The sequence below is a fragment of the Triturus cristatus genome, chromosome 8, assembly GCF_964204655.1.
Source record: "Triturus cristatus chromosome 8, aTriCri1.1, whole genome shotgun sequence".
NCBI classification, from domain to species: Eukaryota; Metazoa; Chordata; class Amphibia; order Caudata; family Salamandridae; genus Triturus; species Triturus cristatus.
Genome location: NC_140591.1, coordinates 222,718,791 through 223,872,223, shown reverse-complemented (window position 1 = coordinate 223,872,223; position 1,153,433 = coordinate 222,718,791). Strand labels below are relative to the sequence as shown.

General features: G+C 45.7%; 3 protein-coding genes across 5 annotated transcripts; 1 reads left to right on the top strand and 2 right to left on the bottom strand.

The window, feature by feature from the left end:
* Nucleotides 1-168,393: 168,393 nt before the first annotated feature.
* On the bottom strand, nt 168,394-313,248 carry LOC146801881 (uncharacterized). Its single transcript, XM_085623718.1, has 5 exons — nt 313,140-313,248; nt 312,485-312,532; nt 312,299-312,343; nt 212,677-213,647; nt 168,394-168,405 (listed from the first exon to the last, which is right to left on the bottom strand). Exons 4-5 carry the CDS (start codon nt 213,514-213,516, stop codon nt 168,394-168,396), a joined length of 852 nt encoding a protein of 283 aa, XP_085479844.1. The 5' UTR covers nt 213,517-213,647; nt 312,299-312,343; nt 312,485-312,532; nt 313,140-313,248.
* Nucleotides 313,249-442,539: 129,291 nt separating this feature from the next.
* On the bottom strand, nt 442,540-528,614 carry ANKRD49 (ankyrin repeat domain 49). Of its 3 annotated transcripts, none has more exons than XM_085621404.1 (3): nt 528,287-528,614; nt 476,185-476,459; nt 442,540-443,257 (listed from the first exon to the last, which is right to left on the bottom strand). In XM_085621404.1, the coding sequence occupies exons 2-3, from the start codon at nt 476,449-476,451 to the stop codon at nt 442,790-442,792; spliced, it is 735 nt and encodes a 244-aa protein (XP_085477530.1). In that variant the 5' UTR covers nt 476,452-476,459; nt 528,287-528,614; the 3' UTR covers nt 442,540-442,789. The 3 variants fall into 3 exon arrangements, with proteins under 3 accessions (XP_085477530.1, XP_085477531.1, XP_085477529.1); XM_085621405.1 differs by having other exon boundaries at nt 528,191-528,303; XM_085621403.1 differs by lacking the exon at nt 528,287-528,614 and adding an exon at nt 527,734-527,822.
* On the top strand, nt 528,536-981,981 carry MRE11 (MRE11 double strand break repair nuclease). Its single transcript, XM_085621402.1, has 20 exons — nt 528,536-528,718; nt 549,217-549,331; nt 560,811-560,943; nt 567,911-568,071; nt 632,206-632,293; nt 642,834-642,975; nt 648,707-648,821; nt 660,523-660,708; nt 681,272-681,443; nt 744,253-744,333; nt 765,116-765,242; nt 774,206-774,312; nt 792,114-792,287; nt 798,049-798,111; nt 818,612-818,840; nt 886,764-886,844; nt 901,168-901,226; nt 910,635-910,702; nt 956,353-956,437; nt 978,548-981,981. The coding sequence occupies exons 2-20, from the start codon at nt 549,312-549,314 to the stop codon at nt 978,602-978,604; spliced, it is 2,148 nt and encodes a 715-aa protein (XP_085477528.1). The 5' UTR covers nt 528,536-528,718; nt 549,217-549,311; the 3' UTR covers nt 978,605-981,981.
* Nucleotides 981,982-1,153,433: the final 171,452 nt, after the last annotated feature.

Here is a 1,153,433-nt window from a genome sequence, read left to right as displayed (position 1 = left end):
ATGATAATGCAGAATTACTTGTTTTTTCATGATCCATGTCTCTAGTTCTTTCAAGAGCCTTTTTGCAAATGCCTTTCCTTCCACATCCAGTAGTGCAATCAATCTATAATTTCCAGGATCTGATGCATCCCCCTTTTTGTAAATGGGATGTAGAATGGAGCCTTTCCATATGTCCGGGACAACAGAAAAATTGTAACAATGATTGAATAAAGTTTGAATGTGGGGTGCCCAGAATTCGCGATCTTCCTTAAAGATATTCCCAGGAAGCCCATTGGACCCTGGCGCCCCATCCTTCCTGATGCTCTTGAGGATGGTTAATATTTCCCTTTCTGTTTGATGTAGATCCACCGCGTTGCTCTCCTCATGTTGGTGATCTTCTTCTTTGGCAATGCTTCCCATAGGTGTTTTCTGGTCGACATATAGGTTGGTGGCGTGAACAGCCCATTTGTTGGCGGGCACGGTATTATGAATGTGATGGCCACCATAAAGGCCATTAATATATCTCCAAAATTCCTTGCTTTTGTTGGGTGCTAGTAATGTATAGATGATTCTCCATTTTTCCTCTATACCGGATTGTTTTAGTTGCCAAACAATTTTTTTGTGATTTTTTTTTACTGTCTTCAATTGTCTTTCCGTGTGTGTAGACCTTTCCTTCTTATACTTTAATTCTGCCAATCGGCAGCTCTTTTTGCTCTGTATAAAGATTTGATTGTCTGTGTAATTAAATTTCCCCGATTGTATGTGTTTATTATTATGAGTAAATTGCTTTCCTGGAGTTAATGCATTGAATAGGGAACTCATGATATCTGCCCAACTGGTCTGTTGGCCATTTATGCATGTGTTGTGCTTCCATTTGTTGTACTTTGTCCAACTTATAGGCCCCCATTTGATACGTTTAATTGAGGCTGTTTCATTATCTAGACTGAGCATGTTGCCTACAGTTAGATATTCCTCATGCCTCATGCTGCAATGTTGACCAAAGCAGAGATTGGTTGATGATCGCTTCCGGAAGTGGATAGTACCTTATACTCTACGCATCTCCTCAACAAATTCTTGCTCAAGAGAATATAATCAAGCGTGGAGATGTTCTTAAATGTAAGTTGTGGAGTTGTTGTGAGCTGGCAAGTGTTATTCGCGGATCCCAGGTTAAATTCGTTAATGCAGGTGAGCTTGCGACTGCTGTCCTCGTGATTTTGTTCCGGGGCACATAAGTTCCTGATGTTGAAATCCCCAGTAATGATACATTCGTGTCCAGGGTTCTCATAGAGGTAAGCTCTAACTATCCTGATGATCCTTCTGATGTTTATGTTTTCATCCTTTTTTTGGGGGTTGACATAAAGGTTAATTACTCCGAGTTTGAGCGGAGTGCCCTCTACTCTAAGCCCATTTATAGTTATAATCTGGACATCTACTGGATCTACTCTTCCTTCTCTAACTCTGAGGCGGGCCCCCCTATAGATCATGAGCCACCCACTTCCCAAGCCCACTGCACTAGCTTTGGTCCATTTTCCGAAGAGGAAGTGAGCAAAGCAATGCTAGAAATTACATCTGGCTCCCCCTTGGACCCTTGCCCCCATCATATCTTCCGACAAATTATTCCCTTCATCTGCCCTGCAGTAACTCAAGTACTGAATCACTCGTTAGAAGTAGCAGAATTTCCATGCGGTTGGAAGAATGCCATAGTCACCCCCCTCTTAAAAAAAGCAGGCCTAGACATTAACAACCCGGCCAACTATAGACCCATCTCCCAGCTTCCCTACTTGTCGAAAGTCCTGGAGAAACTGGTCAACAGAAAACTGGTCAGTTTTCTCGAGACTAATAACCTACTAGACATTACGCAAACAGGTTTTAGGGCCAACAATAGCACGGAAACAACTCTCCTGGCCGTGCTTGACAACATCAGAATGCTTGTGGACCAGGGGAAAACAGTCGCTTTAATCCTGTTGGACCTCTCGGCGGCATTCGACACCGTCCCACACAAATTGCTCCTGGAGACACTAGCTACCAGAGGCATTAGGGACAGAGCACTGGGATGGCTGCGGTCCTTCCTATTGGAAAGATCTCAATCGGTGCATTTGGGCAAGTTCTCATCCCCCCCCCCGGACCATCAAATACGGGGTCCCGCAGGGGGCCTCGCTAAGCCCTACTCTGTTTAACGTTTTCGTGTCCTCCCTGGCCGGAATCGGCAGAAAATGGGGTGTTGAAATCTGCTCCTATGCGGATGACACCCAACTCACTGTAGTCCTGGACGAGAAGACCAATTCCAAGGACAGGCTTCTGAACTGTCTCTCTGATTTGGCTGAATGGATGCATAAGCACTACCTCAAGCTGAATGCAGACAAATCAGAGATATTGCTGTTTGGAGGCCACACGCATCTGTGGAATGACACCTGGTGGCCCGAAGCCCTGGGCATCCCCCCTGCCCCTACATTAACAGCAAGGAACCTTGGGATAATGATCGACACCTCCCTTTCCATGAAAACTCATGTAGCCGCAATATCCGGCAAAGGCTTCGCGACTCTGAAGATGCTCAAAAGAGTCTTTCCTTGGATTCCATTAGAATGCAGAAGGATCCTAATTCAGTCTCTCTTGATGAGCAGACTGGATTATGGAAACTCTCTGTTCGTTGGCATGGCAGAGTACCTTTTCACCAAGCTACAAATACTTCAGAACGCAGCAGCCAAGGCTATCTGCATGAAAAGAAAATTTGACTCGGCCACAAACTGTCTGCGGGATCTACACTGGCTTCCAATGAAGCAAAGAGCAACTTTTAAAATGTTGTGCATCACTCATAGAGCACTTCACGAGACAGGCCCTCTCATCCTTAGAAACAGGATTCAGTTCTACACTCCCACTAGACACCTCCGTTCACAAATCGCGGCGCTAGCCAGCATACCCCGGGTAAAGAAAGCCAGAATGGGTGAACGAGCCTTTTCCTACGTTGCCGCAAGGAAGTGGAACGAACTTCCCGTGGCCCTTCGACTTCCAGAGGATCACCTGGCATTCAGAAAACAACTAAAAACCTTCCTTTTCCCCGACTTTGATTAAATACACCTAACTATGCCCACTGTATCCACACTGTAGCAATCGCAGCGCCGTGATATCCCTCAGGATGATTGTTAGCGCTTTATAAGAAATCTAAATAAATAAATAAATAAATCTGGTACATATGTGGGCCAATCCTCGAATTGTAGTTGCAGATTTAATTTTGCAAATATCGAGATCCCTCCGCTAGGTCTTCCAAAGATGTTTTTTTTGCTTGCCATTATATGGAAGGCCTGGTAGCCTTTAATATAGTTGGCTGTTTCCATCCAAGTTTCCTGCAAGCATAAAATGTCTCCAGACATCAGTAGTTTCATGGCTTCATTATTGGTCATGATCGACTTAAACCCTGCCACGTTCCAACTAATTAGCCTAAACTTAGTGTTTGGTATCTCCATTTTAGTGCCTCTATGGTTGTCTATATTAAGCCTCCCTGCGGGGCTGCATTTATGTAAACCATGCAAGTTTGGTGTGTCCCTTGTACTAGGAGTTTCCCCTATCCTTGGAGTGCAATGCAACGGAAAGCCATGCCCAATCTTCCTGTTTGTTGGCCTGGGCGATGCTCACCTCCTTGCAGAGTCTGGTGGTAGTGCCTTTATGTAGCTCAACTTTAATGTCGTTGTTAAATGGTTGGCTTAAACTTGTCTTGGTACCCCTTAATGTGCTGCGCTGTGTGCGAGGCGCTACTTGGTTTTGTGACCTCTGAAGAAACACTTGTGGGTACTTTTCAGTTGGGCAACTGTCTATTCGAATGCCCCAATCCTTAAAAGTATCTGTTTCTGCCAATATGTTCTGAATGTCTCGCTTATTGAGCCACTTTGTTAGGGTTGATTCCTTATTCTATATCCAAGTGTATTTTTTAAAGTATATCGCTTCAAGTTGGGCAGATGTTAGGTAGGCCAGTGAGGGTATACTTGTCAAAAGATACAGGATATTTGCACGATTTAGGATATCACATGGGCCCCTAGTCTCAAATTCAGGAGTGAAGATCAGCATGAACTCCCCATCTGCCTGAGGATTTAGAGCTAGGGCATTTTCCATGCCCTCATAACTTGTCCCTTGATGTATTTGTGCTGTGGGCTTGTTTTGGCTGTTATTCCGGCCGGGTGCTGCATTTGCGGCCTTTTCTTGATTAATTCTAAAGTGGCGAGACTGGTCGTGTCTCTCGCTCCTTTGGCAAGGTGAAGAGCTCTTCCTTCCTTGTGTTGTCTTTGTTATTTGTGTGGGGAAAGCACTTGCTGTGTTTTGAGATTTGCAATAGCTTTCCATTTGGAGTTGGTGGATTGTCACTGCACCGGTTTCCTTCTCGGATGCTAATGGTATTAGCTCGATTTTATCTCCTAGTGACTTTTCACTGAGCATCTGACATTTTGGGTGAGAAGTCGTGTTGTTGCTGGTATCTAGCCTATACCTTTGTTCCTGACTGTCTTCCCCTCTCAATAGCTCTACTCTAAGATCACCGGTTTCTGGTCCATTAGTTGGATTGGCACAATTAGTAATCACTGTCTCAGCATATGTTTTTACTTGTGGATTTAAGGAAGTTTGTGTGTTACAAGATGAGGCTTTTTCCTTATGTGGACCTTCCATATGCTGTATTGGTGGGCATGTTTTCCCATAGATTTCCTGGCAGTTGTTCTCCTTGAATACTTTGAATGAGGAGATGTTTCTCATTTGAAAGATAGGATAGATCATAAGACCCTCCTTATTGCTGACGTTATTGACGTTATCAATATCAACCTGATTGCCGTGTTGGATTGAAATGTGTGTTATTTCATGATTTTTTTGCATGACTAGCATCCCACCTTTCCGTTTGTTTGAAGTTTTTTCTTTTGCCGTCTCGATAGCTGCCCCTCAGTTGCCTTGTAGCCTGTATTCTTGGTTTGGTTGACCTCCTCTATGCTGGATGCGGAGCTGGCCCGTTTAGCCGGGATGTAGCAAGTATTTGGAGCTCCGTTATCCTTTATGGTCTCTGAGTCCATAGCTATAGGAGTATTTATGGCTCCAAGGTCACAGCCATGGACCCGTTCTTCAGAATATTGACTGTTTAATGTGGGATTTATCCGTGCCTCGCTGCATTGTTTTATTAGCGTTGCCAGTAAGTCTGGGAGTGTAGTTAATTTCTCCACAATTGCTTCACTAAAATTTTTTGCGGGGCTTAAGGTGCTCCCAAAGGCCTTTTTACTGACAATCAGCTGATCGACGTTGTGGCCGATTGTGTCCACTTTTTCGTTCATGATCAGAACAGTTTGCGCCAGCATGTGTCTTAGGTCCACCTGGATCTCTAATTTGTGTGATTGCCAAGAGAGTGCCTTCACTGCTTCCAGTAAGGACGTGTTTATTGTGTTTAAGATATGTTCGGGCCATTCTTTTTATTTATCTCTTGTTCGTCACTCTGGACTCTGCAGTATCTGTCAGTTATGGCACCTACCGAGCCCTCTCTCAGCAGCTGCTGTTTAAAATCTGCTGTAGGTGTAGTTTTTGTTAATTCTGGGGATGCCAGATCTAAGAAAGTAGCCGCACCTGGTTGTTGTTGTCTTTGTGCCCTGGCTTGATGTCTGGGCGTGGAGCAGCACTGAATGCTCCCCTGGTCCCCTGAATTGATGAAGGCATCCAAGTTGTCCTGTGGCTGGTTACTTAAGTGGTGGTGGTGGACCAGGGCCTCTATAACAAAAGCGTCCTTGTTACGAGTAAGTTCCCTAGATTGAGGGACCTGAAGTGGACCCTGAGATTTATTTATTGCTTCAACATCATTTAAAGTCGATGATATCTCAATAATTTGCTCTGGTCCATGTTCTTCCAAGTCATGATTTTTGTCGTTGGCAGAGATATTTTTAATGACATTGTTAATCGTGTCTGCCTGCTCTGCCGTTTCTGCGAGTCTCGCCATCTCTGAGATTAATATCTCCTCCAGGCTGTCCTGGTCTGTGTTTTTTGAGTTAAGGGTGTTATCCTCATTCAGTATTGCCAGCTCCTGGCTGTGTGCAGCGAGATTGGGGCTATTGTTTCATGTACCCCCTTCTTTTGTCTCGTGGGCCATGTGTGTGTTATGAGCTTCAATGTTTTGTCTTGTAAAGTATTGGTGGATCTTAGAACCCCCTGTTGTTGGTTTGCGGACCTCTCGGTTTATGTTGATGCTACTCATTTTCCTGGCAGCGATGCTGTGTCTTTGAGCAACAAAAACTTTATGCGAGTACTTCCAGTTAGAGTGAAAGGCAGAGAGCTGTTGCCTAACCCCACGTTCCCACGCTCTTGACCGCTCTCTCGCCTTCTGCTGTCTCAGAAGGCTATGTTGGGGCACTATTGCAGCTTGCGCTTGCTTGACTTGTGCTGGCTGGTGCATTTACTCAGTAGCGCAATTGAGCTGCCCCCCCCGGCTGCGTGTAACTGTGTGTTGAGGGGGTAAGTGTATAAAGGTGGAAGAGGATGGACAAGGGCGAAGGCTGATTGGAGCTGGACTGACCTACTCCAGGCAAAGCAGATCTAACTTGTGCCCAAGAGGCAAGAGGCTATATGAAAGGATTGATCCTCACCTCATACAGCTGAAGCTGTTCTCTTCCAGTCAGCTCCTCTCCTATACACTCCTGCAATTCTCCCCCTTGATGCTACCCTTCACTTCGCTTTATTTCGCTTCACTGATGCCCCCCCCAGACGGTATAGTAAAGATGTTGAGTGAAGAAGCGGGGGTGGCTTGTCAGGTGCTATAGCGGCAGAGGCAACCACTATGCTGAAATTACTTCCTTCCTTCCTTCCTGCGGAGATGTCATTTTGCTGCCGCTGCTGTAGAGGAAATAGGGGCGAGGTTGTGCCTTGTTCCACATACCTGGCTTTGCTTTACTCTCAGGTCTCTCCACTCCCACCGCTATGTCCTGTTTCCTGTGCCTCGCTCCCACGGCGGTCTGCAGCACAGGCGTCAACAACGGCGACGGTGGGGGCCCCAACAGCAAACCAGCAGCAAACCACCGGCAGATAGGGTGGCTCTCTGCGCTCTCCCCGCTCGTGAAGCCAAACTATTCAGCCCCCGCGACCGCTACAGCCGCAGAGGCCGACACCCAACAGCAATTCTCCTCTCTGGGAGGCTTCCAGCGGCGGACAGCGAACAGCGGCAGAAGTGCAGTGGAGGCCGGGGGCCGCTCGTGGCTCGTGATTTACAGCTTGCGGCGGCAGCGGCGGCTCTGTGCGGGCTCTTGCTCTCAGCTCACAGCTCAACGGCGACACTCAGCGGCGGCCTGTGGAATCGCTTCCATGAGACAAACTCTCGTCTCCTTGTTTAGAGGCACTCCGCATGTGTCCTGAACCCTACAACGCCGAGTCCGCAGTGTTCATGTGTTTATCAGAGACAATAGATCTAGACAAAGTCCTTCTTCATTGCATAATTACAAATCAGAGAAACCAAACATTTTGAATAATTATCTCATAATTGTTTTCGGGGTTCAAACCACATTCAAGCTTGCATCCACACAAGACAGACATAGTCGAATGGAACCGCTGCTCTCTGAAAAAAAACTGGTCTTTATGGACCAAACGGTAGCAGGAGCCAATATCTGGTGGGAGGCTTGGCTTCCACGCAAACACAGAGCTTTGGGTTTGTATTCCTCCCCAGTCACTGCCTCTGCATTGAAAGTATGGGATGCAGTAGCTAATAAGAAGGGCCTAACAATATTTCCTTCCCCGATGTTCCCGATAGTGGAAAATCCTGACTTTCCCCGGGCTGCAAATCAGTGGTCTTCCAGAGATGGAGAGAGTTGGGATGCAAGCGGGTTGGTTCACTGTTTGACCCAGAAGGGGTTATCCCATTTGAACAGCTGAGACTGGACTATGACCTGCCCCTGACTGACGGTTTCCACTATCTACAATTAATACACTGGGTTACATCCCCGAGATACCACGCAGTGGCCTCTCGGCCACTCAAGATCTTTGAGAAATGGCTAGTACACAAAAAAGACGATAAACACTTAATTTCATAGCTTTACACCATGCTTGATACAAGGAGGGAAGATGGACGCACCAAGGGAGAACTATATTGATGGAGCCAAGGAGAGGTCAGCATTTTCAACCCCAGAAGGACATTACCAGTTCCGGGAGATGCCCTTTGGGTTGAAGAATGACCCTGCCACCTTTCAGAAGCTTGTCAACCAGGTGTTGACTAGGCTGGAGGATTTCAGTGCTGCCTACCTGGATGACATTGCAGTGTTCAATTCCAGCTGTGAAGAACACTTGCAGTACCTCGGTGAAGTGTTGAAGGTGCTGCAGAAGGCAGGCCTCACGATCAAGGCCAGTAAGTGCCAGATCAGACAGGGTTCTGTGATGTACTTGGGACACCAGGTAGGAAGCGTCCTGGTGGCGCCCCTACAACCCAAGATTGACACCTTTCTGGCTTGGGAGCCCCCCAAGAACCACACAGAGGTGAGGGACTTCTTAGGACTCACCAGGTACTACAGGAGGTTTGTTAAGGGGTATGGCACCATTGTTGCCCCTTAACTGAGCTGACTTCCAGGATGCAGTCCAAGAAGGTGATCTGGACTGAGTCCTGCCAAAAGTCTTTTGATGCCCTGAAGGCCGCCATGTGCACGGCACCCCTGCTCAAGGCACCCGACTTCTCCAAGGAATTCATCGTGCAGACTGACGCTTCAGAGCATGGATTGGGAGCGGTGCTCTAACAACTGAATGAAGAAGGCCTAGACCAGCCTGTAGTCTTCCTTAGAGCAGAGACTACTCCCCAGGGAACAGGGGGTGGAGTGCCATAGAAAGGGAAGCTTTCGCTGTGGTCTGGGCACTGAAGAAGCTGAGACCATACCTGTTTGGGACTCACTTCCGGGTTCAGACAGACCACAGGCCCCTCACATGGTTGATGCAAATGAGGGGTGAGAATCCGAAACTGCTGAGGTGATCCATCTTCCTACAGGGAATGGACTTTACGGCGGAACACCGTCCTGGCACAGAACACGCCAATGCAGATGGTCTGTCCAGGTTCTTCTGCCTTAGTGAAGAGAACTCCCAGCAGGGTGGGTAGTTCTTCCTACTTTCAGCTGGAGGGGACATGTGTTAGACTTGGCATCTTTTGGCGTGTTTCCCCTGAGGTTTTTTTTTTTTACCTCCATGTTTTGACTCTGTTTTTGCTGACGTAGTGTTTCTGCACACTTTTCTCACTGCTGATCAGAGGTAAAGTGCAAGTGCTCCTGTGGTAAATTGTGTTATAGATTTGTGATTCCATGATTGGATATTTTATTTACTTGTTAGTCCCTGGTAAAGTGCACTGAGTGTGCCAGGGCCTGTGAATCAAATGCTACTAGTGGGCCTGCAGCACTGATTGTGCCACCCACGTGAGTAGCCCTGAAAAGGTAACTCAGGCCCGCCATTGCGGAGTCTGTGCGCAGTTTGTAACTGCCATGTCGACTTGGCCAGTGCACTCACTTGCCAGTCCCTCACCTGCCCTTTTCTTACATGTCAGCCACCCCTAAGGTAGGCCCAAGGTACCCCTGTGGGCCAGGTGCAGTGTATGTGAAAGGTAGGACATGTACTGGTGTGTGTGGCATGCCTAAATGTATGAGATTACAATGCATACATTTACAACGCATGCCTTTACAACGCAGTTTTTACATCGCCACATCCTTTACAACGCATTCTTTTACATCGCATGCCATTGCATCGCATTTTTAGAAACTACCTTTACAACGCATTCCATTACATCCCATTATACCATTACAACGCATACCATTACAACGCATACCATTACATCGCATTTAAGGTAAGTGTTGGACAGTGTAGGGGTAAAAATTACTATTCTAACTCCAGTGAGTGCAAAAGTAGGGTAAGTGTTGGATAGTGTAGGGGTAAAAATTGCTATTCTAACTCCAGTGTGTGAAACAGTAGGGTAAGTGTTGGATAGTGTAGGGGTAAAAATTACTATTCTAACTCCAGTGAGTGCAACAGTAGGGTAAGTGTTGGTTAGTGTAGGGGTAAACATTACTAGTCTAACTCCTGTGAGTGAAACAGTAGGGTAAGTGTTGGATAGTGTAGGGGTAAAAATTACTATTCTAACTCCAGTGAGTGCAACAGTAGGGTGAGTGTTGGATAGTGTAAGGGTACTATGCGTTGTAATGGTATGCATTGTAATGACTTGCGATGTAATGCCTGCATTGAAGTGACATGCATTTTAATGACGCGTTGTAGTGACATGTGATGTAATGGCTGCGTTGTAGTGACATGCGATGTAAAGGATGTTGCGATGTAATGACTGCGTTGTAAAGGTAGTGCGATGTAATGACTGCGTTGTAAAGGTTGTTTACCGGCATGTCCTGATAGCGATTTACAGCCAATTTCGTTTTTCGCTATTGCAAGGCTATCTGTTCCCCATAGGACAGAATGGGGAGTTTGTTTATAACATCTTGTAAACATAACTGGTCTGGGGAATTAGGTAGGAAAATAAAGTTTAGTATTCCCGAACTCAGAATCTAGAGATGCATCTTTTAGTGAAGGTGATTTTAAAATTCTGTGTTTGAAAATACTACTTCTAGAAAGTAGGTATTTTCTTGCTCAGTCATCCCGTTTGCCTCTGCTGGAATGTGGATGGCCTGTCTGGGTTTTGGATGACAGAAGGCTGGGGAGCAGGAGTGGCTCCAGATAGTCTAGGTGGGTCAGGAAAAGGCTGAATAGACCTGGGCTGCAATTGGGGAAGGGGGAGGATATTTCCTTGCACCTCAAAGGGCCTGGTCTGCCTCTGACCATGCCGTCTCCACCTCCTGCCAGGAAGTCACACCAGAGAAGGCAGAAGTGGTTCTGGCTGGGCACAGACACTCTCTGCCTAAGATATCAAAGGATTTTGGGATATAAATATTTGGGCCCAGACCCCTGAACTTTAGAACTCTTTTGGACCAAGTAGACTGCCAAGAAGAAGGAGAGCTGGAGAAGCTGTGAGGAGGAACTACCACATTGCTGTGTGCTTTGCTGTGTTGGCCTGTGGTGGCTGGTTCTGTCTTGGGCAGTTAAAGGACTGGACTGAACTTTCTGCAATCTACGTTTGTGAGATGCTCCAAGGGCTTGAGGTAGAGCTTGCCCCCTGTTCAAGAAGTATCAGGAACAGCAGAGACTTCAAGCTCTTCTGCCCTCAGCACTGGAGACTGTGTGTTTTGTGCTGCAACCCGACGCCATCTACGATGTTGCTGCCGACGCCGCTGCCGACTCTGTGTCCTGAAGGCACCGCAGAGGGCACCACCGCAATGCCGCACTACGACCATGGTCTTACTGACGACGCCTGCTAACACCACTACCGAGCCGCTGTTTGCACTGCGACCTGTAAGCCCCGCACTCCGCACCACCTTGCTTCACGACGATTCCTTGGTATCCCCGACGATGACGCTCCATGCCAAGATCGACGCCACTGCTTGCACCGTGGTTCGAAGGCACCGCTCGTAAAGTTACACGACGCACCACTCTCATCCCACACCGCAGCCTTGGCCTACCGACTCCGGCGCCATCGACTCTAGTTCCTCAGCCGACGACAGCCCTTTAGCAACAACAATGCCGCTGCTTGCACCGCGACCTACCAGCACTGCCACGAGCACCGCATTCACTTCGCACTGCGACCCTGGTCTTACCGACAATGCCATCTGATGCCGCCACCGAGCCGCTGCTCGCAGCGCGTCCTGAGGGTAGCACATGCCGCTCCACTGCACCGCAGCACCTGACACCTGCCGACGCCAGCCTTCCTGACTTCAGGAGAGAGGAGTTTGATCTGCAACGCGTGTGACTTCAAGGGCCCCGACGACTCCTGCACCGACCTCGGGAACCAGCGTCTGTGGACGCCGTGCTTCCGGAAGCTCGATGAGAGGCCGCCGACGCCCTGCATTTCTAAAAGGTACTGTTTGCGGGTCTTTCCAACACCGTAGCTGGCCCGCAAGGCCGCAGTCAGCCAGAACTGTTTGTATTTGTTTTCTCACGACGCCGTGATAGCCCCGGACGGAGCTATCAACATCAAGGAGCTGTTTTTCAAGTATATTTTGATAAAATAAGATTTTTAAGTACTGTATTGTGGATTTTTATCGTTTTGGGTGTGGTGTCCTTTTGCAGTGCTTACACTGTATTACTGTTGGTTATGTGCAAATGCTTTACACACCGCCTCTAAGATAAGCCTGACTGCTCGCGCCAAGCTACCAGGGGGTTGAGCAGGGGTTATTTTAGGAGTGTAACTCCCTTATCCTGACTAGAATGGTGGTTTCTGCCTGGCTTTGGCACATGCCCTAGCCTACCAAACATCCCATTTCTAACAACTTACAAATATAAACATAGCAGTTTCCCCAGTTGAAGCTCCACTTCTGTAAAGGAAAAATTATCCTCACTTCCTGGGCTTGGCGAAGGCAAAACAATTGTGTTTTCTCTGCAATTGCATATTGAAAAATGATCTGAAAACTTTGGTGAAGGTGAATGCATGGTTGATATATCGGAGCACAATCTGTAGTGACTGTGTCAAGTGGGCTCTTTCTTGACTTGTCCTGGTGACAGCAGAGTCCATGGTCCTTCCTTTAAATGACTGTGAGTATCTAAATGTCCCAAATCACAGGGAGGCACACTCATTCGTCCCCGCCCCATTCAGCTTAGTAGTAGGCCACCCATAGCATTTCCCGCTGATTATGGTGACGGGTACTTGATGCCAAAGAATATGAGGACAAAACAAAGAGTATGGGGTCAGACAGCAGCAGGCATTTGGGTTTGGGTGAGAGAGGATATGGAGTCGATAGAAGCAGGTGATAGAGGGTCTGGTACAGCCTGTGGTTTTGGGGATCTCCAGATCCACTGGACCCAGAAGAGGCCCTCATTTGTGGAACACAAGAGCAGGTAAGTATACAGAGGACCAACAGTTCAGGTCAGCCAAAAGAGTCTGGGATAGCCCAGCAGCATTCGTCTAAAGAGGGGAATGAGTCCGAGACTGCCTTCCTGCCATCAGCGATGAGGTGGATGGAATTTTTTATGGAAAAGGGAACTGGTGCAAGGGCAAGGCCAGCGTCTGGAGCTAAGAAGACAGGGAGTAAGATGAGGAATTGGATTATGATGAGGAGGGGAGGAAGGAGGTGATGAGTTCGAGGAGACTGAAATAAGGAAAGAAAGTGATATCAAGTGAAAAAGTGGACGAGAGGCCAGGTGACAGTAGTGAGAGGGGGTAACGGGAGGAGATATGTTGTTGTCTTACAGAATCCAGTGTGGAGATGGAGCCCTCTACCCCCAAAGCAGACAACAGATGGCAGTGCATGGCAGAGAGCAGAAGGGAAGGCAGAGCATTAGACTCAAAGGACTGCTCACCTCTGGCACAGTAATGGGAATTGATAGAGGGCTTGGGAAAGGTGACAGGTGAATGGGGGAGGCATAAGAGTGTAGGTGGGGGGCAGGCGTGGCTGGAAAAGAGAGACCTGTGATGACTGAAAGCAATAAAGGAGCGGAACTGGGATGGAGGAAAGGAAGTAAGATGCAAAAAGCAGAAAATAGGTTGGTGGGGTGAATCTTCTGCAGCAATGTTGAAAGCAGATGTGACTAAGTGGTGAGAAGGAAAAGAAAAAGAGGCAAAATGTGGGGGTATAGTTCGAAGAAAGTTGCGAAATTTCCCTATATTGATATCGCATAGCTGTTAGCTTTGTTTTTCATGCAGTCAAGGAAAAATGACTGTGGAAGGAGCAAGGAGGCCAAGGATCCTGGGGGCATATCTACAAGACGGCGATAGAAAATGATTGCCGCTTTTGCGTCCGTTTTCGGCCGAAAAGCGGCAAAAATTTTATCGCCTAATTTGCAAGGTCACGCAAATGCGTGAAACCTTGCTTTAGCGCAGGAAATCTTAACGCCCAGCTTTGCATCTCTAATGAGATGCAAAGTGGGCGTTCCTGACCTAACATGACAGGAGAAATGTCGCTAAGCGACATTTCTCCTATTATCAAGCCCCACGCTATGAAGCATAGCGTCAGGAAAAGTAGCGATAACCCCTGTTATCGCTACTTTCCTTACGCCTGCTTCAGGACCGACTTAGCCATGATATGCTATGGAAGGTGGATATCATGGCTAAGTTTGTGATGCCCTATCAACAAGCTAACGCCACATTTTGTGAGATTATCGCTGGGTTTCCAGCGATAATCTCACTTTAGGCAGTTAGCGCTAGGATTTTTATCGCTTTTGAGATAAGCGTTGCTAATAGCACGCTATCCCTGCGATAAAAATCCACGCTAGCCGGCGATAATTATCCTAGCGCTAAGTGCGCTTAGCGATAATTATCGCCGTTTGTTGCTGATATGCCCCCTGGTGACTATTAATATTTGAATCTCTGCTTTCTTGTTCTACACGAGTGTCTCATTTGAAAAGCATTCTGTATGGTCTTTCACACTGTTTGAAGCTTATGGAGGTAATTCCGAAAGTGTTTGTGAAATCTGGTGGCATGATGTGGATTAGATATGATGGTAAATTCAGGGTGACTTTGGGGAGGAGGAGGTAATGTGGAGCAAGTCAGACTAGAATCTCTGGTTGCAGTGAATTGTACCTTCCCGGCTGGCCCTGGCTGCCCATACGGCGAGAGGGTTGCCGTTGCCTTATCGGCCCTTTCTGGGACATATCTCAGTTAGAAAATGGTCTTTTGGGATGCAGTAGGATTTCAAAATAGAGGGGGTGTGTCTCAAAAGGTGGTATAAAGGAGGTAGATGGTGGAGCAGTTGCTGCCATACTGATTGAACTGCAGAAAGGGAGAGGGTGCACATACTGCTACACGTGGGTAGGCATATCTTGGTGCACCTTCCCAGTGTGGCACTTTTTAAACAAATTCAGAAGGTTGTGAGGGAGATAAACAGGCATCGGTCAGGAGCAGCGGTAGTTTGGACTAAGTTGATGCCAGTAAGGTATGGCACGGGACGCCGAAGCAGCATCCATTGGCAGTGTGAGGTAAGAATAAAAGGGTATGAGGGAAAATGGGCACCAGCATCTACCAACCGGACCAGCTTTAACCAAATGTAACCCCAATATTTTCAGCACAGCGCTTCCTTTCAGCGCTACACCATCCGCCCAAAGTGCCTTAATGGAGAACCAGTGCTCCCATCTCCCCTGGTCACCTATTGGGCGGGACGTAGGATGACCAGATTTTGAGAGGGAAAAACCGGGACAAACTAGACATAAAAGTAGGGCTAAAGCCCTTAGCCTTACTTTTATGTCTGGCCTGTCACGAATTTGTTAAGCCTTGTAAAAACACACACACACACACACAGGCACAGAGGCACACACGCAGATATAGATAGATCAATAGTGAATTTGTCTATTTTAGATTTAATGAAATACCTGTCGTTCTATCTAAGAAAGCCCGGCTCTAGCAGTAGGCGCTAGTTAGTGAGGTTCCTCATAGGAAGCAGTAGCAGTAATATTGTGATAAACAGAACAGTTTCCAGAGTATCTGTATCTGCAGATAGAGCCAACTTCTGTTTGATAAATTTGGAGCATTGACTTGTGAGGGTTTTTTATGAATGTGGCAGTGGGGAGATAGAAGGGTTGGCTAAGGTTCCTGAGCAGAAGAGCTTGCTCTATGGGATGGCGGAGGGGGATGAAGGAGAGCATGTGAGTCGAAAGGCTCAGGAATTTTAAAAAGAGAAGGGTGGAAGGAAGGATCAGGGATAAGTAAAGATAATACATTTGTTTAGGGCAGGTTCAAGCCGGCGGGGTAAAGGAGATATAAGGGTGGGGGAACTTGAGTGTTGATGTTTGTATTAATGCACCAGGTTCATTAGTTGTGAGGCAATATGCCAGAAATTGAAGTTTAGGTTATGACCTGAAAGGATATATGTATATATGGAAGGATGGTTGATATAAGGGTGAATGTAACTCTTCTACGCAGGGTAGGGTTTGCTTGTCTCGTATTCGGTGTGAGTAAAGGTATAGTTCAAGTGGCAGGCCTTTTAATTTTCTTGCTACTCCCTTGTCTCCAGGTCACAGCTTCAGCTTTCAAGTGACTTCACTATGCGTTTTGGTGACAGAGAACACAATAACACTGATCTCTGTTGGCTGCCCACAAAATTTCTCTCTTAAATGTATGGTTTGACAACATTTTCTAACACCTGACATAAGAGACAAGTGAATCAGTACAAACAAATCGCCATTTTTAGGTCTCGCCTGCAACAGCACCTGTGCTGCATGAACACTCTCATGCAAGAGATATTGTATACAACAAGGGGCTTTCAGCCCGCCCACTGCTCAACATTTGTTGTCTTCATTGTCACTCTTATGTTCTGCCCCCTAATTGTCCAGCGTGTGCTGGCTTCACTTCCTCTTCTTTCAGCTGCTGTAGGATCAAGTATTGATTGCTTCAGCTTGATTGCTGTCCTTCTACTAGTCGTGCTCTGATTGAGGTACTACTTTTATTTCTTCTTCCCTGTTGTCATTGTTGAACCTCCTGCCACTTGTAGCTAAGTTGTACTATGCCACTCATACCTCAAAGAAGCCCTTTCCTCCCGTGAAATATATGTTTATTGTGACAACAGATGATATCGGCTTTTATTACGACTACATATGTTATCTGCTTTCAAATGTATTTTCATTAAGACATGGACATGGGCACATTATGTTTTTTTAATGTGATAGGATATTTTGCCAAATTTTGTACATTTGTTTTCTTTTTCATATGTGGAGAGATTAACTGATTTGCTCAGAATCACGAGAGTCTTGTGTTGAGACCTAACAAGCATCACAAAGACAATAGGCCTTGCCTTTGAGACTATTGGCTCTGCCATTGCCTTTGGTTCATGCTGTGCAGCCTGGGCATTGCCAACTTTGGCAATGATTTGTGGCCATGCTGTATAGCAGAGTGGCTGCTGTGCAGCATGGCTAAAATGATAATAAAAAAAGGCTATGATGCATCAAGCGCTAATGCACTTTGAAAAAAAAGGCATTACCTCTGGCTGCATCATTGCACTTTTTAAAATTAGTTTTAGCCAAACTGCAAAGCATCCGCGCTGCTGTACAGCACGGCTACTAAACATTGCCAAAGCAGTAGCTCTCACAAGCAAGACCTATTATAGGCTTTGCCAATGCTTGTTAATATAGATGCCTCAAATTAAGAGCAGTCAGAACATGCTCTAACAAACCTCAAAATTAAATGTCTAATTTGAGCATATTTATAAAAAAGTGCCTTATTAAACATAACTTCACATGTTACATGTTGATCACCATTGTATAAAGGTGCTCATAGCTTACCAATACATTTGTACCATCATGTACCGTCCAAGGAGTATTTCAGTTCTCACAAAATTTGGTTGTATTGAATGTATTCTTCCACTGTTGACATGAGATCTTCCATTTCAAAGCTGCATATGAGGAACTATTTTCTCTCGCTCTCTATGTCTCCTGGTCCCCTCCCTTTATCAAAAATCTGGTCGACTATCCACTTGACATCCTGCAGCCTGCTCACATTCTGAGCAGCGCATGCCGCTGTATCAGCGGAGGGCCATGTTAAAATGCTTTTTTAGCGTGCCAAAGGCAAGCCCGTCTACGCCCATCTGCGCCCGTCCGCGATCCGACCGCGACCAGCGCCAGGGACCATGAAACCCGAAACACCCACCGCTTCAACACAGCCGCTCTCCTCACACTCAACCCCGGAAGACACAACAGTTGCCACAGCCCATGCCAAACACAATTCATGGACAGTTTTCCTGCCGCCACTGCCGTCAGGCCTTCACCACCAGCCCAGCCGCCGACACCACCGACTCCCTGAGATGCATCCTCCGCAATGTGCGCTCCATGCACAGACACGCCGTCGAGATCTGGAACCCGATCGACTCTCTCTCGCCCGACGTAGCTTTCTTCACAGAAACCTGGACAAACGCTGCCTCCACCCCCAACATCATCACCGCCATCCGGACGGATACAAGATCCAAAGGAAGGACCACCCTAACCGCCCAGGTAGGGGTCTCGTCATCGTTCACAAGAACACCCTTCGCCTCACCTCTTCCAACGAAACATTCCCCACCGCCAAACACTTCCACTTCCAGGTCCAGACCAGCCGCAATGCCACACTCAGCGGCACCCTCGCATTCAGACCCCACGGCCCCTGGGTCGCCTTCGCCACAACCATAACCTACCTTATCGCACCACACGCCGTCGGCTCAGTGTACTACATACTAATTGGGGACCTGAACTTCCACCTCGAGAACCCCAGCGACCCCAACTCCACCACCCTCCGTGACAATCTCGCCAACATCGGACTGAAGCAACTTGTCACCACACCGACCCACAAGGCAGGACACACCCTCGACCCCATCTTCGCAGGAGGAAGTAGCGTCCACTTCAGCCACACAATGCAACCCCCATGGACCGACCACCACTGCGACACTTCCTCGTAGACAAACCCAAGGCACCTAAACAGCCCACACCCATCACGAAGGAACTGGAGCAAAGTCACCGGCGAGCAACTCAACTCCACCCTCACCCGAGACAACCACGCCACATCATCCGACGCCAACGCCGCAGCAAGGGATCTCCACACTTAGATCGCCAACTGTGCAGACAAACTCGCCCGCTACGCAACCCCGACAAACAGCGCCCCAGGAAGGCCGCCTGGTTCACCACTGACCTCCAAGAAGCCAGACTCACCTGCAGATGCCTTGAGAAGAACTGGAGAAACAGCAAAACACCTGAAAACCACACCACCTACAAGGACGCCAATACAAACTACCACTAACAAATCAGAACCACCAAGAGGACCTTCATCCACAACAAAATACTCGCCAACTCCAAGGAGCTCTTCAGTGTCATCCAGGAATTCACCAAACCCCACAGCGAAGCCACGGACATCACCCCGTCCCAAGACCTATGCAACAAACTCCTATCCCATTTCCACCTGAAGATAAAGAACCTCTACGACAACTTCGCCGACCAGATGCCCAACTCAGCAGTCAACTCACCCTCCAACCAAACCAGCCAGCCCACCATCTCCTTCTGGATTCCAATCACGGTCGAAGATGTCGCCTCAACCTTGAAAAGCATCTACTCAGGGCCCCCCAGAGACTCTTGCCCTCCACACATCTACCACAGAGCCACCATCGCACCTGAACTCCAACGTACCATCAACACCACCTTCTAAACTGGCTCTTTGCGAGACGACTGAAAACTCACAGAAATCAGACCTCTGCTCAAGAAGCCCTCCGCCAATCTCACGGACCTCAAGAACAACTGGCCCATCTTGCTTCTTCCTTTTGCTGCTAAGGTCGCAGAAAAAACAGTCAACGCAAAAGTAACGACCTTCATCGAAGACAACGCCATCCTCGACCCGTCTCAATCTGGATTCTGAAGCAACCACAGCACCGAAACCGCCACACTCACCACCACAGACGACATCAGCACCCTCCTTGACCAAGGCCACACTGCAGCCCTGATCCTAGTCCGACCTATCAGCAGCCTTCGACACCGTCTCCTACTGTACACTCACAACCAGACTACAAAATGCCGGCATAGAAGGAACCACCCTCGACTGGATCCGGTCAGTCCACACCGGCAGAAGCCAAAGGATCAGACTGCCACCCTTCCTCTCCGACCCCACGGAAATCACCTGTGGAGTCCCACAGGGATCATCTCTCAGCCCGACCCTCTTCAACATACACATGGCCCCCCCTTGCCGCTATCGTCCGACAACATGGCCTCAGCATTGTATCCTACGCCGACAACACCCAGCTCATCCTCTCCCTCACCAAAGACCCCACCAACACCAAACTCAACTTCCAGAATGGAATGTGGAACGTCGCAGCCCGGATGACCAACAGCTGCCTAAAGCTCAACTCTGAGAAAGCAGAAGTCCTTGTCCTCTGAACCTCCCCCTCACCATGGGAAAACACCTGGTGGCCCCCGCCTTCGGCAGCCCACCAACCCACATGGACCTTGCCAGAAACCTCAGCATCGTACTCGACTCATCCCTCTCCATGAACCCTCAGATCCATGCCGTTGTCTCCAGCTGTTTCCACACCCTCCACATCCTCTGAAAGACCTTCAAATGGATCACCCTTGAGTCAAGGAAGACTGTCACCCATGCACTCATCACCAGCAGACTGGACTATGGAAACGCACTCTACGCCAGCATAAACAGGTCTCTACTCCACAAACTCCAGACAGTACAGAACACCGCAGCCTGACCATCCTCGGCTTACCTAGACACGAACACATCAGCCAACACTTGCGGGAGCTCCACTGGCTTCCCGTGAAGAAAAGAGTCACCTTCAAGATCCTCACCCACGCCTACAAATGTCTACACAACACCGGACCTAAATACCTCAACGACAGAGTCACCTTCCACGTACCCAAAAGAAACCTCCGATCAGCCAACCTCGTCCTCGCAGAAACCCCACGAATCCACAGAGCAGGAGGAAGATCCTTCTACTACATTACAGCCAAGACCTGGAACGAGCTCCTGGCAGACATCAGACGCTCCCCCTCACTAAATACCTTCTGGAAGACTGTCAAGTCCTGGCTCTTTGGCTGAACATCACTGCTATCCCCCCGCCCCCCTCCCCCCCAGTGCCTTGAGACCCTCTCGGGTGAGTAGCGCGCTCAAAACTCCCTGATTGATTGATTGATTGATTTTTTTAACTATTCCATTATGGCCGTCTCTACATGTGCATGGAATTGCATGCCCAGTAGAAATCTTTCAATTCATTTTCTTATGCTTTAAGAAAATCCATTCAAGGGAGTCTGCTGCAGATGCACACACATTTACAGAGGACATCTTTTAAATAGATTTTCTCAAAGGATGGTTGTCCTCCGTGTGCTCAAGAGATTTAACGGCAAATCCTATTAGTGCTTTGCAAGCGCGTGTTACAGGGTTAAATATGGATGTAGATCAAGCCCTCAGAGACGTTAAGTCCTGGAAAAGAAAGAAGGCATCGGAAACCGGTAAAATGGGATACAGTAAGTCATACATTTCATAGGACTTGACAGCTCACTAGTAATGCTAAGAGAAGAGTGCACATTAGATATGCAGAGGATCTGGTTTCAGTGTAGTGGAGTAGGTAACATGCCATGTATTAGTAAAGGGCACATTTACTTGTGGCATCTTGGCAAAGAATAACAGATGTTTATTGCTACCCAACTCAACAGGACTCATTTTATTGATCTCGGAAGGATGAACGGCTTTGTAGACCTACCAGGTTTCAAATCTCTGACCATAAGGTCAAACACAGTTTGCTGGAGTGACTGCAAATTGTAAGAATTAAAGCTAGAGGGGGGTTCCAGTTGAAGGAATTGTATGGCGTCGCAGACAGGCCAGTGACTCAGACAAAGGCTTAGAGGTTTAAAAATAACTTTTTTAATGTGGGGTTCAAAGCGGTTAAGTGGGGAAAGAAAGGATGAATAGGTCAGAAGAGAAATGTGGCAGAGAGAAAGCTAATTAAGTGCCAGTCCACATCAAATTGGGCGGCAAAGTACTACCTGTGCAAAAACAAGCATGCTTGCTTGCAAGCAAGACTCATCCCCGCCCTGCTGTACTCTGCAGCCCTGGGCGCGCCTTTGTAAACAGTGCTGGATCCGTATTGTACCTTGTATCCGGAGGACATCTAATCCAGGACCTGGAACTCTCGAGTTATTGCATGCTTGAGATGCCTCGAGTTAATACGCGCTTGAAATGCTGTAATCCGGCTGGTTCCTGATAAACTAGCACTTGAATTTCATACGGTTATAGAGAAGGAGCTGATTGATCTTTTTATTGAGTCTTCTTAGGAGGATCATGTTAATTGCAGACACTGATTTAACACACTTTCTCTACTTTTCCTCAAAGCTCAATAATCCACGAGTGTATACGTGTGCATTACTGTATAGAAAAAGAGGGGTTTCTATATTCAGTGTGGGTTTACATATTCATTACAACATTGTATCTAGCAAGAGCAATGATTAACTGTAGATTGTGGGCCAGATTCCTGAGTTTATTTCGCTGACTTTCTTGACTTCAGGCAGTGCACATGTGTTCAAATCAGTGCCAGGATTCCCAGCAGGGTTCACAGCCCTGGTTTGCACTGGGGCACAGCCACAGTTGGTACACAAAGTGTGCCCCATTACCAGTGCTTTCAATGGAAATATAGACGTGCCGGTACTCACTATCCAGGGTACCTGTTTGCTCATGAGAAGTGCGGGTAAATCTATCTATTGAAGCAGTGTTGAAAAGTGCAGGTACTCTTCCTTCCAAATGAAATAAGTACTGGTACTCAGTGTAGCGTCTTCGCAGCCAGAGTACAAGCTAATGGATACGCCACACAAGGGGCTTTGTATTACACGTCTTTATTTGTCTGTGTGTAGCTGCAAACTCAACATTCTAAATCAGCCTTCACTGCAATGCACTCTAGCCATTACGTCGTAGCTCTACGGAGTTCATGAGGAGCCAAAAGGGTTTAATTATTGCTAACTTGCATTATACCACACTCAATACCAGACAGTATCTGCCCATTTAAAGCACTGCCCATCACTGTCTCTAGAGCATGCCCTAACCCTCGGAGCTAGCGAAACAGATTGGCAAATCACACCCTGTTGTGATCCTGGTGGGTGGTCCTGAAGGTAATCATGAGGGTCATGGCCTTCAGGGAGCCCCTCTGACAGGGCCGGACTGGCCGTAGTGGACACTGGGCATTTCCCCGGTGGGCCGCCAGGGTGGGGGCCGGTTTTGGGCCACTAGGGGGCCGTTTTTGTTACCGGGGGCCGGCGATTTCGGCCCCCTGTGACAAAATCGGCCGAAACCAGCCCTAGCAAACAGCTCGGCTGCACCCACCCTGCCCCACAGGGGGGCAGGCCGAGCAGTTTGCCAGAGCTCGTTTTGGTTCCCAGTCCGGCCCTGCCCTCTAAGGCCAGAATCAGAGTAACCCTGAACAGATAATGATAGTACTATGCCACAATCAATGACTGGGCAGGGGTGCACTAGCAAGACGCCAAGAACCCGTCAGAGAATGAGGTAAGTTGTCACTGCATCTCTATCTGGAATGTCGTTGGAACCCTCTAACTCTCTCCAAAACTGTGCTCAGTAGTTGGGGCAAAATGAGACCTACTTCTTCTGTGGTACATATTCAGGGCTGTATTCCCAAAGTAAATTTACATGTGTAGACTAATTTTGTTTGCAAATCTACTCCTGCATCTAGATCTATGACAACACGCTTTTGCTCTTCACCATATCTGATAGCAGATTTACATCAAAGTGTAGACTTATGTGCCTCCAACCCCTTAGACTGAATTTCCAACCCCTTAGTTTAGGAGGTGGATACATCTAAGACTGAATTTACAAGGGTAAAGTTACTACTCAACTTTTTGCATGTGGGTGGAGATTTATGCCACATTGGTGAAGATCTCCTGATGAGAAACTATAGGGAAGACTAATACAGTTTATTAATTTGAAATATATATTAATGTAAAATATGTGTAAAATAAATTAAATAATTATGTTTGCCCTAGAACTAATATAATAAAATGTAGATTCACTTTTCAGAATAAATGTTTATTAAATAAATATTAAATAATTAAGTATTTTAACTCATTTAATTGTTTAAATATTAATCTTTAAGCAGAGTAAATGTAAATTTTTAAAAAAAATAATTTAACTATTTGTTTGTAAAATAACAAAATATTTAATTATAAATTTTGTATAATTTAAAATTAATATAATTAATTTTATAATTTAAGGATCAGGGCTCAGTGTAGAGTTTGGCAGATGGTAGTCCGTCGATCAGGGTGATGGAAGACATTACCAGTGAGTGACTGCACTCGCCTGCAAGGGTATGTCTGGGGGGTCTAAGGGACCCCCTTTGTCCCCTCCAGAGGGCTGCAATCAGGTTGTGCACTGAGAGTGGGCCACCTTTGAGGTGGTGCACACTCAGTGCGCCTCCTGAGAGCATTTCTTACGCTGTGCCCACATCTATAATACAGCGCAGGCGCAGAGGCAAAGGGATTCCCTCATTTTCATGGGGCCACATCTCCATGCAAATGAGGGAATGTCCTATTGAGGAAACACTGGCGCTGTATTTGCGCCAGCGCTTTCAATATTACAGAAGGGGCCGCACAGGCTTCTGCGTCCGCTTTTGTAATATCAGAATGCCCCGGGGGCGCGCACAGGGGGCACCAACGGCCGTGGGAGCCCTCGGGGCACTTATGTAATACAGCCCCTGGTGTTGCACCACAAGTGGTATCCTGCAAAAAAAGAAATCATGCAGTGCGACAATCAAATGTGATGTGCTTCATTGCGCAAGGTGAAAATACAGAGCAGAGTCTTATCTAGTAAGATTGGCCTGCTACTGCTGTCATCCCCTGTACTGGCACCCTGATGAAGGTGCATTGCACAATGCATAACCTTGCACTATGGTGCAGAGGTGATTATGCTGTGTCTAGCAAAGGTTCATGCCAAAACAAACTCAAAAGGATCTCACACATTGGATATTTGTTGTACACTTTAGCACACATGCAAGATGTTTTTTTTTAAATGTGCATATTTCCACTTTCTAAAGACTGCATCACATCCTCATGTTATTTTTATTTTATTTTTTTAAAGAAGCTTATCGAGCGCACAGCTACCCCAAAGTAGAACTATCGGCGGACAGTAGCAAGGCGTAGCAAGAGGAATATGTAAGGAGGCTGGATTTTATCAGGGATTCTAAAGAGTAAAGTTTTTAGGTTTTTATGGAACTGAAGCAGGGGGTTACAGGATCTGAGATCGAGGGGCAGAGAGTTCCAGAGTTTCGGGCCCAACACGGAAAAGGAGCGTCCCTTAAGATGAGCTCTGAGAAACCTGGGCACCGAAAACAGAGCAAGGTTGGCTGATCTCAGTGCACGAATGGGGACATATGGAGACACCAGGGCTTGGATGTAAGAAGGAGTGAAACCGTGTCTAGTGCAAAACATATAACACAAGGGCTTGAACTTGATCCGTTTGTCAACTCTCAACCAGTGCAGTCCCTGCAGCAAGGGAGAGACGGACAAAACGCGGCAGCCGAAAGAGAAGGCGGGCAGCCGCAGTTTGGATGATCTGCAAGCGACGAATCAAGGCTTTGTCATCACCCAAATACAGAACATTCCCATAATCCAATCTGGATGTGACCAGAGCTTGCAGCACGGTTCTCTGTGAACCTAGGGGGATCAGCCAGAGTATTTTCTTAATCCATTTCAAAATGGAAAAACAGGAGGCAGTGAGCTTAGAGACCTGTTTTGTCAGGGAAAGATTTTTATCGATAATGAAACCGAGAATCTTGACTTTATCCACCGGTACGGGCAGAGGCCACAGTGTGGCAGGCCAATGGCTGACTCCCCAAACATCAGGGTTATTTCCCAGGATCAGGACTTCGGTTTTATCGCAGTTGAGTTTAAGGGTGTTTCTGTTCATCCAGAGTGCAACATTAGCCAAACCTTGCCTAAGAGGGTAAGGGTGTTTGTTTCAAGCATCGAATAGTGAAAAAATAATGTGAGAATCATCCACATATGAGAATACAGTCAGACCGGACTTTTCAATCATATCCATCAAGGGGCATAGGTAGATGTTAAACAACAGAGGGCTCAGAATGGACCTCTGCAGAACCCTGAGGTCAATGTTTGAGTAGTAGAGGTGCTGTTCGCTAAAAAGACCTGAAAAATGTGATCCTTCAGAAAGAAGGACAGCCATTTCAAAGCAGTGTCGGCAGTGCCTTAAGCCTCCAGTCTATCCAATAGAACAGGGTGTAAAATCGTATCAAAGGTCGCACTTAAGTCTAAGAGGGTAAGGGCGGCTGTCCCACCAGAGTCAAGTTTTTGCCTCAAAAACTCAGTGACTCCAAATAGGGCGGATTCTGTGCTAAAGCCCGCCCAAACCCAGACTGAGAAGGGTGCAGCACTTTGGAAGTGGTCACGAAAGAGGAGAGGTGAGTATAGGCATGTTTTTCCAAAATGTGGGGAAAAACAGAGAGAAGTGAAATTGGCCTAAAATTGGACCAGCACTGAGGGTCAAGGTCCTTCTTCTTAAGCAAAGGGAGTGTCAAGGCATGCATCCAGTTCTGAGTTACCTCCCCTGTGACCAGGGAGGAATTCAGGCAGTCTAACACTACCCTGAGGGCTGCGTCCTCAAGTAGGCTAAATTTAGATGGTTGAAAGTGTTCGAGCGGGGAGCCTCACTTAACGGTAGCCAGTAAGGTTTGCAACCGGTGGCTGAACATCTGGAGAAGGAATTATCTCGACTTTGTTTAGAAAAAACAAGGCAAGTTTGTCACACTGTTGCTGAGAAAGGGAGGGGGACGGTGTAAATGAACAGGCTGCAGACAAATCCTTTACTACTTTGACAGTTGTGAGCATTAGAGATTACTTCAGTATAGAAAGCTGCCAGTGCAGCTTTACAGGAGGCATGATATTTGTTCAAGGCTGACAAATAAGCAGCTCTAGCCACAGGTGCATAGTGCTTCCTCCAGACCCTTTCCAAAGCTTTCCAAGCATTTTTTTCTAAGCGGAGGCTGTCGTTAAACCAGTGTGCCGGAGGGCACACTCTGCCCTGTAATTTAGAAGATCGAGGCAGAATTGAGGCAGTGGCACCGTCGAGCCAATGATGTACTGCGATTTGGTTAGTATCCGGTCTAGAAGATAGAACAGGAAGGGTATGAAGGAGGAGTTTGTTTAATTCCCTCATATCCAATTTAGCCCAGTGCCTGTTAGGGGTTTGTCGGTACGGCCAAATAGCCAGAGACGAAGGGACTGTAATACTGAAAGGTACTGCAAAATGGTCGGTCCATCTAAGTTGGACCGGAAGGTCAGCAGAGAGGAGTGAAAGATTGGAAAAGATAGGGTCCAAAAGATGGCCCGCAATGTGGGTGGCTGCAGAATTTAAAAGGGGAAGATTGGAAGATCTCATGTCCTCTATAAGGGCTACCAATGACTTGTCTTCGGGATCCTCAAGGTGTAAATTGATATCACCGAGCAAAGTAAAATTTGCTGCTTGTAAAATGAGAGGCGCCAAATAATCAGGTAAACTTGCGCACTAGATGCTTGACGGTCCCAGAGGGCGATAAATAAGGACCCCGGAGAATGTACATTTCGGTGAAATCGATAGAGAAAAGTGAACCGCTTCACAGTTAGGGATTCGAAGGCCTTTGGTATTGCATCTATAGTCCTTTTTGTAAATAATGGCGATGCCACCACCTACTATGTGCGGTCTGTTTATCCCCGTAAGACCAAAGTTGACAGGGAGGGCAGATATTATGTTTGGTGAGGAACTCTTGTGAAGCCATATTTCAGTTAAAATAATTATGTCAGGGTCCCTGTCACAGCTTTCCAAAATGAATCCCTAAGGCTTATCTAAAACTGTCAGCAATACAAAATCACTTCATTCGCTGTCAACACAGACCCCACTATCAAAGAAAACATCACAAAGCCAATCATGGAAGCTTGGAATTGACCCACTGAAAGAAGAAAAAACGTTTCCTATATTTTCCCATGCAACGCCAGTTTCAAAACAGACCAAGCTTTAGTTGTTTCTTATCTGAATGGAGGCTACGTGCTGCTTAATAATTTCCCAGACACCACTCTGAATCCTATGAATGGCATTGTACATAATTCAGAATGCCTCTTGAAGAACCTGAAGAGGTTTAACCACATCTCTTCAACAGTGAAAGAACTACACAGACTCTCCCTTAAAGTCCACCTGCATATCTCTCTGAAAAATTAACCACTTCAAATTTACAACACCATACCAGAAGCCAGGGAATTGCCTTATTGGAAACAGAGGGGCATATCATCAAGCGGCAGCAATAATAATCGCTGGCCGCGTGTATTGTGAACATTTCTATCGCCGTTTATCGCCGGATTCTATCGCCCGGTTAGCGCACTATTAACAACACGCATCGCCGAGGCGATAGAAATTCCGGCAATAGCGGCGAAAAGCGGCAATATTGTTGGATTTCCAGCGATAAAAAAACAGCGATAGGAAAAACATTGTTGACAGGGAGATGTGGATTTCGCTTCACAATCCACCTCCCATGATACATATAGGTAAGTCAGAAAATTAGCAGGTGTTAGAAACCGGCGATATACATGGTTAGCGCAATTTTTTATGTCGCTAGGTGGGTTAGCGATATCCTTGTTGATAGTGAGGAGCTGTGGTAGCGACTATTTTCGCTGAATATCAGTCGGGAATGCCTATCTTGCATCTCATTAGCGATGAGATGCAAGGCGTTAGTGAAATGGGTGATAATACAAGAAAACACACGCTAAAGTCTGTTAGCGTGTCCTTGTTGATACTGCGTTACAATTATCGCCGCTTTCTGGCCAAAAAAGGCCACTAAAGCGGCGAAAATTGTCTTGATGATATGCCCCTAAGAAAGAAAACCAGCGGCCACCCATCTCCACTCCAACTAACATCCTCTTTTTAACATACAAACAGCTCCCACCTTCCCAAAAGTCAGACAGGAACTTAAGACAGATCACTTCAGAGAACACTAGCTGCCTGAATAATAGGAGCCACATTTTCTGCCTCATTGTACAAGGTCACACATTATACTGAGAATCTATGCCTCTTGTTCAGCACTCCACTGCTTTCCAGCCACTTTCACACTGTGCAAAAAAACCTTTTCAGACATACACACATGGATACACACCCAACAAAGATGTCAGTGAGCAACAGTGGTTCCTTTTTGCAGTAGAAAGTGCATTTGCAATGCATCAAAACAACCTGTGACAGGATCTTGGCATCTCTCTCATTGATCAATCTTTCTGAGTCTCACTTTCATCTGCCTTCAGGAACAAGATGAAAGAAGTCCTGTTACACAATCCACTTGAGTTGGTAACCAACAATTCTCCAGTGCAGCCTCACATTCCTTTTCAGATTCATATTGTTAAGAAACATCTTGAAGAAGCCAAGTAATGTGAACAAGTATAAGTTCTATCTATATATATAATTACCTTCCTTCTTATGCGCAACCCACTAAAGCATTCCGCTGTCCATGCTATATTAAACTTCAAACAACTAAAAAAAAACTCTATTTTTCATTAAAAACATTCGCTCCCTCTATCAAACCACATGCTTTCTTACTCTGTCATTGTCTCTAATTTTCTCAGTATCTCCGTTTATGTTGCCGCTCACCTTCACCTGCAACAGCACATGTAGCACAGAAAGCACAGATAGCATGGCCAATAGCCAGGCACAGGGGCAGGCCGACCATTTACACCATGGGTACTCACAAACTTTCTCTCGGGGGCCAAATTTACAGTGTGGTTTCTGGCTGAGGGCCGCACCGGTGGGGGCGGGGCCAGTGGGGGAGGGGGCGGGGCTAGAGCAAAAAAAAACTATGACCATGAGGTTGAACACAGGCCACTGCAGCAGACGCCTTCATCTACTGAGCCACCAGACCCGGTATGCACACCTATCTATCTATCTATCTATCTATCTATCTATCTATCTATCTATCTATCTATCTATCTATCTATCTATCTATCTATCTATCTATCTATCTATCTATCTATCTATCTATCTATCTATCTATCTATCTATCTATCTATCTATCTATCTATCTATCACTCTGTCTCCCGCTCTATCTATCTATCTATCTATCTATCTATCTATCTATCTATCTATCTATCTATCTATCTATCTATCTATCTATCTATCTATCTATCTATCTATCTATCTCTCACTCGGTCTCCCTCCCTCCCTCCTCCGTTCTCCCTCCGTCTCCCTCCTTCTCCCTCCCCCTCCCTCTGTCTCCCTCTCTGTCTCCCTGTCTTCCCCCCTCTCCCTGTCTTCCTCCTCTCCCTGTCTTCCTCCTCTCCCTGTCTTCCTCCTCTCCCTCTCTCTCCCTCCCTCTTCCTCCCTCTGTTGCACTCTGTCTTCCTCCCGCTGTCACCTCCCCCCCTGCTCTCACTCCCTGCTGCCCTCCATCAACTCACCCTGCTGTCCTCTGTCACCTCAACCCGCGGTGAGACAGATTCCAGGGACCGCACACAGCCGCCGCACCCAAGTACTTCACAGGTCTTTTAAAGACCATTCACTTGTTAATGAGACTTTGTTGTATTTCACCTCTTCTTAGCGCCCCTGCATCTCCACTCAATGAGAGGGGAGATGCAGGGGTGCTAAGAAGAGGTGAAATACAACAAAGCCTCATTAACAAGTAAATGGCCTTTAAAAGAATCGCTCGGCCTCACAGCTCCGCGCTGCTGTAACCGGCGGTGTTCGCTGACAAGCACAGGGCACAGGCACTGTCTGCAAGGTCCGCGGGCCGCCAAGGAAGGCTTGCCGGGCCGCCAACGGCCCGCGGGCCGTACTATGAGTACCCGTGATTTACACAATAGGGTGAATGCCAAGACGGCTGAGGTATTCTATAGACTCTGGGGCCACTCCCAAGCTGGTTTAGAGCTGCGCCCTTCCTGGCTCAGAACCACTACAGACGAAATATTCACATTCCCTCTTAGTAAACATCTCTAGATATAAAAACGCAACTCCTAAACCTGCATTTAGCAAGGCACATGTTTTCTGCAGTGCCTCCCTCCTAGTCATCTTGCAAACAAATGCTGCCCCTTGCAGGCAACTCTTCATACTTCGCTTCACACCTTGTAGCAACATACGTTTGAAGCCAGTCCAAGCTGTCAGTGGTGTAGCAGGGAGGGGGGCGGGGCAGGCACGGGTTTTGGGGGCGGTGGCCTCCCCCCTGCTTTTACCTGCGTTTTTCACGGAGGCGGTCGCTGCAGGAATGGACAGCACCCCTGCTCTTTAATACAGCTGCCGCGGGGTGGCAAATGCAGGGGTCGCCAAGGGCAGCCGAAGGTCTAGCTGTGCCACTGCAAGCCATACAAGGGGCATCCCCATCGAGGGACAACGAACCCGGGCAGCTTGATGCTTCTGATAATGAATTAGGACATGAAAGGGAATTGGATCCTGCCGTATTCTGCTGTCTGCGAGATGACACTAGGAATTCCCATGGTGTTCTTTGACGAAGGTGTGTTTAAATCCGTCACTACTCTCAGGAACCGCATGACCCTTGACAACCCAGATCAGAGGGAAAATCCTCTGGATAGATGACCGAGACAGGTGAGAGCATTAGGCCTCACGCTTGTGCATGGTATGCATGCACATAGAAGAAGGGACAAAATAAAAAAGCCCTGATGAAAGCCCCAGACCCAAACTGCCTCTTAGAGTGGGCCAAAACATGGCATAAGGGGTACCGTTGAGCAATTATTTTCAATAAAATCCCCAAAACTCAGAATTTTTATCGATACTCCAGGTACCCTATAAATAAAGGAAAAGTTTTGGGTATACCTGTAGGTATTTTCAAACAAATCTCTCTTCTGAAACCCTGCTTGTCCAGCTTGACTTAATTTAAGAAATCCCATTCCATCTATCGTTCAGTCCGCCCTGGTGGTATCATCCTACCAGGGTGTGGATAGGCGTCAATGATGAAGCATGTCACGATAAGTGAGTGAGGCATCTAATCCAATATCGCAGGATGTTTAAGTGGTTAAGAGAAAATATCTTCATGTACGGTAGGATCCAATTCCCTTCCATGTCCTAATTCATTATCAGCTGCTAGTGTGTGTAACTATTAAAGCTGGGAGTGTGCAACTGGTTTCACTATCTCTCGCTCTCTACATTGTGACAGAAGCTTGATGCTTCTCACTTGATCCGTAGCTGTGCAAGCCTCAGCAGCAAAGTAAGGCCTGCCTAAAAAAAGGTCAAGCATGGGCAGCAGTGAAAGGATAGCTGTGCACAGCTTCCAAGTGGCACCATGTCAGGCGTGATTCCTCCAGTCTGCTGTGGATTTTTATTCTTATTTGCAGCAGCGGCTCCTCCACTAAGGTGGAGGAACATCGCCCACCGCTCTCTGAGCAGTGTAAAGGAAAAGTAATATGATAATAACAGAAAGTTATTATCATTTTATTTTTAAAAGACAGGAAGGGACAAAGAGAGGGACAGAAAAAAAGAGTGAGAAAGGTAAAGATGGATTACATAGGAACAGATAGATATTATACATAGAGATGTAGATGGAGTAATAAAATGTGGCAGAATGATAGGTATAGCTAGTGCACTATGGATAGGTAGGATAGATTTATTAGATGCATAGATGAATGGAATAGCTGTCCTCAGCTCTCTTGCAGTGTGCTGTACTTTCATGCTCAAAAGCCAATGGCAGATACTGCTTGTATTTACAGCGTGATTTACAGTGCACTGCTAGTAAAAAACAATCACCATGCAGGTGCAATCCCATATGATTGGACTTGTTTGAGGTTCTGTGCTGTGAACCACACAGATAGTGCGTGTACGAGGTCTGTCATGTGCTGAGCAACAGGACTTAGCCGCGGAACCACCATGAAAACCGTGGCGGAGAGGAAACCTGTAATATGCTTGGTGGGACTGCCGGGGGTCCGGTCAAGCATATTACTGCCTCCTGACTGCCGCAGCACCTCCAGGAAATGGTGGTTCCCTGGCGGCTGCAGCGGGGCGGTATAAATGAATATATATTATTGGATATTCATTTCTATTCATATGTAATTTGTTATTTGATAATTTATGTATTATGTATTTATATTTATACATTTTTTGTTTATTTAACAGTAAGGTGCTGATTCCGATCCTGTAAAACCCGGGTACGAATGGTCGTACGGAGCGTATTCTCCGTCCGACTCGTACCCGGGAAAACCACCTTACAAACCCGCAAGTACGATTCGTACAGAAATACCATTTCCGTACGAGTCGTACAAAACACCGACTGGCTAAAAAATACCCACAATTCCGATCCGGGACATCGCGTACGTGACGTCCGGACGGAGTCAGGCAGCGTTTTACGGACCAGCAAGTACGATCCGTGCCAACGTCACTCCGCACCACTCATTTTTTACGGCAGCCAAAACCTCCCGGGAAATTGAGGACGACGCGAAGAAGGAGCACCGGTACGCGACGGACAGCCATGGACCTCATCCTACGTGTAATCCCGGCCCTCCTAGCCAACGACCTGGTGCACAGAAACCGACGCAGACGCCGCAGAAGGTCAGAACAACACCCAGGGGCAAAGGGGGGGGGGCGAGGGGCAGGAAACATAACCCCCACCCAATGTAAAACATATATATCCTGCACATAAATTACCTCCATGGTCTGGTCACTTCGGGGGGCGTGTCCACCAATCCCACGTACCGCCACAACGGAAGTGGACGTGAACGCATACACGTGACCACTCCAATGGTGGTACGGCCCGTACCCACGCCCCCCAGAGCATGGGTACGGTCTGTACCACCATTGTAGTGGTGACGTAGGGGTACGCGTGGTACGGACCGTACCCACGCTCTGAGGGCATGGGTATGGGCCGTACCACGCGTACCCCTACCTCACCACTACAATGGTGGAACGGACCGTACACACACTCTGGGGGGCATGGGTACGGCCCGTACCATGCATACCCCCACCCCACCACTACAATGGTGGTACGGACCGTACCCACACTCTGGGGGGCGTGGGTACGGGCCATACCACCATTGGAGTGGTGACGTAGGGGTACGCGTGGTACGGGCCATACCCATGCCCCCCAGAGCGTGGGTACGGTCCATACCACCATTGTAGTGGTGAGGTAGGGGTATGCGTGGTACGGCCCATACCCATGCCCTCAGAGCGTGGGTACGGTCCGTACCACGCGTACCCCTACGTCACCACTAAAATGGTGGTACGGACCGTACCCATGCTCTGGGGGGCGTGGGTACGGCCCGTACCACGCGTACCCCTACGTTACCACTCCAATGGTGGTACGGCCCATACCCACGCCCCCCAGAGCGTGGGTACGGTCTGTACCACCATTGTAGTGGTGGGGTGGGGGTACGCGTGGTACGGGCCGTTCCCACGCCCCCCAGAGCGTGGGTACGGTCCGTACCACCATTGTCGTGGTGATGTAGGGGCACCGTGGTACGGACCGTACACACCCTATGAATGCAGGGATACGGTCCTTCTCACCCGTACCCCTACGGCACCAGGACATTATGGATACAAGGCGTACTACGGCCTGGTGCAGCATATTAGCAGTAAATTTGGGGGGGGTGTATGGCCAGGACAGCAGTGTACTGCACCAAGGGTGGGGGTTGGCTGCAGAGGACTCCCAGCAGTGTCCAGACATATGAGGAGTGGGTGCAGAGGACTCCCAGCAGTGGACAGAGACATATGAGGGGTGGGTGCAGAGGATTCCCAGCAGTGTCCAGACATATGAGGGGTGGGTGCATATTGTTATTGTTATTGTTATTTTAATTTTATACCGCGCCTAATCACCTGCAGGCCTCTAAGCGCCCGGAAAGATGGAATAGGACAATAACACAACAGGTCAGAACAAAGGATCGCATTGGATTAAGCCATGCTCAGGCTTCTCCTGAACAGTAGCGTTTTCAGGCTCTTTCGAAATTTTAAGAGGTTTCCTTCCTCACGTAGCCCTCCAGGCAAGTTGTTCCACAGCTGGGGAACCAATACCGAGAAGGCTCTGCCTCCCTTCGTCACTAGCCTGTACCGAGAGCAAGTCAACAACTGCAGGTCCGAGGACCGAAGTGATCTCGTCGGGCGGTACAGTTGTAGGCGCTCCTTGATATAGGCCGGAGCCTTACCGTAGATGACCTTATGGGCTATACACAGACTCTTGAATTCCACTCTCTCTTTTATTGGAAGCCAATGTAGGTTTTGTAGTAGAGGAGTGGCTCTAGACCTCCTAGGGAGTCTAAAAATCAGTCGGGCAGCATCATTCATTAGAATCTGAAGCCTATTAGTAAGGGTTTTCGGTAGGCCAAGATAGAGGGCATTCCCATAGTCAATTCTGGAAATGATAGTGGCAGTTACTATTGAGCGCATCATGGGCTCTGAAAGGATAGGGGATAACTTCCGCAGTTGCCGGATGATATTAGTACAGCTGCCTACCACCGACGCGATCTGAGGCGCCATCGATAGGTCAGCGTCCAACCGAATCCCCAAGCTTTTTACAGCCAGGCTTGGTTTTGGGGCCGAGCCCAACTCCATGGGCCAGTAGAGGTCACTCCAAGGTGAGAGGGTGGATGGTATAACCAAGATCTCAGTTTTGTCAGGATTGACTTTTAAAAGGTTATCTGTCATCCATCGTACCGTGAACCTCAGGATGTTCTGGGATTGGAGTTGTGCGGCCGAGGTGTCATTTATACTTAGCAGCAACTGCGTATCGTCCGCATAGTTGAAGACTTTACAGTCCATCGCAGCCAGCGCAGCGATCAGGGGTTGCAGGTATAGGTTGAATAGAAGAGGGGACAGGGCCGACCCCTGCGGTACTCCACACTCTAAAACCCCGACCTCAGATGTTCATGTTACATATCACTCCCAGCAGTGGACAGACATATGAGGAGTGGGTGCATATCACTACCAGCAGTGGCCAGACATATGAGGGGTGGGTGCATATCACTCCCAGCAGTGAACAGAGACATGGGGGTGTGTACATCATCCTCAGATGACCACAACTCCATGGGTGTATGAACGCATCCCCAATGTGCGACTATGTTGAGAGTGCCATAACAACACATCACTGTTAGCAGTGTCCCACTCCCATGAGGATGGATGTCTTACCCCCACTGCATGACACACCACATGTGGGTGTGAAGACAAATGACACATGCATACCCACCCCTGGCGGATGCAGCACAATACACACACTGAGATCATGTCACTAGACTGTATAGTTATGTTAAAGCCTACTAAACTAAGAAAGCCAAAGGGAACACACACTGTCACGCACATTCTAGGACTGATAGGAATGTACAGGTGCTGGGACAGCCACCAAGTTGTTGTCTCCCATGGAAGGAATAGGGAGGACTTCCCACAGATACAATGCCCACAATTGTGAGTCAGGTGAACAAATATCCTGCAGAACAAGTACCATATGTGTGCCAGGCTGGGAGTACACACATGCATGGTGCGAAAAAGGGACAATTTCGACATGAAGGCATGGCAACATACTCTATACACAAGTACAGTGACTACCAAGGATGGCACAGACGATGCAGCCGGAGACATTGATGAGAAGGCATGGCCATAGTTGAAGGGATCCGTCACCCACAAAGGAAATGTAGACACAGGTTCAGCACAACAATTGTGCAACTCCCTGCAGGGAAGATGTCAGGTGCCCCTAAGAAAGAAAACCAGCGGCCACCCATCTCCACTCCAACTAACATCCTCTTTTTAACATACAAACAGCTCCCACCTTCCCAAAAGTCAGACAGGAACTTAAGACAGATCACTTCAGAGAACAGTAGCTGCCTGAATAATAGGGGCCACCACATTTTCTGCCTCATTGTACAAGGTCACACATTATACTGAGAATCTATGCCTCTTATTCAGCACTCCACTGCTTTCCAGCCACTTTCACACTGTGCAAAAAAACCTTTTCAGACATACACACATGGATACACACCCAACAAAGATGTCAGTGGGCAACAGTGGTTCCTTTTTGCAGTAGAAAGTGCATTTGCAATGCATCAAAACAACCTGTGACAGGATCTTGGCATCTCTCTCATTGATCAATCTTTCTGAGTCTCACTTTCATCTGCCTTCAGGAACAAGATGAAAGAAGTCCTGTTACACAATCCACTTGACTTGGTAACCAACAATTCTCCAGTGCAGCCTCACATTCCTTTTCATATTCATATTGTTAAGAAACATCTTGAAGAAGCCAAGTAATGTGAACAAGTATAAGTTCTATCTATATATATAATTACCTTCTTTCTTATGCGTAACCCACTAAAGCATTCCGCTGTCCATGCTATATTAAACTTCAAACAACTAAAAAAAACCTCTATTTTTCATTAAAAACATTCGCTCCCTCTATCAAACCACATGCTTTCTTACTCTGTCATTGTCTCTAATTTTCTCAGTATCTCCGTTTATGTTGCCGCTCACCTTCACCTGCAACAGCACATGTAGCACAGAAAGCACAGATAGCATGGCCAATAGCCAGGCACAGGGGCAGGCCGACCATTTACACAATAGGGTGAATGCCAAGACGGCTGAGTTATTCTATAGACTCTGGGGCCACTCCCATGCTGGTTTAGAGCTGCGCCCTTCCTGGCTCAGAACCACTACAGACGAAATATTCACATTCCCTCTTAGTAAACATCTCTAGATATAAAAACGCAACTCCTAAACCTGCATTTAGCAAGGCACATGTTTTCTGCAGTGCCTCCCTCCTAGTCATCTTGCAAACAAATGCTGCCCCTTGCAGGCAACTCTTCATACTTAGCTTCACACCTTGTAGCAACATACGTTTGAAGCCAGTCCAAGCTGTCAGTGGTGTAGCAGGGAGGGGGGCGGGGCAGGCACGGGTTTTGGGGGCGGTGGCCTCCCCCCTGCTTTTACCTGCGTTTTTCACGGAGGCGGTCGCTGCAGGAATGGACAGCACCCCTGCTCTTTAATACAGCTGCCGCGGGGTGGCAAATGCAGGGGTCGCCAAGGGCAGCCGAAGGTCTAGCTGTGCCACTGCAAGCCATACAAGGGACATTCCCATTGAGGACCAACCAACCCGGGCAGCTTGATGCTTCTGACAATGAATTAGGACATGGAAGGGAATTGGATCCTGCCGTATTCTGCTGTCTGCGAGATGACACTAGGAATTCCCATGGTGTTCTTTGACGAAGGTGTTTCTTAAATCCGTCACTACTCTCAGGAACCGCATGACCCTTGACAACCCAGATCAGAGGGAAAATCCTCTGGATAGATGACCGAGACAGGTGAGAGCATTAGGCCTCACGCTTGTGCATGGTATGCATGCACATAGAAGAAGGGACAAAATAAAAAAGCCCTGATGAAAGCCCCAGACCCAAACTGCCTCTTAGAGTGGGCCAAAACATGGCATAAGGGGTACAGTTGAACAATTATTTTCAATAAAATCCCATAAACTCAGAATTTTTATCGATACTCCAGGTACCCTATAAATAAAGGAAAAGTTTTGGGTATAACCTGTAGGCATTTTCAAACAAATCTCTCTTCTGAAACCCTGCTTGTCCAGCTTGACTTAATTTAAGAAATCCCATTCCATCTATGGTTCAGTCCGCCCTGGTGGTATCATCCTACCAGGGTGTGGATAGGCGTCAATGATGAAGCATGTCACGATAAGTGAGTGAGGCATCTAATCCAATATCGCAGGATGTTTAAGTGGTTAAGAGAAAATATCTTCATGTACGGTAGGATCCAATTCCCTTCCATGTCCTAATTCATTATCAGCTGCTAGTGTGTGTAACTATTAAAGCTGGGAGTGTGCAACTGGTTTCACTATCTCTCGCTCTCTACATTGTGACAGAAGCTTGATGCTTCTCACTTGATCCGTAGCTGTGCAAGCCTCAGCAGCAAAGTAAGGCCTGCCTAAAAAAAGGTCAAGCATGGGCAGCAGTGAAAGGATAGCTGTGCACAGCTTCCAAGTGGCACCATGTCAGGCGTGATTCCTCCAGTCTGCTGTGGATTTTTATTCTTATTTGCAGCAGCGGCTCCTCCACTAAGGTGGAGGAACATCGCCCACCGCTCTCTGAGCAGTGTAAAGGAAAAGTAATATGATAATAACAGAAAGTTATTATCATTTTATTTTTAAAAGACAGGAAGGGACAAAGAGAGGGACAGAAAAAAAGAGTAAGAAAAGTAAAGATGGATTACATAGGAACAGATAGATATTTATACATAGAGATGTAGATGGAGTAATAAAATGTGGCAGAATGATAGGTATAGCTAGTGCACTATGGATAGGTAGGATAGATTTATTAGATGCATAGATGAATGGAATAGCTGTCCTCAGCTCTCTTGCAGTGTGCTGTACTTTCATGCTCCGAAGCCAATGGCAGATACTGCTTTTATTTACAGCGTGATTTACAGTGCAGTGCTAGTAAAAAACAATCACCATGCAGGTGCAATCCCATATGATTGGACTTGTTTGAGGTTCTGTGCTGTGAACCACACAGATAGTGCGTGTACGAGGTCTGTCATGTGCTGAGCAACAGGACTTAGTCGCGGAACCACCATGAAAACCGTGGCGGAGAGGAAACCTGTAATATGCTTGGTGGGACTGCCGGGGGTCCGGTCAAGCATATTACTGCCTCCTGACTGCCGCAGCACCTCCAGGAAACGGTGGTTCCCTGGCGGCTGCAGCGGGGCAGTATAAATGAATATATATTATTGTACATTCATTTCTATTCACATGTAATTTGTTATTTGATAATTTATTATGTATTATGTATTTATATTTATTATTTTTATACACTTTTGGTTTATTTAACAGTAAGGTGCCGATTCCGATCCTGTAAAACCCGGGTACAAATGGTCGTACGGAGCGTATTCTCCGTACGACTCGTACCCGGGAAATCCTCCTTACAAAGCAGCAAGTACGATTCGTACAGAAATACCATTTCCGTACGAATCGTACAAAACTATGTGCGGCGAAAAAATACCCACAATTCCGATCTGGGACATCGCGTACGTGACATCCGGACAGAGTCAGGTAGCGTTTTACGGACCAGCAAGTACGATTCGTGCCTACGTCACTCCGCACGTAGCATTTTTTACGGGAGCCAAAAACTGCCGGGAAATTGAGGACGACGCGAACAAGGAGCACCGGTACGCGATGGACAGCCATGGACCCCATCCTACGTGTCATCCCGGCCCTCCTAGCCTACGACCTGGTGCACAGAAACCCACGCCGACGCCGCAGAAGGTCAAAAAAACACCCAGGGGCAAAGGGGGGGGGGCGAGGGGCAGCAAACATAACCCCCACCCAAGTAAAAATGTAAATATGTCCTGTACATACATGACCTCCAGGGTCTGGTCACTTCGGGGGGCATGTCCACCAACCCCTACATACCGTCACAACGGAAGTGGACGTGGACGCGTACCCGTCACCACGACAATGGTGATATGTACCGTACCCACGCCCCCACAGAGTGGGTACGGCCCGTACCACCATTGGAGTGGTGATGTAGGAGTATGCGCCGTACCCACGCCCCCAGAGCGTGGGTACGGGCTGTACCACCATTGGAGTGGTGATGGAGGGGTACGCGCCGTACCCACGCCCCCAGAGCGTGGGTACGGCCCGTACCACCATTGGAGTGGTGATGGAGGGGTACGCGCCGTACCCACGCCCCCAGAGTGTGGGTACGGCCCGTACCACCATTGTAGTGGTGACGCAACGGAAGTGGACGTGGACGCGTACCCGTGACCACGACAATGGTGGTACGGGCCGTACCCACGCTCTGAGGGCGTGGGTACGGCACGTACCCCTCCATCACCACTCCAATGGTGGTACGGGCCATACCCACGCTCTGAGGGCGTGGGTATGGCGCGTACCCCTCCACCACCACTCGAATGGTGGTACGGGCTGTACCCATGCCCTCAGAGCGTGGGTACGGCCCGTACCACCATTGGAGTGTGGATGTAGGGGTACGCGTGGTACGGACCGTACACACGCCCCCAGAGCATGGGTACGGCTCGTACACCCCATGAATGTGGGGGTACAGTCTGTCCCACCCGTACCCCTACGGCACCAGTACTGAATGGATACAAGGCGTACACACGCCACAAATGTTGGCTCAGGGCCTGGTGCAGCATATAAGCAGTATATTGGTGTGTGTGTATGCACAGGACAGCAGTGTACTGCACCAAGAGGGCGGGTGGGTGGGTGGATGGCTGGGTGGCTGCAGAGGACTCCCAGCAGTGGACAGAGACATGTGAGGGGTGGGTGCAGAGGAATACCAGTAGTGGACAGAGACATGGGGGTGGGTGCCCAGGACTCCCAGCAGTGGACATAGACATGGGGGTGGGGGCCCAGGACTCCCAGCAGTGGACAGAGACATGGGGGTGGGTGCACAGGACTCCCAGCAGTGGCCTGCAATATGAGGGGTGGGTGCATATCACTCCCAGCAGTGGACAGACATGTGAGGGGTGGGTGCCTATCACTCCCAGCAGTGCCCAGACATATGAGGGTGGGTGCAGAGGACTCCCAGCAGTGGACAGAGACATGGGGGTGGGTCCCCAGGACTCCCAGCAATGGACAGAGACATGTGAGGGGTGGGTGCAGAGGAATACCAGTAGTGGACAGAGACATGGGGGTGGGTGCAGAGGAACACCAGTAGTGGACAGAGACCTGGGGGTGGGTGCAGAGGATTCCCAGCATTGTCCTGACATATGAGTGGTGGATGCATCATCCTCAGATGAGCACAACTCCATGTGTTCATGAACGCATCCCCAATGTGCGAAAATGTTGAGAGTGCCATATCAACACATCACTGACAGCAGTGTCCCACTCCCATGAGGATGGATGTCTTTCCCCCACTGCATGACACACCACATGTGGGTGTGAGGACAAATGACACATGCATACCCACCCCTGGCTGATGCAGCACAATACACACACTGAGAACATGTCACAAGACTGCATAGTTATGTGAAAGCCTACTAAACTAAGAGAGCCAAAGGGAATACACACTGTCACGCACATTCCAGGACTGATAGGAATGTACAGGTGCTGGCACAGCCACCAAGTAGCTGTCTCCCATGGAAGGAATAGGGTGGACTTCCCACAGATACAATGACCACAAATGTCAGTCAGGTGACCAAATACCCTGCAGAACAAGTACCAACTGTTTGCTAGGCTGGGATTACACACACGCATAGTGCGGAAAAGGGACAAGTTCCACATGGAGGCATGGCAACATACTCTATACACAAGTACATTGACTACCAAGGATGGCACAGATGATGCAGCCGGAGACATTGCTGAGCAGGCATGGGCCTAGTTGAAGTGATCCGTCAGCCACCAAGGAAATGTAGACACAGGTCAGCATAACAATAGTGCAACTCCATGCAGGGAAAATGTCAGGTGCCACAGAGGAAGGAAAACTCCTTGGGACAATGTCTCCAAACACAAAGAGCATACACGAGCAAAGAATCTTAGCAGAGACCTTGTGATGGCACGCAGATACCAGGGTCCACCCCATGAGCACCATACTACAACATTTCCCAGACACCTAACACATGATCACCACTCCAACTCATGGAGCATCAGCACCAACATCAATACCTGAAAAGCAATCGTGTTCAAAGCGAAAACAAAATGCTTTATTCAGCAGTCAAATAAAATGTATAAAAGGACACTATGTACAAAGGCCATAGGCCAGTCCAGATGCGATGTCCTGGGGGGGGGACACATGTCCACGCATCTCCCCTAGCTTGCCTGCACATTCGAAACCTCTGGTTCATCGACTGGGGTGGGGGCATCATGTGGGGAAGGACCAGGCACCGCAGGGACAGGAGGGGGAAGGGTAGGTGTTGTGGGTGTAGGGACGGACGACTCCACCACAGGGGGTGGGGCAGCGCCAATGGTGGAGGTTAGTATGGCGCTGCACACGTCGGCAAGCTCTTCCAGCGTCTCCCCTGCACCCGAATGAACCACAGGCCCCAAGGAGGGGGGGGGCGGAGGGATGGGTTGCAGCGCTACTGGGGGAGGTGGTGGACAAGGGGGGGACTCAACTCCCCTACCCGTGGAGTGCCTTGCCCGTTTGCACGATGGTGAAGCAGTGGGGCTGAGGCCCAGCACAGCCAAGTAGGCCTCCTTCTCAGACTGTGGGGCAGGGGAGCCGAGGGGAGTGACATTGGAGGGACTGGTGAGTGAGGCATGCGGACTCCGACTGTGGCTGCATGTCTGCCTGTGTGCCCTAGACCCAGTGGGTGTGTCTTCTACCCCCTGAGTGTGCGTGACTGGAGGTGTGCGCTTGCCCTTCCCTGTTGGTGTGCTGGCTGTGTCTGGTGTGGTGCCTGCCTGGGAATGTGTGTGTGTGCTTGGGACAGGCATGGGAGTGGGAAGTGTGGATGGTGCAGGGGTAGGTGGGGGGACCAAGTGCTGCAGGAGACCCACTGCTGCCGTCAGTGAAGAGTCCATGGACCTCAGCAACATCCGATGGTCAGACATCGCTGATGACATGCCCTCCATGTACAACACCATCTGTGTCAGCAGTGTGGTGTGGCCATGGAGGACAGTCAGGATCGATGTCTGCCCAAACTGCAACTGCCGCTGAATGTCCACAGACTCGGCAGTGAGGGCAGCAGGGGGGACAGGGGAAGGGGGTGCGGTGCCTGGCACGAAGGAGACACGTTGTTGCCCTACACGGACAGAAGGGACCGGAGCAACTGGGAGGGCGGTGATGGGAATGGAGGGGGCGGTGACAGTTGTAGTGCTGCTGCCAACTGTTGGAGCAGCCTCCGCCCCCTCAGGGAGTTCAGCCTCGGACCCGTCAGCATCGTAGTCTGTGTTGGTACTACCCAGGTCCTCCGCCGCACTCCCCTCGCCCTCCGTGCCACTTGATGCTGCCGACTCGCCAGGAGTGGTGGCACTGATGCTGGATCCCTCCTCCACGTCCGTGCAGGTGTCTCCCTCGGTGTCCCCCGATGATGCTGTGGGCAAGGTGAAGAGACAGGAAATAATCAGTCACCTGTGTACATCTGACACATGAGTCCAAACATAATAGGTCACAGTGCATATCATGAAAAGCATCATGAGTAACATCTAGATGACTGCGCACATATGTAAGCCCTGCACTCCCCAGTTGGTTCACCCACCATGCCACCTTAAATAATGAACATCAGGACACAACAGCAAATAACTGGATATCCAATTATACAGAGAAGCTAGTGTCTGTGAACAGTGGAGCACAGCCAGACTATGAAGGCATGCCACCCCTTGGACACTGTGAACGAAACAGTATTGGTGCACCCAATGCCAAATAACAGACGCCAATGCTGAAGGTGTCCCCACACTCATAGACCTGTGAGTACTTTCGAAAAGCCAAATAAATACTACCTGATCCATTGGGAATCACAACACTTTACACAATTGACACGTTTGGAATGTGTGAATGTTCCACTTGTGGAACAGAACACACATGTGCATGAATATCAGAAGGCACACAAGGAGGTGCACACAAAACTACATTTACATAGTCATTGTATGAGCTGCCAGCCTAATGCCAAGAAGCCATTGTGTTGGACAGGCCACACGAAGGGCTTGCTCCCCCCCCGCACGACAGGGCCCGAGCTCCGGCCCGCCAGGCATAACCCCCGAAAAGCACCTGTACCCCGTCTCCCGACGGATCTTCTGCCCTCGGACCTCTACTCATCCCGGGGCCCAGCCCCACCGGCTCCCCCGGCCGGCTCAAGCCGCCATCTTGGGTCCTGCACCACGAGGCCGCGTGGCCTCGGCCCGACCCTAACCCCGGGCCTGGCCGGCCCCGACATCCCGGCACCACCTTCCATCCAGGAGGTGAGCGGACCACTTGGCAGGTCAATGGGGGAACGGAGTGTCAAGAGCTCTTCCCTCGCCAGGTGCCGATCGCCTCCAGCTCCCCCAGGAGCTGGCTCCAACTCCTGCTGGGTGTCTGGACACCTTCATCCCGGGCCCTCCGACCTCCAAGTGCGAGGGTCCGGACATCAAAGGACGCCTGCCCTATAACTGGGGCAGCTCCGGAGCAGGAAGGCAGTTGTATCCTGGAGTCGAGAGACACCGAGAGAACTCAGCCTTGACGGACTACTGGCGCTGCCGTAGCCCGCTCTTGTGAACCATCGTCCTGCCTGCTGGCGCTGCCGCGGCCTTCTGCAACATCCATCCTCGTCGGGACCTGCTGGCGCTGCCGCGGCCCGTTGTAACGACCATCCTCACCGGGACCTGCTGGCGCTGCCGCGGACCGTACATCGACCATCTTTCCGGGACCTGCTGGCGCTGCCGCGGACCGCGTACCGACCATCTCAACCGGGACCTGCTGGCGCTGCCGCGGCCCGTACCAACCAAACCACCAAGCTCGAGGATTGTGAGCTAGTCATCATCTCATCCGAACTACCTGACGGGTAGACAGACTGTCCCGCTAACCCTTACCCTGCTTTGAGAGACCTGAATCGAGGGGACCCCTGAGTCCAGACCTCCTTGTACCATTCAACTGTACCTTAAGAAGTGCTGATAAAGAACACTGAACCTTATCCGTGTGTGGTATCTGTCTGTGGGGGGGAAGTTACTTGTCTGTACGATCGCTGGAGACGGCTCTCCCCGGAGACCTCTCCTCCTGACCCCGGCCGACCCTCCCGGTCCGTCTACCCTTTCTAACATTGGTGGCCAGCGGCGCGATCCGAATCAACGCGTAATCGTACAGAGAGTAGCTCACCCCACGACAAAAACACGATGTCAGCCAAAGATAGCAACTCCACCGAGAAATTCCAAATGGATAAATTAGAAGAATACAACCACCGCGAACTGAGACAATTCTGCATAGAACTTGGCATTGCTACCACCGGCCTGAGTACCAAAGAAGATCTAAAGCACGCCCTAGAGTCGTGGACAGAAACTGGGGTCGCCGGACCCTCCGACCAAAGCAGCATCACACCAGAGGGGAACGCCACGGCTCCCGAGGAGCGGGGAACGGGCCTCTCGCAGGAGGAGATCCGAGAAAGAGAAAGAACCAGATTGCACGAGTTGGAAATGGCACGACTCAAGATGGACGGGGAACTCAAGTTAGCTGAACAGAAACTCAACCTCGAGCATATGCGGCTCCGAGATGAACGAGAAGAGAAGCAGAGACAGAGAGAGCTGGAGGAGAAAAAAATAACGCTCGAGCACGAGCGCAAACTGGCGGAAATAGAACAAGGAAACAGAACAAGGAACTGGGGGTGCCTGAGCGACCACACACCCCGGGGCCAATCGAGAAAAAAGTCCACATCCCCAAGGATGTTGTCCGCGAGTATGTCCGAGAAGACGACATACAACAGTGGTTTAAAGCCTACGAGATCGCCATGACCTCCCACCGGATCGACCGGAGTGATTGGGGAGCCGGACTTTGGGGGAGGTTTATCAACGAGGGTCGCGATGCCCTACTGCAGCTCCCAGATCACCAAATGTCGTCCTACGACCACATGAAGGCTGCCCTCCTCACCCGCTACGGCCTCACACCCGAGATGTACCGCCAGAGGTTCAGAGATTGCACCCGGATCACAGGTACAACTTGGGTAGAATACGTGAACTATTTCAGCCGTGCCTTCGAGGGTTGGATAAAGGGGAGCCATGTCACCACCTACGAACAACTCTTTAACCTGATGGTATGGGAGCACCTGTCGAACAACTGCTTCGTCGAGCTCAGGCAGCACCTCCTCGACAGTAAGCTGACTGACCCCCGGCAGCTCGCCGCCGAAGCTGACCGATGGGAAAGCACCCGAGTGGGCCGGAGGGGGCCACACGAACAGAACAGAAACAACCAAGGCCAGCACCGTCCTCGGGGAGGAGGAGGGGGCCAGGGGCGAGGGAGAGACTCCTTGCCAGCAACACCCGTGGCCAGCACCCCGCCTCCGGCCGGCCGGGGCAACCCCCCGTGGCGTCCTGGGGTCCGAGCCAACGTCACGTGCCACCGATGCCAGCGAGTCGGCCACTACGCCAATGACCCGAGCTGCCCGCAGAACCAAACACCCAAGCCCCGCCAGGTAGCTGCCGCCGCCCTGGGGGAAGAGCAATCATCGGAGGAACCAGAAGAGTATGAGCCGGCCCAGCAAGAGTGGGAACCGGCCGCCATGGTCCTGGCGTGCTTAGGGGGAAGAGACATGGTCCCGCGGGCTCCCCTACCCGCTAACACCAGAAAATACGGTCAGTGGGTGACCATTAATGGACAGCGAGCCGAGGCCTTGCGTGACACCGGCGCCAGTGTGACGGCCGTCCGCTGTCACCTGGTGAAGCCCGAGCAGATCCTGCCGAACATTCTCTGCCCCGTCCGCTCGGCAGACAACTCTGAAAGTATGTGTCAAATGGCCTGCGTCCCATTCGAATGGGGAGGGGTCTCCGGCCTGTTGAAGGTGACGGTCCGGGACGATGCCCCCGTGGACTGCCTCCTGGGGAATGACCTCGAGAGTTCCCCGTGGGCCACCGTTGAGAGAAGAGAGCACCTGGGGATGCTGGGCCTCCCGGACTGGGCCTGCATAACCACCCGGTCCATGGCCGGCCATGCCGTCCCTCGAGCAGAAGAACCAGAATGGCCAGCACCTCCGCCCCCGGTCGCCCCAGTAGAAGACAACGACGAGGCCAGCCTCCCCGACCCGACGACCGAAGGGGACGCACAACCCCAGGACCTGCCTGACCTGGCTCAGTGGCGTCAAGAAGGGGGGCCCACCCAAGAACAGTTCCGCCAGGAACAAAAGACCTGTCCCTCCCTCGAGGGACTCCGCCAACAAGCCAGCGCCCAGAACGCAGGGGACTCCACCGGAACTCACTGGGTCTACTGGGATAACGACCTGCTATACAGCGAGCAAAGAATCGCCGAGCTGGGGGCCGGTCGAGTACTGGTGGTACCTCTCCGCTTCAGAGACTTCCTGCTCAACCTGGCCCACGATGTTCCCCTGGCTGGACACCTGGGCCAGGATAAAACATACAGCCGCCTAGTGACCCACTTTTTCTGGCCGAAAATGAGGAACGACGTCCTGAACCACTGCCGATCTTGCCCCACATGCCAAGCCAGCGGGAAGAGTGGTCGGAAGCTGAAAGCCCCTCTGCAACCCTTCCCTGTGGTCACCACCCCGTTCGAGAGGGTGGGGATAGACATTGTGGGGCCTCTGGACCCCCGCACGGCGCAAGGACACAGGTTCATCTTAGTACTGGTGGACCATGCCACCCGCTACCCCGAGGCGGTGCCCCTACGGACCGTGACCGCTCCGGTGGTTGGCCGGGCCCTAATGGGGATCTTCTCCCGGGTAGGCTTCCCCCGAGAAGTCGTCAGCGACCGAGGCACGAACTTTATATCCAGATACATGAAGTCCCTCTGGCAACAATGCGGGGTCACCTACAGATTCACGACCCCCTATCACCCCCAAGGGAACGGACTCGTGGAGCGTTTTAACCGCACCCTCAAGGGGATGATTGGGGGATTGGAAGAGCCCCTCCGTCGCCAGTGGGATGTACTACTCCCGTGCCTCCTCTTCGCCTACCGAGAAGTTCCCCAGAAGTCCCTCGGTTTTAGCCCTTTCGAACTCCTGTACGGGCACCCGGTGCGAGGGCCCCTCAGCCTAGTAAAAGAAGGTTGGGAGATGGCCCCCCTAAAGACCCCTCCAGACGTCTTCAAATACATCCTGGCCCTACGCAATCAGACCCGGCGCTTCAGGGGGATGGCCAAGGCGAACCTTGAGGCCAGCCAGGAGGACATGAAGAGGTGGTATGATCACAACGCCTCCTCCGTTGAGTTCGAGCCTGGGCAACAAGTATGGGTGATGTCCCCCACCGAACCATGTGCCTTGCAGGATAAGTGGACGGGGCCCTTCAAAGTGGTCGAGCGCAAAAGCCCCGTCACTTACCTCATCGACCTGGGGACCTCCCGGAACCCCCTCCGGGTCCTCCACACCAACCGACTCAAACCACACTTCGTGCGCTCAGAACTCAGCCTCCTGATGGCTACGGACAGTGGGGCAGAGGAAGACTCCGAACCCCTTCCGGATCTTCTGAAGACTCAGGAGACTGACGGCTCCGTGGACGGGGTCCGGCTATCTGACGCCCTCACTTCGGAGCAACGCCAGGGCTGCCGGAACCTCCTGCGGCAGTTCGCTACCCTGTTCTCCCTCACCCCCGGGGTCACCCCTTGGTGTTTGCACGACGTGGACACCGGGGACAGCCCCCCTGTCCGACACCGGGCCTACCGCGTACCAGATCGGGTACGGGCCTGCATACAGGAGGAAGTGGCCAAGATGCTCGCAATCGGGGTCATCGAGCCCTCGGACAGTCCCTGGGCCAGTCCGGTGGTATTGGTTCCCAAAGCCGCTGCCCCCGGCACCGCACCTGAACTGAGATTCTGCGTCGACTACCGGGGCTTGAACGCTGTCACCCGGACCGACGCTCATCCGATTCCCCGAGCAGACGAGCTGATCGACCGGCTGGGGGCCGCCCGCTACCTCAGTATCTTCGACCTAACAGCGGGCTACTGGCAGATCGGCCTCACACCCAGGGCTCAGGAACGGTCAGCCTTCTCTACCCCCGATGGCCACTACCAATTCAAGGTCATGCCCTTCGGCATGAAAAATGCCCCCGCCACGTTTCAACGCCTCGTGAACCAGGTCTTGGCGGGGCTCGAAGAGTTCAGCGCTGCCTACCTGGACGATATCGCTGTATACAGCCGCCACTGGGCCGACCACCTCCGTCACCTCCACGAGGTCCTACAGGCCCTCCAGCGGGCCGGCCTCACAATTAAGGCCGGCAAGTGCCAAATTGGCCAAGGGTCTGTGACCTACCTTGGGCACCAAGTGGGAAGCGGGCTGGTGGCCCCGCTACAACTTAAGATTGCTGCCATCCAGTCCTGGCAGCCCCCCGTCACCCAGACCGAGGTCCGAGCCTTCTTGGGGCTCACCGGCTACTACCGGCGGTTCGTGAAGGACTACGGCAGCATCGTGGGGCCCCTCACGGGTCTCACGTCCAAGAACCAACCGAAGCGGATTAACTGGACCCCCGATTGTCAAGCGGCCTTCGAGAAACTGAAGGCCGCCCTGTGCACCGCCCCTGTGCTCCAGGCCCCCGATTACAGTCGGGAATTCGTGGTACAGACCGACGCCTCCGACCACGGCATCGGAGCCGTCCTTTCTCAGTTAAACCCCGAGGGTCATGACCAGCCGGTGGCCTTCATCAGTCGACGTCTCCTGGCCCGAGAACAGCGCTGGAGCACCATTGAGAGGGAGGCCTTCGCAGTGGTGTGGGCCCTCAAAAAGCTCCGGCCTTATCTCTTCGGTACCCACTTCCGGGTACAAACCGACCATCGACCCCTGCAGTGGCTGATGCAGATGCGGGGAGAGAACCCAAAACTCTTGCGCTGGTCCATTTCCCTGCAGGGAATGGACTTCACTGTGGAGCACCGGCCCGGCCAAGACCACGCCAACGCGGATGGCCTGTCCCGCTTTTTCCGCCTCGACGAAGAGAGTCCCCAAGGAGATGGGTGACTCTCCCCGCCTTCAGCTGGGGGGGACGCATGTTGGACAGGCCACACGAAGGGCTTGCTCCCCCCCCGCACGACAGGGCCCGAGCTCCGGCCCGCCAGGCATAACCCCCGAAAAGCACCTGTACCCCGTCTCCCGACGGATCTTCTGCCCTCGGACCTCTACTCATCCCGGGGCCCAGCCCCACCGGCTCCCCCGGCCGGCTCAAGCCGCCATCTTGGGTCCTGCACCACGAGGCCGCGTGGCCTCGGCCCGACCCTAACCCCGGGCCTGGCCGGCCCCGACATCCCGGCACCACCTTCCATCCAGGAGGTGAGCGGACCACTTGGCAGGTCAATGGGGGAACGGAGTGTCAAGAGCTCTTCCCCCGCCAGGTGCCGATCGCCTCCAGCTCCCCCAGGAGCTGGCTCCAACCCCTGCTGGGTGTCTGGACACCTTCATCCCGGGCCCTCCGACCTCCAAGTGCGAGGGTCCGGACATCAAAGGACGCCTGCCCTATAACTGGGGCAGCTCCGGAGCAGGAAGGCAGTTGTATCCTGGAGTCGAGAGACACCGAGAGAACTCAGCCTTGACGGACTACTGGCGCTGCCGTAGCCCGCTCTTGTGAACCATCGTCCTGCCTGCTGGCGCTGCCGCGGCCTTCTGCAACATCCATCCTCGTCGGGACCTGCTGGCGCTGCTGCGGCCCGTTGTAACGACCATCCTCACCGGGACCTGCTGGCGCTGCCGCGGACCGTACATCGACCATCTTTCCGGGACCTGCTGGCGCTGCCGCGGACCGCGTACCGACCATCTCAACCGGGACCTGCTGGCGCTGCCGCGGCCCGTACCAACCAAACCACCAAGCTCGAGGATTGTGAGCTAGTCATCATCTCATCCGAACTACCTGACGGGTAGACAGACTGTCCCGCTAACCCTTACCCTGCTTTGAGAGACCTGAATCGAGGGGACCCCTGAGTCCAGACCTCCTTGTACCATTCAACCGTACCTTAAGAAGTGCTGATAAAGAACACTGAACCTTATCCGTGTGTGGTATCTGTCTGTGGGGGGGAAGTTACTTGTCTGTACGATCGCTGGAGACGGCTCTCCCCGGAGACCTCTCCTCCTGACCCCGGCCGACCCTCCCGGTCCGTCTACCCTTTCTAACACATTGTAAAGAAGAAATGTGGCATCAGGAAGTACATATACATGGCACCACGGTGGTCCGGATGACTGGACACCGGTAAGTTGGCATCAGCAACAACCAAGGACTAACCCAAATGCAAACACACTGTGGGAACATGGATATGTATAATTCCTGAAAATATTTTGGACAGAACTGTGCCTGTGTTTGAAATGTGCCAGCGTGTTCCCCCAAAGTGTAAAGGTGGTTTCTTGTGCACTTCCTTGGGAGACAACTGTCATGCAGGCACATTATTGCCCTTCACAATAATCAAAGTGAAGCATCGAAACTATTGGGACATGTTGACCAGTGTAGTGAGTGCCAAGGTACAAGATTTCTTGAATGACAACTTAAAACATGCCACCTGTCACATGGCCATCTGTACCATGATGACACAGTTGGCAACACATCTGACACACTACCTGTCATGTGGATTTTCACACATGTCCAGACACAGGACAATGCATTAGCTAATGGCCCTGAAATAGTGTTGGAATAAGGAGCACCTGCACTGAGGAGACACCCTGATAGGACCGAAGAATGTCCACACAGATATCAGCACACACAGACCAAACCACATAGCATCGGGAGCACACACCGGTGCCAATAATGGATGAGCTGGAAACATGTATAGTAACTTTTGACACATGCTGCAAAGCACAAACATGACACCCTGCACAACATGTCTGGGTCACTGCACTATTGAGTGTCAGTCCAGACAATTAGCACACACAGGTCAGACCTGGCAAGGAGACATAAGGTTTTGACAAGTATGCCTTTCCTGCACAAACCCCCCATACATGTGACTATGTGATTGAGACAGAGCAAGTAGTTACACCTCTCAATCTGTGTTTACTAAAAGGGGAATCAAGAACTCCTAAATGTACTCAACATCACCTCGTGAGGCTGACCACACATATATCTGTGACAAACAACCATCAACTGATAGTTGTACATAGACACACAGGCACTGCCCAGTGTGAGTATGCACAAGCCTAATGGGGTCACCCTGTACAGTGGACACATGTAGCACAATTTACGTTAATAGAAATTAGGGCAGGAAACAATGCCACAGAGGCCAAACTACGCACAGAGACTGGCCACAGGTTGTGATGCCACACATGATTCCTAGGATAAGGTGTCTCATGGGACAGTTGTGGGCATATCTTCCACTCATGCACATAATGTCTGAGGCCGCTTCATTGGTCATGAATGCTGCAAGGGTGTGTATTTAAAACCTCACACTCCTATGTGGAGCCTCAGGACAGTGCCAACAATTATGGACCCCCAAATGAGTGGACAGGACAGGGCACAGGTAAGGTACCAGCACATGTCGCAGACCACCCCCACACATGATGCAGAAAGCATTGTGCACCGTGATGACCTTGCAGCCTAGATGACCATGTGCAATAGTGATTACACACAGACCAGGGAACACATGTCAAGGAGGGGAAGGGAGGAAGAACAGCAGCGGCTGACTAGGGGGAACAGGATATGCACTGCACATATAAACCCTGGCAGTGTATCCATGCTACTGAGCACTGCCAAAAGCTTGTGACACACAACAGACACACATGTACCTACCCCCTTGCTGCTGCTGCTTCTCCTGTAACTGCCTATCCATGTCAGGGAAGACCACCGCCAGGACACACTTCATTTGGTGGGTCAGGCACCAGCGCCCACCGTGTTTTCGTGCTGGTGAGTCCCCCAGCAGGCCCCGGGCAATCCTCCTGGTCCAGCACCGGCTGTCCTGCCAGCGTTTCCTCACCTGGGCCAGGCGCCGACTGCGACCCTCCACGGAGATCACGGCCCTGACGGCCCGCTTCCATATCTTCCCCTTCTCGTAGGCGGTTACCTGTGAGGATGACAAAGTGAGAATAGATCACTACACCTGCACCATGTCACAGAGACACACATTAGAACATCTTTGATTTGTTGAACAGGGCATAGCATGCTGCAAACTAATAGCACCTTCGTCATAGGGAATTTCGCCTCTGTGTAAGCCCCAATGCACTACATGGCATTGAAAGTACACAGGTGGCATGAGGGGTGCAACACACTCCCTGATCATGGCACACACTACATCACAAGCAACACAAGGCTGATGGACAGCACCTCCAAGCAGTCACATGCCCCAGGCCACTGACCCAACCTCAGCAGAGTACACAGACGCACACAGACACATATAAATCACCTGCCAGTGGCAACAGCGGATACAAACATCACTCTGCGCATGTGCCACTTGCCTGAGGGGTGTCACAGGCGTGGGGCTAGCCCAGCTAGTCAGACACACAGCACGGCTTACTTCTTACATCAGATGGGTTGAGCAGTTGCCTCCTCCATGCAGCTGCGGTGCAACACTCCACATAGACACTCACCCATATGACAAGGAACATTCACACACAATGTCCAGGGGGCGTACACATCATTTGGTCACTCTCACCACAGCTCCACTAAACTCACACACATCTGTGGGTACAGTCACCTGTCACACCGGGGGGAACACTGAATCACCTCAGGACTATAGAACAAGAATGGCCAAGAGGAGTAGCCATGCTGAATGTGCCATGCACCATGCAGTGAATGTCACAGTAAGCACAATGCAAGTGAGGAGTGCACACATGAACCACATCATGCTCTGCATGACAGACCTAAGCCATTCCCCCCCACCCCCCCGGGACCCACTCTAAACAACATTGCATGTCTGTCACACCTGGACACAATGCCAGAAGTGCCAGTCACAAAAAGAAGGGGCACAGTCAAAGGTAGCGGAGTCAGCACTCACCTGCACCCCTGGTCTACCATACAGGCTGGGGAACTGTGGGAGGATGACGTCCAGCAACGCCTAATTCTCCTCCTGAGTGAAAGGCTGGGCCCTCTCCACAGTCCTTGACATGGTGCCAGGGAAGCCAAACAGCAGCAGTGGTGTCGATGAAAGGTTGTGCAGGCAAGTGCCCTCTCATGGGTTCTGGCTGACTTATATCTGCCTTGCTGGGCTATTTCCTTTACAGGAGTACCGAGTGATTGGTCAGACTCATTTGCATCCTACGTTTCCTCCAATCCCTTTGAACATACACCAGTGACAGCATTAGCATTTTTTCAAATTTGCAACATCATGTCAAGTCAACAACCACTTTGCAACAATGTATAAGCTGGCCAACTGCTCTTTCCAGGCCACATGATGGAAAAATTTGATCTTTAAACTGGGTATCCATGACAACCAGCATGCATTTAGGCCCTAATACTTGTCCCCTATGTGTCCCCATTGTAATTTTCAAATACCCACACCGGTACGGTGCGTTTCTCACATAACCCTAGGGCACCACTACTCTAGTGATACGGCCCGTACACGTGTGTGTACGGACCATATCACTATGGGAGTGTTGCCGTAGGCATACGCCATAGTGATACGGCCCGTACACGCGTGTGTAGGGGTCCTATCCCCATGGTAGTGTTGCCGTAGGCCTACGCCATTGTGATACAGCCCGTACACGCGTGTGTAGGGGTCCTATCCCCATGGTAGTGTTGCCGTAGCCGTACGCCATAGTGATACGGCCCATGGGGATAGGATCCCTACACACGCGTGTACGGGCCGTATCACAATCCGTTTGCACCGCCAGGAGCTCAGCCAGTCTTGCCTCCATCCGTCCTTGGTGTGGTTGTTGACTGGCATGTTGCTCGGCCTGCGGGTTCTTCATCTCGTCGAGGGTCCCCTTCATCTCTGCGAGGCTCGACACTACCTGGCTGATGCCCCTGGTGTCATGCCCGTATGTGTCCAGGATGTGGCGTATGTGTGACATACCAGTTCCTTCAGCTGCCTGGTCAGGTTCTCGCCTCCGCCTGCCTCCACTCCCACCACCCCTGCCCACACGAGCCTGTCCTGCCATTGTGGGCACATCGGGTCTACGGGACCCCCGAGGGATGGCATTAGCGGGGTTGTCTGCCTCCTCCTGGGTGCCCGGAGAACCTTGTCCCTCCTGGTCAGACTGGCTCTGTTGTTCAGTGCGAGCAGGGCTCCTGGGTGTCTCCTGGGATGTGGCAGGAATAGGGGTGGGGGTTGGCACAGATGTACCTGACGCAGGTGCTGCAGGGACTTGGGCACCAGAGGGGCCAGGTTGGTCGGGGTCATCCATGGAGTGGTCAGAGTCATCGCTGCCGGTGGGAACATCTTCACGCTGAGCCTGGGACTTTGATTGTTCCCCCCCATTGTTGGGGGGAGGTCGATGACGTTGCCCTGTGTGTGAGAGAGAGACAATGTTAATGCTGTTTCATGCCACATCAATGTTTCATACATATTCAAGTTGTCACAGTTCCTCCAGGTAGTTGGGTGTGCCTAGCATTCCTCTCAATGTCCACTTGGGGATGGGTATGTTGCGGGGGACAGATTAATATGTTCTCCTGAGTGTTTGACCAGTAGATTTTTGGCTAGGATGCTTATTTGGCTATGGATTGGTCTTGTTGTGTCACATGTCCATTGTGAGAGTGGGTAAATCCGTTGCCTGCCCCGGGGGTGTGTGCTTGTGTGAGGGGGGGTGTGTGACCGGGCCTGCTGTTGGGTGTAGTGTCATTTGTCATTGGGTCTCCCAGGTGATGTGTCTGTCCCCTCATGGTGCATGCTGGCATGACAGTGAGTGTGAGTTCCTGTGCTAGATATCTGAGCTTGTGGAGTTGGTGTTTGAGTGTAGAGTGGTCACAGGAGGGCCTTGTGCTGCATACAGCAGGGCCAAGTGTCAGCTACCATGTCAGTACTTTGCCAGTCCCTGTGTATTGGGCATGGTGCATGTGTATGTACCTAGCCCATATGGGCTGAGGGCATTGGTGTCTGCTTCTGAGTTGCACAATGTGTTGTGTGAGCCCCACCCTCCCAGCATCCCGGACATCCAGTCTTGGGTTTGTGGTTGGTGTGGCCTGGGACATGGCATTACCTTTATTTGTGAATGGGGCATGGAGACGTTAGTGGCATGAGCGTGGTTTTTGAGTGTGGTTGTGTGCGGTGAGGGCTTGGGGGAAGTTGCGTGCATTTGGTGTGTTTGTGGTGTGGATGCCATTCCCCCCATGTTACGTGAGTTGTTTGTGTACTCACCAGGCTCTGCGACTCCTTCGACTCCGTGTACTCCCACCGGCGGAAGCATGGCCATCACCTTCTCCTCCCAGGGATGGTAATGTACGGGTCTGCGGGGCAGCCCACCTCCAGTGATGTTACTCTGGGCGTATTCCTCGTTCATTTTCCTCTTGACTGCCCTGCGCAGATCGTACCACCTGGCTTGGCATTCATGCCTGGTCCTTCGGATGAGCGCAACAGCATTCACCTTATCGACGATCCTCTGCCACAGGCTAGTTTTTTGGGCTATGCTGGTCTGTCTGACCAATGTTCCAAACAGCTGTGGCTCGACTCTGATGACTTCGTTGACAAGGAGTTTCCAGCTCCGCCCTTGTGAACTTTGGATTCTTGTCTGTGGGCATGGTGTGGGGTGTGGGTGTGGATGGTTGTGGGTGTGTGGGTGTGAATGTGACGGTGTGTGTGGGAATGTGAAGCGGGGGTGTTTGTGAAGGAGGTTTTGTGAAGGTGTGTAAGTTAAGGTGTAGTTAAGGTGTAAGTAAGGTGCAGTTTGTCTGTGGGGTCTGGCAGCAGTGGGTCTGTTGCAAAGGCTCATGGGTTGTGTGTGTGGGCCCTTTTTATTGGTCCATTTGTGGGTGTGGCTGGGTTTGAATTTGTGGTGGGTGTGTTATAAGATGTGGTTGTGATTTAAGGCCTCTGTTTGCCTGTTTGGATGTGCCAGGTCAGTCATTGAGATGTATTTTGTCATGTAAACGTGTTTTGTGGTGTTGTGCGAGTCGAATTGACCCTCCTTGTGCTGTTTTACAGTGTCCTGGTTCTGTACGAGTATTTTTCGCGTAGGTAAGGTCTGTACATACGCGATGCTGGGTGAGGGTGCTGTGGTACGGTGTTGGGGTACGGTACGTACAGGTACGGGGCTGGGGTAGGATCCTGGGGTGCGGCGCGTACAGGTGGGGTGCTGGGATACGTTGTTGGGGTACGGTGCGTACAGGTGCGGGGCTGGGCTACGGTGTTGGGGTATGGTGCGTACAGGTGCGGGGCTGGGCTACGGTGTTGGGGTACGGTGCATACAGGTGCGGGGCTGTGCTACGGTGTTGGGGTGCGGTGCGTACAGGTGTGGGGCTGGGCTACGGTGTTGGGGTACGGTGCGTACAGGTGCGGGGCTGGGGTACGGTGTTGGGGTACAGTGCGTACAGGTGCGGGGCTGGGCTACGGTGTTGGGGTATGGTGCGTACAGGTGCGGGGCTGGGCTACGGTGTTGGGGTACGGTGCATACAGGTGCGGGGCTGGGGTACGGTGTTGGGGTATGGTGCGTACAGGTGCGGGCCGGGCTACAGTGTTGGGGTACGGTGCGTACAGGTGCGGGGCTGGGCTACGGTGTTGGGGTACGGTGCGTACAGGTGCGGGGCTGGGATACGGTGTTGGGGTACGGTGTGTACAGGTGCGAGGCTGGGCTACGGTGTTGGGGTACGGTGCGTACAGGTGCGGGGCTGGGCTACGGTGTTGGGGTACGGTGCGTACAGGTGCGGGGCTGGGCTACAGTGTTGGGGTACGGTGCGTACAGGTGCGAGGCTGGGCTACGGTGTTGTGGTACGGTGCGTACAGGTGCGGGGCTGGGCTACGGTGTTGGGGTACGGTGCGTACAGGTACGGGGCTGGGGTACGCGCCTGGGGTGCGCCGCGTACAGGTGGGGGGCTGGGGTACGGGCCTGGGGTACGGTGCGTACAGGTGCGGGGCTGGGAGACAGGCCTGGGGTGCGGTGCGTACAGGTGCGGGGCTGGGGTACGGTCCTGGGGTACGGTGCGGAGGGGGTGTACGGTGCTGACATACGGGGGTACGGTGCTGACATATGCGGGGGGAGGGGGGGCTGTACGACTCGTATCCGGGCACAAGTTTACCCGTGTACATGTGTGCTACAGTGTTTGCTCCGTATGGGGCCTTTTACATGCGGTTGTGTATTCGGACGGGCGGTACGGATCGTACTTGCGCGCTTGGACTTCTGTTTTACGATTTGCACGTAAAAATGTCCGGCTCCCTATCGTACACTTTTCCCGACGCTATTCGGACGTAAAAATTTCCGGCTCCTTCTCGTACCCTTTTCCCGACGCAATTCGTATGTATTTTTCACGTACGAATCGTACTTCGCATTTTGTACGGTACTTGTACGATTCGTACGTGAAAATATACGGATACGAGTCGTACGCAAATTTTTTTTACCGGATCGGAATCGGCACCCGAGTGTGTGCAATTTTGTTTGTGCAATGATACTTGTTACTTAAAAATATTTTGTTTTTTATGCGTCAATTAAAATTAAGAAGCAATGATTTCATAATTGTGCTATTTTTTGTAAGTTAATGAAATTGATATTATTATATGTAATATTATTTTTCCTTTAGTTTTTTAATTTAAATATATTTTTTATTTGTGTTAAAAAATAATATTTTATATTAAATGTTCAAACATTTTTACTAAATTAATAGGATAAGTATTTATATATGTAATCCTTTTGAAGTCAAACTCTTTCCCCACTGTTGCATAGACTGAAGTGGGAATTGTACATCAAATCCTTCCAAAGTCCAACACTTTCCTTACTGTTACTTAAACTGGAGTAGGAATAGTATTTTTAATCTTTGAGGAGTCCAACACTTTTCCTAATATTGGTGACATACAATGTATATCATTATTTGTTTATTTTTTATATTTAATATTCTTTTTTAGATGTTCATATTACTTTTAGTAAATGTGTTTCTGGGGGTTTATTATTTTACATATTTCTAAAATTGATTAATGTTTTTTTATTGAGTTGTTTATATTTTTTATGTTGTTTGTTATTTGTGTATTTATTTTGTAAAATATATATATGTTTGTGTGTGTATATATATATTTACACATGTTATATATGTTTGTATATATGCATTTTTTTATATATATTAATGCATATTCTTTTTATGGTACAAAATTGAAAATATTAAAAAGTTAAATTAATATAATGTCAAATAAATATTTTTAATTATGTCATGCTATATATATATATGCATATTTATATAAAGACACACACTTATGTGTGTGTGTGCTTATATAAATATATATTCATATATAGTATTAAATATTTGGTTGAATTTGTTTACTTTATATAATATTAATGTTATATATTCCAATATTTAATATTTACTTCTTTAAACTGTATATATATATGAGAAAAACAATATTTCTGTATTTTTCTGGATGCTATAACTACCTATGATATTATTTTTCAATATTTTTGTTATTTCCTGTATAAGTATAGGAACACAATATTGTTGTAAACAATATTTTTGACACAGTATTTTTGTCAACGATTGCCATGCTTTTGTGTCATTGAGCCAAAAATAATATAGCACAAGGGCTGCTTATGAACATAACACTGTTGTGAACCAGTTGCACTGCATACACTAGGGTTTTTAGAACACACAGTATGCTACCAGAACAAGATGTTCGCCAGCCCCAGAGAGCTGCTTGCCCAAATAGTAGCCGTACCGAACGGTGTAAATGCTGCTGAACCCACCGCTAATGTGGATTTAAGCAATCCGAGTCATACCTAATGTGGGCCAGAAACCAGCTGTGAATGTATACAGAACACACCAATACTGGAGGTGGGTGAGTTATTGAAAGTTCAAGCTAGATGCCAGGCTGTGGCTCAGCTCGAGGTCCACATGGACTGACAAGCCCAAAACAAGACAAACTTTTATGTGAGTTCTGCCTGCCAGCTGTGCTGTAAAACCGTGCACGAAGAATGAAAGATAAAGCATTAACCTTTGATTATGCAGTGCAGTGACCGCCATGCGCAGTGGTGGGGCATGCCCAGACGCAGACCCCAGACGTCTGTCTGCAGCTTACAAAGAGTAGCATCACGCAACCCCACGGGTCCACGAGCTCGGGGGCCCACCTGTGCTGTGGCTGGGCGCTCCTGCCTTGGGTAGTTATGCACCAATAGTAACTCCAAATGTGCCTCTATGTAATGTTTATGCACTAACAGAGTGGCTAAGCCCCTGTTTAACGTCTACATGGCCCCCCTGGAGGATGTAGTAGCCCCATTCGGTATCAAGATAGTGAGCTATGCGGACGACACGCAATTGGTCGTCTCTCTCTCACATCTTGACCACCGCCCAGACAATCTGTTGAACTGCCTCCAGGAAATCCACCATTGGATGTGCGATTCATCACTCAAGCTCAATGGATCCAAAACGGAGGTCATGCTCATGGGCAAGAAATGGGCTACTATTCCTTCATCGGTCTGGCCTGACGTTTTTAGCGAGGCGCCCACGCTGAAGAAGGAAATTAAGACCTTGGGAGTCTGGCTTGAACCTGATCTATCCATGAAGACCCAGGCAGCCAAAACAGCAGGCACTTGCTTCGGACTCATGCGCTCTATCTGAAAGATCCTCCCGCTACTCCCTCCCCTATCAAGGAAACTTCTTGTCCAAGGCCTGATCCTTGCTCGCCTCGACTATAGCAACGCCGTCTATCTAGGAGCCCCAGAATCCACTCTGGCAAAACTCCAGCGCGTTCAAAATGCAGCCGCCCGGCTCCTAATGAATCTTCCCATCAGAGCCTCTGCCAGACCAGCACTCAAGGCCCTACACTGGCTTCCGATTCGTCAGAGGATTGAATTTAAGGCCATGTGTACCACCCACAAACTCCTCAACGGCCAAGGCCCTTCGACCCTGAGAGACATGGTCACTCCCTATAAGGCTCCCAGACTCTTGCGCTCTGACAATGAGCGTCTGGCCAACGTTCCGAGATTCAGGAAGGTGCGCACTGGTGGTCGACGCTTCGCAGTTAAGGCGTCCTCCGGATGGAACTTACTTCCACGCCGACTGCGTCTGGAACCCTGCCACCTTCGGTTCCGCAAAGAACTGAAAACCTTCCTCTTCCCCAAATAGTACCTCCTCTCCCCTCCTGATCACTACTAGTTTTTCACAGCGCGGGGATGCCTCCGGGTCACCAGGCGCTTTACAAATCGTTAAATAAAATGCAAATGCCAATAAAAAAAAAGAATAAAAAAAAAAAAAGCATTAACCTTTGATGTAAAATAGTAGAACGCAAAAGATACCCATTTAGATGCTGATTTCAGAAAACTTGGGATACATCCCAGCTTCCCCACCTGTTCAAATTGTGTGATCCTAGGCAAATATTTTATTTCATCAAGCTTCTATTTTTTCATTGTCTCATATGAATGCACCTCCAACTAAGTGAGTTCAGGATGTGCACTGTACACAAATCTCTTATGTTTGATTTAATAGACTATAATATTGCTCCATGTGTAAAAATAATCAAGGCCACATCTAAGTTGCAAATAACATCTGACTTGGCTTCTACTTTAGCAATTGTACTGTCTTCAGGGTGGGGTCGAATTAATGGTTCTATGTTCATATTTAAAAACTTACAACACATGCTTTTCAATGGAGTGATAAAGTCTGAGGTATTAAGGGGAAACGTTTCCACCTGCATGTTAAAAAAACATACACACTTTTGTATTTTGAAGACACTATCATATTTTTACATGATGTCTATTGTTGGATTGTATGGCAAACATTAAGGGCACGTCAGGCTCTAACAAATACATGACATAACAGACCCCATACTCTCCAACCAGCCCTGCCAAGTACCACACATCAGGGGTAAGACGAACACTTTTAAGTGCTGGTGTCCGCATCACCACACTAAAATGCTTTAGTCACTCATTCTTTTGTTTGAATCTATTTATTGATTTTCTTATGTTTCATTGCAAGCAAGCAAAGAAGAAGCACCATCAAGCATAGTTACAATCGGTACGCAGCACGTTATTGGCAAGTCAAGTGCGATGGATACAGTATCTTTTCAGCATCAAAAAGTGTTTCAACTATCATTTCTAGCAGATTACATGTGACTGTCGAACTTAAGCATTATGTTTTTGCAACATCTGTTGGAATTGAGATTCTTTCTTCATACTAAACACATGCATAGTATACATTAGTTCATGGTGTTGCGACACGTTATGATTTCCAACAATAGAAGGGGACATTTCTGTATTCATGCCATTTGCGTCTGGCTGTGTTCAACGAGGTATTTAGAACTTCGCAGTGTGTTATACATCTTATTTGACAACTTTTGTATCTTGCACGACACAGGCACATTGCATGGGATATGTGTCTGTGGCGTTACCGTTAATTTTCCTTCTGCATCTTACGCTGTGCAATTATGCTTTGTGTGTTGGGCATGATGTGTCCCTTAACTGTGGAGGAGGGTTAATAACGAAAACTGTGGCAAACTAATACCGAACGGGTATGGGATTTGAACTGTGGGGCTGGCGCGTAAGAACCCTGGGAACAACTGTGCTGTGTTGGTGTCTATTGTTTATGCACTGGCGCTGGCTGCTAGCTGGGCCTGGGATGCGCTCCTGGCTGCACTTCTTTAGTGGGTCGATGTCTTTCACCCCTCTTCCTCTCCGTTTCTCTCCTCTGTGAGTTCCCCTCTATGGCGAGCGAGCGCTGTTGAGGTGCATCGTCTGCTGGGGTTTGAAAGGGGGTGGTGCTCTTGAGTGTGTGGTCATCCCAATTGGCAGCGAGGGGATCTTCAGGATCCCAAGTGTGTCCTCACGTCTGAGGGCTGTGCTTTCTGCTTTAGCCCAGTTGAGCATGGAACGTCTCCTCATCATTTTGCGCGGGGAGTCGGGGTCTTTCCATCTTTTTGTGATTAGCCTTTTCGCTACTGCCATCCCCAGGTATAAAAATCTAGACTTGGCTTTCTTGTTGCGACTTCTGCGCTGTAAATGCAGAAGGTATATATGCCATTCAAAGGGGAGCGTGTGGCCTGTACTTTGTGCTAGCGCGTCCGCCACTGCCGACCAATATTCCATCAATGCGGGGTGTAGAGGGTCAGCGGTATAGTTGTTGGGCTGGGTGGAGCTAGGTGGGCGAGAGGAAGAGGAGGAGCGAGGACAGGACGCGGGCAGATAGAGTAGGGACAGGGAAGGTGATGGATGCAGCCTAATAAAGTTAGACGTAGACGAATCCTGGTTTCTGTTATTATTTGCTGCTGGACATCACAGCTGGCGACGAGGGTGGGATGGTATAGCCCAGTACCCCCACGATCTGGAGAAAACGTGCCCCTGTCCCTTGGTGTGGCCGGTAACGTAAAATAGAGAAAAAAAAACGTACCCTGCGTCGAGCGCTGAGCCGCGCTGTATCGAGTGCCACCAGAGGACGTGAGAGCAGGAGCGGGAGCCCACTCCGACTGATGCTGGTGGTTCCTGTGGTGACCGGTGGTTATACCGGAGCGGGAAACCACGTGGCTGCATGAGCGCTGCTACGCGCTAAATGACGATCTCACGCCCGATGCGTGAGCAATGGCACGTGTGAGGAAAAAGAACGTCGGGTGCTCACCCCGAGCGCGCTGTGCCAGGTAATGAGGCCTGAAGTGCATGTGATGCACTAGAAGAGTGTTGTGACTGTGGGAACGCTGAAGATTAGTGCAGCAGGCTGGCTGAGAGTGGCAGACAAGACCTCGTGGGAGTGAGCAACCCTGAGCAGCGGCCATCTTGGAGTCAGGCGGTCCTGAGTGGGACATCCCCATAAGAAGTATAGGGGCAGCCATCTTTAAGTCAGGCCAGAACTTAAATAAGCACCTGACAAGCCAAGAGAAAGAAGGAAAGTGACCAAGCATCAGCCAAAGGCAAGCCAAGAATAAGTGTGCCCGTGGGAGGACTGGACGAGTTAGGCACGTGTTGTCAGGATGTCGAATCATAACTCGCCGCAACGGCCTGAGACCACGCCGATCGTGACGAGCGTGTCGCACCTGCGCCCACCAGAGCCGCTACCGTTGACGGTTGGGGAGAGTATGGGCCCCAGATGGCAAGAATGGCTGGAAGATTTTGAGGATTACATTAAAGGGTCAAAGGTGACCGAAGATGAGGACAAAGTGATTGCGCTGCGCAATCTGGTCGGCAAAGAGATTAGCAAGATCATCAAGGAACTACCTCGTGCGGACACCGGAACTTATGATAAAGTGCGTGAGGCACTCAACAGAAGGTTTCTGCCGAAACGAAATGTGGACTATGAGAGGTACACCTTTCATCAAGCTCGTCAAGGGAAAGAAGAGGTGATGAGTTCGTTCATAACACGACTGCGTCGATCGTCCCGATATTGCGATTTTGATGCTTTCTCAACGGATGATGCCATCCGGTCGCAGATCATTGATGGGTGTCAGTCGGAGACACTGAGGAGGAGGCTGCTGAGGAAAAGTCACAACCTAGAGGAAATAGAAGAGATGACTCGAGTGTATGACCAGGCGGAGGAGCAAGCTAAGAGTATGGAAGCCGGGCGCCCTGAAAGACGGGAGCAAGCATGCCTGGTGCAAGACAGTCACCGATGTAGACACTCGAAGGAGCGCCGGTACCACTCTAGGCCCTCCCCGCGCCAGAGGTACACTGAGCACAGAAGACACGGATCGAGGAGGAAAGACAAGAGGCAGGAAGGGGGAAAGAAGTGTTACCGATGTGGATATGACTTCCCGCACCGAGAAGCGTGTCCAGCCATGGGGCAGCAATGCCGGAAGTGTGGGCGAACTAATCATTTTGAGGCGACTTGTGGTGAATATCGCCGGGAGAGGAAGGATGACGCGATGAGGCCGACTCGTTCGGACACCAGGCGACACCACGTGAAAGCAGTACAAGATCAGCCAAAGTCGTCCTCCAGCTCATCTCGTTCCGGCCGGGAATCGAGGAGATCTCGCTGGGCAAGAAGGTCACCATTTGTGGACTCTCGATCAGGGTCGTGCGAATCCGAGTACACAGTCGAGTATGCCAGTATGGTTGCTGAGGAAAAAAAGACAACCAACTGATGGTTGACACTGCGCACAGTGCTAGGGGTATAAAAGACCCAAATAGTTAAACACAATTGACAAAACAATCATGGAATGCAGTATGTTATGTTCAAAGAAACATATATTAATTCATATATGCAATGAAACAATATCACATTTGGTCAACATGTTATGTAGAAAATAACACTTAATGGTGGTCATCCAACTAAATCAATTCTGATATGAGATCCAGTACATAATACATTTGAATGATCACATGGTGGTATATCGGTGAGCCCAATGCATTTCGGGACTATATTGTCCCTTCGTCAGGGGCGATCTGTGAAAGAGAATGCATACATATCATAAACGATGAACAACACTGAGTTATACATTCAAGAATGCTCCATGGTAAAAACATCACAAGTCATGTTGAGAACAACAATGTCTATACCCAGATCAATAAAAAAGAGGCCCTGTTGATCATGCTGAACGGGGGTGATGTGAAATGTAGTGAAAAGGGTTAATAGTTATATCACCCAGAATAGTGGTTGCACCAAGGAGGTGTTGCTGAAGCGAGAAAAACAGTTGAAAATAGTGTCAGGAGAGAGAGAGAAAATCGAAAAGGTAGTGGCTCAAAAAGCCTCACCTTAAGTGTTGTGTATTGACCTCAAGAATGGTAGATAATCATAAAGCCGGGCTGCGACGTGGAAGACTAAAAGACAAGGAAATAAGTGAACATGACTACGACACACAATGGGGCGGCTGATAGGAGTATTAGGAAGGAGGACTACTCCCTACTTACCACCTCGGTGATGTAAACGGATGCACAAGTAAGTACTGAAAGAAATACATGAAAATAACGTAAAAAAGTGGTCTACGGGAAGGATGGTAAAGTGAAGCGATGCTGATACTAAATCTACAAGCTGACCAGGTACTTACTTAAAAAAAGGGGGAGGATGGCCTAATGAAGCCTGGGTGTCTTCGAACGGGTCCCGTAGTCAAAGTTAGGTGATCCGGTGTGAACCAGACGCCAAAGACTGGCGCTTGAACAGAAGCTTTAATGCGAACGCTAGGGCAATCGCTAAAAAAATAAGAGAACGGGTAACGTAAGCCAATTACCAATGGAAATGGCGGGCGAGTAAAGCTATGCTAATAGAAAACTACGAGAAGCCAAAGTACTTACTAAATACACAGAATGGCGTGGCATAATCCGTGATGACTCAAAGGCGTCCCGTCACTGAAGCGAGATGTTCTGGTGAAAACGCTGCGCCATTAAATAACCCTGGAACGTTACATCTGAAGCGGAAGTGATGTGTCGGGGAAATAATGGAATGGGAAAGAGGACTGGTTCTAAACGCCATGTTTAAACGGTGTGTTAGAAAAATACAGGAGAAATGTTAGAAATAAAATATAACTGGATAGACATCGTAAATAGCGAAGAGGAGTGGTATAAAATATGTACTTAACGTATTAATGTGTGATGAACGAAAAAAACAGGAGGATGATGATTATCTTTGATTGTAGGAAATAAAGAAAAACGATGAGTATCTGTATTTGTGTTTGGTATGTCAACCAGGGATGACAATAAAGTTAGCGCAAAAAGTAAGATCGAACGAAAAATGATGAAGAATGTGTATATAAGAATAGATGGATGGACATACTAAACCATGGTCATGTGTTGTATGGAAAAAGTCAAAGGATAGAAAAGCACAACACATTGTTTAAGAGAGTGTGAAAAAAAGGAAAAAGATATTGGACCTCAAGGTTATAGATAACGGTCAAGAAGAAGATGAATACAGAGTGTTTACAGAAAGCATGATAAGTCTAATCGGTCATTAAGCCCACCAGGGGCCAGGGTGTGTAATTTTTGAATCCAGAAAATCTCCCTGCGTAAGAGTAAATTAGTGATGTCGACACCTGGTCTGATGTCAATAGTTTCAATAATTTGAAATCGGAGTTGAGAAATTGTGTGTTGGGCTTCTGACCAGTGCATGGCAAGACTTGAGGTACTGTTTTTATTTCTAATCCTGGATTTGTGCTCCGTGATGCGAGTTTTTATTTTTCGTTCAGTTTTGCCTACATAGGCCTTGCCACAAGGGCATTTGATGCAGTAGATGGCATGTGAGGTGTTACAGTCACTATTGTGCTTCAAGGAAATTTTAGATCCCGTTGAGGGATGAGTGAGGATATTTCCTGTGATTACATTGTTACAATGTACGCATGCATGACATTTGCGAGTTCCATAATAAAGGTTAGGTTTCTCATTGGTTCTGGTGGATTTTAGAAGGGCCCGTAGGTTTTTACCTCTGGTATATGCAAACATGGGTTTTTCTTTAAAGATGTCTTGAAAGTCTTGTTCCTGTTGGAGAAGTTCCCACCGTGAATGAATGATTTTCTTGATTTTGGTTGATGAAGTAGAGAAACTGCTGACAAATACCAGTCTTTTTGAGGGAATGCGTGGTTGCTGTTTCAATAGGTCATCACGTGATGTGGCCAAGGCTCTTGTTAAACAATTGTTTAGTACATCCTGAGGATACCCTCTTGATGAAAAACGTTTTGAGGTTTCTAGTAGTTGGAATGTGCTATTCTCAGGGTCAGAGCAGATTCTACGTATGCGTGTGAACTGAGAGAGTGGCAAATTTGTGATGAGATGACGTGGATGAAAGCTCGAAAAAGTAAGGAGGCTGTTGCGATCTGTTGGTTTATGGAAAACGGTGGTATTAAAGTGATTTGAAGAAGTTTTGGTGACTTGAACATCCAGATAATCAATCGAGTCCTTGTGAATGGTGTATGTGAGTTGAATGTGGGTGTTTGTCCTGTTTAGAGTCTCAATCATAGTGGTAAAAGACTGAACTGTGTCATTCCAAATCAAGAAGATGTCGTCTATATAGCGGTAATATAGACTTATTTTCGACCACCAGTCAATATTGGAGATGATATTGTCTTGTTCATATTGTGCCATGTAGATGTTCGCATAGGCAGGTGCTCCCGAAAATCCCATGGAAGTCCCATTCAATTGTGCATAAAATTGCTGTTGGTACTGAAAGTAGCTGTTATGCAGGCAAAACTTCAAAAGCTGGAGAATGAAAATTTTCTCAATATCAATGTCATCCATTTTAAGTAGGGCCCATTCTACTGCCTCAAGGCCTGCAGCATGTGGGATCGACGTGTAGAGGGCAGTTACATCAGTGGTACACAGAAAGATGGAGTCTTGAGGATCAATGGTCATCTGTTGAAGAACTTGGAGGAAGTGAGTGGTGTCTTTGAGATAAGTCGTCCATGTTTGTACAAATTTTTGGAGATAATAGTCTAAGAATTTTCCAATGGGGTCAAAGATGGACCTGCAACCAGATACAATTGGGCGGAACGGAGGATCATTGGGGTCCTTATGAATTTTTGGGATCATGTACAAATGAGGACGTTGTGGATTAGATGACAATAGGAAAAGGCGTGTAGCGTTGTCAATCCATTCATGATCAAGTGCCGTATTAAGAATTGAGTTAAGCAAATCCAATAGTTGTGCTGTAGGGTCATATGGTAATGGCAAATAGGTGTTGGTGTCAGAAACATGTGCTAGTACCTTTGAATGGTAGTATTCAGAATCCATCACCACTATGGCTCCTCCTTTATCTGCCGGTTGAATTGTGATCAAAGGATTGTTGGACAATTTCTGTAAGACATGACGTTCGTATTTGGATGTGTTACTATGATGTTTGGGTCTGTAGTTGAGCTTTTCCAAATCTTTATTGACCAATGTTTCAAAACTGTCCAATGTTTTGTGCGATGAGGGCGGCATGAAAATACTCTTAGGCTTGAATTGATGTTGAGTAGGTGTAGTATCTTGTGGGGTGTTCATTACGACATTATTGAAGAAATGCTTCAAACGGATGGTGCGCATAAATTTGAAAAATTCCCCTTGAGTTTGAAGATGGTTGGAATGAGATGATGGTACAAAAGATAGCCCACGTCCCAAAAGGGACTTTTCTTGATCATTGAGAGTATATGATGATATGTTGATCACTAATTCACCGTTTTCCCGCTTCGTAAAGCTTTTCCACTTCCTTCCTTTCCCTCTCCTGGTTTTTCGTGTGTGGTTGATTTTGATGTCTCTCTTTGGGGAGGTGGGCGCCCCTGATCCGTGGCCTGTGATAAAAAAGAAGACGTGGAAGCACTTGTGGAGGCAGACATAGTTGCAGTTGGTGCACTAACCCCTGAGGGGGTAGAGCCAGTTTGTTGATCAAGGCTTACTGCAGAAGCAGGTGTCCGGCTAGTGGTTGTATCTCTTTCTGACGCCAGACTTTCGTCGGATGATGTGGGTGTTTTCTTGTTGTCAAATCTTTTACGAGTGTATATCTCTGCCCACGTATAAACTTCATTCAGTTTATAGTCAATGGTGTCACGTCTGTATTTTCGTAGTTTGCCTTCTTGTAGCTCCCTTTCGTAATTGTCCAATTTTTGGTTAAGGACTTCCAATTGTAACTTCCAGGAATCTGCTTCCATGCGTAATTGTAACTCGTTTTTTAAGGAGTAAATTTCATCTTCTAAATCTTTGATGGATTTCGATAGTTCCTCAATTATGAGGAGGATGAGATCTAATGAACATTTATTGAGGATAGAGTACCATTTATCCATGAATACTGTGTTAAGATGAAAACGGAATAGCATTGGTTTAATAGCCAGGCGTAATCCTCTCGGAATTCTTTTTGCTTTACGATACTGCACAAGGGTGGAAGCATGGAGTCTCTGATTAAGTTGTCTCCTTGTGATGAATTCAAGCTGACGGAGTTGTTGAGTAATGGATCCACCATGGGTATCGGTGGTTTTGACTTCTTGAATGAGTGAATATATTTCAGAGGCTTCATCAGAGGTATAAGCTTTCGTATTGGCTCTATTGTCCGTAATGTTTGTAATGGCATCGAATGACATGATGATCGAGTGGGTGCTGCTGCTGTGACAGAAAATACAGATGCAAAGAGGGGGAGCAGCGCACTCCTGTTAACTTCCTTATCAATTATATTCAGGTAAATGATATAGGTGCTGCAGTGTTATGCTCGCTGTCTATCAAGCATATAACAGACTAGGGAAAAAAAGACATCCAACTGATGGTTGACACTGCGCACAGTGCTAGGGGTATAAAAGACCCAAATAGTTAAACACAATTGACAAAACAATCATGGAATGCAGTATGTTATGTTCAAAGAAACATATATTAATTAATATATGCAATGAAACAATATCACATTTGGTCAACATGTTATGTAGAAAATAACACTTAATGGTGGTCATCCAACTAAATCAATTCTGATATGAGATCCAGTACATAATACATTTGAATGATCACATGGTGGTATATCGGTGAGCCCAATGCATTTCGGGACTATATTGTCCCTTCGTCAGGGGCGATCTGTGAAAGAGAATGCATACATATCATAAACGATGAACAACACTGAGTTATACATTCAAGAATGCTCCATGGTAAAAACATCACAAGTCATGTTGAGAACAACAATGTCTATACCCAGATCAATAAAAAAGAGGCCCTGTTGATCATGCTGAACGGGGGTGATGTGAAATGTAGTGAAAAGGGTTAATAGTTATATCACCCAGAATAGTGGTTGCACCAAGGAGGTGTTGCTGAAGCGAGAAAAACAGTTGAAAATAGTGTCAGGAGAGAGAGAGAAAATCGAAAAGGTAGTGGCTCAAAAAGCCTCACCTTAAGTGTTGTGTATTGACCTCAAGAATGGTGGATAATCATAAAGCCGGGCTGCGACGTGGAAGACTAAAAGACAAGGAAATAAGTGAACATGACTACGACACACAATGGGGCGGCTGATAGGAGTATTAGGAAGGAGGACTACTCCCTACTTACCACCTCGGTGATGTAAACGGATGCACAAGTAAGTACTGAAAGAAATACATGAAAATAACGTAAAAAAGTGGTCTACGGGAAGGATGGTAAAGTGAAGCGATGCTGATACTAAATCTACAAGCTGACCAGGTACTTACTTAAAAAAAGGGGGAGGATGGCCTAATGAAGCCTGGGTGTCTTCGAACGGGTCCCGTAGTCAAAGTTAGGTGATCCGGTGTGAACCAGACGCCAAAGACTGGCGCTTGAACAGAAGCTTTAATGCGAACGCTAGGGCAATCGCTAAAAAAATAAGAGAACGGGTAACGTAAGCCAATTACCAATGGAAATGGCGGGCGAGTAAAGCTATGCTAATAGAAAACTACGAGAAGCCAAAGTACTTACTAAATACACAGAATGGCGTGGCATAATCCGTGATGACTCAAAGGCGTCCCGTCACTGAAGCGAGATGTTCTGGTGAAAACGCTGCGCCATTAAATAACCCTGGAACGTTACATCTGAAGCGGAAGGTCTGAAGCGGAAGTGATGTGTCGGGGAAATAATGGAATGGGAAAGAGGACTGGTTCTAAACGCCATGTTTAAACGGTGTGTTAGAAAAATACAGGAGAAATGTTAGAAATAAAATATAACTGGATAGACATCGTATATAGCGAAGAGGAGTGGTATAAAATATGTACTTAACGTATTAATGTGTGATGAACGAAAAAAACAGGAGGATGATGATTATCTTTGATTGTAGGAAATAAAGAAAAACGATGAGTATCTGTATTTGTGTTTGGTATGTCAACCAGGGATGACAATAAAGTTAGCGCAAAAAGTAAGATCGAACGAAAAATGATGAAGAATGTGTATATAAGAATAGATGGATGGACATACTAAACCATGGTCATGTGTTGTATGGAAAAAGTCAAAGGATAGAAAAGCACAACACATTGTTTAAGAGAGTGTGAAAAAAAGGAAAAAGATATTGGACCTCAAGGTTATAGATAACGGTCAAGAAGAAGATGAATACAGAGTGTTTACAGAAAGCATGATAAGTCTAATCGGTCATTAAGCCCACCAGGGGCCAGGGTGTGTAATTTTTTAATCCAGAAAATCTCCCTGCGTAAGAGTAAATTAGTGATGTCGACACCTGGTCTGATGTCAATAGTTTCAATAATTTGAAATCGGAGTTGAGAAATTGTGTGTTGGGCTTCTGACCAGTGCATGGCAAGACTTGAGGTACTGTTTTTATTTCTAATCCTGGATTTGTGCTCCGTGATGCGAGTTTTTATTTTTCGTTCAGTTTTGCCTACATAGGCCTTGCCACAAGGGCATTTGATGCAGTAGATGGCATGTGAGGTGTTACAGTCACTATTGTGCTTCAAGGAAATTTTAGATCCCGTTGAGGGATGAGTGAGGATATTTCCTGTGATTACATTGTTACAATGTACGCATGCATGACATTTGCGAGTTCCATAATAAAGGTTAGGTTTCTCATTGGTTCTGGTGGATTTTAGAAGGGCCCGTAGGTTTTTACCTCTGGTATATGCAAACATGGGTTTTTCTTTAAAGATGTCTTGAAAGTCTTGTTCCTGTTGGAGAAGTTCCCACCGTGAATGAATGATTTTCTTGATTTTGGTTGATGAAGTAGAGAAACTGCTGACAAATACCAGTCTTTTTGAGGGAATGCGTGGTTGCTGTTTCAATAGGTCATCACGTGATGTGGCCAAGGCTCTTGTTAAACAATTGTTTAGTACATCCTGAGGATACCCTCTTGATGAAAAACGTTTTGAGGTTTCTAGTAGTTGGAATGTGCTATTCTCAGGGTCAGAGCAGATTCTACGTATGCGTGTGAACTGAGAGAGTGGCAAATTTGTGATGAGATGACGTGGATGAAAGCTCGAAAAAGTAAGGAGGCTGTTGCGATCTGTTGGTTTATGGAAAACGGTGGTATTAAAGTGATTTGAAGAAGTTTTGGCGACTTGAACATCCAGATAATGAATCGAGTCCTTGTGAATGGTGTATGTGAGTTGAATGTGGGAGTTTGTCCTGTTTAGAGTCTCAATCATAGTGGTAAAAGACTGAACTGTGTCATTTCAAATCAAGAAGATGTCGTCTATATAGCGGTAATATAGACTTATTTTTGACCACCAGTCAATATTGGAGATGATATTGTCTTGTTCATATTGTGCCATGTAGATGTTCGCATAGGCAGGTGCTCCCGAAAATCCCATGGAAGTCCCATTCAATTGTGCATAAAATTGCTGTTGGTACTGAAAGTAGCTGTTATGCAGGCAAAACTTCAAAAGCTGGAGAATGAAAATTTTCTCAATATCAATGTCATCCATTTTAAGTAGGGCCCATTCTACTGCCTCAAGGCCTGCAGCATGTGGGATCGACGTGTAGAGGGCAGTTACATCAATGGTACACAGAAAGATGGAGTCTTGAGGATCAATGGTCATCTGTTGAAGAACTTGGAGGAAGTGAGTGGTGTCTTTGAGATAAGTCGTCCATGTTGGTTGCTGATCCAGACCAATTGAAGACCTACCCCAGACTGGACATCAGTGTGGGCAATCATGACACGCAATTTGTCCTGGACAGTGGAGCATCACTGAATTACATCCCGGTGACGGAGTACAAAAAGATGAAACCACCACCACCGTTGTGCCTGGCATACATCCGAGTTTTCACCTGGATGTCCAAGAAACCACTCCCCTGTCTAGGGAAATTCCAAACCACTCTTCGGCACCAGAACAAGTCGATATCTGCTGTAGTACACGTAATTGATGGCCCGGAAGCTGATTGCCTCCTCAGCTTACCGATGGCCGAGAGACTTCGTCTGGTTGAGATCTTATACCATGTCAGTGGGGATCAGGACATACTACACAAATTCCCCAAGCTGTTCACGGGGTTGGGAAGGCTGAATAAATGTCAAGTCCGGCTCCACATCAATGAGCAGGTCTGACCTGTCGCTCAACATCCCCGACGGGTACCATACCACCTTCAGCAGGCTTTGGAAGATGAGCTGCAAGAACTGCTCGCGTCAGACATCATTGAAAGGACTGATGGCCCCACCCCATGGGTGTCACCAGTAGTCATCGTCCATAAGAAGGGCACTTCTGGAAAAGTGAGACTGTGTGTGGATATGCGGCTTCCCAACACCGCGATTGAGCGTGAACGACATCCTGGGCCTCATTTGAGTGATATGATTGCTGCGCTAAATGGGGCCAGAGTATTCTCAAAACTGGACTTAAACAAAGGCTACCACCAGCTGGAACTACATGAACGATCCAGGTACATAACGACGTTTGCGACACACCTGGGTCTATATCGTTATAAACGATTAAGCTTTGGCATTTCTTCTGCTGCGGAGATCTTTCAGGAAGCAATACGCCAAACCATATGTCACATACCTAACACGCTAAACTATAGTGATGACATTCTTGTGTATGGGTCCAACGTCCAAGAGCATGACAAGGCCCTTGATAGAGTATGCCACGCTCTCCTGGACGCCAACCTGACATTGAACAAAGAGAAGTGTGAGTTTCATCGGTCCACACTCAAGTTCTTTGGGCATGTGTTTTCTGGAGCAGGGATGAAGCCTGACCCTGAGAAAGTGCTGGCTTTAAATGACACCAAGAGCCCTCAAGATGTGAGCGATGTCCGTTCCTTTCTGGGCATGGCCAGTTATTGTGCGAGGTACATTAAAGACTATGCTACCATCAGTCATCCACTTCGCACTCTCACCAAGCAAGGACAATTGTTCGACTGGACCCGTCAGTGTGAGCAGGCCTTTCAGGACATCAAACGGGCCGTTGAGACAGCTGACAACTTGGCATACTTTGACCCTAAACGGAAGACAGAAATAACCGTGGACACCAGCCCGGTGGGCCTAGGGGCGATCCTGGCTCAGTATGACCACGAGGAGGATCAGAGACATATCGTAGCGTATGCAAGTCGCAGTTTGTCTGACACCGAAAAGGCCTACTCTCAGCCAGAGAAAGAGAGTCTGGCGGTCGTCTGGGCCTGCGAACACTTCCATGTGTTCATCTACGGCAAGCATTTCACGATGGTGACAGATCACCAGGCACTCGTCACCATATTTGGAAATCCACGGTCGAAGATGCCACCTCGGATAAAGCGGTGGGGCTTGCGTTTGCAAGAATACACCTACAGCATACTGCACAAGCCGGGCAAGTCAGCCAACCCGGCCGACTACATGTCTCGCCACCCGAGACCTGCGCCGACACCCAAGGCATCAATTGCTGAGGAATACGTCCACTTTGTCGTGGGCCAGGCTCAACCGCCGGCGGTTCCCCTGGAGGCCATTTTGGAAGCGACGGCGCAAGACGTCATTCTTCAGAAAGTACTCAGTCGCCTGCAGACCAAGCAGACCAACAGGTGGAGAGCTGATGATGACGAGGACCCGGAAGATCTAGCTAGCAACTAAGAATTGCAGGCATTCAGACACGTGAGTGAGGAGCTGTCTGCCACCTCGGAAGGGCTTCTGCTAAGGGATCACAGGATTGTTATCCCGACGCGACTACGACAAGGAATAGTCAATCTAGCTCACGAAGGTCATCGTGGGGTAGTTGCAACGAAGCGGGCCCTGAGAGAGCGAGTGTGGTTCCCGTTATTAGATCAGATGGTGGAACGTACTCTCAAAGACTGTCTGCAGTGTCATCTTGTTAGCCAAGGAAGTCCCCCAGCTCCCTTGCGAATGACTGAATTACCCAGTGGCGTGTGGCAGGAACTTGCAATGGACTTCTATGGACCCCTTCAGTCAGGGAAATATGTCCTGGCAATTATGGACGAATATTCGCGGTTCCCGATAGCCCAGTTTGTATCATCCACCAATGCGTCCAGCACTCTCGCGGTACTGGATGAAGTGTTCGCGGCGTGGGGCATTCCAAAGGTGCTCAAAACGGACAATGGCCCCCCGTTCAACGGACATGAGTTTAGTGACTTTGCGCGGCACATGAACTTCACGCATCGGAAAATAACGCCCTTATGGCCGAAGGCAAATGGCACCATTGAAAGATTTATGGCGACTCTGAAGAAAACGTTTCAACAAGCGACCTGTGAGAGAAGGGACCTCCAGGTGGCTCTCAATGAGGTTCTCCGGGCCTATAGGACAACTCCCCATGCCACCACGGGTAAATGTCCTGCCACCCTAATGCTAGGAAGACCGATTCGGAATAGGATACCCACATGGGAAGGTGCTCTACGAGCAGTCTCACCGATTCGCATGCATCAAGAGGTTGTGTCCGCAGATCGTCGGGGGAAAGAGAGAATGAAATCGTATGCAGACGCCAGAAGGGGAGCACGATCACCTTCCTTCCTTGAAGGAGACTGTGTCCTCGTCAAGCAGGAGCAACGCCGAAAAATAGACTGCAGGTTCCGAGCTGAACCATTGACAATCACTCAGACGAAGGGTACCATGGTGACCGCAGAATCGGACAGTCGAAGAGTCACCCGAAATGCGTCTTGTTTTCAGAAATGCACGCCTGGTATGAAGGAGTCGCTTCAAAGACTGAGTGGGCAACCAGAGAATGAGGTTCGAGGGCAACATGCTGGAACTGCCGAGAGCCTGGGCCCTGGGCCTGAAGGAGATTCCGAGGTTGTGACAGGAACGATGTCACTGAGACCGAGACAGGACATTCGCAGGACGCGACGACTGATAGAAGAACTATAAACAAGTCAGTCATTTCTTTTCATTTGTTAAAAAAGGGGGAAGATGTAGAGGGTCAACGGTATAGTTGTTGGGCTGGGTGGAGCTAGGTGGGCGAGAGGAAGAGGAGGAGCGAGGACAGGACGCGGGCAGATAGAGTAGGGACAGGGAAGTTGATGGATGCAGCCTAATAAAGTTAGACGTAGACGAATCCTGGTGTCTGTTATTATTTGCTGCTGGACATCACACGGGGCACCCCCACAGCATGTGTAATAAATCTGCATCTAGATGCATGCATCTGGGGCATTTAGTGTCTTGGCGTCTGAAGTATCGGTTGATCTTCGCGAGTGTGAAGTACGCTAGATGGGAAATGTAGAATTGTATTTGTCGCAGGAGCGCATTCCTGGGGACCTAAGTTTGGCTTGCTAATACCAAAGCCCATTCTTTGTCTGTAAGCTGGCGACCTATGTCTACCTCCCAGTGCTGGCGATAGATTTGTCGCCGTATGATGTCTGAGTGACGCTGCAAACCATTTAGTAAGATGCCCGCCTTGCCCCATAACATGCAGGTATTATATAGTGAGGTGTGTCTCTGGTTTGGTAGTCATGTCTGCCCATTTGGCTGAAATGGATGCTAGTAGGGAGCGGTGCAGCAGAAATTGTCCGGGAGGCAGTTCGTCTTCCTCCGTTAGTGTTTTGTATGGGACTAGTGTGCCCTCTCTGTATAGATCTCCAATGTCTTGGACTCCAGCAGCATGCCTGCTTCTGAGCTCGGCTGCTGTGGTTACTGGGTAGCCTCTGGGTGTTCCCTCCAGAGGCAGGGCTGGAGTCATGGTGTGGTTGTGCGGGTGATATAAAGCATTCTGCGGAAGCGTTTGTATGCTACATTCAGCAATAGTGAGTCCGGCGGCTTGGTTCTTGAGCATGGGTGAAATAACACTGCTAGTTCTGCAATCTGCAGGGGGGTTGTGTGGTTGCTGTATCCCCTCTATGGCGGTCAGCAAACCATCTGGTGGCCCACTGTATTTGAGCTTCTAAGTAGTACTGTTGCAGGTGCGGAACTGCCAGGCCACCCTGGTCCACAGGTAGGTAGAGCTTGCTGATCGCCACCCTGTGTCTAGAGTTTCCCCATATGAAGTCTTTTACACATTTTTTCAACGGCCGGAAGAAAGACGGGGGAAGGTAGTGTGGGAGGTTCGTAAAATAGTATAAAAACGAGTCATATCACCATCTTTACTATAGCCACTTTACCTATTATGATAGCGGGAGCGTGCCCCAGAACACCACCTGGGAGCGGACTGTGGTCTGTGCTCTGCCCAAGTTGCCATCTTGTAAGTCTTTTCAGCTTCTATAAATGCGGTTGCCCAGGTAGCGGAATGCATCTGCGCACCAACGGACACATGTGCCGCTGAGTACATACTCTGGGGCAGATTTACAAGCACTGACACATCTCTGCATATTAGCAGAGATCCGTTAGTTAATTTGCGTCACATAAAAAATCCCTTGCGCCACCATGGATGTGTCGCATTTACAATGCCCCGCACCGTGGCGCAAGGATTGACAGATGGGTAATTCATATATTGGCGTAAAGGCAACGCATTGCTGGAGTCATGTCGCAAGCACAACGCAACTCCAGCAATGCTTCGGAATGCCTATTTCTATTATGCTGCATCACGCCTTATCTTGTAGATTTCACTGCGTCACTTTTACGGGGCTTTCTTGTGTTGGAACTCCCACCCTGCATACATTACCCCTGATGCAGGAATAATGTGACGTAGGGCTTTAGAGCGTGACGGAATGCCTATTTAAATGATGCTGCGTCACTCCTTACGCCTGCTTCAAGCAGGTGTATGGTTTTGATGCAGTGGTGTCGCAAAATGAACTCAGTGAAATCTTGTAGATTTCACTGCGTCACTTTTATAAGGCTTTCTTGCATTGGAACGCCCACCCTCCATACATTATACCTGACGCAGGTATAATGTGATGCAGGGCTTTAGAGAATGACGCATCTCCATAGATGCGTCACGTTGTAAACGTGTCGCAACGTGGCGCATTATTTACAACGCCGCTACGTCACAAAAGTGATGCAATGGTGGCGTAAAAGTGTCGCAAGGGGCTTGTAAATCTGCCCCTCTGGGTCCCCGCATTGTTTGCTGAAGGAATATAGGCAGGATTTAGCGAGGTTTACTCATAGTCCTGATATGGAAGCGAAGCGTTCCAATATGATTGCTAATCTCTGTGGAATGCAGTGGATGTCTCTTATGTATAACAAGAGACCGTCTGCATATAAAGATATTGTGTGCATATCGTCTCCTAGTGTGATGCCGTCTGATATGTCCATGTGTATTGCTTCCGCTAATGGCTCAATTTCCAGTGCGAAGAGCAGTGGAGACAGGGGGCATCCCTGCCTAGTCCCTCTGCGCATTTCCACGAGGTTGGATATGTAGGGGCCTGTTTTAACCCTCACAGTAGGGGCATTGTATAGTATCTTTACCATATTGATGAAAGAGCCCCTCAATTGATATATGTCAAGCGCTGCAAATAGGAATCCCTACTCCAGAGAGTCGAATGCCTTCTCTACGTCTAAAAGGAGGCAGCATTTGCACTCCTCAACGCCGCCGTACCTCCGGGTTGACGGCACAGGGCTGTGTGATCCGACATACATCCAAATGGGTTTTTCGCGGCCGGCCCGCAGGGTTGTAGGCTCTCTGCTGTGTACCGAAATGTTTAAATAAAGGTTTTCAAAATCAAAAAATAAATAAATAAATAAATAAATAAAAGGAGGCAGCACGCTCTCGGCCATTGGGTTTGCAAATACGTTGCAATCCTGAAAAAACACCTGAGGTTTAAGGAGGTGTTTCTCAAGGGTACAAACCCGTTTTGGTCACGGTGAACCAGGGTGACCGCCTGCGACAGTCTGTCTGCTAAGAGCTTTGTTAGCACTTTGTAATCTTTGTTAAGTAGGGCTGGCGGCCTGTATGAGCACAACTCTGTGGGATCTTTATCAGGTTTAGGCAGGGACACCAAGTTAGCCTCATTTATGGACGGGGGAGGCGCTGCTTGCCTATGGCTGTTGTGTACAGTTCGTGCAAGCGGGGAATGAGTATTGTGGCGTAGGCTTTATAGAATTCCACTGGGAATCTGGTTGGGCCTGGGGTTTTCCCACTCGCAAGCGCCATAATGGCACTACAGATTTCCTCAAGCTTGAGGGACTCGTTGAGCGCCTCTCTCTGCTCTGGTGTGGCTTCTGGCAGGTGTATTGGCTCTAAGAACGCAGCAACTTGGCTCCCTATTGGGAGTGCCCTGGATTGATATAGCCCGGCATAGTGTTGCGTCATTACCTTGTGTATTTTGTGCTGTGTGTACACCATTGAGCACATATCCATTTTGAGGGTGGTTATGGGGTGGTTCCTTAATGCGTGATCTGCGGTAGCATGTGTGCGCGCAGAGTGTGACGAATAATTGTGGCATCAGAGTTGTTCTAGCAGGTCTGCATGTCTAATGCGCTTGTGTTTCTGTTCCTCTCCGATTGTTGTGTCTCAGACATCAGTAACTTCCCTTCTATTTTGCCAAGCGTTACAGTTAGCTGTTTGCGTATGTTCCAATTGGCCCCCACGCAATGCCCTCTGAGCGTTGCCTTGAGGTGTCCCACTTGAGGAGGTGGTCTTTTGTGGAGTGGTCATTGTTTTCAAAGTGATGTAATATTGCTGTCCCTAGCGAGGAGCAAAGCCCTTGGTCTTCTAGTGCCGCTGGTTGCAGGCGCAATGTGGGGATTGGGGGGCGTCCTGTGTCCTATGTGAGCTGCAGTAATTGGGGATTGTGATCTGAGTACGTTCGCCCCAGGTATTCGGTGTGTTTGATGAATGGGCGCAGGGAAGGGGACCCAACGAAGAGGTCAAGTCTAACATGTAGGTCGTGGACAGGGGAGTGAAATGAGTTTATGCGTTCCGTGGGGTTGTGCGCTCGCCAGATATCTATTAGAGTCCAGTTTGTGAGCCACTCCTGAACGGTTTGTGCATTGGAGATTGCCTGTGTGTATGTTAGGGGTGGATATGACCTGTCTAAGTTTACATCTGCATTGAAGTCTACCCCTATAGTCCACTCCATCTAGTGAGCACTCCTGTGAGTTTGCGGAGGAACGTGGCTTGGTCCACATTTGGTGCATACACCAAGTCCATAAGCAACGCCTGCCCATTTAGCTTACCTTTCACAAAGACATACCTCCCCTTCGGGTCCACAACCACCTCTTCTGCTGGGTGGGAGGCACCCGCCTTAACCCATATCAGTGCTCCTCGTGCCTGCTATGAGTAATTTGTGCTATACACTTGGCCCCTCCAACGTCTACGGAGGCGCCCTACTTCAGTCTGGGTAAGATGTGTTTCTTGCAGGAAACCAATCTGAGCACGCCTGCGCTGCAGGGACGCATCTACCGAATATCTGCGAGTTGGCATGTGCATGCCCCTCACATTCCTTGTCACTATGTTAACCTGCACCATGATTGCATTTTATGGTCCCCTGTGTGAGGGAGTTGGACTTACCCGCAGTGGCAGGGAAGCCAGCCAAGACCTTCAGGGTTGGGGTGAACTAATAAGGGGCCAAAGGTGTGTCAAAATGGCACCTAAAGTCATGAGAACGAGCTCGAAGTCGATGTTCATCCAAACTATGGGGCCAAACAGTGGCAACTGGTGTGTGTAACATGTTCAACTATGGGGTTGTGTGCTGTGTAATCGCAAGCTGTGTCGCTTGCCCTGATATTTAAAGAAGGGAATAGTGTGGTGGCTTATCCTGCCCCATAGTGCTGTGTGCCCGTAATGTACAGTCGTCATCACGGCCAGAGGACCAGAGCGAGATTTCTTATGCTAGATATGCCTCTTGGCCATTTAGTATGGTAGGTGTGTAGAATGCTATGGTGTGTGTTTGCCGAGGTGGAGTTGTAGTACTAGAGGCACTCTTGTGGTCTGACACACTGTGATGACCTTTGACTATGATCATTTTAATTGACTTTGGTGTTATTTATCCTAGCCTGAATGCACGACGTCCTGCATATGCCTTGTTTCTCTTAAAGGTTTCTTTCTTGTAATCTTGCCGACTTTCAGTGGGAGCTGTCATGGAGTAAAACAGCCTTGCCAAGAACAAAACATGTGGGATGTGCATTTGAAAGAATGAGAGAGAGAGAGAGAGAGGTGTGGAATGTACTTTTGGGTCTCAAAGTGCAGTGTTATGAGCAGTGGTGCACAATGGGGCACTGTGTTGTACATTGATAGATGAAGTATGAGATGCTATAAGCAGTGGTGCACCAATGTGCACTGTGTTGTACATTGGCAAGTTTTAATCATTTCTTACTATTGGCTTTGACATGGCCTCATGTCATCCTGAATTCTGACTCTGCCATGCTTGAGCTTCTTCTGCGCGCACAGCCAGGCTTGCCAGTTGCTTGGGTTAATCACGTTCAAGGATTGTTTAGTGAGAGATTGTTTAATGTACCCTAGAAGGCTTTCGTGAGCTTTGTCAAGATAAAGGCTAGAACATGCAAGAATGTAGAGGGAACGTGGGAACTCCTTCCTGCCATGGAATGCTTGCCTGGAATCTGTCCAGTTCCAGTAAGGTATCTTGGCGAGAGGGGAAGACTCTCAAACCTTCTAGTGTGTGTTTTGAGATTATAAAGCTGAGGGTTGTTGACTTAGAAACCGGGAGTTTGGAATTTGAATGGGGACAGAGGCGTCTACTTCGGTACAGCGGAACCCTGGTTGCTGAGGCTCTTATTCCCGGCTGTTAAATTCCCCGGTCAGGAGTGGGCTAAGAGGCAGTGTTTGCACCAGGTGAAGTGTTGCGTTTTGATTATTGCCATTGTGATTTGGGCCAGTGGCTTTAATCATTGTAGGTGTTTTCTTTGTGATGTGTAAATGAGTCAGCGTGCAAAAAGTAATCTTTTGATGTATAAATAAATATATATCTCTTGCAGGACGTCCAGTATATTTGCTTGAGTCTTTTCTCATATTATTTGCAGCTTGTTTATTCATTAGTATTATTCATGCATTTAATTGTTGCATTATTATTGCTTGAGTATAAATATATATCTCTATGTTTATTTGAATGTTGTTCTTTTGGCATCTGGGAAAGCCTTTCCGTTAGACAGCATTGCATAAATAAACCCCAAGCCTTATTCTAAAAAGAGAGTATTTGCATTTTGTAAAATAAAACCCTTTTCTAGGTTTTGTTGTGTTTTAAGTTTTGCTTCGCCGTGTTTGAACCACCATGTGGGAGATTCTGTATTATCTGAAAGGCGGAGCAAGACAGTAGTGCATAGATGAAATCATATTAGTGGGGATTTTTGCAATAAAAGGATACTCTATAGCAATGTTCAAATTATCTCGTAATGACGTTTGCAGGTTGATGTCTGGTAGGTGGGGAGATTTGCGGTCTTCGGACCTCGACGGCGACGATCAAGCCAGGCTGAAGGATTGAGGGGTGCGTGTCCTGAAGTCGCGGATCGAAGGATGGGCCTGGATGGTACCCACCGTGTGGAGGGCCTCACGGTGTTCCATCTCCTTCTGTTCCATTGCTGCCTGTGAGTGTGACTGTTTGGGGCTTTTCCCCCACCACGGCCTCTTCTGCCTTGTCGGAGAGGCTGCCTGCTTCTTAGTGGTCTGGGCCTTGTCTGTCGACCTGTTTCCTCTAGTCAGTCCCAGACCTCGGATGGCATTTCGAATAATTTTGTTTGGCCCTTGCAGGCGACACACATTCTCGCAGGGAACATGAGAAAGTATCGTATGTTCAAGGAGCTTAGCTGGTGCTTAACTTCGAGGTAAGAGCCACATTTTTTTTAACTTGTATTGTGTAGTGTGGGAACATCATCACCAATTGGTTTTGTACTCGTACCTCAACAAGTTAGCGTGCTTCGCCCATTACGGTGTCCCTGACCCTGTAGTTGAGGAGTTTGAAAAGCAGCGGCCTGAGTCTGGCCCCCTGGGGTGGGTGACGAGCCGGCACCTTGTGGGCCTGCTCCCCTACAAAATGTGGTGAGAGTACGTTGTTTGGGAGGATTTCTCACAGCCATTGCTCCACGTATACCACCGGTTCTTGCCCCTTCTCTCCCTCAGGAAGACCCACCACTCGTACATTGTTGCACTTTGAGCAGCCTTCTGAGTCGTCCAGCCTGTCTTCCAGGGTATCCATTCTGTCTATGAGATCTTGCAGCGCTGATGCATGGCTGTGCGCGATTTGCTTCAATTCTGCCAGGGCTTGGTCATTAGTTTTGACTTTCTCTGCCAATTTCCGGTAATCCGCTTTCAGTAAGGTGAAGTCTGATGCGACCATGTCTATTTTTGCCTATAGCAAGCTCAGAGTATGGTCTAGGACTGTGCTGATTATTTTTCTACTGCCGCCAGTACTGTGTCTAGCTTTGCTGAGAGTGCAGAGTTTGGAGCTCCGCCTGTGCCCTCTGCTTCCATGAGCTGATTGCCTTGCGTCTCATGTTGTGCTGCCGCTTGGTGTGTGCTAGTTCTGTGCCCCATGGCCAGGTAATGTACGGTGGGCCTGCAGTTACGCTGTGGGGTCAGAGGCTATGAGCTGAACAGGGGGCCCAGGTGGACCATGACCATGCGGAGAGCAGGGCGTCCGCAGTCTGCTTGGCAGTTACGTGTGGGTATCGCTCAGCGGAGAGGCCCCCGCAGCATCTGGGCGCCGCCCATGTGTCTCTCAGCAATGTGTTGCAACTGCCTGGGTTTTCAGGGTCCTGCCATTCTCCCGGGAAGGGTCCTCTGTTTCTCCAGTTTGCTGTGTCACAGACATTATTTGCCCATGGAGAGCAGCCACCCGCTGCAAGGGGAAAGGCGCCTGTCCAAATATCCAGCACCTATTGTTGTCCTACAGGATGACCGGTATACTAGTTGCGCTTGCTGCAGTGTCTCTGATTTGTTATCTGCTCTCAAGGAGCAGGCTCGTGCCCACCGTGTTGTCCACAGCTGTGAGTAGTGCACGGGGATGTCACCCCAGTCATCCAAAGGGGGCCCTCTGACGTTGGAGCACCTTGCTTCTTAGGGTCTTCCCACCCCACGACCCTGTCCTGTCACATGCTTGCGCTGTGTCTGCACCAGTCAGCCTATTCACTCGACTGCATCTCCATGCACGAATGGCCCCCTAGGCAGGTGAGTATATGTTTGCTCAGCTGTTTACGTCCGAGGTTCAGCAGTTCCTGGGTGAGCCCCAACTGGGCAAGTTGTGCAGTTTGGTGTGCCCGTTTACTTCACATCACGTTTCACCTGGTGTGCTCTGCGGGTCAGTTTTTTAGGTGTAGAGCGAGTCATCGCACTGATCCTTGCCGCTGTGGGCACACTTGCACTTCCTTTCGTGTGGTGGGGTCGGGGCTGAGAAGGGTTGCGCGCTCCTGAGCGCTCACATCCTCTGCCTTTCACATGCACTTATTGCACAGTTCTCCAGCCAGCGCCTGTTTCAGCTGGGTCCCTGATTGCTGTGTCTGCCCCTCTGGGCTTATAGTGTTTTGCAGCAGCTCCCGATTCCCGTTGGGCTTCAGCCAGCCAATTTCCAACCCCAGGTCGCAGTGCGCAGAGTAGGCGACGCATAACACCTCACTTCTATTTTGCTGTGATGGAGATCCTGGACCAGCTCCCATCGCGTTTACTGCTCACTTTGCTGAGGATGCTCTCCACATTCACCCCTTGCTGTCTGGGACAGGTCTCCCGCCAGGCCCCAAGCGTTCCCTTGTTTGTGTGTTTGCTGGGGGTCAGTCTCAGGCCTGTGGCTGCTTGCTCCCGCCTTTGCCAGCTGCGTGGGCGGTTTCCACCAGCACAGCGCTCTGCCCCCTCAGCTGGCAACTGCTTAAGCCGCGTTAATGATCGTGACTGCCACACACCACCGTGGGGCCACATCTTTGTAATGGGGCACTGCACATGTCGTGTCGCGCTGAGGCGTGCCCAGTCCTCGCGGCACATCCCAGCGTCCAGTACTCCTGTGGCAGCCGCCCAGCGCCCACACCCCGGAGTCCTGCGGCCTGGGTCTCCTCATGGCTGCTCTCATTCTCAACACCCTGGCCTGCTGTCAGCGGTGCCTAATCCCTCCCGGCCCCCTCTCATCTTGTGTCTCTTGGCTGGTTCCACGCCATGTCCATCACTCTGCAGATCTCTGGTAGGCTGCCGCTTTTGGCTAGGGGCGCTCAGCACTCTCTACTGTAGCGTATCTCGATGGACGCCCAGAGACGTCTCTCGCCTGTGACATTCACCCAGGGGCTCGCGGCCGCTCCGTTTAGGCCTCTGTTGGAGCACGCCCGATTCTGCGGTGCGCGCAGCGGAAAATCCCTGTTTTTTGGACACCGGCTGCTCTGACCTGTCCGCTCTCAATTCCGCTGCTCTGCAGCGCGGCGGGGCAGGATCTCTCCATGATTTCACAGGATAAATGGAGCGCTGTGGACGGAGCACTAAAGACTCACATCCGCCATCTTAGCTGGCTAGCCATGCCCCCTTAGTCATGCATTATAGAACCCCAAGGGTGCTCTTTACAAGAGCTGCATTTAAGCAGCAAGATTGAGGTGTTGCTCAGAGAAGAGCTTCATGCTCCCAACACTGAACTCCTGTCTCTTATTTGCTCTATATAAGTAAATAAGAGACTGGAGTTCAATATTGGGAGCATGGTTATTCACTGCATGGTTATCAACACTATGTTAGGAGCCACATGGCAATGCGGGCCAGGGAATTAATTATCACCAGACAGTTCAAAGAAGCTGAGCCTTCCGCCCAGCTCGGAGTGAGTTGACCATGTGGTCACTTTCTTTCTTTACAGTGCGCGGTCTTGAACATAATCCGGACCTGCCTACAGACATTGGGGCATATTCACCAGGGGATCTCACCACCATAACGTCACTTTTAGCAATGCTCTGGTAGCGAAATCCCCTTCTCCTTATTTACAAAGTGGCGTTAAGCCACTTAACGTGGCTTTACACAACCTGGTAAATAAGGCTCCTTTTCACGCTTCACTTAGGGACTGATTGCGATGTGAGTCGGAAGATGGAGGCTTTCGGACTCACATCGTAGGTTTCACTTTTGACTGCCGCATTACGATGCCAGTGGTGGAAAGTGAAACCAGCCAGTCATTCCGGCTGGATTTCGATGAGTCCGTCTGCCAGTCGGAGTCACTTTAACCAATCCCGGTAATGACAAGCATTTACAATGCAACGGTCTCGGCATTGTTAAAGTTAGAGCTATTGGCATTGCTCATGACAATGCCGTTTCTTGAAATGTTTTAAAAACAAAAACATAAACAAAAATAATGTCATGAGCAATGCCAATAGCTCTAATTTTACCAATGCAATTACTACTTTTCTATGAAAGTTTGAACCACCTCCTTCAGAAAAACACGTGGACAATAATACAGCCTCACGACATGTTCCCCAAACAACCTTATTTTGTCACCTTGTACGGAGATTGATTCAGGAGACTTGTTGAGAACACTTTCTAGAATAGGAGCAATTTCGGGAAAACTCCGGGCATTATTGGACGCTTTACATCCAGCTCGAGATATAATACACGGTAAATAGAATATAAAACATATATAGGTCAAGCCAACAAGCAGGTTGAGTATACAAACACAAACTACCACTTTCCAGCTATACAAACACACGGTCTAGACCTGCGTAGATTTGTGGTGCCGTATAGTGTGTAAAAAGCAGTGCAGCGGTCCCGTGTGTGTTTTTGACATTAACAGCTCAACAATTACTCTATCAGCAGTAAAGCGCTCACAGGACAGCAGTGTTACATTTTTATATGCAACAGAGTTGTGCTGTGTGTTCCCCCTAAAGCTTCACTAAATACACGTGTTATTTCAATCTAGAACTGTTCCAGGAAATATGGAGTTGAAATAGCGCATATGTACGGTAATGTCATAATATTTTCGGCAGCAGAGAGTGCGATAATGCAGTGGTGTTTGCTTTTAAATGTCATTCTTCCTAATAAGGGCACAGCGGCAGCTGCCTAGATGTTCGTAATTGGGAAAAGTACATAATTTGAATGCAATTGACACTGCATTAAAGCAGCCACACCTGGCACCACCCCTCCCGTGTGCGATGCCACGAGCCGGAAATGCAGGGACGAGTTTCGGCTAAGAAAAAGTGCAGGGTGTCCTGAAGACAGGGGCGCCACCCTTTTCCCTGCACAGACAAGTATGCGATGCAGACGAAGGAACGGCTGCTTTCAAAAATGGTTCCACGAAGTCCCGTCACTGGAGGTGCAGCGCGTGGTTCCTTCCCGCCATCATCCTCCGCACGAGCAGCACTCGGTCTGGGGCACTTAGAATGGCAGTAGAGCACCGATTAACACTGCAGTAGTGTCCTTGAGTGGGATGTGCAATGGACAGTCATTGTTTTCCTTCCGAGATTTCACCTATTGCAGTGATCAAGGAGCACACTCCATCCGGACGCATGACGTCAGTACATTTAAAACGTCACAGTTAAGAGGGATTACTGCTTCCTACTAGGTCTGTAAACAAGCCAGGCGCCATTGCTGTATTATGGGAAACAAAGGAAATACGATAGGTTTTCATTTTCTGAATGTAACTGCTTCGAATCCCATCATTTAAGGAAGGTGGCGGGCAGTAAGAGTGGGCTAGCCTGAACTGGATAATGCTCGGATTACAGATAAAGGCAAAAACAATGCAGAGCAAAAGGCAAGCACACCACTGCCTTTCTCCGAGGGAAGCAGAAATGCCTCGGAGAAAGGCAGCGGCATTTTCGGATTCGGGGGCATGTTTGTCTTTTCTCTCCTCTAGCCATTGGCTGGAGGAGATAAAAGAGACTTTCTGCAAAAAACACGCCCCCCGATCCGAAAAGGACGGGGCCTAATCAGAGTGACTGACCTCTTCTCCAGTGGCTGGCCAGCATTTACGAGGCCAGCCAATGGAGAACAGGGGAGAAGAGGGGCTGGTTCAAGCCCCTCTTCTCCAAGTCATTAAATCTCCGACTTCCGGTTCTGCCTTTCGGCAGACCGGTAGTCCTCGACCTAAAAAACGGAGAGACTGAGGCTGTTTCAGTGAACAGCCCAAGATCATATAATATGCTGGATCTATCGAGGGTCTAAGCCAGGATAAAAAAAAAAGTCAATCGACCAGTGTATAAATGAAGTTGCTGAGGAATACAAGGAATGTGTGCGGGTGTTTAGGTACGGCAAGCCTAATTCTAGCGTGTGTAGAGAAGGCTGCACAGAAGCACACCATTCAGAGACTCAAACACTTTCGATTTAGATGGGAAGCTCCTGTTTTTTGTTCCAGCTGAAATTAATCTATTTTTACTTTATTCTGCTATTTAACAATCAAACAATTCAAATACAGGTTAAGGATGTTTGGCAATTTCGAGCTCCATGCTCGGTTGCCCTACACTAAAGCCAGTCCTAACTATCTGGTGAAAGTAGAAGCTAAGGAGGTCATAAGGCATAAATGAGCTCGAGCACCCAATGCAGCCTACGTCGCACATCAAAACAGAACAAGGAAAAATATTCTATATCTCTTTTGTTTTTCTTTAGTTCTAAGGGACTACCAACAAAACAAAAATCACACACCTAAATGAAAAATGATAAATCACTCAAGTTAAAGAAATTGTTGGGAAATGCATTATTTTATGTCAACTTTATTAAGATAAACAATCACTTTACAGATTTTATGTTTAACCCGAGAGAAACGGAATTAAATCCTGGTTGGCTGAATGGGGAACAGTGACTTCTGTATTATAGAGCTACGAGGTCACAGTGTGATGTCCAAACCAGACATGACAAGACTGCAGATACAGGTAGGAACACCTTTATTCTTAACATCCCATCCAGCGGCGCGGTTCACTGACAGAATATCGACCACAAAAATATAGATGTAAAAAATATCGAGGTAAAACTTAGAAGGCAAAAATATCGACTCTCTATACTTAAACAGGTAAGTACAAATATATCAAATAAATATATAGTTTACCATAATATAGTTGTATTAAATATCGAATTGAAAATATATATGATTTAAAATATTAAAATAAACATAAAGTAAATACTAACGACAATTTATAAAAAAAATATAATTAAATGTATATTTGAACAAATGCAAAAACAACAATTGATGGACAGAATGCAGAACAATGTCATACATTCACCACAGTACAGAGATCTGGGCCTACATCCATCACCATGCCATTCCAGTTTGAACCCATATTTAAATTGATAATATAATTTTATGAATCTTAAATAGTATAATATTATCAAAAATATATGTAAACATATTTAAATATACCAAAAACATAAAATATTAAACAAGGGAATCAATTTAATTGAAAATAAAAATTAAACAACACAAATATTTTGCAATATAATTAAAAATAAGTTGCATACAAAAATATTGCAAAATATAATATTATTATTATAATAAATCAAACACATAATTATATAAATTACAACCTAAAAAAATTGTTAGAAGTTCAAATAAATATATATATACATTTCCCACCACATTAAAAAGAAAACATTTTTCTACTAAATAAATATAAACATAATTACTCCCACCAAAAACAACACAACAGTACAAAATATTTTACACCACACAAAAATAAGATTTACTATACTAACTACAATAAATACGAAATTAAATAAAATATAACATTATAAAATACTATAATTTATTATTTGCACTACACTTAAGACAACAATAAATTTTATAATTAACAAAAAAAAAAGCTATTCCCACTCAAGTCAGTGCAACAGTAGGAAACATTTTCGATTGCAGAGGGGTAAAATTTACTATTCCCACTCCAGTCAGCGCAACAGTAGGAAAAGCGCTGAATTGAGGTGGGGTAACAATTATTATTCACACTCCAGTCAGTGCAACAGTCGGAAAAGTTCTGGATTACGGAGGGGTAAAATGTACTCTTCCCACTCCATTGAGTGTAATTGTAGGGAAAGCGTTGGATTGCGGAGGGATAACATTTACTATTCCCACTCCAGTCAGTGCAATAGCAGGGAAAGTGTTGGATTGCGGGGGGAGGGGGGAATTTGCTATTCTCACTCAAGTCAGTACAACAGTAGGGATAGCGTTGGATTGCGAAGGGGTACAATTTACAATTCCCACTCGAGTCAATGCAACAGCAGGGAAAGTGTTCCCACTCCAGTCAGTCCAACATTAAAAACAAACAAAATATCTTCAACAAAATAAAATATTTTAAAAACAAAGTCAATAAAAAAATATATAAATATGTTGAATATAAATTAGCACCTATTATAATGTTAAATACATATCACAAATACATACAAATATTATTATAAATAAAATACAAACATAATTTTCATACAAATAAATATTTTTATTTAGAAATGATTTATTAACAAAAACATTAATTATTACATACATTTAATTTAGTTACTTCCCACCCTATAACACCACAAAACTCACAACCTGCACCTACAAAAATATTTTCACTCTTAATATAAATACCCATCAACAAATTAATTTTCACTAATTAAATATTCATTATTAATTAATTATAATTAATGTGCTTCCCACAATATACCCCCTCAAAACACACACACACATATTTTTAAAAAAATAGAACCTATTATAATGTTAAATATATATCACAAATACATACAAATATTATTATAAATAAAATACAAAAATGATTTTCATACAAATACATATTTTTATTTAGAAATTATTTATTAACAAAACCATTAATTATTACATACATTTAATTGAGTTACTTCCCACCCTATAAAACCAAAAAACTCACAACCTGCACCTCAAACAATATTTACACTCTTAATATAAATAGTCATCAACAAATTCATTTTCACTAATTAAATATTCATTATTAATTCATTATGATTAATGTACTTCCCAAAATATACCCCCACACAACACAATTATCACATTAATAATAATTATTATTTTTTTATTGTATTTACTTCCCACCCCATACCCCTACAAAACCCAGAACCCACATCTAAAATGTAAAAAATAAATGTATTTGCACAATTAACACAATTAATTATCAATTAAACGAATATTATTAATTAAAAAAAAATTATAATTCATTAAAATTAATTAACTTTCCACCTTTTGCCCTTATAATCCCCACAACCCGCACCTAAAATTGAACTTTAAAAACATTAATTACACAATTAAAATTAAGTTTTAATTAAATAACTAATAGAATTTACCCACTAATTATAACTTAAGCAAAATTAATTTACTCCCCACCCTTTACCCCTATAAATCCAAAACCCACACCCCCCAAAGATAATTAATTAATTAACATATTTATTTATCAATTAATTAATATTATCAACTAATTATGAATTAATTAAAAATAAATGACTTTCCATCCTTTGCCCCTATTAACTCCACAACTCACACCTTAAAAGAAATACACAATTACCATAATGAATTATCAATTAATTATTTTAATATTAATTAACAACTAAGGGGCCGATTCCGATTCCTGCCGCAAAACGAACCGACCGACACGGACCCGGACCGAATACTGACCGACACAGACCTGCGCCGTATGACCGTGCAGTACGATGCAACGCGAGTGAATTACAACCGACACGTACGGAATACAAGCCGTACGACCGAGCCGTAGGGAAAATAGTGATCCGGCCGGAAAACCGATGCGATTTTCACTGACCGACATGAACCCGGAATGAGCCCGACCGACCCGTTCCCGCGATGTACGATTAGCGCAGTACGATGCAATGCGTGTAAAACCAGACCGACTCGCATGGAGACCAAGCCGCACGACCGGCACGCACAGACAACCCAGCACAAAAGCAATTGAGACCGCCGCGACCGACACGTACCTAACACAGAAGATAGGCAGCGTGAACGAGGCGGAGAAGCCCGCACAAGACAACAGCAGCGTCCGTTTCCGTCACATGACTGTCTCCTTCATACCTACAAAACCCAAAGGAAAAAAGACAAAAAAAGGACCAAACAAGCAATGACAAAGCCAATAAATACCAAAGGAAAAAACATGGGACAAAGACACACCCACAACTCCAACTATATAAAGGACTACAATCACTACCATCCTCCCTTGCAAACAGGAGACACAGCCAGCAGCAAAAACCAGTACACAGCAACCACAGCCACACTCACAACTCATCCATCACACAACTCACACACCATCAGCACCTCATACAAAAGCACACACACATACACCCAGCAAAACCAACACAAAACCACCCTCACTTGCACCCTCCCACACACATCCCTCACCACCACCACCCATCACTACGCCCCCAAAGAAGAATGCACAGTTCACAGATAGTGAGTTAGAAGTGCTGGTAGACGAGATCATCAGAGTAGAGCCACATTTGTTTGGTACATTGGTCCAAAGGACCCTCATCTCAAAGAAAACCAAGATGTGGGCGAGGATTGTGGACAAGGTGAACGCTCAAGCACCAGCAAGGTGCACAAAGGAGGATATCCAGAACAGGTGGTATGACGTGCGCAGGAGGGTCAAGAAACTCATCAAAAAAGATCACGCCCTGAGTCAGTGCACCGGAGGTGGCCCACCTGCCAAACCTGTCTTCTTTAGGACCTGGGAGGAGAAGGTGCGGGACATACTACCACCAGAGTGCGTCCATGGCCTAACAGACATCCCAGAGCCTGGTGAGTACACAAACAACATACCCAAGATTGTGTGGCAAGGGGACAGTGAAACCATGCACCGCAAGCAAAGCTACACTAACCAATAGATAAGCATACCACGATGTGTATGCCAGTCAGACAAACACAATACCTGCCATCTCATAGTGACTGGGAACTGTGTCATGACATGCACCAACCTACAAATAAATAGAGCAAGCCAGTGGCACAAAGCCAAATAGACTATGCCAGACAGTTTGCCACCACAAACACACCACCTCACAGTGCAGCTGACTGTCAGGAAGGAATAGTGGGGATGCAGGTGAAGTGAGTGTAACCAAAAACATGATGGGGCCTGTAGTCACAGATAATGCTCCCCCTCCTGATTGGCCCATCAAGACCTCCCTGAAACATGCCCACATCACAGGGAGTGGAAAATGACTGACAAGATGGCTGACACTGGGTCCTGCTGTGGGAAGCACAAGGCCCTGCTAGGGCTTGTGTGCCAATCAGAAGCAGGACACCACTGACTGACATCCTGAAAGACAACTTGCACGCCCTACAATGGAAGCACGTTTCATAATGGGAAGGAGGACTGACAGCCCTGACCATACTTACCAGCATGTGGAGACACACACCCCTCAACACAAACTCCACACAACTCACCGGGTACAATGCATTGACACACACCTCATTGAAATATCAGCAAAAGATACCCCGTACTGGGTGCTGCTGTGTGAAGCACAGGGGCTCACTTTGGACTTGTAGCCAAACAAACACCAGGATTTCACAGTCAGCCATCTTGCCATTGCTGTCACACACCCTCACAGGGAAGCAGAGTCAAGAGGGAGGAAGTATGGGCATGCTGGGAAGGGGGTGTAGCCAAGAGTATGAGGGGAGTCGCAGTCACAGACAATCTACATCCACCCACATGGCCCAGCAAGCTCACACTGAACCATACTTGCCTCACAGGGAGTGGGAAGGGACTGACAAGATGTCTGACACTGGGCTCTGTCGTGGGGAGCCCAAGGCCATGCTGACAAATGGCCAACAACAAACACCAGGACTACACAGTCAGCCATCTTGCCATTGCTGTCACACACCCTCACAGGGAAGCAGAGTCAAGAGGGAGGAAGTATGGGCATGCTGGGAAGGGGGTGTAGCCAAGAGTATGATGGGAGTCGCAGTCACAGACAATCCACACCCACCCACATAGCCCAGCAAGCTCACAGTGAACCATACTCGCTTCACAGGGAGTGGGAAGGGACTGACAAGATGTCTGACACTGGGCTCTGTTGTGGGGAGCACAAGGCCATGCTGGCAAATGGCCAACAACAACCACCAAGACTACACAGTCAGCCATCTTGCCATTGCTGTCACACCCCCTCACATGGAAGCAGAGTCAAGAGGGAGGAAGTATGGGCATGCTGGGAAGGGGGTGTAGCCAAGAGTATGATGGGAGTCGCAGTCACAGACAATCCACACCCACCCACATAGCCCAGCAAGCTCACAATGAACCATACTCGCCTCACAGGGAGTGGGAAGGGACTGACAAGATGTCTGACACTGGGCTCTGTAGTGGGGAGCACAAGGCCATGCTGGCAAATGGCCAACAACAAACACCAGGACTACACAGTCAGCCATCTTGCCATTGCTGTCACACCTCCTCACAGGGAAGTAGAGTCAAGAGGGAGGAAGTATGGGCATTCTGGGAAGGGGGTGTAGCCAAGAGTATGATGGGAGTCGCAGTCACAGACAATCCACACCCACCCACATGGCCCAGCAAGCTCACACTGAACTATACTCGCCTCACAGGGAGTGGGAAGGGACTGACAAGATGTCTGACACTGGGCTCTGTCGTGGGGAGCACAAGGCCATGCTGGCAAATGGCCAACAACAATATCAAACTCTGTCCGTGACAAGCAGGGAAAAAGCAGTGTACATGCAGGCATCTGTTCGAAAAGTAGAAAATGTCATGTTTGTGAACCATCGATGCATGTAGAAACATAACTCACATTGTGTGTCTCTTCCAAACACAGGTGGTGCTGGGCACCCAGCACCAAATGATGAGGATACCCAGTCCTAGACTCTGGCGGACACTGAGCTCTCTGGTCTGACTTTCTCTCTGTCCTCTTCGGATGACGACGACCAACCTGGCCCCTCCGGTGTGAGCCATCATGCAGCACCAGCAGCATCAACATCTGCACCTCCAGCATCTGGACACCGACAGGGCACCCCCGTCAACACGGACAGACCAAGGCCAATCAACACCCACAGCACAGGGACACAGGACCCCCCGGAAGCTACAGCAAACACCACCAGCAACACCACACAAGGGGTCCCAGTGTCACCTGTGCGTCCCGCCGCTGGTCCTGCCCGTGTGGAGAGGGGTGCTGGGAGGGGTGGGAGGCACAGGGCGCACCTTGCAGAGGGATCTGAACTGCATGATGACCCCCACCTGGCACACATCTTAGATGCGTACCAGGATAGCACCGGAGGATTTGGCCAGGTAGTGAGGATCCTCAAGGACATGCAACATGAGCAGCTCGCCCACCATGCCCGCATGGAGGCCAAGTGGGATGACATTACTGCGGTGCATCAGGACATACTCCAATGCCTCCGCCAGATCAACACCAACCTGTCCACACCCCCCTGTGTGGCCACAACATCTATCTCAACACCATCTGCCAGTGCCACAGGGAGGGAGGGGGACTCTGGCAGAGAGTTCCCTGCACCGCAGAGGCCTGCACACTTTCAACAAAGTTCTGAAAGCTGCAAGGGCGCGTTCTACAACTTTCCTCTTGTCAAGTGCAAGAGCTTGCTCGGGTATTTTAGTCAAAAGGTGCAATACTGGAGTAACTGTCCCCTCTTCACTGACAAGGATTTGCCAGACAATTATTAATTCACTTCTGGGTAATTGTGGATTGGTTACAACCATGTGATCAGCGGAAGATCCCTCTGGCAACCGGATAAGAACAGGATACCGGATAAGAACAGGATCCCCCCCGGAAGAAGAGGGGTCGTCCGAAGAAGGACATGTGAGAGGCAGATGAACCAGCACATCCACCAGGGCCTCTAAACCAGTTCTGGACAATGTCCTTTGTGCGCAACCCGTTCACCTTGTCCAATCGCACACAGCTAACCCACATGACATGGAGGGTTCATGTTGGGCCAATGTAGCAGATGACTGTGGACTTTACTCTGGACATTTCATCTACCAGCACTTCCAACTCCAATGTGAACTTTGGATTCCCAAACCAATGTACAGCACCCACCATCCTGTGCACTTCCCTCACACATGTTTGTAAATAAACTCACCAGTACACCATACTTGCCTCTGCTGTGATTCCAACTTGTCATGTTCAGGGAGATGTTGATCTGCTACACAACACAGTGCATGCCAAATATTGCAACAATGTGACCAACGTAAGGTGAGTCATGTTGATGTGACACATGTGAGGGAGACACACCATTATGGCAACACAAAACATACTCACCATGGCCATGTTACTCATCACACACAATGATGTTGACCTGAAAGTTCTGGATTACGGAGGGGTAAAATGTACTCTTCCCACTCCATTGAGTGTAATTGTAGGGAAAGCGTTGGATTGCGGAGGGATAACATTTACTATTCCCACTCCAGTCAGTGCAATAGCAGGGAAAGTGTTGGATTGCGGGGGGAGGGGGGAATTTGCTATTCTCACTCAAGTCAGTACAACAGTAGGGATAGCGTTGGATTGCGAAGGGGTACAATTTACAATTCCCACTCGAGTCAATGCAACAGCAGGGAAAGTGTTCCCACTCCAGTCAGTCCAACATTAAAAACAAACAAAATATCTTCAACAAAATAAAATATTTTAAAAACAAAGTCAATAAAAAAATATATAAATATGTTGAATATAAATTAGCACCTATTATAATGTTAAATACATATCACAAATACATACAAATATTATTATAAATAAAATACAAACATAATTTTCATACAAATAAATATTTTTATTTAGAAATGATTTATTAACAAAAACATTAATTATTACATACATTTAATTTAGTTACTTCCCACCCTATAACACCACAAAACTCACAACCTGCACCTACAAAAATATTTTCACTCTTAATATAAATACCCATCAACAAATTAATTTTCACTAATTAAATATTCATTATTAATTAATTATAATTAATGTGCTTCCCACAATATACCCCCTCAAAACACACACACACATATTTTTAAAAAAATAGAACCTATTATAATGTTAAATATATATCACAAATACATACAAATATTATTATAAATAAAATACAAAAATGATTTTCATACAAATACATATTTTTATTTAGAAATTATTTATTAACAAAACCATTAATTATTACATACATTTAATTGAGTTACTTCCCACCCTATAAAACCAAAAAACTCACAACCTGCACCTCAAACAATATTTACACTCTTAATATAAATAGTCATCAACAAATTCATTTTCACTAATTAAATATTCATTATTAATTCATTATGATTAATGTACTTCCCAAAATATACCCCCACACAACACAATTATCACATTAATAATAATTATTATTTTTTTATTGTATTTACTTCCCACCCCATACCCCTACAAAACCCAGAACCCACATCTAAAATGTAAAAAATAAATGTATTTGCACAATTAACACAATTAATTATCAATTAAACGAATATTATTAATTAAAAAAAAATTATAATTCATTAAAATTAATTAACTTTCCACCTTTTGCCCTTATAATCCCCACAACCCGCACCTAAAATTGAACTTTAAAAACATTAATTACACAATTAAAATTAAGTTTTAATTAAATAACTAATAGAATTTACCCACTAATTATAACTTAAGCAAAATTAATTTACTCCCCACCCTTTACCCCTATAAATCCAAAACCCACACCCCCCAAAGATAATTAATTAATTAACATATTTATTTATCAATTAATTAATATTATCAACTAATTATGAATTAATTAAAAATAAATGACTTTCCATCCTTTGCCCCTATTAACTCCACAACTCACACCTTAAAAGAAATACACAATTACCATAATGAATTATCAATTAATTATTTTAATATTAATTAACAACTAAGGGGCCGATTCCGATTCCTGCCGCAAAACGAACCGACCGACACGGACCCGGACCGAATACTGACCGACACAGACCTGCGCCGTATGACCGTGCAGTACGATGCAACGCGAGTGAATTACAACCGACACGTACGGAATACAAGCCGTACGACCGAGCCGTAGGGAAAATAGTGATCCGGCCGGAAAACCGATGCGATTTTCACTGACCGACATGAACCCGGAATGAGCCCGACCGACCCGTTCCCGCGATGTACGATTAGCGCAGTACGATGCAATGCGTGTAAAACCAGACCGACTCGCATGGAGACCAAGCCGCACGACCGGCACGCACAGACAACCCAGCACAAAAGCAATTGAGACCGCCGCGACCGACACGTACCTAACACAGAAGATAGGCAGCGTGAACGAGGCGGAGAAGCCCGCACAAGACAACAGCAGCGTCCGTTTCCGTCACATGACTGTCTCCTTCATACCTACAAAACCCAAAGGAAAAAAGACAAAAAAAGGACCAAACAAGCAATGACAAAGCCAATAAATACCAAAGGAAAAAACATGGGACAAAGACACACCCACAACTCCAACTATATAAAGGACTACAATCACTACCATCCTCCCTTGCAAACAGGAGACACAGCCAGCAGCAAAAACCAGTACACAGCAACCACAGCCACACTCACAACTCATCCATCACACAACTCACACACCATCAGCACCTCATACAAAAGCACACACACATACACCCAGCAAAACCAACACAAAACCACCCTCACTTGCACCCTCCCACACACATCCCTCACCACCACCACCCATCACTACGCCCCCAAAGAAGAATGCACAGTTCACAGATAGTGAGTTAGAAGTGCTGGTAGACGAGATCATCAGAGTAGAGCCACATTTGTTTGGTACATTGGTCCAAAGGACCCTCATCTCAAAGAAAACCAAGATGTGGGCGAGGATTGTGGACAAGGTGAACGCTCAAGCACCAGCAAGGTGCACAAAGGAGGATATCCAGAACAGGTGGTATGACGTGCGCAGGAGGGTCAAGAAACTCATCAAAAAAGATCACGCCCTGAGTCAGTGCACCGGAGGTGGCCCACCTGCCAAACCTGTCTTCTTTAGGACCTGGGAGGAGAAGGTGCGGGACATACTACCACCAGAGTGCGTCCATGGCCTAACAGACATCCCAGAGCCTGGTGAGTACACAAACAACATACCCAAGATTGTGTGGCAAGGGGACAGTGAAACCATGCACCGCAAGCAAAGCTACACTAACCAATAGATAAGCATACCACGATGTGTATGCCAGTCAGACAAACACAATACCTGCCATCTCATAGTGACTGGGAACTGTGTCATGACATGCACCAACCTACAAATAAATAGAGCAAGCCAGTGGCACAAAGCCAAATAGACTATGCCAGACAGTTTGCCACCACAAACACACCACCTCACAGTGCAGCTGACTGTCAGGAAGGAATAGTGGGGATGCAGGTGAAGTGAGTGTAACCAAAAACATGATGGGGCCTGTAGTCACAGATAATGCTCCCCCTCCTGATTGGCCCATCAAGACCTCCCTGAAACATGCCCACATCACAGGGAGTGGAAAATGACTGACAAGATGGCTGACACTGGGTCCTGCTGTGGGAAGCACAAGGCCCTGCTAGGGCTTGTGTGCCAATCAGAAGCAGGACACCACTGACTGACATCCTGAAAGACAACTTGCACGCCCTACAATGGAAGCACGTTTCATAATGGGAAGGAGGACTGACAGCCCTGACCATACTTACCAGCATGTGGAGACACACACCCCTCAACACAAACTCCACACAACTCACCGGGTACAATGCATTGACACACACCTCATTGAAATATCAGCAAAAGATACCCCGTACTGGGTGCTGCTGTGTGAAGCACAGGGGCTCACTTTGGACTTGTAGCCAAACAAACACCAGGATTTCACAGTCAGCCATCTTGCCATTGCTGTCACACACCCTCACAGGGAAGCAGAGTCAAGAGGGAGGAAGTATGGGCATGCTGGGAAGGGGGTGTAGCCAAGAGTATGAGGGGAGTCGCAGTCACAGACAATCTACATCCACCCACATGGCCCAGCAAGCTCACACTGAACCATACTTGCCTCACAGGGAGTGGGAAGGGACTGACAAGATGTCTGACACTGGGCTCTGTCGTGGGGAGCCCAAGGCCATGCTGACAAATGGCCAACAACAAACACCAGGACTACACAGTCAGCCATCTTGCCATTGCTGTCACACACCCTCACAGGGAAGCAGAGTCAAGAGGGAGGAAGTATGGGCATGCTGGGAAGGGGGTGTAGCCAAGAGTATGATGGGAGTCGCAGTCACAGACAATCCACACCCACCCACATAGCCCAGCAAGCTCACAGTGAACCATACTCGCTTCACAGGGAGTGGGAAGGGACTGACAAGATGTCTGACACTGGGCTCTGTTGTGGGGAGCACAAGGCCATGCTGGCAAATGGCCAACAACAACCACCAAGACTACACAGTCAGCCATCTTGCCATTGCTGTCACACCCCCTCACATGGAAGCAGAGTCAAGAGGGAGGAAGTATGGGCATGCTGGGAAGGGGGTGTAGCCAAGAGTATGATGGGAGTCGCAGTCACAGACAATCCACACCCACCCACATAGCCCAGCAAGCTCACAATGAACCATACTCGCCTCACAGGGAGTGGGAAGGGACTGACAAGATGTCTGACACTGGGCTCTGTAGTGGGGAGCACAAGGCCATGCTGGCAAATGGCCAACAACAAACACCAGGACTACACAGTCAGCCATCTTGCCATTGCTGTCACACCTCCTCACAGGGAAGTAGAGTCAAGAGGGAGGAAGTATGGGCATTCTGGGAAGGGGGTGTAGCCAAGAGTATGATGGGAGTCGCAGTCACAGACAATCCACACCCACCCACATGGCCCAGCAAGCTCACACTGAACTATACTCGCCTCACAGGGAGTGGGAAGGGACTGACAAGATGTCTGACACTGGGCTCTGTCGTGGGGAGCACAAGGCCATGCTGGCAAATGGCCAACAACAATATCAAACTCTGTCCGTGACAAGCAGGGAAAAAGCAGTGTACATGCAGGCATCTGTTCGAAAAGTAGAAAATGTCATGTTTGTGAACCATCGATGCATGTAGAAACATAACTCACATTGTGTGTCTCTTCCAAACACAGGTGGTGCTGGGCACCCAGCACCAAATGATGAGGATACCCAGTCCTAGACTCTGGCGGACACTGAGCTCTCTGGTCTGACTTTCTCTCTGTCCTCTTCGGATGACGACGACCAACCTGGCCCCTCCGGTGTGAGCCATCATGCAGCACCAGCAGCATCAACATCTGCACCTCCAGCATCTGGACACCGACAGGGCACCCCCGTCAACACGGACAGACCAAGGCCAATCAACACCCACAGCACAGGGACACAGGACCCCCCGGAAGCTACAGCAAACACCACCAGCAACACCACACAAGGGGTCCCAGTGTCACCTGTGCGTCCCGCCGCTGGTCCTGCCCGTGTGGAGAGGGGTGCTGGGAGGGGTGGGAGGCACAGGGCGCACCTTGCAGAGGGATCTGAACTGCATGATGACCCCCACCTGGCACACATCTTAGATGCGTACCAGGATAGCACCGGAGGATTTGGCCAGGTAGTGAGGATCCTCAAGGACATGCAACATGAGCAGCTCGCCCACCATGCCCGCATGGAGGCCAAGTGGGATGACATTACTGCGGTGCATCAGGACATACTCCAATGCCTCCGCCAGATCAACACCAACCTGTCCACACCCCCCTGTGTGGCCACAACATCTATCTCAACACCATCTGCCAGTGCCACAGGGAGGGAGGGGGACTCTGGCAGAGAGTTCCCTGCACCGCAGAGGCCTGCACACTTTCAACAAAGTTCTGAAAGCTGCAAGGGCGCGTTCTACAACTTTCCTCTTGTCAAGTGCAAGAGCTTGCTCGGGTATTTTAGTCAAAAGGTGCAATACTGGAGTAACTGTCCCCTCTTCACTGACAAGGATTTGCCAGACAATTATTAATTCACTTCTGGGTAATTGTGGATTGGTTACAACCATGTGATCAGCGGAAGATCCCTCTGGCAACCGGATAAGAACAGGATACCGGATAAGAACAGGATCCCCCCCGGAAGAAGAGGGGTCGTCCGAAGAAGGACATGTGAGAGGCAGATGAACCAGCACATCCACCAGGGCCTCTAAACCAGTTCTGGACAATGTCCTTTGTGCGCAACCCGTTCACCTTGTCCAATCGCACACAGCTAACCCACATGACATGGAGGGTTCATGTTGGGCCAATGTAGCAGATGACTGTGGACTTTACTCTGGACATTTCATCTACCAGCACTTCCAACTCCAATGTGAACTTTGGATTCCCAAACCAATGTACAGCACCCACCATCCTGTGCACTTCCCTCACACATGTTTGTAAATAAACTCACCAGTACACCATACTTGCCTCTGCTGTGATTCCAACTTGTCATGTTCAGGGAGATGTTGATCTGCTACACAACACAGTGCATGCCAAATATTGCAACAATGTGACCAACGTAAGGTGAGTCATGTTGATGTGACACATGTGAGGGAGACACACCATTATGGCAACACAAAACATACTCACCATGGCCATGTTACTCATCACACACAATGATGTTGACCTGAAACACATTGGCATGCACAGACACAACACCAACCCCAGTCAGTGGTAGCAAGTCCACAGGTGAGGTAAGCAAATGTCACTCAGATGTGGGAAGACAGACAACGCACATGAGAAAGCGTAGCACAGGTTCATTACACATCAGCAACACGTTTATTCCACAATACTTGCACGGTAATTCTATGTAACAGTGGACACACGCTCTGAATGTGTTGGAGAATGGAAGTACAGGGATGTGTGGTACATCAGTTGATGGGAATTGTCAACTTCCACACTGGTGTTGGCTTCTGTGTGTTGGGGGTCAGTGTTGACTAAACAACAGGGAAAGTACCCTGGGAAGGACAGACACAAGACACAGTCAAAAGCACAGAAGAACAGGAGAACAATGCAATACACATGCACAAAACATGTTGCAAGACACCTACACAAACACTAGTTAGCAGTACTACCCTATTGTGGAGTACACACACCCTGAATAGACACATCACAGCATGCATCCAGTCAAGTGACACACAGACACACTCAGACAGCAACAGAACTGGCACAACACATTCCAGGCAACCTCCATACATTCACATAACAACCCTGGAAACTCACATTCAGGTGAAGAAGTTGTTGATGAGCAGTGAGCGGACGTCACCCTCATTCTCATCATCACTGGCATCTTGGCCCAGGTCGGGATCCTCCACAGGTAACGGAGCTTGGCCATCGTCATCGTCATCCTGGAAGAGAGGCACCTCCTTCCGCACTGCCATGTTGTGTAGCATGCAGCAGATAAGGATTATTTTGCACACCTTTGCAGGCTCATGTGGGAGGGCCCCTCCGGTCTTGTCCAGGTAGCGACAACGGCTTTTCAGGAGGCTGAATGTCCGCTCAATCACACTCCTGCTCCAACCATGTGCCTCATTGTAGCGCAGCTCGGCTGGTGTCAGAGAGTTCCTGAGGGGTGTCAGCAACCACAGCATGTTGGGGTATCCGGAGTCACCTACACACACAAAAATGAACAAGTAGCTGAGTTTTGTAGGAATGCGGAATACAACATTGACAAACACACACAATGAGAAACAGTCAGTACAAACCGACAAGCCAGGCATGCTGAGCTGGCATCAGACACATCAGCGTTGCAATGCGACTACTCCTCATAATGTAGGCATCGTGCGCAGAACCAGGGAACCGTGCACACACATGTGTGATCGACATGTCAGCAAGACAGACCACCAGAGCATTGATCGAATGGTAGTGCTTCCTGTTACGGTATGCCTGCTCATGTGCCTTTGGTGGTATCAGGGCAACATGTGTCCCATCAATAGATCCAATGACGTTCGGCATCCTCCCCAGTGTATAAAAGGCATCCTTTATTTCATGGAGTTCAGTTGGGCTCGGGAACTTGATATACAGGTCTAGGAAATGCAACATCCCCTCCAAGACATCGCGTAGCACCCGACTAAACATTGGTTGCGACATCCCACCAGCAGTAGCCACAGTGTACTGGAAGGTACCAGTAGCAAAGAAGTGCAGGGCTGCCATCAACTTCACCTCTGGGGTCAGTGCTGTAGGTATGTCCGGCCAGGTAGCAGATGTGGCGTCAACTGCTCTGCCAACTCCGTAAGCAGTGGCCTGGTGAAGCGGTACCGTCTGATGCAGTCGCGTTCCTGCATGGTTGCAAGGTCTGGGAACGACCGATGGACAGCTGGTGCCCTGCAGTACAGAGATGCACAAAGGAAGATTGTTAGTTCATCCACCCATGTGGCCATGACCACGATCAATATCACATGCTAGATCATGACATTACACAATGTACTGAGGTGTGTGCTGTTGGGCATTGACACATATGTCACCTACATGACCACCATCTCACATCTCAATTCCACATGTCCACATGAGTCCCATGTAGTGCAATAGCCAATCATCTGGCTGTGTCACCCAACCTATGTGCTGCTGCAACGTTCCGAAAAACACACACCACAGTGACAAGTGAGGCCTCATATCTCCCAGGCATCACAGATCTTTGCCATGCAGAAACTCAGGGTCCCTGTATATCCACATCGACACAGCAATGGACATGGCGTATCACGTACACACCACAAGGCAAGCGTAAGTCCCACAGGTAGTGGCCACTGTTGTTCCTGCCGGCCCTACATGTACATCTCTTAGACACACACTCCATTAAGGGTGATGCATATACCACATGGATGTGGAGACTGTCACCCATTGGGCACATTTGATCAGACACATCTGAGACACAGCATGCACACAGACTGTGGGTGCACATCAGTATTGTGGCTACAGGTCTCACTGTGATGTACATGCCATCACCCCCAGGACTCAGGGTGTATGTGACATGTCCTATACATATCCAACCTGACACTGTTTCTGTGACTCATGCCCATTAATGTACAATTGCACATCACAGTGGTAATGTGCATAACACACAAAGGATTCTGCCCCCATGTACACGTGCACAGCCTGGGAGTGGCTGCACAAAGTGCCAGCCAAAAAAACAGATGTGGCCCCCCACAAACACCCAGGGAATGCAGCCTTACATGCCATGGGACACTGTGTGGCCAATGCTGTAGTGTGGTAAGTGTGCACAGGTGTCCCTGGCCAGTAAATGTGTGTTGCATCCATATAATAGTCACACCAATGATGTCCGACGTGGGTGACAATGCGTACGCATTGCACGGGTCATGTCCGAGCCGTGTGTACGCTTTGTCATTGAAAGCAAGGATGTCCGACGCGGGTGACAATGCGTACGCTTTGCACGGGTCTTGAACGGGCTGTGCGTACGCTTTGTCATTGAATGCAATGAGGTCTGACGTGGGTGACAATGCGTACGCATTGCACGGGTCATGTCCGAGCCGTGCGTATGCTTTGTCATTGAATGCAATGAGGTCCGACGTGGGTGACAATGCGTACGCATTGCACAGGTTGTGTCCGAGCCGTGCGTACGCTTTGTCATTGAATGCAATGAGGTCCGACGCGGGTGACAATGCGTACGCATTGCACGGGTCATGTCCGAGCCGTGCGTACGCTTTGTCATTGAATGCAATGAGGTCCGACGCGGGTGATAATGCGTATGCATTGCACGGGTCATGACGAAGCCGTGCGTACGCTTTGTCATTGAATGCAATGAGGTCCGACGCGGGTGACAATACGTACGCATTGCACGGTTCATGACTGTGCCATGCGTACGCTTTGCCATTGAATGCAATGAGGTCCGACGCGGGTGACTATCATGCATATGCGTCGGGCAGGCATGGTCCGAGACAGGCGTACGCCTTGGCCATTGAATCGTATGGAGAAGGGTGCATGTGTATATTCAAAATACGAGTTGTACAGTCAGTTGAACGAGCCGGGCGCACCCATTGGCTCCGGACTGTCATGGAGACAGATGCGGATTCAAAACTTGTAGGAGTTGTGCACTGGAAATTCAGTTGGATGCCTACAACAATGTTGCAATTTCAAGTGTTCCATGAAGGTGAAGATTTGAACGATGCAGAAGGCGTGTACGAGTCGTACATTTAAATGGATTGGCCAGATTCATAGAATGCAACCGTGTTGGACCTATCACTTGGGACACATGGCACAGAGTCTGGCTCTGCAGCACAGATATAAGGCTGGCTGGCCCCCAGGGAGCTCACTTGCCTGCACTACATGCTCCTGGACCACATCCCTGCTACCACTGCTTCTGTCTCTGCATCCTCTGGCTTCTGCTATGGCACATACTCTGGAGAGGGCCCGAGCCTTCACTGAGGAGGAGAACCAGGCCCTGCTGGACGGGCTCCTTCCACAATACAGCAAGCTCTATGGGAAACCAGGGGAGCAGGTGAGTGTACAGTCCACTGCATTCCTAATTATGCATGTTGTCTGACTAGCAGGACTAGCAGTGTGTACACCAGTGGCAATCATTCTCACTGACTACTTTCATCCCCCAAAGTGTGTAGGTACATGTAGTGCATTAGTGCAAGCTTAAACTATCCAGGCATTGTTAACATGTCAGACATGCAGGTGATTTGTCCTTCCCCATGGTTGCACTACCTGTGTAATTCATTTCCCTTTGTGATGATGACATGTATATCCAAATGTGTGCTGCACAAATCTGGGGCATGTGTGTTAATGTACTTTTCACTTTGTCATCCTCACAGGTTGATGCCCACCAGAAGCAGGAGATCTGGCTGACCATCGCCTGGGCGGTTCGTTCGGTGGGGGTCTACAAGCGCCGGATCCGCAACTGCCAGAAGAGGTGGCAGGACCTTCGTGGCTGGACCCGGAGGATAGCTAGAGTCCAGCTGAAGCTGTCACCTCCACGCAGGAGGGCCGGACACCAGACCCTGACTCCCCACATGCTCCGGATACTGGCGGTGGTCTTCCCGGACCTGGATAGGCAGCTGAAGGCCAGACAGCAGCAGGAAGGGATCTGTGTACTATGTCTGCATGCTAATAGCAGTCTTTTGGCCTGGTCACACTTCCACATTACGTAGGTCTTGTAGTCCAATACTCATGTCCCCCAATTGTGTGATGCACCCTCCTCATCTGTTCCACAGATGTGGCCCCTACAGTCTGTTGCTTGTGTCACTAGGGCACTGTGTCCCTGCAGTCAGCTATGCTTCATCTACCGGTCAGCATCTGTTCCTGTGACACTGTTGTGTGTTTCATGGGTGGGTCAATTGTTTACACAATGCCTGAGATCTGACATGTGATCTGACATGTGATATGTGTGTGCCCTTGAGATGTGTTCCAATTGCTGGTCTGACTCGCAACATGTGGCTGGGGTATTCCAAACAAACCCATGCAGCAGGGGACTCCAATTTTTGGGCTTCAGGAGCATGTATATATCGAGTATGTCACACTTGCTTAGCCACCTGACTACTGTCCAGGGCCAAACACTGTTTCATGTAGACCTTGCCAGTGATGCCTCCTCAAGGGCAGTTAGAAACACTCTGTAATTCCACTCCTGTGTATAAAATTGCAGGTTGTGCTTAGTGACATGTGCCCTCAGGTGTCCGCCTCTGTGTCATTAGGGTGTGGCTTGTTGTTACGTACAACTGGGGTGTCCATGATTCAGAGGGTCAGCATGACATCTGAGATGTGACTGTGAGAGACAAGACCTGTGTGACATATAGGTGCGTGATCATCTGACAGCGCACAATGGTGTATGTGTTAGACCTGGCACCTTGGCGTGAGTCTCCCTTACACTTTTTGTCGCTGTGCCTCATGTGTTTTGCTGATGTTGGCTGCTCAGAGCACTGTGCCACTGCCAACCAGTGCCACGGTGCAAGTGCTCCCTGTGTAACATATATATGTTGATTGGATTCCATGATTGGCTTATTTGGTTTGCTGTCAGACCCCAGTAAAGTGCACCAGGAGTGCCCAGGGCTTGTAAATCCAAATGCTGCTAGTGGGCTTGCAGCACTGTTTGTGCCACCCACGGAAGCAGCCTTGTAAAATGTGACTAAGGTCTGCCATTGCAGAACCTGCGTGCAGTCTGGTACTGTCATGCTGACTGGGCAAGTGCACCCACTTGCCAGTCCCTAAACCTTCCCTTTACTTCATGTGAGTCACCCCTATGGTAGGCCCAAGGGCAGGGTGCATTGTAAGCATAAGGTAGGACAAGCCCTGATGTGTGGGGCATGTCCTAATAGTGAATTACAGCCATTTTCGTTTTTCACTATTGCAAGGCTACCTGTTCTCATAGGCCAGCATGGGCAGTTAGAATTGTTACATTCTATGATCCTAACAGACCCAGGGAACATGGTAGAAATTCGAGTTTAGTATGCCTGAACTCAGAATAATAAAATACATCTTTTAGTAAAGTTTATTTTAGTATTCTGTGTTTGCAAATACCGCTTTTAGAAAGCTGGTATTTGCTTGCCTAACCATTTCAGCCCACCTCTGCTATGATGTGTATCTGCTGTCTGGTTTCTGTGAGTGACAGGGCTGGGGGATTCCCGTGGGCAGGGCTAGGTAGCTTGGTGGTGAATAGAGAGATTTACATCCAGATGGGTGGGAGGAGTGCACCTGGACTCTGAATAGGGCTGTGCTCTGCCACCACAATGTTGGCTCCACCTCCTGTGAAGCGTCTGATGTCTCTGCCCTGCACCCTGAATGGAAAGTCAGAGACATGTCAAAAAGTGCTCAGGAACTGGTTCTGGCTGGGCAAAGGCCCCTCTACCCCAGAGAAACAAAGGAATTAGGGGTATAAGTATTGGGACCCTGCTCCCAAGAAATTAGATCCTGCTTGACAAGAAGAAACCTCTGCCTGAGGAGAAGGAACTGGGAAAGCTGTAAGGAGGAGTACTGTCCCTGACCTGGGGGATTGGCCTGCAGTGGTTGCCTTGCTGCTGAAGGAGAGGAGAAAGACTACAAAAAGACTTTGCTTCAACTTGTGCTTAAAGATCTCCAAGGGCTTGTGAGTGAGCTTCATCGAGTCATCTTGGTTGGTACGACTCGCACCCTGCCGCTGAAGTTCAAGGCTGCCACTCGCATCGAACGGGGGAGTACGCACCGTACGCCCGCCTCGCACCGCAGCCAAAGACTAAAAGCCGCGGCTCCTACTGTACGGCTCGTACGCGCATCGTAAAGTGAACGCTCGCATCCAGGACCATCCGCCTCGCTCCCCGCGGCCCCCGCTCTACGCCTCGCACCGGCAACTGCAACGAGCCGGGGCTCGCACCGTAAAAGGGCCGACAACGCTTCTGGAACACCTTCGTTTTACACCGCCTCGTCCGTGCCAGACTCATCGAATTACGGTACATGTACGACTCACCCTGCATTTGTGTGCGCATCGGACCGGAGCGTCCGCTGCGCCTGTTTGACTCTTTCTGGGCATTTTCATCACCGTGAGAGCCGGACAAAGGGTACGAATAGCACAGAACTCTAAAACCAAGCATTTTAACAAGAACTCTTCATTGCTAACAGTATTGTGGTCATTGTTGTCGTTGTTTGGTCTTGTGCTAAGTCTTTACGTAAAAGATAGCTATTTTTGATATAAATCTAGTGGTGTCCATTTGTGATGTTGTCACTGAGTTACTGTATATGTTCACAAATGCTTAACCTATAACGCCTCTGAAATAAGTCTTGTCTGCTCGCGCCAAGCTACCTAGAGGGTGAGCAGGGGTTATTTTAAGAGGGTAATCCCCTTATCCTGACTAGAGGAGAGGGTCCCTGCTCGTCACAAGCACCTACCTGTGCCAACCAGAGACCCCAAATCTAACAGTATGCAACTGTGTCCTTCAGGCAGCTGGGTTACATGCATGGCAGACTGTGACGTGTTAATGTACAGGGATTTGTGTTTGCAGGGACTCAGATGTCTGATTTGCATGATGTGGGGTCTTCTGGCTCCTGGACATGTTGTTTGCATGGGATGGGCAAGTGCGCCAGTCATCTGCAGAGTTAGCTTTACCCCTGAGCTAGTATGTGTGAGTTAGTGCATATTGTTGTTGTCTGGATGCCTTGCCCCTGTGACAGGAGACAGTGTTGACTGACTTTCAGGGCATCCCAGTGCCATGGCATTTAACTTGCTATGGGTGATCCTGCATTGTGTTCAAGTGTGCACCACGAACACCATTGTGGCGTTGCCCATCAGGACATGGGGACATCATAGTGTGTGTTGCTGGCATGCATCACAAGCATGTGAAATGAGTCTCTGCCCATCCCTTCATCCGGACACCTGTACTGAGTCAGTAGCAAGAGATCAATCAATCAGTGACACTTATAAAGCGCGCTACATACCCGTAGGGTCTCAAGGCGCTGGGGGGGGGGAAGAGATGTGCTGTGTGTATAGTGACATACTCCTACATGTTCACTTGCATGTACAACTAATGTGTGGGTGGTGCATGTTGGCACATTGGGGTGTTAGCATTCAACATGCAACAGACATATGTGAGCTGTGTTCAGCTGATGATGCCAGGGCTTGCCCTGTGATGTGATGTACTCACTGTGGTGTGTGCAGTCGGTTCAGGTGACGGATGTTGTTCTCTTACTTCCTATTCCTATACAGATACATCCATGGCCGAAAGAGGGGACAGCTCAACGGACCAGGAGGAGCCACAGAGCCTTACAGGGACAGAAGGAGAGGAGTCAGGTGGACCCAGTGGCACGGATGGCGAGTGGAGCCACACAGAGGAGTCGTCAGCACCATCCTCCCCAGCTGAGGGCCACAGCAGCTCTGAGGATGTCTCCCTTGTGAAGGCGGGTGTCAGCAGCCACCATACCCCAGCTAGTGAGGCTGTCCCCGCCACCCCCACCACCACCACCCTCCCATCGGCTCCCATCACAGAGGTCCCTGTGGGCTCCCGTGTTTGTGAGCTTGTCTCCTTCGTGCCCGACACCGCAGCCCCTGCCCCTGTGTCCCCTGCTGCCCTGAGTGAGGAGTCTGTGGACTTACTTCGACAGATCCATGTAGGGCAGGCGTTGATCCTGAAGGTCCTCCATGCACACACAGGTCTGTTGACACAACTGGTGTCATTCATGAAGGGCATTTCCTCGGGTATGTCTGCCCTACAGAGGACCAATCAGTCCGTGGCCTACTCCCTGATGGCTGCAGTGTCTCTCCTCCAACAGTCCCGCACCCCTCCTACTCCTGCACCACCCACGATTCCTAGCAGCCTACCTGTCCCGAGCACACGAACACTCAAACCAAGGTCTAGACGTGCACACAAGCAAGCGCAGGGGACTGAAGACACACTCACAGGGGTTGGTTTGCAGACACACACACAGTCATCCACAAACACTCCGCAGTCCTCCGAGACCTCTCCCTCCCAGCCCCCTTCCCTTGCATCACCTGCAACCCCATCTCCCCAGAAGCTCTTCCTCTGTGACCTTGGCCTCTTCCCCACTGATGCAGCAGATCCTGATTACAAGGGGATGAGGAAGTTCCCACACACAGAGGGGAGTGCCCCTCACACCCGGACACCCTCCCCCAGGCGCAGTCAGACAGAGACCCCCACCCGCAAGTCCCCCTGGTGCAAGATGAGCAAGACCCCCCCCGTCAACACGCCGCTCCAAGGCAAAGTCTCTGTCCTCCATCCCCCAGGCCACCACTCCTGAGGTTCCCCCTCCACTCCCTGCCCCGGGTTCCCCCACCCACAGATACACCACCTCCAAAATGCTACGGCCCTCCCCCCCTGGCACTTGCTCCTCCACACCTGGACGGTTAGTGCCACTGATGTGGGGACCATGCCCCCTGCCCTGCCGCCCTCACCTGCCCCCCATTCCGCTCCCGTGGATGTAGGCACTGCATTGGAGTCCACAACCACCCCGTCTGACTTGGGCACTGCAGTGGTGACCCAATCCACTCCATCTGACCTGCCCACTGGAGTTGTGCCGGCACCCACCCCATCTGACTTGTGCACCACAGTTGTGACAGCACCCACCACTTCAGTCAGCTCCACTGTGGTTGCAAGTGTCTCGCCCGCATCCACCACCCCTTCACTGCCTCCTTCTGCTGCGCCCTGATCCTGTCCCTGCGGTGCCTGGCCTGCCCCCATGTATGCCCCTCCGAGGGGATGACCCCGGTCCTTAGCAGTGCAGGCAAGCAAGGTGTGACAGTTGTCACTCTACTTCACTCCTTGGCATTTGGACATGGACTGGCCATTGGCCTTTTGTTTGAACAGACGTTTAACTTTTAATATGCTGAATAAAGCTTTTTCCTTTATCCTTGTGAACTTGATTTAGCTGTACATTATGTTGATGATGTTTAACATGCCCTTGCACCTGTGATGCTTGGTTTCCAATGTTGAATACTGATGTGTTGCTGTGAGGTAGTCCCTGTGGTCCATGATATATTTATCCTATTCTGGTGGGTATCCATGTCATACTTTGCAGCTACCTGGGTGTGTCAGGATCAACTATTTGTGGACATCTCTGTGAACATTTCATTTGCATGGTCACATCTCTGGCTTGCACCCCTGCACATATGATGTGCTTCCCATTGTCCAATGTGTCACTTCAACAGACTTTGTGCTCCTCAACACTGGACCTACAGGTGTGGGCATCATTGGTATGGGAACAACTGGGTTCTCTGTGCAACTTGCTAGACATATGTTTTGGGTATGTGCAGATGACTTAGGGGAGACACCCGTACCCAGGCTGTTGTGACCAGAGCCTTCATTGTGTGGTAACTGATGGCTGACTGACCAAGTGTTCTGCAGACATGAGTGAGACGTGCGGGGAATATGTTTGGCACAGCTGGGCTTCCACAGGAGTTGGGTCCCCTCAAGTAAGTGTGTTGTCCAGTGACATGGCCTGGGCCCATGGTGTGTGATGTATGAGCATGTGTATGTGTCCACATCCCTGTTCATACACAGACAGTGTTCCCTTGATATGTTCCTGTTGTTGATGCTTGCTGAGTGGTACTGGGTTCATCCCACTACTTTTCCAATGTGCTACCAGATGTGTGGGTGCATGACACACTACTGTTAATTGGTGTATCATCAGTGGTATTTGTCAGTTCTGAGTGGTGATGATGTTGTCAGACATAGATGGGACACAGTCAGGGTTCCCCAAGGCACCAGTTTATTTGCTAAATCATGTCGTTGTCCCTAGGTGGTACCTTGCAGTGACTGAGACATTTGTATGTGTGTATGACTGCTCCCACTTGTCGGGTTCATGGCTGCGATGCTGGCAGCATGTGTGCCTTGTGGTTCTCCTTGGCTTCTGCATTGTCATGGGACTGTGGCAGGGATTCTAAAGGTAACGTGAGCTTTGAGGTCACAGCCATGTACCGCATACTGTGCAGTATGTCTGTCATTCCCCAGGGTTGTAAATGGTCCTTGTGTGATGTGTCTGTGCACCTTAGTTCCTCCCAACATTCCTGTGTTTGTCATGGGTGCATGTGCAATGTCACCTGTCCATGTGGGCTTCAAAGATACACATTGTTGCAGTTCAGGGTGTGTGGTGTTGAGGGTGGACTGATGTAAATGTTTGCATGGATGGTCCCCTAGCTCCCGTTTGTCCATGGATGAGGGGCCATGCTGAGCGATTTGTGTTTGTGTATGTGTGAGGTACGTTTGTGGCACAGGACACATGTCTGGGTTTCCCAGTTTGTACGCCATCTGCCTTTGTCATCACAGTGGAGGTGTCATGCATGCTTGTGTCACCCCAATGTCTGGTCCCTGGGAGTAGTGGTGTTGTGTGTCAGTCTCTTGCTGTGTAAGTTTGTGTTAATTCCAGCTTGTGTCACATGTGTCTGTTGTGCTCCCTCTCCTCTCCCAATGCCTGATTGCCCATTGAGGGTGTCCCAATGATGATTTACTTTTGTGTGGCACTGTGTCCACATCTGTGTCACTGTGGTTCAGCCCCCCTCATGTATTGTGTAGTTGCCTGGGGATACTGTGACACACACACACACACATGCTGTGTCAGGTGTGCAGTGTGAGGTTGCCTGTTTGTGTTTGTGCATTTGCACCAGTGCATCGGTATTGCTGTTGTGGGCCTTTGTCTGGATGGTGTTTCTGTGGTTTTGTGAGCTGACACCTACAGTCTACACATGTTGTTTAGATTAGTGTGTCTATTTTCGAGATGTGTGCATGCTTGGTGATGGTCACTTCTGCTCTTGTGTCATTGTACACTGTATGCATTGTCAGCCCCCATGTGTGGTGCTTGTCTGCACATGGCCGAGAGTGTGTTATGTTTTCACAGCACTGTTAGCCTCACCACATCTCTGTGGGAATGGGATACAACCCCATAAGTGTTTAATGTGTTGGGAGCAGGGATCATACATGCTGTTTGTTATTTGCAGCTTTGACCATGATGACACTTACCTTTTGGTCACTGTGATGAGGGGGGGTTTAGTCCCCATCACCACAAATGCTCAACATCTGCTGCATTTTGGAAGCCCACACTTAACTTCTGTTCTACACAGTGAGGGGGTGTTCTTTTTACATTGCCCCAGTGCTATAGTGATGCTTGCCTTGTGTATGTCAAACTCATGTGTTGGTCACAAATGTACTGTTATTTACATTGTATGTTGGAAGTCATAATCACTGTTGTGGGCATTTGTCACAGACTACACACTGTTGTCATGATGTTAGGGGGGATGTATTTTGCTGACATACCTGATGTTGGTGTATGCTGGATGTGTTGCGCATCACCCATCCTATGGCTGGGGGTGGCAGTAGTGATGGGCAACATAAGCCCTATGGCTGGGGGTGGCAGTTGTGATGGGCAACATGTCACCTATGCGTGTGGGTGGCAGTAGTGATGGGCAACATAAGCCCTATGGGTGGGGGTGGCAGTAGTGATGGGCAACATAAGCCCTATGGGTGGGGGGTTGCAGGGGTGATGGGCAACATAAGCCCTATGGCTGGGGGTGGCAGTAGTGATAGGCAACAGGTCCCCTATGGGTGTTGGTGGCAGGTGTGATGGGCAACATAGTCCCCATGGGTGGGGATGGCAGTAGTGATGGGTAACATAAGCCCCTATGGGTGGGGGTGGCAGTAGTGATGGGCAACAGGTCCCTTATGGGTGTGGGTGGCAGTAGTGATGGGCAACATAAGCCCTTTAGGTGGGCGTAGCAGGGGTGATGGGCAACAGGTCCCCTATGGGTGTGGGTGGCAGGGGTGATGGGCAACATAAGCCTTATGGGTGGGGGTGGCAGTAGTGATGGGCAACAGGTCCCCTATGGGTTTTGGTGGCAGTAGTGATGGGCAACATAAGCCCTATGGGTGGGGGTGGCAGTAGTGATGGGCAACATAAGCCCTATGGGTGTGGGTGGCAGTAGGGATGGGCAACAGGTCCCCTATGGGTGTGGGTGGCAGGGGTGATGGGCAACATAGTCCCTATGGGTGGGGGTGACAGTAGTGATAGGCAACATAAGCCCTATGGGTGTGTGTGGCAGTAGTGACGGGCAACTGATCCCCTAGGGGTGTGGGTGGCAGTAGTGATGGGCAACATAAGCCCTATGGCTGGGGGTGGCAGAAGTGATGGGCAACAGGTCCCCTATGGGTGTGGGTGGCAGGGGTGATGGGCAACATAGTCCCTATGGATGGGGGTGGCAGGGGTGATGGGCAACATAGTCCCTATGGGTGGGGGTGGCAGTAGTGATGGGCAACAGGTCCCCTATGGGTAGGGGTGGCAGTAGTGAAGGGCAACAGGTCCCCTATGGGTGTGGGTGGCAGTAGTGAACATAAGCCCTATGGGTGGGGATGGCAGTAGTGATGGGCAACATAAGCCCTATGGGTGGGGGTGGCAGAAGTGATGGGCAACAGGTCCCCTATGGGTGTGGGTGGCAGGGGTGATGGGCAACATAGTCCCTATGGGTGGGGGTGGCAGTAGTGATGGACAACAGGTCCCCTATGGGTGTGTGTGGCAGTAGTGATGGGCAACAGGTCCCCAATGGTGTGGGTGGCAGTAGTGATGGGCAACAGAAGCTCTATGGCTGGGGGTGGCAGTAGTGATGGGCAACAGGTCCCCTATGGGTGTGGATGGCAGGGGTGATGGGCAACATAGTCCTTATGGGTGGGGTGGCAGGGGTGATGGGCAACATAGTCCCTATGGGTGGGGGTGGCAGTAGTGATGGGCAACATAGTCCCTATGGATGGGGGTGGCAGTAGTGATGGGCAACAGGTCCCCTATGGGTAGGGGTGGCAGTAGTGATGGGCAACAGGTCCCCTATGGGTGGGGGTGGCAGGGGTGATGGGCAACATAGTCCCTATGGGTGGGAGTGGCAGTAGTGATGGGCAACATAGTCCCTATTGCTGGGGGTGGCAGTAGTGATGGACAACAGGTCCCCTCTGGGTGTGGGTGGCAGGGGTGATGGGCAACATAGTCCCTATGGGTGGGGGTGGCAGTAGTGATGGGCAACATAAGCCCTATGGGTGGGTGTGGCAGTAGTGATGGGCAACAGGTCCCCTATGGGTGTGGGTGGCAGGGGTCACGGGCAACATAGTCCCTATGGGTGGGGGTGGCAGTAGTGATGGGCAACATAAGCCCTATGGGTGGGGGTGGCAGTAGTGATGGGCAACAGATCCCCTATGGGTGTGGGTGGCAGTAGTGATGGGCAACAGGTCCCCTATGGGTGGGGGTGGCAGGGGTGATGCGCAACATAGTCCCTATGGGTGGGGGTGGCAGTAGTGATGGGCAACATAGTCCCTATGGCTGGGGGTGGCAGTAGTGATGGGAAACATAAGCCCTATGGCTGGGGGTGTGATGGGCAACATAAGCCCTATGGCTGGGGGTGGCAGTAGTGATGGGCAACAGGTCCCCTATGGGTAGGGGTGGCAGTAGTGATGGGCAACAGGTCCCCTATGGGTGTGGGTGGCAGGGGTGATGGGCAACATAAGCCCTATGGCTGGGGGTGTTAGTGGTACTGGCCATGCAACCCCTATGGTGGGCTGTTGTTAGTGGCCTGGATGTGGATCCCCTGTGTGTGTGTGCCATTTTGCGGGCACGTGTCGTTTGTTTATGTGGTAGGTGTCTGACTTACTGCCTGCGCCGTCGGCGTCGGTTCCTGAGCCGGTCATAGATGTAGAGTACTGGTGTGACCTGCGCGATGGGATTCATGATGTGTTTGTGTCGTACACGCTGCTTGTTGCTCCGTCTTGTACCCGCTGCAAGCTGGTCCGTCTCATAGCCGTGTTTTGAGTTGTGGCGCGAATCGTAGCTGATATGCTTGTTTTCCGGATGCTGTGACTTCCCATACGTGGCGACCGTCCGGCGCTTAAGAAGTACGCATCGTACTTGACATGCCGGAAACTGCTATGGATACTGCTTCCGGGCGACTCGGTTCAGCGTTAGGAGTTACGGCTCGGACAGGGAATGGAGCTTGCATCACAGCCTACGTGTCGGTTGTGTTTTTGGCAGTTATACGCATCGTACTTACTCTACAGGACAGACCGGCTCCGGGAACGTGTTGGTCGCACGGTAAGGCTATGGACAGCTGTCTGACCGGGTATCGGAATCGGCCCCTAATTAGTAATTAATTCAAAATAAATTTCCGACCACCATTTAACCCTATAAGACCCACAATGGGCACCTAAAAAAATTACACAATTACTATAATTAATTATCAATTAATTAATTATTATTAATTAACAACTAAATATTAATTAAATAAAAATAAATTACTTCCCACCTTTTACCCCTATAAAGCCCACAACCCACACATCAAATTTACCCCCAAAAAAATTAAAAGCACAATTAACACTATAAATTAATAATTAAATAAAAAATAATCACTAATGTACTTTATTTAAATTACTTCCCACCCTATTCTCCTATAAACCCGTAACCCACGATGGAACTAAAAGACAAAAAATTTGATTAAATTAAATGTAATAACTACTAGAAATGTAACACATATATTAAAAAACATAAACAATACTTATACAAAAAAATTCCATGACATACATTTCAAATATATACTAAAATACATAACACTAATTAAAAAATCGATATTTTAAACAACTATATTTTTGCAATAATTACTTCTATATTTTTAAAATCGACATTACTTACCTTCAAATTGATATTCTTGACAACAATATTCTTGCACTCGATATTTCCATTCCACAATATTTCCAACTCAATATTAATATAGTTCGAATTTTTTGCCTCGATATTCTGTCTCATTACTGTCAGGGTAAATGAAGCTCACTGCCAGACTTCTCCCTCCCATTAGAAACAATGAACAAAATCGAATCCCTTGTCCCCCCTTGACACATAAATAACCCTGCTCTTGTACCAAATCGACCATCATGTGTCTTGATGGCATTCTTGAAACATTTAATCACTTGTAGCTTCCTGGTAAATTTAGAACAATCAGCACAACCTTTGGAAGCTCTTACTTTCACAAAGTCTCCCACTCCAACCACCTCATTTTTCACCTTCTTATATGTGTCAATGATTTCTTTCCTCTTGTTCTGAGCTGTAATCTCTTTTTTGCTCCAATCTCCAGGTGTATTATCAACACTACCCTTGTTCCAGCACACATTCTAGTCAAAGGATATCTACCTATGAACAATTCAAACAGAGATTTGCCCGTGGAACCATTCGGGGACAAATGATAACCCACCAACCTACTCAACAACTCCTTCTTCCAATCCAAACTATTCACTCTTGCTAGTTGTATACCTTCCTTTAATGTTTCGACAACCCTCTCTATGGCATCATTCGTTTAAGGGTTATACAAGGCTGATTTCTTATGCTCAATTCCACACTTTTTCAAGAACAATTTGGTCTCTTGGGAACAAAATTGCACCTCCTTTTCTGTAAGTAAATATCTTGGGAAACTACCTGTTTGAAAATGTTCTCCAGAAACTTGATCGCTTCTGAAGAAGATATTTCCTGGACATAGGACACTTTGACACACCTAGAACACAAATACCAAAATGGAAAAAAGGAGTGGCATGTTCACCTCTTACTGGACCCAAGATGTCCATCGCTACCTCCTCTCATAGATATTTTGGTAGTGTTCTGCAAACCACAGGCATCTGATTTGTCTTTAGACCTTTGTCACAAGACATGCACTCCAAGCAGCCTCTTATCATGCACTCCACATCGTTGTCAAGCGCTGGCCACCAGAAATCTATCCCGAGCCCCCCTTTGGTTTTCACAGTGCCCATGTGACCTTCATGAGCAACCTGTAACACTTTTTGTCTCAACGTCTCGAGTGAGATCAATCTTGTTCCCCTAAGTTCACTGAAAGTTCATTAAAGATTTTACTCCACTTCCCTTTTTAACCTCCTAACTCTTCAACACATTACAACTAGGGAAAATTATGTATTTAATTTTCCCTCACGGTCATAAGTGAAATACCCCCCCACCCGGCCCCACCGCCTACCCCTCTTATCTGCACGAGCGGTGGTTAATCTATAGCTAGGCAAAGACAGATAGGTGGACAGGCAGGTAGATAGTCAGACAGACAGATAGGGCTGAATAGATAGATAGATAGATAGATAGATAGATAGATAGATAGATAGATAGATAGATAGATAGATAGATAGATAGATAGATAGATAGATAGATAGATAGATAGATAGATAGATAGATAGATAGATAGATAGATAGATAGATAGATAGATAGATAGATAGATAGATAGATAGATAGATATCAACCAATCAAATGTGATTTGTATAATGCTGCTAATCACCTGCGATGGTATCCAGGCACTGGGGTTTTCTGCTGCTGGGTGGAATCAGTTGAACAGCCAGGGCTTTAAATCCTTTCTGGATTCCTGCAGCGAGCGTCCACCGCTCTTACTTTGGCAGATAAAGGGTGTCTGGGCGAGGGAGAGGAAGGTGGAGCACAGGTGTCTGAAGGGCTGGTCAAAGTTCAAATGGTGGTTGATGAAGGCCGGTCCCTGATTGTTTAGGGCCGTGTAGGCATGGGTCAGCATCTTGAATTGGCACCTCTTGTGGACGGGGAGCTAGGTGAGATTCCTGAGTTTTGGGGTCTGTCTGCCGAAAGATCCCAGGCTCCACCTGGGTGGAATACGTAAACTTTTACAGCCGAGCGCTGGAAGGGTGGATCAAGGGCAGCAAGGTAACCACCTTCGAAGAACTGACCGACCTCATTGCCTGGGAACACTTGTCCACAAATTGTTTTGTAGAACTACTCCAGCACCTGCTCGACAGCAAGCTCGCAGACCCGAGGAAGGTGGCCGTCGAAGCAGATCGCTGGGTTAACACACGGGTCCCCCGGAGCCCCGTAGGAGACTACCCCCGCAGCCATCAAGGACCTCCCCGTCAGAGAGGGGGGGCGATTCAAGGGAAACAGAGGGAGTTCCCATCCGGGCCCCCGCGGAGCCCCCTGAGAAACCCACCCCCGGGCTTCCCAGCTCCTCCTCCAGGCAGTACCGGCCCCCCAGGTAGACAAGGGCCTCGGGTGAATATCACATGTTTCCGCTGTCAACGGCTCGACATTACGCCAGTGACCCTCAGTGCCCCATGGTCCAGAAACCCCCCACGACAGCTCCCCCAGCCCGACACATGGCCACTGTAACCCTAGGGGAGGAGTTTGAGGACCCCGAGGGATGGGGAACCTGCAGCCATGGCCCTAGTCTCTCTAGGAGATCGAGATATGATTCCCGGAGCACCCCTACCCGCAAACACCAAGAAGTACCGCCAGCTCGTAACGGTTAACGGCCGCCCGGTGGAGGCCCTTCGTGACACCGGGGCGAGCATCACTGGTGTCCTCAGCCACTTAGTCCAGGCAGACCAGATCATCCTCAATGTCTTTTGCCCTGTGATAGCTTCCGACAACACTGAGAGTTTGTATAAGGTGGTCTTGGTACCATTCGAATGGGGGGGAGTGGCCGGAACATTGCGGGTGGCTGTCCGAACCGCACAACCTGTAGACTGCCTCCTGGGAAACGACCTGGAAAGTTCCCCCTGGAGACAGGTCGAGCGCAAGACCCACCTCGGGATGATGGGTCTAGCAGAATGGGTGTGCGCAACCACCCGATCCATGGCGGCCCGACTACCCCCCCGCGGGGGAGTCGAGGACGAAGCCCCCAGCACCACCTCCAATGACGAAACCGGGGACGACCCCGTTGAGCCCCACGACCTATCCCCAGGAGGAGAGCCCCTCGCCGACGACGGGCCCGGCCATCCCGACCCCGCGCAGATCACGGAGTTGGGGGATCTGCCCGAGTTGGCCCAGTGGCGCCACGAAGGAGGCCCCTCCCGAGAGGAATTCTGCCAAGAACAAGCGACCTGTCCTTCCCTGGTCGGACCCCAGCAGCAGGCCGAAGCCCAAGCCGCGGGTGACCAATCGGGAACCCACTTACTATATTGGGAGAATGACCTCCTGTACAGCGAACAGCAGTCTGCCGAGCTAGTGTCAGGCCGGGTGCTGGTGGTACCCCTACGCTTTCGGGACTTCCTCCTGGGCTTGGCCCATGATGTACCCCTGGCAGGCCACTTGGGCCAGGACAAGACCTACCACCGCTAAGTAACGCACTTTTATTGGCCGAAAAGGCGAGCCCACGTAGAGGCCCACTGCAAGTCCTGTCCCACGTGCCAGGCCAGTGGTAAAAGCGGAGGGAAGCGCAAGGCTCCCCTCCAACCCTTCCCAGTCGTTAGTACTCCCTTCGAGCGGGCCGGAATTGACATCGCGGGGCCCCTGGACCCCAAGACCGCCCAGGGTCACCGCTTTATCCTCGTCCTAGTGGACCATGCCACACGATGGCCGGAGGCCATCCCCCTCCACACCGTCACGGCCCCCATGGTGGGCCGGGCATTAATGGGGATCTTCTCCCGGATAGGGTTCCCCCGAGAGGTCGTGAGCGACCGAGGCACCAATTTTATCTCGAAATATATGAGATCCCTGTGGCAACAATGTGGAGTATCATATAAATTCACTACCCCTTACCATCCCCAAGGCAATGGCCTAGTGGAACGGTTTAAACGGACTCTGAAGGGAATGATCATGGGTCTCGAGGAGCCCCTGCGGCGTAAGTGGGACGTCCTTCTCCCCTGCCTCCTGTTTGCCTACCGGGAGGTCTCCCAGAAGTCCTTGGGATTCAGCCCGTTTGGTTACTGTATGGGCACCCCGTCAGAGGTCCCCTGAGCTTGGTCAAAGAGGGATGGGAAACGGCACCGGGGGACCCACCTCAGGATGTTGTCCGGTACCTCTTGACACTTCGAAACCAGACCCGGAAGTTCCGAGAGGTGGCCGAGGCCAACCTCGGGGCGAGCCAGGAAGAAATGAAGCGCTGGTACGACCAGAATGCCACTCTGGTCGAGTTCCAGCCAGGCCAGCAGGTCTGGGTGATGGCCCCAGTGAAGCCTTGCGCCCTCCAAGACAAATGGACTGGGCCCTTCAAAGTAGTTGAACGAAAAAGTCAGGTGACCTACGTGGTGGACGTCCAGTCCCCCCGGAACCCACTTCGGGTCCTCCACGTGAACCGCCTCAAGCCTCACTTTGTGCGGACGGAGTTGAGTTTACTCCTGGCCACAGACGACGGGGCGGAAGAGGAGACGGAGCCTCTCCTTGACCTCCTGCAGGCCAAGGAAAAGGATGGCTCCGTGGAGGGAGTGAACCTCTCCCCCTCCTGATGAATACAGGCCCCAGCTAGGCCCGCAGGACACAAGGGTTCGCTCTCCTGCAATGGAATCTACAAGGAAGTTGGCACGGAAACTGCAAAGTACAAAGACAAAGTTTATTAACCCTTAAGGGTGGTCCTACAATCCATACAACACCCTTCAGTATTGCATAGAGTAGCACAAAGAACTAGCGTACACAGTCCCCTTTTATACACAACAGAGGGGCTCATAAGTGGGTGGATACATCATGAGGCGAACATCTTTACCTTTTATGGACATTTTCGATACAGAACCAATATGTGGGCGGAGTAACCAATTTCCTGAGCCCGCGAAAACATGGTCAAGCAAGGATTAACTGATAACAGATGTGGTCAAGTCTGGGCATGCGCCAGACGGACAAAGGAGCTATTTATAGACTGTTACTAGGCAGATTACAAGAGCAACTAACGAGAAGGTAGGACTCTTCTCGTGTACAGCACGTGGAAACATGACAATACAGAATGGAGTCCGGACATTAGACAACATAAGAAGAGAAACCCGTTCCGAGTAGAGGGGAGTTCATGTCTTTAGTGAATGCTTAATCACATCGTTGTTTCAATTTTCAACAGACGACCCTTTCAGCATTTACTGAAGACATCCGGTTTATTAAAATAATCATCGTATATGTCAATTTTCATCATTTCTTCTATTTCTTTAGTCAAATGTTTCTGGTAAGTGACATTGGCAATAGCTTTTTTATCAGGAATACAGAGTGAGACACATAGGGAACAGAGTAAAGGACCACATTGGATACAAATACAACAGGAAAACAATATTGCTACGATAATACAGAGACCAGTTAAAACCTTCCATCCCCATGTGGTGATCAATGCCCACAACCATCCAGAAAAGGTCCAAGTGCCGTTTTCTGTATGGATTTCAGATGCAATTTTATGTAACTTGTTAATAGCATTATAGACCGATGGCGTGTGGTCAGGAATAAACACACAACAACTACTTCCGATAATTTTACATGCTCCACCTCGGTCAGCTAACATAACATCTAACACCATACGATTCTGCAATGCAACAATTCTAGTAATTTGTAATTCTTCCGTAAAATTCCCAAGAGCAGCAGCGGTTTGGTTTGTCACAGCCTCTACAACTCTTGTTAACCTTTGAACTTTCCTACTATTCAGGGCAGCTCCAACAAAGAAGAACAATCCTAAATTAAAATCAATATACTGCTGCAGACTAGTATCGGTCTGGTCGACATCATCAATGGATAGAGTACGTTTATACCTATTTACAGTCACATTATTCAACAACTTCAAATCTTTATGATAAGATGCAGGTGCCAAGAATACAGGAGGTAATAAGAATGCTACATAACATACCCCAGACCAACCGGCTGGCAAACGATAATAACCCTTATTCCCACATACGAAGTATGTATTATGGGATGCTAAGAAGGTACTATTATTCAACCCATTAATGTTCAGGATGGTGACACAATCGCTAACACCAACAGGAATATAGCCCACACTCTGGATGCACAGGTCCGCTTGAGCTTGTGCCACTTGAATCACAAATCGGTCCTTCCCCACAGTGTCTCTAGTGTTCGTGAAAATATAGGGAATCGATTCATTGTCTGGTCGATACTCTTCCCATTCCCAAATTGTCCCATTCGCTTGTGGATAACCATCCTTATCTTGATGACATTCCCTATTAAGTCTGAAGAGTAACCGTCCCACTGTAGGTTTCCGTGTGGCAAAAAGCAAAGTGTTCCATGCTCTACAAGAGCCATTATGAGAAAAAGGAAGAGGTATGAACGGAGTTCCTCCTTTCTTCTGGTGAGCTGGCATCATGCCACATATCCAACAGTTCGTAGCATTCGTGGCAACATGGGTATGATGCAACATCTGGATGAAAGTGTTATTCAGGTAAGACTGGCGATGCTTCAACTCTTGATACGGAAGGGTATAAAAATAGTGCTCCTCAGGCACTGGAGTAGTCAAAACAAGCAACTCTCGAGCAGGAGTCACATCCTCCACAAACCATGTGGTTATCCCAACAATAGCTACTGTAAGAATAAAACCTGTTGCACAAAGGATTTTCTTTTTCTCCATTTTAGAATGAAAAAGCAATATCTTCCTGAAACTAAAAGGTTGTCAGAACTCTTCCCCTTAGGCAGCGGTTGATTTCTTCACCAGCGGGCCAAGACGGGTGTCGCTACACTAATGCAGGGCTGATCCCCCCCCCCCTTGCCACATCGGCTCTCCGTTTCACTAACCTAAGGGCCGTTCTGACAACCTGTCCTGATACTGAAGAATTCACTTCCTTGGTCTGAGATGATATCGTCTTCCTCCAGGAATCACGTGGTCCGGAAAGAGCTCCTCAGTGTCGTTCGGTTCCACAGCACGGCCTTTCTCTGCAGTCAGAATTTCTCGATGGTCGGTCAATACAGCAGGCTCCACCAATCCGGGCGGCACTTTGCGACAGTGCAGGGAATGGATCCAGTTCTTTCGGTTGGAAACCCGCACAGCCGTCCTCGTTGCAAGTAGGACTTGCTCAGGACCAACCCATCTCGGCTCCAAGCTGTTCGTCCTTTCAAAAATCTTCAGCATAACATAGTCTCCAGGTCGGAGACTATGTCCTTCGCCTGTGGACCGATCAGGGAGCGCCTCTCTGACCTGTTGATGAATAGAAACCAAGTTATCCGTTAACTGTGCCAGATAATCATTCATCATTACACAAGGTACATCATACACAGCCTTAGGCCTTGGTGGACCCCAAATATTCATTGGGCGTCCAAAAACGATCTCATAAGGCGTGAGACCGGTTCGAGAATGTGGTATCGATCTAATTGACAATAATGCCAGCGGTAAAGCATCTGGCCAAGTCAAAGAAGTCGAAGCTTGGATCTTAGCGATCTTGAGCTTCAGAGTACCATTATACGTCTCAACCAGTCCTGCAGACTGAGGGTGAAACACTGCATGAAACTTCTGGGTAATGCCTAGACCCTTCAGGACATACTTTATAACATCCGCTATAAAGTGAGGTCCGTTATCACTCCACAGCAGTCTACAAACGCCATATCAAGGGAAGAACTCCTTCAATAGCATCTTGGCTGTAGTCATTGCAGTATTATCTTTCGTAGGGTATGCCTCAACCCATTTACTGAAGGCACAAACCACTACTAGAACATACTTCAAATTGTTACAGCGCTCAAGCTGGATGTAATCCATCTGCAAAACCTCAAAGGGTGCAGTAGGTGTCACAAATCCTCCTGCTGGAGTTCGAGTACCCTTTCCTGGGTTATACCTCAGACAAATCATACAGGTCTACACTACCCTCTTTGCCGTGCTAGCAATCTCTGGATGCTCCCAGACTTGAGTAAGCAATTTTACAATTGCGGAAGCTCCAACATGTGCTAGCCCATGTGCCATCTGAACCATAGGTTGTACAAAAGCTGTGGGTAACTTCCATCTATCCATCTGCTTATTTCTCCAACAACCCTCATCATCCAATTCTCCATCATTGGACCATTGCTCCCGGTCTTTGTCAGAAGCGGTCCTCTGTATTTCCAGCACTTCTCTCTTTGCATCGTGCCATCTTTCTACCTGCGACTTCACTACGTACATGGCAGTAGCACCAGGCTGCATTGCAGTCTCCCGTGCCACCCGGTCTGCCAAAGCATTCCCTTCTCCAACTTTATCAACCACTTTCTTATGGGCACTACATTTAATTATAGCAATCTTCTTCGGATATGTCAATGCAGTCAAAAGGTTGTGAACTAACTCTCCATGCATTATCTGTACTCCATGCGACGTTAGAAACCCTCTCTCCTTCCAGAGCAGGCCGAAATCGTGCGCTACTCCGAAGGCATAGCGACTATCTGTATAAACATTCACACACAATCCTGTACTGAGCTCACATGCGGATGTATGACATTACAACGCATTCTATTACAACGCATACCTTTACACCGCAAGTACTACTACAACGCATTACTTTACAACGAATACTCTTACAACGCAAAAACTATTAAAATACTGAAAAGTGCTGTTACAACGAAATCTATTACAACGCATACCATTACAACGCGTTTTTTTTTTTTTTATAAAATTAAAAGTACAATAAAACCTGGCACGGGATGCAGGGAAATTAGGGGTTTTAGGGTGGGGAAGTGTATTAAAATGTGGAGAACAACTGAGCGTAAATCTACTTAAATGCTTAACCAAATTAGTACTCGAGTATTAAAATTAATACTCGAGTATTAAAATTAATACTCAAAATCCCCAAATAAATTCCGTTTTCACACATTTCAAAGATTAACAAAAAGAACGATAGTTAAAACAACAGTACTAACACAATTTGTATCATGGATAAATCGGAAAGTAAGTAAACAGAGTAAAACACACATAAAGATAGGCGCCATTTTAACCATCTCACTTGTAAAACTTGTCCTACCACAGTTTCTATGTAAACAATACCAAAAGACATGTTCCAAAATGGATGCCAAAACGGAGCAAATGAATGAAAACAATATTTATAAAAAAGCATTTTTAAATTATCATTTTCCACAGTAAAACAAAGCATTTAAAAAAACACAACGAACGCAGTTTTAAAAAAAATTAATAGTGACACAGAGCAAAACTTATAAATACAAGGAAGACACCATTTTGCACTCAGTTGATTATCAACTAGCAGAGAGCCCAGACGTGAAAAGCTGACCCTCTGTCACCTCCACTGCGACCTCCTCAGAGAGAGCACGGATTTCATTCGTAAAAGCATAACAATAAAGCAACTACTAGTAAGTCATTATAATAATTTTAAACGTTGGTTTTGAGGAAAATATATTTTCTTTACCCAAAAAAATTTTAAATTAAATTCTTAATAATAACTTTTAAAATGTACTGTTTCTAATTTATTATCACTAAAAATACACACCAACTTAAAACAAGTATTTTAATTTCCAAAAACAGAAACTCGGAATATATTCAGATTCAACAACAGGTGTACCTAATTGAGCATCACCACCACGTAAACGACTGACATACAAAATTGTGAAGGTAAATGTAATTTATTTGTAATGGTTTTAATTGTAAAACATATTTTTAAAAATTACCTAAAGTGATGTATGGCAATGGTGTTTTGTTTTTTAAACCTCAATCTCACTACATCATAAACGAAAAAATAGCATGATGCAGGAGTAACAATTACTAATAAGACTTCAGTTGGGTACTACATCTGAAAAAGCGATTCATATTACTAGGGCAACTATTTCTATTCAAAGTCCTCGAATATTCTGCATTATAGTAATTTAGTGATAGTATCGGATTAACCAATTTTTTTTTGCGAAAAATGCATTAAATGTGTAATATGTTTTCTTTCACCAATTTTTACTCATACTCCTTTGTCATATATCAACTTGTTGTTAAAATTTATTTTTTAAACAACCAACGTTGGCTAAGGAACATTAATTTATTCAAGTGTTTTTTTCCACAGAGTACATCTGTACCCAAAAAAAAGTTTATCCTGCTGCAAGCATTAGCTTAAAGGCACGAAAACAAGCAATAACAGAAAAAGGTATGTTACCTTTCGAGTATTATTTTTACTGTACATTTTTAAACCTTCTTTTTCCAATTATTACTCCTGTAACGTACCAAATTAGTAAAATAATGGATAGTTTAGAGTAACAATATACTATTTCTTCTCCAGGAAGGTGCAACATTAGGGAGATTTTTTTATAGTATAGGGGTACATATCTCTATTTCAACTACAGGAAGGTGCATTGGTTAGTACAGTGTCATGTAGTATTAGTTATATTGTATGTCACTATTAATTTAAATATACTCAGATTTTAAATTTCAAACCAACGTTAATTTTTTTTTAAACTTTTTTTTTTTCAAAAGACAACAATTTGATTCCTTAAAGAAAAATTCTTTCCACCACACACGTTCAATCTAGAATCAACAGACCAAATCATCCTCCGAAGCCTCATCCAGAAAAGCAAGTTCTACAAAACAAGGTATTGATTTTCATGATGGTTTCTTAACCTTCAATATATTAGACTAGCTATCTCATTGCTAATGTTGAAAAAAAAAACAATTTAATTATGGTTACATTTGCAGAATTCAGAATTTTATTTCATGACTAAAGGATGGTGTAGCATTAGGGAAAGTGTTCTCTACTGCAACTTATAACAAATATACAAGTTTTCAAAAATTATTGTAAAATCGCATTTCTCAAAATCGTTCAGTTTTCTCATTCTTTTCTTTTTTCACTTTTTCAGTCATTTATTTTTCCATTCCAAAACCAATCACCTCATAACTGTCTACTGCTGCCTACACGCCATTCCCAATTTAGAAAAGTCAGCAAGAAAAGCAAATTCGAAATAAAAAGGTAATTTTATCCGACATTCTAAGGTGCACCAGTTCTAAAAATGTACCATGCTGTAGGGGTAACAATTACTATTCTAACTTCAGGAAGGTGCATCAGTAGGGAAAATGATGGATGGTGTAAGGGTAACAATTTTCTATTCTAACTCCAGAAAGGTACATCAGTAGGGAATGTGTTGGATGGTGTAGGGGTGCAATTTACTATTCTAACTCCTGGAAGTTGCATCAGTAGGGAATGTGTTGGATGGTGTAGGGGTGCAATTTACTATTCTAACTCCTGGAAGTTGCATCAGTAGGGAATGTGTTGGATGGTGTAGGGGTGCAATTTACTATACTAACTCCAGGAAGGTGCATCAGTAGGGAAAGTGTTGGATGATGTAGTGGTGCAATTTACTATTCTAACTCCAGGAAGGTGCAGCAGTAGGGAAAGTGTTGGATGATGTAAGGGTGCAATTTACTATTCTAACTCCAGGAAGGTGCATCAGTAGGGAAAGTGTTGGATGATGTAGGGGTGCAATTTACTATTCTAACTCCAGGAAGGTGCAGCAGTAGGGAAAGTGTTGGATGGTGTAGGGGTGCAATTTACTATTCTAACTCCAGGAAGGTGCATCAGTAGGGAAAGTGTTGGATGATGTAGGGGTGCAATTTAGTATTCAAACTCCAGGAAGGTGCAGCAGTAGGGAAAGTGTTTGATGGTGTAGGGGTGCAATTTACTATTCTAACTCCAGGAAGGTGCAGCAGTAGGGAATATGTTGGATGGTGTTGGGGTGCAATTTACTATTGTAACTCCAGGAAGGTGCAGCAGTAGGGAAAGTGTTGGATGGTGTAGGGGTGCAATTTACTATTCTAACTCCAGGAAGGTGCATCAGTAGGGAAAGTGTTGGAGGATGTAGGGGTGCAATTTACTATTCTAACTCCAGGAAGGTGCAGCAGTAGGAAATGTTTAGGATGGTGTAAATGTTATGTTTTAGGTAAATCATAATTTTATTCAGGCTAATTTTTGTGTCTTTTCTCCTCTTTTCAGATAATGTCTAGCCTGGGAGCTGCCAACTTTATTAAATCCAGGAAGGGCAAAAATTTGTTAAACCATGGTGGATACATATATAGTAAGGAAAGAATAAGTTTAACAAGAAATCATTGGAGGTGTGTGCAATACTACACTACCCATTGCAGTGGCAGAGCGGTTACTGTTGATAATTTGGTTGTGAAAACCACAGAACATAACCACTCTGCCTCTGCAATGGATGTAGAAATTAGAGAAACAATAAACGAGATGAAAGCTATTGCAAGCACCTCCAATGATTCCACAGGATCAATTTTAAGAGAGGTTGCACAGCATGTCCCCAGTCATGTTGCTAGTAACATGCCTATAATACCTAATTTGAGAAGAATTATTCAGAGACAAAAGCAGGCAAGTAACATTCAATTATCTACACCACATACTTTCTCTGACATTAGAATTCCTCATGATCTTTCTATTTCTTTTTCTGATGAACCTTTCCTTCTGCATGACAACGAAAACCCTCAGAAACGTATTTTAATTTTTAGTACCCCACGTAACCTTGCTAAGTTAGAAACTAGTGAAATTTGGATGATGGATGGGACGTTTAAAAGTACACCCCATCCTTTCACTCAAATTTACACTATACATGCTAAAATTAACAATAGTGTAATTCCCTTAGTTTATAGTTTGCTACCTGATAAGACTTCTGCAACATACACTGAACTTTTATCAGTGATTAAAAGTAAAACATCTTCAAGTCCTCGAAAAATAATTATTGATTTTGAATTGAGCATGATCAATGTGATCACTAAAACGTACACGAATACCCAAATTCAGGGATGTTTTTTCCATTTTTCGCAGGCATTTTGGCGTAAATTACAGAAAACATCCCTAGTTGCAGAATATTCTCGGGATAGCAAACTACAATTTGAACTAAAAAAATTAACTGCACTTTGTTTTGTTCCTCCCGATAGTGTGGACGAGTACTACACTGCAATTATAGAATCTGTTTATTATACGAGTAACGAAGAAAAATTGGCACCCATTCTAAATTATTTTGAGGACACATGGATTGGACACCTAAGCAGATCGGGTCGCAGGAGGAAGCCACGATTCCATGTGGAGTGGTGGAACTGCTACACGAGTTGTTTAGAGGGAGAAGCAAAAACAAACAATGCCATTGAGGGATGGCATAACTCCTTCAACCATACAATTGGTAAACCACATCCTAACTTCTACTCATTTTTGGAAACTTTGAAGAAGGAGCAAAGTTTCCAAGAAATGAGAATAGCACAAACACTCGCAGGTAGTCTAAACCCACGAGTAACAGTCAAAACAAGGGAAATGTCTGAGAGACTATTGGCAATTCTACAACAATTTTCGTTGTGTGTGGCTATAGACTACCTTGAAAATCTTTCTAACATTCTTTCTTTTTAAAATAATGTAATTACTTACTTTCCTGCTTTGCATTAAATTTTACTAATTTTCAATTTACAATTGGCATACCAAGGTATTTTCTAAATTTTTTTTCAAACAAACAAGTCGGGTTATTTTTTTTTAAAACAAATCTTCATTTCAAGCAAAACCTACCAATGTCTACAAATTTACTGTCCCATAGTATCTGAACTATTGTTCGACATCGGAACTCCATTAATTAAATTACCGAAAAAATCCAATTTAATTTCCTTCAAAACTAAACTCCAAAAATGAAACATATGTAAAATCTACAATTCAAACCATATTCCGAAATGCACTTTGCAGCTTAATCATCATTTTTATAACAATCGTTATTTTTCAAAATTTGAAAGTACGCAACTTTTTTGCAGTTCGAAATGAAGATCGACATTACTTTTGTTACTTCCTAAATAAACAAATCAACTTTCTGATCAGTAACTTATAATTTTTTAACAGTTACATACTTTTTTAAACAAAATAAATAAATTTTAGCGACCCGACATAGGCATACATTAATGACATTAATGTGGACATGTTTAAAAACAATTAAGTAATCAATTAGTTTTCCCGCAACCTCCCCTTATTCTTTCCTCACTATATATGTATCCCTTTTAAAGGTTTATTCTACAATTACAAATGAAAATATTTCCTACCTGGCCGCAGATCAGCTTCCTGCTGCTTCCTCCTCCGATGCTCTGCAAAATGGCGTATTACGTCGACGCTCACGTCATTACGTCATCGCGTGCATCTAAATTTAAAGCGGACTACTTTATTTAACTAACCTGTAAATAAATGTTTATAAATGTTAATAAAATATTTATATTTTGTTTCAAAAATGTTACTTACATTGCAAAATTCATTAAAAATATGGTTTATTTTTTCATGATTTTTCAATAAATAAAAAATGTGAAAACAAAAATTGTTTCCTGTCATTATTTTTTAAATAGTTATTTAACTTTCAAATTTATAACTAATTAAATGTAAATTCACTAAATATGTTCCTTACCTCGACTCTATTGTCTTTTCCTTTCAAAACTTTCTCTTTCTTCAGTTTCTGATCCTTCTTTTCTTGTTCCGCGGGTTGTATATTCTGATGCTGCCAAAATAAATAAAGGACAAAGGCACTCATAGACTTCAATGGAAAAGCGTGGGAATTATTTTTAAAAAGTAAGTAATTATTTTTATTTTTTTGGTTTTAAACTATTACTGTTTTTAAAATGCATTTTTTATTACTCTTTTAATATTTCAAATACTATTATATTTTTAATTATTTTTAATAAATATATCTAATTTATATAATAAATAATCCAAAAGTACTCTTCCTTTTTTTAAAAACAATGTTCTCTATTTTTTGTACTTATAAATACTTTAGTATTTACATATCTTATTTCTTAAATTTTTGATAGATACTGCATTATGAAAATTTTTAAAAAGTACTCACAAACTTTAAATAAATTAAATTTAAAATATGCTATTTCTTTATTTGTAAAAACCAATGAACTATATTAATTTAAGAAATACACTTTAATATTTAAAAAATACTCAACTATTAAAATTTATTTACTCACTCTTAATTTTTAGAAAAAATATATTAAATACTCTTTCAATTTAGAATAATTCTCAATTATTTATTTATCTTTAAAAATACTCACTATTCACTGTAATATGTATCAAATTAAATATAAAAACAATCATTCCATTTTCAGAAATACTCAAGTATTAATTTAACTATCCAACAAAACATTCCTAGTAAAGAAAATGCCCAAGTATTAAGTATCAAAAATTAATATTAAAATACTCAAGTATTAATTTAACTATCCAACAAAACATTCCTACTAGACAAAATACTCAAGTATTAATATTAAAATACTCAAGTATTAATTAAACTATCCATCAAAACATTTCTACTAGACAAAATACTAAAGTATTAATATTTTGATAAACAACTCACTTTATTTCAAATACAATTTTTTTTATAACAAATAATTATACGATATATATTTATTTTAATTAAAATACCAATATTAAAAAATGCGTTGTAATAGTATATGCGTTGTAAAAGTACTTACCATATAACATCTTGCGTTGTAAATGCATGCGTTGTAAATGCATGCGTTGTAAATGCATGCGTTGTAAAGGCATTTTCAAATAATGCGTTGTAAAGGTATATGCGTTGTAAAAGTACTTACCATATAATAGCATGCGTTGTAAAAGCATGCGTTGTAAAAGTTTTTGTGTTGTAAAAAATGCGTTGTAATAGCATAGCGTTGTAAAAGTTGCGTTGTAAAGGTGGTTCCCCCTCACATGCCCGTGTTAATGCTATAAGTTCCGCTGCTTGAGCTGATTTCTGTGGTATGCGTGCTGTCTCCACTATTGTTTGCAGTGTGGTAATTGCATACGCTGCTGAAGTCGTACCATCTGGTAGCTTCAGGCATGATCCGTCCACCCACAATTCTCCATCTACATCTGGAAAGGGCGTATCTTGGAGATCAATACGACCCTTTGTCTGTTCCTCAGTCACAAGAATACAATCATGTGCTTTTCGTGCTTCAGACTGAGTTTCCGGGAATGGCAACAATGTAGCCGGATTTAACGTTACACACCTCTTTAACGTAATATGAGGAGCCAAAAGCGTCAACTCATATCCCGTTAAACGGGCACTGGTCAAATGCTGCGTTTTCGTTTGATTAAGCAGGGCATCAACAGCATGGGGGACTAATACCAACAGTTTGTGAGATAACACAATTCCCTCGCTTTGGCGTATTGACACAGCTGTCGCCGCAACCGAGCGAAAACAACCAGGCAATGCTCGGGCAACAGGATCAAGTACAGCCGAAAAATATGCACACGGGCGCTGCTTGTCGCCGTGCATCTGCACTAAAACTGATAATGCACATCCATCTTTCTCATGCACATACAGCGAAAAGGGTTTTGTATAATCAGGGGTCCCTAACACTGGTGCTGAACAAAGGGCCTGTCGCAATTGCTGGAAGGCAATGTCACACTCATTTGACCAGGGAAGCGGAATAGGTGTGTCTTTTGTCAAAAGGGCTAATAATGGCTTGGCTATGTGTGAAAACCCTAATATCCATTGCCTACAAAAAGAAACAAGACCCAAAAATGCACGCACGTCCTTCTGTGTGGAAGGCCCTGGCGTGTCCAAAATTGCTTGAATACGATCTGGTGTGAGTGCACGCCCCTCCTTAGACAAAAGGTGACCCAAATAAGTCACCTTTGGTCTACAGAATTGCAATTTCTTCCTCGATACTTTGTGATTGTGAAATGCCAAAAAGGAAAGCAAGGATAACGTACTCTTCTCACACAGCTCAGGAGTGTCAGCTGCCAACAAGATGTCATCGACATATTGTATAAGGCCGACACCCTCGGGCAAAACAAAGGAGTCCAATTGCCTTTTTAATGCTTGACTGTAAATGCTAGGGCTTTCTGTGTAGCCCTGAGGGACTCTACAAAATCGATAAGACCTATTATTCAGAGTGAAACCAAAAAGGTATCGGCTATCAGGATGAATAGGGATCGAAAAGAAGGCATTTTTCAAATCAATAACCGAAAACGTGGTCGCCGTTGGCGGGACCAAAGTGAGCAACGTCGTGACATCAGAAACCACTGGATACTGAGGTATCACGATCTTGTTCACTTCCCTCAAATCAATGATAAACCGATAAACTTTGGCATCCGTATCTTTCTTCAAGATGGGTAAAATCGGGCTGTTACAGACGTTGTAGGGAACTTCCTCCACTACTCCCACCTTAATCAAATCCTGCACAATCTGTATAAGGGCCTCCTCCCCCTCCTGGGAAATACGATACTGAGGTAGGCGTGGTAACACCGCCCCCTCCTGGACACTAATATGGACAGGCGGAATCACCATCTGTCCCACATCGGTATCCGAAATGGCCCACAAAGTACGAGGGAGAGAAGCTAACACAGTGTCCTCTGTAACCACACACATCCGTTCTGTAAAAGGGTGATTATCGTTTAATATCACACGTACTCCAGCGGGGGAGCAGCGGATCGTAGCTCTGAAGTGCTTGAGCATATCCAGACCCATAATGTTGTCAGGCGTGTTCGGGGCAAGCAGAAACGGACAGGGTGCAGAAAAAGGATCAACCTGGAATGCAAGGGGTCGAGAAAGAGGGCTTCGAGAGAGTGTACCATCAAACCCTACCGATGTAACCATTAAGCCAGATGGGGGAGCCCTCGGAACCAATTGTTTAGACAGCGCACTACGAGTCGCTCCTGTATCTACTAGGAACCGATCAGTAGAACCCAAAACCTTCGCTGAGACATAAGGACCCTTCTGATCAACCGGCACTTCAACTGATTCTAACCCCCATCCAACGCATTCCTATGCATTCTGCGAATCATGGTACCCAGAGCGGTCCGTCTCTGACACTTGATACTGGTGCTGTCGATCAAAGACATTAGGTCTATCTCGCTGCTGCACGGTAGGTTCAAAACGAGCACGATCATTAGAATTCCCTCTGAGATTCGGGAAACCCCCTCTACCTCTCGGTGCACCTTGATTATGCCCCTGACGAGATGCATACAACGCCGGACAATCTCTGGCCCAATGACCCGATTGTTTACAATACGCACATTGATTCCTATTTAAATCTGAGCGACCCGAAGGCGGACCATAGAATCCTCCCCTACTTCTATTGACACCCCGACGGGGCGGACCATACACTTGCGCTAACATCACCTTCGTTTTCAAATCTTTCGATTTCTTCTCCTCCTGCCCCTTCGCTTCTTGTTCCTGACGCTCATAATACTGAGCTATAGTCAGGAGGGATGTCGGAGACGCGGTGGACCAAGAACTTTCACTCGCTTTTAAACGAGCTGCTATTTCCGGTAATAAATTCGCCACATATTTATCGGCAAAAAGGTGTCGACCTGTATCATCCGTAAGTGACTGGCCACTAAAATCATGAAATGTCTCCTCAAAGCGCGTAAAGAAATCTGCAACTGACTCATCAACTTTCTGTTTACACGAGGCTAACATGTTCCAGTCAATCTTTTTAGGGGGAATAATTGTTTTCAACTTGGTCAAAATAGCAGCGGGGAGATGTAAGATAATCTGAGGCGGTTTCTGCGCGGTCTTCCTCTCCTTATCCTCATCCTCAATCTCAGACCACCGAGCCTTAAAAGCGGCTTGATCATCCACCTTCCGTACAGATCGCCACATATCCGGTGGTAAAAAAAGCCCAAAGAACAGATCTATATCTGCTAAGGTCATAGTACAAGAATTCAAGGCCCCTTCGACTTCTTCGTAAAAGGTCGCTGGATTCTTGCGGGGATCAGGCAATGCATTCTTTAATGCCATAACATCAGCCCTATGCCAGGGAGTATAAACCCAATTGTACACAAAATATCCCTTAGCATCGGCAGAAGTAATATCCGCACTAGTTCCCGCTCCTTTAGGAGGAACATACAAAGGTGCCGCCTCTCGCATGGGTTTAGCATGCACTAGTTCGCCCTTATCTGACTGGGAGGAAGACAGCTGCTGGTCGTCCGCCTGCAAGGTCAAGCTCTCCTCCTCCTTCTTCCGGCGTGCTTTGTCCCGCAGTCGAAGCATCTCATCCCGTAGCGCAAACAGACGTCGGACCGCATCAGGCACCTGAGAGGGAGAGAAAGTACCATTACGTAGTGCTCTAGAATCCAACACTATCTCCTGCGGCTCAAAAGCATCAGAATATTTTCGAAAGGCAGCAACCACTTCATCAGAGAAAACGGCAGCAAAATACAATTTCTCCCTATCCTGCCATCCTTCCAGAACCGATAATAACTCTGCAGAAGACAGCTTATTTGAAACTGCACGATAAGAAATTTTCCGAAGCTCACCCGAGCGCTCAAGAGATAACATGGATCGCGTGTCTATCCTATCTTTACCCGATCCGGAATCCTGAACTGTCGGAGCAGACGCACCTACATAAGGTTGCGGGGAACGATCTAATAGGAAAAAATCATCATCAAGATTAGTAAGGACAGGGTAAAGAGGCTGCCGAACAGCATATTGACCCGACACTTGCAACCTACGCTCTTTCTCTTGTCTCTCCGTCTGTTCTCTTTCCTCCCGACGCTTCGCTTCCTGCGCTCGCACATGATCATTCTTCCGTTGCTCTTTATCAAACAGCGCTTTCTCACGTTTTTCTCGCTCACGCACTTCCTTCACCCATAATCGCACACACTCGAACATATCTTGACGAGCACGCCGTTTACACATACACTGTTCCACATACTCAATCTTACGCATATCAAACGATCCATACAAAGGCCATCGTAACTCAGGATCCCTTTTGGTGTATTTCCTCCATACTGTGCTGTACATTATAGAGGAAAGACCATGCTTCACATACATATCCCTATTAGGAGTCCCCTCTGGGGGGGCTGGAGCAGATTCCTCGAGGTTTAACCGGTTTCCAAAGCAGCAGCACCACTTACGGAGTGCGCTAAAAGCAGGCATGCCCAGAAATAATGCAAAATATGCAGTATTATCAAAAAAATGGCACTTAAAACTTTGCGCCGTTCAAATTTACACAACTCCGGAGAAATATCTCCACATTACCTGCCTATATGTGTTGCAACGCATATATTCTCACAGCAATCAATACAAGATATGACCGGTCATCACAAATCAAACTCAAATAGCCAACCCAGGCTTCAAAAACTCGGAGCAAGTACCGTACAACGGTTCTTACCAATCAAGAGTGTCCAGATTCCAACTGCCAAGCTCCAAAATTCGCCCAAACGGCTGTCACGGCAGAACCGACAGAAGAGGTCTCAGTCGAGGACCGGCGCCACCCAGATGGTCAGTTCGGAAGGGACGGAAGAAAACCTCGGGATGCCAGGACTAAAGTGCCTCTGGCAGAGATCACATCCCCGGCCAAATTCCTCACCTTCGTCACGACCAGTCCTTCGAGCATCCGAGTCGCCGATGAGCCCCACGTGACGGGCGCCAATTGATGAATACAGGCCCCAGCTAGGCCCGCAGGACACAAGGGTTCGCTCTCCTGCAATGGAATCTACAAGGAAGTTGGCACGGAAACTGCAAAGTACAAAGACAAAGTTTATTAACCCTTAAGGGTGGTCCTACAATCCATACAACACCCTTCAGTATTGCATAGAGTAGCACAAAGAACTAGCATACACAGTCCCCTTTTATACACAACAGAGGGGCTCATAAGTGGGTGGATACATCATGAGGCGAACATCTTTACCTTTTATGGACATTTTCGATACAGAACCAATATGTGGGCGGAGTAACCAATTTCCTGAGCCCGCGAATGGTCAAGCGAGGATTAACTGATAACAGATGTGGTCAAGTCTGGGCATGCGCCAGACGGACAAAGGAGCTATTTATAGACTGTTACTAGGCAGATTACAAGAGCAACTAACGAGAAGGTAGGACTCATCTCGTGTACAGCACGTGGAAACATGACAATACAAAATGGAGTCCGGACATTAGACAACATAAGAAGAGAAACCCGTTCTGAGTAGAGGGGAGTTCATGTCTTTAGTGAATGCTTAATCACATCGTTGTTTCAATTTTCAACACTCCCTCACACCCCAACAACAAGAGGACTGCCACCAGCTCTTGGGACAGTTCTACGACCTGTTCTCTCTCGTCCCCAAGGTCACCGACTGGTGTGTCCACGACGTGGACACCAGAGACAGCCCACCGGTACGGCACCGAGCCTACCGCATCCCCGACCGAGTCCGGGCCTGCATCCAGGTGGAGGTCTCGAAGATGTTATCTCTAGGGGTGATCGAGCCCACAGACAGTCCCTGGGCCAGCCCGGTGGTACTAGTCGCGAAAGCAGCTGCCCCTGGGGTTGCCCCCGAACTACGGTTCTGCATGGACTACCGGGGGCTCAATGCGGTCAGCCGAGCCGACGCTCACCCTATCCCCCGCGCAGATGAGCTTATTGACCGCCTTGGGTCTGCTCAGTTTTTCAGCACCTTCGATTTGACCTGTGGATACTGGCAAATTGCGCTCACAGAAGGAGCCAAAGAGCGGTCCGCCTTCTCCACCTCGGATGGGCACTATCGCTTCAGAGTGATGCCCTTCGGGATTAAAAATGCCCCGGCCACCTTTCAGAGACTGGTGAATAGAGTCCTGGCCGGGCTGGAAGAGTTCAGCGCCACCTATCTGGACGATATTGCGGTATTCAGTTCCGATTGGGGTGAGCACCTCCGGAGGGTCCTGAGGGCCCTGCGCCAAGCCGGCCTCACAGTGAAAGCCAGCAAATGCCAGATTGGGCAAGGATCGGTAGTCTACCTGGGGCACCAGGTCGGGAGCGGGCAGGTCGCACCTCTCCAGCCTAAGATTGACGCCATCCTGGCCTGGGAACCACCAACCACCCAAACCGAGGTCCGCGCCTTCCTGGGCCTCACTGGTTACTAACGGAGGTTCATCCAAAACTACGGCAGCCTCGTAGGACCCCTCACTGAGCTCACGTCCAAAAGACAGCCTAAGAAGGTGCAGTGGACCCCTGCCTGCCAGGAGGCGTTCGACGCGCTGAAACGCGCCATGTGTACAGCCCCTGTGCTCCAAGCCGCCGATTACTCCAAAGAGTTTGTGGTACAAACTGATGCTTCCGAGCATGGCATTGGAGCCGTCCTATCCCAGCTCAATGAGAAGGGCCTGGATCAGCCCATGGCCTTCATTAGCCGAAGGTTACTGCCCCGAGAGCAACGATGGAGCACCATTGAACGCGAGGCGTTCGCCGTAGTCTGGGCTCTAAAGAAACTGCGGCCCTACCTCTTCGGAACCCACTTCCGAGTCCAGACAGATCATCGACCGTTACAGTGGCTCATGCAGATGAGGGGGGAGAACCACAAACTGCTACGATGATCAATCTCTCTTCAGGGGATGGACTTCACAGTAGAGCATCGCCCTGGCCCTGACCACGCCGACGCTGACGGCCTCTCCAGATTCTTCCGCCTCAGCGAAGAGAACCCCCAAGAGGATGGGTAGTTCTCTTCGGCCTTCAGCTGGGGGGGATGCATGTTGGACCCGGCCTCGTGGCATGGCCCATTCCGACCCGTAGCAACACCACACCTGATCCCCCACAGACCCGGGGCTACACCCGTCCTTTCCTCCATCTTCCCGACACCGGGCCCCCTCCCTACTCCATCGGCCTCGCGTCCTCCAGCGACCAGGCCCTGCACCCCAGATCGCCGCCCCTGACCCCAGCGCAACCCAGGCCTAGTCGCGCCATGCCGGCTGGGGGGAGAAAGAGCTCCCGGTGAGCAGGAGAGGGAGGAGCAGTTTCACTCACACCTCTGCCCTCCTCTCAAGAGATGGTTTCGATCGCCCTCCGGCCACCCTGAGGGCTGGCTCCACGCCTGCTGCGTGTCTGGGATCCCTCCCGACACCGCCTTGAAAGGATCAAAGGACCGCGTGGCAGGAACCCCACAACAAACGACCCCCAGGGCTAAGACCCCTGCCCGGGAGGACTCCGGACATCAAAGGGGAGTCGACCTATAACAAGGGGCGCTCTGGGACTATTGGCAGATTGAACCTGGAACGAAGAGAGCCCTGCTGACGTGGTCGCGGCCAAAAGAACATCATCACAAGATCCGACGGAACTCTTGGAACCTCGGTAAGCCCTGCAGACAGCGTCGTGGCTCCACCTGGCAGAGACGGACTTCTGCCTAAGTCCTCTGAGCCCTGCAGACAGTGTCGCGGCTCCCCCTGGCAGAGACGGACTTCTGCCTGAACCAACTGAGCCCTGCAGACAGCGTCGCGGCTCCTCCTGGCAGAGACGGACTTCTGCCTGAATCATCAGAGCCCTGCTGACGCCGTTGCGGCTCCCCTTGCAACCTTGAGAATTCAAGTCCGGCAGACTTGGTCGCACTCAAGTACTATCCTGGTCCGGCTGGACCCCTAAGACCGTCCCGTATCCCCCGGCTCGAGGATTGAGAGCCGTGCGGCGGTTACGCACCTGCATTGACCCTGATCCTAAGACTGTCCCGCTACCCCTACCCCCACCGAGACTCTATGAGCCCTTGCTCTACTTGTACAGACGAATCTGCGGATCATAAAGGTCCCGATATTTCTAGATAAAGAATACGTGCTTCAGAATCTACGGTGTGGTGTCTCTGTGTTGCATGGTATTAAATCAGCGTGTACGATCCTAGATACGGGACCCAGCCCTGAGGGGGTCTCCCGCCAGTGCTCGGCTACATCTCCCGGGGAGGGTGAGTCGCAGGGTGGTCAGGTACACACTCTGTCCTTCCTGAGGCTGGCCCTTCTAACAGGACACAATCTGGTATGCTGTGAAATGCCAGCAGTCAAATAAATAAAGGCCATTCCAAAAGGAATTTACAACAGAATCAGCAGGAGAGTTCCAGGAACTGATAAAGCTAGAATGTGCCTTGTGCTCACACGAAGAGCTGATAGAAAGTGTCCTACTATCACAAAGACAACACTTAAGTAATAAGCAAAAACAAAAATACTGGCACTGAAGGGAACTGCTTTGTGTTGGGATGTGCTCCACGTGAAAGAGAAAAATGCAGCCACTCAAAGTGAAGTTGGCCTCCTGCTTCAGCATGGTGATGAACAGGCACTGTTTGTGCTTTGATGTGCTCATGCTGTTGATCTGTTTTTTGTGTTTAATAATTGTAATTGTTTTTAAAATAATAAATAAAAAGAGAGACATGATCCAAATATTGGGAGTGCCTAGACCTACTACTGGGAGCCTCTCTGGAACTCTCCATCTCCTCATTTTCAGAGGATGGGGAACTTTCCATGCATCTTCTTGCAGGCCCTCTTCTTTTCCATGATGGTGAGGTCTGGAACAAACAAAGGATTGAGATACCTACCTTGAACCACGAGACCACAAATGATTCTGCGGCCTTCGCGCGCACCCCCACCCCACACACCCCCAAGTATCCCTGATTGAAGCAGAGCAAACAAGAATCGCCATTGGGCAAATAGGGTGTTTTCCCCCAAAAAGGCACTGCTTTGTGAGGAGTAAATAGTTATAAACTGTCCCTCGGAGTTTCACACTACTCACTAACATGCGGCTCCGATTCCTTTGCATTCGATCCATTCTAGCCCAGACTGCATTCTGGGGACACACTGAACAGCAAATGAGAGAGTTTCTGATCTCGCTCTGAACTCATAAGTGCCCCGGCCAAGCGACTCACGCCTCAGTGCACAAACAGGGCTGCCTGCCTTATCCTGCACCGTGGTGACAGAGCAGGGAACTAACACCAAAGGGCCTCTTGCCCACAGCAAGCCTTTACTTTTCCACATCGGAATTCTTTGAATGTAGCGGCTGCTGTCCACAGGACCGCAGCCAAGTCGACATGAAACGAAAACAAGACACAATGGTAGGAAGAAAGGCATATTTTGGCGGTATCACAGTTTTATTTTCAGCAGGTGTTGAAAGGTGAGATGTTCGTTGCTTTAGATGTAGATGTTTCTAAATCTTTTTATTTCCTTCAAAGTTGTATTGCCTTCTAGTATCATGCTTTTTATCTTAAGGCCTGTGAACCACTCTATTTGCCTCGAAGAGCAGCATTGTAGGAGCCCCATGTTATCTCGTGGGATGCTTTAGGGCATTCATTGATTTCGAAGAATTCTTCTGTGATGATTTTGATTTGGCCAATTAATTATTGACTGCCAAGAAGTGCTAAACACTTTATACATTGGTTATAGATTTCATATTTTTCATTCACAAAAGAGAAAACCAAGAGGTCCTAAGGATGGCGGGCGGAAAAGGATCCCGACCGCAATGGTAGCGGGAAAACACCACCCGCCAGGACCGCGGGAAAACCGCTGGTCCAATTATTATGCTCCGCAGTGCAAATCCAACAGCGGCGGTCGGATAGCGGCGGTTAACATTGTGGCGGGAGGTGCTGCTGGCAGCACCGCCGCAACGTCCAAACTCGCATGTCCTCCATGTCCCTGCACTGTGTTGCAGACACTGCACAGTGCCTGCCACCTGGTACAGGGACATGTAGGGGTGCCATGGGTACCCCCCAATGCACCCACACACACCCCCAACACATTGGGGGTCCGCAATGGATCCCCGGAGACATTCTCCGCATGCCTTTCCATGGCGGTTCCACCGCCGCGGAAAGCTGGTTACCGCCGGCATCATAATCGTGCCGGCGGTTCTTGGCCCTGATCTGCCACAATTGTAGCGGTCCAGCTCTGCACGCCAGGCAAGCGGGCGGACTGCAACCAGCGGAAAAGTGGCGGGCGGGAAATCACACCGCTGCGGTCATGACCGCAATGCTAATCGGACCAGCGGTGTTCAGGGCTTTGAAGGCGGGTAGATGTCCGCCGCCGGTCCAGCGGTTGCTACTGCCCACCCGGCGGAGGACATCCGCCCTCCATCCTAATGGACCCCTTAGTCTTGAAATCAAAGATTGCAGTGAATTTCTCAGTTTTGAAGCTTGTATAATGAAAAGATAATTGTCATATACCAGGTTGCATAAGCCTGTTTAATTGGTACATAGACAATGTAGAGCTGAATCCTCATGGTGTATGCATTGGTCAAATATTTGAATGCAGGATGAGAAACACACATTGTATATATTTATACCAATTTGCGAGGTGACTCTGGGTATAATTTTAAAGATATAAACCTGGTATGTTTTGAAATCATTTTGCCAACATAATATAGGTATAAAAGATTGAAGTGGAATATTGTGAATAGAAGTGTGTTATGATCAGATTTATCATGAAAAAGAAATTGAGGTTTATTCTCCTTTCCTTCTCATTTTCAGTAAGGTGTCATTTGGTTCTATATGAATGCATTCTGGGGTATATGTACGAGAACTGCCGCTAACTAGCGTTAGCGTTAGTCAGGGGCAGTTTTCTTAATGCGGCCTAGCACCAAAATACAATACGTCACTACATGGCGATAGTAACAGCTCGCCGTGGTGAAAACTGCCGCGAACAATAGCGTCAAGACAATAACAATTCTGACGTTAGTGAGAGAAAAGTGACTAAAGGCAAAAAAAACTCACGTTAGTCAGCCTAACGTGACTTTTTTTGCCTCTAGGGGTTAAAATAGCCTAAAAGTCCACCTCTATTGAAAAATTGGAAATAAAACCAATGGAATGCAGAATGAAGCAGCCAGGGCCAAGTGCAGCACAGCTCAACAACCCACCCAACAGCCAGGATGACCAGCTAGTGTCCCCGTGGAAGACAAAATGCAGATTCAGGGCTACAGTTATGAAACGAGTCACATAGCTGGAAAAAAACCAGTGATGCATAACTTTTCATAGCGCCCTCTTTGCAACACCATGGCAGCCAAAACCTTAAAAACCTTGAAAGCAGGGACAGTCCCCGGGGCCCGGAGGCCTCGCTGGGCCTGGGTCTGTGACCTGGAGTGGGAGGCACAGGTGCTGTTGAGTTGCTGGGCCATGGCAGTAGACATTGAGGCATTGGCGATTGCCCTTACCTGGTGGTGAAGTCTGGCAGGTCGCATGGAGACACGTTGCTGACTTGCGTGAGAAGACCCTCTGGCGCACCTTGGAGCTGTGAACAGTAGAGGCGCTCCTGCGCACCAACATATGGAGATCTGCATTGCATACCAGGCGCCACCACTACACAGGGGGTCACGGAGGAGATTTCCAATGGTGGTCCGCGCCTCTCTGCATCACGGGCCGGAGGATGTTGCGCAGGCCGGACGCTGTGGAGGGTGAGGCCCCTGCGCTGTGCCAAACTTGGGTGGTAGGCGCGCTGCAACTCGACGCCTAAGGGGGCCCTGTTGCATCACCTGCATCAAGAGGTTCCCCAGTGGACTTGGCGGCGACCGCTGTACCCAGGCTTGTGAAATCCCACCTGGCTGAGGCTCCTGCTGGCTGAGTCATAGATTTGGAGAGAGTGCATCGCATTGAGCTCCAGTGTCAATGTCCAGGTGAGGAGAATGTGGGACACATAGCGGAGGCGGCCCGGGAGTGAGTTAGGCCCAGGCCTAGCGCCTGTGGGTGACGCACACTGTGCCCTGAGCAATCCCTGCGCTGCGGCTGACCTACATCACAGAGGGTACTGCACAAGACTGGTGGGTGGCACCACTAACTGGCTCAAGTCGCAGAGATCATCCATTGGTGGTGACAGGGCTTGCCAGGGGCACGGGCTGGTTCTGGCCCAGGCCCTTGGTATGCAGCTTGATCTGGTCACCACTGTTAGATCGGAAGAGGCAACCGGGTGGTGCTCCCTTTCCTTGCCCCCTGTTAGTTTGCTTTTGCGTGCATGGGGGACTAACCATTAGTGGACTTCCTCTTCACACAGCGCAGAGCCATCTGGTTGCTGCTGTCCCCATCTGCTGCTGCTGGTTCCTCTGATCCAGAGGTCAGGTGTTCGGGTCCATCCTCCACCCGCATGCTCCTGCCTGTCGCTCATCCCTGGTGGTCCTGTGGTAGAACATCACTGCTCTGCAGCTTGACTGCCCTCCTGGTCCCCTTTTAGGCTGTTCCTGTTCTTTCTGCTCTTCTCCGGTTTTTTTCTACCATTGTCTTTTTTTATCTTTGCTTTGTTGGGCTTTGTTTTCCTGTGCTTTTTGCAGTTCCTTTTTCTCTATCCTATCTCTCGTTGCTGCTGCGATCCCCTGTGTCCCCATCCCCTCCAGGGCCCATTCCTGCGTATCCCGCCTCTCAGCTGTCCAGTTTCCCTGCAGCACTACCGAATGGTAGATGCTGTGCAGCCATGCGCAGCGGGCGTGCCACTGGTGCGCCGATGGCAAGCATGTCTGCGTCCGTCTGCGCCTGTAAGGCACCCAGCACCAGGGACCCTGCCAGTCAGACACTCCACCCTTACAACACCAGCACCCTCCTCGCCCTCAACCCTGGACGCCATGCTGCCTGCCATCTAGCATCACTGAAGAATACCCTTGCACCCTGTGCCTGCTGAAACTTCAAATGCACCTTCTGCCACATCAGCACACCAGTGCCTCTTGCTGACCAGCTGACCAACAGCGCACCTGACTGGCTCAACTGCATCATCCTCAACGTGTGGTCGCTTCACAAATACGCCACAGAAATCTGGGACCTCCTCGACGCAACCTCTTCAGACTTCGACTTCTTCATGTAAACCTGGACCAAACTCTACTCCGGACAACACATCGCCATCGCCATCCCCGACGGCTACAAGTTCACCCGCAAGGACCACCCCGACCCTCCAGGAGGAGTCTGAGACCTGGCACCATTGGCGTGGGTCTCCCTTCCATTTTTTGCTGTTGCCCCAGGTGTTTTTGCTGGTGTTAGATGCTTTGGGCACTGTGCCACTGCTATTCAGTGCCACAGTGCAAGTGGTCCATATGGTAACTTGATGTATGGATTAGTGACTCCATGATTGGCTGGTTTGATTTACCTGTCAGGCCCTAGTACAGTGCGCTGAGTGTGCACAGGGCTTGTAAATCAAATGCTGCTGGTGGGTTTGCAGCATTGGTTGTGCCACCCACAGAAGCAGCCTGTAAAGTGTGCCTCAGGCCTGTCATTGCAGAGCCTGTGGGTCCCTAAACCTTCACTTTTCTTCTTATCAATCACCCCTATTGTAGGCCCAAGGGCAGGGTGCATTGTAAGTATAAGGTAGGACATTCCCTGGTGTGTGTGGCATGCCCTAATAGTGAATTACAGCCATTTTCATTTTTCACTATTGCAAGGCTACCTGTTCCCCATAGGCCAGAATGGGCAGTTTGATTATAACATCCTATAATCCTAACTGCCTCAGGGAACATGGTAGAAATTCGAGTTTAGTATGCCTGAACTCAGAATGATAAAATACATCTTTTAGTGTAGTTGGTTTTAACATTCTGTGTTTGAAAATGCCACTTTTAGAAAGTAAGTATTTTCTTGCCTAATCATCCAAGCCTGCCTCTGCTAGGTTGTGTATTCCTTGTCTGGAGTTTGAGTGACAGGGGCTGGGGTATTCCAGGAGATAGGGTGAGTCAGCACAGGGCTGAATAGAGGGATCTACATGTAGATGGGTGGGAGGAGTTGCACCTGGGACCTGAATAGGACTGTGCCTTCCCTCTACAATTCTGGCTCCACCCCCTGTGGTGCGTCTGATGTCCCTGGCCTACCCTGTGAAAAGAAAGAAGGAGTCTTGTCAACAAAGTGCTCCAGGACTGACCAGAACTGGTTATGACTAGGCAAAGGCATCTCTGCCTTCAGAGAACAAAGAGAAAAGGAGTATAAAAGGGGGGACCCAGACCCCAGAACTTTAGATCACTTTGGGAAACAAGAAGAACCTTTGCTGAGGAGAGTGTGGAAATATGGATTTTTCTGGTCAGTTATGTCCCCTATCTTGGACCCCAACGGTTCTATGTGCATGTCACAAGTACATGTATGTTCCCTCCAGTTCCAGTTATGAAGACGCAAATACATGTGCGTCCACCGTCAACATGTCCTCTGTCAGATCCGCCATGAATAGGCCAGATATTCCATTCCTAAGTATGAAAGGCCACCGGCTTTGTATGGTTCACTTATGCCATTTTACAGTCCAGGCAAGTAGGCCCTGATTCTGTCATCAAACTCCTCTTGCCTTCTGTCTCTGAAAACTCGAGTCTGAGCCTGCATCTGTGACCATGAACTTTGTCTCATTCTCTGCCCGGCTCACGAAGCCTGACATCAGCCTATTCTCTGCCAAGAACTGTATTTCACCTTCGAATTATCTGCTTCACTCCTTAGCCGATGCATTCCTGTCTAGCAAATTAAGTAAACATTCTTCCAGCTACTGAGCAAAGGCTCGGCTTCTCTGTCCTCATGCAAGTAATTCATAGCCCCGTTACCATGGAAAATTACTACCCCCTCGCATTTAGTGTAGACACTTAGACGCTTGTACACGCACGCACCGTCAGTATAGAATAGATTCTGTCCGAGAGTCCTTCTTTTGTGGATAACATAGTTCTTTAAACATAGGATGTTAGATATGATTTGGGATTAGGTTGACTTGACCCCCCAGACTTTTCGTCTCCACATGTAGAGCTAAATGTCAAGTCCCCTTCACCCCCTAGTTGTACGTCAATTACACGTCATGCTGCTGCGCGCGCATCTATGCCAAGTATTATCTTATAGATCCACCTATATATGACATCATAACCAATTATGTTCCTTTTTACTCCTTATTACACCCATTTTCGGTTACGCATATGAATCGTCATTTTCCTTATCAATTGTTACGCCTACTGCATTCGCTTCATTGTAATGTATGTACTATAAAAGTCATTTCTTGTCAATAAAGTATGTACTTCACTTCCTGAACCCCCGTGGTGATGGAACTTGGAGCAACCGATTATAATCGTCCATTGGAATAAAGCCCATTCCGAACCTCTAATACCACGGATTCTGCCTCTCATTTTACTGAGCTATTTTTATTATGTTTCTGTATCAAATTAAGTCCCGGTAAAGGAATTTTATTTACCACATGAATGGCGCCCGAATAGGGACACTTTCTCATCTCACGCGCCGGCGGTGAGTTGCAGGCCCGGTCTCCTGCCACAGCTGGACGGGCAATAACGCGTACCAGCAGGATTTCCTGTATCTCCCTCCGGTCAAGCGGGGGCGACTGAGGCTGCGATCAACACCCAGACGAGGCGGTGAGAAGTGCGAAGTATCCCGACCAGAGCCTAGCTGAGAGAGCAAGATCCGAGGTATACAGAGGCCCACCAGTTCGAAGTCGAGTCCAGTTTCCGACGAGTCGAGTCGAGTCCAGTCCGGTTCAAGTTCAGTTTGCCGAGGCCTTCCGTTTCCGAAGCTACCCGGTGAGTACCATTACTGGGGAGGCATTTCTGACGTGCACATAGGTTGTGCCGGTCAAGACGGGTTTGGGTACACAAATCCGGTCTGCACTGTTTTTAGCAGTGTATATGTACTGTTTAGCAGTATATCAAGTATTCCGAAGTATCTAGTTATTGTCAAGAAATTAAGCTTGGTGATTAGTTATGCAGACGATCATCATTGTTGGTTATTTTAAAGGTTAAAAAAAAAAAAAAAAGAAATGTTTAATGTTTAATGTTTAATGTGTTAAACGTCCTGCATATTGTGGCATGAATGGTTGTTCATTATTGTGCTTTTGTACTAAGTGTGTTCAAGATTAAGTATCAGATCAGTTCTCAATATGCCGCTCTTTTCGAAACTAAGACAGATCACTACAAGAAAAGGGGTACTCGAAGAAGCCGTTCCTATTCCTCCTAGGGACACTCCAGGGTACTTTATGTATCATAAACATGGCTTAGACGCTATATTATTTCTTGATTTATGGGTAGACTACACCAAGGAATTACCAGAAAGTCAGAGGTGGCCCACGACGGGAACCTGGGATGCAGAGTGCATCATGAAAGTAGAAGAAGAGTTATGGAAAAGGAAAGTCAGACAGTCACAGAAAGATGCCGTTGAGTTATGGCGTAAAGAATCTCATAGACGTACAGAAAAAGCACGTAGACAGGAGGAGAAGAGTAAAGAGAATTCCAATAAAGTTCGAGAAAATCTATTAATTGAGGAAGGTATCCGAGTGAAATCAGAACAGGTAGACAGACAAAGAAATGCCCTTATGAATGGTATGTATCCCCTTCTGGCCGAAGGATTACCTAAGGCTACTCCAGAAATACCGAAAGACTTGCCGCCCCCATTATTTCCAATAAAGGTACATCCTAAGGGGCATCCTAGAACCGCAGAAGATGTTTTTCTTTCTTCATATTTAGATGATGCAGCTCCCGAGTATGCCAATACCGCCCCACATAGACCGCATACCAGGGAGGTTCAGCGCCAAGACCCAGTACCCGTATCCCTACAGCAACAGATCGTGTCACAAGTTCCGGCAAGCACATCTGTTTCTACATCTGTTCCTACAGCTGCTTCTATAGCTGTGTCCACACCTATAGTTGCTGTGTCACGTTCAACGAATCCTTTCACACCCGACACCCCAGATGGGGCTACGGGAGGTGCTAGTAACATTTTTTCTACGCCACCCAGAATAAATAAACTTACTTTTCAAGAGTCAGCTCATTCACGTACACCCAAACTCATAAATGCCCGTACGCTTAAGGAACTTCTTGTAGATTGTAGATATGACCCTGTGCCCGGTAAAGAGGACGAAATGACCCTGGCATCATTACGTATCAGACGAGCCGCAGTGTATTTAGGGAAGTTACCAGGAATGACTGCACATCTAGATAAAATATATCATTTTGTCCAAACAGGGCGAGATCCAGAATGTATTAACAGAGCTATGGAATACCAGAAAGTGGAGATACAGGGGGAACTGTTACGTTTCCTCATAAATTGTGTGATCAGAAATCAAGACCGACCGGGGGTAGACTCGGAAGCAATGCAAATTCTTACCAGATGGAGCCAGAATATATCAGAAGGTAGACATGATAAGAAAAATTGTATAATAGCCATGTGCCGAAAGATCCGTAAAGAAATAGAACGCCTACACGAAGAAAGATTAGAGGTAGACGAGTTCGAACAAAGCGAGGAAGAGGGGTCAGGACTGCCCGCGAGACAGTCGGACACCATAGCCTATGTAGGTAGAGGAAGATCTTGTAATAGTAATAGATGTCTTACTGACTCGATACGTCCGATATGTCCAGATAATAACAGGAATTTCCAAATACCTATAATTAATATAAGGTCTAACGAGCATTCGTTCCAAACCGCCGACAAACTACTCCGAGAACGAAGGGGTTATCATTTTCTCGATTCTATGGATGAACAAGATTTAGCCAGGGCAGCTGTCCATTGGGTGGACAGTCCCGGAAAATATAGTGATGATACAGTAGCACGCACATTTTTGAATCTCACCCCAGATGAACAGAGGTTAGCTGGGATTTATATGATTCAACAACTCATTATACTATATCGGAGTCAGCATTCGGACCCTGGTCCCTTACCTGACATATTGACTGAATTGCTTATGAATAAATGGAGAGGTTCAGGTACTAAATTAATGAAAGAAATTCTAGAATCAAGAAAGCAGTATATTCTTTTTGTACGTTCAGACCGTGTCTCATTACCCGTCAAGGAAAGAACCACGTATTACATGGATAGACAGAATCCCTTACGAGAAGTGCACCCAATAAAAGGCGAGGACAACGAGTTTAAGCGCGTATTTGTATATACGCCCATATCGAAAATAGAATTGTTACAAATGAAGAAAGTGGTACCCAGTCATGACAAAGATCCAGCGGGTTTTCACCGAGAAATTAAAGACATGTTACTCATGGGAGAGTATACCTATCCCGACATTATGACAATATTAAAGGTATTGATGCCTGCTGGTATTTATGAGAAACTCAAGGAAAAAGAGTGGGAGGTAGGAGACCAAAAGATAGAATGGTCAGTGTTAGAAGCGGAAGAAAAGGCCCGAACTGCAGGAGCAGGACTTGGGGATAAAACTAAAGCACTACCAAGTTTACTAGTACAGGTACTGCCACGTTTATTAACTACGAAAAAGGAAGATTGGGGTACAATTTCAGCCTGTAAGCAGAAGCAAGATGAAGACACTAGTGATTACTATGCCCGATTTGAAAAATGTTTTGGTATAAATAGTGGCATAAAAGCAAGTAGCGAATCATACCCGCATCTGTTTGTAACAAAATTAGTAGAAAATGCCCTGCCCCAAGTAAAGAATAGAGTATTAAAATTCGAGAGTACCTGGCAAGGTAACACTCCATCACAAATGTTACAAATGTTACAGTACCATCACAATAGAATTAGAGAGGAACAAGAACATGAACACAGACGCATGAAAGACACGAAAATGAAAATGCTAGTTTCCCAGACAGTTCCAGCTGAAGGACATAAAAAGGGTATGACACATTCCGATTCAGCAGGACCTGTAAAAGGGACATGTAATTATTGTAAAAAGCCAGGTCATTACGTACACGATTGTCCAGTTTTAAAACATAATATCGCCATAGGTAAAACACAAGAAAGACCACGGCCACTTAGACAAGATCAGAATGAACAAGGAGCTCCGCAGCATGCACAGGCCATGCCAGCCGCACAACAGTCTATACAGTTTGTGCCAGCTGCACCAGCGCTGCCTGTTGCTGCCACACAGACAACAACACGACAAATGTATCAGACCGCACAGTATGAATATCCTGAGTACCAGCGTTACGCATGAAAAAGCCTAGAGAGGGAAGTTGACTTACCCCTTATTGAAATCCCAGTAGATCAAGAAGGACCTTATGTACATAGTGAATTATTAGGCCAAGATAGAAAATTTTTACTTGATACAGGGGCAAGTCGAACAACTATAAAACGTAGTGAAGTTCCAGGGGCACCCCTCTCAGGCTCACAAAATATTTCCCTTGGTTTTTCAGGAAAACCTATTGTTAATGACGTATCACAGCCTCTTCCACTTACGATAGGACCTCTGACCCGAACTACAGATTTATTGCTTACTAAATCATGTCCAGAAAACTTGTTAGGAATAAAAACACTGAAAGCTCTAGGAGCCATAATATGTTGTTCTCCGGAAGGAGTAAGGTTGTTTTTACGTGATTTTAAAGGTCACTATGTGTCTAGAGACATGGATCCCCGACTGCAGACTTTACCTACACATCTATGGGCACAAGGCCCTACTGATGTTGGATGCATGAATATTACACCATATCGAGTCACATTAAAGGCAGGAGTGGTGCTACCACGAATGCGACAATACAAGTTACCACCAGATGCTGTAGTGGCTTTACTACAAATCATTGACGAGCTTATTACCCAAGGAGTGGTTGTGGAAACCGACTCCAATGTATGTAATTCACCGATAATTCCGATTCTTAAACGAACAGATCCAAAGGCCCCGCCAGTCTATCGATTGGTTATTGATCTGCGCGAGTTAAACAAATGCATTGTGCCACAATTCCCTGTGGTCCCAGATATCTCGTCATTACTGACAGCTATTGATTCCGAAGCAACATTCTTTACTGTAATTGATCTCAAGAATGCATTTTTCAGCGTCCCAATAGATCCGGAAAGCCAATATTTGTTCGGATTTAGTTTAAATGGGCGTAGCTTTAAATTCTCACGCGCACCTCAAGGATTTACAGAAAGCCCCAGCATCTATAGCCAAGCACTGAAACGAGAACTAGACAGTATCCACATGCCAGTTAACACTGCTCTGCTTCAATATGTCGATGATCTGCTGATCACCGCGAGAAGCGAACCGGAATGTGAAAAAGCATCACTGACAGTTTTACAATTTCTAGCCGAAAAGGGGCACAAGGTGTCCCCTTCTAAGCTGCAATTCTGTGTCCAGCGAGTTATTTATCTTGGACACTCGCTGTCCAAGGAGGGAAGGCAGCTTACACCCGACCGCATTCAGTTAATAGCTAACATGCCAATACCCAAGACGCAAAAGGAGGTGCGGGCTTTCATAGGCCTCACTTCATATTGTATGCAGTGGATCCCTCAGTATGCATTTCTAGCAAAACCACTCATTCAGTTGACAACACAGGAGGCAGCCACATCGACTGTTCTCCCTTGGACTCAGGAACATACACAAGCTTTTGAAAGCCTAAAGAAAGCTTTATGTCAAGCACCTGTTTTAGCAACGCCATGTTACAGAAAACAGTTTACACTTTTTGTTACAGAACGCGAAGGTACTGCCTTGTCAGTACTCACACAGGAACAAGCAGGAGCACACAAACCATGTGCTTATTTTTCTAGTACATTAGATCCTGTAGCTCAGGCTTTGCCTGCATGCCTAAAATCAGTGGCAGCGACAGCTTTAGCAATCAGACAAAGCGATGCCATAGTGTTAGGACATCCATTGACAGTTCAAGTACCACACGCAGTAGAGGTTCTTGTAAATAGAACGCAAACACAACACTTGACTATAGCGCGACTTACAGGGTACGAACTTACATTGTTTCAGCCACATATAGAAATCAGACGCTGTAACACATTGAATCCTGCCACACTTTTGCCAGTAACCGGAACAGACCCACTAGCTCATGACTGTATTGAAGTTATTACTATAACGACAAAACCCAGACAAGACTTAACCGATGTCCCATTGTCAGATCCAGACCTGTATGTAGACGGTTCATGTATGAGAACAAGTACAGGAGAGTTAGTGGCTGCTTACGCAGTCACAACAGATACTGAAGTCATTGAAACTAATCGTATAAATACTTTGTCAGCTCAAGCCGCAGAGCTCATCGCTCTGACACAAGCCTGTATTCAAGCCACGAATAAAAAAGTCAACATATACACTGATTCACGTTATGCATTCGGAGTTGTACATGACTTCGGCGTGCTGTGGCGAGAGAGAGGCTATTTAACTTCCCACGGTGCCCACATTCAGCACGGACCCCTCATTCATGCCTTATTAGATGCAATACATCTACCCACTGCAATATCAATTATGAAATGTAAGGCTCATACGAAGGTTACTGATATCATTTCCCAAGGCAATGATCTAGCCGACAGAACAGCTAAACAGACTGCTCAAACTCAAACCCCCGACATGACAAAGACAATAGTCCCGATGCCGACACATTGTATGACAGTTAAAGATCCTACTCTTGACGTAATTGACATACAGACACATGCTACACCAGATGAAATAAAGAAATGGACTGAATTAGGAGGGATCCAAACGGACCAAGGATGGATGATGAAGGAAAAGTCTGTGTGGTTCCTTCCTGATTCAATGGTCCAAATTATAGTTAACACTATACATAGTCCAGCACATCTAGGAGAAAAAGCTATGCTAGACAGCATTCAACACATTTGGTTCAATAAACATTTACGAGCAGCAGCCAAACAAAAGGTCCGTACCTGTATGATCTGCTGCCAGTTCAACCCAGGAAAAAGCGTTCCCGTAGAACAAGGTGGATTTCATCCTCCTAATCACCCTTTTGAAGTACTCCAGATGGATTATATCCAGATGGAACGATGTCGAGGATTCAAATATGTTCTCGTAGTTGTCTGTGCTCTTTCCCGTTGGACAGAGGCATACCCGGTTTCAGATTACACTGCCCCGACTACTGCCAAACAGTTGGTTCGAGAATTCTTCCCACGATACGGTTTACCACGTGTTGTTCACTCAGATAACGGCCAGCCGTTCTCATCCGAATTAATGAAACATGTCTCACTTCTGTTAGGTTATCAGTGGAAATTCCACTGTGTCCGACACCCCGAGGCAGCAGGTCTCGTAGAAAGACATAACCAGATACTGAAAATCAGATTGTCCAAAATATGCAGAGAGAAAGGTGTCGACTGGGTAGTAGCGTTACCCGTTGCACTCTTTTACATGAGAATGGTAGCACACTCTCGAACAGGGCTATCCCCGTATGAGGTGATCTTCGGCAGACCACCAAATATGTGGGGGACGCCCATACCACGCAAAATAACTGATATTGACTGTAATATGCTGACAGATTACCTGGCTTCCTTGATGTCTGCACTACAATCTTGTCGTTCACAGGTAGCTGCAGCCTTTCCCGACAACACTGAGGTGAAACCCCATGACGTAGTTCCGGGGGACCTCGTACTTGTGAGGAATTTCGACCGAAAGACTCAGCTGGAGCCCAGGTGGAAGTCACCCAAGTTGGTCCTGCTGACCACAAGAACAGCCGTGAAGATTGAAGGCAGGAAAGGCTGGATTCATTCAAGTCATATCAAGAAATTTCATGGACTTCCTGCAGATGTAAACAGCCCACCTCGTGTGTCTTCACCCATTGACTCAAAACTTCCTTTTGTTGAACAGAGCAACTCTGAACACTATAAACTAAAGCTTAGGCCCAACCAGTCGAGCAATTTGATTGTTTAAGTCCTCTCCAAGGTGAAGCGGTTGAATTGTCTCTGACATGTATCCCTTGGACCTAAGTAGAAAAAGCACCCGGAAAATGTTGAAACGACAGGCGTATTGTAAATCACTGCGTAGCCACTGCATAGTGACATTATTAATCTTGTTTTTCTTAAGTCTTTTAATAATTACTGCAAGTATATTGTTGCACATATATTACCCTATTGCCAGAAATGTTTACAATGTTACTGCTGAACATTCTTTTAGTGACTTACCTCCGCATGAATTGTTTTATAGACTTGCGCTGCGCAATAACACTTTCATTAGTATGTTACATCATTCCCATCAGACTAGTAATGCCACTAATTGTTGGGTGTGTGGCCGGCTCCCTCCCTATCAGAATTATGAAGGAGTCCTGCCTTTCTTTCCACATCCGTTTACACATAATGGCTCCTGTGGAGCATGGTTTAGTTTAATCAATTCCATAGACTCAGACACAGCAGTTTACCAAGATCATTGGGTATGGGGAAACCTGAACCTAGTTTTACTCAAGGTCTGCTACCCTGACAAGGAGGGTCGCCCCAAAAGAACAGGAACTGATCTAGAAAATGAAGTATATGGATTAGGTAATTTTACACCTAATCTCATGATTCTGAATGTCGAATCCGAAGTTGAACTAATTTTGCCCACCATGTCAGTATTCCCAGTAAAGGGTGAATTGTGTGTAAGAAAGGTTGGTTCCATACATATGGGCCATAGTAAATGCACTACTATAGTAGAATTCAGTGATCAAGGCAAATCTTCATTTAGAGCTTATCGCCACTCCTACTTTATATGTGGTCAGACTGCATATATGCGTCTACCTCTAGATTGGGATGGTACCTGCTACATTGCATTCCTTTTGCCACCTGTTTTCCTAGCTCCTCCTGATTATTACAGAAATATTCATTTAGTACACAATAGAGAGCGGAGAGATCTCCCAATTGTCGATTATACTGAGACGGCATGGGACAAGTATGTAGATTTCAATAAAGGCATCTTTCCCTATATAGGTACTGTTACTAATAGTAAGCTGATACGTAGATTAACTAGAACCCTTGAAGCAGTAGTGAATGAGACTATTTCCGCCTTAGGCAATTTAACAGAAGAGCAGTCTGCTATGCGGATTGTTGTGCTTCAAAATCGTCTTGTCCTTGACGTCATCCTAGCTGATAGGGGCGGAGCTTGTAGGGTCATCGGATCAAGCTGCTGCGTATTCATACCAGAAAATTCGCCATCTGTATATAAAGCCATAACTCGCCTTCATAAGATTGTAAGCCAGATACACCAGAACCCAGGCACTTGGACGTGGTCCGGTTGATTTTGGAGTGTGATATCAGCCTGGGGATGGAGAGTTTTATCCTTCCTAGGTATTGGCCTTCTCATACTATTCAGTTGCTGTCTATGTCTACAATGTGGACCAGCGATTTGTGGTCTGTGTGCCACATCGTGTATTCCACCACCAAGATTTCATTCGTCACGGAAGAAGAAAGAAGAACAAATGATGTTATATGAACAGATCAATGGATTGATGAAGATTGATATCTCTTAACGGGCAAGTAGGGGACAAGGAGGGAATGTGGAAATATGGATTTTTCTGGTCAGTTATGTCCCCTATCTTGGACCCCAACGGTTCTATGTGCATGTCACAAGTACATGTATGTTCCCTCCAGTTCCAGTTATGAAGACGCAAATACATGTGCGTCCACCGTCAACATGTCCTCTGTCAGATCCGCCATGAATAGGCCAGATATTCCATTCCTAAGTATGAAAGGCCACCGGCTTTGTATGGTTCACTTATGCCATTTTACAGTCCAGGCAAGTAGGCCCTGATTCTGTCATCAAACTCCTCTTGCCTTCTGTCTCTGAAAACTCGAGTCTGAGCCTGCATCTGTGACCATGAACTTTGTCTCATTCTCTGCGCGGCTCACGAAGCCTGACATCAGCCTATTCTCTGCCAAGAACTGTATTTCACCTTCGAATTATCTGCTTCACTCCTTAGCCGATGCATTCCTGTCTAGCAAATTAAGTAAACATTCTTCCAGCTACTGAGCAAAGGCTCGGCTTCTCTGTCCTCATGCAAGTAATTCATAGCCCCGTTACCATGGAAAATTACTACCCCCTCGCATTTAGTGTAGACACTTAGACGCTTGTACACGCACGCACCGTCAGTATAGAATAGATTCTGTCCGAGAGTCCTTCTTTTGTGGATAACATAGTTCTTTAAACATAGGATGTTAGATATGATTTGGGATTAGGTTGACTTGACCCCCCAGACTTTTCGTCTCCACATGTAGAGCTAAATGTCAAGTCCCCTTCACCCCCTAGTTGTACGTCAATTACACGTCATGCTGCTGCGCGCGCATCTATGCCAAGTATTATCTTATAGATCCACCTATATATGACATCATAACCAATTATGTTCCTTTTTACTCCTTATTACACCCATTTTCGGTTACGCATATGAATCGTCATTTTCCTTATCAATTGTTACGCCTACTGCATTCGCTTCATTGTAATGTATGTACTATAAAAGTAATTTCTTGTCAATAAAGTATGTACTTCACTTCCTGAACCCCCGTGGTGATGGAACTTGGAGCAACCGATTATAATCGTCCATTGGAATAAAGCCCATTCCGAACCTCTAATACCACGGATTCTGCCTCTCATTTTACTGAGCTATTTTTATTATGTTTCTGTATCAAATTAAGTCCCGGTAAAGGAATTTTATTTACCACAAGAGGAACCGGAGAAACTGAGGAAGAAACTATCCCTAGCTGAGTGCTGTTTGGGGGATTGGCCGGCAGTGGTTGCTTGACTGCCAAAGAAAGGAGAAAGAAACTTTGTGCTTTTCAAATCAACTTGTGAAGAATCTCTAAGGGATTGAGATATAGCTTGCTTCCTCCTGAAGTCTCAGTGACAACAGACTTCACCAAGCAGCTCCCCTGCCTTCCCTTGCTGGAAATTGAAGTGCCTGATGTTGAGTTGGGCCTTCTGAGAGACTGTGTGTCGCAAGGAGCTGGAAGCGCGACTCAAGACAAAGAAGCGTGTCGCCGCCGCAGCCATTGTCGTCACATCACTGGAGAAGAGTGTCGCCGTCGCAGCATACGCCGTCGCATCACCGGAGAAGAGTGTCGCTGCTGTAGCCGCTGTCGTCGCATCGCTGAGAAAGCGTGCCACCGCTGTCGCATCGCATCACTGAGGCGCCCCGCATCCCTGGAGAAGAGTGTCGCCATCGCAGCAGGCGCCGTCGCATCCCCGGAGAAGCGTGTTGCAGGGCCTGTCGCGGCTCAGAAGATTCGTTTAGTTGGCACACGGCCATCGGGCGTGCACGCATCGTGGTCACATCAAGAAGAACACGCCATTTTTTTTTTCATTGCACCGGACCTTCATCGCATCACGACGTTGCGGGTCGCACCACCACGGAAGCGCAGTATGAAACCGATGCATCACCTCACCATGCACTTTCGTTGTACAGCGTTACGCATCCAAAGGTACATTGAACTTAAAGTGTCGCATTTACCGTCTTAAGAGAACTAAGTTATTTTTACCATTTTTAAAGTACAGTATTGTGGATTTTTTGGCGTTTGTGGTCTTGTGATAAGTCTATATAACGAATACTTATTTTTGATATAAAACCTGTGTGGTGTCCATCTGTAGTGTTGTCACTGGATTACTGTATGTGTTCACAAATGCTTTACACACTGTCTCTGAGATAAGCCTGTCTGCTCGTGCCAAGCTACCAAGAGGGTGAGCAGGGGTTATTTTAGGAGTGTACCCCCCAACACCCCCAACACCAACACCCCAACACCACCCTCAGCAGCACCCTCATCTATAGGCCCCTCGGGCCATGAACCCCCATTCACCAATGCAATTGTAGATCTCATCTACCATCCACCGGCTACATCCTACTTGGAGACCTCAAATTCCACCTGGACAACCCCAGTGACCAGAACACCACCCCTCTCCTGGGGAACCTCGCCAACATCGGACTCAAGCAGCTACTGACCACACCAACCCACATAGCCGAACAGACACTCAAACCATTCTTCTCCACCAGCGGTAACTTCAACCACAGCCACACCACAGAACTCTCCTGGACCGACCATCATTGTACACATCACGACTTTACCACACCCACCGTACACCACCGCCATCATCACCCCCCCCCCCCGTCGCAGCTGGATCAAGGCCACCGAAGAACTTCTCGTCAACTTCCTCAGCACCAACACTCCACCAATGCTTACAGACGCCAACACCGCAGCACACAACCTCCACCGATGAATCTCCAACTGCGCCAACCCCCTGGCACCCCTCAAGAAAAGACCAGGCAAACAACACTCCAAGAAGGCTCCACTAGTCCAGACGCACCTGCAGACGTCTCGAGTAGAAATGGAGCCACAACATCAATCAACTCGGCAACACAGTCACCCTCCACCATGGCTCAAGGGTGCCTGTGATTGCGCATGGCAGCCATTGTGCGCCCTCATAGGGGAAAAAGACAGGAGGGCTCAATCCTGAGCCCATTCCGTCAGTTTACCGCCGCCGATGTGTCATTTTCTTGACATTCTGGCAGCGTGAATCTTGCACCACGTTGTGCTGTATTTACAATATGACGCATTTAGGCATATGCGTGCCCTTGTGAAGACATGTGCCACATTATACCTGCATCTGGTATGATGTATGCAGGGTGAGTGTTCCCACGCAACAAAGCCTTGTATGATTGGCGCAGTGAAGTCTCTCAGATTTCACTGCGACAATTCTAGGACACCACTGCCTCATCGCAAGGCTTAAGAGTGTTGCAGTGCCACAGGGATCGGCTGGCCCCATGCATTGTTGGAGTTGCGTCATGCTTGCAACACAACTGTAGCAATGCGTGACTTTAACGCTGCCAGATGCGTCAGTATTCCAGATGTATCTGTTACTGATTGCAACAAGGAGTGCCGTACATTGAATGCAGCGCATCCATGGTGTGACAAGGAGGGCACAGTGAAAAGTGATGGAGAAACAACCGCTAGTTCTAATGAACACAAGGTTGTCGCATAATTTGAGGTGCACAAGTCTTTTTCCGAAGACCATCACAAGGTCAGAGGTACATGTATATATATAGATGTATTTAAATATGTATGTGTATGTATATAAATATGTGTGTGTGTATATATATAAATTAAAAATAATTATTAGCTTACTTTAAATTATTTTAATACAAATTTAAGAATTTAAAAATAAATGTAAAATGTTAAATTGATTTAAATGAATTCTTTACATCATTTTTATTTTTAATTTTTAATGAATTAATAGAAACATTTTACGCTAGGTAAAAATTCGGGAAAATACATCTAATTTTCATTATATGTATTTTAATGAACTTAGGGGCATATTATCAACCACGGCGTTAAAATTATCGCTGCTTTAGCGGCAGAAAACTGACGCTGAAGCAGCGATAATGGGCTTGAAATATGCCGCAGAGAATTTCAATAGACGCCCAGGTTCACACCAGAACCTGGGCTGCTATAGGAATTCTCAAGGGCATATTATCAAGCCCATTATTGCTGCTTTAGCGGCAGTTGTCTGCCGCTAAAGCGGCGATAATTTTAACGCCGTGTCTTGATAATATGCCCCCTCAATATTTAAATTAAAATTATAGTGCTGTAGCAATTTATATTATTTTTATGTAGAAAATATGTTTCCTATTCTCTGAAAACTTTAATAAAGTTTTAAACTTTTCCTTATACCAAAGGTAGACCTCCACCTCGGTGGCAGAGATCTCCACCTATATTTGAAAAGTTACTGTTGTAACTTTACACATGTAAATTAGGCTCCACTCCCTGGGTTCAAAGGGTGGGTGGAGACATGTAAGTGTACACTCTGTAGTAAATTTACAGTTGTAAATGGTAAATAGTCTAAAGAAGTAAAATTACTACAAAGTCTGAGAATAAACTTAGAAATGTGTATATATTCACATATATGTTTTCCTTTGTCTATAGCCCCAATAGAAGTTTGCCTTTAGTGCTCCACAGACACTGAAAAAGGCAATTTTTCAAGCCAGTAGTAGTAATTTGATGCCACCACCTTATGTAATAATAAAGCTGCTGCTTTACCACTCCTTATGGAAGAGCCAGCTCTGTTTCAATGCCAAAACTGGTCAAATCTATCAGGCATTTGTTGTGTCGGAGGGGCGATGCTGAGGCCTTTCGGCTGGGGTCGCGATGGTGTGTGAACGGCGGGTAATTAAATAATTACATGGAGCCTGTGTTATGCTGCCTGTGGCTCCTGCGTTTGCGTCCGTGGCAGACAATTTATTGAACTGAGGTCACATGACCTGGGCCATACTATCTGGCCACTCTCCCGTGGGGATACACACTGGACGCCTCTCCCTCTGATCTGAGGTCGGCGCGCCCTGCAGGGCGCATCCATTACATCATGGGTGCGACACAACATTCCTCCCCAAAAACAAAAGCCTCAAAGTAACACTTCACAGGTTCCCTGCATGGCAAGTTAATAACTCAAATGTCCCCAAGGGAGTTAGAACAGTTTTACATGAAGTAGTCCCTCAGCTTGAGAGTCGGCTCAGGGTTCTGTCGGAGTCGGTACTGGGAATTTCCACGCCCACTCGGTCCTTCCTCCGCATCACCACTCTGAGAGGTACCTCAGACCTCAGAGGGGCCCCCGGGCACTTCAGCGTCCACCGCAGCCGGGGCTGCGTTGTCTGGATCCAGTTCCGCATCATGAGCTAGGCTTTGTCGGTTAGATTCGGCGGTTTCTTCTTGTCTGTCCTCTTCTAGCCGGATGCCTCCCCGGGACGTGCTCGAGCTCTCCAAAATACCAGACGATGCCCCTAAAGGATGAAACCTTTTGAAGTGTGAAATGTTCCTGGTTACTGTTTCACCACCTCTCCTGGCGATGACCCGGGTGTCTTTCACATGGATTATGATCCAGGGATTTCTTTCATAAGGGAGATTGAATTTGCTGCTTGTCATCCGGTTCTTTAATAGGACCAGGTCACCCCATTCCAAGTGCTCTTGCCAGGTCCTCCGGCGTTGACTGACTTGAGCATGCACCCGTTGTTTATGTGCATCTATCCGTTCATTGTTTGACGGTGCTGGGCACCACTGCGGGTGATGGGGGATGGAGTCGGTGGTCACCCGACTCATCGAGAGGTTCCCCGGGGCGAGTCCCTTGGTGGTGTGAGGGGTCTGCCGGTAACTTCGCAAGAACGCGAAGCCTAGCTCCACTGGCTGTTGGCGTTCATGGGCTATGCGTATTACCTTATTCAAAGTCCGCATAAACCTTTCCACTTCCCCGTTGGCCTGCGGCCAGCGAGGGGTGATTCTCCTGTGCTTGATGCCCAGTGAGGTCAGGTACGTGGCCATTTCTTGCCCCTTGAATGGAGGACCGTTGTCGGTTTTCAGTTCCTGAAAGATGCCATGAGTCGCAATCACTTTCTTTAGTTTCGGAATGACCTCGGTGGCACTCAGCGTGTTGACGATTTCCACCTCCGGGTATTTGGTGTGATCATCAATGGCCACAAATGAGTGCCTCCCATCAGGGAGACTCCCAAAGTCGAGGCTGACACTCACCAAGGGACGTGGGGGCCGTGGCTCCATGATCACAGGAGCTGGCCTAGGAGCTTCACTGGTCAGCTGGCACCACTGGCACTCGTGGAATGCGGCCTCCACAAGCTCATCCATCAGCGGGAACCATACTTTTGTCTATAGTCTTGACTTCGTTTTGACCATTCTTGGTGCCCGATGTGCGCGAGTTGGACAACTCGGGCGGTCAGAGATGACGGGATAACCAATCGATGTCCTCGCATCAGGCACCCTGTAGCATCTTCCGTTAGTTCCTCTCGGATGTGATAGAGGCTTTCCAGGATGCGTTGCGCGTCAGCGGTGAGTATTTTCCACTCTTCTCTGGCTCGGTGCCAGTTTCCGTGCTTCAAGGCTTATTTGGCTCTCTGCATGCACTCATCTTTTGCCGTTTCTTCTCTCAGTGTGTCCATAGACAGTGGGAGAGGGCGGGACCTTGCTGTGATGCAGCGGACGTATTCCTCTGTGTCAGCGGCATCTTCCTCCGCTTGTGCCGTGGCTGCTCTCGGATGGCGAGATAAATAGTCCACTGGATTGCGGGATCCTGGCTGGTATTCCACTCGACAATTGTAGTTCTGCAGCTGCAGCATCCATTTTTCTATTTTGGGAGGGGGCTTTGACGAGGTACCTGAGAATAGAGACAAAAGGGTTTTGTGGTCTGTGGCTACCACGAACGGCTTGCAGTATACGTAGAGATGGAAGTGGCGACACCCCCAGTGTATGGCAATAGCTTCTTTTTCTATCTGAGAGTATCGCTGCTCAGTATCGGTAAAAGAGTGGCTTGCAAAAGCTGCCGGGGCCCAGTCTGGCTCAGCATGATGGTGTTGCATCAACACTGCTCCCAATCCTTTCGGGTCAGCAGCCACTGCGACCAGCGTCATCTTGTGCGGGTCAAAGAACGCCAGGGTGGTGGCAGCCGACAGGGCCTCTTTGATGTCCTGGAATGCCTTGGCCTATTCCTCATTCCACATCCACGGCACTGAGTCCTTGGTTAGCTCTCTCAGCGGTTGAGTGAGGGTCGTGAGGTCTCGAATGAACCGCCCACAATAATTAACCATGCCGAGAAAGTTGCGGACTTCTGTTACATTGGCGGGGGCTGGTGCGTTCTTGATGTCGCGGACTTTGTCTGGGTCCGGATTCACCCCTCCCGCAGAAAATGTATAGCCCAAGAATTGGAGTTTTGTCTTGAGGAATTCACACTTTTCCCGATGCAGCATAAGTCCAGCGTCTCGTATCCTCTGTAGTACTTGAGTGAGGCGGGAATTGTGCTCTGCGATGGTTTTGGCATGGATCATGATATCGTCACTTACGTTAATGACCCCAGGGATGTCCATAATCAGCTCGTGGATTACATTTTGAAAGACCTCGGCTGCGCTGGATACCCCAAAGCTCAGGCGTGTGAACCTTCTGAGGCCAATGTGAGTGGAGAACATCGTTATGTTCCTTGAGGCCTGATCCAGGTCTAGCTGATGGTATCCGGATCTTAAGTCGAGCTTTGGAAACCAACATGCCCCGGCCATTTCTCCGATCAAGTCATTAATAGTAGGGGTGATGTGGCGATCCCTTTTGATGGCGGCATTGGGTAGTCTCATGTCTACACATATTTTCACGGATCTGGGTTGTTTGGGCTTCCGAGTGACGACAATTGGGGATACCCAGAGCGTGGGTCCCGTCACCTTTTCAATTATGCCAGCTTGTTCTAGCTTGTTCAGCTCTTCTTCAACCAGCGGGCGCAGGTGGAACGGCACTCGTCGATGATGTAGGGCCACGGGTTGCACCGTGGGGTATATGTGAAGGTGTATTTCTTTTCCTTTGAATTTTCCAATTCCTTCAAATACCAATGCGAACTCTGCCAGGATGTGCTGAACGGATTCCTGATGAATCCCAAACGCGAATGTCATTATTCCTAGGTCCTCCGCTGCTCGGCATCCTAATAGCATGCCCTGTCCGTCTTCGGTTCGGTGATGGATTTGGTTCCATGGGTCACCTTCGTCTTGAATTTGCCTTGTATCTTCAGAGGCTTGTCCTGGCCGTAGGCGAAGACGGTGATCATCGTGGAATGCAGTGGGGGTGCAGGCTGTATGGTTTCGTACAAAGCTGCCGACATGATGTTTATTGTGGCTCCAGTGTCCACAACGGCTGTGAAGTCATGTTGGCCCACTAGGATGTGACACTGGGGTAGCCGTCTGAGTTTCCTAGTCGCCGCCCCGATCATGTGCACTTTGTGTACCATCCGTTCCTCCTCCTCATCATCATCCATGTCACTTGCTTCACCACTTCCTTCGGGACTAGGTTGACCATCGGTCTGGGTTTTCTATACTTCTTCGAGCAGCATACCTTTTCAAAGTGATTGAACTTGCCGGATCCAGCACATCGCTTGCCTTTCGCCTGGCATTCAGCCACCTTGTGGGGTGCTCCCCCACAATAGCCACTGTTTTGCTGGTTCCACGGTGGAGCACTTGCCGGTTCCTTCTTGTTGGGTCGGGACGCAGGCCTCGTCGTTATCACATTCACTGGTTCCACCTTGACGGGCGACTTGCAGCAAAGCCTCCATGTGGGCTGCTCTGGCTTTAGATAATTCCTTGGTGCGCCCCAGTGTCAAGATGTCCGTTAATGATTTCCCTGACTCCTCCAGAATCCTTTCTCATAGTTTTGCCGATGCACAGCTCTGGATTATTTGCCCTCTTATCTCCTCCGTCTCATCCTGGAATCCACACGTAGATGCTAGGTTTTTGAGTCTGGCATGGAATGTGTCAAGCGACTCCTCGGGCAGTTGTCGAGCCTGGCGAAAGATGAACTGCTCGTAATCCTGATTTGCCATAGGCTCGAAGTGGCCAGTGAGGGCATTAATGAGTGTGTGGTGGGTCTTGGGCGTGGCCTCAGCAAGAGTCTTTGTTATTCTATGAATGTCTTTCCCCCAAGATGGAGTAGTAGGGCCCTCTTTTGATCCTTGTGGACCTTCGTGGCCTCAAAGTAGATTAGGAGTTGCTCCACACCATTCCTTCCACTTGGGTGCTTGAGCCGATGGAGGCCCTTCCACCACGAAGGGTTCTATGGGAGGAATAGTGGACATGGCAGGCGCCTGGTTTGTTGCGCACCGGGGCACCCCCTTGTGGCCACACCAACATCTCCCTCTTCAGCCGGGACCTCCGCTGCCTCGCGGGTTGAGCGGGAATCGCCGTCCGCCTCCTCAGGGCATAGTAGGGACACGTGCAGATGACTATGCAGGCTGCTATAGAGCACGCTGTAGGCCAAGAAGCAATAACGTGCATGCGTGTTGGTGAAGGCAGTGCGCGGGGCCGGAGCGGGGTGTATCAGTCGACCGAGGCCATCTGCATGCAAAGATCTCACCGTGGGGGTGCAGAGTGTTCCCCGACATCTTCCACACCCTGCGGGAGGTCAGGTAACACAGGCCGGGATGTTGGTGACACAAGCAACGCGGGGCACGGATCCTCCCCTCGCGGCCGCAAAAGAAAATACACAGCGAGGGCACCGCCCCCCTCGTCGCCAGTGTTGTGTCGGAGGGGCGATGCTGAGGCCCTCCCGCTGGGGGCTTGATGGTGTGTGAACGGCTGGTAATTAAATAATTGCACGGAGCCTGTGTTATGGTGCCTGTGGCTCCCACGTTCGTGCGCCAAGTGACGTCACATCCGCAGCAGCCGATTTTTTGAACTGAGGTCACATGACCTGGGCCATACTATCTGGCCACTCTCCCATGGGGATACGCACTGGGCGCCTTTCCCTCTGATCCAAGGTCGGCACGCCCTGCGGGGCGCATCCATGACATCATGAGGAAAAGTTACTGGGGTTCTTTATCTGTAAGTGGGGTAGGTACTTTAGTAAGTGTTAAGCAAATATTATGAACCTGATAAAGTAATAATGAAGTGTATAGGAGTAAATATGTGGACTCCTGAGTTTTTAAGTTTGAATGTAGCAATATCGATGGTAAGCAATTTTGTCAAATATGCTTGAGTTCGCAAGTACTGCGGCCTAAATAAATTATGCATATTTTGTAGAGTGACTAGATTTTGAATTAAAAAACCGGGATGTTTTGCAAAAATAGAAGAAATACTACCATTTTAAATCGGCTGAGGGGCGCAGAATGACAACGCTCATTAATAACGAGGTATTAAGTAATCGAAACGCACTTTTTATACCTGTTAAATAAAACATTTTCTGATAAGAGTTTATAAATAGACCTCCTTTGGAACACCTAAATAGGCGCTTCTCACTGTTTTCAGTCGACTCCCTAAAAACAGGAAATAGCTAAATGAGCCAAAATTGTCAAAGTCTGCGGGACAGGATTATGGAAAAAAGGACTGTCCTGACAAAGCCAGGCAGTCTGGTCACCCTTTTAGCATTTTTGATCATACGAATCTCTTTTTTGTGAAAGGAAGAACATTTTAGCACAGGAACCTTTTGAAATAAACGGGGAACATAACAATGAAATATTTTTTCGTACAGATGGGGGGTGTTTGAATGGGTAAATGGGTATAATAGGAGTCTCGAGGAATCGGGGAAGAGATTTCGATGTTCAATTTTTTTTTCACCACTAGAGAGCGCCCCCTGCTAAAATAACCCGACTGAAACAAGCCAAGCCCTGTCATTGTATCTGCTTCCTAGAATATTGATGTAGATACAATATTTAATAATATGAAAAAGGACCCTGATTGTTTTTTTTTAAACAGAACTACACTTTCCAGCGCTATAATATCTTTATTTATCTCGTGTAGGTTCTAAGAGTATCACACCGAGTGTTGGAGGGACGGGGGGTGTCAGGACGGAAGGTCTTGTGGGATCATGGCTCAGACAGGGAACAAAGGGCCTTCCTTCCAAACGGGGCAGCAGCAGGTTTTAAGGAAAGCGGGAAGGTCAAGGACACTGATAGTCCCGGGTGATTGTCAGACAGGACATGGGGGATCTTCTTGTGTGAAGAGGCTAGGGCTAGATGTGTCATCTGGGGTATATTTAGTCACATGACTGTCAACTTTTGTAAACTGCTTCCTTCCCAGGCAATGTTTTCGAGGTTTTAAAATATAGACAAATTGGACACTGGCAGTGTTGCTCATATCGTTATGATTTTTAGGATTTTTCTCTTGAGAGCTCAGAGGGGTGAATTATCCAGTGACACTTTTTTGTAAAATTACAACTATGCAACAATATCTCAACCGGATTCATTGAAAATAATTAGGCTTGTATGTGCAATGCATTACAATAGAAGAACAAAGGTGAGAGACTCCAAATTATTTGCTGAATGTGCTCTTAGGCATCATATATTTAGAAGATTGGAATATACATAACAGTTATGACAGCACTGTTAAGCATGTATGCAGTGGCAACCCAAAGGAAGTGCACATTGTGCTCGTGATAAAAAGTGACGGCGCAAGTGACAACGTGAGAAAAACACAGCGCAGGGCGCAAGGTGAAGAGTAAAATACAATATACAGAATTATTGGTTCACATCATGATTATTTCGTAAAGATTGGCTATGATTTTCAGCGATTCCGAGAACCAAAGTACGGTGTGCGCCAAAAGATTTTGGCTGATGTGGGAGGGTCGCCTAAGAGCACATTCAGCAAATAATTTGGAGTCTCTCACCTTTGTTCTTCTATTGCAATGTCTTGCACATACAAGCCTAATTATTTTCAATGAATCCGGTTGAGATATTGTTGCATATTTGTAATCTACCTACCCAGATCTCAACTAGGTTTATGGGTTATACTCCTGTTGTTTTTCCCTACTTTTTTTTTAAAAGCACAATGGGCGACCTCAGACGGTATATGCTTTCTACGCCATAGCACATGTTTTAAGAGTAGTTAATATCTTCCAATCTTATTTTGTAGCTACTATGGGGTAGTTCCAGGTATGCATGTGAATACGGGCTGGTGGGCTGGGATCCCATGGGGTCGGTAACTGATGAGGAGACAGAGCTCTGTAATTGAGAGGGAGCTCAGGGGCCCTAGCAGTAGGGGGCTGCTTAAGTGTTCCTGAGTCACTGGAAATCCAAATACACACTGTAAGTAAGTGGGTTATTAATTGGGGTGGATGGTGGTCCACCACAAGAAATAATGTCACTATTCTGGTTAGGTCCCGTACGGGTTTCAATAATTTAAAGCTGTGCTCAACCCCTGGTAGCTACGGCACAGTGCAAACAAGCTTAACTTAAGAAAATGTGTCAAGCATGTAGAAGTACCAAAGAAGTTAGACGTCTAAAGCAAAACACAATAAAGACCTAACCCTTGTTCCATTCTAGCGCATTCAGTAACTGCTGTTGGTGCTTTGCGCTTTATGGTCATTTTGATCTAAAACTGAAATGACATCACTGATGACTCAACATTCCTTTTAAGTTATTCAAATAAAGTTTCAAAGGTGTGGGTAGAAGTAAAGAGAGTTAAGGGTAATTTTAGGGTTTCAGGTTGGGTATAGGTAAATAGAGGTAGGCAAATTTACTGTTAAGAGGTTGATGGAGTTAAAGGGAAATAAGAGTGATTCTAGGGTTTAGGAGTGGGTAGTGGTTATGGAAGGTAAGGGTGGTTTCGGATTTAGGGTTGGTTAGAGGTAAAGGGCTGTAAGAATGATTTTATGGGTGGGTAAATATAAAGGGAGGTAAGGGTGATTTTAGGGTTTAAGAGAGTGTGGTGGTAAAGGGAGGTAAGAATTTGTTTAGGATTAAGAGGTGTCTAGAAGTAATGGGTAAGAGTGATTGTAGTGTTTAAGGGTTGGCAGAAGTAACAGGAGGTAAGGGTTTAAGGGTTATCGAGTGGACAGCGGTAAAGGGAGGAAAGATTGATTTTAGGATTTACGGGTGGGAAGTGGTAATGGGAGCTAATGGGATCAAAAAGGTAGATTTCGGGGCCATGCCCCCCCCCCCTCCCCAGCCACTCAACACAGAAGAAGAAAAATAGCAAGGATAGCAGGGGATCACCCCCCAAAAAATATATATATGCATACGTATATATGTACAAATTACCTACTGGCGGCCGCCAGTAGGTAGTTATAGTTAGGACCTATTATCCATAGGAAATCCGCAACATTCTATTTGGAATAACTTTGGCGCCGGTTTGACGAAGCTTCGCAAAATTTTCAAAACTGGTGGGGCGCTCTGGTCCGCTCCTCTCCTGAAAGTCTGGGGGTGATTTGTCAAGCGGGGGCCGAGAAAAAAGGGGGGTCCCAAAACGTGTTTTCCCCATGCAATTTTCCATAGGAACCTTTAATCGCAGCTACAGCCCGAACTGCTGAACGGAATTACACCAAATTTGGCAAAGAGGTAGCCCTTGGTTCAGAGTCGTGCCTTTTGGTTAAATGGTGTAAATCCGTTCAGTAGTTCCTGAGAAAATCAAAAGTAAAATCACATGTATATCTGGGCGGAGCCTAACCACACATCTCATCGTGAGATCTGATTGGCTGTCAGCACTTCATCCAAGAAGTGTTGGCAGCCATCTTGGGACCAATATACATGATAGCACCTCATGAAAAAGCATTGCAGTTAATAGAAGGTTTTAAGACTTTAGTTACATTATAAATCATTTGTTGATGGTACCATACTCATTTTAGGAATTGTGGCGTGTTCTAAGGTGATTTTACCATGTGAAAAACCCTTCTGCTGGGAATCATGAATCATGTTTGAGAGAAAACTATTTTCTCATGCTTTTCCCACAGAGGTGTGGAAGGTCATCTATAAGCTAAACTGAGAGCATATTTTCTGTAAATTCACATTATCTTTCTCAGTCATGTGAGAATGAAGTCTGACATTCTCAGTAGAACATGTACATCCTACAAGGGCATAGACTGTCACGATTCCTTTATGTTCTACTGCAGCTTCCCAGAGTGTTCTAAAGAACAAATAGAGCGCTAACAGTCCTACTTATGACAAACGTATGGCATACCTGAAGCCATCTTGATTGGAATAAAGTGGTAACACTTAAAACATTTAATTTGCAAAGGAACAAAATGAGGGGGTTCATTTTGCCATAGAAATTATGATTAGTGCTGCAGAAAGAAAAATTAGGGCACATTTTGACTTCTCAAATCCTCTTCTACTTCATTAAAAAATTCTGACATGCAGACTGAAACATGCACTTTGAATACCAGCAGCAGACTTCCCTGGTGAGCAGTAGCTTTACTACAGTGATCTAATGAGCAACTAGAGCACTAACATTCAGAATTTATGACAAATGTGTGACACATTTGAATGCCTTCTTGATGGAACCAAAGTAAAAAACTGAAAGTATTTTCTACTGAGGAGACTGCAGTAAATGAGGGAATTAGGAAACTTCATAACAAATAAGTCTCCCAAGATGGCCAGCAGAGACAAAAGAGCCCAAATGTAGCACAAATATCACCCAGATGTAGCCCAAGTATAGCCCAATGACAGAATGTCCCAGAGTGTTCTTAAGAACAATTAGAGCGCTTACTGTCCTACTTATGACAAAAGTATGGCACACCTGAAGGCATCTTGATTGAAATAAACTGGTAACACTTAAAACATTTAATTTAAAAAGGAACACAATGAGTTGGTTCATTTTGCCATAGAAATTATGATTAGTGCTGAAGAAAGAAAAATTAGGGCACATTTTGAGTGACTTCGCAAATCCTCTTCTATTTCATTAAAACATTCTGACATGCAGACTGAAACATGCACTTTGAATACCAGCAGCAGACTTCCCTGGTGAGCAGTAGCTTTACTACAGTGATCTAATGAGCAACAAGAGTGCTAACATTCAGAATTTATGGAAAATGTGTGACATATCTGAATACCTTCTTGATGGAATCAAAGTAAAAAACTGAAAGCATTTCCTACTGAGGAGACTGCAGTAAATGAGGAAATTAGGAAACTTCATAACAAATAAATCTCCCAAGATTGCCACCAGAGATAAAAGAGCCCAAATGCAGCACAAATATCACCCAGTTGTAGCCCACATGTAGCCCAATGACAGAAGTGTGCAAAACACTTTTTATTTTTTGTGTTTTTGCAGTTTTATATAGTGCAGACTTGTCAGGTATTGGAGTGCTTTACATGAGCATTGGTTACATCACACAAGAACAAATTCATTTTGGTTGTAGACATGGGGAGATTCAGTGATTTGACCAGAATCACAGAATGTAGAGCTGAAGCAGAAACTCCAACCTGGTTCCCCAGTTGCAAAGTCTGCAGCTCTGGAAGTAACACCACATCCTCTCCCGTAAGTGCAACATTTAATCAAGTGGTCAACTGGATAAAAAAACATAAAGATAACAAATAATTTAAAAGTGCTTTGTCGCTATCTGAAAACTTAGAAAATATGTCCTCATTTTAGTTTTTTAGAGCACTAACCATTATTTTGATGCAAATAAGACCCTCTCATATATGTAATTTCTAAAGGAAATGCTCTAGGTATTACAGTTTTGATTACATCAAGATGACGTCAGGCGTTCCACACTTTTGTAATAAATATAGAATGTTAGCAATCTAGTTGTTCTTTAGGATACTGTTGAGAGGCAGAGGCCAGGGCACGGGCTCTGAAAATTAAAGGCAGGTAGGAGGGTGCAGAGGCAACTATTTGACCACACTGGGCAGGCAGAAAGGGCAGTGGCAGCACAACAGACTATGGAGGGCAGTGGAAAGGGGGGCAGGGGCAACAAACCAGCACTACAGGATTGGCAAGGGAGGCTGTGGCAATATAATAGACCATTGTGGGCAGAAGGAAGAGGCAGTGGTAGTACAACCACACATGCCAACAGACCCGATTCAGCCAGGAAATGTCCAATGTTTTTAAGCTCAAATGGACTTTATTTGATCTGTCTCCTGTCTACAATCTCCTCTTTTTCAATGTAACTCAAAGAGGAAAATCAATACCCCAGTTTTTTTTCAAAATCTCCCTCTTACCAAGTTAAAAATGGTCGCAAGTATGGTACATTGGATCATGGAAGGCAGGAGGAATTGGGGTAGGGACATGGACTCAGATAACAGAGGACAGGAGGGACATGGAGAGGGGCACCAAACTGACCCTACAAGGCAGGCATCAGGGTTTGCAGCAGCACAATACACCACACAGGGCATGTGGGACGGGAGTACAGCACAACAATCCATAGAAAGCAATAGGGCGGGGACAGAACCATGCACATGGACAACAGAGAACAGAGGGGAAAGAGGCAATGGTAGCTAGCGGACCATAATGGACAAACAGGAGAGAAAGCTGCAGCATAACAGACCATAAAGGGCAGGAGGGACGGATCAGGGGCATTACAATGGAACAGACAAGCCAGGAGGGAGGGAATAGGGGTCTGCACATGGAAACAGAGTGCTGGGGGCAAGGGGGCAGGGCAGGAGCAGCAAGATAGCCATGGAGGTCAGGCAGGATGGGCACTAGAAGCAAGACACACCATGAAGAGCAACAGTGAGACTGTGATGGCATACACACAGACCATGGAGGGAAGGTGGGAGGGGGTCAGGGGCAGCTAACTGACCACACAGGGAAGGTGGGAGGGGCCACGGCAGCACAGAAGACCATGCATGGCAAGTGGGAGGGTTAGTGGCAGCACAATGGCTATGATGGGCAAGAAGGAGGGTGCAGGGGCATGCACAAAGGACGATGGAGGATAGAAGGGAGGGTCAGGACCTGTGCACAGACAAGAGAGTTCAGGGGAAGGGGCCTCACAACAGACCATGCGGGGCAAGCAGGAGAAGCAGTTGCAGCACAACAGAACAGATCAGGGAGGGCAGAAGGGTGTGGCAGTACAATGGACCATGTAGGACAGGAGGAAGAGGGCAGGGACAGGTTACAGTCATTGGACAATGCTAGGCAGGTGGGAGGGGAGTGGCAGCTCAACAGAACACTCAGAGTAGATAGGAGTGGCAGGTCCATGGAACATGGTGGGCAAAAAGGATGGAGCAGGGGCATGCACAAAGACATCGGAGGGCAGGGGGAAGGAGAATAGGGGCAGCAAGCTAAGCACAGAGGCTAAGCAGGAGGTCAATGATGGGGCATAGAATTGGGCAATGGAGGGCAGGAGGAGTGGACTGGTACATCATGCTAAATGGAGGGCAGTGGCAGCACATCAAACCATGCATGGCAGGAGGGAGGAGGCTAGTCCATGGATTCAGACAACAGAGGATAGGGAGGAGGTGGATGGGGCAGCAAGCTAACTGTTCAGAAAAGGCGGTAAGGCCAGTGGCAGAACAACGGCCACACAGGGCTGTAATAAGGGAGCAGGGACCTGGGCTTGGACAATGGATGGCTAGGAGGAGGGAAGGCAGGAGCAGCAAGCTTGGGTGGGGCAGCACAATGCCAGGCCCTGCTTCCAACCCCCACCATCCATCGTGATATGCATCTTACTTAACGTTAAAAAAACAACTAGAAATTTGCTGAAAAAAACAAAGATTACAGGGACGGTATAGTTAGACTCAGATTTCACTCATACACAACCAGTGAAATTCAGCAGTTATAGTTACCTGAGCTAACTATAACTTACGCCCCCGCAATGTACTGCTAATGACCTCAGACATTACATCATTCATGACATGGTCAGTTACATCACTCATGACATCACTCATGACATCTCTAATGAGCTGTGAATGGAATGGAACTATAATCGCCAGAACTTTACTTAGGGATAGTGTGTGTATATTAACACCCCTTTTTTTCCTTTTCTTTCGTGTAAGAACCATTATAATACGCAACGTGCCCAGATTAATATGGCCGATAGCCTTTCACTTTAAAGTAATGTGTAGTCCATTGTTTATGTTGATGTTTGCAATTCTAAGTATGTTTATTATGAATAAGTCACGTTGACGAACAAACAGGTATGGCGGTCACAGGGCAAGATATGCTGAAATGACATTGTGTGCATATTAACACTTGTTTTATTTTCTTTATTGTACCAATTCATGAATTTTCACATTGTGACCAGGCCAATATGGCCTCCAGCTTTTTGGATTAAAGTAATGCACTGCTGATGATGTCACATATTACATCACTCATGACATGGTCAGTGACATCACTGATGACATCACTGATGACATCTCAAATGACATCACTGATGACATCATCTACGTGATCATCTGATGCACCTCCTCACAACCTAAAATACAGACTACCATTCTCGAAACCATAGACACATCAATACTAGTACAGCTACAATATTCTGTACACTATGCATGCAGACCTCTAATCAGCTACATAGCTTTGAAATAGTCTTTTAAATACTCAGTTAGTACCTATGCAGTCTAGGAATCCTTCTGTCTGTCCCATGCACTTCTCCATTCAACCATCCAGCACTATCTACGTATCCTATCACTCTGCCAATACCTAAGCACTAATAAATTTAGCATGCACTCTCTTTGCAGCACTGAAATTACTCCAGTTATTAGTCATATACTTAAGGAATGGCCTAGCCACTAGCACAAGTGCAGGTGCAATATTTTGTACACTATGCATGCAGACCTCTAACCAGCTACATACTATTGATATGCTCTTCTAAATACCCAGTTAGTACCTATTCAGTCTAGGAATCCATCTGTCTGTCCCATGCACTTATCCATTCACCCATCCAGCACTATCTACGTATCCTATCACTCTGCCAATACCTAAGCACTAATACATTTAGCTTGCACTCTCTTTGCAGCACTGAAATTACTCCAGTTATTAGTCATATACTTAAGGAATGGCCTAGCCACTAACACATGTGCAGGTACAATATTTTGTACACTATGCATGCAGACCTCTAACCAGCTACATACTATTGATACGCTATTCTAAATACCCAGTTAGTACCTATGCAGTCTAGAAATCCATCTGTCTGTCCCATGCACTTCTCCATTCACCCATCCAGCACTATCTACGTATCCTATCACTCCACCAATACCTAAGCACTTATAAATTCAGCACGCACTTTCTTTGCAACACTGAAATTACTCCAGTTATTAGTCGTTTACTTAAGGAATGGCGTAGTCAAAAACACAAGTGCAGGTACAATATTTTGTACACTATGCATGCACACCTCTAACCAGCTACAAACTATTGATACGTTCTTCTAAATACCCAGTTAGTACCTATGCAGTGTAGGAATCCTCCTGTCTGTCCCATGCATTTCTCCAATCACCCATCCAGCACTCTCTACTTATCCTATTACTCCATCAATACCTAAGCACTTATAAATTCACTATACACTCTGTTTGTAATACTGTAATTATTCTAGTTACTAGTCATGAACTTATGGAATGGCCTAGCTACAAACACAAGTACATCTATATTATTTTGTGCACTATCCAAGCAGACCTCTAACTAGCTACATTCTATTGATACACTCTTCTAAATACCCAGTTAGTACTCATGCAGTGTAGGAATCGTCCAGTCTGTCCCATGCACTTCTTTAATCACTTATCTACCACTATCTACTTATCCTATCACTCCACCACTACGTAAGCACTTATAAATTAAGTGTTCACTCTGTTTGCAGCACTGTCATCATTCCAGTTACTAGTGGTATTCTTATAAAATGACCTAGGCACCAACACAAGTACACATAAAATATTCTGTGCATAATCCCTACAAATCTCTAAGCAGATACATACTATTGGTCCACGCCATTAAATACTGAAGTAATACCCATGCAGCCTAGGATACCTCCTGTCAGTCTCATGCAATTCTTCAATCACCCATCCAGCACTATGTTCTTATTGTATCAGTCTGCCAATACCTAAGCACTTATGGGGCAGATTAACAAGCACCCTGCGCCACCAGTACGTCACTTTTTGTAACGTAGTGATGGTGCCAGGCACTCCTTCATAATTACAAGGAGAGGAAAAGCCACCCTGCGTGGTTTTTCCTCTCCTTGTAAATACGACCCCTTCATACACAGAACTTTGCGTTGAAGGGGCGCCCCATAGGTGTTGCTGTGGGTGTTCCCATGCAACACCCATAGAACAAGACACATCTCCAGATTTATGAGAAATCGTAAATCTGGAGATGTGTGTGAATGCTGCGCCATCCTAGAGTTGGTGTAGCAAGGCGCAACGAGGAGAATTGTTTTCATTTCTCCTCATTTTTTCCTCTTTCAATGCATGCTGCATTCCACCGCATACATTGAAAGAGGAAAGTGCCTTTACTGTTTGTTTTTGTGCAGGAAGGTGTCCCTTCCAACACAAAAACAATCTCCACACAACACAGACATCCTTGCACCATGGTGCAAGGGTGCCTGTGTCACCGCATGGCTGCAGTTTGTGCAGCAGTGCAGAGGGGAGCACAGAGTTGCAACATATTCATGTACATATGTCACATCCCTGTGCTTCGGAAGTGCCACAGTGCAGTGCGGCGAAAGAGCTTGCAGTGTCACGCTGCAGTACTTCCTCATAAATCTTCACCTATAAATTCACCATACACTACAAATGCATTCTTTCAGTCAATCATGCTGTATACATATATTCAACCAAACTTTCACACATTACCTTGCAATTATAGTTCTTTCTTTAACCAGATAATGTAGTTCTGATAAGAACTTTTTTTTTCTTCTTTTTATTTTTTTATTTATTTTTTTAACAATTTTGTATTTGTTTTTTTTTTTCAAAAAATGAACAAAAATAGAACGAATCAAACAGGAAACATTTGAAATTATATATTTGTAGTTCCAGACAACGGCGGACACAGAGACCGCACTGACCTGTATAGTTCCCTTAGTGTAATTCAATAAGTAGAGTAAGCGTGCACAAAGACAAACTCCAGCACTCGCCGTTGAGGAGTGCCAACTGCTATGCAGAAAATTGAAGGGGAGGGTTGGTGGAGTGGTGCACTGCTTATTGTTACGAAGATGATGGTCAATGAATCAATAAGTCTTGTTAAGTGATAAGTCTTATTTATTTCCCAAGACATAGATTGCCAGCCAACGCGTTTCGTTCATTAGATGAACTTCTTCAGGGCATGTGTAGGCGTACTGGTCAAATCACAATCTACAGATACAGGTAGAAATAGTTCAGCTCGAGGACCACCATGATAAGGGCCTAGGTGCGCAGTGTTTCTGTGAAGCCGGTACCGAAAGACTCTTTCCCTCCCGAAAATGACATGTAGTGTATGGGGAGTGAGACGCGGGAGAATAAGTAATTGGAAAGGGAGCGAGCACGTAAGCACGTCTCTGCGTGGACGGGGTCAAAATGTACACTAGGTGGTGCCCTGAAGAAGTTCATCTAATGAACGAAACGCGTTGGCTGGCAATCTATGTCTTGGGAAATAAATAAGACTTATCACTTAACAAGACTTATTGATTCATTGACCATCATCTTCGTAACAATAAGCAGTGCACCACTCCACCAACCCTCCCCCCCAAACATTTGAAATTACTTATCATTCCAAAAACTTAAAAACAAAAAAATTAACAATGATGGTTGCGTTGCACAGCACAAACTGCATCCACCGACTGCTCACCGAAGCATATAAGTTTCTTACACTTCACGCAGTGTTGCTCGAGAAAGGCGAATTCTGGCCTAATGTCCATTGCAGGTGTTCCTGAGGACGCTCCAGATGTACTTGCCACAGCAGGTGAGGGGTTCAAAGCAGCTCGCCTCATTTCCTCCCGAGCAAGATTGAGAGGATGTGTGGTCCGGAGTTACTTGTACATAGAAGCAGTGCCACAAGAGTATTTTTTTTCACTGCGTCTTGACAGGACTCGGTCACAAAATTTGCACGTCACCTTTCTCGCATTTACTTTCTTCCCTCCAGGTGGAAAAGTGAATAATTTCCACACAACAGATTCTGGCCTCTGTGGACGTGGTGTCTCCTGCAAGAATTCTTCTTCAGAAGATACTTCCTTCTGCTGCTGCTGTCCAGATGCCATTTTGTTTGATATTTTTTGAAAAACACCAAAAAAAATCTAGCAAAAAGGGTTCTTGTAGGAAAAGAGATGTCTCTCTAAAGATGCTCCAACAAGAATGATTAAAATGGGTGGGGTCCTTCAATAGTTACAGTGGGAAATGTTATGAACCAATTAAATCTTTTTTTTTTAGGTCACATGGGATCCGCGCACTCTGCGCTCACGAAACATGCACCCGACGCGACTTCGCGAAAATATTTTAAAAAATAATATAAGTTTATTATAAGTACAAATATATTATTTTTATGAATATCTTAGATAGTCTCTTGCCCTAATATGTATATTAAACACACATACATATTATTTTAGAACATTAAAAAAATTTGCGGGAGTCGCGCACCCAGCGCGCCCCAGCACGCATATAACGTCACGCGGGACCCGCCACCGCGCCAGCATCACGTACCGTAATGCGCATGTGTCGCGAATGCGCGGGATCAGGAGTCGCGGACTGGTCGCATACCAATCGCGCACATCACGTAATATTAAATGTATATGATGTAACTGAAAAACACGCAGCATTCGCACACCGTACACAGATCCTTCACGACGTTTCTAAAATGGCAGCTAGAATCCGTGCACCCACTGTTATGTGTACGCTTTGGGTGCGCGACTCCGAAAAAAATTGGGATTTTTTTTTTAAAGAAAATAATATAAATATATTAAAATAAAAAAATAAACAAAAAAATAAAATATTTCAGTTTTCATTTTTTTCATTTTTTGTGTGCAATTTTCAGAGAAATATATAATGTTATTTAATGAATAAAATATTTATAAATAAACAGTTAAAAAACTGTAGAAAATCAGTACAAAAAAATAGGTATGACTACTATTACAATTAAAATTAGCATTTAAAAAAGCTTTGAAATTCACTGAAAAAACCATAGGTTTCAGAGACGTTATAGTTAGAAATTAGCATTTAAAAAAGCTTTGAAATTCACTGAAAAAACCATAGGTTTCAGAGACGTTATAGTTAGAAATTAGCATTTAAAAAACCTTAGAAATTCACAGACAAAAAACATAGGTTTCAGGGGTATTATATAGTTAGCTGGACATTTCACTCGTATAAAACCATAGAAATTCCCCCGTTATAGTTAGTTCTGCTAACTATAACTCGCGCGCCCGCAATGCCCTGCTGATGATGTCACATATTACATCATTCATGACATGTGGTCAGTGACATCACTGATCACATCTCAAATGACATCACTGATGACATCACGGATGACATCATCCACGTGACAATCTGATACACCTCATCATACACTAGTATAACCTTTCATCACTCACTGTAAAATACAGAGTGCCATATTTGAAACCATTGACACACCAATACCAGTTACTACGTACCCACTCACTGATTCCTAAGTCTACACACACAACTACCCATTCAACAACAGAATCACTTATACAAGCAGTCACTAATTAATAGAACACTATCAAATGCACTTATACACATATATAGACATTGATACATCAGCAGTCATCTTAGTCGGTTATGCAGTCATCCTACTCACTCATGAAAAAAATTAATCACACTTACATTTACTCACTTACACAATTATATACACAATACCTCATTTATTCAAACACATAGTAACTCATAGTTAATATGTTAAAACATCACCATTACAATTATACACTCATTCATATAGTTACTCTCACAATCACTGACTCTTATATATACTTATTTATATACACCAACACTCACATACAATGCCTTTTATTTTTTTACTTTGTTGAAGATGTTCAACTAAAACATATATTCGCTCACCAACACACAAATAAATACACTCAGTCACCCAAACAACTGTTTCCACATGCACTCTTAAACCTATACCCCTAGTCAATCAACCATTCACACATCTATGCATAGAGCTACACACACCCCATCCAACCACACACAAACTTAGTGTCCCATACAAATACTCACCCAACTAATCAATAACTAATGTACACACTCATGTAGTTAGTGACCAACTGATGCAGCATGTTATACAACAACAGAGACAGTGATGCACACATTCACATAGTTTAGTTACTAATCCATGTATTAAGTGAGACACTTTTAATTATTCACTTAGACAGTGAGACAGCTACTAAATCCTCCATCCAGACAGTTATATATCCACTCAATCTTCAATACAGGTTGGTATATATATATAATACATATTTACATTTCAAACTAAACCACATTCACTGGATGATGTCATCAGTGATGTCATTTGAGATGTCATCAGCGATGTCACTGACCATGTCATGAATGATGTAATATGTGACATCATCAGCAGTGCATTGTGGGCGCGCGAGTTATAGTTAGCAGAACTAACTATAACGGAGGAATTTCTATGGTTTTGTACGAGTGAAATGTCCAGCTAACTATAACACCCCTGAAATCTGTTTTTTTTGTGCATATATATATACATATACATATATATATATAAATATAAATATATATATATTATTTATTTATTTTCACTGGAAAAAACAAAGGTTACTACAGGGACGTTATAGTTAGGCTCAGGTTTCACTCGTACAAAACCAGTGAAATTCTGCAGTCATCGTTAGCTGAGATAACTATAAATTGCACTCCCGCAATGCACTGCTTATGACCTCACATATTACACCACTGATGACATCTCAAATGACATCACTGATGACATCATCCAGTGACTATGAGTGTTTTTGGAACGTTTATAGGTGTTAAATATATATACGAAGGTGTATTGATGAAACAGTGAGTGTATGAGTGCATGTATGGATGATTCAGTGGGTGTGTGACTGACTGCATAAGTGAGTGATTAATTGTCTCAGTGAATGTATGGGTGAGTGATTGGTTGTGTGAATGTGTGTATCAGTCTGTCAGTGGGTGTCTAAGTGGCTGCATGGGTGTGTAAGTGGATACCTAGGTGGCTCTATGGGTGATTGATTGGTTGTCTGAGTAACTGTATGGGTGTCTGAGTGCCTGTGTGGGTGGGTGAGGGGGTATGTGGCTGCCTTATGGATGAGTGAGTGGGTGAGTCAGTGGTTCTATGGGGTAGTGAGTGTGTGTGTGTGTGAGTGAGTGTTTGTATCAATGTGTGAGTGAGTGGATGTGTCAGTGGTATATGAGTGAGTAACTGGGTATGTGAAAGGCAGTATAGGTGATTGATGGGGTATATGAGTGACTGTATGGGTGAGTGAGTGAATGTGAGAGTGGCTGTATGGGTGAGTGTGTGCCTGTATAAGTGACTGTATAGGTGAGTGAGTATGTGTTAGTATCTGTATGAGTAAGTAAGTGTGTGTGTGTGGTTTACTGTATGGGTGAGTAAGTGGCTGTGTGATTGACTGTATGGGTGAGTAAGTAGGTATTTGAGTAGCTCTATGGGTGACTGACTCAGTGTGTGAGTGGCTGTATGGGTGTATCAGTGGATATATCAGTGGCTGTATTAGTGAGTGAGTGGATGCATGAGTGTCTGTATGGGTGAGAGTGGAAGTGTGTGTAGATCTATAAATCAGTGAGTGGGTGTGTAAGTACTGATATGGGTCTGTGAATGGGTTTATGAATGGTTGTCTGGGATTAGGTGTATGAAAGAATCTATAGGGGTGTGAGTGGGTGCATTGGTGATGTTGTGGATGAAGTCATCAGTGATGTAATTTGAGATGTCATCAGCATCAGTTATGTCATCAGTGATGTCACTGATCATGTCATGAGTGATGTAACATGTGAGGTCACAAGCAGTGCATTGCAGGAGCGCAAGTTATAGTTAGCTCAGCTAACTATAACTGCTGAATTTCACTGGTTGAAACCTGAACCTAACTATAAAATCACTGTATTTTTTATTCCATTTCCTAAATATAATGTCCCTGAAACCTTTGTTTTTTTCAGGGAATTTCTATGGTTTTTTAAGTAGTAGTGGAGTTTGCAGAGTGGTGGAGGAAGGGGGCTTAACCTCTGACCAGCTTCTTAGGAATCCCACTGTGTAGGACTTACCGAAAGTACCAGGAGGGCTTCTTGGCCCTCAGGGTCCCACAGCATCCAAGAGGACTTCATTCCCCAACCAGTAGTGTGCCGGGAGTGGGGGAGAAAGGGGGTGTGGCTTCTAAAGATCTCTTAGCAGTTCCGCTGTGTGGGACTTACTGGAGGTAACAGGAGGGGTAGTTAGACCACAAGGACATCCTCGGAACCTGACCCACCTGGGGGCCAATAATAAATGACGCACGGGAGCCCACGCATTTTTTTTTTAACGTTTTGGTCTGATCTGCGGATCACACTAAAAATTAAAATTAAAAAATGCTTTTTTGGGCCCTAGGGTGTATCAGTGGGGCCACCCCAAGAGGCCTCGGGGGTCAGGGTGTTTCTACCCTGCCCTCTTTTCTTTTTTCTTTTTTGTGGGACTCAGTTCATCCAATTACCAAGGTGGATACCAACACTTCCTGGTTCAAGTGTTGACAGCCAATCACATTTCACTAGGGTCTCAGTAGGCTGTTGGGCTCCCAGATATCGATATTTTTTTTACTTAAATATATCTGAAACTACTGAACAGATTTACACCAAATCACAAAAAGCATGTTTTCTGTACCAACATCTAGCTTTCTGCCAAATTTGGTGTAATTCCGTTCAGCGCTTCGGGCTGTAATTACGCTCAAAAAATGAAAAATACCCATAGATATAACATGGGTAAAACTCGTTTAGGGATCCCTGTTTTTTCTCTGCCCCTGCTAGATATATATATCACAAACGTTCCTGGCCTGCCAAATCCTTGACAGAACCACCAGGCACGGACCTCTTAGCAGCCTCCAAAAGAAAATCCAAACAACTCTAATCTTGAAGTTAGCAGTGCAAAGATTTATTTCACCGAAATCATCCATTGTTATTCGGACATAGTGCCCGCCATGACGCGTCTCGCTCGCACACACACGAGCTTGACCACATATATATATATATATATGTGTGTCTATTATTTGTTCTGATGGTTTACAGTCTTAGGATATTATATGGTAATTTGAGCATTATCTAAGTTATTATGTTTCTCTCAGTAACCATAGGGGCAATCCAACAACCCTCTCCTTAACATCTTCATGAACACTGGCATTCATGCACATTTATTTACATTCCTCTGTATATATCTACCTCAATATATATGTTTTGCACTAGAGGTCCATTTGGATCGGTATTGCACTATTTGCACTTCTCTTTTTTTTGCGCCTTCGGATTTTATTATTATTCCATCGATTTTTGATTTTATATCTCTTAAACATCTGGGTATTTTGCAATGATTATTAATCTGTGCAACCCCCATTTTTTAACTGCATACAAGATGAGGCCTCAGGTATATGCAGTCTATCTCAAATATTATCCGGGGTGCATTCACCAGGTATTTTGCACAGGTATTGGGCAAGCACATTTGTTTCTTTTTAACACACACACACAGGTTCGAGATAATGAATGATTAAAATATCCCTACCAGGTCCTATTTTTTCATTGGTATTTAACAGGCATCGGTTAATATTACATATGTTCAATACTGTAAACAGTTGAGTCTATAGGTCCACAGGATCTGTGTAAATTAGGTATTTTACCTGTATGCATTTTTTACACACAAATGTCGTGCATATTTAATGTATTATTTTATGACATCAATCTGGTACCTATCAGTCTGTTCTTTATCTCTATGAACTGAGACCATGTGTGTGAGGTAGTTTTTTCAAAGCACTAGCACTTTAAATACCGAGAAAAACTCTCTGAACATTGTCATGTGATCAAGGCCGCTGTGACGGCTGAAACGCGTAATGGCAGGCGAGGAGGAATAAAGCATCTTTGAAATCATACAAAGAAGGTCTACGTTCGTTCTTTTTTCCCTGGAGAAAACTGTGAGCGAAGAGAGCTCATATATATATATATATATATATATATATATATATATATATATATATATATATATATATATATATATATATATATGATTCAGTTTTTCCCGTAGGGAAGGTTTGTTCCTCGTGCACTCCCGTGTAAAAGGTTCAAGGAAAATACCACCAGGTATTCGTTCAAATTTCCAAAACGTTTATTACAGCATCCAGCAAAAGAAAACCTTACGCGTTTCGGTCTCTACGGAGACCTTGCTCACAGGTAAAGTAATGATTGTAACATGGGCATGGAGATTGGAAAATGATCAAGCAGTTCAAAAAACCATAGCATGGCTAAGATACATAGACGACTTGCTGCTAATTTGGGAAGGAACAAATGAAGAATTTGCTCAGTATTTTGAAACTTTGAATAATTCCAACTTTGGTCTACATTTCACGTACACGATCAGTGATTCGAGGGTTGTCTTTCTGGACACGGAGATCTTTGTAAAAGACAATGTACTTCACACCACTCTTCATCGTAAAAGCACCGCAACAAATGCGGTTTTACACGCTCAGAGCTTCCATCAACTTTGCCTCCTACAAAATATCCCATACGGAGAATTTCTCCGGATTAAAAGAATCTGTTCCAATGATAACGATTGGCAAGAACAAAAGAAACGGTCTACAACCAGGTTCCTAAAGAGAAAATATAATCCAGTATGGATACAAACTGCCTCCAATCGTGCTACAAAGATCAATAGAACTGATTTATTGATGGATAAATCACAATCGTCAAAAGAGGAATCAGATAAAATACGTTTCATCACCACCCACTCAACTGCCAACAACTCAATTGTAAGGATTTTGAAAAAGAACTGGCACATTCTCCACATGGACCCCACAATATCTCCAATTGTGGGAGACCATCCCAATGTGACGTATCGAAGGGCAAAAAACCTAAAGGACAAATTGATACACAGTCATTTTCAGGAACTTAATAAACCACAACCATGGGGCAGACCGAAAGGTTTTTATAAGTGTGCAGGATGCAAAGTTTGTTGCATCACCAAAACAACGAAGGAATTGCCAATGGCAAACAATAAAATATGGAAAATTGAACAATTAATCAACTGCAAAACTCAATTTGTTGTATATGCCCTTGAATGCCCGTGTTCTAAGAAATACATTGGAAGCACAAAAAAAGAACTCAAATTACGAATTTTGGAGCATGTCCATGCCACAATTAATTCTGATCGCAGCAACGCGATAGCAAGACATGTGGAGAAGGAGCACAAAGGGGATTGGAAAACCCTAAAATTTTATGGCATTGAAAGTGTTGGACCAAACAAAAGAGGATGAGATCGGGAATTGGTAATGAGACAAAAGGAATCCAAACACATCATGAATTTTCGAACTTTGAGCCCATATGGCCATAATCAAGATGAAGAATTACACTGCCACCTTTAATGACATTTATCAGATAGTAAATGATGCCGACTCTCCTAATTTAACTTAAAAAAAAAAAACCTTTTTATTGGGACATGGTTGAACTTACTGTTGAAACTGGGACAGTCCACAGATTTGGATGTGGAATAATGTAGCCCACTAGAGGGCATTAATCTGTGTATCCGTATTTAATGTTAATCACTCATACTTATTGATTTATGAGTCAAATGCTCAAGTGAAACATGGGATTATCATTTACATAAAGTTCTTGCCCACTAGAGGGCTTAATTTTTGTATCTGTTTTGAATTTCAATCATTGACACTTATCGCTTTGTGAATTAATACTGAAGTGCAATACGGGATTATCAAAAAATGTCAGCATCGCTTGTTAATAATTATTGTTTGTACAAAGTTTTTGTAATTAGTTGAAAAACTACATGTCCCATAATGCCTGTATAGTTGACAGGAAGTGATGTAACCCGTTTGGGCTTTTCCGCGGGGTTTTTTCATTTTAAAAAGCAGAATTACAATCATTACTTTACCTGTGATCAAGGTCTCCGTAGAGACCGAAACGCGTAAGGTTTTCTTTTGCTGGATGCTGTAATAAACGTTTTGGAAATTTGAACGAATACCTGGTGGTATTTTCCTTGAACCTTTTACACGGGAGTGCACGAGGAACAAACCTTCCCTACGGGAAAAACTGAATCACTTATTCCGCAGCGGGTCCTGCTGCGCCTCGCGTGCACCGCCTGAGAGAACCCGGAAGCCTTCGACCTTGGGCCAGACCGAATCATATATATATATATATATAAATTATCTACTGGCGGTTGCCAGTAGATAGTAATAGTTAGGACCGTGTTTCCATAGGAAATCTGAAAATTCTATTTTGAATAACTTTGGCGCCGGTTGACGAATCCTCGCGAAATTTTCAAAACTAATGGGACGCTCCGCTCAGCTCCTACCCTGAAAGTCTCGGGGCGATTCGTCAAGTGGGGGCCGAGAAAAAAGGGGGGTCCCAAAACGTGTTTTCCCCATGCATTTTCCCATAGGACCTTTAGTCGAAGGTACAGCCCGAACGGCTGAACAGAATTAATTGACATTTGGCAGAGAGGTAGTCCTCAGGTCAGGGAAGTGCCTTTTGCAGGTCTGGTGTCAATCTGTTCAGTAGTTCCTGAGAAAATAGCATTTAAAAGCATATAAATATCTATAAGCGCGTACCGTGTGCGCACCGTGCGCGCACCGTGCAAGCACCCTAACGTGCGCGAGCATAATTCCGATTGGTGGTTACATGTTAGTCAACGTTCGAATCGGTCGAAATCAGGAAGTGTCGGCCGCCATTTTGCTTGTTTTCAGTGCGAGAGTGAAAAAGGAAGGTGGCGAACGTGAAAAGGGGGCAGGGTAGAGAGTTCCTGACCCCCTAGCCTTTGTCAGCGCGCATGGTGAAAAACCAAAAAAAAAAAAAAAAAAATTGAATACGTAGTTTATTGTAAAATAAATATATAAAAAAAATAATAATACAAACATAACTTAGCATTTAAAAAAACGTACAAATTCACTGAAAAAAACCATAGGTTTCATACACGTTATAGTTAGGAATTAGCATTTAAAAAACCTTGCAAATTCACTTAAAAAACCATAGGTTTCACACATGTTATAGTTAGGTGGATATTTCACTCGTAAAAAAACAATGAAATTCCCCCGTTATACTTAGTTCAGACATCAAGGTATTCCACACTGCGTTCACTGATGTCACCTGTGAGTTGTATGTTGCGATCATTTGTGTTCAGTTAACCTATGAAATCAAGGCCTTCTCTGCGTGTGCCTCGCCATATGATGAACAAATCATCAATATATCGGAGCCTTAGCTCTACCTTGCCTAGATTATTGATTGCAGTTTTGCCAGAGAATATCTCTTCCTCCCATAAGCCCATGAAGAGGTTGGCAAAACTGGGAGCAAAGCATGAACCCATCGCGGTACCGGTGGTTTGTCTGTACAACATGCCATCAAAGAGAAAGATGTTATTGGTGAGGCAGTATTCTGTCATCTCGATGATCATGTGATTATGCTCCCAGCAAACAGAATTTTCTCAAATCCGTGCGCTCTCAGGTACAAAAATGTTTTTTTCAGTGAATATATATATATATATATATATATATATATATATATATATATATATATATATATATATATATATATATATAAAGAGAATGTTTTCAAATCCGTGCGCTCTCAGATACAAAAACGATCACCATCCAGTGTGTAAACAACCAGGTTTATTACACCACAACGTGTTTCAACTGCATCCACAGCCTTGATCACGTGTACTACAAGTGCACAAACATCGAAAGTATCTTATAGCATCCGGTAACTGGCCCAACGAAATAGACAAAGGATAAAGCTTCAATGCTAATACATTAAGCGGCCATGTTGGAGTGGTGTAGATGAGAAATAATAAATGTTTCAGCAAACTCATACATTGTATTCACATCAAATAAAGACTTCATGCATAAAAAGGGGAAATCCCTGTACAAACATGTCGTATTTGATGCGCTATATTAAATTGAATGAGGCTGTGATCGGCTTGAACTAACGTTGCTGTGTAACCTGGTTGTTTACTCACTGGATGGTGATCGTTTTTGTACCTGAGAGCGCACGGATTTGAAAACATTCTCTTATATATATATATATATATATATATATATATATATATATATATATATTCACTGAAAAAACCATATGTTTCAGGGGTGTTATAGTTAGCTGGACTTTTCACTTGTACAAAACCATTGAAATTCCCCCGTTATAGTTAGTTCAGCTAACTATAACTCGCGCGCCCGCAATGCACTGCTGATGACGTCACATAATACATCACTCATGACATGGTCAATGACATCACTCATGACATCACTGATGACATCTCAAATGACACCACTGATGACATCACTGATGACATCATCCAGTGAATGTGTGTTTTTCTGAAAATTAAATATGTTTTATATATGTATATCTCAAGGTCGATGGAAGAATAAATGGGTATATAAGTGTCTAAATGGATGATTTGTTTTTGAAAAATTGATTGTGTAACTGACTGATTAAGTGTATCATAGTGAATACATGGCTTAGTGAGTAATGTTTCAATATGTAAATATCTGTATCAGTCTCTCACTTTGTGTATAAGTGGCTGCATGGGTTGGTGAGTAGCTACATGGGTGTCTATATAGGTTATTAGTTGGTTTTTTGAGTATCAGTCTGAGTGTCTGCATGGTTCAGTGGGGGGTATTACGTAGTACATAGGTGCATGAATGAGTGACTCACTGTTTGTATGTGTTGAACACAGCATGTGTGCAGGACTGTATGGGTGGATGATTGTGTGTATGGGTGTGTTAGTGAGTGAATGACTGTCTCAATAGTGTCTTTATGAGTAACTACATATGTTTTAAACTAGTATATGTGACTATTGGTGTATATATGTGAGTATATGTGAGAGTGAGAGATTGAAAGAGTTCCTGTATGAATAAGTATGTGTTTCTATAAGTGATTGTTTAAAAGACTAAGTATGTGTAAGTTTCCGTAGAAGTAAGTGTGGTGGTGTGTGTATAACTGTATATGCAAGTAAATGTATGTTTGATTCTTTAGTAGCATGAGTGACTATGTGTGTGAGTAACTCTATGGATGAGTGGCATTGTGTAACATGATGTATAGGTGTATGAGTACATATGATGAGTGAGTACATGTATGAGTGACTGTATAGGACTGTTGGTGAATGAGTGGATGTGTATGTGGATCTTAGAATTACTGAAGAGGTTGTTGTAACTGGTATTGGTATGTCCATTGTTTTGAAAATTTTAGTCTCTATTTTTGAATGTGTGTATCAAAGGTTATATTAGGGTGAGAGGAGGTCTGCCACTCTATCACAAGGATGATGTCATCAGTGATGTCATCAGTGATGTCATTTGAGATGTCATCAGTGATGTCATGAGTGATGTCACTGACCATGTCATGAGTGATGTAATATGTGACATCATCAGCAGTGCATTGCGGGCGCGCGAGTTATAGTTAGCTGAACTAACTATAACGGGGGAATTTCAATGGTTTTGTACAAGTGAAAAGTCCAGCTAACTATAACACCCCTGAAACCTATGGTTTTTTCAGTGAATTTCTGAGGTTTTTTAAATGCTAATTCCTAACTATAACGTGCCTGAAACCTATGGTTTTTTCTGTGAATTTCAAAGGTTTGTTAAATGCTAATTTCTAACTATGCCTACAGAGATAGGACATGTGAAGAAAGAAGAAATAATGCACAGAAAGAAACAAAAGAAGTGCAGAAAGAAGCAACAGAAGTCCTCAAATACGAAGATAAGTGCAGGAAGAAGGATTACGTGCAGAAAGAACAAAAAGAAGAGCAGAAAGAAGCCTTGTTGCAAAATCATCCTGTACCCTCAACTTTTTCAGACTGATACTGGTGGTAACTAAGTCTGACTAACCAGTCCTAGAGCCAGTGCTATGTTAAAAGACACTTAGAATACAGTGAATGAAAACACCTACATACACTAGGGAACATTATGCGTTGGGGTCCCCCTGTGATTAGCATGACCTCCTCTGTAAGCCCCTAGTATATAATAGGGCATGGGGATTAAAACTACCTCTTAAAACAGGCCACAGGGCGTTTTTGCACACGTTAACTCAGGCCCCGTCCCCTCCCTTCACCACTGTGTAGACACGCCCTGTGTCCGTTTTTAGTTGGGAGATTAAGTTCATTTGAATCCTGAGGGTCCCTAGGGTCCAACTAGCCCACTAGGTACCTCCAGTAAGTGCCACAGAGCTGCGTTGCAGAGAGGTGTAAAAAGTGGCACGGCCTGGACCACCTCTCTGCAATGCAGCTCAGTGGCGCTTACTGGAAGCACTTGGTGGGCTAGTTAGCCACCAGGGGCTCTCAGAATTGAAGGGAAATTATATCCCCAATTTAAAACGTGCCATAGTGCGTGTTTGCACACGTCACCTCAGGCCCCGTCCCCTCCCTTCACCACTGTGTAAACGCGCCCTGTGGCTGTTCTAAGTTGAGAGATTAAGTCCCCTTGAATCCTAAGGGTCCCTAGGGTCAAACTAGACCACTAGGTACCTCCAGTAAGCGCCACAGAGCTGCGTTGCAGAGATGTGTAAAAAGGGGCTTGGCCTCAGAACACCTGTCTGCAGAGCAGCGCAGCTCCCTGGCGCATACTGGAGATGCCTGTTGGGGGCGCGTTTGCAGAGTGCTGCACGGAGGGGGCATGGCCTCCGGCACGATGCCAGTCTTTTATTTATTTTAATTTTTTAAGAAGGGGGGCTGTGTGGTTCCCCTTCTTATTCCAATTTATTGGCCCTGATGACCCCATCCCCCAGGGCCTGTCTCCTAATTATATTTTTTTGATCCCAATCCCCAGGGCCGGCCACTGTTTTTTATTATTTTTAAAAAATATATATTTATAGACACACCTAGGACATGCTGGACAAACCGTACGTACCTATCACCATGACGATTTGCGTGATATTCATTAAAAGGCGATGAATCCACGTGGAATGTATTTACACCACTAGTGAAGCTCTGACATGTCTGATGCCCTACCGTGCCTAATCCCGGTAGACACCCTTGTCGTTTATTTATACAAACATGGGTAGCTATTGACGGGCACATTTAATACACATGCACACCAAGCCATTCAAAGGGGATTCGACAAAATTCGACCAAAACTATGCAAGAAACCCCCCTCACGGTTAATAAAACACACATCCACTGCCGGATGTGTAATACTTTTTATTTTACTCTCTGGAAAGGGGACGAACATCACTTGAGAGTCACAGCGTGCTCCTGACAGAGCCCAATGCTGTGTTACACCCACCATTGCCTGCCGAGTGCCACACACCTCTGTGTTGTATTCCACTAGCTAGTGCATATGCTATGACACTCTCTAGCCCATGTGCACTGTAACACCACCCCGTGAATATGTCATGCCACACTTGTCTTCACACGGGTTATATTGCCCCATCTAACGTGCCTTCCTCGATGCCTATGTTATAACGCACAGTGCTATGCCATACATATTACAATCTGGGATCCATATCTTTATCACAGTGCATATGCAACGTTACACTCCCCAGCACATATTTTATATTACAACTTTAGAGACTAGTTAGGTTACACAACACTGCCCTGTGCATATTACACTCCAAGGCGCATATCGCATAGCACGCGCTAGTGCCTGTGCTATCTCGCGCTCTCCAATGAATCTGTCATTGTGCACAATGTATTGCATATTATATTTCACGCCCGGTTCATCTTATATCACACTTTTTGGTGCATAGTTTATACCATACACTATATCTAGTTTTCATTTTCAATCGTGCTCTCAGGACTATGTTCTATATAACACTGTGTTCACCTACCCTTTTCACGGGCATTACATTTTGCGATAGGGGGTGGAGGGTCAGGGGGTGTTTCTGCCAAGTGAGCCCAAAGTCACAGTCACAAACGTCCTCTTCTTCCTGAATAAAAGTGAGATTATGCTGCATACTTGTTCATATTTTAAGTAGTTCGCACAGACACAATGTTTTAAAAACAATAAAGTTCCTAATACCCGCCTTCTCTGAACAGTTAGCATGCTGCCCCATCCCCTCCTCCCTATCCTCTGTTGTGTGAATCCATGGACTAGCCTCCTCCCTCCTGCCATGCATGGTCTGATGTGCTGCCACTGCCCTCAATTTAGTATGATGTACCAGTCCACTTCTCCTGCCCTCCATTGCCCAATTCTATGCCCCATCATTGACCTCCTGCTTAAACTCTGTGCTTAGCTTGCTGCCCCTATTCTCCTTCCCCCTGCCCTCCGATGTCTTTGTGCATGCCCCTGCTCCATCCTTTTTGCCCACCATGTCCCATGAACCTGCCACTCCTATCTACTCTGAGTGTTCTGTTGAGCTGCCACTCCCCTCCCACCTGCCTAGCATTGTCAGATGACTGTAACCTGTCCCTGCCACCTCCACCCTGCCTGTCCACATGCCATGCCCCTATCCTCTTCCTCCTGTCCTACATGGTCCATTGTACTGCCACACCCTTCTGCCCTCCCTGGTCTGTTGTGCTGCAACTGCTCCTCCTGCCTGCCCCGTGTGGTCTGTTGTGAGGCCCCTTCCCCTGAACTTTCTTGTCTGTGCACAGGTCCTGACCCTCCCTTCTATCCTCCATCGTCCTTTGTGCATGCCCCTGCACCCTCCTTCTTGCCCATCATAGCCATTGTGCTGCCACTAACCCTCCCACTTGCCATGCATGGTCTTCTGTGCTGCCGTGGCCCCTCCCACCTTCCCTGTGTGGTCAGTTAGCTGCCCCTGACCCCCTCCCACCTTCCCTCCATGGTCTGTGTGTATGCCATCACAGTCTCACTGTTGCTCTTCATGGTGTGTCTTGCTTCTAGTGCCCATCCTGCCTGACCTCCATGGCTATCTTGCTGCTCCTGCCCTGCCCCCTTGCCCCCAGCCCTCTGTTTACATGTGCAGACCCCTACTCCCTCCCTCCTGGCTTGTCTGTTCCATTGTAATGCCCCTGATCCGTCCCTCCTGCCCTTTATGGTCTGTTATGCTGCAGCTTTCTCTCCTGTCTGTCCATTATGGTCAGCTAGCTACCATTGCCTCTTGCCCCTCTGTTTTCTGTTGTCCATGTGCATGGTCCTGTCTCCTCCCTCTTGCTTTCTATGGATTGTTGTGCTGCACTCCCGTCCTGCATGCCCTGTGTGGTGTATTGTGCTGCTGCAAACCCTGATGCCTGCCCTGCAGGGTCAGTTTGGTGCACCTCTCCATGTCCCTCATGTCCTCTGTTATCCAAGTCCATGTCCCTATCCCATTTCCTTCCATGATCCAATGTACCATACTTGCGAACATTTTGAACTTGGTAAGAGGGAGATTTTGAAAAAAAACTGGGGTATTGATTTTCCCCTTTGAGTTACATTGAAAAAGAGGAGATTTTAGACAGGAGACAGATCAAATAAAGCCCATTTGAGCTTAAAAACATTGGACGTTTCCTGGCTGAATCGGGTCTGTTGGCATGTATGGTTGTACTACCATTGCCTCTTCCTTCTGCCCACAATGGTCTATTACATTGCCACAGCCTCTCTTGCAAGTCCTGTATTGTTGGTTTGTTGCCCCTGCCCCCCTTTCCACTGCCCTCCATAGTCTGTTGTGCTTCCACGGCCATTCCTGCCTGCTCAGTGTGGTTAAATTGTTGCCTTTGCACCCTCCTACCTGCCTTCAATTTTCAGAGTCCGTGCCCCTGGCCTCTGCCTCTCAACAGTATCCTAATGAACAACTAGATTGCTAACATTCTATATTTATTACAAAAGTGTGGAACGCCTGACATCATCTTGATGTAATCAAAACTGTAATACCTAGAGCATTTCCTTTAGAAATTACATATATGAGAGGGTCTTATTGGCATCAAAATTATGGTTAGTGCTCTAAAAGACTAAAATAAGGACATATTTTCTGAGTTTTCAAATAGCGACAAAGCACTTTTAAATTATTTGTTAGCTTTATGTTTTTTTATCCAGTTGACCACTTGATTAAATGTTGCACTTAGGGGAGAGGATGTGGTGTTACTTCCAGAACTGCAGACTTTGCAACTGGGGAACCAGGTTGAAGTTTCTGCTTCAGCTCGACATTCTGTGATTCTGGTCAAATCACTTAGTCTCCCCATGTCTACAACCAAAATGAATTTGTTCTTGTGTGATGTAACCAATGCTCATGTAAAGCACTCCAATACCTGACAAGTCTGCACTATATAACACTTCAAAAACACAAAATAATAAGTGTTTTGCACACTTCTGCCATTGGGCTATATTTGGGCTACATCTGGGTGATTTTGGGCTACATTTGGGCTCTTTTGTCTCCGGTGGCCATCTTGGGAGATTTATTTGTTATGAAGTTTCCTCATTTCCTCATGTACTGCAGTCTCCTCAGTAGGAAATGCTTTCAGTTTTTTACTTTGATTCCATCATGAAGGTATTCAGATATGTCACACATTTGCCATAAATTCTGAATGTTAGCACTCTAGTTGCTCATTAGATCACTGTAGTAAAACTACTGTTCACCATGGAAGTCTGCTCCTGGTATTAAAAGTGCATGTTTCAGTCTGCATGTCAGAATTTTTTAATGAAATAGAAGAGGATTTGAGAAGTCACTCAAAATGTGCCCTCATTTTCTTTCTTCAGCATTAATCATAATTTCTATGGCAAAATGAACCCCCTCATTGTGTTCCTTTATAAATTAAATGTTTTAAGTGTTACCAGTTTATTCCAATCAAGATGGCTTCAGGTGTGCCATACTTTTGTCATAATGAAGACAGTAAGCGCTCTAGTTGTTTTTAAGAACATTTTGGGACATTCTGTCATTGGGCTATACTTGGGCTACATCTGGGTGATATTTGGGCTACATTTGGGCTCTTTTGTCTCTGGTGGCCATCTTGGGAGACTTATTTGTTATGAAGTTTCCTAATTTCCTCATTTACTGCAGTCTCCTCAGTAGGAAATACTTTCAGTTTTTTACTTTGATTCCATCAAGAAGGCATTCAGATGTGTCACACATTTGCCATAAATTCAGAATGTTAGCACTCTTTTTGCTCATTAGATCACTGTAGTAAAGCTACTGCTCACCAGGGAAAACTGCTGCTGGTATTGAAAGTGCATGTTTCAGTCTGCATGTCAGAATTTTTTAATGAAATAGAAGAGGATTTGAGAAGTCACTCAAAATGTGCCCTAATTTTTCTTTCTGCCGCACTAATCATACTTTTTATGGAAAAATGAACCCCCTCATTTTGTTCCTTTTTAAATTAAATGTTTTAAGAGTTACCACTTTAATCCAAGCAAGATGGCTTCAGGTGTGCCATACGTTTATCATAAGTAGGACTGTTAGCGCTCTAGTAGTTCTTTGGAACACTCTGGGAAGCTGCAGTAGAAGACAAAGGAATCAACTGACAGTCTCTGCCCTTGTTGGATATACATGTTTTACTGAGAATGTCAGACTTCATTCTCACATGACTGAGAAAGATAATGTGAATTTACAGAAAATAAGCTCTCAGTTTAGCTTATAGATCACCTTCCAAACCTCTGTGGTAAAAGCATGAGAAAATATTTTTCTCTCAATCATGATATCCCAGCAGAAGGCTTTTTCACATGGTGAAATCACCTTAGAACATACCACAATTCCTAAAATGCGTATGGTACCATCAACAAATGATTTATAATGTAACCAAAGTCTTAAAACCTTCTATTAACTGCAATCATATATATTGGTCCCAAGATGGCTGCCAACACTTCTTTCTTGGATGAAGTGCTGACAGCCAATCAGATCTCAGGATGAGATGTGTGGTTAGGCTACGCCCACATATATATATGCTTTTAAATGCTATTTTCTCAGGACATACTGAACAGATTTACACCAGACCTGCAAAAGGCACTTCCTTGACCTTATGGCTACCTCTCTGCCAAGTTTCAAGTAATTCTGTTCAGCCGTTCGGGCTGTAGCTGTGTCTAAAGGTCCTATGGAAAAATGCATGGGGAAAACGCGTTTTGGGACCCCCCTTTTTTCTCGGCCCCTGCTTGACGAATCACCTCGAGACTTTCAGGGTAGGAGCTGAACGGAGCGCCCCATTAGTTTTGAAAATTTTGCGAGGAATCGTCAACCGGCGCCAAAGTTATTCAAAATAGAATTTTGAGATTTCCTATGGAAACTAGGTTGTAACTATAACTATCTACTGGCGCCCGCCAGGAGATAATATATATATATATATATATATATATATATATATATATATATATATATATATTACCTACTGGCGGTCGCCAGTAGGTAGTTATAGTTAGGACCCCTTTTCCATAGGAAAACCTCAACATTCTATTTTGAATAACTTTGGCGCCGGTCGATGAATCCTCGCGAATTTCTCAAAATAGGTGGGGCGCTACGCTCCGCTCCTACCCTGAAAGTCTCGGGGGGATTCGTCAAGCGGGGGCTGAGATAAAAGGGGGGTCCCAAAACGCGTTTTTCCCATGCATTTTTCCATAGGACCTTTAGAACGAGCTACAGCCCGAACGGCTGAACAGAATTACTAGAAATTTGGCAGAGAGGTAGTCCCTAGGTCAAGGAAGTGCCTTTTGTAGGTTTGGTGTAAATCTGTTCAGTAGATTCTGAGAAAATAGCCTTTAAATCAATATATATATCTGAGCCCGCTTACCGTACGCTTACCGTACGCTTACCGTAAGCGTACGGTGGCGTGCGCGAGCGCGATTCTGATTGGCTCTTAGATCTTAGTAAACATTCGAATCGGCCGAAACCAGGAAGCGGCGGCCGCCATTTTGTCTCTCGCACTGAGTGTTGTTTATCAAACAAGATGGCCAAAAACATGTTACGGGGCTGTTTTGACAACTCCCTCCCACATAGTCATGTTGAGGGAGTCCCCAAACATCCCCCAAGTGCAAAAACGGTTTTATTTTTTTTTCGGCAATTTCGCCGAGTACGCTTACCGTACGCTTACCGTAAGCGTACGGTAAAAAAAAAAAACACTATCCACACTTACCCCACCCCCTGTGCTTTTGGTGGCCGTAGGCCACCAAATGTACAGGGCTTATTAATAGGTAAAAAAAACTATATTTTGGCAACATGAAATTATAAAATCGAAATAAAAAAAACACTATCCACATTGACCCCACCCCCTGTGCTTTTGGTGGCCGAAGGCCACCAAATGTACAGGGCTTATTAAAGTTGATAAAAACCGTGCACGGAACGAACTGCGTTAAGTGGGCGCGCACGCCTCGAATGGCGTAAAGTAACTTAGCATTTAAAAAACCGTACAAATTCACTGAAAAAACCATAGGTTTCACACACGTTATAGTTAGGAATTAGCATTTAAAAAACCTTGCAAATTCACTGAAAAAACCATAGGTTTCACACATGTTATAGTTAGCGGAAATTTTACTGATAAAAAACCAGTGAAATTGCCCCGTTATAGTTAGTGCTGGCAACTATAACTCACGCGACCGCAATCTTCTGCTGATGACATATGTGTCTTTATGAAAAAAAAATATTTGTAATATATGTATAGCTAAAAATGTATGGAAGAAGACATGGGCAAATAAGTGTCTAAATACAGTATTAGCATCAGCAGAGGATTGCGGTCGCGTGAGTTATAGTTGCCAGCACTAACTATAACGGGGCAATTTCACTGGTTTTTTATCAGTAAAATTTCCGCTAACTATAACATGTATGAAACCTATGGTTTTTTCAGTGAATATATATATATATATATATGTATATATATATTCACTGAAAAAAACCTAGGTTTCATGCCCGTTATAGTTAGAAATTAGCATTTAAAAAACCTTCGAAATTCACTGAAAAAAACATAGATTTCAGGGGGGTTATAGTTAGTTGGACATTTCAAACAAACAAACAAAACCAGTGAAAACCAGTTAAATTCCCCCATTATAGTTAGTTCAGCTAACTATAACTCGCGCCCCCGCAATGCACTGCTGATGACGTCACATATTACATCACTCATGACAAGGTCAGTGACATCACTGATGACATCTCAAATGACATCACCGATGACATCACTGATGACATCATCCATGTGCTAATTTGATGCATCTTCTCACACCCTAATATAACCTTTGATACACCCACTCTAAATTACAGACTGCCATTCTCAAAACCATAGACACTCCAACAGCAATAACTACATACACACTCACTGATTCTTAGGTTTAAACACACATCCACTCACTCACCCGTACAGTCACTCGTACTTATGGTCACTCAGTACAGGACTATCATATGCATTCATACACCTATATAGACACTCACACACCACCACTTATCCATAGAGGTACTCACACACCTGTCAGTCATGCAAATAATTAATCACACTGCCATTTACTCACCTATGCAGTTATACACACCAGCTCACTCACTCATACAAATACTAGCACATTCTTACGCCCTTATACAATCACTGATACAAGCACACACTCATCCATACAGCCACTCTCACAATCACACATTCTCACTCACAGCCATTTATATACTCCAACACACATATATACTGCCTTTCACATATGTAGTTACTCACACATGTACCACTGAGATATACATTCACTCACTAACACACCCATACATACACTCACCCACCCATACAGGCCATCACAGATGCACTCTTGAAACCATGCACCCGGTGAATCACCCACTCACACATCTATGGACAGAGTCATAGACACCCCACCCACACAAACACTCAGGCACCCATACAGATACTCAGACAACCAATCAATAACCCACATAGATACTCATGTAGCTATTCACAAACCCATGTAGCCACTTACACACCAACAGACAGACAGATAAAGGCATTCACACAGTTTAGTTACTAACCCATGCATTCAGTAAGATACGTTTAATGACTCACTTATAGAGTCAGTCACGCACCTACTAAATCATCCATTTAGACACGTATACACCCACTCATTCTTCAATACGCCTTTCCCTATATATATTAAACATATTTAAACTTTACAGAAATACACAGTCACTGGATGATGTCATCAGTGATGTAATTTGAGATGTCATCAGTGATGTCACTGACCATGTCATGAGTGATATAATATGTGACGTCATCAGCAGTGCATTGCGGGGGTTTGAGTTATAGTTAGCTGAACTAACTATAACGGGTGAATTTCACTATAACGCCCCTGAAATCTATAATTATATCTATTACATTATATTACCTACTGGCGGTCGCCAGTAGGTAGTTATAGTTAGGACCCCTTTTCCATAGGAAAACCTCAACATTCTATTTTGAATAACTTTGGCGCCGGTCGATGAATCCTCGCGAATTTCTCAAAATAGGTGGGGCGCTACGCTCCGCTCCTACCCTGAAAGTCTCGGGGGGATTCGTCAAGCGGGGGCTGAGATAAAAGGGGGGTCCCAAAACGCGTTTTTCCCATGCATTTTTCCATAGGACCTTTAGAACGAGCTACAGCCCGAACGGCTGAACAGAATTACTAGAAATTTGGCAGAGAGGTAGTCCCTAGGTCAAGGAAGTGCCTTTTGTAGGTTTGGTGTAAATCTGTTCAGTAGATTCTGAGAAAATAGCCTTTAAATCAATATATATATCTGAGCCCGCTTACGGTACGCTTACCGTACGCTTACCGTAAGCGTACGGTGGCGTGCGCGAGCGCGATTCTGATTGGCTCTTAGATCTTAGTAAACATTCGAATCGGCCGAAACCAGGAAGCGGCGGCCGCCATTTTGTCTCTCGCACTGAGTGTTGTTTATCAAACAAGATGGCCAAAAACATGTTACGGGCTGTTTTGACAACTCCCTCCCACATAGTCATGTTGAGGGAGTCCCCAAACATCCCCCAAGAGCAAAAACGGTTTTATTTTTTTTTCGGCAATTTCGCCGAGTACGCTTACCGTACGCTTACCGTAAGCGTACGGTAAAAAAAAAAAAAAAAAAAAAACACTATCCACACTTACCCCACCCCCTGTGCTTTTGGTGGCCGTAGGCCACCAAATGTACAGGGCTTATTAATAGGTAAAAAAAACTAAATTTTGGCAACATGAAATTATAAAATCGAAATAAAAAAAACACTATCCACATTGACCCCACCCCCTGTGCTTTTGGTGGCCGAAGGCCACCAAATGTACAGGGCTTATTAAAGTTGATAAAAACCGTGCACGGAACGAACTGCGTTAAGTGGGCGCGCACGCCTCGAATGGTGTAAAGTAACTTAGCATTTAAAAAACCGTACAAATTCACTGAAAAAACCATAGGTTTCACACACGTTATAGTTAGGAATTAGCATTTAAAAAACCTTGCAAATTCACTGAAAAAACCATAGGTTTCACACATGTTATAGTTAGCGGAAATTTTACTGATAAAAAACAAGTGAAATTGCCCCGTTATAGTTAGTGCTGGCAACTATAACTCACGCGACCGCAATCTTCTGCTGATGACATATGTGTCTTTATGAAAAAAAAATATTTGTAATATATGTATAGCTAAAAATGTATGGAAGAAGACATGGGCAAATAAGTGTCTAAATACAGTATTAGCATCAGCAGAGGATTGCGGTCGCGTGAGTTATAGTTGCCAGCACTAACTATAACGGGGCAATTTCACTGGTTTTTTATCAGTAAAATTTCCGCTAACTATAACATGTGTGAAACCTATGGTTTTTTCAGTGAATATATATATATATATTTATATATATATATATATATATATAGCCACTGGGTAGTTATAGTTAGATCAGCATTTCCAAAGGAAATTCTTTTATTGTTTTGCTGAGAACTGGATAGGTATAGTTAGGTCAGCATTTCAAAAGGAAATGCTTTTATTGTTTTGCTAAGAACTGTGGTTCCATTTGCCAAATCTCCACAAAACTTTCCAAACAGTTTCTCTTTTTACCTAGTTTGTGCATGGAAAGTTTCGGGGTGAGCTGTCTAACGGGGGCCAAGAAAAAAAGTGGGGGGGTCCAAAAACGCAAGAGCCTCAAAAACTGCTTAACAGAGTTACACCAATTTTGGCAGGACCCTAGATCCTGGTCCAGAAAGTGTGCTTTTGTGATGTGGTGTAATCCGTTCAGTAGTTTTGGAGATATTAAGCTCCAAAAATATTTATATATCTGGATGGTTGGTTCCGAAAGACTCTCACAAGAGTCGAATACATTGAACATTTCCTTATCTACCACTATTCCCTCCTCATGGTCTACCGCAACAATAGTACCTATATTCAAAAAGGGTGACCGTATGTCGCCCAAGTGCTATCAACCTATTTCACTCATCGAAAGCACAATTAAAATCATCGGTAGTGTCATTTATGACCATTTGGTCGAATGGGCAGTTGACATGGACATACTCTCCCCCTTTCAAATTGGATTCCGGCCAAAATTAGGAACCAACAAACAATGTTTAAATCTAGCTCTGACCATTTCCAAATATACTAAGACCAAGCTCTCCTCCATATACTTAGCTTTCATGGACCTATCCACCGCCTTTGACTCAGTTACAGAACCAAACTCTGGTTAATGTTACTGGATCAAGGCATGAACCCCTCCCCTCCCCCCCCCCCCCTTGGTGAATTTTCTATACTGCCTGCACTCTGACCTTGCAGCCCGGGTTTGTTTAAATTCTCTTGGGGAGATTTTTTCTGAATTTCTTTTCAAGAGTAGAGTGAGGCAGGTAGCTGCAGTCCGTGCAAGGAAGAGCGGTGGGGCCGGTTAAGGGGGGGGATTACGAGAGACACGCAGGTACCTGCACAGACCGCGGCTGGAGGTAGGGCTGCACATTGGCACCCTTATTGTTTATTTTATATAATAATGGATTAACAGCTCACTTATCTTGCTCCCAAACAGACATACAGACATACCCGGAATTGCAGGCTCCCACATTCACGCTTTACTGTATGCTGACGAAGCGGTATTGTTAGCTCTCACTCCAAAAGCATTGAGACATGAGGTGGACTGTTTTGCTTCATATGCACAATTTGAATCTAAATACTAATTATTTTAAATCTCACATTATGGCCTGTTGCCCAGGCAAATTAAGGTTAAACAAAATCAGTATTAATTGGCATGTTTTGATGACATTTTAACTCAACAGGGTCATGGAACACCCATCTTGCTCAAGCTAGTCTAAAATTAAATAAAACCCTTGGTGTTGCATTTTTATAGTCTTTTATACACAGATGATTCCCCTCTGTACCTGTTGCTGGACCTGTCAAGATGGGAGCAGTCTCTTCTTTTCTGCTTCAGAGCAAGGACAATTTATTGGTCTCTTCTTTTTAAACATATTTTAGATCCAGAGGGGAACTTAGGGATCCATTAGGATGGCGGGCGGAGGCACCACCGCGGTGCTGGCGGAAAATGTAATTTTCCGAACCCCAGCAGCAGTCCTCACGCCCGCCATATTACAATGGGCAAACATAGCGGTGCGACGTGAACCACCATAAAAATGCACCGGCGGCAGTGGGAGCCAATAGAGACCCACTGCCGTCCGGAATGACGTCCCGACCGACGTACAAATCAGGATGCCCCAAACAGCCAGTCACACCGCAGCGGAGAAACCACCCAACCAGAGACGGCAGAAGCACGACAGCGGAGCGCGAAACCAGACTCCCGGTCCCCTCCACCCGGTCCCGACCGCAATGGATCCAGCTCTACACGTCTTCCCGGAGCTGTACCTGATACACTACCAGCAAGTAATGCACCATCGCGGACAACGCTGCAGGTATGCAATGATACAATTCCGCACACAACCACAACACACAACTCCTGGGTTGATATACGGTTCCTGTCCACACCAGACACTCTCGTGGGGACAGGAACACATCCACAAGAGTACCCACACATGTCCTACCTGTCACAAAATCACCCCTCCGCATCCAGGGCACCCATTAACCACAAAATCACAGCAATCTCATGGTCACGTCACCTCAGAGGTGCAGACGTGGGAAAACATGCGCACAATGTAGTAGGCAGGGCCCGCACCAGGCATGGGCAGTCCACAAAGACTCACAGGGCCACAACTACACCCTTCACACACTAGGCCCCCCACACCCATCATGGGACATGCTGTGTGCTCCTCCTGTGCTCCCAGTTGCACAATCAACCAGCCAGGTGAACCCAGACCCTGCACCACACACACCAAACAACCAGGGAGCCAGTTGCATCAGGTGGGGCTGAAGAGAAACACACAACACAGATGCACAGGGCCAGGGCAACCCTCCTCCCCACACCCGCACTCCACTCATGGCAAGCAAACTGAGTCCAATCACAAAATGAACACTCACACTGAATATGCACAATACCCTAACTGTACACACTGCCTGTCAAGCCACACAGACACATCCCACACTGACACACAGTCACATACACAAACCAGATGGCAGCAGCAATGGAGGACAAGAAATGGGGAAGACAAAAGTGAGGTGGACAGTGATGGGAACACAAGGAGCTAGCCACAAAGCAATTGTACATCACATGCAAGAGAAGGAACAGATCACAACACCCTTAGGCCAACCAAGAACACATGGCTGGCACAGTGAGTGAAATCAAACCACAGTGATCTCTGTGCAACAACTCAGGGAGACAGCAATGCAAGCCATGCATAGGCACAGGGATGATAGGAAGTGTCTGAATTCAAATAGTGAGCAGTCACACAACTGTACCTACTTACTTGACATGTGTATGTCATCAGCACAACACACAGGGCCCATTGACACACTCCATGACTATCAAACACAACTTGTACCCTTCACACATACCCCTCCTCCACCCACCTCACACCTGCACCACTCAACACTAGTGTCAAACACACAGAATGGTGCAAATAAGGTCCTGTGAATATACTGACAAAGAATCACACTCCCAGGGGTGCATCCACAAACATCACACACACACTCAGGGATGCCTGAACCAATGCTGGCACAAAAACTATAGCCAAACACAAACCTCACAAACAGACACCGAAGTACAACATGCCCAGACATGTGCAGACAAACAGTGGAAAGGCAATGGGATCACAGACATAACAGGTGTACACAACACCATCACTCAGGACCAATGCACAAACACCATACCCCAACACAGACAAGAAGTGCATTATCTCAAAACAATCATGGACACAAACTGGGAGCAATGGGTCAATAAGAAACACAGACAGACATACCACACCACCCATCAAGTCAACATGGTGTAATAGTGTACCCCATGCATGCACATGCACAATCCTGACAAGTGACAGGTCAAATATGAAAGGATAAACCACCAAGGTGCACTCAAAACAAGCCCAGGAACAAGAATACTCTTCAGTGCATGTGACAGACACACAAGTAATGCACACTACACTTGCAACACACATCTGAATGTATCACAATGCACAAACAACTCACACACAATGACAGGCAAATAGAACATCACACACAGAGCATCTGTCAGCTGAAAGAGACAACACAGGCCAAACACTGCACACATCCACAGCAAACACACAACAGATGCACATGCCAATCCTTCACATTGCAAACACAGCTGGACATCAGGGGATGCACACCAGGCAATTACAAGGCAACATACACTCACAGCACTGCATGCACAACAAGCAGTGTGAGCACACCAACCAAACCAATAGCACACATATCTGAGAGGCACAACATGAACCCCCAAAACACAATTCACCACAGCACACAGACAACATCACACTCAGGAAGGGTAGCAGTACCTCAGCAAACACACATACATCTTACCCATCACCCACAGATGCACAAGTCGGGGACACCCAGATGCAAACAACATGACCAGAGGACTGTGCTGCCCAAACAGTTGCACTGCACATGAGCAACCATTAAAGCAAACCAGTAGAAGAAAATCACACATAACCAATTGGGAAACTGTCCTGAGTGGTACATTGGTCCTGTGCACAGATCAGCACCACAAAGCATAGTGTAACAAATGAAGTGATGGGGAGGGACACACACTGGCAACCCAAGGGGATAGCTGACATGAGAGTGAAGTGGTGTGTACATCAGTAGTGGACATGGCAGGAGTGCACCATACACAAATAGATGGAGTGCTCATTCAGGGGATGGTACAACTCCACATCCCACATGCCATACAGGAACAAAAAATGGCTCGAGTGACAGCAATGCATGAGAAAACACACCCACAATGTCAGTGTGGCTGTGCAGGTCTGCACAGTGAGCACAAACAGTATCAAGACACATGGCTGATCAACAAAACACAACACTGACTTGCCAGTCACTCACTCTGCATACTCACAATTGGCACCAACAACCAGTTGGTATCCCCCAGAAGTGCAAGGACACACCAACACACTGCACAGTATTTATTCACATATTACACAGATAGGCATCAAAAGTAGACAACAGCTAGGCCACTGGCCAGTCCAAAGTCCAGAGTAGGTACATGAGAACCCTCACAGGGACTGGGCAAACACAGTAATGAACAGCATGGCCAGTGGCCAGTCCAAAGTGCAGAGTAGGTACATGAGAAGCTGCACAGGGAATGGGCAAACACAGTAATGAACAGCAAGGCCAGTGGCCAGTCCAAAGTGCAGAGTAGGTACATGAGAAGCTGCACAGGGAATGGGCAAACACAGTAATGAACAGCAAGGCCAGTGGCCAATACAAAGTGCAGAGTAGGCACATGTATGCATTAGATCCTGCACGGGGAATGAGTGAGACTGTACACTGCAAAAAGAACAATTGATAGACAGAATGCAGAACAATGGCATACATTCACCCCAGTACAGAGATCTGGGCCTAAATCCATTGTTGTTTTGCTCACCATGCCATTCCAGTTTGGACCCAGCCATATGCAAATCAGTCTTGACCCTGCGCCTAATGGGAACAGTCCAGCCCGAACTGCCAGGTCAGGTCCTCCCTGGACTGGAAACAAGCATCCTAGGACCGATTTCGGGCATTCAGTCCTCATCAGAAGGATAGCTTGACTCCACTGGCATGGAGAGCACAGGACCCCCGTCTGGGCATACCCGTCCCACTCGGGGTGACAAATGCAAAAATAACAATTGATGGACAGAATGCAGAACAATGTCATACATTCACCCCAGTACAGAGATCTGGGCCTAAATCCATCATTTTTTTGCTCACCATCCCATTCCAGTTTGGACCCAGCCATATGCAAATCAGTCTTGACCCTGCATCCAATGGGAACAGTCCAGCCCGAACAGCCAGGCCAGGTCCTCCCTGGACTGGAAACAAGCATCCTAGGACCGGTTTCAGGCTTTCAGCCCTCATCAGCCAGGATAGCTTGACTCCAGTGGCATGGAGAGCACGGGACCCACGTCTGGGCATACCCGTCCCACTTGGGGTGACAAATGCAAAAAGAACAGTTGATGGACAGAATGCAGAACAATGTCATACATTCACCCCAGTACAGAGATCTGGGCCTAAATCCATTGGGTTTTTTCTCACCATGCCATTCCAGTTTGGACCCAGCCATATGCAAATCAGTCTTGACCCTGTGCCCAATGGGAACAGTCCAGCCCGAACTGCCAGCCCAGGTCCTCCCTGGACTGGAAACAAGCATCCTAGGGCCAGTTTCAGGCTTTCAGCCCTCAATAGCCAGCATAGCTTGTATATTCAGTGATGTGTCATTGTCAAATTGGGCAGTGACTGTGCGGGCCAGGGGGGCTCACATTGAGTTTCAACGTGGGGCATCATAAATGTCACATGCAGGGACAATATGAGAGGGCAAACAGTGCCTACACATGCGAGTCAGTACACATGATGATGAAAATGGAAGGTAGTTGGTTGAAAAGTAATAATAATAATATAATAATCCACATTTGTAAAGCGCGAACAATCACCCGTAAGGGTCTCTAGGCGCTGGGGGCCGTCGGGAAGATTAAGCAAGCTATTGCCCAGAGTCACATGGTGCTGGGCTAATCTGCCGCCGGCGCCGGGGATCGAACCGTGATCCCCAGATTCCGGCGTCAGTCGCCCTGGCCGCAGCGCCACACCTCTTCCTTCAACAATCTGCTGTGTCAGAGGTGAATTTCCACCAACAGTGTCACCCTCTGGCATTTCATTCATGTGCATAATGCTGACCTATACATAGTGGCAATATTAAGTCAGACACACTTCCATCAGTACCCTCTGGACGTAAACCCTTGGTAATGTCACAGATGAGCCTGTGAAGAACATCATGGACCCACACATCCATTCACACAGGCAATTTCTGTCCTGACTCCGTGCTTAACAAACTTGCTGTGTCACTGTATGGCTGCAAAAATAATGCATGTCCCTCCCATCCTGATGTGCAGCCAAGGAAATGTCTAAAATAGGCTACAAACCCCTTTCTCCTGGAGTCAGCATGCTAGGCAGTGTATAAAACAAACCCACACTCTCAGGCACATATTGCAGCTGATCAACTTCATATGTGCACTCCATGCACTCTCACTTCCACTATGAAACACTTACCATGACATCTGGAGCACCATATAGCCTCCCATACTGTGTGAGCACCTCCTCCACCAGGACCTCCAGCTCCTCTGTGGTGAAGGGACGGGCCCTGATGTTCTCAGTCCTCGCCATCACTGGGCCCAGGAGACAGGAGCAGCAGCAGCAGCAGTTGGTGGTGAGGGGTGTCAGGCAGCAGTGTCTGGAGACAGGAGCAGCAGCAGTTGGTGGTGAGGGTGTCAAGCAACAATGTCTGCAGATAGGAGCAGCAGCAGTTGGTGGTGATTGGTGTCAGGCAGCAGTGTCTGGAGACAGGAGCAGCAGCAGTTGGTGCTGAGGAGCGTCAGGCAGCAGTTTCTGGAAGCAGTGGAAATGTGAGGCTCTCTCCCACACATATATAGCCCCCTGGGGTAGTTTCAGTGGTTCTAAGCTGCTGCAATTGGTGTTCCAGTTCTGCTTTTTTTCAAATGCACCCAATGACCTGCTCCGTGGAGCACGCCTACCGCTATTTTCAAAATTGCATTAGGCTACGCAATTGCGGTTCCCATTGACTGTAAGGGCTTGGGCTTTGGTGGTGACACACCGCAGAGGCCAGGTGGTCACTACCGCGATCGTGCATCTTTCAATTGCATCTAAAGACCGGCCCGCGCTAGCGGAGCACGCCTACTGCAATTTTCAAAATTGCATTGGGCTACCGCAATTGTGGTTACCATTGGCTGTAAGGGCTTTGACATTGGTGGTGACACACCGCAGGGGCCAGGCAGTCGCTACAGCGATATGGCTGCTATACATTGGAGCCAGTGACCATGATTGGGGTGGCGGAGCATGCAAACCGCCATTTGACTATTAACATATGTGTATCAGTACCGTGAGTGTGGCTTTGGCATTGGCAGTGACACACCGCAGGGGCCAGGCAGTTGCTACTGCGATCTAGCTGCTATACATTGGAGCCTGTGACCATGATTGGGGTGGCCGAGCATGCCAACCTCCATTTGACTATAAACATATGTGTATCAGTACCGCAAGTGTGGCTTTGGCATTGGCGGTGACACACCGCTGGGGCAGGCAGTCGTTACCGCGATATGACTGCTATACATTGGAGCCAGTGGCCGTGATTGGTGTTGTGGAGCACTTTGACAGCACCTATGGACACATCATGCTGGGTGAATGGCCAATGGCCAGTTCTCAACAGTGCACAGTAGACACATGATTCATGGCACAAAAGTGTGCACACAATGCCAATGTAACATTTACACCACTGCTGACTACACATGCCATGTTGGTGTATATGATTGAAAACATTGGCATGTACTCCCTCACATGTTACTTGTGATATTGCTGGGCATGTACACAGAACAGTGTTGTGATAGACTCTCCAATGGGTACACATGTCAATGTGTGATAGGGCTGAGCAACTCACAGTGATGAATGTCTGACTACACATTGTGCATATGTCACTGTCTAATTTGCTTGGCTCATGCACACACCTGTTGTTTACGCACAGACTGTGATCATTGTGTTATTGATGTGTGTCCTGTTCGACTTACGTAAGAAGGTGTAGAAGGTACAGCAGCTAGGTAGGAGACAGTAGTGTTGCTGTTTAACACATATGCTGTATGAACTACTCTCAGGGCCGCTCATGCAAGATGTGGCCATATCCCTTTGGGCATTCACATAGTCAGATATTGTTTTGGAGGTACTCGCTGTGTGAAAAGTGGACAAGTGTAAGACTAGTGTGGCTGAAGGTGTCCCTACATGTGAGTTGGGCTGTAAGCTGAACTCTGATGACAGTCATTGTTGGCGTTGTGTCAGTCAAAACGTAAGATGTTGGACACATCTCATGGTGGATTACATTGACATGTGTCCCCTTTCATTGCACCTAAGAGGAGACCAAATGTGCATCATCCCTTCACAGTGCTGGCAGACATGGAGGATGAGGAGGTCATACGGAAATTCCATCTGGATCGACCCACCCTACAAGACCTATGTGCTATGTTGGAGCCCCACCTGCGGCCTCGCAGAACATATCCGACTGCTTTCACACTAACGTCTAAGGTGATGGCGGCCCTGCATTTTTTTGCTACTGGATCATACCAGTACACGGTGTCCAGTGCAGGTGGGATGTCGCAAACTATGTTCAGTATGGTGCTACGTGATGTCCTGTCTGCTATGTTGACCTACAAGGACAGATACATCCATTTCCCCAGGAGGCATGAATTGGCGGCTGTGAAGGGTGATTTTTATGCCCTTGTGCACATCCCCAATGTTGTTGGCGCTATTGACTGCACACATGTTGGCCTGGTTCCACCACAGGCACATGAGCACATCTACAGGAACAGGAAACATTTCCATTCCATCAATGTGCAAGAGGTGTGCCAGATGGATATGATCATCTCACACGTCTGTTCCAAATTTCCTGACTCGGCCATGACTCATAAATCATGCATAACAGCATTGTGCCACAGCTGATGGCTAATCTGCTTCCTGAGCATGCATTGATTGTGGGTGAGTATGCAAAGTCAAGTTGTGTGACATTATGTCCTCTGCCACAGTTATGTTACAAAGTTGGTCTGTGTATCTCACACCTAGGTGACTCTGCATATCCCAACCGTCCTTGGTTGCTGAGCCCACTGCGTAATACCAGGACCCCAAGCGAAGTCCGCTACAATGATGACCAAGTCGTGTGGTGGAGCGTAGTTTTGGTCTCCTGAAGTCACAGTTTCGCTGCCTGGACAAGACCGGAGGTGCACTGATTTACTGGACCAAAAAGGTGTGCCAGATTGTAGTTGCATGCTGCATGCTCCACAACCTGGCCTTGTGCAAAGAGATCCCCCTGCTCCTGGACGCTGATGAGCAGCAGAGGTCCCCGGCCTGCAAACCAACCCATGTCCAGTGACGAGGATAGTGGAGAGGAGGAAGGTGTTGACCAGCGTCAACAGCTCATCAACCGCTACTTCACTTGAAGGTGAGTGACAATGTACAACGGGGTCCTTGTCTGCTGATGTCGTTGTTGGTGAAAAGGTCTATGTGAGCTTTGTGACTGCAGCCTGTTGTTGACTCAGCGCTGGCTGCCAATGTTTCTGGGACAGTGTAGTTTGGCACAGATACAGGATGTCTATGTCTGTACTGTTGCTCATTGTAATGTGTGCAAATTGGAGTGCCTTGATGACAAGTGTTGTGTGATGGCTGTGATGCCACCGCCTGACTAGTGGATATTGTTCTGTTGTGTTTTCCTAGGTCCCCGCAGACTCTCCTTGCCTACAAACAATCCGTGCTCCTGGTACATTATAATCATGGTGAGCATTGCACATCCTGTGATAAACACGGAGCAGACACAACGACATAGGTGTGTAAGGAGTGTTTATTTACAATGGGTACATGTACAGGGGAGTGAATATTTACAAGAAGGTGAATAGTGAGGAATGAGTTGTCAGTGATGGAAGATGAGACAATCGAGTAGTCACCACATTGATGTGGTGAGCCAGTCCAACAGACGGATGCCATTAACATGGCAGTGTTGGGAAGGTCAGTCAACAAAGTCAATGGTAAGGTGAAGAGGGGTGCCATCATGGCTGGCTCCTTGACTGGCGTTTGGCAGGTGCTTTGCCACGGGATCCTCCCTTGGATTTCTTTGGACGTCCCCTTGGTTGTTTGGCAGGGGGGCATCTGCTGCGGGGCCAGTGGGGTCTGAGGAGTCCCCCCTCTCCGTGGCCACAGGGGAGGATGTGGAACAGTCATCCTGCGGGTCACCGGAGGAGGTGAAGGTTTTGTTTGTACCGCAGGCCTGTCCCCCAGAACCGTCACTAGCTGGCCCAAGAGGTCCACGATTTGGCCCATGCAGGTGTCTATGGACCTCAGCAGCAGGCGGAGCTCACGGATATGCTCCTGAGCCTGTCCCGTTTGTCCCTGGGCCTGTTCATAGGCCCCAAGGACTCTGGTGATGTTGTCCAGGGCTTCAGTCCCAGTGTCCGGTTGGCTTAGACTCCCCCTTGCCCTCCCACCTGCCCTGCTGTCACGAACCTGTTGCCTCACCACTGTACGCACCCGCCTACTCTCCCTGCCCTCCTCAGTTGGTGGGGTGGGGTGGTCATCCTCTGGGGCAGTGAGAGTGTTGCAGGCAGCACTGGTGGTTGTGGTGGAGGCCGCACAGGTCGTTACAGCAGGGTTCAGCTTAATTGTTGTTGTTGCTGATGTGGTTGCGGGGGGAACAGTGGGGTCCTGGGACCTGTTGAGCCCTGGCATGCCAGATGGGCCGGCTTCAAGCTCCGGATCCTCGAAATCCAGGGAGTCATCATCAGAGAGTCCATGTTGCGGGGGTGGAGACTTGCTCTGCAGGTTGGTGTTGCCATCCTCTGCAGTCAGTTCTTGGTCACCTGTGGGACAAAGGGGAAATGATAATTGGACGTCTCTTATTTACAGGTTATGCAACACACAGTCTGCTAGTTCTCACATTGTATGTCTGCACAGTAATGTGCTTCATGACTTAATGTGGAGGTACATACATTAATTTTCCATGGTGTGACATGTCAATGGATACCATGCCCCACGTGCAGATTTTGTGATTATGAGGACATGTTGTCATCTGACAACTAGCGGATATACGACTTGATGGAAAGTATCTTTGCTGATTACTTTGCCTGGCAGGTGTTACATCTGCGCATGAACTAGCCATTGTCATCTCATGCATACCTTTGTCATGTCCTGTGCTTTGATTTATTTGTTCTACAGACCATGCTTCCTTTGTTTTCATATGGTCCTGCAAGCTCAGCCCCCATGGAACTTACAGATAGCAGTCAGTGCTATACATGTTTGTGCCCTGATTTTCTCCAACATGGGATTTGGTGAGTCACACTTTTGTTTCTGTGACAGTTACATACGCTTAGCTGTCTGCACACTGTACTTTGATATTGTATCTGTGTCAATGTTGGTGGGATGTGAGGGCTGGTGTTGTCATATGGCTCCATGCTTTTTAAGAGGAATGGTGGGGTGCATGCATTGTCTACTTACCTTTTCTGTTGTCACATTGGGGTGGACTTTAGGACACATCTCTCTGGGTGTGTGTTTAAGTGCTCCATCCTGCTCAGGGGTGGCACAGGGGTACCTGGTGTGAGTCGTAGTGCAGGCCTCCCACACAAAAACACCCCTCCCTGTGAAGATGGCTACCTACCTGTTAGGTGAAGGTGAACAATGCAATGGCTGACACATGCTTCTGGGTGGGGTGGAGTGCTACATCTTGCTGAGCAGTGGAACAAGGGGGCCTGGTGGAAGTTGTAATGCAGGCCTTCCAACCCAAACACCCCTCCCAGTTAAGATGGCTACCTACCTGTTAGGTGAATGTGAACAATGCAGTGGCTGACACATGCTTCTGGGTGGGGGAGTGCTCCATCCTGCTCAGGGGTAGGACAGGGGTGCCTAGTGGGAGTTGAGGTGCAGGCCTCCCAACCCCAAACAGCCCTCCCTGAGAAGATGGCTACCTACCTGGAAGTTTATTTGTTGTAATACAATGGCTGCCACATGCTTCTGGGTGGGGTGGAGTGCTACATCTTGCTGAGCAGTGGAACAAGGGGGCCTGGTGGAAGTTGTAGTGCAGGCCTCCCACCCCCAAACAGCCCTCCCTGGGAAGATGGCTACCTAACTGTTAGATGAAGGTGAACAATGCAATGACTGACACATGCTTCTGGGTGGGGGGGTGGTCCATCCTGCTCAGGGGTGGGACAGGGGTGCCTGGTGGGAGTTGTAGTGCAGGCCTCACACCCCCAAACAGCCCTCCGTGGGAAGATGGCTACCTACCTGTAAGTTTGGTTGTTGTAATACAATGGCTGCCACATGCTTCTGGGTGGGGGGGGTGCACTATCCTGCTCATGGGTGGGACAGGGGGCCTGGTGGAAGCTGTAGTGAAGGCCTCCCACCCCCAAACAGCCCTCCCTGAGAAGATGGCTACCTACCTGTTAGGTGAATGTGAACAATGCAATGGCTGACATATGCTTCTGGGTGGGGGGGGGAATGCTCCATCCTGTTCAGCGGTGGGACAGGGGGGCCTGGTGGGAGTTGTAGTGCAGGCCTCCCACCCCCAAACAGCCCTCACTGGAAAGATGGCTACCTACCTGTAAGTTTGGTTGTTGTAATACAATTGCTGCCACATGCTTCTGGGTGGGGTGGAGTGCTACATTTTGCTGAGCAGTAGAACAAGGGAGCCTGGTTTAAGTTGTAGTGCAGGCCTCCCACACCCAAACACCCCTCCCTGTGAAGATGGCTACCTACCTGTTAGGTGAAAGTGAACAATGCAATGGCTGACACATGCTTCTGGATGGGGTGGAGTGCTACATCTTGCTGAGCAGTGGAACAATGGGGCCTGGTGGAAGTTGCAGTGTAGGCCTCCCACCCCTAAACAGCCCTCCCTTTGAAGATAGCTACCTACCTGTTAGATGAATGTGAACAAGCAATGACTGACACATGCTTCTGGGTGGGGGGAAGTGCTCCATCCTGCTCAGTGGTGGGCCAGGGGTGCCTGGTGGGAGTAGTAGTGCAGGCCTCATACCCCCCAAAAAGCCCTCCCTGGGAAGATGGCTACCTACCTGTTTGGTTGTTGTAATACAATGGCTGCCACATGCTTCTGGGTGGGGTGGAGTGCTACATCTTGCTGAGCAGTGGAACAAGGGGGACTGGTGGAAGTTGTAGTGCAGGCCTCCCACCCCAAACACTCCTCCCTTGGAAGAGGGCTGCCTACCTGTTAGGTGAATGTGAACAATGCAATGGCTGACACATGCTTCTGGGTGGGGGGAGGGGAGTGCTCCATCAAGCTGAGCTGTGGAACGAGGGGGCCTGGTGGGAGTTGTAGTGCTGGCTGCCTGTACACATGCAACCCTGGGAATGTTGCAGGCTACCTTTGGGGTGATTTAGATGGAGTGGATGTTACATCTGTGAGACCTGTGTTGGGTATTGTGGTGCATATGAATGGACTTGGGCCTAAGAGGTGTAGCTCTGTGGTTGTGCAAGACAGTACATAGCAGTGTAATGGTAAACATTTGTTTGTCCTTACCAGCCTGCACTCCCCCGGCTATTCCTGTTTCACCACCCTCTTCAGGTCATGCCACCGCTTCATGATTTCTTGCTTGGAGCGCGGGGTGGTACCTACTGCATTGACCTTGTTGACTATCTTTGTCCACATTTGTGCTCTGGTGGCTACTGGTGTCTGTTGGACCAGGGTACCAAACAATTGTGGTTCTACTCTGATTATCTCATCTGCCATGACTGACAACTCACTCTCTGTGAATTTGGGCATTTTCTTTTGTGCCATGGTGTGTGAAGTGCAAATGTTTCGAGGTGGAGTTGTGAGTGTGATGGGGGTGGTGTGTGTGTGTGTGTGTGTTGTGCTGGTGAGATGTGTGGTGTTTTGCCTATCCAATGTGCTGCAGGGTTTGGTTCCTTTAGGGCTGGAGCAGTGCAAAGGATTCTGGTCAGGGAAGGGGCTGGTTTTATACTCAGCTAAGTGGGTGTGTCAAAATGGGGTATTGCTGTCAGGAGTATTGTGTGGGTTGTCCTGGGATTTGTATTTTTGAAGTTTCCATGGGGGTGTGTCACTGGGGTGTGTTAGGTGTTTTTAGGGGCAGAGCTAGTTTGATGTGTGCACTTGGTGGCCTTGTTGTGTGTTTTTTTTGTTGACTGCCATATTTGTCACGAAGAATCCGCAGCGGTGGCTATGCAACAGCCCTTCTGCTGGCTCTCCCATTCATCACTGTTTGCAATCGCAGCGGTCGTAAACAGCGGAACGTCCCCCTATCACATCGGGGGAATCCTAATTGTACGTGCGGTTACTCTCTGGCCTACTGGCGGTTTAGTGTGTTTCCGCCGCAAATGATTTTCACCGGGTACGCCCACTACCGACGGTCTTCCATGTCATCGTTCCGTCACATTTGATATTTTTTGACGGTTGATCCTAATCGGACCGCCGGTTTTGCCACGGTACCAGCGGACGGTTGGTTTCTGCTTCCATGGCAGTCGAGTTGGTTCTCCGATCGCCATCCTAATAGACCCCTTAGTCTCCTCCTGCCCCTGTGATAACCATTCTGCACAATCACGATTGCACTTTATGTTCTTCTGCAATTTGCACAGCTTAGCACAAAGGCACTTTCTGAGACCCTTATTAAGGAGGCTCTGCTTCCACCGCTGCAGCCCTCCTTCACTTACAATCTCTGTGTTCCCTCGAAATTGTTTTCACCGTCTGTGCCTTTTTGAAAGCAGCAGTTAGGGCTAGACATACCATGATGGGCTAGTCTGTCGGAATTTTATAAGTAGTGTGGCTCAGTATATAGACTTGGCAAAGATGTTGGGTTTATTAATGGGGGCTAGTAGGAGTGTATGGCGGACCCTATTTGAGGTTTTTGTTCACTTTCTATCTCCTTTTATGCGCTTTTCAAGTGCAGTTACCGCCCACAATATTAGATTGTGCATTGAAATCTGACTTCAATTTAGAATGCCTTGCTCATCCAAAGCACGGATATCTGATGTATTACTTGATGCGTTCTTAAACCCTAAAATCTTTTATTCACGTATGTTTAACTGTTTTTATGTATGATCATTTTTCAACTTCAATGTGTGATTACAGCTATGTGCAATACTTCTATGTACTTTTATGGCCTTTTGTTTTTAGATCAAATAAAGTTATTGGATTGAATCCCGCAAGAGTCACTCAAGGGCAATTTATTTTAAAAAGAGCATTCTGATTGGCCCAGGTTGTTTTTTCTTTTTGTAAAGTATTTTATTGATTTTCCAAACCAACACATAATGAATAACACACCTTTTTCCCCTCTCCCACCCTCCTCCCGTCCCACCAACTGAGGTCACCGGCATCCCGAGGATTCGCTCATCACTTTTCCATCCTTTCCAAATCTTCTCAAATTTCTTTGGGCACCCTCTCCCTTCATGGATTGTTTTTTCCTGTGTGCAACTCATATCCATTTCCTTTTCCCATCCCCTTATTCCTGGGGCCACTGCGGATCCCCATTTATGTACTACTTCTCGTTATGCAAGGAGGAACCCTAGATTAATCAACGTGCATTGGTAAAATGTTGCATCCAAATCACAGCAAATCCCTAATAGGACCAGTGGGGCACTCATCAATATCCTCACTCCAGTGACTCAAATCTATGTGTCCAAGAGACTGTTTTTCCATCAGGCCTACTCCCACAGGAGCAAGGCTGTGGTTGGCTGCCAGCATCACAAAGAAAAATGTTGCTGCCAGCCATTACAGGACTCATGGACTTATCCCCTGTTCTGCAATTAAAAAAAAAACATATAAGGGGGCAGGGTGCAGATGCCTTCCACCCATAGCCCTTGAGGGGACACAAAATCTGTCATTTTCTCATGATCCAGATCGCAACTTTTTAAATTCTTGGACTCCCAGGGATCCCATGTACCTATGAGTCCCCCCTCCCGAGCCATTCACAGACCCGGAAATCCCATCCCGAAGCACTCAATAGCCTAGGCGAACCCATCCCCTGGTCCTGCTGCATCAACTAAGGGGAGGAGGTACGTGGCCCCCTCCCCGAAACTTAAAAGACCCTGGTGACTCCATTCCCGGGGCCTAATTGCATAAAAAGTGGAGTGGGGCCACGTCCCCCCTCCCTGAGCCTTCAAAGGACCCAGGACTCCATCCTCTGGGGCCGAGCTTATCTATAAAGACAGGGGTGACCACATCCCCTGCCTCCCTGAGCCTCTTCAGGCTCGGGGCACCCCTTTCCCTGGGACTGGCTCACAAACTGTGTCCCAGGGAGGCCACCCCCGGGACACAGTAGTTTCCCTGCCCACAACAGCGTGGGCAAGGGAACATGTTTGCTCCTGCCTGGCAGGAGCATTTTGAAATCTTCCCGCGAAGTGGGACCAAGCATAAAAAGCTGCTACAGCCGGGCTGGGGCAATGTTGGTTCCCACTGCAAGCGGGGTGCAGGCTGGGGCTGCAGAGGACATGGGGCTCCTCCTCAACCCCCAACATATTGCTTGGTGGATGTCCCAGGTAGGCACCGAAGCTCCCACCCAGAGGCCCTTGGGAGGGGGATTGCGTACCCCTCCACTCTTGTTAAAGTATGGGGTCCCCGGGCCCATTTGGGGTTGGGGAGAGGGGCCAAGACCCCCTACCCTAAAAATATATTTTTGGGCCTCGCAGAATGGGGACCTCAAGGCCAATAGTGGCTTAGTGAGGGGTATCATGCCACGCCCCTCCATTTTTTCTTAAAGAACCCAGGGAATAGGGTCCCCAAGACACAGGAGGCTCACAAGGAGAAGGTTACGTGACCCCCCTCCCGTGGGGCAGGTTTGGGTCAGTGCGAGAGATTGGCAGCAGGGCCTGACTGTAGGCCGTGTGCGACGGGGGTTAGCCTTACATATGGTAATAAAATATTACTTTACGTTAAAAAAAAACTAGTAATTTACTGAAAAAAAAGGTTAAACTGACGCTATAGTTAGGAATTGTAAACATATATTAGTTTACATTTCAAAAAACCTTAGAAATTCACTCAGAAAAACAACATTAAAGTGATGTTATAGTGATCACTGATGTCATAGAACGTCATGAGTGATGTAATGTGTGAGGTCATAAGCAGCGCATTGTGGGGGAGCAAGTTATAGCTAACTATAACTGGTGAATTTCTGTGTTTTTTTTGTTTAAAATGTTACGTTGTCACTGACATTTTGACCTCACTTGTACGTCACTTTAACCTTTGTTTTTTTTCAATGAATATACATATATATATATTACCTACTGGCGGTAGCCAATAGGTAGTTATAGTTAGGACCTAGTTTCCATAGGAAACTCGTTATTTGTTTTCCCAATAACTTTGGCGCTGGTTGACGAATCTTCACGAAATTTTCCAAACTAGTGGGGCGCTCCGGTCAGCTCCTGTCTTGAAAGTTTCGGGGTGATTCACCAAGTGGGGGCCAAGAAAAAAGGGGGTCCCAAAACGTGTTTTCCCCATGTTATTTTCCATAGGAAACTTTAGACACAGCTACAACCCGAACTGCTGAACGGAATTACCCCAAATTTGACAAAAAGGTAGCCATTGGTTCAGAAAGAGCCCTTTTTGTTAAATGCTGTAAATCCGTTCAGTAGTTCCTGAGATATTAAAAAAATAAAAAGTTTCAATATCTGGGCGGAGCCTAACCCTCCGAGCACGAGCTTGGCTCTAATTGGCTGCCAACACTTCAAACCAGGAAGTGTTGGCAGCCATCTTGTGCCTCACATCAAGTGAAAATCAATGTAACTGCCACCAACAGCAGCATTTGGGGTTAGCTTGCTGCTGCGAAGAAGAGGGTGGACCTAGCAAGCGCAGAGACCCTGAAGAGCAGCGTAGAGAAAGTACTGATCATGTGGATTTGCCTGTATTTAGCAGAAGGGTCCCGGTGGCGGCTGCTGTTCGCGGGCAGAGTGAGGAGGGAGGCAGGAGCTGTCTACCGGCGTCAGTGAAGAGAGGATCTGCGCGGGGGCAGCAGAGGCAGATATGCTTATTTCACTCTTGGCCGCCGCTCCCCTCTGCCACTGGCTGCCGCGGGCACTGTCTGCCGGCTTCAGTGAGGAGAGGAGCTGGGTGGGGGGCAGCAGCAGCGGATATGCTTATTTCACTCATGGACGCCGCTCCCCTCTGCCACTGGCTGCCGTGGGCACTGTCTGCCGGCTTCAGTGAGGAGAGGAGCTGCACGGGGGGGCAGTAGAGGCAGATATGCTTATTTCACTCATGGCCGCCACTCCCCTCTGCCACTGGCTGCCACGGACACTGCCGGCTTCAGTGAGGAGAAGAGCTGCGCGGGGGCAGCAGAGGCAGATATGCTTATTTCACTCGTGGCCGCCGCTCCCCTCTGCCACTGGCTGCCGCGGGCACTGTCTGCTGGCTTCACTGAGGAGAGGAGCTGCGTGGGGGCAGCAGAGGCAGATATACTTATTTCACTCATGGACGCCACTCCCCTCTGGCACTGGCTGCTGCGGGCACGGTCTGCCAGCTTCAGTGAGGAGAGGAGCTGCGCGGGGCAGCAGAGGCAGATATGCTTATTTCACTCATGGCCGCCGCTCCCCTCTGCCACTGGCTGCCGCAGGCACTGTCTGCTGGCTGCAGTGAGGAGAGGAGCTGCGCGGGGGGCAGCAGAGGCAGATATGCTTATTTCACTCATGGCCGCCGCTCCCCTCTGCCACTGGCTGCCGCGGGCACTGTCTGCCGGCTTCAGTGAGGAGAGGAGCTGCGCGGGGGCAGCAGAGGAAGATATGCTTATTTCACTCATGGCCACCGCTCCCCTCTGCCACTGGCTGCCGTGGGCACTGTCTGCAGGCTTCACTGAAGAGAGGAGCTGAGCGGGGGGCAGCAGAGGCAGATATGCTTATTTCACTCATGGCCGCCACTCCCCTCTACCACTGGCTGCCGCGGGCACTGTCGTCCGGCTTCAGTGAAGAGAGGAGCTGCGCGGGGGCAGCAGAGGCAGATATGCTTATTTCACTCATGGCCGCCGCTCCACTCTGCCACTGGCTGCCGCGGGCACTGTCTGCCGGCTTCAGTGAGGAGAGGAGCTGCGCGGGGGCAGCAGAGGCAGATATGCTTATTTCACTCATGGCCGCCGCTCCCCTCTGCCACTGGCTGCCGCGGGCACTGTCTGCCGGCTTCAGTGAGGAGAGGAGCTGCACGGGGGGCAGTAGAGGCAGATATGCTTATTTCACTCATGGCCGCCACTCCCCTCTGCCACTGGCTGCCACGGAAACTGCCGGCTTCAGTGAGGAGAAGAGCTGCGCGGGGGCAGCAGAGGCAGATATGCTTATTTCACTCGTGGCCGCCGCTCCTCTCTGCCACTGGCTGCCGCGGGCACTGTCTGCCAGCTTCAGTGAGGAGAAGAGCTGCGCGGGGGCAGCAGAGGCAGATGTGCTTATTTCACTCATGGTCGCCGCTCCCCTCTGCCACTGGCTGTTGCGGGCACGGTCTGCCGGCTTCAGTGAGGAGAGGAGCTGCGCGGGGGGCAGCAGAGGCAGATATGCTTATTTCACTCATGGTCGCCGCTCCCCTCTGCCACTGGCTGTTGCGGGCACGGTCTGCCGGCTTCAGTGAGGAGAGGAGCTGCACGGGGGCAGCAGAGGCAGATATGCTTATTTCACTCATGGCCGCCGCTCCCCTCTGCCACTGGCTGTTGCGGGCACTGTCTGCCGGCTTCAGTGAGGAGAGGAGCTGCGTGGGGGCAGCAGAGGCAGATATGCTTACTTCACTCATGGCCGCCGCTCCCCTCTGCCACTGGCTGCCGCGGGCACTGTCTGCTGGCTTCACTGAGGAGAGGAGCTGCGTGGGGGCAGCAGAGGCAGATATACTTATTTCACTCATGGACGCCACTCCCCTCTGGCACTGGCTGCTGCAGGCACGGTCTGCCGGCTTCAGTGAGGAGAGGAGCTGCGCGGGGCAGCAGAGGCAGATATGCTTATTTCACTCATGGCCGCCGCTCCCCTCTGCCACTGGCTGCCGCGGGCACTGTCTGCTGGCTGCAGTGAGGAGAGGAGCTGCGCGGGGGGGCAGCAGAGGCAGATATGCTTATTTCACTCATGGCCGCCGCTCCCCTCTGCCACTGGCTGCCGCGGGCACTGTCTGCCGGCTTCAGTGAGGAGAGGAGCTGCGCGGGGGCAGCAGAGGAAGATATGCTTATTTCACTCATGGCCACCGCTCCCCTCTGCCACTGGCTGCCGTGGGCACTGTCTGCTGGCTTCACTGAAGAGAGGAGCTGAGCGGGGGGCAGCAGAGGCAGATATGCTTATTTCACTCATGGCCGCCACTCCCCTGATCCACTGGCTGCCGCGGGCACTGTCGTCCGGCTTCAGTGAAGAGAGGAGCTGCGCGGGGGCAGCGGAGGCAGATATGCTTATTTCACTCATGGCCGCCGCTCCACTCTGCCACTGGCTGCCGCGGGCACTGTCTGCCGGCTTCAGTGAGGAGAGGAGCTGCGCGGGGGCAGCAGAGGCAGATATGCTTATTTCACTCATGGCCGCCGCTCCCCTCTGCCACTGGCTGCCGCGGGCACTGTCTGCCGGCTTCAGTGAGGAGAGGAGCTGCGTGGGGGCAGCAGAGGCAGGTATGCTTATTTCACTCATGGCCGCCGCTCCCCTCTGCCACTGGCTGCCGTGGGCACTGTCTGCTGGCTTCACTGAGGAGAGGAGCTGTGCAGGGGGCAGCAGAGGCAGATATGCTTATTTCACTCATGGCCGCCACTCCCCTCTGGCACTGGCTGCTGCAGGCACGGTCTGCCGGCTTCAGTGAGGAGAGGAGCTGCGCGGGGGCAGCAGAGGCAGATATCGTATTCCCATGCCTCAGTGCCGGTTTCCCTAACGCCTTCTTTGCATCGCCAATGAGATGCAAAGTGGGCGTACCCTGCCAAACTAACGTGAAGAATGTCACTAACCGACTTTTCTCCAATTAACAAGGTAATCGCTAACCTGCTTAGCGATTATAAAAGCAGCGCTAACCGCGCTTAACGCAGGTTTCTTTATGCCTGCTTACAATATGACTTAGCCATTATATCCCATGGAAGGTGGATATAATGGCTAAGTCTGCCCTGCCCTATCAGCAACGTATCGCCTTTCGCAGTGCAATTATCGCTGGATTTCTGGCGACAATCGCACGATTTGCAGCTAACTCTGGTATTTTTATCGCTTTTGAGATAAGCGTTGCTGATAGCACGCTATCTCAGAGATAAAATCCAGCGATAGCCGGCGATAATTATCCTCGCGCTAGACGCGCTTAGCGATAATTATCGCCGGCTCTTGCTGATATGCCCCTTAATCTGTTAGCCGGGCACGCTATTTAAAAAAAGACACAAAGTGTTCCTGCTCCAAATATCCTGGGATATTATTACACACCCTTAGCACTCGGGGTGAGTGTGCACTCCTTCCAAGGCTGTGATTGAACGGTGCATGTGGCCGGCGGGGAGTCCGGTCTGTGCTCAGTAATTGTTGCTTCCAGTCCCAGCCCTCCCATGGTCCGCCTGACATTTTCTGCCTTCTTCCTGTGGTATGTTAAGTTGCATTTTTTACTCTTTGTGTTGACGATGTGTCTGCAGGGTGCATTGTGTGTGTGAGAGAGGGAGAGAGTCGGTAATTTCAACCTCTGACAGCTATTTGCTGGCCCCTACAGAATAGCGTATTTTTGTGCAGCATAGAGTGTCAGAAAGAGACACATGCGAACAACATATGGAGAACAACAAACACACAGCAATATGCACACACAAACTACGGTGCTTACGGCACTCCTATCACACACCTACACACACATATCTCACACAATCTACACACAGACACACATCAAATCCACTTACCCCACACACATACAAAATGCGCACCGCACATTCTTGTTCAGTGCACACACATACACTACAAGTACATGCGGGCGTCGCACACTTGTGTATGTTGCATTTTAAATTTGACTAGGAAAGAAGGCTTGTCTAAATATGTAGACACTTGCAGTTTCGTGTCACAAACACGGCACACAAAGGGCGCGAACTAAGACACTCTGTGTGATCTTGAACACAATGCCTGCCCTGGTTTGTGACAGCTCAGGTCATGTGAAGCTCGTGTTCTGCATTATTTACGTTTTCACCCCTTCTCCGTGAGTCAATCGGGGAAAACCGTGTGCGTTAAAAGTCGAAGCCAGCCTGAATTCTGCGGGTCAGGGGCCGTCTCAATAAAAGCACTCCAGTAATGAACTTCAATGCAGACATTAAAGAGCAGTATTTTCAATTAGAGCTGACGAATTCAATCAAAATTCCAAAGATTAGGAAGAAAGGAGGCATGGGTAATTTAAAGGGGATTTAATTGCACAGCCATTAGTATATGCGCCAGTCTCTGAGAATTCTTCATCTCAGACATTAATGCAGCACTCCAAACCCTCACCCACCCAGCACCTCTCTGCAGCACTCCGAGCCCTCACCCCTCAGCACCTTTCTGCAGCACTCTGAGCCCTCACCCCTCAGCACCTCTCTGCAGCACTCCGAGCCCTCACCCCTCAGCACCTCTCTGGCGCTGCAGCACTCCGGGCTCTCACCCACCCAGCACCTCTCCGGCTCTGCAGCACTCCGGGCTCTCACCCACCCAGCACCTCTCCGGCTCTGCAGCACTCCGAGCCCTCACCTACCCAGCACCTCTCTGGTTCCCAAGCACTCCGAGCCCTCACCCACCCAGCACCTCTCTAGCATCGTAGCACTCTGAGCTCTCACTGACTAGGCACCTCTCTGCAGCACTCTCAGCCCTCACCCACCCAGCACCTCTCTGCAGCACTCCGAGCCCTCACCCCTCAGCACCTCTCTGCAGCACTCCGAGCCCTCACCACCGCTATGCAGCACTCTGAGCCCTCAGCACCTCTCTGGCGCTGCAGCACTCCGAGCCTCACCCACCCAGCACCTCTCTGGCCCTGCAGCACTCCGAGCCCTCACCCACCCAGCAGCTCTCTGGGATCGCAGCACTCCGAGCTGTCACAGACTCTGCACCTCTCTGCAGCACTCCGAGCCCTCACCCCTCAACACCTCTCTGCAGCCCTCCGAGCCCTCACCCACCCAGCACCTCTCCGGCTCTGCAGCACTCCGAGCCCTCACCCACCCAGCACCTCTCTGGAATCGCAGCACTCCGAGCTCTCACCGACTCAGCACCTCTCTGCAGCACTCTGAGCCCTTACCCCGCAGCACCTCTCTGGTGCTGCAGCACTCCGAGCTCTCACCCACCCATCACCTCTCTGGCTCAGTAGCACTGCTAGCCCCCACCCACCCAGAACATCTCTTGCTCCGAAGCACTTCGAACCCTCACCCACCCAGCACCTCTCCATCTCTGAAGCACTCCGAGCCCTCACCCAACCAGCACCTCTCTGCAGCACTCCAAGCCCTTACCCACCCAGCACCTCTCAGCAGCCCTCCGAGACCTCACCCCTCAGCACCTCTCTGCAGCACTCCAAGCCCTCACCCCTCAGCACCTCTCTGCAGCACTCTGAGCCCTCACTCACCCAGCACCTCTCTGCAGCAGTCAGAGCCCTCACCCCTCAGCACCTCTCTGCAGCACTCCGAACCCTCACCCACCGAGCACCTCTCTGCAGCACTCCAAGCCTTCACCCCTCAGCACCTCTCTGCAGCACTCCGAGCCCTCACCCCTCAACACCTCTCTGCAGTACTCCAAGCCCTCAACCCTCAGCACCTCTCTGGCACTGCAGTACTCCAACCCTCACCCACCAAGCACCTCACCGGCTCTGCAGCACTCCAAGCCCTCACCCACCCAGCACCTCTCTGGCTCAGCAGCACTCCGAGCCCTCACTCACCCAGCACCTCTCTGGCTCCGAAGCACTCCGAGGCCTCACCCACCCAGCACACTTCTCTGGCTCTGCAGCACTCCGAGCCCTCACCCACCCAGTACCTCTCTGGCTCAGCAGCACTCCGAGTCCTCACCCACCAGCACCTCTTTGGTGCTGCAGCACTCCGTGCCCTCGCTCACCCAGCACCTCTCTGGCTCTGCCGCACTTCAAGCCCTCACCCACCAAACACCTCCCTGGCTTTGCAGCACTCAGAGCCCTCACCCATGCAGCACCTCTCCGGCTCTGCAGCACTCCGATGCCTCACCCACCCAGCACCTCCCTGGCTTTGCAGAACTCTGAACCCTCACCCACACAGCACCTATCTGGCTCTGCAGCACTCTGAGCCCTCACCCACCCAACACCTCTCTGGCTCAGCAGCACTTAGAGCCCTCACCCATCCAGCTTCTCCCTGGCACTGCAGCACTCCGAGCCCTCGCCCCGGGGCGGCACTTGGCTGACGCCATGGCGCCCCTAGCTTTCACCCCGGCTATCATCTCTCTACCGCTGGAGCAACCAGAACCAAAACCAGGCCCTCAACATCTCTAGCGCTGCAGAACACTTGATCAACACCCACCCTGGCCAGCACCTCTTGCACAGCTGCATCCTGAACTCTCAACCGGGCCAGCACTTCTCTAGCACTGCAGCCCTCCTAGAAATCATCTTGTGCGGCACCTCTCTGGCACTGCAACACCCTGAATGTTCACCCAAGCCAGCACCTCCCTATATCATCTTGTGCGGCACCTCTCTGGCACTGCAGCACCCTGAATGTTCACCCAAGCAGCACCTCCCTATATCACTTTAGCAACCCTAATCATCACCTTATCTGGGTCCTCTCTAGCGCTGCAGAACCCCAAAACCTCACCCAGGTCAGCACATCTCAGACACTGCAGCACCCAAAACCCTCACCTAAGCATGCACCACTCTACACAGCCTCAGCACTCTGAGGTCCCACCTAATCCAGCACAGCAGAATCTCTCTAGTATTGCAGCAGCCATGGCCACCATCAAGGGTGGCACATTTCTGGCACTGCAGTATCCCGAGCTCTCGCCATCTAACACCCCTCTAGTGCCGCGGCACCTCTAGCTACCAACTTGGCTGTTACCTGTCTGGCACTGCAGTATCCTGAGCTTTTGCCCAGGCCAGCACCTTTGCACACTGCAGCGCCCTCACACACCACCCAACACAGCGCCTTCTTGCAGCAGGGTACCCTGACACATCACCCAGCCTGCTAAGAATGAATCTTACAATAAAACAACCTGAGTGATCACCAGCTAGTGTTGATATAGGCCCTTCTTATACCGCAGCAGCTTTAGAGAGATAGCTCATCTCTGAAAGAGCCTCACCTTGAGCCAGAGGAGTGTGCATGTCTGTTTGTGTGTGTGTCAGTCAAGGGAGCAATGGTCACCCAAAGAGAACAGAGATCACATATAGGAACCAAAAGAAGCAATGGTCAACAACAGGTCCCCAAAAGGAACAAATACCACCAAGAGAAACTAGAGCCCACCCAAAGGGCACAATGACCACCAAAACAGAACAACCATCAACCACATGGAACAATGATGACCAAAACAGAACAATGACCACAAAAAGAGAACAATGATAACCCAAAGGCAATGGAGATCACCCAAAGAAAACAATTATAACCCAAAATGAGCAATGATCAAAGAGATCAATGACCACTTAAACAGAAAAACAACCAAAACAAAAAATGATCACCCAAGCACAACGGATATCACCCAAAAGATACAATTGGCATTCAAAAAGAGCAATTATTACCCTGATAAAAGCAATGAAAACCAAACGAAACCTGTGATCACCCAAAGTGCATAATTAACACATATTGAGGCGAATAATCATTGAAACTCAGTAGAAATCACCCAAAGAGAACATAAATCACCCAAACCGAGGACCTGCGAAGAAAACAGAGTTCTCTGAAAAATAGGATAGGTTATTCTTTGTAAAGACAAGAGAATGACATAGAGGTAGCATCAAAGCAAAGTAAGACTGACCAAAGAGAACAAAGAGAATCAGAAGAAAGAACAGCATTTTTAAAAGAGCAGTGATTAGTGTGGCCTATGACCAGAGTCTTTCGGTTACCCAATGTGAAAAGTGTTCCTCATACAGCTGGGAGGCAAAAATTAGCTATTAGAACCTACATCAAATATCCTAAGATAATAGATTATTTACTAATAGTTTAAATGAAAAAGAGGCACATGGAAGAGAACATTGAGTTGTTAGAGACAAAACAAATACAAGGAGGAGAGACTGTTAAAAGTATGTGGAAATGTTTCAGGATCTTTCATAAACAGAGTTCAAAGTCAAATATGATTGCCTGATGAAAAATGCTATGGCTGAAAGATAAGCAAAATCATCAAAAGTGAAGACAGAGCCAAACGAGAAGCCATCTTAAGCAAAGAAGAAAGAGTTCTTCTGAAAATAGAGAACACATAAAGAGCAGAGTTCTTCCCATTGCAGGCAGAATTACCCACGCAGAACAGGCATTGCTGAAGCAGAAGAGAGACACATGGAAACACAATGCACAAAAAGGCAGTCCTAGGATTGGTGTGAAAGATTGTTCGAAGAACAGAGAAGTTTCTAAATCTACAGAAATGAGCACAGATGATCAATACAGAACAGGAAGAATACATTTTAAAAATGAGATGATTTATCCAAACAGAGTGTTTATATCCAAAAAGAGGTACGATTGTCCCAAGAGGAACACTTATTAGCAAAATCAGTAGGTCTGGTCTTTGCAAGCTCATGATGGCTATTTTTTTATTGCAGACATATATTACAAAAATAATAGGAATAAAAACATGCACTGCCTAATTGTGGGGGCCATATGCTTGCAAATAAAACCTTAATTGAAAATATATTTTCCAACACACTGAATTTTAATAAAATATTACTGTTCCACAATTGAGCCATTCAATGAAATTAATCAGGTCAGCTTTATCCGCTTCCCAAATTAAAAAGACATTGTCAATGAATCTTGACCAATTTTTTTACATTTTTATAGTAGGGGGATATTTCATTGTAAATATGTTGTCTCTCAAACATGCCCACATATAGGCAGGCTAGACTAGGAGCACAGCACACTCCCATGCTCGTCCCTTTAGTCTGGCAATAACAATTGTCATCAATTAGAAAAATATTGTTCATCAAGATTATCTACATTCTACAATAAACTCATTGAGTGGGGATACGTCACCCTCTTCATTGCTCAGTAAGTCCTTTATCATCTCCACTGTGTCTCTTTGTTGGATGCTTGTATATAAAGACTCTATGTCTAAACATACTAGCCATTCTTGCCTGTTGTTAAATCTCATTCCTTCTACTTTTTGTATCATGTCAGTTGTATCCTTGATGTATGAAGGAAGTTAGACAAGTGGTCTAATGAAACAGTCCACATTACTCAGTGGCTCTGTGATGGAATCAATGCTTGATACAATGGGTCGCATTGGGGGATCCAGAAGGTTTTTGTGAACTTTTGGGAGACCGTATAGAGCCGGTATGGTCGGCTGATCATTGTACATGAATTTATATTCATCCTCACAAATAATTTCATCATCTCTAGCTAATTTTAGTCTGTTGTTAACTTTACTTTTCAAACTGTTCCACTCTTCTCTACTTGATTTTCTATAGTGCAGTGGAATGTTTAAGAGTGATTGTATGTGTTTGTTGTAGTCTAGAGTGTCCATTATTACTATACTGCCTCCTTTATCTCCAGGTCTTATGGTTTTTGTATCACAATCATGGAGTTGTTTTAATGCCTTGTTTTGGTCTGCTGATAAGTTTCTTTTAAAAGATTTTCTAGTCCTTTTGTAATAACTTTTTCAAAAGTGTCTAATTCTTGACCCAGCAGATGTTTAGCTGGAGTCCAAGTTGAGGGTGGTTTCACATCGGATTTATTATTCCTGACAGTCTCTTCTTTGATTTCAAATACTTTTTTTATTCTAATTTTCCTAAAGAGATCTCTCACATCTCTTTCTATTGTGTATCTACAAAATGGAGCGCCAGGAGCAAAGTCTAATCCTTTTTCCACTAACGGAGCCTGAAGGTTAACATGCTACCACAGGAAACAGGTAAGGGGGGAGTGTATCTTTTATATATATATATATATATACAAGAGCCCTAATACTGAGCGCGAGAACCAGGACGGGCATACTAGGGCATTTTAACAACTAAGGACAGAGTATATGTAATTTTAAAACGGGTACTCTCAGTACACAAGATGTAATACCGGACACAAGGGACTACTGAGAAAGAGTTTGATTGTTATTACTGGGAATAGTGTAACAGGAAGACCGTGAGTAAACTCGTAGGCGAGTACTAATCCCCTTGAGGTGTTTTTTAGAAAAGATCCATGTCCTTTAATAATTGATTAATGAATAACTGTAACGCTGCTCATTCTGCAGTTCTCTTGCCTCCTTCTGCACCTTACTTGCCTTTTTCTGCACCCCTGCTGCTTCTTTCTGTACCTCCCTTGCTTCTTTCTGCATCCTTCTTCCCTTTTTTGCATCCCTATTGCCTCTTTCTGCTTTCTGCTATTCTCTTGCCAGTTTCTGTACCTCTCTTGCCTCTTTCTGCACTTCACTTGCCTCTTTCTGCACTTCTCTTGCTTCTTTCCACACCTCTGTTGCTTCTTTCTGCAATTCTCTTGCTCTTTCTGTACTTCTCTTGCTTGTTTCTGCACCTCTCCTGCATCTTTCTGCATCTCTGTCGCCTCTTTCTGTACCTCACTTGCTTCTTTCTGCACTTCTGTTGCCTCTTTCTGCACCTTTCTTCCCTCTTTGTGCAACATTCGTGCCTCTTTCGATACCTCTCTTCCCTCTTTCTGCACCCCTATTGCCTCTTTGTGCACCTCTGTTCCTTCTTTCTGCACTTCTCTTGCCTCTTTATGCACCCTTCTTGCCTTTTTCTGCACCCCTCTTTCTGCACCTCTCTTGCCTCTGTCTGCACCCCTGTTCCCTCTTTCTGCACCTCTTTTTCCTGTTTCTGCAACTTTCTTGCCTCTTTCTGCAGTTCTCTTCCCTCCTTCTGCACCTCTGTTGCTTCTTTCTGTACCTCTCTTGCTCCTTTCTGCACCATTCTTCCCTTTTTTGCATCCCTCTTGCCTCTTTCTGCAGTTCTCTTGTCAATTTCTGCACCTCTCTTGCCTCTTTCTGTACATCACTTGCCTCTTTCTGCACTTCTCTTGCTCCTTTTTACACCTCTGCTGCTTCTTTCAGCAATTCTCTTGCCTCTTTCTGTACTTCTCTTGCTTGTTTCTGGACCTCTCTTGCGCCTTTCTGCACTTCTCTTGCTTCTTTCTGCACCCTCTTGCCTCTTTCTGCACCCTTCTTTCCTCTTTTTGCACCTCTCTTGCCCGTTTCTGCACCCCTGTTCCCTCTTTCTGCACCTTTCCTGCCTGTTTCTGTACCTCTCTAGTCTCTGTCTGTACCTCTGTTGCTTCTTTCTACACTTCTCTTGCCTCTTTCTGCTCCCTTTGTGCGATCTTTCAGCATCTCTGTTGCTTCTTTCTGCACTTCTCTTCATTCTTTCTGCATCCTCTTGCCTATTTGTGTACCTCCCCTACCTCTTTCTGCACCCCTCTTGCCTCTTTTTGCACCTCCGTTGGTTTTTCTGCACTGCTCTTGCTTCTTTCGGCACCTCACTTGCTTATTTCGGCACTTCTCTTTCTTCTTTCTACACCTCTGTTGCTTCTTTCAGCAATCTCTTTCCTCTTTCTGTACTTCCCTTACCTGTTTCTGCACCTCTCCTGCGTCTTTCTGCACCTCTGTTGCCTCCTTCTGCACCTCACTTGCTTTTTTCTGTATCCCTCTTGCCTCTTTCTGCATCCCTCTCCCCTCTTTCTGCACCTCTCTTGCCTCTTTCTGTATCCCTGTTCCCGCTTTCTGTACCTTTCCTGCCTGTTTCTGTACCTCTCTTGCCTGTTTCTGTACCTCTGTTGCTTCTTTCTGTACCTCACTTGCTTCTTTCTGCACCCCTGTTACACACTGCACTTCTCTTGCTTCTTTTTACACCTCTGTTACTTCTTTCAGCAATTCTCTTGCCTCTTTCTGCACTTCTCTTGCTTGTTTCGCCACCTCTCTTGTGCCTTTCTGCACCTCTCTTTCCTCTTTCTGCACCTCACTTGCTTCTTTCTGCACCCCTGTTGCCTCTTTCTGCACCCTTCTTTCGTCTTTCTGCATCTCTCTTGCCCGTTTCTGCACCCCTGTTCCCTCTTTCCGCACCTTTCCTGCCTGTTTCTGTACCTCTTTTGCCTCTTTCTGTACCTCTGTTGCTTCTTTCTACACTTCTCTTGCCTCTTTCTGCTCCCTTCGTGCCTCTTTCAGCATCTCTGTTGCTTCTTTCTGAACTTCTCTTCATTCTTTCTGCATCCCTCTTGCCTCTTTGTGCACCTCCCCTACCTCTTTCTGCACCCCTCTTGCGTCTTTTTGCACCTCTGTTGGTTTTTATGCACTGCTCTTGCTTCTTTCTGCACCTCACTTGCTTATTTCTGCACTTCTCTTTCTTCTTTCTACACCTCTGTTGCTTCTTTCAGCAATTCTCTTTCCTCTTTCTGTACTTCCCTTGCTTGTTTCTGCACATCTCTTGCGTCTTTCTGCACCTCTGTTGCTTTTTTCTGTATCCCTCTTGCCTCTTTCTGCACCCCTCTCCCCTCTTTCTGCACCTCTCTTGCCTCTTCCTGCACCCCTGTTCCCTCTTTCTGTACATTTCCTGCCTGTTTCTGCACATCTCTTGCCTCTTTCTGTACCTCTGTTGCTTCTTTCTGCACTTGTCTTGTCTCTTTCTGCACCCTTCGCACCTCTTTCAGCACCTCTGTTGCTTCTTTATGCACTTCTTTTCCTTCTTTCTGTACCGCTCTTGCCTCTTTGTGCACCTATCCTATCTCTTTCTGCACCCCTCTTGCCTATTTTTGCACCTCTGTTTGTTCTTTCTGCACTGCTCTTGCTTTTTTCTACACCTCTTTTGAAAATTTCTGCATCCCTTATGCCTCTTTCTGAAACTCTGTTCCCTCTTTCTGTACCTTTCTTGCCTGTTTCTGCACCGTTGTTGCCTCTTTCAACACCTCTGTTGCTTCTTTCTGTACCCCTCTTGACTCTTTAAGCACCTCTATCACTTCTTTCTGCACTTCTATTGCCTTTTTCTGCACCTCTGTTGCTTCTTTCTGCACCCCTGATGTCTCTTTCTGCATCCCTGTAGTCTCTTTTTGTATTTGTCTTCCCTCTTTCTGCACCTCTCTTGCTTCTTTCTTTCTGCACTTCTCTTGCTTCTTTCTGCACCCTTTTCCCTTTATTGCATCTGTTAGACCTGGCACATTGGCGTGGGTCTCCCTTCCATTTTTTTGCTGTTGCCTCATATGTTTTTGCTGGTGTTAATTGCTCAGGGCACTGTGCCACTGCTGTCCAGTGCCACAGTGCAAGTGCTCCATATTGTAAATTGATGTATGATTTGTGATTCCATGATTGGTTGGTTTGGTTTACTTGTCAGACCCTAGTACAGTGCACCAGGAGTGCTCAGGGCTTGTAATCCAAATACTGCTGGTGGGCTTGCAGCACTGGTTGTGCCACCCACAGAAGCAGCCTGTAAACATGTGACTAAGGTCTGCCATTGCAGAGCCTGCGTGCAGTCTGGTACTGTCATGCTGACTGGGCAAGTGCACCCACTTGCCAGTCCCTAAACCTTCCCTTTTCTTCATATCAGACACCCCTATGGTAGGCCCAAGGGCAGGGTGCATTGTAAGGATAAGGTCGGACATGCCCTGGTGTGTGTGGCATGTTCTAATAGTGAATTACAGCCATTTTTCTTTTTCACTATTGCAAGGCTACCTGTTCTCCAGAGGCCAGAATGGGCAGTTTGGTTATTACAAAACCTATAATCTTAACTGACTCAGAGAACATGGTAGAAATTCGAATTTAGTATGCCTGAACTCAGGATGATAAAATACATCTTTTAGTGAAGCTGGTTTTAACATTCTGTGTTTGAAAATGCCACTTTTAGAAAGTAGGCATTTTCTTGTCTAACCATTCAAACCTGCCTCTGCTAGGCTGTGTGTATTCCTTTGTCTGGAGTTTGAGTGACAGGCTGGGGAATTGCAGGAGACAGGGTGAGGTGTCCCAGTGGTGAATAGAGAGATCTGCATCCAGATGGGTGGGAGGAGTTGCACCTGGGACCTGAATAGGGCTGTGCCTGCCTTCCACAATGCTGGCCCCACCTCCTGGGGAGTGGCTGACGTCTCTGCCCTGCACAGTGAATGAAGAGAAGGAATCCTGTCAACAAAGTGCTCCAGGGCTGTACTTGCCTTCCACAATGCTGGCTCCACCTCCTGTGGGGCGTCTTATGTTTCTGCCCTGCACTGTGAAAGGAAAGGAGAAGTCTGGTAAACAGAGTGCTCAGGAACTGGTTTGGACTTGGCAAAGGCCCCTCTGCCTTCAGAGGACAAAGGATTTCGGGGTATAAATATTGGGACCCTGATCCCAAGAATTTAGATCACTTTGGGAAAACAAGAAGAACCTCTGCTGAAGGAGGAACCAGAAGAAGCTGAGGAGGAAACTATCCCTGAACCTATGGGATTGGCCTGCAGTGGTTGCCTTACTGCCAAAGAGAGGAGAAAGGAACTTTGTGTGTACTTTTGCTCAACTTGTGAAGGATCTCCAAGGGCTTGGAAAAGAGCTTGCCTCCTGCTGAAGTCTCAGGAACAACAGACTTCAGCCCCCAGCTCCCAAGAGTTCTTTGGAAGTGCCTGCTGCTGTTGTTGGGCCTTCTGAGGGACTGCGTGTTGCAAGGAGCTGGAAGCGCGACTCAAGAAGGAGAAGTGTGCCGCCGTCGGAGCTGTTGTTGTCGCATCTCGTAAAGTGTGTCGCCGCTGCAGCATCGCATCGAGCGGAAGCGTCTCGCATCATCCAAGAAGTGTCTCGCAATGCCGAAGAAGCCTGTCGCCATCGCAGCCATCGTGGCTGATGCATCGCACCGCATCAAGAGAAGAGTCTTGCATCGAGGAACAAGCGTGTCGCCATCGCAGCCATTGTAGTTGTTGCATTGCAGCGCATCAAGAAAAGCGCCTCGCATCCACGGAGAAGCGTGCCGCCGTCGGAGCTGCTGTCGTCGCACCACGTAAAGGGGTGTCGCCGCTGCAACATTGCATCGAGCGGAAGCGTCTCGCAAACGTCGGAGAAGAGTGTCGCTGCCAAGGCCGCTGTCGTTGCATCACGTAAAGTGTGTCGCCGCTGCAGCTGAAGCATCGAGTCGAGTCTTCTCGCAACATCGGAGAAGCGTGCCGCATCTGGAAGATCTTCACGTCTTTATTTCTTTGCACCAAAAACTTCATCTCATCAACATTGTTGCAACACTTTCGTTGCCCTGTGTGTTGCATCTAAAAGGTACATTGACTTAAAGTGTCGCTTTTAAGAACTAAAGAGAACTAAGCAAAATTCTACCATCTAAAGTAACAGTATTGTGTGTTTTTGTCGTTTAATGGTCTTGTGGTAAATCTATATAAAGAATACTTATTTTTTATATAAAACCTGTGTGGTGTCCATTTGTAGTGTTGTCACTGGGTTACTGTATGTGTTCACAAATGCTTTACACACTGCCTCTGAGATAAGCCTGTCTGCTCGTGCCAAGCTACCAAGGGGGTGAGCAGGGGTTATTTTAGGAGTGTACCCCCTTACCCTGACTAGAGGCGAGGGTCCCTATTTGTCACAAGTGCATACCTGTGCCAACTAGAGACCCCCAAGTCTAACAGCATCCCTCTTGCCTCTTTCTGCTATTCTCTCGCCATTTTCTGCACCTCTCTTGCCTCTTTCTGCACCTCACTTGCCTCTTTCTGCATTTCTCTTGCTTCTTTCCACACCTCTGTTGCTTTTTTCAGCAATTCTCTTGCCTCGTTCTGCACTTCTCCTGCTTGTTTCTGCACCTGTCTTGCGTCTTTCTGCACCTCTGTTGCTTCTTTCTACACTTCTCTTGCTTCTTTCTGCACTGCTCATGCTTCTTTCTGCACCTCTCTTGCAAATATCTGTATCCCTCTTACCTCTTTCTGCACCCCTGTTCCCTCTTTCTGTACCTTTCTTGCCTGTTTCTGCACATTTGTTGCCTCTTTCAACACCTCTGTTGCTTCTTTCTGCACTTCTCTGGCCTCTTTCTGTACCCCTCTTGAACCTTTAAGCACCTCTATCACTTCTTTCTGCACTTCTATTGCCTCTTTATGCACCTCTGTTGCTTCTTTCTGCACCCCTGATGTCTCTTTCTGCATCCCTGTAGTCTCTTTCTGTATTTGTCTTCCCTCTTTCTGCACCTCTCTTGCTTCTGTTTTTCTGCACCTTTCTTGCTTCTTTCTGCACCCTTCTTCCCTTTATTGCATCCCTCTTGCCTCTTTTCTGATATTCTCTTGCCATTTTTTGCACCTCTCTTGCCTCTTTCTGCACCTCACTTGTCTCTTTCTGCATTTCTCTTGCTTCTTTCCACACCTCTGTTGCTTTTTTCAGCAATTCTCTTGCCTCATTCTGCACTTCTTCTGCTTGTTTCTGCACCTCTCTTGCGTCTTTTTGCGCCTCTGTTGCCTCTTTCTTCAACTCGCTTGCTTCTTTCTGCACCCCTCTGGCCTCTTTCTGCACCCCTCTTTTCTCTTTCTGCACCTCTCTTGCCTCTTTCTATACCCCTGTTCCCTCTTTCAGCGCATTTCCTGCCTGTTTCTGTACCTCTCTTGCTTCTTTCTGTACCTCTGTTGCTTCTTTCTGCACTTCTCTTGCTCTTTCTGCACCCTTCGTGCCTCTTTCAGCAACTCTGTTGCTTTTTTCTGCACTTCTCTTCCTTCTTTCTGCACCCCTCCTGCCTCTTTCTGTACCTGTCTTGCCTCTTTGTGCACCTCTCCTGCCTTTTTCTTTACCCCTCTTGCCTCTTTTTGCACCTCTGTTGGTTCTTTCTGCACTGTTCTTGCTTCTTTCTGCACCTCACTTGCCTCTTTCTGTACTTCTCTTGCTTTTTTCTATACCTCTGTTACTTCTTTCAGTAATTCTCTTGCCTCTTTCTGTACTTCCTTCTTTCTGTACCCCTCCTGTCTCTTTCTGTACTACTCTTGCCTTTTTGTGAACCTCTCCTACCTCTTTCTGTACCCCTCTTACCTCTTTTAGGACCTTTGTTGGTTCTTTCTGCACCGCTCTTGCTTATTTCTGCACCTCACTTGACTCTTTCTGCACTTTTCTTGCTTCTTTCTACACCTCTGTTGCTTCTTTCTGCACCTCTGTTGCTTCTTTCTACACTACTCTTGCCTCTTTCTGCACCCCTGACTCAAAGGCAGTTTTAACCCCCCTTCCCTATTATGGACTTACAGGGGAGGTCATGCCAATCACATTGGTACCCCAACCCATAGTGTACCCTAGTGTATGTAGGTGTTTTCACTGTATTCTAAGTGTCTTTCAGCATAGCACTGGCACGGGGCCTGGTTAGTCAGAGTCAGTTACCACCAGTACCAGTCAGCTAAAAGTTAGGGGCACAGGATGGCTTTGCAACAAGGCCTCTTTTGGCACCTCTGTTGGTTCTTCCTACATATCTCTTGCTTCTTTCTGCACTTTTCTTTGTCTTTCTGGACTTACATTGCCTGATTCTGCATTTCTCTTGCTTCTTTCTGCGTCTTTCTTCCCCTTTCTGCACATGTCCTACCTCTGTAGGCATAGTTAGAATTTAGCATTTAAAAATCCTTAGAAATTCACTGAAAAAAACAAAGTTTTCATGGATGTTATAGTTAGAAATTAGCATTTAAAAAACCTTTGAAATTCACTGAAAAAAACATCGGTTTCGGGGACCTTATAGTTAGAAATTAGCATTTAAAAAACCTTGCAAATTCACGTAAAACACCATAGGTTTCACACATGTTATAGTTAGCTGGACATTTCACTCGTAAAAAACCATTGAAATTCCCCCGTTATAGTTAGTTCAGATAACTATAACTCGCGTGACCGCCACTCTATCACAAGGATGATGTCATGAGTGATGTCATGAGTGATGCCAATGAACATGTCATGAGTGATGTAATATGTGACGTCATCAGCAGTGGATTGCGGGCGCGCGAGTTATAGTTATCTGAACTAACTATAACGGGGGAATTTCAATGGTTTTTTAAGTGAATATAAATATATATATATTATATGCAGTGCCGTTTTGCTAGTAATTTGACAAATCTTCACAAACCATTCCTAAACAAAAGATCATCCACCTCAGCTCCATTCTCGAAAGTGTAAAGTTTTGGGGTGATCCGTCAAGTGGGGACACTTTTTTTCCCTGCAATTTCCATAGGAAAAATTAGACACTGATACAAAAAAATGACTAAACAGAATCACACCAAATTTGGCAGAAAGCTATATATTTATCCAGAATGCATGCTTTTTGTTATTTGGTGTCATTCTTTTCCGCCGTTTTCGAGAAATGAAGGTCGGGAATTTAATAGATACCTGTTGCCACGGGAGTACCAAGGGAGTCCAGCAGGGAAAAAAATCGAAACTCATAATCTGATTGGTCAGTCCCATGGGAAACCAGCATGAGGGTGCAATGTGATCGGTAGCTGCGACATGAAGAAAAATGTTGCTGCTCCTGACCCCCCCCCCCCCAAAAAAAAAAACACATAAGGGGCCAGGGTAGGGATGCCTTGAACTCCTAGCCCTTGCCAGGGTTGAGGACAAAAATTAAAATATATCAATATATTTCTGGTTTGCCGTGGTCCTACGGGACTCCGGCTATAGCCAGTGTGACCCTCCCTCCCCTTGGTGGTCACTTGGAACTCCCGCAGGAATCCCTTGGGACCTAAATATAAATGTTTTCTGTTTAAAAAAAAGAAAATGTAGGGTCTGAGTCTGTGGCTGGTTGGGTGCTTGTGGTGGAAAATTGCCGCCAGCGAAAGGGGCTGGGCCCAGGGCCTGGCCCTGCAGTCAACCCCCACTGCACACAGCAAATGGTCATGTATGGCGTAGTGTTGGCTGCAAGCGTATCAAATACCATATTACTTCATGTTAAAAAAAATATAGAAATACACTGAAAAAAACAAAGGTGGAAGTGGAGTTATACAGAGGAAGGTACTAAGGGCCCAATTCACAAAAGTAATCTGAAACAATTTCCTCACTTTACGACTTTCGGTATTCACAAAAGGCATTTAGTAGTAGTAAAGTTCGTATTCCCAACTTTACTACTACTAAATGCCTTTTGTGAATACCGAAAGTCGTAAAGTTAGGATTTTATCTCAGTTTAGTAGTAGTAGTAAAGTTAGGAATCCTAACTTTACTACTACAAAATGCCTTTTGTGAATACCCGAAAGTCGTAAAGTTAGGATTTTGTCTCAGTTTAGTAGTAATAAAGTTAGGTATCCTAACTTTACTACTACTAAATGCCTTTTGTGAATACCGAAAGTCGTAAAGTTAGGATTTTGTCTCAGATTACTTTTGTGAATCGGGCCCTAAGATTTTACCTCAAATTAAAATAAATCATAGAAATTCACTAAAAAGGCAATAAAGTTTAAAAAACAAAAAAACATGGAAATATGCCAGTCATACGTAACAGATCTAAGTATAACTTGTCTCACTGTGATGCATTGCTTATGACCTCACATATTACATCACTGTTAACTTATTAAATCTATGGTGGTGCAAGTTATTTCAGTTCCTCTGCTGTGCAGCATTAAGATGAGATAGCCGCCCCCTCCTGGTAAGCTGCTTATACTTTTTTGAGTGTGCAATTTTTGTAATTTTAAATGATTTTAACCCCATTTTCATATTTACACACAGGTGCACCTGGTTAATTACAGTAGTGTAATGCAAATTCAACCCTTTTTTCACTGAAAATGTGGCATTGAAACTGGTGTTAAGACTAAAGATATAGCTAAGTGGTTTGTGTATTAGTAGACCCACGTATCCTGATATGTTTGGTATATTATTGATAGATTGTACAAATTCAGGTTGTTGACAGACCAGAAAAATCAGACTGTTTTCCACCTTATGTTGGAACTCAGAGACATGGACCATAATATGTGTGGATTACACAGTAATATGTATATGAGGTTTTCTTAGCCAACTAGAACAGTAACACGTATACATAGATGGACACATCAGTTATATGCCATGGAGCTATTCATTTAATGGATCATACATTCTGCCTGTCATGAACACCATTTAGATTAGAGACATTCAAACACTCAAGTTGCACAGTGACAAACTGATAGCAGTATGGCATTACTTGGACTATTTTTTCTTCAAGTATCTCCTAGGTGTTACAGAAACAACCTGAATCTTTAACCAAACTACTTAAACAAATCATGTACCTTAGAGGATATAAGTGGCATTGCATGTTATTGAAACTGCATCAATCATTAGTTAATATGAACTAGAGTATCTTATGTCTGACATAATTAGTGTTATTTTATTCTTCATATGAATTTGCATACACCCCACACACAGTGCAGGACACATGCTTGACCTGATCTTCACTGCCAGCGACAGAGTCAAGTAGAGTTATGTCACTGAACTCACTTGGACTGACCATGCCATCATCCACTTCACCAACGCAGGATTACCACACACCACCACTAGGCACCCCAGCTCCTTCTACCACAGCTGGAACAAAGTGACAAAGACCCAATGTATGGCCACCCTCAACACTACCCAGCCCAACTCCGCAACCAACCTACAGCAGGCCATCCAGAATTCATCCTCCGGGATCACTAGATGCGCCGACAGAATCACCATCATCAAGACAGCCAAGTCCAGCACACCCACCAAACAAGCCAGTTGGTATACACAAGGACTCAGGACTGTGAAACGCAACTGCAAACAGCTCGAAAGTAGATAGCACACCAACAAAGACCCCACAGACAGAGACACCTTCAACTTAGCCCTCAGCAAATACCACCAACACCTAAAAAACACGAACAGAGGCACCCTGGCAGACTACATTGAAGTAAGCTCCAACCACAACATGGAAATCTTACTCATTGTCAGAGTTTTCATGCCCTTCAGTCATCAAGAACACAATCTCCTCTTTCCAGAAAATCTGCAACACCCTGGTGGATTACTGCCACAACAAGATATCCACCATCTACAGTAACTTCGAAGCCCAATCCACCGACCTTTACAGCTTCACCACACCGACTGACGCCACCCACAACCACCCACTCACCGCATGGAAACAGCTCACCACTTAGAGCACCACAGCCACCATGTACATGATCCACTCTAGAGCACACACGGGCCTCTGCCCCCACCACTTCTTCAACCTCAGGAGAATGGAAATCAGCAGCAAACTCACCTCCATTCTCAACACATCTATCACCCCGACCAACTTCACTGATGGATGTCGAGGTTAGACCCCCTCCTCAAGAAATCCTCCACAGACCTAAGAAAACTCAAGAACTACCACCCCATCTCTCTGCTCCCTTTTCCCACCAAAGCCTTTGAGAAGGCCATCAACTACAAACTCACTGAGCACCTGGAGAGAAACAACTTGCTGTACATCTACCAATCCGTTTTCTGCACCAACTACAACACTTAGACCGCCCTTATCACTGCCACCAATGATATCAGAACCCTCCTTGACCGGGAGGAATCAGCGGTCCTGATCTTCCTCGACCTCTCAGCAGCATTCAACACCGTATCCCACCACACATTCATCAAGAGACTCCAAAGCATTGGCATCCAGGGAGACGCCCTCAAGTGGATTGCATCCTTTCTCACAGGACGAACCCTTCACTTTGAAACCCAAGAGCACCATTTGTGGCGTCCCTCAAGCCTCAGCCACACACTGTTCAACCCTTACATGACCCACCTGGTCAACATCGTCAGAACCCATGGTTTCAACATCATATCCTCTGCAGACGACACCCAGCTCATCCTCTCGCTCTCAGAAGACCCTTCCACTATTCCACTACTAGGAGCAACTTCCACAACTGCATGACGAGTGTTGCTGACTGGATGAAGAACAATTGCCTGAAGCTTAACACAGACAAGGTGACCTGACCGTGGAATGACACCTGGTGGTCCTCCAAACTCGGACCCATACCAACAGGCCACACCCGCAACCTCTGCATCATACTGGACTTCAAACTCACCATGAAATGCCAGATTAATGCAGTCTCCTCCACCTGCTTCCACACCCTCCGCATGCGCCGAAAGATCTTCAGATGGCTGCCCGTCAGCACCATGAAAACCGTCACTCATACTGTAGTCACCATCCAGCTGGACCTTGGCTACGCGCTCTATGCAGGAATCACCACCCAACTCCTGAACAGATTCCAGATGATTCAGAACTCAGCTGCCAGACTCATCCTCGACCTCCCGAAATGGACACACATCACGCCTTCACCTCACGAACCTCCACTGGCTCCCCATCCAAAAAAGATTCCAATTCAACATGCCGATTCACGCCTAAAAGGCCCTCCATGAGAAAGGACCAGCATACATTAACCATCACCTGAACTTCCACCAACCCTCCAGACACCTGAGCTCCACCTCCCTCACCCTGGCACACACTCCCCGCATCCGCTGAAGCTACAGTGAAGGACGATCCTTCCCCTACCTCGCCGCCAAGTCCTGGAAAGACCTTCCCCTTCCCCTCCGAACATCATACTCTCTCCTCGAATTCAGAAAGGGACTCAAGTCTAGGCTTTTTGACTGATCCCAGTAAGAACGTAGCACCTGGATACCCTCTCAGGTGCTCCAAGGTCCCCTGCACACGCTAGTGGTACATAGAATTAAGTTAGTACAGTATGAGTGCAGGAAAGAAAGAAACACTGTTCATCCACTGCTCTGTGTGGTTCTAGGATTTATTATCCTTGTTGTGTGCTCCTTGGTACAGAGTCTTAGCCTAGCCAAAATGGGTTTCGTCGCTACCATGAAGTACACAGCGACTTCTTCAGCGCTAAATTCCTATGATTACAGTCCTTATTGTCGGTTGTACTTCCATCCCAAAGGTAAATAGTAGTAGATGGTCTCAAGGGTAACAGAGACCAGAATTCCATTTAATTAAAGTCTCCTCATGAAGCAGATTCCATATTCTGTGATGCAGAATGCCGTCCCTCTCCCCCTCGGGAGACTTCAACAGCTGCTTCACCGGATCGGGTGACCAGCAGCAACACAATCAAAGCTGGCTGACAGCCATAACCCTACAAATAGGGTCTCACAATAATTATTAGATGCATATTCTGAATACTCATCTGCTTCACAAAATATAGAATCTGCTTCACTCTGATGCTTAAAAGTAAATAACAGTTGGAGTTACAGTGAAAACAGAATTACAGATAATCATAGGACTATAAACTTTAAGAATGTTTACTTTATTTGTTTTTAAACAAACACAGAGGTTCTTGTGATCTTAAAATATATCAATACAGACTAACATTTCTGGACATGCTTCCTGCTGCAGGTTATACAAGGAACCGGGGACTTTAAGACGATTGTATATGAAACACAATTTGATAATATTAACTGATGAGTGCTATTGTTCAATTAGCTGCACGTGTGGAATGTATGATAAGAAAGACAATATTTTATGCATATTAGTTGAGAATGTAATGTTTTCAGACTATGGATTACAATAGCAACATCCTGTATGCACTGCATTATGCAAAAATATGTTCAATCTTGAAATCCTTTTTCTGCCACATTCCCTTAATAGGTATCTCTAGCACAAGAAACCATGAATCCAAAATGCATCAATGAGAAATGATCATTTGTTAATGAGAACCCAGTGAGCCTTATGGGGATCCCTCCCATCACTGGTGTTCGCAAGACTGGCTTCCTCCAAGCCAAACTGTTGGACGTTCTTTTGTTTGTTTTGTCTTTGTCTCAGGAAGGTGGTTCAGCGGGCACAATAAATGTTTACTTGTTGGTTTGTTGGGCCTTTCTACATTTGTCAGACCCACCATTATTGTTTAAATCACCCGTTGATCTGAGATTTGATCTACTTTTTCCCTTCCATTCCAGTTGTGATGTCACAGTGGGACCTTGACTTGGTCTTGACGTTTCTCATGTATACACCCTTTGAACTCCTGCATAGATGTTCGATTTTGACCTTAAAGTTCATCTTCCTCATTGCTATTTTAAGTGAACTTGAGATCATTTCAGTGCAACCTCCCTATACCACCATCTTTCCTGCAAATTGGTGCTCAGGACCCAGGCAGCCTTTTTTCCGAAAGGCATAACTGCCTTCTACGTTGGGCCATCCATCACTCACCTGACAGAGGAGAAAAGGCTCCATTGGACCCCAGGAGGGATTTGGGATTCTCCATCGATCATCCTAAGGACTATCGAGTGGGTGATCCACTCTTTGTGGACTAAAGAGGTTTGAGCCTTGCTGTAGTGCAGATTTGTCACAAACCTCCCACCTCCCTGTTATGTGGAGTGTCCTCTTTTCAACATGTAAAAAGGTCCCAAGTTAGTACTCAGCACACTGTTAACAATTGTTTATGCTGCAGGCCTGAGAACATGGAAAGGGTAAAAGATAAGAAACTGACATCAGCGTGCAGGGCTCTGCTCCATCAATTCTGGGGCTGTGTGGTGTCAGGATGGAGCTACACAATATCACCTAGAGAGACGCAGGGGCATTGCTATGGGGAAGATTTCCAGATCTAGCCTGGCACCTGGTGAATTTTCTAAGGTGAAGAATCTGTGGCTAGATGAAGCACCCACCAGAAACATCATTACCTTTTTTCTTTCTTATCTCTTTAATTGACTCTTCCTGGCTGACTCTTGCTCTGTTCTCTTTCTTTTTACTCCCACTCATTTAACGTTACCCAGCTTCATTCTACATATCATCTCCATGAATATAATTTATAGGGCTCCCAATGTTCTGCCTTGTGACCGCTGTGAATGCTTTCACATCCCTCAACACACTCTCTTGGCATATACGCCTTTCCCCTAGTTTCTAGATCCTATAAGAGCAGTGATATGGGCACCTTTTTTGTGTCATGTCAATCTAGCAAAAACTAAAAAGGAATCAATTAATCAAATGGACTTTTTTTTCTTTTGGCATAAACATTTTTGCTGTGCATTCAATGTTTCTGTTGGGCACATAAATATAGTAGTTGCTGTGGATGACTATTGTTCCTGGAGAGTCTGACAGACCTTAAATTATTGTATCATGAAATTATCTCTCATTCTCGATTGTTTCTGAAATCTGTGGTACTTTATCCAATTTAGAAACCTATGCTTGAAAATGCATTGTTCAGTGGCTTCTTGTTCTCATCTTGTTCCCTCACCAAGGCCTCCGCTGATGTACCTTGTCTGAATCACAGTCCACTGTATTATTGTTTGCTCTCCTTCCTCAACCACTGTCGCCTAATCAAGGCCTCTTCTGATTTCTTCTCTCATGGCTGATGCTGCATTTGCTCCATTTCTTGTCGAAAATCACTCTTGGGATGCGTGTCTGGAGTCCATGCTCTTTCACAGATCCTGCAAAGACATAAGGAAATCTGCCATCCTTACTTCTGCAGAGGACAAGGGCCATCATACACCACCAACAAGCATATGGGGTGTTTTTTTCAATACTTATTAGAATGTTCTTGTACTGGATTTAAAGAAAACATCACAATGCTCCTTACAATATGGTGTACAGGTAAGGTTATAAAACATGCCTGCTCCCTCCGCATTAAAACCATCCTATGCTGCCTTGTGATTGCATACATTACTTTCTAGCTAACTCTTTTTGTACAGGGGCTTTGTATGCCTCTTTTGATCTGTGGACATCAGACTATCGTTTTTTATGGTTTCTCTATTGTGATTGCTCATTTGCTCAGTTTTTTCAAGGTTATCAATTCCTACCTGGCTAGTCATTGGAGATCATTTTATTCCCACTCTATTTCATTCTGTCCGTTCAGAAGGTTTTATTTTTCATTATCTCATTGCTTCCTGTCCTTATAGGAGTTCTCGTTATGTCTTATTTTTCTCCAGTGTTTCCCCTTTATCTTAAAATTTTCAATCACCCTCACAACTTGTGAAGGTTTCTAAAACCTATACAGGTTCCCCTTCTAGGTTGCAAGTTAAGTAAGGGCCAATATGTAGTTCTAGCCCCTGTGTCTCAATGGGAAAAGACCTTTCTCCCTCTGGTATTCAGTGGTCTGTGTTGGTAAATCTGTGCCAGAGATGTGATGCACCCCCACTATGGAAGCTTGAGCCACTGGGCAGTTCAAATAACTAAAAACATCAAAATGTTTGTTTATAACTCCTTTGACTTTGATCGGAGACCAGTGCCGCCTTAACACATATGCGCATGGGCAGTTGCCCGGGGGGCCCCACGAGCATAGGGGCCCCATGCAGACCAGAATTTAACACTAATTTTCTGTTAAACATTTTTATTTCTGTGAGTGGTTGTGTAGGCAGGTCCCAGTACACTGATTTTCCCGGGGGCCTATACTGCTGTTAAGGCTGCCCTGTCGGAGACTACTGGTTTCCAAGCAGAAGCTTATAAATACCACTGGAGAATGAAAGTATGTTACAGCAAGGGGCGAGGAAATAAATTGACCAAAAAGAGCATGCAAGGGAGGAAGGGCTGAGAGAAGGGTTGACTGATGGAAGAGGGAAGAGGGTTGGGTGGCTGGGTGTGAAATGGGTGAAGAGGGTAATGGATGGATGCAGAGTTGAATAGATGGAAAGTAGGGTGAGTGTTGGATGGAGAGAAAGGAGGATAGATGATGGATGGAAAGAAGGATGAATAGATGGAAAGAAGAGTGAATGGATGCAGAGAAGAGCGGGTGGATGAGTGGGTGATAAGAAGGATAGATGAATGATTAAAGAGGGAAGGAAAGGGGCGTGGCTTGGACGCCGATCAAGATGGCCGCCTGAGCCCGGAGCTCCCTACGCCGCGGTGGTGTTTTTCATCTCCCCATCGCTATCTGCGACTGTTTCGGCTTCTTCCTTGTGGTTCCTGCAAGCGGATATCTCCGAGCTGAGGATGTGACCGCCGGACTTCGTCTTTCAGCAGTTTTTTGCCTAGTTCCCGCTCCTCGGTGTAAGTGCCTCAGCGCGGCCGCCATTTTGAAGTAGGCGCGATGTGTGCGCGACGCTGAGGTAACTGCAAATATGTTATCCTTGTTTTTCCTTCTATTCCTGGACTTTATCATTGACAATTAATGGCCGCTCTGTCACCGCGCTATGCCTGAATGATATTCTTCATGCTGCTGCTGCTTTCTGGGAGACCCCTACATCCATGTTCTCCTCACAGGATGTTACGTTGGCTGTGCTCTTCCCTGATGTCTTACTTCAGTTCTAATGCATGAATCTCCCTACATTCTCATTACGCCCCCATGCTGGATTTCTGCTGCAATTCTACCATTAAGTCTCGGCGCATTTGGCGTTTGCGCTCACTGGTGACTTCTCTGTCAACACTGGAAGTAGCCTTTCATCCCTTGCTTGCATCTCCTCTGTGTCTTGGGACTCTGGTTTTTGCTGTTATCGCTTAGTGCTTCTGTTGATCGCTGTGTTTTTCATCTATACATACTGACACTTGCGTACAAGACGTTGCATTGGAGCACTTCTTTCTCATCCTGCCCCTGGCACGTTCAAGCTTCTATGGGCAAACTACGCAACCCAAAGTTTGTCTTTGTGCCCTCGAAGAGCTCTCCTTCTTCCGCCTCTTCCTCAACGGCCGGCCACTCCTCCCATCCTTCTCCCACGGAGCAAATGGCGACGATATCATCCATCCGTTCTTCTCCGTCACAACCTGCCCTAAACAAATCCTCTCCTTCTGCCTCCTTGTCTAAGCGATTGAAGCAAGACTCTCCTCCACCTCCACCTGAGACGCCTTCATCCCCTATATCTATGGAGCTGATATTGGAGGGGATTCGCGCTCTACGTCCGTTTGTGGAGGAGACTAATGCGAAGATGCAGCTCTTTGAGGCTAAATGGTCAACGATGGAAACTCGTGTTTCTTCCGTGGAGCAGCAGGTCACTGAGATTCAGTCAAACTCTCAGCGCATCTCTTCTCTGGAAAAGTCTCTTCTAACCCTCCAACAACACACTGAGGATTTGGAAAATAGGAATAGGAGGAACAACCTGCGTGTTTATGGCCTGCCGGAGTCCTTGGAAGGGGATGATCCTGTAACGTTCTTCTCCTCTTTTCTTCTGAAACTTCTGGATCTTCCTACTACTACTCCTCTAAGTATCCAAAGAGCTCATAGACTTGGCCCTCGCACCTCCTCCTCAACCAAACCGCGAGGGGTCATCATCCTCTTCCTCAAGTTTACTGATCTCCTTCTAGTCCTCTCTACAGCTCGAGCGAAGCGCCAAGTGTCCTGGATGGGTCAGAGAGTTTTTCTCTCTCAGGACGTTTCTAATGTCACTGCTGCCAGAAGAAAAGAATTCTTATCTCTTCGTGCTCCCCTGGGCTCTATTGGAGCTAGATATGGCCTCTTTCACCCCTGTACCTTCAAGGTAACTCATCAAAACAACACCTGGACTTTCCAAGATCCGGCGGAACTTAAGAACTTTATTCACACTCAGACCAATGCTGGCATGGACACATCCAATCCCCCTACTGGTTGATTATCTGTCTGTCTGGTTTTTTCTCCTTACAGGTTTCTTGCTGAAATTTCTCCCCCCTTGGTTTGATTCTTCTGCTTGATGTGATTATATAATGGTTGTTGTTTGGGTTTTTCTGTTTTACATATAATGTCTGCTCTTGTACTGTTTATCTCACCATGACTTCTGCATAACACGTTTCTTTTTCCCTCCCTTAGATTTTTATTCGATAAACCCTCTTGTATCCCTCTTCGTATCATACGATTCGTCTTCCTCATACTCCGTCCTGGTCGTGTGTTGCTCTCCGGCTTAGGAGGCTGTTCTTGTCGAATCCTCCCATACCCCATCGTCATCTTGTCATCTCCCTCCCCCCTTCAGGTATGTTTTCCTCAGTCATCCTTTTTTGGATATGTACTGTCTCTTCTTCTGCTTCTCTTTCCCCCCTTTTTCCTCTCTTTCCTTATTCTTTGTTTTCTCTTACTGTATCTCCTGACTTTCTTTTGTCTTGCTCCTTTCTCTTATTCACTTGTTGTTCCCCTTTATGGCGTTCTTGGTTTTATGCCTTTTCTCTGTTCTTTACACATTTTATTGTTATTTAATTCAAAGTTATCTCATGGAATGTGAAAGGTTTTGTTAGCCCTATTAAACGACAGAGAGTGCTTTCCCATCTAGCCTCTTATACTCCTGATTTAGTTCTTTTACAAGAGACTCACCTTTCTGAGGCGGAGTCTCTTAAATTAAAGAGAGGCTGGGTGGGAACGGTTTTATTTTCTCCTACATCCAATAAAAAGAATGGTGTGGCCATTTTGTGTCACAAGAAGCTCAAATGTAAAGTTCTCTCTCAAGAAAATGATACCGAGGGTCGTTGGATCTTAGTTAAGCTGTTAATCAATTCTGTATCCTTGACTGTTTTTAATGTATATGGCCCCACTCATCCCGATTGTAATTATTGGCCTCTAATAACTTCTAAGTGTTTTCAATATAGTGATTCCCTGTTCATTTTGGGGGGGGATTGTAATCAAATTGTTGACCCATTTCTTGATCGCAAATCCTCTGCCCGCTTTACCCCCCACAAATCACATACACAATTCCTTGACACTATCTCTAAATCTCACCTTCTTGACTCATGGAGACTGTCCCACCCTGACTCTCTGGACTATTCCTTCTTTTCACCTCCTCATGCCTCTTTCTCTCGGATTGACTACATCTTCCTTTCTCAATCTCTTTCTCAAAATCTTCTCTCCTCATCTATAGAGCCGATAGTTATCTCAGACCATGCTCCCATTGTCACAGTTCTTGATCTTCTTCCTCCTCATCCCAAATCCTCCCGCTGGCGTTTCAATAACTCTCTTCTCCTAGATCCCCTCTTTTCCTCTTCTTTTCTTTCTTTTGCTACGGAATTTTTTCTACTCAATTCTGATCCCTCTTTACCTCCTCACGTTATTTGGGACTCTTTTAAGGCTACGGCTCGCGGTTTTGTGATTGATTTTGTCTCAAAGAAAAAGAAGTCTTACCTTAAGAAACAGAAAGACCTTCTCTCCCATATTAAATCCCTGGAGCATAAATTCTACACCTCTTCTACTAAAACGGTTTTACCAGACCTTATACGCGCCAAACTTGATTTTAACAAAACCACCACTGATAACGCTTCCTCTATATTACTTCGCAGCAGCGCCCGCTACTACGGAGGTCGCAACAAGTCAGGTAAACTATTGGCCAACTACCTTAAGTCTCGCAAGGAGCGCAATCTGATTGATTCGATATATTCCACCGATAATCTTCTCTTGCATAAGGAGCAGGATATACTCGCCCAATTTCAACAGTTTTACCAATCTCTTTATACTCCTGAGTCCCCCCCTTCGGCTGCCCTTATTCAATCCTACTTGGATAAAATCCCTGCCCCCTCCACTTCTCATCTTAACTTCCCTGATCTTGAACTTGACCTTTCTATTACCGAACTAGACAGCGCCTTAACATCTCTAACCAAAGGTAAATCTCCGGGTCCGGACGGTTTCTCTGTGGAATTCTACCTACATTTCTCAGATCTTCTGCTTCCTAAACTTCTCTCCCTCTTCCAATCCTTCTTTACCTCTGGCACAGCTGCCGGTACCTTTCACGAGGCTACGATCTGCTTAATACCTAAAGAGGGTCGCGACCCCCAATTCTGTAAAAATTATCGCCCAATATCCCTTGTTAATGTAGACTATAAATTATTTGCTAAACTTCTTGCCCGGCGCTTAGATCCTCTCCTCCCTCATCTCATTGGTAAGGAACAATGTGGATTCGTAAAGGGCAGACTCACCTCGGATAATTCCCGCCTTTTTCTTAATGTTCTCAATAAGGTACCTTCGCTCAACATTTCTCTAGCTGCCATCTCGGTTGATGCTGAGAAGGCTTTTGATAGAGTAGATTGGTCCTTTCTGTTTGCCTCCCTACGTTGGCACGGTTTTGGTCCTAATTTTATTTCTCTGGTTTCTTTACTTTATTCCTCCCCTAAAGCGTCTGTTTTAGTTAATGGCCATCTATCCCCCTATTTTCCCTTGCGGCGTGGCGTCCGTCAGGGCTGCCCTTTGTCCCCTCTACTCTTTGTCCTAGCTTTAGAGCCATTTCTTACGTCTATTAGAAACAACATCTCTATTTCTGGCTTCCCTTACGACAAGACTCATTTGAAACTCTCTGCTTATGCGGATGACATTCTTTTGTTTATTTCTGACCCTGACCAATCCATCCCGGCCTTACTACTTGAGTTTAACTCCTTTTCCCAAGTTTCTGGTTACAAGATTAACTCTGATAAAACTGAGATTCTTCCTCTTACTAAATTTTGTCTCCCTCATCAGTTTTCGACCACTGGTTTTGCATGGAATTCCTCTAAAATTAAGTATCTTGGAATTTGGTTCTCTAACTCCATCTCTTCATCTATTCGGTTGAACATGTCTGCTGTATTATCCCGTATTGATAAGTTGTTCTCTTCTTGGAATCCTCTCTTTCTCTCATGGTGGGGTCGGCTGGATTCGATCAAAATGATGATATCTCCCATTCTTATATACATCCTTTCCATGCTCCCCATTCATATCCCTGATATCTATTTCAAACGCATTGATTCCTGTCTCTCTAAGTTTCTCTGGAATCATAAAAAATCGAGAGTTGCTCTAGTTGCTCTTCGTAAACCGAAATCCAATGGCGGAGTCAACTTTCCGGATTTCCGTCTCTACCATAAATCTTTTTCTCTCCGTCAGGCTTCTAATTGGCTTGGTCTTGCACCCTCCCATCTTGCCCCTCTTTGGCTCTCTATTGAACGCTCACTCCTCTCTCCTTTCTCCCTATCTGAAATTGTACATTTTTCGGCTAAGAACTTAACCACTCCTCTAACCCTGTTCAAACACACTTCTTCTCTTCTACATGCTCTGGTCCGTCCTGACCCGGTCTCTCGTGAATCCTTTTTGGCTTCCCCTATCTGGTACAATTCGCTTATTCTCCTCAATAACCGTCCTATTTGTTGGACTGTGTGGAGATCAAAGGGTCTGATATGGGTTAACCAACTTTTCGATGGCTTTCTCCCATGTTCTTTTCCTCGATTCCGACTTCTGTTTCACTGTCCCCAGTCTTTTTTCCGCAGATTCACTGTCCTCATGGCCATCATACTTGATGTTTATTATTCACTCCCCTCATCATCCTCTTCCGTATCTCATTCCCCACTCCTTCAGATCCTGTCTACTCTTCCTAAAGCCTCTCTTATTTATAAATTCTTCTCCTCCCCCAATCCGACCCGCCCGAAATCTAAATTGGAACTTGCTTGGGAGCTTGATTTGGGCTGTGACTGGTCTATAGCTGTTTGGGACAAAGTCTGGGCCAGGTCCTTAAAAATTTCCCGTTCCGCCTCACTAACTCAATCTATGTTCTTTCTATATCATAGGCTTTATCTCTCTCCTGTTTCTATTTCTCGTTTTTCTCCTGATAAGGACTCTGCCTGTTGGACCTGCTCTGCCCCTAATGCTGATCTTTTTCATCTACTTTTTCTGTGCCCTTCTGTTCTCGCACTTTGGGATCAGGTGTGGTCTCATATCTCTCGTCTATTTTCTATCTCTATTCCATACTCTATCCCTCTTCTTTTTTTAGGTAGTATCTCTGATACTCTTGATATTCCTTCTCGCTCCTCTGGTCTATTAGATCTTATGTTGGCTCTGGCTTTCCAACATATTTCTTCTAATTGGAAGGACCTCTCTAAGCTCTCTATACAATGTTGGTGGAATTCTCTCTGTCACTATCACAGGCTCGATGTTCGTTTTGCTGCTGCCTCCACTCCTACCCTTAATAGAGATTTATTCTGGTTGCCTCTCACAGCATATCTTGACCGCATGGCTCTGAAATCGAAATCTATCTCTCCTTTATCCTCTGAGAATTTCAAACCCCCATAAGTGACTCTTTCCCTTTTATATCTTCTACATTTGCATTTCTCTTTCCTGCCTTTCAACTATTCCCTACCCTTGGCTTGTTTGCTCTTTCTATTCTACCTAGTTTCTCTCTGATCTCTTTATCTATCCTTCTCCTAACGCCTCATATTTAGCTTTCTCTTTCTCCTTTCCCTTCCTTCCCTTTTTCCTCCTTTTTTCTCCTCTTTCCCCCTTTTCCCCCTGGTTGCCTTTAAAATTTTACAAAATGCTTTTTAATTTTTCCCTCTGGTTTCTTATGTTTAACTCATGATGATCCTCTATTTTTTCTCTTTTTGATTCTGTATGACAATGTTCTTTCTATGATCTGTATTTTGTTGCTCACTATACTTTTTCCTCAATAAAGCATTTCAAACATTAAAAAAAAAAGAGGGAAGGAAAGATAGAAGGAAGGAAGGATGGATGGAGGGAGGGAGGGAGAGCAGGAAATATGGATGATGAAGAGGGCATGGATGTATGGAAAAAATGCACAGAAGGAAGTATGCACAGAAGGAAGTATGAGTGGATGAGAGAAGGATAACGATGAAGACGGAAGGATGGAAATAAGGAAGGAATGATATATGGGCTAATGGTAGGATCGATGAATACAAGGATAGAAGGAAGGCTGGAGAGAAGTAAGGAAGGAAAGATAGAACTAGACAGAAACAATGAGAAATTGAAGGAAGCAAAGAAGGAAAAAGAACTAAAAGTAGGATGGAGAGAAAAAGGAAATTTCATAATTTCCTAGGAGGGAGAAATCCCCTGAACGACTGCTGGACATGCTCGTCACATTCACTTGCTGTCATTTAGGATATGGTTCAAAGAGGAGGTGGGGTATTTATCAGGCTACTCACATTGCCTGCACTATATTTTATGTTATTGGTTATTTTGCATGATTCGTAATTTTCGGTGTAAAGTCCAAATAGTAACTTTGTATTTTATTTGAGGGTCGCTGAATTTTTTCCACTTTTTATTTCTATTTCCTTCACTTCCTCTGCTGATTCTGACATCACTACTCGCTGTTGGTTGGTTTCGACGTGGCAGCTTGAAATCCACCGCTGTACTGGAGCTGCCATCCATCAAAGGGCAATCACTGCTACCAGCTGCCACACTCAGGGCCATCTCAAAGGCCAGGGATAGAGAGCCCATAGCCCTGCTGTATTCAGGGCACTACAGTCCTTTAGCAACATTTGAGAGATTGTTTTTATTGAAAGCAAGCCTGCTGTCTTTATTATTAACAGGTCAAAAGTTCTATAAAAGAAGTGGGGGGACTGACCAAATTAGACACTATGCAAGTGACATCATGACACGTGCCATCACAGCACATGACGTCACGACGAAGAGCTATAAAAGAAATAAAATAGTAATTTGTGTAAATACTGGGACAGACCACCCCATCTGACAGTCTTAATGTGTCTGCACTTATATACAGGGACAGAACAAAGGCAAAAGCATGCCTCTCTCAAGTACTGTGAAGAGATAGCAAGCTGTGTGCCTTTGTTTCCTCTGTGGCATTTACATTTGTGTGAGGTTCCAGGCCACCTCCAGTCAAGATATTCAAACAAAAAAAGGCCTGATGGGCCCTGTGGTGTCGGGCCTCAGGCCCACATGATGGTAATCAAAGACAAAGACACCAGGTAGTATAGTGTAATAACTGACCAATCAGCACGTGCGCCCGGGCCCTTTTATTGGCGGGGCCACATCACTCGTGACACCTGTGGTGGATGGTTGGGGGTGCAAGTGTGTCCAGCCCTAAAGGGAGTGTGTGCAACGCTCGTTCTGTTTGCGTCTTTTATGGGCTCTGGGCAGCTCTCAGAGTAGAGGTAGCTTTGGGGTTTCTTGGCTCTCAGCAGGGGCTTAGTTTCTCCACTTCAGCCTGCTAGACAGAACGCAGGGTGCGTGCTGTGCACACGTCTAACAGCCAGCAGCCTCTGGGTTGCAGTCTCGTGGGGCTGCGCTGCGTCCTATCCACTGGACTCACGGTGGCTGCGTCTTGCTTTAGTTCCTTGTCACAGGCTGTAACCTCTGCTTCTCGGTGGTTGTCGACCCTCCAAGCACAGGGCACTGCTGGCTCCTTTCATTCGAGCGCCTGCCCCTCTGTCACCCAGGAACTCTACTTGTAAGCTCTCTGGGAGGGCTGACTCGATGGTCTCTTCTCTCTGTGTCACGGGTGACAGATGTGTCAAGAAGCATACATCTTCTCCAGTGCTGTGGGTCGGTTCGTTGTGAACAGCCTTCTCTTGTGAGTGGCGTGATGTTGCTCAATGGCCACTAGGTGACAGTGTAGTGCCTTCCTCCAGGCACCCGCAGACTGCTCTTCTATTGTGGGCCTCTACCTTTGCTGCTGAGGCCGGTGCTGGGTTTCTGTCCGAGTCTGCGTGGGAGCCTAATGCAGCTGACGTGTTCTCAGCTCTTAGTTGCTCTGGTCGGGAGCAAGCGCAGCCGTCAATCCCTCTCATGGGGACTGTGCTTCAGTAGAGATGAGGCTCCGAGCTGGTGGGGCTGCCTTCCCTCATCTCGTTCTTCTGAGCGGTGCAAAGCAGGTGAGCCAGGCCAGTCGCTTCTCAGTTGTGCCGCTTGGTGCCCTGATGGCCGCTGGAGGGGCTGAGGCGGTGAAACAGCTTGGTTCTGGGCAGGGGTCATGTCACGCAGCTCTCTCGCGGAGCAGAGAGGCCGGTGCGGTGCGGGACCAGCAGGTGACGCTGCGCATGTTTCTCAGCTGCAGTATTCGTCTCTCCAATCGCAGGCGTTATGTCGGAGTTAGGCGGGCCTCTTCATTTACGGGCCGTCCCTGGGTGCAGGAGGCAGAAGCACTCTCTGGGCCATTTCCCGCAGGCCAGTCGCTGCTTGGGGCCAGGACCCAGAAGACAGCGCTTCCACTACGCCTTCTCTCCGCGGAGCAGCAAGCGTCGCGTGAGACGGCTTCCAAACGCTCGAGCAGGTAAGGGGGGCATGGACCTGTTCTCTGCACTGCTCCTTTCACTTTTGCCTCCTCCCACGTGCTCATGTGGCAGTTCTGTGTGGCGGTGCAACGTTCCCATGCGGGGCGATTCCAGCCCTACCTCTGGTGCACAAAGCGAGAGAAAGGGGACTATAGCAATATCCCCATGGCCTCTTTTCTTACACCAGTGCTCATGCACTCCAGTTTCTATTTCAGTATAGTACGGTTTTTATTGGTACGTCAGACGAAGGGGGGTACGCTTGGGTCACATAGTACCATGTGTAATACATTTACAAAATGTGTAAGAGAACTGTAAAACAGGTTGCAGTACTGCTGATGAACAGCTGGACTCTGCACGCAGCATCATACATATAGCCATAAACTAGGTTGCGTCAGACATGTAGCTTCTTAATTGTCTACATCCACTTACTCCAAAATAGTTTTGCCTGCTCTGTGAGTCTTGTCAGCCTCCTCGCCGCCCCCCTCTCCTCTACTGTAGAGAGCCATCCGGCTCTTTCTCTACAATGGATCCCCGCACCACCCCTCGTGACCGGGCTCGGGCCGATGGTATAAATAAATGGGCCCAGGTCGCACGTGACCTTCAGCCGATACAGTGTGTGCGTACCACTTTATAGTGCGTTAAGACGGCCTGCCTCCACATCTAGGCCCACGCGCTACATCCATGAAGTTCTTCTTTGGTGCAAGCGTCTGTCTCTTAGGTCCATGCATTCTCCTCCATTGACACCAGAAGTTTGTTCCTCCACCGCTATACTGCTGTAGATTGAGTTTTGGCATTAAAATTCGCATTGTTAGGTCTCGCCAAGCAACGCAGCGCGAAAGCGCTGTCGCTAGCGAGATCTTTTGTTACCGACTTGCTTCGGAAGGGAGACAGGAGATGTGCACACGCAGGACGGACTGCAATTGTGAACGCGCCCGTGAACACGCACGTACAGACACGCGATGTGCACATCTCCTGTCCCCCTTCCGTCCTCGCAAGCCTCATGCAATTTTACTTTCTTTTTTTAATGCGCACGCGCGCTCCAAGCGTGGCGCGCTTTACGCCTACAGCATGCCTCGTGTGCACTAATCCAATTTTGCCTTGCCATGGAGATTGATAAGCTGGGATCCCACAGGTAAGCGGAAGACGAAGACACCAAGTTGTGAGGGGAATTTAGCACACTGCGCGTACACAACAGCCACACAAAGCGAAAAGGCAACTGTCTTCACTGTAGTGATCAAGAACTTGATAGGTCACATATATGGATGGGACTGATGGACAACTATACAAATGCTGTAAATGGCATATAATAGAGATGGACTTTGTAAATGTGTTCTTCTGCCCCATACATTTAGTGTGGCCATCACAGACACGGTTCCAGTTGGTAGCTTTTAACCCTCAAATCATTCCTTTGAGGTGTGTTACTCTAAATAATTCACTGGAAGCAAACCAAGACACACCATGGAGAATGCATTAGATTGACCCTCTATTATAGTGTATCTAACAACATGGAGTGAGGTAACCACCCACTGGGATTCCACTTAAATAGAGGAATACGGCTAATGTTACTGCCATTTTGGCCAACACCATGTTCGCTTTCAGCCATTTCTGTCTTTTTAGCCAACCAGTATTTCTTTGTATTCTGGATTTGTAGTGCCCTTTCATCCTGTTTATCTATGTTCCTACCACCATCGAAGGTGCTGCTTGCATCTCAAGTTGACTGCCTGAAAGCTATGTTTGCGGGCTTCGGCCAATGTTGGAGGGGTTGTCGGCAACCGTGATGTGTTCCACATATGGTGGGCCTGTAATGTGTGTCTTTTGTAATGACAGAGTAAGTCTGGAAAGAGATTTTAGCTCATGTTAAGCATATTGAAAGCATTCCGCCTCCCTGTGACCTGGTGGTAGTGTTAGAGGGAGATCTACATCAGTACATTATACACTTTTTTACTTTTGACCGTGTCCATCCTACAACAATTTCTGTTGATGGTGCGTGCTTTGCAGGGTCCCAGACTTGGAAGCATCTGATATTCCGCCCCCCACAATGTCAATCTGGTGGGTGAAAATATAACGCACATGCAATGGAAAAGCGAAACGCCACCGTGGGACCATCTTAGATGAAGAATGGCTTTTGATGTATCTATGCTTGACCGTGGTCAGAGTCATGAAGATGTGCTATAGTGGACACCCATGTCATCTATGTGTATGTTTATATTTTAAATACATGTGTTCAAAAAAAGAGGGCTGTTAGCCAAAAAGACTGCAAAACTCACCCTTCCGGAATCTGGTCAGCTTGCAACTATGTGGTTGCGCAACAGAAAGCTCTTGCTTTGGTGACGTTAGACTGTGTTGCAACACAGGGACATCTGCCTTGTCCCTTCCGGTATTAACTGTGTGGTTGCGGACAAGCTGCTTTTCCTTCTCTTGTTTGCTGAACTGTTCAGGTCAACAGCCCCTACCATGCATGTTTCTAGCCTCCTTCTTGCCTATCGATTGGGGTAAGCATTGCTCATAACCAGGGTTGTACAGAACTGCTCCATTAGGAGCAGACCCATAGCTGTTTTTCACTGATCTGGAGGTTGTATAAATGACTCCCATTTAGGTCCACCACTTGTGAATTTAACTCATGGGGATACTATGAAAATCTGGCCTGGAGCATTGGCATTGAAACCAGGTATTCCTTTCTTGAAATCACTCAATTGGGCCAATCACATAGGATTCCCAAGATTGTTAATGAGGCACGCTTTACACCTACAGCATGCCTCACGCCACTTACCAGCTCTTGTGCGCTGCTCCTCGACTGGTCTCGTGTCTTGAGCCGGTCATTCAAGTACGGCGAAGTCTGCACGCGCCACCACTGGGCACGAGCCGCAGGCAACGTGCTGCCAGGCTGACTCGATACGTTAGAATGCAGGTGAAAAGTTCTAGGTACCGCGCATGCGCGGGCAGCCCTCGCGCCAGGCTGACTCGATACGTTAGAATGCGGGTGAAAAGTTCTAGGTACCGTGCATGCGCGGGCAGCCCTCGCGCCAGGCTGACTCAATACGTTAGAATGCAGGCGAAAAGTTCCAGGTACCGCGCATGCGCAGGAGGCCTCGCCCTCCCAGGTCTCCTCCCCGGCCCGGATGTGGAGCTGCTTTTAAAAGAGGTGCAGGACGCTTGGGGCTCCGGCAGTGCTCGTCACCTCGTAGCTCTCTCTGACAGCCCCACCGAGCTGCAGCCATGTCGGACCAGGCCCCCTTGGGTGGGTGTGGAGTGTTTCCCGTCCTGGGTGGGTGTGGTGTGTTTCCCCTCCTGGGTGGGTGTGGCGTATTTCCCCTCTTGGGTGGGTGGGTGTGGCGCATGTCACCTTTTGGGTGTGTCTGGTGTGTTTCCCATCTTGGGTGGATCTAGCGTGCTCCCTCTCTTATTGGGCGGGCGAGTTACGAGTGTTGTTACTTGGTAGGCTTTGCTTTAATTACAGCCTCCCAGCACAGCAGGCAGGACATGCTCTCTCCTAAGGCTTTTTAATTTTTTTTAAAGCATGGGAGCTGGCATTTGCAATGCAATCAGTCTCACATTTGCGAGAGTTTAAGCTATTGGCATTGTAAATGACAATGCCTTTTATTTAAAAAACAACACATAAAAGGCTTTGTCATTTACAATGCCAATAGCTCAAACTCTCGTAAATGCGAGACCTATTGCATTGCAAATGCTTGTTATTGTTGTTGTTGTTGCCAGATCCATTCCACTGTTTTCTTAGTTGTCTCTGGTCTTTTTAATTTCTGTTCTCAGGTCTTGAAGAAAAGTTGGATCCTGTGAGAGAGCAGTAGACATTTGAAGTCTCTACGGTACAGTAATGGCGCCCTAAAAGCCGCCTTGCTGCTACTCAGGGCTTTAAGTGGGCTGGGTCTTGCCAGTGCTCAGCACCGACAGTTCTGAAAAGTAGGTGCTGAGACGGGTCGCTATCGGGCTTTCCCTTTTTTGCCCTTACCCTCAGGGTGTAAATAAATCTTAACTCTGCTGTAGTTCACCCCTTCACTGCCTCTGATTTAACTTCAAAAAGACTCGTTATAGTTCTTTCATAGTCTCAACATGTCAGAACTGAAGCATTTTCAATGTTTATAACAATTAAGCTGTAGTTGGTCTTTATTTCTCATATGCAACAAACAACCATTGACAAAGCCAATTGTGTTTTTAAGCCTTGCCCTTAATTACATCGGCCACGCCCCTTTGACAGAACCCCCCCCCACCCCACGTTTTTTCATCCCACTTAAACATTTTTCCTGTCTTTTGGGATTGTTCGCTGCACGTGCTATTGATATAGTCTTCCAATACCAATAAACTTATTTAAAAGCCTGTAACTTCAATTGGCGATGATTGCAGCATACATGTCCTGTGTCGGGTCACGTGACCCACATCAACCGCACTCAGCAGTTATAATGAAGCTTCACCTTTCCTTAGATTCCGTGCTGTAGTTTCCTTCATAATCTTACTTAAAATGAATGTCTGTCTCATCACACGCGTTGTACCAATAATAATTTTTCCCGGGAACATTAAGTTAATTTCCTCATGAATAAACTAATTGATTATTTCTATGTGTGTTTTTTTTCCCGAAAACGTGGAAACATGGCCAAGTCAAAGGCAGACCTGATTTGAAAACAGATGGACGCTGCTGGAATTCAGCTTTTCTCATTTGCCCATAGCACAGCAGTAATTAATATCTGCGTCTGAGGCAGCAGCTTCGTGTTTAATGTACATTAGCATATGCTTGTCGGTACCCATTACACATTTCGATTATTAATGCAGCCCCTGCATACATATTAGGTGATGCCTTTGGCACAGCCAGCAGTGGTTTCTCTTTACAGCTGGGGGCAAGCAGTGCGAGCAGCAGTTCTCTCTTCCCGGTCACACTCATGCTTAACAGACACATTTCCCGATTAGCCCCTGCAAGCAACCAGCGTCACTGTCAATTTGTGTTTGTAAAATGTTTATTTGAAGCAAAAAAACATGATTGCATTTGTTAGCTACATCAAAGAGCACATTATATTTAAAAAATAAAAAGAGATATAAATTGATTAGATCAGCGCAGGGAGTTATATGCATTGGCCAACCTAGGCAAATGTATATTTCTCAACTTTAAAAGAAAGAGTGTATACAAAGCACAACCTATCAGTCTCAAAGCCTCACTGATTCCTGAAGGAAGGTAAAAAGAGACCACTTATTGTGTGCTTTTTAGAGACCAGTTATTTTGAAAAATGAATAATAATGTTATCGCCTGACAATAGCAGTGTGTACTATTACGAGTCTCTTTGAAGTTACATCAAAGGGAGTGAAGGGTGATACTGTTGCAGAGTTAAGATTTTTTTTTTTCACCCTGAGGGTGAAGGCAAAAATGTAGAGCCCAATAGGGACCCGTCTCGGCACCTGCTTTTTAGAACTGCCGGTGCAGAGCACCAGCAAAACCCGGCCAACTTAAAGTCATGAATAAAGCATAAAGCTCAAATGAATCCAATCAATAATGGCTGAACTTCCCATAAAGAGAAGTTTACCAACTCAATAAGTCTCAGCAATGAAGCAAAATCAGCCTTCTGCACTAAGCCATTAGTATCCAACATATAGGGTATGGAGCAAGGGTCTGGGAAATAAGTATGGCAATAGCTTGGCAAGGCATGGCTTTAACCTACTCTTGGAACACGCCTAATACAAGAAGTTGAAAAAGAAATGTTGCAGTAGCACTTATATCTTTTTCTTCTTCTCTCATCCAATCAGCTTTCAGTTCTTTTTGGAATAGGCTCTCCTGCTTTATCACAATTTCACTCAAAAAGCTTGCAAACAATTATCACGAAGTATGAAACATTACTAAACTATGTCTATGTATAAGGCCTTCTTGATTCTTAGACCTACTTTCCCTTGAGTATAACCACATTCTTAACCTTCTAATAAAATTAATTGTATGTTAGCTAAACAACAGGCTATGCAAATTAGAAACAGCTGCTGCGAAGAATATTTTTCAGCACCACATCTCGTCATTATAAAATGAGGAAAAATAGGTTAAAGGAGCAACATGTTCTATTCATGCATTGCATTCAGTATGTGAGATAAGGATTAATTTTATTCAACAAAAAAGCTTTTATAGCAAATATTTCAAAACATTATTATTAATCAGGAACATTCTGCAATATGATGATTTTATTAAAGATGTGTCAGGGTAAGGTCAACTTTTAAACATTTTGTGCACATCACAGCCCATTTAGTTAAGTTGCTTGTAAAATGAAGCTTGTTTAAACATTTTGAGGCCTAATACTAAAAGGTATAGTTACATACTGCATTTGGCACAATTTAATGTCGTGTCAGTTCATTATAAATTTCACGTTACTGTTTCACAAGTGACTTTTAGCTAAATAAATTTTGCATTTTAATAAAACTTTCCCTCAATTACATTTTGTAGCGTCAGAGATGTGATATTATTTTGCAACAGGAATTGTTGTTAGTGTAGCTTTACCACCTCAGTAGATAATGGTTTGTTTGTCAGGCAGCCTCATGGTCTAAAACTGTCGCCATAGTTGGGTCTTCCACATATTTTCCCATATTTATCAAATTCAGCAGAGGTACAGATGGATCTCTCACGTTCTCTTTTTTAAAGCATTTGCATATCAAATTATGAATCTTTTGAGACTTTGTACATTTTTTAAAACCTGTATTTTCATACTATTTTAGTTAACAACAAATGTTGATAGAGGTGTGATTGGCCTTTACTGTTGCAATTTCTGCACATTTTTTATTATATATTGTGCATGTATCAATTTAACATTTTAATGACATGGAAGTTTCATTCTCAAGGCAATAGAATCCGATCCAAATCCGATAGGGCACGTTAAGAAAAACTAGGGACTAGTCCTCTAAGAAGCTATCCAGAAGTTATCCAATCCAAGGTCATCACCAAAATGGCCAGCATTTAATCTTGGTAGTTTGTTGTTGTTGTTGTTATTACTAGGTGGCATGTGTATAGCGCCCAACTAGCTATTAGTATGGTATTGTAACACTTTTGCTAGAAGTGCTTTCGAACAGGTTCAGGGTTTACCATTTCTGATTGACTCAATGGACACTGGCTCAGCCAGTTCATTTCAGGTATGAGTTATCTTCACAATGGTACTTATATTTGGATTAGACTTACACTGGAATATTGGAAGCAGCCTTGAAGAAAATGCAGTGGAGCGAATCAATAAGCATGGCTAGTTCAGATCTTCTGCTCCATCATTGTAATTTCTGATTCTCCCCGTTTCGTTTAGAACATTATACCTTCAGTGGGTTTAACGTTCTGATAGCATTATACATTTCTTCCTCAGACAAAACCAATCATAAGCAGGCAATCTCCCTCGTTATAGGCCCTCACCACCAGGTTGGGCTTATAACACGAGCATAGGGCATATAACGACCAGTTTACCTCTAGGGAGTGAACTACACTGAAAGCCCGCAGAGACGAGATCAAACACTTATGTATGTTTCTGTAAAAAGTATTTTCTTATGTACTAAATTTTTTTAGGGTTACATCTGATCAAAAAATATTAAAGGTCTGCCTTGGCTGCCTCTTCAATTCTTTTCTAACTTTAAGGTGGACTTCAACACTGTTTCTACATGTTGTTGACCACATTGAAGAACATTTATCGAAACTAACGATGTTTTTCATGCAAATAGCTGGGGCTTGATTTTTTTATGTTCAAAATATTTTATTGAGTTTTCATAAAAAGCAATAATCAAAGACAATTAAAAAAATATTATCGAAAGAAAAATACCCAATTACACTATAGAGATATCAAGAACATCAATTAAATTACAGTAGGTAACAACATTAAATATTAACTCCTTGAAAAAACAAAAGGGGAGGGAAAGTATTTAAGAAGATGAATATATATCAACAGGTTTCCAAAAAGAGTGATAAGAATTAGAATTATGATTAATACCATTCAAAGATAACTGAGCTCCTCTTCTGGTAAAAATAACACAGGACCACCAAGCGTGAACTGACAATAGTGAAACATCTTTCCAACAGGATCTAATGGATTTTAAAGCTGCTGATAGCAGACAATTAAAAAGTTTACCTTCTAAGTCATTTACGTTTTGCGAGAGGACAGCAGATTTGCAGATTAACATTTTGAACGAAACATCATCATGAATATTAAATATCTTTTTTATAATATCCCAAACTTCAGTCCAAAATTTAAAAACAAAAGGACAATCAAAAAGCATATGTTGTAATGAACCAGTATGTAATTTACAGTACCACCAAGTTGAAGACGGAAGACGTTTAGCTTGAAATAAACGTAATGGAGTCCATAAACAGTTGTATAAAATATATGAGTTAGTTTGATAAAGCGAAACAGGTAACCAACCAGAAATACTATTAAGCCAAATATCTTTCCATGTATCTGTAGAAAAAGAGGTTGAAAGTTCATTATTCCAGAATATTGAGATCATATTAATGTTGGTTCCTTGAGAAATTGATAGTTTTTTATATAATATAGAAACACCATGAGATGAAGTGGAAACAGTTTGAATATAAATTGATAAATCAGATCTAACATTAGAAGGAATATTGTGAGGAAATTAATCTAAAATAGAATTACACAAAAATTCATATTTGGAAAAATCAGAAGAAGGTAAAATAAATGTTGTTTGTAAAGCTTCAAATGATATGAATGTATTATTGTAATACATCTTTAAGATAAAAAATACCAGCGTTAATCCATGAATACCAAAATCTAACATTTCTATTGAGTTTAATGACTGGGTTATGCCATAATGACATATCTTCGGTAGTGGACATGGGTGACTGAAAGATTGAGTATAAATCATTGAAAATTAGTTTAGTGGATTTTAAAATAACAGATTTATGAAAAAATTGTGATTTATTAGACATAGTTAGCAAAGTGGGTAATGGAAAAGGTTCTACTAATGATTTTTCAATAAGAAGCCAAGTAGGGGGATTACTCAAAAAGGAATGGTTAAACCATAGGGAACTTTGTTTTAAAATAAAAGCTTTATGATAATGAAAAAAGTCAGGTAATCCAAAACCTGCATTACATTTGGGCATTTTTAATTTTTTATAACTAATACGAGGTGACTTATTATTCCAAAGAAATTTGGAAAGAAGTTTATCTACATCTTTATAAAACTTTAAGGAAAATGGAGTAGGAATCATAGCCAGGGTATAGGAAAAAATTAGGAGCAATAGTCATTTTTATAGAGTCCATTCTACCCCACCATGAAAGGTGAAGTGAAGACCATTTGGATATTTAGGTGCCGATTAGGATCCTGGAAAAAATTTCCCCGTACGACTCGTATCCGGTCTTTTTACCGTACGAATCGTACAAGTGCCGTGCAAACTGCCAAGTACGATTCGCATGGGAAAAACTCCATACGAATCGCATTGGGAATAATTCCCCACACGCCCTCGGGTCGGAAAATGTGTCCGACACGTCCCCGGACGATTTACCGTACAAATGTGAAAAGTGAAGTCCGACCGCGCAAGTACAATCCATCCCGTGCGTCCGATGTCACAACCGTATGGAAAAAACACAGTCCGCACCGAACTCCCATAGCAACCATGGAGACATGTGCCCACATACGCGCCGAACACCCTCCCCAGCCCCCGTATGTACGTGCCGAACCACCCCCCCAGCCCCCGTATGTACGCGCCGAACCACCCCCCCAGCCCCCGTATGTACGCGCCGAACCCCCCCGTGTATGTACACCCGTGTACGTACGAGTCGTACCCCCACCCGTGTATGTACACCCGTGTACGTACGAGTCGTACCCCCACCCGTGTATGTACGGTGCGTACCCTTCCATGTTTGTAATGTTTTTGTCCCGGGTACGAGTCGGACGGAGAAAACGCCACGACAGACGGTTCTAATCGGCACCCATATCTTTAATATGATTTAAGATAAAGTCACAGTTCAGTGATATTGTTGATTTTACGGATGAAGAGAACATAATACCAAGATATTTCAATTTAACCTTTTGCCAAATAATTTCATTCATGGGTATCATATCAGGAATACAACTAAATATTTAAAGGAAAAAATGCTGTTTTATTCGTATTTAACTTAGATCCAGAAACTGTGGAATACAACAAAATAATCTCCAACAGGGAAGGGAATGAGGATAAAGGATCACTAATATATAAAAGTATATCATCAGCATATGCTAAGGTTTTAATAATAACATCCTTAATATTGATTCCTCTAATTTTATCACATTTTCTTATGGAAATAAGGGTTCAATACTGATAAGAACCAAAAGCGGGGAAAGGGGAGACAACCTTGTATTGTACCTCTGAAAAAAGAAAATTGGTTTGAAATTTGGCCCTTGATAAATAAACGAGCAGTAGGAGTAGAGTATAAAGCAGATATCATGCGGATAAATATGTCACCAAAATTAAATGATGATAAAGTACGAAATAAAAATTGACAGTGAATTTTATCAAAAGCTTTTTCAGCCTCTAATGCGAAAATTCCTGATGGTGGAGATAAAGTGGAACCTTGTTCAATAACATGTAGCAAAGTTCTTGTATTGTTGGCAGAGTATCTATTCTTCATAAAACCAGATTAATCTGGAGGAATAATAGATTCTAACACAGAGGATAATCTGAAAGCAAGTATTTTGGCATATAATTTACAATCTTGGTTTGTTAAAGAGATAGGACGATAATTTGACACAATTGTGGGGTCCTTATCAGGTTTGGGAAGAACAATAATTAAAGCCTCAGTAAAAGAACCTGTGGTAATTCCCGTAGAACCAAAAAAGGTAAAAAGTTGAAATAAATGAGGAGTAAGCTGTAATTGAAATTATTTTTAAAACCCATCAGGAATACCATCGGGACCAGGGGACTTATTTTTTTAAAGAGATTTTATGGCTGATAGAATTTCATCTTGAGTAATGGGCTAATCAAGTTCAATTTTAACTAATTGAGATATCTTGGGTAATCCACATTTAGTTAAAAAAGAATCAATTAAAGAAACATCCTCAAAATTAGGTTTGTCATAGAGAGTAGAGTAAAAATCCAAAAATTCATTAACAATATCATTTTGGGATAAAGCAATTTTACCATTAGGGCCATGAATTGAAGTTTTTTGTGTTTTATCTTTTTTAATGCGCAAATAATTGGCTAAAAGTCTTCCAGATCTGTTGGTATTAAAACCAAATTTGGCTTTAGAATTTGAAAGCTGGATGCCAGCTCTTCTGCTAAGGATTGAGTTAAACTCATATCTAAGTTTTTGCAATTTGACTCTATATTGAGGATCACTAGACGTAATAAAAAGTCTCTCAAATTTTGCAATTTGCTAGCAGAGATCCAAGCCACCATAGCTAAACTTACCTAAACTTACCTAATAAAACCAAGGGACCTAATGGGATTCCCACAGAATTCTACAAACAATACTCTGGGTTACTAGGACCTCATCTCCTGAACTCATTTGTAGGAGCAGATAGGTATCCTTCCTCCAGACCTTAGGGGGCCGTAATAGTGGTAATTCCCAAAGATGGCAAGCCTAGCGAACTTTGTGACTCATATTGTCCGATGTCTTTACTTAATCTGGAAGTCAAAATCCTGCCTACTATACTGGCCTCTAGACTCCCACAGATCATTACACATTTGGTCCATAGGGATCAATCGGGTTTTATGCTTGGTAGATCGACCTGGTACAATCTTCGTAGAATACACATGGCCTGTGCTGTGCTTAACCACTCTAGAATACGAGGCTTTAAGATTGAGGGAGAATCCGGGATTGAAGAAAAGATCTTGCTTTATGCTGATGATATCCTGCTTTATCTGACTGACCCTTCATTGTGCCTCCCCTCGACCTTCCAAGTCTTTGCGGAATATAAGAGCTTTTCGGGCTATTGCATCAATTGGGATAAGTCAGTGCTTTTCCTCCCGCAGTGTGGCCTGGAGACACCTCCACTCCTGCACCGCTTGACTCTCGCTACCCTCGGGTTAAAATACCTGGTCATATATTTTTTTTTTTTAAGTTTGAGTTTATTGAAGAAATAAAGAAGGGAAGGAGAAGGGAGGGGAACGGGGTATAATCATCATGATAAGCATATACAAAAAAATAAGCAGTTCAATAGAAACTCTCATTAAAAGCAAATATAACAAGCATGGAACTTACATGAACAGAACCTACGTATAGGAATGAAAAATACCATATAATATAGTAGATCGTAATATCATAGCAAAAAGGCATTAAAGAAACAAGAAAATCATGGTGGTTTACGCACCTCAACTGTGTCAGGGTCTGGAGAGGCGTGCGTTGGAGCAAAGGAGGAGAGATAGGAAACCAAAGGGAGCCAAATCAGGTCGCGTTTAATTGCTAGGGAAACGGGAGATACGTAATTAGAATCTAGGCGATGATGGAAGCAAACTGCATTCCACCAAGATTGGTAGGAGACATTTTCAGCCTGTTTCCAATTAGAAGTAATGGTATGGAAAGCCACAGCAACTAGAAGGTCAATTAATAGATAATGGGAAGGAGATAGCGGGAGTCTCGGAGATAGGGAACCAAGAAAAACTTGTGAAGGGGAAAAGGGCATTTGAAGTTGGAATATCTTTTGTATTTGCGACCAAACTAGATGCCAGAACTTGGAGATAGGAGGGCATTCAAACAACATGTGTTTGAGATCTGCAACGGGACAGGAACAGGACCAACAAATAGGGGATGTGTCAGGTGAAAAACGGGATAAAGCATGTGGAGTACATAGAGTTCTAGTATAAATGAAATATAAGGTTTGGGTAGTATTAGCAGCTCTAGAGGCTTTATGAAGCTTAGCCCATATTTTGTCCCAAAAAGGTATTGGCCAGTCCTGAGAAAGATCCAATTCCCATGCATTCTCGATTTTAGATTTTGGTCTGTCAGTGGAGTACCGGAAAGAGTTATAAATAGCAGACGCTGAGGGAGACATCTCCAATAATAAAGAAGTAGCTTTGCGGTCCAAAGGAATATCGGTGGATGGCGCCAAGGAGCGAAGATATAAGATCAGGACTGGGAGAAGGGCATGGTATTGCGATCGAGCAGAAGAGGGCAGTGAGAAAGAGGTTTGAAGTTCCTGGAATGAGAGAGGAGTATCTTGGGAAATTAATTGAGAGATCCAACACAATCCTCGAGAATGCCATGTCTTCCAAAATATGGTGCGATTACGAATTTTGAAAAGAGAATTGTGCCATATCGGTTGTTCTTGAATGGAAAGGAGGGAGGGATAAGATGATATTATGTAAGGGAGAAGGAGAGTACGGGAGTGAGAAATAACAGGCGTACGAAAGCGAACTAAAGAAGACGTGAAGGATAAAAATTTGCGGAAGGTAAATGGGGACAGAAAGGAAGATTCTATACTTAACCAGACGGGTGGATAGTGCGGAAGATCAGAAGAGAACCAACGGATCGATTGTTTCAAAGAGAAAGCTCGATGATATTCTCTGAAATCCGGAAAGCGCACACCAGACTGAGCCTTATCCTTGCGCAATGAAGCCAAAGCTATCCGAGACCGCTTGCCATTCCATAAGAATTTCAGCAACAAGGAATCAATCCGTTTAAAGAAGGAAACTGGAATGTGTACTGGAAGCATGGAAATGGTATAAAGAAGAAGAGGGGATAGCATCATTTTTATAGAATTGAGCCGACCCCACCAGAACAGAAAGAGCGGGTTCCAACGTTGAATAGCCGTTTCCATTTTCTTGAAGACATAATCAAAATTAAATTTGAGCATATCAGACAAGAGAGGAGCGAACCAAACACCCAGATATTTGATCTTAGATGTTTGCCATGAGAAACCCGTTTGAGAAAAAAGATGCTTTTGACAAATAGGGTTTAAAGGTAGAATCTCGCACTTATCAGCATTTAGACGATAACCAGAGACCGCGGAGAAGGAAGACACCTGCTGGAGAAAGGAGGGAATAGAGGAAACAGGATCAGAGCAGTAAAAAAGAATATCGTCAGCATAGACCGAGAGTTTAACCCGACGCGAACCAAATTTAAAACCAGAAATACTGTTGTCCAGACGAATTTTGGTAAGAAAGGGTTCCAAGGCTAAAACAAAAAGTAGGGGGGATAGAGGACAGCCTTGTCTCACTCCCCTGTGTAACGAGAAATAATCCGAGGTCATCCCGTTGACAAAAATGGAAGCCTGGGGATTAGAATAGAGTAAAGAAATAATAGAGATGAATTTGGAAGAAAAACCGATCCAGCGCAAGGCCTGAAACATAAAATCCCATCAAATCCTGTCAAAGGCTTTCTCCGCGTCTAAAGAAATAGCCGCGAAGGGAAGCGACAGAGAGGGAGCCTTGCTAAGTATATTAAGAAAAACACGGGAATTGTCAGATGAGAGACGGCCCTTGACAAAGCCTGATTGTTCAGGGCCAATAAGATCAGGTAAAAGGGGATCCATGCGCAATGTCAACATTTTAGCCAGAATTTTATAATCCGTATTGACCAGGGAAATTGGTCTGTAATTTTTGCATAATGAGTGGTCCTTATCTTCTTTGGGAATTAAACAGATTAGAGCCTGTTGGAAGGAGCCACTGGAAGAACCCGCTGCAAGGAAGGATTGGAATAATAGTAACAGTTTAGGGAGAAGTAGAGAGGCGAAGTGGCTGTAAAATTCAATAGTGAAACCATCAGGGCCTGGAGACTTACCGTGCCGCAATTTAGAAACAGCATGGGAGATTTCAGAAAGCGAAATGTCCTGTTCTAGGGCAGTAAAATCAACGTGAGAAGCCGGGGGGGAGGGAAGCGAATGAAAATATGAAAGAAGATCTGTAGTCTCCGGGATGTGTTCGGGGGTATAAAGATTGTCATAGAATTTAAAAAACTCAAAGAATGTCTTTATCTTTAAAGCAAGAGTTCCCAGTGGAAGTTTTAATGGACTCAACCTTTGTACGCTCCTTTCTTATCTTTAAGTAATTGGCCAAAAGTTTCCCCATTTTGTTCTTACCCCCATAATACCTGGAATTACATTTTAGCAAAAGGTTAGAGGCAGCATCAGTTGTAAACTTATTGAAGGAAATTTTCGCATCAATAAGCTTTTTAAGAGAAATCTCAGATTTAGAAGCATGATAATCAAGCTCTAAAGTCTTAATATTAGCTATAATGTGTTCGGACTTGACTTCTCGAAGCTTCTTTCGTCGGGCTACAAAATTAATAATAAAACCCCTAGAGGCTGCTTTAAAAGAATCCCAAACAGTAACAAAAGAGGAATCAGGGGTGTGATTGAGAAGGAAAAATTCAGTGGTAAAGGCAGTAAATTCAGAACAAAAAGTAGGTTCCAAAAGCAAAGCATTGTTGAAACGCCATCTGCCAGAGTGAGGGGAAAAAGGAAGTAGGTCAAGGTGAACATAAATCGGAGCATGGTCCGAGATTAGGATGGAACCAATGTCAGAGCGTATAGCGTGCTGGGATAGGGATTTACTAAGGAAGAGATGATCAATGCGGGATTGTGATTGATGTGGAGGGGAGTAAAAACTGTATTCCCGAAGATCAGGATTACACAATCTCCAGATATCCACCAAGGCATTATTTTGAAAGGTGTTAACAAATTGAGAGTGCATCCTAGAGGGGATAAATTTAACATTGGAATGACGATCGAGGAAGAGATCAACAACTTGGTTACAATCTCCCCCGAGAAGTATGTAATCTCCAGAAAGGGAGGACAGCTTAGTTGAAATAGCGGGCCAAAATAATCTGTCAATCCCAGTTGGGGCATACACATTAAAAAGAGTGATAGGAATATTATCTATAAGCAGTGTAACAATAACCCATCGACCATCAACATCACATTCGTGAGAAATTGAGGAAACATTTAACTTTTTATGTAATAAAATCACAACACCATTTTTCTTGGAAACTGTGGGGGAGAAAAAAACATGACCCACCCAACAACGTTTGAGTTTCAGAGCCTCCGTTTTAGAGAGATGAGTCTCCTGAAGGAGGGCAACATCAGACTTAATTCTCGCTAAATGTGATAAAACCCTTTGCCTTTTAATGGGGTTATTTAAACCCTTAACGTTCCACGATGTAACACGGAATGGAATAGCAAAGAAAAACAGCTAACAGCAACATGCCTATTATTGCAGAAAAAATAACTTGAGAAAACTGAGAGAATTGTAACGAATTGATGAAGGAGAGAGGGCAGAAGGAGAGAAAGCAAAGAGGAAGAAAAGGAAAGGAAAAGAAGGAAGGAACCACTATGAATATAATACTGAATCCAAGGAAAGGAAGGAGCAAAAAGGGGAGATGGGAGGTGAAAGAAAGTGAAAAGAGAGAGGAAAGAGCAAATGGTAAGAGATCAAGTGTAGAAAAAAAGACAGAAACAACAACCAACAAAAAGACAGTACACGTTCGAAATGAACGACTGAAAAACAAACTTACGGAACGAAAAACTCAAGAACGAGGATGGGGTGATGGCGCCGGGAGACAGCGACGACAACATCCCGAGCAAACATCAAACCTCAAATACCAACAAGAGAAATATACAATGGAGGGAAAGACGTGTCACAGGGAAACAGGAAAAAACAAACTACAATTGAACTACAGAGGGGACACATGAGAGTGAAACGGCTGTCGGAAGAAGAGACAGTAGGGGATTCACAACATCAGCGATAATGGAGAGACAACAGGATCATAACACAACGAGTTCCAAGAAGAAGTAGCAGGTCTTGTCAACCAGGTCTGGATACATCCATAACATCTGGGCCTTGCCGCTGGAGAAACGCCTGCAAGGCTACATGTGTGGTTGTTCTGTCTTCATATGTGACCTTGAAGAGACAAGGATGTAGTAGTCCATATCTAGCATTCAGGGCCCGTAGTTGAGGTCGCATGTCCAAGAACTTCTTCCTTCGATCTGCAGTGGCCTTGGAGACATCTTGCGAAAGATAGAGGCGGTGACCTTCCCACATAATTTGCTTCTTGAGCTTGGCAGCTGAAAGGACCTGTAGTAGGTCAGTGAGTTGCAGGAATAGCATAATGACACCTCTAGGCTTACTAGTGACCTTCGGACCAAGGCGATGAGCCCTTTGGATGTTGACGGAAGTTAAGGCCGGAGCATCTAAGATCTTGGCAAGAAAGGATTGGAAGAAGACGGTGGGGTTTGACCCCTCTGTAAGTTCTGGAAGACCATATAGGCGTAGGTTGTTCCTACGATTCCTATTTTCCAAATCCTCCGTCTGACGTTTAAGTAGAAGAATCTCCGCCTCCATTGACGGTATATGGGAACAAGAGGATTGCAAAGAGTCTGTGGAAGTTTCCAAAGTTTGAACACGTGACTCCAGAGACGACCATTTTTCCTGCATAGCCTGCATGTTCTTTGTGGTTGCTTCCATAAAATGTTTGAATGCACGAAGTTCTTCCAAAATGAGATCCATGGAAGCGGATGAGGAGTTTCTCCCCTGGGGTTTGGCGGATCTTTCTTCAGGCGCTTAGAGGAAGCTAGAGAGGACGGCAGCTTCCCTTTGTTGCGCGCTTTTGGGATGGCGCCTCGTATTAAATCTGATTTTGATGCCGTGGCGTCCACCATGTCCCGAGGAGGAGAATCCGAATCCGAGTCCACAGGCAACTGAGAAGAAGCAGCCAGCTCTAAATTCCGGAGTTTTCCCATGAAGAGTCTAAGAGTCAATTAAACGAAAGCAATAGGTCAAAGATGAAAATACAGGAGACCTGAATCCAAGGAAGACAGGCAAACGTGAAAGACAGGCTGAAGTCACCACAAGACGAAGCAAAGCTGAGTCGAAGCAAAAGCAAGCATGGTCATGCAGAAGTAGAATGAAATAACAAATGTGTGAGAGGAAACACAGTTGTGTCCCTGTAAGACATTTCCCCTCACTAGGTGCTTTTCTGACCAAACATTATACAAAAAGAGATGCTTGAAGTCATAAAAAATCGAAGTCAAGATCCATAAGTTCATCCATGGGTGTAAATATAAATGAGAAAACACTCTACAAAATGGTGTTCACACCGTGCAAAATCGCCGTTTTACTGTCCTGGGAAGCGGCAAATGAAGTTTCTTGAAGATGCGCGATATTTCAGCCGAGCATTCCTCTGGCCAGCTACATATCAAGTAGCCTGTGAGAGCAAACTCGTCGCGCTGGTTCGGGGAGCTTCACTCCGACGCCGCCATACTCATTGGGCGTTAGCCATGTCCCCCCAATAACTGGAAAATTAACAATGCAGAAAGCGAGCATTTGAAAAAGAACCACATTCTCAGTTTAAAAAAAAAATAATTAATCTCTGATGCACTGAGGCGCTTGGGCAGTAGATGGCAGCAAAGCACTTGTGAGCAGGGAAAAGAAAGTCAAATATGAGATTCCTGAAGGCTATAGAAAATATTCTTAGCATCAAGGAGAGCAAGCTGCATGAGGAAGTGAACTTCGTTATAGCAGGTAAAGCGCATTCAATATGTAAGAAACCAGGCAGAGGGGAAATTGTGGGCTTTAGTATATTAATATTAAGCTTTGTCAGTCAGCTGGTGGGCATGACAGAGGCACAATATGTAGAAGACTCCCCATAAGCAATGCGAGGTAAAATTCCTCACAGAATGTGGATTAAAATGGCGGCCGTTTCTATGACGAAACAGCTCCGACGTGCTAACGAGAAAAAACGCCCCTTACATGCTGCTGCCGCTTTCCTCAATCATGTCAATGTGTGCAGCTTCATTTCCACCGGGCGAGCTCGACTCCTGAGGTCCGTGCGTTAGTTCGTAGTCGCGCTATGTCGGCCGTTCTCTCCCGCGTCCCGGGAGAGCTAGGGACAATCCGCCATCTTCTACTGGCGCTGGCCACGCCCCCCCCCTGGTCATATTTTTAACAACAGAAGGGGAAACTTGCTACACGCATAGCCTTGGGAGGATGGAACGAGCTTGTCGAGAGGACATGGAAAGATGGAGACGGTTGCCCCTCACACTGATGAGAAGAGCAGCCATGTTTAAAATGATCTCCCTGCCCAAATTGCTTTATGTCCTGCAGAACACTTACTATAAGATTCCACCCAAGACCTTCCAGCTGATTGACAATGTATGCATACCCTACTGTGGGATGGTAAGCACCCTAGAATTGCCCTGAAAACTTTGCACTGTAACCAATATAATGGTGGTCATGCGCTACCAGATATATAGGCCTTTTATAGGGGTGCACACCATATCAACATTAATGACTGACTATTTTCCCCCTTGTATTACTCCACTTTTCGGCAGGCATATCCTCAGTGGGGGTTGGGGGATTGGGCGCCTCCTCGAAGCCACAAAGGCTACAGTAACGGCATGGGACAAGGCCAGGAAAACTATTGGGGGGCACGGGAAACTCACTAGAGAATTACCCCTGTGGGTGGGGAGGTTGCTCCCTGAGATGCAAAAATTACAAGGATTTGAGGCATGGGACCTGATTGGAATATCTAAGGTGGGAGACCTCCTTGAGGAGATTATGGGATGAGTTCCAACTTGTTCCTAAAATATGCACAAATTAGACACTCATGAAGGGCTGATGGGCTCCCCAGGAGGGTCTTCCAGAATGTTCCCCACTAGAAGGACCACTCCTGACAGATGTGATAGAAAAAGGAGCAATTTCCTAACGTATAAAACTCTCAATAACCACATGCCTTATAACCTGCGTAATCTACGGGGAAAGTAAGAAGACGACGAGGGAGTGCTTGAAGACATTGATTGGGAGGAAGACCTGATACAGCCATGTGAAGTTGCAATAAAGGCCCGTCACTGATTAGTTCAATTCAAAATAATACATAGAGTGTACTATGACAGATGCCGCTTGCATGCAATGGGGAGGGCGCCAACCCCGTATTGTTGCAGATGTAGGAGAGAAGAGGGTAACTTCTTCCATACGATTTGTGGTTGCCCCCTAATTCAGGGGAACTTGGCAGGATGCTCTTGGCCGAACTTCAATTGGACCCTAAATTTCTTATCCTGGGAATCCCCAATGATATTTATCTACCACATGCTCAGCTGTTGCTTTGTGGCCTAGGCCTTATAGTAGTCAAAAGGGATATTGCCTCACATTGGGGTGCAAGAGAATGCCCTACTACACAAGAATGAAAACGGGGTATGGACATGTATATGATGGCTGAAAAAACTACCTATGCCTCAAGGGGATGCCCAATTTTTTTTAACAAGGTGTGGGGTAAATGGCTTGATTATTACTCGCTTGCGTTTTTGATAACGGTGGGTGAGAAAGACTGGATATGTTCCGGAATTAAGGGACACATCGCTACTTGCCATGTTGCTGCATACATTGGTGTGCGGAGATATGTAAAGAACTGGATGCAGACTGTTTGGTGCCTTGGGAGGGGCTGAGGGGGAGATAGTAGTTAATGGTTTACATTCTTCTATACAATCGATGGAACTGATTTCCTACTTTGTTGTATTATGTATTCACCATGCTTCTGCATAGTTTTCAAAACAATTTATATATATATATATATATATATATATATATATATATATATATATATATATATCTCATCTACTGGCAGTCGCCAGTAGATACTTATAGTTAGGACCACGTTTCCATAGGAAATCCGCAACATTCTATTTGGAATAACTTTGGCGCCGGTCGACGAATCCTCGCGAAATTTTCAAAACTAATGGGGCGCTACGCTCCGCTCCTACCCTGAAAGTCTCGGGGGGATTCGTCAAGCGGGGGCTGAGAAAAAAGGGGGGTCCCAAAACGCGTTTTCCCCATGCATTTTTCCATAGGACCTTTAGACACAGCTACAGCCCGAACAGCTGAACAGAGTTACTTGAAATTTGGCAGAGAGGTAGTCCTCAGGTCAAGGAAGTGCCTTATGTAGGTCTGGTGTAAATCTGTTCAGTAGTTCCTGAGAAAATAGCATTTAAATCAATATATATATCTGAGCCAGCTTACGGTGCGCTTACGGTAAGCTTACCGTACGCGTACGGTGACGTGCGCGAGCGCGATCCTGATTGGCTGTTAGATCTTAGTAAACATTTGAATCTTTTGAAACCAGGAAGCGGCGGTCGCCATTTTCTCTCTCGCACTCTTAAGGGCTGAGGAAAAACAAAGGCAAAAAACATGTAATGGGACTGTTTAGACAGCTCCTTACCACTAGCCTTGATTAATGGGTCCCCACAGTTCCCACAAGGGCAAAAATCCTTTTTTTTTTACGAAAAATCGCCGATTACGCTTACCGTACGGTAAAAAAAAAAATTAAAAAAAAAAATTATCCACACTCTCCACCCCGTGCGCAAATGGTGCCGAATGGTAACGAACTGCGTTAACTGGGCGCGCACGCCACAAATGGCGTAAAGTAACTTAGCATTTAAAAAACCGTACAAATTCACTGAAAAAACCATAGGTTTCACACACGTTATAGTTAGGAATTAGCATTTAAAAAACCTTGCAAATTCAGTGAAAAAACCATAGGTTTCACACATGTTATAGTTAGCTGGACATTTTACTGATAAAAAACCAATGAAATTCCCCCGTTATAGTTAGTGCAGGCAACTATAACTCACGCGACCGCAATCCTCTGCTGATGACATATGTGTCTTTATGAAAAAAAAATATTTGTAATATATGTATAGCTAAAATTTAATGGAAGAAGACATGGGCAAATAAGTGTCTAAATACAGTATTAGCATCAGCAGAGGATTGCGGTCGCGTGAGTTATAGTTGCCTGCACTAATTATAACGTGGGAATTTCATTGGTTTTTTATCAGTAAAATGTCCAGCTAACTATAACATGTGTGAAACCTATGGTTTTTTCACTGAATATATATATATATATATGTATATATATATGTATATATATATTTCTACCAAAACTCCTTCGTCCTCACAAAGGTATGCGGTACACTCACAAATCATTTTCAAAGATTTATTGTTGCCAAATCACCATAGCTGACAAATGTCAGCTATGGTGGTTTGTGGGAGAGAGAGAAACAGCTGGCGTGCACTCAAATTTTTGGAAGTAATACCGAATTTAAAACATTGTTCAAAAACTTATATTAGGATTGGTGTGCTGACCCTGAGGTGGTTCCACCCGCCACCTGAATTCAAAATAGCGTAAGAGACTAGAGCAAAATGCACTAGACAGGGACTGCACTACTCTTGAGACTCAAAGCTGAGTAAGGAGCAAATTGAGCGTCATTTATCTATTTAACAAAGCAGTAAATTGTATTCATCATCAAACCATCAATAATCATTTATAAATGGAAGTAACAAATCATAACTTCTTCTTGTCAAAGTGTTATTTTATTCACACTTCTACCAAAACAAGAGAAAAATTCATGTTTACAAAGTCCTATAGTACTTGTAATATAGCTTGATCTTCCCAATGCATTTCGGGCGCAGTGTTCGCCCTTCTTCAGGGGATATCTAGAAGTGAAACATCAATCAGTCATATTCAAAATCATTAAAAGATTCGCAACGAAGAAGATTTACGGAAGGCAATTCTGGCGTCACACGGGCATTCAGACAAGATGAAAAGTCAAGAATTGAGGCCACTAAGTTACGTCACCAACGAGTTGGTGAGGATTCTAATAAGCATATGCGGAAAGGAGGGGTGGTCCCAAGCAAGAGAGCAACACGAATAGAAGCGGAGGAGTAAGTGAAACACCATGTGCGAGTGAAAGTTGTCACACGTGAGAAAATAAAACCGTCACCAAACCAGGAGAGCAAATAATTACCTGAGAAGGCTAATGTTACTGGAAACTATCCAGAATTGTAAACATTGAAGTGAACAATCTAAAAAAATGAGACCTGTGTCTTAAAATATTGTGAAATAAAAATGTGAGGCTATTTAAGTCATCCGACAAACTTGAAAGGGCTTACCGAGAGTTCTGTCGGCCCTAGCGAACACTAGATGACAGTCATTGACTGTATGTGCAGATGCGAAGGTACGGCGGTGTGGTAAAGAAGACAAGAGCCTGCGGGTAATGGATACGGGGGGTTAAACACAGCACCGTGTAAACTAAGCGGAAAAATTAAATGATTAAAAGAAAGTGGACCATGGTACCTGGAGGTTTCTATCGGTTTCTGCAAAGGTAGTCCGTGGGTTAACAGAGCAGCAAAAAGTCCCGCACGTCGATACCGGTGAAATACGGGTGCACGAGTGGGAATCACAATATAAGAAAGAGAAGAGGGGCTTATAACGAGTGAGACCGGAAGTGGCCATCTTGGATTGGGAGGTGTGTTCAGTCAAGTAGAGAACGGATCAGAAAGTGAAAGAGTCCAGAGTGGAAAGAGCGTGAAGGGACAAGATGTGGATACAAAGTGAGAAACGCACCTATGATTAAAAATATCTAGTGCATTTTGCTCTAGTCTCTTACGCTATTTTGAATTTAGGTGGCGGGTGGAACCACCTCAGGGTCAGCACACCAATCCTAATATAAGTTTTTGAACAATGTTTTAAATTTGGTATTACTTCCAAAAATTTGAGTGCATGCCAGCTGTTTGTCTCTCTCCCACATTTCTTATATTGTGATTCCCACTCGTGCACCCGTATTTCACCGGTATCCACGTGCGGGACTTTTTGCTGCTCTGTTAACCCACGGACTACCTTTGCAGAAACCGATAGAAACCTCCAGGTACCATGGTCCACTTTCTTTTAATCATTTAATTTTTCCGCTTAGTTTACACGGTGCTGTGTTTAACCCCCCGTATCCATTACCCGCAGGCTCTTGTCTTCTTTACCACACCGCCGTACCTTCGCATCTGCACACACAGTCAATGACTGTCATCTAGTGTTCGCTAGGGCCGACAGAACTCTCGGTAAGCCCTTTCAAGTTTGTCGGATGACTTAAATAGCCTCACATTTTTATTTCACAATATTTTAAGACACAGGTATCTTTTTTTTAGATTGTTCACTTCAATGTTTACAATTCTGGATAGTTTCCAGTAACATTAGCCTTCTCAGGTAATTATTTGCTCTCCTGGTTTGGTGACGGTTTTATTTTCTCACGTGTGACAACTTTCACTCGCACATGGTGTTTCACTTACTCCTCCGCTTCTATTCGTGTTGCTCTCTTGCTTGGGACCACCCCTCCTTTCCGCATATGCTTATTAGAATCCTCACCAACTCGTTGGTGACGTAACTTAGTGGCCTCAATTCTTGACTTTTCATCTTGTCTGAATGCCCGTGTGACGCCAGAATTGCCTTCCGTAAATCTTCTTCGTTGCGAATCTTTTAATGATTTTGAATATGACTGATTGATGTTTCACTTCTAGATATCCCTTGAAGAAGGGCGAACACTGCGCCCGAAATGCATTGGGAAGATCAAGCTATATTACAAGTACTATAGGACTTTGTAAACATGAATTTTTCTCTTGTTTTGATCTTGGTAGAAGTGTGAATAAAATAACACTTTGACAAGAAGAAGTCATGATTTGTTACTTCCATTTATAAATGATTATTGATGGTTTGATGATGAATACAATTTACTGCTTTGTTAAATAGATAAATGACGCTCAATTTGCTCCTTACTCAGCTTTGAGTCTCAAGAGTAGTGCAGTCCCTGTCTAGTGCATTTTGCTCTAGTCTCTTAAGCTATGGTGGTTTGGCATCAATGAATCTTTGAAAACGACTCGTGAGTGCACCGCATACCTTTATGAGGACGAAGGAGTTTTGGTAGAGATATTAGCGGTTCGTCACCGCTTTGCGGTAGCACCCGCCTAAGAAGCGAGCGGCGGTTGGCTGACGAGACTTTGGTTGGAATATATATGTAGGTATATATATTACCTACTGGCGATAGCCAGTAGGTAGTTATAGTTAGGACCACGTTTCCATAGGAAAACCTCAACATTCTATTTTGAATAACTTTGGCGCCGGTCGACGAATCCTCGCGAATTTCTCAAAATAGGTGGGGCGCTACGCTCCGCTCCTACCCTGAAAGTCTCGGGGGGATTCGTCAAGCGGGAGCTGAGATAAAAGGGGGGTCCCAAAACGCGTTTTTCCCATGCATTTTTCCATAGGACCTTTAGAACGAGCTACAGCCCGAATGGCTGAACAGAATTACTCAAAATTTGGCAGAGAGGTAGTCCCTAGGTCAAGGAAGTGCCTTTTGTAGGTTTGGTGTAAATCTGTTCAGTAGATTCTGAGAAAATAGCCTTTAAATCAATATATATATCTGAGCCAGCTTACGGTACGCTTACCGTACGCTTACGGTAAGCGTACGGTGGCGTGCGCGAGCGCGATTCTGATTGGCTCTTAGATCTTAGTAAACATTCGAATCGGCCGAAACCAGGAAGCGGCGGCCGCCATTTTGTCTCTCGCACTGAGAGAGATTTTTAAAATCGGAAGCCCAAAAACATGTAAAGGGGCTGTTTTGACAACTCCCTCCCACATAGTCATGTTGAGGGAGTCCCCAAACATCCCCCAAGTGCAAAAACGGTTTTATTTTTTTTTCGGCAATTTCGCGGGGTACGCTTACCGTACGCTTACGGTAAGCGTACGGTAAAAAAATAAAAATAAAAAAAACACTATCCACACTTACCCCACCCCCTGTGCTTTTGGTGGCCGAAGGCCACCAAATGTGCTGGGCTTATTACAATGGAAAAAAACACTATCCACACTTACCCCACCCCCTGTGCTTTTGGTGGCCGTAGGCCACCAAATGTACAGGGCTTATTATAAGGGAAAAAAACTTAGCATTTAAAAAACCGTACTAATTCACTGAAAAAACCATAGGTTTCACACACGTTATAGTTAGGAATTAGCATTTAAAAAACCTTGCAAATTCACTGAAAAAACCATAGGTTTCACACATGTTATAGTTAGTGGAAATTTTACTGATAAAAAACCAATGAAATTGCCCCGTTATAGTTAGCGCAGGCAACTATAACTCACGCGACCGCAATCCTCTGCTGATGACATATGTGTCTTTATGAAAAAAAAATATTTGTAATATATGTATAGCTAAAAATGTATGGAAGAAGACATGGGCAAATAAGTGTCTAAATACAGTATTAGCATCAGCAGAGGATTGTGGTCGCGTGAGTTATAGTTGCCTGCGCTAACTATAACGGGGCAATTTCATTGGTTTTTTATCAGTAAAATTTCCACTAACTATAACATGTGTGAAACCTATGGTTTTTTCAGTGAATATATATATATATATATATATATTCACTTAAAAAACTATAGGTTTCACACATGTTATAGTTAGGTGGATATTTCACCCGTAAAAAACCAATGAAATTCCACCGTTATAGTTAGTTCAGATAACTATAACTCGCGCGCCCGCAATCCTCTGCTCATGACGTCACATATTACATCACTCATGACATGGTCAGTGGCATCACTCTTGACATCACTGATGACATCATCCTTGTGATAGAGTGGCGGTCGCACGAGTGAAATATCCACCTAACTATAACATGTGTGAAACCTATGGTTTTTTAAGTGAATATATATATATATATATATATATTTTATTTTTTTTCACCGATTTCCTCAAAGAAGGAACCACTGCACACCAAGGAAGTTATACGATTCAGGATTTTATTCTTTACGTGCAAATTGTCACCAACTCCACCACCAACGCGTTTCAACCACAATCGGTCTTGCTCACGGTATGTGAGTCTTTTTTCAATGTTCTTTATTTATAGTGATACCCATATTAACCGTTAAGAGGAATTATGGGAATTGTAGTTTCAATTCAAATATATCATTGTAACATGTTTGCGATATGTTGATGTTATTTCAATATATCTATTCGGGGAGTTGATTATATCCGTGCATTCTGAATATTTACATTGTGTCAGTGTAAATAATATGTCTGATTGTGTTGTACTACATAACATTAATGTGTTATACATTGAATTCTTATATGTTCCAGTCTTGGATTCAACGATAATTGCTTAGTACATTTTTACCCACAAGATTTAGGCTTAGTGCCCATGCGGGAATTTAATGTAGGGTTATTCAGATAATTGCGGATATAAATGTCTTGTATAATTGCCCCTTAATCATTAGTTCATTATTGGTGCATGTCGTACAGCAGGCTCATAGATGGCTGTGTAGCTCTTCATCGCCATTAAGGCCAAAAGGGGCCTTAGTCTTAAAGCGTATTATCATCTTGCTTTCCAATCTTCTTAGTTTCAGTGTTCTGTTTCCTCCACGTTCGTTTTTAGGGACTGTTGTTAATCCAAAATATTTTATGGTCTGTTTCATGTTCTCATTGTGGATTTTTAGATGTTTCACAATTGCATAGTTAGTATCTTCATTTTGTACCGCCCTCAGATGTTCCAAGATTCTTTTCTTAAGGGGGCAGATAGTGCTTCCTATATACCATAGTCCGCATCCACAGACAATGACATACACAACATATGTGGATTCGCAAGTAATCCTTTCAGAGATGTTAAATTTGTTGCCCATAATATCCACTGTTTCTTTCATGTTCATGCCGTGTTTGCATGCTTTGCATGTGTTACAACGTACGAAGCCTGTTTGTTTGGTCTCCAGCCAATTCTTAGATTTGTTGGTAGTTGTCATATGGCTCTTCACCAGTTTGTCTTTTAAAGAAGGTGCTTTCCGATATGAGATATTCGGATAATTGCCAATTTTTGGACCAATGTCTGGATCCTTTCTCAGAATATCCCAGTGTTTTTTTAGGATGTCTATTATTTGGTAATTTTCTTTACTGTACGTTAGGACTACTCGAATGGCGGCATTCTCTTCTTTTTGTTCTTTTGCGTGTTTCAAAGTCTGTGCTCGGGGAATTGCTCTTGCTCTTGCTTGACCCAGTTTGATATCTTTCTCATTGTATCCTCTTTGTTGGAATCTTATTGCTGTTTCTTTGAATGTTCGTTCCATTTCCAGGTCATCGGAGCAGTTGCGTCTCATACGCAAGAATTCTCCATACGGAATACTCTTCTTCAATTGTGGGGGATGAAAACTTTCACCGTGTAGGATGCTGTTAGTTGCTGTTGGTTTTCTGTATAGTTTGGTTTTGATTTCTTCATTTTCTATGTATACTGTTACATCTAAGAATTGAATTTCTTGATCGCTGATGTTGTGAGTGAATTGTAGACCTATTTCATTGGTGTTCAAGATGTTCATGTATTCTTCAAATTCACTCTGGCTGCCACTCCAAATAAGGAACAGGTCGTCGATGTAACGTAACCATAGTTCTGTTTTGGAAGTATATGTTTCATTTCCCTCTTCCCAGGCTATCAGCTTCTCCCACCACCCCATCGTGAGGTTGGCGTAGCTAGGAGAAAATGAAACTCCCATAGCAGTACCACACTGCTGGGAGTATATTTGGGTAAAAATGCACTAAGCAATTATCGTTGAATCCAAGACTGGAACATATAAGAATTCAATGTATAACACATTAATGTTATGTAGTACAACACAATCAGACATATTATTTACACTGACACAATGTAAATATTCAGAATGCACGGATATAATCAACTCCCCGAATAGATATATTGAAATAACATCAACATATCGCAAACATGTTACAATGATATATTTGAATTGAAACTACAATTCCCATAATTCCTCTTAACGGTTAATATGGGTATCACTATAAATAAAGAACATTGAAAAAAGACTCACATACCGTGAGCAAGACCGATTGTGGTTGAAACGCGTTGGTGGTGGAGTTGGTGACAATTTGCACGTAAAGAATAAAATCCTGAATCGTATAACTTCCTTGGTGTGCAGTGGTTCCTTCTTTGAGGAAATCGGTGAAAAATTGAATCGAGGACTGGCCCGTTCTCGACACTGGCACCCGCTATGCAATAGCGCGCTCTCCCTTGGGGCCGTTTGACGAGTCCATATATATATATATATATATAATATCTACTGGCAGTCGCCAGTAGATAGTTATAGTTAGGACCGAGTTCCCATAGGAAATCTGAAAATTCTATTTTGAATAACTTTGGCGCCGGTTGACGAATCCTCGTGAAATTTTCAAAACTAATGGGGCGCTCCGCTCAGCTCCTACCCTGAAAGTCTCGGGGTGATTCGTCAAGCGGGGGCTGAGAAAAAAGGGGGGTCCCATAACACGTTTTCCCCATGCATTTTCCCATAGGACCTTTAGTCGAAGGTACAGCCCGAACGGCTGAACAGAATTTCTTGAAATTTGGCAAAGAGGTAGTCCTCAGGTCAGGCATGTGCCTTTTGCATATATGGTGTCAATCTGTTCAGTAGTTCCTGAGAAAATTGCAGTTAAAAGTACATAAATATCTATAAGCGTGCACCGTGCGCACACGGTGCGCGCACCATAACGTGCGTGAGCGTAATTCTGATTGGTGGTTACATGTCAGTCAACATTCGAATGGGTCGAAATCAGGAAGTGTCGGCTGCCATTTTGTGTGTGACAGTGAAAAAGAAAGGTGGAGAACGTGAAAAGGGGGCAGGGTAGAGAGTTCCTGACCCCCTAGCCTTTGTCAGGGGGTCCTTGAAGGATCCCGAAGGGTGAAAAAAACATTTTATTTTTTTTCAAAAAATCGCAAGGTGTGCGCACGGTGCGCGCATCGTGTGCGCACGGCAGAAAAAAATTTGTAAAAAAGAATTAAAAATCAAGTTTAAGTGTTTGGATGTTGGTTGGCTCTAAAAAGAGCCGTTGTGTTAGTTGAGGGACAGAGGAACAAAAAAAAAAAAATGAAAAAAATTATGGGGTGGAGCATGTGGCTGCTGTATCTTGTTCTCTATTAGGTTAATGCTGGTCTCACCATAACAGAGAACATCATTGCACACATTGCACCGTATATGCACCTTCTGGAACAGAGGTCGAGAAGCAGGTGAAGCTGCGGCCGCAGATGATGTGCTCGGCTGAGCTGCTGGAGGGTTGTCTCTTGCAGCTCGAGTAGACTCCCGAGCATAAGCCACAGGATGCACTTTTTGGAAGTGCCTTATCATGGAGTAAATACTAAAGGAGTATTTATTTTTAGGGTCTCCTCTCGATAAGACCACTCCACAAACAGTGCAGGTGACTTTAGGAGCATTCACCTTCTTCTGGCCCTCTGGAAAAGTAAAAAATTTCCAAATAAATTAGTCTTTTTGTTTCCTCTGCGTTGGTGGCACAAAGGTCTCCTCCTCACTCCCAGAAGATGACTGCTGCTCTGCCATTTTCAAGTACTGGAGTACTGGAAAAGCTGTTCAGCTCCTTCTCCCAGGAAATAAGAAGAAATAGTGAGGGAATGGGTGTGGTGTTTGAATATTCTGAGACAGAAACTACTATTAACCAATGAAAAGTGTTGTTTCGTAATCGCACTTGGAGCATGTGCGACGCACGCAAGCGCGCACGGAGCACGTACACATGCGCGCACGTATGCGCACGCCGTTGGCGCACGGTGCACGCACCGTCAAAAACCCTAAAATAAATAAATAAATACATTTAAACTGTTTATAACATTTTAGAAAGTTTAAATTTTTTTATTTTTTTTTTATTTTAAGTTTATAGAAGATATTAACTATGCTGTTCAACTTTATCCAAATTCAAAAAAAAAGACTGAGCCAATCCATATTACAGGATGCAGTCAATCTATAACTATATACATAGGTAGCTTATTGTAAAATAAATATATAAAAAATATAATAATACATTCATAAATTAGCATTTAAAAAACCTTTGAAATTCACTGAAAAAACCATAGGTTTCACACACGTTATAGTTAGGAATTAGCATTTAAAAAACCTTGAAAATTCACTGAAAAAACCATAGGTTTCACACACGTTATAGTTAGGAATTAGCATTTAAAAAACCTTGCAAATTCACTGAAAAAAACATAGGTTTCACACATGTTATAGTTAGTCGGACATTTCACTCGTACAAAACCATTGAAATTCCCCCGTTATAGTTAGTTCAGCTAACTATAACTCGCGCGCCCGGAATCCACTGCTTATGACGTCACATGTTACATCACTGATGACATCATCCAGTGAATATGTGTCTTTCTAAAAAATTAATATTTTTATATATGTATATCTAAAGGTTAATGGAAGAATAAATGGGTAAATAAGTAACCCTGGGCGTAGTTCGCGAAGTAGCGCTACTCAAAGCTACGCAAAGTGCACTTCGCACTACGCGAGCTACGCGTAGCACTTCGCGAACTGCGTAGTAACATGTTTGCACTGTGCAAGATGTCGTTTTCAATGATTGCACAGTGCGGACAAGCAACCGGCACTGTGCAATCATTGAAAACGGCATCTTGCACAGTGCGAGCTGTAGTTTTCTGCTGCTCGCGTAGATTTTTACTCGAGCGGCAGCTTTCTCAATGCGAACTGGTAGTTTCTCATCGCGAGCGGTCGCGAGCATGCGCGACCACTCGCAATGAGAAACCTGACCTCCTCGCGTTGAGAAACTCGCCGGGAGGATAATTTTCCACGCTTGCGATCGCCAACTTGATGTTGCTGATCGCGAACGAGGAAAAAGTCTCGCCGGGATGTCATTTTGCTTGCTCGCGGTCGCCAACTTGTTGTTGAGGACCGCGAGCAAGCAAAAAATGACCGCTGCACTACGCTACGCGTGTTTGCACTGTGCTACGTGCAATTTGTATAGTGCGAAGTAGGCTTATAAAGAAGTGTCTAAATGCATGTTTTTTTTGGTAAAATTAATTGTATAACTGACTTATTAAAAGTATCTTAGTGAATATAGTGATGTAATATGTGACGTCATCAGAAGTGGATTGCGGGCGCGCGAGTTATAGTTAGCTGAACTAACTATAACGGGGGAATTTCAATGGTTTTGTACGAGTGAAATGTCCAGCTAACTATAACATGTGTGAAACCTATAGTTTTTTCAGTTAATATCTATATATATATACATATATATATATATATATATATATATATATATATATATATATATATATATATATATATATATATATATATAAACGTTTCACCAAGTGTATAACATACACGGATGCACTCCTCCCCAAAGAAGAAACAGCATTTCAAAATTCAATCACGAAGATTTAATTAATGTGCACTTAAGCCAAATAATACCCAACGCGTTTCGACGAACATATCGTCTTGGTCACGGGTAAATGTCTGTTCAAATTCAACAGTTAAATACATTAAAAAAAAGCATCGGAACAACGCACAAGTTTTGCGGAAATGAACAGTAAAAGAGGACAATAGTTTGCATGTACTCCTGGCCGGCGGCATGGCGGCCATCTTGGAACGGTAAAGGCATAATACCATATCCAACAACAAAAAGGTACCTCATTAAAGTTTTACATTCAAAGGGAAAGAGATGACTATATAAAACACAATGATGTTAATTCCTATTCCTGCATAAGTTGCAATCTGCCAATAATGTTGGTTGTATGTCGGTTTGCATACTATATGCTTACTAATTAAATCGCTACTTGTTTAAATTATTGCATCTGCATACAGTCAAACATTTCTTTAGCCATCCGTTTTCTATATATCCTAATCTGAAATAGTGGGTACCTCAGCCAAATACCCCCAGTTGCATAAAGAAATTATTATTAGTATAAGTCCATAGAATTCACAACATATCCATATCATACCCAAGTGGGTAAACGTTACCATAATTGCTGAAAAGAGGAATATCCACATAAATTCAACATTGCATGATGTGCATATATATCATATATCATAAGGGTCAACTCAAATAATTCAACTTACTCTCCAGTCACGAGTATAAGAGATATAAAATAATTATACCAAAAAGTCTAAATTGCAAATTATGCAAAATATATGCAAAATGTACTTAGCCCAAGTGGGACATCAATTATTCTTATACTTCTTTTTCTGACTCTTATTCTTGATAGTAGCCTCTTTCATCCTTAAATTCTACTTCTTGGACAACCTAAACATAACAAAGTGGAGATAGCAAACAAAACTAAACTGTCCATCAAACTAGTGCTCTCATATCAAAATATACAGCACCGATGCTAAAAAACTAGAGAGGATCAATTCAGACTCAACAAGGAGGAAAACATCAAAGCCAACCCACCATTACAAATTTTAACTCCCATCATTTACTAAAACATTGTAAAGGCATGGCAGAAAAGCAAAGAGAATCAGAATGAAGATGTGACAATGAGGTTCAGAACATTCACAAAGAAACTAGGAAACTAGGGACCTAGTCTTTAAAAACAGCAAAGCGTAATCATATATGTGTAAAAATTCTTACTGTAGCTTCTGAAATTGGGGGAGGATAGGGAAGAGTAAGGAGCGAGAAATCAACCTAAACTCTAAGTTTTAACTCTAAGTTTTATCCCCCAAGTGCCAAGACAATTCTTCCTCCGAATTTAATCCTACTGGAATCTTGGTGTTGAGCTCCATAATGTACCTGGATTCAAGCTGGCGTAATTTGCGAATTCTATCACCACCCCTCTTGGAGGGTAGTATTCTATCTAAGACAAAAAATCTTAACAGGTTACGGTTACTTTTGTGGAACTCTTCAAAGTGCCTGGCAATAGGGGACAACTTATCTTTATTTTGAATTGCCCTCATATGTTCCAAAATACGTTTCTTGGCAGCAAACATAGTGCTGCCAACGTACTTTTTAGAACAAGGACACATCAACACATAGACACAATAATCTGACAAACAAGTCAGGTGTTTCTCAATGCGTCTGTTGGTGTCAGAAACTGGTAAATGTACTGTTTTCACATTAGAGCTAGTTTTGCATGCCTTGCAGGACATGCATGTGAAAAAACCTTGTATATCCATGTTAGAGCCTTTAGTACCAGGCACCTCATTGCTACATAATCTATCCTTTAGAGAATTCGCTTTTCTGTAGGTGATGTTAACAGCATCTCCTACTATATCCTCTAATGTAGACTCAGTCTTCAGGATCTCCCAATGTCTATTTAGACATTTTCTGACTTCATAAGAGCTAGAGTTGAAAGTAGTAATAAATCTCACAACCTGATCATCCTTCTCCTGCACTATATCTTTTGTTTTCAACAATTCAGATTGTGTGAACTGCATTGCCTTTGAGAGTGCTTCTTGTATCACATTCAGTTTATAGCCTCTCTCTACAAATCTTTTAATCATACAGTCACTTTCATCTTTGAAATCAGCATCCGTGCTGCAATTTCTCCGAGCCCGAAGAAATTCCCCATACGGAATGCTGCGAATCAGGGTTTTTGGATGACTGCTTTCTGCGTGTAACAAAGTGTTACCTGCAGTGATCTTACGATAGAGTCGAGAACAGAGTCTTTTATTCACTGCTTCAATTTCCAAATCCAAAAACTGAATTTTCTGATTACTGATAGTTCCCTCAAATCTCAGATTCTTGGTATTCATATTCAAAATGGAGATGAAATTCTCAGCTAGTTCACGAGAACCATCCCAGATGATAAACAAATCATCGATATACCGCAGCCACACTTTCACATGGCTGCGGTATAACTCATCCGTTCTGGACACCTGCTGCTCCCAGCAGCCCATAAAAAGGTTGGGAAAGCTGGGAGCAAAACAGGTGCCCATGGCTGTACCTTGTTTTTGTCTGTAAAAATTATCATTAAAGACAAAAAAATTGTTCTCGAGACAAAATTTTATCATGTATAAAACCATTTCATTATGTTCCAAAAATGAAACGGACCGGGTACCCAAAAATTGTTTGCACGCCTCTAGACCATCCACATGTAAGATAGATGTATATAGGCTGCAAAAATCCAAGGAAATTAGCAAAAAACTATCCTGCCAGATGACATCTTTGATTTTGTTCAGGAAGTCTTTGCTGTCTTTTAGATAAGAAGGCATAGTCTGCACATATGGACGCAAGAAAAAAATCAATATATTTGGAAGTATTCTCTGTTAAACAACCTATTGAAGAGACAATCGGTCTCCCGGGAGGGGAGATAGAGTTTTTATGCAATTTGGGTAATAAATAGAGAATGGGTATTTTAGGATTACGATTCATGAGAAAAGAATATTCATCCCATTCTAAAATACCCTTAGACTGCCATTCTTTAAGCATATTATGAAAGACGACATTTGACTCATCTATGGCACTGATAGATACTTGCTCGTAGCAATCCTGATCATTGACCTGTCGTAGCCCTTCTTGTATATAATCCTGCACATTCAAAATAACAACGTTCCCACCTTTATCTGACTGACGGATCACAATATTCCTATCAGATTGTAGAGACTTAATTGCCAGTCTATGTTCTTTGGTTAGGTTGTCAACAAACCATTTTTTCTTTTTCGCCAAATTTTTGAGGTCATTGATTACCAATGTTTCAAAAATGTCAATGCCACAAGGTGGCAATGTCGGATTAAAAATAGATTTTGGTTTGAAATGGTTGGGACAGTTAAGATCAGTCTTCTAACCCAATGTTTGTGCATTAATCGGTCCTAATTCCACATTGTCATAATCCAATTCCTTAAGAGCAATTAGAGTATTTACTTCATTAATGGTTTCACTCACCGGCGAACATGTGGAAAGTGTACTAGGGACCACAATGTTTTTTACTTTCAATTTGTGCCATTTATGCAAACGCAATTTGCGTGTGAAGTAAAATAAATCAATTCTTTCTTGGGGGTAGGAAAAATTAGAGGAAGGACAGAAAGAAAGGCCATATTGCAAAACCTCCAGTTCAGCAGAGCTTAGTGAACGTAGGGAAAGATTTACCACATTCCTGCAGTCATTCATTTTCCTCGTCTCTTTTGTCCCCGTGTTTCCACTCCCATTGGGGTTGCTGTTGCTTTTCCGCCATCCACCCCTCCTGGTTTGCTTGTGGATGGTAAAGTTTCTCTTGAGGTTTTTCCTCTTCCTCTGCCGCGTCCTGTGAAGCTTCGTCCGCGTCCTCTTCCTCGGCCTCTGTCGATTTGCCAATTCTGTTGATTTGATGTCAGGTTCATTAGACGGAACTCCTCCCAAAAATTTGACGACTTGATTGGAATATTCGTTGGTTGTGGGGTGCCATCATCCGAAACATCACTTTCAATGACGTCGCTTTCAGCTCCACCACCTGTTGGAATAGTATCTATACTTCCTTGAAGTCCTTTGCGGTTCATATGGTCATATTTATGACTAAACGTAAATACTCTGCCTGATTGGTAATCAATCTTGTCCCGCAGAAATTTCCTTTCTTTCTTTGCGATGATCTCCTCCTCATGTTTGTCTGTTCTTTTGTTTATCTCATCCAACTTGGTAGTAAAATTCTCAGTCGTATCTTCCTTCTGAATCTCTTCTTTCAGTTCTGAGATGTTTTTGAGCAAGATAGCTCTCTCCTTCCAAGCATACTTAATTAAAATAGACAGCATGCGATTAGAGCAATCCATTAGGTTCTCCGCCCATTCCTCAGCAAGTTCGGAATCCGGGTCTTCATATGATGGGGCAATCAGAATACGAAGTCCTCTTGGGACTCTTTTTTCTTCTTGATACTTTTCCAACGTAATTGCCTCCCACCATTTCGAGATTTCTTTTCTCATAAGTTTTTCAAGTTTTTGATATTTGTGCTGTAAGGAAAGGGGTGCTGCCACCTGTTCATCGGCTTGTGACTGCTCAGCCGTTTTTACAAACATCGTCTTAGCTCTGAGTCTCCTCCGTGACTCTGTATCTTGATCCATAGTGATCGTTATTGGCTTATACCACTACAAATGGCTGAGCTTTTATTCCGCTACCATTATGTAGAATGCACTCATCTGAATGTTCTTCCAATGTCTGGACAAGACAACCAGCCGGTCGTCATATGCTGTTATATGGGGAGCCCCGCAGATCTCAATGTACAATACGTGCAGAGATAAGGCAGGGAACGCAGCGGTACAAATCACTTAAGCTGGAGGTGATATCCAAACTGAATATCTTGAAACACAGACTGGCTGTAACTGGGGGAGACCGAAAATCGAAAATCAACATCGAAATCGAAAATCACTTACTGGGGGCTTGGGTGCAGTATCCCAAGTCCAAGGGACCTCCGACAGTTGTAGCGGGATCTCGCCCAGTAATCCACGAAGATCGTCGTACTGGATTCACATTGATTACGGCGTCCACCCAGCAGTCTGTTTCAAATTTCTCCTCACCAAAAGTACCGCGGTCAACCGGATATCAAATTAACAAAATATCCACATCCTCAGATTCCGGGACACAAGTGCGGCGGTACAAAAGCAGGGTCCGAGGAAATCCTGTATTCATGAACGTTTCACCAAGTGTATAACATACACGGATGCACTCCTCCCCAAAGAAGAAACAGCATTTCAAAATTCAATCACGAAGATTTAATTAATGTGCATTTAAGCCAAATAATACCCAACGCGTTTCGACGAACATATCGTCTTGGTCACGGGTAAATGTCTGTTCAAATTCAACAGTTAAATACATTAAAAAAAAGCATCGGAACAACGCACAAGTTTTGCGGAAATGAACAGTAAAAGAGGACAATAGTTTGCATGTACTCCTGGCCGGCGGCATGGCGGCCATCTTGGAACGGTAAAGGCATAATACCATATCCAACAACAAAAAGGTACCTCAATCCGTAGAATGTAGAATATAGAAAACGGATGGCTAAAGAAATGTTTGACTGTATGCAGATGCAATAATTTAAACAAGTAGCAATTTAATTAGTAAGCATATAGTATGCAAACCGACATACAACCAACATTATTGGCAGATTGCAACTTATGCAGGAATAGGAATTAACATCATTGTGTTTTATATAGTCATCTCTTTCCCTTTGAATGTAAAACTTTATTGAGGTACCTTTTTGTTGTTGGATATGGTATTATGCCTTTACCGTTCCAAGATGGCCGCCATGCCGCCGGCCAGGAGTACATGCAAACTATTGTCCTCTTTTACTGTTCATTTCCGCAAAACTTGTGCGTTGTTCCGATGCTTTGTTTTAATGTATTTAACTGTTGAATTTGAACAGACATTTACCCGTGACCAAGACGATATGTTCGTCGAAACGCGTTGGGTATTATTTGGCTTAAATGCACATTAATTAAATCTTCGTGATTGAATTTTGAAATGCTGTTTCTTCTTTGGGGAGGAGTGCATCCGTGTATGTTATACACTTGGTGAAACGTTTATGAATACAGGATTTCCTCGGACCCTGCTTTTGCACCGCCGCACTTGTGTCCCGGAATCTGAGGATGTGGATATTTATATATATATATATATATATATATATATATATATATATATATATATATATGCCGATGAGTGGTAGTCCTTCTTGAGCAGCACTCGAGGAGACGGCGGAGGTTACCAGCCTCAGTCAAGGGTATGGACAAGTTTAAAAGTAGCAGGTTGGTTGAAGCAGCCTTTGCAATGCCTGACGCGTTTCGCTGTGTAGCTTCTTCGGAGGCTTTTTGCCAAAGGAAGTGCAGTGGTGTGCCTGCTCCCCCATTCATTGGCCCACAATGACACGCCCCTGATTGGAGCTGCCCAATAGAATGCTGTTATAGGCATTGTGGGGGATGTAGTGCAATTTATTTCACCATTTAAAAATTATCGTTTGCACAATTGCTGCCAGGGATAAAGTCCTTAGTGAACCCCTGCCACAGAGAACCGTCCTCAATCCCGCGCCGCTCCTCCGCTTCAAGGCCGGTGCATCCGACCTCACGGCCCCCTTTGTCACGGGGTGGTGCTTTCTCGACGGCCGGACCGCCGTCTTTGTATGCCGATGAGTGGTAGTCCTTCTTGAGCAGCACTCGAGGAGACGGCGGAGGTTACCAGCCTCAGTCAAGGGTATGGACAAGTTTAAAAGTAGCAGGTTGGTTGAAGCAGCCTTTGCAATGCCTGACGCGTTTCGCTGTGTAGCTTCTTCGGAGGCTTTTTGCCAAAGGAAGTGCAGTGGTGTGCCTGCTCCCCCATTCATTGGCCCACAATGACATGCCCCTGATTGGAGCTGCCCAATAGAATGCTGTTATAGGCATTGTGGGGGATGTAGTGCAATTTATTTCACCATTTAAAAATTATCGTTTGCACAATTGCTGCCAGGGATAAAGTCCTTAGTGAACCCCTGCCACAGAGAACCGTCCTCAATCCCGCGCCGCTCCTCCGCTTCAAGGCCGGTGCATCCGACCTCACGGCCCCCTTTGTCACGGGGTGGTGCTTTCTCGACGGCCGGACCGCCGTCTTTGTATGCCGATGAGTGGTAGTCCTTCTTGAGCAGCACTCGAGGAGACGGCGGAGGTTACCAGCCTCAGTCAAGGGTATGGACAAGTTTAAAAGTAGCAGGTTGGTTGAAGCAGCCTTTGCAATGCCTGACGCGTTTCGCTGTGTAGCTTCTTCGGAGGCTTTTTGCCAAAGGAAGTGCAGTGGTGTGCCTGCTCCCCCATTCATTGGCCCACAATGACACGCCCCTGATTGGAGCTGCCCAATAGAATGCTGTTATAGGCATTGTGGGGGATGTAGTGCAATTTATTTCACCATTTAAAAATTATCGTTTGCACAATTGCTGCCAGGGATAAAGTCCTTAGTGAACCCCTGCCACAGAGAACCGTCCTCAATCCCGCGCCGCTCCTCCGCTTCAAGGCCGGTGCATCCGACCTCACGGCCCCCTTTGTCATACCCTTGACTGAGGCTGGTAACCTCCGCCGTCTCCTCGAGTGCTGCTCAAGAAGGACTACCACTCATCGGCATACAAAGACGGCGGTCCGGCCGTCGAGAAAGCACCACCCCGTGACAAAGGGGGCCGTGAGGTCGGATGCACCGGCCTTGAAGCGGAGGAGCGGCGCGGGATTGAGGACGGTTCTCTGTGGCAGGGGTTCACTAAGGACTTTATCCCTGGCAGCAATTGTGCAAACGATAATTTTTAAATGGTGAAATAAATTGCACTACATCCCCCACAATGCCTATAACAGCATTCTATTGGGCAGCTCCAATCAGGGGCGTGTCATTGTGGGCCAATGAATGGGGGAGCAGGCACACCACTGCACTTCCTTTGGCAAAAAGCCTCCGAAGAAGCTACACAGCGAAACGCGTCAGGCATTGCAAAGGCTGCTTCAACCAACCTGCTACTTTTAAACTTGTCCATACCCTTGACTGAGGCTGGTAACCTCCGCCGTCTCCTCGAGTGCTGCTCAAGAAGGACTACCACTCATCGGCATACAAAGACGGCGGTCCGGCCGTCGAGAAAGCACCACCCCGTGACAAAGGGGGCCGTGAGGTCGGATGCACCGGCCTTGAAGCGGAGGAGCGGCGCGGGATTGAGGACGGTTCTCTGTGGCAGGGGTTCACTAAGGACTTTATCCCTGGCAGCAATTGTGCAAACGATAATTTTTAAATGGTGAAATAAATTGCACTACATCCCCCACAATGCCTATAACAGCATTCTATTGGGCAGCTCCAATCAGGGGCGTGTCATTGTGGGCCAATGAATGGGGGAGCAGGCACACCACTGCACTTCCTTTGGCAAAAAGCCTCCGAAGAAGCTACACAGCGAAACGCGTCAGGCATTGCAAAGGCTGCTTCAACCAACCTGCTACTTTTAAACTTGTCCATACCCTTGACTGAGGCTGGTAACCTCCGCCGTCTCCTCGAGTGCTGCTCAAGAAGGACTACCACTCATCGGCATACAAAGACGGCGGTCCGGCCGTCGAGAAAGCACCACCCCGTGACAAAGGGGGCCGTGAGGTCGGATGCACCGGCCTTGAAGCGGAGGAGCGGCGCGGGATTGAGGACGGTTCTCTGTGGCAGGGGTTCACTAAGGACTTTATCCCTGGCAGCAATTGTGCAAACGATAATTTTTAAATGGTGAAATAAATTGCACTACATCCCCCACAATGCCTATAACAGCATTCTATTGGGCAGCTCCAATCAGGGGCGTGTCATTGTGGGCCAATGAATGGGGGAGCAGGCACACCACTGCACTTCCTTTGGCAAAAAGCCTCCGAAGAAGCTACACAGCGAAACGCGTCAGGCATTGCAAAGGCTGCTTCAACCAACCTGCTACTTTTAAACTTGTCCATACCCTTGACTGAGGCTGGTAACCTCCGCCGTCTCCTCGAGTGCTGCTCAAGAAGGACTACCACTCATCGGCATACAAAGACGGCGGTCCGGCCGTCGAGAAAGCACCACCCCGTGACAAAGGGGGCCGTGAGGTCGGATGCACCGGCCTTGAAGCGGAGGAGCGGCGCGGGATTGAGGACGGTTCTCTGTGGCAGGGGTTCACTAAGGACTTTATCCCTGGCAGCAATTGTGCAAACGATAATTTTTAAATGGTGAAATAAATTGCACTACATCCCCCACAATGCCTATAACAGCATTCTATTGGGCAGCTCCAATCAGGGGCGTGTCATTGTGGGCCAATGAATGGGGGAGCAGGCACACCACTGCACTTCCTTTGGCAAAAAGCCTCCGAAGAAGCTACACAGCGAAACGCGTCAGGCATTGCAAAGGCTGCTTCAACCAACCTGCTACTTTTAAACTTGTCCATACCCTTGACTTAGGCTGGTAACCTCCGCCGTCTCCTCGAGTGCTGCTCAAGAAGGACTACCACTCATCGGCATACAAAGACGGCGGTCCGGCCGTCGAGAAAGCACCACCCCGTGACAAAGGGGGCCGTGAGGTCGGATGCACCGGCCTTGAAGCGGAGGAGCGGCGCGGGATTGAGGACGGTTCTCTGTGGCAGGGGTTCACTAAGGACTTTATCCCTGGCAGCAATTGTGCAAACGATAATTTTTAAATGGTGAAATAAATTGCACTACATCCCCCACAATGCCTATAACAGCATTCTATTGGGCAGCTCCAATCAGGGGCGTGTCATTGTGGGCCAATGAATGGGGGAGCAGGCACACCACTGCACTTCCTTTGGCAAAAAGCCTCCGAAGAAGCTACACAGCGAAACGCGTCAGGCATTGCAAAGGCTGCTTCAACCAACCTGCTACTTTTAAACTTGTCCATACCCTTGACTGAGGCTGGTAACCTCCGCCGTCTCCTCGAGTGCTGCTCAAGAAGGACTACCACTCATCGGCATACAAAGACGGCGGTCCGGCCGTCGAGAAAGCACCACCCCGTGACAAAGGGGGCCGTGAGGTCGGATGCACCGGCCTTGAAGCGGAGGAGCGGCGCGGGATTGAGGACGGTTCTCTGTGGCAGGGGTTCACTAAGGACTTTATCCCTGGCAGCAATTGTGCAAACGATAATTTTTAAATGGTGAAATAAATTGCACTACATCCCCCACAATGCCTATAACAGCATTCTATTGGGCAGCTCCAATCAGGGGCGTGTCATTGTGGGCCAATGAATGGGGGAGCAGGCACACCACTGCACTTCCTTTGGCAAAAAGCCTCCGAAGAAGCTACACAGCGAAACGCGTCAGGCATTGCAAAGGCTGCTTCAACCAACCTGCTACTTTTAAACTTGTCCATACCCTTGACTGAGGCTGGTAACCTCCGCCGTCTCCTCGAGTGCTGCTCAAGAAGGACTACCACTCATCGGCATATATATATATATATATATATATATATATATATATAAAATTAAAAAAAGATCTGCCTCAAGCCCAAGTGTTATGGCAAGGATTGTTCAAATTATTGTATACTGCAATTAAATCTACTATCTTAAAAATAATCACTTTTTTACTATGCATAGGTGCTACTTGACTCCACAGAAGATGGCAAGGATTAGAAACTACGTGAGCTACTGCTGCAAAAGGTGTGGACTTCAGAGCACTAATGATATACACCTGTTCCTAGATTACTCAGCCCTGACCTCCTATTGGCAGGCAGTGGGGAATGTGCTATCCACTATGCTGTGGCTTGATATTCAGGTCAGTCCGCTCCCGGTCTTTTGGGATAAAAAGGTGAGGTGTTGGATATAGTAAAAATTGTCATAGGCTGATATTTTATATAATTTTGCTGGCTAAGAGGGAAATATGCAGGTGATGGCTTCAAGCATTCAGTTTCTTTAATGAGTAATCAGTAGCTTGGCCAGGCAAGTTTACTTGCACCATGGGAGTAAGGCCTACTACAGTGGTTTCCAAACTGTGCGCCATGGCTCCCTGGGGAGCTGCCAAACCTAGCCAGGGAAGCCATGCACCAAGCACTTTAAAGCAATTAATCTTTAAGGGTCTGTTGGCTTCAGTTTAATTAGACTTAAAAGCATGATGTCGAGGATTTGTAAGTGACATGCCTAAAGCTGTAAATGTTGTGCTTAATTCATGGCATGTAGAGGGTGATGACCTCCATATTTCACTGGATCTCCACATTACAACACTCCCAAAGTAAGCGGAAGATGCCTGATATATTTTGTTAGACTCGTTAATAGTTTTGTTTTTTACTGAATGCATTTTACACCAACGCAAGTTATGAGGAAAGTACAGTTGTCCTGTCTATTAAACACATTAAATATTATTACGTATTGACGCTTGTACTTGAACCATACGTACTTCCAGTAGATATTTCTTTCAGTACACACACATTACCAGACAGGCCTGCTCGCTCCTTGAGCACAGGGAAGTAAAACACCATATACAGCATAATGCCAACATTTGGAAACAAAGAGGGACGTTTAAAAAAAAAGAAAAATCAGAGGAATTTATTTGGCTTGCATTGATTTGGAGGCAATTTTAGGGAGGAAACAGCAAAAATAAAGCTGTATGTGGTTTAAAAAATCGTGAATCACCCTGCTGAGACAGGTGTGTTGGCATGTATGACATGGGTAGAAATGGAAGTGCATGCAAATCTTCTTCAAGCACGGAAACACTTTGGGAATGGGGCCTACATGCATAGGGGTGCTATCTAGCACTGTAAGTGGGATAAAAAAGCTTGAGAGGGTACTCTAAAAAAGGAATGTGCAAAGAAGTGTAACTAGGAATATTTTACTAGAGGCGCCGCCTTAGTAATACAAAACACCCTGCGTATATGATTATAATACCTTCATCCCAATTATTTTCAGGGAGAAAAATCCAAGTTCTCCCGAGGCGGGGCTAACATCCCCCCACCCTCTTAAAAAAGTAAAAGTGGGAGCCACGGGCAATGGCCAATGGGTCAAGGGAGCTGCGGGACGAAAAAGTTTGGGAACCTCTGACCTACTGGACCACTCAATCAAAATACCCTTGCTGTATGCTTTGCTCGCCCTTTGCCTCCCTCGGGATGGGTGAAGGGCCATAAAAAATGGTGCCTTTAAACAGCGTATTTTAATGTATGTATGACCATGGAATTAGTGTGTGGAATCCTGCATGTGTGTCTTTACACAGCTTACTCCTAATTATGTGTACCTGTGGCTGCAATGGATGGAAAGCTACATGTGAATTCGTGGGCAGCACTAAGGATGCATGAGTGCCTGGGAGTGGTACAGTGCCTGAGGCCTGTGGGTACAGATTGGGAACTCTGTATGTTCCTTCACCCCACCAACATACAGCTAAAACTAAAGTCACTTGAACATTTCAAGATCTAGCTTACATACTAGTCAAACGTGAAATAGATTGACACTGGAAATCATGGGAGGTCCCCGACTAACCACATGGAGGAGGGAAATGGAAAAGTGGGCAGGATGTGAGGTAAGGATACCACTGAGGGAGGTCCAATGCGGCATAGACACATTAGAGGCAGCCAGGGCCAGGGAAGCATTGGTAGATGGAATCAGACATTCCTGAAACTTCGCCTGAAAGGTCACAGCCCCTAGAATAGGAATGAGACACATTCGTCCCTCGCCGAAGACCTGGCTGCCCCTGCTGCACTCACACCCTGCCAAATATTTCTCTGACTACTTACCCATCACCACACAGCGGCCTCTAGAGTACACAGACATATTTCCCATAATAACATTTCTGAAATGTGGTATTGACTCATCGGGGGAGGGAGGGTGAGTGGGGATGAAAATGCTTGATAGGCCAAGGGGTTTGGGAAACAGTAAATGGGCCACTGCTGGCATTGATTAAAAGTACCGACTGTAATACTGTAGTACGATGTAGTGCATAAAACCCTAATAAAATCTTTTTTTTTTTTTTTTTTAAAACACGCCTGATGGTAGGTCATACCTGGCACAATGCATCTGATTGTGCCTTATACCTGGCACAGGGATCCTTATGAGACATTCACTTGTCATAAGTACCTGCAGGTAGCTTACACTTGGCACACGGATTCTGAGAAGACCTTCTGAGAAGACCTTATCCTGACTCCATGCTTCTGATGGTAGCTTACGTCTGACACAAGGATTCTGATGTGACCTTCACTTAACAAAATGTATTCACCTGGCACAAAGAGTGGGATGGTAGCTTACACCTGGCACAGAGAGTCTGTTACAGGAAGTCTGATAAGACCTTCACCTGGCACATGTAGTCTAATGAGACCTTCACAGCATCAGTTGCACCACATCCACGGACAAGTCATCATCCAACATAGAACACCCGTCGTTCGAGCTCCACATCACAGCCAACTTCACCCTAAGTGAAATTCTCATCTACAGACCACCGGGACCGCGCACCAACTTCACCGACACCATCACGTACTTTGTTGAACAACTTGCCCTCTATACTAGCAATTACATCCTACTCGGAGAACTGAACTTCAACCTGGAAGATCACTACTACCCTAATTCAAGAACACTCATTGAAAACCTTCAAAGCCTATGCCTCACCCAATGAGTAAAAGGACCTACCCACGTTGATGGACACCTGCTGGACCATATTTCATTAACTTCTACAACATCCAAGTCAATGAATCCACGCCAGGCTCTTGGACAAACAAGCACTCGTCAAGTTTAACATCTCCATCCCAATTCAACCACACACACACCACCACCAGAGCAGCCCACTGAAACTGGAACAGCATTACTTACAAAGACTGGAATACCACGCTCAAAACCCACTGACCAAAACACAGCAGCAGCAACAGCTTACTCAAAGCCTCCAAGAAATTCAACAATTGGATCACCTCCTGCACCAACTCCCTGCCCCCCCAAACACAGCAATACAGTAAGATCCAGACTAAGACCAACGAAACGCCACTGCAAACAACTGGAGCATAAATGGAGAATGAGTCAAGACAATGCAGATGGAGCACCTTCAAATCCAGACTAAGATGCTACCACCAAATGATCTGGACCACTAAATGCACCACTCAGACGGTCCGCATTAATGCTAGCACCAGCAGAAGCAAAGAAATATATGTCATTGTTAAAGATTCCACCTCAACATCGGCCGCCTCCATCTCAATCACCCACTCACAGGACCTCTGCAATAATCTCTCTCAAATTCTTCATCAGCAAAATCACAGTCATTTACAGCAACCTCAGCCCACAACCACACTTGACAGACCTTGCCAAACACCTCCCAATGTATCCAAAGGAGCAATGCTAAACACAAGGCCCATCATCACCCTAGAAGAGACCACCACCACTAAGAAGTCATCCACTCATGGGCCATATTGGACAACTGCGCCAGCCACAACTAATCCGGAGGACTGCAATCCATCAGCGCCATGCTGTCCCCCATTTTGAATGCCTCTACCTCTTCCGTGACCTTCTCAGATGCTTGGAAACACACAACTGTCCTCCCATTGCTGAAGAAACACTTTGTGGACCCTTCGACGCTCACCAACTACAGACCAATTTTCTTGCTACAATTTCCGGCCAAGGTCTTAGAGAAAACCATTAATAGTCACCTCACGAATACCTTAATGACTACCAACTACTCAACACCACTCAGTATGGTTTCACACCCAACCACTGAGTCTGGTTTCAAACCCAATCACAGCTTGAAAACTTCCAGCAGCGCTGCCACACATGACATCCGCATGACACTGGACAGAGGAGACACGACAGCCCTCATCCTCCTGGATGTCTCTGCAGTATGTGGTACAATCTCTCACTTCCATCCTCATCGAACACCTACACAACATTGGAATCCAAGGACACGCACTCCAATGTATCTGCTCTTTCCTGACTCCCAGGGCCCAGTCAGTCAGCCTGGCACTGGTAATCTTGGGCGACCGCTACCTAATCTGCGGAGTTCCTCAAGGACTCCCTGAGCCCGACCCTCTTCAACGCATACATGATCCCTCTAGCCAGCCTCATCTACTGTCACGACATCAATGTTCTCTCCTACGCCACGCAACTCATTTGCTCTCTCACAGACAAGACGCTCAGTACCCGGATCAAGTTCAATGCCTGCATGACTGAAATTGCCCACAGGATGAAGACCCGCTGCCTAAGCTGGACACTATTAAGACTGAAATTGTGATCTTCGGGAAGAGCACATCACGGTGGGACTGCACTTGGGGTCAACAGAGCTGGAACCAACATCCAAGCCCACCACCCACACCAAGAACCTCAGGATCATCATTGACAGCAAACTCAACATGACTGCTTAAGTCAATGCTGTCACCGCCTCATTCTTCTATACCCTGAAGATGCTGAGGAAGATTTTCAAATGGTTCCCAATCACCACCTCAAGAAAGTGTGATGAACCCCCTCATCACAAGCAAGCTGGACTACAGAAACATCCTCTATGCGGGAATCAACAAAAAACTCCCCAGAAGGCAGAAGACCATTCAAACTTGGTGCCCAGAATCACCCTCAACTTCCCACACAGTACTCACATCACACCACACCTGGAGGAGCATTCACATTAGAGTACAATTCAAACTCCTCACTCAAACTTTCAAGGCACTACATAACACTGGCCCAGCATACCTCAACAACTGAATCTGCTTTCACAAACCTTCCAGACTCTTCCGCTTGGCCGTACTCCAACTTGCACAAATCCCATGCTTACAGAAAACCAGATCCAGTGTTCGAGCGTCACTTCTAAAGCGTAGAACGATATGCCCATCTGTGACATAAGCTCGCCACGATGTGTTCTGATGTCACAGATTTCCCAATGGAGCGACAAGAAGGAGCAGGCGAGTGCTCTCTCCCAAAATGACTAAAAATGTTTCTAAACCGGCCTCACCAGGTTTCAGGGCGGTCTCATTGGAAAGGGTAGAGTCTCCCTTTCCGGTGAGACCTTCCTGAAATTGTTTCCTGGTTGTGGATTGTGGTCGAGCTGCGATCCAAAGTCAGGAAACCACCAGGCCACTAAGTATGTTTGTTTGGGGGGGGGGAGGGGTCAGCCCGTGTGGTAACGTGCCAAACCCCCTCGTCGCAGGGGACAAATAAAAAAAATTATAAAAAGTGTTTTACCCCTAGGAGGTGGGGATGGGCGCAATTGCCCCCCCCAGTGGAATGTTAAAAACGTTTGTTTCTAAGAAAAAATAAATGTCAGGGAGTCAGCCCTCCTTGCAGATGGGTGGACCCCCTGTGGGCCCCAAATTTATTTTTGGGAGAACCATGGTTCCCCTGGGGACCCTCCCACCCCCAAAAAAAAGTAAAAGTTAGGTAGGATGTTGGACTCTCAGCACATGGGTCAACCCCCTTTGGGCCACACAAATATTTTTTTCAATGTGTGTTTTTGCCTGGGGGGGGGGGGCTAACACTGGCCCCCTGGAGAAAACACACTTTTCTAAAAACAAACGTATATACTGCATATGCCATATAACTCTACCATCTGCAGATTATGCAGCAGACTTATGTGGCATATGCAGTATATATCTGATAGCGCACAGGGATCAGTGTGGCAATATGTGTTTGCACGCAGTGGAAGGGCCTGCGCAAAGGTTGACTGGTCATCTTTCAGTTGCTTTTTTCTGCATTTGATTGCTGAACTGGTAATAATGAGGTGAAATAGTTGGCCAGACAGTATTACTGTGTTTACAAATGAAAAACATAATGAACTAATACTATCAAAATAATATGCCATATTATGCCACATAATTTAGCTAACCCTGTCTCACAATTTGGTGCTCCCCTAATGCATAATTCTAGTAAAACTAATGATAGTAATGTGAGATTTCACAAAGGGGCAGGCCTGCACACAAAGTTGCAGGGGTTATGTCAATGTGTGCTTCTTGGGGAAAAAAGGTAGATTTGTACCTTATGGAAATTTCTTTTATACTGGCATTGGCCAAGCACATCCCCCGTGTTAGAAATGGGGGTCTCTAGTTGGCAGAGGTAGGTACCTTTGACAAAGTAGGGCCCTTGCTTCTAGTCAGGGAAAGGGGGGTACACTCCTGGATAACCCCTGCTCACCCCCTTGGTAGCTTGGCACGAGCAGACAGGCTTATCTCAGAGGCAGTGTATAAAGCATTTCTGAACACATACAGTAATACAGTGAAAACACTACAAATGGACACTACACCAGTTTAGAAAAATAAGTAATCTTTATTAGACTTAACACAAGACCAAATGACAAAAATCCACAATACTGTAATAAAATATGACTTTAAAATGGTAGAAATAGCTTAGTTCAATATAGATGGTAAATGTGACACTTTACTGCAATGGCAGACCCGAGCCACAATTTACAAGCTGCTCCTGTGGGTGGCACAACCAGTGCTGCGAGCCCACCAGCAGCATTTGATTTACAGGCCCTGGGCACACATGGTGCACTGTACTAGGGTCTGACAAGTAAATCAAATAAGCCAATCATGGAGTCACCAATCCAATACAATAACTTACAATAGGGAGCACTTGCACTTTGGCACTGAATAGCAGTGGCAAAGTGCCCAAAGCATCTAGACCTGCAAAAACATAGCAAACCATAGGAGGCAACAATGAAAAAATGGAAGGGAGACCCACGCCAATGGTGCCAGGTCTAACACGCCAACAATAAAGTTTTGCATAAGCCATGACAAAGGTATACTGTGGAATTGGGTATGTGGCAAGGTGAAGTAATACTGTGTCTGTTTTAGTGTCTTTGGAGAACCTGCAGATTCACCAAAAGAGATAAGTATGTTTTTGTTTATTTACTGTTGCACACATTTCACAGACGCACACACCCACCAACTGATTCAGAGCAATACTTCTGCCTTCTACCTAGGACAGTGTTTTAGAAGAAAGTTTTTAGCCATTCAGCAGAGATGTTGTCTCGGTGGATGACTGCTGCCCAGGCCCTAACTCGGGTTATGGAGTACAGTTCTGAGGAAGGATCAGAGACTAAGCCAGCATCTGGGGGAGAGGAAAATAGAGTAGAATCTGGAAGTGAGTTCCTTCCGACTCATCTTCCAGTGATTCAGAGAGACAAGAGGATTGCAGTATTGCTGTCCCTTTGCAAGCACAGTCTCTTCAGCAGAGCGATTGTAGCAGGTTAGACCAACCCAGAGAGCAGGTAGTGTAGCAGCAAGCACAGACAGAGTGCTCTCTTGACACCTCCCCCCAATTTAGTTCAGCCCCAAATTCCACATTTTACTGCCTACGCTAGATGTAAAGTTGATACGGCCAATTTTTTGCCAATTGACTATGTCCATCTCTTTTTGAATGTTGACTGTACATAGCAAGCAAAACAGTTCGCTATGGCATCAAGCTGTACATGCTGTGTGAGAGCTTTACTGGCTATGTGTACAGCTTGAGAGTGTATACAGGGAAGGACTCCACTGTAAACCCTGTCGGTTGTCCTCCCACGCTAAGAGTAACAGGAAAGTTTGTATGGGAGCTGGTCCAGCCACTCCTTCACAAAGGTTATAACTTTTATGTCCACAGCTACTACAACGGTTTAGAGCTGTTCAGTGAGCTGTACAAAGCTGACACTGACATGCAGTACAGTTTGTTGTTGCGCTAAAGGAGTCCTGCAGGAACGTTTTAGTAAGAAGCTCCAAAAAACTCAGAGCACTGCATTGCGTTCCAACGAGTCAAGTTCTCTGAGAGCCGTGATGTATAAGTGCTCACTACAATTCATAATTAAAGCATTTCACCATTCATGGTTTGGAGTCAGATAGCTGAAGTTTACAAGTCCACTTTTTTACTTGATTACAACAAGTACATGGGTGGAGTGAATAAGAATGACCAGGTTCTTCAGTCATTCAGTGCAAGTCGTAAAAATTCGCACTTGGTAATAGAGGCCGTTTAACCACCTGATCGAGATGGTACCAACAGTGTTTATGTTGTTTACCATCAGACCACCATGGGAAAAGTCATGTCTTTCCTTGACTTTCAGTTGATCGTCATTGAGAGTCTTACTGCTACAGAAGCAGCCGCCTGCACTTCATATGCTCTGGAGGACCTGGCAAATCTGCAGGATCGACACTTTGACAATCGTTTTCCGGAAACAGTAAAAAAGAATAGACCATGTCATCACTGTAGAGTCTGCTCTAAGCAAGGAAAGAGGCAGGAGGGTCATGTTTACTATCCACAATACCCATCTCAGCCAGCCTGGTGTTTACCTACTTGCTTTCTGTTGTACCATAAAAAAGCGACGTATTGAGAACCTGACTGAGGTGAAGCTGCCGTAAGATAAACCTTTCATTTGCTCTACAGGAATACCTACCTTTCATGGGCCACTATCTCACTAGGCAAGCAGCAGTAGAATTTTTGTTCCTCTACTTAAGCAAATCATGGATTTGCTTACGGCTTGCTCTACATGTTTATCCTCCATCAGAACTTAGTAGGTTTTCTGTTCGCCGACTGACAAGTGCATATAGTCCCCATACTGCACATAATGGTGGATGGAACATAAGCCACATTATCACAAAGTACCCTGTGTGGCAAAAACATAAAGTATTGACTAGTTTTTTAAGTGCTTTTTAGGGAACTTATGTATACAAAACAAGGACCACCATAATAGCCCATGAGAAGTGTAATAAGTCAAACAAATGTCCCGTGGGACTCATTCACCAACACTTCTACTTTTGCTTTGGAACTCTCAATTAGTAATCATAATCAATGCTATTAAAAAATGATACAGGACACAATGTCTTGCATGATGATGATTTTCACATTTTGAGTACTAGGACAATATAGATTTAATAATGTATGAGTTTGCACAAATTAAATGTAAGTAGAAGTGTTGGTAAATGAGTCCCACTAGACTTTTGTTTGGCTTATTAATTTACGGCACTTAGGCAGTATTCCCTAGCATGTATTCCTTAGTTTCAAAGGTAGCTATACTTACTCATTAAAAGGAATGTAGGCCTCGGAAGGACACCCCCAACTTGCATCCACAAACTGGAAGGAGTTGGATTTAGCACAGTGAGGGCACTGAAGGCGCATGTAAGACACGTTTTCTTGAGCTTCAAGTAGCTAGCGACGGAAGGAGTTAATATAGGTTCACTTGGCAAGTATGCGAGATTACTCTTGACTTTGAAGAGGACATAGACATGAATGGGTAGGAAAAGCTTGGGCTAGTTGTGCTTTCACAGGGATATCATATAGGTAGAAGGCAGTTAGTCAAAGTAGTACACAAACACATGCCATGACTTAATATTCTCCTACGGATTCAAACCCATTGGCGCCGCACTTACCCCAATACTGAATTATTCCCTCTCTTAACTAAGCAGATGACTCCAAACCCTACAGAGCGCAGCAGGAAGCCTCCTTCCCTCAACACCCCAACACACACATGCCCTGCACCTCAAACAGCTTCACTGGCTCCCCATCCACAGATGATGGGAGCAAACTCATCCAAAGCCTTGCCCAGCATACCACAATACTGGCTCAGATTACTGAAACCTTCCAGATATCTTTGCTCAGCTGGACCCATACTCGCACACATTCCATGCATACGTAGCACCAGAACAAGGAGAAGTAACTTCTCTGAATTGGCTCCAAAAGGGCGGAATGGACTGCTTCTACATATATGCCATATGCACCATCTCTACATTGATTCCGCACAAAGCTGAACACTTGGCTCTTCAACTTGTTGAATCCATGGATCAGCCCCGACTGCTCCTGCATCATCAACAGGATACCCTCCCGTGTGATACTGGGCTTTACAACAAAAAAACTAACATTACAGAGAACAGCCCAAAGCTACAAGTATGGGTGAAATGTTTGTCCTGCTTGCCATATACCACTTCTGTCGGAACTTAGGAGGTGTTCAGTTTGCTGCTCACACCCCCCCCCCCCCGTCAGCGCCTTGAGACCCTCATGGGTGAGTAGTGTGCTCTACAAAACCCTGAGTGATTGATTGACAGGTACATTACAGTTACAGCACTGCACATAAAAGGTCTTCCACGACAAGATCGCAACCATATACAGAATCTTCAAACTCCAGCCTACACCCATGGACTTCCTCAACAGACAAGCCCCCTTTCCACCCAGGACACCACCTACATCATGTAGTCCATCCACTTGTGAGCTCCACAGACCCATGCCCACACCACATCTTCAACCTCGGAAAAGAATCGGCCAGGAACTCACCACCCTGCTCAACCTTTCAATCACAACCGCAACATTTCTCGACACCGGAAACATGCTGAAGTCAGACCACTACTCAAAAACCCTCCACGGACCTCAGCGAACTCCAAAAAATCTGGCTAATCTCTTTGCTACCATTTGCAGCCAAGGTTTTGGAAAAGACTATCAACAGACAACTCATGATATACTAAGAACAGAACCAGCTACTCAATGCCTTCCAATCTGGCTTCCCCAGCAATCACAGCACTGAGACCTCCCTGATCGCGTCCTCCCACAACATCCGAACCCTCCTCGACTGAGGAGAAACAGCAGCTCTGATCACCTTTGACCTCTCGGTAGCCTTCACAGCACACACTGATTGAAAGACTCCACCACATCGGCATCCAAGGGAATGCACTCAGATGGATCACCTCTTTCCTCACCAGAAGATCTCAGAGGGTCCACCAACCACCCTTCACCTCCGAACCCAAGGATATCATCTGCGGTGTCCATAAGGGCTCATCCCTCAGCCCCACACTCTTCAATGCATATATGACCCAACTGGCCATCGTCGTCCGATCTTATGGCCTCAACAAAATGTCACATGCTGCCGGCACCCAACTCATCCTCTCCCTCACCATTGACCCTACCACCACCAGGACCATCTTCCACAGATATAGGACAAGCGTTGACAACTGGATGAAGAACAACTGCATGAAGCTGAACACAGATAGGATGGCAGCTCTGATCTTTAACAACAACAGCAACCCATGGAGCGACGCTTGATGGCTCTCGGACCTGGGACCCGCACCCATTATCACTGACAGAATCATCATAGCATAGATTACAAGCTCACCATAACATTACAGATCAACACCAACCCCTCTGTTTGCTTTTTCACTCTGCGCATGCTATGTAAGATCTTCAAGTGGTTTCCCCTATAAATGAGAGATACCATGATACAGGCCCTTATCACCAGCCGACTAGACATGGCAGTGCTCTCTACGTAGGGATTGTCGCACATCTCCTACAGAGACTTCAAACCACACAGAACACTGCAGCCAGACTCATCCTTGACCTCCCCTGATGAACCCACATCACACACCACCTCACAAGCTGCTTACCCACAAATGCAAGCCTCTACACAACCAAGGACCCACCTACATTAACCACCACCTGAACTTCCCCCAACCATCGAAAGGATTACGCTTTGCTTCCCTATCACTTGCCCACACTCCCTGCATCTGCCGCAGCAGAAATGGAGGAAATTCCTTCTCCTACATCACAGCAAAGACCTGGAACAACCTCCCCACACTGCACCAGACCATCACCCCACTTCTGGAATTCTGAAGGGCCCTCAGGACTGTTTTTCAAATGAGCCTACCAGGACCTACAAGCACCTAGATACCCTATCGGGTGATAAGCAGCAATATATTAATCCTGATTGATTGATCCTCTACAACAACTGGGGTAAGGATTTCTGCAACAGGAAAGAGGATTAAGTATCAGGCCATTACTTCTTAGATTAGATCTGAAAGTTTCTGGAGGACCACTAAACCATTTCCCCTTCTTGGTTCTATGGTGCTGGTTTCCTATGCCTGTCCGCTTGTGTGTTCATTTGACCCTGCTGCTTAGAGACGTTGTGTTGTGCTTTTTGCTGAATGTCACACAGATTTTGGTGATGATTCGTTACTGATGGGACAGTGGGAGCATTCTTGGGTGATACCCCAGGAGACAGAAAAAATGGGAGATCCCTGTTGCAGTATGTGAGCAATTGTTATACATACATTCAGCAAGTGGGAGAGCTTTGTCCCACTCTGTGGACGAAGTAGAAATCCAATACCACAGAATCTGTTCCTTGGACTGATTCATTTGCTCTGTTTGTTCATCTGTCTGGGGTGATAGACAGAGAACAAGTGTACATCTATTCCAAGTGGCAAACAGAAACTACGCCAAAACTTTGGTCGTCAGTCTGAAATTAGGATACTCGGTAGGCCATGAAGACGTACCATGTGGGAAATAAACCGGTTGGCTAAGTCTTTGGCCGATGGTAATTTCTTGAGTGGTACAAAATGTGCCATCTTAGTCAGATAATTCAAGGCCACCCACACCACAGAATACTCATTGGACACAGGTAAATTCATGCCAAAGTCCTTGCTAAACATGTGCCAAGGTGACGGGGAAGAGGTAAGGGATATAACATAGCAACCAACAAAATGTCCATGGGTCTAATCAAGCCTGAAAGTCACTTGCAATGCAACTGGCACAAACAAAGGAAAAGAGGAAAAGAAATTACCCTCTAGTGTGGTCTCCGGAAAATCCTTCAAAAAGGACAAAATCCCATCACTCACCTTAGTGACATGCTTCATCATCTGGGATCTCCTCTTGGTTGCATCCTGGTGCAACCAAGGGCTACAACCCCCTCTCTAAGAGGGAGGAGCTCACGGATGTTTTCAAAATAGAGTATCTATAGGATTTGCTACAATCCACCAGATGTGAAGACCAGAAGGTTTCTAAGAGAGATGGGCGCAGTGCTACAGTGTCAGTGATGTGCAATTTAAAATTGGTTAACAATAGAGAACATCTTTATTTATCATCTATTGATCACCAAATTAAAAACCAGTGCAAAAGCAGTTTGAAATAATAACTGCCTGAGTTCAAATGAGGTCTACATGTTTCAGCCATTCCGATTAAAAGTAATCTTGGCCTTCCTCAGGACCTAAATCAGATAATGCTACTGCGTGAAAGAAGTGAAAAAAGTGAAAAACATTCAGATAGGTTGAACCAATTGCAACCTACCAAGTTGACGTGAGATCTCTGTAACATATGGTGTAATGATGACACCTAAACAAAAACATAAACAGACAACAACAACAAGGTCAGATGTAAGTGCCAGTTGCTCAATGAGGGTGCATATAACCCTTCACTATTATGATCACGATAAAATACTCATGAAAGAATTTATATAGAACATCTCACGCTTACCTATAATGCACGCCTCCCCTGGTAACAACTCAGGAAATGAGGCCAGCTCTAAACATAGAGAAAACAAAGAAAGAAAAGGAAAGGAAAAAACTAGGTGATGTTTCAGGCAAAGGGCAAGTCAAAAGGTCGCTGCGGCCTAAGCCGCCTGTATAAATGTAAAAGCCAGACAGAGTTGCATCGTTGAACATAGCAATAAACTAGTGTGAAAATTAATAAAGTGACAGAAGGTTTTTTATGTCAAACTGTCATCAGTAAAAAGAAGAATGAGCTATTTACGGGGCATTTACACATGTGGATGCATCCGTATTGCCATATTTCGATAAAGGCTCTGTCAGTATAGAGCCCTTCGAGAATATGTTTGTAATTGCATGATGAGCCAAAAAAACGCTGATGTGGTCAGATTCAGTGCCTGGTGTTTTGGGCACTCAGCGCGCTGCTGCCTGCACAATATACTCCCATATGGTAGAGAAATGGTAGGTAAATGTGGGCAAAAAGTACCCGGTGTAGTAAAACACCGAGCACGCAACTCTCTCAAATAAGTGTAATTATGCCAGCTGGTTACCGCGGGGGTAAAGCTCACAGAGGCAAAGCCAAACTATGGGTGAGACAATAGTGTCGCGCAGTGCATTCACAGGCAGTTAATAAAGAAGCCTACCTGTCCGTCGGTACCTCGGGCCACGGCTGAGCTGTTTTTCGGAGGTATCTCGTGGACGGAGGAGGTGTTCTATTTGTATTCCTAAACTTGCTCTGCTGTAGCTCGTTAGTGATCAACGGTCTCGCAAAGATGACATCATTATTCTGAGACTTCACAAAACCACTAGAAACCCCTAGTGTCATGGGTAATGTAGTTTCTTGTCTGCATTTTGGCTGAAAAAGCGCTAGCATGTTTATTAACTCAAAACTCGTGAGTTGGGAAGTAAACTACAAGAAACCCCTGGTGTCATGGGTATTGTAGTTTCTTGTCTGTATTTTGGCTAAAAGAGCGCTAGTATTTCTATTAATTCAAAACTCGAGAGTTTCGAAAAATGATCAATGAATCCTGTGAACGTTGACACCTCCTCACAGAATAATTAGTTAGTGATCAATGGACTCTCAAAGATGACGTCACAAAAACTACTAGAAACCCCTGGTGTCACGGATAATGTAGTTTCTTGTCTGCATTTTGGCTGAAAAGGCGCTAGTATATCTATTAATTCAAAACTCAAGAGTTTGCAAGAATGATTAGTAAATCCTGTGAACGTTGCCACCTCCTCACAGAGTAATTAAATTACAATTGATATAAGTGCTACCGTTTCTTCATAAGAGGTGCCAGAGAGTGGAAGATGATACCCCAATTTCAGTACCTCTTCTCTATGACAAAACATCTCTTGAAGGTATTCACTCATTTGTAATATATATGTGCTTATATAGCGCATAGAGTAGCCATAATTAAATATCATACTAACTCAGGCGTCCTGATATTGAGGCTATACCAGCAATATAACTACAGTATTAAAACTAACCCCAGTATTCGAAAACCAGGCAATTTTATTAAAACTTAATCGGATAGCCCCAGTAGATGTTGTCTGGGGATATGTTATCTCTGAACCAGATATTGAATACTCCAATTACAACAGAGAACAGCCAACTGCTGGTCCTGCTATAGTATGGTCCACGGAATTTCATCATTAAGACCAGTTTTATCACTCTGGAGTTTGAAACCCCATCTTTGTTCTTTATTTAGAAGGAATTTGGACACATCTGTAATATGTGACGGGATGAACAGTTGTTCCAATACAGTCCATTTAAGTTCATCCGCATTGTGATTTGCTTCTAGAAAGTGTTGTGTCAGTCGCGTATCCTGTTTTTTACACCTTATCGTGCTCTTGTGCTCCATGATCCTTAATTTCACTTTCTGTGTGATCATGCCGACATATCGTTGATGACATGGACACGTGATCAGATAAATCAGCATGTCACTGTTACAGTTGATGTGCTTCCACAACTCCCACGGTTTTGTGGTGCCTATGTCTATGGTGGTTGTATGCTCAGTCTGTGGACAGGCAGCGCATGAACCACAGGGAAAGTGTCCTTGGACTGCTGGTAAATTCCAAGGGGTCTCTTGGGTTCAGGCTGGTTTACCTTTGGGTCTAGTATGTACCAGATTGTCTTGTAAGTTAGAGCTACGTTTGAACAAGAACAAAGGTAAGGTAAGGGAATGTTCTCATTCCCAATGTTGAGTATTCACCAGTTCTTTTGCACACTTTTTTGTATCTCATTGGACAAGGTATCAAATGCATTGACAATTGTGAGTCTTGTCATGGGAGGTTTGGGTGTTGGTGGGTCCAGAAGAGCTTCTCGGTTCTTGTTAGCAGCCCTTTTCAAGAATCGTCATACCAGACTATTTGGCTATTTTCTCTCTTGAATTTGTTTAGCCAGTGATCTGGCATGGGCCTCGTAAGTTTCTTTAGTGGAGCAATTCCTCCTTAACCTGAGGAATTGCCCATATGGCAAGTTATCACGTAATGATTTCGGGTGGTAGGAATCATACAGCAGAAGATAATTCCTTAACATCTGCTTCCTATACAATTCACTTGCAAGGCCAGTAGGTGTAGAAAGAATCAGTAAGTCCAAAAAAGGCAGTCTGTGTGTATCAAATTCAACCGTGAATTGAGATATTGATTTCTTGAATTCAGCGAGGTAGGTAATGATGGTGTCTGGATCTCCTCACCATACGACAAAAATGTCAATATAGCGCTTCCACAACCTAATGGATTGGTGGAAAGGGTTAGAATCTTTGAATATATGTTCTTGTTCAAATAAATGAACATAAAGATTCACAAGATTAGGCGCAATAACGCTGCCCATGCTGGTCCCGGATATTTGAAGATAAACAGTGTCCACAAACCTAAAGAAGTTTTTTTTCATTGAAATTCTCGCACAATCCATGATAAAATGTACGGGGGAGATGGTATCAAGGTCTCTCTCATCTAGAAGCAATCTGATGGCATCCAATGTCTCATCCTGGGGAATACAAGTGTATACGGATTCGACATCAAACAAGACTAAAAAAGTCTGAGTGTATGTCAAAATCCACTTCGGGTAGTAATCGCAAGACATCATTAGTATCTTGTAGATACGTAGGCATCACTTTGACCATCGGTCTCAAAAAATGGTCAACAAAAGTAGATAGCGGTTCAAGGAGAGAGCCCAGTCCTGATATAAGCGGACGACCCAGTGGTGGTCTTTGAGGTTTATGCACCTTTGGAAGCAAATAAAAATACAGCATTACTGGATGTGCAGTCATCAAAAATGCAGCCTATTGAGAGGTGATCCAATTTTCATTAGTTGCCTCTTCCACAAGGATGGTGATATCTCGTTTCAGCCTATCAGTGGGGTCTGTATTCAGGCGTCGGTAGAATCTCCTGTCTTCTAGCTGTCGAAGACATTCCGTGCGGTAGGTACTGGTATCTAAGATCACAATTGCCCCTCCTTTATCCGCCGGTTTGATGGTTATATTATCGTCCGCAGTGAGCGTCCTCAAAACCTGCTGCTCTTTTTTTGGTAGATTCTGAAACTGACTTCGTTCTTTCGCACAGAGGGTGGTCACCTCTTCTGTGACTGCCTTCTCAAAAGTCAAGACCTGGGCTGGAATGGTATGAGTCGGTGGATTGAATCCAGAGCGTTTCTTAAGGCCCGTATTAGATTGCTCTCCATCGTGATTGGTATTCTCATGATCTTGGTCTTTAAAAAAGAAATGCAACCGTATCTTTCGGAAGAATTTAGCCAGTTCACATTGAATCTGGAAAGGGTCTCTTTTGAAAGTAGGAACAAATCCAAGGCCACGGTTGAGTACAGCCTGTTTTGTTGCTGCGTAGCCTCCTGGGGGTGGGTGGAGGGTTCCAGTATACCTGGGCCGACTGATTCCATCTTCTCCTCTGGTGCAACCGCGGCCAAACCCTAAAAAAGGCTGGTTGTTGACAAATTGCGGGGGATGTTGGAAATGCGGTTGATATGGTCCCATCTGTGGTGGAAAATGCAGATTGGGATACCCCCATGGAGTTGGCGGCCACCATTGAGGATGTTGTGGAGTCTGTGTCCTGTTTCTCCAATTTGATCAATTGTATCGTCCTCGTCCTCTTTGTTGTTGAACACATAGGGGTCGATTCCGATCCTGTAAAAAGGCTGTACGAATCGTTGTACGGAGCATTTACCCCATACGACTCGTACCCGGTAAACTTTCCGTACAACCTAGGAAGTACGATTCGTACAGAAAGCCTATTTTCGTACTTTTCGTAAAAAAGCCCGTACGGGTAAAAAAAAACTACGATTCTGATCCGGAACAGCTTGTACGCGACGTCCAGATGTATTAAGGCAGCGTTTTCCGGCCCAGCAAGTACGATTCGTCCCTACGTCACTCCGTACGGGTCTTTTTTTACGGGAGTCAAACACAGCAGGAAAAGCAGAGTCCGACACGAACCGCTACGCAACGGAGCCCCGGTACGCGACGTACACGCCATGAACCCCGTCGTACGTGTCATCCCGGTCCTCTTGGTCTACGACCTGGTGCACCACACCCGACGCACATGCCGCAGAAGGTGAGAACAACACCCAGGGGCTAGGGTGGGGTGAGGGGCAGGAAACAAACCCCATACTCAATGCCAAACCTATAATATGGAGCCCATACATTACCACCAGGGTCTGGTCCCTTGGGGGGGCGTGGCCAGCAACCCCTGCGTACCGCAACAACGGAAGTGGACGTGTACGGTGCGTTTCACATGTACCCCTACGGCACCACTAGAACAGTGATACGGACCGTACACACGCAAAGAATGCGTGGGTACGGTGCGTGTCACACGTACCCCTACGACACCATTAGAACAGTGATACGGACCGTACACACGCATTGAATGCGTGGGTACGGTGCGTACCACATGTACCCCTACGGCACAGTAGAACTGTGATACGGACCGTACACACGCAATGAATGCGTGGGTACGGTGCGTGGCACACGTACCCCTACGGCACCATTAGAACAGTGATACGGACCGTACACACGCAATGAATGCGTGGGTACGGTGCGTACCAAACGTACCTCTACGGCACAGTAGAACTGTGATACGGACCGTACACACGCAATGAATGCGTGGGTACGGTGCGTACCACACGTACCCCTACGGCACAGTAGAACTGTGATACGGACCATACACACGCAATGAATGCGTTGGTACGGTGCGTGTCACACATACCCCTACGGCACCATTAGAACAGTGATACGGACCGTACACATGCAATGAATGCGTGGGTACGGTGCGTACCACACATACCCCTATGGCACTGTAGAACTGTGATACAGACCGTACACACGCAATGAATGCGTGGGTACGGTGCGTGTCACACGTACCCCATTACGGCACCAGTACATTTGGGATACGAGGCGTACACACGCCAGGAATGTGGGCTTAGAGGACTGGCCCAGCATGTTACCTTCATATTGGTGTGTGTGTAGGTCCAGGCCAGCAGTGTACTGCTCCAAGGGGGTGCGTGGGTGGGTGCAGAGGACTCCCAGCAGTGTCCAGACATATATGGGGTGGGTGCATATGACTGCCAGCAGTGGCCTGCAATATGAGGGGTGGGTGCAGAGGACTCCCAGCAGTGTCCAGACATATGAGGGGTGGGTGCATATGACTCCTAGCAGTGGCCTGCAATATGAGGGGTGGGTGCATATGACTGCCAGCAGTGGCCTGCAATATGAGGGGTTGCTGCATATGACTACCAGCAGTGTCCAGACATATGAGGGGTGGGTGCATATGACTCCTAGCAGTGGACAGACATATGAGGGGTAGGTGCATATGACTCCCAGCAGTGGACAGAGATATGAGGGGTTGCTGCATATGACTACCAGCAGTGGCCTGACATATGAGGGGTGGGTGCAGAGGACTCCCAGCAGTGGACAGAGATATGGGGGGGTGTACATCATCATCAGATGACCACACCTACATGGTGGTATGGACGCATCCCTAACTTTGGATTATGATTTTAGTGCTATTACAACACATTACTGACAGCAGTGTCCCACTCCCAGGAGGATGGATGTCTTTCACACACTGCATGACACACCACATGTGGGTGTGAGGACATATAACACATGCATACCTGCCCATGGCGGATGCAGCACAATACACACCCTGATTTCATGCCAACAGACTGTATAGTCATGTAACTGCATACAAAACTAAGATAGCCAAAGGGAACACACACAGTCACGCACATACCAGGACTGATAGAAATGTTCAGGTGCTGGTCCAGCCACCAAGATGTTGTCTCTCATGGAAGGAATAGGGTTCAATTCCACCAGATACAATGCCCACAATTGTGAGTCAGGTGCCCAAATACTCAGCATAACAAGTACCATTTGTGTGGTAGGCCGTGATTACACACATGCATAGTGCTGAAAAGGGCCAATTTGTCCCTGAAGGCATTCCTACATACCCAAAACACAAGTACAGTGACTAGCAAGGATGGCACAGACGATTCAGCAGGAGACATCAGTGATCAGGTATGGCCATTGTTGAAGGGATCCGTCACCAACAAAGGAAATGTGGACACAGGTCAGCACAACAATTGTGCAACTGTTTGCAGGGAAGATGTCAGGTGCCACAGAGGAAGGAACACTCCTTGGGACAATGTCTCCAAACTAAATGAACACACACTACCAATGATTCTTTGCAGAGACATTGTGATGGCACAGAGATACCATGGTCCACCTCATGACCATCATACAAAAACATTTCTCAGAACCCTAACACATTACCAGAACACCAACTCCAGGAGCCTCATCACCAACATCAAGTACCTGAAATGCAATAGTGTTGAAAGTAAAAGAAAAGGCTTTATTCAGCACCAAAAAAAAACCAAGCATTTGCAATGCATTCGGTCTCGCCTTTGGGACCTTATATGTATTTAGCTATGCAGCACGGTGCTGAAACATCTACTGTTCTTTAAGATGGAGGGAATGTAAGCACCAAACTGCATGACATGCCAGGTATGGGAACACATGGAGAGAAATATTGCCTTTCAGCGGGAAATGGTATAGTCCAAAACTCTGTTTTTAATATAAAAGCAAGGCCTTTGGTGGTCATATCACGGAAAATACAAGATTTGAAAAAAATATTATTGTTTACGGGTGCTCGTGGAAGATTATTTCTGTGGACTGGAATCTAGAGAATGCTAACGTGATTTTAGTATTTTACTAACCTCTGCTGGTCATTTTCTATTAAGAAAGTTAAAAAGAGACAGTTGCCAGAAAAATTAAAAAAAGAAAATCCCTCAGCCAGACCCCTCCAGGATATTGCGGCATGGATTATCAAATTTAGCGGCACAAATATGGAAATTTAGCGGCACAAATATGGAAATTTAGCTGCATTTTTGCGGCACTTTATTTTACACATAATCATTCATTTTCAGCCTGAAACCAATGGAGACTGTTTAAGCAGAGTATTCCACTTGTAATAGGCATGTTTAAAGTATCTACAGCTCTACTGAAGCACAGCTCCAGTCCTAACCTTATGGGAGTGTGCTGTATTTCTCCCTGGGATGTTCTAGTGCCCATGTATGCATCATGTTGGGGAACCACTGCCTCTGGATCCGAGAGGCAGTACACCTCTTCCTCAGGCACCCTCTTTTGCAAATGTTTTAATAGTGCTATGGGGGTCCTCAACCATGAGATCAGTAATGTTGAGGAAAGCCTAGATGTCACCAAACAGATTTTGCTGGAAGATAAGCAGGCTCTACCAGCATCAGACTTCGCCGACCCCAGTACTGAATCGAGCAACCCGAATTGATTAAATACATCTGGGTCCTCCTAATGGAGGAGAGTTAATCCTTATATTACACATGAACTTGTAACTATTAATTCAGATCCAGTTAATTCTGTGAAGCCTTTGACTCATTTTTATCAGCTCACACCCAGGGAAACGTCAAAAAGGACTCTTTGCATACTGTTCACCGTAAGGATAAAGTGCTGCCCAATCCAGTTGGCAGTCCAGTGTATACCACTACTGCTGTAGTGAATTTGGAGGTTAGGTCAGTTTCAACATCACAAACACTGTACATACCCAGCACTCAAGAGACTATTTGACTCATTCACGGGTAGACTAAAAGCTATTGAGTGTGCCATTTTGACTTGCCCACCTCTGATCACCTACCCACGTCAATTTGAAGAATTGAAGGTGCCACTAATGCCCCCCAATCTTGTGGGACCATACAGCGCCTTGATTCAGATAGCTGTATTTCTAATACTGTAACATTTGTCCCTCACGCTAATTCTGCTAGTCTTCCTGTACTGTCTTTCTGACTCTGGATGTACAGACTGCACTGTCACCGTGGGCTGTTCCCATCCGAAAAGGCTGCTGCAGATTTGGAACCGTGTTAGGCAGCGATTGCGTGTTATTAATTCATCTCTGAGCATGTCAAAAAAGGAACATTAATTTCGAATATAACCTACTCCAAGATCCACAGGTACTTGCTAACACAAGCCTGCGCTGCATTGTAACGCAGCTCCGTGTTTACTGAAGGAGTCAGGCTTCCTGCTTCGAATACTCAATGGCTTCTGAATGAATCACAGCTCACAACCCCCTCAGCTGAGACTCGTCTGGCCGGCCCTCTTGAAAGTGGTGTAAAGGCCTCAACCAGATCACGGATGCCTTTTTGCAGACACATGCCATAAATAACAATGGCACATGCACGCACCAGAAATGAGCAAAACAAGAGTACGTGTCTGTGGGCATGCTGCACACCAGGCCTGTAGTAATCTAATGTTTGCATGCAAGCCTGGTGTGCTTGAAACTGCCTATTAAAAGATTCCTTTCATGTTGCATTCACCAGGGCAGCAATGGTTGTATTGTGCCAGTCAGCAAGAATAAGTGTATTTCGGAACTATCAATCCACTGAACGTGGAGTGTGCGTGCAAATGAAGGATTTTATGCCTGCTTTGGTGTGTTCCTAGCACTGTGCAGAGGCGCAACTAGAGCCAAATTTCAGGGGGCGCGGGGGGGCTAATTCCTACAGCAATAGGCATAGTGGAGGTGCAGGGGGTTGTAGAAGGGGTGAAAACAGAACAAAGCCTAGTTAACAAGGGAATGGTCTTTTAAAGATCTGTGAAGTACTCGGGTGCGGCTCTGTGTGTGCCCGGAAGCTGTCTTAGCCCGGGCTGACACACAGGACGGGGGAGGGAAGGGGGCTGAAGCCCTTTGAGCCTGGTACTGTGGGTAAAACATACATACCAGTCCCCGCATCCATGTATCGACGGCTTTTCAGTGTCTCTCGGGATTCACAAATCTACATCTTTAAGATGAAATTCGTATGGACCTTCATTGTTTTGGCGCATTTTCTAATTTTCGCGGGCAGTTTTGTAAAGATCGCTGCATTTTTACAAAACTGCTGATTTCATGATTTTTTTGCAAATGGCGAAATCCTGCGGGGTCTGCTCAGCAGAAAGCAATTCTGGTATTTTACTGACCTCTGCTGGTTATTTTCTATCGAGACAGTTAAATAGAGGCAGTTGAACAGAAAAGAAAGTCCCTAAGCGGAAGCAGAAAAGTCCTAGGGCTGATCTCCAGAGCCCACAAAGTACATACACATAGAAGTTATACTAAAGTATATATACTAAAGTATATACTGAAGTGTATGCAAGAGGTCTTGAATGCTCGACCTAAAAACTGGGACATGTCTGTTTTGTTAGAAACTGTTGGGAAGTTTGAACAGTCTTTAAAACCTGGGAGTGTACGGGCAAAACCGGGACGTCTAGTCACCCCACTTCAAAATGCAAAAACATATATCAAAATAGAAAACATAAAGAACATTTATTCATAAGAAAAACCTGTTACAGCATCTTAGGATAAATACAAAGTTGTTCGTCTATCAGCTAATTATTTAAACTGGTGGTCAAGTCCTCAGCAGTACAACAGTCACAAATCACCACTAGGCATTCCCCATTTGGCATTTCTTTGTACAAAAATCCTAATGCAAAAATACTTGGATTCTTCAGCATAATTTTTTTTAAAACCCCTGAATAAGCAATTGTTATACTGAGCTTCCTACCACACTCCTGCCATTTCGAAGCCTAATAATTAATGTTAATCAATGAAATGATTGGCAGCCAAGTCGGACTGGCTGGATTGGTACCCCAATAGCTCCTTAAACTACAGGTAATAATAAAAGGAACATTTATCATTTTCAGATTCTAAGATATGGGACCAATTTATACCCACAAACTATGTGGTCAAGGAATAGTATTTTAGCAGACCTACTTTTTCTCTTCAAATAGTTATTTACTACTCATATTGGTTACTAACCATCTTCCTAGCTAGTGTGCACTTGTTTAGTTGACTTGGCAAGAAACCCCGTCAAGAATCTTTACTTTCATATCCGATCAACATCACCTCAACATTTCTTGTAAGGGAACTGAATTAATTTATCAGTGGTCAGCAATTCATTCTGTTGGTAACCCGGCTGTCCTTCTAACATAAATAAATACATCATCCATAGCTTGTTGCCCTCATTGGCACCCTGAGAGCAGTACCTGCCGGCTTTGCTAAATGTCAACATTTTAACTCCGTTTTAAAATATGTGCAGAATATTTAACTTTCCCAAAAATATTCCAGGCGGTGGGTTGGATTATAAATAAGCCCTCCAAAGTTGCACTTTCACACAAATCTGCGGACTGCAGGTAGAATAGTAAACTTAGCTTTAGCACCTGAATGATTCCAGGTTGATGGAATCCTGGATCGTAACTGAATACTGATGCTTCAGGGTGGTTATCTCACCTTTTTGCATCCAGCTTGTCCTAAGGTATGAGACCTGAATGCTCACTACTCCGGGGAGAAACAATGGTACTGCAGTACAACTCCATCTTAAACCATTCCAGCCCTATGCAATCAGTTTTGTGCTCAGCCTCAAAGACGATGGTCTAGTCAGCTGCAACTGTTCCTGTTAATGCTGGACTTCACTCACATGTACACACTCTCAACATGTCAATCAGAGCAACCAATCAGACGCCGCTCAACCTAATATGTGACTGAAAGTGTCCTGTATGAGACACAGGACAAGATGTCAGCTGTGCAAGCACCTTGACTGCAAATCTAATATGCTAGTAATTGACAACATTGCTGTTGTGAATTATTTTGCTACTTCTCGGCGCAAAATATTTTAAACGCAAAAAACCTCATGTCAATTTGCTGTTCTATACTTCTTGTTGCCAACCTTACATTATTTTTACCCAACCTAACGGTATTGAAATTGTTAACCTCATACGGACAAAGGTTGGGGAAGAGCGGGGTATGAAAAGGACACATAGGTGTAGTATGCTGACTCATCCACCTCAGATAAATGAAAGGATGAAGCAGAACGAAACATCACTTGCAAGTTCTCCACAGACCCACGGGGCAAGGTCCTCAGGCCCACTGCAGGCTATCTCACCAGTGAAATCCACAGGTTTCACAGGCGAATATGCCCAATTAATTAATTTTGTATGTAACTATGTGGATTTATATAACCTCAAGGTTTTGCAAAGCAATACAACGATGTACAAGTGAAGGCAAGAGTTGAAAAAATACAGTTTTGAATGACTCTCCGGAGGCGTTGTTCATCTTATATAGGACCCAGCAAACTATGATCCAAAGATTTTTTAAAGAGTTTTATATAGCGCGAACTTGACCCGACGATATCAGGTATCAGAGCGCTCATGAGTACCAGTTTTGTTACAGATGGACACATTCATTTTTGTTGGGCACGAGGAGATTAAGCGATTTGCCCAGAATCACAGGATGTTGAGTGTTGTTGCCGAGACTCGAACCCGGTTCCCCAGCTTGAAGTCCACCGCTCTAGCCCAGGAAACATGTTGCAAAATCTGGTTTAAAATGATTACACAACGTCAAAGCTGTGTAAATATACAAATCTTTGTATATTTTTCTAAAGGCAGCCTTCCGTTATACCAATTAAACATTTGCAACATGTTGAACTTAAGTAAATCCAAAGGGATAAATAAATAATGCATTCAAACAGATGTCAGGTTTATTTTGTCCTTGGTTATGGATTCATGAATGAAAGTTTTGTTTTGTTGAGCACCCGCTGAAAAACAGATCCCTCTCTAGCCATTTCCACCTTTCACAGGTAAAGCAGGGACTAGAGACACAGACAAAGAGGATATCACACTGTTTGTAACACAAGGCTGCACACAAAAGAGACATGTAAAAGAGTTTCGTTTCTAAAAATCAAACAGACATGTAATGTTGTTGTGATTAATGCCCGTCTAAACACCGCGGTGTATGCATGTGTTAAGGCATCACACTCCTGAAGTAGTGTGCGTGAAGCAGTCTTCTGCAGATCCGGAGTGTGCGTGCGCTCAGCCCTCACACTCAGAAGAGGTATACATGAAATCCTCGTAGGCAGACGCAGGGTGTGCATGCGTTCAGGCATGGCACTCAGAAAGACTGTGCATGAAGCCCTCGGCTGCAGGCACAGAGTATGCGCGCACAAAGAAGGGAGCGGACAAATAAATAGACCACTTATAAAATGCCAATTTGAGTATGGCTCCGACGCGCCGATTAAAGATTATTCACACTCTCTTTAATGCTCGGAAGCCCAAACATCTGCGGCCCACAATAAAAACCACATATATATGTATACATATATAAAAAAAAAAACAGCCTTGCCGCCTCCTGCGCCTTCTTGCAATCCCGGAGTTTCCGGTCTGACTCCTATATTCTGGCCTCATCTTTCACTGTCTGTCTTCACCCGTCGGAACGAGGCGTGGGAGCCCAGAAAGCGGCGCGCAATGACTCAAATAAACCAGCGAGATGCAAGTGAAAACAGAGGCATGCCGGGATAGCCAATCCGCCTCCTACCTCACAGAAAGGACTTTATAAGCAAGCATTGTCAGCATTCCGTCCATCATTTGTTTGTTGTAACGCTTTTCGCCCTAAGTGGGATGGGTATTCCCAGACGTGGGACCCGTGCTCACTACGCCACTGGAGTCAAGCTATCCTGGCTGATGACGGCTGATAGCCAGAAACCGGTCCTAGGATGCTTGATTCCGGTCCAGGGAAGACATGGCTTGGCAGTTCGGGCTGGACTGTTCCCATGAGGCTCAGGGTCAAGACTGATTTGCATATGGCCATGTCTGAACTGGGGTGGCGTAGTGGGCAAAAGAACGATGGATTCAACCCAGATCTCTTGACTGGGGGAGAATGTCTGCATTGTCAGCATTCCGTCCATCATTTGTTTGTTGTAACGCTTTTCGCCCTAAGTGGGATGGGTATTCCCAGACGTGGGACCCGTGCTCACTACGCCACTGGAGTCAAGCTATCCTGGCTGATGACGGCTGATAGCCAGAAACCGGTCCTAGGATGCTTGATTCCGGTCCAGGGAAGACATGGCTTGGCAGTTCGGGCTGGACTGTTCCCATGAGGCACAGGGTCAAGACTGATTTGCATATGGCCATGTCTGAACTGGGGTGGCGTAGTGGGCAAAAGAACAATGGATTTAACCCAGATCTCTTGACTGGGGGAGAATGTCTGCATTGTCAGCATTCCGTCCATCATTTGTTTGTTGTAACGCTTTTCGCCCTAAGTGGGATGGGTATTCCCAGACGTGGGACCCGTGCTCACTACGCCACTGGAGTCAAGCTATCCTGGCTGATGACGGCTGATAGCCAGAAACCGGTCCTAGGATGCTTGATTCCGGTCCAGTGAAAACATGGCTTGGGAGTTCGGGCTGGACTGTTCCCATGAGGCACAGGGTCAAGACTGATTTGCATATGGCCATGTCTGAACTGGGGTGGCGTAGTGGGCAAAAGAACGATGGATTTAACCCAGATCTCTTGACTGGGGGAGAATGTCTGCATTGTCAGCATTCCGTCCATCATTTGTTTGTTGTAACGCTTTTCGCCCTAAGTGGGATGGGTATTCCCAGACGTGGGACCCATGCTCACTACGCCACTGGAGTCAAGCTATCCTGGCTGATGACGGCTGATAGCCAGAAACCGGTCCTAGGATGCTTGATTCCGGTCCAGGGAAGACATGGCTTGGCAGTTCGGGCTGGACTGTTCCCATGAGGCACAGGGTCAAGACTGATTTGCATATGGCCATGTCTGAACTGGGGTGGCGTAGTGGGCAAAAGAACGATGGATTTAACCCAGATCTCTTGACTGGGGGAGAATGTCTGCATTGTCAGCATTCCGTCCATCATTTGTTTGTTGTAACGCTTTTCGCCCTAAGTGGGATGGGTATTCCCAGACGTGGGACCCGTGCTCACTACGCCACTGGAGTCAAGCTATCCTGGCTGATGACGGCTGATAGCCAGAAACCGGTCCTAGGATGCTTGATTCCGGTCCAGGGAAGACATGGCTTGGCAGTTCGGGCTGGACTGTTCCCATGAGGCACAGGGTCAAGACTGATTTGCATATGGCCATGTCTGAACTGGGGTGGCGTAGTGGGCAAAAGAACAATGGATTTAACCCAGATCTCTTGACTGGGGGAGAATGTCTGCATTGTCAGCATTCCGTCCATCATTTGTTTGTTGTAACGCTTTTCGCCCTAAGTGGGATGGGTATTCCCAGACGTGGGACCCGTGCTCACTACGCCACTGGAGTCAAGCTATCCTGGCTGATGACGGCTGATAGCCAGAAACCGGTCCTAGGATGCTTGATTCCGGTCCAGGGAAGACATGGCTTGGCAGTTCGGGCTGGACTGTTCCCATGAGGCACAGGGTCAAGACTGATTTGCACATGGCCATGTCTGAACTGGGGTGGCGTAGTGGGCAAAAGAACAATGGATTTAACCCAGATCTCTTGACTGGGGGAGAATGTCTGCATTGTCAGCATTCCGTCCATCATTTGTTTGTTGTAACGCTTTTCGCCCTAAGTGGGATGGGTATTCCCAGACGTGGGACCCGTGCTCACTACGCCACTGGAGTCAAGCTATCCTGGCTGATAGCCAGAAACCGGTCCTAGGATGCTTGATTCCGGTCCAGGGAAGACATGGCTTGGCAGTTCGGGCTGGACTGGTCCCATGAGGCACAGGGTCAAGACTGATTTGCATATGGCCATGTCTGAACTGGGGTGGCGTAGTGGGCAAAAGAACGATGGATTTAACCCAGATCTCTTGACTGGGGGAGAATGTCTGCATTGTCAGCATTCCGTCCATCATTTGTTTGTTGTAACGCTTTTCGCCCTAAGTGGGATGGGTATTCCCAGACGTGGGACCCGTGCTCACTACGCCACTGGAGTCAAGCTATCCTGGCTGATGACGGCTGATAGCCAGAAACCGGTCCTAGGATGCTTGATTCCGGTCCAGGGAAGACATGGCTTGGCAGTTCGGGCTGGACTGTTCCCATGAGGCACAGGGTCAAGACTGATTTGCATATGGCCATGTCTGAACTGGGGTGGCGTAGTGGGCAAAAGAACGATGGATTTAACCCAGATCTCTTGACTGGGGGAGAATGTCTGCATTGTCAGCATTCCGTCCATCATTTGTTTGTTGTAACGCTTTTCGCCCTAAGTGGGATGGGTATTCCCAGACGTGGGACCCGTGCTCACTACGCCACTGGAGTCAAGCTATCCTGGCTGATGACGGCTGATAGCCAGAAACCGGTCCTAGGATGCTTGATTCCGGTCCAGGGAAGACATGGCTTGGCAGTTCGGGCTGGACTGTTCCCATGAGGCACAGGGTCAAGACTGATTTGCATATGGCCATGTCTGAACTGGGGTGGCGTAGTGGGCAAAAGAACGATGGATTTAACCCAGATCTCTTGACTGGGGGAGAATGTCTGCATTGTCAGCATTCCGTCCATCATTTGTTTGTTGTAACGCTTTTCGCCCTAAGTGGGATGGGTATTCCCAGACGTGGGACCCGTGCTCACTACGCCACTGGAGTCAAGCTATCCTGGCTGATGACGGCTGATAGCCAGAAACCGGTCCTAGGATGCTTGATTCCGGTCCAGGGAAGACATGGCTTGGCAGTTCGGGCTGGACTGTTCCCATGAGGCACAGGGTCAAGACTGATTTGCATATGGCCATGTCTGAACTGGGGTGGCGTAGTGGGCAAAAGAACGATGGATTTAACCCAGATCTCTTGACTGGGGGAGAATGTCTGCATTGTCAGCATTCCGTCCATCATTTGTTTGTTGTAACGCTTTTCGCCCTAAGTGGGATGGGTATTCCCAGACGTGGGACCCGTGCTCACTACGCCACTGGAGTCAAGCTATCCTGGCTGATGACGGCTGATAGCCAGAAACCGGTCCTAGGATGCTTGATTCCGGTCCAGGGAAGACATGGCTTGGCAGTTCGGGCTGGACTGTTCCCATGAGGCACAGGGTCAAGACTGATTTGCATATGGCCATGTCTGAACTGGGGTGGCGTAGTGGGCAAAAGAACGATGGATTTAACCCAGATCTCTTGACTGGGGGAGAATGTCTGCATTGTCAGCATTCCGTCCATCATTTGTTTGTTGTAACGCTTTTCGCCCTAAGTGGGATGGGTATTCCCAGACGTGGGACCCGTGCTCACTACGCCACTGGAGTCAAGCTATCCTGGCTGATGACGGCTGATAGCCAGAAACCGGTCCTAGGATGCTTGATTCCGGTCCAGGGAAGACATGGCTTGGCAGTTCGGGCTGGACTGTTCCCATGAGGCACAGGGTCAAGACTGATTTGCATATGGCCATGTCTGAACTGGGGTGGCGTAGTGGGCAAAAGAACGATGGATTTAACCCAGATCTCTTGACTGGGGGAGAATGTCTGCATTGTCAGCATTCCGTCCATCATTTGTTTGTTGTAACGCTTTTCGCCCTAAGTGGGATGGGTATTCCCAGACGTGGGACCCGTGCTCACTACGCCACTGGAGTCAAGCTATCCTGGCTGATGACGGCTGATAGCCAGAAACCGGTCCTAGGATGCTTGATTCCGGTCCAGGGAAGACATGGCTTGGCAGTTCGGGCTGGACTGTTCCCATGAGGCACAGGGTCAAGACTGATTTGCATATGGCCATGTCTGAACTGGGGTGGCGTAGTGGGCAAAAGAACGATGGATTTAACCCAGATCTCTTGACTGGGGGAGAATGTCTGCATTGTCAGCATTCCGTCCATCATTTGTTTGTTGTAACGCTTTTCGCCCTAAGTGGGATGGGTATTCCCAGACGTGGGACCCGTGCTCACTACGCCACTGGAGTCAAGCTATCCTGGCTGATGACGGCTGATAGCCAGAAACCGGTCCTAGGATGCTTGATTCCGGTCCAGGGAAGACATGGCTTGGCAGTTCGGGCTGGACTGTTCCCATGAGGCACAGGGTCAAGACTGATTTGCATATGGCCATGTCTGAACTGGGGTGGCGTAGTGGGCAAAAGAACGATGGATTTAACCCAGATCTCTTGACTGGGGGAGAATGTCTGCATTGTCAGCATTCCGTCCATCATTTGTTTGTTGTAATGCATGAAATATGTGGCACAAGGCAGTGCACACAAAAGTACATTTACACTGTCATTGAAGAACCTGGCACATTTTCTAAGAAGCCACTGTTAGAAATTAATGGTGTTGCAGAAAGTACATATACATGGGCCCACGGAGGTCTTGATGTCTTGAGACTCGTCAGTTTGTATCACCAACAACAAAGGAGTCTCACAAAATCAAGAGCACTGTGGGAACATGTATATGGAGAATCTGCAACACCATTTAATTCTAACAGTGGCTTCTTAGAAAATGTGCCAGTGTGTTCCATGAAAGTGGAAATGTCGTTTGGTGTGCACTTCCTTGGGAGACTTTTTTCATGCAGGCACATCAGTGTTCTTAACACAAATCATCAAATTTCCACATTTAAAACATGAAGAACTGTTGACAAGTGCTGTGAGTGCAAAGGTACAATTTTTTAAGAGTAACAACTTGAATTATGTCAGTTGTCTCATGGCCATCCGTCACCTGATTACACAGCTGGCTACACATATGAGCTACTGCCTGTCATCTTGAGTGGCACACATGTCCACACCCAGGACGATGCATAAGCTAATGGGCCTGCAATTGGGTTGAAAGAAAGCCTAGCTGTACTGTGGGGACAGCCTCATGGCAAGCCAGAATGTACACACAGATGTCAGCACACAAAGTCCAAACAGCGTTGCATCTGAACCACTCACAGGTGCAAAAAATGTATGAGCAGGAATCATGTTTTTCAAAAACTGACACAGGCTGCAAAGCACGAACATTAAGCACTGGCCAGCATCACAGGGGCACTGCACGGTGATTCTTTGTACAGCCAAGTCTCACACACAAGTCAGACCTGGCAATGATAAATCAGGGTTGCACATGTATGCCTCTCCCGCACACACCACCCCATGCCTGAGTCAATGTGATTGATACAGATCAAGAAGTGACACCTCTTATTCAGGGTTACAATAACTGTGCTGGAAAAATAGCTTCATTTACACAACATCACCTTGTGGGGCTGGCAACACATATTTGTGACAAACAACCATCAACCGATTGTTTTGAATAGCCACACAGGCACTGCCCAGTGTGAGTATGCACACGCAAAATGGTGTATCCCTGTCCCGTGGACACATTTGCAAAATACTAACTAGGCCAGGGAACAATGCCACAGAGGCAGACCTATGCTGAACCCACAGAGAATGTGCACAGTGTTGGATGGCACACATGATTAGGAGGCCAAGGTGTCTCAGGGGACTGTAGTGGGCACACTGCTCCATGGTCCTGGAATGAGCTGACTGTACCATGTTCAACCGTCATGGCAATATGCATATCTCCCACTCATGCACATCATGTCTGAGGCCACAACATTGGTCATGCATGCTGCAAGGGTGTCCAGTTTAAAGCTCACACTCCTATGTTGAGAATCATCATCAGTGACAACAAATATGGACCCCGAACATAGTGAACAGGTCATGGCACAGGCAAGGTACCAACACAAGTCACAGACCACCCTCCCACATGATGCAGAAAGCAATGTGCACTTAGATTTACTGGCACCCTAGATGACCATGTGCAAACGTGATTACACACAGACCAGGGGACACATGTCAAGGAGGGGAAGGGATGAAAAAGAGCACCAGGTGACATTGGGGAACAGAAAATGCACTGCACATATTAACTCTGGGAGTGTATCCAGGCAACAAAGCACTTCCAAAAGCTGGTGACACATAACATGACAAACAGCCATGTACCTACCCCCTCCTTGCTGCAGTCTCTCCTGTAACTGCCTATCGAGCTCAGGGAATACCACCGCCAGGACACGTCTCATGTGGGGGTCAGGCGTCGGCGGCCGCCGTGGGGGCGAGGACTGTCGAGCCCCAGCTGGACTCGGGCGATCCGCCTTGTCCAGCACCGGATGTCCTGCCACCTCTTGCAGACCTGTGGCAGTTTCCGACTATGCTCCCCCTCAGATCTCACGGCCCTGACGATGTTTTTCCAGATCACCCCCTTCTCGTAGGCAGTTACCTGTCAGGATGACAAAGTGACACAACATCAATACACCTGCTCCATGTCCCAGAGACACGCATTTGCACATCATTGAAATGTTGAACAGGGCATAGGATGCAGACAGGAATTAGATCATACACAATAAGAAATTGGCCTGTGTGCAAGCCCCAATGCACTACATGGCATTGAAAGTCAACAGGTTGGCATGGGGGGTGCGACACACTCACTGATCATGCCACACACTGTGCAGCACATGCAACAGCAGGCTGAAGGCCAGCACGTGCCAAACAGTCACATGTCCCACTCCACTGACGCACCATCAGCATACTAGACAGACACACCCAAGCACAGATCACTCGCCTGTCATTGACAACATCAGATACAACCCTCACTCTGCACATGTGCCACTTGCCAGTGGGGTGTCACAGGTGTCATGCTAGCTCTGCAAGTAAGACACACAGCACGGCTTACTTGTCACATCAGATGGGTTGATCTGTTGCCTCATCGATGCAGCTGTGGTGCAACACTTCACATAGACACTCACCCACATGACAAGGAACATTCACACACATCAATGTCCATGAGGTCGTACACATCATTTGGACACTCTCACCACAGGGCCACTCAACTCATACACATCTGTGGGTACAGTCACCTGTCAAACCGGGGGGACCACTGAATCACCTCTGGACAATAGGAAAAAAAGCCACCAAGGATTTGCCAGGCTGAAAGTGTCATGCACTATGCATTGAAAGTCATACAATCCTTCCTCGCTGATAGATCCCAGGTGGTCACCATGGGTGAGTACTGCTCATGGCCGTTTGTGTTGCCTTGTGGGGTCCCTCAGGGATCTTCCGTGAGTTCGACCCTGTTTAATGTCTATGTTTCATCACTGGCCCCCATTATTAAGACCTTGGGTTTCGATCTGACATCCTACGCAGATGACACCCAAATTGTGGTATCTTTGCAGCCAGGATTGGAGGACGGTGTGGAAAACGGCTTTCATGATTGCATGATGGCAGTGAGTCACTGGATGGCGGAAAACTGCCTGAAGCTGAACTCTGATAAAACAGAGGTTATAATTTTTGGAAATGCTCCTAATTTTTGGAATGCAAATTGGTGGCCTGTTACTATGGGGAATCTCCCAGTTCCGGTTCAAAAAGTAAAACATTTGGGAGTAATTGTAGATGACAAGCTGAATTTGGGGGCCCAAATTAATTCAGTTTCCTCCTCTACAACTTTTGTTTTGCGGACAGTGAAACAAATTCTGCCTTTCCTGCCAGAAGGGAGTCAGAAAACAGTGGTCTCTGCCTTGGTGCTGTCAAAGGTCGACTACTGTAACAGCCTCTATTTAAACATCCAGGAACGTTTCCTAAACAAATTACAAAGGCTTCAAAATGCAGCCACCAGATTGCTTACTGGGATCCCTAAGTTTGCGGCGATCTCTAAGGAAATTCAGAAGCTGCACTGGCTCCCAGTCAGGAAGAGGATACTTTTTTAAACGTTGAGCACTGTTTTTAAAGCACTTCATGGGACTGGTCCAGATTATCTGCAGAATCAATTAAAGTGGTATACACCTACAAGAAATCTACGTTCGTCAGGTGCTAAAATGGTAACGGTCCCAAAGATAAAAAAGGTTTCCTGGGGAGGCCGAAGATTTGTTTTCGGGGCAGCTAAGGCGTGGAATGATCTCCCGGCTCAGCTCAGAAACATGCCGGATCTGTTGTCCTTCAGAAGGGGATTAAAAACCTGGTTGTTTACTCATTCAAATCGCTCAACTATTAGTCTGACTATTCTGTGTAATTGGCTAGTAGGAAAAGGTAACCAGTGCCAGGACACCCCAGGGTAACCGTTGCGCTTTACAAATTAATTAACATAACATAACATAATGTAAGCACAATGCAAGTGAGGAGTGCACACAGGAACTACATCATGCTCTGCATGAGAGACATCAGCATGTCCCCCCCTTGGGACCCACTCTAAACAACATTGCATGTCTGTCCCACCGGGACACAATATTGACAGTCACACAACAGGTGCATAGGCAAAGGTAGTGGACTCAGCACTCACCTGCTCCCCTGGTCTCCCATACAGCTTGGTGTACTGTGGGAGGAGGACACCCAGCAAGGCCTCATTCTCCTCCTGGGTGAATGGCTGGGCCCTCTCCACAGTACGTGACATGGTCCAGAGGAAGCAGAGACAGCAGTAGTGTGGTCGACTGGAAAGTTGTGCAGGCAAGGGCCCTCTCATGGGTTCTGGCTGCCTTATATCTGTCTTGATGAGGGGCATTCATTTAGAGGAGTACATAGTGATTGGTCAGACTCATTCGCATCCTACGTTTTCTCCAATCCCTTTAAACATACACCAATGACTTTAAACATACACCAATGACAGCATTCAAATCGTTCAAATTTTGAGCATCATGTCAAGTCAACAACCACTTTGCAATATTGTATTTTGTGGCCAACTGACTGTCCCAGGACACATGATCAACACTTTTCAACTGAAAACTCTGTCTCCATGACAACCAGTATGCATTTAGGGCCTAATACTTGTCCCTTATGTGTCCCCTATGTAATTTTGAAATCCACACACAGGTACGGTGCGTTTCACACGTACCCCTACGGCACAAGTACAATGGTGAAACGAAGCGTACACAAGCGATGATAGCGGGTGTACGGTGCGTTTCACACGTACCCCTACGGCACAAGTACAGTGGTGAAACGAAGCGTACACACGCGATGATAGCGGGTGTACGGTGCGTTTTACACGTACCCCTATGGCACAAGTACAATGGTGAAACGAAGCGTACACACGTGATGATAGCGGGTGTATGCTGCGTTTCACACGTACGGGTATGCACTAGTAGTACCGTGCGTTTGACACCTACGGGTACGCACTAGTTCACACGTACGGGTACGCACTAGTAGTACAGTTGGTTTGACACCTACGGGTACGCACTAGTTCACACGTACGGGTACGCATTTCACACGCTTACAATGGTAATTCAGGCGCACACATGCCAGGAATGGAGGGCTACGAGTCGCACAAGGATGTCCATCAAGTACTTGTCATTGCATACTGTCATGTGCAGGCCCTAGGTGTGGCAGCCAGTGATATTGCACAGGTCATCTCATCTAGTTACACAATTGATGTGTGAAGACCTGTGGACACATGTCATGTGTGATGGGGCACTATGTGGCACACATCACCTTGCCACATGCCACATGTGTATCTGTAGTTCAAATGTGTCGTACACAGCAGCAGTGGGATGGCACAGTCATCACCACCCGCACCTGTCTCCTGATACCAGGGACAGGGACAATCTATCAACTGACATGTCACGATCTGCGTGCCCCTTTGTGACTATGTCAGGTGTGTGTCATGTGTTCCCATGAGCTTGATGTCAGTGTTCCGTCAACTGCATCTGCTGTTGGTGCATCCAACATGGGTCTGTGTGGAGATGGACATGGAACACATCTACGCACACCATGCCACATGTGGATTCCCACCGCTGTAGGGTCTGTGTGCATCGGACATCATATTTTCCCAGTCATACATGTCTGCATTGTCTCAATGGCTGTGTCTTTCTCTTGTCACGTGTACCCCTTCATTGCAATGTGTTTGATATGTACATTTGACATTCCATGTGACCTGTGCGTGTGCCTTGCAGTCAGCCGTGTGGATGAGATGACATCCTTCCAATGCAGCTATGTGGTTGTGTGTCACTCCGGTGATATCTGTGGCTCTTCACTCAGACTGGCCACAAACTCATCTCAGGGCATGTCATGTAGACTTGACAATCAGTCAGTCAAGATAGCTTTATTCGACAATTGTCATAAAAGCGAACACAAATTTATATAAATACAGAATAAACAAAACATATTAACCCCTTCGGTGCTCATGACGGAACGGTTCCGTCATGAGCCACGGTTGAGCTGTGCTCATGACGGAACCGTTCCGTCATGACCACGCCCGCGCAAGATTCCGTCAGCACAGCGGCGGAATCTGCGCAGCATGGAAGGGGTTAAAATAGTTTAAAACAATAAATAAAGGTATGTGCAGAGAGACTGACATTTCAGGGTCTAGGATGATTTACCCAACCAGCATTTTACTCCTAATCACCCAAGCCCTTCCAAGAAATTTAGCAACGGAAATGTAAATAAGTGGAATTTCAGCAGAACGCAAAATTCGCATTGCCACCTTGGCATTCCTTGTGCCCAACTGTCGACACATTGATTTTAACCAGGTCCGGCGCGGAATTGCATAAGATGGACATTGAAACAAGAAATGGTTGACAGATTCAGTAGGTGCAGTACAGCCAGGGCAATTGAGCACATTATTCGAAGCCCATCTGGATGAAAACTCTCTTACTGGGAGACTGCCAACTCTGAATTGATAGTAGAGCTTCCTATCCAAAGGATTTGTAATGTCATCCCAAAAGGTTGCAAAAGAGGTCGTATCCTTGAAGTCGAAAAATACACCAGTTAATGAGAGCGGGGCTGTACTTCTGTAAACTCAATGCTTTCTTAGGCGGGAAGCTAGCATTTAGTGGATCCTCCCACAGGGCTTTTAGGCCCAAGTCCTTGAGCGACTCATATATCCTATGGAGCCACTTTACTTTATGGAAGGTGTACAATTTAATAATATCCATGAGACCAAGAGCAAAAAGCCTAAGTTCTGGAGTGACACATAAGCGCCGCCAATACAATATAGGGCGAAACGAGGCAATTAATGCTATTTGTCTCATTCCTAAGTCGTAAAACAGAGGGCACAGGGGAGTACTCTGAGGTAGTTTAGTAAGATTTCGTAGAAATCTAATTTCAGAGGTAGACAGTTTGTGTAAATTATCAAATCCCCATAACTCAACTCCATAGAGCGCGGCACCAACCACTTTACCATCGTACACACGAAGTGCAGGGTCAATAGGTTTAGTCAAAGATTGGATGTGTTCTTTACTCAGCGCACCAGAGAGTTGAGAGTGTTTGAGGGTTGCCAGATCTACTTGCTTTTTCCATCCCAAATCATGTTGGATACAGATACCTAAGTAAATAAAATCGTGGACCTGGTCCAATGGCAGATTGTTCATATATATTTTGCCTTTGAAAGATTTGGACTGGTTAAAAGTCATAAATTTTTATTTTAAAACATTTATTTCAAGCCCACGGGCTAAACAGAAGTCCTCGAAAATACCTAAGGAGTTCTGTAAACCACTCGGGGTTTTGGCAATAATAAGACAATCGTCGGCAAACATTAAAATAGGAATTGTAGCACCTGCCAGTGTGGGGGCGTCTACGTTTGCATCAATTAATAGTTTGGCCACATCGTTGATATACATGGAGAATAGGGTTGGCGCAAGAACACAGCCTTGCCTAACCCCCTTCTGGATAGGGAACTGGCTAGTCACTTGACCTACACCACCCCACCTAATCTGTGCAAAATTGTCCACATGGAGTCTAGCAATTAGGGAAATTAGAACAGGTGGCATACCCATTTTATCTAAGACAGCAAATAGAGATGCCCGAGGGACAAGATCAAAGGCTGCCCTAAGATCAATAAAGGCAGCATAAAGGCTACCACCCCCCAAGTATACCACCTTCCAGTAAAGCATAGCAAAGTGCAACACCTCATCAATGGTGCTTATTCTGGCTCTAAAACCTGCTTGTAAATGGGAGAGAATTGCATTTTCAGAAGCCCAATCCAACACTTTGTTCAAGATCAGCCTGCCTAGAATTTTTTGTATGGTATCAATCAGGCTGATTGGTCGATAATTTGCAGGGAGGGACTTGTCCCCTTTCTTGAACACCGGAATAATTTCGGCGCCTTTCCAGGAAGTGGGAATCGGGGTACCTCTGGCACTCAAATGAGCTAAAATTAGGATATAGTTTCCCCAAGATTCGCTATTACTCAGGAAGATATCAGCGGGGACTCCATCCATCCCAGGGGCCCTTCCTGGAACCAGATGTTTTAGGGTGTTAGCAACATCACCCAAGGTAAAAGCTTCTTCCTTATAAAAGGTAAATTGATACTCGGGGGTAGCACACAAATCCTCTCCAATAGCATAAAGAGACTCAAAATGCTTGACCCATGCTTCTTGCGAAACCCAATTTTGGGGTTTATCAGGGTTACCCCCATTCCCCCACTTAAGGACGGACCAAAAACGTCTTGTGTCCTTTTGGGCAACTGCTTCCCTAAGATCCTGCCATCTTTGGTAATCCCACGCTCGCTTAGATTTAGAGATTGCTTGCTTATAGGCATATCTAGCAGAGCGAACTTTGAGACTATCGCCAGTTTTCAGGGCGATACCCAGGTTCACACGGGCATCTCTACACTCTGCAGTATACCATCGTGGCGAAGGATCATGCTTAGGCATAGATGATTTACAAGGCCTTACAAAAATATCTCTAAATTCTAAAAAGAAGGAATCATGGATCGATATTCCAGGTATGGAAGATGGTTCCAAAGGACATTGGTTATACTCAGCCCCTAGATCCTGAATGGCAAGCTTTAAACTATTAAAAATACGAGTAAGACTTTCTTGACTTTGAGCTACCTTGGCCCATCTAACGTGGCGCATGTCGTTTGCGATAACTACATCTTGGTGAGACTGAGGAGAAAAATCAATAGGGGCAGTAGGGTTCACCCAAAACAAGGTAGACAAAGAGAGAGGATTGTGGTCACTCTCCAATCTATCTATAACCACCATACCACTCAAGACATCCCATAGATCGAGTGATAGCAGAATATAATCAATTCTACTAGCACGTGAGCCACTCTTGAAAGTAATGGACCCTAATTTGTCTTGCTCAGACCTGCCATTTGTTGCACGAAGCCCTTTATTCAAACAGAGGGCGTTGATCTGGATTGCCAGTTCAGACCAACGAGTGACAGGTTCGAGATCTAGTTTTGGAACACCCCATAAACTATCCTCTTCCTCCGAAATACTCCAATCAACACCAAGTAAGGGTTCAAAAGTAATGTTAAAATCTCCTCCTATAATTACATGGGAGTGCTGAGAGTAGAGAAACATAAGTTCATCCAGGCGTGCTATTGTGTCAGACTTCTTTCCACCAGTACTTCTAGCATAAACATTATAGATGTCCAGCGATTTTCCATCTTTAAACTTAAGGTTAAGAAGCTGGATATCCAGATGTGAAGTAGGAAGCTCCTTGACAATAATGCCAGGGACCTGCTTAATCCAGATAGTAAGACCGCCGGAAGGGCGCCCTTTTTTGCCCTTAACTGCCAGAACATTTAAGTTAAAAAAACCTGGAAAAAACTGGGCCTCAAGGAGCCAGGTCTCCTGAAATAAACAGACATCATAAGAGTTAATAAACAATGCCCAGTTAGGATCCTTCATCTTAGATTTTAAACCTGCGATGTTCCAGGACAAAAGCGTCCCAAACTCTGGATAAATTACACTAGCTTCCTGATGGACCTCCGAGGTACTACTCAGTTGATTTAACCTCGCCAAATCTACTGGAAGACTATGAATTTCTGTACTGGCCGAAGTACCCAACTCAGAATCAATATTTTGGGTTTTGTTAAACAGCGAAAAACAAGCAGGGGGAACAACTAGAGTGGGTTTATTACGCAGTCAATCATTTTGTTCTAAACATGACTCTCCCACAAACAGGCTGGAAAGATCATCTGGGCGAGGTAACCGAAAGGGAGTGGACCTCATTTGGATTGCAGAATAATCCGGGGAACAGCTTCTAAACTCGAGATTAATTAAATTCCCTGCAATGGTAGGATCGATAAAAGCAACCTCTATATCATCCACCTCTCTTCCAGCCTGAGAAATCCTGCTAGCTCCAGCAATGTCAGCTCTAATCACTGAGCGGCAGCCCCTCACATATCTAATCCAGTGAATAACCTTATTAATCAAGGATTCACTGCTTTCATGGACGGACCCAGGAGGCAACCTAGGGACATTCACCATATACATTTTTTGTGAGTAAGGAGTGCGAGTGTGTGATCCATTTTTTTGGGCTCCTTGATAAGTGTTACCTCTGGGGTTTGTACCAGATCTCTCGTTTTCAAAAGGAGGACCTCCAACGCGCCTCTTAGCCTGACAAATACCAGAGGGTGATCTAATAGATCGTCCGACATTGGTCGGGGTACAATCAGAGGATTGATCAACCCTTGATGAGACTAAGAAACTAGACTGATTACTCAGGGAATGAGTGTCTTGGGGTAAAGTCTTTCCACAAATATTAGAAAGCACACTATGCCTATCTGCCACATTTAGAAGGGCCTTGGTCAAACCCCCCCTAGACGTAGAAGGATCGGTTTTAGAATAAGTACCAGAGCCCAACTTAGATTCCTCGAGTTTTTTAACAGTAACCGTTAAGATTTCAATCTTGGTGTGCATAGACTCTATCAAGGAACAAAGATTTTTCACTACCACCAGTAAAGATTTCATATCAGTATTACGTGATTCAATAACAGTGAGACCCTCAGAAGGATTAGTGGTAGAATTACCCTCAAGTGCAGAGGTACCCGAGATAGAGTCTAAAAATACAGAAGAAGGCAGGGCAGGTCTACAGGTGTCAGTGTCAATTTCACCCACAACAGAAAACCTATTACTGCAAACAATGTCAGGTGATTGGTTAGAGACAGGTAGAATCTCAAGAGGAGAAACATGCCCCTTATCCGACAATACAACGGGAGCACTACAAACGGGCACTTTGCCCCTCGCCCCATTTTTCTGTTCCTCCCCACCCTTTTTTAAGAGAAACATATCTGGGACCGTAACAGAACCTCTAGTAACCTCCCTCCTCCCACCTACAGCAGACGTAGGGGGGACATTAAGCAGCTCCCCGCATTCTTCAATAATGCCATCAATGCGATCCATTACACAGTTTCCACCCGCATGCTGGCGATTTTTCTTAGGTTTGATCTTCCTCATTTTGTTCTTAACAGGTAATGTGCTGGTTAGCTCAGACTCGCCCTCCGGATTTTTCCTCTTGCCCATGACTCAGAGAATTACTCAACAGTAAGCACAGTACCTTATAGTTCCGAGGTCGCGATGTCAGAGGGTAAGCCGACCCGACCCTGGACGGCCACAGAAGGCCCGCCCTCTGCCCAGGCTCAGCCCGGCGCCATCCGCGCACGTCCCGCGAGGCGGTAGGTCTGGCTGCCTTTTAAACGCCCCCTGGCGCGCCCTTGGTGATTGGCTCCTGCCTCAAGGCACCTGGTAACTGTAGTCCCCTCGCTGCTCCGCCGGGATGGAGAGGGGCAGCGGCAGCGGGGAACTTGTGGTCACGGCTCAACAGGCAGCAGGAAATAGGTAGAGTTGGCCAGAATGCTCTCCCACTCGCCAGCAGGTCTGGCTGCCTTTTAAACGCCCCCTGGCGCGCCCTCGGTGATTGGCTCCTGCCTCAAGGCACCTGGGAACTGTAGTCCCCTCGCTGCTCCACCGGGATGGAGAGGGGCAGCGGCAGCGGGGAACTTGCGGTCACGGCTCAACGGGCAGCAGGAAACAGGTAGAGTTGGCCAGAATGCTTACTTAATGATAATCAGACCTCTCTGATCCCTGCTCCGCGGCTGCTCCTCCGCTCTCTAGGGAAAGCCGACTCCTCGTGCTTACAGAGCCCCGTACCCACGGAGCTTGGTCTCGCCAATCAACAGGTGTACCTGGCTTTTTGTAGGAATGCCAGCAAGCTGGCATATGTGTCCTGTATGTATTGCACACACCCGACTCCATATTTACCTGATGTGTATTAGCAGTGTAGCATGTGCTATGTTCATTGACATTGATAATGGTAGACTCTCAATCTTCATTCTTACAAACAATGTCTTGCAGGGCACAGCCTGTCCCAAGAACAATGCCAGACTTGGGTGCCATGAGGGAACGTGCCTGCATCCGCCGTTACAGATTCACTCGCAAGTTGATTGAGGACTTGACAGACAAGCTGGCACCACACCTGCAACCGCGACACAGGTATTCTACTGCACTGACCCCCAAGATGAAGGTGATGGCAGCCCTACATTTTTTTGCCACTGGTACGTTTCAATTCACCATAGCTGATGTTGGTGGCATGTCACAGACAATGTTCAGCCATGTCCTGCGTGATGTTTTAGCAGCCATGTTGGAGCACCTTGATGAATTCATCCAATTTCCTACTCCTGAGAAGTTGACAGATGTCAAGGGTGATTTATATGCCCTGGGAGGGATGCCCCATGTCATTGGGTCCATTGATGGTACACATGTGGCTTTGGTACCACGACAGGCACAGGAACAAGCCTATCGCAATAGAAAACATTACCACTCGATAAATGCCCTTGTGGTGTGTCTTGCTAACATGCTGATTTGCCATGTCTGTGCACGTTTTCCAGGATCAGCACACGATGCCTACATCATGAGGCGTAGCAGGGTGCCACAAATGATGCTGCGGCTGCACAATGAACGAGCATGTCTTGTTGGTGGATCTTGTTGGTGGATATACTCTGTTTGTCCTGAGTGTTGCGGTATCTTTGGCTCTTACGGCATCTCCTGACCCACTTTTTTACATGATGTTTCCATGTAGGGGACTCTGGCTATCACAACATGCCATGGCTGCTGACACCTCTCCGCAACCCAAGAACAGCTGCAGATCACCGGTACAACAATGCACACGGGCAGACCAGGCGAGTGATTGAGAGGACGTTTGGACTCCTGAAGAGCCGATTCCGGTGCCTGGACAAGACAGGCGGGTCCCTCCCTTATGCCCCGGAGAAGGTCTGCCGAATCTTCCTTGTGTGCTGCATGCTGCACAACATGGCAGTTGAGAAGGCAGTGCCACTCATCCTGGATCCGGATGAGCAGGAACATCCACCCGTGGAGGATCAAGGGCTTGCTCACAAGGCTAGTGATGATGAGGAGGAGGAGGAGGATGATACCCGGAGTCAGCTCATACACAACTTCTTCTCCTAATGGTGAGTCACTGGGTATGAGTGTGCAAGCTTGTAGCATTGAGTGGCATGTGTTGCAATGTGTGTGTCCAGCTGACTGAATGCAAAGTGACTTTGATGTGTGTTCTGATGTGTCACTCTAGTGATGATGTCATGCCACACAGTTTTGCGGAGAGACTTTCTTTGAAATTTACATGTGTCCAACATTGTTCATGTTTTGTAAATGTCCATGTGCGGCGAGATTTGTTTTAGGTGACTTCTTGTGTGTCTGTCATTCCCAGGTTTTTGCGCATGTTGTCTGCTTGTGTCATCGTTGTCCTCCTGCCATTCCTCATGAGGATTGCAACGTGTGCTGAATCAGCGTTACATGCATGGACATGTGGAAATGTCAGTTTGGGTAAGGATTGCAGCAAGGTTTTTTGGTGGTGGTACGGGTTGGGAATATGTGGGCCTGCTTCTGTGCATGTTGTGGTACCATGCATACATGTCTTCTCACCATGGAGCATATAACATGTAGCATCACTCCCATGACATGATAGTCACCCTTCTTGACAGTCATCTGTAGTGGAGTGTGGCGTCTGATGAAGGCATCAATGTGTGTAAACCTTACCTCTGAAACATTGCGGATGCAACGGGCGGACATAGTGTGGTACATCAAAACAACAGCCTCTATGGGGAATTGCAGCCTTTCCGTGTGCAGCAGGATGTGTTTGGCTCATCCCCTTAACTTGTGTGCCAGTTAATTGGGATTGACATCATACGTGTCGTGCAGGGGGGGTCCAGCATATGTCCCACATGTTCTGTCAACTGACCTGTGAGTCTGTTCACATGGATCCATTTCCCTTTGTGTGTGTATGTGGAATAAAGGTGTTCAGCACAATCCAAAGTGCCTCATCTCTGTCACTGCAGCTCTCTTGCCAGTTTGCATGCGTCATCTATGGCATACTTGTCAAATATTGAGCATATGTGTATGTGTACTTCGGCAACATGCATGCAGTTCTTCATGGCTAATAATTATCTATTGTGCATGAAGTCCCTGGTTGTGTATGTATTTGTGCAGGTTGCTCTCCACAACAGGACGTGAACACATGCTGATGGTGTGTCTCCTGTGCGCAGCTCCGCATTTTGTTGCCCGACCCTGTGGCCGTCATTTTTGGTGATTGGTCATACATTTTCTCGTAGTGACCCATGAGTAACCTGACACTCCTTCCTTTACATACACCTGTTGCACTGTGCCTTTCTGACATCCTTGTCTTTGTGTGCTACTTTTTGCCTAGTTTCTCACCCCTTCCACCTGCTGCTGCCTCACCTGCGGCACCGCCCGCCGAGTACCCTGATTCTGCAACCCACACGCCTCCAAAATTCTCCTCCCTTCCCCCCTCCACCCATTCTTAATGCAGCCAGCAGCTTGTCTGTGCCACTGTTACGCCAACGCCATGCCAAAGGCAGGACCGTCTGCGCCTGCAACGTGCACAAACACGAGCCTCTGGTCTTTGCATGACCCACGTCACACAACAGGCTCATGCTGCAGCCAACCTGCAAGCAATGTCCTCCAGACAATCATCCGCCTGTTATCAGGCAACCCCTAAGCGCACACACGACACCTTCGCATGCTGAGTGTGCAACTCCAACTGCCTACACAGCGCTGCCCAGCCTACCAGACCCTGTCAGAAAAACCAGGTCATGTGCCTCCTACTCCACACCCGCTATGTCCACCAGCACGCCATTGGACTCTGTTACCTCCTCAACACAACAGCCCCACACATCACCTTCATGACAGTAACCTGGACATAATCATCCTCAGCACACGACTTCTTCATTGCCATCTCAGACGGATCACCCGCAGGGACGGCACCAACAATCACGGAGGATGAATTGCAATTTATTCACAAGTACACCCTCAGAGTCACAAATCCGGGTTTGCAGCAACTCCCTGACAAACCCTCAGAGTAACACTCATCTACAGATCTCCAGGCCTACATCCACAATTGCGCTAAGCCATCAACACGTACAGCTGCACGCACGCCCTCACCTCCACAGGCTACATGTGGCTGGGGGCCAGTAACTTCTGGCTGGAGGAGAACCACACTACCATCCATCATTGGTCCATCAACATTTTAATCGACGTCTCCGACAAGCAACACACTGCCACACACCGCTAACGATCCCCCAAAGATGCTTGATGTAAGTCACCACAGACAAGCTGTGTGGGACACTCAAAACAACACCAACGCAACACCCTGAAACCTCACGCACTGGATCAGAAACTGATCCAACAATCTTGCCACATTGACGGACTTTCCTGTGAAGCACAACAACAGTTAAGGCACCTGGGACAAGGCAGACCTACTGGACTCCTACAGACCTAGCCGGACTCTTGTGCAAACCTTGCAACACAAAGAGCCATCATTTACCTTACAGGCCTGGAAAAGACCACACACAGACATCACCATATCATCAGCAAGGACAAGTGGAGATCCTTCAGATAGTGCTGAGACACCAAAACACACGACATCAAGCAGCTCATCAGCATTGTGAGTGAACTGACAGCAGATCTCCATCCAAGACACCCCACCCTTGCAAGGCAGATCACATCCCTTGCAACTTTGTACCACTGCTAGCTCATGGCCATACACAACAGCCTTGGCACACAGAGGCAGACAGCACTATTATCCGCAGGACAAACCCCCCTCAGGTTCTGGACTCCCGTCAGCAGCAAGTACACCACCTGGCTCATGTGCACCATCCACTCTGGCTCTCCATCAGGCCCCTTCCCACACAACATCTCAACCACATCATTCCCCATCCCATGAATGTCTCCTTTGAGTTAGCCACATTCCATGGGTGCTGGAGGCATGCAGAGACCCAGGCCCTTCTTAAACAACGGACGGCAGTACCGCAGGATCTCCTGGTACATCACCCTGCTTCCCTACCCAGCAAATGTCATCCGGAGGACACTCAACAAGCAACTGACAAATTTCCTCCACGCAACCAGCTCCAGGCAACCAGCACCAGACCATATTCCACAGTAATCACACCACTGCAACCGTCATCATTGCCACCACCAATGACAACTTTGCCCTGCTCAACAATGGTGAGCCCACCCCCCTTGACCTCTCAAAGGCATTGTAGAACATGTGCTAACACACTGTCAGCTCACACATCTCCAACAGCGGTATCCAGAGGAGGGCCCAGGATTAAGTCAGGAAGTAGCTCACCAGCAAGGCCCAGGGAGTCGGCCTCCACCCTGCATAATGTAGTACACTGGGGCCATGTGGCACATGCCCCAGGGCTCTTCTCTCAGCGTAACGATCTTCAATGTCTCCATGACCCCCCTCTCCACCATCACATGCGCACACGACCTCATCATCATCTCGTATGCCACTGACACCCAGCTGCTCCTCAAACTCACCAAAGAGCCAGCCATTGCCAGATCCAAACTTTAAGAAGGCATGAGATCCGTTGACAAATGGCTGAACATCAGCTACCTGAGGCTGAACTTGGACAGGACTGAGGTCATCATCTGAGGATTGTCCCCTTACGGCTGGATCAACTCCTTGTGTCCCACTGGTCTGGGCACCGCACCAGCACCCAGTGGCCACGCACGCAAGCTGGTGTTCATCATGGACCCATCGCTCACAATTACCATGCAACTCACCACCATCTGTACCTCATGCTGCAACACCCTCCGCATGCTGTAAATGATCCACAGATAGATCCACTACAAGGCAAAACAGACCGCCCCCCAGGTCCACGACACCAGCTGGCTCAACTACAGCACCGGCCTCTACGTAGAACAACAGCAAAACTGCAGGAGAACTTGTCCACATCCAGGGTGCATCCGCACACCTCATCTTCAACATCCCCAGCCCCATCATCGTCCACCTGAGATAGCTAGAATGGCTCACTGTCTGCTGCAGGATCACCTTCAGACTCCTCAACCACACTCAGGAGGCAGTCCACAACCCCAGACCCAAAACAAACCTTGGACGTCTGTCATCCAACACCCCGTTGTCCCAACTCCATGCAGCCCACCTTGCCCTGGCCACCATTCATCACATCCACATAAAAACTGCATACAGGAGATAGTTCTCCCACCTCGCCAAACAGACCTGGGACTCCCTCCCCGGGCACATCAACATGACCCATGACCTCTACACCTTCATGATACTCTTCCAAATTGGTCTGTCTGAGCAGTATTGCAAGCCCCCCTCAGCAGCTTGAGGCCATCACGGGTGAGTATTGGGCTCCATGTCTGTATTTGGTGATACATTGAGACACATGTGTGTCCTCGACCGGACTCAGATCCAAGTGTATGGATGGCTGGAGTTAGTTCCACACTCAGGCATACTTTGACATATCCCCACACGTATGTTGTGGACTCATGCTAAATGACTGCAACATAATATTTCACGTATTAATTATTTAATTATAGCTCTGTAATTATAGCTCTGGGGCGTGATTTGTGCACTGAAAAAGGTGCAATGCAGGGACCATAGAATCCAAAGTTCCCAGGGGGAGATGGGATCCTTGCCATTGGAAGTCATCAGAGATCAGACCACAGTGTTTGGCATCATTAGTCAGACTGTGACCAGCAGGTCCATGTGGCAGATGATGTCAGTCAATGAGGTGATGCTGTCGCACATGAAGGCCAGGTGCCAGGCCAGGTGACCTGGGAGATGTGGATGTCCCGCTGCCTCTCATGGTCTTTTCCGTGGACGACCCACCTTCCTCGGGGGACCCTCAGATGCAGGCCTTGACGATGCTTGGGACGCTCCGTCAGATGAATCCTCCTCCTCCTCCCTCCCTGTGGCTGGTGGTGGTCTTCGCCTGGTGGCACAGGGAGGGTTGCCCATGTTGTCAGCGATCCGACGGAGTGAATGGCTTATGTCACTTTGTACCGCCAGGAGCTCAACCCGTCTTGCCTCCATCCGTCCTTGGTGTGCCTCTTGACTGGCGTGTTGCTCGGCCTGCTGGTTCTTGATCTCTGTGAGGGTCACCACTACCTGGCTGATCTCGCTGGTGTCACGCCGGTATGCCTCCATGATGTTGTGTATGTGTGACATACCGGTCCCTTCAGCTGGCTGGTCAGGTTCTCGCCTCCACCTGCCTCCATTCCCACCACCCCTGCCCAAACGAGCCTGGCCTGCTGTTGTGGGCACAACAAGTCTACAGGAACCCTGAGGGATGGCAGTGGCGGTGTTGTCTGCCTCCTCCTGGGTGCCCGGCGCTCCTTGTCCCTCCTGGTCAGACTGGCTCAGTTGTTCACTGCGGGCAGGGCTCCTCGGTGTCTCCTGGGATGTGGCAGGAATGGGGGTGGTGGTTGGCACAGATGGTCCTGAACCAGGTTCTGCAGGGGCTTGGACACCAGTGGGTCCAGGTCGGTCGGGGTCATCCGCGGAGAGTTGAGAGGCGTCGCTGCCGGTGGGATCAGGTTCCTCCCAGGCCAGGGACTGTGAATCTTCACCCCCATTGTTGGGGGTAGATTCATCACATTGCCCTGTGTGTGAGAGACAGACAGACAATGTTAATGCTGTTTCATGCAACATGCATGTATCATACACATTCAAGTTGGCACTGTTCCTCCAGGTAGTTGTAAGTGCCTAGCATTCTCCTCAATGTTCACTTGTGGATGGGTATGTTGCGGGGGACAGATTGATATGTTCTCCTATGTCTTTGACATGTAGATTTTTGGCTTGGATGCTTCGTCGGCTATGTATTGGTGTTGTTGCGTTACATGTCCATTGTGACAGTGGGGAAATCTATTGCCTGTCCGGGGGGTGTCTGCTTGTGTAAGGGGTGTGTGTGACAGGGCCTGCTGGTGGGTGTAGTGTGATTTGGCACTGGGGCTCCCAGGTGATGTAGCTGTCCCCCCATGGAGCATGCTGCCATGACAGTGAGTGTGAGTTCCTGTCCTAGATATCTGACCTTGTTGGCTTGGTGTTTGTGTTTGCACTAGTCACAGGAGGGCCTTGTGCTGCCTACACCCGGGCCGAGTGTGAGCTATCTCGTCAGTACTTTCCCAATCCCTGTGCATTGCGCATGGTGCATGGGTATGTACCTGGGCCACATGGGATGAGGGCAATTGTGTCTGATTTGGAGTTCAACAATGTGTTTTGTGCCACCCACCCTCCCAGCATACCGGACATCCATTCTTGGGTTGCTGCTTCGTGTATCATGGGACATAGCATGGCCTTGCATGTTAGTGGCATTAGCGTTATTTTTGACTGTGGTTCTGGCCGGTGAGGGCTTGGGGGTAGTTGCGTGCATTTGGTGTAGTTGGGGTGTGGATGCCATTACCCCCATGTTACCTAAGTTGTTTGTGTACTCACCAGGCTCTGGAAGTCCTTGCAGTCCATGTACTCCCACCGGCGGAAGCAGGGCCATCACCATCTCCTCCCAGGGATGGAAATATACTGGTCTGCGAGGCCCACCACCTCCAGCTCTGGGCCTAGTCATCATTCATTTTGCGCTTGACCGCCATCCGCAGATCGTACCACCTGGCTTGGCATTCATTCCTGGTCCTTCTGATGGGTGCAATAGCATTCACCCTATCAACGATCCTCTGCCACAGGCGTGTTTTTCCAGCTATGCTGGTCTGTCTGACCAATGTTCCAAACAGCTGTGGCTCGACTCTGATGACTTCATTGACAAGGATGTCCAGCTCCTCCCTTGTGAACTTTGGATTCTTGTCTGTGGGCATGGTGTGGGGTGAGGGTGTGGATGGTTGTGGGTGTGTGGGTCTGAATGTGAAGAGGGGGTATGTGTGAAGGAGGTTGTGTGAAGGTGTATATGTTAAGGTGGATGGGTGCAGTTGTTGGTGTGTGCTTTCTAGCTGCAGTGAGTCTGTTGAAAAGGCTCATGGTTTGTGTGTGTAGGCCCTTTTTATTGGTCCATTTGTGGGTGGGCCTCAGTTTGAAATTTTGGTGGGTGTGTTATAAGGGGTGGTTGTGAGTTTGCCCCTCTGTTTGCCTGTTTGGAGGTGTCCAGGTCAGTCATTTCCATTTTTGGTGCACTGTAGACGTGTTTTGTGGTGTTGTGCGAGTCGAATAGACCCTCCTTGTGCTATTTTACAGTGTCCGTGGTTCAGTACGGTACAGGGGTACGAGTCGTACAGGCACACACCCCCATGCGTTGTGTATGTACGGTGCGTACACCTCCATTGCTATGTACGGTGCGTACACCGCCATTGCGTATGTACGGTGCGTACACTGACATTGCTATGTACGGTGAGTACACCGCCATTACGTATGTACGGTGCGTACACCGACATTGCGTATGTACGGTGCGTACACCGACATTGCGTATGTACGGTGCGTACACCGACATTGCGTATGTATGGTGCGTACACGGACACTGCTAGGTACGGTGCATACTACAACACTGGTGCGTACAACAACATTGCGTATGTATGGTGCGTACACCGCCATTGCATATGTACGGTGCGTAATACAACATTGGTGCGTACAACCACATTGCGTATGTACGGTGCGTACACCGACATTACAAATGTACAAGTCATTCCCCGGGTACGGAACGTTTTCCGTACGAATCGTAAATCGGAAAGCCGGTCCGGATCGTACTTGTACGCTCGGACTGTATTTTTACGATTCGTACGGAAAAGTGTCCGGGTCCGTCTCGTACAACTTTTCCCGCTACGATTCGTACGGATCGGGCCGATTCGTATGTACTTTTTCCCATACGAATCGTACTTCACGGGTCGGACGTGACTTGTACGATTCGTACAGAAAAAAATACGGATACGATTCGTACGGAAAAAAAAATACAGGATCGGAATCGACCCCATGGTGTAGGAGAATCAGAGTCACTTCACCATTCGTCACTCCCTGAGGATGAGTAGTTCGATCCGTACCTAAGTCCTTTCCGGTTGAATTCCAGCGGAGTGTAATTCTCACTTGTGTACTGATATATTCTTTCAAGTGAAAAAAGTGCCAGGTCTTTTTTGAATTTCGCCATCTTGTTCAGAAGAATAGAATCTTTGAATTCTTTATTTGTCTTGTTTATTCCTCTGTATTCTTTTTGAACAGAGTCCTGGTGATGGAAGCTTTAATCTGGGACTCAAGGACCTGTATTTCAACCAGAATAGAGTTGGCTACACGCTTGGCTGTACTAATGATCAATATAAGCCAATCGCGCGTACACTGCCATGCAATTAATGACCAGTCCTTCAAAAATGCCTTATCTTAAAGGAATAATCTTGGTGCATTTGTGACAATTAGTCCCATGAGGGGCACAATTGCCATGAAGATATTCAGTCATTATCGCACCATGAATCACTGTTCGTGAGTGTGATTTTTTCAGTCCCAGAAGTTTGGCCCAATCATCGCCATTATTTGCCCCTGGGTTAGATACAAAATCAAGAATACTTGGAGTAGTTAGTATAGACTGTAGTATTGAGTCGTCAAATGATAAGCCTGTGAATTCTGCCATGATTAGAACACTATTGCTGTCCAACTCGGACTCTATCTGGTATACAGAACCTAAAAACGTCTTTGAGAGACCATTGATCACTAACTAATTATTCTGTGAGGAGGTGTCAACGTTCACAGGATTCATTGATCATTTTTCCAAACTCTTGAGTTTTGAAATAATAGATATACTAGCGCTCTTTTAGCCAAAACACAGACAACAAACTACATTACGCATGACACCAGGGGTTTCTAGTTTTTGTGAAGTCTCAGAATAATGATGGAATCTTTGCGAGCTACGGCGGAGCAAGTTTAGGCATACAAATAGAACGCCTCTTCCATCCACGAGATACCGCCGAAAAACGGCTCAGACGTGGCCCGAGGTACCGATGGACAGGTAGGCTTCTTTATTAACTGCCTGTGAATGCGCTGTGTGACACTATCGCTTGACCCTTAGTTTGGCTTTGCCTCTGCGAGCTTTATCCCCGGGGTAATCAGCTGCCAAAATTACGATTATTTGAGGGAGTGGCGTGCTCGGTGTTTTACTAAACCGGGTACTTTTTGCCCACATGTACCTACCATTTCTCTACCATATGGGAGTATACTGTATAGGCAGCAGCAAAATGAGTGCCCGAGACATCAGGCACTGATTCTGACCACATCAGCGTTTTTTGGCTCATTGTGCAATTACAAACATATTCTCGAAGGGCTCTATACTGACAGAGCCTTTATCAACATATGGCAATACGGAGGCATCTACTTAGTCCACATGTGTAAATGCCCCGTAAATAGCTCATTCTTGTTTTTACTGATGACAGTTCGACATAAAAAAACCTTTTGTCACTTTATTAATTTTTACACTAGTTTATTGCTATGTCCAACGATGCATCTCTGTCTGTCTTTTAAATTCATACAGGCGGGTTAGGCAGCAGCGACCTTTTGGCTTGCCCTTTGCCTGAAACATCACCTAGTTTTTTCCTTTCCTTTTCTTTCTTTGTTTTCTCTATGTTTAGAGCAGGGCCTCATTTCCTGAGTTGTAACCAGGGGAGGCGAGGCTGTTCTCCCGTGCATTATAGGTAAGCATGAGATGTTATATATAAATTCTTTCATGAGTATTTTACCATGATCATAATAGTGAAGGGTTATATGCACCCTCATTGAGCAACTGGCACTTACACCTGACCATCTTGTTGTTGTCTGTTTATGTTTTTGTTTAGGTGTCATAATTACACCATATGTTACAGAGAACTCACATCAACTTGGTAGGTTGCAATTGGTTCAACCTATCTGAATGTTTTTCACTTTTTTCACTTCTTTCACGCAGTAGCATTATCTGATTTAGGTCCTGAGGAAGGTCAAGATCACTTTTAATCAGAATAGCTGAAACATGTAGACCTTGATTCGAACTCAGGCAGTTATTATTTCGAACTGCTTTCGAACTGGTTTTTAATTTGGTGCTCAATAGATGACGAATAAAGGTGTTCTCTATTGTTAACCAATTTTAAATTGCACAATATCACGGACACTGTAGCACTGCGCCCATCACTCTTAGAAACTTTCTGGTCTTCACATCTGGTGGATTGTAGCAAATCCTATAGATACTCTATTTTGAAAAAATTCTGTGAGCTCCTCCCTCTTAGAGAGGGGGTTGTAGCCCTTGGTTGCTCGGGGATGCAACCAAGAGAAGATCCCAGATGATGAAGCATGTCACCACGGTGAGTGATGGGATTCCGTCCTTTTGAAAGGATTTTCCACAGACCACACTAGAGGGTCCTTTCTTTTCCTCTCTTTTCCTTTGTTTGTGCCGGTTGCGTTGCGAGTGACTTTCAGTCTCAATTAGACCCATGGACATTTTGTTGGGTGCTATATTAAGTTTGGGGAATATGTCCGTGTAGTGGTCTTAAAAACCTTCCCTTAGACCCTCCATTCCTTGTATTGTTGTTGTTAAGGGATATAACATAGTGAGTGTCATGTGACTTGTAACAAATACATGTGGGGCACCTTTGAACATAGTTTTTAACATCTACGGGTAGGGTTGGCCAACCAAACCATCCGTTACAAAGATCCACAGTTTTCTGTTCCCTTGGATGACCTGCTAAGGTCGTGTCATGACTCCAGTGCAAAATGGTATCTCGCACCTCTTGGGTGGGAATGTGTAACTTATTTTCCTGATAGAGTAGATTATTCTTTTCCTCAGCCCCTTTGGGCAGCTGAACATCCATGGTGGCTGACGTTAGTATCTCTAAGAAATCCTCAGAAGTACATAAAGCGATAATTTATTTGTGGGATGATTGTCTGTGGAGGGTCCAACCCTTTTCCATTGAGGTTTACCCTAGATGGGAAAGCATGTCTGCTTTTTGTTGCGCAGCCACTGGCCAGTAGGTAATAATAAAATCAATCTCATTGAAAAACAATAGTCATCGTAAATTATCTTGGTGTTATGGCTTTTGTTGCCTGAGAAAACTGTGTTTCTGTGATCGGTGTAAATGGCTACTGTGTATTTTGCCCCTAATAAATAATGTCTCCACTCTTGGATAGCTAATTTTGAAGTCGACAGCTCTCTTTTGGCCACTGTAATTTTGTTCTGCAGATATGAGCTTTTTGTGAGAAGTAGGCTACAGGATGGAAATGGCCAGATTATGGGTCTCTTTGGAACAACCCCTCCCCCCACTGCCACCTGGGAGGCATCCATTTCAACAAACAACGTTTGGGATGGGTGTGGTGGATGTAAAATCTGGGCTTTTGTGAATCCATTCTTTAAGTCATGATTAGTCTTATATGCTTCCTTGGTCCAATTGAAATTTGCTCCTTCGTTCAATAACAATGTGATGGGTGCTACAGTATCAGAAAAGTGTGGTATAAACCAGCGATAGAAGTTTGTGAACCCCCAAAAACCTTGAAATTTTTGTAGGTTTTTGGGGGCCTCATCCTCATTGGCTGAATAGATGAGGATGTTATCATTGTAGACAACAACGCAAACATCTAAGAAGTCATACTGGACTTTATTTATGAAAAATTGGAAGGCCACAGGGGCATTGTAGAAGCCAACTGGCAGCACAGTTTATTAAAAAAGGCCAAACTTGGTTCAGAAGGCCTTTTTCCATTCATCCCCTCCTTTACTCTAATGAGGTGGTAAGCCCCACATAAATCTCATTTGGTGTATATGATAGACCGATTGACTTGGTCTAGCAAAACGGAGATCAATGATAGGGGATAACGTTTTTTGATAGTAACCTTGTTGAATGCTCAGTAATCAATGCAGGTGTGTAACTCCCCATTGTTCTCGGGCACAAAAAACAAAGGGGAGGAAGCTGGTGAAGTTGAATGACGGTTGAACCCCTTTACCAAAAGGTCGTTGAGGTGTGCTCATAAATAAAGGTTTTCTGCTTTGGAGAGAACATAAACCCTACTACAGGGTTGGGACACTTCAGGGTCATACAACCTATGGGGGGCAGTTGTAATGTAATGTAAGCTAGATTTGTATACGGGTATCCTGGCGCTGTGAGAATTACCTTGTTGTTATAGTGCGTGATTGATAGCCAACCCCAGATAAGGCCAACAGTGAGAGGAGGGAGAACAGAATAAAACATCAAGATGGATCAAATAAATCTGTGTATTACTCCTCCCTCGGAAACAACCAGGTATCAGCTTCTTCCTGAATTGCATTAAAAACTTAGTTTGCCTGATATCGATTGGGTGTTCATTCCACAGCCGTGAGCCTGCAGAACTGAAGGCTCTCCCTCCGGTCCTGGATCTTTTCAATTTTGTAGTGTTTACCAAATTTGTTGTTGACGAACGGAGATTTCTCGGGAGAGTATACCACATGAATTTTCTCTGCAATGGTTTAGGACCCAGACCATGTACTGCCTTAAAAACGATGCAGAGAGATTTAAATTGTATTCTCTGCTGAATCGGCAACCAATGAAGATCTCTTAGGGACAGGAATGTAGAGGCTAGAGGTGAGCCGGAAGTCAACAGGAAGGGGGCGAGCTATTTTACTTGTGGTGCAGTATACAACTTCTGTTTTGTCTCCATTAAATTGGAGATAGTTATTTCTAAGCCAGTTTGTGGTACTTTGCATGCACTTGTGAAATTTGTCCATGGAGATCGAGTGATTCCCTTCCAGCGAAAACACAAGCTGTGTATCGTCAGCATAGTTGACTAATTCTACTCCAAAAGATTTAATGATAGGAATAAGTGGGCGCAGGTATATATTGAATATGATCGGACTAATTGCCGATCCCTGCGGGACCCCATGTTGGACGGATGTCTTCATGGATGTGAAAGGTTTAATACTCACTGCCTGTGTCCTGTCCGATAGATAGGACTGAAGCCATTTTAATGCCTGACCCTTAACTCCAATGTTCCTAAGTCCTTTTAGCAGAATGCTGTGGTTCACCGTATCAAATGCGGCTGACATGTCCAGCAGCACTAATACGACCGATTGTCCATTGTCAGCTCGCATTCTCAAATCGTCAAGCACAGTCACTAGGGCTGTTTCTGTTCCGTGCTCAGGACGGAACCCGAATTGCAGCCCATCCAGTAAATGATTATCCTCTAGATAATGAGACAAGGATTTACTAACTACTCCCTTAAGGATTTTTACCGGGTAAGGTAACAGGGAGATTGGTCTGTAGTTAAACGGACAAATAAGGATCGAATGTTGGTTTCTTGAGTAACAGGGTCACCATTGCCTGTTTCCAGCATTCTGGGACCTCTCCATTGTTCAATGATTGGCAGCAGATTTGATGCAGCCAAGGAAAGAGTTCTAACTTAAATTCCTTCCAAATCCTCTGTAGTAGAGGGTCCAACGGTGACCCAGAGGAAACAGTCAAGGCTATTTTAGTGAACATTTCCTCAGTGGGAATCCAAAAACGCTCCAGAGTAGCCTGACGGTCTTGGTCTGCATCCTCATCCTGTTTCTCTTACATTATTGGCGCTGATAGATAATTTTCATCATCCGCCCCAATCTGATTATTTAGATTAAGGCCGCCAATGATTTTATTGATCTTTTTATCAAAATAAATTGCCAGATCATCACATAGCTTTTGCGTAGCTGTGATCTTGTTACTTACACGCGCCGGCTTAGATAAATCCTTTACTATGTTAAAAATAGTTCTAGCCCTGTTAGGTGCTTGCAAGATGAGCAATTGCTTCTTTACATATAACCAGTTGAGTTTCAAAGGTTCTTTTATCTGTTTCGTCATAGAGTCTCCTCCATTTTCTTTCTGCCTGTTTACATTCCTTCCGCTGTGACCTCAAATCCAAACTATACCAGGGGCCCGAAGGTTTGTCTCTATTTTCTAACCTCTTTAATGGTATTCTCTGATCCAGTGTTTCGTTTATCTGAACACAGAGGGTTTGGTAGTGTTCTTCTACTGACGTACTGGAATCAAATAGATTTTTCTCTGTTAGTAGTAGGATTTGTTTATTTTTTAATAATCTGGTCATTCCCATCCCTGTCAGAGGTTCCCAGGGTGAGTCATTTTATTATTCGCTCTTGGTAGTGCTAGCAGAAAATGGATTAAAAAGTGATCAGTCCGGCATAGAGGCAGTACTTTGACCACTTTCACCTCAATGGAGTTAGCAAATACTAGATCTACGACATGGCCTCTTTGGTGTGTGGGTTGTAACACTAATTGTTGCATGTTGCGGCTCTCACATGCTTGTACTAAATCTCTCAGAGTTGTGTAGCTTTTTGTCCACAGAACACATCTTGAAAATCATGGTAGGTTTCAGGGAGTTCAGTCTTTTCTACACTTTGTATGGAAGCACAGCTTAAAGGGGTGATTACACTGGGTACCTCCAGTTAGCAGGAATACCAACAAAATGTCAAGTTAAGACTATTTTTTGCAGCACCCAGTCTATTTTGGTGTTATGTCATTGGAACCAGGGAGCCCCGAGAAGGGCTCTAAACACTGGACTGTCAATTAAATCAAAATGTATACTTTCTGAGTGGCCATTGGCACACACCATAGTAAGAGGGATTGACAGATGAACAATAAGGCCAAAAGAAGGTTTTGAGCTATCCACGGCTCTCACAGGCTCTGGTTCAGCCTTCTTGGTTTTGGAAATGCCAATCACAGTGGCCAGGCCCCGATCTTAAAAAATTGCCCATGGCTCTGGAATCCAAAAGCATAAGGAGCACTTTCTGGACTCGATTAGCGATTATTAAAGTCACAGTGATGGTTAAAATGTTTAGGGACGTCATTGAGGGTATTTGCAAGGTATTTTGAGACCACCTGTTTCTCGCACCTCGGTAAGTAAGCCCCCTTGCTTACCAAGTTTCGCAATATTTTGAGAGATAGGTACTAGACTCCACCATTCCAATGACCTTCTTCATGGTACCAGGTTTGTTTGGGCACTCATGAGAGAAATGCCCAGGTTTGCTACAGTAAAGGCAGAGGTTGATGTTTTGCCTTCTGTCTTTTTCGTCTTTCAACAAAGGACCCCGGATCCCCTGATTTACATTGGTTTAGGAGGATCCTGAGCAGATTTTGTTGTTTGCTTTTTATCTGTCTTTACTAGAACTACTCTGGTTTTCCCTCAAGATCTTTCTTCCTTTCGTTCTCCCTGCCGATTATCTAGTTTCACCACTATGTCAATAAACTCTGAACATTCCTCGGGAGGATCAACTATCTGGGCTAAAACATCTTCGAGGTCTTCAATCAATCCCTGATAAAGCAAAGAAGTAAATTTTTCCTTGGGCCGGTTTGGTTCGGCGATCAACTGACTAAAGGTGGTAATGTAGGTGAACAAACCCTTACCTCCTTGATGTAAATTTAGAAGCTCATTGTTGCCGACTTGGATAAATAAGTGTTTGATGAAAAGCTGACGCATTACTTCTTTTAAGCGGACAAAGTTATAAAGAAGATGATCATTCCTCTTTACAAGAGGAATGGAGCATGTGGCCTCATTGCCTCCCAAATATGAAATGATGAAGGCCACTTTGGAAGCTTCAAAGGGATAGACCGCAGGGCAACACAAGAACTGCAACTGACACTGGTCCATAAAAATATTATAATTAGCACTGTCACCAAAAAACCTCCCGGGGAACAGGTGTCTTATCTTTACCCTTCTTGACCTGGCTGTTATCCCAAGAGCTCACTTGTGGTTTATATCTCTCTAACTCATGCTGTAAGCCTACGTTCTCTGGTCACAATGTTTCCATCTCATATTGCATGTGTGATAAGGTTCTGGTTACTTCTATCAGAGACGGAGCTTTTTTAGGACTAAGGGCATGCACCAGGTCTTGGGTGGAAATTAAAGATTCAGGGTCCATCGCCCTGTCAAAATGTGTTTTTTTGTGGCTTGACTTCCTGTTATGACCACTTACCTGAAAACCAGGTATCTTCTGCAGGGGCGATGCGGCCCTCCTGGAGCATATCTCAGTATTCTGACAGTAAAAGGAGTCCTTGAAGGTGTTGTAAAAGGCAAGGGAGAAGGGAATAGAAAAAGAGAAGACACTAAGCTGTCAGATTCTGCACCTCTGATTTACCTGCTGACTTATAGATACCTCGTCGTTATGCAATTGTCCTCAACGAAACCCTTTGCTATCTAGGGGAAAGAAACAAGTTACATTTCTGACATCTGAACCAATGTTAACCGAATGCATGTCTTATCAAACATAAACATAACACTACACGTCACCTTTCCTTCTAGTGGTGGTTAACGCCACAACTACTGCATAATCACTGGTTTACAAAGTTCGTCGTCTGGACTGTTTCTAGCACAGTCAAGGCACGTTCGAGAGGAAGGCTACTCTGAAAGTCGTCTCTCTAGTTTTTTAAATAATACACCTTAGCATAACATTGTCTGTTAGGAGTTGTACCAAGTAATCCTTGAGGTATGTGGTGCACATCTGCACAGGTTTTAGAAGCATACAACAGAGGTTTCTCAAGCAGTGCCCATCTGTGCAATATTAGGTTATGCAGGGCTAATTAGCAGTGCGCGTCCGCACAACTGTCCCTGAAATGTAGCAGAAATGTCTGAACAGCACGCAATAGCACGTATTGCCACTGTTACAAAAAACGTGCAGCTTTGCCAAGAAGCGGTGGCCATCCGCGCAGTACGTAAGTGCACTTATCCAATGTCTTTCGTTGGTTCATTCGACTCTTGTACAGGGCATCACCGAGGTCCAGGAATCCGGAGCTGTTTGGCATGCTCAAACTTCTGTACCAGTAAATGTTTTACAAGGAAATTAAAGGAATGAGGCAGCCCCTGATGGCCCGTATTACGCTGTAGTACAAGTCAATGTTGTCTTCATGAGTTGATGATCTTAGAAACCAGTGGGAATTTATGTGGGCATGAAACAAAAAGGGTGACTTGTGACTCATGGTTAAAAGCGTGGGAGCCACATGATTCAGCAACGGACCACTGGGCAGCCGACAAACTAGGCAGGCAAAATCCTGACACTTAACAGAAACTGCACACACAATCTCTACAACGGCAGGCCTGAGACATGTTTAAAGGGCTACTTAAGTGGGTGGCACAATCAGTGCTGCAAGCCCACTAGTAGCATTTACTTTACAGGTCCTGGGCACTTATAAGATCACTTTACTATAAGTAAATTAAATATGCCAATTGGGTATGAGCCAATCTTACTATGTTTAAAAGGTGAGGGAGCACATGTAGTTTAGCACTAGTTAGCAGTCGTAAAGTGCTCAGTATCCTAAGGCCAGCAAAAACTAGGCCAGAAAAATGGAAAACGAAGGCAAATAGTTGGGGTGAAGACCATCTTAAAGCTACCCATCTTGCAAAAAAACAGGATTCGTTTTCAGTGCAAGTATGTGCTGTGTCTATGTTGCCCTTGCGGCCATTCCAGCGCAGGCACTAGGCCTACCCACACAAGTGGAGTAGCATTTTTATCTGGAGACTTGGTGGAATGCTTGGGGTTAGGAAGTTTGTGGCTCCATGGAGATTCCAGGTGTCCGGGTTGCATTTTTGACCATCTTCTGTCGCAGGCACTCGGAATACTAGGGTGAATGCTAGGTGGGAGCAAGTTTGTAGCTCCCTGCAAATTCCAGAACTTTCCATCACAGACATGTGAGTAAAATGTGCGTTTTAGTAAAAGTTTGAGGTTTGCAAGGGATTCTGGGTAAACTAAATCTGATGAGAGCCACACATGTTACCCCACCCTGGATTCCCCTAGGTGTCTATTTAAAAAAAAAAAATCAGGTTTGTTAGATTTCCATAGGTGCCCTTTGAGCTTAGTCCCAAAATCCACACCTAGCCACATTGGAAATAAAGGGTCTATTTTCAGTGCAAAAATGTCATGCATCTGTGATGCATTTTAGCCGGTTTCCTGTCATGGGCAGTAAGCCTACCCAGACAGGTGAGGTACCGTTCTTATTGAAAGACGTGTAGTAACATAGAATAGGAGAACATTTGTTATTTCCCATCGGATTTTGCTTGATTTGTGCCTTCCAAATGAAAGTCCGCGTATAAGAAAGAAGACAGTTTGAAAAATAACCTTAAATCGTATGCCAGTATGGTACCCACAAATTCAGAGATGTACAAATAACCAGTGCTCCACAACTCCATATTTTGAGCCCATTTCAGAAATACATTTGTGCCGTTGATACCCAATATCTACTCGTCATATTTCACCATACAAATTGATCTATACTGAGTACACAATGAAAAAACATTGTACGGTACAGCTCAGTTGTTGGTTCTGGCCACCTCGGGTTCTTGGAGAACTTATAAACCCTATATATCCCCTCAACCGGAAGGGTCTAACTGACGTAATGGAATATTGCTTTTGTAAATCAGCCATCGTGACAAAAAATACAGATGACAATGTAGTCGCAACTGGCAGGTTTTTATTCCCAACTCCTTTTCAATATTTCTTTACTTCAACAGTTAATTTCTTTGGGAAAACCTTGACAAATTCGGAATTTCATCGACTTTTCAGAAATATATAGATTTGCTGGATCACCCATGGGTCTTACACTGATTTCCAACACAAACTGGAAGTAGGAGGAGAGCACAAAAAATAAATGGCTACCTCTTTGAAAAATGCAAAAACTGTGGTAAAAATTTAGGTTGATTCAGATCCTCATGTTCCTGAAAGCTGGGAAGATAATCACTTTAGCACAGCAAACCGTTCGTTGAAGCCATTCATAGGAATAAAAACAGACACTTTTATCTGGAGCTCTTTTTATGTAATTTTCCTAAAAATCAAAAACATTGCTATATTTTGCCTATTTTCTCAGTACCCGCCAGAGGAAACCATAAACCCCAGGTACCTTTAGAATCCCCAGGATGCTGGAAAAAAGGTCACAAATTTGGCATGGTTACTATATATAGACAAAAACGTTATGGAGGCCTTAGCGCACACAAACCAAAATACCCAAAAAAGTGCTCAGTACTGGGAGGGGGAAACCCCAGCAGTTAAGGGGTTAAATCGGTCTTTATTTATGTGATTATTGTTTTATATAACAAGAACTCCTGCTAACCAGTTTTCAAGCAACTGTACAATGTATATTTAAGCACATACATTCTGATCTTGTGGTGGAAGAAGGAGACGAGTTTGTCTGGAAGGGAGGGACGTCTGAGGTTTCGCTGGGGGGTTTGGTGAATTCTTGTATGATGCTGAAGAGTTCCTTAGAGTGGAGGGAGTTCTTCTTTGTGGACCTGATGAGTTGGTGGTGTTCTGTCATGGCGGTCTTGTAGGCGGTGCATGCTTCCAAGGTTTTGCTATTCCTCCATGCCTTTTCAAGTCTTCGGCACATGCGCTTCGATTCTCGGAGGTCTGTGGTGAACCCGGTGGCTTTCGAGGTGCGTTGTCGGTCGGAGTTCTGCAGGGGGGCGAGCGTGTTTGCGCAGTCGGTGTGTCATCTATGGAGTTTGTTGACTGCAGAGTTGGCATCAGCCGTGGTGGGTGGAGGCATGCATCAGAGGGCGGAGCTCAGGTGCTCTTCAGTGGTCTTGCTCCAGTTCCTGCGTTGGGTGTATGGAGTAGGTTTGTGTGCGGTGGCTTTCAAGAAGAAGTGGATGCAGTGGTTGTCCATCCAGGGGGTTGCGTGGTGTGGCTGAAGCAGATGTTGTTTCCTCCTGCGAAGATTGGGTTGAGGGTGTGTCCTGCCTTGTGGGTGGGGGTGGTGATAAGCTGCTTGAGTCCGATGTTGGCGAGGTTGTCTAGGATGGTGGTGGAGTTGGGGGTTGCTGAGGTTGTCGAGGTGGAAATTCAGGTCTCCAAGCAGTGTGTAGTCCGTGGAGGTGAGGGCGTGGGGTGCGATGAGGTCTGCGATGGAAGTGACAAACGGGGCGCAAGGTCCGGGGGGTCTGTAGGCAGGTGTTCCACATAGGGTTGTTCTGGGGTTGATCTGGAAGTGGAGATGTTCCATGAGATGTTCCATGGGGGCAAGGATTCATTCAACGGGCGGTTGTGAGTCTGAGGGAGCTTTTGTGTACGATGTCGAGTCCACCTCCAGGGTTGTTGGGGCGGTCTTTCCTCTGGATCTTGAACCCGTCGGGGATGGCAAGTGCAAAGTCGGGAGCAGAGCTGGCGTTGGTCCAGGTCTGTGTAAGGAAGGCTGCGTCGGGCTAGAGGACGTCCCAGATTTCTACTGCATGTCTGTGCAGGGAGAGTAGATTGAGGAGGATGCAGCTCAGGGGTTTGGGTGCGCTGGTGTCCGGTGGATTGGCGGTAGCACTAGGGCTCCGGAGGTGGGTGAAGGTGCAGCAGCAGTGTCGGCAGGAGAACTGGCCTTGGGTGGTGTTCGGGCACATGCGCTTCGATTCTCGGAGGTCTGTGGTGAACCCGGTGGCTTTCGAGGTGCGTTGTCGGTCGGAGTTCTGCAGGGGGGCGAGCGTGTTTGCGCAGTCGGTGTGTCATCTATGGAGTTTGTTGACTGCAGAGTTGGCATCAGCCGTGGTGGGTGGAGGCATGCATCAGAGGGCGGAGCTCAGGTGCTCTTCAGTGGTCTTGCTCCAGTTCCTGCGTTGGGTGTATGGAGTAGGTTTGTGTGCGGTGGCTTTCAAGAAGAAGTGGATGCAGTGGTTGTCCATCCAGGGGGTTGCGTGGTGGGGCTGAAGCAGATGTTGTTTCCTCCTGCGAAGATTGGGTTGAGGGTGTGTCCTGCCTTGTGGGTGGGGGTGGTGATAAGCTGCTTGAGTCCGATGTTGGCGAGGTTGTCTAGGATGGTGGTGGAGTTGGGGGTTGCTGAGGTTGTCGAGGTGGAAATTCAGGTCTCCAAGCAGTGTGTAGTCCGTGGAGGTGAGGGCGTGGGGTGCGATGAGGTCTGCGATGGAAGTGGCAAACGGGGCGCAAGGTCCGGGGGGTCTGTAGGCAGGTGTTCCACATAGGGTTGTTCTGGGGTTGATCTGGAAGTGGAGATGTTCCATGAGATGTTCCATGGGGGCAAGGATTCATTCAACAGGCGGTTGTGAGTCTGAGGGAGCTTTTGTGTACGATGTCGAGTCCACCTCCAGGGTTGTTGGGGCGGTCTTTCCTCTGGATCTTGAACCCGTCGGGGATGGCAAGTGCAAAGTCGGGAGCAGAGCTGGCGTTGGTCCAGGTCTGTGTAAGGAAGGCTGCGTCGGGCTAGAGGACGTCCCAGATTTCTACTGCATGTCTGTGCAGGGAGAGTAGATTGAGGAGGATGCAGCTCAGGGGTTTGGGTGCGCTGGTGTCCGGTGGATTGGCGGTAGCACTAGGGCTCCGGAGGTGGGTGAAGGTGCAGCAGCAGTGTCGGCAGGAGAACTGGCCTTGGGTGGTGTTCGGGGTTGATAGCTGGCAGTTGTTGTTTCTTCCGGGGTTGAGTGCATGGAGGGTTGCTGATTTGTAGTGGCGGGGGTGAGAGGACCAGGGTTCCTGGCGCTGGATGCGGTTGGGCCGCGGACCGGCATAGACGGGCATGCCTTTGGCATGCCTTCGGCACACCCACTGCGCACTGCCGCCATTAGGTAGGGGTCAGGGGAAGGAGAGCAACTGGGAGGTGGGAGCACGCAGGGGGGGGGGGGAAGGGGCCGCAGGGGCAGCAGCGGCAGGAAAAGGGCAAAAACAGCAACAAGAACAACAGGAAAAAAAGGCGTAAAAGACAAACAAGGCACACAGAGACAAGGAGGCACAAAAAGGCACAGAAAGGCACAAGAGATAACGAGGCACAGACAACAGGACACAGGTAGACAGAAGGAGGGAACCCACAGAAGGCTGGTAAGGCGGACTAGCAGAAGAGCAAGGCTCCCCACTGGACCACCAGGGAGCACCTTACCTGGGGACCAGAGAGGTGCAGGGGGCAGAGGCGCAACGACGGAGAGGAGCGAGAGGAGAGCAGTTTTCCTGACCAGGAGGTCAGATGTTTTGATCACCCGGTTGCGCAGCGCCCACCATTAAGTAGGGGTCGAGGGGAGGGAGAGGAGCAGGAGCAGGAACACGTGGGGGAGGGGCTACGGGGGCAGCAGCGGCATGAAAGGGGGTGAACACAGCGACACGAACAACAGGAAAAAAGGTGCAAGAGACAAACAAGGCACAGAGAGACAAGGAGACACAAAAAGGCAGAGAAAGACACAAAAGACAACCAGGCACAGACAACCAACAAGGCACAAAAATGCACATGAGACAGCGAGGTAGACAGACAACAGGACACAGGCAGACAGAAGCAGGGAACCCACAGAAGGCTGGTAAGGCGGACCAGCAGAAGAGCAAGGCTCCCCACTGGACCACCAAGGAACACCTTACCTAGGGTCCAGAGAGGTGCAGGGGGCAGAGGCGCAACAATGTAGCTGCATGAGGGGAGAGCAGCTTCCCTGACCAGGAGGTCAGAGGTCTTTCTACCTGGTGTGAGACAAGGTGAATAGGCTGGGGACATGGAATACCTTCCCTTCTCGCCTATCTATTTTAATCCAGCATTCACCCCAGCATTGCGGCATTTGTGGAACGAATTGCCCCTTTATCTCAGATTGACTCAGGACTTGCTGTTTATTAGGAAACAACTTGGCTGTTCCAACAATAACATTATGGTTGTCAGGGCGGGGCTCTACCTGTTACGTTTTTGAGATTTGCGCCGGGACACTCTTTGTGAGTATCCGCGCGCTTTATAAATACCCAATTTTCATTTCATTTTCATTTCATTTCTATTCTTTTTTATTTCATTTTCATTGCAATCGGGGCTCTTTGAGGATTGGAGGACGGGAGTCTGTCTTACTGTCTCTGATTTATTCCATAATTAAAATGTTTGGACTTTTGAGCACTGCCAGTGGGATTTCAACCTCCCAGCCACAGAACACTCAATCAATTTAAACATTGGGTACTCAAGCCTGAGGTGCGAGAGGCAACCACTTGAGAGCTCACTCCTATCGAGCAATTTGCACGGAGGGGTTGTGATACAAAGGGACGTATGTCTTTATTTTATGCACATTTACTGGACACTCTACTTACCCCCTGGCCACATCACATGGAATGCTGGGAACAGACCCTTGGAGACCCAATCCCGGAGGCCAGCTGGTCTAAATTATGGAGGGACATTCCTCAGTTCAACCACTCGATGGGTCTGAGGAAAGCTCATTATAAACATTTATTTGACTGGTACCTATATCCCATCAAACGTAAAAGAAAATTTCCTCACACATCTGATCTTCGATGGAGAGGATGTGGAATGTTAGGTAATTTTAAACATATCTGGTGGGACTGTCTGACCATTTGACCTTTTTTGTCAGATGTTGGCCCAACTCAAATAGATTTTGGTATATCCAGCCCCCAGCGACCCCGGCTTTGTCCTCTTAGGGTTAACAAACGACTCCTTAAGATACCAAAAAAGAGGAGACAGGTCGGTGATGTGGCTCTGCTTAGGGGATGCAAAGATAGCAGTGGCTGCTGCGTAGAAGCTTAAAGAAGCCCCTTCACTGACTCAATGGCTCGCAGGGCTGTGGTGGGAGGTCAGGATGGAACATATGGCAGACATCCTATCAGATTCTTATATAAACTTTGAATATGTCTGGGGTCCTTTGGTGAATTACCTCTCGATTGACCTGCCTCTGTGTGCTTGCCCCACTCAAACAAGGGCTCAACATCTTTTCAGTTCTAAATTGGTTGTACTCCCTGTGACTGAGTTCGGGAGAGTGATTTTGGTCTGAGTAAAATTAAATAGGGTACCATTGGTGAAATTGAGTCCGGAATAAACGTATTCTGCAAAATTGTCCACTTATGAATTCACACATATATTATTGAAGCTTTTGCTTTGTGTACTGCATGCAGAGTAAAAAGAGGATAACTTAATACTGAGAAGTTTCAAATGGATGCTTTGAAATGCCAGCAGTTAGATAAACAAAGGACTCTCCAAATGGAATTCACAACAGCACTGACAGAGATAGGAAATGATTAAGTGTGGAACGTGGCCTTGATCACATCTGGTATAAAGCGTCTTGCTTTCACCTCAGGCTCTAAACACAAAAGCAACACTAAAGTTATTCATAAGTAAAAACTAAAACTCTGGCACTGAAGGGAACTACGTTGTGGGTGGATCTGTTCATTGTGAAAGAGTGAAATGCATTCACTCAAAGTAAAGTTAACCAGTGAGTGAAGTAGGCTGACCCATTGCCCCATGTTGTATTCTGTAGTGGGCAGAAGCAAAATGTGAATGACTTAACAACAGACTAATAGATGAACAGAGCTGTCTGAAAGCCCTTTTAAGTAAGAATAATATACATATAGTTTTTGTAAAATCAAAAGGACTTGTTTAAAGTCATATTAAAAAAAAAGTGTTAATATCTCTTCTGGTCTATGGTGTCAGAAAGATTTCACAATGTGTGACCTCTATGATGGTGCTATAAATATTTCCTGGTAACCAATCTGAATGGAGTAATAAAGGAAAAATTGAATCTGTTAGTAAATTATAGTGTTAGTATAATTCATTTCAAAACGGTAGTAGTTAAAACATGTTAAACCCTCATACTTTCTGTAACCTTTCCTGTTCAGTGTCTAAATGAAGGCCATTGAAGGCAGTAGAATAGGCATTTACTGCAATATTAAAAGTATACTGATAAATGTTGTCATAGGTCATTGGAACCTAGAACTCTGGCTCTAATCATGGCACTTGAACAAAATGAAAGTGATTCTGGCCAAAGGTACTATCCCCCTGTGCCTCAAGTGGGAAATATACTGAAAGTAAATGTATATAAACTAACCGTAGAGTGTGCTATCTAGTGGTATCATAATGAGTGTCAAACCCCTGTGGAACAAACAGAACCATTGCTGTGATAAAAACGGAATCTCTGTTGAACACTCTGTCACTGCTCCCAATATGATTAATTCTACAGCAAGATCTTCCCTACAGTGCGAATGGAAAGTGTACATAGGGTTGATATTGGACACATGGAAGACAGCCTTGACATCCAGAAACGAGCGATAAGGCACAACTGACAGGGGTGCAGAATAAGTGGACGCTTTTCCTCCGCTATTACCTTTTGCACTTCAGACGTCAAGAACTGTTCCAACCTGACAATTTTAAACAGGAGAGCCTGATAAATCTCTAGCCAAGCTACCACAGCTAGAAGCGCTCCTAGATAGGATGGGAGAGGGTTTTTTTTTTTACTGAGCAGGGTGTACCATGCAAAATCATATTCGATACATTTCAGGCACTGCTATCAAAGATTAAATTAATGTGGAGACGATCGGTCAAACATACCAACCGCGGGCAAGTCAAGAAGTCCATGTTTGCCTGATATGATGAAGGACGCTATGAGGGAAAAAGGCAAGATTCCTAAACCCTTATCCACCGCCACTCCAATTGGCAAAGAGAAATGTATCTCCAGACCTTTTGGCCAGCTAGAAGTATTTATTAACAAGCATTGGCATAGCCAATAGGTCTCGCCTTTGGGAGTGTTTAGCCAGAACAGCGTGGCTGCTGTGTAGCAAGTTGAAAAGTTACAATAAAAAAGTGTTATAAGTATTCCTGTTACCTTATATATAACCAGGAAGACAATATGAACAACTGAATGACCCTATTAAAACAAGAATGAAGTAATTCCTTTTGTGTAAGTGATGGTATAGCAGGGATCATTTGGAGGGCAGAGACATATACCTGGGCCTCCGCACAGAGCTGGTCATGAAGAGAATCAATAAAACAACTGCAGAGTAACCTTGCTAGAGGTTTCTCAGGCTCTGAGTCGAAATTTGATATGTAGACCTGTATATGAGATGTACACAAATAATGATGATTTATATACAATATAAAACAAACTGCATTAATTTATTTACCAAATAAGTGATTGTTACTATACTTTAGAAACCACTTTATCAACTTTATGGTAATGAAAGTTGGAGCTAAAAAACTCCTGGCTTTTAAATTCATGACACGCAGGTTAAATGGAGATTTTTATTTTTAAACTGAGACCGTGCTAACTCATCTAATTTACCTGGCTCATAATTTATGACCTGCCAGTAACAGAAGGATCTCTGCAACAAAAGCTTGTGAACCCACTGAGCTATCTTACATTAAATGTAAACTCTTGACCCGCATATAATCCCTGCGGCAGCCACGTTAACTCAGACAGACAGACAGACAGACAAAACCACTTTATTCGATTAATTAAATTCATAAAAGTACAATGCATGGGTACGCACATATAAAAATAATGTATTATCCTAAAAGCGAATGGCCAATAATAAAAAATTAAAATGACATAAATAATCCAATCTACAACCTGATATCACAGTCCTAGTTAAAATACAAATCCAGTTAAAATTCAGTCAGAATTGGCCATGGGCAATATTCTTTTTCTGCGACGAACAGCAGCAACAAGGAAGCTGGCCACACAAAAAATAGTCCTTACATCATCTAGCAGTTGAAGATGTAAAAGGGCTGGTCTAACCTGGATAAAGCCCTTTTCCCTCAAGAGAGGGACTAAAAACCTCCTCCGTGAATCATTATAAAAATCACAAAACATGGTAAAGTGCAAGGTGTCCTGCGGTGAAAAGTTATCACACTGGCACGGGCCCATCTCCTCTATTTTGCACCAGCCAGAGTGATTGCTCAAGAAGGGGTGAATTAAATTAAAACGGAATCTAGTCAGGAGCCAACGGTGATAAGGATTGGTCACGATTCTTAGATAGGGCTCAATCAATGAAGAAGAAATTGTTAAATAATGGGCCTTGACCATAGATTTTTGTAACTCTAGTTGCTCCCGTTCCAACGTCAATGAGTTTAAAAAATGTATTTTCACCCAATTTACATCTTCTTTTTTAATCCCTGCTGGAGTATTATAAATTTCGGGACGCCCTAACTTGTCAAACATGCACTTAACATAGGACAGCCACGGGATACTACTGGCATTGTCCAGAGCAACATAATCACGTAAGATCTCGTGGTTCAGAGTCAGCTCCGAATTAAGCCATGTTCTAATCCAGCAAACTAAGGGGGCCAGTCTCAATAGGTCAGTCACATACCCCAACCCTAGTTCCTGGTGGATAGAGAAGGTTGGGGATGATTGGGGCACAGACAAAAGGGAGCGTAAAAGTTGTTTTCCGCCAACTGCACCCCTGTCACAAGTTTGTAGCCCCAGATAGCAGCACCATATGTGGCAATAGCCAAACATTTAGAACGATAAATAGCAAGAATAGCTTCAAAGGGTCTAGCTCCCAACCGCTTTGAGAACCCCAATAGTGCTGAAGTCGATCTGACTACTGCATTTTTCTTAGCTTTAAATTGGGGGACCCAGGAGCATCTATCGAACAGGACCCCCAAATACGTAAAAGAAGACAGTTTAGAGACCTCAGCTCCGTTACAGAAAAAAGTTCTAGCTTTTCTGGGTCTTTGACCCATTATCATAACGTGTGATGTAGGCCCCAAGTGCATCCAAAAGTCTCTGAAGCCCTAAAGCAGTCTGTGATAGCAACACGGCATCGTCCGCATAAAGGAGGACCGGGACAGACTTGTTCCCCATGCGAGGGACGTCCAAGCTGGCCTTGTCCAGGGATTTATCTAGTGCATTAATGTAGAGAGTGAAAAGTAACGGCGCCATAATGCACCCCTGGCGGACTCCTCTATCTGACTTGAAGGGTCTGGTACATTTGCCGTTCCGAGAAACTCTAACTACAGCTGAGAGACCCTGATGTAGATCTACTAGAAAATGAACCAGGCACAGATCAATACCCATGTCAATTAAAATGGACCACAGTTTCAATCTGTTGACCAGATCGAATGCCGAACTGAGGTCCATAAAGGCCATCTGCAGGGAACCTTTTTTAGCTATCGTATATTTACCAGCCTGTAAGTATAAATTGAGGCACTGATCCATGGTACCTCTTCCTGACCTAAAGCCATATTGGAGGTTGGTTAATACCCCATTATCATTGACCCAACCTGTGAGTTTAGCCAAGATCACTTTACCCAAAATCTTTACGGCAGAATCAATCAATGATATAGGCCTATAGCAACGTGAGTCCCCTCTCTGGCCTTTTTTAAAGACTGGTATAATAGTAGACCGTGACCAGGATTCTGGAAACCCCAGAACAACTGAAGCATTAAAGACATTTGTTAAAATTTTGGCCCAGAATTTCGATTCGCCATTATACAGGTCTGCAGGAACACAATCGGGATCCGGGGCCTTATTGGCAGGAGTCTCCAGTATTGCCTTTTCAACATCTCCCACGTTAAAAACGAGGGAGGGGAGCCCCCATTTTTATCTAAAAAAGGAAACGGGTCCTGGGTCTCACTTGATCCATAAATGGTCTCAAAGTGCTCTATCCACTGATCTTCTGGGATATTAGTGTCTAGGCTGTCGTTCCCCAGACCCACAAAAAAGGGGGTATTGACAATAGCCCAAAATTTTGAGCTATCCTTAAGGACTTCTGCCTACATTAATGCATTCCAGGCCTCTAATTTGATTTCGCTTTTGCGGGTGTGTAATATTAACTTATAATGCTTCCTGAGGCTGGCTATCTGCTTGCTATCTCTTGGTGTTTTTTTCAGGGCTAGCATTAAAAAAATTTTTTGTGTTGAAATTTTTTATTGAATTTTATAAGACAAATACATTAGAGCATATGCGATAGTAAATAAAAGAGAATAATTACATGTTAGAAGGAATCATGGAATAAGAAATTGATAAATAAATACGATATAAATATGCGTTTAAATAGATAAATACAAATTAATGCAACAAAGATATCAAAACCCAGAATAACATGTAATAAGAGTGAGCAATAGGGAAAAAAGAGAGAAGAAAAACATAGTAGAATAAAGAGTGCTGGAAATATAAAGAAATAGAACAAAAGGAAAAATAATTAAATAAAAGCAGAAGAATACCACAACGGAGGAAGCAAAGGATTGTGAGGGAACAGAGAGAAGAGAAAAAACAAAGGACAGAAAAGTGAAAGTTGATTAGCGTGTTTGAGTAGAAGTGGAGGCCGGAGAATCAGCAGCATTTGATTTAAGAAATGGAGACCATATTCGAAGAAAGGTGTCGTTTTGATCTTGAAGATTATAGATTGTACGTTCATGGGAAGCAGTTTGCATCATTGCCACCAACCAGTCCTCCTGTGAGGGAGGCAAAGTTGATTTCCAATGACGCAGTATACATATTTTGGCAGTAGCAATTGAAGTATGAAAAAGACGAAGTTGTGGCTTCGTGAGCTTTGGGGAATGACGTAAGTCATGTAGGAGAATGGTAGTAGATGTAAGTGGCAATTTTAGGGGCATAGTGGATTTCAAGGTAGCACCGATAAAAGTCCAATAGGGTTGAATACTAGGACATTCACAAATGATATGAGTAATATCACAACCTGAATTGAAGCATCTCCAGCAGTTAGAATGAGAGTGAAGACCAGCTTGGTGTAATTTGACAGGAGACCAGTGCCAATCATGCAGAATTTTAAAAAGACAAAATTTAAGCCTTGATTCACGAGCTCCCTTATTTAAATTCTCTAGAATCAAATCCCACTCAGCATCGGAAAAGGAAATGGAGAGACGAGATTGCCATTTACGCTGGAGATCATGTGAAAGAGATTTAGAAAAAAGATGAGATGAAAAAATTTTGTATATACCAGAAGTAACACCCTTAAATTTCCCCCAAATGTGCAAATAGGATAATATAGGGGAATCCTGCAGGAGCCATGGTGATGTTCCCATATGGGTCTTTAAACATTGTTGGAGTTGAAGATATTTGGAAGAATGATGAAGGGGAAGATCAAATTCTACCCTGAGCTGGGAGAATGACTTAAAATCCCCATCATGTAGGAGTTGATCCGGATAGAGAATACCTGCAGCTCGCCATTCAGGCCAGGATAACATACGGCCATTAATACGGATCCCCGAATTGTTCCACAAGGGAGCTTTAGCATGTATTCTGGAGTTTGAGCCTAATAATCTATGACTTCTCTGCCAGGATTTATGCATGGCAGATAGTATCGGGTTTTTTGGGTCAGAACGACTAGAGCCAGTACCATACAGGGGAGAAAGGTTTGATTCCGAGGATAGAAGATGTCTTTCTATTGGAACCCATTGTGGTAAATCTTTGATGCCAGGTAAAAAGTATGAGATTTGGGAAATATGTAACGCCAAAGAGTAGTGTTCAATAGAAGGAAGACCGATTCCGCCAGATAATTGGTGAGCCTTCAACTTAGTGATAGCAAGTCGCGGCTTCATAGTACCCCAGATGAAAGTTTTAATCTGGGCATCTATTGATCGAAGTAAGGATAGAGGGATCTGCAAAGGAAGCATACCTAGAATGTATATAAATCTCGGAAGGGTAACCATTTTAACCGCCTGAGTTCTGCCCCAAAGAGAAAGGCCCAAAGCCTTCCATTTGTCAAAATCCCGTTGCATTTGGGATATAAGAGGAGATAAATTATCTGCAACCATGTCTTGCAATCCTTTATTAACAAGGACACCCAAGTATTTAAGGCGTGAAGGCTGCCAATGAAAAGGAAATCCAAAAATGGCTGCTTTGGTGGTACCGTTAGAGATGGGCAAAGCCTCACTCTTGTCCCAATTAATCTTATAACCTGAAAAAGAGGAGAAATCATTAATAATGTGAAGAAGAGAAGGAATCGACCGGGGAAGACGAGTAAGGGTGAGTAGGATATCATCAGCATATAAGTATATTTTAGAATGTCCAATTGGAAGGGGGACACCAGAGACCTCATCCGATTGACGAATGGTGGCGGCCAAGGGCTCCATAGCCAGAAGAAACAAAAGAGGGGATAGTGGACATCCTTGACGTGTCCCTCTCTTAATGGTAAAGGTGTCTGATAGAAACCCACCACAATTTACCTGAGCAGAAGGATGGTCGTATAATAAGCGTACCTTATCAATAAATTTCGTGCCTAAACCAAATCTATCCATGACTTTGAAAAGATAATTCCATTCAATGCGGTCGAACGCCTTTTCTGCGTCAAGTGAAAGGGCTAACGCATCATCCTTAAGATGTTGAGCCGACCATAATGCATGGGCCAGAGAACGCAGATGGTTCCGAGAGGATCGACCCGGTACAAAGCCTACTTGAGAATGGTGTATCAAGGAAGGCAAGACCTTACGCAAACGCGAAGCAAGAATGCTGGCCAGGATTTTAATATCAGTGTTCAATAAAGAGATGGGGCGATAGCTACTGCAGAGCTGGGGGTCCTTACCTGGCTTTGGAAGCACAACAATAATAGCCTTGTTAGAAAGAGGTCCTAGTGAAGATGAACTATCCGCCTCCTGGAATGCGGCATGCAGGGTATCAATAATATTGTGACCTGCCCAGCGATAGAACTCAGGGGGAAATCCATCTTCACCAGGGGCCTTGTGATAGGGCAGGGCAGTAATCGCACTAGAGACCTCATCTCTGGTTATTTCACCCTCTAGGATGGCTCTGCCCTCCGCCGAAAGAGAAGGAAGATGTACTTTTGCAAGAAATGCTGTCATTTTATCCGAGTCCATTCTACTATCGGAGGTGTAAAGAGATTCGTAAAAAGAGGCGAACTCATTAACGATGTCTTGAGGTTTCGTGCACAGGTGACCTTGCGTAGATCTAATGGCCGGAATGGCCATGGACGCCTCCCTCTGACGCAACTGCGCGGCCAATAACCTTCCCGCCTTTTCCCCTTGCTCGTAATGCCGGCCTTTCATTTTCTGTAAAGCGTATTCTGCTTTAGATGTAAAAAGGCTATTTAAGGCCATTCGAGCTTGCTCTAATAATTTGCGGTTTTGTAGAGACGGAGATGTGGTGTATAAGCGAGAATAAGTTTGTATATCAGATTCGAGCTCACTTTGTCTCCTTGCATTTTGTTTATTAGCAATTGCTGCATCACGCATTAACTGCCCCCTCAAAGTAGCCTTCGCCGCGGCCCAAAGAGTCCTGCTGGAGGTGACAGACCCCTGATTAGTAGAAAGATAATTTTGAAGGTGTGATTGCAGTTGGGCCTTACCAGCAGGAGTCCTGTGGCGTTGGATGCTCATTCGCCATGGTTTACGTCCAGGCCGAGAGAGACCCAGATCAAGGGAAAGGAGAACCGGAGAGTGATCAGACAAGGCCGCTTCCAGGATGCAGGAGTCTGTAACGAATTGAACTGTGTTATGAGAAATAAGGAAGTAATCAAGACGAGAAAATGTACCATGGGCCGAAGAAAAGAAAGTATATTCCTTATCTGTTGGATGGCTAAAACGCCAATGGTCAACCAGTCCAATATCTGATATGATGTCCCCCAACAAGGCTCTGTCTGACGCATTGCCCCTATCTAATGGGCCAGTTTTGTCTAGAATGGTATCTTGCGTCACATTCCAGTCTCCGCCAATCAAATATTGTGATGCATTAATTTCAAGCAGCAAACGGGAAAGTTGAAGAAAGAATGTTTTTTTGGAACCCGTAGGGGCATAGACAGACCCTACACAAATGTGAGACTCTCCAATTTTAAGTTTGGCAAATACATAACGGCCATTTACATCTGACCATGTTTTAGAGACAGTGACCGGGAGGGATTTGCGAAGGAGGATTGCTACTCCACATTTGCGGAGAGGGCCTGTGTCTGAGGAATCGTCTTGTTGAACACTACTATGGATAACCTTGCCCACCCAGTCTCTGCCAAGTTTATCCGACTCCAGAGCATCCAAATGGGTCTCCTGAAGCAAGGCCACATCTACATGTTTGGTCTGGAGATAGGAGAGTACTTTCTTCCGCTTTATGTAATGGGTGAGGCCATGTACATTCCAAGTGATCGCATTCAGAGAATGTGCCTGTGTCATAGTAGAATAGAGCAAAAATCAGGAGGAAGAAAATAATATAAAGCACAAAACAACGTGGTGAATCAGACAAAAAGAAAAGGAAGAGAAATGACAAAAGAAAGAGGAAACAGAAAGAATATAAGTGGAAGTAGTACTTGTAATCTAGGTGAAATGCATAAAGAAAACAATAAAAAGATAAAGACGAAAGGAGGTAAAATTTAGAAAATAGTACAGTAATAAAGAAACTATAGAATAATAGCGAGTAAAGAACAAGAAACCGTAAAACTGTTACCCGCGGGTCTGGGCGCACTAGAGCGCCGCCGCGGGAAAAGACCCCACAGAAAGAGAGAAGCAATTAAGAAGGCATTAATAATATAGAAGGGGAGCCCAAAAAAGCAATATAAAAAGAACAGAAGAAGGTAGAGAAAGCCAAATAGAGGTTGAGAAGCAACACTACATAAGAGGAGAAATCTTACAGTAATTAAATGTGAGGTAACCTAAGCGTATAAAACATATCATACACATATATCAAAAATCTATACCAATATGCATACGAGCAAATAAGGTGATACAACTATAATCAAACAATTAGGCGCCAGTGCACCCGAGTAACTGCAAAACCAGTTGAGAATATGCAATAAAATACAGGGAGAAAAAAGAATAGCATTATAAGGCAGAGATATAGCAGAAGGCAAAGTGAAAAGGAAAAGAGGTAAGATAAGAAGCTAGTGAGAAAAGAGGTGAAAAAGAAAAGGCAATCAGATATTATAACAGCGAGAAATGCCAAAAATATAATAATGATTTAACAATATAAACAAGGCCCGCAAGGACCGAAAGTCTACGATAAGCTGCCAATAGGTCAAGAGGTGATTTTTCCCCACATGAGGAAGTATTATTCAGTCCGCATCCGAAGGGGTTTTAAGAGGAGAGCGGGACTTGTCCCTTTGTAAGTCTTGTGGGAATGTGGCTGCTGAGACCGACTGTATTGCTGACTTCCTATCTTCTTGTGAGCGATGAAGTCGTTCGAGGTCCCTGCCCCGAGATCTAGGGCTACTAGGAGGGCGCCTGTTACGTTCTGACGTTAAAGTAGAAGATTTAAGGAGTGATTGGGACGGAATTGGCTGTGAGGATGCAGCGAGAACCTCCATATCTTGGGGTTGAAGGCAGTCCAAAAATTGCTGAAGATGTTCTGGATCAAAAAAGTCCTTGGAGACTCCATCTTTGGTGACACGAAAACGTGCAGGTTCAAACAGGCCATATTTGATATCTAATTGACGTAACTGAGGTCGCATGGAGAGAAAGGCCTTCCGCCGTTCATTGGTTTCCTTTGAGAAATCAGCTGCCATATGAATGCGATGGCCTTCAAAAGAGAAGGAACCTCGAAGTCGAGCAGCAGACAGTAGTTGTCTTGTTTGGTCATGTCGGAGAAAACAAGCAATGATCGGCCGAGGACGCGCGGCAGGATCATCACGAGGAGGACCAATTCTATGGGCCCGTTGAATCTCCAGAGGTGGGGTAAAAGAGATACCAGTCATCTGAGGAAGTATGCGACACAGAAATGCACTGGAACTCTGCCCTTCAATACGCTCTGGAAAACCAAAGAAACGAACATTATCCCTCCTGCTTCTGTCTTCCAAATCAATAAGTTTGCTGCGGAAGAATAGGAGGTCTCGATCTTTGTTGGGAAGGGAGTCCAAGTGGTTCTCCACCACCTGAACTCTGGAGTCAAGAGAGTCAATCCTCGCATTAAAGCTGGTGAATTCTGCTTTAATTGATTTGGTCTCCTCAGCTAATGATGTAATTGTGAGTTTCATGTCATCTAGTCGGCGACTGACCTCAGATATTTCGTGTAAAATACGCTGCAGAGTTACCGCTGATGTCTGTCCCCCATTAGAGGTCGAAGCCGAGGATAAAGCGGGAGGAGAGGAGGCAGTACCTTTCGTTGGCATGTTAATGGTCTGCTTAAGAGCTTCAGCAAAGAGAAGTGGTTTAGAAGACTTATTTCCTTGCCTAGGGGCAGGCATTTGAGGAAAATATTTGACAGAAACTTTGAAAATGCGTGAGGGCGTCTTGCTGGTAGACAGTTCTTGTATATAAACATAAAATTACAACAATTCCAGACACTAAAAGGTAAGAGTACATCACATGAAGGGGAAAACCCCTGCTTAGTTATCCCCAAAACCACAAGCAAAGGTTGAAAGCATTGATGAAAAAAGTGTAGCTGTCGGCATGCTCAAAGACGCATAAATAGAGTGAAACAGCATATAAACCACAATTGAATTTGCAGAATGAACATGGAGGTCATGAGCCACATCAAAGCAAAGAGTACACAATCTGACTGAAAAAGTTGACAAAAGCACTATGATAACATTAAGTTAAGACATGCCATTATATACGTCACCCATGTTGCATTAAAAGAGTCATTTCCAGACGTCCCCAGTCGAAGGGGCGAAACTATGAGGCCAGTCATAAGAGGATGGAAAAAATTCGAAAAGTTCAGTTGTGGGTGACAGTCGTGGCTTGTTCTTGCAAGAAAAACATTAATTTGCAGAGAGTGTGGCGCAAAATGACTGACTGAGGTAAATGACAAGGCGCCACAATAAAGTTATAAAAGGAGTTAATCCTACCAGCAGCAGTCCAGCGGCACGACAAGAACCATGACTCCTGTGAGGTAATATTGCTGAGGAGAATAAAACAGGCAAACTGAAGGAGGCGCGGCTACATGAGGAGGCAGGTATTCAGCAGTTAGAGCAAGGGCGGGACTTCATGAGGAAGGCGCCTGACAGCAGCAGCGAAGGCGCGGCCTCATGAGGAGGCGGGCGCACGACATCCACAGGAGCCCGGCCTCATAAGGAAGCGGATGCTCCTCAACAGCAACAAAGGCGCGGCCTCTTGAGGGGGCAGGCGCACTCCATGAGTAGCAGAGGCGCGGCTTCTGAGGGGAGGATGAGGCAGCCGAAGGAAGCACGTCAGGCGGGCTGCGTCAGGTGAGCAGCGCCGCACAATCTCGTCAAGATGAGCAACACCAAGAAGACTGCGCTGTCACATCCCTGGAACACGCTCAAGTCGTGCCCCCCACCTTCCAGCAAGCACAGGGCACGTGAAGAGGGCTCCAAAGCAGGTAAGGAGAAAGATATTTCTGTTAAGAGCCCATCCCGCGGCGGAGCTCACTCGTCAGGCGGCCATCTTCCTGCGTGGCCAGACCACGCCCCTAGCATTAAATTTTGATGGGCCCTGGAACAGTTTGCGTCAAACCACCTTTCACCAAAATTAGGTTTTGATTTCGAGGGAACAGTCAGGTCCATGGCGACCTGACCGCAAATCCCTTCAAATGTGGAAATGATCTCAGCTTTTGGTAAAGTGTGATCAGTGCATTTTGCAATATCAATTTCAGCCTTCAAGCAAAGATTAAAAAAAAGGATTCTGGGATTACCTTTAACCATTTGAGCCTTCTCCCCTGGTCTGAAATTGCCACCCGATTGGTTTCTAGGATCCTGCCCGGTAAGCTCAGAAAACCCATATCTTTATATAACTCCAGAACTACTGGATTATGATATCTAAAAACGGACAGGATAGCATTATAGAACACTACACTAGCTAACATAGAGGGAGACAAAAATATATAATCGATGATCGTGTCCCGTCCCTTGGCCTTAAATGTCGCGACCCGGTCAGATGGATCATTAAAGCCGGGTTCAAAGAGGTCGGTTCCCGCAAGAAAATCCTCCAAGGCCTCCCCCTGTTGTGTATGCTCAAAGTGCGGTGGTAACGAGTATTCGGGGCCCATTTCGTCGTCAACACAACAGTTCACAGCACAGGGATGAATATTAAAATCGCCCATAAGTATAATTTGAAAAAAGTGGATTGCTTCGCCCTATAAGTTTCAACAAAGGCTTTTAAAAAGGATAAATGTTCATTCCTGGACACACATTCCCCTGAGTTATAAAAATTAATTAATAATGTTTTAGGGTGTGGTTAATTCCACTATCAGACAGTTATGGGAACTTACTTCAATCAACTTTGTTGAGCCTTTGAACTTTAGAGAAAATAGGAATATCAAGCCCCCCTTGGCTCTGCCTGCCGTAGATGGACAAGCAGGTGAATGAAATGTTTTAAACCCATCCAGCCAGAAGTTACTCTCCCACTCCTACGTTTCCTGGAGGGCGATAAGATCGTAATTTTTTATAAATTCTAGCCATCTAGGGTCATCCCTTTTAGATTTAAGACCCGCAATGTTCCAACTGATGATCTTGCAATTATGGGGGGCATTCAAATCTTTGGGCACTAAGTTAGAACCTGGGTTCAAAGAACAATCAGATTGTAAAGGTAGTCAGTCATTCTCCTCTAATTGGGATAATGGCGAAAATCTGTTTGATGTAATTATGCCCCTGCGATCATGTCCTGTAATCCCAACAAATGTTTGCGGGGCTACTTTACCATCAAGACTAGTATTTTCAGGACAGCCCTCCAAATTTTTGGGTTCAATATAGCCTTGGGAGGCCTGATATTGCCTCTTCAGGTGAGGCTCAAGGTAATTTTTAGCATACACAATTGGTCGGTTAACTGGGGGATAGAAGAAGCCCAGAGGCAAAGCTCTAATGTCCCCCTTCCCCGGATCAGAAGCATCCCAAAACAGTCTGTTAACTACGTGTCTGTTACTAAAATTAACAACGATACAGTCACCGACCACTTGCTTGGGGCAATTTCCCACCCACTCCACCCTCCTAGCCATTATGATACTGGATGAAATCTCAGGCTTTCCCGTACAATATTGATCACAACATTTTTTAGCTTTTACCATCAGGTCCAAAGTGGATTCATTAACATCTATCCCAAGTGGTGGTACCCCAACCAGAACTGCGACCAGTGGACCAGCTTCTGGGGGAAGATTAAGAACACAGTTTTTTGGTCTAACAGGCCCTCCCTGGGAAAGTGAAAACCTGTTAGAGACCAAGGGCTGTGTCCTTGCTAAAGAATCCCCAGAACGCCCAGTAATGCAGCCATGTTGATCCTTGCTCTCAAAGGTGCCATGGTAGGCCACACGATTCCCCAAGGAACCAAAAACTAACCCATCCCCTAGTAATGGGGGATGAGAATGGCCATCCATAGGAGCTATGTCAGGGCATAGCCTAGGTTCTAAGGTGGGTATAGGCGCGGTAATTACACCAGGGGTAGCCAATAACGGTTTAAAAGCTGTGAGAAAGGAATCTATACGTTCACATTTTTCCAAGATCCCAGCAACACAAGTGTTCAAAGTGTCAATAATGTCCTTGGCAATACTTGTAAGAGCAAGTTCTAGCCGTGAGGTAAGCATCTCCTCAACTACATCCTGTACAGTTTGGACAGTGTGCTCACTCACAGCGTTGGCTTGAGTGGAGTTACTTTTGTTTACGTTTCCAGCTCGTTTGCAGGATTTTCTACGGGATCTCTTTTTCCCACTGGGATCCCGAGTCGAGCCTTTTACTGACTCCTCCAAGTTCAACGGGAGTTCGTTAGAAACAGTAGCCAGGACCCCAGACGGGGCTGCGGCCCCCGTTGGGGAACACAGCGCACCTATTGATGTAGAAATCAAGGCCGGGTGATCCAATGGAGTGGGGATGATTGTCACAGGGTCAGTACCAGTAATCCGTTCGCCTAAGCCAGCTATCGAGCCCAGACCCAACTCTTTTTCAGCATTAGCGATTTCCCTATTCAGGGCCCCCACCGCCGAGGTCAAGTAAGATATTATAGATGTTGACTTTCTAGGCATCTTTGCTTTTAGCCCACTCTGTGCTTGACTACATGGATATTTCCGCTTACCCATTGCTGAAGTTAGGGGCATGGCCCGGCCCGGCCTCCTCCGGTCACAGACGGCCAAGGACGGGCCCGCCCTTGGCCCGGGCTTTGCCCGCACGCGTCCCGCGACGCAGGAGCCACGATAACCTTTAAACGCCTCCTGGCGCGAGGTCAGCCCACTGGCGAAGCCCAAAGGAGTCTGGGAGCTGTGGTTTCCCTGGCGGCGTCTGAGACTCGGTGTTGTGCGGTTCCCGCGACACGCGGGACCCGCGATATCCTTTAAACGCCTCCTGGCGCGAGGTCAGTCCACTGGCGAAGCCCAAAGGAGTCTGGGAGCTGTGGTCTCCCTGGCGGCGTCTGAGACTCGGTGTTGTGCGGTTCCCGCGACGCGGGAGCCGCGATATCCTTTAAACGCCTCCTGGCACGAGGTCAGCCCACTGGCGAAGCGCAAAGGAGTCTGGGAGCTGTGGTCTCCCCTTACTCGGTGTTGTGCGGTTCCCCCCACGTTAACTCTAATCTGTAACACGAGGGTATACACAAGCACCATTTTATCATCAGTCTTCTGTCCTCTGACTTTCAGGATTTGCGTAGATATCAGCAGTATGTGCCTGAACCTCCTAAACTACTTTTACACACATTCAATTTGGGACCAATTAATTAAGCGAGAGCAGTTTCATTATTGTTTTTTCCTTGTTGCCAATCTATTTAGGGCAGATTTAAACAAGCGAGAATGCATGCGGTGCATGCCCTGTCGCGGGCAAATCCTAATGAAAGGAAGCTAGCAAAAGAGAAAGCGAGAGAGACACAGACACAGACACAGACACACACACACACACAGGTAGATAGGGTTGATAAAGAGTGGGAAAAGGGAGCCGCAGGCCATATTGGAATACAGTAAAGGAGAAAGTGGGAGAAAGAGTGGGAATAAGGAAAAGGAAGAGAGAGGGGATAAGTAAGAGGGAAAGGGGAGGAAAGCTGGAAGGAAAAAGCAAAGGAGAAATATCTGAGAAAGTGTGAGGGAAAAAACAAGGTAGAACGAGTGAGAAATAAAAGGCAAGACATAAAGAGAAGAGATTATTAGAGTACGAGTTAATGGGAACAACGGAGTGGCCTAATGTTAGGGTGACGGAGAGAAAGAGGAAAGAGAGGTGGTTTCAGTGAGGGAAAGGGAGATAGAAGTTAAGAGGGAACAATTGAGGAAGAACGAGAGAAAGCAAGATTAAGAGCAAAAGAAAAAGAGAGCGATAGAGAATGGCAGTGAGGAAGAAGCCTAGTGCCAAGGAAAACGAGAGAACGGAGGAAAGACGTGGAGACACTGAGAGAGGAGTGAGAAGAGGAAAAGGAAAAAGACAGGGAAAGCAGAGGAACATGTAAACAGATAGTAATAGCTGAAGAGTTGACCTAGGTGTTGTTTTAAACACTAGTGCATTAAAGCCATCTGAAAATCCCATAATCTGAAGACAGAGAAGTATCCTGGGAACAGGCGAGACTGACAGTGCTTCCTTAAGGGGCGGCCTGTGGCCCCTGTGCCAGACACAAGACACATGTTGGTGCGCCCTGGTGGAGAGGGTTGTGAGGGACACTTTGTGAAGAAGATTAATTGGAAGGAATGTGAAGACGGAACATTGCACAGGACTGAATGTGTAAGTATTATAAATACAGCTCAGTCTTGGTAACATAAAGCGTAGAAGAGCCAGTGTTCACTCATGATGAGGGGGCTGAGCTCACCCTGGCACACACAGCAACCTGCTCCAGACTCCTGTACTGACCACACCTTAAACACATCCTGCACAAACCATTAGGACTGGTACATTCATGTTACACTATAATTGACTATAAGCAACTACCACAGCATCCTACACTTTTTAAAGTCATTTGCATGGCCTGCAAAGTACTATAGCCCAGCACACACAAAAGAACTGGCCCTTGCGTGTTCTGGATGCATCAGCACATACAACAGCACATAACGGGGTGACTAAAGGCGTTTTAACCCAATGGGCCTGTGGGCCTGCACACTGTCCAAGCATAACCCTGAACAATCTGAACTGCTGGAGAGAAGACCGGTATACTGCAGAACAGCTAAGAAAAGAATCCACTAAAATAAGCTTCTGTGCTTTGGGAGGCTAAAGCCAGTCACTGGTGGGGGCTCCTCACCTTTAACCTTACCACCTCTGAACTCCCCGGTGATGACAGGCGGAGCGGCACTGGCAGCCACAAAGACCAAGAGGTCCAGAGGTCTCTCTTTCGATTGTGAGTGCAGACTCAACCGTAAGCTGATTGGCTGGTGGCTCAGTTTAACACAAAGGAATATGATTTGCTACTCCTCAAGAGCAATGGGGGTGTTCCTAATCAAGGGGAATTAACAGCCATCTTTGAACAGGCAATATGGAATGCTAGTGATTTGGGGCGGACGAACTAGTGGGGAGTAATAGCGAAAACAGGGGGGGCAATTGGGGGGGGGGGGGGGTGCAAAATACCATCCCGTTGACTGCGTATGGCACAGTCAACTCAAAACATTACGTTTTTTTGTAATAGTGGTTTCAAATTATGTTAAAAGGCTTTACAACGTCATGTTCCTTATAATGTGAGGCACCCTTTAAATGTGTGCTGCCTCTCCTCCCATTTCCTGCCAACCACTTTTTCGAGGCTAACCTGGCTGCACCTAATTTACAAGGAAGGCGTGGCTCTGAACTCTCTGATGTTCCCCAGCAGCGCATTCAGGAGATTGAGCAAGCGTTCGCAGCTATTCAGAACAAGTTCTTAAACATGGACATCCAGAAAGAATTCTAAGGCTGCGAGGCCCAGCTGGGAAGAGGGGCCATCACATGGAGTGGCAGGAGGAGGCATGCATGCGTTGTGATGGCCAACCAGAAGGATCGCTTAGTGAAATTGCCTGGGAGGGAATAAAACGAAAGATTATCCAATAGAAGGGAAAGCTTTCTAAAGGAGAATACAAGTAACCAATAAAAAGGCAATAGGAGGGATGAAAGCCATACAGTGATTACAGCATGTCTTGCAGACAGCGCATGGGCACGGTCTAGGCTCGACCTAAAAACGAAGAAGCTGACAACGCTTGTTATGGGATAAATTGAAGGAGGTGTCAGTCAAGAAGAATAAGAAGTACTTTTAGAGACTAGTTGGTAATGTTGAAAGGGAAGCTACTAGCCAGTGAAGTCATCATATCAGTCCAAAGGATTGGGGAAACCATTTTAGTAACCTGCATAGAGAGGGCATGGAGGGAGAAACTGTGGAGCCACTAAATCATGGACATGAGTGTAGGAACATTAATGAAAGTAAGGTTTTCTGATGAAAAATGTTAAGACCAGAAGTTGAGGAAGCATTCCTATCTATGAAAACAAATAAGGCCTCTGGCCCCGATGCAATCCCGGTAGACATTTTTCAGATGGATCAAATATACTGGTACTGGGTCCCCACTAGTGTCTTCAGTGCTGTCTTAAATAGTGGCTGCATGCTTGCTTACTGGATTGCAGCAATTATAATTCCAATCCATAAAGACGGTAGCCTAGGAAATCCATCAATCTACTGCCCCATATCCCTCCTGGGCGGGTGGGGAAAATAATGGGCAAGGGTTTACTTATTAGGCTGCAAGACAAGGTTGACTCGGGAAACCTCCTCACTGATTTACAGGCTGGCTTAAGGTCAAAGGTTGGGACAGTTGAGCAGATATGTTGCTTATGTCTAATTTGCTGTCAATACACGGTTATCAGAAAACATCACTGTATCTAACATTTTTTGACCTGAAGTTAGCCTTTGACCTGGGAATTTATGGGAGGCATCGGAGAGGTTGCTGGCTCATTATTGCAAGTGATAAAAGGCTTACATCACAATAATACCGCCCGAGAACCCTATGGGAAAATGGGGGAGTGCACTGCACCATTTCCAAACTGAAAGAAGTAAGACAGAGGTGTATACTGCCTCCTTTTCTTTTTAGTTTGTTCCTGAATGATGTAGTTGAATATCTCTTGAAAACCACCTCGATGTTCAAAAAATTGCAGGCAGCAAGGTTCCCATCCACCCCTTCGCTGATGATGCTGTATTAATTATCAGCACAGAGAATGCGATGCATAACTTATTGTCCCGGTTTGTGGAGTATTGTAATATCAAGGGCCTGTCCATCAAAAACAGTAAATCTAAGGTAATGGCAATGAAACAGCCTCCAGCATTTAATAGGAAGGTCATGGCCAATGACCAGAAAATAGATGTAGTCAGATACTATGACTATCTTGGTATCCATTTGAAAAACAGATTAAACTGGAAAGACCATATATCCAAGGCAACTATCACCCTCCAGCAATCTAGCCTATTAGTCTTCATGTTCAGATATAAGGTAGGCTCATAGTACCAAAGTAATAGTCTGCAAACCTATAAACAGATGGCGGTGTAAGCTACCTTATATAGTGCCAAAATATAGGGGGAAACTAGAGAAGCTCTAGGTAGCCAAGAATAACTTTTTTAGACTGCTGTTGGGCTTAGGTTAAGGTTCCCCCTTGGTCCCCGTCCCTGCGGAACTGGATGTCGTCTTTATAACAAACCAAGCAAGAATCAAGCTAATCCTGTATTGGATTAGACCAATTAGAAACATGAAGGCCAAGAGCTAGTTCAACACTGTAGAAGAAGTGAGCAGGAGTACCGACAAGGGGGTATGCCCTTTGTCTGAACATATAAGAAATGGTTTGTGGCTAAAGGCCTAAGGGCTCTTTGGGAAGATCCAGGACAGGTAGGACCAGATATTGCAACCAAGTTAAAGAGCAGTATTTTGCATTAGTAGGGGACACTTATGTTGGGAGTGCGTGTCCTGGCACTATAACAGATAAACAGATAGTTATCTTAGTTCTAGGACTAAGGCAGGGTACATAAACTACCTGGATAAAATACAGCCTGAACACGGAAGGTGGACATATATATTAGTTAGACTAGGTATTTTCCCAACAAGGTTATATCTTGTTAAAACAAAACCTCTGAGAGAGGAGGAATTGCCATGTAGCTGCTGTGTAGGGGGAGAGGACACTACTATTCACCCGTTACTGTTTTGTACAAAATGTATCACCATCCGAAGTAAGTGCCAATACCTCCTTTTTGGGACATACATGCTTAACAGTACGGCAGATGCATTTGCCTTATGTAACAGAATAGACAGAGAGGACATCTTCTACAATGTTTCAGCTTTTTTGTGGGTGACTAAGCTGGTCATTAAACAATTGAGTGGAATATCTAAATCCTAGGCAGCAGTGATTGTGCAGTGATTGTGCTTTGAGATTGATAAGAAGCTGTGAATATTTTTTTTGTTTTTGTTTTTTTTTTCTAGTAAAAAAAACCTTTATTTCGGCTATACAGCCATAAAAGCACAATACATATTACAATCCGTAAAATATAATTGATTATTCTTGAAAAAGTGATGAAGTCGAGTAGAAATATTCAAAACATCAATGAATTAATAAAGAATAGTATAAAACATTCTTATTATAATATTGGCTGTCGCCACCTAATCTACCCGACCCCCCAAGAATGGCATACATAATTATCAGAATATTTCAGGTCACCTTAGTGGGAATTATAAAAGTATTAAAACCAGGTTTTTTTAGTTTCTACAAAAAAAAAAAATTAAAAGAAAAACATTAAATTTGTTTTACCTAAACAAAACTTTTATCACAATTCTCTTGATGGGGCTATATGGAACATAGGACAGTTACTTTATTAGCAAATAAGCAGCATCTAGATACGCCCCAGCTCTTTCCCCTTTAAGATACCTCCACGTATGCACCACATCGCAAATAGACATTTCGAGGTAGCGACTACAAATAAAGGAAGTGTTTCATATTTAAGTAGCCTAAAGACCTCGACATAGTTTCTAAGCCCAAGGTTCCTACAAAGTTGGAGGATCCACTTCGATCTGGGCCTAATATAAGCAGGACAAAAGAGCTTTACGTGGAGTTCTGTTTCTTCGGAGTCAGAGCAACCAGGGCAATCAGCCTTGGTTGCACCCTTCCATCTATTCGTAAATGCATGGAGCGGTATAGTACAAGTTAGCCCCAGCGCCATGGGAATAGCATTGTAATGGTAAAAATCGTTATAGAAAATCAAGTGACTGCAACAGCATGGCGTATTTCTCTTGGAGCCATCTGTATGGACAGATAACTTCAGAATTTTCCAACTGTGCTAGAACAAGGTAAAAGTAGAATCTCTGTATAAGTATCATACAGACGGCCAGTTGATGATAAAACCAGTATGTTTTGTTTTGATAGCGTATGTATGTATTTTATTTTTCATCCCACTTAGACGTACCGGGGCTATGAGCATCTGGTTTACAAAGTATGTTCTCGGAGGATGGCTAGCAACCAGTGATGTTATCTGGCGCTCTATCATTTTAAAGGCCGTATATGCCAGTGCACACTAATATTTACTGAGACAACTAGGAAATCAAGTTGATTACATTGTTAGACACTAAGGGCCTTATTAGGATGTCGGACAGACGGTTGGTGGCGGTCTGTCTGACATCCAAAACATCGGTCCGACTGCCAGATTATGAAGCCGGCAGTCAGAGCGATGTTGTCAGAAGGACCGACCGATCAAGGATCCCATCGGGCATTGGTCGGGGGCCCGATTCCTATAATGGAGGCGATGCCTGCGGAGGCACAGCAGTAGGGAATAGGATGTCCCTTTACGACAACCTTTCCATGTCTGCTTTCCAACATGGAAAGGTTGTCAGAAAGTGACTTTGGGGCCCCTAGCAGTGCCCCCTTTCCCCCTAGGACTCAGCTATGTGGCCTGGGGGTGATATGTGGTGCGTGTGCCAGGTACCACATGGTACCTGGCACACCAAGCATAGATGTTTAGAAACACCCTTTACAAGGGTCCTTTTCCGGGACACAGCACAAGCCGCAATGGTAAAGGCTATGTTTCTAACCGCCTTGCTGGCGGTCACATCATAATATAGAGTGGAACTGCCGACTACTTGTCGGGCAGTTACACTCCCGAAACGATGCCGGTCAGACACTTGTCGGACCGACATCATAAGGCCCTAAGTCTCCAGGTGTACTCTTGCATAAGATTCTATAGTTGGTTAGACGAATAATGATGCTTAAATATTTCTGTTCTAAATAGATGCACTGCACTTTAAACTAGTCTTATTGTTTATATCTGCCACTTTATTATCAAAAGCATTTTATACCAAGTGGTCCTTTATGTCCTTGTCCCCCTAGGGCTGCAAACAGCAATTAGTGTTGAATTTTAAATGTTTTCATTTATCATGTCTTTGTGTTTTTTAAGATATAAATGTAATATTTTATTAGCATAGATATTATTATAGGATAAGATGATTTGATCAGATACACTGTAATATGGAGCACTTTATGGACACTGCATCCTTGCACTTATGTGGAAATTGTTGAGAAGGACTATTTTTATATTTTATTCTAATTGATTGTATGGCTTTTTTTGACTGATACAATAAAAAAATAACTAGTAAAAAGAAGACAAAAGTAACAGCGTGGACGTCAACTGAACTAGATATTACAAAGAGTCAAATAAGCCAAACAGAGTTAAAGACAGAGAACTAGATTGCCATGATTTATTACAGCACAGGGCAGATAAAGTGCAATAATATCAGTTAATAAGAAATACACATCTAAACAACACGAAAATCAAATAATTTAATTAAGGCGTTTATAACATTTAAATAAAGAATCTGATGGTGAAAATCCATCAGCATTATACTGTCTGGTATGTTATCCCGCCCTGTACCTCCCACACATTTAAGAACAAGCATTGGCATAGCCAATAGGTCTCGCCTTTGGGACCTTATAAGTGTTTAGCCATGCAACAGTTGATGTTGTTGCACCAAGGATATTGTGCTGGATAACTAAACACTTATAACATACCAAAGGCGAGACCAATTGGCTATGCCAATGCTTGTTAATATTTGAAACTGTATTTAAGAAGGCAGGTGTGGGTCTATGAAACATAAAAAAAATAGTGTTGTATTTTCAGGTAAAACAAACACAATTACACACAATTTAGAGCATTTTAAACGTATTTGGTACTAAGAGGGTTTGATTGATAGTGATTGCTGACCTTAGCAATGGGTGGTTCTTTCTGTTGTTAGTTACATTTTTTCAATAAAAATACTTTTGCATTCGAATAAAGTGGCTATAAAGCTTATTTTAAGTTTATTTATGGAGTATGTTGTTTTTTGTCTATTTTGAACAGTTATATTTCAAGAATAATTGAAAACAAATATATTGATATGTGTGGAGCGGTGTCCGAAAGGTTAAGAATGAGGTGCATTGGGAGAACTATATGCATTCAAGGAAAATGAGCCCGTGCTGCAGATCAGGCTTGTGTGTGCAATTGCACAAATGCTTGTGGGTTTGAGTCGTGAAAATCCAAGAGATGCTGTCAGGGAAGGCGAAACAGCAATTACAACGACGGCCGAACCACGCATTACCTTTGCAACTTGGTCAGAACAACAAATGCCTCTTATCCTCGCATTCCTTTACCTTGCATGTCATTACAACGACATGCCTTAGATAAAGCGGCGTTGGACTTTAAAGTCCAACGTTTTCCCTACTGTTGCACGGATTGGAGTTGGAATAGTAAATTATACTGTTCCAAAGACCAGAGCTTTGCCTAAGGCAAGTCGTTGTAAAGACTTGCGTGGTAAAGGAATGCTTGGTTAAGACAAATTCATTGTTCTGACCATGTTGTGAACGAACGTATGGTTTAGGCATTCGTGGTTGTGTCTTATAACCACAGGGAAGTGATGAGGATCATCAGCAGAGTTCTGTGTGTGGTGTTCTTGTGTAGAAGGGTTACTTAATGCCAGGTTTGAGGGGTGTGCTATCACTGGTGCACTGTATCAATAGACGGTGTGATAAACTGCTGAGAGGGAATGTTGATATCTCAAGTGAGATCGAGAATGTCCCTCTTTTAGAAGCGGCAGAGAAGTGAATGAGAAGAAGCTGAAGGTGGCTGTGGATGAAGGGTGTATCTGGATAACCCTACAACAGCTTACTAATCATCATGGTGTGAAGTTATAAATATTTACAATGGGCTTCTTGACAATCTATAACAGAAGATTATTGTTTTCCAACTCAGTGGCATTCACCTTATTTAGTCATTGTGAATTATTGAATAACAGAAGGCCTTCAGCAAATGTTTTCAGTTCTTTGCAGGGGTTCTGCGGGTTCACTAGTGCAATAATACGGTGAATGGCTGGGTTATGGAACACTTGCAGAAGTTCTTAAGAGTGCCATAGCATCATTTAGCACATTGAAAGCCATTCACTAAAGGGGGGCAGAAGAGGCACTGCCTCTGGTACTTTAGCTGTGTGGCCAGCCTGTACAATCCAGAACTACCAGCCATGTCACCCCCTATGGGGTTGCCACATTGAGGAAATTAAAAAAATAGAGGGGAGGCCCGACGTGATGACAAAAAAGAGCAGACCCTTCAACTTCCACTTGCTGGTGCTCCATGCAATTGTTTTCCTGATGGTGTGGTGGATCCAGTGGTAGCGCCATCATCAGGAAAATCACATACCTCATATTCTAAATGAGGGAGAAGATGTGAAAGGTGGGTGGAAAGGACAACTGCCAGTTTCTAGCAAACATCTGATTACCACCAGCCTCTAAATGAGGTGCAAGTCTCGACTTGTTCTTTCAGGGGCTCATAGTATCTTATTCCAGATCTCATGGTACCTTTGTCAAACTCCTACAAAGCCATACAAATTCTCACCAAATGTAAAGGTGTTAAAAGTGTATGGCTTTGAGAAGGGCTTTAAGTGGGATGAAAAAACTGGGGAGGAGCGGGGGGGGGTTCTCAAAGGGGTGTGGTCGATATAATTAAGGGTGTGGCTTAAACACACCTAAGCTAAAAATCTGTGCTTACCATAGTGTGCCGCCCCACTGGTATTTTGCTGCTTCTGTCTTTCCATCCAGACATATAATACAACAAGTAACATTCCACCTACAACAAGCCAGGACTATAGGCTTTGTCAATGGTTGTTAGATGCATAACATAAATAAGCAGCAATTATGGCTATAATACTGAAAATGCTGCAGTTCTGAAATGATGAGACTGTAAAGTACTATAACGAGCTGAAGTTACATCAGAGGAAGTGAAGTGTGGCACTGCTGCAGAGTAAAGATTTTTTTTACGCCCTGATGTTGAAGGCAAAAGCGAAGAGCCCGTTAGGCACCTGCGTTTACGATCTCACCGGCAGGACCCGGCCTACTTAAAGCCCTGGGCTTTGAGGAACTGCGCTTATCTGTCACTCCCATATCAATAACGGAGACCCGGCCCTCTTCAATATCGATCTTCGAACAAATGGACTTTGAAGGAGCAACTTCAGAACAAGGACAGGTGAGAGGAAGAAGCCCCGCTGTCGGTGGACCCTTCTCTTCAAAGTACCCCCACCACCAAGCTGCAACACGTATATCTACGTGGTTTGTTTTGCACAGTGTGCCTTATAAGGGGAGAAATGCTTAGGTTTATGGGTACTGCCGGTTATGCCCACCTGGTCTGTTAAGCACAAAAAAAAGACCAAAAACAAGAATTCCCGACCTGGAAGCTTACGAGTATTGCGTCATCAGAACCGCACGAATAACACATCAAACAAGTCCACTAAGGGACCTGTGTCTCAGATAAAAAGCTGGCGCTGTGAGAAGTAGCTGCAGGCCGGGCACGGAGGAGCACCATGGCGGACCAGGCCCCCCGGGAGTGGGGGCACCACAGACACTAGGGCTAAAGAAATGCATCAGCAGAAAACTGGCTGACGAATCAAGCGACGGCTACTGTTCTTTACCCCGGTGAGCATGGTGACTGCCCACAGAAAGTTCGAGAATGTGCCCTGCTAGCACCCATGAGGGTCGCGCTCCACACCCCCTGGAGCCTGTCAGCTGTTTGCCTCCATTAATGTGGCTGGGGTGTTCTTAACGCACTGCACACAATGGCACACCCTGCTGTTTGTTCTACGCGCAGTAAGAAGCGTGCATGGAGAGGTTCTTTTAAGAGAAAGCTACTGGCATGACAAGCAAGGAAACTAGAAAAGTAACTCTAAGGAAAGAGGGGCAGTGAAAAGATGCCCATGGCGCGTGTTCGAATTATCGTACATTTCATAAATATTCTCTTCATTTCCATCTCTCCGAGTATGATTCGCAGGGCCGGCCGGGGATAGAAAATAAGCCCCGGGCATCAAATTTAAAAGATGCCCCCCGGGAATCGGAATAGAAACAAGCGCGCGTGCGCTGAAAGGAGGCAGCAGGGGGAGGGGAGAGAGGAAAGGGCCTGCGCCTGTTTCCCTTGCGGAAGCGAGCAGGAACCATATGTTTGTAATTAACACATGGTTTGAAAGTTCGATCCCGCAAGGGAATCGCCAGACGTGCACGCGTTGCCATTGGAAGCAATGCAACGCGTGCACGTTTTTGCCCACAAAGCAGTGCCGATGGCTACAGGTCTTTTTCCTATGCAGCGAAGCGCGCTGCATAGGCGAGACCTAAAAATGCTTGTGTGCTCTGATATTTAAACACTTTGACCCGAATCACACGAAGTACACATAGATGCACTGCACTGTCAATCACGATTCATACGTAAAACGTGGCACATCTACAGGCAGCAATGACTAGGCTTGCAAACACTCAAAAGAACATTTCTACTGAAATCCTGTTGCAAGTGTGAACTAGGGTAATGCCTTCTTCAAACACTTGGAGCCAATTCACAAAATTAAAAAAAGAAAATCATATTTTCCCAAGGCGAGTTACTCCTCCGATTAGAAGAAATTGTTGATTGTTTAGGAATTCACAGAGGATTTCAGAAATGCTCCTGCAGATTCCCACTGGCTCTTCATACGGCAAGCTAAGAGAAATGTGATGAAGAAACTTTTTGTTTTGTTTTCTCAATGAGGAAAATATTTTCCTTTGGAGAAAGTTGATCCCCTAGACCGAGATGCATTCCCCCTACCATTGGTAGGAGAAGATTTGCAATGGTTTTCTGAGTGGAAATTAACCTGCACAGTGTTGGTTGAAACACATTCTTCAGCCTACAGGAGTTTGATGTTGGGGGAGAATTCACCAACTGTTACAAGAGGTGAAGGACTGGGCTATTCTTAAGACCCAGCGGTGCCAGGGAACAACACCTGAAACCTTCGTGGGTTACCTGTTCTGGCGTACTAAACACAGAGACACGGGACACTTCCAGCGACGTCAGAGATCAGCGTTTATTTACTGCAGGGATACAGAGGTCACAAGAAGTACACAACGTGTAGGTTCTCGGAGACTGCTTCAAATTCGTAGAAGTGGGTCGGTCCTTTTATACAGGTTTTTGCCATAGCGCAGTATGGCGAACAAAGGTTACAACTCAGTTCCCACAATAAACTTCAAAAGGGTTGCGTTCATGTTTCAGGAGGCCGGAACATAATTACAACAGTCTTGCCAGTTCCCAACTGTAAAAACATATTTCCTCCGCAATAAACACATTCCATCCTACCCATAAACACATTAAGAGGAAGGACGAAAAACAGATGCAAGGAAAGGACAAGGATGCACAACAGGTTAGAAAAGAGTGTTGGGGGCAATAAAGGAAACTTGATAGAGGGGTCAAAGACCTCGTGTCTAATGTATGCATGGCTGAAACAATAGACCGGCGCGGCAAGATGAGCCTCGAGCGGGGCCATCTGCCTTAGTCGTGTCGTTTCCCTCGTCGTAAAAGTCACCTCAAAGAAACACGTGTCCTTCGTGTAAGCTTGAGAGTCCCAGGGTCACGGAGCGGACAAGAAGCCCGTTCGCTGGCTACCTGAGGGCAAGAAACAAAATGGATGCTGTATCTAAAATGGAACCCGAGGATTCAGATGAACGAACCCAAAAATGAGACGAACCATACGTGGCTGCATAGCGAAACTGCGTACACCCATTATACTCGTCATTTGCGGTTCGTAGATACCAAACTCATCCATATTCGTTACCACTCAAAAGTGCGGTCCCGTGTCATACGGAACCTCAGACCCTCCTTTTGCCCTCATGTAGGCAAGCACTAGTCAAGATCTGAATCTATGTCAATATTCATCAGATCGTTCAGCTGCTGCTGGAACATCATCCTATTCATCAATGTCTCCTTGGTAACAGATGGCCGCCTTATACACGTCGCAGCACATAGGCCACATAAGGCAGGACCACACTGTACACAAAGACAACACGTGAACAGAAACGTTACAACAGCCCCTACGATCATTAGAATCTTCCAACCCCAGGTTGACATTAGGCCCCACAACCATCCTAGGAGCGTCCAATTACCTTCGTCCACGTGTATGGACTCGGAAATCTTGTGCAACTTCGAGATGGCTTGGTAAACAGTTGGAGCATTGTCAGGAATAAAAATGCAACAACTCGAATGGATAATTTTACACACACCCCCTCTGTCCGCAAGAACAACATCTAGAACCATACGGTTCTGCAACGTCATGAGTCTATCCGCCTGTAGTTCAGCTGTTAGATTACCAAGGGCATTTGCAGTAATATTAGCAGTCGACTCAACTACACGGGTCAACTGTCTTAGGTTCCTACTATTAACCATAGGTCCCCAAAACGGCAAGAAACCCTTAAAGAAGTCTCCTGCTTCTTGACCAGCAGTGTCCTCTTTGCTAATAACGCCTCTCACGACTCTAGTTCTGTGGTAGTCTGAAGCAACTGTGAAAGTCGGAGGTAAAAGATTCGCAATATAACAGGTACCCGAAAAGTCGCGGGGTAACCATGTATATGCGCGTTCATAACATACAAAATAGGTGCCCTTAGCAGTCAGAAAAACAGGGGAGGAGAGCATGGGTAGAACATACGTATCAGTGCAAGCACTATTCCCAAGTTGTGCTCTCGGATTTCGACCCAAACCTTTCAAGCAGAAGTTACCAAGGTGCGGTACAATCCATATCGGGGACGAGCTCTTAAGCTGTCTATCACCCACTGACGTACTATACTCAGTCTCACTCAGATCCTTATAGGCCTGCACTTCTTCATCTGGAATGAGTGATGCATCAAAAACATCTCTATCCAGATCTGCTATGGCTATCGCCAAAGGCTTGTGGTACGGCCCAGGACCAGAATTGACAGACCGTGGCTCTCGACTGGGGTAGGAATCTAGCCCACTACGGAACATAGTTTGGAATGCTCGAGCTGAACCCTGGGAGCTGTAAGGAAGGACCAAATACGGAATACCCCTATCCATAGTGTGTGGCATTAAACCACATACCCAACAATTGGTAGTATTCACCACCAACTGATGCTGATGTAGAAGTTGAACAAAGGAATTATTCATGAATTCCGCACGTCTAACCTGCTCATGCTGAGGCAAAGGATGAAAGGAATGTGGGGAGACAGTGGTGAGGGAACTTAGGTTAGGAGAAAAGGTAGGTGAAACAGAAGGCAAGAACAACGGTACTCCAAAATACACTCCACCCACCAATAGCATAGATAAGGTCAGAAACAGTAGAAACACCTGAAACAAAAAACATTTTGTTCGTACAACCCTCCATAACTCTAATCTCTGTGCCGACACCCTTTCTTCTTCCAACAGCTTAGAGAATGCCATCCTCTACAAACCGTCCGTGACGTACTTGACGCACCTCGTTCTGAGTAGCGATTATCAATCCCCAGGAGTTCCCAGAGATCGACAAAAGTAACCGACCTAGCGTCAGAAACCTGCTAAACAGAAAGAAGTACCCGCACGGCCCTACGGTAACCCGGATGGAGAGGTTTCCTCGAAACGTTCAAATTTATTACAAATCTCTTAGCAGTGGAAAGGCACATAAAAACTCAAAAAGAAAGGATGTAATTGTCCATAAAATTCGTAACGTCAAAAACCACCGTACTATTAATTTTTATTAGTCCTTGAACGAAGAAAGTATCGACTTCTTCCAGGTCGAGTTTGCTCTACAAACAATTGTTCAGCTGGCGCAACAAGATTCGCTGAAGTGGACAACGAGTCAGACCTTGGGTTTTCTGCTACTGATGACTCCACATATGGGTTTGGCAGTGACGAATCCTCATCCACAAGTTGAGCGTCACTGAACGGGACAAAGTGCAAAGGAGTCTCAGTTTCTGTGGCCGAAATCCCAGTCCTCACCCAACCGTCAGTTGGTAAGGGGATCGGTACCTTCTTTGTGTGGCTGGCATGGACCCAGTTTTTCCGGCCCTCCAGTCGAACCGCTGTCCTCGTCGTCAACAAAACTTGAAAGGGTCCAACGAATCTTGGCTCCAAGTTACGTTTCCGACCAAAATTTCGGGTAACCACCCAGTCCCCTGGCCGGAGCTGGTGTCCAGAACCCTCTGTCTGCGCCGGTAGAGCTTCAAAGACCTGTTGATGGATTAACCGTAGTTTAGTGGTCAAATCATGCAGATAATCAATCAACATTGGATACTCAAGACTATCAAAAGCCCTAGGCCTCGGGACTCCCCAAATATTCGCAGGGCGACCGAACACAATCTCATATGGGCTAAGCCCTACTCGAGAGTGTACGGTTGCTCTGGTCGATAGGAGAGCCAGAGGCAAGGCATCAGGCCATGACAGACCAGTCGTAGCTTGAATCTTAGCGAGTTTCAGCTTCAGGGTACCATTGTACCCTTCAACCAAACCCGCTGCCTGAGGATGATTAGCACTGTGGAATTTCTGCCGAATTCCAAGGCCCTTACACACACTCTGCATCACACTTCCCACAAACTCGCTTCCATTATCCGACCACACAATCCGTGGCATTCCGTACCTAGGAAAGTACTCCTTCAGCAGGATTTTTGCTGTGGACAGGGCAGTATTATCCTTAAGTGGATAGGCCTCAATCCATCTGGAGAACGCGCAAACCACAACCAAAACATACTTCAGGTTATTGCATCTTTCCATATGGATAAAATCCAACTGGATAACCTCGAAGGGACAAGCAGGAGGAGCGAAATGACCAGGCGGAGTGGGGGTACCTTTTCCGGGATTGTGCATCAAACACACCATACAATTCTTAACCACTCTTTCGGCACACTTAGCAATACCCTCATTCCTCCATACAGGGGACAAGAACTTACATATTCCTTTCGCACTAATATGTGACAACCCATGAGCCATCGTCACAACAGCTAATACATACGCATCTGGTAACATCCACCTCTGACATTCCGTCAGGTCAACCCAACATCCATGCATATCCAATTTTCCTGTACTTTCTTTCCACTTGGTCTTTTCAGCTTCAGTAGCTTCGTTCTGAATTACTTTCACACTCTCAACAGTATTCTCACACATACCAGTCTCCGTCGGCCACTTCACTGAACTCGTGGCATACATTCGAGTCGCAAGATTCTTAGCCGTTTCCTTAGCAATCTCATCCGCAAACGCATTACCACGACCAACATCATCCGTCACTTTCCGATGTGCACTACATTTAACGATCGCCACTTGTTTAGGCAATGTAAGTGCATCCAAAAGATCATTCACAAGCTGCCCGTGTTGGATCTTCGTACCATGCGATGTCATAAATCCTCTTTCTCTCCACAATCTTCCAAAATTATGCGCAACACCAAATGCGTACTGACTGTCAGTAAACACATTCACTCGCTTTCCCTTCGACAAAACACACGCTCTTGTCAATGCAATTAACTCTGCCGCTTGTGCTGAATTCTGATTCAATCTCGCAGTTTCCACAACCGTGCTCAAAGTCACTACAGCGTACGCAGTCGTCACATCGCCATTCGGCAATTTGAAGCAAGAACCATCCACATACAAAGTACCATCGGGATCTGCCAAGGGAGTGTTTTTCAGGTCCACACGACCTTTTGTTTCTTCCTCAGTCCGTAAATAACAATCATGTGGCGGCACATCATCTGATTCCATATTAATCGGCAACAATGTCGCCGGATTCAGTACATTACAACGTTTGATCTGTATATGACTTGCCAAAAGGGTCAGCTCGTACCCAGACAACCTTGCACTCGTCAGATGTTGAGTCTTTGTCCGATTCAAAAGCATATCAACTGCATGCGGAACCATTACTACGAGCATATTATCCATGACCAGACCTGCGGACTGCCGAATAGACGCCGCCGCTGCCGCTGTCGCCCTCAAGCAACTCGGCAACGCTCTAGCTACCGGGTCTAAGGTCGAGGAAAAATATGCACACGGACGCTGTTTTCCACCGAATTGTTGCGTTAAAACACTCAACGCACAACCGTCCCTCTCGTGGACGTACAATGTGAAAGGCTTACTGTAATCAGGAGTACCTAACACAGGAGCCGAACACAACGCATCACGTAGTTCAGAAAAACTTTTCCGACACTCCTCCGTCCATGGCAAAGGAGTCGAAACGTCCTTGCACGTGAGAGCTACCAATGGCTTTGCTAACAGTGAAAAGTTCGGGATCCACTGTCTGCAGTATGACGTGATACCTAGAAAGGCACGCACATCTCTCTGAGTTGTCGGCACAGTCATTCGAGCAATTGCTGCAATTCTTTCAGGGGTCAACCTCCTTCCTGCCTTTGACAATAAGTGACCTAGATAGGTTACTTCTTGACAACAATATTGCAGTTTGGAAGGTGACACTTTATGATGTAAAGCACAGAGATGCTGTAACAGAGACACTGTAGCAGCTCTACAAAGCTGTTCGGTGTCAGCAGCGATCAACAGATCGTCAACGTACTGAATCAAGGCGGCACCAGCCGGTAACACAAACGCATCAAGTTGACTCTTAAGAGCTTGGCTGTAGATTGATGGACTCTCACAGTAGCCCTGTGGTGCGCGTTTGAACCTGAAGCTGCGACCACCTAATGAGAAACCGAACAAGTCTCTGCTTTCCTCAGCAATCGGAATGCTAAAGAACGCATTCTTCAGATCGATGACCGAGAACCATGACGCAGTGGCTGGAATCAGAGTCAGTAGAGCTGTAATGTCTGGCACCACAGGAAACTGCGGAACAACAACTTTATTCACCTCCCGTAAGTCGATAACTAGACGGTACACAGGAGGCTTGGAGGGATCCGTCCGTTTCAGAATGGGCAACACGGGACTATTGCACACATTACCCCGTGTCTCCTCAATAACATCTTTACCGATCAAGTCGTAAATGATCGCTAATAGTGCCCTTTCACCATCCAGGGAAATACGATACTGGGGTATGCGTGGCAAGCGCGCACCAACTTTCAGTTGAACAACATAAGATGGTATATCCAACAGGCCCACGTCATTGGGACCTGTCGCCCACAAGGAGTCCGGAAGAGATCTCAATTCCGGTGGGAGCTTGTCGATCGATAAATACATAGGGGAAATCACGCTCTTACCCAACGTAAGCTCCACACCCGTAGGGGAACAGTACAAAGTCGCATGTAACCTTTTCAACAAATCCAAACCCAAAAGATTCTCACCACAACCGGTAGTCAAAATCAAAGGAGCTTCTAGCTCATGAGACCCAATTGTAAGGGGCAAAGGGCTAGAAACTGGATTGCTAACGGGGGCGCCAGAAAATCCAACGGAAACATTCGTTAAGCCAGACAAAGGCGCGCCAGGGAGTTTCGAATGCATGATGGAACTTTTTGCTGCACCAGTGTCCAACAGAAAAGGCTCAACGACGCCCAAAGTGGCTACTGCAACATAAGGCCCTCTCTGATCAACCGGAACTGATACTTCTCCCTTCCTTTGTCTATGGCTGTCCTAGTAGATACCATCCGTATCAACATCACACTCGACATAACAGTCATCCACATGATACTGTGCAGACCGACCGGACGATGGTTCGCGCCTATCGAAACAATTTTGCGAGTCCGAAGACGTGGCAAAACGTTCGGCCTGATTCTGGGTAACTCCACGACCTCTACCACGGGAAGCCTGTTGAGGGCCACTACGTCCTCCTCGAGCCGACACACCATTGTTCCTATCACGGAGAACCGGACAATCAAACTTCAGATGGCCCTCCCCACGACAATATGCGCATTGGTTATATCCCAGCACAAAACGAGGTGCGGGGGAAGCATTTCGCGTCTGCGATCTGGAGAACTGTGATTGTGATCTGTTTTGCTGTTGTGTATCACTGAAATGCGAACGCGGAGGATAGGCTTGCTGCAATAAGACCTTAGTTTTAAGATCCTTCGTTTTCTTATCTGCACGCTCACTTTCCTCTTTTTCTCTGTTTTCGTAATATTGGGCCGTAGCCAATATTTGGGCAGTGGTAGAAACAGCCCACGAACTCTCAGAATTCTTCAACTTGTTGCTAAGGTCGGGCAGCAAGTTCGATACAAACTTATCAACAAACAGCCGCTGACCACCCTCAGATCCCATGTCCTGACCACTATGATCAACAAACGCTTCCTCGGTTGAGGAGCCTAGCGCGCAACCAAGATGGCCGCGTAGGTGCGAAGCTCCCGAGGACCTCCGCGACCTCCTGAATTGATCCTGATTATATCCTGTCTTTGATGAGGGGACTGTGTCTGTGTACCCGAGCTGAGGCGGCACCCGTTTTCCGTTTTCGAATCGGACCCCGGACACCGGTGGGAGCACCGATCGAAGATTGCGGCCTTCTCCGCGCCGGCCCCCCGGATTGGAGTTGTGGGGCGATCCGGGGACAAAGCGAACAACAGCGGCGGGCAGGGCTGGGCGACTCGCGTACCCCGCGCTTTCACTTTCGCTTTTGCGCCCTCCTTGCCCTCAAGCGAGGTAGGGTTGCGGAGCAGGGTGCGGTGGTGTGGCCTTGTCCCGGTGCCCGGCTGACCCGCCGGCTGTGAGTTGTCCTGCGGTCCAGTGGTCACCCCCCCCCGGTACCCGTGAACTGGTTTATCGGCCCTTTCGAGGAAATTGGCACGACTTTGGGAGTGCGACATGTCCACAAAGCAAGATGGCGACCGGGCAAAGGTGAAATCGACCCGCCGTGGCCCGGCACTTCAGTCTAACAGCATGGACCGCTACACCCTCCAGAAGGGTTCTCCAGAGGCACCGTGTACATCCCCCGCGGGCCCGACTGAGGCGTCTGCTCAGCCCGCGGATCTGACCCTCCGGGACGTCATGGGCGCCATTGCCGAGATGAAGGCCTCGGTGGACCAGCGCTTTGATACTCTGGCGCAGAAGATAGACTCGGCTCTGGTGGATGTGGGCCTGGTGAGAGCCGACTTGTCTAAAACAAATGACCGGGTCGATTCCCTGGCCCACACTACCTCGAGTCTCACTACAGACGTGGCGGCCCTTCAAAAGGAGGTGCACCGGCTTGGCCAGGCGAGCGCCCTGATGGACCGTCGATTGGAGGACTCCGAGGGTCGGGCCCGGAGGAACAACGTTCGTATTGTCGGGGTGCCGGAGGGACGGGAGGAGGAGGCGGCAGATTTGTTTGTGGAAGACCTGATCCTCACCCGTCTCCAGCCCCGGGGGCTGAGTAAACTTTTTGCGGTGGAACGTGCTCACAGGGTCCCCGGAGGAAGACCTAAGGCCGGAGCCCCGCCGCGGCCTCTCATTGCCCGGATTTTTAACTTTCGGGACAGAGACGCTATCCTGCAGACTTCCAGGCTACAGGGACCGGTCAAGCTCGATAATATGGACGTGAATTTCTACCCTGACTTTACTCCGACGGTCCAAAAGCAGAGACTGAGTTTTCTCGGAGTTAAACGTCGCCTACGGGACCTGAACCTTAAGTACTCAATGCTTTTTCCAGCTAAGCTGAGGGTGGAGGTGGATGGTCGCACGCACTTTTTTGACCGTCCCGAGGCGGTTGGGGACTGGTTGGATACTCTGCCTGGGGATCGGGGCCGGGGGGGTGGGGGGGGTGCGGTTGGCGGGGAGGGCTCGCCGGATCAGAACTGAGGGGTGAATAGTAGGCCTTGCTCTGGACAACATTCCGGTTACCATTCACTGATCGTGTATGTTCCCCTCCTATGGAGGTCGTACGGGGTCCATTGGGGGCTTTCCCTCCTCCTCTGGGGGACTAGTTAGTTTTTCGTCTATGGGGCGACAGGCACACTGCACTTTGGGGGGGCTGTCTGGGCTCATGCAGGGGTGCAGGGAGGGGGGAGTTCTGTTGGGATGGGTGGGTGGGGGTGGAGTGTTGTTTGTTTGCACCGCAAGGCGAACCCTTTACTGTATTGTTGTTTTCGAGATGCTCTTTGGGGGACGACTGATGGCTTCCATGTATGATGGGGGGTAGGGATTTGACTGTGTTATCATGGAACGTTAACGGACTGGGGGATAGGATTAAGCGTGGTGTGGTCCTGCAGTATCTGAAACGAATTTCACCAGATGTGGTCTTCCTGCAGGAGACACACCTTATAGGTAATTCCTTTCATGCCATGAATCGGCGAGGCTATCGCTTGGTGGCCCATTCGGGCTTCACTTCGGGCTCGCGGGGGGTGGGCATCATGATTAAGAACTCGCTCCCATTGGAGATTGATGAGGTGCGCCATGATGAGAGGGGACGTTACACTGTCTTGGTGGGTAGAATGGAGGGCAGAGTGGTCGTTTTTGTATCAGTGTACGTTCCGCCGGGGTTGCAATCTACCACGTTTGCGGACCTGGGGCGCCTCCTCCTTGACCTCCCGGGTGGGCTTCTGGTAGTTGGGGGGGACTTCAATGCGGTGGCTTCTGGGTCTATGGATCGTCATCCCCCCAGGGACCTCCCCCGGGCACAGGCGTGGCTGTCCGGCCTTTTAGATACACTAGGATTGGTGGATTGCTGGCGACTAAAGCATCCCGCGCAGCTGCAATACACCTTCCACTCGGGTGCCCATGGTAGCCTCTCGCGGCTTGATTATGTCCTTGTCCCTGCGGCCTATGCTGGGAGAGTGGGAGAGGTGCGCCATTTGGCGCGGGGTATTTCAGATCACTCCCCACTATTGTTGCACTTTGATGTCTTCCCGAGGGGGGAGGGCAGGGTAGCCCCAATCAATGCCTGGTACCTGCGCGACCCCACTATTCGAGCCGAATTGATCAAATCCTTGCAGCGGTACTTTGAGGAGAATGTGGGGTCTGTCCCTTCGGCTATCTCCCTGTGGGAGGCTTTTAAGGTAGTTCTCAGAGGGGAGGCCCTCTCCTTTATTCCCCATGCCCGGAGGCGCGAGCGGGAGGAGGTAACCCGGGTGGAGGCCGAAATTACTGAACTAGAGGGTGACCTGGGGAGCGGGGTGACGGATGCCACATTGCATGTTCTACACCTCAAGCAGGCGGCCTATAGGGCCCTCGTCACGGAGGCGGCCAGGGGCCTCAGTAGAGAGCAACAGGGGCGACTGTATGATGTGGGTGATAAGGCTGGTAAATTGATTGCGTGGTTGGACAAAAAGGAGAGAGCTAGTCGTGTGGTTCCGTTGATCGAGAGGATGGATGGTGTGTGTGTCACCGAGCCGGACGCCATTGTCTCCTGCTTCGCGGATTATTTCCGCGAGGTGTATTCCCCGGTTTCTCCCTTCTCGGAGGAGGATTCCCATGCCCTGCTTCGGGACATCGCGCTGCCCTCCCTTTCGGTGGAGGACAGGGATTCGCTGGACGCTCCTCCCACCTCGGACGAAATTGCCCTTGCTATCCGCTCGGTCGCATCTGGCAAGGCCATGGGCCCCAATGGCATCCCTATCGAGCTGTATAAGCTGCGACCGGATGTACTGGCGCCCCACCTGCGCGCGATGTTCCTGGCGGCCCGCTCGCGGGGTTCCCTTCCGCCGGACCAGCGTCTGGCCACGATCGTGGTGATCCACAAGGAGGGGAGACCCCGTGAGCGGGTCACATCCTATAGGCCTATCTCGCTCTTGAACGCGGAGCCCAAAATCCTCGCCAAGGTGCTGGCCAACCGGCTGGTCGGCGTGGTGGGCGATTTGGTCCACCAAGACCAGTCCGGCTTCATACCCCATCGCAACACGGCCCTTAATCTGCGACGCTTGCACGGGGTGCTAGCGCGTGTCCCGTTCGTGCGGGAACCGGCCATCCTGGCGTCCCTGGACGCCACCATGGCGTTTGATACGCTCGAGTGGCCATACATTTGGGCGATGCTGGCGAAGTTTGGCTTCGGACAGGGCTTCATCAGCTGGGTCAAGTTGTTGTATTCCGGCCCATTGGCGCAGGTGGTGGTGAATGGACGAGTTTCGGCCCCATTCGCACTGGGACGGGGCACGCGACAGGGTTGCCCCCTGTCGCCTCTCCTGTTTGCACTGGCCCTGGAGCCCCTGGCGGAGTGGCTGCGGTGGCACCCTTCCATCCGTGGTCTCCGCTGGACCCCCGAGCATGAGGACCGTGTGTCCCTCTACGCTGATGATATCCTTCTATATCTCGCCTCCCCGCGTAAATCACTGATCGTCCTAGTTGATGTTTTGCGCTCATTCGGTCGCAACTCAGGCCTCGTCATCAACTGGGCGAAATCCTGTGTATATGTGCTTGCCGGGGAGGCTCCGGTCCTACCACGGGACTGTCCGATCCAGATTGCCTCCCAGGGGTTTCGGTACCTGGGTATATATATTACTCTGGACCCGGAGGCCCGCTACGAGCGGAATTTGCTGCCCCCCCTCCAGCGCTTGAAGGAGGACGTGGTGCGTTGGCGGCGTCTGCCGCTTTCGCCGCTCGGCCGAGCGGCCTTGTTTAAGATGATGTCGTTGCCGCGCTTTCTGTACGCTCTCCAGAACACTATGGACTTGGTCCCGGCGCGCTACTTCCGTGAGGTGGAGAGTTTGCAGCGTCGCCTGTTCTGGGACGGGAGGCCACGTATTGCCTTGGCTAAATTGACGCTCCCGTGGTACGATGGGGGGGTTGCCCTCCCGGATATTAAACGGTATTACTGGGCCTCCCAGCTAGCTGCGATTAATCATGGCCTTTACGGGCCCGCCCTGAACCCGGCATTTGAAATGGACAAGATGCTCCTGCCCGGTGGCGACTACAATCGAGCGCTCTACTCTGGCGCGCCGGACCCTCGCCTGACGGGACCGACGCGTGTCATGGTGCGTGTATGGCACGCGGCTAACGCAGCTATGGGGTGGAAGGACCGTTTGACCCGGGCGTCACCGCTATATGCGTCTGCGAGGTTGGGCTCCCTGTGGACCTCGAAGGGCTTCGAGAAGTGGGACACGATCGGCATCAGCACAGTGGGAGATCTCTGGACGAGGGGGGGATTCAAAACTTTCGAGACGCTGCAGACGGAGTTTCAGTTGCAAGGCAGTGAGTACTTTCGGTACTTACAAGTCCGCCACGCGCTGGGCTCCGTCTTCCCGGATGTCGCGTCCATTCCGGAGTCTTCCCCCCTGGAGGACAGAGTGCTGGATGGCCATGTCCCAGACAGCACGATCTCCCTTATATATAAAAAACTGATCAACGACCGATCGGGCCTGCTGACTGGCCTCCGCGAGGCCTGGGTTGCCGATGGGCTGGAGTTGGACGTCGAGGACTGGATTTCCGCGGTGGCCTCTCCGAAGGAGGTGGCCATCCCGGCTCGCCTTCGCTTCGTCCAGCTTAAGATCCTCCACCGGGTTTACGTGACGGGGCCAAGGCTTCTACGTATGGGCTTTGCTGAGGATGGACTGTGTAAGCGTGGCTGTGGTGCTTTGGCAACTTTCTTGCATATTCTGTGGGAATGCCCAAAGGTGGAGCGATTCTGGCGTGGTGTACACGAGGTCCTGCGAGTGGTTACGCGTGTCGCGCTGTTGCCTGAAGCGAGGAGATGCTTGCTGAATGTGTGGGAGCCAACTGACTACTCGGTACCGCAGACGCGGTGGGTGACTCTGGGATACATGATAGCTAAGCGTGACATTGCTCAATTGTGGGGATCCCAGAGGCCCCCGGCGGTGTCGGCCTGGAAAGAACACATGGATTGGTGTATGTTTCGTGAAAAGGTGGTGTATGTTGCGAGGGGTAAGCCTGGGGCGTGGGTGAAAATCTGGGGCCCCTGGAACGCCTATCGTGGGGGTATTTGCGAGCCGCCACTGCTGCCGGCTGCCTCACCAGCTCCGTCCCCCTAGCCGACCCCCTCCCCCAGCCACGGGCACGTGGTTCCCCAGTCCCTGATCTGTTCTCATTCCCCTCTTCAAAGTTTGGCGATTGGTTGGGGTCCCCCACTTAAGGAGCGCGTGCTGTCACTTGGGATTGCGGGTTGCCTTGCGGGTGTGGTTTTTGTGTTGTTGTGTTTTGACAAAAGGAAACCGTATTGTGGGTTTGGAGTTATGTGGCCTGCACTACTGGTATCTCCGGATTTACCTTTTTGCACCGCCAAGAGATTTTTCTGTATATATGTCATATGCTTCTGCCACTCTAGCGGCCGGCCAGACGGTTGTAGGCCCATACCTGTAACTATTTGAGATTGCAATAAACGGTTTCAAAAAAAAAAAAAAAAAAAAAAAAACGCTTCCTCGAATCTCGTAAAGAAATCAGAAACGCTTTCATCCCTCTTTTGCTTGCATGCTGATAATTTGTCCCAATTGACGCGCATCGCTGGCATAAGCGTTTTCATGAGGGTAATTATCCTCTGAGGCAAAGCCACAATAAGCTGTTCAGGTTTAGCCCCACCGACCTGCTGGGCATCTGCCGCCGTAAGGGCAGCCCAGTCACCGCCTAACTCGGCTGCGTGATTCTCGTGACGAATTTTTGCCCAAATCGGCTGAGGCACCACATTGCCAAACAACATATCAATATCGGCTAGGTTCATAACAGTAGCATCCACCAATTGGGACAGCTCCTTATAATAACCTGCAGGATTCTTACGGGGATCGGGCAAAGATTGCTTCACTTGTAAAACTTCCGATCGTTTCCAAGGGAGGTGTATCCACACTCTCTGGAAACGGCCTGGAACAGGAGGGTTAGCAGCAGGATCACCTGGCATCCATACCGGAGGAACTTCTCGCATAGGATATTGACCAGGTTGTGCCATCCATTCTGCAGTCTCGTCCTTAAACAACGCACGAGGTTGTACTGCACATCGAAAAGATAACAACCGCTCTAGAGCCTCTCGAACTTTGTCGCCTACGATTACACCCGAGGCAAACCGATGCTGTAGCTCAGAAACCTCTGACGGTACATTATCTGTCACATCATCGTCCCACTCCTCTTTCAACGATTTACACAGTTCTTCAAACACAAATCGTTGCGTGGGCACATTAAACTGGGAGAACGTTTCAAACACTACACGTGAGGTGTATTTAACAGGATTACGAATCCATCTACGTGCCGTTTTCACCAACGATTCACGTTCCCTACCATCAGGAAGCTGACTGCGCCTTTGAGCGACATCTGAAAGAGTCGAGCCAAGTATCGGCCCAAAAAGCGGAGAATAAAGAGAAGCAACAGCAGTCAAGAGACGACTACGAACAGAAGGAGAAGAGGAAGAAGATGCGGGTGCAGCAACAATAGGGGTGGAAACAGTAGAAGTAGACGCAGCAGCAGGAGCAGCGGGAACAACAGGCTGAGGAGGGACTTGGAAAGGCGCAGTAGGGAGAGAAGCCGGAACAAGAGGATGTACGATCTGTGGCCCAAGGGGATTCGGGAGTACGAGAGGAACGGCGGGCTGACCAGCAGCCGCCAAAACAGCGGGTTGAGGAAGAGGTGGACGCACGGGACCCATAACATCGGGAGCATAGGGAGGTGGCGATTTCATTAGATAAGACAAGAGCGGATCCTCCATCGCTTCTTCTCCTGTCTTATCGATATTAGAAGGTAACACCGGATAACACTTATCCACTGCCATATGGTGTAGCCGAGCACTAACTTCCTGCTCTTTCTCATCTTTGTCTAATTGATATTGTTCTGCATTTCGCATCACTGCAATAACACCTTCTCTTTTATTTTTCTTATTCTGTTTGATTTCTTTCTGCTTGGCCTCTTTCCGCCATAACCGGAAGGAATCAAACATGGCCGGCCTAGCTTTCTTTTTAAACAATTTAGCTTCCAAATTATCTAAAACGGCAGTCTCGAAACTACCATGAGATGGCCAACTGAGGACGCCATCCTTTTTAGTGTAGCGGACCCAATATTCATTATATACGATAGGACCCACGCCATGACGACTATAGAGCTCGTAAATCGGAGTTCCAACCGGAGGTATCGGACATGAATCCTCCAGCCGGGAATCCATGCTGCAACATTTGAGAAACCCAAACAAAGTACTACGGCCAGGCATCGTGCACACTAACCGAGTTTACAAACTTCAAGGGTTATCGAATCACGATGTCCTCACAAAAATGCAAGACCCTCGGTTTTGGCAATTGCAATCGTCAAATAAAACCCAACAACTAAGAACCACAAATGCTATGGAACCATGCAAACAACAAAGCAACACTGGGAGCGACCCACAAATACTTAACTGAGAGAACAATGGCGTCACCAGGAAGGCCCGTCGATCGTCTCGCCGTACAAAGGACTACGCCAGGCGCCAAAACAGGTCGACAGTCAGGGCATCGGTCCGTCGCAGCCGTCAGGAGGCGGGGATCTTCGCGGGAAAAGACGTCGGGCCACTTATTTCGACAATTGGATCGATGAAGCGGGGTGCACCTTCCCTCGGTGATTTCACACGAAGTTCCTCACGATCATCGGGCTTGGACCGGTACCGTTGATGTCGCCCCACGTTGGGCGCCAACTGAAGGACTGGGCTATTCTTAAGACCCAGCGGTGCCAGGGAACAACACCTGAAACCTTCGTGGGTTACCTGTTCTGGCGTACTAAACACAGAGACACGGGACACTTCCAGCGACGTCAGAGATCAGCGTTTATTTACTGCAGGGATACAGAGGTCACAAGAAGTACACAACGTGTAGGTTCTCGGAGACTGCTTCAAATTCGTAGAAGTGGGTCGGTCCTTTTATACAGGTTTTTGCCATAGCGCAGTATGGCGAACAAAGGTTACAACTCAGTTCCCACAATAAACTTCAAAAGGGTTGCGTTCATGTTTCAGGAGGCCGGAACATAATTACAACAGTCTTGCCAGTTCCCAACTGTAAAAACATATTTCCTCCGCAATAAACACATTCCATCCTACCCATAAACACATTAAGAGGAAGGACGAAAAACAGATGCAAGGAAAGGACAAGGATGCACAACAGGTTAGAAAAGAGTGTTGGGGGCAATAAAGGAAACTTGATAGAGGGGTCAAAGACCTCGTGTCTAATGCATGGCTGAAACAATAGACCGGCGCGGCAAGATGAGCCTCGAGCGGGGCCATCTGCCTTAGTCGTGTCGTTTCCCTCGTCGTAAAAGTCACCTCAAAGAAACACGTGTCCTTCGTGTAAGCTTGAGAGTCCCAGGGTCACGGAGCGGACAAGAAGCCCGTTCGCTGGCTACCTGAGGGCAAGAAACAAAATGGATGCTGTATCTAAAATGGAACCCGAGGATTCAGATGAACGAACCCAAAAATGAGACGAACCATACGTGGCTGCATAGCGAAACTGCGTACACCCATTATACTCGTCATTTGCGGTTCGTAGATACCAAACTCATCCATATTCGTTACCACTCAAAAGTGCGGTCCCGTGTCATACGGAACCTCAGAGGATGCACCCAGGAAGGCGAGGAAATATTTTACTGCACTAAATTTGGAAATGTTCACATTGCATCAAATTGATGGAATTTAAATGTGTGCAAATTGCATTTGCGAAGGGAAATTTACCCTGCAAATTATGTTTTTGTGCACCTAGATTGAACTTAGATACATAAACACCTTTAAGATCAGCTTCCTTAAAGAGCATGTAAATGCAATTTGTAGAATTATTTTAAGTCCCTGCTGGCTTTTACACATTGACCAGGCGTGACTTTCTAAGTTGCTGCAATGGCAATATGATGCGTTTAATTTGATTTAAAAGTTTTCTTTGAATTTAAAATCTGCACATGAAAACAAGCTGCACCTAACAAGATGTTCCCAACAGGATTTTCTTGGGGTCTTGAGGAAACAAATTGGCGTTCTTAATGGATTGTAATCCATGATGGTTGAATCTGCAAAACACACAAGGGGCATAGAAGAGATTTCTGAAATTCTACTTTTTCGAAACACAGGTGTAACTCCTTGTTATGCAATATAACTATCCGCTATCAAGAGAAAGGCTCTTACAACTTGTTTAATACCATAGTACTTGTTACATAGTTGTGTAGCCTTTGGGTAGCCTCTTTTCACAAGTGCTACTTTGGAGGTGATTTTTTATCATTTTAACTGGTCAGAAGTGATGTAGTTTAGGTCTGGTACACCATTAATCACACTGATCATTGTTCTACTCACCAGTGGATCGGGAAGGCTCTTTCACTAAATATTAATTTGCAAAAAACAGCAGCTCAGTATGAACAAACATTCTGGTAATATCTCTAAAATATTCCAAGAGCAGAACCTAGAGATTTGTATGTTTACACAGTCTCAGCTGTGGCAAATTCAAAATATGAAAAATGTAGACATTTTGGATGTGATTAATTAAGGGCAAAAATAAGGAACAATCAAATTTCTGGTTGAGCATGCACATGTATTAAAAAACAGATGTGTGCAGATGTGCCTAATAACTGTCCACAATGATCTGAACCAGTAGTAGGCAAACACAAGGAGATTAAACTTTTCAGACACTCACCCCCAGTCACAGATCTGGGTTGAATCCATCATCGCTCTTTAGCTCACTTTGCCACCCCAGTCCAGACACAGCTATATGCAAATCAGTCTTGACCCTGTGCCTCATGGGAACAGTCCAGCCCGAACTGCCAAGCCATGTCTTCCCTGGACTGGAAACAAGCATCCTGGGACCGGTTTCGGGCTAACAGCCCTCATCAGCCAGGCTAGCTTGAATCCAGTGGCAAAGAGAGCAAGGGACCCATGTCTGGGCATACCCTGCTAACTTAGGGCGAACAAAGCAAACACAAGGAGATGATGGATGCAGCGCTGAAACTTTTCAGACACTCACCCCCAGTCACAGATCTGGGTTGAATCCATCATCGTTCTTTAGCTCACTATGCCACCTACAGCACAAGTTATACGCAGGTCATTGAACTATGATTTTTTTGTTCTTATAAAACATTAAAATAATTAACAGAAACATGTCCACATTTCATTAGACACTTTAATGAAAAGATAAGAGAAAACAAATAATAAATGTTAATATTCTTGAACCAGGCTAGTTTGGCTGTGTGCAGACACACATCCAACTTGTCATGTCAGACACAGAATGAAAAAGACAATGGAAAAAACAATATTCAGATGGTCCATCTAGTATTAAGTCCTAGACTAACTCTCGGTAATGCATTGTCTGGTAGAGACAATACCTAGCCGTAGATTCCTTACCTCTGAATTTTCCAGGCGTCAGACTGAACGCGGAAGATTTTTGCATGAGCAGTACCCCTGCGCACCAGTAGGTGGCGTTGATCGGCTCCATGCTGCGACGTCTGCACCAGCAGTGACGTCCGCGTCACCTACATAGGCGCCACCTCGGTTCACTGACACCAGTTACTTTTCACGACTTTCCACGACAGGAGCGTGGAGCCATAACGTGCACTGACACGTGTCCAAACAAGAGACCTGAAAGGGATTCATTCTACCCTAGAAATCGGTCCTCAGAGCAGGGAGGATGGGTGGGTCTGTAAGGAATCTTTGTCTAGATATTGTCTCTACCAGATAATGGGTTACTGAAGGTAAGTAACTTGTCCATCTGATAGAGACATCTAGCAGCAGATTCCTTACCTCTGGATAGATACCTAATCAATGCCAACCCCAGTGGTGGGCTGCGGACACATTTTAAACTAGAAAGTCCTTCAGGACCAAACGGGTGAAACGCCCATCCCTGTGGACCAGACTGTCCAGGCAGTAGTGTTTGGTAAACATGTGCAGGGATGCCACTCGTTGCAGGACTGGACTCAAAGTGCTAACTCAGTGGTAGCAGCTTTAGTTGTGGTAGAATGAGCCCTTAAGCCCTCAGGGGGCTACTTTTGGACCAGAACGTAGCAGATTTTAATACAGAGAATGACCCAGCATGAAATGGTTAATTTCAATACTGTCCGACCCTTCTTCGCTCCACCATCATACCCCACAAAGAGTTGATCGTCCATCTGGAACTCTTGTGTGCGGTCAAGATGGAAAGAAAGTGCCCTTTTCGGGTTGAGACGGTGGAGTCACTCCTCTTAATTTGAGGGATGTGTAGGAGCATAGAAAGTGGGCATGGTGACGGATTAGCCCACATGGAATGGTGTTCCCACTTTCAGCAGGAAGAGGCGAAGCAACAATTTGTCAGGAAAAACAGGCAGGAATGGAGGCTTGGATGATAAAGCCTGCAGGTCACTCACCCTCTGGGCAGATGTTATTGCCACTAGAAAGTCTATCTTGATGGTAAGCAGCTAGAGGGGACAATTGTGAAGAGGCTCGAAAGGAACACAGATTAAAAAAGTGAGAACCAAATAAAGGACCCACTAAGGCATTTTGAAAGTAGACGGGGGGGGACGACATACTTACAAGATCTTTAAGAAAACTATTCACAATAGGGGACTTGAATAAAGAGGGGTGGTCAGGCAGACGCAAAAAGGCAGACAGAGCAGAAAGCTAACCTTTTAGAGTGACCAGCGCAGAGCCCTGCTGGGCAAGGATTAAAATAACAAGGACATCAGAAAGGAAAGCAGAAGGAGATATAGGAGGAAAAGCATACAGGAGGCCTTAGCTCTTCTCGAGACGAAAAGCGTCTCTGAGCGAGAGCTGCCTTGGAAACTCCACTGCGCAAAACTGCTGACATTGCGCGTTCTCTGCAGATGCGAACAGAACTAACCAAGGCTTGCCACACTGCTGAAACAGACCTTGCGCCACCTCTGGATGGAGACGCAATTCGTAGTCCGCTAGGCACTGACCATAGTCTGGAGCTGAGGGACAACAGCATGGGGAGAACCCGCCTTTAGCAGCCAGTAGTCGAGATAGGAGACGACTGGCACTTCTGATCTGCACAGATGAGCTGCAACTACTGCCATCACCTTGGTGAACACCTGAGGGGCACTGGTAAGGCCAAAAGGGTATACAATGAATTGAAAGTGCTCATGGCGTACCGTAAACCGCAGGCAACGTTGTTGGGCAGGCAGGACGGAAGTATGTACATAGGCATCCTGCAAGTCCAAAGCTACCATTCAGTCTCCTGGGTCTAGGGCAGACAAAACCTGAGCCAATGTGAGCATCTTGAACTTGAGAGTTCTCAGATCTAAGATAGGGCGAAGCCCTTTGTTCTTTTTGGGAATCAGAAAGTAGCGCAAGTAGCAACCACTGCCTACTTCTGACACCGGAACCCTCTCTATTGGTCCCTTGGACAACCGAGCCATGACTTTCTCGTGGAGCAAGGACAAATGATCCTCTATGAACTGGTCTTGAGATGAAGGCAAAGAGGGAGGGAACGATTTGAAAATGATCTGTAAGACCCATCTGTCTGATGTGATGGACTGCCAGTAGTGGAGATGATGGCCACTTCTGCCATCAACTGTTATGTTATGTTATGTTATGTTATTGACACTTTTAAAGCGCGACAAATACCCGGAGGTGTCCTGGCGCTGTCTAGAAGTCCTGAGGGGACAAGCCTGTGAATTGCAAGCGACATGGGATGAGAGGCTAGTCATACCGGAAGAACCAGGTCTTAAGTTCCTTTCTGAAGGACATCAGGTTCTAAGGTAGCGTGGTAGCTCATTCCAAGCCTTAACGGCTCCGTAAACAAAACTTCCACCTCCCCAACGGGCCTTCCTGATACGTGGAACTTGAGCCTGTTTTGTTCCTTTTGATCGTAGGCTTCTTCCCGGGACGTACCATTGTATACGCAGCTTTAAAAATTCTGGGCCTAGTCCATGCAAGGCCTTAGATGCCATGGACAGCGCCTTAAAATGTATACGGCTTTTGATAGGGAGCCAATGAAGTGTTCTTCTTTCCAAAGTAACTGAGGAAAATCTGGAGGAGCCTGTAAGTAGACGGACTGCCGCATTCTGCAGGATCTGTAATTTGTTCAGTATGCTTTGCTGCGCGTTCAGATAAAGTCCATTACAGTAGTCCAGTCTAGCTGTTACCAAAGCCCTCACCACCATATGCCTGCTATCTCGAGGGAGCAGGGGTAACACTTTCCTCATCATTCTGATGGTGTACAAGGTTTTAGATGTTAATACTTTTATTTGGTGCTCCAGGGTGAGATTATCGTCCAGTATTATACCGAGGTTTTTCACCTTTCTGGCTGGAATTGGGAGAGAGCCCAAGGAGTCGGGCCAGCAGGCAGGGGTCCAAAAGTTAGAGGTGTTACCAAACAATATGACCTCGGTTTTGTCCGAATTTAGTTTCAGACAGTTTTCGGACATCCAGCTGCTCACTGCCCCCATACACTCCCGTAGACGCAATTCCAAATCCGCCTCCCCCCAGGTGTCAGTGATACAACAATTTGTGTATCATCTGCGTAGGAGGTGATACCGAACCCATAGGACCCTAGAACGGGTGCCAGCGCGCTAACGTAAATGTTAAAAAGGGTGGGACTGAGTGATGACCCCTGAGGGACCCCGCAAGGTGTAGAGAAAGGTTTTGACTGGAACTCCCCCAGGGTCACCACTTGTTTTCTCTTGGCTAGAAAAGATTTGATAAGGTCTCATGCTTTACCACCAATCCCGCACGTCTTTAGACGATTCAGAAGTATTGAATGGTGGACCGTATCAAAGGCCGCGGACAAGTCAAGCAAAATCAGGGCTGCCTTGCCTTCCTGATCCACTGCCTCCCTAATCTCTTCTGTAGCTTTAATTAGGGCGGATTCTTTGCTATTGCCTGGCCTAAAACCATATTGGGTGGGGTCAAGTACCTGGGTATCCTCCAGGAAGAGACTAAGCTGTCTGTTCATAAATTTTTCGACAAGTTTAGCCGGTAGGGGAAGTCTAGCTATTGGCGAAAACTATTAGGGTCATTAATCGGGACACCCATGATGATATAGAGCAAGATTAGGAGGGTTTAGAAGCTGTAGCTGCAGGGGAAGTGGTGGTTGTGGCTGACCTTTGGCTACCTGACCTACGAGGTCGGTATGATCCGCGTCCTCTTCCCCCCAACAGTCTGGGAAGCTTGCGTGGGACAGTGGCTGGAGTATGGTTGGCACAGTTGAAAACCCCTTCCATAGCCACGAAAGAGAAGATAAGCAGACTTGGGTTTATGCAGGGCAAGTGACGGGCCCAAGGACTTAGCCATAGTCCACGAGTCCTTAAAGCGCTCAAGCGCAAGTGTGCTTTGTCTTCAAAGAGACGGTTGCCTTCAAAGGGCATGTCGATGAGGGAAGCCTGGACATCCCCTGAAAAGCCAGATTTTCTCAGCCAGGCGTTGCTTCTAAGTGCCACCGTCGTTGAAACAGCTCTGCGCAGCGAGTTGGTCGTATCCGAACCACACCTAATGGTAAACTTGGCTGCTTCTCTCCTATCCTTGACTGCTTGGGAGAGAATGGCCAGGGCCTCCTTCGGAACATGTGGCAGCACTTGCGCAACCGTGTACCACAGAGTGTGGGAGTAGCGGCCCAATAAACGTGGTTTTCACTGACCACAATGCAAGGCTGGTGGAAGAAAACATCTTTCCAACACTATCCAGCCTCTTGGATTCCCTGTCTGGGCTGCGGCAGGGAATGCCCAATGGGATTTAGAGGCTTGGACCACCAAACTCTCAGGGGTGGGGTGTTGTAGAGGAAGTTCAGGCCCTGGGTGCTGGGCGGTTGGCAACTGTCCTGATCACAGGGGCCCCCGTGCTGGCCTTGGGTCAGGTTCTCAGTAGGCTATCCATTAGTGCTTCATTAGAAGGGAGCAAGTGTTTGGAAGAGGAAGCTCTCGGTTGTAGCACTTCAATCAAAATGTTTTGATGCAGAGAAAGAAAGAGCAAGATAGGTAAACAGTGACAAGGGAGAAGGTAAGGATGGTAAAGAACCTGCAAGAATGAGATAGAGACAAGAAGTGTAGGCTGGTTGGAAAGAGGCAAGAGGTACAATCAAGACTGGGCAGTCCTCGTATTTGGCAAACATTGCATTCAGCAGCGAGATCCTAAGAAAAACATTTAGCCCCTGCACCTATTTATTTATTAAGCACCAGATATCACATTAGAACTGCTTCTGGGCTTGTAGTTCCAAGACACTCAGAGGCTTACAATCAAGCCAATGTCAAAGGATTGTTGGTGTTGCAGAGAGCAAATTTGGATGTACGATTAAAGAGGGGCCAATTCGCCAAATGGTGTATAGGATGAAGAATGCAAGGTTCAAAATGGAAAAGTGATTAGTCAAACATATCTATAACACTTTGTTCTATCTTTTCCCAGTACCTCACCAGTTATTACACTTTCAAGAGAAGTGTATTAAGTCACCTGCATCATGTTCACAGATTAAGGTTTGGATCTGCTTACATACACTTCATTCAGGTTTGCTGGAGAGAGATGAATATATCTTGAGGCTGCCATTACATAATCCTTTGAGGCCACATTCACAAGCAGCTATCATATTGTACAGAGACTATTACACGCCATCACTCCATTATTTTAGTTATCTCAGGTGATACATCATTACTTGTTCCTGCACCGGGAGGGTAGTCTGTCATTGAGAATATCTAGAGTGCAAGTCCACTTTCGATCTGAACTACCTCATGAATTATTTTAAACACCGGATAAGTCAGCAACTATAGCAGGCTCTTCGTATGATGCTCTAGACAAACATGCGTCTTCAGACGCTTTCCACAACTTTATCGGGAAGATCACACTAACCCTCAAGTCAGCACCACTTTGAGATGTCTTATTCTGTCACTGGTCACAAACTCAATTTGAGCTGCTCAAGAGGCATAGAACTTTCAATAACTTTTGCTGTGGTAAGGGGACGTTGCTGTCGAGAGTATCTGCATTACCGCAGCTGCAGGTCATATGCTGAATGCAATTGTTAAATAGGTTTTGTCGGTTACAATGTTTGAATGTATAGGAGTTTTCTCTGTTGATGAAGAGGACATCTTTCAAGTTTTGTGAGGGAGTGCTCAAATTTTCAAGGAAGGACTGCCCCAGAATCTTCAGCATGCGAGGTATCTTTCAACGGGAAACTATGCACCTAATTTGGCGCCTAACTATGACGCACTCCGACAATACAAACAGGAAATCTCCGCATTTGAACCTCAATGTTTTGGTGACAACATTTGTGCATGTTTTTTGCAATAGAGGGACCACCAACACCACCGGTGGACGTTTGTACTCTTTTTGGAAAGTGTGTGAGCGGGTGCTCCAATGGACTTTATTGCCGAAATTATTATCCCTCTTTTTGAAATCGAGTCGTATATGTGAGTGTTTTTATGAACAAGTGCTAGGCCATTACTATTGAGTGCCTAGTTCTTATGAGGTTGGTGCTACTTTGTGACTTTTCTCATGATCTACATTTTCTAATATATGGATTTTTATGATACTTTCTCATATTCTCTTGCTATAGGTTTTTCAGTATTGGTGGAGTAATACTTATATTGACAGTTCCTCCATATACCATGAACTTCAACATTGTAAATCTGCGTCCTCTTCCTCTATGTCTACACTGAGTGAAATATCCAATTATCCGCTGGTAGGCAGTCACTTGGCGAATGTTTGTTAAATAGTGGAGCACAGTTGTTTATGTGCCACATTTTAATGTGGCACGTTGAAATACACCATTTTTGCTTTTTAACTATAACTTTTGTTTATAAACTACGTGGAGTAGTCCTTTTCCGCGTTTTATTTATTTCTACACAGGTACATTTATTAAGTCTTAGTCCCCCAGTCCTGAATAAATTGCCATCAAATCACTAGGCAGTGAAACACGTCGGCCATTCATTACATACTGGTCAGAATGTGGTACTTTCTCATTTTAATCATGTGCTAAGGGCTTCACTATTAAAACAGGTCAAACAGTCCCTTTGGATACAGTTTAGTAGAGTGGTTGTGAGACCGTTTGAGTAGAAACTAACTCACTAACTCAGGGGGACTTCCTATGATTAGCATCAGGGATAGGCATAGGAACACATATATTACAACTTCCAGCCACATATGCCTGCATACATCGGAGCACAACAAGGATGAGAAGCCCTGCCAGTTCCAACCAATCAGGAAATTGGTGGTTGCTGATGTGAGGTGTCTTCAAGTCCTTTACATCGCATCTCTTGTTGTCTTTTTCTTAATTGAAGATATGGCCCCCTCCCCCTTATTTTTAAACCAAATGTTGATTGGTCATTAGGCTTGCCGCAAGGTGCAGGTGACAACTGGCATGGGGATGGTAGTTATCAATGCAGGGTGCATGACTTTTGTATCTATTGAGTGGAGGGCACCCGTATTTCTTCTTTTCTCTCTCAGATGCTCTGTTTTTAGAGTCCATATTTCCTTGCCAGTTTTGTTTTTGTCGGGTACAGGCTGGTATACAACACAACCAGAAGGCCTCCAACCTGTCTCTAAGAGCAACTGAATATGTTTGTGACAGCAGAATCTTGTGATAATCTGGATTAAAATGTGACCTTGTTAGAATTTTTTTTTCTCTTTAAATAGAAGTCGTTTTCTTCTTCCATAAATGTATATTTCTACACAAGGTAACCTAAGCCGCTTGACAAATAAACTCTTCCTGAAATGTAATGGGGCAAGTAAAAACATTCTTGCACAACATTTTAATATGGGACTTTGAAACAAACGATGAATAAATTAAATATTTTGCTATCTCTCTAGGAAATTGGTTGCCGGGTCTACGATAAACAGCGATACTAGTAACTGGGGAGGTTGAAACGGACACATACATCGTGCACTGGCGATGCTGAACATCATAGCAGAGCAAATTCATGCAATTAGATAGACAGTCTCACCAAAAAATGTTATAACATAAAGCTTAAGATATCCTATATCTGGTGTGGAAAGAGGAGAATAAAGGCTAGACAAACTAGACATTACTGGTTCTCTTCCCAAAACGTAAGATGCCATTATTAGATATTATAATGGAACTAAGATATTACAGCCAACACAACACAAGGCATATAAAACGAGAATCAGGCATGCACAACCAGTTAAAGCAAAGAATTGTGAATGTTGGCATGTCTAAATGGATAGCACTTTAAAATACAGACTAATACCCACGAGTGAGAAACTGAGTGGGTCGCCCCTATATATATATATATATAAATTCACTGAAAAAACCATAGGTTTCAGGGGTATTATAGTCAGCTGGACATTTCACTCGTACAAAACCATTGAAATTCCTCCATTATAGTTAGTTCTACTAACTATAACTCGCGCGCCCGCAATCCACTGCTGATGACGCCACATATTACATCTACTAGATGATGTCATCAGTGATGTCATTTGTGATGTCATCAGTGATGTCACTGACGATGTCATGAATGATTTAATATGTGACATCATCAGCAGTGGATTGCGGGCGCGCAAGTTATAGTTAGTAGAACTAACTATAACAGAGGAATTTCAATGGTTTAGTACGAGTGAAATGTCCAGCTAACTATAACACCCCTGAAACCTATGGTTTCTTCAGTGAATTTCTAAGGTTTTTTAAATGCTAATTCCTAACTATAACATGTCTGAAACCTATGGTTTTTACAGTGAATTTCTATGGTTTTTAAAATGCTAATTCCTAACTATAACATGTCTGAAACCTATGGTTTTTTTCAGTGAATTTCAAAGGTTTTTTAAATGCTAATTCCTAACTATAACATGTCTGAAACCTATGGTTTTTTTCAGTGAATTTCAAAGGTTTTTTAAATGCTAATTCCTAACTATAACATGTCTGAAACCTATGGTTTTTTTAGTGAATTTCAAATGTTTTTTAAATGCTAATTGCTAACTATAACATGTCTGAAACCTATAGTTTTTTCAGTGAATTTCAAAGATTTCTTAAATGACAATCTTTAAATGTAATAATAGTTATATTTATTTTTTTGATACTGATTTTCTACATTTTTTTAACTATTTATTTTTACATATTTTATTTTTTAAATTACATTATATATTTTTAATATAAATGGAAAACATTTTTTCTTCAAATATTGAAACTAATGTTTTTTTTGTTTTATATATTTTTTAATATATTTATATTATTTTCTTTATTGGTTTTTTTTTTCAATTTTTTTTTGGGAGTCGCGCACCCAAAGCGTACCTTTCTCGATCGCTGCGCAGAACCTAGCTGCCATTTTAGGATTGTTGTGTAGGATCCGCGTAGGATATACGATGGGTGCGTATTTTCATGCGCGATTGCTATGCGAATGGTACGCGACTCAAGGCGCATACGCGACACATACGTATTACTTTACGCGACGCTTGCGCGTGACGTCATATACGTTTGACACTTTAAGAGACGCGCACCCAGCGCGTGCACACCAGGGGGCCGCGCTGAGCGGTGCGCTGGGTGCGCGACTCCTAATTTGCCCGTAATTTTTTTTTAAGCACCTATCACTAATTTCTATTCTCCCCGGGGACCCCAACCCCGGGGCCTATATACAACGTTGGGGACCGTTTTGCACACTTCTGTCATTGGGCTATATGTTGGCTACATATGGGTGATATTTGTGCTGCTTTTGTATCTGGTGGCCATCTTGGAATATTTATTTGTTATGAAGTTTCCTAATTTCCTTATTTACTGCAGTCTCCTCAGTAGGAAATGCTTTCAGTTTTTTACTTTGATTCCATCAAGAAGGTATTCAGATATGTCGCACATTTGCCATAAATTTTGAATGTTAGCACTCTAGTTGCTCATTAGATCACTGTAGTAAAGCTACTGCTCACCAGGGAAGTCTGCTGCTGGTATTGAAAGTGCATGTTTCAGTCTGCATGTCAGAAGTTTTTAATGCAATAGAAGAGGATTTGAGAAGTCACTCAAAATGTGCCCTAATTTTTCTTTCTGCAGCACTAATCATACTTTCTATGGCAAAATGAACCCGCTCATTTTGTTCCTTTTTAAATTAAATGTTTTAAGAGTTACCACTTTATTCCAATCAAGATGGCTTCAGGAATGCAATAAGTTTGTCATAAGTAAGACAGTAAGCGCTCTAGTTGTTCTTAAGAACACTCTGAGACATTCTGTCATTGGGCTATACTTGGGCTACATCTGGGTGATATTTGTGCTACATTTGGGCTCTTTTGTCTCTGGTGGCCATTTTGGGAGACTTATTTGTTATGAAGTTTCCCAAATTTCCTCATTTACTGCAGTCTCCTCCGTAGGAAATACTTTCAATGTTTTACTTTGATTCCATTAAGAAGGCATTCAGATGTGTCACACATTTGCCATAAATTCAGAATGTTAGCACTCTAATTGCTCATTAGATCACTGTAGTAAAGCTAATGCTCACCAGGGAAGTCTGCTGCTGGTATTGAAAGTGCATGTTTCACTCTGCAGGTCAGAATTATGTTAATTAAATAGAAGAGGATTTGAGAAGTCACTCAAAATGTGCCCTCATTTTTCTTTCTGCAGCACTAATCATACTTTCTATGGCAAAATGAACCCCCTCTTTTTGTTCCTTTTTAGATTAAATGTTTTAAGAGTTACCACTTTATTCCAATCAAGATGGCTTCAGGTGTGCAATACGTTTGTCATAAGTAGGACTGTTAGCGCACTAGTTGTTCTTTAGAACACTCTGGGAAGCTGCAGTAGAACACAAAGGAATCAACTGACAGTCTCTGCCCTTGTTGGATGTACATGTTTTACTGAGAATGTCAGACTCCATTCTCACATGACTGAGAAAGATAATGTGAATTTACAGAAAATATGCTCTCAGTTTAGCTTATAGATCACCTTCCAAACCTCTGTGGGAAAAGCATGAGAAAATAGTTCTCTCTCAAACATGATTCATGATAGCCCAGCAGAAGGATTTTTCACATGGTAAAATCACCTTAGAACACACCGCAATTCCTAAAATGAGCATTTTACCATCAACAAATGATTTATAATGTAACTAAAGTCTTAAAACCTTCTATTAACTGCAATGCTTTTTAATGAGGTGCTATCATGTATATTGGTCCCAACATGGCTGCCAACACTTCTTGGATGAAGTGCTGACAGCCAATCTGATCTCACGATGAGATGTGTGGTTAGGCTCTGCCCAGATATATATGTGATTTTACTTTTGATTTTCTCAGCAACTACTGAACGGATTTACACCATTTAAGCAAAAGGCACGAGTGGGAACCAAGGGCTACCTCTTTGCCAAATTTGGTGTAATTCCATTCAGCAGTTCGGGCTGTAGCTGCGATTAAAGGTTCCTATGGAAAATTGCATGGGGAAAACACGTTTTGGGACCCCCTTTTTTCTCGGCCCCTGCTTGACGAATCACCCTGAGACTTTCAGGATAGGAGCTGACCGGAGCACCCCACCAGTTTTGAGAATTTCGCAAAGATTCGTCAACCGGCGCCAAAGTTATTCCAAATAGAATGTTGCGGAATTCCTATGGATAATAGGTCCTAACTATAACTACCTACTGGCAACCGCCATTAGGTAATATATATATCTCCTTGGTAGAAACCAGACACCGACACAAAGGCTCCTTTTCAGGTCTTGCCCAGAGTTGCAGCGCAAATGCGCTGCCATCGCTTTGCGAGGCATGCAGTATACACTATAGTGTGGAAGCTTTGTGGAAGTGCCGCCTGCTCTCCAGCCCATCTTCTTCATTGGCTTAGGTTCTAAATGCTGCTTTCCGATTGGTTTTAAGCTTGTTAGTCCCTCCCCATGTCAGTCATTTGTGTCCTTCCACGGCTACTGGTCCCTTCTCAGCACAGACTACTTTCTTCCTGTGCCCCTCCTCCCGCAGTCCGATGCCTTCTCGCCGCCGCCCCCCCTCGTGCCTCGTCACCCGCATGCATTGCCAATGCTTGTTGATATTACTCTAATCTGTTTCACGCAGTGCTTTAGGGTCACGACATTATATAACCTACCCTGTAGATGAGACAATATCTGCGGTTCAGAAATTAGACGAAAGAAAATGTATGCTCTCCAGCTTTCCCTTATTTGCCGCGCCAATGTCCGTGCCGACAGAGCCCACAAGAGGGCAGCAGAGCTCTAAACAAAATGAATTTGCAGCAATTTATTTTCAAGACAATCAAACTGTCCATCTCAGAACCATAATTTCAATGTACGCTGCAGAATATGAAAATTCTCTATTTCCATACATGTGGGCTAAGTAAAATTCAGCAATCCAACACACTTAAGAACTGATTTCAGACATTTCCAATTGTGTGCCCCAGGGAGTATTGTCCTCTTGTTCCGATCACGATATTGCTTCAAGAGGAAAGGTTTATCCATTCGTTAAAAAGAGCAGCTTAAGTGTTTTTTACACTGGCAAATAAACATCCGGGATTTAATAAAAAAAGAAATCGGGAGATTGAAGTACTCGAACATTCCTTGCGGAGTACAGACGTGTCCCCTACCTCTCCTGGCCCGACCAGTCTCCTGTATGTGACAATCTCTTGGGGCTCCCAGACATTTCCCAGGTCACAGCGCGGGCAAGATGATGTACTCTGCAGGAGGAAAAGAGGCTCTGCTGCAGGGTGAACCGTGGGCAGCTTGTTCTAAAACCCACGGCATAGCAAATATGCAGCAAGTACGTTTTAAAAATGACTTAAAAGGTTCCTCTCTGCTACAGAGTACATGCAGTTCTCTTAGTTTATTGACTCGTTCAAGTAAGTGAATTGTGTAGCTGTGGTGCGCCAGACCCCTGGACTGCTCACTTCACTGGTGTTACATTTTGAAATAATACAGCCTGCTGTGACCGCTGTGTGTATCTACCAGCCTCTCCTGAGGCTTGCCCAGCACCATACTGTCATGACACTGCTAACTGTGCCAGCCGGAGTCCGCGAGTCAGCTGACTCTAATTAATGTACGCTATTTGACCTGAGGCAGCTGGGCTTTGTGATAGGGCCTCTCACACCCTGTTAGGTGGTTCTGCAGTATAAACGGAAGTCCTTGCTCCTTTTAGGGTTAATTCTTAGTGGAGCCAAGTGACCTGCTTTCTAGCTGTCCGCTTTTTTTTTCTTTTTAGGTCTTGCCTACCCAGCGCGCATGCGCTGCATAGGAAAAAGACCTTTTGGAATCGATTCAGTTTTGCTGCCAAAAATGTGCACGCGTTGCATTGCTTTGAATGGCACGTGTGCACGTTTGGCGATTCCCTTGCGGGAGCAAGTTTTAACAAATGGTTCCTGCTCGCTCCAGCAAGGGAAACCGGCGCAGTCCCCCTCTTCTCCCCGCCCCCGCTGCCTCCTCTTCAAACTTGTTTTGTGAACTGTTTGCAGTGTTTCATCACTTTAATCAGCTGTAAGTCACACCGCTATAAACGATTTCTAGTTTTGAAGCTTAAATGCATTTTACTTGCACTTCAACAAGAAAATGTTTTAATTCCGTCCGTGCATGGACCTGAAGCGTAAAGACATGGACGGGGTAGAGGGAGGTGTTGTACCTTGAAAACGCAGCGATAAAATGCTGATGTTTACTCTTAGGAGTTTTCTTTGTTCACATAAAACTCGTACTTTCATTCTTGCTGGAAGCATCCTTGGCTGTTCTGACATGTACGATTAGCAGAGAGCCCGGTACACTCTCTGTCCACGCCTGCACTACTCGACATAACTCGATGCAGAGAATTACTGAGACAGTCGAGGCTGCCATCTGGTGGGCAAATATGAGAATGCTCTGCTTCTAGTAGCAAACAGACTTGCAGGTAAATGGAAAATAGGATTGATGCCACCAAAGGAAATAAATAAAATCATTAAATGTCGGGTGGGATGGCTAATTGGGAATGACCAGTAGTTGGGGTGCCTGAGATGGGTTTGGCCTTTTCAAAACTCTGCAGACCACTCCAGGATTAAAAATCTACAGACCAAGAGTATTTACAAAGGTTCATGGCCGCAAAAAAACTGCAAAGAGACGCATTGCAAACGCAACTAGAATTTTAAACAGAGTTAAAATGAGTTTTACAACAATCACCTCACCGCCTGCAGTATTCCCGAGGTCAATTTCGGTAAGGGCAGCCTGTCGAAATTGGCCAGTGACTTACAAGTTCCAAAACACACGTGGTTTGGTGTGGAGCGCACCAATTCCTTGTGTAACTTCCCACTTTTCTTGTGAATTCTTGGTAGAAAGCGGTTTACCACAGCAGGTAGGTACTGCACTCGTGGTATTGGTATATACTCGGCGCAATATATAACTCATCCCAGCTCATAATTGAGGCCTTATTGTTTTGGAGGTAAAACAAGGCTTTGCATATACATTTGCCCTTGCTCACGACATTACTTTGTTAGTGCTCTATTTTTGCCACCAACTTGGACCTGTTGTTAAAAGGAGTGTAAATCACAGACTGGTCACAATCAGGCCTGGCCTCCTAAGTGCCACCTGTGCTTGAAGATTTACATATATTTTTTGGGCTCTTCATAACACTAGTTCATCTTTTACACGAGGCCCATTTTATTATGTATTACTCACATTTCTAGCTTGGAGGTTTTTGCCACCCATTTGGTCACATGGGTTTGGGAGGCGTAATAGTGTTAATTGGAGTTGTGTATTCCTCTTTGCTATATTCATCTTACACTTTTTCAAAAATCATTTGCTGCACTGGTCTGTGCTCTCAAGCACAACATTTCTGTAGTATCTTCATATAAGGTTAACTGTTCTCCTGTATCTTGTAACTAGCTGCTCAGCCAGTGTGAGTGTTCCATGTGGAATGATGACGTGACTGGAATGTTGGGTGTGATGTGAGACAGTTGAGAGGATGGGCTGAGCAGCTAGCAGGCTGCTCCTGGTGGGGCTACACTATGGACTTTACTATCTTAATAAATAACCTAAAGATATATACTGGTTACGTCTGCTGTCACATCATCCTATGGAACCAGGTCACTTCAATTGGCGACGAGTTGGACTAAAGAAACCGTGCGTGTAACCTGAATAGACTGGTCTGTAACTGATCTAGTGTGACTTGAAGATGTTGACTTAAAGAAAAGAAACTCCTCATCTAGCGGAACCACCTGGCACCGTGAGCCCCACCAGTGACCACAACACCGGTCGCCCTAACCTCTGTGCCAGTTCCTGCTAGACTTTCTTTCTTCCATGCTGCAGTAATCCTGGAAGTGGTGTTAAGGAGGAGGAGTTTGTGTTGATATACCTTTGGAGAGTGATTAATCAAGAGAAGTCCCTCAAGTGCAATGAAGAGGAGTTTTCACTGGAGTAACGAGTAGGAATTATCTCTCCAGTCTGGGTCATGATCTACGTAGAAGAGTAGTTCCCCATTGTTTGTGTGGGGAAGAGCGTCTGGGAGGTGCAGTTTTAAGAGTCCTTGAGGTGCAACTTGTCCTTCGTGTCCGTGGCCAACTGACCTATGTATGGGATAAGCCCGTCTGTCCCTTTTTCGTGAGCTGAGGAAGTTTTGTCTCTGTCAAGAGAAGCACACGTCAAGATTCATATGGACAGCTGTCCTGCGTAATTCTGTCTGCACTGGATGTGACAGTTACTTTAGAGGAGCCTGGAAAAGGACTTTAAGTGCCTCGTGTTAACTGTGAGGGTTATCGAGGATGTTGTGCACCTTTTGATGTGGTGATCGGGGCAAGGATCGTGCCTAATACAGCTTTGGAAAAGCTCGACTGAGGACAAAGAGCGAGGAGGTGTGCGCCTGAGCGAATGATTCGAGTTATGGAGACAGCGTTGCCGGGTTTGTGTGGATACTTCCAGAGGTGGTGAAATTACATGTTGTGTGAGGTCATCGGCATTGGCATGATACTATGTATTGTTTGAATCGGTTTTGGCCATTTGAGTCAACCGTTAGTTTTTTTTTTTTTTAATGTCGCACGAGTCATGAGGATGTTTTGAAATTGGATGTACGTGACACTTCCAGCTTGCGCGCACCCTTACCTGCTTCTTCGGTTTCCATGGATCGTTTGTGACGTTCCACCATGCTTCCTGTGCTTAGCTGCCTCTGGACGTTGTATTCACTGACGTGCTGTTAGCCATTCGGCATATCGGCATAAGGCGTCCCGCCATCTTGTGACTGGCATCTGCAGTCTGTTTCTTGGTAGAATTGCAGTCACGTAATCTCCGTACAGTTTTTGCCAACCACGTTTTTTTTGGATGCAATAAAGTTTGAACAAGCTACATCGGAGGTTATGATCAGATTGAACTTTCAAGTAGGTGCATCTACAGTCGCAATGTTTTCGTTTTGGTTCGTTTTTTAGACACCGTATTTTGGAAAAATTTCTTCAGTGAGAATTATATCTGCTGTTTACAACTTCTTTTCTTTCAAGTCCTAGTGCTCTCCTGTTTTCTGAGCGCAAGTCACGAGTGGGAGTTTTATTTTCATTCGATTTTCTGAAGCGCTAGAAGGTCCTCCCATGATGACCAGATGGATAATCTTACGAGCGACGATGACTTTCAACAGGAACTGTGTTTCATCATTTTAATCCTCTGCACAAGGTTACGTTGCCATCTTGTGTCCCAAGTTGGAATTCATTTTTTAAATTAGAGACCTGTGTGTGGGTTCGGTTTACCAGCAATGTTTGTTCCTGTCACATGTTTCGTGGAGCTCGTACAGAGTACTATTTTATTCATGGCAATCCCTAGTTTTTGTTATCAGCGTGGTGACAGGCACACCATTGTCATTTTTGGTGCATGTCTACAGTATTTAATGCTAAAATGTTTTATTTTACAGGACAAAGTAATCTATACATTTACAATGTCTTGCTATTGCTGCATGCCATCTTTGTTAATTTGCCTTTCACATGTCCCATGTCTCTTATTTACGCAGTTTTTAGGGGGTTATTGTCCCACCTATGTCAGTAGTAATGGGTGGTAGTCCTATTTACTCAGTTTTTAGGGGGTATTAGTCCCACCTACGTAAATGTTTTAGGGGGTTATTGTCCCACCTATGTCAGTAGTAATGGGTGTTAGTCCTATTTACTCAGTTTTTAGGGGGTATTAGTCCCACCTACGTAAATGTTTATGGGTGTTAGTCCCGTGTACTTAGTGTTTAGGGGGTGTTAGTCCCACCTAGGTCATGGTTAATGGGTGTTAGTCCCATTTACTCAGTTTGTAAGGGGCGGTAGTCCCACCTACGTTTTCGGTAATGGGTGTTAATCCCATCTACTCTGTGTACAGGGGGTGTTAGTCCCTCCTATGTTATTAGTAATGGGTATGAGTCCTTTTTACTACATTTCAAGGGGGTGTGAGTCTCACCTTTGTCACGTTAGTGTTGTGTGTGTGGGTAGCCGTCTTTCGATGCCGCACTGTGCTGCATTTGTTGTCAGGTTTGCTGCACTAGTCTGTGGGTTTTAGTCCCATTTCTGTATTCTGTACATTTGGGTGTTAGTCCCTTATACTCAGAGTTTAGGGGGTGTTAGTCCCACCTACGTTTTAGTGATGGGTGACGTCCACCCATTGTGTATTTGTTCTGGGAGTGTTTTTTCTTCTGTATGTTTCTTCAATTTCTAGAGTATTTGTAGTCGTTCTCTATTGTGATTCTCTGTGTTTTCTTTCATATGTATCTTATGTCTTTTCAATCTCCGTTTGGTAGTTTAACGCACTTTTTGTGTATTATTAAAAGAGGAGGTTGGTGATAGTGTGTGAGTTTAATGTTTTCTTTGCTGTCTTATTATAAGAGGAGGATGGTGATAGTTCATTCTTATTTTTCATCCTTTTCTTATTCTTTTTCTTCCGTTTTATAGTCTGCTTCCCTTTCGTGGTATAGTTTATTCATCTTACCTTTGGGTTTTGGACTATTTATCTCTGGTTTATATTTTGGGTTTAGTTGCTATGTACTTTTAGTATTTCTTGTTTTATTGTCAATTGGAAAGAAGGGAGATATTGTAGTATCTTCATATAAGGTTAACTGTTCTCCTGTATCTTGTAACTAGCTGCTCAGCCAGTGTGAGTGTTCCATGTGGAATGATGACGTGACTGGAATGTTGGGTGTGATGTGAGACAGTTGAGAGGATGGGCTGAGCAGCTAGCAGGCTGCTCCTGGTGGGGCTACACTATGGACTTTACTATCTTAATAAAGAACCTAAAGATATATACTGGTTACGTCTGCTGTCACATCATCCTATGGAACCAGGTCACTTCAATTTCTTTTTTGTTTACTGTATTCCATTTTCCCCGTTTATTAGTCCAAAAACTCCCCTTTACCAAACGTGGAAAACACTAAAATATATTAAGAGGAAATGAGAGGTACTAAGACTCTTAAGACTTCAACTCCTCAGTCGCAGATTTGTTTTGTAAATAAGCCATATTACGTTTACACTTTAAGTGTTAAGTGCCGATAGCACCCGGTGTTTCCAAAGCAGATCACCATTGTGAACAATGCTGCTATTTAGTTAAACTATTCCATATTTGGATTGTGCTTTTAAGAAAAGCAAGCAACGTTTTGCAGTTTGAACCTCTTTACCTGTTGCTTACTTGGGTCTCCTAAGCAGGAGAATTAACAATCAGATCTATTCCACCAAACCTTCGGATCGAATGCAAACTAGCCTTTATGTAATTATTTTATTTGGAAAAAGATACGTTTTCCACAAAGGTTATCCAGCGTGCATGTGCTTTAGTTTTAATATGTACCATGTTGCATTTCCGTGCTGCTGTATAAATATTGTTGCCATGGTTTATGGCCAGGGCTTGTTTTGGGCTCCTCCCTCCGCGACATTGTTCTGGTTTTATTCCTCACGTTGAAGCCCACTAATGCTTGTATGTCAGTGGAGCTAAGGGGGGGCTACTTTGCTACTGAAAACCCCTAGAAAGACCGAACTGGGTACTGCGGAAGCGGCAGAGGCCAGTACCAGTCCTCGGACACCGACCACAGACATGGCTGGTTAAGTTCTATGTGGGTCTGCAGACAGGAAAACAGTGCTTTATTTGTGCAGGTGGTGAGCACCAGCGATAATTTTGGGGAACCGGAGTTCTTGAACATGGTTGCTTGTCTGGTTCCACCTGTGCCTGGACGTGATCTACACTTTCACAGCGCCATTCTCATCCACAAAGTCCCATGAATCTGGAGTTAGCTGCACAGCTAAATAAAACCTTAACTCCGAGTGGCCAAAGAGAAATCTGGCATTCTGCGCTCTTTGAAAGCCATATCTTGAAGAAGATCAACAATTCAATACTTGTTTTTTTTAATGTCAGAGGCAATATAAAAGGGATACATACATTGTTTTTAAAGACATGAAGCAATAAAATAGCAATAGAATAAAACACACACTTCCTATCACTTTTAGGAAATATTTAAGTAAACAAGACTCGGTGTCAATAACAGAAGTATGGGCAAGGTCTTCAATGCTATGTCATGTGAAGTGATGCTCGCCCTCTTTCATATCTGCCAAGGTTTCAGATTGCTATGTATGATATTTTGATAATTTTGTTGTAATTATGACTCAGCCACCTCATGAATTTGCAGCAGTTTTAAGATCTTAGAGTTTCTCATTGCTCAAATGGGTCAAATTTCTGATATTTAGGTTTCGCTCATCTTTTATTGGTTGAATTTGCTGGCGAGAAAAGTGTCACTCATAGTGCTTCTAATGGCACTCCTAATTACACAGAAATTATGAAAATGTCACACATAGCAATCTAAAACATTGGCAGCTATGCTCTCAGGTAATTTCCGCGATTCCTGCCTCGTGCTTCAGCCGCTCAGTGTTTCTCCCAGTGGGACACCGTAGCAGTAAACCCAGAGCCCTGCAGCGCACAAGGAACTTCACTTCCATTACAGTCCATTAAAGTTGGTCAGAGCACGAGCCCGAAGCACTTCCACACACGGATTGCAGGAGCTTGCAAGTGGAATGTGAATAGGAAAGCACTGCGCCAGTGGGATGAGTGCTGTGTGCATCGTCGAAGGAAAAGTATTTTTCAGATGAGTCAGTGCTTCATTTCTCAAATAATGAGTACCGGTGCCCAAAGCTCTGCTCAGAAGCCCTATTAAATAGATGTCGGTGGGCCGAATACCAGGGCTTTCTAGAATTGAAACCACCCCAGGCCTCTTTAATCCAGTACCCGACACCCTTGGCTCGGTTATTCCTCTTGCTGGTTCCTGCGGTCTCCCTTTGTGACGGTACTTAAGTCTTTCCCCTTTGTGTGTTTGGGTCAATCATTTGAAACCGCTTGTATATACTTTAGTGTGTACTTATTATAAACTTATATGTGTATGTACTATGTGGGCTCTGGAGATCAGCCCTAGGACTTGTCTGCTTCCACTTAAGGACTTTTTTTTTCTGTTCAACTGCCTCGATTTGTCTTGATAGAAAACGACCAGCAGAGTTCAGTAAAATACCAGAATCACTTTAGCATGCTCTAGATTCCAGTCCATAGAAATTGTCTTTCACGAGCACCCGCAGACAAAAATATTTTTTTCAAATTTTGTATTTTCAGTGATATGACAACCAAAGGCCCTGATTTTATATTAAAAACAGAGCTTTGGACTATACCATTTCCCGCTGAAAGGCAAGGTTTCTCTCCATGTGTTCCCATACCAGGCGTGTCACGCAGTTTGGTGCTTACTCTCCCTCCATTTTAAAGAACAGTAGATGTTCAGCACCCAGGCTAATGTGGTGCATAGCTAAATACATATAGGTTCCCAAAGGCGAGACCGAATGCATTGCAAATGCTTGTTTCTAGATTTCTCACGTTTTAATTCTTTCGCTGTACGTGTTTCGACATCTCTACATATATATATATATATGTATATTACGGCCAGGTTTGTTCTGGAATTGGGGCTGGATGTTGGGGACTCGAGAGAACTTTGGACACATCTATTAATGGTATTCGCCAGCCACTACTTGGCCCCCCCTTTACAAGGCAGTTTCAGCGCTCACTTGGGCTTAATTTGACACAGTTTGGTACTTACCATCAAAGTGCATGCTGGGAGCTGGAGTCTGGTATTTGACTGCAGTTGTCCTGATTGGAGCAGGGTCAGCTGTTCTCCCACCAATGGGAGTGCGGGAGTAAATTTAAAGGAGGCAGGAGGTGAAAACCAGTTGAGATGGCGTCTGATGAAGGCTAGGAAGCCGAAATGCATTATGCCATGTTCTCAACCTGTGAATAAAAGGTTCCTTCGTTTTCCCCACTGTGTCCTTGAACTGCTTTACAAATAAGTGGCTGTATTCATGATTTTTCTGCGTCTGCCAGGAGCGCATAACATGGACCCGTCTACCAAGAGTCCTGAGAGATGCTGGCAAACTGAGTTTTTCGCATCAAGGGATTGATACTGATCAGGACCGCCTCATAAACAGGCCAGGCAAGTGGCCGCTACCATCGGTAGTCTGTGACTTCACAGGGATGCAAGCTAATTTTAGCTTGCCTCACGGCCCGGGTTGTTCTGGAAATGGGGCTGGACGTTGGGGACTCGAGAGAACTTTGGACAAATCTATTAATGGTATTCGCCAGCCACTACATGCCCCCCCCCCCCCCCCCCCCCTTTACAAGGCAGTTTCAGCACTCACTTGGGCTTAATTTGACACTGTTCGGTACTTACCATCGAAGTGCATGCTGGGAGCTGTTGTCTGGTATTTGACTGCAGTCGTCCTGATTGGAGCAGGGTCAGCTGTTCTCCCACCAATGGGAGTGCCGGAGTAAATTTAAAGGAGGGAGGAGGTGAAACCCAGTTGAGATGGCGTCTGATGAAGGCTAGGAAGCCGAAATGCATTATGCCATTTTCTCAACCTGTGAATAAAAGGTTCCTTCGTTTTCCCCGCTGTGTCCTTGAACTGCTTCACAAATAAGTGTCTGTCTTCATGATATATATATATATCAAAAGCAAGCTTTGAAAAAACAAAGACGCCGCACTCTTCCTGAATAGTTGAAGTTAGAGTTTTATTTTCTCTTCACCTACGCGTTTCGAACTATGGCAGTTCTTGGTCACGGTAGTATACATAAGTCCCTTTTCACTTTCAATATTTATACCAATTCTCCACTTTACCGACAATGAGGCATTATGGGTATGGTAGTTTGTTATACAAAAAATGTATGAATTACATTGGGATTTAGATCGAGTCTGAGTGACTGTGTGGGCACTGGTGTCATAATGCGATTAATGGTCCAAATCTAAATCCCAATGTAATTCATACATTTTTTATATAACAAACTACCATACCCATAATGCCTCATTGTCAGTAAAGTGGAGAATTGGTATAAATATTGAAAGTGAAAAGGGACTTATGTATACTACCGTGACCAAGAACTGCCATAGTTCGAAACGCGTAGGTGAAGAGAAAATAAAACTCTAACTTCAACTATTCAGGAAGAGTGCGGCGTCTTTGTTTTTTCAAAGCTTGCTTTTGATACATTTTGCGAGGTTGTCCTTACCCCGCCGCCGGCACCAGCGATTCAGTGCTCCTCCTGCAGGGACAGCTTGTTGGATTCATATATATATATATATAAAAAATATACAGCAACCAATTGAGTCTCTAACTATAGATACATATAACACAATTGCTGTGGTTCAAAATCAAAGCTTTTCGGTGGAACAAAGGTTTCTTAAATACACCTATTTAGAGATGCATAAACTACTTACTACTCTATGCCTTGGATGTGAATGTATAAACAACCACGGTACAAAAGGATAACCTCACTTGGAGCTTGATCTCTATTACCATGTGACCACTGCAACCATCCCATCTAGTAAATGACAGGAAGGCCGATTTGCTTCCTACATTAATCTTAAAAAACATGAATGTCAAGATGGCACTAAGACTAGGGGCACTGCAGGATCTTGGGAAAATGCAATGGATAAGGTCCCAGTACAGATATGACTTTGAGCCAACACATACCAGGAAAGGTTCTTTGTTTATTCCAAAACAAATTTGAGGACAATAGTCCTAAGACACAAATGAACATTTGAATCTATTAAAAGACATCAAGGAGGAAAACTCCTATTAAAATATATACAAAGTTTTCCCTTTTGAACAAGGACTTGGCAAGTGACCTGTCAGCATCTACTCACCTGCCCCTGTAGCTTCCACGCGCACAACATGTTGCTGGTTACTAAATGAACAAATTTGGTCCACTCTTAGAATGATCCATTTGCACGTCTTTACTGTTCTTGGTCGTTGTACTGCTCAGACTACTCTACCCCGAAAAGCATTTAGCCCCACAAGCTTGGCATTTCACAAAACTGTCAATAGATGTTCCTATTGTCTAATTTAATTGTGCTCAATTAACTGATTTGTGAAAAATTAAAATAAACTTAGTCACAGTGTGTAGTGACAGGGAAATGAGGGAGGCGAGACGTGGTAGCTGGCAAGACTTCTTACTCTTTATTTGGAGTCATACATAATATGGCCCACGAGGAGCAAGCGGAGAACACAACCACCGGCCAGCGTCCTCGCGCTTTGTCCCTGTCCTCTCGCCGCCCCAGACGTCACAGCCATCCTCGACATCGGATTGGCCACGACGTCAGGAGGCGACACAACAAAGAAAGAGGACTGCGTTCTACCACCCACTCCACGTACGTTAACTCACGTACGACATCTCCCTTCTTTAACACCATAAGAGACATACAAAACTTCATCTCATAACAAAATCTTCGAACCTCTTTGGAGCTCTGATATGCCTAGTTGGCCTGCTCGGAGTAACATTCTGGGGTGATCCCACCCCGCCAGCGCCCGTACCATCTTGGCCTGAACTCATTACGCTGTGATTGTCACCCTTCACCGTTTTGGGGCTGCCACCGCTCCGGCCCTCGGCACCCCCGATGCCGCGCCATGTATTTTCACACCGGTCTGCACTTCCATGTCCGGTCCTCCCTCGTATAGGGGGCGCACCCCCACTCTCATCATCACCAGTGAGTCCATCATTGGCCTCATGGTCCTGCCACTCACACACACTGTCACTGCTCTCGGCCTCACGCACATGGCTGCCTCTCATGAGGATTTCCTCTTGGCCAGCCTTGCTATGCCATCCCCTCCTTCCAAACAGACTGCTCCTCCTGTCACACCTTGCACGCGTACAGGGGTTTGAAATACAGATTCTCCTTTCATCACCTTGTGCGGTTTCTTCACCAGTACCCAATCCCCCTGCACTATATCTTTAGCTTTGGCTCTGTTTACCATATCAGCATACCGTTTGTTGTTTTCCTGTTTAGCCACAATTCTTTCTTTGACTCTCAACCTCTCATCAGGTACCACCTCAGTTTCCTCCCTCACGTCATACCATTTATTAAATTTGGGGGTAAGCTCACTCATACACCTTCTCCCTCTCATCAGGTAGAACGGGGTGTGCCCCGTAACTTCATTAGGCGTGTTATGAAAAGTGTGCACCTTGTCTGCCAGAAACGCTTTCACATCCATGTTGGAGGCGACTGCCTGTTGTACACCTTCTTTGAGGAATCTATTCATCCGTTCGACCTGCCCATTGCTCTTCGGGCTGTACAGAGGGGTCTTTTCTTGCTTGATTCCCAACCTGGCCAGGAAGTCCGTCATCTGCCTGGACACCAGCTGGGTGCCATTGTCGGATACCATAATCTTCGGCTGCCCCTCAATCGCGAAAGTTTTCTTCAGCGCCTTGATCACTCGTTCAGTGGTAACCTCCCTGACGAACTTGTAGTGGATCCACTTGGAGAAGTAATCCGTGAGAACAATGAGGTGTCTGCAGTCGTCTGGCAGCAGGGTAAATGGGCCCGCGAAATCAATGGCAACCTTGGTCCATGGACCGGCAGGAATGTCCACCAGCTGCAGCTCCCCTTTCGCAGTCTTCCAGTGCTTGTCGGCCCTCAAACATGGTCCGCACCGATCTATGAAGCTGCAGACGTCGCTGCACATCCCTGGCCACCAGTAGTATTGCTTGAGCAGATTTTTGGTGGCAGTACCGCCCGGGTGGCCCCTGTGAGCTATCCTGATTAGCTTGTCCCTCAGACCTTCCGGAGGCACAAACAGCTCTTGTCTCTTCACAAAGCCACCCTCGATGGTAAGTTCAGCGCTAACCTGTTGGAAACTCCTGAGTGCTCCGTGCAAATTACGGACCGGGGGCCATCGGGCCGTCATGTGGTCCATCACCCTACGAATAGTCATGTCCTTCTCCTGGGCCGTCAGCCATTCTTCCTCAGATATGGATCCCTCGCATATGGCCGTTGCGTCTACCATTGCCACCACGCACTCCGTGTCGTCCAGGGAACCATCCTCCTCACCCGTGACCGGCATGCGCGATAAGCAATCCGCCCTGCAATTGAGGCCACCCTTGATGTGTCCGATGATGAAGTGATACTCTTGCAGCTTGGACAATAAACGTAGGAGCCTCGAGCTGGCTTTCCCATTGCCGCGACCTTCACCGTCCATCATATATATCAAGGATTTGTGGTCAGTGACCAGTTCGAACTCCATGCCCCACAGATAGTTCTTCAGTTTCTCCACGGCCCAGACGCACGCGAGCGTCTCCCGCTCGATGGTGCTGTAGTGCTTCTCTGCTTCACTCAATGACCGGGATATGAATGCGACCGTGTTCTCCTTCTTCCCTTGGAACTGGCAAAACACTGCGCCGATACCCTTGGCGCTAGCGTCGACCGTGATCACGTTCCGGAGGTCCTTGTTGTACGGTTGCAACACTGGAGCCGCCACGATGGCCTGCTTGACGGATTCGAAAGCAGCGCGTTGTTCCTGCGCCCACGTGTATTTTTCGTTCTTCCGCAGCAGTTTCCTTAGAGGCTCCACCGTGGTCGCGTATCCCTGCATGAATTTGGAGTAGTACTCACTGAGCCCCAGGAACGATCGCAAGGCGTCTTTGTCTCCTGGACAGGGAGCATCTCGTATGGCCCTCACTAAGTCATCTTTGGGCGCAATGCCATCCGGGGTCAGCACGTGCCCCAAGTATTCGATCTTGCCCTCCATGAACTTGCACTTGTCCTTGGAGACCGTCATCCCTTTTTCTCGCAGCACCTCCAGCACTTTGCCCAGCAGCTCCAGGTGCCCCTTCTCATCTTCCGTGTGTACTAGAATGTCGTCCTGGAAGGCTTCAACACCCTTCATGTCGCAGAAAAGCAGACCCATTAGCTTCTGGAAGACACCTGAGGCCGATGCAAGGCCGAACGGAAGACGGACGTACCTGTACGCTCCGAACGGGGTAATAAAGGTGGTAAGTTTCTTGGAATCCTCCGTGAGGCACACCTGGTGGTACGCAGACTTCAGGTCTATCAGAGTGAAGAACCTCGATCCTGATGTGGAAGACAAGATCTCTTGAATGTTGGGCAGTGGATGGCAGTTCACCAGGATATTTCTGTCCAAGGATCGCAGGTCCACACACAGCCGAATGTCCCCTGTCCTCTTCTTTTTGGACACTACGATTGCGGACACCCACTCTGATGCGCCTGCTTCCTCTATCACTCCCTCCTTTTTCAGCCTATCCAGAACAGCCTTCAGCTCCCCCCTGACAGAGAGGGGAACCGTTCTGACTTTGTGCTTTATTGGCATAGCACCCTCTTTCAACCGTATGGCGTGCACGAATCCTCTCACACACCCCACCTTGTTTTCAAAAACAGATTCAAATTTGCCGATGACCTCAGCTAAGCCCTCATGCAAGTCATCAGGCTGCACGTAGTTGACCCAATCATCCCTCAGAACTATGGGATCTTCAGCCCCAGGGACTAGCATCACACCCAGCTTCGCCAGGTCCTTCCACCCCACTAGGCTCCTCCCTTTTTCAGCCACATATATCTTCGTTCTCACCGTCCGCCCCCTAAAGGTGAGGGTGTCCCAGAAGTACCCCATCATCACTATGTCTTGTTCCCCAAAGGCCTTCGGATTCACATCCGTCTCAAGCAATCGCACACCCTGCCATTTCAAATCAAATGTCGTATCAGATATCAGGGTAATAGGGGAACCAGAATCGGCCGTAAAAGGCAGTTCAACCGCACCAATTAGGACGGAGCCAATGGGCCCCTTCACTCTACCATCCTCAGCATCAATGGACAGCACGATGTCCGCTTCCGCATCCACATCACCATCGCTCACCGAGCTCACTTTCATGCCCCCACCAGGCCTCCTGGCTTTACATACTGCCGCGAAGTGGCCCACCATTCTGCACTTAGAGCAGCTTTTGGACAGGGCCGGGCAGGTCCTGCTATCCGCCAAGTGGTCCCTCGACCCACATCTAAAACAAGCGAGCGGCCTCCTGCCTCCCCCTCTATCACTCGCCGCCCTGTCTGGAGTCTTGGGCGCATTTTTATGTCTGTCCTGCACATAGAACACATTGGAAGCCTGACTCGTGCTCGCAAGTTCCTTAGTGGACACCATGGAGCGCTCAACGGCCTTTGCAATGGCCACCACATCCTTCAGCAAAGGGTTCCTGCAAGAAAGCAACCGTTCCTGCACCTTTTTAGAATGGCAGTAGAACACCACCTGGTCCCTGATGTAGGTATCAGTCATCTCCGCAAATTCACAGTCTTGGGCCAGAACACGTAGACATGCAATATACTCCTCGATAGTCTCTCCTTCCTCCTGTTTCCGCAATGCGAACTTATGGCGCCCCACCATGATGTTACCCTCCTCAGAATACTGCAGTTCAAGCCGCTTAACCGCCTCCTGGTACTCATTCAGAGGAGCAAGGGCACCCGGGGGGGCCACATAAACCGGTAAGCTGTCGAAAACCTCTTGGCCAGCCTTCCCCAACAGTCCGAATAACAGTGATTTTTTCCGCTCGGGGCTATACCCCTTACCATCAATGGAGACGATATAGTTCTCAAATGCGCGCAGCCAACCCTTCCACTTCATGCACGGCTTACCAGGGGAGTCCAGGAAGAGAGGAGGCACGCAGATATTGATGGGCTGCGCCATGGCCGGGGATCAGGCACCACACCCGGAGCGGGGCCATGTGGAACCAGTGCACAGCAAATCAGGAGGCTCCCAGACAGCGCAGAAGAACACCCCAGCACACAGGATAGCAGAAGACCATGAACACACCTGCTGCTGTTCCTCCGTCGAGGCACACGAGGGTTGGCAAGTAGGTCGGCGCCCACGGCACACTGCCTGGGCCCCACGTGGAAGGGGTCGCCAAAGAACAGCAAACGTAGAGCCCCCCCCCGCAGCAGCTCACCGGGGCAGATCACGTGGTCATCAGGGGCACAGCGCGCGATCGCGCACCACAGGCAGCAGACGTCAATGTAGGGCTCGGCAGGGGAGCAGAAAGCATCCAGCAGGCAGGAGCAGGGGCGAGGAGTCACCGAAGGCGGAGTCCTCCGAGTGGAAGCAAGCGAGGAGACAGCGGCGTGCCACCGCAGCAGCAAGGAACACCCGGTGCACCGGAACTCACTCGTGGGCCACAGTAGCAGCTTCAACCCTCGTCGCCATTTGTAGTGACAGGGAAATGAGGGAGGCGAGACGTGGTAGCTGGCAAGACTTCTTACTCTTTATTTGGAGTCATACATAATAAGGCCCACGAGGAGCAAGCGGAGAACACAACCGCCGGCCAGCGTCCTCGCGCTCTGTCCCCGTCCTCTCGCCGCCCCCCCGACGTCACAGCCATCCTCGACATCGGATTGGCCACGACGTCAGGAGGCGACACAACAAAGAAAGAGGACTGCGTTCTACCACCCACTCCACGTATGTTAACTCACGTACGAGACAGTGGGATTCAAATTTGTGATCTGCATGTAACGCAGATGTCAGCAGTGAGCACTTAATTTACTGTGCGGTCTTTCAGATATGTAGTCTGGCAAGATTGGGCTGGACTGTTCCTATTAGAACAAGATGAAGGATGAATGGCATATGACTTGGCTCATTCTAAAGTGACACAGTGGGAGAAAAACATTGCATATGAATGTAGACCGAAGCGATTGCCTCTGATTGAAATTTTTGTAAGTATTCTATTCATCATCTTTATGTTTTTCTTGGATATTGGGTTGAACTTTTATCTGCTCATGTAATGCTATTGTCCTACGAGGCATCAAGTAATCTTTAAGTGTTAGCTAAAACTACGCCTATTGCCGGTAGTTTCTCCTGCTACTTGCCATTCGTTAACTCGCTCATTTATTTTGTTAGCGGGTTAATGGTTGGCTTGCGATAGGATGCAGCACTTTCATTTTGCTTCCGTTTTGCAGGAAGCAGCACAGACCAACTACAGTTTTGTTTCGCTGCTCGGTGTTATCTATTCATGTAGGGACTACTTCCTTGTTTCGCCGTTCACCACTGCTTGTCTTTTAATGTTGCGTTAGGTCCATTGCTGCTTCCGTCCCGGGAGCCGCAAGTGAAGTCCTAATCCTGCGCCCCCTCATATTGGCAGTTCCCGGCTGCAGCCGCTCCTCGTGTGCCCTTGTTTCTTCAGTGTCCCGCCCCTCAAACACCACTCGCGGCAATGGCAGGCGCTTGTTATTGTTTCCTACCCCTGCTCGGAAGTTTGTTTGCAGGCATTTTTATTTGTTCACACTGTCCCGCCCCTCAAACACCACTCGCGGCAATGTAATAAATTGGATTTGTGTTCCTTCCTCCCGGCATTGTCGCGATTCGTGAGGAACAGATGGGACGTGATGCTGCGGAGGGGGGCGAGAGCTTCGGCTTCTCTGCATCATCCCCATCTCACAGACACCTCCTCTCCCCGAGGCTATTCCTTTCCTCGTGCGCATGGTGCCTGCTCGGCGCCTGTCCCTGATTGGCCGCCTCCCGCTCTCCGGTGCGTGGGACTGCGCGAGGACTCCCATCTGCCCACACATCTGACACCAGGAGGGCCAGGCGAGCTGCTGTGCAGGGGAGCCGATGCTTCAACTTTCACTCGGCTGCTAGTGAGCTGCCTGCTCCGAATGCCGACCCTGACAACTCAGCCTGCTGCTTGTGCCTGTGGACTCTGCTGCCTGTGCCTTCTCAGTGCCTGCTCACTCTGTCACCAGTGCCTGCTCTCCCTACTGCCTGTGGGCCGTGCTATCTGTGCCCTGCCTGTATCTTATAACCGTACTGCCTGCGTGTGCTGCCTCGGTCCTGCCTGTGCCTGCTCATTGTGGCTGCTGACGCTGTCGCTTCTGCCCTGCCCTTGCCTGCAAAACATGTTGCCTAGTGCACCTTGCCTGCTTACTCTGCTGTCTGTCCTCTCGGCCTTTGGCAGTTCATCATACCACCGCTGCCTGTGACAGATGACCCTAGGGACTCTCCCTGTGCAGCCAGTGGCTGTTACCCAAGTGGCTTCGAAGAGACCTCTAGCGCCTGCTGATCGCGTGCTTCCTGCTTGTGCCGCCTGTGCCTTCTGCCTGCTTTTGCTACAGACGTGCCTCTGCCTGAGCGTGACTTCATTTCTCTGTGTACTACAGAGAGCCTGGAGGAAGCCACTGGAGAGGTAAGGAACTATGTGTGGCAGGGGTGAGTTGTGTCCGGATCACAGGCTCACGTGGAGTCTGCACACCTTCCAGGTATGTTTAGCTGAAGAGAGCAGGCAGCGTTAGTGGTAGAGCCTGCTTCTAGAGTCCTAAAAATAACCAATGAACAAGAGTATCTGAATCTCAGATTCCAGAATCTACATTTTGCCAATTAGACAGCCTGTTTAGTGGCTGATGCCATTATTAATTACTTTATTGCTTTTACTTGTGCTTCTGGGACTAAAAAATATATATAATAATCACTGGAAGTCGTTGGGTCTTCCCTGTGTTGTGGTGATTACCATCACCGGGGGAAGTCATTGTGCTAAAAATACATGTGAGTGAAGCTATGTTGCAGTAATGTGCAATAATGTGTAACTATTGGCACCACTTCATCACACTCTAAAGTAAGGAAGTCCAGGAACCATATGGTTTGTCGTTTCATACACAGCCATAGCGTTGCTGACTTCTGGCAGGATTTTTTTAGTTTGCATTTCTTTTGTTTGGCGTTAACAGTAAGTGCTATCATTGCTACACGTCTTCTTTGTGGTGCACGTTGGGTCAATACAATTAGTTCCACTACTGTTTCAGACTCCTGTTAGTAATCTGGATGTTTGCTTATCAGATTCACTGTTTACTCTTTGGCACTATAACTTGGCTCATAATCAGCAATTGCTGTGCATAATGTTTGATCGCCTGCCAGCAGCAAAGTACCATCTTGCACGAACACATGGCGGGGGTGCTGTGCCTTTAAAGACCGAGAATGTGTTTTTTTTTCTTTTTCTAGTATCTTCGGTGCCCCTGCTTTCACTACCGTGGTGTGCCTCCCCCCACCACCACCAGCTGTTTTAAAAACACTTTTGAGAAGGACTTTTTTGGATGTATGCTGACCCAAGTTCTGTTACGTTACCCAATCTGGTAGTAAGTGGGTTTATTTTAAAAGCTGTTGTAATTGATTTTAGTTTTCAGAATATTTAGTTGTTTGGCATGTGTTTTTTTACCGTCTGGCCTGTGTCACTTCCACCCTTTTAAATAACAAACACATCTTCTTTCTTTTCTAAGCACACTGCAGGCTCATCTTGTTAGCGCTATATATAAATGCAATTACAATAAAGTGCACCACATCCAGCCACAACACTCAAAACAAATACACATGGGTAAAAGACATTGCCATTTACAACGCTAATAGCTCTAACTCTCGCAAAAAGACCTATTGCATTGAAAAAGGTTGTTACTTTCCAGCTTTATTTCATTCACTTATGTATTTACATTGGTCTTAGAGAGATTTTTAAAGTATTTTAAGGGCCTCATTTCTCAGTTCCCCTTTTTGTTTTACGATTATATTATAGTTAGTGGCTCTCGTTTACAGTAAAAATATCTCTTGACGACAGACAACAAATATTTTGCAGGACAAAAATATATTCAAATTACACATTGAATAAAATGACAATGCAATATATGGGATGAGTAAAATCAGTTTTCAGATTGTGAAACTGAGTTGATGCAACTCTCAGCAACTTCAAAAAGATAGTAATGAACATCTGTACGCCTAGCAATCTCGTATGCCGTTTCACCCAGTTTATTTTTCAGATTAGGCTTTATGTACCGATTCATCAAAAGAAGTTCAAGGGTGTCTTTACTGTCTCTGTTTCCAGCAGCCAGGTGCAATGGTGTTAGCAAACCGTTTGTCTGAGAGTTGACATCTGCACCATGCTGGAGCAGGAAAGAAGCCACCTTTGTGTTGTTCCACTTGCAAGCACTATGAAGAGGGGTCCATCCATCCACAGTGACAGCGTGAACATCTGCACCATGAGCAATCAACTCACGAGCAACCTCTAGATGTCCGTTGTAAGCAGCTCGATGCAGCGGGGTGTAGCAATCTTCATCCTTGACGTTGACCAGCACGGAACATTGAGACAAAAGTCTTTGCACTGTGGCAACCTGTTAGAAATAGTATTCACATTAGCAACCTTTTTCCATGCCGCAAACTGTAAATTACCTACTTTACATAATACAATGAAGCTGAACTTTTGTGGCATACATAATCTCATCACCACAGTCCATTTTGGTTACAACTGATCACAACAAGCACAGCTTGATATTACCAGCTCTACATAATGATTAGAGAATTGCATGGTCAGGAAGAATAATTATTTCTAGATCATCCACGCCTAACACATGCCCAAGGGAGCTTTGCCGGGGTGATATAGGTAGGACCAGCATTGCTGTCTCAGGCAGCTGAATGGGGACCTCAATAACATGCAGGCATCCTGTGCTGCTCTACAGTAAACCTGCTGCATGACACACTGAAGCATTGTTCTGATCTGCAGTGAAGACAAAGTTTCCCATTTGTAAGCCTGCCAATCATGCTACTCCCACCACACAAGTGTGGCACTCATGCCCAGGAAGAAAAGCCTGGTGGTGTACTTGGAACATTGGCACAGCTTGGTAAAAAGCATCGAGTCTCTGGAGGCCGCACTAAGCATAGGTGCCTGAACATAAATTCAGAAACTAGATTATCCGGGAGGCCACAAAACTCTCATGATGTTTCAAATTGTTGACAGTCATCTTGGCGCTACGGAGTAGAAGTTTCCTCATAGTTCAGAGCATTATTGCTAGGCAATTAAGATACCTTATTTTTGTAACGAGAACCTTGTTACCAGACCTTCTGAAAACCTTGAAGATTGTTTGATATCCTTTGGAAAACATTATTTAAAGTTGAAGCAGAATACAGAGAAGTGTTCAAAGGAATTATGTCATATTTGGGAACCAACTTCAATAGTTTACATTTCTGTTTCAGAAAGAACCTTGAAGGAGTATAAACTTTATACTTTTATTGCACATTTGGATTTTAAGATATGGGAGGATTGAAAAACATCCTCATCACTTTTAAAGACTTGATATGGAGAGGTGTGGAGAGGTGTGGCTCACTGGTTAGAGGCGGCAGTGGAGAGGTGTGGCTCACTGGTTAGAGGCGGCAGATCCGTAAGCAGAGAATCGGCCAGGGACCAGGGTTCAATTCCCGACGCGGCAGGGTCGTGGACCAGGGTCAAAACGGACTCGATAATTCTCGCCTCGGTACCTACTCTAACCAGGGACACACTCGGCAACTCTGGGCGTTAGCTTGCCTCATCTCCACAACGGCCCCCCACATTCGCTGGGGATGCCTGGTTTCACCTTGGAGATACCCTGGAGGGACCATCTCACAGGGATAGCCAGGACGGGTTCCCCAGCGGTCTACAGCGCCAGGACGCCTCAGGGCAGCAGTGCGCTTTACAAGACACATACATTTACATTATTTCACAAAACACGTGCTTGTACTTAAGGTTGTGGTATGTGTGGAAATTTAGCTTGTAACTGAACATTATCTGCGCCATCTTGCCTCTCCCCAGCGCCACGCACAACGAACGCACGATCGCCATTTTAGGCACCCCACTCTCTCCCCGCTCATTGTCGATCGCCAGCGCGTTCCCCTGGCGCTGCGAGCATCCCCCGCGCGCCGGCCACCCCCGCTCTCTCATACACAGGCCATAAACCCTCTCATTCTGCGCGACCCTGCCATGGAACCACATCCCACGCCTGACCGACATCCCATACATGGTCATGCCTCTCTTTGATAACCCCCTTCCTCTGCGCCCCATTGTCCGAACCGATCCCAGGCCATCACCTAGCCCTGCGGATGCAGTTTATTGCCCCTACTGTAAGGGAAACACCCCACATCAAAGGGATTACAGTGGATCAAAGCCCCTACCCCCTGAGACCCGGCCGGTTGCACACACCCCCGGGAATTGGCGGAATGTCCAGCTGCGTGATAGCCATCTCCTACTGTAGATGGGGTGGGGACTTCCACTGTAGATATGTGTGGGAACGAGTTCGAAGTGGGGATTCCGAAGACGTTCTTTTATACATCAAAGTAAATCTCAAGAATGTGCCATGTACACTAACCCTGCAATAAAGTCATAAACGTGTGTATAAGAGACCAGGTCTCAGAGATGCAGTTAGAGCACCTCGTGACGATACCTTGCTGTCTGATCTGATGTGTTCTGCTCCGACGGAATAAAAACCTTGTTTCCTGCCTTCCAGTCTCCGGCGCCTGCCTCTTTCATTGGTAAATCATCGAGTGGTATGAGAGGCGATTACCGCCGGGCAATACTTGAAAGGTTATCGACTGAAACTGCCGCTACCATTTAACAATTGGCTTCCCAAGCGTGGGGCCCATCAGCGACACGTGGATCCAGTGGGAGAGGTCCTGACGACAGAGTGAACGACTGCAACGATCGGGAGAGCTCCTGCCCGATAGACCCTCGTCTGGCAGCCGATCATCCGAACTTCACTGGTTCCGAGCAGACCTCTCTCGAGTGATCTACGGTCCTGACTGGGAACCATCAGGAGTGCCGCGGCAAATACGGAGAGTAGAGGACGATCGGGCGCTGGAGGCGGAAGACGAGAAACTGTCCACGCGGTCCGGGTAAGGTCGTGAAACACGACAAATTGCGAAATAATTGATTGATTGTTTTGAAATACTAGTATTGCTTATTGATTGTTCTCTTTGAGATATTCGCGGTCTTCAAACGGGGAGGAGTAGAAACTCTCTCTCTCCCTTTGCAGATAGTGAAGGGTAGGTAACGCAGACTTTTGTCCCCGTTGAAACCCGTCGTGCCTATCTTTATCTCCCCACTGATTGATTGTCCGAACATTGATTGTTTTTGAAGAATAGTGCTCTTTGAGATATTCTCTGTTTGCAAATAACGTAGAATAGAAATATTCTGTCTAGTCTTTGCAAATAGTGAAGGGTAGGTAACGCAGACTTTTGTCCCCGTTGTAACCCGTCATGCCTATCTTTATCTCCCCATTGATTGATTGATTGATTGTCCGAACACTAGTTGTTCGATATTGGTTCTTTGGAGGTATTCTCTGCTTACAAATAACGAGGAATAGAGATATTCTGTCTAGTCTTTGCAAGCAGTGAAAAGATAAATAGTGCTGACTTTTGTCCCCGTTGAAACCCGTCATGCCTATCTTCTCCCCACTGATTGGTAGTTGGTTCTGCCCGGACCGCTTATTAGAGGTGGACCATCCGGCTCCACTGGAAGGCACCCCTAATAAGGACATGTTCACTAAATATGGACTAGTCGCCGTAGCTTATAGCAAGCTATGGCATAAATATACAAGGAAGGACCCCGAGAGTCAGTGGCCACTGATGGGATCCTTCGACGACCATAAGATAGAAGTGCTAGAAATGGCTCTGCGTAGCAATAAGACGACGCCTACTATGCTTGACAGTATCGGCATGTGGCGCAAAGAAGCAACGCAACGGAAAAAGAGGGAAGAAGTAAAAGCAGAAAAGGAATTACGAAAGGCAGCTCACCTTGCCGCTGGAAAGTTAGAAGAAGAAATAAAGGAGAGAAGGGAAACTAAACTAAGACAGGAGCCCGAAACCTCAGGCCAGTACGCTGTTAGGACCCCCTCTATGCTCTACCCTGAGTTGTCCTCTAAGCAACGAACGAATGACGAATTACTATTAGGTCCCCCGATCATTTACATGCCCCCTCCATACGCACCCTCCCAATCGGTAGTACAACACCCACAACCCCCAAACACGAGCGAAAGCAGTACAGGGGCCTCGGTCCTCACGGCCTCCGCGCCGGCCGAGCCTCTTGTACTGAACACAACGTCAGCAATGACGTTGGATGACCCTGAGATGAGAAGGAAAGATTCCACCAGAATGAATCGACTAACAAAGGATGAACGAGCAGGAATCGACAAGATAGTAGGGACACTGGTGGAACGGAAGGAAAGTGAGGAGTGTATAACAGACGTGTATAACTCGTATGCCGACAGCCGCAGATGACACTTTGTCATACGACTTTGTTATCACGCCCTGAATGCATATGAGGATAGGTACCGCGATAAAGGTCCCGAAGGCTTAGCGGCCCTATATAGGAAGGTAGACATTGGGGAAGAAGGAGAGGGCGATGTGACGAACCTCTTCACTCGTACACTCGAGGTCTATCGACACCTTAAAGAACACAGGCAGACAACCAAAACAGAAACCCCCATAGCGACTAAGCCCCAGGAACGAAGGACTGATACCATGATGCCCATCAAAGAGGCCGCCCCCTACTGGGTCCCCCCACGAGGTCAGGGAACACATCATGACATCAACCACCAAGATGCGAAGGGGAGGGTTGTATATAATTGGGTCTACCAGCCATGGGACCGACAAGATATTTTGACCTTTAGAAAAACTCTACCCGACTTAAGAAAGAACCCGACTGCCTTCTACACCGAACTAGGTACAGCCTTAGGCTCAACAATAATGACTTTAGCAGATATCGACTTGTTCTTCGGATTATGTCTGCCGGCTGATGTGTGGAAACAAATCCGGAAAGTTGACCACGCTGAGCCGTTCGGATATACCTGGGTACAACTCGATACCATAGATAAACAGCGAGAACCAGGACAGAAACCCCCGAAAGCCATATTGGAGCTCCCAGACAAGATTGTACAGAAGTTGAAGACTCTAATCCCAGAAAGAAAGGTAGATTGGTCGATAGTGACGGCTTGTCGCCAGAAACCCCAGGAGGATGGGTCTGAATACTTCTCTCGGTTCGAGATGGTGTTTTCCGATTATAGTGGCCAGGACATGACCACTGCAACCGGACATCACCTCTTTGTCCAGAATTATGTGAAGGGTCTGTCACAAGAGGTTTCCCAGAAGCTACAGACCAGCGAGAGTAGTTGGGCAGCCTCAAAACCCGCAGCTATCCTCCAGATGGCCCAATACTACGAAAACCAAAAGAATGAGAACGATAGGGCGTCAGAAAGGAAGAAAAAGGAACTGAAGGAGAGAGTAATGATAGCACAGTTGCAAGGGGTGACCATAGGAAGAGAAACCCCAAAAGGGAATTACCAACCAACCGCCCCTAGAAAGCTACCCCCTAGAGACCATACACCTGCACCCTACAACGGACGGAGAGACTTAGATGGGAATCAATGTGCGTTCTGTAGAGGGTTCGGACACTGGAAATCCCAGTGCCCGGTCCTTCTGGAATTGAACAAAAATAGGGACCCCAGAGACACAGCATATGACCCCAGAAATAGAGGACAGGGACGAGGATACACGAACGACGCCATCAACGACAGGCCAGGCAGACCAAACACCTTTGACCGCCCCGACAAAACCAGTGTCAACAGTCAGACTATGAAAGCACCCATGACTTCGCATAGGACCGCCAGGGGCAAGGGAGGGATCCAGTCGAACTCCGTGTTGACCAGCAAGGTCCTTACGTCACTGCTAAGGTCTTGGGCACAAAATCTCCATTCCTGGTAGACACTGGGGCGACACGTAGCGCGTTATCCAAACGACAGATTCCTAGGGCACCCTTGTCTGGCTCACATGTAACCTCAATAGGCTTCGATGGAACACCCTCCACTAACCCCTTATCAGCACCAATCTCCTTCGACTTAGAAGATAACACCACTGACACGACCTTTCTGCTCTCCTCCAACACCCCCGATGCTATTATGGGACTTGATTTGCTAAAACATTTTCGAGCTACCATCAGATGCTCCCCAGACGGAGTTCGAGTCATCCTGCACGATAACCCAGATCTGTCCAGACCCTGTCACACACGGCGTATGCTCTCTATAACCGATGCTGACATGTCCCTACTCGACACATTACCTTCGCATCTATGGGCTAAAACCGACTCAGATGTAGGGCGCATGGTGATCGACCCGGTACACATAACCGTCCGACCGGACGCAGTGATCCCAAAGCTTCCACAGTATCGGATATCGCCCGAAGGCGAGAAGGCATTGGTGGAGATCATCGAGTCCCTAGTCGAGGCAGGAGTGGTAGAAGAAGTAGTCAGTAATGTTTGCAACAGCCCTATCCTACCCATTGTAAAGAAGCAAGGCGAGGGAGATGAGAAAGCCTACCGTTTCATTGTTGACTTGCGAGAGGTTAACAAAGTAGTCATACCTCAGTACCCCGTGGTCTCAGACATCACCACCATCCTCACCCTGATTCCATCCACTGCCACCACCTTTACTGTTATTGATCTCAAGAACGCATTCTTTTCCATCCCCATCCACCCAGACAGCCGCTACCTGTTCGGCTTCACTTTAAAAGCCCGTTCGTACAGATTCTGCAGGGCACCCCAAGGCTACACTGAGAGTCCCAGTATTTATAGCCAAGCCCTCAAGAGGCAACTAGATGCAGTCCAACTACCCAATGGAGTGGTGTTGATACAGTACGTCGATGACATTCTATTGGCGGCCGACACCACTCCACTTGCCGTCACAGCCACCATTCACCTCCTCCGCTTCCTCGCGGAGAACGGTCACAAGGTCTCCAGGAAGAAATTGCAATTCTGCCAACCACAAGTAACATATCTAGGCCACCTACTATCCAAAGACGGGAGAAAACTTACCCCTGACCGAATTCAGACCATCCTAGAAACCCCTGTTCCCAAGACTCAGAAGCAAGTACGGTCCCTAGTAGGCCTCACCTCCTTTTGTCGACAATGGTTGCCAAATTTCAGTCTTATCATAAAACCTCTGCTTTCCCTGCTGGCTAAAGATGTCCCCTTCCCCCTCCCCTGGACACCCGAATGTCAATCCTCCTTCAAAGAATTACGAGACGCCCTCTGCTCGGCCCCAGTCCTAGGAACCCCAGACTACACTAAACCTTTCTCCCTCTACACCCACGAAAGGGAGGGATGTGCGTTGTCTGTCCTAACCCAGTCCATAGGCCCTAAACAACGCCCTTGTGCCTACTTCTCTGCCACTCTTGACCCTGTAGCCAGAGCTTTGCCCGCCTGCCTTCGAGCAGTAGCCGCCGCTGCTGTCTCTATCCGGCAAAGCGAGGGGATCGTGCTCTCGAACCCCCTCACAGTATTGGTACCCCATGCGGTTGACACCCTCCTGAACCAAACCAAGACTCAACACCTGACTAGCGCACGACTGACTGGTTACGAACTGACTCTGCTTGCACCCCACATCAGATTGAAACGATGCACCACTCTGAATCCAGCTACTCTACTGCCTCTCCCTGACGCTGACCCCAATGCGTCCCCTATACATGACTGCGTGACCCTCACCGACGAACAAACCCAAGAGTAGGGTTGACCTCCGGGATACTGCCTTCCCGGACCCTGACGGAGAACTGTGGGTGGATGGCTCATGCATCAAGCTCCCCGATGGCACCACCTCAGCTGCCTATGCAGTCACCACAGCCCGAACAGTTGTTGAGACAGCCCGCATCACACAGCGATCCGCACAGGCGGCGGAACTAATTGCTCTCACACGAGCCTGCATCCTGGCAGCAGGGACAACCGCAAACATTTACACAGACAGTCAGTACGCCTTCGGGGTAGTTCACCACTTTGGGAACCTAACAATGAGTATTTACATTTATTGCTGCCTTGAAGATTCTTGCAGTACACAGATTGAAAGTTTAAAAAGTCAACTTATAAGGGATCAACTCATTGTGAGAAGTAGTAAAAAAGTTTATTAGGAAAGGCGATTAGCATGGTTAGAAATTTGCACTTTCAACAAGGTTATATCAGACTTTTTACCTTTTACTGGACCCTATATTTTTTGCAAACCAGGGGTAAAGTGCCTGTGCTCCTACTTTCAAGATAATGGAATTGGCATACCTCTAATTTAACTTACCTATAAGTCCCTAACGTGGTACGAAGTGTATTCAGAGCTTGTAAGCTAAATGTCACAAGTGGGTTGCAGCACCCCTTGTGCCACTCATTGCAGTGACTATGCCAACATGGCTACAGGCCTAGCCTCTGTAGCCTGGCTGTGCAGTTTTAAAACTACAAATTCGGCCTTTCAAAATAACTCCTTTTCACAGGCATAAACCATATTAATTAATAAGTCACCTCTAAGTAGGCATTATTGCCCATAAGGCAGGGTGCATTATATTTAAAAGTTTAGTGCTACACATGTCCTACAGTGAAAAGGTGCCAACGTCTATTTTGTTTGTAGCAAGACTGGCTGGTCCTTGGGGGAAAACACTGGGAAACAATAATACTTTCTAACACTATATATCGGGACTGGAACTAGGTAGAAAAATAATTAAACAACTATTTTTATTACTTATTTAAAATCTAATTCAATCGTGAAGTCTAACATTAACTAAATATTTTGTAAAAGTTACTTTTGGAAGCTTACATTTTCCCTGCAAAAAGTCTCTGGAGGCTCATTTGCATGTGTTCTCCCAGTGCTGTCAGCCAGTAACTAGCATTTGAATAGGTGTGAAATGTCTCTCAAGAACCAACAACAGGCTCACCTGAACCAGCCGAGATAACCCCCTGCAACCCTGACAGAATATGCAGGGTGGGCTGCAAGCATCTTTTTGGCATTAAAGTGCCAAATCCTGTTGGAATGTCTCATCCTGTTTGACAACCCTGCGAGGGGTTTTTAATATGACACTTGGGATGCACATCGAAGAGGCCTACCAGTCACAGACAAATGAAACTTGGATCGAGACCTTCATTTGTAACCCCCAGTCAGTCAGGCTCCAATAACAGTGGGCCTCTTTTTCACATTACAGTGTCAAAACCTGTTTGACAGGTCTGATGGGTTTATATAGAACACTAGGGTGCACTTCAAAGGAAGGAAACGGGATGTCAAAACAATTGTTGTGTATACACTGTCTGGTTGCTGAAAACTCAGCTTTTGTTTTACCATGCTTCTGTCTCTGGGGTTGTTGTGGGTACAGGACATGTCACAAATTGAATTTTAGTGCTGGATGTGGGAAGGTCCCCAAATACACCCCAGCCCTCAGATCCCAAGTTTAGAGTGGCTCAAGACTTTTGTCATTTTGAAAATGCCCAAAGTGTGCAGTGTTGGCTGCGGGACCATTGATGAAGGCGTCCCTACTGGTCATTCCAACCCATTAGGTTGTGGCAAGCATAAATGTGGCATCTCAAGCCACCCACTTCAGAACACTCTTAGACGTGTGGAAGGTCAGAGGATTACTGAACCTGGTGTCTGAGACCTGAAAAGAGTCCTAAAGGACTGCTTTCCCTCTTGTACCCAGGACAAAAAACTGTACTTTAAGGGCCAGAAGGCTGACCTACTGTTCAAGTTATAAAGACACAACAAAAGTATAAGAGGCCTTTTCCTGCCACTGCCCAGCTGGACTGGATCCTCCAAGACACTGCACGTTTCAAAGTGTCTCCCCTGAGGTCTGGGGGAGGAGGGGGGGGGGGGGGTTAGAATTGAACTCCTGTGGTGGATTGGGATCTGGAGGACTAAAATTTGAAATATTTGACCTTAACATTTAAAGATCACTTTCTAATGAAAGCTTATAGTTCAGTTAGACCATCTAGTCTGACAGATGCTTTCCTAGATGTTAAATCTCACTACGCCTTTGTACCCGACCTTGATGCTATCCAGCCCATTTTAGCAAAGAAGCTGTATTTACAGTTCAGATACGGAACCCTCCCTCTTTATTCTTTTACTGACCGATGGGTGGGCGGTTCCCAGCATATTTGTCCTGGTTGTTCAACTGAACTGGAAACTATGATCCATGTCGTGCTTTTCTGCCCAGCATATGTCGGTATCCGGAAAAAATGGATCATACAATTATGTTTAAACTTGGGTATTAGGAGTTACCTTGATTTTTTTAGGATCTTGCGAAGCGATTTAAATCCATTTGTTGTGGTTGCAGTTTTTAAGTTTCTGTTCGCGATGTGGTTAATTCGTAGGAAACTAATAAGCAACAACACTGATTGATCCATTGGTTCTAAAAGGGGTCTGTCTACCGATAAATTATCATGACACCCTGTTTTCTAACATGGGCTATTGTATTAACTGGAATATGTATTCTAAATGAATTGTTTTATATTGTACTTTTATGATTTTAAACAATCGCAATAAAGTTTTTTGGATTGGATTGGAAATATTTGACCAGTAAAAACTTGCTTAGAGTATCTGACCCACGCTCTATCACGGCCAGTGTAAAATTGCCCATAGGTCTCGTTCTACCATGCCCATAGACTATCATTGGCACTAATTCTACTGAAAAACCTTAAAAAATAATCTGTGTTGGGATTTGTATTGTTTTGCATTTTGACTTTATTAATGTTTTAGTACTCCATAAAATCATTACACATTGTCTCAACGTGAAGCCTGACTGCTCTGTGCCAAAGCTGCCAGGCAGTGGAGCTTAGGTTTACTTAGTGACTTTAGTGATTCCCCCTTACATGGACTGCAATCAATCAATCAATCAGGCAATTGCAAGCACGCTACTCACCCGTGAGAGTCTTAAGGCGCTGAGGGGGGGGGAGGGGGTTCCGCAGATCTGTTTAGCCGAAGAGCCAGGTCTGGAGGGTCTTCCTGAAGGTATTCAGGGAGGGGGCGCGTCTGATGTCTGCCGGTAGCTCATTCCAGGTCTTGGCTGCAATGTGAGAGAAGGATCTTCTGCCTGCTCTGGCTCTGTGGATGCGCTGGGTTTCGGCCAGTGCTAGGTTGGAAGATCGGAGGTTTCTTTTGGGTACGTGGAAGTTGATTCTGTCATTGAGGTATTTGGGTCAGTTGTTGTGTAGGTATTTGTACGTGTGAGTGAGGATTTTGAAAGTGACTCTTCTCCACAGAGCCAGTGGAGACTTCGTAGGTGTTGACTGATGTGTTCATGTCAGGGGATGCCGAGGACGAGTCTGGCAGCGGTGTTCTGTAATGTCTGGAGTTTGAGGAGAAAGGACTTGTTGATGCCGGCGTAGAGTGCGTTTCCATAGTCCAGTCTGCTGGTGATGAGTGCGTGGGTGACTGTCTTCCTTGACTCAGGGGGGATCCACTTGAAGGTCTTGCGGAGGATGCAGAGGGTGTTGAAGCAGCTGGAGGTGACGGCGTTGACCTGTCGGTTCATGGCGAGTGATGAGTCGAGTACGATGCCGAGGTTCTTGGCGTGGTCTGAGGGGGTAGGTGGGCTTCTGAGGGCGGTCGGCCACCAGGTGCTGTCCCATGCGGAAGGGGTGGTACCAAGGATGAGGACTTCTGTCTTCTCGGCGTTGAGCTTCAGGCAGCTGTGGGTCATCCAGACTGCGACGTCTTGCATTCTTTTCTGGAAGTTGAGTTTGGCAGTGGTGGGGTCTTTGGTGAGGGAGAGGATGAGCTGGGTGTCGTCGGTGTAGGATACGATGTTGAGGCCGTGTTGTCGGACGATGGCTGTGAGGGGGCCATGTAGATGTTGAAGAGGGTGGGGCTCAGGGATGAACCCGGGATTCCGCAGGTGATTTTCATGGGGTCGGAGAGGAAGGGTGGGAGTCTGATCCTTTGGCTTCTTCCGGTGAGGAATGATCGGACTCAGCTCAGGGCTGTTCATTGTATGCCTGCGTCGTGTAGTCTGGCGACTAGGTGGTATGGGAGACTGTGTTGAAGGCCGCTGATAGGTCAAGTAGGATGAGGGCTGCGGAGTGGCCTTGGTCCAGGAGGGTGCAGATGTCATCTGTGGCGGCGAGTAGGGTGGTCTCTGTGCTGTGGTTGCTTCGGAATCCGGATTGGGACGGGTCGAAGAGGGCGTTCTCTTCAATGAATCATGTCAGTTTCCTGTGGACTGTTTTCTCTGCAACTTTGGCTGCGAAGGGGAGGAGTGAGATGGGTCGATAGTTCTTGAGGTCGGTGGGGTCAGCTGTGGGCTTCTTGAGCAGAGGTCTGACTTCTGCGAGCTTCCAGTCATCTGGGAAGGTGCCAGTTTTGAAGGTGGTGCTGATGGTGCGTTGTAATTAGGGTGCGATGGCAGCCGTGGCAGATGTGAGGGAGGCAGGGGTCGTGGCCCCCCTCCCCCGAGTGTATGCTTTTCATGGTCGAGACGGTGTCTTCGGCCGTGATCGGTGTCCAGTTGGAGATGGTGGGCATGCTGAGGTTTCTGGGGGGCAGGGGGCCGTCTGTGGCACCTGGTGGATGGTCGATGAAGTTGTAGAGGCTTGCGATCTTGAGGTGGAAACAGGTTTCAAGCTTGTCGCAGAGGTCTTGGGATGGAGTGATGTCTGTGGCTTCACTGCGTGGGTTGGTGAATTCTTGAATGACACTGAAAAGTTCCTTGGAGTTGGCCAGGATTTTGTTGTGGATGAAGTTCCTCTTGGTGGCTCTGATCTGGTTGTGGTAGTCAGTCATGGCGTCCTTGTAGGTGGTGTGGTTTTCGGTTGTCTTGGTGTTTCTCCAGTTCTTCTCCAGGCGTCTGCAAGTGCGTCTGGCTTCTTGGAGAACCAGGCGGCTTTCCTGGGGTGTTGTCTGTCGGGGTTGCATATGAGGGTGGAGTTAAGTTGCTCGTCGGTAACCTTGCTCCAGTTTCTTCGTGGTGGGCGTGGGGCTGGTTTGAGTGCAGGTTTGTTGATGGTGAAGTGTACGCAGTGGTGGTAGGTCCATGGCGGCTGCGTTGTGCGGCTGAATTGGATGCGGTTTCCTGCCGCGAAGATGGGGGTCGAGGGTGTGTCCTGCTCTGTGGGTCGGTGTGTTGACGAGTTGTTTAAGTCAGATGCTGGCGAGGTTGTCATGAAGGATAGTGGAGTTGGGGGTTGCTGGGGTTGTCAAGGTGGAAGTTCAGGTCTCCAATGAGTATGTAGTTTGTTCAGCCGATGGCGTGGGGTGCGATGAAGTCGGTGATGGCGAAGGGTGTTCGGGGGCTGGGAGGTCTGTAGACGAGGGTTCCTTGGAGTGCGGCTTTAGGGGTGGTCTGGATCTGGAAGTGCAGGTGTTCGGCGGAGGGGAAGATTTCGCTGGAGGTGGTGAGGCGGAGGGTGCTCTTGTGGGCGATGGTGAGGCCCCCTCCTGTGTGGTTGGGGCGGTCTTTCCTCTGGATCTTGTATCCGTCTGGGATGGCGGTGCTGATGTCTGGGGTGGAGGATACATTGGTCCAGGTCTCTGTGAAGAAGGCGATGTCGGGTGATAGAGAGTCGAGTAGGTTCCAGACTTCCATGGCGTGTTTGTGTACGGAGCGTACATTGAGGAGGATGCATCTTAGGGTGTCGCCGGTGCAGGCGTCACCGGTGTTGGAGGCCGGGGTGGCGGTGAGGGTCTGGTGGCAGTGGAGGCAGGAGAACTGGCTGTGGGTCGTGTTCGACGAGGCCTGTTGGCATTTTCGAAGTCTTCCAGGTTGAGTGTGAGGAGGGTAGTGGTGTCGTAGCGATGGGCTGTGGGAGGTCCTGGGTTCCTGGCGCTGGCCGCGGTCGGGAAGTGGACGGGCGCTGATGGGCTTGCCTTTGAGCCTTCGGCACACCGGCGGCGCACCTGCTGCGCTCGTCCGCTGCGCGACCGCGATTATTACTGGATATGGGTACTCCCCCTCCACCCCCAACTCATAAACCAATTTCTTACCAGCATGTACAAAGTTTAATTTATAAAAGGGAACTGACATAGTAAATAGAGTATTGATTTGTATAGCAATAACACTTCAGCTGGGAAGAAGGTGGAATCTCTAAAGGGAAAAATAGAGGAAGAACATTGTATTTTAAAAGAGGGCTGTGATATCTTGTATCAAATGTGATGCTCTCTACAGAAATTGGTGAAGATTGTAGACAACGTGGCAAGTGTAGACATTTTAGTAGGGCTTGTAGAAATAATAGGCGAACAGCTTTAAATTGTGTAGTGGGTGATGAAAATGTTAATGATCTGAGCAAGAGAACGGAAAATTTGAATTTGGTAGTAAATATAATAAAGGGGTGGAAGCGAAGTATGGAGAGGGAGAGAGCTTAAGGATAAGTATGGATGGATAAATATGGACGAGAAGAAAGTAAATCTGTAGTTAGATTCAGAAGCAAAGATAAAAATACTGACTTACAATTTACTCAAGGAAAAGTGCATGGAGGGTCAAAAATTGATTTGATGGAATTTTCTGGAGCGATTCATGGATTAATGGCAAAAACATGTATGGAAAGGTATATGTAGTGTGTGAGGATCTCAATAAAATAGGCCTGTGGCATTAGGCAGATTTTAAGGCCTAAGAATGGATTCAGTTATCGCTAGTATGTGATGGGGAATAGAAAGAATGGAAGAGGAAGTCCAGGAATGTATTTTGTTGCCAACTCTGTAAATTGTGTGGAATTGTGCACCCCATCGAGGTCAAGGAGGTTTCTAAAACCAATTGAACACAAACTTTAAGAATGTGCCTTATAGTATTAGGGAAGAATTTTAATTAATTAGGTTGAAATGTGAGGAAGAGTCAGTGAGACGACCCTCTGGTTGTCACCAGTAGTACTGTTGAGGAAGATGTTGGCTTATATGAGGTTGAATGTCATGTTAAAGAGCTTGACTAGAGCAATTGGGATCTAAAGTCCTTTTTTGTCCAGGATAGTGGACTATAACCTCTAGGTTCACCTACATAGACGTAAGGGCTGCCTATTCTTAGAGGAGTAGTCAAGGCATGTATGGCATTTGTTACTCTAGGCAGGCTTTTAAACTTTGCACAAGTTTTGGGTTTGCATCAACGGCTTCAGTACTTGGGAAAATAATGGCCAATTTGTTCAAAACAATTAAGAACATTGTGGCATTTCAGGATTTCTTGATTTGTGGTAACACCAAAAAGGAACATGATGTGGTCGTGCAAGAAAACATTGAGAATTATGCCAGGAATACTGTAGATTTTCGGAGAAGTAGGGGCGACTGGGAGAGATTATAAGTCTGCATTTGCGATTAAAGAAGTTGAGTATTTTGGACATGTAGTGTCGGATGAGGGAGTCAGACTGAAGCACAGTTAGTTACTGCCATTAAGAAGGTACTAACAAACATGAACAGTTAGCGTCTTTTATGGGATTATGCGTGCTCTATACAAATCTGTAAGGGATTTTGCTACTACGATAGAGTGTTTCAAGACCCTATTGAAAAAAGAAGCAGAATTTACTTGGGAGAAGGAATGTAAAAGTTGCTTCACCAGGATTATTGAACAAAATATTGGGAGAACTGTTGTAGAAAGGGAAGCTGCATTACTGTGAATACAAGTGTGTATGGCGTAAGAGCTGTATTTCCACGAGGACAAGGAGCTAACCATAGTTTTTTTTTATATTTGAAAGGAATAGGGAACACAGATATTCCAGGATTGAAAAAGAGCTAGTTTGTGTGTTGGGAATAAATATGTTTAAGCATATTTTTTAGGAACATTTTTGTATCAAGAAAGAATTACAGGCCTTTAGTTGACATATTGGATGGAAGGATTGTGAATGGGCCACCAACGAGACTGACCTGAACAGCTACTAAGCTATTTGGGATATCATTTATGTGCGAAGAACATTTCAGGAAGAAGAACAATGTATGGATTGATTCTATTTCGACACTGCAGGATGATGAAACCATGAAATAGGAGTGTACAGATCAGAAAGGCAGTGAAGTGTGCCTTTCTGCAGTGACTGATGTTCATATTGTGATTTGCAGCAAGAAAGACAACTGGATTGAATCTAAGAGAAAAGATCACGCCCTGATGACAGTGCATGACATGGTTGTCAAGGGTTGGCTAAAGGATAGGTGTTTCTAGGGAAAACCAAATAGTTTTTGGAAAATACATGACATATTGTCTACAGGAGATGGAATTTTGCAGAAGAGATACATTTGTGCCATTAGCTAGTGAAAGACAGCATATTGTTAAAAATGCATACAATGGACATGTTAGTTTGACCCTTTCTAAGAAATCAGTCAGGTCTGAAGTTTGATGGCCTAGGATAGGTAGATAAGGAGAGAATGTAGTTAACAATTATATAATTTGCAAGATAAGTGGCAAGCACTTGGGAATTCACAAATCACCATTACAACCAAATAAGTGTTCCAGCATGGCAATGAGAACATTTTGGTGTCAACTTTTTAGGATCATTTGAAAGTCTCCCAGAACACATCATTATGTAATAGTGCCTGTAGATTACTTGCCTCAATGTCAGGAGAGTAAGTTTGTAGCTTCTCTCAATGTTAAGGTTGTGATCAAATTTTTTTGAAGAGGTGTTCACAAAAGTAGGATGTCTTTCAATTATGATCAATGATATAGAAGTGGAGTTCACTTTAAGTGAAATGGGACAGGTTTTGAAAAACTATGGTATTAAGCATCATAGGACTGAATTATATCACCCACAGGTTAATGGGATAGTGGAAAGATGCATTGGAGCATTAGTCCAATGGGCAGTGAAAGGACATCTGGGTATGGTGAAAGCAGTGAGAAGCATATTTTACGCACCAGGACACTAACTGGCATAATTAAATTGTTGCCTTTTAAGAGCATGAGGGGGAGGGGGTACAGAAATTTGATTTTGTACATGCGGAGATGATGGAATTGTACAGGCATAAATGAGTGCATGGATGCAGTGTGAAAAGGTTAAAAAGATAAATTGAGATCAAACAAGTAGACATAAAGAAAAGGTTTGACAATATGAAGAAGTGCAAAGGTATTCAAACCCTTAAGGCAGGAGAACAGGTAAGGTTTAAACAACGTTTACATGTACGCATAGGACTGTGTGCATTTTTTTGAAGCTGTGAAAGTTCAAACCATTCAAAGTAATGCAATTAGAGTGCAGTCTAATCAGTGCTGGAACTTACAAAGAGAGGTGGAAGTGACAGATGGTGAAGGTACAAAGTCGGAAGGTAATAAGGGTGAGGCTGTATGCTGGAGAAGTGACGAAGAAAGAACTGACGGAGGTACTTACCTTCGGTAACGATGTATCTGTAAGAAACATTAGTTAGTTAGATTCCTCACCTTAGAATATCCCCAGGCGTCAGACTGGATCCGGAAGATTTTTCGTCAGCAATACCCCTTGCGCGTCGCTAGGCGTCGTCTGCGGCTCCGCGTCCGTCGTCGGCGTCGTGCGCCGGAATGACGTCGGAGTACTTAGACGCCGCCCTCGCGCGCTGACGTCAGTTCTTGTACATAGCTTTCCGCGCCAGGAACGCAGAGCCATGCAAAGACCGACACTGGTGCCAAAAATAAAATCTAGGGGCCTGAAAAGGATAACCTTAACCCTAGATGTCAGTTCGCAGAACGGGGAGGATGGGTGGGTCGGTGAGGAATCTAACTAACTAATGTTTCTTACAGATACATCGTTACCGAAGGTAAGTAACTTGTTCATCTGAAAGAAACATGTTAGTTAGATTCCTCACCTTAGAATAGATACCCAAGCAATACCAACCCCGGTGGTGGGTCTGCGAACCAAGATCACACCAGAAAGTCCTGGAGGACAGAACGGCCAAAGAAGCCATCCCTCCGGACTTGGCCGTCAAGGCAATAATGCCTGGCAAACGTGTGTAGCGAAGCCCACGTTGCCGCCTGACAGATGTCCTGCAAAGGGACACCCCGTCCCAAAGCAGTGGTAGCCGCCGTGGCCCGAGTAGAATGGGCGCGCAGCCCAACAGGAGGGTCCTGTTTTGCCAAGGAGTAACAAATTTTGATGCACAAAACGACCCACCGAGAGATGGTCCGTTTGTGCACAGCTTTCCCCTTCTTAGCACCCACGTATCCAACGAAAAGTTGGTCGTCCACCCGGAACTGCTTTGTGCGGTCCAGATAAAAGGAGAGCGCACGTTTTGGGTCCAGACGGTGGAGCCTCTCTTCCTCCTTGGAAGGATGCGGAGGCGGAAAGAAGGTGGGCAAGGTGACAGACTGCCCAAGATGAAATGGAGTCACCACTTTCGGAAAAAAGGAGGGACGAGACCGAAGGACAACCTTGTCCGGATGAACAGAGAGAAAAGGAGGCTTTGAAGATAAAGCCTGGAGCTCACTCACCCGTCTAGCCGAGGTGATGGCTACCAGAAAAGCAGTCTTAAGCGTCAGCAGACGAAGAGGACAATTATGAAGAGGCTCAAAGGGAGCGCACATTAGAAATGTGAGAACAAGATTCAAGTCCCACTGAGGCATTACAAAAGGGACAGGAGGGAACGTGTGAGTAATGCCCTTTAGAAAGCGTGTAACTACAGGGGACTTGAAAAGAGAAGGCTGATCAGGAAGCCGCAAGAAGGCTGATCAGGAAGCCGCAAGAAGGCAGAGATGGCAGCAAGATAACCTTTCAGGGTGCCCAGGGCAGAGCCCTGCCAGGCCAAAGAAAGAAGAAACAGTAGAACCTCAGAAAGAGGGGCGGAAAGGGGATCCACAGCCTTTGCTGTGCACCATGCCACAAATTTGTTCCACCGGCAGGCGTATACCGTCTTTGTGGAGGGACGCCTGGCTGCCAGAATGATATCACAGACTTCAGGAGGCAAGTCAAATGGCATCAACTGCCGCCGCTCAATCTCCACGCATGGAGGTGGAGGCTGGACAGGTTCGGGTGGAGGACCGTCCCCTGCTGCTGCGACAGAAGATCCTCCCGAAGGGGCAGACGTATCGGAGGATCGGTCAACATACTGAGTAGCTCGGGATACCAGTACCTTCGTGCCCAATCCGGAGCCACCAAGATGACTTGGGCCCGGTCGTGCCTGATCTTCAGCACTCTGGGCAGAAGTGGTATAGGCGGAAAGGCGTACAACAGACCGCAACTCCACTTGTGACGAAAAGCGTCGCCGAGCGAGTGCCGCCTTGGAAATTCCAACACGCAGAACTGCTGACATTGCGCGTTCTCTTCGGTGGCGAATAGATCTAACCAAGGCTCTCCCCACTGCTGAAAGAGACCTTGCGCCACTTCGGAGTTCAGACGCCATTCGTGATCCATCATGCACCGGCGGCTGAGTTCGTCTGCTCTGGCGTTCAGAGAGCCCGCCAGATGTTGAACCACTAGGGTGACGTCCTGGTGTTCCAGCCACGTCCAGAGGCGCAGAGCCTCCTGACAAAGGGTCCACGACCCCACCCCGCCCTGTTTGTTGCAATACCACATGGCGGTGGTGTTGTCCGTGAACACCTGCACGACACTTCCCCTGACAGAGGGAAGGAAGGCTTTCAGTGCAAGTCGGATCGCTCTCAACTCCAACAGGTTGATGTGGAGGCGAGACTCCGCCGGAGACCAGAGGCCTCTGATCTCCGCCTCTCCCATATGGCCACCCCATCCCAGGAGGGACGCATCCGTCACTACGACATGCTCCGGTTGGGGAAGGGAGAGGCTCTTGCCCTTGACCCAATCGCGGTCCGTGAGCCACCACTGCAACTGCTGTGCAGTGCCCTCCGAGATCAAGACATGGTCGGACAGGTTGCCGTGATGCTGGGCCCACTGAAACTTCAGGTCCCACTGCAGAGCCCGCATGCACCGCCTGGCGTGATGCACTAGTAGGATGCAGGAGGCCATCAGCCCCAGAAGCCGCAACACTAGCCTGACTGAAACCCAGGCTAGAGGCCGAAAGATGGGAATCGGGGTCTGAATATCCCGGACCCGCTGTTCCGTCGGATAGACCCGGAACTGCGCCGAATCGAGAACCGCTCCGATGAAGAGGAGCTTCTGAGAGGGACTCAGGTGTGACTTCGGCACGTTGATGGAAAATCCCAGCAAATGCAGGAGATCCGCCGTAGTCTGGAGGTGGGAGACGACTGTCTGGGGCGAGCCCGCCTTCAACAACCAGTCGTCGAGATAGGGGAAGACTGGAACCCCTGATCTGCGCAGATGAGCTGCGACCACCGCCATCACTTTCGTGAACACCCGAGGGGCACTGGTGAGGCCGAAGGGGAGCACGGTAAACTGAAAGTGCTCTTGGCCCACCGTGAACCGCAGGTAACGCCGGTGGGCCGGCAGGACGGGGATGTGGAAATATGCGTCCTGCAAGTCCAACGCTACCATCCAGTCTACAGGGTCTAGGGCAGCTAGAACCTGAGCCAAAGTTAACATCTTGAACCTTTCCTTCCGGAGGAAGGCATTGACGTTCCGGAGGTCCAAGATAGGGCGTAGACCCCCTTTGCCCATAGTAGTGGGAATAACAACCACGACCTACTTCTGGGCTCGGAACGCGCTCGACGGCCCCCTTGGCCAAGAGGGCCGAAACTTCCTCGTGGAGAAGATTCAAATGATCCCCCGAGATACGGTGGTGCTGCGGTGGCATGGCTGGAGGGGTCGTCTCGAAGGGGAGGGAGTAGCCCCTTCGGACGATTTGCAGCACCCACCTGTCCGATGTGATGGACCGCCAGTGGAGCAGGTGATGGCGAACTCTGCCGCCCACTGGCATGGAATGGGCCTGAAAGCTCAGACTAGGAAGGCTTTGAGGCGGATGCTGCCGGGGTGGATGTGGGCTGACAGCGTCGTCCTCCAGAACCGCCTCGGCGGAAACCGCGACCGCGCGCAGGTTGGGTCTGCGGCTGGTGGCTAGGCGTACGTGAGGAGGCACCCCTTCCTTGGCCACGAAAGGGGCGAAAGGCGGAAGTTTGCGACCGCGGGGCCGAGAGGCCCAAGGACTTGGCCGTAGCCCGGGAGTCCTTAAAGCGATTCAGCGCACTGTCCGCTTTCTCGCCGAAAAGGCGAGTGCCATCAAAGGGCATGTCCATGAGGGTGCTCTGGACATCGCCCGAAAAGGACGTGGACCGCAGCCAGGCGTGACGTCTAAGCGCCACTGAGGTAGAAATCGCCCTACCCAGCGAGTCCGTAGTGTCAAGCCCACATCGGATAGCATGTCGCGCTGCATCCCTCCCATCGGCCAGAGCCTGGGTAAGTCGTGTCTGGACCTCCTCCGGACACAGGGGCAGCACGTCCTCCACCGTATCCCACAGAGAGTGGGAATAACGGTCCACGAGACAGGCGGTGTTCAAAGACCGCAGGCCCAAACTAAGGGAGGAGAACAGCTTTTTGCCGAACTGTTCCAGTCTCTTGGAATCCCGGTCCGGCGGAGCGGTCGGGAAGGAGGATTGGGAGGTAGAGGCCTGGATAACCAGGCTCTCGGGGGTAGGGTGTTGGGACAGAAAACTGGGGTCGCCCGGAGCAGGGTGGTGGCGCCTGGCGACGTTCCTGTCCACAGGAGGAACTGTGGAGGGCTTGGACCAGGTGCCCTGCAGAACGTCAGTGAGGGCCTCATTGAATGGCAGCAGAGGCTCAGTGGAGCTTGCTGCAGACTGAAGCACCTCAGTGAGGACGTTAGTCCTCACAGCCACAGCAGGTAGCTCGAGCCCAAGGGCTGCGGCCGCCTTGCGCAGAGGTATGCAGACCACTGGCCTCCCCCAGTTCATCTGCCCAGTCCTGTGGGAGTTGAGCCTGAACGGCCATAGGATCCTCGGTTCCCTCCCATTTGCCCCCATCATCCGATTCCTGGTATGCAGGAGGAAGGATCGGAGCCGGGCGATAGACAAAATGTGTCTCCAGCGGCGCCGAACGCGGCGTCCATCGACGCCGTAACGGCGCCGGGCCCGGAGCGGGGCTGAACAGGGGCTCGACGCCGAGCGGAGCCGGCGTCGGAGGTGGTACCGGTGTCGACACCGGCGGAGGAGGCGTGACGAGGTCGACCGGCGTCGGCGGGGACTCTGGAACGGGTCCCACGGGCACTTGCGGCGTCGAGGCCGGAGCCGTCGACGGCGCCGGGGCCGGAGCCGCCGGCAGGCAAGCTTGCCCAGTCGGGTCCGCGGGGCCAGAAGGCGCGCCAGCGGGCGTCGACGGCGGAGCCAGGTTCCTCATGGCCGAGAGGAAGGCACTGACTTCCGCCGGCGTCGCGTCAGTCCCAGGGACCGGCGGGTATGGGGACTTGTGCGGCGCCTGCGGCTCCGCTGGAGCCGCGGAGGTGGAACCACCCTGACCCTCGGCCGAGTCGCGCGACCGGCGAGGGGAGTCCGAAGAGCGGTGTCGCCTCTTGGTCTTCTTGGAGTGCTTAGACTTACCCGAAGACTTGGAGCCAGACGATCGATGACGTCGGCTGCGGCTCCGCGACCGATCCTTGGACCTCCTCCTGGACCGGGATCGAGAGGGGCGCGGAGCCGAGTGGCGAAGCTCAAGAAGCTTATGGGACCGCTCCCGTCTAGCCTTCGAGGTCAGGGCCATGCAGTCCGAACACGACTCCGCGTCGTGGTCGAGGCCCAAGCAGTAAAGGCACCGGCGGTGATGGTCCGTAACCGACATCAAGCGGTTGCAGTCAGCACAGGCTTTAAAACCAGGCATCCTACCGGCACCGGAGTCGAGACAAGATCAAAAAGGATCGAAAAAAGTTAGTCAAAAAGTGACTAAAGGGGTAGCTCACCCGGATCTGCGCTTACTGGCGCGGAAAAAAGAAGAACTGACGTCAGCGCGCGAGGGCGGCGTCCAAGTACTCCGACGACGTCATTCCGGCGCGCGACGCCGACGACGGACGCGGAGCCGCAGACGACGCCTAGCGACGCGCAAGGGGAATTGCTGACGAAAAATCTTCCGGATCCAGTCTGACGCCTGGGGATATTCTAAGGTGAGGAATCTAACTAACGTGTTTCTTTCAGATATATTTCTTAACTGATATTTATTTTGTCTCTCTATTGCCAGGAATGCATTACCTAGTTCATGTCAATAATTACCATGGGTTGTTTTGAGTCAGGAGTTCTATTCTTGATTTTGCATTCCTTAATTTATTGGGAGTGTTTACTTCTATACGTTTTGCTTGTATTATGTAACTAACTGAAAAAAAAGATGAGTGTTGTGGCTACATGATGACATCTGGTGAGATCAAGGAATGATGTGTGTTCATTATATATTTTTGAGTAGGTTCATTCTGTTATTGGATCGCTAGTTTACCTCGATACAGCTATCACTGGGCTGGTGTCCTGAGCGGTTTTAAAATAAACTTGTTGTGTGTCACCTACGATGGAGCAGTCATCCTTTACCCACATACAGCATTACTTCATAAAGCATTCATATGCAATTTTAGACTCAATTTTGGTTTTGTAGCTTAAAAGAAATATATTTTTCCCATACATTGGTTTAAAAGACAAACACTGTTAATCGAATGTTGCCAATGAAAAAGCATCATTTTATGCTTAATTTGGAGAGTGTTGTTTTGCATTTTAAAAAGCATTTTAGAATCTCAAGCATAGGTGAGACTATTCAGAGTTTCAAAATATTTTTGTGGGATATGTGGTGTCAAAATTAGGGCAATATTTTCCAACCTACCAATTAAATACATTTTATAAGGGTAAACAAATAAAGCACATTTTAAAAATGTGAATTAGATTCTAGGTCTCAAAACCACAGATCGTTATCATCAAGAGGAACTACTGTGGTACAAGCATTTTTCTTAGTCATCTCTAGTAGTGCCAAGCAGGAAGATTTAATCTTACAAGTAAAGGGCTTCTATCTGCAATTCTATCATTTTGATGAATTTCCCTAAAGTAAACCAACCTGACCAAATCAGGCTGACGAAACTATTATGCCGACATTTCAAAATGGCCATATACCAGTTCCACAAACATAGTATATTTTTGTGAGAAAGGTATGTGTATTTTTAAAAAAAGGTCTTAGCAGGAGGTCAAGCAAGGGCGAGGGATTAAAGAAACGGGAGACAAAGGGAGAGTGAAGATAAGATGTAGGGGGAACACCCTTTAAAAAAAAGAAAGGGTGTTATGGGGGAAACCCCCTAAAAAGTGCCACAGAGAAAAACAAACATGATGAAAAATGTTTCTTCAAGAATGTATTTCTCCAGGTTGATTATGACAACTTGGTGAAAACCACCGAAAGAAAAATACTTCAATAAAGATTTGACAAAATAATTTCATAAGAACACGATTCTGAAAATTAGTTTTTTGTCCAAAAACACACAGAACCCTTATATTGTTGTGGTTTACTCTTGGTTTTTTTTGTATACCTTTCATGTTGGAGTAGAATGGCGCTTGCACTATTGGTTTTATAAACGTTTACAAACCTAAGTCTGCATTTGGTTTGATCACAGGGGTTCATGAAAATATTCTTTTTAGCTAGATAACTGTATGGACCACTGAACTTAGCTAAAGAAAAGGGATTATGTTTTCCAATGTAGAGGACAACTTGTATCGAACCACCTATTGCTGTTTTTTCTGCTAAAGGTTAAATGCGGTTTGTGCAAATACCTTCTCGGCAATGATGGTGTCTTGTGGAATAAAAACAGTCACAGAAGCTATTTGCACAAAAAGAAATAGAATCTTGGGAGAACAGCAATCGCTTGCCTGAAACACAAACAACTCCAACATAACCTTTTGATTTAAAATGTAAAGCAAAGTTGTATGATATAGAAATCAGTGACCTTCCCTGGATATCAAGAAGCGTTACAACAAACAAATGATGGACGGAATGCTGACAATGCAGACATTCTCCCCCAGTCAAGAGATCTGGGTTAAATCCATCGTTCTTTTGCCCACTACGCCACCCCAGTTCAGACATGGCCATATGCAAATCAGTCTTGACCCTGTGCCTCATGGGAACAGTCCAGCCCGAACTGCCAAGCGATGTCTTCCCTGGACCGGAATCAAGCATCCTAGGACCGGTTTCTGGCTATCAGCCGTCTTCAGCCAGGCTTGCTTGAATCCATGAGGCACAGGGTCAAGACTGATTTGCATATGGCCATGTCTAAACTGGGGTGGTGTAGTGGGCAAAAGAACGATGGATTTAACCCAGATCTCTTGACTGGGGGAGAATGTCTGCATTGTCAGCATTCCGTCCATCATTTGTTTGTTGTAACGCTTTTCGTCCTAAGTGGGATGGGTATTCCCAGACGTGGGACCCGTGCTCACTACGCCACTGGAGTCAAGCTATCCTGGCTGATGACGGCTGATAGCCAGAAACCGGTCCTAGGATGCTTGATTCCGGTCCAGGGAAGACATGGCTTGGCAGTTCGGGCTGGACTGTTCCCATGAGGCACAGGGTCAAGACGGATTTGCATATGGCCATGTCTAAACTGGGGTGGTGTAGTGGGCAAAAGAACGATGGATTTAACCCAGATCTCTTGACTGGGGAAGAATGTCTGCATTGTCAGCATTCCGTCCATCATTTGTTTGTTGTAACGCTTTTCGCCCTAAGTGGGATGGGTATTCCCAGACGTGGGACCCGTGCTCACTACGCCACTGGAGTCAAGCTATCCTGGCTGATGACGGCTGATAGCCAGAAACCGGTCCTAGGATGCTTGATTCGGGTCCAGGGAAGACATGGCTTGGCAGTTCGGGCTGGACTGTTCCCATGAGGCACAGGGTCAAGACTGATTTGCATATGGCCATGTCTAAACTGGGGTGGTGTAGTGGGCAAAAGAACGATGGATTTAACCCAGATCTCTTGACTGGGGGAGAATGTCTGCATTGTCAGCATTCCGTCCATCATTTGTTTGTTGTAACACTGGATATCAAGAAGGCACAAGAGTTTCCAAGAAGAAAATGAACCTACAGTTTTGAGGGAAAACACCCAACTCTGGGTGGAAAAATGAAGAATAAAGCATGTGTATCTCAACGACTAGACTGGAAATCCAGATATGCATGAATAATCATCTGCCATAAATTATTAAATTGATCAAAGTAGGAACAAGCCTTTGAAAAATCTGGGATCCAAACTCATTGAGGGACGTGCGGATGTGACTGTTGCTGAAAAGAAGCCTAGGTTTATGCCCTACTCCAACCTAAATGTCACCCTCTCCTGGGACAGACATCTACACAACAGTAGAGGCGGTTAGCACGCTAGTAATTAATACTGCCAACTTCACAGTCACCGGGGATCTGAACATCCATTTAGAGAAATCTGATGATCCTGATGTGGCAAATTTTATAGCAGATATGGCAGCTGGCCCTACTCGCGTAGCTGGCCATTTGTTGGAGCCAGTTTTTACCAATATACCTTCACTTACAGCCCTTGCCCTCACACCTATGCGACGGTCTGACCATTACTTGGTCCCTCTGTCCCTTCAGGAGATATCTCCTTTACGGAGCTCCGACCAGACATTCTCGCTTAAACGCCCTTGGCATAAGCTTAACTGGGATTCTTTCCAGGCCCAACTATCTAAAACATGTCCTAGCCTTCCTAACGACCCTGATGAGGCATATGGGGTCCTTACAGATTGGATCAGTCGGCCACTGGATGGTCTCATTCCTGAGAAATTGTCCCTGAATCGTAAAACTCGATCTAAGCCATGGTACATTAGCAAGCTGGCCGATCTGTGTAAAGAACACAAAAGGCTGGAACGTATTTGGAGAAGGGATTTTAACATCAAGGCGAAAGATAGCCATCGTATGGCAGTCAAAAGCTATCATAAGGCCATTCAATTGGCGCGCGCAACGTTCTATTTCCGACCTAATCCGCAACAGCGATAACCCGGCAAAGAGCGTATTCACGATACTCTCCAGTTTTAAACCACAGCAGACCAACGTAGGGCAGTAAATACAATCCAATGAGCAATGTGAGGTCCTTGCCTCCTTTTTTATTAGGAAGGTAGATAACATCTATAGGTCCTTCCCTGCCATAGCTATCACCCCTTCATGGGTAGGGTGTGATCAACCTGCCAATACCTTGGAGTCCCTTGCACCCATTTCCACAGACCAATTACAAGCACTCTGTAGGAAAATTAAATCTGGCTCACCGGCTGATCCCCCTTAAACCGGAACAATTCAGAAGGGTGTTGCCTACGATCTTGCCTCTTTGAAACAGGTAATTAATATGTCGCTCTCCACCGCTGTTGTGCCCAAGGCGTGGAAACATGCCAAAGTGCTACCTCTATTAAGAAAACCTTTGTTGGACCCGGCTAAGCTAAGCCCGAAACTTATCGCCCCAGCTCACTACTCCCATGGGTAGCTAAGATTATGGAGGCGCATGTTAATTCACTACTCTCAGACTTCCTGACCGAGGACGACACACTGGACCCCTCCCAGAATGACTTTCGACCTTGTCACAGCACAGAGTCTGCTCTCTTGGCCGTGACAGAACATCTCTGGTCTGCGTTAGACACTGGCCACACGTCTGCGCTGATCCTGCTGGATCTCAGCACCGCGTTTGACACAGTGTCTCATGCCATTCTGCTACAACGCTTGGAGGAGGCGGGGTTTATCGGCTTGGCCTTGAAGTGGTTCACCTCGTTCCTTAGTGAGAGGTCTTTTAGGGTTTTTGTCCCCCCTTTTTCCTCAGGCATCCATTCCATCAAACAAGGTGTTCCACAGGGTTCCTCCCTCAGTCCCCTTTTATTCAATCTCTATGTCCAACCGCTGGCAGCAGTGGCTAGAAACAGGGGACTGACCATGGTCTCTTACGCCGACGACACTCAGCTGGTGGTAGCACTCTAGCGACACCAAGAGGGACGCCCTGAAATTTCGGGGCGACCTGGTGGTGGTCGCTGAATGGATGACAGCTAACTGCCTCCAGCTGAACGCCAGTAAATCTGAGGTGGTGTTGGTGGAAAAGGACCATGGGCTTTGGAGTGAGCTTTGGTGGCCAGAAAATTTGGGGAGCGCCCCTCCTCCTAAGCAAGTTGTCAAAAACCTGGGGGTCTGGTTAGACTCATCGCTCAGCTATCAAGTCCAAACGAAAAAGGTAGCAGGGACGTGTTTTGGGCTCTTGCGGGGGCTTAGACCCCTATTGGGGTTTTTTGACCCCCCGACGCGCCAGACTATTATCCAGGCAGCTATAATGTCCAGATTGGATTATGCCTGTTCCCTGTATTTACGGGCAAATAAGGCCGAGATTGCTCAGCTACAACGGGTCCAGAACGCAGCGGCCAGATCACTGATTGACTTGCGCAGGTCCTGTCCGGTGTCACCCACAATTCACCGGCTTCACTGGTTACCGGTGGCCAAGAGAATAGAATTTAAGGCCCTTTGTATTACTTTTAAGGCCCTGAAATTCAACACTCCTGGTATTCTGGCTAACCTGGTTACTCCCTATGTTCCTACATGCCAGCTCCGGTCACTTGGACAGCACTTGGTGAGGGTCCCTAGGTTCCAGAGCGTGCGGGCAGGAGGCCGTTCCTTCCGCAGCAGGGCAACCCTCCTTTAGAACTCACTGCCCACTCACATTCGAAACCATACTAACTATTTGACGTTCAGGAAGGCCATAAAAACCCACTTATTTCCCAGCGTTTAGCTCCTGTCTCCTTCCGCTTTAGCTGCCTTGCTGACAGCGCCGGGACGCCCCTTTGCTGGGGCAGCTGTTGCGCTATACAAATGGCAGTAACATAACATAACAATAAATTGAGGTGGTCTGTCTTGAACGTCACAAACCTCACAATTAAAACGAGCTTAGTTCAAAAAAGACCAACGAGGAGAATCCGATCCAAAACAAAAATTGAGCACAGAAGAGAGAATGGATAGGACTCAGAGTGAGCAGGTGGAAGTAAACACGGGGGGAGCAGCTCTGGGGGGACCTGGTAGCAACACTTACGTCTGAGATCAGAAGTAGGTTTGAGCAGTCTGAAGGGAACCAAAGAGATTAAATTGGCTTGTGAGGCTTTAGAGAATTTGATGATCTTGCAGGAAGAACAACAGTTTTAGAGGCGTCAGTTGAGGAACTTAAGGTTAAGATACAGACAAATGAAGATATAAAAGCCTTGAAATTGAGAGACCATGGGCGTCAGGATTGGAAGGAAAGGATGAAAAACAACCAAAGGAGAAATAATTTACGGATCCTGAATGTGCCGGAAGGAGCGGCGGGAGATGACCTGAAAGGTCTGGTAGTTAAGTTGATTAAGACAGGACTCCATCTAGAAGAGACCGAGCACGAGTTGGGTAGGGACATCCAAAGAGCCCTTCAGGCTAACTCCAAACAGAAGCAAACCCAGGAGGATTTTGGTAAATTTCCTTACTAACTCTCTGAAAGAGAAGGCATTATCCCGCGCTTTGAAAATGAAAGCAGTAAAGGCAGATGGGTTGTCTTGTGAAATTAGGTCCGATATTTCCTACATTACCTCCAACAGGCAATGGGAGTTAGGCAAGAGAATGGACCAGTTGAAGGAGTTAGGGGCCTCCGTGCAGATTAAATTCCCGGAGGTGCTAAAAGTTATGATGAATAATAGGATGCATAATTTCAGAGCGGTGAGCGAAGTAGATGACTTTATAGGATCTTGTAAATAGATATAGAAATGAGGTAGTTAGCTAGGAAGAGCATAAATAGTAGTTTGGAACGAAATTCTCTATTTATAAAGGTGGAGATAAAAACACACTTGGGGCAAACCCATAGGCTAAGGCTATTAGAAATGGGGGGTAGGTTCTCCATGGGGGGTGGAGGGGGAAGGATAGGGGTCACTGGTTGAGCAGCATTAGGGAAAAAAGAAAAAAAATCCTCAAGTCTCAGATTCGCCAGTTGAGAAGGCTACTAAGATAGCAACATGGGAGATGGACAGAGATTGAGTTTGAAGATTTTATCTTGGAATGTTAATGGGTTAAGGGGGAGGCCAAAGAGAGATCGTATCCTCCAGTATATAAAAGATTCTACTGCCCAGAACTGTGTGCTTCAGGAGACGCATCTGTCTGAGAAAGAGTGTAAGGAAGTATTTAAGTCCCAAACGTGGGTGCAACAAATGGTGTGTACTAAGCAAACCTGTGTAACTAAAGGGGTGGTGATATTGATAAAACGTGACACAAATGCTTCTATTATAGAAAGTAACTCAGATACCCGAGGTAGATGGGTCGTAGCAAAATTAAAAGTAGAGGGGCTTGGTTCCACGTTGGCAGGGTACTACGGGCCCAATGTGGATGATGATGATATAGCACCACTACAAGAGTTATTGGTGGAGTGATCTTGTTCCTCCGACCCAATTATTTGGGCAGGTGATTTTAATGTGACATTAGATAGTACCTTGGATAGATCGGCTGGTAGGAGAGCAATTGCAAATCAAAAAATGATGGGTCAGATAAAATCTATGAAGAAACTGGGATTACATGACAGTTGGGGATGGAGGATGGGGAATAAAAGAGGATATACGTACGCAAATAAGAAATATCATAGGTCTACGGGAACAAGTTAAGAACATTACACATATCGGGATTCACCTGTCAGAACATTCCGCAATTTTTTGGGAGATTTGTCTTAGGGAAGATAGCTTACCCCCCAGATGGACGTTAGATCGTACCCTGTTGTTGGATAAGGAAATTGTGAGGAGATTAAAAGAGGATACAGTTGAATTTTTCGACTTTAATTGGGGCTCGGCTCCAGCAGGGATGGTGCGGGACTCCTACAAAGCTTACTTGAGGAGGAAGCTAATAAGTTATGCTGCCGGGTAGAGGAGAGTCTTTTGGGAAGAGATTAGAGAAGTAGAGGAGAGGATAAGAGTATTAGAAGGAGAGCTGACCAACAGTAGTCAAAGACAGAATGAATGGAGGTGGTCTGTCTTGAACGTCAGACGTCACAAGTAAAACGGGCTTAGTTTAAAAAAGCCACTGATTGCGATTCTGTAACCAATTTATTTTTGCATTACTATATATTTACACCCTTGACCCATAATCCATCACCTTGCTGCATAAACAGCATATTTAATAAAGAATGTGTGCTTGCTCTGGGGGAAACAACAAAAGAGATAAATTCACAACCTTTGGATAATTACACAATCACATACTAACAACAAGCACTTGCAATGCAGTTCAGTTTCAGTTCAGTTTTAATTTGCGTTTATTTGGACCGTAGATCCATAAACAAAACACACAAAATTTAAATGCAATAGGTCTCGCATTTATGCAAATTTAAGCTATTGGCACTGTAAATGACAATGCCTTTTATTTATGTTTTAAAAACCAAATCATAAATAAAAGGCATTGTCATTTACAATGCCAATAGCTCAGAGTTGCGTAAATGCGAGACCAATTGCATTGCGAATGCTTGTTTACCCAAAGCTACTAGAGCTGCACTTTGACACTATTTTTAGAACAGTATTACAGTCATACTCACAGATCATCCAAAAGGAACATTCCATTAACTCAATACCTTTTATGCTGGGTGGTAAGGGCAGCAATAAACACGCACCAAACACTGCCCGAGCAACAGCAAGGAAACTAGGCGTACCTTGCAGCATGGCGTCTATGCTCCAGAAAAATTGCCTAAATGTAGTTATAACGATGCTGTTAGCCTCGTGTGTGAGGTCTATCCTCTAGAAAACGGCCTTGATGGTGAGGTCCACTCCCTTTCATTGTCTTCACCCCCGCACAGGCTCCTCCAACTGCCCTCCTGCCCTTTTTCCTACCCACTTCACCACGCCTCTTTTACCCATTTATGGAGGCTGCCTGTGTTAATACTGGAGGCACCACCCAAGCTGACGGGGTGAGCGGTGTGAGGCACCACAAAGCACTGCTGAGATGTGCACTCTATGCACACAGAGGTGGGGCGGCTGACTGGTGTTGCATGAAAGTCAGGATATCCTGCACTTACCTGTAGCTATATGCGGGCGTAGAGCAGCGGCAAGCTGAGCCACTGGCTGCAGCTTGTTTGCATGGGATGCTGGCAGGGGCAACATCACCACTTTGAATGTTATTAATGTATCGAACAGGTAGATTTGACCACAATAATTAAGGAGCATGGCGCTGTGGAGTAATAAAGCGGAGTGTGTTTAAGCTCAGCTCTATCCCTTAAATTTAAAGGGAAAGTGGTGCTGTTGTAAAAGTAATAAATGCGCCCGGCCAAAAGTGAAAGTGGCTGTATTATTAAATAAATAAATAAAATTGCCCCGTGAAAAGTGAAAGCGGCGGTATTACAAAATAAATAAAGGCACCATGACAAAGGTGAAAGCGGCGGTATTATTAAATAAAGGTGCCCGGCCAAACGTTAAAGTGGCGGTGAATGTTGCAGGAAAGTATGTCATGCCTGAGGTAGGAAAAACTAATTCAAGGCTATAGTGCTTACGGACTAAATAACATGTACCCTGTAACAGAAGTAAAGGGGCGAGTAGCCATGGGAGGTTACAAAATGAAGCCATGGCCGTACTAAGAAGGGACTAAGGAGCCTATTACAGAATTAGAAGCCAGCATTTACCAAGGACAAAGACACAAGCCAATGAAGAATGTGGGCGGAGAGTGGGCGGCTTCTCTTTCATACTCTACTACAGCGGCTCACCAGAGCAGTGCATGCGCGCTGACTCAGGCTCGACCTAAAAATTATTTACTTCTTGGGGGCACAGTTGCTAACCTGTGTGTCTTAAGTCCTCTGGAGCGTTGAAAATGCCCAAATTAATTTTTGCGAAAATTAGACACTTCTATAATAAAGGCTTTTAACTTCAAGGGGATGAGCCAATCAACTAATTACTGTGACTTCATAGTCACCCTGCAGGCTTTGCAAAAAGGTGTCAAGTTTGTGAGGTTTTATGCGCAGACTGCTACTGTCAACTGCACTTAGACCACAGCAGAAGAATTGTTCCATACAACGAATAGAAGCAATTGCTGAAAATTATGGTATCAAAGGAAGACAACTTCAATGATACAAACAGTTTTTACATAAATGCAATTCAGGTAATCCGGCTGACTTGAATACACAAAAGAAACCTATATGTGTATCAGGAAAACAACATACATGAATGGCCCCGACTATAAGCAGGCAGATAATTACAGATTCTGTGTGCCAACTCCTGTTACTGCAAACATCAGAAATTAGGAGTTGTGCATTTTTTTTAAATCACACCTAGTATTTAAAACACATCTACTACATTTCGGCTGATGACACTTGAGGAAATTTGAAGAGAGAATGATGCCCGGTAAATACCGGATATCTGTATTTTGGTGCTGTTACTACCAAACTCAACATTACGCCCATTTCACGGGCAACATTCGTAATATGTGATAATTTTTGCATCTGGTAAATTCCGATTTTATTAAGGCGATAATTATTGCATCAAAATCTGGGTCACTCATAATGAGTGCCTAGGTATAGCAATTATGCACAATTTAATTCTTGTACAAATGGGTTTCAGGATTTTGCGGTTTCATACTTGAGATTAGTGCAGAGTAATAGTGTTCAAACTCTATCTTTAGACTTTTTAACACTATTCTTAAAAAGCTTGCCCCAAGAAATCCACAGAAATATAGTTTTCTAAATACAGTTTATATTATAAAGAAACAATAAAAAAGAAGGCCTATGAATAGAATAAAAAAATTGGACGGCCCATACCCGATTTCTTTCTGCTGCCCACAGGATCAGTTTTTCACTATCATTGCTCAGCTTTTCCTCTTGCTCCTGGTACCACTCTTCTGGTTTACCCGCTAGGTCCTCCTCGTCATCATCATCATCAGACTCTCCTGGCCAAAGGCTGTGAGTACCGGTTGGGATCAGGTGCCTGTGAGTCTCTAGCAGCTCAAGCTGGTTAAAGTCCTCTGCAAACTCCCCAAATCTGGACTCCAGTTCTTCCACCGAAGCGGACTCAGCTGAATCACTCATGATTAATGCTAAGGATACACACAGTAAAACAGAGGATGAGTTTCAAAAGAATATCATTTTATAGAAGGGCTTTCTCTTCATTGACCTTGTTGCCCAAGACACTTTAGAAGCACATGATCTGCTTTATATAATAAAAACTCATGCAGTATAATTATCGGGGAATAATTTATGTTAGAAGAATTTGTACATTCATTTTAATACGAATATTGCACTGAAGCGCTTTCTTAATTTGGGCTACCTTTTCATATTGTTCTGCGATTTCTATGTATGTAGTGTGCATGTTTGTTTTCCCCAAAAACTTTATTGGCATTTTGATTCATAAAAGCAAGTTGTACAAGCAGGAGCCGTGTCTGGGGGACCCATGTTCCCAGACACCACCTTTGCCCCCCATATCCACAGATATGTTCCATGTACATCCACACCAATTATTTTAGGGGATCTCCCCTTACAGTTCTGTGCAAGGATTTCTATACCAACTAAACAGCATTAACTCCCGAATGCCCCGCCCACCTTCCCTGTCTGTGTCATGGTTCCCATTTTCATGTTATATTTGTCTTACGGAGATTTCGATTATCTCAGGGTATTGCCACCCAGCACCCCATTAAGTAGCATCCACCCACCTGCAGTCCCATAAAACAGCAGCATCATCCACCACATCAATCCTCCTGTGCATCGTGGGTCCGCGAGTCCCTCAGGTCTGCTAGCATCACTGCACATACTCCGGTGTCATCCTCAAGCTTTTAATCCCTCCAGACTTGTTTCATACAGATCAATTCCGCGGTCACCCATTCCCACATGTCTTGCAGCCACGCATCAATCCCTGGGGGTACAAGGCTTAGCAATGCTATTGCAATACGTCTCTTTGTGAACACTAACCCCAAAAGGACAAACTGTCAACTCAATTTCTTAGCTTTGGGAGTGGGCAACAGTCCCAGCAGCACGGATCGTATCTCCCTGGGGATTTTCCATCCTGTAGCTTTTTGCAAACGTGGCAGTATATTCTCTCAATATTGCACAAGAATCAGGCATTTCCACACCATGTGTTCAAAGATGGCCTCTGTCTCTCTGCATCGGGGGCATGCACTTGAGCGGCTCAGGGCGATTTTGCATAAGGTCTGAGGGGTAAGATAAACTTGATGCACGATGTTGTATTGTATCAGCTTAAATCATGCATTAGAACTCACCTCCTGGACCCCCTCATGAATTCTCAACCAGACTCGCTCCAAGAGGGGCTCCCCTATCACTTCCTTCCATCGCGCCTGTACCAGGAGAGTCCCCCTAGGGAGGTCATCCTGAAACGCCCTATAAAATATAGTGTGCATGGTTGATTGGGTTAGTTATCTAGTATGGTAATGGTTCATGTTTGGTAATGTGAAGCTCAATTCCACCTTGGGCCCTATTAGGAGTCAGGCGAAACAAAATGAACGCATGTTTTAGGTGCTACTTTTTTCCACACCTGGTTATTGGATTTTTTTTCAGCCGGTAAAACATGCTGGAAGGATCACATTGAGAGTTTGGTTGCAACAGCAGCCAAGTCGCATTCCTTTTTTTTTTTTCTTAACGGAGGAAGCATAAAATGTTTTGCTTTCCCTACTCCCTCCCTCCCTCATCTTCCACACTGCTTAAGGCAGGTTGTAAATGTATGCATTAAACCACATAGAAGTGGGAATTCCGTATTGTGTTACTTCAGGAAAAAAACTGCCCCAACTGCAACTCTTAATTGCACTATAATGGGCAGATTTACTGCACGGTAACAGTAGATTTGCTTGCACACTTGGTGTGTGGTAATTCGGCACCAGTACTGTTCAGTCATAGTTGGGGCCCAAGACAGAATTCCTATTTGCCAAAAACAAGCAAGAAACAGTACAAACCTGCTTCAATGACATGCACCTTTGTGAGGATTGTGGTGTATTATATGATATGGTTGTGCGACCTTACCATGTAATACACCTGCAGAACTGTCTTGCGTCCAGACAGGCTCGTTTGCAAAACCTCTAGCTCAACCCTGGGTAGCTGTGGCTTCGAGCAGTAAGGCTTAAACAAAGGAACTACTGTAAAGCATTTAGAAGCACCAAACAACGAAAGAAAGTCATGCAACACGAAAGAAATCCAACGTCCATTTATAAAAACAGATTAAATTTTTATGAAGTTTTAGACACCAAGATGAGCAAAATCCACGGAGGGTTCTGGAGATATAGATTTCTAAGTAAAACATAAATCTCAGCTTTTTAGTCCAAAGAGCAAACAAGCATTGGAACATGGAAAGTTTAGATACCTGGAACGTTTTAAAGAGGTGCGTTTGGCTACACCCTGGCCCGAGTGAGACAACCAAATCCATCAGGGAGAAGGTCAGGGGGGCCAGTAAGGAGTAGTCTGACAATTGCCTGATCACCAAAGCAGTCCTAAGTCAAGGACCACACTTTACATCAGGAACGCCATAGACTTGAAAGGAGCGATCATGCTGCTGGGGATGCATGATGCTGAAAGATGCTCTGGGTGCTGTGGGGTTGACTGGACTGTCCTTGGGGTTATACCTCGGCCCACATGTAAGGACTTTTGCCACAAGGGTCGGTGTCCCTCAAAGTACTCTTGGAGCCAGCAGAAGGCCAGGCTACTGAACTCCATACACAGTAGGTCCAAAACTATACTTTGGTGAAGGCTGGAGTCAGTCTTGGGTGGCCAATCTAGATTCAGATAACACTCTTGGATCCAGTAGACTCAGGTGCAACTTTTGGCTGTCAAGAATTGGTCTCTTAGGTTGCACGGCAGCGGTGATTTAAAGAATGTGGCTACTGACGTACCATAGTGGTCTTCTTCAGCATTGATGGCCCTGGTGCTGGTTCCAGGGGTGGTCCACTGATTGACCCTTTAAGTCACTTATTTTGTCTGTAGCTCGGGAGTGACTTTTCTATGAACTACAGGCACAGTCTTCTATTTGCGAACTCAAGGTGTGGTAGGTGCAATCCAGAAGACGGTGCAGCCTCCTTTCGCCAGTTCCTTCATCAATCCTTTCTCCAATTCCATTGTGATACAAGGTTCAGGGTGCCTGGGGTGCCATATTTATGCCCAGAACATGCCCTGAGGAAATGATACAGTCACTAGCCAATGGGCTACCACGATCCCTGATGCCCTGTAACGACATCTGGCTACGTGTGGCATCTAGCAAAACCAGACTGTGCTTTTCTGACCACTCACAAGATGTCTGAACCCTTCCTTGGAAGTCAGGCGCATAGTAGCCCGCCCTAGAGGTGTAGCATTGAATTGATTACTTGTATAGCACACTAGCACTCCCAAAGGAGCATCCTGGCGCTATTGCGGAGGCCAAGCTACTCAACACATGCAAGAGCAAGCCTAGAGGGGCAACTGCCTCAGAATGCCAATGAGAAAACTGGTTTAGGCACTGGTCTCCCCTCTCTGTTCCTGCCTCCAGCCTGTCTACCTGGACAAAGGTGTAGCCCTTGAGGAGTGTGATCACCATTTGCCCACCAACGTCAGCTTCGCCTCTGAAGCTCACCTTTTGGGCCAACACCCTCAGTGGCTCAAAGAGGACGCAACACCCTCAGTGGCTCAAAGAGGACGCAACACCTCACTCTGAGGAAAGATGCTATTTTTCTTTGAGCCTAGGAGTCACTCACACTACTCCCCAGGAGGACAGAAGGCTGCCTGGTGCAATTGTGTGAGGCCACTGGATAAACTGGGCTAAAGTGTGACAACTTTCTTCCTAAAGTGACATTAAATTTGACTTGGAAATTAAGTCAGGTTTAATGCCACAATTAATTTGATACCTTGAAGTACTCATTTTAGTAGTCCCATTCAAACGTTAGCCAGACTTAGAGGTCAGCCAGTAACTCTATGTTAGCCAAGGGGCTACTAACATTTCCAATGCAAACCAGCATTAGCTATGCCAATAGGTCTCGCATTTGCGAAAGATAGAGCTATTGGTGTTGTAAATGACAATATCATTTACCTAGGTTTTTGGTTTGGAGTCGAGTGGATGTGTGTAGTGGCATTTTGTGTGTTGGATTGTGTCGAGTAGATTTGCGTAGTGGAATTATGTGGAATGGTGGATAGATAGGAAGATAAAAAGTGATAGCTAGTAACTCTATGTTAGCCAAGGGGCTACTAACATTTCCAATGCAAACCAGCATTAGCTATGCCAATAGGTCTCGCATTTGCGAAAGATAGAGCTATTTGGTGTTGTAAATGACAATACCATTTACCTATGTTTTTGGTTTGGAGTCGAGTGGATGTGTGTGGAGTGTAGTGGCATTTTGTGTGTTGGATCGTGTCGAGTAGATTTGCGTAGTGGGATTATGTGGAATGGTGGATAGATAGGGGTGAGAGCTGCAGAGAGTAGATAGATAGGAAGATAAATAGTGATAGCTAGTTTTTGTACAAATTAGTGAATACATTTGAGATAGAGGAGCAGCAAGAATGTGTGTGAAAGAGAGAAAAAATTGTAGAGTTTGCGATATATGTATAAAGTGGGAGTGCTTGTGCACGTGACACCCTGAGAAGAAGAGTATAGAGTGTGAGAGGAATGGAAAGTTTGAAAAGGTACGTGAATGTAACTGTGCTTGAAGATTTGCATTTAATTATTCGAACCAGGGAGAGGGAGAGAATGAGAGTGTGAGAGGGCGGTTTGCTTTTCTTAATGAAAATGTATTAACCTAAAACGTAGGTGGTGTGGCTGTGGGCAACTTTTTCTGCATCTTTTTAATTAAAAGCAAGAATAAAGTAATACATAGCATGTGTGTTTGTGGTTGAGAGTGAGACAGACAACTGTTCTAATGCCAGCTTCCAGTGGAGTAATGTGAGAGGAAGTTGCCACACCTTCCCTCTCAGACACCCCCCACAATTAAAGAGGGGCCCCTGATACTCTAGAAACTCACCGATATTCCTAGTCCTTATTGCTAGTCCTGTAGTGTTTGGTCTCTTAGAAACAGGTGGGCTCCAGTAAATCTATAGGTGAAACTGGGAAGAGACTTTTAAGGACAAAAACACGAATCTGACAACAGGATACATCTGTCTTAAAATGACCCGTACAATGTATAGAGAGCTTCCTTTGCAAGTGAGATGTGGGCAAGGTCTGCCTGCGTTTTAGAATAGGACGTTTAGGCCAACGCGCGCGGACCAGGGCTAATATTTAGAAAATGAAACATGTTTTATGATGTGGTGCTTCATGCCGTTAACGAGGCACTGAAGCACTTTCAGTTAAGTGGCAAGATCCCTCAGGTATTTCGAACACAAACTTCAACTGATGAGCCAAGCAAGCATTTAGAGGAAGTACTTTCTTAGGCCACTGGGAGCAACGGAGCTCAGCTGCACAAGTCACTGCAAGGGTAGCTCAGAATGGTGGGAGGCTGCTGCAGCGTACGGCACCGAGCTGGATCACCAGAGCGCTAGCCAGCATCACACCACTTAGATAAACAGGAAGGAAAGCTCTGGCAGGTAACACTAAATGAAATATACAGCTATATTTGTCTAGCGCCAGAGCACCCTTTTTAGTGCATCAGGGCACTGTATACACAAAACAGAGACTCGACAAAGAGCAGGAGTTTTTAGATCTCGCCTGAGCCAGCGCATGCGCTGATCTGGCGAGACATTTAGTGAGTAGGCTTTAGAAATCCGACCACAAGCTTTTGCTGGCCTAGAGCGTGCGGTTACGCGCACAGTTACGTGCATTCCTCGCATCGCTCCATCAGGCGCCATATGGCTTTCCTCTCGCCTGCTCTCCCAAGTGCGCGCTTCAACGCTCCACCCCCTCCCCCACCACAGAGCGCGTCCCACTCCTTCCGCTGGCGGCTGCTGCTCCCGGCGCCATTTGGTGATCGAGTCACTTTCACGGCCACGCGGCCAATGCTTGTGATATATTTCATGTGCTGCAGCGTACCATCACAGTCTGCCATATCGCGTGCTGCATAGTCTTTTATCTATGTATGGAACGTCTAGTTTATACGGCAGCCCATTCCTCCTTATCAGGTTTCATCTAAACGTGGCAAACTAATTTTGCGTTTTATAATGACGCGAAATGCGGGCTGTAGCGCGCCTTCATTGTTTGCCATAAACGCATGCTGCATATATTACTTTCTATGGACAGAACGTTCAGTATTTACGGCGGCCCATTTCTCTTTATTAGGCTTTCACTTAAACACGGATAACTACTTATGGACTTAAAAATGATGTGACATGAGCATCAAGATAATTATTTGGCTTCTTCCACCGGGGCAACGGATTTCTATGCCCCTCCCCTACCGGCAGCATAACAAGGGGGAACTAGTAGCGGTTAGTTTCCATCCCATTAGGAGTGTCTTGAGACAGAGTTGAAATGCCTTGCTTACTTTTGGGGACTGACATGATGTATGGTATGCGCCTTATCCAGAGCAGCTATAGTGATACTACAACCTCACAATGCATTATCAAAACCAATTTTTTCTTCCTTTCAGAACGCAATTTCGGGACCTACCTCTATCTACCGCTCTCTCTCTACCCCTCTCTACCACTCTCTCTCCACCTCTCTCCACCACTCTCTCTACACACCCCCCACCACTCTCTCTACACACCCCCCCTCTCTCTCTACACACCTCTCTCTCTCTCTCTCTCTCTCTCTCTCTCTCTCTCCACACACATCTCTCTCTCTCTCTCCCTCTTTCTACACACCTCTCTCTACCTTTAAGTGGTGCCGCAGGGAGGAGGTGATGAGTGAGGTGGAGACAAGAAGTGAACAATGCCTTCTGCTATCGACGACACAGCTATGGAAGTAAGGCATGGTCACAAAGCCCACAGTGTGTGCTGCCTCGTGTGACAAACCTTCACAATGTAGGCTACACGAGGAGACCCACCCATGTGCACACCCGTGCAGTGTTGGCCCGGGCCCATAGACTGATCTCCCTCCTGTCTTTGGACTCATGGTGTGGACAGGGATCACAATACACTACTGACCTCATCTCCTTGTATTACAAGAAAGTGGTATTGCTACTGGCAAGTGTTGAAACAGAAGGTGTAAGCAGGCGGGGGCATTTGGTCTGCGAAGAGCTCATATTTCACATTGGCACAGTCGGCAGATACTGTGTTGATTTGTCGGACTCACAGCTGCCCGGCGAGTGCTGCTTTAAATGCTTTCGATACCCACTGATGGCCTGGAGTCCAAGGCGCTGTGATGTGCTATCGCAAGCTCATGGAGGACTTTGGTGTAAGTGAGTTGTAGATTTGACGTGAAGTGGTCACAGCTGCTTACCTGCCCAAACGTGTGACGTCGGAAAGTGTCATTGCTACTGGCAAGTGTTGCAACAGAAGGTGTAAGCAGGCGGGGGCATTTGGTCTGCGAAGAGCTCATATTTCACATTACCACAGTAGTGTCCATTGGGTGTGGGCTCTGCTACCTGAAGGTCTTGTAAAGCCACCACCTGAGGGGGGCACAGACAACAGTGTTGGCTCTATTAAAGGCTGGAGATTATCTCCAGGGTGGTACTTGAAAGTTATCATCAGATGAACTCTTTGTATCTACCAGGCCCAAACACATGTTTGGATGTTGTTGAGCTGATGACAGCTGCCAGCGCCATCGAGCTGGAGAATGCACTTGAATTGGTGAAGTCCACGAGCCCGTCCTCATGTGAGGGAGATGTTTTGCTGGACTTTGCATGATGGTCGTCACCTTGTTTTAAGATGGCCGATTGTACAGTCTTGGCAAGGAGAAGGCGCCTTCGCTTAGCTGCCAGTTTGCTACCCCCTTCCCTTCCACTAGTAATGGTTTGTATTGCGCTGTAGTCAGGGTGAGCTGATTGAGTCCTTCAAAGATCAGAAACCGCACTACATTGGGGACAGAAGCTGAAGCAGAGCTCACAAATTGAATCGCCTGCCATGAGACACAATATTACCCTTTGACAGGTGCTGTGAGTGTAGTCAGCAACTTGCCAGCAGTACAGCGTTTCAGTTTACATGTGTTTATTTCACTGGCATCTGAAGGAAACTGTGCAAGCTTTTCTAGCTACTATCTGTGCATTTTGTTTATATTTAGTGTAGTAGAAAATGGCAGAATCTAGTGTCTGTGTTTAGTGAGAAAGATGTTGCATGTTAGCACCTAGTGTGAAATGGGCGTATTCACGCAGGCACCCATGTTAGTCGAGCGCCCTTGAGGAGCATCGGCCGCTTTGTCACAGCAGAACCCGTTTGTGGTGGAAATTGCATTGTCAAGTATGGTGGGGGTTGTGAATGTAGCAAGAGTACTTTTCTGCGTACTTGTTTGACACCAGCAGAGGCTGCAGATGGTCCAGTGATGACAAGACACCATTTTGGTTGGCACTGTGTTGCCGCTGAGGTTAAGACAGGGGCTTCTGTGAAGATCTGCAGGTAGCTCAGGATGTTTGAAGCACTGCTGCTTTCAACACATTTTGCTAAAAGTTGGATGGAATGGCAAAGGCCTAGACCCGTTGCAGTAAAAACAAAAAAAAAAAAAAATGGTTTGAAAAGGGAAACCCAAACAAACTCACTAGGACATCAAAACAATGTAATTATTCAGTCTAAGTGCTAGATTATGTGGATACGTTCTGAAATTATTTGGTACCTAGACCAAGCATGGAAATGCTCACTACTCTGTTTTATTGATTATTTGTGGGAAGGGGCCTTATTACTTGTTAATGGACTGGGGTCTCCGCTAGCAGCTTGCGCAGGGTCATATGTTCTATCAATCAATCGGACAAGTGTCTGAAATGAAAGAAAATACATTGTACAAACCCGCCTTCTGACCCCATGTCTTCAAGGTCTCTCACAGACAGGACTGACATTTTACAGCACAATGGATTCTGGGACTTGAAGTTTCAATTTTCATATAACAATTATTAAACTACAGATGCAGTGCTAATATCTGCAGATTTTATAGGCGAGTATGTGTCTTTTAAGATGCAGTTACAGTTGCCTGGTACACCCTGTGTCATATTACTAATTACTATATTGCCTGCGTGTGTGATCATGTGCTTCGGTGCACCCGTGTGACTATGTATTAGTGTGTCTGTCTCATGGGGTGCGTGTGTTTCTCAGCGTGTGCATGCATGTGTGCCCGTTTGTAGTGCGGTTTCTATGTATGTCTGTATGTGGGGGTCAACAGGGGTTAAAGACATTGTCATTTACAATGCCATTACTTGATTAATGCTTCACAAAGGGAAAAAAAAATGTTATTGCGAGACCTATTGCATTGTAAATGCTGGTTCTCTTCTACCTTTGCCAATCAAAATTCTTGAAAAAGCCATTAACGCTTTGCTTTCATAGTTTTAAAGTTCATTCAGCTATTGGCCCCTCTCAATAGGAGTCCAAACAGCTCCCAGCACTGAGTAAGCCTTCGTTTCCATCTTAGATGATCTTCGATTATTAGTAGATCATGGCAGATCTGCCACCCTGACCCAATTAGAGTTTTCCGTACCATTCAACTGGGCCTCCCACAGCCTTCCATTATCGTCATTGCACAGCCTTGGTGTCCAGGGGAAAACACTCACTTGGATAGCGGACTATCTCAAGGATCACTTCCATGCCATCCACCTCTCCCTCCCCTCCCCCTTTATTGCAGTACTGACTGGTTCCCAGTAACTTAACCCACAGATATTCAGCGAAACCCCTTTCTGTTAACAGTTCTGGAGTTAGGGTGAAATTCAAAAGAGTTATGAGGAGGCTGTTTCCTCGGGCATAGGGGTGCAACCTAAAGTGTCAGGACTCGGACCACTTTGAGTTGGTTGGTGTTAGACCTGGCATCTTTGGCGTGGTTTCCCCTGACTTTTTGCCTCTACCGCCTGTATTTTTGACGCTTTGCTGGATTTCGTTTTTGCTGGTTTAGATGCTTTGGGCACTTTGCCACTGCTGATCAGTGTCAAAGTGCAAGTGCTCCCTAGGTAAATTGTTATATAGATTGGTTATCCATGATTGGTATATTTGTTTCACCTGCCAGCCCCTAGTAAAGTGCACTGAGTGTGCCAGGGTTGGTGATTCAAATGCTACTAGTGGGCCTGCAGCACTGATTGTGCCACCCACATGAGTAGCCCTAAAATGATGTCTTAGGCCTTCTTGCAGTTCCTATGTGCAGTCCAGGACTGCCATGTCGACCTGGCCAGTGCAACCACTGACCAGGCCTTATCCTTCCCTTTCTGTACATGTCAGGCATCCCTATGGTGGCCCTAGGTACCCCCCTGGGCTGGGTGCAGTGTATCTGAAAGGTAGGGCATGTACTGAGGTGTGTAACATGCCCTGGAAGTGAATTACAGCCATTTTTGTTTTTCACTGCTGAGAGGCTATCTTGCCCATAGGACAGAATGGGGGAGGCTGTTTATATGCCTATCTTCCCCTAAAGGCAAGATGGAAAATCCAAGTTTGATATCTTTGTGTTCAGAATTTAATTATACATCTTTTTAGCAAGATGGTTTTTAAATTCACTGTGTGAGATTAGCACTTTTTAGAAAGTAGCTATTCTCCTGTTTAACCTTCCTGTGTGCAAATTGGCTGACTGGTGTCATGTGATGGGCTAGGTGGCTCCAGGAGTCTGGATGAGTCAGCAGCAGGGTGAATAGGGAGATCTGCTCTAGATGGGTGGGAGGAGTAGCCCCTGGGTTTGAGTAGGGCTGCCTCTGCCAGCACAATGCTGGCTCCACCCCCTGCTAGCCAGGCTAAGGACTCTGCCTCTGCCAGCACAAAGAAGGCTCCACCTCCTGCCGAGCGTCTAACGACCCTGCCCCTCACTCTGAAAGGAACCAGGTGCTCCAGGGCAGAGCACACCCAGGAACCGGTTTGAGCAGGGGAATCCCCCCCACTGAAACAAAGAGAGACAAAGACTTGGAGGGGTACAAGAAGAGGACGCCAGACACCTAAACTTTAGATCACTGTGGAACTAAGAAGGAACCTCTGCCAAGGAGAAAGCTGGAAGGAACTGAAGAGGAGAAGACTGCCTGCTTGCCGTTTTGCTTTGCTGCCAAGGAGAGGGGAAGGACTTTGCTGTGTCCCCTTCTTTTGATTCTGATCTCCAAGGGCCTGAGGAGAGCTGGCTCCCTGTTAAGAAGTCCCAGGAACAAAAGGACTTCACCACCAGCTCCCCTGAGGGAGTTCTGACCTGCCTTGGAGTGCTTGCCTAGTCTTGGGGCCTCAGGAGGTCGTTTTGTGGTGTTTGGGAGCTGGAAAGCAGAAGCGTGAACAAGAGTAACTGGTACCCATAGCATCATCCATTTGAGAGACGCATCATCCGGTTGCGAGTCGCAAGAGCGAGAGTGCGAGGAGAATTTCATTGCGGCGTCATCGCAGCACCCGGAGTCCCCGCATCGCCGAGTGCGTCGAGCATCGTCCCGGTGCGTGAAGATTCCTGACGCTGCGAGGGTCGTCGTAGAACCAGTTTGCGTGCCGCACCACTGTCGGTGCGTGAAAGTATCCAGTCGCTGCGTGCGTCGACGCAGATTCCCGTCCCATGACGCATCGAGGGTTGCGGCGCCAGAAGTCAGCGCTGCGCATCGCGCGCACCAAAGATCGTCGCATCGTACCTGTGCGTGAAGCTTCCCCCTAAGAAACCTACCAACGAAAGCCAAAGTCATCGCATCCTCCCCCTACAGATCGGAGCCGGCGCATCCACCTCTGCTGCGTGAAGCAGGGCTGCTGCAAAGCCTCCCCAAGGTCTCAGGAGTATCGCATCACCTTTGCCATCTTCCTTGTTATAGCTTTTTGGAACCTTAACGCAACTACAGGTACTGTTGGGCACAAGAGTGTCGCATTTTGTGCATTGAGAGTCGCATTGTGCAGGACACTGATTTTTACATCCTGGAGTACTTTCTGCAAACTCTTGAACTATCTTTAAAGTAACCTTTTTAATTGTATGTTGGTTGTTCTGTAGTATTTGGTCTTATGAAGTTTTTAGTAAAGATACCTTATTTTTCTAAAACTGGTGTGGAGTAAATCTGTGGTGTTTTCACTGTGTTACTGTGAGTGTTGGTACAAATACTTTACACATTGCCTTTGATAGCCTAGACTGCTCAGGCCAAGCTACCTAGAGGGCGAGCAGGGGTTATCTTAACAGTGTATCCCCCTTTCCCTGACTAGAAGCAAGGGTCCCTACTTGGACAGTGGTACCTACCCTGCCAACTAGAGACCCCCAGATCTAACAGTTGGGCATTGGGATACACCCCACTCACATGAAGGACCGAGTTAAGGAAGATGGATATGGAGTAATTATATTACTAGTAAGTAATCAAGGATTTGGCCACTGCTGGCTCTTTCAGAGAGGACACAGGGCCACAGCCACCTTTAAACAATTTGCTTTTAAAATACATTTTAAAAGATTCTTTTTTTGCATACAGGCATTACCACACTTAAAATGGCCAGTATTGTGAGAAATTGATGGACTGCTCCTTCAACTTAGGAGGGGTTAGAGGCATTTCCTTATTTTACTTTGTATCCCATATTTTCGGTTTCTTTTTTTGCCTTTTTGTACAGATGTTCAAAAACCTTTTCATTGTGGGCATTAAATAAAGGGGCAAGTAGCATTTGGGACTGATGGACTGCATGGCATGTGTTTAGGTAATTTACCATTTCCATGCTTTTCAGTATCCAGCTCATGTAAGGCTGCACTTATTTAAAATGAAAGATGTAGTCAGAGATTACTTTGGCTGTAATTTCTGATATCCCTTTACCAATTGCATGGAGACATAGCACTAAACCATGTCTGATTATTTGCATGGGTGGACGTGGCTGTGGATGCAGTGTTAACTTTGTGGAAAAGAGTTGGGTGCACAGGGTGATTCTAGTTTGATAACAGTAAGCCCAACTCATTTTATCTCAGTTAACTTACAATCAGAATTTGTAAAATATTCTGGCAAATAGTGGGACATAATGCTTAGTTACATAGATACACTTAAAACCATTGACTTTCACTATGTAAAGTCACTGCAAATGGACCAGAGCCACAAATCATTTTCTGCGGATTTCTGTGGATTACTCCTAAATTCCCAGAAGGAAGAGACACGCATGTAACACATACCTTGTGCCTTCAGCCATAAATGTATTAACTCACTGCTGGAAGGGTACAGAAAATGTTACTGTCATCGGCTCTTACTAAAACTGGTAGGAGGACAGGCAATATCTTCCCCAACAAATTCCCCCCGGAGGAAAGTGAAATATTAGACTGTTTAGTCTAACAGCATGGTGTACAGAGCTGGCACATTTTTTGAGCTAAGTTAGCACTTTTGTTCTTTACTATTACTTAGTGGCCCATGGACAGCTCTAAAATCGGTGAAGAAAACAGGCATGTAATGTTACATAGCTCGGAGGTCGATCATAAAGGAGGAGAATGGGGCTGGGTGGTAGGGAAGGGTAGCTAACAGGAACAGGCGTTAGTAGCTAGCTGAAGGCAGTGTAGTCATGGAAAGGTTGTAGCCCTCTCCTAGCCACAGCCCCCATTCAGTACACAATCCTGAATCCAGTGTTTTGTTTGAGATAACCTTTCTACCTACTTTTGCGCTCAGCATAGATCAAACATCGGATAGTAACATTTAGGACATCTCCAGTCAACGGCGCTTTTTCTATGGCTGGGAGTTTCAGCTCATAAGCACAAAACGTCAGAAGTAAAATGACCAGTCATAGAATGAAACACATAATTCAATGGAATTATGGGATGTCTGCCATTACCATGGAATCAGACATCAAACAATATTTTGGGATGCTAGTTAGTCGAGACTGAGGGTATCTGACTATAGATTTATTTGAACTTGCCTGGTTTTCCTCAGAATTTCAAGTGACAAGCTGTGCTGACACGATCTGTCATTGTAGGGCGTAAGACCAGCTTTAAAGGACTGAGAACCAAGATTTGCTTCTGTGGTCATCTGACGGAGAAGGTAGACTATCCTAGGTGCTGAAAATCGGCTTGGAATCACCTCAAGAACTGCAAGGTCAAATTACAGTGAATGGTTCTGTGAGAAATACTGCCCTCGGAGAGTCATTTACTTGTGGCTACAGTTTGGGCAGCTACCCGGCTGGAAACGTAGAACGACATCACCAAGACCAGAGATTTCGAGACTCTCACTATGTCTACCCAACTGACACCCGATCCTGGTTAAGTTACTCCAAAGGAAAGACCTCAAACAGCCTATGGTGTGAACCGCTTTGCAGCATGAGACACTCTTCCTTCCCATGTGAAACGCTTTTCCACTTTTTGTTCGGTATGACCCAAAGCCTGATTCTTCACTCTCTCCTGTGGGGTGCCTGCTGTACCGTTCCTAAACTAGGACGGTCGCAAAACTCCCTTCACCAAGCAAACCTGCAAAATTCTGCCTTGTGCTGTGCCCAAGGACGGGATGAGGAAAGACATGGAAGCCAGTAACAACCACATGGCACTACACTTGCACCAGTCAAACTGTTCTGAACTCACGACCAGATACAGTGTCTACGCCATATAGGAAACAGCTTGAACACTTTCCTTTGCACTTACACCTAGTGTGGAGTCACGTCCCGCTGCACCCCCTTAAGGAATCAGATTGCCCCCATGCTGAGTGGATAAACGTAACTTACTATACTCTTATAATGCTTTTACTTCACCACTGAATCTTAAGGTGAAAAGAAGAATTTCATTAGTGATAAAACGGTCTGAACTTTCCATTTATTGTGCACCAATTATGTGTTATCAGTATCTAATCTGGCCCATTAATCCTACACTACCCTTGTTGAGAAAGCTTTGACTATTTGTCACCACTTTCCATCGAGAATCAAAAACTAAAGACAAAGTCCTAAGCATTCAGTGAGCTTGCAGAAGTATCTGATCCCGAAGTCCCAGGCACAGCAGGCATTACTGTTGTCAGACAGCAGGAACAATGTGATAGTTATCGCTCACTATGAGACGCTGGGCTTTGTTCTCTTTTTGATTTGTAAGTTTAAAAAAAAGAAGAAAAAAAAACATATGGAAAACAAAACGCAGATATAAATAAAAGCAGGTAAACACCAAGCATAGTCATGGTCTATATTAAGAGTGCCCAAAGTAATTCTGTGAGGTCCCCCTCCATGCCAGAATTTTAGGATAAATTGACAACTGACAATGCAAAAGACGTTCATTTATGCAACTCTATTTTATGTGGATATCACAAATATCTGACATGGATGGTTCTCTTCTGGATCAAAGTTGAACTACCCCAGTCTTCAAAATATGAAGGGCAGGGCTATCTGGTAGAGTCAGAGATTGAGTTGTCATGGATGTATCATGTTGATGCAGGAGGAAAGCGGCTTCCTATTGGTGGGGAGCAATGCTCCTCTCTTATACATAGGGAGCTATTAGACTATTTTTGCTGACATTCGCGCCAAACCAAGAGCAGACTGAGGCTTTGCAGACCCATCAGGACCCTTGATGGTGGAGGCATCATGTGCACACATGAAGTGGAATGCTCCAGAATGGGCAAGAGATAATGTCATAAAAAGGCCCATGGCGACAGACACGTCCGGAAAATGGTGTTGAGCAAATAGATCCCTTTGTTAAGTGGTGCAGGGCATCTTTGAGATTCATTTGTTTATTGAAATTAAGCATAACCAGTACACAATTAAATTGGTTATAATAACCCTCTGATCTCACGTATGTTTTTATGTTTCTCTCAATCAGCATTACAAAGACTAAGGGACTCCCAGACGTGTGTCCACGTAGGTAGGTTAAAGGAGAGGATTTTACAGAAAACCATGCCCCTGCAATAACTAGCCCTGCAACATCACCGTGTCAACACAAACACTCTGGAACCAGGGTGTGCTGAAGATGATCACTTATTCAGCAAGTACACTATCTTTACTTAGGAAGGCTCTTTCTCCTAACCTCTGCATCATGAAAAAAATAAAAATAAAAATCTCCTTTGGGACCACTGGGTTTGGCAGGATATTCCACTGTAGCAGGGCCCCCAAAGTCTCTCTCTCATTTTTTTAACCATCAGGAGAGCTTGTTCCCTGATTAGAGTCTTTGTGCAAAGGCCCAAAAAAGCATTACCCTAGACCCTGGTGTGCAACCTCTTTTTCTGGATAGTTCCTGGCTAGCAGGAGAGCTTCTCTCCTCTTTTAGGACTAGGTCTTCACCATAGCCAATAATATCCCTTTATCATATATTTGGCGTCCTTAGATGGTTAAACAAAATGCCTTTAATACAATTTCTTGACTACTACCAGCCCCCTCTTAATATAGTCACTCATTATGAGGCCCATCATCTGTAGGAGGGCTTTTCCTGTCACCTATGCAGATATGTTTAAAGCATGCAGATGGGTTTCCCTCCACATCAACTTTAGCTTTGAGTTTGAGAATATGGCACTCTTCTCGAACTGCCCATGGATTGCATAATGGAGACTGGATAGACATGGTTAGTCTGGTTAAATACAGAATACTTAATCCTCTGTCTTCCTAGAGGCATCGCCCTAGGTTCATGATCCTACAAGTCAAGAATTGTACTTTGTCCCCTCCTGCCGACTGACTGCAGAATTCCTTTCATTTTTATACTCTGGGCTCAATATGGGGCATGATCATTGCCTACTCCTGTTTTTAAAGGTATTTCTCTTTCTGCAAGACCTTACCGACAATTTCCTATTGACTCACTACAGCTTTCCTTTTTGCGCGTTTAAAAAACATCTTTTCACCATTTTACTTTGAGTGTAATAGCACAGATCTTGCTGGGGCTAGCAAATACCTTTGAAGTCCCCCACACAGCAGGTGGTCGAATTTTTATTTATCTAGCATTTTTGTACCTTACTGCCGGTCTACTCTGGGTTACATTTGATTACTACATTTTTTACAGGTTTCCTTGTGGTGTTCTGCCATGGACACCCTCGCTCTACTCTGGATTCTCTGCGGTGTGATGCTACTTGGAAAAAGTCTAGAAGTAATTCACCACTTTTGACTGACATGTAGTTGGTGCATCTGATGGCTCTTGAATCAGGAATTTCTCTCCTCCTCGCCAATGTGTGCATCCTCCTAGTGCACAGATCAGATAATGACAACAGATGGCCTTTCTAAATGTGATGGTGGAGTCATTTCTATGATCACATGTGGGCCTTGACATACTATTACCACTATAAAATGAAGGTATGCTTCCACCATGTGTGGACCGGTGACAGGGTTCATCCTATTGATACTACACAGGGTAAGTTTATTGTGTCTCTTAAGGACCAGGACCCTTTGTAATTCCAGAACAGGCCTAGATGTTTGCGCACATGCTAGATTAGCAAGAGGCTAGGGCTAGAAATATAACAAGCATTAGCATAGCCAATAGGTCTCGCTTTTGGAACCTTATAAGTATTTAGTTATACAACACAATAATCTTGGTGCAACAACATCAACTGTTGCATGGCTAAACACTTATAAGGTCCCAAAAGCGAGACCTATTGGCTATGCCAAGGCTTGTTTAATCACGGATGTAATTCGGTGTTTTGGCACTGGCATAGAAAAGGGCTTGGGTGTATAGGCAAGTGCTGCGGTGGGTGGGAAAGGGCTTGGGTGGGTGTTAAAGGGTAGACTGCGGTAGATGAAAAGTGCTGGAGGCAGATGGCTAGAGGAAATAAGGTATGGCAGGAGGATAGATGGGAAGGCAAGTCAGGAGCATGTGCTACGGAATGCTTCTTCTATACCTGCACTCACGCTGAGACAACAAATGGATTGCCACTGCTTTACAGATGTATCTGTTAAAAATTGCAGTTGTGGATAACAGCATAATAGGATTCTACAAAAACACCAATGCAGTTCAGAAAAAGACTGACATGGACCCCCCTATATCTGCACCGATGCAGGAAGAAACTTTCCATGCTTGGTAAGCAATAATTGAGCCACATTTATTCCAATAATGAAATCTACTGAGGCATGGATTTGCAGGTCTCAAACAAATATTTAAACAAGGCCTGCGCATCTTGCGTGCACTACCTCCAATTGGCTTTCGGTACCATTTGTATTACAGGGAGATGCCTTTCTGACGTAATGCGGAGCAGTTGGGGCAGACATCACAGGAGAACCCTGACCAGACCGCCAGCCTGACAGCTGCAGTTCTGCAGCGCACTCCTGAAAATAAATCAGGTTAGCCTCAGTAGATGGTCTATATCAAATAAAGAGCACAAACGAGCAGATGGGAAAGCGTAGTGCTGATGATGTATGGTGTCACACGGCTCCAGCAGCACCTCCCCGGCCCCTTCCGTGCTGAAATGCCTCATGCGGTGATACCGCAAGCCCGTGAGATGTGTGAGCACGGCCAAATTTAAAAAAAACAAACAAAAAAAAAAACACGCCAGTGGTGAGCGAGTTGTGTGCGAGCGTAAAAAGGAAATTTAAAGAAATAAAAAGCACGCGAGTGTTGCGCGCGCGGCAGTAGCAAAAGTGATCGCGCTGCAGATGGAGCCTCAGGCGCTGAAAGCTTGTGGCTGGGCGCGCGCATGCGCACGTAAGCTCTAGGCCAGAGTGGCAGCACTTTCTGAAGCCCTTACTAAAAGTCTCGGCCACAGCAGCGCATGCGCTGGCTCAGGCGAGACCTAAAAAGTACCCTTACATTTTGTTGGCACGTGTATACGTGGTGCACACCCTTACGAAATGGCACAGTTGTAACAGCCACGACATAGCACCATTTATTTTTAGGTCTCGCCTACCTATTGCGTTTACGCAATAGCTATGCGAGACTCTAGTTAGAGGGGCATTTCAAAGTGCTCCCAAAAGTGGACTGCATGGCGAGCACGCGCACACTCACGCTCCCCCGCCTGGAATGCGCTCCCCCGCCCCTGCCACAGCATGCCGAGAGATTGTTTCCTCATGGCGACTCTCACAACTGTCCCTCCCTCACCACAGGGCTAGTCTCACGGACGCATTGCCATCCATCGATTTCACTTTCATGCCAGTGTTCTCTTTGCCTTTCAGCACACAGCCCGCCCTCCCCCCTCCATGTTTTCTTGCAGCTTTGCCCAGATCGGAGTATCAAACAACCAAAATAATAAGTTTGCCCTGCACGCTTTCTGCGCTTACAAGGTTAACATAGGCCGCGCTCATTCCCTTTTCATCCTTCTAAGGTCGATAACATTAGCTCCATTAATTCTGCGTCTAAGGATTTAAATAACCATATGTTTTCTTGCAACTTTAGGCACTTCACACACACAGCCCCACTGCTCACACACACAGGCATCAAGGCAGCAACAGAATGCTCTGAGCCCCACCAGTGTTTGCCACACACACATGCCTCTCGCATCTCGTGTTTTCTTCCAGCTTTGGCCCGTGTTCTCTTTGCCTTTCAGCACACAGCTTCTCCGTAGCCACCATTTAACGACCATCTTGCCGTAAACACCATTTAACTACCATCCTTTTAGTTAAAATAAAAGAATTGCCTCTAAGGGTTTAAGGAACCATAGAAATACAAGGCAAGGCAACATACACTCCGAATGCCACTCAGAGACGGATAATTACATGCCACATAACTACAATGCACTCAATACAACAGACACTCCAAAAACCAATCAGTGCCACATAGTTACACACCACATAATTACACTACACACAATGCCACATGCACTGCAAATAACACTCAGTGCCAATTAATTACAATGCAAACAATGCAAGATACACTCAAAATAACACTCAATGCCACATAATTACACGCCACTAAAATCAACATACACTCCACACAAAACCACTCAGTGCCACATAATTATATTCTACATAATTACACTCTATCGCCCTCACTCTCTATCTAATCTAATTTATCTATCTATCTTATCTAATCTATCTATCTTATCTAATCTATCTATCTAATCTATTTTATCTAATCTATTTTATCTAATCTATTTTATCTAATCTATTTTATCTAATCTATTTTATCTAATCTATTTTATCTAATCTATCTTATCTATTTATCTAATCTAATCTATTTTATCTCATCTATTTTATCTAATCTATTTTATCTAATCTGTTTATCTAATCTATTTTATCTAATCTATTTTATCTAATCTATTTTATCTAATCTATTTTATCTAATCTATTTTATCTAATCTATTTTATCTAATCTATTTTATCTAATCTATTTTATCTAATCTATTTTATCTAATCTATTTTATCTAATCTATCTTATCTATTTATCTAATCTAATCTATTTTATCTAATCTATTTTATCTAATCTATTTTATCTAATCTGTTTATCTAATCTATTTTATCTAATCTATTTTATCTAATCTATTTTATCTAATTTATCTTATCTAATCTATTTTATCTAATCTATTTTATCTAATCTATTTTATCTTATCTAATCTATTTTATCTTATCTATTTTATCTTATCTATCTTATCTATCTTATCTAATCTATCTTATCTAATCTATTTTATCTAATCTATTTTATCTAATCTATCTTATCTAATCTATCTAATCTATCTATCTTATCTATCTATCTTATCTATCTATCTTATCTATCTATCTTATCTATCTATCTTATCTATCTATCTTATCTATCTATCTTATCTATCTATCTTATCTATCTATCTATCTATCTATCTATCTATCTTATCTATCTATCTTATCTATCTATCGGACTATTGCACTCTATCTATCGCATCACCACAGCATCACTCGACACCACCACAACATCAATCTGTACAACCATTCAACAACAACTGGCTCCAATATGTTCTCTCAATATTTAGACTTTATTACAAATGGCACCAAAAAAAATGATAATATTTAACTTCTGTTCTTGGATTTTAGGTGCAATTAAATACACTAAACATAATCTTCACAAGAGTTATTAACAAAAGTTTAAACGATTGCCAATATAATTTACATTAACTTTTATTTAAGTATTAATTATTTGCAAAAATTAAAAGCCATTGTTATTTGTAATATCAATACATCCAAGTCACGTAAATACAACACATATTGCATTACAAATGCGATAGGTGTCACATTTGCAACAGTTAAAACTATTGACATTGTACATGAGAAAGCTAGTAATTTCTATATTTTCAATACCAACACATAAATAAAAAATTATTCAATTTACAATACAAAAAGCTCAAACTTTCCTAATGCAAGACCTATTGCATTGCAAATGCTTGTTCCTTTTAAGTCGTGCTGCACAGCATCTCTGAAAAAAGTCAATTGTTCCCGAAGGCGGGATCTTTTGGCTTTGCCAATGCATGTTTTAATATGGTGTCAGAGCGGAGAAAAGGTCCTTTGTGTTATGTCTTGGCTTGCTCTCGGAGTGCCTGTGTCCCATCTCTATGAACTTCGATGTTAAGATCTTGAGCTTTCCATTTGTCAATAGTATGGGTTTTCCTTTAACTGCTAAGCACATGTTTAAGCTAATTGTGGCAGCCCAGAGTCTTGAATTTTATAGTGACCTGAAACTTTTCATTTCCAGAACCACTAACTCTGATTATATTTTCTACTTCCCTAGACAGTTTCTATTAAGAGGATATAGACCTGTTGTGAGTTACGAATATTCTTTGTTGCATTGTTGAAAATACATTTTTTTCAGATTTTCTGTACAGTCTCTACAACAAATGTTGAAGGCCCTATAGTTTGGTCCCCGATATCTATAAAAGGGACTATGTTTTACTAGACTGTATGTTTTATTGCCTCGCTAGTGGACCAACCACAAATCCTTCGCCACTCTGGATTCTTCTATACCACAGTCTAGCAATGGCCATTCTCTGAGACTTCTTCTGGGCCATGCCCTCGTATATTTAAAGCAGTCGTCTCAAGAAATTCCCTTTTACTCCTCATTCACGTTCAGACCACTGTAAGATGGTTTATTGGGTTGAGCATGGTCTGTAGAGTCCTCTGTGCAAGTTTCATGGGATGCGCTTGAATACTGGTTGGGACTACTCTTCTTTTTCTCCTTCCATGGTTGATTAAACATACTAGATGGGTGATCGAACGACATGGAGGTAAAATATGGAGACAGTTTAGTTTGTTGTTTTCACCATTACTTGTTGGTCGTATATGGTTGGTATGTCAAATGAGAAGTAACCTGTCTCAATTTGTCATATGTCCCTTGAAATCGATTGGGGTCCTTTTTAACAAAATAATAGGCCTTGTCTCATTCTTTGATCTGGACTGTTTGAGCACCACACATTGGGAATATGATAAATGCATTTCAAAAACATGACGAGACACTCCACAGTGCAGATTAACCCCAAGAATATTCGGCAGACAACAGGCTGCATGTGTAAGTACAGTACAGACATAAATAGCGAACTACCTGTTATGACTTGCAATAGATTAAGTTATGCAGAATGCTACGGCTGTTTAGACTGATAGACAGAAGTGCACAGCTGTGATAAGTGATTATTATAGTAAAAAAACGAAACCACTTACTAAATAAGTAACATTTATATAAAACCGTTCTCTACTTCCACTCTGTACTGTATCTGTAGATGCCTCGCATGCTGATGCATAGACCCACTCAGCTATCTCCAGTTAGATCGAAACCTCTGGCATTCTGGTGACACACACACCCATATTTACTTACCCACAACCGGCTTTTTTCATGTTAACTATTTGTTTCACTGTAGCGCCTTTGCAAAATCACAACATGCAAGTGAATGAGGCGGACCTGTGACGTCTCTCTCTTAATGGTGGGAGAAGCTGGTTACCTCAAAATGAAAGCGCCCCATGCGTGTTGAGGTGGCGGCGCGAGACCTGTCTGCGCCAGAAGGCTGCATTGTCTGATTGGACAGGTGGCAGCGGAGTGAGTGCGTGCGGCGGGTGCGCTGCATGCTGCAGGCCCTGGGAGTAGAATGCCAGGAACTCGCGTTAAGGCTAGCAGCAAGACGGCTGCTTCGCTTCAAAATAAATAATAATTAACTTTTCTTCGATCGGAAAAGGCAGGGCAAATGCAGTAAACCGTCACTCTGGGTGTCTTCATGCTGTCTGGAGACTAGAACAAACACCACTGCTGTGAAGCTCGGTTGCTTAGAATTTGTTATGGTAAATCCTTGAGGTTGATCTGTAAAAGCATCAGCGTCCTCCAGTATAAAGTGAAAACTACCAGAGAAACCATTCACCGAAAAATAATAAACATTGACAGTTAAACTGATGCATCGCAGTAGCAGAAGGACAATTACACGCAACTCAAAATCCATAGCAACTTACCTTTGCCGACCCTCTGTTCTGCACTGCCCGGTGCTCTAAATAACATTTAGAAGGCAAGAGGGCAGTGTGAATGATGTATAGGAATTCCTAAAGCTGTCTGTCCTTGCAAAGGAAAGGGACCGTTATCAATCATGGACCACAATCAAGGTACCCTTGTCCGATGCATAGCGGGGTGAAAGCCTAGATGTGATGGAGATAGGTAGGGAGTGCCTCGGTGGTGCATCAGGAGCGGGGCAGTTTTGCAGGAAGTACTTTATGTTTTTCCAGTGTCCAGAACCAAACCCCCAAGAAGTCTGCTGGATCATGCATTTAAACTCAAGTGGGGTCCACGTCCACCGCAAGCATATCAACACACGTTCTATCAAGGCATTATGGTAGATTCAGTTCATGTTTTTCAGTTACTCAAACTTAAGTGTTTTTGCTATCCCTATTTGCACAGCTAGTTCTGATTGCACCCCCAGAGTTGTGGTGGTCCTGTCCTCTGTCAACAAAACGGGACACCAAAAAACCTCTTAATGGATGGAAGTGTATGAAGCCATCAAGAGATTAATTAGATTGAGTTGCTTGGCGGGTGCTCAGGGGTATACATTCCTTCTCAAATATGGAGGCTCTCTTGTCAAAAAAAGCATGCGAGTATTGCGCGCGCGGCAGCAGCAAAAGTGATCGCGCTACAGATGGCACCTCGGGTGCGGATAGCTGGCGGCTGCGCGCGTGCACGCGCACATGCACGCAAGCTCTAGGCCACAGTGGCAGCACTATCTGAAGTCCTTACAAAAAGTCTCGGCCACAGCAGCGCATGCGCTGGCTCAGGCGAGACCTACAATCCATGTTACCAGATATGTGCAGTCGGGCACACAGGGCAGGGGTCGCTACTGTATGCCATGCAGAGGACATTTCTGACCAAAGAGTCCTCTTCATTTGCTAACACAGGTTTGTGTCCTACCTCCTATTCAATACGCTTTCTAGGTCTCTGTGCTAAGTGTTTTTGGTCTTAATGCTCTGGCCAGTATTAACAAGCATTTACTATGCAATAGGTCTCACAATGACATTATTTTGAGCTATTGGCATTGTGTAAATGTCATTGTTTTTTTTTCCCTTCATGAAGCGTTAATCAAATGGTGTAATGCAAAATGGCAATAGCTCACTTTGTTGTAACTGCGAAATCTATTGCATTGCATTTGTACTAGTGTGAGTTCTGTATTGTAAATGGTACTAGCTTTTATTAAGGTGATTTATTTTCATCACATTAATCTAATGCATTAAAAATGTTATTACCCACTCATTTTGGAATACGGAATTTGAGTGGATATTACATATACCCATGTATTGTTACTATGACTGCAGTTACAGGTGTGAGCCAGCTTGCAGAATACAGACTTTTACCACTTTACCAAATTTATGGATATTGAAAGAAGTTACTTTAAGTTTGTTACCGCTGTTACTGTTCAAACATAAATATATATTTCACTGGCACATTCAGGCGTCAGACTCCCGAAAAAATAAGCCAAAAATTACTTTATTCTGACTCTTGCTAAAGTTTCCTCTGCGTCAATAGAAGTCAATGGGAGAAATACATTCTACCGGTCTTTTTTTTTTTTTTAAATCTTCCAATTTCCTCTTCTAAAATGTTGGCATGTACGATCTGGCCAGCCCAGACACGGCGACCTGTTACAACATCCGTGCATATATCTCTGCGCCAACGGTGCTGTATCAAATGTAAATCTGCATGCTGCTATTTGCTATTAAAGCTTCTTTAAAGTTTGGTGATGCGACGTCGGATGGCGCTTGAAAATGGCACTTTTGTCCTGAGATAAGGCTGCAAGATGCACATTCATGCTGAAAAGTATCCAAACAATTGTACGCCATATTTAACCTTAGCATTTGTGAGGCATGGAGATATAGAAACATGCGTTTCTTATTGAATAAGCAGCCTACAAGATCTGAGACGTAACGCCTTACCGGCTGAGGTGGAGGGCAGAGTCCAGGGCTGTTCTACCTGCTGCAAGCACAAAATGAGAGGCTCTCCCAGACCATTACGAATCCTTGCCCACCTCCGGCCCCACCCACACCCATCCCTCCCTCCCTCTCCCGTGTCGCTCCATCTGTGCTGAACAGCACCCACGCTCCACATGTTCTTCTGGAATGACATGCATGGCTGATTACAGCCAGGCCTCGTCCAGGGGGCACTGAAGAGGGCCAGTTTACCCTTGCCCTGCACCATCCCTCTCGCCGTGTTTCTTCTCCATTACAAGGGACCCCAGCGTGAGCACCTTGTTCAATCGTGGTTTCTCGGTCTTACATTACTTGTGGGTCTGTTTTCCACTCGAAATGTAGGAATGCAAGCACCAGGATGACATCCCGCTTCTGCTGCAGTTACCACTTTTTCGACATCTCGCTAACGACCATAATAGATTAATAATACCCTGTGGTAAACAACTGGCATGCTCGAGCAGGAATGAAATCCTGACGTGTGACGCACTGGAAAGTTCAGCACTTTCGTGAAAGACTGTTTAAAACGAGGGACACACAGAGCAATATGCCTATGGTCACTCAGAGTGCTTCTCTGTTACCGCCCAGTCTCCTTTTGGGACGGCCCATCCAGACTGGATCCTTCACTTCACGGCTTGTTGATATAACACGCCTCCATTAGATAAGAAATTGCTTCTCGACAGCTGTGAAGCAAACAATCCAGTCCGGATGGGCCGCCCCAAAAGGAGAAAGGGCAGTAACAAAGAAGCCTCATTTTCAATCGGAGGTCACCGTTTAACATAAATGATGACGCCATCCAATGAAAATGAGGGGCGGGGCTTTGAGCCCTCTTTTGAAATCTCCTCTCTCACAATATCTCTCGCCAAGCGAGCAGCACATGGGCGGTACAACGCTAGGCGAGACCTAAAAAGGGGGATTTTTGAACTCCCAACAGCTATCTCCCTCCTGAGTCTGCGTATAGTATTTCAGGCACTCCTATACATTCCTGCATTCTTCTAGAGCGACTTCCTCTGGTGCTAGATATTCCATTGGATATAGGCTTTAAAAGTGTTACATTTAAATACATGTGACATACCTGGCACATCTGATTACTGCACAATTTCCTCCCTGAGGGAGGCAGCAAATAATGTATCAGTTAATGCCCAGGGTTGAAAATGACATTGAATGTACAGCCTCTCAGCATTGTTGATAACAAATCAGGTTTCTACTGTTGAGTGATAAAAGTATATGGTTATCACAGATCACTGCCTTACGATAATAGATCTGGGTAGACTGCAACACAATGCAAGATGAGGAGTCATACTGGTGCGTAAAACGTGTTGCCTGGTCCAGTTGTGTAACTTTGCATGGATTTACAACACCTTGATATGCTGAGTGTGTTTGTTAATCATGATTGGTCCCCAAAAGTAAGTGCTGGACAGTTTGTACAGATCTGTCCAGGAGCAGATTCAAAATTGTATTAAGATCCTACCATGAGGCAAATCCCCCCTACAAAAATCAAGATTTATAAAAATTCAAGTAAGTCCTTGTTTCGTGTTGAATGTGTTACTAAGTAAAATTCTCATGCCATATAACACACTCTTGTTTCTGAGTGTCAAATTGCTTGCGAAAAATCATCTGATCAACTTTGTATTTATAGTCCACCTGTACTGGATGTCTCAAATGCTGCATTCCCCCATTACATGATTTTGTACTCCTTTTCTGATTATGCTGCAGCCTGCTTTGCACCTATGCCTTCAAAGTGGGTACTAGAATCCTTTCTCATTATGATAGGTGTCTACTTACATTATTTAATACATAGGATAATTATGAGCGGGTAGGTGAACTTGAGAGAGCTGGCATTTCTTAGGATCCTTAGCGCTGAAACTTTGAGTCGATAATTTGCAACACTGAATGAAAACCAGTTTGGACTATTGTTGTCATCCATCCAATAGTTCGCAGAAACCCAGGAGCCCTTCTCTATAGATCTGAGTATGCCTGTTCAGCATCCAGCTCGCACATTTCTCCCTTTTCAATTGTAAATGGTAGGTGTAGGAAGGTGGTGTATTATGTGGTGATGCTGGTTAGGTTTTACCATGCAATGCTCTTACAATACCCCAAAAATGGTCATTGGATTCACAATACTAAATCCTTAGCTCAGCTCTGGTAGAGTGGCAAAGAGCAGTTACGCTTTACTAGAGGAAGATGTTTCAAGTATTTCAGAGTACCAACATGGACAATAGGTAATTGACCCGACTTAATAGAAATCCGACACCAATTGCTAAAAATAAAGCAGATTTTTATATTAATTTAGACACAAAAATGAACGTGACCAGATAAAAATAACCGGGGGTATGAATTTTAGAAGAAAACAAATCACAGCAATTTAATACTACCGAACTTTTGCATTGCGGTCATTGGGAAAAAGTGGTAGTGACAATCGGTCACTTGCAGGGTGAGTAGCGTGGAACCCAAGGAGGGTAAAGGTGATGCGGGTCTCAGGAACAAGACACAACAGTCAGTTCGATTTTACCTGGTTTGAGAAACCCGGGCGCAGATTTATCCTGGCTGTCATTGGTGCTGAAGTAGGAGCCGTGGGAGTGCTGGTTTTACTGCTTTACACGGTGCTGGTGGGGAACAGGGTGCAAAAAGTCATCAACGAACCGCTGCTGACGTTGGATGAATGCTTTGTGGTGTTACCTCGAGGTGCAGCATCGAGTAAAGGGGGTGGGTGCCAGACTGGCGACCAACAAGCCTTGACAGCAGTAAGCACAGCAGAAAGTTAATTAGACGTCCGGAGGTCCTGGGAAACATGGTAACTGCCTGAAACTCTGGGGAGGCCAGAACTACGTTTCCCACAATGCACTGGCCCATCTACTTCTGGGCAATCCCTCGGACAGCTCAATGGCCAACGATTCTTGGATTCCACTACGCTATTTTTACCTGTGGTTGCAGGGGACTAGTGCCACTAGTCCAGGGCAGTCGGAGATTGCTTTTGGCTCCCACAGGGGTCGCTCTGTCTGTGTGAACACAGTTTAACCCTAGGACGTGTCTTGCAGTTCCAGGTGTGTTGCCACAGGTGCAGAGTATCCTGCTTTTGGTTTGTGCAGGTCCTGTTGTCGTGGCCTCTATTCTCTTATTTGTCCTCTTTGATGCAAGCTGGCTCAGAACTGAGGTTCTGGTGTTAGGGTAGCACTTAAATCCTAGATTTAGGGGCGTTAGGGAAGTGGGTGCAAGTGGCCAATGGGCTACTAACCCCAGCAGCTAATCCTGCCCAGAGGTGACCACACCTGGGGGTGTAGGACTTCTTCCTACCCAGAACCCACTATTCTACCACTTTTAACAATGGCAGAAGACTTCCTTAGCTGTACAGACCAGGTAGCCCACCCTAGAGGTGTGGCTAGCCTTCTGGGGGTGTACACCTCCTGAATACCTAATTTTCCCACCTGCCCGAGTACAAAGGTGCCCGAAGGCACGGGGTAGGGCTTTGGCATGCAGCCTGGTTGCATATCACAGACGGTGCAGCCTTTACAGCTCTCTGTCTAGATGAGCCACTTCACTAGCTAGCCTGTCAGGGAGAGAGACTTGACCTCTTTCCCGTCTAGGCCATCGTTTCTGACTCCTGGGAGAGTTCACACTTCCTGGCAGAGGGGCAGATTCCGGTCTTGACGGCAGCAAGCGTGAGCTGGCAACCAGAGCACAGGAAAGGCTGGGGCAACCAGGTGAGCAACATTTAAGGTAGCCTCAGGGGTGCATGCCACATCAGCCGCAACACAAGATTCGTGTCAGGGGCGATGAGGAAAGTTGTTTGATACCAAACACAACATATTTAGGTGGTACTATAATGGAGCTGCCAACCGCAGGTTTGCCCGGGTGCCAGCCCAGGTTATCCTATGGACAGTCTATTACTCATAGTGTCCTTTAATGGTAACAGCCACTATAGGGACATGTAAGCTAGCACCTAAATGTCCACATCTTTAATATAATGCACCCTACCTCCTGGGCTCAGGAGGCCTTCCTTAGGGGTGACTCGCATATATTAACAAGCATTGGCATAGCCAATAGGTCTCACCTTTATGACCGTATAAGTGTTTAGCCATGCACCAGTGTCACCAAGGATATTGTGCTGCATAACTAAATACTTAAAAGGCACCAAAGGCGAGACCTATTGGCTATGCCAATGCTTGTTCTTCATCATCGGGTATAAAAGTACTTTCAAAAATGTGTTCAGAATACCAGTTGTACAAAAACCTATTGTGTTTGATTTAATAAACTATAATGTTGTTCTGTATAATCTGGGCCATGGTCAAAGTTTGCACAACTGCCTTGCCTCTCCGTTCACTAACAGTTAAAAACTGGTTTAAAAACTATCCCTTTTGATAAGTACTTTTCAGTACAGTGCCATATTGAGACGTATAAATTTCAAAGCTTCTGCACTGTTAAAAAAATTATATATTTTTTTATTTGGAAAAGAGACTTTATCATACTGTATGTGACGTTTGTTGGATGATTTACATCTAAAAGAATTCTCAGGGCTCGGCTCGAACACGGGCTCTAAGAGAGTAGCCAGATGCCTGGCTCTGCTTTCCCTGTTAATATGTTGGCTCGCCTACATCTACCTGTTACCTCTAGGGCTAGGTGGACTGACGTGATGGGAACTGCGTTGCCAATTGGAAGCCCAGCCAGATAGCAGGTCCTTCCAGAGCAGGGTTTGGGCAGTGCTCCTGTGCAATGAGCGCCCGGGAGCCCTGCCCAGTCACGGTCGGCGTTGGATTTCAGTGTCCGAGCCCTTAACGAGGGTAATTTCCAACACCCTCCCTGTTTTCGGTTTCACTGATCCGCCCTGAGCCCCCGCAGCTCACATAACCCTGGATTAACATGTGCAACGGGGATTTACCCATTACAAAGGCTGTGAGCCCTGACTTGGGAGCCAAGTCAAAGGGCCCAGCTGCCAAGGAGGGGGCGAGCCCAGCCCCGCTGTGTCCCCACTTTGGACAGGGTTTCCACAGGGCTGCCATCTGTCCCAGGTGAACCCTCAGTGCTGCCTTGGGTTGGGAATGCCCGTCACCACTGATATCCTTCACGCCTAAAGAGCCGGATCAGCCCCTCCAGCTGTGTGGAGGTAATCCCTGAGGATGGGGAGCCGGCCCCTTAGAGTTGTTTAGGGTGCCGTAAGTGGCCATCGTAGCACACATACATTCCTCTCAAATGAGGCCGACTGGAGTGGGCGGGGGCTGTTGGCTGAGGCAAACTGATAAAACAAGCCTGAAATCATTTGTTGTATTTATGTGGGATATTGCTTTTTCAACCCTTGTCCATTGCTTTTTAGTGTTAATTGTATAATACTTGATCATTTTTCAGATTAGTGATGTAAAACTATGTACATCACAAAACCAAACCACATGCGTACATGTAATATTCGGCTGTGTGGTTGGCACAGCGGCAAAGGTGACAGCAGAAATTCCGCCCACGATAGCTTCAAACCGCCCACCAGATGGCACGAGCCAAATTGTGACAAACAGGCCTTGCCCTGTCTTGAGCACACCCTGTAAAGCGTGCCGGGCAAATCTTGTACGTTGTTCAGACTTTGAAGAATTTACATTCATGGGGTATATTTGCATACAGTCGAGCAGAGCGTGGTTCATTTGCACGTTCATTTGGTATGGGTGCCTGACGTAGCAAGGCCCTACACGTCACATTATTATTCAACGCAGATGGACTTCTCTCGACTCGCGATCATGTTACGTCATTAAAAGCAGAGCGCATTCACGCGATTTTACAGTTTTTGCAGATTGCTTGCGTTTTCTGTTGCACTTATACATAGCATCAACTGCGGAAGTTTCATTCATTATTACAGGGAGACACAGATTCACCTTTGGAACATTAAATACTCCTTGTAAAATGGCAGGGGCAGTGGGTGCTACAAACTCAGTGAAAGGTAAACGCAAGTATGGAAAAGAAGCCTCTGCAGATAGTTGTACAATAAAAGAGCAAAATCCCGCAAAATGAAATTTCAAATTTTCCCCATAAAAAGTCTGGAGTATTTTAAAAAATAGAGCAAACTTCAGGGGGAAAAAAAGGTGGAAAGCTTCTTCAAACAGCACACGAGTGGTGCGCGCGTGCCACAGCGAGACATCATGTGGCCCGGGCGGGTAACCGCAAGCAATAGGACGTGGGCGGAGCAAAGGCGGGACATGCGCCCGCCTTTGCCCAATTGAATGCTGTCTTTCTCAGAAAGACGCACGCAAAGGCGAATAGCCTCTGAAGGAAAACAAACCACACCCACGAGCATGTGATGAGCTTTCCAAAGCCCTTTTACTGTTTACATAAAGTCTCGCCAGAGCAGCGCTTGTGCGTTGCTACAGGCTCGACCTAAAAATAGTGCATTGACTTTGCCACACATAGAGAAGGCAAAGTCGAGTTTGAGCAGTAAACACTGCTGCTGCAGTCTGCAAAGGCAGGCCTGGGTCAGTGGATTACATGGGTCACTCAGGGCGGCACAAACAGTGCTTCAGGCCCTTGTAACCTCTTTAATACCCATGCCCTGGGTACCACTGATACCATATACTAGGGACTTAAGAGAAAAAGAGTCCTTTGAAAATTGGGGTTACCAGTTCACACATATCAGTTTTAGTGAGCTTGGGGCTTGTTTAGCAGGCTTCAGTTCACTGTGTGAGACGAAAACTAGCATCTAGTAGGCCAAATGGAGGCAAAGAGTGGGGGGCACCTGCAAAAAGTCCAGTTTTCTTATAATAGGGAAAAACCACTGCTATTAAAAAAGGCTTTCTAGGTGGAAGGGCCCAGCCGGACACAGGGGAAACAGCGTCCATTCAGAGTCCCAAAGACTCAGGAAAGACCGTGCAAATTCCCAGATCTGAAGGGGGCAGAGGTTGCACACTCCCACAATATCAAGGCAAAAACAATTTTTGGGGTAAAAACACCCTCAAAATTGGCTGATTGTGTGACATTTCAGCACGTTTTGAAACATTGCAGTGTGGATTGCTTTTCTTAGAGCAGATAAAAAGGCAAATTCATCACAAAGTTATATGATATTTTTTGCCATTAGTAGTTTATTGTCTTTCATAAAGCATCCAAGTCTCAATAGACTTCCAGGAACTAACAACAACCATAGACCACCAACAGCAGAGTTAGTTAATCATCTCAAATGATATACCCAAGATAAGGCAAAGCTAGTCGAGAGAGCTAACAAGAGGCTGCTGGCCACTGTGATCAAAACTGGTTACACCCAACCAATTTTAAACATGCTTTTGCAAAAAAACTTTTTTCCCTTTTTAACGCGGAAGTTACCATGAAACACGTACTTCTTTCAATAAAAATTTTGATTGACCATCGCTGACAATAATAATATTTCCGATCGACTCACCGAGAAATGTGAATTGACTTCTCTTGATATCTAATCTTATGAACTAGTGTAAATGGGGTATTTCTCCCAACTTACTCTGTGGACTTTCCATGAGAAAGACGATTTGGCTGCTGTTGATATGAATTAATTTTGTGATTAAAAAGAGTGGGTTGTGATTTGGCTCATTCCAATATAATTATTTGTACTATTTTTTAATCTTTATATTTCTGTAATTTGCATGAATTTGAATCACATTTGCCTTATATTATATTGATAAAAGCCTGCTTGCCACTACTCCCCCTTTTTAAGCGCATATTTTTATAATACTGTTCTTTATGTAATATTCAGTGGTTTAAGTTGATTAATTAAAATGTGACCCTCTGGGACACGGACTGGGCAGCCAAGATGGCGGTCGAGTCCTAGTGCTGCTACTACCGCCTAAAGAAAATCTGTGAACATCCTACCGGACGTCAACGTCCTAAAGGGCTCGGCGCCCCCCCTCCCCACAGGGCCCTGGATGCTGGCTGTGCCCTCTTTGGCCCGGTGCTGTCCTCTGGGGCAGAGTGACGATCCGCTGCTGTGTGGAGTGCCGGCGAAGGCGTGTGCATGCCACGGCCCAGACCGCTGCCTCCTCGAACCGGGGGTTAGCGGAGCCCTCAACAGGATGTTACTGGCCGGCTGGGGGGGGGCCTATTCACTTCTGCACCTGCCGGGATATTGGCGGGACTGGGTGTGCTGCATTGCCGACTGTACCGCCCGCGTGGCGGACATCCAACTGGTGTTGCCGCCCGGCTTGGCGATGAGTCTTCTGCTGGCTGTGGGTGGAGAGGTGGCCTCGGGCCTTGTGGAGCCGGCTGGGACGGAGGCCTGCTGTGTCCAACGGAGGACCCGTCACGGTGCAGATGAGGCTGCTCTAGGACTGGCCCTTGTCTGCTTCACCCCTGGCCGCGCATGTGGTGGGGGAGCCTGAGAGGGAGTTGGCACTGCCCGGGACTGCATACTGGGGGCACTCTCTTGACTCCGTATCTGGCTCCTGGGCCTCACTTTGTGTCCTATGCTGCCGCAGCTGGCCTCCCCTGGGCAGAGTCGCAGTCTCGGTGTCTGGTGAGGGCAGACTGCGGAGCGCCTACCCACCGAGCTCGGGGGACTGGAGCAGGCATCTGTCAGCTGGACTTGAGGAGGCCGCCCCCTGCTCCCCTCTGGAGCTTACAGGGCCCCTCTAGTGGCACGTGTCGGCAAAGGCTCCATTTCTCCTGCTTCTCTGGCCATCGCGTGGGTGTGTTAGCTGGGGGAGACTTTGATGCGTTTCCAGACCCTGTCCTTGACGTCTCTTCTGCTCCATATCCTGTCAGGCATTCCCAATCAGCCTGCCTGTCTTCCTGGGTAGACTCCCATGGCCACTGTGACGCATGGCGTTCCTGGCATCCCGGTCTGCGGGCTTACACTCATCAACCCACTGTGCATGCAGCAGATTCCTGTATAGACTTGATGTGGTTTCCGGCAACTGACTTGCTCTGGATTAAGTCGATACACATACCTCCGCGTGGGATCTCTGATCATGCCCCGCTGTTACTGTCATGGGGAGCCCAACCTGCTGTGTTGCACACGACTTGGGAGGTTTAAAGCCTGGCACTTGCAGGACTTGAAATGCAAGGCCTTTATTGAGGATGAAACGACATCAATACTTTGAGCTCAACGAGGGCTCGGTGGAGTCAGCGGCGACGCTGTGGGCGGCTAGCAAGCCTTCATTGAGAGCACGAATTAAAGGCTATGTTCGCCAGACTGAAGCGCGCTGAGCGCGGGACCTTGAAACCCGGATCCACAATGGGGAGGCTGCTCTTCAATGTTGGGACAGCGAGCAGTCCCGTCGACTCCTGCCACGGCCAGTACGGAATTGGGGCAGATTTCCTTAAAAGAGGCCAGACAATGCTGGAGGGCCTCCACGCAGAGGGTTTATGCCTCAGGCGACAAGTCCGGTAAACTATTATATTGGTTGGCGATCTGCGGATTCTGTGACTGAGTGGTCCCAGCGATTTGGGACTCCTCAGGCTGTCCCCAGGAGGCGCTCTCATTGATTTCTGAGACATTTGCAGATTTTAATCGGGGCTTGTTATTGAGATGTCCTCCGCCGCCTGAGGCAGACACCAACTGCCCTACGCCGACTGAGGAGGTCGCCAACCCCCTTGTAGACAGCATACCACTGCCGACTGCGCGGAGTGCTCCGGCCAAGGAGTTAGACAAGGCCTTAACACTTGAGGAGGTATGCGCCATGGGGTCTGGGTTGCAAGATGGCCGGGCCCGGGTATCTGTTTGAATATTATAATCGCTTCCACTAAGCCCTCAGTCCCCATCTTCTGAACTTCTATGAAGTGGTTTTCAAGCAGGGGTTCTTCCGGCCGGAACTAGATAGCTCCACAATTGTGGTCCTAGCCAAGGAGGGACTCCCTAGAGATCAATATTCCTCTTACCTGCCGATTTCACCGATCAACACCGACATCAAGATTTTTGCCAAAGTACTGGCAGCACGGTTGGGCAAAGCCCTGCCCTATCTAGTCCACCCGGATCAGTGTAGATTTATGTCGGGCTGTAGTACACGCCATTGTATTAGGAGGGTCCAGGTGGCACTGTCCTGCGAGGGCAGACCTCAACGGCACTCTGGCTCTCCTACTGATAGACTTCACTAAGGTGCTCCACAGGGTATCGTGGGATTTTCTGAACTAGGTTCTTCATCAGGCTGGTCTGGGAGAGGGCTTCGCCATATGGTTCGGCTTCTCTACCATTCCCTGACCACTCAGGTCAGGGTCAACAGGGTTTCTCCCCAGCATTCCCATCGAACGTGGCACCTACCAGATTTGCCCTTTGCCCCTACTGCTATTTGCCCTGGCGATGGAACCTCTGGCGGGCGCATACAATACGATGCTCAGGTGTGGGGCTGGCGGTTGGGAGCCAGTATTGAGGACCGCATATTGTTATACTCGGACATTATGCTCTTGTTCTTCAGTCACCCACAGCGTTTTGGGTCCCGTGCCTTAATATTATTCAGTTCCATTGTGAGGCGTCCGGGCTCCGGGTTTACGAAGGCAAATCTTGCCTAGTAGAGATTAGGGGGGATGCTCTTGGGTGCGTTTGGTGCCCTAACATTCCCTCTCTGCATAAATCTTTTAAATATCTAGGGGGTCTATGTATCTCCCATGCCAGACTTGGCATGGGCCCTTAACTTCTGAGGTTTGGACCTGTGGCTCGATTGCAACTTCAACTGCTGGGCCATACTCCCACTGAATCCCGTGGGGCGCACGGCCCTCTTTAAAATGGTGTGCCTGTCATGCTATTTGTACGTGCTGTGCAATTATCCATACTTCATCCCCCACAAATGATTTCACTCCTTAACTGCAAAAATGACCAGATGTGTGTGAGTGAGAGGCCGACAGAGCGTAGCATTCCACTACCTGCGTAAGTCTCCTTTTGACAGAGGCCTGTCAGACATCTTCCTATATTACTTGGTGGCACATCTGGTCCCGGTTAATAACTGGTTCACAGGAGGGTGAGACGACACGGCGTACTGGTTGGAGATAGATATGCCGGGGATGGATGGTATGCTTGATCTCCTATATGGAGCGCGCATATCAAACTTTGCCTTCCTGTATACGTGCGTCCCTGACTGTTGGAGGGCGGCCGTTCGCCTCACTGGTTGGTATCGCTGCCTCACTGGGATGACCCCTCTGTGGCATGGAACGTGGCTAAGTCCGTTGTCGGCTCTTAAAGGCTTCCTACCTTGGGTTTGCCTTGGTATCTCATATCTTGGGGATGTTTATAAGGTGGGGAACATTGTATCCTTTCAGGAGTTGAAAAGCAAGTACTGTTTGCATAACTTCTGGTATCTTCAGCTACGCCATGCTCTGTCGGCCCACTATCTTCCGGAAGACTCTTTGCTTAAATATAGTCCGTTGGAGGCAAAGATCTTTCAGGTGAAGTGGGCAAAGGGGCAATATCCATGATGTATCGCTCACTGGAGATTCAAGCACCGGATGGCCTTGACAAAGCCCGGCAGCGATGGGAAACCTGGGTGGGATTACTAGACCAAGATGGGAGGGAGGCTTGCATGGCACCAAGGGAATTGGTGATCTCAACGCAGTTGCGTATGATCCAGTTCAACTATATACATGCTACATATCTCACACAAAAGTGCTTATTCTGCGTCTCTTTGGGTACACAAGCGGCATGTGGGTAATGCGCGCTTCCGATGGCGGACTTCTATCATGTTGCTTGGGAATGTCCAGTGCTGTGACCATTCTGGGAAGAGGTAGGTCACACACTATCTGATGTCCTAGGCCGCTCCCTGGTGTTCACCCCTCGTATGGCTTTGCGTGGGCTGCTGGGGAAAAGTGGGCCCCAGAGCTGAAAGTGCATTCCTGGGGGTGGCCTGCTTGGTTGCCAAACGCCATGTGGCCCGTGCATTGGAGTGACAGAAGCCACCAACAATTTGGCGCTGGAAGGCAGGGGTGGGCTGGTGTGCCCATCCAGAAAAGCCAGTCTTTGAGGTGTATTGCTGCCCCCAGAAACATACATGGGGAAAATGGTGTGATTACTATAGCCTGTTAAATTGAAATGGCAATGTTGTATGCCTCATTTATCAAAACCTACCACAATGTCACTCATGTATATACAGCCCATTTTGCATTGTGTGGTAAAGTCATGTTGCAAAACTTCAATAAAGTTAGTTATAAAAAATAAAACAAAATGTGACCCTCATAAAAAGGTTTCACTCAGAGTCAAAAATTTACCATTTTTGTGCTGCGACCCTCCAAACCACTTTTAATCCTAAAAAAGCTAGCACCCTTGTGCATCTAACTCTGTCAACATCAATAGTGGCATTTTATTTCTAAATAAAATAGTTGTAATCCTGAAAAAGTAGTCACCTTATGTGCGTGTCCCTGTTTACATCAGAAATGTTTAAAACGGAGCATTCGATTTGGTCATGAAGTACAATAAACAGAATATGCACTTCAAACGAAGAGCAGATCTTCATAATAACTTGATATTTAATGGCACATGGTACCATGTTTTGCAGCTTTATAGTGCCGTTAATATTAGTGCCAATACTGAACTTTACAGTACATTTTTTATTAATCTGAAAATAAGAATGCACAGTAGCCACTGCCTTGAAGGCTGAAGGTAACTTTCTTTGCAGTTATAAGGGTAATCTTTGTATGTTCTAAAGGTAGACAGTTATAAGATGCCACCAAATAGAAAAACAAACACCTGCCACCAAAAACACTGCAAAACTCTTGATAATTTTCCAGTGTTGGCTGATATGCATTCTCCCAGATTTGTGGTGCAGGTAGAAAGGACTTTGAATCCCAGCTATATAATTAAGGCACCTTGTTTTCCGTTTTTACTGATTTTTACAGTTAAATACAGACAGAAAACCATTTTTTTCCAGGCTGTATTTATTTTTAAATGTGGATAAAAACAGAAATTCGATTCTTTCTTGAACGATTCTAAATGCTGTCAGCCATGACTGCCATGCCAATAGCTATGCGAAATGACAGGTAAGGGGTTAAAGAAAGAATAGAATTTTAGTAAAGCGGCTTAAACAGCAGTAGATATACACAACCTTGATACTAAAATGTTCATGTTTTCAAATAAGTATTAATTTATGATCTGTGGGTGTTCCTATCATTGGAACTTATCAGTCGTTCAAGCATGAATGCACATTTATCGGTTACATAAATGTGGAAATATACTAGTCTCAACTTCGTTTATTCACAAAACCCAAAATAAATATGGATAAATACAGATAAAGAGCTGTTTTCATCAATCATTGTCCAGGAGATGGAAAGAGCTCCCTGATAAATAACATGGGAGTGGAGAGGATGTGGTGCAGGGGCCAGAACAGCTGACTCGAGAACTGGGGATTCTGGTTCGAGTCTTAGTGGCGCAAAATCCTGTGATTCTATGCAAACCACTTAATTTCTCCGGAAATAAATTGTTATATAAATATGCTGCAAGAATAAAAAGCAAAAAGAAGCAAACCTTTATGAAAAAATAATTCTACCAAAGTGGATTTTAACCGTTTTTCAGCTACAGAGTACCAATAAGAGAAGCCAACGATAAACAAGCATTGGTAAATGCAGGGAAATATGCTACAGCCAATAGAAATGGACGAAAAGCAAGTTGCACTCACAGGAACCAATAAGAAGCCAGGAAAGAGAGGAGGGGGATGTAAGGTCCTTTTAAGTTTATATTAAAAACAATAGATTTCTCAAGAACAGTGCAAGCACTGTGCAGGTGAAACCTAAAAATTCTATATGGATAAATACGGATTTTTTTTTTTTTTTTTTTTTTTTTAAACACCATCAACCGGGAGCCCTATACATAATCAGTTGCCGCCAACTAGTAGTTGTCTCATGGTGTGGAATTGTTAAAAAATTGCTTTAAAGCACCCTAATAGCAGACACCATTTGATTCACTTACTGCCATTTTGCTTTCCTTAGTGTGTCTGCGTTATACAGTCTGTTCTGTTCTCTCGCTTTTGACGTTTCAGATTCACCCTATGCGCTTGGCACTGGTAAGTGAGGATTAATAAATGATCAGTTCAGCATCATGAGAAAGATCTGCAGCTGCTAATCTGAAGATCGTTTTCTATCATTTGTACTCTCATTTGAAGCAATTTATGGAGGAACCTATGAAAGTCAGGCATATTGGGGCTGGAGTTAGCATTTGATTCTCACCGCTATTGAGGAGGAGATGCTGTCACTTCACGTACCAATATTGCATTTTGCTCAATTTGCTAAATAAACCTATGCATACTTTGGAAGATGTGTGGGTACTTTTGTCACATCTCTGACAATTTGGAGCTCTGGCCGGGAGCTGCCTTCACTTGCCTGAGGTGGGAAGAAAGCTGGACCAGGCTCTCTCTGCACGACGACCGCAGGTGCCAAAGGTAATGGACAGATTTTTTCTGGGGAATTGGGTTGGACCACAGCCCTGCACTCGAACCTCTGATAAAGCCAGACAGCATAAGCACATTTAACTGTGATCAATGTTAAGCTTGTGTTTTATTGTGTGTGTGATTTAGGGATGCTCAGGAAATGTGAAGTGTCGTCTTTTGGGTAAGAGACTAAGGGTCAATTTACCTTTTGTAACTGGTGTGGGAAAGGGAGGGTTGTATTCCAAGGACATTGGCGAGGATAAATGCAACCAAAGGTAGGGAGTTAGTAGTAGAAGTAGAACAAAAAATGGGAAGTGTCAGGACCCTAGTGCAGACCCTATAAGGTTGAATTTGTATGCGACAAAGGTTAACCGATTCAGCCATTCTGGAGTTTCTGTGAGCTTCACAGCTTCAAACAGAAAATTCCCAAAACAAAGAGCTCAGTGTGCATGAGTGTGAGGAAATTCTCGCCTCTTTCCACATGATCTGTACCCTTTTCCCCTTCTACTCTAAATCCCTCTACTGGATGAGTTGAAGCAGAAAATTGGCAGACACCTTTTATATTCCTAGGAATGAATGTACAAAAAAGAGGGGGAAGGGGGGGGGGGGCTCGCCAATCAAAAGCCTTTGAGCCCCCAGCAAAAGGAAATCCTGCCATGCTATGACCCCCTAGTATGGAAACGTTCTTGTAGACATAGTGGATGGGACTCACTAATGGAGATAGAAAAGTTATTTCAAGAGAATGTATCTTTGAGTTAGAACGCTTAAACAACTTTAAGAGAACAGTGAAGGATCTGAGAAATTATATAACGAGCAATGGCCGCCATTCCTAAAATGATACGAGGAAGCAAAAAAGAAAAAGCATGAGTCACAAATACTTGGAATGAAGGACTTGTCCCCTCACCCCCAAAAGCCTCACATACTCTTTTTCCGCAAATCACTACTGAGAAACCTGAACCTTAAGAAAGGGATACATTGGATGTTTTGAATTTCCAGGGAGCCAAGCAACTGGGCAGCGCTGGCCTGTAAAATAAAACATCACACAAGAAGATGCAGCAAGACCACTGATTGACAGTGTGTCCGGCAGCGAAGCTGTAGAGGATGGCACGTAGCGCACACAAAGAGAGGCTAATTTGATCACCCCACATACCGGATCAAGACACTGCGTCTGATCGCTCACTGCTAGTCCCCTTATCCAGCAAACTTGAATTACTACTATTACCTGGGCTAGTCCTGGGCCACTGAGAGTTGCCTGCGAGGCATCACACACATATTTGTCTAGTGACATTACCAAAAACGATCCCAGAGAGGATTTTCCAGAAGCTCTCCTTCCCCTGAGAGTATTCTCAGGTCTCAGAGGAATAATGACGATCCATGTCCCATGGTCCCAAAGAGTGCCCAAACATCCATGAGAACCCTGCGAGAGTCTGTGAGGAATTGCAAACTGTATGAATTATATAAACCTAATGAAGCACATGTGGATCCGTTGTAGAGATTAGTGGTGCTAAGAGGAGATATCAATTGATTGAAAGAGGGATCTGGTCACCACATGCACCTACTTATGATGTTGCTTCGGCTCCAGCTAAAGAAGGGTTGGGTACTGTGATGGAAGTGTGTCCAGTCAAGCACGACTGATGATTTCAAATTGTAAACAAAACAAAGAAGAGTCTCCTCCAAATTATACTAAAGAAAACTGTAGGTGCTGCTTTGTGCAGGGATTGTTGTAGAAACTCGAGGAACAGTTGAACACTATAGACGGCAAGCGAAAGGGTTAGCAGAGATGTCACAGTTGCGAATCATTGTGTGGCACGAGGCAGGAGGAAAAAGGAATCAAACTAATATAAAACGTATGTCTTTGCAGATGCAATTGTAACAACAGATGGTAAAAGGGAGGGCAAAGGGAGTGGACAGACGATGGGGACTTGATGTGTTCCTGGTGAGGCAAGGGAGACGAGAGAAAAGTTATTAAAGAGGGAAGAAGTTCATGTTTCAATTGTGGTCACCAAGGACATTAGAAGCGTGATTGCTATAAGCCAACATCTAATGTTTCAGCAGGGTCCAAGGTCACCACGTTTGCCCAAATAATGCAATCTGAATATCTAAACGACAAGGACAGCCCAAGCGGTGTCAGCTGCTCAGTATAAACACCGATTCCGTTTTCTCAAAATAGTCCCAAATGGGAAGTGTGTGACTGATAGCAAACCCACTTCATGCCTCATTGATGCTGAAGTCAATGCTATCACCTCCACCTGCGTCAACACCCTCTGCATCCTCCAAAAGACCTTCAAATGCATCCCCCCCAGAATCAAGGGAGACCGTCACCCACACACGCATAACCAGCAGACTGGACTACGGAAACACCCTCTACGCCGGGATCAACAAGTCTCTGCTCAGCAAACTCCAGACCATACAAAATACCACTTCCCGACTCGTCCTTGGCATCCCACGACACGAACGCATCACCCAACACCTGTGCAACCTCCACTGGCTCTCCGTTGAGAAGAGAGTAACTTTAAAGATACTATCCACACCTACAAATGCCTCCACAACACCAGCCCCCAATACCTCAACTAGACAATCTCCTTCCACTGATGGAGCAAGGTTTTGCATTTAAAGAAACTTGCTCGTATGCAATCCTCTCAAATAATATGTAATACATGTCAGTGTGTACTAAAATTGCACCACATTTTACATAATCCGATCTAGGGGAAGCTTTACTATGTGCCGTCTTAATAAGTAACCCGAGTATCCTAAAAGTGGCCGCTAAAACGCGGGAACTCTTCTGCGCATGCGTCTACTGCATCACATGGTGTGACGTTCTTCTGTCGCTTGGGGAGAAATCTTTGCAGCTGCGCAGTAGTTTCTAAAATGGCCACTTTAAAATAACATACTAATGCACATGCCAAGCTGAAATTAACCCATGCACTTATTATTAAGCTATTAATGCGAAAGATTTATTAAGTAAATGGGGTTAGAGTAGAAGTAAGTGGTATACAGTGAATTCATTTATTTTTGTATTCTAACATGTTCCTTTCTGACTTTATTAATAGTTCGTATTTTTGGCCTTGGAGGGTGACCACGTCTCTGTTCCCTTGTGATTTCTACACATGCGCAAAACGACTGCTTGCCCTGGAACAAGTGATGCAAATTGACTGACTGCCTAACCCTAAGCCAACAAGGACATGAGAACCCAAACATCTGACCCTACTAGAGGAAGATGTATAAAGACTTTCCGATCCACATATGAAATGCTTGTGGGAATAAAGCTTGTGGGTATTTAAATTAAGGGGAGGAGAATTAGACCATAGACTAATTAAAAATATAGCACTTGGCATTGTGTGATGTCCTCACCCCACTGATTGGCCCAATCAAATTGCGGGTGCACATGGAATTGAAACATTTGGGGGTGGATCATGCACTTGAATTTGGTATAACACAGGTAAGTTATAAATAGTTAGACCCATTTGATGCTGATGCTATGCTGAGATGCTGCCCAATTTTGCTGCAATCTGACTGAAGAATCCTACACTAGGGTAATTGGCAGAACAACCGAGGCGGCACATCTAGGGAAGGGTCCGGACGCGCCCAAGCCAGAGAGAGTAGCACCAGAAAGGGGTGTAACGCTGGCATTGCACTAGAAGAGATCACCTTTCCCTGTTCCGGATCTGTCCTGAATCCTTGACTCTCTGATGTCAGGGTCCTCACACCATCCTAGGTAAATATATCTGTAGGGTAAATGCTCCGTACTTGTTCTCCGTCCATTCTCTCCTCAGGTGCTGTCATTGCAAGAACTTATTAATGCAAACTGATTATAAGCTAATTGTACCATTTTCCTGGTGGAGATTTCTGGTCTATTCATGTGTATTTGATTTGACTCAAAAAATTATTAATTCAGATAAACTTTTAAAACTCCTTCTGGGGGGCGTGACTAGCAGCCGTAGAAAATGGCCATAGCCTAGGGAGGCTCCGTGATCCGAGGAACCCTACTAATAAATCCGAATATTTATCCGGCGGCTCTCTCTCAAGAATATTACAGCTTGTGGTGGCGGAGATCCCTGGGCGCCCGTTCCTCCCGGTCCGAGGCTGAACGGAAGGCTCAGACGGCATAGAAGGCGCGGCGACGGCAAGGGGCCTACCCCGGTGAGGTGAGCCGGGGAGTAAAGTATAGACGGAGCCGACCGCGAGGGCGCGAAGTGCTGCACGGAGGAGGGCGCAGGGTGTGACGGATTGGAGCCGGCCGGGAGAGGCCCTCCCACCCCCCGGTGACAGCGAACCGGAGGGGGTGCTTCTCTCACAACGAGGCGGTGCAAGGAAGGACACCTGTGCGGGCGGGGAGGCGAGCGGACTGCCGCCTCACGGACCGGACATGCCTCCCGCACTCATCGAAGAGGGCGCATTTGGAAAATTGACAAACAGGCAGCCCGCCATACCGCCACTGCGCTCCTGCGGTCCTCCGAGGTCAGGACGTCAGTGTAATTGTGGCGCATTAGATCGCTGTGCTGCCCAGGTACTGCTCCTGTATATAACAGACACCGGCTGCTTGTACAACGCAAACGACATCACGTTGCCTAAAGTTTCATCCACACATGTTTATTACGTCTTACAGCTGCGCCTCATTGAACCTTGTAGTGAATAATGCAAAGGCCCTCTCTTGCCTGCACATTGCTTCAGTATATGGTGCCTCTTTGACCTGTGTCGCGGATAGTGCCGAGGAGAGTTGACCGCGCTTGGTCCAGGCCCGCATCGTCTCCAGACAGTGGCCTAACGGCGAAACACTATCTTAGGAGTGAGTCTGCATACCGAACGCGGCCCCCACTGTAGAGGACAGCACAGCGCAATGCACAACGCCATATTATCTGAGGGGGGGGAGGGGGGGGGGGGCCTTCCCCAGATATGATGAACTGATTATGAGTGACGAACCAAAGATCGTTCCAGCAGAGAGCGGACACAGTGGGTCCAATAGACAGGGCCAGACCTACGATACTTCAAGCAGCACACTACAGGAGGAACAGGGTGGGAAACCCGACAGGCCGCTTGAGCTGTGACAGCCCTCTGGCAGGCGGCTGCGGTGACTACCACTCCTGAACTCTCCACCTGTGCGTACATACCCCCAACGCGACAATGAGCGGGAAAATGCGAAGGGGCCGAACCATGCGAAGCTAGAAAAGTACGCCTATACAAAATCGCAGCCGGATCCAGTGGATCACGATGCAATGCCGTGACCAAGTACGACCACTGGAGAAACCCAAGAAGTGACACTGCAAGATATTATGACCACACTGAATAAAGTGCACACGTCCCTCGACTCTCGCATTGGATCCCTCTCAGCAGAACTCTCACTAATCCGAGCTGACCTTAACAAAATGTCCACCAGAGTATCAGAGGTGGAGGTCACGGCAACCACTCTAACTAACGACACGACCACGCTTAAGCAGCAAATGCAACAGCTCACAGCAGATAAACTGTTGGCTGCTAAACTGGAGGACCAGGAAGGGCGATCAAGACGAAATAACATACGCCTTATAGGTGTGCCGGAACAGACAGGGGGCCCAGCCCTTGACCGGTTTGCTGAGGATCTTATCACAAATCATCTCCACCCACGGGGCCTCTCCAATTATTTCGCTGTGGAACGAGCACACAGAGTCCCAGAGGGCCGACCCAAACCTGGGGCCCCTCCACGCCCTATCCTAGCTCGTATTTTTAATTACCAGGACAGAGACGTAATATTACAGGCCGCACGTGTTGCGCCCCCTCTGTAACTCGACAACGCAAATATTGCCATATTCCCGGATTATACTGCAGCAGTTACGAAGCAGCGTCGCAGATTTTTTGAAGTAAAAGAAAACACTCAGCGAACGTGGGATCAAGTATTCAATGCTGTTCCCTGCGAAGTTATGGGTGGAAGCCGAAGGTAAAGCATGGTTCTTTCTATCGCCGGAGGACGCCCAGGAGTGGTTGGAGGGTTGGCGCAAAACCCCACGTTCGGAGCGCCGGAAAGGAGGTCATGACCACCGTGTGGAAGTCGAAATGCGTGAGGGACTAGAGTAGTCGGCTGTAGGAGAAGGTGACATTCATTGCTGAAATAGGGAAGGACCGAACTGCAATACTACGGCGATCGCGGCCTGGACATGACCGGCTGAAATCAAGAATTCGGTCAATCTACCAGATTTTCTATGACTCCATTGTAATGAACGCCAAGGCTGCCTCACACAGGGGTTCGAGGGAGCGACTACAACAGCCCGATGGAGGGAAGCCATGCTTCCCAATCGCTTAATGTATACGAACTATCAGAGAGGGAGACGAAACCGCTACTACTGAAGAGGGAACAATGGGTTTCCAAGGACAGCGGACGATTGCTCCCACCCCCAAGTTATGGTATCGGGGAAGGGTACTAAGCACTCTGCACTGTTGGGGTGGTGGGTAGTTATAGGTACGTCAAGCAGGGAGGTGGGTGGGGGGGGGGGGGGGGGGACAGGGTTGTTATTACAATATTGGATGTTATTGGTTATTATTTGTTTAAGGGCAATGGATGCAAATTGATTTATATGTGCTGGTTACAGCAAATGCAGGCGATCTATGGCACTGACTGCAGGTGTTAAGTATGACAAGAATAATGGTTCAGGATCCCTCAACGGCTGAGTCGCTAACGGCCCCAGTGGGCCCAATTGTCCCTTTATCATTGGTTACATGGAATGTCCGTGGGCTAGGGGACAAGATTGAAAGAGGTCTACTTTTACAATATTTGAAACGGTGTGCACCAGCGATAGCCCTCTTACAGGAAACACACTTAACGGGAACGACCTGTAAGGCGCTGGATCAGTTTGGTTTTAAAATGATTGTGCACTCCGAGTTTTCTTCCGGATCACGGGGAGTGGGTACCCTGGTAAGAAAACAGTTCCCGCTGATCATTAACCAAAAATGGACAGAGGACCAGGGCCGCTTCGCGGCTATAGCATGTCAATGGGAGGGGAGGTCCTTTAATGTGGTGTCAGTGTATATCCCTCCAGCGCTCCACGCTGTGGCCCTACCAGCAGCTCAGTAAATTTCTGCTCGCTCTCCCAGAGGGGGAAATGATAGTTGGGGGGAGACCTCAATGCCGCAATCAACGGGACTCTTGACCGACATCCTCCCAAACCCCACACCATCAGACTATCTCACATAGAGAGCTTTCTAGAAGCCCTTGGTCTCCTGGATGCCTGGAGATGCCGTCACCCCACGACAAGACAGTTCACTTATCAATCGGGAGTACATAATAGCCTCTCAAGGATAGATTACTTCTTGACGTCTGCGGACAGCCTGCAGAATGTCGTGGACATAGAGATCAGACCCAGAGGGATATCAGTTCATTCCCCAGTGCTACTAACATACACGTGCCATCACATGGCTAGACGACACATTTACCACATACACCCAGGATATTTAAATAATCCCAAAATCCTGCACTACGACAACACTATTTTAAAGAAAATACAACGACAGCCCCATCTTCAGCCACTCTTTGGAAGGCATATAAAACTGTTATTCGTGGGCAAGCCTTTACCTCCATAGTAGGTTATAAACGCGAAAAGCGACTGGAGTTATTTGACATGGAATCGAGTTTGCATCGGGCCGAGGACCGTCATACACAACACCCGACGCTGGAAACGTCCCAATCCTTAAGTATTAAGCAACACGAGTACAGAGAATACTTAAAAGAGATGACGAAATCCAAGTTAAAGAATACACAACATAAGATATATGAAATTGGAGATAAGGCAGGTAAGCTTCTGGCCTGGCATGACAAAAAAAGAACGAGCAAGGAACTGGAAAGCACAGATAAAAACTCGAGAGGGGGTAGTGGTCTCAGACCCTCAAGAAATTGTAAACAGCCTGGCCAGGTACTTCGCCCAGGTCTATGCACCTTCGTCGACCAATACGGTTGAGGAGGCACAAGCTTACCTCAAAGATATCAAAATGCCCACATGAACACCTGAGGCGACTAGCACGCTTGAGCTGACCTCACGTCAGAAGAATTGCAATTAGCGATCGAGTCTCTACAGACGGGGAAGGCGGTAGGGCCTAACTGCATACCCATTGAGTACTAGAAGAGGATGGTGGGAACCCTCTCCCCTCACCTGTTAAAAATGTATATCGAAAGTCTAGATGCAGGAGAACTCCCGCGGGACCAAAGAACGGCCACCATTGTGGCAATTCCAAATCCTGGGAAACCTCCTGAGGACTACACCTCATAACGCCCAATATCATTGCTTAATGCCGAAGCTAAAATACTCACAAAACTTTTGGCAACTCGATTAACCCCGCACATGATGGCCCTAATACACCCAGATCAATCAGGTTTTATGCCGGGTCGTAACACGGCTCTTAACCTGAGGCGCCTTCATGGGGTGATGGCCCGTATACCCTATATCCAAGAACCGGCTGTTATTCTTTCGTTAGACGCCCGTATGGCGTTTGACATGGTGGAGTGGCCCTTCTTATTTGCAGTCCTTAGACAGCTGGGCTTCGGCCCTAAATTCTGTGCATGGGTACACCGGCTATACTCGAAACCGCTGGCACATGTCACAGCTAATGGTCACATGTCTGAGGACTTCCCGTTGGTACGCGGAACTCGCCAGGGCTGCCCCTTATCCCCCCTGTATGTTTGCCCTGGTGCTGGAACCACTGGCAGCCTTGATTAGGTGGGAACCGACCATCAGGGGACTCAAATGGGCGGTGGGATGGGAGGACCGCATCTCCTTGTATGCAGATGACATTTTACTATATTTGGCCTCCCCCAGACGTTCCATTCTGGTGCTATTGAACATTTGTGAAAACTATGGAAGAGTATCTGGCTATACTATTAATTGGTCCAAATCGGTCTTATTTGTACTATCTGGTCCGCCACCACATCTCCCTAAAAAGTGCGATCTCCTAATCACGACAGAGGGCTTCAAGTATTTGGGTATCTATGTGATGCCTAGGCCTGAAGACTTTATTTTAAAAAATCTAATACCCCCCCTGGACCGTCTAAAACGGGATACAACGCACTGGCACGCATTACCTTTGACGCTGCTTGGCAAAGCAGCGCTCTTTAAAATGATGGCGCTTCCACGGTTTCTCTATGCCTTGGAAAATACTCTGTTTCCGGTACCAGCGAGCTATTTTAAAGCAATAGCGACAGAGGTCTCTAGTTTACTTTGGGGAAACAAGCCAGTGCGTATTGCAATGGAAAAACTGGTTAGGGGCTGGTATGATGGGGGTATAGCACTACCAAACACAACTGTACTACTGGGCAGCACAGTTAAAAATAATCAATCAATCAATCAATGGATCCACGCCCCGCAGGCTGACCCGGCGTTCCAGGCGGACAGATATATATTAGGAGATGGAGGAGTCATGACGGCCCTATACAATAAAAAACGATCTAACCCACTGATTGGCCCGACGGCACATACAGTTGTCATATGGTACTCGGCACATAAAAAACTGGGTTGGCAGGGGTTATTACGCAACTTACTCCACTCTGGGATACACAGCGGCTGGGAAGACTTAGAAATAGTAAAGGATTCAATAACTGAGGCAATAGGCATTTCTACGGTAGGCGACCTATGGGTTAAGGGCGGGGTGATCGCGTTTGAACGCCTACAGGACCAATGCGAACTAGCCTCTTCTGAACAATTCAGATACATGCAGATTAGACATGCACTACAGGCAGCTATACTGCCAAACACCATACTGCCGGAGGCCTCTCCCTTGGAGGATAGGCTGCTCACTGACTACATGGTGAAAAAGGCCACCTCTTTTACTTACCGTAAATTAATTAATAACCTACCTGACCCAACGCAGGCACTGAAGATCAAATGGTCCGTGGATCTTGGGGAACTTAACGAAACAGACTGGCAGTTAGCACTCTCATCACCACGGGAAGTTGCAATACCCTCGAGATTGAGGCTCATACAATTAGGCTCATACAATTAAAGATATTACACTGTGTATATTACACTAGATTAACCCTACATAAAATAGGGAATATCTCCCATCCGTATTGCCTGCGGGAATGTGGGGAGGAGGGAACGTTATACCACACTATATGGCCATGTCCGAAGATCATGCCATACTGGGTGGCAGTGATGAGGACCATATCACAGACGGAGGAGGTGTCGGTGGCACTAGAACCTAAAAGATGTTTGTTAAATATATGGGAACCCAATGATTTAAATCATCCAGCACACGACTGGGCAACTTTGGGAATGATGGTCGCCAAAAGAAATATAGCTAGGTTGTGGGGCTCCAGATGCCCACCTACGATCAAGGCCTGGTGTGTGGACATGGATGAAGCCATGGTAGCAGAGAAGACTGCACATGTTAACCGGGGATGTCCCCAGAAATGGGGGAAAGTGTGGGGAGCCTGGAACAAATACAGGGGCTTTATCTGTGAACCACCGGAGCGTCAGAGTGAGGACATTTGGAATTGAAACGGGGAGGGGACCAAGCGGTGTACATGGATTAATGGGTGTGGTCTGTCCTGTACTAGCTGTAACAGTGACATGCTCAATGACTTAAGAATATGTACCAGCCAACTGCAATATGTGTTCATTTATATGACTTTGTTCTGCCCTAACTTTAATAATAAAAAAATAATAAAAAAAATAAAAACTCCTTCCGAGTCTGTGGTTATTTAGAATAAAAGTTAAATGCATTGTTGAATTTTCCTTCCTATTTTAATCTACTACTAGATCCGTCGACAGTGCATTTTACTCAGGAGACAGGATTGGTAAGAATACTGGTGTAAATGTTTCCTAGGGTAAACAAATTGATGTCCAGTGGATATTTGCCAGCTCATTTGCATGTATGAATGTATATGGGCCCAAATGAGTGTTGTGTGTATGAATGTGTCGAGCTGGTAAACTCCGCTACATCACCACATACCCGGGGGGAACCTCCAATCAGCCAACCTCGCCCATCCGCAGAGCAAGAACAGACGGCATAACCTTCTCCTACATTGCGGCCAAGACCTGGAACGAGCTCCCGATCAACATCAGACACAACCCCACCCTGCACATCTTAAGGAAAACCCTTAAGACATGGCACTTCGACTGACTGGAGCTGCCCTCCCCGCGCCTTGAGACCCTCACGGGTGAGTAGCGCGCTTAAAGAATCCCTGATTGAAGTCAGTTGGTCAGTTTTAAAAACCTCCAAATTCCCTTGTTTGTCTCTCTCCCTTCAGACTTATCCACTGATGCAACTGATAGTTCCTAGAATGTGTTTCCCCATCTTATCCACGACCCAGTTTCTGGATATGGAGACGGTAATCATCCACCTGAAAAGCAATACTCTTTAGGTAGAACTCTTATCCAGCAGAGCCAAGTACTCTGATGGGGAGTAACACACTTTAGTCGTGGGCAACACCCGTCGGGGAACTCACACGTGCTCATATAGGAAACAAGCTGGCACAGTGCTGCTAGTACTGCGCCAGTGACTGTAGCCTCTACCTACAACAGGCAATAACTATCAGAACAGAAACCTGACAACCCCCCCCCCCCCCCCCCCATCCGACAGGCACGCTGACACCTTCTGGCTATTAATAGGGGTAAACCTATTGCTGTGTTCAGTGCTCTTCCGACCGCATGCCCCACCTCCTCCCCTGCAGAACGCGATGAAGGGCCCTTGAGTCTCCCATAGTCCACCCACATTCATTTGCCATGTGGTGAATTGGGTCCCATAGCGCCATGCTTCTTTATTCATGATCTAAACCTGATTTTAGACGCAAACTGATACATAGTGTTGCCGCCTGCCAACTTCATACATGCCAACATTTCAGAAGCGCAAAGTGGGAGATTTTATCAAAAAAAATCAGGAGAATGGGGCCTTGAATCGGGTTACTGTCATGTATGGGCTTTGCTAGTGTGCTGCTGCAGGATCGGACATTTGAAACGCAAATGCAAGTTCGTTTTTTTCTTACCTTTCAGAAGCATGGAGCGCAACGGCAGGCAGAGAGAGGGTGATGCAAGTGTTGTAAACTGGCCTGGCAGGTTGCTGGCAGTGCATACACTCCCCCCCCCCCCTCCCCGCCGTGTGTGGCAGCCCGGACTGAAATAGCTTCCCGGGCACACACACGGCCGCACCCCAGTACTTCACAGGTCTTTAAAAGACCATTTGCATGTGAATGAGGCTTTGTTGGTTTTTCACCCCTTCTAGAGCCCCTGCATCGCCACTCTGACTATTGCTGGAAGAATTAGCACGTTACACAATACCAAGCCCTGTCTGCTGAAACCCCGAGGAATCGGGTTATTGCTTGCAGGAATCGGGAGGCGGGAGACTAGCCTTGAAATCGGTAGTCTCCCGCCGGAATCGGGAGGGTTGGCATGTCTGGCCAACTTGAAATTGGCACACAAAAATCCCTGTCCTCCCCCACCAACCTTAACGCTCCCCTCAGCATCCTGGCGACCAAGATCTTATTGCCATCTTTCTGCGCCCTCGTCCTCAGTCTGTCAAGGAGGGCTTCCGTCACTAACCTGACCATGCTGTGTCCTCTCCTGTGGTGCGTCTGAAAGCTGCCCTCGCCTTATCCAGAAGGTGCAGCTCCTTCCGCCGGTGCCCGAGGCCGTGTCGGCTGTCGGCCGCTGCCGTCAACACCACACAAGACCGCGGTGGACGGTGACCACGGTCTGCGCAGAGCCTGGAGTAGCGGCTCACGTGCGGCACGCCGATCCTTTGTGGTGCGTTCTTTTCCGGGGCATCAGAGAGGGTGGTTTCTTCCGGGCAGAGTGAGATTACTTTTCCGGGGCGGGTTATATTTTCCTATCACATGTTCCACGGGGTAGAAGTGCAACCCTCAAACTCTTCCTCAGTCTGCCAATCATTATTAAGTAGCATCCCGATTGACTGTTGCCCAGTCGAAAGCAAAGCACGGGAAATAGAAGTTTTAGATCCTCGGGAGGCGGGAGGTAAGGAACGTGTTCGAAAAAATCCTGCCAGATTCGGGAGTGCTGGCAATTGTATGCACCGGTCCGGCAAAAAGCGTCTTTGGCGAAGTCTGTGCTCCTTATCCTAGCATTTAACTCTGATCAGATGTTTCCATGTCCACCTTTACGGCGTACAGAAATTCATCTTGCATATATCAGTTATTATTTAACTCACCCTTTATGTACACCTAAAACGGACGCAAAGCTATCATGCTGAACAAATATTCACTCGGATTTGGACCAAACACGATAGAGTTATGCACTTATGTGAATAGTTGCAAAAATAACTATTGATGGACAGTGCAGAACAATGTCACTAGTTGTTTACATGAACATCCTGATCAGTTATATCAGCCCTAAACACCTATATGCTAAGGGTAGTTTACTTGCACTTTGAGGAGATGGACCCTGAATGACATTTTTAATCAAATATACAGATATTTTGCTTTGATCCTTGAGGGAAGAGTGTGGCTTAAGTTCTGTACATAAAAGTTAACAAAAATGATTCTAGGGCCTGCTTTATAAACTTATTTGTGCACAAACCAAAGAAAACATCTGCCTAATTGAACTCACATTCCCAATTCCCAAAATCAGGAATGGCAGATTTTTAAAAATATTTGCTTGTTATAAGTATGGCGGAGTTCTACCTTTCAAACTTCATAGTTAAAGGAATGGTTTGTTGACTTTTCTGGGTGGGTCAACCAAGAAAAGTTGATGGATATCCAAAAGCTGGTAAATTTGTGTTTATTCAACCACAGTTTGCATTTAGTTTCCCTATTCGGAAATGCAAACAAATGTAACCCCTGTACAAGAGTACATTTATTTCTATGGAGGAAAAGGGTCACAGGCACTTTATCATAGTTGTTGCGATTGAAGGTAAACAGTTTTTTGATTGAGGAAAATATTTTCTTTTGGAGGTGCCAATAAATGGATGTGTATATGCACATTTTCGTTGAGTGTACCCTTGAAATTGTACACATGTCACAATTCAACATGCAGATATATTTACATATCCTTGAAACCACAAGTGTCTTAGATTTTCTTGACTACCAGTGGAGTTCATTGAGAATTCATAAAGTAATAGATTTTTTCTTAAAATGTAGGAGTACTCACACAGGAGTAAATTTACAATTGTTTTGTGGCGACTCTGGGGTTGGGGGTACACTTCTCTGAATTGAACCTCTAATTTCCATCACCACTCACAAATACCTGAGATGCCTTAATAATCAGTTTGAAGCTTAGTATAGCTCGACCCAAGTTGTTGTCAGTGTCGCAGTAATTTAGATTGACGTGTACATAATAAAATGTATAATTTCCTGCCAACACCACATTCCGGTAGCAAATAGAACTAGGAATAAGCTCTCACTACAGTGTGAGGTAGCACATATGTATGTCTGTTTCGCAGGTTACATTGGTGACTTAATCAGGCTTTTAAGAAAATTGCTGTGCTTTAAGGGTAACATCCAAACAGTTGTAAACAAAAAAAGGTAATGTGGTAAATCGTTTGCTACGTTTAATATTGTGTTAAGTTTGGTAGGAGTAAATTCAGGGCGGGAGCATGCTCCTTTGTGATTTAACTGCACAGTTGAGTAGGAACTCTTTCATCCCTAACTTGAAAGACTATTTATTTTGCAGGTGTGGTACTCGAAAAGGAGTGTATCACTCATTTCTGTATATTTCAGACAAATCATGTTTTAGTTGCATGCAGCAGTTTAAAAATTACTAGTTGGTGTGTTTCATGTTTCATATTCAACTATTAATACCATTGTTTTCTTGTGTTTTGCAAGGAACTTTTATTTTTTACAAATCCATTTTTTTGTTTTACACTTGACTTTTTAGTTAATTTACATAATATAGACCTTAATACTATTCCCCCCCTTCTTTGTTGTTCTCCAAATGGATTATTGTCCTTTATTTGATTTCCTTGACACAATAGTTTCTGAACAGTTGTAGTCATTGGGACCAGAAACTATTACATCCACACTGAATTGCTGAGTATCTCCTTTAGGCTTAAACTTTTAGGAGGAAGTATATGTGAATATTCACGACTTGCATTTGAAAGGTGGTGCATGTCTTGAAAGGCAATTTCAGTTAGTATTTAAATAATCTTCACTAAGTATATTGTCTTTAAAAAGTGATGACATGCATCATAGTTTAGCTTGCACTAGCTGAACAAATATCAGTGTTTCTATTCATGTCGGTTATGCATCTAAAAGGAAGAAAACCAGGAGGTATATGTGGATAAGGTTTGCTTCTCCCTATGTTCTGTTAAAAAGGTTTCGAGTGTTTCATTTACTATGAAATTTCAAGATACATTATAGTGGCTCCACTGAGGATAAAACTAATGCAAATCAGAAAACAGCATAATAAATGGTTTCCCCCAAGAGTTTGCTACACTAAAGCAAGTTGGAGGTAAACTGAGTAGGCAGTGATGGAAATAAGACTACAATCTGAAAATCCGGCCTGCAAAAGACACCACTGAGCTTATGAAAAAGCGATCTAGTTAGCAAACTATCTTTCAGTTAGTATCACTGTGACAAGAAATGCTGTGTAAGAATTATTTCAATGTTATAATGACCTAACCTTCTGTGCAGCAAATGAGGCCTTCTTGAAAGTCATCCGCCATGATTTCTTATCACATTTGTTTCAGGAGAAGATCCTAGAACCCAGTAAGAGAACTGATTTAGAGAAATATAGATTGGGTATGGCAAGAAACTGTGATATGGAATTCTCATATACATTTATTATTATATCTTGCTCTGACAAAAGAAAAATCGAGTTAGTATCGCCTACAGGTATTAAACCAGTTGCAGGTAATAGATTGTCTTTGACATTCAACAAGGACTATTTCCCATGGCATAGAATGCATAGGCTATGTGTTTTCACAAGGAGGCATTGACCTTCAGTTTCTATAGAGTGTCCTTTATTGAAAAATATAACATTGAATACCAACCAACATATTAATTACATCCTTTTAAGCTTTTCATTTCTTATTAAGAATTATAGAGCATTTATACCTACACCTCAGAGATAAAGTTATTTAAAAAAAAAGGAAAAAAATACTCTGTCTAATTATCAGTCTGAATTCCTCCCTCTAAGGAGTACAGAAACTGCTTTTGTAGACATTTGTGAGAAAATACTGCAACAGATGGACAAAGGGCATGCAACAGCCCATAACTTGTATTAGATCTGTTTTCTTTATTTAACACCGTAACCCATGAACTGATGTGTGAAAGGTTAGATCAATAGCTTTGGAGGAGAAGAAAAGCTTTTATATTTATTGGGGAGAGGATGTGGTCCGTCGGCTTAAACTGCCGACTTTGGTGCCGGAAACCAGAGTTTGAGCCTTGAGGTCGCGTCCACATCCTGTGATTCTGGGCAAATCACTTAATCTACCAGTCCCTGAATGTGTAATGTAAATACGGTGCTCATGTAAAGTGCTCCAATACCTTCGGGTCGAGTTTGCGCTATATAAATATGCAACAACAACAAAAAAAATAGTGGATGTGCTCATTTCTAACGAATTTATCAAAATATGTCCAGTCTGGGAATTTCTGCTGAAGCCTTAAAATAATCTAGTGTTTCCCCAAGGCCTCCATCCTCCAAAAGTAATTGCAGCCTGTAATCTACATTTTCAGATGTACTAAGATGCTACCCAAATCCTAGTAGACATAAGGGATATCTCTTATGATACAGAAATGGTGGCATTGTGTCTACAGAAAATTAGAATCTGAATTTTGAATAACCGTCTACGTCTTTATGGGAACAAGACAGAGATATAGCTCTCAGGAGTATAGGTGCTTTTATCCGGATTTCAGATTTCGGGTCTGTATCCGCGCCATTTAAGACCAGTAGGAACTTGGGCATCATATTTAATGATCAAATAACGGTGAGTTTAAAGTCTGCTTACCCTCATTCGTACACCACATCCAAAGTGGTTCTACTTCTTAGTGTCACAAGTCATGTAACACTCATCATTGCATAGTTTATTCCAGGGTATTATAGTGTTAAGCAGTCTATCTAAATGTGTCTCAGTGTAATATGGGTAAACTCCAGACAGTTTAAAACTGGGCAATCCTTATCATTCTGGGCATTCCCGCAGTTAACATGCAACAGTGTGTCTCTGGACTGGCTTACAATTAGGAACTCAGTTCTTTTTCAAACTTTGTGTATCGTCAGGAAAACATTAAATAGCTTGGCGCCTGCCTGGCTATTTGAAAGATTGGCTTCAAACATTTTAAGCTCCAATTCTTATCCAAAAGTGGTCCAGATTGAAATGTTCAAAGTTCAGTGAAAGAATGTTGAAGATGGACGATTCCAACATTGGAATTCTCCTGCTTCAACCCTTTGGCACATCTCTATCTTCCATTGTTTAAAACATGAGCTGAATTTGTACTTGAATAATGATAAATAATAAGTAAAACCCAGAATATATCTATTTGATGTATGCTTTATTATTATTTATTTGCAAGTCATTTTATGTTTTTGCATAATGTTATATGTGTGCCTAAAAGCTCTCCAGCGATGTTGCGAGATTATAAAAGTACGTCTGCTACTACGTATATTACTTTTAAGTCTTGCTTGATTTGGGGTGCCCATGTCCATTTTTCCTGCTTCTGCAGGAAGAAGTGGGCATTGCTTGCTTGGGCAGGAGCATAACACAAAATGTGGCTGCTGAGATCAGTTGGTGGGTCCCATGGTGTAGCGTCCTCCCCTGCCTGGGTACTCGTAAATGAATACTCCACACACGGAGCTTGGTATTACACAAACTTAATTCCTCTGAGTTTAACTGCAAACTCAATATTTTAATACATTAACACTATTCACCACACCTGAACACCTACTTAACAGTTCTACGGAGTCCATCAGGAACCAAAAGGGTCCTGTCATCGCTAACTTAAAAGACACTACACATGGGTGATGATGATAGTAGTTTCAGAAAGTAACTAGTTTCTCTTTGTCTATCTCGCTCTCCCTTGTGCCACCTTTATCCCTCTGTTTTCTCTCCATCCTCTCTCTCTCCTGATTTACCTAGTTAGGATACATTATTGAGTAGCCCTATAAGATGTAAGCTTATCATGGTTTGAGAGGTGCGATTAAGCCATAGCAGCTTGAGAAAATGAAGCCATCTACGCTGCCAAGTGGATGCACAATCTCCGAGGGGTTCCATTTTCTGAGGTCAATTTCTGTTGTCTCTTCTACTGCATCAGCTGCTGTAGCCAGGGAACAGTAATATTTTAGAACTCTTTTTTTCTGGGTGCTTTCAGGGCTACTTCCATCCCTGCTGCACTGCATAACACAGCGTTGGCTGTTTATTTACATGCTCTACTGTTCTTTACATTTTACGAGGCAAACTGTTAGTTCTGCAAACACCACATGATTGGTGGATAAAGGAGGAAGGATCTTATGAGACGGAAAGCTCCCGATAACATCGAGGAGGTGGGCTTACTCAGCCAAACGCGGCGTGTCCAAATCGGGTGATGATGATGAGTAACCCTGATGCAAGGGAGCACAAGGGAGCACATCCTGACATGGTAAAATTAGAGGGAGAAACTTTGAGCAGTGGCACAAATTGGAACAGCAGTCTTGCAGTCAGACCTATAAAGCAGACCTTGTAGTCGTGCCGGCAATACTATTCAGGCAAAGCGTGTTACATTCTCAGGTGCAGGGGGGCACAGAGCAAAATATAGCACATTAAAAAAGTATCATGAGTTTTCCAATTTAGCCTTTTTGATGCAGCTTCTTTAATGCTTGACTTCCTCTTTACAGGAAATGGTAGAAAATCCAGAGGATGATGATATAGTCGGTGATGCTGGGCTTTTTGGGTCAGATTAACAACAGCGGTAGTGCTCTGATCTTGGACTGGCTCTTAACATGGCCTGTGTGTTCTTACAGCAAGGTTCACAGGAGCCTAGCCATTGTGGTTCTTGCGGGAATGCAGTGCAGGTTCTCAGCACACAGGGCAGTCTTCTTCTTTCTGAGGTGCAAGCTACAGCATGCTTATTTTTCTGATTCTGGAGTGAGATCCTGTCTCTACGGTCATCTTACCACAGGACCAGTCCGTCATCTGGGCTGGTGCATAGAGATTTCACTCATGTTATGTTATGTTATGTTATGTTACAGCGTTCTTTTATAGCGCACGGCTACTCGAAAAGAGTGTCCCGGCGCTTTCCACCTGCATCTCAGAATAAAAATAACACAACACAGCAAAAAAATGAGAAAAAGAACTGAAACTGAAGCAATAAGAACAGCCTAAAGATTAAAAAGCCAGGTCTTCAGGCTCTTCCTGAACTGGAACAAATTGACAGTGCTGCGCAGCGAAAGAGGAAGCGAGTTCCACAGCTGTGGGGCTTTGCAGCTGAAAGAGCGCCCTCCCGTGCGGGCCTTCCTCACCCGAGGGACCACCGCTTTGTAAAGGGATTCCGAGCGCAAGGAGCGGACTGGTCGATAGAAGGCTAGTCTCCGCCGCAGGTATCCAGCCCCTGATCCAAACAGGGCTTTGTGCATCAGAGTCAGGGATTTAAACTGGATCCGCTTCCGGACAGGCAGCCAATGTAGCGCCTGAAGCAGCCCGGAAGCTCGGGCTCGTCTACGCAGGCCAAAGATAGCCCGGGCGGCAGAGTTCTGTACCACCTGTAGGCGCTGAACTAGGTAATCAGGGAGGCCAAGGAAGAGGGCATTAGCATAATCAAGCCTCGAACCGACGAGAGCCTGCACAGTAATACGCCTGTGCTCCTCAGACAGCAGGGGCAGGAATTTACGGAGCATTTTCAAAATTCCATAACAGGTGCCAGCCAGACCCAGAATGTGTGTTCGCAGCGATAGCTGGTTGTCCAGCTTGACACCCAGGTTTTTAGCCACCAAGGAAGACTGTGCAGGAGGGCTCATGTCGGACGGCCACCAATGCTGCCACTCCGGATCGACACCGCAACCAAAAAACAGAACCTCGGACTTGCTCGAGTTGGCCCTTAGACTGTTCCGTTGGAACCAGTCAAAGACCAATGTAAGACAGTCCCGAATTCTCCCTCCATCAAACTCCTGGTCTTTCCCGCATGTGAAGAGGAGTTGCGTGTCGTCGGCGTAAGAGATGATCTGGGCCCCATATGCTTCCACCAAGGCCGCCAAAGGGGACATAAAATGTTAAACAACGTGGGGCTCAACACAGATCCCTGTGGAACCCCAACTCCCAATGGCGGCATCTCGGCAGAGCTCTGGGAAACCCAGACCGTCTGGCGGCGGCCTTCAAGGAAGGATGTAAACCACCTGAGCGCCGTCCCCCTAAGGCCGATGTCATAAAGCCTCGCTAAGAGCGCCCTGTGGGGGACGGTGTCGAAGGCCGCCGATAGATCTAACATGACCAGCATCGCCCTCCCGCCGACATCAAGAGTCTCCCTGATGATCTCAGTGACCTCTAGCAATGCCGTTTCCGTACTAAAATTAGGACGGAAACCGGATTGAGATGGATGGAGCAGATTGTTAGCTTCCAGAAAGCGCGACAGGACACCGTGGACGTGTTTTTCCGTGATCTTCGTGAGGGCCGGAAGAAGTGAAATTGGCCTATAATTGGCCAGAACCTCGACGTCGAGACCCGGTTTCTTTAGGAGGGGGATCACCATCGCTCTCTTCCAAGAGCTGGGGACCCTCCCCTCCCTCAGCGAGGCGTTGAGGATGGGATTAACCAGCGGATTCACCACCTCCGCCATCCCAGCCAAAAATTTGGCGGGGCAGGGGTCAAGTGGCGAGCCAGATTTCAAATTGGCCAACAGCTGCCTGGACACATCGCTGGAAACAGCAGGAAAATCAGACAGCACCGCCGTCGGTGTGTGCGGAAATCCGCACCCAGCCCCGGTGACGCCGCTTCCATCCTCCGGTCCTTCCACAAAGGAGGCCTGAATCGCCTTGATCTTATTAGTGAAGAAGCCGGCCAGATCACCTGCCCACGTATCTGAAGAAACTAGAGGGGGCGATTGGGAACTAGGGGTCGTGAACTCCTTCACAATGGTGAAGATCTCCTTACAGGAGTTCGCGGAAGCCTCGATCCTCCTAGCCAAATAGTCCCTCTTAGCTCCCAGAATGTCCCGATGGTAGGCCTTCACCACCGCCTTGTAGGCGAGTTTAGCCTCCCCATCATACAAACGTCGCCACGCCCTCTCGGCCACCTTACATTGACTGCGAGCCACACGAAGAGCCTCCGTAAACCATGGTGCAGATTGCCGTGCCACCGTGGATCGGAGGGCTACCTTGGGGGCCAGATCGTCCAGCCTATCAATGAGCCACCGCTGCAGAGCCTCAGTGTCGCTATCCAGATCGCCCGAAAGATGGCATGGGTGATCCAGAAGCGCCTGTTCCAGCATGTCAGGTGTCACTCTGTGCAGCGCTCTCGAGGTCGGTCTAGACAAGACTGAGGCACTGTTATCCGGCCGCGCACTCTCCAGCACCGAAAATCTGATCAGCCTGTGATCGGACCAGAGCACCGGCAGGGTGTCAACCTCCGTAAGAGGGACAGATGAAAACACCTGATCCAGGGTATGCCCCTTCTCATGGGTTGGCCCCGACACGAACGGTAACAATCCCAGTGGAGATGTAATATCCAACAGTTTGACCGCATCCGAGTCATCCGCTACGTCAAGGTGGAGGTTGAAATCACCAGCCATGACGCAGTGCTGTGAGGTCAGCACCAACTCAGAGACAGCTGTCTGCAGATCTTCCAGGAAGGAACCCAAAGGGCCTGGTGGCCTGTAGACCAACAACCCCTTCAGGGCCTGACCCGGGGACAGTCTGAGCGTGAAGGCGAGCGACTCAGCGCTCCCGATGGAATTAAGAGGAAGAACTGAGCAGGAAACGCTCTTTTTCACCACTACCGCCACTCCCCCGCCTCTACCCTTCACTCTATCCTGCCGGAAGATATTGTACGCCGGAGGAATGGCTGAGAAGACATCCGGATTGGAAGCCTCTCCCAACCAGGTTTCGGTAAGTAGCAGGCAAAGGGGATTTTCCCTAACAAGGAGATCGTAAATATGCAGGGCATGGCAGCCTACCGACCTTGTATTCAACAGCAAACAAAGATGCTGTGCGCCAGCCGTTGCAGGGCGAGGAACATTAACATGGGTCCAGAAAGGCGTCCAGCCACAACACGGACAACGGCGTTTACCCTTAAATCGCCCCGGGAAAACGGAACGGCAGGAGCTAGAGAGGCCCCGCAAATCCCGCAACCTCGCAGAGGTATAACAGATCATCTCAGCCAGTGTGTCACCGGACCAGCTTCCCCCGCCGCCCCGTCGCCTCCGGGACGCTGACGGGCGCAGACGGGCAGGACTCCGGCACGACTCAGGCTAAGCGAGGGCGTCCACCTGCGCGTGAGGGAGCGACTTTAAATAGGCTCTCCAATCAGCCCTGAGCGTGCGAGTCCGCTCCAAGATGGCGGCCGCCGCTGGCTGAGGTGTCCCAAACAAAGATGGCGCCCAAAATGACCCCCAGGACCCGGACCCACCGAAATGGTGGTGCTTAGCAGGCAGAAAATGCCGTTTTTTAAATGCAGGTAAGGGGAGAGAGGGGCGCAGGCTACAGGCAAGCAGGCTAAAAGCAGGGAAAAATCAAACAGAAAAACGAACCTAAATACAAAAACCAGGCAGCATTAAAATACTCTGTGCTAGTATCAGCGCGAGTGCAGCGATGTGGTAGATGGTCTGACCAGCACCGCGCCAAAGCCCGCCTTAAATAGGCTCTCCAATCAGCCCTGAGCGCGCGAGTCCGCTCCAAGATGGCGGCCGCCGCTGGCTGAGGTGTCCCAAACAAAGATGGCGCCCAAAATGACCCCCAGGACCCGGACCCACCGAAATGGTGGTGCTTAGCAGGCAGAAAATGCCGTTTTTTAAATGCAGGTAAGGGGAGAGAGGGGCGCAGGCTACAGGCAAGCAGGCTAAAAGCAGGGAAAAATCAAACAGAAAAACGAACCTAAATACAAAAACCAGGCAGCATTAAAATACTCTGTGCTAGTATCAGCGCGAGTGCAACGATGTGGTAGATGGTCATGTCAAAGGTATATTTGTATTTCGACTCATTGGGTCAACTTATATCACAAGCACTAGCAGTTGTTTTAGTACAGCTAGTCACTTCGAATTTATGCAGCACTAGAATGTTTGGACTTTTCTAATCAATGCCAAGTGCATTTATCTTTCACATGCAATTCAGTTCTATGGCAATCCGAATCCCATAATTATCACATTCCCACTTGTTCGATGGTGCTGTCGGACATCCTCTAATACTAGCATGGATTGTTTTTCCCTTTCATACAACCCCTCAGACAATCTGTAACTGTTGCTGGGTGACAGCATTCTTCAGGAAGGGCTGACTCGAAGGGGGGGGGGATGGGCAGTCTAACAGGTTTTTATATAGGTGGTAACAGGGACTATATACATTGTTACTGTGTATCTTCTCATAGGTTACTGACTGACTTGCATGAACTGGTCCGATCCGTTAAGGTGAACAGTAAGATGTCATTCATGGATGGACCCTCGGCTATGCCTGTAGAATCTGCTTTTTTTGCCGAATTGACACTTTGGGCCAAAGATTACTGTAGTTCTTTACTACAATGTCGCTCGAAGTACCATTGCCCCTACTCGCTGATACCTTCCTCAAAATTCCTAGAGTCAGACCTGATCTTTTCTGATAACATAATAAGAATGTTCACTCTATAATGGGCACCTGGCAAAATGCAGCGGCAGTTAAGGGTGAGGAGAGAACTGGGCGGTACAAGAGCTACTTTACTTTGCGGGCCTCACAATGCACTATAAGCGCTCCCTGCTTTCCAGCTGTGCGGGCTTTTGCTATGGCAGCCAGCGGCCCCAAACGGACTTCACCACCCAAGGGCACTCAATTCCCCACCTTACATTGCGCCAGAAGGCACTCTTGCAGAGTGTTCTCTGAAGGGGGCAGGGCCCCACGATGCACTATAAGCTCTTCCTGCATTCTCACTGTGCGGGCTTTTTCTACAGCAGCGAGTGGGGTCCTTGTCCCACAATGGACTTCACCACCTAAGGGGACTCAATTCCCCATCTTACATCGCACCTGGATGCGCTCCTGCACAGTGGTGCCTGAAGGGGGCAAGGCCTCACGACTTGCTATAAGCGCTCCTTGCTTTCCCGCTGCGCGGGACAAGCCTGGACCAAGGGCGGTCCTGTCCACGCCGGAGGAGGCTGTGCAACCCCTATTGGGTCTTCTCTCTTAAGGTTTGCGTACATTCTTCAAGTAATTTTATAACGGCCAAGCTTATAGGGGATACCTGTACATGTATGACCTGTGACATTTGAAAAAAGTTGGAGGAGGCCCTAGCACCATCACGCCTTCAGCACCAACTACCTCAATTGACAGGATGATTCAACGAGCTGTGAGCGTGATAAGTAATGAGATAGACCTTACAGAACATAGGCTTTCTCTTGGTCCCAACAATGTGATGGGCCCCAAAAGTAAATCCATCACCTCTTTCTCTTCACCTTGCCCCCACCCCCCCCCAAAAGCATCCCAGGTTGCCCTTAGCTTACCTTATCTGTACTCAACTCAGGTCTGACACATACCACTGTGGTGTTTCACTTACTGGATAGCCCGCATTCCATTGCAGTGGCTAAGCGTCTAAAGTGGAATACTAAGGCTCGCTCAGTGGACATTGCAGCCCTGATTAATTTTTCTTCCCTGTGCTGCACTGCAGCCTCAGCTGAAGTTCAGTCAGTTCCACCATTGTTGAAGCAAAGGGCAGGAGACTTTTAAAAAAAAAAGTTTCTGTGCATGGCATCTGATGGAAGGTTGGCTGGACAAAGTAAAGGATATTCTGCGGGAGGAAGTGTCTCAAGTTCCAAAACGGTTGGATGTTATTGAGTGCACACTGATGATCTTTAAAAAGCTCTTTGAAGCACCCGCTCAGGTCCCTAGTACAGTATCCACCATAAATCCTTACGAGAAGGTGGGCCACAAACTGCATCAAAGTAATTCCGCTAAATTTCAACCGCATCCATTGGCGACACCGATCATAAGCTCTGCCCTTGATTCCCCAAGTTTGGGCTCTAATGTTATGAACTCCAAGCAAAAAGGCAATTGTTGTACCCTCATGCCAAATAGTCATGTCCACCAAGAAGCAAATCACACCAATATTGCACAGGAATTCGGCAGGGATGGTAGGAGCGGTTACGTACAATTGGCAACGCAGCCAGTGATTAACCTACTCCCAGCCTCGTGGCCCTATGTGACAATCCTTTTCAGAGTTCCCTCTCTGTGACTGGACTAAAGAGAGTCGCAGGTTAAATTGTTAAATAAAACCTTGAACTGGTTGGGATATTATAGAAACTTTCTGCTGGCCATGGCAAATAAATATACTACTGACAAGGAGCATGGGATGGATAGGTGCTGGACCAGTGGATAGGCAATGGGATTGTATTATTGTCAGCTTCAGATACCCTCTCTTTGTTTGGAGCTTACTTTTTGGGCACTTGAGTAGTCAGTTAAACCAAAGCAATATTGTTCTACTACCCTTGGGCTACTTTTACAAACCTGGTCCTCGTGTTCCTGGGGTCAGGGATTGGGGCAGACTGGGGCCACTGCGACAATAGCCCCAAGATTGTGCAATACCCCTCAAAGCAGGATTCTGACCCATAACTGCTATGATGCACTGGCAGATGTAGACTGACTTGATGGGGCTGGCACTATTCCATCTCGTGTTGCTGATAATGAGATTGTGTGTTTGGATGGGGCTGGGTCTGTCCCACCGTGCATTGTTGTTAGAGAGAGTGTGTGTTTGGACAAAGTCCATACTGCCACGATTTACACATTGATATCTTGGAATGTAGCAGGGCTTTTGCCCAAGTTGTTTTACCCACATTGTTGTACCATCATCGACGCATATGACCTATGCTAATTCCAAGAAACCTGGTAGCCCAGTCCTTTGCATCGCTTAGGGTTGACTACGTATAGCAAGGATGCTATTGCAACAGAGAGAGGCAGACCAGCGGGGGGTGGCACGACCTGGCTTAAAACCACTGTAATGTGCAGCTTCAAGGAGCTAGGCTCCCCCAAATTGATGTGTATCAGTTTAACCACTCTGGGCACTGTCACCTGTTATATCTAAAATGTTTATTGTAGGCCCTCGGGAAACAAACCAGAGTCAGGAGTTATTGAGTTTCTCTCCCTCCCACCTGGCTGCTCTCCCTACTGAGACTGTTAAGATTGGAGGTGATTTCAACTGCCAGTTTGAGCCACTTGATGCCCATTTCAAGTCACAATCTATTGTAAAGACAGACACTAGTCAATGTGTGGTCTTTCTGGTCTTGCGGTTTCTGCTGGCTACGTGGAGGAGATCAAGCAAAATGCACTTTAGAGACCTAATGGAAAACCACTTATGGTCTATACCTGAGCTACAAACTCCTCCCATAAAAAATGTTCCCCTCTGGCTTTACAACTCAACACCTTTACATTGAACCCAGGCTTAAGAGCCTGCATCAGGTCAAAATCTGACAAAGAGGGCAGTCATACGTTCAACCGGCCTCAGAGCACAAGTCTTATCGACTATCTTCTGTTGATGTTCCGCTATGGCCCAAACTAATAGATATGGTTGTTTTGTCTCGCCAGGACAGCAACCTTACTGCACTAGCTCTAGAATTGAGCATCCAAGCCCTTGTTGCACAGTTAAATTGTGATGAGGCCTTTGTCAAGAATTCCTGTCATACAAGGGAAACACGCCCTTATGTAAACAGGAGAGCTGTTACATAACTCAAGGAAAACACGCCCTTATGTAAACAGGAGAGCTGTTACATAACTCAAGGGAAACACGCCCTTATGTAAACAGGAGAGCTGTTACATAACTCAAGGGAAACACGCCCTTATGTAAACAGGAGAGCTGTTACATAACTCAAGGAAACATGCCCTTATGTAAACAGGAGAGCTGTTACATAACTCAAGGAAAACACGCCCTATAAAGGGAGGAACCGGGAGGTACAACGCTGTCGGATATTGTGTTCACACCGACGTACCTGCTTCATGAAGAGCAGTGTTCCGGAGTGGTGCTCCAGTAAGGCAAGAACGGAGGTAGGTCGAGTCGTTACTCCCTGGGCCGTGTCTTGCCCCATCGTCACCTGTGAAGGACCCGGAAGCTCTACCGGTCAACCATTGAGCTTCGCTTTTTGACTCGGCTGAGTCCAAGCGCAGTGGTGCTTTTGCTGGTTGGAGTCGTAACTCCCAGCCCGACCAGAGACACAGGGACTGCCAGCTGTAACGCACACCAGGAGGTGTTTGCCGCGTTACAGACTCGGACGTCCACAGGATCGATCGAGCGGCTGCTCTCGGTTCAGTCTTCTTGCTTGTGATTGGGGTATCGGTGACGCATCACCAGGAGGTGACTCCGCGTCCCGGTGCAGTCTAAGGAAGAGGTTGAGCGGCTGCTCCCTTCAGGTAGAGACCCCGGCTGGGTGTTTCCCTGACTCCTCGATTCTCCCCAACACTCTTCGTGCCCCTCACAGCCTACCGATTGGCATTGTCGGCCATTTCATTTCTGCCCTCTGTTGGCATACGCCGGGACCGGCGTATATGCAGAGGACGGTTAGGACCATCCGTGCTGTGGGCTGGTAACGTACTTAGCCTGGAGGATTCCAGTGACTATAACTTGTTTATTCTTTGTATTATATTTGCCTTCATTAAAACAACTAACCCTTCACTAGTGGTTGCGTCCTCATTGTCGTGTCTGTTAAACGATCCTGAGACGTTCAGGGCGTTACAGCCTTTGACAGAAGACTAACCCTGTCCACAAACAGACGTAGGGTTGAATGGAGCACACTGATGCAGACCAGGGAATAAGTTGCAGGAGTGTATGAAGTGGTTGCTGGTGGGTTTGGGGAGTTTATGCCACTACTAAATTTGCCTATAGAGAAGGGTGAGGATCTAATTAACTACAGTAGCATTCACATCTATATGTTCCAAAAATTGAGACAGCGCTTTTTTGTGGAGACTAGTCATTCAATTAGGATACACAGAGTCCCCACTTGGTATAATAAACGGTGCAATGATGCAGGACGGGCGCTAACAGGCACTATCCAATCACATGATAGACCGCTGATCCAAGCAGTTAGATGGACATACAAAAAAAGCCATACAGGTAGCTAAGAGAGAGTGGGAACTCAAGAAATGGGAGGGCCTGCTAGCAGCGGCAAAAAAAGGTGACTCGCACCTTTTGGAATATTGTCTCCACTGGCTCTTCTGAAGGGTTTATTCTTTTCGAAAATCACATTATGATGGTAGATTGGGTTGCCCATTTCCCCAAACTGCATTCTTTCTTGGAGGAGGGCTAAGGCCCTGAGCAAGCTCCATGTGACGCTCGTACTGACAGCTTAGTTGGGCTAAGAAATCACTGTAGGTTTACCTAGCCCATCAAGCAGTCCCCAGGTGGACATAGGCTTTAGCCCTGGGGAAATCAGGCTAGTGATCAAGAAAATTGTTCCACAGAAAGCTACGGCGTTAGATAAGGTCCCAGGAGACTTTTATTTGGGACGATATGGATGTATGGAACCCCTACTTTGTTTTGATCTTTAATGCTATATTAAAAGGGGACCCATACCTCCCCCCTTTGGCAGGTGCTGATATCATCCCTATCTTTCAGAACGGATCCCACGATCATCCCTCCAATTATAGGCCTATACGTTTAATTGATGGTACCCAAAAGCTCTTTGCAAGGGTCATTTTGAGGAGACTGCAAGACTGGATGTTTGCCTCAGACATATTGACCCCATTACAAGCTGGCTTTAGAGAACACATCAGTACAATAGTTCAGGTGCTTCACCTCTTGCTGTTATACTGGATGTTTGTCCACCTAGGGCACAGCCGCCTTTATTTGGTGTTTGTTGATCTTTGGTCAGCATTTGATCTTATTCCTCGTCCCAAGTTATGGCAAGTTGTGGCTGATGTAGGGGTTCAGAATTATCTATTGAATATGATCATAAGATGCCGTGACAACAACTTTACACGAGTCAGATGTGGACAAATGAGGCAAATGAGAAATCAATTCTGAGGAAACATAAGGGTCAGGCAGGGGTGCGTCTTTGAACCCACTCTATTCTAGCTATTCATTATTGACCTGGTAGCGTATGTTGATCACTGCGAGTCTGAAGCGACTCAACTGACAAATGTCATGGTTCCGGCCCTGATGTTTGCCGATGATACGCAGTTCGGCTCAAACCCCCCCACCCCCATGGGTTTGGAAAGAATCCTTGATAGTTTTGACAGTTTCTGCAAACTAAGGGGTCTAGATATTAATATCTCCAAAACAAAATACATGGTTTTGTATTCTTGCCTTTCCACTCGATCAAACCCCATGCTGAGAGGGTCCCGTTGGAGAGACCCTCTCACTTTCGAATATTTGGGTGTTACCTTAACTGAAAACTTTAACTGGCAAACTCACGTTGCAAAGTGTAGACTCAAATTAGAGCAAACCTCAGTGGGAATATTGAAGGTGCATAAGGCCTTCCTATTCCGCCCTACGGCACCTCAAGTTTACAATTACCAGGTGTTAGGATCACCTCTGTATGGTGTTGAGCTTTGGGGATATAGGAACGGCTCCTCTTTAGCCGTAGTTGAAAATCACTTCATACGGTAACTGATTGGACTTCCCATTAGTACCCTGCTGCGCCCCCTAAGGTTGGACCTGAGACTAAAAAAAAATTCTGACAGAGCCAGCATAAGGCCTGTTTTGTTTTGGAGGAGGATTTGGAAAATGCCCAAACTGAGTGTTTACTAGCTGGTCCTTGCTGAGATTCTTTGTTTGCCTGGTGCTGGTGATCTCCCGTGGCTTAGACATGTGAGAACAACTCTCATAAACATTGGGCTTGAGCGACTGTGGGACATTCCTGTGGAGGCCAGTGTGATCTCTAAAGTTCAAATTAAGAGGTTGTATTGACAATATAATGTGGGCATATTGCAAAGTCAGTCAAACATGGGTCCTTTTTTTATTTTTTATAACACTTTATTTTTCAAATAAAGAATATGAGTTAACATGGGTCCTTTGACTTGGAACTTTCTTACGTTGAAAGATGGCTTTGAGATAGAGCAGTTCCTGGACGAAATAGAGCCTACATTTGCCAGGAAGTTCCACCTGCAATTCAGATATGGGACCCTGCCACTCTCTTCATTTACAGCTAGTAGGGGGCAAGAAACAAAGCCAAGAAACCCGCTTTGTATAAACCAAAACAAATCAATTGACCTTGTACTATCCTTTTTTGCCTGCATATCAGAACTGAGAAGCAAATGAATTCTACTGCTGTGTAAGAGTAGGGGTAAGAGAATTCAGAGAAGCCCTGAGAATCATAAAGACAGACACTAGTCAATGTGTGGTCTTTCTGGTCTTGCGGTTTCTGCTGGCTACGCGGAGGATCAAGCAAAATGGACTTTAAAGTACTAATAGAAAACCATCCAGCAGTTTTTTGAAGGTTCTGTGGCTTTGATGTTTTCTAAGCGTTTTTATATTCAAAGTTTTGTTTAGTTGTTTGCACTGTGATGGTTTTAATATGCTCTTATGTACATTTTAACTATTGGTATTTATATATTTGATTTTAATCAATTGTATTGTGTACCTTTATGAACTTTCATAGCAAATTTACAGAATAAAATTGCTTGAATCTAAATGGTAGCCTATTCAAAATTGGTAGCCATCCAACCCTTTGGAGGCACTGTTAAGCTTTCAAGAGAGTACTGTTTTGAGTCTATGTTGGAGTAGCAGCTCCCAACCTGATTGAGTAATGTTTACACAGCCAAGTCGTCTTTAGACTCCACCGAAGAGTAAGGGAGGGCCTGAATGTGCAGATTACAAGATTACAGTACACAAATCTAGACTTGACACCAGTGCATTAAAGGTGCTACTCAGGGTATCAACAGAAACCACAGTTTATGGGATCTTTAACCCCTTCGGTGCTCATGACGGAATGGTTCCGTCATGACCCACGGTTGAGCTGTGCTCATGACGGAACCATTCCGTCATGACCACGCCCGCGCAAGATTCCGCCAGCACAGCGGCGGAATATGAGCAGCATCGAAGGGGTTAAGAGGATTAGTGGAGGTTGTGCATCCCCTGGGAGTGAAAATTGCAAGTATTTTTTTATTTTTTATTTAATTTTATAACTAGTGCAAATCTTTGCAGTAGCCATCTCCTCTCATAACTCATCCGTTACTTCATTTACCTTTGAACCTGTTTTCGGTCAGCTGAAAGTAGTTGGCGTCAATCTGTTACTTCTTGGGTAGAATGTTTATTAGATGTTTTTGAAGAAGAGAACACGTGGGGAGACATTCAGGGAAGGAAAAGGGGAGAGTAGAAAGACAGGGGTTCTTCCCTTAGGCTCTTAAGATCCTAATAGGACCAATAGGGAAGATGCCACAGGATGGCCCCCTTAAACTCCGTGCCTGGATTTCCTGTTGGCAGGGATTGGTTCTTGTTCATTTGCATGTCGCAATTACATTTGTACTTGGTTGTGATGAATGAGCTGAGAGCGGTACGCCTTTGAGATAATTAAATGTGGTGTAGTTTGTTAGTTTTTTTTCTGTGGGTGTTATTTTGTTTGTTGATTTATTTGATATGTGGAGGCAAGACGATTAGAGGTTTTTTTTTGTAGGAGTGGGGTGCTTGTGTCTACATATGTTTGGTGCCAGTTAAAAAAGCCTCTCACCTCTAGATTACTGGCTAGAAGTAACCCATGGCCACAGTGATTAGATACATGTCCGTCCGCTGGTGGTGCCTGATCTTCTGCATGCAAAATCGCTTTGTTGCGGGTTTCTCATTCCCAAGTTATTTAAACATACATGTATCTAAAATGTTCTATTCCTGGAGTCTCCTCTGAGATCAATGAACAAACTCAACGCTGAAAATTATGTACCGTTTGAACTTTAAAGGAAATATAAACAGTGCAATTCATAGTTATTTGGATTGTGCTGTCTTTATTTGGGAGTGTACGATGCTTCACGTAAGCCTTGCCAATGTTATTAAGCCAGAAAAAGGCACAAAACCTATATACTTGTAAGCTAGCAAATCAAAAACTGCCAGAGGTTTCATAGTGCTGAAATTATGACATCCAGATTTGGATCCTGGGAAATAGTCTTAAGGTGGCAGAAGTTTTCCCTTCAACATCTCTTTTGGTACTTCTTGTGTACAGATCGGGAATTTATACAAATTTAATTGGGTCCACTACCTTACATTTTGCTCTTAGATTTAAATCAAAAAGAAGGAGATAGTTCCTCTATAAGGCAGATGTCAAGTATGACACTAACTGCCTATTATTTGAGTCACTGGGAAATCTCTATTTCAGATCGTAATGCCCTCACACACCTGTTAGGGTGTCATGCTTCATCATAGGGCGCTCCTCGTCGGACCGGCGCTGCACTGTCTGATGGGCCTGGTGGCATCTTTAGTGGAGTTCTTTTGATCTGAGAACGCCGTATGTGAATGGTGTGTATGTGGGCTCAAAAAAGAATTGAGTGATGGTGTGTATAGGGTGATACAGTGATTTAAAATAGGTACCGGTCCTAAGGACCTTTTTTTTTTATTCCAGAAGTAGGACCGGGACTAAGTAAAAACAGTGTGGCTACCAGTAGGTCATAAGGTACCTGGGTAGCTTTTGTGTGGTCGACATGTTTCGTGCCATAGGGGCTCCTAAGTCGAGTGGAACTTCTTCAGGACCAAAAGATCTCTAGGGGTAATCCCACAATGTGGTCCTAGAGGTGCACCCCTATATAGTTTGGGGAGTGCAGTATGTAATGGTGTGGTTCCAGTAGATGGAACCCGCAGTCTCTCTCCACCTCACTCGGTGGGTAGTCTTACTTCATAGATGAAGGGGAGGAGCCCGACCACATGAGCGAGCCAACGGATCGTGGATGCGGGCAGTGCCAGTAATCCAACGTGTCTCCCCAAAAGCAAGTGCCGCAAGCGCCCGCATATGCTACCGCCGGCCACAGCTTGCAGTGCATGTGCGCGAGTGGTGCGCGCGGAGCAGTAATCACGCCATATGGCGCTTCTGATCAAGCGCGCGTCCACGCACATGCACTGCAAGCTGTGGCCGGCGGTAGAATTTTTTGAAGCCCTTACTTTAAGTCTCGCCAGGCCAGCGCAACCGCTGAGTCAGGCGAGACCTAAAAATGAATGTGAGTAGAAGTGTGCTAGATAGGTGTTGTAAGCTGTACAAAAATGAGTTTTTTCTCAGCAGACAAGTACTAATCCATTTCTTTTTTGTTTGTTTTGTGCACTCGGTTTTAATTCCTCGTGTTGTAGGTAACTTTTCAATTAATCTTACTGTTATTTCTATTGTTAAATATGTTTTCTTGCTGTTTATTTAGTATCCTGCTTTAAATTTTGCTTTTTGGTTGTTATTCTTCATACAAATAAAAATGTTTTACCCTTTACTTTTTAAATTGTGCTGTTGTCTAGTAGAAAAAAATATGTTTGTTCACCTGTTTTATGATTTCTCCAGATTAAAATTTTAGTATTTCAAGTATCATCAGCCTGATGCTGCTTGTGTGGTCTGCTGCATTTTAAGACTGGACGCCATCTCAACGCTCTGCAAATATGAGTTCAGCTAATACACTGTAAGTCACTGTACAAAAGTTGAAAAAAAAAACTTCTATTGATTACTACTTGGTATACTTTGTCTTATGCGAAATTTCACTTTTCAGAACTGTGGGCAAATGTTTTTTGACTAGATGTGTTACCTGCATGCATCCAGGGACCTGCACGCTCTTTGGTGGTGGGAGGAGTAACACTGTGCACCCAAAAGCCTGGTGATCAAAAAGGTTTAATTAATCTTTCATATTCAGATGATGCAGGTGGATTGTTCTATATATAACAAATGGAAAGGGTGCATCATCTGGATTTCCCATGAAAAAATTGTGACCCGTCGTACGATTGTCTTCACTTTACCAGACTTGTTGACGTTAAATACTGTCTGGGGTCTGAGGTGTTTTATTTTGCCCCAATGGAGGTGGGTGATGTAAGACACTTTGATTTTCAAAATGGTGGACCACTGCTTGTGCTGGCTAGTTCACTCTACCTGTGGTTTCCTCTGTGCTAACTCTACAGCTGTAATAAGACCAATAACATAACTCTTACTTGTGAGGGCAATAGAGCTGATTTCAATCTACGGGATCTGCTATTGCCTCTACTCAAGGTTTTCCACAGTGCACAAGAGAACAGGAGATCAAGCACCTTTCTGAGCCTATCCATTTTCATGCACTTATCCCTTTGGAGTCATTCAAAATCATCACCGTATTGTAGATAAGGAAATCTTTGCACTAAGCTGCTCTGGTTATATACGGTATATAGTTAGAACCCCTACTTCGATATCACTGTTTTTGCAGTTGTTAAAGGTTCCTTGGACTTATGAGAATGGACACACAATATCTGTATACCATGCTACCAATTGCACACCACATTTACTTATTTCCGCCTCCACTAAGAGATAGCAAAGCTGGCATTATATCTTTGCCTAAGAACAGAGATCCACAGCTCTTTCAGAAATTACATTTATAATAAATCAACCACACAGTCAACAAACATACTTAACTACACAGCTAACTGCACTTGATACTTGAGTGTAACAATTGCACCATGAAGCTCTACAAATCTTAAATAGCGACTAGAAATAAACCGCAATTGTGCCATTTGTTTATCTCCCATGAAGCTACACAACCTACAACTGTGGAATGCCTGAACGCAGGGGCTCATTAGGATGGCGGAAGTACCGCCACCGTCAGCCATGCGGTGGCAGGCCTCCGTCTGCCAACCGCGATTTACCTCCTGCAAATTAGGATGGCGGGGGGAATCCATCTGTGACCGTGGAGTTCGCAAAGACCATCTGCCACAGAACCGCCACAGGCAATCGTTACGATTGCCTGGCGGAGCGGTCTTCATCAGTAAAATGGCGGCGGTTCATAGCAGGCACCGTCTGCCAAATTACAATGTCGGCTGTAGCCAGCTTTTCCATGGCGGTGGAACCGCCATGAAAAGGCTGGGGGGATTGCGTTTGGGGGCCCGTTGCGTGCCCCCCTTGTGTTGGGGTAGGTGAGGTTGCACCTGGGGGGTACCCATCGTACCCCTCTACATTTCACAGCACAACGTGGCAGGCACGGTGTGGTGCCTGCCACATAGTGCTGTGAAATGCGCAACATGGCATATTGACATCGCAGTGGGTGCTGCTCTCAGCAGCACCAGCCGCAATGTTAATGATCACGATCCGACCACCATGGTAGCGGTTGCATCGTGATCAGGTGTGCGGGACCGCCGCATGTATGGCGGACGGTCCCGGTTTACAACAGGATGGCGGACGGCCTTGAGTCCGTCCGCCATCCTAATGAGCCTCTAAATTCAAATGATGTGTTACATCACTAAATTGTGCTACGATAATAAGATGTATATTATTGTAAGGATTTTTCTTGATAAAGTTCAAGTTCGGCCAGTGGATAGGTCAGAGCATTGATTGACAAAAGGAAGGGGCAGAGTGAAATGCAATAGTCAGAATATAATTCAAGACTAAAAGCATGGTAGAAGATCTAAGTCTTTGGATGTTTTCAAAATCATCTGTATGTTTGTCTCCAGGTTAAACAAAGGAAAATAATTTCAGAGGGAGAGGCTTTGATTGTGCAGAGCTCAAATATAATACTGTTTGTACGGTGGTGGGAACCTTGTACATACTGGATTGGGCAGACAACCTTAGACATCTGACTGGGCGGCATGTTGTAAATAACTGGTAAATGCATTTTGGGGGGCTGTACCGTGTAAGGCAGCTTGGACTAGGCTGAGCTTTTTTTAAATTCATCGCTATGTTAAATTGACTTCAGTGACTTTAGTGCTTGCTGGAGTAATGTTATCATATCTTTCCAAGTTGTACAGTTGTGAAAAAAATATAACACTCTTTTTCATTGATTCCTAGTTAGGTCATGAGACAGTGTGCACCTCTTTACAGCAGTAACCGATTGAAAGGGTCACAACAAAGACAAGGGTTATTCTGTTGTAAGTCTGCAATAGGGAAAGTGTTACCCCACGTCCAGGGGGGCGCAGGTGGGAACGTGTTTTCAGTCACAGTGTTAACTTTTATGGTGAATAATAATTCTAACCTAAGATACAGCGATGCTAAACATTGTTTGACTGCCCAGCAGAAATCCAATTCCTCTTTCTAACCTCTCTTCTGAAGGAGTGTATACAGTGCAAGATACATGTTTATTTACTAGATGGACAAAACAATGATGCAAAGAAATCCATAAGACAGTTAAAAGCAATTTGAAGTAATATAAAGGGTACTATTCTCGACTAACACAACTTTTAAGTGAAGTGAAACATTTTGCTGGGGGATACACGAAACATTATGCACACTACAAGTTAATTTTACACCTCAAAAGGAAGTCAAGTCATACAGATTCAGGATACTGTGGCGTCAGAGGCATGCATGGACTAGTCAGCAAAGTACATGAACTGGGAATTGCTAGCCATATGTGCCAAAAATACAAATGAAGTGTACAGTTGTTATTTTTATCTTTGGTTTGGATGAATCAAATTAATGTATCCATTTTAGTATCTAGCATATCCCTGCATTTAGAAGGGAGAAGCCTCTCAAATTCAATGTTTTCTTATTGTGAATGATTTTAATGAAGTGTGTTTCTCAGTAGTGCAGTCTTACCAGGACACCGGTAGGGGATGGACAAAAAAAAAGACTCCCAGTCTCCGCACGGGAGCCTGTGGCACCAAGATCCCATCAGTGAAGGGACTTTGAGTCATCAATATTTCGGCATTTGTTGCCTTTTCTTTTGATTACGTCTTGGATTAGCAGTGTCTGAGTGAAACTTTGTCACTCTGTGTACGTACAGGAACTTTTATCCTTAGGGTTTATTATTTCCTGATCCTGCGATGGATGAAATGTGGTAAGCGATTTAATTCATTAAACCGTACGGGCACTGGCGCGTGCACGTGTAGCCACAGCATCGGCATCATACTTCAAAGGGTCCGCTCTCCCACCACAGCATGCAGAGAGATTGTTTCCTCATGGCGCCTCTCACAACTGTCCCTCTGCCACCACAGGGCTAGTCTCACGGACGCATTGCCATCCATCGATTTCACTTTCATGCCTGTGTTCTCTTTGCCTTTCAGCACACAGCCCGCCCTCCCCCCTCCGTGTTTTCTTGCAGCTTTGCCCAGATCTGAGTCTCAAACAACCAAAATAATAAGTTTGCCCTGCACGCTTTCTGCGCTTACAAAGTTAACATATGCCGCGCTCATTCCCTTTTCATCCTTCTAAGGTCGATAACATTAGCTCCATAAAGGTCGATAACATTAGCTCCATTAATTCTGCGTCTAAGGATTTAAATAACCATATGTTTTCTTGCAACTTTAGGCACTTCACACACCCAGCTCCACTGCTCACACACACAGGTATCAAGGCAGCAACAGAATGCTCTGAGCCCCACCAGTGTTTGCCACACACACATGCCTCTCGCATCTCGTGCTTTCTTCCAGCTTTGGCCCGTGTTCTCTTTGTCTTTCTGCACTCAGCTTCCCCGTAACCACCATTTAACTAACATCCTGCCACACTCATTCCATTTTCATCCTCGCTTTCACTTTCATGCCCGTGTTCTCTTTGCCTTTCAGTACACAGCTTCTCCGTAGCCACCATTTAACGACCATCCTGCCACACTCATTCCATTTTCATCCTCGCTTTCACTTTCATGCCCGTGTTCTCTTTGCCTTTCAGCACACAGCTTCTCCGTAGCCACCATTTAATGACCATCCTGCCGTAAACACCATTTAACTACCATCCTTTTAGTTAAAATAAAACAATTGCCTCTAAGGGTTTAAGGAACCATAGAAATACAAGGCAAGGCAACATACACTCCGAATTCCACTCAGAGCCACATAATTACATGCCACATAACTACAATGCACTCAATACAACAGACACGCCAAAAACCAATCAGTGCCACATAGTTACACACCACATAATTACACAGCGCTCAATGCCACATACACTTCAAATACCACTCAGCGCCACATAATTACACACCACATAATTACACTACACTCAATGCCACATGCACTCCAAATAACACTCAGTGCCAATTAATTACAATGCAAACAATGCAATATACACTCAAAATAACACTCAATGCCACATAATTACACGCCACTAAAATCAACATACACTCCACACAAAGCCACTCAGTGCCACATAATTATATTCTACATAATTACACTCTATCTATCTATCTATCTATCTATCTATCTATCTATCTATCTATCTATCTATCTATCTATCTATCTATCTTTTGCACTCTATCTATCTATCTATCGCATCACCACAGCATCACTTAGCACAACCACAGCATCACTCAAGGGCACCACTACATCACTATGCGCTACCACAGCATCAATTAACGCCACAGCATCACTCGACACTACCACAACATCACTCACCGCCACCACAGTATCAATCTGTACAACCATTCAACAACAACTGGCTCTAATATGTTCTCTCAATATTTAGGCTTTATTACAAATGGCACAAAAAAATTATAATATTTAACTTCTGTTCTTGGATTTTAGGCGCAATTAAATACCCTAAACATAATCTTTAAGTATTAATTATTTGCAAAAATTAAAAGCCATTGTTATTTGTAATATCAAAACATCTAAGTCACGTAAATACAACACATTTTGCATTACAAATGCTATTGGTGTCACATTTGCAACAGTTAAAACTATTGACATTGTACATGAGAAAGCTAGTAATTCCAATATTTTCAATACCAAAACATAAATAAAAAATTAATCAATTTACAATACAAAAAGCTCAAACTTTCCTAATGTGAGACCTATTGCATTGCAAATGCTTGTTGTATATGTCATGTTGTTTGTCAATGAGGCTACCCCACTGTGCGTGTCCCCATGGCAGTAAATAACCTATAGCAAGTCTGTAACGCCTCTTAATATTTTTGGCTACTTTGTCACATTAGGATTGGATATTTAAATCTTGTAATCTCCTTTAATTTAGTGGCCCATATTTTAATTACATGTGACACCAGTGAAACTAGATAACTAGTTGAGGTCTCTGCCAAATATTAAAACATGGCAGCCCCTGCCTGGATTTTGCCATTTACTTTAACCTTGTGTGAAAGTCACTTCAAAATAGTAAACTTATTGTATATATATGAAATCACCACTGTTAAAATTCCCATAGGTAATATATTATTTGTGAACTGGTAAGGTTTACGATGTGTGCCGTGCACCATTTTTGAGATTTTGGTAGACGTGCGTGTATCAAAAAGAATTTGTGTTGTGTTGTGATATTGATACTCAGTTTATATTTCTTAATTACGTTTTTCAACTAGGAGAGTGGTAATATCTTATCAAGTCTCTGCTAGACCAATATTAGTTGTTGTGTCTTTTCTTTCCTTGTTACGTGTTTTCATTTCATTCAGTCTTCCAACAACCTTTAATCACTTCATTGGCAATGTAGGTTTTGGTGAGACCATTTACACATTCAAAACCTAAGCTCCCTGGGGACCCAGGGAGCTTAGGTTTTATACATGAGAGGAGCTGATTAATTAGAGAAGACTGAGTTGAACCAAATTTCAATTAGGCTTGCCAGTAGGTAGTTTGGCGAAATTCAGAGCCTTACAGTAGATATTGGGAGTTTGAGACTCATATCAGTACAATTCAGAAAGCAATGGTTATAGTGTATGGAAGGCTGTCAAGATCTGGTTTATAGTTACACAGCCTGACTTCTTTGAGAGACAGTGCGACCGCAAGATTTTGTGAACTTTTCAGGTTCAATAAGAGACTTATAAGAATTGCTTCTGGAAAGAAATGCTGGCTAGATCAGAAATTGTTTGCTCAAAATATGCTATCTTCCGCCCTCTTGGAAATGCTGTTTGGGCTTCCTCCCCAGTGGCGTAGGACGTTGTGTGCGGGTCCCCCCTCCCCCTCCCTTCCCCCCCCCTGGGTGTCATCACTGAGGGGGGTGACAAAATGGCAAAAATCTGTGTGTTAAGCACATATTTTTGCCATTTTGTCAAGCCAGGGGTGACAAGAACTTTTCCGCACCGGGTACCACCTGACCTTGCTACGCCACTGTTCCTCCCTTTGGCCGCCGATGAGCAGGTTAATTGAATCTTTAGGCTTTTAGTTCTTTTGCTTGAGTGTCTAATTAAGAAAGTTATTTGACTTGGGCTTCTCCTATGCATGTCTGTACAATAATCAATCTTGATGGGCCTAGATTGGGGCTCTAAGGCTGGGGGAGGTATCCCCATTGTTTATAAAGAGAATATTAAAGTCTCAATAGAAGTCACGATTTCTGAAAACTGGGTAGAAACATGTATTTTTAAACTTGACTTTTCCCCTAACCTCTGCTGGAAAGGCGATCTAGTCTACCGCCCGCCCGCCCCATAAGGGATTTCAGCCAACGCTTAATGGAGTTTATAGCCCCCATGTACTTTCAACTCTAATATCTTTCTCTTTGGGTGATTTCAACTACCACGGGGAAGCCCACCTGAACATAAAAACTTACCACCTTCTATCCGATTTAGAAACATTGAGTTTACGCCTACTAGTTAGAGGACGAACACATATTGCAGGCCACTCCCTGGACTTGATTTTTACAAACACTTCACAACTCAGTTGTGACCCACCTAAACCGTACTCTGCACCGATCATTCACTTATTTGTTTTTGTATCCCCTCCTACAAGTCGAAATGCCTAGCACCGACCTACTAAAATAATCCCTGCAGACAATGGCCGAAAATTACAGACTCACCTGCTCCAAAGAAAAACGGCCTCCTTGTCACTCTGACCATGCAGATGTAGAGCTAGCGGTTTGTAATTTTAATAGGGCTCTGAACTCTAGATTTGATAAAATAGAACCTCTTAGACACTTCAAAAAGAGCTCACACAGACCTCACGCACCCTGGTAATCATTAGATTTAAAGTCAGAGAAGGCTTCCTGCAAAAGACTTGAAAGAAGATGGCATCTCACTAATCTTCCCGCGGACAAAAATACCTACAAAGAGGCTCTAACAACGTACCATCGGAACGTCAAGAATGCTCAAAAAGCTCACCTGAGGAAGCCAATAGATGAGGCCGGTAACTCCTCTAAAACTCTTTTTAAAATACTCAAATCCTTCTCAAATCCAGTGGCTTGCTCCCCGGTACCAAACCTGTCACAATCACTGTTCAAGACTTTGTTCGACCACTTCGAAGGTAAAATCAAAACGATTTACCAAAGTTTCGCCACCGTCACTGTCCAGTCCCATGAGAGCTTGAAAGCTCTTGCTCCTTTCCCCAATGCCCGTTAATCTATGCAAATTTAAAGCAATCTCTCTGGAAATCACTTGCAATCTTCTGATCTCTATAAAATAGGGCTCTCCAATTGATGTCTGCCCACCCAGAGTACTGGCCTACCTCACTAACTATTTGACTCCCCAAATTTGTTCCTTACTTAATGTATCTATAACAACGGCAAAAGTTCCCTTAGATTGGAAGTCAGCACTCATTAGGCCTATTCAGAAAAAGACCAATCTAGCCTTAACTGAGCTTACCAATTACCTGCCAATCTCGTTCCTACCTTTGTCGGCTAAGCTACTGGAAAAACACATTAATAAACAACTGATCACTTATCTCGAATCAAGCAACTTAATAGACCCTTTCCCGTCAGGTTTCAGTCCGCGTCATAGCACTGAGACAGCCTTGCTAGCGGTCACTGACAATATCAAATACTCCTTTGACTCAAATATCCCTACCATGTTGGTTCTGCTGGACCTGTCAGCAGCATTTGATACAGTGTCTCATCAGAGACTTCTTGACTGTCTACAGGAGATCTGGATCCATGGTACGGCTCTGGACTGGTTAGCTAACTTCCTAGCCATCAGAACCCAAACAGTCATCTTGGGGCCATATACGTATAGAACTCGACCGCTGGACTGTGGTGTCCCTCAGGGCTCTTGTTTTAGCCCTGCGCTTTTTAACATTTATATAGCCCCCCTTGCCAAGATTGTCAAAGATTTTGGCTTTGAGATTATCTCATACGCTGACGAAACGCAGTTGCTTTTCTCCCTCATAAACAATCTGTATAATTCAAAGGCATTGTTTTCTGCTGAGATGAAGGCTATTGCAACTTGGATGTCGGACAGCAGACCCCAACTCAATCCCGCTAAAGTTTGTCATGTTGTTTGGCCAGGTTTAACTTCTCTGGTCTCTGGACTGGTGACCTTCAAACCTGAGTCTAGCCCTGGTTCCTAAACCAGTGGTAAAAAACCTTGGAGTCCGTTTTTGTAGCCCAGAACATCGACGCTCGTCCGTTCTGTAACCTCCCGCCGGGTTCGTCAACAGCCCCTCTTCACCGGTTTCCGGTGAGAAAGAGAATTATTTTTAAGATTTTCTACTTACCCCATAACGCCCTCCTGGGACAAGGGACCACATTTCTAGCCTCCAAGCTTGTGCCTTACTCCCCCCCAGACCCCTAAGATCTTGTGACAAGGACTTGCTCAAGGTCACTAGGTTTAGAAAGGCCATATCAGACTTCAGGTCATTCTCCTTACTTGGCCCTCACCTCAGGAACAAATTGCCATTGCAATTACGCACCTGTGAAAACCACGCCCATTTCAGGAAAGCGTTAAAAATCCACCTATTTTAATTATTGACTCCTTTGCCCGCTGTTCGGCGTCCTGGCCCCGTGCCAAGATACCTCTCCAGGGTGATTTGTGCGCGTAATAAATTAAAATAACATAACATAAAATAACATAGTTTTTGTGTGCACAGTAGTTCATGATCTGTTTGGCGACTGCTTGTTGAGATGCTTTTGGAAAAGTCCAGCTGTTAGCCCATTTTTCAGTCCAGTACAAAAGCTTTGCAGCAACAGTCTGAATTGCATTGATTTAGCCACACACAGGATGCTCACACTTAATCAGCACTCTTTGCAAATGAAACAAAGACTAACCGCATTCTCTTTGAAATAGAATTAAGCCTGTTTTCTGAAACATAGTTTACCAAAAATATGTGTTTTGTTATAACTGTAGTCTGATGCCCATTCCTATGAAAGAACACGCACCAAGGATTTAAGTGGTTTTTGAGAAAGTTTATAGTGTGATCATGTATTATAAGGGATAAATTACCCCGCTGTACATGAAAAGGGGAACTGTAAGTCACCTTGGAGTTCCGTAACCTTTTAAAGAAACTTGGTCTTCGGCCTTGTTCCTCTACATGGTCATGCAACTCCTCAGTGACTTGCAATATCCTCATAATTTATGGCAGGTGATACTTTAACCCATGTATGTTCATTTACGGCATCAAAGCCATTCTGTGTCTTTAGGTGGACTCCACGCACATTTTTATCATGCCACTCTATCATATTATTTCTAAACATTTAAGTCTTCCCTTACGGCAGCCTTGAATGATTGTGTACGGTCTTCATTTTGCCAAGCGTCTCTTGCTAGGAAGGGCTACACCATAAGACGTTCTTCCACAGTGTTACTGATTCACAGTGTTACTGATGCCCATCTTACATTTGACATGACTTTCTCTCTGGCTGTTGAGTTTTATATCTGCTCCAGGAGTGGATAGGTTACTGTCTCCTTGAAGGCAGCCAGCACTCCACACTTACATTTCAGGTCCTTGCTGGTTCCATAAGCCAGCTGCAGCTGTCAATTTCACTGGACTGCACCAAGCCCTTGCATTCTTGCTCAGAGTGTTCATCCAGTGAAACCTACCTCTGTTTTCATAGATGCTAGTGGGAGTTAGTTGTGTCACTGAGAGGCTTTCTAACTTAATACTAATGTTACAGTGGATGAGAATTCATAGATTTTCAAAAACATTTCCAGTTGTAAGCTGCTATGAATCCTTTCCCTCTCTTCCTCTTCATTCAGCTACACTATGTTGGGAGGGCACATTCTCATACATATCCTTATGTATTTATTTTGTATTTACTTTTTTTATATAGCACAGCTCTTATCCATTTTGGGTGCCAGTGGGCTTCCAGGAATACTCAAGGTTGTATGTTTCTTGAGGAGCCATTGTCTAGAACAGAAATGAGGAGTTAAATGAATAATTCTACAGCAGCACTTAGGTTGAAGTAAAGATGGAAGTAAGCAATAAACCAACATATCACATATATTAAGAAAGGATTTCTGCGAGTAGGCCATGGCACGATTTACATGAATGGTAAGAGAAAAAGGGACAGAGGAAGAGTGAGGAATGTACATACATGCTAGAAATGGACATTTTTAATTTTACTATACAGTGCTCGCAGAATCCATATTCGACGAGGGATCCATACTGGATCAATCCGGAAATGAGCAGGGAAGGTCCTGTGGCTCGATTGGAGCTGAGTCACATCTTCTAATCACTTGTTCAGTGGTTCCACACCTGAATGTTTCAGGTGGCCTCACTCCATCTAGGGTTAGGTTCAAAATATTTGACGGGCACCAGTGTTAGTGGAAAGTAGACGACTTTAGAGGTTGGGTTCATGATTACCGTGATCAGATGGCTGTTTCTCCTTTCCAGGTGTTGATGAAAGAGGTCTATCAAACCCATACTAAAAGGCTCAAAAATGTTTCAAAGGTGCTTCGACTTGCTGAGGATATGTTCCCAGAAGAAGAGATTGAGGCTAAAAAGTGTAATTTAGGTGTCAGTGACTTCCTGTGAGTCAATAATCATGTGCCTTGGTTCTGTCATTTCTAACACTATCTCTATTAAAGTCGATAAATGTCTATCTGCACTTACCAGCGAAGAATGGATGAGTAGGTATTGTCACATGAATTGCTTTTTCTAGGTCTCTAAAATTGCCTTTACAATAATTTTGCTTGTCTGGTTTGTAGAAACCTTGTACGGAAAGTATACCGTTATTTTACAATAGAATTTTCTTTTTCAGAATTACACTTGCAAAGGTGAATGTTGACTGCTGACTGTGGCTGTTATTTATCTATTTCTGAATGTTTGTGGAATAGATATGCAGAGTTTCTAATGCTATATTCCAGTTTTTGCAATGAAGTGATGAAATACTTTTTCACATTGCGTAATTTGTTTTTGTTACAGTGATGATGACAGCACATTCAAAATCCTTGTTGCTACTGATATTCATCTTGGGTACATGGAGAAAGATGCTGTGCGTGGAAATGACAGCTTTGTGACTTTTGATGAAATTCTCAGACTCACCCAAGAACATGAAGTTAGTGAATTATGTCTTGTATGTAAATGTGAGAGAAAAATAATCAACACTCTTAGGGCTAGCATGAGGCCTTATGAGAGAGAATCCTATTGCATTTTTTGTTGTATAAACCTGATATTTATATTAGAAATTGTGTTCATGAACTGTGTGTATGTGTGAGCACGCACTCCCGCCACAAACCCCACCCTCCGCCCAACACAAATACTACTAATTCTAGTTGTGTGACACAGAAAAATATGTCTTTTTGAAGAATATCTAAAATGTTTTACAGAGATATTAAAACTCTTTGTGTGGTAGGATAACTATTTCTTAAAGTTTTCACAATTTCATATCGACTCTTGTTTTTTTCTTTTATCTGTTGCTTAGACTTGTCACACAGGGATTTCTTTTTACAAAACTGGTGTTTGTTCACAGCAATTTTATTTTCAGAAAATAGAATCATGCATGCAAAGTGTACTTTGAGTATAATACATAGAACACACTCCCTCACCCTATTTATATTTGTACAGCATTTTGGAAATATAAGAATTGCATATGAATTCCTCCTCTTCTGTCCTTAGGGTGGAAAAGCTGAAATTACCCTGTAGCTCCAAGGGGTTTGGATTGTGGCTGCTGTGGTGCTTTAAAATCATTCACGGGCTGATACAAACAAATATGGAGGGCACTGGTAGAGGAAACTCACTCAGGACACTGCCTGCGGTTGTTGAATGTCTATAAGGGATGTTTGTGAGCATGTGAAAGTGATTGTTTTATTAATGTCATTTGTGTGGGTGAGACTTTGCAGCAGATTTATTAGTGTGAGGAATGTGAATTTGTGTGTATGAGTAGGGTTGAAAGCCTGAGGCATATTAGACATGTGGTTCCCCTCTCACCCGTTCAACATTTCTCACTGATCTAGGTTGGTTTCCTGCATTGCAGACTCTTGTAGCACGACCCCTGCCAGTTTCTCTCAGGTTTGTTTTACAAGTTTCTTTCTAGCAGAGGACTCACTTCTATTGGAGAAGAAGTACACCAAATGGAACACCTTACGCAGTTGGGACTATCTTATCTATGTCTAGGCCATTGCTATAATCTTCTTTTAGAATGTTGATGTCCAGGCCATTGCTATAATCTTCTTTTAGAATGTTGATGTCCAGGCCATTTCTATAATCTTCCTTTAGAATGCTGAGGTCCAGATTTTGAAATGATGAAAGTAGGATCAATTCAGCATAAAATCCCCAGTGATGCCAACCATGTCTGACATCATTAGTAGTTCTACCTTTTTACTGAAACTCGGATGTTGCCTATCTTCCTGCCCTGGAAATACAGCATAACCAAACATAAAACAACAACTATATACAGTACATACATCTATATGCGAATTTTGAACAGGGTACTTAACGACATATTAACATAAGGTTTCCATATTTAATGTGTGGCTTCATGTCCCCATCACATAATTTTTAGAGGTACACATTTAGTTCTTACCATTGTAACGTCCTTTTCTATTTTTTGTTAATCTCAGTTTTATTATCAATGAGTTTCTTTTTTTTTTGTTTTCCTTTTATTCCACCTTTTGCTTTCACACACACCACAATTCTATCTTTGATCCATACTGTTCCATGTTTTACTTTGACAAATTTCTTTCCAACACTGATTACTTCAGTGGGTTCTGAGAATTTCATTTCACCTTTCCGTACCATTCATGGATAAGTCACTCGCCAAGACACACACATTAGTAAATTTGGATTTTTTGCTATCATACTATGACTTGTATTTTCCTTGCTTCTTCTTGATATTCTCCTCAGTTTCCTTAGTATCACATCTGCTCTTCAATTTCACAACACTTGACACCAACATAGTTTTGAGTTTCCTACCTCATGGTAACTTAAATGTGTATATTTTGTGGTATCGTGGACAGTTGTCTTATATGACCACACGATCTAATTCACATGTTCAGTCACTGACCTACCTTTTACCATTGCCAAATATATACTGGCCTTATTCACGCTGTTAACCATTTCTACTAAACTAGTGGCTTTTGGGTTATAGACCACAGTTTTCTCCTGTACAATGATGGGGTCTACCAAATATTTCTCCATCTCACTGGAACACAGTTAGGTACCAATATCTGAGATAAACTCCTCCAGATAGCTCTCACTCTAAAAATTATTTTTAGGAATTTTCTCATTTTCCTGGATGTGATTTCAGCTACAAATTCGATTTCAAACCATTTTAAAAAGAAATCCACCATCACTATGATAAATTTGCTCAGTGTCCCAAGCTTGTCCATTAGGCCTTTTATAGTGATGGCAACTTTTGCCCAAGGCCTCATAGGAACTTCCTCCTGTTGTAGGGGTTACGAATGTGGTTTTTGGACTTCATCACAATTAGCGCATAAGTAACACTCTTTGACTTTTGCTTCAATCTCTTTATCCATATCTTGCCGTTATTATATTTCTTTTATCCTACTCTTGGTTCTCCGTCTTCCCATGTGACCCTGATGGGTCAGTCCAATCTCCACTCATCCTCTAATATGGCACTCAGGTCTACATGTGTTACATAAGCCACCCATTCTTGTTCCAAATCACTCTGTGTCAGCACCATGATTTTTCTTGATAAGCCATCTGCAAACACATTGTTTTTGACCTCCACACATTCTACCACAAAATTGAATTCCTCCATATTTACTAATCATCCCTAGTCCATGGGGATACAAAACCAAACCCTCTAGTAGTATGTTCTGAAATGTCTAACTGCCCAAAATAGGGCAAGGTTTTACAATTTCTTTGTTATCCAGAATTTGGCTTAGTACAGCCCCAAAACCATGGGCACTTACATCAGTTGTCTGTGTAGTCTTATTCTTAATGTCAAACATTCTTAGAGGTAATACTTCCTACCATCCCATCCTCATCACCAAGATGTGATCTCCTTTCAGAATGATGAGGTCCAAACATTGAAATGATGACAGTAGGATTTATTCAGCATAAACTGCAGAGTGCTGTCAACCATCAGCAGCTTCCCATTCAAATGCTTTCTGTTTGCCTTCATAGCATAGTATTCTTCCCAAGGTTCTTATGCCGGTCATCATTAGGACTTCTACCTTTTTATTCAAACTTGGGATGCAACAGCTATGGTATTATTGATGCCTGGTGACACGTCCATCAGTCTGACAGACATGTACCTGTCACGCACTGACCAACAACTGCCACTCATGTCAATAAGTGACTAGAAAGCTTTGGGCAACAGATAATACACCCAAGCACCTCTTGCATCATCTGTCTGAAGTGTAAGAAAAGAATCACAAATATATGGCTAAGCAGAACTTTGAGACTTTTGTGATCAGAAAACGTGCAGTGGATGCATTCTTAAGTGTCTGTACACCCTGCTGTTTCTTTTGCTGCCAGTCCACATAATTTAAAACCAATTATTTACAGTGACCCCCGAAGAAGGGTGTTTTGAGCCCGAAATGCATTCGGTATTTTCATCGAATAAACGCTGCCTGAAACGAATTATTCTTCAGTCATGTTCTTGCAAGAGGTCCGCATGGACACAGTTGGAACAGTAGAAGTTTGGGAAATTGCATATACACTCCGCGTGTGGATTCAAACAAAAGTTGGAGAAAAGTGATGAGAAATTATGGAATACAAGTAGTACATTGATTACTATTGATTACTATGAATGAATACATTATCGCCATGGTGGCATAATTAGCTGTGCGATTGTTTTGGGGCGCGAGATGACGCCCCACTCCAGTGATGTTACAAGGATTGCCCAGTTATGCCTGAGTTCCCACGGTGAGAGAGAGCTGGCCTGACAATGAGCGTGACTTACAGTGTGATTTGAGCCAATGTGGTTGAGAGTGTGGAAATCTGTTATGGTGTGTGAGTGACTGTGACTAACTAAGTGCATGACAAAGAGACCATGTCTCTGAATGTGTCAGTCTCTTACTTTGCGCAGGTTGAAGGATTTAAAATCTTTTAGAGGAGAGGCAGAAAGGAAGGAGGTACAGGGAAATAGCAGGATAGCTGGTTGAATCAAATCCGAAAGAGAACGCTGAGCAAAAGTGGTTGTTAAACACACTTTTTTAATGCATTTTAGATGGGTTTTTTTTGCCAGTAGTTTTCATCAACTTCGGGCATGTGCATTTCTAAACCTTGTTTTAATGCACGTGCAGATTTAATTTGTACCTTATTAAAAGCTAACTAGAAGAGTGTCAGTACTGTAAAAAGTGTATGTGACAGCAGCTTCCTATTTATGGCATGCACATCTGGAATGCTCCCCAAAGACGTTCTAAAGATGTGTTTTTTCATTTTCAGTAAGGCGGGGGGGGGTTTGTCTTATAAAAAACTACTGTTATTCTCGGATCCTGCAATACGTACTTCACAGTAATGCCCGCAACACAGCTTACACCAATTCCACACCATCAGTGAGCAGGAAAATGGGGAAAAGATAAGTTTCGCAAAGGCTGTGGTTATATTTTTGGACATGCATCACAGCTGCCCCCTTATAGTTTCTAGACTACAAAGTAAATGTGCATTCAAGAAAGGACTAATGGAGTCTGTTTCCATTGTGATCTAAATTCACGTCACCTTCATGGGACACATATACCCACAATGTACTATAATTTCACCATTGCCAGACAGGAGTTATAGATGTTAAAATAATCATGTTGTCTCTTTATTTCACCCTCATCTGATCTACTCCTCATGTTTGCTTTGGATTGGGATTGCTAGATCTTTCCTCGGAGAGTGGAAATTATTGGAGCTTAAAACAGTTGAAAAATTCCTAAATGAGAAACAAGTTCATGACTCCCACTTTTGCTCTTTCGCCAGAGCTATTTGCACATTTGAGCACACTGCCTTATCCATATTGATTGTCATCTATATGCTCTGAGGTGAGGGTTGTTCCTTCACTAGATGTATGAGACACCAACTTTTTACGCCCTTCTTAAGGTGGCGGTGAAGGACTAGACTGAGCAGTAGCTCCTTTTCCTAGCAGATATATCATGCTGCTCCAGGATCATAATCAAGGTTTTGTCAGGAGCAGCACCTTAACTTAGCTAGCAGGTGGAGCGGTAGAAGTGCATGTATTGTCTGTGGGCATGATGGAATAGCGGCCCAGATAACGCAGGTGTCCCATTCAGAAGTCACTCTGTTCTGGGAATCCTCCAAGCCCTGGGCTACATGCCAAAGTACTCACCTCACCTAAACTGTTCATTTCACAGGGGCTTTCTTGGATACTCATCTTCCTCAACCCTGCATGAGTTAGCACGTCTGCAAATTTGTATTTTTACGCCCCTAACGCCATCACCCTTTATGCCACCTACATCGGTAGGCGGAGAATACCATTGTACGAACAGCCTTGTACCAGGAGCAGATAACATTTTGGAAGGAATGCAGATTAGTGAATGCGTAGTCATATGTAGTATGTGCAAAGCAGACAGTGGAATTGATAATGAAGAATTATTTATATTTTATAACTTTGCTCCATTCCGATGATCTATCTGTGTCTCTCAACTACCATGGTCTTATTTTTGGGAAACTATTGTATTTCTTAAGTGGGTGCTACAAATGTGAAGGACTAGTTCTTGAAACTGCGTGCTAGTGATGACAAAAATGTAAAGCAGAGCAGTCAAGGAAAATAAGAAAATGATATTTAGTGCAAGCTTCCACCGTTGTGCATTTAGTACACGATGGCTCACGCTTGTCCCATTCTCTTCGCTTGATCAGTATTACTTCTTGTCATGCCACATTTGTGCATAAAGCTCCTACAAGTATGAATTGATAATGCATTAAATCTCCCGTTGCACTCATCCACATGTTCTCAAACGTTTTTGTTATTAAATATTAAAGGTATGGTTGTGGGTGTTTTTTGTTAGCTATTATAGTCTTTTAAATTGATTATTTCTTATTTTACTTAAACTAACTCACCAACTCCTGTATGCAAGGTTGGAGATTCTTAGGCATAAGTGTTCGCTGCACCTGGCAGTAGCTGTAATGTGTAAAGGTGTACTTTATATTCAGTTTATAACAGTGGAATGTACGTTTAAGTTGTACATGTTAACAACGTACATATAAATCCTATCCACATTGGTGGGAAAAAAGGTCAACTCTGGGTAGGGGGCAAAGGATTAGTAGAAACATAACACAAATTAGGTTACTACTGAAAATTTAATCATTTTGGACAATCACTAAGTGCTAAAAGTGTGTTTTGAGACTTATTTGGACATCTAACTCACAAATAAATCCCTGATCTTGCGATGAACTGAAAGAGAAGGAATGTTTGTATACTGGGGGCAGAGAATCTACATTTCGTAAGGCAGCCACTCACTTTTGGAGAGCAATTACACAAAATGTATTGCTAAAAGTGTGGCCCTAAATATGGAAGGGCTGTATGTAGGGGCGTTAGGTGCTATGTCTTGCATATCATTGCCCAAATGGTTTTGTTGCAAGGGATTAAGCGGGTGTGAGAATCTGTCCACCCAGAAATGACTTGTGTAGTGAGGGTACACCAATGTGAGTAAAATGTTTGAATTATAGTAAGAAACTGTATTGAAAAAAACAAACTAAGACAATGTTCTTCTAATTTCTTGACCATTGAATGGTTAGTAATAGGGGCTGTATGCAGCACGCACATGTAGAGTTAGGGTAATTACTACTAGTCACCAGCTTACACACACACTTTACATCATGCATAGTTTACACAGTTCTGAGGAAATGGATAAGTATGAAATGCATAGTTCACAAATGTAATTGACTACATTTGTGATTGGTCCTACAGGATTTTGCCTCATTTTGGTATACTTTACAGTGAATATTTGATTTCATTTTTCCTTTCATTCCTTACTATGTTAATCACTCCCCTCTCTCGCCATATCTTTCTCCTTTTCTCACCACACAAGGAATTGTAGTGCATCCTGATAAAAAAAAGTTCAGGTTTATATGCTGCTGATAATAACATGAACACTATTCTTTTCACTCTGCAGGTGGATTTTTTACTATTGGGTGGTGACCTCTTTCATGACAACAAACCCTCTCGACGAGCTTTACACACGTGCCTTGAGCTTTTTAGGAAGTACTGCATGGGTGATCGACCTATTCAATTTGAAGTTCTGAGTGACCAGTCAGTCAACTTTAGTTATAGCAAGTGAGTATCAGTATTGTTAAATCAGAAACTACTAAAGTGATAGTTTTGTAGTTCTGCTGAACCCTACTAAAGTAGTTTTGCTTGTTCCCGGGCATATGGTGCATTTCATTTGAAGTGTTCTCTCAGTGAAACCTATATGAAAGGGTGAATGGCTTGTAGACCTGGACCAAGAACTAAATTTCTATGGCTTTGGAGTTTTTCTTGTTTAAATTATGGTTGAACCATAACCCTTGTCCCAACTGATGATCTGGTAGGTCCAGGGGATGTCCCATGGATGTCTCTGCAAATAAAAAACCTCACCACAACCGACCAGCTTTGAGACATGGGAGCTTGAAGCTTTGTTATTTTTTGTTACTTTCCTTTGTAGAAGCCCCTGACCAGCCACTGAAGACGCCTGTGTTAACTTCGAGCTGGAACCAGCTTGATTACTGACACGTTCTTCCTAAACTGTGCCAAATGCTCCAGGGCACCTACAGAAAGATCCATGGGAGTCCCATTGTTTGGGCACAGACTCTTTGACTTTGAGTATGTTTACTTTCTGAGACTGTTTTTGCAGATTCTCAGAAATTCTGGAAGGTAGCGGAGAACACCCAACCCATCCCCCATATAATACTATTTGCCATATAGCCGCATGTTACTTGAATTATAGAGCATCACCGGAATAATGCTTTAACTGTTTTGGATCTGGGTCCTTGAATGTTCCTGGATCTTCCTTTTCATATCATTTTAACTACCCTACATTACTGTGTGCAAATAAAAGACCTATTTTTGATTGGTCATTGAGTTGGCTGAGTATAAAGCATGTGCCTTGCAATATTTAAGTTCCATCTCCTATCTAATTGGAGAGTAGTCAGCTGTTTACTATTTTTTTTTAGAAAGGTTCCTATAAGGGTTGCGAGGAACTAGCGAACATAATGGCTGACTACAGATGTCCTTCAGGGACTGTCCTTGCAGATGGCTGGAGAAGGCCACTGCCCTATAATTAGAGAGTGACCTAACACAAGCCAAAATACTCCTAGCACTTCTACAGAAGACACTGGGTCCGAATGAGCTACCAGCAGAATACTGACACAGAATGGCAGGCAAGATAGCGTCCCCACTACACGGGATGTACATGACGGCATATTGAGGGGAAGAACATTTGGTAAATTTACACACTGCGACAATTGGACTTATCTCCGAGGCAGGGAAACTCCAAGATAGATGGGAGCCATACAGACCGATACCCTTCCTCGATGCGCATACAAAAATCTTGGCCATGGTGTTAGTAAATAGACTACAGGATGTGATCTCAGACTTGGTACACCCGGAACAGAATGGGTTTATACCTCAAAGGTCAACGAAACTGAACCTCCAACGCTTATACAATATCATGGATAAATTGGAGATCTGCTGGCGATCACGTCTTCATACTGAAATAAAGCATTCGAATGGCATTCGAATGGCCATTCATGTTGGCCATCATGAGGAAAATGGGATTCGGTCCAAACTTTTTTAATTGGACACGGCTCCTCTATATGAACCCAAGATCCAAGCTTAAAGTAAACAGAGTCTTATCCAGGAAATTTCCATTCAGAAGGGTGTCCTCTGTCATCAATGCTATTCTCCATTGCAATAGAGGCCCTAGCTGAGTCGATTTGGGTCGATGCCCAGATACAGAGTGGAGTAGGGGCGAGTCCTGGGAGGACCTAAAATCGCTATACGCTGATGATATCTTGCTATATTTTGTGGAACCTGACACCTCCCTATTATAGGATGACCAGGCGTCCCAGATTTGCCAGGACGGTCCCAGTTTTACACCAGCTGTCCCAGGAGATTTCAAGAAATTTAGCTCATGTCCCGGTTTTTAAAGAGGGTCGACTGAAAACGGCGGGAGGGGCTTTTTTATGTTTTACAAAAGCAGGGAGAGTTAGCAGTTGTTTCAAGAAAACAATTTAATTAAAAGGCAAGTTACTGGGTTTAAAAATTGCATTTTATGTATGTTCTTACTGCGTGTTCTGTAATTTTCTGCTGAGGAGCGCTGTCATTCTGTGTACTCGGTTGAAGTAAAATTGTAGTCCTTCTATTTTCATAAAATGTCCCGGTTTTTGGCTTTAACTTTCTGGTCACTCTACCCTACTATGCCTCAGTGAAGTCTTTACAATCTACGGTGCCTACTCGGGATTGAAGGGAAATAGGGAGAAATTCTTGATTTTTCAAATGGAAGCTGGATAGTGAGAGGAACATTACCTCTGCCATTGAAATTTGCCACACAACATTTTAAATACCTGGGTTTACAGATATCGAAAACCATATGAGAAAAACCTGGCCCCACTCCTCCAGAGACTGGAGAGGGATATAAAACATTGGAGAGCCTTGCCACTCTCTCTCATGCATTGTGCAAAACTATTCAAGATGATGGCAATGCCCAGATTTACTTACATACTGCAAAATAGCCCGTATGCCATCCCTGACACTTTCTTTCAGGCAACAAACAGACTTTTAAGTTTCCTTCTCTGATTGGACAGCCCAGCACGCTTTGCTGTATCCACACTGCAAAGATCAGTGTACTTTGTGGGCAAAGCACTGCTGAATATTCATAAATATTTTGAGGCAGCACAGGTCTTCATAGTAAATGAGTGGGCATACTCCCCACTGGAGGGCCCAGCATTTAAAGTGGACCTTGAGAAATTGGGACAGAAAGGCTATTCCCACATAGTGCTTTATAATGTGGGCATTATAACATAATGCTTTTACCACGCATCCATTACCATGTAATGCCTTAACCACACATTGCCTTTTCAACACAATCTTTTACCACGAATATGGTTTTACATTGCAAGATAAGTATATATAGGGTAATTGTGTGTTTTTATAGATATATATGTGTGTGTATGTGTGTGTGTGTATAGGTATTAGGGGCAGTTCCCATACCCGGACGGGGTGGAAATCGTGGAAAGAACCTTCGCCAACTTGAAACTCATTTCATACTGGCACTTGACACCAAGATGCCGAATGGTTTAAATACGAGTGAAGACATGCACAACTTCCTCTAGGCCAGTCAAGCACATAATCATCTTAGTCAGGTTGATACCTGTTTAGATCTTGATATGCCCTAAGGGTGACAATGTCCTTGAGATCTTTTAATCCCATGATGAATTTCTTAACATCTATAGTTATTGAGTTTAAGTTCTGTACATAGTTAGTGAGAGATTACATTGATTCCCTTAGATATTAAGGAACGTTTTGCTTTAAGTAACTATGAATTCAGAACTTGCACTTTACTAATGTTTAGCCTCTATTAGCAAATTATGGCTAGGCCGCTGAGGTATTTTTTTTGTGGTATTTGCACATTATGTTTGCACTAGGTATTGCTTTCTTTGCACATAGCACAGCGCTTTTAGTATAGAACAGACTGTACATAAACAATTGCTTTTGGTTGACCCACATAAAGCTCTAAAATGTCAATTACTAAACGTGCTGGCTCACTGAAGCAGTTATTAATTGAGGTTTAATATACCTTAGTCTTGTATCGCTATATTGTATATAGTTAAAAATTATTAATGTTCTAGCATGATGGAATTACTGACGGACGCTGTGAGCACTAGCACTTTAACATTTCTATTAAATTGGGAGAGAATGTGTATATAATATTTGGGTGTTTTCGAACTACTCAGCTTCTTGTCTAGCAAAAGCACTTCAATTCCAACAGTGAACGTTCAAACCAACATTTACAAACAAATTGTAGCGATACAGAAAAGATCAATGTACAAATACTAGTCTACTTTGCACGTTCAGTTTTAAGGTCTGATATTTACAGCCAAAATGAGGTATTTTATATGTGTGTTTTATATGCGTTTTCATTAATATCATATTTATTTGATCAATTTATTGTATTTAGACATTGATATAGGCTTGGAAAAGAATATGATATTTATCAGTATAGCAACAGTCTGTTTTTCATTTTCACTAACTTGGCCTAATGTTTTTAGAGTCAATAGTGCATACATTCTATTTATTTTGTTCCCTGTCATCTGGCGGGTCATGTGATCAAGATCGCGTTACGTGATCGAAACGCGTCATGGCAGGCTATGAGCAGCACTGGAGTTTATGATTTATGCTGAATAAAGCACAGCAGTGCGGAAAGGAATATTTGGAGTTGTGTATTACCTTAAGGGTAAAAGTGGTCCGTACCGGCGGTCCCTGGTAGGTAGTTATAGTTAGAACCAAAGTTCTTCAAGCTCCCTCCGTGGACCCCAACAAAAAGGACTGGGTGCCCTGAGAGGGACCAGAGAACCCGGTATTTTGGCCAGGCCCCTATGGGATGGGGTCCCTAGGGCCAAAATAGGCACCCTCCCTTGTTTTATAAAACATTTTTCTTTTTAAATAAAAATAAAGGGCAGGCTCTGGGGTGGGGACCCCGGGGCCAAAATCAGCCAGGGGTGGGGGGGCGGGGGGTTTGTTGACCACTCTTCCATTTAATTTAAATTTTAAAAAAAGGATTATAAAAAAAAGAAACGCCAGGCCTTGGGGAGGGGATCCCTGGGGCTGTAATAGGCCCAAGGAGGGGAACTGCGCAACCCCTTTCCCCATTCTTAAAATGCCTGGCCCTGGGTGATGGGGTCCCCGGTGGCAAATATGGCCCAGGGAAGGGAGGCACACAGCCCCCCTTTCTTTTATAATTTTTATTAAGGAAAATCCCACCGGCACGACACTTGAGATCCCACCCCCTTGCTGCACCACTCTGCAATTGTGCCTCCTGAAGTGCTGCTGCTTTGGGGATGAAGTCCCTTTCGCTACTGAGGGTCCTTAGGGGCCAACAATACCTCCTGTTACCTCCAGTAAGTCCCTCACAGTGGGATTGCTGAGAGGTAGTAGGAGGCTTCATCCCCAAGCCAGCAGTGCACCAGGAGGCGCATTTGCAGAGTGGTGGAGAAAGGGGGCTTGGCCTCCGAAGACCTCTCAGCAATCCTGTTGTATGGACCTTACTGGAGGTAACAGGGGGGCTTGTTGCCACGGCACAGAGTGATGGGCGGGGCGGGGGGGGGGGGTGAGCGAAGGGAATGTCTCCTGTAAGGTTCGTAATGTGGGTGTGCACTCTCCCAGCTCGTCAGTCAGGCTACATGGTTCCATGTACACTCCTTGTGGGGGCAGCACCGCTCTTTTTTACATGGACCGTAGAGAGCAGTTCCCCAGGCCATAAAGCTGGTGCTTTTAGTAGCACGGGGCCATGTGGAGACCACACAGGTTTCAGCCACGAAGTTCTCGGTGCTCTCAGCCAACGGCACTTGGGCACGTTCATAGAAAAAAGGGGAATTCGAGTAGGTTGTACCGCTGCGAGGTCTTTCATGGCCCTGACACCTCTGGGGGAAAACATGGAGTCAAGGCGTTGGAGTCAATCGGGGGTGTTCTTAGGTCCACTTTTGCAGGGCAGAGGTTAGCAGGGCAGCACAGAAAAGCAGGGCAGCAGTTCCTGGGAACAGTCAGTCACAGCAGAGTGTCAATCTCCATAGCGCAGCAGCCTTTACTCCAGCAGAGTTATTGCAGGTCCAGTAGTGTACTACGTTGATAGGGCCAGAGCCCTCATAATTATACCCCAAAAGGCCTGTGATGTGGGGGTGACTACAAGGGGACCTTCAGAATTGTGCAAGGGTCCCTTTCAGCCCACTCCTGGGTCCAGACTACCAGTTGGAGGTAGGTTAGCCCTTTGTGCAAGAGCAGTACACAGCCCATTAAGATGTAAGTGTGAATCACGTTTTACTCTCTCAGCCCATGAAGGCTGATGTAGATGTATGTAGATGAATGCCGATGTATTCCCGGGCACCCAATCCTTTCTGTATTTGTGGCTGTCTAGAGAGAGTATGTACAGAAGTGTAGCTTTCACCCTGGCCACACGTGGATTGGAGACTGGCTGCAGGCACACAGAGCAAAGTTAAGAGCAGAGAAATGTCCACTTTCTAAAAGTGGCTTTTTCGAAAATAGTAGTAATAAATCCAGCTTCACAATTAAAGAGGTTTCATCACTACTATTCCAACCATACCAAACATGATAGTGTCACTCCTTTCTGATCAGGAATTACCACCTAAAAGTATATAAGGCAATCCCCAATGCTGGCCTAGAAGGAGTAGGCTTCACAGCAGTGAAAAAAATTATCCGTTTGTCACTGCCAGGACATATACAACTTAAAGGTACATGTCCTGCCTTTTAGTATCACAACACCCTGCCCTTAGGGTCACTTAGGTCCTACCTTAGGGGTGACTTATGTATAATAAAGTGGGACTCTAAGGCTTGACAAGTGGTTTTAAATGCCAGGTCGAGGTAGCAGTAAACTGCACAGACAGGTCTTGCAATGGCAGGCATGAGACAGGTTTAAAAGGCTACTTGAGTGGTTGTCACAACTAGTGCTCAAGGTCCACAAGTAGCATTTAGAGTACAGGCCCTTGGTTTATGGGATACCTCTTTATAAGGGACTTATAGTAACCTAAATATGCCAATGTCACCATGTTTTAGGGGTGAAGCACCTACACTTTAGCACTGATTAGCAGTGGAAGGTGCTCCGAGTCCTAGAGCCAACAAAAAGAAAGTCAGAAAAGGAGTAGGAGGAAGGCAAAACGTTTGGGGTAACCCTGCAAAAAGGGCCATTTCCAACAGGTGCTTTCTGCAATAATTTGTCTGCTTGACTTGTGAAGCCAAACATTCAAAGGAGTCATCCCTTCCGGGTTAGTATGTGAGATCCCTTCCTTGTACTTACATTTGGCCACATTTCTGACATTCCAAACTTTGCCATCTTGAGTGACCACACTGTTTCTGTTGATCTAGACCACTCTCAAAGCCTTCCCAAATCTAGGATCATTTTTAGCCATCATCCCGGGTTTGTGAATCCTGACCCAGTCTCCTACCTTAAATTCAGGTTCCTTGACTTTTCATTTGGCATCATAAGCACTCTTGACTTTCTCCTGTTTCCTTCCAATGCCACTTCCTTGTTTACCTTAACTCCCTCCTTTTCCTTCTATCTCTTCTTAAACCAAGGACACAACTTAGACACAATATCCCTTCCCTTCATCAGTTTAAAAGGACTAACTTCCATGGTGGTATGAGAGGTGAAACGATACAACCACAATTTGTCCTTCAATTTGTCTTTCCATTCCCCTCCAAAACAATGCGCCCACAAAGTGCTTTCGTTCAATGCCTGGTTAAACCTTTCCACCTGTCCATTTCCTTGTTGCTCGTATAATGCAGTAGTGATATGGCTAACATTACAATACCTGAAAAAACATTCCATATCACGTGATGACGTGTGATACCATGTGTCGCTTCACAAATACTCACTGCACCTTCACCAATATGGCGCTGCCGTGCTTGTTGCCCAATGTGATGACATGTGTCACCGTGCTTCATACGCACCCAGTAACTTTCTCCTTCCTGATGATCGTAAAACAATGCAGAACTCAATGAGACACTGCAGTCCACGAGAACAATTAAAGTGGCGCATCTTCCTGATGCACTCCTCCGCTGCACGAGACTCCTGTGCGCCACAAGAAGAATTAAATGACGCCGCTGGGCAATGGTAAATTCCCAAAAACTAAGTACCTTATATGTGATTATTTTGAAAACACTGTAGCCGATGTTATTGCGGCAGTATCGTAGATCAGGAATACCAACGACCCTCCTGACTGTAAAATGGCTATTAGAGAATACTCCCAACAATTCCCAGTACCCGCAAAGTAAATCCTAAAAGAGAATACTACTCCTGTGCTGCACTGACTAGAAGGTACCTCTTCTTCTTCGCCACAAGTGTTAAATTCACCAAACTGTAGTCCAGAGCAATTATTAATATGTTCATTTTAGAGCAGCGCAGTACCTGCCTACAGTCTAGGCAGTACAACTCCCAACTCCTCCTAATTCTAGAACTAGAACCCTGGCGTGAGAGCAGAACTAGAAAGTAAACAATATAGGTATTTAAAGTATCATTAACATAATATAACAGTTGTGGGTAATAGGTGGTAAGGGTTGTTTAGGGGTGGGCAAGGATATTGTGTGGAAACTGTTTTTAGGGTTTTGTTTTGAGTAGGGGTATAAGATGGTAAAGGTAATTAAAAAATGGGGTGCTTTGGAGATATCCCCAATTAAATATATGTGTGTGTGTGTGCGTATGTATATATATTCACTGAAAAAAACGAAGGTTACAGGGACGTTATAATTAGGGAATAGAATTTAAAAAGCCTTGGAAATTCACAGAAAAATACCAAAGGTTACAGGGAAATTATAGTTAGGCTCAGATTTAACTCATACAAAACCAGTGAAATTCAGCAATTCTAGTTAGCTGAGTTAACTATAACTCCCTCCCCCGCAATGCACTGCTTATGACCTCACATATTACATCACTCATGACATGGTCCGTGATATCACTAATGATATCTCAAATGACATCACTGATTACATCATCCACAAAATCCCCAATGCACCCACTCGCACCCCCATAGAACCTTTCATATACCCACTTCCACACAACCATTCACAAATCCTTTCACAGACCCATACCAGTACTTACACACCCACTCACTCACTAATACAGCCACTGACATATCCACTCATACACCCATACAGCCACTCACAGTCAGTCATCCATAGAGCTACTCACACACTTACTCTCACTCACCCATGCAGTCAATCACAGTCACTTACTCACCCATAGTTACACGCACACACACACACTTACTCATACATATACTAACATGTACTCACACATTTCTACGATTTTATTTCTATTTCCTAACTGTAACGTCCCTGTAACCTTTGTTTTTTTTCATTGAAATATATATATATATATATATAATGTGTATATAGTCTCAAACTGCTCAAGTGCAGAGGAACTGTGTCATAGAACTGTTACCGACAGATCCTCGGCTCACTTTCTCCCACAATACCGGAACGTAACCTTACTTATTTTACCATTACTTTTGAAGCAGCGTACTATGACCATATTCCCGGAATTGACCAGTACGAATTACTAGTCAAGTAACAGAGACACTACCCCAGTAGTAATAATCATCGAATAATCATCGACTTACACGCACTAACAAATTGAAATATTTTTTTTTGCATCGTACCAAACTAATCTGAACCACAATACCCACAATCCACCATGGCTGAGAGAGTAACAAATCGAGCACAGAGAGCATGTGATCTTCTTAACGATGACTCCAATCTCTCTCACAAAGCTGGCAACGGCGCATCTAGTGGAGACAAGAAAAATAGAACTGTCTCCTGCATTTTAAAGGAATTACAAGCGGCTCGCATCCAAGAAGTTAATAAATGGTGGGAGAAAACTACACTTGAAAAATACATCGAATTCAAAAGAATTCCCAGAGGCTTGAGAATTCTCATTATGCCCACCCTTAATGACCTGGATATAGATTTAATCAAACAATGGCAAACCGATACCAACGAATGCTCATTCAGACTAATGGCCACTTTGATTGCTCACGCCGATAGGAAACTAGCTTTGATCGCCACAACTATTAAAGATTTGGAGACTGAATTGAATCAAATTCCCACCGATGAGGAAATCACTAAATTAATTGAATCTATGGAAAAGAAAGTCAATAAACATGAAGATGATGTGGAAAAACGTAAAGCCAATAAATTTAACAGGGACAGACTCGACTACACTTATGGCCGAATTTACACTTTTGCCAGAAAATATGATACATTCAGAAATCGTGTAGTCATGGATAAACACAGCGGACAAGAAACTCCTGCGTCGGAAGAAAGCTCTGAATTGAGCTCAGCTGATGAGGATCAGACCACCTCTAGCCTGGATTCTTCCGGGGAAATGCGCCTCATGCAGATGACAACGCGACAAAGAGGGCGCGGCCAAGGACCATCACGGGGGAGAGGACGACCACAAACCCGAAACGGAGAACCAGGAGAGGCGGTCAGACCCAAAAGAGGAAGAGGAAGAGCAAAGTAAAACTAAAACCACAAAATCTCAACCTCATTGTGAATCTCTCCAACAAAATTCTCAATAAAGCGCAAACCTCACTCCTTAACAAGGGTCTTTCTTTCTGTCCCAACAAGGACATGGATCTTGCTAACATACGCATTGACCTGTACAAATTTTGCCGTAAAATTAAACTTAAAAAATATTTTGAAGAAAGACCTTCTCAACCATCTTCTACACTCCCACCAAGCGAAACTACTCAATCCTTAAGTATTAAAGATATTCCAGCATTAAGAACAGCCACCTCATTACAAACAGAATCTTTTACACAAGTTGGTGCCAGCAATCTTTCTTCCATGTCGGATCTACAATATTGTCAAGACACTGGCCTTGAAACTAACAGAGGAGGAAACAGCGGTTCTAAAAACCAATCAACTTTTTGTCCTCAACTTCCTCCTGGCAACAAAATTGATCTCTTTCAGGAAATCATGGTGGAGGAGATCAATAAAATGTCTACTAATTGCCTTATGTCATCTACTAAAAAGCTTAAATCTACAACTAAATCCAAGAACATGAGAAAGACATGGAACCTCACCTATGAAGAACACAATGCATTAAAAGAACTACGCAATGATCAAAACATCATCATCAAAGCCTCTGATAAAGGGGGTAACATCGTTATTCAAAATTGTGAGGACTATATTAAAGAAGCTGCCAGACAACTCAATAACAAGGATCATTATGAAAAATTATCCAAGAATCCTATCAGGGATTGGACAGAGGAATATCATCTGAAACTCTCCGCTTGGAAAGACAGAGAACTTATTGATCTGGAAGAATATTTGTACTTAAAAACCAATCATCCCATTACGGCAACCATTTATTTCTTACCAAAGATCCACAAGTCAATTATCAACCCACCTGGTAGACCCATTGTTAGATCCATTGGTTCCTTATTAGAATCCACATCCCGGTTCATTGACATCTTTTTAATGAATTATGTTACAGCTCTCCCATCATACTTGAGGGACACAATGGACTTTTTGCAAAAAATTGATCAGTTCCAGTGGCACGACAACTACATCATGGCCTCCATTGATGTTGCATCACTTTACACCTCGATTCGTCATCCTGATGGCATCGCAGCAGTAAAAAAATTCCTCGACACCAGAGCAATTTGTTTTTTGGAACATTCTGAGATGTTGATTGAAATGCTAACCTACTGTTTGACACACAACGTCTTCCTGTTTAGAGGAGAAGTGTTCCTGCAAAAACAAGGGACCGCGATGGGCACTTCATTTGCCCCAACCTATGCCAATCTCCTCATGGCAACATGGGAAACTGAAGTCTTAAAAGACGTTCGTGCAAAAAACATCAAATTTTGGTCAAGATATATTGATGACCTGTTCATCATTTGGGAAGGCGATATTGAGCTTTTTACGAACTTTCTGGTCTCTCTCAACACTAACAGTTACCAACTGACTTTTACTTTCACTACCAGCACTACTAAAATTGTGTTTCTGGATGTCGAAGTATTTATACTAGATGGTAAACTCTGCACTAAAATGCATAGAAAACCTACGGCTAGCAATAGCATCCTTCATGCTAACAGCGGACACCCAGCCAAACTCAAATGGAGTATCCCCTACGGGGAGATGCTAAGAGCCAGAAGAAATTGCTCAGAAGTCTCAGATTTTAACACACAAATAGTCGAGATGAGTCAACGTTTCCTACAACGTGGCTACCCTATGGATGTAATTCTAACTGCAATCAACCGAGTTAAAAACAAAAATAGAGATGAATTACTCCAAGTAGGCCGAATCAAAGAGGACACTGCGTCCATAACCAGACTCATAATCGACTTCAACAACCAAAGTAAAGAATTCCAAAAAACCATTTCCAAACATTGGGATGTACTGCTTCTAGATGACACCCTTAAAAATATTCTCCCAGCTGGACCTAGAATTACTTACCGCAAAACTGCCTCTCTGGGAGATATTCTCACTCGCAGCCATTTTGAAATCAAACCACAAACTACCACGTCCTGGTTAACGACACCGGGATTCTGGAAATGTTCAAAATGTAAGGCGTGCGAACAGGGTCAAAACATCACTTCTTACCAATTACAGAATGGCCATCATGAAAAGATTCTAGATCACATCACTTGCGAATCGAAATATGTAATTTACAGACTGGGATGTCCATGTCAAAAATATTATATTGGTAGCACAATTAACAAACTTAAACTTTGCATCCTACAACATCTACGTGCCATTAAGAATAAGGACTTCACATATCCCATTGCTAAACATTTCTTTGATTTTCACTCAAGTGACAGTAATTTACTCAAGTATTCAGGCATCAAAATCATCAAACAAAAAGAAAGGGGTGGAAACCGCATTCTTGAGCTAAGAAGAGCAGAGTCGAGAATGATATTACTAATGGGTACAGAAAACCCATTAGGACACAATTTGGATGCTGAACTACATGTGCACCTCTAATTCATCTTTAACTGATCAATTATGATGGACTCATCCCTGTTCTCCCTTTTATACTTATACACAAATCCCACTGTTGATCTAAACATTGCAAATCTTCGCCTGCTCTCATAACAATATTTTCATCTCTCTCTCCTCTGATTGCTGTTGTGATCTACATATGAACTTTATATTGTAATAGTTGAAACAATTACATGTTGGTAACATTTGGAATTTTTTGACAAACAATCAACCTTGACCTTACATACTTTTATGTAAATTCGCTAATGATTAACATTTTTTCAGTGTGTGGTCTAAAGTTGTGATCACTCACTTCATGAATTGCCAAATAGGATCTCCTTATTTAGAAATTCGTCAAAATTATTTGAAATTATCTGATTCCAATTGACTCCTCTAGAGCCTACAGGTACTTTACCTTGATTGCGATTTTTCTTAAATCCTTTAAAATTATTTTTGCTTAAATTACATTAATTTCACATTACCATCTAATTTACAGCAATCACCATGATGGATGAATTATTGTGGTTCTTTGTGATCTAAAAACTTTATTTACTTTCAAATAACATACCTTGATCAACGATGTATTTCAAGTCCAGTATGTTTTCACTTTCTATTTTTCCGTTTTTTTCATGTATAAAAAGACACTCTGGACATTAGGACTCTATGGTCCAGTTGAAGGCTGAGTGCCGAAACGCGTCGACCGTCCTTTTGTGCGTGTTACTGATGTTCTTTTGCTGAATAAACACTTCAAGTGTTCTCTGTGGTGCCGTGCTTTCCTTTATTGCGACGTACCCCAGGACCAAGGGTGAAGCGAGAGAGAAGTTTGTCCCATATATATATATATATATATATATTAACTAAAAAAAACATAGGTTTCAGGGGCATTATAGTTAGTTGGACATTTCACTCGTACAAAACCATAGAAATTCCCCTGTTATAGTTAGTTCAGCTAACTATAACTCGCGCCCCCGCAATGCACTGCTGATGACGTCACATATTACATCACTCATGACATGGTCAGTGAGATCACTGATGACATCTCAAATGACATCACTGATGACATCACGATTGCAATCATCCAGTGACTGTGTGTTTCTGTAAAGTTTAAATATGTTTAACATATATAGGGAAAGGCGTATTGAAGAATGAGTGGGTGTATAAGTGTCTGAATGGATGATTTAGTAGGTGTCTGACTGACTCTATAAGTGAGTAATTAAACGTATCTTACTGAATGCATGGGTTAGTGACTAAACTGTGTGAATGTCTGTATCCGTCTGTCTGTTGGTGTGTAAGCGACTGCATGGGTTTGTGAATAGCTACATGAGTGTCTATATGGGTTATTGATTGGTTGTTTGAGTATCTGTATGGGTGACTGAGTGTTAGTGTGGGTGGGGTGTGTGTGACTCTGTGCATAGATGTGTGAGTGGGTGATTCACTGGGTGCATGGTTTCAAGAGTGCATCTGTGATGGACTATATGGGTGGGTGAGTGTGTGTATAGGTGTGTTAGTGAGTGAATGTGTATCTCAGTGGTACATGTGTGAGTAACTACATATGTGAAAGGCAGTATATATGTGTGTTGGAGTATATAAATGGCTATAAGTGAGAGTGTGAGATTTTGAGAGTGGCTGTATGGATGAGTGTGTGTTTGTATCAGTGATTGTATAAGAGTGTCAAAATTTGCTAGTATTTGTATGAGTAAGTGAGCTGGTGTGTGTATAACTGTATAGGTGAGTAAACGGGAGTGCAATTGATTCTTTACATGACTGACTAGGTGTGTGAGTACCTCTATGGATGAGTGGCGGTGTGTGAATGTCTATATAGGTGTATGAGTGCATGTGATAGTCCTGTACTGAGTGACCATAAGTATGAGTGACTGTACGGATGAGTGAGTGGATGTGTGTGTAAACCTAAGAATCAGTGAGCGGGTATGTAGTTATTGGTGTTGGAGTGTCTATGGTTTTGAGAATGGCAGTCTGTATTTTAGAGTGTATCAAATGTTATATTAGGGTGAGAGAAGATGCATCAAATTATCACATGGATGATGTCATCAGTGATGTCATTTGAGATGTCATCAGTGATGTCATCAGTGATCTCACTGACCATGTCATGAGTGATGTAATATGTGACGTCATCAGCAGTGCATTGCGGGGGCACGAGTTATAGTTAGCTGATCTAACTATGACGGGGGAATTTCTTTGGTTTTATACGAGTGAAATGTCCAACTAACTATAACGCCCCTGACACCTATGTTTTTTTCAGTGAATTTCTAAGGTTTTTTAAATGCTAATTTCTAACTAGAACATGCCTGAACCCTATGGTTTTTAAGTGAATTTCTTAGGTTTTTTAAATGCTAATTTCTAACTATAACGTGGCTGAAACCTATGGTTTTTTTAAGTGAATTTCATAGTTTTTTAAATGCTAGTTTCTAACTATGCCTACAGAGTTAGGACATGTGAAGAAAGAAGAAAAAACGCACAGAAAGAAGCAAAAGAAATGCAGAAAGAAGCAACAGAAAGAAGCAACAGAAGTCCACAAAGACGAAGATAAGTGCAGGAAAAAGCAAGACATGTGCAGAAAGAACCAACAGAGGAGCAGAAAGAGGCCTTGTTGCAAAATCATCCTATGCCCGCAACTTTTTTAGATGGGTACTGGTCTGACTCTGACTAACCAGGCCTAGTGCCAGTGCTATGCTAAAAGACACTTAGAATACAGTGAAAACACCTACATACACTAGGGAACACTCTGCGTTGGGGTTGTGATTAGCATGACCTCCTCTGTAAGGCCCTAGTACATAATAGGGCAGGGGGATTAAACCTACCTCTAAGCCAGAGGTGCAGAAATATGCTACTTTAACTAGTAGTCATGTTTGCAGAGTGGTGGAGAAAGGGTGTTGGGCGTCCAACCAACGCTCAGGAATTCCGCTGTATTGGACTTACAGGAGGTACCAGGAGGGATTCTTGGCCCCCAAACTCCCTCAGGACTAAATTGGACTTCATCCCCCATCCCGTAGTCTGCCACGAGGCACGTTTGCAGAGTGGTAGAGAAAGGGGGCCATGGCCTCCGAAGACGTCTTAGCAATTCCACTGTGTGGGATTTACTGGAGGTAACAAGAGGGGTAGTTGGGCCCCGAAGACATCCTTGGGGGCCAACTTCCCAAACTATTAACTCCAGTCAGTCCCACACAGCAGCATTGGTAAGTACTCGTACCAGGCCACGCCCAATTTGCCCACCACTCTGCAAACGCACTCCCTGGCACGCTCTTGGATGGGGATTGAATCCCCTTCACTGCTGGGGTCCTTTAGGGGCCAACTAGCCTACCTTTTACCTCCAGTAAGCCCCACGCAGTGGGATTGGTGAGAGGTAGACAAAGGCCATGCCCCTGTTCTCCACCACCCTGCAAACGCGCCCCCTGGGGCGTTGTAAATTGGGGGATTAAGTCCCCTTGAATCCTGGGGTCCAACTAGCCCACCAGGTACCTCACGTAAGCGCCACAGAGCTGCGTTGCAGAGAGGTGTAAAAAGGGGCGTGGCCTGGGCCACCTCTGCAACACAGACCTGTGGCGCTTACTGGAGGTACCTGGTGGGCTAGTTGGCCCCCAGGATCCCTCAGGATTGATGGGGAATTAATTCCCCAACTTAAAACGCGCCACAGGGCTTGTTTGCACACATGTCACCTCAGGCCCCGCCCCCTCCCTTTACCACCGTGGCGCGTTTTAAGTTGGGGGATTAAGTCCCCTTGAATCCTGAGGGTCCCTGGGGTCCAACTAGCCCACCAGGTACCTCCAGTAAGCACCACAGAGCTGCATTGCTGAGAGGTGTAAAAAGGGGCGTGGCCTGGGCCACCTCTGCAACGCAGACCTGTGGCGCTTAGTTGGAGGTACCTGGTGGGCTAGTTGGCCCCCAGGGTCCTGCAGGATAGTAGGGGAATTAATTCCCCAACTTAAAACGCGCCACAGGGCGTGTTTGCACACATGTCACCTCAGGCCCCGCCCCCTCCCTTTACCACTGTGCAAACGCACCCCGTGGCGTGTTTTAAGTTGGGGATTATGTCCCCTTGAATCCTGAGGGTCCCTGGGGTCCAACTAGCCCACCAGGTACCTCCAGTAAGCGCCACAGAGCTGCGTTGCAGAGAGGTGTAAAAAGGGGCGTGGCCTCAACACCTCTCTGCAACGCAGCTCCCTGGCGCCTACTGGAGGTACTTGGTGGGCTAGTTGGCCCCCAGGGACCCTCAGTATTCAAGGGGAATTAATTCTCCAACTTACAATGCGCCAGGGGGCGCGTTTCCTGAGTGGTGCAGGGAGGGGGCGGGGGCCTAGCCGAGATGCGGCTATTTTTTTTGTTTAAGAAGGGGGGCCTCCCTCCTCTTTCCTTTTTTTTGGGCCCTGGGGACCCCATCCCCCAGGGCCTTGCCCCTTTTTAAAAAAAATGTAAACGGGAAGGGGGCCGCGTGGCCCCACTCCTGAGGCCAATTTCTGCCCTGTGGACCCCTTCCCCGGGGCATGGCCATCATTTTTTTAAATTAATATTATTTTTTAAATCTAGGAGGGGAGCTGCGTGGCTCCCCTCCTGAGGCCTCTTTTATTAGCCCCGGGGACCCCATCTCCCGGGGCTGTGCCTCTTTTATTTTATTTTTTTATGGCAACCGCCAGTAGATGAAGAAAGAAAAAAAAATATATATATATATATATATATATATATATATATATATATATATATATATATATATATTCTACTGGCGGTCGCCAGTAGATAGTTATAGTTAGGACCGTGTTTCCATAGGAAATCTCAAAATTATATTTTGAATAACTTTGGCGCCGGTTGACGAATCTTCGCGAAATTTTCAAAACTAATGGGGCGCTCCGCTCAGCTCCTACCCTGAAAGTCTCGGGGGGATTCGTCAAGCGGGGGCCGAGAAAAAAGGGGGGTCCCAAAACGCGTTTTCCCCATGCATTTTCCCATAGGACCTTTAGTCGAAGGTACAGCCCGAACGGTTGAACAGAATTACTTGATATTTGGCAGAGAGGTAGTCCTCAGGTCAGGGAAGTGCCTTTTGCCTATATGGAGTCAATCTGTTCAGTAGTTCCTGAGAAAATTGCAGTTAAAAGCACATACCTATCTATAGCCGCGCACCGTGCGCGCACCTTAACGTGCGCGAGCGTAATTCTGATTGGTTGTTACATGTCAGTCAACGTTCAAATCGGTCGAAATCAGGAAGTGTCGGCCGCCATTTTGTTTGTTTTCAGTGCGAGAGTGGAAAAGCAAGGTGGCGAACGTGAAAAGGGGGCAGGGTAGAGAGTTCCTGACCCCCTAGCCTTTGTCAGGGGGTCCCTGAAGGACCCTGAAGGCAGAAAAAAAATGTAAATTATTATTTATTTTTTTAAATCGCGGGGGTGCGCGCATCGTGCGTGCACGTTGAAAACCCCCCCCAAAAAAACAATTTTAATACGTAGTTAATTGTAAAATAAATATATATAAAAAAAAATAATACATACATAACTTAGCATTTCAAAAACCGTACAAATTCACTGAAAAAACCATAGGTTTCACACACGTTATAGTTAGGAATTAGAATTTAAAAAACCTTGCAAATTCACTTTAAAAAACCATAGGTTACACACATGTTATAGTTAGGTGGACATTTCACTCGTAAAAAACCAATGAAATTCCCCCGTTATAGTTAGTTCAGATAACTATAACTCGCGCGACCGCAATCCACTGCTTATGACGTCACATATTACATCACTCATGACATGGTCAGTGACATCACTCATGACATCACTGATGACATCTCAAATGACATCACTGATGACATCTTTGATGACATCATCCAGTGAATATGTGTCTTTCTGAAAAATAAATATTTTTTATATATGTATATCTAAAGGTTAATGGAAGAATAAATGGGTAAATAAGTGTCCAAATGGATGGTTTTTTTTGTAAAATTAATTGTATATCTGACTTATTAACAGTATCTTAGTGAATACAAGTATTAGTGAGTAATGTTTAAATATTTAAATATCTGTATCAGTGTCTCACTTTGTGTATAAGTGGCTGCATTGGTTGGTGAGTAGCTATATGAGTGTGTATATGGGTTATTAGTTTGTTTTTAGAGTATCATTATGAGTGTCTGTATGGTTCAGTGGGGGATGTTACTTAGCGTATAGATGCATGAATGAGTGACTCACTGTTTGTATGTGTTTTGAAGACAGTATGTGAGCAGGACAGTATGGGTGGATGAGTGTGTGTATGGGTGAGTAAGAGAGTGAATGACTGTCTCAATAGTGTCTTTATGAGTGAGTCCATATGTTTTAAACTAGTATATGTGAGTATTGATGTATATAAGTGAGGATATATGAGAGTGAGAGATTGGAAGAGTTCCTGTATAAATAAGTATGTGTTTCTATAAGTGATTGTTTAAGAGAGTAAGTATGTGTACGTTTCTGTAGAAGTAAGTGTAGTGGTGTGTGTATAGCTGTATATGCAAGTAAATGGATGTTTATTTGCATGTGTGAGTATGTGTGTGAGTAACTCTATGTATGAGTGTAGGTGTGTAACAGGATGTATAGGTGTATGAGTACATATGATGACTGAGTACATGTATGAGTGACTATATAGAAGTGTTGATGAATGAGTGGATGCGTATGTAGATTTTGGAATTACTGAATAGGTTGTTCTAACTGGTATTGGTATCTCTATAGTTTTCAAAACTTTAGTTTGTATTTTTCAATGTGTGTATCAAAGTTTATATTAGGATAAGAGGAGGTCTGCCACTCTTACACAAGGATGATGTCATCAGTGATGTCATCAGTGATGTCATTTGAGATGTCATCAGTGATGTCATGAGTGATGTCACAGACCATGTCATGAGTGATGTAATATGTGACGTCATCAGCAGTGGATTGCGGTCGCGCGAGTTATAGTTAGCTGAACTAACTATAACGGGGGAATTTCAATTGTTTTGTACGAGTGAAATGTCCAGCTAACTATAACATGTGTGAAACCTATGGTTTTTTCAGTGAATATATATATATTACTGGCGGTCGCCAGTAGATAGTTATAGTTAGGACCGAGTTCCCATAGGAAATCTGAAAATTCTATTTTGAATAACTTTGGCGTCGGTTGACTTATCTTCGTGAAATTTTCAAAACTAATGGGGCGCTCCGCTCAGCTCCTACCCTGCATTTTCCCATAGGACCTTTAGTCGAAGGTACAGCCCGAACAGCTGAACAGAATTACATGAAATTTGGCAAAGAGGTAGTCCTCAGGTCAGGCATGTGCCTTTTGCATATGTGGTGTCAATCTGTTAAGTAGTTCCTGAGAAAATTGCAGTTAAAAGTACATAAATATCTATATGCGCGCACCGTGCGCGCACCAAATGTCCACGACCGTAATTCTGATTGGTGGTTAGATGTCAGTCAACATTCCAATCGGTCGAAATCAGGAAGTGTCGGACGCCATTTTGTGTGTGACAGTGAAAAAGAAAGGTGGAGAACGTGAAAAGGGGGCAGGGTAGAGAGTTCCTGACCCCTAGCCTTTGTCAGGGGGTCCCTGAAGGACCCCGAAGGGTGAAAAAAACATTTTATTTTTTTTCTAAAAATCGCACGGTGAAAAACCCTTAAAAAAAAAAAAAACATTTTAAACTATTTATAAGTTTATAGAAGATATTAACTATGCTGTTGAACTTTATCCAAATTCAAATTAAAAGAGCTGAGCCATTCCATATTAAAGGATACAGTCAATCTATAACTATATACATAGGTAGTTTATTGTAAAATAAATATATAAAAAATATAATAATACATACATAAATTAGCATTTTAAAAACCTTACAAATTCACTAAAAAAACCATAGGTTTCACACACGTTATAGTTAGGAATTAGCATTTTAAAAACCTTGCAAATTCACTGAAAAAACCATAGGTTTCACATATGTTATAGTTAGCTGGACATTTCACTCAATCCACTGCTGATGACGTCACATATTACATCACTCATGACATGGTCAGTGACATCACTCATGACATCACTGATGACATCTCAAATGACATCACTGATGACATCATCCAGTGAATATGTGTCTTTCTGAAAAATAATTATTTTTTATATATGTATATCTGAAGGTTAATGGAAGAATAAATGGGTAAATAAGTGTCTAAATGGCTGTTTTTTTTTTGTAAAATTAATTGTATAACTGACTTATTAACAGTATCTTAGTGAATACAGTGATGTAATATGTGACGTCATCAGCAGTGGATTGCGGTCGCGCGAGTTATAGTTAGCTGAACTAACTATAACGGGGGAATTTCAATGGTTTTTTACGAGTGAAATGTCCAGCCAACTATAACATGTGTGAAACCTATGGTATTTTCAGTGAATATATATATATTTCTATCTATCTCCCACTGGCTGTCGCCAGTAGGTGGTTATAGTTAGGACCTATCATTTTTTTGTTTTGCTACTAGCTTTGGTGCCGTTTGATGAATCTTCACGACATTTTCAAAACTAGTTTATCACTTACTTCAGCTGCTCTCGGGAAATATTCTGGGTGATCCATCAAGTGGAGGCTGAGAAACAAGGGGGGTCCCGAAATGAGTTTTCTCCATGCAATTTTTCATTGGGATTTTAGATACGAGTACACCCCGAACCACTGAACAGAATTACACCAAATTTGGCACAAATCTAGATCTTGGTCCAGAAAGAGTGCTTTTTGTACTTTGTTGTAAATCTGTTCAGTAGTTTTGGAGTTCAATCAATCAATCGGGGGTTTTTAAGTGTGCTACTCACCTGTGAGGGTCCCAAGGCACTGGGGAGGAGGGGGGTGGGTGGTTGGGGGGAGGTGCAGCTCCGGATCAGTCGAAAAGCCAGGTCTTGAGGCTCTTCCTGAAGGTGTGCAGAGTGGGGGAGCGTCTGATCTTGACTGGGAGCTTTTTCCAGGCCTTTGCTGTGACGTAGGAGAAGGCTCTTCCCCCTGCTCTAGTTCTGTGGTTGCGTGGGGTCTCTGCCAGGGCGAGGTCGGCGGAGCAAAGGTTCCTTTTGGGTACGTGGAAGGAGACTCTTTTGTTGAGGTATTTTGTGTCCAATGTTGTTCAGGCATTTGTAAGAGTGGGTGAGTAGCTTGAAGGTTACTTCCTTCTCGATGGGGAGCCAGTGGAGGTCTCGTAGGTGCTGGGACATGTGCTCATGTCGTGGGGTTCCGAGGACAGGTCTGGCTGTGGTGTTCTGGATGGTTTAGAGCTTGTTTAGCAGAGACTTGTTGATTCCGGCGTAGAAAGCGTTTCCATAGTCCAGTCTGCTGGTTATGAGTGCATGGATGACAGTCTTTCTGCATTCAGGGGGATCCACTTGAAGGTCTTGCGGAGGATGCGAGGGAGTTGAAGCAGGTGCAGACGACGGCGTTAATCTGGCGGGTCATGGTGAGGGAGGAGTCTAGAATGATGCCGAGGGTTCGGGCGTGGTCTGTCGGAGTGAGTGGGTTTCCGAGGGCGGAGGGCCTCCATGTGTTGTCCCAGATGGTGGACGAGGTTCCAAGGACGAGGACCTCCGTCTTCTCCGAGTTGAGCTTTAGGCAACTGTTGCTCATCCAGGCCGCTACGTCTTTCATTCCTTCCTGGAAGCAGAGTCTGGTGTCTTCTGGTTCTTTGTGAGGGAGAGGATGAGCTGGGTGTCGTCGGCGTAGGATACTTTGTTGAGCCCATGCTGTCTAACGATGGTGGCGAGGGGGGCATATAGATGTTGAAGAGCGTGGGGCTGAGCGAGGATTCTTGGGGTACTCCGCCGTTAATCTCTGTGGGTTTGGAGGGAAGGGTGGGAGTTTGATCCTTTGGGTTCTGCTGGTGAGAAAAGAGTGGATCCAGTCGAGGGCGGCTCTTCGTATGCCGGCGTCGTGGAGTTGTAGTAAGGCTTATATGTTCATTGTCGACATTTGCTAAGTTAGCATGAGCTTCGCTGCCATGAAGCTGCTTTTGCGCACGACACAGCATGCATATATTTCACAAGATTCTGTTTGTGCCCCTTTCACATGAGAATGGTCTACCTTGCAAGTTCTTTGCTGTGCTCTGAGGTTTAGTCTGCATACGATGTTCAAGGTTAAACAACAATTCCCCTTGTTATTCTATTTTGATCAGTCCCTCGCACTTAGACATAACATGCTACACACAGCTGCACTCCTGGAAATCGTGTACTTTAATATTGCAACCGCAACCTGTTTTTAACACAATTGGAGAGACACCTTTCCGAAGAGAAGAGCTGTGCTTGTCCTGCGATGTGAACATTGCATCTAGGCCTTGAGGTATGGGGTCTGCTGCTGACAAAGCCCAGAGGTCTTCTTTTTTATAATAAACTATCTCTTGCCACGGAGAGGGTGGGTAGGTCGTTCAGTCCTTTTCCACTGTTTTTTATAACATGTTATCCCAGTTTGGATTCTATGGTATTGTAACAATGCTGACTATATTGTGTTTATGCATTTTGCTGCTAGTATTGGCTCGTGTACTGCACCATAGAGCGCATTAGTTGAAATAAACATTTTAAACTATACCGCGTCTCTGATTACTCGCATTTTTGAGGAGTACGAGTGAGTGAGTGAAAGAGTGTCTGGCTCCCACGATTCCCAAGACAGAGTGACATGTTCTGGGTTGTCTAATCATTGGTAGCTTCGCTGTTGACGGAGAACAAATGAGACACTATAGCTAGTCAGTTTGGGATTTGGGAACTAATGTGGTAGGTTGGTACATCACCTATACACTGAGGTCCCTTTTTCCTGTGCATAGTTCTGTATATGGGCAGAATCCCCGCAACATGGCGCCCCAACGTTTGGTCTGGTTCTTATCTGCGAGACGCTTGAGTAGTGCTTGTGCTTGTCCACAATACCCTCACTTCTGCCTCCAGAGGCAGCTGTGACAAGACAACCTCCTATATTGAAATTTGTATAGGTTCTTTCAAGCTTGAAGTTAAATAAAAAGGTTACTCTCTCTTATTAGCCCAGTTTGTGCTGCCAAATTTTGAGTTGTTCTAATTTCTTTTTGTGATGGCACAGAATATAGCTGTTCACAATCGTGCTCCGCTCAGGGAATACCTCCAAGGTTATGGTGTCCCTGATGCGGAGTGGATCTGATTTTTGTAGTACCAGCCGATCCGGCGTACCCATTCGAGGTCTTTTACTCTTGGGACACCCTTCTGGCCGTGGACGGGGTGACCAATCTTTTTCATAAATACACCGCCACAGCTGTTCCGATTGCATACCAGCCCTATCGGACGCTTGAAGTTCAGCTAACAGCTTGGCAGCACCGAATTTGGTTTAATAGCGCCCTTCCTCACTAACACACACCTGTCCGTTTAGGTCCCTTGTCAATAGAAGGGGCCACATGGCCGGTGTTAGCTGGGTATGCACCTCATCCGCGTGGATTAACTGCAGCAACGCTGCAGGAGCTACGCGTGTTGCATGCTTTCCTGATTCGTATTCATAGAGCTGTTGTTCAGTTTGTGATGCGCACTTTGAAGGTGGCTCCACCCGGAGTTGTTGTGCAACCTGCGGGGGCTGGTGGTGTAACTATCAGTCCCATTATGGTTAATTCGGTGATGGGCAAGCGTCCCACAAATAAGGAAGAATTGCCTTATTGGCTTGCCGAGAAATTTGGACAGCTTGAAGCTGTTTTTCCTTATACCTCTCCTGTAGAAAAACACAAATTATGACAATTAGTTTTCCTAAGGATTTGTTTCTAGAGTTAGCTGATTGTAACACCTGGGGCAAGGTGTTTGCAGCTGTGTATTCGAAGTGTTTGGCACACCATCTATGACTGTCCTCCCCTCCGTGATAAAGCGTGTTCAAGAATAACATGGCGCTGAAGCGGCTGTGGAACTGGGGATGCGTCTGGTGGGAGTGTTCGACGTGGTGGCTGATATGATCCTCGCCAATGTCAAGGGCGATGCTGTAAGCTTTCAAGTTCTTAACGGCTTGGCAGCGGTCCCTGAAGTGGACAAACCACGATAATTACCTAAAATTATTGCAAAGGCTTATAAAACCATTGGCTGCAATAGTCTGGGAAACAAACCTTTTACTCAATTACATTCTCAGGCTCAAACACAGCCGAAGGTCCCATCTGACACTGATGGACGCCCAGTCTTTTTTAAAAAGAACTGGAAGAATACAAAAAAGGGGAAAACAACAACAACAGAAGCAGGGGTCCCGTGCTGGTTCACCGACACATGAGACTTCTGAGCATACTTTTGATTTGCGTGACCGTGCGAAAATTAAGACTCCTGATCGATTTCAGGTCCCTGATCAGCGTTCTCCTCGTTCTTCACAGGACTCATCTGGCTCGCAGGTCGGTGGTGGAGAACGACAGAATCGTGGAACGGTTCAACCAGTTCCAAGAGAACGTGATCAGTCTTGTCAGTTTGACGGCAAGGGCAAGCAGGTTGAACAACCACGTTTCCGCGCCCCTTTTCAAAAGACAAAAGTTGCCGTTTTGACAGCGAGATATGCCTCAGACAGTGAGAACGCGGCTACTGGATTAAACTTGGGCGGTAACCCTACTAGACAGCGCAGCGCAAGTTACAATAGTGCGGGAGGCACTGCGTTCTTGTCTGGAGGCGACAGCAACTGATACTTTAATTACTGTGGAAACAGCTGACACCCGGGTTGCCCCCGTATCAACTGTATGACATAGTTTTTCGTATAGAGGGTGACATTGAGCAAGTAATCACTGGGATTTTTTGGGAAAATCTGACCGCTTTTCATGACGTTTTGCTGGCGGAGGCAGACTGGCACCCACCTTTTGTTCTGGCCACGGCTCGTGGGGAGAACGTGATAATTCCTAGTTTTTCACGTTACATTCCCAAAGAGCATACAGAAGCTTTTGCAGCTGACTGGGCTTTGGCTCTGGCGCCGACTCTGTACCGTAATCAAGTTGACTGGGATAAAGATTCACCGCCACATGATATTCTATTGCGGTCGATGCCTCAACCGCAACCTCAATATCCCATTCGGCGGGAAGCAAAAGGTCCCGTCGCTGATATTCTCACTCAGTTGGAATATCAAGGAGTGATCGAAACATGTGTATCGCCAATGAATAATCCGCTCTTTACTTATCCAAACCCGATGGGTCTTAACACATAGTTTTTGATTATCGGCATTTGAACTCTCATTGTCGGACCTTTGCGGTACAGAATACCTATAGCTCTGCCTTAGTGGACAGCATAGTTCGTAAAAAATATAAAACGACACTTGATATTTCCATGTTTAAAACGTTTTTATTGAAACAAAAACAAACCATGGGGGAGGGGGATAGGAGGTCAGGATACATGGAATACAGTCAAAGAAAAAGGGTGCAACTCCAGAGGGTTGGCAATAGGTAGCGCAGTAAGTCAGGGGGAAATACACAGTAGATGAAGGCTAGAAATACAAGCTATGGAACCCCGCCCGCGCATCCGACACCCCAAATCTAAGCAATGAAAGCCATCAGCAACTCAACAGAACACAATCCCCCCCCATCCCCCATCCTCCCAGTAACGAAACCCCCCCCCCCCCACCCCCCCCCCCCGTCCTATGGTCCCGCACCAGAGTAATCCTCACCAGGAAGCCCCGCACCCCCCCCCCCCTCCCTGGGAGGTCCCCGCCTCACATGTAAACTAGTCCGCCGGGGTCACCGGCGGCGTCAGCCTGAGAAGCCTAAGATACCTCGGGCAGGTGAGCTCCCGGAATTCAGTGGACAGCAGCGCTAGAAAGGGTTGCCACTTGATATTTCCAAGGGTTTTTATAGCCACAACCTATCCTCTGAAAGCAGTCAATGGACCGCATTCACGACCGGTGGACAACAGAAAAAATGCCGGCGTTTGCAATGGGGTACAAAAACAGCCGTGGAGTGTTCGCTGCACTTGTTGTCTCTCTGTTAGACAGCATAGACCGAGATGCATATTCGTATGTTGATGAAATCTACCTCACAGACGAATTATGGCCGCATCTGTGTCATGCTGACCTCATAATTCTGCAGTTTGCGGACTACGGTTACAAGTTTAATTTTGCCAAGTCTCACATCGCTTGTTATGCAGTGCTCTTCCTGGGCTATGAGCTCAACAATGAAGGTAGGGGCTTGGCACCACATTTTCTGGAGAAATGCGCTCGCTTGCAATCTCCAACCACACCTTAAAAAATCCCAACATGGACTGACGTTTTTTATTTCGGGCCTTCTTATATTCCCGAATATGCCCAGCGTATCAAGTCACTTTATACCTTGATACAACCTACTTTTTCAAAAGCCAGCTGGTTACCGAAACATTCTGCTGTTTTACTTTCTTTGCAATCTGACTTGCTTGAATCTAAATACTTGTTGACGCGTGATAACCACACTAACCTGGTGATACGAATCGTACCTGGCGCAGTGGGTTTCACTTACTTGACATACAACGAAGGAGACATAGTACCTATCGCCTACAAATCACATTTGTACACTTCGAGATGAGGTTTTCTTCTGTTGAAAAAGTTTTGACAGCTTTGCAAATGGCGGTCCTAAAGGAACACGCACTGGCACAGGGAAAACAGATTTTAATGGTTACCTCATACCCTACATTGGAAGCAGTGATGAAGGCAAGTGTGCCGAACTCAATTCACTGGGCCACTTCGTTGACATCCCCGGATGTCACCTTTATCTTTGACCCCGCTCTTCAGTCACAGGAGTTCTTATAGTATGAACATGTTCATCCACCTCCTCTGTCTTTACTTCCTTTGGAAGACTATGCATGTATTATTTACACCGATGGTTCGGCGCAACCGGCCACGGATTCTAAACATGCTTATTCCGCAGCATGTGCTATTGTGACGGGCACAATGGTGAATGGAGAATTAAAATCTTCCATAGTGCACAATCAGGCACTGGGAGAATTACTACACAATTGGCTGAGCTGCGTGCTTTGGTGCTTGCTCTCGAGTTTGCCGATCCAAAGGTTTCGACTTATTGTCTGCGATTCTTATTATTGTGTTCAGTCTTTCAATGTCAACTTATTCTTTTGGTCTCAGAATGATTATCAAGATTCTAAAGGCAGCACAATTAAGCATAAAATGCTTTGGGCTCGAGTGGCAGATCTTAAACAACATTTGCCGCTCATACATTATACATACTCTTGGCCACCAGCGTGTGGGGGCACACGCTGTTGGGAATTGTTTGACTGACGAAGCCGCCAAATCTGCAGTAGCCACGTGTTCTCTAGCAGCCGTTACTAGATCCACGACGAAGATTGATAGTGACATTTTGGCAGCAATAGCTGCTACAAAGGAGGGCCTCAATTACCCGCAGGATTCCCTTCAAAATATTCTTATCAGTTAACTCCAGAACAAGTTCCTTTTGCTAGAATACCAGCCATTGGAGATCGGTTGATTCCCAACGCGGACCGCAGACACACTTTAATCAAAACCTCACACAAAGGCATGGCTTCGGCCCATGCCGGATTATCTGCGACTGTTTCTGTCTTGCAGCAACTTTATTGGTGGCGTGGTTTATATAAACAAACCCGCAATTATGTACTGTGTTGTGACATCTGTCAACAACTCAAGCCTTCTGCGGTAACACGTCCACCACAAACACCGCTTAGCATTGCTAATCTGCCTTTTGCATGTGTGTATCTTGATCATTGCGGTCCTTTTTCTTCAGACACTGCATTCAAATATATTTTAGTTGCAGTGGATTTGTGCACTAGATTCGTTTGGGTATGGCCACAACGCAGTGCTGACGCTCGAAATGTTATCAGGGATTTTCATGTCTTTGTAGGGATTTTTGCCTGTGGCACCTTTCATTTTGACCAAGGTCCAGCGTTCGCCTCCAAGGCGTACAAGGGTGCAATGAAGTCTTTGGGGGTGCTGGTGCAATATTCATCTCCATACGGGCCTGAGGGCAACTCAATTGTGGAGCGAATGAACCGTGACTTAAAGCAATCCTTGACAGCTAGAGTCTTAGGTACTGGCAGGAACTGATTAGCCAATTTGTATGAAGTCCAACGTGCATTAAATAATCTCCCAAGAAGACCTCTGGGTGGGCGGACCCCATACAAAATGCTCTTTAACATCAAAATGTTTGTGCCAGACCTTGACGGTCTAGACACTGCGGCAGCTGCCGCAACCTTTGACGTAGATAATCATTCTGCTATGTTACAGAGCCTACAAGAGACTTGTGCCAGCCTTGCTACTGAACATTTGTCCTCAGCAACTGACTCAGCAATCCTGAATCCGGTGGTCGGCTGGCTTCCTAAAGTTGGAGATCTGGTCCGAGTACAAGAAAGAATTTGGTCCCTCTTATTGTGCACCATGTAAAACTCTAAGGAAAAAGTTTACTTACTTTACAAATTTTGATAAGTCAAATCCTGAATCATTCTATTTCAAATTGCATAACCCCTCCTCTCAGAAACTGATGTTAACCCATAGTAAATTGATATATTCTTCTTCCTTCTGCCAAGATCTGTTCATAAAAGGGTATGAACATTGGAAGGACACAATTGATCTAAAATCAATTTGGGGTTCTAAGGACTGACAAGTACGTGGCTCTGAGGCTCAACATCGTGCCTGCCTCCTCCCGTCACAGATTTTATTTTTGAATAATACAGTTTACCAAACCACATGCTTTAGTTTGGCGACTGCTAAGAAAATGAATGCCCCAGCCATTCCAACATTGGCTGAATATAATAATTGGCGCACACACACAAATTATTCCATTAATGCTTTACAGAGCTCATTCCAAAATAATTCATTTAATGAGTCTGCCATTGATCCCCTTGGTTGGTTGGTTTGGCCAACTAATTTGAATGCCTGCCAACTTCGTTTCCACAACTCTAGTTTAGGTTTCACACAAGACAGACCCAAACCTAGATTTTCTGATTCGCACACTGTCACAACCTATTCTGTTGGTAAGTTGTGTCAACAATGGTTACAGCACTCTACACTCTTCTCCGTCAAACAACATTTATCTTTGTTGTCCAGCAATATTATTTTGGCGGATTTTGTCTTAGGACCAAGAGCAACTAGAACAAAACGATGGATATACGCTGCTTTTAATGACATTTGGAAACTTTGTCAAATTGAAGCAGCATCCCGTTTGCGGGAAACTTATAAAAAGTTTTGGCTGTTGTTGACAACAGCATTAATACACTGTCTTCGTGAATTTATACATTAGATAATATTGTTTCCTCTGTTATTGACATTGTCCAAGACGATATGTCTCTGTTGTATCATGGTCAGAATCAATTGCGTTCTGTAATGCAATTTGCATGGACTTTGAAAACATTGAAAATGGGAAAAGTACAGTGGGATTATTTGAATGCAACTGCTTTGTTTTCTCCATTTAATTTAATGGAAAAACAGAAATTTATGTCCATGAAAGATGCATCCTATGCTCTTTTACAGATTGAGAAAATAGACCCTATGCCCTTTTCTATAGTAAGTTTGCATTTCTCTCTGTTTCAGTTTAGTTCCTGTATGAAACATTATCCTATAGGCCGCTTTGAACCCCTGAGAAGTGCCTTTTTACATGAACTGTGATTCTTACCTTTCACTTATTGATGTTTAAGGGAGGACACAGAAGTTTATCTTACCGGGGAGAAGTGTGATTCCACAGTAGGACATTCCCTTCTATACAAAAACATACAATTACACGGAGCGTGTAATCTTTCAGCTCAGTACCTCGCTTGTGTTTTAAAAGGTAGACCAGTGCCCGCCATCATTCCCACGTTCACACTGCTTACTAACGGTAGCTATCTTATTCTAAATAGCCAGGAATGCTGTGGCTTGCTTGCTGGTATACCATACATTGTAACGGTTTCCCAGCGCGTTATTTATTGCAATAATGTGCTTTTACCACCCCCGCGTGGGCCGCTGGATAGTTCAGTATGGCCTTCAATACCAACTTTGAAGGCAAATTTCAACAAGCTGAGCAGATTAAAGGCACTTTTAACGCAACAAGAAGTGGCACTGACTGGAGCCACAAGAAACCTTCACCCTCCAGGTGGCTTGTGCAGCTACTGAAATTCAAACACTTTTAAATACTAACCTCCTGCTACATTTTGGGGAGTTAATTCATCGCATATTCAATGTGTCGAATACTCAAGGCCTGGCTCATTTTTTTTAAAGATCTGTGTTCTGGCCTTGTGTCTTCGTTTCAGACTATCTTTGGTGTCATACCTGCATTCATTCATTCTATCTTTTCCAGCGTCTTTGGCGGTTTTCCGTTAATATTGGCATTGGCCCCGGGACTCCTGCTTCTCCTGTGCCTGCTACGCAATGGCTGCACCTCTTGTGGTACTGCGCAGGCCGGGCCGGCTGCAACTGTTCCGTGACCGGATGCATGAATGCTCCGGTACACTGCCTCTTGCGACACTCAGTGTGTCCTATGGATTATCTTTCCGATTTACATATTTTACTTGCATGCATCCTGTATTTTCGTGCCTCCGCTGTGAGTTCACGTGGGCATTGGAATTATGCCTCACCAACACGTCTTGTCGCGACCAGCTGATGGGTCCCTTAGTTACTCATGAGCAGGAGTGTTCTGGGATTGGCTTAATGGCGCGTGCTGCTGCACTTGGAATTTTGGCGCAATGGGATATCTGTGAGGCTTCACAGAATCTCCTACTTCAAACCTACATTGAATATCACGCAAGTTATCCTGCAATGTTAATGGAGGCACCTGACTGTGAAGACCACTCTTGTTCCTTCACCTTGCTAAATTGGATGGCATCCCACTTTTCCACCAACCAAAATGATGTCCTTCTGGAGGGTATTGCATTCTTTTGCACTTACACCTTGATGGATTAATCAGGTACATTGCCAGTGGTCGTCATTTGAGTATCGGATGCCTTGTTTCATACAATATTTTTTTCCTCTCTCTTTCTATTTATTTTCTTTCGACTTTTCCAGGATTTGTTTTTTTTACACAGACTTTCGCCCTTGCTTTTTCCAATTTAATGGACATGCCTATTGAGATCTGCTCACGCTTTTTTAACTTTGTTTTCTTCCTCAGTCTACATATGATGGACTTATCAGTGGGAGATTGTGTAGTAAGGCTTATTGGTCCATTGTCGACATTTGCTAAGTTAGCATGAGCTTCGCTGCTATGAGGCTGCTTTTGCGCACGACACTGCGTGCATATATTTCACAAGACTCTGTTTGTGCCCCTTTCACATGAGAACTGTCTACCTTGCAAGTTCTTTGCTTTGCTCTGAGGTTTAGTCTGCACACGATTTTCAAGGTTAAATAACAATGCCCCTTGTTATTCTGTTCTGATCAGTCCCTCGCATTTGGACATAACATGCTACACACAGCTGCATTCCTTGAAATCGTGTACTTTAATATTGCAACCGCAACCTGTTTTTAACACACTTGGAGAGACACCTTTCCGAAGAGAAGAGCTGTGCTTGTCCTGCGATGTGAACATTGCAGCTAGGTCTTGAGGTATGGGGTCTTATGCAGACAAAGCCCAGAGGTCTTCTTTTTTATAATAAACTATCTCTTGCCACGGGGAGGGTGGTTAGGTCGTTCAGTCTTTTCCACTGTTTTTTATAATATGTTATCCCGTTTGTATTCTATGGTATTGTAACAATGCAGACTATATTGTGTTTATGCATTTTGCTGCTAGTATTGGCTCGTGTACTGCACCGTAGAGCGCGTTAGTTGAACTAAACATTTTAAACTATACCGCGTCTCTGATTACTCGCATTGTGGAGGAGTACAAGTGAGTGAGCGAAAGAGTGTCTGGCTCCTGCGATTCCCAAGATAGAGTGACGTGTTCTGGGTTGTCTAATCATTGGTAGCTTCGCTGTAGATGGAGAACGAATGAGACACTACAGCTAGTCAGGTTTGGATTTGGGTACTAATGTGGTAGGTTGGTACACCACCAATACACTGAGGTCCCGTTTTCCTGTACATAGTTCTGTATATGTGCAGAATCCCCGCAACAGAGTCTGGCAGCGAGAGTGCGGTGGGTGATGGTGTTGAATGCTGCGGAGAGGTCTAGTAAGATGATGAAAGCAGTGTGTCCCTGGTCTAGTAGCATGAGGAAAGCAGTGTGTCCCTGGTCTAGTAGCATGAGGATGTCATCGGTGGCGGCGAGGAGGGCGGTCTCGGTGCTGTGGTTGCTGCGGAATCCGGACTAGGAGTAGTCGAGAATGGCTTTCTCTTCGAAGAAGGTGGTCAGCTTGGCGTTGACGGATCTCTTGGTGACTTTGGCTGCGAAGGGAAGGAGAGAGATGGGCCAGTAGTTTTTCAGGTCCGTCAGGTCTGCCGAGGGTTTCTTGAGAAGTGGTATGACCTCTGCCTTCTTCCAGTCGTTGGGGAAGATGCCTGATTCGAAGGAGGCGAACATGGTCTGGCAAAATTGGGTGCTATGGCGGCGGCGGCTCTGTTGTAGATGTGCGGCGGGCAGAGGTCTGTGGGGGCTCCTGAGTGGGTGTTCATCATGGTCGTGGCGGTTTCCTCTGTGGTAGCCGGTTTCAAGGTGGTGATGGTGGGCTGGTGATCGATAGCGGTGAAGAGGGTGGTGTCTGTTAGCTGAAGTTGTCATAGAGGGCCTTGATTTTCAGTTGGAAGTAACAGCTGAGTTTGTTGCAGAGGTCCTGCGATGGCGTGATGTCCATGGCTTTGCTGGGGGGTTTGGTGAACTGCTGTATGATGTTGAAGAGTTCCTTTGCGTTGCTGGCGTTGGTGTGGACTTTGTTCCTGATAAAGGTCCTCTTGGTGTCTCTTATGCGCTGGTGGTATTCTTGGCGTTCCTGTAGATATTCTGCTCTCTGGTGGTTTTCCTGTTGCTCCAGCTTTTCTCGAGGTGTCTGCAGGAGCGCCTGTCTTCCTGGAGGTCGGTGGTGAACCAATTGGCCTTCAGAGGCATTGTCTGGCGGGATGGCGGAGGGGTGCGAGCTTCTCTGCGCAGCTGTCGATCCAGCTGTGTAGTTCTTTTGCTGCAGAGTTGCCGTCAGTCATGGTGGAGGGGGGTCGTGGTGTTGAGGTGTTCCTCTGTGACCTGGCTCAAGTTCCTTCGTGGCGGGCGCGGGGCGGGCTTGGGTGCGGTGGTAGTGTTGACGGTGAAGTGTACACAGTGGTGGTCTGTCCAGAGGGGATGCGAGGTGTGGCTGAAGTGGATGTTTGTCCCTCCTGCTAAAATGGGGTCGAGGATGTGTTCTGCCTTGTGAGTGGGGGTGGTGACGAGCTGCTTTAGTCCAAGGTTGGTGAGGTTATCCAGGAGGGTTGTGGAGTCGGGGTCGCTGCTTTTGTCAAGATGGAAGTTTAGGTCTCCAATGAGAATGTAGTCCGTGGAGGCGATGGCGTTGGGTGCGACGAGGTCGGTGATGGTGGTGGCAGGAGAGGCACGGGGTCCAGGGGGTCTGTAGGCGAGGGTCCTGCGCAGCGTGGTTCTGGGGCTGGCCTGGATCTGGAAGTGGAGGTGCTCTGTGTTGGAGAGGGGGGTCGCTCGTGCTGAAGGTGGAGAGTCGGAGAAAGCTCTTGTGCATGATGGCAAGTCCTCCTCCTGGGCGGTGGGGGCGGTCCTTTCTCTGGATCTTGTATCCGTTGGGGGTGGCGATGGCGATGTGGGGGCGGAGGTGGCGATGGTCCATGTTTCCGTGAAGAAGGCGACGTCTGGTGAGAGGGTGTCGAGCAGGTCCCAGATCTCTACGGCATGTCTGTGTAGGGAGTGCACGTCGTGGAGGATGCAACTCACGGCTTCTGTGGTACGGGCTTCCGGTGTGAGTTCGGCGGTCGTGGGGGGGCTATCGATGGTGAAGGATTGTCTGCAGTGTCGGCAGGAAAACAGGCCGTGGGTGGTGTTCAGCAGCGATCTCTAGCAGCTGTTGTTCCTTCCGAGGTTGAGTGCGAGGAGGGCGGCAGAGTTGAAGCGGTGGGAGGTCATAGATCTAGGGTTCCTGGTGCTGGCCGTGGTCGGGTCGCGTACGGGCACAGACGGGCTTGCCTTTGGCACCGAAGCTTGACAGATCACCGCAAAACTCGCAACATAGCAGCTGAACAAAAAAGGGGAAGTTTTGTGAAAAGTTTGTGGAGATTTGTAAAGCGGTGCCAAAGTTAATGGCAAAAAAAGGAACTTTGGTCCTAACTATTTCTTTTTCTTTTTCACTAAAAAAAACAACGTTTAAGATAACGTTGCAGTTACGTGTGATAAACAGATTTTATTTTGTTTTAAAAGAAACCTAAGAAATTCACTGAAAAAGAGAAAAGGTTTAACTGATGTTATAGTTAGGTGGATGTCAGTGGCGACATTAACGTTTTGAATGCAAAAAGACACAAACATTCACCAGTCATAGTTAGCAGAGCTAACAATAGCTTGCGCCTCCGGCATGCACTGCTAATGACCTCACATATTACATCACTCATGACATCATTGATGACATCTCACATGTCATAATTAATGACCTCACTGATCATCCACCGATCATCCAATGAGTGTGTTACTTTGTTTTATAGTTTACATAGTAGCGGGTAGGTACCATATTACTTCTTTACCTAATTTTGTTCCTCATGTGACAATCTAATGGGTGTAAGTGTTTTACAAAACGCATGTGCTCTTAATGCATCATAGGTGTGCAGAAATATTGAACGTGGTTTAAAACTTTGTATTCAAGTGTAACTCTGTGTGCAGGTGACATTTACTTGTGATTCAGCCTTCCCTACATTGGCTTACTACTGTTATAAACTTCACATCAAAATGGTTATTGTAGAGCCAATCTAGCTATTTTTTAACCGGGGCATTCCTATAGCGTATTTGTCTTCACAGCGGTTAAATTAATGGTTAACAATTAAACTCTTTGACATTCTGCCAATGTATATTTACAAACTTGCTGCCACAAAATCTTTGCAATGTCACTTTGTGCATACATATGATAGGTATACTGTATTGCTGTGCTCCATGCATCATTGCACAGTTAACGCCTCAGTGGGCAGTTTATACATGTAATTCAGCACATTAAATGTGGCGAGAGTTGCATGCAGTTGCTAAATTAAACCCATGGTGGGCAGGAGCTACCATTTAAAAAAGAAAATCTTTATCTTCATTTTATTAATCAATAGAGCAGAATATACATGTCAGCCGGGAATTTGGGTATGATGTAGCCAACATATACAATGAGGGTAATCAGACCGACAAGCATTCCCATCAGACTTACAAGGGAAACATCGGTTACAACGCGTTCTTTACACCGCAATACGTTTACAACGTGGCCATTACAACACAAGTCATTACAATGACTTTCACTGGATGGCGCTATACACTAAGGAATAGTATGATTTACTATTCCAACACCTTCCCTACTGTTACGTAGGCTGGAGTTGGAATAGTAAATCATACTATTCCTAAGTCCAGCGCCCTCCAGCGCAAGTCGTTGTAACGACTTGCGTTGTAATGACTGAGTTGTAGACGTATCGCGGTGTAAAGACCGCGATGTAACGTCATACATCCGTATTACAACTGCTTATGTAAGAAACTAATTCAAACCGCTAGTCCCCTCACTCTCTCCCCCCCACCTCCCTCCATCTGAGCTTCCATATTAGGTACTTTAGCTCTCGTTCCCCATTGTTCCTGATAACTGAGTCTTTCAGGTCACAATAGTCCACAATAGCCCAGCATTTGACAACCACCGACAATCTCCTATATCACCCTATGGCTTACATAGACTCTCCCCATGTTGGTGTATCTTCCCTTTGTGTATGTGTATGTGCATGTGCAAGCAGGGCCTGAGCCATCTCTGCCCAGGCTGTTAGGGCCTCCTGAGCTTTGGCATCCCTTTTCGTCCTTCTCATATGCACTTCTTCCGCCCCAGCCCATACTACCACATCTGCCTCCCGAGGAGCTACCATTGTTATCGTCTGACTTCCCTTGTTATTCTAAACATATTGTATTATTGCCTCATTGACAGTCTGTCTTTAATTGTTCCACCCCATGTGAAAAACAAGCATTGGCATACCCAATAGGTCTCGCCTTTGCCAGAGATATTGGCAATGTTTTTAAGGTATGTTGTAGAGCAATGTAGCTGCTGTGTTCAGTACTGTAAAGTTTGTATGCAAGTTGTGCCTAGTGTAGTGATGTAAGGGCAGTGGCATGGTGTGGAATGTAGGGGTGAGTTGTGATATGATGTGTGTTGGTAAGATGTATGTGTGTAGTGTGTTTTGCTGATGTGTATGTTGGTGGTATATGTAAGTTGACATCCCCCCCCGAAAAAACTTTTGTAATGATATTAATTATGTGCGTAGTGGGATTTGTAATGTTTTTGAAATTAAATACATTTTGTTCTATATGGGTATGTAAAGTCTTTATTTGAATGCAATTATAATTTGAAAATGTCTGCATAAAAGCTGCAAAATATTTAGAGGGTGTATAATATTTGTAATAGTGCCAGTCGTTTGGGACAGAAAATATCTAGTATACGGATGGACAAATGTAGAAAGTATCTACTGAATGGAAGTGACTTTATACAGGCACAGAAAAGAGTTATTGGGGGTTAAGGTGTGTAATAAATGTTATTTGAGATGAGTTTGCATGCTTCTCATAGAATTGGTTGTGCTGCTAGGTATTGCCTCATTAAAAGTTAATCATTATTTCTTATATATTTACTGGAATAACTGACAAATGATTCCAAATTATATAGAATCCACTGGTACACCGTGCAATTTTGCTCCAACATGTTTGAGGTACGTAGATTCTATGCACACAGGTTAGGTTTTACACCTACATTTCGAAATAAGATTGATTGTGTCCATGTTTTTGATTTTCATAGATTGCACCGATAACTGAGCAATTTTACATTATTTGACTGTGCGCACTGATTTTCGCATGATCATGTCACACAATGAGAGAGCGGCATGGCTGTCTCGTGGGTCAGTCCCCATATCAATCCTTATTGTTTAGTGTGTACTCTGGTGCTCAGTCGAGCGCCCTGAATCTGCAGTGCACGGCGCTGTACAAAATCGTCTAAACATAAAGCACTAGACTGCAGACAGTTACATTTGTCGGTTACCATTACTGACTTCTCTGTACCTCCCAAGGCGCATAGAGTGGAGTTGAAACGCAGCATACAGCTCTTGAAAAAAAAACATGAAATACGTAACAGTATTAAACTCTGCTGAACGACACCCACAAACTGTGCCTTTAATATCAGAATGCCTTTCCTCCACACCATCCAATCCTGCCTCAGGGCTGTAGTTTTGAAATGCTGGAAACAACAGGTCTTCTCACTCACAACAATACATAGCAGAAATTGCGCTTGGTGGCAATGGATGTATATTTTATTTATTTCCACATGTAACAGCCCTGCCGGAACAAGTTGTGCCTAGTGTAGTGATGTAAGGGCAGTGGCATGGTGTGGAATGTAGGGGTGAGTTGTGATATGATGTGTGTTGGTAAGATGTATGTGTGTAGTGTGTTTTGCTGATGTGTATGTTGGTGGTATATGTAAGTTGACATCCCCCCCCCGAAAAAACTTTTGTAATGATATTAATTATGTGCGTAGTGTGATTTGTAATGTTTGTGAAATTAAATACATTATTTTGTTAGTTTGTTAGTTAATTTTCTATATGGGTATGTAAAGTCTTTATTTGAATGCAATTATAATTTGAAAATGTCTGCATAAAAGCTGCAAAATATTTAGAGGGTGTATAATATTTGTAATAGTGCCAGTCGTTTGGGACAGAAAATATCTAGTATACGGATGGACAAATGTAGAAAGTATCTACTGAATGGAAGTGACTTTATACAGGCACAGAAAAGAGTTATTGGGGAGTAAGGTGTGTAATAAATGTTATTTGAGATGAGTTTGCATGCTTCTCATAGAATTGGTTGTGCTGCTAGGTATTGCCTCATTAAAAGTTAATCATTATTTCTTATATATTTACTGGAATAACTGACAAATGATTCCAAATTATATAGAATCCACTGGTACACCGTGCAATTTTGCTCCAACATGTTTGAGGTACGTAGATTCTATGCACACAGGTTAGGTTTTACACCTACATTTCGAAATAAGATTGATTGTGTCCATGTTTTTGATTTTCACAGATTGCACCGATAACTGAGCAATTTTACATTATTTGACTGTGCGCACTGATTTTCGCATGATCATGTCACACAATGAGAGAGCGGCATGGCTGTCTCGTGGGTCAGTCCCCATATCAATCCTTATTGTTTAGTGTGTACTCTGGTGCTCAGTCGAGCGCCCTGAAGCTGCAGTGCACGGCGCTGTACAAAATCGTCTAAACATAAAGCACTAGACTGCAGACAGTTACATTTGTCGGTTACCATTACTGACTTCTCTGTACCTCCCAAGGCGCATAGAGTGGAGTTGAAACGCAGCATACAGCTCTTGAAAAAAAACCATGAAATACGTAACAGTATTAAACTCTGCTGAACGACACCCACAAACTGTGCCTTTAATATCAGAATGCCTTTCCTCCACACCATCCAATCCTGCCTCAGGGCTGTAGTTTTGAAATGCTGGAAACAACAGGTCTTCTCACTCACAACAATACATAGCAGGAATTGCGCTTGGTGGCAATGGATGTATATTTTATTTATTTCCACATGTAACAGCCCTGCCGGAACTTGTATCCCGTCTCCTTCAGGATACCCTGAGGAGTGAGCAGAAGGAGCTATAACCCACCGAGCTATCCCCGATGTATTGCCTGCACCAAAGCAGGATTAAAATGTTAGAGGACGCGGATACCCTTGGAGCGCATTGTTTGAACCCAGTCTCAAGGCACTGTAGCTTCTAACCTACTCCGTGTAGGAATGTCATCATGTGCGGAATGGAAGCAGCAGGTGACTGAGTGAGTCCACGTGTCCTGGTACTTACCTGAATTCACAGAAATTCGATTCTGTTCCACAGCTGTTGAGACCCCAACCTATGGGAGCGAGAACACAACTCCTGGGAAGACAGAGAAGATGTATCGTAGGGGGAAACCTCCACCGCTGGAAATGTGTGGTAGCCCAACACTTGGAAGAAGGGTGAGAGAAGTAGGGTGATACCCCAAACTCTGGGGATGTGGGTAAAACTGTGGCCGCTGGGAGGAGAGCGAGACCCTACCTACTGGCAATGAGGTGAGCTCCATCCTTTGGAAAGAAGGGTGAGACCCTAACTACTGGGCATGAGAGTGATATCCATCCTCTGGGGAGGAGGGCGAGACTATAACTGCTGACAATGAGGGTGAGACCCCTTCACTTGGGAGAAAGGAGGGACCATATTGGTCTGCAGGATATGCGGCGGCTTGGATCGCTCTCACGTCCTGCCATGCGAGGGCTTATGGGTTATGTAGAGGTCGAGCGAGGGTGTTGTCATGACTACGCTCTGAACATTCTCTACAGCTCGTAGTGATCAGAGACAAACGGAGCCTATGCATAGCAAATGTGACGAGAGAAAAGCATGGTGCGTTAAGCTGCGGTGAGGAATGCAGCTGCCACCCTGCGCTGCTGCTCGCTCCTGAGAGTAAAACTCTGTGGGAGAGAACCTTTGCAGAAGAGGTGGGATTTGCACCCACCTTTAGCCATTTGCAGGCTACGATTACTAAATGACACACGCAAAAGCCAACCCAATGCGTGGGGGGGAGTCAGACCCACACAGAGAAGTCTAGAGTGCTTACAAGAAGCCTCGCAGAGCAACGCATGCGCGATGGCTCAGGCTCGACCTAACAATTGAGGCAACTTGAGTCCAGATACATAATAGAGATGAATACCAAAACCTCGGGATTTGACTATGAAGGAAGATCTGCATACACATCTGTAAAATTGCAAGAGTGCAGTAATCCTGAACTCCTCCCGAGGCAACTGTGGTCATTGAATTTTAATTTTACATTAACACTCCACTTTTTATACATTTTTACATAAGTGTACACAATGTCACGTGCCCTTTGACCTGGTGCACGCGGCAGTAAGCAAGACCGGACAAGTGTGTGTGAATGTGTGTTTGTGTGTGTGTGTGTGTGTGTGTGTGTGTGTGTGTGTGTGTATATATATATATATATATATATATATATATATATATATATATATATATATATACGCGGATGAGCAGGTCCGGGCGCAGCTATTCAGTTGGCGTATTCAGTTGGCGTAATTCGGAACGTTGTCTCATCTTCAAGGACATTCCAGTCTTGTAAGTGAACCCCTACACGTGACAGTAACCCACTGGGGAAATTATTTTTAATGTGATTTTGGCGATCAATGGTAATAAAGAGAACTTTCTAAAAACTTACCTGACCAGCATGCACTATGCTTTGACACGCCCACAAGGGAGGATAAATAAGCGAATCAGGTGGTGTGGTATGCTTCAATCACAATCGCCAACACCCGTGAGCAAGGGCGCAGTGACGCTCGAAACGCGTTGGGATATGTTTGGTGCTTTAAACGCTGCACGTCTGGGGATCACGATGAAGTTTTGCCTTGTGGATTTTAGGAAGGTGACGACGGATGGTGGCTCTCCAAGCTGGGTACTTTGATTGTTGAGAGATATATATATATTACCTACTGGCGGTCGCCAGTAGGTAGTTATAGTTAGGACCACGTTTCCATAGGAAAACCTCAACATTCTATTTTGAATAACTTTGGCGCCGGTCGACGAATCCTCGCGAATTTCTCAAAATAGGTGGGGCGCTACGCTCCGCTCCTACCCTGAAAGTCTCGGGGGGATCCGTCAAGCGGGGGCTGAGATAAAAGGGGGGTCCCAAAACGCGTTTTTCCCATGCATTTTTCCATAGGACCTTTAGAACGAGCTACAGCCCGAACGGCTGAACAGAATTACTCAAAATTTGGCAGAGAGGTAGTCCCTAGGTCAAGGAAGTGCCTTTTGTAGGTTTGGTGTAAATCTGTTCAGTAGATTCTGAGAAAATAGCCTTTAAATCAATATATATATCTGAGCCCGCTTACGGTACGCTTACCGTACGCTTACGGTAAGCGTACGGTGGCGTGCGCGAGCGCGATTCTGATTGGCTCTTAGATCTTAGTAAACATTCGAATCGGCCGAAACCAGGAAGCGGCGGCCGCCATTTTCTGTGTTTCACTCTGAAAAAAAAAGAGTGAAAACAAGAAAAGGGGGCAATGAGGAGAGTTACAGACCCCCTTACATTTGTGAGGGGGTCAAAGAAGGACTGTAAAGTACAAAACAAACATTTATTGATTTTTAAAAAAAATCACGGGGTACGCGTACGGTAAGCTTACGGTAAGCGTACGGAAGAAACATGGCGTGCGCGAAGGAGATTCTGATTGGCCCATAGATCTTAGTAAACATTCGAATCGGCCGAAACCAGGAAGCGGCGGCCGCCATTTTGTGTGTTTCACTCAGAAAAAAAACAGAGAAAACAAGGAAAGGGGGCAATGAGGAGAGTTACAGACCCCCTAACATTTGTAAGGGGGTCAAAGAAGGACAGAAAAGTACAAAAAAAACATTTATTGATTTTAAAAAAAATCACGGGGTACGCGTACCGTAAGCTTACGGTAAGCGTACGGTAAAAAAAATAAAAATAAATAAATGAAAAGCAGATTTAAGAGTTTAGAAATTAGGGAGCTCTAAAAAGAGCTGTTGTGTTTATGAAGTCATTTTTTTAGTGGTACCTACAAGTAAGTACCGATGCAGAGTCTAAGGTTCAAGAGGAAGACTCTGTTCCCTTCATCATTGAAGTGCACACCATCTCCTCTATAAATGTCTTGCATGTCATAACGCAAGTTGTTGTGGTAAATGGCACCCATACCATAGTCACGGAGGAAAGCAGAAACAGATTTGTTGACGTGCTTTCTTGCTTTGTCAATCTGCGGACAGAAATGATTGGACCAGTTCCATTTTTGCCTTTGGCATATGTTGGAAAACACAAAGGCAGTTTTAGGGAAAAGTGTAAACAGTTGTGCAAAGGTGTCTGTTGTGAATAACAGCCAGAACGCACAGTAGGTAGAACAGGCGTTTATTCAACGGATCCTTCAGCCTCTAACTGACGCTATCGCCAACATTCTATAACAAGCTTCAGCCCCAACTCTAAGGTTGGGCAGATCCACTGGCGAGGGAAAGGAGGGGGGGGGGAAAGGGAAAGGAACACAGGTACAGATTATAACACATCTCCCTGCGGAGCAGAGAAAAATATAAAACGGTTAGGTCCACATATAGCGTTATTCCAAAGTATACGGCAGATGGGGTTTAACAACATGCATACATTGTCTGCAGAACAAAAGTACAAATGAGTACACTATACTCTAAAACTGCGGGTGGATAGAGAAATGCCCCACTTAACCCCCCACTTCCCAAAGCTAGGCAATCTCTAAACATGAGAAAGGGAATGGGAGGCAAGATGGCGGGATCAGGATCCCATTTTGTAGTCGGATTGCCAACTAGGGGGTTTACGTACTCTAGCCACCTTGGGTTCACCTCCGCTGGGTGTTTCAAGACTACGATCCTTCTCGTAAATTGGTTTGGAACCAGTAGTGCTAGGACAGCTAGCTATATTGTCCATACTCCACATGCCACCGTCTTCCAGCACTACTGAATTGTTGTTGACTCTAGTTATCCTTAGTGGTTTGGAAAATGAGGATATCTTGGATTTGGACAGGGACGGCCTCTTAACAACCACCCACTGGCCTTCTCTCCACTCTTTTCCTGAGGCTCCCCAACGACTGTCGTACCTGAGCTTGTACTCTTGTTGATGTTTCTTAGTTCTCTCCGACACCGCATCTCTGTCCACCCACACGGGAGTTCCACCATTTAGCCAGTTAGGAGTAAGTTTGGAACCCGGGTTCCTGCCTTTGAGAGAAACAAATGGTGACACCCCAGAGACAGCATTGGGCGATGTATGATATGACCACAGCATTTTCCTTATGGCGTCTTCCACCGGAACCTGGGAGTTCAATGCGAGCTGGATGGTGTCCTTTATCATCCTGTTCGCCCTTTCCACCAGACCATTGGCTTTGGGACAATACAGTGGGGATTTGAGATGTGTGATGGACAGCGTGGACATAAACTGCTTCATTTCCTCAGAAGCGAATTGAACACCATTGTCCGTTATTATAACCCCTGGAATACCTTCTTTAGAAAAGGTGTCTCTCAAGAAGCTCAATAGCGACGCGGTGGTGATGGAAGATACCATTCTTGTTACAATCCAATGGGAGTGATAGTCTATCAGAACAAACATGAATCTATTAGATTGGTTTAGTAGGTTTAAGGGACCAATTATGTCCAATCCCAGCTTTTCCCAAGGTACGGTGGGGACCTCTACCGGGAATAGCGGTGACTTACGGACAACTTTGGTTTTGTCGCAGGAGCCGCAGGCTGCACAATTCTTTACTTGTTCCTCGACACGCGAATCCATCCCGGGAAACCAATAGTGTTGCCTGATTTTGCTTTTCGTCATGTTCCTCCCTGGGTGGCCCTCATGGGCAATCTGTATTATCCTTTCGTACATGTTTTTCGGAGGAATGATCTTACTTCCTCTACAAATATGGTTCTCAACGATGGATAATTCGTCTTGCACAGGCCAAAAAAGCCGAATGGACTCTGGCACCTCCTACTTGTTAACAGGCCAACCACTGCGAATCACATTCCTTAATGTTGCTAAATCCCCATCATCACTTATGGATTTCTCCCACTCCTCACGATTGATGGCCGGAATTTCAACCAAAAGAATCGTCTCCTCCGGTGGGTTGTGCATCGGGTTCTCATCCGCCATTGGTAGTCTGGAAAGACAGTCCGCTACCCAATTCTCACTTCCTGGGACATGAATCATGGTGTAGTTGAACCCTTGCAGACTCAGCACCCATTTAGAAATACGAGGTGTGGTATTTTCCAGGCGTTTAGTGGAGAATAATGGTATTAACGGTTTGTGGTCCGTTCTCAGCACGAACGGGATGCCCCACAAGAAATACTTAAAGTGGTTTATTGCCCAGTAGCATGCCAAAGCTTCTTTTTCTATCGTCGAGTAGTTCAGCTCGGCATCTTTCAAAGTTCTCGAAGCGAAGGCGATCACAGTTTCTTGACCCTCCATCTTCTGCATAAGTGAGGCTCCCAAGCCCTTTGCGCTGGCGTCAGTAGTAAGGATGGTTTTTGCATTGGGGTCGAAAGCGCTTAAGATAGGTGCATTAACAATGGCCTCCTTGACGAGTTGGAAAGCTGACTGGTGCTCTTGTTTCCACGCAAACTCCGACCCCTTCTTTAACAACTCTCTGAGGGGACACACCTGATCCGCAAAGTTTTTGACAAATTTGGACATGTATTCCGTCAGCCCCAGGAACGATTTGAGCTCATCCTTGTTGGTGGGTGCAGGAGCTAGTTTAACGGAGTCCACCAGACTGGATTTTGGTTTGACCCCCTCACTTGATATAGTGTGACCGAGATAAACAACAGATTCCACCCCGATTTTACATTTGTCTTTCTGAGTGGTGAAACCTGCTTTACTAAGTCTGGTCAACACTGCTTCCAGAGTCTTATTGTGTTCTTCAGCTGATGAACCGTGAATCAGGATGTCATCCTGGAAACAGAGAACCTTTCCTAGGCCTTGCAGTATATGTTGCATGACGCGTTGAAACACAGCCGCTGCAGATGCCAGGCCGAAAGGTAATCTTGAAAACTGATAAGCCCCGAACGGGGTTATAAAAGACGTGAGGGGCTTGGAATCCGGGTGGAGAGCGACTTGGTGGTAAGCCGAGGATAGGTCTAGGACAGTGAAGACTTTAGCACCGTGGATGGCAGACAGCATTTCATTAATGTTGGGGAGGGGGTGTCGGTCCACCCAAATGTTAGAGTTCAAATCCCTAAGGTCAACACATAAACGGATTCCTTTGTTTCCGCCTTTGGCTGCTACGACTATGGGTGCCAACCACTCAGAGCTCTCAATCCTCTCTATGACCTTGCACTCTTCCAATCTGTCCAACTCCTTCTTGAGCGGTTCCCTCGTCAACAGTGGGATAGACCTTGGTTTGTGGATGGTAGGTCTGGCATTGGCTTTAAGTTTGATTTTGTGAAGGAAGCCTTTTAGGAGTCCGAGTTTGTCTGTAAATACCTCTGGGAAACGATTGCAGATCTCCATCCCAATACTGGCCCTGTCGATCAAGTATACCGGCTCCGGTGCGTTGGGGTCTAGTTTGATTCCTAACTCCTTTTGGTGTTTCCACCCTAGTAGGTTGGACCCATTCCTTGAGATGTAGACTTTTCCCACGGTCGATCTATCCTTAAAGTTAATGTTCATGAGTAGCATTCCAACCAGTGGTATAGGATCTTGATTATAACCCCCTGGTTTAACATCTGGAGGTAAGAGATTATACACCCTTGTCCCCGAATTGGCAAGAAACGTAGCCTCATTCACGAGTGTATATGGGGAACAGGAATCAGCGTAGACCTCATACTTAACATTGTCCAAAAATATATCGCACGTGGGGTATGTATTGCTGTTGCATTCATTAAAGTTTGATACTTGGAATACTATATCCTCACTAGGAGTTTGTGGATCCAGATCCCCACCTATCATGTGGGTGATGCTGTTTTTTGCATTATGGCATACTTTAGAGAAATGTCCCCTTTTCTTGCATTTGCTGCATACAACACCCCTTGCAGGACAGCTTACACTGTTGGCTAGATGGTTGGGATTTCCGCACCTGTAACACTTAGGTTTGTTCCCTGATGCAGTAACTTCCGGACTGGAAGGTGAAGGTTTGTATTTGTGGTCTTTAGTGGAGATTTTGTGTACACTGTTGTCCACCATTTGTTTTCCCTCTACGGCTTCCTTCATTTCACTCATACAATACGCAGTATGCTCTATGCTCTTAGCAATATCAATAGCATGTTTTAAATCAGGGGCTTCTGCAAGGAGTCTTTCTTGGATCTTCTTGTTACAGGTACACCTTACTAGCTGATCTCTGATTAGTGACTCAGTTAACATACCAAACTCACATGTGGAGGCTAAACCTCTTAGAACTGCAATGTAATTTATCACTTTTTCATTTTTCCCTTGAATGCGCAAAAAAAATTTGTGGCGTTCTAATACAATGTTAATTTTGGCACCAAATTGAGCTTCCAGTTTCAATAACGTTAACTGATACACATCATGTTGGACATCCCCCTCGCCCCCAGCTCCCACATTGGCATTTTCAACAATAGAATCAGGCAGGTCATCAAAAATGTCCCTCCCTTGCTTCCCCAGATTATGCAGTAGTACATGTTGTTTACGCACTGCAGAAAACCTATCCCCCCCAATGGCAATGAGGTAAGATTCAAACAGGTTTACCCATTTTTTCCAAGGAATAACAGGATCCCCACTGTCATCAAGAAAGGGCGGGGGTTGGGACATTGCAAATGCGGACATGTTGAAGAAAAATGGAAAAGGGAAATGGAGAAGAGAACAGAAAATTAGATAAAGAGAGGAAGGTGAAGAGCGAGAAACAACCAAAAATAAGGAATCACCGGGGAATAAATGGCATACAATGCTTGTTGTAAGGTAACCCAAAATGCCTGACACTGTACCGGGGGGTGTAGAACTATATGCACAGAACTTAATGAGCTGAGCCTGTCAGCGAAATACGAACAGGCTGGAAACTGAAAGGAACCAGATTAGAGTGCCATATTTTAGTCCCCAGCAGGTGGAGCAGTTCCTGGGAAAACGGAGAACAGTGTCTTGATACCGAACGGTCTCAGAGGAGTTCAGTCAGAGGAAAAGGGGCGGGAACACTCTTCTGAGTGGAAACAACGTCGTGGAGTGCTGACAGGATGCAGATCAGCAGGCAGAATACTACGACAAGCAGCACACCACTCGTGAGGAGAAACGAACGTCGTAGAAAGCTGACCGATGCAACCAGCAGGAACAGTATAATGAAGAGAGTTCACGCTAGTTGATCCTCGAGGATCCCCTTCAAGGTAGCAACCCTCTGCGCAACTCACGCGGCCACCGATATCACAGGATGAGCGGCAGCACCAGCTCGATATGTCCGGGAGCAGAGTATAGCGCTTGCAGATCCCCACCAGCAATGCGAAGCAACCATCGGTCACAGACTCACCGGCACGGAGTCTTCTTCCCACATTGGACAAGGCGCAGGGCGAGAGTTCCAACCTGAACCAGCCGGGAACTCCTTGCGTAGATCAGCAGCCAGGGATCAGCGGGAGTTACGTGGAAATCCTCATCAGGAATGGGAAATTGAACCCGAAGACATCAACGCCAGCAAAAGTCAGATGAGAGGCAGAAAGGCACTGGGGGAAGGATCCGGACCGTCGCCAAATAAAATGTTGTGAATAACAGCCAGAACGCACAGTAGGTAGAACAGGCGTTTATTCAACGGATCCTTCAGCCTCTAACTGACGCTATCGCCAACATTCTATAACAAGCTTCAGCCCCAACTCTAAGGTTGGGCAGATCCACTGGCGAGGGAAAGGAGGGGGGGGGAAAGGGAAAGGAACACAGGTACAGATTATAACAGTGTCCTTCATAAGCATTTCCAGACCTACCCCAGTCAAAGTGCCTAGGTCATTGCCACCACAGTGCACTATTATGAGGTCAGGGTGTTGGATTTGAATGAAGGATTTCACCAATGGCATCAATTGGTGCCACTTTAACCCTCTCTGACCAATCCATTTAATGTCTACATTTGGCAAAGCAAGGTCTCTCACCATACCTGTTTTCTCTGCAAACTTTTCACTCCAGAAGACATAGCTGTGCCCTACAATCCACACTGTGAACATCTTCAAAGGAGAACTGGATGCACTCAGGAGGTGTCTTTCAGTAGAATGGCAATATGAAAAGAAAGACAGTTTGGAAATGGAGGCATACATATTTTTTTCAAAACAAAAAGAACTGATTGGCTGTTTCATACCATTCTAGAATAAAAACTAGGCTGTATGTGTAAATTAATAGAAGCATGTTTTGTATTGGTACAAAAAAATGTGTAACCAAAGAACAGTACTATGGATTTGCTGTAAGGTTTGAAAAGTCAAGCACTCTTGCTCTGTGGAATTGAAACATTGTGTGTCGAACTTCTGACCTAACTCTACACAGCAGTGTTCCATGAGCTGTTGCTATGGTAGCAGGCAGAAGTCAAGTTGGGGGAAGGGTACTAGGCAGAAGTCAAGTTGGGGGAAGGGTACTTTTGGAAAAGGGTTGGTTTTCAACCAATAGAAATGTGTGATTACATTTGAAAAAAAGGGGGAAGCACTGAGATTTGAAACTTACATGTATATGTGTGGAAAAATAGAGGGAAAGTTTGCCATTATCTGGTTCTGCTGAGAGGAGAGAGGTGAACACAACAGAGATCCTGGCTCTGATAATCTGCTGTTTGAGTGTCACATTTCTTTCACAACTAACTAATTTTAAAGGTGAGTTTACAGTTTGAGAGGGGATGTATGTGGTAACTTAAGAAATGAATAATAGAAATGGGAATTGTTTTTGTTGTAGTTACACATGGTGGTTTCATAATGTGTCAGTCTGTAAAAGTGATTTACACTTGCCCCGAAAAAAAAAAGAGCAGTAAGTGTGCTTTCAAATTGGCAAAGAAATTTCGTTTTGGGACTAATGTGAAAACATGACTCTGTGTGCATAGAAGAATTATAGGCAGAGATTTATTGCGTCTTGCTCTGGTGATTTCACAGTTGCATTAGATGGAAAGGGGGAGCGAATTTTTGGGGGAAGAAGCAGAGTCTTAGCACACACCCATGTGCTTGCCATGTATAGTCATGCACAGTATTTAGAAGCGAGTGGGGTTTTCAGGTTTAAGTCTGTAATGCAAATACATTCAGCATCACTAAGGCTGGTTGCCCTTGCTGGAGTGTAGGCAGTCACAGAGAATACACATGGTGGTGGTCTGAAAAAACAGCTTGGACATGTGCATTTAAATAAATCAAAAAAAGTGGTTTTATAATGTGTCAGTCTGTAAAAGTGATTTCCAATTGTAAAAAGTGATTTTCACTTGGCCCGAAAAAAAAAGAGCAGTAAGTGTGCTTTCAAAATGGCAAAGAAATTTCGTTTTGGGACTAATGTGAAAAAATGACTCTGTGTGCATAGAGGAATTATAGGCAGAGATTTATTGCGTCTTGCTCTGGTGATTTCACAGTTGCATTAGATGGAAAGGGGGAGCGAATTTTTGGGGGAAGAAGCAGAGTCTTAGCACACACCCATGTGCTTGCCATGTATAGTCATGCACAGTATTTAGAAGCGAGTGGGGTTTTCAGGTTTAAGTCTGTAATGCAAATACATTCAGCATCACTAAGGCTGGTTGCCCTTGCTGGAGTGTAGGCAGTCACAGAGAATACACATGGTGGTGGTCTGAAAAAACAGCTTGGACATGTGCATTTAAATAAATCAAAAAAAGTGGTTTCATAATGTGTCAGTCTGTAAAAGTGATTTCCAATTGTAAAAAGTGATTTTCACTTGGCCCGAAAAAAAAAGAGCAGTAAGTGTGCTTTAAAAATGGCAAAGAAATTTCGTTTTGGGACTAATGTGAAAACATGACTCTGTGTGCATAGAGGAATTATAGGCAGAGATTTATTGCGTCTTGCTCTGGTGATTTCACAGTTGCATTAGATGGAAAGGGGGAGCAAATTTTTGGGGGAAGAAGCAGAGTCTTAGCACACACCTATGTGCTTGCCATGTATAGTCATGCACAGTATTTAGAAGCGAGTGGGGTTTTCAGGTTTAAGTCTGTAATGCAAATACATTCAGCATCACTAAGGCTGGTTGCCCTTGCTGGAGTGTAGGCAGTCACAGAGAATACACATGGTGGTGGTCTGAAAAAACAGCTTGGACATGTGCATTTAAATAAATCAAAAAAAGTGGTTTTATAATGTGTCAGTCTGTAAAAGTGATTTCCAATTGTAAAAAGTGATTTTCACTTGGCCCGAAAAAAAAAGAGCAGTAAGTGTGCTTTCAAAATGGCAAAGAAATTTCGTTTTGGGACTAATGTGAAAAAATGACTCTGTGTGCATAGAGGAATTATAGGCAGAGATTTATTGCGTCTTGCTCTGGTGATTTCACAGTTGCATTAGATGGAAAGGGGGAGCGAATTTTTGGGGGAAGAAGCAGAGTCTTAGCACACACCCATGTGCTTGCCATGTATAGTCATGCACAGTATTTACAAGCGAGTGGGGTTTTCAGGTTTAAGTCTGTAATGCAAATACATTCAGCATCACTAAGGCTGGTTGCCCTTGCTGGAGTGTAGGCAGTCACAGAGAATACACATGGTGGTGGTCTGAAAAAACAGCTTGGACATGTGCATTTAAATAAATCAAAAAAAGTGGTTTTATAATGTGTCAGTCTGTAAAAGTGATTTCCAATTGTAAAAAGTGATTTTCACTTGGCCCGAAAAAAAAAGAGCAGTAAGTGTGCTTTCAAAATGGCAAAGAAATTTCGTTTTGGGACTAATGTGAAAAAATGACTCTGTGTGCATAGAGGAATTATAGGCAGAGATTTATTGCGTCTTGCTCTGGTGATTTCACAGTTGCATTAGATGGAAAGGGGGAGCGAATTTTTGGGGGAAGAAGCAGAGTGTTAGCACACACCCATGTGCTTGCCGTGTATAGTCATGCACAGTATTTAGAAGCGAGTGGGGTTTTCAGGTTTCAGTCTGTAATGCAAATACATTGAGCTTCACTAAGGCTGGTTGCCCTTGCTGGAGTGTAGCACTCTGGACATGGGCTTTTTAAAAAATCTGAAAAGTGGTTTCATAATGTGACAGTTTGTAAAAGAGATTTTCACTTGCCCAAAAAAAAGAGCAGTTTGTGTGCATTCAAATTGGCAAAGAAATTTTGTTTTGTGACTATTGTGAAAAGAAATGTAGTAATATATTTAAATACAATAAAGGATTTTTTTTTAGTTTTTTTCAGGTATTGCTGAAGAACAGTGAACAAAATTTAAGATGCCTACAAAATCTCGAGTTCAAAAAACGCTAAAAAAAAAACTATATTTGAAGACAACTGGAGGACCAAAGTTAGTAGAAGATGCTCATGTTGGGAAAAAGAAAAAATCTTCTGGTAAGCAGAAAAAACAATTTCTTAAAAAAATATTCAAAACAAAGAAAAATGTACAAAATGTCTGTCCTGGGAAGAATGTAACAAAACGAAGAGAACAGCAAAAAATTGAGAATTTAGTTAATGCAAATATACCTTCTGCAACTGAAAAGTTTTACATAAACAGAAAAACAGCGTTTAAAGAGATACGTAGAAAAATGTTTCAGAGAAGAGTTATGTCCAATTTGATAAAGGATGTGAAGAAATATAAGCAAAAGGCAAAATATTACAAGAGAAAAAAAGAAATTGAAGCCATTGCAGCAAAAGCATTAGAATTAAAAAGGAAACTATTCATATTAATTTTGAATAGGATGCGTACATTAGATAAAATGGTTAATGTACTGAAATCACAAAGCAAAAGCAAAAGAGTAGTGAACAGAACAAACTTTTGTAAAGTGTTTTTAGGAAAGTGGATGCATAGTTCAAGTAGTGAACCTTTTTTTAATGAAGAGAGCTATTTTCAAAGTAATAGTTTGCTGCATGCAGTTGACACCAGAGGTCGTTCATACGAAGTAAAAAATGGTTGCATAATGGAGAAGGAGATAATGGTTCCAAGAGATGAGGTACAAGTGATGGCAGATGAGGCAATGGGGAGACGTCCTAAAGCCCCAGTGTACACTTGGAATTGTAGTAGTATTTGCACTGTGCGTCAGGAATCTATTGACAGATTTCGAGAGTTTCTAAGAGAATATAGTAAAAAAAGTGTAAAACAGAAGATTAAGGTGCTTCAAAGTCTGGATCCATGCAGAGTGAGAGAGAATACTGGTTTGCAGGGTCATTCTCTGGCTTGTCTATCTAGAAAAGTGTGCAATAGTGTTTTCCATCATTTTAGGATGCTGGCTGTTCATCATACTGAAATGAGAAAGTTTGTGAGACGGTTGTATTTTGCCAAAAGTCCAGCAATAAAGTTAAATGAATTGAATAGGGCTCTGTTCCGAGGAACGGTATCAGATGTAGAGAAGGTTGTTGATGAAATTCAGTTTTGTTACTTTGGTCCTGAACAAAACAGTGCAGAGAAGGACACAGTAAATGAGGAAGAAGTGGAAGAGAATGTAGAACCTTCTGTAAGTAAGACATTTAATGATCACATAACAAAATTTGCAATAGTCTCTAATGAAAGACCAAATGTTACTTGTATTTGTTGCCGCAGAACTCATTATAGAAAACAAACTAGGAATGTTGATCTCTACAGAAAGAGTGAAAATGAAGATAATTATAAGTGGATGGATTTTGCCACATATATATTTCTTGAAAATTGTTTTGAATTGGGTGAAGATCAGCGTATTTGTAAATACTGTTACAACAAGTTAGAGGAAAATAGAATGCCGACCAGAGCTGTACATAATAATTTAGAATTGGATGCTATTCCTGCTGAACTTTCTGAATTAAATACATATGAGTCTATACTCATTCAATGTGTTCATCCGTTCCAGACCATAGTACGTATGGAGCCCAAAACTGGTAAATTACCTCCTTCAGATTTACTGAGAGGTTTAAAAGGTAGAGTGGTGTATTTGCCCTTGGATTTGAAAAAAAATATGGAAACTATTGATGCGGATACTTTGGAAACTGAACCATTAATTATTCTGGTTAATGGTGTACCTACAAAGAATAAGAAGATTTGGCAGGAGCTGGTAGATGTGCGGAAAGTACAAAGAGCAAATTTGTATTTGAAAAAAAATAACAAATGGTATGAATCAATTTATATAGATGAAGAAGAAGAAGACGAAGATTTTCAAGAAGACACAGAAACACCAACTGGACAAATTGAAAAAGTGGACAAGACAAAGGAAGAAGAAATTTATGAACATTTTAGCATACATCCTCTTCATTCGAAAGAAGTTATGGGAGACAATATTGATCTCTTTCAGATGAAGAAAGCAAAAGGAACTCCCGTGAGTGTATGGGAGGAGAGCTTGGAAGCTCGATGTTTTCCCCAGCTGTTTCCTACGGGAAAAGGAGGACGATACGATGAACGTCCAGAACAGATTCCAGCTTCAGAGTATCGGACTACAAGACTATATGCTGAAGATCCCAGATTTCGACAAAGTATTCCTTATTTGTTCCATCTTTTATTTGAAAGCGACTTGTCTGCACTGTCTTATGCAGTAAATCACATTTTAAAAAGTGGAGTACATTTACAAAATGTGTCTGCTAAGGATTTTATGGAGAAAGTGCAGCACCGAGATGATCATTTGGAAACACAACTGATCAATCTGATGGCTTGTCAGCGTGGGACAAATGAATATTGGTACCGACGCCATGGTGAACTAAAATGCATGTTACGCAATTTAGGAACACCAACATGGTTCCTTACCCTAAGCTGTGCCGAGTACGCTTGGGATGATTTACTGGATTTTCTACGAGAGGCCAATTCAAACATTAAAAACATCGAATACAAGACAGCAGGAGAACTGTGCTCATTGGATCCGGTTAATGTTTGCAGATATTTCAATCATAGATTTGAGGCTATGATGTCCTTCATCTGCAATAAAAAAAATCCACCCCTTGGAGAAGTAGTGGATTTCTTTTGGAGAAAAGAGTACCAGGCAAGAGGTGCTCCTCATATTCATATGCTGTTGTGGATCAAGGATGCCCCAAAGTTTGGAACAGATACTGATGAAGCAGTGTTATCTTACATTGAAGAATATGCAACATGTGGTATACCAAAAAGCACAGAAGAGAACAAGTTAAAGGAGCAAGTTTTACGTTTCCAAAGTCATCGGTGTGGAAAATACTGTCGACGGAAATACAAGAGCAAAGAAAAATACTACACTAAATGTCGATTTGGATTTCCTAGACCTGTTCTTTCAAATGGAAGAGTAAACAGTTTTATGTCAGCTGTGAGACATACTATCACAAGAAAATCACCTAAGAATACCTACAACCTTAAAAGAAAAGAAGAATCAAAAAATATAAATGACTACAACCCAGTCATTTTATCCATGTGGAACGCTAACATGGATATACAGTATGTAGCTGACAATTCCATTGCTGTTGCACGATATGTAACGTCTTACATTACGAAATCAGAAAAAACAGAATTGAAGGAAATGTGGGAAGAGATTTCTCACGAGAAGACTGTTAGTAAGAAGCTGTACAGTTTCAGTTTGAAGATGTTATCGCATCGAGAAATTGGATCCTACGAATGTTCAGATAGGTTATCTTCTGCAAGTCTCTACTCAAAGTCAAGAAGAATAATTTGGGCAAGTTTAGGCCTTGCAGCAATGAGAAATCGGGTACTGAAATCTGTTGGAGAAATTGAATATTTGGCCGAGAATGACCCAGAAAGTACAGATATATTGAAAACAAACATGTTGGACACATATTATCCCAAGAGAAGTCATCATCTGGAGAACATGTGTCTCTATGAAGTGTTGGAGAACTACATTTATTCACGGAAAGCTGCAGAAGACATTAATAATGGAAAATATAAAGTTGTTGGTGAAGAAGGATGTTTGGTGAAGCAAACCAAAGGAAGTTTGATAAATCACCGGAAGCTGAGTTGCGACACTACCGACAAGAAAGAATTTTACTACTTGGCTCTTTTACAGTTGTTTAAACCATGGCGTACAGAGGATGAACTACTGGGAGAATTTCAAAGCTATGAGGATTCATTTAATGCTTGCAAACACAGCATACAATGCAATACATTCACAACTTATCTGCAAATGTTAAATGAAGAAATTGAACAGGAAACTACAATTGCAGCAGAAATAGCTAGAGACAGTTCTCAGGACAGCCAAAGTTCAGGAACACACAGTCAAGATCCCCTAGGACAACCAATCGTTGAAAATGAAGCATCAATAGCCATGAATGAAGTGGAAACAGCTATGAATCAAGCTCAAGAAGAATTTATAGACTTAGAAAATTTGGAAAGACAACTGAATCAAGAGCAGCAACAAATTTATGAAGAGATCAAAAACAAAATTGATCACGGATTTCTACATGTAAAAAAAGAGTGCTCATGCACATCATTTCATCCAATCAGGATGTATGTAAGCGGACAAGCTGGCACTGGAAAAAGTTTCCTAATTAAAGTCATCAGAAGCTACCTAAAGCAAAAAACGGATTCTACGTTGTCTTGTGTGGTTACTGCTCCAACTGGGTTAGCAGCATATAACATAAAAGGAATCACCTTACATCGTTTGCTAATGTTACCAGTGGAGCATGAGAACAAAATACAATTCAACAAGCTAACTGGAGAAGCATCCTTGGAAGTTTCACGAGTATTGAAGAAGATGCAAGTTCTCATTATTGATGAGGTGAGCATGGTATCAAACTTAATGCTTGCCTTTGTGCATTTAAGAATGCAGCAAATTTTGAAGACAGACTATGACGTGTTATTTGGTGGAAAACACGTCATAGTTTTTGGAGATCTTTTGCAACTTACTCCAGTTAAAGGACAACCAGTGTTTAATACTGTGACACATGAAGACACGAAGAAGTCATTGGGAAGCATCGGTAATACAAATATTTGGTCCTTCTTTGAGTACAAGGAACTTACAACTAATATGAGGCAAGCAAACGATGAAGAATATGGAAGTATTCTGAAAGATATCAGGATTGGACTACTCACAGAAGCTGGCAAAAAAGCATTACAGACTCGGCTGCTACATAATTTATTTCCAAAGGAAGAAATAGTTGCAGAGAAGATATACAAGAACATTGCAGAAAACAAAAGTGTCATCTGCTTAATGCCTACTCTACGTGAATGCTCAATATTCAATGAGGAGCTTTTGAAATTGGAAAAGGAAGAGATCAGGAAATTGGAAGCAGTGGACAAAATTGAGGATGGAAGAATTACTGTCACAGTAACAGGCAAACTGAAAAATAAATTGGACTCACTAGAGAAGAACATCTCCAAAACAGCTGGATTAGAAAAAAATCTATATGTTTGCATGAACTGTAGAGTGTTTTTAAGGAGAAATTTGGATGTTGAGAAAGGTTTAGTTAATGGAGCGATGGGAAGAGTTGTGGGTTTTATTAATTATCAGAAAAAAGAAGGAATTGAATGTTTAAAAATAAAATTTGATCAGATAGATGAAGTTAAAGATATTTGTCGTTGTACAGTTCGTTTTATGCTTGTGAAAGACTTATATGTACGTAGGAAGCAGTTTCCGTTTTCTCTAGCATATGCTGTAACTATTCACAAGTCTCAAGGATTGACTGTAGATTGTGCATTTGTGAACATTGGTTCAACTGTGTTCAAAGAAGGTATGGCATATGTTGCTTTGTCACGAGTCAAAACATTATCAGGTTTATTAATGATAGACTTTGAAGAATCAAAAGTTAGTGCTGATACAAATTGTGTAAAGGAGTATAATAGATTAAGAAGAAGCTATGCTCCTCATTTAGGTCAGTATCCTGTGTTGGAGAAACGTGTAGTTTCTCGTAAAAGAAAAAATGAGAATATCTGTAGTGAAGATGTAGAGAAGAGGAAAAAAAAGAGGAGTGATGTAATTGCAAGCAAAAAGAAAAAGGAAAATGAAGAACAGGTTGTAGGATGTCATTTTGAAAATAGCTCTGGTGTCAACTGCTACGCAAATGTAGTGCTGAATGTTGCATTTTATCTGGAAAGTTTGCAAGAGCAGATAATAGTAAATCAGGGAAAAAGATTCTGTTCAGAGCTGAGTCTCCTTTTTCAAAAGTTGAGTAAAGATAAAACTCAAATAGAAAGTGCTACTGACATTAGAAAACTTTTAGATGTATGTTCAGGACGATCACAGTTTTCTCAAAATGAACAGCAAGATGCACATGAATTTTTGATGTATTTTCTTCAGGTAGTGGAAGAAGAAGGAGTTCCCATTGACATTTTTTTTGGTCTCTCTTATAAATGGGAACATAGTTGTGATAATTGTTATAATATATGTGGCTCTATTGTTGATAATGAAAGGTTTATTTATTTGACATTGCCAGAGAGTAAAACAGTCACTTTTGCAAAATTAGTTAAAGATGCTAATCATAGCATGAAATGTGGTGAGTGTAATTCTGACATGTTTTCAACATTAATTTTAAAGGAATACGGACAGTATGTAATTTTAATGATGCAACGATGTAGAGCTGATGGTTCAAAATTGGATACTTTAATAAAGAAGTTTACAGGACAGCAATTATCAATTTCAGGAAAAACTTTTGTAACTGTTGCAATAATTTTCCATGATGGACCTACTGTTACTTCTGGACATTACACAGTTTATCTAAAATGTGAAAAAGGCTGGACACTGTGTAATGATTCCCAATTGATTTTCAAACAACGTTTGCCTTTTGATTTAGCAAATTCCTATCTAATCTTCCTAAAACCTAAATTTTAGAGAGACTTGGCAAGATCTGGACAAAATAATTTTACCATTTTACTGGATTACCATTGCAATTTTGTAAAAAAAAGATTTTTAAAATTATCATTTGGCCTAATGGAAAGATAACCAATTGTAATGTGGACTTTTTTAATTTTTAATGCAATTTTGAAAAACCAATAATTTAGAGATTATCGGTAACTTCTGCACATTTTAAATTTTGGAATGTTATTGGACTGCCATTGGAAATTTTTTCAAAAATGATTTAAAAAATTACTATTTGGCCATGTGGAAAAGTAACCAATTCTATTGTGGACTAAATAAATTATTCAAAAAATTTTCGTGAACCAAAATGTTACAGAGAATCGGTGAGATCTGGACAAATTAAACTTTAGAATTTTATTGGATTTCCGTTGGAAATTTATTCCAAAAAAAAAATTAAAATTACTATTTGGCCTAAAGGAAATGAAATCAGATGTATTTTGGAGTTATTTGAGATATAATATTGTGATTATAGTTCTGAAACAAACATATCAGACGGTATTTTAAAGAAATAAGTATTGGTATTAGATGATATTTTTTTACAATATTATGCATTTCTATAATGTTAAGTTTAATTAAAAAAAGAATCAGGGCTTTTTTAATACAATCTTTGTGATTGGTATTTTTTTTTGCCCGCTGTAAAATGATGAATGCAATTGCTTTCACAATTTATAGTGAAATGCAATATATTCTGAAAACAGCAAAAATAAGGCAAAAAGATTTTTTGGTAAAAAATGTAAATATGTGTACTGTATTATAAAATGTTAAAAAAATATTAATACTTTTTTCTTTTTTTCCAGATAGATATAGAAAATTTTCGAAAACTACAAACATTTTTAAAACTATTTTTTAAAAAAAGAAATGAATAAATATTTTTTCAGTGAGTATGGTAAGTCAATAATAATAATTGTAGTCTCTCAAGGACAATGTAATGTGATAAATGATTTTTAGTGTTTTTTTTTAAAAATAAAAAAAAAGTACGCGCACCGTACGCGTACGGTAAAAAAAAAATAAAAAAAAGTTTTTAAAAACATATGTAAAAAAAAGATGAAAGATAAGGATGGCTCTTAAAAGAACCGTTGTGTTCATGCAGGGACAGAGGAAAGGAAGCATGGGAAAATTATTCAAAGCGACAAATGTGCTGATCTATTTTGTTGTTCACTAGGGAAACACTGGTCTCCCTATGGCAAATTAGATCTTTACAAAATGTGCAATGAATATCAACCTTCCGAAATCGAGGGTTCATTTCCAGAGGGCCAGCAAAAGGAGATTCTCCCCCCACAGATGAAGGGCTCACCTGACCTGCAGAAGAAGGAGTAAGCCCTGCAGGTGATGGTCCAGGCTGAGCTGCTGTGGATGTACTGGCTCGTCTTTCTGAAGAGTTACCTCCAAAAAGATGACCATGTGTCCTTCTGTGTACATCCTGGAGGTGTCTCTTCATGGTGTGATTCCCAAAGGAATACTTCCTGTCAGGATTACCTCTAGAAAGTACACGCTTACACAGCCTGCAAGTAACTAAGGGTGCATTCACCTTTTGCTGGCCTTCTGGAAAAGTAAAATAATCCCAAACATAAGAAGGCTTTTGTTTCCTCGATCTCTGCCTCAAGACAGTGCTGCTAGTGCTAGCCTCACTCTCAGAAGAGCTCTGCTGTTCTGCCATCGTATCCCAAAGACAAACCAGCTCCTTCTCCCAAGGGATCACAAGCAGAAATGAGGGGAATGGGTGTGGTGTAGGAGAGTTCTAGAACTGAAAGTAGTTTCAACCAATCAAAAGTTGTGTTTCAAGATCACATGACCTACCGTACGCTTACGGTACGCTTACGGTACGCTTACGGCAAAAAGTACGCGTGCGCGTAAAAAAGACACGCGCTTGCGCGCATGCGCATAACAGTCACTCCCCGGCACTTCCGCGTAACGTGCGCGTGTGGCGTAAGCGCGCACGCGTCCCACGCGCAGTACGCGCGGCTACGCAAAGTGCGTAACTATACGCAAGCAGCGTAGCTAGATTACGGACGTTGCGTAAACCGTACGCTTACCGTGAGCTTACGGTACGCGTACTAAAAAAAAAAAAAAAAAAGAACTGGAAATAAATTTTACATGTTTATTTTAAAAAATATATTAAAAAAAAATATTTAAGGATTTTAAAAATTAAAGCATAGTCTTTATAAAAGGTAAGAAAATTAAATTAAAAATATGTTTGAAAAAATTGAAGAATAAAAAAAAAATTAGCATTTAAAAAACCTTGCAAATTCACTGAAAAAACCATGGGTTTCACACACGTTATAGTTAGGAATTAGCATTTAAAAAACCTTTGAAATTCAGTGAAAAAACCATAGGTTTCACACACGTTATAGTTAGGAATTAGCATTTAAAAAACCTTAGAAATTCAGTGAAAAAACCATAGGTTTCACACATGTTATAGTTAGCTGGACATTTTACTCGTAAAAAAACAATGAAATTGCCCCGTTATAGTTAGTTCAGCTAACTATAACTCGCGCGCCCGCAATGCACTGCTGATGACGTCACATATTACATCACTCATGACATGGTCAGTGACATCACTCATGACATCACTGATGACATCTCAAATGACATCACTGATGACATCACTGATGACATCATCCTTGTGATAGAGTGACAGACCTCCTCTCACCCTAATATAACCTTTGATACACACATTCAAAAATAGAAACTAAAATTTTCAAAACAATGGACATACCAATATCAGTTACAACAACCTATTCAGTAATTCTAAGATCCACATACACATCCACTCATTCACCAACAGTCCTGTACAGTCACTCATACATGTACTCACTCGTCATATGTACTCATACACCTATACATCCTGTTACACATTGTCACTCATCCATAGAGTTACTCACACACATAGTCACTCATGCTAATAAAGAGTCAAACATCCATTTACTTGCATATTCAGTTATACACACACCTCATCACGTACTTCTACAGAAACTTACACATACTTACTCTTTTAAATAATCACTTATAGAAACACATACTTATTCATACAGGAACTCTTTCAATCTCTCACTCATACTCACTTATATACACCAATAGTCACATATACTAGTTTAAAACATATGTAGTTACTCATAAAGACACTATTGAGGCAGTCTATCACTCACTAACGCACCCATGCACACACTCATCCACCCATACAGTCCTGCACACATGCTGTCTTCAACACATACAAACAGTGAGTCACTCATTCATGCACCTATGCACTACGTAATACCCCCCACCGAACCATACAGACACTCAGACACTCATACTGATACCCAAAAAACCAACTAATAACCTATATAAACACTCATGTAGCTGCTCACCAACCCATGCAGCCACTTATACACAAAGTGAAAGACTGATACATATATATACATATTTAAACATTACTCACTAAGCCATGTATTCACTATGATACACCTAATCAGTCAGTTACACAATCAATTTTTCAAAAACAAATCATCCATTTAGACACTTATATACCCATTTATTCTTCCATCGACCTTGAGATATACATATATAAAACATATTTAATTTTCAGAAAAACCCACATTCACTGGATGATGTCATCAGTGATGTCATCAGTGATGTCATTTGAGATGTCATCAGTGATGTCATGAGTGATGTCACTGACCATGTCATGAGTGATGTAATATGTGACGTCATCAGCAGTGCATTGCGGGCGCGCGAGTTATAGTTAGCTGAACTAACTATAACGGGGCAATTTCATTGGTTTTTTACGAGTAAAATGTCCAGCTAACTATAACATGTGTGAAACCTATGGTTTTTTCACTGAATATATATATATATATTTTTTGCATATGATTAAGACCATTGTCGAAACGCGCAATGCTCACATATTGGTACCTGCTGGAATAAAGTGCTTTGGAACAATTCACTCCCGACTGGAGGGCCTGCTTTCTCGCATTACAAATGTTTTGTGGGATTTCTTTTGGTATATATATAAATTCACTGAAAAAACCATAGGTTTCACACATGTTATAGTTAGCGGAAATTTTACTGATAAAAAACCAATGAAATTCCCCCGTTATAGTTAGTGCAGGCAACTATAACTCACGCGACCGCAATCCTCTGCTGATGCTAATACTGTATTTAGACACTTATTTGCCCATGTCTTCTTCCATACATTTTTAGCTATACATATATTACAAATATTTTTTTTTCATAAAGACACATATGTCATCAGCAGAAGATTGCGGTCGCGTGAGTTATAGTTGCCTGCACTAACTATAACGGGGGAATTTCATTGGTTTTTTATCAGTAAAATTTCCGCTAACTATAACATGTGTGAAACCTATGGTTTTTTCAGTGAATTTGCAAGGTTTTTTAAATGCTAATTCCTAACTATAACGTGTGTGAAACCTATGTTTTTTTCAGTGAATTTGTACGGTTTTTAAATGCTAAGTTACTTTACGCCATTCGTGGCGTGCGCGCCCACTTAACGCAGTTCGTTCCGTGCGCGCACGGTGCGCTTCGCGCACCGTGCGCGCACAGTGAGCACGCGGTGCGCTTCGCGCACCGCGCGCCCACTTTACGCAGTTAGTGCCGTGCACGCACGGTGGGCACGCGGTGCGATGACAAAGCAAGAAAGCACGTCAACAAATCTGTTTCTGCTTTCCTCCGTGACTATGGTATGGGTGCCATTTACCACAACAACTTGCGTTATGACATGCAAGACATTTATAGAGGAGATGGTGTGCACTTCAATGATGAAGGGAACAGAGTCTTCCTCTTGAACCTTAGACTCTGCATCGGTACTTACTTGTAGGTACCACTAAAAAATCATTTCATAAACACAACGGCTCTTTTTAGAGCCCCCTAATATCTAAACACTTAAATCTGATTTTCATTTTTTTTTTTTTTTTTTTTCTACCGTACGCTTACCGTAAGCTTACCGTACGCGTACCCCGTGATTTTTTTTAAAATCAATAAATGTTTTTTTTGTACTTTTCTGTCCTTCTTTGACCCCCTTACAAATGTTAGGGGGTCTATAACTCTCCTCATTGCCCCCTTTCCTTGTTTTCACTCTTTTTTTTCAGAGTGAAATACACAAAATGGCGGCCGCCGCTTCCTGGTTTCGGCCGATTCGAATGTTTACTAAGATCTAAGAGCCAATCAGAATCGCGCTCGCGCACGCCACCGTACGCTTACCGTAAGCGTACGGTAAGCGTACCGTAAGCGGGCTCAGATATATATATTGATTTAAAGGCTATTTTCTCAGAATCTACTGAACAGATTTACACCAAACCTACAAAAGGCACTTCCTTGACCTAGGGACTACCTCTCTGCCAAATTTTGAGTAATTCTGTTCAGCCGTTCGGGCTGTAGCTCGTTCTAAAGGTCCTATGGAAAAATGCATGGGAAAAACGCATTTTGGGACCCCCCTTTTATCTCAGCCCCCGCTTGACGGATCCCCCCGAGACTTTCAGGGTAGGAGCGGAGCGTAGCGCCCCACCTATTTTGAGAAATTCGCGAGGATTCGTCGACCGGCGCCAAAGTTATTCAAAATAGAATGTTGAGGTTTTCCTATGGAAACGTGGTCCTAACTATAACTACCTACTGGCGACCGCCAGTAGGTTATATATATATATATATATATATATATATATATATATATATATATATATATATATATAGCTACTGTAGCAATCAAATTAAATAAAGAAATGGGTGGGAGAAGAGATGAACACTCAGAACTCCTCAATGGCTCGGCACAAGACTATTACCAGTGGTGGAACTACCGTGCTTTAGACAAAGGGACCTGATTTGACCTCACTTCCAGGTGAAAGCTAAGATGGGGCCTAATTCTGATGGGGACCTTTCAGAATTGCTTCGAAGTGCAGATAAACAAGAAAACCTGTGGAAACCTGTTTGGTTCGGACCTGGCATTTGATCCAAAAGTGGATTTCTGGTGAAGTCCTGACGGATGACAACCTTGGTTGAATAAGGGTATTTGCCACATGCAGGACAAAGTGGAGCTGTTGGTTTCCTGAAGAAAGTGGTAACTGCTTCCCTTGGTAGAATAGTACATGAAAGTTGTGCTAGGAAAGCATAATGATGAGGATTGGAGTCCAAAGATTTAGGAGGGAGCAACGAGGTCAAGAGACACAGTTGTGATTCACTGGACGCTTAGAAGAAGTTTGGTTAAATACAGTTGCTACCAGACTAAATTTCTCTGAATTCACAATACCTCTTTTAATACAAGCTTATGTCAGTTTTGGTTATTACATATATTCCACTGTTTATTTGTATGCATAATATGCTGCTTTCAGTAGAAATATCTGTATTTTATAGTCCTTTTATCTGGAGAGGTTTTGTTTTCAGTGACACATGAAAAACTGTTTACTTTTTTTAGGTTTCCATGGGTGAACTACCAAGATGAAAATCTCAACATTTCCATTCCTGCTTTTAGCGTTCATGGCAACCATGATGATCCAACTGGTGTAAGTATGTTTAGTTGTTGGCAGTCTGTCTAAGAGGGTAGGAAGTACACAGCTAAATCCTATGAAGCAGGGAGTGACAGAGCAGTGTGTGTCATGAGTTTAGTGTCATTTTTTTTTACAAACAACTTTTTATAAAATTTTAGAAGGGTCGCACTTGGCGCAATACACAGCTGTATTGCCTACAACCATATAGGCCGGCAGCCATTAGACATAAACACCATAGGGCGAGGGCCCAGGACATCAGAGGGGCATGTCATATCCCAAGTGCAGAGGTACATGCAGTCTCAACCATGGACACCCTCCCCGGCAGTTCTATGTCTACTTATATCGTTACAGCAGAAGGACAAGCATTAGCACTTGCCGGTGCGTCAGGAAGCAATGGCAGATTAGAAGGCTCCAGCCGCGCCCCGTGCAGGCCCCCTTGCTCGTACAACGCATAGTTCTGGGAGGGCAGCGGGAGGACCATGTCGTCCCAGTCTCAGCCGCGCACAATCGGGCCAGGCAGCATGTCCCCCCAGGTGGCCCCCACTCCCGAGGGCCGCCCCCGGAGAGACACCCCACCCCCGCACTCATGCCTCCCCAATCACCCAGCAGGGACATCCACAGTAAAGACTAACTCCATCCTCGCTAGGCTGATCATGGCAAAGGAAGGACGCGCAGCCAGGCGCCCCAGCCATACCTCTATATCGCCGCGTGCGAACCCTTCAGAGCAGTCCCTAAGTTGGAGACCAACTGAAAAGATAATAACAATAATGATAAAAAAGGGGATTAAATAACGTAAAAGAGAAAAGGAAAAGAAAAAGGAGGAGGAGGATGGGAAAAGGAACGGGAAGAGGGGGACGGGGGTAGGGCGAGGGGGGTCGACGGGGGGGGAAGGAGCGTCATCACCACTATCCTCAGCCCCTGGAGGCTGGGAGGGCCCAGTATTTCAAAGGTAGGGGTCTCCCCCCGCTCGGGGGATGTCAGGGGCTAACCCAAATCACCTATCATTCAGCGACCCCCAGAAACCCCCTGGGTCCGCAGGACACAGCGCATCGTCGAAGAGCCGCAGGGCTCGAAGTCGTGGTGGTTGCAATCGAGCATGTTCCAGGCGCCCTAGGTGGTCCACCAAAGGCCTCCAGAGTTTCTCGAAGTGAGTGTCGTGGAACTGAAGACGTGCCGTGAGCAGCTCCATCGCCACCACATGCCACAAGCGAGTGAACCATACGTTTATGGAGGGCGTCTCTGCCTTTTTCCAATAGAGGGCCACCGTCTGTTTGGCAGCACTTAGCATGTGGAGGCTCAGGCTCCGATCACGACCCGTCATGGCTCGTATGTTCGCTGGTCTGAGGCCCAGTACCACCACCAACGGGTCCGCAGGTAGGGGGTATCCCAGAACCCGTTTGATATGGCTTAAGACTTCCTTCCAAAAGATAGCCAGGAGGGGGCATGTCCACCAAATATGGATAAAGTCACCCAGTGCCTGCGTGCAGCGCCAACATAGGGGGGATGTCGTGGGGAACATTTTCTGAAGCCGGGCAGGGGTGTAGTACCATTGAGTCATCACCTTGTAGGCCGACTCCTGCTGAGGAATGCTGCGTAAAATATTCTGGATGTCTCTCCAGAGCCTGCCCCACTGAGAGGGAGTAACACCTGAGCCGGGAACAGTCTGCCAACGCAGTTGGTAAGGGTGGGGGTCCGAACGCTGCGACCGCTGTAACACCCCATAGATGCGGGAAATCAGTCCCTTATATGCCCCAAACGTACGAGCGAGCTGTTCGAACGGGGTGAAGGGTCGCGTGGCTGCCCGAGTCAAGGAGAAGCCCTGGATCCAGTGCCGAAGCTGGATATACTGGAACTTGTCGCTGTCCTTCAGCCCGAATTCTAGCTGGCATTGGGCAAAGGATTTTAGACTACCGTCCGCGAAGAGATTCCCAATTGTTTGACATCCAGTTTCCGTCCAATTCGCAAAGTAGGGCTGACGACACGCCGGGGGGAACTGCGGGTTCCGCGCAATCGGGGTGTGGGGGGACGGGAAGGTGGTAAGCCCCCGGCGAACTGACACCCTATCCCAGATCTCCAGGACCGTCTTAGTGGGTATGGCCATATAAGCGCTACGATGACACGCCTCCCGGGGGAGCCAGGCATGATCCCACAATGGACGGCAAGTGACAGCCCGGTCCATGTGGAACCACACCTTTTCGCTCTCCCATGCCCCCCATTCCAGGACATACCGGAGATGTGACGCCCAGTAATACTCGAGAAGGTTCGGGCAGGCAAGGCCACCCCTATCACGGGGAAGCATCAAGAGCTTATTAGAGAGGCGCGGCTTCTTCCCGCCCCAGACAAAGGCCACCAATTCGCGTTGCAGTCCCTGTATCTGATGTTCCGGAATCGGTGTTGGTAGCGTCTGGAAGAGGTAGAGGATCTTTGGCAAAATCGACATCTTTATCGTATTAAGTCGCCCGAGCCAGGAAAGCGGTAGGGCCTTCCACCCGCGCAGGTCCTGCTGGACCGAAAGCTTATATTCCTGCCAATTAGCCTGCGTCCAAGTGGCCAAATCTGGGGTCAAATTGAGGCCCAGATAGCGCACGGACTCAGCCGCCCATTGATACGGGACAGTCGCTTGGAGCGAATGAAGCTCCTCGGCCGGGATCGAGATATTGAGGGCCCAAGATTTCGTATGGTTGATTTTAAGCCCGGAAGTGCGCTCAAAGTCTTGGAGTAGCCGATGTAATGCTGGCAACGAACGCGACGGGTCAGATAAAGTGAGGAGAAGGTCATCTGCGAATAGAGCAATCTTATGTTCCACCCCTCGAAGCGATATACCCCGGACGTCGGGAGCCCGTCGCACCAGGATTGCAAGAGGTTCTACAATCAGCGCAAACAGCAGGGGCGACAGGGGGCAGCCCTGCCGTGTGCCCCTGCAAATAGGGAAGGCCTGCGTGAGCTGGCCATTCACGCGCACTCGAGCCACCGGCGAAATATAGGGGGCCATGATGCGAGCCACCATCTTCGGGCCCAGGCCCACCTTCTGCAAAACCGCCCGCAGGAACGACCAGTCCACACGGTCGAACGCTTTTTCGGCGTCAAGCGAGAGCAGGCAGGCAGGTATCCCCCAATGCTGAGCCTTCCCCACTATGTGCGCCACTCGACGCACATTGTCAGCCCCTTGCCGGTGCTGGATAAACCCCACCTGGTCCGGCTCAATGAGGTTGGGCATGTGAGCGCTAATCCTCTTGGCCAGAAGCTTAGTGTACAGTTTTAGATCTGTATTGAGCAGGGCAATGGGCCGATAGGAGGAGCAAAGGGTATGGTCCTTCCCGGGCTTCGGTATAAGGGCTATTTCGGCCATTGCCATGTCCAGCGAGGGCCCCGTCCGCTCGTCAAATGAGTTAAAGAGCCTGAGAAGATACGGCTGTAATTGCGGCCAAAAGGCGCGATAGAAGGTCACCGGCAGCCCATCCGGGCCCGGTGCCTTTCCCAGCGGAAGATCACCCAAAGCGCCAGCCATTTCCGCCGAGGTGATGGGAGCTTCCAGAAGCTCTGACTGGCTTGCACTCAACGGATCCCAAACACAGGCGCCCATGGTAGACGAGATCAAATCCGCCCTCGGTGGGTCGGCGGTATACAAGGTCGCGTAGAAGTCCTGAAACTCCTGCAACTTGTCCAATTCTGTGACAGCCCACGACCCGTCCGCCCTCCGCAGCTTCGCCACATGGGCCTTCGCTGCCCGTGTACGCAGGCGTCGTGCCAAGACCGTGCCCACCTTATCTCCCCCGGCGTAGTATCGCTGCTTAAGCGACAGCAGGGCCCGCTCCGCCTTGTTCGTCCGATGCGCCCGGAGTTGGCCGCGAAGGATCGCCAGGCGTCTTTTATGCGCCGCCAGCGGCCATTCTTGGTCCATTTTTTCCAGCGTCTGGACCTCCCGCGTAAGCTTGGTCTCATAGAGCAGCGCCTCCCGCGCCCTTGCAGCAGCGATGGCAGTGAGAGTACCCCGTATGGTAGCCTTGAACGCATCCCACAGGAGGGGAAGAGGGGTCCCCGGGAGATCGTTCGCCTCAAAATACGCCAGGATAGCCGCCTGTATTTCCTCCTTGTCCACCGGGTCCCGGGGGACGTGATCAGGAAACCGCCACCTAAAGGAGCGCGGAGGACCCGTGCGGTGTTCGCGTAGACACAGTTCCACGTGGGCATGATCAGATATGGAGATGGTAGAGTGCGCCGCCGCAGCCACGTCCCCTAGCAGGGCGTGTGAGACCAGCAACATGTCTATACGAGAGTAGGAGCGATGTGCATGTGAATAGTACGTGTAATCGCGCCGACCCGGCGAGAGGTATCGCCAGACATCAACCAGGGTTAAAGCCCCAAGGGCGTCTTTGACCGCCGCAGACATGGCCCCCACCCCGTGAAAAGCCCCTCCACAGCGATCGAGCTCCGCATCCCACACCAGGTTAAAATCACCGCCCACTACGAGGTCCGTGTTCACCGGCTCAAGGTGTTCCCTGATCAGCCTGCGCAGAAAGGCATTTTGACCCTGATTAGGAGCATAGAAATTGCATAGGGTAAGCGCGCGATGGCCCCTCTTGACCTCAACCTGCAAGAAACGGCCTTCGCCATCCCTAACCACTTTGGCAGCGCCCGGGGAAATCCCCGCCCTGCAGAGGATAGCTACCCCCGCCGTCTTGGTGGTAGCCGAGGCCCAGAACTGCCGAGGAAAGCGGGGGTGAGCCATGCGGGTGACATCTGCCCTAAGGAGGTGGGTCTCCTGGAGAAGAATTATGTCAGGGTTCTGGAGTAGTAGATACCGCCATATTTGGCGGCGCTTGTTGGGTCAGTTAAGCCCCTTTACGTTAAGGGAGAGAATTTTCCAGCAAGGATCCGACGTCATAGCTCCAAAGCCATAAGGGAAGCAGCACAGTCTCCTATCAACCAGGCGCTAGCCTGACCCCCCCCGCCTAAGGGGTACCCAGGGGAAGGGAGGAAAGGGGAAGGGATAGGGCCAAAGGAAACAGAACAAACCATAAAAACACATAGACGGCCAACATGGCCAACATGTCCTATTCCAGTCCAGGGAGTAGCCAGGCACTACGGCACCAGCTGTCCCGGAGATTTCACTCTCCCATGGATAGGCGTGGGGGTTCGTCATCGCCAGACCGGGAAACCAAATCGGAAAGGCCCGCTCCGGGCCGCTGCCTCCTCAGGAAAGATGATGTTCCAGCAACAGGCAAAAGCTCGCAGCCAGCCACGTCGCCAGGAGCAGGCGAGCAAGATCGTCTTGGTGGGCTATAGTCTGATCCGGCAGAAAGTCCGCTCAACACCAAAGACCGGTTCCAACTTGGGGCGGTCCCACTATGGGGCCTCACTTGAGGGGAGATGCTTGTGAGCTTGACAGCGACGGGCCCCCTTCCAGGGACTTGATGTGCTGGATAATGTCCTGCTTATCCCGGGACGCCCTGCTGCCATCCGGAGAAGAAAGGCGTCGAGATCGTCGCACGGTGGACCACTGTGGTTTCAGCGGAGATCTGTGGACAACAGGTCGCCACATGGGGCTAGCCGGCGGAGAGTCCGGGATTTGGAGCAGTTGGGCCGCCTCCCGATAGGAGCGCAACACCCGGCGCTTGGATTCCCATTGGAACATGATGGCGAAGGGATGTCCCCACTGGTAGCGAATATTAAGCTCCCTCAACTTGTCCGTGATGGGCCTGAAGTCCCTGCGGCGCTTGAGAGTCGTAGGAGCCAGGTCCTGAAACAGCTGAATGGACATGCCTTTGTAATGAATCGTGGGCTTATCTCTTGCAGCTTTGAGAATCGCCTCCTTCTCAACAAAGAAGTGGACCCGCGTCAGGATGTCCGGAAGAAGTCCAGGCCGTCCCGCTGGTCCCGAGACCCTGTGCGCTTGATCCAGCGGCGAGGCATCGTCGTCTCCGCGGATGTCGTGGAGCAACTCCGCCACAAAGGTCATGATGTCTGTGCCCTCCGCCCCAGATGCGACACCCCTAATGCGGATGTTGTTCCGGCGCCCCCTATTTTACAAGTCCTCCTGTTTGATCTGGAGCTCGACGTGTTGTTCCTCTAGGGTCGCCAACCGCTGCCACAGGCGTTCCTGATCCTCTGTGCGAGCGTCCAGGGTCTTCTCCATGTCATCCACTCTGCCACCCAGTTCCCCCACATCTTTTCGAAGGTCTTTAACGCAGGCCTGCACCTCAGTACGAAGCGACCCAATCTCCGCCTTGAGCTCCTGCATAAACAGCGCCATGAAGGACTGGGTGACCGGCTCAGCGGATGTGCCCGCTCCCGACGGCATGGCGCCCGACCTGCCCCACAGGTCTATTACTGAGGTGTCTTTAGAGTCTGCCGGGGGCCCCTTCGCTGCTTTCGTGCGGGTCATGTCAGGGACAATGCTGGGTCGTTCCCCCCCAAGGTCCACGAAGTCGCCACCGGCCTCAGGCCCGGCTGGGGAGCCCACCACACCTCAAGACGGCCCCCGGGTCAGGTCCGGCCTCGGCGGTATTCAGGGAGGCTGCAAGTACCCTCTGGGGAACACTCTCCGCAGCGGACAACGTCGTCGTTCGGTGCTTCCCCCGGCTCTCCGAGGACTCACGCCCAGTGCTGATCGGTCCCCAGGGGTCGGACCGGTGGGGCAAAAGCGCGCGAATGCGCCCCGGGGCCCAGAACCCTCAACAGTCTCCACAAGCGAGGGCCGTAGTAGGGCACGGAGGGACAGGCCCACTCTCCGCAGTTAAGGGCTGGGCCCCACGCCAATCCAGGGCCCAAGAGTCACCACCAACCAGCCTCGGGGGGCCCCTCTCTACATCCGCCGGTGCTCGCGGGGGGTCTCCCACAGCGCCGTCCACTCCGTGGGGCGCTCCCAGCCCTCCAGATGGCAGCTAGCTTCTCCGCCCGTCGAGGGCCGCAATGCAACTCCAGAGGCGACTCAAAGCTTGAGGAATGGCCGTCACGCCCGCAATGCGGGCCACCAGCAAGCTCCTAGGCCAAGGCGCGGGAACGGACCGCACTCCACCCAGCGCCAGTCTACCACCTCCTGGTCTGGGGATGCAAGCAGGGGGAGACAGGCAACAGTTCGCTGGGGCCAGACGCGCCCCGAGTGCGTCTCTCTTTCAATCGCCTCCCTCGTCCAGTCACCGCGTGGGTCGAGCCTCCCCCACTCAGTCTCTCGAGGTGGCAGCCGGCATCTCGCAGCCCCCGGCGCCGCCCGCGCCCGCCAGGCCACCGCGTGTGATCCTCCTCACCAGGCCGTCCCACACACCCCGCGTCGTTCGCCGTCGCCTTCGGGCCCCCGCCGCTGGTCCGGACCCCAACAGACTCACAGCTCCTCCGGGAGGTCCCGGCCTACCAGATCTGGGCGCTGTAGGGGTCGTCCGCTGTACCACACGTGGCTTCCAGGTGGCTCTCCGCTTCCGCACTCCGCGATCGGCTGGCGCCCCCAGGCACAGTCTCCTCGCCAGCCAGAGGCACGATACGCCGGCCCGGGCCCGGCAGGTCCAAACCAGGGTCCCCGGGTACACAGGGCACAGTCAGCAGGGCATGCAGCGCCGCCCCACAACAGCAGCTCTACGTGTGCAGCGAGGCGCGATGCGTGCAGCCGGGTGCTCCCAGACCAGCCTCCGCGATCCGCTCCAAGTCAATGCCTCGGTGTGGCCTACCTCCGCTGTGGCACCGCCAGTCGTGCAGCCGGAGCCACGGGCCAGGGCCAGACGCGGCCCACAAGATGGCGGCCGCGGCCGTCGCCACCCACAAAGCCCGGTCTCTCCTGCTGTCGGGCCCGCGTGGTCAAGGGGCTGGCACGCCTCGGTGCTGTCGCCGCTCCGCCACCCGTCCGCATTGCTTCTTCGGTGTCTCTCTTCCCGGGGCAGCTAGGCGCAGTCACACCGCAGTGCGGCGAGTCAGGGCATCCAAGATGGCAGTCGCGCTCTCTCCCGCCGGTGCCTCGTCTCAAACGCCGCGTCGTCTCGCCTCTGCTCGAGCCAGGGACCTCCAAGTCGCCAGGCAGCTGCCCGAACACAGTGGCCAGCCGGTCCCCCCCAGCTAGATCGTCTCCACAGCCGCTGCCCTGCTGTAAAGGCTGTTTTCATCGGCGGCGGCCCGGAGCCTCGACAATGCGCGTCTCTCATCGTGAGCGGCGAGACCACGCCCCTTAGTGTCATTTTTGATTTAACTTTGATCTGTTATGTCTCCGAGATCTGCTCTCATTTGAAATAGTGTCAGCTCATTCTGCATTCTGAACTGAAATTATCAATTTGTAATCTACTGTCCTGGCTCCAAAGTCCCTTGATTTCACAGATAGCTGCATGATAAACAGCATGTTGAACTCTTATCTCTAATGTTCTTACCTCCTGATCCATAGCATCAACATTTGTGGTGGACCTGATTTTGGCTTAACTAGCAGTGCTTGAGGCTCCCACACTGAATTGCGTCTGTGGTAGTTCTTTTCTATCTCAACCAATCCTTCTTAGATCCAATTTTGCTTCAAACTCACCTGTGCAGCCTGTGCCCATGGCCCATCGTGTAACTGATTACAATGCTGCGAGAGGCTCTCGTGTTTGACTGTCCAGTCTCTAAATCTGGAGTTTTCTTTTGGCAGTCCTTCTTCCCTTGCTACCAACAAGGCTCTCAATGACTTAGTCTTGCATGTATGCCCACCTGTCGCCAGACGTGTCTTCGAATATCCAACTTTTTGTCTTCTCAGATATGCATAGCTTTTGCTTTCCTAAACCTGCTTTATACCCCCAATCTGACCCTCTGTCCCCAAGTTATTATTCATCAGCTGGTCTTCATGGCCTTCAGTCCCTCAGATTGCCCTCTCACTCTCTCATTTCTGTCATACTGAGGCTTCCCGGCTCCAGGAAGGGGAGCAAAAGGCTACTGCTGGTGGGGATTTCCTTTCTTCTCTGCCTTAATTGTCCGCCTCCTTCCTCCTTCTTGTTGAGACACGTCACAATGCAGAAAAGCTTTCTTTGAATCTCTGGGAAGAAGGCCTGCAAAGACTCCTGTGACATTCAGTCTAACCCCAAGTTGAATTCCAGATTATCTTCATTATGTATAGATGCCTCTCAGAGATATACTCCTGCCTTAAACAACTCAGCCCTGTATTCCATGTATCATCCTGTAATCCACTAGCCAATGTTGGCTTTCTCTACTGACTAGTTCTGAAGGCTGCATTGGCCAAAGGTGTCCAGAAACTACTCCAAATTCATCAGGCAACTCTCATCTTACCCTCCATTTTACCACCAGATTGCATCTTTTCCTGCTGCAATCACGAAAGCCCTTACACTACTTATCATATATTAAGTTCATATTTATTCTTCATTTCAAATAGGGATCGCACCTTGAGACCTTTTAGTTTTTGTGAAGTTTGTGTAATAATTAGTGGTTTAATATTAGTAATCATAGTTATAATTGTGACATAAAATACTTTTTAATGTCTATTAGTTCTTTGTCAGCTCGTACATTTCATATAGTGCCTGTTAAATCCATTCCCTATGGCCTGGGTATGACTGTACTGCCATTTCAAATTACTGAAAGGCCAAAAAAACTCTTTTTTGGGGTTCAACTATCGGGATAGTGAGAAGGGTTACTTTTGGGGGGTAGTGTAGTTTGGGCGCTCAGATACAGTAAATAGATTTACATTTTTTTCAAAATGTTGAATGTCTTTTCAATTGCATGTCTTTAAAAAAAAAGAATACAGCTTTATTTAACTTGTTACGACACAAAGAGGAAGGCTATGTCCAATATAGCCCCTGAAAACCAGGCTTTATACTAAAGGTATTGGATATACAATGTGGAAGAGCAAATGGTCAGGTACACAATTGCCAATTAAACTTTCAAATTAGGCTGATAAAATCAAAGAATCTTTGCTATTTCGCCTTATAGAGTGGTATTTTTTTTAAAGGACTGAAAACCTAACCCATTACTAGTAGCTTGCTTTGTGATCGGGTTCCTACTTCACTGAACAAAGCCAGTGCAACAAGGTTGGTTGTCTTAGGAGCACCTATTTTGTAAAATGTGGCGTTCTTCATCATCGGGTCCCTCTTAAGTTTGACTATAGCCACTGAAACAAATTGGAGTACCTCCACTGAAACAAAGTTTTTAATGTTTGTAAAAGGCGAGAAAGTGTGCCTCGACTGTAAGAGGAGTGTGTCTCAACATGAAAAGAATGGACCTGGCAACCTTTCACCATGCAGAAGTAGCTCATTCTCTCTTGCATAGTGAGAACGAGAACCCAAGGAATAGGCACACAGCGTTGCTGACAAACTGGCCCTGTGTTCAGTACTAACTACCAATTGCATACAGCCAAAGTCTATGGCTTCAGGAGACAATATCTATGTATGAATGAAGACAGCCTACACTTATACTTCTGCATTGTGCCTTCAATGTCATTCATATCAAAGTAGCCCCTTAGTAATATATAAAAAAAACACTTTAAATGATTTCACATTTTAGCACTGCACATTTTGTCTTGCTTAACAAAAGTGCGTAAGACAGGTTACACAGCAGGGGACCTTGTATCTTATTTTATTTTTTTCCCCCCTTTCTCTAGGCAGACGCACTTTGTGCTTTGGATATTTTAAGCTGTGCAGGATTGGTAAATCATTTTGGCCGCTCAACATCCGTAGAGAAAATAGACATAAGTCCTGTTCTGCTTCAGAAAGGCAGGACAAAGATTGCTCTTTATGGGTTAGGTAAGATTCTTGTTTCTATACTAAACATCACTAACTAATTTTTTACTTTTGCGTTGCAGTTTTAGTATTTTTTTGTCTTAGTTTTCATGTGCACATCCCATTTGGGGTGTCAATTGGCAATTTGCACCCTGTGCTTCATTTGCAGGAGCAGTGTTGTACAGTGCTTTGTTTGTTGTGCAGTGCTTCGTTTGAGCTGGTGGTTTCAGGCGAGACCCACTGGAACTTATTTTTGGGGACCGGCACTTAGTTTCCCTTAACAGACTGATCCAGAGCAAGACAGGAAAAAAAGCACTTAAGGGGGAAATAAAGAGGAAGAAAAACTCCCAAGAACTGTTTCAAAGTAGAACTCAGGGATGAAAAAGAACCTTCAAGGATGAGATAAAGTGCAGGTGGTGGAAACAAGACTACGCAGAGTCGGTATCTGACACCCCAAAATTAGATGCGCCGGCCGCAGGCTTCTGAGCAAAAGTGTGGACTCCAGCTATTACACGTTTGCAAATTACACACTGATGCTGTGGATATTCCTTCGCAGACAAGTTTTGGCCCAAATTAAACTACTTAAGTCAGTGTTACTTACCCTCCTGTTTTTTCACTGAGGTAGCAGTTGCAAAATCTTTAACGGCAGGCAGCCAAATATCAGCAGTGGGGTTGTTTTGCACCAAGGGCTTTAGGGTTATATAGACTGTGAGAGTGAAGATGTCACTCGGACCTAGAGGTTGCCCCACTCCTGAGCCCTGCCTGTCACACTCCTAGAGGGCAAAGAGCAGGTGACGTGAAGAGACTCTGCCTTACTTGACTGAGAATCCTCTGTCACGCCCAAATGTGTACCGAACCTTGATTGACTCAGTAGAGGGTGGGCTGCGATAGCACAGCTTCTTCCTTCAACCATATGTACATGCCCTCAAATCTTTGGAGACCCAAGGGTTGCGAGGAAGACTGCAGCTTTTCATGTGACATTTAACTGCCTCCTGTCTACCACTGGGGTGTGGAATGCAGAAGGTCAAGAAAATGACCCCTTTCCAAGTGACAGCAATGAACCACAAGTTTTTACCTCTTGCTGTTTTTTTCGTACTGAAGGCTTTCTGTGTAGGCCATACAGTTTCTGTTGGTTGTATTTAAAAAGGCAGATTGTGGTGCTCTTCTTGTTGTCTCTGCTGATATTGCACTGTATTGTGTTTATTTTAGTCCAGTGATGTTAGGTATTACATAAGTGGTTTGCAGTATTATCTTAATTGATTGTCACATTAATTTGTACTTTGAGCTTGTCCCTTTACTACAATCAAGATCAAATCCTGCATAGCCAAACAAACAATTGATTCTCTGAAGATCTCCGACTCCTAAAATAAACAAAAGGTTGAAGTGTTAAAAGAAAGTGGGAAATGTTGTGACTCCCATCTGATACAACTGCCATCCAGCCACTTCCACAGTAAAGGTTACAGTTTGGCTATGTGTAGAGCTAAAGAAAAGCCTACTTCCAGTCTTGTATAGTTGAATCAATCAACTCTTCAAAAGAACTCTTCAGGGTTTAAGAAGAAGCTGTCTCAAACCCATCACCTGACCCTCAAGATTAACATTCACTACAGCTCTGTAAAGACCTTGAGTCCTTTTTAATGATAAAACCCATCAAACGTCCTTCAGACATGCAACCTTCTTGCTGCCCACTGGAAAATGTGAATGGTTCTATGCATCTCCTCCCCTTTTGGGATTTTACCTATGTCATTGAAAACACAATCAATGAGCTCACCAACACTTTCAAACCTATTGCCAGCCCATTGGATCTCTGCAATTCTATAATCATCGAATCCAACAAACTGTATTATCTGCACTCACGAGAGAACTTTTGTTGTTAACCATGTGACTAATACTACCACAAGTATGCCACACTCTTTTAAAAATCTTCTCCGCTTCGTTTTCATTTTTCTACTGTACTTCTTAATTGTCTTGACATTTGCTTCCTCGTCTTTCTCTCAACTTTGCTTTCAGCACTCACTTCACTTTTAGTTTCCACATTTGTATCTTCATTCATGGCTAAAACCATTGGCAAAGTCAGTACTTCACAAAGGCTAGTACTATTGGCTTTCCCAATGCTTGTTAGCACAGTTGAGGCACCCCTCAATTTAGAATTCAACCTTAAACTATGTTATTTCTTTGGGTTACTTATTTTTAGCATCCACTCTTTGTGTCCTAACCACCGGTAAAATACAATTTACAGTCAAAACTTTCAACCCTGTAACTTACTGATCTATGATGGAGCAGCAAAGTTGCCCACTCAAAAATAACCTGTATTGGTCAAGAATCACATTTAGTTTTATTCCAAAATACCCATTTAGTTCTCTCATTGCTGTTACACATGACAATTCTTTATCCCCATTCACACTTGCTTCCCATCGTAAGGCGAAATTATAACCCTTTCAACTCTTTTTCACCTTGCACAATGTAACTACATATGTCATTTATAGTTAAGTCATAGTTCTCATCGAAAGAGCGTTTTTTGTTTTGCTAATAACTTTAGTGCTGTTTGACAAATCTTTCATCCACTTCAGCTCTTTACTGAAATATTTTATGGTGATCTGCTTAACGGGGTATAGTCACAATGGGGGGGGGGGGGCTCAAAAAGACATTTCCTATGCAATTTCCCATAGGAATTCTGGGTATCGAGAGAGAAAAAAATGACTTAACTGCGTTACACTAAATTAGGCAGAAAAAAAATCTTGCTTTTTAGGTCTCGGCTAGGCTGCGCATGCACTGTCTCTTTGAGACATATTGTTAATGATCAGTGGGTTACAGCTCACCCACAGGCTTACCATTTGTTTGCTTCTACGTTGCTCTCGTACTCTTAATTTCCTTTTGCCCATAGCATGAATGCGCCATACCTCTTTCTGTGTTTGGCCCTCGCCCAGAGTGTGGACCAAGTACTTGTATCCATCCACTTCTTCCATTTTAGGAGCTAATTTTTTTTTTGTCTTTGAGCACTTCACACAAGGGCTCATGTGTTCACTCGCTCTGTCTTCTCACACCCGCCCCCAACCCTGTTGCTTCTTTTCGTTCGCAGATCATGCTGTTGTATGTGTCTTTATTTATCCAACTCCTCACCCGCTCTCGTGCCGACGCAGTACCATTAAGTAACTTATTTTAAATACGTTCTTTATCATCTTATGGTGGTTCATTATTAAAATTAATCTGAAATGGAAATCGCCATGCTGAAATGAATAAATGCTAATGTTTTGCTGAGGCCCAAGGATTCTAAAATGGCACTTAACAAGGCATGATGTTTATCTAGACAGGCGCCACCCACATTGCCTTTCGTTCCATTTTCACCCTCCCAGTTCACTCACCTCGCCCCTCTCTTTTAAACATAATTTCCAGATTCTGACAGATGAGTCACAATGGAGCACACTACAGCTCAAGTGGACAAAAACATGTCTGCTGTGGGGGCTGAGCATGCGCCTGGGAATTGGCCAGGCAGGGGAGCAGCTGTGGGACCTGGGCTCAGGCAGTTGCTGTGCATGCACTTTGTTTCAATTTCTTTGATAGCTGCTCCTGTCAGAGCCAAATACAGGCTCATCAACCTATACTGGCAAGAAAACTGACTCATGGCAATTTTGTAACAACATGTGTCCTTTTTAGGTCAAGCCTAGAGTCGGCACACAAGCGCTGCTCTCGTGAAGATCTGCTGTATTTCAGTACTGAGGGAAGCCCCGCCCATATCTTTCATTGGCTTGTCTTTTTCCTTTGTAAATGCTGCTTTCGGATTCGTTTATAGGCTTGTTAATCCCTCCTTATTACGGCCATGTCGTCATTCGTATCCTCCCATGGCTACTTGCCCCTTTACTTCGAGTGTTACACAGTACGTGTTATTTAGACTGTCAGGACTATTTTCTTTAATGAGGTTCTCCTACTGCCTTAATACTCCCCTTCCCATTGTCCGTGCCTTCTCACCCCCTCCCCCCGCCCTTTATCCATACCTTCTTGCCCCCCTTCTCCCCCTCCCCGCCTGCACTCCCGCTGTCTGTGCCTTCTCGCCCCTTCTCCCCCCTCCCCCACCTGCACTCCCATTGTCCGTGCCTTCTCGCCCCCTTCTCCCCCTCCCCCTGCCCGCACTCCCGTTGTCCGGGCCTTCTCCCCCCTTCCCCCGCCCGCCCTCCTGTTGTCCGTGCCTTCTCCCCCTCTCCCCCCGCTCGCACTCTCGTTGTCCGTGGCCCCCCCCGCCCTCCTACCCGTTGTCCGTGATGATTAATATTTGCAATGCAATAGATCTGTTGCATTTCAAATGCCTGTTTTTTTTATCTTCGATAAAACAGGAAGAGACAAATTTGTAGCGTTTGTTTTGTTTGTAGCTCCCCCCTCCCCATATTAATTAAATTGCAGTGATGCATGTAGGCAGTCATGAACTTTGGACATGCTCCAGTCTTTGGCAGTCAAGATTGTTAGAAGCAATTACGTTTAACAGCCATGGCCTGTTGTCTGGGCAGCCATGGTCTGTTTCCTCGAATGTCCAGGGGCGTGTGTGGACTCTTCTAAAGTCTTGCAGGTGTAGAAACATACATATGATCACTACGTGTCCCCAAAGCAGCTCAACTGAAGCCTTATTGGAAAATCTCTGCTGCCTGAGAAATGCAGGTGACATGGCATGTGTGTGAGAATAATATAAAAATACTGAATACATTTTGTCCTGGTAATGGCACATAAGAGGAACAGCTCCCAATGCCACAAATATTTAGAAATGTACTAAGACAAGGCTCACAGGTGAATCTTTTTTGTGTTTCTCACTGATAACTTCAGACACTGAATAAAATACATGCAGGTTCCTGCCAGTGGAGGGGAAGTGCCTCCTCCCCAGAATTTGTAAGGAAATATTAAGGCAGAAGAAGATTGAAGTGTCTTTAATACACCCCACACAGCAGTGACGGCAGCACGGTATGATCTGAGTCCTCCAGCTTTTGGATGAGGGTAATTTGCCAATTTTCAACTGCAAGATTTACCCAGAAGCCCAGCTTTTTTGGCACAAAGTATAGCTGAGCAAATCTGTTAAAAAACGTTTGGGATGGTTTGCGCATTCCCCCAGTAACATGATGCTGTGGGTGTTTATTTATTTCCCAATGGATGCCCCCTGCCACTGCACATGGGGCACACTTTTCCCACCCAACTCATACATTTGTGTTGCTAAAAATGCATTGCAGTATCATATTTTGCACAGGTGGAAACCACATTTGCTGACATAAAAACCTGCAAATTCGTATTTTGTGAATACCCAAGTTGTACCTGGGCAGGTAAAGGATGTTGTAAATCAGGCCTTTAATTTCTGTGTACAGCATTTGTATCGTGTTCAGGATGCTAGCTTGCGGTTTGGTATATGTAACTTGTAAACTAGTGTTAGCGTGGTAACTACATAATATGCTAGGCTACTAATACTAGACAGCAGAAATTGGAAAATCCCACTTCGACGTGCAGTAGTAAGGAAAAGCTTCCTTGATCCTCTACATATCATAATTTGTCACTGGAGAACGTGTGCACACTCCCAGTGTCTGTTTGCATCTTTCTGTTGGGTTGTGAGGGTGTAGCTGTGAATATTGGCATAAGTCGTGGTAGAAATCGTATTAACGTGTTAGATCTAATGGACAGATAAAGTTTGCTCAGGTTTCTTTGATGGGTCTTCTAATTGGGTAGAAATGTTTTTGTTATCTACTCCATTGCTTCTTTTCAAATTTATGATTGCTTCCATTTGTTCCAGGGTCAATTCCAGATGAAAGACTTTATCGAATGTTTGTCAATAAACAAGTGACAATGCTTCGGCCCAAGGAAGATGAGGACAGCTGGTTTAATATGTTTGTGATCCACCAAAATAGGTAAAATTCTGCCTTCAGTTAAGTGCATCATGTTGCCTTTTAACGCCTTTGTCCTCCTTTCCGGTTATAGTTTCTAGGTTAGGTCCGGCTATCACAAGAACTAAAAGAGACTTTGCCATACCAGCAGTTTTCTTTGGGCCTATAAATAGTGATTGAGTTATAAAGAATATAGATTGTGCTGTGTCTATCTCTGGAGTCTCGGCAAAAGCACCTTACTTGTATCTAACTCACAAATGGTTAATGAAATAATGTATAGCTGTCATCGCTATTAATACACTTTAAAGTATTCTCTGCCAAACTTCTCCTTTGGTGGATAGTTTGTGTTGGTACTTTGTTAAAAAATCATTGATAAGTGACCGTAGGCTTGTGCAACATGCTCTCCATTAGTTAGCCGGTAGGTGCCTTCCTTTCCATTCAAGCCAATGCAGCTGCCCCTCAACGCAGTATGCAAGTTTGACTTAAAGACACTTGCAACATTCATGGTAAATTATTAAATAGTAGAGGGGCATTAGAAAGCCAGTCTGCAGAATTGCATTGTGATTGATTGAATGAAGTACGGAAATATTGTGATTCTGGAATAGCGTTTTCATCACGTACACACTAACTCATTATCTGTTGTAATCAGTGGTGGCCCACTGGCACTAATAGAAACAAAGGGCTTTTGTAAATTGAGCATGTTGAGGAACACGTTTCTTCTAATGGCTTCATGCCCATATCAGTGCATGGCTGGCAGATGGTAGCATGTCAGGCTATAGTGTTTCCCCGTAAGAGTTAGCAGTCACAGTTTTGTCCCTCAAAAAAGTATGTGTAACAGGCACCAAAACTAAGGACATGGTAAAGCAAATGGATATGACGGGATACTAGCAGTGTTCACGACGGGGCCAGGACTCTCAGGCCCATAATCCACCACGAGGAGGGGGCTGGAGGAAGACCAATTCCACCCCAGCACTATTTAGCGCATACTTCTCCCCTGGCCACGGTGGAGTGCGGACCTTTTTGCGCCCATCCCCACCTAGACGAGGCTGGGCTGCGACCCCCTCTTAGTCCTGGTTTCTGAGGCTCCACTCACCTCTTCAATCATTTGTGGAAGAAAGGTATTCGGTGTAACTTTTTCTGGTGTTTCTATGACTCCTTTTGCTTATTGATTTTTATGATAACTTTGTAACTGTAGTGCATTTATATTTGTCTGGGTAATGTAGGGAAGAGAATGCTTCCAAGCACCAAAGGCTCTAATGAACCTAGTAATTCTACTCTGGGCTCATTTTTGGTAAGAGCAATGGAGGTTATAACTAAGGAAATCGATCTAGCTGAGAAAAGCTTATTTCTTGAGCCCAGTGGGAGTCCAACCCCATGCATTACAAAAAACTGGCTGGGCACGACAACGCATGAGGTGTTTGGTGTGGAAAAATCCAGCCATGAATAACTTGAACTGCAGCGAAAATAGCACTATAGCCAAAAAGAAAAAAGGAGCAAAATGACTGGTTGGACAAAATAACTGTCCCAGTAGGAGCCCCAGAGGAACACCTATAAAACAATGTATGGACAGTGTGCTAGGAGGGTGACCCCATCAATTCAATCTGATAGAGACATCTTGCTGCAGATTATCCCATACATCAGGCTGGATCCTGAAGACTTTTGCTCGAGCAATACCCTTGTGCGCCGGTAGGTGGCGTCTTCAGTGTCACGTGGCATCGTCCGCACCGGAAGTGATGTCCGCGTCAACTATATAGGTGCTACCTCGGCACGCTGACGTCAGTTCTTTTCCTTCCAGCCAGCTAACACAGATCCGTGAACAGAGCTACCCTCTGTCACATTTTGTGATGTGTAGGTTTTTCCTCGATGTCAAAGAAGACTTCTGGATTCAAACCGTGCGGTGCTTGCCATCCATGACAGATCCACACTTAGTTTGTCTCTGGTACCTGTAGAGTGACCACGACTCAAAGTCATGCTCCGACTGCCGGGCCATGGCTCCTAAGGCTTTGAGGCAGTGGTCCTTAAAGCTGCTTACAGCCTGGCATTCAACTCCACGTTGTTTGCAGCGAAGGTCTCGTTCCCAGACCTGGTCGAGGGGCAGGTCCAGGCACAGCTCCGGGAGTCCTCGTCCTCCCTTTCAAAGTCGTCGAGTTGGTCAGGTAAGAGGCATAAGAAGCACAGGAAATCGAAGTGTGCTTCAACGTCTCCCCATCCGTTGGCCGACCTGATGGAGGAGCCTTGACACCCCAGGCCTTGTTCTGCGGAACCTGCGCCTGGGCTGGCTCCGCGCTTCCCTGCCTTTCCAGGGTCCAGAGCAACTCGCGCCCAGTTAAAAGACCTCTGTGATACCATGTTCCTCATATTTGGGCGACCTGACCCTCCTTGCGCGGCTTTGGGCCCCGGAGGCTCAGGAGGGACTCCATAGGGTTCTACGACGGTGGCTCGGGCGCTGATGCCCCCTAGTGGATCCGGTGGCAGATCTCCAGTGCCGGTCATTCCCCTGCGACCATCCCCAGCGCCAGCCCTACGCTGGGGCTTCTGGTGCCGACGGCGCCAGCCCCATTCTCATCCCTCACAACCTGGAGCCGAATTGGCACCTATCGTCGCAGATTCCGGCGCGGCCGGCACCCTTTGGTCCTAGGTTGATTCTTCACCCTTCTTTTGAGGGGCTAGGAATGGAGGTTGTTTGGGAGGGGTCGCTGGACCCTTTACAAGATCAGCCTGAGTACGAAATAGACTGGTAGGCGTAATTGGGTGAGGCCAGTGGCCTGTATACCTCCCCAAATTCTGGCCTGCTTTCTCCCCCTACCATGGCTACGCAGGAGGGAGCTTCATATGCTATGTTGGTGAGAAGGGCAGCCGATGTCCTGGACCTTCAGCTCCCTTTGGCGGAAATCAAGACACACATCTTGACAGAGGTCCTGTAGCTGTTTGTCTCCTCCTCGAAACGCCCCTGCCTTTCAACAAAGCCTTGATTGATGTCCTCCTGGGAACCTGATTCAAGCCTAGCACAGGGGCCCCTGTAAATAGGACAGTTGTCCGCCGCCATCGCCTTCCTCTGGGCGACCCGAAATTTCTTACCAACCACCCTACCCCCCAAGAGTTTGGTGGTCCAGGCCTCTACCTCACAGGGTGTGTTTGCCTCCGCACCCCTGGACAGCGAATCCAAGAGAATGAATAGTTGGGACAAGAAGATTTTTTTCTTCCACTAGCCTTGCATTACGGTTGATGAACACTGCATGCTTATTGGGCCGTTACGCCTACTCCTTGTGGGAAACGGTTGCACAGGTGCTACCACCGGTCCCGGAGGAGGCCCAGGCCATTTTCTCCCAAGAGATATCAGACGGGAGAGATGCAACAAAGTTCACTATCCGCTGTGGGTTTGACACCACCGACTTGCTGAGCAGAATAATATCATTGATTGTGGCCGTTCGACACCACGCATATCTCTGAACTTCTGGCTTTTCAAGGAATGTCCAGGCTTCCTTTATGGAAATGCCCTTTGATGGCACTCATCTTTTCGTAGATCAGACAGACATGGCTCTGGAGTGCTTTAAGGACTCGCGGGTTACGGCCAAGTCCTTGGGCCTCTTAGTGCCCTCCCATCCCCCGTCTGCTTTTCACCCCTTTCGTGGCCATGAACTGGGCTTTCAGCCATGCCAGCCATATCCTAACCATAAGGCTGCGCAAGTTCAGCAACCTCTGCGCAGCCATGGGAGCGGCTCCTTTCGGCCCGTGTGTCAGACGGCCAGAGGTCTAGTCAGTCCACTCCTTTCCCTGCAGCCTTTAAACCTTTCTAGTCCAACCCTTCCAGATCACCCTAAGGTAAGTAGCCCATTGGCTACCACTTGTCACTCTCCTTAGTACCACCAAATTGAGTATTTATGTAACACTCCTGACACCAGGAACTCAGATTTGATGGATCAAGAAAAAAAGGACATGAGAGCTGCAAGAGAAAGGGAGAACTGAAGACTGCTGTGGACTTTAGGTGCCAAACTCTGCCTGTCCTACTAAGTCTTGACAATTGAGACCCAGCGACTCGTCCTGCAGCTGACCAGCTTTCAATAACCCCATGAGGCTGACAACTTTCGCAAACTGCCAAGCAATCTCCCTTGGAGTAGAGGACCTCCTCCACTGCAGTCCGCAGGCACCAAAACGCAAAGTCCAGTTTACCGTGTTGCCGCTCCTCAGCCAGCCAGACATCAGCCCCCTAGCAAGAGGTCCCTGTGCACCTGAAGGTCAGCCCTGCCCCCCCCTACTATTGTGAGAGTAGACCAGACCTAACTGGACCCACATGGGACCAGTGCCCAGGATCAGCAAGCAGAGACTGTAAGAGTATATTTGGGACTCCAGTGACTCCAAGATGAAGCAGCCGTTGAGGGACGTCAGCACCACAGAGACCCACTTACAGAGTGTCCCACCTGTCCTAATTTTGCACCCTCAACCAGTGACACCGACGGCCGCAAGGTTCCAAAGCGCACAGAGCCTAGCCAAACTTTCCACTCTGCACCGAGCTCCCCAGCCCGGGTAACGATGAACTGACTGTGCTTCCTTGTCCCCAAGACCCTTGTGACCTGAGCCCCACATTGAGTGCTCCGGGACTTTTCCCCAAACATGTTTCTAGGTGGCCCCCTTCTTTCTACCAACGTAGAGCGCACAGCTACTAACCTGATCAGCACCTGTGCAACTGCATGCCGCAGAGCAGGTAACGAGAAACTGCTGGTGATACTTTTGACCTTGGCCCCCTACGACCCTAAGTCCCGAAGGAGACCCCCCAAAACCGAAGGCAATAACTATATGCTATATATGCTTTTTCTCCCATAGGAAGGAATTGTGCATAAAGGCGCATTTAAGTGAACATTTTACTTTATTAGCTAAAATTGATATTTGAAATGTACTTAACGAAATTCTTCGTATCAAAATTTATATAATAATACAACGTATTTTTTTAAATTGGTCTCAGATTCATTCTTGAGTGTGTGTCTCATTTATTGCGTATGTGTGTGTGTCAACAAATGCTTAGCACTACCCTCTGATAAGCCTAACTGCTCACCCACACTACGACAGAAGAGAGCATTTGGGTTAGCCAAACCATCTACGGTTTGCCTGGATTCTTTATTTAGTGCACCTCTTTTTGGTGCACTATATAAAGAGCCAGCTTCCTACACCATATAACAGGACTTCATTTCACATAAAATCTTGGTAAAACAGTAAATTATCCAATTAATAACCAGGGTCCCATTTACAGTCCTTTGTCCTTCTTGCTGCCTCCTCTTTCTTCGTGGAAGATAAACTGGTTACTGACATCCTCAATCTTGTTTAGGCAAATCGTTTCCTAGAGAAACAGATAGATGTCGGGTAAAACTCTTGCACAGTTGAGGTCAGAGGACACAAAGTGCATAAGCAGTACAGTAAATTTAATCAAAAGAGTGATCATAGTACATCAGTTATGACCGAATTGTATACTCACCCTTATGACTGAATGTTCTTCTGTCTTGGGCAGGAATCTACTTCAGATTCTTGGGAGGGCTGATCTTCGCCTCCGAGTCCTTCATAGAATTGAAACTTTCCGTTACATTAGCTAGAAAATCTTTCATCCCATGTCAGGACCAGAGGCTAGGAATATGCTAGTTTAAAGCTTATCAATCAACAGTGCGGCGATATTAGGGACTGGCTTAAAGTAAAATCTTTTAAAAAGTAGAATCTGAAGACCAGTCCGTGACTTTGAGGATATCCCCTAACCGGGCTTCCAGGAAAAATGCTTTCAATGCCATTCTCTTCTTACGGAGTGAGCACCAACTATCTTTATATCAATGCCAGTTTCCTGCATGCCTATTTAGCCCATCTGGTAATGGTGTGAGATGAGACTGCCTTATCTGACTTCTTGAAGGCAATTAGAAGTTCCTGTTCACCATGTGGGTGGAGACTCATACACTTTGATCCATCTGACCACACACAACATTGGGGAATCTGCAAACGAAGGATAAGACTCCACACTTGCATTACATTTTGTCCTTCGTGAAATATAAAAATTGACCCCATACTCTATCCAGAGCTCCTACGTCCAGGACTCATCTGCATGACAGCAAGCGTAGCAGGGTGGCCAGCTTGTCTGATAAATCTTTCCTTATAAAGGCATTTGTTGGATTGACAGAACAGGAATAGGTTCAAAACCTTATTGACATAATAAAGGGTAGAGTATCTGGGTCCTGGAGGAAGGGACAGCCTAATGCCCTGTAGCAGTTTGCGAACCAGGGGGTGTTTCGCTACAGAATGATTACCAACATGGGCTTGGTTAGATGAGATCACTGATCTAAACGTATTGATTGACCGGTAAGCCATGCCCACAGAGGCTAATGAAGCAAGAGAATCCAATATATGGACAACATCAGTCCCCACTGGATCCAAATATCTCTGTTGACACCAGCCCAATCATTGAGACAAGCCGATAGGTATTGTTTACTGATACTGTCAGCCGACTCCTTTGAGAGGAGCGATGCAGCTTGTCACGAAAGGCCTGGGTCTTTCCAAGGTTCCGGTGATCTTCAGTCCCATAAGATATAGAAACCCTTCCAGAAACAGATGATTGCGATTCCCCTCTGTATCACAAAGTAGATCTGGAAATGGGGGTAGACGGATTGGAAAATACCATGAAAGTCCCAGAAGAACTGAATATCAAATTTGCGATCTCCAAACTGGGGTTACTACCACCAGATCTGCCTGATGTGTCCGCAACTGGACGTAAAGAGGCATGATCATTGAAAATGGGGGAAATGCGTACCCCATCTCCTGATGCCAACTCTTCAAAAAAAGCATTGCTTGCAACCGCATTGGGGTCTGGTCGCCAGCTGAAGTATCTGAACAACTAGTGATCCAGGCCGGACTCAAAGAGGTCCAATAAAAACGGGCCCCATCTTGCTTGTAGAGCCTAAAAGACTGAGAGATTCAGTTTCCAAAGGTTTGCATCCCGAAGATGACTGGAGTGGTAGTTGGCTACTTGATTGGATTTCCCTGGGAGGTGTTCTGCCCCAGGAAACTTGGTTCTCAAGACAATAGTCCAAGAAGTTTCTAGCCAGCTCCGTGAGGGCTTTTGATCTTGTGCTTCTTAAGTGGTTTATATAGGGTACCGCCGCTACGTTGTCCATATTCAACAGAACGCAGCATTGCACCAACTCTCTAGTCAAATATTTGACCCTAAACCAGCCTGACAGCAGTTGTAGGCAGTTAACCTACAACTAGGGATTTTTCGTGAGGTGACCACTGTTCTCCTGTGGAGAATTCCCCACATTTTGCTCCACACCCTGTGCTGCTAGCATCGGACTCGATCACTATGTTTGGAAGGGAGACAAGTATCGCCAGACCGTTCTATGCCTCCATGTGGGATAACCACCACTGGATTTCTCCTTTGACTTCCTCTGCCAGAGGTACTGCTTGAGACTACATAAGTCCCCACTGAAGGTTGAAGACTTTGAGAAGCTGAAGTGCCAGGTAGCGAAGGGGCCCCGGGAATATGGCCTGAATTGAGGATGATAATAGTTCTACTACTTGGGAGACCTGTTTTAGAGAGGTGGGCGGCCTGGATGCCATCCGTTGTAGTTCTTGCCTGATCTTGCTTGTTGCTTTTCCGGGATGGAAGGCTGAGAGTAGCTTGAATCGAATCAACCACAAATCCAAGAAACCCCATAGATTGTGTGGGAGCATGAACCAACTTCGTTGACTTGTAAATGAAACTCAGGGACTCCAAAATAGAGACTGCCATCTGGAGGTGTACGGCAAGAGTCTCTGGACACTGGTCCAGCAGAAGGCTGTCTTCCAGATACACAATAAGCTGTATGCTCTGAAGTATTCGACCATGGAGCGCATCACCTTGGTGAAACCCCATGGGGCAGATGACAATCTGAAGGGGATGATCGTTAACTTGAAAGTTTGCCTCCGACATTGGAATTGGAGGAAACGGCGATGTGGCGGGAAGATAGGGATGGTGAGGTATACGTCTTTGAGATCGAGACACACCATCCAGTCGTTGAGTTGAAGGAGAACTCTTAGGAAGTGGATGGCCCTCCATTTTGAAGTGTCAGAACACCAACCGTTGATTGAATTCTTGTAGGTTGATGATAGGGCGCTGCCCGCCGTCCCTGTTTTCTACTAGGAAGAGATTGCTGAGTAAACTAGAAGGATGAGGTTCTCACAATGGTGCCTTTGGTGAACAGTTCTGCCACCTCCATGTCCACTAGCATGGCATCTTTCTGCCGAGAATACCAGCGGGCTAGGGGGAACATGTTGGGAAGGTGAGCCGTAGAATTCTATACGGAAACCCTGTACGGTTTGAAGCACCCTCGGGTCTAAGGTGAGAGTTGCCCAGTTGTGTACAAACCTTTGCTGTCTGCCCCCCAGCTGCTAATGGGAAACACATTTACACTCGCCTTTTGAGGATCTCCGCCTCTGCGGCCATGTTTGGCAACCCTATGGCAGGGGGGTAGATATTGCAAAAGCCGGAGGAATCCCCACAATAGCGTCTTCTGGGAGCATGCATCTGGGTTCGATCAGCCCAGCGTCCCCTGTTACGACCAGCCCCGGTGAAAGCCCGGGGTGTAAAGGTCCTTTTATTAGAGGCTTGAGCCTTGTCGAGCGAGTTGAAAGTCGCCATGAATTTACCCAGTTCCCGGAGGTCTCCAAATAGCCCTCCCCACGCTATTTGGCTCCCCTCCGAGGTGGCGAGTTCCCCCAACTTGGGGTCTAGTTTTATAAACAGTAATCTGCGCCTTCCGGTCGAGATAGCGCAATTCACATTGCACAAAAAATAGTGGCCCTTTAAGCCTCTACCCAGATAGCAAATCAGGAGATATTATTGTTCCGGATGCTTTGGCATCCTCTGCCATGTCCAGGATTTGTGTCAGTGGGCTGGAGAGGTCCAGGAGTTTGTCCCGCAAGCCCGCCAGGATCTATTGATACCCTTCTGCGGGTCTCTAATATACTTGATGCAAAAGGTGACCATGTGGGCATCAATTTCTGGTGTCAATTCCACCTTATCGCCCAGAGACAGGTAGGGGGCATTCCGCTGCAAGGCGGCTATAAACATCCTTGTCTAAAGGTTTGTGCAATCTCCCCGCGACGTAGGCAGCAACTTTGTCAGCTGAGGAACACTCCGCAGAGCAGGTGTGCAGTAGTTCTTGGAGGTCTAGCATAGCTGATGGTGCTACATGGGGCTATCACCCCTCGGCATCTCGTGTCTGGGGAGCTTAGAGGTAGGCGAGGGGCGCCATGGCTGAGAGCCCATGTCAGGTTCCGCATTGGAAACAGAGGGGGATTATATCCATTCTTGGGGAGTAGGTGGTCTAGGAGGGGGATCTGCGTTGGCAAATGGGGGACCTCAGGGTCTGGGCTTAGGTACCGGTATAGAGTCAGCAGGCAGAGGTTGGGAACGGTCCATGAAGCCCTGTTTCAACCGTACAAATGCCTCCAGGTTGACTCCGGGAGCTTGGTCCCGTTTACTCTTCATATCCAGCGCCGGGTAGGTAGGCAGCCCAAGAGGTAGTGGAAGTGAGGTCCCCAGAATATCTTTCCTCGAATGGAGGGTTTAAAGTAGCATTCTGCCATATTCAGTAATTTCTGCTCCAGTGGTGCTACTGCCTGCGTCACCGCTTTCAGAATAGAGGCATCCAACACCTCACAGAAATTACCATCAATGGGGATATAGGTCATCCTCCATATGTGATTCCTCAATATCACTCCTATTGCCCAGGTGAGTAGGAAGGCAGTTGTTTTATTGGGGTTCTCCCAATGTATTTATTGGGCTTTGGATTTGTCCAGGCTGTGAGAGGACAATCTGAAAGTTGGGTGTTTCCCAAGTGGTTATGGATGGCCACGGCCAGTGAGGCACAGTGCTAACCTCCGGGGACACCACACACCCAGTGATACTCAGGATAAATGGATGCGTGGGTCGGTGTCCCACAGTAATTATGAAGCGCGTAAGTGCGATCACGCTGAGCGCTGCAGTATGCGCAATTACAGACCCCAGCGGGGTGTCTAGGCTCCAGGCATGTGGGGCAATACTTCACTTGCAGACTCCCAGCCGGCTGCGCTCTCGTCCCTTTTGTGATTCTACAGTGGGGCTTACATTTGGTTCTAACGTTTCTCATGTGTACCCCTTTTGAGGTGATGTAGAGTTGTCTATTGTGCCTCTTGACCATAAAAATGTTTTTTTTGTTTGTAATCACATCATCGCACCTTGTCAGTGAGCCTCATGCCATCTCCGTTCAGCCACATTATACCACCTTTTTTACGGACACATTGGCGTTGAGAATTTGTGCTGCGTTCCTCCTGAAGGTATTGACTCCATTTCATATAAGACAAGCGACAAGCCATCATGCTTCTGACCTTTTTTACTCCTCCTGATCCCTTGAAAGGGTAGGAGAGTCTCCATCGATTTTTAAATCGATCTTACCAAGGAACATCGAGTGGACGGTCAGCTCTTTTTGGGGTTCTCTGAGGCAAAGATGGGCAAGGCGGTGCAGAAGCGGACCTTCTCATGATGAAAAGGCCTCTGTATTAAGATCTGCTATGCATTGGCTAAGAGTCAGCCTCCAGAACATCTGAGGGCTCATTCCACCAGAGCTAAGTCTGCTACCACTGCATTGGCACGTGCCTGTCATAGATATCTTTCAGGTTGCTACATGGGCATCAGTGCGCATGTTCACAAAGCACTATTGCTTTAACACTTAGGTTCATCAGGATGAGCACATTGCTGGCTCGGTCCTGCAGGACTATTTGATCTGAGCCATTCCAAAGACTCACCAACTTGGGAGGTACTACTTTAGTATCTATTCACACCGTGAGAAATCTGTGCTTAGAAGTATCCATCAGAAGAGCTTGTGACTTACCTTTGGCATTGATCCTTCTGGTAGATACTCTATTAAACTCCGGCTTCCTCACTGCCTTCCCACCTCCCGTTCTGTGACATGTTCTCCTTTTTTATCAAAAAGGTCCCAATTTAGCATCTCAGGATATCAATAAGCTGCAGAAAGAAAGTGCCGTCAGCATGTATGGGTGGTGTTTTAATGCGGATCTGCTCCTCATTTCTACAGTATAACAAATTTGGTGCAGTTACATGGCACTACCTATCGGTGCACAGGACACTGCTTTTTGAGTTTACTTATCTTGTCTCGGACCTGGGAATATTCACAAGGTGAGGAACCTGCAGTAACATAGAGTACCAGAAACAGCATAACTGAAGGTAAGTAACTTGTTTGTATGTCCTATTCTATCCCTGTCACTATTCATGTGCTGTAGCTGGTAGATGCAACTTCCCTCAGCATTGTTGCAGTTCTTGTAGTTTCAATGTTTTCAGATGAACTGGTGACCCTGCAGAGCATTATAAGTCAGTGAGTCTAATTAACATTGAAGAGAATGTGTACATGGAGAGGCTTTATGTGGCAGTAAATTAAAGCTGTCAAAGAGTAGGATGGGATGAGATCACATCTGAAAGTGCACTAAGGACATGGCCCTCCACTTGGGAACACTACTACAACTCCTTTCTATTCCCGTTCACTCTGAACAGATACCCTTAAGGATCCACCTTCTACTTAGAAAAAGTGTCTCCATGTAAAATGTATTCATGTAAGCAAAGCATGTGTTTCATATTGTTGAATGTTTTGCCATGATTATCTCGAGAAATGCCATTGAATGATGCATTGCAATGTGCTAACCAATCTCTTAAATTTCATAACAGGAGTAAACATGGTGCCACTAATTACATCCCTGAGCAGTTTTTGGATGACTTCCTGGACCTTGTAATCTGGGGCCATGAACACGAATGTAAAATTGCTCCTGTGAGAAATGAGCAACAGCTTTTTTATGTGTCTCAACCTGGAAGTTCTGTGGCTACTTCATTGTCTCCCGGAGAGGCTGCAAAAAAGTATGTATTTGTTTAAAGGGTATAGACATTTTAGCACATTCACTTAATTCACCTTTTTATGTGCATGCTCCTCTACCTAACATCTTGTGAAATATTACTGAGGTTTGAACAATGGGCTACAACTCTGTAATGTATCCAACATTTCTAAAGCCCATTTTACTCCCCTTTGCTCTTGGCTCTGTCAACATTGTATCAACCATTTATTTGAATAATAGAGGGTAGTATTGTGCACAAAAATGCTAGGGATAGCGATTATTCTTGCCACATGGATCACAGCACTATACGAGGTTGTAACATTTCGAATAGGTGCTAAGGTATGAATGCTGATGGACGGAACAGAAAGCGGATAGTACAACACTTAGATATCCGTATGCAGCAGGTAGAACCAGGTGAGTGAAGGTTTGGTCATTAGTGGTGAGATGTGCTTTGATGTCCTTTGAGCTCTGTCAGGGAGAATAAAGTGTATATTTTCAGGGTGCCCCAGTGCAGGGTAACTAGTAGGGGGAAGGCATTCAAAACGAGAAACTTAGGAATGATGATTAGGTGTTGTTTCAGAGAGTCGAGTGTTCGGTCACAGTGCAGTGAGAAAATGTTTTTGCAAATTTTAGGGAGGGTTGACGGGTTGCGCCTGTTCCATGTATAGACTTGAAAATTAGGTGTTTTGTCCTTATTTTTAGGAATAGCCCACCCACCTGATTTCAGCGGTAGACTGGGTATTTGAAGGGATAACAACGACACATGGGCCAAGTTGAGGATTTTATCATGGTCAGAAAAGTAGTTTAGTAGAGCAGGAGGCAACTACAAGACTATCTTGCTCATCATGAGTGTGGTTTAGATGTTTGGTCAATGGAAACAAGAAATGAAGAGACTTTTTGGATGTTGAGTGGTTGGAATCTGGATTCTGTGGACAAGTTAGAAGTGGGCTTATTTTAGAAATTAAAAACATGCGTAGGCTTTTTGTAGAAAAAGAGGAGGCATTTGAAATGGGTACAATGGCAGACACATAGGTTGCAGGGAAGTAGACCATTTCAAATTTCGCGAACATGAGCATGCCGGAGCATAAGGGAGAAGAAAACGATTTGTTGACAGATTTGTTAACTGAGAGATGGGAGCTGAGCCTCTTTAACAATATGCGCTAACATGCTTTACAAAGAAGCAATACTGTGAGACTGGTTGGCTATTAGAAGAGGAGGAGAGTGGCAGACTGGGCTGAACTGCTTAGAAATGAGTAGAGCTGGAGGAGAAGAGATCTCCTTTCCCCTATTGCTATCCAAGTAGACAATATTTTGCTTTTGAATAAGGGTTATTGTATAATTTGGTACTTATGGCACATTTTCTGAACTGGGTTAAGATCTCCTGCCAATGCCTAGTTAGCAACTTTTTAAAAAAATCTACAAAGTGGCCTCTGGCCCTTAGGAGCCAGTCTTTTTTAAGGAAGTTACATTTCCTTCCTGAAATGCTGATTTCACCTCTGAGTGCATAGTAAAGGAGTGATGAAGTCTGACTCTGCCCTCCTGAAATATTAAATAAAAGCAGGTAGTTTTATTGGCAAACATATAGGCATTCCTGTTTTTAGCATACTCCCAGTCCCAGTGTCCCTTTTTTATTCCTGTGAATTGATTCCGGAGTTCGGGTGTGACAGAGGCAGCTGCTGGAGTGGGCACAGGCAGTGGAATCTGTCGGCAGTTGACGCGTTCTGCAGCATTTTGATGCCCTGCAGCTTGGCTTTTCAGCTTCTGGGCAAATCCACCCATAGGGGTCAAAGGTTCACCTAAGCCTCTGATTCGCTGTTGCATTCAAAGGTGGTTGCTCCAATCTCTGCTGCGTTGTCATTTGAAGGATAAAGCTTAGGTTAGGTTACCCGATGAGCCCCGAAACAAGTGCCTGAGCATGTGCTGCATGACTTGTTTACTTCCCTGGTGAGTTGTCTATATTCCTGCCCTCCCAATGATGTTTGTGTAGGAGCATGTAGGAGACTGACAGAGTTGTTAAGTACTGAACCTCCTCTACAAGTAATCTATACTAAGCCTGCACTCTGCTTCTGGGATTCTTTCTCTTGTTCACTGCTTGCTGCTATTTATTGCATAGATCATCCAGTACCTTTTCTTGTGGTATATTCACCTTTTTCATCAAGCCTTAGGCTCAACCTTCCTCGCCACACACACATCATACCTCTCCTCCGAAAACTACTCTGGATCCCCATTCAAAAACACTGCCAGTTCAAGATGCTCACCCACGCCTACTAGGAACTTAACAACCAGGGCACCACCTACCTCAACCACTGTCTACACTTCCACCAACCAGAGACCTCTGCGTCTGCATCACTTGCACTTGCCCAAACACCCCTTATCCATAGAGGCAAGACAGAAGGCAGGGCCTTCTCTTACCTGACAGTCAAATCCTGGAATGACCTCGCCCAGCACATCAGGACAGCTGTGTCACTTATGGGTTTTCATAAGAAACAGAAAACCTGGCTCTTCAACTTTTAGCAGCACCCGCACCTACTCAGCGCCTGGATTCCATCTCGGGTGACAAGTTTCGCGCTCTACAACTCCACGTTACGTTACATATCACATTACATTTGGTTGTATGATGTTACAACGCATTCCGTTGCAACGCATGCCTTTACCACGCATGCGTTACAACGAGAATGCCACTAGTACACATAACCTTTACCACAAAAATGCCTTTACCACGGACGCTTTTACACGGTTTTCGTTGTTAAACCATGCATTTTAATGGCATGTTCTTGTTAAAGGTTATCTCCGATCCCTTCCCCATTTCCATATACTGCTCCGATTTCCACCCACAAACCCTTTTATTAAATACCCCTCCCTTTAACCCTAATATTTTACCCCTTCTCTACACAACCCCCTCATCCTTTTTTTTTTTTTAAATACTAATATCCCCCTTACCTCTCCAAGCTCTTCCGATGTCATGTCGCACGTCGTAAAGAGGAACCGGAAGTGTCTTTCCAGATCCTCCACATCGCGACTTCAACTGGTGAGTTTTTTTGGGGGGGGGAGACCCCCCAACTCCCCTTTTTTTCGCCCGTTTATTCTTTTTGGGGGGGGAGACCCCCCCAAGCCCCCTTAACTTTACCACACATGCCTTTACTACGTATCTCGTAGTAAAGGTATGCGTGGTAAAGGCTATTCTTGGTTACCACGCATGCGTTGTAATGCATGCGTGGTTAATGTAATGCGTGGAAACGGCCGCGTTGTAGTGGCCGTTTCCCATTACATTTAATATGTTGAGCTTGCACCAGTCCTGTTCTTTTTGTCTTCTCTGCTACTCACACCTTTATATAATTCCTCCTTGTTAATAAGAGGTGTGTGCGCTATCCTGCTCCGAATATTTGATTCCTCTTATCAGGGCCCAGTTACCCGCACAATGAAACAATCACAGATACCGGGTACATTTAAAAGGAATCACTGTACAGTGCAAGCACAGTGTAAAACCATCAGTGACTGAAGAGTTTCCTGTCCAAGAATGCTAACAAAGTGGTGAGTTTAGCTTTGTTTCAAGTATTTACCGCTTTGAAACAAGCTTGTTCCCTTCTCTTATCAAGCGGTGTCAGAGAAGGAAGACAACGATTTAGAACAAGCATTGGCATAGCCAATAGGTCTCGCCTTTGGGACCTTATAAGTGTTTAGCCATGCAACAGTTGCATAACTAAATACTTATAAGGTTCCAAAAGCGAGACCTATTGGCTATGCCAAGCGGCCGTGCGGCCGCGAAAGTAATCGCGATCAAACATCAAAGCGACCGCGAAAGTGAAAGTACTTGCGTCAAGCGTGGCGCGCTCGGCCGCGCACATGCACTGTAGGTCTAGGCTGGCCTGGTAGCACTTTTTGGAGCCCTCTCAAAAAGTCTCGCCAGACCAGCGCATGCGCTGAGTCAGCCGAGACCTAAAAAGAAACAGAGAAGGCAAGAAAAGCAGAGGAGCCTCCACTAATGACCTTTTGTGACACTGTGGTTCATGCGGAGTTAACCTTTAGAGGGGGCGATTAGGACGTCACCACACTCCAAAGGATGAAATATATAAAGCATTTCGGTCACGTGGCCAGCATGCCACTAAGATTCGGGCATCTTAATATCCCCAGATTATTCGTCCTGGAATCATCTGGAATGGTCACGCCTAAGAAGAACGGGATACATGCACTCCGAGGTCCCTTTTCACCATCCGGCGCGGTTCAGTCTGGTAGGATGAGTGGAAGAATTTGATTGAACTTGAAAAAAAGATGACAGAAGAGCTAAGAGAAGCTAGAGACAAGGAAACAAGACCAAACAGCTACACGAGTTCTAGTCACCCTTGTGGCCAGGACTACACTAACCCAGTCACAGAAACCTCCAGGAGAAAATAAGCCATCAACTCAATTTGATCTTAATTCCAACATTCATTAAAACTATCGACAAATGCAGCAAAGACGATTGTGATAACCGGTCCAACGATCTTGACCAACATCTTTTTTGTTCATTTTTCTAATTTGTACATATATTCAGTCCCTTTTCGTACCCCCTTATTGGGTGCGTTTTTATTTAAGTCCTTAAACGTCTTTAGAAGCATCTAGTGAAATAAATCTCTTGATTTTTTTGATTCCTTCCGCATTTTAAGTTTTATTTTCTCATGTTATTTTTAATGTGTTGGACAAACGGCATAATATGTAAAAGTGTTAATAAATCTAAATCAGACAATGAACGCTTTTTTTCAGACCAAATAACTTTCGTACTCAGCTGCCAAGCTTTTAGTTTCAGTTTCGATTTGTCATGCTTTATCATATGGTTATAAGATAACAGAATGTGTGTCATTTCCTCGTTTGAATTGCATCTATCGGTGGCATCGCCTTTCCTTATGTGTGACACATTGAGTGATACTTTATCGCAAGTTGCTAGAGTAGTGGAATTTTGTTGATTTAATAAATGTAATAATTTAACATTTTAATAATTTAATAAAAAATGTTTTTTGCAAGGGGTGTGCCTTGAAAGAGACGTAAAATGGCTGTGACACTTCCAATATGTTTAGAGTGTTAGCTATCTGAAAGTCTGCTCTTTTCACCAAGGTAGATATGTCTTTGCCTCGGTGTCCACATTGCCCCTGCAGGTCTTGGCTTTAATAGCCCTCAGTACCCCAACAGGTGGTGTCCCAAGTACAAAATCCTTAACTTATTCCAAATAATCACCAATATTCAACAACAGGACTCCGTGTTTTATTCAGGAACAGTTAAGGTATTTGCATAGAGCTATGGTGTATTTTTTCAATTTAAAATAACCTTAACTAATAAGTTTCAGTACTTTAGATTTTTGTTCTTCTTTTTTTGTTAAGTGTTGTTGCCTTCACCTGTTGCAACTTTCACTGAAACCTTTGTTTTTTTCTGGTAAACAAATGTTTATTTACTTGTGTTTATGTAGCGCTTTATGCAGCATGTTTTGCTTTTCGGTGGTACTATAAATGACATGTGTTCCAGGTAGTCGACTCATTGTGGCCCATTTTAACACTCTCAGAAAGGTAGATATGATGAGACTCTCTTGCTGGGATTTAAATCGGTGATCTGGAGGTTAATCCTAGATCCCTGCAAAAGGCAGATTACTGCCACATATAGCCATCTATATATGCATGAATATCTTGTACATTTAGCACTTGATATAAAGTTTATTTTTCAGATAGCTCACAGTTTAGGAATTGCCGGAAAGCAGCAAGGAAATAATACAACTCCTACTAAGATATGTGTTTTGATTTTATCTACAGTTTAATTTACTTTTCTTGGGAATGTAAAGCCATTTTCAGATTGCCATGTAACTGTTCTTGTGATGGGGACTTGCAGTCTCATGTCACAGTGTGAATGCCACAGGGTACACCGACTGTTCAGTGGTGGATCTGTGTGATCATATCATCTTGCAGGCCTGCTGACTTCACTCCTCTCTCCAAGCACATTAAGCAACGCAAGTCATTGGTGGGTATCATGCAGGTGTATGACATAGGCAGAGAGAGCGGGGCTCAACCCGTGTGAAGCATTTAAGGAATAAACAGTGGCTGTCTCCTTGTGTATGGCTCTAGAGAGAGCTAGGAGACTCCTTGGATTGCCTCCTTGAATCATTACAGTACTAGCTCCTACATGCCATGTGGTCATGGGATAACCATTTATTCTTCATGTGTATCGATTGCCATTGTTGTCAGATATGTGACGGCTGGGGGACTGGCCAGATGTGTTTATGATGCATCATCTATTCTTTAACTGGAGAAAGGCTTGTCCAACAGAGCAAGTGAATGATTATGTTTGGAAGTGGATATTTTTGTGATCTTCCTGACAGCAAAACATTAAATTTACCATTCTGAATGAATGCGCTTGTGCGCTTCTGCTCACTCCTGTCTGACATTTGTCTGCGTTAATTATATTTACAAATATGAGGCATGACTGACAGGGCAAGTGCAGCTTCTAAGGTGCATTGTATGTATTTCAAACTGTGGAGATAAATATCTTGCTGTACAGTTATATTACTAACCCAGTTGCAGTTGATGTCGCCTCACTACGTTTTAGGCCCTTGCCTGTCGTGGGTACTTGGGCCTCCCACACAAGTGAGGCACCATTTTTACAGGGAGACCTGGGGGAACGCTGGGTGGTGGGAAATTTGTGTGAGCCCGGTGATGCCACAACTTTCCCGCACAAAAATGTGTGAAAAAAGTGTTTTTTTTCAGCTAAAATTGAGGTTTGCAGGTTATTCTGGGTAAGGAAACGTTGGGGGATCCACGCAAGCCATACTTCCCTGGAAGCCCCCGGGTGTCTACTTTTCACAAATGTGTGGGTTTGGTAGGTTTCCCTAGATGGCCGGCGAGCACAGGGCCAAAAGCACAGGTGACCCCCCATGCAAAACCATATCGTTTTGACATACTTAGTTGTTTGTTTCTACAGCATGAGAATTTCGGCACAATATTGCAAGGTAAATGTGACAGACATTTTGAGGTTTGCAGGACATTGTGGATAAAATAACTTTTTGGAATTCACAAGAGAGACAGCACCATGAACTCCCATGGGTTTACGACAATATCTACAGTTGGTAGGTTATTCTTCGATGGAATGTACACCTTGGCAGATAAACTAAAAAGACAAAGATTCCTGCACAGCCACCTATTCCTCAAACACACACACATACTGGTTGGATTTGGCACGAGGGCGAGTGATGGTTCAGTATATGAACATTTTATTAACAAGAGATTTCACAAAAATGAAATGCACCGTCAATAATTAAATGGACAAAAAACCGGACTAGTGACTTGCAGCTCGTGAGCTGTAAAGCCACGGCAAGGCACCAACCGCTTTACAGGCCATTCACACACCTTTCATACGTGATACACACAGGACCATTCACACCACCAGGCAGAAAAACAACACATTACAACATTCACAAAAAGGGACAAGGTACACCCTGCTTCAGAAAGACAATTATTACTGCACAGCCATCTAATCCTCAAGCACACACACATACTGGTTGGATTTGGCACGAGGGTGAGTGATGGTTCAGTATATACAATTGTATTGGCAAGTGATTTCACAAAAATGAAATGCACTGTTAATAATTGAAAGGGCGAGAAACTGAACCATTGACTCACAGCTCGTGAGCTGTAAAGCCACGACAAGGCACCAACCTCTTTACAGGCCATTCATACACCTTTCATACGCGTCACACATACAAAACCATTCACACCGCCAGCCGCGGGCCCATCATATTACAACACTCACTCAAGCAGACAACGCCATTCAAGGGCCCATCACTTTCACACGCCCACATTCCTGACACAGCAACCACACAAGCTGATGGATTGCGTGGAGTGGCACTCAGCTAGCAGTGTGTGTAGTGACCAGCAGCAAGTCACTACTCTCACAACGCCAGCCGAGCGCCAGTCCACGCACACCGCTAGCCAAACACCAGTCCATGCACACCGCCAGCCAAGCGCCAATCCACGCACACCGCCAGCCAAGCGCCAATCCACGCACACTGCCAGCCAAGCGCCAATCCATGCACACCGCCAGCCAGGCGCCAGTCCACGCACACCACCAGCCAAGTGCCAGTCCACACACATCACCAGTCAAGCGCCAGTCCAGCACACCGCCAGCCAAGGGCCAGTCCACGCACACCGCCAGCCAAGTGCCAGTCCACGCACACCGCCAGCCAAGCGCCAGTCCACGCACACCACCAGCCAAGTGCCAGTCCACACACACCACCAGCCAATCGCCAATCCATGCACACCGCCAGCCAAGCACCAGTCCACGCACACCGCCAGCCAAGCGCCAGTGCACGCACACCGCCAGCCAAGAACCAGTCCACGCACACCGCCAGCCAAGTGCCAGTCCACGCACACCACCATCACATTTAAGATTTTTTTTAGACAAAAATAAAAACACAAACAAATTGCAAATAGATACAAATCTACTAACACAAAATCTGAAACTAAATACATTGCACTAAAAATTCATCTATGCATGACAAAAATACTCATTTGGAGAAAATACAACAAAAATGTTTTTCTTACCAAAAAAATGCAACTGCGCAAAACTGCAGAACACCACTGTCGAAATCGCAAACAGGAATCAAAAGCTTTATACTAGAATAAAAAGGAGAATAAAACATTACAATCACACATGCAAATAATGCACCAGTCCACACACAATACACCAGCCAAGCTAAGGGGTAGGTGGGCCTAAGAGTATAAATAAAATATTCACCCCCGTAAAAGGGGAGCAACCCTTGCACTTGAGGCCACTCCCAAACACAAAAACTAAAAAACAAAACAGGTGTCTAGTGGCTTCTGCCCCCCTAGATGGCAGATGGGCCTAAACACATAATGCTATTCTGCCACCCAAAGAGGGCAGAAATGACCACAATCATGCTCAACATAAAAAAAAAAAACGCGTGGCCTAGTGGCCCTACAAAAAAACAAATCAGCTGATCTGCCCCTCAGGGTGGCAGAAACAGCCAAATTAATGCTTACCAAATGGGAGCAACCCTTGCCCAAGGGGCCACGCCCCACAAAAAAATCCCTGGTGGTCTAGTGTGCCCAATTTTTAAAAAAACATGGCGATCTGGGCAGAAACAGCCATAAATATTGACCCCAAAGTACACAAGTGGTCACTCTCCACAAATAACTCCCTGGTGGCCTAGTGGGCCCTACATTAAACAAGCATTTGCAAAGCAATCGGTCTCGCCTTTGGGACCTTATATGTACTTAGCTATGCAGCACATTAGCCTGCGCCCTGAAACATCTGCTGTTCTTTGACATGGAGGGATAGCAAGCACCAAACTGCATGACAAGCCAAGTATTGGAACACACAGGGAGAAATATTGCTTTCAGCGGGAAATGGTATAGCCCAAAGCTCTGTTTTTAATATAAAATCTGGGCCTTTAGTGGTCATATCACTGAAAATACAAGATTTAAAGAAAATATTATTGTCTATGGGTGCTCGTGGAAGACAATTTCTATGGACTGAAAACTAGAGAATGCTGAAGTGATTCTGGTATTTTACTGACCTCTGCTGGTCGTTTTCTATCAAGAAAGTTAAATAGAGTCAGTTGATCAGAAAAAAAAGTCCCTAAGCGGAAGCAGACAAGTCCTAGGGCTGATCTCTAAAGCCCACACAGCATATAAGTATATACTAAAGTATATACTAGAGGTCTCGAATGCTTGACCTCAAAATGGCGAAATATGTCCCATTCCCCCCCCCCCCCCCCCCCCCCCCCCGCCCCAGACACTCCCCACTAAACACTCCCTGGTGGTCCAGTGGGCATTTTTTTTTTTTAATATAGAAAATCTGCCCTCCCCCAGGGGGGCAGACAAAGCCTGAATACATTGTCCCCCAAAAGGGGAGCAACCCTTGCCTAAGCGGCCGCTCCCCCAAACAAAACAAACAAACTTTCCCAAAAAAATGGCCCCCAAAGGGGAGTGACCCTTGCCCAAGGGGCCACTCCCCACTTCATTATGGTACAATGGGCAAAGGGCCGATTTAATTGTTTAAAAAAATGTCAGCAAGGAAATATTGCCCCCAAAAGGAGGAGCGACCCTTGCCTAAGGGGCCGCTCCCCCCAAACAACAAAATGATGGCCATTAAAAAAAATAAAAAAAATCCCTGCCGTCTAGTGGGCATTCCTGCTGCACGATGCATGATCGTGCAGCAGGAATGCACAAAAGAGGCATCAAGGGAAAGGAAAACCTTTTCCTTTCCCTCGATGTCTCTTTTAAGAACCCCCCCCCCTTCCCAGCCCCAAAACTCACCTCTTAGTTCACCGACGCGCAGGAAGCAAATGGCTTCCTGCGCATCGGTGATCCAAGGGAAACCTCAATGATGTCAGCATGCCTCGCGGAGGGGGAGGGGAGGGGGAGGCAGGGGAAGGTCTTCGAAAAAAACCAGATCGGCCGCCCACGGGGGGAGCGCCAGCCAGGGCCGGACTGGCCTTAGCGGGCACCGGGCAATCCCCCGGTGCGATGCACAGGTGGGGGCCGGTTTTGGGCCCCTGGGGGCCGTTTTTGTTACAGGGACGTTCTTGCAGCATAGCTGCAAAATCGGCCCTGTAACAAAATCGGCCGAAAACCGACCCTGGCACAGAGCTCGGCGGCACCCGAGGGGGACGGCCGAGCACTTTGCCAGGGCCGGTTGTGGTTCCCAGTCCGGCCCTGGCGCCAGCGCTTACCCCGTGGGTGGGTGTCATGACGAGCTGGGCTCGTCATGAGCACATGGCGACTGTGCCATTACGAGCCCAGCTCCTCATGAGCACCGAAGGGGTTAAGAGGAAACATGTGGCTCATATTCAGATGCTTTGTCTAGAATCAGGGATATGGCTGTACTGAGGATGACGATTTAGAAGCTGATCGCCTCTCTACAGTACTGATGCCTGCCAGCCATTATTTGGATTTATTAGATGCCAGTGAACCTAGCTTCTAATCCAGAATGGGGCCTTTCGTACTCATCTGGCCCCACCTCAGAGGAGATCTTATGTTTTACAAAAGTTTTTTGGGGAGGTGGTGAAGGCCTTGAGACTTGCTTGCCTTCTGCAGAAAGAAATCAAACATTCTAATTAAAATGTTGTAACTCCCTAGCATTTCAATAGACCCTTTTAATCAGGCTGTCTTAGACCCTATAATGGCTGCACTTGAGAAGCTTTTTGTAGGCTATGTCAGGATGACCAACACCTTTTGTTCTCCTAATCATAATGGTAGAGTCTGGTGCTTCAGACGTCTTCCTCAAAGCAGAGCCCGAACGCTTTTCTTACGGCCCCTCTAGAGTCTTGGAAATGTCACGTTTTGGGTTCAACAAAGCAAACACAAGGAGATGATGGACAGCTCACTGAAACTTTTCAGACGCTCACCCCCAGTCACAGATCTGGGTTAAATCCATCATCGTTCTTTAGCTCACTTTGCCACCTCAGCTCAGACCCAGCTATATGCAAATCAGTCTTGACCCTGTGCCTCACCTAACTGCCAAGCCAGGTCTTCACTGAACTGAAAATAAGCATCCTCGGGACCGGTTTCGGGTTAACACCCCTCATCATCCAGGGTAGCTTGAATCCAGTGGCATAGTGAGAAAGGGACCCACATCTGGGCATACACTGCCAACTTAGGGCAAACACAAGGAGATGATGGACGGAGCACTGAAACTTTTCAGACACTCACCCCAGTCACAGATCTGGGTGAAATCCATCATTCCCATGAGGCACAAGGTCAAAACTGATTGCACGGAGCTATGTCTGAACACCAGGCTAAGAGAAGAAGGGGTCTTTAAATAATACGAGGAGGACGGGCGTTCTATCTCACGCACCGCCTTGCCCTACCCAGCGCCACTGTTTTGTCATTTGACTGACTGGGTTTCGAGATTCTTCGACAAGCAGTTTTTCAAACATACCTGCTAATCACTGCCCTTCCTTTATCTTTGTTCATTTTTTATACACAATACGACGTGTGTCTAGTATTCCACTGTAACTGATGAGGCACGATCTTACAAACATTAGGTGAGGTGTAGATAACTCTGATCACCACTGTTGTCACAGCCAAATCATCACTGTTGTTTTTATTGAGAGTCACGGGTGTGCTATAATTACCCTATTAATAGCACTACATACCTATACATTTTATGAGTGATAATTACAGGTATCACTGCATATTGATTGGGTCACTTTTGATCATCATATAGGTCTAGAGTCATGGAGTGAACTTATGTGTGATCACAATTGCCTAACTAATGTATTATGTTTTCAAATATATTTTTTCCTTTCACAGGTTGGCCTCTAATCCTGCGGGTACAGTTCCCGTAGCACCACTGAGTGGTAGGTAGTTTTTCACCTCACCATTAGGTGTAGATAGTTTTCTTTCTATTTGGTCCTGAGGAATCGCCGCAGATCATTCTTGACTACTAGGCGAGAAACATGTCGACCATCTAGGAGCAGAGCGCTTTTTTGACACATTATAGCCAGATAGTCACCTCTCCTAATCCTTATTTTAACCAGGCTGGGATCCTTCCAGAATAAAGTTTATTTAGAGGATTCCCTCCCCTGTTTGATCTTGCACTTCCACCATTACATCTACACGTACTAGGCCCCTCACACCCACGGCAAGGAACAAAAGATCTCCGTTAAAGAGCCCCTTTATGGGTGCCTGTCGGGTATTGCAGCGCCGACCCGACGAGGAGCAGGCCTATATGATGAAGCAATGGCACCTAGCTTGCTGGGTGTGTGAGGGTCCTAGTTCCGAAAGGAGGAAGTCCCTCCTCCTTGGAGGACAACCTTTCAACGTGATATCACATTAACTTTCTTACTGTGTTCTATGACCCACTGAGGAACTTCGTAATCACTTCTTGTAGTGTATCAGGGCACGTACGTTGGAACTTTCCAAAAGCCCTCTGTCCCTAATCGTTGAGTGATGGCGGGCTGGACTGTTCCCATGAGGCACAGGGTCAAGACTGATTTACATATAGCTGTGTCTGAACTGGACTGGTGAAGTGAGCTAAAGAGTGATGATGGATTCTACCCAGATCTGTGACTGGGGGTGAGTGTCTGAAAAGTTTCAGCGCTCCGTCCACCATCTCCTTGTGTACGTTTTGGGTTGCAAAGTTTTTACCCTTAGCCCCTTGGATTTAGACACCGCTAATTCCACCGGCCTTTTAGGCCCATGCTTTATGGGAACTGGTCTGTCGGGGTACACGAAGAAGCAATTTTCGGACCTGGTGAGAGTTGGACGGGATGCATCTAAACCGATACTCTGTGGCTTTGTCTTTGTGGACACTGTTGCCCATTCTCTGGACGCTGCTGTCTCTCTGCAGCATCACACTTGCAAGGATTCCACTAGATTTTTTGGGGTATGTCTAGGCTACACATACGGACATGCCCTTGAGAGGGGAAACAACTACTTGGAGAGAAAGAGGCAGTAGAGCAAAGGCCTGTTCACCCTTGCACAACTTTCTCACGAACATTACCAGAAGTTCTGTGGTTAGTCTAGGGCTCTGAAGGCCCAACAACCTTCTCAGCTTGTTCAAATGCTTCAACAGATATATTGCTCCTTTTAGGGCAGTGATGGATCTAAAAGGTATCCACAACAGATCATGTCACCAACGTCCCCTGTGGCTCTGATGCCTCTATACCCTTCTAACCTCCCTTTCAAGGCACTATCTTCTAGTGGATGAGGCTCTCCTATTTTGTTACCAATTGTAAGGTGCTCACTAGGGACCACTAGGATGTCCAATAGATCCACAAGGGCTACGCCTTTTCCATCCTCGTCTCCCAACTCACCATCTGTTTTCCTTCAGAGTGTGTTACTTACTCAGTTTTGGTCTTGTAGGCAGAAGTCGTTGCCTTACTGGAGAATGGGGCCATAGAGGTAGTTCCTCTGGACATGAGAGGCACATGATTTTCCAGACTTGAATGACTGGCTGGTAAACGTCGAGTAGCATCCTTAGTGGATGAGGACTGTTCTTGATGACTTTGGCTTTACCATCACGTCCAAAAGTCCCACTTTACTCCCACAAAAAGGCTAACTTTCATTTGAGCAGTGATTTGCACAACTGTTATAAAGGCCTTCTCACCTCCCCAGAGGATTGTAGATATTTGGACGATGATTCTGATGAGTCAGACTCAATCTCTGTACCTGATCATTCAAGTATTGCACCTGTATCCTGTTGGTGCCTCATACCAGATTGCAGATAATGACCCTCTATTCAGGTTTGATTTGGCAGCGGTTGCAACTTCATAGGAGCCTATCAGCTGAGGTACAGATCTTCTGGTCAGTTAAAGCTGGGCTGTCTGACCCACAGAGCTATCCATCTCAACTCCCTGTCCTATATCGCATCCCTGCTGAAACAGTTGGTTGGGTCCTGAGCATCAAGAAACAAAAATAATCTGCTGCTTATGCCACCCTCCTTCAAATTTTCTTTTGCTTAGCATCATTCTTTCTCAGGTGCTGTCTCTCTGCTGTGAAAGTTATTAGCAGCGAACTTAAGAGTAAAATACACCGTGATGTTCATTCACAGACACCTGAAAACGTATCCCATCTAAGTATATTTGTTTGACTAAGGAAATTTGCGATCTGTTCTACCTGCCCCTCTTTCTTATACTTTGTTATATCTCTTTCTAGAACTGTTGATTAACTCTGTTGCAGTGCTATTGCTGCCTTTTTCTAGTTTGTTATGTTTGTAGACAGTGCATCATTAATGTTGTATGTAGAGCGCTCCCATGCCGTTCGGTGCATAGTGCTATATGAAGCAGTTAAATAAATAAATAGTGCATGAAGATTTGCCTTGATGGATGGACATTTCCAACCTCCTGAGCAGGTGCCCTTTCAGCCCCCATGAACTCAAGCTATCATGGTCATGGATGCCTTTGCTAGGCTGGTGTGCTCATCTAGGTGACAGTACAGCAAATTGCCTATTTTCTGTGTCTAAGGAGCACCTGGGCATACACTTGCTTGAGGTGCAGGAGCTCCAGTTTGTCGATGAAGGCCTTTCGGGAGACCCTCCAAATACTATTGGACTACCATCCATTATATCAGAAAACAGGGCCAAGTAGTATTGTGGGCACTATATTGGAAGGTGATTCTCCTATTCAAATAGGCATAGCAATGGGAATTTTTTGTAGTGGCAATTCACCTGGCAGGATTCTTCATTGTTGGGCAGAATTCTGTAAGTCGCCTATTGCTGGAGGACCTTGAGTTAACTTTCTCCAAGTTGGGGTTTCTGTTCGTGGATCTCTGACATAGCCCAGAACAGGATGTGTCCTTAGCTTTGTGTATTGCCACGGAGCTCCAGGAGGTTCGTCGAGATGTTGACAGCATGGGAGAACCTGGCCTCTTTGGAGGAGAGAGGTGACACCACAGTGTCGGACCTCTCTATGCTCCAGCAGGAGATGCTTCGACTTCGGGACCAGAATGTCGACATCCAGACCCACTTAGAGGACTTAGAAAACCGGTCCCGGAGGCACAACATCCGAATCCGGGGGGTCAAGGCCTCAGAGGACACCCGAGATCTCTTCGCGTTCACACAGGGCCTCTTTCGCCACATCCTGGGGGACTCCCATCAGACCGAGGTGGTCTTGGATAGGGCGCATAGAGTGGGGCCGCCCCGGGCTCCCAACGCGCCATCAGTGGACATCCTGGTGTGTGTCCAGGACTTTCGTACTAAAGAGGCCATTCTCACAAGGGCAAGGTCAAGGTCACTAGGATGCTTGTTTCCAGTCCAGGGAGGACCTGGCTTGGCAGTTCGGGCTGGACTGCTCCCATGAGGCACAGGGTCAAGACTGATTTGCATATGGCTGGGTTCAAACTGGAATGGCATGGTGAGCAAAAAAACGATGGATTTAGGCCCAGATCTCCGTACTGGGGTGAATGTATGACATTGTTCTGCATTCTGTCCATCAACTGTTGTTTTTGCATTTTTTCCTTTTTGCTCCCACACACGCAATTACCGCTGCGGCATTGGCGTCTTCGTGACTCGTGGATCAGATTAAAGTAGCCATCGCGAACTACTTAGCCATTAATGCTAACGCGGACACTTCGCTCGCGACTCAATGAACTGCCCTTAAAGTGGTCCTTCGTGGAGAATTCATAGCAATTTCCACTGCAGACAACAGGGAGCATAGCTGAAAACGGGCCGTACTCACACAAAGGGTGGCGGAGTTGGAGCAGATGCACCAACGCACCGGGGCCGCTCGGGCTTTGCGCCAGCTCTGTACGGAATGAAAACAGAACGAAAACAGTTGGCAGCGCTGGATCAGGACAAGGCCGAATACGCGGCCCTCCGCCTTCGCCATTCTTACTATACCGGGGGTGACAAGTGTGGCCGGCTTCTGGCGCACAAACTCAGAGAGGTGAGGCAGCGGCAAGGGGTGCAGGCCATCCGTCAGTCGGGAGGCGAGCTCACCTCAGATGATAGCGCTATCATAGAGACCTTCCGTGAGTTTTATGCTAGGCTGTATTCGGGGGATTCCCTTGATATGTCGCACAGCCTTTATTATTTAGATGCGGCTCAGATACCTGCTCTGACCGCGGAACAGGCCGCTCACCTTGACAGAGATATCAGACTGGAGGAGGTGGTCGCAGCTATCTCCCGCCTCCGCCTCGGCAAATCGCCTGGCCCGGATGGCTACTCTACGGCCTTTTATAAAGTTTTTTGCAACCAGGTAGCCCCTTTGCTGCGTGATCTTTTTAATACATTTGCACAGGCGGGAGCGATCTCGGAAGAAATGCTGGAGGCCTCGGTTATTGTTATACCGAAGCACGGTAAGGACGCTACAAGATGCAGCGCGTATAGACCGATCTCCTTGTTAAACATTGATATTAAGTTATACACTAGCATCCTGGTGACACGTCTTGCCCCATACATGACTCAATTGGTGGAGCCAGATCAAGCAGGTTTTATCTCGTAACGGCAAACCAGCGATAACACGAAGAGGGTACTCTATCTTATTGAAAAGGCATCTCGCACGCAGGGGGAGTATATGCTACTGGCGATTGACGCCGAAAAAGCCTTCGACAGGGTTCACTGGCCCTACTTAGAGCAAGTCCTGCACCGGTTTGGCTTTGGGGAAAAGTTGCGCACCCGGATATTGAATTGTTATCACATGCCCCGGGCAACGGTCCGGGTAAATGGCCAGACGTCCTCCTGTTTCCCCATAGAGAGGGGCACCCGCCAGGGATGTCCCCTCTTGCCTATCCTATTTGCGCTCTACATGGAGCCTTTGGCGCAGAGAGTTAGACAACATCCTCTCAAAGCAGGGATCAAATTTGGGGGAGATATACATAAGATCAGCTTGTATGCAGACGACATTCTGCTTTCCCTCTCTGACCCCGTTCAGTCGCTGCGGGCCCTTTTCATTGAGCTCCATCACTTCGCCCTAGCCTCGGGCTTTAGCATTCACGACCACATTAGCCCGAGTACAGGAGGAGCACCCTCTTCAGTGGTCTGCCACTACGGTCCCCTACCTGGGGGTGCAGTTGGGCCCAACGATCCCAGCCACCATAGCGGCCAACTACGACAGGCTTCGAGCTCAGGTCCGCAGGGAACTAGGCAAATGGAAGCATTATCCCCTCTCTTGGCTAGGCAGAATCGCGGCTGTCAAGATGACCATACTCCCCCAAATCCTTTATATCTTCCAAACTCTTCCGATGCGCCCTCCCGCAGGTTGGATTCAACAAACCCAGTCCGACCTGTCACACTTTATATGGCAGGGGCGCAGACCTCGGTTTAAGCAAGTGATTGCGGTTCTCCCCCCGGAACAGGGAGGGGTGGGCATACCGTCCTTGCAGCTCTACTTCTATGCGGCGCAGCTCCGCTATCTAGTCGAGTGGAGCCGTTTAGAATCCGAAAAGCACTGGCTATTTCAGGACCAGGCGGTTGTGGCGAAGCCCCTACAGGGTATCCCCTTTCTTCGGAAGCAGCATAGGCCGGCCAACCTCTACGCCTCTTATATCACGAGCACTATATTGGAGGCCTGGGACCGCACTGCTACCTCACATGGGTTAACCATATTCCCCTCCCCCATAACCCCGTTGCTTGACAATCCAGATTACACCCCTGGGTTGTATCCTAGGGCATTTACAAGCTGGCGTCTCACCTCTTTCCGGTCTCTAGGGCATCTGTTTGATCTAGGGGGTATACTATCCTTCACACAAGTCAAGGCACACCATGGCATTCCGGAGTCTGATCGGCTACAATATTTACAACTCCGACACTGGGCACTTCAGCCACAAATCAAAGCCGGGGCACATCGCTTCTAACTCCATATGAGAAGTGGCTGATTACTCGGTCCTCCGATAAAAAACTCATCTCTGATCTCTATAAACACTTGCTTGTAGCTACTACCCTCACCTATAACGCCGGACGGGCAAGATGGGAGAGGGAGTTGGGGAGGACTCTCTCTCATAAAGAATGGGACAGCATATACTACAGAGCGCGACACTCGGCGTACCATGCAGGATTAACAGAGACGCTGACCAAGGTCGCTACCTATTGGTATCATACACCGGAACGACTCCACCGCTTTGACTCTCGCGTTAGTGATAGGTGCTGGAGGGGCTGTGGGGAGGGGGGCAATTTGGAGCATATTTTGTGGAGTTGTGATCGCATCCAGTCCTACTGGGCAATAATTTTAGATGAAGTGGATGCTCACCTAGATACACAGCTTCCTCGCTTTACAGCCTATGTCCTCCTTGGCCTACCCAACCCGCTAACATATCCCCTGAAATCCTGGAGAGGCCGCCTCATTGCCATTGCCCTAGGGGCAGCCACTCAGAACATAGTAGGACATTGGCGCTCCCCCCAGGCTCCTCCGCACTCGGGCTGGCTACAGCGGCTGTGGAAGATCTTGGGCATGGAGAAGCTGTCCCTCACTCTTACAGGCAAGGGGGAGGAATTCCCGGAGCTATGGCGGCCCTTTCTGTCTCTGCTTACAACGGAGTTCCAGGAATTAAAGTGCCCCCGGTACCTCAGGCTCCTCCGCCTTGCGGATACTCAACTTCTTGCAAAACGCAAGCCTCGAAGACCACGCTGACTTGCGTGCATCGGGGACTGTCCCGTTTTCCCTTTTTTATTTCTACTCATGGACTGTGGACGAGGGGGGGGAGGGTGGGGTGGGGTGGGGTTAGCGGCGAGGTTTGATTTTTGGGCTTTGCGTTGGTTGCTGAGGGTCCTTGTTGTTGCCCCGCTCCTTGCATCTTACTTAGTAATCCTACCATAGCCGACACTAACTGTCTGAATTGTGCTGTCGTTTAGGAGCATGAGGTCCTGTTGTTTGTTTTTGCCTTTTGAAAATCAATAAAACAGATGTAAACCATAAAACAGGACTACAAGCCCCAGAGCTAAAAGGGAAAAAACTTGGACTGGAACAACACATCACACAGGGATCTGGGAAGCTTGGCAGCTGTGGTGGTTTCCACCTTCATTTGGCCTAGTCTATTACTGATCCAGTTTTCTACCCTTCTCCGCATCCAACCACGGGTAGGAACAGTTCTGTAGACTGGGCCCCAGATGTGCTGTATCCTACTAGATTATCCGCGCTCGACAGGGCAGAGTTGACAAATCACTCTTTGCGGGAATCCCTGGAGCCAAGAAGGGCTATGACTAAACATTCCATTTCACACTGGGGTATCTGTATCAAACTCTGCTTTTCCTTAGCTAGGTAAGATACTCCGAAAGGTATTTGTTCTCATTCCACAAGGTCCATGACTTGCACAGCTTTTTCCAGAGGCATTCCAGCTGCTAAAATGTCGTGCAACCACATGTTCAACTTGCATACTTTTGCAATCATTACTAACTCACGTACTAGACATGCAGGGATGGGAGCTTTCTCTGAGCTGTGTTGCTCTATTTCCTTTTTCAGTCCCCCCTCCCAGAGAAATACTGCTTTGGGACTCATTCACAGGTCGAAGAGTCCGGAGGAAGATGTATCCAGCAGAAGAAAAATGTTCTTACCGTTTGGTAGCAATATTTCTTGTGGGATACATACTCTTCCCACAGATTCCTCACCACCCTCGCTTCTCCCTGATGAGAAAGTGCTATTAGTAAGATCCCAGAGTATACAAACATGTTATGTGCTGTATTTATCATTTGTGTGGCTCTCTCTGTTGCTCTCCGCATGGCTCGATGAGGAGTGGAAAAGACTTTAGGCAGCACGCCGGTTGGTGCCCAATGTTCTCTATTGACGTCACAAATGAAACAGAGTTGCACCTGGAACAATGAGGCGCTACATTGTACAGCTAGAGAGTTATTGCTGGGGAAAAATGTTTTCTAGACTAGTGTGAAGACTGGAAGGAGTATTCAGAGGGTGTGAAATCTATGGGAGGATTATCTATCCACCAGAAATATTGTTACTCAAGGTCAATACATTTTTTGTATGGTTATCTATTAAGATCACAACTGGTGTTATAAAATAAAAAGATCATCTGAAAAAACTTCTGATGTTAGCACATTTTTAAGATTTAAGATTAGTTATAATTCCAAACGTAAAAACACCGAAATTCTGCAGTTTCGGTTACGCTAACCTATCGTAACTGATCCCCAGACTCCCTAGTTAATGTTCATCTGCTCCATTTCAGGCATGTTGGTTTGCTGCGCATTAATGGAAAGAAAATGAACATGCAGAAGATCCCTCTAGAGACTGTGAGGCAGTTCTACATTGATGACCTTGTGCTCACTGATCACCCGGACCTGTTCAATGCAGATAATCCTAAAGCCACCCAGGCCATTGAAGCATTCTGCGTTGAAAAGGTCAGTGAAGATGGATTACCTTTTTTTTGTTCAAATGCAAATTGTGATTAAGTAAGGGTGGCCACACCATTAAGGGCCTTTGCAGATACTACTGGATCAATGATGAGGAATACATTTTGTGACTTTGTTGAATGAATGGATACATTTCTAACATACATTTAATACTTTACCAAGTAAAATCTTTAGTTACTGAACTTGACCTCACAATTTCATTCTGTACTTGTACATCTTCCACTCCCTAATCCCTTCTTTATATGTGTGGAGCTCTTTTGACTTTACATTAAGGAATTGGATAACCTGCCATGGAAGTGTAAGAAAAGCCAATCACAGGTACTTGCCTTCACGTATCAATCGATTTTATTCCGCTCAGGGTCAGATGGAAAGTCTTCAATGTCACAGCAGCCTCTAACACCAGACTAGACTTCCTAAACATTTCAGTGTCCAGTTATGTAGGCCTCTCAGCACTCGCCACTGTCACCAGTCATAGTCAGCAGGCATTAGTTCGCTTACATGCACCACTTATTCAGCTATGACCTCAGCGGCAGGTCAAACACTGATGATAGACAAAATTCCCTAGTTTTTGCCAGCTATATGTTCAAGGTTGCACGTGTATCTAAAGCTTTGAAGTCCTCAGTTCTCAGAAAAGGTAGATTTTAGCTGCAACACACATAGTAATTTCCAAAGCAATCTTTTTTGCAATTGTCATAGTATCTAAGGGATCTATAGGATTCTAGGTGCTTGTAGCAAGACGTATCTGGGCATTACAACAGGACAGCTTAAACTAAGAATACTGGTTACATAGTAGAGAAACAAGAATGTCACTTATATCTTGGCAGCACATATTCGCCCTCAAGTTGAAATATAGGGTAATTTTAGATTTTAAGAAGGCGACTGAGAATTCAGGTTTAGACAAAGTGAAGCAAGATCGATTTGTAGCTTACAAGCAGTAGAATTAAGGCTCCGTATGGACCATAAAGTACAGTATTTCATACAAACATCAACATGATCCCTTTATTTTGGGCTGAATGACAAGTATCACACCTGCTTGAGTGCATGTATTAAAGGGCCTTTTGTTATACACATCAGTGCATTTTCTGAATTTGTAGTGTGTTGGTCATTAATTCTTGAATAGCTTTTAAGGCTAAAATTTGCGTTTTGTATCATCTTTGATCCCCAAGGCACACTTTTTTCATATGGCTCTGGGTCTCCCATGATTTTGTAATAGTTATGTCACTTGCTATCTTCCAGATATGACCTTTTCCAAAATAGCATTATTTTACATGCAGTCATTCCACCACTTCATTCCTTCTTCTGTCTAGGTATAACGTTTTAATCGAAGCAGGGTATTTTTTACCACCTTCTGGCGTCCACATTCGGTTCCAAATGTATTATTGTGGCGCCTAAGCCGTTTGTCCGTGATTGATAAACGTAAACCTCAAAAGTGGTACCTGTATTTTGGGTGGAATGTGCTGTTACACATTAGGATGCAAGTGAGAATTTTGTAATGACTATGGCCCTAATTATGAGTGGGTTGATGTTTTCTGACCTCTGCGCAAACTCCTGTTTCGCAAGGGTTGGAACTACGAGTTGGATGTTATTTAATGCACCCAGTAATCACTTGAGGCTAGATGTACAAAGCATTTTCCTGGTCGCAAATGTCCTGATTCTCAGAATCGGGCTGTTTGCGACCAGAATAATGCTTTTTCAAATGTACAAAATGCAAAATGTGATTTGGTAACTTGTTACCGAATTGCATTTTTTATTTGGTATTTAGAAGGGGTGTGTTTAGGGTGTCCCTTCAAATGCTGAATCGGTATTGTAGGTCTTACTGTTTTGCGACCGAATTCCAGTCACAAACAGTAATACTTTACCACCAGTTTAAAAACGTTTGGTAACCCATTCACAAAGGGGAAGGGAGTCCCTAAAGGACCCCTTTCCCTGTGGGAATGTAAATAATATTTTTAAGAGCAGGCAATGGTCCCATGAACACTGCCTAATCTTAAAAAATGAAATTTCAAGGTTTCATTTTTTTTCTTTTTAAATTCATCCTGTTTTCTTATAAGGAATATAGGCTGTATTTGAAAAAAATATATTGCTTTATTAAAAAGCAGTCACAGGCATGGTGATCTGCTTACCTCAGCAGGCCACCATCCCTGTGATGGCTGTGAATCCTAATGGGTCGCAAACTGTGACCCACCTCATTAATAAAACTGTGACCTACCTCATTAATATTCATGAGGTAGGTCGATTTGCGTCCCACAAGGAATCTCTAAATGAGACTCAATGAGTTTTAATTTGGTAAAGGACGGGGCCCCTGTATACAATATAAAATTGCCTGTTTACAAGGAAAGAAACAATTGAAAAAAGTTGGCCTCAGGCAAGGCGATGGACCAATTGCTAGTTTGGGCAACAAAAACTGGATTATATAGTAAACATCAAGTGAACAGTGATATCAAAATACTGTTATTAATTCATTTATTGTGTATAAATATTGGTGTATAGTTTTTGTAAACATTTTCTTTATAATGTTAAAATGCATTCATTTATCATTGATGCTTATTTACAATAAAAACTGAATTTCCTTTTATACATTACAGATGTCGCATATAACAATACAATGAGCGTTGTTGTGGCTAATCTAGGTAATACAATGTATAGACTTAACTAATCTGTATTTTGATCTATGCGTTATATACTTTGTTTTCTTCTGTCTTATACAGATAATTAACATCATAATTTTATGAAACTGGCGGTAGGTAGCACTACACACGTTTCGGCATTTCCTTCTTCAGGAATCCGTCTCAGTGAACTCTGCAATGATAAAATACAACAACAAAAAATGGGTTTCAATGCCCAAACTAAAGCTTAAACAATATAGTTATGCTAAACACATGGGGGATATCCAAATGGATGTGACTGCATGGATTTACATAGAAAAGACCTTGAAGTTGTGAACCATATAAGAAGCAGAATAGTGAGGATTTAAGATAATAGAGTATGTATAGATTTAGAAGAACACCAAAGTGTGAAAAGAGAAAGCACACTTTAATTCCTAAAGGTGAGTGAAACCCAAGAAACTGATTTCACAGAGTAGATTTGTCGTCATGTCGATTTGATATATCTCCATGGAACTATGTGGATGAAGTTCCGATAATTCTTCTGGTCAGGGGATAGTCAGCACAGTGGGGTCTACGTCTCCTGTGTGAGATCTCCTCTGCATAGATCTGCGGTCAAAACTAAAAAAATAACAGCACCCATTGTCCAACACTACATTGATAACCATCACACTCCAGAAGACATACGATGGTTCATATTGGAGAAAATACAACATAGACCAGGCTCTAACACTGAAGCTATTAGGAAATGGAGGGAGGTTTATTGGATTTTCTTGAACACCCGTTTGACTGAGCATAGATCTGCGGTCAAAACAAAAAAAATAACAGCACCTATTGTCCAACACTACATTGATAACGAAGTAATGAAAAATAAAATCACAGATTACCTTACACATCAGGTAAGTAGTACAGGATATCGCTGCGGCCTCAAAGTTCGCCCAAGTGCTCGGCTCACAAGTGTCATTGCTGGGCATACATCATCGTGCATGGCACTTAGGACAACTCCCTGGACATTGATCATACGCAATAACAAAATAAACGAATAACAGAATTTGTAAAGGAAACAGGCATCTGAATTTTGATAACCTATGGACTCTTTATAGAAGTTTTGAAATATGAGTTACTCTGAATGCAAATATTTTTTCTCAGTTGACAATAAAATCAAATCGGAGATGGCCAGGAACCGTGCAAAATTTAATGGCTTCAGGACAGCTTTACCTCTTAGGACTGCAGTTTATTTTTCAGACTCTCGCCCGTACCTCCCTCTTGCCTTCCCGGTTATCCAGACACATTCTCATAGAAATGTAGTACACCTGGGCATTGATTAAAAATATCATTCACATGCCCATGACCAAAAGTGCTTTACTGCAGTTAGAGAAACGTGCAAATGACTCTCCTAATTCTTTCAAGAGTTGTACAGCAGGTACAACTATTCAGCTTCGAAAAACCTGTATTTTTTGGCAGGTGACTACTGTCCCCTTTTTAAAAAAAAATAAAAAATTGCACAGCTCACCATATTGCTAGTTTAAAATGAGATTTGCAAAGGCAATTAATCTCGCCATTTTAAAAGGAAAGTGTTTATTCACTGATTTTTCGAGTTTGTGGATGTATAACTGTGTGTGTGAGTGAATATGAGACTAAGTCAACAGCTGGAAGAATTAATTAGTGGATGGATGGATGAGGGAGTGACAGAGTGCATGCATGGTGAGGTGAGTTTTGGCAAAAACCGTTGGATTAAAAGTACAGGGCTGGATGAATAGGTGAGTAAAAACATGGCTGGACACAGACAGGTTACAGCAATTTTCCTGGTTGAGGCCTCATACAGCGGTAATGATAATGTTATAAATGTGATAGGTACCACCAGTATTATTCCAATTCAAGCATCACACTTGTGGGCATCATCATTAATGAAGGCTTTTACCACATGTATTTACCGCACAATTAAGACGTATACCCTATTAAGAAGGAGCTATTGCCTGAGCACTTAAAGTATGTAAAGTTTAAAGAACATAGTGTGACAGCCGGGTATTAGGAGCAATATTTATTCAGGGAAGAGGGAGTGTGTTTTTTGTTCAATAAATTGCTTGGTGTTCAAAGCACTTTTAAGTCTACTGTTTTGTCTTGCTGGGGCATCCCTGCCACCTTGTGGCCTTCCCCACTATCAGACATACTAGCCAGTTGTCTTCTACTCGGATGGTGAAAGGGCCAGTGAGAAATAAAGTAGGGTACCGACAAATTCCATCATAAATCAGACCAAAACTAAGAAATTAATGATCACACTGGAACACTTGCAGACTGTAGGAAAGTGCCCCTTTTTGACATGGTCACCCCTACTTTTCGCCTGGTTATTAATTTGATTTCGACAGGGAGTGCACTGGATTCCTGCTAACCAGGTCCCCAGTGCCAGTTCTCTTTCCCAAAACTGTACAATTGTCTCCCCAATTGGCAGTACCTTTAGCACTCTCTATAAGTCCCTTGTAAATGGTCCCCCTGATACCTAGACCCTGAGGTACTAAAGAGGGCCCCCAAGGGCTACAGCACAAATTGTGCTACCCTTAGGGACCCCTCACCAAAGTCATGCAAGACTGCCATTGCAGGCTGCATGTTTTGGTGCAGACAAAAGTGAAAACACAACATGACACATTCCTTTTTGCCATGACCCCTAAACACTACATATAATATTTGTAAGTCACCCCGGCAGCAGACCTTACATCCTTAAGGCAGGGTGCCTTATATTACATGAGTGGACAGATCTGCATGAGCAGATATGCTCCTGTGCTGGTCAGTTCTATTACTACCAGTACATGTGAACAGGAAAGCCATTTAGCCATTTTAAGACATGTGCTGGATCCTGGTAAATACGAGTTCCCCAGCTACATGATGACTGAAAATATGGATGTTTGATATCAAACATGTCATATTCACAAATCCACCCTGATTCCAGTAGTGGGTTTGTAAATACATGCACACAGAGGGCACCTTCGAGGTACCCCCTGAAAACCTACTAGCCTCAAGTGCTTTGGTTGATTGATCCCTGCCAGCCTGCCACCCGAAACAAGTTGACCTCCTAGGGTGAAGGCCTTTGTTCTCAAGCAGTCACACACAAAGCCTTCACTGGAAGAGTGTCTTCACCCACCCAAAGGATGACCTGCTGATTACCATTCTAAGAGGCGAGCGCCAGAGAAGCTGCCTTCGAAATGTGAGTCTACCACCCCTCACCAGAGAGAGAGGAAACCAACAACCTTTGTCCAGAGCCCCTTGTCACCTGGACAGGTGGGAAAATTAGCTAGTCAAATAGGTGTGCCCACCCCCCAGCTAGTACCACCCCTAAAGTGGGCTACCTAAAGTGGTCACAACTTTTCAGAGTTGGCCATCTTGAAGATTAAAATCTTAGGAATTCTGGGACAGGGTTATGCCCACTTCCCACAGGGAGAAATCATGACCCCAAGGGACTGTAGCCTATTGGGTACTACCCTACACTTCCCTAATGCCCCTTAATTCAGTATTTAGGGAAGCCCCTGGCACCAGAAATCAGATCCTGCCTACCTGAAAAAAAGAAGACAGACTTGAAGAGTCGCAAAGAGCAAGAACTGAAGACCCAGCAACTGACCTGGTGCTAGCCGTGCCGGCCTGCCTGCTGACTTTGACAATTGCTCCAAAAGACTTCGACAATTTCTCCAAAAGACGACTTGTACTGCAGCTGCTGAGTCTCCAGACCCTAGGAGACCTTCCAGCACTTCATACAGAGACCAAGACCATCTGTTGATCAGAGGAACTGTCCCCTGCATCCTGCAGACACCCAAAGAAGAATGTGAGGACTCCTGAGCTGCCAAAACCCAACACCCTGCCCCCAATACCACTGCACCCGAGCCCCCCAGCTTGGGTTGAAGTGGGCCAACGGTGTCAGCGTGGTCCCCAAGTCCACAAGAGGCAGAGTCCACTGTGGATTGACCCCTTGTGAACTCTCCAACATCGCCTGCAACCTCTGGATGCAGGCCCTCTCAACCACCAATGTTGCCCCATGAAGAAACCCAACCCCTAAAGGCCCTCTACACCTGGACGCCCCATCCTTTGAAGAAGTGGACGAGAGGAGTCTTCAAATCCCCTAACATCGCAAGACCTAAAGCCACTTGTTGGTTTCACCGGACTGACCTCTTAGTCCCTCCCTGCAATCTCTTTGTGACCGGACCAATCCCAATTGTATTCCATCAAAAATCCTTCCCTCTTACGGCCTGAGACAGTATTCATCTAGCAGATGTCAAGTGGGTTGACCCAAAAATTGAATGATGCTCACAACTAAATCGATGACTGAAAAGAGTTAAGCCAGATCCCATTGTGAGCTGAACCAATAATTGATTGACACTCCAACAAACCAATCGCAAAAGAAGGCTGACTATAAACCCTTGTTGTTTGTGTATAACTATGAATATGATGCAATAATATTTGATGTTTCAGCTGGCTGTCAAAATAGCTAAGGACTTCTTGATGGCAGATCTAAAGATTACCCAACTGCCTCGATTCTCTAAAGACTACACTCTTTGTAAGAGTCATAGTTAAATTCAAGATTTTCTGCTCGATATACATGTCCTGGATGGTGCTGCTCACTCTCGCCTCCAACAGAAAATAACACCATGCCCACCCCATCCCCTGTGAACCAAGTCTGACTGATGCCCTTACTCCAAAAATATGGGACAAGGAGACAAATGTTTCTCAGTACAATATCTGACCCTATGTAGTCTGGCTGCCTACAGCACATTCCAGGTTAAGCTCTTCACATCCTCAACCATGCCTTTCACAACCCGGATCTCTGCCTGTGCACCATCCCATTACTTGCCATGGTTTGTGCATCCAGTCAGCTCTATGTCATTCACATCGTTGCTGTTTAGTAGTGCAAGAAATAACCATTGGAAATATTGTTCATTGGTTGAGCCCCCAATTCTTCGAGGTACCCCTGGATGTGGACCAGGTTGTGCAAGGGCTTTTCTTGAGGTTTACAAGCTTCTCTTGAGGATAATGTTCTGCTCTTGTTTGAAATTACATCTCGCTTCAAAATCATGCTGTGTGGATCTGTTGTCCCAACTCCTCCGTGAATAATGTTAGTTCCTTCTTCAGGGTCTGATAGAGTTGTACCATGAATCCTTTTATGACTGCTGATGAGTCTCCACAGTGATGAATACAGGCCCCAGCTAGGCCCGCAGAATACAAGGGTTCGCTCTCCTGTAACAAAAGCTAGAAGGAAGTTGGCACGGAAACTGCAAAATACAAAGACAGAGTTTATTAACCCTTAAGGGTGGTCCTACAACCTATACAACACTCTTCAGTATTGCATAGAGTAGCACACAGAACTTGCGTACACAGTCCCCTTTTATACACAACAGAGGGGCTCATAAGTGGGTGGATACAACATGAAGCAAAGAATATTACCTTTTATGGACATTTTCGATACAGAATCAATATGTGGGCGGAGTTAACACACTCCTAAGCCCGCGAAAACATGGTCAAGCAAGGACTAACTGATAACAGATGTGGTCAAGTCTGGGCATGCGCCAGACGGACAAAGGAACTATTTATAGACTGTTACTGGGCAGATTATGAGAGCAACTGATACGAAGATAGGACTCTTCTCGTGCTGAGCACGTGGAGACACGACAATACAAAATGGAGTCCAGACACTAGTCAACATAAGAAGAGAAACTTGGTCCAAGGAAGGGGAATTCATGTCTTTAGTGAATGCTTAATCATATCGCTGTTTCAATTTTCAACAGACGACCCTTTCAGCATTTACTGAAGACATTCGGTTTATTAGGATAATCATCATATATGTCAATTTTCATCATCTCTTCTACTTCTTTAGTTAAATATTTCTGATAGGTGACATTGGCAGTAGCTTTCTTATCAGGAATACAGAATGACACACATAGGGAACAGAGTAAAGGACCACATTGGACACAAATGCAACAAGAAAACAGAATTGCTACAATAATGCAGAGACCAGTCAAAACCTTCCACCCCCATGTAATGATCAATGCCCAAAACCATCCAGAAAAGGTCCAAGTGCCATTTTCTGTATGGATTTCACCTGCAATTTTATGCAATTTATTGATAGCATTATAAACTGATGGCGTGTGGTCAGGAATAAACACACAACAACTACTCCCGATAATTTTACATGCTCCACCTCGGTCAGCTAACATAACATCTAATACCATACGATTCTGCAATGCAACAATTCTAGTAATTTGTAATTCTTCCGTAAGATTCCCAAGAGCAGCAGCGGTTTGATTCGTTACAGCCTCTACAACTCTCGTTAACCTTCGAACCTTCCTACTATTTAGGGCAGCTCCAACAAAGAAAAACAGTCCTAAGTTAAAATCAATATACTGCTGCAAGCTAGTATCAGTTTGATCAACATCATCAATAGATAGAGTACGTTTATACCTATCTACAGTCACATTATTCAACAACTTCAAATCTTTATGATAAGATGCAGGTGCCAAGAATACAGGAGGTAATAGGAATGCTACATAACATACTCCGGACCAGCCGGCTGGCAAACGATAATAACCCTTATTCCCACATACAAAGTATGTGTTATGGGAGGCTAAGAAAGTACTATTATTCAACCCATCAATATTCAGGATAATGATACAGTCACTAACACCAACAGGAATATAACCCACACTCTGGACACACAGGTCCGCTTGAGCTTGTGCCACTTGAATCACAAATTGTTCTTTCCCTAAAGTGTCTCTAGTGTTCGTGAAAATGTAGGGGATCGATTCATTGTCTGGTCGATACTCTTCCCATTCCCGCATTGTCCCATTCGCTTGTGGATAACCATCTTTATCTTGATGACATTCCCTATTAAGTCTAAAGAGTAATCGTCCCACTGTAGGTTTCCGTGTGGCAAAAAGCAAAGTGTACCATGCTCTACAAGAGCCATTATGAGAAAAGGGAAGAGGTATGAATGGCGTTCCTCCTTTCTTCTGATGAGCTGGCATCATACCACATATCCAACAGTTAGTAGCATTTGTAGCAACATGGGTATGATGCAACATCTGGATGAAAGTGTTATTCAAATAAGACTGACGATGCTTCAATTCTTGATACGGAAGGGTATAAAAGTAGTGCTCCTCAGGCACTGGGGTGGTCAAAACAAGCAACTCACGGGCAGGAGTCACATCCTCAACAAACCATGTGGTTATACCAACAATAGCCACAATGATAATAAAGCTTGTCGCATAAAGAATCTTCTTCTTCTCCATCTTGTAGTAAGAAGTCAATATCTTCCTGAAACGAAAAGGTTGTCAGAACTCTTCCCCTTAGGCAGCCGTTGATTTCTTCACCAGCGGGCCAAGACGGGTGTCACTACACTAATGCAGGGCTGATCCCACCCCCTTGCCACATTGGCTCTCCGTTTCACTAACCTAAGGGCCGTTCTGACAACTTTGGATACAGCAATCACTTCCTTGGTCTGAGGTGATATCTTCTTCCTCCAGGAATCGCTTGGTCCGGGAAGAGCTCCTCAGTGTCGTTCGGTTCCACAGCACGGCCTTTCTCCGCAGTCAGGATTTCTCGATGGTCGGTCAACACAGCAGGCTCCACCAATCCAGACGGCACTTTGCGACAGTGCAAGGAGTGGATCCAGTTCTTCCGATTGGAAACCCGCACAGCTGTCCTCGTTGCGAGCAAGACTTGCTCAGGACCAACCCATCTCGGCTCCAGACTGTTCGTCCTTTCGAAGACTTTCAGCATAACCTGATCTCCAGGTTGGAGATTATGACCTTCACCTGTGGACCGATCAGGGAGCATCTCTCGAACCTGTTGATGAATAGAAACCAAATTATCCGTTAGCTGTGCCAGATAATCATTCATCATTACACAAGGTACATCATACAGTGACTTGGGTTTTGGTGGACCCCAAATATTCATTGGGCGTCCAAACACGATCTCGTAAGGTGTGAGACCGGTCCGAGAATGCGGTATCGATCTAATTGACAATAATGCCAGCGGCAAAGCGTCTGGCCAAGTCAAAGAAGTCGAAGCTTGGATCTTAGCGATCTTAAGCTTCAGAGTACCGTTATACTTCTCAACCAATCCCGCAGACTGAGGGTGGAATACTGCATGGAACTTCTGGGTAATGCCTAGGCCCTTCAGGACATACTTGATAACGTCTGCTATAAAATGAGGTCCGTTATCACTCCACAACAATCTGCAAACACCATATCGAGGGAAGAACTCCTTCAATAGCATCTTGGCTGTAGTCATTGCAGTATTGTCTTTCGTAGGGTATGCCTCAACCCATTTGCTGAAGGCACAAATCACTACTAAAACATACTTCAGATTGTTACAGCGCTCAAGCTGGATGTAATCCATCTGCAAAACCTCAAAGGGTGCAGTAGGTGTCGCAAATCCTCCTGCTGGAGTTCGGGTACCCTTTCCCGGGTTATACCTCAGGCAAATCACGCAGGTCTGCACTACCCTCTTTGCCGTACTAGCGATCTCCGGATGCTCCCAAACTCGTGTGAGTAAGTTAACAATTGCGGAAGCTCCGACATGCGCTAGTCCATGTGCCATCTGAACCATAGGTTGTACAAAGGCTGTGGGTAACTTCCATTTATCCATCTGCTTACTTCTCCAACACCCTTCATCATCTAATTCTCCATCGTTGAACCATTGCTCCCGTTCCTTATCGGAAGCGGTCCTCTGTATTTCCAGCACTTCTCTCCTAGCATCGTGCCATCTTTCTGCCTGTGACTTCACAACATACATTGCAGTAGCACCAGGCTGCATCGCAGTCTCTCGTGCCACCCGGTATGCCAAAGCATTCCCTTCTCCAACTTTATCAACCACTTTCTTATGGGCACTACATTTAATTATAGCAATCTTCTTTGGATATGTTAATGCAGTCAAAAGGTTGTGAACTAACTCCCCGTACATTATCTGCGCTCCATGTGACGTTAGAAACTCTCTCTCCTTCCAGAGTAGGCCGAAATCGTGCGCTACTCCGAAGGCATAGCGGCTATCTGTATAAACATTCACACACAATCCTGCACTGAGCTCACATGCTCGTGTTAATGCTATCAGTTCCGCTGCTTGAGCTGATTTCTGCGGTATGCGTGCTGTCTCCACTATTGTTTGCAATGTGGTAATTGCATACGCTGCTGAAGTCGTACCATCTGGTAGCTTCAGGCATGATCCGTCCACCCACAGTTCTCCATCTACATCTGTAAAGGGCGTATCCTGGAGATCAATACGACCCTTTGTCTGTTCCTCAGTCACAAGAATACAGTTGTGTGCTTTCCGTGCTTCAGACTGAGTTTCCGGGAATGGCAACAATGTGGCCGGATTTAACGTTACACACCTCTTTAACGTAATATGAGGAGCCAAAAGCGTCAACTCATATCCCGTTAAACGGGCACTGGTCAAATGCTGCGTCTTTGTCTGATTAAGCAGGGCATCAACAGCATGGGGGCCTAATACCAACAGTTTGTGAGATAACACAATTCCCTCACTTTGACGTATTGACACAGCTGTCGCCGCAACCGAGCGAAAACAACCAGGCAATGCTCGGGCAACAGGATCAAGTACAGCCGAAAAATATGCACAAGGGCGCTGCTTGTCGCCGTGCATCTGCACTAAAACTGATAATGCACATCCATCTTTCTCATGCACATACAGTGAAAAGGGCTTCGTATAATCAGGGGTCCCTAACACTGGTGCTGAACAAAGGGCCTGTCGCAACTGCTGGAAGGCAATTTCACACTCATTTGACCAGGGAAGAGGAATTGGTGTGTCTTTTGTCAAAAGGGCTAACAATGGTTTAGCTATGTGTGAAAACCCCAATATCCATTGCCTACAAAAAGAAACAAGACCCAAAAATGCACGCACGTCCTTCTGTGTGGAAGGCACTGGCGTGTCCAAAATTGGTTGAATACGATCTGGTGTGAGTGCACGCCCCTCCTTAGACAAAAGGTGACCCAAATAAGTCACCTTTGGTCTACAGAATTGCAATTTCTTCTTCGACACTTTGTGATTGTGAGATGCCAAAAAGGAAAGCAAGGATAACGTACTCTTCTCACACAGCTCAGGAGTGTCAGCCGCCAACAAGATGTCATCGACATATTGTATAAGGGCGACACCCTCGGGCAGAACAAAGGAATCCAATTGCCTTTTCAATGCTTGACTGTAAATGCTAGGGCTTTCTGTGTAGCCCTGAGGGACTCTACAAAATCTATAAGACCTATTATTCAAAGTAAAACCAAAAAGGTATCGGCTATCAGGATGAATAGGGATCGAAAAAAAGGCATTTTTCAAATCAATAACTGAAAACGTGGTCGCCGTTGGCGGGACCAAAGTGAGTAACGTCGTGATATCAGAAACCACTGGATACTGAGGTATCACAATCTTGTTCACTTCCCTTAAATCAATGATAAACCGATAAACCCTGGCATCCGTATCTTTCTTCAAAATGGGTAAGATAGGACTGTTGCAAACATTATAGGGAACTTCTTCCACTACCCCCACCTTAATACAATCCTGCACAATCTGTATGAGTGCCTCCTCCCCCTCCTGGGAAATGCGATACTGAGGGAGGCGCGGTAACACCGCACCCTCCTGGACACTAATATGGACAGGTGGAATCACCATCTGTCCCACATCAGTATCTGAAGTAGCCCACAAAGAATGAGGGAGGGAAGCTAATACAGTATCCTCCGCGACCACACACATCCGGTCTGTCATCGGGTGATTGTCGTTTAATATCACACGTACTCCAGCGGGGGAGCAGCGGATCGTAGCTCTGAAGTGCTTGAGCATATCAAGACCCATAATGTTGTCAGGCGTGTTCGGGGCAAGCAGAAACGGACAGGGCGCAGAAAAGTGGTCAACATGGAATGCAAGGGGTCGGGAAAGAGGGCTTCGAGAGAGTGTACCATCAAACCCTACCGATGTAACCATTAAGCCAGATGGGGGAGCCCTCGGAACCAATTGTTTGGACAGCGCACTGCGGGTAGCTCCTGTATCAACTAGGAACCGATCAGTAGAACCCAAAACATTTGCTGAAACATAAGGACCCTTCTGATCAACCGGCACTTCAACTGATTCTAACCCCCATCCAACGCAATCCTATGCATGCTGCGAATCATGGTACCCAGAGCGGTCAGTCCCAGACATCTGATACTGGTTTTGCCGATCAAATACATTGGGTCTATCTCGTTGCTGCGCGTTAGGTTCAAAGCGAGCACGATCATTGGAATTCCCTCTGAAATTCGAAAAGCCCCCTCTACCTCTCGGTGGTCCCTGACCACGTCCTTGACGAGATGCATACAACACCGGACAATCTCTGGCCCAATGACCCGACTGTTTACAATACGCACATTGATTTCTATTTACATCTGACCGACCCGAAGGGGGACCATAGAATCCTCCCCTACCTCTGTCGACACCCCGACGAGGCGGACCATACACTTGCGCTAACATCACCTTTGTTTTCAAATCTTTCGATTTCTTCTCCTCATGCCCCTTCGCTTCTTGTTCCTGACGCTCATAATACTGAGCCATAGTCAGGAGGGATGCCGGAGACGAGGTGGACCAAGAACTTTCACTCGCATTTAAACGAGCTGCTATTCCCGGTAATAAATTTGCCACATATTTATCCACAAAAAGATGTCAACCCGTATCATCCGTAAGTGACTGACCACTGAAATCATGAAATGTCTCCTCAAAGCGTGTAAAGAAATCTGAGACTGATTCATCAACCTTCTGTTTACACGAGGCTAACATATTCCAGTCAATCTTTTTAGGGGGAATAATCGTTTTCAACTTAGTCAAGATAGCAGCAGGAAGATCTAAAATAATCCGCGGTGGTTTTTGCGCGGGTTTTCTCTCCCTATCCTCATCCTCAATCTCGGACCACCTAGCCTTAAAAGCGGCAACATCGTCCACCTTCCGCACAGATCTCCACATATCCGGTGGTAATATGAGCCCAAAGAACAAATCTATATCTGCTAAAGTCATAGTACAAGAATTCAAGGCCCCTTCGACCTCTTCATAAAAGGCCGCTGGATTCTTGCGGGGGTCAGGCAATGCATTCTTTAATTCCATAACATCAGCCCTATGCCAGGGAGTATAAACCCAATTATACACAAAGTATCCCTTAGCATCGGCGGAAGTAATATCCGAACTAGTTCCCGCTCCTTTAGGAGGAACATACAAAGGTGCTGCCTCTCGCATCGGTTTAGCATGCACTAGTTTGCTCTTATCTGAGTGGGAGGTAGATGATTGGTCATCGCCGATACGTGGATCCGACTGCTCCTTCCCTGCCTTTAGGCGCGCTCTCTCTTTAAGGTCACTCGCCGCGTCCCGCAATGCAAACAGCCGTCGGACCGCATCAGGCGCCTTAGAGGGAGAAAAAACACCGTTACGTAATGCTTTAGCATCTAATACTACATCATCAGGCTCAAAAACTTCTGAATATTTCCGAAAAGCAGTAATCACTTCATCAGAAAAGGTTCCCAGAAAATACAACTTCTCTCTATCCTGCCACTTTTCCAAAGAGTCCAACAATTCAGCAAGGGATAACTTGCCCTTAAGTGCACGAAGAGAAACTTTCCGAAGCTCACCCATACGTTCAACTGATAACATAGACCGCGTGTCTAGCTTATCCGAAACCAATCCAGAATCCTGTGATCTCGGGGCAGACGCGCCAACATAAGGGGGCGGAGAACGATCTAATAAATAAAAATCATCTTCAAGATTAGTAAGGACAGGATAAAGGGGCTGGCGGACAGCATATTGACCCGAGACTTGCAACCTACGCTCTTTCTCTTGTCTCTCCGCCAGTTCTCTTTCCTCCCGACGCTTCGCTTCCTGTGCTCGCACATGATCATTTTTCCGTTGCTCTTTATCAAACAGCGCTTTCTCACGTTTCTCTCGCTCACGCACTTCCTTCACCCATAACCGTACACATTCAAACATATCTTGACGAGCACGCCGTTTACACATACACTGTTCCACATACTCAATCTTACGCATATCAAACGATCCATACAAAGGCCAGCGCAACTCAGGATCCTTTTTGGTGTATTTCCTCCATACTGTGCTGTACATTATAGAAGAAAGACCATGCTTCACATACATATCCCTATTAGGAGTCCCCTCTGGGGGGGCTGGAGCAGATTCCTCGAGGTTTAACTGGTTTCCAAAGCAGCAGCACCACTTACGGAGTGCGCTAAAAGCAGGCATGCTCAAAAATAATGCAAAATATGCAGTATTATCAAAAATGGCACTTAAACTTTGCGCCGTTCAAATTTACACAGCTCCGGAGAAATATCTCCACATTACCTGCCTATATGTGTTGCAACGCATATATTCTCACAGTAATCAATACAAGATATGACCGGTCATCACAAATCAAACTCAAATAGCCAACCCAGGCTTCAAAACTCGGAGCAAGTACCGTACAACGGTTCTTACCAATCACGAGTGTCCAGATTCCAACTGCCAAGTTCCAAAATTCGCCCAAACGGCTGTCACGGCAAAACCGACAGAAGAGGTCTCAGTCGAGGACCGGCGCCACCCAGAAGGTCAGTTCGGAAGGGAAGGAAGAAAACCTTGGGATGCCAGGACTAAAACGCCCCTGGCAGTGATCACATCCCCGGCCAAATTCCTCACCTTCGCCACGACCAATCCTTCGAGCATCCGAGTCGCCGATGAGCCCCACGTGACGGGCGCCAATTGATGAATACAGGCCCCAGCTAGGCCCGCAGAATACAAGGGTTCGCTCTCCTGTAACAAAAGCTAGAAGGAAGTTGGCACGGAAACTGCAAAATACAAAGACAGAGTTTATTAACCCTTAAGGGTGGTCCTACAACCTATACAACACTCTTCAGTATTGCATAGAGTAGCACACAGAACTTGCGTACACAGTCCCCTTTTATACACAACAGAGGGGCTCATAAGTGGGTGGATACAACATGAAGCAAAGAATATTACCTTTTATGGACATTTTCGATACAGAATCAATATGTGGGCGGAGTTAACACACTCCTAAGCCCGCGAAAACATGGTCAAGCAAGGACTAACTGATAACAGATGTGGTCAAGTCTGGGCATGCGCCAGACGGACAAAGGAGCTATTTATAGACTGTTACTGGGCAGATTATGAGAGCAACTGATACGAAGATAGGACTCTTCTCGTGCTGAGCACGTGGAGACACGACAATACAAAATGGAGTCCAGACACTAGTCAACATAAGAAGAGAAACTTGGTCCAAGGAAGGGGAATTCATGTCTTTAGTGAATGCTTAATCATATCGCTGTTTCAATTTTCAACAACAGAGTCATTGTTGTTGGACTGTGAGAAGGTGGGGTATCAGCTTTATACTTATCATTGTTTACAGGTTGAGGAAGGTATAATAATTTCTTTGATAATTGCTACCTTCTTCACCTTGGCTTAAACCATGGTGTGGTACCCCCATCATGGCAGTGCATTAAACGCTGAGCGACGTCTCCCCCACTTTGTTTCCTTTGTGGCGTAGTCATGCAGGGAAGTCACACTACTTGATCTATCCAGACCATCACCTTCTGATTGTTGCAGGTATGCAAGAAAGTCGGCCCACAGGTTGGGTGATGCCGATTCTTTATTGTATCTGAGTTGTAGTGCCGAACAAGTTTATCCAAGCCCCCACCTGAAGGGCTCTGATTCAGTGGCACTGTTGGGAGGCCTGGATGGCTTGGTCAGATGTCAGCTTGTTTCCCCCAGCCCCTGCATTATCACTCACACTGTGTGCCTCCTCTTGGTGTGGTTGAGCTGTAATGGGTTCTCCTCTTCTACCTACGCATGGGGCCACCGCTGATGTCTGTTTGAGTTGTCAGAAGGTGGCCTGCTTACTAGCAGTCCTCTGAGGGCCAGCCAGTCACCTGGTTTGCCTTCAGCTCTTTGGCCACTTCGGCAGTTTTGTGGCCTCTCCTCTTTAATGTGTTTGCGACCCTGGTAAGCTCTCAGGAGCTTGTTCCTATCTTCACCCAATTGCCAGCTCTTAGCTTCCTCAACTACGCTAGGCAGGTGATATGGGCTGCCGAGCATGGCTTATTTTGTTGCTTCTTAACAGGCTGCGGTCAGTAGGCCATCATTTTCTAAAATGGCTTTGCCACAGATACTGTGCCGAACTCCCCCTTGTTGACTTTCTTGCTTGGCTCTGCAGGACCCTGCTTGGTAGGATCCCATTACCTCCGCGATCAATAGCGGAGGGGGGGCTAGGATAATACCAACTGCGGCTCCTATTAGTGCTTCTCCCTGAGGGTCAACTCTTTGTAGCTGTCAGCACGTTGCCATCTTTGCACCTGGCCTTGGTATTTCCTGTCTCTGACTTCCTTTTGCCTTGGACTCCGCTGGCTTTTCTTGTGAGTGCTGCAGTTCCCCTTTGCAATGTCACTCTGTTCCCCTCGTCCAACTGGGAAGGGGATGCTTGGACATTGCTAGATGGGGCCCTGAGGGTTGGACAACAGAGTGGAGGGAAGAAAATGTGTCCTACCTGTTCACCACCTTGACCATGCCCCATCTGCTTGGAGAATAAAAATAAAAAAACTACAGACTTAACACAACACTCTTCCCCATGTCCCAAAACTGGAGGAAACCTGGAGTGGGGGTCTACATTAGCAATGTACAAAGGAACTTTTACAAAACAGTAGAAAGATCCTCACGCTCAACTGGCAGATGAGCAGCAAAGAGGAGGTGCTAGGACCCGGGGGTCAAGGTAACCACAAATGTTTGTGTATTCTTCTATGTTGATGGCTTAATTTCCTGTTTGTGGTTGGTTTTGTTGTATCCTGTGTATTTTGCAATGCATTCTTCCCTAGTGCTCTGCTCCATTGAGTCAGGTCAATGGAAGGTTGGAATGTTGAGTGTTTGTGCTTGTGAGTGGGACAGTTGGAGTGTGTTAGGGTGGAGCAACAGGATGCTGCTCCTGGTGGGGATTTACTTTTGACCTGGAACTAAAAACAGTTCTGTGGTGTTGCTGTTAGCCTTTCAAGGGATCTGAGTTGTAAATAAAGGAAACTGATGGCAAAGCGTCGCATCCAGTCCTGATCTGGGATCAGAAACTCTGAGAAGTTTATGGAATATTGTTGTCTAGATAAGACACCGCTTCTTATTGCGAACTTATCATTTATTTCGATTGCAGTGTCTTTGCAAGTACGAATGACAATTTTATTATCCAGTTTGATTCACTGGTTATATGTTTTTTCATAGATAAAAACATCTGCTGTACTTGATAGTATTTATGTATCTAAATGTGCTTCGGGAAATATCACGGTCTTCATCACGAGAACCTTGAATGTAACCAGAGGTTTTCGCTCCAGAAGCTTTTGGTCCGCAGGTGTCCCAAGCCCCCAAACATTTGTCCGCGGACTTGATGTTTGCTGGTAAACCGCACAAATTGGTGCTTTGTAGGTACCTTTGTTGCCGTTGCCCATCCGGACCAAGGATAGTCTTCTTTGATAGTAGAACTCTGTTATGCCTGCCGTAGATACAGAAAAAATAATGTTATACTGCACTTCAAGGGGAGCCAGAAGGAAGAGTCAGAGCAATTTACAGAGTGGACTGGCAGTGTCCCCACAAGCAGTTTTCTCAGGTGTTGGAACACTAGACCTGAATTTACTGGCCTCATCCCCCGATTTATTTTTCTGGCAGTCTTTTTTGGGATCCAGTAGCGCCTTTCCCCCCCGCCAGACCTTACCTGCCCCTTCCCTCCTTCCTATCCCCACTCCCTCACAAACACACCCCACCACATAGAATCCACTCACCCTTGACTTCATCAGGTGTTAAAAGCATGCTTTAAATCCCATGCAGCTAGGATTCTGTGTGGTTTTATGACCGGTAAATCCAGGTCCTCACTGTAATTCCACATTCAATGGGGTTCAGCTCCTAAGTGCACAGTACTGGCGCGTTGTTGCTGCACAGTAACATGAATTTCACATGTAGATTTACCACCCTGCCGGTACAGTGCAACATGTATTTAGTCACTATGTTGACAGGGCCCGGCAGCGATAGGAAGCCTGGGTGGGAGTGTTGGATGAACATGATTGGAGGGAGATTTGGCGATCTCAACAGGGTTGCGTATGATTCAATTACCTGCATGCGGCGTACCTGGCGCCGGAGTAGTTGTGGCACACGTCTCCGGGCACTCATGTGGCATGTGCACGATGTGCCCTTCCGAAGGGGGATTTCTATCACGTCGCCTGGGAGTGCCCAGTGCCGTGACTGTTTTGGGAAGGGGTGGTTCGCACACTCTCTGACGTTCTAGGCCGTCCTCTGGACTTCACCCCCCGCGTGGCATTGCTTGGGCTACTGGAGGAAGTGAGGGGCCCTCGAGCTGAACATGCATTCTTGAGAGTGGCCTGTTTGTTTGCTAAGCGGGATGTGGCACGTCCATGGAGGAGAGAGAGGCCACCATCGATTAGGACCTGGCGAACAGGGTTAGACTGGTGCGCCCATCAAGAAAAGCCTGATTTCGAGGCGCGTCGCAATAAAGTTGGTTACTAAAAAGAAGTTTGGCACTATGTGTTTGAAAATGCACCATCCGTAAACTTAAATATTACATTTCACTACTCTACTTTTCATAACGCATAATGCTGCCTGGGCATTCCATTTATTGTACTCCATGTAAGTGTTACCTGTATCTGAGCCTACCCCACACCACCCTGCCAGAGTTTAAGCCTTGAATTCTGGCTGTCACTATGCCTCAGAGTCAAAATCGAAAGAGTAGGTCTGGACATTCAGTTAAGCCACAATAGTAACTGGTTCCTGAAGTTCCAGGGACAACAGGCACAATTTGGTACAGGGATTGATTGCCCAGTTGCCCCAGCTCGCCAGGCTCCGGAAGTGCCTGACTGGCACATCACAATAGCATTTTTATATACTGGTGTCCGATGGGGATTTCTTTATGTGGGGGTACGCAAACCATGAAAGCCCTTGGAATGACAGTGTATTTGCTGTGTAATAACCGTGTCTTGTTTTCAGTCAGGCTTGTTACATTGCTGTTTCAGCGATGATGACATTTACAGATTCTGTCAAGCCTGAAATGTGTATATTGATTTATGTGATGAGAAATTACACTTGAAAGTCAACAGCTCTGAAAAACTGTAGCTCAGCTTCAACATTGCACGGCCATGTAACAGCCATATGAAATACATAATGATGTGCGTTTGCCATTTTATGGCCTCCAGCCCTGAGCAATTTGTTTCAGGTGTGTTGCTTAAAGAAGATAAGAAAGGAATGTTATCTACCCGGGGCACTCAAGGCCCATTCATTCTAAAGACTAGCTACAAAAATATAGTAGGTTTAGATCATACATCCAGATTTATAAATGACATAATAAATGCTGGCAAAGCGATTGGGTTGATTTTTGCAAGGTGCTTGCACACAGGGGTACACAACATTTGTGTAACCATGTGCCCACAGAGCACAAACACTTGAACCCAGACCAAAACACCAGCAGAAATCTATTCTTACTAGGTTCAACAGACAAAAGGGCACCCATGTACACACACCAGCAGGCATACAGACTTCAGAGCCCCCTATAGCAGAGGTACCTGGGTGAGGTGTATCCACTGAGCACTTGGAGCTACGCCGCATGAGCATCAAAGTAATGTGCGTAAGCGGGTCCAGGGAGATGTGTACTAGGGAAGCACTAGGCATGTCCAGTGGGGAATGACACTTAGGGAGCACTGGCTCTTGTGCATTAGGGGAGTGCCGCGTAATGCTCTTTCGATGTCTGATAATGTGCAGGTCAGGGGCACAGGGATACATTGACTACGAGGCACAGGGTAATGTGCAGGACAGGGAACAGGCTGAGGTACAATGAGGGTAAATGGTCATGGCCAATAAGATTCAGAGCGCCATGCGCGCTTTCACTTTCCAAGCAGTTGGGACAAAGGCGGGCGCTTCTTTGACTGGGTCTCTCATTTACTAGAGTTTGAGCTATTGGCATTGTAAATGCCAAGCCTTTTATTCATGTGTTAATTAGCAAAACCGATAAATAAAAGGCATTGTCATTTGCAATGCCAATAGCTTAGACTCTCGCACATACGAGACTTATTGCATTGCAAATGCTTGCTTTGATTGGGCAGAAGTTGTGTGCTACAGCAAAATAAATGTTTGTCCTCCACACACTTGTGATCATATTTGTTTATTTATCCAGCTGCCTGACCTTGAACTTTCAGGGGCACACACATACCACAGGAAAACTATTAAAGTGCCTTAAGTAACTAGATAATTTATGGTGTTTTCTCTGGTAGCAGCAGAGATGGGAAGGGGGGCAGTCATTAACCTACATGACTGTTTGGGTCCTACGTGAATTTTAGGTCTGGCTTTGCAGTGCATTCATAAGGCATGACCTATTGGTATTGCCAACGCTTGTTTTTGCTTTTCAGTACGGACAAGAAAGTACCCAGTGCACTACATCATTGGAATGGGATGTGCAAAACTGGCTCCCCCTTGTTCGTGTAAGTCACTGCCTGATTCAAATGATTTTTCTGATGACATAGCATACTTTCTGCCAGTGCTGAAGCAATGGACACAGGCAATCACATTGAAATGATGCCTTAAGGCACAATATACAGTTCCTGAAGCAGGAATCTGCAGCTCAAACAATTCTAAAGCTAGCAGCACCTTTTCTCCCACCAGGTCCCACGTTACTTTCACTGCTTCGGCATTACAAAACGTAGCCTTTTGGCAAACCTAGTACGAATTGGCAAAACCAATAGTTCTGACTGTAACACGCTGATGCTTCCAGACTGCCTTTGTGCATTCCTGTTTCCCTGCATGGTCACATTAAAGAAAGCCCTATTGCCAGTGTTTGTTGTTTTTTAAGCAGATGGATTGTGTGCTGTTGGAGGGAGGCCCACCGGGTAGTCGGGGAGACTATTCCGGGCACCTTTCTACCGCAAAGTTTATAGCCGAGCGCCGCTGAGAAGCCCCCTCGGGGAGGTCTTTCTCCTATGATCGTACTAGGCCCAGTAACACCACCACACAGGACTCAATAGTAGTTGCGAGATTAGATTCTTTATCGGCAGCAATATGTGCAATATTTACAGAAGGATCGAGGGATCCTATCAGAGTCTCAATGTTCGTTCAAGAGGGTAGGGTAGCGGGACAGTCTTAGTGCCAGCCAGGCACGGGAGGGCTCTGCGCCAGACCTTGGATGCTGGTCTCAGAGCGGCTCGGACGTGGAGAGCCGCGACGTCGTCTGCAGGGCTCGGATGGTAGTTCCGCTTCGGTCGAGCCGCGACACGGTCAGCAGGGCTCTGGTGGTAGGTCCGCTTCGGTCGAGCCGCGACGAGGTCAGCTGGGCTCTGGTGGTAGGTCCGCTTCGGTCGGGCCGCGAAAGCGTCAGCAGGGCCCCAAAGGTTCGTGAAGGTCTTTAAGCACGGTGGAGCCGCGACGTCGTCAGCAGGGCTCAAGTGGTGGTTCAGGGTGAGTCTTCTTCCGTAGGGTCAGCCGCGATCCGATCAGCAGGGCTCTTGACTCCAGGATACAACTACTGCCCTGTTGTCGGGTCGCCCCAGATATAGGACGGGAGCCCTTTGATGTCCGGACCCGTGCGCCCGGAGGGGGCGGAGAGGCCGGGTAGGGAGCGGCCAGACGCCCAGCAGGAGAGGCGCCAGGCCCCAGAGAGCTGCGGAGTGATCACACCTAGGTGTGGAGAGACGGTAGGGGGTCCCATCGATACTGCCCTCCGCCGGGAGTGGGAAGGGCTCACGTGGTATCCCCCGGGCCAGGGGTTGGCGTCTCGATGTCGGCCCTCGCTGGGACCGAGGCCGGGTAGAGCAGGGTCATACAGGTGGTCACGTGGAGTGACGTGCAATCCAAGATGGAGGAGTCCCGATGTGAATGGGACCTCGTGCGGCTTAGTGCGGGGAAACAGGACCACGCCACGAGGCCGGCTCCCACATGTGCCCTTCTGTATGTGTTTCTAATTACACAAATGAAAACAATATAAACAAGCATTTGCAATGCAATAGGTCTCGCAACAAACAAATAAATAAAAGGCATTGTCATTTCCAATGCCAATAGCATAAACTCTCGCAAATGCGAGACCTATTGCATTGTAAATGCTTGTTTTTGTTGGACTTGTATATAGCGCAAACTCGACCATAAAGTATCAGAGCGCTTTACATGAGCATAAATTGCATTACGGATGGACACATTCATTTTGTTAGGTAAAGGGGATATTAAGTGATTTGCCCAGAATCACAGGGTGCTTGAGCTGACGCCGAGACTCGAACCTGGTTGGTTCTCCAACTTCAAACTCGGCCGCTCTAGCCACATCCTCTCCTTGACCTACAATGTAAGTTTACCATTGCTAGCGACAATTATTAAGCTCAGAGTCTACAGTAGTCCTCTCTGTGCTACCCCCTAAGAGGGAAGCAGGGATGACAGGGAAGCAGAGGAGACAGAGAAGGAGAGACAGGGCAGCAGAGGAGAGACAGAGAAGAAGAGGCGAGACAGGGAAGCAGAGGAGACGGAGAGGCAGAGGACACAGAGAAACTGAGGAGGCAGGAAAGCAGAAGAGACACAGGAAAGCAGAGGAGAAACATGGAAGCACATGCGAGACAGGGAAGCAGAGGAGACAGGAGCAGAGGAGAGACAGGGCAGCTGAAGAGAGACAGGGAAGCAGAGGAGACAGAGAAGCAGAGGAGAGACAGGGAATGAGAGGAGAGACGGAAGCAGAGGAGAAACATGGTAGCACATGCGAGACAGGGAAGCAGAGGAGACAGAAGCAGAGGAGAGACAGGGCAGCAGAGGAGAGACAGAAGCAGAGGAGAGAGAGAAGCAGAGGAGACAGGGAATGAGAGGAGAGACGGAAGCAGAGGAGAAACATGGAAGTACATGCGAGACAGGGAAGCAGAGGAGACAGAAGCAGAGGAGAGACAGGGCAGCAGAGGAGAGAAGGAAGCAGAGGAGACAGAGAAGCAGAGGAGACAGGGAAGCAGAGGGGACAGGGAAGCAGAGGAGACACAGGAAACAGAGGAGACAGAGAAGCAGAAGAGACAGGGAAGCAGGGATGACATGGAAGCAGATGAGACAGAGAAGGAGAAACAGGGCAGCAGAGGAGAGACAGGGAAGCAGAGGAGACAGAGAAGCAGAGGATACAGAAGCTGAGGAGGCAGGAAAGCAGAGGAGAGACAGGAAAACAGAGGAGAAACATGGAAGCACATGAGAGACAGGGAAGCAGAGGAGACAGAGAAGCAGAGGCGAGACAAGAAAGCAGAGGAGAGACAGGGAAGCAGGGGAGAGACAGGGACATAGAGGAGTGACAGGGAAGCAGAGGAAACAGAGAGGCAGAGGAGACAGGGAAGCAGAGGAAACAGGGAAGCAGAGGAGACACAGGAAACAGGGGAGACAGGGAAGCAGAAGAGACAGGGAAGCAGGGATGAAAGGGAAGCAGAGGAGACAGAGAAGTAGAGACATGGCAGCAGAGGAGAGACAGAGAAGCAGAGGAGAAACAGGGAAGCAGAGGAGACAGAGAAGCAGAGGAGACAGAGAAGCAGAGGAGACAGAGAAGCAGAGGACAGAGAAGTTGAGGGGGCAGGACAGCACAGGAGAGACAGGAAAGCAGAGGAGAAACATGGAAGCACATGAGAGACAGGGAAGCAGAGGAGACATGAGCAGAGGAGAGACAGGGAAGCAGAGGAGAGACAGGGAAACAGAGGAGAGACAGGGAAGCAGAGGAGAGACAGGGAAGCAGAGGAGACAGAGAAGCAGAGGAGAGACAGGGAATGAGAGGAGAGACGGAAGTAGAGGAGAGACAGGGAAGTAGAGGAGAGACGGAAGCTGAGGAGACAGAGAAGAAAAGGAGACACAGGAAACAGAGGAGACATAGAAGCAGAAGAGACAGGGAAGCAGGGATGACATGGAAGCAGATGAGACAGAGAAGGAGAAACAGGGCAGCAGAGGAGAGACAGGGAAGCAGAGGAGAGACAGGGAAGCAGAGGAGAGACAGGGAAGCAGAGGAGACAGAGAAGCTGAGGAGGCAGGAAAGCAGAGGAGAGACAGGAAAGCAGAGGAGAAACATGGAAGCACATGAGAGACCGGGAAGTTGAGGAGACAGAGAAGCAGAGGCGAGACAGGGAAGCAGAGGAGAGAGAGGGAAGCAGAGGAGAGACAGGGACGTAGAGGAGAGACAGGGAAGCAGAGGAAGCACAGAGGCAGAGGAGAACCGGGGAAGTAGAGGAGAGACGGGGAAGCAGAAGAGACACAGGGAAGCAGGGCAGACAGAAGTCCTGGAACTGCGGCACACAGACAAGAAACTGGGCAAAATTAGGAAAGGAAAAGGGGTAAGTGGAAGGCAGGGAAATTGGCAGAGTATTGAGACAGTGAGTTGCAGCACAAGGGGCAACGGTGTTACGTCTTCCAGATTGTGAACCGAGCCGTGAATTGGAGATAAAAATCCGGAATCCTGCAGGGGCCCGCGCTCTCCTTCGAGCCCCGAACAGAGCTAAATACTTTCCATACAAAGGGGAAACAGAAAGGAAGACACTCAGTGGGGCAAATGGCAAACATGCCAAGCAAACACCAGCATCTAACCGAGAGAGGAACACATCTAAACTGTACATTCCTGAAGGTCACTGCTTCCTTGCCCTTGGTAACCACTGCAGGGTTCGCGAACCTAAGGTGCATACACACACACTTCTGGACACAACTTAAAATAAATATGCACAAACACATAGTAGAATTATCAAAGCGTCCAGAGATGCCTGGTAGCCACATTCCGTGCAGCGGCGCATCCATTGTAGGGACGAGCACAGACTGCAGCGAGCTGCACAGTATCAGAGCGTTTTACATGAGCATAAATTGCATTACGGATGGACACATTCATTTTGTTAGGTAAAGGGGATATTAAGTGATTTGCCCAGAATCACAGGGTGCTTGAGCTGACGCCGAGACTCGAGCCTGGTTGGTTCTCCAACTTCAAACTCAGCCGCTCTAGCCACATCCTCTCCTTGACCTACAATGTAATTTTACCATTGCTAGCGACAATTATTAAGCTCAGAGTCTACAGTAGTCCTCTCTGTGCTACCCCCTAAGAGGGAAGCAGGGATGACAGGGAAGCAGAGGAGACAGAGAAGGAGAGACAGGGCAGCAGAGGAGAGACAGAGAAGCAGAGGCGAGACAGGGAAGCAGAGGAGACTGTGGTAAATAAAATATATCTATCCATTACCGATCTGAATTTCATGCGAGAACTTTAAACAAATAGCTCAGAATAATGAGAGGCAGAATCCGTGGTATAAGAGGTTTCTGAATGGGCTTTATTCCAATATGGCCGACTCGAGTGGCGGACCTCAGGTTCCGTCACCAAGAAGGTTCAGGAAGTGAAGTACGATTCTTTATTGATATACATACATTTTTATAGTTATTACATTATAATGGAAACGAATGTAGGAGGCGTAACATTTGATAAGAAAAGTGACATATTAATGACGTAAACGAAACTAGGCGTAATAAGGAGTAAAAAGAAACATAATTGGTTAAAGTTATCAAATATAAGTGTTTCTATAAGATAATGCTTGACATAGATGCGCGCGCAGCAGCATGACGTGCATTTGACGTGTAACTAGGGGGGGTGAAGGGACCTCGTCACTAACTCTACGTGTGGAGACGAAAAGTCTAAGAGGTCAAGTCAACCTAATCCTAAATCATATCTAACATCCTATGTTTAAAGAACTATGTTATCCACAAGGAAGGACTGAAGGACTTTCGAACAGAATCTATTCTATACTGACTGTGTGCGTGCACGAACGCCTAAGTGTCTATGTGAAATACAAGAGGCAGAAAACTTTCCATGGCAACTGGGCTATGAATTACTTGCAGGAGGACAGCCCTTTGCACGAGAGCTAAAGGAAATGTTTACCTAAATCACTAGACAGGAATGCATCGGCTGAAGAGCAAAGTAGATAATTCGAAGGTGAAATACAGCTTCTTGGCAGACCGGCTAAACTGGCCGAGGCAGGCACCGTTAGCTGCACAGGAAATAGGACAAAGTTCATGGATACAGATGCAAGCTCAAGCTGACGCTTGTCAGAGACAGAGAGCAGGGAAAGGCTTTGAGGACAGAATCGGGCCTACTTCATCTGAACTGTAAAAATGGAGTAACTGAGCCATATAAAGTCGGTGGCCTTTCCTACTTAGGAATTGACTATCCAGCCCATTGATGGCGGATCTGACAGAGAACATATTGACGGTGGACGCACATGTATTTGCGTCTTCAAAACTGGAACTGGAGAGAACATACATGTACTTGTAACATGCATATAGAACCGTTGGGGTCCAAGATAGGGGACATAACTGATCAGGGAAATCCACTTTTCCACATTCCCTCCTTGTTCCCCTACTTGCCCGTCAAGAAACATCAATCTTCATTAATCCATCGATTTGCTCATGGAGCATCATTTCTTCTTCTTTCTTCTTCCGAGATTTTGAACGAAAACCTTGATGTGGAATACACGATGTGGCACACAGACCACAGATCGCTGGTCCACATTGCAGGCATAAGCAACAACTGAATAGTATAAGAAGGCCAATACCTAGGAAGGATAGAACTCTCCATCCCCAGGCTGATATCAGACTCCAAAACCACCCGGACCAAGTCCAAGTGCCTGGGTCTTCGTGTATCTGGCTCACAATCTTATGAAGGCGGGTTATAGCTTTATATACAGATGGCGAATTTTCTGGTATGAATATGCAGCAGCTGGATCCGATGACCCTACAAGCTCCGCCCCTATCGGCCAGGATGACGTCAAGGACAAGTCGATTTTGAAGGACAACGATCCTCATCACTGATTGTTCCTCTGTCAGATTGCCTAGGGCAGCTATAGTCTCATTCACTACGGCTTCAAGAGTCTTGGTTAGTCTACGTATTAGCTTACTATTTGTAATTGTACCTATATATGGGAAGATACCTTTATTGAAATCTACATACTTATCCCACGCCGTCTCAGTATAATCGACAACTGGGAGATCTCTTCGCTCTCTATTGTGTGCTAAACGAGTATTTCGATAATAATCAGGGGGAGCTAAGAAAACAGGTGGCAGAAGGAATGCAATGTAACAGGTACCATCCCAATCTAGAGGTAGACGCATGTATGCCGTCTGACCACATATAAAGTAGGAATGGCGAGAAGCTCTAAATGTAGATTTTCCTTCATCACTATATTCTACTGTAGTAACACATTTGCTATGGCCCATAGGTATGGAACCAACTTTTCTTACACATAATTCACCTTTAACTGGGAATACTGACATGGTGGGCAAAATTAACTCAACTTCGGAATTGACAATCAGAATCATGAGATTAGGTGTAAAATTACCCAATCTATATACTTCATTTTCTAAATCAGTTCCCGTTCTACTAGGGTGACCCTCCTTGTCAGGATGACAGACTTTGTATAACACTATATTCAGATTTCCCCATATCCAATGGTGTTGATAAACTGCTGTGTTTGAATCTATAGAATTCAATAAACTAAACCATGCTCCACAGGTGCCATTATATGTGAACGGATGTGGAAAGAAAGGCAGAACTCCTTTGTTATTCTGATAGGGAGGGAGTCGACCACACACCCAACAATTAGTGGCATTACTAGTCTGGTGAGAATGATGTAACATACTAATGAAAGTGTTATTACGCAGCGCAAGTCTGTAGGATAACTCATGAGGGGGTAGGTCACTAAAAGAATGTTCATCAGTTATATTAATAGCACGCCTAGAAACAGGATAATACATATGCAATAATATACTTGCAGTAACTATTATAAAACTTAAGACAAACAAAATTAATAAAGTCACAATACAGTGGCTACGCAGTAATTTACAGTATGTATGTCTTTTCATTATGATTCGGGACTCTTCATGATTCAGGCCTAAAGAAGACATGTCGGGACAGATTCAACCGCTTCACCTTGGAGAGGACTTAAACAATCAAATCGTCCGACAGTGTAGGCCTGGGCCTAAGTTTTTGTTTATAAAGTTCGGAGCTACTGGCCTCAGCCAAAGGTAGCTTTGAGTCAATGGAGTCAATGGGAGAAGATGCACGGGAAGTATTGTTCATATCAGGAGGAAGTCCATGAAATTTCTTAATATGGCTGGAATGGAGCCAGCCCTTCCTCCCTTCGATCTTCACGGCTGTTCTTGTTGTCAACAGGACCTGTCTAGGCAACTTCCACCTGGGCTCCAGTTGGCTTTTCCTATCGAAATTCCGAACGAGTACGAAATCCCCGGGAACCACGTCATGGGGTTTCACCTCAGTGTTGTCAGGAAAAGCTGCGACCACCTGTGAACGAGAAGATTGTAGTGCAGACATCAAGGAAGCCAGGTAATCCGTCAGCATATTACAATCAACATCAGTTATTTTACGCGGTATAGGCGTCCCCCACATATTCGGTGGTCTGCCAAAGATCACCTCATACGGGGATAGCCCTGTTCGAGAGTGTGGTACCATTCTCATGTAAAACAGTGCAACTGGTAAGGCTACTATCCAGTCAACACCTTTTTCCTGACATATTTTTGACAATCTGATTTTCAAAAGTTGATTATGTCGTTCCACGAGACCTGCTGCCTCGGGGTGTCGGACACAGTGGAATTTCCACTGATATCCCAGCAGAAGCGAAACATGTTTCATTAATTCGGATGAGAAGGGTTGGCCGTTATCTGAATATACCACACGTGGTAAACCGTACCGTGGGAAGAATTCTCGAACTAGCTGTTTGGCAGTAGTTGGGGCAGTGTAATCTGATACAGGATACGCCTCTGTCCAACGGGAGAGAGCGCAAACAACTACGAGAACATATTTGAATCCTCGACAACGTTCCATCTGAATATAATCCATCTGGAGGACTTCAAAAGGATGATCAGGAGGCTGAAATCCACCCTGTTCTACGGGGACACTCTTCCCTGGATTAAACTGACAACATATCATACAGGTACGGAGTTTTTGTTTAGCAGCAGCTCGTAAATGTTTGTTAAACCAAATGTGCTGAATGCTGTCTAACATGGCCTTTTCTCCTAAATGTGCGGGACTGTGAACTGTAGCTATAATGACTTGAACCATGGAATCAGGGAGAAACCATACAGATTTTCCCTTCGTCATCCATCCTTGATCTGTCTGAATCCCTCCTAGTTCAGTCCACTTCTGTATTTCTTTCTCTGTGGCATGTGTCTGTATGTCAATTACGTCAAGTGCGGGATCCTTAATTGTCATACACTGTGTTGGTGTCTGAACTATAGGCTTTGTCATGTCGGATGTACGAGTCTGAGCAGTCTGTTTGGCTGTTCTGTCAGCTAAATCATTGCCTTGGGAAATGATATCAGTAACCTTCGTGTGTGCTTTACATTTCATAATTGATATTGCAGTCGGTAAATGAATTGAGTCTAACAAAGCATGAATGAGGGACCCGTGCTGAATATGGGTTCCATGAGAAGTCAAATAACCTCTCTCTCTCCAAAGCACCCCGAAGTCATGTACGACTCCAAATGCATAACGTGAATCAGTATATATGTTGACTTTCTTGTCTGTGGCTTGAATACAGGCTTGTGTTAGAGCAACAAGTTCTGCTGCTTGGGCTGACAAAGTATCTATACAGTTTGTTTCAATAACTTCGGTGTCTGTAGTGACTGCGTATGCGGCAACTAAATTTCCTGTATTTGTCCTCATACACGAACCATCTACATACAACGTCAGGTCTGGATCTAACAATGGAACGTCTGTTAAGTCTTGTCTGGGTTTTGTCTTTATTTCAATAACTTCGACACAATCATGGGCTAGTGGGTCGGTTCCAATTACTGGCAAAAGTGTAGCAGGATTCAGTGTATTACAACGTCTGATTTCTATATGTGGCTGAAACAGTGTCAATTCGTAACCAGTAAGTCTTGCTATGGTCAAGTGTTGTGTTTGCGTTCGGTTCACAAGAACCTCCACTGCATGTGGTACTTGTACTGTCAATGGATGTCCTAACACTATGGCATCGCTTTGTCTGATTGCTAAAGCTGTTGCTGCTACTGATTTCAGACACGCAGGCAAAGCCTGAGCTACGGGGTCTAATGTACTGGAAAAATAAGCACATGGCTTACATGCTCCTGCTTGTTCCTGAGTGAGTACTGACAAGGCAGTACCTGCACGTTCTGTAACAAAGAGTGTAAAATGTTTACTGTAACATGGTGTCGCTAGAACTGGTGCTTGACATAGAGCTTTCTTTAAGCTCTCAAAAGCTAGTGTGTGTTCCTGAGTCCAAGGGAGGACAGTCGATGTGGCTGCCTCCTGTGTTGTCAACTGAATGAGTGGCTTTGCTAGAAATGCATATTGGGGAATCCACTGTCTACAGTATGAAGTGAGGCCTATGAAAGCCCGCACTTCCTTTTGCGTCTGCGGTATTGGCATATTTGCAATTAACTGAATGCGGTCAGGTGTAAGCTGCCTTCCCTCCTTGGACAGCGAGTGACCAAGATAAATAACTCGCTGAACACAGAATTGCAGCTTAGAAGGGGACACCTTGTGCCCCTTGTCCGCTAGAAAATGTAAAACCGTCAGTGATGCTTTTTCACATTCGGGTTCTCTTCGTGCGGTGATCAGCAGATCATCAACGTATTGAAGCAATGCGGTGTTAACGGGCATGTGTATACTGTCAAGTTCTCGTTTCAATGCTTGGCTATAGATGCTGGGGCTTTCTGTAAATCCTTGGGGAGCGCGTGTGAATTTAAAGCTTCGTCCATTTAAGCTAAATCCGAATAGGTATTGGCTTTCCGGATCTATTGGGACGCTGAAAAAGGCATTCTTGAGATCAATCACGGTAAAGAATGTAGCTTGAGAATCAATGGCTGTCAGTAATGATGAAATATCGGGGACCACGGGGAATTGTGGCACAATGCATTTGTTTAATTCACGCAAATCAATAACTAATCGATATACTGGTGGGGCCATAGGATCAGTTCGTTTAAGAATCGGAATTATCGGTGAATTACACACATTGGAGTTGGTTTCTACAACCACTCCTTGCGCAACTAGCTCATCAATGATTTTCAGTAAAGCCGCTACAGCATCCGGAGGTAACTTGTATTGTCGCATTCGTGGCAATACTACTCCTGCCTTCAGTGTGACTCGATATGGTGTAATGTTCATGCAACCAACATCAGTAGGGCCTTGTGCCCATAGATGCGTTGGTAAGTTCTGTAGTCGGGAATCCATGTCTCTGGATACATAATGACCTTTAAAATCACGTAAAAACAATCTTACTCCTTCCGGAGAACAACAGATAATAGCCCCTAGAGCTTTCAATGTCTTTATACCTAACAAGTTTTCTGGACATGATTTGGTAAGCAATAAGTCAGTAGTTTGTGTCAAGGGACCAATCGTAAGCGGAAGTGGCTGTGTTACTTCATTAACAATAGGCTTTCCTGAAAAACCAAGGGAAACATTTTTAGAGCCTGAGAGGGGTGCCCCTGGAACTTCACTACTTTTTATTGTCGTTCGACTTGCCCCTGTATCGAGTAAAAATTTTCTGTCATGACCTAGTAATTCACTATGGACGTAAGGTCCTTCTTGATCTACTGGAATCTCGATAAGGGGTAAGTCAACTTCCCTCTCTAGGCTGCTTCATGCGTAACGTTGATACTCAGGGTATTCGTACTGTGCGGTCTGATACATTTGTCGTGAAGTTACTTGTGTGGCAGCAGCAGGCAACGGTGGTGCGGCTGGCACGAACTGTATGGACTGTTGTGCGGCTGGCATAGACTGTTGCTGGACTGGCATGGACTGTCCATGCTGCATAGTTCCTTGTTCACTCGGATCTTGTCTAACTAATCGTGGTCTCTCTTTTGCAATACCTGAGGCTATATTACGTTTCAGGACTTGACAATCGTGTACATGATGGCCTGGTTGTTTACAGTAATTGCAGGTTCCTTTTACAGGAACTGCAGAGTCTCCAGAATGTGTCGCACCCTTTTTGTGACCATCCGCTGGTACTGTCTGAGAAACTAGCATTTTCATTTTAGTATCCTTCATGCGTCTATGCTCGTGTTCTTGTTCATCCCTAATTCTATTGTGGTGATACTGTAACATTTGTAGCATTTGTGACGGAGTATTACTTTGCCAGGTACTCTCGAATTTCAATATTCTATTCTTCACTGGAGGTAACGCATTTTCCACCAATTTAGTCACAAATAAATGTGGATATGAATCACTGCTTGCCTTTATACCACTATTTATACCAAAACATTTTTCAAATCGGGCATAATAATCACTTGTGTCTTCATCTTGCTTTTGTTTACAGGCTGAGATTGCACCCCAATCTTCCTTTTTCGTCGCTAGTAAACGTGGCAGTACCTGTACTAGTAAACCTGGTAACAGTTTAACTTTATCCCCGAGCCCTGACCCTGCAGTTCGGTCCCTTTCCTCCGCTGCTAATGCTGTCCAATCTATCTTTTGGTCTCCCACTTCCCACTCTTTTTCTTTCAATTTTTCATAAATGCCAGCAGGTAAAAGCACCTTTAATATTGTCATAATATCAGGAAAGGTATACTCTCCCATCAGTAACATGTCTTTAATTTCTCGGTGGAAACCCGCTGGGTCTTTATCATGACTGGGCACTACTTTCTTCATTTCTAATAATTCCATTTTTGATATGGGTGTATAAACAAATACACGATGAAACTGATTGTCATCACCCTTTATTGGGTGGACTTCTCGTAAAGGATTCTGTCTATCCATATAGTACGGTGTTCCTTCTTTGTTGGGAATCGAGAAAGGATCCGCATTTCCTAAAAGGATGTACTGTTTACGTGACATTAGTATTTCTTTGATTAACTTGTTACTGGATCCTCTCCATCTATTCGTGAGAAGTTCGGTTAACATATCAGGTAAGGGACCAGGATCAGCATGTTGGCTCTTATATTGTATAAGAAGTTGCTGGATCATATAAATCCCAGCTAAACATTGTTCGTCTGGACTGAGGTTCAAAAACGCGTGTGCGACTGTCACGTCACCATATTTACCGGGACTGTCCATCCAATGAACAGCTGCCCTTGCTAATTCTTGTTCGTCCATAGAATCGAGGAGGTGGTAACCCCTTCGTTCCCGGAGTATTTTATCTGCGGCTTGAAACAAACGCTCGGGAGATTTCATATTTATTATTGTTGGACGCGTAGAGTGTATCGGATCAGAAAAACCTCCGGTATTATTACAGGACCTTCCTCTGCCTACATAGGCTATGGTGTCTGCCTGTCTTTCTGACTCTCCTGATTCGAACTCTTCATCCTGCTCGAACTCGTCTGTTTCCAATCTCTCTGCATGTATGTGTTCTACTTCTTTCCTAATTTTTCGGCACATGGCTACTATACTTCCCTGTTTATCATGTTTTCCCTCGGATATATTCTGACTCCATCTAGTAAGAGTTTGCATTACTTCCGGGTCTACCCCCGGTCGGTCTTGATTTCTGATCACACAATTTATAAGAAAACGTAACAATTCTCCCTGTATCTCGACTTTCTGGTATTCCATAGCTCTGTTAATACATTCAGGATCTTTCCCTGTTTGCACAAAATGATATATATTATCTAGATGTGCGGCCATTCCTGGCAGCCTTCCTAAAAATGTCGCAGCTCGTCTAATACGTAATGATGTTATAATCATTTCATCCTCTTTACCAGGCACCGGATCATATCTACAATCTACCATAAGCTCCTTAAGCGTACGGTTATTTATAAGTTTGGGCGTACGTGCATGTGCTGATTCCAGGAAAGAAAATTTACTCCCTTTGGGTGGCGTAAAATGGAGGCTAGCAGCACCTCCAGTAGCCCCCTCTGAGGTGTCAGACGTGAAAGGGTTCGTTGAACGTGCTACAGCCACTACAGGTGTAGACACGGCTGTGGAAACAGTTGCGGGGACAGACGCGGCAGCAGATGTGCTTGCCGAAGCTTGTGTCGTGACTTGTGTCGGAGCTTGCTGTGGTACAGGGACAAGAACTTGATCTTGATGTTGAACCCCCCCAGCAGCCGGTCTGTGCGGTGCGGGGTTAGCATATTCGGGAACTGTATCATCTAAATATGAGGAAAGAAAAATATCTTCTGCGGTTCTAGGATGTCCTTTAGGATGTACCTTTATTGGAAACAATGGGGGTGGCAAGTCTTTTGGTATGGCCGTAATGGCTTGAGGCAATCCTTCGGCCAGAAGGGGATACATCCCTTTCATAAGGGCATTTCTTTGTCTCTCTGTTTGTTCTGTTTGTACTCTTGTACCTTCTTCAATCAACTGCTTATCTCGAACCTTATTTGCACTTTCTTTACTTCTCTCTTCTTGTCTCAGCGCCTTTTCAGTGCGCCTATGCGACTCTTTACGCCATAATTCAATAGCGTCTTTCTGTGACTGTCTAGCTTTCCTCTTCCACAACTCTTCTTCTACTTTCATGATACAGTCTGCATCCCAGGTCCCAGCTACGGGCCATCTCTGATTCTCTGGTAACTCTTTGGTGTAGTCCACCCATAGATCTAGAAATAATATGGCATCTAAGCCATGTTTATGGTACATGAAATGGCCTGGAGTGTCCCTAGGAGGGATAGGGACTGCCTCTTCAAGCACCCCTTTTCGAGTAGTAATTTGTCTTAACTTTGAAAAGAGTGGCATATTGACAACAGCTAATCTGGTACTTACTCTTGAACGGAACTGATCTGATACTTAAACTTAAACACACTTAGGACAAAAACACAATAATGAGCAAAGCACAGTAAAACAATCATTCATACCACAATATGCAGGACATTTTAGCACGTTAAAAAATAAAATACTAAACATTTGTTAAAAATAACCAACAATGATGACAGTCTGCATAACTAATCACCAAGCAGAATTCTTGATAATCACTAGATACTTAGGAATACTTGATATACGGCTAAACCGTACATATACACTGCTAAACAGTGCAGACCGGATTTGTGTACCCAAATCCGTCTTGACCGGCACAACCTATGTGCACGTCAACACGCCTCCCCGGCGATGGTACTCACCGAGTAGCTCACAACGAAAGGCCTCGGACACTGGACTTGATTTCGGACATCGGAACTTCTGGACATCGGGACTTCGGAAACCTGGTGGGCCTCTGTATACCTCGGATCTTGCTCTCTCAGCTAGGCTCTGGTCGGGATACTTTGCGCTTCTCACCGCCTCGTCTGGGTTGATCGCAGCCTCAGTCGCCCCCGCTTGACCGGAGGGAGCTACAGGAAATCCTGCTGGTACGCGTTATGGTCCGTCCAGCTGTGGCAGGAGACCGGGCCTGCAACGCACCGCCGGCGCGTGAGATGAGAAAGTGTCCCTATTCGGGCGCCATTATGTGGTAAATAAAATATATCTATCCATTACCGATCTGAATTTCATGCGAGAACTTTAAACAAATAGCTCAGAATAATGAGAGGCAGAATCCGTGGTATAAGAGGTTTCTGAATGGGCTTTATTCCAATATGGCCGACTCGAGTGGCGGACCTCAGGTTCCGTCACCAAGAAGGTTCAGGAAGTGAAGTACGATTCTTTATTGATATACATACATTTTTATAGTTATTACATTATAATGGAAACGAATGTAGGAGGCGTAACATTTGATAAGAAAAGTGACATATTAATGACGTAAACGAAACTAGGCGTAATAAGGAGTAAAAAGAAACATAATTGGTTAAAGTTATCAAATATAAGTGTTTCTATAAGATAATGCTTGACATAGATGCGCGCGCAGCAGCATGACGTGCATTTGACGTGTAACTAGGGGGGGTGAAGGGACCTCGTCACTAACTCTACGTGTGGAGACGAAAAGTCTAAGAGGTCAAGTCAACCTAATCCTAAATCATATCTAACATCCTATGTTTAAAGAACTATGTTATCCACAAGGAAGGACTGAAGGACTTTCGAACAGAATCTATTCTATACTGACTGTGTGCGTGCACGAACGCCTAAGTGTCTATGTGAAATACAAGAGGCAGAAAACTTTCCATGGCAACTGGGCTATGAATTACTTGCAGGAGGACAGCCCTTTGCACGAGAGCTAAAGGAAATGTTTACCTAAATCACTAGACAGGAATGCATCGGCTGAAGAGCAAAGTAGATAATTCGAAGGTGAAATACAGCTTCTTGGCAGACCGGCTAAACTGGCCGAGGCAGGCACCGTTAGCTGCACAGGAAATAGGACAAAGTTCATGGATACAGATGCAAGCTCAAGCTGACGCTTGTCAGAGACAGAGAGCAGGGAAAGGCTTTGAGGACAGAATCGGGCCTACTTCATCTGAACTGTAAAAATGGAGTAACTGAGCCATATAAAGTCGGTGGCCTTTCCTACTTAGGAATTGACTATCCAGCCCATTGATGGCGGATCTGACAGAGAACATATTGACGGTGGACGCACATGTATTTGCGTCTTCAAAACTGGAACTGGAGAGAACATACATGTACTTGTAACATGCATATAGAACCGTTGGGGTCCAAGATAGGGGACATAACTGATCAGGGAAATCCACTTTTCCACAAGACGGAGAGGCAGAGGACACAGAGAAACTGAGGAGGCAGAAAAGCAGAAGAGAGACAGGAAAGCAGAGGAGAAACATGGAAGCACATGCGAGACAGGAAAGCTGAGGAGACAGGAGCAGAGGAGAGACAGGGCAGCTGAAGAGAGACAGGGAAGCAGAGGAGACAGAGAAGCAGAGGAGAGACAGGGAATGAGAGGAGAGACGGAAGCAGAGGAGAAACATGGTAGCACATATGAGACAGGGAAGCAGAGGAGAACGAAACAGAGGAGAGACAGGGCAGCAGAGGAGAGACGGAAGCAGAGGAGAGAGAGAAGCAGAGGAGACAGGGAATGAGAGGAGAGACGGAAGCAGAGGAGAAACATGGAAGCACATGCGAGACAGGGAAGCAGAGGAGACAGAAGCAGAGGAGAGACAGGGCAGCAGAGGAGAGAAGGAAGCAGAGGAGACAGAGAAGCAGAGGAGACAGGGAAGCAGAGGGGACAGGGAAGCAGAGGAGACAGAAGCAGAGGAGAGACAGGGCAGCAGAGGAGAGAAGGAAGCAGAGGAGACAGAGAAGCAGAGGAGACAGGGAAGCAGAGGGGACAGGGAAGCAGAGGAGACACAGGAAACAGAGGAGACAGAGAAGCAGAAGAGACAGGGAAGCAGGGATGACATGGAAGCAGATGAGACAGAGAAGGAGAAACAGGGCAGCAGAGGAGAGACAGAGAAGCAGAGGAGAGACAGGGAAGCAGAGGAGACAGAGAAGCAGAGGAGACAGAAGCTGAGGAGGCAGGAAAGCAGAGGAGAGACAGGAAAACAGAGGAGAAACATGGAAGCACATGAGAGACAGGGAAGCAGAGGAGACAGAGAAGCAGAGGCGAGACAAGAAAGCAGAGGAGAGACAGGGAAGCAAGGGAGAGACAGGGGCATAGAGGAGTGACAGGGAAGCAGAGGAAACAGAGAGGCAGAGGAGACAGGGAAGCAGAGGAAACAGGGAAGCAGAGGAGACACAGGAAACAGGGGAGACAGGGAAGCAGAAGAGACAGGGAAGCAGGGATGAAAGGGAAGCAGAGGAGACAGAGAAGGAGAGACATGGCAGCAGAGGAGAGACAGAGAAGCAGAGGAGAGACAGGGAAGCAGAGGAGACAGGGAAGCAGAGGAGACAGAGAAGCAGAGGAGACAGTGAAGCAGAGGACAGAGAAGTTGAGGAGGCAGGAAAGCACAGGAGAGACAGGAAAGCAGAGGAGAAACATGGAAGCACATGAGAGACAGGGAAGCAGAGGAGACAGGAGCAGAGGAGAGACAGGGAAGCAGAGGAGAGACAGGAAAACAGAGGAGAGACAGGGAAGCAGAGGAGAGACAGGGAAGCAGAGGAGACAGAGAAGCAGAGGAGAGACAGGGAATGAGAGGAGAGACGGAAGTAGAGGAGAGACAGGGAAGTAGAGGAGAGACGGAAGCAGAGGAGACAGAGAAGAAGAGGAGACAGGGAAGCAGAGGAGACAGGGAAGCAGAGGAGACAGGGAAGCAGAGGAGACACAGGAAACAGAGGAGACATAGAAGCAGAAGAGACAGGGAAGCAGGGATGACATGGAAGCAGATGAGACAGAGAAGGAGAAACAGGGCAGCAGAGGAGAGACAGGGAAGCAGAGGAGAGACAGGGAAGCAGAGGAGACAGAGAAGCAGAGGAGACAGAGAAGCTGAGGAGGCAGGAAAGCAGAGGAGAGACAGGAAAGCAGAGGAGAAACATGGAAGCACATGAGAGACAGGGAAGTAGAGGAGACAGAGAAGCAGAGGAGAGACAGGGAAGCAGAGGAGAGAGAGGGAAGCAGAGGAGAGACCGGGACGTAGAGGAGAGACAGGGAAGCAGAGGAAACACAGAGGCAGAGGAGAACCGGGGAAGTATCAATTTACATTACAAGTAGAGGAGAGACGGGGAAGCAGAAGAGACACAGGGAAGCAGGGCAGACAGAAGTCCTGGAACTGCGGCACACAGGCAAGAAACTGGGCAAAATTAGGAAAAGAAAAGGGGTAAGTGGAAGGCAGGGAAATTGGCAGAGTATTGAGACAGTGAGTTGCAGCACAAGGGGCAACGGTGTTGCGTCTTCCAGATTGTGAACCGAGCCGTGAATTGGAGATAAAAATCCGGAATCCTGCAGGGGCCCGCGCTCTCCTTCGAGCCCCGAACAGAGCTAAATACTTTCCATACAAAGGGGAAACAGAAAGGAAGACACTCAGTGGGGCAAATGGCAAACATTCCAAGCAAACACCAGCATCTAACCGAGAGAAGAACACATCTAAACTGTACATTCCTGAAGGTCACTGCTTCCTTGCCCTTGGTAACCACTGCAGGGTTCGCGAACCTAAGGTGCATACACACACACTTCTGGACACAACTTAAAATAAATATGCACAAACACATAGTAGAATTATCAAAGCGTCCAGAGATGCCTGGTAGCCACATTCCGTGCAGCGGCGCATCCATTGTAGGGACGAGCACAGACAGCAGCGAGCTGCTCAGTATCAGAGCGTTTTACATGAGCATAAATTGCATTACGGATGGACACATTCATTTTGTTAGGTAAAGGGGATATTAAGTGATTTGCCCAGAATCACAGGGTGCTTGAGCTGACGCCGAGACTCGAGCCTGGTTGGTTCTCCAACTTCAAACTCGGCCGCTCTAGCCACATCCTCTCCTTGACCTACAATGTAAGTTTACCATTACTAGCGACAATTATTAAGCTCAGAGACTACAGTAGTCCCCTCTGTGCTACCCCCTAAGAGGGAAGCAGGGATGACAGGGAAGCAGAGGAGACAGAGAAGGAGAGACAGGGCAGCAGAGGAGAGACAGAGAAGCAGAGGCGAGACAGGGAAGCAGAGGAGACGGAGAGGCAGAGGAGACAGAGAAACTGAGGAGGCAGGAAAGCAGAAGAGAGACAGCAAAGCAGAGGAGAAACATGGAAGCACATGCGAGACAGGCAATTAGAGGAGACAGGAGCAGAGGAGAGACAGGGCAGCTGAAGAGAGACAGGGAAGCAGAGGAGACAGAAGCAGAGGAGAGACAGGGAATGAGAGGAGAGACGGAAGCAGAGGAGAAACATGTTAGCACTTGTGAGACAGGGAAGCAGAGGAGACAGAAGCAGAGGAGAGACAGGGCAGCAGAGGAGAGAGAGAAGCAGAGGAGACAGGGAATGAGAGGAGAGACAGAAGCAGAGGAGAAACATGGAAGCACATGCGAGACAGGGAAGCAGAGGAGACAGAAGCAGAGGAGAGACAGGGCAGCAGAGGAGAGAAGGAAGCAGAGGAGACAGAGAAGCAGAGGAGACAGGGAAGCAGAGGGGACAGGGAAGCAGGGATGACATGGAAGCAGATGAGACAGAAAAGGAGAAACAGGGCAGCAGAGGAGAGACAGAGAAGCAGAGGAGAGACAGGGAAGCAGAGGAGTCAGAGAAGCAGAGGAGACAGAAGCTGAGGAGGCAGGAAAGCAGAGGAGAGACAGGAAAACAGAGGAGAAACATGGAAGCACATGAGAGACAGGGAAGCAGAGGAGACAGAGAAGCAGAGGCGAGACAAGAAAGCAGAGGAGAGACAGGGAAGCAGGGGAGAGACAGGGACATAGAGGAGTGACAGGGAAGCAGAGGAAACAGAGAGGCAGAGGAGACAGGGAAGCAGAGGAAACAGGGAAGCAGAGGAGACACAGGAAACAGGGGAGACAGGGAAGCAGAAGAGACAGGGAAGCAGGGATGAAAGGGAAGCAGAGGAGACAGAGAAGGAGAGACATGGCAGCAGAGGAGAGACAGGAAAGCAGAGGAGACAGGGAAGCAGAGGAGACGGGGAAGCAGAGGAGACAGAGAAGCAGAGGAGACAGAGAAGCAGAGGAGACAGAGAAGCAGAGGACAGAGAAGTTGAGGAGGCAGGGAAGCACAGGAGAGACAGGAAAGCAGAGGAGAAACATGGAAGCACATGAGAGACAGGGAAGCAGAGGAGACAGGAGCAGAGGAGAGACAGGGAAGCAGAGGAGATACAGGGAAACAGAGGAGAGTCAGGGAAGCAGAGGAGAGACAGGGAAGCAAAGGAGACAGAGAAGCAGAGGAGAGACAGGGAATGAGAGGAGAGACGGAAGTAGAGGAGAGGCAGGGAAGTAGAGGAGAGACAGGGAAGTAGAGGAGAGACGGAAGCAGAGGAGACAGAGAAGCAGAGGAGACAGGGAAGCAGAGGAGACAGGGAAGCAGAGGAGACACAGGAAACAGAGGAGACATAGAAGCAGAAGAGACAGGGAAGCAGGGATGACATGGAAGCAGATGAGACAGAGAAGGAGAAACAGGGCAGCAGAGGAGAGACAGGGAAGCAGAGGAGAGACAGGGAAGCAGAGGAGACAGAGAAGCAGAGGAGACAGAGAAGCTGAGGAGGCAGGAAAGCAGAGGAGAGACAGGAAAGCAGAGGAGAAACATGGAAGCACATGAGAGACAGGGAAGTAGAGGAGACAGAGAAGCAGAGGAGAGACAGGGAAGCAGAGGAGAGAGAGGGAAGCAGAGGAGAGACAGGGACGTAGAGGAGAGACAGGGAAGCAGAGGAAACACAGAGGCAGAGGAGAACCGGGTAAGTAGAGGAGAGACGGGGAAGCAGAAGAGACACAGGGAAGCAGGGCAGACAGAAGTCCTGGAACTGCGGCACACAGGCAAGAAACTGGGCAAAATTAGGAAAGGAAAAGGAGTAAGTGGAAGGCAGTGAAATTGGCAGAGTATTGAGACAGTGAGTTGCAGCACAAGGGGCAACGGTGTTACGTCTTCCAGATTGTGAACCGAGCCGTGAATTGGAGATAAAAATCCGGAATCCTGCAGGGGCCCGCGCTCTCCTTCGAGCCCCGAACAGAGCTAAATACTTTCCATACAAAGGGGAAACAGAAAGGAAGACACTCAGTGGGGCAAATGGCAAACATGCCAAGCAAACACCAGCATCTAACCGAGAGAGGAACACATCTAAACTGTACATTCCTGAAGGTCACTGCTTCCTTGCCCTTGGTAACCACTGCAGGGTTCGCGAACCTAAGCTGCATACACACACACTTCTGGACACAACTTAAAATAAATATGCACAAACACATAGTAGAATTATCAAAGCGTCCAGAGATGCCTGGTAGCCACATTCCGTGCAGCGGCGCATCCATCGTAGGGACGAGCACAGACAGCAGCGAGCTGCACAGGAGCAAGGGGAGGGACCGGTGAGTGAGAGAGAAAGAGCGAGAGGGAAATAATGAGAAAAGTACGGGTGTGGGGGGAGAGAGATGAGAGAGATGGGTGAATATTAAGAGGGCACCGCTATACACAGGTATACAGGGAGAACAAGACATGCCTTGAAACATGCGTGGACATGAGCCACACACCTCCCTAATAACATACATGCAGGACCTTCTAGTGTCCTGTTTGGTGAGTTTTGCTCTGTACAATGTTGTGTTTGCATGGTAAACAAATTAAACTCGGCATAGGCGTGTTTTGTAAGGGTTCAATTTCCACGTACTTTCTCTTTCAATAAAGGGAATTTAGGAGGAGGAGCCTAGCGCGCAACCAAGATGGCCGCGTAGGTGCGAGGCTCCCGAGGACCTCCGCGACCTCCTGAATTAATCCTGGCGATATCCTGTCCTTGTTGAGAGGACTGTGTCGGTGAACCCGAGCTGAGGCGCCACCCGTTTTTTGGGCTCGAATCGGACCCCGAACACCGGTGGGAGCATCGATTGAAGGTTGCGGCCTTCTCCTCGCCGGCCCCCCGGATTGGAGTAGTGGGGCGATCCGGGGACGAAGTGAATAACAGCGGCGAGCGGGGCTGGGCGACTCGCGTACCCCGCACTTTCACTTTCGCTTTTGCGCCCTCCTTGCCTCAGGCGGGGTCGGGCTGCGGAGCGGGGTGCGGTGGTGTTGCCTTGTCCAGGTGCCCGGCTGACCCGCCGGCGGTGGGTTGACCCGCGGCCCGGTGGTCGCCCCCGCCCCCCCCCCCTGACACCCGTGATTTGGTGTGGCGGCCCGTTTGGAGATCTTGGCACGACGGTGGAAGGGCCAGCATGTCCACCAAACAAGATGGCGACCGGGCGAAGATGAAGACAACCCGCCGTGGCACGGCGCACCAGGCCAATAGTATGGATCGCTATACGCTCCAGAAGGGTTCTCCGGAAACATCGCGGTCATCCCTGGTGGGCCCGACGGAGGCGCCTGCCCAACCGGTGGATCTGACCCTCCGGGACGTCATGGGCGCCATCGCAGAGATGAAGGCCTCAGTGGACCAGCGTTTCGATACCTTGGCGCAAAAAATTGACTCGGTCCTGGTGGATGTGGGCCTTGTGAGGGCAGACTTGTCAAAAACGAACGACCGAGTTGACTCCCTGGCCCACACCACAACGAGCCTCGCTACGGACGTGGTGGCCCTCCAGAAGGAGGTGCGCCGGCTTGGCCAGGCGAGCGCCCTGATGGACCGGCGACTGGAGGATTCCGAGGGTCGGGCCCGGAGGAACAATGTTCGCATTATTGGTGTGCCGGAGGGCCGAGAGGCGGAGGCGGCAGATCTCTTCGTGGAAGAACTGATCCTGACCCATCTCCAGCCCCGGGGGCTGAGTAAGCTTTTTGCGGTGGAGCGTGCCCACCGGGTCCCTGGGGGCCGCCCTAAGACCGGTGCCCCGCCGCGGCCTATTATTGCCCGGATTTTTAATTTCCGGGACAGAGACGCCATCCTCCAGACCTCCAGGCAACAGGGACCGGTCAGGCTGGACAACATGGATGTACACTTCTACCCAGACTTTACTCCGGCGGTCCAGAAGCAGCGACAGAGCTTTCTTGGTATTAAACGTCGCCTAAGGGACCTAAACCTCAAGTACTCAATGCTCTTTCCGGCTAAGCTGAGGGTGGAGGTGGATGGCCATACGCACTTCTTCGACCGGCCCGAGGTGGCTGGGGACTGGTTAGATACTTTGCCTGGAGATCGGGGTGGGGGGGGCGCGGCTGGCGGGGAGGGCCCGCCGGATCAGAATTGAGGGGTGACTGTATAGGCCTTGCTCTGGATATTGTTCCTTTACCATATATTGCCTTCGTATGTTCCCCTCCCATGGAGGTCGGGTGGGGTCTGCTGGGGGCTTCCCTCCTCCTCGGGGGGACTAGTTAGTACTTAGCTATGGGGCGACAGGCACACTGCACTTTGGGGGGGCTGTCTGGGCTCATGCAGGGGTGCAGGGAGGGGGGAGTTCTGTTGGGACCGGGGGGTGGGGGGGGTGTGTTGTTTGTTCGCACCGCAAGGCAAACCCGCAACTGTTTTGATGTTTTTAAGATGCTCGGTGGGGGGCGACCGATTGTTTTGACTTATGATGGGGGGTAGGGATTTGATTGTGTTGTCATGGAATGTTAACGGCCTGGGGGATAGGATTAAGCGTGGTGTGGTCCTGCAGTATTTAAAACGTATTTCTCCAGATGTTGTCTTCCTGCAGGAGACACACCTTATAGGTAACACCTTTCATGCAATGAATCGGCGGGGTTATCGTTTGGCGGCCCACTCCGGCTTCACTTCGGGCTCGCGGGGGGTGGGTATTATGGTCAAGAACTCGCTCCCGTTGGAGATTGACGAGGTGCGCCATGATGAGAGGGGACGTTACACTGTTCTGGTGGGACGAATGGAGGGTAGAGTGTTTATCTTTATATCAGTGTACGTCCCGCCTGGGTTACAAGCCACTACATTTGCGGACTTGGGGCGCCTCCTTCTGGACCTTCCGGGTGGCCTGTTGGTGGTTGGAGGGGACTTTAACGCGGTTGCCTCTGGGTCTATGGATCGCCATCCCCCTAGGGACCTCCCCCGGGCACAGGCGTGGCTGCCCGGCCTTTTAGACACGCTGGGCCTGGTGGATTGCTGGCGCTTAAAGCATCCCGTATTGCAACAGTACACCTTCCACTCGGGGGCCCATGGTAGCCTCTCGCGGCTTGATTACATCCTTGTTCCGGCGGCCCAGGCAGGGAGGGTGGGGGAGGTGCGCCATTTGGCACGGGGTATCTCAGACCACTCCCCATTGTTGTTGCACTTCGGTGTCTTCCCGAGGGGGGATGGCAGAGTGGCCCCGATCAATGCATGGTATTTGCGCGACCCCACCATTCGTGCCGACTTGATCAAATCCTTACAGCGCTATTTCGATGAGAATGTGGGGTCGGTCCCGTCTGCCATCTCCCTGTGGGAGGCTTTCAAGGTGGTTCTTAGAGGGGAGGCCCTCTCCTTTATTTCCAATGCCCGGCGGCGCGAGCGGGAGGAGGTGACCCGGGTTGAGGCCGAGATTGCAGAACTGGAGGGTGACCTGGGGAGCGGGGTAACAGACGCCAAGTTGCATGTTTTGCACTTAAAGCAGGCGGCCTATCGGGCCCTCGTCACGGAGGCGGCCAGGGGCCTCAGTAGAGAGCAGCAGGGGCGATTGTATGATGTGGGTGACAAGGCTGGCAAATTGCTTGCGTGGTTGGACAAGAGGGAAAGAGCGAGCCGTGTGGTGCCTTTGATTGAGAGCGTGGATGGTGTGTGCGTCACTGAGCCGGAAGCCATTGTCTCCTGCTTCGCGGATTATTTCCGCGAAGTCTACTCCCCGGTTTCTCCCTGCTCGGAGGAAGATTCCCATGCCTTGCTTCGGGACATCGCACTGCCCTCCCTTACGGTGGAGGACAGGGATTCGCTGGATGCCCCGCCCACCTCGGACGAAATTGCCTCGGCTATTCGCTCGGTTGCATCCGGCAAGGCCATGGGCCCCAATGGTATTCCCATTGAGCTATACAAGCTACGCCCGGATGTGTTGGCGCCCCACCTGCGCGCGATGTTCCTTGCGGCCCACTCGCAGGGCTCCCTCCCGCCGGACCAGCGTCTGGCTACAATTGTGGTGATCCATAAGGAGGGGAAGCCCCGTGAGCGGGTCACATCCTATAGGCCGATTTCGCTTCTGAACGCGGAGCCCAAAATCCTCGCCAAGGTGTTGGCCAACCGGTTGGTTGGCGTGGTGGGCGATTTGGTCCACCAAGACCAATCGGGCTTTATACCACACCGCAACACGGCGCTTAATCTGCGGCGCTTACACGGGGTGCTCGCGCGTGTCCCATTTGTGCGGGAACCGGCCATCTTGGCGTCCTTGGACGCCACCATGGCGTTTGATACGCTCGAATGGCCATATATTTGGGCGATGCTGGCGAGGTTTGGGTTCGGCCCGGGTTTCGTCAGCTGGGTCAAATTGCTATATTCGGGCCCGTTGGCGCAGGTGGTGGTGAATGGGCGAGTATCTGCCCCATTCGCGCTGGGGCGGGGCACGCGACAGGGTTGTCCCCTGTCGCCTCTCCTGTTCGCCCTGGCCATGGAGCCCCTGGCGGAGTGGTTGCGGTGGCACCCTTCTATCCGTGGTCTCCGCTGGACCCCCGAGCATGAGGACCGCGTGTCCCTCTATGCTGACGATATCCTTTTGTATCTCGCCTCCCCGCGCAAGTCACTGATCGTCCTGGTTGATGTTTTGCGCTCCTTCGGTCGCAACTCAGGCCTGGTCATCAACTGGGCGAAATCCTGTGTCTATGTGCTCTCCGGGGAGGCCCCGGTCTTGCCACGGGACTGTCCGATCCAGATTGCCTCCCAGGGTTTCCGGTACCTGGGTATATATATCACTCTTGACCCGGAGGCCCGCTATGAGCGGAACTTGCTGCCCCCCTCCAGCGTCTGAGGGAGGACGTGGTGCGCTGGCGGCGTCTGCCGCTCTCGCCGCTCGGCCGAGCGGCCTTATTTAAAATGATGTCCCTGCCGCGCTTCCTCTACGCCCTCCAGAATACCATGGACCTGGTCCCGGCACGCTACTTTCGCGAGGTGGAGGGCCTCCAGCGGCGCCTGTTCTGGGACGGGAGGCCGCGTATTGCTCTGGCTAAATTGACGCTCCCGTGGTACGATGGAGGGGTCGCCCTCCCGGACATCAAACGGTATTACTGGGCCTCCCAACTAGCTGCAATTAATCATGGCCTTTACGGGCCCGCCTTGAACCCGGCATTTGAGATGGACAGGGCGCTTCTGCCCGGTGGCGATTATAATCGAGCGCTCTACTCTGGCGCGCCCGACTCCCGTTTGACGGGACCGACGCGTGTCATGGTGCGTGTCTGGCACGCGGCTAATGCAGCTATGGGGTGGAAGGACCGTTTGACCCGAGCGTCTCCGCTGTATGCATCTGAGAGGTTGGGCTCCCTGTGGACGTCGAAGGGCTTCGAGAAGTGGGACACGATCGGAATCAGCACGGTGGGAGATCTCTGGACGAGGGGGGGATTCAAAACTTTTGAGACGCTGCAGGCGGAGTTTCAGCTGCAGGGCAGTGAGTACTTTCGGTACCTACAGGTCCGCCATGCGCTGGGCTCCGTCTTCCCGGATGTTGCATCCATTCCGGAGTCTTCCCCCCTGGAGGACAGAGTGCTAGATGGCCATGTCCCGGACAGCACGATCTCCCTCATATACAAAAAATTGATTAACGATAGATCGTGTCTGCTGACTAGTCTCCGCGAGGCTTGGGTTGCCGACGGGCTGGAGCTGGACGACGAGGATTGGATCTCCGCGGTGGCCTCTCCGAAAGAGGTGGCCATCCCGGCTCGCCTTCGTTTCGTCCAGCTCAAGATCCTTCACCGGGTCTACGTGACGGGGCCAAGGCTTTTACGTATGGGTTTTGCCGGTGATGGAATGTGTAAGCGTGGCTGTGGTGCGTTGGCGACTTTCATGCATATACTGTGGGAGTGCCCGAAGGTGGAGCGATTCTGGCGTGGTGTGCATGAGGTTCTACGAATGGTTACGCGTGTCGCGCTGCTGCCTGAAGCGAGGAGATGCTTGCTGAATGTCTGGGAACCAAATGACTACTCGGTCCCGCAGGCGCGGTGGGTGACTTTGGGATACATGATAGCCAAGCGTGATATTGCCCAATTGTGGGGATCCCAGAGGCCCCCTGCGGTGTCGGCCTGGAAAGAGCATATGGATTGGTGTATGTTTCGTGAAAAGGTGGTGTATGTGGCGAGGGGTAAGCCTGGGGCGTGGATGAAACTCTGGGGCCCCTGGAACGCCTACCGCGGGGGTATTTGTGAGCCGCCGCTGCTACCGGCGGCCTCGCCGGCTCCGTCTCCCTAGATGGCGCCCCTCCCTTGGCCGCGGGCGCGCGGACCCCCAGTCCCTGATCTACTCCCGTCCCCCTCTTCAGAATTTTGCTGCTGGTTTGGATCCCCCACTTATGGAGCACGTGTTGTCACTTTGGATCGAGGGTTGCCTTGCGGTTGTGGTTTGTTTACGTTGTTTTGCTTTAAGAAAATGGAACCGTACTGTGGGCATGGAGCTGTGAGGCCTGCACCATTGATCACTCCTGTCTTCCTACTGTGCACCGCTGAGAAAGTTTTTTGCTGTATGTATGTAATATGTTTTTGATGCTCTAGCGGCCGGCCGTGTGGTTGTAGGCCCATACCTGTAACTTCTATAAACTGCAATAAACGGTTTCAAAAAAAAAAAAAAAAAAAAAAAAAAATAAAGGGAATTTATTTCCAAATGAAATGCGCCCTGGCTTCGGAAAACGAGGGCGAGAGAGGCAGGGGAGTGAGAGTAGAGCAATATAAACAAGCGCGCGTGGCGACTTTAATTACATACAGATGGCCCCTTTCTATAGGTCACTCCTAGAGCAGCGAATCAAGCAGAGCATCAAAGGGCTGGGTGAGAAGGGAGGGGGGAATGGAAGGAGCAGAGGAGCAGAGCGGCTAAAGTGAAGAAAGCTATAGAGAAGGGAGGGGGGAGTGGGAGAAGCTGTGCACGTGCATGTGATCGTGCACTTAAGGTTTAGGCCAGCCAAAACTGTGGGTAGCACTTTGAAAATCCCACATATAAAATGTCTCTTCGAGCCTTTGGCTCAGCAAGACCTAAAAGGTCTGCTGCAGTGAAAAAAAACAAGTCAAAAAAGGATTGGGTATGTACACTATGTATGTATGAAATAAGGACTTCACTGTGTGATGATACAGTGTTCTTTAGAGGTGCTAAGTAGTCCTTTGTGCATTGTAATGCAAATATTCCACAGGATGAGGAGTTATACATTACAGTCAATAGCATGAGGTGAGAGAGAAATACTCTGCCGGGCAGAACCAAAGCACACTCTCTACACTTTAAGGAATCAGTAATAATAGATCTTGTATACAGCTGTGCTATAAAGCCAGACCTAAACAAGCATTAGCATAGCCAATAGGTCTCGCCTTTGGGACCTTATAAGTGTTTAGCCATGCAACAGTTGATATTGTTGCACCAAGGATATTATGCTGCATAACTAAATACTTATAAGGTCCCAAAAGCGATACCTATTGGCTATGCCAATGCTTGTTTTCACTGTCTCACCCATACAGGACTGCCCCCAGAGCCTTAACAATGTATAACTCTTGGTCTGGAGCAATCTTCTTGGAAACTGTCCTTTTACATACCTTAAAGATGTTGGTATGTGTTGAATTAATAATACTTGTGGTTTCTGCAGTTGCAGAGCCCAATTTAGATTTGATGTTAATCCAACACCCAGCTAGTCAAAGCTTGAAACCTGATCAATAGGACCCTTGCCCACATACATGTTACTGTTTCGATGTTTAAATAAATACTCAATTCTGAATGAACCAGGGGGCTTTTCTCCCATCATCCATTTTGAATCTGCGAACCCAAAGCCAAATTTGTGGATCAAAGGCTCTCTGATTGGCAGGTCACAACGTGAAGAAAAATGTTGTGGTGGGACTCAGTCCCCCTAGTTCTAGAAAACAGCAAGCATTGGCCAAGCCAATAGGTTTCTGTTGCGCAAGATTTATCGGCTTTGTCAATGTTTTTAAGACATGTTGAACAGCATTGCAGGCTGCTGTCCAACTTGGCTGCACGCAAAGAAAAAGTGCTGTAACAACTCTCTACTTTTTAACCATACTTCATAGCAAAAACAAAAAAATTAATAAGCCCTTGTGTAATGCAACTGCTGCTCATGATTAGCATGTTAAGCGCTGCAATCCCTTCCGGTCAAGATCGCACTATATAAAACCTCATGAAAAGGGCCTGAATAGAGATAAAAAGGACACGAGGGAGGAGGGTGGGGAAAACTAGGGTTGGCAGGTGGGGTAGCTGAAACGGGTGGAGCTGTGTAGGTGAAACAGAAAATGTAGTTAACGCGAGGAAGTATTTAAAAAATATTTTCATGTAAGATGCAACCTCGTTTAAAACAAAGTTTGTCAACATTGTGGCTAGTTACTACAGAGATTTAAAACATAGTACCCGGTCAGATAACCGAAGATGATGATAACCTAACTAATGTCCAAGAAAGCAAATTATCGATTGACTGAACCATTTTAGGATGTTCGAGCCAAGAATGAGAATGTACTGGCTTGAAGGCATAAACAACTCAAAAAAGTGAATGACATTCAGAGAACAATACACCCCAGCTCAACCATTCCTGTGTTGGAAGTACAGTGTGAGACGCAGTGTTGGAAACGCTGGTCAGCACTGCTGGCAGTATTGCAGAACTCCGTGAACTTGGGCTAGAAATGGAAAACATCAAAAGACGTTCCTCCTTTAAAGGCCCTTCTTTGGCACGTTGCAGCCACATTTGCTGCCATGAAGAATTCTCTCTTTGTTCTCCTTAAAATGGCCTTTTTATATGAAGACCATGCGCCGTAAACTTCAAACCTGAATCCGATGGATAACAATAGCAGGAAATGCCCAGCGGAACAGCCCAGTGGGAGCAGTATGAAAACCAAGGGGGTTTGAAGACCCATAATCGTGGTGTTTGGAACCTACTGGGTTTGTTAAAAGACCCCTCACACACCAACCTGGTTGGTGTCATGCTTCATCATTGGGGTCCCAACTGGGTGGCCGAATGCCCCCTGGTTGTGCTACGATGCCGGATTACAGCGGAGCGGGTGTGGTGCAGAAATGTGATGTGAAGTGAATTAAAAATATCTCTGAGAATCCTTGCCTCTCTGTTTTTAGGTCTCGGCTAGCGAAGGCTGCGCTTGCGCAGTTTCGCTTGCGAGATTTAATGTTTTTCAGTAGTGGGGCTTGAACCCGCCCCTCTTCTCCATTGGCTGGCTTCCTAAACGGAGGCCAGCCATTAGAGGAGAGGGGCGTCTGTCCATTTAAGCTCCGTCTTTTTCGGATTCGGGGGCGTGTTTTTTAGTTTCTTTCCCTCCTCTGGAATGTAAACATTCCAGCCAATGGGAAGAGGAGAGAAAGAAAAACACGCCCCTGAATCTGAAAATGACGCTGCGTTTCTCCGAGGCATTTCTGCTTGACCTCGGAGAAAGATGGTGGTGTTCGCTCTCCTCCCCCTGGCGCTCTCTCCCTCTCCCCGGGCTACTTTTTACTGGGTGAACTGCGTGTCCTTATTTGCCTTAGTGAATTGACTGGCATATGTGTGTGTGGGCAGTGGCCAATTTGTTTTAAAATTAAGGACGGGGCTTTACGCTTTAATTGGGACCTCCGTGCCTCACCCCGCACGATTTTGGAATTTCCGAATACCAAGACTGATTGGCTCATTTTGCCTATTTCTTCCGCCGCATCCTACGCTATTGTTTTTGAGTCTTGGGTGTATAATTGTCGCTTGTCTGGTCTGGCAGCCTCGTACTGCAGGTTGGGCTTGTTTGGGGCTTCTTTCGGCAGGAGGTGGGTGTAGTTGCCCCGACAGGCCTAGCTCCTCTGGGCATGCGCTGTTCCCCCCATCACACCCCTTGCGCTGTGACTGGCTGCAGTGATTCCTGGATTTCTGCTGTCTGGAGCTTATCAGCGTTCCGAGAGGGAAAAACGACAACAGGAGGATTTGGCGTTGGCCAGGCTTGTTTTTTGGGAAGTTTGGAGAAAGTTTCGGGTCCCGGAATCTTGCGCCTGGACGGACCACGGAAGGGAGAATGCGGCTGACTAGGATTTGGGGGTGAGTACCAGGATCCCTCCCAGCAGGCCCCGCCGCTGGTGTCATTTAACCAAAAATACTCGGATTATAGGATGTTTTCAGGGCTGAACCAGGGAGTCCCTCTACCCTTTAAACGTATTTTAGAAATCTCTGTTTAGTAAATGACAGCCCTTTACATTGTCCCTCCGCTGGCTAAGAGGGTTGGAAGAACTTCAAACAAACAAATCTGAGCATTTGGCGTTGTATGGTTTGTAAAGCTTGCGTGATCTATCTTCACCAAAAATGCATCACGATCTGCAACAAAATAATCACGTAACCCCTCCCCCCACACTCTGGGATTTTTGTATTCGAACTGTGCTTTTTTGTTAATTGCGTACCACCTTCATCATAGGGAGTCGCAAGGTTTTCTTTGGTTGTTCTATTTGTTGCCATATTTTTGCAGTCGGTGTTGGTAGCTCTCTTTGAATGCTGTGTTAGTTATTGAAAATTGTTTAAATTCTACAAGTACCCTTTCGCGCAGACTGTTGCCTATAAAGGGAAACGCTTGTTATTCTCACGCTCTCTTTTGGTAAAAGTTAACAAAAAGTGAATTTATGCCCACCATCGTCGAATTGGTTGCAGTGCCAAAATTTGAACCATTTTATTGAGGTTTTGCACATTCAGGTGATCCTTTACCTAGTAAAGAGTTCGTCTTCATGGTATAGAACAGCATGGGAATTTACAATGATATACTTTGTTGAACTAAGATAAACCTAAACCATTATCCCACCCCTCCCCGGGAATGTCCATGACTCGCTACTACTTCCATCGCTTTTTGACTAAAATGATACCTTTCTTTATGTCTCCTCCTAAATGTGTTGCTTTATGCAGCCTTAGGAAGAACTAGAAAGGCGTTTTACAGTTATCTTGGTTGTATAGATAAGTGGTGATATTCACTTGTCGCCTCTAGGCGATTAGCTCTGTGTAGGTGGCTCTGTGTGGGTGGCTCTGTGTGTGTGGGTGGCTTTGTGTGTGTGGCTCTGTGTGTGGGTGCAAATGCAATAGGTCTCGCATTTGAGAGAGATTAAGCTATTGGCATTGTAGATAACAATGCTGTTTCTTTAAATGTTTTAAAAACAAAAACATAAACAAAAATAATGTCATGAGCAATGCCAATAGCTCTAACTTTAACAATGCTGAGACCATTGCATTGTAAATGCTTGTTATTACTGGCAGCTCAGGATATGATTAAAAACTTTGTATGATTCAACTAAAGAAGAAGTAATTATCTTGTAGTGGTATATGTGATGGGTCTACATGTTCAGCCCGCAAGGGAATGTAGGAGGGGCCTTTCTTCAGGACCGTGGAAAGTGGTGAGTGGCAAAAGGTGTAGTGCCACGTGAAAAGTGAAATAAAAACTAGTACCTACACACGCACTAAGGTGTGTGGACTGCGTGTCTACGTCCTTACGGACACGTATGAAAAAAGGACCTGTGGGAAAGAAGAGAACAGCCTAAAACATGTATATATACACATGACAAATAGATAGCATATTTACAGTGGCATTAAGCAACATAAAATGCAATCATAAGTGCTATGGTCATCCAACCTGACCTGCCTGGTGATGGTACCTGTTAAAAAATGTATATACATATGTGCCACACATAGATTGGGTTTGTCCATAATTGTTTAGCATATATTATACAGGGGATACGGACACACCCCCTTCTTCCCATGCTCTCCCATTGTTTTTGTCAGACCCAAAATCGTATACAGAGTCACACTGCATGAACAAGTCTCCGATGTGGTGTGGCCATTCTTATTGTTAAAATAAACCGGATTTTACATGTAAAAATATAGTTTAAGGACACGCAGGCGATGTGACAGAAATATCTATACAGAATTACTGTACAGTGGGGAAAACAAGGGAGGTAGCTGAAACAGGGGAGGGTGAAGAGGTAGTGGGGGTTCAAAGCTAGAACGTAAAACTAGCGCGCGCGCCTCGCACTGAAAGTTTAAAAAATAAAAGGCGTGCAGGCTTCAGCAGTAGGAGAGGGAGCGAGGCGGAGGGGTGCACCCGTGAGTGGTGCGTGTGCGCACCATCGTGCTTGTGGAACCATTCGCCTTGCGTGAGCGAGCAACAGCCAATTAGCATGCGCGCCACTGCTCGCTCCCGCCAGGTGGATGCCACCACAAGCACGAGTGTGTGCTTCAAAAAGAGCAGAGCGACGGCTAAAAGCCCTCTTATGCAGCGCATGGCTCAGCGTAAGCAAGACCTAAAAAGAAGAGTAAAACATACGAAACTAAAAACGTGGGAAACATACGTAAAGTGAAAATGAGAAAAGAGAAGCAATGTTCATTACACACCACCTTTATAATCTGTTCCATGTGTAGAATAGTAACAACTAAAATCATTGGGATCAAAACAAGGCTGAAAGGAAACGTGAGTTCATCAAAATCTAAACTGAATAATCAGAGGTTTGAAAGTTGTCAAGAAACAGATGCCGTCTGAAATTAGTTTAAAAAGTGAAATGAATAAAATGTTGTACAAAGGAAAAGTGACTTCCGAGTGTGTTTTTATTCATAAATGTGTGTTATGAAGTAGATAGAGTAATAAATAGCTAATGCAGGTATTAGCAAAGAGTGTTTATTTGTTTATAGAAATAAAGTGTGTGTGCATGTGCGCCAGAAGATGGCTGTTAGTTAGAAATAAGGTAAGGCAATAGTAATCATGTGAAAAAATAGAAGTCAATATTGCACACATTCTCAAATCAGAACTAAACTAGATCTCACATGAGACTACATCAGCATAAGGGGAGCCTGTGGGATACTTGAGAATTAATGTTTCATATTCAAAATGGCTGCTGTTGAGATGAATGTTAAGACAGATCCTCCTTGTAGGCAGACGATTGTTAACCAAGATTCATTTGACAACAGAAAGGGGCCAGGCACTCTGGTGCATCCGTACACGACAAGTCAGGTGCTCCACCTGACAACGTAGTTGAGGTTATGGAATGTCCTACAAAAAACGCTTGGTGAGAAACTGCGAGGAAGCACTCTCTCTACAATCCCGGTCTAGTATGAGCGATGTGGGCCTCTACACTCTCCCAAAGACACCACTAACCACATACTGAACAAAACACTTCATTTGTCTCTTTCTGTTTGGACTAATATCTTATGCTCTCCTTAGGTGGGTTGTTTGAATAGCATTGTTGCCCACTGAGCATATACTGACCAATACATTGGTTAGGAGTAGACCCATGGAAAGGTGAGCGGACAAAAGAGCGTACCGCCACTGTCTGGTTGCTCAGCTGGGCACTGTCTTTAACTGGAGGAATGTGGAGATCTAAGTAAAAGAGAAAGCCTTTAGTGATTTTATTATTCTCGCTCCAGCACTTTATTACTAATATTATATAGCGTTAGGTAATCGCTGCATGTCCATTCCGCTAAGGTCTTGTGAAATGCTGTGTTTTCCTACAGCTGTAGCACATTTACAATCTACGCAAAGAGTATTTAGAGCTATTAACGTTTCTTACTAAAGACATCTGCCTTCTGGGATACATGAATACGTTCTGTGATTCTACTTATGTTCAACATGAAAAATTAATGAGTTGCAATATAATAATTGTAGACTACAATTATAGAGTTTACCTAGCAAAAATCAATCACTTTTCTGTCTATATTGATATCTTTGTACCATACTTGTATCAAAAGAAAGGTTATCAAAGTCTGTGGAAGGTGAGAATTATTTTGCTCCTGTCAAGCAGACAAGATGAAACTGAGTTCACAAGTCTCAAGGGATGGTGTTCAAGTGCAAAGTCTAAATCTTCAAACAAGTATTGTTCTATTACACTTCTGTGTATCCAGTTCAGTCTTTCATTAACTTTCAAGGATAGTAACAATCTCTAAAGTTTGAAAACCTTGGCAACAACATCCTGGCTGCAGCATCTATGCATCTCGATTGCCTAGCAACAACACTGGTCCTTGAGGAACTTGCACTGTTAGATCAAAGTGACTGCCGCTATCTGCAAGTCTCCTGAGAGTCCTGTAAATTTCCTTGAATTCTCCTATATGTCTTTTATAGTGCGCCCATCTTAAACACAAAGCCTCTTTCAAGCTGCCCCCCCCCACTGTGTATACTTTTCCTGATTCTGAAGGTGCACACAGACAAGTACTTTGGAGTCTCGTGTATGTGCGCAAACCAGCGCAGGTAGGTAACTGTGGGCCACAGGTCATGACAGAAGCTTGAGACAATTTATATAGCCAATCAGTGTAACAGTGATATATACTGTATATTACTAACCTATAGAAATGTACTCCTTTTATAACAGATATCCTCACTTCCATTAAATTCAAACAGCTTGAACATTTTGCCAAGTGTTGACATTTAAAACAATAATGAATTGAAAATGAAATGATAAATCCAGGAAATATAAACCTAACCAGTGATATAATCTTGCAAATATGTAGTCTAGAAACTATTTTACCCAATCCTTCTGAACTGCCAATCATTTCTTTATCATCCCATACAAGTTTAACTACACCTTTAGCACCACGACTCCTGTAGCGCAACTTCTCCCTCCTCGGAATCCACGAGTGCTCATTTCGCTGCCACTTATTTACTAATGGGCATTAGATCAAAATGAGAAAGAAACCTTTGAGCACTGATTTCCAAACCACATTGTTATGTCAAGTTTAGTTTCCTCGTGAATAAGCCTCTTTGCCATCCTTTTAATTCTATAATGAACAAATGTCACAAAGCATGCATAAAACTTATTGATACTCTGGGTACACAGTATTAATGCCCATAAGGTATTCGATCAGTTATTTAAACAATAGTTTATTTGTATCAAAATTAAAATTGTTTTGTAGGAGTTTGTGCCCCTGCTGGGCGCACCAGAACAAGTATCGTAAAGATAGACATGCAAAAAAGAGAGTTTGTGACATCAAGAATTACATGAAATCTGAGGTCACACTTCTTGTTAAGGACAACACTACTGCACCCAAGAAACTATTTCACATAATCACACAGGTCAGAGTGGTTCAGGCGACGACGTTTTGATCCAATAAACGTATGGGATCACCATCAGGGCAATAAAGGGTTTGTCTAGATACATAAATCAATGCAAGAATCAGTAAATACAAATTACAACGTAAATCATATGGCTACATCTAGGTATCTAACCATTCGGTCAACGGTAAAGCTAGTAGTGCTAGCAATAATTCAGAATAAACGACAATTGCATGTCTCTAGGAAACCGTGAGAGGACCTGGTATCCATCTTCACAATCAAGGGTCTCTCAACCAAAAGAGAGTTGGATCTAACGCCAGGGGCATCTCCTCCATTGGAGCGGAGGAGTGTTGCCCCACATTAAAATGGGGGGCCCGAGATAAAAAATAAAATGGTATTTCATTACCATTTTATTTTTCATCCCCCATCCTGAACAGACCATCAGGACGGGGGCCGGACCGCTGCTGAGTGACAGCAGTAGGGAGGAGGGTGGGCTGTGTATTCACTGTTTAAAGTGTGTATGTCTTTTTGGCCGGCCATCTTGTAATGGCTAGTCACACATGCGCACTTTAAAGAGCTCTAAATCAGCTGTCTTAAGACAGCTGGGTTAGAGCAAGTGCATACCTCCAGAGCGCTGTGGAGCGGCTAGTGAAGACCCATGCTGGTGAAAGCAGCGCCCTGATTGGTCAAGAGAGTTTCCTCGTGGTCGGGCTGCAGTGGCACCTAGGACGCTGGGAGCAAGGAGGTCCTGTTGAGTAAGATAAGTATCTTTTGTGTTTTTTATTTTTATTTTATATGCACCATTGACACCCCACCCTTCGTAGATGCCAGCTGCCACTGTCTAATGCTAAATATGCAGGATTCCAAGTAAATGGAGCAAGGCCCAATGTTCTCCTTGCTTATTCAGGAGCTGGCTGGCTCAAACCCATAAAGGCCCGTCCAGGGCACTAGGCAGCCAGGGAATTCTGGGTTGCTGGCACAGCTGTAAGTAACCGAATTTAACTCTGGCTCCCGAGCGTGGCAGTAACTCACGAGTGCTGTTCCGTGGTGCAACAAGGTTTGCTGGAGCAAGTGGCCAGCCACTTGTATCAATCCACTGATCAAAATTAGGGAATTACTTTTTTCTTTGGTTAAGCATTCAATGTGTGTGAACAATTATCAGCTCCCTCCCTTGTGCGCTTTTCCTCCCCAAAAATATCTACTCTCCCTGCACTCTGTGTTGCTCTTACGCTTGTGCGCTGCGCTCTCTCTCTCTCTCTCTCTCTCTCTCACTCTCGTGGTTCTTCTCCTGCCAAACTAAGCCTCCCTGCTCCATGTTGCTCTCTCCCACGTGTGCTTCACCTCCCACCCTGGTGTTGCTCTCTCCATCATGCTCTGCTTGTCCCTTCGCTCCATCACCTGGCTTTATTTTTATTTTATCATACCCCTTCTCATTGGTCACCCTCACAAATTCAACCCCACCCACTCCTCCTGTTGCCCTATAATTTCTGCAGAACATTTTTTTTTAATATATATCAATATTTTAGGCTTTTAGTAGGCTCATCAGTGCCTGGCGACCCATGTGGGCAGCTAAGAATTGACGCTGCTGCATCATCGCACCTTTTTCTTTTTTAGGTCTCGGCTAGCGAAGGCTGTGCTTGCGCAGTCTCGCTCGCGAGATATAATGACTTGGAGAAGAGGGGCTTGAACCCGCCCCTCTTCTCCCCTCTTCTCCATTGGCTGGCCTCTTGAATGCTGGCCAGCCATTGGAGAAGAGGTCCGTCACTCCGAACAGGCCCCGTCCTTTTCGGTTTCGGGGGCGTGTTTTTTGCAACTTTTCTAATTATCTCCTCCAGCCAATGGCAAGAGGAGAACACGCCCCCGAATCCGAAAGCGCCGCTGCCTTTCTCCGAGGCATTTCTGCTTCGCCTCAGAGAAAGGCAGTGGTGTGCTTGTCTCCTTTAGCCTTCAATTTCTCTCCTGTAAGAAAGAATCTTGCCCGTTCCGCTCCCCCGGAGAACGTTTCAAAGACAGAAATACACGTCTGAGTGTTTTTTTACTGAAATTACAGCTTTTATGCGTAGATCATACACCCCTGTCCATCCGCATCACAGTGAGCTCGCCAGCTCGCCCAACGCGCCCCTCCATTTATAGTAACGTAAGCAGTTAACCCTCAGAGCTGCCCTCAGTGCGCGTTCTCACGTCAGTGCGCGCTCTGGCGTTCGTGCGCGCGCCGGCGTTCGTCGCGCCCCGAGAACTATATAGACAACGACGAGAGACTATGATACGGAACATAGTGTATGTCAGCCTAGCTACAGAGGGACAGTCCCATAGTAATGACGGGACGTGCAACATATCAGTTCGTTGCAGTACACGCCTTAAAGAATAACATATCATGCTTGTTGCCAGTGGGTGGGAGAGGAAAACATCTATTACACAGGCGAGCAAAGCCTCGCCGCCGCCCCAAGACACAGAAGTATTGGGCCTGTCCGGGCAAGAGGGAAGCATCCGATGGCAGTGCTGGGGAATGCGGGAATGGCACCTATGCATTGCACAGCTTCATTTGGGAGTTTGTTGGGCACTTCCAGGTCACACAGGGCACTTCCAGGTCACACAGGTGGAGTTCTTCGTGGGAAGCGGATGGAGGTGAAGTGTTATTACTTTTTGTTTGCATACGGTTGTGAACATCGTGTTGCTGTTAGACGTGTGCTAAGGTGTGTACTGAACATTTCTTTCCTCTGCTTCTTTACTATGTTAAATCATTACTTATTGGTGTATGAAATTTGAATTTTAAAAGCTGAATTTGTATTGTGTTCTTTCTTGAGACATCTGTGTACTTTTGTGCATCGGATCTTTTTTATAACAATGCGTGTTAAATGTCAGAATAACTGGATGCTAATGCCACAGATTGAGACATCTGTGTACTTTTGTGCATCGGGATCTTTTTTATAACAATGCGTGTTAAATGTCAGAATAACTGGATGCTAATGCCACAGATTGTGTTGAATAACTTGCTTTTGTGTGCAGAATATACAGCATCATTTCCGTATTCTTGGCGATTAAGTAAGTCAACCCTTCTGCCTAATTAAGTTCTCCACTGTAGCATGTTTCCAATAGGTCCTCCTAGAGCTCACGAGTAATACCAGTGTTATAGATTCCCCTATCCTAAAACTACAAATGTGGCGGGCGGGGTGTTGGAGTAGGTGAGGTTGCAAGAGATCTGATCTTTATCTAAAGATTGTGTAACAGCTGCTAAGAACATTAGCCAAAAGGATCACAAGAAAATACTTCTAATGTGTAAGGAAACGTTAAGGAAACGCCACCATCCTTTTGTGGTCTTTCTAGCTCTCTGTCTGCTGTATCACTGTATAGTCTTTCACTTTTTACCTCAAACATTTTATTTACTTTTCTCGTTATTTTACAGTAGCGCATCTGAAAACGTCGTACTGAGGTGCTCCCTCCTTCCAAAAAATAAAAAGATTGTTGAGGCTGGTGCCTATGTCCTCGGGAGTTTTCACACCCCTTAATGGAAGTCGCAGTTCAAAGCCTTGGAAAACGAGCTGGAAAACTACAATTTACATTGGTTTTCAGCACGTTTTCCCTGCCACCCTGTGATATTGGAGGCTCACCGAGAGACCGTATGATGGTAGCCGATATCGTATATAACACAGTGACACCGTGTGAGTTGGCAGGTATGCAACTCAGTGAGAATGATCTAATACTTGATGAATTTTTTCACTGTTCCTACCAGAACGGGTACATTTTGACTGCCCAGAACAGATTTTAGCGATAAATATATTACTACAAGAATTGTTTTCTGTAGTTGAAACTATTGCAGCCCCAATACTTCATTTGACTTACTTAACATTTGAACAGGAGGTGAAGTGGGTGCCACTTCTGCTTTGGCTCCCAAGATCAATGTGTATGTGTCTAGATCTATGTCTGTGGCTCTCTATGTGTGTGTGTGTGTGTGTGTGTGTGTCTCTGTTTGTGTGTGTATGTGGCTCTGTGTATGAGGCTCTGTGTATGTGGCTCTGTGTGTGGGTGGCTCTGTGTGTGTGTGGGTGGCTCTGTGTGTGTGTGGGTGGCCCTGTGTGTGCGTGGGTGGCTCTGTGTGTGTGTGTGGGAGGCTCTGTGTGTGTGGCTCTGTGTGGGTGGCTTTTTTTGTAGGTGGCTCTATGTGTGGTGGCTCTGTCTGTGTGTGGGTAACTGTGTGTATAGGTGGCTCTGTGGGTGGCTCTATTTGTGTGTGGGTTGCTCTATGTGAGTTGCTCTTTGTGGGTGGCTCTGTGTGTGTGGGTGGCTTTGTGTGTGTGGCTCTGTGGGTGCAAATGCAATAGGTCTCGCATTTGAGAGTGATTAAGCTATTGACATTGTAAATAACGATGCAGTTTCTTTAAATGTTTTAAAAACAAAAACTAATGTCATGAGCAATGCCAATAGCTCTAACTTTAACAATGCCGAGACCATTGGATTGTAAATGCTTGTTTGTTATTTTGCCCGATGCTCTCAGCAAAACATGGCACGTATCGGAGGTAGAAGTTATGATTAAAGAGCTCAGAGAACAAAAAAAACACTGTGCGGTGCTTATGTGGCCACCCAAAACTGAAATAATTTGGTTGAAATACTTTTTTGTTTAATGCCAAAATAGAAACCATATGCACTCGTTTGTCATCAGGCTGAAAGAGTAAAGTGCTCATTTTTAAGGCATCGGTTTTAGTAATAAAAACCAAAGCAAATCTTTCTGGCTGACATGCTGTATTAACGCACCCTGGCTTTACATTCCAGATTGAATCAATGCTTGAAATTGCAGAAAGAGAGCACCTGGGAAACACCCGCCAGCCTGAAAAACCCCTGATACGATTGCGAGTAAGACTTTGCTGCTTGTGTTGAAATATAACCGTACTAGCTTATGCATTTGAAACTTAATTGAGAATGTGCATTATTTGGATGAGTTGGTCCTCCTGTTTTTTATCTCTTCAAGTGTGTTTTGCTGTTGTTAATTCTGTTTGTGTAAAATCACTATTTCAATCAGCGATTTGTGTACAATAATATCAGAAACCTACATGAAGATAGTCACTGAAGTAATGTATTGTGTTGGAGTTTATTGATCTTTTCTAGGCTAGACTATAACCCTAATAGTAACTAGGTCCTAAAGAAGATGGGATAGCAGTGATAAATACTACAGAAGACTCCAGGCTGCAAGATGTGTAATTTCAGGGGATTCTCCACACTCGTCTTGGGTAGGGCAGTCCCAGACTTCCGCCGGCTAGTCGCTAGAACTAGTGCATGGATTTCCATTGTCTGTCCATACTCTGAGGTTAACGAGCACTGAGTTGGTGGTCGTTGGAAAAGAGCCTGTTGGGAGAGGGAAGCATTCCCTCTTCCTGAACCAGAGGTTCCGCTTTATTACCATTCTCTCTTCCGTCAAGAGCTGGGGGGCCTGTGCATCTACTGAGAGTACAGCTGAAGGCCATTTTCTGGCATTGAAAGCCTTTTTGCATCAGCTCACAAACAATGCATACGAAGCAGATTGTCCCATACATAACCCAGTGTCTTCGCTAGTTTAAGAAAAGATGTAGTTGCTGGTAAATAACCCAGCTCCTTGCACTTGTATGCCTATGGCCTTCGCTAACATGTTTCTGTAGAGAGCCAAGTGGTAGTGATGAGTGGAAGCTCAATACGTTGATTTACAGCAGGATTTTGCACTCTGGAGTTGTGTGTGATTGACCAGGATGTCTTGCCCAGACAATGTTGAAGGTGGCAACTCTTCGGGTGCTGGATGTGCAGATCTTTGTTGTCTCTGGTCCTTCAGAATTGACTGCTCTATGATATGCAATCTGCCTCGTTCACACAGCACGCCGATTTCGTTTCACTCTTTGTTCTATTGATCAGTGATATGATCATTGAATTTTTTAAAATATATATTTAAAATATCTCGCACATTCCATTTTTATTAAAACAATACATGCCTTATCATTTTAATACATTTGCAAATGTTCCACCACACTGTTTTTGTTTGTCCTGCCTCCCGAGTTTATTGTGCAGACTGTGGATTCTCTAAATATTTATGTTTTCTTTAGACTTCACCGCTGTGAATCAAAACATTTCATTTACTTATAACACATATAAACCGCACTGTCACCTTACAGCAGAGGTCTTCAAACTTTGACGCCCTGTCAAAACCTTTTCGGCGTAAGGACAAAAATTTCTAGAACTTGATACACCTCATCATTGACAACTATCGATAACCATAAACGCCCCCAATTCGAACAACAATTTATATTTACAGTGGGAAAATATTAAACAGTGTTTAGCATAGCAAAGGTTAGTGATCGTGGGGGCGTGGTCAAAGGTGTGGCTAAAAACAAAGGGCCTCATTTATGAGGAATTGATGTAGGGCAGCGCCGCAAGTCTTCTTTCTGCGCTGCCCTATGCCAATGTGAAAGGGCAGGAATGGTACATTCTTGCCCTTTCCCCCTGCGTTGGCACACAAATTTCTGCCTTGTGCCAACATAGGCAGGATTGTTTTTGTGCAGGAAGGGGCACCTTCCTGCACAAAAACAATCCAGAGAGGGACTTTCCTCTTTCTATGTGTGTTGCAGAATGCAGCATGGAAAGGGGAAATAATGAGGAGAAATGAAAACATTTCTCTCCGTTACGCCTGCTGTGTGTAGGCGTAAGGTTTTGGCGCTGCCCCAGGTTTACATGGTTTTGTAAATCTGTGGCATTGTCAAAATCCATTGCCGTTGCGTGGGAACACCCACCGCAATGCCCATGATACCCCTACTTGACACAGAGTAAGGCAACGCAGCAACTTGCACTGCTTTGTTTTACTCCATAACTATGAGGCCGTGCAAAGCCACGCTGGGTGACTTTGCGGTGCTACATAATTCCAATTGAGACGCTTGCGCTGCCGGAGCTTTATAAATTGATGCTCCAGCGGCACAAGCGTCTTGTAAGCCCCAAAATATTTTGTTCTGCGTAAGTCATTTTTTAAATAATATTTTAGGATAAAATGGAGCTTCCAAAATGTAGATTTTAATAATACCAGTACATAAGTGATGCAATTTGTTTTTTGTTATTTTGCATAACTGTCCCTTCAACCATCCTCAGGGGTACTAAACACTGTGTAAATACAGTTACAATTAAAAGCAGGACTTCACAGCCCAGGTGTTAACTCTTCCTACTACCAATGAAAAAAAAACAAATCTTTGCAATCACAATGCTTGGAGTGATTACCGCTCCCAAGCACGCTTTACGTTTGCATTTTAACTCATAGCTGCATTTGCATCTTCAGCCAAGCAGGCATCCTGGGGTGAAGTATTGTTTTACTTGTCTGCCTGGCCTCTATTTTTTCACAGCACAGGAGACTCAATTAACTTCAGCAATTAACTTCAGCAGAAGCATTTTCAGAATGAAGCACCCAGACCGTTCTCTTTTACCAAAAGGAAAAGCACATTTTGGATTTCAGGCAGAAGTGAGGCCTGGAAATGTGCGACCCCCTTTCCATGACTCCACGACCCCCCTGTGGGTCGTGCCCCACAGATTGAAGACCTCTGCCTTACAGGTATCCTGGCTCTGAAGGCCTTTACATACTCAAGAGGGAAACTGCTATCGAGCAAGCTGAATCAGTGAACATTGGGTTACACAGGAAAGAGCCAGGTTTTTAAGGCTTTTTGAAGTGCAGTAGGTCTGTTGCAGAGCTCAGGGCGGTTGGAAGATTATTCTGAAGCTGAACAGCTCTGATCAAGGTTCGACTGCCCTGCCTGTGTTTTTTACAGAATTTTGCAATGCTAATGAGTTTTGCAGTTCCTTAATGGAGGCATCTCCCTGGAACATATATTTGTAATCTTCTTTGCAGGGGCAGAGGACCCTTACCATGAAATGCTCTGAAAACTATGCACAAAGATTTCAAGGCTATCCTCTGATTTACCAGGAGCCAATGGAGTTCCTTCATATCATTAGAGGCAGAGAATCTCCTTGGCCTATTCAGTGCCAGCATAGCATCTGAAGCTTGGACTTGGTTCAATCTCTTTATTAGGTATTCCAAGTAACAACATCACAGTAGTCAAACCTACTTAGTGTCACGCTTCGCACAATCAAAGTTTTTGCTTGAGAGGACACCAGTAAAAGTTTCCTTCAGTCTCAGAGAAGTGCAAAGCAAATGCCTGCCATTTTATTTACATGGCTCTCAATGGATAGCCTGTCGTCACAGGTGACACTTAAAATGTCTGACAAATTATTCTCCTTTGTTGGTGGCCAGAAATTCGGGGGGAGTGTCACTGGGATTTTAATTGCTGGACGGCACAAAAACTCCGTTTTGTTCCCGTTGAATTTTAGGGAGTTCCTGTCTGGCCAATTGACAATTTTACTGATGCATTTATGATTTGAGACCAGAGAATCTGGCTTGTTGCCTTAAATGGACAAAATCAATTGTGTATCATCAGCGTAATTCACCAGCCTAATGTTGTGGGATTTGATGAGTTTTATTAGAGGCCTCATATAAATGTTAAAAAGGATTGGGCTTATTGCCGATCCCTGTGGGACTCGAGGTTCCATGGTTTTGAAGTCAGGGCAGTATGTAGGCAGCAGGACCACTTGGCATCGATCGGGAAGGTAGGAACCCTTCCAGTTCAGTACTGTGCTGCAGACCCCAATCCCGGCTAATCTCGCCAATGGTGACTTGTGATTCACCGTATCAAAAGCAGCTGATAGATCGAGTATCATCAAGACCGCTGACTGTCCACCCTCATCTGGAGTTTGTCCAAAGCCAGACGCAGAGCAGATTCAGTACCATGCCCTGGTCTAAATCCGCTCTGCTCCTCCTCCAGGAGACTTTGACCTTCCAGATGATGGAACAATTTTTTACTTGCGAAGCGTTCTATGATTTTTACAGGAAAGGGCAAAAGTGATATTAGCCTATAGTTACTGAGGACCGCAGAGGGTTTCTTCGGTAGGGGGGTGAGCGTGGCCTTTTCTAGGCCTGAGAAACAGTACCAGATTCCAATGATTAGTTGCATATCTGTAATACAGGGGGAGCAATTCATCTGCCATGTGTTTCCAGACTCTGTGTGGTAGCGGGTCTAAAGGCGGCCCAGATGTAGTGGACTGTGCTATTTTTCTAAAGCACTTTTCAGTCATAGGTTCACAGGAGCTTAGCTTTCTAAAGTGGCTGGCAGGAGTGTCTTTGGGGCCAAGATCTGTCGGTGGTTGAAATGTCATAATGTCCACAGTGATCTTTTTATCGAAGAAATCTGCATGATTATCACATAATGCCTGTGAGCGTTCAGCTACTTGCTTCGCTCACTCTTTTTATATAACTCTAATTAGTTTGCACATGAGATCAATTACCTTTTAGCACTGTTAGGGTATTCAAGAATTGCATTTGCATAATAATTGGCATTTGCCTTGCGGACCTCCGTCTTATATTTATTTAGGGCGCTCTTTAGTCGTTTTTTGTTCTCATCTGTTTTGGAACTGCGCCAATTTCTGTCCAATTACTTGCAGGCTTGTTTAGATGTTTTTAGTATTGTATTGTACTATGGGGCTGAGGGTCTGCATCGTATTTTAGTACCTTTCGAGGGTATTTCGCTATCTGGTGTTTTAACAATTTTTTCCACTGCAGCTTCATAATTATCTTCTACTGTTGTCCTGTGATCTTGTAATGTGGCTAGATCGAACAGCATTCCCTGTGCTGGCCTATTCAGTTTATGCCATGCGTTCCCTTTTCTCATTTTGGCAAATTCTGAATTACAGCTATTTAATGTCTTTATTAATATGGAAGGCCACAAACGCAGGTTTGGTCCAGCTCATAGATATAATGCCATCCATTAAAATGTTTATTTTTGTTGGTTATTTGTTGAGAGCAGGCCCTTTACCAGGGCTACAGAGTGCATCAACCCTGTATACTACAAAAGCAGCTCAACCAATCAACAATAAAATAAGAAAACAACCACCAACGGTACATTAGTTCAGTGTACACATCATCCCCAGGTGCATGTATAAAGGTAACCAAACACCATTCCCCACCCCGCCATCTCGACCCCCAATGCCCACCCCCACAGCAAGTGATTCAAACAGTACATTAGTAGTCCATAATCATGGAAACATCAAAACCCCTTATTGCACATGTAGGTGTGCGCATCTCCTAGACCACTCACAACTCAACCTGCCCCGATGCAAGTGCTTCCCCCCCAGCAAATTTCAAACTCTGTTCCTGTGTGAAAGTTTGTTCCGTACCTTGGGATTACGAGCCCTGCTAACTACCCCCAGCCATCACCTTGTGCATGTCCCTCAAAAATGTGGCCCAAATTTTTGAGATATCCTGCAATTTCTCAACACGGCGATTTAGTTTTATAAGAGCCTCCTCCGCCAGTGCCCACTCAATAACGTCTTTACACCAAAATGTAATGGGAAAGAACCTTGTGCTGAACCACCCTATGGCCACTGTAGTCTTAGCCAATACTAAAGTGACCTGTAGGAACTTTGAGTGCATCTTACCCCCTTTAGGTTGTTTCACAATACCGAGCAGGCGACCCCTTGATCTTCAATGCTGTCACAGCCTGCAGTTGTGTCATCACTGTTGTTGAATAGTCCTGCACCCTGGAGTATGCGCAAGCCACATACATGAAGGAAGCACTCTGACCCCCCACATCTGGGGCAATCCACACTCCTGTCACCATACATTTGACTAAGCTTAACAGGTGTTAAATATGTGCGTTGCACATCATTGAAGTGCGCTAGCTTATATCTAGCATTGCATGAAAGCCGTTTCACGGATTCGCATGTCATGCTTCATTCCGCATCAGTCAGGAGTGTTGCCAGCTCCTTACCCCACGCCCGACGGCCGCAGGCTCAGTCCTAACCCTTTCCGCCTTGAGGGCTTTATATAGATGCGTCACCATATGTCTCACCACCCCAGCCCTCAACAGCAAGTGTGGGGTTTCCATCTCTTGGTGCTTATTTGGGAAATCCATCCAGATTTGCTGCACCTTCACAAAAGTTAGGAATTTCTCATCCTGGTTTTTCACCTCGTACCCCAAATCCCTTCATCGCACCATTAAAATGTCCTCACTATTGCGGCTTTAGGGCAACGTCCAGAGGACAAGATCCCTAGCAAAGTGAGGCCGCTTCAAGCCCCTAGTTACCATCTGCAACCACACCTCCAGCACATCCATTACAATGAGTTTCGCTGATGAAAAAATGAGGTCAAACGCGTGATCACCTTGTTGAGTGGGGCCATGCACTAATTGCTGCAGTCCCAGGATTTCACTAGGGCCCTCTAGTTCCTTGAAAGGGAGTGATAGGTCCTCTTCTGCACACATATTAAAATCTCCTAGGATGGAGAAGTTTGAGTGGGTAAGGGCCAGGCTTGACATGTGTCCTATTAAAGATGACAGGTAGGGGGTTGCTGGGCCCGAAGGTCAATAGCAAAGGATTCCTGAGAGAACACAGCCTTTCTCAGATCTTAATGTGAACCCCATGAATTCGGGGCCTATCAGTTCATCAAGAGCAAGAGTGGTAAAGTTCTATATTTCTTTCAAAATTATGCCCACTCCTCCTTTGCTGTTTCCTCCTGGCCTGTGCAATGTATGGAAATCTGGTGGACAGGCCTCTCCCAAATCTATGGCTGAGTCGGGAGAAGCCCAAGTTTCTCTTATGAACAGTATGTCCCACTTATAGGTTTCTAGCATCAGATTAATCTCTGTAGAGTGTTTTACTGGAAACCTTGCATTTATGAGTCCACATCTCATTATGTGAGATGTTCTATTAATAATGACAGAGGTAGAATCTTCACATTTCCCCATGGTGGTTCGTATTATTATATAATAAATATCCAGCTTATCTATTTCTAGAAGTTGCCTTGACTTGTGTAACATATTCTAAGATTTGCGCTGTCAGTAGATGGGCCCCTGTCTCGAGGTTGCGACTGGCAGCATGGCTGGCACTGTGTGCGTACGGGTGCAGACGGGCTTGCCTTTGGTACACCAGCCGTGCATCCGCTGCACGGTTGCGCTACCATCTTCATTAAATAGTTTCCTCCCAATGGACACTAGACCGCTGACCAAAATGGGGCCCAAAAATGTTTAATTTGATTAAGGCAGGTTATCAGTATTTCAAATTCAATGCAATTCAATTTATTATGTTTGTCAACATAAAAACGCTTTAAAAACTCAATTTTTCCCCTTTGCTATGTGCAAACAATTCTGTTTCCCGTGCAATTATCGCTAGCAGCAGCAGTGACCTGTCACAACATGAACAGATTGTGGCAGAAAATACACAGAAAAGTATTTAAAGACAACAAACTACTAACAACTACTATTATCAGTATCTCATACCTTTTCTTATTGTATTTATCTATTTTAGGTTTTTGTGATTTGTGTGCAGCTTGTTGGTATCCCAGAGCAAGGGGCACCGTGTTAGATAGGAGTTCTGAAGGTACAATGGGAAGGTTTTAATAGTCAATTGCCATTCTAGCCCATCCATGTGAGGGTGATATAGAGAGAGTTAAGTAATGGTTGAACATGTCTAGGTAGCGTTGAGTGGTCTTGTTTACATATTTGTCAAGAGATTGCTTGCCTGGAGAGTGACAGGAAGATACATCCTTGATGTACTGAGGTTCCCCAGTATTGGAACTTTCATAGATTCTCATGCTTTGTATCATTCCCCGTCGTCGGAATGGGAGCCTCGGTAACAAAAATATATATATATATACATATGTATAACCATAGAAACAAAAGAGAAAAATAGGCCTAGGCCTCATCTCATTTTGTAGTATATCACCCTCTTTGTGTAAAAGAGCCCAAACTTTTGCCAGGGCCAATCAGCACAGCCTCACCCTCTGGAACCTTCCTGAGAGAGCTCAGAGCCTCAGATTTTTCTACCGCACGTTGTGCTAGGGAGTCTCCACTGAGCTCTGCTCAGTTTTTCTCAGAATTTAACTTTTGGATATCTTTATTGCCATCTTTTGTGACAGAATGTCAGAAAAGGAGAAGAAAGCTTTATTTAGAGCTTGTGCCTCTTGTGGGAAGAAGAGACTGTTTGTGGAAGACAGGCATGAGAACTGCATATACTGCCTGTACCCGGAACACAAGGCCACAGACTGTAAAATTTGTCGGACCTTCTCGACCAAGACCTTGAGAGACAGAGAGGGGCGCTTGCTGACGTGGCTGCAGAAGTTAAAGACCAGGGAGGTCATCTCTTCGGATGAGGAGGAATCTATCTCTGGCACCTCCTCCAGGAGATCGAAGAAGAGGGGTAGGTCATCTCCCTCCACTTCTGCGGAACCCCCTCTCAAGGTTCCTCTCAAAGCCCCTCACGGGATCTCTGACAGGTCTGAGGAGGCTGGTCCCAAAAAATCTCCTCACGACAGTGTAAAGGAGAGGCAGGGACGGGCTACTGTGGACATAGCCCCTAAGGACAAGAAGGAGGTTGCTACATCTTCCACTCCGTCCCAGAAGGAGAAACCTGTAAAAAAACATGCTGCAGAAACTCCTCAGTCAGTTCCACTGAAGAAACCGCGTCCGTCGACGCAGGCGAAAGCAGGTACGTCGACGACGATCTCCTCAGTTAAGCCTATTTCCATGGGGTCGTCGACGAGACCGTCAACGATATCTACTTCGTCGTCTTCGACAGCGGTGTCGACGACGAAGACCACGTCGACGATGACGACGAGTTCGTCGATGTTGATGACTACAAGTTCGTCGACGAGACCGTCGACGGGTGCTCCGCCGACGATTAAACATACTCCGTCGATGAAGAAGAAAGCTCCGTCGACGACTGCTCCGTCGACGACTGCTCCGTCGACGACTGCTCCGGCGACGACTGCTCCGGCGACGACTGCTCCGTCGACGACTGCTCCGTCGACGACTGCTCCATCGACGACGATCACAGGACTGTCGACGGCCTCATCGTCGACGACGATTTCAGCTCCGTCGACGACAGTTGCCCCTCAGTCGACGATGTCGTCGTCGAGTTCGTCGACATTGGTAATCCCGTTGCCATCGACTCCGTCGACGAGACCGCCGACGGGACCGTCGACGACGAAAAATTTGGAATTTACCACCCAAAGATTAGTGATTACACCGGCCATGACTTCCCCTAGGCGGGTCACGCCTTTGCCACCATCCATGCTTCTCGAGGACTCGGAGGAGGATGAAGAGGATGGGCAGTTTGGGGACGCATACAGCCCTTCAGACCTGAATGTCAAACAGCAGGACACAGATACGGAGGAGTTTTATGGTCCAGAGGTGCAGGAGGGGCACCAAAGCTTGACACAGGGATTACGCCCCCGCTCTCTGAGGCAGGACCTGATTGCCTTGCCAGTGGCTTTAGTGTCGGATTTGCAACAGATGCTGCAAGACTATAGATCTCGTTTTCCGACGTTGTCGGATCGCACTCCAGTGCGTCCTTCTCCATTGGAAGTGCCACGTGACATGCCAATGGACTTGCCACCTCTACCAAGAGAGGTACCTCGTTCCATTTCACCGGTGCTGCCCTTAGTGGTTCCCCAACCTTCAGGTACGGAACCTGCTGATGATGACGCAGACGATGCAGATACGGACGAAGACGATGAGGGACAGGTGATCCCTCTTACAGATCCAGGGGATCCGGATGGGGACCCGGATGATACGCAGGATCCAGATGCTGTAGGCCGAGAGACAAATATATCGCCTCCGGCGGACATTGGTGGTTTCCATAATTTGATGGAACGGGCATCCAAGAGGTTTGGTTTGCCCTTTACGGTGGAGCAGTCCGACTGCTTCCTATATGACTTTAAAGCCCAATATAAGAAGTCTGTAAGATCAATTCCCATTATAGAACATGTCTGGGATGAGGGTCTGAAGACAATGCAAAATCCAGCAACAGTCATTCCGGTTCTTCCCCGGCTGGAGAAGAAATACAAGGCACCAGAGGGCAGTCCTGCGTGTCTTCTAGGACAACCTAAGCCGGATTCCGTTATTTCACAAGCCGCACAAAGTAAGTCAAAAAATCCGTCCACTCCATTAACCACGCCTCCAGATAAAGAAGGCAGAAGACTGGACAATGTGGGTAAAAGATTCTCCACCATGGCCAGCTTGTTGGTGCGTGCGGCTAATTCTCTGGCTATTCTGGGCAGATACGACCGCCAGATGTGGTGTGATATGGAACCATTCCTGGACCAGCTACCAGAAACTAGTCAAGACGAAGCCAGACAGGTGCTGATGGAGGGAGAACGATGCTCTTCGGAAGTCATCGACTGTGCGATGGACATTGCTTCAACTGCTTTCAGGGCTTTGGCAGGGTCAGCCGTCTTGCGCCGTCAAGGCTGGTTGAAAGCGACCTGGTTTTGCCAGGAGGTCCAGAATAAGATCTTGGACCTCCCCTTTGACGGAGAGATGCTTTTTGGTAAGCATGTGGACGACGCCCTCCAAAGCATTAAAAAGGACACCGATACAGCTAAGTCCTTAGGATCTTTGACCTACCGTAAAGTGCCATTCAAAGGGGCACGTGGTCGGGGGTTTTCTAACTACAGAGGAAACCAACGACAATATTCCACACAATCTGGACAGTCCTATAAAGGTCAATATTCCAGCCAGCGCCAAGGACAGTCGGCGTCTTTCTCTCGGCAGTCCCAGAGAGGACGTCAGAATCGTCAGGGACGAGACAACGCCAAGAGGCAATAGCGGCCTCCTGGCTCTGGCTACTGTTCCTCCCCTACCACAAACACCGGTCGGGGGCAGGATATCTTTTTGTCTGGACAGCTGGGTGCGTTTAACATCAGACCGGTGGGTCTTGAATATAGTTCAGAGTGGCCATACGTTGGAGTTCCAAGATCTTCCTCCAACAAGAGCTCCAGACGCCCGTGCAGCGAAACATCTCCGACTATTACATCTCGAAGCCCACCAGCTTTTCATCAAGGGGGCGATAGAGCCCGTGCCACTTTCACAAAGGGGCAAGGGGTTTTATTCCAGGTTCTTCCTGGTTCGGAAGACGGAGGATGCATGGCGTCCTATACTAGACCTCAGGGAGCTCAACACCTATCTCATCAAGCTCTCTTTCAGGATGGTCACTCTCCAGGATATTCTACGACTACTCAATCCGGGAGATTTTTTGGCATCCCTGGATTTAGAGGATGCTTACTTTCATGTTCCAATCCACCCAGCTCACAGGCAATATCTACGCTTCACAGTAGGCAAGAGCCATTTCCAGTTCAAGGTGCTCCCGTTTGGCCTTCGGTCGGCACCCCGCATTTTCACGAAGATGCTGGCACCAGTCGCTGCTTTCCTGAGGAAGCAGTCCTTGGAAGTGTTCCCGTACTTGGACGACTGGCTCATCAAGGCTCCGTCGTTCAGGGCAACGTCTCAGGCTGTGTCAACTTGCATAAGATTGTTCGCCCATTTGGGTCTTCAGCTCAATGTGTCCAAGTCGGAACTGATACCCTCCAGGTCACGGAAGTTCCTTGGGGCAATTCTGGACACGAGACGATGCACGGCTCGTCCGTCAGAGGAGCGTCAGGGCAAACTGGCCGCTTCCGCTCGTCAAATGCTGCACAAGAGACATGTATCGGTCCGACAGTACAAGTCCTTGCTCGGATCAATCTCATCCTGCATACCTTTGATACCGCATTGCAGGCTTCATATGCGCCCTCTACAGGAGGAGTTGGACAAACAGTGGCGTCAGGCAGAAGGATCGTTCAACGACAAAGTATGGATAACGCCTGCCATGCGCACAGCCTGCGAATGGTGGCTGGTGAAGCAGAACATCGCAGGAGGATTAACGTTCCGAATCCCTCCTTCTCCTATGGTGGTGACCACGGATGCTTCCCTAGAAGGGTGGGGAGCAGTCCTCCAGGAGCTTCAGGTCAGCGGTCACTGGAGTCCAGCAGACAGACTGCACCACATCAATCTTTTGGAGCTGAGGGCCATTCACTTAGCCTTGCTGGCGTTCCTTCCCAGACTTCAGAACCGTGCAGTGCTGGTCCGGACAGACAACACTACGGCCATGCACTATATCAACAAGCAAGGGGGAACGAGATCGCGGACGCTGTCCAAAGAAGCTCAGGTGATCTGGGAATTTGCGATCTCTCACGGGGTCACTCTGCGAGCCGAGCACCTAGCGGGGTGTCTCAACATCACAGCGGATGCTCTAAGTCGGCAGACGAAGGGGACACACGAGTGGGAGCTGGATCAGGCCACGCTGGAGGCAGTGTTCAAGAAATGGGGTACTCCGACTATAGACCTCTTTGCGACCCCGGAGAACGCCAAGTGCCGGTTTTACGCAAGCAAGGTTCCCCAGCGAGGGTCTCTGGGGAATGCCCTTTCGATTGCTTGGTTCGGCGCATTTTGCTACGCCTTTCCTCCGATTCCCCTCATTCCTCGAGTTCTCAGGAAGGTCAGGGCAGAACCATGCAAGATGATCCTCATTGCTCCAGCATGGGCGCGGCAGTTCTGGTACTCGGAACTCCTACTTCTCTCCCAGGATCGCCCGATTCGCTTGCCACTGATTCCATCTCTGTTATCGAGAAATCAGGGGCAAGTCCTCCATCCGGATCCGGAGTCACTTCACTTGTCAGCGTGGCTCCTGAACACAGAGAATTCCGCCATCTGAATCTGTCTAAGGAATGCAGGGATGTTCTATCTCAGGCGCGGGCACCAAGCACTAATAAGACCTACAGGGCAAAATGGAAGAGATTTTGCCTTTGGTGCCAGAGGAATAAGCTCCATCCTTACAAATCCCTGCCACATCAGATTTTGCCCTACATCCTGTCTCTGGCTAAATCAGGTCTGGCGCACTCTTCAATCAAGGTACATCTGGCTGCCATATCCCGCTTTCGACGGAAGACATCGGGGCCATCTCTATGGTCTGCAAGGATTGTTAAGCAGTTCCTTAAGGGGTTATTTCGGATGTATCCTCCGGTCCGGCCACCTCCGCCTATCTGGCAGCTTAACCTGGTACTGGCTCAACTGATGAAAGCGCCCTTTGAGCCGATTCACAAAGCGGACTTGAAGTTCCTATCTTGGAAACTAGCCCTTCTCCTGGCATTGACTTCGGCTAGGAGAGTTAGTGAACTCCAGGCTCTCTCTATAGTGGAGCCTTTTCTACAGTTCAAGAGGGATGTCATGATTTTGAGAACCAACCCAAAATTCATCCCGAAGGTGCCTTCGGAGTTTCATTTGAATGAACCCTTAATTTTGAACTCCTTTTTTCCGCGTCCTTCCACTCAAGCGGAACGAGCATTGCATTCTTTGGATGTCCAAAGATGCCTGAAATTCTATCTGGAGCGCACACGCTCTTTCAGAAAGTCTACTCAACTATTTATCGCCTACAGTGCACCACGGAAGGGGTTACCGCTCGCCAAGAGTGGCATTTCCCGCTGGATCTCCAGTGCAATTAAGTACTGTCATCAGGCTGCGGGCAAACCTTTGGATAAAAGGGCCCGGGCGCATTCTACGAGAGCGATGGCGTCTTCAGTGGCTCTCTTCGCTGGAGTGGCGATTAAGGACATTTGCAGGGCTGCAACGTGGAGCAGTGTACACACCTTCACGAAGCACTACTGCCTGGAATCGGTGGGACGAGCTGACGCTGCTGTTGGTCAAGCAGTCCTCCGGAATCTTTTTCAATGAGAGGTGAGCTTTCCCTACAATCCCTCCATCCTGGTAAGCACATTTGGTTTCAGTAATGGTTGTTTTATCATGTACACTGAGATGATTTTGTAAAGCCATGTATTTACCGAAATGTGCTTGTCGTGATCTACTGCTTGCTATTCTGATACAAAGCATGAGAATCTATGAAAGTTCCAATACTGGGGTAAGAAAACAAGTTACTTACCTATAACTTTGGTTCCCCAGTATTGGTAACTTTCATAGATTCTCATGCGCCCACCCACCTCCCCTGGGAAAGCTCTGCCGGTTTACTAAGGTAGTGGCTGTTGGCACAACGGCTACGAAAATCTGAGGCTCTGAGCTCTCTCAGGAAGGTTCCAGAGGGTGAGGCTGTGCTGATTGGCCCTGGCAAAAGTTTGGGCTCTTTTACACAAAGAGGGTGATATACTACAAAATGAGATGAGGCCTAGGCCTATTTTTCTCTTTTGTTTCTATGGTTATACATATGTATATATATATATATATTTTTGTTACCGAGGCTCCCATTCCGACGACGGGGAATGATACAAAGCATGAGAATCTATGAAAGTTACCAATACTGGGGAACCAAAGTTACAGGTAAGTAACTTGTTTTCTTCATAGATCATTGTGCCAGCAAACTAGTTGGCATGAGCTTCTGACTATGCAGAATAGCACCTGCCTGTAAATTGTCTCTTCACAGTGGTGCTGGGTTTTTGCACAAAACAATACAGGCAGGTCTCATTTGTCCCTTAGGGGCTCCACTTTGATTTCTTTTTACAGGGTTTGGGGCAAACTATCAAGAAAGACTGCTACCACCGAATGTGAAAAACTAATTTTAAACAAATGTTCTTTACAACTGCTTCTCACCAAATGTTAAATAAAATACACTACGCGAAACAGATATCCTCTGAATTTTGGTGAAGTAAATTGAGTTATACTTAAATCGCACATGAGCATACCTTCAATCAGGCTCTTTAACTAAAGCTATTTTTGGGTTGGAGACCCAATGACCCACACCCATTGAAGATGAAGAAACTGACCAGCTACTTTTCATCATTTATGCACATGCATGATTGTGAAATACCTGTAAAATAATCAATACTATGTATCGCAGTCACTGCTCAATAAACATACTAAGCTTATTGTATGGACCTTGACATGTATATTCCGTTTTCTGATCTCGCCAAGGCCCATATATATTCTTTTACCTCTAATATTACTAACTATTTTATGATTACCAGTTCTTCACAGGTGGCTAACTATTTAGTGGCATGCTGAATAATGCACTAATAGATCTATCAATTGTCAAAACAACAGCAAATGTATACGAGCAGTGCACCAAAAAACATTTACATGAGCCTGTCTTTTCTTCTGAGCCAAAATATTTACGTTATAGGGATCAACAGCACTATGCATGTAATGTCAATAGTACAGACGGCGCAGTGCTAAAAAAAGTGTGCATATATACAGTTGTGCTTAAAACACTAATGCACCCAAGGTTGTTATACTTTATGCCCATAAAAATATCCTTAAAAAAATGTTTAAGGTTTTCACAAACAGCAAATCATTTTGCAACCTAAGATGTGTTGTCGACGTTTTGACCCAATATCTATTTCGCGAGACTCGGCAGGGCTAATGGCATCTGTCTGTGGACCTGGAAAATGAATGAAAAGATGGGCCTCAGTTCTATGTATGCAGGGTGTTTCATACGTTAAGTCGTCAAATGTGTAACTCGTTAAATTCACAAACCTCTATTAGCTTTCATATTGGCATGTTTTTACAAACACAGGACACATCACTTTCCGAATTTGTACTAAGTCAACATCTCACTACAACAAATTTTCATGATTGCGAGAATAATTTTTTCAAATATCTATAAAATATTAGACATGATGTGAATCATTTTCTTTTACCTATAGCGGATGCAGTGGCCTATCAACTCTTGTTGGATAAAAGCGAGAGGGCTTTATCCAATATCACAACTGCTGAATATTTATATGGATGGCTTGAAGAATAGAGATAAAAGAAAAGCAGCTTATCCCCTGAGTTCTAAGCACTCAACTTGTGACTCTAAAGCTTTGTGTTTTACATAAAATGAAATGAAACCAACTGACACAATGTGTACATATTCATCCTACTAAAGATTGCTCTAACTAGCGAGATGTAACAGTTTAACCTAACAGGATTTACTTTCACTGATTGGATGCCCGTCTTCCTGAGAATTTAGTGAGCGCGGTTCAGTGTCTGCTGGCGGTTCGTTCGTCTGTAGGATAACTATGAATCGAAAGATTATCCTGCGCGGGGAATCCTATTACTGGACCAGAATGACTCCACAAAATTAAAGACCGCTCACCACAGTAGTTCAGCGGCCATGTTTAAATTCATTTGTGCTCCAGGTCTCAGCGTGGGTGCTGAGAGCTCGACCAAGGTCGTAACATCAAGATGCACGCACCAGTGTTGTTTCTGATGGTACTGAGGTGTACGAAGGGCCGTGCATGTAGAGATCACTAGACATATGGGCTACCAAGAATATTTGAACTTTTCCCACCCATGTGCATGTATATGTCATGGTGCATCCAGCCAAAAGAAAGGTGACCCTGAATGCAGTGGAGAGATTCACAATGTTACTTTTGCGTCTGAATCGTTTGGACAGCAGTTGATTCTAGATTCAGAGGGAGAAGACACAATTTGCAAGCAGGTACTGAGCCTTGTGTCCGCTGCATTAGATGTATTGTGCTCTCTTGAGAGGTGTTTGGAGCAGTCTGGTCCACACTCTTGGTCAGAGGATTTTGTAACAACTCAGCGATGATGTCAATCCAAGGGTGTGAAGCTACTGTTAAAGACTCGGAGAAAGTGTAGCATATTATCCACAACTCGCGTGTCTTGGAACTAATGGCTGAAGCCACATTGTGTGTCATTTCACCACCAAAGAGAAGACAGGCTTCAATGAACATCCTTTGGAGACCACAGCAGAGGTAGGATTGAATTCTAGTAGTTCACAGAAGCGGATGTGTGGGTCGTGCCAAAGATTAATCTATAATTTAAAATGGAACGAGTAAACATTTCTAGTTAAATTGGCTAGATATTATCACCCCTTCTGCCCCCAACATCAGATTTCCTGGTGAGCCTCCAGTCTGCTTTCTCCCCTTATAGGGTTTCACCCATTTTGTTGTATTTAGTTGTAGTAGTTGTGCTATTCTAATTGGTATCTGTGGTCTATGCTACAATGTCACAATATAATTGTGGCAAGCTCTGACAATGAAGTATATTGTAATATATATATATATATATATATACAATAACTAGCGTCTCTGAGTCCTGATTTTACACTTGCATTACATATTATTGATGTGTAAGACCCTCTTTCATGGCTCATGGCACAAGCAGGGATTACTGGGCTTCAGCCGTGGAAGTTAAGATGGTTTCTCAGGGTGGTGGTGTTGGAGTGCTCAGTAGTAGTGTAACTATTGATCAGGTGCAGATTGAGTCTCACCCTTTTGCTTTCTTCCTTTAGAGTTGGTTAGTCTCTTACCACTATTGAGTGGAATCAGTTCACAGAGTTGCAGCCCGCACCCTGGCTGACCACGCCCTGAAAGATGTAGCCTGCTTGGGCCAATCACACTTTGGCAGTCCCAGCCCGGCATGCGCTGATTGCAGGCTGGGTCAGTGCTACCACGCTCAAGCCGATGTCAGTACACTGTCGCCACCAAGCTACATGCGAAAGGCATGACATGAACTGTAGTCCACATTCAAACTTAAAAAGAGCCATAAAATTCAAATTAACCTGCCCATCTGACACCCCTGCTCAACAAGCTGTTATATCGAGTACTTCACTTTGCCCATGCATGCCAGGTTAGCATGATACCAGGACTAAAAATCAAAAGTCAAGTTACCAGGGGGAGGAGCCTAGCCTGCAGCCGAGATGGCTGCCTAGCTCTTCGGCTCCGCCGACCCTTGCGCCCTTCGTCGATATCCTGGCAAGAATCCTGCGCCTCCGAGCCCTACGCTTACCTGCGCCACGTTCCTGACCACGTTACTGTGACTCCGGTCGAGAACGGAGCTGCCCCGGCGGAGTTGAGCCCCGGTTTCCATTCCGGCCTTCCAAGCGGTCGCAGCCGGGCCATTGTTTAGTGGGGACGGCCGGCGGCGACAACGATAGCAGCGGCCGCTGTGGAGAGGGAGGAGCCGGTGCACCGGACCTGGAGCGCGGCGCTGGGATTCTCACAGCAGCCTTTTCCAGGCTCGGCTGCCCAGCGCGCCCCGCTCGCAACATTGTATCCGGCTCTCGTATACTGTATCCCGGCCCAGCTGGGAGAGGGCCGGGATCGCTTCTTTGTTGCAGCCTACAGCAGCGGACGCCATCTTCCGCATCGGAAACCCTGGTCTTGCCGGTGGGTTTCCCTGCACCACAGATTCCCCTGTCCTTGAAGCCTCTCCACGACCGGCTGCCTCCACGTTTCCGGCACCACCAGGGCCCCGCAGAGAGCTCATCACTTTCCAGATACCGATGGCTGGTGAAGGGGGCTTGCTTCCCGGGGCGCTCGATGGTTGCTTGCCTAAGATGGCGGACGCAACAGCACCCTCCATCCTTGATCCACCGCTGGGGCTTCGCGACATCCTGGCAGCACTGGAGGACCTGCGGTTGGCCTTCCACGACTCTGCCACTGGTTTGGAGGACCGGTTTGATTGGACTTTTTCAGCTGGCCATGAGGATTCTCCAGTGCGGCATGCTAAGCCACATCTTCAGTCGACTGTCGGTGGATCACCCGAGTTGAGGTATGTGGCAGTGACGGGGGGACGTGTCCCAGTGCCCGCTGCGGTACTCTTCGGCTCTGCCCTGGAGGAGTCTGACAATACTGCTCCCTTGGTATGGCCGGAGCTTGTGTCTCAGACGCCGTTTTGCCCATCTCTTTTGTCCTTTGGTGCCACGTCTCTGAGCGTCCTCCTGGACTTGCTTCCTGTACATCGGCCGGCCGCTACTCTGGAACTTATGCATCGTCCTGCTCCCTGTTGTACTAGCCACGGCATGGCAGTGGCGCATTCTGTGGTCCTTTACTATCGAGCTTCACTCCAGTTTGACTTGTCTTTTACACCTCGACTTCTGCAACGGACTCCATGGTGGCCCATCCCGTCCAGGTTGGCTGTACTGCAATTGGATTCTGTTGGACTGCAGATTCGAAGGGGCCAAGGCTGAGGAAGGGGGTTTTTCTTGTTGCACATTGATACGTATATGGCTGGGACTGGGACTTGTGACTGTTGGAGGTACATGTAGCATGGGTGTCAGGTCGGGGCCTGGGGTTGGGTGACCGCGGATAATCGATTTTGCTTGCATTGAATAGATCCTTGGCCCTCCTCCGATCAACCGTGACATTCTTTTTCTTTTTCTTCTCTTTCTCTTCTCCTACATTTCGGGTACTCTTTCGGGGCGACAGACACACTGCTAGGGGGGGTAGGCCGTAGCCTCTGCATGCGTGTAGGGTGGGGGGTATAGTTCCTTGTTGGGTTTTTTTTCTATGGGCCTCCTTTTTCTTTCTTTCTTTTCTCTTTTTCTCTTCTCCCTTTCTACTCTTTACCTTTCTCGCTTGCTCTTTCCTTTCTTCTTTCTTGGGTCGATGGGAAGATTGGGAACGCGTGGGTAGTGCTTGGGGATCGTCATGTGATATGCTTCTTTTCTATCCTGATTTCATTGAGTGCGATTGATTACCTTACGGATAATGCTTGCTGACTCTTCTGATGATCGTTGCCCACTATAGTCCTAACTGCATTGCTTTGATTCGGATCCTTCCAGACCAGTTGATATGGACTTATTTCAAAACTTTATAAAAATTAAACCTCATCATCCTGGCGCTCGGCGGCACAATTGTGTGTAACGTGACCGGGTCTTTTCGTGCTTGTACTGATATGCTGCTGAGTTGTATAATTGCTTGCTGATGTGCCCTTTATTGTCGAGGCCGGCCTGAGGGTTGTAGGCCCGTATTTGTCTGCACATACTGTTAAATAAAGGTTTTACAAAAAAAAAAAAGTCAAGTTACCATATAAACTTATTCGGGCATTCAGGGCAAGGAAACATTCCTGTACTTTATGCAGAAAATATGCCCGTCCCAACACCCTGTGTTTTTCCACTACTAGAGCAGTGGTTCTTAATATGTGATCTGAGGATCGCTGGGGGTCCACGAGGCCTAGTTAGGTGGTCTCCAACTGTTTTACACAATTAAATAATATTAACATGAATCAATAAAAATTAATAAAGCATATGCAAAAAAAAAAGCAAAAGAGAAAAATTGAAAACTTTTCCTATATTTGATTGTGAATTAAAAAGTATTTCAATATTTGAGCATTTGTATGGTCTCTGCTTGTTTTGTATTGTTTTGAGGTCCAAATCATCGAAATTGCTTAGGCCGGGGGGTCCCCGGCTTTCAATAATGATTCAGTGGGGGGCCCCAGAACCCAGTCATGATTCAGTGAGGGTCCACAGAAGTCAAAAAGTTAACAACCTCTGCACTAGAGTCAAAACAAGCAGCTTCTTTTGCAGGAATTCATATCCATCTGTATATTCTGTAGGAGGACATTGTTCACTTGTGTGATGAATGTGGCTCTGCCTGAGTACCACAGAGGGATTGGGTAGATTTTTGAAATGTAAAGGAATTAGTATAAAGTTGATTTGCTTGGTTAAAATTGTGTTGCCCTGTGCATTACATACAGGCTTGGATTCTCGTGCTCTCAACCTAATGGTTCCTTGACAGTTTTCTTTTCATTAACATTGTTCACTTGTGTGATGAACGCGGCTCTGCCTGAGTACTACAGATGGATTGGGTAGATTTTTGAAATGTAAAGGAATTAGTATAAAGTAGATTTGCTTGGTTAAAATTGTGTTGCCCTGTGCATTACATACAGGCTTGGATTCTCGTGCTCTCAACCTAATGGTTCCTTGACAGTTTTCTTTCCATTAACATATCATTTTACACGTAGTATTATGGGGGAAAGGTTAGCAATTTTCCATCTCTTGTAACACCTACTCTCATTTAATCTAAATTTACATTTAGGTAGATTACAGTGGTGGCTTTGAACCCTTCAATGCCGTTCGATTTAGCCAGAAATTTGTTGATCGAATTGCCAATCCTAAAGATGTCATTCATTTCTTCAGGCATAAAGAACAGAAGCCTAAGAAAGGTAAGGAAGAACAACATTATTTTTAAATTTGCAAAGTTTTTTCGGTGAACAGTGACTGTTAATGAATGCGGAATTTCTCTGTGAATTGGATAAAGGCATGGGAGTGCTTCAATGCGACAGAAGGAAGTCTGACTGTATGCTTGAAGCTGTTTGGCATCCTTTTGCATCTGGCATCACAATAAGGCCAAGAGGAGTGATTCTATTTGTTTCTATTTCTAATTATTGTATGTGGAACTACATCTTGACAAGAAACACTTGGCTATATTGTGCCTAGGCCGTGCATGAGTACGCTTGGCCAGTGGTCGCAAAAACTTTGGCAAGTGTGGATTAGGAGATGGAGTTGGACCTTTGTGGAAGTGTGTTGAATCTAAATTGTTTGGTGATGCCCTGTGCTTTTTATTTATAACAACCCAATGACTTGCTCTATGAATTGTATAATACTTAATGGAGGAATTAAATGTATTCTGAGTGTTCTGGAGAATTGGAGTTGTTCACTTTTCCACTTTACAATTATTAAGTAAACGTGTTTATTACATTTTAAAACATAGATATATTTTTGTAATATATCTTTACTTCGGCACTAGTAATAAATGTAAAGAAAATATGTAGTAATGAATGTAAAGAAAATATGTAATTTAATCTTGACTCATCAAGAGCTTTGATGAGTCAAACAGACAGTTAACAGTACCTCTTCTAAGGGCATGTTCAACTTTTCAAACACCCTTTCTCAAGAGACTTTTCAGCTACTGCTTCCTTTATCGCAACAAAATCCCTGTGGGTCTCTTCAGTGTGACTCAGTAACATGATTGGGCTGTGTTCATCATCACGAGTCCTGGATTACCAGCCAATGTGTATAAAATATTTGTGGGGGCCATATACTCTTCCTATCACGCCCTCACATGACTAAAATGCCATTTAAAAATGATAATCTCCCCTTCAAGCAGTGAAGCTTCCATTTCTTTTCCATTGTCTTCCTAGTTGTAGTTAATAAGACGATTGCTATACATGCCAGTAAATTAATGGACCCTAAAGGCTCTGGTGTAGCAAGGCATTGCTCTCGAGCACAGGGTCAGCTTCTGCAGACGACCAAAGCCAGTCAAAGTCAATGATTCCTAAGACAAGCTGATCAGAGATCCTTGGGCAGAAATCAAATCCGATCCTGAAGTAATAAATCCACAATAACCTGTACAATTGCAGCCTAAACCTGAAGAAGATGCTATAGTCATCCACAGTACCAACTACAGCAAGAATGCCTTGGGGAGGAAATTGGGTGACCCTGTCTCCATGCATTCCTGTGCATTTTTAGGTTAAGTGTTGCTGCCATCTAGTTTCTAAAGAAACTGTCTGGTGCATGATAGCCAACGAAATGGCTGTCATTTTAAACTCACCTGTTGACTTTCCTGGCGTGACATTCATTAGATTTCTTCCCTGTAAAATTGAGGCCTGTGAATGTGGTGGATAATAGAAAGATAAAGTGGTGGTTGCCCCCTTCACTGTGGGCTCCCTTATGAAATCCTTCATGTAGAATACTGGTTTCACCATTATTGCAACATGTCACTGGCTCGTGACAGTTGGTGAGAGCCAGGACAGGGAGCAGGAGTGGCCGTGTCCTGTCTGCATATTAAAGACAGTTCTTTAATTACCTACCTGTCTTTGTTGTTCCTCACAATACATTTTGGCAACGAGGATGGGATACGAACCCACGCATGCAAAGCACAATGAATTAGCACCTTGGATAACCAATAAATTGTTTTTGGATGACTCATTTAGCTTTCTCACTGTGTGAGTGAGCCTTGTGGTCCTTCAGGGGAAGTGAGGTAGCTGCTAATGGAGCCTTTCACCCACCTGCCCCCATCACCTCCATCTGGAACTTCTTTGGCCTTTGGAATGGGCAGCATATTCTGTCCACATTGGCGATGAGAGTTTGGAGCAGACTGGTGCTCTTCCCCTGACACTTCTTGAAGGTGGTGTGAAGGAAGCTCTGAGCAGTCGCAGAGGCATATGCACAAATGCAGGAGAGGGGCTTCCAAGCATTCAGAATAGAGCAGCGAGACTCGCACTCAACCTCTTCCTTGCACCCACATCCCCTACCTCAGAGACATCCACTGGCTCCCTATACACAAACGCGCACAGTTCAAATTACTCACACATACATGCAAAACACTACATAATTTTGGCCCAGCCTACCTGAACGACCGCATCAACTTCCACACCCCTACCAAAGAGCACAGCTACCCTCTTACTTGCCCCTGTCCCTGGCATCTGAAGAGCAAGACCCGTTAACTGCTCCTTCTCGTACCTGGCTCCTGAAGCCTGGAACGTACCTTTACATTGAATCCGCCAGCTCAGTCCCAGAATTCTGAAAGATACTGAAAGCTTGGCCTTTCTCCTAGGACCCCGATAGGGCAGCTAGCAAGCCCCTATTCTCATCAGGGCTAGGATACTCTACTGGGTGAGATGTGTGCTTTACAAGTACACTTAACCTAGCAATAGAATGGTAGGGGTCTCCGGATCACCACCAGTGCCATGCTGGGAAGTTTGCCTTAGATTCTTGATACTGGTTTTAGGAGTCCTTTGTCAGGCTAAATAGCAGTGATTCCAGTCTCTGTTTTTGCTTCTGCTGTTGCTTTGGAGTTTAATTGACTCATATTTTGCAATCCTCCAGTGCCTACTTGTTTTACTGTCTCAGCACCATTTTGGTACTCACATTGCAATCAGGGTTACTTGGTCCCGGTTGTGGAAATTGGGGTGTTCTACCTCAAGTGTCCAACACTGGCATAGTATGAACTCTGAAACCTGACACCAAGTAAACCATTTAGCTCTTGACTTTTAGGGTAGATGTGTGGGGTCAAACCCAACTCAGATATTCACACACAAAGTTACTCTCATTGGATTGTTGACCCAGTGTTTTAATACTATTAAGCAAAAGTACTCAAACAATGCACCCAAAATGCTGTTACAGTAATTCTGACGATGCCCTTAGTGTGCCCTAAGTAGTATTGTTACTCTGTGCTCTCACTAATTGTGCAGTTCATATGGACCAACTCCTATGCTTTAAGTATGGCTTATAGACCCAATGCTCATCGCATCATATGAATGCCTCATATATAAGCTCAATGACTCGGATCCCTCCCTAAGCACGCTACGGAGGTATGGAATCTTCACACCTCCATCAACCCCGATGTAGGTTTTTTGACTGAAACCTGGCTTAAACCGCACTCAGCTCCAGCCATCCCCCTTGCCTTGCCTGTTGGCTACAGGCTCACTAGAATGGACAGACTAACTAAAGTGGGGGGTGGGATTGTTATTATTTATAGAGACGGCATCTCTGTCTCTATACTTGAGCAACGATGCATCTCTAATATCGAAATATTAGTTTTCCGTATTGACTTTAGTCCACAACTAAGCAGGAAAGGTGCCTTGGTGTATCGGCCCCCTGGCCCTTTGACAGACTTCACTCTTCAACTTACAGAAATTATAGCTCCCTATGTCATTTCGACCAGCAAATTTTTACTGCTGGGAGACTTCAATATGCACAGTGAAAACACTACCCATCCTGACTTGTCACAGCTTCTATCAGATCTTTCTCTCCTAGGTCTTACCAAGCTTAATGACGGCCCGACACACTCCACTGGACATACTCTTGACATTATTTTTACTAACACTTCCAGTATCTCTTGTGAACCCCCTTGACCACAGACATGATCTGATCATGCCTCCATTGAATTCACCATTCTAGGTCCTAGGGTGACGGCTGCCCCTCCCTTAGCCTCCCCTAAGAGCCGTAGACAATGGCACAAGTTCTCCTCGTATGCTTTCCAGGCTGCTTTTTCAGCTCCCTGGGAAACTTAACCTTCCAACTTGGAAGCGGGCTTAGCCCTGTACAATTCGACCAATTCAGCCAGGCGTCCTCAGACAGCCTGGTTCTCCCTGGAGCTCTGCACTGAAAGCGGCAATGCACAAATCTGGAGAGACGGTGGCGTAGATCCCAGGAGACAAGGGATAAAGACAATTATAGGAGAGCCCTTTTTATCTATCACAAAAACATAAAGGGTGCGCGGAAAGCTTTCATTGCCTCCCAGCTAGCGGAAGCGGAGAATACCCCTAAAACCCTATTTCAAATACTTAAATCCTTCACTAACCCGAAGGCCTGCGACAACCCAGAGACTCCATCGCAAGCGCTTTGTGATGGTACTGCACAGTATTTTTTGGAAACAATTTATCGTATTTATGACAAGATTTCTTCTTCTGGGAGCCAGCAATTGGATGCTCTTCCTCTTGATTCACCAGCAATTGTTACATCGCATCTGCTGGAGAGCTTTCTTCCCATATCTACCGAGGAGGTGGAAACCTTACTTTACACAGCTAAATCTGGCTCCCCACTCAACGCCATTCCTGCTAAAGTAGCTTCCTCCCTCTCCAAACAACTGTCCTAGTCTATAGGCACCATCTTCAATCTCTCTATGAGAGAGGGCTATCTTCCTTGGGAATGGAAGACAGCACAAGTCATCCCCATTCGTAAGAACTCTAAGGTACCTATGGAATAGTTTTCCAAGTTCTCCTCGTATGCTTTCCAGGCTGCTTTTTCAGCTCCCTGGGAAACTTAACCTTCCAACTTGGAAGCGGGCTTAGCCCTGTACAATTCGACCAATTCAGCCAGGCGTCCTCAGACAGCCTGGTTCTCCCTGGAGCTCTGCACTGAAAGCGGCAATGCACAAATCTGGAGAGACGGTGGCGTAGATCCCAGGAGACAAGGGATAAAGACAATTATAGGAGAGCCCTTTTTATCTATCACAAAAACATAAAGGGTGCGCGGAAAGCTTTCATTGCCTCCCAGCTAGCGGAAGCGGAGAATACCCCTAAAACCCTATTTCAAATACTTAAATCCTTCACTAACCCGAAGGCCTGCGACAACCCAGAGACTCCATCGCAAGCGCTTTGTGATGGTACTGCACAGTATTTTTTGGAAACAATTTATCGTATTTATGACAAGATTTCTTCTTCTGGGAGCCAGCAATTGGATGCTCTTCCTCTTGATTCACCAGCAATTGTTACATCGCATCTGCTGGAGAGCTTTCTTCCCATATCTACCGAGGAGGTGGAAACCTTACTTTACACAGCTAAATCTGGCTCCCCACTCAACGCCATTCCTGCTAAAGTAGCTTCCTCCCTCTCCAAACAACTGTCCTAGTCTATAGGCACCATCTTCAATCTCTCTATGAGAGAGGGCTATCTTCCTTGGGAATGGAAGACAGCACAAGTCATCCCCATTCGTAAGAACTCTAAGGTACCTATGGAATAGTTTTCCAATCTTCGCCCCTCCTCTCCTGAGCAAGGTTTTGGAAAAATATATTAACATACAGCTGTCGAACCATGTCGAGACCTCAGGTAGCTTGGATCCTTCTCAATATGGATTCAAGCCCAAATACAGCACCACGGAGTCTGCCCTATTAGAAGTCACAGATAACATCAGGATGACCCTAGATGGGGGTCAGTCTACGATTCTCGTGCTGTTGGACCTTTCGGCTGCTTTCGATACGGTCTCTCACCAAATCTTGCTCAGGAGATTAGAGGAGATCGGACTTAGAGGTTTTGCTTTTCAGCGGATGACTAGTTTTCTGTCTTCTCGCTCCCAGAGTGTCAATCTAGGTCCTTTTCCGTCGAAGCCTCTGGAATTAAACAAGGGAGTTCCTCAGGACTCGTGTTTGAGCCCCACTTTGTTTAATATCTACATTGCTCTCTTGGCCAATCTTCTAAGATCCTGTTGTTTCACACCGATTTCTTATGTTGACGACACCCAGCTCCTCTTTTCGTTCAACAAATCCTACTTGATGGCTCAGTCCTCTTTCTCTGCTGGTATGACAGCTACTGCAAATTGGATGGAAAGCAATTTTCTCCAACTTAATGCAGAGAAGACGGAGATTATGCTCTTCGGTGAGGCTCCTCTGCTTTGGTCACCTGATTGGTGGCCGGCAGCTCTCGGTTCTCCCCCTGCCCCGAAGGCTCTTGTTAAAAACCTGGGCATTCGCCTCGATCGCACTTTGTCATTGAAGGAGCACGTTGCCTACACTGCCAGCGGTTGCTTTTATGTGCTGGGTCTGCTTTGACGAGTCTTCCTGCTCCTCCCAGACTCTACTCGCAAAACACTTGTCCAGACCATGGTTGTGAGCCGGTTGGACTACTGCAATGTTCTCCTGATATCTGCTAATGAGCCCTCGTTAAGCAGCTTGCAGGTGGTCCAAAACACAGCCACTCATCTTGTTATGAATGCCCCGCCAAGAACTCCCTGCCTTCCCTTGCTTCAACATCTACACTGGCTGCTCAACTGCAAGCAGGCTAAATTTAAAGTTTGCTGCATTGTACACAAGGCCTTGCACAACAAAGGCCCTCCTACATTTCCAGGAAACGTAAGCTTTATGCTCCTGGCAGGTCCCTCAGGTCGAGAGACAAGGCGCTTCTTGTGCTCCCTCGGGTGAGGAAAACGAGGCTAGGCAGGAAATCTTTCTCCTACCTCTCTCCCTTTTACTGGAACCAGCTTCCCATCGACGTGAGACAGTGCCCTGACTAGCTGCGTTTTAGACAACTTCTCAAAACTGCTGTATTTCGATAAGGTCTGTTTGCCTGGCTAGTGCTCATCCTAAGCGCAGACACACAAAATAAATAAAATGACGAAAATTCCACTTGTTTGATAGAAAATGGGGTTGATTTGTTATGACACACGTAATGGGTATAGTGTGCCCTTTCCTCAGTAAGAATTGGGCCATTCAGTACTGCTGAACGTTTCCTGCATCCTGTAATTGCTGCTTCTCAGTAATCCACTTACCACCGTGATAGCCTTTTGAATTTTTTATATTTCTTCATCTTTTCAAAGCCCAATTTGCTCCTTGTATTTTTTTACCCTTGTCTACTGCTCTCTTCGCCTCTCTTCCTACATCTCTCTATCCTCATCTTGCCTTCCCACCCTTTATCTCCCCAGTGTGTTTCTGCTTGAGATAATATGATGTGGTTAATTGAGTTCTACCCCTTATTTTGGGATTCATATAATCGAATTGTTCCTCCCATGGCGTATAGCCTATTTCCTGTTTTCCTCTACGAGTGCTCACTTCCTATAAACAGGCCTTTAAATCTTGTTCTTATCTTGTCACATTTGCTGTACATTCAAAGGCTGAGGTCAAATGTCAAGGCTCTGTCTTCCATGGGAGCTTGGTGTTTACTTTTCTTTCTCTGTCTTCAAAGTGAGAGGTTGTATGTGGCAATCTTACTGTGGAAGGAAAGGTTTTATTCTAGCGCACAACAACAATTTAAATGTCAGTAAATGAACTGTTTAGATTATTCAGAAATTATCAGAATTTGGAAAGCACAAATGAAGCACAATTCTAAAGTGTGGTGTAAACACATTTTAATACGATCAAAACAAATCCACTAGGTGATGACATTTTCACACATTACCATTTGTGTGCTGTATACCTTTATCAGTAAAACTGAATGTCTGTCCCACTGTAATGGTGATTACAATTTAAAATGTGTTCTCTGTAAGGGCAGTGTGCGACCGCACCATGCATACACCACTGCATGCCCCTCCACTCTACGACACTCCATTCTATGATACTCCACCCCATTCTATGACATGCCACCCCACTCCACGATATGACACTCTATTCTTCGAAACTCCACTTCATTTCACTTTACTCTACACCACTCCACTTCAGGATACGCTGTTCCACTTTACGGCATTCCACTCCATTCTATGAAACTCCACTCCATGTCACTGCAGTCTGCGCCATTCCACTCTACGATACACGACTCCATTCTACTCTATAACATGTCAATCTACTGTCACCACTCCGCTCCACTCTACGTCCCTCCACTCTAAGACACTCTACTCCACTCTACTCTACGACAGTCCACACCACTCCACTCTGTGCCACTCTACTACACGCCACTCCACTCTAAAACTTGCCATTTCACTCTAAGCTCCTCCACTCTATGCCTTCACTCTACGTCCCTTCACTCTACTCCACTCTATGAGACTATACTCCCTCCACAGCACTCCGCGCCACTATACCGCACTCCAATCTAGGCCACTCCTTGCGACTCCAACATTCTCTATGAAACTCTGCCACTCCATTCTATGACTCTTTAGTCTATGACACTCTCCTCTACTTTTTGCCACTTCACTCTGACATGGTAGTACTCTACGCCACCAAAATCTACTACACTCTACGCCACAACACTCTACTCCACTGTACGCAACTCCCTCTACCCCACTGCATGCCACTTCACTCAACTCTATGCCACTGTACTTTACCACACTCTCCTCCACTCTACGACACTCTGTGCCACTCCCCTCTACGACACTCCACTGTACAACACCATTCTCCACTCTGTCTCTCCACTCTACGCCCTTCCACACTATTTCACTCCATGACACTCTCAGCCACTTAATGCTACTCCACTCCACAACACTCTACGCCACTACACTCTGTGCCATTCCTCAACACTCTACTGCACTCCAAGACACTCCACTCCAAGACACTCTACTCCAATCCATGACGCTCTACGACACTCCACTCTCCTCTCCGCCATTAACCTTTAGCCATGCTGTACAGCAGCCACTCATGAGTACAACATGGCTAAAACACATTGGCAAAGCTAATAGCTCTTGAATCGGTGAGACCTATTGGCTTTGCCATTACTTGTTTTAGTCGAAAGCTTGCTGGAAAAGTTAAGTGCTTGGGCCTTCCTGATAAGGTTGTAATTTGTCTCTGCTGTGAATATTGGGTCCGGTGAGTTCCAGAGCATGGGCCTCTGAACTGCAAAAGATCTGCTTTCATGCTTTTTTCTGTTTGAAGGCTCCTTGAGACAGAGTTGGAGTATATGTTCGGCTCTTTCAACATCTTTAGCAAAGAAGGTTGATGGATGGGTAATTATAGAAGTGTAACCTGTTTGCATGTGTTTTCTAGGAGATGAAGAAATCAATTTTGGAAAATTTGTTACAAGGCCTAGTTCAGACTCAACAACACTGAGGGTAGAGGACCTTGTGAAGCAATACTTTCAGACTGCAGAAAAGGTACATTTTACAGTATCTTATCATTATTACTACTACCATTGTTAAGTTCTGTATCATCTGTTAAAAACCCACTGTCCTTTGAGAGTCTTTATTTTCTTCTTTTGGCAATTAGTCATAATTTAATACTAAAATGGAGATTATTTAAATGTGCAAAGAATCAAGTATGTACTAAACGAAAATAAAGCTAGCTCATGCGTCAGGATGTGTTTTATTACCATTGTCGAACACATCTGCGTATAGCCAAGCATTGAACTGATACTGAACTTTCCAGTTCGGACTTTCTGTGACAAGTATGTGTAATATACGTGAAGCCAAAAATAATGTTTATAGGTCAAAGGGTAATAATAGTGATAGAAACACAGGATGAAAAACCTGGGCTTTTACAAATATTGGCTAAATCTTGATGGAGTATTTTAAAGTTTACCAGTTTTCATGCTTTTTTTAGTAGATTGATTTAATTAGCAGGTGCTAGTAACTAGCATACAGTATATCGTACAAGTCATAGTGACAGTGGTAGATGCAAAATGTACAGTATCCCCGATATCAATGACCATTGAGACTACTGACTGTTTGCAGAAATCGTCAGCTACCAAGAAGGAAAACTGCATGTTCCAAAAACTGGAAACCGCCTCATCCCCAAGAATCTCATTCCTGAGTTAGAGAAGCATAAGTCCAGACGGTGAGAGACCCCCTGAAGGCCCTGGCTTAGAGAAGGATGTTGGTGTATAGAATAATTCTAAGTGCGAAAGTAGGCAGCCTCAGATGACGCAATCATAATGCCAGGAAGAGATATATTACGAAGGAACAGTCAGGGGTACTCCTAGGTGCCCCAAGGCCAGCTATGGGACCCATTGGCAATGCACTCCATGACTTCCAGGATGCCGGCCTTCTCCTCAGCATATATTAGAAAATCCTGAACGGTTGTGTCCCGGCAACCTGCCAAAGGGTGCCGTCTTAGACCACGTTTTTCCTCTCTGTGGAGCACGGTAACGTCTTCTTTTTATGACCTCAGACCTCCACTGTGCAATGGAAGGGGGTGTACGTGACTTCCATTTCGTCGCCACTGCTCGTTTAATCAGAAGTAACAAAGCTAGATCCATAAATCTTGTTATGGTATTTTAGGTCGAGCCTAGGCAGCATGCATGCGCTGTCTGCAAGACCTGCTGTATTCAGTAATCCTGCATGCTGCTCACCATAGGTTGAGCTGAGTGTTGCTCTTCTTTGTTGCCTTGCGTTTTTTGGCTAAGGAGCACCGACCAAGTACAGTTTTCTTACGCTTTTATTGCTTCTCTTGTTTGGGAGAAATATTTTTCTCTACACATTCATGAGTGCGTTTTTCACAAGTATGACTGATCTTAAGGGCGCTTTTCACTACTGCTACTGTGTGTCCAGCTCTCTTGCACTCTTAGTGCATGCCACGCTGCTGCTCTCCTCCCTCCTCCTTTTTTTGGTTGCGGCACCCAGAGGAGCCCTACTGTGTGCCCTGCCCTCTGGTACTTTTCTTGCATGCTGCGCTGTTCCTCCCCTCCCTTCTCTTGTTTTTTTTATCTGATGTGGCACCGGACTAGCAGAACTGTGTGCCCAGCTCACTCGTACTCTCCTCTTGTTAGGTCTCGGCCTGGCGAAAGCAGCGTGTGCGTCTTGGAATCGATTCGATTCCAGAAGTCGTGTCGCGGCTCCGCCTCCAATTTTGATTGATGCGCGTCGTTTTGCGTCATGGATGATGCAAAAACACAGTGTAATAATTGCACCGGAGGCAATCATTACACTGAGGATTGCCACCCTGTCCGCTTTTGGCCCCTCCCACCGGGATTTGATCTTTTACTGGCGGCTTTACACACTGTCTTTTAAAAGACAATACGCACACTTTTCTTTACATTGTCAGCGCCGTCGTCTTTGGCTGTGCTTGTTTTTATTTGCATCGGCTCGTGCCCAGCTCGGCCCGCGCTTATTTAATGTGCCTTGATTTTCTTGATTTTTTTATCACTTATATGTCTCATGTTCTGTTGCCTTGGAATTAGGTGGTGTTGCATTATTGTAAAAAACGCGGTAAGACCTCGTCGTGCGCAGAAATGGTGCAGAGGTTTAAAATCTGCTACCTGCGAACTGTGGAAACCCCTCCGTATTACCCACATGATTGGAAATTCTGCTGATCCTGAAGGCAGTCAGGTAATTACTGCATTGTGGCATTGCCCTCATTGAGTTAGCCTGGTACTCGAACAGGGGGTCGGTCAATGGCCTGCCTGGCTTTTGCCCTATAGACCCCCCCTCCTGCCTTGGGAAGCAGGCATGTGGGGTGTAGTGTGTTGAGTTTTGGCACAGCTGTGAACAGGACGCGCCCCTCCCTGCACACAGCCTGGCTCTGCGGGTTAATAATTTCCTCCATTCTGCTGTTCACGAGTGACGCGATCTTGGCTCTGAGGACATGGCATGGTGTCGGTGTGCAGTGTGTGCTGCGTTGTAGGTGTTCTACGGGGGAGGTGGCAGTGCAGGTAGGAGGGCCCTGGGCCTCATCCGGGTCCTGGCGGGCCGAGCTCCTCTGGGGGCATCGTGCGCACTATTTTTGACTTGTGGAGCCTCCTGTGTCGGATCGGGTTACTCTGGCACAGATGGTGGCCTGCCTCCGGGCACCCTGGCACAGCGTCCCTCACCGCTCTTTGGGCAGCATGCTCACAGCGGGGGGACTAGAGGCATGTGTCCGGTGGGAGCTGCAACTAGACGCCGCTCAGGAAACCAATTAGTTAAAGCTTGCATGTGAGGCCACCCTGGTGCAGAACAGAAGTCGGCACTGATGCTGCAGGGCGTGTGCACAACGGTGTGTTAGTGCACGCATCCGTCCGGCTGGAAGGGGGAGAGGGGCGCTAGACCAGAGGTCTTCAAACTTTGTTGCGCTGAGCCCCCCTAAGCTAAATATTTTGAAGTCAGGCCCCCCTCCAAAACTTTATGGCAAGGACAGGAAAAGCTGGAGGAGCAGGGCTAAGCACAGAGGTTTGAGCATGTGACTCAATTTCAGGGGTACTTTTTCTGCAGCTCATAACCCACAGTAATGTGAAACTTATAAAAGAGTAAATGCTTGAAACAAAAACAGAAATTGACCAACAAACACTACTCCCCATAGTTGGGGGGAGTTGTGAGCCCCTCACACTCCTGGTCCCCAGTACAGCACCAAATGCTTCACTAATGATATATGAATTCCTTAGTAGCAGGCAGTCACATGTTCCTCTTTCACCCCTTTTCCCACTGTGCCTCGCCATCACTCCATTCTTGACACAGGCTCTCTATACCTTTCAGAAAAAATGGCTCCCACACGGTGTCCCTTCTGAAGCAAGGGTTCCCTATACACTAATGCTAGCAAGGAATATGAGCCCTGATGTCTCTTTTGCAAAGACACCCATGTGCTACCCATGAAACGAACCCTTGATGGAAAGTAATTCAAGGCAGCATATAGCAAAACTTTGTGCTACTTTGGGAAACTATCCAATACAAATCCTGACTTGCTTTGGATAGTAAATCCCAAGAAAACACTTTGCATCAGGGTTGCATCCCAAAAGTAACACAAACCTGTTGCAAAGCATTAGTAAATCTTGTCCCTACAATGGTGCTGCGCAGCCTTGTATTACATTTGGGTACAATCCAGTGCAAATTGTGATTTGCACTGGATTGTTAATACCAATACACTTTGCGTTAGGTTTGTTTAAAAAAAGTAACACAAACTTTACGCAAAGTCTTTGTAAATCTGAGCCTAAATCATTGCTGCAGCCTGTCTTAAGCTGTGTGTAGTAAAATTTTAAAATAATGACACTCACAGTGCTTCCTGCCAAAAACAGGGACCTTGTAGCATTATAAAACAAAATCACTATTCCCCACTGCACCAAGGAGGATTTAATTCTGACTCTCACACACACACACAGACATCTGCAGCAATTGCATTAACCAACTGAGATTTCATCCTTTACGAGTGCCTTTCCCACTAATTAATTTGTGTGTGTATTATTTTAAATGCAGTTATTGTAAAGTTGAAAAAAAAACAGCTACTGAATATTTTTTTGTTCTTTGTAGGCCTGTAATTGACCCTGGCAACACACCAACTGATCTCTGCCCCATGCCAATTAAAATCACACTTTCCATGCTTTTGTTATAGCCCTTTGGCTGCGTGTAAATGAAGATAGCCTTGAAATGGGATAAATAAATGAATACGTTCGCGCTTCCAGACCATCTTCATTTACACTTCTTTTCTGAGACATTTGTGCCCCCCTGAGAATGCCGCCACGGAACCCCAGGTGGGCACACCCCACAGTTTGAAGACGTCTGAGCTAAAGAGAGTCCAAAAATACCTGGTAGCGCTGCTGTATTTGTTCTTCCAGAGGAATATGCATTTGGAGGCATAGCTTTTCAATAATTAGGGGTGTGTGAGTCTGAGATTTCCTAACCAGCATCAAGGTGTACCCAACTAAAATCAATGGGAAGCTGGAACTCCTGGATAGTGGTAACAGGAAGGGTCAGGAGCATGCATTTTCAGTTATTTAAAAAAGTACGCCCAGTCAGCATTGGAGCTCAATGAGATAGTCTTGACTATGTTGTCCACTGTAGTCCAGTTCCTCTTTACAGCAATGTAGGGCAGAAAGGCCACGGAGAGCAAGCTAGCATAACCCAAACTTAACATCAACAGGCCACGCTTAGGGTGAGTAGCGGCAGCAGAGTTTTTAGTAGTCCAGATGCAGCAGAACATGTGTGGAAGAATTGAGGAATCACGGAAAGCAGGCAAGATAAAAGCATCAATTTGTAGAAAAAGCTGCAGAATACCAAACAACATGCAATAATAAGGCACCTAAACCTCCAGGAAGGGAAGGTTTGGAACTTCCTGAACCATGAAACCGGTGAACTCCATGGAGAGCTATATAGCAATGAACAAATTATGTCTCTTTCTTTCTCCTTTTTAATAAAATATGTAGAAATGGTTTCACAAATCTACTGATATGAACATTATGTGCAAGGATTAATGTGCTGAACGACATTGTAATTTGTTTTGTACTACTAAGATGTACAATGCCCATTGTAAGCTTCAAGCAGTAAAGTTTTGAGCTAATGTTTCTTAGTGGCTGTGGATGTAGTCGGTTCAATCAGTTATTTGCCAGATATGGTATGGGGTATGCAGATGGCAGTCGATTATGAAGTGTACCAGATTCCAGACATTTCTGACAGGTGGTGGGGGGGCCCACATCTACAAAAATTCAGTTGGGGGGCTCAACCTAAAAAAGTTCGAAGACCTCTGCTTTAGCTTTATCTAAAAACAGAAGAGCTGTTAAACAAACAGGGCTTAGCACCATTCCCATTGCAAGAAGACTAACTTTGTGTGTGAACCTCAAACTAGCTTATCACAAAAAAGGAGATGTCTTATCTCATGGTAGAAAGCAAGATGCCACTACTTAAATGTCTTCAATGTATCGCTTGTGGAGCTCCTTACTGACTAGACTTTCTTAATTACTACCACGGATAATGCACATTGAAGTAAAGGTTGCACTCCACTCGTGGCTGAATCTACATACATTCCAGTGCTCAAAGCCTGTGGCCAACTAGTAGTGGACCCGCACTCCCCCAGAAGGCCTGGCTACTCGTCTCTGGCTACTCCATTTCCAGGCCTTACTCTGCTACCTTTATATAGTGTGTTCTGCTGCTTCCAATGGGACCATGAAGGGCAGTTACTACGAGGGCTACAATCAGTTTTTGCCCTGTCAGGCCTCCAGCTGTACTACCTGCATCTGAAGTACAAACATCCAGCAGGCATAGGTGCTTTGGTGACTGAAAGGTTGTACACAATTTTAAATACCTCATTGAAAAGATGGGTTGGGATTCACCATTGTCCTCTGCTAAAATGACTTGGGTGTGCATGTTGCGCAGCGGTTGGGCATACCTCTTAGATCTGCTTGGAGGGCAAAAGCCAGACCACCAGAACTTTGACCCCAGTGACAACACAGGAAGAGACATCACATGGCCTTTGACAAAGTGACATCACGTCTTTGCTACTCAACTAAACGGCTATCAATATATCGACCTCAGAAACATGTATGGCTGAGTGGACCTACAGGGAATCGAACATTTGACCATGGGATCAAAGACATTTTGAGATAAAGAATGAGGCTGGCACAGCTGTCAGAAAAATACACACAAGTACTTTTTCATCATGTAACTGCGCTAGGACAGCGGCACCTTTTCAGTCGCAGTTCTGAAAAACACGGACTGTGGATAATTAGCAAAAGAATACACAAACTTGTTCAATGGCGGCGTTAAAAATCTAGTGAGCACCTGAGTGTTTTCATCCACTGGGCTCTGATCTGTATTTACAGATTTCTATATCTCAGCCATTTGATCAGGAGAGATGAGGCACAGAATAACTCATTTTACTTTTTACTTAAATAGAAAACAGGCAGGCTGACTGTGTGTATGCAAGTGTGCTGTTTTTGTGCGGAAGAGGGCACCTTTTCTTTCCGTTCGGAATTGCTGTCATATCTTAACAACACAAGGGCAGCCAATGTGTCCTGCATGCAGAGGGGCAGCTAGGGACACATTTCTGGGTGGCTGATTATTCCATCAGTAGGCAGAGTGGAGAGACAGGGGCTCTAAGAAGTAGTGAAGAAAGAACAAAGCGTCATTAACAAGCAAATGGTCTTTAAAAGACCTGCGAAGTACTCAGTGAAGCTCTGTGTGTTCCCGGGAAGCTGTCTCAGCCACACGCGAGGGGGGTGGGGGGAGGTGGCTGAAGCCCTTTGAGCTTAATTGCCATTGCGCGCCTACCTGCACGTCAGTGTCTGAGAGGCAGGTTTGGACCAGACCCCATCCCTTCTCAGAGTCGCCGAGAGAGCTGAAGACCGCATGAAAACTTTTTTTTGTTTAAATTACAAGAGTATGGCACGTCGCAAATGTACTTGCGACATGGGACGGTGGGAAGGTGAGATTTTAAGGTGGAGCGCGCGCCCCCCTCAAGATGATGTTGTGCCCCCCCAGGGGGGGCGCGCCCCACAGATAGAAGAACTCTGGTCTAGTGGCACAGCGATCTTGGGCCGTACTTTTGGGTATAGTCCTGCTACTGAGAGACACCTCGTGGAATGGAAATGCACAGACGTCTTTGGGTTCAATGTGCATCGCCCTGATAAGACTCAAGAAGTAATAACCTAAGGTGTTCCTGATCAAAGGGGGCATGGCCCTGTTCCCTTTGAGGAAGGCCTGAGGCTGATTTTCATGTGGTTGGTACCCTATTGTAACTGCACAGATGAGCTAAAACAGTGTCATGTAATAGTACTATTTTAATTGCCAGTTGTTCATATTGGTTTACTTATTTCCATCGATCACTTTTTGATAATCGAGTCGCATTAAGTAATATAAGTGCGCCCTGACGTGGGTCTCTTACTCTCTGTGCCATAGAACCTCGAACTACATCTGACTGATGAGGTCTAAGAAGGTCAAGACCAGGCTATGGCTTTTTGCATTCCTGTTGAGAGTTTATATGGCCCAGTAGTTCAGGCTGGTCCGTTCTGATTGGGCTAGGGCCAAGGCTGGTTTGCATGTGGTTGGTCCACTTCTGTAATGTCAAGACAAAGAAAAAAGGTGGTACAGAATGCACCAAAAGTGGTACAGATTAATTCAAGTATCTCAATTGATCAGATTTAATCTAAATAATGTCATATGATGCCTTCAATAAGGAAACTGCTAAATAGCGGTTATGCAGAAACTGTACTGTTCTAAACGGCTTAATCTTTTTAAATAAAATGTTGTTATACATTTTACACTATGAACATCAGGAAACCACAGCCACATTTCTTTCAGCCATTCCCCTGTATAACACCCTCTCTCTATTGGTGTAGGATATTTTATGACTCTGTCAGACTCTGCAACACATACCGTGGGCTGTCTAAGGATGTCGCTAAAGATTGATTCTAAATCCAGTGCCCCTTGATGAACACAGTGGTGCTATTGACCAATTGTTGGTGGAAGACACTATCAGTTGTGAAAACTAATAACATTTGGTTATTAAAAAAAATCCAGTGCCCCTTAAATTCACATTAACCACCTTTCACAGGGCGTCAGCTTTATAACGCCAAGTTCATATGCTTCAAGGTGGTACATCTCAAAGTGTCTCAAGAGTATGTGGTTTACATCTCACTCGAGGGCTCATTCTCACACTATTTATTTTCCAGCAGTCGATATAGATCTCAAATCTCCGCCAGCTGGCGGTTGATTACACACACATTATAGAGCACCTTCATGTTTTCCTGAGTTCTTATCCCAGCATGGCATTTTCAGAACGTGTTATTTAGTTTACACCACTCCCTTCCCTGAAGTGACTTTCACCTTTGCACCGAGGTCCCTGTGCGAGAGAGTTGAAACACATATTGCACCGTTTGAATAACAAGCTCCGAAATCTGTAGCAGTTTATATTGTTATACTTTTTTTTGCCGCCTGTGTTACATTTAAGGATTGTTTCCAGAGCACAGCTTTTCTTTTTTTAGGTCAAACTTTCGAAACCTGTTGTATATACTTTGGTATATACTTCTGTTTGGGCTTACAGCCCGCCCACTGCTTTTCATTTATTTGTTTGTGTCCTTTAAACATTCTTGCTTGCTTGCTAGTGGTCAGTTCTTCCTCTTTGTCCCTCATTTTTGTCTTTTGTTTCCTACTACAGAGCAAGGACCAAGTACAGTATCTTTACAGTTTGGTCGTTTACCTCTTCGCTTAGGGGGCAATTTTTTATTTTATTTCCTGCTCCTGTAAATGTTTCCCTGTGTTCAGCTTCGGCTCCCATTGATGATTGTTTCTTTGGTTTCTGCACAGCGGCATGGGAAGGCTCTCCTTCGCACACCTGCTTCCCCTGCTTCCCCTGCCTTTGGAATTCCAGGGTTATTGAAAACAGGCCCGTATATTTGGTGGCTTTCTTTTATTCACACAGTGTCCGCTTTCATATTTCGCCATTGTGCCATTTTACTTTATCATCAAAATACAGTTTCTTACGGGGCATGTCTGTATCCTTCGGTACTCAGGTGTTAAGTGGAATGTCTTCTTCTAGTATGTCCCCCAGTTCTTTCAGTATAGTCAACCAGTATTGCTATATCACTGAACATTTCCATAGTGAGTGGTGGAATGACCCCCCACGTGGATCGTCCCAGGGTACACAGGTGAGCAGTGGGATATTCCCCATCTTCTGCATCCTGTCCCTTGCTATGTAAAATCTGTGCAGAATTTGAAGCTGTATCAGGTGGATGCATGCCTTAATGGCCACCTCCCAGGGGTGAATCAGCACTGCCTCTCAATCCACATCCTCCATATCACCAAGCCTTGTTTACAGCATTGTCTGAGGTGTACAAGGCCCTCAGGGTTGTTATTGAGGAGGATAATGCCCCTTCCTCCAGGATCCTGTCAGCAGGTGGATGTCAAGTGGAGACAAGTCAAGCAGTGAAGCCCCGACCACAATCTCTGCCCATAAGGCATGTCAAGGCTGGTTCTATTTGCAATGTTGCATGTGTGAGAAACCATATTTCTCTTGCAAATAATTTGAGCTCCTCCTCAGCCATCTCATCCCCCAGGCAGACTATGTGTTGCATCTGTCAGCCTTGGGGTGGTCTTCCCCCCAACCTTTTGCCTATCTCCTCAACATTTTGCCTTTCTCCTCCATTTTTTGGCTTTCTCCCCCATTTTTTGCCTTTCTCCTCCATTTTTAGGTCTCGCTGAGCCCAGCGCTTGCGCTGGCTCGGAGAGATATTTTGTAAGGGGGATTTTTCAAAGTGCTACCGCTGGCATAGAGCTACAGTGCACGAGGCGTGCACGCGCGCAAAGCAGCCATATGGCTTTACGTAGCTCTCCCTCATAGCCTCCTCACCGCCCCCTTCCCTGCTGCTATTTCACACCAGTTGCACAGAACTCCCGCTTCTCCCTACCCCCGCCCCCCTCCCATCGCGTCTCGCGGCCGCTCGCGCGGTCAATGCTTGTTTTTTATCTGTTTTATTTCGCGGCCGCGCGGTGTTCCTGTTACGGCCGCGCGGCCAATATCCACTCTAGAAAATACTCTTTTCTATGTGAGCTACATATAGGAAGCAGAAGGCAGCCGACTTGCAACTTGGTTCACTACTGGCATCGTTGTTAGGGCGGGTCCAAGTTCATCAGAAAAGTATCACTTCTAGCAAATGACTAAGTTCGGCTATTTAAACTAAGATTCTAAATTGAAACGCTCCCAGGTTAGAGGGAAAACATTTTTGAAACGTGAAACTTTTTTGTTCTGTAGTTGTTGCACTAGTTACTTGCCAAATATTTTGCTGGCTCGGCTCGTGCTTGGGCTCATTAAACCCAGACCGACGCCTGGCAATGCTCTGGCTAGGCTCTCCTTGTTCATTTGCTGGCTTGTCCCCCTCTAGTAACAGCACGAAGTTCGAAATTTCTACAAATAGGGATCGCCTAAAATGCCAATCAGCAAATCATTTACTGGTTGGCATGGTTTTGACCCATATGCTTTTGGTATGTGATGTTCCATCCACCCCTGGGTGGCATTTATTAAAAGGTGGCTTTCCCTTTAAATTATTTACAGGCAAACCGTCTCTCTGACAGTTCAAACTCATTGGCAGACAAAGAAAAACTTAAATAGCTATACCCCGTTGGATTTGTAATGCAATTACTTTGATTAAGGGAAAGAGCAAAGGGGTCTGCAACCTTACAACACAACCAATCATGTGATGCAACCTTCTTTGGACACCTTCATCTTCGTTAACGTGGAATACCCCCACAATGTATTCTAAAAGGATACCATGACCCAACAAAAAAAAAAAAAAGACAGTGAGTGGCCCAAGCATACCAATAAAACGGTAGACTTCCAAATAAATAAATAAGCTATTTAAAAGTAATTTTTCAATCCACACATGACCACTATCGCAATGATGCAAAAAACAACAGTTGATGGACAAAATGCAGAACAATGTCATAGGTTTCACCCTTCTTCAGCCAGGATAGCTTGATTCCAGTGGCATGGAGAGCACAGGCCCCACGTCTGGGCATCCCCGTCCCACTCGGGATGACAAATGCAAAAAACAATCTATCGCAATGATGGCTGAAAGGGCCTTGTAAGTCCCTTGAGCAATTTGTGGCGGCTCTATAACCAAGTGGGGGACTTTCGTCAGGAATGATCCCTAATAGCCAGAACATTTCAATGCTCTTGATTTCACATCCTCCTCTCGTACCCATCAGCATCAAATAACAAGCATTTGCAATGCAATAGGTCTCGCATTGACGCGAGTTTGAGCTATTGGCATTGCACATAACAATTTGCTATTAGGAAATGCTATGGACTTGAGGTTTGGAAATCTCAAATAGGAAATCCCTATTTGCGACTTCCTATTTTGTGAATCCCAAAATGCGATTTCTACTGGGATGCCATCTAGGCCTTTGTACATTAGAAAAGACAGTTTTGCATTTCTTATCAGCCCAAAATATCAATTCGGAACGTTAAGAAATGCAAATTCCTTTTGTAGATACAGGCCTTAGTCTCAATGTTCAACAAGGAGATGGGCGGTAGGAGCCACATTCAGTTTTCACCTTACCGTTATTAAAAAAATTACCGTGATCAGGGTGTGGTGCAGTTATGGAGGGTAGGAGGGGTATGCCTTGGTATGGGTCTCTTTGTATATTGCTAGGTGGTGGGGTTCCACCAGAGCTTCTAGTCTCTTAATAATTTGTCCTGTCACCTGTTTGGACCTGGAGTTTCCCTATTACTCATGGCCTTCAATGCCTTAGAGAGCTCCTCGGGTGTGAGTTCCCCTTCCAGTATCTCTACCATTACTCTGTCCAGCTGCTGGTGTGCCAGCCTTCTCAGGAAGTGCTCCGTTTCTGCTTCCTCCCTATGCGGCCTGATAATATTACTCCACATCCTGGATTATCTCCTCCGTTTGGGTAAGTTTAGCCCCTGTGCTGGTGACTATCTCCCCCACCCATCTGACTTCCTCCTCCCTGCGATTCAAAAGGCATCAAGCCTTGTCTCCTACTTCATAGAGCTTCTGTTGCACCACATGGTAATGGCGGCGGGCCTCCTCCTCCACTGTATTGCAATACTCTGTCTTGGTCGTCTTCAGGAGTCTGCTTGTCGCCTCCTACAAGTTGCTGAGCCAGTTGCCACTCTAGGAGCTGTACCTGCCTTTCCAGCTCTAATATTTTACCATTTCTGTACTGCTTCTTACAGGCTATTATCCTCTGCAAACGGTCTTCTAGGACCGTTATTAGGCTTCCAATATTACCCCTGAAGAATCCACCATATCTTTATTTTTTTCAAAATACACTGTTGTATCTGCGCAGATCTGCGTGATCACAGCTGGGTCCTACATTTCCCTGGTGTTGTGGTGCTATTGGGGTCTAACTGGTCACCTGGGAGCTCTCAAAGTAATCAACAGTGGTGAGTAGTCAGAGATTCTCCTTGCCAGGTCCTCCGAACCCTCGATTGGAGGCACCAGTCCTGTTGGGCTGAGCAGGAAGTCTAGTTGTGAGAATGTCCCATGGGCCCCAAAGTAGTAAGAATAGTCCATGGCAGTGGGGTGTGTCAGCCTCCAGACACCTGCTAGCCTGAGCACCGGGATGAATTTGGTTAAGCGTGTATAGGTGGCAGTCTGTCCGATCCCTGTTGAGACCTATCTGCACTTGGCAGCAGTACATCATTCCAGTCAGCCGTCCCACCAGAGGGATTGTATGACCTGCACCTAACAGTATTGGTCCTCCTTTATCCATCGCTGCCTGCTGGAGCTGTGGTAGGGCATAGACATTGATGAGCATGTAGCCCTATGTATCCCTGGTTCTCTGGCACCATCCCATCTGGGTTTCACCCATGTCCTTGTGACCTGGAAGGGGGAAGTTCTTCCTCGCTAGGATAGCGACCCTATGTGAGCCCCTTGTGAACGCTGCTGTCCTAGTGACACATAGCGGACTCTTCCCAAGAACTTGCACTTTGTGCCCAGGTGGTGCGTTTCCTGTAGAAAATCTACATCCGGGGCTAAACATTTTATGTACTGGGGTAGCACTCCCCTCCTGATCTTGTCCCCTAGGTCATTCACTTTCCAGGAGAGCATTTTAAATCAATTAGGGTTACCTCCTCCCCCATCATGTGGTCCTCACTCCTGTGCTCTTTCCACCTCACCCCTCTCAACATCCCCCATGCCCAAGAGATCCCTGTTGTGAGTTTCTGCTATTAATTTAACCATCCACAAACTAACATGAAGTCCCCCACTTTACATTTCATCTCTGTAAGTGAATAAATGCTTATCTCCATCTCAGGAAAGGTCTGTCGCCCTTCCACCCCACAAGCTCTAAAACCAACTTTAACTTAAGACAATGTTTTGGATGGCTATGTGTCGCCCGTAGAGAACCTTCCAGAAGGGTGTGTTGGTGTTGTGTCTATACCCTACCAGTGGTGGTGTTCCATGTCCACCTATCCCTCCTCCAGTCTACCTAGACAAGAAAAGTGTATATCAGCTCCTCCTCAGTGTAGTCCAGGATCCTGGCGCCACCCAGTGCCCCATAGATCTACTGGCTCTCATTGGGCCAGTCAGGGCAATTCAAATAATGACAACCACTGTCATTGTGATCACCTCAGTTCCCAAGCCAAAAGGGTCCAGTGCAGAGTCCGCCTCCGAGTCGAACGAGACGCGTCAGGGCCCCAGACTGGCTGCTGTTGTGGAATCTTGAGAGTAGCAATTTGACTCCACTATTCTGTCCCTTTCTGTTCTTGCCTGTCACATTTCTGCCCCTCCTTCGCCTCTTCCTCCTTCTCCAGCTATCTCTAGATATCTTCCGATGTCTTAAATACTATGAGTCCTTATTGACTACCCAAAGTTTAGCTAGGTATAGGAGTGAATATGAGAGGCCTAGATGTCGTAGTTTTGCATTTATTTCCAAAAATGAGTCACACCTCCTCTGGACATGCAGCATGAAGTGAAGGAAGGGGTGGCCGTTATTGCCATCTACTGTCCAGGGGCCATGCGACCTGGCCTTCTGCAGGATCCGGTCCCGGTCTCTAATGTTCAGCAGCCTTGCCATCACTGGTCCCAGAGGTCTCCGCTGGGCTGGCGGATGCCCCGGGACATGGTTCGCTCTTTAAACCGAGAACAGGCCTGTTGAGGGGGGTGCCCATTGTATACATTATCGGTGAGCCATTGCTCCTCATAAGGTTCTGGTGATTTCCCCTCAACCTGTTCAGGTAGGTCGTTCATCCTTATATTGTTGCGGTGGGAGCGGCCCTCTGCATCCTCTGCTTACTCTTGGAGTAGCTCCACCGTAGAGGCCAGTTCTAGTTCAAAGTACTTTATTCGGTTATCATAATCAACAAAGCGCACAGAAATAAAAAGAGTGTTTATCTCCTTCATTTAGAACAGATCAATGCGAAGTTTTACATTGCATTGTGAATCACCAGTCCGAAGGCGTTGCGTACAAAGTCATCAATGTACAGTGCATATGAAGATCAGTTGATGCAATGCCAGGGAGTGCAAATCATTCTAACTCATCTAGTTCGCTAGAGTGCAAGATTGTCAAGGCGCAAGAGGCAATCAGTGCAATACCAGGGGGTGCAAAATATACATAGTGTAAAGTGTCAGTCGTAAAGAATGCGTGGTTAGCAAAATTATACACATTTTCGCTATTAAGAAAGCTGAATGGTATAAGAAGTTTGCCTACTTGTACCATACCTTGGTCAGGTAACGGCTCACAGCAAACACAGCAGGGGTACAGGTGTCCCATTTCAATATCCCCAGGGCAGTTAAATAAGGATTCACCACATGTTCAAACACACTGGCTAATCCACTTCAGGCTAGAACCAAGATGCTTTGTGCAGAAGAACAGGACATGTTCCACTGTTTCAGGAATCAAACCAGAGGCCAGTTCACACTGCTGAGCCTTCATTTTGACGTGGTCTGGGGATCACCAAGCCCACAGCATACTCCATCCCTGTGACCCTGGAGGCCAGTTTCCGATGGTCCATCCTGAGCAGTCCCAGATCTAGGACTATTCTATCTATCTTGGCCTCTAAGAAGGATTCTATGTCCATAATGGCACTCAGGATCTTCCACAACCGGTCAGCTTGATTGGCCAGGGCATCTCCCATAGACCTTATCATGAGCTCCCCAGCCCTCATATCACCATGCTGAAACTGGGCTTGGTGTCCTTTCACTGTGGGGGTCTTGTTCTCCATGTTTTCTGCAAGAGTATGTCTATCTGTGATTCACTATTCTGGTTCTCCTCCACGTCTGTGTTGCTCCTTTCTGTGGCCCACAGTGGTTGTGTCCCAGCTCCCAGACTGCTCTCTTCCTGTATTCCGTAGACCCATTTCTACATTTAGCTGAATTGCCAACTGTCCTGCCCAGGAGTCGCCAGTCCTCAGTGTTGCTTCCTGGTCGAATTGCGCCCCAGGAAGGGCCCTCTGTTGGCTCACGGCATGTGGGACAGGGTAATCTGTGCCAGTGTCAGTGGGGGGCAGGGTCTTGCTTGCCACCATTCCAGGACCTACCTCCATTCTGGGCCTCCGGTCCCACATAGGGTAGGTAGTCAAGTAATGCTGTGTAAACACATTCCACACTGCATTCCGGCACCCAGTTTACCACTGCGACACCCTAACCGTCCTGATGGAGAAAGCGGCAGTTCAACAAACTGAATTGCATTGCTGCTTCGTTGATTTTAATGCGGCCTTCGATCGCGTGCCCCGGGGCCTGTTGTGGCAAAAACTAGAGTCCTGGGGCATACCTGCGACCTTTTTACACGCTATAGTCCAACTCCACTCGGAAACATGGATCAGAATCAAGTTGGGTGAAGGCTCCCACGTTTCCAGGAAGATTGGAGCCAAAAGCAGTGTCAAACAAGGCTGTGTGCTGGCCCCACTCCTTTTTAACCTGTTTATATCAGACTTATCCCCATTACTTGATCATGTTAACTGCCATCCCCCTCAACTAGATGGAACCCGCATCAGCAACCTGCTGTATGCCAACAATTTGGTGTTGCTAAGCCACACAAAAGTGGGCCTACAGTGGCTACTCTATGAACTGCTTCCTTATACTACAAGAAACTCTTTAGAGCTGAATTTGCTAAAAACAAAAACAACTTCTTTTGGGAAGCAAAAGAGGCCACGTGGAGGGTGGTACTTCAATAATGCAAAGCTCAAATCAACATCTTATTACAAATATCTGGGAATCTTTCTCGACACAAGATGTTCATTCGTCAAGCAGAAAGAAGCATTAAGGACCAAAGCTTTGTCATTAGAGGCCACAGTTGCGAAACTGTCAAAACAGCTAATTGGCCCAAGCCTAACCCCTTATGCTGAAAGTGATGAAGGTGCAGATAACCAACTCTGTCGTATGGGCACGAGATCACGAAGGGCACAACAAGTATTTTACTAAATAAACTAACAATCAAAATTTTTAAACGTGCATTCCGCCTGCCAAAATCAGCTTCGCCAGCCCAAGTTCGACTTGAACTGGGCCTTCTAGACCATCATGGCGTACAGGCTGGCACATTTATAAAGTTTTGTAACAGACTGCGCCACGCCAGGGAGAGCTCCCTGGGGGCCAGACTTTGGCAGGAAATATCGAAAAACCACACCAGCCAGAAGTATCGGCAACACCTGGATCACAGTTTACAATTACTTGGAGACAAGGAATTCTGGGGAACAAACCCCTGCCATCAAGAAGAGCGTCAGTCTGTGGTCTTTTCATTCAGACAGGGCAACACTGTCAAAAAGGAAACACGCTTGGGCAGTAATATGCAATTTCAAACCAGGCATCGAGTCTCCCTATATATCAAGCACATTCGCACTTTATTGGAAGCAAACGTTTTTAGCTCTGAGGATGGGTGACTGGCCTTTTTTAAAGAACCTTCCTGAATGGCGCAGTTCCGGCAATAGTATCAAAGGCAGGATGTGCGGCTATCACTCCGAAGCAATGGAACATATAGTTTGTGTATGCCCCGCAATGCTTACAGTCAGACGGTCATTATTGCGGGAAGAATGGATCAGTCTAGGAGTTCGATCATGCCGCCAGGCCATAACAGCTGCCTTAAATCCAGACAACACCAAGCTGAACATTGAGCTTACCAAATTTGTCAACAAGGCGTCAAAACTGTTGGGAGATACCAGGTCTGCCAAATCTCCCTCACCTCAGTAGGGCGGCATTCACTCCGCAGGCTCAATAACAGAACCCTAGACTGCCAATAATAGCCGATTAGAACCTTGCTTCCTAGCTGAACATTATCTGTTTACAATGCTTTTGAGGGTTTTAAGCAATTTACAAGTTCTGTATTTTTCATTCAGTGGTCTTTTTTACGAATGATTTGAATGTGTTTTTAAAATTGCAATGGTTTTAATTAATAAAACAATAAAGTCTTATTATTAATACACTGCAACATCCTCTGTGGCTCCCACCAGCGCGTGGGCTCTGACCCCACTTCGCCTGGTCTGTCTCCTGGTTAAAATGTTCCTAAGCCGGTCCTCTCTGCTTGCAGGAGCCTCCAATAGTCCATTCCAAGGAGTACTTTTTCACCGCAGGTCCTCTCTCTGCCGGCCGAGCAGTCCCTCCCCCGGTGAGGCAAGTGCCACCTTAGCACGGGCCCCAATTAAGTGAAGGCACGCCAGGAAGAGCGAGGGGTGTCTTCTATGTGGCAAAGTAGGCAGTGGTATATTTTTTACGGTGGTTTACTCCATCTGAGATGCTTTGGTTAATGGAAAAATATGTACATTACTAGTTGTTCCGGATCAGGTTGTTGATTAGATAAAATAATGCATTTTGGGGTTTTGTCTCCTGCAGAATGTCCAACTTTCACTATTAACCGAGAGAGGTATGGGAGAGGCAGTACAAGAGTTTGTGGACAAAGAGGAGAAAGATGCGATAGAAGAACTGGTGAAATTTCAGCTGGAGAAAACTCAGAGGTTCCTTAAGGATCGGATTATAGACGCGGAAGAGGACAAGATTGACGAGGAGGTAAGTTGTAAATCAGTCTGATGTCAGGCAAAGCCACAGTGACATACTAAATCACTCTGATGTTTGACAAAGCCTGTAGACTTTCAAATACCAAGAAAGATAATAAGTGAGAAAAAACAAGAGAAGCAGAGGAACATCGTTGGAGATTTGAACAAAGCCAAGACATAGGAGAAAGGGAGGTGGTAGAGAGAGAGAGAACCATAAAGGTAAGAAAGTGTTAGAAAGGGAAATCAGTGTATTGAGTGATGGTGACAGAAAAGGGAATGTGAAAATGAACATAGTCATTCCAGACAGAAAATGTAAAGCACAGCAAGAGACAGATAATAGAGTAAAGAGGAGCTGATAGTATGAGAAGATCAGAGTGATAAAGCAAGCGCAGAAGATTTTCAAAGACAAGTAATGGAGAAGGCTGGAAGTAACATAGTTTTGATATTGTGGGGGCATGGAAGTAAATGGAAAAAAACTGCTCATAAGCGGAAAACTCTTCATCTAGTTGTAAAATATTTAGAAGGCACGGAATTTCCTACCCATGTGGTATAATGTCCTAATCCTCATAGAAAAGTTAAATGCAATGTACAACTATTTGATTTATCAAGTATTTTAAAAAGTGCTACAAGGCCCTAAGCAGGTTCAGAGCAGTGTACGATATTGTGCATATTAAGCCCAAAATCGAATTACTGATTTGTCATTATATTATTTTGATTAAAAAGCTAAGGCAGATATGCTTATTTCATACAGTAACTTAAATTTAAATAAGGGGACTCTAGAACAACCCAATTGTTCATGGACAGTTTGCAGCGTGGCATGCTTCATAATTCTCTCAATTTCACAAGTAAATTTCTCCTTGCAGGAAGAAGACTTCTTCTGCACAAGGCACACCAAGTGATATAGAAACAGTAGGATAATGGTTCAAACCATTAATGACAATGGGAACAAATTTAAAACACAAATTATAGCCCCAAAAAACATTTGAAAAAAGAGACATACAAGAAAAGCTTTTCGCAAGCAAACGTATGAAATACATGGATCATCAAAGAGAAATCCCTCATGCAGAGAAATACATCATGCACCTCCGCCCCTATGTACAACTTTCATCATGTCTCAGACCACCTGAAGGGTGGTTATAAAATAAAATAAATAAAACACCAAAATGTGTTATCTTTATCAGACAGTGATCTTTAATAGCCTTATGGGTTGCAGACATCCATCTACAGGCTTTAGACAACTTGCTATGAAGAATAACAATGTTTTCAGCATAGCCATGCTGATACCAGAGAAAGGGGGCGGCCATTGCGCCAGGCTTGTTAGTTTTACCCTAAGAATGCTAGCTATTACACTGTACTGCCTGTTGTAAATACCTAATACAAACACCTGACCAAGAAACACAAGTATAACACAATTGTACGTTGGTTGCATCCTTGCCACTCTCTGTGATATCCCGGCCATCCGTTAGCAGCACAGATCCAGAACGATTTTACGATCCCCCTTGAGGAACTTACATAACACGAAATATTTCCAAGCAGCGGGGACTTCATTCTTTTGTCAAACAACATCAACAGTGAACGAAGTTTGGTGACATACCTCAGACTTATTTTTCGTGCAGCATGTTTTCTAAATGACACTATGCGGCATATACAAGCTATCAAAGGTATCTCTTTACAACAGACGTTTATTTCCACTTTCTTGGTTGAATCATATAGCTGTACAGTGCTCACCCCCTTGGAACCTACTGATGTAGAGGTAGAGAGAGCATGAGGTAAGCCCCATGAGAAAACCAAATACAGAAACTGTTTGTCCGAGAATGGCTTCTTCAAGGTAAACAAGCATGTACCAATTCCCTGAGTGCCTGACTTCAGGAAACAGCATTTACAACGCTGCCATTACATCGCGTTCCTTTACAACGCGGTTGTTACAACGACCGCGTTGTTAGAACGCGATGCCTTTACATTGAAGACCTGGTTGTTCAGGGATTAGACACTCGTTCTCCAGGGATGCTCAGTTTGTCAGCGCCAGGACACCCTCGGGTATAAGTGCGCTTTATAAGCTCCAAATAATAATAATAATAATAATTAGATTGAGCAAGTGCAGTTTCTCGAACCCTCTTGCGTAAAGTTTAGCGGTTAGGTGAAACCTCAGAACATTGGATACCCTGTGTGTGTTGACCACAACACATGTCAAGCATAGCAAGTAGGGTACATAGATAGGGTGCCTTGTAACACTAGGCTTGCTTTGTAAGTGATGGCATCTGAGATAAGTTGAACTTAAAGAGGAGGAAAACCTCCAGGTTTTGAGATCCTTGTGAAAGGAAAATATTGCCTTCACTATTTACTGTATGTCCTTTTATGTTAGAGCATCTGTGTCAAATTTAGTTGGCTACTATGGCCTCAGTGGATTTGAGACTTGTTTTTGTACCGAAGATCATTGGTCTGAATGGAAAATTTGCCAATTTGATTATATCTTGTTGTCCACACTGAGTAGGTACATCTTCAGAAACGTTAAGCCTGTCTCTAGATTACCTTAGAATAAGACATAGACATTATTCCTCTTTGTAATGTTTGTAAGTGGTCCACAAAAGAGGCTTCCCTAGGTATCCAAGAGGGAATCCAAGAACTCCTGCTAGATTCTTTGCCATCAAGATAAAGTGATTCATTGTTGTGCAGCTTCCTGGACACCAGTCAATCCAGGCAGCAATCCATGATCTTTGTATCAAATGCTGTTAAAGACCAACATTAAATTAAACACAACCTGTTTCATGGGCAGAAAATGCATCTGCAGGAGACCCTGTCCCATGACGAGCTTTGAATGTAGACTGTGAAGTACACAGTCTTGAACCACCTCTTTAATTCCCCACCCACTTCTTAAACCCTAATGTCTGAGTGTGCAGCAGTCTATTGCTGTCAGCGCACACTATATAATTACATGCGCAAATCTAGTACTGGGTTCTTTGCTCCACCAAAGTAAATGTTAATTCCTTCGTCCAATGCCAATTCTAATCGACAGTAGAAATGTCCTCACGCTCCGAAACTCTTATCAACAATGTAAGGTTAGAAAGAAGGAATAAAATGTTTGGAGGATCTAAAACTCTATTTCAGACCTGAAAGTGAACTTGTTGGCCCAACACATTTTGTTGCAAATGTAGGTACATTCTTTTGTTTGCAGTTGACATTGTGTGATTTATTTGTGCTGAAAAGACTTCTTTTTCATCCTTTCACACTTTGTAGCCACTTCATGGTTTGTTTAAATATCTGTTCAATTTTAACAAAAATATTTAAAAGCAAATTTCTTCACAGCATAGCAAAATCACTCTCCCAGAGCAATACTATGATGCAAGACAGCTGTCAGTTGGGCAAAAAATGAAATAATGAACCAATGTGGTCAACCTGTGACATCCGCTCTGCGGCACTCTTCCAAACCATTTAAAATGCCTTTCTTCTGGGTCATGGATCAGTTAGCTAGCAAATACATAGCAGTACCTGTTATTTTCCACTGGTGCCCGTACTTCAGATAGTATTAAAAGCCATTTGCATAACCAAGTTAAACCACTCGCTCTCCAAACGTAACTACATTGATGAAGTGATTTGCGACTACTAAATTGCTTGTACAAATGTACTAAACCCCTTTAGTGATTCGGTAACATGTTACTGAATTGCTAAATGAGTTTAGGAAATCAAAAGAAATCACCGGAAGTAGCGTTTTTAGGGCATCCCTTCAAAATAGCAATTCCTTATGGTATGTATTGCTGTTTTGCGACCGAATAGTAATACTTTCCCACCTCCTCAAGGAGGTGGTAAGCCATTTGCAAAAGAAATGGGATCCTCAAAGGTCCTCTTTTATAATATTAAAACAATATATATATTTTTTACAGTAAGACCACTGACTGATCTTAGAAAATGAAAGTTTAATGGTTCATTTTAAAAGAAAAAAACATATCACTTTTCCTTTAAGGGAAACGGATTTCATTTGAAAACAAACAAAAAAAAACTCTTTATTTTAAAGCAATCCTAGACATGGTGGTCTGCTTACCCCACTAGTCCTTTATCCCTGTGATGGCTATCATTCCCAATGGGTCGCAAATTAGGTAGGTTAATTTGCGACTGACAAGGAATCACTAATTTAAAAATAAAACGTTCATAGTCCAAGAATAGCGATTACCATATAGCAGTTTGGAAAATACACTATTTGGAAATCGCTGTTCTAAATTTTCATCCATCTCGCCCTAAAAAACAATGTAACACTGTAATACACTCAGGGATCCACTCATATTTGGGCATTTCCGAGTGCCTCTATTATGCCTTGCCAGGTCCATCTTTTGTCCTAGCTAAGCAAAACGTTAATTGCCTATGGGTAGATGTTACATGTTTCTGAAAATCTTACAAAAATAGCCCAAAGTGCAAAATATTTTAAACATCTAAAAACCAACTACACTAAATCCCGGCCAAGAAGAAAGTTTTCTAATTTTTTAATGTACTAAAGAACTGGTCCAAAGGCAAGTTTTCAGTGTCCATTTAACAGGCTACCGTGTCCTAGTCGCCTGGTACAAATGGGACACTGGACACAATTCATCGAGAGTCCAGTTATTAGTCTTCTAATAATAGGCAGAAGGACTACTGTGTAATGGGCTAGAGTAGTTAGTAGGTACATCGTGGGTAATAAGCCTTCGTAGCCTTCGTATTATACGAGCAACAGCATGTATGGGTTCTGGGGCACCGGCTGGACCCACATGTTCGCTTTTGTAACTCTGGAAGCAGGATTTACAATTAGGGTATAGTGATATATTTGAACCATGATAATTTCAGAACCTTTCGGGCTTGTTTAGTGGGTTAAAAGAGCCTTGTATCTAGGGCATACCGCCTCATCCATTGATACAACCAACCGAAACTAAGGTTGAAAGACATAACACCTTGTGTCCTTCTTAGGGTGAAAAAGGGATGATGGAAGCTATTGCTAGTTCAGGGCAGACATACAGGGTGGATCAAGTTGCTGCATTCTCACCACACCATCACTCCAGGGATGTCTCCTCTTGTAAAGCAGGTTGTTAATTTAGCTCAATCCACCTGGAGGAGAGCTCCCTTCCTTGAAACGACCTGCTCATCTGCTTCAGTCAGCTGGGATTTACTCCTAGTCCGCCTGATAAGGGGCCAGCATTGTCTGTCTCTTGCCATGCACCAGTCTGTGCAGCTTCCTGTTGTGCAAAAGTTGGATATGGAAGGTTACTCTCTCAGATGTGATTTCTCTGGCTAGGTGTGATAAGCGTAGACCTGCAACTGTCTGAATGCTTTGACTACTTTCACCAATGTCTCTTGCAAACCTCACCTACACTGCAGGGTAGGTCCTGCAGTGTAGTACGAGGGACACCGCAACCCGGGTTTAGACAGGTATTTTTTGTACAGTGTGTTAGAAGCAACACAAACCAGCCTCAGGAGTTCCCCTCACCACTTTGATTGATCACCAGTCTGCTCTGTGACCACTATGAGATTTTCTTTTTAGTAAGATCTAATGGGCCATTCTGTCACCAAATACAATATAATTAGTACTTTTGTGCGAACATCTTGCTTCTTACATGCAATCACCTTACTAATAATTTTCAATTATTTAACATAAATTGGCACTTAATGGATTGAAGAAAAGGTTCATCTATTTTGTTTTTATAAGATGTGATGACCCGAAATGGGCGTTTTCTCACTTTTCTCGTGAAACATGGACAATGGTTAGTTTCTTAAGGGTGGGTTTTAATGTATGTTCAAATTTCACTGCCATATAGGTGCGAAGATTTCGCGAGACAAGAAAGAAAAACACGACCGAAGAGGATGAAGAAGTTCGCGAGGTAATTTTTCCTCCGTGGGTAGTGAGACAGGGACGTACTAAATCAGAAAGGATTATGAATATTGAATTATTTATTTCTCTGAAGTGGCTAAGCTAATTGGATATTGGGGGCAGGGACATTTTCTTTAAGAATATGAACCTATGAACAATATGTCACCTGTGCATTCCTCATTACGTATGTCCTGGCTTTTGTGTGAAAATCTTTCCCTCTTGGGCACACATTTTTACAAGACTCGCCTTGAAAATGGGACAATTCGGAACTGTCAGGCATATATTCTTGTGGGAAACGTATGTTTTTATGAACTAGAAATGTATTATCCAGACTTCCTTTGCCTTTATTGAGTTTATGTATTCTTCTTTCTTCCAGTCTCTTTTTATCGATTTCAACAGATAAAATACAATACCAACCCCCAGGGCAGTAGTATAACAAAAGATGGTCCCTGCTTACTGGTATAAAACAGAAAAAGCCCAGCCCTCCTTCACTGTCTCTCTAAGGTAGCATATCTCTCTAGGTTGCCATTTTCCTTAGATTCTTTCACGTTATACAGACAGTTGTTCTGCCATTTGGAATAGTATTCTTAGGCGTCTACTCACACTTGTCACACATTTCCATCAAACAGACTTCCATACGCAGCAAGGCCTTCTGTAAGTTCCATGTCACCTATCAGAGACAAGAGGTTGTCTTCATTGATGCTTACCCTGCCCCCAATGTGCTGGTATTCTGTCAAGACATTTGTGAACCACCGAGCCATATCTTCCTTCACCATTTTCATTAATTCTGCAAATGTATTAACTGATGCTATAGTTGAATGATCGAGCCCAGCAGGTCTTCTTTTGTAAGTCGCATGGGGTCATCCTTCCTTGCTGCTGTTTCATCCTACTTAGTAATCGTCTGGTGCTACCCCTGTGCTCTACATTCTTTCCTTCCTTCTGTTATTTTCAGCAAAACTTGATGTCCCATTGAACTCTCCCTGAGTCACCTTTCTTCATGCATGGGTATCACATCAATAATCAAGAAAGCAGTGTATGCAAGAGAGACTGGGTTTCAGTTTCAAGAGTAAAATATTACCACTGTGTGACATAATTTGCAGGCAAACTATCACATCAAATTGAAGTTTCCGGTTTACGAATGAGCAGCCTTGCATGGACTTCCAGAGTATAAGGAGTGACCATGCTGTGTGGTATCGGTTGTTACTTGCATGCAGAAGTTACTGTACACGTTTATCATAGTACATGCACAGAGTCGACATGTCATTACATCTCCGTCGCCATCCGGTCCACTTTCTAGGGCACCAAAACAGCATATCCTCTGTGATCTTTTCTCCTCTGCCGCTGAGCCAACCATTTTGCCCACATACTCGCACATAAAAACTTTTTTACCACAGGAACCTTGTTCCTTATTTTTTAACTTGCAGAATAGAGCGCTTGTTGTGTAGGGTTGTGGGGACCTATGTGGGAGACATTGGCTTTTACCTGTGTTGTGTTGCTATGACGCCCCCAATCATTCGCTCCTAATTCGCGAGTGTGGTAGGTGGGTCTCTTCCGCATTGGGCCACGCCCCCTGCTCCACCGGCTGCTACTTATTCAACCGGATGCAAGCGCGCAGCGGTCCTCTGTGATCTTTTCTCCGCTGCCGCTGAGCCAACCATTTTGCCCACATACTCGCACATAAAAACTTTTTACCACAGGAACCTTGTTCCTTATTTTTTAACTTGCTGAATAGAGCGCTTGTTGTGTAGGGTTGTGGGGACCTACGTGGGAGACATTGGCTTTTACCTGTGTTGTGTTGCTAAGACGCCCCCAATCACTCGCTCCTAATCCGCGAGTGTGGTAGGTGGGTCTCTTCCGCATTGGGCCACGCCCCCTGCTCCACCGGCTGCTACTTATTCAGGCGGGTGCTAGCGTGCAGCGGTCCTCTGTGATCTTTTCTCCGCTGCCGCTGAGCCAACCATTTTGCCCACATACTCGCACATAAAAACTTTTTACCACAGGAACCTTGTTCCTTATTTTTTAACTTGCTGAATAGAGCGCTTGTTGTGTAGGGTTGTGGGGACCTATGTGGGAGACATTGGCTTTTACCTGTGTTGTGTTGCTAAGACGCCCCCAATCACTCGCTCCTAATCCGCGAGTGTGGTAGGTGGGTCTCTTCCGCATTGGGCCACGCCCCCTGCTCCACCGGCTGCTACTTATTCAGGCGGGTGCTAGCGTGCAGCGGTCCTCTGTGATCTTTTCTCCGCTGCCGCTGAGCCAACCATTTTGCCCACATACTCGCACATAAAAACTTTTTACCACAGGAACCTTGTTCCTTATTTTTTAACTTGCTGAATAGAGCGTTTGTTGTGTAGGGTTGTGGGGACCTATGTGGGAGACATTGGCTTTTACCTGTGTTGTGTTGCTAAGACGCCCCCAATCACTCGCTCCTAATCCGCGAGTGTGGTAGGTGGGTCTCTTCCGCATTAGGCCACGCCCCCTGCTCCACCGGCTGCTACTTATTCAACCGGATGCAAGCGTGCAGCGGGCGCACCGATGGCGCGCCAGAGGCGCGCCAGAGGCAAGCCCGTCTGCGCCCGTCCGCGCCCTAGAGCGCCCAGCAGCCAGAAATAATGTCCCTGACGAGTGGGACTGCAGTCTACGCCGCAAATACTCTGCTGGGGAACTGTATCACCTACAGGGTAAGGAATGCGTTTGCATGCCGTCTGACTTGTCAGTTAGACCTTTGGCCAATTGCACAGGCTGTGACTTTACATTTAACCATAACAGAGACAAAACACAATCTGTACCCTCTATAACAAAAGCTTCATTGGGGTCAGTAAGCACCACTTTTAATTTCTGGAGTATTAACTGTAGGTCCCTCCCAAAAAACAAGGAACATATATTTGATCTCCTAAGCACCGCTCTCCCGGATGCACTATTTCTCACAGAAACCTGGCTTCACGCCAGTTCCTGTGCGGATGTGGCCAGTGCTCTTCCACCGGGCTATGTTATACTGAGAAGAGACCGTAGTTCTGGGAGAGGTGGTGGGATCGCAATCATATTTAAAGATACCTACACATGCCGGTTAGAAGACCTGCCATTTCCAGACTGTGAAGCTGGGCTGTTTAAATTGGAACTTTCACCTCACATTACCATTTCGGGTATTCTCCTTTATCGTCCCCCAGATAAATCCACCCAGTGGCTCTCTTCATTCTCAGAGCAGATAGCTCCTTATGTTTTGAAGGCGGCAAACTTTGTTATCCTGGGTGATTTCAATCTTCATTTAGAAGACACTAATAACAAATTGAGCAAAGCGTTCCTTGCCGACTGTGAGGCAATTAATCTAGTTTTACGTAATCAGGGACCTACCCATCAGGCAGGACACCTACTTGATCCAGTTTTATCTAATATCTCGCTGGATTGTAGTATTCCACCCCTCCCCCTTATCTGGTCCGACCACTTTGCTGTTCAATTCAGTTTTACTTCAGTTAGCGTAGTTCCACCAGTTTTCCCTCTTAATGCTGCTAAATTTAGAGCGTGGTCTAAATTGAACTTGGATAAGTTCAACGCTGAGCTTACATCTACATGCCCTGACTTCTATGGTCCTATATCCTCTCTGAACTTGGAGGTTTCTCAGTGGCTGTCATCCACAATTGAGCACCATCTTCCTCTATGCACTAAGCGTCCTCTTGTACATTTGCCCCCTGCCCCTTGGTTCACGCAGGACCTCAAAACAATGAAGGCCAAGTGCAAACACATGGAAAGGTGTTGGAGGAAAACCTACTCAGCAGAGAGTAAATTAACTTATAGGTTAGCTCTAAAACATTATCATCTAGCCTGTAGGAATACGAAAGGGACTTTCGTCTCTGAATCCATTTCTAAGGCCAGTAATCGCCCCAAGGCTCTTTTCTCTATGATAAAAAAGCTGGCGGGGGCTGATACATCTCCAGCCCCTCCAATACTTGATGAATACCAATGTAATGAGATCGCTGACTTTTTTACTACCAAAGTCGAAATCATTCACAATTCCTTGGCAGCTAGTACACCACTGCCCAGAAGTGAGTTTTCTCCCATTATTTATGGTGAGAGCCCTTCTCCCAAGGAAGTGATCTCTGAATGGCCTTTATTGGACCAAGAGTCTCTACGCCTTTGTCTTTCTAAGGTGAAATCTGGCTCCCCTTTAGATCCCATGCCTCCTACCATTCTTGGCCAGCTCGCACCAGCTCCCCTTCTTGTGATTCAAGAATTGCTTAATGCCTCTCTTCGGGAGTCCACTGTTCCCGTTGACTGGAAGAAGGCCATGGTGATCCCTCTTTTGAAAAAACCTGGGGCGGACCCCAAAATTTTTGCTAACTTTCGGCCTATCTCCTTGCTACCCATGTTTTCAAAAATCTTGGAGAAACATGTTAATATTCATCTAACTGCCCATGTAGAGGCAACAGGTTATCTGCACTCCTCTCAGTCAGGCTTCCGTATGAACTTTTCCACAGAAACTGCCCTACTGGGGGTCACTGAGACTCTACGTAGTCATCTGGATCAAGGCGAAACCATGGCGTTGATACTGCTTGTTGGACCCGGCCTCGTGGCGTGGTCCTGACTTCCCGGGGGTTGGGCCCGTTCCCCGCCCTAGCCCCCACGAGCTACCCGTTCGGGCCGCACGAGGTCACCTACACCTCGGGGCTCCACCATTTTGTCGCCTGCCACGTGACCCTGCACACCAGTCCTCATGACTCCGCTCAACCCGGCCTCGGCCCCAGCAAGGCCCAGACATTGAGGCACCAAGAACTGGCCAGGGGGTATCACGTGAACACCTCATCGCCCTGGCGGAGGGCGGTATCGATGGGACCCCCAACCGTCCCCACACACCGAGGTGCGATCGGCCTCCATCTCTCCTGGGCCGGGCGCCTCTCCTGCTGGGCGTCTGGCCGCTCCCAACCCGGCCTCTCCGCCCCCCGGGCGCAAGGGTCCGGACATCAAAGGGCTCCAGACCTATATCTGGGGCGACCCCGCCACAGACCGGCAGTTGTATCCCGGAGTCGAGAGCCCTGCTGATTGAATCGCGGCCGACCCTACGGAGAAGAAACTCTTGCTTGAAACCACCACGAGCCCTGCAGACTGCGTCGCGGCTCCTTCTTGCTGAAACCTTGAAGCCCCCCGGAACATCGGGGCCCTGCTGACGCTGTCGCGGCCCAACCTCGCTGAAACCTCCCTCGGAGCCCTGCTGACGACGTCGCGGCTCGAGCTGAGCAGAAACCATCTTGAGAGTCCCGCTGACCTGGTCGCGGCTCCCCACGAACTGAACGCCAGAGCCCTGCTGACGCCGTCGCGGCTCGACCCCTCCGAGACCCGGAGGTCCTCCAGCTTGAGGATAAGAACTGGGCCCCAGGTACCCTCGTACCAAGCTCCTGCCAAAGACTGTCCCGCTACCCCTTCCCTCCTAAAAGAGACACTGAGACTTTTGCGGATCCCTTGATCCCCCTTTTTTGTACATATTGAACCCGTAACCTTTTAAGTGCTGATAAAGAATTGCTCATCTTGAGACAACCTCCTTGAGTCCGGTGTGGTGGTGTTACTGTGCTAGTACATAATAGGAGAAGGATCTCCCAGGAGGCTTCTCTGCAGCGCTCGGCTACTTCGTACAGTGTGGGGCCCCCCCCTGAGTGGTCTCGCCGACTCCTCGGGGTCCGCCTTCCAACATTTGGTGGCCAGCGACGGGATCCGAGCCGAACGCAGTACGTACCATCCAGTAACCCACTAGCTACCCATCCAGACAAACAGAAGTCATGAGCAACCAAGAAAACAACGCGACCACGGAGTTCCAGCCCGAACGGTTGGAGGAATACACGCACAAAGAATTGAAACAGTTCTGCAAGGACAAGGGCATTGCAACCACCGGCCTAGGTACCAAAGAGGAGATGCAGAAAGCCCTGAGGACCTGGCTGGAGGCCGAGGCAGACCCCCCCCAGGAAGAAGGTTCCCTGCCCCTGACTGTGGCCACATCCACCGCACCGACTCCGGCAACCGGAAGAAGAAATAGCCTAGGAACCGGCCTCTCCGAAGAGGAGATACGAGAGCGGGAGAAGGTCCGGAACCACGAACTAGAGCTCGCACGACTGCGGCTGGACGGCGAACTCCAGCTGGCGGAAAAGAAACTGGCCCTAGAGCAGCTACGGCTACAAGAGGAGATAGAAGAGAAGAGACGGCACCGAGAGTTGGAGGAAAAAAGACTGACCCTTGAGCACGAGCGAAGTCTCAAAGAGCTCGAGATCAAGGCAAAGAAAGGGGGGACCGACACCCCCAGTAATAGAGACACCCTACCGCCTGCCGAGGCCAAGGTACATATCCCGAAAGATGTCGTCAAGGAGTACTATAAGAATGACGACATCCAACAATGGTTCAAGGCATACGAGGTGGCCATGACCTCCCATCGGGTGCCCCGAAAGGACTGGGGCGCCGGCCTGTGGGGTCGGTTCCTTAGTGAAGGTCGAGACACACTGCTCCAGCTGCCAGAGGAGGTGATGACCTCCTACGACCACATGAAGGAGGCCCTGCTCACCCGCTACGGGCTAACCGCGGAAATGTACCGCCAGCGGTTCAGAGACTGCAAGAAGATCCCGGGTACTACCTGGGTGGAATATGTGGACTTTTTCAGCCGGGCCCTAGAAGGATGGATCAAGGGTAGCAAAGTCACCACCTACGGGCAGCTGGTCGACCTCATTGTTTGGGAACATCTCTCCAACAATTGCTTCGTGGAGCTAAGGCAACACCTCCTCGACAGCAAGATGACCGACCCACGAAAACTCACCGTCGAGGCCGATCGGTGGGTCAACACCCGAGTCCCCCGGAACTCGATGGGGGAGTACCAGAGGAACCCCACCGGACCTCCCCGCCAACGCGGTGGAGGGGGAGGGCCGAACAGGAACCGGGACCCCCCCGCCGGGGCCCCCAGGAGCCCACCTCGAGGGCCGCCGCAGCAACACCTCTCCCCAAGCCTAGCCCGAAGAGGGGCGACCCCAGCCAGAGCCGGACCACGGCCCCCAGTAACATGCTACGGCTGCCAACAAACCGGACACTATGCCAGCGATCCGGTCTGCCCCCTGAACCGAAGAAGCGGGGCCGGCGGGCCCCCGCCCCGACAGCTGGCGGCCGCCGCCCTGGGGGAAGGAGAAGAAGAAGAAGAAACCCTCGACCGAGGGACCACCGAATGGGAGCCGGCGGCCATGTCCCTGGTCTGCCTGGGCCGCCGAGAAATGGTGCCCCACACCCCCATCCCAAGCAACACCCAGAAGTACCGGCAGCAGGTCACCGTCAATGGACAACGGGCCGAAGCCCTTCGTGACACCGGCGCCAGTGTCACCGCTGTCCGCTGCCACCTGGTGACCCCCGAACAGATCCTACCCAATGTGCTGTGCCCCGTCCGGACGGCCGACAACAGCGAAAGCCTGTGCCAGATGGCCCTGGTCCCCTTCGAGTGGGGAGGGGTGACAGGCCTACTAAAAGTGACTGTCCGCGACGACGCACCAGTAGACTGCCTCCTGGGGAACGACCTGGAGAGTTCCCCCTGGGCTCAAGTGGAGCGACGAGAGCACCTCCGAATGCTGGGACTATCCGAATGGGCCTGCGCCATCACCCGGTCCATGACCGCCCAGGCCCCCCGCTCGTCCCTGGCCCCCGGTGCCGCCCAGCCCGAGGGGCTTGCACCACCCCCCGCCTGCAGCGAGGGGGAGGCGGACACCGACACTGGACCTACTGAACCCTCCCCGAAGAGATTGCTTCCCTAGGCGCCCTACCAGAACTTGCACAATGGCGCCACGAAGGGGGCCCCACCCGAGAGCAGTTCCAGCACGAACAGCAGTCCTGTCCCTCTCTCGAAGGGGTCCGACAACAAGCGTCCGCACAAGCCAACGGGGACCAGACCGGCACCCACTGAGTCTACTGGGCCGAGGTCCTATTGTACAGTGAACAGAAAGTGGCAGAACTCGGGGCCAGCCGCGTGTTGGTGGTCCCCCTCCGCTTCCGGGAGTTCCTTCTCAACCTGGCACATGACGTGCCCCTCGCCGGACACCTAGGGCAAGACAAAACTTACAGCCGTCTGGTGACCCACTTCTACTGGCCCCGGATGCGGAGAGACGTGGACCACCACTGCCGGTCCTGCCAGACCTGCCAAGCCAGCGGGAAGACGGGGGGTCGGTTCAAGGCCCCCCTCCAGCCCTTTCCAGCCGTCAGCACCCCGTTCGAACGGGTCGGGATCGACATCGTGGGGCCCCTGGACCCCCAGACCGCCGTGGGCCACCGCTTCATCCTGGTCCTCGTGGACCACGCCAACAGGTACCCGGAGGCGGTCCCGCTAAGAACTGTAACGGCCCCCGTGGTGGGCCGGGCCTTAATGGGGATCTTCTCCCGAGTGGGATTTCCCTGCGAAGTGGTGAGCGACCGGGGCACAAACTTCATCTCCAAGTACATGCGGTCCCTGTGGCAGCAGTGCGGGGTCACGTACAAATTCACGACCCCCTATCACCCTCAGGGGAACGGGCTGGTCGAGCGCTTTAACAGAACCCTGAAGGGGATGATTCAGGGCTTGGAAGAGCCCCTCCGGCGGAGATGGGATGTCCTACTACCATGCCTCCTGTTCGCCTATCGGGAGGTCCCGCAGAAGTCCCTGGGGTTCAGCCCGTTTGAACTATTGTACGGAGATCCGGTCCGCGGACCGCTCAGCCTGGTCAAGGAGGGCTGGGAGACGAAGCTCCAAGGCGCCCCTCCTGACGTCTACCGATACCTCCTGACCCTACGAAACCAGACCCGCAAGTTCCGAGCCATGGCCGAAGCCAACCTCGAGGCCAGCCAGGAGGACATGAAGCGGTGCTACGATCGGAACACCTCTACCATCGAGTTCGAGCCAGGCCAGCGAGTCTGGGTCATGGCCCCTGTTGAGCCCTGCGCCCTCCAGGACAAGTGGACCGGGCCCTTCAAGGTGGTGGAGAAGAAAAGCCCCGTCACCTACCTAGTCGACCTAGAGTCCCCCCGGAACCCCCTCCGGGTTCTACATGCTAACAGGCTCAAACCCCACTTTGCCCGGACCGAACTGAGCCTGCTGCTGGCGACCGACGAGGGGGGCGAGGACGACTCCGAGCCCCTACCTGACCTCTTACAGAACGACGTCCACGACGGATCCATCAAAGGTGTCCAACTCGCCTCCTCCCTGACCCCGAAACAGCGTATCGACTGTCAACAACTGCTGCAGGACTACGCAGCCCTCTTCTCCCTCACCCCGGGGGTGACCCACTGGTGCGTCCACGACGTCGACACCGGGGACAGCCCCCCCGTGTGACACCGAGCCTACAGGGTACCCGACCGAGTACGGGCATGCATCCAGGCCGAAGTAGCGAAGATGTTGGCCCTGGGGGTCATCGAGCCCTCCGACAGCCCGTGGGCCAGCCCTGTCGTCCAGGTACCAAAGGCCGCAGCCCCCGGCCATCCCCCGGAGTTACGATTTTGTGTAGACTACCGAGCCCTGAATGCTGTGACCAAGACGGACGCCCATCCTATACCCCGGGCCGACGAACTCATCGACCGCTTGGGGTCCGCCCGCTACCTGAGCACGCTGGACCTCACCGGGTACTGGCAGATCCAGCTCACCCCCGGCGCCCGAGAAAGATCCGCCTTTTCTACCCCTGATGGGCATTACCACTTTCGGGTGATGCCCTTCGGCATGAAGAACGCCCCGGCCACTTTTCAGAGACTTGTAAACAAGGTTCTGGCCGGGCTCGAGGCCTTCAGCGCGGCCTATTTGGATGACATTGCCGTGTACAGCAACCACTGGGCTGAGCACCTAATTCACCTCAAAGCCGCCCTGGCCGCCCTCCAAAGGGCCGGGCTCACGATCAAGGCCAGCAAATGCCAGATCGGCCAAGGATCGGTGACCTACCTGGGCCATCAGGTGGGAAGCGGTCAGGTGGCCCCTCTCCAGCCAAAAGTCGATGCCATCCAGGCATGGGAACCCCCCACTACCCAGACCGCTGTGCGGGCCTTCCTGGGCCTCACTGGATACTACCGGCGGTTCATCCGGGACTATGGGAGCATTGTTGGGCCTCTCACAGAGCTCACCTCGAAGAAACAGCCCAAGAAGGTGCACTGGACTCCCCGCTGCCAATCAGCTTTCGATACTCTCAAGGCAGCGATATGCACTGCCCCTGTGCTCCAGGCCCCTGACTACAGTAAGGAGTTCATCGTGCAAACAGACGCCTCCGAATATGGGATCGGGGCCGTCCTGTCTCAGGTTGATGAGAAGGGACTCGACCGCCCAGTGGCCTTCATCAGCCGACGGCTGCTGCCCCGAGAGCAACGATGGAGCACCATCGAGCGCGAGGCCTTCGCCGTAGTGTGGGCCCTTAAGAAGCTCCGGCCCTATCTCTTCGGTACCCACTTTCGGGTCCAGACCGACCACCGGCCCTTGCGGTGGTTAATGCAAATGAGAGGCGAGAATCCCAAGCTGCTGCGGTGGTCCATTGCCCTGCAAGGGATGGACTTTTCGGTTGAGCACCGACCCGGCAATGACCACGCCAACGCGGACGGCCTGTCCCGCTTCTTCCGCCTTGACGAGGAGAATCCCCAAGAAGATGGGTGACTCTCCCTGCCTTCGGCTGGGGGGGACGCCTGTTGGACCCGGCCTCGTGGCGTGGTCCTGACTTCCCGGGGGTTGGGCCCGGCACCCGCCCTAGCCCCCACGAGCTACCCGTTCGGGCCGCACGAGGTCACCTACACCTCGGGGCTCCACCATTTTGTCGCCTGCCACGTGACCCTGCACACCAGTCCTCATGACTCCGCTCAACCCGGCCTCGGCCCCAGCAAGGCCCAGACATTGAGGCACCAAGAACTGGCCAGGGGGTATCACGTGAACACCTCATCGCCCTGGCGGAGGGCGGTATCGATGGGACCCCCAACCGTCCCCACACACCGAGGTGCGATCGGCCTCCATCTCTCCTGGGCCGGGCGCCTCTCCTGCTGGGCGTCTGGCCGCTCCCAACCCGGCCTCTCCGCCCCCCGGGCGCAAGGGTCCGGACATCAAAGGGCTCCAGACCTATATCTGGGGCGACCCCGCCACAGACCGGCAGTTGTATCCCGGAGTCGAGAGCCCTGCTGATTGAATCGCGGCCGACCCTACGGAGAAGAAACTCTTGCTTGAAACCACCACGAGCCCTGCAGACTGCTTCGCGGCTCCTTCTTGCTGAAACCTTGAAGCCCCCCGGAACATCGGGGCCCTGCTGACGCTGTCGCGGCCCAACCTCGCTGAAACCTCCCTCGGAGCCCTGCTGACGACGTCGCGGCTCGAGCTGAGCAGAAACCATCTTGAGAGTCCCGCTGACCTGGTCGCGGCTCCCCACGAACTGAACGCCAGAGCCCTGCTGACGCCGTCGCGGCTCGACCCCTCCGAGACCCGGAGGTCCTCCAGCTTGAGGATAAGAACTGGGCCCCAGGTACCCTCGTACCAAGCTCCTGCCAAAGACTGTCCCGCTACCCCTTCCCTCCTAAAAGAGACACTGAGACTTTTGCGGATCCCTTGATCCCCCTTTTTTGTACATATTGAACCCGTAACCTTTTAAGTGCTGATAAAGAATTGCTGATCTTGAGACAACCTCCTTGAGTCCGGTGTGGTGGTGTTACTGTGCTAGTACATAATAGGAGAAGGATCTCCCAGGAGGCTTCTCTGCAGCGCTCGGCTACTTCGTACAGTGTGGGGGCCCCCCCCTGAGTGGTCTCGCCGACTCCTCGGGGTCCGCCTTCCAACACTGCTTGACTTGAGCGCCGCCTTTGACACGGTGTCCCATTCTATTCTTCTCACCGCATTAAAAAAGGCTGGGGTGGCTGGGTCGGCTCTGTCCTGGCTAGCCTCGTTTTTGTGTCAGCGCTCATTTCAGGTCTGTTCATCAAGCTGCTCCTCCTCTATCCGTACATCTGCTTACGGGGTTCCCCAGGGGTCTACGCTAAGCCCTATGCTTTTTAACATCTACGTACGACCCCTGGCCTCGATAGTGGAGGAGGCGGGACTATCTCTCTACTCTTACGCAGATGATACGCAGATCATTTTTTCCCTATCCTCAAACAAGGAGTGCTCCTCTTCAACACTTCAGGAGGGACTTGGTCGCGTGGCTGAATGGATGCAGGCTAACCTATTAAAACTTAACGGTGACAAAACCGAAATAGTTATACTGGGCAAGGACAAACATCTTTGGGGCCCAAATCACTGGCCCTTGGTAATGGGTCCGTTACCCCAACCGGTTACCCAGGTACGCAACCTGGGCTTCTTGCTGGACGATTCTTTATCTATGCGCCAACAAGTTGTCAGCATTTCAGCCACCTGCTTTACCATCTTAAGGTGGCTTCGAAAAATCCTTTGGCTACTTCCCGTTCTAACAAGACGTACCGTGGTCCAGGCTCTTGTAACCTCTCGCCTCGACTATGGCAATGTACTCTATCTGGGTTGTAGCCCGGAGGTACGTAAGAAGCTCCAGTTGGTGCAGAATTCTGCCGCCCGGCTCCTCTGCAAGGTCCCGAAGAGATCTTCCATCTCCCCTTGTCTGCGGGACTTACACAGGCTGCGTATAGAGAGCCGTATTAAATTTAAGGCTCTTTGCTTCATGTTTAAAATCATACATGGCTCGGCACCTCTGTACTTACGTTCACTGGTCCATCCTTACGCCCCTTCCCGCGCTCTTAGATCAGCCTCCCAGGGTAATTATGTGATCTCCAGATTCAAATTGGTGAGAATGGGGGGCCGCTCCTTTTCTCACCTGGCCCCTAAGCTTTGGAATTCCCTTCCTGTATCTCTAAAATTTCAACCCATTTTTACACAGTTCCGTAGGGGCCTTAAAACTTGGCTCTTCTCGCAGTAGACACTTATCTCAGTTGGCCTCTCCACCTTTGGCGCCGGGAGACCCCATGGTGGGTAGCTGTGCGCCCTATAAATTTATTTACAATACAATACAATATGGGATGCCCCCCCCCTATTCTAGAAATGATTATAACACACGAGAGTGATGTTATGGCAGTGATTCCCAGTGTCCTGGAGCACAGTAAAGAAGGCAAGCCTCCTTCCCTGCCCAGCCCCATGTGTATCACATGCATGTTCACTATAATGTTTCCTATAACATTCTGAAGCACTATGCATTCGGTAATAAAACAGAATATGGGGATCAGCATACCCCAAGAGCTCCACTCATCGCCTTTATCTAAACAATGCTCTGGTACTTCGCTGTCGAAGCCACCCTGTCCGTTTTGCGCTTCTCACCAGCAGTCTCAGGCAGCGTTGTTCTCTGGGGTGCCAACCACTTAGGCAGTTCACAGCAAATATGAGGATGTCTTCCTCACCATGTCCACATCCTGCTTAAACTCCTCCCCCAACTCCCTCAAGCAGGGGAGCCTTATCAGAAGCTGGGACAGAGTTTGATATTGGTTCCTCACATTTATCGTGCCCCTGCTGCCACGTCCGACTGCTGGTCTTTGTTTGCAGCTCCATATTAGGCCTTTTCTGTAGCAGCTGCCAATGGAGGAGCAAGGTCGGTAGAAGGGAATGTGGGAGTGGGAGTGATAGTGAGATTGAGTGATACGGAGAGCGCGAGTGAAGCTGTGTGTGTGTGGGTGTGAGTGAATACATTTGTGAAGGGAGTGTGTGTGTGTTAGTTATGCTTGTGAGAGTGCAGCTGGTCCTAGCTTATTGGAGTTAATGGCTTATGGAGGCACCCATGGCAACATCCTGGTGCTGGCAATTTTTGGAAAGAGGGAGGACACATGGCATATAGAGGTGTGGGCACTAGTATCAGCATGCAGGCCATTGCATACTGGAGGTAGTTCTTGGTGTAAAGGTGCACCCTGGTAAAACTCTGGTGCTGGCATCTTAGAGGTAATGTATGCATAAGGGAGGACAATCTTGGGATATGGAAAGAGGAGCCCCCGGCAAAATGCTGGCCCAGACAGGTAATTCCTGGCTCATGGCGGACAGCATCCCTTACATTTAAGGGGGCGCACAGTACAAAAGGCTGATTTTGGCATACTGAATTGTATTTTTGACAGATACATGGTATATGAGTAGCGTCAATGGCAAAAGTCTGCCACTGGCATATTGGTTGATATTCTTGTATATGGGTGGCACAAAAGGCATATGAGAGGTACTCAAGACAAAACGCTTATCTTGCCGCACTTGACATATTGAGGCACCCATGTCAAAATTCTGCCACTGGCATACTAGAGGTAACTCTTAAATATTGGGGGGGGGGGGGCACTTATGGGAAATTAAAAATAAAATGGGGTCAACTCTAAGGGGTTGTCAGGTTTTCTTGACACACTCTAAATCTACTGGAATATTTCATGGGCGCCCTTCCGAGAGCTAATGAATTTTTAGCAAGAATAAGTCACGCTCACTTGTTGGAATTCAGCGTTAGTATTGCCCCCCAAAACTTTCAGATCCCCAATCACAACTGAATTACTTCATTTATCTTTCTAAATTTGAAGAGGACTCCTCCATGCACTCTAGTAAACATATGAAGGCCTTAAAGCGAAGCTGTTGCTTAACTTCAAGCCAGTGAAGTGTCTCAAGAGGGAGTGTGATATGGCAGTGCTTGGATACCACTGTTCTTGCAGCTGCATTCTATGTCAAAAACTTTTTGTAAAGGTCAGTATACTGTGCGTTGCTGAAAAATAACTTAGATCCATTCATTTCTTAGAGGCATGGCCCTCTGTTTTTCAAGGGTAAACGAGTGCACTGTTCACAGAAGATGCACATAAAAGTTACAGATTGGTGTCAATATATTAATTTGATGGTCCAGCAGAATTTTTAGGTTCCCAGTGTTTTTAATCTTGTTAAGAGTGGAATGCCACGGTCTTCATTCGTGTACGAATCATTGAAATAACATAAGGATGCATATCTGTTCAGTGTGAGCCATTTATTATCTATCAAATCATTTTTAATAGAATAATGTGGTAAGAGTGTCTACGTCCTTTTCATTATTACCCATCAACTTAAAGGATACATTTGTGTTGTTAGTATGATTCTGAAAGTTACTTTCCCTTAATTTTAAAATATCATGCTATGGCTACTGGCACCTGGGGAGCTATACAGCAAGCACCCCCATGTGGACCTGAAACATTGCTGCTTCCGAAGGACTTATACAAACAATAGAAGGCCTGTCCCTCAGAAAGGAGGAAATGCAAGTAATGTGTTTTTTAAAGCTTTTGTCTCCCCTTCTCTGCTCTGGAAAGAAGGATCACTTTGTCCACAGTTTCAAACACTCCAGGTATTTCTAGCATAACAACCTGTGATGCACACCCACTCTCTACTTGAGCTAACTTATTTTAGTTTTTTAGGTACTTTACAAAAAACGTACAAATATTATGTAGGGACTGCTTGGAATTATATTTCATACATACATGTACCGGGCAGCAGTCAGAGCGGGGACCAAATTCCAACAATGCATATAATCTCTTTTAATGTATTAAAGGTACAGATCAAGAATATTTTAAAACAGTTTGATGAACAAAGACTTTAATCTAATAATACAGTAAATGTCCTTTGGGTATAGGCCAACTGACCAGCTCTTGACTGGACTATACAGCCTTGTGTAAAAAGACATAAAAAAACAGACAAGGAGGAAGTGTGTACAAAGTGAAGACCATCTGATCATGTGAAGCCCGTTTTCTGTCCAATGTCATTGTCATTTTCCCTGTTGGACGAATAAGGATGAAACCTCTACAAGAAATGTTAAGCGCCTGTGATTTACAGCATTTCAGTTAACCACTCAAAGCAAATTTGTCCTTTGATCTTGGAGAATTTATGGTGGAATCAGGGGCGTAACACAGGCCCCCACAGCCCCCGCGGTGCGGGGGGGCCCGAGCTGCAGGGGGCCCCCCAGCACAGTACTCCAGCCTGAGAGCTCCGGTATAAATCTGTGTACAGGGCAGGGGGCCCCCTGAACTTTCGTTACGCCACTGGGTAGAATATACCCGATCCATTATCCCTATAAGGATTAGAGTGAGGACAGGATGTAATCTTCAACAGCCAACAACATCCCAGGGTCATATCGGAGTAGTCAAAGAACATAAATTGAGCAGTCGGAGAAAAATTGAGATTGTTTGCTACTTTTGTTACTAATATTTTTCTCGGACTCATAATTTGAGTCTGGATTCTATTCTACATGACTCTGGATCTTCACTGAACCCGGCAACCAGATGCTGTGAATCAGTTGAAGCTTTGCCACCATGATCACACCTTTCTTCTTTTCTAATTTTGCCTTCTGACTTCTTCACAGAGAAAGAGTTTTTATAAGGCTGCTGCAAATCAATTGCAGGAAAATGGGAAAGACCTGCCTGTGGTCCATATCCTCTCATTTACATGATGCCTCAAAGTGCCTTAGTACTTCATTTGGGAAGATTGGGCATTTAACGATTATCTCTTTAATGTCAGACAAGCTGCCTAAAACTGGTTGCCTTCAAATATAATCTTACTTCAATCGTGAACGCTACTGGATTACACTCGCCCTCCTTCCCTTAGGCTTCACCAACTTCAGCCTGTATTTGCTGCTTGCATGACCGGTCATGGATATGGACAATAAATCATGCACCTAACTGTGTGGGCTTAGGGAGTCTCATACATAGTGATTATCAATTCTCCTTTCCTTCGTTATCTCTTTCTTCCGGCAACCGGTAATCGCCTTTGAAAAAACGAAATAAATAAATCTGTTTCAGTCTATCATTAAACGTGTTCCAGACATCTTCCATCAGCATTGTTCGCTTTTTAGGTTCTTGGTAAAATTCCATTGAATTGCGTGAATTTGAGGCATCGGTATCTTCAGGGGCTTATGCTGGGGTTCTGGGGCAAGAAGGAGTGGTATGTAGACAGTGTTTGGCAATGTTTCTTTTACTGTTCTTGGGCACAAAACATAAAACATGATCCAGTGCCGAAATGAGCTTTGGTCCAGGAAAGGAAACATTGAAAGAACTAAATATCAACAATAAGGAATCCCGTGTAATTAGTTGCATAACACGCAGGAGGCAATAATCCAGTGTACCTTTTGTACAGTAAACATTTAGGCCCCTATTACGCTGTTGGTGGGAGGACATCGTCTTGGTGTGGGAACCGACCGACCATAGGTCGTTAGTTCTGAACACCGTATTTCGATGCGACCGCACATGGTGCAGTTGCAAACACCCATAGAGAAATGGGAGTTTCTGTAAGTTCCTGCACCGTGCCTGCACACAGTGCAGCGATTTACAGGTGGCACTATAGATGCCCCCTCGGCTTCCAACCGGAGGCTGCAGGAAGAAGGTCGCTTTCCAACAGGCTTTCCATGTCGGAAAGCCAGACATGGAAAGGCTGACAGAATCCAACATCATAATCCCGACGTCAGAAACGCAGTTTGCACAGGATTATGGTGGGTTTCCGACTGACCGATGGGTTCCATGAGCTGGCTGGAATGACCGTCCGGTTAGGGATTCCGACCACCGTAATCCTAATACGGTGGTCGGAATTCAAACCGAGGATGTCTCTCGGAAAGCCTCCGACCGACATCCTAATAAGAGCCTTAGTAGTTAATGGCTGCAAGGACAGATAGGGAAATTGGATTATTCATTATCCAAACTTGAATGTGGAAGCAAGCACCTGAGAGAACTTAGACTGATTTAGATCTTGGCAGGACTACTGCCGTCCTTCCTGTGCAGCAGTTTCAAGTACTCCGTCTAGCCGACGGAGTTCTGTTCGCTGGTTTAGATGTGGGCTGGCTGAACCGCCGTCCAAATCCACAAAGTGTTTCCCGTCGTGTAAGCCGTGTCCCTCCTACGATGAGGCGGTCTCCTCTGCTGGCTGAGAGTACTCTGTTCCCGGCAGTACGGCCATGATTATTTAGATGTTCCCATTGTGCTGGCATTGTCCTAGCGGCAGTTTGCTGACAGAGTGAGTCACTGGTGGAATGGAGACTGGTGAGTACTACTACTTTACGTGCCATTACAGATATATGTTGTGTTTTCACCCAAAAACATATGTTGGTATTGGGGAATGCCCCTTTTTGTTACATATTGCATGCCCAACAAACACACTATATTGTATTCACATCCCCAGCCAGCACAAGCACAACACACACATGCATCACTACAACAAATTATCTTTTTAAGTGTCATTACAGGTGTGTTCATTTTACCTTGATGAGTTTCTTAATGAACACAACAGCATTACACATAAGACAAAGATTCCATGTAATGGCAATGTACAAATATACTAGACTACAGCGGTTGCCAACAGATTCATAGTAAGACAATTGTTGATGAAGATTACCTTAGATCCTGGCGACAACTGAAGTGTTTGGCGTCGTGGTGAAGTCGTGGCAGCAAAGGAGGGACTTAGACTGTGGTGTTCAAGATGGAAACTGAAGTGGGAAAAAGCGAAAAGGTACTTTTATACTTCATTTCTTTTGATTCTAACAACTCAGTGTAGGAGGTGATCCCCCCCAGTTGCCACGACGTAAAGGTACATCGTAATTAGCTCGACGGTAATCCTGAATGGACTTCCTCCAACAGCTGCTTTTGCCTATAACGCCGTCGACGCAGATGAGCAATCCTGGCGGAGTCAGCGGGACTCGGGCGGTGTTTCATCCATAGACCCACCAACATCCAAATGTGGCGGGTGGACCGCCAGCTAGGTGGGCAGAGAAACAGTCGAAAAAGCGGCGATGTAGCCAGGTCCACCTAGATCTAAATCAGGCCCTTAGTCCATCTGTGCTTCACTGAAGAATAGCACAGAGTTCTTATGTATCTTCCTTGGTTTACTCCATCCATTCTTTATTGACCCAAAAGCCGCATATACATACAATTACTCGTCATCCTGTATGATGAGTCACTAACTGAAAATAGGATTCAACAGGCCAAATTATATAAGGTACCCACTCCCATACTGCAGTACCACAACATACTCCTCCTAAAATGCCCCGAAGCCCACATAAGAAGAAACATAAAGAGCAATCTGGGCCTGTTGCACAATGTGCCCAATGTTCTCCTGCCTTTGAAGGCCATTTTCCCTGTGCAAATGTTGCCAGGTTTTTTGTTGCAAAATGTGCACAAAGGATAAAATTCAAGAGACTGATTTTCCAATCCGACTCGGCTGGTAATTGCCGTTACCGGCGAAATCTTGATTCGCTCCCGACTTGCAGTGGTGGCCTCAACAGGACCATGCACGATGAGGAGCAGGGACTACGTGGATAGCACAAGGGTACTCCCTTCACCAACAGGTGAGAAGGATATCCTGCCTATGGAATTCATTGAGGAGCCTTCAAAGGGATTTTATATTTCAGATTTGCTATTGGGGTAATTTCCAGTACACTTCAGCTCTTAAGCGCGCTGTATGGATCATTAGGTCAACCTGTTAAATGTTTTTTTAAAGCAATCCTGCTCAGATCCTTCCCAGGCATTGGTCAATCTTTGCAGTCGTATTTCCATTTGCAGCAATGAGATGGGTTCATTTTCCCTACCTGCAGCTGTGCAAATCCATTTAAAAGCAGAGAAACCTTATGACCAGTCCTCGTGCCTCAGAGTTTTCCATGGCAACTAGCAGCCCGCTCCTCGCCCCTTAATTGATTTTGAAAATTGTGTCTATACGACCCTGTGTTATTGCAATTGTGTTGATATTTGCTGGAGAAATATGATAACAGGTGTGGTGGTTATGAACCTCTATATTTAGATAATTATGTGTCCATTTCTCGGAGTAGTTTGCGGTATTTAAGGTGCGCAGGTATAGGCATTTACGAGGGCAATGTCGTGCTACAGAGACACAGAAATTTAAATACAGGGACGTAGTCCGCATAGAAGGGGTTTATTCGCACAGAAATTCAAGCAGTGGCTTTCAAAGGCCACCTTAGCACATTGCATCTGTTAACTCTTCTGACACGGCCAGGACAGATGTCAACGGGAAATGGAAGCCATTCAGTCCGAGGGCCCATACATTGGGGGTCAAAGGGTCCCGAGGGAGTCACGAGAAGCAGAGTCGGGCAGGCAACCTATATATTTACTTTAAGAAAAAAAAAACTTTGGCCCACAAAGACATTGGCAGCAAGATGAAACGTAATGGTAAACTTGTTGTGGCTTATTTTATTGGTCACAAACAGACTACACCTGCTGCAGAAATCTTTGTATACCCCCGAAGTTCTGGAGAATAACAGCTGTAAAATAATCCTGGTGGTTAACGCACTTGCTGTTGAGCTCTAAATGCAGTCTGCGCTCAGGTTTGATTCATAATAAAATAAAACATGGGGGTAATGTGTCCAACCAACTCCAAGAACACCTTCCCATCAGCAAACGCACTTTATGCCCCAAACACTTACTTCCATGCTATGTGTGTGGTGCTGATATAGATTTTTTGTGGCAGCTCCCAAACACACACTCTTTTTCTTCATGATTTGCTCACTCCTGAGGATAACTCCAGCGTTTTCTTTATGATGCATTAGTCTCTGTTAATACATGTAGGCTGTATATTTAAGGTGCCCTATTTCACACAGGCTATAAACCGCGCAAGAGCCCACAGGGGAGAGGAAGATGGCCCCGCCTCTGTGATGAGCGATGATGACATGATGGACATTGGAAAACCAGAAACCATTGATGACGACTCAGATGACAACAGTCCTTCGATATCGAACCGAGGTGGTGGTAGAGGAAGAGGAAGGGGTCGGGCCAGGGGAGGCAGAGGACAGACCTCCACAGTAAGAGGCGCGTCTAGACGAGGAAGAGGTGAGTGGGCTTTTGCAGTCGCAACAGTGTAGAGCTGTACCATACACAATTAATTATGAATCATATAAATACCACATTTCAAGTATGGACCTACGATCAGTGGTGCTGTAAATTTTTTGCTCTGTACGTTATTCCTCTGATCCATTTCCCTGCTGTACATACCTAATTGACATTCTTACAGCTCTTCGGCATTCGCCTATTCAGAGCTGATCATTGCTATCGATAAATAAAATCCACATAGAGCATGCTGTTTGTAGTGAATTCAGAGAATGATGGAGACTTGTTGGATGCAGGCATATTGTGATTCCATTTACTTATTCCACCGTCAACCCTGCCAGTTCAGCTCCATGATTACTTCACCTCATGCTTATTTTTTGTCTATTCGGGCATAGTTTTTGGAGCAGGTTGCTGCAATGGAGTGCATCATAACCATGGACATGGTTTTAAAGAGATGCCTTAGTGGGAGGTTGACGTCGAGCTGCCGTTACATAATTTTCGACGTTTAGAGGTGACATGGTAGAAGATAGAAAATTAGAATACAGCTCCTTGTATTAGTATGATTAATCACTCGTTCAAGCGGGAAAGCTTCTGTTTTCATTCCATAGATTAAATACCAGAGAATCGCTTAACAGTTGTTCACAGTTACATGCATGTTCAGCCCAATTGCAGACAAAACACTGATTACTTCCTATAATTAAACTCAGAAGTCCTTCTACTTTGGATTATAGGCTGAGAGGGCCAGATGTACGACAGTTTTTTGCGGCTGCAAACGGGAAATCATCCCACTTGCGACCTCAAAACAAGCACTGGCATAGCCAATAGGTCTCGCCTTTGGGACCTTATAAGTGTTTAGTCATGCAACAGTTGATGTTGTTGCACCAAAGATATTGTGCTGGATAACGAAACACTTATAAGGTCTCAAAGGCGAGACCTATTGGCTATGCCTAAACCCTCTACTATAGCAGCTAGAGGTGTGGTGGGTGTTGCACTGAGCCAATTAGCTGATAAGGCACTAAAATGTTAACTCTTTTGTGGGCTTCGTCTGTCTTCTGGTTTGCAGAACAGAAAGAGCTGAGGCGTGTAGGCCAACGGCTGACAACTGAGCCAAGTGCGTGAAGGAGACACAGGATTGAATTAATAAAATGTGGAAAACCAGAAAAGTAGAGGCATCAAACAGATAGGGGTACAGAAAAAGTTAAGAAAGTAAAAATCAAAGAGGGAAGAAAAGAAAAAGATTGCTAAATATAAATTGTGAAATGAGGAAGGGAAAAAAGGAAGGAACGAGGAAGGATACAAGTATGAATGGAAGGATAAAACAAAGAAATGTGAAGGGAATAGTGGAAGGAAGTGTGAAACAAAAGAAGGGTGCAAAGAAGGAAGTGTGGAAGGAAGAATTAAAATAGGAACAGAAGGAAAGGGGGTTGGAGGAAAAGAGGAAAACAAATAAGGGTGAAACAAGGTTTGGAAAGATGGAAGAACGAGTGAAAGGATGGATAAATGAAAAGAGGATTGGAAGACTGCTGGAACAAAAGGATGAAGGGAAGGGTGGAAAGATGGAAGAGTGCATGGAAGGGAGTTGGGTGGCTGGATGAGTTGAGAATGGAAGGAAGAAAGGATGGGCATGATTTAAGGAAGGATGCTGAGAGATGGGGAAGAAGAGATCAGGTTAAGGAGTAGGAGCCTCTATATTGAGGTGAGAGAGCCAGGAGAGGAAGGAACATAAATGATACCTTTTGTGGTAAACTGACACCTGTGGAGTACACCGTACACAAATTTTGCAGTCTGCATAGATGTTATGGGAACACAATTACAAGTGCACAACACAGCAACACCGAAAACGTTTAACTGTTACTCTAAATGGGCTAGGGAATATTGGAACATGCCAGTAGCTAAGGGCAGCCAAACATGCAAAGCTGCTCCATGGCAGTGAACAGGATGAATTACATATTTTTAGTGGATAAACTGAAGCTGAAGCAAGCGTCAGGCTCGGTACATAAGGGATGTGCACAATGTAGAAAGATGGCTATTCAGATGCATGTGACGTCTGGATTGAATGTATGTCTATTATGGCTTGTGCTAGCACATGGTTGCCATACTGTGCCTAGTATTAATGGCAGCCAATGTCACCTCTTTAAAATGGGAAGTTTGCCTATGTCCCTAGCATGATGTATACGAGGAAGCACAGTGCTGCTGTCCCTGGTCTGATGCTGCAGGGTAGTGTGTGGGGCTAGCATGTGTATTACTGTAGGACAGGTGCTAGTAATGTGGCAACAGAAGGGAGCGTCAGAAAACGTGAGGAGGCCCCCATGGATGATAAGCTTAAGGGGCCCCTTACACTCCTATTAGTAACTGTTTCAACTATAAAACTGTGTTGGAAAGTAGCAAAAAGCCTATTTGCTATATGGATAATGCTGTTTTGTATGTGATTTCCCTATGTATGCATTAATTTAGTTAACATTTTTTCCATTGTGAATGTAAGCAATTTTCCAAAGGAAATGTTAAACATTTTTGGAGTTTTAAAGACCACGAACTGTGCCCAAACGCACTGCAGCTGTTAATATGAATGAGCACGAGTTACGTTACAGAGAGATAAAAAAAAAAAATTGCTAGTTGGCAGAGGGTGATTAGATAATTTGCCTATACCCACACGATGTAAAGCCGATACAAGCCAGTCAGCAGATGTCACCCCTTAGCTACATTTTCACTGCCTAATGCTAACGGTAAAATATAGCAACATTCTAAAGTTGTACCTATATCAAATCACGCCACAACCTGTCTGCGTATTATTATTGGTGCAATACAGCAACCTCCCAAAATAAATAATAGTAGTTCGAGTAGTGAAGGCTAAAACGCATGCCCTGTAAGTAAATATAACAGATACTTCCGTTCATGCTTTTCATGATGAGGACATGTTTGCTATGCTAGCAAAATAGTGATATAAGCATTTTGCATTTGCATTTTTACCTGTAAATGTTTGTGTAAGCAAAATGTAAAATGAAGAATAGCAAGGGCATTGAATTATATAAAAAACAAAAGGGTGTGCAACAAAGTCTGGAGTGGCCCAACAGCTTTAAATGGTTTAAGAATCTGCTGTGAAAGGAAACAGCAATCCTATAATACATGAAAGTTAGCCTTCTATTTGAGATAGTTATCAGCATTGCTACGGCATATGGTACCTTTTCAGTTGAATGTGTTTGAAATACGTTCACAGCTTGTTTTCGGAAGAAGACCGAAAGAAGCGCCACGAAGTCTGGAGCGGTGTGAAACGTTTGAATAGTTTGTAGATGTGTTTGAATGGGAGTCTGCAGTGGTACAATAAAGTGAAATATTGCCTCCTGGTAAAGATAGTTATCATTGGTAGGAGCTGTATATGTGGCTTTCATCAACTTGTACATATTGATGGATGTTCTTTAATCAACAGGGTGGGAAGTTTCTAACTGAGACGAAAATGTTGTTTTAAACTTCCCATTCCGTTTCCGCTGTAACAGTTGCACTTGCAAAAAGTTAAAATAGGACGGAAGAAAAAACACTATGAAATTATACAAAGTGTTGTGCAGTTAAGTGGAAGTTAAAAAAAGATCAAGGAATGCGCATGTGAAAACGCACTGAAAGTTGAAAAAGTGGTGCGCGCACAGTCTGCTCTTTTTCGAAGCACATACTCTTGCTTGAGGCGCCCTCCTGCTTGCTCCCGCAAGATGGATGCCGCCACAAGCTCAAGTAAGTGCTTCGAAAAAAAGCAGAACGACAGCTAAAGGTCTCATATGCAGTGCATGCGCGCTGCGTAGGCGAGTCCTTAAAAGGGTCCTGCCATGTACAAACGCTATTTTGCGAGTTGGTGACTGGTAAAATAGCATTTGTGACTCTCACTATTAGGAAGGGGCGTCCCTTCCTAATAGCTAGTCACAATGGAATGTACCATTGTTTTGCGACCGCATCTGCAGCTGCAAAACACTTGCAGTTCACCACCTACTTCAAGTAAGTGGTAAACCACTTGCAAACGCGAAGGAGCCCCCAGGGGACCCCTTCCCCTGTGTGCGAAAATATTTTTTAAGAGCAGGCAATGGTCCCAGGGACCGCTGCCTGCTCTTAGAAAATGAAACGGAAATGTTTCATTTTTCTTTTTTAAATGCATCCCATTTTCCTTTAAGGAAAACGGGCTGCATTTAAAAAAAAAAATCAAAAATGATTTATCAAAAAAGCTGTCACAGACATGGTGGTCTGCTGTCTTCAGCAGGCCACCATCCCTGTGAGTGCTGGCCATTCCTAATGGGGTCGCAGATAGCACGTGCCTCATGAATATTATTGAGGCAGGCAGTTTGCGACCCCATTAGGATTTGCTAACAGTGTCTGAGACACTGTTGTAAATTGCATTTTGCAAATCGCAAATTGCGAATCACAAAGCGATGCAATTTGTGAGTCGCAAAATGTAAGGGTTGTACATCTGGCCGGGAATGTTCTACCTACTACATTACAAGATATTGTTTAATGAGGAGCTATGTAGTCTTGTCAGACTTCACCACCACAGTGCCTCATAAAGGAATAGTCTTCAGATAATCTAATTACATTTATTATATGCTTACGTATGTAGAAGGTCTCTTTAATTAAAAGAAAAACCTATTGTTTAAAAGAAATATGATTTTAGGAACAGGGTTTTTTTTTTTACATTGGAACATAATGTTGTGTAGAACAATAGTTAGATGTTGAAATAAAATAAAAACAAGTGTTAAACAACTAATTAAAACACTGAAATTCACCAGTTATCGTTTCCTGAGCTAAGTAAAAACTTGCATCTCCGCCACACACTTGTGACCTCACATATTACTTCATTCATTACATTGTTAAATGATATCATTGATGACATCACTGATGACATGTCAAAAGGTGATCATTGAAGACATTAGTTATGACACCACTGATAACACCATCGTCATATACAGCATAGAGTTACGGATTGTACACAAGTGGGTCCATAGCATGGACATAGTGTATGTTTTGTCGGCAAGAGTGATTGTTCCTGTTGAAATTTATATGTGGGAACGTTTACAAATCACTAAGGTTTGGGGTGCAAGTATTACTCCATGTTAAACAATGTAAAGGCTGAGCACACCTGATGTTGGTTCCAGAGATATGTTAAAAGTTGGGTGAGGCTGTAAAGCCGATTTAAAACTTTAAATCTGTGAGAGAGGTCAAAACATTTTTTAAAAATAAATGTTATTAGTTTTACAAGTGTGACAATATCAGTGGCCAATTTCTCACTGTAAAGCTTAGTTATTTCTAACTTGTCAAATCCAATAACATTCCAGCCTAAAACCCTGCACAGTCTCACCTCCCACTGCCCCCGTTAGGCCTCCCCAACCCGGGTTACCATAGTGTAATCTTCAGTCCCTTTAGATACCTTTCCGGGCAGTGAGTTTTCTCTCATGGTAACTTAACAACCACCAGTAGTACATCTCAGGCCTTGGCACAGTTCTTAGTCCCATCAATCTCCACTGTTAACTTTCCGCCTCCTTGGTGAGCTGGGCTAGTCATCCTTCACTTTCCAGCTTTCCCAGTTTTCCAAACTTTTGGTAAATCCTCTCACTTTGTATACCAGTTTTTCTATTGCTCAGCACCTTTTCATTTCTATCACCCAGTTCTGGACTTGTGGTTGGTCTGCCTTCCCCACTTTTATACAGTTTCCTCAGGCTGACCCGTAACCTCTGGTATGGTGTAATATCTTAACCCCTCCACACTCCCAGTAGAACTAGGGGGTGCCTGCCCATCTGATCTGATAGATCTTTCTAGCTGCAGATTCCTTACTTTTGAATTTCCTCAGGTGTCATACTGGATCTAGAAGATTTTTAGTGAGCAGTACCCCTCCGCTCTGATAGGTGGCGATGATCAGCTACGCGTGGCGGCGGCGGCGGCATCCGTGCCGGAAGTGACGTCTGCAGCCCCCTATATAGGGTCAACCCAGACGCACTGACATCAGTTCTTTTCTTTCTGCACCAGCCAGCACTGATCCGTAGACGAGCTACCTCTCTGTCATTTTTGACAGATTGTTTTAAACGTTTTTTTCCACGTTTTTGAGGATGTCATCTCATAAAACAGGTTTTAAGCCTTCCAGCGACCAATGTCAGTGACGAACCCGCACCTCATGATCTGTGGTGCTGGAGCGCAACCATGACACCAAGTTGTGCCCCGAATTCTGGGCCATGGCCCTGAAGGCTTTGAGGGAGCGACCCTGAAGCTGCTAGCAGCCCAGCTCCTACTCCACCAGAATCGAGGTCCTGATCGATGGGAAGGTCCCGGGATCGTTGGTGGAGCCCGAAGTCCTCTTCATCCCATTTGAAGTTCTCTGGACACTCCAGTAACAGGCACAAGAAAAAGAGCAAGAAGTCGAACTGCTCTTTGATTTCTCCTGATCCGTCGGCCGATAGGATGAGGGAGCATCTGCACACGCGGCATCGTTCTTTGGACCCTGCACCTTGGCCGACTCAGCACCTCCCCTACTTTCCAGGAGCCAGAGCGACCCCCTCACCAGCTCAGAGTTTTATAAGGTTATGCGTCTAATTTTTGGGCCTGCGTGGTCAGGGAGGACCCCATCTGGTTCCACGCCGGCAGCTCTGGTAGGCCCCCAGGGATCCATTCCTGGATTCAGACTGATGCCAGTCATACCATCTTGACCTTCCCTGGCACTGGTCCCAATGCCAACCCTTCCGGTGCCGCCAGCGCCCACTGGTACCCCCCTCCCCATTGTGATCCTCGACTCCGACATTGAGCCGGATGGGAGTCGCCGACTTCGACGTCAGCAGGCCCTCTGATTCCTAGATCGGAGCCTGAGCCCTATTCCCATGGGCTAGGACTCGGGTAGGAATGGGAGAGGGTCGCTGGACCCTAAAGAATACCAGCCATACATAGAAGGCCCTAATATGGACTGGACTAAGGAACTGGGTGAAGCCAGTGGACTGAATACTTCTCCAGATACTGGTATGTTTTCTCCCCCTGCCGTGGCTACAGAGGAAGGAGCTTTGTATGCAGTGGTGGTGAGGAGGGCCGCTGAGGTCATTGACCTTCAGTTTCCCTCTGTGGCAGTCAAGACCAACATCTTAACATAGTTGCTGCAACTGGGAGTCTCGTCATCCGAACCCCTACTCCCGTTCAGTGATGCCCTCAATGACCTCCTTTGGGGATCCGGTACAAACCCAACACAGGGGCTGCTGTGAATCGGACGATCGCCCGCTGCAAATGCCCCGAGCCAGCGGACCCAAATTTCCTCACCCAACACCCTAACCCGGAGAGCTTGGTAGTCCAAGTCTCGACTTCCTAGGGCATATTCACTACTGCTTCCCTGGGCAGGAAATCCAAAAGGCTGGACTCCTTGGAGAAGAAAATGTTTTCTTCTGCCAGCCTAGCATTGCAATCTGTGAACACCACATGCCTTTTAGGCCATTACTCCCACACTTGTTGCACACAGGTGCACAAGTGCTGCCACAGGTTCCGGAAGAGGCCCGGGGCATACTCTCTCAGGCTGTTACCGACGGAAGAGGCGCAGAAAAGTTCACAATTCGTTGTGGATTGAACACGACTAACTCAGTGGGCAAAGCAGTTTCGTCAATGGTGGCCCTGAGACTCCACGCCTGATTGAAGACAACTGGCTTTTCAGGGGATGTCCAAGCTTCCCTTATTGACATGCCCTTAAATGTCATGTCACCCATCTCTTCAAAGACAAGGCATTCATGGTGCTAGAGAGCTTTAAGGACTCGCGGGCTACGGCCAAGTCCTGGGGCATCACGGCTTCCCCATGCCACCCCCAGTCTGCCTTTCGCTCTTTTCGTCGCTACGGAAGGGGCATCCAATCGTGCCAATTCCCTGCCAGACACCGAGCTGCGCATGTTTCCCGGCCTCTGCGTGGATGAGGGTACAATACACACAGACCTCGTGGGTCAGGTAGCCAGCGGTCTGGTCCATCCACCACCCTCCCTGGCAGCCTCCAAGCCTTCCTAGTCTGTTCCTTTACCACCATTTACACCCAGTTTGTGGCAGGATTTTCAATCACCTGCGATACTGACAGTCCATAACATTGGATAGGTGGGTCTTGCAGATTGTCCGAAGGGGTTATTTCCTCCACTTCAACACTACCCCTCCCTCAGTCCCACCATCTCACGACCCGCTGACAGAGGATCATTTGTCCTTGCTCCCAGAGGAAGTCATGACTCTCTTGGCCAAGGGAACCATAGAAAGGGTTCTGGGGCCAGACGTAGGCTGTGGTTACTATTCCTGCTACTTTCTGGTCCCTAAAATGGACATGTGCATTTGTCCTATTCTAGACCTCCAAGCCCTCAACTTCTTCCTGAAGGAGATATTCAAGATGCTCACGCTAGCTAAGGTCTTGGCTGCCCTGGACCCAGGGGAGTGGATGGTAGCGTTGGACTTGCAGGATGCCTATTTTCATATTCCCATCCTGCTTGCCTACCGGCTCGATCTGCGGTTTCCGGCAAGCCATGAGCATTTTCAGTTCAACTTGCTCCCCTTTAGCCGTACCAGTGCCCCTCAGGTGTTCACCAAGGTGATGGCAGTGGCTGCAGCTCATCTGCGGACATCAACAACTGGCTGTTGAAGGCGTGCTCACCCCAGGCTGTCATTGCCCACCTCCAGACTACGGTGAACCTTCTACAATTGCTGGGGTTCAACGTGCCGAAGTCACACCTGACTCCCTCTCGGACGCTCCCTTTCATCAGAGCTGTTCTGGACACAGTGCAGTTTTGGGTTTATCCTCCAGAGCGACAAGTCCAGGATATTCAGGCTATGATACCGATGTTTCAGCCTCCATCCTGGGTTTCGGTGAGATTGACTCTCAGGCTGCTGGGCCTCATGGCCTCCTCCATCATGCTTGTGACACATGCCAGATGGCATATGTGGGCTCTGCAGTGGGACCTAACGTTTCAGTGGGCGCAGCATCAGGGGAATTTCTCCAACTTGGTCCAGATCTCAAGGGGTCTGCAAAAGGCCCGCAGAGGTGGACAATGCATCACTCCTGGGATGGGACGGCCATCAGGGAGAGGTAGCGATGAGACGACTCTGGTGTCAGCAGAATCCGGACTCCACATCAACATGCTGGAGCTCTTTGAGATCTGACTGGCATCGAAAGCCTTTCTACCCTCCATCAAGGGAAGGCTAGTGGATGTGTTCATGGACAACACCACTGCCATGTGGTACTGCAACAAACAGGGCAGGTAGGGTTGTGGACCCTTTGTCAAGAGGCCCTGCGTCTCTGGGCATGACTGTAACAGCAGGGAATTTCCCTAGTGGTTCAGCACCTGGCAGGTTCGCTGAACGCCAGGGCAGACAAAAACATATCCTTCAATGCCTAATGGATCACGAATGGCGTCTCCATCCAGAGGTGGCGCAAGGGTTCTTTCTACAGTGGGGAGAGCCTTGGTTTGATCTGTTCGCCTCTGTCGAGAATGTGCCATGTCAGCAGTTTTGCATGCAGGAGTTTCCAAGGCAGCTCTCACTTGGAGACGCTTTTCTTCTTGAGTTAATCTCAGGCCTCCTGTACGCCTTTCTGCCCATACCACTTCTGTCCAGAGTTCTCAAGAAGAACAAAAACGACCGGGCACAAGTCATCCTGTGGCTCTGGACTGGGCATAGAGTCTGGAATCCCGAGCTACTGAGCATGGCCATTGATCAATCAGGCTGTCCCTTCAGGAGAATCTTGTTCTTCTTTTGCAGCAGCAGTGTAGGCTTCTCTACCCAAATCTGTCCACTCTCCCCCTTGAGGTGTGGAGGTTGAGCAGCAGCAGTTGACAGCTTTCGACCTTCCTCCCAAAGTCTGTAATGCGATTCTGTCAGCAAGGCGTTCCTCCACCAAGACAGTATACGCCTGCTGTTGGAAAAATAATGTGGCATGGTGTGCAGAAAAGTCCATTAATCCCCTTTCTGTTCTTCTTTTAGCTCTTTCCCTTGCACAGCAGCACTGGGCACCATTAAGGGATATCTTTCTGCTCTGTCTGCCTTCTTGCGGCTGCCTAACCAACCCTCCTTGTTTAAATCACCTATTGTACATAGATTTTTGAAAGGTTTAGTCCACCTTTCCCTCCCTTTCACTATTCATTATGCCTCAGTGGGACCCTAATTTGGTCTGACATTTTTGATATGTGCTCCGTTTTAGCTTTGACACAACTGTTTTATTCAAGCTCCTCACGCTCAAAACAGCCTTTCTGGTGGCAGTTGCATCTGCCTGTAGAGTGAGTGAGATGCAGGCCTTACCTCTTAGTCTGATCTGGCAAAGTGGTGCTTCGCACAAGGGCCTCCTTCCTGCCGAAAGTGGTCACCCCATTCCATGTAGGCCAATCAATCACCCTGCCTAATTTCCACACTCCTCCACATTCCTCTAAAGAAGAGGAGCGACTCCACCGTCTGAACCCAAAAAGAGTGTTGTCGTAACTTGACCGCTCACATGAGTTCCCGGTGTGCGGCCAACTCTTCTTGGGGTATGTTGGTGCGAAGAAAGGTCGAGCAGTGCAGAAGCGAAACATCTCTCACTGGGTCATGCTCTGCATCAAAAATCTGCTACGCACTGGCCAAGAAGCAAGCTCCTGAAGGCTTGAAAGCTCATTCCACCAGAGCTAAAGCTGCTACCACTGCGTTTGCTCCAGTTCTAGTTCAGGATATCTGCCAGGTAGCAAAGTGGGCTTCTCTGCACACATTCATCAATCATTACTGTCTGGACAGTCAGGTCTGCAGAGATGGGCACTTCACACGTTCGGTCCTACAGTACTTCCTAGTCTGAAATTGGTCTGCACACCCTCCTCTTGGGAAGATATTGCTTGGGTATTTATTCAAAGGTAAGGAATCTGCGGCTAGAGGTCTCTATCAGATGAACAAGTTACTTACCTTCGGTAACTCCTTATCTGGTAGAGACTATATCTAGCTGCAGATTCCTTACCAGCCCACCCATCCTCCGGACAAGACAAAACCATGTCTCCGCTTAGACAAGGTGAACATACAATTCCTTGTCAAAGTTTAGACCAACGGGGGCTTAAGTGTTCAAATAAGGGATGTGACAAGATTCACATTTTCTCAGTTTGAGATTCCTATCACCTAGCAACATGTTTTGGTCCCCCTGGACCGTGATCAAGGTCCAGGGTGACCAAAACGCCTTGGGCGTTTGTCTGCTACTCTGCGACCTCATATATTAAATGAAGAATTAATCCTGATATTGAGTGTGCAACTGGTTTTTTGGTTACGACAGCTCGAAATTGATCAAATATTTCAGTGGCGCAGTCCTGCCGCAGGAGTTTTGCACCACGGGGGAAGGAAGAGCTCCGAAATGCCCAAACACAGAGGACCAATTGGAGCAGATATATATATCATAGACCGCTATATACTGGTTTATTGTATTATTCTCCTTGATTCATCTGTCTTGTAATTTTGTGACTATTCCTGTTTTGTAGTCGTATCTGATGTCGTTATTGCATTTATATCCCTCATTCCATCCTGTTTTAAAGCGCTCTGATATCCTTTGGGATCTTGTTTGCGCTATATAAAACTTTACAAATAAATAAATATCCACCCTTTTTTTTTATATAAATGTATATCTTTTTTTGTAACTTGTGGGGAAGACCTCCAATCTCACAGTTTTTTATATCATGTGATCAAGGCAGGGAGCTGTCGAAACGCGTCATGGCGATATTTCTAAAGGAATGAAATAGAAAACGAGCACTTATCTTGGGTCCACTCTCGTTTGTTTGTCTGAATGATAAAACTTCGTGGAACGAGACTTATATATATATATATATATATATATATATATATATATATATATATATTCAGTGAAAAAACCATAGGTTTCACACATGTTATAGTTAGCTGGACATTTTACTCGTAAAAAACCAATGAAATTCCCCCGTTATAGTTAGTTCAGCTAACTATAACTCGCGCGCCCGCAATGCACTGCTGATGACGTCACATATTACATCACTCATGACATGGTCAGTGACATCACTCATGACATCACTGATGACATCTCAAATGACATCACTGATGACATCATCCAGTGAATGTGTGTTTTTCTGAAAATTAAATATGTTTTATATATGTATATCTCAAGGTCGATGGAAGAATAAATGGGTATATTACTGTCTAAATGGATGATTTCTTTTTGAAAAATTGATTGTGTAACTGACTGATTAAGTGTATCATAGTGAATACATGGCTTGGTGAGTAATGTTTAAATATATAAATATCTGTATCAGTCTCTCACTTTGTGTATAAGTGGCTGCATGGGTTGGAGAGTAGCTACATGGGTGTCTATATAGGTTATTAGTTGGTTTTTTGAGTATCAGTATGAGTGTCTGCATGGTTCGGTGGGGGGTATGACGTAGTGCATAGGTGCATGAATGAGTGACTCACTGTTTGTATGTGTTGAACAGAGCATGTGTGCAGGACTGCATGGGTGGATGAGTGTGTGTATGGGTGTGTTAGTGAGTGAATGACTGTCTCAATAGTGTCTTTATGAGTAACTACATATGTTTAAAACTAGTATATGTGACTATTGGTTTATATATGTGAGTATATGTGAGAGTGAGAGATTGAAAGAGTTCCTGTATGAATAAGTATGTATTTCTATAAGTAATTGTTTAAAAGACTAAGTATGTGTAAGTTTCCGTAGAAGTAAGTGTGGTGGTGTGTGTATAACTGTATATGCAAGTAAATGTATGTTTGATTCTTTATTAGCATGAGTGACTATGTGTGTGAGTAGCTCTATGGATGAGTGGCATTGTGTAACAGGATGTATAGGTGTATGAGTACATATGATAAGTGAGTACATGTATGAGTGACTGTATTGGACTGTTGGTGAATGAGTGGATGTGTATGTGGATCTTAGAATTACTGAAGAGGTTGTTGTAACTGTTATTGGTATGTCCATTGTTTTGTAAATTTTAGTCTCTATTTTTGAATGTGTGTATCAAAGGTTTTATTAGGGGAAGAGGAGGTCTGCCACTCTATCACAAGGATGATGTCATCATGAGTGATGTCACTGACCATGTCATGAGTGATGTAATATGTGGCGTCATCAGCAGTGCATTGCGGGCGCGCGAGTTATAGTTAGCTGAACTAACTATAACGGGGGAATTTCATTGGTTTTTTACGAGTAAAATGTCCAGCTAACTATAACATGTGTGAAACCTATGGTTTTTTCACTGAATTTCTAAGGTTTTTTAAATGCTAATTCCTAACTATAACGTGTGTGAAACCTATGGTTTTTTCACTGAATTTCTAAGGTTTTTTAAATGCTAATTCCTAACTATAACGTGTGTGAAACCCATGGTTTTTTCAGTGAATTTGCAAGGTTTTTTAAATGCTAATTCCTAACTATAACGTGTGTGAAACCCATGGTTTTTTCAGTGAATTTGCAAGGTTTTTTAAATGCTAATTTTTTTTTTTTCTTCTATTTTTTCTAACATATTTTTATTTTAATTTTCTTACCTTTTATAAAGACTGATTAAATTTTTAAAATTCTTTAATATGTTTTTTTTTATATATTTTTTAAAATAAACATGTAAAATTTATTTGCAGTACTTTTTTTCTATTTTTTTGTTAATTTTTTTAGTACGCGTACCGTAAGCTCACGGTAAGCGTACGGTTTATGCAACGTCCGTAATTTTCCTACGCTGCTTGCGTATAGTTACGCAATTTGCGTAGCCGCGCGTACTCCGCGTGGGACGCGTACGCGTGTACGCTACACGCGCACGTTACGCGGAAGTGCCGGGAGTGACTGTTATGCGCATGCGCGCAAGCGCGTGTCTTTTTTACGCGCATGCGCACTTTTGCCGTAAGCGTACCGTAAGCGTACCGTAAGCGTACGGTAGGTCATGTGATCATGAAACACAACTTTTGATTGGTTGAAACTACTTTCAGTTCTAGAACTCTCCTACACCACACCCATTCCCCTCATTTCTGCTTGTGATCCCTTGGGAGAAGGAGCTGGTTTGTCTTTGGGATACGATGGCAGAACAGCAGAGCTCTTCTGAGAGTGAGGCTAGCACTAGCAGCACTGTCTTGAGGCAGAGATCGAGGAAACAAAAGCCCTCTTATGTATGGGATTATTTTACTTTTTCTGAAGGCCAGCAAAAGGTAAATGCACCCTTAGTGACTTGTAAGCTGTGTAAGCGTGTACTTTCTAGAGGTAATCCTAACAGGAAGTATTCCTTTGGGAATCACACCATGAAGAGACACCTCCAGGATGTACACAGAAGGACACATGGTCATCTTTTTGGAGGTAACTCTTCAGAAAGACAAGCCAGTACATCCACAGCAGCTCAGCCTGGACCATCATCTGCAGGGCTGACTCCTTCTTCTGCAGGTCAGGTGAGCCCTTCATCTGTGGGGGGAGAACCTCTGGAAATCAACCCTCTATTTCGGAAGGTTGATATTCGATGCACATTTTGTCAAGATCTAATTTGCTATAGGGAGACCAGTGTTTCCCTAGTGAACAACAAAATAGATCAGCACATTTGTCGCTTTGAATAATTTTCCCATGCTTCCTTTCCTCTGTCCCTGCATGAACACAACGGTTCTTTTAAGAGCCAACCTTATCTTTCATCTTTTTTTTACATATGTTTTTAAAAACTTTTTTTTATTTTTTTTTACCGTACGTACGGTGCGCGTACTTTTTTTTTTTTTTTTTTTTTAAAAACACTAAAAATCAATAAACACATTACAAGGTCCTTGAGAGACTACAATTATTATTATTGACTTACCATACTCACTGAAAAAATATTTATTCATTTGTTTTTTTAAAAAATAGTTTTAAAAATGTTTGTAGTTTTCGAAAATTTTCTATATCTATCTGGAAAAAAAGAAAAAAGTATTAATATTTTTAAAACATTTTATAATACAGTACACATATTTACATTTTTTTCCAAAAAATATTTTTGCCTTATTTTTGCTGTTTTCAGAATATATTGCATTTCACTATAAATTGTGAAAGCAATTGCATTCATCATTTTACAGCGGGCAAAAAAAAATAACAATCACAAAGATTGTATTAAAAAAGCCCTGATTCTTTTTTTACTTAAACTTAACATTATAGAAATGCATAATATTCTAAAAAAATATCATCTAATACCAATACTTATTTCTTTAAAATACCGTCTGATATGTTTGTTTCAGAAGTATAATCACAATATTATATCTCAAATAACTCCAAAATACATCTGATTTCATTTCCTTTAGACCAAATAGTAATTTTAAATTTTTAAAATTTTTTTTGGGAATAAATTTCCAACGGTAATCCAATAAAATTCTAAAGTTCAATTTGTCCAGATCTCACCGATTCTCTGTAACATTTTGGTTCACGAAAAATTTTTGAATAATTTATTAAGTCCACAATAGAATTGGTTACTTTTCCGCATGGCCAAATAGTAATTTTTTTAATCATTTTTGAAAAAATTTCCAATGGCAGTCCAATAACATTCCAAAATTTAAAATGTGCAGAAGTTACCGATAATCTCTAAATTATTGGTTTTTCAAAGTTTCATTAAAAATTTAAAAAGTCCACATTACAATTGGTTATCTTTCCATTAGGCCAAATGATAATTTAAAAAATCTTTTTTCTACAAAATTGCAATTATTTTGTCGAGATCTTGCCAAATCTGTCTAAAATTTAGGTTTCAGGAAGATTAGATAGGAATTTGCTAAATCAAAAGGCAAACGTTGTTTGAAAATCAATTGGGAATCATTACACAGTGTCCAGCCTTTTTCACATTTAAGATAAACTGTGTAATGTCCAGAAGAAACAGTAGGTCCATCATGGAAAATTATTGCAACAGTTACAAAAGTTTTTCCTGAAATTGATAATTGCTGTCCTGTAAACTTCTTTATTAAAGTATCCAATTTTGAACCATCAGCTCTACATCGTTGCATCATTAAAATTACATACTGTCCGTATTCCTTTAAAATTAATGTTGAAAACATGTCAGAATTACACTCACTACATTTCATGCTATGATTAGCATCTTTAACTAATTTTGCAAAAGTGACTGTTTTACTCTCTGGCAATGTCAAATAAATAAATCTTTCATTATCAACAATAGAGCCACATATATTATAACAATTATCACAACTATGTTCCCATTTATAAGAGAGACCAAAAAAAATGTCAATGGGAACTCCTTCTTCTTCCACTACCTGAAGAAAATACATCAAAAATTCATGTGCATCTTGCTGTTCATTTTGAGAAAACTGTGTTCGTCCTGAACATACATCTAAAAGTTTTCTAATTTCAGTAGCACTTTCTATTTGAGTTTTATCTTTACTCAGCTTTTGAAAAAGGAGACTCAGCTCTGAACAGAATCTTTTTCCCTGATTTACTATTATCTGCTCTTGCAAACTTTTCAGATAAAATGCAACATTCAGCACTACATTTGCGTAGCAGTTGACACCAGAGCTATTTTCAAAATGACATCCTACAACCTGTTCTTCATTTTCCTTTTTCTTTTTGCTTGCAATTTCATCACTCCTCTTTTTTTTCCTCTTCTCTACATCTTCATTACAGATATTCTCATTTTTTCTTTTACGAGAAACTACACGTTTCTCCAACACAGGATACTGACCTAAATGAGGAGCATAGCTTCTTCTTAATCTATTATACTCCTTTACACAGTTTGTATCAGCACTAACTTTTGAGTCATCAAAGTCTATCATGAATAAACCTGATAATGTTTTCACTCGTGACAAAGCTACATATGCCATACCTTCTTTGAACACAGTTGAACCAATGTTCACAAATGCACAATCTACAGTCAATCCTTGAGACTTGTGAATAGTTACAGCATATGCTAGAGAAAACGGAAACTGCTTCCTACGTACATATAAGTCTTTCACAAGCATAAAACGTACTGTACAACGACAAATATCTTTAACTTCTTCTATCTGATCAAATTTTATTTTTAAACATTCAACTCCTTCTTTTTTCTGGTAATTAATAAAACCCACAACTCTTCCCATCGCTCCATTAACTAAACCTTTTTCAACATCCAAATTTCTCCTTAAAAATACTCTACAGTTCATGCAAACATATAGATTTTTTTCTAATCCAGCTGTTTTGGAGATGTTCTTCTCTAGTGAGTCCAATTTATTTTTCAGTTTGCCTGTTACTGTGACACTAATTCTTCCATCCTCAATTTTGTCCACTGCTTCCAATTTCCTGATCTCTTCCTTTTCCAATTTCAAAAGCTCCTCATTGAATATTGAGCATTCACGTAGAGTTGGCATTAAGCAGATGACACTTTTGTTTTCTGCAATGTTCTTGTATATCTTCTCTGCAACTATTTCTTCCTTTGGAAATAAATTATGTAGCAGCCGACTCTGTAATGTTTTTTTGCCAACTTCTGTGAGTAGTCCAATCCTGATATCTTTCAGAATACTTCCATATTCTTCATCGTTTGCTTGCCTCATATTAGTAGTAAGTTCCTTGTACTCAAAGAAGGACCAAATATTTGTATTTCCGATGCTTCCCAATGACTTCTTCGTGTCTTCATGTGTGACAGTATTAAACACTGGTTGTCCTTTAACTGGAGTAAGTTGCAAAAGATCTCCAAAAACTATGACGTGTTTTCCACCAAATAACATGTCATAGTCTGTCTTCAGAATTTGCTGCATTCTTAAATGCACAAAGGCAAGCATTAAGTTCGATACCATGCTCACCTCATCAATAATGAGAACTTGCATCTTCTTCAATACTCTTGAAACTTCCAAGGATGCTTCTCCAGTTAGCTTGTTGAATTGTATTTTGTTCTCATGCTCCACTGGTAACATTAGCAAACGATGTAAAGTGATTCCTTTTATGTTATATGCTGCTAACCCAGTTGGAGCAGTAACCACACAAGACAAAGTAGAATCCGTTTTTTGCTTTAGGTAGCTTCTGATGACTTTTATTAGGAAACTTTTTCCAGTTCCAGCTTGTCCGCTTACATACATCCTGATTGGATGAAATGATGTGCATGAGCACTCTTTTTTTTCATGTAGAAATCCGTGATCAATTTTGTTTTTGATCTCTTCATAAATTTGTTGCTGCTCTTGATTCAGTTGTCTTTCCAAATTTTCTAAGTCTATAAATTCTTCTTGAGCTTGATTCATAGCCGTTTCCACTTCATTCATGGCTATTGATGCTTCATTTTCAATGATTGGTTGTCCTAGGGGATCTTGACTGAGTGTTCCTGAACTTTGGCTGTCCTGAGAACTATCTCTAGCGATTTCTGCTGCAATTGTAGTTTCCTGATCAATTTCTTCATTTAACATTTGCAGATAAGTTGAGAATGTACTGCATTGTATGCTGTCTTTGCAAGCATTAAAAGAATCTTCATAGCTCTGGAATTCTCCCAGTAGTTCATCCTCTGTACGCCATGGTTTAAACAACTGTAAAAGAGCCAAGTAGTAAAATTCCTTCTTGTCAGTAGTGTCGCAACTCAGCTTCCGGTGATTTATCAAACTTCCTTTTGTTTGCTTCACCAAACATCCTTCTTCACCAACGACTTTATATTTTCCATTATTGATGTCTTCTGTGGCTTTCCGTGAATAAATGTAGTTCTGCAGCACTTCATAGAGACACATGTTCTCCAGATGTTGACTTCTCTTGGGATAATATGTGTCCAACATGTTTGTTTTCAAAATATCTGTACTTTCTGGGTCATTCTCGGCCAAATATTCAATTTCTCCTACAGATTTCAGTACCCGATTTCTCATTGCTGCAAGGCCTAAACTTGCCCAAATTATTCTTCTTGACTTCGAGTAGAGACTTGCAGAATATAACCTATCTGAACATTCGTAGGATCCAATTTCTCGATGCGATAACATCTTCAAACTGAAACTGTACAGCTTCTTACTGACAGTCTTCTCGTGAGAAATCTCTTCCCACATTTCCTTCAATTCTGTTTTTTCTGATTTCGTAATGTAAGACGTTACATATCGAGCAACAGCAATGGAATTGTCAGCTACATACTGTATATCCATGTTAGCGTTCCACATGGATAAAATGACTGGGTTGTAGTCATTTATATTTTTTGATTCTTCTTTTCTTTTTAGGTTGTAGGTATTCTTAGGTGATTTTCTTGTGATAGTATGTCTCACAGCTGACATAAAACTGTTGACTCTTCCATTTGAAAGAACAGGTCTAGGAAATCCAAATCGACATTTAGTGTAGTATTTTTCTTTGCTCTTGTATTTCCGTCGACAGTATTTTCCACACCGATGACTTTGGAAACGTAAAACTTGCTCCTTTAACTTGTTCTCTTCTGTGCTTTTTTGTATAGCACATGTTGCATATTCTTCAATGTAAGATAACACTGCTTCATCAGCATCTGTTCCAAACTTTGGGGCATCCTTGATCCACAACAGCATATGAATATGAGGAGCACCTCTTGCCTGGTACTCTTTTCTCCAAAAGAAATCCACTACTTCTCCAAGGGGTGGATTTTTTTTATTGCAGATGAAGGACATCATAGCCTCAAATCTATGATTGAAATATCTGCAAACATTAACCGGATCCAATGAGCACAGTTCTCCTGCTGTCTTGTATTCAATGTTTTTAATGTTTGAATTGGCCTCTCGTAGAAAATCCAGTAAATCATCCCAAGCGTACTCGGCACAGCTTAGGGTAAGGAACCATGTTGGTGTTCCTAAATTCCGTAACATGCATTTTAGTTCACCATGGCGTCGGTACCAATATTCATTTGTCCCACGCTGACAAGCCATCAGATTGATCAGTTGTGTTTCCAAATGATCATCTCGGTGCTGCACTTTCTCCATAAAATCCTTAGCAGACACATTTTGTAAATGTACTCCACTTTTTAAAATGTGATTTACTGCATAAGACAGTGCAGACAAGTCGCTTTCAAATAAAAGATGGAACAAATAAGGAATACTTTGTCGAAATCTGGGATCTTCAGCATATAGTCTTGTAGTCCGATACTCAGAAGCTGGAATCTGTTCTGGACGTTCATCGTATCGTCCTCCTTTTCCTTTAGGAAACAGCTGGGGAAAACATCGAGCTTCCAAGCTCTCCTCCCATACACTCACGGGAGTTCCTTTTGCTTTCTTCATCTGAAAGAGATCAATATTGTCTCCCATAACTTCTTTCGAATGAAGAGGATGTATGCTAAAATGTTCATAAATTTCTTCTTCCTTTGACTTGTCCACTTTTTCAATTTGTCCAGTTGGTATTTCTGTGTCTTCTTGTAAATCTTCTTCTTCTTCTTCTTCTTCTATATAAATTGATTCATACCATTTGTTATTTTTTTTCAAATACAAATTTGCTCTTTGTACTTTCCGCACATCTACCAGCTCCTGCCAAATCTTCTTATTCTTTGTAGGTACACCATTAACCAGAATAATTAATGGTTCAGTTTCCAAAGTATCCGCATCAATAGTTTCCATATTTGTTTTCAAATCCAAGGGCAAATACACCACTCTACCTTTTAAACCTCTCAGTAAATCTGAAGGAGGTAATTTACCAGTTTTGGGCTCCATACGTACTATGGTCTGGAACGGATGAACACATTGAATGAGTATAGACTCATATGTATTTAATTCAGAAAGTTCAGCAGGAATAGCATCCAATTCTAAATTATTATGTACAGCTCTTGTCGGCATTCTATTTTCCTCTAACTTGTTGTAACAGTATTTACAAATACGCTGATCTTCACCCAATTCAAAACAATTTTCTAGAAATATATATGTGGCAAAATCCTTCCACTTATAATTATCTTCATTTTCACTCTTTCTGTAGAGATCAACATTCCTAGTTTGTTTTCTATAATGAGTTCTGCGGCAACAAATACAAGTAAAATTTGGTCTTTCATTAGAGACTATTGCAAATTTTGTTATGTGATCATTAAATGTGTTACTTACAGAGGGTTCTACATTCTCTTCCACTTCTTCCTCATTTACTGTGTCCTTCTCTGCACTGTTTTGTTCAGGACCAAAGTAACAAAACTGAATTTCATCAACAACCTTCTCTACATCTGATACTGTTCCTCGGAACAGAGCCCTATTCAATTCATTTAACTTTATTGCTGGACTTTTGGCAAAATACAACCGTCTCACAAACTTTCTCATTTCAGTATGATGAACAGCCAGCATCCTAAAATGATGGAAAACACTATTGCACACTTTTCTAGATAGACAAGCCAGAGAATGACCCTGCAAACCAGTATTCTCTCTCACTCTGCATGGATCCAGACTTTGAAGCACCTTAATCTTCTGTTTTACACTTTTTTTACTATATTCTCTTAGAAACTCTCGAAATTTGTCAATAGATTCCTGACGCACAGTGCAAATACTACTACAATTCCAAGTGTACACTGGGGCTTTAGGACGTCTCCCCATTGCCTCATCTGCCATCACTTGTACCTCATCTCTTGGAACCATTATCTCCTTCTCCATTATGCAACCATTTGTTACTTCGTATGAACGACCTCTGGTGTCAACTGCATGCAGCAAACTATTACTTTGAAAATAGCTCTCTTCATTAAAAAAAGGTTCACTACTTGAACTATGCATCCACTTTCCTAAAAACATTTTACAAAAGTTTGTTCTGTTCACTACTCTTTTCCTTTTGCTATGTGATTTCAGTACATTAACCATTTTGTCTAATGTACGCATCCTATTCAAAATTAATATGAATAGTTTCCTTTTTAATTCTAATGCCTTTGCTGCAATGGCTTCAATTTCTTTTTTTCTCTTGTAATATTTTGCCTTTTGCTTATATTTCTTCACATCCTTTATCAAATTGGACATAACTCTTCTCTGAAACATTTTTCTACGTATCTCTTTAAACGCTGTTTTTCTGTTTATGTAAATCTTTTCAGTTGCAGAAGGTATATTTGCATTAACTAAATTCTCAATTTTTTCCTGTTCTGTTCGTTTCGTAACATTCTTTCCAGTACAGACATTTTGTACATTTTTCCTTGTTTTGAATATATTTTTAAGAAATTGTTTTTTCTGCTTACCAGAAGATTTTTTCTTTTTCCCAACATGAGCATCTTCTACTAACTTTGGTCCTCCAGTTGTCTTCAAATATAGTTTTTTTTTTAGCGTTTTTTGAACTCTGGATTTTGTAGGCATCTTACATTTTGTTCACTGCTCTTCAGCAATACCTGAAAAAAACTAAAAAAAAATTCCTTTATTGTATTTAAATATATTACTACATTTCTTTTCACAATAGTCACAAAACGAAATTTCTATGCCAATTTGAATGCACACTAACTGCTCTTTTTTTTGGGCAAGTGAAAATCACTTTTACAAACTGTCACATTATGAAACCACTTTTCAGATTTTTTAAAAAGCCCATGTCCAGACTGCTACACTACAGCAAGGGCAACCAGCCTTAGTGATGCTGAATGTATTTGCATTACAGACTGAAACCTGAAAACCCCACTCGCTTGTAAATACTGTGCATGATTATACATGGCAAGCACATGGGTGTGTGCTAAGAGTCTGCTTCTTCCCCCAAAAATTTGCTCCCCCTTTCCATCTAATGCAACTGTGAAATCACCAGAGCAATACGCAATAAATCTCTGCCTATAATTCCTCTCTGCACACAGAGTCATGTTTTCACATTAGTCCCAAAACGAAATTTCTTTGCCAATTTGAAAGCACACTTACTGCTCTTTTTTTTTCGGGGCAAGTGAAAATCACTTTTACAGACTGACACATTATGAAACCACTTTTTTTGATTTATTTAAATGCACATGTCCAAACTGTTTTTTCAGACCACCACCATGTGTATTCTCGGTGACTGCCTACACTCCAGCAAGGGCAACCAGCCTTAGTGATGCTGAATGTATTTGCATTACAGACTGTAACCTGAAAACCCCACTCGCTTGTAAATACTGTGCATGATTATACATGGCAAGCACATGGGTGTGTGCTAAGAGTCTGCTTCTTCCCCCAAAAATTCGCTCCCCCTTTCCATCTAATGCAACTGTGAAATCACCAGAGCAATACGCAATAAATCTCTGCCTATAATTCCTCTCTGCACACAGAGTCATGTTTTCACATTAGTCCCAAAACGAAATTTCTTTGCCAATTTGAAAGCACACTTACTGCTCTTTTTTTTTTCGGGGCAAGTGAAAATCACTTTTACAGACTGACACATTATGAAACCACTTTTTTTGATTTATTTAAATGCACATGTCCAAACTCTTTTTTCAGACCACCACCATGTGTATTCTCGGTGACTGCCTACACTCCAGCAAGGGCAACCAGCCTTAGTGATGCTGAATGTATTTGCATTACAGACTGAAACCTGAAAACCCCACTCGCTTGTAAATACTGTGCATGATTATACATGGCAAGCACATGGGTGTGTGCTAAGAGTCTGCTTCTTCCCCCAAAAATTCGCTCCCCCTTTCCATCTAATGCAACTGTGAAATCACCAGAGCAATACGCAATAAATCTCTGCCTATAATTCCTCTCTGCACACAGAGTCATGTTTTCACATTAGTCCCAAAACGAAATTTCTTTGCCAATTTGAAAGCACACTTACTGCTCTTTTTTTTTTCGGGGCAAGTGAAAATCACTTTTACAGACTGACACATTATGAAACCACTTTTTTTGATTTATTTAAATGCACATGTCCAAACTGTTTTTTCAGACCACCACCATGTGTATTCTCGGTGACTGCCTACACTCCAGCAAGGGCAACCAGCCTTAGTGATGCTGAATGTATTTGCATTACAGACTGAAACCTGAAAACCCCACTCGCTTGTAAATACTGTGCATGATTATACATGGCAAGCACATGGGTGTGTGCTAAGAGTCTGCCTCTTCCCCCAAACCCAAAAATTCGCTCCCCCTTTCCATCTAATGCAACTGTGAAATCACCAGAGCAATGCGCAATAAATCTCTGCACACATGGGTGTGTGCTAAGAGTCTGCTTCTTCCCCCAAAAACTCGCTCCCCCTTTCCATCTAATGCAACTGTGAAATCACCAGAGCAATACGCAATAAATCTCTGTTTTTTCAGACCACCACCATGTGTATTCTCGGTGACTGCCTACACTCCAGCAAGGGCAACCAGCCTTAGTGATGCTGAATGTATTTGCATTACAGACTGAAACCTGAAAACCCCACTCGCTTGTAAATACTGTGCATGATTATACATGGCAAGCACATGGGTGTGTGCTAAGAGTCTGCTTCTTCCCCCAAAAATTCGCTCCCCCTTTCCATCTAATGCAACTGTGAAATCACCAGAGCAATACGCAATAAATCTCTGCCTATAATTCCTCTCTGCACACAGAGTCATGTTTTCACATTAGTCCCAAAACGAAATTTCTTTGCCAATTTGAAAGCACACTTACTGCTCTTTTTTTTTCGGGGCAAGTGAAAATCACTTTTACAGACTGACACATTATGAAACCACTTTTTTTGATTTATTTAAATGCACATGTCCAAACTGTTTTTTCAGACCACCACCATGTGTATTCTCGGTGACTGCCTACACTCCAGCAAGGGCAACCAGCCTTAGTGATGCTGAATGTATTTGCATTACAGACTGAAACCTGAAAACCCCACTCGCTTGTAAATACTGTGCATGATTATACATGGCAAGCACATGGGTGTGTGCTAAGAGTCTGCTTCTTCCCCCAAAAATTCGCTCCCCCTTTCCATCTAATGCAACTGTGAAATCACCAGAGCAATACGCAATAAATCTCTGCCTATAATTCCTCTCTGCACACAGAGTCATGTTTTCACATTAGTCCCAAAACGAAATTTCTTTGCCAATTTGAAAGCACACTTACTGCTCTTTTTTTTTTCGGGGCAAGTGAAAATCACTTTTACAGACTGACACATTATGAAACCACTTTTTTTGATTTATTTAAATGCACATGTCCAAACATGTGTATTCTCGGTGACTGCCTACACTCCAGCAAGGGCAACCAGCCTTAGTGATGCTGAATGTATTTGCATTACTGAGTCCAACCTCAAACCCTTAAACTATTCTTTTTTTTTCCAGTACACCTTAATTTATTGTGAAAACATACTCCATATTATTTTACATGTTCCTCACATTTAAATTTCTCCCAAAACAGAAAATGATAAACGCAACTACAACAAAAACAATTTCCATTTCTATTATTCATTTCTTAAGTTACCACATACATCCCCTCTCAAACTGTAAACTCACCTTTAAAATTAGTTAGTTGTGAAAGAAATGTGACACTCAAACAGCAGATTATCAGAGCCAGGATCTCTGTTGTGTTCACCTCTCTCCTCTCAGCAGAACCAGATAATGGCAAACTTTCCTTCTATTTTTCCACACATATACATGTAAGTTTCAAATCTCAGTGCTTCCCCCTTTTTTTCAAATGTAATCACACATTTCTATTGGTTGAAAACCAACCCTTTTCCAAAAGTACCCTTCCCCCAACTTGACTTCTGCCTAGTACCCTTCCCCCAACTTGACTTCTGCCTGCTACCATAGCAACAGCTCATGGAACACTGCTGTGTTGAGTTAGGTCAGAAGTTCGCCAAACAATGTTTCAATTCCACAGAGCAAGAGTGCTTGACTTTTCAAACCTAACAGCAAATCCATAGTACTGTTCTTTGGTTACACATTTTTTTGTACCAATACAAAACATGCTTCTATTAATTTACACATACAGCCTAGTTTTTATTCTAGAATGGTATGAAACAGCCAATCAGTTCTTTTTGTTTTGAAAAAAATATGTATGCCTCCATTTCCAAACTGTCTTTCTTTTCATATTGCCATTCTACTGAAAGACACCTCCTGAGTGCATCCAGATCTCCTTTGAAGATGTTCACAGTGTGGATTGTAGGGCACAGCTATGTCTTCTGGAGTGAAAAGTATGCAGAGAAAACAGATATGGTGAGAGACCTTGCTTTGCCAAATGTAGACATTAAATGGATTGGTCAGAGAGGGTTAAAGTGGCACCAATTGATGCCATTGGTGAAATCCTTCATGCAAATCCAACACCCTGACCTCATAATAGTGCACTGTGGTGGCAATGACCTAGGCACTTTGACTGGGGTAGGTCTGGAAATGCTTATGAAGGACACCTTTGCACAACTGTTTTCACTTTTCCCTAAAACTGCCTTTGTGTTTTCCAACATATGCCAAAGGCAAAAATGGAACTGGTCCAATCATTTCTGTCCACAGATTGACAAAGCAAGAAAGCACGTCAACAAATCTGTTTCTGCTTTCCTCCGTGACTATGGTATGGGTGCCATTTACCACAACAACTTGCGTTATGACATGCAAGACATTTATAGAGGAGATGGTGTGCACTTCAATGATGAAGGGAACAGAGTCTTCCTTTTGAACCTTAGACTCTGCATCGGTACTTACTTGTAGGTACCACTAAAAAAATGACTTCATAAACACAACAGCTCTTTTTAGAGCTCCCTAATATCTAAACTCTTAAATCTGCTTTTCATTTATTTTTTTTTATTTTTTTACCGTACGCTTACCGTAAGCTTACCGTACGCGTACCCCGTGATTTTTTTAAAAATCAATAAATGTTTTCTTTGTACTTTTCTGTCCTTCTTTGACCCCCTTACAAATGTTAGGGGGTCTGTAACTCTCTCCCTTGCCCCCTTTTCAAGATATCACCCTTTTTTTTCTGAGTAAAATACACAAAATGGCGGCCGCCGCTTCCTGGTTTCGGCCGATTCGAATGTTTACTAAGATCTAAGAGCCAATCAGAATCGCGCTCGCGCACGCCACCGTACGCTTACGGTAAGCGTACGGTAAGCGTACCGTAAGCGGGCTCAGATATATATATTGATTTAAAGGCTATTTTCTCAGAATCTACTGAACAGATTTACACCAAACCTACAAAAGGCACTTCCTTGACCTAGGGACTACCTCTCTGCCAAATTTCGAGTAATTCTGTTCAGCCGTTCGGGCTGTAGCTCGTTCTAAAGGTCCTATGGAAAAATGCATGGGAAAAACGCGTTTTGGGACCCCCCTTTTATCTCAGCCCCCGCTTGACGGATCCCCCCGAGACTTTCAGGGTAGGAGCGGACCGTAGCGCCCCACCTATTTTGAGAAATTCGCGAGGATTCATCGACCGGCGCCAAAGTTATTCAAAATAGAATGTTGAGGTTTTCCTATGGAAAAGGGGTCCTAACTATAACTACCTACTGGCGACCGCCAGTAGGTAATATATATATATATATATATATATATTTACTGAAAAAACCATGGGTTTCACACACGTTATAGTTAGGAATTAGCATTTAAAAAACCTTAGAAATTCAATGAAAAAACCAAAGGTTTCACACATGTTATAGTTAGCTGGACATTTCACTCGTAAAAAACCATTGAAATTCCCCCGTTATAGTTAGTTCAGCTAACTATAACTCGCGCGCCCGCAATGCACTACTGATGACGTCACATATTACATCACTCATGACATGGTCACTGACATCACTCATGACATCACTGATGACATCTCAAATGACATCACTGATGACATCATCCAGTGATTGTGTGTTTTTCTGAAAATTAAATATGTTTTATATTTATGTATATCTCAATGTCAATGGAAGAATAAATGGGTATATAAGTGTCTAAATGGATGCTTTTTTTTTGAAATTTTTTTTGTGTAACTGACTGATTAAGTGTATCATAGTGAATACATGGCTTACTGAGTAATCTTTAAATATGAAAATATCTGTATCAGTTTCTTACTTTGTGTATAAGTGGCTGCATGGGTTGGTGAGTAGCTACATGAGTGTCTATATAGGTTATTAGTTGGTTTTTTATCAGTATGAGTGTCTGAGTTTCTGTATGGTTCGGTGGGGGGTATTACTTAGTGCATAGGTGCATGAATGAGTGACTCACTGTTTGTATGTGTTGAATACAGCATGTGTGCAGGACTGTATGGGTGGATGAGTGTGTGCATGGGTGTGTTAGTGAGTGAATGACTGTCTCTATAGTGTCTTTATGAGTAACTACATATGTTTTAAACTAGTATATGTGACTATTGGTGTATATAAGTGAGTATATGTGAGAGTGAGAGATTGGAAGAGTTCCTGTATGAATAAGTATGTGTTTCTATAAGTTATTGTTTAAAAGAGTAAGTATATGTAAGTTTCTGTAAAGTAAGTGTGGTGGTGTGTGTATAACTGTATATGCAAGTAAATGGATGTTTGATTCTTTATTAGCATGAGTGACTATGTGTGTGAGTAACTCTATGGATGAGTGGCGTTGTGTAACAGGATGTATAGGTGTATGAACACATATGATGAGTGAGTACATGTATGAGTGACTGTAGAGGACTGTTGGTGAATGACTGTATGTGTATGTGGTTCTTAGAATTACTGATTAGGTTGTTGTAACTGATATTGATATGTTCATTATTTTGAACATTTTAGTTTCTATTTTTGAATGTGTGTTTCAATGGTTATATTAGGGGAAGAGGAGGTCTGCCACTCTATCACAAGGATGATGTCATCAGTGATGTCATCAGTGATGTCATTTGAGATGTTGTGGTAAATATTCTTTTTACCTTGACTGAATTTCATACGGAATCTAAAATAAAGTAAAATAGCTCAGAATAACAAGAGGCAGAATCCGTGGTATAAGAGATTTTCTGAATGGGCTTTATTCCAAAATGGCCGACTCGAGTGGCGGCCTTCAGGTTCCGTCACCACGAGGGTTCAGGAAGTGAAGTACAATACTTTATTGACAAGAAGTAACTTTTATAGGTCATACATTACAATGAAACGAATGCAAAAGGCGTAACAATTGATAAGAGAAATGACATAGTGGTACGTAATCGAAACTAGGCGTAATAAGGAGCAAAAAAGAAACATGATTGGTTCTGATTATCATACATAGGTGGATCTATAAGATAATACTTAACATAGATGCGTGCGCAGCAGCATGACGTGTGATTGACGTGCAACTAGGGGGTGAAGGGGACTTGACATTTAGCTCTACATGTGGAGACGAGAAGTCTGGGGGGTCAAGTCAACCTAATCCCAAATCATATCTAACATCCTATGTTTAGAGAACTATGTTATCCACAAGGAAAGACTCTCGGACAGGAATCTATTCTATACTGACTGCGTGTGCGTGTACAAGCGTCTAAGTGTCTATATGAGATGCGGGGGGCAGAAAACTTTCCATGGCAACAGGGCTATGAATTACTTGCAGAAGGACGGAAAGGCCGAGTCCTTTGCTTGTGAGCTAAAGGAGATGTTTACCTAAATCACTAGACAGGAATGCATCGGCTGGAGAGCAAAGTAGATAATTCGAAGGTGAAATACAGCTTCTTGGCAGGCAGGCAAAACTGGCCGAGGCAGGCACCGTTAGCTGCACAGGGAGTAGGACAAAGTTCATGGATACAGATGCGAGCTCAAGCTGAAGCTGTCAGAGACAGAGAGCAGGGAAGGCTTTGAGGACAGAATCGGGCCTACTTGCCTGAACTGTAAAAATGGAGTAACTTAGCCATATAAAGTCGGTGGCCTTTCATACTTAGGAATCGAATATCCAGCCCATTGATGGCGGATCTGACAGAGAACATGTTGACGGTGGACGCACATATGTTTGCGTTTTGGAAACTGGAACTGGAGGGATCATACATGTACTTGTGACATGCACATAGAACCGTTGGGGTCCAAGATAGGGGACATAACTGATCAGGAAAATCCACATTTCCACATTCCCTCCTTGTCCCCTACTTGCCCTTCAAGAGATATCAATCTTCATCATTCCATCGATTTGCTCATGGAGCATCATTTCTTCTTCCTTCTTCTTCCGGCATTTTGAACGAGAACCTTGATATGGAATGCATGATGTGGCACACAGACCACAAATCGCTGGTCCACATTGTAGGCATAAACAACAACTGAAGAGCATAAGAAGGCCAATACCTAGGAAGGATAGAACTCTCCATCCCCAGGCTGATATCACACTCCAAAACCACCCGGACCACGTCCAAGTGCCTGGATTCTCGTGTATCTGGCTCACAATCTTATGAAGGCGTGTTATAGCTTTATATACAGATGGCGAATTTTCTGGTATGAATATGCAGCAGCTGGATCCGATGACCCTGCAAGCTCCGCCCCTATCGGCCAGGATGACGTCAAGGACAAGACGATTCTGGAGAACAACAATTCTCATCACTGATTGTTCCTCTGTCAGATTGCCTAGGGCAGCTATAGTCTCGTTTACTACAGCTTCGAGAGTCTTGGTTAGTCTACGTATTAGCTTACTATTTGATATTGTACCTATATAGGGAAAGATACCTTTATTGAAATCTACATACTTGTCCCATGCCGTCTCAGTATAATCGACAACTGGGAGATCTCTTCGCTCTCTATTGTGTACTAAATGAACATTCCGATAATAATCAGGGGGAGCTAGGAAAACAGGTGGCAGAAGGAATGCTATGTAACAGGTACCATCCCAATCTAGAGGCAGACGCATATATGCCGTCTGACCACATATAAAGTAAGAATGGCGAGAAGCTCTGAATGAAGATTTACCTTGATCACTATATTCTACTGTAGTAACGCATTGGCTATGGCCCATATGTATGGAACCAACTTTTCTTACACATAATTCACCCTTAACTGGAAATACTGACATAGTGGGCAGAATTAGTTCAACTTCGGATTTGACATTCAGAATCATAAGATTAGGTGTAAAATTACCTAATTTATACACTTCATTTTCTAGATCAGTTCCTGTTCTACTGGGGTGACCCTCCTTATTAGGATGACAGACTTTGAATAAAACTAGATTCAGATTTCCCCATATCCAATGTTGTTGATAAACTGCTGTGTCTGGGTCTATGGAATTTAGTAAACTAAACCATGCTCCACAGGAGCCATTGTGTGTGAACGGATGTGGAAAGAAAGGCAGAACTCCTTTGTTATTCTGATAGGGAGGGAGTCGGCCACACACCCAACAATTGGTGGCATTACTAGTCTGATGGGAATGATGTAACATACTAATGAAGGTGTTATTGCGCAGCGCAAGTCTATAAGATAATTCATGTGGCGGTAGGTCACTAAAAGAATGTTCAGCAGCAACATTATAAACATGTCTAGAAATAGGATGATATATGTGCAAAATCACACTCGTAATAATTATTAAAACACTCAATAAAAACAGAATTAATAATGTCCTCATACAGTAGCTACGCAGTGATTTACAATACGCCTGTCGTTTCAACATTTCTCCGGTATTTTCTCTACTCAGGTCCAAGGGATACATGTCAGAGACAATTCAACCGCTTCACCTTGGAGAGGACTTAAACAATCAAATTGCTCGACTGTTTGGGCCTAAGCTTTAATTTATAGCACTGAGAGTCATTCTGTTCAACAAAGGGAAGTTTTGAATCAGTCTGTGAGGGAGTGCAGGGCACAGTGTCCATATCCGAGGATAGTCCATGAAATTTCTTAATGTGGCTGGAATGTATCCATCCCTTGCGGCCCTCAACTTTCACGGCTGTTCTTGTGGTCAGCAGGACTAGCTTCGGTGCTTTCCACCTGGGCTCCAACTGGGTCTTGCGATCGAAATTCCTCACAAACACCAGATCACCCGGAACAACGTCATGGGGTTTCACCTCAGTGTTGTCAGGAAAGGCTGCAGCTACCTGTGAACGACAAGATTGTAGTGCAGACATCAAGGAAGCCAAGTAATCTGTCAGCATATTACAATTAACATCAGTTATTTTACGTGGTATAGGTGTCCCCCAGATATTTGGTGGCCTTCCGAGGATCACCTCATACGGGGATAGCCCTGTTCGAGAGTGTGCTACCATTCTTATGTAAAATAGTGCAACTGGTAAGGCTACTATCCAGTCAACACCTTTCTCCTTACATATTTTAGACAATCTGATTTTCAAAATTTGATTATGTCGTTCCACGAGACCTGCTGCCTCGGGGTGTCGGACACAGTGGAATTTCCACTGATATCCCAACAAAAGTGAGACATGTTTCATTAATTCGGATGAGAAAGGCTGGCCGTTATCTGAATATACAACACGTGGTAAACCGTACCGCGGGAAGAATTCTCGAACTAACTGTTTGGCAGTAGTCGGGGCCGTGTAATCTGATACTGGGTACGCCTCAGTCCATCGGGAGAGAGCGCAGACAACTACAAGAACATATTTGAATCCTCGACATCGTTCCATCTGGATATAATCCATTTGGAGCACTTCAAAAGGATGATTAGGAGTCTGGAATCCACCCTGTTCTACGGGAACACTTTTTCCTGGGTTGAACTGACAACATATCATACAGGTACGGACTTTTTGTTTAGCTGCTGCTCGTAAATGTTTATTGAACCAAATGTGTTGAATGCTATCTAGCATAGCTTTCTCTCCTAAATGCGCTGGGCTGTGAATTGTAGCTATAATGGCTTGGACCATGGAGTCAGGAAGAAACCATACAGATTTCTCCTTCGTCATCCATCCCTGATCTGTCTGGATCCCTCCTAGTTCAGTCCATTTCTTTAATTCTTCTGCAGTAGCATGTGTCTGTATATCAATTACGTCAAGTGCGGGATCCTTAATTGTCATACATTGGGTTGGTGTCTGAACTATTGGCTTTGTCATGTCTAATGTGCGATTCTGAGCAGTCTGTTTAGCTGTTCTGTCAGCTAAATCATTGCCTTGAGAAATGATATCAGTAACCTTCGTGTGTGCTTTACATTTCATAATCGATATAGCAGTGGGTAGATGTATTGCGTCTAACAAGGCATGAATGAGGGGTCCGTGCTGAATGTGGGCACCATGGGAGGTTAAATAACCTCTCTCTCGCCACAGCACGCCGAAGTCGTGTACAACTCCGAATGCATAACGTGAGTCAGTGTATACATTAACTTTCTTGTTTGTAGCTTGAATACAGGCTTGTGTTAGAGCAATAAGTTCTGCTGCTTGGGCTGACAAAGTATCTATACAATTTGTCTCAATAACTTCAGTGTCTGTTGTGACTGCATACGCGGCCACTAAATCTCCTGTACTTGCTCTCATGCACGATCCGTCTACATACAACGTCAGGTCTGGATCTAACAATGGAACGTCTGTCAAGTCTTGTCTAGGTTTCGTCTTTATTTCAATGATTTCAACACAATCATGAGCTAGTGGGTCTGTTCCAATTACAGGTAAAAGTGTAGCAGGATTCAATGTATTACACCGTCGGATCTCTATGTGTGGCTGAAACAATGTCAGTTCATAACCGGTAAGTCTTGCTATGGTCAAGTGTTGTGTTTGTGTTCGGTTCACAAGAACTTCTACTGCATGTGGTACTTGTACTGTCAATGGATGTCCTAACACTATGGCATCGCTTTGTCTGATTGCTAAAGCTGTTGCTGCCACTGATTTCAGGCATGCAGGCAAAGCCTGAGCTACGGGATCTAATGTACTGGAAAAATAAGCACATGGCTTGCGTGATCCTGCTTGATCCTGAGTGAGTACTGACAAGGCAGTACCTTCACGTTCTGTAACAAAGAGTGTAAAATGTTTGCTATAACATGGTGTTGCTAAAACAGGTGCTTGACATAAAGCTTCCTTTAGGCTTTCAAAAGCTTGTGTATGTTCCTGAGTCCAAGGGAGAACAGTCGATGTGGCTGCCTCCTGTGTGGTTAACTGAATGAGTGGTTTTGCTAGAAATGCGTACTGAGGGATCCACTGCCTACAATATGAAGTGAGGCCTATGAAAGCCCGCACCTCCTTTTGTGTCTGGGGTATTGACATGTTAGCAATTAACTGGATGCGATCTGGTGTAAGCTGCCTTCCCTCCTTGGACAGCGAGTGACCAAGATAAATAACTCGCTGGACACAGAATTGCAGCTTAGAAGGAGACACCTTGTGCCCCTTGTCGGCTAGAAAATGTAAAACTGTCAGAGAAGCCTTTTCACATTCAGGTTCGCTTCTCGCGGTGATCAGCAGATCATCGACATATTGAAGCAGTGCAGTGTTGACTGGCATGTGGATACTGTCAAGTTCTCGTTTCAGTGCTTGGCTGTAGATGCTGGGGCTTTCTGTGAATCCTTGGGGAGCGCGTGAGAATTTAAAGCTGCGCCCATTTAAACTGAATCCGAACAAATATTGGCTTTCCGGATCTATTGGGACGCTGAAAAAGGCATTCTTGAGATCAATTACAGTAAAGAATGTTGCTTCGGAATCAATTGCTGTCAATAATGATGATATATCGGGGACCACAGGAAATTGTGGTACAATGCACTTGTTTAGTTCACGCAAATCAATAACCAATCGGTATACTGGCGGAGCAGTAGGATCAGTTCGTTTAAGAATCGGAATTATCGGCGAATTACATACATTGGAGTCTGTTTCTACAACTACTCCTTGGACAATTAGCTCATCAATGATTTTCAGCAAAGCCCCTACAGCATCTTGCGGTAACTTGTATTGTCGCATTCGTGGTAATACCACTCCTGCCTTGAGTGTGACTCGGTATGGTGTAATGTTCATACAACCAACATCAGTAGGGCCTTGTGCCCATAGATGTGCTGGTAAAGTCTGTAGTCGGAGATCCATGTCTCTAGACACATAGTGACCTTTAAAATCACGTAAAAACAACCTTACTCCTTCCGGAGAACAACATATTATGGCTCCTAGGGCTTTCAGAGTTTTAATTCCTAACAGATTTTCTGGGCATGATTTAGTAAGCAATAAATCTGTAGTTCGTGTCAAAGGTCCTATCGTAAATGGAAGAGGCTGTGATACTTCATTAACAATAGGTTTTCCTGAAAAACCAAGGGAAACATTTTGAGAGCCTGAGAGGGGTGCCCCTGGAACTTCACTACGTTTTATAGTTGTTCGACTTGCCCCTGTATCGAGTAAGAATTTTCTATCTTGACCTAATAATTTACTATGTACATAAGGTCCTTCTTGATCTACAGGAATCTCGATAAGCGGTAAGTCAACTTCCCTCTCTAGGCTGGTTCATGCGTAACGCTGATACTCAGGATATTCATACTGTGCAGTCTGATACATTTGTCGTGTTGTGGTTTGTGTGGCAGTAGCAGGCAACGGTGGTGCAGCTGGCACAAACTGTATTGGCTGTTGTGCGGCTGGCATGGCCTGGGAATGCGGCATAGCTCCTTGTTCATTCTGATCTTGTCTGTGTGGCCGTGATCTTTCTTGTGTTTTACCTATGGCGATATTATGCTTTAAAACTGGACAATCGTGTACGTAATGACCTGGCTTTTTGCAATAATTGCATGTTCCTTTTACCGGTCCTGTTGAATCGGACTGTGTCATACCCTTTTTATGTCCTTCAGCCGGTACTGTCTGAGACACTAGCATTTTCATTTTTGTATCTTTCATACGTCTTTGTTCGTGTTCTTGTTCATCTCTAATTCTATTGTGATGATACTGTAACATTTGTAGCATTTGTGACGGAGTGTTACTTTGCCAGGTACTCTCGAATTTCAATATTCTATTCTTTACTGGAGGTAATGCATTTTCTACTAATTTTGTCACAAATAAGTGTGGATACGACTCACTACTTGTTTTTATACCACTATTTATTCCAAAACATTTTTCAAATCGGGCATAATAATCACTTGTGTCTTCATCATGCTTTTGTTTACAGGCCGTGATTGCACCCCAATCTTCCTTTTTCGTAGTTAATAAACGTGGCAGTACTTGTACTAGTAAACCTGGTAATGCTTTGACTTTATCCCCGAGCCCTGAACCTGCAGTTCGGTCCTTTTCTTCCGTTTCTAATGCTGTCCAATCTATTTTTTGGTCGCCCACTTCCCACTCTTTTTCTTTCAGTTTTTCATAAATGCCAGCAGGTAATAGCACCTTTAATATCGTCATAATATCAGGATAGGTATACTCTCCCATCAGTAACATGTCCTTAATTTCTCGGTGGAAACCCGCTGGGTCTTTGTCATGACTTGGTACTACTTTCTTCATTTCTAACAATTCAATTTTTGATATGGGTGTGTATACAAATACACGGTGAAACTGATTGTCCTCGCCTTTTATTGGGTGCACTTCTCGTAAGGGATTTTGTCTATCCATATAATACGGTGTTCTTTCTCTGCGGTGCAGCGAGAAAGAGTCCGGACTTACAAAAAGGACATACTGTTTACGTGACACTAATATTTCTTTAATTAACTTGTTACTGGAACCTCTCCACCTGTTCGTGAGTAGTTCCGTTAATATATCAGGTAAAGGACCAGGGTCAGCATGTTGGCTCTTATATAATATAAGGAGTTGCTGAATCATATAGATTCCAGCTAAACGTTGTTCATCTGCACTGAGGTTAAAAAAACGTGTGTGCTACGGTCTCATCACCGTATTTTTCAGGACTGTCAATCCAGTGAACGGCTGATCTGGCTAATTCTTGCTCATCCATGGAATCGAGGAGGTGGTAACCCCTTCGTTCTCGTAGTATTTTATCTGCGGCTTGAAACAAATGTTCAGGAGACTTTAAATTTATTACAGGCGTCGGATACGTTCTGCTATTATTTGGACATTCTGAGTGTATGGGATCAGAAAAGCATCTAGTATTATCACAGGATCTTCCTCTGCCCACATATGCTATGGTTTCTGACTGTCTTGCGGAATTCCCTGATTCGGATACTTCATCTTGCTCGAACTCGTCTGTTTCCAATCTTTCTTCGTGAATACGTTCTATTTCTCTACGGATTTTTCGGCACATGGCTATTATACAGTTTTTCTTATCGTGTCTCCCTTCTGATATATTCTGGCTCCATCTTGTAAGAGTAAGCATTGTATTCGGGTCTACCCCCGGACGGTCTTGATTTCTGATCACACAGTTTATGAGGAAACGTAACAGTTCCCCCTGTATCTCTACTTTCTGGAATTCCATAGCTCTGTTAATACATTCTGGGTCTCGCCCTGTTTGGACAAAATGATATATTTTATCTAGATGCGTAGTCATTCCTGGTAACCTCGCTAAATACTCTGCGGCTCGTCTGATACGTAATGATGCCAGGACCATTTCGTCCTCTTTACCGACCACCGGGTCATATCTACAATCTATAAGCAGTTCCTTAAGCGTACGTTCACTTACGAATTTGGGTGTACGTGAATGCGCTGATTCTTGAAAAACAAGTTTATTTATTCTAGGTGGCGTAAAAGTATTGCTTGCACCTCCCGTAGCCCCTTCAGGGGCGTCGGGTGTGAATGGATTCGTCGAACGTGACACAGCAACTATAGGTGTCGATACCACTGTAGAATCGATTGCGGGGACAGATGCGGAAACAGATGTGCTTGCCGGAGCTTGTGTCGGGACTTGCTGTTGCACGGGGACAGATACCTGATCCTGACGTTGAACCCCTCCGCCAGACGGTCTATGTGGTGTGGGGTTAGCATACTCGGGAGCTGCGTCATCTAGATATGAGGAAAGAAAAACATCTTCTGCGGTTCTGGGATGCCCTTTTGGATGTACCTTAATTGGAAATAATGGGGGCGGCAAGTCTTTTGGCATCTCTGGAACAGCCTTAGGTAGTCCTTCGGCTAGGAGGGGATACATACCACTCATAAGAGCATTTCTTTGTCTATCTACTTGTTCTGATTTCACTCGGATTCCTTCCTCAATTAATAGATTTTCTTGAACTTCCTTTGAACTTTCTTTACTCCTCTCTTCTTGTCTACGTGCTTTTTCTGTACGTCTATGAGATTCTTTACGCCATAACTCAACAGCGTCTTTCTGTGACTGTCTGACTTTTCTTTTCCATAACTCTTCCTCCACTTTCATGATGCACTCTGCATCCCAGGTTCCCGCTGCGGGCCACCTTTGACTTTCCGGCAATCCCTTGGTATAATCTACCCATAAATCAAGGAATAATATAGCATCTAAGCCATGCTTGTAATACATAAAATGCCCTGGGGTGTCCCTAGGAGGAATAGGAACTGCTTCTTCAAGCACCCCTTTTCTGGTAGTAATCTGTCTTAACTTCGAGAAGAGCGGCATCTTGACAACTGATCTGATACTTACTCTTGAACTCACTTAATACGAGGAAAAAAAAACACAATAATGAACAGTGAACAATGAACAATCATTCATACCACAATATGCAAGACATTTGAACACTTTAAACATTAAACATTAAACATTTAAAAAAAATGACCGACAATGATGACAGTCTGCATAACTAATCACCAAGCTGAATTCTTGACAATAACTGAATACTTCGGAATACTTGATATACTGCTAAACAGTACATATACACTGCTAAACAGTGCAGACCGGATTTGTGTACCCAAATCCGTCTTGACCGGCACAACCTATGTGCTGTCAACACGCCTCCCCGGCGATGGTACTCACCGAGTAGCTCCTTGAAACGGAAGGCCTCAGAGAATGAACGGGACTCGATGACTGCGGACAGCGGACCCTCTGGACATCGGGATTTCGAAAACCTGGTGGGCCTCTGTATACCTCGGATCTTGCTCTCTCAGCTAGGCTCTGGTCGGGATACTTCGCACTTCTCACCGCCTCGTCTGGGTTGATCGCAGCCTCAGTCGCCCCCGTTTGACCGGAGGGAGCTTACAGGAAATCCTGCTGATACGCGTTTATGGTCCGTCCAGCTGTGGCAGGAGACCGGGCCTGCAACGCACCGCCGGCGCGTGAGATGAGAAAGTGTCCCTGTTCGGGCGCCATTATGTGGTAAATATTCTTTTTACCTTGACTGAATTTCATACGGAATCTAAAATAAAGTAAAATAGCTCAGAATAACAAGAGGCAGAATCCGTGGTATAAGAGATTTTCTGAATGGGCTTTATTCCAAAATGGCCGACTCGAGTGGCGGCCTTCAGGTTCCGTCACCACGAGGGTTCAGGAAGTGAAGTACAATACTTTATTGACAAGAAGTAACTTTTATAGGTCATACATTACAATGAAACGAATGCAAAAGGCGTAACAATTGATAAGAGAAATGACATAGTGGTACGTAATCGAAACTAGGCGTAATAAGGAGCAAAAAAGAAACATGATTGGTTCTGATTATCATACATAGGTGGATCTATAAGATAATACTTAACATAGATGCGTGCGCAGCAGCATGACGTGTGATTGACGTGCAACTAGGGGGTGAAGGGGACTTGACATTTAGCTCTACATGTGGAGACGAGAAGTCTGGGGGGTCAAGTCAACCTAATCCCAAATCATATCTAACATCCTATGTTTAGAGAACTATGTTATCCACAAGGAAAGACTCTCGGACAGGAATCTATTCTATACTGACTGCGTGTGCGTGTACAAGCGTCTAAGTGTCTATATGAGATGCGGGGGGCAGAAAACTTTCCATGGCAACAGGGCTATGAATTACTTGCAGAAGGACGGAAAGGCCGAGTCCTTTGCTTGTGAGCTAAAGGAGATGTTTACCTAAATCACTAGACAGGAATGCATCGGCTGGAGAGCAAAGTAGATAATTCGAAGGTGAAATACAGCTTCTTGGCAGGCAGGCAAAACTGGCCGAGGCAGGCACCGTTAGCTGCACAGGGAGTAGGACAAAGTTCATGGATACAGATGCGAGCTCAAGCTGAAGCTGTCAGAGACAGAGAGCAGGGAAGGCTTTGAGGACAGAATCGGGCCTACTTGCCTGAACTGTAAAAATGGAGTAACTTAGCCATATAAAGTCGGTGGCCTTTCATACTTAGGAATCGAATATCCAGCCCATTGATGGCGGATCTGACAGAGAACATGTTGACGGTGGACGCACATATGTTTGCGTTTTGGAAACTGGAACTGGAGGGATCATACATGTACTTGTGACATGCACATAGAACCGTTGGGGTCCAAGATAGGGGACATAACTGATCAGGAAAATCCACATTTCCACAATGTCATCAGTGATGTCATGAGTGATGTCAGTGACCATGTCATGAGTGATGTAATATGTGACGTCATCAGTAGTGCATTGCGGGCGCGCGAGTTATAGTTAGCTGAACTAACTATAACGGGGGAATTTCAATGGTTTTTTACGAGTGAAATGTCCAGCTAACTATAACATGTGTGAAACCTTTGGTTTTTTCATTGAATTTCTAAGGTTTTTTAAATGCTAATTCCTAACTATAACGTGTGTGAAACCCATGGTTTTTTCAGTGAATTTGCAAGGTTTTTTAAATGCTAATTCCTAACTATAACGTGAGTGAAACCCATGGTTTTTTCAGTGAATTTGCAAGGTTTTTTAAATGCAATTTTTTTTTTTTTTTCTTTTTTTTTTTACATATTTTTATTTTAATTTTCTATCCTTTTTTAAAGACTATGGTTAAATTTTAAAAATTCTACAATATGTTTTTATTTTACCATTTTTTTAAAATAAACAGGTAAAATGTATTAGAATTACATATTTTTTTTTTTTTCCTTTTTTTTTTAAATTTTTTTTTTTTAACGTGCGCGTACGGTAAGCGCACGTCTTGCTTTAATTACGTTAGATTTTGTACGCTGTTTGCGTTCATTTACGCAATTTGCGTAGACGCACGTCACGCGCGCACAGCGCGTAACGCGTACGCTGCACGCGCACGTTACGCGGAAGTGAAGGGGCGTGCCTGTTTTGCGCGTGCGCGTGTCTTTTTTACGCGCATGCGTACTTTTGCCGTAAGCGCACCGTAAGCGCACGGTGGGTCATGTGATCATGAAACACAACTTTTGATTGGTTGAAACTACTTTCAGTTCTAGAACTCTCCTACACCACACCCATTCCCCTCATTTCTGCTTGTGATCCCTTAGGAGAAGGAGCTGGGTTGTCTTTGTGATACGATGGCAGAACAGCAGAGCCCTTCTGAAAGTGAGGCTAGCAGCACTACCTTGAGGCAGAGAACGAGGAAACAAAAGACCTCTTTCATATGGGAGTATTTTTCTTTTCCAGAGGGCCAGCAAAAGGTAAATGCACCCTTAGTGACTTGTAAGCTGTGTAAGCGTGTACTTTCAAGAGGGAATCCCAACAAGAAGTATTCCTTCGGGAATCACACCATGTTGAGACACCTTAAGGATGTACACAGAAGGACACATGCTCGACATACTGAAGGTAACCCTTCAGTAAGTCAACCAAGCACATCCACAGCAGCTCAGCCTGGACCATCATCTGCAGGGCCGAGTCCTTCTTCTGCAGGTCAGGTGAGCCCTTCATCTGTGGTGGGAGCATCTCCTTTTTCTTCTCCTCAGGAAATTAACCCTCGGTTTCTGAGGGTTGAAATACGGTGCGCCACTTGTCATGATCTAATTTGTTATAGGGAGACCAGTATTTCCCTAGTGAACAATAAAATAGATCAGCACATTTGTCATACCGTCTAATATTCCCATTCTTTCTTTCCTCTGTCCCTGCATGAACACAACGGCTCTTTTAAGAGCCAACCTTACCTTTCATCTATTTTTTATATATGTTTTTAAAACTTTTTTTTGATTTTTTTTTACCGACGCGTACGGTACGCGTAATTATTATTATTTTTTTTTAAAAACACTAAAAATCAATTATCACATTACAAGGTCCTTGAGAGACTACAATGAAAAACTGAAAATGTGATTGTGGAGAAGTGGAAAAAAGGGACCATGATATTTTTGACTTACCATACCCACTCAAAAAAATATTTATTCATTTAAATTTTTTTTTAATTGCTTTAAAAATGGTTCTAGTTTTCGAAAATTTTCTATCTCAATCTGAAAAAAAAGAAAAAAGTATTAATATTTAATAAAACATTTTATAATACAGTACACATATTTACATATTTTTCAAAAAAAAAATTGCCTTTTTTTTGCTGTTTTCAGAATATATTGCATTTCACTATAAATTGTGAAAGCAATTGCATTCATCATTTAACAGCGGGCAAAAAAAAAATTAACAATCTCAAAGATTGTTTTAAAAAAGCCCACAATCTCTTTTTGCATAAACATAACTTTATAGAAATGCATAATATTCTTAAAAAATATCATCTAATATCAATACTTATTTCTTTAAAATACCGTCTGATATTTTTGTTTCAGAAGTATAATCACAAAAATATATCTCAAATAACTCCACAATACATCTGGTTCCATTTCCTTTAGGCCAAATAGTAATTTTAAAATTCTTTTTTGATTAAATTTCCAATGGTAATCCAATAAAAATCTAAAGTTTAAATTGTACAGATCTCACCGATTCTCCGTAACATTTTGGTTTCCGAAAGATTTATTAATAATTAAATAAGTCCACAATAGAATTGTTTACCTTTCCGCATGGCCAAATAGTAATTTTAAAAATCTTTTTTGAATAAATTTCCAATGGCAATCCAATAACATTCCAAAATTTAAATTATGCAGATGTTACCGATTTTTTCTAAATTTTTGGTTTTCCAAAGTTTCATTAAAAATTGAAAAAGTCCACATTACAATTGGTTACCTTTCCATTAGGCCAAATGGTAATTTGTAAAATCATTTTTTTTGAAAATTCCAATGGTAATCCAATAAAATGGTAAAATTGTTTTGTCCAGATGTTGCCAAATCTCTCTAAAATTTAGGTTTCAGGAAGATTAGATAGGAATTTGCTAAATCAAAAGGCAAACGTTGCTTAAAAATCAATTGGGAATCATTACACAGTGTCCAGCCTTTTTCACATTTAAGATAAACTGTGTAATGACCAGAAGTTACAGTAGGTCCATCATGGAAAATTATTGCAACTGTTACAAAAGTTTTTCCTGAAATTGATAATTGCTGTCCTGTAAACTTCTTTATTAAAGTATCTAATTTTGAACCATCAGCTTTACAGCGTTGCATCATTAAAATTACATACTGTCCGTATTCCTTTAAAATTAACGTTGAAAACATGTCAGATTGACACTCACTGCATTCCATGCTATGATAAGCATCTTTAACTAATTTAGCAAAAGTGACTGTTTTACTTTCTGGCAATGTTAAATAAATAAACCTTTCAGAATCAACATTAGAGCCACATATATTATAACAGTTTTCACAACTATGTTCCCATTTATAAGAGAGACCAAATAAATTTTCAATGGGAACCCCTTCTTCTTCCAGTACCTGAAGAAAAAACATCAAGAATTCCTGTGCGTCTTGCTGTACATTTTGAGAAAACTGTGTTCGTCCTGAACATACATCTAAAAGTTTTCTAATTTCAGTAGCACTTTCTATTTGAGTTTTATCATTACTCAGCTTTTGAAAAAGGAGACTCAACTCAGAACAGAATCTTTTTCCCTGATTTACTATTATCTGCTCTTGCACACTTTCCAGATAAAATGCAACATTCAGCACTACATTAGCGTAGCAGTTGACACCAGAGCTATTTTCAAAATGACATCCTACAACCTGTTCTTCATTTTCCTTTTTCTTTTTGCTTGCAATTACATCACTCCTCTTTTTTTTCCTCCTTCTACATCTTCATTACAGATATTCTCATTTCTCCTTTTACGAGAAACTACACGTTTCTCCAACACAGGATACTGACCTAAATGAGGAGCATAGCTTCTTCTTAATCTATTATACTCCTTTACACAATTTGCATCAGCACTAACTTTTGAGTCATCAAAGTCTATCATGAATAAACCTGATAATGTTTTCACTCGTGACAAAGCAACATATGCCATACCTTCTTTGAACACAGTTGAACCAATGTTCACAAATGCACAATCTACAGTCAATCCTTGAGACTTGTGAATAGTTACAGCATATGCTAGAGAAAACGGAAACTGCTTCCTACGTACATATAAGTCTTTCACAAGCATGAAACGAACTGAACAACGACAAATGTCTTTAACTTCTTCTATCTGATCAAATTTTATTTTTAAACATTCAATTCCATCTTTTTTCTGATAATTAATAAAACCCACAACTCTTCCCATAGCTCCATTAACTAAACCTTTTTCAACATCCAAATTTCTCCTTAAAAATACTCTACAGTTCATGCAAACATATAGATTTTTTTCTAATCCAGCTGTTTTGGAAATGTTCTTCTCTAGTGAATCCAATTTATTTTTCAGTGTGCCTGTTAATGTGACAGTAATTCTTCCATCCTCAATTTTGTCCACTGCTTCCAATTTCCTGATATCTTCCTTTTCCAATTTCAAAAGCTCCTAATTGAATATTGAGCATTCACGCAGAGTTGGCATTAAGCAGATGACACTTTTCTTTTCTGCAATGTTCTTGTATATGTTCTCTGCAACTATTTCTTCCTTTGGAAATAAATTATGTAGCAGCCGACTTTGTAATGCTTTCGTGCCAGCTTCAGTGAGTAGTCCAATTCTGATATCTTTCAGAATACTTCCATATTCTTCATCGTTTGCTTGCCTCATATTAGTAGTAAGTTCCTTGTACTCAAAGAAGGACCAAATATTTGCATTACCGATGCTTCCCAATGACTTCTTTGTGTCTTCATGTGTCACAGTATTAAACACTGGTTGTCCTTTAACTGGAGTAAGTTGCAAAAGATCCCCAAAAACTATGACGTGTTTTCCTCCAAATAACACGTCATAGTCTGTCTTCAGAATTTGCTTCATTCTTAAATGCACAAAGGCAAGCATTAAGTTTGATACCATGCTCACCTCATCAATAATGAGAACTTGCATCTTCTTCAATACTCTTGAAACTTCCAAGCATGCTTCTCCAGTTAGCTTGTTGTATTGTATTTTGTTCTCATGCTCCACTGGTAACATTAGCAAACGATGTAAAGTGATTCCTTTTATGTTATATGCTGCTAACCCAGTTGGAGCAGTAACCACACAAGACAAAGTAGAATCCGTTTTTTGCTGTAGGTAGCTTCTGATGACTTTTATAAGGAAACTTTTTCCAGTTCCAGCTTGTCCGCTTACATACATCCTGATTGGATGAAATGATGTGCATGAGCACTCTTTTTTTTCATGTAGAAATCCGTGATCAATTTTGTTTCTGATCTCTTCATAAATTTGTTGCTGCTCTTCGTTCAGTTGTCTTTCCAAATTTTGTAAGTCTATAAATTCTTCTTGAGCTTGATTCATAGCCGTTTCCACTTCATTCATGGCTATTGATGCTTCATTTTCAACGATTGGTTGTCCTAGGGGATCTTGACTGAGTGTTCCTGAACTTTGGCTGTCCTGAGAACTGTCTCTAGCTATTTCTGCTGCAATTGTAGTTTCCTGTTCAATTTCTTCATTTAACATTTGCAGATAAGTTGAGAATGTACTGTATTGTATGCTGTCTTTGCAAGCATTAAAAGAATCTTCATAGCTTTGAAATTCTCCCAGTAGTTCATCCTCTGTACGCCATGGTTTAAACAGCTGTAAAAGAGCCAAGTAGTAAAATTCCTTTTTGTCAGTAGTGTCGCAACTCAGCTTCCTTTGATTTATCAAACTTCCTTTTGTGTGCTTCACCAAACATCCTTCCTCACCAATGACTTTATATTTTCCATTGTTGATGTCTTCTGTGGCTTTCCGTGAATAAATGTAGTTCTGCAGCACTTCATTGAGACACATGTTCTCCAGATGATGACTTCTCTTGGGATAATATGTGTCCAACATGTTTGATTTCAAAATATCTGTACTTTCTGGGTCATTCTCGGCCAAATATTCAATTTCTCCAACAGATTTCAGTACCCGATTTCTCATTGCTGCAAGACCTAAACTTGCCCAAATTATTCTTCTTGATTTCGAGTAGAGACTTGCAGAAGATAACCTATCTGAACATTCGTAGGATCCAATTTCTCGATGCGATAACATCTTCAAACTGAAACTGTACAGCTTCTTACTGACAGTCTTCTCGTGAGAAATCTCTTCCCACATTTCCTTCAATTCTGTTTTTTCTGATTTCGTAATGTAAGACGTTACATATCGAGCAACAGCAATGGAATTGTCAGCTACATACTGTATATCCATGTTAGCATTCCACATGGATAAAATGACTGGGTTGTAGTCATTTATATTTTTTGATTCTTCTTTTCTTTTAAGGTTGTAGGTATTCTTAGGTGATTTTCTTGTGATAGTATGTCTCACAGATGACATAAAACTGTTTACTCTTCCATTTGAAAGAACAGGTCTAGGAAATCCAAATCGACATTTAGTGTAGTATTTATCTTTGCTCTTGTATTTCCGTCGACAGTATTTTCCACACCGATGACTTTGGAAACGTAAAACTTGCTCCTTTAACTTTTTCTCTTCTGTGTTTTTTGGTATAGCACATGTTGCATATTTTTCAATGTAAGATAACACTGCTTCATCAGCATCTGTTCCAAACTTTGGGGCATCCTTGATCCACAACAGCATATGAATATGAGGAGCACCTCTTGCCTGGTACTCTTTTCTCCAAAAGAAATCCACTACTTCTCCTAGAGGTGGATTTTTTTTATTGCAGATGAACGACATCATAGCCTCAAATCTATGATTGAAATATCTGCAAACATTAACCGGATCCAATGAGCACAGTTCTCCTGCTGTCTTGTATTCGATGTTTTTAATGTTTGAATTTGCCTCTCGTAGAAAATCCAGTAAATCATCCCAAGCGTACTCAGCACAGCTTAGGGTAACGAACCATGTTGGTGTTCCTAAATTCCGTAACATGCATTTTAATTCACCATGGCGTCTGTACCAATATTCATTTGTCCCACGCTGACAAGCCATCAGATTGATCAGTTGTGTTTCCAAATGATCATCTCGGTGCTGCACTTTCTCCATAAAATCCTTAGCAGACACATTTTGTAAATGTACTCCACTTTTTAAAATGTGATTTACTGCATAAGACAGTGCAGACAAGTCGCTTTCAAATAAAAGATGGAACAAATAAGGAATACTTTGTCGAAATCTGGGATCTTCAGCATATAGTCTTGTAGTCCGATACTCAGAAGCTGGAATCTGTTCCGGACGTTCATCGTATCGTCCTCCTTTTCCTTTAGGAAACAGCTGGGGAAAACATCGAGCTTCCAAGCTCTCCTCCCATACACTCACGGGAGTTCCTTTTGCTTTCTTCATCTGAAACAGATCAATATTGTCTCCCATAACTTCTTTTGAATGAAGAGGATGTATGCTAAAATGTTCATAAATTTCTTCTTCCTTTGACTTGTCCACTTTTTCAATTTGTCCAGTTGGTGTTTCTGTGTCTTCTTGTAAATCTTCTTCTTCTTCTTCTTCTATATAAATTGATTCATACCATTTGTTATTCCTTTTCAAATACAAATTTGCTCTTTGTACTTTCCGTACATCTACCAGCTCCTGCCAAATCTTCTTATTCTTTGTAGGTACACCATTAACCAGAATAATTAATGGTTCAGTTTCCAAAGTATCCGCATCAATAGTTTCCATATTTTTTTTCAAATCCAAGGGCAAATACACCACTCTACCTTTTAAACCTCTCAGTAAATCTGAAGGAGGTAATTTACCAGTTTTGGGCTCCATACGTACTATGGTCTGGAACGGATGAACACATTGAATGAGTATAGACTCATATGTATTTAATTCAGAAAGTTCAGCAGGAATAGCATCCAATTCTAAATTATTATGTACAGCTCTGGTCGGCATTCTATTTTCTTCTAACTTATTATAACAGCATTTACAAATACGCTGAACTTCACCCAATTCAAAACAATTTTCAAGAAATATATATGTGGCAAAATCCTTCCACTTATAATTATCTTCATTTTCACTTTTTCTATAGAGATCAACATACCTGGTTTGTTTTCTATAATGAGTTATGCGGCAACAAATACAAGTAATATTTGGTCTTTCATTAGAGATTTTTTCAAATTTTGTTATGTGATCATTAAATGTCTTACTTACAAATGGTTGTACATTCTGTTCCACTTCTTCCTCATTTACTGTGTCCTTTTCTGCACTGTTTTGTTCAGGACCAAAGTAACAAAACTGAATTTCATCAACAACCTTCTCTACATCTGATACTGACCCACGGAACAGAGCCCTATTCAATTCATCTAACTTTATTGCTGGACTTTTAGCAAAATACAACCGTCTCACAAACTTTCTCATTTCAGTATGATGAACAGCCAGCATTCTAAAATGATGGAAAACACTAATACACACTTTTCTAGATAGACAAGCCAGAGAATGACCCTGCAAACCAGTATTCTCTCTCACTCTGCATGGATCTAGACTTTGAAGCACCTTAATCTTCTGTTTTACACTTTTTTTACTATATTCTCTTAGAAACTCACGAAATTTATCAATAGATTCCTGACGCACAGTGCAAATACTACTACAATTCCAAGTGTACACTGGGGCTTTAGGACGTCTCCCCATAGCCTCATCCGCCATCACTTGTACCTCATCTCTTGGAACCATTATCTCCTTCTCCATTATGCAACCATTTTTCACTTCGTAAGCACGACCTCTGGTGTCAACTGCATGCAGCAAACTATTACTTTGAAAATAGCTCTCTTCATTAAAAAAAGGTTCACTACTTGAACTATGCATCCATTTTCCTAAAAACACTTTACAAAAGTTTGTTCTGTTCACTACTCTTTTCCTTTTGCTTTGTGATTTCAGTACATTAACCATTTTATCTAATGTACGCATCCTATTCAAAATTAAAATGAATAGTTTCCTTTTTAATTCTAATGCCTTTGCTGCAATGGCTTCAATTTCTTTTTTTCTCTTATAAAACTTAGCCTTTTGCTTATATTTCTTCACATCCTTTATCAAATTGGACATAACTCTTCTCTGAAACATTTTTCTACGTATCTCTTTAAACGCTGTTTTTCTGTTTAAGTTAATCTTTTTAGTTGCAGAAGGTATATTTGCATTAACTAAATGCTCAATTTTTTCCTCTCCTTTTCTATTGAAAACATTCTTTCCAGTACAGACATTTTGTACATTTTTCCTTTTTTTGAATATGTTCTTTAAAAAATCTTTTGTTTGCTTACCAGAAGATTTTTTCTTTTTCCCAACATGAGCATCTCCAACTAACTTAGGTCCTCCAGTTGTCTTCAAATATAGGTTTTTTTTGTGGTCTTTCTTTACTCTGGATTTTGTAGGCATCTTAAATTTTGTTCACTGCTCTTCAGCAATACCTGAAAAAGACTAAAAAAAATTCCTTTATTTTATTTAAATATATTACTACATTTTTTATGTTCTTTAGAAATCTTAAAATACTATAAACCCCTTTCCTATAAATGAAAATCACAATAACACCTTCACAAATTAAATTTCTAAAAATAATTCCTGTGTGCACACAAAGTCATGCTTTGAAATTAGGCAGAAAACGAAATTTCTTTGCCAATTGCAAAGCATACTTTCTACTACTTTTTAGGCAAGTGAAAAGTACTTTTACAGACTGACACATTATGAATCCACTTTTCAGATTCTGATAAAAGCACATGTCCAAACAGCTTTTTCAGACCAGCACCATGTGTAACCTGGGTGACTGACTACACTCCAGCAAGGGCAACCAGCCTTAGTGATGCTGAATGTATTTCCATTACTGACTGAAACCTCAAACCCCACTCGCTTGTGAATACTGTGCATGATTCCACAGGGTAAGCAGCTGGGTGTGTGCTAAGAGTCTGCTTCTGCACCAAAAAATGGCTCCCCCTTTCCATCTAATGCAAATGTAAAATCACCAGAGCAATACGCAATAAATCTCTGCCTGTAATTCCTATTTGCACACAGAGTCATGTTTTCATATTAGTCACAAAACAAAATTTCTTTGCCAATTTGAAAGCACACTTACTACTCTTTTTTTTGGCAAGTGATAAACACTTTTACAGTCTGACACATTTTGAATCCACTTTTTAGATTCTTAAAAAAGCACATGTCCAAACTGCTTTTTCAGACCAGCACCATGTGTAACCTGGGTGACTGACTACACTCCAGCAAGGGCAACCAGCCTTAGTGATGCTGAATGTATTTGCATTACTGACTGAAACCTCAAACCCCACTCGCTTGTGAATACTGTGCATGATTCCACAGGGTAAGCAGCTGGGTGTGTGCTAAGAGTCTGCTTCTGCACCAAAAAATGGCTTCCCCTTTCCATCTAATGCAACTGTGAAATCACCAGAGCAATACGCAATAAATCTCTGCCTGTAATTCCTATATGCACACAGAGTCATGTTTTCACATTAGTCACAAAACGAAATTTCTTTGCCATTTTGAAAGCACACTTACTACTCTTTTTTTTTGCAAGTGATAAACACTTTTACAGTCTGTCACATTTTGAATCCACTTTTCAGATTCTTAAAAAAGCACATGTCCAAACTGCTTTTTCAGACTAGCACCATGTGTAACCTGGGTGACTGACTACACTCCAGCAAGGGCAACCAGCCTTAGTGATGCTGAATGTATTTGCATTACTGACTGAAACCTCAAACCCCACTCACTTGTGAATACTGTGCATGATTCCACAGGGTAAGCAGCTGGGTGTGTGCTAAGAGTCTGCTTCTGCACCAAAAAATGGCTCCCCCTTTCCATCTAATGCAACTGTGAAATCACCAGAGCAATACGCAATAAATCTCTGCCTGTAATTCCTATTTGCACACAGAGTCATGTTTTCACATTAGTCACAAAACGAAATTTCTTTGCCATTTTGAAAGCACACTTACTACTCTTTTTTTTGGCAAGTGATAAACACTTTTACAGTCTGTCACATTTTGAATCCACTTTTCAGATTCTTAAAAAAGCACATGTCCAAACTGCTTTTTCAGACCAGCACCATGTGTAACCTGGGTGACTGACTACACTCCAGCAAGGGCAACCAGCCTTAGTGATGCTGAATGTATTTGCATTACTGACTGAAACCTCAAACCCCACTCGCTTGTGAATACTGTGCATGATTCCACAGGGTAAGCAGCTGGGTGTGTGCTAAGAGTCTGCTTCTGCACCAAAAAATGGCTTCCCCTTTCCATCTAATGCAACTGTGAAATCACCAGAGCAATACGCAATAAATCTCTGCCTGTAATTCCTATATGCACACAGAGTCATGTTTTCATATTAGTCACAAAACGAAATTTCTTTGCCAATTTGAAAGCACACTTACTACTCTTTTTTTTGGCAAGTGATAAACACTTTTACAGTCTGACACATTTTGAATCCACTTTTTAGATTCTTAAAAAAGCACATGTCCAAACTGCTTTTTCAGACCAGCACCATGTGTAACCTGGGTGACTGACTACACTCCAGCAAGGGCAACCAGCCTTAGTGATGCTGAATGTATTTGCATTACTGACTGAAACCTCAAACCCCACTCGCTTGTGAATACTGTGCATGATTCCACAGGGTAAGCAGCTGGGTGTGTGCTAAGAGTCTGCTTCTGCACCAAAAAATGGCTTCCCCTTTCCATCTAATGCAACTGTGAAATCACCAGAGCAATACGCAATAAATCTCTGCCTGTAATTCCTATATGCACACAGAGTCATGTTTTCACATTAGTCACAAAACGAAATTTCTTTGCCATTTTGAAAGCACACTTACTACTCTTTTTTTTTGCAAGTGATAAACACTTTTACAGTCTGTCACATTTTGAATCCACTTTTCAGATTCTTAAAAAAGCACATGTCCAAACTGCTTTTTCAGACTAGCACCATGTGTAACCTGGGTGACTGACTACACTCCAGCAAGGGCAACCAGCCTTAGTGATGCTGAATGTATTTGCATTACTGACTGAAACCTCAAACCCCACTCACTTGTGAATACTGTGCATGATTCCACAGGGTAAGCAGCTGGGTGTGTGCTAAGAGTCTGCTTCTGCACCAAAAAATGGCTCCCCCTTTCCATCTAATGCAACTGTGAAATCACCAGAGCAATACGCAATAAATCTCTGCCTGTAATTCCTATTTGCACACAGAGTCATGTTTTCACATTAGTCACAAAACGAAATTTCTTTGCCATTTTGAAAGCACACTTACTACTCTTTTTTTTGGCAAGTGATAAACACTTTTACAGTCTGTCACATTTTGAATCCACTTTTCAGATTCTTAAAAAAGCACATGTCCAAACTGCTTTTTCAGACCAGCACCATGTGTAACCTGGGTAACTGACTACACTCCAGCAAGGGCAACCAGCCTTAGTGATGCTGAATGTATTTGCATTACTGACTGAAACCTCAAACCCCACTCGCTTGTGAATACTGTGCATGATTCCACAGGGTAAGCAGCTGGGTGTGTGCTAAGAGTCTGCTTCTGCACCAAACAATGGCTCCCCCTTTCCATCTAATGCAACTGTGAAATCACCAGAGCAATACGCAATAAATCTCTGCCTGTAATTCCTATATGCACACAGAGTCATGTTTTCACATTAGTCACAAAACGAAATTTCTTTGCCATTTTGAAAGCACACTTACTACTCTTTTTTTTGGCAAGTGATAAACACTTTTACAGTCTGTCACATTTTGAATCCACTTTTCAGATACTTAAAAAAGCACATGTCCAAACTGCTTTTTCAGACCAGCACCATGTGTAACCTGGGTGACTGACTACACTCCAGCAAGGGCAACCAGCCTCAGTGATGCTGAATGTATTTGCATTACTGACTGAAACCTCAAACCCCACTCGCTTGTGAATACTGTGCATGATTCCACAGGGTAAGCAGCTGGGTGTGTGCTAAGAGTCTGCTTCTGCACCAAAAAATGGCTCCCCCTTTCCATCTAATGCAACTGTGAAATCACCAGAGCAATACGCAATAAATCTCTGCCTGTAATTCCTATTTGCACACAGAGTCATGTTTTCACATTAGTCACAAAACGAAATTTCTTTGCCAATTTGAAAGCACACTTACTACTCTTTTTTTTGGCAAGTGATAAACACTTTTACAGACTGACACATTATGAATCCACTTTTCAGATTCTTAAAAAAGCACATGTCCAAACTGCTTTTTCAGACCAGCACCATGTGTAACCTGGGTGACTGCCTACACTCCAGCAAGGGCAACCAGCCTTACTGATGCTGTATGTATTTGCATTACTGAGTCCAACCTCAAACCCTTAAAGTATTCTTTATTTTTACCAGTACACCTTAATTTATCGTGAAAACATAGTCCATATTATTTTACATGTTCCTCACATTTAAATTTCTCCCAAAACAGAAAATAATAAACACAACTTCAACAAAAGGAATTCCATTTCTATTATTCATTTCTTAATTTACCATATACATCCCCTCTCAAACTCTAAACTCACCTTTAAAATTAGTTAGCTGTGAAAGAAATGTGGCACTCAAACAGCAGATTATCAGAGCCAGGATCTCTGTTCTTTACACCTCTCTCCTCTCAGCAGAACCAGATAATGGCAAACTTTCCCTCTCTTTTTCCACACATATACATGTTAATTTCAAATCTCAGTGCTTCCCCCTTTTTTTCAAATGTAATCACACATTTCTATTGGTTGAAAACCAACCCTTTTCCAAAAGTACCCTTCCCCCAACTTGACTTCTGCCTAGTACCCTTCCCCCAACTTGACTTCTGCCTGCTACCATAGCAGCAGCTCATGGAACACTGCTGTGTGGAGTTAGGTCAGAAGTTCACCAAACAATGTTTCAATTCCACAGAGCAAGAGTGCTTGACTTTTCAAACCTAACAGCAAATCCATAGTACTGTTCTTTGGTAACACATTTTTCTGTACCAATACAAAACATGCTTCTATTAATTTACACATACAGCCTAGTTTTTATTCTAGAATGGTATGAAACAGCCAATCAGTTCTTTTTTTTATGAAAAAAATATGTATGCCTCCATTTCCAAACTGTCTTTCATTTCTTTTTACCATTCTACTGAATTACACCTCCTGAGTGCATCCAGTTCTCCATTGAAGATGTTCACAGTGTGGATTGTAGGGCACAGCTATGTCTTCTGGAGTGAAAAGTATGCAGAGAAAACAGATATGGTGAGAGACCTTGCTTTGCCAAATGTAGACATTAAATGGATTGGTCAGAGAGGGTTAAAGTGGCACCAATTGATGCCATTGGTGAAATCCTTCATGCAAATCCAACACCCTGACCTCATAATAGTGCACTGTGGTGGCAATGACCTAGGCACTTTGACTGGGGTAGGTCTGGAAATGCTTATGAAGGACACCTTTGCACAACTGTTTTCACTTTTCCCTAAAACTGCCTTTGTGTTTTCTAACATATGCCAAAGGCAAAAATGGAACTGGTCCAATCATTTCTGTCCGCAGATTGACAAAGCAAGAAAGCACGTCAACAAATCTGTTTCTGCTTTCCTCCGTGACTATGGTATGGGTTCCATTTACCACAACAACTTGCGTTACGACATGCAAGACATTTATAGAGGAGATGGTGTGCACTTCAATGATGAAGGGAACAGAGTCTTCCTCTTGAACCTTAGACTCTGCATCGGTACTTACTTGTAGGTACCACTAAAAAATCACTTCATAAACACAACGGCTCTTTTTAGAGCCCCCTAATATCTAAACTTTTAAATCTGCATTTCATTTCTTTTATTTTATTTTTTTTCTACCGTACGCGTACGTTGAGCTTACCGTACGCGTACCCCGCGATTTTTTTTAAAATCAATAAATGTTTTCTTTGTACTTTTCTGTCCTTCTTTGACCCCCTTACAAATGTTAGGGGGTCTGTAACTCTCCTCCTTGCCCCCTTTTCAAGATATCACTCTTTTTTTTCTGAGTGAAACACACGAAATGGCGGCCGCCGCTTCCTGGTTTCGACCGATTCGAATGTTTACTAAGATCTAAGAGCCAATCAGAATCGCGCTCGCGCACGCCACCGTACGCGTACGGTAAGCGCACCGTAAGCGCACCGTAAGCTGGCTCAGATATATATATTGATTTAAAGGCTATTTTCTCAGACTCTACTGAACAGATTTACACCAAACCTACAAAAGGCACTTCCTTGACCTGAGGACTACCTCTCTGCCAAATTTCTAGTAATTCTGTTCAGCCGTTCGGGCTCTAGCTGTGTCTAAAGGTCCTATGGAAAAATGCATGGGAAAAACGCGTTTTGGGACCCCCCTTTTATCTCAGCCCCCGCTTGACGAATCCCCCCGAGACTTTCAGGGTAGGAGCGGAGCGTAGCGCCCCACCTATTTTGAAATATTCGCGAGGATTGGTCGACCGGCGCCAAAGTTATTCAAAATAGAATGTTGCGGATTTCCTATGGAAACAGGGTCCTAACTATAACTACCTACTGGCGACCGCCAGTAATATATATATATATATATATATATATATATATATATATATAGTCGCCAGTAGGTAGTAGGTGAATTCTAAACGCATACAAATCCAGGCGCTGACTCCGTGGGATGATAGATCAAAGAAATACTTTATTTCGCAAGGACGCCAAGACGCGTTTCGACGGGAAAACCGTCTTCTTCACTACATCTGGTCCCTCTACAGTGTTTGGTTTTATCCCTGAAATGAGGCACATTCCACCATGGTTGCCACAGCAACTGTATACATAGACATAAAAGAAATGACAGGTATGTCTTAACCATATAACAAAAAATTCAATGCTGAATTAAAATACACATCGCATTTTTGACTTGTATTGAAAAAAAGTATTAATGCTTTTTAGCAAAAAGAGCACTATAGTTTAGTTTGACGTTTAAATGAAATACATAAGTCATTTTACTAATTTGTGAAATACAATTTGTCAAACAGAGTATTTGCTCTTGAGTAAAGCCCAAGTGGGCAGACAAGCAAAAATGTTGAAAATAGAGGGTATATGGTGAAGGTGTATGTGCCAAGAAAAATTAAAGGATTATGAAAAAAGAGAAGAAAAAGGAACCATGTGTTAAGGATCGGAGTTCAAGAGCGGGGTGCGTGCACAGTTGGCATTCCCTAGTTACTAGAGATGTACATTAAGTGCTTCGTCAGCATTCATCCCATTGGGGATCTTGCTGTCCAGAAGTATAATATATTTTGATTCCAGTCGTCTCAGACTTAATTGTCTGTTCCCTCCCCTTATGTTTTTTGCAATACTGTCAATGACAAAATAGGATATTTCTTCTATTCTGCCCTCATGGTGTAGATTGATGTGTCTCGCTACCGGATATGTCGGGTCATCATTTGTGATGGCCCTGAGGTGTTGTAATATCCGGACATGTACTGGATGTATCGTACTCCCCACATAACATTTGTTGCAGGTACAGCGGAGGACATATACTGCAAAATCCGTTTTGCAAGAAAAACTCCCTCGGATCTCAAAAGGGGTTTTTCTGAGGGGAAGAGAAATGGTTCTTGTGTTCACACCATATTTGCAGGCTTTGCATTTGGAACACTTCTGAAAGCCCCTCCGGGGTCTGAGCCAACTTCCCCCCTTGGTGTGTACAGGTGCATTATTAACCAATTCTTGATGCATGCTCTTAGCTTTTCTAAACACCAACTGGGGGAATTTGGTACAGATTGGTCCTATGGTGGGGTCATTTCGTACTAGGTGCCAGTGTCTGTACAGAATCTTTCTTAAATTCTTATGATAAGTGTTGTAACCTGGGGCGTGGCCAAGCCGCGGGCTAAGATGGCCGCACGGCGTTGAAGCTCCGCCATCGACCCGGCGCAAACCCTGCTTTCCTCGCCCTCCTGATGCGGGCGCGGGACGCCAGACACCGCCGCTGACCCTACTACGGCCCTGGAGTGCGCTGGGATGCAGAACGGACCTCCCGGGCCACGGGGGCGCCCGTCGACGACCACATTATCCTGAGGCCTAAGATGGCGGGTTGATCCGGGGATGGGGGACGCGAGTGCGAGGAAGGCGGCCGGCCGAGAGACAGGTACCCGGGGGGCTCGGGGGAGGGGGCATTGAGCACCGTGGTGCTGTCTGGCGGGGACACGCTTCTCTCCCTGTGCCGTTGCGGACCGGAGGACGACCGGGCGCTCGGCTCTTGCCTTGCGCTCCGGGCGCGGCCTCGCTCGTTATCTCCTCCCTGGGGCCCCGGGCTAATTCGGTCGGGGGGCCTGGGAGGGGTGGTGAGACGGCCTGCTAGCGGTGGGGGGGGGCGGTTGGGGCCCTTCGCTGGGCCTGGCGCCCGGGTTGTCTCTGCCTCGATCCTTGGGCCCTCTCTGGGTTGGCCATGTGCTCCGCGACCGGTTTGTGCGTTCCTCCCTTGCCCCTTCCGGCGGCCTCGAGTCGCGGCTGCTGACTACATCGCGCTGGTGCACTTGATGTTCCTTTGTGACCCTGCTGGCTCCATGGAGTTGTGGCCCTTGCCTGCTGCACAGTGAGGTCGAGATCTGTCCGGTGCTGGTGGGCCCAACGACGCCCGTGGTCCAGAATAGCTTGGCTAAGGATTGGCCTGCGCCATTGGACTGACGCTCCATCGCACCGGTGCCTCCCCTACTCTACACGCTGGTGGCCGTCTGGCGGTTGTTGGCATGGGTCGCAAAGACCCCAAACAGAAAACGCTGCAGTTCGAGAAACTGTCTGAGCAGCCCGCGGAAAACCGCCCTGACATGCCGGACCCGGCCGGTGGAGCGACCGGCGGCTCGACGGCCCGTGCCCCGTCCCCGGACTGGCTACAGGAGATGCGCGCCGGCTTCAGGGCCCTGGATGGTCGCTTTGACGCCCTAGATAAGACTCTGGAAACTATGGGGGCCAAAATCCAGGCCCACGACAAGCGTTTGGGTGAGGCTGAGGCCCGGATCTCTGCAGTGGAGGATAAATCGGTGCAGGAGATCAAAAGGGTGGACAGATTGGAGCGCATATTGAAGGAAATGGCCAGCAAAAACGAAGATTTGGAATCGCGCAGTCGGCGCAACAATGTGCGAATTATTGGGGTTCCGGAGTCCACGGCCACGGGCAGGCTTGATGTTTTTGTGGAACAACTGTTGGCTGATATCTTTGGGAGGGACTCCTTCACTCCTGGCTTCGTGGTGGAGCGTGCTCATCGCTCCCTGGGGCCGAGACCTAACCCGGGGCTTCCGCCTCGCCCGCTGATTGCCCGCATTATGAACTTCCGAGACCGCGACACTGCCTTGCGGCTTGCCAGAGAGAAGGGCGAGATTACCTGGCAGGGCTCAAGACTCTCATTCTACCCAGACTTCACCGCCATGGTCCAGGAGGCCAGGCGTAAATATGCGGGGGTGAAGGCGGCGCTCCGGAACCTGGGCCTTAAATATGGCATGCTCTATCCGGCCCGGCTCCGGGTCGAGGTTGATGGCCGAGCTCGGCTATTTGACAATCCCGCTGCGGTGCAGGATTTTTGCCGTACCTACAAGCCGCGCAGAGGCCCGCCGGGGGGGGGGATGAGGGTGGACGGTCTCCCCCTGGTAGTGGGTCTGCGGGCAGCCAGGACCTGTTCTCGACCTCCGGTGTCGGCTGAGACGGCGCCCGTCACCGAACTTTGCACTGTTTGACTTTGGTTATTGAGGGACGTATTAACATTTGGAGTATATTTGTGCTGCAGCGCTGGGTGGATTGCGGATCGTTGTCACCCCCCTTTGGTTGAAACCGATGGGATCGTTTTTTGTTGAGATGCTCTGCTTTCTACTGTTTGGTTACACTTGGTATTACTGTCTAGAGCTATGTTCTTTTTTTTCCAGGATTGGGGTTGCCTCACGTTTGCGTGGTTTGGCTGGGTGGGGGGAGGGGGGTAGGGGTAAGCATTTTTGACTCTTCTAATATGGCTATGTGTGAACGAACTTTATTGATACACAGTGACATCCCGGTTTTGTTGCTCCCATTACTTGCTGACTGGCATCAATGGCCCACATAGGTCTGAATGAAGCTCCTCTCAATCTATCGTTAATGACTTGGAATGTCCGGGGCCTGAACAACCGGAGTAAATGCAAACAAATACTGCACTACTTAAATCGGCACCGGGTGGACATTGCTTTTCTTCAAGAGACTCATCTGCACGCTCCAACGACCTCCCGCTTTGCAGCTTCCTGGGGCGCTCACCGATACTTTGCCCATTTCAGTAATTACGCCAGAGGCACTGCGGTGCTGAACCATAAGAGAGTCCCGTTTCAGTGCCAGGCGTTTCTGGGTGACAGGGAGGGGCGCTACTGTATTGTAAAGGGGGTTTTGATGGGCCATGTTGTCACTCTTGTCTGTGTGTATGCCCCCAACACTGATTCCCCTGACTTTTTCCATGCGCTTGAGGCCCAACTGGTAACCCTAGCGCCGGCTGGCGTCCTGCTGGGCGGCGACCTAAACATGTTGCTGGATGTGGGGCTGGATAGCACCTCTGGGGCCACAGATTCTAAGCCTAGGGCAAGGCGCGCATTCCAGGACCTTTGCCGTCGGTTCTCACTGGCGGATATATGGCGCCGGCGAAACCCGAACACTACTGACTACACACACTTTTCAGGACAACACAACACTTGGACCAGAATTGACTACTGGCTCCTCTCCCCGGGCCTGGCCCCTTGGTTCCGCGTGTTGAGGACGTTCCCGAGAACGTACTCGGACCACTCCCCAGTCCTACTTGGCTTAGACGTTCCTCGACCTGAGGGTTTTGAGCGGCAGTGGCGTTTCCCTGGGAGGGCGCTATTGGATGACCTTTTTGTACATGAGGTTTCCGAGGCGATAGAGGACTACTTCACCATAAATACTGGCTCGGTGGACTCGTGGGCAGTGCTCTGGGATGGGTTCAAGGCATATATCAGAGGGGTTTGCATAGCTAAGCACGTGGGGGTCCTGAAGGTATTGCGCGCAACAATAACACAACTGGAGACACAGCTAGACGCGCTGGACACTGAGGCGCAGCAAGCACCCTCTGACGAGGTATTTACCAGGCGCTTACGCCTGTTGTCCGACTTCCGGGAGGCCGCGGACAGGGAGATCCTTTATTTGGGGAAATACCAGGTTGCACGTAGGTATGGAGAGGGGGACAGGCCAGGGCGCACGCTAGCGCAGGCCTTACGACCACCATACAGCAAGTCCCTGATCGCCGAGGTGCGGGGCACGGATGGTGAGCTCCGCACAACGCCCGCTGAGATCCGGGACGAATTCCTGGCCTACTACACAGATCTATACACCACCAAGTTGGGTGACGCCGCGTCCGCTCGTGCGGCCTATCTATCGGAAATCGCTCTTGTGTTCCTGGATAGGGGCATGCAGGAGTTCATGGCGGAACCTATAACGGTGGCGGAAGTGCGGGGGGCGATCAAAGTGCTTCGGGGCTCTTCAGCCCCGGGCCTTGATGGCTTCTCCGCTGACTTTTACAAGGCCTTTTCTGATCTGCTGGCGCCCAAGTTAATAGAGGTGTATGCGGAGGCCTTGGAGCGTGGCTCCCTCCCCTCTACTCTGAGTGAGGCAGTCATTGTGCTGCTCCCGAAGCTGAATAAGGACCCGACGTTGTGTGGGTCGTACAGGCCCCTCTCCCTCTTAAACACTGACTATAAGATCTTGGCCAAGATAGTAGCCAACAGGCTTTCCCAGCTGATGGAATTCATTATATCGCCCGCACAGTCTGGCTTTGTCCCCCGCCGCTCGACGTCGCTGAATTTGCGTACGCTGTTCACGGTTCTGCACAGAATTAACCCGACCACACCGGCTGCAGCGATCCTCCTAGACACCGAAAAAGCGTTCGACTCTTTAGAATGGCCTTTCTTTCTTTCCGTCATGGAGCGCATGGGCATGCCTGCGAACTTCCTGGCGACTGTCAGACTTCTCTATAGTCGCCCTACGGCCCGTTTGCGTCTCAACGGCACGCTATCTCGCCCATTCTCGCTCACGCGCGGTACACGGCAGGGTTGCCCGCTTTCACCGCTCTTGTTTATTTTGGCTATGGACCCCCTGATTCGGCATTTCCAGGAGCGGCACCTCCACAGGGGTCTCCAGTTTCGGACGGGCCCACTGCTGGCCTCTCTCTATGCCGATGACACAATCCTGTATGTCAGGGAGCCGCAGGCCAACCTTGCCCCCTTGATACATTAAATCCTTCGTTTCGGTAGCCACTCGGGTCTGGGCATAAACTGGCATAAGTCCATCATCTTTCCATTGACTAGTGGCACCTCCCCATGGCAGTGTGAGTTCCCTCTGGAGTGATGCCCGGACTCGGTGCGGTACCTGGGCATACAAATACATTTGAGCACGGACGAAATCATCCGCCTCAACTATGGCCGCGCGATTGCGCGACTGGAGACTCAGGTGGATGGGTGGCTGCGGCTCCCGCTCTCTATGTCCGCTAGGATAGCTATTCTTAAAATGATAGTGCTCCCCAAATTCTTGTATCTTTTCAATAATATCCCTATCCCTCTAACCCGGACCTTTTTCTGCACCCTGCGGTCCCTCATGATTAGACTGGTCTGGGGCGGGAAACACCCCCGGATCCGCTGGGCGACTCTCACACTCCCACAGGATCGAGGTGGCCTTGGAGTGCCTGATTTATATTTATACTACCTAGTCGCTCAGTGTGCACATGCCTATGCCTGGTATCACCCTGATGCTCGGATCCCATTCCTTCGCCCAGAGGCGGACTTTGTCCTCCCGGGTCGCTTGTCGGCGGTGTTGCCCAGAGGTGTCCCCAGAGACCCAATGGACATTCAAACGGTATCTACCACCAGCTGGGCGTGGAGCAGGCTCTCGCGCTATTTGGCTCAGCCTCTGCTGTATTCTTCTTCCCTCCCGATACCCAACCCTGGGCTGTTACCGGGCACGGATGAAGCACTGGTGCAACGAACGTTGACGAAATTTGACCTCACCAGGATCGGGGACTTATACCCGGGTGGGCACATTTTCTCAGCATCGGAGGACGCGCGATTCAGTGATGCTACATTCATGGACCGGTTCGTTCTTCGCCGGCTCTATTGTGCCGCCCGGGCGGAGATTAAGGGATTTCCCCTCGAGCCGGCCTCCTTGGAACCCCTCACCACCCTGATTGACGCCGATACGGGGGTACATATTGTTTCCAAGCTGTACAGGGCGTGCGCAGCACGGGTCCCCTGTACGGACGATCGTGCGCGGGAGGAATGGGGAACAGACCTGGGTAGGCCTATCACGGACGAACAATGGACGGCATGTTGCAAGGTCACTGACACGGTGTCACTGAACAGTCGTCACAAACTCCTACACTATAAATTCCTACGCCGTTGGTATATGACCCCGGTTAGACTCCATGCCATTGATCCCGCGCGGCCACACACCTGCTGGAAATGCGCTACACCACATGCCGATTTTGCACACATGTCTTGGACGTGTCCGAGACTACAGACATTCTGGACACAGGTTCACAAGATCCTAGAAGAGATGCTAGAGCTGACTCTGGTTCCCACTCCTGAGGTCGCACTGTTGGGGTATACCGTCAATTTCCCAAAGAATGTCCGTAAATTGGCCTCTCTGGGGCTTCTCCTGGCCAAGAGGGAGATAGCAAGGCACTGGGGGAAGAAGACAGCTCCCACGTCCAAGACGTGGCTTACGGCCATGGCTTTCTGTAGCACGAATAGCGAGATCTACTCTAGTCTCTTCCCCACGATAGCGCGTCCTAGGGACATCTGGGGCCCTTATAAAACATACATTGCAGGCTTACCTGGCTCGACCCCGCCATCCCCGAATCCCGTAATAGCTCCCACTGGAGTGGGGTAGGTTGTACCTACCAATGTTACGCAGATGTAGTGGTCATGGGAGGGTGCGGATGCAGGGATATTTATCTCCTGGAGTCAGGTACTGTGTGCCACATGGCGTTTTCCCATGTTCGAGATATGAGCAGGGGTGGAGGGTGGCTTTAGTGTCCTAGAGACAGAGCACGGGTCAGAGATCCCCCTGGTTCAGGTTCGGGCAGGTGTCGATGATGGATTGGTAGATGGGGTCTTGTTGTCAGTTGCATTGATGATGTGGTATTGTTTATCTAAGAACCGGAAGTGTCACACAGTGGCTACTGATTTGATTTTTGTTGATTGCACAGCCGTAAACTTTGTATTATTGGATTTGCCTAATTTCAATAAAATGTTTCCAAAAAAAAAAAAAAAAAAAAAAAGCTATCCAATAGCAAAATAGAAAACACAAAACAAACAAAAAAAAAAACACTTATGTCACTGCGTCGTTCACTTGCTCACTTCACTGTCAGTGCACATATGTTTGTTATGATTATTCTAAATTGTACATACCAATTGTGTATTTAATTATAAAATCTGTTTTCTTTTTCAAAAAAATAAATAAATAAATAAATAAATAAGTGTTGTAACCTGTGATGATTCTAGGTATATAGTCTATTGTCTTCTGTGATTGTTGTGTGCTATCCTTGAAAATAAGTTCTTCCCGTTTAAATTTCTCACTTTTTTGTTTCGTTAATCTGAGTGTTTTGGTGTCGTAACCTCTATTCTTTAGCCGTGTGAAAAGACTGTCTGTAGATGTCTGGAGACTGGCTGGGGTGCTGCAGTTTCGTTTCATCCTCAAGCATTCTGCATATGGGATACTCTCTATGAGTTTGCGAGGATGGAAACTGTCAGCATTAAGGATAGCATTACCTGACGTTGGTTTCCTAAACGTCCTAGATTGTATTTTCTGGTTCTCTATATACAATTCAAGATCTAGAAAGACAATAGATTTTTTGCTGGTAGTGCATGTGAATTTAAGATTAAGAGAATTTTCGTTGATGTCAGACACGAAATCAATTGCACTTTGTTCAGTGCCCTGCCATAGGATAAAAATGTCGTCTATATATCTTTTATATAGAACGACATTATTGGTAAAGTGACTTGCATATTTCTTCATGAGTACCTGCTCCTCCCACCAGCCCATATGCAAATTAGCATAGCTGGGAGCGAAGCAGGTACCCATGGCAGTCCCTTGTGTTTGCTTGTATAATAGCCTGTCAAAGATAAAGATGTTGTTGTCCAGACACCACTCAGTCATATGTAACAACATGACTGTGTGGTGATGTAGCTGTATGGGTCTGGTGCCTAAATAGTGTTTGAGTGCATTTAGGCCATCTTTATGCCTGATACTGGTGTACAGGCTTTGTACATCAAGGGTCAAGAAAACAAAGTCATCATGCCAAGATAGATCATAAATTTTGGTCAAGAAATCGCCAGTGTCCCTGATGTACGCTGGAAGTTCCTTGATGAAAGGTTGCAGAAAAAAGTCCACAAATCTGCTGGTGTTTTCGAAAAGGCTGCCAATTGCAGATATAATTGGCCTGCCGGGAGGATTTTGAGCATTCTTGTGTATCTTTGGGAGTAGATACAATTGGGGCGTGATAGGATAGTCATTCTTCAAGAAATCAAATTCAGCTCTAGAGATGAGACCACCACATTTCCATTCATAAAGGCACTTATGATATTTTTCTTTCACGCTGATAATGCCTGTGGTACTAATACGGTTGTAACACTCTCTGTCTTGTAACTGACTTAACGCCTCCTTATTGTACATTTCAATGGGCCAAAGAACCACATTTCCTCCTTTATCAGAGCAGCGTACCACAATGTCAGTTCGTTCTTTGATTTTATTCATTACATTTGTATATTCCATTCTGACATTGTGTTTTGTTTTGATAAAATCACTGCTGCTCTCTATTGCCAAATCTTTAAGATCTTTTATAACCCTTTCTGCAAAAATGTCGATACCGTCCTTTGGCATGAGCGGTGTAAACACAGACTTAGGTTTGAAAGGCATAGGTGCAGATTCCAAGATGTTTAGGTCAGATCCAATCGCTGCTTGTGTGATAGTGAATGAGCAGCTTTCTTGTTCAAATGCCAATTCAGTGATGTCCCTGAGAATGTTCATATCGGCCACATTCAATCCTTCTGATCGCGAAGCAGTTGGTATCTCCGTAATGGCTTCAGTGTTACTGGTGGTGCTGTTAAAGAAATGTTTACGTAATTTCAGTGTACGTGTAAAATTGTACAAATCAATCCTGGTTTGTGTGTAGTCAAAGTTTGTATTAGTACAAAAGGATAGGCCAAGGGAAAGAATTCTTTCTTCTTCGGTAGTTAACGCCATATCGGTTAGATTTATGACTGTGTTTTGGCTGGCTGTGTCCAAATCTATAAGGAATGAAATAGAAAACGAGCACTTATCTTGGGTCCACTCTCGTTTGTTTGTCTGAATGAATGATAAAACTTCGTGGAACGAGACTTCTTTATATATATATATATATATTTTCTTCGCTCCGCTGCAATTGAAAATTTACCCTGCACTACCAATTATGCTTACCCATCTCTAAACCTTAAAAGACCTTTAAATCTCTTACCCATCCCTGAACCCTGTAATTCTCATACTAACCTGTACCAGTTCTCATCCCTGAACCTTCAAAACAAAATCTCTAAAACCCTTACTACCCCATACCCTTACCCATTCTTGCACCTTAAATAAACCTTACAACCCACACCCCTACCCATCCTAGAACCCTAAAAAGCAATTTAATTACCTTTCCTACTGTACCCTAACCAGTCCGTGAACCCCTTAAACCCCCTTACTACCCTGTACACTTACATAGCCCTGAACCCTAAAAAGCCTCCCTTAAACTTATTACCCTGTACCCTTACCCATCCATGAACCCTAAAAACCCTTTAGTGTTATACCCTTACCTATCTATGACCCCTTACATCTGTAAAATCTATACCTTTTTGCCCTTATAAATCTCTGAACTCTAAAACCTCCTTGCTACCCTGTATACTCGCTCATCCCTGAACCTTAATAAATACCCTAAACCCCTTACTTCCTTATACCCTTACACAGCCCTGATCCCTAAAAACACCTTACTATCCTACACACTCCATTTCTGAACTCTAAAAAACATTAAAACCCCTACTCGTCCCTAAACCTTGTAAAACCCTTACTAGCCTATACCCATCCCTGAACCATAAAAACCCCTGTAAAACCCTTACTACAAAGTAACCTTGCCCAGCTCTGAACCATAAAACCCATTTATTAGCCCATAGCCTTTCACATCCCTGAACTCTAAAATCCCTTGTAAAACCTGTAATATACTGTGCCATTATCCTTCCCTGCACCATAAAAAACCCTTTAAAACCCTTACCATCTAAACACTTACCCACCCCATAACCCTTAATTCTTCCTATTTTTAAAACTGACTTAATTATGTCATTAAAAAAATATTTGCCTGCGTAGTAAAGTACTGCATAATAAAGTACCAAAGTAATGCCTGCAGGATACTTATCTATTTTGTAAAGGGATGTGTTGTAACTTCCTGTGCAGTAAAGACCACAGGGTAAAGGCTGTATACATAGGATGGCGTGTTCTCACTCCATATAATTTCAGGCTTTGGCAAGCAATAACATAAACTATATAAGTGCTAAAAAAAATTTTACAAACGGCCATCCTTATCCAATTCACACAGCCTGCAAAAGCCAAAAAACATAGCCACATTTATGCTTCTTTCTCTTCAAAATGATTCTTACCTAGATTATTCCTCAAGTTTGAAAATGCTGTGTATGTTTTTGTGGTTAGAAAAATGGGTTTGGTGCACAGGTGACTAGGTAGGGCCTTACAACTTTTCAAATAACAAAAAACCTAGCCGTCACTCAGAATGCTGCTTTTTACTTAGACAGACTCAGGCCATTTCTATGATTTAAATGGTCTGTAGCTTTTTTTCTTCTTCTCATTGAATCTTTTAGATGCTCATATCATCCTCTGGCTTCCATTAATAAACATACATGTAAATCAGACTTTTACAAAAAACATAAAACTCACAATACAATACATATAATGGATAATGAAGGGGATTACAATCATAGTGAATCCAGTCAATATTAAAAAATAAACAGCAGCCGTTATCTTAATTAATTTGTCAGCTAATCAGTATTTTGTATGAGTGGCTGCTAGCCACAAGGGACCAGTTTGTGTGTTTCCCCAGTGGTAATTATTGTGACATTGTTTGGTACAGTGAGATCTGCATACCATGATGGATGGTACCTGAATTCAAGTATTTTGCAGATTTCACCATATTTTGATACGATTTGTTATATTGTGATATACATTTAGTTACATGGTCTGATGTCTATATTTTTCATTGTTAGTGTGGTAATTCTGCTTACCTCTTCTGTTTATTCTGGGTATTTTTAAGGAAACAAGAATGATTTTAAAATCTTCTACAAATCATTTTTTTGTCATGTATTTCTCATTTGAACCTCAGAGTTTTTCAACTCATAGGAATTCTCCTAAGGAAATACTTGCATTTTATTCCCTAGGATGACGGTACCTACTTGTAACATTGAATATGTAGATATATCTGTGAGATGTATTAATGAGACTAGACCCCATTCTCCATTGTTAACAGTAAATCTGAAAAAAGCATCTTTGTGTCTTGTTTGTATTGCCTACTAGACATTATTCTAATTCATATTTACATAAACTTTTCAATTTGGTATCATGCACCCTTCCAAATCAAAAGGATATCATTGATAAATCACAATCACAGGAAGATGTGTTTCTAATCATAGGAAAAGAATAGCTTCGAAGTACATGCATCTTCACACCATCCCATGGTGAAATTCGGGTAGGGTATTGTGAATTTGCAGCCAATCACTGTACCTCTATTTCTAGTAAAACTTAATTGAGAAACTAGAAAATAGTTATATTAGAAGACATTTTATTAAATCTCTATATGTTCTAACAAATGTATTAATCTAATATCAGGAAAAAACTAAAGCAGAATATTCATCAGGTTGAATTGAGATGCTCAGTGGGTGGTCATAAATAACATGACCTTCAAATATTGTCTTCCCTTGCAAAATTATTCAGTTTTAATTAAACATATTTCATGTTCTATACATAGAAGGGTAAAGTTTACCCATGGCATTGAGAAATATCAACATGTATAATTTGGCAAAATCTTAATGTGGTTTTTGGAAGGGTTGGCATAGATTTTTTGAATTTTGCCACAGGCAGTTATCTTACTCAGTCGTTTTACTCTAAGGGTGTCCTCGCTGCTTCCACAATTAAATGCTTTTGACTCTACTTTAATAAGTTACATATGTTGCTCTTTTGGAGTTACACATGTATTTGTTTTTTGCAACATGGTCTATTATTTATCGCAGTGATAGTTTCTATTAGGTGTATATGTGTATAAAACTGTTACTGAAATAGTTGATTTGATATCTCTAGAGCACTGGCTCTTAACCCATTTAAAGAAGATTATCATCAGGCTGGGTTATAACATTGTAGCACTTTTTTTTGCAGGCAGTACAAGTTCAGAACCCTCCGCCAGTGGAAGGCCTAATAAAGCTCCTGTGGCCGCACCTGCCAAGACCATCATGGATGGTGAGTGCGTAACTTGTCTGTATTTATTGATCATTGATTTAGCAAATTCCCCAACTCTGAAGTTCTCGTCAGTATATTCACAATCTAGATACAGATAAAACACCCAGTAAAGTATATACCCTGCGTGACAGCACTTTCCATTTATCTGGCCCCAACATTGCTCAAATTGTATCAAATACATTGTGAAAGCATAACAACTGTTCTAACCCGCCTTCTGCAGTCTACTCTTTGTTCCTTTTAATTCTGTCCTGGGTTTCACCAACACATTTTGAGTTTCTCAAGGGCTAGAGGTTCCCACGCAGCACTGTTGCCTTTACAGCACATGCTCAATATTTGTGGGGCGTGTCTTGGCGCCGACCGAGACGGTCGCACATCACAGGAGCTCCAGGCTCATCTTGATGAAAATAACCCCAAAAATCAGGTATCGCGTCCGATCTCGAACGACACACACTACAGGGTAAAGCAGAGGTGATGGAACACTTTGGTGCCGTCCCATCTGCTTCCCGGTGCCTAAGGGACTGCTTGGCTACCATCACGGAGTCTGGCCTAGCTCAGGGCATAGTGGGCGGCACGTGCTGATCGGAACCGCGGCAGGACTGCCTGGGAGGCCTGACGCGATCCCGGGAGAAGTTCAAAGGGAAGCGACGGATACCACATATGGTGCGGGGCGGAGTGTTGGCTGGAAAGCAGGTATTGTGGACTCGCTATAGAAACAAAGCCTAAGGCACGCCCATAGCCACAGTGGGGGAGTGGCTGTGGGGCTTGCGGCCTCAGAGACGAGCCGACAGCCTGCGGGGACACAGTGCGGCTGAGCTGACCTGTGGCCACGCTCTCCTTCCTCCGGGGTGAGGGGAAGGGGAGATAATTGGAACTTTCTGGATGCGCACCCAGCCAGAAAGCAGACCTGGTGGATTCCTGGGTCGGATCTCCGTGCACTGAGTGGATACTCCAGGAGAGGAGTGGAGGTGGCGGCCTGCTGATGCTGGTTGGTGACAGTTATAGAGCTGCTGGCGTGCATGCTCGAGGATTGAGGTTTGGCAAGAAACGGTGAGGAAGATGTAAATGTGTGCAACACTCTGCTAGTCCACCCCCCCCACCCCCCCCAGCTATAACTGACCTGAACCCAGGGGCACATACCTCTGGGAGCAGTAGACTGGGACCCTGATGCGGTAACTGCTCTCTGGTCATCTGTGCTTTGTGTTGTAAGGGACACTTGTGTCACAAATATCCTGCGGCCACAGGCGCTTTGAGCTAAAGGTATACCGTGGGGAGTAAAGACCTGACCACTGGCAGGTGTAGCACGTAGCGGCGTAGCAGAGGAGACTTGCAACCAGCTGAGCTGATCGGTCGTGGTTTAGCCCAATTCTGTGGACCCGCAAGAGTGCATGATGAAGCCAAATGTTATGAGCCCCACTCAGACTAACAAAATGGTCAAGTATGCTGTGCTCAGGATAGGACCAGAGGGACAAAGTCAGCAGGCTGACCTGGCGGAGCCATTGCTCAGCCCCATCATGGCGGCCATAACTGATTTTAAAGGGACTATTGAGCCGAAGCTAGATTCAGTTACAATAGATGGGCACCTATTGAGAGCGGATTTCCTCAAAATCTACGATAAAGTCTCTACAGCCGAAACAAATATCAATCCACTGCAATCTAAGACAAAGCAACTGGAAGAACAACTGCAGATTCTCACGAAACAGCAAGCAGACATGGCAGCTAGACTGGAAGACCAGGAAGGACGTGCTCGAAGGAACAACATCAGGGTGGTGGGGTCCGTGAAGGAGCAGAGGGGCAGAGAATCGATCTGTTTCTGGAGGACCTTATACTAAAACAGCTGCGCCCCAAATGGTGAAACATGCGCACGGGGCGCCTTGTCCCAATACCGGGTGCGTCACCTCGTACAATATATAGCAAGGATTTTGAATTATCGGGACAGGGACTACATCTTACAGGCTGCCACTTGCACAGAGACCTTTCCTACAAAAATGCCGTGGTGCGTTTTTTCCCAGACTTCACGCAGAAGCTACAGCGCCAACATCGGAGCTTTGAAGGGGTAAAGCGGGAACTGCGAAACCAAAATGTCAAATACATGATGCTGTATCTGGCAAAACTCACGCGAGTGTTATCCGACAGGAGATCATGGAACATTAACACCCCGAAGGAAACCTGGGAGTGGTGCCTAAATATGGAAGTTAAGGTACTGGCGAAGGCCATTGCACCCCGGCTCCGTGGAGTGATAACCTCCATAATACACCAGATCAGTCAGGATTCATGCCCCATAGAAGAATTTGTGGCACCTATACGGAGTCCTGCATATAACCGCGGACAGGAGGTTGGTGCACAAATGGACGAACATCTCCACGGGCCAGGCAACAGGGGCGGCCAAGAGATCAACAGGGAGGCAACACTATGGAGGAGGTGACCCCACAAACTGGAGATGTGGAGGAGGATGAACAGGGTTGTCTCCAAATCTGCACTACATGCAAAAAGTGGACTGAACTCGAACTGCTGTCCACGTCAATAATACGTGAGACTTCTGAATATATCCTTTATAAATTGCCTTACGCTTGGTGGAGGGTTGGAGGGGGAGGGTGCTTAAGAGATTTATTCGATAACTAACAGGACATAGAAATAGTTGTAAGAATGGGGGGATTTAAAACTAGTAATGATTGCAGGGCCTACTCGAAGGCATTGGCTCACACTTCTGGGGCGGCAGGCACTCTGAAAGTGGGCTGGTGGGAGGTTTTGAGCCCACAGAGCAGGAAGGGAGGAGTTCTACAATCGGGGTTCTTGTTTTACTCTTCTGCACACTTTCTTGTTTTATCCAGCACTCCTAGCTACACAGGAACAGACATTGGAGGTGGGGAAGGGATGGGACCTGCTCTCCATTTGTTGTATTAACCGGCATAGACTGAGGCTCCACCAAGGTTGGTATCATGACCTGCTTACTTAAAAGGACATCACTATAAAGCTCTAGACCGGTATGGATACACTCTACTTGCACATGCTGGATTCACATCGGATTCCAGAGGGGTGGGTATATTGGTTAGATCCTCCCTTCCATTTGTCCTGGGTTAACTCTGGCACGACTAATCAGGCAGATATGTCGCAATGACCAGTACGTGGGAGGGCGTGGTCCTTAAAGTCTGTTCGATATATATACCACCGAAGCTTCATGCTGATACCCTACCTGCGTTAACTGCATTACTACTGGACTTGCCACTAGGCGTTCTCCCAGCGGGGCGGGGGGGGGGGACATTATCGCTACCATTGACCCAGGATTGGATCGAGCATCGAGATCAGACAAGGGACTGGGAACAGAGCCTCTACGAGCATTTGTAGACGCAATGGGACTGGTAGATATATGGCGTGACCACAATCATGGGGTGAGACATTTTAACGTCCATTCAGCAGCTCACGCAGGGTATTCCCACCTAGACCATCTCCTGACACACACCACAGGCGAGGACTTATTCAGGAACGCGACTCTTAGTGCGCGAGGGATTTATTAGGTCATTCGCCTTTTTTGAGGCGCTGCTCCAGGGGCCCGGCAGAGACACTACACTACATCCCAGATTAGACCACTGGCTCTTTCAGGATAAACAAGCTACGGAAAAGATATGACAACGTACAGAGCAATACTACCAAGAAAATGTAGGGACGGTCGACTCGGCCTGTACTCTATGGGAGGCCTATAAAACGGTGATAAGGGGTTATGGCCAAGCATTATCAGGAGGGAGGCAGAAGGAACAAACACTACAATATGAGGCCCTGTAACAAGAGATTATTGGTTTTGAAGCAACGTTGATGAATGGTAATGTCCCTGACCCACTTGTTCGTCATCAACTCCGGTTAAAACAACAAGAAATGAGAGACATAGTGGAAGATAGGGCTTGAGCGCAGGCAGGACCTACGCAGAGACGACTCTATGATGTGGGGGATAAGCCAATAAAATTATGGCTTGGTTGGAAAAAAGAGACAGGAAAAGGAGCTGGGTCCTGGAGATCTGCATGCCATGGGCGGTTCATAAAGCAGGGAAGGAGATTGCAGCCGCATTCGCTGATCACTATGAAGCCTTATACACTTCTGCCCCGTTAGAACTGGAACTGACTGTACCAAACTCCTTAGAGATATCTGCACCCCCACACTGCCAGCTGACGTACTTAATTTCTGGAGAAATACTTAACAGTTGAAGAAATATAACAGGCCATCCATGAGCTACAGTCTTGCAAAGCCGCTCTGCCAAATGGCCTACCAGGTGAACTGTGTAAGGGTGTGACTGCCACAGTGGCACAACATATGCTTAATATGTTCCAGGAGGCGGGGGCAGACTCCCAGAATACCAATGATTAGCTAAGATAGTGGTTATTCCCAAGAAAGGTAAGTCCCCCTCCCCAAAGACTGCCACTCGTACAGACAGATCTCACTCCTAAATATGTAAGTTTAGGTACTGGCGAAGGATATTGCGCCCCGGATCCGTTGAGTGATAACCTCCATAATACAGCCCGATCAGTCAGGATTCATGCCCCATAGAAGTACCAGACTGAATTTGAGGCATCTATACGGAGTACTGCATATAACCGCGGACAGGAGAGGGAAGGACACCGTAATGCTATCACTGGATGCACAGATGGCGTTCAACAGTATTGAATGACACTATCTGTTCTCTGTATTAGAGAGGTTCAGCCTCAGGTTCTGTGCCTGGATTAGGCTCCTGTATACAGACCCTCTGGTGTAGGTACAGGTGAATGGGTCAGTATCCCGCAACTTTGCCCACCATAAGGTCACAGGACAGGGATGCCGATTGTCCCCTATGCTTTTGTGTTGGCGTTAGAGCCACTAGCTCATGGGTCTGGCATGACCCATTGGTGGCGGGCATAATGGCAGAGGGTGGGGGGGAGGAAAAAATCTCATTATATGACGATGACATATTTCTATACGCCACGCACCCTGTTTTACTGTAGGCAGGTTGCTCCACTTTTTTCATCTGTTCGGCAGTTATTCTGGGTACCAAATGAACTGGGATAAATCCCTCCTGTTTCCTTTGTCATAAATCGCTCCATCTCTTCCGACGAGCGGAAAATCCCATCTAGTAAAGGATACGTTTAAATACCTTGGCATACAAATATCTAGGAACGCCAGTGAGTTCGCAGTTAGACAGATTGCGGAAAGATGTAACACATTGGCGACGGTTGCCAGTGTCCCTGATGGGAAGACTTCCCTGTTTAAAATTATGTCATTGCCTCGTTTATTATATGTCCTACTTAATACCCCCTACAGAATACCGGCTGATTTCTTTCATAAGGTGGATTTTGACATTCAAAAACTTATGGAATGTAGGTAGCTCCAGGATCGCCCTTCATAAGTTACAGAGAGGAGTGTTTGACAGGGTCCTGGCAATCACGGATATCAGAAAATATTATTGGGCTGCCCAACTGGTCATAATTAATTACTGGCTGTTTACTGGACAGGAGGAGCCAGCCTACAGAGTAGACCGTCACTCTATGGGACAGCGGGTATACCCAGCTGTGTTATACCGTAAACAGTTAGAACAGCAATTTCTGCCACACACACCAACGGTCGTTTGCGCCTAGCGAGAAGCCACAAAATTCCGCGGATGGGGAGACTAGGTGGACTCCACTGAGGGATAGCGATCTCTTAAAGGTGGTGGGGAAACTGAAGGGATTCAGTAAATGGGGATATACTAGCAGAATACCAGATGTCTGCAGAAGAAAGGTTCCGCTATTTCCAGCTGGGACATGCGCTGCAGGCTCACATCCTCCAGGGCGAGCAGCTGCCAGACTATGCACCTTTAGAAGATAGGCTTTTGCTGGATCCAGTGCCAGAGAAAGCCACCTCCTTGATTTATTGAAAGATTATAAATGACACAACTGACCCACTGGGCAATTGCCTGAAGCATGGGAGGCAGGTGTGGGATTGCTGGAGGATGATGATTGGGTGAAGGCAATACAGAGCCCCAGGGAGTTTGCCATAAGGGTATGTTCCCGCCTATTACAGCTCTGTGTTCTCCATAAATCCTATTCCTCTAGAATCCTCATGCACCGACTGGGCCGTTGCAGCACCGACCAATGTTCCAGGGGGTGTTAAGAGGTGGGTAATTTTTCCACAATCTGAGGGCCTGTCCAAAAATCCTGCAATATTGGGGAAAAATAAAACAAATTATGAGGTGGTAGGCCAGGCCATTCCACTGGAGGCTTGATGGCACATACTATGTGCGACTAGGGAAGCAGCGTAGCCGAAATATCTTTAAACATGGTTGATGGTCGTGGCCGCTGTAGCCAAAAGGAATATAGCCGGGGGGGGGGGAGCAATCCCAGTGGGTGGTAGATTGGAAGACAGTTTTGGACTGGTGCGGTGCAGCAGAAAAAGTAGCTTTCAGTGGGGGACATACAGGGGTTATTAAGGGCCCTATTGTTTAGGACAAGAGGATGGGCTGGGGTATTAGGGATTAGCTACATTAGGCAGGGTTGTAGAAGTCGATAATACTGCCATGGTTTTATATCTGTACCTACAGTTTTAGGCGCAAATATCTAGGTGGGATCGCCTGTATGATCACCTTTATGCTGCTGGGTATATGTTTATAAAAAAAATATATATATATTTGTGGTGCTAAAGCACTGTCCCTCAATTTTCAAGGCCTGTAACAGTCAAGACAGTCAGATCTTCATGAAAGCAGCAGAAGTTATAGACAACATAATCATGATGAGCCATTGTCATTCCTTTTGGGGTAGTCGTTACGATTTGACAAAATACTGAAGATTCCTGTACCTGCTCTTCTCTTTCCAGGGGTACCAACATATGATGTCTAGAGCAGATGTAGGTTGCATGAATTGAATTGAATTGTAGCTGCCTATTTTATTGTTGATCAGGAATTGTATGGTTATGTGTTGTTCTTATTCACTTTGATTTCTTCCATCATTCAACTTTTCAAGCACTGTCCCAGACTTGGTGAATTTACACTCCTGCGCCTTCAGAGTTTGTTCCTGTTTCATTAACTATATGACTTCTGAGACTTTTGACCTTAACAACTACAGGAAAGGCTAGCAATATATAAGACCTATTCTTGTTTTACAGCATTCATATAAAACATTCCTGAACAAGGAAAGGGGAGCTCAACAAGTAACTTAAACTTCAGATTACATTAAACCATTGAACAACAAACATTAAAACCAGCATATAATACAATATGAGAGGTAATTGCAAGCCAATACAATAACATTAACAGTTTAAACAGCAGCTCAGTTTGGGGGACAATTAATTTGGGAACTGGAATAAGATGACTGCAGATGTAGAGGATGAGCAGAATGGAAGGTATTCGAATTCATAGTTCAAATAAGCCTTCTAACAGAAAACATAGGTGCAAGTTCGAAACAATGTAGGGGTTCTTTTGCCATCTTCGTTGTTTCGGTTGTTAAGGTTTCCTTCTAGTATTAGGCAAACAGGTAGGTTTTCTTTGATGTATTATTATGTATCAAAGTGAGAGAGAGGATGAGGGGACTAGTCCTTATCCCCTGGAGTAATGTATCTAATCAAGAAGAACTAATCTAACTAGATGTGATAGGAGTCTCAAAAGTGTATGGTTGATGATGTATGCTAAAGAAAAGTCTTATTTCTTGTTATAAAGCCCTCACCCACCAACCTAGTTGGTGGCATGCTTCATCATCGGGCCCACCCGATGACACCGAATGTGTCCTGGGTGTGCTTCAACGCTTGTGTTACAGCGGAGCAGGTATGTTAAGGCGGATCTTCGGAGTTCCGCAGCTCAACTACAGGTTGACAGGAGGGTCCTGTCAACCAAACGCAAGCCAGCACCCCTGCCGGAAAACTCATGGGCCACTCGCAGCAAAACGCTTGTGAATGCCTTGAGAGGGAAGCTCCCTCTTACATATAGTGCACCTTAGCGCGTGCAACACATTTTTCTGATCTATGACACGACTAGTAGCATAGTTCTTACCTTCACACATCACAAAGGTCCTGAGGAAAGCCAGTTTAAAGAATAAGGCCTGGCTGAAACATGTAGACCACCCACTGGATGCAGGAGTACCCTAATACCACTCCACCTACATCCAAAGCCTTGTTTTTATTACTGCCAGAGGCCCAAACATTATAGTAAACCTTTGGGTAATGGGACCACTGGACGGTTTTTAATCTATCACCCCTCACGTCACCAACACTGCACACTCAGTAACATATCTGCTCAGGTGTAACACAGGCGTTGAAACACACCCGGATACATTCGGTGTCATCGAGTGGGCCCAATTATGAAGCAAAAATGTATGACAGTGGGTTGGTAGATCGTTGCTCATTACTTTGAGCGGCTGTACCTTTACCACTTTACTTTCTTTTCTGCAGCTCCCTAAATGACTCCTGAAACCATGGGGGTCAATGATATTGCTGGGGTACCAAATGGAAACTAGAGGCCGGCAGCTGCTACCGCTGGCTGCCTCTGAGTAACGTCACTGAGGATCAGTTAGTGAGGATGAGCAAAGGTTCTCCATAGTATTTAGTTTCAGTTGCATTGCTTCCTCCACTACCTATGTACCTTGGGGCTACTATTGCAAAGAAATATTGGAAAACTGCACCTGAGCACTTGCTTACTCAAGAATCTGTCACCAGCAGCGATTTGTAGCCCATTTTACAAATATTGCCGACTCAGTCATACATTGTACAGTAAGCACTCAAGTAAGACCCTGGTGAGATCCCTCATTGGTCACAGATTGGGATGAACGCCTTGATGGCTGCATACACCGGTCCGATGTAGCATTGAGGGATTTTGGCCAGTGTTCAGAAAGCTCTCCAGCAGAGAACATGCATTACTGGATGGGGTAGGGTATGTGGGCAGCTGCAGGCAGGAGTGCACAGAGAAGGCACAGGCGCTAGTTAGGTTAAATAGAGGCAGCAGGGCCCCCTGCATTCAAAATAGCAACAATCCCAGGAGCACTTGAGAGTTTCTTTCATAGTCTCTCTCTCTCTCTTTCTCACTCACTCACTCTCTCACTCACACACACACACACACTCTCTCTCTTTTCTAGGAAAGCAAGATCCTGTTTTCTTATCAATTGAATAGTCTTTATTTATTTTTTTCACCTTTAATGTTTTTAAACACAATCTTTACTGGCTTCCAATGTCACCTACATATTTCTTTTTTTAGTTCTTGCCTACCAGACAGTGTATGTGCTGTTGAGAGGCTTCTTGTTAAATATCAGCGGGCTAAGAGCCTTCCCACTTTTTTCTATTTGTTGATTTCATTGTCACTCTCATTTGCTTATTTCCTATTCGTTAGCATGTGTGGACTTTCCTTCCTCTTCGTGCATTTGTCTCTTCCCCATATGCTAAGATGCATTATTGTGTCCTTACACTACTCGCTTTTCCAGATGCTACTTTTTCCCGCTGCTCCACATTGTGCTCCCTTTCCATTGCTTTCCACGACACGCCCTTTCCCCAACCCGCACCATCTGTACTGCTTCCTTCCACCCCGTTTTGTTCCCCCACCAGCGCATTCTGTGTTGCTTCCAGGCTTCACCTTCCCCCTGTTGCTTCCCCAGCCATTGCTTCTATTCCCCCGCCCACGTGTTGTTTACCCACCAGCTTTGTTTTGCAGCCTGGTTATTAATTAAATGTTTAAAACTGAGAAAAACCACCAATGTCATTTTGTAGGCACACACTGCAAAATGACATGGACACCCAGGTTAGTGTGGTATTTATGCTGTGTGTGTCCTTGACTGTCACCCACCCCCAGTTGCCAATCTATGGAGTCCCTTCAGTGGGACTGGCAGAACTTGGCATCATGGCAGCAGAGACTGCGGGTGCCACCTTCAAGGAAAACCCAGAAACAATAGTATTTGTCTGCAGTTGAGCAGAGCCCCCGCACTGTATCAATTACCAGCTGTAATTCTATAAGAAAACGCATCACCGGAACACAAATGTAATCCACAAAAAAATCTTTTCAGCCAGACTTGTGCTAAAGTTGCTATTTCAATTATACTCAGTGTAATTTAACCCCTTCGCTTCTAGGCCTTCTCCAGCGCTAAGCCTTTTCTTTGCTACTTGGGGGTCGTACTCACTTAGGCCTCCATTACTTTTTGTCCACATAAGGTATCCACACCATATTTGCGTCCTTTTTTCCCAACATACTGATTCACTTGGCTCACCATGCCACCCCAGTTTAGACCCAGCCATATGCAAATCAGTCTTGACCCTGCTTCTCATGGGAACAGTCCAGCCCGAACAGCCAAAGCCAGGTCCTCACTGGCTGATTAGGAGTGAAATAGCAGGATGCTTGTTTCCAGTCCAGTGAAGACCTGGCCTGGCAGTTTGGGCTGGACTTTTTCCATGGGGAGCAGGACTGATTTGCATATGGCTGGGTTTAAACTGGAATGGCATGGGGAGCAAAAAAAACGATGCATTTAGGCCCAGATCTCTGTACTGGGATGAATGTTTGACATTGTTCAACATTCTGTTCATCAATTGTTCTTTTTGAGTTTGTCACCACGAGTGGGACCGGTATGCCCAGATGTGGATCCCGTGCTCTCCATGCCTCTGGAGTCAAGCTAGCCTGGCTGATATGGAGTGAAACTCTAAAACCGATCCCAGGTCCATTTTACCCCTACCTCAATGACTGGCAATTGCAGGCATGCTTACCACAGCCACTCGTAGACAACCTCCTGAAGTCAGCAAACCTCCTGACATCATTGGAGTTCACTAGCAATGTGCCAAAGTCACACCTAACTCCGCAGACGCTCCTTTTCATTGGAGCCATTCTGTATTCAGTACAAATTTAGGCACATCCTCTGTCAACATGAGCCCAAGGCATTCTGGCTATGATCCTGATCTTTCAACCTCGGTCCTGGGTCGCTATGAGAATGACTCTGAGGCTTCTGGACCTTTTTGCGCTTCTGCATCCTGCTTGCCGACTATGTTAGGTTGCATACGCGGACTCTTCAGTGGAACTAGTCTCAGTGGGCCCAGAACCGGGGAAACCTGTCTGATTCTATGCAAATATCTGCAGTGATGGCTGCTCAACTGCAGTTGGACTAGTTGGACCCATGACCCATGTCCCTGCCCCACCCAGAGCTGATGGTGGTTTAAGACACTTCACTGCTGGGGTAAGGCGATGATCACAGTACTCTGGTCGTCGGTGGAGGCTTGACTCCAGACCAACTTGTTGGAGTTGTGGGCCATTCGTCTGGCACTAAAAGCCTTCCTGTCAGCCATGAAAGGAAGACTAGTTCAGGTTTTCACTGACTCCACCACCATTTCGTACAGCAACAACCATAGCAGGGTGGGGTCCTGGATCCTGTGCCAAGAGGCTCTTCGTCTCTGGAGCTAGTTTCAAGGTCAGGGTATTTCCCTAATCGTGAACCACCTTATAGGATCTTTCAACATGAGGGCAGATGAACTCAGCCGGCGAAGCCTGGTGGATGATAAATGACATTTATATCCTTAAGTGGCACAGGAAATCGTCCAGCAATGGGAAGAGTCCTGGCTAGATCTTCTCATTACAGTTGAGAACGTGCAGTTTCAAACTTTTCCGTGCTGAAGTTTCCAAATAAACTCTCCCTTTGGGATTCATTCCAGCTAGAGGGAGCATGAGACTCCTGTGTATGCCTTTCCTCCTCCTCTACCTCTGCTGCCCTGAGCCCTGAAAAAGATCAGGAACGACTGGGCCCAAGTTATGTTAGTGCCTGAGGAATGGGCCAGGAGAGTGTGGTACCCGGAACATCTCAACATGAACATCTGTACTGTTGCCGAGCATGTCTGGGTTCTGTACCTAGACCTGCACAATCTACTCCCCCATGTGTGGAGATCGAGCACAGGCCATTGAATGCATTCAGTCTCCTTCCTAAAGTCGTAAATGCCATCCTTGTCAGCATGCATCCCTCAAAAAAGTCCGTTTACTCCGGGCGCTGGGACACCTTTGTGGCTTGGTAGGGCACCTGCAATACGAACCCAGTGCAAGTCATGCTTTCTGATGTTTTATGTGATCTTTGGCCTAGTAGGGACTTGATGTGAGCACAATTAAAAGGTATTTGTCAGCCCTTCCTGCCTTTTTGTATTTAACAGACCAGCCTTCCTTGTTTAAATCACTTCTTATGATGTGGTGTAGAAAAGGTTTGCCACATATATTTCCCCAAACACTTTGGGATGCCATAGAGGGATCTTAATTTTGTCCTCACTTTCCTTATGCACAGCTGTCTTATACCTTTCCTGTCTCTGAACATGGTGTTCTTTGTCATAATAACTTCAGCTCTTCATGTGAGTGAACTCCAAGGTCTTTCGATGGAGCTGCATACACCCCTTTTTCCCAGATTTATTCATGTTGAGGACCAGGGCAGCCTTTTTGACAAAAGTTGTCACTCCTTTTCATGTTAAGCTATGCATCGCCCTCAACGTTCTTTGCCTTGTCTCACCCTTTGAAAGAGGAGGAGAGCCTCCATCAGCTGGACCCCAAGACCACCTTGTGCTTCTACATCGATCCCACTAAAGATCATGGCGTGGACAATCAGATTTTCGTGGGGAAAGAAATGAAAAGGAGTGCAGAAAAGGACAATGTCCAGGTGGATAGTCCTTTGCTTGAACATTGGTACATGGTAGGCAAGAAGCAGCCTCCAGAAGAGTTGAGGGATCATTCCTCCAGGGCCAAGACTGCTACCAACTGCACTGGCACATAGAGTGCCCGTGCTGGATATTTGTCAGGTTGTGACGTGGGCATCAATGCACATGTTCACAAATCATTATTGCCTTGACAGCCAGGTCCGGATACGGCTGGGTATTTTGCATCATTTAGTCGTATTTCCTAAAATAGAGGCCTGGACAAAAAAATCTGCTCAAGTGCCCGTGTGACGGGATGGCTACCAAATCAGACTCTCATTTCATCTTGTTTTGTAAGTTCTATGTTGAAATTAGAAGATTTGTTATACGTCCACTCTTTTTAAATGAAAGTTTCTTATTTTTTCAGATCGCTTTTAGCGTTCTATGTAAACTTGATAGTGATGTTATTTGTCGATCTGTATCTACTTTGATCTCACAAAATTTGAAGAGAAGAAAGATGCTCTATCAACTTGATGAGGAACGATATGAAAAGGATTAACTAGTAGGGTTCATTTTTAAAAATTGCCTATGATTTTACTGAAGATCATTGTACCTTAAGTTTGCACCTTTGGAATTGAATATGTACTGTGGGGCTGCAAGAACTCCTGACGAAGCTTTCGCTATTAGTGCCTATTGAGTTCAATATAATTTAAACAATGTTTTAATGTGTAAGGCTGATGATTATTTAATGCACAATTTTATGTATTTATTGTTATATATACTTTTATGGATTCAAATGAAATTCAAATAAAGTTTATTTGACTTGACTTGGCAGCCAGGTCCGATGGGTAGGACGTCACTCCACAGACTCACCACCGTGGGAGATACTGTTTTGGAATCTGTTCTAAAGGTGAGGAACATACTGTTAGACGGATGCATCTGAAGACCAAGTTACTTATCTTTGGTAACGCTCTTTCTGGTGGATTCTTTATCTAACAGCAGATTCCTCACAGCCTTCTCTCCTCCCCGTTCTGTGATATGGACTCTTTACCTGCTAAAAAGGTCCTTGTTCGAGATCTGCACACTGGCAAGAATATCGTTTTTTTGAGCAAAGCATCCGAGGACGCAGTTTGGGTCAAGAAAGGAACGAACGTCAGCGTGCTTGGGGGGCGCTTATGTGCGGCTCTGGCTCTCACTTCTGGGGTGAAGCTGAGTCGATGCGAAGCCACACAACGCCACCTGCTGGCATGCAGGGTTATGCTGAAAAATCTTTCGGATCCACTCTATTGCCTGAGGATATTCTAAAGGTCAGAAATCTGTGGTTAGAGTATCCACCAGAAAGATCGTTACCGAAGGTAAGTCACTTGTTCATATGATGCTTGCCCTTGAGTCCACATTCAGAGCAAATTGCGCTTGTATCTCACATTTTCTTGAAGAATTTACATGGGGAAAACAGTATGCAAAATCAGATACAGTGAAGTAATACTGAGTGGTAAGTCCGATTTTGCAACGTATTCCTCATTTTCAAGTGGCGCAAAAATCTCCTAGGTTAATGGTGCTAATTGCAGTACCGGCACTGCCACATTCTGGTTCTTGATCCTGGTAAAACTTATAGGTTTATATAAATCTGTATATTAATAAGGTAGAAAACCATTTGTACTTTATTTATATACACATTCTACTTTGCTGTTTATATAAATTTTTTCCTTGTAAAGTACTATTATCTACTCATGCAATGATTTATTTTCTAATCACATCCGTTTCTTTTTAGCCTTTAAATCGTCAAGACAGCCTTCCTCCAGAAGCACTGCGTCCAGAAATTACTCCGAGGTAAACCTTTTAACCTGCAGCGGGGTGATAACCAAGAAATACATTATAACAAATTGAATTCCCGTGATAAATCGTTTTGTTTTAATGGGCGTCATTTATTGCAGTGTAGGTCTCGCGCAGATCTGCACTCCATGTTACTCTCGTTGCCCTCGGAGGCTAACCCCCTCCAGATTCCTGCAATGTTAACAAGCTCGTAGATTAATTGAGAAGTCTGCTGAGAAATTGTACTTATGTCGTTATCTATTCTTTGGTTTTTAACGTTTTTATTTTGCAGAAAATACTTTTAAAGGAAAAAGTGACTGAACGCTAAGTTTAATGTTGGGAGATACAGCACACTTTTTTCTGTTAATTAGTTTTTCTAGTATAGTCATCTTAATTACTTTATGCATTCGTTCTTGGGTGTGAACAGGCACTATTCAATGATTATTTGTTATTGTGGCATTGAGCCGAACAAGCAAAGACAGTTTATGTGCCTGTCCTTTGCAACCCAATATATTCAAGGCCCTGAGAAATGCAGGCAAGCACAATGCAGATGCACTGTGCTTGCTTCCCACTTAATATGCATCCTTACTGTGGCCAGGCGTGTCCATCATTGATCTGCAGGGACATTTACAATTTTCAAAACATCCACATAGGATAGAACACAGTTGGTGCAGTTAGTGCTTATTGTGAACATCTGCGTGGATCTGCGTTTTGTGGACAAAAGTTTTGGTGGCCCTGGTAGAGGCTGTGTTGAAGGGTGTTTTCTGATTTCATTTTAATTTCTATTAAAGTCAATTAATTCAACATGAACTGTGTATCGACAACAAGCACCGTTTTGTGCCATCGCCTCTTCTGTAGTTTGTTCGAACACCAATCTTTGTGGTTTCAATTTGATGGTCTTAAATATTACCAGGTGTCTGTCTGATTCTGTAAATTATTATCACTCTACCATTGTAAGCCAGGTGGTGCCTACATTACTGGTTGCCATTTCGAATGAGCTCTGTAAGAGCACCTTTTGATGGCATTCTTTTTGTCTATGTGAACATACACTAGGAAGTGCCATTCGCTTAATTGTTTTATGTTGTTCTTTTGCATTTGTTTGAAGGCGTTTTATGGTTTCTTTTTAATTTTTATACCAGACAAAGTCTGGCTTCACGGTTGTACGTCGTGAGTATTGAGGATAAAAATATTGACCGTCCAAAATATCGACTACAAATATATAATGACTATTAATATAGGTAAGCATAGGCTTACAATACTTAAATCCACATCCACCTACCTTGACGTCATATGTATATACATCAAGTTTCCTGATTTATTTGGCTGAAAAACTGTCACACACATCCAGTGTATCTGTTCCTTGTGCCTTCATCACAACCTGAGTCAGAATCCCAGGACCACTCTTATCAACATTGTAAACATCAAAATTGAGGAAGGAAACATGTTTCTACACTCTTTCAATGTAAATGGTGATTGTCTACTGCTGTTTTTCAGCAATGCATAATTATGTATGCCAATATTATTTCATGTACAGCATTTGGGCAACAAAACCTCCTCTTTCCAAAAACCTAGATTAAGTTATGTTCATGAATGACTTCTGTGCCCATGTCCTTCCTTGATTTTGATATTCTTACTTAGGAATCACAAACGATCTATCACATCGCCAGGCTTCAAGGCAGCAGTGCAATCTCTGCTACGCACGCATCTTGCTGACTCAGTAGACTGCTGGCATGGAGTTCTATAAGCCAAACCTCATACAAAGGGCAGTGCTTCTAGTTTTTAGTGCCAAGACCAGAAAAAGCAAGACCTTAAATCATACCTTTGCCTGAGTTTTCATCAGATGCTGGAATTGTATCCCAGACATACAGACGTATAGATCTCTACTCAAACCTTCTTTCCTGCGGGAAATACTTGAAAATACATTTTTCAGGTTACATCTTAAAAACGGCCCCTATTAATCTTACTTCTTCTGTTGTAATGTACCTTTTGTTATAAGAGAAAATCACTCTATCTAGGTTCACGCTCTAAAAATACAAAAGATAAATGCGGCCTCTCCCGTGTCCCTATATCTGTGTCTTTAGATCATAACAGTGCAGTGAGGTTGAATCACAAACTCATGAAGAATGTGTGAGATAAGGCCTTCTTGTCATGTTGTAACATGTACAAACAAAGTCAATCTGTGTGGATTTGTTGCAGTTGTTCAGCACTCTGGCATTGAATCTTGAGTGTAGTAGTTTCATCAATGGCATTATCCCCCCTCTTGTGTCAGATAGACCTAGGATCCCCTAAAGATACCCCCACGTATTCAGCAGTCAGGTCATTAACTATTATGAACTAAAGGTTAATCACAGAGAATACTTGGTGTATATTCACACAAGTTTCACTACCTAGTGTGAAGGAAAATTCTACTTACCAGTATGCATCTGTTCTTGGCATTTAGAGCTGTAGAGTTGTATACTTTACCATAGATCACCATCTGGTGTTGGGCTCGGATGTTTGCAGTTTGTTTTTGTCGAAGAAGTCTTTGTAGTCACGGGATAGGTGACTCCTCCTTATGGTGATAGTGCGCATGGGCATCAACTCCATCTTCAGATTGTTTTTCGCCATAAAGGGTGATGACGGAGTTGGGAACAAAATAGAAAAGGATGTCCATGTGATGTATCTAAGTAAGAGAATTCTGCAACAGATAAAGGTACCCGGGGCGGTGGGTGAGCGTATACAACTCTACAGCTCTACATGCCAAGAACAGATACATACTGGTAAGTAGCATTTTCCGTTCGAGGTATATGAGCTGTAGATTGTATACTTTGGCATAGACTATAAAGCAGTTTTGTCCCTAGCGGTGGCAACCTGTATCCGTTGCAGTTGTTTGAAAAAGTTTTCTTAATACAGCCTGGCCCACAGCAGCTTGTTGCTTTCCTTGCACATCTACACAATAGGGTTTAGTGAAAGTATGTGGTGTAGACCAAGTTGCTGCTTTGCAGATGTCATCTAGGGGAACGTTCCCTAAGAATTCAATAGAAGCCACTAGTTTGCGTGTGGAATGAGCTCTAGGGGGAATAGTTAATGTGCGTTTAGCTTTGAGATAGCATATTTGGATGCATTTAACAATCCACCTTGCAATTCCTGTTTTTGAAATGGGATTGCCTTTGTGAGGTGGGGAGAAAGCGACAAAAAGTTGTTTTGTTTTTCTAAAACTTTTAGTTCTTTCGATATAGTAGAGTATGGCTCTTTTAACGTCTAACGTGTGGAGAGCGCGTTCTGCTTCTGAGTCTGGTTGAGGGGAAAATACTGGAAGTTCTACCGACTGATTAAGGTGAAAAGCAGATACCACTTTAGGTAGAAATTTGGATTAGGCATAAGAACCACTTTACTATGGTGTATTTTTAGAAATGGTTCTTGCATGGTTAATGCCTGTAGTTCACTAACTCTTCTAAGTGATGTGAGGGCTACGAGGAAAGCTACTTTCCAAGTAAGGAACTGTAACTCGCATTTGTGCAGAGGTTTAAATGGGGGATCCATGAGTCAGGTGAGGACTATGTTGAGATTCCATATCGGAGAAGTTGGAACTCTAGGTGAAATTATTCCTTTAAGTCCTTCCATAAACGCTTTGATAGCGGGTACGCAAAACAACGGCAAATGTCTGCTTTGGAGGTAAGCAGCAATTGCAGCAAGATGTAACCGTATAGATGTATATGCTAGGTTACATTGTTGTAGATGTAAAAGATAACAGATAATATTTTGGATGGAAGCATGTAGCTGATCAATTTTGTTATTTTCACAATAAATGGCAAATCGCTTCCACTTTGCTGCATAGCATGCTCTAGTAGTAGGACGTCTTGTCTCCTTAATGATGTTTATGCAGTCTGGCTGGAGATTAGGGTAGCCAAACACTAGGACTTCAGGAGCCAGATTGCAAGATTGAGTTGATTGGGATCTGGGTGCCTTATCTCTCTGTGGTTCTGAGTGAGGAATTTGGGGGAGAGGCGGAGCTTTTGATGAGGCACTACTGAAAGTTCCAACAGGGTTGTTAACCATGTTGGAGCAACTAGGATCATTGTGAAGGAGGGTTGTTTGAGCTTCTGAACCAGTAACGGAATTAGCGAGAGAGGCGGAAAAGCGTATGCAAATCTGCCTGAGCAGTTCATCCATAGTGCATTGCCTTTCGACAATGGGTGTGAATATCTGGAGGCGAAGCTTGTGCATTTTCTGTTTTGGTGTGTGGCAAACAGATCTATGTCTTGATGACCCTACATGTGAAAGAATGGAAGAAGAACTTGAGTATGAAGTTCCCGTTCGTGGATCTGCTATTTTTGACGACTGAGTAGATCCGCGATTTGATTGTGTACTCCTGGCAGATGTTCTGCGAGGAGGTTAATGTTTTGAGGAATGGCCCATCTCCATATGCCTTGCGCTAGTTGTGAAAGCTGTCCCCCCTGCTTTTGTATGTAATACATTAATGTCATGTTGTCTGTACAGATCAAGACAGCCTTGCCCAGTAGCAAAAGTTGAAAAGACTTTAGTGCTAGAAAGATTGCCAGTAACTCCAGGTGATTTATGTGGAATTGTTTTTGTTGATGGGTCCATATACCCTGAGCGGTTTGGTTTTGGAGATGAGCTCCCCATCCGGTGAGCGATGCATCTGTGGTTAGCACTATTTGTGGAACCGGGTCAAGGAACGGCCGCCCTTTGGATAGGTTTTGTGTGTTCCACCACTGCAGAGAACGATATGTGCAGCTGTCCGCCAACACCAGTGACTATTAACTGGCCTTGAGCTTGGTTCCGCTGATTTGCTAAACATTCTTGTAGGGGACGCATTTGATGTCTTGCATAAGTGACGATGAGGATGCAAGAGGCCATCATCCCTATTAGCTGCATGAACACTCGAGCTGGAAGGGAGTGCTGAGGTTGGAATTTTGATATGAGAGCTTGCATGCTGGCTATCCTGACTGGATTGGGGTATGCAAGGGCTTTTGAGGTATTTATTGTGGCACCTAGATACTGAATAATGTGAGACGGTTGAAGGTGTGACTTGGGTAGGTTTATTGTGAATCCCAAGTCGTGGAGCAGCTGGATTGTTCTGTGTGTATTGTGTACACAGTGTGTGTATGACTTGGCTTTTATGAGCCAGTCGTCCAGATAAGGAAACACGTGCATGTGTTGTCTGCGCAAATCAGCTGCGACTACTGCGAGACATTTTGTGAAGACTCGGGGTGCTGTAGTCACTCCGAATGGGAGGACTTTGAATTGGTAGTGCTGTCCGTCCACTACAAACCGTAGATATTTTCTGTGAGTGGGGCGAATGAGAATATGAAAGTAGGCGTCCTTGAAGTCTAGTGTGGCAAGGAAATCGCCCTGTTGGAGCAGTGGGAGCACCTGTTGGAGAGTGACCATGTGGAAGTGGTCCGACTGTATGTAGAGATTTAACGGTCGGAGGTCTAGTATTGGTCTGAGAGTACCGTCTTTCTTTGGGATTAGGAAGTAAAGGGAGTAAATCCCTGTTCCTGGATGAGGTAAGGGAACTGGTTCTATTGCGTGTTTCTGTACTAAGGAGAGAACCTCTTGTTTTAACAGTGTCAGATGTTCTGTGGATATTGGACGTTGTTTGGGGGGGTATAACCATACTGGATAATTTGTCTTACCCACTTGTCTGTGGTGATGGAATTCCAGACAGGTAGGAACTGTGATAGTCTTCCCCGACTGGAGTGGAATGGTCGGGGGGGAAAGTGGAGGGAAGTCACTGTTTTGTAGACTGGAGAGGTGCAGCTGCTATTACCGCGGCCTCTACCCTTGTTGTTGTTCTCGCTATAACCTCCTCTGAAATAGCTTCTGCTAGGAGAGGTTTGAGTAGTGTTTTTGTAGGTGGATGAGGTGTTGTCCGTCCCAATAGATTTAGAGGCGCCCCTATAAAAGGAGCAACAAAAGGAACCTCTACTGGTTGTTGCCTGTAGGGCTCCCATGGACTTAGCAGTTTCTGAGTCCTTTTTCATTTTCTCCAAAGATGTGTCTACAGTGGGTCCAAATAAGTGTTCTTGATCAAAGGGTTGATTAAGAATTGTGGACTCCACATCTTGTTTAAACCCAGAACTGCACGCGACTCTGTGTCGGCTGCATCAAGAGCACACTTTATAGAAGTGTTTGTGATTAATTGTCCCTCTTGTATGAGGTCATTAGCCTTAGCCTTATACTGATCGGGAACATGTTGTATGAGCTTTTCAAGCTCGTCATTTCGAGCCCTATCATACCTGGCCAGTAAAGCTTGGGTATTGGCAATGCGCCAGTGATTTGCTGCTTGTGAGGCAATGCGTTTGCCAGATGCGTCTAATAATTTAGACTCCTGATCGGGGAGTGGGGCATCCCCTGATGTTTGGGAATTTGCACGTTTACGTGCATTTGACACCACCAATGAATCTAGATGGAGCTGTGCTTTAATATAAACTGGATCGTTGGAAGCTGGCTTATATTTTTTCTCGATTCTGGGGTTGAGAACTCTAGCCCTAACGGGATCTTTAAAAATGTCAAGTGCATGTTTGATGATACCCTTTAACATAGGTAGAATGCTTGTTGATTTTTCTGACTGTGTGAAAGTCTCCAACAAAAGATCTTCTTCCTGTGGGTCTGAATGTAATTCTACCCCATGATTTTGTACAGCTCTTTTTATAAGCTGTGCAAAACCTATGTTGTCGTCTGGGGGGGGGGGTGGCCTAGATGAGTAGGAGTCTGGATTGGGGAGATCTGGGACGTTGGTGGATTATCATAATCCTCCCAAGGATCAGGTGGTGGGAGAGTAGTGTCATCATCGTTATCCTCCTGTGGGTTTTCATCCCCACCCCCACCCCCAGGGTGATCATCGTCATCTTGTGGTGTAGGTGAATATGGAAGCACTGGAGAGTGTGCTGGAGAAAGTGGTATAGTGGGCATATTTGGAGGAGAGAAAGGCCTGGCTGGAGAAGCTCTCATGTCTCTCTTCTTTAAGGGTACTTTGGGTTCTCCTGGGGAGTCCAAAGGTCTTTTTTTTGATAGAATTGTTTTGATTTTACCAGTTTTAGGGTCAATATGAAGGGTTTTTTGTTTAGGTTCCACTGGATCCAGTATCCTTGTTCAGCACCGAGGATTTTGGTTGTTTTGGCCTTGATTCGGAAGCTTTAGGAGGAATCTTAGTATCCTTTTGCTTTGGCGGAGCTGTGGAGTCCTCAGACTTTTTCGGCTCTGAGGATTTGTGGTCCTTTTTCGGCTCCAAGGATTTTTTTGGCTCTGAGGATTTGTGGTCTTTTTCGGCTCCGAAGATTTGCTCTTTTTCAGCTCCGAAGATTTGTAGTCTGGTTTCGGCTCCGAGGGTTTATCCGGATTGTATTTTGGTGCCGAAAGTTTGGGTTTCAGTGCAGAGGATGGTAGTTCAGTACCGATGCGTGGCTCGCTCGGTCCTGAGTCGCCTGAAGGCTTGTCTTTTGACTTCGGAGCTGAGCCCGAAGGCGGGGCATCAGAAGTTCTGTCACAATGTCAACCTGAGCCAGAAGGCGAAGGTGTTACTGGAGCCTTATGTTTTTGAGAAGAGGTAGGGGTGTCGATGTCGGAACTCATGATTCGTTGCCCTAGAGTAACCGTCTGATCTTCGGCCTCTGAATCGTAGGCCTCGGAGACGCTGATGTCCTCATTTTCCGGTTCTTATTCCTCGGGAGCATCGGGTCTGCATCGAAGATGTCGTCCGGCACCGAGGTAGTGGATCGAGACATTACGTGGTGTCGAGCCCGGCGATCACGTATGGTTTTCTTTGATCTGAATGAAGCGCAGGCCGGGCAATCTTTGTCCTCCTGTTCTGGAGCGAGGCAAAGGTTACAGACCTCGTGGAGATCAGTGTGTGGGAATTTGGCACCACACAGGGGGCATTTTTTGAATGGAGTTCTTTCCATTAGCTGTAGGGCCTGCCTGATGGCACGGAAAGGCCCAACGGCCCGCGTCGACGACCGAAATCGAAGGTGTTGAGATTTGTGTTGGCTTCGCGTCGAGGAGCTCAATCGAAAACAATACCGTCGAGCGGTGAAGGATTGTGCGTCGAAGGGGAATCGAATACGATACCAACCCGGAGCGCAGCCGTTTACATCCGAACCCGATGGCGAAAAAAAACAATCTGAAGATGGAGTCGATGCCCATGCGCACTATCACCATAAGGAGGAGTCGCCTATCCCGTGACTACAAAGACTTCTTCGACAGAAACAAACTGCAAACATCCGAGCCCAACACCAGATGGTGATCTATGCTAAAGTATTCAATCTACAGCTCATATGCCTCGAAGACCAGGTTTTTCAGCTTGACTTAAGTATAATATGTGCCGCAGAAGACTTCTAAATTACTCTGGCTTTTCTTTCTTTGTGTACTACTACTGTATGGTACTATTTCTAACATATAATATATGATTGACTGTGTATATCCATCCGTGAATGGGTGTGTGAGTGGCTGAATTGGTGAATAAGTTGGTGTGTGAGTACCTTTATGGGTGAGTAAGTGTAAAAAAAAGATGCAAGGGCTATTGGTTTTTAGTTTGAATCAAGGGAAAAAGAAAATTCAATAATTGATTATAAATTCACGAGAAGTGACAAGCATATTCAAGCAAAGATGTAGTTTTCAAAATTGTATTACGTGTTAAAAACTGTCTTCTAGATGGATTGGGGGCGGGTCATCATTATAAAGGCCCTAACCAAGCAGGGTGGAGTAACTGTATAATGGGATGAACGAATGATAGATTTGTGAAGCCATCAGCTATTCAGGGGAGTGTCCCGACTCTGAAGATGTCCAGAGGTCAATTGCTACAGTGCACTAGATAAAGGCAAAAAGATGGGTTTTAATGCCTTCTTGAAAAGGGGTTTCTTGGAAGTGACCTTCAGGGTGTGAGGAAGCAAATTCCATTTCTTGCTTGCAAGCACGGAAAAGGAGTGAACCTGCACCTAACTTCCTGGAACTATGGCTCCCTAACTCGTGGCAGCGACATAGAGCAGAGGCGATGCTAATGTTGGATCCTATTTATCGAGTACTGCGGGCCCCGTTTGTGGAAGGCGCAGTGTATAAAAACCAGCGCCTTAAGAGGGATCCTCTTCTTTATCGGGACAAAGTGCAATACATACAAATGCCTGATAACAGATTCACATCTGTGAATACCCAAAATGGAGCGCTGCAGGATTGTGTGCTGTCTGATCAAAGATGGGACTAGTTTTTGGTGTTCATATCATAGAGACTGAAAGGCAGTCTCTATATGCATATAAGATGTCTGAAAATGTAATGGCAATTTAATAACCATGGTGAAGCAAGTAATTACTGTAACATGATCAAATATGCTTGCCTTATAAGCTGAGTGTCATGATTGAGTACATCAGTTATAAATATAATTTATGCATTTAATACTATATAATGAAAACATGTTTGTGTTTTCAGGATATTGTTGACGATGACTCGGATGTGGAAGAAGTTTCCTTTTCTCACCCCCCTAAGGTGGATCGAAGGTAGGCTGTGATATTTGCCCTGTGGTATTCGTCAACTAAAAGATTTGCATGATGTGGTCGAAATGGTAATTGAGCCATTAGCTTAGTATGTCTTTAAATATGTGCTACACCAAACATTCTATTTCCCTATCTCAAAGAGATCTTGAGCTATTGTGTTTACATTGTTAGAAGATCTGCGCCCCTTGTGACCTCACTAAATTGAGGTGATCTTGCCTCCCTCTATCAAGTAAGACAACTGCATTGCTTTTGTTTGCTGATTGAATTGTTTTGGTTTGATGTTAATGTTTTCTGTTAGCAAATCACACTCAAAATAAAGTCTTTCAAGCTACAAACATTGCTGATCATCCAAAGGTCACATTCATATTCGATCAGCTTACCTATGAGGATCTTTGATTTGTCAGCCTGAAACCACTCATATCCTGTTTTTTAAGCGGTGACTGCAGTATAGTCTGAAACCTTAAATATCCTTTTTTGAAATGGTGACTGCTGTAGTAGTAGCTTAGACCTTCATTTGCACAGTTGAATACAAAACAACATTCAGAATGCATGAAACTTCCATACTGGGAATTACATGTTAACAAAAATGGTCACGCTTGCTTGTTGGACCAAACAGCTCTTTTGGTACCCCTCGCTGCAATTGTACACCTTGAACCATAACATTTATTATTTCACCAAGCCAATGCCATTGAATAATTGAAACAGAAAATCGGAATAGCAATGTGAGCTTCCAAACTCACATGTCCCTTTGGGGCTTAGAGTCCTTGGATTAGTTTGGAAGCTACAGTGTACTTTGACCCAGTGGAAAAAGAGCTTGAATTAATTCTCCAAAAAAACAGATGTAGTCTCAGAGGCTTGCCTCCATAAAGATCAGCATGTCCCCAATAGTCCCAGGTTGTGTTCTGATTCAGGGAGGAACTGGCCTGGCAGCTGAGGCTGGACTGTTCCTATTGGAGCAGGGTCAAGACTGATATGGGTGGGTCCAAACGGAGGTGGCATGGTGTGCTATGAGAAGCCATCCTTTTTGCCCTGATCACACGACACTCTGCCTAAAATCACTGCATTGGCTCTCAGTGAAAAATAGGGTTAACTTTTAAGCCCTGGTGCTAGCCTTTAATGATCTCCACAACATTGGAGCTCCCTACATCAGGAATAAAATTCAGCCCTATACCCCATCCAGAACTCTGCGGTCATCGTCGCAGCACCTGACGATCGTGCCAAAGTTCTTTCGGTCACAAAAGTGGAGATGTTCCTTTCAGGTAGCAGCCGCGAAGCTATGGAACAGCTTGCCTCCCTCTCTGAGACAGGTGCAGGATCTCCTTGGTTTTAGGCGACTTTTGAAAACTTGGCTCTTCCAACAGTAGAGGAGGCGCCTATTGTTCCTGTTCATACTGCTTTGTCAAGGGTTTGAGACAGCGCCGGGACACTCCCTGGAGTAGCTACACGCTCTACAAATACCTCACAACATAAAATAACACTCCCATTTTTTGACTGAGACTGGTGGTAACTGACTGACTGCGCCCCAGGCTCTGCTAACCAGTGCCCTAATTAAAAGTATATATGATTTGGTAATTAGGTATAGTGACAATTGGCACTGATAACCAACATGTAAGCACCTGGGATATGGTGGGGCATGGAGGTTTAGAGGAACAGCAGCTTAGAGGCACTTAAGTGTGCACGGCTGTGTTACCTGCTGTCGTTTTAAAAGTCAGCCCTGCTTTGCAAACTGCTTTTAAACTGAAATTACATGCAAATTCGACTTTGGATGTAAGGGTACTTCCAAATTATTAAACTACCTTATTTTTACTTATACGTCACCCTTAAGGTCTACCCTGAGCGCCCCTAGTCTATTGTACCATGTTAAAATAAACAGGGACATTTTAAAAGATGATTTATGTGTCCTGGTGAAGGAAAAGCTAACAATTCCTGTTTTACCCCCCATTGTAGCCTTTTAGCTCCATAGGCTAACATGGAGAATACTGTAATACAGTGTATCTTATCGATAGGAGTGAGCTAAAATAATATTTCAAGTGATAAATCCAACAACTTGCCTCTGTTGAATTTATCCTAACTAATACAGAAAATAATTTATAGAACTTTCTTTTCTGTGAGCCAAAATCTGGCCTTCTAGCAGCTTCTCATGATTGGTCTACCCTTAACAGGCTCATCCAAACAGCTGTGATGAGGTGATAAGTGGCCCGCACAGAGACAGAGGTTATCTGATGGGGGTGTTCTGCAGCTGCCGAGCACATGCCAGGACAGGAGTTAGGTATATCAAACTGGGCTTCAAAGAGAGCAGGACAATAAGGAATGTCAGCCAGGCCTAACCCCTCTTCCTGCACCCTCCAACCAGATGGCAGCCCCAAGAGTGGAATTTGCAGGGGTATGGAAAGCGAGTGTTAAGGAAAATGAGCCACACCAGTGCGTTGGCTTAGCCAAGCGTTACTCCCAAGGATAGGAATTCTCCATCTTGAATTTTAAAGTGCAGTGCTTGGTGGGACAAGAATATGCCACACTTTGGAGGAAGCTGTCATGCTTCTGGGTGGCACCCTGTGCCCCATTGGTCAGGGGTGCCTCCCTGCGTGTCCCCCCAGAACATTGAATACATATGTGTGAGCTGCATAGCAAAGGAAAGAAGGACTGCCCTGCTGGAACCCTGGTCTGCACCCCAAGGGATTGCACTCTGAAGACTGCTCCTGCTGTAAACTTGGAACTTCAGCCCTGATGTCTTGGCCTTGCTTAAAAAAGGATTAAGGAGTGGACTCCGTGAACGCAACAGGCTAACAGAGCAAACCAGCACCATCTCCCCTAAGAATTCTCTAGCCTGGAGTGCGTCCAGTGGACTTTTAAGGATTTGCCCTGGTGGATTGTGTGAATTGTAATCCTACATTTCCAAGGTCCATCTCAAAGCTTGTAGATAATTGGATTTGTGTTGGGCCTTTTGAACCCTCAAGAGGAACTTCAGGAAGACGTTTGCAGCAACTTTTGAAAAAATCTCCACAAGGTGACTGCTCCGTTAATGAGAGTCAGGCCGCCGACGTCAAACCGCAACCCGGCATGGATTTCAGGTTCGACCTGCTGAAAGCTCCGGAGCTCAAGACTTTCAGGATTTCATCGAGGCCTCGCACTGAGCCAAGCTGCCGCCGTCGACTCGAATCCTGCTCTGAAGCGGGGTCTCGCTCAACGGCGAGAGCAAATCCTCCTGAAAAGTTTTTTTAAGTACTAAGGTAAAATTTTGACTGGGGCCTCCCGCTTAGTGTATCTGACCAGTGCTCCATCGCATTCGGCCTCAAACTTTGACTTTGTCATGGTCAAGTGCGACCAGATGTCCAAAGTTGGCTCTGTATGTTTTTAAGCACTCTAAAGTGTTTATTCTTTCAAAATTCATATCTCCGGTTCCCCATATTGGAGTTTTGTTGTTTTGGTGTCATTTCAATCATAAGACTATGTCCTATGTTTATAAATTGGTTGTGGATTTTTATTGTGTGTTTAGCGGTGAGGATACGTACCTACACCATGCAGTAAATTAAGTATTATCTTTAAAAATCTGCTAAATTGACTTAGAACAAAACCTCTGATATAGATTTTTTGAAATTTGGACTAAAACTGATTTTTAACCCATCTTTTAGATTTTTCTAAATTTGTTCTATTTCTGATTTGTTAACTTTGTGTGACACAAAACTAGGGATACCATGGAGCTACATCTGGCAAACCTGAACAAACTCGCAGTGGCTGAGCTTAGGGTTCAGGGTAGGTCTAGGAGGTTACCTAATGGCAAAAAGATCAGGAAGGCAGAGTTGATTAGGTCTCTCAAGGCATGGGCTCAGGCAGCTCCAGAGAGGAAAAGGGAGGGTGACCCCTCCAACCACTTTCAGGTGGTGGAGGATGACACCCCACCCATTTCTTTCAGTACCATGTTCATACTTCCAGCTAATGGTGGGAGGAAATGCTCCTCCACCGATTACCCAGTTAGGGCCCTCAGAAGGCAAGAGCTTGAGGCTCAGCCTCCATAGCCCTGGAAGAGAAGAAGTTAGAACTAGCTAGAGAGAAGTGGGAGGAGGCGAAAGTAAAAAAGAAATGGTGACCGTAACAATGAAAAAGATGCTGAGATCCCCAGGGGTGGTGGGTTTAACCCAAGGCTTCCTAAGGGAATAGTTTATATGTACACCAAGGGGGATGACATTGAAAAATGACTGACTGCATTTCAAAGGGCCCTTGAGATGCGAGGGATCCACTCTTAAGTACTGGGATTCACTCCTGTGTGAACTGATCCCAGTAGTCGGAGGAATAGAATCCTAACCCTACAGGTCAATGAGGCAAAATCTTACTCCCACATGAGGCAATGTGTAGTCAATAAATTTGGTCTGACCCCAGAGCAGTATGGGGTGAAGCTCAGGGACACCCAGAAAGTTAACACACAGTCCTGGGTGGGCTTTGTGGGTATCTCAGTGATGGCACTAGAGGGCTTTATTAGTGGCAACCAAGTGAGTACTTATAACAAGCTTTACAATGTGTTGCTGAAAGAGCACATCATGACTCATTGTGTGCAAGAGAAATTATGCCAGAACCTAGTGGACTCCAAGCTGACTAGCTCCAGTGAGCTGGGGGTGCTTGCTGATGAGTGGTTGAGAACCCATGTTTCCAATCAGCAACAGGGGGTGATCAGAAAAAGGGAGGACGGGCCCACAACATCTGAAAAAAGGAGGACAGGCCTCCTCACCCCAGGGGAAAGAAGACCAACAGGGGGTAGGGACCCCAAGGCAATCCCCTTTTAACAGGAAGGGGTATCAGGGGAAGTCCTTTGACCCTGGAAAGGCAGGAAAGTTCCATAACCTTATGAAGGCAGGTCAGTGTTTTGACTGTTATCAGTTAGGACACAAGAGGGGAGATGATGTCTGCACACAGGAGCCCCCCACTGGTGGGCAGTCCCAGGGGATTGTCAGCATCGGGAGGAATGGAGATTGTCCCAGAGATGGGGAAGGGATTGACCAAGGCAATCTTAGTGTCGTTGGGTAGGGTGGAAATTGAAACCCTGGCCACCTTGCCTCCCAGCATGGAGAGGTATAGTTAGAGGCCTAAAATCAATGAAACTGAGGATGAGGCTCTGAGAGATACAGGAGCCAGTGTGACCACTGTCACAGAGAAACTGGTTTCTCCCGGGCGATTTCCTGGGGTGTATCACCAGGTAACCTATGCAGACAGCACAGCCAAACTCCATCCCATGGCAATTGTGAGTTTAAAGTGGGGAGGTGTGACAGACCCTAAGCAGGTAGTTGTGTCTCCAGCTTCCTCAGTGGACTGTCTACTGGGAAATGATTTTTAAGCGTCTTACTGGTCAGGGGTGAAGAGAATGTTCCATGCTAGGATACTGAATTTCTCGGAGTGGGTATGTGCTGTGACCAGCTCACGGACCAGAAGGGGAATGCTTGACACTTGCACCCTAGAATCATGAACCCAACATCCAATGACAAGAGAAAGGGCACCGGGTCTGGTGAGTCAGCCCAAAGAACTCCAGAGGTGCAGGAGGAATCTAACCCTGAGGGGGAGGATCTGACCTCTGAGGTAGGGATCCCACCCATGCAAGATATGTCTGACTTGACAGAGTTGCAAGGAGCTGGTGGACCCTCCAGAGAGGAGGTGTGACACAGACAGAGAGTGTGTCCCACTCTTGAGGGTCTGAGGAAGGCTGCCTCCCGGCAAGAAAAGGGTGATGTCAGTGGCTTACTCAAAGTCTACTCGGAGGATGGAGTTCTCTGCACTGAGGCTAGAGACCTCAAAGAACAGCTACCAGGAGGTTAGTGGTCCCCCAGAAGTACAAAGAATTCCTCCTGTCGCTAAGCCATGACATCCCATGGCAGGTTATTTGGGACAGAGTAAGACATGGAAAGGGTTGGTTAATAATTTCAATTGGCCCCATATGACTGTCAAAGTGAAGGAGTTTTGCAGTTCCTGTGCAACATGTCAGGCCAGTGGTAAGACATGGGGCAAGAGTGGGGTGGACATTGTTGGTCCTCTAGAACCACCAACGGCCTCAGGGAACAAGTATATATTGGTAGTAGTGGACCATGCCCTAAGATACCCTGAAGCAATACTCTTCAGAACAGTCAGTGCTCCTTCAGTGGCTAGGGCCCTACTTGGGGTGCCCACCAAAGTGGGTTTCCCAAAGGAGGTTGTTTCAGATAGTGGCATGAACTTCATGTCCAGCTATCTGAAGGTGATGTGAGAGGAATATGGTGTTACCTACAAGTTCACCACCCTATATCATCCCCAGACTAATGGTCTGGTAGAAAGGTTCAATTAGACCCTTAAGGGCATGTTCAATGGTTTATCTGACACACTTGAGAGGAAATGGGATGTTCTCCTCCCATGCCTACTGTTTGCCTACAGGGAGGTCCCACAAAAAGGGGATAGCTTTAGCCTCATTGAATTACTGTTTGGGCACCCTGTAAGAGGGCCATTGTGCCTGGTGGGAAAGTCTTGGGGAAATCCTCTCAAAGAAGCCAAGGCCATTGTGCTGGGCTAGGTACCAGGCCTGCTATCTCGAATGACAGAGTACATGTACAAGGCAAGCAGAAAACTGGATCCCATCCAGGAACTCATGAAGCACTGGTATGATGAAAAGGCTACCATGCCTGAGTAGACTCCAGAACAATTGGTGTAAGTGTTGGAGCCTGTTGCTCCTAGAACCCTCCAGCATAGGGGGAATGGGCCCTATCCAATCCTAGAGAAGGAGGGTGAGGTTACCTACCTGGTAGACCTGAACACCCACAGGAAGCCTCACTAGGTCCTTCATGTTACTAGGTTGAAATCCCACAAATCCCAGGCAGACATGGCCATGTTTATGGTCACAGATGAGGGAGGAGAGGAGGAGACTGAGCCAGTGTCAGACCTCCTTTCGAACAATGTGCAAGATGCATCAGTGGAGAGAGTTGTACTCTCGCCCAAATTTACAGACCAACAGCACCGAGATGGCAAGCAGGTGCTAGAGTGGTTTGCTGGTCTTTTCTCGTTGATCCCTGGTATCACCAGCTGGTTTATACACGACATTGGCACTGGTGACAGCCTACCTGCCAAGAAAATGTTGTACAGGTTGTCTGACCAGGTCAGACCCAGCATCAAGGCTGAAGTAGCTCTGATGCTGGAATTGGTGGTAATTGAGCGCTCTGACAGTCCATGGCCAGCCCAGTGGTGCTGTTACCCAAACCTGCTCACCCTATACCTAGCGCTGATGAGCTCATTGATAGGTTAGTGGCTGCTAAGTACCTGAGTGCATTTGATTTGATCTCAGGCTACTGGCAGATTGCCTTCATTAAAAGAGCAAATGAGAGGTCAGCATTCTCCATGCCAGAGGGGCATTACGATTTCAAAGTAATACACTTTGTCTTAAAGAATGCCACGTTCCAAAGTTTAGTGAACAGAGTCCTGTCTGGGCTGGAGCATTTCAGTGCAGCTTATCTGGAGGATATAGCTGTGTACATTTCCACCTAGGGGGATCACTTACTTAAGCAACCGGAAGGAAGGGCTTCAGGCCCTGCAGCAGGCAGGCCTGAATGTTAAAGGCAGTAAGTGCCAAATAGGGCAGAGTTCAGATGTGTACCTGGGCCACCTTGTAGGTGAAAGATATGTACAACCTCTCCAGGCCAAAATCCAAACCATTTTGGATTGGATAGCTCCCACAACCAAGACACAGGTCCGGGCCTTCCTTGCACTGACTGGGTATTATAGAAGATTTGTTCAGAAGTATGGGATCATTTTGGCTCCCCTGACATAACTCACTTCTTAACAGTGGCCAAAGAAAGTCATGTGGAACCCAGAGTGTCAGAAGGCCTTTGACATTCCGAAAGAGGCTAGGTGTTCAGCACCAGTGTTACTGGTCCCTGACTACACAAAGGAATTTGTGGTTCAGACAGATCCTTCAAAATTAAGGATTGTGGTAGTGTTGACACAAGTGAATGAGGAGGGCCTTTATCAGCAGGCTACTTCTCCCCAGAGAACAGAAGTGTAGTGCCATTGAGAGGGAAACCTTTGTGGTGGTTTGGTCCTTGAAAAAGATAACACCATACCTGATTGGTACTCACTTCCATGTTCAAACTGACCACAGACCTCTCGTGCAGATGAGGGGGGAGAATCCAAAGCTGTTGCGGTGGTCCATTTCTCTACCGGGGATGGACTTCACAGTGGAATACAGACCTGTGACTGCCCATGCCAATGCAGATGTACTTTCCTGGTTTTTCCACTTAGTTGATGAGGATTACCAGGGTGAAGGTTAAGTTACCCATCACCTTTCTTTTGGGAGGCATGTGAGAAAGTCATCCTTTTTGCCCTGATCACCCCCATTTTATTCTAAGACTGATGGCAACTGACTCTGACAACCCGGGCTCTGCTAACCAGGCCCTGGGCCAGTGCTCTGATTAATAATGTACACGGTTATTAAGTGTAATTACAATTGGCACCGACAACCTACCTGTAATTTTATAGTATATGCTGGGGCATTTAGGTTTAGAGGCCGAGCAGCTTGGAGGTACTTAAGTGTGCACATCTGTGTTGCCTGCTTTAATTTTATGAAATCAATCTGTTTATTCAGCGATATCCAAAGCTTCAATTACACAGCGGAGTGCCTACAACCAGTGGCCGGCAGTGATTAAGTAGGGGTGCAATTCTACACAGCTTTGCACCTACAACCCGGAGGCTGGCGGCGATAGTAGGATCATGTTAATCAAAATTAACGTAACAAAACATCTTAAAAGGACTACCGAACATCCCCAGGCAATAATATCACCCTTTTCCTGTACCGATCACCTATCCCTGTAAGCCATATAGAGAGTGGAAGTCGATTAGGATGTTTGTTGGTCTTTGAGCGCCGTCTGTGGGATTGACCCGGCCTCTGCCCCAATTCCCAGGAGGAGTCGCAATATCTGTAAGCATTTGGGACATGTGACCTCTCGTAGGTCTGTCGAGAGAATCTGTAGAAAGGGGGCCCAAAGCTCTTCATAGGTTTCCACCTTGTGCTCTACCACCAGGGACGTGCGTTCCATGGCTAGTATTAACCAAAGTTTGTTTAGCCATGCCGTGTGATCTGGTATATTGGCGGTGCCCCATCGGGCTAAAATTACCTGGCGTTCTGCCAGCAGAGCTAATGCAATCTGTCTTCCCCTCAAAGACCGTAGTGGGAAAGAAAGAGGATTCGACAGTCCCAATAAAGTGTATGCTGGGAAACATGGAAGTGTTTGTGTTGAATGCTTTGTCTATATCGCCCTGAACCAGCTCCCAAAAGCAAACCAATCTTGGACAATGCCACAGTAAGTGTACCAGAGAGCCTGTTAGGCCGCATCCCCTCCAGCATTTCTCCGAGCGATTTTTGTCCCAGTTATGTATGCTGGATGGGGTGTAATATCAATATGTTATCACTTTGTAGGCCAACTCTGTCCCTGCAATGTTATGTGCCGTGTGGTGTGCTCTTTAGTGTATTTCTGCCCATTCTTTATTAGAAAGTACTCTGCCCGATTCTTCCTCCCATCAAAGCTGCCCTTTGGTTCGCCCTCCCTCCCTCCAGGTGGAGAGCATTGCATATATCTCAGAGATGAGATGCTTATTGTCGTTCTTGCGCATTAACCACTTTTCAAAGGCAGTTAATGGTCTTGAGGCCGGCGCCTGGTATGCCGGAGAGGTAACCCAGTGTCGTACCTGGAGTTAGCTGAATGAGTCCGTTTGAATTTTAAAGTACTTATAAAGTATTAAACTACCTTATATTCATGTATACGTTACCCCTAATGTCTACCCTAGATGCCCCCAGGGTAGGGTACCATGCACAAATAAGCAGGGACATTTAAAAAATGTTTTATATGCCCTGGTGAGGAAATAAAATCCAATTTCGTTTTTCCTCCATTATAGCACTTTTAGCTCCACAAGCTAACATGGAAATACTGTAATACAGTGAAACTATTGAAAGGAACGAACTAAAATAATATTTTAAGGACTTAAAAGGTTGGTAATGATAAATCCAACAACTTGCCACTGTTGAATCTATCCTAATACAGAAAATAAGTTCTAGAACTTTCTTTTTTGTGAGCCAGAATCCAGCCTGTTAGCAGCCTCTTCTGATTGGTCTGCTCTTAACAGGTTCAGCCAAACTGCTATGAAGTGGTAACTGGCCTGCACAGAGACAAAGGTTATCTGATGGGGGGAGCTCGGCAGCTGCCGAGCACAGGCCAGGACGGGGGTTGGGTAAATTAAACTGGGCTTCATAGAGAGTAGTACAGTACGGTATGCAGGCCAGGCCTACCCCGTCTTCCAAGAGTGGAGTTTGCAGGAGGCCTGGAAAGGCGGTGTTATTGGAAATGAGCCGGACCAGTGGGTTGGCTTAGCCAGGTCTTACTCCCAAGGAGAGGAATTCTCCATCTTGAATTCTAAAGTGCAGTGCTTTGTGGGACAAGAATATGCCACACTTTGGAGGAAGCTGTCATGCTTCTGGGTGGCACCCTTTACCCTATTGGTCGGGGGTGCCCTGTGCGTGTCACCCCAGAACATTGATTAAATATGTGAGATCTGCATAGCAACTCAGATATGCTGCCTGAAACTACAAGGAGAAGGACTGCCCTGCTGGAATCCTGGGCGGCACCCCCAAAGGATTGCAGTCTGAAGGACTGCTCCTGCTGCACACTTGCAACTACAGCCTTGAGGACTTGGTTTTGCTTTGAAAAGGATTAAGGAGTGGACACCCTGAAAGCAACAGGTTAACGGAGCTCACCTGCACCATTTCCCCCAAGAAGTCCCCAGCCTGCAGTGCCTCCAGTGGACCTTTAAGGATTTGGCCAGTTGCATTGTAGGAATTGTAGCCCTAAACTTCCAAGGACCATCTCAGAGCTTTTAGACCCTTGGATTTTTGTTTTGGACACTTTGAACCCTCAAGAGGAACTTCAGGAAGAAGATTAAGAAGTTTGGAGCAACTTTTGGAAAAAGCCTCATAAGGTGACCGACCCGTCGTCGATAGTCAGGCCGCCAACTTTGAACAACGACCCAGCTTGGGTTTCAGGTTTGTCCAGCTAAAAGCCCCGGAACTTAAGACTTCCAGGATTTCATTGAGGCCTCTCGCTGAGCCAAGCCGCCGCCACCATCCTGGACTCGAATCCCGGCCTGGAGCGGAGTCTCGCTCGATGACAAGAGAAAATCCTCCAAAAAAGTTTCTAAGTGCAAAGGTAACATTTTGACCGGGCCTCCCACTTAGTGTATCCGACCAGGGCTCCATCGCGGCCAGCCTCAAACTTTGACTTTGTTCCGTTCAAGTTTGACCAGATGTCCCAAGTTGGCGCAATATGTTTTTCAGCACTATAAAGTGTTTATTCTGTCAAAATGCATATCTCTGGTTCCCTATGTTGTATTTTTGTCATTTTGGTGTCATTTTAATCATAGCAATATTTCCTATTTGTATACATTGGCTGTGGATTTTTATTGTGTGTTGTGTCTTACTTTTTTAATATATTGCTGTTTTTAAATTCTACACACACCTGTCTCCTAAATTAAGCCTCCCTTCTCGTTGCCAGCTACCAAGGGTTGAGCAAGGGAATAATTTGAGACTTTGTCTGGAACTTATTTTGCATTGGTGGCCTTATTGCTAGTTGTAGGTGCATACTTACGCCTGCTAATGATCCACCTTCCAATATGTTCAAAATAACAAGGGCCAGGGATGTGGCCTGAATAATTACCAGTGGCTGAGATTAATTCAAGTATTCTATCCATAACATTTTTAGTATGCTTCAGTGTGATGCACTGGTCCCAAGTGGGCAAATGCATGTTCCAGTTACAGCGCAAAAACGATGGCAGATCATCAGGTATGCTTCAGTGTGAGGCGCTGATCCCATGTGGGCAAGTGCATGCTCCAGTTACAGAACAAAAACGATGGCAGATCATCAGGTATGCTTCATTGTGAGGCGCTGGTCCCATGTGGGCAAGTGCATGCTCCAGTTACAGCGCAAAAACGATGGCAGATCATCAGGCCTTAGTTTATGGAGATGTTCCTAACATCTAGTGCTGGGCCTTGGTGCATACTTATTTGAGCGAGACCGAATGAAGATGATATGTTTTCTGTTGTCTCACCATTGCCTTTGGGAGCCGTCCAGTGCACAGGACCCATGTGACATTAAAGAGCTCTGGATCCTGCTCCATAATGTGGAACAGACTTAGACATTAAAAGGGTCAAATTGAATGCAGCAGCCTGCAGAATTTAAGCACCCACCTGATTAGGTTGTGCTCCATCTTGGTAATGGAGACCTGTTGGACACAGATGAGCAGTCCGCCAAGACAGGCATAGGTTGTGCCTTCACCAATAATTGTACAGTTCTTCTGGATTCAGTATTTACTAGATGTAAGAGAAAACACACAAATATGATAAAGAATCCAAGACAGTTGTTGCTTTTAAGCCTAACGAGTGAGATGATTGTCCCTGTACACTCCTGTGAAAATGAGAAGAAAGGGCCCTCTGGACATACTTAAAAGGCTGCATGGTAAGATGGACAACATTTTTATTTCTACAATTAGAAATCACAAAGTGTCTGTTAACAAACATTGGCATATTCCAAATGTTAGACTTTTATAGTTTAACTTATTACTGAGTTTTTTGAGGAATTCTTTCCTCTGGTTGTGTCGAGGATGTCTTCAAGAAAGACCGGGTTTAAACAGTGTGGTGCCTGTCATTGCGCCATGTCAGTTACAGACCCACACATCATGTGTCTGTGGTGTCTCGAACGTGACCACGACTCCAAGTTGTGCTTAGACTGCTGGGTCATGGCAGTGAAGGCTTTGAGGGAGCAGTCCCTGAAGCTGCTAGCAGCCCGACGGGCAACGACATGGAGATCTTGGATTCTGAACGAGAGGGAGGTCGCAGGTTCTCTCCCAGAGCCCCAAGTCTTCTTCCTCCCATTCAAGATCATCGGAAAATTCGGGGAAGCAGCATAAGAAGTTGAAGCATGCTTTGACTTCCCCTTGTCTGTCGTCTGACGCGATGTAGTAGCATCACAGTTCCAGGCACGGTTCTTGGGCTGACTCTGAGCAGCCCAGCTTTCCCAGGAGCCAGAGCGACCCCCGCTCAGATTAACCCCTTCAGTGCCATGCCCTTTCCCCCTCCTGTGCCGGGCGTTGCATTAGTGGATGGGGTTCATGGCGAGATAGTCTCGTCATGGGCACAGCGCAACCGTGCTCCATGACGAGACTATCTCGTCATGGGCACTGAAGAGGTTAAAGAATTTTTCAAGGCCATGCACCACTTATTTGAGCGGGGTTGCATCTGGTTCCACGCCAATGGCTCTATCTTCAGCTCCGATGGGCCCCCATAGATCCGGTCATGTGTCCGGACTGGTGCCAGTCGTGCTACTGTGACCTTCCCCCATCCCCAACGCCAATGCTCTCGGCGCCCACGAGCAGCGCCAAGCCCATTCTGATACTCGACAACATGGATCCGCGTCGCACCAGTCCTGCTCCGACCAGACACCTGCGAACTAGGTCAGAGCCTGAGCCCTATTCTAAAAGGATAGGCCTTGGGGAAGAATGGGAGGGGTTCACTGGACCCTTCGGAATACCTGTTAGTGGGAATTGATATGGACTGGTGTGAGGAACTCGGTGATGCCAGTGGTCTGGATACATCTTCGGATAATGGTATGCTTTCTCCCCCTTCCGTGGCTACGGAAGAGGGAGCATCATATTTCATGGTGGTGAAGAGAGCTGCTGAGGTCTTGGATCCCGAGTAGCCTACGGTGGCAGTCAAGACTAACAGCTTGATGGAAGTGCTACAATCAAGAGCTTTGCTTCCTAACCTCTGCTCCCTTTTAATGAAGCACTAACAGATGTCCTATTTGGAACCTGGTCCAAGCCCAGCATAGGGGCTACTGTGAACAAGGCAATTGCCTGCTGCCGCCGCCCTGCACCTAGGGACCCGAACTTTCTCACACAACACCCCACCTCTGATAGCTTGGTGGCCCAAGCCACTACATCCCATGGTGCGTTCCCTGCTGCACCCTCAGACAGGGAATCAAAGAGGCTGCATAGCTTGGAAAGAAGATTTTTTCTTGTACCAGCCTTGCACTGCAGTCGGTGAAAACTGCATGCTTATTGGGCCGCTATCCTACACTCTGTGAAACACTGTTGCGCAAGTGCTGCCACAGGCCCCAGATCAGCCTGTAACCGTTCTCTCCAAAGGGGTCAAGGACGGGAGAGACGTCACGAAGTTCACCATTAGGTTTGGTTTGTATTCGACTGACAGAGCGGTTTCGTCGATGGTGCCACTTAGACGCCGTGCCTGGATGAGAACATCTGGCTTTTCAGGGGATGTCCAGGCTTCCGTCATGGACTCTTCGGAGGCAAGGCAGACTCTATAATAGAGCGGTTTAAGGACTTGCGGGCTATGGCTAAGTTTTTGGGCCTCACAGTTGCCCCTCGTCATCCCCAGTCTGTCTATCGGCCTGTTTAATGGCTACGGAAGGGAATTTCAACAGTGCCAACCATATCCCAGTCACCACCCCACGCAACCCTCCCAAACTGTATGAAGGTGAACACGTGATTCATATTGACCCTGTGGGTCGGGCAGCCAGAGGTCCCGTCAAGCCACCACCATCGGCAGTTTCAGCCTCCAAACCCTCCTAGTCTTGCCCTTCAAGAACATGGGCATCAAGTTGGTGGCAGGATCCGTCATCACCTCCATCACTGGCAAATCATCACTTGAGACGGGTGGATTCTCCCAATCATCCAAAGGGGCTACTTCCTCCCCTTCGAGACCATGCCTCCATCTTTCGACCGGCACATGGAGGATCATCTATTTTTGCTCCAAGAGGAAGTCCTGTCTCTCTTGGCCAAGGGAGCCATTGAGAGGCTTCTGGATCCAGATGTAGGCTGTGGTTGCTATTCTCCCTACTTTCTGGTCTCGAAAAATGACAACGGTCTTCCCCCTGTCCTAGACCTACAGGCCCTCATCTACTTCCTAAAAAAGGAGAAATTCGAGTTGCTCACACTGGCTCCGGTCTTGTCTGCCATGGATTCAGGAGACTGGATGGAAGCGTTGGACTTGCAGGACACATACTTTCACGTCCTGCCTGCCTACAGGTGTTACCTACGATTCACAGTGGGCTACGAGCACTTTCAGTTCGCTGTGATCCCTTTTGGCCTTACCAGCGCCCCTCGGGTGTTCACCAAGTTGATGCCAGCGGTCGCAGCTCATCTGAGGAGAACAGGAGTGTCAGTCTTCCCCTATCTCGTTGACTTGCTGTTGAAGGCGGGCTCACTCTATGCTGTTGGCTCCAACATCCAGACTATGGCGGACCTCCTTCTTTCGCTGGGGTTCAATATCAATATGCCGAAGTCACACCTGGCTCCCTCTCAGACGCTCCCTTTCATCGGAGCTGTTCTGGACACAGTGCAGTTTTGGGCATATCCTCCCGAATGGCGAATCCAGGATATTCAGGCTATGATACCAGTGTTTTAGCCTCTATCCTGTATTTCAGTCAGAATGACTGAGGCTGCTGGGCCTTATGGCCTCTTGCATCCTGCTAGTGACACATGCCAAATGGCATATGTGGGGTCTGCAGTGGGACCTCAAGTTCCAGTGGGCGCATCATCAGGGGAATCTGACAATGGTCCAGATCTTGGAGGGTACTGCAGGAGACCTGCAGTGGTGGCTGACAAACCACGATTGGGTCAGAGGCAGACCTCTCGCCCTTCCCTAACCAGATCTCACAGAAGTGACAGATACATGACACTTCTGGGATGGGGTGACCATCTGGTGGTGGAGATCAGAGGGCTTTGGTCTCCAGCGGAATCCGAACACTATATCAACATGCTGGAGCTCTGAGCGATATGATTTGCATTGAAAGCCTTTGATTTTCTACCCTCCATCAAAGGAATGCTAGTTCAGGTGTTCACAGATAACACCACCGCTATGTTGTACTGCAACAAACAGGTCAAAGTTGGATTGTTAAATCTTTGTCAAGAAGCCCTGCGTCTCTGGACATGACTGGAACAGCAGGGCATATCCCTGGTGGTTCAACACCTGGCAGGTTCCCTGAACGCCAGAGCGGACAAACTCAGCCATCGATGCATAGCGGATCACGAGTGGCATCTCTATGCAGTGGTGGCACAAGGGCAGTGGGGAGAGTCTTGGTTAGATCTGTTCGCCTCCGCAGAAAACGAGCAATGTCAGCAGTTTTGTGCACTGGATTGTGCGGCTCTCGCTCAGAGACAATTTTGTCTCGAGCGGAGCTTAGGCCTCCTGTACGCCTTTCCACCCATACCACTCCTGCCCAAAGTTCTCAAGGAGATCAGGAACGACCAGGCCCAAGTCATCCTTATGGCTCCAGACTGGGCACGGATAGTTTGGTATCCTTAGTTTCTGCAAAGGAGCATTGATACTCTGATCAGGCTCCCCCTTCTGGAGGATCTTCTGTCGCAGCAGAACCTTTCAACTCATGATTTCTTGCGTGGAGATTGAGCAGCTGCAGTTGATAGCTTTCGACCTTCCTCCCAAAATTTGTAATGTTATTCTGCATCCAGGCGTCCATCCACTAAGGCGGTATGTTCCTGCTGGTGGAAGAAATTTGTGTTATGTTGTATAGAGAAGTCTATCGACCCTCTTTCTGCTTCCCTTTCTGATGTTTTACTTTTTATTTTTACCCTTGACCAGCAGGGCTCTGCTTTGGGCACCCTGAAAGTGTATTTGTCTGCCATGTCTGCCTTCCTGAGGGATGCCAGACCAACCTTCTCTATTTAAGTCACCCACAGTACATAGATTCCTAAAAGGGCTTGTACATATGCTTCCACCTTCCTCCTTCATTATGCCTCAGTGGGACCTTAATTTGGTTCTCACCTTCCTCATGTGTGTTCCTTTCGAGCCTCTGCATAATTGCACCCTCCACCCCCTCACAATAAAAACCGCCTTCTTCGTGGCAATCGCATCTGCAAGGAAGGTGAGGGGGCTGCAGGATCTATCGTCGAAGCCTCCTTTTTTAACAATATTCCCTGACAAGTTGGTGCTTCGCACTAGAGCCTCTTTCCTCCCGAAAGTGGTAACACCTATCCATGTGGGACAATCTGTCACCTAGCTCACTTTCTACGCTTGCCCACATCCCTCTAACGAAGAGTAGCAACTCTACCGTCTGGACCCAAAAAGAACATTGTCATTCTACTTGGAACGCGCGAAAAAGTTCCGGGTGGATGACCAACTGTTCGTGAGTATGTTGGTGCAAAGAAAGGTCGGGTGCTGCAGAAAAGGACCATCTTGCGATCGGTCTTTCTCTGCATCAAGATCTGATACGCTTTGGCAAAGAAGAAGCTCCTGAACACTTAAGCGCTCATTCCAACAGAGCTAAAGCTCCTACCACTGCTTTAGCATGTGGAGTCCAAGTCCTGGAAATCTGCCAGGCAGTAACGTAGTCATCACTGCACACATTCAGCAAGCATTACTGCCTGGACAATCTGGTCCGCAGGGACGGTCATTTTGCTCGTTCAGTCCTGCAGGACTTTCTAGTCTGAAACATACATGTCCGCAGCCCTTCTCCGCGGATGGTATTGCTTGGGTATCTATTCAAAGGCTAGGAATCTGTGGCTAGATGTCTCTTTCAGATGAACAAGTTTCTTACCTTTGGTAACTCCTCATCTGGTAGAGACAGTATCTAGCCGCAGATTCCTTACCGACCTACCCATCCTCCCATCACTGCGGTCACGTTTCTAGGGTCAAGGGTGTGCCCTTTCAGGGCCATAATTTTTTTAACACACCTATATCAGTACTCTTCATGGCTCTGTGTTTCTGGTGTTGAAAGTTGTGAAAAGTAACTGACATAAGCTCGTCGAGATGGCGCCTTTATAGGTGACGGGGACATCACTTCCAGCGCCGATGGCGTCACGCGGAGCTGACCAACACCTCCTACCGGCGCACAGGGCTATTTCTAGAAGGAAAATCTTCCGGATCCAGTCTGACGTCTGGGGAATTCAAAGGTAAGGAATCTGCAGCTAGATACTGTCTCTACCGAATTATGTTTTACCAAAGGTAGGTAACTTGTCCTTCAAAACTAACTTTTCTCAACCAATTCAACAGGGCAGTAGACCGTGCACTGCACAGTGTACACTTGTCAGAGTCTGGTTTCCTATGGCTGCCAGAGCAGCGCGCCGTCATCCTGCTTTGCTCAGTGCTAATTATAGCAGTGCTCTAGTCTCCCCCTTGACAGCTTCAGGAGGTGTGACTTTGCATTTTAGTGCAGTGATGCAGACAACACACTAAAATGCGTTAGTCTAACCCCTGGTGCGTGGTACTTGGCAGGGCTGCACATATCAGGGGAGGCAATGTGCTTTGCAACAACACTCCCGCTGCATTTCTTGGTGAGTGCATCACGTCATAATGCATTTCCAGCGCAGCATAAAATTCACGTAAGTTTAACCAGTGAGTAGGCCGACCTAGACAACTGCCTCCCAAGCACGGACATTTAACTGCTTATTCCCAGTATGTGAGAGTATCAATACCGCGTCAATTTGCCTATCAGGACAATTTGGGCACATGTTTTGACATTTGTTATGGCTGTAAGTGCAGCACTTCTGTATGATACTCAAAGTTTTGTTGAAAAAGAAAAGTAATATGCGCTAACCAGATGTTAAACTTTGTGAGGCATAAAGGTAATATTTTCAGATGTTTCCGAAAATATTCCAGACAGAAGGATAGTTTACACGCAGCAGGTTGCCGATTCAGATTGCATTTCTGCCTGTGCCCAGAAAGCCATCCATGAAGTAGAAAGGTGGAGCAAGATCGCTTGCAAATCAATTGGTTGCCATTGATGCAGCGACGTTTGCTCCTGAAAGGAGGGAAGCACTTTTGTTCAACTGCCTCGGAGAGTTGGAGAACGTGTCTTTGACGATTCGCCAGAAGTTGAAACCAGGTACATTTAGCACATGGCGAGAATATAAGGAGGCCACAGCTGGGCTGGAGAAACATTCTGCAGAGGAACCCAACGTATTACTTGAATGACGCAATTTTGTAAAATAAAAACAATACAGTCCTGAAACCATATATAAGTATGTTGGTGAGCGGTGAGTTTTGGCAGCTACTCATATGAATTGACATTTGAGAGCAATTTATATCCAGTTGTTATTCAGAGACGATACAGGAACGTGTATTAGGTTGCCTCGGTCTAAAACTGGAGGAAGTTATTGGCATAACTCACTGCATAGAGAGATCTCCTGCATGTGTTAACCTTTGAGCAACTGGTGTTCTTGGTGAGAGTAGTATGTGCTGCCCCTAGGGAGAGTGAATGCTTCGCTTATGAGAGACCCAATAGGAATTTCACCAAAATAATGTGTAATAATTCCTGATTTAGCCGGAATAGTCGCAATTGCTCAGCAAATCGGCCATTTTCTCAGAGAGCATAACATAAACAATACGTTTGAAGGGAGACAGGGTAGGAAAGCCATCAAAATGCCCAATGAGCACTACAGAACCGTGGCAGTGTGGTTTGTGAGAGACCGTGTAGTAAATGTAAAGCTACGGGGAGTGACGAGGATTGAATTGATATGGTCTGTCCAAAAGGATCAGAAGGCATCATAGGTTGGATTGGAGAACGGGAGCCAATGGAATGTATTTAAAGTGGCTCTATACCAGAAACATAAGAGCCATACGACAGCAAGAGCTCCTGAAGAAAGCAGAGGAACACAGTACTCAAATGACATTTATATCACATGAAGCTTACAGGAATGAGGCACAAAGTCCAGTGGGACACAGAAATGCATGCTCCATGATGACGAGCCTGGTGCATCGCACAGAGTTAGGGAGGTGTGTGCACCGCCTGTGAGGTGGAAGAACTATGTTTGGCATTGACTGTATTTTTTTTATTTTCTTCAGTTTTCTTTTTCCATTGTTTATAAAGAGAGAGAATGTATGTTGTGATGTGATTGATGTGTGCTTTAATGGCGCACTCCTCTTTCCATAACTATTCGATGCTACTGACGTTCAGGTAAAGAAGGACACGTCTTAGTGTATACACTCAACGGAGGTCGCCAGTCGCCTTTTTCTGTAGATACATATTTTAATAAGCTGAACTGCCACTTCAATCAGCAATTCTTATCTTGGGCTACACTTGACAATTTGTAGGAAGTAAAACAAATGTCTTATCCTAACAATAATATGGAAAGATAATTCTAATGTCTTAGGTTCTAGGATGACAGCAGGCATCCCTAATTCTCCCAGAGGAAGCATTCGATCAGTCAGCACTGTGGTGAAGGTTTTCTGATTTCACCCTTGTCAAGGGTAATGTGATGTCGCGTTCTGGGGTCTACTAGTGTGAAAATGGATGTGATGTCGCTGATATTTCCTGCAATTCCATTCTAGTGTCCAGAAGTGCAAAGCAGTCAGTAGCATCTGGGCAAAAGCTGATTGTCTAGTCACTAGTTTAATCTTTTTATAGCTCATAGATCCGTGGCATGATTGTTGCCAGTACGGGGTGCTTTATTAATGAGGAGAACATACAGTGCATATTTTATTGGAGTAAGTGCCCTGCCTTTATCGTACATAGTTTCATGCATAACCCTTTAACACTGTAAAATGCCTGGTACAACTGCTCCCTTCCTCACGACATTGCGCTGTAATCATGAATGGTGATCTTATGCCGCTATGTGTACTGTGATTTTTTTCCAGTTTCGGTCATTATTTTTGGTCCCCACCAACGTTATTTTCTCTCTTCTGTTTATTCTTGTGTTTTCAAATAATGTAGTTTCCTTCCATATCTACTTTTATGATAAAAGTTTTATCGCATTCATAATACACCGTCCGCTACTCTGCACACGAGCGCGTGCTCTCTCGGTGGATGCCGAGAGGATGGCGCGTGTCCTTCACACACCGCGGCCGGTGAATTGCTTTGCCGACTTCCATCATCGCAACGAGTGCTCGTCCTCATCGGAGGTTATGCGGTTGCTTAGCAACGTTCGGCTTCATTCTGGTAGCAGACCTTGTGCACCCGCATCCATACTTGGTACTTTCTCTGCTTAGATGCCTAATTGACTGGTTGCAAGCAATGTATGTGTGTATACCCACCTAGCAAGCGCATTCTGGTGTTTCAACAATTGCTGTTCAACCTTGACAGCGTGTTTTAATGGTTTTCGAGCGAGCCTCTTTGAATTGCGTGCTGTAGCATCTTTTCTTCCCTTGGCTAATATGGTCAATTACATGATGAACTGTTGCCGTGTATTTAGTGTTTGTCGTGACTGTGCTGTTATTGGAGCACATCTCTGATCCTCAGGCTGACTACACACACACACACAATTCCATTACGGTTGTAAGAAGATTCTGTGGGGCCCAGAGCAAAATCAAGCTCCTGGGCCCTGACCCAGAGAACAAGTTTCCAATCCCAGCTTCCCAGCCTGACCAACCTGTGTGATCCTGAGCAACTACTTTTCTTCACTGTGCTTCCTTTTCCACGACCATCACACTTGAGAGCACCTTGGCATAATTCAGCTCAGGAAGCACGCTGTACAAAAACCTCTTTGCTTAAGAGACAAAAACGTTTCTCCATATAGGGAAACAATAAAGGCCTTATATAGGAGGCATACAACCACTGAATTACTTCTGTGTCATTCATAAAGTCGTTGTCAGGACAGAAGGGGGCAGAAGGAGATATCCATCCAGTGCCTGAATCACACAACGTGTAATCAGGAAACCTGGTGTCAGTCCTAGTTTCCCACCTTTGCCAAACTGTGCTACCCAAGTCAATTGCTTTTCATGTAATGATCGCTGGACCCGCAGGCAGGAAAAAAAAGATGACATGAAAATTAATACAGAAAAATCACATGTAATGATCGCTGGACCCGCAGGCAGGAAAAAAAAGATGCTAACATTTTATTGTGTGGGGAAGGAGGTTAAGAGAGTCCCTTCTTTCCCATACTTAGGAGTGACTTTTGACGAAAAGGGCACTTGGGGCCCCCAGCTTCTGGTTAAAAGTAGCGCTGTTGCTAGAGCGACCGCAGGACTGTTGGGTTTTGCCAAAAAACTGGGCGCCCGTCCCATGGAAAGTATAATTAAAGTTTATAAAGCAAAATGCTTGTCAGTCGCCCAGTATGGCTCTGTCATCTGGGGATATACTAGCTCCGCTAAAATACAAATAAATTTTTGAGATCTCTCCTTTCTGTTCCCCAATCAACCCCGACATTCGCATTGCACACAGAGGTAGGCTTGGGCTACATATCTGATATTTTAAAATTAGCCCCAGTGATTGGCTGGCTAAAAACCTGGCTTAACCAGGAGCTCACATTAAATCACATCATTTTAAAAGATTGTTTAGCCCTGGATAGAGCACTTAAAATCCCATGGGTAAGATATGTGAGAACCCAGCTGTCTTTAGCAGGCCGTCCGGAGCTCTTCTCATCTCCAGATGAAATAACTCATGAAGATTTAAAATTAGTTAAAAATACTTTGGTAAATCTATATGCCCTGGAAAGGGAAGCACTAGAGCTAAAAAAACCCATGGTAAGGAAACACTATTTGCTTTCCTCTGTTCCTGGAATGGAACCTTACCTTCTTTGGGTAACAAATCCTTACCATCGTTTTCTCCTAACGAGATTTCGTTTTGACTCAATTCATTTTATATTGGGTAATTTCAGAACCTGGGCTAGACCTGATGTCGCTGAACCATGCGATTGCGATCATTTTTCAATTCAGGATACGATGCATTTTATCATGTTTTGCGGTCATTATACTGAGATTAGAAAAAGATATTTGCTCCCTATTTTACGTACTCAGGGCTTTATTCAGGTAAAACCAGCCCTGTTGTTCTTGCAACTTCTTCCTAATATAAAAGTAGCCTTCTCTGTCGCTAGTTTTCTAGTGGCAGGGGCACGTTTAAATAAGTATCAAATAAGGCACAGGCACTTTATCTCTGAAAAATGAATTTCCTCTCTTTTTAACAAACCCTTCTTTTTATCCCTTTTAAATATTTATGTATGTTTTATTGTAAAATTTAATGCTTCTTTTTGTGATAATTGTATGCAAATTTTGTGATCTGATGAAATGTTATGTATTCTTGCTCGATCTTTTATGATTTTTAATAATCGAATAAAGATAATTGACTGACTGACTGAATTGCTTTTCATCGCTTGTGCCTCCTTTTCCGTGACCATAAGTTTTTAGGGCACCAAGAAATAATGAGAAACAATGTGCCATTGTGTTACTCCGTCTATAAACATAGTTTATGCTTATATAGAAGACACAGGAGAACTGACATACATTTTTAGTCTCTAAAAATACGCCATCATGGTACAATGGGTGTTCATTATCAATTCGAATAAAGGCCGCAATCCTTTTTTCATTATTAAAAAATTCATACCTCAGGCTCAATAACAATCAGTGACACGTACAAGACTAGGGGTCCATGGCTGAGCTAGGAGCAGGATCTCTCGGCTCCAAAGCCTCCTCGGCTCTGCTCTTGCAGACAGCAGTCCTGCCACAGAATGGAACACAGCCGGGCCCCTGTAAAGAAATAGGTCCACTTGTCAGATAAAGATGAGAAGGGTTATTATATGATCTGCCTTCTTGCTCCATCTCCTTTCAACCCTGCGCTATTCAAATCCCAACACTCTCCGCTCAGATTGATGCCACTCTACTTTCTTAGAACAAGTGGAACCGTAAGCAAATAGGTTCCACACATATCCCTTCCCATAACAACAGCAAAACCCAACTGGGCTATTTTTAGCTTTGAATATACACACATATTTACACAATATAATATATAGCACACTACAACAATACTTTCAAAGATCTACAAAAAAAAGGATAATGTGTACACTTGGAATGGAAAGAAAAAGAAAAGATGGGTAAAGCATCCCTCCAGTTACATGTAGTATTCAAACATAGTCTTTCATGTGCTTGGGTTTGAAACAGCATCTCCCACTTCTTGCTTTCCTTCATCAGTTGAGATGATATTCTTGTCATCCAAGCTCACATTTTCCCTTGAATGTTCGTCACTGATACTGGTTCCTGTCAAGTTCGGTAGTTTTGCCACCCTGTTAAGATTTCATACTCTATGATCTTCAGTTTTATTGCATTTTTGAAAACTTTTATCACCTTTATAGGAGATAAGTATTTTGAACCAAGAATTGTAGACCCTTTCTGTGGGTATTTTATTTTTAAACTTACAATAATGGTGTGGTGTCCTTGTGTTGGGAGCATCTGGGGGAAATACTAGAAGCTATTCAGATGATTCCGTTGTTTTGTAAGTATGCTTTAGTGTCTCCTACTGAAACTGGCAATTCCAAGAATTGAACGAGGTAGGTTCATTCACATAATGTGGAATGCTTCTTCATAGGCCTCCTCGTCCCACCCTGGTAAGGTGATACTACCAAGGCAGGCTTGACCTCAGGTTGGGCTATCTTGAGGGAGTTCTTAGATATTATTATTTTTTTCTGTTTTTCTGGATAGCATTGGTCTAGTTACTAACTAAAAATGCCTCCGGGCATACCACAAAAGTATCCTTTTATTAAGGTGGTATGATTAAAAAATACTGTTAGGTAGTTGTGGGGTATAGATATGGATACTATGATCCTTGTATACTCCCTGGTTCAACTGACATGTTTCTGCCCTTTCCTAAAAGCTTAAAGGGTCTTAGGCATTCCTCAGAGTTAATATCTACCTCATTGAACCTAACATAAAGTGAGGGTATGTAGTTGGTTAATAAAAGCAGAGAGGACCGACCTCTGTGAAGGTAAACATCTGTGTATAATACCTTTAATCAAGGATACAAAAGGGAAATGTTGCAACTGCATAGAAAATATCAGGTACATATCTGGTGTCAATTTCCTGATCACATTTCCCACACTCATTACGTGTAGTGCGGCAATCTGACAGTAGCGGCTTACACAAAAACAAGAAAAATATATACATTTATTTTTACAAACATACAACAACGGTGGCAAAAGCAAAATCACACAGGTGACGAAGACACACATGAAACAACTGGAAGAAAAGAAACACATGCTCAATTAGGCTATCCCTGTGCAACTTTACCTAGACGCTGAAAGAATGTTGTAAAATAAGATGAAAATAGCTTTAACAATAAAAATCAGGTGTGTCACTTAATATATTTCCAAGGGGGACGGTATGGTTGTGATCTTGCTAGCACCAGTGATTGGATCTGATATTCCAACGGTCCCCATGATTACGTTCAGGAAAGCACGCTCTTTCAAAGATAATTTGGTCCATAGTCATCTAGATCCAACCCCTTCTAAGAAGGGTACTTTGAAAGAGATTAGAGGATTTTATCCTTGCGGGAAATGCAAGGCTTTTGCTTTCAGCAAAAGGGTACTAACCTATAATGTAAAAGGTTTAACAAGAGGGAAGACCATTAACAAATTCTTGACTTTCCACACTTCACATGTTGTCTACTGCTTGAAATGCCCATGTGGACTCTTGTATGTGGGCAGTACTATTCATAATGTCAAGATTAGAATTTTAGAACACATGCGTGCTATAGCGAAAAAAGATTTTAACTATCCTGTCGCACAGCATTTTGCCATTAAGCATAAGAGCGATAGAGATCTTCTGCAGTTTTTTGCCATTGACTGTATTCCAGTACATGCTAGAGGGGGGGATAGAGTGTCAAGAGTGAGACGACTGGAATCGAGATACATAATCGATCTCCAGACAAAAACTCCATATGGGTTAAATTCTGGAGAGGAATTAACAGTGCATCTAGGGATCTAGAAGTATGTATTCCAGTAGTCATCTCTGTTTAATATTGTAATAGATTTTCTGTGAATTTCTGTTTATTTAGGCAAATGATTATGTGTTTTGTATCTCCTTTTTGAAATGCAATTTGTTTGTTGACATGCAATTTGACTTGGAATAAGTCAGCCGATACACGGCTACTATTTGTGAGTATGGGAGGGATTTAGCAACCTCTTTTTAATTGGTTGCTAACTGCCGATCCACGGCGATATTTTTAAGCAATACGGGTTAATATGTTTAAAGCACATAAATGAATTGATTGTTTTTTGTTTCTAGAAACCCCTTGTTTTGCTTTTGCATATAACATTAATTAACTGTAAGGGTTTTACCTTTATAAGATGGTGCTCGTGACTACCCTCCCCCCGTGAGTGCTTGAGATACCTTCTGTACAACTAAGAGGAATTTGGGAGCGACAATGGATATTGCGGGGAACCGCCGCATTTGAAGCACCCGCCTTAAGGGTGCCGCGCTTTGTCGGTGCGGAGGAGTGACATATATATATATATATATATATATATATATATATATATATATATATATATATATATATATATATATATATATATATATATATATATATATATATATATATATATATATATATATATATATATATATATATATATATATATATATATATATATATATATATATATATATATATATATATATATATATATATATATATATATATATATATATATATATATAATAATAACCCTGAGGCCAATTCCGCCAATGAGCCAAAAGACACACGGCCCACACAGGAAAGACTCTCAACCCTTATAAATACGGACTCATATGCTGGCCTCAGTCCCTTCAAAGGGAAATCGAGCTTTACACCCATGATGCCCAAAGACGCAGTGGATATATTCCAAGAAATGGTCACTAATGACTTAAAAAATCTGTATAGGGCAATCAGTCACAAGAAGGCCAAAATTAATCAACAGGAGTCAGAGTACAAAAAACTCATGACAAAACTTAATAACAACTCAGGTCTGATAATTTGCACGTCCGACAAAGGAGGAAATGTAGTTGTTTGGCCCAAGAATGAATACGAGTCTGAAGCAAGAAGGCAGCTTTTCGACAGTAACTGCTATGAAAAAATAAACATCAAGCGTTACAATGCTGCCGAAGAATCCCTCAAGAGAATGCTACACTCATACAAGAGACAGGGTTTGATTTCCAACAGCGAATTCAACTTCTTGCACAATGAATTCCCCAAAAATCCCCTCACTGCGTCTCATACCGAAAATCCATAAAGCCACAAGGCCGGTACCTGGCAGACCTATTATTTCCGCCATCAACAGCATCAGTGAGAACACCAGTAGGTATGTGGACTATTTTTTACAGCCATTAGTTAAGAACTTATCCACCTACATTAGAGACACTAGTGATTTCATCAGAAAGTTGAACAACATTGAATGGCAATCTGGGTTTTTGTTAGTGACTCTTGATATCGAATCACTATATACCAGCATCGAACATGCCACAGGTTTAACTGCCACCAAACACTATCTGGATCGCAGACCGATCAAATTTCATAATCATAATGCTATGCTTTTGGAATTAATTGAATGGGCTCTGTGCAATAATCATTTTATGTTTGGCAATGACCTGTATTCCCAAAAGAGGGGAGTCGCCATGGGAGCTTGCTTCTCCCCCGGTTATGCCTGTCTTCATGTCGGCTGGTGGGAGGAGCAGGTTCTCATGGGGACACATGCGGAAATATTCAACTCCCAGATTGTCACATGGCTCAGGTTTATTGATGATGTTTTTATGGTCTGGAATGGGGATTCTTCTAGTGTAATGAATTTTATTGAGATTTTAAACAGTAATACTTTTAATCTCAAACGTCGCACGTAGATTACAATTCAGTTGAGTTCCTTGATACTAAAGTCATGATTGTTGACAATAAAATTGAAACAACCCTATACAGAAAACCCACTGCTGGCAATTCTATTCTGCACGCCAGTAGTGCTCATCCGCAGCACTTGATAAGAAGTATCCCCTATGGGGAACTCCTCCGCATAAAGCGTATTTGTAGTACACCAGAGGAGAGAACAAAATGCTCGGAGGAGGCCATAACAAGGATGAAGGAAAGAGGGTACACTGAGAGAACCCTGAGGGAGGCTTATGATAAAGTACAAATCATGCCCAGAGATACTTTATTAATTGATAAGTCCAGTATCCCTATTTCCAATGTACCTAATCTGGTGGTGGATGATTCAATTTTGGACGTACCACGGTTAATCACAACCTACAGTAGACAACACCACAGAATAAGGGCCATTGTTTCAAAAAATTGGCCCATTCTACTCACCGATGGTGTACTGGCCCCAATGTTACCTCCTAAACCTGTGATTACATACAGAAGGGCTAAAACGATGAAGGGAGAACTCATGGGATCCAATAGGGACAAACCTGCTAACAGCACGTGGCTCAAACCAAAAAATGGATTCTTTAAATGTACAAGCTGCAGGGCATGCAAATTCGGTCAGAACACCACTGAATACTTTGTACCCTTTAGCCCCACCGCAAGACAAATTAAGGGCCACTACACATGTAAGTCAGAATTCGTGGTTTACGTCCTAAAGTGCACGTGTGGTTTAAACTATATAGGCAGTACAAAACTCCAAGCCCACACCAGGATCCTTCAGCACTTAAGAGCAATTGTCAACAATGACTCTAGCTACCCCGTAGCGCGACATTTTAAAAAGTACCATAACAATGACCTGAATTGTCTTAAGTACTTTGTTATTGACAGCATTCCTGCACAACGCAGAGGGGGCAATAGAGAAAAATCTTTAAGACAGCTCGAAACAAGGTACATCCTTGAGTTCGACAGCAAGGCCCCTACAGGACTCAACAACTCTGAGGACCTGTATAACTGTATATGACAGCAATTACATTGTCTTTAGGCGAACATACACACATTCTTTCAGGGTCAAATCTGAATAAGTCAAACGAGATATCCATCAGCATATATATATTTTTTGTGTATGGTCAGCTGTTCCTTGATTTTTTTTTTTTTTATGCTCTTTCAATTTTAACCACACATAGTTGGGAAAACAGAGTAAAACATTGTTTATTACTGTTCAAATGTTGCAATGTGAGTTTATAATTGATGAACCATTTACTGACGTCTAAATGCGTATTTGTTTTTTCTTCCACCTCTTTCTGTCCTTTTGTTTCAGTCATTTTTCAGTTATCCCACTGCTATATTTTCAATTTCCTTTTGACTGTCGCCCATATTCTTGCTGGTACCGATATTTGTAAACATCTTCGATGGATGATACACCCAATTCGGCCCTTCCAAAGTCACAAGCCACCATATGTCTGGGAACGTCGCGATTAAAGAAATTCATACTATCATATGCTTTTGTGCAGACGCCCATTAAACCAATCCCCATATTTGGAAAATTGGACTTTGATTTTGGACTTATCTGATGTTTAGGCCGTGGCACTCCAAGAATCTCCATTGTCAAACACATAATAGATCTTTTCTCGTGTTCTCCTATCCTGTTATTTTTTCACATTTTGCACTTTATATTCCTTGAGAAAATTAAGATTTATATGAACGATATATTGTTATTAGGTTTTTGAATCTTTATTTTTGCTTGCCAATTATTGAATCCTATATTCATGATCATTTGTGAATTAGGTTGACAGTCTTTTCTTTGCTGATCAATGTGGATATAATTATTGCGTATTTTGCACAAAACATCTTGATATATATATATTTTTTTATAGGCGATCAAATATGAAGGTTTTATTAAATGTATTTTGTACTTTCAAAAATTTTCATAGCTATCCCCTATTTATAATTAAATATCCCATGCTAATATTTGTATTTTGCACTTTACAGCATGTTTTGCACATAATATCATTGCAATTTGCACTTTAACCTGCGCACCTTGAACAGCAAGCATTTGCACCTTATTATTGATCATGTATTTGTACACCCTCATTACGATGTATTATGACAAGCAAACCAAGAGTATTTCTTCTATATCGTTCAACACTAATTATCACGTGACTTCAAAATGCTGTATAAAAGGATATTCAGTAAGGTTGTTACTCTATGTGATCAAGGCCACCTGGTGGCCGAAACGCGTAATGACATGCCACGCCGTTACTAACTTCTGAATAAATCTTTGTGAAGCACGTCTGGTGTCCGTGTGCTGTTCCTCCTCGCCCGCCGGGAAGTGGAAGGATGCTCTTGATATTTATATATATATATATATATATAGATATATAGATATATAGATATAATCCACAAGCGAATGGGAGAACCCGCTGCCTCCAAACCAAAGGGCGCGTCGAAGTAATGACCTCCCAGTCACGGTCATCAATATCCACCAAACTTTTTCAACAAAAGTGATCGACGCCGTGTCTGTGCGCAAAATCAAAGTTTTAATGCCAGCTGAAAATGCTAGACGCGTTTCGCCTGTCCTGCAGGCTTGTTCACTAGCAAAACAATAAAGTTACAGTGGCTTTTTTATCCGTGAATGTGCTTAAGTCACATGAGAACTACACCAATAAAAATGGACAACAGACTTGTAGTTTTTCATGGTGGGGCACAGGTTAATCAAGGTAAGATACCCAAATACATTTTAGCTTAGTGCTTATCTTGATAAATTTCATTTTAAATTGTCATTATGTCACAATACAAGATTACATTGTAACTATTTACGCCAAAATAAGATCATCATCGTAAAACATTTTAAACCACATTGCCGACCAAAGTGGTCATTGATGGCCTTATCCGGTTGAAAACCGAAAGCAAATTGACCATTTTTGTTTAAGTAAACCCAATGCGTTCAAACAAGATTATGATGATCAAAATTCATTATTCAATAAAATACAGCCCAAGTGGGCATATGCAAAAATTGACATACTTAAAACCTGTGTAACACAAATTGTCTGTAATGTAACAGTGTCCAAATATCTACAAAACTAAAAAAACCCTTTAAAAAAAGGAGGGGATAGGGAGGAGCCTATAAATGAGTATGCAGATCTTCTTCCATATTTAACCCATCCGGGATCTTAGTATTGAGTCTTATAATGTAACAAGATTCAAGTCTGCGAAGTTTTTTCTCACGATTGCCCCCCCTGCTACTAACAGGGACGGCATCAATAACAAAATAAGAGAGACCTGCAGCGCTTCTGGTATGGTATTGATCAAAATGACGAGCCACGGGGTAGGATTTGTCCCCATTCTTAATGGCTCGCAAATGTTGCAACACTCTTTTGTGGACAGGGAGGATGGTAGAACCTACATATTTCAACCCACACGGGCATTGAAGCACGTATACTGCATAGTCTGTTTTACAGGAAAATTTCCCTTTTATTAGTTGTACAGACTTATGATCAAAGCCTACTGGGAAATTGGTTGTATTTTTTCCAAAGCTGCATGCTTTACATTTTAGGCATTTAATAAAACCATCCTTTCTGGTTAACCATGCACTGTTCGGTCTCACCCTAGTCTCACTGGGTAACATATTGCTGACTAGAGATTGGTGAAGGGATCTGGCTTTTCTAAAAGTAAACTGTGGTCGTCTTTGTATGGATTTACCCAATACAGGATCATTACGAATGATATTCCAATGCTTGTAGATAATATTTCTTAGATCATTTTGTTGGTTGTTGTATGTAGTGATGAATCTACACGTATTGGGCTCTGACTGGGATAGTTTAGCTGACTTACTATCTTTATTGAACAGTATCTGCTCTCTAGTTCTCTGCTTAACTTTAAAGGCAGCTTGGTTCAAACATGTTGCCGAATACCCTCTGGCTTGAAAACGAGATTTCAAACAGGATAGTTCTTTTTCAAAATCCTGTTCTTTGCTACAATTACGTAAAGCCCTGAGACATTCCCCGTAGGGGATACTCCTGACTAGTTTCACTGGATGAAAACTGGTAGCATGTAGCAGTGTGTTTCCATCCGTAGCCTTACGGTAGAGTTTAGTCTGTAATTTACCATCACTAACATATACAGTAAGATCTAAAAAATTGATCTCACAAGCACTTATTTCACTGGTCAGTTTCAGATTTAAATCATTTGTTTGGAGTTTGTTCACAAACTCCTCTGCGTCTTTTATGGTGCCTTTCCAAATGATAAAAGGTCGTCAATGTAACGACTCCAGTGAATTACATTATTCTGCCACTCATCCTGCCAAAGCGATTGGACCACCTGCTCCTCCCACCAGCCCATATGCAAATTCGCATAGCTGGGGGCGAAGCAGGTGCCCATCGCGGTTCCGCATATTTGGTGGTACAATTCGCCATTGAAAAGAAAAAAATTATTCTCAAGACAGATAGAAATCATTTTGAGTATCATTTGGGTATGGTGCCAAAACCTTGCGGGACGGTTACCCAAAAAATGACAACAAGCATTTAAACCATCTTTGTGGCGGATACTAGTGTATAGCGTTGTGGCATCTATGGTAAGTAATAAAAAATCATCTTCCCATGGAATAATGAATAATGAATTTTGATCATCATAATCTTGTTTGAACGCATTGGGTTTACTTAAACAAAAATGGTCAATTTGCTTTCGGTTTTCAACCGGATAAGGCCATCAATGACCACTTTGGTCGGCAATGTGGTTTAAAATGTTTTACGATGATGATCTTATTTTGGCGTAAATAGTTACAATGTAATCTTGTATTGTGACATAATGACAATTTAAAATGAAATTTATCAAGATAAGCACTAAGCTAAAATGTATTTGGGTATCTTACCTTGATTAACCTGTGCCCCACCATGAAAAACTACAAGTCTGTTGTCCATTTTTATTGGTGTAGTTCTCATGTGACTTAAGCACATTCACGGATAAAAAAGCCACTGTAACTTTATTGTTTTGCTAGTGAACAAGCCTGCAGGACAGGCGAAACGCGTCTAGCATTTTCAGCTGGCATTAAAACTTTGATTTTGCGCACAGACACGGCGTCGATCACTTTTGTTGAAAAAGTTTGGTGGATATTGATGACCGTGACTGGTAGGTCATTACTTCGACACGCCCTTTGGTTTGGAGGCAGCGGGTTCTCCCATTCGCTTGTGGATTGTGTTTAAGTACCACTGCCCCCCCCCCCCGTGCCGTGGATACAGGAGAGCGGGATCGCGACCTGGAGATTTCAAATAGCGACTCAGCTGAGAAACACCACGCCGTTCCGAGTCGGCTGACCCGAGACGTGTGGAAGACAGGCTGAGGTGAGCGTTTGACTGTACGGCGCAGGGGAAAAGGGAAAGCCATTGAAACATTTATTTAACGGTCACACACAGTTCAGTGTTTGTGAGCTTTGGCGGTTCTGTGCGCGTGGATTGTTCCACAAACAAATTGTTTAAGAATGTCAGCTGCTGAAATTAAGGAGCGGGAGGAAGCCGCATTATCGATTTTCTGCGACAATGTATCTGGTAACAAGCGAACTGCTAGCACTCCAGAAAATAAAACCACGGATGTGGTGGCGCGTCTGAAACGACTAGAAAAGTTGAGGCGTATTGAACTTTCTAAATGGTGGGAGGCCAAATCATTGCACCGTTACTTGGAAGTAAAAAGGATTCCGAGAGGGCTTCGAATCCTGGTAGCGCCCACATATGAGGATCCTAATCCCAACATGCTGAGGGAGTGGTCTGACAACAGCCAAGAATCCTCGAGCAGAATGCTGGCGATCCTCATTAAATACGCCGAAATAGATCGTGCCAAAATCCTGGAAGAAATCGACCAAATCATGGACATGTTGAGCAAGGAGCTAGAACAAGAGAGTATTGTGAAATTCATGTCGGAAATGAAGGAACGACTGACCAAATTGGAAACATCTATTAAAGAAAGGAAGGCACAAAAGTTTATGCGCAATAAAAATGACTATGATCGAGGTCAAATTTACACGTTTGCAAAAAAGTTTGAGACCATGAGGAATTTACGAATGAATGCCAGTGTGCCATCTAGTCACGTACGTCATTCTGAACAAAACAGTATTCCAAGCTCTGAAGTCGACACAGATGTGGAGGAAGGGCCAAGTAATCTGGCGGGAACAGCTATTCCATCTGTGGTTGACGAAATTGATTTTTTACGGGAGGAACGGCGTTTCAATCTGCGCCCAAGACCTCCCACAAATGTCAGGTCACAAAGAGCAAGAGGCAGAGGAGGAAGAGGCGGAAAGGCTCAAAATTCTGCAAACGAGAGAGAGAAGCCCAAAGCCAAGGGCAACAAATGAATGATACCAATAGTACAGCAATAGTAAACTTGACGGATATCGTGCTCTCTGAAAAGGAAGAAAACATCTTAAAACTTGGCCTTTCATATTGTCCACAAATTGACATTGATTATGTCAAAACAAGGGTGGACTTATTCAAATTTGTCAGAACGTTAAAACTGAAAAAATACTTTGCAGTCGCCCCGAAAAAACTTACAACATCTGCCGCTGCTTGTGTTCAAATACAACATGAGAACTTGGATGTTGACGACATGAATCTTATGTTGGAACTACAGGATCTTGGCCACTTGGAAGTTTCCAACATTCAATCCAGTGACTCTCTGGATGTACCTAGCACCAGTGATCGAATGTCATTGGTGGCCTCCAAAGAAGGAATTGGCATGAACATTGAGACATCAACAGACTTCAAGCCGGTCTCGAAATTCACGCCCATAACAGCAAGGGATTCAGTGGATGTGTTCAATGAGCTGGTCACCAATGACATCAAAAATTTATGTAAATCATTAAAGGCAAAGAAAAAATCACTTACTCAACAGTCTAAGGAGTATTATAACTTGGTGGACAAATTGAGTAACAATAATGATTGCATTGTGCGCAATGCAGACAAGGGGGGTAATGTGGTTCTATGGGGCAGGCAGCAGTACCTAACAGAGGCATATAAACAGCTCACAAATAGATCAAACTATGTTAAGGTAAAGGAAAATGTCATGGAAGAATGTTACTCTATGTACAATTCCTTATTGGGGGGGTGGAATCAACAAGGCCTAATTAGTAAGGATGAAATGACCTTCCTAAAAATCATATGTCCGACCACTCCAGTTTTATATCTAATTCCAAAAGTCCACAAAGATATGACAAACCCTCCTGGCCGTCCAATCATCTCGGCCATAGGAAGTGCATTTGAACATACTTCCAAATTCATTGATTCGTTCCTGTGTCCTCTTGTTAAACTCCTACCATCATTCATCCTTGACACAGGTGACTTTTTACGTACAATCTATGACATTCCATGGGAAGATGATTTTTTATTACTTACCATAGATGCCACAACGCTATACACTAGTATCCGCCACAAAGATGGTTTAAATTCTTGTCGTCATTTTTTGGGTAACCGTCCCGCAAGGTTTTGGCACCATACCCAAATGATACTCAAAATGATTTCTATCTGTCTTGAGAATAATTTTGTTCTTTTCAATGGCAAATTGTACCACCAAATATGCGGAACCGCGATGGGCACCTGCTTCGCCCCCAGCTATGCGAATTTGCATATGGGCTGGTGGGAGGAGCAGGTGGTCCAATCGCTTTGGTAGGATGAGTGGCAGAATAATGTAATTCACTGGAGTCGTTACATTGACGACCTTTTTATCATTTGGAAAGGCACCATAAAAGACGCAGAGGAGTTTGTGAACAAACTCCAAACAAATGATTTAAATCTGAAACTGACCAGTGAAATAAGTGCTTGTGAGATCAATTTTTTAGATCTTACTGTATATGTTAGTGATGGTAAATTAGAGACTAAACTCTACCGTAAGGCTACGGATGGAAACACACTGCTACATGCTACCAGTTTTCATCCAGTGAAACTAGTCAGGAGTATCCCCTACGGGGAATGTCTCAGGGCTTTACGTAATTGTAGCAAAGAACAGGATTTTGAAAAAGAACTATCCTGTTTGAAATCTCGTTTTCAAGCCAGAGGGTATTCGGCAACATGTTTGAACCAAGCTGCCTTTAAAGTTAAGCAGAGAACTAGAGAGCAGATACTGTTCAATAAAGATAGTAAGTCAGCTAAACTATCCCAGTCAGAGCCCAATACGTGTAGATTCATCACTACATACAACAACCAACAAAATGATCTAAGAAATATTATCTACAAGCATTGGAATATCATTCGTAATGATCCTGTATTGGGTAAATCCATACAAAGATGACCACAGTTTACTTTTAGAAAAGCCAGATCCCTTCACCAATCTCTAGTCAGCAATATGTTACCCAGTGAGACTAGGGTGAGACCGAACAGTGCATGGTTAACCAGAAAGGATGGTTTTATTAAATGCCTAAAATGTAAAGCATGCAGCTTTGGAAAAAATACAACCAATTTCCCAGTAGGCTTTGATCATAAGTCTGTACAACTAATAAAAGGGAAATTTTCCTGTAAAACAGACTATGCAGTATACGTGCTTCAATGCCCGTGTGGGTTGAAATATGTAGGTTCTACCATCCTCCCTGTCCACAAAAGAGTGTTGCAACATTTGCGAGCCATTAAGAATGGGGACAAATCCTACCCCGTGGCTTGTCATTTTGATCAATACCATACCAGAAGCGCTGCAGGTCTCTCTTATTTTGTTATTGATGCCGTCCCTGTTAGTAGCAGGGGGGGCAATCGTGAGAAAAAACTTCGCAGACTTGAATCTTGTTACATTATAAGACTCAATACTAAGATCCCGGATGGGTTAAATATGGAAGAAGATCTGCATACTCATTTATAGGCTCCTCCCTATCCCCTCCTTTTTTTAAAGGGTTTTTTTAGTTTTGTAGATATTTGGACACTGTTACATTACAGACAATTTGTGTTACACAGGTTTTAAGTATGTCAATTTTTGCATATGCCCACTTGGGCTGTATTTTATTGAATAATGAATTTTGATCATCATAATCTTGTTTGAACGCATTGGGTTTACTTAAACAAAAATGGTCAATTTGCTTTCGGTTTTCAACCGGATAAGGCCATCAATGACCACTTTGGTCGGCAATGTGGTTTAAAATGTTTTACGATGATGATCTTATTTTGGCGTAAATAGTTACAATGTAATCTTGTATTGTGACATAATGACAATTTAAAATGAAATTTATCAAGATAAGCACTAAGCTAAAATGTATTTGGGTATCTTACCTTGATTAACCTGTGCCCCACCATGAAAAACTACAAGTCTGTTGTCCATTTTTATTGGTGTAGTTCTCATGTGACTTAAGCACATTCACGGATAAAAAAGCCACTGTAACTTTATTGTTTTGCTAGTGAACAAGCCTGCAGGACAGGCGAAACGCGTCTAGCATTTTCAGCTGGCATTAAAACTTTGATTTTGCGCACAGACACGGCGTCGATCACTTTTGTTGAAAAAGTTTGGTGGATATTGATGACCGTGACTGGGAGGTCATTACTTCGACACGCCCTTTGGTTTGGAGGCAGCGGGTTCTCCCATTCGCTTGTGGATTGTGTTTAAGTACCACTGCCCCCCCCCCCCGTGCCGTGGATACAGGAGAGCGGGATCGCGACCTGGAGATTTCAAATAGCGACTCAGCTGAGAAACACCACGCCGTTCCGAGTCGGCTGACCCGAGACGTGTGGAAGACAGGCTGAGGTGAGCGTTTGACTGTACGGCGCAGGGGAAAAGGGAAAGCCATTGAAACATTTATTTAACGGTCACACACAGTTCAGTGTTTGTGAGCTTTGGCGGTTCTGTGCGCGTGGATTGTTCCACAAACAAATTGTTTAAGAATGTCAGCTGCTGAAATTAAGGAGCGGGAGGAAGCCGCATTATCGATTTTCTGCGACAATGTATCTGGTAACAAGCGAACTGCTAGCACTCCAGAAAATAAAACCACGGATGTGGTGGCGCGTCTGAAACGACTAGAAAAGTTGAGGCGTATTGAACTTTCTAAATGGTGGGAGGCCAAATCATTGCACCGTTACTTGGAAGTAAAAAGGATTCCGAGAGGGCTTCGAATCCTGGTAGCGCCCACATATGAGGATCCTAATCCCAACATGCTGAGGGAGTGGTCTGACAACAGCCAAGAATCCTCGAGCAGAATGCTGGCGATCCTCATTAAATACGCCGAAATAGATCGTGCCAAAATCCTGGAAGAAATCGACCAAATCATGGACATGTTGAGCAAGGAGCTAGAACAAGAGAGTATTGTGAAATTCATGTCGGAAATGAAGGAACGACTGACCAAATTGGAAACATCTATTAAAGAAAGGAAGGCACAAAAGTTTATGCGCAATAAAAATGACTATGATCGAGGTCAAATTTACACGTTTGCAAAAAAGTTTGAGACCATGAGGAATTTACGAATGAATGCCAGTGTGCCATCTAGTCACGTACGTCATTCTGAACAAAGCAGTATTCCAAGCTCTGAAGTCGACACAGATGTGGAGGAAGGGCCAAGTAATCTGGCGGGAACAGCTATTCCATCTGTGGTTGACGAAATTGATTTTTTACGGGAGGAACGGCGTTTCAATCTGCGCCCAAGACCTCCCACAAATGTCAGGTCACAAAGAGCAAGAGGCAGAGGAGGAAGAGGCGGAAAGGCTCAAAATTCTGCAAACGAGAGAGAGAAGCCCAAAGCCAAGGGCAACAAATGAATGATACCAATAGTACAGCAATAGTAAACTTGACGGATATCGTGCTCTCTGAAAAGGAAGAAAACATCTTAAAACTTGGCCTTTCATATTGTCCACAAATTGACATTGATTATGTCAAAACAAGGGTGGACTTATTCAAATTTGTCAGAACGTTAAAACTGAAAAAATACTTTGCAGTCGCCCCGAAAAAACTTACAACATCTGCCGCTGCTTGTGTTCAAATACAACATGAGAACTTGGATGTTGACGACATGAATCTTATGTTGGAACTACAGGATCTTGGCCACTTGGAAGTTTCCAACATTCAATCCAGTGACTCTCTGGATGTACCTAGCACCAGTGATCGAATGTCATTGGTGGCCTCCAAAGAAGGAATTGGCATGAACATTGAGACATCAACAGACTTCAAGCCGGTCTCGAAATTCACGCCCATAACAGCAAGGGATTCAGTGGATGTGTTCAATGAGCTGGTCACCAATGACATCAAAAATTTATGTAAATCATTAAAGGCAAAGAAAAAATCACTTACTCAACAGTCTAAGGAGTATTATAACTTGGTGGACAAATTGAGTAACAATAATGATTGCATTGTGCGCAATGCAGACAAGGGGGGTAATGTGGTTCTATGGGGCAGGCAGCAGTACCTAACAGAGGCATATAAACAGCTCACAAATAGATCAAACTATGTTAAGGTAAAGGAAAATGTCATGGAAGAATGTTACTCTATGTACAATTCCTTATTGGGGGGGTGGAATCAACAAGGCCTAATTAGTAAGGATGAAATGACCTTCCTAAAAATCATATGTCCGACCACTCCAGTTTTATATCTAATTCCAAAAGTCCACAAAGATATGACAAACCCTCCTGGCCGTCCAATCATCTCGGCCATAGGAAGTGCATTTGAACATACTTCCAAATTCATTGATTCGTTCCTGTGTCCTCTTGTTAAACTCCTACCATCATTGATCCTTGACACAGGTGACTTTTTACGTAAGATCTATGACATTCCATGGGAAGATGATTTTTTATTACTTACCATAGATGCCACAACGCTATACACTAGTATCCGCCACAAAGATGGTTTAAATTCTTGTCGTCATTTTTTGGGTAACCGTCCCGCAAGGTTTTGGCACCATACCCAAATGATACTCAAAATGATTTCTATCTGTCTTGAGAATAATTTTTTTCTTTTCAATGGCAAATTGTACCACCAAATATGCGGAACCGCGATGGGCACCTGCTTCGCCCCCAGCTATGCGAATTTGCATATGGGCTGGTGGGAGGAGCAGGTGGTCCAATCGCTTTGGTAGGATGAGTGGCAGAATAATGTAATTCACTGGAGTCGTTACATTGACGACCTTTTTATCATTTGGAAAGGCACCATAAAAGACGCAGAGGAGTTTGTGAACAAACTCCAAACAAATGATTTAAATCTGAAACTGACCAGTGAAATAAGTGCTTGTGAGATCAATTTTTTAGATCTTACTGTATATGTTAGTGATGGTAAATTAGAGACTAAACTCTACCGTAAGGCTACGGATGGAAACACACTGCTACATGCTACCAGTTTTCATCCAGTGAAACTAGTCAGGAGTATCCCCTACGGGGAATGTCTCAGGGCTTTACGTAATTGTAGCAAAGAACAGGATTTTGAAAAAGAACTATCCTGTTTGAAATCTCGTTTTCAAGCCAGAGGGTATTCGGCAACATGTTTGAACCAAGCTGCCTTTAAAGTTAAGCAGAGAACTAGAGAGCAGATACTGTTCAATAAAGATAGTAAGTCAGCTAAACTATCCCAGTCAGAGCCCAATACGTGTAGATTCATCACTACATACAACAACCAACAAAATGATCTAAGAAATATTATCTACAAGCATTGGAATATCATTCGTAATGATCCTGTATTGGGTAAATCCATACAAAGATGACCACAGTTTACTTTTAGAAAAGCCAGATCCCTTCACCAATCTCTAGTCAGCAATATGTTACCCAGTGAGACTAGGGTGAGACCGAACAGTGCATGGTTAACCAGAAAGGATGGTTTTATTAAATGCCTAAAATGTAAAGCATGCAGCTTTGGAAAAAATACAACCAATTTCCCAGTAGGCTTTGATCATAAGTCTGTACAACTAATAAAAGGGAAATTTTCCTGTAAAACAGACTATGCAGTATACGTGCTTCAATGCCCGTGTGGGTTGAAATATGTAGGTTCTACCATCCTCCCTGTCCACAAAAGAGTGTTGCAACATTTGCGAGCCATTAAGAATGGGGACAAATCCTACCCCGTGGCTTGTCATTTTGATCAATACCATACCAGAAGCGCTGCAGGTCTCTCTTATTTTGTTATTGATGCCGTCCCTGTTAGTAGCAGGGGGGGCAATCGTGAGAAAAAACTTCGCAGACTTGAATCTTGTTACATTATAAGACTCAATACTAAGATCCCGGATGGGTTAAATATGGAAGAAGATCTGCATACTCATTTATAGGCTCCTCCCTATCCCCTCCTTTTTTTAAAGGTTTTTTTTAGTTTTGTAGATATTTGGACACTGTTACATTACAGACAATTTGTGTTACACAGGTTTTAAGTATGTCAATTTTTGCATATGCCCACTTGGGCTGTATTTTATTGAATAATGAATTTTGATCATCATAATCTTGTTTGAACGCATTGGGTTTACTTAAACAAAAATGGTCAATTTGCTTTCGGTTTTCAACCGGATAAGGCCATCAATGACCACTTTGGTCGGCAATGTGGTTTAAAATGTTTTACGATGATGATCTTATTTTGGCGTAAATAGTTACAATGTAATCTTGTATTGTGACATAATGACAATTTAAAATGAAATTTATCAAGATAAGCACTAAGCTAAAATGTATTTGGGTATCTTACCTTGATTAACCTGTGCCCCACCATGAAAAACTACAAGTCTGTTGTCCATTTTTATTGGTGTAGTTCTCATGTGACTTAAGCACATTCACGGATAAAAAAGCCACTGTAACTTTATTGTTTTGCTAGTGAACAAGCCTGCAGGACAGGCGAAACGCGTCTAGCATTTTCAGCTGGCATTAAAACTTTGATTTTGCGCACAGACACGGCGTCGATCACTTTTGTTGAAAAAGTTTGGTGGATATATATAGATATATAGATATATATATATATATATATTCACTTAAAAAACCATAGGTTTCACACATGTTATAGTTAGCTGGACATTTCACTCGTAAAAAACCATTGAAATTCCCCCGTTATAGTTAGTTCCGATAACTATAACTCGCACGACCGCAATCCACTGTTGATGACGTCACATATTACATCACACATGACATGGTCAGTGACATCACTCATGACATCATCCTTGTGATAGAGTGGCGGTCGCGCGAGTTATAATTATCTGAACTAACTATAACGGGGGAATTTCAATGGTTTTTTACGAGTGAAATGTCCAGCTAACTATAACATGTGTGAAACCTATGGTTTTTTAAGTGAATTTGCAAGGTTTTTTAAATGCTAATTCCTAACTATAACGTGTGTGAAACCTATGGTTTTTCAAGTGAATTTGTAAGGTTTTTTAAATGCTAATTTATGTATGTATTATTATATTTTTTGTATATTTATTTTACAATAAACTACCTATGTATATAGTTATAGATTGACTGTATCCTGTAATATGGAATGGCTCAGCTCTTTTTTTTTTAATTTGGATAAAGTTGAACAGCATAGTTAATATCTTCTATAAACTTATAAACAGTTTAAAATGTTTTTTTTTTTTAAGTTTTTTTCACGGTGCGTGCACCCCGCGATTTTTTGGAAAAAAAAATAAAATGTTTTTTTCACCCTCCGGGGTCCTTCAGGGACCCCCTGACAAAGGCTAGGGGGTCAGGAACTCTCTACCCTGCCCCCTTTTCACGTTCTCCACCTTTCTTTTTCACTGTCACACACAAAATGGCAGCCGACACTTCCTGATTTCGACCGATTCGAATGTTGACTGACATGTAACCACCAATCAGAATTACGCTTGCGCACGTTATGGTGCGCGCACGGTGCGCGCATATAGATATTTATGTACTTTTAACTGCAGTTTTCTCAGGAACTACTGAACAGATTGACACCATATATGCAAAAGGCACATGCCTAACCTGAGGACTACCTCTTTGCCAAATTTCAAGTAATTTTGTTCAGCCGTTCGGGCTGTACCTTCGACTAAAGGTCCTATGGGAAAATGCATGGGGAAAACGCGTTTTGGGACCCCCCTTTTTTTCTCAGCCCCCGCTTGACAAATCACCCCGAGACTTTCAGGGTAGGAGCTGAGCGGAGCAACCCATTAGTTTTGAAAATTTCGCGAGGATTCGTCAACCGGCGCCAAAGTTATTCAAAATAGAATTTTCAGATTTCCTATGGGAACTCGGTCCTAACTATAACTATCTACTGGCGACCGCCAGTAGATTATATATATATATGTGTGTGTGTGTGTGTGTGTATATATATTATATATGTAGCTGTGTGGGTTAGTGGATGTGTCAGTGGTATATGGGTGAGTAACTGTGTATGTGAAAGGCAGTATAGGTGAGTGATGGGGTATATGAGTGATATATATATCCAATATTTAACCCAATCTTGGTTGCAAAGATCGAAACACACTCACAAGAGCTGTTACAATATATTTTTATTGCCACCACACTAAGACACTGAACAGACATGTTTCGGCACGATCGCCTTTCTCAATGTTGAGAAACACCTTCACTAATGCACCCACTCACACCCCCATAGAAACTTTCATACGCTCACCCCCAAACAACCAGTCACAGACTCATACCAGTACTTACACACCCACTCACTAATTCATTGATCTACACACACATCTACTCACTCACCCATACAGCCACTCATACACCCACTCACTCACTAATACAGCCACTGGCATATCCACTCATACACCAAACAGCCACTCAAACCCTTAGTCAGTCACCCATAGAGCTTCTCGCTCACCCATACAGTTAATCACACAACCACTTGCTCACTCATAGTTACACACCCACTTACCTACTCATGCAGATACTAACACCTACTCACTCACCTATACAGTCACTGAGACAAGCACACATTCACCCATAAAGCCACTCACATTCACTTACCCAGACAGTCACTCATATACCCCATCACTCACCTATACTGCCTTTCACATACCGAATTACTCATACATATACCACTGACTCATCCACTCACACATGCAGCCAAACACACACTCACTCACCCATGCAGCTCCTCACACAACCACTCATTAACCCACACAACCACTTACTCACCCACTCACTCATCCATACAGGCAGTCGCACACCCCCTTACCCATCCACAGAGACACTCAGACACCCATGCAGGTACTCAGACAACCAACCAAACACCCATAAAGCCACTCACGTACCCACTTGCACATTCATACAGCCACCAACTGACAGACTGATACAAACATTCACACCACCAGTCACTCACCCATATATTTACTGAGACACCTAATCACTCACTTATACAGTCAGTCACGCACCCACTGAGTCATCCATACAGGCACTCATACACCCACTGATTCACCAATACACCTTGGTGTATATATATTTAACACTCATAAACATTTTCAAAACACTCACTGTCACTGGATGATGTCAAGTACTGACAAGTAGTAGTAGGAGTTCATCCTGTATTCAGTCTGAGTGTCTCTGTAGCCATGTTTCTGTTAGACAGCAAAAATCCAGATTTAAAGATTGACTGAGTTCTACGATATGTAAGTGATGATCTCCCATTACATACCGAAGTTAGGCTCAGGGAATTCGTGCTTTGGTCCCTGTGAGATAAAATATTGTACAATGGTGCATTAAGATATAAGTTCTCTGCTTTTTTAAATAAGTCAAGTAGCCACTGAAAGAGTATAAAAGGATGAGAATAAGAGTGAAACACTTTGGGGCTTTAGGAAACTCTGTGGTTATCCTTACCCTTCAGCATTTCAATCCCATTTAACTCTGCTTTCAGTTGGACAGCTTGGTGTGTGGCGCAATCGGGCTTGCCTTAGGTTCATTACTAAATAGTTGCTAGTGGCTTAGCACTTTTGGGGTAGACATTGCACAATAATTATGAAAGTCTGCACCCAATATGGCTACCGTAATGAATACAGAAGAATTTCTGCATGGCTCAGAAAAACAGGCTACCACCTGACCAGTCAGCAGAAAGTGTAAGTGTTCAATTTTCCGAGTGATGATTGGGTCAGTGCAATCCGCCTATTATAAAATCCCCCAAATGAATGTATCTGTTCGCAACTACACTGTTCCTCAAGCAATATTAGAGTTCTGGAGACCGTTAAGCAGAATAAATTGACAGTCAAAAGTTTAGGGAAAATGTATTCACTTTCCAGAAATTCATCCAGGTGATGTCCGCCCTTCTACATCTGCACTGGACGCTGGTCCAAGGAGCCACACACTGAACCTTTAACAGCTAAATGTTGTTTATCTTTGACACTTTCGGCCTTGCTGTGGGTACTGTTGAGGGTTACCTTTTAAACCTTTTTGCATTTCTCCATTTGCCTGACCAACCCTCTTTGTTCAAATCAACCATTGCGATGCCGTTTTTGAAAGGTCTAACATGTTTCCGCCTGCGCCTTTTGTAATGCTGCAATAAAACCCTGATTTGGTTCTCGCTTGTTTGATGTGTGCACCTCTTAAAAGGCATGCATAGTTGCATTCTGAGGGTGTTGATTGTTAAAACATCCTACCTTGTTGCAGTCACTTCTGTGCGACCGCCACATACTATGTTCAACCTTGATAGATTAGTGCATCAGGCAATCTTTAACCTGAAGGTGGTGTCGCCCTTCTATGAGGGCAGTCTAATGTAAAGCTTCTGTTTTTGTTAATTGTATCTTACAGTGCATTAGCCAATAGCTCTTGGGAGAAATTTTGTTTAAAAAATGCATAAACAATGGGCAACCGAGAAATGAGGAAAATAACTTGGCCATTCCTGTCAAAAAATAATAATTTGATAGTTGTGAAGCTTAATTGTTATTTTTATTTGTCACTATGTCAACAAATTGGATGTCAGATGAAGTAACTGCTTGCAGAGACACTGAGCCACAATTGTAAATGTTTACCACAGCAACTGCATTGTATAAAGGACCATGATTTATGTTGTTTGTATAGATTATCACTGGCCCCTTCTGAGGTGTTATTGACTGGGCATCCTGGGCATTTGTAAAAGTATGGTCTGTTGAACATCAAAGCTGTTAGCCACATAACAATAGTTAACATTGACTATTGATTCATGACCTTTCAAAGAATATTTCTTTCTCTTTTTTGATAATCTCAGGACTTCAAGCACATCCTCTTCATATGGCAAGCAAGGTACCCAGAGCCAAACATTCAGAGGTGTCATGTTTGAAGATGATAATGAGGTAAAATATTGATTTTATTTGTAAGGCTCAAGCCTCATTTGTCTCCTGAGACTTGAGCCGTCAGGTAGTGTTTGCGCTCCTTACTATTACTGAAATTTGAATTACCTATGCGCGCTTGCTTTGCTCTGATCAGTTGTGTTTAGTTAGTTCTAACTTGCGGTGCTTTTAAAAACGTCACATTCTTCCTACCTTTGCCAGTTGTTCAGGGTGCTTGGGCCAGGCGGTGAAACCGGATCGGCACCCCAGCCTCAGTAACGGAAGCCGGGGGGGACGCCATCTTGGGAGAACTCTGTGCCCGCACCAGTCTTTTCTTTCCTGGCAGCACTTAAGCTGATGCTAACACGGGCGCGCAGCGGAAGCGCGCCGCTGGCGCGCCGAAGGCAAGCCCGTCTGCGCCCGTCCGCACCTGGACGTCGCCAGACGCCAAGCATGCTGCCAGTTCCACTTCCGTGACGCTCAGCTACACCAGGGAATCGCTGATATCTATAGGCCAATGTATATACCCCTGCAATCCACATCCTAGATTAGCGACAGAGGGGCCCTTCTGTTGCTATAGGTGTAGGTATAATTCTTACTCTGCACCGCCCCCTTCACCCTCCAACGCGATCAAGACCCCCTTTAAAATTCTATATTTGAATGTGCGCTCTCTCGTTAAGCACTATAACGAGGTCTATGATCTCATTGAGCACGAGTCCCCGGATGTGTTTTTTGTCACCGAAACTTGGCTCAATGAGGACACAGTAATCGAACCTGGCCTCGCACTTCCCTTGGGTTTACCATTCAAACCATTAATAGAGAAACCAGAGGTGGGGGTTTGGCGGTGATTTTTAAATCCCCCCTGCACTGTACCTTTGTCAGGGAGGACGTGGTAGGGTGCAAGTGCGCCTGCTTTACCTTCTCACTCAACGCTAATTTTTCCTTCTCGGGCCTCTTGGTCTATCGCCCGCCTGGCCCCTCAGCAGAATTCAAAGTAGCGATTATGGAAGCTGTTCACGCATTGGCTTTGATAACAGCTAATTTTAGCTTAATTGGCGACCTAAACATTCACTTTGATCTTTCGTCAGACTCGGAAGTCAGTACCTTGATTGCAGATCTTGAAGCCTGCCAACTAAGACAACTGGTACTGGGACCCACTCACATGGCTGGACACTTACTGGACCCAGTTTTTTCCAACATCCCCTCCCTCCAGGTTCAACCTCCCAGCCCAGTTTGTTGGTCCGACCACTACCTCATAGCCATCTCCCTCCCCCAGGTGGGGGCCACGCCGAGAGCTCCCTCCAGGGCCACTCTCAAACGCCGTTGGCACAAACTTAGGCTGGATGATTTGTTGGCCCTTCTGGCTTCCCGTCCCCCATCCTTGATGCCAACCCAGAACAAGCCTATAATACTATTTGTGAGTGGATTTATGCGGCATTAGACTCTCTTATTCCCGCCAAATGGTCTAAGGGCCGCGATTCTGGCTTTAACCCTTGGTACACGGATTCCCTTGCGGCCATGCGGACTGTCTGCAAACAGCGCGAACGAGCATGGAGGAAGAATTACTGCCCTTCAGATAAAAAACAGTACCTGGATGCTATCATACCACAAAGCCGTACAGTCAGCGCGAGCTGCCTTTATCACCAACAAGATAGCATCTAGCAACAATCCTACGAAATGCATTTTTAAGATTCTCAGTGATCTTAAAAAGAGGAAGGATCCGCCTACCTCTTTCATCACTTCTGGAAAACACTGTGAGGATCTGGCCACCTACTTTGTTCAAAAAGTAGAAACCATCTATAAAACCTTCCCCAACTGCTCTAGGGTTTTAGAGAGCCCTTTAATTCCTATATCTAATGCAACACTAGAGGCTATTCCTTCCATCTCTCAGGAGGGGTTTCTTGCTTTGAGTACCAAAGTTAAATCAGGCTCTCCTCTTGACCCCATGAGACCGGCTCATTTTAGGGACTGCTTATCTGTACTTCTTACACCTCTACTACTGACCATTAACTCCTCCTTCAGCAAGGCAATGGTCCCCATGTCCTGGAAGCAAGCCAAGGTGCTTCCATTGCTAAAGAAACCGCTACTGGACCCCACTAAGCCTGAAAACTTTCGACCGATCTCTCTCTTGCCCTGGGTTGCTAAAGTGGCGGAGGCCCATGTCAATAAAGTTCTTTCTGACTTTTTAAATAACAATAAGATCTTAGACCGGTCTCAGAATGGCTTCCGTGCCGGCCACAGTACCGAAACAGCACTCCTAGCGGTAAGTGAGCATTTGCGTTCCATCCTAGATGAAGGTCAAACAGCGGCACTCATATTGCTTGATTTGAGTGCCGCATTTGACACGGTCTCCCATCGGATCTTACTGCGACGGCTCGAGGAAGATGGACTAAAAGATCTTGCTCTGGAATGGTTCCGCTCTTTCTTGTCAGATAGATCATTCCAGGTTTATGCCCCCCCTTTCGCTTCTTCCATGCAGCCCATTGAGCAGGGGGTCCCCCAGGGCTCGGCCTTAAGTCCGGCTCTGTTTAACCTTTATGTTCAGCCCCTGGCAGCAGTCGCTCGCGACCATGGCTCACCTTGGTCTCTTATGCGGACGACACCCAGATGGTGGTGGCTCTCTCGGATGATCAAGCTAACGGTGCCACCCAGTTTCGGAAGGGCCTCGAGGCGGTTGCTGGCTGGCTGACGGAGAACTGTCTTCAGCTCAACGCCAGTAAATCCGAGGTGTTACTGGTGGGGAAGGATAAGGGGCTTTGGAACACTCAGTGGTGGCCTCCTTCTTTGGGCCCTGCCCCTACCCCTATGCAGGTGGTAAAGAACCTTAGGCTTTGGCTTGATTCTACCCTGGGTTTCCAAGATCACACCCAAAAAATCGCAGGGACCTGTTTTGGTCTTTTACGTGGTTTAAGGCCTATTTTAGGGTTCTTTAACTCGACTATACGTCAACTTATAGTCCAGGCTACCATTCTAGCTAGACTTGATTATGCGAACTCTTTGCTGCTAGGCGTCAATTAAGCGGAATTGAACCGTCTGCAGCGCGTCCAGAATACAGCTGCCCGAGTCTTACTTGGACTCTCAAGAACGTGCTCTGGAACGGATGCTGTCCGCCGCCTCCATTGGCTCCCTATCTCAAAAAGGGTCGAATTTAAAACCTTATGCCTCACCTTTAAAATTTTAAAGTTTTCTACACCTGAGATCCTGTCGGGCCTGATTACTCCTTACGTACCTGCCCGCATACTGCGATCATCCGAATTGATCTTGGCTTCTGTCCCCCGAGTCAAGCGAACTAGAGCTGGGGGCAGGTCCTTCCGTCTTCTTGCCGCTAAGCTGTGGAACTCTCTCCCCTTGAAGATCCGCAGCTTAGATTCTTTGATTTCCTTCCGAAAGGCTATCAAGACCTTTCTCTTTCCCACTTGGAAACTGCTGTCAGCGCCGGGACGCCCCTTCGCCGGGGCAGCTGTGCACTCTATAAATGGTTTAACATTAACATATATTATGGCACCATAGTAAATAAATAAATTATTAATAACCCCAAAATCTACATTAGGTAAATCATGCTTTCCAAGCTGAAACTAAGTCAGCGTCCATGATTTTGGACCTGAGCAACTGCCAGCTTGTTGCATCCTGATTGGCTGCTGGCCAGTGAATGTTGCACTGAGAGTGTGGGCTCCCTGTAATACTCACCAATAAATAGATATTCAGTTCAGGTGTGAGAAAGACTTTGCCCCAATTCTGCACTATAAGGGCTACTGTGAGTCGGGTTATGGGAATTTCAGAGCTGCAGGCTGTGGCACCTGCATACAATGGAACCGCCACCGGATTTCCTCTTCTTCCACGCAGTTATCCTGCAATGCTGCTCGTAATTAAAGGACAATGGGAAATTGGGGGTGTTTGTGGAGATATGGTCTGATGGGCACCAATGTAGAAACTCTCCTGGCGCTCTGCCATATATGACATCCTCTGATCTAAGGCCATACTTCTGACCATACCCTTCACCCCTTTTTTTCCTGCATTGTTACTGGTGCTATCTCCTGTCGCCAATATAAATGAATGTCTTTTGAGGTGGAAGTCTTGGAAGCATTGAGTTCACAGTAGCAATCTTTGCTCAGAGAGAGGGCACTCTTATGTATTGACTTAGAAGTGAAGTTAAGCTCTTGACAATGCTTTTGGATCCTGTAATCTGGCTTCGGGTCCTAGGAGTGCCCTCTCCGTCACCTCTAGTGTCAAAATATTGTATCCTGACAGACCAAACTCTACATTCCCTGTTGCAGTCTTTGTGAGTCTGTTAGAACAGAAAGGATATCACAGACAATTTATTTACAAAGGAGGCAGTCCATTAATTGTTGGTGGTATTGCAGTCCCAGGTCTTCAAGGGTTATGGTACTTTGCAATGTCTAGCACATGTGGAGTGCATCTGGATTAGAAGATTTCTTGCAGCTGACACAGAAAATAGACAAGACTCCAAAGCACAGTGAACAAACTGTTAACTTTTATGCAAGAAAAGTGATGGGGGAGCTGCAGAGGAAGGGCAAATCATTTGAGAGAAGAAAGGCCAATGTGGAGCCAACCTGGGAACACCGGCAGCGGTGAGCTGTGACTGGAAGTCAGATCGCAGTGCACAAGGGAAGGGTGATAGGCAATAGAGTGCAGGGGCGGTGGGTGAGATTTGACAGTGGTGGGGCGCAAACGAATTAGCATACAGCACCGTAGCGAGCGAGCGTAGCGAGCGAGCCCGAACCCCAAAAGGGGGGCTTGGGGGGGTTACCCACCCCAAGAAAATTTTGAAAAAAAACAAGAAAAATCGTGCATTTCCAAGCAAATTTGAGAAAGCAGGAAAGTTAATAAAGCAATTGTGAACGTGCAGTTATTACATTAATAGATGGCATAACATAGGTAGCTGCTTATTCAGTATTACCACAGAGCTTCATACATTCTGTCCTATTATGCTCAGGTGCTGAATTCCCTTTCCCTCCCTTTCCCTCGCTCGCTCCTCTTTTCGGTCTCCTTCAGTTCCCTTTCATCTCGCTGGGCCCCTGTAGGTCACTCTCAGTTCCTCTCGCTCACTCTTTTATCCTTTCCATCACTCAGATCTTGGCATTCTTATTTTTGTTTGCCTTCCCCGTAGGTGTTACCCGTCATTTCCAGTTCTTGTCTTTTACATTCAGCTCGCAACCTTTCCTTTTAGCCCCTTTCTCACTCTCACCCTCAGTAACTTGTCGGCTTACCCAGATGCCACTCTTGCTCCCCGCCTCCCCACTTTCAGTCCTTGCCTCTATCGGCAGCTACCCTTCACTTTCATCTCTTGCCCCTCACTCTCAGCTCTGTCACTCTCTCCAACTCTTATCTCCCACTTATCCCTCACTCTCACGGTTGTCACTCCTACTCGTGCCCCTCATTCTCTGCCCTGTCACTCTCTTCCGTCTCTTGCCCCTCACACTCAGCTCTGTCACTCTTCTAACTCTTATCACTCACTCAAGCCTCACTCTCATCGTTGTCACTCTCTCCAACTCTTGCCCCTCATTCTCGGCTTCTGTGTTACTCACTGCCAGCTCTTGCCCCTCACTCTCAGCGCTGTCACTCTCTCTTCCGTCTCTCGCCCCCCTCTCTGCTCTGTCACTCTCTTCCAACTCCATCACTCTCTTGACTTCTATGACCCTCACTCTCAGCTCATGTCCCTCAATCTCAGCTCACGTCCTCGCTCTAGGCTCATGTCCATCACTCTCAGCTCACGGCCCTCACTCTCAGCTCACATCCGTCAGTTTCTGCTCACGTCCCTCACTCAGCTCACGGCCCTCACTCTCAGCTTACATCCTTCAGTTTCGGCTCACGTCCCTCACTCTCAGCCCACGTCCTTCAGTTCCGGCTCACGTCCCTCACTCTCAGCCCACGTCCTTCAGTTCCGGCTCACGTTTCTCACTCTCAGCTCACGTCCTTGTAAAACCCTCAATTAGCATACCAATGGTGGCATTACCCGAAATGACACCTACTTGCTTGTTGGAGCAATCATACAGCTTTTGGAGAATGTGTAAATTACACCCCACCAAAGGCGAAACAAGCTGCCAAGAAAAGAAAATGATCCGCAACCTTCAGAATGCGTCACAGGGCTTGGGAATGTAAGCAGAATGACCGGGGTTAGTGATTAACAACATCACACCACTTTGATAGGCTTGCGGGTGATTCGTGTCAATGAGATCAGTGTTGGCTCTGTTTTCAAAAGTCAATCTTTTATTCCTGGTAATATCATCTGGTCTAGATGGCCGGACTGATTCAAATTCCTGAGAAGTCATTTTGGGCCTAGAATCCCATGGTGTAATTTCGGGTAATGCCACCATTGGTATGCTAATTGAGGGTTTTACAACCTGGAAATCCCACCTCTTTTAGTTAGAGAATATTTACAAGTATTGATAAACAGAAGGCGGGTACCCTCTTCAGAGCATCGGGGTGACAACAGCTCCTTGTTCTTCGATGAATAAAATTAGCGGGGATGGGAACGGGGCAAGTTAATGAATTGCAATGATATTTTGTTTTTGAAATCAATAAAGTAAACCTAAAAAAAATGTTTTTGGAGCCACACCTCACCTGTAAAAAATAGTTAACTTTTCGGAAAAAAATGAAAAAAACAGCACAATTTATTTACTTGATGAAAAAAATAGGAGAAAGAAAATTAGCTGGGAATTAGCAATTATGTGTTGAAGTGCCAGGAAACCCTAGGTTTTTTGCGCTGGCGAACTGATGCCAAGTGTTGGGCTCTCACATTGAGGTGGCTGGTACACCCGGATCGGGCGTTCACCTCTGGTTTTTGAGTCTGCTCCAGGGTGCTGTTGGACCCGAGGGGTATATCCGGGAGGGACCTGGAGGAAACTCAGGATGGGAAACAGGTTAGTAGCTAACCCTTGGGGTCAAGCACACGAGTCAGTCCACTCACTTCATTTGTGTATCTGATCCAAAGCACTCTTACACTAGAGAAATGTAGTTAAACAAGCTCTAGCCCTAATTGATCAAGGGGTAGTAAAGAAAACATCATTAGCCACAGAGTTCTATTCCATGGTCAAGCCTAGGTTTCTTCTGTGTATTTATTTCAGCAGAAGGCCTCTCGTAGGAAATACATGTATGCACAGGGATAGGAATTCAACCCTTCACTCGTAATGAGGGCCTTAGACTTTCCCTCAAATACAGGGTCCTACTTGCATCTGTTTCCTACCGGAAACAGGGCGGTCCTCGGAATTGGGGGCCACAGAGTATGCTAAAAGTGGGGCATTCTTCGAGGGAAATTAAAGAACAGGCAAAAGAGAACAGCAGCTTAAAAATGCTGTGGGTTTTTAGCTCCAAATTGTATTGTCTCAAAAAGCAGATTTGCGCTTATCCCATTTTTGTGAATTTGGATAATCACATTAAATGTTTCATTGTGCTTCACATCACTGCTACATGACCACATGATTCTCATTGACGTCTTCCCCAAAATCTGCAAGTGGCAGAACCAGTGGAAGCAGCGTGTTCTCATGTTGTGACCAGTGAAGGAAATTCAAAGTTTTGAGGACCCTGACACCATGACCACTGCACATACGGCTGGCTCAGCACTGCAATCTCTTTGTCAAAATACTATAAACTTCACAGATGGCTTCGTAATTTTTTAGACATTTTGCACAGCAGCACAAGGTGCTTTGTAACATGCCTTGACGCGGCCAGCACTGACCACGTCATAGCGCTTTGTATTCTCTTTATTTTAGGCCATGTTGCACAGCACCCTGCGCTGCTGTACAACAGGTCTAAAAAACAATAACAAAGCCACTCGATCTTGCATAGGCAACACCTATTGGCTTTGCCAAGGTTTGTCTTTCTTTAACTTTTAGTCATGCTGCACAGCATTTCGCCGATGTACATTGGCCTATACATAGACAAAAGGCACTGGCAAAGCCAATTGGCCCCTGGGGCGAGACATATTGTCTTTGCTAATGCTTGTCTTACATTGAGATAGTTGTTCTCACACAAGTTGATGAAGATTTGTAAAACAAAAAACAAACAAAAAATCTGTGAAAGGATACTTATCCTAGCATCACGGAGGCGGTGAACTCCATACAGATATAGGAACTCTTGGTGCGGGGCTCCTAAGAAGGGGGGCTGGACCTCATCTAAACCACTAGTGTGACGTCAGAGTCAGACCCCCCTGCACTTAACTTCTAAGATGCCACTGGTAGTTGTAGGCTGTTGTAGTATGTCCGCTGCTGTTGTATGTGGAATAGATCAGCGGTCGATATAAATATGTGAATCGCTGCCGGCAACAGTTCTGATGTTATGCATGCAGCATATGCCCTGAATTACCAACATATGACTTCTTACCCAGTTTCCTCACGTTTGCAGGAAGTGGTTCCATGAGGGGCACTGTTTCTGTAAGAGATTAGTGTTCGTATTTCATCATTGTGTTAGGCGCTTTGGTCCTGCACCGCCCCTTGCTCATGCTGCTTAAGGAGCATTGTAGAGCAGCAAACAGTTTTTAATGTATTCTCCACATTATGGAATTGGGTACCATTTGTGCCTGCTTATCTAGGAATCTAGTTACATATCCATTACATCGTGGACGACGGATATTTTCCACTCATATATTGGAGCAATTTCGGCGCGAGTCATTTCGAATCACGCAAAATAAAATGGCGTTTGCTCTCGTGTCAAAGTCCCTGTATGTTTTTGTTCATCACACGTTTAATCAGGTTATCACCGACACTACAGAAGCTGACATTTGTTGTAAGACTGACTACTAATTCAATTAATAGAATAACTTACCAGGCGCATCTCCTCCGGTCCCGCGTCGCCTCACGTCCGCTCTGCAATGTGGTGGTGGAGGTAACTTCTCCCCGCTCTTTTCGTTTGCCAATTAGGAGACTGGGGGGCCGGGCAGCTCAACTCGGTCCTGACATTTGATAGGGCATGGGGCGACTTTGCGCAAAACGCATCACCGCCCGAGCAGGACCCTATCTTTAAGCTCCTACACTACACAGGGCATGCGCAGCAAACCTAATGGTTTGTGAATGTGAGTGAGGGGCAATGCTCCTCACTCACATGCGCAGACCATCTTCGGAACTCCTGCTGTCTCTGCCTGCGTGCGCTGGCTGTGCGTGACATGCGCACTATCACCAATGAAGCGCACAGGCAAGCCCGGAAATGGGAAATGTAAACAAAACATTTATTTTAATTACGGCAGCCGCGGGTCCAGGGCTGGTGGGGCTACGCCCCTACGCCCGCACCGCGGCTGATAGAGTGTGAGGTTTTTTCAGGATAGTGCATGATGTACTTTACATAAGCTGTACCCATGACTACCACTGGCAACCAGTACAGGTAGCTCAATCGGAGGGATGTGGAATCAACCTTTAGTGCTCCCCAGATGAGACGGGCAGCAGCATACCAAAGAGTCTGATGTCCCTCCAGAAGATGCATGGGAGTGTCAAAATGTGCTCTTTATTATTATTATTATTAGGAGCTTATAAAGCGCACTTATACCTGAGGGTATCCTGGCGCTGACAAACTGAGCATCCCTGGAGAGCGAGTGTCTAATCCCTAAACAGCCAGGTCTTCAATCTCCTCCTAAAAGAGAGAAGTTCCTCCGTTTTCCTAATGTGTGCTGGCAGACAGTTCCATGCGGTGGCTGCACCGAAGGAGAACAGCTTTCCTCCCCAGCTGGCCTTTTTAATCCTGGGCACCACCACTAGATTGCCCTCCATGGAGCGCAATGCCTTCCCCGGCACATACCGCTTGAAACAATCCCTCAAAAACTCTGGGCCAGTGCCTTTCAGTGCCCTGAAAACCGTACACAAGACCTTAAATTGAGAGCGTCTGTGAATCGGGAGCCAATAAAGTTTCCTCATTCCTTCACGGACTGAGGCATGCTTAGGCATGCCGAACAACAGTCTCGCTGCCGTGTTTTGCACCATCTGCAGTCTGTACAGGTGTTTCTTTTTCAAATTAAGGCACAAACTATTGCAGTAGTCAAGACGTGACAGGATGAGAGCTGAAACTGCTTGCCGGAAGACATCCGTGGGAAGCAATGCCTTTACTTTCCTCAGTATCCTGAGGATATGAAAGCAGGACGAAACCACTCCACTGACCTGTCCTCCAAAGTCCAGATTCTGGTCCATAATCACACCCAGATTCTTAGCTTTGGGTGTGGGCACTGGAGGCTTCCCCAAAGCGTCAGGCCACATAGCTGGAGTTCAGATATTAGGATTATTTCCGAATATCATCACCTCGGTCTTTCCAGCATTCAGTTTCAGGCAATTAGCGGCCATCCAACTTGCGATGCCTTTAAGACAATCGTGACACCTTGCTGACAAATCCACCTGGGACCCTCTTTGTACTGATAACACGATCTGCGTGTCATCTGCGTACGAGGTGAGTTGGAGGCCATACGATCTAATCAAGGCTCTCAGAGGGCTCACATAAATGTTAAAAAGAGTGGGGCTCAGGGATGACCCTTGCGGAACCCCACAGGGGAGGGCAAAAAGTTTAGATCCCTCTGCTCCCAATTCCACTGTCTGGGTTCTGTCGGCCAGAAAAGACTTCAAGAGGTTCCAGGCGGTACCTTCCACCCCAGCCAAAGCCAATCGGTCCATCATAACTCCATGATGGACCGTGTCAAAGGCCGCCGACAGATCTAACAGGATCAGGACCGCCTCACCCCCCTGATCCACCGCCACTCTGATCTCCTCCGTCGCCTTAATCAGGGCCAGTTCCGTGCTGTGCCCAGCACGAAACCCAAACTGTGTGGGATCAAGGGCCTAGGATCTCTCCCAGAAAGAGGTAAGTTGCCTGTTTTTGGCCTTCTCTAATAGTTTTGCTGGCAGTGGGAGCTGCGAGATAGGTCTATAACTATTAGGGTCACTCTTATCCAGAGTGTTTTTTTTATTAAAGGTAAGATGGAAGCAACCTTCCACCTCCAAGGATAGATACCCGACTCTTTAATAGAGTTGAACAGTGGGGTAAGCGTGGCGGCAATAACTTCTGGACAGCTTTGAAGAACCGCCACCGGACATGGGTCACTGGGGGCTCCTGAGCGAGCTGCCACCAAGAGATCCTTGACCTCCTCCGATTGTATCGGGCTAAAGCCCCTTAATCTATCCTGCGGCTCAGCTGACCCGACCATCCTACTCCGAACAGCCTCTCCGGCATCATTATAGACTTCGGAAAAGGAGGAGAAAATCCCTGCCACTTTATTCTGAATAAAAATGGCCACAGTCTCACAAAGAACAGAGCTAGTCGATGAAATTGGTTCAACTGGGATCGTGAGCTTAGTTCTAGTTTTGAACAGTTCTCTGGAGGATGAGCTCGCCCTCTCTATTTGCTCTGTAAAATATATATTTTCTGCCTCCTGTATTAGGTTTTTATAAATAGAGAGGCTATTTTTATATCTTTGTTTGTTAGTTGGACAGTAGCCATTCCGCCACATTCTCTCCAGTTTCTTACAGTCCGATTTCATGGTCTGTAGAGAATCTGAGAACCACGGGGCCGAGGGTGAGGCCCTTCTGGCCGTAAAAGATTTACCAGGTGCAAATTTATCGCAGGCCCTCTCGATCCATTTGGAATACAAGTCTGCAGCTTTGTTTACATCCAGTGGGGTACCAGGGGCATTGGCCTTTAGGTAGTTACCCATAATTGCCCCATCTATCTTTTTCCATCTAGCTCTGTTCCTCTAGTTGCAGCTCACAACATGAGTGGTCAACTGTGGCTTGCACCTCACAATAGCCAGGCAGGGGAGACTGTGACCGTGGACTCGAAGAATATAAAAGCATGCAATAGCCACCATATTCAAGAGGGAAATGAAGGGCCAATTGAACTAAATCCTGAATCCTATGAGCTACATCTGATTAACTGTGACTTGTCCATTGCCAGCATTGGGGGTCAGAAGGCGGTTCCAGTGGTTAACACTTCATGCTACAACTATAATCTCTGCCCCCATTGTCATCTTAAACCAGTGGAGACCCACTCAATCCTGAACACCGAAGAGAATTTTACTTGCTGTGCCAATGCTGATGTAATGTTTATATGCTAAAGGGTCTTTTCTAAAAGGACAAGAAGGGGCTGGAAGCAGTACGATAAATGAACAGTGTGTAATGCTCAGTGGTGGCCCAATGGCCTCCAACATCTTGCCACAACTTCAGAGCTGGACTCCCTCCCCCAGCTTCAGATGGGGGATGCTGTGAGGCTTGAAATTCCTAGAATTCAAAATGTGTCAACATTTTATGTACAGTTGTTGTAAGAAGCACAATGCTCTGTTGTACAGAATCTACCACAATCATTGGGTTATAACAGGTCTTTCACTGTACATACTTTATGATTTAGCAAATTGCCAGTGACCTTTGAAATGTTTTAAGAGTAATTTTGTGCATAGTGTAAGTTTTAGTGCATTTTAAGCTCAAGTAAATCGACCAACTGCATTCCTCAGACACATCTAGAAGAAGAACCCCTCGGCGCATTTATTGGCAGAACTGTCTATTTTTACCACAGTGACTTTCCACAGCATCACATTGCTGTATAACTAGATTTATCCTTTTCTAGTGGATTCTTCTACCTGCAGATTCCTCCTTTTGAATATCTCCAGACCCTGACTGGATCTGGAAAAACTGCAATAGCTCTCCTGCACCATCTGGCATCGGATGCCACTGTAGATATGATACACCACTGATACCATATAGCTCACCTGGGTTCCGTTTTACCCATGCTTTCCAACACATATCTCAAGCAGTTCTCTGTTGAAATTTTTCTACATAAGTTAGCTTTTTGCAATGTTGGGCAGGATGTCTCTATCTAAAAGTAGAGGTTAAAATCCTGTAATTTCTGTCATGGGCAAATGTCCATTTGTTACCCTTATGAGATCTGTTTGTGGTGATGGGGCCTGAGCATGAATCATAGTGGTATGGCCAATGTGGCTCATGCACTCAAAGGCCACACAGAAGCAGGAGACAAAGCTCAGTTTGTTCGAGGTTGTGGCGCATCTTTCTCAAAGACATCAGAGGAAGCACATGAAGCATCACAGAAGAGATGATTCCACACCCAGACATCGATCGTATTTCTGATTAGGTCCTCGCAACTCTCACCAGCTTGTGTAACTGAGTCTTCCTCTGAGCCAGCGTTGGTCAATTTCACCCCAGCTTTAGATCCAACTTCTGCCGTGGCACAGATGCTGGCGCCTACTCCGGTGCCAATTCTCCCTAATATGTACCCAGGTTTTCCAGCTGCAATCCGCTGCAGGTCATGGTATTTACCTTAGCTATGTTGGCGCTCTTTCATAGCACTCAAATTCCCTTGGATGTACCTTTGATACCATGTACCCTGAGGGCCATCTGACTGGAATATTGCCAGCAAGCTCCGCCCCCTTGCCAGCCAACTTAAGACGTCCTCCTCATGCCACCTTACTAGCACTTGCTTGAATCCTACCGACACCCAGCCCTCTGCCTCTAGCCCCTCCACTGGTACACTGGTACTGCCTACTGCACTAGTATTGGCTTCAGAGCACATACCAAATATATAAGGACATTCTTATGCACTCAAGGACGCAAGCACAGAGATTGACGGAGGAGGCCCAGTATAGAGAAGAGCCCCAGCTCAGGTCCTTGCTTAGGGATGAAAATTTACAGCAAATGGATAGCATTTTTGGAATTTACTTGTATCATATACAAATGCGACTCATCAGTTATCATAATGATGGCTATAGTAGCGAGGCAGCCAACTTGCTGCCCCACCAGCCCAGACGAAGCAGACTACTTGTCCTCTAAAATGTAATTAGCCTAGATACCTTTCCGGAGGTAGAATTTGAGTGACCTTCAGAACTACCATTTGCAGAAGTGGCTTCATTTACCACAGTCCTTCAGGAAGACAGACAGGTTCTAGAATTGCCTTTTTCTATGGAGGTAAACAAGGCTGCCTGACAGATCTCCTCCATCCTACTTCTCCATTGGTACAGCCCTTGCCCCATTCAACAATGCTTTGATAGCGCCTATTAAAGCAGTATAGACCAAACCATCTTCCACTCTAGCTGTGAACAGACAGATTACTGACACCTTTGCCTGGTCCCAGGGCATCCTTGCTTACTGTCAACCTGCTCAACATCTGAAAGCATGGTGATTCAGGCGTCATACTTTACAAAGCAAAATCCATGGTCCACCTCCAAAGCACCACCTGACTCGGAGTCTAGGAAAATTGAAACCAAGGGAAAGAAAGTTTGGCAGTCTGGTCCACTGATGCCGGCTAAGTATTCCAATGTGATGTGGTAAATGGCCCTTAGTAACAACAGCGCAGAAGTGGTCCGAGATGCAAACACAGCTAAGCAGATCCCTAGAGCAACCTGAATACAGTGTACTCAGTGGCAAGGACCATGGGTTCATCAGACGCCATGCCTGATTCTGCTCAATGGGCTTCTCATTGAATGGACGTTTTTAATGGGTCCCACCACTGTGGTGTGAAGACAGATGCATCCCCCAAGCTTATTAAACAGAAATGAGCCATACTCTATGGTTGGCTTCTTCTGCCTGCTAATTTCTTAGACAATATTGTATATTACGTGGCTATGCAAGGGATATGCCTTTTGGCTAACATCAACCTCCCTAGCCAGTCCAACAACCCAAACAGTTTCTGTTGCAATAATCTCTACTACCACCCGGTAAGCCACTTTAGGTTTTCCACAGGGGAGAAAACATAGCATTGGGGGAAGGTTGCTACGTCATTAAAGGACTTAGCAAATAATCAAACTGACCTGTGGTTCCTATTGACTATAGCAACTGTTACTCTTCCCTTCCAAAAGTTTTCCTATTTTATTTCACCCGTCTTTACCTCAGACATGCACACTTGCATTTTTGAACAAACAGTCATAGTCCAACAAGAAGGGGCAGGCGTGTCACCATTGTTACTTCCTTATACCCAAGAAGGATGGTGGACTGCATCTGGTTCTAGACCTCTGCGTATTGAATGCATTTCAAGATGCTGACTCTAGCACAGGTTCATCTGGCTATGGAACTAGGAGACTGGATGGTGTCTCGACTTACAGGAAATGTACTTTCATTATTTTTATCCTGCAGTTACAGAGTAGCTACTTGCACTTTCTGGATGGTCCACACACTACCAATTCAAAGCCCTCCAGCTCGAATTAATATCGCCATCCTAAGTCTTCAACGAGGTAATGGTGGTGATTGTTGCATATCTGCACAGGACTAGAATCTCAGTATTCCCATACCGATCTCAGTATCTCCATACTGATAATTGCCACAGCAGTCCGACCATCTGAACAGCACAGCAACGTAGGATTTTCCATCAACCTACTCAAGATGCACCTGGAGCACCCACAACACCTTTTGTTCAAAGGCATGGTGGTGAGCACTACATCTCCCAGGGTCTTCTTTCCTTAGAGGGTTCTGGATATTCTGGATATGGTTGTTATGTTTCAGCAAAGAGATCTGATTCCTGACCTGACAGTCCTTCGCCTACTAGTTGTGCTAGCTTCTTGCCTCCTCCTGGTCACTCGAGTACAATGACACATGTGGACCTCCCCATGGTGCTTTTGCCTGCAATGATTCCAAACCTGTGGCAATCTGGCACACATCAAGATCACCCTGGGAACAGTGACGGATCTATAGTGATGGTCAGTAAAGGAGAACCTCAGCTGTGGTAATCTCTTCAACCTGCCATCAGCAGTGGCCACAGTGATGATAAATGCTTCCATTTTAGGGAAGAGCACTCATCTGGAGGAGATCTTTTTTTTTTTTTTTTTTTTTTAAATCTAATTTTATTGATTTTACATGTTTAACAATCGATATTTGTCAATTTTCCTATACATTCAATTGTATTGCCCATATGGCTATATGTTATTACAGCAAAGGTTAAAAGAATGTATTTTGTGAGCTTCACATTTTGCCATTCTCGATATATCAACCATTACTGCTTGGTTCGAAAGAAAACCGTGGAGGCGGGTGTTAACTAAACCGGGACAAATTAATACATAATAGGTGTGAAACTGGGAACCGGTACTTATGCTACCTAAACCCACCCTCCCCCTTGTTGCCATGAATAACTCTGCATCAGAGTGTAGTGCAGGACACGCGCTAGGTTGTGTACTATCTTGGATGCAATGTCTCCGCTGGATGGGTCTCGGTTTCATCTGGGACATGAGGCGAGGCTGTGGCATCTTGTGGGCGGGCTAAAGCCGCCAGTACTGTGTCCCATTGTGTGGCTAGGGGTACCTTACGCAGGCCTAATATGTCCTTGGGCCTTAAAGCAACACACTCGGCTTTTGGCCCGGTGTGCATTGACTATCTCCACATGCCTATATTTGGGGGATCAGGGTGTTTCCAGCGTTTAGTAATCAAGCGTTTCGCAACTGCCATTCCCAAATCTAAGGATCTAGATGTGGCTTCATTGTTACAACTCCTGCGGTGTAAGTGCAGCAAGTAGATGTGCCATTCAAATGGAATAGTGCGGTTAGTGCATTGGGCCAGCGCTTCCACCACATCTGACCAGTAGCTAGTTAGTCGCGGGCATCCCCACAGCATATGCAGTATGTCTGCATCTACATGCTTACATCTGGAGGATCTGGTGATCTTAGTACTTTGGTGTCTAAGAGAGCAGGGTTTCACATATACCTGTTGAAGGTGGTTCTGAAGCCTTGCCTGCCCTCTGTTTGCATTTGGTGTGCCAAAATCCTGGTCTCAATCCAGAAGCCTGATAGGGACCCCATACACCTGGTATCCTACAGCCCTATTGCTATGTTAGACGCGGATTATAAAATTCTAGGAAGGTATGCCCAAGTCCTTTCAGGGCTTATATACTCCGATCAGAATGGGTTCGTCCCAGGCAGTAGCACTTCTCAGAACATTTTGCGTCTCTTTCACATGCAGGACCGTGTCCATGGGCGATTCCCATGCACTGCCTGCCTCACATTAGACCTGGAGAAGGAGTTTGATACGTTGATGGGGCATTATCAATTTCTGGTACCCACCCGCATGGGCGTCGGGAAGATATTGCTTGCTTATATCCGGCTACTCTATATCAGGCATTCCTCTCGAGTTCGCCCGGGTCATCTCAGTTGTGGCACCAGGCAGCGATGCCCGCTTCCTTCCTTGCTGTTTACAATGGTAATGGAGAACCTTCTATTGCGTTTTGAGGGCCATGAATGGGGCATACCCCTCAAGGATAGGACACATGCTGTGTCCTTGTTTACTGATGATCTGCTTCCATATCTTCGTGAAGTCACAACTGATCTTTCCCCACTTCACAATTCCATGTCTGCGTTTGCTGATGTCCCAGGCCTCTGGGTCAATTGGGTGAAGTTGGCAGTCTACCCACTCTACCCCGGTCTGTGGCCCCGAATTACACACCTTGACAAGGTGCACCTTTGTTGGTTTGAGTAGGCGAACCGCTACTAGGTGTCCGTCTTTATCATACCCCTCTTCATCTTTATATGGGGAACCTATGATGGGCCCTGGCAGGCATCAGATCGCAGGTGCAGTTTTGGCAACCTTTACCCCTGGATCCAATTGACAAGAAAGCACTGGTGGAAATGGTAGTTTAACCAAGTCTCCTGTACTCTTTTGCCAACTTACCCATAATCACACCAAAGTAGTTCTTTAATGAACTGGACTCTGTTTTATGTGTCCTTATCTGGGGTAAAAAAACAGTCTCATCACCTCACCCTCAAGAAATTGCAGTTGCCGACAGGCAGGGGATGACTGAGTATACCCTCCTTCAAAGCATACATAGCTACTGTAACGCTGGACAGCAAGGCGTAACATGGACAAGACAGGCAGTGAGCAGGGGGTCATGCCGGTTGCCGCAGTGCGGGGCGTTCACCTCCCGAAGGATCTGCCCTCCTTCCTTTGGCCCTTGCAGATGGCAGTGGCGCGCTCCTGCATGCTCTGGATACATCGTCTCATGCACAAGATGCCCAGTGCTTCCCCTCACCGGCCTGCCCCGATTCCTAGGCTTCTTTCATCTATGGACTTGCGAGCCTGGACGGCACAATCGCTGATTCGCCAACGGCTCCACCAGTGGTGGCTTGACACGGACTTGTACAAATGGGGTGGGGCCAAGGAAGAAGCTCTCCCCTATAAGGAAGTCTGACATCTCGGGCAACCGTCCCATGTCTCCCCTGTGGGCTATCCTCTTTACACCATTCCTGCAAGACATGGTAAATGATGCACTACCTCCATGAGTTCTGCCGGCCTGTTTAATAGTCATCACCTGCTGTGCATAACGGTGGGGGCTTCCTATCTCAAGTCTGGATTGATGCACTACTCCCTGCACTCCCTTGATTGTATGGTGTGAAGGGGGCTTCGTGAGGGACTCTCTCTCTTTTACCCACACCCCTCTCCACTCTGCAGATCTCTTGGTCCATAGTTTATGCCCAGCTTCGGTCAGTGCTACCATCTCAGTGAGCATACCTTCTACGTTCACATGTTCCATTCTTGAGTACTTCAGCCTGCCACCATCATCTCCAACACATGCCCGCTTCTTTACCCAGTTTCCGTTTTCCCCCCAGTTAGCAATACTGCGACAAGATATAGTTGGAACTCATGGCTCCATGCCGGTAGTGAATCCACGATCTTCGCTGGACTACATACACTGAGAATACACCCAGGACCAGACTGGCTGTTGCGGGCATCTGGCATTTGCCTGGGAGGCGGGAAGGGTGGGGATCCGGTTTTGGAATGTTGGGGGACGATTTTGTTTCTGGGGGACGATTTTGCAACAATGCTGCAATATCAACCCGCAGTAACAAAAGCAGCAGCAGGCTTTGTTAAGCGCAGTGATTGACACTTGCGCCCCTCTCCTCCACAGGGATGGGGGCCGATCCGACAAAATTGCCAGGGCTGCTTTGGATTCCCAGTCTGGCCCTGAATACGCTACTGCATGATTTTGATGTGTTAATGTTTGATTATCTACTATGATTATTTACAATATACCTTTGAACCGCTGTCTGTGCCGCAAAAGTCACATATATTGAACAACCTAATGTATGCATTAAAAACAAAATGGTGTCACTTTTCAAGATAGCATTTTGGTTACGACACTATGGAGCACAATCCGACTCTTTAGTATGTCTGGAAGAACAAGGAGTCTGTCATGGTTGAATACGCCTTGGACATGACACAGTAAGGCCACTTACTTGATGGATTGAGGCAATTGTAAAAGGGCCTGTACCCACCAATGAGGGGTGGCTTACTCCTAAAACTCTGAGAGCACTATTCAGAATTTCTGAAGCATTTTGGATAAAAAACTAAAACTTTCAAACTTTTAATGCTTAAACAGGTGGTGTTTAAATGGTGGATTGGAGAACCAGGTTTTTTAAAATCTTCTACAGTTAAAATTGTTCAGTGACCCATACTGCAGTTGTTCATGTCTGACAGTGAGTGTTGCGTTATAGTGAATGCACCAACACATTGGGTTTACACGTTTTTTTGTTACCCGTTGAATAGAGGGAAAGTATATACTTTGGGTTTCACCTCAAGCACGTTGAATAATGCAGAAAAACAGAAGAGTAAAACCGATCTCAGCCTGTTTGCATATATTCTAACTGGGAATGGGGACCTTGGTTGGCACATTTTTCTCCTAAATTGCTGGTCTATGAGTTTGATGTCGAGTATATTCCCACCACGTAGAGCAGGTTCCCTAAAAAGATTGGAGAGAAAGAAAGAAGAAAAGAGTACAATGAGGAGTGCTTGGTAGTAGTGATGGATGTTAAATTGGTCCGTGATATTATTGAATTGTAGTGGACATCAATCTCAGAGAATTTGTGTAAATTACCAGGGTGGCTGTGAAAATGTATACTTGAGCGAGCTGCTCAGCCTTTTTGCAATAGTTTATATGAATTACCTTTGGAAAATGAAAGTCTTAATGGAGATTCAAAATGTGTGCTGTTTGTTTTATGAAGGGTTGTGGATATGGCTTATGACATATAATTGGTAAAAAGATTACTAAAGGAGATTTAGTTGTGAATATGATAGTCCTTTGACAGGTAGTGACATTTTAAAAATGCCAGATATTGTGTTATCTGTACCTCAAGTGACAAGCTTTTATATATGCATACAGAGCCCGTGCAAACGACTTGCTTGTCTGATCGGCCATGGGAGAAACTACCAATTGCTCTTTTGAGTCCTTATCACGGTTGTCTGAGACATTACACATTCAGAGTTGTTTAAGTGAATTATTACAGTCACCAGGGTGCAGTGAGAATTGTTTCCGTCTTATTACTAATGCAGTTGTAAAGTTCTTTTTGAGGCACTTCTGCAAACCAGGGCGAGACAGTGTGCTTTGTGTCTTCCTTAAGGCACCGTTCCTTACCACTAGCCTAATGCTTCCCTGCTCATGCTGATGACGATGTTGTTAACTTGATTATGTCGACCCACTTGACCATGAAGGTCTCATTTAGTTACACCCCAGTACATCGCCCATAGTGCTTCAAGAGCCAGAAATGCCATATCACCAACGCTTGTGGACTGTGTTAGTTGGAGGGAAGTATCTTCACGCTTACACACGCAACATTCCACAGCATGCCTACTCAGGCCGTGAAATACAGATGCACCATGTCACTAGAAGGACGATGGCCAGCCAAGTCTGTGAGTTACCAGGAATACATCAGTTCCTTACCCGACCGCAACCCACATTGGTCCATGTGCTTGTCCATTCAGAACTCCAACTAAAGAGCACTGTGTAGGGGAGGAGGTCAACTGTAGAAATCTGCTCTTTGTGGGTATAGTTTTAGATGTTGTCCAGCCATTAACATTGATGTTGATGGCAGGTATTCTCCGGAAGCCATGAGACACATAATTGCGACTGATCAGTCGCACCACAAAATATATATTGATTGAGGGTTGCAAAACCTCTTCTCTCATGAACATTAACAAGGCAAATTGCATTTAGCGACACTGCATGTTCTGTTTTGCAGATTTGTAGACCACACTATCAGCGAGGAGGGTATACTGGTGCATTATGAATGGCTAAAAATGCAGAAAGAGTTCAGTGAGTGACAGTACAGCTCTATCCCTGCAGTTACAGCTCTATCCCTGCAGTTACAGCTCTATCCCTGCAGTTACAGCTCTATCCCTGCAGTTACAGCTCTATCCCTGCAGTTACAGCTCTATCCCTGCAGTTACAGCTCTATCCCTGCAGTTACAGCTCTATCCCTGCAGTTACAGCTCTATCCCTGCAGTTACAGCTCTATCCCTGCAGTTACAGCTCTGTCCCTGCAGTTACAGCTCTATCCCCGCAGTTACAGCTCTATCCCTGCTGTTACAGCTCTATGCCTGCAGTTACAGCTCTATCCCCGCAGTTACAGCTCTATCCCTGCTGTTACAGCTCTATCCCTGCTGTTACAGCTCTATCCCTGCAGTTACAGCTCTATCCCTGCAGTTACAGCTCTATCCCTGCAGTTACAGCTCTATCCCTGCAGTTACAGCTCTATCCCTGCAGTTACAGCTCTATCCCTGCAGTTACAGCTCTATCCCTGCAGTTACAGCTCTATCCCTGCAGTTACAGCTCTATCCCTGCAGTTACAGCTCTATCCCTGCAGTTACAGCTCTATCCCTGCAGTTACAGCTCTATCCCTGCAGTTACAGCTCTGTCCCCTGCAGTTACAGCTCTATCCCCGCAGTTACAGCTCTATCCCCGCAGTTACAGCTCTATCCCCGCAGTTACAGCTCTATCCCCGCAGTTACAGCTCTATCCCCGCAGTTACAGCTCTATCCCCGCAGTTACAGCTCTGTCCCTGCAGTTACAGCTCTATCCCTGCAGTTACAGCTCTGTCCCTGCTGTTACAGCTCTATCCCCGCAGTTACAGCTCTATCCCCGCAGTTACAGCTCTATCCCCGCAGTTACAGCTCTATCCCCGCAGTTACAGCTCTATCCCCGCAGTTACAGCTCTATCCCTGCAGTTACAGCTCTATCCCCTGCAGTTACAGCTCTATCCCCGCAGTTACAGCTCTATCCCTGCAGTTACAGCTCTATCCCCGCAGTTACAGCTCTATCCCTGCAGTTTCAGCTCTATCCCTGCAGTTACATTCAAATAACTTCTCAAAATGAGAATTATTTCCTAAGGCTCATCTCTCAAAAATCATGAGAAACTTGGACATGTTTAGTGACGAGTGACTTATTCTCTTGCAGGAAGAATTTGACCCCTTCAAGAGCTCTGTTGCTCCATCAAGAAGAAATAGAAGATGAAGCATCACATTGTGACTTGGACTTTCATTTCAGTGGAGTGTTTTTGGACTGGAGAAATTCCAAAGACATATGTATGCATACAGTTGTAAATAATATTACCGACTTCAAATGTTGTTTATTTTCAGACAATAAACATATTACGTTTTCTACGTTTCACATATTCTACAGTAGTTTTTATAATAGTTTGAAAAATCTGTTCTCACAAAAGGCTTCCAACGATTTCAGTTGATCGTATACTACACGCGTGTGTTTATCTGATACTTTGACTGGTATGCAGGTTGGTGTTTCAAATTGAAAGCATTTGCCTTTCTTTGCAGTAGTGTGGACTAAAATGTTTTTACTCTTTAACGATACCAGGTTGATTCTTGGTGTCTTAACTTCCTTAGATTGTACTTTCTGGTTAAAAGGTAAAAATATACAGTCTCGGAAAATTGAAACAGAATAACCAGTCTTTGTTTATGGCATGATACTTGTATGCTAACTCCTGTGTTTAGCTGATCTTACTGAATCTTGAATACGATCTGTGATATATGCTCACTTGGAGGAGAATACATTATGTACACACCTTCCTTGGCACACTGTTTTTCATCTTTTAAGGGGAAAGAACAATCTTGTTGAGCTGCTCAAGAACACATTGCAATAGAAAAATAATGTACTTAAAATGCGTGAATGTGTGCATTTTTTATGTAAATGTGCAATTTACAATGTCTGGAAAGGTCTGTATTCTATCTTCGAAGAAAGGCCCCCTAAGTAAGTGTCCTTTGATAATGAGAGAGTTCCTGTGCCTTCTGTTTGCTGTTTTGTTTTTTACGTGACCCATTTGACTGTGGTTTATCCGTGTTTTGCAAACATAATGTTTCATTGAAAACTGTGGAACATTTGGATTGACAACTCAAAGCTCCAGGGATAGCTGACTAAGACAAGCACTTTGGAACAGTGACCTTTGGTGAAATAATCGATCTGACAGCTGTGTTATTAAAAAGTAAACCTAATGCGGAATAGGTGGATAATCCTCGCTCTCTGGGAATAAGTGAAAAAAAGATTTTTTGGGCTAGGATTCATAAGAATATTGTATTTGGTATTCAAATGCATGAAATTGAAAATGCATACATATTTTATTATTTTCTTTGATATTTGATCCCTCCAAGTGTGTTTCATATGCTGCGATTTCCCCTTTGTTGCATTTCTCCTTACTAAAGATATTACACCCCAGCTTAACTTTTTCTCTTGACCAAAAAATCGTTGTAGAATATTGATGTCTGACTGACTAAAACCACTCGAATCAATTATAGCAACTGGAAAGATGCAGCATAAAGCTTTATAACAATTCTGACATATAGTATCATTTAAAATATAATTCTAGTACATAATGTGTAAAAATGTATAGTGACGTCATTAAAACATTTTAATAGGTTTAAAATAAAGACAGTCTTCCATGTTTTCAATTTCTGCTCTTGATAAAGGAAATATCCAACCAAATTTTACTGTTTATCTGGAGTATCGCTCGGCCCTAAACAGGCTTATTTATATCACTGATGCCATATTTGATGGGATTTTCTGCTGCATGGGTGAGCTTATGGCTTTACTTGACAATGTATTTTAATAAGTGTTCTCCAGTTTCTGCTCTACTCCATTTCGTCAGACTAATCTAAAGGATTTACAAAGGGTGTTCTCAAAATGCAACTTCTTTACCCGATAAAGTCTCGCTTCAGCAGCAATAAGTTCCATCTTAAAAAGATTTACGTGCCCAGCATTAGTGCCTAGGCTTGTTCAAAGATAAATATATTTTTATTCACAGCAGTATTTATTTGGTTTTATTTGAAAAAGCACTAGGAAGTTTAATGGTTTTCAGGAATGGCTATAAAAAGATTATAGTCTTCCTTTAAAATGTAATAGATTAACATTTTAAAAACAATTTCATAGATATTGGGACTGATTTAGCATGAGGAAGTGTTAAGTTGTCAGCTGAAAGGCAGGGGTGTAGTGGTGGCCCCCGTGGTGCGTGGGGGCCCCCAGGGTTTTTTCTTTTGGTGGGGGCCCTCTCTCCCTCTAAGCCATACCATTTAATGTCCTGCAGAATGTGTGAAATGGCATGGAATAAAACATTGTTAAACGCTTGAGAAAGCCATTCTGCTTTCCAGAGCAGGCCCCTGCAGCATAGAGCGGGCAACCGTTTAGGGGCCCCCATTGAGCCCATGACCAATAAATGTCTGTGTGATCTGAGTATGCCGGGATCCTCATCACATTCTGCAGGGGGGGCAATGCTTTTGTGTTATGCCACTGCTGAAAGGATTATATACATTTAGAGAATATGCCATTGAAATTACCTCTGCATGCTCTCTGTGTGGTAGAGGCAATTCCATCAGCCGTGTCCCCACCGATGAAGTATCCTAGAATGGTGGACATACCACTTCTACCATAAATTGTTTGATTATAGATCCCACCCAGTTCTAAATCAACCCTTTAATATTGTATTCACCACAGGTTTTCTGAAGTACTTTCCCAAGTGTGAGAATTTTGATACTGGTGGAGTTCTAACAGTTGCACTATTAGTGCATGAAGTTGGCCATAGTTTGATGTTGTTTGAGGAACTCTAATCTTGCTTTGAATTTACTCCACATAAGGAGACAATGCACTTAGGTCACTGAATATTTGCACGTTCTAATAAACTCCACACAATGCTGTAAAATTAATATTGGATTTTATCATTTATTATACACTGAGTGTATGAAGTTTATGTACAAAATTAGACAGGCAATAATGTATGGAAAGTTAATGGCTCACCCTTTTGATGAAATATAACTTTCTGATCCCCACATAGTTCATTAGCTTTTCTGAACCATACGCATTATTAATATTTTTTTTTCTTTGTGTGCATCTTTATGCCTGTTTCTTACTTCCGGATATATATGTTTTAATAATTATTTTGTTAATGATGTTAGTACCTTGAGCTTGTAGTCTTTAATACTGCAGACCTGAACTATGTATTGTATTGAACCAATCTGAGTAATAAGGGCCTTTGGCATATAGCATGATTAGACAGTCTCTTGGGTTTTCTGAACACGAGAGGAAGCCTAATGCATCCAAAATACTCAAAACGTTTATATTTACAAAATTGCTGCATGAGATTGGTACCTTCTCATATAGAAACTGAAAAGAAAACTTTTTACTGAAGTTTCAGAGTTTGTATTTTGCACAGTGAATAATGAAAACAAACAACAATGCAAGTCATACCCTTTCCCCCCATTTGTTATGACACCCATCAAATGTGCTTCCTGGCTTGAAAATATTGTTTAAGTGCACTGCTAGTCAAACATAGTTGAGCTGTATTGTGGATCCTTTTTTTCTTTTGATTAAACATATATTGCTGTTTAAAATAACATCTACCTGAAGTCTTATTCAAAGCTTTCATACGACTCCATTCCAGGAAATAGGAACATTGTCACTTGTGAGATCTTCTCATTTGTGTGTTTGAGTGAATTATTGAGCGGTATGATTGCTGATAAGGGTATTTTCCCAATGGTAGATGTCACATCTTTAACCCACGACTTTTGTGAGGCACGAAGAAGTCATTACAGTAAGCTTTACATTTACATTTTCTGACTCCACAAAAACATGTATCCTCCATTGTGCATGATACCACAGTGCATATTTCAGTACGCTTGGCTCACTGATCTCTTTTAGGGACATCTGTGTTATCCCTTTGTTTAACTTATTCCATCCTTCAGATATTACAAACGTTTAGAACTGGGAGTGTACCTTCAGAAGTTCTATATATATGTATCATATTACACCTATGTCCTTTAAACACTGGTAGATCTACACAAGTATCTACTCCAACAAATGCACTTTGAAGCCCCAAAGATATCACTACTTTATATATGCTGTGCCCTTCGCCTACTCCACTGCTTACAGACAGGGGATTTAATAATTTGGAAGCTGATCATATTAGCTTCATCTTTATAACAAAAATTTCTGATTGTTTAGGGTTTTCACAATATTTTGCTTTCATGAAGCACACTTGCACAAAAGCAAAATACCATTGCATTATTTCATATAATGGATATTCTAAATATTTACTTTTCCTGATATAGTCCTTCCCAGGACTCATCACAATCTGCAATAGTGGTAGGTATTAGAAAGATTTCTGTATATATGTGTCTTTTTATGGGGGGTGGCTTGGCAGCCGACGGGCATGGACGTGTGAGCGACGAGCTCCGCATCCAGCCCAGACATTAATCCTGCAACGAGAGTCCCCCCGGCGGTCTGACGCTCCCGGAGGGCTTCCCCTGCCACATCGGGATCCCAGGAGCAGTCGGGCGGGGTGGAGCGCGGCGGAGAGGGCTGGCGCGGTGCCGGCGACGCGACGGAGGCGGGCGGCCGTCGGCCATGTTGGGCGGCCTGTGAGGGGACGAGCGGCAGCGGCCCACAGTGCCTGAGGGGCCGGCCGGAAGTGCGGCTGAATCGGCCGCGGGTACCGGAAGTGCCGGTCTAGCCCTGGCGATCGGTGGGACACTGCAGAGTCCGCCTTCTATGCGGAGCCCGGGACTGGGAACCCTGCGAACACCCTGAGCTAACGGCGGTGAGGCGGCGACACAGTGGACGGCGCTGGACTTGTGCCGGGAGCGGAGGGCCTGGAGCTGAAGTGGAGGCAGTAGGACCCCGTGTGTTAGGTGGACAAGCGAGGTGGGTGACCGGCGCTGCGAAATCCTCGAAGGTGGTGGCTTGGCTGGCCGCAGGTAGCGGACTCGAGGGCCTGGCTGCTGGATGGTGCACACCTTGGTGCGACGGCCCCAGAGCTCCCCGGAGGACAGCGGTGGGGGCCGGCCGGTACTCCCGGCCACAGCGGAGATGACTGCTTTGGAGAGTGATGGGGGCCGCTCCCGTCAGGGCGCCCAGTGAGTGACAGGAGTGTGCCGGAGCCCTTGTTGCCCGGAGGCGAGGGGGAGCAGGTCCCTGAGGCCGGCGAGGGGGCGCACTCCCCGCAGACTCGCGGAGCGGGCCTGGAGGCCGATTGGGGAGGGCCCCCCTGACGAGCTGCCTGGCTGGAGAAATGGGCAAGCCGAGACCCAAGCTGGGGGGGAACCCAGCGGAGTCGGCGGGAGACTCTACTGGTGGCCGAAAGGATGGCGCCGGCACTGACTCTGCGGCGGGCCTGCAGCAGCGACAGCTCGACCAAATCCTGCAGGCCATAGCGGACACGAAAACGGCGCTGCAAACAGATATCGCTCGGGTGTCTTCGGATCTGGGACTGCTCCGAGCGGACCATAGGAAGCTGGTGGACAGGGTCAAGACCTCGGAGGACAGGATGGACCTGGTGGAGCCAGCGCAGAAGGTATTGGAGGGTCAGACAGCGGATCTTTTGCGGCGGGTGGTGACTCTGGAAAAGAGGGCCGAGGATGCTGAAGAGCGCAACCGCCGCAATAACATTCGCGTAGTCGGGCTGCCTGAAAAGATTGAAGGAGGAGATATGCTAACCTATCTGGAGACCTGGCTACAGGAGGTGGTGGCGCCCGAGGGACTCACGCGCTTTTTCACTCTGGAGAGAGCGCACAGGGTTCCGGCCCGTCCCCCGGACCCGGGCCGCCCGCCTCGGCCGGTGGTGGCCCGCCTGCTGCATTATAAGGACCGGGATATCATTCTTCAGAGGGCCAGAGCTTCAGGACCCTATCGGGTGGAGAACGCTCGGGTATCTATTTACCCGGATTACCCCATGGAGGTCCAACGCAGACGCACCTCATTCCAGGCGGTGAAGAGGGCACTGCGGGAAGAGGGGCTGCAGTACTCGTTGTTGTTCCCGGCCCGCCTCCGAGTTGTGATGGATGGGGCAACTTCCTTCTTCACTGACCCCGCGGCGGCCTGGAGTTGGCTGGAGTCGACCCTGACCCGAGCGGCGGCGCATGCTGCTGGGGAGGGGCCGCAGGGTACCCAGACGAAGGCCCGTCGCAGCAGACGCAACAAGGTGAGGACAGCGGGGGCCCGATCACCGGGTGCGTCCCAGACGGCTCTGGAGAGGCGAGCTGCACTGCGGGCGGTATCGGTGATTTCCGGGGCCACGGCCTCTCAGCCCAGTGAGGATTCGGGCTCCAGGAAGGGCACAGAGGACTCCCACTCGGACGGTGCTGTTGACGAAGCGGAGGTGCTGCCGGATGTTACCCCGGGGACGGCAGATGAACTGTTGGATGCTTGAAGGTTTGGGGAGTGCCTGGGCCATGAACTGAGGGACATGGGCAGGGAAGACCGGGTGTGTGGAGAGAAGGAGGATGGGCCGGGCTTGATGGGGCTCGGGGAGGGTCTGGTGCCTGATGGGGTCCACGGCTGGAGATTATTGAGGGGTCCTGGGGGTGGGGGCGGGGGGGAGCCTGCAGGGAGTGGAGCGCTGGGGGAGGATTGGCGGACTCTGGGCGTGGATGCTCTGGGGAAGACTGCCGTCAACCCGTCAGGCGTAGAGCCACCACCTCAACCTCACGGACATAGTGAGACTCTGGTGGCTACCAGAGTGTTTGGTTTCTGTTTGGGGTATTATTTGGATGGGTGACTGTGGTTTAGAACCTGTTCTGGGGAGGGGTGGGGATTCAGGGAGTTGGGATGTTTTGGGGTTCCAGGGGGCTGTCAGTGTGCCTAGGAGGGGTGAGAAGAGATGGTTAGTTCGGCGATGGGATGGGGACCCCCCCTGAATTGAGAATTGTGACTTGGAACGTGAGGGGGCTCCTATGGTGAAGAGACATAAAGTCCACGCCTACTTAGTGCGGAGAGGGGTTCAGGTAGCCTTCCTTCAAGAGACCCATTTAGACAAAGAGGAGGGGAAGGCATTGCAGAGGCGCTGGCGGGGTCAAATGTACTATACCACCTTCTCGAGGTTTGCCGGGGGGGCTCTGATCTGGGTGAGAGCAGGTGTCCCTTTTCAACCCTTGATGACGTTGGTGGACCCAGAGGGCAGGTTTGTGGCAGTGCAGGGGCAGCTGGACGGGAGGGACTTGAGCATGTGCAGTGTCTATGCCCCTAATATGGACCAGGCTGCGTTCTTTTCCAGGCTGTCGGGGCAGTTGGCGGCGTATCTGACGGGGCCGGTGGTGCTGGGGGGGACTTTAACTCGGTGACTGATGTGGAGCTGGATAGGTCCCACCCACCCCTGGCGCAGTCGGTGGTGCGTCGGGTGGCCAATAGCCGACGTAGCTGGCAGACTACTTGGGGTCTGGTAGACACTTGGCGTACTCATCACCCGCTGGACAGGGATTACTCCTTCTATTCTGCCCCTCATGAGCTGTATGTCCGATTGGATGGTATACTGTGTTCCCCGGACGTCCAATTGCGGATGCGGCATAGCGAATATCTAGCTAAAACTCTCTCGGACCATAACCCCTGTATGGGGGTGCTGCAGTGGTCCAGGCAACGGCAAGTTATCCCCACGTGGCGTCTTAACCCCCTGCTTCTGGAGGACCCGGTCTTCCGGGCTGAGGTTAGTGACTGCATAAAACAATATTTCGAGCGGAACTCGGGTACGACGGTAAGCCGGGCGACGGAATGGACCGTGTTCAAGGCGGTCGTCCGGGGGGTTTGTATATCGTCCACGGCCGGAGTACGGAAGACTTTATTGAAGGAGGTGGATGGGGCGGAGGCCCGGCTGCGGGCGGCTGAACAGGCGCATCAGGCGGGGACCGGCGAGTTGGCTGCTGTTGCCGAGGCACGCGAGGGTGTGGCGGTGCAGGTGGAGAAGCTCTGCTGTTTTGACCATAAAAGCTACTTAATGCGAGCCCACGCGGAACGAGATAAGGTGGGATCCCTTCTGGCGTGGTTGGCGAACCCGGCGGCCCGGGGGGAACCGATACTTTCCTTGGTTGAAGCGGGGGGTGCCCCGGTTTATTCCCAGATGGGGATAAATCAGCGGTTTGCCGGATATTACGCTGGGCTGTACGACAGCACTATGGAGGGGGAGCCTGAAGGCCTGGCGGGCTTCTTGCTGGAGGCCCGCCTTCCTCGGCTGGACCCGGAGATTGGGAAAGAGCTTGGTGGTGCCGTATCGCTGGGCGAGATTCGTGCGGCGATTAGGCACATGGCCCGTCGGAAAACCCCGGGGGCGGATGGGTTGCCGGTCGAGTTCTTTGCGGCGTTTCCGGATCTGTTAGCGCCGCAGCTGCAGGTCCTATACAGTGAGGCCTGGCGGCGTGGGTGCTTGCCCGCCTCAGCTCGAGAGGCGATTGTGATACCCTTATTGAAGCCCGGAGGGGAGGCTGACGCGCGCACGGCGTATCGGCCGCTCTCCATGTTGACGGTGGACTATAAAATATTGAGTAAGATATTGGCGTCGCGCCTTTTGAGTCATATGACCGCCTTAATCCACCCGGATCAGGCGGGCTTTATTCCCCGACGCAGCACGGCCACTTCCGTACGACGGTTGTTGCGAGTGATGGAAATGGACCGGGAAGTCTTCCCGGAGGCCTGCACGCTGTCGGTCGACATAGAAAAGGCCTTTGATAGTGTGGAATGGCCCTATTTATACCGAGTGCTGCGGGAGTTCGGCTTGGGGGAGGACTTCGTACGGTGGACCACGTTGCTTTATAGCGATGCCACGGCCCGAGTGAAGACGGGGGCCACCATATCGGCCTCCTACTGTGTGCGGAGGGGGACGAGGCAGGGGTGTTCCCTCTCCCCCCTGTTGTTTGCACTGGCCATTGAACCGCTGGCGGCTCATGCCCGACGAGGGGGCGCTTATGTGGGAGTTTCCCTGCGGGAGGATACGCACTATATCTCCCTATATGCAGATGATCTGCTGATGTTTTTGGCGTATGCGGAGAGAGCGCTGGAAGGAGCGGTTGCTCTTTTGGAGGAGTTTGGTCGGCTGTCTGGGCTTAAAGTCAACTGGGGTAAGACGTGTTTGTTCCCGTTGTCGCAGGGGGGACGGCCCCCGCGGGAGTTGGGCAATATCCGATGGGAGAGTAGCTGTCTCCGCTATCTGGGGGTTAACATTTACCACACCCAGGCTGATTTGCTGGAGGGGAATGTTGGTAGGGCACTTCGAGGCCTACGGGGTAGCGTGGGGTTTTGGAGTTCGCTCCCACTCTCGTGTGCTGGGAGGGTGGCGCTCCTGAAAATGGTGGCGCTGCCACGGCTTCTTTACTATTTTCGCACCCTTCCTATATGGATCCCGGCGTCGTTTTTCGCGAGGCTACGGGTATTAGCCACGGGCTTCATCTGGGGCTCGGGCAGGCGTCGAGTAGCCCTGACCACCTTGCGGCGGCCAAGGGCGGGGGGAGGCTTGGCGGCACCGGATTTTGAGTGGTACTACTTGGCGGCCCAGCTCCAATGGCTCACGCAGGCGGTGGCCAGGGAGTACAGGGGCCCAGAAGGCCCTCAGGGCAGACTAATACCGCGCCATGTGCTGGCCTTTATAGTCCTTCACCAGAGATTAGACCTCGCCCAGCTCACCTTGGAGGAACGTACCCTCCGGTTATGCTGGAACAGATGCCAGAGGAGGGCCACCATAGTCCACCCCTATGCCCCGGAGATCCCCCTGGGGATGTGCACGGCGTTCCCGCATGGGGGAGATTGGTCGGGATTAGCGGTCTGGGAGGAACTGGGGGTGCAGATGGTGGGGGACTTATTTAGAGAGGGAGTACTGCTGCCTTTTCAGGACTTGCAGGACTCTTACGGGCTCCCGCGGGGAGACTTCCTGCTTCATGCGGCCCTGGTGGCGAGCCTCCAGCGGCATTGGAACATGGGGCTTTCGGAACCGCCGACTGCCGCGGGTTGCCAGTATGTAGTGATGGCGGCGGGGACGGCTAAGGCCATCACTTGCCTCTATCGCCGGTTGTCAACGGAGAGACTCCTCCCCCTGGGCGCTCTGAGGGAAAAGTGGGCAGCGGACCTTGGAAAGGAGATCCCTGAGTCCACGTGGACCACGCTGGTGCGGAGGGCCTGGAAGGGAACGAGGAATGCCCGGTTCCAATTAGTCCAGTTTTTTACGTTACACAGGGCATACCTGACGCCGGCCAAAATACTGCGATATTTCGGGGGAGCGCACTCTCCGTGCCCGTGGTGCGGGGTGGATGGGGCGGACTTTCGGCACATTTTTTTGGTCCTGTACGCAGTTTGGTGACTACTGGGAAGCAATGGTGGATTGTTTGAACCAGGTCACTGATCGCGCCATTGCCCCGGATATGGGGACCTGTTTGTTGCTTTGGTTCCCCCACACTCGCCGCACGAAGGTTACTAGCAAATTTTATGATCTGGGGTTGATAATGGCCAAGAGGGAACTGACTCTGCACTGGAAATCCCGGGGGGGACCTAACTTCTTGCGCTGGAGATCGGCGTTGGCGCGTTGGGCGGGGGCCGAGGGCACCCCCCGGGTGCAACTGGCCCTCCGGAGAGATGATGAAAAGGCACTGGCGACGGCCCGGGCATGGGAAGCGCTGGTGGTAGAACTTCAGGGGTTGATGTCCGAGGCTGGAGCTGAGGAGAGCGGGTCTGACGGGCAGGAGGTAGTGGGGAGCGGGGAGTAGAAGAGGCGAGAGGGTGGGCACTGACCGCCTACACTTTTGGCTGGGCTAGCTGGAAGGTTCTGTTGGTTTAGGGAGTGGTTGGGCTCCTGGATTTTATTGACTAGGGAGGGGGGGCACGTCGGAAGAGGGTACGGGGTAGGGGAAGGGGGCACACTGACAGGGGGAGGGGGAGGGGGGGACCGGGTTGGAAGGTTGAGCCATCTTCAGGAGAGTAGGGGATGCTGATGCATGTATGGCATTTCCTGGACGGGGGGGGGTGGCGAGATGATTGTTGTTTTGTTGAGTTGGAAAACAATAAAAATGTTTCAAAAAAAAAATATGTGTCTTTTTATAGCATAACCTCATTATTTAGATATGTTTAACATGTCCTTATCAAAAGATGCAAAGTTGTATGCTCATCAAAAGGAAATTGGATCTGTAGTGTACAAAATGGGTATGACTTGCCAATTGTTTTTTTACCAGCCATTCAACAACCATTTTCTCCCATGTTAAGTTGTTGACATCAGTTAAACCACATTTATTAAAGATTATTTTTTCAGATTGTGTTAGCTAACACAATAATAGGTGTAAAACCCAACTCCAGTCTGCTCACTGGTTTTCGATTCAACTAGTTCAAACTATACACATAACAGATACTATTACAAACGATTTTACCTAAAGGCTTGCTTTTACTAAGTACAAAATGCTAGCAAGCTCTATACCAATACTGTGTTAAGCTAAAATATGAATGATTTTAGCTCTGGAATGCTTTTATCTCCAGCATTGGCTCTTTCGTAGATTCAGGAATGTGAGTCATTCCTACTCGTCAGGTTGTAATCCCTGCTACTTTTAAACAGTGTTAAAATGGTCATATTCCCAAAGACCGTGCTTTTCTGATGGATAATTCTACCTTCAGATTTCTTGCCTCTTGATTCTTCTTCAGGTGCCAGACTTGAATCTGAAAAGTTGAAATTGCTCTCTTGCACTGGTAGTTGGCATTCAACTCCGTCTCGACTACCATTAACATGACATCATTGGAGCCCAGAAATGCCAGTCCGGCGCACCAACATGTTTCTTTTTTCCTTGAACCTTCACATAGATCTGGACTGCTGTTCTTGATTAATATTTTGTTCTCAAAATGTTCATCTGCAGTTCTTACTGAATGTCACCACCTGGAAAATTCAGGGTTCGAACCATGTCCGTCCTTCCACAAGCACAAATCCAGATCGCACCTCTTGAGGTGTGACTTTGGTATCTGGAGCTGAGACACCAGTGTAAGTTGTGGGATACATGTGCTTCATGCATTCCAAGGCCATTAGGGGGCAGAATGCCAACCGGTCCATCATGGGTGGAAAACAATGGATTGGGATGTGGGCCCAATCGCTTGTTTTTTTGTTCCTTTGTTGAACACTGTCAGTCTAAGATTGGTCAACACCTTGTGCCTTCTTTCTGATCAGAAATATTTTGGCATAAAAACATCAATGTCTTTGATTGTTAGGGGGGTTGTTTAGTAACTGCCTTCAAAAGGAGAGTGGAGCTCCTCTTTAACAAGCTTTTGAAGTTGGAGAGTTATTTGCTTCCAGTTTATGTGTGTGACCTGACTTCACTGTCTGAAACAGCCAGCAGTTGGATGCAATGGTTTTCAATTCCAAGGCTAAATTTTAGATTCTACCCCTCATGGCTTAAATGGAGGGATGAGATGGTAGCATATTTAGAGAGCAGACAGGCGTCTTAGTATCTTGGTAGCACAACTATAGTGCAGCCTTTTTTTGCCTGCTATTCTTTGACATATTTTCACTGTTTCCCCCAACTTGAGGTGTAACTGTTTGTATCCATACTGCTGTTGTCCCTTTATGTTGTTATGAGAAGAACTCCTCTCTAGTACTTCGACCTTGCAGAGCTTCAAAAGGAGGTACTTCCTTTGTACTGCAGAATAGCTGGTTATCACAAACTTGGCAATCCAGAATTAACAAAAGTGATGCTTTTATCCACACTTGCAACTATGCAAAGACTTTCTATGCCAGTTTGCCGTAGATGTGGGAAAGGGTAATTCGAAAAGAGAGAGAGAAACAGACACTTTGAATATCTTCACCTTTCCTTTTCTAACTGCATGAGTAATCCTGCACTACAGAGGAGTTGTATCTTCAAGAAGACATCATTATTTTACTATTTGGTCAATGATATTACAGTTCATAATTTCTACTATGACTTCTGATCCACCTTGTAGCAATTTCTGTGTAGCCCACTCTCTGTGGTTGCTGATAACGCTATGACTTCCTAGAGCGGAAAGATATAACCTTTCTAAATAATGTGTAGCCTGAACTGTAATACACATTCTTGTATCTGGAACTACCTTCAGTGATTTAGAAGTCAAGACTGTGTTCTGAATGATTCAAAATAAACATAGTTCATTGGTGGAAGCATAATAAATACTCATTAGGATTGTGCTCTCGCTCCCAGCAATATACGTTCACTTTTCCACCACTGGCAAGACCTTGATTAAATATGTGATTCAAATGATATAAACAAAGTCTGTAGAGTATAACGATTCCACTGCCCTCTCCATTATTAGTTGCAATACAGTTTGTAATCCTAGAAAGTGTGACTCAAGTACTAAAGTTCAAATTCATGTGTAAATCCTTGGTCTCCAATGTTTTTCCAGAGTTCCAGAACAAGGTCCTTGACAACTCTATGAAAGTGCAATAAATTCTAGTCTCCTAGCAACAAGATTCCAGCGGCACAAATAAACATTGCGATTGCCTGGTAAAGAATGTCTTGAACCTCTGGGAACTTACATTAAGGAGTTCTAAGATAGCCCCCTCCATTGCAAGTCTCAAAAGAATTCCATGGCACTCTACAAAATGGATTTCGTCTTGGTTCCATTAGCATGTTTAGCATAGTGTAGCCATCACAGCTGTGAACCTTTACCTCAGGCAGTGCCTACACTTTACTGCTAAATTCCTCTGCAGTAGAATACTTGAAAGCCATTGACGTCGGAATAGCACATCTCCGTCCCTGCTTGGAATACACAGGACCGTACGGGCCATGGATCATGACAGTGGTGTCCTTAAGCCTTTTTATGCTCTGCAGAGTCTCATTCACATAGTTTCCAAACAGGGTCTCCACATTCAAAGGCATATAAAAGATTTTACTCAACACCTCTAGGCAAAAAGATGTGCTCTTCAACAAGCCTTGCCTCCTCAATACTTCAACTCCATCTGTTGGAAACCCGCATTAGATACATCCACGACTGCATCAATTATGTATGTTAGGCCAATTTCTCATTCTCTTGCTATTACCGTCACCTCATTGCACCTGTCCTCAGGCATTTGGTGGATGAGAGGTGAAATGCTTCAACATCTGGCAATCGTAAGGCCCTAGAATGGCTAAAGCATTTGCTAGTTTATAGACGTGTCACCCATTGAACTGACTAAGGGGCCGATTTAAATTGTGACGGACGACCCGCCAGGGCGATTAAGTAAATTACACTGTCACTCACATGGAGGGACCACCCACCAGATTTATAAATGACTGCCAAGCTGACGGTCATTTATAAAGCATCCCAGAAACCGCCATCACTGCAGTTCCTGTCTATGCATTTTGCTGTTTGGTTTAGGGCTCCACCAACAGTTTCATTTTTTTTTCTTTCTAAAAAGAAAATCTCAAAACAGAATTTTCATTTTGAAAATAAAAAAAGAAATGCCCCCCTCACCTTTGGCGAGGGGAGCATATAGCAGTTTTCACAGTTTCTTTTCCCCAGGGCTTTCCTGGCGATGACGGGCGGTGAAGACTGACATGTAATTCTGCCCATCTATATTAGGTGGACGGAATTATAGGTATGCCTTCAGGAACCCATACTCTGCAGGGCCATCGGAGCAGTTTAATCACGGCAGAGACTGAGTCGTTTCTGCCTTGATTAAACCTATGGTCCGCCTGCATCTTAAATCAGCTGGGTGGACCATTATCTTGATGGTATAGATACTCCGTTGACTTTGCGACAGAGTATCTTTACCATTAAGATAAGAATTGACCCCAAATATAGGAATAGAGTTAATTGACTTCCTTTTCTTTACAGTTGTATTGGAAGCATTAGTTTTGTACACTACTGTGGGAAGATTGAATTTCTTGGCTTTCTCCAGGAGGCAGTAAAAACGATTGATGTCATCCTGGGGTTGAATTGATATGTAGAGGTCCTCCACCACCCGCAGGCTTCCACCTGCGCCTCATCCCTGATGGCCAGTGGTGGCCTTAGGTTCGTTTCATTTCCCTTGTGCTGTCTCTTTGCCTTTTTGCCTCTGTGACCCTGATTTGTGCCTGTAACTGCCCGTGCCCCCTGCCCCCCACTCGCCGCTCTGCTCTGTGCCATTTCCCTTGTGCTTTTCCTTTGCTTTTTGCTGCTGTGACCATGATTTTGTGCCTGTGACTCTCTGTGCCCACTGCCCCTCGCTCGCCGCTCCGCTTCTGTGCCCCCTATTTATTTCTGTACCACCTCGCCGTCCGTGTGCTTAATTTGTGCCTGTGACCCTGTTTTGTGCCCCGTTTATCTTCTGTACCACCTCGCCGGTCTCCTGTCCCCGCCGCTGCCTCCCCTGCGGCCCCGCCCCCTCCGCGCCCATTCGCCACTCCCGTCCCTCGCCTCCCAGCTGCTCCTCCCTTCCCACCTCCCCATATATGGCGGCCGCTGTGCGGCCGTGCCGCTGGCGCGACGCAGGCGCGCCTAAGGCAACCCCCGTCTGCGCCTGGACCGTGCCCAGCACCAGAACCCCTGGCCCCCGCGCCAGCCACGAGGAGCACCGCCTCCGCTACGACGCCAAGACCCTCATTGCTCTCAACCCAGGAAGAACCCACACCTGCTGCAAGGTCGCCCCGAGGCGCACCCACGGCATCTTCACCTGCCGGAACTGCAACTTGTCCTGCAACGAAAGCGCCAAGACACCCACCACAACGGAACCCAACCAGCTCAGATGCATCCTGATCAACACTCGCTCCGCACACAAACACGTCGTCGAACTCTGGGACCTACTCGACACTACATCTCCGGACGTCGCCTTCCTGACCGAAACCTGGATGAACGAAATCTGCGCGCCTGACATCGCCATCGCCATAGCCATCCCAGACGGGTACAAGATCACCCGCAGAGACCACGTAAATAGAGCCGGAGGAGGTATCGCCATCGTTCACAAAAACACCGTCAAGATCTCTCCAAACACCAACGACACCGTCAGCACCGCCGAACACATGCACTTCCAGATCCACACGGACCCCAAGACCACCCTAAGAGGCACCCTCGTCTACAGACCACCAGGACACCGGGCTCAATTCTGCGACTCCATCGCCGACCTCATCAGCTCACACGCACTGACCTCCACCAACTACATCCTCCTCGGAGACCTGAACTATCACCTGGAAAACAACAACGACAGCAACTCCTCCACCCTGATCGACAATCTCGCCAACCTCGGACTCAAACAGCTCGTCACAACGCCGACCCACATCGCCGGCCACACACTTGACGCAATCTTCTCCTCAAGCACCCACGTCACCTTCAGCCACGTCTCCGAACTCACCTGGACCGACCACCACTGCATCCATTTCTCCTTCCGAAAACCACTCACACCCCACCGCACCCTACAGACCCCCTGCCGCCGCTGGGGCAAAATCACTGAAGAACAACTCCAGACAAGCCTCGCACTCAACCACCCGACGAACCCCACCAACCCGGATAATGGTGCGCTCTCCCTCGAACACTGGATGAACGACTGCGCCAACACCATCGCGCCGCTGAAAAACCCCACCAATAGAGGCACCAGCAGAAGAGTCAGCTGGTTCACCCCGGAAATCCTCGACTCCAAACGCACCTGCCGGAAACTGGAAAACACACGGAACAGGAACAAGACGCCAGACAGCCACACTGCCTACAAAGACGCCATCCGCAACCACCACCACCTCATCAGGACCACCAAAAGGACCTCCTTCACAGACCGCCTTGACAACAACGCACACAACAGCAAGGAGCTCTTCACCATCGTGAAGGAACTCTCCAACCCCAGCTCCAACGCCAACGACATCCCACCATCACAAGCCCCGTTCGACTCCCTCGCCACCTTCTTTCACCGGAAAATCACCGACATCCACGACAGCTTCAGACCCCGGAAGACCCTGCCGACCACACCGCACCTAACCCACCGCACCCCACCACCCACGAAACCCTGACAACCTGGGCTAACGTGAGCATCGAGGACACAATCAAGACCATGGGATCTATCCACTCCGGTTCCCCTTCAGACCCCCTCCCACACCACATCTTCAACAAAGCCAGCAAGTCCATCGCACCCCACCTGAACAAAATCATCAACCTCTCCTTCGAGACCGCCACCTTCCCTGAGAACTGGAAGCACGCAGAGATCAACGCCCTACTGAAGAAACCCAAAGCAGACCCGAGTGACCTCAAAAACTTCCGGCCCATCTCCTTGCTCCCGTTCCCAGCTAAGGTCATCGAGAAGATAGTAAACACCCAGCTCACGCGACACCTCGAAGACAACAACATCCTAGACCCATCACAATCAGGATTCCGCAGCAACCACAGCACCGAGACTGCCCTCATCGCCACCATAGACGACATCAGGATCCTGCTAGACACCGGCGAGACGGCGGCCCTCATCCTCCTAGACCTCTCCGCCACCTTCAACACCGTCTGCCACCGCACACTACGCACGCGCCTCCATGACGCAGGGATCCGAAACAAAGCCCTGGACTGGACCACCTCCTTCCTCTCCGGCAGAACTCAGAGAGTCCGCCTCCCCCCGTTACGCTCCGAGGCCTTCAAGATCATCTGCGGCGTCCCACAGGGATCCTCCCTCAGCCCGACGCTGTTCAACGTCTACATGGCACCACTAGCACGCATCGCCCGACAACACGACCTCAACATAATCTCCTACGCCGACAACACTCAGCTGATCCTCTCCCTCACCAAGGACCACCTCACCGCCAAATCCAACCTCCCCCAGGGAATGAAGGCCATCGCCGACTGGATGGAGGACAGCTACCTCAAACTGAACACAAACAAGACAGAAATCCTCATCCTCGGGTCCAACCCCTCCGCATGGGACGACTCTTGGTGGCCCACGTCACTGGGGTCCCCCACCGACCACGCACTCAACCTGGGAGTCATCCTCGACTCGAAACTCTCCATGACCAAACAAGTCAACGCAGTCTCCTCCACCTGTTTCAACACCATCCGCATGCTCCGCAAGATCTTCAGATGGATCCCGACAAACACGAGGAAAACTGTCACCCAGGCCCTGGTCAGCAGCAGGTTCAACGCCCTCTACGCCGGAGCCTCGTCCAAGCTCATCAGCAGACTACAGAGAATCCAGAATGCCTCTGCACGCCTGATCCTCGATGTCCCGCGCCGCGACCTCATCACCCCCCACCTGAGGAACCTGCACTGGCTCCCCGTAGACAAAAGAATCTCCTTCAAGCTCCTGATCCACGCACACAAAGCACTCCACAAAATGGGCCCAGTCTATCTCAACAGTCAACTCTCCTTCTACGTACCCAACAGGAAACTCCACTCCGCTGAACACGCCCTGGCCACGGTCCCACGCATCCGGAGAACTACTTCTGGAGGCAGATCCTTCTCCCATCGCGCCGCCAAGACCTGGAACACCCTCTCCCTCCACCTATGTCAAACCGAAGACCTGCTGATCTTCAGGAGACAACTCAAGACCTGGCTCTTCGACCAGTAACATCTCCCCCCCCCCCCTCACCTCTCCAGCGCCTTGAAACCCACCCGGGTATGTAGTGCGCTTTACAAGTTACATGATTGATTGATTGATACTCCTGTGCCCAGAATACATGTATGTAGCTATGCCCATAGCTTCATTGGTGATGTTGGGTCACGTGCCACGCTAACCAGAATCTTCAGAGATGACAGAATATAATTTGGTTTTGTGATGGTCATTGACAGGGTCATCGATGCAATTGGCTGAACTGATGCGGTCTCCTGGGTTGTTAGAAGAAGATACTGTTTTCTGAAGAACAAAATCATCAACAGAAGCACCATCTTCATTCAAGGTGCTGAAGGGTTGTTGGTTATCTATGGCAAGGACGAAATTGTTGTGAAATAGCTGATGAGGAGACTTGAGGTTGAATCAGCACCGACAGGGTTGTTAGTTACAGGAATGGCAAAAAACTATTTGCATGTGCAAATGAGGCTGCTTACAAAGGTAACAATAGCTTCACTGATAATTTCATTTGGGATTTCAGTTTTCTGTTTGATAGATGGATTTTCTTCATCATCCCATGCTTCCTGGATTGGCTATGTTTGCACAACATTCTGTGGCTTGCATAACTTGCTTTGCGTTCTCTCAGCTGGTTACATTTCACTTGATGTTCTCTCGGTTGGTTACCTTTGCATGCTGTGTTGTGGACAGAAAGCTGGATCGTTGTGTACTACTTACACTCTTGTTCGGAAGCTTTGGCTCCTATATACTATGATGCAGGGAAGTCTATCGTTTTTGCTTTTTTTGCTCCTGAGAGTCACAGTCATAATTGTAATTGTATTTATATAGCGCTTACTACCCTGAAGAGGCGTTGATGCATTTTTCGGTGAGTAGCGCACTACTCCGAACCCAAAGGCAGGTTAGTAGAGGTGAATATAAATTGTTACTGGTAGTGGTGGGAGTTGTAGACATGAGTCTGCTAGTTAGATAAATAGGATAAAGGATGCGTTAAAAATTGGATCTCTAGTTGGTGGAGATAAGCCCCCTGTACAAGAAGGGAACCCAATCTTTGTTAAGGTAAGTCACATACACAACCTAAATTGACCTGTGCTCACCCTCTGGTACCTTGGCACAGAGCAGTCAGGCTTAACTTAAGGGGCAATGTGTAAAGTCTTTGTTCTATGCTTTAATTACAGCAACACAGTGAAAACACCACAAAAAGACTCCACACCAGTTTAGAAAAATAAAGAATATTTGTTTATGATTAAGCCAAGACCAAAACAGCAAACATCCAATAAGTAGAACTCTAGTTATACATTTTAAAGAATAAACTGCGAAATAGTGCTTAGAAGTCAATAGCGCTTAAGGCTTACTTGAGGTTATGCTGGACCGGGGTACATCCAAAGTTTCAGGCCGACCGCGATGGAACGTAGGCCTGTTACAGGGTCCATAAAGTGCCTGTTGAAAAAGTACTTTGGATTGAGCAATTGTTGGCGTCCAAGACTCGATGCATCTGTTCCAATTCACACAGTCGGGCCGAGGCGTTATTCTCGAGTCTCGCAGACAGGTCCCACATCGTCATCGATCCCTTTACGATGCAGGCGCTGCATCTTCGTCAAGGTGTGCAGGACTGTCGTTTGATCGGTGCTGCATTGGCGGCAACTCGCAGACGGGGCTCGCGTCATCGAGCCAAGCAGGTATGTCCTCTGATTGGCACTGCAGCGGTGTCGAAGGGCACTGCGTCATCACTGTGTTGTTTTTTGCAGGGAAGCAGCTGCACAACCCACCTTTAAGGCCCAAGACTGGATTGGCACCTCTTGGCAGGGCACGGCTCACAGTGGGCAGAGTCTAGCGGCTGAAGCAGAGTTGAACGAAGTCTTTGAAGGGCCTGTGACTTCAAAACAGGAGTCAAGCCCTTGGATGAACTTGGGTTCAAGGATGTAGAGCGCAGGTCCAGTCCTTCTCACTCCCAGGCAAGAAGTAGCAGGCCAGCACAGCAAAGGCGGTAGTAAAGTGGCAGTCCCTTCTACAGCACAGCAATCAGCAGGCCTACACAACAAAGCAGTTATCAGAGTGGCAGTCCCTCCTACAGCACATCTGTTCTTCTTTCTTGAAGGAAAGGAATTCACGAGTGTTTCACAACCCGGACATGCCCAACTTTTTAAATACACTACACCCTGCCATTGGAGCTACCTGTAGCCTACGTTAGGGGTGGCCTATATGTATTAAAAAGGGCCTGGCAAGAGAATTAACTTGCCAGGTCGAAATGACAGTTTAAACTCCACACAAAGGCTCTGCAGTGACAGGCCTGAGCCATGTTTAAAGGGCTACTGGAGTGGGTGGCACAACCAGTGCTGCAGACCCAATAGTAGCATTTAATTTACAGACCCTGGGTACATGTAGTGCACCTTACTAGGGACTTATCAGTAAACTAAACATGCCAATTGTGGATAAGCCAATGTTACCATGTTTAGAGTACAAAGCATATGCACTTTAGCACTGGTTAGCAGTGGTAAAGTGCCCAGAATCCTAAAACCAGCAAAAACGAAGTCAGCAAAACAGGATGCCAGAAGGCAAAAGGTCAGGGGAAACCACACCAAGGATGCCAGGTCTAACAGGATGGATGGAGGAGGCAAGAGTTAAGAAAGGATTATTTGGGAGTTCATAATAATAAAAGAGTTTTGAGCGTATTCACAGAGCCTGTTAGTTGGATGAATAGCATAAAGGATGGATTTGCAAATCAGTCTTAATCCTGTGCCTCATGGGAACAGTCCAGCCCGAACTGCCAAGCCAGGTCCTCCCTGGACTGGAAACAAGCATCCTAGGACCGGTCCCGGGGTTTCACCCCTTTTCAGCCAGGATAGCTTGATTCCAGTGGCATGGAGAGCACGGGACCCACGTCTGGTCATACCCTTCCCACTCGGGGTGACAAATGCAAAAACAACAGTTGATGGACAGAATGCAGAACAATGTCATACATTCACCCCAGTACAGAGATCTGGGCCTAAATACATCGTTTTTTTGCTCACCATGCCGTGCCAGTTTGAACCCAGCCATATGCAAATCAGTCTTGACCCTGTGCCTTATGGGAACAGTCCAGCCCGAACTGCCAAGCCAGGACCTCCCTGGACTGGAAACAAGCATCCTAGGACCGGTTTCGGGGTTTTCCGCCTCTTCAGCCAGGATAGCTTTACTCCAGTGGCATGGGGAGCACGGGACCCACGTCTGGGCATACCCTTCCCACTCGGGGTGACCAATGCAAAAACAACTGTTGATGGACAGAATGCAGAACAATGTCATACATTCACCCCAGTACAGAGATCTGGGCCTAAATCCATTGTTTTTTTGCTCACCATGCCGTTCCAGTTTAAACCCAGCCATATGCAAATCAGTCTTGACCCTGTGCCTCATGGGAACAGTCCAGCCCGAACTGCCAAGCCAGGTCCTCCCTAGACTGGTAACAAGCATCCTAGGACCGGTTTCGGGGTTTCACCCCTCTTCAGCCAGGATAGCTTGATTCCAGTGGCATGGAGAGCAGGGGACCCACGTCTGGGCATACCCTTCCCACTCGGGGTGACAAATGCAAAAACAACAGGGTCAGACTGATTTGCATATGGCCATGTTTGAACTGGGGTGGTGGAGTGAGCTAAAGAATGATGATGGATTAAACCCAGATCAGTTGACTGGGGATGAGTGTTTGATTTGCTCAAGCGCTCAGTCCATCATCCCCTTTGGTATCGCTTTGTTCGCCCTAAATTGGCAGGGTATACCCAGACATGGGTCCCTTGCTCACTTTGCCACTGGTTTCAAGATAGCCTGGCTGATGAGGATTATGAACCCGAAACCGGTCCCAGGATGCTTGTTTCCGGTCCAGGGAAGACATGGCTTGGCAGTTCGAGCTGGACTGTTCCCATGAGACACAGGGTCAGACTGATTTGCATAGGGCATGTCTGAACTGGGGTGGTGGAGTGAGCTAAAGAATGATGATGGATTAAATCCAGATCAGTTGACGGGGGTGAGTGTTTGATTTGCTCAAGCGCTCCGTCCATCATCCCCTTTGGTATCGCTTTGTTCGCCCTAAGTTGGCAGGGTATGCCCAGACGTGGGTCCCTTGCTCACTTTGCCACTGGATTCAAGATAGCCTGACTAATGAGGGTTATGAACCCGAAACCGGTGCCAGGATGCTTGTTTCCGGTCCAGGGAAGACATGGCTTGGCAGTTCGGGCTGGACTGTTCCCATGAGGCTCCGTCCATCATCCCATTTGGTATCGCTATGTTATTACCTTGGGCGAGACACCGGTAGTGAGACTCAACCACAGTAAAAGTCCAAAAACCGGATGATCAGAAAAGCAAAAAAAATTGGAGCGTACTGAAGGGGAGGAACCCAGTGCAACAGGGGGTGATATACTCTGAATATGGAGCGGCAATGTGTGGCATACATGATTTAACAGCACACTATCACACAAATGTCTGTATGTTTTAAGTTAGTGTGACAACCACACACCACAACTCCTTCTTCCCCCACCTTTCACCAGCTGTGACTGAACAACAAACAAGGGTTGAAAGAAAAGTTCTTGCAGCACAGATGCGAGGGGACTAGTAATGCTGGCCACCAGTTCTGCCTGAATATGAATCCACCCTCATCCAAAATGTTTCTCAAATTTCACTGCTTTTTTACATGTTTTTTTACTGTATAAGCCTCGGCTATATTTTTTCCTAAATTGATGGATTTCTTTTTAATTAGATAGGGGCCAGATGCGAAAGCAATATTCTATGTGAAGACAATGCAGGGAATTGTGAGTTCTTCAAAATAGCAGCTATCTTTCAAGTGGCTTTTAACATCTGCCGCTGAAGCCTGCCAGGCCTTCTAGACATTGGGAGACAAGGGGGCATATTTATTATATTTTTGCAGCGCCGCAAGCCTTCTATTTGCGCTATCCTACATCAAAAGAAAAGGGCAAGAATGTGCTGTATCTACAAGATATGGCACATTTTCGTTTTTTCTGCCAGCACCGGTGCACAAACTCCAGCTGAGCGCCAACGCAGGAATCCTTGCTTGGTGCAAGAGTATCTGTGTTGTTGACATGATTATTTTTGTGAAGGAAGGAACACCTTCCTGCACAAAAACAAAGGAGGCGTTTTCCTCGTTCTATGTGTGCTGCACACGTGGATAGAGAAAAGACTTGGAGAAATGTAACCATTTCTCCTCGTTATGGCTTGCCTGCTTTGGGAAGGCGTTAGTTTTGGCATTGCCCCAGATTTTTCCTATGTTGTAAATCTGGAGCAGTTTAAAAAACGATGAGTGTTGCACGGGAACATCTACCGCAACATCCATAGAACCCTCCTACCACACAGCGTACCGCATTGCCTTACTCCATATTTACAATGCCATGAAAAGCCATACAGGGTGGCTTTGTGTGGCCTTTTAAATATGGGCCGGCACACACTGTGCCTCTAGAGCCTCACAAAAGGGACGCTCCGGCTGCTTAAAAGTGCTGCAGAGGCATTGTAAATATACCCCAAAGTCTTTTATGATTCCACACAGTTAGACCCCTCTATTTGGTACATTTTTTTCAGATACCCTCTTACTGAGAATTCAGGCAATTTACCAGCCTCTATCGCGCTATCGAGACGTCTCAGTGAAGTGGAAAGGAGCTTTGCTGAGGACACTTAAAGGAAAAGGAGAAACTTAGGCCACACAGAGAACTGAAGCAAAGCTCTAACATGCTGTATGGGAGAAATAGTAGTCAAATTCAAATAGTTCTTAATTCGACCTTCCGAAGAGAGGTCATAAAAGATGCAGAGAAAAATACAATATTAAGAGAACACATCTCAGTAAAAAGCATCAACAGTTAAAATCATCATCGCTGATCAAAAAGTTAAAACAACCAATAAATATATATAAAAAAATCAATCATCACATTAATACAAAATAGAATACACTTTTCCCATCAGCACCCCAACCTCAACTTTGATGGCTCGACAAAGTCAATCTAAGTTCGCTCTGTGGCGCATGATATATTGTAATAGATTTGAGACAATGTAAACAAGGCCCGCCCCATCCAATTGCTGTAAAAAGAGGAACGCTGGGCGACATGAACGAAAGCCCAATCGTTTTAGTACTGGGATAAGTGTTTTTTTCCGATGGTCCGTGTAAAATTTACAGAAAAAAATAGTATGCATTGTGGATTGAATTGAAGTCTCATCGCAAGGGCAGAGCGGAAGTATTTTCGCCCAATTATTCCTCAGCGGGAAAGCAACAAGGCGGTGAAAAAAGTTTAGCCTGAACCTAACCAGAAGAAATAGTTCATAGGTAGGGAGATTATAGGTTAGATAGGGCTGCATCCCAAATATTGTCTGAACGGTCAAACTGTGTCTAACAGATTGTTTCCCGACTTCAGAGGTAAGTCTTAGCTCTTCGAGGTGATTTAAGCATATTTTCTGGAAAACATTCCTCGATATCTCTCGAATTAAGAGGGGGTCATAGTAGTATTTTGCTAGCCCTAGATCGGTCAAAAAACTTTTAACATAAAATAACCACCTGGATTTGAATGCATACTCGTGGGCTTTACAGTTTTGAATTATTAATTGTGAAAAGACTGTGTTGTCCGATGACCAAATTCGATGACACAGTAAAAGTGGCTGGATTCTCGCGAGGTCTGCCACATATGGAAGACCCAATTCTAAGTGGCACGAAAAAGTTGCGGCGCTCCTCGGCAAAGCAAGGAGATACCTCAAAAAGATGTTTTCTATCCCTTGAATGGAATCCAGGACCGTATAGCCCCAAAGACCTGCTCCGTACAAGGCCACTGTAATGCATTTAGCCTTGTATATTTTAATCATTTCCATAGGTGCCTTTTTACCTATTTTCCTGGAGAAATTTACAAGGGCCGTAGTAGTTCTCGAGAAGTGGAGTTTTCTCACTTCGACTGCCGATTTCCAGTTTAATTTCTGGTCTATCATTACGCCTAAGTAGGGATATTTATCAGTAGATGCCAATTTTTCCTTGTTCAGATAAACATCCCTGGTTTTATTATTTGTTATTTTACCGACTCCAGCCTTCATGAAAAAAGTTTTGCTAATGTTGACCTTAAGGTCCAAATTAGCCATGAAGGATGAGTACCTGTTTAAGGCCCTTTGTAATTCGTTTGGGGTACCGGCCAGTATCACTGCGTCGTCCGCATAGAGGAGGGCGGGAATAGGGCGCTTTCCTATATTAGGAAGGTCGCGGCCCCCCTCAGCATGTCTTTCTCCAATCCGTTGGTATATAGAGTAAAGAGAAAGGGGGCCAAAACACAACCTTGCCTGACGCCTCGCTCCACCCCAAACGGCGCAGTGAGTTCTCCACTGGTCCCAAATCTCACCCTAGCAGACGCATTAGTGTATAGTTCTCTCAGAAAGTTGACAACTCTCTGCTCCACCCCCATCTCAAGCAAGACAGACCAGAGTTTCGCGTGACTGACGCAATCAAATGCGGCAGAAAGGTCAACGAAGACCATATAAAAAGCTCCAGCCTTAATGTTAACATATTTGTCTATCAAAAGAGATAGATTTAAGGCTTGGTCAATGGCCCCGAGACCCTCGCGGAACCCGTATTGTAGGTCGGATAAGATGTGACTATCCTTGGCCCACTCCTGAAGGCGATCGAGAATTATCCGGCCCATCATTTTCCCCAAGGAATCTAAGAGGGAAATTGGGTGGTAACAGGAGGCTATATTATGGTCCCCTTTCTTAAAAATAGGGACTAAGATGGATTTTTTCCAGGATTCCGGGAATCCCACAGTGCATAATGCATTAAAAACCCTCGTCAAAAAAGGAATCCAAAGATCAGTGTGAATTTAAAAAAAATCTATTGGAACCCCATCGGGGCCGGGGGCCTTCCCTTGCTTGCTTGCGGTTAAGGCCCGTGAGACCTGGTCTATAGTAATATCCAGGTCGAGAGGAAACGGAGAGGACCATTGATTGCAAGAATCCCCAATTGGAGGAGGAGCCTAGCGCGCAACCAAGATGGCCGCATAGGCTTAAGGCTCTCGAGGGCCTCCGCAACCTCCCACGTCTATCCTGACTAAATCCTGCTAAATTTGACGGGCTTTTGCTGATGCAGTCGCGCTGAGGTGCCACCCGTTTTCCGAATTCTGATCGGACGCCGGGAACCCGAATGGTTGCCCTCCGAAGTTTGCGGCCTGCTATTGCCTAGGTCCCGGTCTCGAGTTGGTGAGGTGCCCGGGTACGAAGTGAACAACAGCGGCATGCAGGGCTTGACCTGCCCCGTGCCCCGCACTTTCACTTTCGTTTTCAAGTCTGCTTTTTGAGATCGGCTGAGGGACCCTGGTGTTTCAGAGGAGCGCGGACAGCGGAGTGTCTGGCCTGATCTTCGGACTATACACGGACGTCCTGTCTGTGATCGCAGTGTCTGCTTAAATTAGCCAACGGGTCCCTGTCCCTGGTGCTGGCGGGAGCCAGCCTTGGTGGCCTCCGGACGATGGCGGCGAGACTCGAAGGGGACAAGTCGAAATCTAAGTCAACCCGGAGGGGATCCTATGCTCAGGCCAACAACATGGACCGCTACGCGCAGCTAAAGGGATCCCCCGCTGGCCTGCATAAATCGCCTGAGCGGTCTAAAGAGCTTGCGGGCCCAGCGTCGGAATTTACCCTGCAGGACGTTATGGGCGCCATTGAGTAGATGAAGGCTGCTGTGGGTCAGCGATTTGATACCCTGGCACATAAGTTGGACGCGGTACTGATCGACGTGAATTTGGTCAGGGCAGACCTGTCCAAAACCAACGAGCGGGTCGACTCCTTGCCACAAGCGGCGTCGAGCCTAACTGTGGACGTGGCCGCCCTGCAGACGGAGGTCCGTAGGTTGCGGCTTGCCAGTGACCAGACTGATCGTCGACTTGAGGATTCGGAAAGCAGGGCTAGACGGAACAATGTCCGTATCATCGGAGTGCCGGAAAGATCGGAGGAATCTGCTGCTGATCTTTTTGTGGAGGATCTGGTGATCAATCGTCTCGCGCCCAAGGGATTGAGCAAGTTCTTTGCGGTGGAGCGGGCCCACAGGATTCCGGGTGGTGCGCCAAAAGTGGGTGCTCCCCCGCGGCCTATAATCGCCCGACTTTTTAACTTTCGGGATAGAGATGCTATCCTTCAGGCGTCGCGGGTGGCTGGGCCGCTGAAGTTTGAGAACTCCAATGTTAGCTTTTATCCGGACTTCACGCAAGCGGTCCAGAAACAGCGGCTGGGATTTTTGGGTGTCAAGCGGCGCCTGAGGGACATGGAGCTGAAATACGCGATGTTATTCCCGGCGAGGTTGCGGGTTGAGTTCCAGGGTCGTTCCCACTTTTTTGACCGACCGGAGGCGGTTGGTGACTGGTTGGATGCCCTACCGCGGGGACAGGATCGAGACGATCGGGCGGAGGAGAGCGGACGGGATGTGGTGCAGCAGGACTAGAACTTGGTTCCTGGCGATGGACTAGATTGACTATTTTTTGCACCTTGGCTCAATTGCACTCTAATCCGGCACATCATGCCCTTCAAATGTCTGGGGGTTGCGGGGAGCTTTTTGGGGTCCTTTCCTCCTTCTGGGGTTCTTTTGTGGTATATGGTAGGGCGACAGGCACACTGCAAGTTGGGGGGGCTGTTCGGGCTCAAGCAGGGGTGCAGGGAGGGGGGAGTTGTGGTTTTGGGTCTGTGGGGGAGGGGGGTTGTTGGGGATGGTTGTTGTTTTTTCGTTTTGCAGGGCAATGTGAAGTTGTTTGCTGATTTCTCCGGGTTGTGCTCTCCGGGATGTGGGTATCATGTGCGGGAGTGGGATGGGGGATAGGGGATTGCGAATCCTTTCGTGGAATGTGAATGGTCTGGGGGACAGGATCAAGCGCGGGGTGGTGTTACAGTTCTTGAAGCGGCTCTCGCCCGACATCGTTTTCCTGCAGGAGACACATTTGGTTGGGAACTCCTTCCAGGCCCTAAATAGGAGGGGCTATCGCCTTGCCGCTCACTCTGGTTTCACTTCTGGCTCTAGGGGAGTGGGCATCTTGGTTAGGACCTCCCTCCCATTGGCAGTGGACGAGGTGCTTCACGATGATAGGGGGCGATATGTGGCGCTGGTGGGGAGATGGGAGGGCAGAACCATTTCACTGGTGGCTGTGTATGTGCCCCCGGGGTTGCAGACGACTACATTTGCTGACTTGGGGCGTTTGGTCCTGGGGCTCCCTGGGGGGGTTTTGGTGTTGGATGGAGACTTTAATGCCGTGGTCTCTGGATTGGAGGACCGTCACCCCCCCAGGGATCTCCCTAGGGCTCAGGCCTGGTTGGGGAGTTTTTTGGACACTTTGGGACTGGTAGATTGCTGGAGAATGATGCACCCGGGACAAGCGCAGTATACCTTTCACTCGGGGGCCCATGGGAGTCTCTCGAGACTCGACTATATGCTCATGCCGGCGACCCAGGCGGGGATGATTGGGGAGGTGAGTCATGTAGCCCGAGGTATTTCTGACCATTCCCCTATATGGTTGCAATTGAGGGTTGACCCTGGCACAGAGGGAAGAGTGGCACCCATTGGCCCCTGGTATCTTCGTAACCCTAAGATCCGCGCGGAGTTGGTCAAGTCCACTGATCACTACTTCACTGACAATGTGGGGTCGGTGTCGTCGGCCGTCTCCCTATGGGAGGCTTATAAGGCGGTGGTCAGGGGGCAGGCCTTGTCCCTTATCTCCCATACTAAGAGGTGCGAGAGAGCTGAGGTGGTTGGCCTGGAGGCTGAAATAGCTGAAATGGAGGAGGACTTGGAGCGTGGAGTTACTGATGAGAAATTGCATGTTCTCAGCCTCAAACAGTTAGATTATAGAGCTCTAGTCACGGAAGCTGCTAAAGGGATGTATAGAGAGCAGCAAGGGCGACTGTATGACGTGGGGGATAAGGCCGGAAAGTTGATTGCTTGGTTGGATAAGAAGGAGAGAGCGAGCAGGGTGGTGCCCGTTGTGGAGAGAATGGATGGAGTGCGTGTGACTGACCCTGTGGAGATTGTTGACTGCTTCGCGGACCACTTCCGCGGGGTATACTCTCCGGTTTCCGTGCGTTCGGAGGAGGATTCTCATCTGTTGCTCAGAGACATCGCACTGCCAACCTTATCGGAGGCGGATGCAATATTGATGGAGGCGAAGTTGTGATCAGATGAGATTGCTTTGGCCATTCGCTCGATCGCGTCTGGTAAGGCGGTGGGTCCTAATGGTCTTCCCATTGAACTATATAAGTTGCGTCCTGATAAGGTAGCGCCGTATCTTCGAGACATGTTTTCGGCCGCACGTGCGGCGGGCTTCCTTCCCCCTGACCAACGCCTTGCCACTATAGTGGTGATACACAAGGATGGGAAGCCGCGAGACCGCTGCGCCTCCTATAGGCCCATTTCGCTGCTGAACGCAGAACACAAAATTCTGGCTAAGGTGTTGGCTAACCGACTGGTTCGGGTCGCGGGCGACTTGATTCATCAGGATCAGTCCGGTTTTATACCCCATCGGAATACCGCCCTAAATTTGAGGCGGTTGCACGGTGTGCTGGCTAGAGCCGAGTTTATACGGGAGCCGGCCATCTTGGCATCTTTAGATGCTACTATGGCGTTCGACACTTTGGAGTGGCTATATTTGGGCCGTTTTGGCGAAATTTGGGTTCGGAGTTTATTGGTTGGGTAAAATTGCTATACGCTGACCCATTGGCTCAGGTAGTGGTGAATGGTAGGGTGTCGGCTCCCTTCGCACTGGGGAGGGGTACGCGACAGGGATGTCCGCTATCACCCCTTCTCTTTGCGCTCTCTTTGGAGCCTCTCGCCGCCTGGTTGCGTTGGGAGCCGTCGTTGCGAGGCATTAGATGGACGCCGGAGTTCGAAGACCGTATCTCCCTTTACGCGGACGACATCCTTCTATATCTCACTTCCCCCCGACAGTCACTAATGGTATTGGTGGACGTGTTGACTTCCTTTGGCCGCAACTCCGGCCTGGTCATCAACTGGGCCAAATCGTGCGTCTACGTCCTCTCCGGGGACGCCCCCCTCCTGCCGCAAGACTGCCCTGTTCAGGTTGCTACCCTGGGGTTCAAATATTTGGGAATCTTTATCTCACTGGATCCCGCGGTCCGCTATGAGCGAAACCTTCTCCCTCCCCTCCAGCGACTGAAGGCCGACGTCGCAAGATGGCGACGACTTCCGCTTTCACCGCTCGGACGGGCGGCATTGTTTAAAATGATGTCGCTGCCTCGCTTTTTGTACGCTTTGCAAAATACTCTGGATGTCGTGCCGGCCCGCTATTTCCGGGAGGTTGAGGGTCTTCAGCGTCAACTGTTTTGGGACGGGCGGCCGCGGATTGCTCTCGCCAAGCTAACGCTCCCTTGGTACGATGGGGGGTTGCGCTCCCCGATATCAAACGATACTATTGGGCGTCTCAGTTGGCGGCTGTGAACCACGGGATATATGGTCCTGCCTTAAACCCGGCGTTCGAGATGGATAAATTCCTGCTCCCGGGTGGGGATTATAATAGGGCGCTGTACTCGGTGACCCCGGACACGCGGCTGACGGGACCCACGCGGGTGGCGGTGCACGTGTGGCACGCGGCTAATGCTGCGATGGGGTGGAGGGATCGCTTGACTCGGGCGACGCCGCTGTATGCCTCTGGGCGGTTGGGCTGCTTGTGGAGATCGAAAGGCTTTGAGAAATGGGACATGATTGGTATAGGTAAGGTGGGTGATCTTTGGGTGAAGGGAGCTTTCAAAACGTTTGAAATGCTTAAAAAGGAATATAAATTGAACGATAGAAAGTACTTCCGATACGCTCAAGTCCACCATGCGCTGCGTTCGGTTTTTCCGGACGCTGCTGCCATCCCCGAGTATTCCCCACTGGAGGATAGAGTGTTGGATGGCTATGTGCCCGACAGCACTATTTCTCTGATTTACAAGAAACTCATCAACGATCGCGCAAACTTGCTGCTCCGTCTGAGGGAGGCATGGACAGGCGATGGCTTAGAGCTGGATGATGAGGACTGGGTGTCGGCGGTGGCCTCCCCGAAGGAGGTGGCGATCCCGGCCCGCCTACGGTTTGTACAGCTGAAGATCCTCCATAGAGTGTATGTCACAGGGCCCGGTTTGCTGCGTATGGGTTATTCGATGGATAGATTGTGTAAGCGTGGATGTGGCCTGCCGGGCACGTTCCTTCATATATTGTGGGAATGTCCGGAGATTGTGCGATTCTGGAACGGTATCCACACCGTAATGGAGAGGGTCACGCCCGTGGCCCTGTTGCCAGAGGCTAGGAGGTGTTTGTTGAATGTCTGGGAACCGAATGATTGCAATGCGGCACAGACGCAGTGGGTGACCTTGGGGTATATGGTGGCTAAGCGTAACATTGCACAGCTATGGGGCTCCCCGAGGCCGCCCACGGATGATGTATGGAAGGAGAATATGGACTGGTGTATGTTTAGGGAAAAGACGGTGTATGTGGCGAGAGGTAAGCCAGGGAAATGGAGTAGGGTATGGGGTCCGTGGAATTTATATCGAGGCCGTATCTGCGCCCCGCCTTTGCCATTAGAGGTCGATATTGCTTTGACCCCCTAGCCGCGCATTCTGCGGGAGTGTGTGATGTGTGTTCCATGCTTTGTTTTCCCATTGCCCCCCTTCACCGCTTCTGGACCAGAATCGCTTTGGACACTGTATGTTATTCCCCGTCCTGGGAAGAGCACGCTGCTATCTCGGACTCTCATTGCCCTGAGTGTGTTTTATGTTTAATAAAAAATGAAACCGTTGTTTTAAACTGCTCCTGGCCTATGGCCATGGCCTGTTATAGGTGCTTACGGACTGCCGGGTGCTTTGCCGCTGGTTCATTTGAATGTTTGGCGTTACACTGCGGGCCCTCGGGCTCTGTAGCGGCCGGCCCTGGTGGTTGTAGGCCCTTGTATGTCTTTTATTATGTGCTAACGGTTTCTAATAAAATAAAAATTTAAAAAAAAAAAAAGAATCCCCAATTGTTTCATCAATGGAAACTGGGCTTTTCATAAAAATCTTAGAGAAATAATCTACCCAATCTTTTTCATCGATGGCAACCTCAATCTTGGGGTAGCCACCACTGTCCGTTAGGAAAGGTGATTTTACGACTTTCCAAAAAGCAGCACTGTTTTTAGATAGGCAGCTGTCGTGCAATTGGTCCCAAAGTTGCTGTTTTAACTCTATTTTTCTTTCTTTTAGAGCGGACTTATAAGCCCTCCTCAATTTAGAGATCTCAGCAGAGACCCTAATTGTCGCGCTTAGGGCCGCCTTTAAGTTAGAATAGGCTACGGTACAACTATGATTGAACCAGCCTGATCTATTCTTTGGTTTGTTGTTGTTTTTTGCCCTCAAAGCTTCGTTTATAGCTTTAGTCAGAAGACCAAAGTTAATAACAACGTCAATGTCTACTGTGGTCAAGTCTAAACATTTTTCAATGGACGAAAATGCATTGGTGACCACAGTTTTGGTAATGACTACAGGGTCAACAACGGACCACTTGAGTGAATAGCCGTTGCACCTATCCATAGCCAGGTTATTTTGATCCAGTAGGCTATGAATATTCAAATTATGTCGGTGCGTGAGCGGGAAAGAAACACTCAGAGGATAGTGGTCACTCAAGACAATCTGATGTAAATGAAAAGAACAATCACCAAATAAAACATCATTAGATAGTAGAATAAAGTCAATAGTAGAATGGCAACCTCTCCCATGAAAAGTGGGAGCCATTGATACGGTTAGATCGGCTGATTTATTTGCAATTCCTAAATTTAGGTTAAACATAGCTTCATTTAAGGAGCTGCCCAGTCGTGTATGACTAAAATGAGGAATGGGGTTATCGCTCTCATCGTTGATACCACATAAAAATTGATTGGTCACGTGGCAGGGGGGCTGGTTAAAATCACCACCCCATAGAGTGGTTACCCCTCTGGGTAATTTCCTTGTGATAGATGAGATTGAAGAACTAATAATATTTACTAGATTGGAAGCTTCAATCTCTGAAAGATTATTATAAAAATTTAAATGATCCTTCGTATTTATTCCGAAGCTAAGGATCTGATAATTGGGGTCAAGTTTTATTACCCGCAAATTATTAGTATTGATCAAATTTGAGATGTAAATGGTTAATCCACCTTTAGCTCTACCAAACTTGGAAGATTGGGCAGGTGAGAAATAAGTTTTGAACCCATCTATGTGGATCTCAGACGTCAACCACGTCTCCTGTAGGCACAGAATGTTAAATTTGGGAATAAAATTACACCAGACATCATTTCCAAGTTTAGAGCGTTGGCCAGCCACGTTCCAGAATAGGACCTCAATTTTTGGGTTCATAGCCTTCTGATTATAATCACTGATGATGTTTGAGAATGAGGGGGGGGAGGCCGATAGGATACCCACCCCAGGTTGTTCAGGGGTTAAATCCCGTGGTTTGTGTTCCTATCCTGGACAGTGGAAAGATCAAGGTGGGGGGACCAAGGGACGGGGAAATCTAAAGGCCTGTCGACCAACCCCAGAGAATGGGAGATTTCCCTCCCAGTGCGAAGTCAGTCCACATCTTCCAAGTCGCAGAGAATCGAATAGCGATTGGAGGGGGGAACACCAAAAGGTAGGCCCCCAGATTGGAACCGAAAATGGCTTGTAAGGTGAACAGAATTCATCAATAGAGGCTGTGGATAAAAATAGGTCAGATCATAAGTTCTAATAGCGCTCTGCCCTGCCCCTTTGAAATAATTTGCTATGTGGGTTGTTGCCCTACGATCTCTAAAATTTACAATGATCAAATCCCCTTGTATCTCTTTTGGTCTAGGACCAACCCAGCCTAGTCTACGGACATTTAGAATTTGCCCATCAATATTTGGGGGTAAAGGTCTATTTTGGGCCAGCCAATGAACGACCTTATTCTTTAGGTCGCAATATCCTTCTTTTTTTCCATTTACCAACGTAGGAACTCCTGCTAAGGCGATAACATAGGGTACCGCCTCCGCAGGGAGATCTATGTGCTGGATATTGTCCCCATCGGAGTAAGCCGTCATGCTAGGGGCTGTTCCATGAGTGCTGGACGGGACAGTTCGAGGGGTTTTCTCACGGGGATTACCTTTAGTGTTTTCTAAGTTCGTCACAACCGTCTGTTGGGTGTTCTGAGATTTAGGGCGTATAAGGGATGGTACTGTTTGGACGGCTACTGTCTTACTCTGGCTTCGACAGTCAGTGAAGGTGGACTTGAGGATAACGGACAAGTAGGATGTATCACTCTATCAGCAAGAAAAAGTTTTATTTGATTAGAGTTTGTTTGCAGTGAATTTTCGAATGACCCAACTTGACTGGATAGTCTCTTTAGTTTTTCCAAGAATGGAAGGAGGAGTGATCTAACAAGAGACTCAAAACGTTCCGACAGAGCGTCGATTAGAGGGTCAAAAAAGTGTGAGTCCGAGGAGGTGTCACCCCCCGAGGCCTTTGAAGAGTGTGGAGAGACAGGCCTCTTGAGAAGTTTGGGAGGGTTGGATTTGTTGAGAAATTTTTTCCCTCCCCTCTTCCTTTTTTTGGGTGGAGGACCAGCAGAGGAAGTTTCTTTATTTTTAATTACCTGGACAGTTACAATATCAACATTCGATGACTGACTCTCTGGAGTAATAAGAACTGGGAGAGAGACAGGAGATTGATTAGTCAGTGAACCTGTCAGATTGTTAGTAGTATTTATCGAAAGAATACTGTCTTGCACAGGTATAGAAGTACTGACATCATTCGTTATGTTGATACCCAGACAAGGAGGAGGTAGAACGGACTCTGGGGAAGTAGCCAATAGGATCGAGCCTAATGAAGAGCGCTTATTCAACAGGTTGTCTGCCGATAGGCGTCGTTCCGCCAAAGCAATTTCGTTTTCAAGGACCGAAGTGGCCCTTATAAGAAAATTATCCAATGTTCCTCGTACGGAACTTCCTAATAATGATGGTCTACCTTGTGTCTTACGGGACGAAATAGTGAGTGCGAGGTGGAGTAACACTACACGATGGTCCTTATAACACAGTACGGTGTGCATCCCAAGGGGGAGACAGAGAAAAGAGGAACCCACAAACTAATAATGCTGAGATCGATATTACACAACAAACATAATTAACAGTCTTACGTTGATAGTCCTTGATGGCGGGACCACGATAGGGGGCCCTGCACTGTAGTCAAATATTTTATATTGCACCTCATACATGGTGTCTAACGATGCTAACATTGACTTAAGAAAGATGGAAATCGTAGTCAGGCTAGCTGGGATTCAAACTCGCATTCTTTTTTCATACCACTGAAGATATCAGCAGTGAGCGTAGAATCACTGGACAATGCTTGGTACACAGGTAACATCCTTGTGGCTTACTCTTATTTATCTTGGGGTGAACCAATAAATTAGCTCTCCACCTGGCACATAGTCTACACTGCGTTATAGAGGAAGAGTGATGAGAGCATCACACAATATAAATACCAATATCTGCTGACAACATTCATAGATGATGATAGGTCAGATGCTGGAAGCATTGGCCATGATCGGGAAAATAGTCAGACTTTGTATGTTCCAAAGAGAGATTTGTTAACATAGCTAATACAATCACTACACAAACAGTTGTTGTCTAATGGAAACCTAACATTAACCCATCTAGCCAGGGCCAGCCTTTGCACGGACAGAACGCTGGGCAGATCCAAATTTAGCACCCATTGTTTCTTGGCTTTTCATCCTAGATGTAGCCTGTAACTTAGGATATACAAAGAGCAAACCATTATCTCGATTAACTTAGCAAATATGCATTGTCTTTGCATCCTGGTAGTTGTAGTCCTATATTCATGGTGAGGATAAACACAACTAAAAGTACTAGAATGCAAAGAGAAATGGTTGAACTTTTTTCCCCAAAGTTTTTATATAGCACAAACTTCGCCCCTTTACATGAACATCAGTTACATTATACAAGTTCAGATTCATTAAATCAATCAATCAGGATTTATAAAATGTGACTAATCACCCATAGGGTATTCAGACACTTGCAGTCCCTGGAGGCTCATACGAACAGCCAGGTCTTGAGGGCCATTCGGAATTCTGGAAGTGAGGTGATGGTCTGGAGGTGCTTGGGGAGGCTGTTCCAGGTCTTTTCTCCTGATGTGGGAGAAGGAGCGCCCTTCACTTCTGCTTTGGTAGATGCAGGGAGTATGGGCAAGTGAAAGGGAGGTGAATCGTAGGCTTCTCAGTGGTTGGTGGAATTTCAGGCCGTGGTTGATGTTGGCGGGTCCTTTGTTGTTTAGAGCCTTGTGTGCCTGGGTCAGCAGCTTGAATTGGCATCTCTTCTGTACGGGGAGCCAGTGGAGTTTCCAGAGGTCAGATGTGATGTGGGTTCACAGAGGAGGGCTGAGGATGATTCTGGCTGAGTTGTTCTGTATGGTCTGAGGTCTCTGTAGAAGATGTGCGGTGATTCCAACAAAGAGGTCATTGCCGTAGTCCAGTTGGCTGGTCATAAGGGCTTGTGTCCTGGTGCGTCTCATGTGTGGGGGTAGCCACTTGAAGATATTGCGTAGCATGGGTAGAGTGAGGAAGCAATCGGAGGAGACAGCGCTGAGCTGTGATTTAATGATGAGCTTGTTGTCAATGATGGTTCTGAGGTTTCTAGTATGGTTGGAGGGAGCGGGTGAGGGTTCCTCAGTCTGATGACCACCAGTAGTCATTCCATGTGTTTCTGCTGTTGCCAAAGATCAAAACTTCTGTTTTGTCTCTGTTTAGCTGCAGGCAGTTGTTCTTCATCCTGTCGGTGATGTTTGTCATGCATCTGTAGAAGCTGGTTCTGGTGATGAAGGAGTCGTCGGTTAGTGAGAGGATAAGTTGGGTGTCGTCTGTGTTGGAAAGTATGTTGAGACCATGGGATTTGACAATGTTAGCCAGCGGGGTCATATATCTATTGAAGAGCGTAGAGCTGAGGGATGAGCCCTGAGGGACAAAGCAAGTGATCTCCTTGGGTTCAGAGGTGAAAGGTGGGAGGTGGATCATCTGGGTTCTTCCAGTGAGGAAGGAGGTGATTCATCGGAGCGCTACCCCTTGGATGCTGATGTGGTGGATACAGTGTCAAAGGCTGCCCAGATGTCGATGAGGATCAAAGCTGCTGTTTCTCCTCGGTTGAAGAGGGTTTGGATATCATGGGTGGCTGCGATCAGGGTGGTTTCAGTGCTGTGATTACTGCAAAAGCAGGTTTGGAGGCGTCAAGTAGCTGGTTGTGCTCCTGGTGTGTCATGAGTTGATTGTTGACAATCTTTTCCAGTACCTTCACTGGGAATGGGAGCAGGGAGATTTTCCAGTAGTTTTTGAGTTCCCTGGATTCGGTGGAGGGTTTTTTGAGTAGTGGTCTGACTTTAGCGTGTGTCTCGGCATCTGGAAATGTTGCTGTGGTGATAGATGTGTTGAGTAGGATAGTGAGTTCCTGGCCGATCCTTTGGTTTCCGAGGTTGAAGATGTGGTGCCGGCATAAGTCTGTGGGAGCTCCCAAGTGTTTCGATTTCATGGTGGAGTCCTAGGTGGATAGTTTGTTTCACGTGGTCAATGTGTGGTTTGTGTCGGTTACTGTACTGGCGTATCTGTCGAGGAAGTCCATAGGTTTGGGTTGAGGTTCGAAGTTTCTGTACATGGTTGCGATCTTGTCATGGAAGAAGTAGGTGAGGTTGTCACACAGCTCCTGTGAGCGTGTGATGTTGTTTTCGCTGGCAGTCGGGTTGGCGAGTTCCCTAACGATTTTGAAAAGTTCCTTGTTGTTGTTGGCACTGGTTTCAGGGTACGCGGCAGGGGCTGCTTTCTTTATTGCCCTCAGCAGGTGGTGGTAGAGGTTGAGGGAGGTCTTGAAGGCTGCCCTGTCGGAGGTGTACTTGCTGGTGCACCATCTCCTCTCCAACTGTTTGCTGTCTTGTTTTACTGTTCTGAGTTCTTGGGTGTACCAGCTGGCCTTTTTGTAGTATTTTCTCTGGATGTTGCTCTTGATGGGGATGATGCTGCCTGAGCAATTGGTGAAGCATGCATTAAAGTCTTTGCACTCCCTGTGCGAGGTTGGTGGCAGTAGCAGGATTGGAAGTGTTAAGGGCGTCCACCTAGCTTGTTTCTGAGATTTTTTTATACCTCTTGTGAGGGGCGTTGTTCATCTTAGAGGTTGCAGTGAGGGAGCTTGTGATGCTGAAGTTGACGACGGAGTGATCAGTCCACATGAGTTCTGTTACATGGCTGTATTTGACGCCGTTACTGGAGGTGAAAATTCGGTCTAGTGCGTGTCCTGCAATGTGTGTAGGGTTGTGGATGATCAGGGTCAATCCGAGGCTGCTCTTACTGTTGAGGAGGTGTGCAGTGTTTTTGTCATTGTGGTCGTCCATGTGGGAAATTTAGGTCACTGAGGAAGATGCAGTCCTTGGAGTCTAAGGATTGGGGCGCAATGAAGTCTGCAATTGCATTGCAGAAGCTGGAGCATGGGCCTGGGGGTTGGTATGCGAGTGTGGCTCTGATAGTTGTCATGTCGTCGGTGTGGACCTTGAAGTTGAGATGTTCCATGGGGGTGGTGGTGTTGTCTGTGGTGATGGTACATAGTATGGTCTCTTTGTGGATGATGGCTGTTGCTCCTCCTGTCTTGCTGGTGTGGTCCTGGTGAGTGAATTTATATCCGGCAGGTATTGTCTGGGGCAGATGTGGGGATTAATTATGGGGTATTGCCCAGAATCCCGAGAATGTTAAGCCATCGCTGGACTCAAACCTGGTTCCACGGTTCCAATGCCATAATGCCACATCCTGTCCCTTAATAAACTTAATAAGCTGGCATTGGAACTTGAACCTGATTAGAATGCCATAATGCCACATCCTGTCCTTAAATAAACTTAATAAAATACCAGTGATCAAGTAACACAGTAGTTTTGTAGTTTGCAACAATGCGACCAAAAATATTTAGGATGTTTCACGTTTAGAAAACAAAACGTAGGGCCAGATTCACAAAAGTAATCTGAGACAAAATCCTAAATTTATGACTTTCGGTATTCATCATCATCATCAAATAGCCTTTATTTCGACAATGTCATAAAAGGGTACATAATCAGTATATGAACACTTTTCAAAATTCATAATTAATACCATAAAAAAAAGAAAAAATTTACAACTCATTATAAAAATTGGTTAAAACCATCTGATCAAAATCCATTAGTTCCATGAAATTCAATTTGCTACAAGTTAGCATTGAATATCAACTAATTTGCACCGCTTAAGCCACATGGCTAAGAGATATTTGGAAATTGCAAATACTATGGGGGCCGCTGTGTCTGACTTTAGAATTCTATAAGCATGTTGGTATTGCTTAAACCCCAAGTTTCTACACAGTGGTACCAGCCAAAATCTCCTGGAATTCTTATATGCAGGGCAGAAAAAAAGACATGAAGTTCGTCCTCCACGCCACAGATGCAACCCGGGCCTGAGATGTCCGGGCATGCTGACCACTTACTGGTGCGGACTTCGAGCGCAAGAGTGCCAAGTCTCCACTGTATGTAGAGTTTCCTGGCAAGAATTGGATATACAATATCCATAAAATTTTCAAAGGCATAACAATTTTTAAGATCAAGGAAAGAAGTGGTTAGTGAGCCCAGTGTTGCGGCACAGAAAGTGGAACTAAATCTATGCTCCTTGTAAATCCTAGTAAGGTTTTTTCGCGAGATCTCACTGCACGCTTTTTCTGGATCTTCCCACATGGCTTCTAGGCCAATTTTTATCAGTTCCTGCTTGATGAATACTAGCCAATGGATCTTTCTTACCCCGTTATAGGTAAGTAACGGTTTTAGTTCCTCCCTATAATTGGATAGTTCAGGTGTTGACCAGAGTCTGTGCCAGAACCTTAGGGGTTTGATCCCTAGTTCATCTTCGATTGGGTTTAATCCCAAGTCCAACCTTAGGGGAAGGGTAGGTGTACTTTGCGGAAGGGACAGCAATTGTCGCATAAATTTAGTTTCAGTTTTGGCAATTGCTGTTATCTTCGTGTGACCCCACAACTCCCCGCCATATAGGACGGCTGCTCTTGCTTGCACTTTGTATATCTCAAGGGCGGGACTCACTGGTTTCAGTGGTGAAGTATTTGACACCTTGATTATACCACCCATCAGCTGTGCAAGTTTTAGTTGGGAATTAGCAATTTGGGGGCCCCATGACATATTTTCTTGTAGTAAAACCCCAAGTTAGGTGAAGGCAGTTACCCTTTCCAAGTTGCCTCTGCCCAAGGTTGGATTCGAACGTGTGGATGCCGCTGGATTAAATGTCATGTATTTAGTTTTATCGACATTAATCTCTAGTCCTCGCAGGCTGCAGAAATCCTGAAAGCCGTCCAGTGTCCGTTGAATCCCCATGGGGGACTTGGAGAGCAGGAGGGTATCGTCGGCAAACATGATTGCGGGTACCCTCCTACCCGCCAATAGTGGAGCATCATTATTTGGCACCTCGTTCAGAAACGGGATTAGGTTGTTAACATATAGGCAGAAGAGGGTTGGGGCCAATACACAGCCCTGCCTCACCCCTCTTCTAACCGGGAACCTAGGGGACAGTGCACCATTCCTCCCACACCTAACCTGGGCAAAATTCTCGTCATGGAGCCTCGTTAGGATGTTCAAAATTTGAGGTGGAACACCCATATCCCGCAGCACAGCCCACAGTTTCCTCCGTGGTACAAGGTCAAAAGCGGACCGAAGGTCCACAAAGACCATATATAAACTGCCTCCCTCCATCTTAACAGTTTTCCAGTATAAAAGGAGCAACCGGAAGATCTGATCCATGGTTGGAAAGGACTCAGGACATCATGGTCCTCCATCCACTCCAGGAGGTGGTTCAGAACAAGTTGAGTGAAGATTTTTTGTGGCACATCGATAAGGCTGATAGGCCTGTAGTTGACTGGAAGCAGAGGAGAGCCCTTCTTAAAATTCGGGACTATCTCTGCACCCAGCCAAGTACAGGGAATCTCCATACCGCCCAATATGGCATTAATCAGAACTAGGAAATAGGGACCCCATATCCCAGGTTGCTGCCTAAAGAGATCACCGGGGAGTTTGTCGAGCCCCGGGGCCTTTCCAGCTGCAAGTTTGCCAATTGCAGTGGTCACCTCACTTAAAGTAAATTCTAGGGCCTCATCCTCGCTGGAAATGGCTGCCAGAGGCAGGACAATGTCCATACTCTGCTCGTCCGTATAAAGGCCCCTGAAATGGGCTTCCCACACTGATAGTTCAATATTGGGTTCCACAGCTAATTTTAAATTAACTAAAGACCAAAATCTTCGTGCATCCCTGGATTCCAGAGCGGCAGTTAGATTGGACCACCTTTCCGGATCCCACTCCTTTTTGGCATCGGCAATAACCCCTTTATAGTGTGATCTTAATTCTCTAATTCTCACTCTGTCACTCTCAGATTTTACTGCCAGGAGTAGCTCTGCCTTAGCCTTTCTGCACGATGAACTGTACCAGGATGAGGCTGGGGTTCTATATTTCCTCCGCCTAGGGATAAAAGGATTAGTAACCTCTGCTAGACTAGACACCAAATCCCGGTGGATGATTCCTAGTTTCCTATTAAAATCATCGTTGGGGTACTCAATGATTAGACTTTCAACCTGTAGGAGTCTGGGCAGTACTATATTGTAGAGTTTGGCTATTCCGTCATGGGAATCTATAATTTTGGCCCATTTTACTCTTCGTCTGTTATTAGAGAGCAACAGTCCATCACCCATGTTATCCGACTCCACTGGTAGGGAGCCCTCAGGACCTGGTAGTAGCATTTCTAGGCAGAGAGCATTATGGTCACTCTCAACTCTAGGAATTACCCTGAAGTCGATAACCTTAGACCATAACTTGGTCTCAACCATGATGTAATCTAGGCGAGACTCTTGTCCCCTTTTATTAAAAGTACAGTTTGAAGGAGTGTCGGACGGGGTGCACCCATTACAGGCTCTCAGGGAATTGTTCAAGGTCAGGGCCAAAATCTGATTTGCCAGTGGAGACCATAATTTGGGGGACGGAGATTGGCAAGATGGAATTGCCCAATAATTGTCTTCGTCCATAAGCGCACCCTCGTTCATTCCCGTGAATGGCTCAAAGTGGCAATTCACGTCACCAGCTATCACAATTTTAGAATCACAAGGCATTTCTGTTAGAAAGTGGGATAGCTCCTCTATAGTAGACGATTCACATGCCAACCGTACAGGACGAGAATAGACGTTCACAATTGCCAGTTAAAGGAACTTGGCCATTTTAAAACTAAGCATTGGAGATCATTGGAATTTGTAGCTACAATCTCTGCCGAACACCCCAGGTTCAGGGCTACCCAAATAGCAAGGCCTCCAGATGGTCGGCCTTTCCCGCCCCATCTTGCTGGTACATAGAAAGTGGCAAACCCCTCTCTAGGATATTCCTCTCTGGCCCACGTTTCTTGGAATATACAGATGTCAATATGGTCCACTAAACAACCCCATTCCGTGCAATTTAATTTGTTAGCTAGGCCCGCAAGGTTCCAGGAGAGTATGGTCATCTGCTTGGAGGTAGTAGCCCCTCTAGGAAGCGAAACACCATCCCTTTTTGCACCACTGGTATCAGGTACGTATTAGAAACTTTCTGAGAGTTCCTTCACTACGCTTACCTCAACATCGTTACCCCTTAGTTGTTTGGGAGCCTTTATCCCAGTATGGTGTACTGTACTTGCTAACAGGTCCTTCTCTATACTTTCTTGACCTTTACTCCCCTCCGAATGATAAGGGCTTTTTATCCCACTAAGGGATACTGGAGTGGGGCAGTAGGAATTGGCACAGGTCGCATTCTTACCACCCTCTAGCACCTCTACAATCCTAGGGTGGGGACAGGACTGTGGAAATATGGATTTTTCTGGTCAGTTATGTCCCCTATCTTGGACCCCAACGGTTCTATGTGCATGTTATAAGTACATGTATGTTTCCCTCCAGTTCCAGTCATGAAGACGCAAATACGTGTGCGTCCACCGTTAACATGTCCTCTTTCAGATCCGCCATGAATGGGCCGGATATTCCATTCCTAAGTACGAAAGGCCACCGCCTTTATATGGTTCACTTATGCCATTTTACAGTTCAGACGAGTAGGCCCTGATTCTGTCATCAAGCTTTTCTTGCTTTCTGTCTCTGAAGCTCCAGTCCGAGCCTGCATCTGTGACCATGAACTTTGTCTCATCCTCTGCGCGGCTCACGATGCCTGACATCAGCTTGCTGCCTGCCAAGAATTGTATTTCACCTTCGAAATTATCTGCTCCGCTCCCTGCCCAATGCATTCCTGTCTAGTAGTTTAAGTAACCATTCTGCCAGCTACCGAGCAGAGGCCCGGCTTCTCTGTCTTTATACAAGTAATTTATAGCCCTGTTACTATGGAAGATTCCTGCCCTCGCATCTAGTGTAGACACTTAGACGCTTGTACACGCACTAACAGTCAGTATAGTCAGTATAGAATAAGATTCTACTCCAAGAAGGCCTCTCTTTTGGGTAACATAGTTCTTTAAACATAGGATGTTAGATATGATTTGGGATTAGGTTGACTTGACCCTCCAGACATCTGTCGCCACATGTAGAGCTAAATGTCAAGTCCCCTTCACCCCCTAGCTGCACGTCAATCACACGTCATGCTGCTGCGCGCGCATCTCTGCCAAGTATTTCTGCTGACATTGCGAAATTCTTTCATGGAACCACCCCATTATGACATCATGCCTGATGACGTTCCCTTGTTACGCCCAATCACGCCCATTTTTCATTACGCATGTACAATGTTATCTTCCTTATCAATTGTTACGCCTCTCGCATTTGCTTCACTGTAATGTCTATTGTATAAAAGTAATTAATTATCAATAATGTATGTACTTCACTTCCTGAGCCTCCGTGGTGATGGAACCTGGAGTCCACGATTCCGAATCGTCCATTGGAATAAAGCCCGTTCCGAACCTCTAATACCACGGATTCTGCCTCTTATTTATTGAGCTATTCTTATTATGATCTGTATCAAATTAAGTCCCGGTAATTAAATTATTTACCACATAAATGGCGCCCGAATAGGGACACTTTCTCATCTCACGCGCCGGCGGTGCGTTGCAGGCCCGGTCTCCTGCCACAGCTGGACGGACAACAACGCGTACCAGCAGGATTTCCTGTATCTCCCTCCGGTCAAGCGGGGGCGACTGAGGCTGCGATCAACACCCAGACGAGGCGGTGAGAAGTGCGAAGTATCCCGACCAGAGCCTAGCTGAGAGAGCAAGATCCGAGGTATACAGAGGCCCACCAGATTTCCGATGTCCCGACGTGTCCGAAGTTTTCGAGTCGAGTCCAGTCCAGTCCGGTCCAGTTCAGTTCAGTTCCGTTCCGAGGCCTTCCGTTCCGAGCTACCCGGTGAGTACCATTACTGGGGAGGCGTTCTGGCGTGCACATAAGTTGTGCCGGTCCAGACGGGTTTGGGTACACAAATCCGGTCTGCACTGTTTCAGCAGTGTATCTGTACTGTTTAGCAGTATATCTAGTATATCAAGTATATAAGTTCAGAATAATTTTCGTTAATGTCGAGAAATATGTTTTATGATTAAGTTTTCTTAGATCGTCATCATCATCGCTGCTCATTTAAATGATAAATGTTAAATGTATTAATACGTCCTGCATATTGTGGTGTGAATGACTGTTCATTATTGTGTTTTATTGTATTAAGTTTGTTCAAGATCAAGTATCAGACCAGTTCTCAATATGCCGCTCTTTTCGAAACTAAGACAGATCACAACTAGAAAAGGGGTACTCGAAGAAGCTGTTCCCATTCCTCCTAGGGACACTCCAGGGTACTTCATGTATCATAAACATGGCCTAGACGCTATATTATTTCTTGATCTATGGGTAGACTACACTAAGGAATTACCAGAAAGTCAGAGGTGGCCCGCAGCTGGGACCTGGGATGCAGATTGCATCGTTAAAATAGAGGAAGAGTTATGGAAAAGGAAAGCCAGACAGTCACAGAAAGACGCCATTGAATTATGGCGTAAAGAATCGTATAGACGCACAGAAAAAGCACGTAGACAGGAAGAGAAGAGTAAAGAGAATTCAAAGGAAGTTCGAGAAAATATATTAATTGAAGAAGGTACACGAGTAATATCAGAACAAGTAGACAGACAAAGAAATGCCCTTATGAAGGGTATGTATCCCCTTCTGGCCGAGGGATTACCTAAGGCTACTCCGGGGATACCAAAAGACTTGCCACCCCCATTATTCCCAATAAAGGTACATCCTAAGGGGCATCCTAGAACCGCAGAAGATGTTTTTCTTTCCTCATATTTAGATGACGCAGCTCCCGAGTATGCTAACCCCGCCCCACATAGACCGTCGGCCGGGGAGGTTCAACGCCAAGATCCTGTACCTGTATCCTTACAGCATCAAATCCTGACACAAGTTCCGGCAAGCACGTCCGTTTCCACATCTGTTCCTACAGCTACTTCTATAGCTGTGTCCACACCTATAGTTGCTGTATCGCGTTCTACGAATCCTTTCACGCCCGATACTCAAGACGGGGCTACTGGAGGTGCTACCAACATTTTTTCTACGCCGCCCAGAGTAAATAAACTTACTTTTCAAGAGTCAGCACATCCACGTACCCCCAAACTCATAAATGCCCGCACGCTTAAGGAACTTCTGGTAGATTGTAGATATGACCCTGTGCCCGGCAAAGAGGACGAAATGATCCTGGCATCATTACGTATCAGACGAGCCGCGGTGTATTTAGGAAAACTACCAGGAATGACTATGCATTTAGACAATATGTATCATTATGTCCAAACAGGGCGAGATTCTGAAAGTATTAACAGAGCTATGGAATACCAGAAAGTGGAGATACAGGGGGAACTGTTACGTTTCCTCATAAATTGTGTGATCAGAAATCAAGACCGACCGGGGGTAGACCCGGAAACAATGCAAACTCTTACCAGATGGAGCCAGAATATATCAGAAGGGAGACATGATAGGCAAAAATGTATAATAGCCATGTGCAGAAAGATCCGAAAAGAAATAGAACGCCTACACGAAGAGAGATTAGCGGTAGACCAGTTTGAACAAAGCGAGGAGGAGGAAGGATCAGGACCGTCCATAGGACAGTCAGAAACCATAGCCTATGTAGGTAGAGGAAGATCTTGTAATAGTACTAGATGTTTTACAGACCCGATACGTCCGATATGTCCAGATAATAACTGGAATTTCCAAACACCTATAATAAATATGAGGTCCCCCGAGCATTCGTTCCAAGCCGCTGACAAATTACTGCGAGAACGAAGGGGTTATCATTTACTCGATTCTATGGATGAACAAGAATTAGCCAGGTCAGCCGTTCATTGGGTTGACAGTCCCGGAAAATATAGTGATGATACAGTAGCACACACATTTTTGAACCTCACCCCAGATGAACAGCGTTTAGCTGGGATTTATATGATTCAACAACTTCTTATACTATATAAAAGCCAACATTCAGATCCTGGTCCTTTACCTGGCATATTGACTGAATTACTCACGAATAGATGGAAAGGTTCAGGTACTAAGTTAATTAAGGAAATACTAGAATCCAGAAAGCAGTACATTCTTTTTGTATGTCCAGAACATGATTCACTGCCCATCAAGGAAAGACCGATGTATTACATGGACAGACAGAATCCCTTACGAGAAGTGCACCCAATAAAGGGCGAGGACAATCAGTTTAAACGTGTATATGTATATACGCCCATATCGAAAATAGAATTGTTAGAAATGAAGAAAGTGGTACCCAGTCATGACAAAGACCCAGCGGGTTTCCACCGAGAAATTAAAGACATGTTACTCATGGGAGAGTATACCTATCCCGACATTATGACAATATTAAAGGTATTAATGCCTGCTGGCATTTATGAAAAACTCAAGGAAAAAGAGTGGGAAGTAGGAGACCAAAAGATAGATTGGACAGCATTAGAAAATGAAGAAAAGGCCCGAGGTCCAGGTTCGGGGCTTGGGGACAAAACTAAAGCACTACCAGGTTTACTAGTACAGGTATTGCCACGTTTATTAACTACGAAAAAGGAAGACTGGGGTGCAATCTCAGCCTGTAAACAAAAGCAAGATGAAGACACTAGTGATTTCTATGCCCGATTCGAAAAATGTTTTGGTATAAATAGTGGTATAAAAGCAAGTAGCGAGTCATACCCACATCTGTTTGTGACAAAATTAGTTGAAAATTCCTTGCCCCAAGTGAAGAATAGAGTATTAAAATTCGAGAGTACCTGGCAAGGGAATACCCCATCACAAATGTTACAAATGTTACAGTACCATTACAATAGAATTAGAGAAGAACAAGAACATGAACAAAGACGCATGAAAGACACGAAAATGAAAATGCTAGTCTCTCAGACAGTTCCAGCTGAAGGTCATAAAAAGGGTACGACACAGTCCAGTGATTCAGCAGGACCTGTAAAAGGGACATGCAACTATTGTAAACAGTCAGGACATTACATACACGATTGCCCAGTCCTGAAGCGTAATATCGCCACAGGTATTACAAAAGAAAGACCACGGCTACCTAGACAGGATCAGAATGAACAAGGAGCACCGCAGCATGCACAGGCCATGCCAGCTCCACAACAGTCTATACAGTTTGTGCCAGCCGCACCAGCGTTGCCTGCTGCTGCCACACAAACCACGACACGACAGCTGTACCAGACCGCACAGTATGACTATCCTGATTATCAACGATATGCATGAACCAGCCTAGAGAGGGAAGTTGACTTACCCCTTATCGAGGTCCCAGTAGACCAAGAAGGACCTTATGTACATAGTGAATTATTAGGCCAAGATAGAAAATTTTTACTTGATACAGGGGCAAGTCGAACAACTATAAAACGTAGTGAAGTTCCAGGGGCACCCCTCTCAGGCTCACAGAATATTTCCCTTGGTTTTTCAGGAAAACCTATTGTTAATGAAGTATCACAGCCTCTTCCACTTACGATAGGACCCTTGACCAGAACTACAGATTTACTGCTTACTAAATCATGTCCAGAAAACTTGTTAGGTATAAAAACACTGAAAGCTCTAGGAGCTATAATATGTTGTTCTCCGGAAGGAGTAAGATTGTTTTTGCGTGATTTCAAAGGTCATTATGTGTCTCGAGACATGGATTCCCGACTGCAGACTTTACCCACACATTTATGGGCACAAGGCCCTACAGATGTTGGTTGCATGAACATTACACCGTATCGAGTCACACTAAAGGCAGGAGTGGTACTACCACGAATGCGACAATATAAGTTACCCCCAGATGCTGTAATGGCTTTACTGCAAATCATTGACGAGCTTATTGGCCAAGGAGTGGTTGTGGAGACCGACTCCAATGTATGTAATTCACCGATAATTCCGATTCTTAAACGAACTGATCCAAAGGCTCCCCCAGTATATCGATTGGTTATTGATCTGCGCGAATTAAATAAATGTATTGTACCACAATACCCCGTAGTTCCAGACATCTCTTCATTACTGACAGCTATTGATTCCGAAGCAACGTTCTTTACTGTAATTGATCTCAAGAATGCCTTTTTTAGCGTCCCAATAGATCCGGAAAGCCAATACTTGTTCGGATTTAGTCTAAATGGACGTAGCTTTAAATTCACACGCGCACCTCAAGGATTTACAGAAAGCCCCAGCATCTATAGCCAAGCACTGAAACGAGAACTTGACAGTATACACATGCCAGTCAACACTGCTCTGCTTCAATATGTCGATGATCTGCTGATCACCGCCCGAAGCGAACCTGAATGTGAAAAAGCATCACTGACGGTTTTACAATTTCTAGCCAAAAAGGGGCACAAGGTGTCCCCTTCTAAGCTGCAATTCTGTGCCCAGCGAGTTATTTACCTTGGTCACTCGCTGTCCAAGGAGGGAAGGCAGCTTACACCAGATCGTATCCAGTTAATAGCTAACATGCCAATACCCAAGACACAAAAGGAGGTGCGGGCTTTCATAGGCCTCACTTCATATTGTAGGCAGTGGATCCCTCAGTATGCATTTCTAGCAAAACCACTCATTCAATTAACAACACAGGAGGCAGCCACATCGACTGTCCTCCCTTGGACTCAGGAACACACACTAGCTTTTGAAAGCTTAAAGAAAGCTCTATGCCAAGCACCTGTTTTAGCAACACCATGTTACAGAAAACATTTTACACTCTTTGTTACAGAACGAGAAGGTACTGCCTTGTCAGTACTCACACAGGAACAAGCAGGATCACACAAACCGTGTGCTTATTTTTCCAGTACATTAGATCCCGTAGCTCAGGCTCTGCCTGCGTGCCTGAAATCAGTGGCAGCGACAGCTTTAGCAATCAGACAAAGCGATGCCATAGTGTTAGGACATCCATTGACAGTACAAGTACCACATGCAGTAGAGGTTCTTGTGAATCGAACGCAAACACAACATTTGACTATAGCACGACTTACAGGTTACAAATTAACATTGTTTCAGCCACATATAGAAATCAGACGTTGTAACACATTGAATCCTGCCACACTTTTACCTGTAAATGGAACAGACCCACTAGCTCATGATTGTATTGAAGTTATTACAATAACGACGAAACCCAGACAAGACTTGACAGATGTCCCATTGTCAGATCCAGACCTGACGTTGTATGTAGATGGTTCATGTATGAGAACAGGTACAGGAGAGTTAGTGGCCGCTTATGCAGTCACAACAGACACTGAAATTATTGAAACCAAGTGTATAAATACATTGTCCGCTCAAGCAGCAGAGCTCATCGCTCTGACACAAGCTTGTATTCAAGCCACAAATAAAAGAGTCAACATATACACTGATTCACGTTATGCATTCGGAGTTGTACATGACTTCGGCGTGCTGTGGCGGGAGAGAGGTTATTTAACTTCTCACGGTGCCCACATTCAGCACGGACCCCTCATTCATGCCTTATTAGATGCAATACATCTACCCACTGCAATATCGATTATGAAATGCAAAGCTCATACGAAAGTTACTGATATCATTTCTCAAGGCAATGATCTAGCTGACAGAACAGCTAAACAGACTGCTCAAACTCAACCATCCGACATGACAAAGACAATAGTCCAGACACCAACACATTGCATGATGGTTAAGGATCCCGCTCTTGATGTAATTGACATACAGACACATGCTACTCCAGACGAAATAAGGAAATGGACTGAATTAGGAGGGATCCAAACGGATCAAGGATGGATGACGAAGGAAAAATCTGTGTGGTTCCTTCCTGATTCAATGGTCCAAGTCATTATTAACACTGTCCACAGTCCAGCGCATCTAGGAGAGAAAGCTATGCTAGACAGTATTCAGCACATTTGGTTCAACAAACATTTACGAGCAGCAGCGAAACAAAAAGTTCGTACCTGTATGATCTGTTGTCAGTTCAACCCAGGAAAAAGCATTCCCGTAGAGCAGGGTGGATTTCAGCCTCCTGATCACCCTTTTGAAATCCTCCAGATGGATTATATCCAGATGGAACGATGTCGAGGATTCAAATATGTTCTCGTAGTTGTCTGTGCTCTTTCCCGGTGGACAGAGGCATACCCGGTTTCAGATTACACTGCCCCGACTACTGCCAAACAGTTAGTTCGAGAATTCTTCCCACGATACGGTTTACCACGTGCTGTCTACTCAGATAACGGCCAGCCGTTCTCATCCGAACTAATGAAACACGTTTCACTTTTGTTAGGCTATCAGTGGAAATTCCACTGTGTCCGACACCCCGAGGCAGCAGGTCTCGTGGAAAGACATAATCAGACCCTGAAAATTAGATTGTCCAAAATATGCAGGGAGAAAGGTGTCGACTGGGTAGTAGCATTACCAGTTGCACTCTTTTACATGAGAATGGTAGCACACTCTCGAACAGGGCTATCCCCGTATGAGGTGATCTTTGGCAGACCACCAAATATGTGGGGGACGCCTATACCACGTAAAATAACTGATATTGACTGTAATATGCTGACAGATTATTTGGCTTCCTTGATGTCTGCACTACAATCTTGTCGTTCACAGGTAGCTGCAGCTTTTCCTGACAACACTGAGGTGAAACCCCATGACGTAATTCCGGGGGATCTCGTTTTAGTGAGGAACTTTGATCGAAAGACTCAGCTGGATCCTAGGTGGAGGTCGCCGCAATTGGTCTTGCTCACCACAAGGACAGCCGTGAAGATCGAAGGCAGAAAAGGCTGGGTACATTCAAGTCATATCAAGAAATTTTATGGACTACCATCCGATGTAAAAACTACACCTCGCGTGTCTTCACCCATTGACTCAAAACTTCCTTTGGTTGACTCAAGTAGTCACGAACAATACAAACTAAAACTCAGGTCTAATCAGTCGGGCAGTTTGATTGTTTAAGTCCTCTCCAAGGTGAAGCGGTTGAATTTGTCTCCGACATGTATCCCTTAGATCTGAATAGAGGAAAAACCCGAAAAATGTTGAAACAACATGCATACTGTAAATCACTGCGTAGTCATTGCACAGTGACATTATTAATTTTGTTTTTCTTAAGTCTTTTAATAATCATTGCAAGTATATTGTTGCACATATATTATCCTATTTCTAGACATGTTTATAATATTACTGCTGAACATTCTTTTAGTGAATTACCTCCGCATGAATTGTCTTACAGATTTGCGCTGCGCTATAACACTTTTATTAGTATGTTACATCATTCCCATCAGGTTAGCAATGCTACAAATTGTTGGATATGTGGCCGACTCCCTCCCTATCAGAACTATAAAGGAATTCTACCTCTTTTTCCATACCCGTTCACACACAACGGCTCCTGTGGAGCATGGTTTAGCTTAATTAATTCCTTAGATTCAAATTCTGCAGTATATCAAGACAACTGGGTATGGGGAAATCTGAACTTAGTTTTACTTAAAGTCTGCCACCCCAACAAGGAGGGACTTCCCAAAAGAACAGGAACTGATCTAGAAAATGAAGTATATGGATTAGGTAACTTTACGCTTAATCTTATGATCCTAAATATCGAATCCGAAGCTACTCCAATTTTGCCCGCCATGCCAGTATTCCCAGTAAAAGGTGAATTATGTGTAAGAAAGAATGGTTCCATACATATGGGCCATAGTAGATGCACCACTGTAATAGAATTCAGTGATCAAGGCAAGTCGACATTTAGAGCTTCCCGCCATTCCTATTTTATATGTGGTCAGACGGCATATGTACGTTTGCCTCTAGACTGGGATGGTACCTGCTACATTGGATTCCTTTTGCCACCTGTTTTTCTAGCTCCTCCTGATTATCACAGAAATACTCATTTAGTACACAATAGAGAAAGGAGAGATCTCCCAATAGTCGATTACACTGAAACAGCATGGGAAAAATACACAGATTTCAATAAAGGTCTCTTTCCCTATATAGGTACCGTTACTAATAGTAAGCTGATACGTAGATTAACTCGAACCCTTGAAGCAGTAGTGAACGAAACTATTTCCGCCTTAGGCAATTTAACAGAAGAGCAGTCTGCTATGCGGATTGTTGTGCTTCAAAATCGTCTTGTCCTTGACGTCATCCTGGCCGATAGGGGCGGAGCTTGTAGGGTCATCGGATCAAGCTGTTGCATTTTCATACCAGAAAATTCGCCATCTGTATATAAAGCTATAACCCGCCTTCATAAGATTGTGAGCCAGATACACCAGAATCCAGGCACCTGGACTTGGTCCGGTTGGTTTTGGAGTGTGTTATCAGCCTGGGGATGGAGAGTTCTATCCTTCCTAGGTATTGGCCTTCTCATACTATTCAGTTGCTGTCTATGCCTACAATGTGGACCAGCGATTTGTGGTCTGTGTGCCACATCGTGTATTCCACATCAAGATTTTCGTTCAAGATCCCGGAAGAAGAAAGAAGAACAAATGATGCTATATGAACAGATCAATGGATTAATGAAGATTGATATCTCTTGACGGGCAAGTAGGGGACAAGGAGGGAATGTGGAAATATGGATTTTTCTGGTCAGTTATGTCCCCTATCTTGGACCCCAACGGTTCTATGTGCATGTTATAAGTACATGTATGTTTCCCTCCAGTTCCAGTCATGAAGACGCAAATACGTGTGCGTCCACCGTTAACATGTCCTCTTTCAGATCCGCCATGAATGGGCCGGATATTCCATTCCTAAGTACGAAAGGCCACCGCCTTTATATGGTTCACTTATGCCATTTTACAGTTCAGACGAGTAGGCCCTGATTCTGTCATCAAGCTTTTCTTGCTTTCTGTCTCTGAAGCTCCAGTCCGAGCCTGCATCTGTGACCATGAACTTTGTCTCATCCTCTGCGCGGCTCACGATGCCTGACATCAGCTTGCTGCCTGCCAAGAATTGTATTTCACCTTCGAAATTATCTGCTCCGCTCCCTGCCCAATGCATTCCTGTCTAGTAGTTTAAGTAAACATTCTGCCAGCTACCGAGCAGAGGCCCGGCTTCTCTGTCTTTATACAAGTAATTTATAGCCCTGTTACTATGGAAGATTCCTGCCCTCGCATCTAGTGTAGACACTTAGACGCTTGTACACGCACTAACAGTCAGTATAGTCAGTATAGAATAAGATTCTACTCCAAGAAGGCCTCTCTTTTGGGTAACATAGTTCTTTAAACATAGGATGTTAGATATGATTTGGGATTAGGTTGACTTGACCCTCCAGACATCTGTCGCCACATGTAGAGCTAAATGTCAAGTCCCCTTCACCCCCTAGCTGCACGTCAATCACACGTCATGCTGCTGCGCGCGCATCTCTGCCAAGTATTTCTGCTGACATTGCGAAATTCTTTCATGGAACCACCCCATTATGACATCATGCCTGATGACGTTCCCTTGTTACGCCCAATCACGCCCATTTTTCATTACGCATGTACAATGTTATCTTCCTTATCAATTGTTACGCCTCTCGCATTTGCTTCACTGTAATGTCTATTGTATAAAAGTAATTAATTATCAATAATGTATGTACTTCACTTCCTGAGCCTCCGTGGTGATGGAACCTGGAGTCCACGATTCCGAATCGTCCATTGGAATAAAGCCCGTTCCGAACCTCTAATACCACGGATTCTGCCTCTTATTTATTGAGCTATTCTTATTATGATCTGTATCAAATTAAGTCCCGGTAATTAAATTATTTACCACAGGACAATGAACTATCATCATCCAACTGCAGTCAATCCACACACTTGAGGCCACTGAATCTGTTGTGTGTGGAAAGATATTTCTGGGGGACTGTCTGAACATTATAACCCCTCCCCATTCCCCCCCTGCTATGGTGTTTCACAAATGACCAATCACTTGCATGGTCCGAACGTTTAACTGGGGGGTAGAAGAATGATAGGGGAAGTGTTTGAATTGTGGACCCATTAAAGTTGTGTTCCCAGTTACAAATGTAATCTACTGTACATGGGTTCCTAAAATTCACTAGCACACAGTCCCCTTTCAGGGTTTTAGATGTACAACCCACCCAAGAGAGCCTACGCACCATTAGTATCTCACTGGTAATGTGGCTCGGTAAGGATCTATTGGTATTAAGCCAGTGAGATACTTTATTTTTCAAAGACTGGTACGATTCCTGGGCAGCATTACTAATTTCAGGAATGCCAGTCATAACTACTAAGTATGGGCTAGTTTCCGGTGGAAGATCAATCCTAACTTCCTTCGGCGGGAGCTCGGCCAAGGAGGGCTGAGCGCTGCCTAATAAATGGGGAACTAGGTCAGCCTTCGCCTTGCTCGGGTGGCCTTGTCTCCAAGAGTGTCAATAGATAAGCTAAGTTGGTGGACATTATTACCCTTTAAACTAGCGGGACCTATAGAGGCTGTGATATTTTGATCTGGAATCCCAGTTATGTCACGGTTAGCTTGAGCAGTGGTCTGATTTGACACATGAGGCCTTGCGTTATATAAGTTACTCCCCAAGTACTGCTCAAACCTCAAAAGCTGCTGTTCCATGCGCCCAAGCCTTTCTATTAGCGGTGCTAGCGTGGTTTTTAAAAGAGCATCCATCTTGGTTATTATGGGATACTCTATCAACCCAATAACATCTCTGTACTGGGCCTTATCAAATTGCCCTCGGTCCATGGTCATTAGTTCTGGAGGGCAATAACTAGGTGAGTCATTTGGGGTAGGGCACCCCTTAGGATCATTTATAGACACACTACCACTCTGTCCCTTTGCAGATTTAGACTTTCTATTGGTGCCGGAGAGAACTGCACAGTGTTTCTTGGGTTTGGCACCCTCGCGATTTTCTCTGCGGAGGCGAACTGATGATTTTTCTATTGGGTTTGCCTTATTCAGAGCCCGAGCATCAGAGCTTGCCAGAGCGGGTATTATGTGGGGGCTCATAGCAATTGAGGTCTGCACAACCTCATGAGGTGAGGACAGGATGGATGGGGACACAGTCACATCATTTGTGGTGCTGGGGTCATCATGATTCGGTGTCCGTGCATTGGCCAGGTTGCCCAAAGAAGAACGTTTTGCTAAAACCAAGTCTTGTGAAACTCTGCGCTCCATAAGGGTTATCCCTTGGTCAATAACCGAATTTGCCCTTGTGATAAAATTATCTAATGTTCCTGTTAAATGTCCTCTGGACCCCACAACCTTGCTCCTTAGCTCCCTTGTCGCCATGTTCACTTACACGAAGCTACCACAGTTAACACCTACTCGGCTATAGGGTCCAGTAAGGGGGGGACCGGACCAGTCTCTTCCGTTCTCGAACAGGCTCAAAGCCCTTAGCCTGGGGCGTTGTGTAAAGTGGGCGTATGAATGTAGGCGTGAGTCAGGAGGCGTGTCCCCGGGAAGAGGCACCAGCTGTTATCATGATCGTGCTGCTGATCCTCGCAGTCCCGGGGTTATAGTCCGCAAAGAATGAAACAAAGCACCAAAATCAGACTGTACACTGGCAGCACCAATTCGCCAAAGAGGGCCCGAGTTAAAAACCTTAAAGCTGCGAGATTTCCCGCAATCATCCGAAGAGGCTGCACTTTATGGACATAAGTCAGGAGGTGCACCCTTGGGAAGAGGCACCAGCTGTAGTTATGCTGGGGATGCCTCGCAGTCCCAGGGTTGAATCCTTAAGCTGCCAAATTTAAAAAGGCTTTTCAGGCTGTTTATAGGTTGCTATTAGCAATCAAGCTATGGGTCAATGCTCCAGCAGTCTTTGCTCTGCACAATTCTGCTTTCTGAACCAGTCTCAGCGTGGGCAACAGTCAGCTCAGCTCTCAGTCCCAACAACCAATCACCGATGGAATGCGGCTGGCTGTTATACAAGACAAATAAGACCGATGACCGATGAAATTGATGAAACTGTTGTATAAAAAGGTGAGGGACTGGGAGATCGATGGAGATCGATGGAGCGAGGGAGGAGGAGGGGGACAAGCACAGGAGCGTTCAGCTCTGCTCGAGGCGTCTATGGAGCGGAATGCGATGATGCCACACACTGCCCCACACAACCAGCTCTGCCCACTCGGGCTCGGCTTACCTCGGCTTGGCTACCTCCCGCTGGCCCTGTAACCCCTGCTTAACCTCGCTGCCTCTCGCCTCTTGCCGCCGGTAATGGTCACAGCACCCGTAGCTTCCCCCCGTGTGGGACACCGGAGCTTCCTGTTGCTGCTCTGCTCTTCTGGGTCCTAGTTTCCTCCCCCTGTGAGGCTCCGCAGCCTGCTGATTCCACTGGGGCTCACCGGGGTTCACCGTGTGGCAGGAGTGAGCGGTGGGAGGGTCGGCGGCGGGGGGGCCAGTAGCCTCGGGCCTCAGGCAACTTTCGGGCGGCTCACTCCTCGCAAAGTTCAAGGATCACTCCTCACAAAGCCAAACGCCAGCCTCCCACAAACGCCAGAGCTCAGCTGCTGCCTCAGTCCAGCGCGTTCCCCTCACCGCTAACCATACCCCTTTCGGTATTCACAAAAGGCATTTAGTAGTAGTAAAGTTAGGATTCCTAACTTTACTACTAATAAACTAAGACAAAATCCTAAATTTATGACTTTCGGTATTCACAAAAGGCATTTAGTAATAGTAAAGTTAGGATTCCTAACTTTACTACTACTAAACTGAGAAAAAAATCTAACTTTACGACTTTCGGTATTCACATAAGGCATTCAGCAGTAGTAAAGTTAGGATTCCTAACTTTACTACTACTAAACTGAGACAAAATCCTAACTTTATGACTTTCAGTATTCACAAAAGGTATTTAGTAGTAGTAAAGCTAGGATTCCTAACTTTACTACTACTAAATGCCTTTTGTGAATACCGAAAGTTGTAAAGTTAGGATTTTGTCTCAGATTACTTTTGTGAATCGGGCCCATAGAATTTAGCTTTATAGAGGCTCAGCAGCTCCAACTGAGACCTTCGTGCCTGGTTGTCTGCTGGCTCGTCTAACATCTCGTCTCAGCTGTCTGCAGTGTTGTTCAACATTTTCTTCCTTGCTGCTTCTACTAAGTACAATTTGCCAGGGAGGGGAGGATGGGGGCTACTGTATTCAGGACAGGCCTTGGCTGATGACACAAACTTAACTCCTCCTCCCCCATTTTTACCAGAATCACCCTTAACTGAGCTTCTTACTGCCAGTGCTTAACTGTAGATGAGGAGCAGTAGACGGTGTTAAGGAGATGAGAAGGCAAGAAGAATTCAATGGAGCATCTGAAGTCTGTACAAGAAAATAGCATGATCAAACACAGTGCGGGATGAATTCCAAGAGACATTTCAGAGGGTGACTACTGCATGATCGGCATGCAGACATCTCTTTGTGCTCCTATGAATGTCTATTCCCTGGGCATTGGCCCAGCTCGCCTATGCTAAAGCCCGGCTCTCCATCTGGCAGTGTGCCAGGCAACACGCCAGTCATTTTGTAGGTGACATGATGCCCCGGTTACTTACAAATAATTTTCATTACCCTTACTCCATCTCGTCCTCGTCCGAGTCATTACAAAGTGAGGTAATGTTACCTCAAAACAGGAGGAGCCATAGCTGCTAGCCTCACTCACAAACCTGCGTGCCACAAAGTAATGAAGAATACCCATAAGCATCCGGAGTATTATCCCTGCATCCCTCGTCCCAGTCATTACAAAGTGAGGTATATCATAGCTGAAGTTGTTGCACAAAACTTGAAGAAAACAAAAGATTGTTTTTTAGAATGCAATAACCCAGAATTAACTGGTTTCTGAATATCAAATGGAATACAACAATCCAGTTCAAAACACCTGTTCATAAACTCAAATGTATATCTGAGATATTGTTCACACAGTAAAGCTCAGCAAAAGTATGCTCAGATTACTAAGAAGCTGCTCTATATTTCTCCTGAATTGATACTACCTGAAATTTCTCCCAGGGAGCAACCATTCCCCTTGTGCACCTCTTTGAACCAGAAGATACCCAGGATTGTCCTGAAGGCCAGCAAGATGGTAGATTTAATTCATTTACTGAGAGTGAAAGTAGTCGCTTTGTTCCCCCTTCCAGCCTGTCTGAAAGTCACAAACAGGAAATCAGATTTCCTGTAATGTTGAGACCTGTTAGTATAAATTAAAAAGCTCTTTCAACATCAAGTGTGTTCAACAAATGCTCTTCTGCAGTAGATGGAGGAGGATGGAAAAATGCAAGAATTATTTATTGAAAGACAGAATTAACTTTAGGAATAAAAGTAGAATCAGGTTTTAAAGTGACCCCATTTTCCATACACTGAATAATTGCCCCGTAAAGCTCTCAATTTACTAATCCTCCTAGCTAAGATGATAGCTACCAGAAAAAACACCTTAAAAGAAAGGAACTTCGAACCAACCACACCCAAGGGCTCAAAAGGCTGAGTCTATAAAGCCCTCAGAACTTAAGGACGATCCCATGCTAGAGAGAGATGATTTCTCTCAGGCCTTACCACAGAGAAGCCTTTAAATAGTCTCGAAATTAGATGATCCACTACCGTAGAAGGTTCTGAAAATTCTCTGAAAGACAAAATGGCGAACCATTGGGACCTCAGAGTAAAGAGAGAGAGGTACAAATGAAAGCCATCCAAATACTAAACTGCAGAACATTCAGGTGCTGAAAGATGATAAGAAGAGCAACAAGAATCAAAAGACCCCCAGTGTTTTGGACATGATTTTAATGCGGAAGGTCTTCTGGAGTTCTGGATTACCTCCACCAAAGGAGAGGATAGATGCTTTGCCAGGAGATTCAACTTGTCAATTTGCAAACTGACAGAGTGACCTGAAGTCTAAGAGACTGAGGTACCCACAGTCTAAGAAGAGACAGAGATTTCAGCAGAGGAAACCACAATCTCCGTGGCCAATAAGGCATTACAAGAATCAAATCTCTCTTCTTCCCTGAAAGTTGACGAGAACCTTCTGTATTAATGGGAAGGGTGGAAAAGCATAGAGGAGACAATCTGGCCATTTCAATGCCAATGTGTCCACTACCAGGCTCCCTCCTCTGGAAACCTGTAGCAGAATTTGGGAAGCTGAGCACCTGTCTGTGTTGCCAACAAATCCAGATAAGGTCTGCTGAAGTGCTTGCATATCCTGAAATGTTTTCCTGGATAACGTTATTCCTGGGAAGATGAAAACTTTCTGCTGAGATTGTTGGCTAACACATTGTACATCCCCTGATGTGAACAGGTGACAGGTTGTTCGATAAGTTCTGTTCTGCCCAAGTGCTCAACTGGGCTGCAATTTGGTTGAGAGACTTGGAACGAGTGCTCCCTTAATGATTGATTTTTAAGGCACGGAAGATGCCATTAACTCCCTCCAATTCATTGACTTCTGAGTCTCCAGAAACAACCACCTACACTGACAATTCGTGTCCAGCAGTGTGACACCCCACCCTAGACTGATTTCCTCCGTCGTCAGCACTGCTGCATCCATCTGCATCACCATTACTTTGGAAAGATTTTGGGCATCCAAGTATCAAAGAAGGCTGCTCTTGATCGCCAGAGAGAGAGGAACCATCTTGTCTAATGAGTCCATTGCAGATGACCAATGACTGCTCAGATGCCACAGAAGTGGATGCAGATGGAGTCTTGTCCACTCTACTGTATGGACAGTCCCCGCCATATGCCCCTGTACTTCCAACCACAGTCTTATAGGGGCCTGATCTCTTGATCAAAGGTCGAGAATCGATGATTGAAGATATAGGATTCTTTTTTTCTGGAAGAAAAACTCTTCATAGATCCATTAGGAACTGAACTCCAATGAACACCAGATCCCTGGAGAGGGAGAGCTGGCACTTGGGAATGTCCTGTAGGAGACCAACACTGAATATTATTGTCTTTGTCTGTTCCGAAAAGCATTGGATCTTGTTAGACCTGGCATCCTTGGTGTGGTTTTCCCTTTTCTTTTTGCCTCTGCCTCCTGTAGTTTATGCTGTGTGCTGGATTTCACTTTTGCTGGTCTAGATGCTTTGGGCACTTTGCCACTGCTGATCAGTGCCAAAGGACAAGTTCCTCCTCTGTAAAGTATGAATATGGATTGGTGTTTCCATGATTGGCACGTTTTACTTACTACTAAGTCCCTAGTATAGTGCACTGTGAGTGCCCAGGGCCTGTAAGTCAAATGCTGCTAGTGGGCCTGTAGCACTGCTTGTGCCACCCACACAAGCAGCCTTTTAAAAAGGGTCACAGACCTGTCACTGCAGTGTCTGCGCACAGTTTCCTGTTGACCTGGCAAGTGCACCCACTTGCCAGGCCCTAACCTTCCCTTTTATTACCTGTGAGTCACTCATAAGGTAGGTCCAAGGTACCCCTGTGGGCAGGGTGCAGTGTATGTGAAAGGTAGGACATGTACTGATATGCCCTGATAGTGAACTACAGTGTAATTTGTTTTTCAGTATGGAAAGAATGAGAGTTTATTTAGAGTATAACTTCCCATTGGGACAAGGTAGTAAGATGGAGTTTAGTAAGCCTGAATATAAAGGTATATTGTAGACTCAGAATATAAAAATGCACCTTTTAGTAAAGATGATTTTTATATTGTTTGTTTGAAAATGCCACTTTTGGAAATTGGGTGTTTTCTTGCTTAGCCATCCTGTGTGCCTCTGCTGGTTTGTGGATTGACTGTCTGGCTTTGGAGTGACAGGAGCTGGGGAGGTGGATTCTCTTCAGGCAGCCACTAGGGGGGTTGACGTGTGTCCTGCCTTTCCTAGATGAATCAGGGCTGGGCTGAATAGACCTGGGCTGCATTTAGAGTTGGGGGAGGAGATTTCCTTGCACCTGAATATGCCTGGTTTGCGTTACACCACCTACTGGGAAGCTGAACCAGGGAGGACAGAACTAGTTTTGACTGAGTACAGAGCCTCTCTGCCACCAGAGAGCAATGTGAAAAGCTGAATAAATATTGGGGCCCAGACCTCAGAACTTTAGATTACTTCTGAACTCAAGAGGAACCTCTGCCAAGGAGACGAGCTAGGAAAACTGAAGGAGAAGTACTACTCCTTTGTTGTGTGCTGTCTGGGGTTAGCTTACAGTGGCTATTTCTGCCAAGGAGAGGACCAAGACTTTGCTGGGTGCTGTGTATCCTGCTTGAAGAAGATCTCCAAGGGCTTGAAGTAGAGCTTGCCTCCTGTTCTGAAGTCTCAGGGACACAAATACTTTTTTTCCTCTGTCCTCCTGCATCTGGAACTGCTGTTTTAGCTGCCACAGAGGGAAATTGCACCACCGATGCCGGCGAGTGACACCACGACCTACAATGAAGCCATGGGCACTGCTCATGACGAGCACGATGCACTGCCCTGTCTTGGACAACAGCCACGACGCCTGCCGACGCCGCACTGTATCAACTCAGACGCCCTCACTGAGGCCGCTGCCTGCACCAGAGCTGAGGGCAGTGCTTGTGACACTCATGATGCACCACCCCGACTCACACCGCAGCTTCGATCTCATCGACACGGTGCTTCATCATCGCAGAGCCGCTACTGGACGAGACTTCCTGAACCCATCGACACCGCACTGTTGTACGGAACTGCCGCCTCGCTGCCACCAAAACATCACCTCCCCAGCAACAGTAAGGAACCGACGCCTCAGCTCCGCGACAGCAGTAAGGAACTGACGCCTCCCCTACCCTGGGGTCTTAAAGGAACTGACGCATCACCTCCCCTGTGGTCATAAGGAACCGACGCTGCCCGGCGCCAACGAAGCATCACCTCCCTGATGCTGTGCACCGTCTTTGCTTTTCTCGTTTGCCACGGTGCTGTTTTTTGGGGATCTCATGGTCGGCGCCATACTTTGTATTTTCATCTGTCACGACGTAATAATAGCTCCAGGTGGAGTTTTTTGTTGCTACAAGCTTTTTTTGTGTGAATGACCTTTTTTGAGGATATTGGTATATCTATTGTGGATTTTTGTCGTTTTGGTCTTGTTTGTTTTAGATAAAGATTGCTTATTTTTCTAAACTGGTGTGGTGTCCATTTGTAGTGTTTTCACTGTATTACTGTATGTGTGCACGAATACTTTACACACTGCCTCTTGAGATAAGCATGTCTGCTCATGCCAAGCTACCAAGGGGGTGAGCAGGGGTTGTTTAAGGGCATAACTCCCTTACCCTGACTAGAAGCAAGGGTCCCTACTTGGCCAAAGGTGCACACCATTGCCAACTAGAGCCCCCCATTTTTTACAGATCTGCTCCTTGTTGCTGCATGGAGTAGCCAGTCGTCCAAGTAGGGGAAGATAGGAATCCCTAGGAGATGATGGGGCGCCACCACTGGAGCCATCATTTTCGTGAAGAGCCTCAGCCACCTTCAGCCCAAAGGGGAGAACCTGGATCTGCTAATTTCGATGCTCTATCACAACCCTTAAATAGTTTTAATGACTTTGCAATTGGAAAGTGCAGGTAAGCATCCATGAGATCCAAGTTAATAGTAAAATGACCAGCTGGTATCAGATGAATAATCCTCTGGAGCATCTCCATTTTGAACTTAATGTTCTGAATAAATTTGATGAGATACATCAAATTGATGACCAGATTATAATACCCTGAGGACTCTGGAACAAGAAGTACAATTGAGTACAACCCTTGTCCCATTTCAGCGCTTGGGGACTGGAGCAATGTCTCCTTTTCTCTGAATACTGAGGACTCCCTCCAACTAGGTCATCTTTTTGGCTGGGTCTCGAGGTAGCGGAATGCTTGAAGAACCCAACGAGCTGCTGTTATCAGTTCTCATTATGAAAAGAATTGCTGAATCCTACCCCCAACTCTTGGTAAAGAGTCAAGTGTTCACGCAGAGTCTGGAATGCTGATTCTTCGCTCATGTATCCTGCTTCTGTTTCATAAAGGACTTAAATGGAAACGATCTTCCCTGAGATTTAACAGAATGATCTTGATTCTGCTGTCTTCTAGATGGTTGACCTTTATTTTGAAGAATTGGAGCTTCCTAATGATGGGCGTTGGAAGGATGGTGAATGTTTCCTCTCCATGAACATTCGATGGAGCTCATCCTCTAATTCAACAGCCTGGAACCTTCAAAGGGCGTTTTCAGTACTGCTGCCTCCTAAACAGCATCAGTGAGCCAACCTCTGAGATACAGATTCCTCCTTGCTGCAAAGGAAACTTCCCCTGCGAGAGCGACCGACCTGACCACATCAAAAGAGATATCAAATAGAAATTTTACCTGGCGCTCCATCTCTTCTAGCAAGTGCAGTCAATCTGATTCATCATGAATAGCTGAAAATAGGTTCTTCAAATCTGTGATAAGGAATTGTGCTGTATAGGCTCCTTAAATACCATCCTACATGGCTACATTGGTTAAAAAAAAACCTTCTTCAATGCAGAGTCTACTATTTTACCATACAGATCTTTCAGAATGTTCTCTTCTGCCATGAACAAATGGCCAACCAGACTTTCCACTACTGTATCCACATGCGCAGTATCTGCTAATAGGGAGTCTATGTTTTCCAGACAATAGAGCTTACTCGTGACCCTCTGCGCATTTATCCTATCAGGGTCTTTGCACTCTTGTTTAACCACATCCACTGCCAACAAATGAATTGGCAAATCCAGATTAGCAGGTTTCTGAAATTGCCTGGAGGAGGAAATCATCTGAGGTTACTGACTTTTCAGGAGGAGAAAAGTTCAAAGAAGCCTCCTCTCCAGAATCTTCGGCTGCCGAATCAGAAACTAGCTCTGCCTTCTTTTTAAGGGAAGAAACTGAATAATCATCTTTAAACGTGGCCAAAGTTTGGAGGACAGTCCTCCTAATCCTTTTCTCCTTCCCATGCCTGCTGTGTTTGGGAGAAGGAGACCGACCTGAGTAATGAGACGAGGAAGGTGGCGAGCGTGGATTATGTCGCCTTTTAGAGGAATGTTTGCCCATTGTCGCAGGGATTCTGCTTGTTGCAAACTGTGCCTTGGGATGGCAGGAAGTCAGAATGTAGGGACTGAGTCGCTCTCCAACGTCAGTATCTTACGGACCAAATCCTGGTGCCTCATCTGACCTCCTAACCTTCCCAGAACAGCAGGGGAGTTTGGTAAACCTAAAACTTGGCCCTCTAGTCCCCAAGAGAACTGGGGAAACAGTCTGGGGAAACAGTGTTGTCTCGAAAGGAATGGCACGCTGGCCCGGACATTCCCAAATGAAAGGACACGCATTAGCAAACAAGATCCTAGCTAACACGCATGTGTGGACTTCAATCCACACTGAGCATGTGCGAATCCAAGCAAGAACTCCCTCAACCAACACAGAGGGAAGGATTGATAGTGTTGTTCCTCATACCAAGAGAGAGGGGACAAAAACAGCATACCCCCCCAAGTCCCAGCATGGGAAGGTAAGCGGTGCCCCCAAACCAGCCCAAGCTTAGAAGGAACCTCCGGCGTCCTCGGTCCAGTTGAACAAGAACAAAAAATCATTAGGAACAAGGGGGCATATTTACAAGGGAATTGTGCCACAGGAACGTCACTTTTCCTGTGGTGCAATGCCCTGCTCCATATTTACAAAGTGATGTTAAGCTTAACGCTGCTTTGTAAATATGGTACCCTTTCACACAGGTATCTGCATGACAGAGGCATGCAATGGGTGCTGCTGTGGAATGCCCACAGCAGCACCCATTACTTTTTTACACTGTCCCAGATTTACAATGATGGGTAAATCTGAGGCACTGCCAAAAACGTATGCCATTAAAGAGCAGGCGCTTGAATGGCAAAAGGAAGAGAAATACTTTTTGTTTCTCCTTGTTTTTGCTATTTCTATGTGTGCTGCATTCTGCAGCACACATAGAAAGAGCAAAATTCCATGAATGATTGTTTATGTGCAAGAAGGTGTCCCTTTCTGCAAATGAACACTCATCAAATAGTGACGATTTGCTACTTCTTTGTGTGCTGCATTATTATTGATTGTTGATGTGCAGGAAAGGGACACCTTCCTGTACATAACCTATAATTCCCAGCCACGCAGTGACTCTTGCACTATGGTGCAAGGCTGCTTGCGTTGGCACTAGGCAGCTAACATTAGCGCCAGCGCTAGGGAAACACAGGGCTGCACTGTATTGTTGTGAATATGGCGCATCCCAGCGTTTTGGAAAGGTTGGAGCGCGGTGCTACCAAATTTGCGTCAGCTCTGCGTTCCAATATTTCATTGTACATATGCCCCCATCAGTGCCAGACCCCTTTTATGGCACCCAAGTGAGCGGGTGGTGTTAGCAGGTATGGATCCTCCTGTTCTTTTGCTCATGTCATGAGGTAACATTCAGTCACTTTGTAATGACTGGGATGAGGAAATAGGACATAGGGTTATGCCCTGTAATGGTGTTATCATAATTAGTATGTCATTTGTGGTGTCATTGAGCTTCTAATTAGAATGCTGTGTTTGTGTGGTCAGTTGATGTGTAGCTGAGGAGCTAACTAGTTACGGTTGAAGTGTCCTACTTACAACTATCTGTTTTGAAGCTTGACTTACACACTGGTGTTGGAGCCATCTTTATATGCCTCAGTATTATGACTTATGTCTGTTCTCTCTAAATAGCCGACAACGGTCATCATGACTGAAAATGTTTTTGAGGTGTATTTGCTTCTATATGAATGTATAGAGAAGTATTGGCAAAGCCAGCAAGTTTGGCCTTGCCAATGCTTGTATTGCCAATGCTGGCAGTCAATTTGTGAGCATAAAGTTTTTCAAAAGCAATCAGAGATGGTCACCCTTGTATGCATACCCATGGAGGGCCATCCTTGAGTACTTTTGAAAGCCCTTATTATTCTGTACCTTTCCAAGATCGCAAATGTATTGAAAGCTCACCGTTAAATGAATGATAAAGTATTGAAGAAACATTCCCAGATTGCTCTCCTGCATGCTTATGCATGGGTGGCTATATTGGAGTGATGTTCTTTATAGTTATGGTAACAAACCATTCGAAGATGGATGCCCAAGGGTGTAAATGCAGAGGCGGCCATTTTGGATTACATTTTGTTATATGTATGGTGAAACCAATCTTGCTACCTGTGCCTGCTCACACAAGTGCTTGCACAGGCAATCATCTTAAAATATTTTTGGCATACCTAATTATTGTTTTATCATTCTAAAATGGTGATGGCCGCCTTGGAAATTTTAAATAATAATTAAAGTAAGGACATGATGCCAGGCACATTAAGACTCAAGATGAGCGATCCACCTGGTTGTATGGAGCTCCAAAGCCTTAAAGAAAAAAGGTATTGGCTAAGGCAGTAGGTCTGGGCTATTTCAGGTGAATTAGTTCTTTGTTGTAATTGTTTTTACGCTCCAACCAACAACACACATATGGGTAACCAGACCAAAGGACAATGCATATAGAGGCATATATAGATGAAGACAACACACATACAGGCATAACTTCTGTTAGACAACACACAGGCACAGATGCAGAAACAGGTAGGTGATGTAAGTGGTGCAACTAAGATATGACAGTCTGAAACCAGAGATTGCTGCAGGGCTGACAGTCTGATACAAGAGACTACTGTGGATTTCCATGAGATGCAAACTAACCAGCATTGGCCTTCCACGGTAGGGCTGTCTGTCCAGAGACCATCTACCTTTTTTGTAAGGTGTTCTCGCTCAGCAAAGCAATATTCAAGGTATGCAGATCTTGCAGGTGCCAATTCATGCAAAAGGAAGAAACTTCCCACGTCCCACGATCCTCAACGGTCTGCCCTTAAAAACAGCTAAGCCAACTATCAGGCAGTAGAGCAGTGGTTAATTTCAGCTGATGGTTTCCGGTGCTCGATCCCGGCACTTAATTTTCAACACCGGTGCTTGTGACACTCTGACACGAGGTGACGCTGTCTGGCTAATTTAGAGATGACCGCTACAAAAGTTAATTATTAATTCAATATACAAAAAAAATGATTATTATCTGCCATCTAAGCTATTCCTATAGCTTTGGGGGCCTGTAAAGTCTTAATTGTCATACTTTTAGGAGTGTTACAGTTGGTAGCATGGTCCGGGGCAAATGGTGGGACTGCTATGGATCTTGTGGCGTTCCAGTACTGGAGAACTGATGCAGGTCCTTCAATGGCTATGGTTGGCCTGGGGTGTCTGTATGTATGGATGAGAGCTTAGAAAGGGATTGTCAACAGTGGGAGAACATGATACAGGGCAGAGGAAGGGGCAGCAGGAGTGGAACACTGAATGTGGTGTCACCAGAGAGAAGGACACAACCCTTGGTCAGTGGAAAGGGCAGCTCAAGGTATCGAACCGTAAAGTGAGCTGAATGGGGTACCGCTATGGAAGGGCATGGAACTGGGTGAGGGGGGCAGGGGCAGTCTGCCCATATTTAGGATATGGGGATTGCAAAATGGTAGACCTCCTGGGGGGATGGTCCAGGGAGACAGTGATTGAGCATGAAGAGACCCTCTCCTATGGACAAATATGAGATCCTCCTGTTAATGTACCAACATGACCTTACCCGGACTAATGGTTGCTATGTTCGGACACTTGGGCGGGTTAGCACAGCTGCAAGTTCTTTGTTGTAAAACAGCCATGCACAGTGACTGTTACACTGTTGGAAAATCTTGATAAATAAAGCATTAAAAAAAACATTGAAGTCAATCCACGCCTGGTACATTTGACGGCAAACCCGCAGTCAGCACCTAATCCCACAGGGAAATCTATGGGTAATACAACAATCTAATGAATGCCCTTTTCTGGACTGGATCTGCATCATTATGGGGTTTTATTGCATCGGGGGGAAACATGGCGGCAGCTAGGTGAGCTGTCGCAGCACTCTAGCCTGAGTTTCTGTTCGTGCGGATGAGCATTGGCAGCAAGGCTAATGCGAGGACGCGTATCTGTATTGCGGGTCTGTAGATGACACTGCTTTCTCGATAATACCTTGTGTTCAATGTGTGTGGACAAGGAGCGTCTTCTTGGCCCAGGACCCATCGCCATCATCGTCGCCACCGGAGCTGTTAATCCGCGGGCTGATCTCCGCGGAGTTGCTGCCGCTGCGTTTGCTCCTCCCTCCAGTCCTCCTTCCAGTCTCAAGTCGGATACTGCGGGAGAGAGGCCAGGGTTGCTGGTTGACTGCCGAGTCCCGAAGCAGGCCGTTCTCGGCTTGCAGCTGTGGGGTCTGGCTGCGCTGGAGCTCTGTCGAGGAAGGAAGGCCCGTAGCCTTCTCCAGGGGCCTCGCAGGGAGGAATTCCACACCGATATCGCCTCTGAGTTTGGTAGGAGGGGTGGGGGTAGGGGGGGGTGGAGGAGGAGAAAGAGAGGGCTAAAACCACAAGAGAGGTATGGAGGTGTGTAAAGACTCGGGGGGAGATTTCTGAGGCAGCAGAGTCCTTGCAAGGGGGTTTAGGCAGGTCGAGGGGCCCAGAGGAATCAGTGGGATTTGTGCCTGTTTGTTTGGAGGTCCCTGACATTAGCCCTGTTTCCGGGTTGCCGCCTCCCCCGCAAGACATCGTTAAAGCTAATATTTCGCCTGTAAACCTGAAGCGGGGGATCAGGGGAAAAGGTGCTTTAAATAGAAAGGCTAAAACTGTTGGAGTGACCGTTGAATCACTTGAGGGAGGTCTGATGCAATTGGATCCTCTTCTCGATAAAGCTTCATCTAACAGACCTATATCTTCATCTAAAACTAGGTCTTTTTTACTTGATCACATGAAGGAGTTTGGGTATGTGGACATATGGAGACTTAAGTCTGGTCTAAGACAGGGCGTCTCATTTCGTAATTATAAATATCAACACCAGTCGAGGATAGATTTAGCATTGGTCAGTCAGGAACTAGTTAAACTGGTGCATAAGGCTAATTATATCCCCTTTCATCTCTCTGACCATGCTGCTCTATGCCTTGAATTGGTTGGGCTGTCGGAAACCACAGTCAGAACATGGTCATTCGACCGCTCATTCCCTAATGCTCCAGACGATATCTCTTTTTTAAGAACCGAAACACAGTATTTTTTTGATAACAATACTGGCTTTGCTTCCTCCGGTTTTGTATGGGACGCGTTCAAGGGCTTTTTGCGGGGGCTAATTACTAACAAGGTCTCGTATAAAAGAAACATTTATAGAGACACGGTCACTTCGTTGGAAGCTGATATGGCTAAGGTGCAGGAGAATATCCTGCTACATCCTGTCGCTCCACCAGAGATATTGGAAGACTGGCAAAATAAATTATCTACATTAAAGGGGGAACTGGGTTCTATCTTGAATTTACGAGTCCTTCAGAGATGGGAGGCCAGTAAGATGGCCCATTTTGAATATGGAGAAAGCGCAGGAAAGCTTTTGGCTTGGAAAGCAAAAACGGATCGTATTAGAAATAATATAGATCAAATTTCGGTAGAAGGTACGGTCCATTCAGAGGATAAGGATATCAGAAATGCCTTTCGTGATTATTTTAAGAACATATATCACGAGGATAAGAGCATTGATGCACGACAAGTTGAGGACTGGCTGAATGGAGTATCTCTTCCCTCTCTTTCTCCTGTTCAGAAAGTTGCCTTGGATAGATCTATCACAAAAGAAGAGGTAACTGGAGCTATCTTAGGTAGTAAGAAGGGTAAGGCATCAGGTCCTGATGGCCTCCCTTCAGAGGTTTATCAGGTTTTATTACCAATAATAGTTCCCTTCTTAACCCAGTTGTTCAATCAGATTTTCTTGGAGGGGGTGTATCCTCCTGAATCTTGGAACGATGCCTCTATTACGTTGATATTAAAGCCTGGTAAACAGGCTGATAGTTGCGGGTCATACAGACCAATTTCCATCCTAAACTCAGATTATAAGCTTTTTACATCTGTTCTAGCCAAAAGACTGGGGGAGGTGGCACCCTGTATTTTACATCAGGACCAGCGAGGTTTTATGAAGGGCCGCCAGCTCTTTGAGCTGACTTATGATCTGATGGGTGCAATCGACATGGCGACCGCGGATTCCTTGCCTCCTCTAGCTGTTATCACGTTGGATGCCACCAAGGCCTTCGACAGGGTGAATTGGACATTCCTGTCGGGGGTCTTGGTGAAATTTAACATTGGTGAGGCTTTCCGTGGAGCGGTCGGTTTGCTGTATCGGAATCCTACAGCTTCCCTGTTGGTCAATGGTGAATTGTCAGATCCCTTTAATATCACTCGGGGTACCAGGCAGGGCTGCCCACTCTCCCCCCTCCTATTTGATTTATACATCGAGCCCTTTGCCCAACGACTGAGGGACGATGTTGATATCAAGCCTTTTATCTATAGGAGATGGGAGAGGAAGGTAGCCCTGTATGCGGACGACATTCTCATCTTTTCCTCCGACCTGAGTACAGCACTACCTGCGGTCATTGCACAGGCCAATGACTATGGTGGGATGTCAGGATACCAGATTAATGCATCTAAAACAGAGATGATGATATGGAATGAGGCAGAGCCAGTGGCAGGGGTCCAGCCAAACCGTTCCATGCGGTATCTCGGACTTACCATAGTTAGGGACATAGATAAAATCGTACCGCTGAACCTAGATATAGTCATGAGAGATTGTAGAAAGCTTATGAGGTTGTGGTCTTCGCTCTCCCTTTCCATCTTGGGTAGAGCTAATTTGGTTAAAATGTTTATTTTACCCAAAATTTCTTTTTTGTTTAACAATATCCTGTTGTATTTTGAACCTTCTACTCTACAAAAGTTGCAAGGCTATATCAGTTCTTTTATTTGGAACGAGCATATACCTCGGATAGCATGGAAAAAGATTAGGCGCCGTAGAGAAAAGGGGGGACTAGCAGCACTTGACTTACAACTATATGCTTGGGCTTTCCAACTTTCCCATGCTAGGATGCTGCTTAAGATGCCGATTAATGTGGGTATAGGAAGCATGTTTGCTGCATTATTGAGAGGAGGGGGAGTAGACCAGCAGGGTTTCTTGTTTAAATTTGGGGATCCTAAGTTTTTTAAAAAGATTAAGTTGAAGATTCTGTTGGGTTTTATAAAAACATGGGTCAAACTAAGAGATGCAATAAAGGTGGGATATTTTTCAGGTAGGTCACCATTATGGAACTCTCCCGGTTCCCCGGCATGGCTTCTTGATAGCTTGGCAGCACCTTTGAGAGAGGCTGGTCTGGAAATTTGGGGAGATCTCTTTTTTGATGGAGTTTTGCTATCTTGGGACCACATACTAGCTAGAGTAGGGTCGGGTCTCTCTATATTCAAATATTTACAGATGGCAAGTTGGGCCCGTACTCAGAGCTCTGCCAAGGGTAGATTCCAAATAGGTGGTGAGAGCAGTATAGTGACTCTGATGATGGACAGACCTCCTGCACCTAAAGAGATTTTGTTCTGGTATAACTTGTTACTAGATGAGGTTGACGGGGAGTTTGCCTTACCCGAGACATTGTGGAGTTCCTCTTTCCACGGGAAAGAGCTTGAGAACATCTGGTATTCCTCCTTTAAAATCTTGTGGGACACAGTGAAGCCATCGTGGTTGTGTAGGAATCACCTCTTTACGCTACATAAGGCTTATTATTCCCCACAGCGGTTATCCAAATTCTCCACTGAATCCTCTGTGGCATGCCCTAAATGCGGATTGTTAGAAGCCTCGGATCTACATATGTTCTATGAATGTCCATTGGTGTTACCTTATTGGGACGCTATCAGCACTTTGTTGACAACATCTGTGGGGCATCAAATTTCAATTAACGCGCTGCTCGTAATTTTTGGAACATCATTGGAAGTTCAAGGTCCTGTTAAAAAACTCCTGTTTTATTGTATCCTACTTGCAAGAAGAGAGATCTGCAGGAAATGGAAGGATCCACTGCCACCCACCTTGCTAGACTGGCGTTCATCAGTACTGCAAACGTCACAAACGGACCTAGTAAGATCCGGTAATCCCGAAAAACTAGATTTTTGGCACCTTTTGAATTGGTCCTAGGTGTGTGTTTGGGTTTTTATTTCTTCTTTTTTTTTCCCCCCCACTGTCCGATGATTAACGCTGCTTGGTCTGCTCTCCCTCCTAGATATAGATATACCCAGAGCATGGTTTCCATAATCGATCATGGGTATTCAATAGCCGCAACATTGCCCCTATATGGATTAATATCTCGTGGTGTATCCTCTGGAGAGTTTTTGAATAACACTGAGTGCTATTCTTGCTTGTGATAGCACTACCAGTTTACCTGTGACAGTGTATTTCATTTTTTTCTTCTCTCCTAGAGCTACTATGTGACTTTCCAAGGATAAAATGAGGACAAAAAAAAAAATCTAATGAATGCCCTTTTCTGGACTGGATCAGCCTCAGTATGAGTGTTTTTATGCATATCTCCCTAAGGGTCCATTTAACCCCTCCACAGCACAAAGGCATCGGGGTAGCTAATAAGGTCCTGGCTAGGGTGTATAACCTGAAATCTATTACGACGGTGCAGCGTCTCCATACACAAGGTGGAAACATGTGCTCTATAATGGTTTCCAGCTCAAATTCACCCTTCATGTGTGAGACAATCTCTTTCCTGAGTGCCTGAAATGAAAAAGGGGGATATTGGAAATTGGACTATTAGTTGTGTGGCCATCGCAAGTAATAGGTCCACAATAGTCCTCTCTGGGAACCTAACACCCCATTGTAGCGCTTGACTCACAGAGTTGTAATGCAGAGCAGTTCAAGGCCACCAAGGGAGTATGGGATAGTAATCACCAATCACTGGCACTCAATAATATCACTCAATAAATGAGGGTCCAGTCAGTACTTTTTCTTCATGCAAAGGACAAGTATATTTATTATGCACACACTACGCAATAATTTACATAACAACATTACTTTCACATGAATCATTGTCATTATTGCATAAGGCTTAACCAATAACCCATGTGCAGTCATTATGATAACCTAATAAACGTTTATAATAAATAAACCTTCTGTCTGTTTCATATATTAGTCATCAAACTGTAAAGGTAGAAACAGCCCCTAGAGGGCATCACAGTGAAAAGGCAACACATTACAATTATACGGATGTATGTCGTTACAACGCACACTTTTACAACGCATGCACTTACAGCGCATTTTTTACAACGCAACATCCACTACAACGCATTCCATTACATAGCATGACACTACAACGCATTTTTAAAAACTACCTTTACAACGCATTCCAATACATCGCATACTACCTTTACAACGCATACCATTACAACGCATAATATTAAATTGCTTTTAAGGTAAGTATTGGATAGTATAGGGGTAAAAATTACTATTCTAACTCCAGGGGGTGCAACAGTAGGGTAAGTGTTGGATTGCGTTGTAATGGTATGCGTTGTAAAGGTAGTATGCGATGTAATGGAATGCGTTGTAAAGGTAGTTTTTAAACATGCGTTGTAGTGTCATGCGATGTAATGGAATGCGTTGTAGTGGATGTTGCGTTGTAAAAATTTCGTTGTAAGTGTAGTGCGTTGTAATAGTTGCATTGTAAAGGTTGTTCACCCAATTATACAGGTAGCCTCTGGAACGCTTAACCACATGACTAATTGCATTTATACTTTCTAAGACTTCCAGACCTTCTTGGGTGTTACGATGCACAAGGCGCGAAGTGGACATGGCACTGCAAACTATAGTACAAAGCTCTAGTCTTTGGAGTGCTTGAAATAGCATTGAAAACCAGGGGTGGTAATAATTTTGGGATCCCCCCTAACTTAGTATGAGGACTCAGGATGCCTCCTGGCGAGATAAGATGCATCATACTGAGTACTTTGGTGGTGACCCTATCATCCTGGGACCACCAAAGGCAGAGATACAGGCAAAAATGCATTTAGTTTGGTGGGCCCTGTAAAGCATTATGGAGAGACTTTTTGTAAAGATGGTAAATTTCTTGGTAGCAGCTCTCCCCCCCTTCCCCCTGTGCAGGGAGAGCTGCACTTTCAGGTTTTCCTTTTTCCACTGCGCTCTTGCTGCCTTACGCCAAGTATTTCCAGAGTGAGGGGTGCCCAGTCGCACCCGGGCACACTATATCACCATTTATATTGTACAGCAGGATGACACAAGGCCTGGGCTCTGACCCTGAGCTGAGCAAGGTAAGTATGGAAACTCGGATGTACAGTTATCATTTTGGAAGTTACAAAGTTTGTTTTCCTGCACAGGTTATGCTCCAATTCAAGATGTAAATGGTCTCTGTAGGCCAAGGGAGAGCTAAACTACACTCCAAGGCAGTTCTCTCCATATATGTATAATGGGGTACCACTACAGGCAAAACAGTAAAGCACACTGACTTTGGTTATTAGTGCACACTACCCCTATAAGGTCTACCCCAGGTTGTTGTATGACATTACCACTTGTGGTTTTACCACGCACGTCTTTACATCGCATATTTAATCATGCTTGTATATCCATTAACATTAAAAGTACACTTACTACGTGAACAACTAGCACGCACACTTTCACCTTGCATACTATTATTTTGGATTTCTTTTATTTAGATTTTAATTTGTTATTTTTACTTTGTAATGTTGTTTAGAACATTCATTTTTGTAAACACTTTTAGTAAAATTAAAAATTATGTGTTATATGTTTTTTTACATATTCTCAAAAGAAAACACCACCAAGATGGCGGATCGCTTACACAATGTAGATTAGATAAGTAATGTGGGGGGGGGGGGGAAACCTCACCATATCCTATCTTAATGATACCCTATGCACCACGTCAGAAGAGTGAAAACGGAGTCAGACTATCTGGGACTCGAACCCTTGCAGCAGACATGACATCAGCGGAGCGAGTTTGGGTCTACCACAGACGTTGCATGGGGTGTGGAAGCAGGGACCTCGCTGCCGCACTTGATGCTGCTGCTCTGGTCTCTGGCAATTAGATATTAATTCATTTTTAAATTAATACTCACTCACCTTAGAGACACCACTACACCGACACCCCTCATACAACGTGCTCTGCTGCAACCTGTAATGCAGCAAATAGATATTGTTCATCTCAAGAGGGCAGGGTGGGGGGTGTCACAACACCGACGACATGGCTATGGAGGGGAACCCACGACCTCTTGATGACAACAGCATTCCACAGCACATGCACTAACTCACTAGTCGTGCCTATCTGCTAACACCATTTTGTTATTTTAAAGAATGACCGGCTTGCCGTTGCAACCCCCATTAATGCACCCGATGTAAAGCTCAAAAGGCGAGCATTTCAGGATCTGTGGGCCCTCGTTCTCTCACCTGGTACCGGCTGTGATTAATACACAACGAAACACTGCATCCAGTCACAGTAATATATTTCGTAAACTGCTTTTGTTTATTTCCATAGCAAAGTCTCACGTGGTAATGACTCACGTTTATTTCTGTTGTAAAGACCCGCATGGTAATGACTCCTGCTCTAACTGCTTTCCAGTGTAAACAAGCATTGGCATAGCCAATAGGTCTCGCCTTTGGGACTTTAGAAGTGGTTAGCCAGAGGTTTTGGTTTTGCCTTTGTTTTTAAGCTATGTTGTAGAGCAGTGTGGCTGCTGTGTAGCATGTTAAAAAATTATAATGATGAAGACTGGCCACGTTATTTTGTAGGCGTGCATGCATTACCATGTGAAATGACACATGCGCCTTTTTAACTACTTTTGTGATTGAAAAAGGAATGCAATAGCTCTCGCATTTGCTTGAGTTAGAGCTATTGGCATTTTAAATGATAATGTGTTTTACCTATGTATTATGGCGTGTATGTATGTGGTACGTAGTGAAATTATGTGAGTTGGATTGGTATTGTTAGTTAAGGAATTGTGTGGCGTGGAATTGTGTGATGTGGAGTGGATTTGTATAGTGGAATTATCTGGCACGGGACATATTTGAAATATGTGGATAGTAATGTGGTATTGATCGTATTGGAATTATGTGGAGTGGGACTGGGTGTGATGGCGTGTAATTATGTGGAATGGTATTTTGTGTTGTGGAGTGGTATGTAGTGGAGTTTAAATATGTGGTGTGCTGTTGAATTCTGTAGCATGGTGTGCAATTATGTGGTTTCGATTGGATGTATGTGGTGTTATGTAATTGTGTTGTTGAGTTGAATATGGGGGTTGTTGGTGAATTAAGTGTTGTGGAATGGAAATATGTGGAGTTGAATTGTGTGGCATGGAACTGTGTGATATAGAGATAAGGAAGGGAAGAAAGGGGGAAGGTATTAAGAGAAGGAAGGAAGGAAAGATGAGAGGATGTGAGGAAGGAAGGAAGGGATGGAGTGAGTGAGTGAGAGAAAGATAAAAAAAGATAGGAGAGAAAGCAAGAAGAACAGTGAAAGGACTTAGTGGAAGGCGGAAAGGCAAGATATGAGTGACTGGAATAAGTGAAGTTGAAATTAGGGTTAAGGAACGAAGGTGGGGGTATAGGATTAAGGAGTGAAGAGAGGGATCAAAAAGGGCACGAAAGCGGAAAGGAGGTAATGAAAAAAGATATTGAGGTGGAGAGGAAGGATAGGCAGATGGGACAGTAGTAGTAGTAAATGGGAAGGAAGGGTTTGAGGGAAGCAGGAACTGAGGAAAAGGGAAGAGATGGTTGAAGTAATGTAGAGTGGGAAAAGGAATTGGTTAGGAACGAAGGAAGCTAAGGAAGGTAGGAATGAAGGAAAGAGGTTAGAGGGATTGAGGAGGCCAATAAGGAAGTGAGGAATGAGGGAATAAGGAGGAGAAAGAAAATGGAAGGATGGGTCTGAAAGAATTATACAGGGAGGATGGGTGGAAGAAATCTTGAAAGAGAATTAAAGAAGGTAGGAGGTTAGTGTGGGTTTGAGGGAAGGAGATCAACAACTATATGCTAGTCATAGGATTGGTACTTATTTATTCGGGTTAGGCTGCCAACTGTGCAAGCAATGAAAACAAGCACTAGCAAAGCCAACTGGTCCGGACGTTGCAAGCTGGAGTGATGATAATTAATTTTATTGCAAGCATATGCTACAAAAAAAGAAAACAAAATGCATCCACTAAGACAGGCAGGCCATTTGATTGTAATAATACAAATTCAGATAGTTTTAATAAAGTACAGGTGCTTCCTAGAAGGCAGTTAAACTTGGAACAGTTTAAAGAAAACCGTTTTAGTTTTAATGCACATTGGAGGATAATATGATTATTTGGGGCACAAAGGAAACACACTATTGGAATTCAATTACTGTAACCTTAAGATATAGACTGTCTGAGCAAAGTATTGGCCCAATAGCCCAGGCACTTAAGAGCAGTTTTTTGGGTGAATTTCTATATGATTGGGCAAAATGCCACTGCTGTCAGAACAAGTGAGTCAAGGCCTTCAGAGGTGTTGCCCCTTTGCCCCATGCTGTGTTTTGTGGCGGCCAGATGCAAAAGATGAACCAACCAATGCAGTGTTTGAAATGGATGTATAGAAGTGTAGGCACTTCCTAGCCCAGAGTACCTGTTTACTACTTAGCAGTGCCGGTACTCTTCTACTAAATGTATTGGCTGTCTGCTGAGAAGTGCAGGTACTCTCCCTTTAAAATTAAATTAAAGAAGTACAGGTACTCAGTACCTGCCCAATTAAAGCACTGGCCCAAAGCTCCTTCATGTATGTATATAGGAATGGATTTATAATTTTCAAATGACAGGAGGCACACAAGATTTCTAAAGCTGTCTAAGCCAGACCTAAAACAAACAAGGTCTTGATGCTTCAGCCAAATGCTTGACACACATGTCAAAGCGCCTGATGTCGAAAGTGTGACATTCGACCAGCGGGATGCTGCATGCAGGAACTTATAGAAGGAAAAACACAAATGCACTACAAGACTTCAAAGTGTTGTTAATTAGGAGCTGACAAACATCACAAGTGGCCACCTAGAAACTGTGCGCTTCCCACTACTTGCCACCCTGATGCGAGGGTTCACAGACTAGGATAAGGGTAATTGTAAAAGCAGAAAATAGGTTAAGCAAACTAGGGGCTGGGCCCCGACCACGGGGATGGAATGAGATAAGATATTAACTCGGGCTCTACTGTGGCAAGCTGTTCTCAAAAAGACCTGCCAAAACGAGAGAGTGGAAGGGACAGGGGAGCCCTCCGCAAGGAAATGTGAGCAAAATATCACGAGGCGTTGTCATCGAAAAGGTGCCATTGGCGCACCAAAAACGCACAGGAGGGCGCACGTTGTCATACAACGTATGGCACACACCTGAACCACATCAAACAATTGAAACGCAAGAGCAGAAATTTGTGATGACAGTTCAGTAAGAAAACTCGGTTTGTGCAGATTCAAGACTCAAACATGGTGGTGGCGTGTCGCAGTGACAATATTCAAACCCAATAGAAGATCATCTCCACTTTTAAGGATCGCACACTTTTCAAATTAATTGGGGATTCTGCAAAGACAACATTGGTTTGAAACAGACTGAATACACTCAGAAGATTATTCCATTCAGTGTTAGCCCACAACCAAGGAAAGACAAGCATTGGCCGCGCACGCGCCTCTCGCTCAAAGTTAAACAAGCATTTAAAATGAATGCTGCTCTCGGAGGGAGAGGTTATGGTTCAGCAGTGAGAGCTGCCGACTCGGGACCTGAGGACCAGTGTTCGAGCTTTGTTGTCGGCTCAACAAGCGCAATTATTAGCAAATACTTTATATTAACAAGAAAAAAAATTATACGTATGCGCTTGCCTTGAAGTACGGGAATTACCAATAAACTGATGCAATTATTAGCAAATACAAAAATTATACATGCGCGAGCTTGCATTGAAGTACGAGAAACACACAAAGCCTGTCAATATCAGCGCTCGAAAAAAAAATGAAGCTGATTAGGAGGGAGTGGGAAGGGGTAGGGGAGGGGATTCACACGCTGTAAAAAGCCAGATCGCAGCTGTGCGCGTCGCGCGTAACAGCAAGCTGGTGGCCGGCAAAAGCACTTTGAAAACCCCCTTACTAAAAGTCGAGCAAGCAGCGCATGCGCTGTTCTATGCTCGACCTAAAAATGCGTGGTTATTGTAGGTCAAAGTAAACATTTCATTGTGAATGCTGTTCCCATCCCAGGTGAGTCCCCATTGCACCAGGCTACCTGTGCACTGTTATCGGGCTGTACACGACAGTAGACTCCCATGTGTAGCCAGCCAAGTGCCCTTCCCCCTGCTGCGTCGCAGCGGCCTTATCTTAACAAGCATTTGCAATGCAATAGGTCCCGCATTTACGCAAGTTTGAGCTATTGACATTGCAAATGACAATGCCTTTTACTTTTGTTTTCGTTTTTTAAACATAAATAAACAGCATTGTCATTTACAATGCCAATAGCTTAAACTTGCGTAAATGCGAGACCTATTGCATTGCAATTGCTTGTTTAGGACTTGTGCCCTGACTGGATGCATATTTCCTTTTCTAAAAACGTAATGTTCAAGATTTTTAAAAAAACGTAATACCTGATCAGGAAGGGAATATACTATAGCATGTTTTAGAGAACAGCAACGTGCACAAAGGCATATACAGTTTGTGGAAGTGAAACTGGTACGGCGAGCCTCTATCAGCACGGACAGAAACTATCGACGAGAATTAAAGCTAGGTTGCTGGCCACGTTTCTGGCAGGGAGCTCATTTGCAAGGCAGAGACAAATCTGAAGTGCTTGAGCCCGATTTAAAGTAAACACATTAGTTAAGTTGTGAATTTTTAACAATTACAACAGAATACTGTGAAGTGCCAACCAAAATGTTGAAAAGAGAGCAGAAAGATTAATTATTGTAACTCTGCTTGTCATCACGTGCAGGTGCAGAAAGAAACCAAAGATTAGTCTAGATTTAAATCACTTAAATGCACGATAGTCCAGGCCAGTTTTGGAAAGCCCGGGTCAGCTGCTGGCACCTCTGTGTCTTAGGGAAGGGGGAGGGGCTGCTATTGTTTCCTGCTCAGCCCCCTGCAAACACCTCAAAGAGTTACACAATGAAACAAGTGCTCGAAGTCCGCCTAATTAATCACACCAACAACGCTGCTGATGAGCCCGCCTAAAAAAACAAAACAGAAAACAGTCTGGTGGTTCTGCTATCCCGGAGATCAAGGAGTTAATGTGCCCAAACTGGAACAGCCCTGCAAGGCCACTGTAGCGGCAGCAGAGTGCTAGTCAGATGTTTTAAAACATGCTAGTCAGATGTTTTAAAACATACCATATTGTTACCGTTTCACAGAGGAGAGCGACATGGGGAGCCTGTTGTGCCGTCACGGGCAGCGGCCCTGTTTGGGGCAATAACTGACAGCATGCAGATGAAGACAGGGTCAGCTGTCTGTCTCCTTTACTGGGGCACCCCCTCCCCGGTGTTATCTACTGAGATCACCCTGGATAGAATTCACCCAGGGAGGGCGTGGGTGGGAGAGTGGATCCCCTCCACAGCACACAGACAGATACTCCTTTCACCAGGCCCAGCTACGCAGGCTCAGGCCGACATGTCTCACCATATTATTACACCAGCCTTTCGTCTGCTCCAAAGGGCGGTTCAAGAGCACTGGCGGCTGTGTTTTTATGGCCATGTGGAGGTGCTGGCACTGGCTTTGTGCACCAGGAAGGGCGCGGAGCATTGCACCGTGCTTGGGTCCGTGGGTCAGACTCCGGCGGCGTCAGCTAAGAGCGCCAGAGAGTAAATGCTGACTGTGCACATCTCAGATGCAGCGCAGCACACATGGTGACTCTGCAAACAAGCTTCGGAGGCCGGGCCTGCACAAACAACACACCCCAGGGCCCAGGCACTCCCGAACCACAGCAGCGCTGTTCGTTATCGCCCCACACCGCCGAGGAGCCGGGGGACATCATGGTGGGGTCAAAGTGCCTCATGGGAAGGGTAACAGTTTACTGTTAACACTTTAGCGCATGTCGCTTTTCCCACTCACCAAATTTGTTCCCAGCACTTTGTTTGCAACAAAATAGGGTCCTTGTTATCATGGTGAAATTAGACGACAATAGCTAACACGCAAATGGGATGCAATTCGGAACACCGAGTAATGGCCATTTTTAAGGTAACATTAGGAACACTGGCTGTGTAAACACGAACGCCCCCATTCCCACCCCCATCCGGAGTATACATACACCAGAGCAACCTGACTCGAGTCTGCAAAAGGCGCAGCAGAACCATACAAGCTCTCGCAAAGGCAGCCGCTTGTTTATATTTGCATCGCGCTTTCACTTGAGTGAAAGCGTGATGCAGAAATGAACACGCGGCTGCCATTGCCAAACATGAGTGAAAGAAAATAGTGCTGAGCCAGACCATAAAGGCTGTTAGAAATGGGATTTCTGGTTGGCTAAGGCTTGCGCCAAAGTCAGGCAGAAACCACCACTCTAGTCAGGGCAAGGAAGTTACACGCCAAAGATAACCCCTGCTCACCCCCTTGGTAGCTTGGCACGAGCAGACAGGCTTATCCCTGAGGCGATGTGTAAAGCGTTTGCGCGCGCACCCAGCAACAACACCCAAGGCCCACCACAAAAGAAACTCCACACAAGGTATTATATAAAAATAACCTTTGTATTATACACAACGCATTAGATAAAAACACACACTTTACAATGTGCCAACAGGCACGGCAGAATTTACAAGGGATTATATATACAGGGGACAGGCCACATGGACCACTGTCAGGAATTAGCACTCTTTAGAAATAGCACTTCGAACGTAGGAATAATATTTTAGAACATAGCACACAACCAGTAACTACTGGTAACCAGAAAGTACCACCTACGCAACCCTAACCACCTTTAGGAATATCACGCAGGGAACTAGGACCTTACTAGTACCACCTGTACTAGGGAGAAAACAACCACCTAAGTATCACTCTACCTGTAGGGGTCTAAGCACATAAACACAGGATGCATAAAATACATTTAGAGGTGTAAAGCACATGACGCATAAACATATTCAGAGGTGCAGGAAAGGAAACAAGAACACACTAGCATAATTACTACTAGTAAAACAATCTTCAATGCATAAACGCAGTTTAGGGAGGAGAATATCATAAAGACGTTGCGCAGGCGCAAAAGTACATATATAAAAATCACCAGGTACCCTAGGGGAGGGCACAATACAGAAAAACTGTCCCCCAGGCCAACTGGCCTCTCAGGGGTGCAGAAATGACCAATCCAATAATGTCACGGCGCGACTGCGCAGACTGCGCAAGCCAGGCGCCCAATGTACAACCTAAACGTTGCAGCTGCCCACTAAGTGCTGGGCAGCTGTGAACACGGAGTGTGGGCACCACTGTGCCCTTTGAAACTAATCTGTCGCCTTTGGAGCCTCTCTGGGCTCTAAAACAATGACATGCCCCCTAGAGCCTGTCAGGGCTCTATTAAACTATTGCCCCCGACGTTGGAGCCTCACGGGCTCTAGAAAAAAGGTGGGGGCGACGTTGGAGCTTCCTGTTAACGTCCCGCCCACGTCCCAACAAAGGCCGCCTGACTTCCTGTGAGCCCGGCCGCGGCGGTGATTTCAAAACTCGGCAATAAGAGGGGTAGGCTCCCTCTGCAGGTGCGATATACGGCGGGGTGGGCACCCGCCGTAAAAATAACCAAATAAGCGGGGTGGGCACCCGCAAGCACCCCACAATGCGGGGTGGGCACCCGCCAATTAAATCACGGCAAATAAGCAGGGTGGGCACCTGCGACAGCACCAGTATGCGGGGTAGGCACCCGCCGATGTCCACGGCAATGTCCCTGGCAGGGTGGGCACCTGCCAGGAGACCCTAGAATCGGCAGAAACGGGGCAAACGCCGGGTGGGCACCGGCTAGCAGAAATACAGCGCTCCTAGCGCTAGGGATCAAAAGTGAAAGCGCTCTCAGCGCTAAAGCATAAAAAGCACCACAAGTCCAGCAAGTTCTTCCCTGCAGGCAGCAGGGCAGGAGTGGGGGCAAGGCTGGACCCAGAGCCAGCTCACTGGGCCTCCAGGCAGGGAGGTAGTCCAAGTGGCGGTCCTCTGGTCCAGCAGCAGCAGCAGCCCCCCTCAGGTAAGATCCTGGCAGAGAACAGTTTCTGTGGGGACACAGCCCCATTTTTATACAGGCAAACCCTTTGTTCTGGGTTCAGGGTGAGGGGGAAAACCAGTCGCAGCTGGTTGGGGAGCACCCTTGATGTGCTCAGCCCCTCACTCTATTCACTGGAAGGGCTAGGGTCGTCAGTCGCACCACAGGGGGCGGGGCCAGCATTGTGTTTGGAAAACCCTGTCCTATTCAGGACCCAGGTGGACTCCTCCCACCCATCTAGCTGCTGATCTCCCCATTCACCACTGGGTGACTCATCCTGACACTGGGGAATCCCTAGCCCGTCACATGACATGACCAGCCAATCACGCGACAGACACACTGCACACAGAAGTGCCCACTTCTAGAAGTGGCACTTCCACACCAGGTACATACACGCCGCACACATCATCGCGCAGCATTCACTCCCACGAGTCCGCACATACCAAACTCGGGCCTGCACACCCCACGCATCAGGAACTACTAGGGACACATACATTCCCCATGCATTCCTATGGGAGGGCAGGCCTATCTCACCACATGCACTCAGAGCACGCACGCACTTTACCCTGGGACACAGGGAAAGTGCGCAGAAACCAAACAATCACCACACCAAGTCACCAGTAAAAATCAAAAAAGTTCAGGGGTGAACCTGCCAGAAGGGCCAAGTCCAACAAAGGCACTGTGTAATTTTCGTGAGTAAACGATCCAATCCGGATGTACGGAGCTAAAAGGAGACAGGGCGGTAACAAAAAAACACCTGAGTCTCAATTAGAAGCCTGCGTTTTACGTAAATGATGACGCTAACTAATAACAAACATGGGCGGGGTTTCATCCATGTGTAAAATCCACTCTACCACAATATGTCTCGCAGAGCGAAGAGCGCATGCGCGCTAGGTCTGCGAGACCTAAAAATTGGACAACGGTGGTAAAAGTATGTGGTCCGTTTGCCATGTGATTACTGTGGTTGATACACCGATAGTGAGACTTACCTACAGTAAAAGGAGAAAAAACGAGTAATCAGAAAAGCAAAACATCAGAGCATACTGAAGTCAACACACTTACAGCACACTACTACACAAATATCTGTTTGCTATAAGTTGGTGTGACAACCGCACATTACATTTCCCTCCTCCTCCACCATTCCCCCGCCTCCCACGATTTTGTCTCAACACCAAACAAGGGTTGAAAGAAAGGTTCATGCAGCACAGATGCGAGGGGACCAGTAATGCTGGCCGCCAACTCTGCCTGAACATGAATCCACCCTCATCCGGAATTTGTTTTTTCAAATGTTCACTGCTTTTTAGCATGCCTGTTGCTGTATAAGCCTCAGTTATATATTTTCCCAAATGGATTGATTTCTTTTCACTGAGATAGGGGCAAGACGCAAAAGCAATATTCTAAGTGAATACAATGCAGGGAATTGAAGAGCGCTTCGAAATAGCGGCCATCTTTCAAGTGGCTTTTAACCTCTGCTGCTAAAGCTTGCTAGACCTTCTTGACCATGATAGACAATGGGGCATACTTAATTTTGCGTCGGGGCAGCGCCTGCAAGCCTTCTAGCTGCGCTTCCCGACGTCAAAAGAAAAGTGCAGAAATGTGCTGTATCTACAAGATGCAGTGTATTCCTGTCCTTTCTGCCAGCGCCGTCTTTCCAGTGTCTTTTAACCTCTGCCGCTGAAGCCTGCCAGTCCTTCTTGACCTTGGGAGACAATGTGACATATTTACAATATTTTGGTGCAGGGCAGCGCAGTAAGCCTTCTTTTTGTACTGCCCTACGTGCAAAGAATAGGGCAGTAATGTGCCGTATCTAGAAGATATGGCGCATCCTTGTCCTTTCTGCCAACGTCAGTGCACAAACTACAGCTGAGCGCCAATACAGGCACCCTTGCACCATGGTGCAAGGGTGTCTGTGTTGCTGAAATTATTGTTTTTGTGCTGGTAGGGACACATCCCTGTACAAAAACAATTAAAGGAGGTGTTTTCCTCGTTCTATGTGTACTGCAGAATGCAAAACACATGGAAAGAGGAAAAAACAACAGCGGTCTGTAATAAATAAATAATTAATTTTCCCTTGGCATCGTCCCTCGAAATCCACCCTCAGCAGGTTTTTTAAATTGCCTCAGGAGGAAATCATCTGAGGTTACTGACTTTTCAGGAGGAGAAAAGTTCAAAGAAGCCTCCTCTCCAGAATCTTCGGCTGCCGAATCAGAAACTAGCTCTGCCTTCTTTTTAAGGGAAGAAACTGAAGAATCATCTTTAAATGTGGCCAAAGTTTGGAGGACAGTCCTCCTTATCCTTTTCTCCTTCCCATGCCTGCTGTGTTTGGGAGAAGGAGAGCGACCTGAGTAATGAGAAGAGGAAGGTGGCGAGCGTGGAGTATGTCGCCTTTTAGAGCAATGTTTGCCCATTGTCGCAGGGATTCTGCTTGTTGCAGAACTGTGCCTTGGGATGGCAGGAAGTCAGGATGTAGGGACTAAGTCGCTCTCCAACATCAGTATCTTATGGACCAAATCCTGGTGCCTCATCTGACCTCCTAACCTTCCCAGAACAGCAGGGGAGTTTGGTAAACCTAAAACATGGCCCTCTAGTACCCAAGAGAACTGGGAAAACAGTCTGGGGAAACAGTCTTGTCTCGAAAGGAATGGTACGCTGGTCTATACATTCCCAAATAAAAGGACACGCATTAACAAACCAGATTCTAGCTAACACGCACCTCAATCCACACAGAGCATGTGCGAATCCAAGCAAGAACTCCCTCAACCAACACAGAGGGAAGGATTGATAGCGTTGTTCCTCATACCATGAGAGAGGGGACAAAAACAGCATACCCCCCAAGTCCCAGCATGGGAAGGTAAGCGGTGCCCCCAAACCAGCCCAAGCTTAGAAGAAACCTCCAACGTCATCGGTCCATTTGAACAAGAACAAAAAATCATTAGGAACAAGGGGGCATATTTACAAGTGTATTGTGCCACATGAACGTCACTTTTCCTGTGATGCAATGCCCTGCTCCATATTTACAAAGAGATGTTAAGATTAACGCTGCTTTGTAAATATGGTACCCTTTCACACAGGTATCTGCATGACAGAGGCATGCAATGGGTGCTGCTGTGGAATGCCCACAGCAGCACCCATTACTTTTTTACACTGTCCCAGATTTACAATGATGGGTAAATCTGAGGCACTGCCAAAAACGTATGCCATTAAAGAGCAGGCGCTTGAATGGCAAAAGGAAGAGAAATACTTTTTGTTTCTCCTTGTTTTTGCTATTTCTATGTGTGCTGCATTCTGCAGCACACATAGAAAGAGCAAAATTCCATGAATGATTGTTTATGTGCAAGAAGGTGTTCCTTTCTGCAAATAAACACTCATCAAATAGTGACGATTTGCAACTTCTATGTGTGCTGCATTATTATTGATTGTTGATGTGCAGGAAAGGGACACTTTCCTGTACATAACCTATAATTCCCAGCCACGCAGTGACCCTTGCACTATGGTGCAAGGCTGCTTGCGTTGGCACTAGGCAGCTAACATTAGCGCCAGCGCTAGGGAAACACAGGGCTGCACTGTATTGTTGTGAATATGGCGCATCCCAGCGTTTTGGAAAGGTTGGAGCGCGGTGCTACCAAATTTGCGTCAGCTCTGCGTTCCAATATTTCATTGTACATATGCCCCCAGCAGTGCCAGACCCCTTTTATGGCACCCAAGTGAGCGGGTGGTGTTAGCAGGTATGGATCCTCCTGTTCTTTTGCTCATGTCATGAGGTAACATTCAGTCACTTTGTAATGACTGGGATGAGGAAATAGGACATAGGGTTATGCCCTGTAATGGTGTTATCATAATTAGTATGTCATTTGTGGTGTCATTGAGCTTCTAATTAGAATGCTGTGTTTGTGTGGTCAGTTGATGTGTAGCTAACTAGTTACGGTTGAAGTGTCCTACTTACAACTATCTGTTTTGAAGCTTGACTTACACACTGGTGTTAGAGCCGTCTTTATATGCCTCAGTATTATGACTTATGTCTGTTCTCTCTAAATAGCCGACAACGGTCATCATGACTGAAAATGTTTTTGAGGTGTATTTGCTTCTATATGAATGTATAGAGAAGTATTGGCAAAGCCAGCAGGTTTGGCCTTGCCGATGCTTGTATTGCCAATGCTGGCAGTCAATTTGTGAGCATAAAGTTTTTCAAAAGCATTCAGAGATGGCCCCCGTGCATGCATACGCATGGATGGCCATCCTTGAGTACTTTTGAAAGCCCTTATTATTCTGTACCTTTCCAAGATCGCAAATGTATTGAAAGCTCACCGTTAAATGAATGATAAAGTATTGAAGAAACATTCCCAGATTGCTCTCCTGCATGCTTATGCATGGGTGGCTATATTGGAGTGATGTGCTTTATAGTTATGGCAACAAACGACTCCAAGATGGATGCCCGAGTGTGTACATGCAGAGGCGGCCATTTTGGATTACATTTTGTCATATGTATGGTGAAACCAATCTTGCTACCTGTGCCTGTTCACACAAGTGCTTGCACAGGCAATCAACTTGAAATATTTTTGGCATACATAATTATTCTTTTATCATTCTAAAATGGTGATGGCCACCTTGGAACTGTTAATTAATAATTAAAGTAAGGACATGATGCCAGGCACTTTAAGACTCAAGATGAGCGATCCACCTGGTTGTATGGAGCTCCAAAGCCTTAAAGAAAAAAGGTATTGGCTAAGGCAGTAGGTCTGAGCTATTTCAGGTGAATTAGTTCTTTGTTGTAATTGTTTTTACGCTCCAACCAACAACACACATATGGGTAACCAGACCAAAGGACAATGCATATAGAGGCATATATAGATGAAGACAATACCCATACAGTATAAGGATAAGTATAAAGAAGCTTATTAAGCGCTCGAATGCCATCCGGCGTCTTGGCGCTGGAGTGTGTAAAGTCAAAGGGAAGAGGAACAGGTCGCTACTGATTGTTAAACAACTGAAACTTCAGGGCCTTCCTAAATGAGGGAAAATTCTGTTGAAGTCGCATAGCCACTGGTAACTTATTCCTTAGTTTAATTACACAGCTGCCAAATGAGAGACTGCCCCATCTTGCCAGTTTGTATCTGGGGTGCACATGAGGCCATAGCTGGCCGAGCGCAGGTCACGTGAGGGAGTGTAGGGCCTAAACCTATCCCTCCCATCAGTTGCACCCCCACCAAACCATGCCCTGTGCACCAGACAGAGCGCCTTAAACTCAATTCTCTGCTGGACCGGAAGCCAGTGAAGTGACCTTCTTCCCTTGGAAGTGGGATGGCCTCTAGGTAAATTTAAAATAACACGAACAGCAGCGTTTTGCAGTGACTGGATCTTGCAGGCCTGGTGCTTGTCAATACCAAGAAACATAGCATTGCAATAGTCCAATCTGGACATAAAGAGAGCAGCCATTACCGTCTTCTGCAGCGCCTGAGGAATGAAAGGAAAGATGTTTCGCAGCGTTTTGAGCAGAAGAAAACAGGAAGAGGTTAGACTGTTGACCTTGTTAAATGGTAGCGGCAGTTTCAGTCGATAACCTTTCAAGTATTGCCCGGCGGTAATCGCCTCTCATACCATTCGATAATTTACCAATGAAAGAGGCAGGCGCCAGAGACTGGAAGGCAGGAAACAAAGTTTTATTCCGTCGGAGCAGAACACATCAGATCAGACAGCAAGGTATCGTCACGAGGTGCTCTAACTGCATCTCTGAGACCTGGTCTCTTATACACACGTTTATGACTTTATTGCAGGGTTATCATACATGGCACATTCTTGAGATCACTTCGATGCATGAAAGAACATCCTCAGAATCCCTGGCTCAGATCCGATCCCACGCATAGCTACAGTAGAAGTTCCCACCCCACCCGCAGTAGGAGATGGCTATCACACAGCAGGATATTCCACCAATTCCCGGGGGTGTGTGTGACCGGTCGGGTCTCAGGGGGTGGGGGGCCTTGATCTACTGTAATCCCTTTGATGTGGGGCGTTTCCCTTACAGTAGGGGCAATAAACTGCATCCGCAGGGCTAGGTGATGGCCTGGGATCGGTTCGGACAATGGGGCGCAGAGGAAGGGGGTTATCAAAGAGATGCATGACCATGTATGGGATGTCGGTCAGGCGTGGGATGCGGTTCCATGGCAGGGTTGCGCAGAAGGAGAGGGTTTATGGCCCGTGTATGAGAGAGCGGGGGTGGCCGGCGCGCGGGGGATGCTTGCAGCGCCAGGGGGACGCGCTGGCGATCGGCAATGAGCAGGGAGAGACCAGGGTGCCTAAAATGGCTGCCGTGCGCTTTCCTGTGTGTCGCGCTGGGGAGAGACAAGATGGCGCAGATAATGATCAGTTTGCAAGCTAAATTTCCACAACCTGGGCTGACATGTTCAACTTATCGTCAAAAATCACCCCCAGGTTCCTTACCTTAGTAACCGGTCGAGGACACTGCCTGGCCTCAGGTGGCCACCACGGAGTACTCCACAGAGGGGAGCCCCTACCAAATTCCATAACTTCTGTCTTCTCGGTGTTTATCTTTAGGAAGCTCTGGTGCATCCATTCCATAACATCCTTTAGACAGGCATGAAATCTGGCCGCTGCAAACTCTGGTCTGTCAGATACTGATATCACCAATTGCGAATCATCAGCATAGGACACAAGGGTAAAGCCATGTTTCCTGACTGCTCTAGCCAATGGCCTAACATACACAATGAAAAGGGTAGGGGAGAGGGCTGAGCCTTGTGGGACGCCGCAAGGAAGGGTAAAGTTCCCCGATTGTAAGCCCGCCCAATTCAGGCTCTGCTTTCTGTTGTCCAAAAACGAGGAAAGGAGGGCCAGGGCCCGCTCAGTAATCCCTACCTCTTTTAGTCGCTGTACCAATACCGCATGATTCACGGTATCGAAAGCGGCAGACAGGTCGAGGAGGACAAGAATTGCCCTCCCCCCTCCATCAACTGCTGCCCGAATTCCCTCAGCTGCTGTAATAAGGGCCGACTCAGTGGAGTGTTTTGGCCGGAAACCGTGCTGGGACCGGTCAAGCAGGCCATGTATGTCTAGGTAGTCAGTTAGACTTATATTTATAGCTCTTTCCATTACTTTAGCTACCAACGGTAGGCCCGAAATAGGTTGGTAGTTTTTAAAATCTGCCGGCTCCATTGAGACTTTCTTGAGAAGAGGCCTAACGCTGGCCATCTTCCAGACAGCCGGATAGGTCCCATCAGCCAGAACTTGATTGATCAAGGACGTGAGGGTAGAACCGATCCTTTCCGCTGCCAAATGCATGGTTAGCGGGGGACAGGGATGGGTAGCTAACCCTGATTTATTAGATCTTAAAATATCTATTACCAGCTCCTTAGACAAGGGACCAAAGGTAGTGAGACTACACAGTAGGTTCTCCTTCTCACACGGTGGTCTGCTGCTTATCTAAAGCAGATGTTAGATTTGATGAGGTGGCCAGGTCATCATAAATTGTCTGCACCTTGTTTTGAAAGAAGACTGCCAACTGATCACAAAAGGCCTGATCGGGACTGAACAAATTGGCCTGCTGGGGTTTGGCCAGAAAAGACACAGATTTGAAAAGTTCTTTGGCAGAGTTGCCAGCGTCCAAAATTTTCCGGGTGAAATAAGCTTTTTTTGTAATCAAGATGGCCTGTTTATAATTATTCAGGGCACCATTATAGGCTGCCTTGCTGACCCTACTATAATCCACTCTCCAGTTACGCTCGAGCCTTCTGCAGTCTACTTTTAGCTTTTTAAGCTCTGGTCCATACCAAGGGGCGCCCGGTGGACATCTATTAAGTGTGGCCACCTGAACAGGGGCGACACGATTAATTGCTCCCAAGATCCAGTCATTAAACTGAGTTGCTGCCACCTCGTTGTTGCTATCTAGAATTGGAGGGGAATGGTCCAGGGCGGCCGTTAGGTCAGCACAAGTTATCTTATTCCATCGCCTAAACAAGATCTTAGTAGGTTTGTGGGGAGCACCCCCTGCCGTTGACTTAACCCTAACCTCAAAAAACACTGCTCTATGGTCAGTCCAGGGGAGAAGTTCTGCCCTACAGAATAAGAGGTCGGGATGGCTAGAGAACAGTCCATCTAAGGTATGGCCTCCAGTATGTGAAGGGTCAGAAACCAGTTGATGCAGGCCGAAGGCTTCCAGACAATCTAGGAGTCTGGTAGTATCAGTATTGTTATCAAGCTCCAAATGGTAATTAAAATCGCCGAGACTAGAATAAAATTCAGAGTCAGTACAAGACTCCAAATGAGGCTGGAGAGCCAGTGGAAAGGCGGCTCTTGGGCCTGGCGGCCGATAGACCAGCAGTCCTTGAAAAACAATCACATCATTTAATCTAATACAGAATTGCATTTCTTCCGCATGTAAGTTGGCTACTGCCCCCACCTGAAGCTTCAGTGTTTCCCTGTAAATTATAGCTATACCACCGCCTCTGCTATCTGTTCTATCTTGGCTAAATAATGGATATCCTGAGGGCAGGGCTTTATTCCAGTCAGGACTAGATGCTGCACCCGTCCAGGTCTCGGTAAGAAAGGCCATATCAGGACTATAAGTACTTAGTAACAATTCTAGTTTGTGTTTATGTTTAACCACTGAGCGGGCGTTTAGGAGAATGCCCATAAAACTATTCATAGAGGTCGCCTCAGACTTAAGAGCCGAAGGTTGCTCCTTCCTAAGACAGGGGGCAGCATAAGGCCGAGAGCCATCTCCATTCCCAAAGCCAGCAAGGGGAACTATACATGCCTTCATCCCAACATTTCTGCCAGCATACCTACACGTGGAGAAGTGGCAGTAAGTACAATTGTGCATTCTTGCCTCACCATCAAAAGAGAATCGGGTGCATTCCCTGGACTGCTCTGGCTGAAGGCCCAACAATGCCACCCGTGAATAGCATAGAAGCCCCATGCTACCAGGGGTCGTGGCCCTTGGCGCGTTCCTGGTGCTGACGGGCGCAGACGGGCTTGCCTTAGGCGCGCCTTCGGTGCACCTGCTGCGCGCTCATGCCAGTGTGGAATTTGACTCGATTTGCAGGGAAGAACTAGAGCGCTAACCCAAAAGGAGGCGGGCCCGCTCGCACGAACGGGCACACCAACTCCAGTATAGTAATGAACGGGAGAAAGTGATTGAGGAGCAAACAATATTTAAAAGGTTAAAAATCAGTTAAAATCACTCAAAGACACTCTCGCAGCCCGTAAGTTGCCACCGATCACCGCACTCGGCCCACAAATCCTCAACGTAACACACGTAGCGCGCTCGCGCCAGCGTGGAGTTTGACTCGATTTGCAGGGAAGAACTAGAGCGCTAACCACAAATCCTCAACGTAACACACCATACAGGCGTAACTTCTGTTAGACAACACACAGGCACAGATGCAGAAACAGGTAGGTGATGTAAGTGGTGCAACTAAGATATGACAGTCTGAAACCAGAGATTGCTGCAGGGCTTACAGTCTGATACGAGAGACTACTGTGGATTTCCATGAGATGCAGACTAACCGGCATTCACCTTCCACGGTAGGGCTGTCTGTCCAGAGACCATCTACCTTTTTTGTAAGGTGTTCTCGCTCAGCAAAGCAATATTCAAGGTATGCAGATCTTCCAGGTGCCAATTCATGCAAAAGGAAGAAACTTCCCACGTCCCACAATCCTCAAAGGTCTGCCCTTAAAAACAGCTAAGCCAACTATCAGGCAGTAGAGCAGTGGTTAATTTCAGCTGATGGTTTCCGGTGCTCGATCCAGGCACTTAATTGTCAACACCGGTGCTTGTGACACTCTGACACGAGGTGACGCTGTCTGGCTAATTTAGAGATGACCGCTACAAAAGTTAATTATTAATTCAATATACAAAAAAAATGATTATTATCTACCACCTAAGCTATTCCTATAGCTTTCGGGTCCTGAAAAGTCTTACTTGTCATACTTTTAGGAGTGTGACAGTTGGTAGCATGGTCTGGGGCAAATGGTGGGACTGCTATGGATCTTGTGGCGTTCCAGTACTGGAGAAGTGATGCAGGTCCTTCAATGGCTATGGATGGCCTGGGGTGTCTGTATGTATGGATGAGAGCTTGGAAAATGATTGTCAATAATGGGAGAGCATGATACAGGGCAGAGGAAGGGGCAGCAAGAGTGGAACATTGAATGTGGTGTCACCAGAGAGGACACAGCCCTTGGTCAGTGGAAAGGGCAGTTCAAGGTATCGAACCGTAAAGTGAGCTGAATGGGGTACCGCTATGGAAAAGCATGGAACTGGGTGAGTGGGGCAGGGGCAGTCCGGGGGCCTGCCCATATTTAGGATATGGGGATTGTAAAATGGTAGACCTCCTGGAAGGATGGTCCAGGAAGACAGTGATTGAGCATGAAGAGACCCTCTCCTATGGACAAATATGAGATCCTCCTGTTAATGTCCCAACATGACCTTACCTGGACTAATGGTTGCTATATTCGGACACTTGGGCGGGTTAGCACAGCTGCAAGTTCTTTGTTGTAAAACAGCCATGCACAGTGACTGTTACACTGTTGGAAAATCTTGATAAATAAAGCATTAACCTCTTCAGTGCACATGACGAGATAGTCTCGTCATGGAGCACGGTCGCGCTGTGCCCATGACGAGACTATCTCGTCATGAACCCCACCCACGAATAAAACGCCCGGCACAGGAGGGGGAAAGGGCGTGGCACAGAAGGGGTTAAAAAAAAACTTAAGTCAATCCACATCTGGTACATTTGACGGCAAACACGCAGCCAGCACCTAATCCCACAGGGAAGGCAGTGGGTAATACAACAATCTAATGAATGCCCTTTTCTGGACTGGATCTGCATCATTATGGGGTTTTATTGCATTGCTCCCTAAGTGTCCATCTAAGCCCTCAACAGCACAAAGGCATCGGGGTAGCTAATAAGGTCCTGGGGAGGGTGTAAAACCTGCAATGCATTACGACGGTGCAGGGTCTCCATACGCAAGGTGGAGACATGTGCTCTATAATGGTTTCCAGCTTAAATTCACCCTACATGTGTGAGACAATCTCTTTCCTGAGTGCCTGAAATGAAAAAGGGGGCTGTTGGAAATTGGGCTATTAGTTGTGTGGCCATCACAAGTAATAAGTCCACAATAGTTAGGTTCCCTCACTGAGAACCTAACCACCCAATTTTAGCATTTGATTCACAGAGTAGGGACGCAGAGCAGTCCAAAGCCTACTCAAGGGAGGTGGTGTGGGATAGGAATCACCAATCACTGGCACTCAATAATATAACTCAATAAATGATAGTCCATGCAGTGCTTTTTTTTCATGCAAAGGACAAGTATATTTATTATGAACACATAAGCAATAATTTACATAACAACATTACTTTCGCATGCATCATTGTCATTATTGCATAAGGTTTAATAAATTACACATGTGCAGTCATTATGATAACCTAATAAACGTTTATACGAAATAAACCTTCTGATTGTTTCATATATTAGTCATAAAACTGTAAAGGTAGAAACATCCCAAGTGGACAAGGCACTGCAAACTATAGTACAGAAGCTCTAGTCATGGGAGTGCTTGAAATAGCATGGAAAAACAGAGGAGGTTATAATGTTGCTCCCCCTCCCCCAACTTAGTATGAAGACTCAGGGTGCATCCTGGGAAGAAAAAATGCATCATACTGAGTACTTTGGTGGTGATCCTATCATCCTGGGACCACCAAAGGCAGAGACACAGGCAAAAATGCATTTAGTTTGGTGGGCCCTGTAAAGCATTCTGGAGAGACTTTTTGTAAAGATGGTAAATTTATTGGTAGCAGCTCTCCCCCGCTGAGCAGGAAGAGTCGCGCCTTCAGGATTTCCTTTTTCCACTGGGCTCTTGCGGCCTTGCGCCAAATATTTTCAGACTGAGGGGTGCCGAGTCCCACTCGGGCACACCATGTCACCATTTATATTGAAGTACAGCTAAGGAGCCAACCCCGTCTGCCCTCACTCGCTACCCAGCCTGGCAGCACTCCCTTGTGCCGCAGTGGGAGCCAGCAACTTCAGTCTTGTCTGCCCGCTCCTTCGAGTAGACGTGCATGGGGTGACTGGCCTCCTGCTTCCCCCAGTCACAGGCACAGGGAGCAGGGTGGCTGGCCACGTGGGGGTAGAGCAGCTGTGCTTCCCCCTTCTTTTACACCCCTTTTCTCCTCAGGAGCTGGGGGAAGTACTGCTAATTGCTCCTTTTGTGTGGTGCGGCCTTTGTTCCTGCTGCTGGAGAAAATTTAATTAACTTGGCACAGCAGGAAGACACAAGGCCTGGGCTCCGACCCTGAGCGGAGCAAGGAAACTATGGAAACTCTGAATGACTCATAAGATGTACAGTTATCATCTTGGAAGTTACAAATGTGGTTTTCCTGCACAGGTTACGCTCCTATTCAAGATGTAAATGGTCTCTGTAGGCCAAGGGAGAGTTAAACTACACTTGTAAGGCAGTTCTCTCCATAAATGTATAATGGGGTACCACTACAGGCAAAACAGTAAAGCACACTGACTTTGGTTATTAGTGCACACTACCCTTCTACAGCCTATCCCAGGTTGTTGTATGACATTACCACTTGTGGTTTTACCACGCACGTCTCTACATTGCATATTTAAACATGCTTGTATATCCATTAACAGTAACCCCTTCGCTGCTAGGCCTTTCTCCCCCTGTGCTAAGCCTTATTTTTTGGCTATTTGGGGTAGTTCGCGCTTAGGCCCCTGTAACTTTTTGGCCACATAAGGTATCCAAGCCAAATTTGCATCCTTTTTATCCAACATCATGGGGATTCTAAAGGTACCCAGGGTCTGTGGATTCCCCTGGAGGGGACCCAGAAATTAGCCAAAATACAGCTACATTCTTTTCATCTGTGTAGATCCTTCCAGGTTTCTTCATAGAAACTAACAGTTAAATATAGGAAAAAATGAAAATTAGTTGAAAAAAACAACCATTTGTGTCAACGTTTTCACCGGTAACTTCTTCTAATTATGACAGCTGTTTGAAAGCAATATACCGTTACATTTGCTGGACCTTTCTAGTTGTGGGGATATATAGAACTTGTAGGTTCACCAAGAATCCGTCCAACCCAGAGCCAATAACTGAGCAGCGTCTTGCAATGGTTTTTTATTATGTACCGGGTATATAGCAATTATTTTGGGAAAAGGTATACATGGAAAAATCGGTATGAAAGACACCTATGTATTTCTGAAATGGGAACAAAATATAGAGTTTAGAAACAGTAGATATTTGCACATTTCCGAAATTGGGAGTACCCATACTAGCATGAGAATTATAGGTCATTTTTCACAATGACTTATTTTTTACACATTGTCTTTCATTTGGAAGACAGAAATGCATTGAAAGTCAATAGCTAATAACAGTTGCTCTACAATTCTGTGTTACCCTAAGTCTCCCGATAAAAATGGTACCTCACTTGTGTGGGTAGGCCTTGTGCTCACGACAGGAAACGGCTCAAAACGCAATATGGACACACCACATTTTCACAATGAAAAATGACCCTTTCTTTGCAAAGTGCCTAGCTGTCGTTTTTTTAACCCTAGCTCTACCGGCACCTAGGGAAACCTAGCAAACCTATACATTTTTAAAAACTAGATACCCAGGGAAATCCAGGATGAGGTGACTTGACTGGCTCTCACCAGGTTCTGTTACCCAGAATCCCTTGCAAACCTAAAAATGTGTCCAAAAAAACACATTTTCCTCACATTTCTGTGGGGGAAAGTTCTGGAATCTGCGTGGATCTACAAAATTCCATCCACCCTGCGCTCCCCAAAGTCTTCCAAGAAAAATGGTATCTCACTTGTGTGGGTAGGCCTAGTGCCCGTGACAGGAAACGGCCCAAAACGAAAGTTGGACACACCACATTTTCACAGTGAAAAATGACCCTTTTTTTGCAAAGTGCCTGGCTGTAGTTTTTTAACCTAGCAAACCTATACATTTTTAAAAACTAGACACCCAAGGGAATCCAGGATGGGGCAACTTGACTGGCTCTCACCAGGTTCTGTTACCCAGAATCCCTTGCAAACCTAAACAATTGTCACTGAAACATATTTTCCTCACTTTTCTGTGGTGGAAAGTTCTGGAATCTGCGTGGATCCACAAAATTCTACCCACCCCCATTACCCAAAGTCTTCCGAGAAAAATGGTACTTCACTTGTGTGGGTAGGCCTAGTGCCCGCGACAGGAAATGGCTCAAAACGCAAGGTGGACACATCACATTTTCACAGTGAAAAATGACCCTTTTTTTGCAAAGTGCCTAGCTGTCGTTTATTAACCTTAGCTCCGACGGCACCTAGGGAAACCTAGCAAACCTATACATTTTTGAAAGCTAGACAGCCAGGGGAATCCATGATGGGGTGACTTGACTGGCTCTCCCCAAGTTCTGTTTCCCAGAATCCCTTGCAAACCTGAATAATTGTCAAAAAAACAAATTTTCCTCACATTTCTGTGGTGGAAAGTTCTATAATCTGTGTGGATCCACAAAATTCCACCCACCCCGCGTTTCACAAAGTCTTCCAAAAAACAAAATGGTACCTCACTTGTGTGGGTAAGCCTAGTGTCCGCGACAGGAAACGGCCCAAAACGCAAGGTGGACACACCACAGTTTTACAGTGAAAAAGTACCCTTTTTCTGCAAAGTGCCTAGCTGTCGTTTTTGAACCCTAGCTCTGCCGGCACCTAGGGAAACCTAGCAAACCTATACATTTTTTAAAACTAGACACCCAGGGGAATACAGGATGGGGCAACTCGACTGGCTCTCACCAGGTTCTGTTACCCAGAATCCCTTGCAAACCTAAGAAATTGTCAAAAAAACATATTTTCCTCACTCTTCTGTGGTGGAAAGTCCTGGAATCTGCAAGGATCCACAAAATTCTACCCACCCCAAGTTCCCTGAAGTCTTCCGAGAAAAATGGTACCTCACTTGTGTGGCTAGGCCTAGTGCCCGCGACAGGAAACGGCCCAAAACGAAAGGTGGACACACAACATTTTCACAGTGAAAAATTACCCTTTTTTACAAAGTGCCTAGCTGTCGTTTTTTAACCCTAGCTCTGCCGGCACCTAGGGAAACCTAGCAAACCTTTATACATTTTTGAAAACTAGACACCCAGGGGAATCCAGGATGGGGGGACTTGACTGGCTCTCACCAGGTTCTGTTACCCAGAATCCCTTGCAAACCTGAAAAATTGTCAAAAAAACACATTTTCCTCACTTTTCTGTGGTGGAAAGTTCTGGAATCTGTGTGGATCCACAAAATTCCACCCACCCCTTGGTTCACAAAGTCTTCTGAGAAAAATGGTACCTCACTTGTGTGGGTAGGCCTAGTGTCCGCGACAGGAAACGGCCCAAAACGCAAGGTGGACACACCACATTTTTACAGTGAAAAATTACCCTTTTTTTGCAAAGTGCCTAGCTGCAGTTTTTGAACCCTAGCTCTGCCGGCACCTAGGGAAACCTAGCAAACCTATACATTTTGTAAAACTAAACACCCAGGGGAATCCAGGATGGGGTGACTTGACTGGCTCTCACTAGGTTCTGTTACCCAGAATCCCTTGCAAACCTGAAAAATTGTCAGAAAAAAACATTTTCCTCACATTTCTGTGGTGGAAAGTTCTACAATCTGTGTGGATCCACAAAATTACACCCTCCCCGCGTTACCCAAGGTCTTCAGAGAAAAATGGTACCTCACTTGTGTGGGTAGACCTTGTGCCCGCAACAGGAAACGGCCCAAAATTCAAGGTGGACACACCACATTTTCACAGTGAAAAATGACCCTTTTTTTGCAAAGTGCCTAGCTGTCGTTTTTGAACCCTAGCTCTGCCGGTACCTAGGGAAACCTAGCAAACCTATGCATTTGTGAAAACTAAACACCCGGGGGATGCTAGGGAGGTATGGCTTGTGTGGATCCCCCAACGTTTTCTTACCCAGAATCCCTGCAAACCTTAAATTTTGCTGAAAAAAATATTTTTTCACACATTTTGTGTGGGAAAGTTGTGGCATCACCGGGCTGACACAAATTTCCTAACACAAACACAACCTGATTTTGCAAGGGGGGTACCTGGGTTTTTGACCCCGTGCTCGGTGGCCAGCTAGGGAAACCTACCAAACCCACACATTTCTGAAAACTAGACACCTGGGGAATTCCAGGGAGGTATGGCTTGCATTGATCCCCCAACGTTTTCTTACCCAGAATCCACTGCAAACCTAAAATTTAGCTGAAAAAAATCACTTTTTCCACACATTTCTGTGCGGGAAAGTTGTGGCATCACCGGGCTGGCACAAATATCCTACCATCCAGTGTTCCCCCAGGTCTCCCAATAAAAATGATGCCTCACTTGTGTGGGAGGCTCAAGTACCCGTGACAGGCAAGGGCCCAAAACGTATTGAGCCAACATCAAAATTGCCTATCACAAAACAACCTGGTTTTGCAAGGGGGGTTTCCTGGGTTTTTGGCCCCGTACTCGGCGGGCAGCTAGGGAAACCTACCAATCCCACACAACAATGTGTGGAAAATTGATTTTTTTCAGTTAAATTTGAGGTTTGCAGGGGATTCTGGGTAAGAAAACTTTGGGGGATCTACGCAAGCCATACCTCCCTGGAATCCCTTTGGGCATCTAGTTGCGTCGTAGCGGCCTTATCTTAAAAAGCGGACAATGGTGGTAAACATACGTGGTCTTTTTGCCATATGATTACTGTGGGTGATACACCGGTAGTGAGACTCACCTACAGTAAAAAGGGGAAAAAATGAGTAATCAGAAAAGCAAAACATCAGAGTCAACACACTTACAGCAAACTACTGCACAAATATCTGTTCGCTGTAAGTTGGTGTGACAACTGCACACTACATTTCCCTCCTCCTCCACCATTCCCCCACCTCCCACGAGTTGTGACTCAACACCAAACAAGGGTAGGGTGACCAACCGTCCGTAATTTTCACGTACGGTACGCAAATTAGCCTTAAAGTCCGTTGTCCATGACAGAAGTCTTAACGGACGGCATTTGTCCGTAATTTTAGCCTCTCCCTAAAAGACCAAAGTTAATTCCCACATTTGTGAATCCTCAGCTGCCAGGAAGGATTCTCCTGTGCGGCATTCTGGAGGGAGGGGCAGACGGCTAAAAAGAAGGAAGCCTTCTTTGCTCGAGTGTCTCCAAAGAAATGCAAATGTTTGTTATCAGCAAAGGTAAAGGCTGCTTTGGAGCCGGTATTGTTTTAAATTGATGGAGTCACTTCAAACTTCCTGATAACAGGCATTATCTGCTATGTGCGAGCCCATAACTTTAAAGATCGCTTTGAATTGCAGTAGGCCCTGTCATTGGTATAATATCCACAGGAAAAACGTATTTTCCCCAAGACTGCGCGGCTTGTCTTCTGCCGGTCCTCAGAAGTGTCAGCCGGTTCACTCTCTGATAGACAATAAGAGAGGGTGTTTTGAAAAGTTATGAGTTATGACTGCAAGACTCAGTACATTTTGTGTGAAAACCCAGACACACCGGCCCATTGACACATAAAAACGAAAACACATTTTTTTTAAATCATTCTCACGTTCCGGCAGTTATTTGTGTTGGGTGTAATTATTTTTCCCTCTGAAGTAAAAGTGTGGCGTAAGCGCATGATACAGAAACATTAATCGTCACCTTTGCTTAACCCCCTCACACGCTGTTTTTGCTTAGCTGAGCTTTTTTTATTAGCTCCTAATACCGAAGTCTATAGGGTTTCAACACCTGAGAGGAAGGCCTGCAAGACAGCTCTTCTAATTATTCACTGATATGGTTCAAATGTCTATTTGAGTGCACCGAGAAACAAATGGAGTCTATTACAGGTGTTGGTGAAGTAAAGTGCAGCTTCATTGTTCTTTTAATAGAGGAATGTCTGTTTTCGCCTCTGATTTCTGATGCAGGCCTCATTCACAATGTACTCATCACCTCGGGACTCCACCATCCTCTTCTCTTAAAGGAACCATGTAGTGTAGAGACAAACTGTTCTCTTTCGTAAACAGCCATTAGTACGCGACTTTTACTCCGCATACCATTACAACGCAAGCGTAACAACGCATGCGCTGTAACAACGCGTAGCCTTTACTACGCATGTTATTACATTGCATGCGCTGTTACAACGCGTTGTAATGCAATCCAAATCGTTGTTAGGAAACTGAGGCTTTTCCGTTTCCTCACGATGACGTGCACCGAGCACCGCCCCTCTGACGACGCTGGAACGAGAAGAGAGGAACCACGAGGAGAGAGAGGTAAGGGGGCTGTGTAGTTTTAAAGGGTTTAGGGTAGGGGGTGAGTCGTGCAAGGGGTATTCTTTTAGGATTAAGGGTAGTGTTGTTGTGTTTGAGGAGTAGTGTTTTGGGGTTTAGGGTAGTGTTGTGGGTCGTGCAGGGTAGTGTTTGTGTGTAGGGACAGGAGTGGGGGTCAGGGGAGGGTTGTGCAGGGGGTAGTGTTTTAGGGTTTAGGGTAGTTTCAAGTGGATCGTGCAGGTAGTGTTAGAGTGTAGGGACAGGACTGGGGCTGGGGGATGGTCGTGCAGGTGGTAGTGTTTAGGGTAGTGTAATGGTGTTTGAGTAGTGTGGGGTAGTGATTTAGGGTTTATGGTAGTGTCGGGGGTTCGTGCAGGATAGTGTTTGCATGTAGGGATAGGACTGGGGGGTGGGGGAAGGCCGTGAAGGGGGTAGTGTTTTAGGGTTGTGTTGTGGTGTTTGTGTAGTGTAGGGTAGTGTTTTAGGGTTTAGGGTAGTGTCAGGTGGGTCGTGCAGGTTAGTGTTAGAGTGTAGGGACAGGACTGGGGGGTGGGCGAAGGTCATGCAGGGGGTAGTGTTTTAGTGTTTAGGGTAGTGTAGTGGTGTTTGAGTAGTGTAAGATAGTGATTTAGGGTTTATGGTAGTGTTGGGGGGCTCGTGCAGGATAGTGTTTGCGTGTAGGGACATGTATGGGGGAAGGGGTAGTGTCGTGGTGGTGGTAGTGTTTGAGAGATTAGGGTAGTGTTGTTGAGTTTGTGTTGTGTAGGGTAGTGTATTTGGATGTAGAATTTAGCGTAGTGTAGGGGGTTTTTAATACAAAAAATGCATGAAAAAAGTATGCAGGGTAGAGGGATCCGTTGTAATGACATTTTAAAAGCATTTCCAGGAACTTGCTATATAATGGTATGCGTAGAAATAAATTGTGTTGTGATGGTACTTGCAAACTAATAACTTTGTGGTAAAAGTATGCGTTGTTTTGCATTGCTGTGTATCAACATATATTCGTTCTCTTTGCCCAGTTCTGCATCTCTAACAACGGCTAGCAACATGGGCTTTCGAGAATATTTGATGACGTTGGCTATGGTTTTGAGATCTATTGTGACACCCTTCACGGATGGCCCATTTAAGACTTACAAAGTGTTATGCATCAAGGGATCACTGTATCAGTTCAGATGGCGCAGTATGCTGCATACATAGTCTTTCCTCTCTGTGAGTGAAGATCTCTGCACATGTTCATTGTAGATGTTTATAGCCCCTCTTATAGACGTCTGAATCTGTGGTGAATCTGGGTTAGTGACATAATGATATGGGAAAAATCATTATAATTGACAGCATTTGTAAATGGCACTGTATGAGCCTGCATTGATAGCTTGCAGATCTTTGGTGCAATCTTGCTAGCTCGTACCCACCAAATACCTTTCCTAAAGGAAAATTGAGAGAATAAGAGGGAGATATGATGGGAAATATGTGAATTATAGAAATGGAAGAGACATGGGATGATATGATAAAGGTATGAATTGTATATCTATTTTATTAATGTTGAACTAATTATAGAATTTATAACTTTAGTGATGTACTTCCTATGACATCAACAGGATCAAAATTCACATTGCATAACTGCCGAGAAGACATTAAAGGCCATATGATGTTACTTCCTGTGATGTCACTGGGGTCAAAGGGCATGTGATGTCACTTTCGCTACCCCATGCATTTTGGTGAATCAACATCCATGGCACTAGGTAAGATCTGTATATTACTGAAATCTATAACGTAGAGGCACTTTTTATCTTTAACCTAAATTTATATGTGCATTTAGTGGTAGCCTATATTATACTGTGTGCAATGCTCATTTAAAATAATGACTTAAACATTTACAGTGCTTTTAGGGATCTACTAGCACTAAAAAATACACAAGTCACTTTTCCCTACTACACCAAACAGGATTCAATCAATCAATCAATCATAGCATTTATAAAGCGCACTACATACCCGTGAGGGTCTCAAGGCGCAGGGGAGAGGGGGGGGGGGAAGCTGCTTCTGTTCGAAGAGCCAGGTCTTGAGAAGTCTCCTGAAGGTTAGGAGGTCCTCGGTCTGCCGCAGGCGGATGGGCAGGGTGTTCCATGTCTTGGCGGCGAGGTGGGAGAATGATCTGCCGCCGGCGGTCACTCTTCGGATGCGGGGGACGGTGGCGAGGGCGCGGTCTGCGGAGCGGAGCTGGCGGGTGGGGGTGTAGAGGCTGAGTCGGCTATTGAGGTACGCTGGTCCTGTGTTGTGGAGTGCCTTGTGTGTGTGGGTGTGGAGTTTGAAGGTTATCCTCTTGTTGATGGGGAGCCAGTGCAGGTCTCTCAAGTGGGGTGTGATGTGGCTGCGGCAAGGGATGTCGAGCATCAGGCGTGCGGAGGCGTTCTGGATGCGTTGGAGCCGTTTCAGGAGTTTGGCCGGTGCTCCTGCATAGAGTGCGTTTCTGTAGTCCAGTCTACTGCTGACGAGGGCCTGGGTGACCGTCCTTCTAGTCTCGATGGGGATCCACTAGAAGATCCTGAGAAGCATGCGGAGGGTGTTGAAGCAGGAGGAGGAGACGGCGTTGACCTGGTTCGTCATGGACAGGGTGGAGTCGAGGATGACCCCTAGGTTGTGTGCATGGTCGGTGGGTGTAGGGGGTGCTCCTAGTGCAGTTGGCCACCAGGAGTCATCCCAGGCCGAGGGGGTGGATCCGAGGATGAGGACCTCCGTCTTGTCCGAGTTCAGCTTCAGTCGGCTGTTTCTCATCCAGTCGGCGACGGCCTTCATTCCTTCGTGGAGGTTGGTTTTGGCGGTGTGGGGGTCTTTGGTGACGGAGAGGATCAGCTGGGCGTAGGAGATGATGGTGAGGTCGTGCCGACGTGCGACGTGGGCGAGCGGAGCCAGGATTAAATTCTGTGGACCTCTGGCTGCACATTTATACATCTGTAGTGAATGCATTAACCAATAGAGGTTTCATAACATACAATAGAACATTTTCTACTGATTAGTTTAACTTTTATTTATTTAACAGTTATGAGGCGCCTTATTTTATGTGTAGTTACCTGACGGTGAGAGTTTAACAAAATAGTCAGCGGCGGCTGGCACAGGTAAACGCAGTGAGGCGGGGAGGGAGCAGGGGGAACATAATGTGCCACCTCAATGTAGCATACCTAGAGGCAATCACATAAGGACCATAGTGAATATATAGTACAATGTAGAAAATAGTAAATAAATGCATTGATAAAATTGTGGGGTAGGGCCTCTCCTTCAATGTCTGTAAAACTGATCTTTTCTCCTGAGTTTTTGTCCAGAATTTTGACCCTTTGTCCTGAATTGTTGTCCTGAATTTTTACTGTTTTTACTGTCCTGTCCACAATTTGCCTCCATATCAGTTGATCACCCTAAACAAGGGTTGAAAGAAAGGTTCATGCAGCACAGATGCAAGGGGACCAGTAATGCTGGCCACCAGCTCTGCCTGAACATGAATCCACCCTCATCCGGAATATGTTTTTTCAAATGTTCACTGCTTTTTGGCATGCCTGTTGCTGTACAAGCCTCAGTTATATATTTTCCCGAGTGGATGGATTTCTTTTCAATTAGATAGGGGCCAGATGCGAAAGCAATATTCTAAGTGAATACAATGCAGGGAATTGTAGAGCGCTTCGAAATAGCGGCCATCTTTCAAGTGGCTTTTAACCTCTGCTGCTGAAGCTTGCTAGACCTTCTTGACCTTCGGAGACAATGGGGCATACTTAATTTGGGATAAGAAAGCGCCTGCAAGCCTTCTAGCTGCGCTTCCCTACGTCAAAAGAAAAGTGCAGAAATGCGCTGTATCTACAAGATACAGTGTATTCCTGTCCCTTCTTCCAGCGCCATCTTTCCAGTGTCTTTTAATCTCTGCCGCTGATGCCTGCCAGGCCTTTTTGACCTTGAAGGACAATGGGACATATTTACAATATTTTGGTGCAGGGCAGCGCAGTAAGCCTTCTTTTTGTGCTGCCCTACGTCAAAAGAAAAGGGCAGTAATGAGCCGTATCTAGAAGATATGGTGCCTCTTGTCCTCTCTGCCAGCGTCAGTGCACAAACTACAGCTGAGCGCCAATACAGGCACCCTTGCAAGGTGTCTGTGTTGCTGAAATTATTGTTTTTGTGCAGGAAGGGACACATTCCTTCACAAAACAATTAAAAGAGGTGTTTTCCTCGTTCTATGTGTACTACAGAAAGCAAAACACGTAGAAAGAGGAAAAAACAACAGCGGTCCGTAATAAATAAATAATTAATTTTCCTTCGGCATCGACCCTCGAGATCCCCCCTCACCCGGCCTACCGCCCCACCGCTGCTACCTGCACGGATCACGGCTGGGAAATAAAAAGAAAAAGTTTAAATATTATTCCTCGCTACGCCTGATTCGGGAAGGCGTGAGTTTTGGCAGTCCGGTGGGGCTAAAGTGCTGCAGAGGCATTGTAGATAGGTCCCAATGCCTTTTCCGATTCCACATAGTCAGACATCACTCCCTGGGACATTCTTTTCCAAACACCCTCTCACTTAAAATGCAAGCAATTTACTAGCGTCTATTGTGCTATTGAGACGTCTTTGTCCATAAAGCGGAAAAGAGCTTTGCTGAGGACACTCAAAAGAAAAGGAGAAACTTAGGCCACACAGAGAACTGAAGCAAAGCTCTAACATGCCGTATGGGAGAAATAGTAGTCAAGTATTTTGTATTGCATCTCATACCGGGCGTCTAAAGATTCTAAGCGCTGTAAATAACAGATGTCACTATTATTCTATTTAATGGTATTCAGTCAATTGACTTAGGAAGGATGGAAGTTGTAGTCCACCTAGCTGGGATTCAAACTTGCATCCTTTATTCATATCACTTAAGATGTCAGCGGCGAGCGGAAAATCACTTGACAATGCTTTGTACATAGGCAACGACATTGTGGCTTTCTCTTATTTATCCAGGGGTGAACCAATAAATTAGCTCCCCTCCCAGCACACAGTCTACACTGCGCTATAGAGGAAGAGTGATGAGAGCATCACACAATATAAATAACAATATCTGCTGACAACATTCATAGATGATTATAGGTCAGAAACTAGAAGCAATGGCCATGCTTGGGAAAAGAGATTTTTTTTGTTCCAGAGAGAGATTTGTTAACACAATACAATCACTACACATACAGTTGTTACCTAATGTAAACCGAATCTCAGCCCATCTAGCCAGGGCCGGTCTTTGCACGGATCGAACCCTGGGCAGAACCAAATTCAGCACCCCTTGATTCTATGCTTTTCATCCTAGTTGTAGCTTTTAACGTAAGATATACAAAGAGCAAGCCATTGATTAACTTAGCAAATATGCTTTGTCTTTGCATCCTGGTACTTGCAGTCCTATATTTATGGTGAGGAGAAACAAAACTGAAATCACTAGAAAGCAAAGAGAAATGGTGTATTTGTTTTTTCATAATGTTTATATAGTACAAACTATACCCCTTTACATGAGCACCAGTTACATTACACAAAGTAAGATTCATTAAATCACTCAATCAGAATTTAGAAAGCGTGACTAATCACCCAATAGGGTATCCAGGCACTTGCAGGCCCTGGAGATTCATTGGAACTGCCAGGTTTTGAGGTCCATTCGGAATTCAGGAAGTGAGGTGATCGTCCGGAGGTGTGTGGGGAGACTGTTGCAGGTCTTTGCTGCGATCTGGGACAAAAAACGTCCTCCACTTCTGCTTTGGTAGATGTGGGGAGTATGAACAAATGAAAAGGTGGCGGGACGTAGTCCTCTCGATGGTTGGTGGAAGTTTATGATGTGGTCAATGTAGGTGGGTCCTTGGTTGTGTAGAGCCTGTGTGTGTGTGTCAGCAGCTTGAATTGGCATTTCTTATGTACGGGGAGCCAGTGGAGTTTCCTGAGGTGTTTTGGGGTGTGACGTGGGTTCATTGGGGAAGGCTGATGGCTGTGGCTTTCTGTCTGGTATTAAGTCTCTGTAGAAGATGTGCTGTGATTCCTACATAGAAGGCATTGTCATAGTTCAGTCGGCTGGATATGTGGGCTTGTGTCAAGGAGCATCTCGTGCATAGGGGTAGCCACTTGGACATCTTCTGTAGCATGCGCAGAGTGAGAAAGCAGGCGTTGATCTTGATGATTCCGAGGTTTCTGGCGTGGTTGGAGGGAGTGGGTGCGGGTCCTAGGTCTGATGGCCACCAGGAGTAATTTCATGTGTTGCTGCTATTGCCAATGATCAGTACTTCTGTCTTGTCTGTGTTCAGCTGCAGGCAGTTGCTCTTCACCCAGTCAGTGATGTTTGTCATGCATCTGTGGAATTTGGTTCTGGTGGTGGTGGGATCGTCAGTGAGTGAGAGGATGAGTTGGGTGTCGTCTGCATAGGACATTATTTTGAGACCGTGGGATCTGCCGATGTTGCCCAGCAGGGTCATATATGCAAGAGTGTGGGACTGCGGAATGAGCCCTGGGTGACACCGCAGTTGATCTCCTTGGGTTCAGAGGTGAAAGGTGGGAGGTGGATCCTTATGGAGCAGGGTTTCCGTAAAATGAAATCTGCTCGGATTGAAACCTCCTAGTAATATTTTCCAATTTTCCTAACAGTGTGTAGTGAAAACGCTGGTTTAAAAGACTAACATGAGGAAAAATAATACTGCGCAAGCGCACACTAAAGCACTGAATTAGGCTGCAAAATGCTTGACTAATGAAAATAAAGAGACTAATGCTGTTTTTGTGCACGTTATTAAGGGAAACAACCTTTATAACGCAACCATTACATCGCACTACATTTATAACGCAGTCATTACACCGCAACATCCTTTACAACGCATGTCACTACAATGCATCCATTACATTGCATGTCGCTACAACGCATGACACTACATCGCATGTCACTACAATGTAGGCATTACATTGCATGTCATTACAACGCATACCATTACAACGCATAGTACCCCTACACTATCCAACACTTACCCTACTGTTGCACCCCCTGGAGTTAGAATAGAAATTTTTACCCCTACACTATCCAACACTTACCCTACTGTTACAGCCCCTGGAGTTAGAATAGTAATTTTTATCCCTGCACTATCCAACACTTACCCTACTGCTACACCCCCTGGAGTTAGAATAGTAATTTTTACCCCTACACTATCCAACACTTACCTTAAATGCAATGTAATGGTATGCATTGTAATGGTATGCATTGTAAAGGTATAATGCGATGTATGGAATGCGTTATAAGTGTAGTTTAAAAGAAATCTTTGTAGTTGTATGCGATGTAAATGTATTCATTGTTAAAAATGTTGCGATGTAAAAACTGTGTTGTAAAGGCATGCGTTGTAAATGTATGCGTTGTAATGTCATACATTCCGTTATTAACATTTGCTAGGAAAAATATTAACAAGTGTTGCGCATGGTTAGATGCAGCATTTTGAGGCTGCGGAAAGAAAAAGCACTGCAAAATGAGTATTAATGCTTGTTTTATTTTCTATAGAAGCATGGGTTAAGGAAAGAAAATCATTTATTACCTGAATAAGCAAAAGAGAATGTGGAGGGAAGGCAAAGGCTAGCGACCTTCGAATTTATGTGTGCCTGCCAAAAGTTAAACGTGGAGACGAAAATCAATCAGCAAGTGATGAACGTTTCCTCTGGAAGCACATGAGTGGCACAAGAAGTAACAGAACTGGAAACATTAGCGGAGAGAAGGAAGCTGAAGCCTGATATTAGTATACTTGAATTTCCTGGGATGATGTAGTTGTGATGTTTAAAAAACACAAAACAATAGAACATTGAGTAAGATGGACATGTCGAGTGTGGTGTGACATGTACACCCCCTTCTTTAGTCAAAAACAAGATCCCTTTGGGCTCCAATTTAAAGCATACAGGTACTCCCAGTTATCATGCATACACCATTCAAATCATCAGCATTCATGCGAAACCAAAAAGGATAATATAAAGCGTTTTTTGTTTTATTATATATCATTTTTCTTGAAATTCTAAATATATAAACAATAAATTCATAAAAAACACATCATCAATGTACATCAAATGTTCAAAATGAATTAAAATTATTCTAAAATACAATCTACAAGACTATAATGATTATTGGAGACATAAGACCCAATCTTATTAAATTGGCACACCAAGTCTTACAACCGAATAGTTCAAGGTCAACACTATTTCATATTGTCCTTTTTCTTAATGACCCTTGGGGATGCTTGGGTGCTCAAATGACACAAAGTGACACATTTCGGTGGCACAATATGATCCACCACCTTCTTCAGTCTTAATGTAATAAATCAGTGTCTCCCCATACAAATCCGTTGTGAAAAATACTAACAACTAACAGGAGAACTGTTTCTTCCTCTGATGCAATTGCTATTCCCCTCCAGACCACACAATACAAACAGTGGTGGTATGGCATGTGTGTCCTCCCTTAATTTATTCTTTCCTTGAGTTATAATGTGAAGTAGGGGCAAACTAAGCACGAGATTGAATCAACCTTCGCTTGTTTCCTTCTTAGGACTTCTTTTGCACACCGCCACTGGAGCTGTGGCGAATGGTCTTCTATTTGATCAAAGCACCTCTTTATGGGTTAAAACAATACTCCTACGGTGAAACCAACTGCCGGGACATAAAAAGTCTCCTGGCCTGCTCCAAACGCCTCCGCTGTTAACCGATAATTTATGTGTACCTGCCAAAAGTTAAACGTTTGAGACGAAAAACAATTAGCAAGTGATTAACTTTTCCTCTGGAAGCGCATGAGTGGCACAAGGAGTAACAGAACTGGAAACATTAGCGGAGAGAAGGAAGTCAAAACCTGATATTAGTATACTTGATGATGTAGTAGTGATGTTTAAAAAAAATAAAACAATAGAACATTGAGTAAGATGGACATGCCGAGTGTGGTATGACATGTACACCCCCTTCTTTAACCAATCAAATGTAAAATGTTCTTTCATTTGAAACAAATGTGGGTTGGACATTTGGGTTTTAGGGTATAATTGAGGTTCCTGATGGGAGGGGTTTTCGGAAGGCGTTTAGGCCGATCCTTGGGAGATCGCCGCTGTCGTCGGTTTGCTGTAGAGGCCTACCTCTCTCTTTCTGTTCCTGATACCTGACTAGTCTTTGCCCTTTCAAATATTCTTGAGGGGCCTTCCTGCTCTCGTGAGCAGAGAGTGGATTTCCTGTTCCTGCTGGGTTAGTATAGATAGAAACCTGAATTTGCATAATCATTTGCAAATGTATTTCTGTCTCTGAACCTTTTCTCTCTTCGCCTTTCCACTCCTTGAATGCACTGTCAATATGATGTGAATGTTGTCATTTTCTTTGCTAATAAGTGATATTTCATGATTTGTATAGTATATTGGTACTTGATGAGCATTTATTTCACATTATTTAGATAAACATTATAAAAATATACACTGTGTTCACCTTTATTTGGGGTGTGTTTATAGATTATTGCCTATAACTATTCAATTATAAAAAGATGTAATCGCCACATTTTATGAAAAATGCAGGTTCAGTCGAAGAGTGGTAAGTTGTGTATGAACTTTGCATTGTACTGAATCCAGCGTGAAGAGACTTGTTGGGTAATGTAATTGGGCCTTGTTCATTGCAAATTTATTGATCTCTGGGCGCTGAATCAGTTTTGGTAGCAGAGGATGGTTACTATTGATTAGTTTGGCAATAATTATTGATTATTTGGTTATTAATATGGAGAGTTAGTTTTTTGTTTTGTGTAGTCTGGTAGTACGGGTACAGAGTTGCCTAAGATTCCGGAATGCTAATTTAAGCCGTTGTGGCATAGTCATAGTGTGAGAGAAATATCACACTGGAAGTACTTTGTCAGTTGCTGTAATATCAAATAGTGAGATGCTGTTGATGATATTTAGGGATTTATTCTGTTGAGAAAAGATTGTGTGTAATAGTGAAAAATCTGCCTCCGAAATTTTGGCCTTGCATCCCCAAAGGAGTACCAAGACTTTTTAACTCAAAAATTATCTTCCGAAACTTTGGCTAGTATCCCCAAAAGAGTACCAAGACCACATTTCACTTGATTGAGAGTAGAGTAGCGCTGGTTGTTATTTTACTAGAAGTAAAATAATCTCTTTGAATGTTCGAACTATCTCTTTAATTAGTGGAGCAGACAAAGTAGTATTGTTTGTTGTTGTTTTTAACAAGAATTCAGTTAAGAAAAACCCTGTAGTGCATTGCCGTATTATTTTGTAAAGGGAGGGTCAGTAGCAGGAGTTATACTGATGTCTCAAAGAGCCGCGCTGGCATTGGTTGAAACAGTGGGCGTGTAGTTAGCAGAGATTGGTTGATTGGTGTGAGCAGCACTGACATTGGTTGAGATAGTGGGTGCGTAGTGAGCTGTGATTGGTTAGATGGTGTGAGTCGCGATGGTATTGGGTGAGATTCAGCAAGTAGAACGGGAAGCTTTACAGAAGATTTTTTTGTTTGTTTCTGGTTAATTTAGCGAGAAAAGGAGAGTTTAAAATGAAGATGGTAAAAAGAATACAAGATTTTTTTAAAAAGGACAAGCCGATAGGTACTAGAGAGGGACTTCATGTACCTCCCCATAGATCACGTGCTTTTTAGGTCTCGCACTTAGCGTTGCAGTGCGCAGCACTGCTTGCACAGCGAGAGACCTCTTGTAGGGGGTCTGAAAACGTACCTAGGAATTGCACATGCTTGTGCGTGTGCTATTTCTTTTGGGCCACGCGATTGGCCTTTCCATTCATGTTTTTTTTTAAAGCATCACGCAAATGTTCAAAGGCGGGTGCATTGCTCCGCCCATGGCCTATTGGTGTCTATTACACGCATTTATGACATGTGGTTTCAATTATCGTGCCCAGGCATAGGCGCGATAAGTGAAACCACATGGCTCTCTGTGTGTCGCGCGCGCGCATCACTCGTTCCCTTTGCAGTGGTATTGACAGTCTTATTTTTCCAGCCGTTTCACTAGGCCTCTGGATGTCTCATCGATCCAGTGCACCCCGGAGAAGCAAACCGCGTGTGGTCTACGTCGCTGCCCACAGATATTCCAGTGTGTGGCGGCATGCAGCAGATGTGTTCGCCCTGGATTTTTTTAGCCGGGGGGCACCGCAATGTTGCGCAGCAGCACCTGGGTAGCCCAGTGGTTGAACAGCAGAGTGGTTGCTGTGGGTCTGCTGTGTCGGGTATACCAGTGGGATTGCATCGATATGGGGCACCGCAACTGCCACCATGTAGATCCCGGAATGGTTCTGCCATGCTAGGGGCCGCACCTTCCTTCATGCACATCCCACCAGGCTGCCAGCGCTCGCACCGGTCCCAGAATAGCAAGGAGGCTGCACCAAAGGCCCCCGCGGTCTTCCGTGTTGTGCCCCCGAGGGGGGGTTCCAAGCCGCACAGCGCAAGTCAGGGCCGCACCATGGGACTCACCGGTGCGTCTGCTCCTGCAGGTCCGTCTTGCCCCTTCTCAGCTGGCAGTCCAGATCACCCCCCAGCGGGGCACCGGCGGCACACGGTGTACCACCAAGGGGTCGCCATCACCTGCCACAGGCACCAGCAGGCAGGCGGGGTGCAGAGTCAGCAGCGGCACACGTCACGCCAGTCCCCAGTGTGCTTCAAGATCATGTCCGCTAGGCTGCAGCAGGCCTGAAATTTCCTCATTCAACGGGAGCGCTGATGGCACCTCTCCCAGTCACCAAAGGCCCAGAATTCTGTACACGCCTCCTCCAGGTAAGCACACCGTGTGCAGTGTTCTTCACTCTCATTTCTTCTCCCTCTGTCTGCTTTTCTGTCATCCCTTTTGTTCCTTCCATTTTTCCTCATCGCTCTTTCTGCCTATCCTTTTAGTCTCAATTGTTGCATGTTTGTTCCTCCTATTTACCCACCCCATTGCTTTCTTCCATTCAATACTCTCTAAGTCCACTTTCCTTATGTCACTGCGATACTTTATTTCCCTCCTTTTCTGCATGCGCTTTACTCTGTATCAACCGTGCTCATTGTCTTTCTCTCCTTTGGTTCCTTTATTTCCTCCTTTTCTTCCACTCGTTACTCATTTTTCTGCCGTTACTCTCTGTTTCCACCATAACTGCTCATTATCTTGCATTATGCCATCTATGTTCACAATTCTTGCTTGCTCCTTTACTTCATCTCTTGCCCTGCCTTCAAACCTTTCTCTAATTTCATGCCTATATAACATCACTTTTATGTCATCCCCGTTCCATCCATGCATCACTCCTCAGCCTGCCCTCTCTTGTGGCCTGCTTCGCTTCTCTCTCATCTCCCCTCATTCGCTTTACCCTGCATGCACTGGAGAGGGTTATTTACTCTTGGTGCACCTTTGCCGTGGGCCCTCCATTGGTCAGGTCAGCCTGGTCATCAGTCCTTGATTGGTGCCTACCTTGGTTACATAGCAGCTAGACCTGTTTGGCTGGCGCTGGGATTTGAGGGGGGTGCTTACGAGGATAAGGTCAGTGGGTCCCTAGACCTTGACTGTAAGCCTGACCTGTGGATTGCCCATAAAACACAGTTACAATTCTGGTGACTGTGCCATCTCCCTAACCCCATGTATATTGAACTTTGCTGATTATTGTATAGACCATGTGCATTGAGGCCTTCGAGGCTGCATCAGCCATCTGTCTTGTTTGAACAGTATTGTGTCTGGCACGTTTGTTTCTAGCAGCTTGCTTTGTCGTGTTTCTTGTTTATATTGTTATAGAGCTTTTGCTTTACTATGTTTATGTGCCTTTCTGTTCTTAGTTGGTGTCTATTAGTGTTAATTTTGCCCTTAATGATTTGATGTTAGTACCCTGCTACAGTTGTGCAGCAGTATCCGTATGGATTTTGCTAATAGAAAAATGCAATATCATTGCGTCTTCCTGCATGTACAACTACCAGTTTGTCTGCCATTTTCACCTTTAGGTGCTGGAACAATGCAATGTGCTGTTCCTGCAACCCCAGGGCTGTATATAGATTCAGGGGTTGTATACTAAGTTGGGGTGTGTGTATACTAACCACTTGCCAGTGCTCCCTGTATAGTTGGAACATTTTACCCCACGGACAGTACTGGGGTGTACAGAGCCCCCATAGCTGTTCGTGTTAGCTTCCCGCTTCACAGCTCTATCCATTACGCCACATATTTGTGCTTTGGGAACATTGCCTACTGCTATGTTTCATGCCTATGCACCCTTTTTTTGCACTTCTATTGCAGACAGTGCTACTGTGTTCCTTATGTTCTGTGCAGTATGCATATGATGCAGCGCTTTAGGGGTAAATGTGGCAGAAGGGGGTCTGAAGACAAAATGAAGAGTATCAAATTAAAAAGCCTTCAAAAGTGTATCTTGCGTAGTGCGGTCTCTCTTGTTCCTTTGTAAGCAACGGGCTAAATACTCTACGCAGGGTACTGTCGACAAATAATAAAACATCCCATTAACTTCACCAACACGCAACGTCCAAGCAACTATTAATTGCAATACTCAAACACTGCGCACTGCTGCCAACAACTCCTCTTGCCACCACACTAGTTTAGTAAGGAGTCTGTTTCTCAAAGCCTTATTCTGCTAAAGTCTATGTTTTGGGGTAGAAAGTCTCTTATAGGGCAGTGGGGATTTTTTTGATAAACGCACATTTCACTTATTTTAGGGTCTCACTTCTAATTAGCAGATTATCCTGTCCTGCTCCACCAATCGCTACTGATACTATAGGGATATGGAATTATTAGAGCCTCATTACCGCCTGAGATAGAAGAGAAATACATAGGATGATACACCAGGACCCTGTTGGAACCCCAGGACGTACACAGCACAGGGGAAGTAATGCTGGTGGGTGTGTTTTACATAAGGGGTTTCCACATTCTCAGCTCTGTGTTACTAGGTTTCTAGAATTTGTTACTAGTTGCTCTGTCTGCAACATACATGACTAAACTTTAATGTCTTGTGTTACTGGTGTGCCAGGTTCATATTCCCCGGTTTCTACGGTCTACCTTCCTACATTTCTGGAGTCGGCTCTTAGGCTGAGGGGCGCATGTTCAGAGTTTTTGGCATCTTCATTCAGAGATTTCTAAAGTATAAGTTTAGAAGCTCTACACTTCTAGTACTTGTGTTAACATGCGTACACTAGTAATTAATACTTACCCTGGTTTGAATCTCTAAGTGCTTTCCATTTTCTACAGCTTATTTGTGGCTTCTACCAAGAAGTTGCATGATTTACGATTGTAAATTCACATTTCTAATTCATAAAAGTTTACTTCCCATTCCGTCTGTAATGCAACTGGTGCACATGTAAAGCATTTTGATACCTCTAGGTCGAGGGTCGAGTTCGCTCTATATAAAACAGCAACAAAAAAACCAAGCATTTGCAAAGCAATAGGTCTCGCATTACCGAATTTTTGAGCTATTGGTGTTGCAGTATTATTAGCAATGCCAATAGCTCAAAATTTAATAATGCGAGACCTATTGCATTGCAAATGCTTGTTTCATAATGTTAGAGTGTGGATATCATACGTGTACATGGTGAGAGAATATTGGATGGGTTACACAGAAGATGATGGAGTTTTGGCTTTTCCAAAGCATGGTATTTTTAATGTGAAGATATTGGAAAATTTGTGCAGACCAATGAATTCTTCAAAACCAAATCCTAGACCTATGCAGTATGAAGTGCTTGAAGAGTGGGAACATGAGTGGGAACATGAGGTGCATAAAATGGAGAGAGACAGGTATGGGATAAGATATAGGAATACATTGAGGAGATATTCAGAAGCTAGGTGGGATGATCAGATGAAAAGATGGAGAGGAGAAGTGATCGAGGATGGATTATATCCAGAAATAGTTGCTGAGGATCAGGCTGCAGGAAAAATTGAAGAGGGAAAGAATAATGTAGAGACTTCAGAATTAGATATGGATCCAAATGAAACTGATGATGAATTATTAGATGAGATGCTATTAAAGAGACCTCTGCCATATCAGGAGAGCCCAGATCGGATTTCTCCGAGTGCACCATTAATTGAAATAGAAGTTCCACAAGTTTCACAAGTTACACATGTTCCGGCAGCTTCACAGATTTCATTAGAATCCGAGAGTTACAGGAAAGAGAGATTAACATGTTGAATGAAACAAGAGAGGAGTTGACTCAGTCAGATGAGTTTAAATGCAGAAACATTGTCAGTAACAGTAACAATTTGCCCTATAGTTCCATTTTATAATGAGGGTCAAAATATTTCAAGAGTGAATACATTGACAATTCCTATAAATAATGTCAGGAATGCTAGTGGATCGGAACATGTTGAGAGGAGTGTCTCATTAATTGATCCTCCGGTAAATGGAAATGTGGCTGAAACACCAAAAAGAAGTGGGCAGATAGATCCTGGGAAATTAGAGCAGAATGTGAGAGAAACAACTCCTTTATCTGGGGGTTCAGTGGGACCTTCGCCAGAGGAGTTTGATGATTGGTTAGGAGGAATAGAAACTAATAGGTCCAAATTTAGTATAGATATAAGTACATTGAGAGTAGATCTGGAAGAAATGATTAATGGTACAATAAGCCCAGAGAGATTGAGTAAATATCAGGATGAAGTGTTGCTATTTTTGTGTAAAAATATTACATGGAGAGCGAAGAATTTGTATGAGAAATTGGTAGACGTTGCACAGGAATATGGAGTGGATATTGGGAAATCTAAAGCTTTGCAGAAAACATATAGATTGGACTTTACTTAAAAAAGATTTAGAGAGCTTGGATACGTCTGGTAAACGATTGCAAATAAAAGAGTTGATTAATAACTTGAAGAGATGGGGTGATGTGGAACGATGGAAAGGTAGATGGGCGAAAAAGAAGGAAGGAATGATTGCTAGTAGAAACGTGAATACATCTTCTTCACTAGCGTTAAGAGAAGTAGAGAAAGTTGAAATGATATATTAGATGAGAGAAGTTCCAGGTGGTGGATATGTTCACATTCCTTGACCAAGACAAGATATATTGTCTTTTACTAATGATTTCCCCAGATTGAGAGAAAAGACTGTTGCATGGTACAAACAGGTAGAGAGGTTTGTAAAGGTTTCAAAGGTCTTATTGAAAGATTTGGATGGTTTGTTTGACATTGTAGTTCCAGCTGATTTATGGACTGAATGTAAAATTGCAGTTGATTTGCCAAAGATCAAAACAGATGTCAAAACAGGAGCACCTTCAGAAGAAGTGATGAAGAAATATAATCAAGTGATTACTTACTTGATGGGTAAAAGTTTCTCCAAAAGAAACAGATTGGGTTAAAATTGATAGGACGACACAGGAGTCAAAAGAATCAGTACATGCAAATTATGAAAGGCTTTTACAGGTGTTTAAACAGTATAGTGGCTTTGAAAGTATAACTGACAAAGATATGGGACACTTTGTGTACCGGTTTGTATTTGGATTGAGAACTGAGATTAGTAATATGATTCAGCAACATTTGATTTGTTGGCAGAGTAAGACAGTGTATGACATTTTGAGATATGCTAAGTATTGCAGTGAGGATATTGAGTCAAGGCATAAGAAATTAAAAGAGAAGATGATGTGGGCACAAGTCAAAGTAGCACAACAGAAAGATGGGAATTATGTTAATGGTTCTCAAACAGATTTTCAAATGAAAGAACAGAATCAGAATTTTCAGAATGCTCGGGTGCCTAAATTGAATGGTGTATTAAATGGTGGGAAAGGTAGAAGTAAGAATAATAGAGAAGAAATGAAAAATAAATATCCATGTCATGCATGCAGAAAGTTCGGACATTGGAAGAACGAGTGTAAGTCCTTGTTAGGAAATAATGGAATGATTCGAAATTTCAATCCACAGATGAGGAATGAAGTGGTTGTGAATCAACAACAGCTGCAACAGCAACAGGTACACCAGAGGTTCAACAAATACAAGTACCTCCTGTACCAAATAATGTGAATGCTCAGGTACAGAGATACAATATGAATGTTGGATTTCACACGGGTGAACAAACAAGTTGGTAAGAATCAAAATCTACAACAATATTGGTTGCGGTGACCTGAAAGTGATACAGATTCAACTCAATGACGGTGCCTGAGGGGGAAGGAAGAGTGTGTGCTTGGTGCATCTCTAAAGGTAGATCAATCAGGTCCTTTCATTGATGGGAAAGTGGAAGGTAAAGAAATTACATTCCTTGTGGACACTGGTACTACCCGTTTGACTGTAAGAGCAGCAGAAATTCCAAACCTAACCCTCTCGGGAGAAACTATCCAAGTTGTCGGAGTTTCAAATAAATATATTAAGACTCCAATAACAAAACCAATGGAGGTTCATATAGGAAAATTCAGAGATATGTATTGTTTTGTGGTTTGTGATACAAGTACAGTGAATCTTTTAGCTAGAGACTTACTTTGCAAAATGAATTGCACCATCTATTGTAAGCCGGATGGTATTGCTTTCCAGACACCAGATGAAGATGTTACTTTTAAAATGATGTTAGCAAAGCAAGGGACGGAAATGAATGATTTATATTCCTTACTCACATTGGAGGATTTGCCTGGTGAATTGAGAGACACAGTAAGAACTGATGTGTGGGATTTTACTGGAAAAGATATCGGATTAATGAAGGGTGTTGATCCTATTCAAGTTATGGTCAAACCAGGTGCAGAGTTCCCAAAAAACACCACCGTATAAGATGAGTCCTGAGACCATAGCAGGAGTTACTCCTACAGGGCATTCTGAAAGAAATATTAGGAAGTCCTTGCAATTCACCTATTATGGGAATTAAAAATCCGAGTGGGAAGTACAGAATAGTACAAGATTTGCGTAAGATTATTAAGATTGTGGTACCTTGTTGTCCGATAGTGCCAAACCCAGCAGTGATTCTTTACCAAATTTATTGTGATGCAGAATGGTATACAGTGATTGATTTGTGCCAAGCATTTTTCTCGATAGCTTTACATCCGGATAGCCAATATTTATTTGTTTTCTGGTTCGGAGACCGTGTTTTGGCATGGTCCGAGCTCCTCAAGGGTATACAGAGAGCCCTTCAATTTTTGATCAGATTTTGAAAAAATGTCAAGAGACATTAGTTATGCCAGACACCAGTGTAAATGCAGTACATTGATGACCTTTTGGTGGCATCAAAACAACGATAGGCATGTGTGACGGATACAATTGCTTTACTGAACCATTTGGCAGAAGGTGGGCATAAAGTGTCACTAGCAAAATTACAATTCTGTCAAAAAGAAGTTCAATATTTGGGACACAAAATTGAGAAAGGAGTTAGAAAGGTATTACAGGATCGAATTAATACAATCTTGCAAATGGAACCTTCCAAAACACAGAAAGAAGTTTAAATGTTTCTGGGCATGGTTGGATATTTTAGGCAATGGATCAGTGGATTCCCACTGATTGCTAAGCCGTTACAGAGGCTGACTCACAAAGATGTGACCGGTCCGATTGAATTGGATGAAGAGAGCGTGAAAGCTTTTATTGAGCATCAAGATAGTCTTTGTCGAGCACCTGCATTGGGAATGCCATATTATACGAAAGATTTTGCATTGTTCTGTTGTGAAAAGAAGGGATGTGCACTTTCAGTTCTGACACAAATACATGGAATGGCATGTCGACCAGAGGCATATTTTTCTGCTACTTTGGACTCAGTGGCTGCAGCATTGCCGGGTTCTTTGAAAGCAGTGGCTGTCACTTGTGTGAGTCTTGAGCAGAGTGAAGCAATTGTTATGAGACATCCAGTGAAAGTGTATGTGCTACATTCTGTTGAAATTTTGCAGACTCGTACCAGGACTCAGCACATGACATATAGTCATTTGGCTAATTACGAGAAAGTGATTCTGGGTCCTCAAAATGTGACAGTGACAAGATGTACAACATTGAATCCAGCGACTTTGTTACCGAGTTCAAATTGTGAAGAAGTGAAAGATGAGTCAGATCATGATTGTTTGGATGTGACGGAGTTGTGTACAAAACCAAGACCTGATATAAGAGATACACCACTGGAGGAATGAGATTGTGTAATGTTTTTAGATGGCTCTTGTCTGAGAGATGAGAAGGGTGTATTGAGTGCTTCGTATGCTGTATGTACAGTGGCCATGGTTCTTGAAGCATCTTGTCTAAGAGGGGTAAATTCAGCACAAATTTCTGAATTGGTCGCATTGACCACGGCATGTATAATTGGTAAAAATTTGAGAGTAACCATATTCACTGACAGTCAATATGGTTTTCGGGTGGTGCATGACTTAGGTCAAGTGTGGATTTCTTACTTCTTCAGGATCACCAATCCGAAATAGTAAAAATGTGAAAGATTTACTGAATGCACTACAATTACCCAAAAAGATTGCAGTGGTTGAATGTTCGGCACATAAGTCAGGGAATGACTATTTGACCAGTGGAAACAGATGCGCAGACCAAGTGGTCAATTTCAATAAACAGAGGAAAAGAGAATAATAATACACATTGTCACTTGATGTTCTCTGCAATTGAAACATGGGATGAAATTAAACAGTAGCAGGAAGAAGCTAGAGAAGAGGAAAAAGAGGTTTGGATCAAATCAGGCTGTAAAAAGAGATCTGGTGATGAAGTTTGGCTGTATGTAGATGACAAACCAGTAATGCCAGACTGTTTACTTTCACAGATGGCGAGTATATACCATGGAATAGCACATGTTGGGAGATATGCTATGATTAGACTTTTTAAACAGTCATGGTACAATCCAAAGTTTAGGGTCCTTGCAGAGAGTCTATGCCAAAGATGCACAGTGTGCCAACAGCAAAATCCATGGAGAAAACCAGTTGTTAGTTGGGTTCGAATTGGAAAAGCAACAGGACCATTTACTAGGTTGCAGGCAGACTTTATTGAGCTTTCTCCTTGTAATGGACTAAAATATGTGTTGGTTGTTGTTTGTCTGTTTTCTCATTGGGTGGAAGCATATCCAACAAGAAAAAACGATAGCCTAACAGTTGCTAAATTGCTTTTGAGAGCGATAATTCCTAGGTTTGGATTTCAGTCTCTTTAGAAACAGATAGAGGTACTCATTTTAATAATGAAATAATTTGGATGATTTGTGCAGCATTACAACTTGAACAAAAGCTGCATTGTGCCTAACGACCAGAAGCGTCAGGAGTGGTCGAGCAAATTAATGGCACTATCAAATCTAGACTGTCAAAGGTTTGTGCATCCACAGCACTGAAATGGCCAGATACTTTACCCTTGGTATTGATGAGTCTGAGAAGTATTCCTGAAAAAAAACTGGATTATCCCCACACAGAATTATTATGGGGAGAGCAATGAGACAGCTGATTGTACCAGCAAACCAACTGATGAATATTAATGATGATCTGATGCTTGATTATTGCAAAGGAGTGGCTGATGTAGTGTTCTGTGTCTCATTAGGTTGGAGAAATTGCAACTACAACTCAGCAAGAACAAGCACATGATTTAAGTCCAGGAGACTGGGTCCTGGTGAAAAAACACGTGAGGAAAGGGTGTTTGGAACCTAGATGGCACAGCTCTTACCAGGTGATACTGGTAACAACGACAGCAGTAAAGTGTGGTGGCTTGTGGAATTGGATACATGCAAGTCATACAAGAAGAGTCCCAGATCCACAAGAAGAAGCAGAAAGTGGAGAAAAAGAAGTCATAGAGTCTGAAGTCATAGATTTTGAAAGTGAACGAGAAACAAGTCGAATAGAGTGGATGCCAGCTACTGGGTCTCAAAAGACTGCTGTTGAGAAAGCAAAAGAGAAAGTGATTATTGAAAATCAAGAGCAACTACAACAGAGAAAAGGACTGAATAAAAGAACTTGTGAACTTGACAATGAAGCAAAGGAAGCTGTGCAAGCTAAGAAAGCAAGAAAAGGTGATGTGTGGCCTAAAGGAGTGGAACGACTGAAATACATTCTGAAACAAACATCACCTGACACAATAATTGAAGTTTCAGATCAGACTGAGCAAAGTGAGTCTGAAGAAGAACCAGTTTGTAAAACAAAAAGAGTGAGGGTTCCAAATACGAAATACCTAGCACCAGAATGGACATATGTAGTGTTGGAAGAAATTGATAACACAGATCAGATCAGAAAAAACACTGGTACAGAGCAAAGTGAAGGAAACAATTTTGAACCACCTTAAAAGATCTGAGAAAGTTAAGGTGCAAACATTTTTTTATAAATTATTCTGAATCATTCAAAAGATTTTGAAGAAAGAAGAAAAAGAAGATAAAAAAAAAGAAAAAAAGGGGGTAAAAAAGAAAAGCCATTAAGTGTGAGGATACACTACTTTGAATAGATATTTTTTTATAGATTAGATTTTTAGATATTTTTAATTCTAAGTTAGATTTTTGAGTTTTTTCTTAGTTTTCTAGTTTTTAAAAAAAATTGGTGCAAGTTTAACTAGAAACGACTAATACAGCAGAGAATGGACATCAAAATCATAGTTTAAAAGGTAGATGTATTAGTGCTTGCTTCTATAGTACCTTATTTCTAATGTTGATGTGGTGAACAATAATTGTTATTGTGACTGTCTTTATGGTAACTAATTACAAAAATAATACTATTACTAATGGTGTGATGAAAGAAAAAGTACATACTAAAAGTTTAGAGGAAGATTTACATACTAAAATAGAATAGATGAAAGATGACAGTATCTATCATCATGATAAATCAATTAATGATTTTTTGTTAAATGTTTTTACCAAGTTATTGTATGAGTATGTTGATGTAATGGATGCAAGAGATTGTTATTTGTGCATGCAATTACCATCTTCTGTCTCAGAGGGGGTGACATGCCATCACATACCTTTAACACATGGTGTGTCTTGTGGTGTCTTAACTAGTTTGTTCTACGAGAGGGGAAGTCTCCAATACTATTATTCTAACATAGATTTAGTATTCTCAGAGATTCCTATTAGAAAGAATATGAATAAAATAAATAGTGCTAGAAATGCGGAATAAATGGGAGACTTTTTTCATTCAACACAAACAATAGATACAGTATATGCACATAGAAATAATCTAACCTGTAGATTACTATTTGAAGAAATAGAATTCATTAACATGGTTGAAGATAGAAGACAAGAGTTTCAAAGAAAAGCTGCTGAGCAAAAGTCTCATGTACCCCATGGACATTTAGAGAAGGAGATTACATGAAGAGTGAGACTTACGCTGCCATGACCCTAGACTGGTATCATAAGGGAAAGCTTTGTTTGCTTAGACCAAAGACTGATTATAATAACTATTTCATTGGTTCTAGTGAATGTGATCATACCTTTCTAATAACGGGAGGATGAAGGTTAAAAGGAGGAACTGATCCTGTCTTTTCGTGAATTTATTATGTGTGTGGTAAGAATGCCTACTATAGGTTTCCTGCACATTGGTATGGGTGTTGTTATTTTGCAATAATATTCCCAAAGATATATTATATGGATAAGAATAATAGAATCAATGAAGTAAGTAATGGACTAATACATAATATGAGAGCGAGTTTTTCAGAAATAATAAGAAATGTTTTTGGAGCATTGATACCTTGAGTTGGAGTTATTCTGAATTTGCCCAAAATTAGAAAATTGTCCACAGTGGTTGATCGTTTATCAACAGATACTGCTGGTGGGTTCTTAATGGTTGATACTGAAATGGGCGCAATTATGTCCATGGTTTTACAATATCGACTTGCCCTTAATGTAATATTGGCAAAAGAGGGTGGAGTCTGCATTATATTGAAAATACAACAATGTTGCACCTATATCCCTGATAAGACTAAGGGTCTTGAGGGATTTATAAAGAATATTACAAATCTTCATCAAGATTTGTCTGAATTAAGGTTGATGGTGCCTGGGAGAAACTTGGTAAGAGTTTTTCGTCTGTGGGAAATTTGTTTTCTACATTTGGGAATGTTTAATTAGGGAGAATATTAACACCTATCATTGCAATGGTTACAGTAATACTAATTATTTTCTTAATACATAAGTGTTGCAAATGCAAGAAAGATAACAAACAAAGATCAAGAAAGAGAAAGAGAGAAGAGATAGAACTAGAAAATAGAAAAGGAAATTATTATGAAATGATGAGAGATTTAGATGGAATAATGGTAAAACGAGAGAGAACAACAGCTTTCTAAGTGACAAATTGTATTGATGGGTATTTGGTGATGGCTCAAAGATGCCATCAAAGGGGGGATTGACGGAGCAGGGTTTTCGTAAAATGAAACCTGCTCGGATTGAAACCCCCAAGTAAAATTTTCAAATTTTCCTAACAGTGTGCAGTGAAAACGTGTGGTTTAAAACACTAACATTAGGGAAAATAATACTGCACAAGCGCGAACTAAAGCACTGAACTAGGCCGCAAAATGCTTGACTAATGAAACAAAAAGAGACTAATGCTGCTTTTGTGCACGTTATTAACGTTTGATACGGAAAATATTAACATGGGTTGCGCATGGTTAGATGCAGCATTTGGAGGGTGCGTAAAGAAAAAGCATTGCAAAATTAGTTATAATAATGTTTTATTTTCTGTAGAAGCATGGGTTAAGGAAAGAAAATCATTTATTAACTGAAAAAGCAAAAGAGAATGTGGAGGGAAGGCAAAGGCGAGCAACCTTCGAATTTATGTGTGCCTGCCAAAAGTAAAATGTGGATAGGAAAAACAATCAGCAAGTGATGAAAGCGCATTAGTGGTACAAGAAGTAACAGAACTGGAAACATTAGCGGAGAGAAGGAAATCAAAGCCTGATATTAGTATATTTGAATTTTCTGGGATGATGTAGTTATGTTTAAAAAAACAAAACAGTAGAACATTGAGTAAGATGGAAATGTCGAGTGTGGTGTGACATGTACATCCCCTTCCTTAACCAATCAAATTTAATTTTTTTTTTCATTTGAAACAAATGTGTGTTGGACATTTGGGTTTTAGGGTATAATTGAGGAGCCTGGTGGGAGGGGTTTTTGGAATGCGTTCAGGCAGATCCTTGGGAGATCGTTGCTGTCGTAGGTTTGCTGTAGAGACCTACCTCTTTCTTTCTGTTCCTGATACCTGATTAGTCTTTGCCCTTTCAAATCTTCAATGAGGAGCCTTTCTGCTCTCGTGGCCAGAGAGTGGATTTCCTGTTCCTACTTGGTTAGTATAGATAGAAACCTGAATTTGCATAATCATTTGTAAATGTATTTCTGTCTCTGAACCTTTTCTCTCTTTGCCTTTCCACTCCTTCAATGCACTGTCAATATGATGTGAATTTTGTCATTTTCTGTGCTAATAAGTTACTCAGTGATATTTCTTGATTTGTACTGTATATTGGTACTTGAGCATTAATTTCACATTATTTAGATAAACATTATAAAAATAAACACATAATAATGTGAGTTTATTGTACAGAAGTCTCTAGGTCACAGAGCTCTGCATCCTATTTGTTATTTGACAACTAAAATCTGTTTAAAAAAAAATAGGTTATTGCCTAAATCTATTCAACTATAAAAAGAGGTCATCCCCCCATTTTTTTTCTATGAGAAATGCAGGTTCAGTCGGAGATTGGTAAGTTAGGGATGAACTTTGCATTACACTGGACTCAGCGTGAAGTGACTTGTTGGGTAATGTAATTGGCCCTTGTTCATTGCAAATGTATTGATCTCTGGGTGCTAGATCAGTTTTGGTAGCAGAGGATGATTACTATTGATTAGTTTGGCAATAATTATTGATTATTTGGTTATTAATAGGGAGAGTTAGTTTTTTGTTTTGTGTTGTCTGGTAGTACGGGCACGGAGTTGCCTAAGATCTCGGGAAGCTGATTTAAGCCGTTTTGGCATAGTCATAGTGTGAAAGAAATATCACACTGGAAGTACTTTGTCTGTTGTTGTAATATCAAATAGTGAGATGCTGTTGATGATATTTAGGGATTTATACTGTTGAGAAAAGATTGTGTGGAATAGTGAAAAGTCCGCTTCCGAAATTTTGCCTTTACATCCCCAAAGGAGTACCAAGACTTTTTCACTCAAAAATTATCTTCCGAATCTTTGGCTAGTATCCCCAAAAGAGCACCAAGGCCTCTTTTCACTTGATTGGGAGTAGAGTAGCGCTGGTTGTTATTTTACTAGAAGTAAAAGATTCTCTTTGAATGTTCAAACTATCTCTTTAATTAGTGGAGTAGACAAAGTGTATTGTTTGGTGTTGTTTTTAACAAGAATTTAGTTAAGAAAAATCTTGTAGTGCATTGCTGTATTATTTTGTAAAGGGAGGGTCAGTAGCAGGAGTTATACTGACGCGTCACAAAGAGCCACGCTGGCATTGGTGGAAACAGTGGGCGTGTAGCAAGCCGTGATTGGTTGACTGCACATTTTTGGATCTCTGAGCACTGGATCAACCCTCTGGGCTCTTCCTGTGAAGAAAGAAGTGATCCATCTGAGCACACAGTGTCTGGTGGGATACAGTCTTGAAGGCTGCTGCGAGGTCAAAAAGGATCAAAGCTGCTGTTTCTCCTTAGTTGAGGAGGGTTCAGATGTCATGAGTTGCTGCGATCAGGGCAGTTTTGGTGCTGTGATTGCTGCGGAAGCTGGATTTGGAGGAGTTGAGTAGCTAGTTCTGCATAGTGAAATGTTGTGGTAGTGATAGAGGTGTTGAGTAGGGTGGTGAGTTCCTGGCCGATCCTTTGTGTTCCGAGGTTGAAGATGTAGTGCGGGCATGGGTCTGTGGCAGCTCCCAAGTGGATGTATTTTATGGTGGATGTGGTGTTCTGGGTGGGGAGGATGCTCCGGGTGGTAAGTGTCTGGTTCGTGTCAGTGACGGTTGTGGCGTAGCTGTCGAGGAGGTCCGAAGGTATGGTTTGGGGTTAGAAGTTTCTATATATTGTTAGATCTTGTTGTGGAAGAAGTGGGCAAGGATGTTGTTTATGCTGGCAGCCGGGTTGTAGAATTCCTGAACTATATTGAAAAGTTATTTGGTGTTGTTGGCACTGGTTTTGATGCGTGCAGCAAAGGCTGCTTTCTTTGTTGCCCTCAGCATGTGGTGGTAGAGGTTGAGGTAGGACTTGAAGACGGCCCTGTTGGAGTTGTCCTTGCTGATGTGCCTTCTCCTCTTCAACTGTCTGCTGTCTAGTTTTGCTTTTCTAAGTTCTTGGGAGTACCAGCTGGCCTTTTTGGAGGATTTTTTCTGGATGTTACTCTTGATAGGGATAATGCTGTCTGAACAATTGGTGATCCAGGCGTTGAAGTTTTTCACTCCCTGTTCGAGTTTGATGGTTGTAGCAGGGTTTGAGGTGTTGAGGCAGTTCGCCCAGCAGGTCTCTGAGATTTTGTTTCGTCATCTGGGGGGTAGTGGTGTGGGGGTTCGAGATGCTGAAGTTGATGATGGAGTGATCAGTCCATGTGAGTTCTGTGACATGGCTGTATTTGATGCGGTTGCTGGAGGTGAAATTTTGGTCCAGCATGTGTCCTGAGGTGTGTGTAGGGTTGTGGTTGATTTGGGTCAATCTGAGGCTGCTCATACTGTTGAAGAGGTGTGCAGTATTTTTGCCATAGGGGTCACCCATGTGTAAATTTAGGTCGCTGAGGAAGATGTAGTCTTTGGAGTCTAAGGCTAGGGGTGCTGTGAAATCTGCAATGGTGTTGCAGAAGCCGGAGCGCAGGCCTGGGGTTCCGTATGCGAGAGTGGCTCTGATGGTTGTTTTTCATCCGTGTGGACCTTGAAGTTAAGATGCTCAATGGGGGTGGTGGTATTGTTGGTGGTGGTGGTACACAGTATGTATGGTGTCTTTGTGGATGATGGCTGTTCCTCCTCCCGCCTTGTTGGTGAGGTCCTGGTAATTGAATTTCTATTTGGGGAGGATCGCCATGGCAATGTTTGGGGCAGATGTGTAGTTTAAGCATGGGTGATTACCCAGAAGCCTCAGCGATAATGCCCCATCCTGTCCCTTAATAAATTAATAAGCATACGCTGGGATTCGAACCTGGTTCCCTGGTTCAAATTCCATAATGCCACATCCATTCCCTTAATAAACTTAATAAAATACCAGTAATCGAGTAACACAGCAGTTTTGTAGTTTGCAACAATGTGACCAGAAATATGTAAGAAACTAAAATTTGAATTTAGTTTTATAGAGGTTCAGCAGCTCCAACTGAGACCTTCCTGCCTGGCTGTCTGCTGTCCTGTCCAACCTTGTGTGCCCCAGCTGTCTGCAGTCTCATCCAACATTTTCATCCTTGCTGCTTCTACTAAGTAAAATTTGTGAGGGTAGGGAGGCTGGGGGCTACTGTATTCAGGACAGGCCCTGGCTGATGGCACAAACTTAACTCCTCCTTCCCCTTTTTCACCGGAATCCCCCTCAACTCAGCTTCTACCTGCCAGTGCTTAACTGTAGATGAGGAGCAGTAAAGAGCGTTAAGGATCTGGGAAGGAGGGAGGAATTCAATGGGACATGTGAAGCCTGTAAAAAAAGCATGATCAAGCACAGTGTTGAATAAATTGCAGGAGTAATTTCAGAGGGTGACTGCTACTTAATCTGCATGCAAACAGCTCTTTGCGCCCCTACAAAAGGCAACGCCCAGGGCGTGGACCCAGCTTGCCCTTGCTAAAGCCCAGCCCTGCATCTAGCACTACGTCAGGCAATACACCAGCCATTTCGTAGTTTTCATGATGCCCCAGTTACTTACAAGTAATCTTCATTACCCTTACTTCAACTCTTGCTCATTCCAGCCATTACAGAGTGAGGTAATGTTATCTCATGACAAGAGCAGAAAAACAGGAGGAGCCATGCCCGCTAGTGCCACCACGTAATGAAGAATACCGGTATGTAGCCATAGAATTACCCTTACTTCCCTCGTCTTTGTCCCAGCGAATACAATAGACTTAAAAATCAGAACATTTACAAACAATACAGAAACATCTTAGTGTGAATCTAGACAGTCTATTGTATGTATTGTATATAGAGTTTTATGTGTAGCATTTGCTTAAGAAACTATTATTGTGCTTGAATGATTGTTTGATTTAAAGGATAAACAAACAAAAAAGAATGAAGTAAAAATGCATTTTTTGATATGATAAGTAATTCGTCAAACTGTTTTGATTTTTGGATAAACTAATGTATGATGGCTTATTGTTAAAAAAAGAATTGAAGAAACCAAAATTCAGTAAGTAAACATACTCGTAGGTATTAATAGGAGACCTGCATAGTTCAAAGATCCAAATATTTATGGTCGAAGAGGAACTTGATTACTGTATTGTATAAATGATTCCAGCCTCTCAGGTCCAGAATAGAATCACTCCCCTATTTTTGAAACGCATCTAATGGATACAGCGCATTCCGGTCCTTTTCCCTGCGGCGTGCATAATGGGCTGCCGTGCGCCATCGCAGGCACCTTTGGTCTATGGTGCAAGGGTCCCAGCATTGGGGGGATGATTATTTTTGTACAGGAAGGGAAACCTTCCTACACAAAAACAATCACCAGAGGCTTTTTCCTCTTTCTATGCATGCTTCGGAATGCAGCACACATAGAAAGAGAAAAAATGAGGAGCAATAAAGATATTTCTCCTCGTTGTGCCTCCCTTCCGCCTCCCCTGGGGAGGCATAAGTCTCTGGTACTGCCTCAGACTTACGATTTCTCGTAAATCTGGGGCAGTGTCAAAAAGCCATGGATGTTGTGAGGAACGCCCCTAGCAACACCCATGGAATGCCTCTTTCACGCAGTTTTTTGCGCGAAAGGGGCACATATTTATAAGGCCATAAAAAGCCATGTAACGTGGCTTTATGTGGTCTTATAAATATGCTAGTGGCCCATTGCGCCACTGGACTGTGAAAAATGGGACGTTCCGGCGGCGCAATAGTGCTGGTAGGGCCTCATAAATGAGGCCCTGAAAATGTAAAACATAATACCATAGTTGGGGGGTTTTCTTTAATATGAACCCTTTTTGCAACATTAATCTATGCTTTAATCTATACTTTGCAGTGTGCATGCAGTTCGTTCATGACAGTTAATAATTCACTGTTCTATATTAGGATTTTAACTGATAAACTGCAAGTAACAAAAGGATGTAAGCAGTAACCCACTGACCTATTTATATTATATGTACTTTGTGATCTGCATAGTACGCATTCTTTGCAGCAGGCATATTAATCCTCTGTGCTATTTTATGATCAGTCAAAACATCAACTGGACAAACCAGCAATCTCTCTCCAGGAGGAACATTAATCGCCAGAGTTATCATGACATTTTTATTGTTACCTGGAAATTGCTGGAGGCAAGGAATGTGGCAGCAGGTGCTTTTAATACCAAAATAAACCGGCAAACACAGCGCCCCCTGTAGTCGGCATCGATGTGGTGGCACCGGTTGCCCCACTCAAGAGCCGTCCCTGGGACCAATGACTGTTCAGATGCCACAGAAGAGGATGTAGGTGGAGAGTTGTCCACTGTACTGTATGGACAGTCGCCGCCATATGTCCCAGTACTTCCAATCACAGCCTTAAAGGGAGCTGATCTCTTGATCGAAGATCGAGAATTGATGATTCAAGATGTAGGATTATTTTTTGTGGAAGAAAACTCTCCCTAGATCCATTCTGAACCAAGCTCCAATGAACACCAGATCCTTGGAGGCAGACACCTGGCAATTGAGAATGTCCAGTAGGAAACCAACACTGGAGATCATTGTCTTTGTCTGTACCCAAAAGCATTGTATCTGCTCCTTGTGACTATATGGAGTAGCCAGTCATCCAGGTAGGGGAAGTTAAGAATCCGTTTGAGATGATGGTGCGCCACCACTGGAGCCATCTTTTTTGTGAAGATCCTCGGGTCGCCTTCAGCCCAAAGGGGAAAACCTTAAACTGACAATTTCAATGCTCTATCGCAAACCTTAAATACTTCTGATGACTCTTTGCAATTGGAATGTGCAGGTAAGCGTCCTGAGATCCAGGTTTATGATGAAATGACCAGTTGGTATCAGAGGAATATCCTCTGGAGTGTCTCCATTTTGAACTTGATGTTCTGAATGAATTTGTTCAGATACATCAAATCATTGACCAGACGGTAATACCCTGAGGACTTTGGAACAAGAAATACTATTAAGTACAACCCTTGTCCTATTCCCCCCTTGGGGACTGGAACAATGGGTCCTTTTCTCTGAAGAGTCAAGACTTCCTCGAACTAAGCCCTCTTTTTGAATGGTTCTCGAGGTATTGGAGTGCATATGGCCCCAGTACAAGTTGGATCCGAGAGAAATGCTATCCGATAAACTCATCTGAAAACCCCAAGAACCCAATGAGCCATTGTTATCCGTTCCCATTATGAAAAGAATTGCTGAATCCGACCTCCAACTCTAAAAGAGTTGAGTGTCCATACAGAATCAGGAATACTGATTCTTCGCTCTTGTATCTACTTCTGATTCCTATAAGACTTAAACGGAAATGATCTTCCCTGAGATTTAACAGAATGATCTTGATTCTGCTGTCTTCTAGATGGTTGAAGAAAGGAAGACCTTTATCTTGAAGAATTGGAGCTTCCTAGTTATTGATGTTGGAAGGATAATTAATGTTTCCTCTCCATGAACATTTAATGGAGCTCATTGTCTAATTCAACACCAAACAGCCTGTAACCTTCAAAGGGTATTTTCAGTGCAGTTCCCTTGAAACAGCATCAGTGATCCAACCTCTGAGATACAGATTACTCCTTGCCGCCATGGAAGTTTCCCAAGCGAGAGCGACTGACCTGACCACATCAAAAGAAATAACAGATAGAAATTCTATCTGACGCTCCATCTCTTCTAGCAAGTGCAGTCAATCTGATTCATCATGAATAGCTGAAAATAGATTCTTGAAATCTGTGATAAGGAATTGTGCTGTATAGGCTCCTTAAATACTACCCTGCATGGCTACATTGGTTCCTGAAAAAACCTTCTTCAATGCAGAGTCTACTTTTTTACCATACAGATCTTTCAGAATGTTCTCTTCTGCCATGGACAAATGGCCAACCAGACTTTCCACTACTGTATCCACATGCGCAGTATCTGCTAATACGGAGTTTAATTTTTCCAGAGAATAGAGCTTACTCATCAACTTGGCAAATTTATCCTAGCTGTTGCTGACAGGACAAAAGAAAACAGCACCCTATGTTGTTATGTATTCCAGGCAACCTTGTACCAAATGTGCAGACTGACTCCCAAGAAGAATCACGGAATAACAAACAACATGGAAAAAAAAAATGTCCCTTTCCACGAGACTATACTGTGGGTTATAAACCTCAGTATCCTAGAGCATTTTTTAATATGGATCATGTGCTATAAGACCTTTACACCATAAACCTGACAACAAGAATTATTATTGTATTTGAGCAAAGAAATCTATCAACAACGGTTTCGTCTGCTGTAAAATGTTATACAAAATCAAATTACTAACAACATAAAATGTACTATGAATCATTTCTTTTTAAAAAAAGTTTTCCAAATTACAAAACAAAACAATTGATGAATTAAAATCATCTCGCAGAGAAGACACAGTACGGATACACATACATTTTTTTTTTTTACAAATGGATATAAAAGAAAAACATTTTTACGAAGAACTGTCGACGCGGCGTTTTGGTGAACAATTACTATTTCTTCACCTTCTTCAGGACAAAGTTTTCAGTTTTACCTTAATAGCAGAAAACTCCTATTATAAAAACCATAACATTTGTATTAATTATAACACAGCAGTGAACAGTTAATCACAAATGCCTTTTTTAAGGCACTAATTGAGAAACACATTCTCTGTTTTCATAAACACTATCCACTAATGGTGCAAAATAACAGTGCAAAATAACACATGATCCATCAAGTTATCTGAAATAAAATTAGGCTTGACCGTAAATTATGCAAATCCACCTAAAATGATAATTGCGACACCCTAAAAGTTGTCTCAAGCTTACAATGGCTTTGTAACCCTCAGCGGGAGGAAACAATTCTCAGCAGATAACCAAAAAAGATTATTTAAGATTATTATTGCACTCTTTAAATCGATATATATATATATAGCCATACCCTATCTTTATTACAAGGGTTGGGCCCAACATACCTACGTCATGAGGTAGAGAATCCAACTATTTATGATAGAGCAGCCGGCTTTATAGCATCCAATCCAAATTTAAAAGCCGATTTAATGTAGGAAATGATCTCTACATGAAAAAGAGAGAAGAACAATTCTAAATATTTCTCCAACTGTCGAGCTAATTTCAGTTAGTCCCTGACAAAGGGAAATCTCACCAGTAAGTTATTGAAGTAAATCAGTCAGCTGTATAATATTCTGCAGCTGTATCTGGCCTCACTGTGTTATCTTCAATGTTGCCATGCACTATTTTTAAAGAGATAAAAATCAAAACTGTAGTTGGTCTTGTTATCGAAACATAAACTATGTAAATTCTAATTTTGCTACGGCCCAGTCTTATTACCTTACAATGCGGTCGGTATTGTGGTGGTCACGCTGTGCTTTAAAATATTGCAATGTCGTGAAGTAGCTAAAAACGGTCTGGATTTCTGCAAAGTAATAAATCTACAGAGTCACTTAAAGGTATGCCCAAATGAACCGTAGTGGATACACTTATATCCCAATAGTGCCGACTCTATTCTTATAAATGTCGTCTTTCATGTTATTCTTTGTAGAGTTATTTATATCTATGTTGGTCAAAGGGTCGAAGACAGGCCACCCATTTAAATTTAGACGATGTTGTTGAGAACAAAGGTTCTTGCTTGAAAACGACAACAAACTACGAGTATGAGGCCATCTATACGGGCGCAGCATTTTTTTGGATGAAAAAGCTTAAGTCTAAGTTTTAATTTTATGGCGGCTCGGGAAACAGGTGACAAAATCGGGGCCAACACTCACCGTAATAAAAATCAGACGGCCTAGCGGCTCTATCAGTGCTTCCAGGCTTGGGTATACGCGTCATAGATTTTCAAGCACTTTTTTATATGGCTCAAACTGACGGAAAACTACATGCAAGATGATGTTAAGCATCAACGAAAAAACAACAACTAGAGTGCTACCTCCAAAAAAGAAGGCGCCATATTATGAATAGCATTGGATGTCCACCTTGGAATTACTATCAGCATTTGTAATTCACTATCTCTTTATCACAGATGCCTCTTAAATCAATTGTAGTTGCAAAGAATTTTATATATAAAAAACAAAAAACTTAATTGTTAAAGATGAGAACTATGAGTAATTTTACGATTCAAAACAGATTTGCTAACGCCCCAATGTGGCGGCCATCTTAGAGAAGTGCTCCTTACACAGTAGATCTATCAGGTTTCCAAATTTTTGGAGGCCTATAATCTATTATGTTTATTTTTATTGATATCCTAATAACTCTTCACAGTAGATCTATCGAATAGCCACATTGTTAGGGGCCAATAATCTATTATGTTTATTCTTATTGATGTCTTATTACCTCTTGATCAACAACTCTGAACTAGGTTTCTGAAACGCTGCCTGAATAACATTATCTTTAAAAAAAACACATCAGGAAGGAAAATTAAATCAATCTCTCCCACTCTTCTTTACCATTGAGTCCATTCTTGTACATGTTAAACGTAGACATAAAGGGCCCGATTCACAGAATTAACTTAAGACTAAATCCTAAACTTACTACTTTGTGGTATTCACAGAATGCACTTACTACTTTTGGTATTCACAGACTGCACTTACTACTTTTGGTATTCACAGAATGGATTTACGACTACTAACTTTATGTCCGCACTCGGGCCGGAAATTCCGGCCCGGAGGCGGAGCTTCCGGCCCGGAGGTGGGGATTCCGGCCGGTGGCAGAGATTTAGCCATGGCCGAAATCTCCACCTCCGGGCAGGAAGCTCTGCCTCCGGCCCGGAAGCCCCGCCTCCGGGCCGGAAGCTCCGCCTCCGGGCCGGAATTTCCAGCCCGAGTGCGGACGTAAAGTTAGTAGTCGTAAATCCATTCTGTGAATACCAAAAGTAGCAAGTGCAGTCTGTGAATACCAAAAGTAGTAAGTGCATACTGTGAATACCACAGAGTAGTAAGTTTAGGATTTAGTCTTAAGTTAATTCTGTGAACCGGGCCCAAAGAATTGCTCTTGCTTCTTTCTCTTGATCATAAGGTCACCAACTCGTATGTTTATGTGAATGGCTTCAACAATACACCATTTTAAGTCCTCTATTGAGTGGTTCCTTTCTGACCAGTGTTCCACTAATAGTGCATTCCACTTTTTGGTTCGAATAGCTGATTTATGTTCAGTGATTCTTACCCTGATTTCTCTTGAGGTCTCACCAATGTATCCCTTATTACAGAGACATACTATAAGGTAGACAACATTTTTAGTTCGACAATTGGCCAAGTTTTTAATATTATGTGTGATCTCATTATGTACGATCACAGAACCTTTAATTATGTTGGCACAGTTGTTACATGAACTACATGGAAAGTTACCTTTGAGGACAAGACCATTGGTTATGCTCAACTGTTTGCTTTCCACATATTCCAAGATACGAGAACAATTCTTTATGTCTAAGTTTAACACGTACAAGAATGGACTCAATAGTAAAGAAGAGTGGGAGAGGTTGATTTAAGTTTCCTTCCTGATGTGTTTCTATAAAGATAATGTTATTCAGGCAGTGTTTCAGAAACCTAGTTCAGAGTTGTTGTTGAAGAGGTAATAAGGCATCAATAAGAATAAACAGAATAGATTATAGGCCCCTAATAATGTGGATATTCGATAGATCTACTGTGAAGAGTTAATAAGATATCAATAAAAAATAAACATAATAGATTATAGGCCCCCAAGAATGTGGAAACTCAATAGATCTACTGTGTAAGGAGCACCCCTCTAAGATGGCCTGCCAAATTGGGAATTGAGCGAATCCATTTCGACTCGTAAAATTACTGATAGTTCTCATCTTTAAAAATTAGGTTTTTTGCTTTTGATATATAAAATTCTTTGCAATACGATTGATTTAAGAGGCATTTGTGATAAAGAGACAGTGAATTACAACTGCTGATAGTAATTCCAAGGTGGACATCCAAAGCTAATCATAATATGGTGGCTTCTTTTTTGGAGGTAGCACTCTAGTTGTTGTTTTTTCGTCGATGCTTGATGTCGTCTTGCACGTAGGTTTCCGCCCGGTTGGGCCATATAAAAAAGCGCTCGTAAATCTATGACGCGTATACCCAAACAAACCCGGAAGCACTGCTAGAGCTGCGAGGCCATCTGATTTTTATTACGGTGAGTGTTTGCCCAGATTTTGTCACCTGTTTCCCGAGCCGCCTTAAAATTAAAACTTAGACTTAAGCTTATTCATCCAACCAAATGCCACGCCCGTATAGATGGCCTCATACTCAGTAAATGAATGTGATATAATGTAGAGACTGTAGTTTTTTAGTAGTTTTTAGTAGTTTGTTGTCACTTTCAAGCAAGAACCTTTGTTCTCAACAACATCATCTATATTTAAATGGGTGGCCTGTCTTCGCACCTTTGATCAGCATAGATATAAATAACTCTACAAAGAATAACATGAAAGACGACATTTATAAGAATAGAGTAGGTATTTTTAGGATATAAGTTTATCCACTATGGTTCCTTTGGGCATACCTTTAAGTGACTCTGTAGATTTATTACTTTGCAGAAATCCAGACCCCGTTTTTAGCAACTTCACGACATTGTGATAATTTAAAGCACAGTATGACCACCACAATACCGACCGGATTGTAAGGTAATAAGACTGGGCTGTAGCAAAATTAGAATTTATGGAGTTTATGTTTCGATAACAAGTCCAACTACAGTTTCAATTGTTATCTCTTTAAAAATAGTTCATGGCAACATTGAAGATAACACAGTGAGGTCAGATACAGCTGCAGAATATTATACAGCTGACTTCGTGATTTACTTCAATATCTTACTGGTGAGATTTCCCTTTGTCAGGGACTAACTGAAATTAGCTCGACAGTTGGAGAAATATTTAGAATTGTTCTTCTCTCTTTTTCATGTAGAGATCATTTCCTACATTAAATCGGCTTTTAAATTTGGATTGGATGCTATAAAGCCGGCTGCTCTATCATAAATAGTTGGATTCACTACCTCATGACGTAGGTATGTTGGGCCCAAACCTTGTAATAAAGTTAGAGTATATATGTCGATTTAAAGAGTGCAATAATAATCTTTTTTGGTTATATATCCTCTACCCATACGTCATCTGCTGATAATTTTTTCCTTCCGCTGGGGGGTACGAAGCCATTGTAAGCTTGAGACGACTTTTTGGGTCTCGCAATTATCATTTTAGGTGGGTTTGCATAATTTACGGTCAAGCCCAATTTTATTTAAGATAACTTAATGGATCATGTGTTATTTTGCACTGTTAGTTTGCACCATTAGTGAATAGTGTTATGAAAATAGAGAATGTGTTTCTCAATTAGTGCCTTAAGAAAGGCATTTGTGATTAACTGTTCACTGCTGTGTTCTAATTAATACACATTTTATGGTTTTTATAATAAATGTTCTCTGCTATTTAGATACAACTGAAAACTTTATCCTGAAGAAGGTGAAGAAATAGTAATTGTTCACCGAAACGCTGCGTCGACAGTTCTTCGCAAAAAAATATTCTTTTATATCCATTTGTAAAAAAATAATTTTATGCGTATCCGTACTGTGTCTTGTCTGCGAGGTGATTTTATTTCATAAAGAGATTGATTTTTTGTTTTGTAATTTGCAAATCTTTAAAAAAAAAAAAATAATAATTCATAGTACATTTTATGTTGTTATTAATTTGATTTTGTATAACACTTTACAGCAGATGAAACGGTTTTTGATAGATTTCTTTGCTCAAATACAATAATAATTCTTGTTGTCAGGTTTATGGTGTAAAGGTCGTACGACTCGTATCCGTATTTTTTTCCGTACGAATCGTACAAGTCACGTCCGACCCGTGAAGTACGATTCGTACGGGAAAAAGTACATACGGATCGGCCCGATCCATACGAATCGTAGCGGGAAAAGTTTTACGAGACGAACCAGGACACTTTTCCGTACGAATCGTAAAAACACAGTCCGAGCGTACAAGTACGATCTGGACCGGTTTACCGATTTACGATATGTACGGAAAACGTTCGTCCCGTACACGGGGAATGATTGTACAAATGCAATGTCTGTGTACGCACTGTACAGTAGCAATGTTGGTGTACGCACCGTACATAAGCGATGGCAGTGTACGCACCGTACATAGCGATGGCGGTGTACGCACCGCACATAGCAATGTCGGTGTATGCACCGTACATAAGCAATGGCGGTGTACGCACCGTACAACGCGATGGTGGTGTACGCACTGTACATAGCGATGTTGGTGTACGCACCGTACATAGCGATGGCGGTGTACGCACCGTACATAGCGATGGTGGTGTACGCACCATACATAGCGATTGCAGTGTATGCACCGTACATAAGCGATGGCGGTGTACGCACCGTACATAGCGATGGCGGTGTACGCACCGTACATAGCAATGGCGGCCTACGCCCCGTACATACACAACGCATGGGGCCGTGTGTCTGTACGACTCGTACCCCTGTACCGTACTGAACCACAGACACTGGAAAACAGCACAAGGAGGGCCTATTCGACTCGCACAACACCACAAAACACGTCTACACTGCACAAAAAATGGAAAGGACTCACCTGGACACATCCAAACAGGCAAACAGAGGGGCAAACTCACAACCACCTCTTATGACACACCCACCAAAAATTCAAACTGAGCCATACCCACAAATGGACCAATAAAAAGGGTCCAGACACACAAACCATGAGCCTTTGCAACAGACTCACTGCAGCTACAGAGCACACACCAACAACTTCACCCATCCACCTTACCATATACACCTTCACACAACCTCCTTCACACATACCCCCTCTACACATTCACACCCACACCGTCACATTCAGACCCACACACCCACAACCATCCACACCCTCACCCCACACCATGCCCACAGACAAGAATCCAAAGTTCACAAGGGAGGAGCTGGACATCCTTGTCAATGAAGTCATCAGCGTCGAGCCACAGCTGTTTGGAACATTGGTCAGACAGACCAGCATAGCTGAAAAATCACGCCTGTGGCAGAGGATCGTCGATAGGGTGAATGCTGTTGCACCCATCAGAAGGACCAGGAATGAATGCCAAGCCAGGTGGTACGATCTGCGGAGGGCGGTGAAGCGCAAAATGAATGAGGACGACGCCCAGAGCAACATCACTGGAGGTGGTGCGCCCCGCAGACCAGTACATTACCATCCCTGGGAGGAGAAGGTGATGGCCATGCTTCCGCCGGTGGGAGTATATGGACTCCAAGGAGTTGCAGAGCCTGGTGAGTACACAAACAACTTAGGTAACATGGGGGTAATGCCATCCACACCCCAACTACACCAAATGCACCCAACTACCCCCAAGCCATCACCGGCCAGAACCACACTCAAAAACTACGCTAATGCCAATAACATGTGTATGCCCCATTGACAAAGCAAGGTCATGCTACGTCCCATGCTACATGAAGCACCAACCCAAGAATGGATGTCCGGTATGCTGGGAGGGTGGGTGGCACAAAACACATTGTTGAACTCCAAATCAGACACAATTGCCCTCATCACATATGGCGCAGCTACATACCCATGCACCATGCGCAATGCACAGGGATTGGGAAAGTACTGACAGGATAGCTCACACTCGGCCTGGTTGTAGGCAGCACAAGGCCCTCCTGTGACCAGTACCAACACAAACACCAAGACAACAAGGTCAGATATCTAGGACAGGAACTCACACTCACTGTCATGGCAGCATGCTCCATGGGGGGACAGCTACATCACCTGGGAGCCCCACTGCCAAATCACACTACACCCACCAGCAGGCCCTGTCACACACACCCCTTACACAAGCAGACACCACCAGGACAGGCAATGAATTTACCCACTGTCACAATGGACATACAACACAACAAGACCAATACATAGCCGAAGAAGCATCCAAGCCACAAATTGACATGTCAAAGACTCAGGAGAGCATATCAATCTGTCCCCGCAACATACCCATCCACAAGTGAACATTGAGGAGAATGCTAGGCACATATAACTACCTGGAGGAACAGTGCCAACTTGAATGTGTATGAAACATGCATGTTGCATGAAACAGCATTAACATTGTCTGTCTCTCACACACAGGGCAACGTGAGGAATATCCCCCCAACAATGGGGGGGAAGAATCACAGTCACAGGCTCGGGAGGACCCTGATCCCACCGGCAGCGACGCCTCTCAACACTCCGCGGATGACCCCGACCGACCTGGACCCTCTGGTGTCCAAGCCCCTGCAGAACCTGGTTCAGGAACATCTGTGCCAACCACCACCCCCATTCCTGCCACATCCCAGAAGACACTGAGGAGCCCTGCCCGCAGTGAACAACTGAGCCAGTCTGACCAGGAGGGACAAGGTGAGGCGGGCACCCAGGAGGAGGCAGACAACACCGACACTGCCATCCCTCAGGGGTCCCGTCGACCCGATGTGCCCACAACGGCAGGCCAGGCTCGTGTGGGCAGGGGTGGTGGGAGTGGAGGACGGCGGAGGCGAGAACCTGACCAGCCAGCTGAAGGGACCGGTATGTCACACATCCACAACATCATAGAGGCATACCGGCGTGACACCAGGGAGTTCAGCCAGGTAGTGGTGACCCTCAGAGAGATCAAGAACCAGCAGGCCGAGCAACACGCCAGTCAACAAGAACACCAAGGGTGGATGGAGGCAAGACTGGCTGAGCTCCTGGCGGTGCAAAGGGGCATAAGCCATTCACTCCGTCGGATCACCGACAACATAGCAACCCTCCCTGTGCCACCAGGCGAAGACCACCACCAGCCACAGGGAGGGAGGAGGAGGAGGATTTGTCCGACGGAGCGTCCCAAGCATCGTCAAGGCCTGCATCTGAGGGTTCCGCGAGGAAGGTGGGTCGTCCATGGAAAAGAACATGAGAGGCAGTGGCCCATCCACATCTCCCAGGTCACCTGGCCTGGCACCTGGCCTTCATGTGCGACAGCATCACCTCATTGACTGACATTCTCTGCCACATGGACTTGCTGGTCACAGTCTGACCAATGATGCCAAACACTGTGGTCTGGACTCTGATGACTTCAAATGCCAAGGATCCCATCTCCCCCTGTGAACTTTGGATCCTATGGTCCCTTCATAGCACCTTTTCCTGTGCGCAAATCACGCCCCAGAGCTATAAATAAAAAATTAAGACATGAAATTTTATGTTGCAGTCATTTAGCATGATTACACAACATACGTGTGGGGATATGTCGAAGTATGCCTGAGTGTGGAACAAACTCCAGCCATCCCCACACTTGGATCTGAGTCCGGTCGAGGACACACATGGGTCACAATGTATCTCTAAATACAGACATGGAGCCCAATACTCACACGTGATGGCCGCAAGATGCTGAGGGGGTGCTTGCAATACTGCTCAGACAGACCAATTTGGTAGAGTATCATGAAGGTGTAGAGGTCATGGGTCATGTTGATGTGCTCGGGGAGGGAGTCCCAGGTCTGTTTTGCGAGGTGGGAGAACAATCTCCTGCATGCAGTTTTTATGTGGATGTGATGAATGGTGGCCAGGGCAAGGTGGGCTGCATGGATTTGGGCCAAGGGGATGTTGGATGACAGACATCCAAGGTCGGTGTTGGGTCTGGGGTTGTGGACTGCCTCCTGAGTGTGGTTGAGGAGTCTGAAGGTGATCCTGCAGCACACAGTGAGCCATTGTACCTATCTCAGGTGGACGGCGATGGGGCTGGGGTGGGGGATGTTGCAGATGAGGTGTGTTGATGCACCCAGGATGTGGACAACTTCTCCTGCAGTTTTGCTGTTGTTCTCCGTAGAGGCCGGTGCTGTAGTTGAGCCGGCTGGTGTCGTGGACCAGGGGGACGGTCTATCTTGCCTTGGAGTGGATCCATCTGTGGGTCATTTGCAGCATGTGGGGGGTGTTGCAGCATGAGGTACAGATGGTGGTGAGTTGCATGGTAATTGTCAGCGATGGGTCCATGATGAACACCAGCTTGCGTGCGTGGCCACTGGGTGCTGGTGCGGTGCACAGACCAGTGGGACACAAGGAGTGGAGCCAGCTGTAAGGGGACAATCCTCAGATGATGACCTCTGTCCTGTCCAAGTCCAGCCTCAGGTGGCTGATGTTCAGCCATTCCTCTACAGATCTCATGCCTTCTTGAAGTTTTGATCTGGCAATGGTTGGGTCTTTGGTGAGTTGGAGGAGCATCTGGGTGTCAATGACATACGAGATGATGATGAGGTCGTGTGCGCATGTGATGGTGGAGAGGGGGGTCACGGAGACATTGAAGATTGTCACGCTGAGAGAAGAGCCCTGGGGCATGGGCCAGATGACCACAGTGTACTACATGTTGCAGGGTGGAGGCAGACTCCCTGGGCCTTGCTGGTGAGCGACTTTCTGATTTAACTCTGGGCCCTCCTCTGGATACCAGTGTTGGAGATGTGTGAGCTGACAGTGTGGTAGCACATGATGTAGAATGCCATTGAGAGGTCAAGGGTGGTGGCCCCACCATTGTTGAGCATGGCAAAGTTGTCGTTGGTGGTGGCAATGCTGACGGTTGCAGTGGTGTGATTACTGTGGAAGATGGTCTGGTGCCGATTGCCTGGAGAAGGTTGCATGGAGGAAAATTGTCATTTGCTTGTTGAGTGTCTTCCTGATGACATTTCCTGGGTAGGGAAGCAGGGTGATGTACCAGGAGATCCTGTGGTACAGCCGTCCGTTGTCTAAGAAGGGCTTGGGTCTCTGCATGCCTCCTGCACCCATGGAATGTGGCAAACTCAAAGGAGACATTCAGGACACGCTGGACATGGGCTTCAAGGATGTGGAATGATGTGGTTTAGATGTTGTGTGGGAAGGGGCCTGATGGAGAGCCAGAGTGTATGTTGCAATGAGCAAGGTTGTGTCATTGCTGCTGATGGGAGTCCATAACCTGATGGGGGTTTGTCCTGCGGATAAAAGTGCTGTGTGCGTCTGTGTGCCAAGGCTGTCGTGTATGCCCATGAGCTTGCAGTGGTACAAAGTTGCAAGGGATGTGATCTGCCTTGCAAGGCAGGGGTGTCTTGGATGGAGATCTGCTGTCAGTTCACTCACAATGCTGATGAGCCCCTTGATGTCATGTGTTTGGGTGTCTCTGCACTATCTGAAGGATCTCCACTTGTCCTTGCTGATGATATGGTGATGGCTGTGTGTGGTGTTTTCCAGGGTTGTAAGGCAAATGATGGCTCTTTGTCTTGTAAGGTTTGCACAAGAGTCCGGCTAAGTCTGTAGGAGTCCAGTAGGTCTGCCTTGTCCCAGGTGCCTTAACTGTTGTTGTGCTTCACAGGAAAGTCAGTCAATGTGGCAAGATTGTTGGATCAGTTGCTGATCCAGTGCGTGAGGTTGCAGGGTGTGGCGGGGGTGTTGTTTTGAGTGTCCCACACAGCTTGTCTGTGGTGACTTACATCAAGCATCTTTGGGGGATCGGGAGCGGGGTGTGGGGCAGTGTGTTGCTTGTGGGAGACGTGGAGTCAAATGTTGATGGACCAATGATGGATGGTGGTGTTGTTCCCCTCCAGCAAGAAGTTACTGGCACACAGCCACATGTAGCCCGTAGAGGTTAGGGCGTGCTTGCAGATGTACGTGTTGATGGCTTAGCGAAATAGTGGATGTAGTCCTGCAGATCTGTAGAGGAGTGTTACACTGAGGGTTGCCATGGAGTTGCTGAAAACCCGGATTTGTGACTCTGAGGGTGTACTTGTGAATAAATAGAAATTCATCCCCCGGGACTGGTGTTGCCGTTCCTGCAGGTGGTCTTGGATCCGTGTGAGATGGCAATGAAGACGTCATGTGCTGAGGATGCTTTTGTCCAGGTTACTGTCATGAAGGTGATGTGTGGGGCTGTCGTGTTGAGGAGGTAACAGAGTCCAATGGCGTGCTGGTGGACGGAGCGATTGTGGAATAGGAGGCACATTACCTGGTCGTTCTGACAGGGTCTTGTAGGCTTGGCAGCGCTGTGTAGGCAGTTGGAGCAGCACACTCAGCATTAGAAGGTGTCGTGTGTGTGGTTAGGGGTTGCCTGATAGCAGGAGGATGATTGTCACGATGACATTGCTTCGAGAGTGGCTGCAGCATGAGCCTGTTGTGTGACGTGGGTCATGCAAAGACTAGAGGGTCGTACACTGTGAATGTTGCAGGCGCAGACGTACCTGCCTTTGGCACGGCGCTGGGGCTACAGTGGCACAGAAAAGCTGCTGCCTGCCTTTCGAATGGGTGGAGGGGGAAGGGCAAAGCATTTCGGAGGTGTGGGGGTTGCAGAATCAGGGCACTAGGTGGGGCGGTGCCGCAGGTGAGGCAGCAGCAGGCGGAAGGGGTTAGAAATTAGGCAAAAAGTAACACACAAAGACAAGGTCTGAATGGCACAGTGCCACAGGTGTATGTAAAGGAAGGAGTGTCAGGTCACTACGAGAAAATGTATGAACAATCACCATAAATTACAGCCACTGGATCAGGCAACAAAATGCGGAGATGCGCAAAGGAGACACACCATCAGCAGGCGTTCACGTCCCGTTGTGGGGAGCAACCTGCACAAATACATACCCAACCAGGTACTTCATGCACAATAGAGATCATTAGCCATAAAGCACTGCATGCATGTTGTCAAAGTACACATACACACAGATGCTCAATCTTTGACTATTATGCCATAGATGATGCATGCAAACTGTCAAGAGAGCTGCAGTGACAGAGATGAGGCACTTTGGATTGTGCTGAACACCTTTATTCCACATACACACACAAAGGGATATGCATCCATATTAACAGACTCACAGGTCAGTTGACAGAACATGTGGGACATACGCTGGACACCCCCTTCACAACTCGGATGATGTCAATCCCAATGAACTGGCACACAAGTTACGGGGATGAGCCAAACACATCCTGCTGCACACGGAGAGGCTGCAATTCCCCATGGAGCCTGTTGTTGTGATGTCCCCCACTATGTCCACCCATAGCATTTGCAATGTTTCAGAGGCAAGGTTTACACACATTCATGCCTTCATCAGACGCCACACTCCACTACAGATGACTGTCAAGAAGGGTGACTATCATGTCATGGGAGTGATGCTACATGTTATATGCTCCATGGTGAGAAGACATGTATGCATGGTACCACAACATGCACAGAAGCAGTCCCCACACATTCCAAACCCGTACCACCACAAAAAATCCTTGAGGCAAACCTTACCAAGACTGACCTTTCCACATGTCCGTGCAAGGAACGCTGATTCAGCACACGTTGCAATCCTCATGAGGAATAGCAGGTGGACAACGATGACACGAGCAGACAACAGGCGCTAAATACCTGGGAATGACAGACACACAAGAAGTCACCTAAAACAATTCTCACCGCACACATGGACATTTACCAAACATGAACTATGTTTGACACATGTAAATTGGAAAGAAAGTCTCTCCGCAAAACTGTGTGGCATGACATCATCACTCGAGTGACACATCAGAACACACATCCAAGTCACTTTGCATTCAGTCAGCTGGACACACACATTGCAACACATGCCACTCAATGCTACAAGCTAGCACCCTCATACCCAGTGACTCACCATTATGAGAAGAAGTTGCGTATGAGCTGACTCTGGATATCATCCTCCTCCTCCTCCTCATCACTAGCCTCGTGAGCAAGCCATTGATCCTCCACGGGTGGATGTTCCTGCTCATCCGGATCCAGGGTGAGTGCCACTGCCTTCTCAACTGCCATGTTGTGCAGCATGCAGCACACGAGGAAGATTCGGCAGACCTTCTCCGGGGCATAAGGGAGGGACCCGCCTGTCTTGTCCAGGCACCGGAATCGGCTCTTCAGGAGGCCAAACATCCTCTCAATCACTCGCCTGGTCTGCCCGTGTGCATCGTTGTACCTGTGATCTGCAGCTGTTCTTGGGTTGCGGAGAGGTGTCATTAGCCATGGTATGTTGGGATGTCCAGAGTCCCCTACATGGAAACATCATGTAAAAAAGTGGGTGAGGAAATGCCGTAAGAGCCAAAGATACCGCAACACACAGGACAAACAGAGTATACCCACCAACAAGACATGCTCGTTCGTTGTGCAGCCGCAGCATCATTTGTGGCACCCTGCTACGCCTCATGATGTAGGCATCGTGTGCTGATCCTGGAAAACGTGCACAGACATAGGAAATCAGCATGTTAGCAAGACATACCACAAGGGCATTTATCGAGTGGTAATGTTTTCTATTGCGATAGACTTGTTCCTGTGCCTGTGGTGGTACCAAAGCCACATGTGTACCATCAATGGACCCAATGACATGGGGCATCCCTCCCAGGGCATAGAAATCACCCTTGACATCTGTCAACTCCTCAGGAGTAGGAAATGTGATGAATTCATCAAGGTGCTCCAACATGGCTGCTAAAACATCCCGCAGGACACGGCTGAACATTGTCTGTGACATGCCACCAACATCAGCTATGGTGAATTGAAACGTACCTGTGGCAAAAAAATGTAGGACTGCCATCACCTTCATCTTTGGGGTAAGCGCAGTAGGATACCTGTGTCGCGGATGGAGGTGTGGTGCCAGCCTGTCGGTCAAGTCCTCAATCAACTGTTGAGTGAATCTGTAACGTCGGATGCAGGCACGTTCCCTCATGGCACCCAAGTCTGGCATTGGTCTTGGGACAGGCGGTGCCCTGCAAGACATTGTTTGTAAGAATGAAGATTGAGAGTCTGCCAATATCAATGTCAATGAACATAGCACATGCTACACTGCTAATACACATCAGGTAACTATGGAGTCGTGTGTGTGCAATACATACAGGACACATATGCCAGCTTGCTGGCACTCCTACAAAAAGCCAGATACACCTGTTGATTGTCAAGTCAACATGACATGCCCTGAAATGATTTGGGGGCCAGTCTGAGTGAAGAGCCACAGATATCACCGGAGTGACACACAACCACATAGCTGCATTGGAAGGATGTCATTTCATCCAGACAGCTGACTGGAAGGCACACGCACAGGTCACATGGAATGTCAAATGTACATATCAAACACAGTGTGATGACGGGGCACACGTGACAACTAAAAAACACAGCCATTGAGACAACGCACACATGTCTGACTGGGAAAATATGATGTCCAATGCACACAGACCCTACAGCCGTGGGAATCCACATGTGGCATGGTGTGCGTAGACGTGTTCCATGCCCATCTCCACACAGACCCCTGTTGGATGCACCAACAGCAGATGCAGTTGACGGGACACTGACATCAAGCTCATGGGAACACATGACACACACCTGACATAGTCCCAAAGGGGCACGGTGATCGAGACCTGTCAGTTGAGAGAGTGTCCCTGTCCCTGGCATCAGGAGACAGGTGCGGGTGTTGATGACTGTGCCATCCCACTGCTGCTGTGCATGACACAGTTGGACTACAGACACACATGTGGCAAGTGGCAAGGTGATGTGTGCCACATAGTGCCCCATCACACATGACATGTGTCCACAGGTCATCATACATCAATTGTGCAACTAGATGAGATGACCTGTGCAATATCACTGGCTAACACACCTAGGGCCTGCACATGTAAGTATGCAAAGACAAGTACTTGATGGACATCCATGTGCGACTCGTAGCCCTCCATTCCTGGCATGTGTACGCCTGTATTACCATTGTAAGCATGTGAAATGAGTACACCTATGGGTACGCACTGTACTACTAGTGCATGCACCGTACGTGTACTACTAGTGCGTACACGTACGTGTACTACCTTAGTACACGTACCTGTACGCACTAGTAGTACACGTACGGGTACGTGTACTACTAGTGCATACGGGTACGTCTACTACTAGTGCGTACACGTACATGTACTACCTTAGTACATGTACGTGTACGCACTAGTAGTACACGTATGGGTACGTGTACTACTAGTGCATACGGGTACCTGTACTACTAGTGCATATGGGTACGTCTACTACTAGTGCATACACGTACATGTACTACCTTAGTACATGTATGTGTATGCACTAGTAGTACACGTATGGGTACGTGTACTACTAGTGCATACGGGTACGTGTACTACTAGTGCGTACACGTACATGTACTACCTTGTACTACTAGTGCGTACGGGTACGTCTACTACTAGTGCGTACACGTACATGTACTACCTTAGTACACGTACAGGTACGTGTACTACTGTGTACGCACTAGTAGTACACGTACCCATACGTCTACTACTAGTGCGTACACGTACATGTACTACCTTAGTACACGTACCCATACGTGTACTACTAGTGCTTAGGGGTACGTCTACTACTAGTGCGTACATGTACGTGTACTACCTTAGTACACATACGTGTACGCACTAGTAGTACACGTACCCGTACATGTACTGCTAGTGCGTACACGTACATTTATGCACTAGTAGTACACGTACCTGTCAAACGCACTGTACAACTGGTGCCATAGGGGTACGTGTGAAACGCACCGTACACCCGCTATCATAGCGTGTGTACGCTTCGTTTCACCATTATACTTGTACCGTAGGGGTACGTGTGAAATGCACCGTACACCCGCTATCATCGCGTGTGTACGCTTCGTTTCACCATTGTACTTGTGCCGTAGGGGTACGTGTGAAATGCACGTACACCCGCTTTCATCACGTGTGTATGCTTCGTTTCACCATTGTACTTGTGCCGTAGGGGTACGTGTGAAACGCACCGTACACCCGCTATCATCGCGTGTGTACGCTTCGTTTCACCATTGCACTTGTGCCGTAGGGGTACGTGTGAAACGCACTGTACACCCGCTATCATCGCGTGTGTACGCTTCGTTTCACCATTGTACTTGTGCCATGGGGGTACGTGTGAAACGCACCATACCGGTGTGTGAAGTTCAAAATTACATAAGGGACACATAAGGGACAAATATTAGGCCCTAAATGCATGCTGGTTGTCATGGAGACAGAGTTTTCAGTTGGAAAGTGTCGATCAGGTGTCCTGGAACAGTCAGTTGGCCACAAAATACAATGTTGCAAAGTGGTTGTTGACTTGACATGATGCTCAAAATTTGAACGATGCGAATGCTGTCATTGGTGTATGTTACAAGTCATTGGTGTATGTTTAAAGGGATTGGAGTAAACGTAGGATGCTAATGAGTCTGACCAATCACTATGTACTCCTCTAAATGAATGCCCCTCAGCAAGACAGATATAAGGTAGCTAGAACCCATGAAAGGGCACTTGCCTGCACAACTTTCCTGTCGACAATATTGCTGCTGTCTCTGCTTCCTCTGGACCATGTCGCGTACTGTGGAGAGGGCCCAGCCATTCACCCAGGAGGAGAATCAGGCCTTGCTGGACGCCCTCCTCCCACACTACACCAGCCTGTATGGGAGACCAGGGGAGCAGGTGAGTGCTGAGTCCACTACTTTTGCCTAGGCACCTGTTGTGTGACTGTCAATATTGTGTCCAGGTGGGACAGACATGCTATGTTGTTTAGAGTGGGTCCCAGGGTGGGGGACATGCTGATGTCTCTCATGCAGAGCCTGATGTAGTCCCTGTGTGCACTCCTCACTTGCATATTGCTTACAGTGACTTTCACTGCATAGTGCATGACACATGCAGCCTGTGAAATCCTTGGTGGCTTTTTTTCCTATTGTCCTGAGGTGATTCAGTGCTCCCCCCGGTGTGACAGGTGACTGTACCCACAGATGTGTATGAGTTGAGTGGACCTGTGGTGAGAGTGTCCAAATGATGTGTACGACCTCATGGACATTGATGTGTGTGAATCTTCCTTTACATGTGGGTGAGTGTCTATGTGAAGTGTTGCGCCACACCTGCATGGAGGTGGCATCATATCTACCCATCTGATGTGACAAGTAGGCCGTGCTGTGTGTCTGACTTGCATAGCTAGCATGACACCTGTGACACCCCACTGGCAAGTGGCACATGTGCAGAGTGAGGGTTGTAGCTGCTGTTGTCAATGACAGGGGAGTGATCTGTGCTTGGGTGTGTCTGTCTAGTATGCTGAGGGTGCGTCAGTGGAGTGGGACATGTGACTGCTTGGCACGTGCTGGCCATCAACCTGCTGTTGCATGTGCTGCACAGTGTGTGGCATGATCAGCGTTGGTTCTCGGACAAGTTGAAATCCATGAAACCACTCGCCAACAAACATACCCAGGTACTTCAAGGGAACTCGTACTGTCTCTTAATAATCACTCTATACACTGCAACAACGCTCTGAACCCTGATACATGGGTAGGCCCAGTCGGCTGTCAGTACTGTAAAGCTATATTTGCCTCGGAACCAGTACCTAATGTTGAATCACGGCCTTTTGTTCTGCAAGGGGGGCTCATTAACGTTAGGTCACTGTGCAAGAATGCCCTACACATTCATGACTTGATCATAGAGGGGGACTTAGATTAGCTCCTTATCACAGAAACATGGCTAAAGGCATGGTGTAATCCTGATATAGCATTGGCCATCCCGCAAGGTTTCCTAATTCAACATCTGGATAGACAGAATAAACGGGGAGGAGGCCTGGCCATCATCCATCGTGATACCATGAAATGTACTACGTTCGACTTACCAGATATTAAGGGTGCAGAGGCCATGGCTTTCTGTTTAAATATCCATGATTCTTTTACATTCTCAGGTGCCCTGGTGTATCGTCCTCCGGGCCAACCCAATGATTTCCTGGATAGCATTGGTGATGTTGTGAGCGAGCATACGCTCAGATTCGCTCACTTTACGCTGCTTGGAGATCTCAATCTCCACCTGGACTCCCCGGAAGGTCCAGGGGTAGCCTGTTTCATGGACATAATACACATTCTTGGCCTGAAACTGTTGACACGGGAACCTACTCATACTGCAGGACATATATTGGACTGTATCTGTTCTAACTCTGATGCTATGATGATTAAACCCCCTAGCATTCAAACCTGGTCAGATCATAATTTTGTCCTATTTGATTTGTCACTGGGAAACAATACTCCTAGGATAACTGCTAGGAAAACTACCAGGAGCTCCAAACCTGACTGGAAAAAAACACTGACCCAGCCTGATCTCCTAGAGAAAGCAACAAATAGCAAACCCACACTAACTGGCCACACCTCAACAGACAATCAGCTGTTCTGTGAATGGATTATATCACTTAGTAAACCATCTGGTCGAATAAGCTCAAATAACAATCTTCGAGGTATGAAAAACAAAAAGAGTGCCCCATGGTTCTCACATGCGTTAAAATTGGAACTAGGCGAAGTTAGATCGCTGGAACGAAGGTGGCGCAGAAATTATGAGGTTAACGACTGTTACACCTATAAAACAGCACGGAGGCAGTACCATACTTCAATTAAGCGGGCAAAAAGAGCCTACTACCTAGAGGCAATTTCCTCTTCAGACAATGGGCAGAAAGCAATCTTTAAGATCGTTAATAGTTTCACCAACCCCAGGGTCCTTTCACAGGAAATTCCACCATCCCTGCCCCTCTGTAACTCTATTGCCAACTATTTTGAAAAGAAAATCCAAGACCTTGTCAAGGACTTTCCAAAACCTACACTGACCGCCTCAGAAACTGGAAGGAGAGAGCCAATCCAGGAAAATATCAATATTCCCTGCCTTAACGTATTTGACCCCATCTCCTTAGAAGAGTCTCATCAGGCTATTCTTCTGAGTAAATCCGGATCTCCTTTTGATCCCTGACCCCCCTCGTTCCTACAAGCCTTGGTTAACGAGGTGAACCCTATTATTAACAGTATTATTAATTCTTCACTTTCCTTGGCTGAAATCCCTAGCGAATGGAAGTTAGCAGCTGTCAAGCCTCTCCAAAAGAAACCCCTGTCTGATCCGACTATCCTCTCTAACCTCCGTCCCATCTCGCTGCTCCCTCTGTTGTTTAAATTGACTGAAGCATTTGTCAATAAACAACTTACAGAATTTCTGGAAAAAAATAACATCTTGCATGCCAACCAATCTGGCTTTAGGGCTACACATTCAACTGAATCTGCCCTTCTATTCACGGCAGAGACCCTGTGAACGGCTCTGGACCAAGGGAAGAAGGCTGTCCTGATCTTGCTTGATCTGTCGGCAGCCTTCGACTCGGTCTCGCACTCTATCCTGAGTGATTGTCTCTTTAACTCAGGAATAAGAGAGGTAGCGCTGACATGGTTCAAAAACTTTCTTGGCCATAGACGTCAAGTCACAGTGCTAGGGGAATTCAGCTCTGAGGAAAAACATATCAGTGCAGCGGTCCCTCAGGGCTCTAGTCTGAGCCCTGTACTCTTCAATCTATATATGGTCCCCTTGATTGAGCTCATTTCCTCCTATCAGATCAGCACAATATCATACGCCGATGATACTCAGCTCATCCTGGTGCTGGACAGAGAGCTACCTGGAGCTGAAGAGAACCTCAAAAACTGCCTCACTGCCACTTTCGAGTGGATGAAGTGCAACTATCTCAAATGCAATTCGGGGAAAACCGAAATCTTGCCTTTCGGTCCACATAATTTGTTTTCACCCAAACAATGGTGGCCTGAAGATGCCGAAGCCCCCCCAAATACCATCTCCTCTGCCCGTAACCTAGGCATTAAGTTCGTTGATGCTTTATCATTTAAGCAACAAGCAGTGGCTGTGGCAGGCACTTGTTTTCACATCAGAACCCTCAGGAAGTTTTTTGACCTCCTCCCCCTTCCAGCAAGGAAAACGGTAGCGGTTGCACTTATAACATCTAGACTGGACTACTGTAACATCCTGTATGCAGGAGCAAACAAATCTGTGCTCCACAGACTGCAGATGGTCCAGCATGCAACCGCCCGTTTGGTCCTTGGCTGGCCTAGGAAGTCATGGGCCTCGGCAGCCCTCACCATCCTTCACTGGCTAACAATACATAAGCGTATCTTATTTAAAATCCTGGTTATCACTTTTAGAGCCTTTCACTTACAGGGACCCAGGTATCTGTCGAATGGCTTTAGGCGCTATCGTCCTGCACGCAGCCTAAGGTCCTCTAATCAAATCCTACTTGTGACCCCTAAATTTAGGCTCTCCAGTAAGGGTGGGAAATCCCTAGCTGTAATCGGCTCCAGGGCGTGGAACAAACTGCCACCTCAGCTTCGGCAAATTTCAACAGAAAAACTCTTCAGGAAAGTCCTGAAGACTTGGGTTTTCTCCCTTACAGACACCGCATACAAAGCCCTAGTATAAAATGCACAGGACCCCTCGAACCACATCAGTTAGCCAACATGTTCCATCTATGTTGACACCAAGCGCCAAGATGCTCCTTGGAGTGATAGCTGCGCTATACAAATGTACCTTCCATTCCATTCCATTCCATGAAACTGGCTCTACGTCAAACTGAGCGTAAGTGGAGACAGGATTACTGTCCCCACAAGCAGCTCTTATTCACTGCTGCACATAAGGATTATAAATACGCTATCATTAATGCTAAATCTGAATATTTCTCATCTAAAATTCTGGCATCCACCAACAAGTCTAAAGACATCTTTGCAATAGTGGATGAACTTGTCACACCTGACCGTGTTGCTGTTAAACCCACCCCTTCCCAATCTTTGTGTGATTCACTTAACGATTATTTTATCGAGAAACTAAGCATTCATCACCCTCCTGCTTCTGTGGCCTCTTCTGTTCCTAATATCAACCCCTATTGCCTGGACTGTTTTCCTCCTATTACACAAGAAACCTTTTTTTCTCTACTTAAAAGAGTGAAGTCAGAATCCCCCTCAGATAGTTTTCCTTCTTCCATTCTTCGAGAAGTTTATCTTTCCTGTCCGGCGCCCCCCATGACTCTCCTTAACAATTCCCTTTCTCGGGGCATTGTCCCCAATCTTTTCAAATGTGCTGAGGTGGTTCCTATTTTAAAAAAAACAGGTTCTGATTCCTCCATCCTCAGCAATTTCCGCCCCATCTCATTGTTGCCTTTCTTGGGCAAAATCTTGGAGACCCATGTTGCTGACTGTCTCAGCACCTTTATTGAACAGTCATCGTACTTAGACCCCCATCAAGCGGGGTTTAGACCTAAACATTCTACGGAAGCTGTTATTCTGGCAGTTTTTGATGAACTTCGTAGAGGGGCCGACTCGAGTTCCACGCAAGCCCTGGTACTTTCAGATCTCTCGGCTGCTTTCGACATGGTCGACCATGCTCTTTTGGTCGATCGGGTCGAGAGCGCCGAGATTCGGGGTCCCCCATTGGACTGGATTTCCTCATTTCTCTGTGACCGCTTTCAAGCGGTTCGTCTGGCCAGTTTCCTGGCTCAGAAAAAGAGACTGACATGCGGTGTCCCCCAGGGCTCGGCCCTCTCCCCCCTCCTCTTTAATTTGTACATTCTTCCGTTAATCTCGGCCCTCCAAAAAAGAGAGGTGACCGTTTTTAACTATGCCAATGACCTCCAATTCGTTTTTCATATTGATTCCTCTCCCTCCTCTATTGAAAATTTTCAATCTGTCATGCTATTTATTAACAATTGGATGAGTGCCAGCCAGCTTAAGCTAAACCCAGATAAAACTGAGCTGATCCTCACGGGGGGGCCAGGGAATCCCTGGAATTCCAACCAACTTCTGGCCTGACTCCCTGTGTCGTCCTCCATCCCCAGCGCAATCAGTCAAAAGTCTGGGAATTGTAATCAGTTGCGATCTCTCGATGAAAGCACAGATTAAATCTGTGGTATCTGCCTGTTTTTTCCATCTTCGAAGAATTCGCAAAATTACCAGATTTCTGACTTTTGAGGCTCGGATCCAGGCCGTCCTTGCCTTGGTGATGTCGCGTATTGACTTCGCTAATTCTCTCTACGCCGGCATTCCCACCTATCAATTACCTCAACTTCAACTGGTACAGAACCAAGCCGCTCGACTTGTACACGGCCAGCCTAAATCTCACCATGTGAAACCCCTTTTGAAGGATCTTCATTGGCTTCCCGTATTTCAACGTTGCCTTTTCAAACTAGGGTGCACCATTTTTAAAGCCCTCTGGGATCTTGGCCCGTCTTTTATTAGGTCTAGACTGTCACGCTATACCCCTTCTCGTGTACTACGCTCTTCAAACATCTTTTGACGTCTTGTTCCTTTAAGCGTAAGAAACACGGTGGTCTTTGTTTTTCATTCCTGGCGCCTCAGTTTTGGAACACTCTTCCTCCTGATCTTCGCTCATCCTCTTCTTATGCTCTGTTCAGGTCCGCTCTTAAAACCTGGCTTTTCATTCAAGCTCATAATTAAAATATCTCTTTTTCCTCTTTATTCTTTTTATGCAACTGTCTGACTCTGCTTAGCGCCAAGAAACCGTATGGTGAATGTGCGCTGAATAAATCTCTTTTAACATAACATAACATAACATAACATAACATAACATCAGTGAGTGTGTCGCAACCCTCATGTCAACCGGTTGACTTTCAATGCCATGTATTGCATTGGGGCTTGCACACAGGCCAATTTCTTATTGTGTATGATGTAATTCCTGTCTGCATCCTATGCCCTGTTCAACATTTCTAAGAGGTTCAAATGTGTGTCTCGGGGACATGGAGCAGGTATATTGATGGTGTGTCACTTTGTCATCCTGACAGGTAACTGCCTACGAGAAGGGGGTGATTTGGAACCACATCGTCAGTGCCGTGAGATCTGAGGGGGAGCGTAGTCGCCGGCTGCCACAGGTCCGCAAGAGGTGGCAGGACATCCGGTGCTGGACCCGGCAGATCGCCCGGGTTTAGCTGGGGCTGGACCCTCCTCGCCCCCACAGCGAACGCAGATGGCTGACCCCCCAAATGAGACGTGTCCTGGCGGTGGTCTTCTCAGACCTCGATAGGCAGTTACAGGAGAGACTGCAGCAAGGAGGGGGTAGGTAAATGGCTGTTTGTCGTGTTATGTGTCGCAAGCTTTTGTAAGCGCTCTGTAGCCTGGATACACTCCCAGAGTTGATATGTGCAGTGCATTTTCTGTTCCCCAATGTCACCTGTTGCTCTTTTTCATCCCTTCCCCTCCTTGACATGTGTCCCCTGGTCTGTGTGTAATCACATTTGCACATGGTCATCTAGGGTGCCAGTAAATCTAAGTGCACATTGCTTTCTGCATCATGTGGGAGGGTGGTCTGTGACTTGTGTTGGTACCTTGCCTGTGCCATGACCTGTTCACTATGTTGGGGGTCCATAGTTGTTGTCACTGATGCTGCTCTCCACATAGGAGTGTGAGCTTTCAACTGGACACCCTTGCAGCATGCATGACCAATGTTATGGCCTCTGACATGATGTGCATGAGTGTGAGATATGCATAGTGCCTTGACAGTTGAAGATGGTACAGTCAGCTCATTCCAGGACCACGGAGCAGTGTGCCACTACAGTCCCCTGAGACACCCTGGCCTCCTAATCATGTGTGTCATCCAACACTGTGCACTTTCTCTGTGTGTTCTGCATAGGTCTGCCTCTGTGGCATTGTTCCCTGGCCTAGTTTGTATTTTGCTAATGTGTGCTACCTGTGTCCACTGCACAGGGATACACATTTTGCTAGTGCATACTCACACTGGGCAGTGCTTGTGTGGCTATTCACAACAACCTGTTGATGTTTGTTTGTCACAAATATGTGTTTGCAGCCCCACGAGGTGATGTTGTGTAAATGAAGCTACTTTTCAAGCACAGTTGTTGTAAGCCAGAATAAGAGGTGTCAGTTCTCGATATGTATCATTCACATTGACTCAGGTATTGGGGGGGGGAGGGGGGGTGTAGGATAGGCATGCATGTGCAACCCTGATTTTTCATTGCCAGTTGTGACTTGTGTGTGAGAATTGCCTGTACAAAAATACACTGTGCAGTGCCCCTGTGATGGTGGCCAGTGCTCAATGTTCGTGCTTTGCAGCCTGTGTAATTTTTTTTCCAACATGATTTGATTCCTGTTCATACCTTTTTTGCACCTGTGTGTGGTTCTGATGCAATGCATTTTGGACTTTGTGTGCTGACATCTGTGTGTCCATTCTGGCTTGCCATGAGGGTGCCCCCACAGTACAGCTGGGCTTTTTTACCAGCCAATTGCAGGCCCATTAGCGCATGCATTGTCCAGGGTGTGGACATGTGTGCCACTCCAGATGACAGGCAGTAGGTCATATGTGTAGCCAACTGTGTAATCAGGTGACGGATGGCCTGGTGACAACTGACATAATTAAAGTTGCTGAAATAATTGTACCTTGGCATTCACAGCACTTGTCAACAGTTGTTCATGTTTTAAATGTGGAAATTGGATGATTTGTGTTAAGTACACTGATGTGCCTGCATGAAAAAAGTCTAACAAGGAAGCGCACACCAAACGACATTTCAACTTTCATGGAACACACTGGCACCTATTCAAAGAAGCCACTGTTCAAATTAAATGGTGTTGCAGATTCTCCATATACATGTTCCCACAGTGGTCTTGATTTTGTGAGACTCCTTTGTTGTTGGTGATACACACTAACAAGTCTCAAGACATCAAGACCTCCGTGGGCCCATGTATATCCACTTTCTGCAACACCATTTATTTCTAACAGTGGCTTCTCAGGAAAGGTGCCAGCTTCGTCAATGACAGTGTACATGTACTTGTGTGTGCACTGCCTTGTGCGACATATTGCATGCAGCCACATGAGTGTTGTTTTCACGAAATGGCCAATTAGCACATTCAAAACATGTAGATTGTGTAAAGTATTGTGAGTCCCAAGGTAGCTACATTTGTTCGTTTTGTGTTCCAAAGGACTTACAGGTCTCTGAGTGTGGTGACACCTTGAGTATTGAGGTGTGTTAGTTTACCTTGAGTGCATCACTACTGTTTCTGTCAGGCTAAACAAGAGGTGTCATGACTTCATTGTATTGCTGTGCTCACCGGTTCACAGACAATAGCTTCTCAGTGTATTTCTTATTCAAGTTGTGGCCTTTTGTGTATATATTTTCCTGGTGTCAAAGTGGCACGGTGGGTCTTACAACTGGGCAGTACAGGGCTTACATATGTGCGGAGTAAGCTAGCTGTTACTCATGATGCATTGCCTGATATGCACTGTGACCAATTGTTCTTGTGCTCATGTGTCAGATGTATGCAGGTGACTGATGCTTTTTGGTTTCTTCTCCTTGCCCACAGCATCATCATCCGCAAGCGCGGGAGACACCTGCATGGACCTTGAGGAGGGACCCAGCGACAGTGCCGCCAGTGCTGTGGAGTCAGCAGGAGCCAGTGGCACGGAGGGTTTTACTCGTATTTTACTGTTGGGGCATAACCAGATTTTAAAATCTTATTGTAATTCAGTACGCGGGGTTAGCGCTCTGTGTTACTTACTTGGCACATGTTCAAGGCGCTTGCAACCAGGGACGCCATCAGATCGGCACTCCAGCTTCTCGAGCGGAAGCAGGAGGGACGCCATCTTGGTGGTAACTCTCGGCCAGCATTAGCTTTTCTCCTTCATGCCAGCACTTAAGCGGACGCTCACTCGGGCCCGCCACAGTAGTCTCCTGAGGCTTGAGCCGGGAGGTAGAGTTTGACGCTTGAGTTATTTGCTGCTATTCTCTTTTTTTTCACGCTTTTAACTGTTTTACTCGTATTTTACTGTTGGGGCATAACCAGCTTTTAAAATCTTATTGTAATTCAGTACGCGGGGTTAGCGCTCTGTGTTACTTACTTGGCACATGTTCAAGGCGCTTTCAACCAGGGACGCCATCAGATCGGCACTCCAGCTTCTCGAGCGGAAGATCCACTCACCGCTCATATCCTATTCCAATCTTTATTTCGGCCATTTGGCCATAAAAGATACACAATACACATATACAATCACAAATAAGTCATTTCATAAAAAGATAAAACCATTGGAATATATATACTAAAAAAGACTAGAAATTTTTAAGAGGGACCCAACGCCTTTAAAATACGATTACGCGTGTGCCAAACATTGGTAAGAAATTTTGTTAGTGCAAAGACAGTTGGGCCAGAGACATCAGATTTTAAAATCCTGTACATTGGTGCATATTCCCTGCAACCCATATTCCTTATCAGCGGGAGGAGCCAGTATTTTCGTGCTACCTTATAGGCTGGGCAGAAGAAAGCCACATGCAGGTCAGTTTCCTCCGCAGCATCGCAAACCGGACACTGCTTTGTAGTGGGCGCCGGTGACCAGGTGCTTGTAAAAGACCGGAAGGGCAGTGTGCCGTATCTCCATTGGAGAAACAGCTTTCGGGCCAGTACAGGGGAAATAGGATCCAGTACCTTCTCAAACCTATAGAGATCCTTGCTTTGCAAAAACACGGAGGATAAGGACCCTTCTGCCTGGGTGGCTTGAGCCCTGGCTAATTTGTGTTCGTGGTATGCATTAGCCAGGGACTTTTTGGAGATGTTTGATGCGGCATTCGCTGGCTCAGTCCATAATTCAGGGAGCCCTATTTCCATGCAGGTGGCTAGGATGTTTTTAACCCAGGGGATATTAAGCACTTTTGGGTGATTCAGAAGTTCGACCAGTTCCGCCCGGTATTCTGCAAGATCATTGCTACTCCATAGCCTACGCCAGAAGGCTATGGGTCTCAGGCTTATTTCATCAGCTAACGGTCGTAAACCCAAATCAAGCCTCAGGGGGAGGAGTGGGGTGCTGGGCGGGAGTGCGGCTATCTGTCTTATAAACTTGTTTTCCGTTATTGACAGACTCCGGCAAGACGTGTGACCCCATAGTTCCGCCCCATACATTATTGCTCCCCTGGCCTGGGCCTTATATATCTGGATTAGTGCCCCCAATGGACGGTATGATGAACCAGTCATCATCCGGGCGATACCCCCAGTAGTTTGTATGAGTTTGAGGTTGGCCCTGCTCTGATGAGATCCCCAAGTCATGGTTTCGTTGAGAGTCACACCAAGGTATTCAAAGGTGGCTACTCTCTCGAGCCGTACGGTTCCCAATTGCGGATTTGGCCGCAGTTTTTGGCTCGGATTCAAAACCATGAATTTGGTTTTTGCCGCATTTATTTCCAGCCCCCTATCAGTACAGAAGGCCACGAAGGAGTCAAGAATCCTCTGTATACCCATAGGGGTTTTGGATAGCAGCAGGGTGTCGTCCGCAAACATAATTGCGGGCACCCTGCTGCCATTTAGTTTGGGGGCGTCAGTATAGTCAGTGGCATTCAGATGGGCGATTACCCCGTTGACGAAGAGGCAAAACAGGGTCGGTGCCGGCACACAACCCTGTCTTACCCCCCGGCCAACGGGGAATCTATCGGTCAGTTCCCCCGACCTCCCGCACCTCACTCGGGCGTAATTGTTGTGGTGCAGCCTCTGTAAGATCAATAGGATGTCCGGGGGAACGCCCATCTCTGCCAGGACGCTCCAAAGTTTCCCCCTGGGCACCAGATCGAAGGCGGCCCGTAAGTCCACAAAAATTGTGTACAGACTACGGCCCTCGAATTTTGCTGTCCTCCAATAGATCAGGTTCAGTCTGAAAACCTGGTCCACTGTGGATACCCCCTTCCTAAATCCCGCCTGGTAGGGACTAAGGGCGCCCACCTCCTCCATCCAGTCCTGGAGCCTATTCAGCAAAACCCTACCAAACAGTTTCTGTGCCACGTCTATTAAACTGATTGGTCTGTAGTTGGCAGGGAGGAGAGGCGAGCCCTTTTTAAAGATGGGGACCACCTCTGCCCCCAGCCAAGTACTAGGGATTTCCATGCCCCCAAGAACTCCATTGAAAAGGGCGGCAAGGTAAGGGGCCCAAACAATGGGCTCCTGTTTAAACATATCCCCTGGTAATCCATCCAGTCCCGGCGCCTTTCCAGAAGCCAGTCCTGAGATGGCTGCGGTGACCTCGCCCATCGTTATTGGCTCCCCTTCACAGTCCGGCCAGCCCACCTCAACAACAGCAGGAGATTCTCCCGGCTCAGAACTGTATAGGGTCTGGAAGTGAGCCTGCCACACCCCTGGGGCAATGTTGGGCTCTAATGCCGATTGTAAGTTCCCCGACCCCCCGTTCACTATCCTCCAAAACAGGCGTTGGTTCTGGGTCGCTAGGGCCTTGGTGAGTTCTTCCCACTGATTTTCCTCCCATTCTGCCTTAGCGTGGGCAATAAGTTTCTTGTAAGCTCGCCTGCTTTGTTTAAGGCTATCCCCCCCTAGGCCCTCCTTGATTAGTCTAAGGAGTTCTGTTTTTGCCCTTCTGCATGCTAGGTTATACCATGAGGTTTTGCCTTGCCGCCCCCCTTTTAGTTTTCGTGAACTACAGGTGAGATGAGGTGCCGCAGCTTTTATGAGGTCCTCATGACCCTTGTACAGTTTGCCCTGGGAGTTTTTGTTGTTTGCTTCGATGTCCAAGCTCCCCACAGTTTCCAAGATGGGAGTTATCCCATCATAGAGCATGGGGAGTTTATTCTTGCTTGTAACCAGGTGCTCCCACCTGATTCTTCTCCTACTATTGTCAAGGAGGAGCGCAGGATTGTTCCCTTCCGCGATAGTCACGAGAGCTTGGGGGCCAGGGTGAACAAGGTCAAGCTCAAGTGCATTATGGTCACTATCGGTCCTGTCCGTGACCCTAAAATCCAGGATTGTCGGCCACTTGACTATTTGGGCCAGGACATAGTCCAGACGGGACTCTCTTCCCGGCCTGTTGTAGGTGGTTTTACTGGGTATGTCGGATTTAATTCGCCCATTACAAGCTCTGATTCCGAACTTTAGGGTGAGGGCTGTAATTTGTAGTGCCAGTGGGGTCCAAGCCTTTGGGGGTGGAGCTTCCACCAAAGGCACTGCCCATCTGGCCTCTTCTTCCGGTGATAACCCGTCCAGAAGGCCAGGAAGTGGCTCAAAATGAGAATTAAAATCCCCTCCTACTACATAGAATGAATCACTCGGTAGGTCAGATATAAAGTTGGAGAGTTCATCTATGGTCGGTGATTCCTTTGCAATACCCATTGGCCTAGAATAAATGTTAATAAACACAAGTTTAGCTTGGTTAGGCCATAGTAATGAAACCACAAGGATATCTTCAGAGTTAGCCGACAGCCGCGTTGCCACACAGCCCAGATGAGATGCGACCCAGATCGTAAGCCCTCCTGACGGGCGGCCTTTACCTTCCCACCTCGCTGGAATGAAGAATGACATGTAGCCTTGATGACCATAGTCCTCTCTGGCCCAGGTTTCCTGGAACATACATACATCTCCGGTCTCAATGTAATTTGCCCAGTCCGGGTCCCCCAGTTTATTAGCCAGTCCAGCAACATTCCAGCAAATTAGCCTCAGGTGTTCAGGGGTATTAGTTGCCGTGCCAGAGGGGTCAGAGGAAATGGTTCCAGACTCTACTGCAATCGGGAATTCTAACACATTACCAACAGTAGGGACCAATGGTTCGCAAAGTCCACTGGAGCCGTTCTCCACAAATGCTGGCTCATTCAATATTCCAGGGGCATTATCAACATTGTGGGCAGATGGATCAGAAAGTCTGCTGATGCCATCTTCCAGGAACACTGGATCGATCAATGGACCAAGGGTTTTACCAGCAATCGGGGAGGATGGCTTGGAAAGACTACAGTAGCCGCAATCTCGGGTCATTGGCGTATGAGCAGAGAGTCAATCAACCCCGTCCAAACCATTCAGACAATTGAAACGGTTGAAATGAGAATAGGGTGTGTCCTGCAATTGGAAATTTGGGCGTTGTACATAGTCCTTATATCTGCGTCTATGTTCCACCCTTATCCACTCATCATGCGGTGGAGCATGATGCATGCGGATAGGGGGGAAAAAAAAAGATACTGGAAGGATCTGAATAGTGGAATCCAGTGATCTATTTATCCCTTCACAGATATGTAGAACAGTGCCAGGATCTTTAAAAGTTACCAAGATGCAATCCCCTATTATTGTTTTTCTGGTCTTCCCTAACCAAGGAACCCTTCTAACCATAATAATCTCATTATTAAAATGAGATGGTAGGGGTCGGTTCCAGTTTAGCCATATAATGACCTTTTTCTTTAGGGACTGGTAGTCTTCATCTTCCCCTGGTCTTAAATGGGGGGCACCTGCTAGGACCACCGTTAGACTATTAGCTTCTGGCGGCAAATCTGGTCTCCGTGGTCTTGGGGCTTGCCGGCCCGGGGAGTATAGAGGGGTGCTGCCGGCTTCTAGGTGGCCGCCATTAATCCCTGTCTGGGAACTTTGAGGGGCAACGTCTATTGATTGTAAAGGCCTATTGATTGAATTACTGCGCGGTGCCTGGACTGGAATAGCCATCAATGGCTGCAGGGGGGGGGCAATAGGCACGCTCTGAAGGGGGACTTTATTGGCATCGTGTGGGGCTCCTATTTTAGGAGGGTTTCCTGCGGGGAGATGGGGTCCCATATTTTTAGATTGCTTACTAACTAAGGTGTTCAAGGTAGTAAGAGATGTCTCTAGTAGAGTGAGCCTAATCTCCACTTTTTTCAGGCTTTCGCTGATGGGCTGCAGAAGGGAACAAAGTAGGAATTCTATACTCCCTATAAATGTGGGAGGGGGATTTGTGTTGGTTGCAATGGCCACTGGGTCGTTATTGGTAACAGCTGTGTTGGAGCTGGGGGCCTTGGAGGGTAGAGCAATCGGCACAGTCTCATTGTCCCTCCCAGATTGTAGTGCGTTTATATGTTTTTTACCAAAATCTAGATGGGATAGTTTATCTTTCCCCCTCCCCCCCGTTGACTTCCTACCACGTTTACTTGGTGGAGGCCTATGCAACTCCACCACAACACTTTGTTTTGGCTTACTTTTCTTAGTTGCATGCAAAGGGGGAGTTTTGTTAACTAAATTAACGGGGGTAACACATGTCGTGGGAGGAGTTGTGTCTATAGGCTTTCCAGGGACCAACCCAGGGGGACTAGGAATTTCCCGAAATAAGAGGGGGAAGTCCTCAAGAGTCGAAGGATTTGGGCTATTGGGGGGCGTACCTTCCTCTTGGGAAATAGGATACGGGGTAATCTCTGTCAAGGGTCTGCTCTTCATGTATTCAATGGAGCGCCGCCGCTCCGCCCTGCGTCTCTCCAATGAATTTTCTTTGCCTGCGTCTCCCTTGGTAGATTTGAAGTATTTGTCCAGAGTCCCTGTGTTACTGCCCCCCTCCCTTAGTGGAGTTTCACGTGGTCCTGGCGAGGGCATCACCTTAATCAAATTTGGAAGTAAAAGGTAAGGGATATGGCCCAGCCCGGCCTCCTTTGGCCCCTGACGGCCACAGACGGCCCGCCCTTTGCCCGGGCTTCGCTCCGGGTTGCGATCCGCGCGCGTCCCGCTAGCGCGTTCAGGGATAGACCACGTTATATACCAATATACAGGGAAGGAGGAGCCGGGAAGAGGAATCAGGTGGGGCGGGTGGATTGACGCCGGGCTACCTGGTCCTCGCAGTCCCGGCAGAGTACACCACTCCGATTGTTACAGGTATCCCACTGTTGCAGGAAAGCGTCCTCTGTGTCCGTGAGCCAAGGTAGAAGGAATTACTACACCAACAGCGCCTACGAGCGGCACCCGCAAAGCGGGGGCCGCGAGGTGTGAAGTAGGCTGGCAGGGAGGAGCCGGGAAGAGGAATCAGGTGGGGCGGGTGGATTGACGCCGGGCTACCTGGTCCTCGCAGTCCCGGCAGAGTACACCACTCCGATTGTTACAGGTATCCCACTGTTGCAGGAAAGCGTCCTCTGTATCCGTGAGCCAAGGTAGGAGGAATTACTACACCAACAGCGCCTACGAGCGGCACCTTATACAACAGATGGTATCGAATTACACTATATGCCAACCCATACTCACTGCATAAGGATAGCTCTGAGTTGCAGATAGGTCTCTTAGTAACACATAAAAGGATCCAGTCTCGAGGTCTGTTTCGTCACAGTCCCAAGATAAGCATCCAAGAGGATAATATGAAATCCAAAGAAAAAAATATTCCTCTTCTCTCCACTGGAGGGAGCTGTTGTCTGGCAGATTGGTGCAAGCAGAGGCAGTCTATCAGATCCTCGATGCAGTCGAGATCAAAACTCCGAAGATTTCCGTGTTTGCTTCAGAGCAGGTGAGTGCCACAGTTCTAACCAGCAAGCTGCAGAGTTAAATAATAGTTGCGTGATAGCCCGAAAAAATGCTTCCTGTGTATGGGATGAAAGAAAGAGTAATTGCGCTCTTCCAGGCAGTCAAGGTGCAGCAAATTTTAACCCAAGTTCAAGTTCGGGGTAACGAGGAAGTCCATTTGCACTAACTTGTGCGTGAAGGATTAAACAAACAAAAGGAGGTCACAAATGAGCTTCTACAGGGCCACCACGGATCAGGCGGGTAACAACTCCCAACACCCACTCCTTATTCACAAAGCAGCCCGGGCGCGATGAACAGCGGGGCCTCCGCCCAAGCAGTCTCCAGCAGTGCCGACTAATCAATGCACAACATGGCGGTCGAGGGGTTACTCACAGGGTCTCGATGATTCACCAGGCAGTTCTCTGTTGGTGTGGGGTGTGTGAGCAGCGCCTAGCCGTCCGCAGCCCCTCCGCTGTCTCCACTGCACAGGACCGATCAGCAGCAGCGATATCACGTCCAATATCGCATCAACCGCCAGCAGCACCGCTCATATCACTTCCGGAAAACAATGCGAAGAACTTGCTACCTATTTCGTTCAAAAAGTTGCAAATATCTATAAGTCTTTCTCTAACTGCCCCGGGTTGCCAGAACACCTTTCAATCCCTACATCCTATTCCTCCCTGGAGAGCATCCCTCCTATCTCACAGGAGGAGTTCCTTGCTCTCAGCACCAAAGTCAAATCAGGGTCTCCTCTTGACCCCATGAGACCAGCCCAATTTCGAGAGTGCCTTTCGGTTCTTCTTTTTCCATTACTCTCGACCATTAACTCTTCATTTAGTAAGGCACTGGTCCCCTCGGCTTGGAAAGAGGCCAAGGTGTTTCCACTGCTGAAAAAACCTCTTCTGGACCCCACCAAGCCCGAGAATTTCCGACCGATCTCTCTTCTGCCGTGGGTGGCCAAAGTAGCGGAGGCACATGCCAATAAAGTTCTCTCTGACCATATAATCAAAAATAAGATCCTAGATCGATCCCAGAAAGGATTCCGTGTGGGGTACAGTACCGAAACGGCCCTTCTAGTAGTGAGTGAAAACCTACGTTCCATCCTTGACAAAGGCCATACAGTGGCACTCGCATTGCTCGACCTGAGTGCCGCGTTCGACACGGTCTCCCATCGGATCCTTCTGCGTCGGCTAGAAGAAGTGGGAATAAAAGATCTTGCCCTTGAATGGTTCCGCTCCTTCCTGTCAGACAGATCTTTTCAAGTTGTCGCCCCCCCTTTTGCTTCCTCCATCAAACCCATTGAGCAGGGGGTTCCTCAGGGCTCGGCGTTAAGTCCGGCCCTGTTTAACCTTTACGTGCAACCCTTAGCTGCTGTCGCCCATTACCATGGTCTTTCCATGGTCTCTTATGCGGACGACACCCAGCTTATGGTGGCTTTTTCGGACGATCATGCTCACGATGCCTCTCACTTTCGGATAGGCCTTGAGGCTATCGCGGGCTGGCTGACAGAGAATTGTCTCCAGCTCAACGCCAGTAAATCCGAGGTCCTTCTGTTAGGCAGGGACAGGGAGCTCTGGAACTCCCAATGGTGGCCTCCGTCCCTGGGTCCTGCCCCCTCCCCCAAATTGGTGGTAAAGAACCTCGGGTTTCTGTTTGATTCGACCCTGATCTTCCAAGAGCACACCAAAAAAATAGCTGGCACATGCTTTGGTCTTTTACGTACCTTAAGACCTATTCTCCGGTTCTTTGACCCGGCTACACGTCAACTTATAGTCCAGGCCACTATCCTCTCGAGACTAGATTACGCCAACTCTCTCCTGCTAGGCGCCAATAAGGCGGAACTGAATCGTCTTCAGCGCATTCAGAATTCAGCAGCCCGCGCCATCCTCGGTCTCTCGAGATCATGTTCAGGAGCTGGGGCTGTTCAACGCCTTCATTGGCTGCCTATCTCAAATAGGGTTGACTACAAATCCCTCTGTCTTACTTTCAAAATTTTAAAGCTCTTCACCCCCGAGATCTTGTCTGACTTGATCACCCCGTACATCCCTAGCCGTATGCTGCGCTCTTCTGAATTGATCCTAGCCTCTGTTCCCAGAGTCAAGAGATCGAGAGCTGGGGGCAAGTCTTTTCGTCTCTTGGCAGCCAAGCTATGGAACTCCCTTCCTCTGAAGATCCGCAGCCTGGAATGTCTGACCTCTTTTCGGAAAGCTATTAAAACCTTTCTCTTTGCCATGCCTTAATCATCTTCTCTTCTGGAAACTGCTACTAGTGCCGGGATGCCCCTTCGTTGGGGCAGCTGCGTGCTTTATAAGTGATTTTAACATAACATAACATAACGGGGCGAGGGGAGTCAGTCGGAGGACCTGTCTGGTGGCGAGAGCATCTACGACGCCGACGGGTCCGAGGCTGAACTCCCTGAGGAGGCGGAGGATGCCCCAACAACTGCCAGCATCCCACCATCTGTACCCGCCTCCTCCATTGACATCTTCGGACCAGGCACCGCACCCCCTGCCCCTGTCACCCCTGCTGCCCTCAGTGAAGAGTCTGTGGACACACTGCGCCAGTTGCAGGTTGGTCAGGCATCAGTGCTGCATGTCCTCCATGGACACACTCAACTGCTCACACAGTTGGTGTCGTTCGTGGAGGGCATGTCATCAATGATGTCTGAGCAACGCAGGATTCTGCGGTCCATGGATTCTTCACTGACAGAAGCAGTTTCTCTCCTGTGGCGCTCCGTTCCCCCCCTACCCCGGACCCATCCACACTGCCCTCTCCCATGCCTGCCCAACGCACACACAGAGAGTCACGGGCACGCACCCCAACAGACACATCCAGCACACCCCCAAGTAAGGCACCGCGCACACTTCCTGGCACGCACACTCAGGGGGATGTAGGCACACCCACAGGGTCTGGGGCAAACGACAGACACGCAGCCACAGTCAGAGTCCGCAGTCCTCACAACCCAGTCCCTCCAAAACAACTCCCCTTGGCTCCCCTGCCAAACTGTCACCCAAAGAGCTCTACATGGGTGGGCTGGCCCTCACCCCCACTGTGACACCACCCCGCAAGCGGGCGAGGAAGTCCCCGGGCAGGGGAGTTGAGTCCCCCCATGTCCACCCCCTCCCCCATGAGCGCTGCACCCCATTCCTCGGCCACCCTCCCCTCCGTTGGCCCTGGGGTCTCTTCAGGTGCAGGGGATACTCTGGACGCCCTGGCAGCAGTGTGCAGCGCCAAGCTCACCTCCACCTTTGGCGCTGCCCCACCCCCTGTGGTGGAGACGTCCAGCACTGCACCCACCTCACCTAACCAGCCCCCTCTTGTCCCTGCGGTGCCTGGTCCTGCCACAGATGATGTCCGTCCCCCCCCTCCCGGTCGACAAACCTTAGGGTTACTTTGTACAGGCAAGGTAGAGGTGGACACAGTCCCCTACATCCACCCTTGGACTATAACAAAGGACTGGCCATTGGCCTTTGTAGATAGTGTATTCTTAATTTATTATTTTAGTGTGCTGAATAAAGCCTTTTCTTTTACTTTCAACACTATTGCATTTCAGGTACTTGATGTTGGTGATGGGGCTCCTGGAGTTGTTGTTCGGGTAATGTGTTAGGCTTCTGAGTCACTGTACTTATGTTTTGGATATGTAGGAATGCCTTCAGGGACAAATTGTCCCTTTTCAGCACTATGCATGTGTGTATTCACGGCCTACCACATAAATGGTACTTGTTATGCAGGGTATTTGGGCACCTGACTCACAATTGTGGGCATTGTATCTGGTGGAATTGAACCCTATTCCTTCCATGAGAGACAACATCTTGGTGGCTGGACCAGCACCTGGACATTCCTATCAGTCCTGGGATGTGCGTGACACTGTGTGTTCCCTTTGGCTATCTTAGTTTTGTATGCAGTTACATGACTATACAGTCTGTTGGCATGAAATCTGGGTGTGTATTGTGCTGCATCCGCCATGGGTGGGTATGCATGTGTTATATGTCCTCACACCCACATGTGGTGTGTCATGCAGTGTGTGTAAGAGATCCATCCTCCTGGGAGTGGGACACTGCTGGGAGTCCTCTGCACCCACCTGCATATGTCTGTCCACTGCTGGGAGTCCTCTGCACCCACCCCTCATATGTCTGGACGCTGCTGGGAGTCCTCTGCACCCACCCCGCATATGTCTGTCCACTGCTGGTAGTGATATGCACCCACCCTTCATATGTCTGTTCACTGCTGGGAGTCCTCTGCACCCACCCCTCATATGTCTGGACGCTGCTGGTAGTGATATACACCCACCCCTCATATGTCTGGACGCTGCTGGGAGTCCTCTGCACCCACCCCTCATATGTCTGTCCACTGCTGGTAGTGATATGCACCCACCCCGCATATGTCTGTTTACTGCTGGGAGTCCTCTGCACCCACCCCTCATATGTCTGTCCACTGCTGGGAGTCCTCTGCACCCACCACTCATATGTCTGTACGCTGCTGGTAGTGATATGCACCCACCCCTCATATGTCTGGACGCTGCTGGTAGTAATATGCACCCACCCCGCATATGTCTGTCCACTGCTGGTAGTGATATGCACCCACCCCTCATATGTCTGTCCACTGCTGGGAGTCCTCTGCACCCACCCCTCATATGTCTGGACACTGCTGGTAGTGATATGCACCCACCCCTCATATGTCTGGACGCTGCTGGGAGTCCTCTGCACCCACCCCTCATATGTCTGTCCACTGCTGGGAGTCCTCTGCACCCACCCCTCATATGTCTGTCCACTGCTGGGAGTCCTCTGCACCCACCCCTCATATGTCTGTACGCTGCTGGTAGTGATATGCACCCACACCGCATATGTCTGTCCACTGCTGGGAGTCCTCTGCACCCACCCCTCATATGTCTGTCCACTGCTGGGAGTCCTCTGCACCCACCCCTCATATGTCTGTCCACTGCTGGGAGTCCTCTGCACCCACCCCTCATATGTCTGTACGCTGCTGGTAGTGATATGCACCCACCCCGCATATGTCTGTCCACTGCTGGGAGTCCTCTGCACCCATCCCTCATATGTCTGTCCACTGCTGGGAGTCCTCTGCACCCACCCCTCATATGTCTGTATGCTGCTGGTAGTGATATGCACCCACCCCGCATATGTCTGTCCACTGCTGGGAGTCCTCTGCACCCACCCCTCATATGTCTGTCCACTGCTGGGAGTCCTCTGCACCCACCCCTCATATGTCTGTCCACTGCTGGGAGTCCTCTGCACCCACCCCTCATATGTCTGTACGCTGCTGGTAGTGATATGCACCCACCCCGCATATGTCTGTCCACTGCTGGTAGTCCTCTGCACCCACCCCTCATATGTCTGTCCACTGCTGGGAGTCCTCTGCACCCACCCCTCATATGTCTGTACGCTGCTGGTAGTGATATGCACCCACCCCTCATATGTCTGGACGCTGCTGGTAGTAATATGCACCCACCCCGCATATGTCTGTCCACTGCTGGTAGTGACATGCACCCACCCATCATATGTCTGTCCACTGCTGGGAGTCCTCTGCACCCACCCCTCATATGTCTGGACGCTGCTGGTAGTGATATGCACCCACCCCTCATATGTCTGGACGCTGCTGGGAGTCCTCTGCACCCACCCCTCATATGTCTGTCCACTGCTGGTAGTGATATGCACCCACCCCGCATATGTCTGTCCACTGCTGGGAGTCCTCTGCACCCACCCCTCATATGTCTGTACGCTGCTGGTAGTGATATGCACCCACACCGCATATGTCTGTCCACTGCTGGGAGTCCTCTGCACCCACCCCGCATATGTCTGTCCACTGCTGGTAGTGATATGCACCCACCCCTCATATGTCTGTCCACTGCTGGGAGTCCTCTGCACCCACCCCTCATATGTCTGGACACTGCTGGTAGTGATATGCACCCACCCCTCATATGTCTGGACGCTGCTGGGAGTCCTCTGCACCCACCCCTCATATGTCTGTCCACTGCTGGTAGCCATATGCACCCACCCCGCATATGTCTGTCCACTGCTGGGAGTCCTCTGCACCCACCCCTCATATGTTTGTCCACTGCTGGGAGTCCTCTGCACCCACCCCTCATATGTCTGTCCACTGCTGGTAGTGATATGCACCCACCCCTCATATGTCTGTCCACTGCTGGGAGTCCTCTGCACTCACCCCTCATATGTCTGGACACTGCTGGTAGTGATATGCACCCACCCCTCATATGTCTGTACGCTGCTGGTAGTGATATGCACCCACACCGCATATGTCTGTCCACTGCTGGGAGTCCTCTGCACCCACACCGCATATGTCTGTCTACTGCTGTGAGTCCTCTGCACCCACCCCTCACATGTCTCGACGCTGCTGGTAGTGATATGCACCCACCCCTCATATATCTGGACGCTGCTGGTAGTGATATGCATCCACCCCGCATATGTCTGTCCACTGCTGGGAGTCCTCTGCACCCATCCCTCATATGTCTGGACGCTGCTGGGAGTCATATGCACCCACCCACGCACCCCCTTGGGGCTGTACACTGCTGGCCTGGACCTACACGCACACCAATATGAAGGTAACATGCTGGGCCAGTCCTCTAGGCCCACATTACTGGCGTGTGTACGCATCCTATCCCAAATTTACTGCTGCTGTAACGGGGTACGTGTGGTATGCACTGTACCCATGCATTCATGCGTCGGTACGGTCTGTACCTGAGTTGTAATGGTGCCGTAGGGGTACGTGTGGTACGCACCGTACCCACGCATTCATGCGTGGGTACGGTCTGTACCTGAGTTGGCATGGTGCCGTAGGGGTACGTGTGGTATGCACCGTACTCACGCATTCATGCATGGGTACGGTCCGTACCTGAGGTGGCATGGTGCCGTAGGGGTACGTGTGGTACGCACCGTACCCAGGGTACGATCCGTACCTGAGTTTTCATGGTGCCGTAGAGGTACGTGTGGTACGCACCGTATCCATGCATTCATGCGTGGGTACGGTCCATGCCACTGTTGTAATGGTGCTGTAGGGGTACGTGTGGTACGCACGACTGTGATGAGGACATGGGACGTAGGGTATTGTCCTGTAGTGGTGTTAGCATAATTAATATGTAATTTGTGGTGTCATTGTGGTTCTACTTAGTATGCTGGGTTTGTGGGGGCCGTTGATGTGTAGCTGAGGAGCTAACGAGTTATGGTTAAAGTGTCCACTGGTGTTGGAGACATCTTTATATACCTCAGTATTATGACTTATGTCTGTTCTCTCTAAATAGCCGATATGGTCATCATGACTGAAAATGTTTTTGAAGTTTGTTGGTTTCGCTGTGAATGTATAAAGAAGCATTGGCAAAGCCAGCAAGTTTGGCCTTTCCAATGTTTGTACTGCCAATGCAGGCAGTCATTAGTAAGCATAAAGTTTTTCAAAAGCATTCAGAGATGGCCCCCTTGCATGCATATCCACGGATGGCCATCTTTGAGTACTTTTGAAAGCCCTTATTATTCTGTACCATTCCAAGATGGCAAATGTTTTGAAAGCCCACCGTTAATGAATGATAAAGTATTGAAGAAACATTGGTGATGGACACTTGAACTGTAAAATAACAATTAAGTAAGGTCATGATGCCAGGCACATTAAGACTTAAGATCAGTGATCTGCCTGGTTGCTTGGAACTCCCTAGCCCTTGTAGGCTGTTCTCTTGCCAATTCATGCAAAAGGAAGATACTTTCCACGTCTCACAAGCCTCACAGGTCTGCCCTTAAACACAGCTAAGTCAACTACCAGGCAGTAGAGGACAAATGGGCCAGACCCAGAGTGAAGACAGATGTAAGGATGTGGGTGGCTGAGACATGGTGTTCACAGTCAAATGATGGTGTACTTTGCTCAGTGAACGCATGTGTGGTGTGATGAATGGGGGAGAAATAATGTGAAGTATGTGATTAGTGTTGTAATGAATGGGGGAGGAATCATGTGAGGTATGTGATTAGGGTTGTAAAAGAGTGGTTGTGAGTTTTCCATCGTGGTTGCTGATGTGAAGATCAGGGTGAGTGGTATTGCTGAGTTGTGGTTCAAGTTATGTCATTTGCTGAGCTGTAATCTACGTGGCTGTGGGTAAACATGTGGGGTGTCAATAGGCAACTTATGCTGCAAGTATGATTGGTCGATGCAGCAGTTGAGTTGTAAGTGGCTGAGAATGAGTGAAGAGTAAGCATATTGAGAGGTAGTATAACCAGTAGATGATACATCTACCTATGTAAGTGTCCCAGTGCTATGGCTGAGTGAGTGGTGTGTGCAAGCTAATGTTAAGGCAGTGGTATGCTTAAGTATGAGGTCCAGTGGCGGCGAGCGATGGATGATTTAAGTGCCTGTGATTTGTGCTGTTAGGTGATTGGAATGCTTGACTCATTCGGGAAAGTAGTGCCTGACTGACTGAGGGTGAGTGAGTGCTTTGAGAATGTGGTGCTGGAAGCTAAACCTACCATGGCCCAGAATGAATAGTGATGTGCTGGATCCAAGCAAAGGAGCACTGGAGAAGTCAAGTAGAACTGAATAGCAAAACCTTCATGCTCCTATAAGGTTTCCAGCCAAGCTGCATTGATAACTATAATTATGCGAAGGACATTGTAAGGTACTCTGGGTATGCATGTATCCTTTGGTAGGCCATCTGCATTACCACAGTCATTTACAAGCTCAGCATACTATTTTTGGGAAGCAACATGAAAGGCATTTCTTCTATGTCCATACAACAATGAAACTGTTGATGGACAACTACTTTTCAGTTTTTTCAGTAAAGAGCAGCTTAGTTGCACTTTATACCATTCTTTGTTGAGTGTTTCTCAGAGTGCCACTAGTGCACAGACTAAATGTGAGCTGACACAATTAAAGTTAAACTTCATAAAAAGATAAACAAAGCAAATTTCAAGGAAGTAGGGAAGCTTAGTTTTTCAAGTTTTAAGAGAAATTC

What these genes read in the sequence shown, in the direction of transcription:
- LOC146801881 (XM_085623718.1), bottom strand. Translation starts at nt 213,516, where the DNA reads ATGCCAGGGCTCAACAGGTCCCAGGACCCCACTGTTCCCCCCGCAACC.
- ANKRD49 (XM_085621403.1), bottom strand. An exon ending in GGGCAGCAGAAAGAAATCGG is followed by an intron (nt 443,258 to 476,184) that starts GTATGGGCCGTC and finishes TATTTCTAACAG; the next exon opens with GTTGCCACAGTGCAAAGACT.
- MRE11 (XM_085621402.1), top strand. Translation starts at nt 549,312, where the DNA reads ATGAGTTCAGCTAATACACT. An exon ending in ACCATGATGATCCAACTGGT is followed by an intron (nt 632,294 to 642,833) that starts GTAAGTATGTTT and finishes CCCTTTCTCTAG; the next exon opens with GCAGACGCACTTTGTGCTTT. An exon ending in TTTGTGATCCACCAAAATAG is followed by an intron (nt 648,822 to 660,522) that starts GTAAAATTCTGC and finishes ATTTCATAACAG; the next exon opens with GAGTAAACATGGTGCCACTA.